Source organism: Ambystoma mexicanum, chromosome 1p (assembly GCF_040938575.1).
Source record: "Ambystoma mexicanum isolate Mex_15411 chromosome 1p, UKY_AmexF1_1, whole genome shotgun sequence".
Classification (NCBI taxonomy): Eukaryota; Metazoa; Chordata; class Amphibia; order Caudata; family Ambystomatidae; genus Ambystoma; species Ambystoma mexicanum.
This window is the reverse complement of record NC_090921.1, coordinates 1,223,999,102-1,225,099,274: the sequence shown is the minus strand read 5'-3', so window position 1 is coordinate 1,225,099,274 and position 1,100,173 is coordinate 1,223,999,102. Positions and strand designations below refer to the sequence as shown.

Genomic DNA, 1,100,173 nt, shown 5'->3' with positions numbered 1-1,100,173 from the left:
ACCTTCCACTGTACACAGAGACCATGATTGTATCATTTGCAACTTCTTTCTGCTTCCTCAAATTATTAAACACCCTCTAACTTCAACTGGACTGTGGCCTTTCCGATCACTCCCTGGTCTCCCTTCTTAGCATACTAACTCACAACCAAGGCAACTGTCTTGAATTGATTTTGACACTCCTCCCTCGGGTTTCCTGCCCCCTCTGTTCGTCCCTCTAGCTTTGACCTTATCCAAGTAAACAGCCCTGTTTCTGTCCAGCCCTCCATACTTCCTCCAAGATCAATGAGGTTTAATTCTAACTGGTTTCAGCTAGAGTGTACAGGGACATTTCCCTAAAACAAATCAATTATTGGCCTTGATTCTTCTCTTGATCGAAGCACAGGATGGACAGGAGATACATTATTTTATCAAATCACTGAAACCTTATCTGGCAAACTGTTCCATTACCATATTGGGGAAAAATGACAATTCACTCTAGTAATTATGCCAGAAGAAAAGGAAGGGGTGATCCCACAACATGCTATGTTGCTTTCGAAGTATATCTGTGGTGTTATAAAACATATCACAGTACTGCTGAAATATCCAATTTTCTGGTGATAACATGATGATCAATGAGCAAACATGCCAGAGAACATACATTGATTACGATAATGACCACTTTGGTTTCAACAGTGCTATACCATTGCTGCCCCAGCTAAGTGCATTGACATGGTAGGTTCTAAACCACCCCATACGATTGCTATGCCATTTCCCACTGGTCCAGTAAATCGCTATGCCATTTTCCCATTTGCTTCAGAAAGCGACAACTGTCATACAAATAAAAAAAAATAGGTACACTGACTCAATTAATCTTCCCGTACCCAAAAACCATGGAGTTTTGGAAGGGGGCGTCCAAAAGAATTGACCTAATATTTGATGAAAGCCTCTGTGTTTGTTTTAGGTGAGAGCAAATCAAAACGAGACTTACCAACAGCAAATAAAGCCTGGTTACAAAGAGGGTGCATGTTGGCAACAACAACATATTCTGCCCTTCTGAAAAACAACCAACCGCCTGAGGATTGGATCCTAGACCTATTGACCTTGTCAACCTTTGAAAGGATAATGTATAAATAAAAACAGGGTAAAAACTAGATACGCTCCAAGCAATATGGGTCCCTTTCTTTGAATCATATGGCTACGTTGTATGCAGCCTGTTGCTGTAAGAATCTTACTGCTGCACTGTCACCCATCTGATTGAACCTCTAATGATGTGCAGTCATATCGGTTCATTGCTTCACGCGTCTATCTGCCATCAACTTCATTGCAATCATCTACTGTAGGAAAACGACCCTAATCCTCTTATTTAGTATACTAATAACATTATATACAAGTCTGGTTCACACATGTATAACTACACATATATAACTATACACTCATGCCAACACACATTTTCATTAAAAGTTTCTAATTCCTTAGCAATAGATTTTGAATCTTCCTGAATGTAACAAAAAAACTATTTTACAACGCATATGTATCCAACATTCTCTATCTATCTATCTATCTATCTATCTATCTATCTATCTATCTATCTATCTATCTATATGTCTGACTGTCTGTCTGTCTGTCTGTCTATCTATCAATCTATATGTTTCATCAAGAAAAAATAGGTAACTGCACATGTATAGCATTTATCTTGTCTTCCTCATGACACCGATGTTTTCACAGTCATATGTTATTGGATTAGAGTAACCGAGGTAGTTGAAAATTGTATATCTATCTGTGTCCAATATACCAGACTCCTCTTGTGATACTACATGTAGGGAATCTTATCAAAATAGATTGGCAGTGAAGGCTATTGTCCTTCAAGAAAAAAAAAACATTTGGAAATGTATGTGCCGCCTCACATGAAAATAACAGGTAATACACACTACCCTCTCCTACTTTTTTCACCTTTTTTAATTTCGAATGGAGCAAAATATATAATCAGGTGTCATTGCAACCTCCTTTTATGTGGGGAAAGCAAAAAGAAATGTAAGACAGCAAATCTGTGAACACAGACCCTGTTTAAAAAACAAAATCCTAGATAAACCGATGGTGGAACACTTCTGTAGGAAAAATCATAACCACAGCAATATGTTCTGGTTTATCATACAAACTGTAAAACTAAATCTACAAGGTGGTCACAGGGATTTGGCTCTACGAAGATTGAAGCAAAAATGGATCTGCAAACTGGATAGTGTGAAGAATGGACTGAATACAAGCACTGAATGAGGTCTGTTCTTTTGAGAAAGGAAATAACACCATAAAAATCCTTTGGAGCATGTATGTTTTTGCAATAAGAACAACAATTTGGCTGCTAACTGATGGTAGTGGATTGTGCTGTATTGTATTGGAAAATAAACCCTTTTGATTGTATTTGAAAATAAACCCTTTTGGTGAGACAGGTATTCAATCTGCAATTTGCACATACCAATAGAATGCTGGTGGACAGTAATAAGGCAGCAACAGGTAAAAAATAGCGGCATCAGAAAGAGCCAAACCAAGATAATTAATACAGGGCCCCACAATCAGTTATGCACTCAGAGAACACTGGAGTACTGATTTTTATTCATATCTGGCCTTAAGATGTGTTAAATAAAGATAATAAATGAGTAGAATTGTAAAATAAAGAAGATAAGTACATGAAAATCACCAAAATATCCTTAACAGCCAGATGCAGAGCATAGCCACAATATGTCCTAAATTGGCACTCTGCTAGCGCACAGAAAGGGAAACACGTGACAAGGGCAATGACATATGGTCACTAGGCAACGATTCCAGAAGGGAATACAGAGGAGAAGGTGTTGCCACTGCAGGAATGCACTCGCAGTATCTGCAATAAGGTAAGCAATATGAATGACAAGAACAAATGAATCAAAGAACACATAGGTAACAAAGACTCATGCTTAAAATATGATCATTACACATCACTTAGCCCTGCTAAGAGATCGATGTTTTAGGATGACACTGTATATATGAAAGAAGGCGGGAGTCATTTCTCCGAGAGGATATCCGTTGTCGGATCCCGTATAAGCATCAAATGAAGTAGATGACAGATGCAAACCATGGAAATATATTAACGGGACTGCAAACACTAGCACGTTTTTCAAAAAAGGGCAACTGTGCATTAGGAACATTATTTTATTGAGGCAAAGAATCAAAAAGAAAAATGGAGAGCAAGAATTACTTTGCGTATAGCAGCCTGCGCTTGTAAAACATGTGGCCACTGCTTTTTATCATTAATAATTAATATTTGACCATAAAAGATGTCAAAACAGAGAGTGATGAGGCTGCCATATTGGATGAGATGCATTTAGGTCAACTCTGGAAATGATTATCCTAGATAATGCAAAAGATAGACAATATGATTCTAAGGAACTAAAAACAACCAAGTAGCAGATGGTTATGTGTCATACAGGTCATACAGCAAGATGACGCTGTGGTAATCAGACACCTGCTGTGAAAAATTCAGAAATCAGGGAAAGAAAGGTAATAATGCACCCAATGTTGTTTTCTAGCCTTTGTTTGGGTGCCACAATCTCTCTTTAGAGTTGAATGGTATTAGATATGTGAATTGCAAAAACACAAAGAGGAATATATATAATATATATATATAATAAATTCTTCTCCATCAATCCCCTGCAAGTTAAACCACCTGTGCCGCGGGCTGGCCGAACTGACATTCGCATTTCTGACATCTCTACCTTGACTGACTTGGCCTGTCTCCAGAATGAATTGTTTGATCCCTCTACTTTTGATCCAGTTGACTTTGACATTGATCCCAACTGGGATATACGTACTAAATTGAAAAATAAGTCCAGGTTCAACCCTCAATTTTCGGTGGGGGGATGTATTGAGGCATTTCATGATTTATGTGTTAATGATTTTCGTAAACTTTGCAAAAAACCTTTTAACAACAAACAGAATCTTACCATCCCACAACGATCGGCCCTTAATGAATTGCAGAATTTGCCTAACATTGTGATAAAACCTGCCGATAAGGGTTCTAATATCGTTATTCAGGACAGGGAATGTTATGTGGCTGAGGCTAATCGTCAGTTACGTGATCGGTGCTGTTATTCCAGGCTTCCAAAGAATCCTTTTGTCGAAATACAGTTGGAGCTCACCGCCTTATGTACCAAATGGGCCGAGAAAGGCCTTATTGAGGATGAGCTTGCTAAGTTTCTTGTGCCTGTGAGTCATACTATACCCACTATATATTTTCTGCCCAAGACTCATAAGTCCTTGATCCATCCACCAGGCAGGTCTATTGTAACTTTGTGTGGTTCTCTCCTTGAACATATGGCCCAATTCATAGATGAGACCCTGTCCCTGTTGGTGTCAGTCCTGCCCTCGTATCTACGCGATACCAAGGACTTCTTGAGTCACATTTCAGATATACCTTGGGAGGAGGGCTTAATGTTAGCTACCTTAGATGTTGTTTCCCTGTTTCACTGGATTGGTAGCCTGCAAACATTTTTTGGACACTCGTTCTTTGAACTATTTGGGGCACAGTGGTATGATTTTGGATATGCTTCTGTTCTGTTTAACTAACAATGTATTTCTTTTCGAGGGTTCCTGTTATCACCAGGTCAGAGGTACTGCTATGGGTAGTACATTTGCACCATCCTACGCTAACCTCACCATGGGGTGGTGGGAAGCTACTTTCTTGTTTGAGTTACTTTCAGTTAGTTTTTCTACACAAGTTATTGGTTGGTGGCGGTACATCGACGATATTTTTATCATCTGGAAGGGAAATGAGAATGAGTGGGGATCTTTTGTGGACAACATTAACAACAATGTTGTGAATTTGAGATTCACTGAATGCCACAGCTATACTCAAATTGTTCATTTGGATGTTAATGTAAGATTGGACAACCTAGGCATTCATACTTCCCTACACAAAAAACCCACCAACACTGGCCTTCCCCTACATGCAACGAGTAGCCATCCGCTCTCCTGCAAGAACAGTATCCCTTATGGCGAATTTATTCGCTTTCGGCGCAACTGCACAGACATTCAAGAGTTTGATCGCTGTTGCAGGTTGGCTGCCACTGATTTTCTACTGCAGGGGTACCGAAAAAAGATTATTGAAATGGCTTTCTCCAAAGCACGGTCACTTTCAAGGGAAGTGTTACTACATGGTTCTGCCAGTAGGAGGAAAGATAAGGGTCAGGATGAACCTCGCCTTATTGTTACATTTAACAAAGCCTCTTATGATGTTCGTAAGATTGTTGCGAAACATTGGCATATTCTCAGGCTGGACAAAGATCTTGGCCCATTACTCTCCAGGTGTCCCACAGTAACCTACAAACAGGCACCTTCATTGAAGGATAGACTGGTTTCCAGTTATTTGTCTCCTGTCCAGAAAAATTCCACTAGGACCAATTGGCTACCCACCTTACCCAAGGGTTTTACCAAGTGTCAAAAGTGTAAAGCCTGCCCTCATGCCACTAATTGTAAATCTTTTGTACATCCAATCACGGGTATGGAATTCAGGTTAAAATATTTTATCAATTGTGAGACTCCGTTTGTAGTGTATGTTTTAACATGCCCTTGCCGGAAATGGTACGTGGGATCCACTACATGTGTACTTAAGCTCCGTATTTTACAGCATCTCAGAGCGATTAAGAACTTTGACCCCACGTATCCTATGGCCAAACATTTCAGGCAGGAACACCACAGTGATGTTCATTTGCTTACATTTTTTGCTATGGCTCATGTACCGATTGATCCGAGGGGAGGTGATCGCACTCTGAAATTGAGACAACTGGAAACCAGGTTTATCCTGGACTTTGACACTAAGTATCCCAATGGGCATAATGTGGATGAGGAGTTACATACTTTTGTGGGAACGTAATTATTCTGTTTCTTTATGCGCCTACACACACCTCTCCTTTTCTCTTGCTCTGTGTTATTTGATCCTGGTCCCTTGTCGCTATATACTGCTTCTCACTTTTGTTTATTTGGATTTTGGCCCTGGCCTGGAATTGGTCGATTTATTTAATTTGCATTTTTTCAAGTTTTCCAACTTTTTTAATTGTTCATTTGGTCTATGTTGGCTGTCTTGCCCTTTTCTGATGTTTAGGGGGTTTGAATTTTGGGAGTACACGATTGTATCTGTACTCTGTAATTCTGGGTGTTTTTGACATTGCTTTTTTCATTGTAAATTGCCTTTACTTTTCCCACAAGCTTCAATATTGCATTTTGCACCAGCACTTTATGATTACCAAACATTTCTGCCTATCTAATGCTGCTAGAGTCATAAGTTTACAATCTAATGCACTTGCACTTTACATTGCAGCCTGCAACATGTTTTTATCTCAAAGGTCGCACATATTGACTGTCCTCAAACTGTCAACAGAGTGTTCATATTAGACAGCATTATCTTGTCCCAGCTGCGTTTTCTCTATGTATTATAATCATATTGCCTTGGTGAGCTAGACATGCACTTGCATTTTATATATATATATTTTTATATATATTTTTTTAGCTATTGCCTGCATATTTTTTCATAAGCTTACATAGGAACGCATTTGCACTCTATGTCACAGCTGTGGACTGCTAATTTTTGCTAATCTGTGCTAATTTTTGCTTTGAGTGAAATTTGTTGACATCTATCTCACTGCATGTCCTTTTATTATATTTCTACATGTTTGGTGCTGAATTTTAATGTGCTATTGATTTTACTGCTATTTTTAACCTGTTCTTTTAATGGTTAATGCAGTTTTCTGCTACACTCTAAAATGGCCGCCATGTTATTGCGCCAAACTGTTAGCTTGTGTTGGTAGGCAACATGGAAGAAGGACCCATTGTTAATATCTACTCTCATTGTTTTCATGTCTCCCTAACGTGATCAAGCGCTCGGAGAAGCGCGAAACGCGTCGTTAAGGACACTGCCCTGGCGTTCTGTTCTGTTTGCTGTGTGAGCTTTGCCTACTATTTTTAACCATCTATTAAACTCGTTTTTCTGTTACTTGGATTCGAGTTTGCTGCTTTGTTTACTGGGACCTGCAGACCTCATGCTTGGAGTGCGGTATATATTTTCTCTCTCTTACAGAGACTGCTATGAGACTCAGAGACAATAGCCAGTGATAAACCAAAGGCCACACTCCCCTTATAAGAGAATAAGGTCAGTGTTAAACTCATAATTACCCTTGTGTTTTGGTGGAATTGCACCCCACTGAATCATCTACTGATTTTTGCTTTTCAATACTTTTTGTAGACTGAATGAAGTAGCCTGGGGGCTGAGAGATTTGTTCAGAATACAATCAACTACTGTCCTGACGAAGGCCCTATCAATCAATAAAAACCGTGGTGGATGAACGGATTTTGTTATGAAGGGCCGAAATGCTTTGGTGTCAACATGGTTTTTTATCCAAATAATGTTTTGATTGTTTTTTTACAAACATAGACATATGATGGAATAATTAATCTCGAGGGAAGTTGAGAGATATGACATCACAGAAAAAGACTGAATCATGAGAGTGTTTTAAAAAAATGTATAACACCTCAGGTATATAAATGTTTAAAGGAAAGCATCAACAACATATCACATTCCCAGTAAAAGCTTGCGATAGCAAGCACTAAAGAGGTATTTGCAATCTAAAAATGCACTTTAACAAACCCCTTTTGCACACACTTTGTTCGACTGAATGTATTGTGGTATTCTCTGAAAAATCAATCGAAAGAAATTGGAAATGTGTTGGAATAAAGATTAAATAATGTTTGTATATCTTTCTAAAAAAAACTGTTTGGAGTATTCTATGTGCACCAATGGAATTATGAAAAGTTTTAAGTGTTAATAAAATTAAAGGGGGAAAAACAAGGAGGAGAGGGTAGTTTGTGTTATCAGTTATTTTCATGTATCATGGACCCTGTTCTAACACACACCACCGTGAACAAAAAATAAAGGGATAGTGTGATGCTGAAAATGCATTGGAGGGACAGGGCCTCCATGTCCTTGTCTTGTTCTCCTTTTATCATGTGTGTTCTGTGTTATTTTCTGCACAGAAGTCCATGTGGGACTCCTGGCAATGCAGCTCTTTTTCTTTTTGGTTTGGTGTAGAGACCCTTGGGATACCCTTATGGCACCCATGTGTGGGGGTACAACCGTGTACACCTAGTGTATGTTTTTGGGCACCTGTGTGTGTGGCGTACAGAGCAGGGTATGGGCTGGTGGCAGTTCCATGCTGAATTTGACAGGTGCTCTGAGTGTCCTCCATTTTGGGATACCAGGCCCTGCCACTGGAATCAGTTGATTCCTTATAGTAGACAAGATGGACCCTGTGGCCTCTTGCTTTCTATTGCCTATTACCTTGTTTTCCCAAAGTCCTGGGAAGCCCTGACTCTCTCCCTTCCCCCGACTGACTGTTGGGTGGCAGTTCCATATGTGGTATTGTGGGGAAGTTTAGGCCATACTGGCTGGAGCCTTCCCAGTAACTGTATGTTGTGGGTAACCCCTCGGTTTGGGACCTGGGTGAATGGAGTGTGTGACCAATATGCATTTCATGTTATGGGTGCCTGGTTTCTGGTATGTGACACAAAGACTGAGACAGCCCAGCCCAAAACTGGTATGAATGCAGTGTGTAGTGCTGAATGGCTGGGTAATTGTCCCAATCCACATTCCTTGTTTTGAGTGTCTGAAGGGAGGATAATGGCCTGAATTCACTGTGAGCCTGATTGGCTGCTTGTGACCCAGCAGAGTGAATGTGTAAGTGATTTCATTCCGGCACCTCACCTAAGTCAATGCCTAGTGTGGGATGCACAACTGAAACCCTTAATTATTTATTTGTGTCTATTAGTTCTTTTATTCTGAATGATGTACCACTTACATCACGCCCCTCTCTTTGAATCCCCCCGGTCACACTGAACCAGGAAGCATGCTGGTTTGCAAAGTTATAATATTTATTTATGGATTGCACAATATATATCACACTATTTTTAATGGTTAAACAATGATGACCAATGGGGTGATGTGACACTCAACAATCTCTTTAATCAGAAGGAGCAATGATTGGAAAAATAATGCAGCACAGAAATAATCCTTTTGTGTGTGTTCAATCAAATGGCAATGTGGTTAATATTTCCCCCTGCACAACCCAATCTCCCCAATATGCAATATAAAGAGATAGAAGGAGAGAGAACAGGTTTCAGGAAAGCAGAACTCAAGCAAATATATAAATCCCAATTTCCCCCAGCAAATACAGAGAGAGAAACAGGATTGATTGCAAACTTGTCAAAAATGGTTTTAAAGTTGGCTTGAATGAATGAGTAAAAACTCTGAAAATGGTTTAATTCAGTGAAATGTTTGAAATACTAATTGGAGCCGCTTTGTATGGGTTCAGACAAACACTAACAATGATTTAAGAGTGATAAGCGAGTAGAAAACCTAATTTTGAGGTCGGGTGCAATGAAAAGCTATTCTGCATGTTATAGATCTTAGCCAAATGAAAAATTTGGGGCAAACATTTCCGCGTGCGGAAAAATGGGTTCATTGGAAAGGTTAGTATGTGTGTTTCTAGCATAAAGTATGAAGAAGTTACAGGTGTTTTCGTGGAGGTCATTTTTTTCAGAAAGAGGCAGAATTGTAAAACAAAGATGCGCTTTTTTAAAAGTAAAACAAGGTTTCTTTACACTAGGGATGGACTTATGAAGATGCAAACTACATGATAGCACAGCCACCAGATCAGGACGTCACCAATCAGGTTTTTGCCCGCCGAGACGCTTGCCTTTCTTCAGATGCAATATATCAGTGCAAAGATGATTTTAACAATATTATTACAGAAGGACTATAGCATAAGAGAGAGGGTTCAGGCAGAACAAAAAGGATTTCTAACAATACAGTTCTGGATATGAGATAGATTTGATTTGGATAGGGATGACTATGGACAGTACATAGGTAGTGACAATCCTATACTATGGATACTCACTACCAATGTTTTGAAAGGAACCGTCGGGGATTCTGGTCAAAGATTTCTGGGACAGACTGCTGGGCACACTGGAATGGAAGGGTCAGTGGTCAGCAAGGCCCTCTGGACACAGCACGGCAGGACTGGATCTGCAATGGCTCTCTGGTCTGCACAGCACAGCTGGACGGGGTTTAATCTGCCCTTCCAGTTATGAAGATGATTCTTTAGCAGGTAAGCAGTTCCAGCACAGCCTGGCTGCTCTTTGGTTTCCCCTTTAAGTTGAGGGATGGGTTCTGGAGTTAGGCCCAGCTGAAAGTGGTTCAGCTATGCAAGGAGCCTTTCTGCTTGCAAAGTTTTTGGAGTCTTGAACAAGGAGTATGGATGGATCTCCTTCAAAGTGCTTTGCCAAATTCGAGATGGTGGTGGATCAGTGTGTTTTCCTAGGTCCTAAGCTGTCTCTATTTATGTGTTTGATAAATGGGTGGGTAAGCTGAATTATTCTAGGTGCACCCCCTAGATAGTCCATTGGCTAAAGTCTGCTCTCTCCCTTGTTTGGAGGGGAAAACAGAGTGTCATCATGAGTATGCGGTTTATGAGACAGGGAGTATCTCCCCTTTGCCTTTTGCACATATGTATACATCTTTATATGTGTACAATCTTTATACCAATGACATAAATAGATCACATATTTGTTGGAGCACATATTCTTCCAAACCTCAGAGCTGTGAGGTCTTGGATCTGGATTTGACAGGTTTTTGCGCTTTTTATCCGGAACACAACATCTGATTTGTCCACAATTTTATACATATGGGCACATTGTATATGGGCATAATCGTATGAAGTTTCATACCTCTGACATGAATACAATTGCTACAAAACCAGAATCTTCACCACCCCTTCTCAGAACATCGCACAGAGTTCTGGCTCCTTTTAAAATGTGCACAAAAAAATTCACATTAACCATACTGTAATTTTACAATTTTTACAAATTTGCACAGTCCTTTGTCAGTCTTTTCCAAAAATATGCTTTCTGTCCATTGAGAATCAACAAAAATGTCTATCCCCGCCTCCAAAGTTTTCTTGTAGCTCAAGAGCAATCCCTGCCTTCTTCCTCTGGCAGAGGCCACTGTTGACACTTACAATCTGCATACCCTTTTAGCCAAGGAAGGTTCATTGTCTCCTCCAGGAGCAGCAGCCCAAATCTTCCCCCTCTTAATCGACACCTGCATATGAGTTCCTGACATTTGGTGAGAGGCAGGAGAGATGCCTTTTGTTGGGGAAAGCTGGAGGGAACTGGTTTGATGACTCTGAGTTTCAGCTAAATTCACTGTCAAATTATAACATTTTCTCAATTTAAAATAAAACGTGCAATTTTTAATCAAACTGCTAGAACTATGATTCCAGTCTCTAAACCATGGGGATTAAATAGTTACATCCTATGTTCCTCTTAATGACAGGTCTCTTAGATTTAAGACATTAGATCTTAATGGTGCAACTTTGCAGTTTGATTGCAGGCTTTTGAAACATTCACTGGCGGCCGATGGTACTGCGCCTATATTTTGACAGATTTTCACTGGCAAGCACACTTTTTACTGTATATATTTTGATGATAGATTCCACTTTTCCTGATATTGTGGGTTCATATTGATTCCTTAATGAAGTGGCGGGTAACACCAAGCAATGATATTGGGTGTTTTCTGATGTTTTGCACCATTATTTTGTATTTTCAGCAACCAAGAAAAAGGGGTTTAAGAGCAATTTCTGGGTTTCTTGCAATAAAGCACTGCCTTTCCTGCAGTTTCCATTTTTACTCGGTAGGCAGCCACGTGACAGGTTCCAGCAGTGTGGTCTCCTTCCCACTACTGACAACAGGCAAAGTAGATTTAGCAGCCATCTTTTCCGGTTTCAAAGCACTATTTTTCACAGGTTTTGGCACGCATAGGGCTTTCGCAGCCATTTTGCTGATTTTGGTGCCACCAGGTCGCAGGGCAGAGCCTAGTGGGTTAAAACATCCCAAAAAGCCCCCCCTCGCGAGTTGACTTTTGACCGCCCATCAAGGGTAAGTCGCGAGATCGGGATGTTCCGTTTTTTCTTTCTGGTCCAAATAGCAAAATGCATCTACTTGTCCCATCAGTGGTGGATCAACAGGTTCCCCTTGCCGGTTCCAGATGAGAGTATGGAGTGATACCCCAGAGCCCTTGGATCTTTCCTTCTGGTCCCTAAGTGGTCCTACTTGATACTTAGCATCCATGGTTTCACATTCTAGGATGACAAAACAGAGCACAATGGTAGACATTTCCCCAACCCTATTCATGTAGTGGGGCAGACACATACATTTGACATATCATGACAATCCTTCCTACTACAATTTATTACTCATTTTCAACAGGTGGAATAGATTTATAGTTGGAATTCTATGGGTCTGAAGTGTCCCCCTCTGGGTTTCCAGTTGGCTCCTCTAGTTGCCGCAGAGTATGCCTAGCATGGCAACACTTCAGTTGGTTGATGTGGACCCACTCGTCTTCCCCCTCTGCCAAGCAGCCTTTGGGGATACAGATTTTGTAGGCGACTGGTGAGATTTTGTCTACAATTTCAAAAGGACCCCTCCAGCTAGGAAGAAATTTGCGCTGTTTCACCTGGTTCCTTTGGAAATTGTATAAGTAGACCCAGTCTCCTACTATTCTTTTCTAGTAGTCTTTAGATCAGAGTGGGTCTTCATACTGTCTGCAGATCTTTATAGTTTTCCCTGAGCATAGGCAAATGCATGTTGAAGGTGTTTCCTCAGATATTTAACATACTTATGAGTTGTGGAGGCATTGATCAAAGTCTGCAAGTCTGCAGATGCTGGGGGAAGCACCATCCTTCGTCCAGTCATCAGCTCTAACTGTGACATTTTAGTTGCAGATGAAGGGGTAGATCTGATGGCCATCAGGACAAGAGGTAATCGAATGTCCCAACTTGGCCCAGAATCTGCCACAAAGTTTTTTAATATGCTCACAATTGTCTTGTTGTATCTCTCAACTGCACCACTAGAGGCTCTCCAGTAGGCAATGTGTAGTTTACATTTGACCCCAAGTATCTCCCACATCTTTGTCATCACTGGTGCAACTTTGCAGTTTAAGTGCAGGCTTTTGAAACAGTCACAGGTGGCCGATGGTACTGCGCCCATATTTTGACAGATTTTCACAGGCAAGCACACTTTTTACTGTGGATATTTTGATGATAGATTCCACTTTTCCTGACATTGTGGGTTCATATTGATTCCTTAAATGAAGTGGTGGGTAACACCCAGCAAAGATATTGGGTGTTTTCTGATGTTTTGGACCATTATTTTGTATTTTGAGCAACCAAGAAAAAGGGGTTTAAGAGCAATTTCTGGGTTTCTTGCAATAAAGCACTGCGTTTCCTGCAGTTTCCATTTTTACTCTTTAGGCAGCCCAGTGAGAGGTTCCAGCAGTGTGGTCTCCTTCCCACTACCAACAACAGGCAATGTAGATTTGGCAGCCATCTTTTCCGGTTTCAAAGCACAATTTTTCATAGATTTTGGCGCGCATAGGGCTTTCGCTGCCATTTTGCTGATTCTGGTGCCACCAGCACACAGGGTTGTCGCAGGGCAGAGCCTAGTGGGTTAAAACATCCCACAAATGAGAGACCAAACAGTATATCTGGGGACCTCTCACTGATGGAAATTGTTCAAGTCAAAACTTGATGCTTAACCTTGAAGCCCAGCCAGACAAGAAGATTTGCTGCTTTACTAACTGAAAGCTGCTGTGCCTTCACAAACTGATCCAAGAGAGGACCTATCTAGGAGACCTCTTCCCGAGCTAGGAGGGACCACCGTGCACCAGCTGATCTTTGCCAAAGCTCACTAGAAGTCAGACCTACAAAAGGCTGCCGGCTGGAGAAGGGGACCGCAGAGGGATCCGAAGTGAAGCACCTGGACATTGAAGTCCATCACCATCGATGACCGCCGTCAACGACCGGAATCGCAGTGTGCCATTGCCTAAGACATTTGATCCAAGGACTCCCTTGCTCATCATCGTCGACCGCTTTCGTCCTGCTGGAGAAAGTCAAGGTCGTTGACGAACGAGGAGAATCCGCCGGTGGGTTTCCCACCATCCGAAGTCCTCAAAGACACCGACGAAGATCCAAAAGCCAGCGTGTGGTCACATCCCGATCACCGACGCCAGACGCCGATGACCCGGTGCCCTTGCTGGGCCAAATTTCTTCATTGACTTTTTGCGACAACAAACTATCGTCATCAAGGTATACCCCACGCCTCATCTTCACAGGACGTTCACAAGCTTTCATCAACGAGCACTGCGAGGATTGAAGCCGCTCCCCCAACAATGGTGTTCACCTTTTCTTCATCAAGGAATCTTGACGACCTGTGGCTGCCTTAAAGGGCGTTCACTCAAGAAGGGCCCCTCGGTGACTCGTCGAAGAACTCTACAAATCCTGGTACTTTGGGGTGTGGAACTTTTAGAAGGAGTCAAGACTATATTGAGCATATCTGGACTGGGCTTGTAAATACTCTTTATTTACAGGTTGCCCAGGTGGGGGAATCCTCACACAGGACACTCTCATGGTAGTGGGATAGAATGTTCTGCCAATTGCTTCATTTAAACTTGCTTTCTCTCTGTTGTCTATCGTTGATTCATCTTACAATCTGATTTGTATGCCATTTGAACTGTTAGAAGATTGTGATTGTGTATATAATGTGAACCTTATTTATATAAAGACTGTGTTTTCACTAACATAGTGGGCCTCATTACGAGTAGCCTGGTAAAACCGTGTTCATTACCGGCATGCCGGAAAGAGCGGGCCCGTGCTCGTATGAACCCGCTAATAGCGGGTGATCACAAGTGCGCGAGCATGCGCGAACCCCCATGCCGGTAATGGCAATACCGGCATTCCGTTAAAGGCCCTCAAACCCCCCTATACCGGCATCGCGGGACCCGCCGATAGCAGTACCGCCTCAGATCAACCCCTAAATACTGGCACGGTAATACCGCCATGGTAATACCGTGTTCGCAAAACCACCAACCACCAGGCCATTTGTGTTGTGCTGTGCCAGAAATCACTAGGGATGTACAAGGCAACCAGGAAGATGACCCCCCGGAAGCGGAAACAGCGTTTCTCTGACACAGAGCTCAATATGCTGGCAGACACCCTGGCCCAGCATGCAGACATCATGAGGTCCAACAACATGAAGCATGCTGCCCAGATGAAGAAAAAACAAATCTGGCAGGAGGTTGCCCAGAGAGTGTCGGCCGTGGGAACCACCCCACGGACTGTGCGCGACTGTCGCAAGCGGTGGGACAACCTCCGCCAGAGGGTGAGGAACATCCTGGCAGCCTACAGGAGGCCGGCCATGGCGACAGGCAGGGGGCCACACTCACTAGCAAAGCTGATGCCATGGGAGGAGACAGCCAGCACATTCATAGATCCCAAATCAATAGAGGGATTTGGAGAGATGGAGATGGGCGCCGTAACATCCGCAGAAGGAGGTGAGTGACCCAGCACATCCCTGTAGTGCTATGCATGACGTGGCACAAGTGACGTGGAAGTGAGACTAAGCAGGGAAATGCATGTCCCAGACCCACATCAACATATCCACTCAAGAATGCGTGCCACACCCTGCCTCACACAAATGCATGCTGAGTGCCAATCCCAATCCCAAAACACAGGCAACATGACTCCACCGTGCCCATTTAACCCTACACACAGACACCATATCAATGCCATGCCACCTGCCATGCATTGATTGCCTACATGCCCCCTCAGAATACCAAATGGCACACCCCTGTAATAATTGGATGCATGAATGTATGAAGATATCACAGCGCAATGGATTATTGCTTGCATGTGACACATTCACTGACGACCTGCATCTCTTCTATCCCCCAGGCACTGATGAGGAAGAAGCCAGGCAGGACAGGGGTGCAAGGGCTTCAACATCACAGCAAGGGACAAGGGCCACCGCCACCACCACCCCTCAGCCCGAGAAACAGCCCAGACCAACAGGCAGCGTGCCAGACCGGGCTGAAACCCAGCAGAAAACATCTGAAGCCAGTGTGGGCCACACACATGAAGAACAGCAGCAGCCACCCACAACAGTGGGAGCTGTTTCCGTATCCGCACCGCCAACCACCGCGGACGTTGGGGATGCTTATGTGGACACCGAGGGTGTCACAGTCGTGAACACCACACCCACCTCAAGCCCCATGACCACCCCCCCAATACAGAGGCCGACAGCAGCGACGCTCCCTGCCTCCACAACTCCGACCTCAGAGATTCTGACATATGCCCCTTCGAGGAGGACATTACTCTGGATGTGGCCACCACGCAAGCACCATCCACCACCCCGGCTACCACCACCCCTGTTACCACCACCCTTGCTACCACCACCCCGGCCACCAACACTCCCGCTACCAATGGCTCCTTTGAGGCTCGCCTGTCGAGGTTGGAGGCACGGCAGGAGTCGATGCTAGACCTAATGCGGCTGTATATTGCCGATGGGGAGGACTCCAGGAGGGACATCGCTAATGCGATTGGGGAGACCACAGCAGCCATCGCTGCAAACACTGCTGCTGTTAACGCGTCTGCAACTCTCATGAGGGACTGTCTGGGGGCAGTGACGCAAGTCCTGACGTCCATCCTGCTCCAAATGCAGCGCCCACGCCTTGGAGCAGGCATGGGACCAGCCTCCGACATGTCCACTGCTACGACCCCTTCAACCTCTGCCCACTCAAGCCCCGTGCGGATGACCCAGAGAAGTGCATGGCAATCGGACATGCCACCCCCAGGTACCAAAAAGGCCAAGAAATAGGATGGCCAGACAGTGGCCGTTGGACACATGGCCGTTGGTGAAGGGACCAATCTTCAGAGTACATTTGGGGACATCTGGGGTGTGTAGGGTGGGTTTGGGGAGTTCACTGGGGTCATTTGGGGTTCGTACGGTGGGTTGGGGAGTTCACTGGGGTCATTTGTGGTTTGTAGGGTGGGTTGGGGAGTTCACTGGGGGTTTTGGGGGGGGAGTGTTCACATTGTTGCCTGTTTGAAAAATACACCCGTTGTGTGCCAAAAAATCAATGGCTGGACATTCTTCATTTTGTGCATGTACTTTTAATGTGTGATGGTGTTCAGTGGCCAACTCCAAACAATACAATTGTGCATGTACACATGGAGCCAGTGTGTCACTTACACATGTCTATCATAGTCCCTGTGTTTCAGAAGTATTCGTGAATTAGTGTTTGGCGTACAGCATGGCCTTCCCGTGCATCACGTACTGGCAGGGGGGCTACTCCACCTCCGTCTCCATCCTCATCATCCTCACCCGGGCCTTGCATGTCAATGTCAGGTGGCAGTGGTACATTTCTCCGGACGCACATGTTGTGCAGCATGACACAGGCCATGGTGATCTTTGCCACCTTCTCAGGCCTGTATAGGAGTGCACCACCAGACCTGCTGAGGCAACGGAACCACGCCTTCAACAGGCCAAAGGTCTGCTCAATCACAACACGGGTACAGGCGTGCACACGATTGTACTCCTCATGGCTGTTCTGCGATTTCCGCACAGCGGTGAGTAGTCAAGGCCTCAAGGGATATCCTCCATCACCTGCAAGCAGACACAAATAGGCATGCGTCACTCTGAACTGACACCTTCAGGGAGCACAGTCATGGCGGCAGCTATTTGGTGTGGGCATACACATGTCCCTGTACGGATGCAAAGATGTTACCTTGATGCAATCAATACTGTCATGAGGTGTGGTAGTCTTGTTGGCGTTCAATGGATGATGCAGGGTGTAATCATGCATGCTGAGGCAGATGTGCAGTGGTATTACAACAATGTTTAGCCCCCAATGCATGTTGTTCATTCTCCACTATGCATGGTCACACTGACCACATTGGCACAGTTGCCATCCTGTTCATTCATGCATTGCTTGCCATCACCATGGTGGCCTGGTTGTGCCTCTTACTTGTTTTCATCTATATGCATTAATTGTGATATGTGGCCCAGTGATGTGTCATGTACCGTTTGACTGGTTCAGGTCAGGAGTGTTTGCTCTGCATGCATTCTCCATTCACCAGCTGTTGCCACCCAGGTGCAGTAGTCCCCCTTTCCCACACAGGTGCAGTATTCCCCCCCCTTTCCCACCCAGGTGCAGTATTCCCCCCCCCTTTCCCACCCAAGTGCAGTATTCCCCCCCTTTTGCATCCCCACACATCGGTACCCCAAAGCACTGCCATGGGACAGTTGTGCAACTCACCAAGCAGCCAGGCACGTGGTCCAGCATGTTGCTCCATGTGACGGGGTAGCGTGGAGGTACGCAGTACCATGGCATCTGGATCCAGGAAATCGGGCACAGCAATGTGTGATGATCTTGCTGGAGTAACATACCATTTGCACATTGATGGAGTGGTCTTGCTTGTGTTTGCGGTACACCGCCTCTATGGCATGGGGGACTACCAATTCCACATGGGTGCAGTCGAGTGCACCGACAGAATTGGGCATGCCTGCCAGTGCATGGAAGCCTACTTTGGCGTCGGCTATCTCCTGCGCAGTCCGTGGTAGGGATATGTGGGTGCTTGCATGCTTTAGGAGGGCATCCAGCACTTGGATCAACATGCGTGAAAATAGTGGCTGTGAAATGCCATGCAGCTGGCTCACTGTGTGTTGGTAGGTGGTGTGGAAAGGAAGTGTAGCACAGACACTGCCTTTAGTACCGGGGGGGATGGCAGTGCGTATTTCAATGAGGCTGGCAATGTCGTTTTGTATCATGTCCACTATGGTGGTGATGGTGTCATGGTCCAACCGGTACAGGGTGTGGATCTGCTCAGGGGTTAGGTTAAAAGGCCTGGGTCTGGTGCGACGGATTGGTGGTTGCCTACGAGGCACTGCTGCCTGCGCTGGTGGTAATTGCTGTGCCTGTCTCACCCTCCTTCTCCTCCTGTGTCTCCTCTGTGCTGCCTGTTGTTGCTGCTGTAGTTGTTGCTGCTGTAGTTGTTGTTGTTGCTGTAGTTGTAGCAGTATGGGCATGTCCTCCAGCGCCATGATTGCAACAGATAGTGGTAGCATTTTGGTGTTGGAAGGGGTGTGGTGTGTGGGTGTGCTCATTTTATACTGGCCCAGACTCCAATGACTCCACCTGTGGGGATTGTGTGCACCTGTAGCAGGTGCCTTGTATCCTGATTGCTGTTTGCGGGTGGTCCACGATGCCTGTATGGCCGGCATCGTGCCGCCCGTGATTACCGGCTTCGCGATGACAGTATTTGCATGTTATCGTGGGTTGGGATTTCCCCCTATTACCGGCATGCCGGTATTTGCTCCCTGAAAGGGCGTGTGTACTCGCCTATGCCGCTATTAGCGGCACCGTTATTTAGGGTGCCGGTAATATCGGGTTTGTGGGTCGGAATACAACGGAGCGGTAACCTATGCCGGTATTACCATACTGGCATCGTTTTTGCCTTACCGCCAATCTTGTAATGAGGCCCAGTGTGTGGACATTCCTTTGTGGCTGCTTGGGGACTACACTGCACTTACGACCCAGCCTGCATCACCTCCTGAGAGCTTAAGCCTTGATTGCTCATCCATGTTTTACCAAATAGAGAATCGTGGCTAGGCTGCTCTGTGCCTCGAGTCCACCAAATAGGGAGCAGGAGTACAGATACCCACTCCAGTCTTTTCAGATAGACCTGTTATTGAACTGTGCTGCCTCACAGACCTAATTTTCCATTTTCTTTTTCACGTTCCCAAGTTGCTTTCAGTCACCCACGTTGAATGGACATGGTTGCATTTTTACTGGAGCACCCACCTTGAGTGGACATGGTTGCATTTTCCTACTGCACCCACCTTGAGTGTGCATTTCTGAATGTTGCTAGAGCCCCCACCTTGAGTGTACATGGCAGCATTTTGCTAGTTGCCTCACCTTGAGTGTACACAACTGCATTTTGCTAGTGCCCCCACCTTGTGTGTTGTAGTGTAATGAGCAAAAGCCTGCATAGGTGCATAAACCCACTGTGCTAACCATACTGCATATTAGGCCTACAGCATTAGGACGTAGGACGGATAGCTTATTCAAAGAGCGTACTGAATGCTGCTAATGTTACATTATATTTTTTACATGATAGCTAAACTGCGCTTAAACACCTAGCACAGCAAGCTATGTTCATCAAAGAGAACATGAGCCCTCAAGTTGCTCAGAGAGGGTTAATTGCAACACTTGTTTTAGTTTCCACTGAAACGCTCTACGTTCGCAAGAGGCTTCATCGTTCACTGTAAAAAGACACTGAGATACACGGGAAAACAGAGTTGAAGGCACGCCGACCCAGGCAGGTTCTGATAAGGTACATTACAGAGATGTGCTTTCCCAGCCAACAGACCTTGGAGGGAAAGAGCGACTGGCAGGAATACATAATTTGGTTTTTCCAGCAGTAAACATGTTTTGCACTATAGAAAGTTTCTAGAAATGTACATCACTCTGACTGACAGACCTGGCTAATAAAAGAATATATACATATTAATCATGAGGGATTCGTCAGCTGGTTTTGCTGTGTGCACGTGGGAGTTACCGGAATTCACAGCTGCTCCAGTGAAGAGATTCCTAGCCAGTCAGTTCCCACCACTGTTTTGGCTCCTGAGAGGGGCAAGTCAGTCCCAGAGAGAAAGGGGTGCGAGGAACGAAGGTGGCTTGGATCCTAGATATGATGGTGTTCCAGAATACCTAGGAACGTAAAACTTTGTGCTTCAAGTACTTATGATTCATAATTTGTATTCTTCCCATTTAACTAATATTGCTGTTCATTTACATAATCTGCTTATAGTCAGAGTTTCTTCCAGAATGAGTCCATTGGGTGTTGCATACAGTTTGAACTTGAGAGGGGACAGGGGTGTAATTAGTCTGGTCCCAGAAGTGAGCTCACACACTTCATAGTACCTTTTACACGGCTGCATTTTGCTAGTGCCCCCACCTTGTCTGTATATGGCTGCATTTTACTAGTGCCCCCACTTTGAGTTTGTTTGTTTATTTATTTGGCAATGCACGCCAAACCCATAGATAGCTGGGCGCAACAGGTACAAGGATACTTAAGGCTTAGTTATACAATGGAAAATGACAGTAAAGGCAATAGGACAATGCAGTTAGGTACAGTGATGTGGTACAGTAGGTTACATACATAGGCAGGTACATAGGTATATAGGGCGGAGTCTCCGGGATCACATGTCATTCGTACACAGCCAGTTTAGACTATTGCGCCTAAAGCTGTAGTAGGACTGGTCAGTTCTGAGGGCTAGCGGTAGACCATTCTAGGATTGCGCAGCTTTCACTGGGAAGCTACTACCTCCCGCTTTTGTTAACTAAAATCTAGGTATATCTAGGCAGTAGGAGTTGGCAGCCCTGGAGGGGCGGGTCGAGGTTCTTCGGACCATTCTCTCTGTGAGGTATGGCGGTGCTGCATTGATAAGGCATTTGAATGTGAGTGAGACAGTTTTAAGTAGGATTCTGTTGCTTATCTTTAGCCAATGGTGATCTCTTCTGATATTGGAGATGTGTTCTCTGTTTGCTATCTTTAGGGCCATTCTGAGGGCATTGTTTTGTAACGTTTGTATTTTATCAAGGATATATTTGTTAGCTCCTATGTATAGGGTGTTACAGTAATCCAATTTTGGCAATATTAGGGCATTCGCAAGAGTGATGCAGTTGGCTTTAGTTAGAAATGGTCTGCAGGCAGACCTAGTGTAGGCGGTAGAGGATGCCATGGAGTTAACCTGTTTCCTTAGGGTAGAAACCTAGCGTTTTTACCTCTTTAACTACTTTGATTGTGTTGCCGTCTATATTGAATGCAGAGTAGTTGGATTACAGTTTTTTTAAGTTGGCATCAGAACCAAGAAACAGGATCTCTGTTTTATTGCCACTCAGACAGAGGCCATGGGAGGCCATTGTAGAGATGTCTCTTATTAGTCACACCGGACACACAGACCAGCTGTGGAGACTTAAGTTATTACCAGGCAAGGCTTTATTTTACATATGTACAATCTGTACATTACTCCAGTTACTCTTGTTATAGTTACAGCACGCGTGGACATTGACAGGGACATGGGAAGGTATAAACATCACTCACAAAGGAGCAGACCCACCAGCCATCCATTCAACCCAGCTCAGGCCCCCAACTGACACTCACAGAACATTCACACACAGATCCACCCAACATTCTCCTGAGCTGCATTCATGCACCAACATTCTACAGCAAGCATCCAGGCCAGTGGCAAGACAATACAACATTACAACATCTCCCTTTCATACCAGACTCATCACACTCAACATCTCCCTTCCATAACAGACTCACCACAACATCTCCCCATCACCAAAACATCTAACCAAACAATCACCTTCCATTTGGACCTGCCACATCCAAACACAGAGCCTGCCACACTCTGGCACCAACCATACACAGCCAAGGAAACCAATCATACATTCAGGTGGGGAAAAAACAGGGGGGGGTCACGCATTTGCTCCACCACGGACCCGGTGTCACCACAAACATGACACCCTGGGGAAGCATAGTCCAAGTCCAACCAACTAACACACAACAAGAGGTGTTGCCATGACAGGTCAACAATTGCAGAGGGCTACTTAGATCACTCCTCTTCCTCTTACACCCTCACATCACATCCAAATACAAATCGCTCCCACTTGACTCCCTCATACATCCCACAGAATCACCAACACGCAGAAAGAAAAAAAACAAAACCACCACAACCAACAATCGAACTGCAACCAGAAAAGGGGAACATACGCACACGTCACTTATCACCAATATCATCCAAACCAGACACTACCAGAATCACACACACAAACGACATGTAACAAATGATGTGCTCCTGGTAGCACTAATGCATTGAACAACTTAACTTTGACCTGTAGGGAAACAATAGTTAACATTTTAATAACTTAAACCTATTAACTAGAGTGCACTCTATATACATTGTAATTACAACCGCTGGCCAGTTCAACCCCAATTGGTTGATATAACTTTACTTGTAAAGTTCCACTAAATATTCCACTATACTCACACCATAGCAACCTTAATGACGGTTGACCATTAACTTCGACAAATACTACCCCAATAAATATTATTATAACTGTCAGGCGCAACCCTTACCCGGTTGGCCACCACTGTACCTCAAACTTGAGTGTACATATCACATATGTACCTCATAAGTGAGTGTGAATTCCATCACATATACTGGCAAATACCTACAACTTTGAACACATCACATAAATATATGACACTTTAGATTACCCTGTACTTCGGCCATGAACAGCAACACATGAGTCATGGTCGGGATGAGACACTTCACAATTAGGGCCACAACACCAGACAAACGTCACAAGACAATGGCCCAGCACTATTACAGGATATCTGTACCGTTCACTTAGCAATACATTACATACATAGGTCATCACTAAACCCAATAACTTTTTCCAAGATCCTTAACATTAAACTCCAAACTACAAACATAAAATGATGCATGTGTTTAAAACACCTGAAATAAATTCTTGCATATGCACAAAAACGTTCACTTTTTGATTACCTCGCCTAACTATCTTGCAATAAATGATTTCTCAATTCAGTTCAATTGCTGAAAAGAAGAAGAAAAAAAATTCTAACTATCAGAATGTGTTGCTTGATCAAGGCCACACATATTTATATAACATTTTGCAGTAAAAACACACATTATATTGACACACTGATTTCTCCCAGACATTAATGTCATTGTTACTGTGGATCAAAAGCTCTGTGATAATCATGCTCCTATAGATAGCTCATCTGAACATAAATACACATGTTCATAAAACATTAATTGTTGCAATCGTCAAATCTGAATCTTTCACTGTATTTGTAAATATAAAGGCTTATGTCTGTAACATAAAAAAAACTTCCAAACCGGCACCATGTTGTGCAATTTAAGTGTGCCTTAAGTCTTCAGGCATTGTCCACATAAATTCATTAGTACGCACTTTATACCCCAAATCCTTATTGCCTTTATAAATGCCACCTAAAACACGTTACATTAACGTTAGCTGCCTGCAGAACCACCAGGGAAACAGTACCTTTTTCCTGGTCCTTTTTATAAAACACACGCTGTGGCAGCAATGTACTACTATCAACACAGTACCTCTGCACATCCATTGGAAGATAATAAACATCCCCACTGATGCTGCATCGGACGATTTCATCCTATAACAGTTGATCACACGGAAGACAGACCAAAATCCTTCCGTGTGTGTCATCACGCTGGCCAACGTTCCTGCGGCCTCATCTAACGTTTCTCTCTCTTTCCGTGCGCTTTGACTGGAACGCATCAACATAATTGGAATGTTTGAAAACACCAGTTCACACGTTCCAGGCTTCGCCATACTCCCTCGCATTCCGAGCCAGGTCATCATTCTTTGTTTTGATCCGAACGAGCAAGACCTCGCTGGGCCTCCTCACCGCAACCGCCACTCACGCACAGCATTATTCAAATGGCAAGTTCATGCTGTATGGCACTGGATGCCAACTTGTTTGCCTAACATCACAATTATAAAACTGCACGGGAAACTGAATATATTAATAGATCTCCCTTATCCGAATTCCAGACATCACTGATCGAAGTTGATCACAAACACACGGCACATTTCCTCCATAGACGCACGGGCCATGTTCTTTCACAATTTTGTTATGCACGTTTCTCGAAAAGTACATGGAGCTCTGGCGCCACCCGCTGGATAATTACAGCATTTACTCCACCAAGTCACTTGTAGATAGTCATAGCAACTTAATGTATCTCCAATTCGTATTCATATGTCCTTCAGGTGGGTCTGACTAAATCACAGCCGCCCCATGTTCCTCTTTGATGGTAATTCCTGGGCATATCTGTCGGATGGGGGCCTCCCTCCCAGGGAATCCTATGAGCTTATTTCTTTATCCATTATGCATGCTGGGCAGGATGGTTATACAAGATGTTGGGGGAACGGTGGGTCACTCTAATGCTGCTTCCCCCCCACAGCACTCCTTACTGTACTTTATGGTAGCTGCAGCTCCTCTGTAAGCACGCTGACCAGTCCATACCTCCATGTCCTCTTAATTTTCTGGTTTTCCTCGTCGCCATTTGTAGAGATGTCTCTTATTAGTCACACCGGACACACAGACCAGCTGTGGAGACTTAAGTTATTACCAGGCAAGGCTTTATTTTACATATGTACAATCTGTACATTGCTCCAGTTACTCTTGTTATAGTTACAGCACGCGTGGACATTGACAGGGACATGGGAAGGTATAAACATCACTCACAAAGGAGCAGACCCACCGGCCATCCATTCAACCCAGCTCAGGCCCCCAACTGACACTCACAGAACATTCACACACAGATCCACCCAACATTCTCCTGAGCTGCATTCATGCACCAACATTCTACAGCAAGCATCCAGGCCAGTGGCAAGACAATACAACATTACAACAGCCATCCATGCCTGAATGAGGAGGTATATTTTATTTACCAAGGCTGTGTCCTTGTCAAAATTGCCCGAAAGGGGAATAAGGATCTGGGTGTCATCTGCATAATTTGTGTAGGTGACACCCAGTCTGTTCAATTTGTCAAATATTGGCTTGATAAATATGTTATACATTGTGGGCGAGACACATGATCCTTGTGGGACACCACAAGTAGTTTGGATTGGGTCTGCTGATGCCGACAGGGAACAGATTCTCATCGTTCTATTTTCTAAAAAGGACTGGATCCAGGCTATTGCATCACTCGAGAAGTAGGCTGCTGATTCCAGGTGTTTACATAAGTCTGCATGGTCTACCAGGTCGAAGGCTCACCGACAAATCGAGGAGGAGTAGCATGGCTGTTTTCCCCTTGTCCTTGAGCTCGTCAAATTGGGTTTTTAAGTCAATTAATGCCGTTTTCATGCCATGTTGTGGCCTGAATCCGGATTGGCCGGAGCCCAGAAGGTTGTTGCTTGTTGCATGGTAGTTCTGAATTTGCAAATATGCCACTCTGTCAATTATTTTAAGGAGAAAGGGTACCGTGGTGATGGGTCTGTGATTTGTAGGGATGGAGGGGTCTAGGGTTTGTTTCTTAAGCAGATGTAGAATTCAGGACTCTTAAGTTACTTGGGATAGAATTGGTCTTAAAGGAGGCATTAATAAGCTTTGAGATGAAGGGTGCTAGGTCTCTCGCAGCATCTTTGATTATTTGTGCGGGGCAGTTGTCGCCCTGACAGTTGGATGGTTTCAGAGATAAGATAATTTTTTCTTTCTGCTGGATGAAGACTTTAGTGAAGCTAAATGGTACTGTGGTGCTAGTGTCTTCAATAGGGATGGAGGGTTGCGTCCCTGTGGAGAGCAAGGAGGCTTTTTTGTTGGCAATTTTGATTTGGAGTGACATTATTCTGTTGGACGGGGCATTCTGAATGATGGTACACCATTGTTTGTCCTTAGGTGCATTATCCAAAGAGGGAATAGGGGATTCCAATTGCCAGATGATCATGAAGAGTTCCTTGGTATTGGAACCTGCCTTGGATATTCTTTAATTGAAAAGGTATTTTTTGGTACAAATTATTTCTTTTTTGTAGTTGTTGGTGAAGTGGGTTAGTTGTGTTTTGTTTTCGTCTGAGGGGGTGCGTCTCCATAAGGATTGTAGTTTCCTTTTTTGAAGTCTCAGTTCTTTAAGGTGGGGTGTAAACCAGGCATTGAGGTGATCCTTTTGTTTATTTTTGCGCAATTTAAGTGGCACAATGATATCTAGGGCCTTAGTCATGGTGTTGTTAAAAACCTCAACAAGGAGGTTGGGGTCGGAATTACTTTGTAGGGCATTAAGGGATGGAAGGAGATGAGGTAGTAGTTTATCAGGTGTTATTTTTTTACATCTACTAGGAAGAGGTGGTGCCATAACTAAGACTTTAGGTGTTTGTTTGTCAATTGTTATAGAGAAGTCTATCAGGTGGTGGTCAGTCCACAGTTGAGGGGATATTTAGTGATGGAAGTCGTGCAATTTAGATCCGCTACCCAGTCAAGGGTCCTCCCTTTGACATGAGTTGGGACAAGGACTTTTTGGATAAGTCCGTGATCTGACAGGATGGTCGCTATTGAATGAGCGTTTTTGTCGTCTGGGTCATTAAATCCCTGGTTGAAGTCACCCAATATTAATATCTGCGATGAGTCTTTAGTGTTGTTGGCCAGGAGACTGGATAGGTCCTCCTCAAAGGTGCTGATAGGCCCTGGTGGTCTATATAGCAGGTGGATGGTTAAGGTGCGGCAACTGGACATGAGTAGTTTGGCCATGAGTATTTCACAGGACTTAAGCGGTGGAGGAGTCAGAAGTCTTATGGCGAGATTGGTTTTTGCAATAATGGCTAAACCGCCCCCTCTGGCATTGGGTCTGTCTACTCTGAGTATCTGATAATTGTCAGGTATAGCTAGCATAAGGGCAGGGCCTGCTGCGTCATGGAGCCATGATTCAGGGACCGCTAAGATGCCCAGATCATCAGAGGATAGGAGGTCTGCTATTTCAGTAGCATGTTCAACTAGAGATCTGGTGAGGCTCAGTCTGAATTGATTAGTACTAGCATGTGATTTCAAAGGCCGGTGGTGGGCAGGGTTCTGTATTTTGGGCAGGGGCTCACAGTCACAACCAGGAGTTAGCTCATGACGTGGGCAATGGTATTGTGGTTGAGGTGGGGATTTAGATTTGTGTTGCTGTTGGTTCTAGGCTCATAGAGACAGGATAATCTGACTCAGAGTCTGTTGTTTCTGTCAGATAAGGGACAGGGGGAATGCCTAGCTTGGAGCATTGTTGTGTGGATGAAGGATATGATCAACAGTAGGGTGTTCAGCAGAGTCTTTCTGATGTACATAATTCAGCCCTGGTATCTGTGGTGGCGTGTAGTCCGACAATTAGCATAGGCAGATAGGCTAGTCCAATAATTAGTATAGATAGGCACAATCAGTGGCAATGGCATAAGCTAGTATAGGCAGCAGAATGGGCTAGTTCGGCAGTGAGCACAGGGAAGTGGGCTAGTCAGACAATTAGCATATGCAGGCACAAGCAATGGAATAGGCATAGGCTATTATGCACAGCAAAGTAGGCTAGTCCGACATAGGCATAGGCTAGTATGAGCTGCAACAGTGGGCTAGTCTGGCAGTAGGCATAGGCTAGTCTGACAATTAGCATAAGTAGGCGCAATCAATGGAATAGGAAAAGGCTATTATGAGCAGCAGAGTAGGCTAGTCTGACATAGGCATAGGCTAGCATTAGCCGCACATGTGGGCTAGTCCGGCATGAAACATAGGCTAGTCTGACAATTCGCATAGGCAGGCACAGTCAATGGAATAGGCATATGCTATTATGAGCAGCAGAATAGGCTGGTCCGACATAGGCATAGGCGGGTGCTCTGAGTTCTGGGGCTCAGTAATATAGGGATCTGCACCCTAGGGACTAGTTGTTACACTAATAGTGCAGTCTAAACATCCCAACAATTGTATAGCACATAGTTTTAAACGCTTAGGGTGTTCAGGGTCAGAGATGCATCGTGGCAATGTGGCGCTGATATTAGGCAAGGTGCTATATAGTTAGTAAGAGGTAGAGTGCACAAGAAAAATATGGCAATTATAGTTGTGTAGAAGCAATACAGTTAGGTCAGAATAGCATTTAACGTTGGTTCTGCCAGCTATTCGAGTACAGCATGGAGGATAATGCAGAAACGCATAGCGGGGCCTAGGGCAAGTGTTAGTTCAGGGGGTAGAGTGAGTAATACGAGTTTGTACACAGAGTCTCAAGATGGCTAGGTTTTCACGGTGTGCCCATATGGCTCTTGAGATACTCACGTGCCTTATAAGTGTTGTGGGTGGACAGGTAGTCAATATATGAGTCAGATCATTGTGATGGGCTGTTAAATAGAGGTTGCCCCTGACGCCCAGTGGCGAACAATGGCGAACTGGGCCTTAATCTGGCCTTCGTCTGGCCGGTTTTTCCGGCACGGTTACCGCCGGACTCGTAATGAGGCCCAATGTGTATAAGTAAGCATTTAATCATGTGCCTAATTTCAAGTTATAACTAGCATGTCATATTTTTTGCTAAAAACCCACAGGCTGCCGCCAGACCGTAATACCATTTGTCATACCATTCGGCCTCTGTGATTACAACCCCGGTGACCCAGTAATTCCGGAAGCGGAATTCTGTAAAGTCCCATTGGACTCGATGGGGACCGTGGAAACACTGGTTCCGTCTATGACAGAGCCACTGTTTCCATGTCCACCTGCAGTCGGTGGTGTTAATCCCGCCAGGTCAGACCTGGCAGGAGTGACACCTCCTGCCTGCAGGACTCTGAATCAGCCGGTCCGGAATGAACAGTGGCGGTGGTTTTACCGCCACCGTTCTTTACGGACCGGCAGGGTCGTAATGAGGCCCATTATCATGGTTAGCATCTTTCATTGGTTCGTTAGAAGGAAAAGGAACACATTGGGCCTCATTATGAGGTGGGCCAAAGGGATACTAGGCACCGTTAAGGACATTGGTGCTGGTAATCCCTTTGCGCCCTATTCCGAGGTCCCTTAGTGGGTCCCTTCCTTAACGGCTGATTTTACCCATCCAATAGCACCATGACTACCTCCAACCTCGTAATGAGGCCCATTGACTGTCTAGCCACATAAAACATGCTTTCCTCCTATGGTTAATTGATGTACAAATGCAAGCACAACTTCAAATGTTCTCTTCTGGCAAACACTGCAGCAAGGCCATTCCCCTTTTCCCTGAAGCTGGTACTGCTGGCTTTCCTGTTGTTGTCAACCTACCTTGTTGTGTCGTTGCTGCTGGTTATTACAGTAGTGGAGATGCATCAATGTTATGTAAGCTGACTGGAGTGCTGTGCAGGCATGGCCAGCATGAGTGCATGGTATTGTCACTTTCCACCTCATTGGTATTCATGAAAATGTATATCCAGCACAGCCTTTCCAGTTGGTTCATCATGTTCATGAGTTACAATGAGCCAGCTCAGGATACAGAGACATCTGACATGGGAAAACTGCTTTTGCAGCTTTGTGACTACTTCTGATTGACAGTGCAAGCAAAAAAGTTGTTAAAACAGCACATCATTATAAAACGGAGTCTGGGAAAATAAGTGCTGGCACTCAAAAATAAGTGCCAAGCCCTGGCAAACACCTCCACAAAGTAAGCACTGGATACCCCAATTTACTTTCCTTTCACATTGTCCCTCTGCTCCATTTTTCACCTTTTTTTTTTAAATGGGGCAATATATTGAAATCAGGTGTCCTTGCAACTGTCAGAATGTTGAACCTCACCACCCTTCTCCTCACCTGTGGCTTCCTCTTGTTTATCCTTGGAGTGCTTGGAAGGCCTTCGGGGACTCCTGGTGTCTTCCTTTGCGGGCTTGTCTCTGGACTTCCTGTCGTGCAAGTAGGGCCTGGCTCCCTCGGAGGCCACCTCGACAGGGAGTGGGACCTGTCTCGGGGTGCCCCGAGGAGCCAAGGTCCCGTAACAGGGAAAAGACTGATGAACAGTAAAAAACCCTGTGTAGTCTTCCGGAGATCGTGACGAATATTATGCTCTCCAATGGTGGATGTGGCTGTTCGTGATCCGGAGTGAACCAGGAAACCGTGGATCAGGTAAGACTGATCGTCCTCCAATATGGATACGGCTTGAGGAAAGGAGGCAGGATCCGATCCGTGGGATAATAGGCAGGACGTAAGGTAAGCAGATAATGAGAGAAGCTTCGTGAGAAAAGAGAAGAGGGGTAACCCCGGAACGGGGAAACGTTCCGAACCCAGAAGAATGGTACGGATAGGAAGAAAGCTGAAAAGTCCCCACTTACCAGATACGTCAAGATCCACGAAATGCACAGGGAGGAACGCGTAGGAACGCGAGAATGGCGGCTAGCCGCTAGTGTGAATGACAAGACGCCGAGCGAAGAAAAGTTAAAGAAAGTGAAACGGACAAGCGCCGTGAAAGGGAAAGGGGTTGAAAGTAAAGCCAGCAAGCGCAAGGGTACGCGGGCGAGGGAGAGAACTGCAGAAGGCACAGGAGGTGGATAAACAGAGTTAGTCGAGTGCTGGTATCACGAAGGAATAACACAGATACAACGCGCCGAGAGGGGGGCATGGCTTGCTTAAATAATGAAGGCGGCCATGTTGGATGAGGGCTGGCCCGCTAGCAGAAGGTTCTCCGCGGCGTAAACTTCCACTTCTGCCATAGCTTCCATGGGTGGATCCTGACCGTATAACCCTTCTCTCTCCGAAAACCCCCTGGTTTTCCCGGATATCTCAGGTGGAATTCTCTCAGTAATCCTGGGGCATGCAGATGGTGCCTGGGTTCCCAGCTTCTTTCTTCAGGGGAGAAACCCCTCCAATGGACGAGATACTGTAGACTGCCCTGGCGATATCGGGAATCCACCAGGTATTCCACCTCATACTCCTGTGGTTCTACCGTGGTCGGAGTCTTGGTCTTCTGGAGCTTCCGTGAGAAGGGATCCTCCTTATACTCCTTTAGTAGTGAGGTGTGAAAAACTGGGTGAACCCTCTGGAGGTGCTTAGGCAGGTGAATTTCGTAGGCCACTGGGTTTATTTGTCTTAGGATAGGGTAAGGACCCAGATATCGTGGTGCAAACTTGCCGGTGTGTATCCATTTGGGTAAATATCTCGTGGATAACCAGACCCTTTGTCCGGGCTTCCATTCGGGATTGGGTCTTCTACTCCTGTCGGCCCACTTCTTTTGTGAACGTTGGCTGTCCTCTAATGCTTCTCTCGCCAACTTATGTACCTTCTTTAGTTCCGATAACTGGTCATCTATGGCGGGGGATTTAGTGGGTTGTATTCCGGACCAAGACATCTGCTGAGGATGGTACCCATAAGTGCAATAGAAAGGACTCATTCTCGTGGAGGTGTGGTAGTTGTTGTTGTAGGCGAATTCAGCCTGTGCGAGATAGGAAGACCAGCTCTCTTGTCTGTTGCTGCAAAAACATCTTAAGTACTGCTCAAGACCGGCATTGAGTCTCTCTGTCTGACCGTTGCTTTGGGGGTGAATGCCGGACGACAGTGCTCGATGTATTCCCAACTGTTGACACAACGAAGCCCAGAACCTGGAGGTAAATTGGGTACCTCTGTCAGAAACTATAGTTCGAGGCAGTCCATGCAAGCGTACTATATCCCGGAGGAAGACAGAAGCCGTCTTTGGAGCTGACGGGCCTCCAATGCAGAGAAATGGGCTAGTTTACTATGTGAATCAATGGTTACCATGATTGCGGTCATTCCCTCTGACTTCGGTAGGTCAACAATGAAATCTGTGGACACGTGTTCCCAAGGCTGGGTGGGTAGGATGGGTTGTTGTAATTTACCTAATGGTTTGCCTGTTTGGTGTTTGTTGGTGGCACAAATCGGACAGGCTGAAACATATCTCTTAACGTCCTGGTGGAGTTCTGGCCACCAGAATCTTCGGCTTATGAGGTCCTGTGTCTTCTTGATAACGGGATTCCAGCGAGGGGGGCATCATGACACCAGGAGAGGATCTGTTCCTGAAGTCCTTTAGACGGGAGAAACAACCCAGTACCATGGTAGTGCAAACCATCATTGGCCAGATTGTCTGTGGGTGGTACGGTAGATAGCAAACCGTATTGGGTGGTGAGTTCTTGTAAAAAGAGTGAGACAACTGCCATGATCTTAAGGTTGGGAAACAAGAGATCCTGATCTGGATTATGGTTGACTTCTTCTCCTTGACATCTGGAGAGAGCATCTGCCATCCTGTTCTCTGATCCTGGTATATAAGAGATGTGAAATTCATATTGAGAGAAGAAGTATGCCCATCTGGCATGTCGGGCGTTGGTACACTCCATCTGTTGTAACACTCTAAGGTTGCGGTGATTCGTTCGTACCTGAAATGGGTGTGCTGCTCCTTGTAACAAGTGTCTCCACTCTTGACATGCCAATTTGATGGCTAGTAGTTCTCTTTCAAGAATGGAGTAATTCCACTTGCTTTTGGTCAGGGTTTTGGAATAATACGCCACGGGATGTGTGAGACCGTCTTCTGCTTCTTGCAAAAGAATGGCTCCCACTGCTCCCCCTGAGGCATCCGTTTCCATAAGGAATGGCTTAGCTTGATCCAGCTGTACCAATATGGGAGCGGAAGTAAACAGTTCCTTGAGCTGTAAGAAGGCTCTTCTTTGTTCCGGACCAAAGGAGTACTGAACCCCCTTCTTAAGGAGACCTGTGATGGGTAACATCAAGTTAGAGAAGTTGGGGATGAACTGGCGATAGAAGTTAGCCAGCCCGAGGAAAGACTGGACCTCTTTAACACTTCTTGGCTCCTTCCAGTCCAGAATAGCCTTTATCTTTCCTGGTTCCATCTTGATCCCTTCCTTCGAGAGGACATAACCTAGATAAGAGACTGAGGTCACTTCGAATTGGCATTTCTCTGGTTTTACCAGGAGATGATTTGCTCGGAGTCGATGTAATACTCTTTTGACTTGTTCACAATGGTCCCGTAGCTCTTGAGAATAGATCAATATGTCGTCTAGGTAAACGACCACTGAAACAAACAGCATGTCTGAGAAGATTTTGTCAATGAACCTTTGAAAGACAGCAGGAGCGTTTACCAGGCCGAAGGGCATAACCCTGTATTCGTACAAGCCGAAGGGGGTCCGAAATGCGGTCTTCCACTCGTCTCCCCTCCTCACCCTGAGGAGATGGTAGGCCCCTCTAAGGTCCAGTTTAGTGAAATAAGAAGCCCCTCTGACGGCTTCTAGGATGTCCCTTATGAGTGGCATGGGGTAGCGATCGCGGACAGTAATCCGATTTAGTCCTCTGTAGTCTATACAAGGACGTAGCTCGGTGGTGTCCTTTTTTGGAATGAAAAACAGAGAAGCCCCCCCTGAAGACCTTGATTCCTGTATAAGACCATTCTGCAGGTTGTCATCCAGATATCTTCTCAAGGCCTGTCTTTCAGAAAGGGACAGAGGAAACATCCTGCCAAATGGAACAGTGGACTGTGGGGTCAGTTCTATGGCGCAATCCTCTGGTCGATGAGGAGGCAGGAGTTTGGGTGTAGTGTCTTCGAAGACCTCGGCATATTCTTGATACTGACGGGGAACCGACGAGACCACCTTGAGGAGGGGAGTTCCTTTGTCCTTGTCTTCTTTGACTTGATGGGTCGATCTGCAATGTTGTTCACAGTAGGGAGAATCAAAACGCACGCAGTTGGTAGACCAGTTTATCTGCGGATTGTGTCTTCTAAGCCAGGGTATCCCTATCACCAAGGGAAAGTGGGCTGCTCTTATGAGGTCGAATACCAGTAGTTCCTGATGTTCTCCCAGATCCAAACGTACGGGCAACGTTTCAGATAGGATCGGGCCTGAGGACAGGGGGGTACCATCGACTCCTTCAACCGGAATGGGCCTTTCCTTTCGCCTAAAAGGGATCTGTTGCTCTCGAGCCCATCCTTCATCCATAAAATTCCCTGCGGCACCGCAATCCAGCATGGCAAACACCTCTACACATGAGGTTCCAGTCGTCCAAAGTTTGACTCTAAACATCATCAAGCTGTTATCTTCTTTTAGTTCTGTTGGTCTGGTAAGGTTGCAAGGACTGTGTCTTGTTCCCCCAAGACCTCCCTTGCAAAGGACCGAGGGTGGAAGTTTTCCTTCCTTCTTGGAGGAACTTCAGGGCAGTCTCTGAGGAGGTGTTTTGAAGAGCCGCAATACATGCAGAGACCCGAATCCCTGCGTCTTTTGCGTTCTGCAGGCGTGAGAGGGCCTCGGGCTTCCCCAATCTGCATGGGTTCCTCTTGGGTGGAATGTTCCCTGGTAGGGTGAGGAGTCAGGCTGGATGAGGGTTGACTGGGACGAGGTCTTCTCCTTTCCTGTCGACGCTCGTTGAGACGGTATTCTAACTGTAAAGTGAGAGTCATGAGATCCTGAAATGACGAAGGTCGAGCAACCCTGGCTAATTCGTCCTTCAATTCATCCTGAAGTCCCCTCCGGAATATCGTCTGTTTCGCAGATTCCGGCCAGTCGGTCTTCACCGCTAGTCTTAGGAAGCGAGATATATAGGTCTGTACATCTGTGTTTCCCTGTTTGACGTCTAGTATTGCTTCAAAAGAGGTGTACAGAACTTCAGGTCGATCGAATCTGCTCTTGAAAAGGTCCACAAATAAGTCATAATTAGCCAGTGCTGGATCGTTTCTTGTCACCAATGGGGTGGCCCAGGCCAAGGCATTCCCTGTGAGATTGGCTATGAGGAACCCCACCTTGGCTCGGGCAGTTTCGAAGGCGTGAGGGCGAAAGGCGAAATATAAGTGGCAGGCGTCTAAATACTCCTTTAGTCTGCCCGGGTAGCCATCATATTTTCCAAAGGATAGAGGCATGGGTGGTAGGTCTCCTTGGTCGTCCCTGTGTAGGACCACTTGCTGGCGCAAAGCTGCGTTTTCGGTCTTCAAGGATTGGACTTCTAGGGTTAGTCCCTGTAATGCTGCAACCAGCTCTTGATACTGCTCAAGGGAAGCCATGAGTCTGTCTGAGCGTTGTATTCTGTCAGAATGTTGAACCTCACCACCCTTCTCCTCACCTGTGGCTTCCTCTTGTTTATCCTTGGAGTGCTTGGAAGGCCTTCGGGGACTCCTGGTGTCTTCCTTTGCAGGCTTGTCTCTGGACTTCCTGTCGTGCAAGTAGGGCCTGGCTCCCTCGGAAGCCACCTCGACAGGGAGTGGGACCTGTCTCGGGGGGCCCCGAGGAGCCAAGGTCCCGTAACAGGGAAAAGACTGATGAACAGTAAAAAACCCTGTGTAGTCTTCCGGAGATCGTGACGAATATTATGCTCTCCAATGGTGGATGTGGCTGTTCGTGATCCGGAGTGAACCAGGAAACCGTGGATCAGGTAAGACTGATCGTCCTCCAATATGGATACGGCTTGAGGAAAGGAGGCAGGATACGATCCGTGGGATAATAGGCAGGACGTAAGGTAAGCAGATAATGAGAGGAGCTTCGTGAGAAAAGAGAAGAGGGGTAACCCCGGAACGGGGAAACGTTCCGAACCCAGAAGAATGGTACAGATAGGAAGAAAGCTGAAAAGTCCCCACTTACCAGATACGGCAAGATCCACGAAATGCACAGGGAGGAACGCGTAGGAACGCGAGAATGGCAGCTAGCCGCTAGTGTGAATGACAAGACACAGAGCGAAGAAAAGTTAAAGAAAGTGAAACGGACGAGCGCCGTGAAAGGGAAAGGGGTTGAAAGTAAAGCCAGCAAGCGCAAGGGCACGCGGGCGAGGGAGAGAACTGCAGAAGGCACAGGAGGTGGATAAACAGAGTTAGTCGAGCGCTGGTATCATGAAGGAATAACACAGATCCAACGCGCCGAGAGGGGGGCGTGACTTGCTTAAATAATGAAGGCGGCCATGTTGGATGAGGGCTGGCCCGCTTCCAGCAGAAGGTTCTCCGCGGCGTAAACTTCCACTTCTGCCATAGCTTCCATGGGTGGATCCTGACAGCAACCTCCAAAAAAAAAGAAAGGTAAGACAGCAAATCTGCAAACACAGATCCGGTTTAAAAAACGAAATCCTAGATAAACCGATGGTGGAACACTTCTGTATGAAAAATCATAATCACACCGATATGTTCTGGTTTATCATACAAACTGCAAAACTAAATCTATGAGGTGATAACAGGGATTTGGCTCTACGAAGATTAGAGCAAAAATGGATCCAGAAACTGGATAGTGTAAAGAATGCACTGAATATAAGCATTGAATGGGGCCTGTTCTTTTGAGAAAGGAAATAACACCATAAAAATCCTTTGGAGCAGGTATGTTTTTGCAATAAGAGCAACAATTTGGCTGCTGACTGATGGTAGTGGATTGTGCTGCATTGATTTGAAAAATAAACCCTTTTCATTGTATTGGAAAATAAACCCTTTTGGTGAGACAGGTATTCAATCTGCAACTTGCACATACCCATAGAATGCTGGTGGACAGCATTAATGGCAGCAAAAGGTAAAAAATGCGGCATTAGAAAGAGCCAAACCAAGATAATTAATATAGGGCACCACAGTCAGTTATGCACTCAGAAAACACCAGAGTGCTGTTGTTTTATTAATATATGGCCTTAACATGTGTTAAGTAAAGATAATAAATGAGTAGAATTGTTAAAGAAGATCAGTACATGAAAATCACCTAAATATCCTTAACAGCTAGATACAGCGCATAGCCACAATTTGTTCCAAGATGACACTCTGCTAGCGCACAGAAAGGTAAACATGTGACAAGGGCCATGACATATGGGGCTCAATTCACAGAATCCAGCGCAGAAGTAGCGCAAGCCGTGGCGCAAACCAGCAATTGCGCGGCACACATATTCATGGATTTTCCGAGGCACCAGTTGCTGTGGCGCAATGCACATAATACAGCGCCAGTAACGCCCCCAACATGCCCCTGTGCGCAGGAAAAACCCACTACTGATTGACAGTGCATGCAAAAAAGTTGCTAAAACAGCACATCATTATAAAATGGAGTCTGTGATGATGGCACAGACTCACAGTGGCTACGAGTGTTCATTCCTGAACCCTGTGCATTCTCAGCAAGGCCCTATGGGTCCTGGGCCAGCAATTTCTTCAACTCCATCTCCAGTATTGACTTCCTTCTCATGGTCTTTGATTATCCATTTCCTACTCCCTCAGGGTCAGTTGCACATCAAGGTAATTAGTTTGTGGTTATCATCTGTGTTGAGCTGGGGCCTCCCTCTGGTACAGCCTCCCTGCCTTTATGTAACTGGAGGTGTAGCTTATCCTGGTCTGGAGGCACTTCTGATGCTTTCTCATGTATTGTGCTTTCGGTCCTCTTCTACCCTGTTGTAGTCCGGGATGACAGAGAATACACTTTTGAGTTGCCCACACTGTGAGCTATGACACAGTCCTCTGAGCCATCATTTTAACCCATGCACTGCCCATCAGCCATCCCCCACACTTGGGGTGGCGGGTTTACTGTATCCCTATAACCCACTACCAACACTTTCCACATGATGACTACACTTACCCTTACAATGCCATCAGGCCACAACATTGACATTACTGGTTACGTGGTTTTATTCTTAGTTGAGGGCGTTCCCATGTACTGCACTGCACCCTCACACTTCAAATCCCTCTTCTCCTCTTTAACATGCTTTTTCACTTGCGTGATGTCATTGTGACCTAGCATTATGGAATCAGTGTGCCTGCCTTCACTGTATTACACCTCCCTATCGGCGTTGCACCCTGTGACACATGTGTTTTCAAATTGTGATTTCCATGTAATGTCATCTGACATGCATTGTACATGGCTCATGGACAATAGTCTTCAACTTCCATCTAAGGTTGGTTGACAGTTCGGGCATGGCTATGCTACGTGCTATCTGTGTCTTGGCATCAGTCATGTTTGTGGAAAGACTATGCAGTCACATGCTTGTGTGTAAAGCAGGTGCTATGCACCATGCACAACATGTGTTCTTTTGCCCTTTGCCACACATCCATGTCTGCCTACATTCTACCCTTCACTTTCATTTGCACTGCGTGCGTGCATGAATTTGTGCCAAGTGTGACATGGCAGATTTATGTTTTGGCTGACAACATTGTGATACCTATGTGTGTGGTCCATGCTATTTACATGTGTATTAATGTCTTCTTTTGAATTTGTGCAGGTGATGAGGCACTGGATGCAGTGGAGAAGGATGTGGAGGAGGAGGAGATGGTGGAGGATGAAATGTATTCTGAGCCACAACCAGGCATGTGGAGGACGTGGTGTGGTAGCCCATGATAATCCGTTGGTGCTACGGACCATCCTGGCCAGGGGTGTGTCTGAGAACATCTCTGAGGAAGCAGATGCCTCTGGTGCTAAAACGGACATGGAACCCTCATTGCTGTCGCAGGTGAGTGATTCTACTGTGGGTGCTGTTCTGTTCCAAACACCTGCAGAGGGGGTAGACTCCTCACATCGCCAGTCATTGATGGAATGTCCATCTGTGGTGGTTACGGCTGCAGGGTCACACTCCACAGTGTTGGCTCCTGTTCCTGGGGCAGCTGATCAAGGGAGGAATGCAATCCTGCAGACACAGGGTGCACCAGCGCAGCATGGGCCAGGTATCCTTGGGTCCACCCGGGAATACTGTGTGGGAGCAAGCCATGTATGTTGTTGCACAACAACAGGGGGCATCATATGAGATGTTGGCACAGTGCATGCATATGGTGACCAATTCCATTCTCCCCCCCCGAAAGACTATGTAGCTCCAGCAGCAGGCATTGCAGTCCACATGCCGCTCACACCACAGGCTGGACATGTTGGCCAGCAACAGGAGCCGACGGGCTGAACTGGGGACTCTGTATGCAGCCATAGCTGCAGAGGCTGAGGCCCATAGGGCTGCCCTGAGGGAAGATAATACCTCCCTCAGATCTACTCTGGGTGCATTTGAGTTATCCCCATAGTAGACGGGCAGAACAGCAGATGGAGCAGTTGACGCACAACATCTCTGTCGAACTACGTGCAACCTGTGAGGTCTTGCAAGCGGAGATCCGTGCATCCCATGAGGTCTTGCAAGAGGAATTTGGTGCATCCCGTGAGGTGTTGCATTCGGACCTCCGGACCATAATGCTGCAGAATCAAACCTACCAGTCCCGCATGGTTGCTGCCATTGAGGACCAGACCAGGGCTATACATGGTCAGCCTCCCTTACCACACACAGCTTCTAATGCTACACCAGAGGGTGACAACTGCATCTACACCTCTCCCTCTCTATGCTAGCCGTGCAGGCCATGAACCCATTGAGGTTTTTTTTCCTTCTCAACATCCACGCATGTGGGTGTTGAGGTGCACCCTGCACCTCCTACCTCCTGGGTGGCCCCTCTGCCCCCAACTGGTCCACCATGGCCATTATTTTAAAAAACATTTTATTTTGTGTCTATTGTGAATTAATGTGACAGCGTGTTGCTTTGTGTGGCATCTGAAGGCATCCACTGTGTGTTCCGGCTGGGCCCATACAGGTTTGTCTTGTGTTGGTACACTCCTTGTTTGTGCCTTAGGGTCCAGACACATATGCCACTCCTGCTCCCCCTTTCCATGGGCTTGCAAGGAGGGCAGTTAAAGTTACTTACACAGCGGCATCTGGCTTCCATTATTTATGTGGCCAGTCTGAAGTCCAACCTGTGTATACACCCCTAGTGGGGATTCATGATTGTTTGTCCTGTGCACGGTTAGCATAGCTTTTTGTTTGGACATTGATAAGTGTCATTCTTTCACGTTACATCTTCATGTATTACCTTGCCTGTCTCCATTATTGTTGGCCTTCCTGCTGTATGCATTTCCCTGCTCCCTTTAGTTAGCATAGCTACACTCAAGATAGAAGGGGTTCATGTGGTAGTTTAGTCACATTGAGGCACTTGTGCTATTGTGATTGGTCACTGTCTGACATTGTTGGGTCCTGTTGTTATGATATGTTATGCTGGAAAATGGATGTTACTGTGTACAATTTTATTTTGATGTGTGAGAGTTATTTCTGACCTAGTTCCGTTTATTGGAGTGCACTTTGTGACAGTAGTGTTATGTGTTGGGCATTTATTTGTCACTTTTGACATTGCATGCCATGGCATGGCAACCGGGTGACATGACATTTGGGAGGGTTTAGGTGACATGCCAGCATTTAGATGTGTACTTTTACATGGGGTTAGTGGCATACTGCATCTTCATTGTGTGCCTTTTGGTCACACGAGATTGGGTTAGTTTAAGTAGTTAGGGATGCACACAATGTAGCACTTACAAGGACACATTCTCACGGTGGTAAGGTTGGGACAGTTGATTGTCCCTTTGTCATCATCGATTGTCACCTGGAATGTGCCAGGCATGTGTGCAATCCGCAGGGGGTTGGTTTTTACGTGAAAAATTGCACCACAAGCTGGGTATCGGCTGCCTCACCACGCACCCTTCCCCTCCCATGCTCACCGGTGTGCATGTGGTTGGGGATGTGGGGGCACCACCATCTCCAATGGTACACCACGCTGCGTTGCAACGTTGTGCAGGACACATGCTGCCACAATTATCCTGCACACTACTGTTGATGCATATAGTAGCTGTCCACCAGAGTGGTCAAGGGAGCGGAAGCGTGACTTCAGCACTCCGAATGTGTGCTCCACTATGACCCTAGTTGCAATATGGGCTGCGTTGCATCTTACCTGGTGTGGTGGGGTTCCTAATTGGTGTCATCATGTAGGTGCTCAGAGGGTAGGCACTGTCCCTGGGGGAGGTAAGAATGGTTGTCATTAGTTGGCTTTGTCTATGTCTAGCAATCAGGCATGTGCATGGCCATTTCTACTCACCAATGAGCCATGTGTTGCCATGCCTCGCTGCTTCCAGGTCCTGGTGTAGGAGTGACATTCTGAATATGAAACTATCATGGGTGGAACCTGGATAGTTGGCATATACAGAGGTAATGATTCCCTTGGCATTACATACAACCTGCACATTGATGGAATGCTAGTCCTTGTGATTGTGATAGATGTGCTCTATAGCCCTAGGTGGATTTAGGGCCAAATGGGTGCAATGAATGGCACCAAGCACTTTGAGGAAGTGCACCACCCCATAAAAGTCCTGGAACACAGCCTGCCTTTCTGTGGTTGATCTGGGCATGTATATGTGCCTGCGGAACTATGTCAGTTGTCCGCTGCCCAAAAAATGCAGTACATTGAGCACCTTTTCCAAGGGGCTCAGTGCTTGGGAGCACAGGGTTGGTGATGTAAGGTCATCCTCCCACTCAGTGACCAGGTCTAAGATGATATGAGGTGGAAACCTATACCTGCAATAGACCTGGTCATCAGGCATCCCAAGAAGGCTGGTCCTGGGTAAAAAAATGCGGGCCCTGGATATCCTCCTCCTCCTGCAGTATCCCACGATCACTGCTGCGAGAAATGGTACATTCATCATAGCTGTATACGTGTTTATTTTTTGCGCGCACCTTTATGCATTGTTTTTGGTGCGTGGTGACGCTTATGCCATCTTTTGCTTGGCGGACGTGTTTCCGTATTAGAGTGTCTTTTCCCACGCGCCGTTGAGCCCTGTTTGATTCCATAAATACCTGTTGTAAGCGCGTGTGTGGGCGTTGCAAGTATTTTACTGTGGTACTTCCCACGTAATGCCCACATTTACGCTTGTTGTTCCCCATTCCACGTGTGCCGCCACCTTTTTAGGCAACTGCACTAGGCGGTATACACCTTCGCTTGCCATCTCACGCAAGGCATTCGCGGTGTTGCTGTGATGTGTTAAGCCCACGCCGATTCTGCGCACATCTCAGGTAAGTCACGCGCAATGTGTTTCATGAATTGGTAAAAGTGCGCTTGCGGGAGCAAGTACCGCTTTTTACACGTAGATAATTCCATGAATCCTGCCGATGATCACTAGGCAATGTTTCCACAAGAGAATATAGAGGGGAAGGTTTTGCCACAGCAGGAATGCGCTCGCAGTATCTACAATAAGCTAAGCAATATGAATGATAAGAATAAATGAATCGAAGAATACACGGGTAACAAAGACCCGTGCTTAAAATATAATTAACATCATTACGCATCACTTAGCACTGCTAAGAGATCGATGTTTTAGGCGGGAGACATTTCTCAAGAGGGCGGGAGACATTTCTCCACGGGGATATCCATTATCGGATCCCGTATGAGCATCAAAAGAAGTAGATGACAGATGCAAACCATGGAAATATATTAACAGGAATGCCAACACTAGCAAGTTTTTAAAAAAAGGGCAACCGTGCATTAATGACATTATTTTATTGAGGCACAGAATCAAAAAGAAAAAAGGAGAGCAAGAATGACTTTGCCTATAGCAGCCTGCACTTGTAAAATGTTGTGTTCTAGCCTTTGTTTGGGTGCCAGAATCTCTCTTTAGAGTTGAATGGTATTAGATATGTGAATTGCAAAAACACAAAGAGGAATATATATATATATATATATATATATTGGGCCTCATTAGGACCCAGGCGGTAAGGGGTTTACAGCGGCGTAAACAGCGCCGACCCTTACCGCCTGATTCCGAGGTCCCTTAGCGCCATGGAGGATTTAACACCTGCTTTTAGCAGGTGTTAAAATTCATGGCGCTAAGGGACCTTGTTGTTAATTACGCCACCGTAATTTACGGTGGCGTAATTAACGCCTTCCCCACTCCCATTATGCCCTATGGGGCAAAAATGGGAATGGGGAAGGGTAAATGGGTTAATGGGGACTTACCGCCCCGCCAACCTCGGAATGGGGCGGTAAGTCCGCCAACCACCATGGCGTAAACATAGTTTACGCCATGGTGGTAAAGGTACGACCCAGGCGGTAACTTGCCGCCTGGGTCGTAATGAGGCCCATTCTCTCTTACAGAGACTGCTATGAGATCAGAGACAATAGCCAAATATAAAGCAAAGGCCACACTCCCCTTATAAGAGAATAAGGTCAGTGTTAACCTCGTATTTACACTTGTGGCATGGTGGAATTACACCCCAGTTAATCTCCTACTGCTAGCACAATCTGCCCCTAGGAAGGAGTACATGAGATGCCCCCTCATCCAATTGGGGCGGGGGAGAGGGTCACCAGAAAACATTAGAATGCCCCCCGCCCCCAATGCATGAGGTAGTACGTTTTGCCCACCCTGAGGGCAAAACAAAAAAATGATAACTTGTTTTGGGTGGGTGTGGGGGGGCCACTAAACCACCACAGATGTTTTTAATGAAAAGGGGGTGTCCACGGATGTCTTATTTTCAGAAATGCATGGGGTTCCCTGTTTTCCTTGGTGGCTTTGACATCCTAGGCCCAAATCCACATGAGTAAAATCTGCTCTGCCGAAAGGCTTGGGATTACCAGTGGGTTAGCCTTTTTCCCTTTGCGCCCAGGTTGGTGTTGTCACCGGGGTCGGTGATATCTTCGTCCGACAGTGTAGATTCCCAGATCTCCCCCTCCCCAGACTCCTCACCTTCTTCTTCCTTCCAAGAACCCTTATTTTCCTTTCTTCGTGATCGCACCTTTTTTTTATGTAGATAGGGCCGACCCAGGGAGGAAGCCACCGTGTCCCCCAAAAAGGGAGACCAAGGGGCCCCTCCCCCGGGAACGACCAGGAGGGAAAAAAGCACTTAGGCACAAAAAACCCCTGTGCTCTCGCCGGTTGCTTTGGAGGAATGGAACCAGGAATCCTTGTAGGGTGAGAGCTGACGGAAGGTGTCTGGAGGCAACATGTGGGAGTGAACCCCCCGGGGACACAGGCAGTCCAGTAAGCGGTCCGAGGAACTGGTACACGTGAGGCTAGAAGTGGAAGTAACAAAACGGTAAGCAAAGGCAGTCCAGGGGAACAGGCAGGAGACTGGTACACGGTAGGTCACAGCAAACTTATCCGAGTGGTAGGCGAGAGCAAATCCAATCGACAAAGCAGGGAACTGGTACACGGAAGGGATGAAGCAGAGCGAGAGGCAGAAGGATACAGGAGGACGGAGCAAGCGGAACAGACAAGAGGAAGAAAGGCGGTAAGTGAAGATGGGAAGGAGGGAGGGTAAGCGAGTTGGAAGGAGGGCAGAGGAGGCGGGCGAGAGAAGCAGAGCCAAGGGAGCGAGAGAAGGGCAGGCAGAAACAGCGGAGGCACGAAGGATGAAGAGAGAGGGAGCCGGACTGGGCACGAGGACCCAACTGGCGGAAAAAACGAGTAACCCAGAAGAGAGCAAAAGAGAGCAAGCAACTCAGAGCTAACTGGACAAAACCGGAAGCGTTGCGACGCATCCGTGACCCGGAAGTGGCTGGTTAAAACACCGGGCCGCGGAGCGCTCAACCAATGAGAACAGAAGGAAAGTGAAACCAGGAAATAGGGGGCGTGACAGAAAGCTGCTGGCGGACGGGACTAAGTTCTGCGTCGCCAGCGGCTCCATAGACGCCAGGAACTCGGCGGCATGACAGGTGTACCCACACATGTGAGGTCCCATTTTCGTTGGGACACCTGTGGAAACATGGGAAGGTAGGACCGTGGTGTTGGTGGCATGTTTTGGTGGGTGGCCAGTGTGAAATGTCTGAAAATTGTGTTTTTTTCACCACATTTCAGACTTTGCCAGGGATTGTGGGTAATACATGGGTCTATTCCCACAGCTGTCCTCTTTCAGGAAATGCATGTGGTTCCCTGTTTTCCTTGGTGGCTTCGACACCCTATGCCCAAATCTGTAGGTTGTCCAAATGAGCAAAATTCCTGAAAATCTGCTCCCTTCGAAAGACTTGGGGTTACCTGTGTTTTAGCCTTTTCCCTTGGCACCCAGGTAGGTGCGCCCACACATGTGAGATACCATTTTCGTCAGGACACCTGTGGGAATGAGGGAAGGTAGACCATGTGTTGTTGTCAGTGTGTTTCCGTGGGTGAGCAGAGTGAAATGTGCGAAAATTGTGTTTTTTTGCCACATTTCGGACTTTGCTGGGGGTTGTGGGTAATACATTTAGGGCCGATTCGCACAAGTCAGACCTCTGTGGATTCCCATGGGTGTCCTCTTTTCGGAAATACGTGGGGTTCCACGTTTTCCTTGGTGGCTTTGATACCCTCGGCCCAAATCTTTAGGCTGTCCACATGAGCAAAATTCCTGAAAATCTGCTCTGTCGAAAGACTTCGGGTTACCTGTGTTTTAACCTTTTCCCTTGGCGCCCAGGTAGGTGCACCCATACATGTGAGGTACCGTTTTCGACGGGACACCTGTGGGAATGAGAGAAGGTAGGCCATGTGTTGTTGGCGGCATGTTTCTCTGGGTGAGCAGAGTGAAATGTACGAAAATTGTGTTTTTTTGCCACATTTCTGACTTTGCCAGAGGTTGTGGGTAATACATTTTGGGCTGATTCGCGCAAGTCAGACCTCTGTCTATTCCCACAGCTGTCCTCTTTTCAGAAATGCATGGGGTTCCCTGTTTTCCTTGGTGGCTTTGGCACCCTAGGCCCAAATCTGTAGGTTGTCCACACGAGCAAAATTCCTGAAAATCTGCTAGGCTGAAAAACTTGGGGTTACCTGTGTTTTAGCCTTTTCACTTTGCGCCCAGGTAGGTGCATCCACACATGTGAGGTACCATTTTCATCGAGACACCTGTGGGAACGTGGGAAGGTAAGCCATGTGTTGTTGGTGGCGTGTTTCGGTGGGTGAGCAGAGTGAAATGTGTAAAAATTATGTTTTTTTTGCCACATTTTGGACTTTGCCAGGGGTTGTGGCTAATACATTCTGGCCCGATTCGCGCTAGTCAGACCTCTGTGGATTCCCACAGGTGTCCTCTTTTCGGAAATGCGTGGGATTCCCTGTTTTCGTTGGTGACTTCGACACCCTAGGCCCAAATCTGCACGTTGTCCACATGAGCAAAATTCCTGAAAATCTGCTCTGCCGAAAGACTTGGGGTTACCCGTCTTTTAGCTTTTTCCCCTTTGCGCCCAGGTAGGTGCACCGACACATGTGAGGTACCGCTTTCTTCGGGACACCTGTAGGAACGTGGGAAGGTATGACATTTGTTGTGTTTGCATGGTTTTCATAACGTTTCGATCCATTTGCTGCTGGTCTTTGTCACACAACCCTTTCATTTCCCAAATGTGAGCTATATTTAGTTGCTGCTTTAGGCACCATACACTTTTGTAACCTGTAAAAGTCACCTACCCTTCAAAAGGTCTGCCTTTGCTCTTTCAAAAAATGTATGCTTGCCCTTCCTCACCACATTTGTTTTCCTTATTTACACATGCCAATAACGTCTGTTTAGGCCGTAAGCATAAAACTCCTGTGTACCAAGGCTTCGTTTTTGGCTTGTGGTATTGCTCGTTTTGTGAAACATTACAATTAATTTGTGATTTCCTAACAGGAAGAGGCAGGGGAATGTAGCAGAGCATTGGTTTTCTCAAAAATCCACAGAAGCCATTGCCTTAACGGGCCAACCATGTCCACCACATACCGATTTTTCCCCAAACTATGGAATTTGTCCCTACATAGTTGTTGCCTGACCTGCGCAAATCAACCCTTCCTAAGCTTGGAATTTTGTCTACTTTTCAGAAATGTATGCCTTTCCGTCCTCCCATTCAGATTTCCTACCCTTTTTGTCCATTGCGTCCAGGAATGTCCAATTGGAAAAAAAGGCCAAAATCGTTTACCTCTCACAAAACGGTTGATAACCATATCAAAATATTTTTTGGTTTCCACTGAACCTGTTCTTGAAAGCTTGGAAAATGGGGAAGCAGCACAGCAAACCATTTGTTCCTAGCACTTACAAGGAAAAAACCACAGGCTTCTTTCTACATCATTTTATTGTCATTTTTTTAAAAGAACCCAACATTTCCTCCCTTTTTGCCTATTTTCTCACACCCCCCTACAGCACACTAGAATTCCATGTGGGAAAAAAGGGGACCAAATTTGGCCGAGATATTTCCTGTAACAAAAAAGTTACAAGGCATTGAATGGCGACATACCGAAATCACCAAAAAATGGCCTTGGACCGGGGGGCGGGGTGGGGGCGAACCCATGACAGTTAAGGGGTTAAAGTAAAGCATCAAAAACATATCACACTCCCAGTAAAAGCTTGCGACAGCAAGCATTAAAGAGGTTTTTGCACTATAAAAATGCACTTTAACTAACTTCTTTTGCACACACTTTGTTCGACTGAATGTGTTGTGTTATTTTATGAAAAAGCAATCGAATCGAAAGAAATTGGAAATGTTTTGGAATAAGGATAGATATTAAAACATTTTTGTATATCTTTCTAAAAAACAGTTTGGAGTGTTCTATATGCACCAATGGAATTATGAAAAGTTGTGTTAATAAAATGAAAGGGGGGAAAACAAGGAGGAGAGGGTAGTGTGTGTTATCAGTTATTTTCATGTATCATGGTCCCTCTTCTAACACACACCACCGTGACGTATAAAATAAAGGGATAAGACCTTTTACTGAACTGTGCTGCCCCACAGACCTAATTTTCCATTTTCTGTTTCACTTTCCCAAGTTGCTTTCAGTCACCCATCTTGAATGGACATGGTTGCATTTAACTACTGCACCCACCTTGAGGGTGCCTTGCTCAATTTTGCTAGAGCCCCCTCCTTGAGCGTACATGGCTGCATTTTGCTAGTGCTCCCACTTTGAGTCTACATGACTGCATTTTACTAGTGCCCCCACCTTGAGTGTTGTAGTGTAATGAGCAAAAAAATGCTAGGTGCATAAAGCCCCTGAGCTACCCATACTGCATACTAGGAATGCAGCATTAGGAAATAGGACGGATAGCTTATTCAAAGAGCGTACTGAATGTTGCTAGTGTTACATTATGGTTTTTACATGATAGCTTAGTTGCGCTTAAACACCTACACAGCAAGCTATATTCATCAAAGAGAACATGAGCCCTCAAGTTGCTCAAAGAGGGTTTATGGCAACACTTGTATTTAGTATCCACTGAAATGCTCTACTTTCGCAAGAGGCTTCATCGTTCACTGTAAAAAGACACTCAGATGCAGAGTTGAAGGCACGCTGACCCAGACAGGTGCTGATAACCTTAATTCCAGAGATGTGCTGTCCCAGCCACGGACCTTGGAGGGAAAGAGCGACTGCCATTAATACATAATTGGGTTTTTCCAGCAGTAAACCTGTTTTGCACTGTACCAAGGTTCTAGAAATGTACATCACTCTGACTTACAGGCCTACCTAATAAAAGTATATATACACATTAATCGTGAGGGACTCATCAGCTGGCTTTGCTCTGTGCATGTGCAAAGTGCCCCGAATTAACAGCTGCTCTAGTGCAGAGATTCCTAGCCAGTCAGATCCCACCTCTGTGTTGGCTCCTGAGAGGAGCAAGTCCAGTCCCAGGGAGAAAGGGGTGCCAGGTGCAAAGGAGGCTTGGATCCTAGATATGACGGTGTTTCAGAATACCTGGGAATGTAAGACTTTGTGCTCCAAGTACTTCTGATTCATAACTTGTATTCTTCTCATTTTACTAAAATTGCTGTTCATTTATATAATCAGGGAACGGGTGTTTATTTAGGCTGGTCCCAGAAGTAAGCGCACACACTTCATAATACATTTGTACACGGCTGCATTTTGCTAGTGCTCCCTCTGTGAATGTACATAGCTGCATTTTACTAGTGCCCCCACCTTGTGTGTATATGGCTGCATTTTAGAAAGTGCCCCACCTTGAATGTTCATGGTTGCATTTTACTATGTGATTAATTCACTACTGCCTAATAGAAATGCCACCCAAATCCTTTATTGCCATTCTATGTGAGTGACGTTTTGCATACACTTACAACTGGCAGAAAACAGTTGTGCTATTTTCAAAAGTGAAATTCTAGCGTTGCATTGGTCGAGCACATTGTCATTCCCGTTTCTATATTGCACCCGAAAATTCCTTATGCCAGTTCAATCAGTTTCATGCCAGCCTTTCCCAGTTAAGAACTGTTTCATGTAATTTTTCGCACTGTCCTCTAAAATGGTCATGCCAGCCTCATAAGTGGTGTGCCTGTTATTATAATATTCTCTGACGTGCAGGGACATATGCCCCCAGTGCTTAATTTGCAAAAAATAATTGCGGGGCCCCAAATATTTCCTAGAATGCCTCTGACACATTGGGGCAGCCTGCTCTTTGCCATTGTTGCCACCGCCCAAAGCTGTCCCCCAGAGTATCATTATATTTGGGGTTAAAGCTGCTGGCCACACCGCCACATTGTTGATGCACTGACTATGGCAGATATGCAAATTACAAATAAAAATCAGCAAAAATATGACATGCTAGTTATTTCTTGAATTGAGGCACATGATTAAATGCTTACTTAAACACATTATCATGGTTAGCATCTTTCAATGGTTCGTTAGAGGGGAAAGGAACACATTGACTGTGTAGCCACAGAAAACAGCACACGTGCTTTCCTTCTATGGTTAATTGATGTACAAATGCAGGCAAAACTTCAAATGATCATGTCTGTCAAACACTGCAACAAGGCCTTTTTCCTTTTCCCTCAAGTTGGTAATGCTGGCTTTCCTGTTGTTGTCAACCTACCTTGTTGTGTCATTGCTGTTGGTTATTACAGTAGTGGAGTTGCATCAATGTTATGCAAGCTGACTGGAGTGCTGTGCAGGCATGGCCAGCATGAGTGCATGGCATTGTCACTTTCCACCTCATTGATTTTCATGAACATGTATATCCAGCACAGCCTTTCCAGTTGGTTCATCATGTTCATGAGTTGCAATGAGCCAGCTCAGGATGCAGAGACATCTGACCAGGGGAAACTGCTGTTGCTGCTTTGTGACTAGAACTGATTGACAGTGCAAGTAAAAAAGTTGTTAAAACATCACATCATTATTACACTGAGTCAAATAAGTGATGGGGCTCAACAATAAGTGCCAGGGCCAAGCCCTGGCAAACACCCCCACAAAGTAAGCAATGGAAAGTAAGCAACTTAGTTTCCTTTCACATTGTCCCTAAAGCATTGTTCTGTAACATTTTGTCACGCCGCATGCTGTTTTCACACTTTTCCTGAAAGTTTCAGCATGACAAGTACATATTGTCGAAAATGTTTTCTCAAGTGTCACTTTCACACTGTTCACAGCAGTTTTTAAATAGCCACAGAATATTTTACACAATTGCCACATTAACCCTGATATATGCCATCGCCCTTTAGTTTTTGAAGTCTGCCCTTTGACACTTTCACATTTTCCCAATGCACTTTTACTCTGTCCTCGGAAGAATTCCATTGACGTGTAGTATAACCTCCTTCAACAAGTCATTACAAATGACAGACACAAGGTATTCTTGTTTGCAATCGGTCACGTCTGTGGTGGTCATCAAATGGCCAGACAGTGTGTAGCAGCAAAATAATAAACAGAAATAAATGTGACAAGTCCACTAAAGGGAACCCCTTTCATTCAGGGGTGGAGGCCTACCAAGGAGCCATCCAGAGCCAGTCCTACCACTGAGGTGAACTGTGGCAGAGGAGAGGGACGCAATCCCCCCTCCCTTGTGTCAGCAACTGTTGTGGGGTTTAGAGCTTCCACAGAGACAGTAGACCTTTCTCCAATATAAATACCCTGACACAGTGCATTAGGCAAAAAGTTAGGAACTAGGAAACAAGGCCAACAATCTGTAGACTGCCTTCACAGCTGTATGGGAGAAATAGACAGAAAATGACAAATTACAACAATGGTCAAGGTAATGAAATACAGGAATTTGCTACATGCGTTCTGTGTTCCGTACAAACACAGTTTGAGGAACTAACATGAAGACATCTCCAACTTAGATACTAGTAGGTAGTCCATAGACAAGGGAACCGCCTGGACGATTCCCAAGCCGACTGCAATACCGGCACAACAATGTTCAGGGAGATTAGTCTGCAAAAAGAAGCAATGGATTTCATCTTCAGGAAGAAGGAGCGATCAGGATAATCCAGGAGAAGGGGCTTAGGTTCTGGTGACATGAAGAAACACAACAAAAACACAAAGCACTAGTCTGGAAGGTAGACCTGGGTACAAACAACAAGGAAACAGATTGGGTCTCATTACAATAGTGGAGGCCACGGTATGAACGGTGCCGGTAAGGCACCGGCACCGTTCATACCGGGCTGCCACATTACAAGTTCTTCTCGTGGGGGGCGCTCTGCATGCCTGGTCAGACCATGCGTGCAGTGCGGCACCCGCGAGCAGAACAGGATGGTAGCAATGGTACCGTAATGAATGGTACCGCTGCTAGCATCCTCCCCATTGAGCCCTGGCTCGTGATGCAGGATTGCGCCTGCTTCCCTGGTGAGATTCACGACCACTGGCAGCTTGACCGCAGGCGATGCTGGCACGCTGAGAAGGTCCGGGTACCAAATCTGCCTCGGCCATGACGGGGTGACGGGTATTATCCTGCATCTGCACTGTTTGAGTTGATTGAGTTGACATACTCCCAGGTAGGTGGAATCTGCTGGCAAACTTCTGGTATTTGGAGTTCGCCGACGCCACAAACAGATCGAACTGGGGCCTGCCCCACTTGATGAAGTGGCAGTCCACCTAGTCCTGCCGAAGTTCCCACTCATGACAGGAGCGCAACTCCCTGCTGAGTGAGTCGGCGATGGTGTTCTTGAATTCCGCCAGGTGTAACGGGACAAGGAACATTTCTTGTCCAACGTCCCAGTGGCACAAGTCCTGTGCCTCTTTGGAGAACACTGGGGACCGAGTGCCCCCCGGCTTCCTGATGTAGAACATTGTGGTGGTGTTGTCCATGAAGATCCTCACCACTGGGCCTTCAAGTCATTCCAGAGACGGAAGGAAGGACTGGAGGGCCCAGAACACTGCCCACAGCTCCAGGTTATTGATGTGGAGATCCTTCTCCTCTGCCTGCCACAGGCCGCTGGATTGCAGACTTCCAGTGTGGGCTCCCCAGCCTTCCAGGGAAGTATCCATGGTGACCGTCTCCTGGTATGGGGGGGTTTTGGAACCCTGTGCACCAGGCGACATTGGAGTGAGTGCCCCACCACTGTATCGACCGACAGAACTCCTTGACGAGCGGGATCTTGTCCGCAAAGCTTCTGGACACCTAAACCCAGGAACTCCTAAAAAGGTTGCATCTGTACCCTGCAAAGCCAGATATGGTAGATGCAAGACTACCGCATGCCAAGAAGCGACGTGATGGTCTGCACTGTGGCAGCTTCCAGTGACAACAAACGTTCCACCTTCCAAAGAATGGCCACTACCCTCTCCTCAGAGGGCGACGCAAGGCAGGAGACTGTATTGAGTCTGGCTCGTAGGAACAGCGCATTCCGTGATGGCGTCAAGCAGGATATCGGATAATTGATGGAGAATCCTAGATTCGTCAGCAGCTGGACAGTTATCTCTGTGTGTCTGACGGCCAACTCTTGCGAACTAGCCCGAATCAGCCAGTTGTCCAGGTACGGGTACATGTGTATTCCATGTAGACGCAGATGGGCCACCACCGGTGCCAGCCACTTTGAGAACACCCCGAGGGCTGACTTGAGGGTGAAGGGGAGGGCCTTGAACTGGTAGTGCCGGCCCTGCACTACGAAGCATAGGAACCTTCGGTGCCTCTACTGAATGGGGACGTGGAAGTAGGCATCTTCCAGGTCCAGCGACATCAAGAAGTTTCCTTCCTCGAGTTGGCAGAGCACATGCTGCAACGTGACAATCCTCAATTTTTGGGACTCGAGGTACTTGTTGAGATGCCGCAGGTCCAGAATGGGCTACCAACCCCCAATTTTCTTTTTGACTAAAAAGTATCTGGAAAAGATTCTGGATCCCCAGAGTCATCCTGGAACCAGCTCTATCACCCCTTTTCGTAGCATAGCCCATACCTCCTCCAAGAGTTGAGGGATATGCTGTTCCTGCCAAGCCACTGGAGCGCTCCGTGGACACTTGTGCTGAAACTCCAGGGTATGTCGTGGGCAAAAGTGCTCAGCACCCATCTGTTGGTAGAGATCCTCTTCCACTTGCTGATGAATCCTGTCAGCCGGCCTCCCACCGGGATGCATGGGTGGAGGCCCGACATCTTGGCTGGATCAGTCCTGCTTCGGGGTCGGCGTCCCGCTTTGAGGACAACAATGGCGCTGACCACTTCTACTTTAGGCTTTGAAACGGCCTGGGTTGTGGACCTGGAGGGTTGGCGGTACGACGGGAACACTTTCGTCAACCTGCCCGACTTTCCTCTAGAGGCGCAAAAGGAAGAGCAGTGTTTCAGGAGAGTGCCCAGGGCACGGGCTGTCTCCGTATCCTCCTTGTTGGCCTGCAAGGACTCGTCGACAGCCTTCCTAAAGAGGTTATCACTGTAGAAGGGCATGTCCAGTACCCTCGCGTGGAACCTCCTGGTAGAAATTCATGGCCTTCAGCTAGCCTTGAGGATGGAGGCAGACACCGTTCCCCATGTGTCGGCGATGTCCGGCGTCACTGTGATGACGTGGTGTGAAGCCACCTCTCCCTCCTGGAAGGGTGTGATCGCCTCCATCCTTTCGTCGTCAACCATTCAGCACTCCACACTGCATTCATACCAGTTTCGGGCATGGCTGTCTCAGTCTTTGTGTCACATACCAGAAACCAGACACACATAACATGAAATGCATATTGGTCACACACTCCATTCACCCAGGTCCAACTCGAAGGGCGTACCTACAACATACAGTCACTGGGAAGGCTCCAGCCATCCTGGCCCGGACTTCCCCACACAACCATATATGGAACTTTCACCCAACAGCCAGTCAGGAGAAGGGCCAGAGTCAGGGCTTCCCAGGACTTTGGGAAAACAAGGTAACAGGAAATAGAAAGCAAGAGGCCACAGGGACCATCTTTTCTCCTATCAGGAATCAACTGATTCCAATGGCAGGGCCTGGTTATCCCAAAATGGAGGAAACTCAGAGCACCTGTCAAATTTAGAATGGCACTGCCACCAGCCCATACCCTGCTCTGTGGGCCAAACATACACTAGGGGTGCAGGGTTGTACCCCTACCCATGGCTGCCATAAGGGTATCCCAAGGGTCTGTACACCAAACTAAAAAGAGGAAGAGCTGCACTGCCAGGAGACCCACATGGACTCCTGTGCAGAAAATAACATAGAACACACATGATAAAAGGAGTACAGGACTAGTACATGGAGTCCCTGTCCCTCCAATGGATTTCCAGCATCACAGTCGCTCCCCCCCAGACTGAGGTTAGGGTGGTCTAATCTCTCATGAGATTGACACCCTCATCCAGATGGTCAACATACCTTCTGGAAAGCCATCCACATTATAAAGTCTCTTACATGGCCTATGCTCTATGGTGTAGTCTAGCCCTTGCAGGCTAATGGACCACCTGAGCAGTTTCGGGGTTCCACCCATCACCTGCATAAGCCATTCTAAGGGCTTATGGTCTGTTTGGACCTTGAAGGTAGACCCCGTAAGGTAGGGCCTAAAATGCCTAAGTCTCCAACCTATGCTAAAACATTCCTTTTCAACAGCAGCCCACCTAAGATCTCTACACTTGAGTAGTCTACTGATGAATATGAAAAGGTGCTCTAAAACATAGTCCCCCACTTGCTTGGCAGGACCGGGAGGGGTGGCTTCCAAACCTTCTCCGATCAAGGCAAGGGGCCCAGTCACGGGATGTTCAAAGAGCAACTCAAAGGGGCTGAAACCAACAACCTCTTGATGTACCTCTCTGTAAGCAAACAGCAGACATGGCAGGAGGAGATCCCATTTCCTCCTTAGAGGCTCTTCCAGAGCACACAGCATGCCCTTGAGAGTTTTATTAAATCTTTCAACCAGACCATTGGTCTGGGATGGTAGGAGGTGGAGAACTTGTAGGTTACTCCACACGCTTTCCACATCGTTTTTATGTAACTCGACATGAAGTTGGATCCTCTGTCAGACACAACCTCTTTAGGGAATCCAACCCTGGTAAAGATGCCCAGGAGCACTCTGGCAACCACCTTGGCAGACACAGCCCGAAGGGGCATAGCCTCTGGGTACCTGGTGCCATGATCTACCAAGACCCGGATGAACCGAGGTCCACCTGAAGTGGGAGGGTCAAGGGGACCGACAATGTCAATGCCCACCCTCTCAAATGGTGTGGCAACCATTTGCAATGGCTGCAGTGGGGCAATGACACTGCCTCCCATCTTGCCAGACCACTGACAAGTCGGGCAGGTCCTGCAGTGGGACTCCACTTCTACTCCCAGCCGGGACCAGTAGAAATGGGCAGAGAGCCTTTGCTTTTTCTTCTTGGTCCCAAGATGACCAGCCAATGGCACCTCATGCACCAACTGCAGTAGGAGGGGCCTGAAAACCTGGGGGACCACCAATCTCTTGAGGACAACAGGTTCAGCTTAGTGGGCTGACAACAAAGGAGATCACCATCCCAGTAAATTCGGAAAGACTTAGGCACTTCTCCTTGTGCCTGTATGAGGTCCTGTCTTCAAAATTCCGCGGAAGCTGCTGAACCCCCTAGACCCACAAAAGTGTCTTGTGTACAACTGACTGAGACCTTACAGCTGAACTAAGGACACCCCTGGGGGGAAAGGGGAATTTTGACAAAATAATAAACTCAGACACTGGCTCCACCTCTTCCTTAGGATTGATATCTGTATGAAGGGGAAAAAAGACATTAGTAACTATTCAGCTAGACTCCCTTTCATTGTACACCCCCTAGATCCCGTAACTGTACCTGAGATTTCCTCTGCTAAAGCCTAGAGGAATAATACAGTTGCAGCCTTGCTTAAAGAGAAACCTGAGTCTCCTGAGATGCCTTTGTCAACCAGACAGAAGACTGAGAATGAATCTTCTTCTTTCACTAAGTCCCTTTTCATCTGATGAGTTCAACGTTTTTTAGATGCTGGAAATCTATCCAGAATAGTCTCTGATATTTAGCTGTCTTCAAAAACAAAGTTTTCCTCTCTTCTCTGCTGATTCTGGCTTGAAGGGTTGAAGATTCTCTTTAGAGGTAAACTCTACCCTAATCTCTAGGAACTGACTTATTGGGTTAGCCATCTAATGTTGTCTCTTGAAGTTTATGGAATTAGTTACAAGGACTGCCAGGATGAGGTACCTGCTAGCCTGTCTTCCTATTTAAATGTTGTTTTCTTTTAGTGTAGTGCTATGTATTGCCTATTTACTTCCACAAATAATAGTCTAACTCCTACTTTACGCCAAAAATGCTGCGTGATCTCTTCTTTCTGCAACTTGATATTGGTTTACCTAAATTCCAGAGCGCAGCGTATGTCCTAACAACGTAAACTATGCACGTGGCAGGAAGAGAAACAGCTGAACGAATCCTAACAAAAACAAACAGACTGAACACCACACAAGGACGAACGCAGCAATAAAATCACTCTCCACGTTAAAGGAAACGCCCCCTAATTTCTGCGTGTCTCAAATATGACAACAACCTGAAAATAAAGTTTTATGAAGTACGTTCCTTAACCTCATCACTATAAGCAACTGGAACGCCAACAAAGAAAGAAACAAACGTTACATGCGATACGTTCGTAATAACAAAAAGGACAGCCTTACCTTACGCCGCCGCAAACCTGCTTCCAAAAGGCTTCGGTCCGCTTTTCATCACAGATCCTTCAACAACCAGAACAGGAATTAACCAAGCTCACCTCCCTTAAAGGAACCACAATGTGAGACGTCGGGAAAAATATGTCAAATCACCACCGGAAACATAGACGCAATTTTACATATTGCGCATGCGCAATTAACCCTAAATCACAAAATAAACGTACAAATGAGCTGAAAACGAAAGGAAATAGATGTAGAAAACTAATTATGCATCTTATGTAATTCTTTTCTGAGATAAACCTATTTAACTCTAATTAGTTCTCCTTATAATTAGAAAAATGTCCCACTTAACTGAAGAGAAATCTTCCTGCTTTACTTCTCCACTCAGTTATTCTTGTTTTGAAACCCAATGGTATAGTTCCATGAAGTTAGGCCCTCCAAACCAGAAAACATATTTACAGGACCTGTCTCCTTGAATTAGCTTGATGAAAGGCAGTTGAGAATGTTCTGCTCAACCTTTGTTAAAACAACAGCCAATCAGGACTCCAGATTGCTTCCACCATCTTGCCTTGGGAAATCCACCTCTCTCTGAATTGACTAAGTTAAGGGTCAAACTAAATGAATTTTAATCAGGGAAAAAATATATATACACACCAGATAATACAAATACATGTCTAAAAAGGATTGTATTGGTCATTTCCACCCAGAAACCTGACAGCCTGGGCCAGGGCTTGTTTCCTCAGACCCTCGAGAGAGTGGCACTCTCTCTGACCCATATAGAAATCTCCCCTAGAGGGCCACCCCCTCAGCCAGCAGGAATTGCAGGTTGGGGTGATCCTCTGGGTTAAGCACCTCTCCCGCAAGAGGGTCTTCTGGCACTCCTCCCTCAGGAGATGAGTCTGGGTTTACCACTGGAGCCAGCCTGTCCAGAGCATGAATCCCAGTGGGTGCTGCTGAAGCTGCAGGAATAGAAGAAGCCCTGTTCACAGAGGTGGCCTTCTTACTAGCAGGGGGTTCTAGCTTCCCCTACCTTGCGGCTCTACACTGGAATGCCCTTCCCACTGCCCTGCGAGCTGAACCTTCCCTGACCACCTTCCGCAAAACCTTGAAAACCACCATGTTTGCTTGATTCCCTACCGTCTATCACCTACACTCGCCACATGTATACCTGATCTTTTGTACGCCTCCATGCATAATATCTGTTACACCTAAATGTCAATGCCAAATGATGTAACCTATGCATAATGTAACTAAGCTGTCTGCAAGTAACAGCGCCAAAATGCCCCTGGGCTGCCTGCGCGCTATACAAATGTAAAAAATAAAAATAAAATAAAATGACTCTTCCGTCTTGCCTTTGGTTTCCCCTTCGGCTTGGGTACCTGACTGGAAGTGAGACCCGGTGCGACCTGTGACCTAGTGACTGCAGCAGCAGTCAGGGGGAGACCATCAGAGAACAACCCCAACTCCACTAGATCATTGCCTAACAAAATGTTGTTAGCAGGTACATTGTTCTGAACCAGGACAGGACGCTTTTTTGTCTTGTCTACAATCATGATTGTGACTAGGGCTACAGGAGATAATTTGGGAGGCTCACCAGCTAACCTGGTGGTTCTTAGAGGCCCACCTACATAGTCCTCTGGCATGAGCACGGTCCTGTCCACCACTGTCATACTTTCCTCATTGTCTCTCAAACCTGTAGAAGGCTGGCCATTCAAGAGGACACTTCTCAAAAACCTACAGGTATTCTGTGGGATTGTAGCCTGTACTTCTGCGTACTGGTCCCAGGCCCCAAGGGACACTAGGGAAATCTCTACAGGAGCACCCAATGTGATTCCTGTAGAGGAGGGGAGGACAGTGGCCTCCACCTTAGGCATGAGGTAAGGGTAGGTCAGGCTGACAGCCTGGACTCCAAGTGCCTTACCTTTACACTTGGGGTCACCCTTCTTGTGGTCCAGAGACCCACAGTCCCAACAAGTGCCAGCAATGCAGGGTACGGTACTGGAGGCACTGCGAGCTTGCTTTGCAGCAGGAGGACCACAAGTCTTAATGCCACCCACATAGGACTTATCCCCACTAGATTTTTGGGTCTTAGGAGAGGAAGGTTTTGGTTTACCCGACTGTGATTGCTTCTGGAACTCCTCATACTTCTGAGAGGTCCCCTTTTCTTTGTCCTTGTCCTTCCCACTGGGTTCCTTAGGGGACACCCGCTGCGAGACCCACTTGTCAGCCAGCCTGGCCAGCTTCAAGGGATCTAAATGTTCTGGTCAGCAAAGTACTGAAACAGCTCTGGTGACCAGGCTTCAGAAAAATGCTCAAAAAACAAAAAGGTGGGACAATTCAACAAACATTTTCACTTTGTAACCATCAATCCACCACATCATAATCATATGTGCAGCACTCATCCAGTCAATCCAAGACGCATTTTCTCTTTTCTTATATTCCATTAACCTTTTAAGCTATTGGGTGGGTGTCTTGCCAAACTTGGCAATCAAAACAGACTTCAAGCATGCATACTGACCCCTTTCTTTCACATTCAGTTTCAGAATACAGTCATAACCAGTCTGAGGCACTCTGCTTAACAAATACTTAGCCCAATCTCTTTTGTCAACATCATGGATTCCACAAGCCATTTCAAATGCTTCAATCCATTGGAGGATATCAGAACCCTCCACATACACACCAACCAAATCTTTCATAAACTTGGTGGCAGGGGACCTGACACTCAACTGGTTTCGCTGAAGTCTCCACTCTAGCTTTCTCTAGCTGGATTTTCCAACTTTCAGTGTCCTTGTTTTTTAGTTCAAGGTCCTTGTCTTTGAGTTCAAGATCCCTATTCATATGAGTCTCACTTGCTGGGCCAACTCCTCCTTCTTAAGTTCAGCGTCTGTTTCCAACTTTTTATATTCCAAGGCCCATTTCATCCTGAATAATACAAGTTCCAAAGGGATTCCTTGAATAAACACTGCTGGGGTTCGGAATAGATGCAGCAGGAGTGGTTGCACTCCCAGAAACAGATTCAGTATCAACCCCAGGGGCAGGGGTCTCAATGGTTGCATCCCCCCCTTCAAGAGCGTTACAATTAGTCTGGTAGTCCACCAGGGGAGCTATCAGCTCACCCCTAGACTTATCTTCAAAGTCTAACTCACTGGCTTCACAAGCACTCTGGAGAGCCTCTAAGCTCATCCTAGTCAATTTACCATTTGCAATAGATTACATTGCTTGTAATGGAGTTATCTAGTACACAACTAAACCTCAAATTCACAAAGCGTAGATATTTTATAAGTGGCAAGGTTACACACTGATTCTTAAAACCATTAGCACCCCACTGCTGCCCCCAGTGTAAAGACTGAAAGGGGGTTATATATACTCCTACCCTCTATATGGCAGAGTAGAGGCACAGAGCACTCCAGCCAAGATTCTCTATAGGGTAGCAATGGACGAGCAATCAAGGCTTAATCTCTCAGGAGGTGATGCAGGCTTGTTCTTAAGTACAGTGTAGTCCCCAAGCACCCACAAAGGAATGTCCACACACTATGTTAGTGAAAACACAGTTCTTTATATAAATAAGGCTTTATGTACACATACAATAACACACTTTGTGCTCAGGCAATTCTAAAATGATAAATATATACAGTTTCTAAGTGGTACCCCAATTACGTCTTAGATTCCATTAAAATGCATCAACTGTAGACAGTACCAAATGACATACAAATCAATTAATAATGTGTACAACAAAAGACTTGAGGAGGAAAACAAGTTGGTTAAACACTTGCTAGAACACTGGGCCCCTACCGCTAGGCAGAGTTCTGTGTGAGGATCCCCCCACCTGTGCAACCTGTAAATAATGCAATTTAACAAGCCCTGTCCATATATTGTTCCATGTAGTCTTGGTTCTCTCTAAAAAGGTTCTACTACCCCAATGTACCTGGTTTAGCAGTGTTTGATGTCGGGTCGTTGATGGATCCTTCTTGAGTGAACTCCCTTTAAGCCAGGAGTCACGGATCGTCGATATCCCTCAAGGAAAAGGCGAACAAAGGCGTTGAGGCAGCAACTTCAGTCCTGGCGGGGCTCGTCGATGACCGGTTGTGGACGTCCTGTGAAGATGAGGCATGCAGTGCACCTCGACGGCGATAGTTTGTTGCCGCAAAGAGTCAATGAAGATCTTTGGCCCATTAAGGGTGTTGGGTCATCGGCCCTGGCGTTGTCGATCGGGGCTCGACCACGGCTTGCTTCCGTATCTTTGTAAGCGTCTTAGAAGATTTCGGGTGGCAGGAAACTCACCGGCCGATTCTCCTCGGTTCATTAGGGACCTCGACTTTCTCCAGTGGGACAAAGCGGTTGACGGTGATGAGCAAAGGAGTCCTTGATTCAAATGTCTTAGGCAATGGAGCGCTCCGGCTCCGGTTGTTGAGCAGCACGGCATCAAGCTTTCCTCGCTTCTGGGTGACACGACTTGACGGGCTTCCAGCGGTTATAGCAATCTTGCGAACTCTGGCCGACGACGATGGACTTGGATGTCCAGGTGCTTCACTTCTGATTCCTCAGCAGTCACATTCTCCGGTCGGTAGCCTTTCGAGGGTCTAACTTCCAGGGAGCTTTGCCAAAGATCAGCTGGTGCACAAAAGTCCCTCGTAGCTCGGGAAGAGTACTCCTAGCCAGGTCCTCTCTTGGATCAGTTCCTTGAAGGCACAGGAGTTTTCAGATTGTGTCGAAGGTATCAGCAGTCAACTTCCTTCTTCCGGCTAAGCTTCGAGAATAAGCATCAAGTTTCAACTTCAGCTTCTGAACAATTTCCATCAGTGAGAGGTCCCCAGATATACTGTTTGGTCTCTCATTCACTCTGCTGGGTCACACTCAGGCAACCAATCATTCAGAAGGGCATTCATGCAGGCAGCCAATCAGGCTCACAGTGCATTCAGGCCATTCTTCTCCCTCCAGACACTCAAAACAAGGAATGTGGATTGGGACAAGCACCAAACAATTCAGCACTCAACACTGCATTCATATCAGTATCGGGCAGGGCCGTCTCAGTCTTTGTATCACATAACAGAAACCAGACACCTATAACATGAAATGCATACTGGTCACACACTCCATTCACCCAGGTCCCACCCAAAGGGCGTACGCATAACATACAGTAAATGGGAAGGCTCCAGCCAGTCTGGCCTGGAATTCCCCACAAAACTATATTTGGAACATCCATCCAACAACCAGCCAGGGGAAGGGACAGAGTTAGGGCTTCCCAGGTCTTTGGGAAAACAAGGTAACAGGCAATAGAAAGCAAGAGGCCACAGAGGCCATCTTGTCTCCTACCAGGAATCAATCTTAGAAGGGATGCTAGACCGGGGTTTTAACAAAGATCCCTCTATTAATACTTCCCAGTCGACTGAAGAGACCGATGATCAGCTTATGGTGTTGCGTGTACAGCTTTCGGACAACACAGGCTTCTCCATCGAAACATTAGCCATAAATAACTAAAGCAGCTGGGGTCCTCATGGAGGTCCAATGGGCAGAACAACATCAGATAGTTCTGGAGGAAAGAGCTATTAATCATCCAGTGGAAGGATATTTTTTATCAGGACAAAAACCCCTCATTGGCTAAGATGGCACAGGCTAATGGTCCACTTGCCACTCCTCCGGCTATTTGGGAAATTTTGCTTGTTCCTGCAAAGTATAGGTTTTTTTCAAGGTGTTTGAGGTTCATCTCCCTAAGGAACTCCCTCCTCATCGAGCCGAAGACTGTTCTATAGACATCCTCCCAACCTCGGTTGTTCCCTTTGGTAGGATGTACTCACTTTCCGGCCCACAGAAGAAGGCTTTGTGTTAGTATCGCAAGGAAAATCTCATTAAAGTTCTCATAAGGGAATCCAGGTCTTCTGCTGGAGCATCGTTGTGCTTCATCTCTAAGAAGAACACCTGTGAGCTAACACCGTGTATAGACTATGAGGGCCTTAATAGAGTGACCATTAAAAAAAGCTAGCAGACCAGGGACGCCGGGCCCCGATGGACTCACAAACCTGATCTTAAAAGAATATCTGGAATTTTGGGCAGAATTTTCTTTGAATTTATTCACTTATATAAATCTTTCAACAAGATTCCAGACTCCTGGAAACACTCCATAACTGTGCCAATATTCAAGAAGGGCGATCGTAAAACTCCATCTAATTATAGACCAATCGCCCTTCTCAACGTGCCTGGAAAGATTTATGCCCGTCTGATCCTTCGTGATCTAAATGCTTGGACACTGAAGTCAAAATAATCGTGATCCCCATCAAACTGGATTTGTTGCAGGTTTGGACACCTCTATTAACATAACAATTTTGAATGCATTGAAATCACATTTTAGTAGCATGAAGCAACCTCTGTATCTTGCCTTTGTTGATTTTCGAACTGGTTCGACTCGATTGATAGAGAGCTATTGTTTAAAAAGTTGCAGAACAGACACTGCCCACTGTCTCTTTTGACCCTTATCTATCTTTTGCACTCAAATACCAGCATGCAAGTACGCTTAACACTCGATGGCCTCCTTTCAGCCTCATTCCCCACTTTCAGGGGATTTAAGCTGGGATCCATTTTAGAATCTATTCTTTTCCATTTTTTTTATACTTGATATGAAACACATCTTCTTATCCATTCAGTCAGATGACCCTAAATTGGTTGTATATCCGGTCCTGTGGTTATTATACGCAGATGACCTTGTACTTTTGGCAAAAACCCCAAGTGGCCTGCAAACATTAGTAAATGTACTAGGTCTCTATGCACGGGAAAATCAACTGGCAATTATCTTGGATAAGACTCAAGTAATGAGATGTGTAAAAACAAAATCCTGTAACTTAAAAACTTGTGTGGACCCTTCAAGACATTGTTTTAGCAGAAGTTAATCAATATAAATATTTAGGAATTAACATAAATTACCTAAGCAGTGATAGTACTTATCTCACTGACATTAATTCTAAACTTATAGCACTTTCTTCAAAGGCTCGAATAAATGACTGCTTTAACCTTCTATAGGCAAAAAGTCGTGCCTGTACTAATCTATGGAGCTGAGACTAAATATCCACAAAATTAGCTCTTCTGGGATAAAATGGAGGGTACATTTTGGAGAAAGATATTTAATCTACAAAATTGCGCTCCAATATCCTTAATCAGGTTTGAACTAGGACTCCCTTCCTTATATGTGAGGAAGTTATGCTGCTTATTGAAAAAATGTCTGATGGTTGGAGATGGGAAAAATTTATTTCACACCTTTGCAAGTTATCTCCTAACTTCTACACACGACTTCCCCCTAAAATGGAGAAGAACAAGTTACTTTCTTACCTGGTAACGTTCTTTCGATGGAATGGTCCGACGGCGTATTCCATATCTATGACAGGTAATGTCCACAGCTGTGCTGCTTCGGAAAATCTTTGGCGTCTGCGTCCTGCGTCGATGACGTCAATGCGCCTTCCCCGAGGACCTCCTCCGGCGGCCGACGTCACCCGATGTGATAAGTAGGATGCACGACACCCATAGCCTCAGTTATAGTTTTTTTCCCAGAACGTGTGCCACCAGTTTTCTGCCAGTCAGACACACAAGGCCTTGCGGAACGCAAGCTGAAATCGCAAAAGAAATTCTGGAGCAGGGAAGGCAGGGAGGGAGCGATATGGAATACGTCGTCGGACCATCCCATCGAAAGAACGTTACCAGGTAAGAAAGTAACTTGTTCTTTGAGGGGATTGGGTCCTCCGACGTATTCCATATCTATGACAGACTCCCAAAGCAGTACCAAGCAAGGAGGTGGGAAAGAATTTAGAATACAAATTTAACATGCCCAATCAAATTGCGGAATAGAGAACTGCCATGCCAAAGGCCAGATCTTGCCCTCTGATGGAATCAAGGGAATAGTGACGTACAAAAGTATGTACTGAAGCCCAGGTGGCTGCATCACAGATGTGACGAATAGGCACTCTCCTCTACAGGGCAGTAGACACAGCCACTCCTCTGGTAGAATGGGCCTGCAAGCCAGCCGGAGGGTCCTTATCCGCCAAGCGGTAACACTCGGAGATGGCTAAAATAATCCAACGAGACAAAGTCTGTTTCGTCACAGCTTGTCCCAAACGCTTTCCAGCGTAACCAATGAAAAGTTGATCGTCCACTCTGACCCGGGACATGCGTGAAATATAAAAGCTCAATGCTCTCCGAGGATCAAGCCTATGGTACCTCTCCTCTTCCTTACCAGGATGTGGAGGAGGATAGAAAGCCTGAAGAACAACCTTCTGGCTCAAATGAAATTCCGTAACCACCTTCGGAAGAAAAGAAGGACGAACTTGAAGGACAACCCTGTCCTTATGAAACACAGTGAAGGGTGGCTTAACTGAAAGTTCTTGTAACTCACTCACTCTGCGAGCGGAAGTAACCGCAACCAAAAACACAGTTTTCAGAGTTAACAGCCTCAAAGGGCAAGAATGTAAAGGCTCAAACGGAACACCCATAAGAAACTTAAGAACAAGGTTCAAATCCCAACCTGGCACCAAAAAAGGTGACAGAGGGAACACATTAGTGAGCCCTTTCAAAAACTGCGAAATTAAAGGAATCTTAAAATAGGAACAATCTTCAGACGAGCGCTTAAATATGGACATCGCTGCCAGGTAACCTTTAATGGTCCCCACTTGCAAGCCCCTGTGAGCCAAAGAAAGCAAAAACGACAGAACCATGGGAATGTCACAATCAAAAGGATACACATTCTGAACTCTGCACCAGTCACAGAACTTTCTCCAACGGCAACGGTACAGAGACTTTGTTGCCGGCCGCCTGGCCGAAAGCAACACCTCCATCACGTCTTCAGGGAGGTCCCAATCCTTATACCTCAACCTTTCAGAAGCCAAGCATGAAGATTGAGGGATCTGACCTCTGGATGGAGAACCTGACCCCCCTCCCATGAGAGCTGATCGTCTTGGTAGGGAAGATGATGTGGAGGGCAGATGGACAAGTCTAGAAGGTCCGGGTACCACGTCCTCCGGGCCCACGCTGGAGCAATGAGGATCATCCGGGAACCGAACCTCCGTAACCTCCGCAGCACTTGCGGGGTGACGGGGACTGGAGGAAACACGTACAGCAGTGGGAATGACCACTCCACCACGAACGCATCTCCTAAGGCTCCTTTTGGAGGAAATTCCCGCGAGCAAAACCTTTCGCACTTCCGGTTGACACTGGAGGCAAAGAGATCCACTTGAGGGGTCCCCCAAAGGGGGAAGATCTCCAGGAGAATCTCCTGAGCCAGCTCCCACTCGTGAGAGATCGAGATCTGCCTGCTCAGAGCGTCCGCCGTCTCGTTGTCGTCTCCGGCCAGATGAACAGCCGAGATCGAAACTTCCTGCTGGATTGCCCAGAATTCGAGCTGCATCGCCTCCCTGCACAGCGGAAGTGACCCTGGCCCCCCCTTTTTGTTGAGGTAGTGCATGGCCACCGTGGTGTCCGTTAGAATCTGGACACTCTTTCCGCGCACAGTCGGCAGAAAGGCCTTCAGGGCTAGCCTGACGGCCCTCAGCTCCAACAGATTGATATGGAGTCTGGACTCTGACGGAGACCAACGACCGCTGACTGTCAACTCGTTGGCATGAGCTCCCCATCCCGTGAGGGATGCGTCCGTCACGATCGTCACCTCCGGCCAGGGCAGCCAAAATGGGGCCCCCTTCATCAGATTGCCCTCGACGGCCCACCACAGAAGGTGCCGGGCTACCGAGGGCGGCACCTGAACAGGGTCCGACAGCCTGCCAGAGAACTGGGACCACTGGAGCTTCAGTGCCCAATGCAAAGATCTCATCCGCAGATGAGCCTCTGGCACCAGAAGAATGCAGGATGCCATGAGGCCGAGCAGTCTCAAGAATTCGGACGCTGGGAGATTCTGGGCAAGCTGAAACTTGTGCACCATCTGCTGAATGTGAAGAGCCCTCACCTGAGGAGGAAAACACTGCCCCAGGGACGTGTCGAGCACTGCTCCGATGTACTGGAGCCGCTGCGTTGGTGTCAAATGGGACTTCTTTAAAATGAGGGAGAAGCCCAGCCTGTGAAGGGAGTGCAGGTGACGAACAGATGATCCAGGACTTGCTCGGGAGAGCTCCCCCTGATCAACCAATCGTCCAGGTAGGGGTAGATGTGAATCCCCCCTTTCCTGAGATGCGCTGCCACCACCACCATGAGCTTGGTGAAAACCCTCGGGGCGGAGGTCAATCCGAACGGCAGGACCCGAAACTGAAAGTGCGAGTCGCCAACCGCGAACCTCAGGTGCTTCTTGTGCTTGGGATGGATCGGCACATGGAAGTAAGCATCCTTGAGGTCGTGAGACACCAACCAGTCCTGAAGTTGAAGGGCCTGGAGGACTCGAGAAAGAGTCACCATCTTGAACTTGTCCTTCCTGAGGAGTTTGTACAAACCGCGCAAGTCCATGATGGGTCTCAATCCCCCGTCTTTCTTCGAAATCAAAAAATAAGGGGAATACCATCCCTTGTTCCTCTCCGCTACAGGCACCAGTTCTATAGCGCCTTTCTCCAGCAGGGCTTGAATTTCCTGCGCAAGGAGCGGATCCGGACACTTCAAAGAGGGGCTCCCTGGTGGATTGTCGTGAGGCCTCTGCCGAAAAGGAAGACAGTAGCCATGGGTTATGATCTCCAGAACCCACACATCCGAAGTAATGGCTTGCCACTCTACAAGATGCTGCGCCAGCCTTCCCCCAACCGGCGAACCATGGGACCTGGCCTCATGACTGAGCGGTAGCGGCTGCGGCGTTGCCTGAGGGCAAAGAGGCAGCTGCCCGAGCGGCCTTGGCACCTCAAGTAGCTTTGTTTCCACCTCTGGCACTCTTACGATGGCCTCTTTGACTGCTAGCTCCCCTCGCTTTACTGAAGGACGAGTAATAGCGAAAGGAACCTCCCCTCCATTGCTGTCCCCTAGGACGAAAAGGTGGAGGTTGGCGAACTGCAGCGCCCAACGACTTTGCTGCAGCTTTGGAGGTCTGCAACCTCTCAAGGCTCTCGTCAGCCTTGCTGCCAAAAAGGTGTTCACCGTCAAAGGGCATGTTGAGGAGCCGGGACTGCACATTAGGAGCGAACCCAGACTTCCGCAACCATGCAAACCTGCACATTACGGTGCTCGCCACCATGGACCGGCTGACACAATCCGCCAAGTTCAAACCTGACTGAACGGTCTCACACATGGCATCCTTGCCATCCTGAACCATAGCAAGGAAACCATCCCGCTCGTCCCCTTTGGGAATATGATCAGCCGCTAATGTAACACAGTTCCACAGAGTGTGTGTGAAACGAGACAAGGCACATATGGAGTTGGCCGCCTGAAGCGCCATACCCCCCGAATAAAACACTTTCTTCGCCCAGCCGTAAAAACGTTTGTCGTCCCTATCCGGAGGGATGGTAGGATACGACGCCTGCTTTGCCGGGGCCGTAGCCGCCTGCACCACCAAACTCTCCGGGGTGGGGTGCCTAGACAAGTAGCAGGGACGCTACTGGCTGGACGGTATTTTCGCGACAAAGACTTGCCCACTGCCAGGAGACTCTCCGGAGCAGTCCAAGCCGCTGCCACCCTTCTCTGCAGAGCCATATGAAAAGGCAAAACCGGGTCAGTGGGTGGACCGAGATCAAGGATGTCCGTGAGATCATCCTGAACAAACTCCCCTGGGGGAGCTGACCAACCCAAGTACTCGGTAACGCGAGACATAAGGCGCCGATATGAAGAATCGGCATGAGTGCCAGGCTCCGGCCGACAAAACTCCACCTCCGGAGAGGTGTCCAGTCCACTGGCATCATGCAGTTACTGCCTCAGGTCATCAAACTGGCTATGGCCCGAGATAAGCTCATCAGGAACCGTAACCGGAACCAGGCCGCCATCAGAGCCTTCATCACCCTCTGAAATGTACTCCAGGAGGGGAGAGGAAGACCTCTGTGGACCAAAGCAGTGCCGGACCTTAGCCATAGCCTTTCTAGGGGCAAACCCCGTGCCACGGGGCCCCTCCGGCACCACCGCCTCGAAAGGCGTCGAGGCCGCCGAACGAGTCAGCGCCGACAGAAAAGGCGTTGAGGGCGCCGAACGAGTCGGCATCGACAGAAAAGGCGTCGACATCGAGCGAATCGGCATCGACATCAGCTGCAGCGCCGCCAGCATCACACGGTCTCGAGCGCTTCGAGGACCGAGACCTGGCACGGGCATGGCGAGAACGGCTACCCTTGTCCGAGCGGGTCCTCTCCCGCGAGCCGTGCCGACCACTCGCCCGAAGGCGTACGAGCGGTGTCTCTTGACCGGTGCCCTACCCCACTCGGAGGTGCGGACGGACCGGTGCCCTGCGATTCCAGAATCGCTAGCATCTGCTTCCCGAAGGAAGCCCATTCCTCCGGTGTCGCTTGCATGGAGGGATAAGCGACCCGCCGACGGGCGGAGTCCTTGGAAGGGGAAGGCGACCTATGCCGGTGCTTCCTGGAATGCCTTGAAGAGGCGGAGGAGTGGCGAGACCGACTCCTGGAAGGAGACCCACCGGACTTCCAACGATGACGCGGAGTCGCCCCTCAAGTCATCGCTCCAAAGCCCCGCAGACCTCGACTTCTGGGGCTTAGACACCCGGCCTACCGACAGCTTCTTCCTGCGTTCCTGCAAGGCCTTTGCCGTGAGCGACTGCCAGTCGACACAGTCGTCTGTATCGTGGGCCTCCCCGAGGCACCAGAGGCAGGCGTCGTGCGAGTCCGTGACCGACATCTTGGACCCACAGTCCCTGCAGTTCTTGAAGCCCGGACGTGGGGTTGAAGATGAGAAAGACGATCACCACAAACAGGTCTTCACAACAAACCGAACCGGTACAACGAACCGAGAATTGTAAAACAGCAAACTCCAACGAGTCGAGGTGTACCGAGATTCACGAAGCAAACACGTTTGCGGAAAAAACGGAACCGAGGCTATGGGCGTCGTGCGTCCTACTTATCACATCAGGTGACGTCGGCCGTCAGAGGAGGTCCTCGGGGACGGCGCATCGACGTCATCGACGCAGGACACAGACGCCAAAGATTTTCCGAAGCAGCACAGCTGTGGACATTACCTGTCATAGATATTGAATACGTCGGAGGACCCAATCCCCTCGAAATCATGTTTATAATACTTTGGCTGATTCTGATGTTTCTATAGAATTTTTAACACAGAATCCTGATTGTGTGCAAAAGAAATTACACCAAATGGACTGGATAAACACTCAGCACAAATGTGGACAATATTGTGAATTTCGTAGCAATCCTTTTGGATGTAAAAAATTGAATCTCACAGAAGATTATTTGTTAAAATTTCCATCTGCTCAATTTAGGAGTCTATATCTTAGATTTAGACTAAATCTACTTTATACAAAAGATATTATGGCATGCAAAGGTATTATAACCAGCCAAGACAACTTTTGTCGCTTTTACAAGGACAAAAAAACAAATAAGAAACCTTACAACATTTGATTGCTGAGTGTTGATACTAATGGACAAACGTTGCTTTTGCTTCAAACAATATTTTACTCGTTTTGAGATTTTGCACACAGAAGAACTATGGGCATGGATCTTTGGCACCAACTTAGATTCAGTTAGAATAGCTACTATTCAATTTCTTGAACTTTTGGTTTGGACCTAGGGAATGTACATGACTCATAATTTAAACGTGAGTTTCTTATTTTCCTTCTCTCTCTTTTACTAGGAAAGCATTACATTTTATAGACAATGTTTGTTTTACATTTGTTACTGAATATGCAAAACTCTTTTTAATCAGGTATATTGCAAGTTTTTAGAATATTTGCAAATTTTTATATGTCAATATTTAATGAAATAAGACTGAATTTTTATTTAACAAAATGTCTTTTATGTGAACATTATGAAATTGATTGAAACAATGATATGTGATATTGAAAGGTTGTATACACAGCCAATACAATTTAAAAAAATAAAGAATGGAGTGACCATTAAGGATTGTTACCCCATGCCTCTAATAAGGGAAATTCTGGAAGCAGTTCAGGGGGCTGATCTTGTCATTAAATTAGACCTAAGAGGAGCCTACCACTTGCTTTGAGTAAAGGAAGGTGATTAATGGAAGACACCATTTCGCACCCCTTTTGGACTTTATGAATACCAAGTGATGCCCTTTGGGTTAGTTAGTGCGCCTGCTATAGTTCAACAAATTATTAATTATTTTTTTTCTTTGATATCCTCCTCTTCGCCACGTAATTATCTATTTGGACGATATATTAGTTTACTCCAAAGACCCAGCTGACCATCAATGACACCTATCCAGAGTGTACAACAACTCCAATAGAAAACTATTTTCTAAGCCAGGGATGGATCTCAGGAAGGTAACAGCAATTACTTCTTGGCCTACTCCTAAAACAGTTAAAGATATTCAAAGGTTTCTGGGGGTAGCCAATTTTTATCAGAGATTCATACATAATTTCTCAGAAATGGCATTACCCATTACCCTGCTGGAGGAATTGGTGCCCTTCCTTTGGAACGATGCTACAGAACATGCCTTCATGACACTGAAGAGGAGATTCTGCTTAAAACTGGTTCTCATACAGTCGATCCAGACAAAGCTGTTTATTGTGGATACTGATGCATCATACAGGCAATCAGGGCAGTTCTTAAACGAAGCGGGATGGACAGGGAAGAACATCAAGTGGCATACTATTCCTATACATTGACGCTCAGTCAACAGAATTACTCTGTAATAGAAAAAGGACTGTTGACCATGCGTGCTGCTTGCATCGAATGGAGGCATCTACTGTTGCAGTGGATTATCCCTTTGAAGTCTGCACATACCATAAGAACTTACAGGTTTTGCAACAGATTGAGCGCAACAACAGTAGACAGGCCTGATGGCCCTTACATTTTCTCCTAATTCAATTTTAACATCATGTTTTTGCCAGGAAGCCAAATTTTAGTTTAAGAAGCCCTATTGCTGCATACTATGGGAGAAGAGATGGAATCTGGGAAAGGGGAGAAGCGCCTCCAAAACAAGCAAGGATATACCACTCAAAAATGCATATGGGAGCTAGCTTCTCATATTCATGCTACAGTCCTTCTAAAACATGTCCACCTAGGCAATCCATGGAAGCCAGGACCGGAGCCGAGAAGAGGGAGTCATACTGTCACGACAACTCATTGGTCGATATGGCACAGATGGAAGACAGGACAGCGCTGGCCGTTACATTCCTCTTCCAGCCTCGGAGTGCCGGTCTAGTTGTTTGCAATAAGGCATCTTCCATCGGAATATCAACACAATGCGAGCGGGGCTCGCTGCGTTACAACCCTCTTGGATGAATCCTTCTTTGGGTAATACGCTACTATTTCCCATGGCTCCCTTGAGTACATCTGCCTTTTCTGTCTCTTTTCCACTCTGCTCCCTCGCCTGCTGGTTCTCTAGCGGCTTCCATTTTTTCCTTTACGTCAATGTTTTGCTGTGGATTCTACCTTGCTCCCTTCGTTTCGGAATTGTTTCTGGATCCCCAAGTCTTTCTACATTGCTGTTTGCTCCCACCTTTATCGCCAACTGGGTTGGTTCGACCTAAGGGCTTTTTCCCCAGATTGGTTGGCGCTCCTCCTGTTCCGCCACAGTGTCTTTCTCAGGATCTAAGAAGAATCCACCCTTGTGGCTGGAGAGGAACGGCCCTACCTCTTCTCTCAAAAACTATGGGAACAAACAAAGAAGAAAAGAAAATCTCCCATTGAGTTGCAGTGGGACAAGACAGTCCCAGAGACCTCAGATGAGGAAACTGAAAAATTTATGAGAGCACCAACTAAGGCAATTTGATATGGGGAATTTATTTTTTTATACATAAACATAGCATACATAACATGTGCTACTGCTTGAAACCTCTTCAGAAAACTCTGAAATTAAATATGGAAAACCCTTCTTTCCAAGTAATACTTATAAAGTATATTAAATTACAAACCTAAATATACTGAATACATTTTATAATAAGAATCGTTTATATTATATATTGAAAATATAAAGAAACACAATGACTGACCTTCACCATCCCACATTATTTTTTTTACAGATTTTTTGTGAGATGCCTTCAAGAAAGCAACAACAATATGCCACAAGAAAGAATTTTGTGCATAACATAATGTTTTACAATATAATATTTTAAAACGTAGTGTTCTTAAATCTGTGGATACAAATACTGTAGATAATAAAATACCTGTTATCAATAATACTTTTCAAAACCTGCCATTTCAAATAGGAGATGTGCAAAATGAAGAAATAGATGGAATTGAGAATGTTTTTAGTGAAAGTAAGAAAAGAAACAAATGATCAAATCTGGTTGTAGCTAGTAAAAAAGATTTTTAGAAGAAAAGATAGCAAATGTGCTAACAATCTGAAACCGAGAAATAAAGATAAACATAAAGGAAAATGTATCACTCTCGAGTTTTTACAAATCTTTGGAGAAGTATGAAACCAAAATCTAGATAAGTGGTAAAGCGTTCTTTGCTATAGAAAAAAGTAGAAGTCATATTAATTTTCGTATTGAATAAACTGAAGAAATTACATAAAGTGACTACACCAATCTATACAAATATAGAAAGAGTTCATGTAGTTACACTTGACAACTTTTGTGACATGTTTGGTGGAGAGTGCAAACACACTTCCCACAATGAAAGATTTTTTTAATGAGAGTTACATTTAAGGAAATAATGTTCCGCTAACTATTGATTAGAATGGATGTAGCTATGAAGTCCGAAATGGTGTGATTTCTAAAAAAAGAAGAAATCCTAAGGTCTGATAAGACAGAAATTGAAAGTTTAGGCCAGTCCAGAATAAGACCTAAAAAGCATTGTAAGGTATGGATGTGCAATTTTCTGTGCAATATGGATATGTTTTTCTTGTAAAGTCTTAAAGAGATTTTTGCAAGTTTTGCCAAAAATAATAATGTTCAAAGACAGATCAAGATGCTACAGAGAATAGATGGCTGTGACGTTTGTGAAAAAAACAGGACTTTTGGGTCACTCTCTAGCTTTTCTTGATAAAAGTAGATGTAAGAGTACATTTCATCATATACGGATCCTGGCTGCACCTCATACTTAAATGAGATACCTTCTAGTTAAACTGTATGAGTGCAAAACACAAGTATGTCTCTTGCACTTTCAAATCAAACACTTCTGATTATTACTGAAGAAAGTTTAGTTTCTACAGTGCAAATGATACACATCATGCATTTAAAAGTGTGTGTGCATACAGTTGAAACACTTACAGGAAGTGGAATATGATACTATTCTTACAAATGCTCTGATTTTTCAACAGTACAAAAAAATGATTTCAATGCTTAAGTTTTCTACCTGACATTGTTTGCGTATCGTATCAACACACTTTTTATAAGGCTCAAGTGTAACTAGTGAACATTGTGGAGAAGATTAAACACAGTGTAGAAGAGGTTTGGAACTAACTTTATCTGTATTTGTTTGTAGAAGAATGGTTTCACACAAGTGAGGCACTGTATGTTTGTAGACACTGTGTTGGGTTTTATAATCAAAGAAGTATTCCTCCTAGAAGTGTCTTGAACGACGTAGTAGTGCCCGATATCCCTGTTGTGCTTCAAAAATTTAACATGTTTGAAGTGATTGCATTGCAAACTGTTAATCATTTCCAAGTTATTGCTAGATTGCAAACAAAGATGTCAAATCTGCCTAAGGAAACATTAGTGGAAGCTGGGAGCGGCAAAGGTGTGTATTTACCACTCCATTTGGAAGAAAATGTGAACACTCTAGGAGTGAAGCGCGACACTGCAGATTCTTTGTTTGCTTTAGTAAATGGTGTTGCCACTAAAGATGAGAGCATTTGGCAATTCTTTTTCGTCTTTCGAGCTTTGATCCTGAAGTCAAGGCTGATACCACAACTGCTGCTGCAACTCCCCAACTCTGCCATTCAACTGGGAAGGTGGCTAGTATCCTTGAAACACAAAAGGTGTGTCTCTTCTCTCTGGCTGGGCTTTCTTGTGCAACCTTCAAGGCCCTTCGGAGGTAAAAATCTCTCACCTGGGTGTCCAAAGTTTCTCCATACCTCAGTTCCATCCCTCGGCCTGTCACTCTGCTCCACCTGGTTCGCCGTCGCCCTGGAAGAACTGCTCCTTCTCATGCACCTCCTTGCTCTGAGTTTAACCGCATGAAAATGTCTCTGGACTTCAAGTCCCATAATGCAATGTTCTTATTTTACTCCCACTTTGCAAGCTCCCCTAAATAGCCTTCCACGGTTTTTGGGAGCTGCAGGAGTTTAAGGGGATGGATGCTGAGGTCAGGGTGCTGCCACCTGCCCCTCAAAGCCCCAAGCTTTCCTGTTTCCCCCAGGGGAGAAGCTCTGGTTTTGGCGCGGCCAGGTAACCCAAGCTGCCCCTGGTGTGGATCCCTGGAATCACAGCTCCCTCGCCATACTGCAGCCTCCACTGTACTCACAGGCCCAGTAAGTTGGCAGTCCTCCTTGCTCTAGGCCTTCCAGGGTCTCTCCAGCTCCGGTTTCTTTCTCTTGGCCTCTGTGCTTCCTCCAGCATCCCCAGATCAATCAAAGAGTGCCTGTGTGCTCCACCTTTTATACTGGCTGGGAGAATTAACAAGAGTCAGGTGTGTGTGGTTGTCCAGCCCTACCTGACTCTGCCTGATCTGGTTAATGGGACATGATGGAGACTGCCCATTGGAATACATGGTCTTTGGTTCCTATGGGTAATCTTCGTAGCTCTAGTATGCCTCTTCTTCGCCCCCGTGGTTTTGGGAAAAAAAACAGCGAAGAGGCATTATGGGAGTTGCAGTGTTTCCAAGTGGTGGAAGGAAAATGAGAAAAAATGCTGTTATGAAAAGGGGAACAATCTTGGTGCTGTAAAACATGGGATGATATATGTGTTCTCCTTTTCCTGGTTCTCCTAAACCTTTGTGTTGGTACCTGTTGGAATTGGTGAGGGGTCAACAGTATAGGCTTCAAAATGGTGTTTGGTAGTAGAGGGAACGTCAAGTAGGGAGGTGTTACAGAAAAAGGGACACCATGTTGCACATTGGGACTCCTCCTCACTCTCTCGTCCACTCCCCAGGTCCAGACCCGACAGCAATAACCCCTCCCAAGCCACCCCCAAAGAGGATACCAAGGGGGTTAATAGGGATAAGCCCTTGCGTTTTTCACATATCCTTCCCCTATGTGGTTTGGACTTGAATGGTTTGTAGGTTTTACCTGAAAAGCAGGAGGATTGCAAGTCCAAAATCCACTACTTAACTCCAAGGTTTGATTCCCTTTTCAAGTTGTTTGTTTTCATCCACACATGAGTCAGGTTGTTCTTTCTGATAGCGAGGTTCCGCTTTAGTGGTCTTGAGATTACTATGAGCGACTCATGACACCCACTTATCAAATAGGGGCAGGTTAGTTCTTATGACCAATTGGGCGGGCATATTGGGAATTATGGTTACTAACAGATGTAGTATTTTCCCAAAGATAGAGATAGGGAGTTGAGGTTGTGGATATTTCTTGACATCGCCATAGATACAGCCTACTCCTCTCCCATTATTTTCTACCCCTGGGTAAGCAAGTCTGCTCGTGTGGCACATTCTTTGCTTCCACTTCCAGTTGGGTCCAAAGGCTTCTACCTTCCAAGATGAGAGGGACCCTATAGGTAGTTTTAGCCCCTGTATATAAAAAGGCCTGAGATTTTCTTTGGTTCTTCTTTTTACTGTTTAAATGTTTTTTCTTTTAGGGTTCTATTTCTTCTTAATTTGTGTGGTATAAAATGGTGGAATATCCTTTTCTTCAGTTTCTGGCAATATACTTCTATAGCACATGAATCGTTGGGATGATCATATTTTCCACAGGTGCAAAAGGAGTATTCTCCTACACGGAAGAATCAACTGTTTCCATTCTCCAATTATCACTTGAGGGTAAAGAGGAACCTACATGCTCTCTCTCAGTTTCCCTGAGGCTCACACTTGGTTCACCACTCTCATAACTATCAGTGATCCCTACTACTAGAGAGTACTTGAGGAGATCTATCACAGAGAGATATTATCTATGTTCCTTTCTCATCAACTTGGCCAATCAGACTTTGACCTTGAGATAGGCCCAGGGACACGTCCTCTGTACATGGTCTAGAATTTCCCTTTGTTTTGGAAAACAACATGTCTTTTTTCTCAAAGGATGGGGCCGACTGAGGATCATTATCTGGTCCAGGTTTTATACTATTATCCCTCTCCCTGCAGGGTCCTTCATCCACCGGGTGTTCAAATACTCTTACTCGGGAGGGTGTTTAGGTGACTGCTATTTTAGGGTTGTTACACTCTTCATGTTTCAAGGGAAGAGGAATTTTGTGGGATGGAAGTGTATCTGAGGTTTCTCCTTTTTGTCCTGACTCAGTTATATAGCATCTAGAGACAGAGATTTTTTTTGCCTCCAGTTGCGAGTCATAAACATTGTCTAGGAACCTTTTCCTGTCTGGTTGGGACAGGGTTTCACAAGTCTCATAAACAAAGAGTCCCACCAGTTCACCTCTCTCACTCTGTATTGAGTCAGAAGTGGCCAGTTTTAATTCTTCTCCATTTGCCAATAGGGGCAACACCCTTAACTTCCTCATCCGATGTATTTCACCTAGGGGTGTAAAGTACATGACAGAGTGGGTTGGTACTTCTGCTTTAACTTCCAGGGAAACAATTATTTTATCCCTACCAGGTATCTGATAAGCATAAGGGACAAAAAGCTGATAGGTATTGCTTTCAACATTTCTCCTTATGCGAAGGATGGCTTGTTAGGTTAAAGGAAAAAAAAATGGATTCTTACTCTTTGGCCTGCGGTGGTTGTAGAGGGTTCTCGTAACCTTTTATTGAGGATCACCCCATTGATGGAAGAAGGGGCTGGAGTATATTGTTTGTCGTAGTCAACTAGGTGGTGGGTATCATTAAGATGTTATTCATTTGCTCTCTTTCTAAGACATTGGGATTTAAGGATATGCTCTCTTCAAAAGAATGGGGTCCCCAACTTGTTTCAGTTGAGCCACATAACACCCCTGTCACCATATGTGAAAGATGCATGGTATCACAAGTAGACACTGACACAAGAGCTGCAAGTTTCAAAATCTTTATTGATGATTTAAAAGGGGTTGGAAAACTCCCATCTTGCCCTATAACTAAGATGGGAGTATTCTTGACCATCAAACAAAAAGAAAATACAGTCCTAGTCAGTCCTTAGTCAAAATAAAATGTCCTATAATAATAAACCTAATGCCTGTCCTCTTTCTAATACAATTATGATGTAAGGTGGCAAACTTGGACCTTGCGAAACTTGTCCATCCATGAAAATTCACTAGTGTATCCGCTGGACCTCTCGGCTTCCTCTTACTCCAGTCCAGGTCACCTTTAAGCTTGTAATACAGTTCTTTCTGGTTACCACAATTCAGTACACATTTCCCTCTGATTGTTAAATACTAGCTGTAACTAGTTTCCTCTTCTGGAGAGACTACACAGGCAAACTAGCCGACAAAACAATAAAACAAAGCCTACCTTGTCTTCGATCTGTACGAAGAATGGAGAAGTCCACCTGGAACTACCTTCCAATGCCTTCAAGCTCAGGCGCTGAGAGGAAGCTCCCGGGAAACCCTCTTGGGGGAGAGAACCCGCTGGTTGGTAGGTAACGCTGAGTGAGGAACTGGATCAGCTTCTCCCGGGTCTTGTGTGGTGACGCTTCCTGCCGGTAGGTATGTGGGTTCTTAAGGAGTACTGGTCTCGGGGTGAGCTGAGAATAAGAAATAAAGGGTTAAACGGGGTATTGTAGTGACTTTCCAATGAGTTTTTGGAGGAGGATATTTGTACCTGAGTGGCAGTCACGGAGGAGCTATTGGGAAGAGCTTAATTGTAGAAACAGGTTCCCCTTCTTATAGATAAAAAAATAGAAAGATGTTTGTTAATGAGATATAGGAATAAGGTCAGACTGAGGAAAGATGTGAAACATATTCCTACCAAGGTTTGTGTGCGTGTGAAGCTCTGAGATGGGTTCCGGAGAAAGTATGAATTGGAACTCAGAAATGGAACGGGATCGGGACCTGAAGAGATGGTAATGAACGTAGGTAAGGAGAAACGTTGCGCTTGATGTCCGAAGGAACTTGGTAGCGCATGTGTAGATGGTGGGAGAGGTGGAGCTTCCATGCACGATAGTGTAAACAAAGAAGAAAATAAGAGTTAGTATTTAGAAGTAAGTCAGCAAGAGCAACGTAGTGCTACCGACGACAACTCACGGAGCGAAGCCTCTGTAAACAGTAGCAAAGCATCGTTGTTTGGGAGTCGTGGGTCTTTGTACTGCTTCCGGGTGGGGAGGCGGAGTCTCTCTCCCGTCTCTCGATCCAAAAACTAGACAATTCACTCTGTTCACGGGCGCTCTGTTGGAAGCGGCTGGAGCTGCCAACGTTGCCATAACGATCTGCGCCGGAGGTCAGTCGTAACACTGCTGGGCTCAAATCTTTCAATCACAGTTTGTGGGGGTTCCCTTCCACAGGCTTCAATCTAACCTTCATTTGGTTCCCTCTGTTGAGCTCGAACCTCCTTTCACTTTCCTTGCGCTGTTGAAGACTTTCAAAACTGCAAGGCTATTCCTCTTACCTCGGCATGACCACTTCGACCTTCTTTCCTCAAACGTCACTTTTTCTCTCCTACATCTCTCATATCCAGGTTTCTCTCTGCTGTGATCAAACCTAACAACAGTTCAAATCTTGCATCTCAGTTTCTTTCCCTTCCCGCCGCTTCTACTGCAGCAGCCCTTTCACAGAATCTTTCAATTGGGCAATCTTTTTTCGCCAGTCCACTCAGTTACTTTGTATCTTTAATTCACAGTTCTTTACAATGCTTTGCTTTCTCTCGCGTCTTATCTGCACACACGCAACCTTAATTTGTCGGATACAGTTGCCATGAAGTTTCATTTAAAACAGACAGTACTTTCATTGTTTTCATCAACTCCCCGGTTATGTTAATTCTTTTCGTCTTTTGTGGCTTTGATCCTGAAGTCAAGGCTGATACCACAACTGCTGCTGCACCTCCCCAACTCTGCCGTTCACCCGGGAGGGTGGCTCATATCCTTGAAACATAAAAGAGGTTTGTCTCTTCTCTCTGGCTGGCGTCCTTGTGCAACCTACAAGGCCCTTGTGCAATGGTCTCTCGCCAGTGTGTCCAAACTCGGTTCCATCCCTTGGCCTGTCGCTCTGCTCCGCCATCGCCCTGGAAGAACTGCTCCTTCTTGTGCACCTCCTTGCTCGGAGTTTAACCGCAACAAAATGTCTCTGGACTTCAAGTCCCATAATGCAATGTTCCTATTTTGCTACTACTTCACCAGCTTCCCTAAACAGCAATCTGGGTTTTGGGGAGCTGCAGGAGTTGAAGGGGATGATTGTTGAGGTCAGGGTCTTACCACCTGCCCCTCAAAGGCCTGGGCTTTCCTGTTTCACCCTTGGGAGCAGCTCTTCTCTGGGCACTTCCAGGTAACCCCAGCCGTGGTTTGGCTCCCTAGAGTCAAAGCTCCCTCGCATACCGCAGCCTCCCCTGGACTCACATGCCCAGTAATTTGGCAGTTCTCCTTGCTACAGGCTTTCCAGGGCCTCTCCAGCTGAGGTTTCTTCCTCTCTGCCGCTGTACTTTCTCCAGCATCCCCAGCTCGCTCAAAGTGTGCCTGTGTGCTCCACCTTTTATACTGGCTGGGAGAATTAACAGGAGTCAGGTGTGAGTGATTGTCCAGCCCTGCCTGACTCTGCCTGACCTGGTTAACGGGACCTGAAGGAGACTGCCCATAGGAATACATGGTACATGGGTTCCTAGGTTAACCTTCTTAGCTCCAGTTTGCCTCTTCTTCGTCCGAGTGGTTTTGGGAAAAAAAACAGTGGGGAGGAATTATGGGAGTTGTAGTGTGGTGGAAGGAAAATGATTTAAAATGCTGTTAGGAGAAGGGGAACAGTCTTTGTATTGTAAAACATGGGATGATATATATGCTCTCCTTTTCCTGGTTCTCCTACACCTCCCTTTTGTGTTGGTACCTGTTGGAATTGGGAAGGAGGCAACAGTATAGGATTCAAAATGGTGTTTGATAGAAGAGGGAATGTTGGGTAGGATGGTGTTTCGGACCTTGGGACTCCACCCTCTCTGGTCCATTCCCCGGGTCCGAATCCAACAGCAATAACCCCTCCCTAGCCACTCCCGAAGAGATTACCTAGGGGGGTCATTGGGAAAAGCCCTTGGTTTTTCACAAGGGTAGGAAAATTAACACGTTATTAATGAATTTTGTAAATAGTCATGTTTCTGTTAGAACATTTTTTTTTTTTTTAATTTTCCTTTATTGGTTTTACAGAAACAGAAGACAAAAGAAGGGCAAACAGTATTCAAAGAAAATTGTACATCGTCCAGGGGTACATGTCAGAGAAGCAATGCAAAGTAACAAACAATATTAGAATGGTTTAGATTCGTGACAGTTCCATTTGCCTGGGTATGTCTCTTACACTGTTCACCCCAACCCGCTCCCACCCTCCTCCCCCACTTGGGATAATGTACATCGTAAGTATAATCATCGAACATAAACATTGGGAGCACATATTTGGCATAGTGCGACATCTGTCGTCACCGTGGCTGCTGGGAATGAGTCTCTGATCCTTCGCAGTGTTCTTTAAAATATGGCCTCGTTAAGTTAGGCTTCTGGGGGTTCTTCTGACTGGGAGTCTGTGATAGGTGTGATTGTTTGTTCTTAAAGCCCATCCATAAGGTTTTACATTTAGCTGATTTATTGTGCAGGGAGGCTGTGATCGTTTCCATCACGTAGATGCTCGTGGCCAGTTTAATCCATTCATTTTTCCCTGGAGTTAGGGGAGACTTCCATTTGATCGCTACCAGGGCTCTCGCCGCCAACAGCAGCTGGGGGGCCAGACCTTTAACCCGGAGCCACTCTTCATCATCCCTCTCAAGGCCGAACCACACAAGGAGTGGGTCGAGCTCTCTTTGGATTCCATCGATCTCCTTAATCCATCCTAGGACCTCGGTCCAATACACTGTGATATGCGGGCAGCTCCACCACATGTGCCAGTAGTCAGCAGATGCTCCACAGTTCCTCCAGCATCTCGGGCTCAACGACTGGAACATTTTAGAGAGTTTAAGTGGATCATAGTGCCACCTATGTAAGAGCTTTATGGCATGGAGCTTGTATTGATTGGACAAGGAGGCTTTGGGTGCAGCTCTGCACATTAAATCCCATTGGTCGGGGAGTATCTCTTCACCAAAGTCTTTTTCCCACCTGGCTCTGAGAAGGTCTGTAGATCCACCCCCCGCCGCTATTAGCGTCTGATACATCGCAGATATAAGACCTTTCATTTCCGTTCTGGAGTCTAGTAGTTTCTCGAAGGCGGTAAGATCTCTCTTCAATTTCTCTCTCCACTCAGGTTTCGTTAGCACCCCTTCAATTGGAGAAAGTGGAATGTCGATAAGTTACCTATCCCCAATGCTGTGGTTAGGTCCGGTAGCGTTATGAACGAGTCCTTTCTTTGGAGTTGCCCCACCCTCTCCAGGCTCGCCTCATACCATGACTGGAACCGCTCTAAATTCGGAATATGGTTGTTTATGCCAGGAGACCACAGGTGACTGAGCGGGGATGGCCAGGTTGTGACTTCTCGCATCTCTTTCCCAGTGTGCCATATGCTCCATATGGTGGTCAGTATGGGATGGTGTTTGATTCTCCTCTGGACCCTCTGGTATGGAGACCATAGCCATTCCGCTACCGTGGCGGGGGACATGTAATGATTGTCCATCTGTACCCATTGCAGGTGTTTGTGGTCTCTAAAGTGCGGAATCAAGACACGTAGCTGGACGGCTTTGTAGTAGGTAGTTAGGCCGGGAAGGCCTACCCCTCCTTTGTCTTTGGGGAGTATAAGTGTGTTATATGCGATCCTTGGTCTTTTCCCCTGCCAAATAAATCGCATCATGATCTTACGGGCCTCTGTGAAGAATGTTTTGGGCATCTCAATTGGGAGCATCTGGAAAGGGTAGAGGAAGCGGGGGAGGCACAACATCTTGACGGCGTTGATACGCCCCAGCCAAGAGATCGTCAATTTACTCCACTTCTCAAGGTTTGCCTCGAATCGTCGGAGAAGGAGGGGGAAGTTGGCCTCATATAAGTCGCTTAGGGATCTAGTAATCTGAATACCCAGGTATTGCAGTTTCGTGTGCTCCAAATTAAGCCTGAGTGGTAGGAACTTGGTATTGTTCTCATCAGGGGTGCCTTGGAGGGGGAAGAGAGTGGACTTTGACTTGTTTACTTTGAAGCCGGAGTATTGGCCATATTCTTCTATTAGTTTTAGGGCATGGGGAATAGAGTCATTGGGTTTGGTCACATGTAAAAGGATATCATCTGCGTACAACGCTACTTTATATTCCGTTTCTCCCAACCGTATACCTTCTAACAGGGGATCTTCTCTGAGTTTTTGGGCCAGGGGTTCAAGGGATGCAAACAAGATCGCGGAAAGGGGGCATCCTTGTCTAGCTCCTCGCTGCAGCGCAAACCACCCGGAATACTCCCCGTTCACGAATATCGATGCTTTGGGGGAGGTATATATTGCACGTATCCCATCACAGAATTTGGGGCCTATCCCTACTTTCTGGAGGACTGCTCTCAGGAAATCCCACTCCACCCTGTCAAAGGCCTTCTCTGCATCAATGGATAAGAGGACCGGGTCCTCTGGTAGATCATGTGCTGCGTGAATGAGATGCAGAGTTTTGCGCATGGTGTCGGCACCCTGTCTCCCAAGAATAAACCCAACCTGGTCAGGGTGGATCAATTTAGGCATCAAGGTTTCCAGTCTTGCGGCCAGCACTCGAGCATAGATCTTGGCGTCGAGGTTGAGGAGGGAGATGGGGCGGTATGATCCGCATAATTTGGGGTCCCTGCCTTCCTTAGAGATGACTGTTATGAGGGCTTTCTCGAAAGATTCCGGGGCAGCCCCAGTGTCCACTATCTCGTTAAAAAGTTCCGTGAGGAAGGGAGAGAGTTGGTCGCTAAAGGTTTTGTAAAAGCCTGCCATGAAACCATCCTCCCCCGGGGATTTCCCTAGCGTTAATCGTTTGATTGCATCTCGTACCTCATGCTCAAGTATTGGGGTATCAAGGAGCTCGGCTTCCGCGAGTGTTACTGTAGGCATATTGATTGAGGACAGATAGGAGGACATGTCAGATTGGGTAGAGATCAGCTCAGAGGTGTATAAGTTTTGGTAGAAGTCGGCGAAGCACTCGGGAATTGAGCGGGGGGGTCGGCCGGGGGAGTGGTGGGCTCTGTTATCTCTCTCACATTATGTTCTTCCCTCCGTTCTCTCAGCCTGGCAGCTAGTAGTGCACCGGCCTTGTCCCCTTTCTCGTAATATGTTTGCTTGAGGAATTGCAGTTTTCTCACCACCTGGCCATGTTCTAACAGTCGCAGTTCCTCCCTTTTACGGTGGGCTGCAACTAATTTAGTGGGGTCTACCCCTGCATTATCTCTTACTTCCGCTTCCAGCTGGTGTATCTCGTTACGTAGTTTATTTTCTATAATCTTACGTTCCCTTTTTTTAGAGGAGCCCTCGCACATCAGTACTCCCCTCCAAGTGGCCTTCCCAGCCTCCCAAATCACTTGTTTGGAGACCTCCCCGTTGTTGTTTACCTTAAAGTATTCTTCGATCTCGGTCTCCATTTTGCTTTTGAACACTGCATCAGTCCAAAGGGACTCGTTGCAGCGCCAGGATCCCCCAGCGACTGGTAGGTCGGTCCAATTGACGTCCGCCAAGACCATATCATGATCAGACCATGTTATTGGGACGATTCCAGAGTAGCTTGTGGATTCTGAAAGGTCAGGGGAGAGGAATATGTAATCTATCCGTGTGAGTGTGCCGTGGGGGTGCGAATAAAAGGTGAAGCCACTTTCGTCCGGGTGTAGAGTCCTCCACACGTCACGTAGGCCGTATAGGTCCATCATGGCGGCGAATTCAGTACGGTTCCCTTTGTGTTGGGTCTTCAGGCCCGGCGTGCCTGGTCTCCAGTCCACGGCAGGGTCTACCCATTGATTAAAGTCACCACCTAGGATGAGCTGACCCGCGGACTCTAGCACAATTTTGGGGATCGTTTTTCTAAGGAATGCGGCCTGTCCGCTGTTGGCTGAGTATATTGTAGCAATTGTGACCTGGACTCGTGCAATTCTCCCCACTATTAGAAGGGCTCGCACACTCACATCCAACCAAGTCTTTTCCAATTCAAACCCAACTCCCTTCTTGATGAGGATTCCGACACCTGCCTTTCTGAGTGGGCCGGAGCCCCAGTATTCCATACCCCCGCGTCTTCCCAGGATTCTTCGCTCCTCTCCCCTTGCAAATTTCATCTCTTGGATGAGAAGAATGTCTATGTTAGATCTACGGAATTCTCTGTGGACCAGTGATCTCTTAGTAGGAGAGTTCAGTCCCTTCGCATTGACAGTCCCCACTCTCACAAGACCCTTGCCCTTAGACTTCTCAAGTGAAGCCATCGATGATTTGAGTTTGAGGATCGCGCATTTGTTGCAGCCAGATAGGTTTGCCGATTCTCAGTGACATCTGAACGGTGACATTCCGGAGTGCGCCCAATGATGCGCGTACAATTCCCAAGTGTCTCTGACCCTTCACCTCTCCCCCCCTGTTCCGCCGTGTCTGGTGGAGCTCCATTGAGCTTGGGAACTGGGGGTGCTGCCTGGGCAGCTGTTGACGGCGTCCGGTACGGGCCGGATGCCATTGTGCGGCCCGTTGGCGGACCATCAGTGGGGACCGTTGCTTCACGGTCCCGGTCGAGTATACCATCACAACTTAAGGGTGAGCCCCCTTTCTCAATCCCCCCCTAACAAACATTGTAAAACTTCAACATTTCAACAGTAATGGCAACAAGCATATAAAAGTTTAACGTTACATGCATTCCCGGGACCTCGCGCGAGAGTTTACATCGTCGCTTAGTCCAGTGGGGTGCCCCGCCAGTGGTGGCACCCCAACGACAGATATTACTTCTTCGGAACTCTGCGGGGGCCGGTGTCTCGTTCTTCACCGGTAGTTACATTTGGCCGGGTCGTGCACATTCCAACTCCCTTGCTCCTTGTCAGGCGTGTTGTTGGCGCGCCTATATTTCCTCAATCCCTTCACCCTCTTGCGTCTGGGGCCCTGGAGCTCCCACTGTGGTCCCAGCTTCTCATTGTCACCTCCTTCGTTGCCCTTCGAGCCCGTGCCAAGAAAGTCAGCGATGCAATCCTTGATTTCGTCCTCAGAGCGTAGCACGATTTTTCTGCTCCCGTGCTCAAAGGTGAGCGAGAAAGGGTAGCCCCACCTACATCGTGTACCTTGGTCCTTGAGCCATCTCGTCAGGGGGCTGCAGAGGCGTCTAAGTGCCAATGTTAGTGACGATAAGTCTTGAAAGATCGTGATTTGGGCGCCCCCCATTGTGAGTGGGCCTCCGGATCTGGCCTTCTCCAAAATCCTGGTCTTGTCTTGATAGCGATGGAATTTGGCTAGGACGGAACGCGGGCCGCCAGACGGTCCACAAGCTCTGTGTATGCGTTCGGTCAAGGGCTCATCAATTTCCTCATCAGCGGTGAGTATTTTTATGATATCATATATGGTATCTCTGAGGTCTTTTTCAGTTTCTCCTTCGCGCTCTGGGATACCGAAAAAGCGGAGATTGTTCCTCCTCTCCCTATTTTCTAAGTCATCCATCTTAAGCCGCACCTCATCCTCTCTTTTTTCAATGTTGCGGATCCGTACATCCATCTGGGTTTCGAGGGTATCAATCGACGTTTGATTATTTTCCACACATTCCAACCGTTCCTCAAATCTGTCCATCCTCTGGGTAATTTTATCGATTTTACCGCCTAGGTTGGCTCCCATGTTTTTTTATCTCATTCAGTAATGTGGTAATGTCTCCTTTGGTGGCGGCAGCACTCTCCTCCGATGGGTCCGTGGACATGTTTGCTGCAGGCCTGCGTGGCAGGGGGAGAGGATCGTAGGCAAATCTGGCTAGTTTGTGAAGTGGGTCCATACAGTACGACCCGGGTGAGAGGAGGCACACGCCCCTGAGTAGGGGGCCCTACCCTCTATGAAAACATGCAGGGTTGCAGGTTCAAGGCGGTCTTCTATCTTCGGTATCTCGTGTGGGTTGACATGAAGCCATCGAAACTTTAGGTGACCAGTCTGAGGCGCAGGACGATGGCGGCCATTAGTTATCTAGGGGGTCGGGTGCTTCACCTTGGGTCCCGCGCCACCTCATTATCCCCACGTGGCCTCATCAGGATCGGGGCCACCTAGAGCGATATACGTCTATGCCGGGCGTTCATAGGTGGGGGGGTCCGGTTCAATCCACCGAGTGACGGGCTTCGGGACTACGAGGAGCCTCGATCTCAGCTGGCTGTGTAGGCCGCACTCGACTCGGGGTGCGGCCTACTTCCTTGGCAGGGCCTTCTGTTGTTCCACAGGTGAGGAGTGGGGGTCCGTGCTGGGGAGTCAGCGGGGGCACTAAAACACTAAGGGCTGCGGTCTGGGGGAGGCACGTCGAAGGGAAGTCCAGAAGTCGAGTGTTCTCCTCCAGGCAGGCCCGCCTTCGAGCGCGGCTGCGTCGGGCCAACTAGTTTCGCTTTCCCGCTACCGACGGGGTGAAAACTTCAGATAGGGTTTTCCTGGGCTTCCTAGTCCCGATTTCGTTCGGGTTTTTTCCTGCTCCGTGAGGAGGTGTTCCGACGCCTTATTCACGGGTTTGTCGCCATGGGTGGGGGTCGCGATGTGGGGGCTCAAGTCACTTCTCGGACCATCGACGACGGAGCTCACACGGGGTAGGCGATCATCCGTGCGCCCCCTGGTGGCCAGTCGTTAGAACATTTTTAAGACGTGCATTCATTCACTGTGGACATTTCACCACAAGGGTGGCTACAGAAGTAGATTGGCTTGTTTGTAATCACACTATAGTCATACACCAAGGTAGATTGCCAAAGGGTTTAAAGAATGTTAGAACCAAAGTTTTAAAATGAATGTTTTGTATTTTTAGTGAACATAAACATGAAAAATAAAAGTTTTAAATGGAAGAATAGGGTAATAAGTGTTTTATGTAAAGTGGGAGATTGTTACTAGGATGTATTTTAAAAACTGTACAAAATAAATGTTGAGGTAAGATTCTGAAGATTACATACATTAGAAGAGCAAATAACATTCTGCAATCTTCTACTTCTGTTTATTGTGTAAAACAGTGTATATTCTAATATTTACAAGTGTTTCCTATAAGTGCAAGGTTCATGTACATTATTGTGAGTGTTAGGGAGTGTAGAAGGTCATGACTGTTTACATATGAAACAAGTAAACAGTAGGTTATTGATACATAAACAATAAAGTACAAAGTTTGTAAAATAAATGAGATATAACTACTAATAAGAGTTTCATGGAAGAATTTAGATATACTGTGTTTAATTGTTATGTGTATAGGTGGTGAAAATAAGTACGCACACGTTTAAAAAAAATGATTCCAATTCAATAAAAAAATTAAAAGAGCTTACTTGAAGTGTTGGTTTATTCAATGTTTAAATATGCTCTATGTGCAATTTGGAAGTTTTCAGAAAAAAGTCATACAACGTATTGATATAAAACACATGAACACCTTCAAGGAGCATACTCCTATGCTTGTTAAAAACTGATTTACATATTTTCATCCAATGTGTTACCTGCAAACTTCCCTACATAGAAGAACACCCTATCCCTATAGGGTATTCCGATCCCTAGGAAGGTGGTGGTGGACTGCCTATCTAAAAGACAGATAAGGAGTGCTATCTTCTTTCTACAATGTTTTTATCACAATGTGGATGAGTTAAAAATGGTTGAGACCAATCTACTGTATCTCCATTTACATTCCCTCAGGGCTATTTCTTTATCTCTATAGGATGCGAGTATCCCAGATTATAACTTTATTCACCACCAGCACGGGTATGTCTATGTGGTGTAGACCAGATGGCATTGTAAGGTTCAACACATAAGACGACAACTGCACAACAACCAACCCTGGGTTGTGAAGCCCAAAACACTATGGGCCTCATCAGGAGTTTGGCGGTAACCCTTAAAATTTAAGGGTCCGTCGGATTGCGAGTACAAATACCGCCAGCGCCATTACAGCCGGCGCAAGTACAGCCGGCTGTAAAAGCATCGTCTGTAAAAGCGCCAGTATCCATTCGTGCTAAAACATAGCAATCACGAGTCTGGTGTAGGCGCTATTAGTGCCATAAAATAGCGGCTGATAATCTGCCGAAAATACCCCCAGCAAAATGCTGGAGGTAAAAGAACACAGGGCACAGCAATAAGGGCCCAGGTGAAACCAATGCAAATCAGAGGCCTACAAAGGACCCACCCACGCACAACACACACTTCCAAACACCATGCTGCCATTTGGAGCCGGGAGCCTTGATATGGACATTTACCGGCTGCGCCTTGAGCTACAGAGGCCAGCCAACCAGGCCAGGGCCCTGGCAGCGCAGGGGGGTGGTGGGGATGAGGAGGAGGAGAGCAGCACCAGCAAGGTGACCACCCATCCCCAGGTCCAGGCCAACACCCTGGGCCCTGACTGATGGCCAGTTGGTGACCGGATATAGGCTGCACAGGGCAACCATCACCCAGTTGCTGGACACAATCCAGGCTGACATCGGCAGCCGTATAGCCATCAGCACAGCAGTACCCCCGCTTGTGAAGCATGTGTCCGTGCTACAATTCCTCGGGACTGGCAGCTACCAACACACCGTTGCCATGATGCACGGCATGGCCCAGTCCACCTTCAGTGCCATGATCGGACAGGTGCTGGATGCACTGTTGATCCATGTGAATGAGCACATTGCATTGCCAGCCACACAGGTACAGGTGAACCAGCTGAAGGGTCAATTCCATGCCATTGCCCAAGTTCCGAATGTAATAGCAGCCCTGGACTGCACACATGTAGCACTCATACCACCCCAGGCACATGCAGCAGCCTACAGAAACCAGAAAAATTACCACTCCCTGAATGTGCAGATAACATGTAGCCCTGACCTCACCTTCAGCCACTGCTGTGCCCGCTACCCAGATCCACCCACGACTCCATAGTCCTGCGCAACAGTACCCTGCCAGCGTACATGGGAAGGCACCGAGGCCAAAACACATGGATGCTGGGTGAGTACAAATGTAGTCCGTAATGCATGTTCATTCACATCTGATGGGGCTGGTCACACACAGTGAAATTCCTGCATGGCAATAGGCAGCACCATCACTGCAGCATTTCCATGCATGTATCTTCCACGAGATCCCTTGGACATGTCCAACAGAGCAGAACACACTCAGTCAAGATGTAAAAGACATCCGTCAGCACAGTCACATATGGAAGGTCTACTACCACAAAGCCTCCTGTGTGTGTTGCACTATAGCTTCCCACCCCAACACAGTACAGACATACCACCCTGGCCACCCGACAGTCATGTCAATGTTACACAAAAGTCGGCACATCCACAAAAGCACTACACATAAGTAGTCTGATTAACGACAATGTACATCCCTGAAACACTGACCCCTGATTGGCCAATCACATGCCTGGAGAACAGTACATAATAGTGGCAAACAGCAAATGCAACAGCAACCAAAGGGAATGCCTTTGACACATGGGCTAACCACTTGTCACATGCACAAGCAGATGGAAGGGTCCCCTCCTCCAGTGACAAGGGACAGAGTACTGTTACATTTAGAAACAGAGGCGTAGCAAGTTGGGAGTACGCCATTGATTCAATGCTGCTCCTAGCACAGCACACTCCACAATGTAAGTGAGCAAATGATAAGTAGACCACATGTAATACATGAGTGTGATGCACATAACAACTCGCACATACATAGATACACAGCTGTATGGCAACCTCACACCATGCATGTCCTGGAAGTCAAAGGTTGGATGCCAACATTGCAATGAGATAGCATGACCCTCGACACAAACTTGAACCTGCTGAAAATCTCACGGATGACTGAGCCTTATGCACCCACTGAACCTACCTTGTCCGCAAACCTGCTTTCTCTCCCCTGCAGGTGATTCTGGATATCCCCAGTACACATGGCTCATGACGCCTGTGCATCATCCACACACTGCATCTGAGCGGGCATACAACATTGCCCATGGACGTACACGCATCTGCATGGAGAGGGCATTTAGACTGCTGAAGGCACACTTCCAGTGCCTAGACCGTACGGGAGGGGCATTGATGTATGCACCTGAAAAAGTTGAAAAAAAAAAATAAATTGTACTGACATGTGCCATGCTGCACAACATTTGCTGTCGCAGGAATGTGCCACTGCCCCCCGATGCTCATGTGCAGCCACCTGAGGATGGGAGTGAAGGTGATGATGTGCCAGAAGGTGTTGCATGTGCACACAGGAATGGGCTGAAGCAGGGGAGGTTGGCCAGACAGGGCTTGATTGAAAAATATTTTGGATACGGGTGACGGCTACATTGTGCACATGTCACTTGAACATTAAAGAACACTTAATCACAATCACAACTGTCCATGCTCTGTATGAATTTTAAACATGATTTATTCAAAGATTGTCTATCCCCCCTCCCCAATGAACACCCAGCACACAATCCCTCCTCCCCCCGTGAACACCAAGCACACAATTCCCCCCTCCCCCCAGTGAACACCCAGGACATAATCCCCCCAGTGAACACCCAGCACACAATCCCCCCTCCCCCAGTCAACTCCCCACAACAGTGCAGGTAGGTGCATGTTCTCAGGGCACCCACAACAATGCCATGTCCAACTATGATGGTCACGGGCGTTTTCCATGTCCTGGCCCCACTGGCGTGCGGGATCTCAGGTGGCGCAATGAATGGCGCCTAGGAGAAGGCTCAAAGGATCCCTTTGTGGGTTTAGTGGAGGTTGATGGGACTGACCCGGTTGCCTGCAGATGCTGACGGAGAAGGTTGTTCGCTTCCCATGTCTGCTCAGCGAGTGCAGATACTGCCTCGCACAACTCCCGTACCCTTTGGCCAAAACCTGTCAGGGCTGAGGTGCATTGCTCCACCACTCTGCGTGTGCACACGTTGTCTCGGGCAATGTACTTGCAGCCATGCCGTATGGATGCGTGGATGGCCTTGATGTGCCGGCTGTGCACTTTGGCCATGGATTCCACTTTTACCTGTTTGGCCTCAACTATGTCCAGACTTCCCATCACATCTCCTCCCGTGACGGAAGGTACCCCTGGTATGGCAGGTACCGGCCTGCCACTTGTGCACTGTTGGGGGGGGACTGCAGGGTATATGTTGGTGGCTTGGATGGGGCTGCCGGGCTCTGAGTGCCGGTCTTCAGCGCTGCCATATGATGGTGTGTCTATATCTGGCACATGCACACGTGGGGTTTGTGCTCCCTGTGTGACTGGCCCTGGGGTCCCCTGTGGTGTGGCCATCCCTTCAGCGTCACTGCTTACAGGGGAATGCAAATTTCCTGCCTGATGCGCAGTTGGAGGTGTCACTCCCACATCGGGCTCTGACCTACAGGTGACTCCCTCTGCATCGGAAGTCTGCATGGTGGCTTGGGGTGAGCTAGGCACTGGCACCCTGCGGTCATGTGGGTGCTGCAGCGGTCTGGTTGGGCTGCAATGTCGTGATGTGGGATGGGTCCAGCATCGGCCTTCTGCGCGGCCCCTTTGTGGGGTGGTGGTGCTGGTCGAGATACGCTGCCTCGGGCGCTGTGATGGTGTGGCCTCCTCTTCGTCATCGTCATCCCGTGAAGTTTGCCGTGTGCCTGTGGGGTACATATGGTGTGGATTGAGTTCCAGGCAACCTATATAAGTATCAAGCAGTTCATGCCATCAAGTGGGATTGTAGGCAGTATCAATTATGCATTTTGTTCAATCTCCATGTAGTGATTGGTGGAATGGGTGAGTGTTGAGGAAGACTGCATGGAAATGTTTGTGTGCCATCATCACATGCGGGATTGGGATGCACCATGCTCAAGGTCCTTGGGGTGTATTCATGCACACTCACACTCTACGTAGCTGTCCCATGGCTATGGATGTCAGTCCCCTGCCCCTTGTATTGATGCACTGCACGTGCAGGAGAGTCTAGGCGCCACTAGGGTTCAATGGTTCAAGGGCTCAATTATGGGTGTCTGCAGTGCCTCACACGCATTTCATCACATTCATTCACTCAGGGTGTGCATGTGTCGTCCTTTCAGATGCATGCATTCGGGGTGGGACTCACCTGCAGTCGGCTCAATACCCGTGACTGCCCCCGCTCCACCAATTCCCAATATGGTGCCCACGTTGATTATGTGGGATGTTTCTACCAACTAGTCCAGGCCCTGTGACATTACTGTGCATTGCTTGCAGCAGAAACATCAGAATGGTCGCTGGAAAGCATGCTGCTCGCTAAAAATCACCAGAAAGTGCGCAGTAAAAATCGGAAAATAGGCCTCCATCCACTTTTGCCTATGTCAGTGGTAACACAGGAGACCACTGCCAAAACCCATCATTTGGCTGCCCACAGGGCAAAATCATTGCAAAAGAAACACAGAGCTGTTTTAAAAATCAGTTTTTCCCTGGCTGTCAAATTTGCAAAAACCATGGCTCACAAACCACCCAAAAAGATCCAACCTCCTTGTTGGGTGTTGAACATCATTCTACTTCAAGAACCCACATAAATATAATGTCAGCAGGAGTATATGTCATCAGAACAAAGTCCACTTTTGAAGATGGTTGCTGGAATAAATCTGTCAAAAATGGGTGTAATACCATTACTCACCTCTGTCAGAAGCCGGCGATTTAAAACTTGTCATGTGTAAGGGAATAGTTTCTTAACTGTAACTCCATTTCTCCAGCATTGGTATCTTTCATGGATTCACATGCTTAGAATATTCCCCGTCGACAGACTGGGAACCCTCGGTAAGCTAATAAAGCCTTTTCCAGTAGGAAAACATTCAACACTTTTGTGTCCTATCTACGTCGTTTTGGGCCGCGCACGCACGCCCCACTAGGACATAGTGGTATAAATGCCCCGCCCCCACGGCTCCCTTCAGATTTCGACCCTTCCAAAGTGGAACGGGGTGAAACAAAAATTACAAGATGATTGCATTTTGGGGAGGCCGGAGGGCGCATGTGAATCCATGAAAGATACCAATGCTGGAGAAATGGAGTTACAGGTAAGAAACAATTCCCTTCTCCAGCATTGGATCTTTCATGGATTCACATGCTTAGAATAGAATGTACAGCAGTGAACTTGAAACAATGGAGGAGGTGTAAATGCAATCCAGCACCCACCCCATCCTGCAAAAGGCGAATCATGATCACATAAGATTCGAAACTAACAACATGCCACAGTACTGCACCGAGTAACATTTATAGAAGCCAAAAAAGCATACATAAAACACACGCGTTTACCTCCATGCGTATACATACATATATATATATATACAAATATATATATATATATATATATATATATATATATATTTATATGCATATACAAATACATATCCAAACCAGCATAGACCCTTCTCGAAGAGAAAGGGCTTACCTTATTGAAAAAGATGTCGCAAGACTGCTCATCCCATTTGTATCTCGTCCGCATGCTGTCGTTCGAGGCAGTAGTGGCGTGTGAATGTATGGGGCACTGACCATGCTGCCACCGTGCAAATGTCTGTCAGTGGAACCCCCGCCCACAACGACGAACTCGCCCTGGTCGTGTGAGCTCTCGGACGTCCTTGTAGCGGTTTTCCCGCTTTTGAGTGACAGAAGGCAATCGTCGACGAGACCCATCGTGCCAGTTCTTGTTTTGAAATTGCCTTCCCCTTTGCCGAAGGCCCATATGCAACGAATAGTTGCTGCATAGATTGAAGTTGTTGAGTTCGATGAAGGTAAAATTTTAGAGCTCTCTTGACATCCAGGGTATGCAAGACCTTTTCCGCAGCTGAGGGAGTCGTGAAGAAGGTGGGCAGGACAATGGATGCATGTTTATGATAAGTCGTCGGAACTTTCGGGATGAAACGAGGACTCGTTGACAAGATCACTTTGTCTTTGAAAAATCTGAGATATGGTGGTTCTATGTCCAATGCCTGTAACTCTGAGATCTGTCTAGCCGATGTTATGGCTATTAGAAAAGCCACTTTCCATGATAAAAACTTCATCGACGACGTGGCCATCGACTCAAAGGGTGGTTTCATTAACCCTTCAAGTACAATGTTAAGGCTCCACGTCGGTGGAAACCGCTTAACCGGGGGAAACGTCCAGAATAAACCTCTCATGATGCCTGACCCGAGGCCCTGAGCCTGCGTCCAACGGTCCGCCAAAAACTGTTGCACTGGCCTCATAAAAAGGCGGCAGTTGGGTACCAGAGGAATGCAGGACGCCATAGCTCCCAGGATTGATGTATATTTTCTCACCAACAGCCTGGAATTGATTTTCAACTGACTTGCCAAACAACTGAGCCTGGTGATCCTGTCGAGGGATGGTCTGACTAACCCCAACTGGGTCTTGAACTGTGCACCCAGAAACACCATCTTTTTGGATGGCGTTAGCGAGGATTTTTCAAAGTTTATCGCAAACCCCAATCATTATAAAGAGGCTCATGGTGTCCTGTAGACTCCTGTGCGTCGACGCCGGGGAGGACCACCTCACCAACCAGTCATCGAGATACGGGTATACATGGTGGCCTTACCTTCTCAGCCAGGCTGCCACCGGAGCCAGGCATTTCGTGAACGTTCTGGGGGGATGATTTCAGTCCAAAGGGAAGAACTGTGAACTCGTAGTGAGTCCGCCCTACCACAAACCTTAGGTACTTCTTGTGTCGCCGACACATCAGTATGTGGAAGTACGCGTCCTGCAGGTCCAGAGAAGCCAGAAAATCCCCTTCTTGAACTCACCTGATCACCTCCTGGAGCGTGAGCATCTTAAACTTTGTGTTTTTCAGCAACTTGTTTAGTTTGCGCAGGTCTAGGATGGGACGCCACTTTCCATTTGGCTTTTTCACCACAAAGTATTGGGAATAAACCTCTTGACCCCTTTGTGATGACGGGACCAGTTCTATAGCCCCTTTTTGTAGCATAAGTGCTACTTCCTGCAGCAACACGCTCAGATGGGATTGAGCTACACACGCCGGTGGAATATGCAGAGGGTTGCTCTTGAATTGCACGGAATGACCGTATTTTACAGTGTCCAACACCCATTGATCTGTTGTTATTAGCTCCCATTTGTTGATGTAACATGACACTCTGCCCCCCAGAACGTTCCGATGCCCGTCATTGCTGGTCCTTACTCTGTTTATGATGACGAGTAACCTCCTCTCTTCTTGGGGGCCTGGTAGTCCCGGCGACGTTTAGCCGCTTGCGAAGCTCACCTGTATAACTGAGGGGGAATATGCTGGCCTACCGAAGGGTCTTTCCCTCCATGAAAATCTGGAATTCCCCGATGCCCCTCTGAAGGGACGAAAAGACCGGAAACTCCGACCACTCTGGAGGGCCCCCAAGGAACACGCCGTGTCCGAGTCCTCCTTCATGCCGAAGAGGAGGTCTCCATCAAAAGGCATATCCAGTACCTTGTACTGCACCTCCGGTCGAAAGTTGGTGCATTTTAGCCAGGCCTGTCGTCGGAGAACTACGTCGTTGTTCACCTGCTTAAACCCCGACTCCGCAAGGTCTACTGCGATGTTAATGGCGTGATTTGAAGCCTCCTCACCTTCCCTGACCAGCAACATAGCTGCTTTATGATGTTCATCCGGAAGGTGTTCGAGTATGGGCGCAAACCGATGCCACATCTCCCTGTCGTATCTAGCAACTATGGCGAGAGAATTGGCCGCCTTCACTGTGGTAGCACCTACCGACAGGACTTTTTTGCCGAACGCATCCTGGCGTCTAGCATCACTTTCCGGTGGGGTCGTACACTTGTGTTGAGCCCTTGCCTTTCTCGTCGCCGCCGCCGCCGATAACCACAGAGTCAGGTGTTGGTTGTGAGGAAAGGCACTTGGGAGCAGAGTCCGGGGCTTTGAATTTTTTTTCTAGGCGACCCTTCATCGCTGGCTCTGAGAAAGGGTGACGCATGGTTTGAAGACCGTCCTTCCGCACATGATCCAGGGTGGGCACTGAAAACACCGACCTCCTCCTTTTACCCATGTGGTCGAAAAGAAAACAGTCCTTCTTTTCTTCTTCCTGGGCCAGGCCAAATTCCGTGCAAGCCCTGGCCATCATGTTGTGGAATTACCCGATATAGTCTGGGGGAGACGGCTGAGCCGGGCTCCTCGGCGTTTCCAATTCTGCATCGGACTCCCATGTCAGATCCCTGGAGGGGGAAAGGAAGACCACCGACGACGCTCTGCTGCCTGATTCCGAATCCAACAGTTCCCCTTCCTCGCGGCGTGGGGCCAAGAGATTTGCTTCCGGAGACTGTGCCGCAGGGGTTGAAGGTGGAGGGCGGCGAGACGGGCCCGGGTCGTCGACGACCGACCTGGCCGGAGTTATTCAGGGCAGTCTGTCATCCAGTGTCTTCAGCAGCGTTTGCAGCGTGGATAAAACCTCCAATGATAAAAACGATGGCGGATTGAGCAGGGGGGTAGAACCTGGAATGCTCCCGGAGAAAGGCGTGGTAACTTGCAACCCCAGGTCTGCAGGGTCAGTTATCCTTTCACCCTCGTCTCCCGAGGACACCGACAAGGCCTCCTGCTGTAGAAGTGTGTCTGGCAAAATTGGGTCGTAGACCTCTTGACGCCAGGCCTCTTGTGGGATATCCGTCGACGAAGCAATAGTCGGCCCCATCGTCGCCTGCAATCCAGGAACGGTTGATGTCAACTGCGTCAGCGGCAGAGAAGTAGTTGACGACTGCCCAACCGTCGACGACGGTGGTGGTCGCGCAGGCTTATGCGTTGCTCCCGCCTTTTCTGAACTCGACCTGCGTTTCTCTGTCTCTCGACTCAAGGTCGATCTATGACGATCGCCCAAGGAGGATTTAGATTTTTCTTTGTCTTTCCTCGCTGAAGATGAGGACGTAGAGGCCTTCTTCGAAGAAGAGTCCCTGGAATGGCCCGACCATTCCTTGTCCACCGGTCGCGATTTCTTTACCGGGGGTTCCGATGACGATGAGCGGCGCGGGGCCCCTGAAGATTTTGACACCGAGGTCGCGCTGCGTGTGGAGCCCACTTCCGAAGGCGGGTATGCCTCCGCTCCGTCGTTCAACCATGCGACAAGCCTGCGACTGCGACTCCGATCCTTAAGAGTCTTCTGGGAGAAGCCCTTACATATGTCGCACATGTCAGCCGAGTGATGAGGGTTCAGACAGTAAATGCAGTCCATATGTCCGTCCCCCTCGTAGAACTTCTTTAGTCCGCACGTAGCGCACGGGCGGAACAGTGCTTTCCCCGACATTAGGATAAAAAAACTGCAACAGCACAACCAACCCACTTTGGAGACGGTTGAAATCTGAAGGGAGCCGCGGGGGCGGGGCATTTATACCACTACGTCCTAGTGGGGCGTGCGTGCGCAGCACAAAACGACGTAGATAGGACACACAAGTGTCGAACGTTTTCCTTTGGGAAAAGGCTTTATAAGCTTACCGAAGGTTCCCAGTCTGTCGACAGGGAATATTCTAAGCATGTGAATCCATGAAAGATCCAATGCTGGAGAAAGTTGTACATTGAACTCAAACTATGCCAAAGAAAGACTTGCTATCAGAAGCCTAAGAGGTGGATACAATTCAAAACTATATTCTAAAAAGGCTTGAAGTAAGAAATTGTTTGATGTATTTGTTAAAAATAAGTTATATTTTAAGACAAGACAATTTCAGACATTGTGTTTAAAAGTTAAAGTTTCCCACACTGGGTTTCAAACACATTCCACACCTCCTCCCTAAACAAAGGAACCTGTTCTCCTGTGCTCTTATAAGAAACTGGCAGGCTGGTGTGAAAAGGAACTGGGAGGGGCACCCTGGCCTGTTGATCTGAGTGCAGACAAAGGGCTCCCTTGAGCTGAATGGAAATGCTAATTTGGGGCATCAATAGAAACTGCCCTGGCAGGAAGACAAGCCATGTGACTCTCTGACTCGGCCCGGCTTTGGAGGTGGGCTAGACTGAAAATGTGGATTTGACATTGGATTAAATATATGTTTAAGGAAAATACTTTTAAAATATTGTACCGAACTGACAAAAATATGAAATTTAGAGATTATTAAAATGAAAAATTTGCTCTCAGTTTAAAACTAATATGGAATCTGTGCGATGTTCTGAGACTGAACCACAAATGTTTTTAATATTGTGGTTGTACTAGGAACATGAAAAATTACAGAAGTATGACCAGATGGTATGTGCATGTATATGTAAAAAATTGTACAGATTCGAAAATGTGTAACCAACCAAAAGTGCGAAAAAACTGTCATTTGTGAACCAAAACTCATAGGAACATGGGACTTGAACAGAGACGTGCCTTAATTATCTATCATGTAAATATGTCTTATGAACAAGTTGTGCACATGGGAAATATGTTTTTTGAGAAAAATAGATTTTCTAAGTAAAAGCAAAGGGGAGGTTCTTCTCTAGATTGTAAATGGCAGCATCACTATGACACATGATGACACACTGTTCCCTTCTCAAATCAGGGGACAGGGAATTCTCTGACCTATCAGATCCTTAGAGGGTTGGGCATAAACAATCAGCCTCCCCACCCACTTTGGAAAATGGATAAATAGGGACTGCTGAGGACAGGCAGGACACACACTTTCTCACTCATCAACTGATCCCCTGGCGAAGCATCCTGCAGGAAGATCCAGACTCCAGAACCAGACTCCAGATCCAGACTCTAGAACCAGACTCCAGAACCCTGAAGCAGAAGCCTAATCCAAAAGCTGAACCCTTTTCAGCAGGCCTTTAAAAATCTTGCAAACCTGATTTTAACCCCTAAACTTCCAAGGGAGACCACAATATCCAACAGCCTGGCTGAGCTGTTTTGCTCTTCTGGCCAAGAAACTTGTGCTAGAACCAAGATTCAGACCCATAAAGCAGACCTGTACCCAGAACCAACCCGTCGGATCCAGTCCAAGAGGCCGCGCAGACCAGAGGGCCTTGCTGAGAGCAGAACCCAGTGCCTGAAACCTGTCCAGTGGTGAGAGAATCCCAGCCAAACCCTTGACCAGATCTTTGACGGGCCCATTCCATTCCATTCCAAAGCCATAGGAGCGAGTATTTAGTATAGAACTGCCCATAGTCATCTCTTAGTTTAAAGTAATCCTATTTAATCCATTTCAACCTATCCAGAACTGTATTATAGAATATTGTGTCCATCCTGAATTCTTCTCATTATATAGTCTGTGATAATTGTAGAGATAATCATCTGTGCGCTGATATTTTCTGAAGACAGTCAAGTGTCCTGGCGCACAGAAATCAGAGCGGAAGGTGCCCTGTTCTGGTGGTTGTCCCGTTGGGTATCTTGTACTTTCATAGCTCATTAGTATAAGTCCATCTTGTTTCCTAATCTTTAAAGCGCATCTTTCATTTTGAATCTTGACTCCGTTTCTGAAAAATCTACCTTCACTAAAACCTCTGTAACCTTCGAACCGTACGTCCTAGAAACATAATTTAAATGTCACTTTGAAGCTTACATCCTCAGCTTTCAAACAAACCTAAAATGACATTCCTTATAGTTTTTCCGTAATCGCGTTTCCCGCACGCATTTGCAGCGATTTGCAATTTGGCTCAATTTCACCACATGTAAAAATAGCTATTTCTTGCTTTCAACTTTTGAATTTCGTTTTCCATCTGCTAATCATTCTACAATCATTGCTAGTGTTGACCTGAAACAATCCCAAGCAACTCTCCCTAGTTCTGAATCTCCTTTAGTCAATTAAAGTCATTTTTAGCATTTTCCCCATTCATTGCAAATCACATTCAAAAGCATTTTGACCTGTTTTTAAAGCATTCCTGTTCTCTCTAAACTTGCTGGGGAGAATTGGGATTGAACTGCATTGTTGATTGTTATTCCTGATACCCATGTGCCCTTATTCCATATCTTCATATTGCATGTTGGGGGGAGTGAGTAGTAACAGGGGAAAGAGTGATCATATTGTCTTTTGATTGAAGACATATCAAGTTTTATTTCTGTGTTGCATTTCTTCCTATCTCTTGAACCCATACAAAGTATTCTCGGCTAGATTATTCTTCCTATTCCTTCTCCTAAGCGATTAAAGAGATTGTTGATATTGTAATATTACCCATTGCTGATCATTGTTCATATTTATAAGTGTGATATTCAGATGTTATTCCTATATATATATAAAAGTGTGATATATATTGTTTAATTCTTCAAATAAATCTTTTAAATTTGCAAAACAACTCTACTTCTTGGTTCAGTGAGACCGGGAGGATTCAAAGAGAGGGGCGTTATATAAGGGTACATCATCCAGAATTAAACAAACTTTTGACATAAAAATAAATAATATATAAATAAAGGTTTCCATTGGCATCCCATACTAGGCATGGACTTAGTTGGAGTGCCGGATTGAAATCACTTACAATTAGGGCAGTCATCTTCTCCTCCCAGGGTGTGAGTTCGGGAGGTGGTGGTGGTGGCCCTCCTCCAGTGCCCCTGCTTGCACTACCGTGCTGTGAGAGTACACCGCGGACTCTCACCCTGAGGTGCTTGCGGCAGTCCTCGCCATCCAGGGGCACATGCCCCACTGCAGACACCCTTTGGCTGATGTTCCGCCAGATCTGTGCACGGCGCCGACCACTTGTCTTGCGCTGCTGCTGTTCATCACGGTGGCGCGCGCTATTAGCGCAGTATGGCGCAACTCGTGATGAGGCCCTATGTGTAATTAAAAGCAGACCTTATTAGTGGTTCTTAAAGGAGAGCCTGAGTATGTAAATTGCTAAGTTCTTGACTGTGTGTCGTGGGGTGATAGTTTACCAAAAAGGCAAAAAGAGGAGAAGCTACTTCTCCTCTAACAAGTATTTCTTCGGTTGCTGTATCCCATGTTTCCTAAGGGGATATTACATGTACTAGTCGTCGACCAGTTTCGATGAACTACTCATTTTTGTCAGCTTCTTCAAGACCTTCAATTCAGTGACGTCTTGTATGGATCGTCCTCTCCATCTAGATAGGGGTGCCACGGCTTCCCGACCTAAGGAGAAGAGTTTTGTTTGGTCTGGGAAATGTTGCATTGTATTATTCACTTTGGCATGCGCAATGCTGTCCAATATTTATTAAGTGACCATGCGGTCTGGATCTCACTGTCTGCTTGCCGACCTAGAAAACAAGAGGAAAACAGGGTGCCCTGCCCCCCTCTGTCTCATTATCTTGTTTGTTGTAAATCCGTAACCCTATCATGTCACTCTTTTAGTGCAAGGGTTAAAGTTGGTTCTACCCTGTCAAAAGGTGGACTTTTACCTTGTTTCCCGACTCGTAAGGTGTCGATCTGGAACTCTTGGTTATTCAGTTCCTTGTTGTAAAAGGTTGTGTGCCGTGAGTTCACACTTCGTCCACTATGGCAGGAAAATAAAGAGGGTGGATGTGAGCTCTATAGGTTTGAATGGTCTCACTGCCCTCATGAGCCACAAGTTTATCTATGCAAACGTAGGCAGTTGTGTGTCAGGAGGGGACCCCTCCATCACAGGCATTGGATCGTATCATGGATACTATATCGTCATGGATCAAATGAATGGTGCCTTCTTTTAGATTCATGTTGTGCCTATGTGCACTTATCTATGCCGTGTCAATGTGGGCGATCAAACCCCTCCATCGGTATTGAATCATAACATGAATACTATATAATCATGGTGCCAGTAGATGGTATCTTTTTTAGATTCTTACTATGTCTATGTACAAGTCTCTGTGCCCGTATAAATGTCGGCGATCAGGACAACGCCAGGGGCGCGGGCGCTCTGTGCGATCCAGTTGCTTCTTGCCCTGGTGTATCTATTGTTTCCTCCTTCTTGATCGGGGGATATATTTGTGCGTGTTTGAAATGTGAAGACTTACCGTGTGTATCGGGAGATCTTGTATTCCTAGATGTAGCTGCTGCGGTGTAGGTTCCTCTGCCGCTGCCGCCCTGCAAACACTCGGTTGCTAAGCGATGTGGCCAGAGCCTTCCTAACTGGGTGAAGACAGATCGGGGACCCAACTGACATCGGCATCACTGCTGCTGCTATCATGGTTGGACATGTTGGAATGTCCAACAGTGGAGGAATATGTAAAACAATAAAAATGACAACACTAAAAAGACAATGGGCCTCATTACAACAAAGGCGGTAGAGGGTTAATGGCGCCGGTAGAGCTGCCAGCAGCATTATCCCTCTACCGCCTCATTACAATGTCTGCTCGCGGGTCCCGCTAATGACATCTGGTAAAAACGTTAATTCCCAATTTCAGGAACCCGGACCCGGTACTCGGAATGGGGGTAGCCCTGCCGCTAAAAGCGCAGAGCTACCTCCATACTCGTAATGAGGCCCAATGCCTCAAAAAATAAAAAAAATATATTTAAAAACAAATAAAAGAAAAAGTAAACTAACTGAACAAATCACAAGACAAGGGAAAAGAGGATTAGGTTAAAAGTCCACTTACTTTTTCTTTTTCACTAACAAGCACTGATAGCAATGATCAATATAAACTTATTTTTTGTGGGTGGAGTGATTATTTGTGGCATCACACTGCCGCTGATTGGAAACTTTCGCATTGCGTGGATGTCCTCATTTGGTGTGGTCGTAGCCACATCAATACATCACAACGTGTGATTAGACCTTTCGTTGATATGGCTAGGAGTCACCTGTAGGTGACTTAATAAGAAAACAGTTATCATTTATTATTCAACATATCAACATTATGAATATTATACCTTCATCATGTATGCTGCATACAATGCCTATGTTTCTGCATGAGTACCTTAGTATACTGGATAGAACTTCATAATAGAATGATATTTATATCAATGCATCGCTTAATGCACTAATTTGCTCTTGATATTTATTCCAATGATCTTTGAAACTTTTTTCGCAACATTAAAATAAGAATCCCTTGTACAGACATTTCATGAAAAGTAAATGCACATGTGATGTCATCAGTGATGTCATCAATGACATTTGTGATGTCATCTTTGATGTCGTGGGTGTTAGTCTTAGCAGTGCACAGTGGTGGCGCGAATTATGGTTGCTTAGCTTACCATAACTGGCGAATTTCAGGGGTTTTTCAGTTTTACTTGGAACCATAACGTCCCTTTAACAAAGTTTTTTCACTGAATTTCATAGGTTTTTACTAACGCAACGTAACCATAACGTCCCTTTAACAAAGTTTTTTCACTGAATTTCATGGGTTTTTAGTAGCGCAACTTAACAACAACTCTGACTTTATGTGCATGTAACATGGAACATACTGAACCCCCTCTACTGAATTTGATGTCCGCAAACTCTTTTAATGTCTGCTGACATGTTCGGACAACAGCACCACTACCCAAAAAGTATGTTTAATTATTATATCATAACATATGAACATTTTACAAATTCACAAACCAGCACACATACAAATTATATGTAGTAATAAATAAGAATTGTCAGTCAGTCAAACAAGTTTATTCGGTTGTATAAAGCAACCATTCAACGACAAGTAAACACAATTATTACACTGATCCAAATTACAAAATCTTAAAATTACACTTTCATAAAAATAGAATCAATGAACATTACCAAAGGCAGCATACAAATACATTTAGCAATTGGACGGTTGCCTCGTCATGAACTACATTAAAGAATATTTTAGTGATGATTCATACGAAAAACAGTACAGAATGCTTTGACCCATTACGAGTGCTATAAAGTTTTTCTTACAGACCTTCACCACCTTGCAGTTTCAGAATACGATTTCTAAAATACATCGCTCTTTTCAGGAACGTCAAAAGAGCCCATGCGGTGTAAACTGTTTCGGCGCTCAGGAGAAACACAAGAGCAGCCCTGTGTGTGCGGATCATCGACTTCTTAAGGGCAGGAATCAGGGACACTTTACGTATACCTGCATACCCTATACAGAAGAATAGCAAATGAGAGAGATCCTCTCTACCGTGTCCACAAACTGGGCAACCCGCTGAGTCGGGAAAACCCTTCCATTTATGAGTGTTGCCTTGCAGCCGAAGGCAATCGAACCGTGCCCTCGTAATCAACCACCTGTCCTTTTTTAACGTACTCCAAAGCAAGTAAGGTTGGATTCCAGTTAGGCAACTAATGCTTGAGTGAAATTCACCGTTACTATGGCCACGCTCTAGCAAAATTCTTTTACTTACTATGGTTTCACCCAGCATGGCTTTGTAGACAGACCCCTCTTGGACAAAATAGTATCAGGCGGAAAAAGGGCGCCTAAATTGGCTTCACCCAAAATTGAAAAGACATACGCTAGCCAGGGAATTTTTTTCCAGCCACATTTACCTAGCACAGTACGAATAATAGTATGGCACAAGGAAGCATGCTCATTAGCCCACAGCCTGACCCAAAATAAAAGAGGGGCCAACGCCCACTGATCTTCCCAAAACTCCACACCCAACTCCTATGGACGGCTATTCCAGATACACTGGACGGGAGCCCGAGCAGGTTTTTAAAGAATTTGCTCTCCTTACTCTGGATTTCCTCTGCATTCTGGAAACCCCAGATAGCTGCACCGTACAAAGTGGAAGCCGCAGTTTGGGTACCATAGATCTTAAGGATCACATCCAAAGGCCGGCCCCTACACTTCGACATAAATCTAAAGATTCCACCTATCTGTTGACTCATCTTAACAGATTGTTTGGCCACGTGGTCTTTACCATTTAAGGCCTCCGAAAAACATATTCCAAGGTAATCAAAAGTCCTAACTCTGGGGATGATTTCATCTGCACATAGCATGGGTTTCATGGGCACAGGACGTTTTCTACCAACGCACGCCATTACTGCAGATTTCTTAGAGTTGATTTTTAAGCCCAAATTATCCATGAACTTTGAATAAGCATTAATCAATATCTGTAGGGCCCTAGGTGTTCTTGCGAGAAGGACAGTGTCATCAGCATAGGCCAATACTGGGAACCCCCTTCCTCCCAAAACTAGAAAATCAGCCAATACACCAATCAGGTCCTGTGAAAGGCCATTAATGTAGAGGCAGAAGCAAATGGGGGCCAGTACACAACCCTGCCTCACACCACACCCCACCTGAAAGCAAGCCGTGCAATGCCCCCCAGATCCACTGCGTACGCAGGCCTCATTATTCGTATGGAGGTCAACCAAAGCCTGTAAGATTTCCCCTGGGCACCCTAAGGACCCAAGCACTGCCCAGAGCTTAGCTCTATCTACTTTATCAAAGGCGGTGCTTAGGTCCATAAAAGCTAGATAGACAGCCTCGCCCCGACAAAACACAGAATTAGCCACCAGCAAATACAAATTAAGACTCCGTTCTGTGGTGCCCACTCCAGGGCGAAACCCAAATTGGATGTCAGAGAGAACTGACTGTTCCCCAAGCCAGGATTCTATTCGGGCCAGCAGTATTCTCCCAAAAATTTTAAACGATGAGTCTAGTAGGGAAATTGGCCTGTATGCACCGGGGCTAGACAGGGTATATTATTGCCCTCTTCCACGAGGAAGGATATTTCCTCGATTTTAGACAAGCATTAAACGCCACAGTCAGAAGTGGGGCCCACACATCAACTGGGTCCTGGAACAGATCTGAGGGTATCATATCCGGCCAGGGGCGCGGTTATGTGCTTGAAGCCTGATTGCCTTAGCAATCTCCTCCACCTCAAACGTCAGGCAGGGGCCACTAAAGTCTGACTCGACCTCTGAATGTTTAGATTCAAATAGGCTACCAAAATGCGCCAACCATGCCCCTTCTTCCACATGGGTGCCACTCTCCACGTTGGACCAACATCCCTCCGGACCACTTTTTACAAATGCCCAAAAAGCCTTCTGGTCCCTCTTCATGGCGGCATTCAAAAAACCTTCCCAGGCTGCCTGTTCTATCTCCATTTTCCTTCTCTTTAACTCCTGTTGGTAGGTTTTCCTGTCTTGTGCAATCTTCGATCTGCAACTAGTTGGGTCCTTAAGGGTTCTCAACAGTGATTTCTTTGCATTTTTGCAGGCCTCATCAAGCCATCCTCTCTTTGATACATTACCATTGGACTTTATAGTTTTAGAGAATTTTGATGTTAGTGCAGCCAATAATTCTACACATTTCTCTACAATTACATGTGCAGATTGATGATTGCCCAATATGTCCAGCACAAGTGAGTTATTCTCCCTTAAGGAAAAATGGTGTAGCCCCTCCTCTAAGATGGTACCCCATTTAATTCTTCTAGAACCCGAGGCTACTCCCAGCCGAGGGCTAGGGGCTAAGGCCAGAGATTCCCGTTCCCCCAACAAACCCTTAAGAGTAAGACAGATGGGCAAATGGTCGCTATGGGTATCCGCCTGCACCTCAAAGCTCACAACACTTTCCCAGAGGTTTACTGAGATGCAAAAGTAATCAATTATTGAACAGCCTTGGTGATTCTTAAACGTTCCCTCCCCTGGAATGTCTGGTGCCTTTCGGCCATTAACAATACGGAACCCCCATTCCAGCAACCAGGAGTTAAACTGAAGACCCTTCGGGCAAACTCTCCCATCTCTCATACACCTAGGCGGGATGTTCTCTGCCTGATCCTCAAGGGGGTAAAGAGCACCCAGGTTCAACCCCCCCCCCCATTTTTAGAGTGAAATCCCATCCCCACCCCAGATACAGGAGGTGAACTTCCTACCTTCCTTGGACAACAGGTTCTCAATGAACCTTTTGACCTTGGACAGTCTCTCCAAATCAGAAAAGTGAGGGCTATTATAAAAGTTGATGATGCAGATTACCTTCCCCATCCTAGTTGTTAGAGACGCAACCTGCAAAAAGTCCAGCCCTGTTGGGATCAACTCAATCCCACATTCCAGAGCACCCTTTATCAAAATACACAATCCACCAAAGAGTCTTCCTCTCGGTTTTTTGTTGGCTGGAATATCAAACGAAATGAAACCATCTAAGTGTGGGGGTTCTAGAGCCCAAGTTTCTTGAAGTAGGACTATAGAGTTAGCTTTAAGAAGTTCCATCACTGGACCCAGCTTTAATTTCCTCGTTGCGCCTGCTATATTCCAAGAAAGCAGGCGCAATTGCAGACTGTCTATGGCCAAACTCCTGTGGGATACTAGAGGGGTCGACACCATTGCCCCGGCCTCGGTAACAGCCTCTTGTCATTCCACATCCTCACAGGACGTCAAAATCTCGAAATGGTTTTCCAGAGGCAAGGGTACTGGAACGTTTTTTACCGGGGCATTACGCTGGCCCTTGTTGGAAGAGGTTGTACTCCAACCGACCAGGGGGCTATTGATCGGTAACATTCTACTCAGATTAATATTAGGATTTCCAAAACCTCCATCTTGCCTACTTCCTGACATTTGGGTCAGCAACTTCCTACCCCCGCCAGGGATATAGAAATAATCCAGAGGGAGTAATTTACTGGACAATCTGGTACCATTGGGCTTAAGGCCCCGGGCTAGGTTGGTATTCAGAAGATAATCTGTGATCTGAGCATCAGAAAAGGTGATTTCCACACAGTCTCCCCTCAGATTCTTAGGTCTGTTTCCCACCCATCCCACACGCCTGGCCATACGAATCATTTTGGGATCGATCTTAGGTCCCATCAGATTCGAGTTGACCCAGTGCGAGGCCTTGTTAATCAGGGAAAGAGTGGATTCAAAACTTCCCGTTGGCAACCCGGGCAGACCAGTAATAATCCCCACAAAGGGGATCGCTTCCGGGGGTAGGTTCAGGATTGTATTAGTCCCCAACCCACTCCCCAGCCCCTTTTCACTTACTGTTTTTTCGTGTTCGTCACTCTCCCCATCCCTCACAGGCCCATTTGGCCTTTTTTTGGCCCCTGGTATGTCGTCCTGATCTTCTATAATCACCACCTCCTGACAGCACCCTTGAGGAGGTATATCCTTCTTACCATTGGAAGCGGTTTCCCTAGATAAGGGGGTGGTTGGTGGACACTTACACCGCCAGTCCTCTAAGCCCCTTTCCTCAACAATAACGGCCAGGTCAGACAGTTTAAGAGATATAGCCCTAATGGAGTCATCCATAATAGCCAAGGTGGTTAAAACCCCCTCTTTAAGCCCCTTCAAAGAGTTTAACATCAACTGTAATGGCTTAAGCTTCTCCTCCAGTAAGGCCTCTAACCATTCTTTATCGCTCTCACTGGCGGCGGAACAGTTTAGTAACCCAAATTACCTTTCTGCCAAGATCCTACCATTAATACTGGGGGCCCCCTCCACGGGGTGCATAGGTTGCGACAGTAAATGAGGAGGCGTCACCATACCAGAGATTGTCGCATCCCCCCTAGACATAACACCCCTATCAACAACCCCCTGTCCCTGCATATCCGCCAAACCCAGTCCCTCACCCCGGGGGACGGACGCAGGTTCAACCGCATTCAAACAGTTAACTATTTTGTTTGCCATGGCATCCATATAAAAGTCCAACGATCTCTGGGATGGGGTTACACCAATTTTCGGTAGGGTTTTAGCTTTAGTTGCTGCGTTAGGGGGTTTGGTGATTTGGGTAGAAGTAACATTTTTAGGTTTTTTCGCCCTTTTACTAACAACCCCAACTCCAACCCCAACCCCTCCCTCTCCAGCTTTTCTCTTCCCCATAAAATTAAATACTTGAATGGGTAGAATTAAGCGGGAAACAAAAAACCGGGCAAGCCAGTATAAGCCAAAGGTAAGGCAACGGTTTGGAGATGAGGGGGAGAGAAAAAAGGAAACTCGCAGCCCCCTCACACTCTCTTCAGAAATAAGCACTAAATACTATACAATATAAAAAGAAAATTACACTCTTATAAAAACCCCATATATGATATGTATATATGTATATATGTAAATATTAAAAATGGATTAAATACAGTTGTGCAATTGCAATTGAGCAATATTATACAATATTAAAACCATGAGATAAAAAATAAAATCGTACTAGCTAGAGCACGGGGGTTCACAATCCCCAAACCATCAATAAATAATTAATAAGTATGAGGGTGGTGGGTGGTAAGAGAACCATAAACAGGTAGGGGCATGTAAGGGCCACCCTTACAAGAGTCAATGGCAGTCACTGGCAGGCGTTTAAAGCCCAACTTTTTCTTCCTCCTCCGAGTCAGGGTCAGAGTCAAAGATAAAAGAGGTTTCCAGAAATATAGGTAAACAAAGATTGTAAACGCAAAGCCAAGAGTTATAGAGCCGATCCAAGGCCCAGGGGGCTCACAGGTGCACTGAACAAAAGTCACAGGGGCTGGAGGGCGGGGAACGCCCGACAGCTCGAGGAGCTGCCGTAGTCCGTCTCCCCCCCACCGTCCCTCCAGCAAGCCTTAAATAAAGGACGGGTAAAGTCACAAAATTATAGCAGACACCAACAGCAAACACCGTACCTTGCGTGCGTGCGGGTTTAATAAAATAAAAACCGTGGGCAGAGGGCTGAAGTCAGCAGATCAGTCCAGGGCAGCGCAGGCAGCAAAAGCAGCAAGGGTAGACTGCTCCAACACCAAAAGCCACAAAGGACACCAAGGACTCCGCACGCTCCGTGCTTCCGGGGGTTTTTGAGCAGGTAAGCCCGCCTCCTCCTCGACAGGCAGAAAAGTTAACCCCTTGCAGGGACGCTCACAGGGGACTCGCAAGCAGAGCTTCCCGGACACCAAGGACTCTGCGGACACCGCGCGCTCCGCGCTTCCGGGGGTTTTTGAGCAGGTAAGCCCGCCTCCTCCTCGCCAGGCAGAAAAGTTAACCTCTTGCAGGGACGCTCACAGGGGACTCGCAAGCAGAGCTTCCCGGACACCAAGGACTCTGCGGACTCCGCGCGCTCCGCGCTTCCCAGGGTTTTTGAGCAGGTAAGCCTGTCTCCTCCTCGCCAGGCAGAAAAGTTAACCCCTTGCAGGGACGCTCACAGGGGACTCGCAAGCAGAGCTTCCCGGACACCAAGGACTCTGCGGACTCCCATATATATATATATATATATATAAAACACACTAACCATTCATTTAAATACAATATTTTCTACAATGGAATATACCAAAAGAAGAAAGATAGGCTTCCAACATGACTACCTCACAGAAACTCTACAACTAAGAGCAACAGAAGATCTACAGACCACTCAGAATGCACCTTACCTGAAATAGTAAGTGTACTGCATTGTACTCATATATTTGTAAACTTTCTGTATTAGATACAAAAAAAATATTATGTTTTTTTTCTCACAGAAATGTCTAGTAGTCTGGAGTGGCTAGAGGAGCATTTCCCGCGTGAGGAAATGTCAGAAGATAGTGAATCTAATGGTAGACACTTTACTATATAAACCAATTAATTAATATTATTTTATCCTCAAGAGCTCCTGGTCCCGACCAGCTCACAAATGCAATTCTTAAACAAAACCCTGAAATGTGGGCGTCTGTGTTCTATATGATTTTTACTCAAGTCATAAAGTCAGGTCAAATCTCTTCCTCGTGGCAACAAGCTATACTAATTCCTACATTCAAAAAAGGCGATCGGTCGGATCCGAACAACTACAGGCCGATTGCCCTCTTAGATGCCCCGGGGAAGATTTTTGCGAAATTGATTTTGAAAGACTTTGCAAAATGGCTCACAGCTAACAATCTTTTAGACATTAATCAATTGGGTTTTGTGCCAGGGATTGGGACCATGCAAAATGTATTCATTTTATCTATTTTATAAGAACAAGCTATTTTAGCCAAACATCCACTTTTTATTGCTTTTATAGATTTTAAGCAAGCATTTGATTTGGTATCGAGACAGATTTTATGGAGAAAACTTCTTGACGTTGGATGTCCACCATATATTAGTTTTTTAATACATACATTTTATACAAACACAACTATAAGGGTCAAATTAACATCTAAGGGTCTGCTATCACAGCCAATTCCGACTAACACAGGTCTAAAGCAAGGATGCCCTTTTGCCTCGATACTGTTTATTTTCTATATTAATAATGTTTACAGTGCTTTTAGTACGGTGCATTCTTTCCCGCCAAAATTGGCTGATCAGGAAATTCCATATCTCTTGTATGCTGATGACCTTATGATATTAGATCAGACTCCAATTGGCCTGCAAAGGAAATTATCAGCCCTTTATGAATATGCACAAGTGAATGAATTGATAATCAATTCCTCAAAATCGAACATTCTAGTTTTCCAACATAACCGCACAACTAGTGAATTTAAATTCAAATGGTTTCTGGGACATACTAGTTTAAAGCAAGTATTCGAATACAAATACCTGGGTGTGAATATAAATGGCCATTATGTTGATTCCCCTTACAAAACGGAACTTATTGCGCATATGAAAGCATTTGCAATACAGGGTAAAGCATTACAGAGAAAATACGGAAATTTCACCGTCATTCCTGCAAGAACATTTTATTTACAAAAAGTTGTACTGATAATAGTTTACGGCAGTTAGACAAAGATAAATCCAATGGCAATCAAATGGGATACACTGGAAGGTATATACTGGAAACATATCCTACCGGTCCCACGTTCTACCCCAATTTCGCTGATAAGACATGAATTGGGGCTTATATCTTTGAAGACATCAGTTGCTTGGCTGATGTTAGCATTATATAGAAAGATTATAATGTCTACTGACCAAAGTAAAAACATGTTTCCAACAATCAAAAAGGCACTTAAACTGATATTTGTGCCCTTGCGGGAATGGAAAGAGTCATTCACCCAATATATTCAACAAGCTAATATTTCAGTAGAGCAACTGATAGAATCACCAGATAAAGCGAAACTGAAATTATGGAGAAGCGATTGGATCAATACAATGGAACAAATTAAAAAATATCAAGCGTTTAACCTTGGTGCCTTCGAAATACGTGCTATAAATGTGTTACCACAATATCTGGTTAAATTTCCGGATAGAAAATACGCGGATGCATTCTTGCGATTTAGGTTTAATTTATTACCTACGAAAGCAAAATTGGCTTCTCTGGATAGAACTGCAAAACTATCCAAGATATGCACGTATTGCGAAGTATTTGATTCAGTTCAAACTATGAGACATCTTCTAATAGACTGTACCAAATTGGTTGACATGAGAAAGAAATACCTTTATAGACATTTTAAACATCGACAAATACTGACTCATGATGAACTATGGGTAACAATTTTTAACACCTCTAACACGTCTTTGATCATTGACATCATTCAGTTTATAAAGGAACTTAACTTGATACAAGTAGATGGAAGTTGTAAATGGAAGTGAGAAAAAGTTTAAATTAAGATGACTGCTCCAACATTGCAAAGAAATTGTTAAAACAAACCTATGATTATGATTTGCCAGTGATACTGCAAGCTGTAAACAAGCTAAATTGAACTGTTGAGTCGTTCCTGTATATTATTCGATGTAAATGATAGATTATTGTGAAATTGATAATTTTCAGATGCCTGTATTCGCTATCACAGTAATTATGTATATAATTGAAAAAGTTGTTTATTCAACTGAAACAATTTCTTGAATAAAAAAAAAATATATATTATTTTGTATACATTTCAAATATATATTTTTTTGTACACACCACCCAAAAATTTAAAATATTAAAGAAAAAGCTGTATTGGATAAGACACTTAAGCACATAGAAGAAAAAATGGACCTACTCTTGGCAAATTTTAATAATTTAAAAAACTTTGTTGAGGATCACTTCAATTAAACAACTACATACCATTGTCCCACATGTACCTGTCCCCCCTCACCATATCCCAGTCAATTATCCCCAAACCCACTCCATGAACCAAAACGTTTTGATGAGACTTCCATCCCTTCTTCACCTCATATAAATCCTATTGAAACCCCCCATTTTTTTTTTTTAAAAAGCAGTTGGTGTCCGCGCACAGCGCGGTTGTCCGGAATGTCCGTAAAGAAACGAAAATGGAGGTGTCCTAAGAACACTATACTTGTCCGTACTGTTCGCTAGCAAGTGGAAACTGTTCTAAGAACACACTCGGTTTCCTGAAATGTTCGTCAATGTACGAAATGTGGGTGTCCTGAGGACGCTGTCCGTATTGTTCGGTGGCAAGATGAAAGTGTTCTTAGAACACATTATGTGTCCTGGGATGAACAAAATGGGGGAGTCCTGAGGACGCTATGCCTGTCCGTAATGTTCGCAGGCAAGTTGAAACTTTTCTAAGAACACAGGCTGTGTCCTAAAATGTTTGTCAATGGACGAAATGGGGGTGTCCTGAGGACGCTGTCCGTATTGTTCGCCGGCAAGATGAAAGTGTTCTTAGAACACCTTATGTGTCCTGGGATGTTCGTAAATAAACAAAATGGGGGAGTCCTGAGGATGCTATGCCTGTCCGTATTGTTCGCAGGCAAGTTGAAACTGTTCTAAGAACAAAGGCTGTGTCCTAAAATGTTCGTAAAGAAACAAAATGGGGGTGTCCGGAGGACGCTATGCCTGTCTGTAATGTTCGTAGGCAGGTTGAAACTGTTCTAAGAACACATCAAGAGTCCCGGGATGTTCGTAAATAAACAAAATGGGGGTGCCCTAGGATGCTATGCCTGTCCGTATTGTTCACAGACAAGTTGAAACTGTTCTAAGAACAAACGCCTGTTCGTTTCACTTGTGACACACTTTTAATCACTTCAGGACCCGAACAGTGTCCGTAGAACACCAACACGCATGCGCAAAATAGTTTCAGTGCATTTGGTGTCCTACGGACACCCGCTCCCTTCGCGAACATGTTCGCGAACCTATCATGTGACCGCGCCCACGATCAGCGTATGTTCTGATTGCGAACACTGTTCGTGTCCCCGAACAATTTAAAACTACATTTTCAAGTAATCTACAATATTTTCCAATAAAAACTAACCATAGAACAAGTCACACATAGTAATCATGAGTTTCTACATACTTTTTGTGACTTTTTGAACCCTTTTTTCTGTTCGATCTCTCCGCGGAGGGCGCGCATGTCCGCGAACCTCGCACAAGCACCCCTATAAAAGACCACACCCTAGAGCTCATTCTAATTGTGTTTCTGGCTATCCTACAGAGGACAGCAAATTTTGCTGCCAATTTGCAGATTTTCAACGCCAAGCTGATGGCTTCCATGGCTCCACTCATACCGCCTGGTGATGCAACTGCCTCAGCACCACCCCCACCCTCCACCACCACCACCTCCCCAAGGGCCTGAAGAGGGGAACAGGAGTGAGGATGCGCAGGAGGATGAAGAGGATGACGAGAATGAGGTAGTGGAAGTGCCTACTACCAGCACTCGGCGTGAGTCTTGGGTGTGGCGATTATTTACCATTCATGTTAATGGTCCTAAGGCGCGTGCGAACCAAGTCACCTGCAACGAGTGCGTAATGGTACTCAGTCGCGGGAGGCATGGTTCATACAGCTTTGGGACAACTACCATGAAGCAACACCTAAAATCATTCCACTCAGGGGCCGTTCGTAAGGTTGTACCTTGCGAGGAGCGTAGCAGGTTGACTTCTTCTGCTTCATCCTCTGTTTCTGATCCTGTCACCACAAGGAACACTCCTGTGGGACAGCGTATTCCTCAAGCTGCCTCACAGGCCATACACAATGCTGATGACCCTTACCTTTCGAGGGTCACAGTTGTGTGTATGTACTGCGACGTAGTACTGTGCAGGGGGGAGAGACTTCGTAGTGCTTTTGAGGCTATTGTCTCAGAGCACGAGAAGGTCTGCTCACTCCCCAAGTGAAACCCACTCTACATCTTCCTCTCTCAGCTCGCCCTTTCTTATCCCCGTGGTTGGTGTCCCCACTTACCCTCCTTTCCCCTCCTCTCCTAGTGTGTCTTGTATAAAAAACCGAAAAAAATATAAAACAAAAATAAAAAAAGGCTCTTTTCAGAGCTGCCTTTCACAGTTAAAAAATAGAAGTGAAAATAAATGAAACAGGTCCCTTTGTATTTTTTAGAAGTCCGTGGACAGCCCGTGGACATCTAAAATTTTGGGGTGCTACCCTATCATAACCATTGCAGTTTTATCTGGGAGGAAGTGGTGGCTCTGAAAAGAGCCTTTTGGTGGTGTTTGTTTGTGTTTGAAAAATGTGAAATGCTCAACACCTACTATAAAATGGATGCTGTAATTCCAAAGAAGGTCGCAATGCATTTTGTACATTTCTCCAAAAAAATCTGATTGCCAGCATAAGTAAGATGGACTCCATCTCTGCGAAAAAATGTATCTACTACGAAACATAATATTTTCATTGTGAAAAGAGGACATGCCAAAATCTCTTAGCACAAACAGCTCTATTGACATTGCGCCTTACTTTCTCCATTTGTGGACCAAATGAAGAAGAACAAAGCCACATTCGACTCTGCGCAATCCGTGAAAAAATTACTTGAGAATTTGGAAACATGTCCATGACCTGCCCAAGTCATTCTTTCATTTCAAATTGCAAAGAAATTCCAGACACATGTCCTAAAATGTTCCCTCCACAATGAATTACAATTTTGTCTGGATGTTGCTCTGTCTCCAAAGTAGAACAGAGAGGTAGCAAGTCCAACCACTACATTCCACGTATTCCATGCCAGTGCACTTCCAGATGTGGGAATCCAAGATCTACAGCTACTCCACAGCTTTCTGCATGCACCTTCAACCAATGTATCCACGAGTCTCCCAAAATCCAAACAATCTGTTTTTTGAAACACACAGCAATAGCTATCTGTTCTTCTCTCAGCAATAAGAGTATCTGAGAAACTCTCTTCTGGCACAACACACCCACTAAACTTTCCTGACCAATCCCTTTCTCTGCTCATTCTCATTTGTCCGTGGACATATCATAACATGGACAGTCCTGCTAACATTTCCTTTTCACTTTCTGTGCCATTCCCTCATTGGATATAGCTAAAAAGTCACATGAACATCCACCAATCACATCCAAGACCTCTACATCTAATTGCATCATCATAGATCAGCACTTTAAATGTACTGTTAATCTCTCTGAGTACAAGTGTCATATCATTGGAAAGCACCTTCTACCAGAAATACTGTACAAGTCTCCAAGATTTATACTTGCAGATGCATGCATATCCATATACATGAACACAAACTACAGGTATGCATATTTTCTATATAGTACATGTACAATTTGTATAGATTCATATAAACAAATTAACTGACTTTTAGCTTGTACAATCTATCAAATGAATTTACTGTCATTTTTCCATCTCCTAAAATCAACTGTCACTTCCAAACCTATCTGCTATTTAATTTTTTTTTACACACACATTTTCAAAGCATGTTGATCTAACATATTTAAAGTACAATATGAAGAGTTAACATACTCAAACAAAATTGCATGCACACAGTATGTTCAAAAATCAAAAAAACAATACTTGTACAAAAACATAAACATTTATTTACTTATATTTATATACTGCGCAAGCAGCCCATGGCATTGAGGCACTGTTACTTACAAGAGCTTAGTTACAGAAATAGTGGTATTCAGTGGTACATTATGAACTCCACAAAGCATACAAATGATATTTTGGTTGGTACAGTTAGTCATTACAATACAGTTTATGCATTAAGAACATATGATATGTATTCAACTGGTGCGATGCATCTTATGTGAATAAGATCGTTTTCATGATTTTGAGGAAGGCGCTGAGGGTCAATGTCAATTAAAAAAATCAATGTCTAAATTAAAAACAATGCTATATACAAACAAAATTCCTTATTTGTTTCCTTTACAATTGCAGTGAAGACCATTCTCCTGAAAAGAAGCAGCTGAATTTGAAGTACAAAGAACAACTAAGAAGAAACCTGCTCATTTCAGAAAAAAAGTAAGTTGAATACTACCATATTATTTGTACAATTATTCAAACACGCTGTAAGGTTAATTCATGTTATTTCTGTGTCTAAAAATAGAGATTGTGCACCATTCTGTCTACAAATCCCCATTTCTTAAACAGATTTACAGGCAGAATGACACACAATTTCTTATTTTTCGACACACAAATAACCCAACTCAACCCTTAGAATTTTGATATTATAAAACAAACAACTGTTTTAATTGTATACCATTAGATTTACTATTTCTACTTCTCCACACCACCAGCTTACTTTCTACTATCATCTGAACCCCAGTTTAGTAGCACATCAATTCAAGAATACCCATCCCAACTAGTTGTAGTTGCCCAATGCACAATCACACACCATTACATACATCTTTATCATTTTACTCACACACTCATGCACACAGCACACATACATTAAGAACACCCCAACCCATACCTTCATTTTTTTCAACAGACCCTAAAGAATGCCTACCAAAAATCAAGTCCGTAGAAAGCAACGCAGAAGCAGAGCAAATGAAAATAGAAGTGTCCACAATAAGCATCCATGTCTAGCAGAATTTGTAAAAAAAATGTTAACAAAACAGCTAATACAGTCATTTAGCGAAACAAAACAAGCTTCAAGTACAGAAACTTTGCCTCCTCTATCAAAATGTAAAACGAACCACAAAACAATTAACAAGAAATCAGCTACCACTACAGATAAAACGGCTCCTATAAATCATGATATAGTGCAAACTAAGCATACCAAAACAAGTTTTTTAGCAAAAATGTTCCGTATCAGAGTCCTTCAAAATCTTATAAAAACAGGAGAGAAATCAAACTCAACCCTTAAAACCTATTGTAGGAAATGAATCTTAGAAGCGTTGATAGACAGTGCAATCCTTCTCAAAAGAAAGTTATTTATTTTAGTGTTAAACAAAATGAAACCACTAACAAAACTAATGACTAAATTACAAAAAAGACTTCTCAATAAACGAAATGTCAACAGAAATAACTTCTTAAGTATCTGTGGAGGTGAATGGAGTCACACTAAGAGCACAGAACCTTACTTTAATGAAGAAGCATACAAACAAAAGCAAACAAATACAATTGCCATACATATCAGTGGACGAGATTATGAAAACGTTAATAATACCATAATGGAACAAGAAATACTGCTTACAAAAATATCCCCAGAAAACTTAGAATTACCTCTCCATTCAACTGAATCAGAACGTCTAGTATACAAATGGCCATGCACGTCAATGTGTAACATTCCCAAAGAATCTTTCAAAGCTTTACGCCAATTCCTCAATCAATATGTGAAATGCAAAGACAAAATCAAAATTAAACTACTGCAAAATATGGATACCTGTCCATTGCGCAAGTACACAGGACTACAAGGACATTATTGGCCTGCATTTCAGGACCTACTTGCAAAACCATCTTCCATTATATCAAAATGATATCAACACATCATTCAACTATAAGAAATCTAATCTATAAACTGTACTATGCTAAAAGTCCTGCTTTAGCACTAGCCAATTTAAATAACATTATTCTACATGGTACAGCAAAAGACCTACTTGAAGAAATCGACTATGTCCAGAAAAAATATTTTGGAAGTGAAAGCCACTTACAGAATGAAATAGCTTTACAACAAATTAGCAACAATACTATGCGTAGCAACCTTCTACTACACACATACAAAAAAGAAATATTGAAATTTAAAAGTACATCTGTTATGTTATGTTATTTTGCACTTATATAGCGCCTTATGTACCATTGGTATGGTCTGAAGGTGCTGGTAGGTTGAACGCCCTTGGGAACCAGAGTTCTGGTCAGTAGAGGGATTAGCGAGAGTCCAAAGGTGCGTGTGCGCACCAGGTATGTGTGCAGCTGGTGCGGAGTTCCTGTGGTAGCTGCTTCTTAGCGGTAGGTGTGGTGGCTGAGAGATCAGGGTTATGTGTTCGATCTGGCCGGAGTTATCCAGACCGAGAGTGGCTGCGTTAGGCCTGAGGAGAACGCCTGGCTGGGGGTGTGAGACCAGCAATGTTTACTTAGAGTGATGGGTAGTGAGCGGTAGATGTTGATATCAGAACAGTTATACCGAATGGTGACATAGTATCTCTGTGTTCTAGTTGAGTGGTGGTGTAAGGAGAGAGTAAGCATGGGGTGTGATATGAGGTATGCTCTTTCAAAAGGTTCTATGCATTCCAAGGCATAATACGAACGTTATGCAATTCAGAGCGGTCGGGTTCGTTCTATGCATACATCTATTCCACATATTCGTCCGCACCACAAACAGGTCTGCTTCACCTTCTCATCTGGACCGGTCACTCGTCCACTTCACATATTCATCCGCTTTACATATTCAGTCACGTACTCAACCGCTCCTGCACATTCAGCCGCTCTCCACACTCATCCGCTCTCCACACTCATCCGCTCTCCACCCTCATCTATTCTACATATTCGTCCGCACCGCACACACGTCTGCCTCACCTACTCATCTGCACTGCTCACTCGTCCGCTTCATATACTCATCCTCTTTACATATACGGTCACATACTCAGCCGCTCCTGCACATTCAGCTGCTCCTCCACACTCAGTCGCTCCTCCATCATCATCCGCTCTCCACACTCGTCCGCTCTCCACACTCGTCCGCTCTCCACACTCGTCCGCTCTCCACACGCATCCCCTCTTCGCACCCATCCGCTCTCCATACACATTCGCTTTCTATACTCATCTGTTCTCCATACTCATCAGCCTCCACATTCATCGGCCCTCCACACTCATCGGTCCTCCACACTCGTCTGCCAACCGCATTATTCCTCTGCACTTGACCATACTCGTCCGCTCTACACCCTCATCCGCTATACACGCTCATCCGCTCTATACACTCATCCGCTCTACATACTCATCCGTTTTTAGACTCATCCGCTCTTCGTACTCGTCTGCTCTCTACACTAGTCCGCTCTTTACACTTATTCGCTCTCCATACTCATCGGCCCTACACATTCATGGGCCCTCTACACTCAGCCGCCAACCGCATTAATCCTCTACACTCGTCCACATTCAGCCGCACTCCACACTCAGCCGCTCTCCACACTCAGCCGCTCTCCACACTCAGCCGCTCTCCACACTCAGCCGCTCTGCACGTTCCTCCATTCTGCACTCTCCTCCGCTCTGCAGGTTCCTCCGTTCTCCCCTCTTTTTCGTTCTCATCACTCCTCCTTTCTCCACGCCCCTCAGCTCTCCACACTCAACCGCTCTCTATACTCGACTGCCCTCACCATTCATTCGATCTCTATACTTGTTCGTTCTCCACGCTCATCCGCCCTTCACACTCATCTGCCCTCGACACTCATCTACCAACCGCATTAGTCCTCTATGCTCACCACACCCATCCGCTTTCCACATTCATCTTTTCTCCACAGTCATCCGCTCTCCACACTCATCCGCTCTCCACACTCATCCGCTCTCCACACTCATCCGCTCTCCACACTCATCCGCTCTCCACACTCATCCGCTCTCCACACTCATCGGCCCTCCTCTGCTGAAATACCAAACCATGTGTGTGTATGTTGCCGTAGAACATTTTATAAAAGTAACACAAAAACTGTAGACCTAAAATACAAAATAGAAGACAATGAAGATTCTAAATGGTTTGAATTAGCTCTCTAGCTTATAGCAGAAAACAAATACGAAATAACTGACCCCTTAATACTTTGCAGTTACTGCACTACAAAACTTGACAACAACCAAACTCCTTCACATGCTATCACAAATAATTTGGAATTATTTCCACTACCAAAACCCCTACAACAACTGAATTTATATGAAAGCATCATAATTCAAACAGTGCACCCATTTCAAGCAATAATACACCTTCAACCAAAAACAGCAAAATTACCTCCCTCTGAATTAGTGAAAGGTATTCGGGGAAAAGTAGTGTATTTACCATTAGATCTAAAAGAAAATGTGCACACTCTAGGAGTGCAATGTCCAATGGAGCAATCTTAATTATCTTACCACTGAAATAATTAAAGAGACACAAGAAGCTGGTCAATTTGAGCTCATAGATCCTGCTACAATATCCAATACTTTAGACCATTATACAATTCACTCATTGCACTCTAATGACACCGTAGAAGATGCACTAGAAACGCACCAAATGCGTCAATCAAAAGGATCACCAATCAGCATATGGGAAAAAAGTATAGAAGCACGTGCTTTTCCTCTACTTTTTCCTACTGGCAAAAGAGGAAGGTACGATGATAGACCTATTCAAATAACAGCATCAGAATATCGCTCATTACGGATGTATTCTGAAGATCCCAGATTTAGACAAAATGTGGAATACAAAATGTGGAATACATATTAAAAGTGTCCATATCCCATAGTTAAAACTCTATGGGTGCGATATGCTGCGGTGGTTGTGGCCAGGGCATAGAGTCTTGGGAGCATGGCCATAGAGTCAAACATTTTAACTATGCCATATGGATACTTTTAATGTCCGCGGACATCATGAGTGTTCTTAGAACAGTTTCGACTTGCCTACGAACAGTACGAACAGACATAGCGTCCTCAGGACACCCTCATTTTGTTTATTTACGAACATCCCAGGACACATAATGTGTTCTAAGAACACTTTGAAGGTGCTTGCGAACATGTGTTCTTAGAACAATTTGAACTTGTTTGCGAAAAGAACGTACAGGCATACCTCAGGACACCCCCATTGTATTTATTGACGAACATCCCAGGACACATGATGTGTTCTTAGAACAGATTCAACTTGCCCGCGAACAAAACGAACAGGCTTACCGTCCTCAGAACACACCCATTTCGTTTATTTTTGAACATTTCAGGACACCGCCAGTGTTCTTAGAACACTTTCAGCTTGCTTGCGAACAATACGTACAGGCGTAGTGTCCTCAGAACACCCCCTTTTCGTTTATTTAGAACATTTCAGAACATCTGCGTTGCCCGCGGAGAAGGCAAACACAACAGAGGGGTCTACCACCTAAATAAATACAACATTTAACCCATCTCTTACTCCCCCACCCTCCCCAAACACTTTTACACACCAACACACTCTACTAAATAGTATTTTTCCACCAAGGTTCACTGTGCTGTCCGCGGACGTCCGCGAATCCAAGATGGCAGGCGTTCCCGAAAATCTGACGTGCTTCACGCTCTTCACCATCCAATCAACGAACACGTTGCATGTCCGTGGACATGACGCAAGCCGGTTGCCCAATCAGGACACTTTAGCGGAGCGAACAGGGAAATGTGTCCGCGGACCGAACATAGATACCACTAATTTTTTGTGACCTACTTTTTGGTCATTTTAAAAAAAACTACTGGACGGATTTTCACCAAATTTACAAAAGCACGCTTTCGAGACGAAGCCGCTGCTCCTGGTCCAAATTTGGTGAAAATCTGTCGAGCGGTTTGGCCTGTAGGCGTAAGGAAAGTTTTTTCCCCATTCAGTCTGTGGGAAAAAAAGAAGTTTTGGGACCCCCCTATAACTTTGCCCTTCCTGGACCAAACCTCAACAAACTTTGCAAAAAAATGTAGAGAGCGAAGTTATAAACCGCCCAAAAAGTGCTATTCCTATGGAAACAGCAATTTAAACATAACTACACAGCCACTACTACCGTGGCTGTGTAAATATATATATGGGATACATTACTCACCGTAATCGTATTTCTGATGCTTGTATCTGCTTAGATTCACATGCTGTGCATAGGCCGACATCTAGTGGAAGCTGCGGAGTATTACAGTTTGTTTTTCGAAAGTCGAAAATGGGCGTCGACACAGGCGTGCCAGTAATACTATCCCTAGTGTGACGTCCACTGTACCCAAGATCCCTCACGCGTGTAGGATCCTCAGATTGTATTTTTTCTGACATGAGGAAGCATGAGGAGTAGCGTGAGTACAGATAATCCAAGCAGATAAACAGAAAGGTAAGACTACAAGCAATCATGCGCCTTCTCTCGGAGGGGAGGAAGGGTGGGTCGCATGTGAATCTAAGCAGATACAAGCATCAGAAATACGATTACGGTGAGTAATGTATCCCTTCTGAGGCTTGTGGAATCTGCTTAGATCACATGCTGTGCATAGATTAGCGAGCAGTACCAGAAGAAGGAGGTGGGATGTGAGAAGGGTCATGAGCAAACAGGTGTCTTAGAACCGCTTGTCCCACTTGTGTATCTGTCTTGGAATGAGTGTCAATGCAGTAATGCTGAGTAAAAGTGTGAATAGAGCTCCAAGTAGCCGCTTTGCAAATGGTGTCGAGGGGAACATTTGCAATGAAAGCCAGAGTGGCACCAATGCCTCTAGTAGAGTGGGCCCTTGGCGTAAAAGGCAGAGTCTTTTCAGAAAGAGAGTAACACAGCTGTATACAGTTGATAATCCACTTCGAGATAGCGCCTTTAGAGACGCGATCCCCCTCTCTGCCTGTAGCTACGGAGACAAACAGTTGATCTGTTTTCCTTAGCGGTCTGGTCTTATTTACATAGTATAGGACCGCCCTACGCACATCTAGGGTGTGTAGTTTTACCTCAGCCGAGCTTTGTGGGTTTTTGAAGAAAGCCGGAAGCTCGATGGACTGGTTTACATGGAACTTGGATATGAATTTAGGTGAGAACCTAGGGTGTGTGCGTAAAACCAGTTTGTCCTTGTGGATAGTAAAGAAAGGATCTTGCACTGACAGAGCCTGAATCTCACTGACCCTTCTTATGGAGGTAATGGCTACTAAGAAGGCCGTTTTATAAGTCAGGTGTTTGAGACTACTTTTATGCATGGGTTCGAATGGGGGTCCCATGAGCTTAGCTAGCACCACGTTGAGGTCCCATCCTGGCGGTGGGTTCGAAATAGGAGGGTGAAGTCTCTTTACTCCTTCCATGAAGGCTTTAACCACTGGCACTTTCCACCACGAGACCTTGTTATGGGATGTGGTGTAAGCCGAGAGGGCTGCCAGGTGTACTTTCAGTGAGTTAAAAACCAACCCTGCATCCAGCAGGTGGAGCATGTATGTCACAACGTTGGAAGGAGTGCAATCAACCGGGTTGATTTGTTTATTCTGGCACCAGATAACGAATCTTTTCCACTTATCAAAGTAACAGTGCCTTGTATTTGGTTTCCTGGACTCCTTTAGAATGTCCATACACCTCTGTGGTAATTTGAGATGTCCAAACTCTATGACTTCAGGAGCCATGCTGCTAGGTTCATAGAGTTGGGTTCCTGATGCACTGTTTGACCCTGTTGCTGGGACAGTAGGTTGTACCAAGCTGGGAGTCTGATGGGTTCGCACACCGCCATCCTGCGTAGGTGTGGAAACCATGGTTGTCTCGCCCACATGGGAGCAACTAGGATGAGCGTCATCGATTCCTTGTTCATCTTGTACACCACCTTCCTGATGAGAGGAGTTGGTGGAAAAGCGTACGCAAACATCCCTGACCAGTTCATCCACAGGGCATTCCCTTGGGAGTCCGGTTGGGGGAACCTGGATGCAAATCCTGGGCATTGTTTGTTTTCGCTTGTGGCGAATAGGTCTATAGTGGGGAAACCCCACTGAGAGAAGAGATCTTCTACCACGTCTCTGTGAAGGACCCATTCGTGTTCTTCTGGGAGGGAGTCTCTGCTTAGAGCATCCGCTAGGGAATTGAGCTCCCCTGGAACATGTTGCGATGACAGGAAGATGTTCCGTCTGAGTGCCCATATCCAGATTTTCTGGGCAAGCTTGGACAGATTTGGTGAACGAGTCCCCCCTTGCTTGTTCAGATAGAACATGGCTGTCGTGCTGTCCGTCCTGATCTGCACCGACAAGTTCAGTAGATGGGGCTCGAACGCCTTTAGCGCTCGGAATACTGCCAGAAGCTCTAGCAGATTGATGTGGTTCTTGGCTACTGAGTGAGACCAGAGACCCTGAGCTGTGTGGTGGAGATGGTGAGCTCCCCACCCAGTCAGGCATGCATCTGTAGTTACCACGGCTCTCTTGTCCACCAGTGTAGGCTCTGTACGAGTGTTGGCGAAACGACCACTAGATCGTCCCAATGACCACTTGCCTGAGACCACTGTTTCGCCAACCATTCCTGCATGGGACGCATGCGCAGACGCGCGTGGGGGACCAGGTAAATGCATGACGCCATCATGCCCAGTAACCGCATAGCTTTGCGTACTGTTATCTGTTGACCTGACTGATAATGCGGAATTTGCAGAAGTATATTCCGAATTCTCTCTTCCGAAGGGAAGGTCAATCCTTTCTGAGTATCTAGGATAGCTCCTAGAAATTGTTTTGAGGTGCTTGGCACCAGACTTGACTTTTTCTCGTTGATAGAGAAGCCTAATTCGTGGAGGAGGTCGATAGTCCTCTGAATGTTTGACCTGCAAATTCCTGGGGTCTCCCCCGTTATGAGCCAGTCGTCCAGATAAGGGTACACCGGGATTGCTTCCCTGCGTAGGTGTGCAGCCGCCACCGCCAGTACCTTGGTGAATACCCTTGGTGCAGAAGCTATCCCGAAGGGCAGTACCTTGAATTGGTAGTGGCGACTGTCTACCTTGAAGCGTAAGTACTTTCTGTGCGCTGGGAGCATGGAAATATGAAAATAAGCATCTTTCATATCCAAGGTTGCCATGTAATCCCCCTTTTTTAGGAGGGGGATTACCTCTTGTAGCGTGGTCATACGGAATTTTTGGGGCTTGACATACTTGTTGGCAGGCCGCAAGTCTAATACTGGGCGCATTGTCAAATCTTTCTTTGGCACAAGGAAGTAAGTTGAATAGATACCCTTGTTTACCTGGTGTCCTGGGACGAGTTCTATCGCGTCCTTTTCTAGCAGAATGGCGATCTCCTCGAGAAGGATCCTTTGATGCTCTAGGGAGTGCACTCTTTGTCGTGGAGGATGGTTCCGGGGACGCTGCAGTAGTTCTATACAATATCCTGCGGATACTGTTGACAGCACCCATCTGTCTGAGGTGATCCCTTCCCAAGCCTGGGTGAAGGTGGAAATGCGTCCCCCTACTGGGGTTGCGTGGCAAGGGACCCTGAACTGAGCGTCACTGTTTTGGTGGAGGCGTGCCACCTCCCTTGTTGGGGCTGCCTCTGCCTCTTCCACGACCTCTCTTGTTACCCCTGCTGTAACTCTGGGTAGACTGCTGGTTGTTATTCCATTGTGTACCCTGTCCCTGGGCATAGTTGCCTCTTTGTGAATTTTGTCCGCGTGGGCGACGAAAATTACTGTTCCCCCTCTGGTTAGGGGGTTTGTTGGTAAGCTGGCCAAGGGATTTGAGAGTCTCATATTCATCTTTGGCATTTTTAAGTGCGTCTTCGACCGCTTTCCCAAACAATAGGTCGGGTTCCACTGGCTTGTCTATTAAAGAAGCCTGGGTTTCTGTCTTGAATCCCGACTGCCGTAACCACGCATGTCTTTTGATAACAGTACCTTCTGCTATCAATCTCCCTGCGTTGTCAGCGGCGTCGAAAGTTGCTTTTAAAATGCAACCAGACACGGCTCTCCCTTCTGCCGAGATCCGAGCCAGCTGGCCCTTTAATGGTTCTGGAGCAGAGGCAATGAGCGCCGCGACCTCTTCCCATTGATGGCAATTGTAGCTAGCCAACAGGGTGGTGGAATTCGCAATCCTTGCTTGGTAGGCGGACGTTGAGGCTACCTTCCTGCCAAACCCGTAAAGTTTTTTGCTCTCCTTGTCGGGAGGAGCTTCTGATGAAGATAAGGGCGTGCCAGCCCTTTTTCTAGTGTTGGTAACCACTAGGGAATCTGGTTTAAGATGTCCCCTTATATACAGAGGGTCAGACTGGGCTGCCCGGAAAATCTTTTCAATTCTGGGGTTGACAGCTCTGGTGAGGTTCGGATTCACCAGGGAAGGATCTATTCTTCGTTGGATGGATTTGAGGATAGGGATGGTCTGAGCGACTGGTCTTCTCTCTCCTACAAACTCCTCCGCGAAGTCCCTTTCCTCCTGTACACCGTGGGTGTCGATGTGGAAGTGTTCCGCTGCTCGGGCGAGAACCTCGTTAAGGAGGGGCTGGTTATCAACTGGAGAGTCAGTAACTGGGGCTTCGCTTTGTACTGGGGAATCTACTCTGTAAATTTCCTGCTCATCTTCTCCCTCCTCCAAGTCCTCATCCTCCGCATAGTAATCTGTCCCGGTTTGTTCTTCCATCATGTCCAACTCCTGGTCCTCTCTAGGGAAAACTTGTCCCTGGTAACTGGGGAGTGGAGTAGAATATGAAGTGGAGTAAGGCTGAACCTCGAAGGGTTCAGGTCTTTCGACCCGGGGCTTTTTACTTAGCGGGATGGGATCGGAGGAGCCTGAGGGTGTGGCCCCTTGAGGGTTATATGAAAGAAAGTGTTCTGGGTTCTTATCATAAAAATCAGCTAAGGAAGACATCCTAGACATAACCCTGTCTATGTCTTCACTGGACCATTCCCTGGAACAGGGTATTACTTTAGCAGGTGATTTATTTTCAAGGGTAGACTTGTGTTTGCTTGTCTGCTTAGGCTTTACAGGGGTGGAAGGCTGTGCTTTCCGCTGTTTCCCCCCTTCTCCGTGCGTGGAAAAATGTTTTCCCTGTCCCTTGGGGGCCCCAGAGACTTTCGACGCCTGGCGTCGAGGGTCTGGAAAGGTATCTGTGTGCTTCGGGCGTGGGGCCTCACTGGTGTTAACCGCGGTCTCGGTATCTTGGAGCGCGGCCTGGGGGTGGAAGTCGTCTTCGTCTCCCGACGATCGAACTTCCGTTAGTGTGTGTAGCGAGGCACTCTTGGCAAGAGTGGATGATTGCCTTGCGTCGTGAGGCGATCTCGATCGAGAGCGCCCAGAGGACACCGAGTCGGACCGTTCTTTTTGTGCCTCTTTCCGGGAAGTCGACGTCGTCGAGGTCCGGTTGGTCTTAGTGTGTTTAGTGTGTGTTAGGTGTGTAGCGCTTGCGTCGCCGGGGGTCTTCCCCATAGCCGCCTTGCCGGACGACCTTCCGAGGTCGGGGACCTGCGCTCGTCGGCTGTCTTTCGACGCCGTAATGCCCTCGCCGTCCGAAAGTACGGCGTCGCTGCCATCGCTGAAGGCGCCCTCCGCTGCCATGGCCTCCTGCCTGGCGTGGTGGGCCCAACGCTTTGTCGAACGGTCCTTAAGTGTCTTAGGTTTAAACCTACTACACGCTCTGCAGTTCGCTTCGGGGTGATCCCTCGGCAAGCAGAGATTGCACGTGGCGTGCCTGTCGACCCAAGGGTATTTGCGATTGCACTTGGGGCAGAATTGAAAAGGGGTACCCTCCATACGCACCTTAAGGCAGCGGGCTGCTAAGTGTAGGAATATATATAAATGTAACTATATATCAAGAGTGAAGAGTATGTACCACCCCCCACTCTCCCTACTTGTAAGGGCCGAGGCCAGCGGCCTACTAGGCCCGGGCCGAGGCCAGCGGCCTACCGAGGCCCAGATCCGTCGTGCAGCAGTCGACGGTCGATGACTTCTCCAGCCGTCGTCGAGGTTGAGGGTCGACGTTGGGGTGGGGAAGGGAATGAATAAGAATTAAAATTATAATAACAGCAAAAGTATGGCTAAGGCCAGGGAACTCCGCAAGATGCTTCCGACCAGTATGGCGGAAAAAAACAATCTGAGGATCCTACACGCGTGAGGGATCTTGGGTACAGTGGACGTCACACTAGGGATAGTATTACTGGCACGCCTGTGTCGACGCCCATTTTCGACTTTCGAAAAACAAACTGTAATACTCCGCAGCTTCCACTAGATGTCGGCCTATGCACAGCATGTGATCTAAGCAGATTCCACAAGCCTCAGAAATATATATATATATATATATGGGCAGTAGTCTTCTAAAGATTTATTTTAGGATACATTGAGTGTAGTCTTTGTACACAGTTACTGTAACACTATTATACGTTTCTACTCATCAAGAGTACATATAAATGTAAACACTTTAAAAAGTACATATGCAAACACAGTTTTTGAAGAACAGATTTATTCGGGGGGAATATGGTTGCACAATTTCTCTTTATTTTAGTTTCTACACATGATACATTGTTGTCATTAGCCCAATTGTCTGCAATATTATTATTAAATATGTATAGAATAACAATATCCTTGAAATTCAAGGAAAAACTTTAGTTGCAGGAACGTTAATGTGAGAACTTAATGCAACAAAACCCCTGAAATTCAGCTAAAGCCACCTTAATTCTGCGCCCTCTGTTGCGCAGCCTATGACCACAGTGATGAATTCACAGATCACATCACGGATGACATCACTAATTACATTACACCAGTAACTGGCATTAAGCATGGAATTCAGCCATGGGCAGTGTGCATGGCCAAATATTTTTTAACACATTAATGAGTACTAGTCATGGCCTTCAGTTATGGACAGTGATCACAACCTTCACCCATATGCACTGAATATAACAGGCTACCAACCATAGATTTTGGCTTTTACCAGTGGGTACAGCTTTCAACAGTGTCCACTGTATATTAAATACACTGGTCAGTCACGAGCCATGGACATTAGCACAATACTGGCGAGTGGCCACAATCTTTGACTGTGCCCACTATATATCCTAATATGTAAATGAGGAATTAGCCATGGCCTTTGACCATGAGCAGTTTGTACATCTTTTGCCCATGTCCACTGTAAATTTTAAAATAATAAAAAAGCAATAAGCGATGGACTTCGGATGTGCTCAGTGTCTATTATACAACTCTAACCAGCCCCAATCTACGGCCCTTGGCTATGCCCATTGTATATTATATACACTACCCAGCCACGGTCTTCAACACAATACTAGCCAGTGGCCATAGTCTTTGGCTATGCTGACTGTATATTATAACATATTAATGGGCACAAGCTATGGCCTTTAGCCATGGCCACTGACTACAGCCTTCAATGTTTCCCACTGTATACTTTGAAAGGATGTACGTGAAAATACCAAAAGAGAAAGGAGCGTGCGTTAAAAAACAAAATTAATTAGTTTGTAAAGTACAATAATTTTGTATTGGCGAATTAATGTTAGTAATACATGTGCGGGCATAAACGCTACTAAATTATACGTTAAAAGTGAAGTCAGGGGATTCCAAGATGGCGGCCACGAGGGGAAGACGTGTTTGAGCGTTGCTCCATCTCCCCGCCGCGCTGTAGCAAAATTAGAAAAACAATAAAGCGGATTCTTCCTTCGGTGCGAAGGGTGTAAGGAAGCATCGCAAGCAGACAGAAGAGGCGACGGAGATCGAGCGGGACCCAGGTGAAATCACGGCGGTGAGCACGGGAGACCAGCGAGCTTGGGATGCACCGTAGCTGCGCACGGAGGTTCTGTACACCCCAGACCCCTGATTCAAAGTGCAAACAAGAGGAAGGAACACGGGGCCCCCCTCGCTATGAACAGAAGCAGAGCAAGTGGCATCCGCGTACAGCTGGAGTGAATCATGGGGAGGAAGAAGCTGTCACCCGGAGCACCCTGAAAGGAGCGGGTAACCTGAACACAGAGAAGGCACCCCGGGGACAACACGCATCGGACAGGGACATGCATCAACCGCAGCAATGGCTGGCAAATGGGGCACTGTGGACAGAAGCTCCAGGCACAGGCAGTAGGCGGGAAGCAAGGTCTTCTGGGAACGGATCCACAAAATGAAGCGCAGTGAGGAAAGGCAGCGACCGCCACGACAGGGGAAGGAGGAGGACTCAAGCACAGATGTGTGGTAGCCCCCAGGAAGGGCACACGTCCACAGGCCACGGGACACGAAGGAGAGGCCTACGGCAGGCAGGCGGACCCAAGGACAGCGCGGCCATCCCTGAAGGCCCAGGGGTGAGTGCACTAATACCTACCCACCTCGTGGTTAACAGCGACTTCAGCCACCCGTGCCGCCAGAAATACAGGGCTGGGCATTCAGCAAGAAGACAGAGACACGGCCACGCTAGGCGGAGCCGGGGACCCAGCGTGGGGGTGCAGCAAAGGCAACCCATGCCTAACCATCTAACAGGTCCGACAGACCAACAGCCCCCGGGACCTCCTCAAGCAGGTCAAGTGAAGGAGGGCCTAAGGTAGGAATCAGGCAACGGGAGAGCAACAGCCAAACAATCATTTTACGGCAACACTCAGTCGAGGGGGAGTGGTTGGCATCAGTCCACCCCTTCCCACGGGGAATACTCAAGTGGAGGTCGATACTTGCTTCTAGAGGGAAGGACTGTAAGGATCAGGAGGGCAGACGGAATCCAAGGACCCACAACATCCTCAGGGGTCCGAGGACTGATAGTGATCGCCGGCACACATGTCAAAATCTAGAGGGCGCCAGGCACAGGGGGCCCTACAAACTCTGCAACCTAGACGGGAACCAAGTCTGGAACAATTGTGGGGGAAGGACCCCACAACACAGCCAAAAAACAAAGATCAAGGAGTCCATAGCGCTGTTGGGCCCCGAACCTGGAGATGGCCACTAAGGAAGACATGAAAGCTTGGTTTGGAGAATCCCAGGTCCAAGTCATGGCCACAGTACAAACCCAATTCGAAGTCATGAAAAACAATCTGAAGCAGTCGGTACAGGAAATAAAATCTGAAGTGAGAACCCGGGGCAGTGAACAGACTCCCTTGAAAAGATAGTACAAAACATTGAGGAAGAAACACAGCAAGGTGCAGAGACGCAGGAGCAACTAGTACGAATTACACACAATTTGGAACTCCAATGCAAGTGCTTAGAAAACCGCTCCCGGAGATCAACTATAAGGATTAAGAACATGGCGGAATCTGTGGAGGATAAAGATCTCAAAGCAGCAGTACAACAGGTCCTTAAATACATCCTCGCTACAGAAGATGAAGGAGATATCCCGATAGATAGAATTCACCGAGTGGGCCCACGAAGAATGTGAGAACCAGGCGCACTAACATCATACTCCCAAAAGGAGCAAATCCTTCGCAGGGCAAGGACTATGGACCACATCCGGATGAATGGGGTGGGTCTCCACCTATATCAGGACCTGGTGCAGTCTACACTCCAGAAACGGCGTGAGATGGGCCCAGTGGTAAAGGAACTTATAGCAAAACAAATCAGATACAAATGGACATTTACCTTCGGGCTGCACTTCATGTGGGAGGGGAAACAACAGCAAATCACGACGTGCGAGGAAGGGTGACAGATAATGAACATACAGGAAGGGGAAGGAGACTCCGAAAATCGGAGAGACGGCCCTCCCGCACGGAGAACCCTGTGGGAATTGAAGGCGATCAACAGGAAAACCAGACAGCCTAGAAAAAAGAATTAAGAACGACTACAGGGCAACTGCACAGGGAACCATAGAAGTGAACTAAAGGATCACAGGCTGCAAGGAATTTACACCCTGAACCCGTTACTTTTGGCATGGAGTGAGAATCCACATCCAGGTGACGCTGGGGTGGAGGTAGATAGCGGGGCCATTGGAATAATCCAAGTGGGGTTTAGGACCTCCCACAAAGTTATACCTGAGTTAATAGAGGGCGTGGTGCGGAGGGCACGACGCCTGAGCGGATATAGGATCCAGGTCCCTCCTCAGGGCAGTTTTAGGAGGGAGGAGGGGAGGACCTGCAAGTTGGGGGTTAAGCGGGTAGGAGGGGGGGAGAGAAAGGGAGGCAAGGAGGGGGATGCAAAAACAGGGGGGAGGGAAGGGGGCTAGGGGGGAGAGATCTGGAAGGAAATAAATCCAGGATACAAAGACTAGTGAAAGTACAGCAGAAGAAATACCACACCTGGGGAGTATGGGGATAAAATCCTAACATATAACGTCCGAGGGCTGAACTCCCCAGTGAAACGGAAGAAAGTGGAATATTTCTTATGCAAAGGGAAATATGATATCATAATGTTTCAGGAAACCCACATTAAAGGACAGAATAAGCGGAAAATACATCTAAGGGGATATGACCACATCATCTAGGCTAATGAACAAGAAAAAAGGGCAGGAGTCCTGATAGCATTCAAAAACTCCCTGCACATCCAGATACATGACACCCACGCTGACAAACATGGAAGATACCTCTTCATGAACATCCATCTGTATGGGTACCCACTGACACTAGCAGCACTATATGCCCCGAACACGGGTCAAGATGGGTACATTAGGGATGTCATGGACAAATTGGAAAATCTCACTACGGGGGAGGTGGTCCTGGGGGGGGGATTTTAACATTGCTTGGAACCCCAATGAAGACAGTTCAGGAGCCAGACCACAGGGACAGGGAAGCAATATCTCTATCTGACCACGCCCCCTTCAGCTAAACCACCACCAATCGGGGCTCTGGAGATGGAAACTTCACCTGAAATAGTACAAGACTCGGTTTTGGGGAACACAATCAGGGACCATATAAGGGAATACTTCTTGCACAACAACATCCCAGAGATATCTAGGAAAACCTTATGGGAAGCGTTTAAGGTGGTAACCCGGGGGTACTTCATAGCTCTCAAAGCACAAAGGGATAAACAGCATAGAATATGGGAAGAGGAACTAGAGGTGGAAACTAGCAGCAATCCAAGCAGAGATGACCCGGAACCACTCGACAAAATTAAGGAAAGCCATGAGACACAGAAGGGCAGTTAGAATCCATCCGAACTAAAAGAGCGGAGAGAAGCTTAATACATCTGAAACATTGGAACTATGTCAAGGCTAACAAAGCAGACAAACTCCTGGCCAGGCAGCTAAAAGAAAAACAACATAACCAATCAGTAAAAGCATTAACAGACGATAAAGGGCAAACCAAGACACAAACAACAGACCTAGGGGATATATTTAAGGGATATTACCAGAAACTATACTCCTCGAACCATCCAGATGAGAGGAAACAGGGAGCGTTTCTAGATAAAACACCCTCTCGGAGGAAGAGAAACAAAACCTAGACAGTCCAATCTCGGAAGACGAAGTGATGAGAGTGAACCGAGAACTCCCCAAAAACAAAGCTTCAGGCCCGGACGGATATACTGCCCTATTCTATAAAAATTACAAGGATGAGCTAGCACCAATTCTTACAGAATTATTTAACACCTTTAAAGATAAAGGCAATATAGCTTAATCCATGTACAAGGCGAAAATACTGGTCTTCCATAAACAGGGAAAGGATCCAACACTTCCCAGCTCCTATCGCCCGATAGTGCTAATCAATTTGGATGCAAAATGATAAACAAAATTATTAGCTAACAGACTCACATAGGTCCTCCCTAAACTGATCCTTCAAGACCAGTCAGGATTCATCCCAAAAAGACAAACCCACGATAATGTCAGAAGAATAATCCACTTGGTAGAAAAACAGGGATAACAAACACACCAGCAATAATACCAGCATTAGACGCAGAGAAAGCGTTCGACCGCGTCGAGTGGACGCGGTTATTCCGCATCCTGGGGAAGATGGGCATGGGGGACACTTTCATAAAAATGATATCGGGTTAACTTTAAGTTTCCAAATGCATGGGTAGCAGTGAATGGAGGGCTATCTGATAAGGTTAGGATAGAGGGAAAAAACAGGGGTGCCCTCTTTCACCACTCCTCTACGCGATATTCCTGGAACCACTTTTGGAGCGAATAAGGGACCTGCCAGACATAAAAGGAATAGAAATGGCAGGGCTCCCCCATAAAATAGCAGCATATGCAGAGGATATGTTAGTGACCCTAGGGGACCCCAAAAAATCTCTTCCGATCCTCCTTCAGGAGATAGAGATGTACGGATTGTTATCGAGGCTGAAAATAAATAGACAAAAGTCAGAAATACTTATATTGGCAGGAGACAAGAGGCAGATTCAAATATAGGCCAAGAACCTACAACTAAAAGTGGCAGATAAAGGTATTAAATATCTAGGAATCACACTGCCGAGTAGTATAAATACACTTTACAGTGCAAACTACCCCTAGCAACTAGAAAAAATGAAACAGGAATTAGAGAACCCCATGTCAATCTCACGGTGGGGCCGTATCACAGCGGTGAAACTGACCATTCTACCCCGACTCATGTATCTGTTTCAGGCGCTACCAATAAGAATCCCGGCATCTTCCTTTAAAACACTGACAAAAATTACAGGAGCCTACATCTGGAAGAAGACGACCCCCAGGGCGCCTGTTGCTGTCCTCACAGCACCGAGGAAGAATGGAGGCTGCGCCCTCCCGCACTTTCACAAATATTACGAAGCAGCCCAATTGTGGTTACTGAAGGAGTGGATCCCGGAAACGTCCCAGAAAATATGGGCCATCCAAGATAAATCTGTAGCAACAACCAAACTAAGACACCTTATTTGGTTAAGGAAACAAGACAGGCACCGCAATGTGCAAATTAGCAAAGTAATGAAAGCGACACTTGAAGTCTGGGATAACGCCACACAAAAAGAGACATTGTCAAAAGACCCAGCCCCTTTAATCTCACTGTTTAATAACCTGGAATTTCCTCTGGGCATGGAGAGGGGCTTCTTCCAGAAGTGGGAAGAAGCAGGCTGAAACAAGGTAGGGGACATGTACCAGAATCAGGAAATCAGATCCTTTGAGGATTGCAAAACACAGCTAGGCATCACCCCTACAGATAGGTATAAATGTGAACAGCTTAAACATTGGTTGAGATCCCCACAGATAAGGTATGCAGTGACAAGAGACTTAACCCTATTCAAGACATATCATGAGACATACAGTCACCAGAAAATTTGACTTGGAAACTTATAGCCTCTTGAACGCCAAAAGGAAGAGTGCAAATGGTAATACATCAAAAGATGGGAAAAAACGCTCAGGGGAGCCGTCTGGAGGGAACACTGGGATTGCATATGGGGGGCAATCCCCAAACTCACGAGGGCTATTCAAACCAGGGAAATGTGGGTCAAAATTCTGGTTCAATGGCACTACACACTGGAAAGGCTCCACAAGATGTACAATTCATCCCCAAATGAATGCTGGAGAGAATGTGGGTCTGAGGGGGATTGGAGATATATCTGGTGGGATTGCCTAGCCATCAAACAGTCCTGGGGCGATTTAAAATCGCAAATACAAACAATGTTTGGGGGTACAGAGGGACTGGGGGAAGTGGTATGGATGTGTGGGCTGTGGGACCCTTGAGAGAAACGGCTAACAAAGACACAGAGATGCAATTTTATGGGCCTCCTCATAGCTGCATGGTTGGCAATAGCCCAGAGTTGGAAGCAGAAGTCTCCTCCTACAACGGTAGAGTGTGGACACATATTACGATGGAACGCATCACATATAACATTCAAAGGGAGCGCCAGAAATTCGGAACAGACTGGGGTTCGGGACTAGACTATTTACAGAGTGACTATATGGAACAATGGTGCCATGTGTGTGTGTGTGTGTGTGTGTGCATGTCTCCATGTAATTCGGAGAGATACCCATCCATCTCTTGTTTTTTTGTGTGCATTTAGTTACTTGTAGTTTTGTGTTGTGCCTTAAGTGTCCTATACTACAAGTCCCAACATGCAAAGTAAAAAGGAAATGTGAATGATCATCTTCCAAATAACAAGGGATATGTGGCATGTAACAATATGTACAAGACAGGTAACTTGGCTATAATCATGATTTCTCCTGCGCCTCTATTTGCTTGGGTTGAATGGCAGTTCGGGATATGTAAGTTGTTGAAGGAGGAGGTACGTAGTGTAGAATCAGAGGAGGGGGACAAAGTAAACATTTTTTTGCAGCTGGGGAAAGTGAGAATAAGAGGCTGGAGAGGAGTGATGTATACTTGCACCAGCCGTTCAAAGTCTAAAAGTAGTGCAATATATTAAGGGAATAATGGGACTGTGTGGTAAGTCCCTCCTTTGAGCTGCAAAGAAAGTCTTGTTTGTGCTGGCTCACGTGCAATGGAAGACGTGCCACTAGTATTAACTCATTGGTAGTGCAGCTCAAAAGACCTTCTTAACATCATGCAGTGATTGGGTTAATGTTTCCATGAAGGAGGCCACATGGATCAAAGGCATGCCTGTTAAGGCTACATAGTCCAGAATACAGAGTATTTACCAAAATATACTGCTTAACATTTTTAAATAAAATAAAGTCTTGAAGCCTGGTCTGCCAGAGTTCAAGGACCAGCATTCAACCACTATGCCTCAATGGCTTAGTGATTCACGCTGCATACATTTCTTACTTAGCCTACAATTTACTGTGTCCAATTGTAAAAGGCTAATTATGAAACTTGTGAGAATCCAAACAATAATATCATTGTAGCATTATGGTTAAGTACTGCATCTTAAACTCCTGCAGGCCAGGGTTCTCGAAGGCAGCGTTCAGCACCAACATGTTGTTGTTTCATTTTTTTCAGTTGTATAATGTTGCCCAGAGATGGTGTAATACATGTCCCATCCGGTTTTATAATGTTCCAGTAAATACATGTTTTTCATGTTTAATCCATATTACAAAATGCAAAGTGCCTGCAGGTACATGCCATGCTAATACTGACCTCTCGCGCCAAAACATCCTTGTGTCGAGAAGTCCCTGCGCCCAAGTAGCTGCGTCTTACTGGGTGCGCCCAAACAGGACCTGCAGTGAAACGGTTGTGCCATAACGGTCCTTAATGACTTTCGATATGTCGGTCAAATCCGTTACTCGAATCAAAAGTTATTTAATGATAGAATTTTGAGGGGTTCATTTGGGAGTCCGACTCACCTTAACTATAGGGCGGCTATAGTGCTGCAAATGGACATTATTAAATGTGGGATCCCACCAGCCACAGGCGGCAGGTGGGATGGGGCAGGGTGGTTAGAAGCACATGCAGGGTTGTAAGTTAAAGTAAGGGGTGACTCCCAAGATTTTTCTCAGCACCTCCACCCGCATAATTAAACATTTACATTTCAGGAGTTAATTCATAAATTATTAAAGAAAGGTGGAGTTTCTTGTAAAGTTGCAAGCAAAGCTGTTCTTGAATATTTTCTGTACGGTACAATCCTGACAGAAATATTCAGAAGTGTGGAACCAGAAGTTGCTGTAGAGGAGTGGTTAAGTGACTTGACTTTGGTCCTGGGGATCTGAGTTCAAACCCCAGTCTCTTGAACAAAAGGAGATCATGTTCCTTTATGGGGACCAGTAGGTTTCTCACACCCAAACTTGGATTTGGGAAAATCCAAACCAATGACTAGCGCTCTATATATATTATATATATTTTACACGCCCCGCGGTAGCAGATATGTATTTATGGTTAAGTTGCTAAACTTTAAGGAAGACCACTTTTTCCGCGGCTTATAAGTTTGCTCCCCCTGGAGGAATCCTCACCAAACTTTGCAAAAAAAGTATATGGATGCGTCTGAATTCTTTCACTAGTTTGGTGAGGTTTCGTGCAGGGGGGGCAGAGTTATGGGGGGGTCCCAAACATTTTTTTTTCCATAGACTGAATGGGCAAAAACTTTGCGCACGGCTACAGCCTGAACAGCTGGTCGGATTTGCACCAAATTTGCAGAAGGAGTGGGGGCTTGGGTCAGAAAGCATTCTTTTGTGCGTTTGATTGGAATCCGATCAGTGCTTTTGTTGCAAACAACTGAAATGTACGTGGACAGAAGTGTCATTGGCTTGCGGAACGGCGTGCTGTCAGAGAACTTAGGACGCGCCCGGTGGTTGGCTGGAGGGAAGCGTGCTGTGCGTCAACATTTATTGGCTAACGCCGCCATGGTGTATCGGAGGACAGTGCGCCGCTGGAAGGGTCTGGAAAATATACCGTACGCCATGTGTTGGCGGTAAGAAGGGAGGGAAAGAATGGGGGAGTGAGAAGTGGTTTATGTGACATATGTAAATAGGTAGAAGAAGACAGAGGAGTGCCTGCAGTATTCGTGCGTATTGAGCCACTTTGCGGGTACATAGACAGGCGACTACTTTGTGTGGTGATTGGAGGCAGCTATCGTAACAGGTCGATAGCTTGTGCAGTGACCTGCTTGCGGTGACCTCTTTCCGTTGTGAGTGGTGGCAGGTAAATTTCAGAAGGCGAGTGAATTGCACATGACAAAGGTTGGGTGGGAGCGCGGGTGGCTGTGATCTGCAGATGGATTGTGGTAGTTGGGCACATGGTGGCATGCATGGGTGCATGAAGTGGCGGTGGGTCTGATGAAGGATTAGACTATTGGGTGCATGGCTGAAGGCCATTGGGCATGCACTGAAGAGCCTAGGGCTTCAGCACACCCACCGCAGCAATGCATGTCTGACTCTGCATCCGGTGGAGGGTGGTGCTTGCATAGTGTGGTTTGTGCAGATTGGTTGGAGTAGGGTCAATGTTGCAAACACTATGTGGGTAGGTTGGCAGTGACACAGTACTTCGTGACTGGAAGTTAGTCCGCCCATAGTATGTGAATGAAAGTGCAGAGGGGTGCATGAGACAGTGTTTTCTTTCTACATTATGGTAACTAATGCAATTTTTTGCTGCATAGCTCCCTGGCAGTGCGCAGGTTGGGGAGGAGTGCTGGTGGAAGTGGTGTGTATATGGATTGTTGTAGTTGGTGACATGGTGACATGCATGGTGGCATTACATTGCGGTGGGTATGTTCAAGGCCTAGACAATTGGGTGTGCGGCGGAAGGCTGTAGGCCATAGGCCATGCACTGAAGAGCCTAGGGCTTGAGCACACCCACAGCAGTAATGCATTTTTGACTCTGCATCAGTTAGAGGGTGGTGACCTGTACAGAATGGGTGTGGAGCACATTTTAGACACAATAGAGCAGCTGAAGTGAGCTGCCATGCGTGTATGTTTGGTTTCACAGGTGAGGTCACTGTTAGAACATGGTCAAGTTTTTCATGTGTGGTTGGAGATGGTGCAGTGAAAAACATGCAGTGTGGGCACTGGGTGCAGTGTTTGCGTACTGTCAGTATGGAAGAGGGTATGGTTGAAGTGCATCTTATATGTGTTTGGATAGTGTGCTGTGTGGAGATTGTTTGGAGTAGGGGCAATGTTGTGAACATTTTGTGGTTAGGTTGGCAATGACACAAAACTTTCGGAGTGGAAGTGGGGAAGACCATAGTATGTGAACGAAAGGGCATAGGGGTGCCGGAGACAGTGTAATGTTTGTAGATTATGGCAACTGTTTCATTTTACGCTGTATAGCTCCATTGGGGTGCAGAGGTTGGGTAGGTGTGCTGGTGCCAGTGGTGCGTATGTGCATAAGCACACCCACTGCAGCAATGCAGGTTTGACCGTGCATCAGGCACAGGGTGCTGATCTTTGGAGAATGGGTGTGGTGCGTGTCTTGTGTGTTACATGGTTGTGGTGATACAGTATTTGGTGTACAGCAGGAGATGGTGCAGTGAGAGGTTGTGTAGTGAGGTCACAGGGCACAGTGTTTACATAATGTGAGTATGGAAGAGGGTATGGTTGAAGTGCAGCTTATATGCGCTTGGTTATTCTGCTCTGTGGAGATTTATTGAAGTAGGCCCAATGTTGTGAAGATGTTGTGCTTAGGTTGCCAGTGACACAATGCTGTGTGAATGGCAGTGGGTAGGGGTGGTGCAGGCTGTGTTATGTTTGTGGTTTCTGTTCATTGTGACACATTTTCGTGAATGGGTGTTTTACGGTGTGGGCGAGTTAGGTAGAAGTGATGCTACACATGTTACGTTTCCGCATAATGTTAGCTGCCCACATGGTCGCATCCATGGATCCACAGTGTTGTGGTGGGTGTGGGCAAGGGATGCACTGTTGTGTGCATGGCAAAAGGTGTGCTGTGTGCGCCTCAGGATCTTTATGGATGCTGCAATTGTGCATTTTTCAGCAGCGGTTTCTGGTGAGGGGCTTTGGAATCAAATGGAACATGCACTGAGAGAGTGTTTAATTGTAAATATGGAGTGGTACAGAAATGATAGTGTGCAATGCAGAGGTTTTGTATGTGATTGCTGCATGCGTGTTTGAAAATTTGACAGCACCCAATGAGGGAGTGCTGCAAAAATGCCAGTGCAAAGGGAAGAAGAATTGTGTCTGCTTTACTGGGCTGTGGCCCTCACCGTAGATGGGAAAGCGCACCTGTCACATCCTGCCCTTATGCGCATGGTGGCCATAGAAATGGAATTGTGGGAAATAGGCAATTAGGTGTTTAGGGTGTGGTTGACAGGAAGGGGCAGTTCCATTTCTTCGCAATACTGTGTCATGAGGTTTGTCGAGAGAGACGCACAGTGCTGATCGTCGGTTATACCTTTGTGCGCCATCTGCACAGGTGTTGTGTGCAAAGAGGCGTTGCTGGTAATTTCAGGTTGGAAGGAGTATACGCTTTCTGGGGCTGGCAGGGTGATTGCAGGTTCGGCAGGATGGTTCACCTTTGCACGAACAAAGACTTTGTAGCGGTGCACTATGGAAGTCTACATTTGGGTTACATGTCGTGTGGACGTTTGATCCGTCACCTGAAGAGGTTGCTGAACTCAGTGATGCAGATTTTTCCTACTGTCAAGGTTGTTTTCTCAAGCATAACACCAAGAGGAGTATGAGCCCATGCCGGTGTAATCTGTCCTCAGCCAGAGGTCGGAAAGTGTGTTATAAACAGAAGCATGTGTGAATTTATGCAGACTGCTGGCATTTTCTCCACCCACTATGAGATCATGAGGTCGCAAAATATGCAGTGGTTCTGTAGAAACAGCATTTATTTGATCGCCATTGGCTATGCAGTTTTCTTTTACACCGTGCAAGAAGCATTGACCAGAATGTGGTAAAAATGTGAGGAGAGGCAAACAGAAACGCATATAAAGAGAAAAAACAAAAAAAGTTGCTTGCCCGCATGTAAAAAAAAAAAAACCTTTATACATCTACGATGGAAGACCCAATCCCCTATCAAGCTTGACATTGCTTCCCACGCAGCCCTCCCACACTATCACAAAAAGATAGCAGATTCCGCTGTACTTTCAGGATTACACGTGCCACATCTTGGGTGGCCATGTGGATGGAGAAATCGTGCATACTTTTAGTGTACTTTGTAGTGGACGTGCTTTGGATGGCACGACACACTTGTACTGTAAATGTGTAACGGTACATTTGAAGTGTTGTACAAGAGTGCCAGTGTTGGATGATGGCGGTTTCAATGTGATTGGTGGATGCGTGTGTGCCTATTTACGCGTAACTCAATGAGGAAGTTCTGCAGAGAAGATAGTGCAAAGGGTAGAAGGACTGCTCCAGCTTTACAGGAGTGCCGCCCTTGCGGTACTTTGGGAAGCGCACGTGCCACAATCTGCCCTCCGCACCATGTTGCCTAATTGAAATGGCACTGTGGGGATTATCCAATCAGGTACTGTGGGTGTGGTTCACAGGAAAGGGCAGACAAACTGTTGTGCATTGTACTCTGCGTACTGAGGGTGGCTGACATAGCAAAACACATTGTGTTGACTGTAGGTGAACCCTTTGTCATAGATCTGCACAACTATGCCCTGGAAAGACACTTTTATTGTAATTTTGGTTTGGAATTGGAAGGAGTGGACGCATTGTGGAACACTGTCTATGAGTGCAATTTCGCTGATATGCATGCACTTTGTAAAGACCTGCCCACTTTTGCTACTGTCGATGTTATCGTCATCCACTACGGTGGCATGCATATGAGTTACGTGGCTTGCTTAGATTTGTTCCATCGACTGAGGAGATTGCTGGATGTCATGAAGATGTTTTTTACCACTGCCAAGGTGCTTTTCTCATCTATACTAAAACAAAGAGTATGGGCCAATGCTCATGGATGTTGTTCTGAGCCAGACGCAAAAAGGTGTCTTTCAACAGAAGCATGTATACTTTTTTGTCAGCTCGTGGAATGTTCTTCTGCAACAATGACATCATTAGTTGTGGAAACGCAGTTTTTCCAAGAAAATGACATTTTCTTGTCACCCATTGGCAATGCAGTTTTGTCTACAGGATGCAGTGAAGAGTTTACTGTAATAATGTGAGCACAAGAAAACAATAAAAGCAAATACAAATTGAAAAAAGGTGTTCCTCTAGGAGCATCTAAAAATAAAATAAAAAAAGCTCTTTTAAGAGCCGCCCCTTAATACGACCTCTCCCTACCATGGTTGCATGTTATTCCCCCACGCCCGCATGCAGCACGAAAGCCACATCCGGGGATGTTGAGGATGGCGGCCATGGAAATGGGACTGTGGGGATTGTCCAATCAGGTGGTCACAGGAAAGCGCTGCAATGGGAAGAAGGACTACTCCTGCTTTACTGCGGCGCGGCCCTCACGGTACTTGGGAAAGCGCACATGCCACATTCTGCCCTTCTCACCATGCTAATGTATGGAAATGGGACAGTAGGGATTGTCCAATCTGATGCTTGTATCTGCTTAGATTCACATGCTGTGCATAGGCCGACATCTAGTGGAAGCTGCGGAGTATTACAGTTTGTTTTTCGAAACTCGAAAATGGGCGTCGACACAGGGCGTGCCAGTAATACTATCCCTAGTGTGACGTCCACTGTACCCATGATCCCTCATACGTGTAGGACCCTCAGATTGTATTTTTTCTGACATGAGGTAGCATGAGGAGTAGCGGGAGTACAGATAATCCAAGCAGTTAGAAGTAAGGTAAGACTACAAGCATCCATGCGCCTTCTATCAGAGTGGAGGAAGGGCGGGTCGCATGTGAATCTAAGCAGATACAAGCATCATAAATACGATTACGGTGAGTTATGTATCTCTTCTGAGGCTTGTGGAATCTGCTTAGATCACATGCTGTGCATAGATTAGCGAGCAGTGTTAGAAGATGGAGGTGGGATTTGCGAAGGGTCATGAGCAAATAAATGTCTTAGAACCGCTTGTCCCACTTGTGTATCGGTCTTGGAATGGGTGTCAATGCAGTAGTGCTGAGTAAAAGTGTGAATAGAGCTCCAAGTAGCTGCTTTGCAAATGGTGTCAAGGGGTACATTTGCAATGAAAGCCAGAGTGGGCCCAATGCCTCTTGTAGAGTGGGCTCTTGGCGTGAAAGGCAAAGTTTTATCTGAAAGAGAGTAACACAGCTGTATACAGTTAATAATCCACTTGGAGATGGCACCTTTAGAGAGGCGATCTCCCTCTTTGCCTGTAGCTACGGAGACAAACAGTTGGTCTGTTTTTCTTAGCGGTCTGGTCTTGTTTACATAGTATAGGACCGCCCTACGCACATCTAGGGTGTGTAGTTTCACCTCAGCCGAGCTTTGTGGTTTCTGGAAGAAAGCCAGCAGCTCGATGGACTGGTTAACGTGGAATTTAGAAATAAACTTAGGTGAGAACCTTGGGTGTGTGCGCAAAACCAGTTTACCTTTATGGACTTTAAAGAAAGGATCTTGCACTGACAGAGCCTGAATTTCACTGACCCTTCTTATTGATGTAATAGCTACTAAGAAGGCTGTCTTATAAGTCAGGTGTTTGAGACTGCTCTTATGCATGGGCTCGAATGGGGGGCCCATGAGTTTAGCTAGCACCACATTAAGGTCCCATCCTGGTGGTGGGTTTGAAATTGGAGGATGAAGTCTCTTTACTCCTTCCATGAAGGCTTTAATCACTGGTACTTTCCACCACGACACCTTGTTATGGGAGGTGGTGTATGCTGACAGAGCTGCCAGGTGTGCTTTTAGTGAGTTGAAAACCAATCCCGAGTCCAGCAAGTGGAGCATTGTATGTGACAATAGTGGAAGGAGTGCAATCAACCGGGTTGATTTGTTTATTCTGGCACCAGATAACGAATCTCTTCCATTTCTTAAAGTAGCAATGCCTTGTGTTTGGCTCCTTAGATTCTTTTAGGATGTCCATACATCTTTGCGGCAATTTGAGGTGTCCAAACTCTATGACTTCAGGAGTCATGCTGCTAGATTCATTGAGTTGGGTTGAGGATGCACTTTCTGCCCCTGGTGCTGGGACAGTAGGTTGTACCAGGCCGGGAGCTTGATGGGTTCGCACACCGCTAGTCTGCGTAAGTGTGGGAACCATGGTTGTCTCGCCCACATGGGAGCAACTAGGACGAGCGTCATAGCTTCTCTTTTCATCTTGTTGATTACCTTCCTGATTAGAGGAGTTGGTGGAAAAGCGTACGCAAACATCCCTGACCAATTCATCCACAGGGCGTTCCCATGGGAGTCTGGTTGGGGGAACCTGGGTGTGAATCCTGGGCACTGTCTGTTTTCGCTTGTGGCGAATAGGTCTATAGTGGGAAAACCCCACTGAGAGAAGATATCTTCTACTACTTCTCTGTGTGGACACCACTCGTGTTCTTCTGGAAGGGGGTCTCTGCTTAAGGCATCCGCCAGAGAATTGAGATCCCCTGGAACATGTTGAGATGACAGGAAGATGTTCCGTTTGAGTGCCCATATCCAAATTTTCTGGGCTAGCTTGGACAGATTTCGTGAACAAGCCCCTCTCTGCTTGTTTAGGTAAAACATGGCTGTAGTGCTGTCTGTCCGGACCTGCACTGACAGGTTGGCCAGGTAGGGCCCGAACGCTTGAAGTGCTTTGAACACTGCTAGAAGTTCTAGCATGTTGATATGTTTCTTGGCCACTGAGTGAGACCAGAGACCCTGAGCTGTGTGGTGGTGAAGGTGAGCTCCCCACCCTGACAGGCATGAGTCCGTCGTGACTACTGCCTGTATGTCAGGATCGTAAAAGGGTTTCCCCTTGGACAGATTTTGTTCTGTCCACCACTGAAGGCTTTGTACAAGTGTTGGCGAAACGACCACTAGATCGTCCCACTTGCCTGATGCCACTGTTTTGCCAACCATTCTTGCATGGGACGCATGCGCAGGCGCGCATGGGGGACCAGGTAAATACATGACGCCATCATGCCCAGAAAACGCATTGCTTTGCGTACCATTATCTGGCGACCGGCCTGATATTGTGGAATTTGCAGTTGTATATTCCGAATTCTTTCCTCTGATGGAGCTGGGGCTATACCGAAAGGCAGTACCTTGAACTGGTAGTGCTGACTGTCCACCTTGAAGCGCAAGTATTTTCTGTGCGCGGGGAACATGGAAATATGAAAATAGGCATCTTTCATGGCCAATGTTGCCATGTAATCTCCCTTTTTTAGGAGGGGGATTATCTCTTGGAGAGTAGTCATGCAGAATTTTTGGGGCTTGACATACTTGTTTGCAGGGCGTAAGTCCAAAACTGGGTGCATTGTCAAATCTTTTTTTTGGCACAAGGAAGTAAGTTGAATAAATACCCTTGTTTACCTGGTGTCCCGGGACGAGTTCTATCGCGTCCTTTTCTAGAAGAATGGCAATCTCTTTGAGGAGGATCTTCTGGTGGTCTAATGAGTGTATCCTTTGACGTGGAGGGTGGTTTCTGGGATGCTCTAATAGTTCTATGCAGTATCCTGCGGACACTGTAGGCAGCACCCATCTGTCTGATGTTATCCCGGGAGGATAGCTCAGCGGCAGCGTGCGCGTCTTGGAAGCAAGACGACACGAAGCAACAACAGGTTCGATCCTCGGGTCCGCGCTTAGAAACCTCTGCGTGTTTAAGCGCGTTATAAATACGTAACTAAGACAACCAAACAAAAAATACGCAACTAAGAAAAACAAACAATTCCTGTAACAGCGCCTCGATGCCTGCGGGCTGTGTGAGCGCTTTATAAATATAAAAAGATAAAAAACTATATATATATATCCCATCCCATGCTTGGGTGAAGTTGGTAATGCGTCCTCCTACTGGGGTTGCATGAGAAGGGACCATGAACGGAGCGTCACTGTTTTGGCGGAGGCGTTCCGCCGCCTCTACTGGGGCTGCCTCTACCCCTATCACGTCCTCTTTTATTGCCCCTGCCATAAACCTGGGTAGACTGTTGGATGCTATTATTCCACAGTGTACCCTGCCCTTGGGAATAGTTTGAGCCTCTTTGGGAATTTTGGCCACGTGAGCGACAAAAATTGCCATTCCCTCTTTGATTTGGGGCTTTATTGGATAGCTGGCCTAGGGATTTGAGTGTCTTGTACTCATCCTTGGCATTTTTTTAGGGCGTCCTCTACCGCCTTTCCAAACAGTAGCTCTGGCTCCACCGGTTTGCCTATGAGCGATGCTTGGGTTTCGGGTTTGAAACCAGATTGTCGTAGCCAAGCATGCCTTTTGATAACAGTGCCTTCTGCTATCAATCTGCCGGCGTTATCAGCGGCATCAAAGGTTGCTTTTAAAATGCAACCCGACACGGCTCTTCCTTCCGCCACTACCCGTGCCAACTGGCTTTTAAGGGGTTCTGGGGCGGAGTCTATGAGTGCTGCGAATTCTTCCCACTGGTGGCAGTTGTAACTTGCCAGTAGGGTCGTGGAGTTAGCAATCCTTGCCTGGTAGGTGGAAGTGGAGGCTACCTTCCTACCCAAGCCATAAATCCCCTTGCTCTCCTTGTCTGGAGGAGCCTCGGATGATGACAGGGGTGTTCCCACCCTCTTCCGGGTGTTGGTCACTACTAGGGAGTCCGGTTTTAGCTGTCCCCTTATGTACAGGGGGTCAGATTGGGCTGCCCTGAATAGTTTTTCAATTCTAGGGTTAACTGCCCTGGTGAGGTTGGGATTTACAAGGGAAGGGTCTATTCTCCTTTGTATTGACTTAAGGCTAGGGATGGCCTGGGCAACAGGTCTCCTTTCTCCTACCAATTCTTCGGCAAAGTCCCTCTCTTCCTGTGCTCCCTGGGTGTCAATGTGGAAGTGTTCTGCCGCTCTGGACAGAACTTCATTCAGAAGAGGTTGGTTTTCGACCGGAGAGTCGGTAAACGGGGAATCCTTGTCTACTGGGGAATCTACCCTGTAGGCTTCTGGGTCGTCTTCCTCCTTCTCCTCTTGGTCCTCGTCATCCCCCGTTCCCGTTTGGTCCTCCAACCTGGCCAAATCTGGATCCTCCATAAAAGATGGATCTTCGCTATATTGAGACTAGGGCTGTATACATAAGGGGTCCGAAGACCGTGTTGGTGTTTCAAACCGGGACTTTTTACTTGGGGGTATTGGATTCGTAGAGCCTGAGGGCGACGCCCCATCAGGGGTATATGCGAGAAAGTCTTCAGGATTTTTAGAACAGAAATCTGCCAAGGAAGACATCCTAGACATAACCCTGTCTATGTTGTCACTCGACGAATTTTTGGAGCTGGGAATCATTCTCTCTTGTTCGAGATTCCCTGTTTTATCCTGACTGTTTTTCTGGGTCTGTACAGGGGTTTTAGGGGTGACAGAAGGTTGTGACTTGTCTACCTGTTCTTGTGACTTGTCTGACTTCTTCTGTGGTGTAGAATAAGGAATAGAAGGTTTCTTCTGTTGCTTTCCCCCTCCCCGTGAGTGGACGAGTGTTTTCCTTGTCCTTTCGCCCCCTTGGAGCTTTTCGACGTCTGGCGTCGATGTTCGGGGGTGGTGTCACTATCCCTAGAGTGTGGGGGCTGGGACTCAGGAACAGCCTGCACGCGGTCTGTTGGCGCCGACTCTCGGAGAGCGGCCTGGGGATAGAGGTCGGCTTCGTCTTCCGACGATCGAACCTCCATTACCTTAGGGAGCAAGGCACTTTTGGCAACAGTGGATGGCTGCCTGGAGTCATAGGCGATTTAGACCTCGAACGCCCAGAGACACCGATTTGGTGGACCGTTCTCTGGGTGCCTCTTTTCGAGAACTCGATGTGCGCGTCGAGTCTCGGTGGGACTTGTGTTTGGTGGAAGTGCTGTGGGTAGCGCTTGCGTCGCCGGGGGTTTTCCCCATAGCCGCCCTGCCGGACGACCTTCCGAGGTCGGGGACCTGCGCTTGGCTGTCTTTCGAAGCCACGTTGCCCTCGCCGTCCGAAAGAACGGCGTTGCTGCCATCGCTGAAGGTGCCCTCCGCTGCCATGGCCTCTTGATGCCTGGCGTGGTGGGCCCAACGTTTTATCGAACGGTCCTTGAGTGTTTTTGGTTTAAACCTACTACACGCTCTGCAGTTCGCCTCAGGGTGGTCCCTCGGCTAGCAGAGGTTGCACGTAGCGTGTCTGTCAACCCAAGGGTACTTGCGGTTGCACTTGGGGCAGGATTGGAAAGGTGTACCCTCCATACTCACCTTATGGCAGCGGACTACTGTGTAGGAATATATATTTATATATATATATATATATATATATATATATATGGAAAATGTAACTATATATATCGAGTGTAGAGATGTGTGCCACCCCCCACTCTCCCTACTTGTATGGCCGAGGCCAGAGGCCTTCCAAGGCCGGGGCCGAGGCCAGAGGCCTTCCGAGGCCCAAGTCCGTCATGCAGCTGTGACGGTAGATCTTCTCTCTCCGGTCCGGCGTCGAGTGTCGAAGCTCGGTGACTCGACGTTGGGGTGGAGAAATGGGGTAAATATTAAATTATTATGAACAATAAATGGGAACTCCGCTGGATGCTTCCGACCAGTATGGCGGAAAAAAACAACCTGAGGGTCCTACACGCGTGAGGGATCATGGGTACAGTGGACGTCACACTAGGGATAGTATTACTGGCACGCCCTGTGTCGATGCCCATTTTCGAGTTTCGAAAAACAAACTGTAATACTCTGCAGCTTCCACTAGATGTCGGCCTATGCACAGCATGTGATCTAAGCAGATTCCACAAGCCTCAGAAATATATATATATATATACATATATTAAAACATTGATCATTTGCACCTTCTCCATTTAAAACACAGATCGGCATCAACACGCCGTATATTCAGAGTTTAAAACACACGTGGCAACACTCCTTTTACACCATGGGATACTAAATAAATAAAAAGACTATCAACGTTTCAGTCCCATCTCAATGTAATAAGGAAGAAAGGCGTTAACTCCATCCACAGCAGCAATGTGCATGTGTTTGTTTGTTTATTAAATCAAACACACTACCACACTACAATGGCAGACAAGGAAGGCAGCAGAGATGCACAGAGGCGTCCATTTTATTTAATGAAACCTTGCAATCACTACCAAAACAGACTGAGAAAGCAATGCCACCACAAATGAAAACGATACAACAGAAGATGTTTAAATTAGAAAAATTGCATAAAAAGGAAACGAATAAATGGTGGGAAATCAAGTCCTTACAAAATTACTTGGATAATCGGAGAATACCTAGAGGCCTTAGAATTTTCACCATACCAACATATGAAGACCCAGACCCGGCAATGCTAAATGAATGGGGGGAAGCCACCAGTGAATGCTCTTTTAAAATGTTGACCATATTGGTTAAATATGCTAAAAGTGATAGAACCAAAGCGCTCAAGGAGATTGAAATACTGGAGCAGGACATATACAATGGTCCAGATGCTGAAGCAGCAATCAAAATAAAGACCCAAATGCAAACCAATGTTAGCAAATATGAAGAAGAAATAAAGGAACGCAAACAAAGAAAGTTTTTAAGAGACAAAGAAGACTATGCCACAGGCCGTATCTATACATTTGCAAGAAAATATGATAATGTTCGCAAAATTATTCAAAAAAAGGCAGAGGTCAATGATGAAAACGCGAGTCTGATAGAATCAGAAATTGAAGAAGATGCCAGCACTTCCACAGATGTCTCAAACTCAAGCAGTGAGGGCACTCCCATTAGGTTAAATGTTTTAGAGGAAATGAGACTTTTACATCAAGTGGGAAAAACAACACAAGTGCGAAATACAAACAAAAACAAGCAATTTCAAAAATCAACGTCAGCAAAAGGAGGCCAACAAGGGGGCGCCGGGGAAAGAGGAAGAAAAGGGGAGCAATCGACAGGCCGTCTGACACGCTCTGGCAAAACCAAGAAGAATATTCAGTAAAGGATACAATGCAAATAATTAATTTATCGGACAGACCCTTAACTCAACACGAACAGGAAGTACTAGGAAAGGGTCTGACTTTTTGCCCTACAGCCAACTTCAATTACTCCCAAGCAAGAATTGATTTATATTGCTTTATCCGCAAATTAAGACTGACTAAATTTCATGCCAATCTGAACAACGTATCAATGCCTGGACCCAACATAACTCCTTCACATCTAAACATCAGTGATATACCAGCCTTAAGAGACCTTGCAAACCTGGGAGAGAACGTGACTACTCAGACTTCTCAACATGCAGTACAAGATGAGTGGCAAATCGAATTACCAACAGAAATAGATACCTGTATGGCAGCTCCCAGTGGCATGAAAAACAAGTCCAAATTCAATCCCTCCAACCTATTTTGTCCTACGATAGATCTATTTGAAGATCTTGTTATAGATGACCTCAAAAAAATGACGATCAGACGAAGCACAGTTCAGAATTTGACAAGATCGCAGCATACAGCTATGGAAAATTTACAAGCGGATACATCGATCGTCATTAGATCCTCGGACAAAGGTGGAAATGTGGTAGTCCTTAACACCAAAGACTACCAGACAGAAGCAGCTCGGCAGTTAAATGACACCAGTAATTATGTTAAACTGCCCTGTAACCCCTACCCAGAGTACAAAGTACAATATGACATCATGTTGGACCGATGGTATGGTTTGGAACTCATTACTACTAAAGAGAAACAATATCTAACCAAAGACCATCCCAAAACACCAATCATACACTTTATACCGAAAATTCACAAATCCCTGATTAGACCACCTGGAAGACCCATTGTGGCATCAATAGACTCCTTATTTGAAAATACCTCCAAATTTGTTGATAACTTTTTGTTCCCCTTTGTGGAAACGTTACCTTCATACACAAAAGATACCACACCATTTTTTAACCAAATCGCACAAATTCCTTGGCAATCTAACTTTCTTTTGGTCACATTAGATGTTGTTTCCCTTTACACATGCATTACTCATTCAAAAGGTTTGCAAGCAGTCAAAAGATTCCTGTCAACTAGATCGTTGAGTTTTCGAGAACACTCTATTATGCTCTTGGATATGCTTTCTTTCATTTTAACACACAACACCTTTATGTTTGATTCCAAATATTACAATCAAATCTGTGGCACGGCAATGGGTACAGCAGTGGCTCCTACCTTTGCTAATCTATACATGGGTGCATGGGAAGAAGACCTTTTTCACAATGACAACTATAAAGAACACACAGATAAAGTAATCATGTGGCAAAGATACATTGATGATCTCTTTATTATTTGGAGTGGGACGAACACTGAATGGATAACTTTCTTTCATATTCTGAATCGAAATCAGCAGAATTTACAATTTACGGAACATCACAGTAAAACAGAAATAGTTTATTTAGATATTAAGGTGAAAATCGTTGGAAACAGCATAAGCACAGAACTGCACAGAAAAGAAACAAGTACTAATACACTATTACATGCAACCAGTGCGCATCCACAAAGTCTCAAAAACAGTATTCCATACGGAGAGTTCTTACGGGTAAAAAGAAACTGTAGTGAGAATGAAACATGGGAAGAAAATGCCAAGAAAACTGCGGCTAGATTCTCAATCCGAGGCTATAAGAAAACAGTTATAAACAAAGCCTACGATCAAACCTGCAAGAAAACCCGAGAGATGATTCTAGCCAAAAGAAGTACAATCAAAAATTCAACAAAGGATCAACCGCATGAAGATTGCGCACTCAGATTCATTACCACTTTCAATTCTGGAGCAAAAGAAACCAAACAAATCTTAAAGAAACACTGGCATCTCTTGAAACGAGACCAGGACATTAGTCCACACTTGCCAACACATGCCACTGTGACTTATAGAAAACCACCTTCGATACAAAGTAAACTATCACCGAGCATGTTCCGATCGCCCAAACAAAGTACTAACACCTGGCTACCTACCGAAATATCGGTTTTTTTTACCTGTGCTAAATGTAAAGCATGTCGCCATGGAATAAACATGAAAATGTTCTTACATCCTCGGACGAAGAAAGAAGTTAAAATCAAACAAGATCTGAGATGTTTTACACAATTTGCCATCTATGTGATTATTTGTTCCTGCAATTTATGGTATGTAGGTAGCACAAAACTAGAAGTCAGGCTAAGAATATTGCAACACCTACGTGCAATCAAAAATCATGATATGTCTTACTCACTTGCTAAACATTTTAAAGAAGTACATCAAAATGACATCAGTTCTTTTAAGTATTTCATTATTGACTCAGCTAAAATTCACCCAAGAGGAGGGGACAGACTGCGAATACTCAGACAAATGGAATCCAGATATATAGTAGATTTTAATACCAAGTATCCAGGAGGTCACAATCGTGACGAAGAACTATATGCATTTTTGGGATCCTAAACATTTAAAGACTCCAAATCTTAATCATTCATAGACCTGAGCCCTTCACAATTTTTCCAATCTTTCTGCATTTTTGAAAATTCTATATATATTATTTGCATTTTTTTGTATTTTTTTGTATATTTTGTCTATTTGGTGGATATGCACAATGAAATAAGGTTTTTAGGAAATTGAGGTTAATTTGGACGCCTATGCATCCCTACACGGTTTTCCCTGCAAGCACTTTTCATTTTGATTGTGTGTTCTTTTATATCACCAATCATATTAAATTAGTAACTTAGTCCAGGGAGAGGATGTTTTATCTTTAGCTTTACCAAGTGCTGTTTTTATCAATATGTAAAGTGCATTTATCATTTAGTTGTCAATTGTATTGCAAGTTTCCTCAAACCGAGGTGCATCAACCACAGGATTGTTTTAAATGTAACCGATGGGCTTGAAGTATGGGAGAAGGCAATAATTTGAATGTTAAAAATATCATGCCCCATATCCACTAAAAAAATTTTAAGCATAAAATACCAACACATGAATGTGACATCCAGCACTATGCACCTTAATCTTTAGTTGTAGGTTCCATTTTTTCATCAAATGATATAATTATACATTGTGGATTTTTTTATATTTTAAATTGTTTGTACTTGAATTATAAGGTGTAATTTTAACATATAACATCAAGCACCTTAATTCTTTTCAAAACTTTTTTCAAAATATGTCCGTACAACAATTTTAGAAGGCAATATTTATTCATTTGCATTAATTACTTTTTACTACCTTGCTAAATATACAGGTTGGCATAGTCACAATATATAGGCGCCCGCAAGGGTAACACACTGCCTATGTGTATATATTAGACCAACCTATATGTTTTATTATGAACATTCATAATATATATCATGGACCGTATGTCTCTTCTCAGTATAGTTATGTATAGTGGAAACGACCGATATATGAGGCACCCGCAAGGGTTATATACAGCCTCAAGTCATAGCATCTGGGCGCCCGCGAGGGTAACACACTGCCCATCTGCGCCGTAAGAGATCAATTTATGTGTTTTAATATTAACATGTTTGATACTTATGATATATAGAGATCTGAGTGGGGTAGAATACACATTAGAGGCACCCGCAAGGGTTACGTACCGCCTCTAGATCTAATTCCCAACCACTTGCGATTTTGCAATATGCACTTTATACTATGCACTTTATTGATAGCACCCAGCACTTTATCAATCAGCAGTCCTTCAATGTTTACAAAGCACGTAGCACTTTATTACTTATGAAACATCTACATATCTCAATTTCGATGTCTGCAACATGTATGTTGTAAAAAAATGTTTTGACAGCACACTTCAGTCCATGCTGAGACACTGTGTCGGCCCACTTGGGCTGAATTAAACAAACCCAGTACAATAGAAGACGGTGTACAATCGTCTTACCTAATGTCATTGACATTGGCAAACACTAAGATTAAATCACATGATTTAATATCAGTAATTTCAGGCTTTCTGTCCACCCCTTACCCATTTGGGACATCTGGTTTGATCAAACAAACATGTTTCGAACTGCTACACTGTTTACAAAAACGCCGTGTCTCTTATAAATGCACTGAGATGTGTTGTCATGCAGGTTCCAACATGGCTGCATTTTTGTCTACCACTTGTTACCTTATTTTAGTGCAAAACATTGACAAAGGACTCATATACTTGTCTCTATAATACCACAGTCCTCTCTTTATGTCACATACCAGACGAAGCCCGAGTAGGGTGAAACGCGTCGTTCCTTTCTTGCACCTAAAGCCGTTGCTGCCTCCTTTGTCCATGTATCTTAAACAATAAAGGACACTTTGACTGCACGGAACACAAGTCTGTGTGTGGATTTATTGAAGACATCCAGCCTTTCGCTTTCATCATAGCCGGAGTGCTGGTGTAACCCGGATTGGTTTCCAGTCCTTTTTATATATATATATATATATATATATATATATATATATATATATATATATATATATATATATATATATATATATATATATATATATATATATATATATATATATATATTTGCAACTGGGTTCATCAATCTAATAAATAAATACATGAGGTGTACCTTTAACCAAGTGCTCACGTTAGAGTGTTTGGGCCAGTAAGATCAAAGAACTTGTTGCTGGTGCACTGATAGACAAGTAACCAAAACCTTGAAATATGTCATTATATACTGTACCAAACATGTGGACCTTAGATATGAACTCATTCCTTATGAGGATGCAGGAGAAACCCTGTGGAACAGGATGATGTTGGGCGAAAATGTTTCCTTGATGTTGGCTCTTTGTAGGATTTTAAGAAGCCTCTTTGATATTACTTTGTAATATGCAAATTAATTCTGGTAGGATTTGTTAGCTATACATAAGAATTTTATAACTGCTTGTGGTATTTTAAAGATGAATTTAGAATAATTTTATATATATGAGAATGTGTTTTGGAACTTTACGACTTAATTATTTATGCTCCATAGAAATATGAGTATGATCTCTTTCCTGCCATGATTTTGCTTATTCTAAAATTCATACACAGGGAATGATGAAATTTTAATGGTTTATTTGTTTACAGCTCGATAAGCTGACACATTTTATACCATATCATAGGATGTTGTTTTACATATTTTGTATTAGTTTTTGTTAATTGTGAAAGGTTTATTTGTATGTAACCAATACACAATAAAACCATAATAATGCATAAATAAACCTTCACAAAGATACACACACATCTTTGCATTGCAGTACTCTCAAGTTGTCCTGCCTACCATGAGACTTTCCTGTTTGCCGTCGATGCCTGCGTTTAATAAGTATGCGCTGTGATATATCTGGGTCTGGGTGCTGTCAACAAATGAAATGAATATAAATAAATATGTAGTGGGCCAGTAAAAACAGGTCTGCTAGGACACATTGGGCCTCATCACGAGATGGGCGGTAACCCTTAAATCCGGCAGAAATGGTATTAGCGCCGCCAATACCGCTGCGCCGGATCACGACTAAATTGCGCCGGCGCTATTACAGCCGGCGGTAGTACAGCCGGCTGTAATAGCGCAGGCTGTAATAGCACTGGCAACCAAATGTGCTATTACAGAGCCATCACAAGTCTGGCGTTGGCGCTTTTAGCGTCAGAAAACCGTCTGGAAAACCGCCAAAAATACCCTTGGCCAAATGCTGGAGGTAAAAGAACACATGAGACAGCAATAAGAGCCCAGGTGAAAACAATGCACACCAGAGGCCTAGAAAAGACTGACCCATGCACAACACACCCATCCAAACGCCATGTTGCCATTTGGAGCCGGGAGCCTTGATGTGGACATGTATTTGCTGCGCCTGGAGCTACAGAGGCCTGCCAACCAGCCCAGGGCTCTGGGAGCACAGGGGTGGTGGGGATGAGGGGAAGGAGGAGGAAGAGGAGGAGGAGACCAGCACCAGCAAGGCGGCCAGCCATCCCCAGGGTCAAGCCAACACCCTGGGCCCTGACTGATGGGCAGCTGGTGAGTGAGTACAGGCTGGACAGGGCAACCATCACCCAGTTGCTCGACACAATCCAGGCTGACATAGGCAGCCAAATAGCCATCAGCACTGCTGTGCCCCCACTTGTGAAGCTTGCGTCCGTTCTACAGTACCTCGAGACTGGCAGCTTCCAACACACCGTTGCCATGATGCATGGTATGGCACAGTCCACCTTCAGTTCTGTGCTGGGACAGGTGCTGGATGCACTGCTGCTCCATGTAAATAAGCACATTGCATTGCCAGCCACACAGGCACAGGTCAACCAGCTCAAGGCACAGTGCCATGCCATTGCCCAAGTCCTGATCATAGCAGCCCTAGACTGCACATATCTAGCACTAGTAGCACCCCGGGAACATGAGGCAGCCTACAGCAACTGCAAGAGTTACCATTCCATGAACGTGCAGAGAACCTGTAGCCCTGACCTAACCTTCACCCACTGCTGCACCCGCTACCCAGGATCCACCCACGACTCCATGGTCCTACGCAACAGTACCGTGGCAGCCTACATGGAGAGGCACCGAGGCCAAAACACATGGATGTTGGGCGAGTACAAATGTATACTGAAATGCAATCCCTGCATGCCAGCAGGATACACAGGCAGTACCAGCACAGCACCATTTTCATGCATGTGCCTTGCACGAGAACCCTTGCACACGTTTCACACAGCAGTACACACCCAGACTGAATGGCAGACACCTGTAAAAGCACAGTCACATATAGAAGCCCAACTACCACAAAGCATCTTGTGTGTGTCGCATTGCAGCTCCTCACCCTGACACAGAAGAGATGTCCCACCCTGGCCACCAGACAGTCATGCCAATAGAGACCTAATGTAGGCACATCCACAAAACCACCATACACGAGTAGTTGGGGTCACGACAATGACCATCCCTGAGACAGTGACCCCTGATTGGCCAATCACATGCCTGGCTAAATGTACATGATTGTGCCAAGTAGGAAATGCAACACATGGCTTAACAAAATGTCGCCTGAATATGCAGATATAAGGTTACCCTCATCCAGAAATAAGAGACAGAATACTGTGGAATTGAGTCACAGGGGTGGTGCATGCAGTAAGTACTCCATTGATTGAATACTGCACCTTGCACAGCACACACCACAATGAAAGTAGGTGTATGAAAAATAGCGTACATGTACTACATGAGTGTGACACACATAAGCATTAATATGTTAATTGATACACTGCAGCATGTAAACCTCAGCCCATGCATGTCCAGAAGGCTAAGGATTTATGACATTTCACTGAGATAGCATGGACCTTTTCAACACATACTTCATTCTGCTGCCAATGCCAGTGATGTCTGCGCCTTGTACACCCACTGAACCAACCTTGGCCTAATGTCAGCATTCTCTCCCCTGCAGGTGATTCAGGATACCCGCAGTACAGATGGCTCATGACCCCCTCTGCGTAATCCACACTCCAGCCGAGCTGGTATAAACATTGCCCATGGGCGTACACACATCTGTGTGGAAATGGCATTTGGATTGCTGGAGGCACGCTTCTGGTGCCTATACATATGGGAGGGGCATTGATGTATGCACCAGAGAAAGTTGGCAAAATTGCACTTACCTGTGCCATGCTGTACAACATTTGCTGTTGCAGGCATGCGCCTCTGCCCCCGATGCTAATGGCCAGCCACCTGGGGATGGGAGTGATGATGAAAATGTGCCAGAAGCCAGAGCACATTCACACAGGGATAGGGTAAGGGGGGGAGGTTGGCCAGACAGGCCCTGATTGACAATTATTTTTGATCTGGTTGATGGGTACATGCAACACATATCACTTGTAAAATAAAGAGCACTTTAACACAATCATGAATGTCCATGCTTCGTATGCATAATGAACGGGAGCACCCAACCCCCCCCCCTGTGAACTCCCCAAAAAACAGTGCAAATAGGTCCATGTGCCAGGGCGCGGCACAACTGTGCTATGGCCATCTAAGATGGTCGTGGGCGCTTCCCACATCTGGGTCCCTCTGGTGAGCGGTGTGGGAGTTTGCGCAGGTGACAGCGCCTGGGCGAAGCCTCCAGGGATCCCTCTGTGGGTGTTGTAGAGGTAGATGGAATAGCTCCTGAGGACTGCAGCTGCTGGCGAAGCAGATTGTTTGCCTCTACCATTTGCTCAGCATGTGCAGATTGGCACTCACACAGCTCGCATACTCTTTGTCCAAATCCTAACAGGGACACTGTACAGCCCTCCACCACTCTACGGGTGCACATACTATCACGTGCCATGGTCTTCGCAGCATTGCGTATAGCCTGGCCTATTGCCTTGATGTGGTGGTTATGCTCAACAGACATGGCGTCAATTCTCATCTGTCGAGCCTCCATCACATCCAGCTGCCCCATTACAGCAGGTACTGTGGCAATGGGTCTGTCAGGTGTGCTGTTCATTGGACTGACAGGTCTGCGCCGTGTGTCAGGGGAGATGTTGGGGGACATGGCGGCAACTATGATGGGGCTGCTGTGGTTGGAGGGGCTGCCTTCTAGGGGAACCATAAGACGGTGCGCCACATCAGGCATGGCGTACACGTACAGGTGCTTTCACTGGCATGTGCTCCAGGCTCCCTTGGGGTGTGCCCATCTCATGACTGGCACTGTGGCTCAGTGAGGACACCAGTGAAGTGAGTTGTACCGCAGGGGATGTGTGGCCCTCATCCGAGTTTGACCCACTGGTGGCTCCCTCCACATCCTGAATGCCTGTGGTTGCTCCCGGCATTTGAGGCGCTGACGCACTGCAGCCTTGTCGACGTTGTGCCAGTCTGAGTGGGCTCCGGTGGGGTGATGTAGGATGTGTCCTGCATCTAGCCTTCTCATGCTGGTCCCATTGCGGGGTGTTGGTGCTGGTTGATGCGCGTCGGGACATGCGGCTGGATGTGGATGCTGCTTCCCCATCATCATTGCCCTGTGATGATTGCTGCTTGCCTGTCTGGTACATAGGGTGTTGTATGAGTTGAGGGCAGCTTACATTTGTATCATGCATTTCATGCCTTACAGTGGGTTGGGGCACAGTTTCTATCATTCTTGGCCATTGCATATTAGTCAGTCCCCATGTTGACATTGGTGGAATGTGGTACAGGGGAGGGACACTGCTTGGACATGTTGGTGTGACATCTTCAGATGTCTTTTGTGAATACACTAGCTCCCATGTCGCTGTGCGTGGGGGGGCTTTAATATGCACCCACACATTATGTTGCTGTGCCATGCCCATGGATGCTTTTCCCTTGGGGGTTTGGTTGATACATTTTAGGTACTTATGGTACCAGGGGGCGCTAGGATACGGTGGTACAAGGGGGCACTAATGGGTTGCTGCGGTGCGCCACACACTTTGCAAACACATACTGGATTGGAGGGTTGGGCCTAACATGATTATGCAGTTTTCAGGGGGGTGTACTCACCTGCAGCCTCCTGGGTACCGGTGCCTGCCTCCACTCCAACGACCCCCTCGATTGTGCCCATGTCTATCAGGTTGGTCATCTGCTCCTCCCAGGGTGTCACCTCGGGTGATGGTGGTGCTGGCCCTCCTCCAGTCGCCATGCTCTCGCTCCAGTGCTGGGCCAGGAAACCACAGACACCATGGGCGTTGGACATGGGGAGGATGGGGGGACAAATCCCCCCACAATTTTATGTGGGGGGGATATAATAGCTTTTATCCCCCCCCCAGAATGTGTGTCAGAATGTGTGTCTCTAGCGCCTTCACGTGTGTGTGTTTCATTCCTGTGGCAGGGTTGGATTGGCCCCTCGGCCTCTCGGCCCGTGGCTGGACTGAAATCGTCCCTGGGGAGTGGGGACCGGTTTCTGGCACGCCTGGGCCTGTTTGAAAGAAGAAAAAAAGTTTAAACAAATAAAATCTCAGTGACCAGTTTAATGGTATCCACTACAGAATAATTGCTCATTTTACTATAGCCGATATGATAGCTCAGTGGGTTGAGCGCTCGCTGCTGAGATGTGTGTGTGTGATCTGCAGGTTTGAATCCCAGCAAGGACATCTCAGCCTTTCATCCTTCTTAGGTCGATAAATGCATACCAACACAGGTTGGGTGATATTGTGTGAGAGCTTAAGCATAAGTGATATACAATAACATTATCATTTTGCCTTGGATGTCTGCCTGCATTCACAGTAATTTGACAATATGGATGTATACACACAGATATTAATGATACATATGGTGATCCATTCTTATATGGAATGTATATCTCAACCATGTAAATCATAACCATATTTTTCATAGTGTACTTAAGAACAATGCTATTTGATGCCACTTCCTCTTTTGTTAAGGGGTGAAAGGTCGTGTTTCATCGCTTCCCGGGATGTCACTTTGGGGTGGGGTCAAATGACATCACTTTTGGTGATGTCATCAGAGGTCAAGGGTCGTGAGGCAAGGGGTGGAACACTTTTTTGAGGCGAGGGGTGGGCCACTTTTACTTGGGTGTCTGGGCCTATTTCTTGTTCCAGTCCGACCCTGTGCTGCGGTGCCATAAAACACCTCATTGGGTCCAGGACCAAAACTCCCCCGCCCCTCCCCCGCAGTGACCGAGCATGCCGGATGTTATCTCTGCTGCCCAGTACACACAGTGCTAGAGCACGTACACCTTTTCATCCGGTGTCTTTGTCACTGTAGTCCTGGGTTAAGGGCTGTGGTGAGGAAGGGGTGGGGGGGCGCATCGCTGACTGCCCCCGTTCACAATCGCTCTATCTTCTTTGCTCGCATGCAGTGGCAAAATAAACCATATTTTTACTACTGCATTAAGTGCCCCAACAAAACCCACCTTTCTTTCCACAATGCATGCAGTGCCAGCACAGGTTTATAGTGAATATGTCGAATGCAAAAATGTTTTTTTTATTTTTCTTTTAATGGGGGGTTCCCTCCTAACCCCCGTTTTTTCTTTTTATTTACAATATATTTTTAAATATAAATAAAAAAAAACTCAAACTTTTTTTTCAGCATTATTTTTTTCGAAATGTTTGCATTCGACCAAATATTTCACATTATAACTGGATACCGCCAGCACACACACCACATAACATTCTTCCCCCATGCATGCATTGTTAGATCACCCGCACTCCCCAACATAATGCATGCAACGCCTAAAGAAAGCACCCCAGAACACACGCTCCATAGCTCCCTTTAACATTTGAATGCAGTGACGAAACACAGCCCATCTATTTCACTGCACCCCCCACTACACGCACTGTGTGAAGACACACCCTTTCTCTCACCCATCAAGCGCATGTAATGCCAGATCCCTCAAACTCCTTTCACCCTAATGTGGCAATGCCCCACTGCTGCACCTGTCCTCCCTTCCCCCCCATTGGCCATAATGCATGCACTGCCACACAAGGTGCCTCACCCACTGCTCCCACTGTATATAGTGCCACAGCGGCACCTGTGCATCCCTCCACCGCCCTTCCACTGCAGTGGTGCCACCCTTAGCCCTCCCCGGGCCCTCCATCGCCTCTGCCTGGAGAGCTGCGCATGCCACTGCCACGGATGCCCCCACTCCCTCAGCCGGTCAATGCCAGGGTATGCTTTTGTTGCCAGGCCGCTGTGTCAGCGTTGCGGTCCCTTCTTGGCCACATCAGCCACCATGCCGACACTCTGTGTCTCCTCCTATGAGATATTTTTAGAAGCATTTTGATAACAAATTATTCACCTTAAAAGACGAGCCTAGTCCCAAAAGAAAAAATGTCCCCATTGTGGCGATATTTTAGCGCTTTTGTATACACCTGGCACTATACAATACTCAGTCCAATATTTGGAGAACCAGCATACGCTGCCTCCTACAAACAGGGGGCGATACACAGCCAGGAGAGAGAAGGGGGAAGGGGATAATGGAACTGCAGCACAGCACTGGCAGGTAGAGGTAGAGGGGGGGTCGTACAATATTGAAATGCATGCATTTCTTATGCTGTCTTTGAAAGGCGAAGCTGGGGGAAAAGAGGTAGTCGCGTGTCAGGTCAGTTGGGTCAGGTGCGTCCATGTATCTTTCTGCAGGCATTAAAAGAAAAACTGATTTATAATATTCCAGAAGTATTGAGACTGCTAGGGCTGAGGCAGTTACATGTTGGGTGTGCCTACATAACCTTCTGTTTTTCTGACGCCCATCAAATGTCTGCCACAGAATTGTCTAATGTATGAATGCATGGGTTTTATAAAGCATACACCTATGTGGAAAACAGTCCAGTACATGGGCGATGCACCCAGGTGTCGATTATTAAACACAGGTCCCTCGTAAAGACCAGTAGAGAAGAGGAGGAGTCAATTACATTTCACATGTGCCCAACAGAGCCCTTTATCTCGCTTAGAACAGTAAAATGAGAGACATTGAAATGGGGAAGATTAACACGTGCAGGCTTCCTAGAAGGTAGTACTTTAGGCCATTCTCAAATGGTGCAGACTAGAATGGCTTTAATGCACCCCTGACAAACTGGTCAATATATAATAAAGATTTCTCCAAAATGTGTTTACGCAAAGCGCACAATGTAAGCACCACACCTCTCACATAAACCTTGTTTGAGGGGTGCCAACTGCAGCGCCTTGGGATCAGCTTCACCCTCACGAAAAGCCAAAGATATTTCATAATGGGTGGGCGGACTAGTAATCCCTCATTACCGCCAGAAAATATGTGATCTAATTTGCTTTTAACGGGATCACCACTACCAACTTCTGAATTCGACCATTTTGAAGGGACAGGTGGTTTAGCTGGCCCTGGAACACTAGGCAAGTATCTGCAGCGTGTAAAATATGATGTTAGCTTGCAAAAGTTAAAAGTAGACTGTCTGCAACTTCTGCTGCGGTGCCCAGTGCCTGCGCATAATGAATGTGCCCAAGCTGGGGAACAAACTGTACGTGCCCTGTCTGCGCAGTGCACTGCTGCGCAGCCTCAGCCTTTGTTTTTCCAGAATGAAGGAGAAGCCAGGCAGCGACCTGTGCTCTAGTGACTCTGGAACAGCGTGTGTTATTGAGGAAGCCAGAGTGAGACAGACTCACAGAGTCCGACTGTGACTCGACTTCCACCTGAGACCTCAGCTACCGTAAGGTATGTCAAGTGGCGTGGCCCCCTTATCCTAGGTGCAGGGCGACATGGGGAGGATTTATTAAAGGCAATGTGCCACTGACAACGTCAGATATACAGTTTCTAAACACGTGCGGCGCGCTGCAAAACTGATGGGAATCCTGGCCTTTTAATGTTTCATGATGAAACTTTAAGAGGCCATAATTCCCTGATCAGTTTGCAATGCACTGTGCGTGTTTAGAAACTGTATATCTGACTTTGGCACACTTTCATGAATTGAAAAACCTGAGGCCCTGCTGCCCTCAGGTTTCTCATTTCATAAAAGGGTGTCCCTGCCAAAGAGGAACATAACATAGGAACAGCTCTTTGTTCATTCCTTACTGTTGGGCAGCCAGGGGTCACATTTAAGCTCCAAGCATTGGCCAACACGGGCTTGCAAGGCTGCACAATCAAAATACGGAGGTCATTCACTGATACAGCAGAGGTTTCAAGGGTGCACAATGGGAGCTGGTATTTGTTAAAATGGATTTCTGAACTCTGACCTGGTGGGCAGAGGTTCAGGAGGCCAACCTAGTTTCTTGGAACAGTGTAACCTTCTGGATAAGCCAGACCAATCAAGGTAACTGGGCGGCGGTCAAGACTAGGTCTCAGGAGGGGTGAGGGTGACTGAAATACCTCAATGAGCACACAGAGTAAAGGACACTTACAAATCACTCCCAGTCAGGTGTAGATATATTAAAATACATATACATGTATTTCAAGGCATTTGAGTTTGAAACACACAATCAAATCGCAGTAATACTATTTAGACCAGCACAATACTATCAAAATACATATATACAAGACCAATGGGGTCTAAAGGGTTAAGCACAAAATGGGTCCACAACCTAAAGGGGAAGGAAACAGGCAGTGCAAATAGTCTTTAGCCCCTTCTACATCCAACACATGCCTAACTAAGAGGCAGTCCGATCCCTAAGAAGAGAGCAGCCTAATGCTCAAAGTACAGGCAATGCAAGCGCATGCTGTAGTTCCAATGGGCAAAATGGGGTCTCTTCAGGGGTCTCTAGCAGCTTGGAAGGTGGGTGAGGCGATGAAGAATAGGTTCCCACTATTCAAGGAGGGTCTCCAATTGAGGGCAGAGTCGATTCCAGGAGCTGGGAATAGTTCGCACTAGCAGTGGAAATGTGTGGGGCCCCCAGGTCCACTCGTGCATAAAAGATGGAAGGAGGCGCTAGGGGCCACCAGTTAGGGTTGCGATTACTCACTGACCCCCGGTGCACTCCAGACCAAACTTCGGTAGTCGAGTCCACTTCAGTTGCTGGTTCAAGTGCAGCAATTTGACGACTTTGCGGCTTTCAGCCAGAAGAAGATACATTGATGATTCCCAAATGGGACATTGACGATTTCTCCGCCCTTGGTGGATGGATGAAGCCAGTTTCACTGCAGCAGGCTTCGGGGGCAAGAGGAGCACAAATGCAGCGGACTGCAAAGATCAACACCACGGCTGGGTGACATGGTAAGCGTGTATGCTGCGGTTCTGGCACACTCGTCTCACTTCAGACCTGGGAATGCTAAGTGTATGAAATTCGGTGTGATGGTGTCGTGAATACAGAGGTAGCAGTATACCAAGTTTTGAGGGCATCCTCGAAACGGCAGGGGAGACAGAGCAAAGGTCCTGCGTAAGTTGGTCAGCCCACTGGTTGGCCCAGTGACACTTACGAGAAGGCTTACTTGCAGGTTTTGATGAAGGTGACGAGAATATTTGGACCCACTATTTCAATAAGTCGAAGCGACTACGCAGACCTTTTAGGACGACCAGATGCACAGGGGTCCGGCGGGAAGACATCAGGCTCAAGGTGCCCAACCTTCCAGCCGGTCACCAGCGGTTCCTCGACTCGGCTTCCAAGCTTCAGGGTACTTGGATCCTATCCTTCATTCAGTGAGAATTCCAGAGATCGACATGGTATAGATGTTTGGGGGCTTCTCTTATCCAGAATCTCCTTCGCTCCAAAACGAAGAGGACCCAATGGGAGATCTGCTCACATTCAGGCATACAATACATGGACCAATCACAGACCACGGTGGTCCCAGGCATTCACAGCACTCCAGACTCTCTGGCACCCAGGATGTGTATTGGGGACAGACACCTCATCCCACATCCTGGAGGCACACACAAAAGGCATGCAGAAGCCTGCGAAAGCTTGGCGTTTTTCAGGAAAATGCATGGCGTTTTGCAGGAAAATGCATGCCCAAATAAGGACTGACCCTGGTCGGCTCGACCTGGGGAAGGCAAAGGGGCAAGATGGCCAAAGGACAGGACAAACAACCTCGTGGCATGGCCATTTTGGAGCCAGGCCACCTATTTGTGCCAAATGTGGTTATCGCGGTTTAACTGGCAGGAAAGGGTTAGAATTATATGAAAAGATAAGCTGCCACCAGCCTGTCCGTGACACATCTGCACATCTCCTAAAAAATCCTTCAAGAGTATCTAGGACCTTTGAAAATGACTAAGAGACCCATGTGCACTGTACTGGAAGGTACATTGTGCACTTATTACATGTTGCAGAAAAGTTGCAACAAGTCAGACTATGGTGTTAAACAGCAGCAGAAAGTTGGGGGGTACGCAACTGGAGGGAAAATTACACATAAATGGAAATTTTAACCTAACAGTATTGACATGTACATGCAGTTTCTATACAAAAGCCAGGCACATAATATATTATGCATTGCCTTTTTTTAAAAGAGAAGGGCGTGACGATTATTTTTGCTGCTTACACTAGTGCCCCTAAACTGTCAGGTTACTTTGTGATTGTTCCTAGTTTATTTCCTTAGAGTTGGATCACGCTGACTGCACCCGACATGTTTCTCTACAAAAAAAGAAGAAAAAAAATACAAATTCTATGAATGTATCTATAACTGCTTCTCAAAATGAGACCCGGTCCCCGAGCTGGAGGTGACATCTATTGCTGTGACACTTTGTCCCTCTTTGTACTCACTCAACATGCTTAGCATACATGGAGCAACAAGAAACTATTTACGATTGATGCATTTCGTTATAGTGTACACTGCCATCTGAGTCACTTCTAGGTGATCCCAAGTAAACCTTTAGAGAAAATAATGCACAGTGTGGGGTGGGTGGGTCAGACGATTCGCCCTGGATCACACAATCTGGCAAAGACTGGATTTTCTCCAAGATGTCCCTGTACCCCAGGCCTGGCTTGCAAAGTGCAGACACTGCCTGAGATATCAGCCTGACATTGTATACGAAATCCTCATGAAACCATATAAAGTAAAAGGAGGATGAACCAATCTCAAGAAGGGCTGCTACGTGGGATGTGTGCTCTTTTCCATAGTAGTGTCTAAGGTAGGCAAGGGAAAACACTTGATGTATACTCTAATATCAGTAGGACTTAAAGCACACCCCTCCACCTCTTCCCACCAACTCACACCTGCTTTAAGTTTGGATGGTCCCACACCTAAAGCTTGGTCTCTGACATGAGGCCTACCTGCATTTCGCTAGTTCAAACCCAGCAGCAGCCGGGTCCGCTTAACCTTTCATAAATTCAGTACCGTTCAAATGAGGGTAATAATACCTGCTATTGCATTGCCTAGAAGCTGAAAGCATCTAGCATGAAGCGCTATGACAAAAGTGTTATTACATTCCATAAAACAAACTATTACCAGCCCAGACCTGAACTCTGTCCCTGCCCAGAATAAACCATTTGATGGTGCCCATCCTGCGCATCTCTCAAAAGAAATCAAGCGCTAATCTTCTGTAGGTCTTGGCTAAGCTTCACCCTGTTTTATTCAGCCTGGCTGTTTCTGTCAGCGTACTTCAGTGGTTGCAGTGCGATACGATTTTCGGGGTAGAGCCTCAGCAGTACGTGGATTTAGTGACTTCTGTGTCTGTCTCCTCTTCCAAATATCCATGCTCCTGACTATTTCCTAAGAGTTAATTCTTGCAGGTATCAATGGGCCTTTTTAAGGTCATGGATCTAGCATGCCTGTACCAGCCTATTCTGAGAAGCTATATGGAGTGGTTGGTCATGCAAGCCGGGCAAGAGAAAACCTGTGAAATGTAAGCCAGGATATCGAGGGTGCTCTGACGATTGAGGAGAAAGTTCGGAGTAAGTGTACAGATGAGAGTTGTGTGGGGTACTTTCAATGGGGGAATGGGAAGCGAGGGACTGGGGTGCAGTAGAGTGTGGGACTGCAAAGTGAAAAAAGGGTACAGAGGACAGAAAAAGAGACGAGCAAGGGAGGGGAGCGATGGGAACAGGAATAGAGTGCAGATGAAAGATAGGGATGGTTTGCAGCACGGGGTGGCCAGTGTGTGCTGGGGAGAAAGGGGTCCCAGAAAGACCAGAACACAGGGAGAGTGCTTTAGGGCAGAACTGGCAGAGGAGGTGCTTCAGGTTTTGCAAATGAGAGCGTAGTACAGACAAGTAGGGAGGATTTGAGGGAACGTGGGAGCTCGGGCTTGGCGTTCTCCCACTGCCCCAGTGTCATCTGCACTCCTGTCTGGTTCCTCTCCAGGAAGAGACAGTCACAGCAGGCTGTTCCTGCATCAACTCCCTTTTCACTCAATCCTAACTGCAGCCTAGGTCTGAAGTCAGGACTAACTTTAAATGAGGTATATATTCACCTCTGACCTGTCCTGTAGTGGGAGCTGGTGCAAGGGTGCATGGCATCTTGCCTAGCGACACAGCATCATGTTATTTGGGCTATTTTAGCAACCTTTGTATGTTTTTAGGCCGCAGTCACATTTTATGCCATAACCTATTCCTTTAAAAAAACACTAGAATGATCTATAAAGGGCACATGAAGTGCCAGTTCTGGTTTAGATAAAGCCACTGATTTAGGGATGTTTACTATAAAGCCCTGTGTAGTTAATAACTTAGAGATGGGAACATACTACTGGTGTAATACAAATGTCTTACCCAGGGATGCTTTCAGCCACTGTATTAGCACTATGCATTTCCTTCATTGAAGTCCTGCTAAAAACCAGCAATGGCAAGTGTTTGCTTGTGTATATGTATTGGGCATTTGCCAGGCACTTCTATTAAATGTCCAAATACTTGCACCATTTTGCATCTGCCACCATCAGTGGGTACCTAATACCACTATTAGGTGCTTGGCAAGTGCCTTTTCCATGGCTACATTAAAGCCGAAATGGTTGTTTTTGCCAACGCTTATTTTAAAATAGGGATGCAACTGCATTTTTGGTACCCACCACCAGCTGAATAATGAGTTGTAGACAAGTTTTAATAGAGGCCACCAAAAGCCATCTGGGTGACCCAGAAAAAAATAAAGCAGAGCCTCGAGATTCACAACAGCACATGTTCCGCTGCCCATGTAAATCCAGTGAATACCCTTTTGCCGAGGTATGATTGCAGCCCATACACTGCTGTAAAGGGGCACACTCATGTTCTATCATTGAGGGTTCAAGTGGAATGGGATAGGATGGGTTGGCCAAACTCCATAAAGCATCTGCATTTTAAGCGCAACTGAGAGTATTATAAAAGATCTCTCTTAATTTCCATCACTGGGAGGATTTTATACTCTGAACTGCTTTTCTTTTTCTTAATTTTCTTCTGTTTTCTTTACTTCTTTTCTCTTGTTTTATACAGTGATGATATTTGTAATTTAATACGTACTGCTATTTTAATGTTGTAAAAAGTTGAGTTCTTTGACTAAAACACAAATAAATAAAGCAAAGTCCCCCAGGTGTTCCCTGCCCCCCCCCCCCCCAGATTTTATGGGTCTCCTATGCCCCTGACGGACACGCAAGTCATTCAGCGGCTTGCAGCAATCCTCCCCATCCATGGGCACACGGCGCACCACTGACACCTTTTCGTTCAATTGTCTTCAAATCTGTGCTCGCCGCTGTGCACTTGTCTTGCACTGCTGGGGGCCATACAGCTCTTCTTGATGTCCCAGAACCTCAACAAGTATTGCAAGCTCCTGGTCTCTGAACTTGGGTTTTCGCACCCTGTCCAAGGCTGACTTGCCCCTGATACGTTCCTGTGACATTTCCCAAGTTTTTTAAGAGTGGATGGCTCACAGCGGCTGCAATTTTCGGCAGATTGTGATTTCCAAGATGGCTGCCACTTTAGTTCCAGTTTGGCAGTGGTGGATTTATGGGTTCATTGTCACTTTTTCCGCTGGGCACTATTTGCGTTAATGCCATGGCCGTGTGCGCGTGCACGCCAACTCATGATCTGGCATTGTATCCGCCAGACACCGTGGCGTTAGTGCAAATAGCGCTCGATGGAAAATACGCCGGGATACCGCCCAACTTGTGATGAGACCCATTTGAGTTTGAGAGAAGTGAGTACCTACCTAGCCTCTTGAGATGTTATCATTTACATAGTTGCCAAAAGTTTCAAGTGATAAAAACACTTCTAGTTAGTCTTAGCAAAAGTTTGCTTTTTGGAAATGCTCATGTAACCATAATAATAATAGGACACAGGAATCTACATGTTCCAGAATCCAAAGTCATGCAGGAGAAAAAAATAAAACAGGAATGGTAGAACGTAGCATGCATTGCAGGCTGTCACTTATCAGATATAATCTCCATGGAGTTTGTTGTTCATAATGCTAAGTGTGCGTAATCCTCCCCAAAAATTAAATAAACGGTTTGGGAAATAAACTGTGCCTTTGCTTTGCTCCACTGCGCAACAGAGAAACATTTTAAACAATTTGGTGTTTCTGTATTTAGTACTGGACTTCGGACAAGTGATAAGGGAAGGTTTTTCGGGACCATAACATAAGAGTTATCTGGACCTTCTGTTAAGGAGAATTCTCATAAATGTGCTAATTTCCCTTACCTTTTGAGACCACCAGCAACTTTGTTGGATTTTTAGGACTTTAATTTTTTACCTGGAAAGAGTGTGAGCCTTTTTCCCCACTCTTTCATGTATTTTGATGCGTATTTTACTTTTGTCTTCTTTGGATATGGATTTTTGGACAACTCCATAGGCATCATCTTTTCTTGTGTGTCACACAGCACCCTCGGTGCAGTGGCACAGGGATGTCTTTCAGACTTCCCAAGGTTTAAATACCTTCTCTGGGACTGACTACTGTCTCCAAGTGAATGTAACATTAAATTGACTTTGCTAGTCTTTTTAAATTGCTAGACCCAGCACACACTGCCTTACAGCAGAGTGCTGGAGGGAATACCTAGTATTCCCTATGCCTAGAAAACTCAAGTAGCACTCAAATGCTACCCTTTCCTCTCAGAATCGCTGGTGGCAGTGGTATAACCATGATTTTCCTGACCGCGGCCCGTTTAAAAATTCCGGTAGCTAAAATCCACCGGAGCCATGTTTTTCAAGATGGCGTCTGAGCCCCCTCTGTAAAAACAGGTTCCGATTTACTTTTTTCGCCATTTCTTTTTGGAAAGGTCCTTCTAGTGTTTGTCTCTGTGCGCCAAACCAGGTTTGTTCCCTTTGTTCGTTTGTCTTTGGCAGACTTGAGTACTGAAGACCGCCTCTGGTGCCTGAGTGTCTGGGGTGGACAGGAAGTGAGGGAGGTGCCCGAAACTCCCTGTGCTTAGTCTCCTAGGAGACCTGAATGCAATTTGGCATGATTGGCTGGCTGAGTGTCCGGCAAGTACAGCCACCCTGCTGGGTGAGTGGTAGCTAGGATGGAATGAATGGGAGAAAACTGTTTAAAAGGCAGGTCTCTTGGACTTGGAAGGCAGAGTCAACCACTGGAACGAAAGAACCGAAGATGAGCTAAAGGAAGACGACTGCTGAAACTCCTGGACCATTGGCTTGCCTGCTAAAACCTTGCTGCAGGTCCGAATAGCCTGAAACTCCCTCGACAGAGAAGCCCCTTCAAGGACGACTTCTTCCCTTGAGCTGGTGGGAACAACCAACTCGCAAGCCACCTGAAAACCATCTCCATACTGGTCGAATATTCTTCAGAGTGCTGTTGGAGACCGAATAGCCAGTAAGAAGAATACCAGTTTGTGGACTTTAAGGCATTCACAACTTAAACCGATGTTTTGCCAGGCTTGTGGATCCGTACCCGTGCAGTGCAGGAACCTCCAAACGTCCTCCCCCTTGTCCCCATGACCGATGCTCTGGAACAGCGAGATCTACAGGAACTGCCAGGAACAATTGCCTCTGCTACAGATTTTCTTCATTACCAAGGTACTGTGCAAACGCGGTTGAGAAATCCTCTCTGCGTGATGAAAGTTTGTGAAACTTTCCCAACTTTGGAGTCTTGTTCGCTCCTAATCCGACATATAACTCTTTTTCGTGCAAACTACTTCTAAGAACATTGGCAAAGACTTAACCGTTTACTACCAGAACTGTGCTATCCTATCCAAGACACTGATCCATTGACTTTGGCCCAGGCCTATTCAATTGAACTGCCTCTTGTAGTGAACTGAAACTATTTGCCCCACCTAAAGAAAGTATTTGTGTTTAATTCTTATAACTTGTGTCTTTTACTCCCATTTAAAGTTACTGAAGTGCCATTTTGCTCCCACTTTTGGGGAGCCTAACTTGTTCAGAAACATTTTGGTTTGGTACTGGAGTGTATTATAGTGGGATATTGAGCTGCTTATTGCTAGTGGAATGTTTTCTAAATGACTGTGTAAATAAATTAATATTGTTTTACCAAGAAACCTTAAGTAAGTGTATGTTTGAACCACTGTGATTGCAAGTTCTTTGTGTAACACCTTGTACTGCTCACATCCCTCTTGAGATAAGCCTGGCTGCTCAGCCCATGCTACCAAAATACTGTGTAGTACAGACTTATACCAAAGGTGAGATTGTGCTTATACCTGTAGTCTTGTGTGTAGTGTTCCCAAAGGGTACTGCATGTAATTCTGCCTAACACCTTGTTTTATTTTTGCTTATTTGCTTCTAACTGAAATGTATTTGCTATTCTTCTAGATAGTTCCAGTTTTGATAAACATGCATCATGCATTTCTGCTGTGCTTTTTAAATGGGTCATGGTCTAAATTCTTTTGGGGGAAAATACATGTTCAGTGTATTAATGCACATGTTACAAATGAGACGCTATTTGATCAGCTACCATGGGATGGCTGGGTCGGCCCCGGCAGGTGATTTGAATACAACATAAAATCAACAATCTCTTCTGGTGCATAACGAGAGGGGAGCTTTCGAGCACACAATACTGGCTTGTTTAAAGATGTTTCACGTTAGGGCCTCATTAGAGTGTGGACATTCTAGTTTACCGAGATAGTAGTTTTGTCTACAAGTTTTTCTTTGGTAAGCAAGGAAGGATCCCATGTCCGATAAACGGATGAAGGGGCATTAACGGAAACCATTCCTGGCTTTTGAAAGGCATGCACAGTAAATAGAAGGTAATTTACATGTTTACGCTACAGCCAGGAATCGCTATCTGTTTTAGTACGTGTTTGGAAGGGCGTAGGGGGTAACCGAGGGATCCAGCCGTGACTGCCACACACGGTTCAACAGCAGTGCTGTGTGCATGAGGTAAGGTACTGTGCTGCAAATGTTGCATGCGATGCTCGGGAGACAGGGCCTTGCATGCTTTTCAGTTGAAAGGGGCCCTCAGTGAGACTCCCAGCAGCTTCCCGATGTTGACAGTCCTTCTTATAATGCGGCAATATATCATGTTCTGTTAGTAACGTTTTGTTGCTTAAAATGTGCACTTTGCAGCGTTTGCAGGACCCCTTCAGGCTGCCCTAATGTCATAAACCAGAAAACAATAATGGGGTGAGATATGTCGACACTTTCCCCCGAACCACAGAAGCCGAATAAAGTCGACCCTCCATCCGTGGTTGGCACAGATACCTGATATGTAAATTACAGGATACCACGTGGCAGCCAGTGGGGGGAAGAGGGTTAGAGAAAGGTTGTGGATGGGGAGGGGGATATTAGGAACACTGATAGAGGGTTAGGGAAAACCTAGTTTGGATAGGGCTGGGGAAGAGACAGGGGAAAAACCCTACACTATCTAATACCTTCAACATACCATATAACGTCAACACCAATTCAATGCCCAGCAGAACCCCTTAATACGGGTCCCTTGTACACTTCTCTTGATCACTTATTCTCTAGTACCCCTTGATACAGACACTGGTTGACATACAGTTGTATGGAGCACATATAAGCAAGCAAAAAATGCAACATACATATAGGGAGGTTTTCCCAGCATTAAGAACGTAATACCACCCGTGCTCCATCTCAGCTCTAATGCCCATTGCATTTTGAGAAGCAATATTGTGAAAACCTCTGATGAGAGAAACGGATTATCCCTCCAACACAATTACTGGTGACTGCTGAGATATGCGCCCACTAGCAATGCCCATGGAAAGTCAATGCTTTCTCATATTGCAACACTACAAGAAACATCCAATTTAGCTTGTGTAATATGAGAGTTCAAACCCCCCTTCCGCACTTATCTTTTCGTCCGGGAAGCTCGGAAGCCTTCCCGGATGCAATCTCATGTAGCCGTAGAAGACACGCATGTCTTTCCTCCAATGCTGCGCGTCCCGTGCCTGCTCCTCACACATAAACACCGCCCGAAAACTTCTCCGTCTGTTACTGCTGCAAGTTCACGTTGCCTGCCTATGAAAGAATCAATACAGGCGCGAGCAGTCTCCCTGTGTCCTCCGGCATGGCTTCGCCCAGTAAACAGAATAACCCACACCTGCCATGCGCCGTTGGCCCTTGATAAGCTGTACTAATGAGTGTCAGCTGGCCACATGCGTGCACTGCAAGAACTACCAAATGTCCCCATGACTGCTGGGTAATGTAATTAATTTCCTAATATACCTTCTCCTGAATCCCTGACCCTTCCATCTCCTCCATCCCATACTCCTGACTCTGTAAGCGGATTCAATTCAACACTACAGCTAAGTCAATGCCTAGTCTGGGATGCTGAGGAAAACCCTTATTGATGTATTTGTATGTCCAGATCAGTACTCTGGGTGACAACCCTTGTATAGCACCCCCCTCTTAGAATCCCCCTGACCCCACTGAGCCAAGAAGTAGGTTTGTTTTGCAAATTAAAAGATTTATTTGAAAATGTAAACAATATATATATATATATATATATATATATATATATATATATATATATATATATATATATATATATATATATATATAAACACATGGAGGATAGAAAAAACCTGCACTCCATGCAGGAGGTCAGTGAATCCCAACAAATGAAAAAAAACTCGAATCCAGATAAGTGGAAAAGTCGAGTTTAATGAATGGTAAAAATTACAAAATAAATGGCAAAACCACACAGCAAGCGATACAGGACACCTAGGCAGTGTCCTTAACGACACGTTTCGCGCTTCCCTGAGCGCTTGATCACGTTAGGAGGACGTGTTGAAAATGAAAGTTAATATTGTAAACTGGTCCTTCTTCCATATTGCCAACCAACCTAAGCTCACAACCTTGCATGAAACCATAGCGGCCATTTTAGAGTGTGGTCAAGAAGCTGCTTTAACCATAAAGAGTGCAAGTTTAGATACAACAGTAAAACACAGAGCACATTAAAATCCCACACTATAAATGCTGAAACGGAAAGTTGATAAAAAGACAAGTCAGACAATACAGTGGATGTCAAAACACGTTGCTGTACAAGAATTAATACACATGAGCAAAAATTAGAATTAATAAAGAGTCCATAGCTGTGACATGGTACAAATATTTTGCTATAAGCGCTTAAAAGCTAATCATGCCAGTGGCAGGCAAGTCTAAATACATAAATGTGTAAGGATGAAATGCAAGTGCATATCTTCGCTAACCATGGCAGTATGTAATATATGCTCCCAGAGTAGAAAACAGCTTGGACAAACCTATATGTAACTTGCACGATAAAACCATATAGCAAACTGCAATATAAAGTGCTGGTGCATTGGACCGTAAAGGTAACACATTAACCATGTAGCCTAATCAACAAGGTAGGCATAAACAATTCATGGGGGATTTTAGAACAGTCAGTGAATGCATGCTCAGTAATGAAACATGTAGCAAGCTGCAATTTAAAGTGCAAGTGCAATAGATCGTAAACATATCACTCTAGCAGCATAACCTAATCTAAAAAGGTTAAGTAATCATAAAGTGCAAGTGCATTATTCATTGAGGATTTAGCAATCAATGAATACAACCTTTAGAATAAAAGCATGTTGTAAACTGCTATATAAAGTGCAAAGGCAAGTCACTCTAGCAGCATAGCCTAGTTGAAGAAGGTTAAGTAATCATACAGTTCAAGTGCATGACACAGTATTGGAGCTTATTATGGAAAAAGTACAAGCAATCATACCATGGAGGAACAAAATCGACCACCAAACTTTCACAGTACAGATATAATCATGTACTAACTAACTTCAGACCCCCTAAACACAAAAGAAAAATTTAGGGAAGACAGCCAAAATTCACCAACTAAACGATGGAAAGAGTTGGATGACATAAAAAATAAGAGTAAATTCAATAAACAATAAGTCCAAACGAGAAGAGAGCAGGAAGCAGTGTGCAAATAGCAAAAGACCAAGATCAAATAAAACTGAGTAAGAGAAGAATAAAAGGGGGAGATTTGTGCAAATGCATAAAGGAACAAAATAATTAAAATAATTAAGTTCCCACAAAAGTATATAACTCCTCATCCACATTGTGCCCGTTAGGATATTTAGAATCAAAGTCCAAAATAAACCTGGTTTCAAGCTGTCTCAGTTTTAGAGTGCGATCACCACCCCTTGGGTCAATCGGTACATGAGCGACAGCAAAAAATGTAAGTAAATGGACATCACTGTCATGTTGCTGCCTAAAATGTTTGGCCATGGGGTACGTGGGGTCAAAGTTCTTAATAGCTCTGAGATGCTGTAGGATGCGGAGCTTAAGAACACACGTGGTGGATCCCACGTACCATTTCCGGCAGGGACAGGCTAAAACATAAACCACAAACGGGGTCTCACAGTTGATAAAATGTTTCAGCTTAAATTCAATGCCCGTAATAGGATGTAAAAAGGATTTACAAATAGTTGCATGAGGGCAGGCTTTGCATTTTTGGCACTTTGTAAAACCCTTAGGTAAACCAGGTAACCAATTGGTACTGATGGAATTTTTCTGGACCGGGGGCAAAAAGCTGGAAACCAGTCTGTCCTTTAATGAGGGTGCCTGTTTGTAAGTTAACGTGGGGCACTTGGGGAGTAAAGGACCAATATCTTTGTCCAGCCTGAGGATGTGCCAGTGTTTAAGAATAATCTTACGAACATCACATGAGGCCTTATTAAAAGTAACAATAAGGCGAGGATCATCCTGGTCCTTATTTTTACTCCTGCTAGCAGAGCCATGTAATAACATTTCTCTTGAGAGTGACCGCGCTTTTAAAAAGGCCATCTCAATGATCTTTTTTTGGTACCCTTGAAGTAAAAAATCGGCTGCAGCCACCTTGCAACAGTGATCAAATTCCTCAATATCTGTGCAGTTGCGCCGAAAGCGAATACATTCGCCATAGGGGATGCTGTTTTTACAGGAGAGCGGATGACAGCTCGTGGCATGGAGTGGCAGACCAGTGTTGGTGGGTTTTTTTATGTAGGGAAGTATGGATGCCTAAATTGTCCAATCTTACATTAACATCCAAATACACGATGTGAGTAAAACTGTGGCATTCAGTGAATCTCAAATTCACATCATTGGTGTTAATGCTGTTCACAAAACAAGCCCACTCGTTCTCATTTCCCTTCCAAATAATAAAAATGTCATCAATATACCGCCACCAACCAATAACTTGTGTGGAAAAACATGCTAAAAGTAACTCAGACAAGAAAGTAGCCTCCCACCACCCCATAGTAAGGTTAGCATACGATGGCGCAAAGGTACTGCCCATGGCAGTGCCCCTAACCTGGTGATAGAAGGAACCCTCAAAAAGAAACACATTGTTAGTTAAACAAAACAAAAGCATATCCAAAATCATATCATTGTGCCCCAAATAATTCAAAGAACGAGTGTCCAAAAAATATTTGCAGGCTGCCAATCCGATCGTGTGATCTATAGAAGTATATAGGGAGACAACATCTAAGGTTGCCAACATTAAGCCCTCCTCCCAAGGTATATCAGAAATATGACTCAAAAAGTCCTTGGTATCACGTAGATATGAAGGCAGGACTGACACCAACGGGAACAACGTCTCATCGATAAATTGGGCCATATGTTCGAGGAGGGAACCACATAAGGTAACAATCGGCCTGCCTGGTGGATGAATCAAGGATTTATGAATTTTTGGCAGAAAGTATATAGTGGGAATGGTATGACTCACAGGCACAAGAAACTTAGCAAGCTCATCTTCAATAAGGCCTTTTTCGGCCCATTTGGTACATAAAGTGGTGAGCTACAACTGCATTTCAACAAAGGGATTCTTAGAAAGCCTGGAATAACAGCATCGATCTCGTAGCTGACGATTAGCCTCAGCCACATAGCATTCCCTGTCCTGAATAACTATATTGGAGCCCTTGTCAGCAGGTTTTATCACAATATTGGACAGATTCTGTAATTCATTAAGGGCCGATCGTTGTGAGATGGTAAGATTCTGTTTGTTGTTACAGGGTTTCTTGCGGAGTTTACGAAAATCATTCACACACAAATCGTGAAATGCCTCAATACAGCCTCCTACTGAGAATTGCGGGTTAAACTTAGACTTGTTTTTCAATTTGGTACGCACATCCCAGTTGGGATCGATATCAAAGTCAACTGGATCAAAGGTAGAAGGATCAAACAATTCATTTTGGAGATAAGCCAAGTCCGTCAAAGTAGAAATATCAGAGATATGGAGGTCAGTGCGGCCACATCATGGCACAGATGGTTTGATTTGTGGAGGATTGATGGAGAAGAATTTTTTTTAGTCTGACTTTACGTAGGAATTTATCGAAGTCCAAACGTGATTGAACATAGTCAAACTGGGTGGTGGGACAGAAATTCAAACCCAAGGAAAGTAATGAAGCTTGTGAGCCCGTGAGGGTGTGGGAGGACATGTTTACAATACGATATATATATCAAACTTCTATAAATAAATTGATAATGGATATTACACTTGTGAATATGAGCAGTAATCAGCAAGAGGTAACTTATGAATAGGAACAGAAGAATAAGGTGGGAAAGAATGCTTTATATGGTTCAAGGAAACGCAATGATGAATGAAATGCAGTACAGAAAATAACTTGATATGGCTTCAACAAAAGACAATATTTTCCCCTGGTGGCAATTCACCCCCCTATATGCAATGCAAGGAGATGGAAGTAACACACACAGTCTTCAGGAATACAATCAAATACAATACGGAATTCAGTTCCCCCCCAGCAAGCTTAGAGGAAACAGGTAGAAGTTTGAAACACAGGTCCAAAATGCTTTTAAATGTGATGGCATTGGATGGGAAAATGTGCTAACTGATTTTAATTTCCTCTAGAGATTCAGGGTGAGTGAGAGATGCTTGTTGGTATTAGTTCAGGCTCACTTTAGAAATGCTCTATGAGTTATTACCAGGTTGCAAACGGATTTTAACAAAGGAAGCAAGAATGGAGCTGCTATTTTGACAAGTGGAGAAATTGAGCCAAATCGCAAATCGCGGTAAATTTCGCGAGTGCGTAAATCGCGATTGCGGAAAAAGTATAGGGAGTAGAATCACAGCTTTAAAATGAAAGTTAAACCACGTTCCTAGGACAAACGGTTCCGGAGATACAGACGATTTAATAAAGGTAGATTTTCAGATTTAAAGTAAACTCAAAATGACAGGTGACAGCTTGCAGCTTTAGAATGACAGATGACAGCTCGCAGCTTTAGAATGACAGATGACAGCTTTCAGTTTTAAAGATGACAGAATGACACAATTGTAGGAGGCAGTTCTAATAGGCTAAAATAGTTTGGATTAGATTATTTTAAACTAAGAGATTGGTTTTGGCACAGTGAGTACTCACACTATATTTTTGAAATAAGCCGTCAAGGTCTGGTCAAGTTGGACAGGACTTCCGGCGGTTCTGCTCACAGCGTCTGGGTCAGCTCTGCTCTGCTGTCCTGGGTCTGCTAGGCACCGGTTCTCTGGGTCGGGTTCTGCCTTCTCTGGACACAGCACGGCTCCTGGTTCTGGATGTTTCTGTCACAGGGTTCTAGGCCAGAATCAAACAGCTCAGCCCGGCTATTTGAAGAGTTCAGTTGCAAAAGATTTTGAGGCCTGCTGACAAATACTTTTGCTTGCAGTGGGCCTTCTTGGTTCAAAGTTCTGTAGTCTCTGTTTAGCTTGGAAGTCTAAGTGTTGGATCTCTGGATGTGAAGTCGTCGGTCAGCATGCTCCGCAGCAAATGGAATTGAATGCCTCTTACCTGTCCCAGCAGTCTCTTTTTATGTGTTTTGAAAATGGGTGTGTGCCTGGGCCTAGCTAAGCCTGCCCCTCTTTACTTGTCATTGGCCCAATTCTCCCCTCTCCCATGACTGGGGGAAGGAAATGGATTGTCATCATGATGAGGTCTATTTATGGGTCAGAGGATCCTCCCCTGGTCAATTTGCCCACAAATCTATATTTGATTCAAATACATATTTCCCAGATACACAATTTGTTGAAATTACATGTACACATTATATATTCCTTATGGTCCATGCTTGTCCGCCTCTGATCTTCCTGGGGGCTTGCATTCAAAAATGACAACATTTTGCGCTTTTTGACTGGTTTACCAATATCGGACATTTACCAAAAATCACACACATGTGCGCAAGGAGTATGGACATTAATTGATGAAGTGTCAGATTTTTAACATGCAGACATTTGGAGTAAGACCCTATTTTCCGCTAGCAACCCCCCAGCATACACCACAGGGTCCTAACACCTCTTAAAACGTGCACAGAAAAATCACAAGAATAATGATATTACTTATATAATTCTGACAAGTCCGTACTATGAATTATCCATCTTTTTTAAAATTATGCTCTGGCCCAGATGGGTGTGGTTTAGGTTCCAAAGCACATGGGGGAAGCTTCTGTCTTCCCCAGCCTCCAGCTCGGGTGGCTCCCAGAGGCACTTCTCCTCCCACTTCTCCCAAGAGGAAGCCACTTTACGGCCCCCCCAATATAACATTTGCCTGAGTCCAGGACAAGGCTTTGTTCAACCTCCTGCGGTGCCCCTCCCCTAATCTAATCAGAGAGGTGTCAACTCCTTTTGGTGGGGAAGCAGGATGCAGCTAGGGTTGGGAAGAGTGGCTGAGCAGGTTTCTCCTGTCGGGGGTAGTTGTCAGGCAGAATTCAGCTAAATGTCACTTTAGTTCACAGTTTAAATCAAACTTACACTTTTTACATATACATTAAATAATTACTTCCTTCAAGTCATTTCAGAATATAGTTTTACATTGTATCCACCTCTTAGCAAGTCTTTCCTTGGCCTGGTTTGGGTTCCTCTGTTCAGTTTTACACAAAAGTCTGGTGGTTTTAAAACGCCGGCTTTCTGATAGTGGTGAGTACCGGTATTGCATCTATTTTTGGGATCTGTCTTGAATTACTGCATTTCAATAGAGTGGTCTTTTGCTCGATAGTATAGGACCCTTGCTTAACATTGTTTTGATGGCATCCTTACAGTAGAGTGGTGATGTGGCACCCCCCACAAGAAGGTTGTATCTTTGGAGTGGTTTTGTGCCAACTGCGCAGTTCTCCTGGATTCTGGCATGAATTTGGGCGGCGACAGCTCATCCCCACATCTACCCAGTCTAAGGATTCAACATGGGTCAAAACTCTTGACAACACCTAACATCCTTCGAGGCATGCAGAGGGTTTTCACCTCTCGTTGCATTTGAACACTAGTTACTCCACATCAGCCACTTGCAGACAAAGGATTTATAGCTTTTCAGAGGGTGTTCAGTGTTTCAGATCCCTGCGGGATGTCTGTCTTGTGATAATTAAAGTCCACTTTCTATGGTGTCGCCAGGGCAGTTTCTAAACCATATTGTGCCCACAGGGTTGGACTGGGCCATAAAATTGTCTTAGGCACCGATTAGAAAGTAACCCACGGTTGCAAATGGCTATTCATTCCTTTTGTGACACTGTTTGAATAGTAACCAATGTGGAGTTTTTGATAAAGTGCGATGCAAATTGTGCATTTTAAAGAATATGTATTCAGTAACATTGGTCAAAACTACAGGTCACAGAGTGAATTTCAAAAAAGTGGCCCACTTTAACCCAAAAAGCTGGGCCACACCGGAATTTTGAGTTTTTGGTACTCCTCTGGACCTATTGCCCTATAGGCCAGTCTAAGCCACCGTGTCCAGGACCAAATATCAGAATATGCCCCTCTCAAAGTTGCCCCTCTCAAAGTTGCTCCAAAACTGCTATCCATCACTGCACTCCCTCTTAAACCTCATTAAAATGTGACTTGTTGCGATATTGAAGCAGCAATTCATTTTCATTATTCCATATTTTAACTATTGTCAAATGAAAGACCCTCTTCTCATAGGCTGCTGGCCTCAAAAGCATTTATTGCTGCTTCATAATCCTATATTTTTTTCCCTCAACAATTTTGCTCAGTTAAAAGTGTAGCAAGAGCAAATAACTTTGCTCAACTAGTGAACACACTGCTCATTCCCTCCAGGCGTGTAGCCGTGAAGTAAGGAGTGAGGCTGTGATGAAAAAGTAGTCAGTTATAAGGCATAAGGTTAGGTAACCTGGTCGGTACCAAAAAGTGCCATGAGGCCACTTCAAAGAGGTGTAGGGCAAGAAAGGAGAAGTAAGTAGGCTATGAGGTGAAGTGGTTACATTGCCCTTTGACAGCAGAGGCTAGAAACATTTTAACAATATCTGCTCAATGTTGTCGGTGCATGAGTGTTTAATGGCAGAGTGTGGTATTGTCAAAACTTACTGCCAAGACGTATAGAGATTGGAGGGAGGACAGATTCAAGAATGCCTGCAAAGAAGCTGAAGAATAATTTCTACTGTTGTAACCCTCTGCTATTGAAGCAAAACAGACAGAGGGATGTAGCAGTTGAAAGAGGGGACACAAGCCCAAGAAACACCTGCTGTGGAAAAATAAACAGAATAATGTTGGTATAACTAGACTGCGATCTGGAAAACCCTGCCTCCAGGAAGTGGGACCAACCTTAAGATGGAACTTTGGATGAGGGCCGGTCAATCTAAGACGGTGGTGTTATGTTCCCCAAGATCTCAGAACTGGAGTCTAGGATAATATGAAAAGCTATTATCTAAACAGTAAAAGGCAATTATCTAAACAGGACAGAATACTAAATCAATATAGAATACTAGTAACAGAACACTCTTACCACGATACCAGTCTTGTCACGGCTGGGCTTATGTTCTTACTATTCCAATTTCGGGCCAGGCGAGAATGGGACGGCAGGAGGAGATGTTGGGCTCCAAGAAACCTACCACGACGGCACAAGGATGCCTAGGTAGATGTCCCAGTTCCAAAAGCCTACCCCGACGGCACGAGGAAGCCTAGAAAGCACCTGCAATAAGCGTCTCTAGTCCTGGTGCATAAAACGCCTTGAGAGGACTCGTGTCTGTGGATTCCAAGCAAGAGGTAGAACGTGTTCCAGTAAGAGAGAGAGTCTATGGAGCAATCTGGGTCAACAAGATGCTGGTAGAAAAACAGGGAGCAAACGTTAGGGAATGCAGTCAGTAATGCAAGCAGGGTCTTGTAACGTGCGGGCAACTATCAGGGGTTAAACGTTAGAAATGCAGTCCGAAATACAGGCACGGTCTGGTAACGTGCAGGCGGCAACCAGAAGTTAGACGTGAGGCAAATGCAGTCCGTATTACTTGCAGGGGTGGGTACCGGGAGTTCAGTCAAATATAAAGAAGGGGGAAAACAAGGAAGTTGCGGAATAGGCTGCGTAGCAACAGAACGCTAAGAAACGCTAAGAAACAAGGAGGGCACAAGGACAATGAAGTAACAAGCTGGAAACAAGGATTCAGATCAAGAAACAAAACAAGTGAGTCATAACTACATCAATCAGAAGCACCCGGCGTCTGCAGAGGGCAGGTTTTAACCATTTAACATGCGCATCTCTGCGCAATGCGAGCAACAGCTGCTTCCTGCTTGGTAACGTGTAGGTGCATACTTCCATTGTCACCATGGCAACCTGTACCGCAACAGAAATGGCAACCTTCTTTGAAGCAAGGAATGCAGGGGAATCATAGCAGATTTCTGTGTTGCTGGGCTACGGGAAGATATGCCTGCAGGAAGGTTCCCTCGTGGGTGAATGCGACAATTCCTGACAGGTATATGCAGTGGTCGAAGTGTAACAAAAATAAGTAGTGTAACTATGGCATTTTAAGGAAACATTTTGGAGGGGCGTGGTCAGAGGCAGGCCTACTGAAAGAGTGCAAAAGTGGGTGGGGCTAGAAAGGGCAAAACATATTTCTACTGACTTGTTGTTAAATTGGCAAAAATAGCTATTAGAGGGAACTACTGACAGGACAAAAGCATTCCTTGGAGGGGTGCCATAATGCTTTTTAAAAATGAAGTAATTTTACCACTTGGGGGTTTCTGCAGGGTTTGCTTCTGGGTAAGAGGTGCCAGAAAGAACACAGATACGTGTCAATTACGGAGCGAGAGGAGAGAGAAGTGTATGTACAGACTTGAGAACAGAGGGTGGGTACTCCATGGTGTCTCTAATATCTCTTGCCCAGAAGCTTTCCTCTAGCATGTGTTTTGGCTTTCTCTAATGTACTATATTCATAAAGGTACAGCTGAAGAATACTGCTGGACTGGATGCCCAAGTCGAAAAGGAAGATCTTCCTGGAATCATTTTGGAGTCATCCAGTTACTCCATCCTAGAGTCATGCATGGCTTGTCCAGTACTCAAATGTCACTAACTAAGTTCGCTGATTTAGTATGCAAAACTACAAATCCACCCCACAATATAACAAGCCAACCTGTAAATTCCCACATTTCAGTTTTCACCTCTAGCTAACATGGCTTCACACCCAATAAACCTGTAAACTCCCACAATTACAAATCACTGCACTAAAATACAAACTTTAAGTAACCTAAACAGAATACATTAAAGGTCTACCTGCATGACTGGCTGCCGATCACTTCACCCAATATCCCTATGAGCAGCTAGCAATTAGTTCGACCATTCACCAGACCCAAGAAAACAATAGCTAACCCCCAACAGAAATCAATAGCACAAAAACATGTACCATTTACAAGTTGGCACCAACATACAAATTCACCAGATACAATATATAGTTTTACACACAAGGGCACTTGCATCTTCAGTTTCACATAGCAGCGTGTGAGCTCCAATTACGTTGTCAATTAGTAGCAGGGGCTTACGTGGCAACCAAACTCGGTTGTTTGGATGTTCAAATTCCATTGTATTTAAAGACCTTAATCTGAATGATTGAGCAGGTGTGTGGGAACATGTAGGTGTCACTTCACTGTCCAAACAGGCATGACTATCATACTGTAGCAAGGTCACACTGTTGAGAAGACGTGATGATGGAGTTGAGGTTGTTAAATAAGATCTGCTCGACAAACCATTTGCAGCAGACAACTGACTGTTACTTTTGTTGGGAGAGAGGTGAGCCATCCTGCCCCTCTCATCACTCCTTTATGCAGGGATCTTGCTTGTGGTGAGGGGGGGACGTACCCACTTCCTCCCAACTGAAGTCTGTGCTAATCACCAATTAATTACTAACGAGAAAAGCATGTCATCTTATTAGAACACCCTAGCAGTGTTTCTGGGAAGCTGATTGATCAATCTGCAGGCTATACGCACTGATATAGCCCGCAGATTGATTACAGCCTGCAAATCAGGTGTTTGCAAAGCAAGCAGCTTCAACGTTGTATTCTGCAACGTTGAAGCCGCTTGCTTTGGTGTATATGAAAGTGTTCATATACACCTGTGGTACATATGAACACTTTCATACACACCAAAGTAAGCAGCTTCAACATTGCAGAATACAACGTGGAAGCTGCATCCTTTGGTGTATATGAAGGTGTTCATATACAACCATGTTCTCAGCAGCATCTTTGTAAAATAACGAATGTTGTTATTTTACAAAAATGCTGCTGAGATTTCAGGATTGCGCCCGTTGTGACAAACAGGCGCAATCCTGAAGGTTCACTGTTGTGCACTACGAGGACGCCCAGGCCCACTTGAAAATACTGATGGAGCCTGGGCGTTCTGATTTGGCGCAGTGAATCCTGCTTTTTAGCACGTTCACTGCACCAAGTTCAGAATCGGGCCCTGAGGGTGTTCTAATAGCTTTATAGACCTGCAGCTCGGGCCGTACCAGGCGTTATGGTCCCTCGTACCTCGTTAAAGTCCCTCGCTTCGCTCGGCCCATTAACTCGGTCTTCAGGGCCCATAACGCCCAGTAGAGAACTCGCTGCAGGTCTATAAGGCTATATTAATGTGCACCAACTCCATTTTAGGCAACTAGCCTGAAGCCATCTTTTGCTAGGCCTAAAAATTATCTCTAATAAGCGTGCACAAGTTTCTTTCTCTAAACTTTGTTCAACTTGCAATCTCTCTCCTGGTCTCATTCCCTTCTGCGGCGTGTCCGTTATTATGATTTTGGGATATTGTGTCGGGGAGTGGGCACCTTCACTTTATAGTCCAATATTTGCTAGTTGTTTCGCAGCTACATCTTTGGGAACTGTAACATCACACAGAGACATCTGCCGATTTACTGTTGTGTCTTTCAATTGTCTAGGTGAAGTAACAGAGGTGGGTTCTGAGGAAGGAATGTAGGAGGAATGAAGAACACCATGTTCCCAGTCTCACTGCGCCAAGAAATTATAATTAGTTGTTTGTGCAAAGAGAAGCCTTTATTGTTTGTGCGAAGAGAAGCCTGACACGTGTTTCAAGCTGTGTACAGCTTTTCATCAGAGGCTTAGGTTGCAGCAATAAGAAGTCCACATTTAGAGTAGGACAATGCCAGATACAGTTCTCGAAATGCCTCGCAGTTGCGGAAAGCTCAATGACCGTTTGTTTCAGTCTTTTCGTGTTACCATTGCAATAAAGGCTTCTCTTTACACAAACAACTAATTATAATTTCTTGGCGCAGTGAGACTGGGAACATCTTTGTTTTTCTTCAACTATTCCTGTGGATGTGTATTGGCAGTACACCCACACCGCCCAGATACCCGCAGCCTTGATGTTTATTTTCTTAATCACTGTACAAGCGCTGTGGACTCGTGACTTTTTCTGCCATAACTTTGTTCTTGAATGAAGAACACTAGCCATTCCTGCCAAAAGATTTAGGTTTTCCAGCTTTTGTGAACAGCCATTAATAAGTTTGGGAATAGTTTCCACCCATCAGCTTTCTGTTACGAAGACTCGAAACTACTGGTCATTATGGCGCTGTTGGCGTCATTTATCCTCCTTTCGGATGCCTCCCCCCAAGATGGCGTTTGGTTCTTCTAGTGTCGGCTCAGTGTCACAGGGAGGAATGATTGGGACTCCGTCCCGTCCTCCGGGTGCAGTACATCTGATCCCAGAACCGGCACTGCAGTGCGTTGCTACTGCTTCATGTGGCCACGCTACGTGAGTTTACTCAACTATTTACTCTCTGAAATCCTTTCCCTCTCTTTGACTAGTCATTTCCATTTCTACTCTGGCATTAGGAATCCTTTCTTTATTCGCGGCTCGTCGTCCCGATCCATAAGCGACCTGCACTCTGGATTTCCACCCGCTCGTCCTTACTGCTGTGTAGGTATCATCTCCCCCTTCACGAACTCCAACAGAAATTAGCACTCGCCCACGATAATATCGGCAATTCTTTTGCAGAGGGATTGTAGGATGATAGTTCTCAGGACCACAACTCCCAGCAGGCAAGCGGCTTCATCACAGACTCCTCTGCATTTGTTTTGGTACTTAAAGACTACCCCTTCCGGTAGGTTAAGAGAACACACGCACACATGCACAATCTTTCCTGTCGTTCCTCTCTATTTCCACTAACATCTTTCAATATTTTGTTACATAAGTGTATTATCCGTTCCTCGGACTACAAGCTCCAACTCTCCTTTCCTTACTATCAGATTCTTCCACTTAAGGAACAGGTACGTTCCCCATTCAATAGAAAGGAACGCGTATTAATCTTCCACACGCTCTAATACTGTCTCTATCATTTAGCCATTCCAGTTGGATAGAAGAGAACACAGAACTCCATTGACCAGTTTCCTGTTGGGATCCTTCTACGCACTCTATCTACGTTCCCAATACATTCATACCACTGCTCTCAAGCAACCCAGGGTTTTTTCCCCCCATCAAGGGTTTCCCTGGTGCATTCTCTCGGTGCCTCTTTATGAAGGCATAGAGAGAGTGCAACAGGTAGATCTCTTATTACTTCCAGCTGATTTGAAGTCCAGGTCAGTGACTCATATTTCCTATTACCTACTGGTTGAATGATGAGGAGGTTTCCGTCCTATGCTTTATTCCACATAAACTAGGGGTTTAAAGTAACAGATAACACTTTTACAATATAATTCTCTTGGGGTTTTCTTCACTGCATCTTTTTCCTGTAGTTCATGCAACACTCTTACTTTTCCAGCGCTTCCCAGATTCCACCACTAGCTGCTTTTTCCCTTCTGTCTTTCTTTTTAAAACCTCAATTAGTCCCTTTGCATCACAACATGTTTTCCTTATTTCTTCAAATGTTTTCTGTGTCTTAATACACGGTTTCTTGGCTGCGGGTATGAAAAAGGCAAGTTGAAACTTCAAAATGTGACTATCATAATGTGACTATCAATACAACAAACTTTTTGCTTGAGCTGTAGACTGGGATAAGTGACTCCCATAAGCACGATCCTATCTGTCCCCTTGGATTTTTGCTTATTCTTGCATTCCTTGGAGCGTTCCCTCCCTTCCCATGCAGCTACTCAAAACTCAGTCTAGCTGCACACATACTCTGACCTGGTCTACAGTCCCTGAGGGTGTTCAACTCATAGCGCTTTGCCAATAACATAAGAGAAATCATGTAGACCATCTATACTTTAGAGAGTTCCTCTACAGGAAAGAGATGCTATAAATGTGGTGTCCATTATGAAACACTCATCTGTATGTGTGAAAAAGGGAATTCCTCCGCATAGGGACGTCAGATGTACCCTACTCATCCCCCAAACATCAAATAGATGAACAAAAAAAATACATTGCTTACCTGCTGACTAGACGAGCACTATTGCCTTGAAATCCTTTTATTCACGACCCTCTATCAGCCATTTACAATTAATTTCACAAGGAAGCAAAGGCTCAAATTCCCCATGCTTTCAAATACACTGAGAATTGTCAGAATCAAAGAAAGGTACATTAAAGAGTCCTATAATTTGAATTACTGCCTAAAAAAAATAATACTAAAAAGTCAAATTTAGTATGCTCCTAGTATTTGTGAACCATTTCTGTACTCAAAACCATTCATTTATAATGGGCTAGCTATGGATGTTCCTACCTTTGTCCTGATTTGTGAGTGAAGCATCTCTTTGTGCTTGGTAACTTCCTCCAACACTTTCACCCATTGTGTCTTCAGCTAATAAAATTAGAGGTGGGTGTTCTGGAGAGGCAATACGTTCTTAACTGCATAGCTCTTGTACCTAAAATTCTGCAGAGTCGTTTTGTGTTTGCCCTTTAAAAAACAAGCACATGTTTCAGTTTCTTAAATGCAAATATCAACCATAGAGAGAACCAGCTTGCAGACAACAACATGTACAGGAAATGATAGGGACTGGAAATAGGTGGGTATGCAGAGACAGAACCCATTAACAAAGTGATCTTTACTGGGGGAACAAGTAAATATTACTCCTTAGCAGGCAGGCCTTTGCTATTATGAGCCAGGCACTATCCTCCAGAAGGGTCAGAAGTCTCTCCCCCGCCCCCCATAAGCATTGTTACTGTGACATAAATTATGCACTAAAGCTAAACTAGTGCAGTGCTCAGGAGCAGTGAAAAAATCCTGCAAAAAAGTAAAAGCCATGGGTACATTTTACAGGGGCATGTTTTCTCACACATGCGCCACGGCCTGGTACATTTAGATAGCTTATTACTTAGAGGGTCTTACCTAGAGGGTTGGGTGCACCTATCTGAGGAAGGCATGGACCTATTCATGTGGAACATTGTGGAACATTGTGGGGGCATTGGAGCAGCAACAGAGTTAAAGCCAGAGAGGGGCAGCAAGTAGGAGCATTTATCCCCTGGCGACAGTTTGAAAGCGATCACACTGATCAAAGAACAGTCACTGTGTGAAACTAGAAAGGGGAAGGGAAGGAAGGATTCGCCCCACCCACGAAAAGGGGGCCTCTGTATGCTGTACAGCTAGGGTGCCTTAAGGCAGTGGCCGGGAAACTGGGGCATCCGAAGGATGCCCATCGGTGGGGGGCTTGAAGGATTATGAAGCATTTAATAGAAAATATAAGTATTTGTGGCATGGGGGCCCAGAAACTATATGTTGTACTCAATGGGGTGGGGGCACTCAGCATAAAAAGGCTTGAAGACCACTGCCTTAAGGGAATAAAGTGACCTCCCACAAATAGCAAAGCAATTAACGCCCAGGTCAGAATGGGCCTCATTACGAGTTTGGAGGTAGCCATGAACCCAGTATTTTCCCTTGCGCGGGTGCCAGAGCCGGTACTTCCCAATTCCCATTGGAGCCCCCATAGGGCTCAATGGGAATGGTAGCAGCTGTACCGTTCATAACAGCACCGTTGCCACCATCATGTTCTGCTTGCGGGTGCCGGTACGGCCACCTGGTTAGGCTAGGTGGCTGCTAGGGCACCCGCAAGCAGAACTCGTAGTATGGCAGTACGGTAGCGATATCGCTGCCCTTGTTGCCTTACCGCCATACTCGTAATGAGGCCCAATGTGACGTTAGTATGACTACAACACATAGTAACCCTGAGTCCCTGAAACTTGCATTTGTATATATTAAATCATGTAGTGATTTCCCCAAAGTGTTGAACATTAACTAAACGCAGATGGTGGAGAGCTGGAGTCATGGAGGGAATTAGAACATTGTCCCCCGCGCCCAATGGCGGGCACAACCATCCCTACTGTGAACTGAAAAGACAATGAAAATTGGGGTAAACAAGCCCACTATATGTTCTTTAAAATAAATGGCGTAAAAGCAACATAACAACTCTGCCTCACAGCATCCATAACTTCCAGCAGTGAAAACATAATATTCAAAAGCATTACAATACAAAATGACAGTCTTTGAATGCAAGATAGTTCGCTTTTTATCGAGGGCAGCTTTAGATATACTCTTTAGGGGTGCTTTGACCTTGAACTTCATTCAGAACAGAGTACCTGTCCTGTACACTTTTAACATTACACAAATCTCAAACCAATGCACTTACTATAAACAATCTTCCCCAGCTTGAACTAGGTGGAACAGAGGGTGCGAGGGGGTCGAGACTCTCCTTTAATGCAAATTCAGTTGCTGGACAATTACTGGAAGCCACTTTTTTTCTTGGCTGGTGTTCAATGGCTTAAGTGAAAGCAATGATCAGGTTGCGAGCATTGTTAAGAGAAATAAACAGATGGGGGCATCTGTCCACTGTTGGTTAGAGGAGCCTTTTTCTCTCCCGTCTTAATGAGAGCTTTGATGGGCAATATCTGCAGCCATTCTGTGTGCGCAGAATCACAACAGCAAATCTAATTTAGACCTTTTGGAAAGTAAAGCCCAAAGCACCCTGTGCAACCAGAAGCAGGAAGGCAGCAATCAAAGAGCGCATTCATCAGGGCATTTCAACCATCCCCAGCCTGAGACTACACCTGGTGGTGTGTGTACAGCCCACCCTGTACCACACAGAGGCTCAAACAGTCTGCCACATACTTCAAAACTTAGCCAACCTTCAAACCCATGCGAGCACGCATGCACAGCTAACAGCGCCGCCCATTGCCAATGCTCAGATTCGCTCAACAATGGCTGTGAGCCGGGCAATTCATATTGTGTCCCTCACCTTCAAAGTGACCAGCCTCCTTCAGAATACGCTGGTCACCAATAATCGCTATACTAATACACTTGGAGGACTCCCCTGCCCTCAGCAAGCACACCTAAGCAATTCATGCATTATGGACACGCTGCAGGCGTCCCATGCAGGTAACCACAGCCTGCCCACAGCTCCAGCTTGCATCCTCCCCTCACAGACTAGTGCACGCCTGAGCCCATCAGGCGGCACGCTACCTCACAGAAATCGCAGACTAAGATCACGTCTCTGCAGTAAACCAGCCCAAACTACTCCCCAAGAAACCTACACTAGGAATTCACACCTCAGGTCATGATCCAGGTCTAAATCAGTTGGGTATCTTGCTGCTGCCGCTGCCCAGCAACGATTTCCTCAAACAGAAAGGCAATCTCTGTGCTACTCCCACACATCACCTCCAATCTCGCAGAAAAGTGTTATGTGCACTCTAACACTCACTACCCAGATGCTGTTCCCAACCTTACACCCAGCAGAAATGTACGCCCCGCACATCATGCAACACATCACCACCTCACCTCCCATAGCAAACAGAAGGCTAGCCCTAAGTCCTCCCTCAGAGTTTTAAATCTCTTTATAATCTACCATCCTCACCAACACCAAGATCCCAGCAACTCCACTCTTCCACCCATCACTAGCAAGAAGCCAATCACCCAGCATCCACCCCAACCAACCCTCACCTAAACAGACACCTCCCCCACCTACCCACTTAGACTCTCAGAATCAAGGCACCACCCCTGATCGAGTCCGTCACCTTGCCCATTGACACACAGCCCTTCTTGACCTGCACCATGCTCAGCGCTCGCTCTCTTCCTGCCCATGCGTTCGATATCCATGACCTCATCACCAAATACAACCTCGACACACTAGCCATCGCTGAGAGCTGGCTTCACAATGCATCTGGCCCTGCCCTAGCCATACCCACCCCATATATTATCCTATGGAATGACAGACCCAACTCCAGGGGAGGCGGAGGCGCTATTTTTGAAAGAGAATCGATCCCCCTTACATAGGTTCACACATCCATTGAGGGGAATACAGACCTTCTGTTACTCAAATTCTCACCATCCCCACATGTACTATCACCATTCACCTCATCTACCGGCCTCCTGGTCCGTCTCTACAATTCGAGCAAAACATTTTTCATATTCTCCAGGATAACCTCAAAGCTGCCTCAAAAACAATAGTGTTAAGAGATCTCAACCTGGGCCTCCATGACCCTAATGACCTACCTTCTAAATCATTATCTCACGCCCTCAACACACTAGACTTCACTCAACACATCACTAAACCCACACACAACAAAGGCTGCACACATGGCTAGATCGCATACCACAACTGTGAAATCTCCACCAGCGCCAACACACCATGTCCAGGGTCAGACCACCATATTATCCATTTCTCTGACAGCCCAAAAAGCCAATAGTACTACATAACCCACTTCCACCTGCAGTCACAAGGAGCTCACGGAAGCTTACCAGAGAGAATATCCTGCCTCTGATCAACACCCGCCGCCTTCAGGCTCTCTTCGCCTCCAACTCTAATTCACTAGTGGATACCTACACTTTAATCCTGTCAAAGGCAGTGAACATCTTAGCCCCCTATTTCCATACAAAGTGAAGATAGTCAGACATTCCAATTCATGTTTACCCCCCCACCTTTTAGAACTACACACTTTGAAACGACAAACCCAGTTCACTTGGCTAAAGGATCCCATTATGTCTGCAAAACAGGACTTCAACATAATTTCCAAACACTATAAATCAGCCATAATCACTGCCAAGTCCATCACCTTCAACACTAGAATTAGCAATGTCAAGTCAGACGCAAAAGAGATTTTGACCAATACAGAGAACTTGAATCCCCTGCAGTACCCCCCACAACCATCATTAAAGACGAGATTTGGTGCTCAAGCATCCAAGAGGCACGCCTATGGAAAATTGACACAATGAATAGGAAAATCCGCTCTCAACAAGTAACATTCGATATAGTCCCCATGACCACTAGCAATAGTTGCTCACCTCACCAAACTGATTACTAGCCTAAAACCATCAAAATGCAAAGGCAACATATACACTGCATCCCTCGTCAAGGACTGTGCCGACATACTAATCCCCATCATCACAGCCATCATAAACGCCTCCTTTGCTCAAAGTATTGTTCCAGCCTGCCTCAAAGAAGCCTGGGTACTCTCTCTCCTGAAAAAGACATCACTAGACACAGCCATCCCCTCAAACTACCAGCCGATCACCACTGTCCCTTCCTCCTAGAAATCTTGGACTGAGCTGCCTACTCACAAGTTCAGCAGTTCCTGGAGGACAATCAAATCCTAGGGATGTGTCAATCTGGTTCCCACCCTAGGCACGGTACAGAATCTGCCCTGCTTGACTTAAAAGAAATCAACTAGATGAGATTGGGGATGAAGGCAAGTCTGCCCTGCTCCTTCTCTTAGACCTAGTTGCGGCATTTAACCTGGTCAACCACCAGATCCTCTGCCACCACCTCACCACTCAAGCTCATTTCTCACCCTCAGCCACTGCCTGGATAGCATCTTTCTTGAATGGAAGAGTCATGAGGGTTTTCTCAGAGTTCGCCAACGCTGCTCCCTCTCCTATCACCTGCGGTGGACCACAATGATCCTGCATCGCCACTACACTATACAATATATTTACCAGGCCCCTGTTCCACATATTAGATTCATTCAGCATAGCATATACTATGCCGACGAAACTCAAATGTTGATCCCCCACTCAGGCAACTACACAGATTACTAACACCCTTAACACGATCTTCTCCACAATTCAGACCTGGATGACAGCCAATCATCTCTGTCTCAACAGCGACAAAACAGAAATCCTAATTGTTGGGCCACTGAGCACCGTAAAGACCATCAATAATCAATACTCTGCCTTCCAAATCGACAATTGCTCAATTCCTGTCTCAAACACCATAAAGACTCCAGGGGTCTACCTGGATGCATCACTCACCATGACTAGATATGTAAGTGCCATTGCCTCCTCAGAAGCTACCCTACCAAGGTCCTTAATGCAGCCAGACCCTTCCTCTCTAAAAACAACTGCCTAACCATTGCCCATGAAATCATTGGCTCCAAGATCGATTATTGCAATGTCATATTCAATGGCACCTTATCCAGAAACATCCTCAAACTCCCAGTCATCCAGAATAACACCCTCAGAGCATCCCTGAACATCCCCAAAAGAGCACATCTCTAGAGCTAGATGAGAAGCACACTGGCTCCTCATCCAGCAGCTGATAATTTTCAATACACTCTCCATTACTCACAAGTGCCTTTCCAACACAAAACCACCAGACCTTGCCGAAAGAATTGCCAAAGCCCACTCTTAGTGACCCACTAGGACCCGTTATACTGATAGACTAATTGTTCCCAAACACTGCTGCCAAACTCTGGAACGACCTCCCACCTTCCTTGAGGGCAGATACATCCTATTGTATCATCTGCAAAGAATAAAAAATTCAGCTTTTCTCCTAAACCTGAATTCCTCCCTCCAACCCAGGCCCCTCTGCCGGCCTCTCACCAGGAGTTCTCTCCTGTCCCACCACCCAACTGCTTGTTTTTGTATGTTAACTTCCATTTGGATTTGTACCTATGTTACCTGTCTTTGTATGAAACTATGTTAATGTAAATATTAAAGGATATTTGTACCGCACACTATCACCACCGGAGTGGTCCCCTGGTCCTTTGGCGGCTCTGAAAAGGGGAAGGAGGGGTGAGTTAGTGGGAGTAAACTGGAAAAGTGCAAGAGCGCAGTGATGTGCTGTTGGCAGCTTCAGCCCGGTGGGTCCGTTGGCTGGGCTTGGGGTGTTTTACGGTCAGTAGTCGTTGTGTGGGTCTATGTGTGGTTTGTTTTGTTGTTGCAGGTTAGTGAAGTTTGTGCGGATTGTTGTGTTGTAGGCTTGTGGTTGTGTTTGGTTAGAGTTTGAGAGGTGTATGCAGAGGGTTTAATTTGTTAGTGGATTGGTTAATTGGCATTCCTGTCCTTGCAAGGATGTCTAGGTGTGATGCCTACTATCATTCACTATTCCATCTGAGTGTGGCACTTGCTGTTCTTCAATATCCTATCTATATGCGAGGCAGGCCAATGATCACGTTTCCATCCAAGTGTGGCACTGGGTAACATTCACAGTTTCATCCAAGTGTGGCACATGCTAACATTCACATTTCTATCCGGGTGCGACGCAGGCTAAAGTTCAGAGTTCCACCTAAGTGAGGCAGAAGCTAACATTGTTACACCTGTCAAAATGTAACAAATGCTAATCTTCACAGTTCTCTAGGTGTGGCACTTGTTAACATTAGCAAGTATATTCATATTGTTATGCTTTACTGCAAACAGTTTAAAGCGGTAATATACCTCAACAAAACCGCTCACCTTGACAATACAGAAATCCAATGTGGAAGAGTCAAATGCAGCAGTGAAAGCTCCCCTGAAACAATCCTGGCCCCTCCGACCCGGAAAGAAGTGAAAACCGGGGGAGAGGATAGGATCGCCAGGGAAACCCTCTGATGGGAAGAAAACCCTGGTCGAGTCTGGAAGCTCGTCGATCGGGAAGTAGTAGTAGCAGGAGAATCCTTGAGAGGTGGTTTCAAACGGAAGTTGCACAGGATATCCTTTCTGAGTCAACGAGAGGAATAGATAGTATCAGTGAAAGGTAAAAAGGGAAGACAGCCAAAAGAGAAGGTGGAAGGGAAAAGTTCTCACCCTTGGAGGGAAGGATTGGGACTGAAACTTCGGAGCTGGACTTCGGAAGAACAACGGAAGAGAGGCAGGAGGTCTGCAAGAACAGACAGGTAAGTGATTCTAATCGGGGTTAGAAGAGAAGACTCAGTGAATAAGAAGCTTACCCAAATGGGGTTCAAAGCAGAATATAATGCCGTGGAGGAGGTGTTATAGACGGCTAAGTTGAGCAGGGTTCGCCGGGTTGGACTGGAGACGAAGGTAGCAGAGATTGGAAAGGTTGAATGGAGATAATCTCTGAGAGATAGATAAAGACAAGATTTGGACAGTTTTAAGAGTAATCAAGGACTAATAGACACGTCAATACAGGATTCAAATAACGAACTCACGGAGCGTCTGTAACAGAAGCGACGCGATGAAACCTTGGCTTGGAGTCTGGATATAGTATCACGTGAGCGGTCCGTAGTCTCTCGGAGGTTCGTGAAGAGACTAGACCGTAGCTGTCGGCTGGAGAAATCCGACTGGCATCCATCTTGGAACTGCACTTCCGCACGATACCGCACAAGCGGGCACGGGACCACAGAGTCATCTACCGCAATGTGTAACACATATATAATGCAAGGCAACATTTACAGTCCACCCATGAATAGATTTAGGCTGGTGGTCACAAATCTCTATAGGTGTGCATGGTGTAAGTCTATGGCAGGCTACATTATGGAAAGGTGAGGTAGAGTGGCGGGGGCTTTCTGGAGCAGAGTAATTGCTCTACACCCCACCCATGCCACACTTACAATTTTGTTGGTGTCTAATGGCTGCTGGCTTCATTGGCTTCCCCTGCGGACACCTGCAGACATGATCTGGAGCCGCCCTTTGCCTTGGGGCCCTTAGCCGCTGGGGCTGCCGGGCAGAGGGTTGCCCCGGTCAGATCCAGGATAAAGAGTGGTGGACAAATGGGGCCTGGGGGGAGGGATTGGGAGGTGGGATTGGAGGGGAGGCTGGGCAGGGAGCAGCGCAATCCTCAAGGGTCAGATGGAATCAGACATGAAGCGCTATATAATTTTAAAAGCGCTAAGGGCACTAGAGAAAACGTGACGCTTGCCTGGAGCCAAGTTGGGAAATGGCTCAGGAAGCGTGTGTGCACAGGGGTTAGGCCCTCCTGTACAACAAGGTACAATTTCACCAATCGGGGCGGAGGGGGCTTGGGAGGCGGGATTGGAGGGGAGGCTGTATTATGCCTATATATGTCATGATCTCTGCTTCCAAAAGATCAGGACTTGCCCAACTCCCTTGGAAGCAGACCCATAACCCCGGTTCCGAGTGCCAGCCAGTCCCAATTGGGACCTTTTGGACCCTGTCCTGGCGCCAGTGGCACCAGGCTCATAAAGATGCCCAGTCCCAGCGCTGGAAGCGCCGGGCTCATAATGCTTGGGTGGACTTACCTGCAGCAGACCATGCTGCTTACTTACCTGCCAGTTGAACCCCTGATCCTCTTCTGTTTGGGACTACTTTTCCTGTTGGGTGGGGCAGGAGCCACTCCCTAGGTTCAGAACACTGGAACTCTTCTGGAAAGCAGGAACTCTTTTCTTAGGCGTGGCTGTGGAAGGAGACACCTAAGCACTACAGGAGGCTATTTAAACCACACCCGATGGATGAATCTTGCTTTGCGTTATTCTGCATTCTCTGCAGCAGAACGCTCATCGTGTCTTCTGCTTCTGATCCTGGGCCTAAGGGAACAAAGGCTTACCATCCTGGAATCCAGTCTTCAGCAGCACCTGTAAAGACAAAGAAAGAACAGGTTAGCACTACGGTCTTCAGTGGCAGCGCATCTCTTACCTGGTCCATCGGCTGTCACCAACGCCTCGCGCTGCATTCCGGCATCTGAAAGACAAAGGCTTACCTACTCTTCGCATGCTCCGGAGGTCTTCGCACTGCATTCCGGCATCTGAAAGACAAAAGCTTACCAGCTCTTCGCACGCTCCGGAGGCCTTCGGCGCTGCATCCCGCATCTGAAAGACAAAAGAAGGTGCGTTTAAAGACATTGGGCAACTTTATTACTCACGTGCCATTACTCCTTCCCACGCCGAATCCAGTGGGTATTTCAGCACCCTTCAGCTTCTCTAAAGCTCCGAACTTGTACCTGCAAGATAAAAGGGACAGTTAGTGCGCATCGTGAAGCAGGCTACAAGCGCTTACTTACGTGCTTCCAGGCGCTTCTATTCCTCACGCGGGTTCGATCCTCAACTCTCATCAGCCCGCCATCCGCCATCGCCGGAACCCTGCAAAACAAGAGATATCATTACAAAAGACTTTTAAGACATTTGAAGTGCCCAGAACTTACCGTTCGTGCAGTTAACGACGGACAGCAGTCCTCTGAGGTCAAGAGGCCTGCACCCTTATCCAGTGAAGAAACTGGTTACGGCACCCTGCCCCGAGGCAGATGGAGAGCTCGGCGTTCACTTACCTAAGGTGAGGGTGTTAACCTTTGGGGTTCTACAGGAGAAGAGAAAGGGAAGAGGAGAGAGGCACCCAATAACCCCAGTTCAGTAATCCCATATTTTCTATCTGCAGACATCTTACTCTTTGAGTTAGACATACAGTGCACAGAGGTCCAGCCCAAAGAGCCAACCGTGTATTACACATCACCTTTGAAGATACGGCATTCACCCAGTCAAGACCGGCGCTTCTGCGGGAATCAGGTGAGCGTTACAGAAATATGCATGTCTTACACTAGCTTGACTAGTAGTTTTGTACCTGCAACAGCGACTCAATTCCTATGGCTTGTATGCATGCTATACAAATGAAATAAATAAATGCCAGCCAAACAAAACTTTGCCACTTGGCACCCTGCTTCAGAATTAAGCAATATTGAAGATGCTGCGAAAGTCACACACGCTCCACACGAGCCACACATTAACAATCCCCACACAAGGGAAATCTATGCTAGCGGTTGACTGTGGACCAGCATGCCACTGTCTGGGCAACTTATTGAAAATTACAAGCACTGTGCCCTTTATATACAATAAACACATTTTCACAGGTGCTACGTGACACTGCAATGTTCTTAAGCAGACGACTGAGTAAAATCTTGAGTATCGATGGGCCTGTGCAACTCTTTCCTTCACAGTAAAGCACTGGAATGTTCGCTCATACCCATGTGTACGAGTTGTATATGCATCACACCGTACTTTACACATAGCAATGTCGCGCACAAGGGCACCACAAGCATGTGGATAATGGACCACATTAAAAAGTTAAAAAGCAACTAGGGATTTTGCAAACGTATGTTTAGTACATTAAGCTTCTGCCATGCAAGCCCAAACGTGCACTGTCCCCTAGGGACCGGGGAGGGCCCAAGTGCTGTTCCAAAATAGCAATCAAAATATATGTTAACATATAGTGGTGCCAGCAAGATTGCAATTAGGTTTTTTGCCCTTTTTTAAATAAAAAAAACATTTTCTTGATAACAAGATAGTCACTTTCCAGCAGTGGTCTTCAAACTTGTTTGACCCTGAGGCCCCCCTAAGAAAAATGTACCTGGCTTCAGCCCCCCTATACACATTGACTCCAAAACGTATCGGTTGCGAACGGTTATCACCCGCTGTTGTAGAATGGTGGTGTGGGTGCCAAACACCAATCATTGCTTGCAATAACTCAAATTAGATTAGAAGACAAACATTTGTAAACACAGCATTCAGAATGTTTTGCTACAGAGGACTTGACTAAAAGTAGTGTTGGATATTTATTTCCTACAGTAACGTTTGACATGTGACAATTTGTTTCTTAAGTACAACAACTTTGAGATTACTATCAATGCAGTCACTTGCAAGTTGGACAGTGGCATACTGGAGAACTAGTGTGAAGGGTGGGCCTGTCTTTCAGCAGCCAGCCTGTCACTATTGAGTTCAGATTTTGCAATAGCCAACCACAGATTTTCTTCCAGCTTTAACCAATATTTAGCCTTTAGGGCTGCAAGTGCTGAGAATCCAATTTCGCAAAGGTATGAGGTGCTGAAAGGTAACAGTACATTGACTGCACATTTGGATAAAGCTGGAAACTCTGCATTTTGCCAAAATCCACCCAAAGAAAATGTTTTGAATTGGCTCTCCAGTCGGCGTTCACTTTGAAGCTGCATTAGTTCCTTCGAGATGTATTGGGAGGTATGCCCCTATGTCTGCTAGGAAAGGCTGAACCACTCAGTCATTGATGTTACAATTGTCCTCTGGAAAGTACTTTGAGACTGGTTCTCAGATGGTTTCCTATTAGTTCAGCAACACATGAAAGATCATACTCCGTCTCCTCAAGAGCATCTGCTAATAACGGAAACGCATCGGAATGCAGACAACTCTCCTCCCCCAAAGCTCCAACTTATTCTTGAATGATGACATATTTGCGTTCATAGCCAATGATATGGTTTCTGTGCCTTGCAGAGAGAGGTTTAGAAAATGTAGCTTTTCAAAGATGTCGCCATAGTAAGCCAACAGTAGAAGTCAGTGTGAATTTCACAGAGGCTCTTCTTTCATCTGGTCTGAACCCAGGAGAAAGTGTCTCACTTTTCTCCTGAATTCCTAAACGCGATTTTAAACCTTTCCCTTGGAGAGCCACCTGACCTCCATGTGAAACAAAGCATCATGTTCAGCTCCCATTTCTGCACATAATGTGGCAAACATACAGACTCTTGTGTGGTGCATCTTAATAAAATGTACAGTCTTTAAAACAGAAGTCAGCACCTCTGAGAGTCCATTCCCCATATTGTGCACAGGCAAAGCTTCCTGGTGTATCACATAGTATGTCCACAATATATGTGGAGCTACTGCCAACACTTTTACTTTTAACCCAGCTCTAGCACCACACATTGAAGGAGCACCATCCATGCAAATACCAACACACGCCTCCCACTTTAGGCAGTGGGAACTTAGGAAGTAATTAACAATGTCAAAGACTACAGATGCAGTTGCTCTGCCCTGCATTGGTTTACAAAATAAGAAATCCTCCAATATTTCTTTTCCATGGCAGTACCTCACAGAAGCAATCAAATGTGCTTCTTTTGAAATGTCATTGGCCTCATCCATCTGTAGAGCAAATGGACTGTTTCAAGCGCAACATCAATTCTGTACTGATATCAGAGGACAGGTGAGCGATGGAGCAGATTATTGTGGTGTCAGATATAGGGATACTTTTATAGTTCTCTGCTGCACTGTCACCAAGCATTACCCGGTTGACAGCGAGAATTGTTGGCCGAATTATTTTCTCAGCATCTCTAAAAGGCTTTTTGCTTTTGCCCAGATCATGTGGTAAGAAGCTTCCAAAGAATTTGCAGGTAATGAGGCCACATTTTTAAGTGTCTTTTTGCTTTACAAACTGCAGCTTAACTTCTCCAGCACCTGCGATCCATGAGAGACATCATATTTTGGTGTTTTTGTGTTTCTTTTGTTTCCCCTCTGCTTCTGCTTTTGCTTTTCGTTTGAGATTGTACCATCTTTGGGCACTAAGAAACAATCCGGTTCTATGTGATTTCTGCATTTTAAAGCTTGAACACAAAAAAGACAGTTTTGTGGAAATATCACATACTGCCCCCCTCCTTCCCTGCCCGCTCTTTCATTCGTTAATCGGGTAGGGGGCAGTTTACCCCCCGAATCCCCAATTTCTCCAACCGCTACTCCATCATCCTGCATCAACACACGCATCCTTCCCACACATAACCACATACGCTCACACACATACAGTCCAAAACTCAACTCTGCCTCCTGCAACGACTCTGCTGGGGCTCACAGCGCCTGTCAGCCCTTGTGCGCACTCGTGCGTGGCAGGTTTTTTTTTTCATTTTTATTTTTGTCGGCAGAGGCATACAGCAGACATATACATCAGAGCAAGCAATACATCCAATGTGGATGTAAAATAAAACAATAACTGCATGAGAAACTTTACAACAGGTGGGGGAGCAAAGACTCATGATGAACCACAACGTATAAGCCCCTCATTGTAGGATCATAGAAGAGCCACTTATGGAGGTGCTCTCCTCTTGGCTGTGAAGGTAGCTATTGAAAGCAGTCCAAATGTTCTTGGGGCATGAGTTGATAGGAAGCATTTCAAGGTACGCTTCTTCACAGTTTCGGGACCAAGTGAGCAGATTTAACCATTTCTGAAAAGTAGTGGGGAGAGGAACTCTTCCAACTTTGAAGTACACATTTCTTGGCCACCATGCAATTTATGTTTAAGAATTTGGCCATACGTTTAGCCTCGTCAGTTTTCCATGCCCCGAAAAGGACTCCGAAAGGGTCAGAGTCAATAACAGTTTCACTGATCTCAGCAATGTCCCCAGGATTCTCTCCCAGAATTCCCACAATTTATGGCATGTCAAAAACATATTCAAATGGTCCACAATCTCCGCTTTGCAACATGGACAAGAGTGCAGAGCAGTGCGGGCAAATTTCGAGATCCTGAGAGGGGTGTAGTACAGCCTGTTCAACAATTTGTATTGCATGGCACAGTAGCGGAAGTTGAGGGAGACTCTATTGGTGTGTGTGCACATTTTCCCCCATAGGTGATCAGAAACTTCAAGGCCCAGTTCATCCGCCCACTCACTGCGCAGCCTGGAGGGTCGAGTCGGGGCACTTGACAATAACAATTTGTATAATGAGGAGACAATCCCACAGTCTCCACTTGAATTAGCTATGTATACAATCCCTGGAGAGTCCGGGGGCTTGTTGGGGAAATCAGGCCAAGCAGCGCGGAAGGCAGCACGGAGCCTGTAGTATTGCAGAAATTCTATTGCTGATCCGGAATGGCCCAGCCTCCATGTTTGTGGGTTTATGAATTGCCCCTCGGGATAGAAGTCTGTTAGTGCATGGTAGCCCAATGTGCACCAGTATCGCGCCAGGGCCGTGTCGTGCGTAGGCTCCAGCCCGGGGAACCCCCAGATGGGAAGCCACTTATAGTAGGGGTGCTGTTCTGCCGTGATGCTGAATAGTCGGCCCCAGGCATGCACGGTGGTGCTGACCGGGTCGATGGGAGAGTCCGGTACGTACTGTCGGTGCAGTATGAGTGTCATGACCTTAACTCCGGCAGCAGCCAGGGTCTCCAGCTTGACATGCGGGCGGGGGGGTACCCGGATACCAATGAGAGGCGTATTGGGCTTGTGCCGCCAACCAATACAACGTCAGGTCAGGGGCGGTAAATCCCCCTCTTTCGTATGGGAGCGTCATATCTGACCATTTTCTGCGTACTGCACCGGAGTGCCATAGGAAATGCGCGCACAGTTTATGAAGTCTCATAAAGTATTTCCCCCCTGGCCAGATGGGAATGTTACTAAATATGTACAGTAACTTGGGGAGCAGTACCATCTTGATAAGAGAGAGCTTCCCAGCGAATGACAATGGGAGAGAGCGCCAACGTACCATTTGGGACTCGGCTAGCTGTGCTGTGGCCAGGTAGCTGTCAACCAGCAATGTGTCTTTGGTAAGGGACACCTGGAACCCTAGGTACTTAATCCCGCCAGGTGATCAGCGGAGCGGGTATTCAGTGGCCGGTTGTTGGGTGCAGCTAGTGAGCGAAAAGACCTCAGATTTGGAGTAATTGATTACAAATCCTGCGTGGGTGCCTATGTGAGTGATATCTCGCAGAATTGGCTCGAGATGGATAGCGAGGTTTCTAATATACAGTAATACATCATCTACGCAGAGAGATATAATTTCGGGGGTGTCTTTCAGTCGTATTCCCCTGCGAGAGTGGCGCTCTCTGATGTGGTTTGCCATTGGCTCTATGGCCAGGGCAAAGAGGATTGGAGAGAATGGGCAGCCCTGTCGGGTGCCTCTGAAGAGTGGGATCAAAGCGCATGTCAGGGAGTTGACTCAGACCCTGGCGAGGTATATAATAGTTTGATGTATTTGATCATATTCGCGCACTGATCAATTCGCGCCATAACGTTTAGCAATTGCCTAATGTTGTGGGAAATAGATCTCCCTGGCACAAAGCCCGCTTGGTCCTCATGGACCATGTGTGTCATAACTGGGAGGAAACGGTTCGCAAATACGAAGATCTTGGTGTGCAGGTTCATGAGCGAAAGGGGTCTGTATGAGCCGCATTCATCGCTGGGTTTACTGGCTTTAAGTAACACCATTATAATGGCCTCACGCAAGGTGGGGGGGGGGGTCAGTGACTGGTCCCACACCTCCAATAGTTTGGGGGCTAGTATAGCTATGTGTTCCTGGTAGAATTTGGCCATGAGCCCATCGGGACCCGGTGCTTTACCTTTAGGGAGATTTGATATGGCCTCGACTATTTCGTCTAGTAGGATCGGGGAGTCCAGCTGGTCCCTGGTTGCAGGGGAGATACAGGTTGTGGGTATCTGATCGAGGACCTCCCTCATATGCCGTTTGCTATGTTTGGCGGGTTGGAAATAGAGGTTTGTATAGAAGTCAGTGAAGATATCCAGTATCTGCTGGTCTGACCATTGTGTAATCCCTTGTCCATCCTTGACGCAGGCAATCTGAGCCTGACCCCACTCCCCCCTCGTTAATGTAGCCAATATTCTACCGGGTCTATCACCCTCTCCATACTTCCGAGCTGCCTGGGGGCGGCTAAAATATTGGACTTCCCTAGTGGTGTGTGCATTGAACGACTGAAGTTCTTCACTAATTAGGGCGAGGGTGGCAGGGTCACTTGACGTCGAACAATCCCGCTCCAGGTCTCGCAGTCGGGACTCGGAGCGACTGAGGTCGGCTCTTATCTTTAGTACTCCCGCCTCCTTAGATATGGACATTCCTCTGATGTAGGCTTTGAAGGCGTCCCAACGGACACTAATAGTAGTGGCCTGAGGAGTGTTGTGCTCGAAATAGGACTTGATGCCCGCTAAGAGGTCTTTCATAAACACAATGTCCCGAAGGGCAGCAGACTTGAAACGCCATGTGTAACATGTTAGAGCAGGGATCCCCAGTTCCAACGATAGGGTAATTGGAGCATGGTCAGAGAGGGTACGAGACAGTATTTGCGCTGCCCCCACCCTTCCCATCATCCTGCTTGACACTAGCAACAGATCTATTCTGGCGGAGCTATGGTGGACAGAACAATAATGGGTGTATTCATGCAGTTGTGGATGTAGTATCTTCCAGGCGTCTTGGATATCAAGTGTTGCGCTATGTATCTGTAGCCTGCGAGCTGCACCAGACAGTGGTCTGGGGACAGTCCCAGTCCTATCCAGCCTTGTGTCCAGTATCATGTTCATATCCCCTCCCTAGATGATCTGGACTCCTACATAGCCCAGCAGCATAGAGGCCACTGTGTCCACAAAGTTGGGGGAATCCACAATGGGGCCATATGTATTCACAGAAGGTATTCTCTGTTTGCAATTGTGCAGTGTATTACAACATATCTGCCTTCGGGGTCAATATAGCTCTTGTGTAGTATGAATTTAATGGATTTGTGAATCATTGTCAACACACCTCTGGCACGAGTGGAATAGGCGCTAAAATATCTGTAGGGTCCCCATGATGGTGCCATACTCATTGCCAGGGGGCCGTTGGAGTGCGTTTCTTGTAGAAGTAGTATTTTGCAACCGCGCCTGTGAACATAAGCCATAATATTGCGGGCCTTGGTGTGATTACTCAAACCCCGAACATTCTAGGACATTATGCTAGCGGGCATTTCAGTTCTCTAAGGCACATCCCAGCTCCATTGTCGTTGTATATGTTTGTAGCCTGAGTTGTTACTCTGAAGGTACCCTGATGTAACGTGATAAGCCGGTCTGCCTCCGCCATTTCCAATATAACTCCCCCAATCAATTCCTCCCCTCTACCCCACCACCCCTTCCTGGCAGGCAGTGTCCCCAACCTTCCCCCTCCCCATTGTAGCAAACCTTCCCTTAGAACAGGAGTTAGCAGGTAAATCCCAACATGGATCCACCACGCTACTGGCCCAACATCCCCCAACAACCCCACAAACATGATCATTGCAACTGCAATGGGGTCCGCTGTCACCGTGCAGTCGACGCTTGAGCAAACATGGGACATTGAGTACCAAGATCGGTATGTGAGTTAGCGGTACACATAATAAATGCATATCATACATCGCCAGTGAGCGAAGCAAAAGAAGAATTTGATCTAAGAGTTGATCATAGGCAGTCAGTTTCCAGTATCATGAAACCAATTGGTAAAACCGCAGAGGCATGTGCAGGCCTGTGTCAAATTGAACAGAGTCGGGTGGGGAGCAGGTAGTGGCAGTATGGGGGGAACCGACTTTGTGCAACTGCTGCAAAGAACGGGAGTGTATATGCAAAGTTAGATTAATGAGTCATCATTAACATCTCATTCGGAAGCAAACATTAATGGTCAAACAAGGATTACATGAAATTTGACCGGCTAATGCTCAGTCGTCATCCATAGAGTCCTCCACTGCATTGGAAAGCGGTATCTGCGACTCTATACACTTCACAGCTTCCTCCGTGACGGTAAAGAAGTAACGTTTTTCCTTGTAGGTGATCGTGAGTTGAGCCGGCAACAATATTGCGTAGGGGACGTTACGCTCTCACAACGTCTCTCCTGTTTTACGCCAACAGAGAGTATTTTCTGCCTCTGTGATCCTAGTTCCGGCTGTCAACCCGTGATTTAAGTGAAGCCACGTTGGCGTTGATATCGTGCAACTTCTTGTGGAAGGAGGAAAAGTTCTTGGCCATTGATTCCATCATTGTAGTAAGATCAGGGGCTGAAGTGCCAGGGTGCGATTCGGGTTCAAGATCCTCCTGGATGGACGATGCAGACCCCGGCTCAGCCCTCAGCATTGCCTTTGTAAACTTGTCCATGGCCCCCACCTTGTTGGCCACCCGGGATCGGTTAGACATCTCTGGTGAAGTACGAGGCACCAGGGCGCGTCAGTTGGCGATGCCTGGAGCGAGGTGAAGAACAGAGGTGCAGTTCAGTGTGGTGGTGCCCAATAAGTGCAGAGAGGGGCAAAGGTGCCCCAGACTGGGGCACCGGGGGTTGATAGCATCAGGGTCCGGAGATAAAGTGTTGATAGGGCAGTGGTGAGCCACAGTGAAACCAGCAGCTGCCTCAGCCCTCCAGCGCTGAGTATACAGGGGCAGTGATGAGGTGCACCATCTCGACACAGGAGTGATGATGAAAGATTATGGCAGTGGTTACATATGCACCAGTCCAGCTGCCCCTGACCGTAGGAGAGCGAGGTCATGGGCCCTCAGGCAGGCAGATGGCACTCCAGGGCCCCACTGGGTGAACCACATATCTGAGTTTATGGGGGTGCAGGGAGTCCAGATGAATAGGCACTACTCACTGCCTAGACCAGTCAACAGGGGCCGGTAGTGCCAGTGCCCCCAGGGCCCACGCACAGTTCAAAGGAGTGGAGAGATGCCAGGGCAGGTGCTATATAGAATGGAGGGCCGGGGGGGGCGGGCAGCACAGACACCAAGCATACACAGAGGTGAAGCCCCCCCCAGCTCCTCACCTGCTCCGTGGGCGTGCAGTCCCAGCCCGCGGGGTGTGGCCTCCTGGATCAGCAGGCGTTTGTGTTGAAGAGCGCGGCCGCTCCTAGGGGGGAAGGGAGCCCAGCCGTAGCGTGTCCCAGAGCACCCTGTCCAACGGGGCGGAACCCAGCCCAGGCAACGGCCCCACCAGAGGCCCGGAGTGCCCAACTGGCCCTGGAGAAGGAAAGCAGGCCAGCAGACTCAAGGAGGGGGCCACATCGGGGCGGACGCAGCCGCGCCTCCCAATCCCCAGCACGGCATAATGATTCAGTCGCCTTGGGCGCAGAAGGGGCCGAGGCCGCTCACCCAGATGTAGAGTAGGGAACCAGCGGGCAGGCCGCCAGAGCGCTGCCGATAGGAGGCGCAGTCCCCTGCTGCAGTGACGGAGAAGAGTCACTCCAGGCCGGATGGGCCGAGAGCTACGCACGCGGCCAGGCTGTAGACTGCAAACGGTCGTGGAAAGTCCTCCAGGGTCCGAATTTGCTCGGAATTGGCACCAGGCATCCAGCAGGGTGTTATGAATATTCCTGGTGAATACTGGATGATGGCGAAAAGGGAGACCTCTGATGCAGCCGGATTTGTGTCGAAGTACATGGAGCTCTAAGGCTAGGCAGCCATTTTAGGGCTGCTCAACAGTGCCCTCAAGTGCGCGGCAGGGGTTTGACATGTATGATAGTTCGATTTAGAAAGACTGCTCTATGCCGTCATGGAGCGGTCCTTCTAATATTTCCCATCCGTACTGTGAAAAAGATCTTTTCACTAAATACCAACGATCCACTAAAAAAAGGAGCCTGAATCTGTGAAAACATTGCAAACCCCCACTTTTAAAAAAAACATTCAAGTTTTCAAAAATTAAAAATGCCTCAAAAAATGTAAAAAGGCAAACACCACATGCAAAGATTCAAAACGAACCATGTGAAAAGGCTAGGAAAAAAATAAAGCAAGTCCCCAAAAGTCTGAAACAATGGCAAACACCACTTACAAAGACTCAAAGGGAACCACGTGAACATCTTGCGAGAATAAACTCTGCAAAAATGGGTCAGAAATAGTGGTTGGATTAAAAAAACACCACATTGAAACAAGTCTCAGAAGACTCCTGCTCAGATCGTTAAGTTCTAGCTCAAATTTTTTTTTTTTTTTTTTTTAAGAGTTCCTGGACTAGTCCACAGATTGGTGGCGAAAACCATACCTGGATGCACATTGCACAGGGCTGATATAACCCTTCAGCACTTCTACTCAACCAATGGTACATAGGGAAAAGAAATCCTTACCTGCCTGCGTGACTAGGTCAAGTGCTTCACTGGATTTTTCTTGCTGAGACAAGGGTGGTTAGTTTGACACACTGACGCTTGGAGCGATGCTGCTGCAATGAAAACAGTCAAGGATCTATGGGTCTACCTGAGACTTCAAAATGAAAATTAGATGAGCAAGGGTTAAAACCAGCTCTTGGGTGTTAGGCATCAGCTAGTAAGCAGGACCTAATGCTGGGAAACCAGTAGAAAGTACACAGCACACTGTAAATGCAACTCCCACATGAGACATGAACTTTCAGTACCGCCCCAAACTGGACATGAGAAAGGCACAGCCTCAAAAATAGGTTGGAAATCCCTGATTGTGACTCCTAACTGTAGCTTCAAAACTGCCCCACCTCATCCACAGCAAAGTACAGTCCTTTTTAAACAAGGCATTCTTACCGTTGACAAGTCCTACTACAGAGTCAGGTTATTTTATGGTGCAACTGCTGCTGGGGACTTTGCTGTCCTAGTTGGGATAATAGAGCCAACTTGTGTTCCTGCAAATGAAAAAGTACAATGCAAAAATATTACAGATTTACCAGATTGAGGGTACTAATATTTTCCCACTACACTGCCAGTCAGCGCACATCCACCCCCGTACACAAAAGGGACCTAGGGTGTAGGGTCCGACTGGGAAGTCTCCAATGTTCCCTATAGGCCAGTCCACCCCAACTGGCAGAGAGAACAGAGAGCAATCAGAGCCCATACCTGAAAATGTGACTCATACTCAATCACAGAGAAAAATAAATTATAGAGCGAGTGAAAGAACATCAGCCTGTTATATTTTTACCCTTTCTATTCCTTGCCTAGAATAGTTGAGAAGTCCATCCTGCTGGCATTCCAATCATTCATCTACATATCTTACATAGATTCCGACACTGTAGTGCTTAACCATCCGAGCAAACATTCGGAAACATCAAGTAATAGTCATTTAGCTTTTACTGCAGTTCGGTGACAGCGCTGAAGTAGCAGCAGACTCTGCTGCAGCTGCCATGCTAGACACGAGGGCCCCTGGCTTCTCTGCAACATATGAGGCCCATGCAGGCGAAGGCCTGGCACCCCCAGCAGCAAGATATACATGAATTCCACTTTAAATCACTTTATGGCAGTGGTGCATCCAAAGTACTGTTGGTAATGGAGTGATTTTAGTACATCAAATGTTGCATAGACTTGCTCTACAGTAGATGGCTACCGGGGTAGCTCATTAGGTTGACAGACGTTACTCAGATGTTATATATGCAAAATATAATTATGTGCATTGATATATTGTTGTTGTTTCTTTTAATGTGTTTAAAGTTGAATTTAACCAAAACAATAAAATGAAACAATATATGTCAAACTTGTTAATCAAATGACTTTTTGCAATTACTTATAAAAAAAGGAAGTGCTATAAAATGTGTTTGGCCAAGGGCTGGGCTGGGCAATGGGTTGGGGTATTTCTGCCTCTTTAGTTAAAACCAAAAGTTGGCACCCATGAACCGAGTTTAATTTCCTAATAACTGCTGTCAGCACAACGGAAGCATTTATTTGTGATTAACCAGTTTGATAAACATAACATCTTCATAAATATAACCTGTGATAAAACACAAAGCAAAGGACACACATATTACAGAGTATTGGCTTGGTGCTATGACAAAAAAAAAAAACATCTTAAAGAAAACGAGTGAACGCAAGCAGCGTTTGAGTTTGGAAATTACTTTTTTCCTATGAATGTGTAAAATGCACATTTGAACAATGTGTCCAGCATGTAGAATGCCTGCTTTCAACAGTGATCTCCCCCCACACCCTCTCCCACCACAGTGATGTTCATGGCTCACTGATTCCTGTGGTGTCCCTTTCGGGACAGAAGAAAACAAAACGGGATGAGCAAATAAAGCCAGGAAATGTGCGAGTGACGGATGGGGAAAGGAGCACAGTGAAGATTAGGTCACTGAGCCCTCAGCTTCCCTCGGCGAAGCTGGGGGCTTGTTAAAGCCTGGTCATGGCTGAGGCAGGCCAGAGATCCGGGCAGACATCTGATGCCAGATCTCGGACCCGGCCAGAGCCGTCCCATGGACCAGAGGGGTGACGAGGCAAAGGGGCATCCAAAGCAGGGAGGCCAGTGTTGTATGATATCCGGCTCCCTTACAGCAGATTGCTGGAGCTCAGCAATCTGTCGTGGGGGAGCCGGATAACATACAATACTGGCAATATGTGGTTCCATCCCTGCTCGCCTTCTCTCCCCGTGACCCCCACATTGGGGGCCCATAGAGGGAGAGGGGCGCAGGAGGGACCAGAATTGCAGTGATCCAGCCCCCCTGCTCGCATCCTCTCCCCACACGTTCACCTTCATGGGTTCACAGAGGGAGAGGGAAGCAGAGGGACCGGGAAAGACCTGAAAAGCTTGTAACTGTAATTGTAATTGTTTTTTTATAATGCGCTTAATACCCAGAGGTTTCTAAGCGTGGACCCGGGGATCGAACCTGGGTTGCTCCACGTCGTCTTGTTTCCAAGACGAGCGCATTGCCCATGAGCTATCCTCCCGAGACTTGCTTCCCGGCACCCCCTCCAACTGTGGTGTGGGGGGCTGAGCTGAGAAGTGGCATCCCTTACCAGGCAAGAAGACTCTGGCAGCACCAGCAGGAAGCAACAACGCAGCCTGGATGTGTGATACAAATGCACAAAAGCGCACGTCTAGGCTGCATTTTTTTCCTGTTTCGTGGCCATGCCCCCATCACGTTGCACGGACTGAGCATGTGCATGGGAGGCCAGTGGCTCGCCATGCATAGTTAAGTGAGTAAAAAAAAAGGTATTTCCTCTTTTCTCGCCGTTCTGGATCACACGCCCCATAGATTTAAGACCTCTGCCTACAGTATGGCAATTTTTAAGGTGAAATACTCAATTGTTGTTATCTTGCTGGCAAGACTACATATGAGTCTGCATTTTCACTGTATACTAGCACAGTATAAATTTACATCCATGCACCTAGTCAGTGAGACAACGCAGGGAAATGAAGGAACTCTGTCTTATACAGACAGTGGAAGAAATTCCCAGTGGCACGGGGGAAATCAAGAAAGACATCTTGTGGTACAAACAGACTCTGACCAGGGAGCACTGAGCGGTAACATTAGGCACATCTCCCTGCAATGTTCAAATCAGAACCCCTCTCCTCGTAAAAGCAGTAAAGTTAAAGAAATCATGCCAAGGGAACTCCATGCCGTCATAGTCACCCCCCTCTCCACGCCTTGCGGCTGCTGCTCTTCATTCAGAGCCCCAGGTTGTCGCTGCACTCGTGGCCGGCTCTGGTACACATTTCACCCCCAGCGCAGGAGGGCTCATCAAACCCAGAGGCATCCAAGCCCGCGTCCGCATGAGCATGTGCAGCAAAAGAAGCAAGCATGTGGCTGTGGTAAAAATGGGATGGACATAGGGCTTAATTTCCGACTGGGTGAGCTCATTGGTGTTTTAAGTGAAAGCCTTGTTTCGCAGAAGAAAGATGGTGTATAATTAGGGTGACCAAGGAGTTTTTCATTTCATTTCAGAAACCCCATCAGGGTTTGCATGATTGGGAGGCTAGGTAATTAAAATCGTAATTGTTTTTCACAACACTTATAGAATTTTGAAGTTGGAGGATTGTCTCGAACCCCGATCTTTCAGGTATAAGTCACAACACTTACTGACTGTGCCACAGAGACTGGCTGGGAAATGATTGTACACCAAGCCATGTGATATCAATTGGAGCAAAGGCTTGTTTTGAAGTAGAAGGAGCAGTACTGGAAATAGGATTAAGTGGTGGTTGTGGGGACGTGTTGGGGGAGGGGCAGTAATTGGTGGGCTGCAATCGGGAAGTCCCTCCTTTATGTTGTTGGTCGTCCTGGTTTTCCGTTTTGGAAATCTGGTCACCATATGTATAATCCGACTTGCTGCTGGCAGCCATGAAATTCCCTCTGCATGCACGCCTTGGCCATAAATCACTTCTGTTGGGGGTGGGGTGGGGTTTAATACTTGGCAGCCAAGAAGACACACAAAGATCACTGTTGCTGCAACCAAAATCAAAATAGGAAAAACAAACCCTCCAGCACCTAAATATAGCTGGCGCTTCAGAACAGTTCCTGGATGTATAGGTGCATTATAAATACACAATAAAAAATAAATACCTGCCTGTACACACACGAAGTGCTCCTTCCTCCGCAATTCTCACCCTAAGCACGTGGACGTCCCACGTGAAAACGTCACGGCCATTTAACAGAAAACGTGTTATACGCCATGATCTTATAAAGGCATTTCAGAAAGTGTCGGCAAACTTTTAAACGAACACAGAATGCTATGGAGTCTCATAGGGACTTTACATGTGTGATTGATAAAGAAAGCAGGTTAAGGCGTCCCTTTACTAAACGCTCGTGTCCTGATTGCAGGTAGCATTAGGTGAGTGCATGCATCCCGGCTCGTGTAGCGAATTTTATATGCATTTCTTTTAGCATCCGTTAACTTCGTTCACACTCCTTTGTTGTTATGTTGGTAAGAGCAGGGCTGGCCAATGGGCCGGCTCTTGCCGGGTCCGAGATCCGGCTTCAGATGTTTGGCCGGATCTCGGGACCTGGTCAGCCTCAGCCCTGACCGGGCGTTCTCGAGACCCCGGTGATAAAATCTTCTCTGTGCTCCTTTGCTCAGCCATCATTTGCTCGTCTTCCGCCTTTGTGCTCTGGCTGTTTTCACACTTCCACAGAAAACAAAAGTCATTTCCAAACTGAAAAGTGCTGCCTGCATTCTCTGGTTTTCTTTGACGTTTTATTTTTTGGTCGGACTACCACACATGCTCTGTAATTTGTGTCCCCCTTTTTGTTTTGTCACAGGTTATATCATTTATAAAGCTGTTGTATGTTTTTCAAACTGGTTAATCACAAATAAATGCTTCTATTGTGCTGACAGTTTAGGAAATTAAACTGTTGGTTCGTGGGTGCCAACCTTTGAATTTTCACTACGGGGGCAGACATACCCCCACCTTTGCACTAAATATAAGCAAGGGACCAGCCCAACACATCTCCTGGCAAATGACACTTTTTTTTATTTTTAAATAAGATTGCAAAAAGTCATCCGAGCAGCATGAAATAGTTTGCACTATTTAAAAAATATTTTGAGTATTTCCTTTGAGTGGAGTCCAACTGCCAGCTACCTCCAATCTTCACCCCTACTATGGCCCTTGTGGGATCCCCCTTTAAATGTTTACCATTTCCACCACTGGGTAAGAGGAGCCCTTTTGCAACCTCTGGAAATGCACGTTGAAGCTGTAATTCGTTGTATTGTACTTATCACATGTTGCGATTAAACATAACTATGTGACTTTCTAAACATCTGGTTTTGAAATTAGGGCTGCCTGTTGTTGGTATCTAGACACAGTAGCTGCTCTGAAGCTCATTTACGGTACAGTTCAGTCTCTGGAATGCTGGTAGACGCAGTAACTGCTGTGCAGCTACTTCAGACCCTGCTCTGGTGTAAGTGACTATGTATATAAAAACTGCAGGCACAGTGCCTGTTCTAGGTCTAATAGCTGCAGACACAGAAACCACACCCCGATGAATATCAGCAGAGACTAGCTTCTCTTGCGCCAATGGTAAAAGCCCATCACATCCACTGCCTGGAGCGAATGAGTGCAGACACAATACCTGCTCTGGAGCTAATGACTTCCGATAAAGTACTTCATACCTTCCCTGGGTTAAATAATTACGGACACCATACCAGATCTGGAATACAGATTCCGGACACAGTACCTGCTAATAAAGATTACCCCTGCTAACTGCGCAGGGAGTATTAATTCTATTAAAGACTAGGAGGCGAGCATTATGCTTCAACTTCTTTTATTCACTACTCTTCACAGCAGTTTCAACAAACTCAAAACTATACCAAACTCTGAAAAACCGTCTGAACAGACTTTTTCTTCTTTGAACTACAATCCCCATAGTCTCTGTAGTCCATCCTATTCCAGCTCAGCTATGACCATATCCTGTCCCTGAGCTCCTCCTCTCTTTTACTCGCTCTGAAAATCCCAGAGAAAACTCCAGAGAAAATTCCACACTTAGTCCTGCAACTGGCAATGACTTGAACTTTTCCAAACGAATGTCGCACTCCTTGAACTCAGGCAACGACTTCTACTCGTCTATCCTTTCAATTATTCTTCTGCTCCTCTCCTAGAGATAATAGAAAAGCAGAAAATCAGGGAGGTGTCCATGTATTGCTGTCATTCACATATTATTATCACATACAAACATTGAATAATATGCACAATACATTTCTCGGGTGGGAATTTAATGCTCGCCTCCTAGTCTTTAATAGAATTAATACTCCCTGCGCAGTTAGCAGGGGTAATCTTTATTCTATGACAAGACTGGAGGCGAGCATTATGCTTGTTCAAAGCTGTCCCAATACTGCACTCGCCATATTCTCTGTTGGTTTAAAATAAAATTCTCTAAATGTGCGATCATTCGCCCAGTCTGCTGCTGCCATAATATCTTGCAAGGGAACCCCTGACCTATATGCTTTGGTCGCCATAGCCCCTCTCACTGAATGTGCACCGAATTGTTGTAAATCGATCCCTGCTGCCAGCATTACTTCTCTGACCCATCTCGCTATAGTGGCTGTCTTTACTGCCTGAAAGGGCTTCCTACGCGCTATTAGTAGCTGATTTGTACTACTCGCTCTATCATCTGCCGTCCTGGCCTCGTATTCCTTGATGCAGCTAGCTATGCACCATTTGACATTATTGGGAAAATAGGGATAGTGCACTGCGGATGTACTTGATTTCGTCCTCTGCACTACTACGAAGGTCACTCCTTCTGGACCGAACCTCCTCCTATTGATTTCTAAGGCCCTGACATCCGACACTCTTTTGCAGGATATGAGACATAACAGCATAGCTAATTTGCCTGATAACTGCTTGAGAGATAAAAATCTATTCACTGGCCATCTCTCTAATAGCTCCAAAACTCTCGTGACGTCCCATAACACCGTATATCTGGGAACCGGTGGCGCTTTAAATTTAGCACCTCGAATGAGCCTACAGACTGCTGGGTGTTCACCCGCTGGTGCCCCTTCAATCGGCATGTGACCAGCTGAAATCGCTGACCTGTACACTCCAATAGTGCGGAATGCTTTCCCGTCTTGCAGCAGGTTCGCCAAAAAATTCAGTATGGCCACTATAGGAGCAGAAATGGGATGAAAACCTCTCCCTCTGCACCAACTCGTCCATTTGGCCCAAGCCGCGTCGTAGCTCCTCCGAGTCGATGGAGCCCAGGATTCGGCAATAAGCTCTGCTGCCTGCATCGAAATGCCTGGCAGTTCCCATCGTCTCCTGATATCCTGCACGCGATGAGCGGGAGTGTCTTCTTCATTCTCAGAGGATGACACTGCCCAGCTGGGTCCGTGAGCAATCGTTCCCCTTCCGGGAGGATCCTCGGCAGGTCTATCAATCGTTCTATCAGCGTCGGGAACCACACTTGGGCTTTCCACAACGGCGCTATCAGCACTAGCTCTGCACTCTCCCTCCGACACTTCGCCAGCACTCTGCTCAGCATCATGAACGGAGGAAAAGCGTAATGCGTGCCGCTTGTCCAGTCTTGCAGGAATGCGTCCGTACCCTTCGCGTCTGGGTCTAGCCTCCAGCTGAAATAGTTTGATATCTGGGCGTTGAGACGAGACGCAAACAGGTCCGTGTGTAACGGACCCCATCTCTGATCTATCATCTGAAATACTGCTGGGTCTAGCTTCCAGTCGCTGGAATCTGTGAGGTACCGGGAGTTCCAATCTGCTATCACATTCAGCGAGCCGGGTAAGTACTCCGCTGTCACTGATGTCCCCGTCCTCAGGCAATAGTGCCAGAAATCTTTCGCTAACTCGGCTAGCAGCCTGGACTTTGTCCCTCCTAAGTGGTTTATGTAACGCACTGCCGATATGTTGTCCATCTTCAGTAGGACGCAAGACTTCACTCTGTCTCTCGTGAAAGTCTTTATAGCGAAGGAGCCTGCTAGGAGCTCTAAGCAGTTTATGTGCAGGTTCAGTTCCTCTGCGCTCCATCTCCCTCCGGTCTGCAACTCTCCGCAACGCGCTCCCCATCCTATACGACTGGCGTCTGATTCTATCACGAGGTCTGGCCGGTCCCCGAATATGGCACGCCCATTCCAGGCATCCATATTCTGCAACCACCATTCCAGTTCCGTGATTGATTCCTGATCTAGAGGTATCGATTGATGATATCTCAGTCCCTGTTGCAGGTGTCTGATTTTCAATCTTTGTAAAGCTCGATAGTGTAAGGGACCTGGAAAAATAGCTTGTATCGAGGCTGCCAGTAAGCCCACAATCCTCGCTAGGGTCCTCAGGGATATGACTCTCTTCCCCAGACATGTTCGGATCTCTCTCTTGATATCTCGGATCTTCCTCGCTGGAAGTTCCAGGGTGGCTTTCCTCGTGTCCAGGATGAATCCGAGAAAGTCCAACCTCTGTGCCGGCTTCGTATCCGACTTCTCTGTGTTCACTAGGAACCCCAGCGACTGCAGGAGGTCTAGAACCCACTGTGTCTGATATTCCAATACCTTCTGATCTTCCGCTAGAAGTAAAAGATCGTCTAAGTATATGATCAGCCGAATTCCTTTTTCTCGGATGGCTGCGGCTACCGGTTTCATCAATTTCGTGAACGCCCAAGGCGCTGACGCAAGTCCGAATGGCATAGTCCTGAATTGCCAGAACTGTCCCTTCCAGCGAAAAGCTAGAAATCCTCTGAATCGCTCCTGTACTGGGACTGTAAGGTAGGCATCTTTCAGGTCTAACCTGGTTAGCCAGTCCCCCTCCCTCAGGGAGTCTCTGAGCTGATGGATTCCCTCCATCTTGAAATGATGGTACACTATCCATCCGTTTAGCTCCTTCAAATTGATCACTGGGCGCACTTTCTCCTTCCTGTGAACGAGAAACATGTTGCTGAGAAAACTTGGCACCCCGGGGCATCTTTCTATGGCTCTCTTCTTCACTAAGAGCTCTAACTCGGTATTGAGGGCTGCTTGCTCCCCTCTTGCTAGTTGCTGGCGCTGGGGGACTCTTGTCTGCACTGGGTCTTGGATGAACTCTAGCTGCAGACCTCTGACGGTTTGCAAAATCCAGGCATCGCTGGAAAGCGCGCGCCAACTTCCCCAGAACCTCTTTGTTCTCCCTCCCACTGGAGGGTATGTTACCGCTCTTACCTGGTGTGAACCCTTGGCCCCGACCGAAGCCTCTACTTCGTCGTCCTCTGTTATTACGACCTCTGGCCGGGAAGAACGTGTCCTGCTGCCTGTTCTCCCAGTACTGGGCTCTGTGATTCGGGGGTCTCCTGCCTCCTTGTTGACGACCGGTCGAGCGACCCCTGTAACGACCGGTCCCGGCAAAAACTCTCTGTGGGAAGATCTTGCGGATCGAAGCTTGTGCTTTCTCCAGTGATGTGTATGTGCCTACAAATCGGCCCATCTCCTTCCCGAAAGTCTCCCCAAACAAGAGGCCTTGCGCTGTCTCCCCGGCCTCGTAGGATGCCAGGTCACTGAGCTTCGAGTCTATCTTCAGAAGCAATCCTCTTCTCCTTTCGGAGGCTATTGCGCAATTCGCGTTACCTAGGAGACAAACTGCCCTTTGTGCCCATCCTGCTAGGGCCTCTGGGTCCACCTCCTCGCCTGTGTCCTTCGCTCTTTCGGCCAGGTCCATGATCTTAGCGAGCGGACCGGCTAAGTCCAGGACCTTCTCCTGGCAACTCTTCCATGATCTATCAATCCCTTTACGGGGGTCCTTACTGGTTTTAGAAACAAAGGTGAGCATCTTTGGATCCAATTCGGGGGCTTCCGCCACCTTCCCCGGTAAGTCCGGTCTGGGACATTCTGCCCGGAGTCGCTGTCGGACTTCCTTGTCCAGTGCTTTCCTGAGCCTTGCCGTCATGTACTGAGCCACTCTTGGAGAAGGCTGCCAGTCGGAAGATCTCGGATTTCTGATGGCGTCCGGATCGAACATATCATCTTGCTCCTCATCGAGGTGCTTCTCTTTGCGGGTTTTCTTTCCCCCGCTGGGCGTCGCCCACTCCTCCTCGACTGGTACCTCCGGCTCTTGAGGGGATAAGTCCTCCTCCTCTGGCTCTTCTTCCGAGCCTGGGTCATCTCCCATATTATCTTCCCCGGGAGAGGGGGTCTTGAGGTCCGGCACGGCCTGACGCTGCAAATATGCTCTCTTCAGCTTCGCGAAAGCGTCGGCGACCTCCGGGGCCTTATCTTCTGCCCCATCCGCTGGGCCCTGGGGGTCTGCAGAGGCTTTCCTCTTGCGGGCCTGAATACTCCCCTTAGACCCTGCTCCAGAGGGTTCCATGGGCAAGCTGCGAGTCGTCTTGGTGCTTTCCTTAGGCTGATGAAGCATAGCTTCTAGTGTCTCTAGCCTTTCTTGTAAGGGTCTCACCCCTTGAGCCACTGCATCTATCAGGGAATTCCCTAGCACCTCCTTGAAGCTTGCAGCCAAGTCTAAGGACTGCTCCTCCTCACTCCACTCATAATCAGACATGATAAGGGGTGCTGTGTGCCTCTGAACCTGCGTGCAGGTGTCTTCTGCTGCCCACTTCCTGATAGGATGCTCCTTCGAAAACCAAATCTTTTCCCTTTTTTTTTTTTTTTTTTTTCTTTGTGTGGCTGCACCTGACTCTTCTTAGTACACTCTGCCTGTGCTGGCTTGTTAGTCTTGTGAGTCACTGTGGGTAACTCGCTGGGACCTTATATTATATTTTTTTTTTTTTTTTTTTTTTTCTTTCCTTTCCGGGAAGGTCTTGCTCCTGCTGCCTCTATTGAGGTTCTGCAGGCCCCGCTTGCTGGGCGCTTCACGCGCACGTGGGAAGACCGGCACGAGGGGAAAAACAGCACTCTCCCGGAGCTCGTTCCGATCGTGTTAATTCGGGCTGCTGCCGCCGCGTCGCGTAGTAAAAGCGACGCGGCTCAGCGCTTCTTAAGCTCCGCCCCCCCGAAGGTGGGGGGATTCCTCCAGGCCCTAAGCGAGGGCTCGTCGCTCTGACGCTCGGCTCCTACTCCCCAAGGGAGGGGCCGGCGACTCAGTGCTAATCCAGCTCCACCCCCCCAAGGGTGGGGGGGGGGGGAACTCCTCCTGGCCCTCTGCGAGGGCTCTCCGTGATCGCCGCTCGGCTCCTCCTCCACAAGGGAGGGGGGGGGGGGGGCCCGCTATGGCGTGTCCGCTCCCCGCTGTGTGAAGGGAGGCTCGGGGAGCTCCAGGGCCCGGCGGGACACCCCTCGAGTGCCAGTAATGCGGCACGGGGCTGGTGGCCGCCGGAGCTCCCGCTGCTGCCGCGAAGCAGCCAATTAAAATCTCCGCGGAGTCGCGTGAATGTGGCGTTACCGACACGAAACGCCGTTCCGACTCACAGCATAGTAAAACTCTTATAAATTACTGTCCTAACATAAACGCTCAATGGAAACTTGCGTGGGGGCATCTGAAAACCCCCCCTGTACCCCAAAAACCTATGCAAATGTAAACCAACCCACATTAGGCTAAGAGGTAAATAGGAAGGCACTTATCTGCTTGAAGAGCAGTAAAAGAAGAGGAGGAGCTCAGGGACAGGATATGGTCATAGCTGAGCTGGAATAGGATGGACTACAGAGACTATGGGGATTGTAGTTCAAAGAAGAAAAAGTCTGTTCAGACGGTTTTTCAGAGTTTGGTATAGTTTTGAGTTTGTTGAAACTGCTGTGAAGAGTAGTGAATAAAAGAAGTTGAAGCATAATGCTCGCCTCCAGTCTTGTCATAGAATCCGTTGCATATGACAGAATACCTGCCCTGGGGCTTATAACTACAGACCCAATACCTGCTCTGCACAGTGTGTGCTCTGGGGCTAACAATTCCAGTCGCAGTAACTGCTCTGGAGCTAATGGTCTTTAACATAATACCTGCTCATTAGCAAATCTGGCGTTAATGACTGCAGAAACAGTTAAAAACCCCAATGCAACCTTTCATTCTCGTGCGTCCTTGCCCATTCCTAATTCACCTCTGACACCTCAAACCGCACTTTCTGAAATGAACGTACAGCGCAAAGAAGTGATCAGTAGGTGTAAACCATTGTGCCACGATTTTCAAAACGTGTTTGGTGCAACTGATGGGATGCTCATTCACTTCACTTGTGCCAAAAAGGTGGTGAACCGTGCATAAAGGACATTTTACATGCGTGCATCATAGTTGTGCACATTCAGGTTCCCTTTTCCCACCAAATGTACAACTTTGCAAGGCAGAGGATGGAAAGGGGGTTTTGGGCATTTTCAAGTAAATCCCGATTTTCAAAAGAGGTGTACTTTCAAAGCATGGGGGAAAAAAAAAACGTTCCCTGTGCTTATTTGGAGTGGGTGCTGGGGGGATATAAAATGTATGGGTAGGTCACTTACGATCCTTGTGCAATGAGCGAGTGAATGTTGAGTCCAATAATGTGTGGGTGTGATCATACTTGGCCAGGGAGCAGATTTTGGCTGGTGAGGGCAGCACAGTAACGATACACTTTTTAAAAAAACAATGTATTGTATTAGCATTTTCAGCAGTAAGAACACATGTAACCAACAATGCACCCAGTCCTGATTTTCCCCCACCTCAGCGTCCATAAAATGTGTAGATGGCTCTAGGTCCCAGGTTTCTATGAATGGCCAGATCTCTCACCAGCTGTTCTATGGGCCCTTGCACCGTTGGGGAACCCCCCACATAGTCCTAGTCTCCCCTAGAAACTTCAGCCATATCTCTTCCTGTGAAGGTGCCCTCCCCAAGTGGAGTAAGTACTTGCCCAAGCAATCTCGTTTTCCTCGGGCACCATGACATGATTGTGTATAGGCACTATATAAATAAACTATGTGTTTCAAAGTGTTTAAAGGCAAGGAGGGAACAAGGGGGAAAATACAATGACATTCTTACAGGCCATGAACGATAAGGATGTGAAATTAACTATTGTACTTGGCCTGATGACAGTTCAGATAGTGCAAGAGCTAAGACATAGATAAGGAACAGAGGGGGGCAGTGGGAAGGAAATGGAAACCGACAGGCAACTAACTACCTTACTAGGTCTTACAACATTTCTGGTTGAGCCGGAGAAAAACGAGGTGAGGGAGAGGGGTGCAGAGAGGTAGGGGAGGAACAAAACAAGCGACTATCATACTAGGCCTGACGTATATAAGATAGTGCTGGAGTGTGGTGGGGGGGAAAAAACCAGTAAGGGAAGGGGGAGGAGAAAGACGAGGTTCCTATCATACTAGGTCCTGGGACAATTCTGATAGTGTAAGTGCATAGAAGAAAGTAAGGGGAGGAGATAGGGAAAGGAGGAGAGAACGAGAACAGGGAGTTAGCAGTCAGGAGTGGAGAAGCAAGAGGGGAGAGTGAATACAATTTGAAGAAGTCAGTAGTAACACATAATGTTGCAAGCCAGGATAGAAGATGAAGATGGGAACCGCATAATTCAGGGCCACCATGAGTACAAGATGCAAAGGAAGTCCAGCATGAGAGTTGAGAAAGGGTGATGTGCCGTGAATGAAGAAAATCCATATAAATCAAGTCCAGCATTGGCCACAAGAGTATGATGGTGAAACCAGAATTTATCAGGACAGACTCCTGCAGCCTGAAAGTCCTTCTACAGGTGATGCAGGACAATGTCCCACTCTGAGAGAAACCTTTGGTGATTTCCCCCCCCCCCTTTGAATCGAACCCACTCCAGTGCCGCAAAGTTCCTTCTTTTACTAACCCATAGTGGGCGGGCAGCCTTTTGTTTCCATTTGTGTGCAGCCACTATCGCGATGATGTAGGTATGTCTTTGAGCTTTCGAGGGTAGATTTTATAGAACCCTTCACTTTCCCTGGATGCCATCCTTGTGTTGTCTGCCATCTGACTCCTAAAAATACTATTCATTGCTTCACAGGTCATGTCCCAATAAGGCTGCATGACTGGCCATTCCCACCAGATATGCTTCCACAATCCCTGTTCCCCACATCTCCCTCCAGCAGAGCGCTGACGCAGTTGGTTAGAATTTTTTGTTTTTCTGGTGCCATTGGACCATTATCTTAACCCACATCTCCTGAGTCTGGATTGCCTGCATGACCTTGGACATCTGCAAGTTCCCCCTCCAGCGGCTGCTCCATTGCACTTTCCCACTGCTCTATATAGTGCCATGCTGTTCTCCTTGCCCCTTCTACTATAATAACGCTCCTACCAAATGCCCGTCCCGTGTCTATCGAAATGAACCATTCAAAGGGCTTGAGATCCTTGGTGGCTGCTGACCTGATCATTGGGTTTGTAAGCCACTGCCTCAGTTTAGTAGTGATGCCCCCCACATCTAGCCTGAAGTCCTGCCTGACCTGTGCAAAGGATTTAATGTCTTGACCCGAGAACATGCCGCATAGTTTGTGGCACTCTGCCCATTGAAGGCACCCCTTTCCATACCTGGTGTGAACTAGGGATTCCTAAACAGCGGCATCTGCAGGAAGGGGAAGGTGGTCAAGTTCACCCTCTGCACCAGCTCATACCATGAGTTCCCCACTAGGACACCTATCCTGCTACGGGTCATTGCAGGTCTATTCCCCCTTGGGTCGCCACAACAGCTCGTCCAGCGGCGAGCCCACCACCGCTTTGTCCATTCGACACCACTCCTTCCGCGATCGCCCCTGAGCCAATCCCGACTCACTCTGATTTGAGCCGCAAGGAAACTGAAGTTTGGGGCTCACAGCTCTCCCTGCTTCTGGGAGACAGCATCTGCATAGCGACCCTGGTTCTCTTGCGGTTCCAAATAAATGACCCCACATGTGTTTGAATGGTCCTGAAGAAAACTTAGGGAACCCCCACTGGCAGGGCCGTGAAAGTACACAATTTTTGGCATAATCACAATTTTAAGGCCATTTATCCTCCCCATCCAGGATAATAAGGGCACCCATTCCACCAGCAGCTGGTGCAGCTTTTCCGCTAAAGGTGGGTAGTTAGCACGGCAAAGAGCCCCCAGAGAACCAGTAATCTGAACCTCCAAATATCTAATGCCAGCTTCTGTCCATCTATGGGGTACTATACCGTGCATTTCCTGAACCTTTTCTGAGGGGGCGGTCACGTTTAATAACTCTGGACTTGTGGACATTTTATTTTTAACCCTGCAACCTCCCCAAAGGGAAGAAGTTCCTGTGAGATCCCTGGAAATTAGGTTTCTGGCTCTGTGATCAAGAGGAGCAAGTCATCAGCAAACGCTGTGACTCTTATTCTTCTCACCCCCAAAGGGAACACCCTCCCCCCCCTAAGATCTGGGGAGGCCCTAATGCTGTCAAGAGCGGCTCCAGGAGGTTGGTGCATAAGAACAGGCCGCCCTGCATAGTGCCTTGTGTGACCATGATCCTCTGGGAAAGTCGCTTGTTGATTTCCAGGCGCAATGAGGGAGTTCAGTATTTGGCTCTTAACGTTGAAAGGAATTTAGAACAGAATCCCACGACCTCCATGGTATGGAAGAGGAATGGCCGTTCCTCCCGGTGGAATGCTTTCTCAGCAATAAGTGCAGGGGTTCTACATTTATTTACTTTTACAATCGGATGAGGCCTGCCGAATGTTATCCGAGGTCAGAACCTTTGATGGATAACTAAACAGGATGAATGCATAACTGGATCCCTAAAGAGGTAATGCTGAATAATAGGTCTGTAACCAAGAGTAATAATGGGTAATGGTGTGTAATGATTCTTTACTGATAACAAACCAGGCTCCTCATTTTATCAGATTCTTCTCCTCTTATTACATAATTTTACTAACTATATGTCATAACATGTCTCTATGTGCATGCTAAAACTAAACGAAATTGCAAAGGGGGGAAAACATTCTATTCAGGATGCAAAAAACCCTTTTAAATGCAAGCCTTTCACTCTATCATTGGCAAGCTAAATATTCAAATGCATAGCTGCAAATGTGTCAGAATTCAGATTAGCATATTCAAAGTTCTCATAGCAAATCATAGCAAAAATCAAGTCAAAACCAAAAGTGTGAAAGTGTCTCTACAGCAGATATTCAAAAATGCAATGCATGTGTACTGTGGATTCAGATGTTTTCACTTTCAATGTGCCAAGCCTCACTTCAGATGTCAGTAGCCAAACGGGCCAAATCATTTTATTACAGATCAATGCATACATATCAGTGTATATAGCCAGTGTATTGGTACTATGGGCCAATTCAGTTATATTCCAGTCCAAGTTATTTCCAAGTTCTCTCTCATGAGGTATATGTGCCCTCACATATGTGCACAATTCCAGGTCAGTACAAAACCAGTTCTAATGCTTTTCTCTCAGCCAAGGAATGGCAACAAAGATGCAGTGTCAACGAAATGTGTCAGAGCATATCGGTGTGTTCAGCAAAGGTTTCAATGTTCAGGTAGCAGAAAAGTGTTCAAACCAGTTCAGGCTGGCCTGCTGAATAAATGGCAGCAAGCTAATGAGATTTTGCACAGAGCTCCAAAAAGACAGGAGCAAGCATCAAGTGTGTCGGGACCATATGCGCCCCCTTTGTCCCCATGGGGTGATCACATTGGCCTTTCCCTTTTCAATGGTAGCACCGGGAAAACTGTGTGTCAGAACGTTCAATTGATACAGCTCATACGCTCCCTTTTCCCTAGGCCTCCATTCCCACTGTTCGATCGCATGTTGGGAACAAAGCAGAGTGTTTGCAAAACAATGCAGATTGCAACTGTCAAGTGGCAATTCCATGCACAGTGGCCCTTCTCCATAGGCCACTCGAGCTTCAAATTCTCTCCTTCTTTGCCAGGTCATGCTGTTGACAGTTGTTCCAGCCATGCCATAGTTTATGCCATGCTAGTCCCTGCTCTTCAAAATGAGGGACCAGCCAACGTTGAATACAAGTGCAGATTTCAAAGCACCATGGATCAATGCTCAATCTCTTTCACTCAAGAGACAAAGCTTCACTGCTGTTCAAACGTAGACAGGAATTCAATTGCTTTCAGAGCACATCTTCCTGCTCATTCTTGCATTTCTTTCTTTCTCCTCAGGCAAAAACTTGTCTGGTTCTGGTTCACAAGGTAAGGCATTCCAAATGGATTCTCTTCTCGCTGCAGATAACATCACAGCTCACAAAACAAATAGTCTCCTCTCTTTGCTGAACAATCTCTCACTGCTATTTCTCTCACTTGGCACAGAATGCTGCAAGGTGTATTCTCTATGTACAGTCAGTCACGATCTTCACTTTCCATGGCAATAGTTGTCATGCCACGAAGTCTGGGTAGCAAGCAGGTTTTCTGGGTACTTTCTCAGAGCACAGCCACACCCTAAGACCTCAAATCGGTCGGTCAGCATTCCCCAAAGGTGCTGCTGCAAAGCGTAGCAAAAGTCAGACGCCAATGTCTCATTGCTGCAAACAGCCATGATGCAAAGTCATAAGGTGTCGGTCATCAAGGTCTGGTCAATCTGGTCTGGTCAGTCCATCATTCTTGTCATGCTGCCTTCAATCTCATGCTGCTGCCAATCATGGTCTGGTCAATTACTGCGATGCAATCTGGTCTGTCATCAATGCGATCTTGGTCTGGTCAAGGTGTCTCCAGATTTAATCCAAAGAAAACAAAAGTGCAAGTATCAGTCTTCAATCAGATTCAGATGTAATCAAAGCCAAAAAGAAAACAGCATTTCTCATTGTGCGTTGCAGTGCACATCTAGTTCTAAACTCCCCATGTCTCTCAAAAGACATCAATGCTAGTTCCTCTTGAGTGTCTCAATCAGTTCTATCAATGTCAGTGCATCTGTCTAACAAATTATGCTGCTTTATGCATGACTCCTTTCCTATCTTTTTCAAAACAAAAATGACAATTTCACATACTCCAAAAATTGCACATTCAAATGCTGCACATTAAAAAATGTCACAACTGCATTCTCATTCAATTGCACTCCTGCATTTCCATGTCTTCTAGCCGCATATTACCCTTTTTTCATCATTAAGTATTCACAAAGCTGAATTACTCCATGTTGAAAAATCAAATCCGTTTCATACGAACACTGCTGTGTCATACAATTCAGATTCAAACAATCCTGCTTCAGATTCAAACAACATTCCTGCACTTCACTGCTAACTCCTGCTTCAAATAGTCTGCTAGTCCCGCGCGATGTCTGTCAACAAACTTCCTCTCCATGCACTCATTCAAACTCAAAAAAATTCATTGAATGCAAACTCTCAGAACATCCAAATATAGCACGATTAGCGCGATTCACGTTCTCCTTCAATGCTATCCCACTTTCAATGTCATTAGACAAAATATTTTTCACACTCGATAACATAGGCACAATACTGCTACAGCCAAAAATATCATCCCAAATGTTATTTCTATTCAAATCAAAGATCTTCACATGAGTGCCTACATGCACAGGTGTCTTCAATGATAGTTTCACAATAGGCAATCCCTCTATGCACTCTCTTCATGTCTGTCTCTCTCGTATTATTCGAAGATAACTTTCTCCCCACGAACAATATTCATATCTCTAGGAACTCAGTTCCTGCCTATCACTGCTGCTGTTGACAAATTTATCAATGGGTCTGATACTGCTGGTGCATTTTCCCAGTTAATTTCTGTTTCTGCTACTTCACTCTTCACTTCTGCAATCATTACGGTTGGCGCCAGTGAAACATCCCAGGCGTCGAGCATATTTCTTAGCCGATTTCTTATTGCTTTCAAATCATTAAAAATTGTGCTCATTTTGCAGTTTCAATTATTCACCCTCCCGACACTCAAGTGAGTTTAAAAAAAAAAAAAAAAAAAAGTTCCAAGACTTCTCTAAACAAGCCGATATACTCTATAGCTTGAATTTCCAAGTCTCTGCGTAGTTCCAAACAAAAAAAATAACACGTGTCATCAAGAAAAAAAGTGTTTCGCTAAATAAATGTACATTTAAAAATTGTCAGTCATGAAATACTGCTCTGGATCAAGTCCGGACAAAGTCAGACAATTGCGTTATCCTTCCTACGGTGAACAACATTGTGGACAAAGCATGCTCTAATTCATAACAACCCCAAGACAGACAAAACATGAAACATAAAAAATCTATTCACACAATGAACTAACAAAAAAAACAAAACACAGCTGCACACAATGTTTAAACTTCGACTGCTGCGAAACCTATAAGTGGAACCATCTCTCTCATGTTATCAGTCAGCATTAGTGAAGCCCCTTGTTACGGGCGCCATTTTGGTAGTCCTAAAACAATTCCTAACACGGTCTTTCCCCCCTTGGCAACCATGCACCGGTCTTAGGCAATCTCCTAGGGGGGTGTGGATCACTATTACCCACGCCCCTTGCTTTCGTATCTCGGGGCCTTTGTGCACTGTTACTTCTAGATTACTCCTAACATACTCATATAGACACAATAACATAAGACACAAAGAAAACACATGAATTGATTCAATTATAACAATAGGATTCATTTATGTATGCACAGCAATGATGCAAACAATACTAAAACTATTGCAAATATCTAATTTGCACCTTTTATGCTTCTGGTGCAAATCTACCATGCAGTGGCTAACTAAGCCTTACAGGCTTCTAATGCATTAGACACTGATAGCTTGCAATATACATATGGCAAGTGTCACATCAGCATTCCACACCATACTTCACACTCACTCGCTAAGACAATCCCTGTCTGATTTCCCTTTCTCAAACCCAAAGTTCTTTGTGAGTATCTGTTCCAATTAATCAGTTTAGGCCAGGGGTGGACAACTGATTTTGACAGAGGGCCGAAAGTACCTTGCATGATGGCTATAGTGGGCTGAAAAGTAAATGTGGGTGGGGCGGTAGGCGTGGTGGGGCGTGGCAGGAGGCTATTTCAACCCCCAATTTTTATTACACATGGAAAACACTATGGCCCCTGACCACCACCCCCAACCAAACACTATGCCACATGCCACCAAGCATGCACCATGCATTCATACTCGTACAGACCCCAATCCCCCCCCTACTGCATACAAAATAACAAATATACACCATGCACCCATACAGACCCGAACCTCCACCCCAACTCGGCACACAAACCCACAAGCAAACACCATGCACCCATACAGACCCAAACCCCCCCACACCCCCAACTCAGCACCCAAACCCACAAGCATAGACCATGCACCCATACAGATCTGACCCCCCCCCCCCCCACCTCGGCACACAAACACACAAGCATACACCATGCACGCATACAGACCCGGACCACCCCCCCCCACACCCGCCTCTCATAATACATTGAACTTGCACATCTCAACATACACTGAACTTGCACACAAAAACAAACATTCAGGCAGACCCGACACACACCCCACACCCGCATCTCAACATGCTCTTTCACACAACAACAAACATTCAGGCAGACCCGACACCCTCTTCCCGCCCCCACCACCCCCCCCCAGCCTCTCATACACTGCACTTGCACACAAACACAACCAAGGCAGACGAGACCCCCCGCCCCCCACCTCTGCATCTCAACATACATACAAAAACAAAAAACACAGTCAGGACGGACTCAAGACAGACAAAAACATACAGCCCCCCCCACCATGTACTTACCAGATGTGCTGGAACGTTGGCGAGGCTTCTGGCACTAGGGCTGGCCTGGGCGTGACCAGGCTGGAATGCCTTCCGGCATCAAGCCTTACTGGCCACACCAGCCGTAGTGCTGGCACTCCATTGGTGCAGCACACACGCACTACGTGGTTCGTGTGCACTGAAACAATGAAGGCCAGTGTTTTGTCCAAAAAGGTGGGCCCTATGTTCTGCACCCATGGTTTAGGCCATGCACCATACTTCCCATTTGCTTCCCTTTGTCTCCAGCTCTGTCTTTGTCAAGTCTCTCCTCTCCCGCTACTCTCTCAACCAGCCATTTGGTGTCAGGGCCAGGCCTCGGTCTCTGTCTGCCAGATTGATCTCATCAAGGCCTTATAAGAATGCTTCCCCAAGCTCTTGCTCTCCCAAAGCCATCGATTCTGCTGCACCAAGACGCCTCTCCCTCATCTCACTCCAACATCTAGCACCATCTCCAACAACTAAAAAAACTCCTCTTCACCTCTGGTTATACTAATCTATGATACACTAAAATCCCTATGGTTACTTTGTTCTCTAAGCTAAGAATGTCTCTTTCTCTGTCAGCATTTAGCAATGCCTGAAAGTCTGTTTGCAAGTTCACTTCATGTTCTTGTTGTGTTGTGTCAAAGCATATCTCTGTCATGGCCTTCTATCTGCCAGCGGTGCCTCCATTTCTCTATTCATACCCATTCACTCCACTGTTGGCATCACAAAATCCTCTTTCCTCCAGAGAACAGGCCATCTCTCCTCTCATGCAAAAGGCACTTCTCCCTGTATCCATGTGGCGCAGCCTCCATGACCCCCACCTTTTCTGTCTCTGCGAAGCACACAAACCCATGCTAATAAGGCTTCCTTCGCCTTTCACTTGGACAAGAGTCGATCTGTCTGTCTGCCAAGCATCTGTTTACGAATACTTGTACTCCGTGTAATTCCAAACAGTCTCTGCACACTGTGGCATTTCTGTCTTATTCAGTGGAATGGCTTTATAATGGCAGCTAAATGCTTTCTAGCGTTTACGCTTTCTCTCACAATGGAAAGCACTATTTAATACAAACTTATTCTAGGTGCACACTCGATGCGTGGTATGCATACATGTGTACATGTAACTTCAAAGCATAACGTGTCTCTACAAGTATAACAAATGTGTCATTCTAAATGGCTCTACTTGGCATTCCAAGCCTCATTCATTCTCTATAGTGCCTAAGCGCTATATTTTAATGCATAATATATAATTCTAAAAGCATCTCTTTCAACATATATAACAATAACATCACTAAGCGAACCCTGCATATAACAGGGCCTATTTCTCTCTTCAAATGCATAGTAATAATGTGAATAATGTTACTATTTCATGTACTCCTAATTAGATGATGGATAACTGGATTCCTAAACGGGTGATACTGAATAATAGTTCTGTAACCAAGAGTAATAATGGGTAATGGTGTGTAATGATTCTTTACTGATAACAAAGCAGTCTAATTTTATCAGATTCTACACCATGTAGATAAACAGACATCCTGTTCCACCCAACTCCACCTGGTACCTTTCCCCTAACTACCTTCCCCAGGGAGACTACAACATTGCTTCCTGTAACCCCCATTTACCTTCAGCGTGGCGCTCCAGTGTCGATGGGTGTGTGGGCACCTTCCCCACCTGGGGTGGGGGGGTTAATGTTTATTTTAGCCCCTTTTCGTAAAACTTTGTCCACTCTCGCATTATCTCTTGAATGGTTCTCTCGCGGTCTTTGTTCTTGCCTTAGTATCCCTTCATCCTCAATCTTCAGTACCCTCGTACCTTCCTCGCAGGTGGTGACCCAATGCTGTTTCCTTTCCCATTCAAACAGTAGTCCAAAGGGAAAGGTCTGTTATAGAATATGTGCGCTCACGTTAGGGCACACACCACCGGCATCATGCTAGGCTTCACCAGGCTGGCCTGGGCTAGGTCCTGGAATAGCTGAAGTTCTGAGTCATTGTAGCTGATTGACACCTGCTTCTGCCTGTACTCATGTAAGGCCATCACTAAATCTCTGGGTCTGACCCCTGCCTCTCTCCTCTTTGGCCCCACTCTGCATGCGGTCCCGCTCTATCCCTGACCAGTCTCCACCTTAGCAGGTCTGCAAACACCTGCACCATTGTGCGTAGATCCTTGTCCACCACCACCTCAGCAAGGCACTTTATTTTGAAGTTGGATCTTTTCGAGCAGGTTTCAAAGTCTTCAATCTGGGTTTTGAGGTTCTGCCTGACCCTTGCAAATTCAAATTCTCTAATGTGATATAGGTTGAAAATAAATTCAAACTTTACACATATATTAATAAACGTTAACATAAAATCGTACACATAGAATCGTACATATAAAATCATTAATCGTAAATCATAAATCACGCTCCATATGACATATGGCAAGACCTGTGACTATGCTCATCCTATAAACTTAAAAGAGCCCAGTTGGATCCATAGACTTTTCCCTGTAAAATGATAATTGAACATACTTAAAACCCCAATCCTGGTTCTATCTGTTGCCAGATATTAGAGTGCTATGAATAAGTGCATGTTGCAAGTATTGGTACAATACTTCCAAAATGAGAATTTGTGTATAGTGGACGGATCGTGCACAAATTCGCTCAGGCAATGATCAATTGTCTTCTTCAGTGCCCTGCATTGTGTTAGTAAGTGCCTGGCTGTCTCTATACACAAAGGGGATTTGCAGATCCGACAAGTTCGTTCTACTACAGGAATATTTTCCCGTGCTCCTGTGATGGATAAGGTCGGTAATTGTTCCAATCGGAACAAAATGATAAAACGACGGAGTCTTCTGGTCGGACAGAGAAAAAGGTAGGCCTGCGGTTTCATGAACTTATAAACTCTGTGATTCACAAAGTGATATGATTTGAGAGTGTCTAAATGGGCAAAATTCTCCAGCCAGTCCCAGAGGTCCACCTTTTTCCCAAGTGCATTTAACATTTCCTTAGTAACACTTACTTACCCCTCTGTTAATCCAGCCAATTTCATTAAGGAATTTGCCCATAACTTTATAGAAAGACGAGGTGGTGTTTTTTTTTGCTTCATTCCTGATGAAGAACTATTAATAAGGGATTGGATGATCCACTTGTCATTTTAAGATAGAACCCAGTTCTTCTTTTCAATACCATAGCCTTAAGTGAGGGGAGGCCCAACTCTAATCTTATCAGGGCCATCGGCCCACCCGGGGGAAGCCCTAGCATGCGTCGCCAGAACTTTCCCTCTAGCACTTGGAGCCACACCAGATTTACCGTCAGCAACGACTCAAGGCCATATATGAACATAGGTGCAAAAACTTGCATGTAAAGGTGGCGGGTCCCCCACAAAGTAAAGCCTCCTTGTTTATTAGTGAAAGATGCAATAAGTGAGATCACTTGAAGGGCCCTGGTAACACGGCCTTGTCTGCAAAGGGCATAGTCACCTAGGGGCTCCATTTCCACTCCTAGGTAGCGATAGGACGGGGCGTATAGAATAGAATGTTTATGGACTATCAAATTCACTCGTGTTACTCTTTTCCTAGTGAATCTCAACACATTAGTCTTCTCTAGGTTGATGTTCAGTCCGTTGGTCTTAGCGTACTCCCAAAGAGTATGGGCAGAGCGCCTAAGACCACCAATGGTGTTATCGAGGACTACCAAATCATCGGCATACGCCAATACCGCACATAAAACTTTGCCTATTTTTGGTGGGCAGTTATTTACCTCAGCAAGAGTTGCAGGAATGTCATGTACATATAAGTTGTATACGAGAGGTGCAGTTACGCAGCCCTGCTTGACCCCTCTATTTTGCTTCACATATCGGGTCGAGTTGCCCTCCTGGTTGAGTCTGAGGCACACCGATGTATCTTGATGGAGCAACCTAAGATAATATAACAAGCCTGTAGGACAGCCCAGCACTTCTAGCTTATTCCAGAGCCTCGCTCTCGGAATAGAATCAAAAGCGGCCTTAAAATCAATAAAAAGTGCATACAACGGGGGTTGGCCCCTACAATGCGCCCTTGTACGCAATATATCCATTACTAAAAGGTTATGCGATGTAGAGAAATCCCGCCTAATACCACATTGAAATCTACTGAGTATAACAGTGTTCTCTACCCATTTTTGCGTTTCAATGAGCAGAAGAGAGGCAAAAAGTTTCCCAGTGACATCCAGCATGGATAAAAGCCTATAATTGTTTGGGTCTGTGCGAGTGCCTTTTTTAAACACCGGGATCAAAATAGCAGTTTGCCAAGATCGGGGAATTTTCCCCAGTATAAAGATCTTATTAAATAGTACGGAGAATAGGTCCGCCCAAAAGGACGGGTTTTTTTTTTATCACTACATTCGCAAGCCCATTTGGCCCGGGAGCTCTAGAAGACTTGAGGATGACAATTTTGTTATATATTGCCTCAGGTGAAACGTCAAAAGGGGGATGTATTGGAGGCTTCCCCATAGAGCTACTTTCGGGCCCATCTTCCTCAGCATTGCGATTAAGGAGGAACTGTTCCCATATTTTCTCATTGATTGGATTAGCGAGCGGTCCTTTGACCTTCGCTCTATTCTCATTTAAGAGTGCCCAAATACTTCGGGAGTTTCTAGAACAAATAGTTCTAACAAGTCGCTGATAGCAATTGTTCCTCTCTATTCTCTTAATACCCTTCAACTCTACTCTATATCGATTTTTGGCCGTTCTTACTTTCTCGCGATAAAGGACTCCCGAAAGATTCTGACATTTTAAGCTACGTATCGTTCTTCTAAGCCCTCTCTTAGCATCCCTAATTCCCCCATTATACGGGCGAGGGGCACTTCCCTCTTTCAAAATATAACCCTTTTTGAATGCGGCATGATGATTTGAAAACCCTGATATCCACTCTTCAATTTCATTTACAGACATACACAGGATATCATCCAGGCCATCTGCCACATTCAGATTAAGTGCTTCAGAGGCCGCTCTTACATTCTTCTCCGTCCAAACTATTCTAGTTCCTGAACAGTTAGTCAAAATACTTCCGATGTTTAACTTAGGGGTATCAGGAATCGGGGTCTGGAATGTACATAGTAATGCCGCATGATCGCTCCAACTGTTGGGCTCTACCCACATGTCAGCCACTCTTGACTGCATCTGGGGGCACATCAATATATAGTCTAATGTACTCCAGGAAGATCCGTTAGACCAAGTGTGTTTCCCTGGCCTATCCCCCGCGGTGCGGCCATTGATCATAGCCAAGTCCCATGATTCGAACAGTTGCATCCACCCCAGTCCTTCCTTCTCCCTCTTTCCGTGCGTCATCAGACATCTGGAGCTGAGGCCAGGATTAGAAGCTATAGGAGTTTCATCGGACATATGACAATTGAAGTCCCCCACTACTATAACTGCAGCATTCCTAGATCCCAGTGACCAAGAAGTTAATAGATCCTGTAAAGCCTCTTGTAGAGAATCTCTTACTACTGCACCAGGGGGGTTATAAAGGTTGATAAGAAGAAACTCAACCCTTCCCCCACCGTGGGGGTAAACAACTTCCACTGCCAATAATTGATCCTCAGCTCTGCATTGTATTTTACGAGACATCATGGTGTTAGCAACACCCGTAAGTAGGCCGCCATATGGGCGTCCCTTACTTCCCCGTTGTGCAGGTGATTGGTAAGTGACATAACCATCCAGAAAAAGAGGATCCAATGCCCATGTCTCTTGCAAACAGACACAACTATGTCGGGATAAAAGATCTGCAGAGCCCTCAGTCCTAAATAGATGGGAGAAGCCTCTGCAGTTCAAGGACAGTAATGATAGGCTTCAATGCTTCTGTAACAGCTGGGGAAGAGACTCGAACAAGGACAAGTGCTTCAGCCAATAGAGGGTTCTCCCCTGACACTATCTTGGAGTTATTTGCACAATTTGGTGGGGAGACTGGTCCTTCTGGGATTAGAGCAAGATCTTTCTCCTGTGGGTCCACATCAATGGCAATATCTAACGCTCTCAGCTCTTCTTTGTGGTTCCTAAGCAGTTGTGCCGTGTTCAGGAACACACAATGTATAGCAGAGACATTGGGATTAGGGCACGACAGGGGTTCAATGAACATAAAGTCCTCTGATTTCAACACTCGAAGTTGGGGGATGTGATCTAATCTAGTCAGTAGCTCTGAGCGAGCCAACCAGGAATTGATGTTCCTAGGATATAAATTCTTAATGAAACATATACGGTTTATAGGGGTTTCCTGCACATCCTTCACTTTCTCTGGAGGTATATGCTCAGGTCGTTCCACCGATAACCGTCCCTCGGGTATAGGCTCAGGCTGAATGATCATACTTGATTACAATTCTAGTTCAGAGCCCTCCCCAATAGTTATGTCAGGGTCCACATCCTGTGGCTTCTCTTCGGGCATCAGCCAGTCTGAGAGTGGGCCTTTTTTCATTATCGCCCGTGATGCCGCTCTCATCATTCTTTTCCGAGCTTTTTTAGAGCGAGTTTCAATTGGAGGGCCAGTTCCTACAATAGGGAGTTGAGGACCAGTTTTGACAGGCTTCTGTTTAAGAGCCTTCTTTGCCAGTCTGCGCTGTTTCCGTGAGAGGGGTCCCCGAGGACTATGCACCGGATCTTGGATTGCTGATACTATGGGGTCTTCTTCAATCGAGATGTTACTGTCCGGAGCCTCAAGGGCCACATTCTCCTCCCTCACGGATGCCTGACCTTCCATCTCCTCGGCTATTTGCAGAGCGACTGATAAGTTATTTTCCGCATCCTCACGCGGTATATCCTTCAGTTCAAGTGCTAGTGAAATAGAATTGGAGTTTGCCAGGATACGTCCCGTCATCTGAAGCAATATTTTCAGGGCAAATTGGAGGGCACCTACTGACGTTTGAAGCTCAGCTAGTTGAGTAGAACTGGGATGGAATCCAGTGCCCCCCATTGTCTCGTGATCCGGCTCATCCTCCATCGAAGCCATTGCAAGGTTCGGCGATGTAGATAGACGTTCACAATATCCTGCAGCACTATGCTCCCCTGCATCAGTATTCATGCTGTTTATTTTCTGAGGCGATAAGCCACTAGGTAAAGGTTGTGGAGTGGTAGGCTGCATTCCTCTCTGTATTGTCAGACACAGGTCCAAGAGGGAATTATTATCAATATCATCTAAGTTAGAGGAATTAATAGAACAGCCATCCCTGTTCACCGGTACTACCCTTTCGTCAATTATAGTGGAATTGATCTCAGGGGGAGGGTTCACCGGGAAGAACTCCGTGATGGCTCCTTGTGCTACAGGTAGGTCATGTTTAGTGTTCTTCTTACGTTTACCCCCTTTTCTATTGGACTCCTTTGTCTCCTTCATAGCTTGCGGCTTGTTATTCCTCAAATTGTAGATAGAATGAAGAGCTCTTTCTTCGCTGCATCCCTAACTGGGATAGTTCTTAACAAGGCTTGAGGAATCCGGAAGGGCTACCTAACGCTTGCACGGTCTCTTCCAGACCACACAGAGGGGGGAAGCATAAGCTATATACTCCGGGTCCAGGGCCTTAGCCTGCAGGCCTCAAGGTAAATCTTCCAAGTCTCTTCCTCCGCAGAGTACAGTTTTATTTCTACTGAAAGATATCCAATATACTATCAGGACCCGATATCGGGCGATTTTCCTCAAGTCCGGAGGGGGATCTTCTTAGTTACCTTCTACCTTCTCCCTAGTCCTCAGGGCAATTTGACTGTTTAAAGGACCTCCAAGTCCGCCACAGACTGGTCCTTGACCAACCCTTCTCTTAGGTGGGCTCCCAATGCTAGGTAAGGGGCCTCAGAAAAAGGACGACAAGGGGCGTCCTGGGCAAAGTAAAGACAACCAGCCAGCTGTAGGGAGATAGCCAGGGCAGTGCCCTAACCCCGTGTCCCGAGTCCCCTCTACTTACCACCGGTAAGATCCGGCGTTCTACCACACTTGATGCAGCACAGCGCTACCGTTGCTCCGTCTGCTTTCCACTCCTCCGCTTATCCTTGGGGGGTACATTCGTCCTCCCAGGACACCGTCCCACAGGGCCGCCACACCGAACGCCAGAGAAGCGCTCCGGAGCACTGTGGATGCAGCTTCCTGACGGCCCACCTCCTCGAAACAGCAATAAGGCACCGGGGAGGTCAGCAGTGCTCACGGGCCGCTCGCGGCTACTCGCAGCCGTTCGGTGCAGCCTAGCCAAGCGTGCTAGAGTAAAGGACCTCACTCTGGTCTCTGTGCTCGCTCTGACGTGTCAAGCCGCACCTCTTCCTCGTCTCTGAGGCCGCTTCCGACACACCGCTCTTGACCCTTGCTAATTGCTCTACCAGCTTGTCTATCTTTCTTGTGTCCCCTGCGACCACTTGTATGGTGCGCTCCACTGCATTGGTCTGCTCCTCTAGTTTTGTTATGTCTCCCTTCACCTCTTGCAACCATTGGGAGCGTTCCACTCACATCCTGCTGAATGGTGTTTAGTATCTTGTCCTGTTGGGTATTTTGTGTAAATTTGGGGCCTAGCAGTATTTTCTTACCGCCAAAAACAATGGTAATTTGACAATGACTATTCCTTGCATTCAGATTGGGTTTGGCTTTATAGTGGAATACATTTTGTTGGTGGTATTTTGGTGAGCATAATTTCTTTTTTATTTGTGGCCCCAACATACAAAACCCCCTTTTGTTTAGACTGCTCTTGTGATCTCTAGAGGCCTCGGACTTCTACGTTATTCAGCAACACCACATTTTCATTTGGAGTGCCACCTGTGGCTGTTATCGCTGATTTATCTACACCAGTGAGCTATGTTTCCATAAATTATTCACAATAACGTGGTATTATCACTAATTTATTTACATTAGTTAGACTGTTTCCATAGGCCTCTCTCTGCAGACTTATATACGCTCAGCAGACTATTGCATTATATTCCACTCAGAAGCCACACACATACCCTGAGTGGAATCACGCGCACAACTATTTATAATGGCTCATGACATTGCTTCATCTGTATAGGAAACTTGGCACATTAAACATCATTCCCTCCCCTACAGAGTATTTTCTTTTTCTTTTACAGGCACCAAATGAAGAACAGAAGCAAGAACACTCTTAGGCAGACTGTGTGTTATCACAATTTCATTTCAAAATGATACATTACCATTCTGGTGAGACAATCCTTTCTGAAATAAACAAAGAGAAACAAATACAATAATGCCACGAATTTCATTTTACATTTTCAACAAGAAAGAGAGATTACATCATTTGTCTTGCAACATTATAACGTGGCAGTTAAACACAGGAGAATTCCCTATCGCTACACTGCCTGCCTAAAAGTAGATTGTTGGTCCTGCAGTCACAGCCATCTCACTCCATTTGTATATTTACCAGCTATTTGTAGCTTTTCAGCACACAAAATCTCCTGGCTTGTCTCTGAGCAGTGACCCAGGGCTCTTATTTTCTTTCTTTAAAGCACCTATCTAGAACATGCGGTTCAATATCTGCAGTTCTCAAGCCGGTGCCAAGTGACTAGGAAACCCAAGTCTCAAGGTCAGTGGTCCAGCTCCTCACAGCAGCAGAACGAAGGCGACCTCACTGCCACTCCGCAAAAAATGTCTTCTCCCTGTAATTCTGTCAGAGACACTCAAAAAACCTCTGTTACCTCCCCTAAGTTTATGTACAGTATTGCCGCCTCCTTCCTCAACAATAGCTCACTTTTACAGAAAGCAACTGTATCTAACTGATTTCCTGGCATTCGAATTTTGCTTCCTGCAAAGACAGTGAACAGTGCAAAGAAAAATTGCACGTTTAAACAATGAATCTCAGCCTGCCTCCTTTTGCACATGGAGAACACATTATAATGTTAAGGAGTTAGAATTGTGTTAGTATTTGTTAGTTAAGTTAATTAATCAAGTATCTAATGTGTCTCCTGTAGGTGAGGCATTTCAAGTGAGAAAATGGTGTGCTTTTAAATGGGTAATGAGAACAAAAAAAATGGTGTGCTTTTAAAATAGATAGCCTGTCTTCATATACATGTCCATATGTTGAGAAAAAAAATGGTGTGCTTTTAAAATAGCCTGTCTTCATATACATGTCCATATGTTACCCTGGCAACACATGGCTTGCTGTACCACATCACAGTAATAATGTGATCTCATGCAGTGGTGCTGCACTCCAGAACGCGCTAAATTATACTACAGTCCCCAGAATCCTGAAAGCATTGGTGGAGGACCTCCTCTTGACCTTCGCTGTACAGCTGCTCCCGGGCCTCTTGGCCGCTCCGGGTGCACTTCTCTGCTGCACAGCTCTCAGCAGTGGGCTACGGGTATGGCCTCTGTGGATCCTCCTGCGCAGGGGGGGGCTCAGTCCCAACTTGATTTTCCGGTCCCACCTCAATCTTCCCGCTCGTGCTAGACAGTAGGGGAGCCCCCGCTCCACAATTCCAGCCCGGGTGGGCCTCCAATATCACAGGCAGCTCTTTCCTTATGGACTCCTCTGCCATCCGACAGCGGCTCCTTTCCGCTACCCTGCCTCGCATCCGAACTGGATCCTCGGCCGCCCTGAGTCTGAGTGGTTTCTCTTGCTTGCGGTTTGCAAGTGTCTCTCTCAGCGTGGTCGGCCGTGGGTGCAGTGCCCCCACTCAGACACTGGAGACGAAGTCTGCACACCTGCCTCTGCTGAAGTCTCCCAGAGGTCCGAGCTGTTGCACTTCATCCAACACATCCTACAATGATAAATCCCTGCATGTGAAAGGCCCTTTTAATTTTAAAAATACTATATTTATTTTTTTGTTCCTTTCCTTCTATTCTATAGAAAGAGGATGGTTTTTAAAACATTTTTTTTATAAATGTGACACTGCCATTTTGGTGTACCCAGTCTAGCTGCCAGTAAAGCCATTTCTCACCGTGGCATGGATTATTTTCACTGTTATCAAGGGTAAAGCAAACATGATGAGCATTATTGCACATCCAGACTCGCCTGCATTGTGAAGCCAGTTTGGACATGTTTTCAGTTTGCTTTGCCTTTAAAAATGTCTTGTCAAAAGAGTACATTTTTAAAGGCAAAGCAAACAGGAGTGCGTGGCAGAGCCATGGTGAGCATAAAGCTGATTTGTAACACTAACACGTGGCTCTGCAAAAAAGTGGGGTGGGTGGGTTAGTGAGGGAAAAGGGAGGGGATAGGTTCAGAACCAGGAAGAACTGGCGTCTGTGAGTGTTTTGCATGTGGTCACTTGTGAGCGGCCTCGTACATTGTGTTCGTGTTGGTCATGTGCACTGGTTAGATAGTCCAGAAGGGATTCGGAGTCACTGGTGGTCGTAGCTGTAAGGTAGTCCGGGATCTTGGTGTGTTGTTGCATTTTAGATGGTATTGGGCTATGGGGTGTTTCACTCTGGATGTCAGCATAGTAATGGTTCTCTGTATGTTTGAGTGTGGCTAGTCCAAGATCTGGTGTAGAGGCGTTGGTTGTGCAGGAGGAGCAGGAAGGGAAGAGGGTTAGTAAAGTTGGTCAATTCGTTGTGGTCTCTCTCTGGGGTGGCCCTTTGGATGCCGCTTGACGGTATCCAACCTGGTTCTTGTGGTTCTTTGGCCCCTCTATAGTTGTTTGTCTGCGGTGTTGTTGCTGGTATCCCTTCTAGGGTGTCATTTTTCTTTTGAATTGCTAGGTTTTGAGCATTTTCCTGAAGGTGTTAGATGTTTGGTCTTCTGTGGTTCTAATTACTTTGGGCATGTTGTTCCAGGTGTTAGCAATAAGACGTGAGAACTCTGCTCTGCCAAATGTCCTTTTATCATGGTGTTTTGCCTCTATTGTAGGTGATTGCTGGATCTTATTTCGCATCCTGGGCAATACCGGCTAATCTTGTCTTGGAGGAATTCCACTCCTTGTCTGTGCAAGGCTTTGTGGGTGATGCAGAGTGCTTTGACTTTTTTTTTAATCATCTTTATTTAATGTTTTCAAACAGATTCATACCTGGAAGGATAATAATACAAGGAGAGTAGAACAATAAAATCTTTAATCCTCCCCATATATCTGAATCAATGATCTCTAAAAAGATACATATTTTTTAAAAAATGCTTTGAATTTGATGCACTTATTTTTTTTTTATTTTTACTGGTAACAAGTGTAGGGTTTTAAGTGCTGGCGTGATGTGGTCTATTTTGTTTAGTCTTAGTAGAATCCTGGCTGCTGTATTTTACACTTCGGGTTTCTTGGTGAGTCTTTCTGGCATTCATAGGTAATTCTTATCAGGGATATGAGGATTATGTGGGAGAAGGAGAGGTAGTGAGTAATCCTCTTGTAGTAGGAAGAAGCATGCTTTGGTGATTGCGCTGACTTGCGATTCCTGTGATAGTCTGTCCATGAGTATTCCTAGGCTGTTTGCTACATTGGTAGTCTCTGGTTGTGTTCCCATGCCGATTGGTCAGTCCAATTGTGGGTTCCCTCGAACCCTGCGGGTGAGAGCATTATTTCAATTTTTGCTCAGGTTCAGTTTGAGGTTGTTCATTGTCATCCAGAGGGTTGTTATTTTGGTCCCATGTTTGTTTTCACAATCAATTGTCGTCTGCGTAGTTGTAGGCGGTAAGTACGTGGGATCGAAAGATTTTCATCAGTGGGCACATGTAGATGTTGAAAAGAGTCTGGAACCCTGTGGGACTCCTCAGGATATTTTTCTGGGTGTTTGAGGAGAACGGTGGTAGGTAGGTTCTTTCGGTTTGTTAGGAATAAGGTAAGCCACTTTAGGGTGGTTTCCTGCATGCCACATTCCATCAATATTTTTATTAGTGTTGCGTGGCTGATTGTGTCAGAATCCACTGTTCATTTGAAGGAGGGCCGTGGTGGCGTCTGTTTATTTTCAGGTTGCCCCATATCGATAGAGTGCTGATTCTGTTAATCTCATCGGTGTGAAGCCAACAAGTATTCTGTTTGTTTCAACGTGTTTAAGATTGATTTTGTAGACGTGGTTCTCCAGGATCCTCGCTGGGTAGGGCAGGTTGGATATCGGTATGTAGTTGCTTGGGTCTGCTGCACTTTCAGACATTATCAGTGGTTTGTGTGCTGATTTGAAGGAGAACGGTACTATTCCTTTTTTCAGTGATAGATTTATTAGGTTCCGCAAGCGTGTTGCTGGGGTTCTGTGGTTGAGTATTCCTTTGAAGACGTCCTGGGGTGTAGGGGTACCTTGGAGAACCGGCAAGGTTGGTGTCCTTGATCAGTGTGGTGAGTTTCCTCTGTGATTGGTTCTAGGCAGATGAGTTTTGCTGTATCTGTTTTTCGTCTGGTGTCTGTGGTCCAGTGGTTGTATTTGCCCGGCTAGGTTGATGGTCTTCTGTATTGTCTATTTTTGCTCTCAGGTGGTTGGTGATTTAGTCACAATGTGTTTGTGTAGTGGTGATGACATTGTTGCACGGAGTTTTAAAAAAGAAAATCTTTCTGTGGATTGTTTGCTGATTCTTTGTTGCGTAGTTTGTATTTAAGGTTTTTTGCTTTGAGGATTGTTGCTTTGTACAGTTTGCGTTGTCTTTAGTGTTTTATTGTGTCTTGTCTGGTGTATTCTCCTTTTTTAGGTTGTTTTTTCAGTTCTTCTGTGAACCAGTTTTTTGGGGGCATTGCTTTGAATGTTTTAGCTGCTGCTAATTGGTCAAGGGCCTGAATTGTTGTCTTCTGTTGTATCTGTCTGTATTGGTGGGATATCTTGCTTGGGATGGTTGAGTCTAGAAGGTTTGTTAGGGCCTCTAGGTCCAAGTTCTTACGGTTTCTTTTCTTGCTGGTGTGGAGTATTTCCTTCATGGCCAGTGGGTTTAGGGTGTGATGTAGAATGGTATCCAGTAGTGGGCACTCTATACCATTGGTGTAGGTGGCGCTGATGCACAGTTCTTCCATGCAGAAAATTGCACCCAGGGAGGGTCTGGCATTGTTGGTGGATCCGTTTACTATTTGCATGAACTGCAAGGTTTCCAGGAGTGCGCAAAGTGAGTTTGCTTTTTATTTTTTTTTTTATTTTCAATTCATATGTTGAACTCTCCCAGTATGACTAGGTTGAGTTCTATCTTGATTAGGAGGGATTCATAGTCTTCCGCTTTGGTTGTTTTTCGAGATGCTAAGGTGTTTGATTGTGTATAGTTGCGATTTCTCCTCCCTTTGGTTTTCTCTGTTGGCATGTAATTTATAATTGTCGGGTATTGCTTTTTATAGTTGTCTGATAGCTAGGTTTCTATAAGGAAGAGCACGGCTGTGCCACATTCGCTTAGGTCATTGATTTCTGTTGTGTTTTGCCATGGATCTAACATTGAGGAGGCTCCAGTGTAGTTTGCTTGATTTCTCTTTCGTATTGTTTGTTCTGACCGGTGTGGTGTTGGTTGGGTTCCCGTTCCAGGTGTATTTTACCCAGGAGTCCATTTTGTGGGGTGGTTCTTTGCTGTTCAGTCTTGGTCGAGTAGACCAATAAGGTTTATGGCGGGGTTGGTTTGTTCCTGGTGGTAAATAGGGTCGCTAACACTCTCTTGTTTCAGTCTTGGTGATGGGGGTATTTTCCATGGTGGAGACGGGTTGGGATGGTTTATTAGTTGTTGTGTTCTGTTTGGTGTCCTGTTTGGGTCTGTATTTGTGACGCTTGTTGTCTGTCTATTCGTACTTGCTGTGCCGTTTTTGTTTAGCACGTATGCGGACAGGTAGCAAGCAATGTGTCTCCTTTTCAGATGGTGTGGGGTTTTTTTTTTTTTTTTTTTTTGGGGGGGTGGGGGTTTGTGGGATCATGCTGGTCGGTGCCTTCCCGAGTGGTTTGGGTTTTCTTATTTCTGTTGTCTGTTCTGGCTTCTTTGTCTGCCTTGTGGCAAGGCATGATGTGTGGGCGTCGTCTTCGATTGGTGTTATTTCCTGGTCATTTAAGTTTAGTTTTTGCTGTTTGTGGTTTGTTCCTTGTATTTGGTCGGTTGTGGGTAGTTGATACCTCGGCTGATGGGACATTGTGGTTACGGTATTTTTTTGTTTCTTTTTTGGATCCTATGTGTTTTTTTATTTAAAAAAAAAAAATCCTGGAGGTCCTTTTGGTTATGGTTGTGATTTATTGGATTATGCGTAAAGCAAACATGAATATACTGTGTGAAGGAGTACATGTGAATACTGCCATATAGTGGTGCAGTCAGCATGGAAATTGTATTGATTATGAGGGTGCTGGTATGCTGTTTTTTACTGGGATGGCAAATAATTCTCACCCAGGGGGTGCATGCTATGTTTAGGCCCCTGGCTTCCACTTTGGCCCAACATAGTCTCAAACTTTACCCTTGCCACAATTATCATCCTACAAACTCTGATGTTCTGGAGTAATCAGCAGGTCATCCCCAAATCAACAGGGCCAAACGTGCAATCTCTTGAAGTGATCAGCAAGCAAGTCATCCTAAAAGCATCCAGAACAAAGATTTTTCTAAAATGGGTATTATGTTAGCATATTCATCCTAACCTCATCCCCCAAATCATCACCCACCATTCTGAGACATTTGCTGATGACTTTAACAGCGTGATGACATCTGATGTGGGAATGACTTCTAGTTTATTTTTCATTTATTTTGTCATTTACACAGCACACTTAACCCAGAGGCATCTATGCACTTTTAGCTTAAGAGATTGGTTACATTTGCAACTTATTGCATGAGTATACAGTCATGTGCAGTCCAACACAGTGGTAGCAGGTTACATCATTATCTTACATTATTTACACATCTACTAGCACCGTGTTTCGTTACGCAAGTGACGTGTGTGACTGACAAAATCGTGGAGCAGTTGTTGTGTTACAATATACAGGAAGTAGTTGAGCAGTGGTATTTTCATCCTATACGAACCCTACACTTTGGTTAGTTGCAGGTTGTCAGGTGTGGAAGGAGCATAAAGATGGGTCAGTCCTTCATGCTAGGGGCATTGAGTTCCATAATTTGGCTGCAAACACTGGGAAGCTAACACCGCCTGCTAGTGATGATCATCAGATGACCCCAGGATGGTCTCCAAGTCATCCTTATAGACCAGGGTGCCCCAGGCATTATCTCGAATGACCGTGACTGTTAGTTTTTATGGCCTATTTTATGTAAAGGAGGCTGCCCCTTGCAAGATGCTCTTGGGCAGACTCTGACCAGGAGCCAGCTTTCCTTGTAAGAAAGCTGCGTTTACGGTGGGCAGACCAATAAACCAGAAAGATCCCACTGTTTGCACACAGAATGTGTTTAAATGCTGTGCTTCTAAAATGCACTGTTTGCACTACCAATGTATTGTCCTCCAAAGGATGGGAGTCCTCAGGCCACCCCTTCAGGCCTATGCACATCCAACTGAGCTTCTGTTGCTTACTTTGTGGTTTGAGGGTAAGGGGAGTACTCCACGATTTCAAATAATAAATCTTTGCGAATTAAAAAAATATGCACCATTACAATACCCTTCTAGAAAGCACAGTTTACATTAACGCTTTAAGCGTTATTAATACACTCGGTCATTAACGGATCTTCAAGATGGAAATGCAGTCAGGCAGCGACAAGATCCCAAACTAGCAATGGCAGATTGTGATCAAATGGTTGCTTGTGGCACAAAGAATAAAGGCACTTGTAAGCAGGCTCAGTGTGGAGTAGAGGCCAGGCCATGTGAAAAGGCCTGCTTCGCAACAAAGATTTTTCAAAAGGGGTAGCGGGGCGCCTCTTCAGAAAGAGCATGGCATGATCCTTTTTTTTCCACTTTGAGAGTTCGTAACCATCGCTTTTTTGCTCACTGTCCCTTTCACAGATGTGGGAGGGGGGTGGAATACCCTTTTCATATCGGTCTTAGTCCCGCCGACATGGGCAGTCCAGCACCAAAATTCTATGGCCATTCCCTTCTCAAGGAAGAAAATGTCTGGTACTTTTGTTTTAAAGGGGCAGATGCCTCGGTGAGCACTGTTGGGGTGACACACTTTAAATCCCCAGGACCCCACACCTCTCGTCCTCTTAGGCCTTGGCTTCTCAGCCAGCAATCGTGGGATTCAGAGTGAATTCTCTGGCAGTGACTCCACCCCCAGAAGTCATTGCAGGCAAGCAACATCATCAAGTGCCCTTCTGGCACTGTACAGGAACGGCATGCCTCACTGAAAAAAGTAAGGGAACAATGTCTACACTTAATTTAATTTTTTTTTTAATTTTCCTTTTTTTCTTTTTTTTTTTCAAGTAGAGGAACTTTGTACGCTTTAGTTCCTGCCCACCTTGACCTCTGGTTATATGGTGAGCGTACCGTCTATATAGGATGCCAATATGTAGAAAATGGAATGAGTACTTGGGCATATAATGGCAAAAGTGGTGTTTGGATTTGGACGTACAATATTTGCATCTGGCAAAAGCTTCCACGCTGGATGGAAGGCTTATGCACGCCTTTACAAAATGGGATTGTGCTTTGCAACGTGGGTTTGAAATACCTTCGGAGAGAATAGGACTTAAACATTTTTATTTTTCAATCTTAATAATTCGACTACGAGTATGCAATAATGATTGTTTTCCAATAATTACTGTTTTCTTAAAAGCAGTCTGTCTAAATGAAGCGCTGTAAAAACCACCAAATTAATATGATACCAGTATAACTCTAATGTATTGAAATACCTAATCAACTGTGATGTGCTGCTGTATGATAATGTGGTCATGTGAACCTATCCTGATGAATGTGGTCACCTGGACATGTGAATCTAACACTAGGCAAATCAATCAATCAAGAACTCAATCCATACAGTAGCAAACAAGTATTGCCCCTACCAACAAGCCAAAATTGCTGTATTTGTTAATGCTTGTTTTCCATTTTGTACATCTTTTCACATCAACATGCAATGCCTCCCCCATGCTAGGGCAGTTTTCTCCTTTTATAGTAGCCACAGTCTTCAAATATTGCTCTGATCATTATCCTACTATTTTTGCAACTCCTGGTCACTTTGTCTATCATGTGGCTCCCTGCCATCAGGATACTTTTTTCTTCCAGTCCTGGGCTCTCATGTATGAAATTGTGTTTTGGGAATTGTCATTTTATTTTCAAATGAAATTGCGGGAGTGGGTGGAGCTGTTGGGCACATTTATGCAGCAACAATCGATACAGGGAATTTCTTTCCCTCTTCAATCAAAAAGCTCCACACCAATTTCCTTTGATTTTTAAAGTAGTCCTGTCTGTGATTAATATAAACCCACATGTCTCTCACCCTTATGCAATAGGTAAGCCAAGAGGCCGACTTAAAGGAATAGTGTGCTCTAAAATATTATTGGCTAAAAAAGATGGCCCATAATCAAAAATATATATAAAAAATATTTTTATACCAAGTCCCTATGTAAAGTATTGAGCAAATGAAGCTCAAAATCAAAAAATGTAAGCACTAGGAGGCATCCATTTTGTGAAATGGATGAGCCTCCTGTGCTTGCCCTTGTGGCACTAATGAAGCAAAAGCCAGCCAGCTGTAATAAACAAAAGCTACCACCAGATGGCATTTGCTTCATTGGTGCTGGAGACCAGAGAATGCAGGCAGGAAAGCTGCATCAGTCCCCTGGGCTCCAAGCTGAAGCTACCGTAAACATGCAGTTTCCTTTCGAAGTTTCTCACGCTCCTCCTAGCCTCAGGAGAAAAAAAAAACAGCAGTGTTTTTACATAGAACTGCATTGTATTTCTGCCTGCTGTGGCTTTCACTTCGTCTCCTGGGCTCCTCTGGGGCAGTCCAGGAGACTCCAAGTGAAAGCCTCTACAGGCAGAAACACAACGCGGGTGTGTTTCGAAATGCTGCAGTGATTCTCACTACGGCGGCTTTCGCGTCGAGTCTCCTGGGCTCCCCCAACCCTAAGGGAGCCCAGTAGACTCCAAGTGAAAGCCGCCGCACTCAGAAAAACAACGTTCTTGTTTTTGATTTCTGTGGTTTTCCAACCACGGCAATCACAAATGCAACAACGTATTTGTAATTGCTGCGCCTTTGCTTTTTGCCTTAATTTTACTTTTCTGTGCTTCCCTCGGCTTGGGGAGCACCGAAATCGTAAAATGAAAGGCAGCCTCCTCGGCTCATGTTGAGCTCTGCTCTGGCTGCAGTAAGCAAAAGCCCCCACTAGGGGGCTTTTGCTGCTTGTTTAGTGCTTCCAGGACAGAGCTTAACATGAGCTGAGAAGGCTGCCTGAAATTACAAAATGGATGCTCCCATGTAAAGGCTTTGAGCCTCGTTTGCTCAAAGGTTTACGTAGGAACTTTCATTAAAAATGTTTAATGTATGTTTTGGATTATTGGCCATCTTTTAAGGCAAGAATACTTTTGAGCGCACTATTGCTTTAACAGAAAGAATATATATTAATTAATATATATTTGCACAAAATCACAAAACCTGCTACCTCACTCATTTGCCCAAATACTTTTCTTTCCTAACACTTCCCTTTCTAACACATTGAAAACACGTGTTGGTTTAGGATAACGCCGATCGGACTCTTTAACCCCACAACACGTACAGTCAAAGTACTTTGCATGAGATTCACATATCGCCTTGAAACATGACCAGATCATGCACTGTAATGCACTTTGCATGAAGTTTAATTTAAATATTGTGCAGAACTTTGCTATTGGCAAAAGCGGTTTCACACGTGCAGCGCTCTTTTATCTCCCTGCACACTTGGAAATGCTAGCAGTGTTGCAGCACAACAAACCTAAAACAGAACTCCTTTTTATTTATATAGAACCCTTCTATTGCCACCAGAATGAATAGGAGAACCTTCTACCAGGCTTCACTTTCCCACTTTCTGTAGTGTCCTTTTCAATCAGGAACTTATTTTTGTCAAGACCCTTTTCTGTCCCAGCACAACAAACCACAGATAATCCTGTTTACATCTAGCAACCCTCTGCTTCAAGGCAGTGTCTGAGAAATGGTGAACAATTGGGGATTTTCGTTTTGACAAATGCCCCTTTCCCTTTAAGGAAATTTGTGGTTGGCAATGACAAACGGGAGTACTCAATTAGTTTACAGACTATATATTTTCATTCACACTGGAGGCTATATTTTTGAATTTCAAAAACATCCTGTGTTGTATTTAGTAAAAATAATACGGATCTACTTTGTCTGCCAACCCAATCAATAATAGAACTGTCCAATCAAATATATCACCACAACACTTGGTTTGATGGGACAGGTTTACTTGCATAGAATCCTTGGGTTTTTGCACTTGGGGGGGGGGGGGGGGGGGGGGTGAGGGGGGCAGTCCTCGAGGCATCTGGATATTCGGTGAAACATCATGACTTGGTTAGAGACCCCTGCAGGTTTAGTCAGGAATGGCTTCTAGCATTGAACCCATTTTTATTTGATTTCCCCTTGTATAGATTTCATCCAGATTTTAGAAATTCCTTCATCTCCTCCAGCAATTGTCAGTAGTTCCAACTCTGTCGGGCAGCTCACCCCCATTTCCATCTGTGTGACACCTTAACCACAACTTCAATTATTAAAATATTGATTCTCTATCTCGATCATCTGAGGTCCCACCCCCCCTTCCCCGCTTGCAGTGATTGGTACCTGAAGTTAATGGATATAATCCCTATGGATTCATAACTCTTCCCCCCCCCCCCCACCCCCCCTTTGGATATGGTATTTTTTCTACTTTTGTTATGCCTTTCAAAAATTGTATGTATGTATTTAGTTTTTATATAGCGCCGTTAGCCCGAGGGCATCAGGGCGCTTGTACAAAGAACACTGAAACTGCGAGACAACAAGACGGACAACACGTGTGAGACGGACAAATGGTACAGCTAGCTATTGAGCGGCAAGGTCTCAGAGTGAGGTCCTGCGCCCACGATCCTATCTAAAGAGGTATGTTTTCAGCCTCTTCCTAAAAACTGAGTGATTGACTTCGGACCTAAGTGATTCCGGGACGCTGTTCCACAGTTTAGGAGCCAGCACAAGAAAGGATCTGCCCAGCCCTGTTTTTAGCTTAAACTTGGGCACGTGCAGAAGGCATTTTCCACCCGAGCGTAGGTTTCTGGTGGGGTTGTAGGGCCTTAAGTGTGTTTTCAAATATGAAGGAGCTGTGCCATAAAGGCATTTGTGGACCAGGCAGAGAGCTTTAAACTTAATGCGCTCCTCTACTCTGAGCCAGTGCAGAGCTAGCCTCTCTTCGGTAACATGGTCTTTCCTTTTCAGATTTTTTACTATTCTGACCGCGTTGTTCTGGATAACCTGACAACTGGATAGATCCTTGGATGCGGCCCCCAACAACAGGGCGTTCCCATAGTCGAGCCGTGAAAGAATGATGGCTCTTGCTATCGTAGCCCTGTTTACTTCGTTAAGCAGTGGTTTAATTGCTTTCATAAGCCTAAGATAGTATGCTGTGTTTTTTTGGAGGAAGTTAGTTTGGGCGTGAGAGTCGACGACTGAATCGACCATCATGCCCAGGGTCTTCACCTTGGGAACCACCTGGATAATGGCATTTTTAATTTGAAAAGAGTTATACTCTGCCCCCAGTTTTTCCAACTGACGACTGGAGCCAAACAACATTAATTCGGTTTTGGAGTCGTTCAGGCACATCCAGTTTGCCTGCATCCAGTCGTCAATTAGCTTGTAAACCTTGGTGAGCACTTCGCTATCTGTGGCGTGGTTCCTACCCCCCAACTCCAATATGAGTTGGGTGTCATCTGCGTAGTTAGTAAATGACACTCCGGCTTTCACCAGAAGGGTGCACAAAGTGCGCATATATATGTTGAAAAGCATTGGGGATAAGCTAGCACCCTGGGGCACTCCGAATATGATATCGCATGAATCGGAGAAACTGTTACCCCAGTGTACTCTCGCTTGGCGGTTGGAAAGAAAGGATAGGAGCCAATCAGTGACTCTCAAATTTCTAAAAAAATATACATATGTTTTAATTCGTCTCATGCCAGACTTGATGAAATGAGTCCTGTGTCATCAAGAGGCTGGAGGTTTGAATGGTCTATTTTCGTGATTTATAAAAAGTGTCACATTTTCACATATAGTTAAATAATCTCCCACAATCTCTGCTTCAGGAAATTTTCTGGGAAGTCATAACCACATTTGCGAGTTGGATCAACAAATGGGGATGTTCCTAAGCTTTATAATACTTGAACCACTATCGTATGACTTGTAGTTCCTGAGAAAATGATCAAAGTCTCATCCTACATGGTAAATAATTATTGCATATTTTCCTTCAATTGCATGTTACATTGCTGTTCTTCAAACTGAACATGCGATCTGCTCATCTGCTTCCTTTTGTTGGTTTTGTCCTTATGTAAATCCATTAACTTTCTTGCAAAGTCAAAGGACGGACTCTGTGTCTCCTTACCTCCTAATGCAGGTGGGCCCACTCCACCCTCCTAGCTTCATGTCAAAGTTTTTATGGCTGGCTATCTGCCGTCAGCCCAGGGATGGAGCACAATATAGATTTCATTTTCAAGGCTTTTACAGAGTTCAACCCATTAAAGGCTGCCATTATTTACCCAGTTGTCATGACTCCACCCCACTGCGTTCGGTTTCAAGCGTGCATTGGCTTCAGAGACCTTTGCAGATATTCTGATAAACGTAGGGGGAAGGTCACTGTTTTTAACTTTCCGGGAAAAATCGCTGTCACTCACACAAGCCTTCAGGGCTCTGAAGATTAGAAATACTTACTTTTCAACCTGTTGCATTTTCTTCACATATGACAAGCCTGATTACATGGTGCCTTTCAATTCCCTTCTGCAGTCTAGTTTGTTTTCACGTGTTCCTTGTTTCAACTGCAGAAGTGCATATATTTCCATGGTCTTTCTGCTATTAATAAGCGGTGTTCAGGCTGTTTCGGCCTAGTCCTTTTGAATTCACTCGGCACATTGTTAGTTTTGATATTTTCATGCTGGCCTTTTAGTCTACCAGCTTTGAGGAACCAGGAATGAGACACGGACACAGAGTACTCTTGATGATTTGTGTATACTTTAATTAAATAACAAAGGGGTTGGAAAAAGCCTTGCTGCCCCTAATCTAGGCAGTATTTCCCCACCTTGACCAAAACGAAGGGCCTGTCCTGTGTCAAGCTGTCCAAAGCAAAAATTTCCTGTGTCCGAAATCCTATCCTAGCCCTCTCGTTCTAAAAGTAAGGTGTTATGGGTATTGTCTTTGGTTTGAAAAGTGTTCATCAAAAAAGGTGTACAGCCAACAAAAGTTCCAAATGGATAATGTCCATTTCCAGGGAATGGCTCCCATCTTTTATTCTGATGCAGTCATAAAAAGGAATAATAAAATGACAAATTGAATTATACTGCAATACTGTATATTATGTTCAGTATTCAATTAAGTATTGGGATCAACAATGTTTTAATCACAGCCAACACGTGGTTCAACCCACATAGGCCTTTATCACGGCTTAGAAGCTATGTTGTTCCTTATAATGGAGCCTGTCATTTCTCGTGTAAACTTCTTCAAACATGATGCAAGATTATTTTCTGTTTGGAACTGATTCGAACAGCAAGTCTATTTGAATATGCATTTTTTCCAGCGGATTACAGCCTGTTGTGGCTGCTTTAGTTACTTGGTATGCAAGTTTAATAGTGACTCTTATTTGATGTGAGGCCCTGTTACATGTCTGATTTTTGCCAACGCATTGTGTACCGTCTGTAGGTTCATCCTTGTGGCTCTCAATGATAAAACCACACTGGTCTGAATTTTATTGCAAGCCTACTAGGCCAATCTGAGTGTTGGATAGCATCTTGGGGGAGTGTTTTCATCTCACTGTTTGTGAGCAAGGTTGATGGGAGGAACATGCTTCTTTGGGTTTCCTTTTTTTCACATATGACTTCATTTGTGGCCATCCTCTGATCTCTTGGTTGCTCCATGTTGTTGTGACTCTTTGAACATGGGTTTCAACACTTTGCCACCCATCTGTGTCCAATATTCGAGTGAGATCCCATTCGCGCCTGGGTTCTTCCCCGATTGCAGATGATCAATTGTCTTGCACCTCCTATAGTGGGATCTATTTATTCATCTCAAGCTTTGCTTGGTCTCCAATCATGGTCATGTCAACCCTATCTAGGTGTGCCATAATACTCTCAGGCCCTTCTACCTCTGTAGAACTACAGGCAGCAATTGGGTAAATTGCTTTAGCCATTTGGCTGGCATGTGTGGTTTTCATCCATGCTTGTTGTTCCCTAATCCAGCTACATTCTTAAATTTTTCTCTAGCCATGCTAGCTTTATCCCAGATTTCATATACTTTGGCCTGTTGCTCAGTATGCCTGTTTAGTGTTGTCTGTGGCCACTGTTTTATATTCTTTCATAACTATTTCCCTCGCCAGATATACCACCTTCTGCCTCGCCTTTTCTCATAAGTTATTGTAGAAATATCTCCCTTACCCCCATGAGAACTGTTCATACCCTTCCCAGAAAGTAAATCTACTATCCACCGTTCCCTTATTTAGTTTAAAATATTCCTCTGTTCTTTCCTCCAGAGCCCTAATTGTTAGTTGCCCAGGTAATACGCGTTCAACTTCCATTTGTCTTCTGGCAAGGTCGCTAAGCCCTAACTGTTATTTTTAGTACATCAAATGATGCAGATGATTACCTTTTTGGAGAGGGAATCTGCAAACCGGATCCCCCTTGATCAAAACTCCAAGCCAATATCATAGTGCACTTGTGACCGACTGCATCTGTAGCCTGATCCTCAGCACCCGCTCTGCTTGCGGAGTGGAGCAGGTTTAAAGAGCAGAAGATGCCCACTGGACAGCTACAGCGACAGTCTCTGCAGCACATGGGCAACATTTAAGATATACACCCTGTGATGCAAGAAATGCCTTATGGAGGGACAGGGCCTCCAGTCCATGTCCTACCACTTCTGTGTTTTTCTTTTTTTATGTCACTGAGGTGCAGCCTGGGCCTCTGGCAGAGCAGATCTTCATTTTATCTTTTGGTAGACAACACCCATGGGAAACCCTTGTGGCATCCATGGGTGGGGCTTACAACAAACAAAATTAATGGGGATGCCTGATATCACAATCGGTCCTGCAGGTTGTCTACTGTGAAACTATATAAATTGGGCCAGTCGGGGAGAGGGGTGACCTCTTTCGTTAGTGTGTGGTCTTTTTACAAATATCGACCAATGATTCAATTATTTCAAAACAAAGACAAATCTTTTTGGTTTTTACAATCTATTGTGTGTTCGAAAGAAAAATCAATATATTCCAAACCCATGATTTAAAAGACCAGGCTCACCTATCCCAATACACTACCACACATTCATTCTACATTCCATTCATACTTCCTCTCTTATCCGACTAGCCCTCTATGGTTAGATATAACCACTAAGCTGTTGTGATTTTACTGGGTTCAGATCTATTGCTCAGTAAACCCATCTGTGTAGAGATAACTCTCACAGATTCCAGATGTCCACACGTGTTTTGGTTGTTCTAAAACCACTCTTGGAGTCTTCTTATTATGGCAACCTAGTTCTCAGTTTTGTGTCACCCCTCTCGTTATTTCATAGTATAGTTAATATCTGCACTGACTCTTAATCGTCATAATGTGGCTCACCTGCACCTATCAATTGGCGCAGATGATTCAGATGTTGGCATTGGTACATTCTGTACTACGGGACCTTGTTGCCCCACGGTAGCACAACCTAAATATAGACAATTACCTGTGACTATTCAGCAACTCATCTTGATTGAAAAATACTCAATCATGCAATTCTCACACAAACGCCTACTTGGGGAAGTGTGCTTCTATTCTGGGCACGGTCCTTTTCTCAACAAATCTGCAATTAATGCTTCAGATTCTGCCACAACACAACTATAAGGTCCAATTACCGCTAAAAAATCTTTTTTAACATAACAATTTAGATGTAAAAAAAAAAATATAGTAACAGATCAGGTATATCAAGAATTTACTGCAGCTCCTTATTAGAAGTCCACCCCTTTGGTGTACAAACCAAACTATGTGGATCATGTCATCCCATTCTGGAAGGCTACATATCTCTTCTTACCCATTTATTTACCCAGGATGCACTTATTCAATTCCATATCGCATTTTACATTGGTAGATTCTCTTTGCTCATCCGCTTCCTACTCCCTCAGGGTCAGTCGCTTCTCCAAGCAACAAGTTGGTGGTAGATCTTTCTTCAGCTGGGGCCTCCCTCTGGAACAGCCTCCCTCCCTCCCTCCCTGAAATTCGAGGAGAATCCTCTCCGGTTCCGGAAGCACCTCTAAACCTTTCTTTTATCCTCCTTTTCCCTGCCGACTTCCTACTGAAACTGAAACTGCACTGGTTACCTGGCCACCCTCTGTTCTAAGGCCCAGGTCCCCTCCCTCGCCAGTCACACACCTGCACTGCCTTCCTGGCAACCCCCACACTTGGGACTGTTTTTTTGTATCCCTACAGTCCCTCTACCAGCATTTGACACCTTATGTCTGCACTTAGAATAATAAAGTAAAAGTAAGGCTATTATCCCATGTACTGCACTGTCCCCTCCCCATGCACTTGGGTGATCTGAATGACACCTGGCCTAGTAGGATCGTTGTCTGTCTCCCCTCTGTTCCCCCTCCCTTACCTCATTGCGCCTTGAAACACTTGTGTATAGGCGCGTTATGAATGCCATAATCATATCCAGAAAGCTTAAGACTGGCTGCTCATCCATCGTTACCAAATTGTGAGCCTTGATGGTGTATTCTATACCTTTTACCCTACCATATATAGGGCAGAAGTACAGATACCCCACCCCTCCAGTCTTTACACTACCCCCTGTGCCTAAACTATATGAGTACCACATGCTGGTAGCAGAGTAAAGTCTAATAATCTATGAGTTTAGGCACAATGCATGGTGATACTTATGATCATGGCTGCCACATCCCAGTTTTGCACATGTCAGGTCCCGTGAGTGTAAAGACTGGTAGGGGGTGGTCTGTACTTCTGCTCTCTATATGGTAGAGGAGAGGCACAGAGGACCCCAGCCAAGATTCTCTATGCGGTAGCAATGGACGAGCAGTCAAGGCCTAGCTTCTCAGGAGGTGATGCAGGCTGGTTCTTAAGTACAGTTTAGTCCCCAAGCCCCCACAAAGGAATGTCCACACACTGTATTACTGAAAACAGTCTTTATATAATTAATATTCAAAGGTTATATACACTTATCACAATAACGCACTTTGTGCTCAGGAAAGTCAACAATGGTAAATATCTACAAGTCTAAAGTGGTACCACTAATATCGGATCTCATTAACGTGCACCAACACTACTGTCAGAAGGTCACACAGATCAATAGCAAGGAAACCAGCAATAGAGCGAGGAGGGAAAGCAGATGGTTGAAACAATAGGCAGAAGACTGACCCCGTTACCTAGGTACAGTTCTGTGTGGAGATCTCCCCACCTGGGCAACCTGTAAAATAAAGAGATATAACACAAGCCCAGTCCATGTATTGTTCAATAGTCTTATTCTCCCCTACAATGTTTTTACCCCCCCAATGTACATGGTGGAGTCGAGTTCTTCGAGGAAGCGTCGACAGATCCTTCTTGAGTGACCCCCCTTTAAAGCAGGAGTCGCGGATTGTCGAGAGGCGCCGAGAAGCGTCGAGGAACTCGGTGTTCGGCGTCGGGGAATCGACGGCCCTTCTTGAGTGCCTTCCCTTTAAAGCGGGAGACACGGGTCGTCGAACGTCCGACAGTGAACGAGGTAGAACAGCGTTGATGAGGCGGCAGGCTTCGATCCGAACGGTGCTCGTCAGCGTCCTGCGAGGAAGAGGCGTGCGGGGCTCCTCAGCGACACTAGTTCTGGACTGCAAAGATTGTGAATGACGGTGGCCCAACAAGGGTGTCGAGTCGCTCGAGTCTTTGGGGTCGTGAGGTGGCGGGAAACCCACCGGCGGATTCTCCTCGGCGCGTCGGTCGTCCTCGACTTTCTCTGGCAGGATAAAGCGGTCGACGGTGCGGACGAGGAAGTCCTTCGATTCGAATGTTCTTAGGCAAAGGAGCGGGCGGCTCCAGTCGTCGGCGGCACGGCGTCAAGCGGTTCCCTCTTCTGGGACGACACGGCTTCGACGGGCCTCCAGCGGTTACACGAACCTGTGAACCCTGCTCGACGGCAATGGACTTCGACAGCGTCGAGGTCCGGGTGCTTTACTTCGTTCTCCTCGGCGGTCCCCTTCTCCGGTCGGCAGCCTTTCGATGGTCTGGGGTCCAGGGAGCTTTGGCGAAGATTCAGCGGTGCTCGATGGTACCTCGGAGCACGGGAAGAGGGCGCCTAGCCAGGTCCTCTCTCGGGTCAGTCCTCGACGAGCACGGCAACCTTCGGATCGGGTCGAAGTACAAGCAACAGCAAGTCTTCTTCTTCCAGCTGGGCGTCGAGGGTCAGCAGTTCCAGTTACTCTTAAAGTGGAGACTCAGCTTCTGAACAACTTACAGTGGTGAGAGGTCCCCAGATATACTATTCTGCCTCTCATCCACACTGCTGGCACACACTCAGCAGCCAATCATACAGAAGGGCATTCATGCAGTCAATCAGCCAATCAGGCACACAGTGCATTCAGGCCATTCTTCTCCCGCTCAGACACTCACAACAAGGAATGTGGATTGGGACAAGTACCCAGCCATTCAACACTACACACTGCATTCAGGCCAGTTTAGGGCAGGGCTGTCTCAGTCTTTGTCTCTCATGCCAGAAACCAGACAGCCACAACAAGGAGTGCATATTGGTCACACCACTCCATTCACCCAGGTCCCCCCCACAGGGGTACCCACAACACACGGTCACTGGGAAGGCTCCAGCTAGTCTGGCCTTCACAACAACCCCATATATGGAACTTCCACCCAACAGCCAGTCAGGGGGAAGGGACAGAGTCAGGGCTTCCCAGGACTTTGGGAAAACAAGGTAAGAGGCAATAGAAAGCAAGAGGCCACAGGGGCCATCTTGTTTTCCATCAGGAATCAACTGATTCCAATGGCAGGGCCGGGGTGTCCCAAAATGGAGGACACCCAGAGCACCTGTCAGATTCAGCATGGTGCTGCCACCAGCCTATACCCTGCTCTGTGGGTCACACACAGGTGCCCAAAAACATACACTAGGGGCAAAGGATTGTACCCCCACCTATGGGTGCCATAAAGGTATCCCATGGGTCTGTACACCGAACCAAAAAGAGGAAGAGCTGCACTGCCAGGAGTCCCACGTGGACTCCTGGGCAGAAAATAACACAGAACACAATATGAAAAAGGACTACAGGACAAGGACAGGGAGGCTCTGTCCCTCCAATGCATTTCCATCATCACAGTGAGTCGGCTCTGCTTTGAAAGGGAATGTGTAGTCTGGCCAGACGGACCGATACTGCCACATGGCAGGACAGAAACCCAAAGGACCCAGCTTCTTTTTGATTGCTTTTGTGAGGGCCGGTTACGGCCTCCCCCAGAAACAGCCACACAGCAGGCAGTTTTCCTGTGCTTGGGTATCGGAGGACCACACACATTCGGGAGAAGTAGCCTCACACCAGGGTGCTGCATAGCCAAATGACTTTGTTGCCAGAAGGGGGCGGGAGTAGGAAAGACTCCAGTGCTGTAGACACTGGAAGAAGCCTTCTGCCTTCTTGTTTCTCACTTTCCTGTCTCCTCCACTTCTCTAGTGCAAAGCACTTTAGGTGCAAGGGTAACAGGGCAAAGTCTACTCCAGCCAGGAGCAGGGTTGGTTGGTCATCTCGCACCCTTTGGCAGACTTCCTCAAGGAACCTTTAAGGCCAAAGATGTTTGAAGATGCTCAGTTGGATCTCTTTGGGACAGTTGCAATGCCCTCTGCCAGAGGTTAAGGAGCTGTGTAGCTTAAGGAGCTGTGTAGCCAGAAGGAAGATCTGTCTCCAAGCCAACATCGGGACTGACCAGTGCTGTGGAGCAGGACCAAGTATTCTGCAACAAAGTATCCTGTCGCTTTCCTTTCCGGAGGCCTCGCTGCAACCAGCCAGATCACCCGAAGCACGCTGTTCTCTCTCACCAAACCAGCTGCTGCGGGTTTCCTGCATCCTGAATAGGGAAGGCACTGGTGTCTGCACTTCTTCAACCAGCCAACTATTGCACTGCATCTAATCCAGCTCAATACTGCACTGTCTGTCACCTCCTAGCCCCGAAGCGTCTGCTGAATGCAGAAAACAATCTAATTTCTGGAGGGTCACTCGCTGATTGCAAACGCAGCTCAGCCCAGCTATCCGGCACCTTGTTGATTGTGCATTAATGCACCCTGAATTACCACTTAGTCACTCACTGACCTTTCCCAGTGGCCAAACCCTGACTCCGACTGGTCAACTGTGAAGGGTTCTTGGGAATGCACCGACGTGCATCACTGAACTGCTGCAGTTCGAGTGCACGGAGCACCCGCTTTCAATACTGCTCGACGTCCGCACGATCTCCATGATCCTATGTCCCTGGCTGAGCCTGATCTGAATCCTGGGTCTGATGCGTCAGCCCACCAAGAACTGAATCCAGGTACTGTGATGCTGATCTGTTCCATGGTCCACTCGGGCCCTAAAGATTGGCTAGGTCACTAAGGTCACTATCACTCTTGTTTTCAATCTTATATCCGACCTCCCAACCCCCCTTGAACAACAGTCCTGGTACATCTCTTCTGTTATTTTGTTTGGAGTGGGTTTTGTGTTATAATCTCTTTACGTTCTGCTTGCAGATGGTGCGTTTTATTAAAGGGTTACTAGTTTTATAGAACCTTGTTTAGACATTACCCATGTTTTATGTTTTCCCTTGGACTGTGATAACTTTCTTTGGGTCACTACTGGTACACCTTCACTGAGTTGCCCATTTTTACCCCTACTCATCCTTGTACTTCTGTGAGGCAGAATCCAATTAGTCGCATTTTCTGATTCCCTTACTGTAAACCTTAGTTTACTGTGCAAGGAGGGAAGTCTCCCCTTTGTGCCACAGCAACATTTAGGAATATGTGTCTATTCCTCCATGGCTCTCCTTTATTGCTCCTTTTCGGAGGCCTTCAAATACCATCAAAACAAATCCATTGGTAAGGTTGCAATCCTACTATTTCCCCATCCCATCGCCCCCTGTTGAGGGATTTAGTGAGGACTTGGAGTGGGCTGTAAACTTTGTATTAAAATTGTAGGCTTCTGTGACCTAGATTCTCCAAAACAGGAAAGCTGCAATGTCTTGCTTTAGAAATCCTGAGCTTGCAACAACATAGAATATCCATGTATGGATTCAGCTACCCGTTTGTGCTTACAAAGCAAGCTTAATAGGTATGCAGCCTTTATAACGACTGGAGTTTTTATTTTATTTAAATTCACTATCTAACACTTCTGCAATAAATATTCTAGGGCTGTAGTTAGTATATAAAATTACACCAGTCCTAAGATATGTTGGGGAGGGTGTTTGGTGCATTTAAATAAAATAATGAAAAGATCGACATTGGTGTCTTCTTCATTGGTTATAAACGCATGTTACTACTTAATGTTATATAGCCAAGGAGCAGCTGTGAGAGAGTATTTTGACGCCCTGGCCCGAGTTCAGATTTAGCCCAGGGTCGAAGTGCAGTTAAGTCTTACAAAGGTCTGTCTGTAAAATGTATAACTCTCCTTGTGAATGGGGGAGGGCGAACACCGAGATACTTTTAGATTCTTCCTTATCTATCTCCTTGCCTGGATCTTCTGAGGATTCGTCTTTCATCTTTCTTCTTCCTGCTTGATTCTTGCCCTTTTTCTGGAAGCGATAAGGGCGAGCTCCCCCATAGGCCACTTTGCCTTAATTGCAATCTGCTAGGCAGTGGGGACTCCGGGGAGCCAACCCCAGCGCAGGGAAAAGCTGTGGGGCTGAAAAACCCTGGAGGTCTTAAGTTGTGCTGGATGATTCCAGGATGGTCTTCCTTGGATGAATAATATGATCCACGCAATACTGGGAAGCAGCTAGGCTCAGAAGAAGTGAGATGATATTAGGAAAACCTAATGTCACGTAAGTCCAGCAGATGGAAATGGTCATGTGACATAGAGTGGATAGCACAGAAAGTGCAAGAAAACAGAACAGAGATGTCTGGTATGGTAGACAGGACTGAGTGACCCAGAATGCAGCTGGGAGGAAGTGGCTACAGGGAAGTGGTATGGCGTGGTTGTGTGAGAATGGGAGAGCATAGCCCACGACCCTGCAGAAAACCAGCAGTAAGTAAGGCAGGAAGGCTCTGAAATTCCAGGGAGCGGGAGCAGACTAGCACTGTCTGCAAGACAGCAGGAGGAAAGGGACAAGGGAAAGCTGCACCCTGTAGCTACGGAGAGCGGGTGGGGGGAAGACCAGTGTTAAGAAAAAACAAGTGTCCCGGAAATGGAGGTACAGAGGGAGGCAAACAGTGATGAGATGCAAGGATGGCGAACTATGGAGTGTCTTACCTGGAGCTGTGTCAAGGGTTGTCTGAATGAGGGGAAAGTCAGCATAAGCTCGCAGTGGCCATCTTGGATGGAAACTGGATTTCAATGGAGTCTCCAGCGACTCCAGACGCCTCCATGGCTGCAGCATGATGGATAATGAGAATTCTGATGCTTTTTAATCGTCTTAGATTCACATGCTGTGCATATGGTATAGTCCGACATCCAGTGGTAACCACAAGTATTCAATCTTGTCTTTCGAGGATTGCAAGGGGGACGTCGACATGGGAGTGCCTGTAACACTATTCTTAACGTGACATGTAGTGTACCCAAAATCCCTCGCGCGTTGAGGTTCCCCAGACTGTTTGTTTTTTTTTTTGTTTTTTTTTTCTGCCCAGCTATCTGGTCGCCTTAATGCAGAGCTCTCCATAAAACATTGCGTTATTTCTTGACGTTCAGTAGTTTGTTCATATTGGCCCTCCTCTCGACGGTTGATTCCTGTGCCACTGCAGAAGACTGCTGACTACGGAACGCTGCCGACCGCTTGGCCGGGCCTTCTGGCCAGCCTGTACAGTAGTGGGGTCGGTGTGGTCCTATTCTTTTCAAGAAAGCCTCTCCTTTTCCCCTGTTGGTTCCCTTGGGTTTGTCATCGCTATCACAATCATGCGCTATGGACAGGAGTTCCTTTTAGATTTTGTCCTTCCTGTAAGGCAACATTTCTGTGGAAAGACCAGCACCATCAGTGCAATAGGTGTCTTCCCCTCGATCACAACGAGGCGGCCTGTAAGCTCCTACGTCCCAAAATTGTTAAGGAGCGCTGTTTGAAGTGGTGAGCGGCCTACTGTATGTTGCAGGCCGAGAGTAATTCCCCAGCCGCCGAGTGACGAAGAGGTCCGTGTGATGATCAAGGCTCCACTTTGGAGGCCATTGACCTTACGGCGGAGAGTTCTCGCTCCGCAGCGTCCTTGCACGATGGGCACGACTGAGTCGGCTATGGGGACTGTACATCCCGGCGACAGGGACGCACCCGATTCCCACACAAAGCACACAACCCACGGTTCTGTTGCGGCGGTCCAGTCAAAGCGCTCCAAACGCCAACGGGCACTTCTTTTCAGCGTTGCCCGCTGAGCTTTAGGATCGGCAGCCCTCCTTGCAACCATGGCATGCGTCGGGGCAGTCCAAGAGTAAGGGTGCTAGCACCAAAACACACGTGGCCGTCGAGACTCCTCAGAAGAAAGTGCCGACACCGCTTAAAGCTCCATTTGCGCCAAAATCTGCCGCACAGCCACCGCCTCAACCTACACCTCCCTATAACCCAGAACATCAGTGAAGAACAGTCGAAAGATACATCGAAACGGAAGGTACGGCCAAAAGACTAGGCAAAAGACTAGACACGTCGCAACTCCAGGGGCCTCGAAAGGATTACTCGGAGAGTCCTTTGTCTTTATCTAAAACTGTAGGGGAAAAATCTTACGTTCTACAGAGGAAAATTGTCAGGAAGATCCCCCCACCCCCTACCCCCAGGCCTCTAGAGCCTGGCATCCTCTTCAAAAGCCCTCATGGGGCCAGTCCTGGCGCCATGCTCATACACCATGAAAAACAATGTGCTTGGGAAATACTTTATTGTATTGTCAGCCTACATGGAGGCATCCACATAGCTTGGTTGCTAAAAACCAAGCTATGCGGTCTACTGTTTTGGGTGTGGTAGCCTAGGGACTACTTTACCTGGACTATTTTGTTGGGGCTATTTAAACCCCACCCGAGCAAGACAACCAGCTTCACGTTACTTTACAGCTTGCAACGTGATGCTCACTGTGTCCAGCTATTTCCCCCCGAACCTCTGAGAAGCAGAACCTGCAGGGAGACAAAAGGAACATCATTTGCAGCAGCATCCTACCTGCAGTCTTCATCTTAAGCCACTCGCAGCTCCTGAGAACAGCTTCCTCGAATCTGCACGCCTCCCGGACAGAAAGACCTGAAAGAGGAAGATGGAGGCAACATTAAAGAAAGCAGTAGAGACATTTGCAAATTACGAACTGCTCAAAAGGCTTATCTGGCTGGTTGCCTCTCGGCTGGCACCACGCTGGACATTCCACTCGCGCTGAAGAACACCGCGACCTACAAGGAAGGAAAACATAGGTTCGCAAAGGCATGACTTCGCAGCGTTGTGCATAGCGCTTACTTACCGCATCATAGCGATATTAATGCGCCATCATTTACCAGCAGAGCTCAAACAAGCCAGTTCGCCACGCTGAAGCTCTGCATACCTAAGGGAGAAAAAGAGACATTTGAAACAAAGAAAGGAATGCAGGATAGCAACAGTACTAAAGAACAGCAATAAGACCTACCTGACCAATATCAAACGGGCCGGCGTCAGTGAACTGGACCGCATCCACCCACGAAAAAGAACGTGCCCCTGCAAAGAAGGCAGGACGGAGAGCATGCCTAACTCTACCACAAGGTGAGGAGAGGGCCCCAGGGGGATGAAACCATATGGGGGTGGAGGGAGGATACTTACCCCGGTCGGTCAGTCTTGAACATAGTCCTCCTGTATTTTCAGGCAGAACCTTCCCCGCAGACCATATCTGGGCAAAACTGAGAAGTATACCAGCGAGTAACCCGGCTGGGTGCCGTCCCTGTGGATACCAGGTGAGCGTAACAGTGCCCGATTCGGGTTTTGTTGAAGACCTGACAAAGGAAAAGCCTCCTGCCAGTCAGGCCATTCCATTACGTCCGGCTCCTTCATTGTTCACACCAGCTCCGACCAGGGCGGTTAATCCCAGAGTAGAGAAGCTGTTTTGCCCTCCTCCTACCGACCCCCTTTACATTATGATAATGATTTATATAGTGCCTTAATCCAAAGTACTTAGGGGGGCATGCCACTCCGGATTCTCTGGTAGTTATGACACTGAGGAAGAGGCCGGGTGTACCCCTTTTTACAGGTGAGACACTACCTGATACAGAATGCCAAAAGTTGTATGCACTGGGAAAGAGGGTTATGACTGCTGCAGCATTCTCCACCCGCATAGTCAACACCACACCGTTGGCTAGCTACTCCTTCAAGAGGTCCCTGAACTAGCGCTGGCTCGTCTGTTTGCGATTGTATCTGAGGGCAAGCAGGTGAACCACAACATTCTACTTTGGACTCTGCTGAAAAAGTGGGCAGTACCTTAGCCCAGGGTTCCCTACTAAAACGGCACTCCTGGTTGAGAAACTCCGGGTTTAAGCATGAAACCCGGGCATCCGTAATAAACAAGGCGATTGAGAAAAAACAACTTCTCCAGCAAGGCCATTGATGAGGCACTTGAGGCAGCAAAAAAGGAACATGAGACTCCTCAAGATCTTGGGCCAGATTACCCAGAGACCTTCCCAAAAGAGGGGGCGGCTCTCATTGTTCCTTTCGTGGGCAATCTTGCTCCCCTCACAACCAGTATGTTTCAGGAAACAACTGGTCTTCAGGACAAGGATAACACCACCACATATCCACCTAGAGGACAACGCTGTGGGAAGGGTAGGGGCTGGAATGCCACCCCAGAGGCTCCCCTGCCTCAGGTCAGAAATAACCCTCAGATTCGGGTCCCCTCCCATGCCTCCCCGGTCAGGGGACACCTAACATCATTACTCCATGCATGGGAGGGGATAACAGACCTGGGTACTCGAGACCGTCGCCCACTTGTACTGCATAGAATTTTGCCGACCACCTCAAATCAGACTGCTGAAATCAAGAGACCCTATGCCGGCACACCTACGCATCCTGCTGCAAGAGGTCGCGAGCCAGCTGGAAAAGGGCACCATAGAAGTCATCCCTCTTCTACAGGTAAACAAGGGTATTTAGTATTAGTCCTCGCCTGCTTCAGCAACCGGCGCATGACATGTGGTCCCCAGAAGTAGCATCCAACCACATAAATCTATAGGAACTGTTAGCAGTATTCAAAGCACTGAAAGCCTTTGAGACACCCCTGCAGGCGAAGACGGTCCTGATCACAGACAGCACCACGGCCATCTGCTATCTGAAGAAAAGCAAGGGGGGGCACACACTCTCCAGGGCTATCCAAGCTGTCCCAGAACATTTGGAAATGGGCTCTCAAACACAGGATGTTCCTGTTCCAACACGTTCCAGGTCTACTGCCCGTAGAGTACGAACGGCGGCTACACAAAGATATCTTCTCCAATGTTTTCACACAATGGGGCGTCGCAGAGGTCGACTTGTTCCTGGCGGACGCTCAATGCAAAGATTAAACTTGCAGGTACCCACAGAACCGATCCAAGGGGAACGGTCTCTGAATAACATGGTCAGGGAAATTTGTTTGCTTTGCCCCTCCACCGCAACCCCCCCCCCCCATCCCCCCTCCCCCCCCCCCCCCCCCTCTCCTCCGGTCCCTCCCGACTCAACAAGATTGTGCACAAGATGCACCAGGAACCAGTCAACATGATATTGGCACCCATGTGGGCCCGCCAACCCTGGTGCTCTCCTGATGGCGATGTCCCCATCTCCTCCAATGAAACTGCCTTGGCCATATAAACACGTTATCTCATGGCAAGGGGGAAACACTTCACCCATTCCTGCAAACCCTGAACTTAGAGGCCTGGCTGCTGAGGTCATAGAGTTCGGGCACCTTCAACTTCCTCAGAGATGCATGGACCTACTTAGGGAGGCAAGGAAACCTAACACCCGATATTGCTACTACGGTAAATGGGAAGCGCTTTATCTGGTGCAATTCCAAGGGCGTCAATCCCATTAATTGCTCTCCTACGCACAATGTATTGTACTAGACTCAGGCCTGGTCTTTAATTCCCTGAAGGTTCACTTGGCTGTTCTCTCAGCCTACACTACGTTGCAACAGAAGGTGTCGTGGTGGAAGATACCAGTTATTAAGCCTTTCATGGAAGGGGTTCAACGGATTCATCCCCCCATTTCTAACACGGCTCCTGGGTGGGACCTAAATGTGGTATTGACTAGACTTATGGGGTCTCCCTTTCAGCCTATGCATAAAGCAAGTCCTCCTAGTGGCTATCACTTCTATTAGAAGAGTTGGTGAACTCCAGGCCCTTTCAGTTCTAGACCCTTTTGTTACAGTTCACATGAATGGTGGTTCTGCGCACTCAACCTCGATTTGCGCCTACATTTAGTTCCAAGTGAACGAATCAATAGAACTGTCTACTTTCTTCCAGAACCCCACCCCACTAACATGGCTGAAAGCCTATACACATTAGATGTGCGCAGGGCAGTCATGTTTTACCTAACTAAACCACTAAGAAAGACAAACCAGTTTTTTTTTTCAGAGGAAGCTGGTAGACAAGGGGATCCTGTCTCCAAGTCGGCCATCTCAAGGTGGATTGTCAATTGCTTCTCTCTTGCTAAGGGAAATCTGCCCTTCAAGCCTAGAGCACAATCTACTCGAGGCAATGGGGCTTACATAGCATGCATTACAAATGTTCCCCTAGAGTCAATTTGCAAAGCGGCAACCTGGACTTCTGTACACACCTTTTACAAAACACTATTGCCTAGATACTCCATTCCAGGTCTGATTCTCAGGTGGGACAAGCAGTACTAAGACATCTTTTCACTACTGTTCCTTCTCACAACCCACCTCCAACTCCGGGTACTACTCGCACAGCATTCGATTCTAAGCAGATTAACGATCATCAGAAGACCTGCATTACTTGCCGAGTCGCATTTCTGATTATTGTATCTGCTTAGATTCACATGCGCCCACCGTTCCACCCCGCTTGGGTGGAAGGAACCTAGACGTCTTACTACTTTCTCTCTCTTATGTACTCAGTCACAAGTGTCATTAGACTCCCTCATGGCACGCGTGAGGGATTTTGGGCACACTACATGTCAGTTACGGATAGTGTTAGTCATGCCCATGTCGACGTCACCTTTCGATCCTTGAATGACAAGATGCAATACTCTGTGGTTACCACTGTATGTCAGACTATACTATATGCACAGCATGAGAATCGAAGCGGATACAATCATCAGAAATGCTATTATGGTAAGTAATGCATGTCATACCAGGTGTTTCACATATTAGATTGTACAACCACATGGAGTCTACTGCAGAGGAAATAAAAACCTGTGTCTCTGAGCATTAAACAAAATTTGGTTCTGGTGTGCATTTTCTGAGCACAGCCGGGAATACAAATTGTATTTTCCTACAATTGACACCCCCCGTTGGGACCTCATTGTAGTTAAGGTCCAGTTGTGCCATGGTCAGGCAAAGGTGGGAGTCAGGCATGGGGCGCCCTGCTGTTTTCGGGACAAGCAGCCATACCTTCACTCGCCAGCTTACCCTTTCGACACAATTGATCCCTGCAACTGAGAGTCCCAATTGGTGGGGGGGGGGGATTACATTCCTGTGGAAGCACAAGCACAGAATGCACCCACTTTAGCAATGCTTCTCAAGCTGTGCCTGTCACTTGCTGAGAGGTAGATTGTGATGATAGTGCCTCTCTGAGCTCCCATTTTTTTTTCACTTGGCTCCACCGTATCCTTGGAACAAGGCTAGATTGGATGAAACCTAGCATTTACTCTGTCCATGCTGCAGGATATTCCAGCAGCAATATGCTGCTGTCTTGCTATCCAAATTGTAAGGTGGTGTTCTCAATTGCCAAATACACAATGTTCTAAATTTTAACAGGAAAGCAACGTGTTTGAATTTGAAAAATACACCTCATCCTGCCTAGGGGTACGTTGGAGCAGAACAGACCCTGGATTTATGCTTTTAGTGACCTAACCGCTTTTACCTTGATGAGGTTCTGGGTGCCAATGCACCGCTCTATAATGTTCCGCCTCACAAATTCGTAAACCTCCCACTGGACTTCCAGGGCAAGTTCCTTGGTGCACTTGCTCTATACGGATTGTTAAACCTAATATTTAACAGTTAAAGTTCTGTGAAATGTTACATGTCACCTTAACTATACTTCGTATTTGGTGCAGTGCTGCCACCCAAAGGCCAGCCATGCACAGTGAAACTTGGAATTGCCATTCTCTGTATATAGTTTCTTTGCAGTAAATGTCAAACATCCACATACATGCCAACACGGTCTATTGCTAAGCAAATGGATCTGTCTTCTAAAAATCGAACTCGCCAATGAAGTAAACTCGTAGATTTTTCAAGCCCTAAAGTTAACCCTTTCCTGATGGAAATGGAAGGGCAGGCCATTGAAGCGGCTATGTATGTTTTTTTTTTTTTTCTGCTTCATCTAACTTTGTATTGTATATTTATATTGTGCCTATACACAGGAAAGTGTTTCAGAGCGCTCAAGGAGGCTGGGAACAAGGGGGAAAAACAGTCGCTCAGAGCCCTTGAAATTCTGAGACGATAATCGTCTGTGCAGGCAGAGGAAATGCGTAAAATAATGGTTGAGACACAGCAAATGGGCTTGCAGTTTTACAAGTGCAATTAAGGGAAGAACAGACTATCTTCAGGCATGGGCACTTGGATAGTGCGAGGGCAATAAGGAGGTCCAAGTACACCCAGTCAGAGGAGATGGAGGGGGGGGGGTGTAAGTGCAGAGAGCACTCTTTTCGGGTTGTAGCTAACCTTGAAAGGTGGGTAGGTGTAGTGTGACGGAGGACTGACAAGGGTACCCGGCAGAACACCACGCGGCCAGTTAGTAAGCTATAAGGAAGAGGAGGGAGAGGGCAGAGAGGTACGGTTTAGCAGGGTAGAGCGAAGGAAGAGGAGAAGAGTAAGGTTGTTTCTGGAACTTAAGGTCAGGCTCAAGATGGAGGGCGGCAGGGAGGATATTCCAGAGGGAGGCACCTGCTGAGGATAAGTATCTCCTTCTAAATCTATTTGGACAACTGGCTCACTCGCAAAAGCTTGAAGGTAGATGAGAAGAGGGCTTGTGAGGGACAGCATTTAGTAAGGCAGCGTTGCTAGTAGAGAAAGCCTTGTGGTGAATGCAGAGGGTGTTGAACTTGATCCTTGCAGCCAGGGGGAGCCAGTGAAGGGATTTCATCACCAGAGATGGGGTCCCAGGGCTTGAGGCCAAGGATACGTCTCGTGGTTCTGTTCTGGATGAATTGCAAAGGACGCAAGGCTGAAGAAGGGAGGTTGAGGAAGAGGCTTTTGCAATAGTCCAGCCTAAAGAGAACCAAGTTTCTAGAGAGTGAGCTGCTGGGGGAAAGTGAGAAAAGGTAGATTACCTCTGAGGTGTAGCTGAGATGTGAGAGGAGAAGGAGAGAGTGGAGATGACCAGAGGGTTTTTTTGCCTTGCATGTGGGTCAGGGTCCAGGGCCAAGAGACCAGCCATAGTGAAGTGGAAAAGCGGGAGCAGGGGCTCAATGCGACTGTCTTACTGGCGTTGAGGCAGAGGTTGTTTGCAGCACAAGATGACTAAATAGCAGACAAGACAGTTGGATGGGAGTGAGGAGGAGGCAGCTGAGGGTAGCCTGAAAGATAGTTGCCTGTCATCCATTTAGCAATGGAAGTTAAAGGTGAAAGTGGAAATCGCACGTGCCAAGGCAGCCATATATACCTATGAGGTATAGCTGAGATGTGAGAGGAGAAGGAGAGTGAAGATGACTGTGATGCTGTAAATGCATCGGAGGGACAGGGCCTCCGTATCCTTGTCCTGAACTGCTTTTTATCATGTGTTCTGTCGTGTTTTCCGCACAGGAGTTCATGTGAGACTCCTGGCGGTGCAGCTCTTTCTTTTGGTTTGGTGAACGGACCCGTGGGATACCCTTATGGCACCCATGGGTGGGGGTACAACCCTGTGCCCCTAGTGTATGTTTTTGGGCACCTGTGGGTGGCCCGCAGAGCAGGGTATGGGCTGGTGGCAGCTCCATGCTGGAATTGACAGGAGCACGGAGTATCCTCCATTTTGGGATACTCCGGCCCTGCTATTGGGATCCGTTAATTCCGGATGGAAAACAAGATGGCCCCTGTGGCCTCTTGCTTTCTATTACCCATTACCTTGTTTTCCCAAAGTCCTGGGAAGCCCTGCCTCCGTCCCTTCCCCCTGACTGACTGATGGGTGGAAGTGCCATATTGTGTTGTTGTGAAGGCCCGGCCAGACTAGCTGGAGCCTTCCCGGTGATGTATGTTGTGGGTACCTCCTGTGGGTGGGACCTGGGTGAATAGAGTGTGTGACGAATATGCAGTGTTGAATGGCTCGGTACTTGTCCCAATACACATAACTTGTTGTGAGTGTCTGGAGAGAAGTGAATGGCCTGAATACCTCGTGTGCCTGATTGCCTGCCTGCATGAATGCCTGTAGTCGTGATTGGATGCTTGAGTGTGACCCAGCGGAATGAATGGGAGATCAGCAGTATATCTGGGGACCTCTCACTGCTAGGAATCGTGTTCAGAAGCTGAAGTCCACTACGACGAGTAACTGGAGTAACTGACGCTTGACCTTGAAACCCTGCTGGTCGAGAAGAAGTGCTGTGGCTCTCCTTCACAATCTGAAAGCTGCTGTGTTTTCAAGGACTGACCCAGAGAGACCTGGTAAGGCGCCCTCTTCCCGAGCTACGAGGGACCATCGTGCTCAGCTGATCTTTGCCAACGCTCCCTGGTAGACAGACCTTCGACGGGCTGCCGAACCGATACAGGGACTGCTGCGGAACTCCAAGGAGAAGCACTCGGGACTGTTGTCCGCCACTGTCGACGACCGCCGTCGCCGACCGGAGCCGCCGTGCTCCCGTTTGCCTAAGAACTTCCATTGATCATCGGATGCTCTCGCCTGCATCGTCATCCGCTTGTCTCCCGCTGGAGAAGGCCCGACCGTCGACGCACCGAGGAGCATCCACCGGTGGGTTTCCCGCCACCTAAAGACCACAGACGCCGAGGACTCAACGCCCTTGCTGGGCCACAGTTCTTCATCTCTTTGCGGTCCAGAACTATCGTCACCGAGGTGCCCCGCACGCCTCCTCCTTGCAGACGCCAACGCTCTGTCGTCGACGAGCACCGCTAGGAGCGAAGCTGTCACTTCCCTGCCGTAGTTCACCCTGTTCACCGTCGGACGTTCGACCCGTGACTCCCACCTTAAAGGGAGGGCACTCAAGGGGCGTCGATTCCCCGACACCGAACGCCAAGTTCCCCGACACCTCTCCACGATCCGTGGCTCCCACCTGAAAGGGAGGCACTCAAGGAGGATCGGTCGACGCATCGTCGGAGAACTCTACTCCACCAGGTACATTGGGGGGGGGGGCGGGTAAAACCTTAATAGGAAGAAGTAAGAATATGGAACATTATATGGACTGGGCTTGTGCTATATATCTTTATTTACAGGTTGCCCAGGTGGGGGAATCTCCACACAGAACTGTGCCTAGTGGTAGGGGTCAGTATTCTGCCTATTGTTTCAACCATCTTGCATTCCTGCCTATCTCTATTGCTGGTTTCCTAGTTATTGTTCTGTGTGACATTTTAACCGTACAGTTGATGCACTTTAATGAGATTTGATAACTTTAGTGGTACCACTTTAGAATTGTATATATTTATCATTATTGACTTCCGAGTACAAAGTGCGTTATTGTGATCATGTACATACCTTTTGAATATTAATTACATAAAGACTGTGTTTTCAGTAATAGTGTGTGGACATCCCTTTGTGGGGGTTCGGGGACTACACTGTACTTAAGAACCAGCCTGCATCACCTCCTGAGAAGCTAGGCCTTGATTGCTCGTCCATTGCTACATAGAGAATCTTGGCTGGGGTCTTCTGTGCCTCTCCTCTACCATATAGAGAGCGGAAGTACAGACACCCCCTACCAGTCTTTACAATGACCCAGAGGTTTTTTTGCCTTGCATGTGGGTCAGGGCCCAGGGCCAAGAGACCAGCCATGGTGAAGTGGAAAAGCGGGAGCAGGGGTCTCAATGCGACTGTCTTACTGGCGTTGAGGCAGAGGTGGTTTGCAGCAAAAGATGACTAAATAACAGACAGTTGGATGGGAGTGAAGAGGAGGCAGCTGAGGGTAGCCTGAAAGATAGTTGCCTGTCATTCACTTAGCAATGGAAGTTAAAGGTGAAAGTGGAAATCACACGTGCCAAGGCAGCCATATATACATTGAAGAACCGGGGGAGAGGTTAGATCCCTGGGGAGTGCCAAAAGTTGAGTGAGCAAGTTGAGTGAAAGGCTCTGAGTTCCGCCTGGGATGGGTGGTCGGAGAGAAAGGAGATTAAACCGCCTGAGCCACACCTGTGATTCCCAGGGAGTCCCGGAGACCTGCGATCAGGATGTTGTAGTTAACCGTGTCAAAGGCAGAGGAGATGTTAAGGAGAATGAGGACGTAGGGAGTGTTTGTGTCAAGATTTTTGAGCAGGTCTTCACGGGTGTTCAGAAGAGCAGTTTCTGTGCCTCTGGATGCTCTAAAGCCAACGATAGGGTGGTAGTTTGCCGGAATGGAGGGGTCGGCAGAGGGTTTCTTGAGCAGAGGGTGGGTGCACAAGTGAATGCTTAAGGGCAGTTGGGAATACTCCAGTGGAGAAGGAGAGATTGCAGAGATCAGATGAGGCTGGGGCGAGGGAGTCAATATTGTCCTTGATGATTTTAGAGGGGCAGGGGGTCAACCTGTTTGCGTGAAGCCTTGAAAGACTGGACTTGTCTGGCGACCTCTTCAGGTGTGATAGAGACATAGGAGAGAGGGCAAGGGCGGCTCTGGTTTAGTTTATGCTGTGGAGTGGAAGAGAGGGAGGAAAGGATGTCTTGGGTTTTTGTGAGGCGAGGGCTGAGCAAAGGTCCTGTGTGGGTGCTGCAGGATTGGCCAATTCCTTGCAGACTTTGGAGATGCCGCAGAGATGCAGGCTTGGATAAAGACCCTTCTTTTGGAGCAGATGCAGAGTCGATATTGCCTTTGAAGGAGGCTGCAGGCCAGTTTGTAAGGTGGTCTGCCCGATGAGTTCCATTTACGCTCAGCTGCCCTACATTTGCGTTTAAGGGCAGCCAGATCAGTCGTACCAAGAGTTGCACTTTTTGGAAGGCTTCAGTCGGACACTCGGGGCAGGGACAAGAGTGTTCGAGCTAGAAAGGTTGAGGTTGTCGACAGCTGTCAGGGTGGGAGTCGGCAGCAGGAATGGTAGGAGGAGAGCAAGTGGAGGCAAAGGCAGCCACTGTCACTTTTTTTCATGGGTCTGGTGACTTTGAAGAGTGTGTTGCTGCCAGAGGAGAGTGTTGGGTGTGTTGAGACAAGAGAATGGTCTGTCCAGGAGAGAGGTAGTGAGGGGTATGTCAGTAGAGATGAGAACATCGAAGGTGTGCATGGAGCCAGACGGTAGGATATGTGGGGCGAGGGAATCGCATAGGTTGTGGAAAGGTTCTGAGGAGTGGATGTGTAGATCAGCCATCAGAGGAGGAGGCGAGTAGAGGGGCCACCTCAGTCCATTCTGAGAGGCAGAGTGTGGACGGTCTGGTGGCTGATGAGGGTGGCCATGGTGAGAGAAGATTTTGGTGAGAGTCTGCAAACTATGCACTCTGAGGAGTAGGCCTGGGTAGGGATGATGACAAAGGTATCCATTCTGGGACGATAAGTGACACCCAAACCCCCCAGCCACCCAATCTTTTTTCCATGGCCTAGGCATGGAGAGGATTTTGAAGCCTTCAGGGAGCAGTGTGCCAAAGCTTGTGACCGGGCTCTCCTTGAACCAAGGATGGCGTGCACATCAAGATAGTTCAAAGAGGTTGCAGATGTCGGACGATTGTTTGATAGCAGATTGGGTGTTGAGAGTGGAAATGTGGAGCAGCTTTCCATCTTTGAGGGTCTTCCATTGGGGGGGGGGGTGCACAGGGGACATGGTCCCACCCGAGGGTGGCGAGAGGTGCCAGAGGGAAAGTGGAGGATGATGAAGGTGCCATGGCCGACTGGACAGTACAGCAAGACTGATTTGCATATGGTTGGGGGGGGGGTAAATATTTCACGTTGCTACTCGCCATCACATGCCACCTCAATTCCACACATGCATACAGAAGACCATTACCACTAGCCAATTGTGAGGTGAGTACACATGTTGCACTCAGTGATACTAATGGAACACATTTCTCTAGTATTTACCTATATTATGTTTAGGGGCTCCCATGTTCCAGGGAGCACATTTTCTATAAAAAGTGTATTGCAGTTGGCCATCTGAATGCTTTTGAAACGATCCCCGACTTTAAAATGGTCTGTGCTGAACGGAATCCACCTTGCAATTCAGTTTGCACATTCATGTTCCAAGATGTTGGAATCAGTGTAATGATGCACCTTTTTGAGTGCCTGTAAAACGGAAAGCGAAAGTGTCTCCCCAGGAGGCATTTACTCCTTTAGCGAGGGAGAGTAATGTGACTAATTATGGGCCATGCATTTGAAAGTGCTCCCAAGGGCAGCTGCCCTTCGTGAAGTTAGTTCTCCCTAAACAAACCAACGTTGATAAAGTACTGGTTCTAGAAAAAAAACGTAGCGATTAAATACTCCTTTCCTAATTAATATCAACGTCTACCATTACGTTTTTGCTGAGACACATAAACGAGTGCTTGTTATGTTCTGTTCTGTGCTTGTAGAAACAAGACCTTCCATATGCCTGGGGTTCAAGGAAGGGGTGAGTTCAGGTCATGGGATGTTAGGACTAATATTTTATTTCCCTGTTGATATGGCCCATTCAGTATTTGCTTTTTGTTCAGCTTCTCATTGTGTTTTTTTTTTTTCTTTTTTTCCTCCTCCTTCCTTATAGGCTAGGCAATTGGGATTCCCAACTGAAGAATAGTGGCGCCAGGTGGTGCTATTTCACTCATACTTGTCAATCGTAATATGTACTGCAAGATTTAGAGCGGCAACTGGAACATTTCAGTATTACACAATTGGCTCCCTGCTGAAACTACCAGCATGGCAGATTTTAAGAAATTCAAACCTCCCCAGTTGTTTTTACCCAGTCCAGATGCATTCATGGCAAAAACATTGGCGGTGGATGAGGCCTTCCGTCCGATTCCAAAACTGGCGAAGGGGCAGAAAACTACCAACCGTAGGAATTGCAAGTTTGGCAAAAACGAAATGGACCAAAATTCCAACACAACGCTTCATCAGCACAAGCAAACTGGTGAACACGATAAAAATCCACAGATTACTTTTTCAGAGCTTGAGAAGATGGAAAAAAGTGTTATACGCAAGAAAATAGAAGTGAAACTTCAGGAGCTGGAAAATACAGAGCAGCACCAGAGCACCCATAGTACGTTGCAAAAGCTGGATTATTTGAAGAAACGGGAGAGGCTTTTCTTCTGTCATGCTACTTCGCTGTCTGAATATTTGAAATTAAAAAAGGTCCCAAGAGGACTGAGGGTCATACAAACGGGCATAGAGTACTTACAGTCGTGTCCAGAGGTGACTGAAAAATTGAATGAAGTCACAACTAAGTGTTCATTTGATCTTATGCTGCTCATGTTGGAGACCGCAATGAAGGAGCGGGGCCAAATCATGCCACAGATAGCCAAAATGGAAGAAGCTCTCCAGGCACAAGTCCCAAAGGAACTATATGCCCAAATGAAAAGAGACATGAATGTGAAAATAGCTGCTTTTGAAGATAACCTCAAAAAATGCATTGAAAAGAAATACAGGAGGGACCTGTCTGATTACCCAAACAAGGTTTACACTTGGAAACACCAAGCCGAGCCAGGGTGGAATGATGATCGAGGGTCCAGTGGTCCAGGCTCAAGTTCAGATTCTGAGGATCAATCGGACCGTTCCAGCTCAGTTTGCCGGGTGCCTTCGGAAGTCCAACACAAAAAAACGAGGCGTGGAGGTAGAGGGCGGAAGAAACCGTCCAAATAGCCAGTGAAGTCGGAAGTGAGTACCAAATGAATCATTTTGTAGTTTGTGGTGGAATTCGTAACTTATGATAGTGTACTCTTACCCTATTAACATTATGCTCACATGAATATAATGCTCCAATAGTCCAATGCTATACTTTGCCCATAATTGAGGTATTGTTATTGATCCTAGGTACTCCTCGCACAATAATTTGTGGGTGATGCAAACTTGTGGAGAGTGCGCACTCTGAACATGTTGCCTACTGCTCTTTGGTATCCAGAATACATATTTGTATCCATGCAATGACTCATAGTCTGATAATATGAGTACACTGGGAACGTTTGTTTGAAATTCTATGCTGCATGTCTGAACTACTTGTGTCAGTGATAACGTAACCTTTTTCCTGTATGAGTCTCTCTGCCCCCTCACTGTATGCGCAGTAGGAGCAAAACTAATTTAGCCCAGACAAGCCTCACTGCAATGCTGTTTTAACTGCTACTTGATTGTATTCCTCCCGACCGCACGCCAGAAGGCCTACCCTGGCTACCGCATCCGTCCTAGACTGTTTCACCCTGCCTTATTGTCACTATTCTCTCAAGTATGCATTCATGCTCATTGTCCTCATGCGGCCCCCATTTCACCCGTGGCACTATTTTCTTTCCAACTTGTCTATATTTTAATTCGACTTCCGTTCCCTCCTGCTGCCTGGCACGGCCGAACTACACACCTGCCATATTTGCTTCGCATCCCCACTTGCCATTGTCTCTTACCCCTACTTCAAACCTACTGCTCTGTTGCTGATCTGTCCTTAGGAGTACTACTGCGTTTCTTTCACTGCCTTCACTCTTATCCACATGCTGCTCACAGCCTTGCTGATATTGAACCTTCCCAATTGCTCTGAACTTGTTGTGCTGTTATGCACCTGAAAAGTAGAAACAATTACACTACTAATGTGTGTTTATTCGTCTTGCCCTGAAAAGTCAAAATAGCCATACTGTTGATGTGCATACTGGCCTTATCAGTCCAGCTGCCAAATATTAAATCAGCCTACTAGCGCCAAGGTCAGTTTAGCCTATAGGCAGAACTGCTAGTGTAATCGCCAATAGCCTTTGTGCTTAACCATTGCCATACAGTATGCACCCCTGACAGTCTCTTTATGATCCAGCTTTACTGCGTCATCACTAAATAGCACAATAAGTGCCTGACTAGTTCATTCCTTTACCCTTTTCAGCTTAGACTAACCCATCTATCTCATATCATAGCCACACACTAATCATGCTAGTTTGGTTAACCTTCATCATGTTCCCTTTTTTGCCTTATCCCGTACTCTACTACCTGTTCCGGAAGACACTTTATTGTACACAACATCTCGGGCCTCACCAGACCAGCCTGCCTAAGGCACCATCCCATCCCTTGTCCTACTCCATTCCTGCCCTCATCAGTGCCACATCTACCAATGACAGTACAGCCACTAAACCTAAGGCGAATACACAGACCTCTACTCATGATGCCTCCGCTACACAACCCGCTAAGTGCACGTGGAACCATAGTAACCCTGAAACAAGCAGTCGACACCTAGCCTAGGAAAAGTTAGACCGTCTCGCCTAAGAGCATGAACCCAGCATCAGGTGAATTATCACACTTCCCACATCACCATCTATCTCGCACGTCAATTCATAGCCAAGGGTTCACCAAATCACTTCCAAAACCAAGCACTAACTCTAGACCAGCGACCATGAAACCAGTAGAAAACCCTACACCTAAACCTCCCTCAAACGCCCGCTCCCTAGGAGCCCATGCCATCCTTGCCGGATACACAACCTCATCAAAGAATCTCAACTCGACATTCTATTTGTCACTGAATCGTGACTCCACCAAGCATCCAGCCATCCCGGCAGATTACACTATCCTTAGAACGGATAGGACACACGCACATGGAGGTGGCGTGGCAATCATCGCAAGGACCACACTCAACTAAGATCATGCCAAATTGAAAGTTTACTAGGTTACGAATTACTGCTAACTAAACCCTCCATAAATGGTAAAAAACCATCAACCTACTAGTCATTTACAGAGTCCCTAACTCTAAAAACCAGCCAGAGATTGATATCCCATTACTACTAGCTCCTTACATCAAACCCAACACTATAATGTATCATCTTGGGAGACTTGTACTTAAGATTCAATGATAGCCAGGACCATAAAGCGGAAGAACTTCACTCCTCCTTGAAGGACATGAGCATCACTCAGTTAGTAAACTCGCCCACCCACGTCAAAGGACGTATTCTTGATTGGATCCTCTCGATCAACGCGGATATCTCCATCAATTTTATAAACCCACTTGAGTGGTCTTATAATCATAGCATCCTGCTCATTATTAATACCTTTGAACCACCTGCATCCACCTCGAAAATCTCCAATTCTTACGAAACCAGAAACCTTTGCAAACTTGCACCAGAAAATCTAGAGCCCCTGCTGCCCAAGGCGTTAAACACTCTATCTATTAATGATGACAATCCTAACACACTAGCAGATGCCTACCACAATTGTCTCACGGGCACCATCCACGCAGTAGCCCCACTCACTACTACTGAAACGCTCAGAAAAACTATTGTGCTTCTGTTTCAGCGAGGAACTTGTCGCACTCCGGAGAACTAACCATCCCATGAACACACCCATAGGAAACCTCCATCAACAGCAACTGAAACCGCTTACCAGGAAGCAAACGGAACGTACAAAAAAAGCCCTCCTTACCTTTAAAGCCAATGCCCTCAGTGCCCAGATCAGTAACACTGCATCCGATTCTAAAGAACTTTTCTCAATCCTAAAAGAATTGGAAAATCCAACACCAATCACTAACTGTACCAACTCCAGTAAAGAGTGGTGTAACCATCCAAGTAGCTCTTGCTGCCAAGATTAACCTCCTTCAAAATAAAATCCTAGCTAAAAAAACAACTCCAGTGACAAACAGGCCACAAATAATCATCTACCCACCCTTAATGATAACACTAAACCTACCTTCCAGTTCACCCAAGTCTCTCAAAAAATGGTGTTCAATACCATATCTAAGCTTAAAGGCATGGTCTAGTAAATTTTTTTTTTATTGTCCCTATGGGTCGGCCATGTTTTTTTAAGGCTAAGTGGCTCGATTTTAGAAAACTTTCCTATGGACCTTACCCGAGTTTTCGTCCATTAAACGCACGCGAAAACAAGCACCTGGGAGCCGCCATTTTCTGATAATCCTATCTTTTCCCCGATCGCCCTGGCTGACCTGCTTTTGCGGCACTAAATCGATTCCCCCGCCCTTGAGCCTGTCATCAGCAGACTCGTACCGCCCATTTCCCAATGCCAAAGCACGTCTCGTGTCAACATTCGCTGCGCTTCAGCTAATGACGTGTCGCCATGGAAATGTCAGGATGCCTCTTTCCTCAATAAGTATAAACAGACCGTTTCACAACACACAGCAGCCGATTTTCGATTACATTCCTCTCTCTGTTTTACTTTGAGTATTCTGTGACTCGTTTCTGTGCTCTGGTCAGCTACCTTCGCCGCTTGTAGCCCATGTGAACACCTGTACCATCTCTGTAAATTATTTTACTTTGTTTACCACACAATGGCTACAATAATGCCCTACATGTACGAGCCTGAGTATACCGAGGAGGAACTACTGGAAAGGGAAGCACGCAAAAACGATGGGGATTCGGACGGCAGTTGGGAGGACGATTCAACAGATGAAGAGCCTGGGCCTAGTCGCATGTACGGCGTCTCCACCTGGTGCACATGCAATCGGTGCAAGCTAATGCCAACCGAGGACGAGAACTGCTGCTGCCGAGAAAACTTGGGATGCCTGGCCTACATTTCGGAAGGCGAGCCACAACCGCAATGCATCACCGAGCTGCCAGACTTCAGGGCAGCCTGCCTCACACGGGCCGTGTTGAGAATAATGATGGTGCTTATGCACGAACTTCGAGCAACTGTTCGTCCTCGTAATCCGAGTAACGAGTAATCTCACAATTGGTGGAAATTAAACTGTCAAGCCTCCAACTGTATAAAATATAAACTGCCAAACTTGTACAGTTAAGGCTTTTTTTGGGGGGGGCTGAGGGGGCAATGCTTGAAGGTTTCTAGTACATGTTCAGGTTTTCCAAGTATGTTCCAATACTCGAGGCAAAGAAAAGGTCCCTAGGTTCCAAAACCTATACATTAATAAAGGTTGTACATCACTTGTTACAAAACAACTCACGCAGTAACTTTACTAGAGTGACATGGCTTGCAAGGTGTCCCTCCTCCATCACTTTTTGGACATTCAAGTGGAACCCCACATACCCTGGAAAAAGCATTTAGACCGCTATGAATTTGCAGTTCATGGGTTGAACTTTGCTAGTGGAGTCTTCTGATCCATTGTTGGGGCAAATATGGCCAAGGACAATTTGAGAATTTGCCACAGTTGTCTGAGTAAGAGTCAGCAAATCTTTCAGTGTATGAGAAGTGCATAAAGATGCTTTATAAACTTTGACAAATCGTGTTATTTTGGAAAGGTATCATTTCGACAAGAGGAAGCAGCATAATGGAGAATCTACCACAACTTTTAGATTTTTTGAAGCCTCCTGTGAATTTGGTAGCACTTTAAGGGTGCATGACCAGTTCATGCTGCAGTGTAGTAATGGAAAGGCGAGGGAAGTGCTGTGGACTAAAAGCAACCCTTCTATTGATGAGGTCATTTGAGTGGCAAAGGTAGTGGAACATGCAAACAAATGAGTCGCACATACTGTCAGCAGAACAGGCAAGGACTTTCGACAAAAGCAAACGGGGCATCAAGAAAGAACGTGTAAAAAGAGCATTGTGAAACACAAGGAAGATGATGGGAAAAGACGCTTTCGATGTGACAGTTTGTTTCGTCTTGCAAGTAGAAATAAATGTCTAACCATCAAGGCCTTATGCAGCAAACGATGATAATCTTAAAGAGCATCATAGATTTGGGCTGTATTTCGAATATATTTGCATTTAGGAATGTTGATCTTTTTGAAGTTTGAAGCTTCTCCTCTATGTATTGATGTAAAAGGTATGTCAATTGAGGCCTAAAGAGTTTATTTATTTTTTCCTTCTGCAAAGCTACTGCTGGATTTTTCAGCTTAAGGACATGTTTTCAGATGAACTCCATTTCACAGCTTTAAGGTTCATAGAATGCTGATGCTGCGATTTATAAACAGACAAGTAACAAACCTTAGATTTGTACTTATTATATTTAACAATAGCTTGGTGTGACAAAATGACTACTCCTTTGCTGGTGTACAGGGATTAGTAGTGATTGAAACTCCTGCTCTGGCCCCACACTGCTGCTCAACCAGTAGTGTCCTTAATAATAATAGTGTTTGTTTTTTAAATGTTAATGTTTTAATCTTTTTATTAAACATATCATAAACGGGTCACATTAGCTGGTCAATAGTGAGCAGTATTCAAACACAAAAAAGGGGGAGAAGGGTCACCACATCTTTGCTACTACCTTGCGCACGCCGGGGTGGTTTGGGGGCAACACGTGTTGGGGAGGGGATGGCACGAGGTGGTCGGACCCCAGGCGCCAGCCCACAGCCTCTGTATCCCCATTGTCTTATACCCTCTTTGGTCTCTGAGATCACGTGAGCTCTGCCCATTTCCCCCACACCTTTACTTCCCGGGGCAGCCTCTGGCAGTGTATATCCTTTTTCTCCAATGATGCACATCGGTCCATTTCATTAGCTCATCTATTTATGCAGAGTTTATCCGGGGATCCCCATGTGGAGGTGATGACTTTTCCCCAGTCCCAGGGCTACCAGGATGAAGGTCTTCTCATATTTATTATAGTCAACCTCTCCCCAGTAGCACCATTTTAAGGTCCAGTGAGACCGAGATCCCAGGGCTGTACCTACCCTGCGAGTGCATTGGGTCCAAAAGTCCGGAACGACATCACAGTCCAAGAGCATTTGGAAAACGGTACCTTCTGCCCCGTGACACCGCAACCAGACCCCACCACCAGCCCCCACTTCAACATAGAGGTCCGGAAGTAATATGCTTGGTGGAGTATCTTGAATTGTATTAGGCAGAGCTTGGAGTCTATCCCAATCTCCTGAGGGGACATCGGGGCCTCAACTCATTACTCTGCTTCTAGTGTGCCCACTACCAACTCCCATTTTTCCCAGAGCCCAGTGAGTTATTGCGTCCCGAAGGCAGTGATTACGTGATAGTGTTGATGTGACTTTGGCCGGTATCCCAGTGTGGAGCATGTTTTCCTCCAGGGGGTGGGGGGAGCATTTGGGAACATCTGCTAGAATTGGGAATTGGGTCTGGATGGCGTGCGTGAGTTGCACGTGTCTGAATCTTTCCCTCGGGGCTAGCATGAACTTATCCTGTGTATCCCTGAATTTTCCTATGCGCCCCTCTTGTACCACATCTACCTGGGTTTGTATCCCCATTTCCTCCCACCTTTAAAAAAAAAAAAAAAAAAAAAGACCCATTTTGAGGATTTCCAGGATGTGTGCATTATTCCAGAGAGGTTGGTCCAGCGTAGGTCCCCCCTCCCCTCCCCCCCCCCCCCAGCCCATGTGTCTGGTGGCTTCTGCCCAGACCCTGCGAATCTGCCTTGACATCTCGCACAGGCCGGCCATTTCCCCTCCGGCCCCATAAAGCACCCGGAGGGGTGTGATCGTCCCTCAACTTTTAATCTCACCTCCTATGTGTGGGAGCCCCGGGTCCCCATGGAGCCATTCATTCGCCACCCCCAGTTGGGCAGCCCAATAGTATGCCTGGAGGCATGGGAGCCTGATACCTCCTTTCCTGATCACTGTAGGGTTTTCAGTGCTATGCGGGTTGTTTCCCCGCCCCAGATGAGTACCCAAAGGGCTGGCTCTATGACCCTGAAGGTTGTTTGAGGGATGTGTAGGGGGGCATTCTGGAGAATGTAGAGGAAACGTTGGAGAGAGAGCATTTTAAATGGAGCTGCCCGTCGCAGCAATGTCGGTTGGAGTGCTTGCCAGTGGGTGACGTAACAAATCTGTCACTCACCGGCTGCAGGTTTAGGCGAGTAAACTCTGCAGCGTTATGGCTGATGGTGATACCGAGGCAGGTAAAGTTTTGGATGGAGCCCGAATAGGGCATTTCTGGGAAATTGCGTCATCGCCACCCTGAAGAGGGAAGAGAACCGTTTTTTGGAAATTTACTTTCAGACCGCAGAAGGACCGATACTTGTTAAGGAAGTTTGTGACCGCCAGACATGAGGACTTTAGGTTGCTCAAGTAGACCAGCAAGTGGTCCGAGTAGAGTGAGACCCGGTCTTCCCCACCCCATGGCCATGCAAAGCCGGACCACTCCGTTGATGGAGCAGAATCGCCAGCGGTTCTATGGCCAGTATGAAAGCAAGGGGGGAAAAAGGGACATCCCTGCCTAGTATCCCGCCCGAGCCGGAAGGTCCTGGTGGCAGTCCTGTGAACCCTCACGGAGGGTTCAGGAGATTCATACAGCAGTTTCATCCATGCCATATAGTTGGTTCCGAATTCCCATCCTTTCCATAATGGCCCTGAGGGCAGACCACTCCACTGAGTCAAAAGCTTTTTCAAATATCTATCTCCAATAATGCGAGTGGGTCATCTATCTTAGCTGCTCAGTCTATGGTGAGTTTCACCCTCCGGAGGTTAATCCGAGTGGACCTTGATGGCATAAAGCGCATTGGTCTTGGTGGATCAGGGAGTGGATGGCCCCTCAAGTCGATTGGTGAGGACACTGGCAAGGACCTTAGCCTCCACGTTGGTAAGGGAGATTGGTCTGTACGAGGTGCAGAGGTCAGGCGGCTTCCCGGGTTTTGAGATCACCACTATGGCTGCTTGTCGGTCATGGGCGAGCCGGCCTACATCGCGGGAGCGGACCAGCATGCGGTTCATGTGGTCTATGATTGGTTCTCCTAGCCTTTTCCACGTTTCCACCGATAAGCCATTGGGGCACGGCACTTTCCCTGTTTGGAGTTGGGTCAGGGCATCTGCTACCTCCCCCTGTGATTTCTTCCTCAAGCCTACCTATCTGTTGCTCGGAGAGTTTTCGGAGTGTGACAGAGTCCAGGAAGTTTGTATCTGCAGGACTCGGTACGGGTGCGGGGGAGGGGTGGAGTTGAGTGGAGCTGCTCATAGAATGTGGCGAATGTCTCAGCTATCTCGGCATCTTCGGAGAGTAGTTCCCCCGTGGGTCCCTGTATTGCGTGCACAACCCCTGTGAAACTTTCCCGCCTCTCTAACCAGGCCAGTGTCTTATCTGCCTTGTCCCCTGTTTCGTATATATGGCTACGCATGACCCAGTGGGGCATTCTGGCATTGTCTAGGGCCAGGTTCCGTAGTGCCTCCTGAGCCGTCACTAGTGCATCTTTTGCTGCCTCTGTCCCCATCGTGAGGTACTCTTCTTTGATCCTGGAAATGTTGTCCTCTGCCTCTGTTATTTCCTGGTTATGTGACACTTGTCGGGCCACCACCAGAGAGATCGCCTCGCGCCGGAGAACCGCTTTAAATCCCTGCCGAGTGTGACGGGGCTTTCAACCCAATCTTTGTTCAGGGAGAAATATTTGTCCGTCTTTTGGGCGAGTCACTCCATTACTTCTGGGATCCCAAGGTAGTATGAATTGAGACGCCAGGTAGACTTGTGCATTTTGGGGCTGTGTTTGATAGATGACATCAGTGGGGAGTGGTCTGAGATGCCACGGGCCAGCTGTGTGGCCGTTTGGAGTCTGTGTGTCATGTTGCGTGGGACAAAGAAGTCGTCGATGCGCGATAGATTTGTGCGCCACTGAGAGAAAGGAGAAGCCGGTGCCTGTTGGTTGTAGTGCGCACCAAACGTCTACCCAACCCAATGCCCTGGCAAATTAATTTAGTTTGGTTGAGTGTTCGAGGTTTCAGGAGCCCATGTGTGTTCTGTCCCGAACCACATCCATCACCTCATTGAAAATCCTGCCAACACCCAGTGGTATGCCTGTGTATCTAGCAGTAGTGTTTGAAGATCTGTTAGTGAGCAATGGGGGTGCGTATTTTGCAACTATGCCCCAGGAGTTGCCCTGTATATGCCCGGTCACCAACACGAAGCAGCCTCTTGGGTCTGCTTGAACCCCCACCCAGCAGAAATGGCACTCTTATGTACGAGGATCAATGTACCCCGTGACCCACTTGAGAAGGCAGCGTGGAAAGCTGTCGCATAGTTGGATCTGCAGAAGAACTTGTACTATGTGTCCACGAGATGTCCCTGTGAGGAGAACTATGTCTGGTGTATGTCTATTCAGGTATTGAAGGACCAGTCTTCGCTTGATACTGGAGCCCAACTCATTGACATTCCACGTGAGGAAAGTTAAATGCCCCTCATGTACCATTGGTGTCGGGAATGATGTTTGCCTTGCATTTGTTGGACCTGCCCCGCTTGTGACTATTGGTGAGCATTGCCCCATGGATTCCCCCCCCCAGTAATTGTTTGGCTCATATGCCAGGAACCCGGTGTGGAGAGCCATGTACTGTGTGACCAACACCTGCGATCTGTGACCTTGTGGACATTGAAACAGAACAGCCCGGGAGCCGTTGCCGCGTATGTGCGCTGTGGGTGGGTAACCTCCCCCATCGTATTCCGCCCCCGTTGCCCACTCCATCCCCATGTACCATATTCCAGTGAGAACCAAGTCTTTGTGATTATATGCCTCAACCTAAGCGATAATAACCAGCAACGTGTGAACCCCACCCCCTGTGTCCTCTCCATCTCCAGTCATGTCTGTGATATCAGGATCCCACCCTGTACTATCCGCCCCTCCCACCCCCCCCCCCCCCCCCCCCTCCAACCTCACCAACCAGGAGAACCTTTAGCCCGAACTGGGCGCAAAACTTTGTAATATCAACAATGTCCCGGTTTGAAGTGCTCACTTAGTCTGCTCGTGAGCCTTGCTGCCCTTACTCAGCAGCCGCAGGGTCATTATCCTCCGAGTGGCAAGCAGTGCATCACTGTCCGTATCTCTGCCGTACGCCCTCATCCTTTCTCACCTTCTCGTGGGGGCCTAGGTAAGTTTTGATCCAGCGCATCGGGTTGCAGTGGTGAGTGGTCCGCCCTGCCCTTTTGGGACAGGGGTCCACTTGGGGAGCGTTGTTGTCCCGGTTCATTCAGGATTTGGGTCTCAAGCCAATCCCAGGCTTATTTGGCGAGTAGAACAGATGGGTGACGCCATTGTGGTGTACCTTCAGAAGTGCTGGCAAGAAGAGTGCGTATTTTATAGATGGCGAGTGTAGCTTTTTTTTTTTTTTTTTCTCGAAAGACTGTCTGGCCCCCGGGTCTTCTCTGGTGTAGTCAGGATAAAAGACAACTAGGTGGCCATTGTAGGTGACCGGGCCAGTTGTTCGAGCCATCTGGAGAATGGCGTCTCTGTCACGAAAGTTCATCAGTTTTGCAATAATTGTTCGCAACGGTGCTCCCGGTATTGGGCGTCCCGATGGTTTCCGCAGGTGCACTCAATGGAGAAGCATTTTGAAAATTTCTTTGGGGCGAACACCTCAGCCAGCCAGTCTTCCAGGAAGAGTTCGGCACTGGCCCTTCCTCCTTTTCGGGGATTCCGTGGATCTGGATGTTGCGTCTTGCTCGTCGCTTGCTGTCCTCAGCCCTGTTTTCCAGTTGGGACACCTTTTGGGTGATAGTGGCCAGGTGCTTTTCCATCTGCTTCACTGTGTCCTCCGTGTTGGAGATCCTCTCCTCTCTCTCCCACTCTCGCAGATACGTTATGGAGGTTTTGGCGTAGGAACGAGAGCTCCGTTGATAGGCCACATATTTTCCCCTCTAGTGATGATCTCGATTCTCTAATGGCCTTCATGACAACCGTCACTGAGATGGCAGGATCATCTCATCGCTTCGTCTCCCTGTGGGGCCTGGGTGGGGGGCCCTTCTGTATAGGTCCATTTTACTTTGGACTGGCTGCTGCTTGTCCTTGCCCATGTTTTTGGGGCGTTGGTCCGGGTGAGAGGGCGCCCTGCTCCTTCGCCAGGTAGACCTTTTTATGCAGAGGGTATACCTGGGGCCCTAAGGGTCTTGTGTCAAGTGTAGGCCTGCCCGGGCCAGTTTGTGAGGGCTATTTGAGTTTTTGGGCCCCTGGGGCAGGTGTCCACGCAGTCTCTTTAATGCGTGTGGGGCTGCAGCTGCTGGGGTAGTCCAGTGTGGCTAAGGCCTCTAGAGGGGCATGGGGTCCCCTTTAGAGTGTTGCACATGTCTGCGTCGTCTGCAGGACATTGGGCTGTCGCTCTCCTCTGCCCTTTTCCAGGCTCTGGGTCAAGGGGTAGCGGGGTAATGGCGTAATGGGCTCTCCTGGCTCGCTTGCATCAGAGGGAGTAGGGTTCTTCCTGGGGGTTCCTCATCTCTTCTGTGGTCTGGTGGAGTTGGGCCCAGTTCGCTTCCAGTGCTGCGGGGCCTTGAGGTGCCGTCCCTTTCTTGAAGCGCGGGTTCCCTGTGGGCCCTGCCCAGTCTGCCGTTCTGTAATTAGCCTTGAGGTGGGTGTCGGCACGTGTCCAGAGGTGCGTGGGGTATGTGGGTCCTTACATGCAGGTCTGCATGTACTGCCGGCTGCCCCCCCCCTCTGCACGCAGTCCGGGGTCGTGTCTGGGCACTGCTGTTGTGCTTGGGCCCATGAGTGGTGGGTAGGCTAGTTGCCCTCGCTTGGCCGCTGTATGTTCGGGTAGATCTGCTCAGGTGGCACCGTCCCGTGGCCCTGGAGTCCCAAGGGAGTAGGGGATTAGAAGGGGGGGAGGGGATCTATCCAGTGGGGAGCGGCTCACCTCCAGCGCAGTGTGGTTGGTCCCAGCCTCCGGGTCTCTGGCGAGTGTCTGCCCTGCAGGCGTCCGTTGTCCACTTGGTGTTGGGGGCAACCTGCTAACCGCCCGAAGTTGTGGAGGAGGCCTCCTGGGGGGAGCCTCCCCCACTTGAGCTGCGCCCCACCCTCCGGTCGGCAGTACCTCTGGTGTCCGGGGGGCGGAGAAGGACGTCTCTCACCGTGACTGCAGTCACTCATGTCGTGGGGTCCGTGTGTCGCAGGGCCGGGACCCTGGTCACCTATGTCGCTGCAGGAGGCTCCGCTTCTCCTGCGGTGTGTCTCGGGTGCTGCAGGTGGCCCCACGGGCGGTGTGTTGTCCCGGATTGCCTTCAGGGGGCTTGCGGGACCGGTGAGGTGTGTGTGTGTCGGTCAGCCACCTGGCTACGAGATGGCGGCTCTTGGTTGGCCCGTTGCTGCTTTTACCGCTCTGATTTTTTTTGTCGGACTTGCAGTGGTCAGCTTCCCAGGGTGTTCAGCTGCCTGCCGATGCCCTTAGCTTGGTTGGCTCCGAGTCCGGGGGGGGAGTTAGGGGGGGAAGGATTTTTGCCAGGATATTGGCGGCATCCGGGAGCTGGTGTGTTTAGCTCCTCATCGGCAGCTCGCGCATGCGCAGTCTCCCTCAAATATAAAGTTGGTGCAGGCACAGCGTTTATGGTAATGCACCTATACCTCTGTATAGTGGTAATGGCTGAGGGCAAGTTATACTGTTCCAGAGGGGTGTGAGATAGTACAGAATCATCCAATCAATAATCATGTTCTACCAAAATAAAGGAATGTCCAATCAAAATTCTCTAAGAAATTGGGGTCTTTCAACTAAAAATTCAAATGACCTACTAATAACCCACCACTTTGAATGCAGGCTTACATAAAACGGCAAATGTGTGGGTGCAGACTGGCAACAATCTCTGCCGCAATGATCAAGATAAAAGTTCATCTTTTAGAATGGTAATGAGAGATCTTAAATGTCACTCTCCTCCTTTGTAAAAGCAGTCCACTGGGACAAAACTACTATGTATATCTTTCAGATATGTTCTTTATGTCTGACTGTGTCAATCTAGGAGTCTGAGATTTTTTAAGCCGTGGTTTGGCATCTAATTGGTGAAGGGGTCGCCTGGGGTCCAACACTTGCTGCAGTTGAACAAGCCCCAATAAACACTTTGCATGAAGAGCATGGAAACGGGCAAATGTCGAGGTCCATGTTGCTCAAAAGTGGTTCAATACAGAAACCAGAGCTGATACTTTGTTTCTGGGTTGCTGTGAGACTTGGTGCAGGGTATCTGAATTTAAGGCCAGTCCTTCTCCCAACCTACTGAGCCAAGAATGTTGCTAGAGGGCACTTGTGGGGCTCAGCAGGCAGGCCTTGTTCCAGCTGCAGGTCACCCGCAATGGGCTTCTACGACAAGTTGGGGCAAGGGTCCTGCTGCCTCTTTGGAGTTTGTCTTTGGGCAGACTCTAACCTAATAACTCAGGTGAAGCATTCTTTTGATGTCCAAAGATGATTTAAAATAAGGGATTTTTGCAATGGTCGATTGGTCAATTTAGACGATTGATTTTCTTCCTAGTGACTGGCTCGGTCTGTCTGCAGGAAGTTTGGAGTAGGCACAGCAAGTGTGAGAGGCTGTGATTCTTGGTGTATCCAGTAATTTTACTGAATAATAAACAGAATAACATTAACTAAACAATAACGAAAAAATATAGGTTAAAAATATATATTTTGGTTGGGTAGGGGACACAATGGGCGAGGAGTCGGGGTGGGTTTAACAGCATGAGGGCTTCGGGTGTGGGACCCCAAATAAGGAAATAAAAAAAAAAAAAAAAATTAGTTATAAAAGTTTTTGTTTTATTCTCCGTTGTTTAATTAGTTGAAATCGCATAGATCATTGCAAGATGTTGGGGGTCATTATCCTGTAATTTCTCCTGGCCTGCTTGAACTCTTCCCCCTCCCTTGACTCCTTACGTCAAACTTCAGTAATTAATTTCCCACCCTGTGTGACCTCGTCATTATCCTGTCTCGTCATTATCCTGTCTTTGGCACTTTGGTTCCCTGAGAACTTTGTGTGGGCATGTAATTGTCACTCGACAAGCCTTCGCAGAGGGAAAAAAAACATTGTCTAGGGCTGGGCCCAAATGTGAAACCCAGTCACAGAATGGTATGCGAAACGGGCAGTTAAAATAGGTCACAATAAAATGCCATCAAAAGGGATTTGGCCAGTTGAAATGTACATTTCCATGAGCCACCATATCCAACCTGGAGTAGCCTAATTTATTCTGACTGCCACCAGGCTAGGGCAGATGTACAATTATATTGAAAGCTGCTACCTTGCTTGCTTTCGAAGGAATTCCTGTTTTTATCCCAAAAAAAGACAATGGGGGGGGGGTCATTCCGAGTTGGGCGGTAAGGGATACCGGGCACCGGTAAGGAGACCGGTGCCGGTAATCCCTTGCCGCCCAATTCAGAGGTCCCTTAGCGGGAACCGTAAAGGACATGTGGTCTGACCACACATCCTTTACGGGTCCTGCTAAGGGACCAAGGCGTTAATAACGGGCCTGCTATTCGCGGGCCCGTTATTAGCGTCTTCCCCATTGAGCCCTATGGGGGCTCATATGGGAATGGGGAATGGTTGGTGGGTCCTCCAGGGTCAGAATGGCCCGGTAAGTCCCGATTCAGCCACACTGGACCCGCTATGGGAGGCAGCCATAGTGCTAATAGCACCATGGCTACGGCCAAACTCGGAATGACCCCTGATGTGACCTTTTTAGATGCCAGAATGAGATACTCTTGAGGCACCTTTCTGAAGAAGTTTTGCATGCTGCTTCATTTGTAGAGTGCCTCCCCATTTTTAGTACATGGCAAAAACAAAGTCCCACTGCTGCTGGCATACCAATTGCTGATGACCAGTAGCATGTATTCAGGGTTTGTTCTATATACAGATAGCTCAATTACACACCCAATTGCAGGTTAGCTTATCTGGGTACAAACCCACCAACAGTTGGCAAAACGCACACTGCATCTGACTTCCATTGCAGAATTCATTTAATACAGTTCCTAACATTTCAAAGAAATCTCTGTGAGCTCCCCTTAGCAGATGGAAATCTGAAAATGCTGTGATTTAATGAAGATTCTGTCCTGGGAGAGTGACGTGGCACTCCCCATTGGCCAATTTCTGGGATGTATGAGCCGGTATGTCTCTGAAAATCCATATAACCTGAGAATTGATGAAGGCTTTGCTATACTGGCACCATGGCTGTCTGTGCGGTGCCCCCGCTCTGTGCTCAGTCCTTTAACTTGATCTTCAGAGCTATAACTCGTGTATGAAGCTTAATTCCAACTTTGCATTGTCACTTTTGTAACAAGACTGAAACCTTAAGGTCCTTGCCCTCCATGTTGCAACATTTGAATCAAATTACCTTCATTAAAATCTACAGCGCTCAGGATCTTTCTGGGGAATTTATTCCAGATCCTAGTGAATACCATTTGCTGGAAGAGTTCTTGGCCTCTAGCACCATTGGTGAACCAAAAAGGGGACTGAAAATTGGAGGAAAGACCGATTTGCAACGGTGCAACCCAAAACAATGAGTGGAGACAGCCAGTATGAGTCGTTGACCCCAAGCCCTCACTTGTTCCAGTAGAGGGCCAGACCCAGGTGAAACTGAAAAGGGTCATGAGGTCTGTGGTCCATGATGAAAGACTGGTCAAGGTCCCTGGAAAGAGACGGTGAGATGTTGGGGTTGGTCCAGGCAACCCCTTCTCACGAGACATTGGCCAAGGAGTGTGGTTCCAGACTGGGTAGAGTATCTACCACATGGGATACCCAGAGAGGTCCTGGAGGTTGTGGCAGAGGTCCAACATAGGGACACTAAAACGCTGAGGGCTGCTCTGTACTGGGGTCGTGTCTGTCAGCTTTACAATGACCTCCAGGGAAGAAGAGAAAAAGCTCACTACTTGAAGAAAAAGAAATTGTTGGATGATCTATGCCTGTCCTTTGTAACGTTGGGAGGAGATATGGGCACTGTCTTCATGAGATTGTGTACAAAATAGCACATGGAGTACTGACAACAATGTTGTGCACTCTCCGATACTTGCACTTTTCATTTACATCCTGAGACCTTCAGCAGATCTCCTCCTAATTTTAAGTTGTAATGTAGGTGTTACTCCAACCTCGACTCAGGATAGTTTAGGGCTTGTAGCCAGGTGGGAAAGCCAACCCAGAGGATTGGGCGGCAAGGCAAGGGGATCTTGAGTTCTCCATATCAAAAAGCTTGATATTCGACCTTGCTAGCGAGTATGGGGATGTTAGAAACTTGAGATTTCTGCTGCAATGTGCTCTGTGGCTATAATATTGAAACTCTTGAATACATTAGGACAAGCATGGGCGTAATTATAGGGGGGGGGGGGGAACGGGGGTGTTTGTCCCCCCCCCCAACTTTCATGTCACACCCAAATTTCATGGCACACCATTTTGTCCCCATTCATTTGGCTGGGGCACCTTTTCAGATGTCATGTCCCCCCACCCCCAACATTTTCAGCAAAGTTACTCCACTGCGGACAAGTATACTTTTATTTTACTATGCACACTGAAACTTAAAAGCCAAATAGCCTTGTACAAACGCGTAATAGCCAACAAGTTTCCCACAAATTATGCTGTTTAATGCTGCTGTCGGCTCACTATCAAATCTGATCAGAGCAGAGTGGCAGGCTCAACAACGGTCACTGCATAACAAGGGCATTTTCTAAAACGGCTAGAAAAAGTGTAGTGAGTTGCCATGGCAACAAGCGCATCATTTAAAACCTACAGTAGTCTTTGCCTTTACTTTCCATGCTTTACAAATTGTGATTTGGGGTGGCGGGGGCACATAAGTGGGTTGCTGTTGAGAGCCCACAGATGCACTTGTGGCACACCCCTTATAAACTGATCACATTAGTCTAAGCAGTCTGGTTCTGACAGGTTTGTAGTATGGCTGGTGTGACAAAGTGGATACTGCTCCGCAGGAGTATGTTATGTATAGTGGCTAAACCATCTGCTCATCCCCACACTAAACCAGCATCGATCCAGTCATAAAGGAAAAACGGATGCAGCACGATCGGTACACCTCCTTTGTACTATTTTTGGTTGTAGCATATCTTCTGCCCACGTTACCAGGGGCAAATACTCCAAAATAAAAATGTCCACACAAAATGTCTCTACAAATCTATATTATAGTATGGTACTCTTGGCACGTAAGCAGGGGTTTGCAGGCAAGACATTGCACCAATGTCCATTTTTAAAAGGAGATTTCTTGTCATGCGTCCGAGGGAACACACATCCAACAGCAGAATAGCCTTAAATGTTTTTTTGTGAAACAAAAGTACAGCACAATACTATTGCGTGTGAACCCTTCCATGCGGGAGCCATCTTGGATGACTGTCTCTATGGAAGCTCTCTGCAAACGAGGCAAAACTAGCAGCCATCGTTGAATGTGAACGATACCATGCATCTTCCAAAGAAAGTGATACTTTAGCTATTTTATACAGAGTAATATGCGTTTTGGGAGCTTGTTTTGATTTGCAATTAAATTGGTTCTAGTATATTGTGAATTCATGTTAAATTCACCATTATTAAAATGATAGTGCTTTTGAACCCATCGTCTGATGATGATGCACTAGTTTATTTTGGCCAGCCTTCTCGTGCATTTCGTGTAGAAGCAGAAATCCATTTAGCTTGTTTCCTAAAAGAAGCTGCCCAACTCCTTTCACTGGAAAACGTCCTTTGCTACCATTTGACTACGTAACGTGGCGATATGACGCTGATCGCTCACTGTGACACCAGCACCAGTGGGTTGTCTCTGGCACCAGTATGCAACAAGACATTTATAAACTGTGCTTCAGTGATTATTTTATTTCCTAACTAAACAAATATAAATCTTATAGAAATGTGAGCAAAATCCACAAACTGTGACAAACACAGCAGCAAATCATATCGGGCAAAATGTTCTCTGTCAACTCTGTGTTCCTGTTAAGTGCAAGTTGTTTAGCACCATTTCCAGGTACATTTCGTAGCAGTCCTGTGTGAACTGAATCACAAAGGGAAGTACTGCTATATAACCAACTAGTCCATTCCTGCTTGAGAGGTGAACACATACCTGCCTACATTCCAAAATGAAAAACCCGCAGATCTGCGTCACCAGACTGGCCCACCCACTTGCATGCAAGGTCACACCCACACGTTGCAATATATTTGTTGTATGTGTTTAATAAACTAACAGGATTGTAATAAACATGCAAAACATTAAAGGGTCCATCATATATGTATGTAAACTGAGTGCATCATCAACGCGATAATGAAATCTTTCGAACACCACACAATAGCTTCTTTTTTTTTTCTCTTCTTTTTATTTAAATCCACATGTGGCATAGCAAACGTTTGCCATAGCGGAGCCCGTAATGTCTGCCTTTGATTACAGTTAACTCGCCTTGAAGGCAAAAATGTGTGCATTTGGGGAAGGGGGAGGGCAAACACATTCACTTACATCAGATGTGCTATTAGGAAGCGCCAATGGACACATCGTTACTTGCCTGTATTGCATGCATGTCAGGAAACGGATCAAAGAACACATATCTAGTGTCAGAAAACACGGGAGACTCCACGCTCTTTCCCTGGAGACCCAAAGAAGTACGTAAAAACCCTGATTCTCCGGGTAAAATCCGTAGGTTAGGCAGGTATGGGTGAACATGAGTTTTGTACATCATAAGCCTGGAAGTGTTTTTGTGCTGGGCAGTGGCATGTGGGTGACAGGTGTTATGGTTGACAAGTATGACATGACAGGGAAGACAGTAATGACAGTTGCAGGAATGAGACTGAAACCAGGATGTGAGGTGGAAAAACTTTGGCCACAAGATTTATTTTAGTACCAGCCATGGTGCAAAAGAAAAACGCACCATAACATCAAGGAAGGATAACAATAATAGATTTTGGGGTCAGAGGGATCAGGTGAGCAGGGGGGCCGTAATCCCAATTGGGGCCTGCTCGAGGCTGATCCCCGCCACCATTCATATGAAAGATTGTGACAATTGTTTGGCCACAGCGTGTGAGCTGTGACTTGTTCATAAGCAGGTTCTGCCTGCTTTCTCTTGTTGTTTCCATGTGAGGCGGGGAGGTGTGCGCTTATGTGCCTTTCAATGATGTCCAACCTGACCTGGTTTAGCACTTGCGCCCTCACTCGCTCACAGGGTGGTTTTTATGAAGTTATGGCTCTTGATCTGCTTTTCTTTACAAAACAATCCCCTGTTGTGAGACCTTTCACTTGATACTCCACAGGGTGGCTTCTAGAGCCATTTGATTTTGTTTGTAGTTTTCCATGTATGGAGGCCTTTTAGCCTCTTGGTGTAATCTTTGTAGATACATTTGGCATTGTTAAGATGGATTTCTGAACTCGGACCTGGAGGGGCAGCGGTTCAGAAGGCCAGCCTAGTTTCTTGGAACGGGGTAACCTCTGGACAAGCCAGACCAATCAGGGTAGCGATGGCGGCGGTCAAGACTAAGTCTCAAGAGGAGTCAGGGTGACGGAAAGACCTCAATGAGCACACAAAGCAAGGACACTCACAAATTGCTCCAGACAAGTGTTATATAGACACATTTATTACAAGGCCTTTGTAACATCGACCATAGCAAAGAATCACAATAATACTAAACTAAACCAACACATCACAACCAATACAATATATATAGAGGCCCGAGCGGTCTAAAGAGTTAGGAGCACCTAATGTGTAGACCACCTAGATGGGGAAGAAAACGGGCAGTGCAAGTAATCATTAGACCCAGTTCGACATCTGAAAGTCACCTAACTAGGAGGAAGTCCGGGCCGTACGAAGAGAGGAGCCTTGTGCTCAAAAGTACCTGCACACGCTAGTGCCAATGGACAAAAGAGGGCCTCATCAGGGATATCGGGCAGTTCAGGGAGGCGGATGAAGCAAAGCAGAACAAGTCCCCACTACTCAAGCAAGGCCTCTGCTTGTGGGCAGAGGCAGGGTGAGAGTGCGGGATAGAGTTGCTACTTCGCAACAGTGGTAGAAAAGAAACGGGCTCCTGTGCGAGGGGCCACCGGTTGGGGTATGCACTACTCACCGGTCCCCGACGCAGGCAGACCCAGCCTTCTCCAGTTCAGTTCACGTTGCTGGAAGCTTCAGTTGCGATGATCAGGATGTCTTGACACTGTGTAGATTCTGCATAGCAGGAGGCAGGTCGGAGGGTGTCCCAAACGCAGCGGACATGCACAGCTTGTTACCACAGCAGGGCAACACGGCAACCGCGTTTACTCTGGTCCGGGCGCACTCGTCTCACTTCAGACCTGTGAATGCCAAGTGTACGAAATTCGGTGTGAGGGTGCCGTGGACGCAGAGCAAGCAGTAAGCCAAGTTTCGAGGGCTTCCCCGAAACGGCGGCCGTGACAGATCAAAGCGTCCTGCGTAAGCTGGTCAGTCCACTGGTTGGCCCAGGGACACTTCCGAAGAGGCTTACTTGCAGGGTTTCAGGACGGTGCCAGGAATAGTTGATCCCACTATTCCAGTGGGTCGAAGCGCCTTCGCAGATCTTCAAGGACGATCAGATGCAGAACGGCCTTGCAGGACGACAGCAGTTCAGGTTGCCAAACCTTCAGCGAGTTCACCAGCATTTCCTCGATCAGCTTCAAGTTACAGGATACTTGGCTCCTTATCCCTTGTTCGGTGTGAACTCGACATGGTAGTGGTGTTTCCAACCTCCTCTTATCCAAAGTTCCCTTCGCGCCAAAACGGAGAGGACCCAATGGGAGATCTGCTCCTCACAAACACTCACACCATACGTGGACCTATCACGGACCACAGTGGTCCCAGGCATTCAGGGCACCCCAGACTCTCTGGCACCCAGGATGTGTATTGGGACCAGACCTCCCAGCCCACATCCTGGAGGCACACACCAGGCATGCAAAAGCCACCGAAAGTGTTGTTTCATGGGAAAGTGCATGATCAAATAAGGACTCCCCCCTGGTTGGCTTGACCTGGGGGAAGGTGAAGGGGCAAGACGGTCAGCGGACAGGACAAAGAACCTCGTGGCATGGCAATTTTGGAGCCAGGTAACTTACTTGTGCCAAACGCGATAAGCGCAGTTAACATGGCGAAAAAGGGTTCCAAACACAAAAACTATAGCTGCCACCAGTCCCGTCCATGACACACTTGCACAGTTCATAACAAGTCCAGCGAGAGCTTCTAGGGCCTGTGGAATGACTAGAGACCTAAGAGTGCAGTAACTTAGGTTACAGTGGCCTCTTATGTTATGTAGCACAAAAGCTGCAACACGAGAAAAGAACTAAGGGAAACAAAGTATCTCCGTACTGACTGTCTTAAGGGCATGTCAGTTTCCCCATAGAATTGAGCGAAAGCCCAGAGGATTGCAGCGGAAGGCTGCGCTTCTCTGGCAAAGTCTAGATCAGGGTGTAAAACAGCAAAAAGTTTGGGGGTTGCCACATGGAGGGAAAATTACGTACAATTATGAAATCTTTCCTAGCACTCGCCCCTCCCAGACTAAGGACAGGGGGAACAAATCCACCCCTGGATGAGTCTCTTGTTCAGGTCGGTTAAACATTCTGGACAACCCATCAGCATTGCTTTGTTGGACACCTGGCCTATGCGCAATAGTGAAGTCAAAACCTTGCAGATTTATGGAGCACCTAAGCAACTTTGGATTCTCTCCCTTCATGTTCATCAGCCACATTAAGGACTTATGGTCAGTTTGCACAGTGAAGTGGGTCCCATAGAGGTAGGGCCTCAGCTTCCGTAGCGCCACACAACAGAGAAACATTCTTTCTCCACGGTGGACCATCTGAGCTCTCTGTCCTTAAGCTGGCGACTAATGAAACCAATAGGGTGTTCCTTAACCTTCTCATCTACTTGTGATAGTACAGCTCCTATCCCAGTGTCGGAGGCATCTGTCTGCACAATAAAAGTTCTTTGGTAATCCGGGGCCCTGAGAACAGGGGCCTGGCACAAGGAGTCTTTTAAGCTATTGAAGGCCTTCTCGCACTCTTCCGTCCAAGTTACCTTCTTGGGTTTCTTCGGAGTGGTGAGAGCAGTCAGAGGGGCAGCTATGGTGCCATGGTCTGCCATGAATTTTCTGTAATACCCCGTTAGTCCTAAGAAGGCCCTCACTTGGGTCTGTGTAGTGGGCGTAGGCCAGTCTTGTACTGCTTGTACTTTACTGGGTAGAGGCTGTATCCTCCCTCCACCTACTTCATGTCCAAGGTAAACCACAGAGCCTTGTCAAATCTGGCATTTACTGGCCTTTATGGTCAAGTGGGCTTTCTGAAGGGCCTGTAACACAATCTCGAGGTGTTTCACATGGTCTTCCCAGGTGGCACTGAAAACTGCTATATCATCCAGATATGCAAGACAGAATTCATCCAACCCATTCAACACATGGTTCACAAGCCTCTGGAAAGTGGCAGGTGCATTCTTCAAACCAAACGGCATTACCCTGAACTGATCAAGACCGTCTGGAGTTGAGAACGCTGTCTTCTCCTTGGCATGTTCTGCAAGGGCTATTTGCCAATAGCCTGCAGTGAGGTCAAACGTGCTGAGGTACTTGGAGGCACCCAAAGTATCCACCAGTTCATCTGTTCGCGGCAAGGGGTGGGCGTCTGTCTTGGTGACAGCATTCAGAGCCCTGTAATCCACGCAGAACCTCAATTCGGAAGTACCTGCTTTTGGGACCAAAACCACAGGGCTGGACCGAGGACTACTAGAGGGTTCAATCACCCCAAGATCTAACATTTTGTTGACCTCCGTCTTAATGTAAGACCGTACTTTGTCTGACATCCTGTATCCCCTACCTTTGGTAGGTACACTGTCTCCTGTGTCAATGTTATGTTTGCACAAGGTGTTAAACCAGGGGACTGTGAAAACAGGGGGGAAAATTGCCTAAGCAAACTTTTCACCTCAGCCTGTTGATCCGAAGTCAGGTGAGGGGCCACTCGGACACCCTCAAAGGAGCTATCTGAAGGGCCGCTTTGAAACAAGTCAGGGAGAAGTTCAGACTCCTCTTCCTTAACATCTGAAGCCAATAGCAGCGCTGCGATTTCAACACTCTGGGTGAAAGCCTTCAGCCTATTTACATGGAACACTTTTGGAGCCTGTCCAGGCCTTCCAAGGTTCACTAAATGGTTAACCTCACCCAGGGGCTCGACCACTGTTTAAGGGCTGGACCACTTATCCTGTAAAGCTCTATGCCGTATGGGATTCATGATCGGGACTTGATGACCAGGTGTGAAGTTGATGAGGGAAGCTTTCTGGTCATACCAATGTTTCACCAGAGCTTGTCCTGCCTTCAACTTATCACTAGCCAGACCCATCAGGAGTACCATTCTTTTTCTGAGCCCGAACACATAGTTTACTACGTTGGTAGTAATAGGGGGAGTGGACATCTCCCATCCCTCCTTGACTATGGCTAAGGGTCCCCGTACAGGGTGACCGAACAGAAGTTCGAAGGGGCTGAAGCCAACACCCTCCTGTGGTACCTCTCTGTAGGCAAACAGTAAGCATGGTAAAAGAAGGTCCCATTTTCATCTTTGAGGTTCTTCCAGAGCCCTAATCATACTTTTCAACGTTCTATTGAACCGTTCCACCAGACCATTGGTCTGGGGGTGGCATGCAGAAGAGAACTTGTAAGTGACCCCACATTCTTTCCACATAGTCTGCATATACTTCGACATAAAGTTGCTGCCTCTCAGACACAACCTCTTTAGGGAAGCCAACCCTAGTAAAGATGCCAAGTAATGCTTTTGCAACTGACTTAGCAGTCAGTTTTTAATGGGATGGCCTCAGGATATCTGGTGGCATGGTCGACCAACACCAGGATAAACCTATTGCCTGAGGATGTTTGGTGGTCAAGGGGACCAACAATGTCGATCCCTACCCTCTCGAATGGTAGTCCCACAACTGGGAGTGGTACCAATGGAGCTTGGATTGTTGAACCACTCTTACCAGATAATTGGCAGGAGGCACAACTCCTGCAGTGACTTTCTACTTGCACCCCCCATCTTGGGCCAGTAGAAGTGCATGGATAACCTCTGCTTGGTCCTCTTAATACCAAGGTGACAAGCAAGGGGCACTTCATGCGCCAGCTGCAGGAGGAAGGATCTTACAGCAAGGGGAACCACCAACCTCCTATGGTCTCCTTCTGTAGACTCTGTGGGCTCACTATACAGGAGCCCACCTTCCCAATAAATCTGATGCTTCCCAGGAGGTTCACCCTCAAGCTGGGAGCAGGCCTGTCTCCTTAAGCCTTCCAGAGATGGGCACTCACGTTGGCCTTTATTGAATTCTTCCCTGTCAGGACCACCTTCCACTAACAAATAGTTTAGTTCAGGATGGTCATTAGGGTCAAATACATCAGGCATCACCACCTCCTCGTCAGGTCCGGGTGATTGACCAACTACCTCCACCGTAGTGGTAGGCGAGTTAGGGGGAATATTCTATTTCCCTCTTCTTGGTTTCTTAACTCCTTTAGCCTTGGGTTTCCCCTTTGGCTGGGGCAGGGCATTGGTCTTGCCCAGTGCTGCCCTCCTTTGAGACCTTGTGCAGGGTCTGTCAGCAGTATCTCCCACAAGCCCTAAAGCTCTGAGATCATTGCCCAACAAAACCTTTCCTGGGACACTCTTCTGAATGCTCACTGGAATCCTGACTGCTGTACCATTGATAGTAAGATTTACAGGTATTACGGGGAACATGAGAGGTGAGCCATCAGCCAACTTGGTGGGCATCAGAGTAGCTCTGGCAACTTCCTCTGGGTCTACCAAGTTAGAATCCACTACAGTCCGACTGCACCCACTAGCCCTAAGAGCTGGAGTATCTACTCCATTGATCGGCACACTGTCCTTATAGTGCTTGGTGTTATCTGGAATCTTAGCATAAGCCTCTGCGACTTTAGGCACCCAGGGAAACTAAAACTACCTCAGCTTCTATCCCACTGGGGAAGGAGTCTGAGAAGGATGCTCCGGTAATCTCTTCTTCCTCGTAGGAGGAGAAGGCCAGATTAGCAGAGTGGACCCCCAAGGTTTTGACCTTACATCTGGGATCCCCCTTCACATGGTCAGTTGCTCGACAAGCGAAACAAGATCCATTTGGTCTGCTTACATAGGGAGGCTTATTATAACCAGAGTTCTGTCTTGGAGGCTGACCTTCACTACCCTGTGAGTTCTCTTGTCTTGCCCTTTTTTTTTCTTTTTGTGGCTATTTTGGGAAGATTTATCAGTTGCCCCACCTTATCTTTGGACTTTTTCCCTTCCTCCTGCTTACCAGGAGGAGTCTTGTCCTTATGGGACACTCGATGTGACACCCATAAATCTGCTGCAATGGCAAGTTTCTTAGGATCTATCTCCTTCGAATCTCCCAAATGCTGCTTAAGCTCAGGGGAAGAAGATGCAAAAATGTGTTCCAGCATGACAAGACTTGTCATACCTTCAAAGGTAGAAACCGTATAACCTTCGACCCAACCAGTCAAGTTTTTTAAGGATTCGGCTACATAAAATACCCAAGTACCACCTTCTTTTTTCTTAAACTCTCTGAATCTTTTCAAGTATTGGGGAGGAGTCTTTCCAAACTTTAAAAGGAGAGTCTGCTTCAACATTGCAAAATCTGCTCTCAGCCTTTGACATTTCCATAATGGCACTGCAGCCAGAATGGGGCAGTCTGCTAGTAACCAGGCAATTTTATCAGCATTGTCAACTTGTTGAACTTCACATGCATACTCAAATGTATTCAGCCAGTCGATAATGTCATTCTTTTTCTCATACATACTGAGCAGATCTTTTGGAAACCTTCGATGAGAGGAGGCCCCAGACCCATGTCCAGGACCCTTGGATCCATTGGCAACTTGAAGCTTGGCCAGTTCAACTGGTAATCCCTGTCTTTGTTTTTCTGCCTGTTTAATTTTTAGTTTGGCCATATTGAACTCGAGCTCCTTCTGCCTAAACAGCAGTTCTTGTTTCTTGAATTTAAGTATGGCCTCCCCATCAGCACTGGCAGAGGAAACATTGGACATTTCATCTTCCCTGTCCTCATGGTCGCGGTGGACCAGTGCAGCGGCAGAACTGTCAGTTCCGCCAATGAGAGCAGCCCCACCTCCTTCCGCACTGTCCTCTGAAGTTGTAGCATAAAGCTGAGCTTCTTGCCACGCCATGATTCTTTGGATCATTTCCATTTTTGTGCCTTGCGAGGAGACGCCTCACTCCGCACACACATTTTTCAATGTTTCGGATTTAGAAGCATTTAAAGTTAACAAGGTACTTGTTTCCATACTGTTAGGACTGTGGCCTTTAAAAAGTTATACTACGACAATTCACTACGTGTCCTAGTAGAAATAACTTGAAAATGCCTTCGCTCGTGCGCAACACTGGATACCTTCAGTCCTATCCCACCGCTGTACACCAATTTAAGATGGAATTCTGAATTCGTACCTGGAGGGGCAGAGGTTCAGAAGGCCAGCCTAGTTTCTTGGAACAGGGTAACCTCTGGACAAGCCAGACCAATCAGGGTAGCGATGACGGCGGTCAAGACTAAGTCTCAAGAGGGGTGAGGGTGACGGAAAGACCTCAATGAGCACACAAAGCAAGGACACTCACAAATTGCTCCAGACAGGTGTTATATTAAAAATATAGACACATTTATTACAAGGCCTTTGTAACATCGACCATAGCACAATAATACTAAACCAACACATCACAACCAATACAATATATATACAGGACCGAGGGGTCTAAGGAGTTAGGAGCACCTAATTTGTAGACCACCTAGATGGGGAAGAAAATGGGCAGTGCAAGTAATCATTAGACCCAGTTCGACATCTGAAATTCACCTAACTAGGAGGAAGTCCGAGCCGTACGAAGAGAGGAGCCTTGTGCTCAAAAGTACCTGCACGCGCTAGTGCCAATGGACAAAAGAGGGCCTCATCAATGATATCGGGCAGTTCAGGGAGGCGAATGAAGCGAAGCAGAAGTCCCCACTACTCAAGCAAGGCCTCCACTTGTGGGCAGAGGCAGGGTGAGAGTACGGGATAGAGTCGCTACTTCGCAACAGCGGTAGAAAAGAAACAGGCTCCTGCGCGAGTGGGGCCACCGGTTGCGGTATGGACTACTCACCGGTCCCCGACGCAGGCAGACCCAGCCTTCTCCAGTTCAGTTCACGTTGCTGGCAGGTTCAGTTGCAATGATCACGACGTCTTCACACTGTAGATTCTGCGTAACAGGATGCAGGGCAGAGGGTGACCCAAACGCAGCAGGGCAAAAGGGCAACCGCGTTTACTCTGGTCCGGGTGCACTCGTCTCATTTCAGACCTGGGAATGCCAAGTGTACCAAATTCGGTGTGAGGGTGCCGTGGACGCAGAGCAAGCAGTAAGCCAAGTTTCGAGGGCTTCCCCGAAAAGGGCGGCGGTGACAGAGCAAAGCGTCCTGCGTAAGCTGGTCAGCCCACTGGTTGGCCCAGGGACACTTCCGAAGAGGCTTACTTGCAGTGTTTGATGACGTGCCGGGAATCGTTGATCCCACTATTCCAATGGGTCGAAGCGCCTTCGCAGACCTTCTAGGATGATCAGATGCAGAGGGGCCTCGCAGGATGACAGCGGTTCAGGTTGCCAAACCTTCAGCGATTCACCAGTGTTTCCTCGACTCGGCTTCTTGTTACAGGATACTTGGCTCCTTATCCCTTGTTCGGTGTGAACTCAGGAGATCGACATGGTAGTGGTGTTTCCAACCTCCTCTTATCCAAAGTTCCCTTTGCGCCAAAACGGAGAGGACCCAATGGGAGATCTGCTCACACTCGCAGCATATTTTGGAGCCAGGCCACTTGCCAAACGCGATAAGAGCGGTTAACATGGCAAAAAAGGTTTCCAAACACACAAACGATAGCTGCCACCAGTCCTGTCTGTGACACACTTGCACAGTTCATAACAAGTCCAGCGAGAGCTTCTAGGGCCTGTGGAATGACTAGAGACCCAAGAGTGTGGTAACTTATGTTACAGTGCCCTCTTGTGTTATGTTGCACAAAAGCTGCAACACGAGAAAAGAACTAAGCGAAACAAAGTCTCCCCGTACTGACTGTCTTAAGGGCATGTCAGTTTCCCCATAAGAACTGAGCTAAAGCCCAGAGGAGTGCGGCGGAAGGCTGCACTTCTCTGGCAAAGTCTAGATCAGGGTGTAAAACAGCAAAAGGTTTGGGGGTTGCCACATGGAGGGAAAATTACGTACTATTATGAAATCTTTCCTAGCAGGCATTTTCTACTCACATCATCCACTTGCCGCCAACTTGGTTCCTCAGAGGTGGGTCTCTAGGCCGGTGAACGGTGGTCTGGAGGGTTGCCCGGAGCATTGCCAGTGGTCAAGATTTATTCTAAACCTTCCAGCCATCAACTCTCTTGTTTTGCTATGTCACCCCGAGTGGGACGGGTATGCCCAGACGTGGGTCCCGTGCCTGCTGGGCCTAGAGACCCAAGCTACTCCTCACTGATGACGCCCAACAAGGCTGAAACATGTCTGGGGATGCTTGTGGTCTCGTGCAAAAGGGATGTGACCTAGCAGTTCGGGCTGGACTACCCCTTTGGGGGTGGGACCAAGCCTGATTTGCATTCCTGGGGGAAGGATATAATCCCTGAAAGGTGGGAGGTAGAATGGTCCCTCTCTCCTGTCCAGTTTTAGCTCTTTCCCAATTTGTTTCTGCTTCTGGGGGAAAAGGAGGAGGCAGATTACAGGTTTTTTGGGGATGGTGTGTGATCTATGCCCCCTGATGGGATCTGAAAGGAAAACCCCCTTTAACTCCCTGACCCAAAACTTCTTCTAGCTGCTGGATTGGGGTAGCCTTCTAGCCTTTGCAGATTGTCTGTTTTTATTGGTGAGTCCCCTATTTTAACTCTAGTGGGTGTTTTTTGGCTTCAATGACTTTCGGACTGGGCCTTGAAGGAGCAGATTTGGTGCAGTTACCGCTGCTGTGTCCTCCACTACATGTACTGCATTGGTATTTTGCATTTTCTTCTTTCATGATCCTCTTGTGTTTTCTTGACCTCCTTATATGCTTATGTTGGATTATATTTCCTCGGGGGAGGGTTCTTGGAGCCTTACTAGGATTTTTCCCTGCTCCTGAACCACTTGTTTTGAAACCCCCTAAGCACATATATTGGATTGTTTTACAACGGGGGTGGGTTCATAGAGCTTTACAGGATTTTTCCCCTGCTCATGAACCACTTGTGTTTAGAAAACCCCTTAAGTGCTTTTATTGCATTGTCTCACGCTGGGGGTGGGTTCTTAGAGCCTTACTAGGATTATTCCCTGCTCCTGATCGACTTGTGATTTGAAACCCCCTAAGCGCTTTTGATGGGGAGGAAGAGGGGGTAGTTTTATCCTCGGGTGGGTTCAATAGGTTATTTGAAAGCACAAATATAAATGAATTGCTTTTCCAAATCTTTTCCTTAATTTTGTGCTCAATGTGCCATGCAATAGTCTTTTAAGACTTCTGTTCACGTTTTTGCTGGCTGTGCGCCTCCCCTATTTGGTCATTAATGGGCCTGGTGATTCAACATTGTTATGACCAACCTACTCTTCAAGGGTATTTTTTTTAGACCTTCACCATCTACTTCCACATGACTCTAGTGTGGTACATATTCCATAAGTATGTGACTAATGCTTCATGTTTTTGGTGATGCACCAATTCCACGAGTGCTATGGGACATGGGCTTGCATCTAGTGTGCATTCCCGTAGTGCTAGATCTCAAATCGTCTACCTTATGCCATAAACCAGCCCTTGTCTTGCCAGTTCATGGCTGGCTCGGAATGATGACCTTACAAAGTGTTGCAGGTTCTCAGACTGGAGTTGACCTTCAGACTTGTCTTCCTAGCATTTGCTGTTCCAGGGAGGTGCCTCTTGCTATCCTGCCAGGTTTGGAAATGCCAGCGACTCTACAGAGTTTTTGGAACATTTTTTACTGGAGGCCATATTTGTGGCGACCTGGCAGATGCAATAGAATTTGATCGTGGAACAGTGAGTCTCCTGAGAATAGACTGTATTCAGTTTAAAAAATAAAAAAGGAATACCTGCTCTGGCCATCATGCACCAGCATTCATTGGCAGTGTTGTGGAGGCTTACTCACTAGATGACAGTTTAAAAGCCTGACATGTGCTGAGGGATATGCACTATGAGGATTATGAATCTGGGTAGATATGCTGCGTGATTAAAGGTCATAACCATCACATCCACCCTGGGCACACCTCTAGCACTCCACGGAGCTAAGCACAAATCTGCTAGGTGCAAGATGCTGCTTGCTTGTGCGACTTCAAGGACCATGATTTGGAACCGTACACCCCTCACATATTCAGGTCACAATTCTAAGCGGTGGATGATGTCTTAGTCATGGGTCTGCAGCATGTGTCTCAAAAGTATTTGGGTTGAACTATGACTTCATTAACCCCCCCCCACCAGTTGTTAGTGACAGCCAATGGGCAAGAGCCAAAGGTTGAAGTCTCCTCCCCTAGGCACATGCAATGTTGAGGCTTTGCAGAAACAATGATTGGACACGGCTTACTTGGTGACGGATATGTATGTTAATCTGTGCTCTATAAGATAAGGTGTGCGTGTGTGAAGGTGGTCTTGTGCAGAAGGGATGTGACCAAGCAGTTCTGCCTGCACTGCCGCTTTTGGGGTGGGACCAAGCCTGATTTGCATATGGTCTTTCCCCGTTTGTTATGGCTTGGCAGGTGAAGAAAGATGGTCTGGAAGGTTTCCCAGAGTAATATGAGAGGATAAGATTAATTCTAAACGTTCCAGTCATCTCTTTTGTGTGTATTTTCTGTTTTAACTAATGGCCCACAGCAATGCCTGTTAGTTAAAGGTTGTTATACCGGGCACTGTTGCCACTTGCATGCTTCTTGGCCCTCTGGCAGATCTGCAAAGCAAGAGGGTGAGGGGGGTGATTTAGCAGGATTGAGTGGGAGTACGAGAGCTGTGATGTGCTCTTGGCAGCTTCAGTTCGGTTGACCACGTTCACTGAGCAGGAGTGAGTATGTTTTACGGTTAGTAGCCGTCATTTGCTGTTTTGCGAGGCTATATGTGTTGTGGTGGCGAAGTGCATGCAATTGTTATTGTGCTGTAAGAGGTATGGTTGTGATTAATTCGGAAATTGAGAGGTATAATCAGAAGGATGAGTTTTTTTTATTTATTTTTTTGTTGGTTAGTGGTGGTACCCTATCGTATAACGTCTGTTTTGATTGTATATGGCCCGCATCTCTTCCCCCCCCGTCATATATTCTGGTGTGCTGCACTGTGTGCGGGAAGTTGTGTGCAAGAGCGGGTCATCAATGGGCTATATCTTCCCATCTAGTACACCCTGGTGTTAAGAAATCGCCACCCCCCCATGGGCTCCTTAAGGTTGTATGTGTGCAATCTGTTCCGAGATCAGGGTGCCTCTATAGCCCCTTTTTTCTCTCGAAGGCTCTCTATCAGTGGTCCAATTAATTTCAGACTCGTCTCTCCCACATTACCTGTTTGACCCTTTATACAGACTGGTACCCCTAGGTCTCCTTCCCATTCAGACTGCTTTCTTTTTCCCCGCACTCCACTTACTCCCCAGTACATCTCCAAGGCATAAAATCTATAAATAAAATCTTCAACATCTGCCTCTCAACTGCCACCTTTCCTACTCATTTTAAAAACACGACTATCATTCCTATTCTCAAAAAACCTTCTGCCAATCCCCACCTTGCTTCCAATTATCGCCCCATCTCTCTCCTATCCTTCCTCTCCAAACTTCTCGAACGCATTGTCTATTCTCAACTCTTCCTTTATCTCTAACCACTCCCCCCTTCTCTCTACCCAATCCAGCTTCCGTCCTCTGCACGCCACTGAAACTGCCCTCATCTCTGTTCTTCACTCTCTCCTCTCTGCATGCTACTCAAAACACTCCTCCATTCTTATTCTCCTGGACCTTTCTGCTGCCTTTGATGCTGTTGACCATACTCTTCTCCTCAATTCCCTCTCCTCATTTGGCTTCAAGGACACTGTTCTCAACTGGCTCTCCTCTTATCTCTCTAACCACATCTTTTCTGTCTCCTGGGGCGGCTCCACCTCTCCCATATATCCTCTCAACCATGGAGTTCCCCAAGGTTCTGTGCATGGCCCCTTTCTTTTCTCACGCTATACTTCCTTCTAAGCTCCTATCATGTCCTCTCTTGGTATCTCGCACCTTTTCTACGCTATGATACCCAGCTTTTCCTCTCTTCTCCTTCTCTCCCGACATTCACGATAAACTCTCTTCTTGCCTTTCTGCTATTAAATCCTGGATGTCCTCTCACTTCCTTACCCTTAATGCTGAAAAAACGGAACTCCTTTTCTTCTCTGCCAGCACTCTTCCTCCTCCCTCCCCTCCACCTTCCATTATCTGTCCCCCCTCCCAGCTCTCCTTCTCTCTCCATGCCCATAACCTTGGTTTTCATATTGACCCTCACCTCTCTCACCCCATTTCTCTCACTGCCAAGTCTTGTCGCTTTCACCTCCTACAACATTCATAAAATTTGACCCCTCCTAACCTTTCACGCTATCACCTCCCTCATCTTCACCAGACTTTTCTACTGTTCCTCCCTTCACTTTGGACTCCCCTCCTCTCATCTCTCCCCACTCAAATCTGTCTACCACTCTGCCATCCTCTCCCTCTGCCTTCTCTCGCCTCTTGATTCCATCTCCTCTTCTCTCACCTCTCTAGGTTGGCTCTTTTCACTCCCAGCTCAAATTCAGGTTCCTCTCGTTTTCAAATCCCTCTATGGTCTTGCCCCCACCCCTCCTCCCTTCTTACTTTCTATACCCCTTCTCGTTCTCTCTGCTCCTCCACCACCCTGCGCCCCTTCCCGCTTCCGCTCTTTCCAACTCCTCGCTCCCTTCCACTGGAACCACCTCCCCTTCCACATCCGCTCTTCTCCCGCCTACCCTTCCTTTCGCTCTTCTCTAAAATCTTATCTTTTCCACTCCCCTTCCTAACACCCTTTGCTTCCTCTCCTTCTCCCACCGCCTCATTCCTCACCTCTTACTCCTGCTCTTCCTTACCCTCTCCATCCTTTCTACCCCCTTCTACCACACTCTCGGCTCTCATCTAGTCTTACTCTTTCCTCTTCTTCCTCACACCTTCTTGCCTTCCCTCTTACTTCCACTCTTACCTCCACTAATGCCTCCCATTCCCCCCCACACACCTGTCCCTCTCTACCCCCTCCTCACCTCAGCAATATTGTAAATTGTTCCTTATACTGTTTTCGTGTTGTGATTCAATTGCCGTTTTATGCTTGTATTTTTGCTTGTTCTCATGTAAAGCACTTTAGATTAAAGGGCTATATACAGTCAATAAAATACAAAAACAAAATTATTTTCGAAAATTGATTAGAGTTTGCTATGAAATTATTTTTGATTAGCAAACAGACCCATTTGATTAGCAATTCTGTACTAATATTGTTAGTCACCAGAAGTTATTTGTACCCAAGACATGAAATGAGCAACAATACAGCAGTTTTGCATACCGCTGAAATAAGACTTTGAGAGGAGTCATGCCTTGAAAATTCTTTAAACTTCAGCTACACCTGCAGGTCTGGTAACTTAGTTTTACCTATTCAACCCAAGAGAAATGCATATGACGCATAGCAACAGAGGACAACACATTTTAAAATGATTTCTGTAAAATAATGCACTTTACTACAAACCCACTTACTGTTTGGCACACTGCTGCCACCGAGAGGCCAGCCTCCACAGTGAAACCTTTATTTGACATTGCAGACAAAGTAAATGTTAAATACAAGTTTCAAACATCTCTTGTAAATGCTACTCGCTGTTCATAAAATCTACTAGACTGTGTGAAAATAATTTGCAAGCCATTAGTGAGTGTCTCTAAAAGGTTAACTGCATGAATTGACACAAATAAATTGATATGATGAAAGGGTTCTGAAAACAGTTTGGCCTGCTGCAGGTGGTGATATATAATACAACCCTAAAACAAAGCGAGCTCTAGAGGTGAACTACAGTGTTTGGTATTGCAGTAGATCTGTGGATGTACAGACTGGATGCAACTATTGATCACTACTTTGCGTATGCATTTAGTTTGCTTTATGTATTCATTATGTAAGAGGAAAGAAAGACTAAACAGAGTGGATTGCATAGCAGGCATGAACTGGCCAAACTAGGTGGAATATTTTAGTTTGTGGTCATCTCACTTTCAGGGTACCTGGCAAAAAGCAATAGGGTGATAATATAGAATCTCAGGGAGTATGGGTTCAGCCATGGGTTGAGTACCAGTTGCAAGATGTATGCAACCTGCAGGTTACATAACTGGGCTTGCTATAAAAAGCATTTCATCATGTACATTTTCAGAAGTTCACTAGTCAACATGATGCATCGGCCCCAATAAAATGAATTATACTGACACTATGAAATTCAGATACACTACCCTAAACTTTACTCTAAAGCATAGAGATGGTGTGTTTGCAATATCAATATTGGAATTATGCATAATGTAACCACTTATATTTTAGGAATGCAATTGCATGGCTGTCTTTTTAAAAGATATAAAGTTGACACATACTGGTCTTTGCCAGACAGGATATAGAAAGCTTAATAAAAGTATTATCCTGATTACTACTAGTTTGCAATTATTTGAAACAGAAATTATTACCTACCACTCCTAACCATGCGTTTGACACTTAAGAGTGGAGGAGATGATTACTGCTGCACTTTCCCTCCATTAGCACCTGAAGTGAACAGTGAAAAGAGGGTCAAGGGAGCATCAAGCGCAAGCGACGCCTGCAGGGCAATCTCTGCTTTAATTGAAGAGGTTAACTTAAATAGCTAACTTTGCTACACACGTGTTCATTTGATTAGCAAACTTACAGAATTGCATAGCAAATTGCTCTGCGACACTGCTTATTTTATGCCTTGCTTCTCAGTGTCGTGCTCTTTTCATGGTGTGCCAGTGTTCATTCGTTTTCGTCCCGTTCAGAGTTGAAGACCCAGGTTTTTAGAAGTTTTCTGAATTTTAGGTGGTCCTTTACAGTTATCTCTGGGGAGAGAGTTCAAAAGTTTTATAGCTAAGCAGGAGAATGCTAATACACCATTTTTTTTTCCCTCTTGTACGGTTTAGGTTCCATGCGGATGTCATTGCTGGAGCTGAGTGTTCTAGTCGGCTGGTAGATGGCGATTTTTCCTTTGTATGAACTCCGCTCCTAGACACTGGATTGCTATGTGTTATACATAGTCTTGAAGGTGATTTTCTTATTTTGATTGGGATCCAATGTAGCATCCTTACCGGTGGAGTGATAGGGTCCTTTTGGGGAGAGTTTGAGGAGAAGCTGGCAGATGTGTTCTGTATATGCTAATTTTTGAGGCTGATGCCTCCTGCAGCTCTCCACGCTATGGCTGCATCGAAGAAAAGTTGATTGGTGGAACTCTTTGGATGGCTACATTTTTAAAAGTACATGTTTCCAAATAAAACTACATTGCCTCTTTGGATGGTGGCAGTTCTTTGGTTACACATAAATGTAAGCTTTGTATGGTTTGATTTGACGTATGGTAATAAAATTTTAGTAACGCAGAGCTGAAACCTGTTTTTCTTGCAGGCGCAGCAGCAAACTGTCTTTTGGTTGCTAGCTTATCTTGCAGTCAAGCATAGCCCAGAATTGATTACTTGAAGTTGCGGGCGCTTCTGCTTTGTTGCATCTCTCCGGATTGGAGACGAATCAAAGCTTGTAGGTGTTTGGTTATTTGCCCACCTATTGACCAGGTGTATAAATATTAGGCGTTTCGCAGACACTGCTATCTGATGCCCACAAACGCCCAAACTGTTGGAATTGCCAATGCTTGTTTTGCTCTAGTATTTAGTCTTTATCAATTCTTCTCTGGACCACACATCCTCTGTGCCTCTCCTGGGAGGAAGCCCTTGCTCCCATGCCATGCTTCCCCCTTCACTGGGGCGCTGTCTTTTGCTCGGCTCTGCTGCCCTGGTCACAATTGCACAATTGGTCATACAGGCCCCCTTGGGATTACTGTCGCTCATACAGGAGCACACTCCACTTCTGGACTGAAATGGCTCCTCTTTGGTGTTCGCCAGCTTCTTCATCAAACTTCTCCTCGGCTCTGACAGTAGATTGTCCATCTCTGTTTCTCAGCCTCTGTTATATAGATATCACGTTCTCCCATTGACTCGGTCAAACTTTTAAATTGTATCGATAATTACCTTCCCATTCCAAGACTGGGGCAGGAAATCTTCACAAGGTTTTCCTACCATCCTGGATCTTTCAGTTTGCCTCCAAAAGCTGGAGCTGGTGTACACATTACTCTGAAATGCTGCAGGGAGAAAAATACGTTTTCACAAGCGCTGCTGCTGGAGCTGGCATAAGTTAGTATTTTTCCCTTCAGGAAAACACACCTTTCGACTGGGTCGCTGTGGATGTGCTAGTTATTATCCATAGCGTATGTTTCTCTGATTAAAAACACCATGGAGTCCGCTCCAGGTTTTGGGTCTCCTGATGTTGTCCTGAATGCCAGGTTTCTTTGGGGCCTGTTAGTTTGATAATTGCTTTGTCGTGGGTGGGGAGGCGGGGGTGTTTGGACATTGTTAGGGCTAGTCCTGTCAGTCCTTTTCTCAGGCGGATTGGAGACTGGATCTGATGTTTGTACTGTGACTTTGTCACACTTAAGGAGGGCTTAATATGGTTCCAGAAAGTGGACTGGCGGGGAAGGGCCTCTTAACAATACCATTGCCCTTTCTTTGGCGATCAACATCATCAAACAAGGCTTCTCTGCATCAAACCTACATGTGGTCTTTCAGTACTAGGTAAGTGAGTCAAGGAGTGGCAGTGCTTAGTCCCATGATGTGGTTCGGCAATGTCTTTTGGGTAGACGTTGGGAGAAGTGTGTTTGATGTAGCCATCTTCACCTTTTAGATGCTTGTTCCTCAACTTTCATCTTCTCTGCATCTTCCATTCCTAACTGAAAGTTAATTTTCGCTTCGAGTGGTTTGTGTCCTCTAACGTATTCCTCATCTTAGATGTATTCCATCCATCTTTGCTGCTCTACGGAAATTTTTTTGGCAGAGGGCGCTGTGCGTCGATGTCGAGTCGATGGTCCCTCAAAGGCCTCTGTCAAAGGTGACGTCATCGGGTGTATAATTAGCATGCGCGGCGCCCGTTGGCTAGTGTTCTGTTTTTCCGCAGTTTATGTTGCTTCAGATATTCCGCACGCCTCTAGTTCTGTGAAGAAATATAATATACAAGAAGAAATATGTCTTTGTCATCGACGCCGACCCCGAGATCGGGATTCAAAAAGTGCAAGTTATGCGGCTCAAAAATGTCAATCACGGACGCGGACCCGCACCGTGAGTGTTTGTGGTGCCTTTGAGAAGGCCATGACATGGAAGCCTGTTCCAAGTGTTATGCGATGACGGGTAAGGCCTTGCGAGAAAGGAGAGGAAAGCTTACAGGTAGGTCGAAAAGATCGAAAAGCCTCTAGCGTCGAGTCCCCATGAGGAGAAACCACCTATACGCGAAAGGCATCGATCTAGATCCCGAAGCGAAAAAATCGAAGAAACGACACCACAGGTCTCCCTCCACCTCATTGTCGGACGAGTCTCCGAAAAGGATGAAATGCCCCACGAAACATTTGTCTTCCGAAGAGTGGGAAGCATTCAGGGTCAAAATGATGGAGGTGTTTGAGAAGGCGAAGCCTCGGTCCGCACCTTCTTCGGAAGCCGGCCCTCGAGCCCGGGTGATCGTAAAAGGAAGGATAGGGAACCTTCCAGGATGCCGAGCGAAAAACGCTAGAGTCGACCGCTCGAGGTCACCGATGCCGTCCGAGATCTAACACACCTCGAAGGGAAAATCATCGAAGACCGCCTCGAAGCAGACCCTGTTGACAACCACTGTCGTCGACGCCTTTATCGACGTCGATGCTGAAACCCTTGGCGCCAAAGGCTCCAGCCAAGCCAGGGAAGCCAGAAAAAGAGAAGACATGTAATTTCCTCAGAGCCTGGTACTACACCTCTTCCTCCTCCTCTCCCAGAGAAGGTTTTCAAGCCTCTCCCTAGGAAGGAGTTTTTCAAATCCTTGAACTAAATTTTTGAGGAACTGGAGAGATCCGATGAGGAAAATGTACCTTTTGGATTGGAATATGGCACCCCAAATGTCCCAGAATGCTTGACACTGCTCCTGAGAATGACTTTGGTAGACCAGATCCAGGAGAGCATGCCAGTCCATCAGATAATGACCAAGGTGGTAGATTACTTGCAATGGGCTAGACCACCAGCCCAATTCGTCCAAGATGATTTAACAGACAAATTGGATCATGGTCCCACTGAAGACCCAGTACTACCTTTTCATTTAGCCTTTGGGAAACTCTGGATTCTATTCCTCCGGTAAATAAGTCCCTCGCATCAAAATACCGCCCAGCCAGTAGCGACCCCGGCTATCTGTCGAAACATCCAACTCCCGAGAGTCTGGTCATACAGGCAGCCACAGCTTCCAACAAACTTGCGTACCCGTCTATCCCTCCAGACAGGGACGATAAGCCTGTGGATGGTTGGGCACGTAAGGTATTTTCAGCCGGGAGCATGGCATTAAAATCGGCCAACTCCACATGTCCCTTGGCAACATTTTCATACACTCTGTGGGAGTGCATTGCAATGGCGGCGGAGCACATACCAGAAGGGGAAGAAAGAGAAGGGTTCCTAGCCATCGTTGGAGATGGAAAGGAAGCCATGCAGGAATCCCTTCAATCTGGATTGGACACTGCGGATAGTGTAAGCAGGTCCATGGGCACTAGCACGGTAATGCGCAGGTATGCGTGGTTACGGAAGTCTGGTTTTGCAACGGACGTACAGAACTGCCTTTTGACGGGTCTCACCTTTTTGGCAACAAGGCTGACGAGAGCCTTAAGAGGTTACAGACCTCAAAAGCAGCTGCCAAATCTTTAGGAGCTACTAGGCAACCTTAGCCTTTTCGTGCGCAAGGGCAGTCATGGAGGGGACGATCCTATCGTTATTACACCTCATATGGAAAGGCGAGAGGAATGGCCAGTCAAAGGGGCCAGAAAAAGGCCACTCGCGGTGGACGAGGAAAACGTGCTAAGCCAGCTCCAGCTGCAGCCTCTCTGCCATCAGCGGCTGCAACATCCGGCACAAAACCACTTTGAGGACGTGCATCACAAAACACCTGTAGGAGGCAGGCTGTCGCAGCTTCTGCAAGAATGGCGAGCCATTACTTCAGATGTTTGGGCTCTAGAAATAATAGCCCAAGGCTACTGCCTTACCTTTCTAAAGCAACTTCAAAGCAATCCACCAGAGAGACACCCGTTGAAGTCTTCAAACCCGCTCCTACAGCAGGAAGTTTTAACCCTGCTGGAGAAAGGTGCTATAGAACCAGTACCTGCAGCGGAGAGGAACAAGGGATGGTACTCCCCGTAATTTTTGATCCCCAAAAAGGACTGGGAGCCATCTTGGACTTAAGAAACTTGAACAAGTTCCTCAGGAAGGACAAGTCGAGATGGTTACCCTTTCTCAGATCCTTCAGGCCCTTCAACTTCAGGATTGGTTGGTGTCATTGGACCTCCAGGAAGCTTATTTTCATGTGCCGGCTCATCTCAAACACAGAAAATACCTGAGGTTCGTAGTTGGCGACTCACACTCGGTGTCGAGTCCTACCATTCGGGTTGACCTCCGCCCCGAGGGTCTTCACCAAGTTAATGGTAGTGGTGGCAGTGCACCTCAGGAGAGGGGGATTCGTATCTACCCCTACCTGGACGATTGGTTGATCAGAGCGCGTTCTGCCGAGCAAGCACTGGATCATCTGAAAGTCACCTGCCACTTCCTCCACAAACTGGGCTTCTCCTTCAATTTCAAGAAGTCACAGATGACACCTTCCCAACAGCTTCAGTATATAGGAGCTGTACTAGACACATCCTTGGGAAAGAGCTTGCCTCCCAAGACGAGGGCTCAAGACATTCTTCAGATGGTTTCCAAATTCCAAAATGCCCAAAATCTCCTGGCTTACGACTTTAAGGTTGCTCGGCCTCATGGCATCCTGCATCTTACTGGTGCCAGAGGCACGCTTGAGGATGAGATCCCTTCAATGGCCTCTAAAAACTCAGTGGTCCCAGTTCTCGGGTCAAATGACGGATCTTCTTCAGATTCCGAACAAGGTCAGACAAGACCTTCTGTGGTGGACCTGTACAGAGAACATCCTAAAAGGAGAACCTTTTTGGTAACCAAGGCGCCGGAGATCACAGTAGTGACGGGACGCCTCACTCCTGGGGTGGGGAGCTCATCCCAACGATTTGACAATCAACGGTCGTTGGTCTCCATTGGAGTCCAAACTGCATATCGACCAGAGCTGAGGGCAATCAGACTAGCGCTGAAGGCCTTCCTGCCATCTGTCAGGGGAAAGAATGTCCTGATAATGACGGAAAACACAGTGGCCATGCACTACCTAAATGAAAGAGGTTTGGGGGTCACTAACTCTGTGCAGAGAGGCAATGCAGCTCTGGTATTGGGCGATTAAGAAGGGAATCTCTTTAACGGAAATTCATCTAGCCGGGGAAGAGAATATGATGGCAGATGCTCTGAGCAGGCAGAGCACGGTGTCCTACGAATGGGAACTGGCTCAGGAAGTCATTCAAGCGATCTTCGCCCTTTGGGGAACCCCTCAGGTAGACCTATTCGCAATCAGTAACAACTGAAAATGTGAAAGGTATTGCTGAAGGGAATTTCACCCGAGAGGAGCCCTGGGGGACGCGTTCATGGTGGGGTGGAATTTCCCACTATTGTACGCGTTCCCTCTGATTCCCGTCATTCCTCAGGTCATCGGGAGGCTGAGACGCTTCGGGAACCGCATGATCCTAATTGCCCCGGATTGGGCCAGGAGAACATGGTACCCGGACCTTCTAGATATGTCCATCTGTCCTCCAGTACGTCTTCCTCAGAGAGAGAACCAAATGGAAGGTCAGGTTCTCCATCAAGAGGTCAGAACACTCAACCTTCATGCTTGGTATCTGAAAGGCTGAGATACAGGGATTGGAACCTTCCAGATGATGATATGGAGGTGTTGCTTTTGGCAAGAAGGCCAGCAACAAAGTCTCTATATCGTTGCCGTTGGAAAAAGTTTTGCAACGGGTGCAGGGAAAATAATGTCAATCCTTTTCTATGTTCTATTCCGGAAGTACTATCTTTCCTTCTGACCCTAGCACATAGAGATCTAAATATCGGAACAATAAAAGGTTACCTTGCGGCGCTTTCCATTTTCAAGCACTCATCGGAAGAATGCTCCTACTTCAAAATGCCTTTTGATAACACAATTCTTAAAAGGTCTCACTAATGTGTTTCCTCCTCACCCATTTCAAGTACTGATTTGGGATCTCAATTTAGTCCTAAAATTCTTAATGTGTGCTCCTTTTGAGCCTATGCACACGTGTCCATTAAGATTACTAACGTGGAAAACAGCCTTTTTAGTTGCTCTAACATCAGCAAGAAGAGTGAGCGAATTGCAGGCATTGTCTTCTGGGCCACCCTATACTGTGTTCCATAAGGACAGAGTTGTATTGAGGGTTAAACCATCATCTTTACCAAAAGTAATATCTGATTTTTCATTTAAGTCAGAAAATTGTTTTACCCACATTCTATCCTCCACCTCATCCTTCTAAGGAGGAGGAAAGATTACACAGACTGGCTCCAAAAAGAGCTTTAATCTTCTACATCTCTAGACTTTCTAGGCTTAGAGTGGACAACCAGTTGTTTATAGGCTACACAGGAAGGAAACTGGGTCAATCGGTAACAAAACAGACAATTTCACGCTGGATCGTACTTTGCATTTCAGAATGCTACAGACTAGCACAAAAAGACCCACCAGAAGGGTTAAGGGCTCATTCCACCAAAGGCATCGCCTCTTCCACGGCCCTTCAAAGAGGTGTTCCAATAAGGTCCATTTGCGAAGCAGCAACTTGGTCTTCACTACACACCTTCTCAAAATTCTATAACCTGGATGCTTCCCAGTCTAGGATCTGACTTTTGGAAAAGCAGTGCTTTATTCCGCCATCTAAAGGCATTGGGGGGCCGGGGGGGGAATCTGATCCCTCCTCCAGAGAAAGTATGCAAAATTCTGCTTTGGGAGTCTATCTAAAATGAGGAATACGTTGGAGGACACAAGCTACTCGAAGAACAAGTAACTGGTAACGTTCTTTCGATTGGATGTTCCTCCAACGTATTCCTCATCGCCCTCCCAACCTACGCCTCTGTAGATTTTTCCGGGTTATTGCCATCTCAAATCTCGCAAGGCTGATACCTGTCTACCGGCACAATCTACACAGTACAAGATCACAGGGGAAAAACAGAACTGAGGCCAACGGGCGCCGTGCGTGCTACTTATACACCCGATGATGTCACCCTCGACGGAGGCCTTGGAAGGACCATCGACTCAACGACATCGGCGCCCTCTGCCGAAAAAATTTCTGAAGAGCAGCAAAGCTGGATGGAATACATCTAAGATGAGGAATACATTGGAGTAACATCCAATCAAAAGAATGTTACCAGTTGGTAAGTAACTTCTTCTTTCTGATAACTATTCCAGTTTGTTTCTTCTGATATTTGTATTTCCATAATTAGTACATTGTTGTACCATTAAGTTTGTAGAAGGGTTTGGTGAGTGCTTTATAAATCGCATCAAAATACAAAATGTTGGTTCAGCGTAGCTGAAAGACTTGGCGGCCGTGGGTGTAGAGAATCAGAAACTGGCCATCTGGGGCCAGTGGCTCATACTTTGTTGGAGTACTACAGTTGTGTCGGACGAGGCTGTAAGAATCTGAAGACCAGGGGGCAGTGGCAGTGTATTGTTTGGGACACAGGAACATTTGATGGGTCTTGGCTGTGTAGGGTGGATGCTGACGGGACGGAAAGGCCAAAACGGAGAACACTGATTGTAAAATCCCTTCTCTCTGTGGCTAGTCTAATTTGGGCATCTTCCTAAGCGTTCTGACTTCAAAGGCCCTTTGGTGTGCAAGGTGTTAGGCTGGCCTTTGTTATGCGAGTGACCCTATGAAGCAGGGCACCCTGGAGATACTCTGGTGAGTTCCCGTGCTCGGAGGGAGGTGTTCACCTTCATAAGGAATCAAAGACATGAGCCTGTATATTGTGGGGCTTGGAACAGTGATGACAGCCATGCTAGCCATGACTATAAATCATCTTGACATCCTGAACTGGGCTCACAGGGTTAACACTTGTGTAGTATCAAATTGGGGTGGCTCTGATAGTTGTTTGATCAGATCAGTCACCAGACCCTAACCAGTGATGGCTTATTCTTGGGGATTACTCTGCCACCAGATGGATTAGGAAACTGTGATGCTGGAAATGCATTGGAGGGACAAGGCCTCCCTGTCCCTGTCCCTGTCCTTGTTCTGTAGTCCTTTTTCGTGTATGTTCTGTATTGTTTTCTGCCCAGGAGTCCATATCGGACTCCTGGCAGTGCAGCTTGTCCTCTTTTTGGTTTGGTGTACAGACCCTTGGGATACCCTTATGGCACCCATGGGTGGGGTACAGCCTTGTGCCCCTAGTATGTTTTTAGGCCCCTGTGTGTGGCCCACAGAGCAGGATATGGGCTGGTGGTAGCTCCATGCTGAATTTGACAAGTGCTCGGCGTATCCTCCATTTTGGGATTCCCAGGCCCTGCCATTGGAATCAGTTGATTCCTGATAGGAGACAAGATGGCCCCTGTGGCCTCTTGCTTTCTATTGCCTGTTACCTTGTTTTTCCCACTCCTGGGAAGCCCTGACTTTGTCCCTTCCCCACGACTGGCTCTTGGGTAGAAGTTCCATATATGGTATTGTGGGGTAAGTCCAGGCCAGACTGGCTGGAGCCTTCCCAGTGACTGTATGTTGTGGGTACACCCTTGGGGTAGGACCTGGGTGAATGGAGTGTGACCAATATGCACTTCTACTGAGACAGCCCTAACCGACTGGTATGAATGCAGTGTGTAGTGGTGAATGGCTTGATACTTGCCCCAATAAATGTTCCTTGAGACAGAGGAGAATGGCCTGAATGCCCTGTGAGCCTGATTGGCTGCCTGCCTGCTGAATGCCTTTCTGAGTGATTGGTTGCCTGAGTGTGACTCAGCAGTGAATGAGACAGAACAGTATATTTGGGGGCCTCTCACTGCTAGACATTGTTCAGAAGTTGATACTTGATGCTTATCCTTGAAGCCCAGCTGGAAGAAGACTTGCTGCTGCATTTACTTTGACCCGATCTGAAAGCTGTCGAGTTTGTGGAGGACTGATCCGAGAGAGGACCTGGCTAGGAGACCTCTCCCTGAGCTACGAGGGAACATCGTGCACCGCTAAACCTTCGCAGAAGTTCCCTGGAAGTCAGCCTTCGAAAGGCTGTCGACCAGAGACTGGGACTGCTGAGAAATCCGAAGTAAAGTGCCCAGAAATTCTGTCCATCATCGACCAGGGTTCGGAGGACCGTCGTAACCGCTGGAAGCCCGTGGAAGCTGTGTTGCCTAGAAGCAGGGAAAGCTTGACGACCGGAGCTGCAACGCTCCATTGAGTAAGACAGTCGAATCTAAGGACTCTCTCGCCCGCACAGCTGACCGCTATGTCCCGCCGGAGAAAGTCGAGGCCGCTGAGGAGAATCCGCTGGTGGGTTTCCTGCCATCTGAAATCCACAAAGATGCCGATGACCAGACGCCCTGCTGGGCCAGTTCTTCATTGAATCTTTGCGGCAACTATCGATGCCGAAGTGCACCGCACGCCTCGTCCTCGCAGGAGGTCCCCGACTAATCGTCGACGAGCACTGCCAGGACCAATACTGCTACCTCGATTTCATCGCTGGCTTCCGATGCCAAGGTTCACCTTCCTCGGACTTTTGACGATCCGTGGCTCCTGCCTTAAAGGGGGGGTCACTCGAGAAGGATCTGTCGACGACCCATCAAAGAAATCTCCTATTCCAGGTACATTGGGGTGGTAGAACTTTTATAGAAGGAAATAAGACTCCTATAGTCAATATATGGACTGGGCTTGTTTTATGTCTTTATTTACAGGTTGCCCAGGTGGGGGGAATCCTCGTACAGTACTGTATCCAGGTAACGGGACCAGTATTCTGCCTATTGTTTTAACCAACCTGCTTTCCTCCAATGGGTATTGTTGGTTCACTTTATTAACTGATTTGTATGACATTTGAACGGAGTACAGTTGGTGCATTTTAATGTAATCAAAGAGTAATGCTGGTACCACATATAAACTGTATATATTTACCATTTTATATCATCTTGAGTGCTAAGTGTATTTTATGTGTACATAACCAAAGCCTTTATTATATAAAGAACTGTTATCAATAACCTAGTGTGTGGACATTCCATTGTGGGTGCTTGGGGGATATACTGTGCTTAAGAACCAGCCTTCATCACCTCCTGAGAGCTTAAGCCTGGATTGCTCGCACATAGCTACCGAATAGAGCATCTTTGCTGGGTTGCCCTGTGCTTTCTCTCTGCCATATATATAGAGAGTAGGAGTACAGACTTTACAGTCTTTAGTCTCAACAGTAACCATGTTTACATTGTAGTTAAGAGGTGAAGTGAAAATGCTACCTCTTTCTACCCCAGCAGCTGCAAGTAATGCACATGTGACATTTATTCCTCACCTGTGCCACTGTAAAGCAGAGGCTGCAGATGTCGGGAGAGTGGTGCAGCAAAGGTACTTTGAAAGGGCGGCCCGAGGGGCTGATTAGCAGAAACAGAATTACCTAAATCATTGTTTCTATTCATGAATTGGGGGGGGGGGGGGAAATCCTGGGTTTCACGAGGAGGAGGAGGAGGAGGAGGAGGAGGAGGAGGAGGAGCCAAAAGTATTTGCTATAGAAGTCTCATCCTAAATTTCCTGGTTTGCAGATCATGAGCTTGATAATGATTGAATTCAGGTAGAAATACAGGCCACTTTTTTAGATCTCTGGACAAGTTGAAAACCACCCTTAATTGTGCAGCAACATGAAAGTCTGTCTCAAACGAGACTTGGCTTGTAAGGATGGGCAGTTACTTTCTAGGGAGTTTCTGCTGTTAGTTGACAATTACCTTTCTTTTAGACATGACAGACTTAAAATGGACAGTTGGTGTCTATGGTGGTTTATTATGCAAAAAAGGAGTGGGGGGGGAGAAAGAGTGAAAACAGTTTCTTGCATTGTTTACAATTTCTATTTGCTTTTCTAACTTTTATGCTGTGTAGAGGATGAGAACTGTGATGAATTGGGCAGGGGGGTCGGCGGTATGAGTTCAAGGTAGACTTGTTCACCTTAAGTTGGGGGTTACAGCAATATGAGATGCATTAAGGCGAAAGCGACCAGAGATGCCACTGTATCCAGCATGCAGGCATTGCTGGTTTTCCTGCAACATTGATTGTGGGTCAGTATTTGCGCTCTGCCAATCCTTCCCATTGCTTCACTTGACACCAGGAATAGGTCGATTCTAGAGGAGCTATCATGTACGGAGGAATAATGGGTGTATTCGCATGACTGTGGATGCAAAAGTCCCTAGGCGTCACGAATGGTGAGTGTTAGACAATGTGTATGTAGCCTGCATGCTGCGCCAGACAGGGACCTGGGTGCCATCACCGTTCTGTCCAGATTTGTATCTGGTATGAAGTTCAATTCTCCCCCCCACCCCCCCCCCCCCCCCCAGATGATTGGGATTCCCACATATCCCAGAAGTATAGACACCACCCTGTCCACAAAGTCAGGGGTATCCACATATGTGTTTCAAAGAAGATATTCTTTGTTAGCGATTGTACAGTGCATACGACTTATCTGCCATCACGGTCAATATAACTCTAGTGCAGTACGAATTTGATGGATTTGTGAATCATTGTTAGAACACCCCTGGCCCGAGTGAAGTAGGAGGTCTAATATCTGTTGGGTCCCCGGGATGTCGCCTTGTTCTTTGCCAGGGGGCCCTCAGAGTGTCCCTCCTGTAGGAGTAGTATCTTGCAACCGTGTCTTTGAGCATAGGCCATGATTTTGCAGGCTTTGGTGTGATTGCTCAGGCCCCGGACGTTCCAAGACATTATGGTAGTGGGCATTTCTGAAGCCTAAGGCATATCCCAGCTTTTGGCGTCGTGGCCCATGTCTAGTGTCAGTGCTATCAATCCAGAGGTACCCCAGTGTAATGTGGTGTGCTGGCCTGCCTCTGCCATTTTAACATAACCCCCCTCCCACCCAAGTCTATTGCCCCTCCCTCACCACCTTCCCCAACCGGGCAGTGTTCCCGTATAACCTCCCCCCCCTCCCCAACACCCCAATAAACCAAAACTGCCCCTGAAAAGGGTCAGTGGACAGGACCCAACGTGGGTTCACCTCGTTACCGTCCCAACAGGGGCCAACAACCAAATGAAGATAACCATTGCAACTGCAGTGGGGCGCGCTGTTGCCGTGTGGTTGACATTTATACAAAGGAAGAGACGACCAGTGCTATAATCAGCCCAAGCGTCTGCGGTACATCTATCGATTGCATGGCACCTGATACCAGTGAGCATAACAGAGCAGGGTTTGACCGGAGAATTGGGCGGCCTATGTAGTCGGCTCCCAGTACTGGGAAAAGGGGTAGCTAGTATCGGCAGAATGGGAGCCGATTAGACGCCCGGTTGCTTGTATCAGGGAGCCATGTTTGGGTGAGTTAATGAAACATTATTGCCATCATCACATGTGAATCAAAAATGATCAGACAGATTGGACACCAGGAAGTTAAGCCAGTTTGTGGTCAGTCATTATCAGCGTGGCCCCCTCCTGGATTATGGAGAGGTATTTTCGACTCAGACTTCACTGCTTCGTCTGGGACGGTAAAGTACAGTTTCTCTTTATAGGTGATCTTGAGTCATGCCGGGAACAGTATTGCATAAGGGACGTTGCGTTCTCTGAGCAGTTTTTTAACGCCAAGGAACTGACACCTTTCCTGTTGTACCCCACTGAGAGGTCAGGGAAGATCCTGATGGTGTGGGCTTCAAGGCACAAGTCCCCCTTCTCACGTGATAGGCGAAGAATGAGGTCTGTGCCACGATAATTAAGAATTCTGGTGATGATGGGCCTGGGAAAGTCACCCGCCTTAGGGCGTGGTGATAAGGCATGGTGGGCTTGCTCATCTTGTAGTATGGTGACAAGGCAGGATTGCCCAGCAGTTCTTTGAGTAGGTTCTCAACCGCGTCCTCCATACGCCCTTTGAGGGCATTCTCTGGAACCCCGACAATGCGCAGGTTATTCCTGCGCGAGCGGGACTCCAAGTCGTCGCACTTCGCCTTTACGTTCTTCATGTCTCGAGTCAACGTGGCAACTGTCCTGAGGTGTGTATTTCGTCTTCATTTGCGCCAGTTCTGTTTTCCGCGTCGGTGATCCAAGTTCATGCTGGTCAACCCGGGATTTAAGTGAGGCGACGTTGGCATTAATGTCGTCAAGCTTCTGGTGGAAGGAGGCGAAGTTCTTTGCCATGGATTCCATCATCGTGGTGAGATCTGGCACAAGTGCGCCAGGATGGGGATCAGTCTCGGGTTCTTCCTGGGTGGATGATGTGTGTCCCGCCTCAGCCCTTGGCACTGCCTTAGTAAACTTATCCATAGCTCCCTCTTGCCAGTTCCTCAAGATCGATTAGACATTTCAGGTGTAGGTCCGGGTGCGGTAATGGCCACGCAGGTGGAACTGGAGGCGATATAGATGGTAGAGGTGCTGATCAGATTGGTGGTCTCCAGACAATATAACCAATGACAGTGGGGGGGCTGAGTGAGGGCTGCAGAAGATGGTAGTGGCAGGGCCTGAGGGGGTGGCGGCAGCAGGGGCCGCAAAGAGGCCAGGAGGGGGCAGGCAGCAGCCACCTGGACCTAGTATTGATTTATCAGAATTGTGGTGTGATGCCTGACTCCTTTTCAGAGGTAGTAAATGCTGCACTTATTGAGGCGGGGTGAACGCGTTCCCGCTGCTTTCAGCCGTCGAAGGAGGTGGTTAGGTGCACCCTGCCCAGTAAATGTAGAGACCAGGTGCCCTCCTGCCGGAGAAGTGCTTTTGTCTTTGTATGGGCTTAGTAGTGCCAGGTGTTAGTCTCATTCACAGCTGGCAAATGCAGATATGGGCATGTGTCACCAGTTGGGAAAGCAGGAGCTCATATGGCTCAATCCTAGTCTAATGTTGTGTTTAGGCACCCTTTTAAAGGGATATTGGGCAAAGGTCTTCAGGGCGCTGAGCAAGTCCTGCGAGGGGCTGAGGATGCAGACAGGAGTGGCACTTAATAAACCTCCCCCACTCCTTGCCTGTCCTGCGAGTGCGCCAGTCCAGACTCGCAATGGGTGGCTCCAGGAAAGTGACTGGGCTCCAGCTCTGCAGGGCATGGGTGTCTCCGGGCCACGCTGGCTTGGCGGCAATCTGCCGGGTCTGCAGGGGCTCCAACCCAGGGTCGTGACCTTCAGCGCCGCCTCCCAGCAGTAGATCATCACAGCTGCTAGAGCGGAGGGGCCGGAGTGCACTTCAGTGCGGGCCCCGTCTGAGAGGCCCCCGACGCCGGCCAAGTCACTTCCCCACCTCCCGGGTCAGCGCGCAGCGCACCAGTCGGCTGCAATGGTCCTGGTCACAGCCACCGCAGTCCCGGGGGGCTCTCAATGAAGGAACTGGGGGGGGGGGGCTCAGATCCTGGGCACCCGCCATGGCCGCAGCGGTCTCCACGGCCACAGGGAAACAGGTGCAGGAAGCAGGGCACGTATCCGAATCGAGAGTATGCGTGTGGTTGGGCTGCTGCTTCAGATGATGCAGGCTGGTTTCTGGAGCCCAGTTTCAGACGAAACTACCAGTATGCGTGCAGCAGAAGATAAGCTGCAGGTCCATGAAATATTGGGTGATGGCGACGTGGCAAACCGCAGATGTAGGCAGATTGTCAGGTCCACACGGAGCTCGGGAGCTAGGCAGCCATCTTGGGCTGCTCAACAGCGTCCCCCTTAAAGATGCTATGTTTAAAAGGTAAGCACAGAGCCTAAAGGGAGTTTCTTGATGAGCTCTGAATGTGGAACTTACTTCAAAGATGAAGGAAGAAAACATCTGTGAGAGCCACAGATGTTGGTCAATTAAAAGTATAGAAAAATGTGAGATAGTGTGAGCAAGGCTCTAGAGGTCAAACGGAGCAACATCACCCTAAATCAAATGGCAGTAAATGGAAGGCTGAAATGGACACATTCACGCTTGACTCAGAAGCCAAAACCAAAGGGTATTCATTAGAGCCTTAAGCTAAAATAGTGATGTGGTCACTCACACTCCTTTAATGTTCCAGGACACTGTTTTGTTTTGCGTATGTGCTGCAAAAGAGCCAAAAGTTCAAGGTTGGGCTAGTATGCCAACATTGGTGGGTTTGAGGGACAACCTAACGTGCAATGTAGCAAAGATAAATCCACTATTTTGTTTGCTATAATCAGTACTATACTTATTTGGAGGTAGTTAATGGTGTGCCCTAAAGAGAAGGGGTAGTCAATGATCTACTTAGCCTTATGTTCTACAAGTAGATATGTTCCCTTAACCAATCCCTTTCCTTGATAGGTTTTGTATTTTGCCATGTATACGGATGTCATCAATGACGCATATTGGGGTATGAGACCGCTGTGATCAATCGATGTCTGTGAGATTGCTCTACTTTATTAAATGACAATAAAGTACTACTTTGCCATATTCTTTGAGTCTGTACGATTATTTGGTTTGAGATCATTATTGTAATTCCATCAAGCACAAACGGACGCTTCAAGGTGCTAGAGTACATTTGGTAGCAAAGGATGCTTTTGATCCATCGACCTCAGCCAGATCTAAACTCCCAGACCCTTGGTTACTCCTGATATTAGCAAGGAGACGGAAGAGCACCCTGTGGAGATCGACACACAGTCATGCGCAAGAAGATTTGGTCGGCAGGCCCCCTTTTGATGAAATTCCTGTCTGGTCCCAGAAGGTGCCCTGTGGATGGAAGGCGAACTGGTTGGTTGAGGAAGAGTTGAAGCCGGAGCACTCGAGCTGAGTCACAATGGAAGTAGAACAATGAAAGTGGCAAAAAGAGGGGGACTGATGGTGTTGGGGAAATTATAAAGAGAAGTAGATACCTCGACTCCTGGTTCCAAATAAAGGGTATTAAGGATCCCGAAGGCAAGGCCCACAGAACGGTGCGTATTGAACTCCAAAATGGAGTGAAACAGAGAATGGATACATTTACTAAGATAGTAAAGGGGAAGGCATGAGTAGTAACATTTTTAAAAGTGGGGTTATAAACATGTTAATATACAATTATTTGTTGTCTAGACTAATAAATATAGAACAGTAAAACATGTTGGATATTGGTGGAAATTTGGGCCAAGAGATTGAGGTCAATCGGGAAAGGAAAAATCAAAGTAAAGTAATATATAAATAAAATAATAGACTGTAATATTAAAAGAAGAAAGTGCAAACGAAGGAGGAAACTGAATAGCATTGCATAGATTTCAAAGTAAAAAGTGAGCCGTTAAAATATATCCTGTTTGGGATCCTAAACAGTGATTGATGGTGCTTGCGCCAATTGATTGGCGTGGTAGATTTAATAAAGTAATTGGATAAAACAACGGGTAAGTATTGACAATCAAAATCAAACTGTCAATGTGGGGGATACACCTCTTTTACATTTATGTAGGACATTACCGAGGTACACAGCGAAGATGAGGAAATATCATTCGGAATGGGTTCGAGGAGCAACCAGTAAGACACCTATGCCGTGGCCTCAACAGACTTCGCTGTCAAAAGATGGAAAATGTACCAAAGTGAGAGCGAAGATCCAGCCTTTAGGGAGTGAATGCTCAATCAGCATAAAGGGGAAGATAAAACTACTTCATCTCCCCTTTTCCCCCTTTGGAAGTGAGTGTAGACCAAGAGCAGGGATTTTACCCTTTGAAGAAATTAGCGGCGGCGGGGTATGTTTAATCCAATGTATGCGCCTCCCGCTTATAGCAACGAGGATAATGCGGAAGAGAGCAAGAGCAGAGAAGGCAAAGATGTATCGGCAAGCAGTGGAAGTAAACGGTTTGATGAGAGAAAGGACAGTCAGAAAAATGGAGATGGAGGAAGAAGCAGGGAAGCGGAAGGAAATAAAGTATAAAGCTAAGGGAACAACAATAGTAATGAATGGATGGGAGGACCAATCTTGCTTAAACTAGACAATAAGGGCATTGATGTGGTTAGAGAGAGGAAAGGGAAGAGTGGGAAAAGGAAGAGGAAAGTGCATACAAAAAATAGGGGGATAAAGAATGTAAGCAAACGGAAGAACGAAGAAGATATGAGGCAAGGAGAGATGAGAAGAAACAAAGCGATAGAAGCCCAAAGAATGAAAGTACGTAGGTTACAAGGAAGGCAAGAGGAAGATGAACTGCGGGAGCTAAAGAGTAGGGGATTAAAAGGTGATGAAATATAATATTTATTCCATAGAAGTATGGTGCTGATTGAAGCATGAGAACGACTTGAGGAAGAGACACAACAGCCCCTTAGGGAGCTGCAATGAATGCTGAGATCAGCATGTGGTGGTGGGCAGGATGCATAAGACATAGAGCAAAGGCTTGGGAATTCATACGGGCAAAAGGATAAAGATGGGTATAAAACCCAAAGAGAACGCAGAGGGGTCACTATTAAGGGGAACTGAAGGTAGGTTGGATGACGTCATAACAGACGAGTACAGAATATGCTCTTTAAACAGATTAGAGCTCGACGATGTGGAGAAGGAGAGTAGTCTCATGAGCTGGGGCATAATGTCAGATGAAGAAAGAGAGGAGAATGAGCGGGTGTGAAGAGGGCACATTCAGGTTTTCAAAGGAATGGAGCATAGAAAAAGGAGGTATAAAATAGCCAGATGTAGAGGAGCCTAAAGAAGGGACACCAGAACCAACACTGTATACTGAGTGACTACAAGCACAATCATGTAGTGTAGGGTATATATCCCCGCCATATGTAAGATGATTGAGGTCATTACCAGGAAGGAAACAAATGGCCGATGCTAGCTCTGCCTTGAAAACGAGTGTAGTTAAATACAGATTATGGATCAGGATTTTCACAATTTCCATTAGAGGAGGGGAGACCACAATATTTACCATGGCTGCAGATGGATAAACCCAATTTAAGGAGCACCTTGCTGAGTTTGACTTCTGGTGCAGGAAAATTGATTCATGATTGAGATAATGACATCAGAAATGACACTAGCTATACTTGAGGTTAAAGGGCTGCTAGCAGCTATCCTAGGGGAGAGAGCTGACAACATTAGCAGGATATGCAGGTGTGACTTGCAAAAAATACGAAGCACAGTAGGGCAAGTGCAATACCCCTATCAGACATGGGAGCGATTAGCACAATATATGGCCATGGGGAAGAGGGAATGGGCCTAGAGGAGTAGGAAGAGGTGGATGTCAAAACTCTCAGGGACGAGGAGGATTTAATGGTGGCCAGCCACAACATTAATGGTGTTGTGGAAGAATGGGACACACAGCTAGGAGGTGCAGAAGCAGAGGACATATACAACACAGTTGGCAAGCTCAAAGAGGGTATGTGTCTTATGTTCCACAACATAATCGAGAACCACAGGAATATTCTGCCTAAGACCAACCACATGCTCGGACCTATGCGCCACAATCCCAACAAATGCTGCCAACACTGCCACAAATGCAAGCGCAACCACAGCAGGTACCCATGCAAACTCGCAGGCACAACCGCAGCAAGCACAGACACAGCAGGCTATGGTACCACAATGAATCATGGCCCGAGATGCCCAACGTGCACCGCACCCAAATTGCGGTGCAACTGTGATCGGTGGAAATCCTTTCACAGGTACAGGGATTCATTTATATCCACAGTAGGACGGCCCAAAGAGCAACTTGATGTGTTCAGTAGTATCAGTGACACCAGACCTTCAAGAGGAACCAAGGGTCAAGGTTGATGATGGGAGGCAAGACATTTTCATTTCTAGTAGGCACTGGAGCCATTCGTTCTTGTGTCTGCGAGGGGTAAAATGCCCAATGCCAGGTACTGCCATAAATGTTCAAGGATTCTCTGGGGCGAGGAGTTTAGTTCCCTTTACAGACAATACCAGTCTCTGTAGGAGATGCCATTACTATAGTCTAGGAAGACGCTTGTCAATATATTGGGACGTGACTTAATGAAAAGATTAACAGGATGATCTTTTACTGACTAAGGAACAGTTTGCTCTACTCCAAGGATACACTATATGAATGTGGGAACGTTTATAACAGCCTTTACAGGCCATAAGCATTTTGCCTTTTAGATCCAGGAGTATTTTTGTATGGAGTGACTATCTTATCATGTTTACCAAGATTGCTAGGTAAAATATTGGGAATGCCTGAATTTATGTTCAGGCCAGAAATCCCTATGGACGATGAGGAAGGGCAGACCATTGCCTTAGAATTAAAAGCAGCAGTGGTCCACGAAGAAAGGGTGATGCTTCATGGAACAAATGATGGAACGGGATGGAGGACAGTGATGGCTCTCAGTGAAGGAGACAGGTTGACCTATTTGAGAGACAAACAGTTTTGTGATGACTACTTTGATGAACTAGTGAAGAGAGGGTCCCTGGAATGGCCCTTGTGTCCTCTATGCACATGTTAGCCCGAAGGATGCGAAACGAGAGATGCCAGTCGCCGTTTGGCCAACTGGCATGTATTGGAACAGATATTCTCTTAGACAACTGTTCAAACCCTATCCAGCTGTTGTCTTCGCGGATACAGTTGCCCGATCACTGGACCAGTTTGATTAATGATAAATGTCGAGTTGTGCTGACGTCCTTGGTGCCAACACGACATAGGTACGTTAGTCCCAAAGTAAGCTCTCATCCCTGCACAAAATTACGCAGACACACACATGAAGAACATGCACACACCATTCTGTAGATGATACATATACATACTGTCAGAATCCTTTCCTTTTCACTAGCCAACTGCAAGAAGAAAAAGTTCACCTGGAGCAAACTTGCAACCACTTTATTGCACTTTAACATATGGAGCTACAGGGACGCGTAAGGAACCTGGAAGGCCAATTGGGGGCCACCCTAGTGCTGGATATGTAGACAGAGGACACATTTCCAGGGTGTGCAGAAGCAGTGGGGGAATGCAACAGAATGGGGGGGGGTTGCAATATCATCCCACATATTTGGGAGAACAGACAGGGTACTATGCTCTGGACCAAACACCACAACAGGTGTAGGCATCGGATGCACACCTGCAGGCATACCAACTCATGACGCACCCCAGATGCAGGCGCCATTTGAGCCATACTCGCAGGCACCGCCTGCACTGCATATACAGAAGAATATGCAGTCCCCAAACACAACACAGCACAGCAGAATGACGAGACACTGACGCACACAGACTCAATGGGAATTACTTCCATTCAGAAATTAGGGGTTTTCGGGGGGCAACCCCTTCACAGGGAACGGAAGGTCATTGTACCCACAATAGGACAGCCCACAGACTACCTGATGTGTTCCATCCTATCAATTACACCCAACCTGGCAGAGGAACCATGTATTGGGGTGACAAGACCTTCTCCTTTCTTGTAGACACAGGGGCGACTAGATCCTGCATCCAGGAGCGAAGCTATCCAACATCAGGCAACGTCATGAATACGCAGGGATTTTCTGGGATGACGGATCTTACACTTTCTATTGGTGAGCATGAGTTAGCTCCACCCTTGTTGTATTCCTGACAGACACCAGTAAACCTACATACGTCTATGCTACATACATTCAATCACTTTTAAAATGGCTTAAAGATGCACTGGTGGATAAGAGCACAGTAACAATTGAGATGACTGACGGGTTTGGATGACTGAAGGGTTTGGAGAATTAAAAAAGGCAATCGGTACAGCCCCTGTGTTGGGGATCCCAGTTTACAATGAAGAATATTATTTATTCTCCCTTCAAATGTAGAAGTTACGACCGCATTTCTTGCACAGAAAACGACATTTGGACATGGACATAAATCATTGGAATACTACAGTGGGAGTTTAGATCCAGTTATGAAGAGACACTATCCCTGTGAGCAATCTTTAACCGTTGCTGCATTCACAATTGAAAAGGCAGCAAATATAACAATGGGAAGTAAAATAACGTTTTTGTACAGAATACATTATTTGCAATGTTAGAAAAGCCTAAAAGGACATTGGCCACACAAAGAGCATCGGGGGTACAAGGTGATTATTTCCAACCCTGCAATTAAAATGGTTAGATGCAAGCTAATTATCCAGCAAGGTTTATAGCAGAACTAGTAGGAGAGGTGAATATGTACATGATTGCCCAACCTATACAGAGTGTTATGATATTCCCCAAGCTAGAGAAAATGCCTTCAGGAGAGGGGAAATTGTTTTTACCGGTTCATCAAAAATTGACCAAGCAACTGGGGAAAGGCATACTGGAGCATCGGTAGTGAAACGGAATAGAGAAGGTGAAATTTGAGGTTGTAACAAGCATGAGGTTGTCTTTGAATTATTCAGCAGAGGGTGCATAATTAGTGGCGTTCATCGAAGGCTGTAGAGATTTGAGGATGAGAGAGTGACTTTGTACTCACTCTGCCTATGTGACATCAACTGGACATGCAGGTTTGTCACGCTGGAAAAGGAGGGGCTTCCTCCATGCGGACGGAACCCCAGTGCAACATGCAGCCTTTTTGGATAGGCTCATAGAAGCATTGAGTCTCCCATTGACCTTAGCAGTTGTTAAATGCACATTCTAAACAAAAAGGCTTAATTTTCAGCAGAAACAAAGCCACAGATGTAGAGGCCAAAAAAAGCAGCCTTTTATCCATCTACATCTACTTTGGAAAGAGAAGATGTTAAATAATGACAGAACAATGCATGTTAACAAAGGACAGGTCTAACGTGTGCTGTCTGTTGTCTAATTAATTGAAATACAACTTTGAGCTCCTCAAGATGGATTTATGGATAAAGTGTGGGTGTTCTTTATGCCCACTTAGGGAATCTGGACGCAGGATAGTGCTGGAAAACCAGTTATGCCTCTAGCATTGAGAGTAGCGCTGGAGCAGCTTCACTACCCAGCACACACGACTTGAGAGTCTAGCTATTGCAACATGTGGCACAGTTCATTATGAATTACATAGTGTGCCAGAAATGTACTGCAGGGCACACTTTGTGAACAGTGAGAGGAGCAATCCTTAGACCCAATAGCCTATTTCAGCATCTACATATAGATTATGTAGATATGCAATGCTTGCAGATATGGTAGTCGTATGTCCTTTTTCTAGATGGATAGAGGCAGGTCCATGCACACCCTGATGCCCTGTGCGCTGCCAAGTTCCTTGTCCGCAAGGTGTTCATCCCCCTCCCCCCAGGTGGGGGTGTGCAAGATTTTGCAGTCTTTCAATGGCCTTCATTTTGCAAATTAACTTTTTGGACAGATGGTTCTCCTAAGTTTTCCTCCACTTATCACCCACAGGCGAATGGTATGTGTGAGAGATTAAACGGATTGTTAAAGGAGCGCATCACCAAGTTGAAAATCTATCTGAAAAATGGGATGGCTACATTGCCTGCCTCAGGCCTTATAGGCCTTGCAAAATCGGGCTGGTTCAGATCCTTGTCAAACGCCTCATGAGTTGGTGACTGAGCAAATGTATGAGAACTACACTTGCACCTCCTAATTAGAGTAAGAACTGATGCTCACAGTGTGTTAGGACAGTTTTTTCTGAAGATCATCGAAGGACTTAATTCAACTGAGGCAGTGCAAGACTCCACTCTTAGTATAAGGCTGTACCACCTGAGTATAGGGTAGCGTAGACAGAACAGCCATGCTTATCTTAGGAGCGAGAGAGGGCAGTAGACCCAGTACAAGTGAAATTGTAATACAAATGATCCAAAGAAACACTGAAACACTATGTATTGTAAAAATATAAGATTTAATTAAATATAGGTAGGCCCAGATAAATCTAGGGGTAAGTAAGTACTAAAACATTATAAGAAATCAAAGTATTAAAAATGCAACACTATACTTGAAAGCACACAGACCCAAGTATAAATCTTATTTGGAACACCCAACAGTAGTTCTAGGGAAGTCAAAACCTCGTTATACACATTAGGTATAGGTCAAGCCTATTCTTTGGGAGTAAAAGACCAGTGGTTACTTTCAGATTATATTCAGTAATACAAGGGCAGTAGGCCCTTCCAGTTGTACAGCGACTCTTGGAACAAATCACATAAACAGTCAACTGGAAAATATACTTTTGGTGAATGGTGACACTTATCCTAGGTGCAGTAAAAACCTATAACTACTTTTGTCATAACACACAGTTATACCAGTTGAGTAAAACCTAAGGATGTAATCTACAATTACAGATGCTTTTGAAATCGGAGAACCCCAGATTGAGGTAAGCAGTAACTTATTTGGGATGGCACACAGCTAAAACAAGGTAAGTAAAACCCACATAATTTAACTTCAGAATGAAGGGGAAAGTAAAACCCAATGTCACACTTTACTGAATAGTTATTCTAGGTAGGCAACAACCTAATGTAGACTTATTAAGAACCTGCTAGCAGCAAGTCAGGTGAAGCAAGACCCAGTTGGGGGACACTCGTACAGTTATCCTAATAGGACTGTTACGCTCACCTGGTATCCACAGGGATGCCACCCAGCCAGGTTACTCGCTGGTATACTTCTCAGCTTGCCCAGATGTGGGCTGCGGGGGGGGGGTTCTGCCTCAAAATACAGGACAACTGTGTTCGAGACTGACCGACCAAAGTAATTAGCCTCCCTCCACCCCTGTATGAAGTCTTGTCTTTGCTAACCTGTGTTTTCCTTCCTTGTAGGTCGCGGTGTTCTTCAGCGTGAGTGGAATGTCCAGAGTGGTGCCAGCCGAGGGGTGACCAGCCAGGTAAGCCTTTTGAGCAGTTCGTACTTTGCAAATGTCTCCACTGATTATTTAATGTTGCCTCTATCTTCCTCTTTCAGGTCGTTCTTTCTGGAAGGCATGCAGATTCGAGGAAGCTGTTCTCAGGAACTGCGAGTGGCTAAAGATGACTGCAGGTAAGGTGCTGCTGCTAATGATGTTCCTTTTGTCTCCTTGCAGGTTCTGCTTCTCTGAGGTTCAGGGGGAATAGCTGGACACGGTGAGCGTCACGTTGCAAGCTGCAAAGTAATGCGAAGCGTGTTGTCTGGCTCGGGTGTGGTTTAAATAGCCCCAACAAAATAGTCCAGATAAAGTAGTCCCTAGGCTACCACACCCAAAACACTAGACCACAAAGCTTGGTTCCTAGGAACCAAGCTATGTGGATGCCTCCATGTTGGCTGACAATACAATAAAGCAATTCCCAAGCACATTGTTTCTCATGGTGTATGAGCCTGGTGCCATAGGTCCCAGGACTGGCCCCAGGAGGGCTTTGAAGAGGGTGCTAGGCTCTAGGGGCCCGAGTCCTGACTCCTCCTGGCCAAGGGGTTTGCCAGAGGGGGTTTTGGGCGAGGGCCGTGAGAGCACTACCCCCCCTCCCCTACAGCCCCTCTCACGGTGTTCCTTCCGTCTGGTCCAGGTTTAGTTGGGAAGTTCCGATGGAATGTCCTGATTAGACGCGGTGCGTGGATGTTCTCACTGGGCTCCCAGGATCTATCTTGTGGTCCAAATCCTTTCCAATCGACGAGATAATATAGTTTGGACCTAGAGTATTTAGAGTCCAAGATATCTTTGACTTCGAATTCTGGTTCTCCGTCAACAAGTATGGGCTTAGGTGGTGTCCCAATCCGTTTGCCGAGTTGCATTGGTTTCAAGAGGGACACATGAAATACCGGGTGGATGTGTAGATTAGGTGGTAACTCCAGTTTCACGGCTACTGGGTTGATAATTGCCTTAATGGTATAGAGTCCTAGGTATCTGGGATGAAAGGTCTGGGCTCCCTTGATGGGTACAAATTTAACGGCTAACAAAACCTTGTCTCCTACTTGATAATCAGGGGCCTTTTTTCGATGTTGGTCGGCAAATCTCTTTTGTTTTTCTTTGGCATGAATAAGATGTTCCTTCGCCTTCTTGAAAGCCTGAGTAATGGTTGTGTGTAAAGTCTTTACTGCTGGCATTTCCAAGCTGGCTGGAAGGTCTAGTTCAGAGGTACGTGGATGTCTGCCATAAAGGGTATAGAGGACGTTTGTCCAGTGCTTGAATGCAAGAAATTGTTAAATGCACATTCGGCTATCCATAGTAAGTCTTTCCAACTCCTTTGTTCGTGGTGCAGCATGCACCATAAATATTGCTTGAGCGTCTAGTTAGTTCTCTCGGTTTGGCTGTCCGTTTGGGGATGGTGACTGGTAGATAGTCGAACGTCGATCTGCGCCATAGCACAACATTTCTTCCAGAAGTTAGAAACAAACTGGCTGCCTCGATCAGAGACCAGAACCGAAGGGAAGCCATGTAGCTTAACGACGCCCCCCAGGAATACGTTTGCTAAAGTGGCTGTGTCTGGGAGGCCTTGGAGTGGAATAAAATGTGCCATCTTCGAGAATAAGTCCACAACTACAAGGATGGTGTTGAACCTTTGGCTGGGAGGTAGATCGGTGATGCAGTCAAGGGAAAGAGTGTGCTATGGAACTGGAGGAATGTCCAATGGTTGTAGGAGACCAGATGGTTTTTGTTTCTGTGATTTATTTTGCGCGCAGGCACCACAGGACTGAATATACTGAATGATGTCTTTACGCTAGGTAGGGCACCAAAAGTTCTTTTACCTTAGCTAGGGTTTCGGCGATCCCAGGATGCCCTTCGATCAGTGAATCATGATAATTTGAAATAATCTGCTGTTATTCCTTCTTGGGTACATATAGGCGATCCCTAAAAAAGGGTAGATGGTCCTTGATGGTATATTGTTCTCCTTGAGTTTGCCCTGTGAGGAAAACATCAGGATTCATTGTCCGTGGAATTTCTTCTCGTAGTTCTGCTTGTGTTAAGGTTGTTGTGATACCCAAGAGTTTGTCTTCAGGTATAATAGGTAGTGGATCTGGAGCTGTATATATGCCCAATGCGAGATGAGGCATCCACCTTTCCGTTTCTGACCCCTATGTAATCATATTCAGCGAAGAAAAGGGCCCACCTAATTGGCGCAAGGACTGGGCTTTGGCTGTTTTGAGATATTGCAGGTTTCGGTGGTCTGTAATGGTGTGTCTGGCCCCCAGAAGGTTGTGCCTCCAGGCTTTAAAGGCAGATTTGATAGCCAGGAGTTCCTTGTCCGTGATGGCATAATTAATCTCTGGAGGTGAGAACTTTTTTGACCAGAAGCCCACAGGATCTAGTTGGCCAGTTTACGGATCTCTCTGTGAAAGGACAACCCCCATTGCGAGACTGGACGCATCAGTTTCAACAACGTAAGGGAGGTCTGGACGAGGATGCCGCAGGATTGGAGCAGACGTAAACCTTTGTTTAAGTTCCTGAAAGGCTTCTTCGGTCCAAACAAACTTTTTATTGTTTTTTCGTAACAGTACTGTGATTTTGTGCACAACCTGAGAGAAATCTGGGATGAACCGGCGGTAGAAGTTCGCAAAGCCCAGCATGTTTTGTACCCCTTTGAAAGACGTTGGTGAAGGCCATTTTAGAATGGCATCTACCTTGTGCACGTCCATTCTGATGCCTCCTGGAGTAAGGTTAAAACCAAGAAACTCTACTTCGGTAACGTGAAAAAAGCATTTTTCAAGCTTTGCAAACAAGCGATGTTGACAGAGCTTGGTGAGGACTGAACTAACGTGCCTGACATGATCTTGTTTCGAGGCTGAGTATATTAAGTTGTCGTCTGTGTACACTAAGCCGCACACACCAATTAACTCCCTCAAGACATCATTCATGAAATATTGGAATGCTGCAGGAGCGTTGCATAACCCGAAGGGCATGGCTTAATAATCGAACAAGCCGTACTTAGTACGGAAGGCGGTTTTCCATTCATGTCCGTTTCTGACTCGAACCAGGTGGTACGCTCCTCGAAGGTCCAATTTGGTATAAATCTGGGCATCTTTAACGTGGTCTAGCATCTCAGGGATAAGTGGCAAGCGGTAACAGTTCTTCACGGTAATCTGGTTCAATGCACGGTAGTCAATACAGGTTCTCAAGTCCCCTTCCTGTTTCGGTATGAAGAACAAAGGCTGCGGGGGACTTAAATCAGTTTGCAAGGTACTGCTCTAAAAAGGATTTCAAATGAAGGTTTTCTGGTTCTGTGAGTGCGTAGATCCTGCCACAAGGGATTTGAGCACCAGGAACAAGGTTGATCTGACAATCATAGGGCCTGTGCGGCAGCAATGTATTGGCTTGGTCCTTTCGGAATACATCCTGGAAATCATGGTATTCACTCGGCAAGGTATTAGTTACTCCCAGGGTTGATACTGTCGCTCTGGGAGTCATGGGGATACAGACGTCTGGTTTCTCCTCTTGATAATAGCAGGCACAGGAGCAGTCATTGGAAGGTTAATTTTCGTGCCCGCCAGTCTATCAAAGGGTTGTGAGCAACCAACCATGGCATCCATAGCATTAGCTGAACTGTGGTGCCGCGATGTCTGTACTGACACAGCAAGGTTACCCTGGCTGTGCACTGGGTTACTGGTCCGGAAGCGATTTCTGTCCCATCCACTGTGGTTACCTTGTCCATAGTTGGCTTAGAACACAAAGGAAGCACCATCTCTGCTGCCAGTTCTTGATCAATATAATTTCCAACTGCTCTGCTGTCGATATATGCTTCAACGGCATGCATTCTTGACGACCGTTGGTGGTTGATTAAGGTCACTGGTATTGCAAAGTCAGCAACTCTTTCTTCTCACTCGACAAACTGACCTGTATGTTTGTCGAGCTTGGTAGTTTTCCGATTCCATAGCTTCATCCTTCTCTGTGGCCCGACTGTTCTTCTTGGGGGTTTTACTGGACAGTCTTTCAGGAAATGTCCTGGTTTCCCACAATACAAACAAAGTTGTCATCTTTTGTCCCGCTCTTATTTTGCTAATGGAGGCCGTATCCCATCTGTATGGGTGCATTTTCAGGTACACGGGATGTGTTTTCCCTTGGTCGAACATACACGGTGCGAGGGTCTGTCTTAGACCGGTCTGCTTTTCGGTTGTCATGCACAACAAATCAGTTACACAACTATGTACCACACTACCTGATACCCCAACACACACTGCTAGACTCCCCGGGTCACAGTCCGCCTCCCAAGCCATCCCTTCACCTATGGTGCGAGGGAGTAGTCATCACCGGCGGATTCGGTTCGTGCACAGAGGCCGGCCCGGTTTGTCGCCTCGTTTACATTGGCAACTCCCGTGGAGACTGCATTCGGGCTGGAGCACCCGATCACGGTTACTTCCTGTTTGCGCGACGGCTTCCCGATCACGTGCTCAAGTTTCCGCTCGCATGACTGGGAGCCGGCGCACGTAAAAGCCGGGAAGTTCGAGTTGCTCACCGCTTCACAGCTGTTTCGCAACTGTTTGGCGCTTTCAGGATTTACGTTGTTTGCTGCATCGGATTTTGGACTCAGGCTTACGAACCACGGATTGGCTTTCTTGCTCCACGGATACTGTCACTCGGAACTCTGCACGGATATTGGTACTCTGGACTCTTTTGCTACGCTCAACGGATTGATTTCGGATTTCCCCTTCTGGCTTTTGATCTTCAGACCATAGGCTTCGTGATCAGTTTCAAGTTCCCTTCGGCTACGGAAGGGATACAGGTATCAGCCGGTACCTACCATCTGGGACACGGCTGCCCGGATCTTTGACGCTCCCTCGCATCTGACCCCAGGCACCCTAGCACTATCCCGCTAGACTTTGATATGAAAGAGTGTGCAAAACTTTCTTACCCAAGTACTGTTTGCCTGTGCTAACCCTAACTTCCTTTTAACAGCCTCTGGGGTCCTCGGCGTCATCAGATCCAGCGAATCATCAAACCACCTGTGGCCTCAAAGCTCGCACAGGGAGTTCCTTTACTCTCTCCCTGTGGGTGATTTGTGGACAGAGGCCCATTTACTCTTCACTACGCAGCAAGTCACGACATCGGTTCTGCAACCGATGGTCTAGCTGCACGACCAGATTTATGAATTCGGCACAGTCTCAGGGCAGATCAACCACCAGGGCTAAGACGTCTTTTAATTCGCCTCATAAGCCTTGATGGAATAACATGGTTCTTTTTTTTGTTTTCTGGCCACGTAGCTTGGGCAACCAGTCTGTTGAAGGTAGCAATGTATATTAACAAGTTCTAATTCCCCTGTCGGAGGGATAAGAGTTCATTGTCTACTGCTTGTTCCTGGTTATGGCGAGCAAAAAGTTTTTCCATTTCTCTCTGGAACCCCCCAAAGTCCTGTAATAGAGGATCCTCCTGGGTCACCAACGGCACCAACCAATCTGCTGCACTACCACTCGGGTATGATAAAACAAAAGCTACCCAAGCTTGGTCGTTTGGAAATGCTCCAGGCCTACAAAGAAAATGAAGTCGACACAGATTATTGAATGCCGCATACGTAAGCGGGTCGCCTGGGAACCTTTCTGGTGGTGCCAGGGGAACTGTTCCAGGTAACGTGATCTGTACCGGAGTGGAGGTAGTGGATGGTATGGTGGGGTTTTGCATTGTTTGATTGCTTCCAATTAGAGGTGTTTGTTCTGCCTGTGATTGCAAGTATTGCCTGCTAATCTCTTCAGTGTGTTCTTTGGTCACTATTAGGTCTCTTAGGAGGGCATTAGTCTCTTGTCGGGCAGAATGAACCACAGCACGAAGCTCTCCTAGTAATTGGGCCAATTGGCCCATTTTTGATGTCTCCATGGCGCCCAGGTGGATTTGTAATGGTAGGCTTCGCGTTCTGTTACGCTCACCTGGTATCCACAGGAACGCCACCCAGCCGGGTTACTCGCTGGTATACTTCTCAGCTTGCCCAGATGTGGTCTGCGGGGAAGGTTCTGCCTGAAAATACAGGAGGACTCTGTTCAAGACTGACTGACCGGGGTAAGTAGCCTCCCTCCACTCCCTTTCAGCCCCTGTGGGGCCCTCTCCTCCCCTTGTGGTAGAAATAGGCGTGCTCTCCGTCCTGCCTTTTTGCAGGGGTGCGTTGTCTTTCGTGGGCGTGTGCAGTCCAGTTACTTCACTGACGCCGGCCCATTTGATATTGTTCAGGTAGGTCTTATTGCTGTTCTTTAGTATTGTTGCTATTCTGCATGCCTTTCTTTGTTTTAAAATGTCTTTTTCTCCCTTAGATATGCAGAGCTTCAGTGCGGCGAACTGGCTTGGTTGAGCCCCGCTGGTAAATGATGGCACATTAAGAGAGCTATGATGCGGTAAGTAAGCGATATGCGCAGCGCTGCAAAGTCTTGCCTTTGCTAACCATTCTTTTCCTTCCTTGTAGGTTGCAGTGTTCTTCAGCGCGAGTGGAATGTCCAGAGTGGTGCCAGCCGAGAGGTGACCAGCCAGGTAAGCCTTTTGAGCAGTTCGTACTTGCAAATGTCTCCACTGCTTACTTTAATGTTGCCTCTCTTTCAGGTTGTTCTATCCGGAAGGCGTGCAGATTCGAGGAAGCAGTTCTCTGAAGCTGTGAGTGGCTAAAGTTGAAGACTGCAGGTAAGATGCTGCTGCTAATGATGTTCCTTTTGTCTCCTTGCAGGTTCTGCTTCTCCGAGGTTCGGGGGGAATAGCCGGACACGGTGAGCGTCACCTTGCAAACTGCAAAGTAACGCGAAGCGTGTTGTCTTGCTCAGATGTGGTTTAAATAGCCTCAACAAAATAGTCAGGTAAAGTAGTCCCTAGGCTACCACACCCAAAACACTACACAGCATAGCTTGGTTCCTAGGAACCAAGCTATGTGGATGACTCCATGTTGGCTGACAATACAATAAAGCAGTTCCCAAGCACATTGTTTCTCATGGTGTATGAGCCTGGTGCTATAGGCGCCAGGACTGGCCCCAGGAGGGCTTTTGAAGAGGGTGCCAGGCTCTAGGGGCCCCGAGTCCTGACTCCTCCTGGCCAACGGGTTTGCCTGAGGGGGTTTTGGGCGAGGGTTGTGACACTAACATGGTGATACCAACAGTTGGAGGATACTCGTACAATTACCCTACAGGAATGATCTGGTGAAACCGACACATTATTTTTTTGTAAAGAGGCACAACTTAATCACAGAATAGTAAAATACCTTCACATCTACTTTCTTATTGACTGGCAAAGCAGTGGCTAAGGTAAAAACGATGTTAACTATTTTAAGACTAGTGCATCACACATTCAAGATCAGTAAGAAGTTTTGTAACTGTTCACTCTCAGAATTACAGTTACCAATCAACTCTTTACAAATAAGTAAAACACTTGATTTCTTTTTCTAGACCGAAGTCCCAATCCTTTCAAAGTCTTTCCCTTATTCTTGGAGCATGGGTGTTCTCAGTGGCAGAATGGGGGTCACTAGGACTAGTGACCAACAGGCAGTGTTAGAATAAGTTCTTTAGTAGCAAAAGTCATAGTTCCTTAGGACAACTGGGCAAACAGGTGAGTACTTTACTTTTAGAGTTAGAAAAGGGTCCAGGGGCTTTACAGAAGACACCCTATCAATTCTAGCAGTGGGACTGGGTGCACTGGATGAGGGACCTCCCAATCACAGACAACACCCCAGGACTACACAGAAATCCCAAAAGGCTTAAGGTATATACCCAAGCCAACACAGTACCTCTGCAATGAAGAAGAGATTGCAGCAGGAGAACTTCAGGGACTCCAGCCAAATACACGGTTAGTGGATTCCTTGTCCTGGAGACTGAACACAAGACCTCAGAAGGGACTTTACAACAGTGATCGATGAGGACGGCTCTAAGCAAGAGTTCCCTCGTGGCTGAATGCGTTTCTGCAGAATTGGCACCTTTTTTGGCACCGTGGCTGGAGGTCCCACGGTATTGGGGTATTGCAAGAACGCAAGGTTACAGCAACCTGTGCGATGGCTCAAAATGCAGGTCGTCTTGAGTTTAGTGGGTCTCACTAGGCTCTGGGTCGTTGTTTTCGGAGACCCCAGGTAGATTGGAAGGAAGGGCTGCAGCAGGCTCCGGTTACACAGCAGGCTTTCCGGTCGGTGGAAATCGTCTCTGCTGCTTTTCCTTTGTCATGCTCTTCGATTTTCTGTTCTAGTGGCCGACATGACTTCAGCTTCCAGGTTTCCAGTATTTATCAGGAACTACTTCGCAACCTCTGCCTTCTCACCCCGCATTTTACAAGAAAGGGACATCTGGTTGTCCAATCAGGACAGCCAGCCCCCCACTGGGATTTGTCCCACTTGAAGCAAGACGTAAGGCAAAGGATGGGGAAGTGTTGGACTCCTCTTCCACTTTCTGTGCTTACAGACTGACTGGAGCCTGGGCGGGGTGTCCCGGGGACTCCCTCCGAAGACAACACTCACACAAAGGAATTTCCCACCCTGGATGTCAGGGGAAGGAACAAGAAACGACAAACACTAAAATGGCAGAAAAAGAAGACTGGGCCATTTTGGTAAAATAAAAAACCCATAGGTGCTCTTACTGCAGCTGTGATCACAGCCCACGGTAAAGGTGCACCAAATTAGTAAAAGGTATCACTGCCACCAGCCCTTAAAGGTAAGCTTGTCACTGTAACAGAATTGTTAGTTTTTATGTGAGAGGTATACATTATATCTCCCCAGCACTCCACTTAAAGTGGGGTGTGCTGGTTTCACCTAACAAAATGTAAAAGGGATCCAAAGATCATTTCTACCCTTGGGAACTGTAGTTCACTCGAGGTTAGCCCAAGAAAGTTAAATGGGGAGCCCCTAGGACAGCCCCGCAATAACAGGCTCTTATTGTCAATAAGTTGTTAAACATTATAACTTTAAAAAGACACTTTTTAGAGTCTTAAAAATGACACCCATTAAGAGTTAAAGATTAGGTGGGTATGGAGAAAGGTTCCCACTCACTGAGGTATTAATGAAAAATATCCCACTAGAAAAGGAAAAAGTTCTGGGGTTGAACCAGGAAAGGAAGATTTACCATGCCTAACACAGTGTAGTGAAGGTATTGGGCAACGAGATGCACGATTACCTAACCACAATGATTGCAAGTGTTTCTTTCATGTCTCCACAGATAAAGAACAGAAGGGAGGAGTAAAAAAGAAGTGACAAAGACAATCAACCTTGCGAAACAAGATTTGATGAAACCTCCAAGTTTGTATCCAGGTGATACTGCACATATTTTTACACTCCTGAAGGATGTCCTGTTTTGAGGGACCATATGAGGTAGAAGCTAGCCCCACTGCTGTCAAACTGAAGGGGTGAAGAGTGTGGCTACATCTACATGACGTCAAACTTTATAAAGGCGTAACATCAACCCCCCCACCTCCTCAACATATCTGAAGTGAAGCAAGAGAAGTAGTTTCGCGTGTGCAGACTCATTCAAGCGAAGCAAGAGCAGTTCTGCACATGCAGACTCGCCTAATGGTTAGAAAAGAGAATAAGGAAAATGAAGTGCACCATAGATTTGGATACAACCTTTGTCAATCAAGTAAAGACCAGCGTTTCTCAAAATCTGACAAGAAAAAGATAGAGCTACCTTGAAACTCTTAGACCAGCTTAATGGAACAATGTGAAGATCTGGAGTTTGGAAAAAGCAGATGATCGTCCATCATTTGATATCTATTCTAGCATTTGCATACACACTCTTGTAACAAATGGTGTGTTTTAAAGTAAACACAAAATGGAGAGGCTTCAACATTTCAGAGATTCACTGCCATCCAGTAATTCAAAAAGGTTTTCATGGCATATTGATGGTGGTATTATGATTTGTGTTTTTCTCCTTATTATGGTATTTCAAAAATGGAGCAAAAGGTAGTACAGATATGGAGGGTATTGATGAAACCTCCATTATTGTCCCTATTAAAGGTACATACAGCCTGTTTTACAATGCAACTACGAGTCAATATTGATTTAAACATGATGTTGAGGACCATGAAGATGCATATCTTGATCATTTAAAAAAAAAAATAACCTATGGTATCCGCACATGAAGGCGGTGGGAGAGAGAACGTCTGATGAAAGCTGCGATGTCTGTTCCTTAATACCTTATGCCATTAATGCAGCAAGGGCATTTATTGTCAAAGATGCCTGAACATGAAGCAATATGTCTGTCATCTAGCAGCGTGTACAACCAGAGGGCAATTCAAAGGCAAATTGGCAACTTTGCGATGGTGATGAAGAGAAACATTTCCATATGAAGATACTTAAGACAAAAAGGTTGGAAAGTTGGATGGGGTGGACAAGAAAAAACATATGCATCTATCCCAGATTGGAGAACAAATAAAAATTGTCGATGAAAGATATGACTAAGTGATCGGGAGAGCCAGGATGCTGGGAGGGACCTCGGCTATTGGTATATGGATGCTTTACTACCAGTACTGAATGGGAAGGACTATTATCTTGCCCTGCACACCTTTTGAAGAAGCAACCAATAGGCTTAATGCAAATTGGTGAACGACTGATGCCTAGATTTGTGGGCAAAGTATTTTAAGTTACTAACATGGGTCGACAACAAATCAGGACCAGTGTCCATAATGCCATTGAAGAATGCAGCAAATGCTTCAAGAAATGAGGCGCGTTTCTGGTTGGAGAGAACAAAGGATGTGGACAGACAATTGAGGACCCAGGAATGAATGGGGGAACTGCTGTACTAATGGACCGATATATTGCGCTTTTGAATCCAGAGTTTACATGCAGTTGCCTATGAATTGGGTAGGAATATTCTCTATTGTAATGTACATGTTCCAGTATTAGTGATTCCTCTGTGATATCAATATCAGGAAGAGGTTGCTTACATCACCTGAAAAGGGAGAATACTTTTCATCAAAATCAATAAAGGACTATAAAGCCATTCCAGATGAACATAAACTGTTCAGCAAGACGGCAATAATAATGGCATCTATATTCATGGCAGGGCTCCAGAATGCAGTAAACACCAAGTGGCTACCGATCACCAGATGGGATCTGTTGAATGATGAATGCAACAATAACAGGATTCAATGCAACTGGTGTGTCCTGGTCTTAATTACAGCAATGGAAAGAGGTGTGTGCGCCAAGGTTGGGTCTTCTTGCTGTACATTCATAAATTCTCATGATGAAGAGAATGGATCCCTGACAGAAGCCATAACTATGTTGATGACTTTGCATACAAAAATGGAAGATGAAGCTGGTGAGACAGTATGAGATCATCATGGATTCCGACCTGGCTGGCCAATGCTTTCAAAATACTCGGAGCAATACTTGTGTTGGTATTGCTAGGATTCTGTCTTTAAGGATCCTCTTAGGACAGTGCAGCCAAAAAAGCTACTGGGATGATCATAATTGACACTGATGCTGGAACGGGTGAGCAGATGCAAAATTAAGCCAGTCCATGTTAGAATATAAGAAAAGTTCCCTTGCACCTCCAGGAACCATGTTCAATTACCCCAAGGATCAGAAAAGAGATGTAGGATGTTGGATATTGTGTTCAACATCTGGAGAATGCTGCCACATGACCTTGTTTGTGGATGAACGCATAAAGAATGCAGGTCACCTGAGGGGGTGTCCAAGATTTGGATTCCAAAGAAGCAGGATGAAGAAGATGCTGACATTTGAAGAGATGAAGACCTTGGAAGAAGAGAACTTGGTTGAAAATTTGACTAGCGGGGGGAATTGTAGAGTAGCTGGTAGACGCTACCTACCCCCTTACCGCCGTCACACGAACAGTTGGAGAAGAGCAATACATGGGACACCCTCCATGTTCCCATATCACAGTGAGTGTATGAGAGACATTATACACCCAGAAAGCCATACAAAATGTACCCTCGCACTGGAAGGATGTTGCATGGAAGAATGCTACATGGAAGGATGTTGCCTGCCAAGATGTTTGAATGCATCAAAGAATATTATGGGCAGACGTTAAAGTGAGGACAAAGTGATGTCATGAAGATATATGAAACTATGCTGAAACCATATGAAAATACTTCGGAGTAGCAATGTAACTGAAGCAATAAGAGTAACCTGTACCTAACACTAAAGTAATCGTGGATCTAACTTACTGACCGATGACTGTAAATATGCAGTAACACAAGGTAGGAAGAAAACTTATTGAAGCTTGCTATAGGGGAATATATAACGTGGCAAGGATGGTCATAATGAGAAAATGGACGCTGGCTCACGTTGAATTTGACCAAGCTACTTCGGTTGTAGAATCTGGAGACATAGAAAAACCGCTTTGTGTGCAGAGCTGACAATGAGTCGAGGCTCGCCCAGAGTTAAGAATGCTATTTTTAAAGGGTAAGCACAGAGCATAAAGGGACTATGTGGATGAGCTCTGAATGTGGGACATTCTTTAGAGATAAAAGAAGAAAAAAAAATCTATGAGAGCCAAAGTGTTGGTAAATTAAAAGTATACATAGTTCATGTAAGAGAGTGAGCAAGTCTCTAGGTCAAAAGGAGCAACAGCAGCCTGCATAATTTAAATCAAATAGCAGTAAATCGAAGGCTGAAATTGACAAATACGTGGTCTCTTTGCACGTGACTCAGAAGTCGAAAACCAAGGCTATTCATGTGTGCTCACACACCCTTGAATGTTCCAGGACAGTGAGCAAGCTAAAAGGTCAACCACAAATGGAAGACTAGCTTATGGCCTACAGATGAGGGATGATGGGACTATTAGGAAAACTGAGAAGTCTGACCGGATTCAAACACCTAGGTTCCGTTTCATTTATGTGCTGCTAAAAGCCAGAAGTCTAAGGTTGGTATAGTATGGCAACCAATCGTTATTGTTGAGGGACAACCTAACGTGCAATGTAGCAGAGACTGATCTACTGTTTTGTTTGCTATAATCAGTACTGTATTTATTTAGAGGTAATTCAAGGGGTGCCTTACAGATAAGAGGTAGCCAGTGTTTTACTAATCCTTTTATGATCTATAAGTATTTTCCCTTAACTTTTCCTTCCCTTGATTTTGAATTTTGCCATGTAGAATGACATCATAGATGATACATTGATAATGACAATAAATTAGCTCTTTGCCATATTCTTTGAGTCTGTCTGATTTGGTTTGAGATCATTATTGTACTTCCATCGAGCATACAGACTTCAAGGTGCTAGAACACAACTTTATTTTTTTTCTTTTTTTGGAATTGTTCTGTAGGATCAGGGAAGACCTCTACATCCTCTGCATTCAATAAATGGACACAGTCCGCTCCCCAAATCATCTTAACTGCTTATCAGTAATACACAATTGTTGCACACCATCCTATGTTCTCTCTGTCCAGCCCACCTTTCACACTAAATAGAAATAAACACAATTGCTATTATTAAATGGCTCTTCATGAAAGCCCAACAATATGCCTTAGATCCAGGGCCATCCAGACAAGGTCCTGAATATACTACTAGCCTGTGGTGATGGATGCGATGGAACACCTGCTGCTTTTGGATGTTTGGGATTCTTCAGTTGTTATTTAGGCAATGAAATGACCTTAATGTTTTATTTAAAATGTAATGGTTTCTTTTGTGCAAATAAGACCAGTTCAGAGTGTAACACTGCCAGCTTGACTGCCGGCAGAGTTATTGGGTTCGTTTTGGCCCTTTTTCTTTGCACTCACCATTGACTTGCTTTATGGACGATTGCCTTGTTAGCTGCTTACAACTTGATTTTTAAATTGCTGCATATTTACAGCAGATGGCTGCCATTTAACTACATTTACTGTTACACATGCATGTGTGGTGGAGGAGCTGAACTGTCTGGTGGTAATGTATCCAGATGGATTACAGGAGCCAACAACACCAGTGTTCAATAATTGGAAGTAGATTGATGAGAGGCACTTGATGTATTAACTCTACTATATGCTGTGTTAATGTAGTATTCTCCATCCGCTACTATATGCTGTGTTAATGTATTATTCTCCATCCGCAAATTGCGGGTCCAATGTGCTAGTGTGGGCAAAGTGGCCTCTTTTCTCATTTCACTGTGCATCTTGTAGGGTCACTGTACACATATTGTTTAAAATGCAACATTTGCAACACAATTTTCCCAAAAAACCCTTCTGTGACAAGAAATGGATTGCCTTCGGACACTTTTTCATTGGTGCCTGAACCAGTTTTATGCCTCAGTTTTGCCCTGTTCCCACTTTTTTCCCATTGGCGCTATAAATCACTACCCGTAGGCTATACCCCATATTTTGTCCACATTTCATGTGCGTCTGGATCCATGCAGTTGTGATTGCTCCCACCTGTGACCCACATAGGTATCAATTTCCCCAAAGCCCTAATGACTGGACAGTTTACCAAAATCCCTGATTTCATGCAATCAGTTGTGGTATAGATTTTCAGCATACTTCAATATGGGATGTACAACGTTTGGCCAAAATGAAGTAGCAGATCTGAACCAATCTGAATTGTGTGTCTAGATATTGGTACACTCAGGGATGGCCTTGGAGGTGGGCCACCCGGGCGAATGCCCATGGTGCTCTGACGTTAGCCCTCACCAGGCCAGCTCAGGCGAGTCTTTCAAGGTCTCAGCAGAGCTGGCACGGTGGGGGAATGCATGGCAGGTGCCGTATTGAAATTAAATGTTCTCCGCTGAGAGCGGAGCGCATTTGATAACAATAGGGAGCTGATACCTAGGGGCACACTTGAGCGAGGGGGCGGTCACCACACTTTTGTTTTGCCGCCCAGAGCGCTACGCCCACTAAGGCCGGCCCTGAGTACACTAGAGAAATGCTAGAGGGGATTTTATTAGAATATTAACTGAAATAAAACTAAAGAGTGCACAAGTGGAGTAGAAGTGATCTTTGGTGGTATGCAGAGTCTCTTAACCATTGCTGCTTTGTGGAAGGAGGAGCCTGCAGACGCACAGACCCTGAAACTACTTAATCCCCACTATAGCACAGAGAACAAGTGGCGTAGAAGTTGTCTTTGGGGTCCGGGCGGGGACCGGAGCTCTAGAAGTACTCTGCCCCCCCTTCCCACACAGAGTTTGCAGTCACAGTGAGTATCTTTTAACATTGCACGGTAAGCTACCTGCTATGAATGGACTTGTACTATAACACTTAAAGCTAAAGTGAAAGGTGTTGTGATATTTTATAACTCTAACGGCTGGCTGTGATTCAACAAATGAATGGTTAATATGTTACTACAGCGAAGTACTGTTCTCCAAGGTCTGGCGAGGAGAAGAGCAAAACTCCAATCCTAGCCCTACACACATGGCGTCATGGTGCAGGACGAAGGCTTTGTTACTTATGCGCAGAGTGAGAAGTACGTTGGATGTGCCGGCCTGTGAGAAATGAGGCAGTGTTTGTTTTTCAGCTGGGCTCGAGTTATTTCTTAAAGGCATTGGATTAATACATAACCTTTTGGATTTCCAGGTACATTCTCCACCTGGGCCAGTTGGGATTCAGGTTCATTAAGTGGGCTGTGCCAACTAGTCCCTTAGTGGATTGCTCCTGTAAAGGTGTTTGGCTATCTATATAAGCATCTGCTTTCTGGACGTTGAAATCCGGCTCATTCACATGTGGTGCTGGGTTTGTTGGTGGCACGCGCCCATATAATACGTTAATTACAAGCATAATCCTAAACTCCATTATAGACAGCAGAAATTAACCCACTAAGGGTTGAGGCCAACTTAGAAATTTGGTGTTTCTTTTCCACACCCTGAAATGCTTCCTAAAAGGATTTATGATTTACTCCGTAAAGGAAAGGTGGCAAAGTCAAGTAAAACTGCATAGGGCTTTCAGCCCAGTGATTCTGGGCCCAGGGAAAGTAATCCTGATGGCTCTTACCCAAGGGTCAGTGACAGTGTAGCTATAATAGACAAGCCTAGAATGACACACTTCTTTAAAGCTTTACAAAGGTCCCTCCCCATGTTTCTATTCTTCCAAAAAAGTGAGCAGGACACCCAGTCTAGGCTATGTGCTGGAAATTCATCAACCGAGATGGACAATAACTTGTTGCTAAATTGAAGTCTCTCATTGCAAACAGAAGTTACCAACCACGATGTCAAATTAGCCTAAAAGGGGCTCGGGCAGGAGCATCAGTTGATAGCATGCCAGTGGTGATGCCATTGGCAAGTCGGAGAATCTTGTACACCCCGAGATTAAGAGGGTTAAATAGACTCGGTTGCTGAGGATACGAGTCAGTCTTTTGGGTGAGGATTCGATGGACCTCAATCCCTCCCTGTCCATTGAGGAGATTGTGGAACTGAATTTACAAAATGAAGCAATTCACTTCGCACTCAAGCTACTGCTGAAACTCTGCAATTTTAGTTCTAATGAACTGCAGAAGCAAATTCTTAGGGTTAAATCACCTCCAGTTCAGTTAATCAAGTGAGTGGTCATGAATTCATGTAGCTTAGTTAGCAAACAGTGATGAACCCAGAAAAAAAACAGTAATCCTAGATCTGCTCCTGGTGGAGATGGAGTGGGTGGGAGAATTGGGGTGGTGGTTCTTGGGGATGATCATGGCCCCCCCTCCGGGAATCCTCTGTATTGACCAGCCAGTGGCAAAAGAAATCCAAATTGTTGAAGCAGAGCTGTACTACGAGCCAGTAATTTCTAGAAAGGAGAGGCAAAGAAGAGAAAACCAAGAACACAATTGGGGGTAAAACCCTTGACCCAAGCCAGCATCTGTAGGTGATCAGAAGGAGGCCTCTGTGAGTGATACTACTAAGGGTTCCCTATCACAGAAGAGGGCTCGGTAGAAGGCAGCGAGAAGATCTAGACACCTTAAAAACAAGGAGGGAAATGTATCCTCATGGTTAGACGCACCAAACTGATAATGGTCTTAGAAATACCACGCAAAATAAATCTGTGGTAATCTTAACTACATGATGGTCTGTCGAACAAACTAGTCTAGTCAGAGCAGGAGTCTGAAGATGGTTCCATAGTGAACTCTACTACAAGGGAGGAGGTGGTTCAAGAGACTGGGGCAGGAGCCCAAGTTCTGGATGTGTTTTTATCGGTAGTGTATAAAGACCCCTCCTAGGCTGGTGGATACAGGTTCCTATTGAGCATGTTCACAATCTGTACACTTGAAGACAATGGTCCACCCGTAAAGCAACAAGTTCTGTTGTATCTTTTTTGGTCACCTACCAGCACTATGGCTCCTTCAGAGCAGCAATATGGATTGCGTTGAGTAGCTGGAGGGCTTTAGCTCAATTATGACCAGGGTGCATTGTAAGGATTTGGAAATCTTGGCCCTGGTTAGAAGAAATGTACATTTTTTTTTTTTCAAATGGGGCTATGATCTAGACCAGTTTTAGTTTTGTGTGAGAGGCCTCAGCGCTGGAGTAATCCGTAGAGGAGCAGGAAGATGCGATCCTGCCAGTTGCTGCCCCCTTGCCGCCGTTATATTAGAACAGTCAGATAAAAGCCATAGATCGGACCCCCTACATCGTTCCTATATTGCATTCGAGTGTATGAGAGACGTTATGCACTTAGACAGCCATATAGAATGTACCCTCGCACTGAAGGTGTGGAAGGATGTCACATGGAAGGATGCTATATGGAAAGATGTCGCCTGCCAAGCTGTCAGAGCGCACCAGTGGACATCATGGACTTACGTTAAGGTGAAATCTGATGAGAACAAGGTGATGAAGCATTAAGAGTAACATGTACATAAAGTTAAAGTAATCATGGAGCTAAGGAAAATAAAGTAACTCACTGACCAATAACTGTAAATACGTAGTTATGCAAGGTAGAAAGACAACGTATAGAAGCTTGCTATAGAGCAATATATAATGTGGCAAGGATGGCCATATTGGGAAAATGGATGCTGGCTTTCCAAGCTGCCTCAGACAGGCCGAGGCTGTAAGATGTGCAGGGTCGACGATGAATCGAGGTTAGCTTCAAGTTAACGATGTTGTATTCAAAGGATAAGCACAGAGCACAAAGGGAGTACATGGATAAGCTCTGAATGTGGGACATTCTTCATAAATGGAAGAAGATGAAAACATCTGCGAGAGCCAAACTGCTGGTCAATTTAAAGTGTACAAAGTTCATATATGAGAGAGTGAACAAGTCTTTAGAGGCCAAGAGGAGCAACTGCACCTTGGATACATTTAATCAAATAGCAGTAAATGGAAGGATGAAATTGATGCATTTGTGGTCTCTTCACTCAGAAGTTGAAAACGAAGGCTGTTCATTAGAGCCTTAATATAGTGGTGTGCTCCCACTCCCTTGATTGTTCCAGGGCAGCGAGCAGGCACAAGGTCAACTACAAACGGAAGACTGGTTTAGGGCCTACCGATGAGAGATGATGGACTAATTGGGGAAAATGGAGTAGTCGGATGGGATTGAAACACATAGGTTTTGTTTCACGTACATGCTGCTAAGAAGTCAAAAGTCCAAGGTTGGTATAGCATGTCAACCAATCAGTGGGGTTGGGAAGCCACCTCATATACAATTTTGCAGAAACCAATCCAGTTATGTCCACTATAATCCATACTATACTTATTTAGAGGTAGTTAAAGGCGTGCCCTACAGATGAGGGGTAGCCAATGATGCACTAATCCTTAGGCTCTAGAAGTAGATATGTTCCCTTCCCACAATCCCTTCCCTTGGTATGTTTTGTGTTCTACCATGTAGAATGACATCATAGATTATGCATATTTGGGTATAAGACCTCCATGCAATCAAGTTTGTGTGCAAGCATCAGCCCGATGTCTGTCTGACAGTTTACCCTGTTTTATTGAATTGATAATAAAGTAGTACTTTGCCGTATTCTTGGAGTCTGTCTGATTACTTGGTTTGAGTTCCTTTTTATTGTATTTACATAGGGACAAAAGCTGCTTCAAGGTGCTAGAGCACAAATCCATCAGATGAACGAGGGCCCATGCAGCCTTTACCAGCAGACTTGAAGTATAAGGTGAATCCTGCCCCCAAAACTTGTGGTTTCTAGGTTTTCAGCAGTGGTTCCAGCCAACTCGTATTGGAAATTACTTCTATCCTTCCTTTCTGGCCCTAAAGAACATTCCTAAAACCACACATCAATATCAATACGGGGGGGGGGGCACTCATTTATTTTGAGAAGGTGGCTCAGTTTATTGAATGATTTTGACTTTTTGTTCCACGAAACCTGGCTAATGGGTAAAGTAATGTTTGAAGGATAGGTGTTTTGCAAAACTAGCTAGTAAAGGTGCCAAGGGATGTCCATATGGGGCTCTTCTTTCCCTTTGCTCCAAATTACTTGGGACTAGGGCGACGGTAATCTCCAACTCTAATCCAAATGTTCTACTGGTTGACGTTGTGTTATACAACGGCTATCATATTTTGGTGTTAAATCTTAGTGATCCACCCAGGTGTCTATACATGGAAACTATCCAAATGGAGATTAATAAATGTATCTTCTCTGACGCAATGAATCTAAAGGTATTGGATTGTATTAGGGTGGGGATTTTAATTCGCCTTGCATAGATTACTCTGTCAGTGATATATTAAGGAAGTAATGATGGCTCCAAATGCATCTAAATGCTCAAATATCGGGCTACCCTGTGGCTTTGCCTTGGGGTTAAAACGTTTAATGGTGTATCAGTATGCAGTGTTCCAGCAGGCAGGATGAGGCGCAATGCAACAGCGAAGTCGACAATTGCCTATTTCTTTGGGAGCCAGAAGAATTAACTAGGAGTGTCACAGAGTATAACATCAGCCTGGAGGGTTCTGTACGATTGCTATTCGTAGACCGACATCCTTGTGGCAGCTTTTTAAGTGCAATGGCACGTCTGAAGTGTTAATGGCAAATTCATTACCCAACAAAGGTTGGGAAACCTTTCTATCTGCTAAATTTGCTGCTGTAAATTCCCCAACCGTGGTTGAGCCATAGTTCCTTAAATCTGGCCTTTGATACGGACACCCTAGTCGATTATTGTAGGTAAGCTAAATAAATCCAATCCACTAGGTCCCGATAGTGTTTGCATCATCAATATGAGTGCAAATACAGTCCTGTGGGCTGATATACTTGCAATCCTCTTTACGCATATTGAGGCTGGCCAAATTCCAGATTCTTGTAAGGAATCCTATTTTATCCCTATTTTTAAGCGGGGTAAGGCTAACAGTCCGGCAAACTATAGGATAATATCACTATGGCCAGAGTAACATCTTTGCCAAAAGATTGAGTCATAGTGTGATGAAAGCGCAATTCTGAGCCCATTTCAGATGGGATTCATTAATGGTTTGGCAGCCAATTAAAATGTATTTGATTAACCAGGCTTGTGGTCAAGGGGATGTTCCACTTATGTACGATTTGCATCTACGTTTCATGCTATTAGTTGACCACTCCTTTGGGCGAAACTAAAGAAGCTAAACATCCCAGAGGACCTACTAGTCACCGGTCAACTTTTGCATGAAAATAATTTTGCATGGGTGAAGCTGAATAGTAGGGGTCAACTACTATCTGCTCCAATTGATATTGACAGAGGCATCAAGGAGGGGTGCATGTTGGCCCCTGTACTACATCAAACTCAGATCTTTCCTCCTAAACTGTGTAACCTAAAAGTTCTATATCTGGCATATGCTGATGACCTGGACATTTTCGATGGCTATGTAGAAATGCGAACTAAGTGATTGAATACTCAAAACAAAATACGTTGTTGGTTAGCCTAGAAAAATCAAAATTCATTCGATTTGTCTAGGTCAAAAAAGATCATCAAGGCATTGTTACTCAAACTGGGAGTTTATAGCGTTTCCCAGTGCTGTTATGTTGGGTACGGAATCGAATTGCACCGTAACAAAATATTGACCCATAAAAAAGCGATATGCTAAATCTAATTATATAATGTTTGCAATCAAGAAATGTCAATTCCCCTGCTGGGTTTAGTTTGATGGGTATAGTGAGTCTCTATCGTGAAACTATTAATGAGCATCTCTTATTCACTGTAAGTTTCATATAATGATTAAGATCAATGGGCCAATCATTTTGAGGGCCATATTTGGTGCCATATCATGGGGTTGGCTGATGCCACTCCAATATAGGCCAGAAATATCAAGTTGCGTACAATCCATAAAAATAGAGGGAACCTTTTTATAAAAATGTGTAATGGTTCATCGCTTGGGCCTCCTCAATCTGGAATTGATTAGAGATACTAGCAGATCCCTTTCAAACTTCAAGGCAAAGAATGAGGAATTTTTTTCACAACTAGCCTGGTCCTCGGACTGGTCAGATGGTATGGGAGCACTGCTGGTAGCATTTAAAAACCAAAGCCTGAAAATGGGACTGGTCTTGTGCCCATGATCATATAGCAAGGTTATCCTCATTGTCTACATATGCAAAGTTATTCATTCTATATTTAAATGCCCAAAAATACATCTACAAAGTCTGGCAGCGAGGCAGACCTTTATGCAGATGTGGTTCAATAAACTCCGGTCATGGTGGTTAAAGGAGCATGGCTGAACCTCCATAACGAGCAACAGGGTTGTCTGCTTAGTAAGAGTGGCAGTTATTGAGACTTTGCATTATATTCTGACATCTTGTTGCAAAAATGGTGCAACACTATGTTGGGTTCTATATGCATGTTGCTGAAGGTTTGCAGGATGTTCAAGGGGAGCTGTTTTGGTTAAATAGCTTTTCTGTCTGAAGTTTGTTATAGTTTGGTGTGTGTTTAAGTTGGAGATTCCAGGTTGAGGTCTCAGTGCTACTAATAAAATCGGAGCAAGGTTAGAGGGGTGCGTGAGTTTGAGATCTCTGGTTTGTGCCCAGAGAGCTGTAACCAAAGTTGGGGCAACCCACTGGAACCAAAGAAGTCTGGGAGGAGAGTGTGGATAGTACCCTATATTAATGATTAGCTGTGGACTTTCCGTTGAGCCCTGTTTAATGTGTAGAATGTGTTTCCTATTTTTGTTTTAATCTTATAAATTTTTAGGAATGTTAGGAATTTGCCTCTGAATAGTAATAGTTATAACGGGGAAAAATGTATAATTGGTTTAATACTGAATGCATTTCGTTTTTCGTAATTTGTTTATATGTGAACTTTTAACACAATAAAATAATACATGTCTGTGCGGTTGATTGTGCTTTAGTATTTTTTTGTTCCTAAATTCACGAGTGCCCTCTTTCCAGTGCGTTTTGGAACGCTCCTTCCATCTCTGTTGCTAGTCTCCCGGTACCAATAAACAAAGACATACCTCCTCTCCCTTCCGTTTTTAACCTGTTGCTGGGCAGGGCGTTATGTTTATAAACCTACTTGCAGAAGTGGAAATGTCGTACAATATGCCAATTAAAATAAATTGTTTTTTTTTATTTATAACTCTCTTCATGCCAGATTCCGGCTTCATCCGTGCTGCTTGGCAGTGCCTTGTTTCCAAGATGAGTGCATTGCCAATGAGCTACCCTCATGGCCCTCAAATGTATTCAAATTCCTAATTATGCATATACGTTTTACATAGATTAAAAACCAAACAAAAACCTTTTTCTGACTTCTAATTGTGGAGTTATGAATGCTTATCTTTTTAGAATGTGTAACGTTTTACTGGGATTTAAGTTTGTACATTATGAGCTAGTTTGAAATATGGGCATTCATAAGGAGGATGTTTTGTACATATGCTTGAGTTTGGGGGCTCAGAAGAGGGGTTAAAAGTGTGCTGAAGTCACCTCATTTTCAGTAGGAATCATTCATTGGACCGTTATTTGAAAATAGTGATTTGGTTTGGCCTGCCAGATTAGCGAAACGTGTTCTTTGCGTTATTGATTAATTAGCATAGCCCCAGCTGCATGTTCCTGTGAATCTAGTGCTCTGAATGATGTTTATATTCTCTTGTTTGGACCAGGAACCGATGAAAAGTCATGTGCAGTTAAAGAAATGGAGGAAACTGCAATTGAGAAAACCATGGCACCAAGAAGCACTTCAACTAATTTCAGCGAGGCTCCATTTTCTCGTTGGAACCTGCAGTGTTTGATTATGGATTCTCATGTTATCTAGTGTCAAATTAGACCATGCATCGTGGACCCAATGTTGAATAGGCAAAGATCACTCGTAGAATCAATTGAAATACTGATGTTTTGCTCCCCGTTCTCCGTATTCTCCTGTTTTCATTCGTATTGTTTTTTTGTAGAGTTGCACTTCTATAATTTGTATGCACGCCTTCTTATTTAATATGGGTCACTTATTTATTACAGATGGTAGTGTCTGCTGGTGGTTTCTTTGTTTTGCACCAACATTGCTGTACATTGGCATGTTGGTTTCCAATGGGGCTCCACATTGTTTGCAATTACTGTAAATTAGCACATATTGCAAATTAAAAAAGTAGTTTGTTCTCAGCAAATAACGTGTGCGCTTTATTTTTTTTCCCTAGTTGGAATACAGAATTTTAAACCAAATGCTGGCACAGCTGCTTGGTACTGGATGTTCTTGTTCTGGTGTTCTTGCAAGCGCTGAATAGCGGGTATAATCTCTTGTTGATGTAGATTTATCCAGAGGTGCTTTTTACTCTGTTTTAGTGTTGGGTGAGAGGTGGTGCTTGCATGTACCACCGAGATGGCCAAAGTAATCTGTATGAATTTGTGTAATGATGCAATGTTTTTTGGTTTCTTTCCTCTTGGACAATAATTGGCCTTTGGTCCCCCATACATGGCTGTGTAGGCTAAATTAATTTATGCCCAACAAAGTGCTATGATTGTCCCGCTCTGTTCTCAAAAACACCAGTGTAGCCCTACAGATAAGGTGATTATCAACCACTTTGACTTCCTAAAATCGGCAAATATTCCCAAAAAAATAAAATGGGGTGTAAAAATACTGCCAACAAAAAATTGGAAACGGACACATAGAACCTTGTGCTCCGGTTTTCACTCGCTTGCACAAATTAGTTGATTTGCTTGGACCAGTAGTGCACATACTCTCACAGGAAGAATCTACTATTACAACTGCCTGATTAGAAGAAGTAAACTTATCTTTTAATGTGCATGAATAACTAGGTGAAAAGGAATAATTATTCCAAAATTTGCTTTCCTGTTAAAGGGATAGTTTGATAGGAAGCGTTATTTCAAAGCATACATTGATAGTGTGTTCCTTTAAAAAAATAAATCTCCACTTCAATTTAACCAAGTTTTTCTCACTTTCACACATGTGAAAACGACATGCCGGGTACCTCATCTTGTGCTAATCTTATCCATTGATCCATCACCCTAAGTTCAAGTGCCCTTGTGGCAATAATTCAGATCATCAGCCTTTAACAATGATATCACTAGACGCTAATGATCAGCTCCACCTATTTTAATGACGTTAGTGGGCAGCGTAGCCAAACGTACCCTGTAATCACCATAACGTTCTGGAACGCAGAACCAGGAACATAAACACACACATCCACAACAGACGCTAAACTTTGGTTTCTTTTCACAAAAACGTAAACAGTTAGCATAGCAAGTACTTTAAATTTTGACAATGCTGAAAAGAGCTAATTTAATTCCACGAAAACATGAGCTACGTTTTTCCAATAGTGGTTATAGCTAGCAAATATTGCATGGATCTCATTTTTTGTTTTAACTTTGAACAGTGATCTTATAATGCTGATTTTCTTGATCAATACCAGTCTTTGTGTTCTTCACAAAGTTTCCATCGCCAATTCCTGATTTACGCACATGGCGTTCCATTACAGAGAAGAAATGAGTGGTTTAAATTTCAAATGCAACACTTTCGCATCTGCATGTTTTCAGAACCTATAGGCTGGTCCTTATTACTGCAACCCGTGAAAGGACAGATTGGTGTCTGGCGATCATCCCATATAATGGTTAACACATGCGTTTTTGATTATTGTCCAATTACATTTGTAGAAGCTGTCTACTGTACCCATGACAGGCGCACATCAGTATAATAGAACTATGTTAAATCGAGAATCCTAAAATATATTTCAGTACACAATTTATAATTGTATATACACAGTACATATTCATGTTAAACTATCAATTTAAGTTACGATGTCTATTTGTATCAAATTGAATATCCATACGTCTCAACGTTGGTAGCATACAGCATGCTTGCCATCCTCAATTGCATAAATATTATTAAACTTTGCTTACATTTTGTCTTGCGTTTCCATTCTCCCTATGTGACAGATTTTGAAAGACAGATCTCAGTAATAGAAAACTTTGCTACGTAAGCTTTCAATATAGTGAATCTAATAAATTCTTTGTGGATATTTGGCACATTTTGTCCTCCAAATTGTTAGTGTGGTGGATTCAAGGACAAATAATCATGCAATCATTCATCTTGCATTCACAGCCTATCAAGAGTTTCGTTCTGGGAACACATACCACAAAAATGAACCATATTAATGGCAAGGTGTGCACTGGAAAACAAAATATTTCAAGTGTTCCCATATATAGTTGCTTCCATTTGAACTATATTGACGCACCTGGTACCACAACATTCTGATTTTCTTTCAAGGATGGCCCTAGACCCTCCACACTAAGATGTAAATGTGCAAAGGCCATAGGCGTATGTTCATTGTGCACATTGGCAAGACGTATTCCTTTGCTTGTTATTTCAATTTTGGTTGACTCTGTGGCCCTTAAACCTCTGGTCTATTGCAATCTGCAGCCACTTGTCATGACTTCTATTTTCCAGCAATGTTAGACTTCATTTATTTTATTTATTGCTTGTTTAAAGTACCAAAAAAGGGGGTGGCAGGTTAGAAAAAACACAATAACGGTCCTACTAGGCCATGTGTCATTTGGGTTGTCCAAGAACAGTAACAAGAAGTGCAGGGTGGTAGGTGTAGGTTGTAGGTCGGGCAGAAGGTTAAATGCTAGGGTGGGGGGGGATGTGCAGGGCAAGAGGAGGTATGCAAGTACAGGGGCAGGGGGAGAGGAAGAAGAGGGCCAATGGGGCTAGGCAAGTTTTAAGGGTAGGCCAGGTGGGCAAGTGCCATGGGAAGCAGCGAGTGAGGAACACATGCGATGCGAGGCCAGGGGTGTGGGTTTATGGTGATTGTTTTGACTGCAAAAGTTTCAACAAAATGCACTGAAAAAATGTATTTTTTATTAAAAAAAATATGGGGGGGTCCCACCTGTTTTTATGTTTTACCCCTTTACACCCATTTTAGTAAAAAAAAAAAAACTTTACCTACAAAAGTAATTTTTTTCGATGCATTTGTTTTTGAGACTTTTGCATTCAAAACTATTTTTTCGAAACAATGATGGGATACTGGGGTGAGTGGGCCACGCTCGGTAGGGATGCACACCCAGCCAGACTTGTCAGGTTGTTGCGGGGGTGGGGGAAGCAGGAATACCGGGTGCTAGTGTATACTGGGTGAGGAGGAAGGGTTCCCTGTGGAGCTCAGAATGGACCAGGCAGCCAGTCAATGCAACAGAGGGGGGCATTAATAGGGGGTGGGGGAATGAAGAAGAGAATAGTTGGGTCTTGAGAGCATCTTCTAGAACATAAGGAGATCAGGCAGAAGCCTGAGAGGGGAAGGGAGGCCATTACAGAGGGATAGCAATCTACCCCACACTGTCTGTTTGGCATAGCATCTGATCTAAAGAATATTGCAGCTAAATGACCAAAGGTCTCTAAGAGGGTGCTTTTTAGGGAAAGAGTTGGATGTAGTGCGGTCCATGGCCTCCCAAAGTCTTTTGGATGATGCAGAGTGGCTTGAAGCTGATCCTCGCAGCCACAAGGAGCCAGTGGAGATTTTTCCGAGCTTGAGGCCAAGGATAAGGCTTGCTGCCCTATTCTGGATTAGTTGAAGGGTGGCAAAGGGAGAATTTAGGCAGATTGAAGAAGAGCCTGTTAGAGTAGTCCAGCCTGGAGGACCAGAGCTCTGGAAACCATGGTATAACAGCTGCTCTCATTTTCTGCTTAGATTCTTCAAATGTTGAGTTAATTACAAACCGGGCTCGAAATTAGGATTGGATAAGCATGAATTACATGCAGTGCCTAGGTATCCAGCAGTAACCGGTCACCAGGGGCTACCACTAGGGAACATGGTTTATAGTGTCTCATTAGTTGGCCTGGGGAGCCAAAAGTAGCTCGTGGTAAATTGGTTTTCAGCAAACCAGTCTCTTCTACATTTAATTTGAGTCACATACTTGAAATAATCAGACTGACATTTATTAAAAAATCAAAGAAAAATAGAAATGTTAAGGCTGATCTAGTCACAAAAAGTAATTTAATAAAGTAACTATTGCATCTCAAGTGACTTACTATTCCATAGATTGTACAATGAAAACTGTTTCCAAACGCTGTGCAAAAGCTTGAAACTGGCTTTGTTAAACATTGTGAAGAAAGCCACATGTGATTTGAATCTTTAAGTCAACCTTTAAACAACTTCAAGTTTGGGAGGACAAACCTCTTTTGCAATGCTCCATGGCATAGATTGGGCCCTGGAAACAAAAATCTGAATATGCTGGCCATGCAAATGCATGGAATTGATCCAATGTCGGATCTTTCACAAATTCAAAATCCATCTGCTGGAAGATTGGCTTTGCCGCCCACTGTTTGCTTCTTTTGGTAAACTCCTTGTAACGAGGCATACCGAAAATTCCTGCAGTGTTTACTTGTTCACTTCCATTGTTCTTGTTGTGTAAAAGTACAACCAATCTTGTTCTGATCTCCATACAGTCTATGCCAAAATGCAATCTTTTAGGCCTGTACTTTAGGCACATATGACCTCCAAATCTTCAGTGTGGCAGAATGTGGAGTGTCCCCTCGTGTCCCTTGAAAGCTTTGTATCGTACACATTCGTCTCAAGTGCTTTGTGATGATTTGATCCTGGAACAAACCACCTTTTCTTACGCTCCTGCGTTCATGTGCACATTCGTGGAAATGTTAGGTTTCTTTCCAAGAGTGCATGTTAGAACAACAATGCATCAATGAATGCTATTTTTCAAGCAGAATGTCTACATATCCATGTTGAGCTTCATCAAATGGTTGCTGATAGACTGTGACCAATTTAAAATGTTTTCTGGAGCTGCCTTTTTCCAGCAGCTGTAGTTTTTTTGGGGAAATTGATTTTGTGATGTGCCGTACATCATACTGATGCTTTGACTGGGACCTGCTGTCACATGGCCTTGGCTATTGAACAGTGACTGTCAGGTGTATTTGCATTCCAGACGTTGAATGGATTTAATGAAACCATATTTTTATGACAACAGATACTTGCACAACAAAATGAATAACTGTTGTCTTTGGTTTCCATGTCTTGGATGTAGCAAGTGCAGCATTTAACAGAAAAACCTGGACTATCACACTGTCCAACAGCAAGCCAGAGCCTTTTGCCAGTACGAGCATTGTCCATTGACATCTGTTTGGCTGTCTATGCGTGGCTAATAGCGGGGGAACAAGAAATCCTTCTGATATCTTTTAGTACTGGGTTTTTTTAAAGGAACTAGAGTCCCACAAAGTTAGAACACCGTGAAATTGTAAAAGCAGATGACCAAAGTACATTTCAGGCAGGCGCTTTTCCAAGTATAGATTGAGCAGACTATGAAAGTGAGTAAGGGTGGTGTACACAACTACCCTTGATCTTCAGGTTGGTGCCTTTGATTACATGAGTATACTTCACCAATGCCCCCCCATTCATCCTCGTATGCAAGTTATGATCACATTTGATAATTTCATCATCTCAATTGTGCAGCAGTAAACATACTTTGGTTCCTTTAATAGCCAATTGTCCAGAAGTATAGTGGTTTGCGATCCCACGGTGGTAGATAAGTTCTCAATACTAGAATGAGTGAAGCCCACATCACAAGTCCAATCCTCAATCTGTAGCGAAGATGCGTCGGTTATTTCTGTGTGATATTTACCATTTGTGCACATGTATTGGGGAAACGGGGAGCTTGAAACCTCTTCTGTGTTGTCTGTTTCTTGTGGTTGACTTTGTGTGCTGTAACAATGATCCAGGGTTAATTTCCATGGGTCACTACTGACATTCAATTCAAATTCCGACCACTGGACATCTGCTTCGTGACACTGGATCTTGCGAGGACCATAAAGAGCCTCAAAATGTAGCTGCTCCCAAGTGACAACTGACAGTTTTTGTAGTTGCCCGTGTTTATGCTCCTTTTTCCTAGGCCTCCAACGGAAGAGAACAAAAAATGCTTAATGTATAGCACACATACGGAATATATGAATTACAACATGAAAATGTAAATGTAATTTTTTTAAAAAACCTTTATGTACTTTTCTTTCCCCTTGAAACCATGAAATTGGATTTGACGTCCACCAGACCAAGCTGAAACAGCATTTTGAAATTGTATAAACCTTGACATTTGCTCTTACACTTGAATCATATCTACATGTATAAAAATGTCACTATGGAAACCATTAAAAACTAGTTTGCAATATCTTATGTATACCGCTGTCCATGTGACTCTTCAGTTGTGACTGCTTCAGTAATAGATTCCTTGTACATAACAAATTAAATAACATTGATTAAATTGTTGAACACTTTAATGTTAAAATCTTTGCTCTCACAAAGTACGTCTTGAGAAAGTTGATTTAATGATTGACCTTACAATATCAGATAAACTATGTATAACAAAATTGTTAACTGTCTGATTAAGGTTTTTAAGTTAGTATTGACATAAATTGGAACACTGTGTACATGTAACATTGCAAAAAGACAGATTTGAAAACTGTACCTGGTAACTTTCAGAGATGTTGCAGGGAATTGGTGTGAGATAATTCTGCAAAACCTATTAAATTGTGGCCCCTTTAATGTGATGTAATGCTATATTTTTTCACTGATTCCATTTTTTGCTAAGCAGCTGAAGTTTGAGCAAAAACATACACTATTCATATAGTGAAAAGGTCTGTTATTCAGTGACGAAGTACATTTTTCTGAAGGTTTACTCTAATTAAATAAATGAATAAGATTGTCAAATCTAGATGCCTCACTGTAGTATATATGCACTCTTGTCCTATGCCTATTTTCACTGTAGTATATATGTATTTTATTCTTCCATATGATTGTCAAATCTACGCGACTCACGGTAGCAAATATGCACTCTAGTCCTGATTAGGACTGTGAAACCTAAGTGCCAGGTGGCAGCATAATTGTATTCTAGTCCCAACTGGGTCTGCCAAACTTGGGTGCCACTGTGCTATTTTTCGCCCAACATGCGCACTATCCAGACCTGCCTCCTATACACATTCTGATCCCTAGTCTGGACTATACTAACTATCACCACAATAGTGGCCCTCACCAACTCTATTTCCTGCAACTTGCAAGAGAGAAACTTGCTACTTAGAGCAAAGTTGCCACGACTCTACGACCTCAAAAACAAAAGAACTAGTCCATCAGGCCCTACATTCACTCCCAACTGCCACCAACCCCGAACATCTAGCTTCAGTGGCTGTATTACAAATTAACTTGCATCACAAACAGAGGAGACCCAACCACCCAAGTCCCAGACTCATCAAAGACACAATAACAACTCCTACCTTATCAGGAGCCCTTATTAATGCTAGGTCCCTCATAGCACACAACACTGAAATTGCTGACCTACTTGCCATGGACAATTTAGATCTCCTTGCTGTCTCTGAAACCTGGCTCCCCGATGCAGCAGGTCCTGCACTCGTGATTGCCATACCAGACAACTACAAGATCCTAAGAGCTGATCGGCCTAACTCCAGAGGCGATGGCCTGACCATCATTGCCAAAACGCAGTTAGCTGCAAGACTTACTCCACATCCAGCAATGACATTGTGTGAACTTCTTTCTGCTAAAATACCCATTTCCAATAATAGCACATTAACGGTCCTCCTAGTGTACAGACCAACAGGCCCACTAGGTAACTTTGAAGAAGACCTATCCAGGCTCCTCACAAACAGCATCAAATATTCCACCCATCTCCTATTACTAGGTGACTTTAACCTGGGATTTAATGATGCTGAGGACAAACCAGCCCAGTCTATCCAATCAATTTTAATCGATCATGGTATCGCACACACATCTTGGCCCCTACACATATGAAAGGACGTACCTTAGACTGGATAGCCAACCATAACTGCGACTTCACCATCTCGAATATCCTACCTCAAACCTGGACTGACCACCACCTCGTATGCTTCTCAGCCATCGTAGAGCCTCCCAAACCAAATAAGAGTGAAATAGTACCTCCTATGCCAACGAGAAGTAAAAAAGAAATCACAGCTGAAAAACTTCTCCCACTACTCTTACCAGCTCTCACCGCTAGCTCTATTGATTCCAACCGAAGTACCCTAGTTGAGACATTCAACAACTCTGTCCAAAGCTTTGGACATAATTGCCCCCATCAAACTTCATAAAAGTAAATGAGAATCTCACCTCAATTCATGGTTCATCCCCCACCTCAAAGAACTACGTATCCAAAAACGTAAACTCTAAGCCATCTGGAGGCACACACCTTCAACTGAGAATAAAACCCTACTTGCCAACTTTGCCAAAAAATACAAGAAGGAAATAATCCAAACTAAGACACTTTTCACGAAAGCATAGGTAAAGCCAATTCTAATTCTAAAGAACTCTTCTCCATTCTCCGGGAAATGGAAAACCCAATTGCTCCTAAAGACAATGTCCCCAAGGACAAATTATGGTGCACCAGCATCCAAAATGCCTTAGCAAACAAAATTATAACCCTTCAATCCAAAATTGCTAAGAAAAAAAGCTTCCCTAAGCACTACTGGAACCCATACCACTCTATTGACAGATACACCCAGCACAACTACTCAAAGCAATTGCAAACCATTCAGGTTTACCAACATATCCATACCGGAAACTGAAAAGATTATATTATCCCTTAAACCCTCGAACTGCCAAGGTGACAGTTGCCCCGCGCAAGTCATCAAGGACCCAGCCAGAAACTAATCAACGCTTCCTTTAGCTCTAGTACTGTACCCACGAACCTCAAAGAATCTTGGGTACTGCCTCTACTCAAAAAACATACCCTTGACCCAGCTATCCCCACTAACTATAGGCCTATTACCACAGTCCCATTTCTCCTTAAAATCATTGGCAGAGTAGCCTACCTCCAGATTCAAAACTATCTGGAGTCATAAAAACTATTAGGATCGCAGCAATCTGGATTCAGATCACTACATGCTACTGAAACGGCCCTAATCGACCTCAAGACACAAATTGACGAGTTGAAGGATAAAGGTAAAACAGCTATGCTCCTCCTCCTTGATCTATCGGCGGCCTTTGACTTGGTGGATCATACAGTGTTATGCAACCCCTTAGCGTCTGCCACCCATTTTTCAAGTGAAGCTATTGCATGGGTACAATCCTTCCTAGCTAACCGTACGATGAGTGTTCTCCCCTGTAGCCGCAGCGGACCCAATTCACATCACTTGTGGTGTCCCAAAAGGCTCATGTGTCTCCCCGACAACGTACAATATCTTTACTAAACCACTCTTCGACAAACCTGACAGATTGGGGGTAACCTATACTAATTAAGCAAACGACACGCAGATCCTCATACCGCTATCAGGCAACTTTGTCGAAGACACAGCTTTAGTAAACCAGATTCTCATTCAGGCATGGATGGCCTCCCACGGCCTCTGCCTAAATGATGACAAAACAGAGATACTGATCTTGGGCTCCGACTCTAACCTTAAAAAACTTAGCCCCAACTATCTCGCTTTCAACATAGATGGCAATATAATTAAGGTGGCAAATGAGGTAAAAACACTAGGTTTCTATCTTGATTCCACCTTATTTCTGAAAAAACAACTTAACACCCTGGCGTCCTCTACAGCGTACACCTGCAAATTAATCAGGGCCTCTAGACCATACCTCTCCAAAACCAACTGCATCACACTAGCTAACGTACAAGTAATGTGAAGCTGGACTATTGTAACGCCCTTTGCGGGCGCCAATAAAACTATCATAAACAAAATGCAAATACTGCAAAACAATGCTCTTAGAGCAGACCTGGACATACCTCGTAGAGCGCATATTTCCAATATCGGGAAAGGCCACCATTGGTTAAAAATTAGCGACAGAGTTCTTCTCAAGACGTTATCTCTCACCCACAAAGGACTTAACACAGCACCTCCTTAAATCTCGGCCAGACTCACCAGAAAATCCTCCAGTCACCACAATAGAGCCGCCAACCATTTCCTTCTAGAAACTCCCAGATTTAGGCGAACAAAAGCGGGCAGAGCAAGCTTCACTGTTAGGGCCGCCCAAGCCTGGAAAGCATTGCCAATTGCATTGAGAGCAAATCTACCCTACTCCAGATTTAGATGCAAGGTGAAAAGTTGGCTCTGGACCAACGACAACTAATCTGAACACTTGCACTAGCCCCTAGATCACTGCATAGAACTGCCGTGATACTTCTGAAATCTGAATCACGACCATCCCACTGCCCTCTGTGGGCTGAGACACCCTCACCCCACACTTTTTTTATTTGTACTCTAAATATGGTAACATGACATGTATTGCATCAGCTGTTTTGTATTCACTATACTGCATTGTATTGACGTGTATTGTATCCACTGTATGTAACCTAAGTCTAAGTAATCTTGTACTGGTTGCGCCCGGCTACCCCTGGGTTTGGAGCGCATTATCAAATAATAAACTAATTGTTGCGTGTTTCAGCAATAAATATCTAATGCTTTGCAATTTGCTGACAGTATTACAAATTATCCAAAACATAATTTATCTGAAATGTAAAAAAGATATTGTTAATCAATAACTATTAGTATAAATTATCACTTCTCATTGTCCACCCTCCAGACCGGTTGCAATAGAATAAGGGTACATTGTTGAGATTCCAGGCTCTGCCTGTATAATTGTAATAAAGATGCAACATCAAAAACAAAATTACATGTAAAAGATGGTCGATATTGACAACAAAGCCGGCAAGCCAGTTTGAGTCAAAAGCTAATATTATACATTACAATTATGTTTTAAGTTGAACTTGAACAAATAAATATTTTGTATAGTCTCATCTGAAGAATATTCTAAAAAAATAAATTGAAATTTCAGTGTGGTTGCTGTTGACTCCGGAATAGTGGTCGATCACAGTCCTTTAAAGTATATATTCATGCCGTTTTTCTATAGAAAATGGACATTAGTATTATAATTTAGACTACATCAAAAGCGATAAAGTATGTGTGTAAGTTGTTTGGCCTGACCATTAGGATTTTGGATGGGTCTGTGGTTTCCTCCATGGTAACAGTCTGTAATTCCAACAGTGCTGTCTATGGGCCTCATCACGACCTCGGCGGTACCCCTTAAATCCGGCGGTAGCACTATTACCGCCGGATTTAAGGGTCCACCAAATCAGGGCCTAGGCGGATTTCAACCCAGCTCTGAGCTGGTTTAAAACCTGCTGAGAATTCGCGCTCATACCGCCGGCGGGATGAGCGAGAAATTTCCCCATTGAGCCCAATGGGGAATGGGGCATTCCCGAATGGGCTCAATGGGGAATGTGGACTTCCAAGTCCGCCCAACTCATGATCCCGCGCTATTAGCACCGGGGGCTATGGCGGTCGCGCTAATAGCCCCCGCGCTAATACTGCCGGCGTTACCGCCGAGGTCGTGATGAGGCCCTATGTAAAGACAGACATGGTAATTTAAAGCAAGCGATGTGAGTGTGTGTTTGCAAAGGCTCCCGTTGCACTCAACTATTCGAGTATCTCTAAAGTAGGGATACACAAAGTAATCTAAAGTTCAAAATGTACAAACCACAGTACATCGTGTCATGAAGGAAGCTTGTGTAGTAAAATATTAATGGAAATATTTCCCAAAAACTGAAACATTCATTATGTTACCTGTTCAGACTTTTCAATATATTTAGTGGTTATTTAGAATACCTATTATACAGGCGCATTATGAAAATGGTAAAATACATTTAAAAATTCAGTGTCCACTATTCACCTCGGTAAGCGTGTGCTGAAATTCAGTTGCAACTGCATTGGGAAGTGATTTGTGAAGGAGTCTGGGCTGATGCTTTTTTTTTGGTGTACTGTGATTGTTCGAACATATCTTCAGAAAAGTACATGCGGCACATGCAGAATTGATTGCACCTCACGTCATCCAAGACAAGCTTTCAATTTCGAGCAATGGAAATTCACAGCTCAACAGTCCTTTTCTTATTAAATACTTTGGAAATACATGCAGGACAGAACTTAGCATGGCTTCTATAAGTGCAACCTAAAATGTGACTAACAACCACAGCATCAAAGATGACATCAGAAATGTAGGAAGAAAAGCTTTAAGAGGAGTGCCTCTAGACAAAGTAGTTTTGTATGGAGTGCACGTTCTGTTATCATAGTTAACTAAAACAATAAGGATGCCGGATACATTTTTGTTGGTGGAAAGGTGGTTGGTCTGTCTCTCAGCCATCAGCCTCCTCTACAGGGACAGGTAGTCTCTCTGCCAATAAATCACCCAAAAGAATTTTTTTGTGGGTCTCGCGAGACTCTGGTGGGAGGACGGATCTCGTCTCATCTGGAAGGGTGGCAGACCATCACTGAAGACTGGTGTGGTTTGTCTATCGCTCAGGCGGGTTTTTGGCTTGCCTTTTCCTTTGCCTTTCCCACCCTCAGAGCAGAGGTACAGAAACTTCTATACCTTAGAGCGGTGGAACCTGTTCCCCTCAGAGAGTGGGTTATTGCGCCCTATCTTCAATCGTTCCAAGAGAAATTCAGGGTGATCACACTCTGCCAAATAAAGTCTTCTCTTCAGAAGGGCGACTGGCTCAGTGTGGTGGCCCTCCATGATGCGTAAAATATCGGCAGTTCTCCATGGGAGCAGAACACTTATTTGAGTACTTACTCCCTTTGGGTCTGCCAATGTTGGATCTTCTTCCGAGGTTCCACATTTGGGGCTATGGTTAAGCCCAGTTCTGCTATGGCTCTGGAAACCATGGTTCGCCCTGAGGCTTTTCCATCTGGAGCTAACTGTTCCGAGATATGGACTGGGTTAAACCTGAGGTTCCCCTTCTTGGGGCTAAATTGGACACCAACAGAATTGAGGGTCCATCATCGGGGTCTTGGCTGTAAGGTATATCCCTCAGCCTTCCCACGTGCACGGCCGTGGTGAAACCAGTTCTGTTGAGGGGGCAAAAGAAGGCGGTCACGCACCACAGGCCTTCCAGTACCGGCTCTGCCGAGGCTGCTCCAATAGATGCTAATTCTGGGGCAGCCCCTAAGGTGTTGAGTAAACACTCTAGATCTGCCAATACCGGCTCTGCCGAGGTTCCTTGTTTCAAGGCTAAGATGGCATTCAAGGCCCCTGACTCCCCTGAGGGGACTATTGCCTCACTTGCTCCTGTGACGCAGTTCGGCCCAGGTGTGTGAAAATGGTGGTCCAACCTCTGCGGGCCATGGCGGCCATTTTGAATACCTCCCTTACAGCAACAGGGTAGTTCATTTTCGCACAGACAATTAGGTGGCAATGTTTTACTTCAACAAGCAGGGCGGCACCGAGCCTCCTCTCCTTGTGGATCTTGCCATACAAATTTGGGCTGGGCCATCCAGCATATTGTTTGGCTCCAGGTTGTACACATCCCGGGTCACCTCAATATGACCGCAGATTCACTCAGTCGCCAGTCGTCATCTGTTACGAGTGGGACATGAACAGTATTGTCCTCTCCAACATTTTCCATCAATGGGACACGCGGTGGTCCTTTTTGCAGCAACTTCAAAGAAGAAACTGCCCATAGGTCGCTCTGTAAACCCAGGAGCACAACTGAACTCTTCTGTTCAAGGCTCCTTGGTGGTCAGTCAGATTCTGGTTTTCGGAACTACATCACCTGTGGGTGCTCCCCCAGTCAGATTGCTTTAGATTCCCGACCTGCTTCACCAGAGCATTCACCAGATGTGGCACCGCTCCCCACAATTGTTCGGTTTGGCGGCCTGGTGCCTGAGTTCAGATCGTTAACACAGTTCGATCTATCCGAGGATGGTGTGCGCATATCCAAGCAGCCAGGAAGCCCTTTACTGGGGGTCAGCACAGGAGCAAATGACTCCAGTTTGCCATTGGTGTTTAGTTTAAACAACTCAATCACAGGCAAGCTTCAGTCGACACTGTTCTATCTTTTGTGTCATCTGGCCGTTTATGGCGTCCATGTTCTGTTATGCAGAACCTATTTATCTGCTATTGCGGCCTATCCATCCATGGACAACTGTTACTTTTCATTGACTAATCCAGTCATCAAAAGGCAGTTTGCGGGTCTCTTCATCTCTTCCCGCCGGGGCGTTATGCTACTGTTACGCTCACCTTGTTTCTGCGGGGATGTTGGGGCACGGTTGTAGCCCTCCCAGGAAGTGAGACCCCCGATCTGCTTTCTCCTGCTGCAAATAGGCTGTGGGCTGCTGTGATGAATTGGAACCCTGCTCCTGCATAGAGAGGATGTAAGTTTGCTGGCCTGCGAGGGAATTCCCTCTCAAACCCTTCCTCCCTTAGCGTGGTTAGCATGCACCGTCCCATTAAGGCTCACCTGTAGATTATTAATGGTGAACTCTCCGTCCTGCTACTTCTGGAAGGGGTGCATGTAGAATGAGGACCGAGTTCCTTCACTGGTCCTTTTATACGTGGTGTCCAGTCCAGCTGCAACGATTCCAAGCCCTTCTGGTAAGTGTCTTTCTGTTTTATGTTTGTGTAAAGCATCGACCTTGGAAGGTTTGGAACCGATGGAAGTACACCTAACATGGTTGCGGGAAACTTCGTGTAGCGGTCCATGCATTATCCAAGATGGCCGCCAGCACGTATTTACACACAACACACCAGTGCTCCGATGCGTTGTATCTTAGTGCTCTCGTACCTTTGCAGCGCTGTGTTGCTGTATATTTCGCCATCTGTTATTGCTTCCTATAGCTTTTGCCCTCTCTTCATTCATTATCTTACACAGAGGTAAACATACTATTTTTGGGTAGCTTATTTTTCTCTTAACGGTTTGATCCCTGTTAATCGCACTTTGTGGTTGTTCGTAACTCCTCAGTCCCTGTACTTTTCCTTCCTGCTTTACCTTGCTTATCTTTCTTTCTGACTTCCGTTTCATTTCTTTTCACTCCACTCCTTTTCTTTCGCCTGGAGTCTCTTCTCTCTTGTTAAAGGCTTTCTAGTCTATTCATCAGTTTGTGGTATTGCTGCTTTGGCGTTCTTCTACCTTCCGACCAGTTTCCTGTGCTTCTATTGTGCCTCAGTACCTTCGGCACCACCGGCTACTCGATCATCTTCACCGAAAAAGGAACGGGTCTCGATTCTACTCTTCTATCCAACCTGATGACCATTCACACAGGGTTTTTTCTGCTTACGGCTTTTTCCATGGAACAGCGGGTTGGCTCCTGGGAGTTGGAAAAGGGAACCAGGGTTGCAAGTTTTGACAGTTTGTCTTGAAGTATTGGTATGGTTTTGTTCACAGCCTGTTGTCAGGTCTGTAACAATCTCTATCTTTCTCCCAACTAGGTGTGATTGAGGTCCAGCAGAGCAATAGAGCCCGAGGTGGCTCCAGATGAGGTGCAGAGGATGCCGCAGCGGTCCGGCAGCAGGTAAGTAAGTGAGCTTTTAAGGACAAGCGCAAAGAATTTTGCAAGCGCGACCTTAAGCTACAGTTTCGTATCTCTAACCTTGCCTTTTGTCCTTTTACAGGGTCCGCCTTCGTGGAAGAAGATGTCATGCTGCGGAGCCCAGAGCCGAAGTCCAGCGTATCAGAAGATGAAGAAGATGTGCTGCGGTGCTGGGAGCTGAAGTTCTGCATGCCGGAGATAAAGAAGATGGCGTGCCGAGCAGAAGTCCTGCGATCTGGAAGATGAAGAATGGATGCCAGGTTCAGCAGTGAAGAATGCTGGTGAAAGCTGACTCCAGGAGGTGAGCTTATGGACAGGAGACTGGATTCCCAAGGTAAGTGCTACTTAACCCAGGCGGCGGTGAGCGTTAGGCTGCATGCAAATGCAGATTAATGCGAAGCGTGTGCCTTGGTGTTGGGCTGGCTTTTATAGCTGAGCTCTTAAGGCCACGCCCACTAGCTCAGTTTTGCTTGCCACACCATGCCACTCCTTGAAGTTGCAGGTGCAGTTTAAGATAGAAAGCCACACCTGGACTGATTGCACAAAAGTGGAATATTCTTGAAGGCACTTCTGCCTATAATAAGAGTCTTGCTTATGTTTCTCCATGAGCCCGGTGCCAAAGGCGCCAGGACTGAGAATCATGGTGCCCCTTGCTCCCTCAACCTGATGGTGCAGCTCCTGTGATCCTGGGCAGGTGGCCATGACAGCTATGAGCCATTGAATACATGGCCACTATCGATCTTAAGTACCTTTCTTGGAAGGTTGCCTTCTGATCACAATAACATCGGCAAGGCGAGTAAGTGAGCTTCAGGCTCTTTCTGTGAAACATCTGTTCCTCACTTTCCACAGGGATAAGGTTGTGCTTCACTCTCATCCTTCCTTACTGCCTAAGGTGGTTGCTTATTTTCATTTGAACAAGCCTGTCTTCTTTCCTGAACTGGCATCTGATGCTGAGAGAGTTTTACACAACTTGCACGACAGGCGAGCCCTGAAGTTTTACCTCGATAGAACGGGTAAGCTCAGGAGCTCCTCACAACTCTTTCTCACATTTGGACACCTGAAGGGGAAACCAGCTTCCAAAGCAACTATTCCTCGCTGGATGGCCTCTTGTTTTTCAGTAGCCTAAAACATTCAAAACCTTCATCCCCGAAGAGTATCCATAAATGGCAAAGCGACTGCTGTTGCCTTCCAAAGTATGTCCCTTGGAAGTCCGTCGCCAAGGTGGCTCTGTGGACGTCCCCATCGGCTTTACCTGAGCTCCAAGGCTGATGCCCAATTTGGCTAGGTTGTTAAGATCTCCACCCATACTTCCTATGGAGTGTGTTTAGGAATCTCCCACAAGTATGGAGGAAAGAGGACGGGACGTAGGAGTATAACAAAGTAACCCACTGTAGTGACTACCTTACTCCTAGTCCCCTTTCCTCCATACGCCCGCCGTCCACTCTAATAAATTTCCTGTATTATTGCTTAAATGGTCTCAGACCTGGTGATAGAAACGGACTGAAGGGCGATGTGCGGGCAGAGCTCAGGAGGGCCGGATTACGGCCATGTGTGGTACCCCGTGTAAAAATAAAAGAACAACAAAAATTATATTTTTGATGCTTTTTCACAAAAGTGCTCCGGTCCCGTCCCGAAGGACGGAACGTCCCACAAGTATGGAGGAATGGGGACTATGGACTAGGAGTAAGGTAGTCACTACAGTGAGTAACTTGGTTATCCCGGATCGTTGACCCTTTAAACCATATAGTCAAAGCAGAGTTTCCTTTAGTTTCAAACCCTGCAACAAGATTTCGCTCTATCCCATCAACAGCCAGGTATTTTACTGTTGTCGATTTGAAAAATGCATTTCTCTCAATTCCCTTACACGAAGACTCTGAGAATTTGACTTCCTTTTCAGATAGTAATTTGCCTGAAAAAAACTAGATCACCTCGGGTACTGTGAGTCCCCTTTCATCTTTAACAGAGTCCTTCAGATGGACTTACAAGATAATGAACTGAAAGGTCCATTATTCAATAAGTGGATGACATTTTGGTATGTAGTGAGACTGAAGAGAGATGCAGGGAAGACTCTGCCAAACTTATGACGATACTCGCAGAGAAAGGGTACAAAGTAGCAAAGAAAAATTACAGTAATTTCAAGACGAAGTATTATACATAGGAGAGTTGATATCGCATGAAGGTAAAAGAGTGACATCTGAAAGAGCAGAAACTATTATGAGAACTGTGCAGCCAAATATAGTGAGACTAATGCTGTAATTTTTAGCTCTGCAATTATTGCAGGACTTCGGTCTTTGACTACAGCAGTACCTATATTTAACCACTTTTAAAAGTGCTCTAATGAAGCACAGGTGGCTAAAATTAAATTGCCGTGGATGGTAGACCTGACTGACGTATTTAATGAATTAACAGAATGCAATCAGCACAACTCCTGTATTAGGGATTCCAAATTAAAGTGAACAATTATACTTAATATCCCATTCAAATGGAGAAGTTTTGACAGCAGTCCTTACACAGAAGACATTAAGACATGGTCATAAACCATTGCCTTACCATAGTGGGATTCTAGACCCAGTTATGAAAGAACATTATCCCTGTGAACAATCTTTGGAGGCTGCTGAATTTGCGATAAGAAAGGCTTGAAATGTTCCGTAACTCTATTTGCAGAGCGTGCATTATTTGCAAATCTAGAGAAGCCCAAGAGCATGTTGACTACTCAAAGGGCATAGGGTTGCGAGGTAATTATCTCAAACCCTACGATCAAAATTGTAAGGTGTATTAAAGTGAATCCAGCAATGTTAATCGCCAAACCAGTGGGAGAAGATGATGATGTTCATGATTGTCACTTACCCTGAATGTTATAATGATATTCCCCAGGTTAGAGAGACAGCTCTTGGAAGAGGTGCAGTGGTTTTCATTCATGGTTCATCCAAAATCGACCAGAAGACTGGGGTGAGACATTCCGGATCGGCAGTAGGAGTAAGGGTGACCCGACCCTTTTTGAAGTGTTAATGAGCAGACAACTACTATCAACCTATTCAGCACAGGCTGCAGAATTATCCATGTTTATTGATGCACTACAAGGTTTTGAGGAGGTGATGTGTACTCTGACTCTGTGACATCCACCGTACATGCAGGCCTAGCACGTTGGAAGAGGAGGGGCTTCTTCCGCGCAGACGGCACTCCAGTGTAACATGCAGGGCTATTAGATAAACGTATTGAAGCCTTAAGCTTCCCAGTAACCATAGCCATTGTGACATGCGCAGCGCATTCAAAAAGAAAAGACTTAATCTCTCGCGGGAACGAAGCCGCAGAGATAGAGGCCAAATGTGCCACATATTATTCAACTATGTATAAAAATGAGTTAAAAGATTTAAAGAAATGAAAGGGCAATGGATGTTGGTTAAAGAACGATTTAATATGATGTCCATTTTACAATTAATTGAGATACAAGGACGAGCATCACAGCAAGAAAAGGAGTTATGGAAAAAGCGGGAGTGTTCTTTATCCCCCACCGAGGCAAGTTGAAGGCAGGATAGCCAGGTGTGCCTCTAGCATTATAGAGAGTAGCATTGGAGCAGCTCCACTATCCCGTAAATGTGATGCGAGAGTCTAGCTGCGACTATAGCGAAAGACTGGTTCATACTGAACCTCAGCGGACATGTGGCACCGTTTGTTGTAAGCTGTATTGTGTGCCAAAATTTCCCAGCAGGGAACACCCTGCAAACAGTGAGTGGAGTAATCCCCAGACCGAATGGCCCATTCCAACATTTGCACATGGACTAGGATATGTTGCACACATGTAATGGCTATCATTACATAATAGTTGTAGTTTGTCCCTTTTCCAGATTGATTGAGGCAGGTCTGTGTACGAATCCTGATGCTGCAGTGTTTTTGGTCTGCAAGTCTTTCCAAGATGGGCGGTGTGCAAAGTTTTGTGATCGGATAATGAACCACATTTTGTGAGTGAACTCTTTGGAAATATAGTCTTGCTTTTAGGCATTAAGCATACACTTGCTTCAGTCTATCACGCGCAAGCCAACCATATATGTGAACGATGAAAGACTTCTGAAGGAGAGGATAGCAAAGCTGAAGTTAACATTAAAGAAAGGATGGCTACATTGCCTACCTATTGCATTACATGCACTGTGGAACCAACCTGGTTCAGATCACCATTTAACGGCCAACGAGCTGGTGACTTTCCACAAATTAGTACTCCTCTCAACCCCACCACCCACCGACAAGGGCAAATACAGATGTCCACAGTGTGGCAAGGGCACTCGGTGACAAAATGCATGATTATTTAAAAATGATGACTCAAAGTATTTCTTTTATTTCTAAATAAACAAAGAGGACAATTTGCCTAACAATTTGCGAAACGCATTAAAGGCATTACCAGTATATCTGGGGGACCAAGTGTTAGTACACACATTTGTATGTACTTGTAGTACCCCGGTGGAGGACATAAGCCATACTGCTGCAAAACTGAAAGGAATAAGGGCTTGGATCCAACTGTATGATGTCAAACCTTATAAAAATTAAGCAAGAGAACTGCCAAGACTGACCACAAGATCGATGGTCAAGAACTTGGATAAAGGTATCAAAACACTTTTAGATTAGAATTGATTTATGGATTAATTCAGCTGCAGTAATTCTTGAAACATCTTCTCTAGACTGGAATAGAGAAAAATATGACATCAAAGAGAACAAAGAATATCTGAGGTTTTTCTTACATACTTCAATCTTATTCAGCTTTAATATGACGAAATACAAACATTGTGACATTTTTTCGGAGATCCAAAGAATGGCTTATCATTTTAAGAAATCTCTTGGCAATTATTTTGCATTTGTTGCTATAAATCCATGAATTACAGTTAAAACGATAAGAACGGATATATATTAAAATTAAAGTGGTGACAATGGAAAAGTTCCAAGAGGCTGGAGTTGTATCTTCAAGAAAAAGATGTACCAAACAGAAAATAATTTGTGCAATTTTCTTTGGCATTCTTATTTTGACTATTCTTATAACGTTGGCATTCACAAATATTATAAGCATTGAGAAACCAGAAAAAGGTCATCCCACACCAGTCCCATTATTCTTATTTTCCCGATTAATAGATCAAAATCCCATTGTGTTCTGATATCCAAAACCCCTTTTCTTGAGTAAAAAGAGATGCTGAGGAAGGTAATGACAGTATCAACTCATATTTAGATAAATCGGCTCATTTGGCAAATAATGTATGGTATCTGTACGTGAAAGAGGTGGGAGAGAGAACATTGGAAGAAAGTTGCTGTCTGTTCCTTAATACCATATGCCATGTATATGGCAGGAACGTTTATTGCAAGCGAAATGTCTCCACATCATACAATGTCTTGGTCATCTAGCAGCCTGCACTATGAGAGGCCAATTCGAAGGGAAGTGGGCAACTTTAAGATGGCAATTGAGACAGACTTTTCCATACGTAGATACATGTGTAAAGACAAAAAGGATGGAGATTGGAATAGGGTGGACAAACAAAAAACATATGTATCCAACCTAATTTGGAGATTAGATAAGTTGTTGATAGGAAGGAAATTAATTTCTCCTACATGACTGAAAAATCGGGAGAGCCTGGATGCTGGGAAAGAACAGAGCTGTTGGTATATGGGGGCATAACAACCAGAACTGGTTGGGAAATGGCCTAATATTATACCCTGCATACCTATTGAAGAAAGAAGGAATCTGTGAGGTGCAGAAGGTGAATAATGAATGCCTAGAATTATTGGCCATGCATGCAAGACTGCAAACCTGGGTTCAGAACGAAGCAGGACCAGTGCATATATTGTAAGTGAAGAATGCAACAACCTGCTTCGAGAATGATGGCAAGGTCTATGTTGGAAAAAACAAAGGATGTGGATAAACCATTTAAGTACCAGGAATGAATGGAGGAACTGCAGTTCTGAATGAGCAATATTGGGTTTTTGGTTCTTGAGCCTACATTTTGTTGCCTGAGGAATGGGGAGGAGTGTGGTCCATACTAAACATACATGTCCCAGCACTAGTGACCTCCATATTGAAGAGTTCCTGAAAATGAATTAATATAACAGAAGGAAGAGATCACTTCCTCTTCTCCGACTAGAGAGGGAATTACTTCTCATCAAAGTCAATAGAGGCTTAAGCCAACATTCCTGATGAGTACAAACGATTCAGCAAGACCACCATGATAATGACTTCTATATTCATACCAGGACTTCAAGCTGCAGTGAATGCAAAGTGGCTCCAGATTAGAAGATGGGAGCTGCTACAGATGATCAATGAAACAAAAGGATTCAATGCAATAAAGGAAGAGTTGAGAGCCATCAGGCTGATGACTCTCCAGAACAGCTATGTTCTGGATCTGATAACAGCAATGGAAGGAGGCGTGTGCGCCTAGGTCGGATCTTCTTGCTGAACATTTAGACGCTCATAATTGGAGAAAATGGGACATTGACAGAGGCAATAACGATGCTGACGACCTTGCACACACAATGGAAGATGAAACTGATAACACAGGAGGAGACGACTGTTTTTCATCATTGATCGGATGAATTCCATCTTGGTTGGCAAATGGTTTTAAACTATATGGAGCAATATTACTATTAGTAATGTTGGGATTCTGTCTAGTAAGGATCATCTTGGGACAATGCCGAAAAACAGCCAAGAAAGCTATTGGAATGAAAATAATGATTGACATTAACAAACATACTGGAGAACAGATGCAAACAGAAGAAAATGGCTGAGAAAATATAAAGAAGAGCTCTCATGCATTTCCAGGAACAAAGTTCGATTATCACCATGATCAAAAATAAATTGTGCGACCAGCAGGAGATTTTCGTTTGATGACTGAGAGTGTTGGCGAACACATCAAGAATGCTGGCCACCTGAGGGGTTTGTGGGGGGGGTAACAAAAATATGGGTTCCACAGAAAAGAAAATATGATGCTGATTGAAGAAGATAAAGCAGGAATTGCAGAAGAGGAGGCAAATATTCTGGTTGAGAATGCGACCAGAGAGGGGAATGTAGAGGAGCAAGGGAACACGTTCTCCGTAGTCCACGCCCCTTCACCCCAACCCTGTTGGAATGACAGACGAGGAGCCACAATTGGGCACCCATGCACAGGTTTATGCGACATGTCCATACCACGATGGATATATGAAAATATATATGCACTCTGCCAGCCATTCGGAAGATACCCTCATGTTAAACCAGTGGAGGAAACCTATGAAGAAGGATGTCCCTTGCTGAGTTGTTGGAAAGAAGCCATGAAGACAATGGTGCGTGACATGGATGTACGTTATGCAAAGTCTAATAACAGAAAAAAGCTATTAATCTATGCTGAAATGATATGCAAATACTTAAGAATGACGATGTAACTGAAGCATTATAAGAAACATGTGCTCCATGATGCAGTACCTGTGAATGCAAAGAAAAATGAAGTGATCCCCATGGTCAATAATTGTACATACGCTGAAACACAAGGTAGAAAGAGTACATAGAAGCTTGCTTATGAGAGGTATATATTCAACGTTCAGGACTACCATTAGAACAAGATTGATGACGGATCATGTCAATCAACCCAGTTACCTAAAAATGCAAGCCCAGAGTTTTAATTTGAAAGACGATGAAGAATCTATTTTACTTGCAAAATAAAGGAGTGCATTGGCCTTGAACCAAGGATGCTATTTCGCGAGATGAAGGAAAAGCACGAAGGGAGTCTACGAGCAGACCATGCGCAAGGACATATTTTCCAAAGATTAGGAGGAACAAGAACATTTACTTATGCCAAATATTGGATGATTAAAAGGCATAGTCAGTATGAGATGGAGTGAGCAAGTCTGTAAAGGCTCAAAAGATAACTACACCCAGCAAAAGATTAATCAAATAAGGTTAATAGCAATGTCCCTATGGACAATTTCATGGTCTTGCAACACATGACGAAAAGCTTGTAAACAAGGGTTATTCATTATGCCTGAATTTAAGATAGTGGTGTACTTGCACTCCCTAGAATGCCCCGAGACAGTGCAGACTGGCAAGGTCAACCTTCAAACAGAGGACACTGGCATGAGACCTACCAATGAGAGAGGGTGGCCGATTGGAAAACACTGGGAAAGCTGATGTATCTCCAACCACCTGGGTTTCATTTCAATGTACGTGGTGCTAACAAGCCACATGTCCAAGGTTTGATTTGGGTTGCCAACCAACTAGAATAGTCTGCCATGCACTATTAGATACCATTTTGCAAACTTTTATTCTGCTGCCACATTTTCTTCTATGACGAATACCCTAAACAATGTGATTAGAAGTAGGTCAGGGTGTGTCTTACAGAACAGAGACCACCAATGAGGAACTAACGCACACACTTTCTATAAGTATACATGATCCCCTAATCCAAGTTTGCCACAACTAAAACCTACTGATAAGACAGTGTCAGCTTGCATGAGTCAAATTGATGGGTGCTTATTTGCCCTGCTTTACTTCCTGAGATTAAAGCAGTATTTTACCATCTCCTTTTGAGTCTGTCTGGTTATTGGGTCCAAAGTATTTTCTTTGTAATTCCATCTAGCAGAACAAATGCTTAAAGATGCTAGAGCACAGATCCATTGAAGTTGCATTGATGTAGGGGAAAAACATATTAAGATAGCCCTCTTAGTTGTCAAACATACAACATACATAGAGTCAACATACTCTTTATTTGGATTACGAGGGCAAACTGTAGCTCTGTTTGTGCATCAGGACCATCATCATTCGCAACACAGATCTTATAAGGCAGGCAGACCTGAAGTCATGCCACTTGGTAACACATAGCAGTGGTGTGTCTTCTTCGGCAATTTATGCCAAGCAGCCAGAGTTTTCTCTGCAACCGCAGTTCTCTAGAGTAGGCATAAGATAACAACCAGGGTAGGTACACCAGCTAGAAATGTGTTCCATGCGACTGGATTCAAGTTCCAGTGATTGTTCCTCATGACTTCCATCGGATTCCACATTGTCCGGCTTTTTTCTCTTTCAAGGATTTCCCCTTCTGAATATTTGGGCTCGTGCAGGTAGGGCTGAATTGTTGCCATAGTTTATGAATAGTGAAGAAGCATAGAATCAACAGTGAGGTAAATACAAATGTTGTTTGTTTAAAGTAAAGAAAAGGTTTCCCATTAACATTGAATGCTAAAAAAAAGACAAACAGCTATGTTACAAAAACACATTGTGAAAAGAAGAGATTGATAGGCTGAAACTTTAAAAGTTTGCAGGGACACGTGTTTAAATATAGATTGATAAAGACATGTGTTCACAATATAAGAAATGAAAAGTGACTACTGAGTTAATTGATTTTAAGCAGAATAAGTACCAGTTCAGTGTGTCGTACTGGGCAGATAGATGAAGTTTAGTCTTCAGCAGTCTGTGGTGGTGAGAGGAGCTGCAGCTACTGTGTGGAGAGCCTTTGGGCCCTGTGTTTTTGTTCTGCTGTCTCTTTAATGAGTCAAGCCCAACCTCCTTTAAAAACTACAGGCACGCTCAGAGCACGCATGCAGACTTCAGTCTGCAGCAGTCTGCGCAGGTAAGCGGAGAACTATGGCTGAATCTGGTCCTTTTGAATCGTTTAAAACTGAAACAATCTTTATAAATTCGGGCCAGTCCCCTCAATGAACACAAATGCTGGGCATTGAAGAAGAAGTGTCAGCTACAATGTGTGATCTTGGGGGGGTATGACTGGTCGCGTGATCAATGTGAAGACTTGCTGCCGGCCGCTACTACGACTGGAGCAATAGCGGCTGGCTTTCCCTCTTTGCACTTTTGGCTACAAAATGTATTTCGATATCGCAACAGCTCTGCCCACAGAACAAGTCTATGGAAAGAATTGAGACACTAGACACAATTAAAGCTGTTCCCGTGGTGAGTGTGGGCAGGGGTGGGGAAGGAGAGGCTTGGCCAACTAATTTACAAACTTCTAACAACATTGTAGCTCAAACTCATGGTGAACGTGCAAAAGCTATCGAAATCAAAGTGGCATTGTTTGAATCACCATTTGATGTCACTGACATCGAGCTCCTTGAACTAGAAGTGCCACGCTCGCCCACAGATTCAAACCTCCTTAAAATTCATTTTTCCTACAGAAGATAGCGGGCGCAATAAATCTGCCGTGGAGCAACATTCTGGAAAAAATGTATTATAAACTACGAATGGCCTGAACTGTGAACACTTGCATCGTGTATATCATGCATTGTATTGCATGATATATGCAAAAAGGCGCCGGAGAAGAAAGGGCCATCAGGCTTGGCAAGCGAGTCTGCAAGTGGCGCGAGGTGGACCAGCGAATATAGTTGGACTCACGCTGCATATGAAGTAAGGACGCTGCTTGCTGGGTTCGATTTGGCAGGTCGAGAGGATCGACTAACTGCGCGGCTGAAAGACGACCTTGAGGTGATGAAGGGTAAGCTATCTGAGAGCTTCTCCAAAACGCTCAAATTAAACGATAAACGTGCAAGCATCCATACCTGCTTGGCGCTGCCACATATGCATGAATCGGGAAATCGCACTCAGAATATTCGGACAAGCCCTCCCAATAAAAATCAATCTGAAGACGCTGGAATAGGCACGGGGGTAGCTCCTCCCTGCCAATTAGCAGAAGGAATACAAGTAAACCCACAGCATCACCAATTAGGCTTGCCATTGCAAGCTTATATGGAAAACAGAATTCCTGTAAAGCGGGTGTCAAATTGCTCTACGCCTAAGACGCCGAGCAAACGAGGCGCCCCGGATCAGCTATTGTTAGACTACATGGGTCGCTTCGCTCGGGACGAAAATGAGCAGACTACCATGTCTAAAGATATTCACCAAAGCTTTGGGGATAAAGAGTCTTATATGAAAGCAAACCTGTCAGCGGCGGCGCCTATACAAATCCACAACAATGTATTGGCCGCCACGTCACTAGCCTTAATTCTGTTCAAAAAATGATATGAAACACTAAACAACAAAATTCAAAATAATGGTGCAATACTTGGTCATGTAAATGAAAAAATCATAAAATTGGGATGCCTAAACACAGCGTTGCAATTACGTATGGAAAAGGAAGCTGAAAAATCAGCATTTTGGCTCAATAGGCTTAGTGAGCTGGCCACGAAAGACAATACCGATAAAATCACCTTAATGGAGGCAGTGCTGGGCTGCTTAAAACAAGTGACCTCGAATGCAAATAAGATAGCCAGTGAAAAGCAAAATTCAAAGATCAACAAAATGAATATTGGGACGCAGTGAGACTGCTGGACCTGGCGTGACTGAAATTGGAGAACCACTAAGAGGAATTCCAGGATGTTCGCAAGTATGAGCGGAAACTCAATTGATCCAACTCTAGAGGTGGCACCTGAAAATACAAATAACACAGTCGTCTCTGTGGACTGGGCTTAAAAGCTTCCTGAAATACTCCAGTGCTTAGCCACAAAGACGTCATGTGGCATATTTAGCGGGGCAGCAAAAAATCTTATAAGCGACGAGATGAAGCTGAAAACACTTGCTGTTAAGCAATGTCACGCTAAAAAAACTGAAAAAAAGAAAAATATAAATTCATCCAAAAAACAGACTAGCAATTCAAAAAAGTTCATACGAAATCTACCTACTTCCTGCAAACCAAGTTTATTCTCAAGGAAGAAAGTTGAGCAATCTAGTAATTCGGCCAAAGAAAAATGCTTGGTAAAAGTAAACAGAGAAATCATAAAATATAGCACAACTAATCCAAAAAAAAAAGAATGAGACTCGATTCCGATGTCAATTCAACTCACTCAGTGACATTGTCTGAAGACCTGTGTAATTTATCAACTTACTCAGAAACTTATGGGGAGGACAGCGATTGTGAGTGCCAAGAGGAGGTTGAGAAGAACTTACTCAACTCAGCGTCCCAAACTACTAGCGATGAGAGGCAACTTGTCACTCCATCAACGTCCAAAGCAATAAATGAAAGACTGAAAGGGCGACCAAATGAACTTGGGAGCAGGCTTGGAAAATCATCTGATAATCAAGCAAATATTGCTAGCAGCAAAATTCTAAAGTCTCAGGCAAAATGAAATCCGAAGCAAACAGCAGCACAATTGCATAAAAACATTCTGCAACTGGAGCGACAAAAAATGCCTGAAGTAGAATTATATCCTGAGAAAATTTGGATTGAGAACATATTCAACGATGACAAAGATGTTAATCTAAATAGAAGAAATGTAATTCGGCTTTTGCACTCAGTGCCTGGGCTAAGGACGGTGACCACCCAAGATATCAGCATCGTCGAATATATTTCTGAAGAACGAGCTGATCAGGTCCTGCTGCATATACAATCTAAGGCAGTACGTAAAACATTAATGGCTGCAAAGGATGAATTATTGTTCCTGGGCATTGAGATTTCGGAAGATGATCCATTGACATTATCAAGTCATTCATGGCACAATGAGAAGGCAATGGCAAAGTAAACCAATGAACAGCGACGTGATGAATTAAGAACAAATCTTGAGTCCGTGACATTCGCTCCATTGGCCCAGTCTCAGTCTAATGACAGGAAAAACAGGAATGAGAAAGCATTAGCTAGATATAATTGATGAGGAAAGCCCAGTTACCTTGCTATCCTAGAACACGCGAGGATTCAGACATTTCTTCAAAGACTTCCGTGCAGATTTGACAGCCAATTTTGCCATATGCTTACAAGAAACATGGCTACGAACTGCACCAGTAAAAGATGACTACATAACACTGTTAAATCCGGCTGAGAAAAACGCCCAAGGTTGCCCTTTCTCAGGCTTAATAACAATGTTAAAAATTGGCACAAATTGGGAAGTAGCTGAAAAAGAAAATCCAAATATCTTTGTTCAAGCGCCTTTGCTACAATACATGAAGGCACAAGGATTGAAAGTACAACTTCTGCTCTTGATAAATGTCTATTGGAATCCTCTGAAGATCAACACTGAAAATGTTATATCCTTAATAACGTTGATAATTGATAACAAGCAGAGAAAATATGAATATCTATCTATTATCGTGTGCGGGGATCTAAATAGCACATGGTTTAATGCAAATACAGAGCCAATTCAAGACGACGTTAAAGACCTGAGAGCAAAATCGAGGTGCGTTAGATGGGAGAACGAATTAGAAGCAAGAGATTGTGAGATGATTAACGGCCAGGTCAATGGAGATATACCGCCAAACTCTACCTGTCATAGTATGGGATATGAAAAGACCTTAGATTATATCTGGATTTCCAAAAACCTGTGGAATAAGATTGAGAAATTAAGAATTGTGACGACTAAGAACAGCGATCACGATATGCTCGAAATGTCATGGCTGATATGCCAAAAATGGATTCCTCCTAATTCAAATGAAGCCTGAGAACTAAATCATGGGCGGAATCGTCTCAAACAAAAAGAGAAACAAATATCTCATCTGATTGACGATTTTCAATCACTTGTTAAAACATGCGACTTGACATATTATGTACTGCTATTACCCTACCAAAGCTTTGGGAGTATGCGGAATATACAAAGAACAAGACCACATACTCATGCATGGAGCAAGAGTGTAAAGAACGAGAAGAACCAACTCAACACTGATAAACGTGATCTAAAGAAGAACTTGGGAGCATATGCGCATAGAGCGATCAAACAACGGAAGCAAAAATACCGAACTGGTTAAAAGCTTTCTCGTTCCAGCGTGACCAAGAACGTGGCGAGGCGATGTTGTCTCTAATCAATTTGAATCAGTCAAGAGAGATCTGGCATATCCTGAACAGAGGGTCTGTAAATCAGACAGATACATTGGCAAATGGGGTCTCAGAAGGTGATTGACTAGAGCACTACAAAGGGGTATTCTCAAAGACGGCCTCTAACAGTCCGACTGAAATTGCGGTGGAAGCATCAAATTGGGAGATAGTAGTTTGCGAAGATGATATAAGAAATGCCTTTAGCAAATTGAAAAACTCAAGGGCTGCCGGACCTGACGGCATATCAAATGTGATGCTAAAATAGCACAAACAGGAGTGGACCATGTTTATAGTAAAGCTATTTGCCAGAATTGCAGAACAAAGATCATTACCAACATTATCGACTGAAGCTATCATTGTGCCGGTATCTAAGAAGGGCGATCGGGCGAACCCGGCAAATTATCGCCCTATTGCCCTTCTAGATACAATTGGAAAGATACTCGCCACTTTTCTGCAACAAAAATTAACAATTTGGGCAAATAAAAATGGAATATCAGACTGTCGTCAGCCAGGATTTAGAAAGGGCGTTGGGACCGAAATCAATCTGACAATGATAAACCTGTTGAAATTAGAAGCACTAGAGAAAAGGTCAAATATATTCTTTTCCTTTATCGATATGCAACAGGACTTTGATACTGTAAATCGGGAGATGCTATGGCTAAAACTTACCAAATGGGAATGCCCAGAAAATATATTACAACCAATAAAAGCCTTTCACTCGAAGACATCAATTCGAATCAAGTTAAACGAGAAAGGGCATCTATCAGAGACAATTAACACGCTTAAAGGGGTAAAACAAGGATGTCCCTTGGCTGCTACCTTATTTAAGCTGTATATTGCGGATGTGCCAATGGAACTAGCCAACATGAAATGTTTCCCTCCAAAAATTAATTGTCATCAAATCAGCAGTGCAATATATGCTGATGACCTAGTACTATTTGACAGCACCCAAATAGGGTTACAATGACTTCTTACAAAACTGCAATGGTATATCGATAAAAACGAACTGAGAATAAATGTGAAAAAAACAAAAATTATGAAGTTTGGTCCATCAAAAGGAAGAAAAAAAAAACTTAACTTGGGAAATCTACAAAGAAGCGATTGAAGAAGTCAATGAAATTTGATATTTGGGTATATTAGTAAATAGGTTGATACGAGAATGGGATTGGGTACAAGACCTATTTAAGCGGATGAAAACATTCTCGCTACAAGGTGCCAGAATTCATACCTTATTTGGAAAATTTACTTTGAATCCGGTCCGACTATTCTATATGCAGAAAGTAATCTCTGTTATTACTTTCGGTGCAGAAACAGGATGGAATATAGACCATAAAATCTGGACACAGCAGGAAGGACTCTTTTGGAGACAAGTGTTGAGGCTACCAAAATATATATTGATGATTACCATCAGACATGAATTCGCACTAAATGAGTTACATGAAACTGTATTCTGGAAATCATTGGTGCTACTGCGAAGGATGGTAATCGTCAGCCCAGAACCAGCATAACATATTTGCACCATCGTGTAATCAACCTCACGTGGGTTTATTGTTGAGGTGGAGGCAAAGCTTGATGAACATTATGCAAGCAGCTGATATCCAAATGGACATTTTGTTGGCCCAACCACAAATTGCGGAAAAAAAATTAAAACAATGGTTATGGATACAAAATCTCTCAAAATATGAATGCTTAAAAACTGCAATGGAGCTGGGGCCAACAATGAATCAATTGGAAAAACTGCCAAAATATCTGCAACAGTTTCCTTCTCGTCATCATCTTGATAGCTTCTTGCGATTGCGGCTGAACGCGCATAAAACAAAGCAAATGATGCTGCGACATATTGATGAAGTAACAGATGATGTCTGTCGACATTTTGGAGACATGACCAAATCTATTAAACATCTAATAACTGAATGTCCTGCACTAAAAGATCAAAGGTCACTTCATCTGAGTAAATTTGCACCTATGACCGATAACATGGACAATTGGTGGTATTGTATTCTGAGTGGAAGCTCGGTGCATTTAACCTGCTAAGTAATAAACTTTTTAGACAAAATATTGAATTGATTATACAAGGATGGAGTTGTACTTTTTCTTGCTCTTTGGCACAAAACTCAGGACTTTGGTTTAGTATAAACTAATGAATAATGCCGCTAGAAGGACTATTTGCTCTATTTTTTTCTGCTTGTTTCTTTTTCTTATAAGGAAATGAAAAGTAAAGATAAGGAATACTGTAACAAAAGTTTTGAAATAAACTATATGTTACATAAAAATAAAAGAAAATAGCTGAACAGAGCAGAAAAAAGCCAGTGAAATGCACTGGCACAAAGGAAAAAGAAACTTCAATGTTGTGTGACCAGAAATGGTTTGTTTACACTTATTGAGGAACGAGGCATTTTGGCATTTCCATGGAGACATGTCAATAGATTGCGCACAGGACATGTTGACAGAGACATCCAGGATGACTAACCCTGGTCTGTGCCACTGGTAGAGCAGGCGCTGCGAATCAGGGTACTACACAATGCTTATCGAATGGAGTTTATGAAAGTGGAATCTGATTAGCAGATTTCCCTTTCAGAGATGGAATTACCCGCATCATTTTATTATTTAATGAAAATCAAAAAAGACAGGGCTTTCCCACCCTTGCCAGATGGCAATTCATCACAGTGTCTGAGATTTTTCTCTCATATACAATACTCCCAAAAGTGACAGGCAAATGTATGTTGTATGGTTTTGCCTTTCCCGAGCGCACACAAAAATCCTGCATCACTTCTTTCTGCTCTCCTGCACAAAAGAAAAGCCATGATGTAACAATATAGGTGGCATGTAATTTACACACTGTACGAGATATTTTCCACTTGTGACCCAGACTATCACTTAATGTGTTCAATGTATTATCTATCCTGCGGCACATTGCAAAATATAAAAATCGCATCATGATCTAATTTGATTTCTCCATTCATGCACCCACAAGTAAAAAAAAAAAAAAAAAAAACACACAGATTTCAAATAAATGTGTGTGATTTCACCACTTTGGACTAATTTGGCCCTGCCTCCTCTGACAAAAAAGAAATCATTGGTAGGAGTTAGAGATTGGGCATCTCCGAGTCAGTGTTTGAGTAGGTGATTTAATTTGTCCTCTTCTACACCCAGCATTTTCTAAACAGAAAAAGAAAACAAAAGTCGCAGGGACATTGATTGATTGTTCTTGGCTGCATCCCAAAGAATCATGTGAATGCATGTGTTTTGTTTTCTGCTTTTTTACACCCAAAAATATTTCAAAACTGCTCGACAATCTGTTTGAATTGGTTTTTCTGCTATTTTTTTTTGTTGCTGTAAGCACAAAAGTCAGATGTTTGTGAGGATTTTGCCTCTGCCACCTTGAAACAATTCTGCATGTCTGATTTTGTTTCTCCTGCACAAATAGCAACTTGTTAATCTACATGTTATCCTCTGCAGCACCCCCCCATAAAAATCATGCGCCAACTTGAGAGATTTGGTTTAGCACCTGCAAAAATCATGTATTCAGGTGCACAATTTAGTTTCTATTCTACTTGTCCGACACAGTTGGTTCAATGGGGACGAAAATGTTACCTGTCTACTCACAAGGCGGTATTGAACAAAATACATATGTCAAAATGTACTATTTAGTTTCCTCTCTAATACATCGAAGAAAGTCAAAAGTCAATGTGTGTGATTCAATGTATCCTCTCCTGCATAAAAACAAAAAAGATCCAAGGCCAACCTCTGATTTGGTGTCTCTGTACCACAAAAAATGTGTTCAATGTTTGAATACAAATATGCATTTGTCATTATTCACATCCTGCTATACAATTCTCCAAAATAACAAACTGGGACGGTCCTGGGTGGCCAGATTGGCTCGTAAAATGTGATTAGAATGGGCAAGCAACAAGGCTGCGCAAGGGAGATAATCTGTTGGATTTTGCATTTGAGAGGGTAGATATTGCAACTTTTGTAGAGACTGTTAGCAAACCCCTTTAAGGGTGATGCTGTTCACCTTATATAGCAAGGTAAATGAGATCAATATCATGGATGTGGCAATTCATCAACTGCCCGACCTGCTAATCAGATTCCCCTTTCATAAGCATAGTGTGTACTTGTGTCTTGCTGCATCAGTAGCCTGATTCGCAGGGCCTGCTCTAAAAGTGGCACAGGCCAGAGTTGGAGGCCACATGTGCTCTCCTGACAGCTGCAATGACAACCAAGACTCTACAGCACAGGGGCTGCATTTAAAATATGGACCCCATTCCAAAAAACATAACCCTGAAGATGTTGTCCTTGTGGCACATAAAACTGTAAATATAAGCCATACTGCAGTTGGGTATGGTAGTCGGCATCATTCAGTAATCCCTGCCACATTAAGTGGATCTCGCACATGTCAACCATGTGGCCCAGTTCAGCTGTGGAAGGATGGTTTATTCCTCCCACAAGGCTCACCCCTGTCCACTGACCGGACTTGCCTTGGAGGATTGCTTCTATTTGTTCCTTTGTAAGGGTAACGCCCTTTCTCCCTTGGAACTGCATTCCACAAGACGCTGGCCTGGTAACATGAATCAAAGGGCACTCCCATTCACAAAGAGCCAGGCCTCACACTAGGGGGCTGCATTTCTAAAGAACTTTGTTTCTATTGATAAGGGAAGGGGTGGAATTAAGGGTAGTTGGGGGAATTCTGTTCAAAAGAAGGACATTTGACCACCATTTTGAATCTCTCTTCCTCTTCACTGTCCCCTGCACTTCCTGTAGCACAAAGCACTTTGGCTGCGATGTCAGAAGGGCATGTCCACTCATTTCAAGAGCTGGGATTGGACCCTTAACGCGGGTTAGCTTTAAGTCCAATCAACTGCAGGCTTTCACCTTTAAAAGGGGTCCGAAACCACTTCTTGAAATCATCTTCAACCACCCTGAAGATTTCCTTGGACGCTGTTGAGAGCATTTCTTTTCTTTTTTTCCCCCATCCGTTATTTGATGTTATTATGTTAATGGTAAGGATATTTATACTGCACACTGTCGCCACTGGAGTGGTCCCCTGGCCCTCTGGCGACTCTGAAAGGCAAGAGGGTACAGTAAGTTAGGAGGACAGAGTGGGAGAAAGAGCAAGAGAGCTCTGATGTGCAGTTGGCAGCTTCAGTTCGGTTTACACTGTTCGCTGAGCTTAGGTGTATTTTTCGGTTGGTAGCTGTTGTGTGAGGCTATGTATGGTTTGTTTTGTTATTGCAGTGTAGTGAGGTGCATACTGTTTGTTTGTGCTTTAGAGGTACGGATGTGTTTAGTTCAGGGTTTGAGAGGTGTATTTTTTTATATGTAGGGTTGCCTATAGACATTACTATCTAGATGGGACGCATAATATCAACCATTCTGTCTTGATGTGACACAACCTAAAATTCACATTCCTTTCTAGATGTGGCGATATCTAATATTCATTTTCCTGTCTAGATGTGATGCAAGCTAATAATCACAATTCTGTGTAGATGTGACGCAAACAAAAATTCAAATTTCTGTCTAGATGTGACACAAACATTTCAGCCTGGACTAGCTAGCACAGTTAGATTGCAGTCAATCTAGATGTGAGATATCGCTAACTAACAGTTCTCCTAGATGTGATGCATGGCTAGGCAACACAGTTCACAACTCAGTGAGTGTATCTGGGGCAACAGTTGCTAAATAGTAATGGGTATATGCAGGAGACAAACTGTGGCTGACTAACACAGTTGGCATGATGCAAACAGTGGTTACCTTACACAATGAGGCTTGTTTCAGGATAGATACCCCACACAAGTGAGGTAAATGCTGACTATGTCTGACAGGCGTAGGTAGGCCGTGTGCCTGATGTAGCAGGATAATTAGGCACTGCGACTGGTGGGTAGTTAGAGGATTTAGCCAGAATGGTTAACTGACATAATGGCTTTAGGGCAAGATATGACCACCACACCATCACAGTTAGAACACAGTTCAAGTAGATATGAAAGGTGGCCAAACTACACCGTCCTCCTAGATGTGGGAGGCTAAAAAAGTGTCTGTATGCAAGCTTTTATTTGGTAGTGAACTAAGTAAGTGATACATGAGTAATAATAGAGATGGGGTGAAGCGATTGCTGTGCCCCCTGTCTGCACCACATTTACCTTGTCAGTCGCTGCTAGTTGACGTCTTCTGCTGAGCTTCTTGCTTTCCAGCGTGACACCAGCAGACATGATCTGCAGCTGCTTCTGCAGGAGATGTCATTTGCCGAGGCTGCCCAGAGAGCTGTACTAATGAGGTTGGCAGCCAATGGTGTGGGACGGGGGGGAGGGTGAAAGAAACAGGAGAGAGAAGAAACGGGACAGGAGGGGGAGAAAGAGCACAGGGGTGAGGAAAATGCAAAGAATCAACCAGGAAAGAAGGATGAAACAATGGGGAGAGGGGGCACAAGGGAATGGGGAGTGGTCATTGCTGCTCACCTGCAACTCAGAGATGGAAGTGAGTGCAGGTGGCGCTACAGGAAGCCAGCCCTCGCAGAGGTGAGGTCGGCAGCCAATGGGGGAGGGGGCGGAAAATGAAAGAAACAGGAGAGAGAATCTCAATGGGAGGTGGGAAAGAGTGCAGAGGTGCAAAAAATGCAAAGAAACAACCACGAAAGAAAGATGAAAGCATGGGGGAGATGGGACACAAGGGAAGGGGGTCACTGCCACTCACTTGCAACTCCGAAATGGTTAAACCTTATACCAATACATAAAGGTAAACCCATACACACATAAACATACATATTTATAAAAATCAACCATAATAGTCGTCAACATGCAAAACACCAATTTCATTAGAACCACCATCATAATATATAAAACCAATTCATAGAAATCAGATTAACACAATCATGCAAAATCTAAACATTATTTACCTAATAAAATCAATTTAAGTATAGTGGTACATTTCATTTTCTAACCAGGTTTGTCTAACAATATTTTTTGTACTTCCAGCCAAATACATACAGTAAAATTCAGATTTGTTGACCTTCCTTCAGAACAAGAGACCTCCAGATCAGACTGAACATTTTCAACGGTATATCTTAAATTATGATAACCCCTGATGTAAATTTCATATAGTTTTCTGCAACAAGTTAACAAATGTCTAGGGGTTTCTATTTCTAGATTGCATACCATGCATATATGTTGAAATTAAGGTATACCGTTCCAGGACCCCATTTAAGAGAGCGTGGGGAGAAGATTCAATCTAACCATCATAATAAATCGTCTCTTACTACCATAGTGATTAATGAGATGATCACATGGCCTCTCCACAGGAAAACCTTGTTTAACTTCTAAATCATACTTTTTAAATGTGCCTAGATTAGTAACATCCGCATTACGATCCAAAATGTTGGCTGATTTGTTTATTCATTTTTCCATAGCGGAAATGAGCATATCTAATTCAATGGTAAATAAAACAATTCCATTCTGCAAGGACACAATTGTAGGCCACATTTTCTACATTTTTGGCAATCTTGTCCGTCAATAGGAACATAATGGTAAACCAAGGGCACGTCGCCAAAGTCTCCCTTCCAGTTTTTTTGATCCATCTAGTTACTGTAACAAGTAAACATTTCTAGACCATAACTTAAGCAGGGCATTAAAAATGTCTTATATAATTGAATTATACCTTCAATTGAATTGCCACCACTATATTTAATTACATTTAATATAGCTAATAATCTGGTTTCTGATATATAGTTTTTCAATATCGACACATTCAAAGTGTCTAAAATCACAAAATGTGTGTGTGTATATGTATATATATCTATATATATATATATATATATATATATAGAGAGAGAGAGAGATTACATGGCCACGGTAGTGGGCGTGTAGTTATGGTTAAGTTGCTGTTTCCATAGGAAGAGCACTTTTTTGGTGGCTTATAACTTCACCCCCCCCCCCCGGACGAATCCACACCAAACTTTGCACAAAAAGTATTTGGCCCACTCTGTATTTTTTGCGCAAGTTTGGTGAGGTTTGGTCTAGGGGGGGAAATCTATAAGGGGGGTCCCGGAACTTCTATTTTTCCCATAGATTGAATGGGGGAAAACTTTGCGCACGCCTACAGCCCAAACCGCTGGTCCTGAAAGCGTGCTTTTGTAAATTTGGTGAAAATCCATCCAGTAGTTCTATTTAAAACGACCAAAGAGTAGGGCTCAAAAAATTAGTGATATCTATGTCCACTGCGTGGAGACACTTCCCTGTTCGCTCCGCGGGCAGGCCATCGATTGGCTAATGGTCTTGCGTCATGTCCACGGACATGTGACGTGTCCGCCGATTGGCTGGAGTGAGGCGTGATGTGTGTCAGATTGTTCCGATGCGCCCGCCATCTTGGATCCGCCAACTGTGCAGTGGCGAACAGAGGGGAAATCCAGTTTTGGGGAGTGTTTTGGTGTGCAAGAGTACTTGGGCAGATTTAGGGAGTTACAGATGGGTGAAATACTGCATTTGTTTAGGTGGCAGGTGCTACTGATGTATTAGCCATGCCTGCGCTGTCTGGTATGTTCGTAATTACTGAAAATGAGGGATGTCTTAAGGATAGTATTTCCGTCTGTGCTGTGCGCAGACAAGTTGAAACTGTTGTAAGGACACGCGTGGTGTCAGCGGACTTTAAAATTGAGCATATGCCGCAGTTAAAAATTTTCAATCTATGGGTGTGATACTGAGTTATAAGCCACCATGGTTGTGATATGCCGCGGTGCTTGTGGCCAGGGCCTAGAGTCTTGGGTGCATGACCGTAGGCCGTAGGCCATATTCCCAAGACTCTAGGCTCTGGCCACACCCACCGCAGCATATCACACTCATAGATACACCCATAGAATCGAATTTTTATCAGGTGGTTGTGGGCAGGGCTTAGAGTTTTGGGTACATGGCCGAAGGCCATGCACCCAAGACCGAAGTTATAAGCACTGAGCACTGAAGTTATAAGCCACCATGGGTTTCATATAGTGCAGTGTTTGTGGCTAGGACCTAGAGTCTTGGGTGCATGGCCGAAGGCCATGTACGCAAGACTGAAGTTATAAGCACTGAAGTTGTAAGCCACAATGGGTGTCATATGCTGCGGTGGTTGTGGGCAGGACCTAGAGTCTTGGGTGCATGGGCGAAGGCCGTCAGCCGTGGGCTATACACTCAAGACTCTAGGCCCCGGCCACAACCACTGCACCATATTACAGCGATAGATAAGAACTATAGATTTGAATGTCTATCAAATGTTTGAAATTATACATACTGTTTGATTTGTTCAGATTCAATATATTTTTTACATGAGTTTGGTACTTGGAGGTAATATTATTTTTCAATTTCTGTGATAAAAGAAAAGAGCATGTTAGTGTATGTATTTTACAAAGACTTATTACATTGCATAGTAGACATTTCAGCTTTTTTCTTGGACCCTCATATTTGGTTTAGAAACCAGTGTACTGTGCATTTTGCTCAGTTTCTGTGTTTTTTTTTCTTCAAATCATTGGGTCTCTGGGGAAAAGAAAAATCCTTGTCAGATTTAGAAAAAAACCCTTCTTTGTTATGCTACAGTCTATTTGTTTCCTTTCAGTGTTCACTTGTTGTTTCTAGTTAATGGTCTATCTGTTGGCTTGTTGCAGATTTCTGAAGCAGTTAAATACCTTTTGGCACATTCTAACTGTTTATAGTTTTTTAATTGAAATTTTGTTAATGTTGACGTACAGATTATTTATTACATTTTGGTTTTAAGAAGATTAAATAAGCGTTTGTAAGATTTGCTGGTAATCTCTGCTTTCGAGTAATGGTACTATCGTTACATTCGAACCATCCACATTTCTTTTTAATATATGCAGTGTAGTGACCTGCATTGGTTGTAGCTCCTGCGTGGTAGAATATAGCTATTGTTGTGAAAGTTTCCTTACCAAGCGATTCTTGACCGTGTGTGAATCCAGTCAGCTTGCAGTTGTTTTTGGTACCATCTGCATTGTAACGTAGAAACATTAGTATTATGTAGTTACTATGTGTTTGTATTAGTAAGGTGGAGCGATTATCTGAATTGCAGGTAGTACATAATCTGCCATGGTTTGCATTTTGTACAATTTGCTGAAATGGAATGGATTCACAATTAGTTATGGATACATACACAAATCGCTCATTAGGGATTTCTTCCTGTGTCACATTGTTGCAGAGAGTGTGTGTATGTTTCCACATGTATGAAATCTGGAAGATTTCATTTATAGGTGTTTTTGTTTTCCAGTACTTGTAGTAATTACATTACAAATTCTTGTTGATCTTCTTGTGAGTTTATATTGAATTTCACCATTCCAGCACAGTAGTCCAATTCTTGTCTAATTCCGTGAACACTATACATGTTGTCAGGATTGTTTGTTGCGTTTCTATGAAGGACTAACATTTGCAAACACAATTGGTCTAAGTAAATATTGTCAACAATTGGTGGCAATTGAAATAGAATATTGATTGCTACATTTGCATAGCAACTTAGACCAATTACATTTGAAAATTCGAATGGGCCAGCTAGTTCTGTGTCCAAGTCATTTTCTTGGAGTGTGTGTTGCTTCTTTGAAGAAGTACCTGAGATACTTTGAGTAATAGGTTCTTCTTTGGTCGTGGTAATTGATGAAGTATTAGATTCTTTTCCTCTCTTTGGAGAATTTGCAGTCAGATCCTGTTGCATTTCAGTTTGAATTACTTTTCTTTTGCAACATTTTCCTTTTTGTGGAACAGGCGATGATATTAGATGGGGGGTGTATAGTGAACGTAGTCTATTGTATTCTAAAATGCAAGGAATATCAGCGTTTACTTTACTTGCATCAAAGTTCATTAGAAATAGACCTTCAAGTGTACGTAAGCGTGATAGTGCTACGTAGCTCATGCCTTCTTTAAAGACTGTGTTGCCAATATCTATCAATGCTTTGTCTAGGGTAAGGCCTTGGGATTTATGAATGGTGACTGCATATGCAAGAAAATTATTCTCTGCGTACATCCATGTCTTTGAAGAGAAGGAATCGAGCTGCTGAGCACCCTATCCTTTTTACTTCTGAATGTTTGTCAAAGAGAATATTGACAAACTGAATGTTGTTGTCAAGTGGGTATGTTTGAAAGCCAACAACTGTACCCAGTGCTCCATTAACTAGTCCTTGCTCCACGGCAAGGTTACGTTTAAGCATTACTCTACGGTTTATGGATAATTTTAATATTTTCTCCAAACACGCTGTGTTGGAGATAGAATTTTCTAAAGTATTTAGTCTTGTTGTGGCTTGTTGACACATGGGTAGTGTCATACCATGTACGTCCAGTTTGTGTGTGGAGCAAATTTCAATTATTGGTTGTATTTCTTTTTTCAACATTGTTTCATTGAATTTGGAACAACTTGCAAGAGTTGGCATTAAGGCCATAAAATTGACATTTTTGTGTGCTAATTGTTCCATAACATCAGTAGCACATGAGTTATCACCATAAAGTGCATGAATGTGCCGGGTTTTTAATATTGCTTGTGCGTCTTGAGATATCACACCAACTCTAATACTATTAAAATGTTGGCGTAAATGAGGTATGCAGATTGGCGCATGTTTTCTGTTAATTCTCTGTATTGGAAATGTTGCCAAAGGTTGACATTTGCTATGCTGCCAACAGTTTTACGGCAAACTTTGTGACCTAAGGTTTTAAAACTAGGTTCACCTTTCAGTGGTGTCAATTGAAGATCTCCGAAAAAAATGTGTTTTCCTCCAAGGACTTCCTCATAGTTTGTTTTAAGTACTTCTTGCAATCTGAGGTGAATCAAAGCCAACATTAGGTTGGAGACCATGCTCACTCGTCTATTAGTAGTATTTTCATTTGTTTGAATACTCTGCGTAGTTCCATTGCAGCTTCTGTCGAAAGTTTGTAATAGTCTAATTTGTTTTGGTGTTCTATTGGAAGGAGTAGTAATCAGTGTAAAGTGACACCGCCTATGTTGTAGGCAGCTAAACCTGTGGGGGCAGTTACAACAGCTGACAGTTTGTTGTTTGTCAATTGTTGAAGGAACTTGCTGATGATTTTGATTAAGAATGTTTTGCCTGAACAAGCTTCACCACTGACGTACAGCAATATAGGTTTGTCATTTTGGCAGGTACATTCTTTATTTTCGTGTTGTACACCATGTGCAATTTCTTTTGTTACTTCTTCAAAAATGGTGCGCTGGTGTTTGTTAAGTTTTGATTGTAGTACTGTTAAGTCTTCTGTGCCTTCTTCTTAGTGACACATGGTGTTTTCTACTTCTGTCATAGCTACTTCTGCCTCATTTGCTATTAGTGGCTGTCCCAGTGGTTCTTGGCTTCCTGTTACAGAAGGTTGACTACTGTCGAAAGTGTCCTTATCTGTCAGAGTCCCTTAGGCAAATGCTCCTTGTTGACACGTCGTGAAGTAAAGAGTTCTTCCTATCAATGTGATTCTCAGGGGTACAAGAGGACAGACTGAGAAACTAATTGATCGGAAGATGTTGTAGAGTCGTTGGAATCGTAACTGCTTCACGAGAATGAGGACATCCAGGTTACTTTCAACCACTGCAGAAAAGTACAAATGATTACCAACCAATATGACCTCTCTATGAAAGAATTACAATATTCAAATGACTAACCTGCAGAGAAACGGGGCATTAACCAGATAAGTTCCATACAAGTAATCCTCAAGATTGTTGAGTTCTGGAGACCATAAGAAAAGGAAAGGTAATCAGTAAAAGGTAACAAGAGATACAGAGAATGGCAAGGAAAGTAAGGCTTCTTACCAGGGTTCTCCGGACATGGAGGTTTCAGGTGAGTACTTGTCCTTGTCGTCTCTGAGGAGTCCACTCCAGTTCATTTAGTGTGAAAATCGCCAATCACCTGTCCCGACGGCACGAGGACGCCTATGGTGCCAAGGCAGTCTCTAGTCCAGCACCCAGCCTATACCTGCCGGCACGAGGACGCCTAAAAGTGCTCATGAAGTCTCTAGTCCTGCACCCAAACCTGTGCCCGCCGGCACGAGGACGCCTAAGAACAACACGGAGAGAAGTGGACAGGGGTACAAGAGGGATAGGGGAGAAATGAGAAAGCAAGTAATGAGAAAGCAAGTACAAGTCCCAGAAAAAGGAGAACCAGCAGAAAATATCAAAAGGGAAGAGGTCTCCCAACCTCCGAGGTCCAAACTCAACCTGGGCAAGAATATCCAAGAACGATCCAAGGTCAATATCCAAGAACAATTTGAAGAGGCAATCCGAGAGAATATCCAAAAACGTAATCCAAGGTCAAACACCAAAAAATCCAAACATGAACAAATGCAGCTGTCGAAATACGATCAGAAGCAGCGACTGGAGGGCGATGGAGAGTTAAGTACCATACTACCGGCAATAAGATGGTCACGTGACCCAGTGCGTGAAGAATCACGTGGGAGACGACGCGCCCACTGCCGTAATCTCCATGGTAACTTCCACACAAAGCGTCGGAAACCGTGTTTCCGACGAACGCGTCTGTACCGGGCAGATCGTGGACAAGCCAACGCCGCCCCCTGTCTTTCATCAGATAACAACAACCGCTGCTGCCTACGAGAGGACAAGGTAACTGGAGGGATGCCGCGAAACCGGGACCGTTTTCTGACATTATCTAGTTGGGCCGGGAGTTCTTCGTGTTGCTGTTCATTGTGCAACATTGTTTTGTACTGCGTAAAGTTCACATCAGTGATAGTGCTTTCATTTGCTTTGAAAGTGTCTTCATAGCAGTCATAGTTATCTAGTATCTCTTCTTCTTTTCTCCACGGTTTAAAAAGTTGTAGCAGAGACATGTAATATAGTTCTTTCTTTTGAGGAGTTTTTAATGACAATTTGATATGATTAATTAAGCTTTGTTTGGTAAGTTTCACTAAACTGCCTTCACAATCTGTCACTCTATCTCTACCTTTGTTTTATATCTGGTTTTATATTATTTTTGTATGCAAAGTTTTGGGCTATGTGGTATAGACAAATGGCAAAGTGGTACTTCTGTTCGGGTAGTATGTGTCTAGTAAATTGTTTTTCAAAATGTCTTGGCTGTTGGGATCATTTTTGGCTTTTGTTTCTATGTTCTCATATGATTTGAGAATTCTTTTTCTAGATTTAGCAGGACCAAGACTTAGCCATACTATATTTTCAGATTTTCCATACAAAGCAGGACCAGTTAAACAATCTGCAGCTTCATAGGCGCCACATTCTCTATGAGAGAGCATTTTTATGCCTAAGCTGTACAACATCTGAGTTAGTGTTTTGTCTGATGATAGGTCATTCCAGAGGTCTTGAAGCTCTGTTTTTTCTGCTTTCGTTAAGAAGGCTGTAACATATCGTGCAACTTCCGTGGAGTCGTCTGCAATGTACTGCACATCTATGTTTGCATTCCATAACAGGACAATTATTGCATTGTAATCATTGATATGGTTTGATTCTTCTTTTCTTTGTATGTAATACTTGTTCTTAGGTGATTTACCTTTAACACTATGTCTAACTGAAGACATGAAGTTGTTCACTTGACCGGTTTCTGTAACTGGTCTAGGGAAACCAAAGTGGCGTTTTGTGTAGTATTTCCCTTTGTTTTTGTATTTACGATGACAATATTTGCCACATTGGTGTCTTTGAAATTGCACAATTTCTGCATGAAGGTCACTATGTGTCATTTGTGAAGGGATTTCACAAGTGACATATTTTTGAATGAACTGCAAAACAGCGCCATTGCTGTCCTGACCAAATTTAGGAGCATCTTTAATCCATAAAGGCATGTGGATATGTGGTGCTCCTCTGGCTTGATATTCTTTTCTCCAAAAGAAGTGTTGCACTTCTCCGAGTGGAGGAACAGTTTTATTACAAATAAAGTGTAGCATAGCAATGAAATGATGGTGGAAAGATCTTGGAACATTAACAGGATCTAGAGAGCAAAGTTCTCCAGATGTTTGTATCTCTATGTTTGTTTTGTTTTTGTTTGATATGCGTAGGAAATCATGTAAATCTTCACATGCATATTCTGCACAACTTAATGTAGCAAACCAAGTGGGTGGTCCAAGGTTTCTGATCATAAAATGTACATCTCTGTGACATCAGAACCAGTATTCTTTCGTACCATGCATGTTTGCAAACAGATATGTTATGCGTGATTGTAAAACCTCATCTTTTTCTTGCACTTTGTGTATTAATTGCATGGCTGACATATTTTGAAAGTGGGTTCCCGATTTCAATATGTGTGCAACTCCGCAACATAAAGTTGCTAGTTCACTTTCAAAGAGTAAGTGGAATATGTATTCCACATTTTGTCTAAATCTGGGATCTTCAGAATACATTCGTAATGAGCGGTATTCTGATGCTGTTATCTGAGTGGGTCTATCATCGTACCTTCCTCCTTTGCCAGTAGGAAATAGTACAGGAAAAGCAGATGCTTCTACACTTTTTTCCCATATGCTCATTGGTGAACCTTTGGTTTGTCGCATCTGGTATTTTTCTAGTGCATCATCTATGCTGTCATTAGAGTGCAATGGATGAATTGTATAATGGTCTAAAATATTCGATACTGCAGCAGGATCCAGAAGTTCAAATTGACCAGTTTCTGGTGACTCTTGAATTAGTTCAGTTGTTTCCCTTAAGTTTTCTTCAATATTTATGTCTTTGTAGTATTCATTATTGTCTTTCAGATATTGCAAGGTTAACTTTATGTCCACGAGTTGTTGCCAAATTTTTTTGTCTTTTGTTGGTTAACCATTTACTAAGACAATTAAAGATTGCTCTATTGGACGTTGTACTCTTAGAGTGTGCATATTTTCTGTCAGATCTAATGGTAAATAAACTACTTTGCCACAAATGCCTTTCACCAATTCAGAGGGAGGTAATTTTGCTGTTTTTGGTTGAAGGCATATTATTGCTTGAAATGGGTGTGCTGTTTTAATTATGATGCTCTCATACAAATTAAGTTGTTGCAGGGGTTTTGGTAGTGGGAATAATTCCAAGTTATTTGTGATAGCACTTGAAGGAGTATCGTTGTTTTCAAGTTTTGTAGTGCAGTAAGTGCATACTAGTAAGGGGTCACCTATTCCGTATTTGTTCTCTGCTAAAAGGTAGAAAGCTAATTCAAACCATTTGGAATCTTCATTGTCTTATATTTTGTATGTTATGTCTATAGGTTTTGTGTTACTTTTGTAAAAAGTTGTGCGGCAAGACACACACACATGGTTTGGTATTTCAGCGGATGTACTTTTAAATTTTAATATTTCTTTTTTGTATGTGTGTAGTAGAAGGTTGTCATGTGCAGAATTGTTGCTACTCTGTTCTAAAGCTATTGTATTTTGTAAGTGGCTTTCACTTCCAAAATATTTTCTCTGGATACGGTCGATTTCTTCTTGTAAATATTTGGGTGTACCATGTTGAAGAGTGTTATTTAAATTGGCTAGTTCTAAAGCAGGACTTTTAGCACAGTACAGTTTATACACTAGATTTCTTACATTTGAATGATGTGTTGATATCATGGAAGGTGCTTTTGCAAATAGGTCCTGAAATGCAGGCTAATGAATGTCCTTGTAGTCCTGTGTATTTGTGCGCTGGAGAGGTATCCATATTTTGCAGCACTTTCATTTTGATTTTGTCTTTACCTTTCACATACTGATTGAGGAACTGGTGTAAAGATTTGTTGGGAATGTTACACATTGACGTGCACGGCCATTTGTATACTGGACGTTCTTGTTCAGTCGAATGGAAAGGTAATTCTGAGTTTTCTGGGGATATTTTTGTAAGCAGTGTTTCTTGTTCCATGATGGTATTATTAATTTTTTCATAACCCCGTCCACTGCTATGGATGGCAATTGTGTGTGTTTGGTTTTGTGTGTATGCTTATTCATTAAAATATGGTTCTGTGGTTGTGGTGTGACTCCATTCACCTCCACAGATTTTTAAGAAGTTATTTTTGTTGGCATTTCGTTTATTGATAATTTTTTTTGTAGTTTATTACTTAGTTTTGTTAGTAGTTTCCGCCTGTTTAAAACTAAAATAAATAACTTCCTTTTGAGAAGGATTGCACTGTCTGTGAGAGCTTCTAGGATTAATTTTCTATGGTAGGTTTTAAGGGTTGTGCATGATTTCGCTCCTGTTTTTATAAGATTCTGAAGGTCTCTGTGGCGGAACATTTTTGCTAAAATACTTTTTTTAGTATGGGTACTTGCTAGTATATGAAGATTTATAGGAGCAGTTTTAGTAGTAGTGGTAGCCAAATTCTTGTTAAGCTTTTTCTGTTTGGTTTTACATTTTGTTAGAGTGGCCAAAGTTTCTGTACTAGAAGCTTCTTTTGTTTCGCTAAATGACTGCATTTGCTGTTTTGTTTGAACGTTTTTTACAAACTCTGGTAGAGATGGATGCTTATTTTGGACACTTCTATTTTCATTTGCTGTATTTCTGCGTTGTTTTCTATGGACTTGCTTTTTGGTAGGCATTCTTTGGGGTCTGTTGAAAAAAAAGAAGGTATGGGTTGGTCTGATTTGCAATGTATGTGCTGTGTGCATGTGTGTATGAGTTTGATGGAGATGATGTATGTGATGGTATGTGAATGTGCATTAGGCAGTTACAATGAGTAGGGAAGGCTAATCTTCTGTTTGTATGTTACTGCTCTGCGGTTTAGATGAGAGTAGAAAGTGAGCTAGTGGTGAGGAGAAGCATTAATAATAAACGTAATGGTATAAAATTGAAACAGTTCTTTGTTTTGTAGTACTAACATTCTAAGGGTTGAGTAAGTTATTTGTGTTCCAAAAAAGGGGATTTGTGTGCTATTCTGCCTACTAATCTCTGTTTAATAAATGGGGATTTGTGGGCAGAATGGTTCACAAATCAATGTTTTTTTTTTGGTGTGCAACTTACATGAATGAAACATACAGGGGGTAATTCATAGAATTCAGCGCACAAGTGGCGCACGCGGCTGGCGCACAGTGTGCACGTGCGAATCCCTGCGCCAGCCGCGTGCGCCAAAACCCATTTCCGCGCACAGCGTAATCATGGATTCCAGCTACCAAAACCAGCCGTGGCGCACAGTGGCGCAGCGACCCTGCAGCAGCGCCAGTTACGCCCACAAGAACGCCTCTCGCGCAGGGAAAAGCCATCAAAATCCCCAATCCAGCGCAAAGGGCTGCGCTTACCCTGTACCAGCACGGCAAGCGGGCTACGTGTATCACTGGGGTGCGCGGGAAGTACCTCACGTCATTTCAGCTGGGTACGTGCATTTCAGGGGTGCGCGGGAAGTTTTACACGCGATTCCCTCGGTACGTGTATTTCAGGGGTGCGCGGGAAGTTCCACACGCGATTTCAGCAGGGTATGTGTATTTCAGGGGTGCGCGGGAAGTTCCACACGCGATTCCATCAGGGTACGTGTATTTCAGGGGTGCGCGGGAATTTTCACACGCGATATCAGCAGGGTACGTGTATTCCAGGGGTGCGCGGGAAGTTCCACACGCGAATGTCCAGGCTACATGTATTTTGGGGTGCGCGGGAAGTTTCACACACGATATCAGCAGGGTACGTGTTTTCCAGGGGTGCGTGGGAAGTTCCACACGCGAATGTCCTGGCTACGTGTATTTCAGGGTGCGCGGGAAGTTCCACACGCAAATCTCCTGGCTACGTGTATTTCGGGGTGCGCGGGAAGTTACACACGCGAATCTCCTGGCTAGGTGTATCTTGGGGTGCGTGGGAAGTCTCACACGCGAAGTCAGCAGGGTACATGTATATCAGGGGTGCGCGGGAAGTTACACACGCGAATCTCCTGGCTACGTGTATCTTGGGGTGCGTAGGAAGTTTCACACGCGAAGTCAGCAGGGTACATGTATATCAGGGGTGCGCGGGAAGTTACACACGCGAATGTCCTGGCTACGTTGATTTCGGGGTGCGCGGGAAGTTTCACACGTGATATCAGCAGGGTACGTGCATATCAGGGGTGCGCGGAAAGTATCACACGCAATTCCATCAGGGTATCAGGGTACGTTTATTACAGGGGTGCGCGGGGAGCACCACACGTGAATTGCACGTGTGGGTCCTCCCAGGTGTTCCCTCTACACCCTCCACGGCCCCTGCAGGTGGCTCACACCACAGGGGCCTACCCTGCACATGTCCTGCAGGCACCCCATCCACCATGGCCATGCCCCCAGCCAACCCACATGTCAACTTGCACTACTGCCCACCAACGCATGTCCCCCTGCACCCCCAGCCACCAGGGGCACCCTCCACCAGGCCCCCACCCATTTCTCCCACCACCCCCACCCCCCAGCAGTGCAGGGGCAGCCTCCACCAGGCCCCCATCCATGTCCAACTCATGTCCCCACCACCCCCACCCCCCAGCAGTGCAGAGGCACCCTCCACCAGGCCGACACCCATGTCCAACTCATGTCCCCACCACCCCCACCCCCCAGCACTGTGGGGCACCTGCCAGCAGGCCCCCACCCATGTCCAACTCATGTCCCCACCACCCTCACCCCCCAGCACTGTGGGGCACCTGCCAGCAGGCCCCCACCCATGTCCAACTCATGTTCCCCACCACCCCCACCCCCCCAGCACTGTGGGACACCTGTCAGCAGGCCCCCACCCATGTCCAACTCATGTCCCCACCATCCCCACCCCCCAGCAGTGCAGGGGCACCCTCCACCAGGCCCCCACCCATGTCCAACACATGTCCCCACCACCCCCACCCCCAGCAGTGCAGGGGCAGCCTCCACCAGGCCACCACCCATGTCCAACTCATGTCCCCATCACCCCCACCCCCCAGCACTGTGAGGCACCTGCCAGCAGAGCCCCACCCATGTCCAACTCATGTTCCCCACCCCCCCACCCTCCAGCACTGTGGGGCACCTGCCAGCAGGCCCCCACCCATGTCTCCCACCACCCCCACCCCCAGCAGTGCAGGGTCAGCCTCCACCAGGCCCCCACCCATGTCTCCCACCACCCCCACCCCCCAGCAGTGCAGGGGCACCCTCCACCAGGCCCCCACCCATATCTCCCACCACCCCCACCCCCCAGCAGTGCAGGGGCACCCTCCACCAGGCCCCCACCCATGTCCAACTCATGTCCCCACCACCCCCACCCCCCAGCAGTGCAGGGGTAGCCTCCACCAGGCCCCCACCCATGTCCAACTCATGTCCCCATCACCCCCACCCTCCAGCACTGTGGGGCACCCTCCACCTGGCCCCCACCCATGTTTTCCACCACCCCCAACCCCCAGCACTGTGGGGCACCTGCCAACAGGCCCCCACCCATGTCCAACTCATGTCCCCACCACCCCCACCCCCCAGCAGTGCAGGGGCAGCCTCCACCAGGCCCCCACCCATGTCCAACTCATGTCCCCATCACCCCCACCCCCCAGCACTGTGGGGCACCTGCCAGCAGGCCCCAACTCATGTTCCCCAGCCAACATGTCATCACAATCTAGATCCCTGGTCCCTATGGTCAGCCTCCAAATGCAAAACACCCACCCGAGTATTGCATCCACCCACTCAGAAATGGCAATTACATGACAGAACACCAATTGCAAGTTTCGAAAGAAACACATGTCCCTCACATACACCCAATGGGTGTCAGTGAATCTCAAAACCCATATCATGATATGCATGAAACCAATGAGATGATACTACACATTGAAGTTCGATAAAAAAAATATGTATTAAAGGAAACATAAATAGATTCAAAAATAAAGAAACAGAAATGGGAATGTACAAAAAAAAAAAAAGAAGCATGTCCGTGAAAAAAAGCAAAACCAAAAATCATAATCCAAAGTAATGGTGTCCAAAGTCACTGTCCACAAAAGAAAATCCAATGGGAAATAATAATTGAAAGCCATTGCTCCATGGGTAAATTGTGAAAGAAAAATAAAATCCAACAGTGAACTATGTACAGACGAACAAGCCAGGGTCCATTATCCCAACAAAAGAAATGAAACCTATCTAACAACACTAACTAATAAAATAAACTATATACAAAAATGTGGCCAATGTCCAAAAGGTCCAAAATAAATAAAAAAACAAAGGAAACATAACACTAACTACATAACTATGTACAAGGGCAGCGGGCTAGTCTGACGGCTCACTTTTGGATGTCCCGGGGCAGGGCATCATCGAACTCCTGCTCAATGTCCCGGAGGCGGTCCTCCTCCGTGGCCCCGAGGGTCCGCAGGGCCGTCGACGTGTCCACCTCCAACCCCCTGCGGATTGCCTCGAGGCACTCGGCCCGCCTCAGGGCCCTCCGCATGGAGTTCTCCGCCCTGACCATCGTGAGCCGTGCCTCTTCCGCCCGCTGCCGCTCTGTATCTATGGCGTGGCCCAACCGCTGCCACACGGAAGACACTCTCTGTCCTGGGTCCTCCTGCCCTCCGGCCGATGCCTGCCCCTCTGATGTTGAAGGCCCGAGCCTTCATGGCTCCCAGCACGTTGCTGTTGCTGCTGTGCCTCTGCCCGTGCACTGCCTCCTGCTGCCTGCACATCCTCCGCCGGCTGGGGTGCAGTCGTTGATGTGGCCACCCCTGCTGGATGTCCGACTCCCGACTGTGGCAGGGATGCCTCCTCCACCAGCCTGGCCGCACCGTCAGAGGCAGCTCCACAGGGCACCCAGGTGACTGATGGGTGGGAAGATGGCATGGAGGACGACTGGCGCGTAGGGGGTTCAGTTGAGGAGGGGGTCGTAGCAAGCCCCATCAAACGGAGGAATCCGGCCTGGGTGACCTGTCCCAGTAGGCTGACGTGGTCAACGAGCCATTTGAGATGACGTGCAGTCTCCTCATGAAAAGACTGCAGGTCACCTCGCATGGCCCGTTGACGCAACGCCACACCAGTCAGGACAGGCTCAACCCGGACCTGGATAGCCACGTCCGCAGGCAGAGGAAGGCCAGTTGTCGTTTGCTCATCCCCTGCCTGTAAACGGGTCTGGACGTAGGCATCCCTGCTGGTGCAAGATGATGCAGGGACAGGATCAGGGACAGGATTGCACACAGGCACCTCCGCGGCGGCCTGTGCTGCCTCCTGTCCCTGGTCCTGCACTGCACCACTAGCACCAGTGGGATCCCCACCTCCAGACCCCATCTCTGTTGCTTGCACGGCCTCCTCCTCCACCAAACCCCCCACCAACCTGGATGACTCCGTGCCATCTTCCCCCGTTGGGCCCTGTGGGGTCCCAGCTGCCCCTTCTACTGCCGAGGAGTCCAACTCCAACCTCCGCCTCTTGGACCTCCCCCCAGCAGCTGGGGCCTGGGACGCGGCACCGGACTCCTCACTCCCCGACGAGATGACAACCTGGGAGGGGAGCCGGGCCTTGCGTCTCCGGCTGGCGGTGGGATCCCCGCCGCTGTGCTCCACAGCACCTTCTCCGCCCTCTTCATCAGTTGACGCTGCAGACAGGGAGAAATAAAACACAGGCATCAGGGCACTGTAGGACACATACACACATGACAGTTGTACATGAGTGGCATTGGCAAACCTCAGACATGCCATCACAATCCCCAACACACATGTCATTTCAACTCGCACACATGAGCCATACCACAGCCATATCGCAACTGCCAGCACCATCCATACACATACAACAGCATGAGCAGGCAAAGCTGAGCCAGACATCACATGCAACACAGGAAGTGCACCACACATGTACACACACCACCACACTTGCATGCATGTGTACACCTCTGCCAAGTGTCGCAGTGTTCAGATGGGCATCCATGTCACATCTGCCAATCAGGCTTCCACATCCCGCTGTCACATGCATCCATGTTGCATCACTGTTGCACCTTTGTCAAATACACACAAATGCACATGTACACAGTGCTGATACATGCAGCTGAAAACAACATACATGCGTGACATCACGGACATGTCTACTTACATACACATTCATCCAAACATGTGTGCCCACACAACTGCATTTGGCATGCAAGCCTACACACACAAGCACCATCCATGTCTCACACATTACAGCCCTCGCATGTGTTAGCCCCACGGCCCTGTACACCCCCACCCATACTCGACCCCATACAAACAGATGTGCAACCTGCACACTACTGAAACATCACCACACGCACAGCTCACAATCAGGATGCATGTACACTTACTGCTCGACTCCAGACAGGTCTGCCTCTCAAGGACCTGGACGTGGAGCGCTGGGGATATGCGTTCCAGGACCCTCATTTGATCTTCCGACAAGTGGCCCCGGCGCCCCTTGGCATCCGCTGCCTTCAAGAGGCGCCGGGCCTTGTTCAGGGTCCTGGACCTGAAGTCCTCCCAGCGCTTCTTGACATGTTGGAAGTCGCGGACTGCCACCCCCTCCGCGTTGATGGCAGTCACGATGTCAGTCCAGATCGGAGTCCGTCCTTCCTTGTCGGCGCGGGAACTTCCGAAGAGGGCATCATATTGCCCCAGGACTTGCTCCACCAGGACACCAACTTCCCTGGCACTGAAGCTGGTGCCCCTCTGCCTCTCCGGCCTGGGGTTGTCAGTGGTGCCAGATGTTGCAGTGCCCGACATGACAACCCCAGAGGCAGGAGTGGGTGGGCAACTGGGTCCTGGGGCCGGGCTGTGGAGCGATGGAATCCCAGTCGGGAGTCTTCGGTTCCAGCAGGGGTGGTCACAGCAACAGCACCCCTGGCTGATGTGCAGGCAGCAAATGGCAGGGCACGTGGGCAGCAGGCAGTCAGGCAGCAGCAGATGGCAGGTGGGAGCGTGCTCAGGGCTCTGTTGGGCAGTAGTTTGGCCTTCTGGGCAGGAGCGTGGTCTTCCGTGTGCTTACGTGTGGCCAGCTTGATACGGAGTGATTTGGCATGTGAAAATTCGGCACGTCAGCGTGTAATTCGAGGAAAGGCCCTTAGCGCGTAAGCGCGTCTGCACGCATACGCAATTTCATTGGACAGAAGACCCCTCAAGCGCCCCTGTGACGTGACGCGCACAGGCGTGCATGGCCATTTCAGCGCGCGTGAAAAACTGCACGTCCGCGTGTAATACGGGGAAAGGGCCCATGCGCGTAAGTGATTTGACGCGCGTGTGCGTTTCCCTCAGCACGGGTTAAAGGTGAGGGGCCCAGCAGTTCGCTGTACGTGCCTTTCGTGGAGACCGACGTGTGTTGCTGCTTCCTGTTGTTTCGCGTGCCATCACAACTTCACAGCTATCAAGGACGTATCTCTTCTTTTGGCGGGGGTATTGGCTACGCGTGTTTTTCTGCATCGCGCTAGTCAGACGGTGAGTCGCACACGCTCTTTTTCCCACTGCGGGTGCCCCTGTGTATCACACTCATTTTCGATGTCATAGTAGCCTGCGTGTCCCACGCGTATGCGTTATTCGTGTTACTGGGTGCCACCGCGTACTGCGGGAGGTTGAATCCACGCACGTAGGCTGCAGGGTTGCGTGCACGGTTTTACTGCAGGTTTGGGGTACCTGAGCATTGCGTGACCCGTCACTACATCACCGGGGTCACATACAGCCTTGCAGGTGCAGGGGGGCTGTTAACATCTTGCTTCCCTCCCCCTTCACCCCAATTGCCCAGGTCAATTGTGGTGTACACCTCCCATTGGCACCACTCCATCTGTGCCGGCACTACTACATCTGTGCCATGGTTGGGAGGCCACCAAAGGTGAGGGGCACCTCAGCTGGGCGTCCTCCTCATGGCGGGCGTGGTCGGGGACGTGGCCGTGGTGACCAGGGAGTAGGGGGACTCCAGGGTGTCCAGGACGGCCACAGAGGGGGAAGAGGCAGGGGTGCGCCACTTGAGCACAATGTTGTGCCATGTGTCGGTGCAGTCATGCCACCACCCCCTGTGGTTGCCGGGATGCAGCTTCTGCATCTGGCACTGGCGCCCGTGTGACCCGGCAGTCCGTTCCATCGACTGCCACGGGCCGAAGGGTAGTGGTAGCTGCAAGTGCAACTGTGGACACCGCCACCCAGGCTCGGGGTCTGCCAGCGCAGGCTGCGTTGGCACTTGAAGAGCCCTTGGTAGATCTCCAACAGGCCAGGGGGGAAACCATAGGGGCAGGCCGGGCTGCTCAGACCAAGACACGTGTCCCTGGGGCAGTCATGTCATCTGCTGCAAGTGCAGGGGCAGATGCACCCAAAAGCACCCCGGTTGTGAGTCTGCCAACCAGGACCGTTGCGGTCAATGACCCTGCCACAGCTGGAGTTGCTGCGCAGGGTCCATTAGTGGGCACCCAGCTGCCACTGATAGGCCTTTGGTCATCCCTCCACCTGCCACTCCCTTGGCTCAATCCACCGAACCCACTGGCCATACTGGTCAGGGCGGCATTAGCCAGCCAGGGTCTGCGCCACAGTCCAAGAGGAGGAAGGTTGCACCTGCAGCACAGGCTGGGACCCCACACACAGCCACGACCTCCTGCACGTCGAGGAAGAAGCCTTTCTGTAAGCAGGAACTGGACTTCCTCGTGGACTACGTGTGGGGCCACAGCAGTCACATGCTAGTGGGTGCCAATAGTCAGACTACGGCTGCCCAACGTGACACCCACTGGAAGCATGTTGCGGAACATTTCAGTTCATTCGGCCATGAGGTGCGCACGGCGCAAGAGTGCAAAAAGCGTTGGAATGACATCAAACGCAGCACTAAGGCTAAGCGTGCCTCTAATTACAACTTGACTCTGGTGACTGGCGGTGGGCCTGCACCAGAGGAGGAAGATCTCACTCCGCATGAGGCACTCGTTGCGGAGTTCATACCACCTGAATTGGTCGAAGGAGTGGGAGAGATGCTGGACTTTGATGCCCAGTCCAGTGAGTGTTGATAGTGTTTGTTGAAGACGTGTGTGTTTCACTTGTGGGATGTGTTGTGCATGATTGCCGCTACATGTGACGTGTACATGGTTCTGATGTGTAAGTAATGCAATGCTTCCGTCATGCATGTCTCCTCTGCCTGCATGCGGGGACTCCATGTAGGCATGCTCCCTTGCCCCTCCTCCGCCACTCTGCACCCCAGTTCCACCTTTGCACTGGTGTTCTTCAATCTTGCCAATGTGTACTTTCTTGTTCATGCGTCCTGTGTAGATGCTAACTTCCAGCGTAGAATCTGCCAAACATATGCCGTGTGGTACAGCCTTAGTACTTAATGCAGGGTATCTCACTTGTACTGTGCATAGGTCAGATCTCCCGCAGGGACATGAGTGCCCATTCATGCTCCATGTGCATTGCACGCATGCCCCTATGTGTCCTTGATTGGATGATCACTGTAATACAAGTCCTTGGTTACATACATTGCCTGCCATCTCATCAGCCTTCCCATGTCAACTGTGGCTCAGTCCTGCGTTGCACACATGTTTAGGGTCTGACAATCTGTGTGGCTCACAGGCCTCAGCCTGTTCAATAGCCAATGACTCTGTCCAACTGTTGTTGTGTCTTCTTCACACATGGGCGGAATCCAGAGTTTTCATCATGTGTCCTGCTTACTGTCCCTGCATCATTTGCAGTGTTGTCACTTGAATCACATTCAGCTGTTGATGCCAGTCAACACTGCCTGTCAATACACAGGTGTATGGTCAGCCTTTTGATACCATGCTAGGCATCCCTGCTTTGGTACTGGGGTGGAGGGGAGCTCGGCTTCTAGATATGGTACACATTGAATGCACAATGCACGTGATGTCTGAATTTGACATTGCACTGCCTTCACATTTCCTGGCACACACCATGGAGTCCTTGTACATGTAGGTAGTGAGTGGCGTACACATTTTCTGCACTGCATAGACCCACTTCCATGGAAACTGCCACCTTTCAACAGGTCTGATCACAGAAGCAATTCAAAGTTGACCCAGCATGCATGGCAGGTTATATGTTGTGTGTCACATGTCTGCCTGAAGCGTTTGCTGTCGGTGTGTGTGTGTGTTGTGTGCTTCTGACATGTGTAGTGACCTTTTTTCTCTCTATTTTCCAGGTGATGACCCAATGGAGGCGGAGGATGGTGTTGTCATGCCAGACACAGGGTTGTTACCACTACATCAACCCGGCACTATTGGGGGTCGTGGGGTGGTAGGCCACGAAAACCCCCAAGTGCTACAGTCCATCTTGTCTCTGGCTGCCTATGAGTCCAGCCTTGATGACGACTCTGACGTCCATGTTGAGTTGGATGAGCATCAAGTCCATGTGTCAGGGGTGAGTGATTCTGATGTGGACACTCCTATGTCTGCGACACCTGCACTGAGGGATCAGACAGTCTTGGTTCCTCCGCCCGTGGTGGATCAGGACGCAGGGTCTCCCTCCACACCAGTCACTGATGTGCCTGGGACATCACGTCGACGGGGGCATGTAGTCGTGCAGCCGCGGGCGGTGCCAATACAGCGAGGACCCCCGGTCCTTGGGTCCCGCAGGGGTCAAGCCCGGCAACGCGGTCGCCGCGCGCAACCGCAGTATACTGAGTGGGAGCAAGACATGACTGCCAATTCAGAACGGCAGGGGGCAGCAATGGAGAACATCGCTGAGGACATGGAGCGTGTGGCCCGATCTGTGCTCCCCCCTGCTAGGCAGGTGCTTCTCCAGCAGCAGGCGGCACGGTCCACGGCCCGCTCGCTCAGGCTGGGCATGGCGGCCTCAGACAGGGCACGCCAGGCTGAAATGTCTCTGCGTCAAGCAATTGCTGCTCACGCAGAGGCGTACATGGATGCCCTGAGGGAGGAGTATGCTTCCCTCAGATCCACTCTGGGTGTCCTTATGATGTCCCAGAGGCAGCAGGCAGAGGAGAGGTTTGCACAGCTTGAGCGTACCATCTCGGCTGAGCTACAGGCTTGCCGGGAGGTGCAGCGGTTGTCCAGCCAGGCCTTGCAGGAGGAACTCCGTGTTACACGTGCTACCTTGCAAGAGGAAGCATGTGTATCACGTGAGGTTCTGCCTGCAGACCTACATCACATCGCCACACAGAACCAGGCTCACCCGTCCGGCAGACTTGCTGCCGACGAGGGGCAAGCTGCGGCTAGGCGTGGCCAGGCTACTGTGCCACGTCCTCCTTTCCAGGATGAGCCAGACTCGGACGACCATCTATCTCCCACATAGGTCGGGCTGTGCAGGCGTTGAGCCCATGGAGGTTTTTTTTTGGCTCAGCATCATCGCATGTGGATGTTGAGCAGCACCCTGTACCTCCCCCCTCCTGGGTGCCTCCTCTCCCCCCTGGGTCGTATGTGGCCATTTTTGATTTTTCTTTTAGTTTAGTTAGTTAAGTTTCTGTTTGATAGTTAGTTTAATTAGGTAATGTAGGTTTTCCATAGTTAGTGTAATTAGTTAATAGTTACTATAGTTTAAAATTGCCCGTCTATTGTGCTTTCATGTGTTGGTGCGGTGCTTTGCGGCTTTTGAAGGCATCCACTGTCTGTTCCAGCTGGGCCCTTCAGGCTTGTCTTGTGTATGTGTTTGCTGCTTGGGGTCCTTGACTCACATATGCCACTCCTGCCTCCCTTATCCATGGGCTCGCAAGGATGGTTCGGTGTCACAAACCTTTACACAAGGGCCTTGGACTGTCATATATCTGTGGCATGTCTGGTGCTGTGTGACTTGTGTTTACACCCCTAGTGGGGATGATTTTGGTGTTATTGTCCACTGTTCAGCTTTTGCTAGATGGGGTGTTTCATGATTAATGTGTACATTCATTGCTATGCATTGTGTAGTATGTTTCTTATCTTTACTGTACACGTGCTTGTTGCAATTCATGCTGTAGATAGTGTTACACACTTTGGATGTGAAAGACGGACTGATGGTGTGATTTATGCTGTGACTCTCTGACATGGTCAAGTAATGAGATGCCTGAAGAGACACACACAGATGACTTTGAAGCATTAATCATGTGTTTCATGCCCTTTCTGCAGGGGGATGAGCCTCCAGAGCACCTTAGCCAGCAGACATGGCCCATTGGACGACGGAATTCTGGACACGTTTGTTGGTGCCCACATGCACATGTGTGCACAAGCAGAGGCACAGGGATTGCAGACCTACATCCTAGAACTGCTGACGTGTTCCAAGGAACTCCAGGCAAGGTGAGCAGCACAGGGGGGCCACAACACAGCAAAGCTTGCACCAGGTGAGTTGCACATGCAGGCTTAGTCACAGCACTGAGGTTGAGCTTGGACGAATATTGGTGTTGAAGCACACAATGCAGCTCAGATGTGTTGGTGGACTGATGGCTGTTGATTGTAAGGTTGTCTGGGATACCTGCAGGGGCAGTGGCACATGCCCTCCAGTACACCAAGGTCCATTGAGGCACTTGTATCAACCATGTAGCCTTCCGAGACATGGAAAAGGGCAGCTCACAGGGACATACAGCAAGGGACATACTCGGGTGCAGTGCATTTCATTTCCATGTACTTTATGATAAATGCACTGCCAACTTTGTTTCGGTCATGGTGGTACGCAACTTGCTCTGAAGTCATGGCTTGCTATATGGGTCTGTCTGCTTACCCAGGGAACATTGCATGTTGTGTGAATTGTGACACATTGGTGTTCCATTTGCCACGCACCCACCGGCGGCTGACTTACTGCATTGACTGTGTATGACCCGTCACAGGGGTAATGTTATATGGGTACGAAGCATCTACACCAGATTGTCTGTTTGGAGAGTAGTTTGTTGCTATGGGGCATGTTTGGTGGTGTGTTTTTGTGTAATTGGCATGTACAGGTTGTTGACTGTGGCTCTCTTTGCAGCATTGCAGTGCTCCTGTAACCGGACCTGAGAGTGCGCAGGCAGGAGGCCAGCACTCAAAACCAGAGCTAAGTGTCTTGTTGTTTTTCTTTCAAACTGCTCTGCATAGGCTTGCTGGGGGGTGCACTAATGCATGGATGTATGTGTGATTCAATTTGGTATGTTTTTTTCCCCCTAATCACCCGGAATCCTATGCAATTTTGAACACTGTACCCTCTACCCGGTGTTCCTGCTTCCCGTACCTATCCAAGCAACGTTCCCTAACCCTCTTTCCCCGCAGGGGTTGCGGATGCCTGTGTAAGCCCCGAACTTGCAGGCGCCAAAACCCTAGAGGGGGTGGTTGGTTCGTACCACGCCTAAGCCTGGACTACAGAAGGCCATGACAATGATGTCCAAGTTTGTTTGGATTGTGTATGTGTTCATGCAGGTAGTACATTTTCGTGCATTCCCTACTTTCATGTGTCATTCCTCCTCCCCTCTCCTGCCACTCATTCCAGTTATCCAGTGTGCCAACACCTGTCCCGACTGCATATCCCTGAACCTCCTTCCCCACCAGGGTCTCAGGGGCCTGTGTGAGTTTGACCTTGCAGGCACCCGGGACACGGTGGGGGTGGTTGTTTTGTGACACTCCCGCGCCTGTACACGGGACCTGTGACAGTACACATCCGTTCATGGTGCATCATCCTATGTTATGTACCACACATGGTTCACATCCTGTTGTGACATTGTTTTACTGTGCTACCTTGGTTGTTGCATCATTGTGGTAGTACTTGGCCTTTGTGAGGTACTGCTACGTCAAGTCATCTACTGGAGGGTGTTCGGGTTCGTTTTTATGCCTTGGATTTTGTGATTTTGGAAATGAGTGTGGATTCTGAGGGTGCAGGCACCTTTTTACACACAAGGTGGGAGATGGTGATGAAGGGTAAAGGTGATCCTGTGGCCAGGTGGAATTGAGGGTTGAAGGCTCCATGACCCAGGTGCAGTTGTTCAGTGGGTCATGGTCATTTGTGAGGGAGGGGGGGTTGTTGTTGATAGTTGCCTTGCCCTGCAGTGTGATGGGAACTCTGACATTGTAATGGTGGTATCCTATGTACATGTTGTGTTGTGCTGATCAATGCCTGTTCATGTGTTGTGTTTACCTTTCAGGTGCAAGAGGATAGTTGTGGTTTGACATGCTGGGGTGTACACATGGTGAATGTTCACATGTGATGTGTAGAGAACACTGATGGTCACTTGAGTGCACATCCATATGTTGAGTGCATGTCCTTGCAGACCCACACACTTGCACTCTGATGCACTACATGTACTCCCACCCTTGCATATCCACGTGTACACTGTTTGCCTTCTGGTGGCCACTGTCTCCCTGCAGCACATGTTCTGTGACCAATTATGGATCCTGCACATGCCTAATTTGCTTTTTGATGTGGTCTGTTGCTTAGATGTGATGCTCAGGGTGTGCATCACACACAATGGCTGTTCACTGTGATGTGCGCTGAGCAGTGTGTTGCAGGAGTAGGACACAGCACACAGAAGCTGCAGTGTTGATTTTGCAATGCACAATGTGCATGCAGACAGGCATTCATTGTTATGTTACGTCTACAACTCTTGTAATGCATTTGGAAATGACTTATTTTGGGTGGGTGGTTGTTGGTCAGTCATTTCATCTGATTCCAGGTCAGGCATCATTGTCTGATGCCACTGTACATTTTGGACATGGCAATGTGTACCTTATTGTTACTGTGTTGGTGTATGGGTATTGCTTGCCATGTCATGTTGTGGTTTGGGAGGTTTTGAGTGACATAACAGTGATGGCCATGGCCTGTTTTGCAGGTGTGTGTGATGCACACCTTGCATGTCAGGGTCATCCGCTTCTCAGAGCAACTAGCTGGGGGTAGATCTCTCTCCGCGGCAGGGCCCTCCCTCTGGAACAGCCTTCCTGCCTCACTTGAACTTGAGGGGAACCATCTCCGGTTCGGGAAGCACCTCAGGACCTTCCTCTTTGCTTCTGCTCTCTCTCTGCCTCTCCCTTGCGGAATTCTTCACTGGAACTGCACTGGATCTGCAACTGGCCCACTCTCACCGACCTCGGTCCCTGGCCCAGCCACTCTCCACTTGCACTGCCTCCCTGGCAACCCCTGCACTGCGGTACTGTCTCTCTATCCCTACAGCCCCCCCCTTCCCAGCACTTGTCTGCACTTACCTTTGCAGTTGCCACCAGCTGACCTATATATTTGTTTTTTGGTCTACTTCCCCTGTACTGCACCCCCGCCCCTTCCCCTTGCACATTTCCCTTCCCCCTACCCCTGCACTTGCACAATCTAAATGACACCTGGCCTAGTAGTACCGTTGTCTGTCTTCTCTTGTTCCCCCCTCCCTGCCTCATCGCACCTTGAAATACTTGTGTATAGGCCATATCATGTCATATGTCATATGTGAGCCTTTTGGTCACACAGGATAGCTTGTGTTTAAGTAGCTAGGGATGCAGACGATGTGGCACTTCCATGGCAACTATCTCAGGGTGGTAGGGTTGTGACAGTTGACTGTCTCTTTGTTATCATCGATTGTCACCTGGTATGTGCCAGGCCTGTGTGCACTCCGCAGGGGTGGGAGTTTAGGTGAAAAATGGGGCCATAAGCTGGGTCCGGGCTTCCTCGCCACGTGCCCTGTCCCCTCCCATGGGCAGCGCCTGTGCCTGTGGTTGGGGATGTGGGTGCACCACCGTGTCCACCGGGACGCCCTGCCGTGTTGCAACATTGTGCAGGACACATGCTGCCACAATGATCCTGCACACTACTGGTGGTGCATAGAGTAGTTGCCCGCCAGAGCGGTCAAGGGAGCGGAAACGTGACTTGAGCACTCCGAATGTGCGCTCCACTATGGCCCTGGTTGCAATATGGGTGGCGTTGTATCTTACCTGGGGTGGTGTGGTGGGGTTCCGGATTGGCGTCATCATGTGGTTGCTCAGAGGGTAGGCACTGTCCCCTGGGGAGGTGATAATAGTTGAGATTATTAGGGTTTGGGTATTTGTCTGTGTGTGACTTGCATGCATGTGCAAGGGCGTTTGTACTCACCTAGGAGCCATGTGTCGCCATGCTGCCCAGCTTCCAGGGCCCGGCTCAGGGCGGACATTCTGTATATGAAACTGTCATGGGTGGAGCCAGGGTAGTTTGCATAGACAGAGGTGATGATTCCCTTTGCATCGCATACCACCTGTACATTGATGGAATGCCAGTGCTTGCGGTTTCGGTAGATGTGCTCAGTGGCCCTAGGTGGACGTAGGGCCACATGGGTGCAATCTATGGCACCGAGCACTTTGGGGAAGTGTGCCACCCTGAAAAAATCCAGGACAACGGCCTGCCTTTCTGCGGGTGTTCTGGGCATGTATATGTGCCTGCGGACTGAGGGGCGCGCTGTCATGATTGCCAGTACCTGGCGTAGGCAGCGTGACAGCGTGGCCTGTGAGACTCCCCCCACTATGGCAGTAGTCCGCTGAAATGACCCAGCCGCCAAAAAATGCAGGACATTGAGCACCTTCTCCAAGGGGCTCAATGCTTGGGAGCAAAGGGTGGGTGATGTAAGGTCATCTTCCCACTCCCTGACCAGGTCTAGGATGATGTGGGGTGGAAACCTATACCTGCCATAGACCTGGTCGTCAGGCATCCCAAAAAGGCTTGTCCGTGGTGCAAAAATGTGTGCCCTGGCTATTCTCCTCCTCCTGCGGTGTCCCACGATCAGTGCTGCGACAAATGGGGCATTCATCGTAGCTGTACATACGTGTTTGTTTGCAAGCACTTTTGTATTGTGCGCGGAACGCTGTGGCGGACGCGTTGATGCCTGTGTGCCTCTTTTGCCGTGTGCGGGTTTGCCGTATTTGGATCCATGAATACGGGTTGTTCGCGTGCGTGTAGGCGTTCCGTGTAGTTCCCTGCAGTACTTCCCCAGTTACGCCTTCTTTTTCATGCATTATTCCCCATTCCGCGTGTTACGCCCACTGTTCCGCCCACTTTGGTTGTGTGCGCCGCGCTATGTGCGCTTTTGTTGTGCGCGTAGCGCACGCCGTGTTCGCCTGCGTGCGCCATGGCTGGATTGGGCGCACGGACAGCGGGAAGCACGTGCAGCATCTTCCTTGAAACGCACGCGTGCGCGTGCGCTGCGTTTCTCACTCTTGCGCTCCCTTGCGCCTGCTTGCGCATGGATTTTCGGCGCACGTTTGTTCCATGAATCGGCCCCACAGTGTCTTTGAGGAACAGTAAGAATATAAAGGTAGTATTGTACTTGCTTTTTTTGTGGAATGACCAGGTTTCTTCGGATATGTTGTTTGTAGTTTAGACACTGCTGATTTTCAGGAGAGTCGTCTTCACTGCAATTGTAAAAGGAAGAAGTTTAGTAATTTTCCGTGTTTATAGCACTGATGTTAATGTACACGTTCATTTATATGTTTTTGTGGTAATATTCTTGTTTGATATCTGAACATAGTATTTGCATGCATTTCATTTGACTATGTGCAGCCTTTATATGTTACTTACAATATGTTAGTTCAACATGCTTCGCAAATGAGTAGAATTTTAAGGTCATGAAATTCACTTATTTTTTTAAAGCTGTGTTGTAGATAGCAGAGAGGTGTGGAAGTGATAGTTCATTATAGTAGATGGGGAAAAATTTGAATAATTTCATATTGTAACTAGACATGCGAACAATCGGGAGCACCTGAGAGGGAGATTTCACCACAGCAATCGGGAAAATTTATTTTTCGCATACGATTGCATTCGGATTAGCATTATTTTAGGCAGCAGACAGTAAAAAATGGTGACATTTTTCAATGAAAAATCAAGTCTCGCGCGTAAATCGGCAGGGTTGGCATGTATGTATAGGTTATGCGGGAGACAGTACAAAATAGTGCGATTTTCCAATGAAAAATCGTGAGTGTTGGCATGTATGTATTGTCTATGCAGATTTAGTGCCCTTACTCTGTTTATATGGAATCATAAGAGTTGTACATGTACTATGAATAAAATATGCATACCTTTACTTTGTAAATGTGGACATGCATGGAGCTGTATGTAGAAATCATCGAGACTTGTACAGTAGTTTTTGTAGTAGGTGCTTTTCAATTATATGAGACTTGCATTCAGAGTGATCAACAGTATATTTGAATTGCGGAACTCTGATGATGGAGTTAGATGTAGAGGTCTTGGATGTGATTGGTGGATGGTTGTGTGACTGCTTAGCTGTATCCAATGAGAGAATGGCACCGAGAGTGATGTGGAAAGGGTAGAAGGGCTGGCTAAGAGTTACAAGCCACACGGACAATGCGGCTGTGGGTAGGGCGTGCCACATACAGGGTTTTCTAGCAAATGCAGCATGGAAAGGGGACTGTAGGGATCAGCCAATCAGATGCTGAGGTTGTTGATTTGTGTAGAAAGAGTGTGTGTGTAATGAAGATGGCAGAGGTGGAGAAAGTCAGGGTGAAGGTGCACAGAGATATATTTGTCCATGGTTTACAGCAGTATTCTCAATGCAGGCATGTGGCAAACAATTTCGATGTTAGAGGAGTGGAGGTGGTGTGGTGCGCTGTGAATGACTGCAATGTAGAAGCAATTCTCAAAGTTTGTAAAGCTATGCGTAGGATGAACTGCCCCATGTGGTAGTTTTGCACTATGGTGCTTTCCATTTGGGCTACATGAGTTCCCCTACTTTGTTGGCAGATTTGGAACAGTTGGTTAAAGCATTAATCAACATCCTTCCAAACGCGAAAGTAATTTTTTCTGCATTACTACCTAGAGTAATATGGGACAACCGCTCTGTTTTTTGTCCTCACCAAAACATTGTTAGGTGTGCAATCAATCGAGGGATGCATGCTTTCATGCAAAGAGCTGGTATGTTTTTCTGTAACAACAAGACTATTGTTTCGAATAATGCAGCTTATTTTGAAGCAGATGGTGTTTCTTTATCTTTTTTGGGAAATGCCATGTTCTTTTGGAATGTAAGGGTTGCTTTGGAACAGGTTATGTGAAGATTTTAGTTGTAAAATAAGAAGAAAATACGAAATAGAAAATAACAGGTGTCTGTCAGGCATCCACAGAAAAAACCAGCTCTTTTCAGAGCCCACCTTAAAGGGGAAATGGGGAACACTATTTAAATGTACATTCGACCCGCTCAGATGTTCTGCATATCCGCAGACATGGCGGTAGTCTGCGGACAGCACGTATTACATGTGGGGAATCTGGAGTGGAGAGGCATGCAAATGAGAATTAGCGGAGCTAAGGATTGGTCAGTAAAGTTTAGTGGATGTGTTGTGCATGGAGAGATTTAGTGAGGACGTCTTTTTCCTGTGCGAAGAACAGATAGCTATGGCTGTGTGTTCTCGAAAACAGATTACCTGGATTTTGGGAGACTCATGGATACATTGGTTGGAGGTGCATGCAGAACGTTGTGGTGTATCTGCAGATCTCGGATTCCCTCATGTGGAATTCTACTGGCATGGAGTGCGTGGAATGAAGTGGCTGGACCTGGTACCTCTCTGTGCTAATTTACAGACAAGCGTCATCCTGACATAATTATAATTCATTGTGGAGTGGACAGTTTAGGACATGTGTCTGGAATTTCTTTACAATTTGCAATGAAAGAAGGACTTGAGAGGATCATGGACATGTTTCCAAATTCCCAAATAATTTTTTCTCTTATTGTGCAAAGACAAATGTGGCTGCGTTATTCTTCATTTGGTCCACAAATGGAGAAAGTGAGGCGCAATGCTAATAAGGCTGTTTGTGCTTTTCTAAGAGATGTTGGCATGTCCTCTTTCCACAATGAAAATATTATGTTTCGTAGCACATTCATTTTTCGCAGAGGTTCAGTCCATCTTACATATGCTGCCAATCAGATTTTTCTTTGAAATGTACAAAATGCATTGCGACCTTTTTTGGAATTATAGTAATCTATTTTTCATTACATGTTGATGAATCCAAATTTCTCAAACGCACAAAACACCACCAAAAGGCTCTTTTCAGAGCCACCACTTACTCCCAGAGAAAAGTGCATTGTTTTTGCTACGGTTACACCCCAACATTTTGTCTGTCCTAGGACTGTCCGCGGACTTTTAAAAAAATGTGCAGGGGCCTTCACAGTTTACTTGCTAGTTCTATTTTTAAACTGAGGAAGGCGGCTCTGAAAAGAGCTTTTTTTTAATTTTTGTTTTATATTTTTTGGGATTTTCTATACACGACACACTAGGAGAGGAGGGGAAAGGAGCGTAAGGAAGGGACACCAACCACGGAGATAAGAAAGGGCAGGTGGAGAGAGGAAGATGTAGGGTGGTCCTTATTTAGGTAGGTAGCAGGTCTTCTGGTGGTCCGTGACTGTAGTCTCGAAAGCACTTCGAAGACTCTCTCCCGTGCAGAGTACTGCGTCGCAGTACATACACAATATTGTGACCCTCGAAAGGTAAGGGTCAACAAGATCGCGAATGGCATGTGAAGCAGCTGGAGGGATGCGCTCTCCCACAGGATTGTCTCTTGTGGTGAGAGGATCGGAAACGGAGGATGCTGTGGAGGAACTTAACCTACTACGTTCTTTACAAGGTACAACCTTGCGAATGTCCGCACCGTGGAACTAAGTTAGATGTCGCTTCATGGATGTCGTACCAAAGCTGGACGAACCACGTCTCCCACGACTCAGCACCAATTGGCACTGGCTACAGGTGACCTTGTTTGCACGTGCTTTTGGTACGTTACCATGAACGGTAAATAACTGCCACACCCAAGACTCCCGCCGAGTGTTGGTAGTAGGGAGTTCCTCCACCTCATTCTCTTCATCCTCTTCATCCTCACGTGTATTGCCCTCTGCAGGCCCTTGGGGAGGTGGTGGTGGAGGGTTTGGGGTGGTGCTGAGGCTGATGTAGCAACAGCAGCCATGGATGCCATTACGGTTGGTGAGGTAATCTCAGCTAGAGCACTAAAGGCAGCAAACGTCAATCTGCAATAGCCAGAAGTACAATGAAGATTAGCTCTGGGGTGTGGCTTTTCATAGGTGCGGAGGAGAGCGCCTCGAGAACGTGTCGAACACTCAAAAGTGTTCAAAAAGTTACAAAAAATATGTGGAAAGCCAGGGCCTTTGTCTGGGACATGTGAAATGGTGTTTTTCTTTTTTACTGTAAAATAATTTGGATTGTCTGAATAAGTTCTTTTAAAATGTTGGGCATCCGGACAGAGTCCGCAAATTAGGACACACGCTCAGCGTGGGTGCGGTCACATGATGACGTCGGGAACACGTCCGCGAAGGGAACGGGTGTCCGCAGGACAGCAAAAGCACAGGAGCGGTCATGTGCTTTTGCGCAGTGTTCTACGGACAGTGTTCGGGTCCTGAATCTAATTAAAAGTGCGACACAAGTGAGACGGACAGTTACGGACAGGCGCAATGTTCGCAGGACTTATGGGTATGGTGCGCATGTGTGTAGATGTTCTGCAGACTGTATGGTCAGGTATAGTGTCCTCAGGACACCTCCATTTTGTTTCACTACGGACAACTCGGACACCGCGCCTGTTCTACGGACAGTTCCATCTTGGTTGCGAACGGTACGGACAGGTATAGTGTCCATAAGACATCCATATTTTGTTAATTCCGGACAGGCTGGACAGGCGCGCTGTCCGCCCACAATTTAATTGATTTAAAAAAAAAAAATAAGATAGAAAGAATTTCATTACAAGAAACATAATTTTTTAAAATTTATTTACATATACTCAAATTATGAAAGCGAGAGGGAAGCAGAAACTGATAGAAAAATAGGGGAATTAGGGGCTTGGAGAGGATGGATGGGAGGGGATGAAGGGATGGAAATCTCATCAAAACATTTATTTTGATGTTCACGGTTTGGGGATAGTTCACTGGGACATGGAGAGGGGGCACAGGTACAGGTGGGACAATGGTACTTAATTTTTTTCTTTGATGTGGTCCCCTACTAACTGTTTTAAACTATTGAAATTTTCCTTAAGATTGTCTACTTTCTGTTCAATGCGTTTGAGAGTCTTTTCCATTGTGTCTTTTAGAGTCACATTTTCAATCTTTGTATGGTCTGTAAAAAATAAACATATATATGTTAAGTACACAATAGGTAAGGATTATTAATGTCCTTGTATAGACAATTGTCTACCATTATTATTACTGTCTTCAGACATTTCCTCATGTGGAAAATGTTCTTCCAGCCACTCCAAAGTACTGCACATTTCGAGGGGATTGGGTCCTCCGACGTATTCCATATCTATGACAGGTAATGTCCACAGCTGTGCTGCTTCGGAAAATCTTTGGCGTCTGCGTCCTGCGTCGATGACGTCGATACGCCGTCCCCGAGGACCTCCTCCGATGGCCGACGTCACCCGATGTGATAAGTAGGACGCACGATGCCCATAGCCTCAGTTCCGTTTTTTCCGCGAACGTGTTCGCTTCGTGAATCTTGGTACGCCTCGACTCGTTGGAGTTTGCCGTTTTCTATTCTTGGTTCGTTGAACCTGTTCGGTTTGTTGTGAAGACCTGCTCGTGGCAATGTCTTTCTCATCTTCAACCCCGCGGCCGGGCTTCAAGAACTACGGGGACTGTGGGTCCAAGATGTCGGTCACAGACTCGCACGACGCCTGCCTCTGGTGCCTCGGGGAGGCCCACGATACGGACGACTGTGTCGACTGCCAGTCGCTCACGGCAAAGGCCTTGCGGGAACGCAAGAAGAAGCTGTCGGTAGGCCAGGTGTCTAGGCCCCGGAAGTCGAGGTCTGTGGGGCTTTCGACGGATGACTCGAGGGGCGACTCTCTGCGTCATCGTCGGAAGTCCAGTGGGTCTCCTTCCAGGAGTCGGTCTCGCCACTCCTCTGCCTCTTCGAGGCATTCCCGGACGCGCCGGCATAGGTCGCCTTCCCCGTCCTCTTCCGAGGACTCCGCCCGTCGGCGGGTCACTTATCCCTCCATGCAAGCGACACCGGAGGAATGGGCTTCCTTCGGGAAGCAGATGCTAGCGATTCTTGAATCGCAGGGCACCGGTCCGTCCGCGCCTCCGAGTGGGGTCGGTCGGCACCGGTCGAGAGACACCGCTCGTACGCCTTCGAGCTCGGGTGGTCGGCACGGCTCACGGGAGAGGTCCCGCTCGGACAAGGGTAGCCGTTCTCGCCATCCCCATGCCAGGTCCCGGTCCTCGACGCGCTTGAGACAGTGTGATCCTGTGCTGCCGAGGTCGTCGACGATTTCTCTCGAGGCTCCGCCTCCGAGGGGGTCGTCGACGCCGTCGGCGCCTAGGTTGTCGAGAGACACGCTCGGAGCTCTGGCTTCGAGGACTGTGTCTACGCCGATGCTGGCGGCGCTGCAGCTGACGTCGACACTGATTCGCTCGACGTTGACGCCTTTTCTGTCGACGCCGGCGCCGACTCGTTCGGCGCCCTCGACGCCTTTTCTGTCGACGCCGTTGACGACTCGTTCGGCGCCCTCGACGCCTTTCGAGGCTGTGGTGTCGGAGGGGCCCTGTGGGTTTGCCCCTAGAAAGGCTATGGCTAAGGTCCGGCACTGCTTTGGTCCACAGAGGTCTTCCTCTCCCCGCCTGGAGTACATTTCAGAGGGTGATGAAGGCTCTGATGGCGGCCTGGTTCCGGTTACGGTTCCAGATGACCTTATCTCGGGCCATAGCCAGTTTGATGACCTGAGGCAGTCGCTGCATGATGCCAGTGGACTGGACACCTCTCCGGAGGTGGAGTTTTGTCGGCCAGAGCCTGGCACTCATGCCGATTCTTCATATCGGCGCCTTATGTCTCGGGTTACCGAGTACTTGGGTTGGTCAGCTCCCCCAGGGGAGTTCGTTCAGGATGATCTCACGGACATCCTTGATCTCGGTCCACCCACTGACCCGGTTTTGCCTTTTCATATGGCTCTGCAGAGAAGGGTGGGGGCGGCTTGGACTGCTCCGGAGACTCTCCCGGCAGTGGACAAGTCTTTGTCACGAAAATACCGTCCAGCCAGTAGCGACCCCTGCTACTTGTCTAGGCACCCCACTCCGGAGAGTTTGGTGGTGCAGGCGGCTACGGCCCAGCAAAGCAGGCGTCGTATCCTACCATCCCTCCGGATAGGGACGACAAATGTTTTGACAGCTGGGCGAAGAAAGTGTTTTCTTTGGGGGGGTATGGCGCTTCAGGCGGCCAACTCCATATGTGCCTTGTCTCGTTTCACACACACTCTGTCGAACTGTGTTGCATTAGCGGCTGATCATATTCCCGAAGGAGACGAACAGGATGGTTTCCTTGCTATGGTTCAGGATGGCAAGGATGCTATGTGTGAGGCCGTTCAGTCGGGTTTGGACTTGGCGGATTGTGTCAGCAGGTCCTTGGCGGGGAGCACCGTAATGCGTAGGTTTGCGTGGTTGCGGAAGTCTGGGTTTGCTCCTGATGTGCAGTCCCGGCTCCTCAACATGCCTTTTGACGATGAACACCTTTTTGGCAGCAACGCTGACGAGAGCCTTGAGAGGTTGCAGACCTCCAAAGCTGCAGCGAAGTCATTGGGCGCTGCAGTTCGCCAACCTCCGCCTTTTCGTCCTAGGGGACAGCAATGGAGGGGAGGTTCCTTTCGCTATTACTCGTCCTTCAGTAAAGCGAGGGAAGCTAGCAGTCAAAGAGGCCATCGTAAGAGTGCCAGAGGTGGAAACAAAGGTACTTGAGGTGCCAAGGCCGCTCGGGCAGTTGCCTCTTTGCCCTCAGGCAACGCCGCAGCCGCTACCACTCAGTCATGAGGCCAGGTCCCATGGTTCGACGGTTGGGGGAAGGCTGGCGCAGCATCTTGTAGAGTGGCAAGCCATTACTTCGGATGTGTGGGTTCTGGAGATCATAACCCACGGCTACTGTCTTCCTTTTCGGCAGAGGCCTCACGACAATCCACCAGGGAACCCCTCTTTGAAGAATCCGGATCCGCTCCTTGTGCAGGAAATTCAAGTCCTGCTGGAGAAAGGTGCCATAGAACTGGTGCCTGTAGCGGAGAGGAACAAGGGATGGGGTTCACCTTATTTTTTCATTTCAAAGAAAGACGGGGGATTGAGACCCATCATGGACTTGCGCGGTTTAAACAAGCTCCTCAGGTAGGACAAGTTCAAGATGGTAACTCTTTCTCAAGTCCTCCAGGCCCTTCAACTTCAGGACTGGTTGGTGTCTCTCGACCTCAAGGATGCTTACTTCCATGTGCCGATCCATCCCAAGCACAAGAAGTACCTGAGGTTCGCGGTTGGCGACTCGCACTTTCAGTTTCGGGTCCTGCCGTTCGGATTGACCTCTGCCCCGAGGGTTTTCACCAAGCTCATGGTGGTGGTGGCAGCGCATCTCAGGAAAGGGGGGATTCACGTCTACCCCTACCTGGACGATTGGTTGATCAGGGGGAGCTCTCCCGAGCAAGACCTGGATCATCTGTCCGTCACCTGCCACTCCCTTCACAGGCTGGGCTTCTCCCTCAATTTAAAGAAGTCCCATTTGACACCAACGCAGCGGCTCCAGTACATTGGACCAGTGCTTGACACGTCCCTGGGGCAGTATTTTCCTCCTCAGGTGAGGGCTCTTCACATTCAGTAGATGGTGCACAAGTTTCAGTTTGTCCAGAATCTCCCAGCGTCCGAATTCTTGAGACTGCTCGGCCTCATGGCATCCTGCATTCTTCTGGTGCCAGAGGCTCGTCTGCGGATGAGATCTTTGCAGTGGGTACTCAAGCTCCAGTGGTCTCAGTCCTCCGGCAGGCTGTCGGACCCTGTTCAGGTGCCGCCATCGGTGGCCCGGGACCTTCTGTGGTGGGCTGTCGAGAGCAATCTAATGAAGAGGGCCCCATTTTGGCTGCCCTGGACGGAGGTGACGATCGTGACGGACGCATCCCTCACCAGATGGGGAGCTCATGCCAACGAGTTGACAGTCAGCGGTCGTTGGTCTCTGTCAGAGTCCAGACTCCATATCAATCTGTTGGAACTGAGGGCCGTCAGGCTAGCCCTGAAGGCTTTTCTGCCGACTGTGCGCGGAAAGAGTGTCCTGATTCTAACGGACAACACGGTGGCCATGCACTACCTCAACAAAAAGGGGGGGGGCAGGGTCACTTCCGTTGTGCAGGGAGGCGATGCAGCTCGAGTTCTGGGCCATCCAGCAGGAAGTTTCAATCTCGGCGGTTCATCTGGCCGGAGACGACAACGAGATGGCGGACGCTCTGAGCAGGCAGAGCACGATCTCTCACGAGTGGGAGCTGGCTCAGGAGATTCTCCTGGAGATCTTCGCCCTTTGGGGGACCCGTCAAGTGGATCTCTTCGCCTCCAGTGTCAACCGGAAGTGCGAAAGGTTTTGCTCGCGGGAATTTCCTCCAAAAGGAGCCTTAGGAGACGCGTTTGTGGTGGAGTAGTCATTCCCACTGCTGTATGTGTTTCCTCCAGTCCCCGTCATCCCGCAAGTGCTGCGGAGGTTACAGAGGTTCGGTTACCCGGATGATCCTCATTGCTCCGGCGTGGGCCCGGAGGACGTGGTACCCGGACCTTCTAGACTTGTCCATCTGCCCTCCACGTCGTCTTCCCTACCGAGACGATCTGCTCTCACGGGAGGGGGGTCAGGTTCTCCATCCAGAGGTCAGATCCCTCAATCTTCACGCTTGGCTTCTGAAAGGTTGAGGTATAAGGATTGGGACCTCCTTGAAGACGTGATGGAGGTGTTGCTCTCTGCCAGGCGGCCGGCAATAAAGTCTCTGTACCGTTGCCGTTGGAGAAAGTTCTGCGACTGGTGCAGAGTTCAGAATGTGGATCCTTTTGAATGTGACATTCCCATGGTTCTGTCTTTTTTGCTTTCTTTGGCCCACAGGGGCTTGCAAGTGGGGACCATTAAAGGTTACCTGGCGTCGCTGTGCATATTTAAGCGCTCGTCTGAAGAGTGTTCCTATTTTAAGATTCCTTTAATTTTGCAGTTTTTGAAAGGGCTCACTAATGTGTTCCCTCCGTCACCTTTTTTGGTGCCAGGTTGGGATTTGAACCTTGTTCTTAAGTTTCTTATGGGTGCTCCGTTTGAGCCTTTACATTCTTGCCCTTTGAGGCTGTTGACTCTGAAAACAGTGTTTTTGGTTGCGGTTACTTCCGCTCGCAGAGTGAGTGAGTTACAGGCAAGCCACCCTTCACTGTGTTTCATAAGGACAGGGTTGTCCTTAGAGTTCGTCCTCCTTTTCTTCCGAAGGTGGTTTTGGAATTTCATTTGAGCCAGAAGGATGTTCTTCTGGCGTTCTATCCTCCTCCACATCCTGGTAAGGAAGAGGAGAGGCTTCATATGCTTGATCCTAGGGGAGAGTTGAGCTTTTATATTTCGCGCATGTCCCGGGTCAGAGTGGACAATCAACTTTTCATTGGTTACGCTGGAAAGCGTTTGGGACAAGCTGTGACGAAACAGACTTTGTCTCGTTGGATTATTTTAGCTATCTCCGAGTGTTACCGCTTGGCGGGTAAGTACCCTCCGGCTGCCTTGCGGGCCCATTCTACCAGGGAAGTGGCTGCGTCTACTGCCCTGCAGAGGTGTGTTCCTATTTGTCACATCTGTGATGCAGCCACCTGGGCTTCAGTACATACTTTTGTACGTCACTACTCCCTCGATTCCATCAGAGGGCAAGATCTGGCCTTTGGCAAGGTAGTTCTCTATTCCGCAATTTGATTGGGCATGCTAAATTTGCATACTAAATTCTTTCCCACCCCCTTGCTTGGTACTGCTTTGGGAGTCTGTCATAGATATGGAATACGTCGAAGGACCCAATCCCCTCGAAGAACAAGTTACTTTCTTACCTGGTAACGTTCTTTCGATGGGATGGTCCGATGACGTATTCCATATCGCTCCCTCCCTGCCTTCCCCACTACAGAATTTCTTTTGCAATTGCAGCTTGCGTTACGCAAGGCCTTGTGTGTCTGACTGGCAGAAAACTGGTGGCACACCTTCTGGGGAAAAAACTATAACTGAGGTAATGGGCGTTGTGCGTCCTACTTATCACATCGGGTGACGTCGGCCGTCGGAGGAGGTCCTCGGGGACGGCGCATCGACATCATCGACGCAGGATGCAGACGCCAAAGATTTTCCGAAGCAGCACAGCTGTGGACATTACCTGTCATAAATATGGAATATGTCGTCGGACCATCCCATCGAAAGAACGTTACCAGGTAAGAAAGTAACTTGTTCTTCTGTGTGAAAAACAAAAATATTTTACTTATACTGTACCTCACACAAAAATTAGAGCAATATATACAGAAATTGAAGTTTACTTACTAGTTTCTGGTAAGTTGTAATTGTTGTGTTGTGTAGGTCTACTGTTGCTTCTAGCGCTGCAGTTTCTGTGAGGTAATTATATTGGAGGTATATCATTTTGGTTATGGTATAGTCCATTTTATTACATATCATATTTCAATGGCTGGTTGATGTGTTAAATATGTACTGCTTATTTATTATTATGTATAGTGTGTTTATGTGCTGCTTTTTGAACTTGTGCAGTGTTTATATGGTATGTTACAACAATTTTAGATACCCCCGAGTGTTTGGGTAGTGTTGATGTCGTCCGTGGCCGTCCACGGACATCAAAATCATTAGCGGGGTGTTCGGTATGTTCTATGTTACATGTATATAAAGTAAGGGATTCGTAGTAAACATCTATCAAAGTCACACTACGAAAATGTATATTCAGTAAAAAAAAACTTTGTTAAAGGGACGTTATGGTTAAGTTGTGCTACTAAAAACCTATGAAATTCAGTAAAAAAAAACATTGTTAAAGGGACGTTATGGTTCAAAGTAAAACCGAAAACCCCCTGAAATTTGCTAGTAATGGTAAGCTAAGCAACCATAACTCGCGCCACAACTGTGCATTGTTAAGACTAACACCCAAGACATCAAAGATGACATCACAAATGTCATTGATGACATCACTGATGACATCACATGTTAATTTACTTTTCATGAAAGTCTCTACAAGGGATTCATATTATAATATTGACAAAAAGGGTCAAGGATCATTGGAATAAATATCATGAGCTATGTAGTGCATTAAGCAATGCACTTGATATAAATAGCATTCTATTATGAAGTTCTTTACAGTACAGTAAGCTACTCATGTATAATGAAAGCATTGTGTGCAGCATACATGATGGAAGTGCAATATTCATAATCTTCCCATGTTGAATAGTGAAATGATAAATGCTTTCTTATTAGAATTGTGCGTACTGTGCAACATGTAAAACCCACTTACTACATAATTTCATTATTACATATAAAACCCAAAGACCGAACAATACATACAAATATGAGTATATAAAGGGAAAGTGAAGTACGCAAAAAAAACAGCAGTAGAAACAGAAAGTTTTCAGAACCTAACTGATTATCTTTATGCACAGAAATGATTGCGCTGCTTCAAACCTACTACTTCCCCATGTATAAGTATCACATGATCTGACTGTACCCTAAAGAAAGTAATGCGATTACAAATTTGATCATATCCAGAGAAAGTACAGTAATAAAAAAACAGCAAAACAATAAGAAAGTGTTGATAACCTTACTGATTCTCTTCGTACACAGAAAGTATTGCTGTCTTTCAAGTGTGTATTTTCCTTATGTATATTTTTCATATGCTGTGAGTGCACCCTAAGTGAATTATTTAAGAACATATTAGAAGTATAAGTGTACAAATATAGTACTTTTTGAATTTTTTGTTCGTAACTATTACTGGCCAAGATATATCACTAAAGGAAAAATGAGCGAGTCAGACATGTGGTGTCATCAGTGATGTCATCAATGACATTTGTGATGTCATCTTTGATGTCCTGGGTGTTAGTCTTAGCAATGCATGGTGGTGGCGCGAGTTATGGTTGCTTAGCTTACCATAACTAGTGAATTTCAGGGGTTTTTCGGTTTTACTTTGAACCATAACGTCTCTTTAACAAAGTTTTTTTACTGAATATATATATATATATATATATATATATATAATATAATATATGTTGTAGTCCCTGTACCTGAGTGGAAGGCACTCCAGGAAGCGGTCTTGCGTGCAGGAATCGCGGCAAAACACAGAAGCAGCAGACCATTTATATCAGCCAAACAGTCTTCTTTAATACATTAAATGTCCAGGACAGAAAGAAAAAACAGCACAAAAATGACGCGTTTCGCGGTAACAAACCGCTTGCTCACGTTAAGGGCGAGAGACACAAAGGAAGGACTATTTATACAGATTTACACTTTATGATCATAGTATAGAGAGTCACACACACTTCCTCTGACTCTATTGCACAAATCGGCCATCTTTGATTGGGTTAAAAAGCTAAGCCACACGCAATTGCAAAACAAAAAACAAAACATGCTTATTTGTTTTTTTGATTTTTTTGTAAATAAAGCATTCTAAAAAGCCGGCAATGACACATTACAGAATAGTAGACATTTTATAAACATTTTTTTCCTATGTAATAAGCGGTACGGTATTTCAAATTTAAGTGCCTAGTGCACTACTTTAAGACTCATGTGTATTAAAATTGCTTGTTTTAATGCAAGTACCTGTTTAGACTTGCTGTGCAAAATATGCCATATCCAACAAAATGTTGTTAAAGTGCTATGTGCAATCAGCAGCCACGGAGTACAACTCCTAATAAGTAAAGTGCAATGTGCATTTAGCAGCCTTACAATATTATTCTCTGTATGAGAATAAAATAAAGTGCTTAGTGCATAAACAGTTATTTTGTACTATAAAAATACACAGAAGTCATTAATTACCGCAACCATTAAAAATTCTCAACATCCACAAGTCAATTGCCTGCATATAAGAAAGCCTTGGTAGCAAAATAAAGCATAAATAATATTGCCAACCCAAAAATTATGATCAAAGATGGAAAGAGACAGGAAGGGAAAAATGTGTGTATACAAAAAATTGTGTACCTCTGTTAATTAATACTTCAACAAAAAATGAGTTGCTCGCCCTGACAAGAGAAATAAGTGGAAAAAAATTGTGAAAAAAAAATATATATTAAAAAGGAAAAGCAATAACAAGGGAAAAGAAGATCTAAAATATATTCAGTCCTACATTGATAGAAATACATTAATTTAAAAGACCCTCTAACCCTTATACTAATAGATATCCAGTTTTCTGTCTGAACTGCAAACAAATATATATATACACACACAACCTCAATCTGGTCATTATTCACTCACCATATGAATTTTTTGTTCTGTTTCTTTTTTGGACTGATCACCATAGTTTGTTTTTTTTTTTTAAATATTAATGAGTTTGCTCCATCTGGAGAATAGACCCAGGTTGTCCAAACTATGTTGCAGGCCAATTCGAGTGCTATCTAACAAGAGGGTGTCATCAGCATAGGCCAGCCATGTTACCTGCAGATTACTAATTCTCGGGGGAATGTTCTGATATTCATTCAGTATGGTTCTCATGTCAGCATTTGTCTCTATTTTTTCACTAAGAGAACCCTCTTGGTTGAGTTGCACTCGAATCACAGTATCAGAATATAGTTTGTGGGTAACATATGAGACAATAGGACTGAATTTCCAATCTCTAACTTTAGACCATAATATATTGTCTATCAACAATATTGAGAAAAAGAAACTTAAAATCGATAAAATGTACATACAAAGCACCATCTTGCATTTTAAGGGCACTGTGTATTAAATATAAGAGCGTCCAAGAGTTCAGTAGGGTTCCCATTTCTTGTCTAAACCCAATTGGCTCGTTAGACTTTTTTTTATCTGAACGTTTAGTTGTAGTAGTATCTTGGCAAACATTTTTGAGAAAACATCAGACATGGTGAATAATCTATAATTATTCAGGATGTCTCTGGCACCCTTTTTAAAAAACGGAATCTGGATTGAAGCTTTCCAGCTCACAGGAATAAAGCCTGTGTGGAGAATGGTAGTAAATGGATCCCAGAGTACCCATGCCCAATAAATTGGGTTATTTTTGTATATCGGATTGGGAATTCCGTCAGGACCAGTGGCCTTTGATGGTTTCAACCTAGATATCCTTCTCTCAAGATCTTCAACCACTGGAATACGATGTTCGATATCCTCTATCTCCCAAGTTGTCACATTCCGTCTAAAGGATGGTATTTCAGACGGTATACATATAGGTTGACTATGAAAGAAATGTTGTTTGGGGTAAACCACCCCCCATGTCTGCACTGATTCCGAGACCACCCCACACCGGCTTGACAACACCACGCCCCTCTTTGTGATGTATACGAAACAGACTGTATCCACCTAGAGACAGCCGACTGCACAGCAAAATCAGATGTGCGCTACAGCGACAAATAAGTGACTGATGCCGACCCATGTAAGCAGGTAAGCAGGTAAGCAGTTCTCTAGGGCCAACAACTATCTTATACATGCTACTCCATTTAATAGCCACTGTTCCCTAAACAGTTACAACATCTCTTTGGGCCCCATAGAGGACAAGGACCATATACTGCATGGGGGGACAGGCTCCAGCTAGAGCCATAGCAGCGCACAGCAATAACGGCTTATGATATACCACGCCTCTGTTGAGGTAAGTAGAATGAACAATGCATGGCGCACTTTACTCAATGACTGTTCCATCTGAGCTGTACTAAAAACCTAAAAACTAAAAAGTGAAATGTTATTTCCCCCACAAATAGAGGGAGGGATCTGCATTACATTGAGCGGAGTTCCATGTCTGGCTCTGACGAACATTCACCCACCTCCTCCTACGACCAGACAACACGTCCAGGACTGGGTAGGGGATAGCACCATAGATATGAGCACCCGGAATGGCCAATTAGACACAATAGATGTGGCCCAGGGCTATCTGTTAACCCAGAAACACAGATTTGCCTACCAGTGGGACTCCCACTAGAGCCCACCACTCCTATTCTGTCCTACAACCCCCACAACCTCTACTTCCCCTTCTTCAGCACAATGGTGTCTGGTCTAGGACAGTAAATAAGTCCCACTATGAGACGCTACCACTAGGAGGTTCCCTTACCGTAAACACACTTGACGGCACAGTACTAACTGTTCTACAATGTGAGTGTTTAGAAGTAATTCCCAACTTCTCACCTTGTGTCTCCCTCTAGGGGACAGAGATGCTGCTTGGTCCGCCACTGCAGACTACTGATGAAGGGAAGCCCATCTCTGAAGAAATGTAGGTCCTGAAGAAGATGACCCTAATTGCAGCAGTCATTGAAACCGGTCGACCATTAGATCATGAGCTTTCTCATGAACATGACCGTGTTTACTCAATATAGTTTGAACACGCCAGACTAATCCCTAATCCTAGACAAGCAGTATGCCTCTAGGTTTTCCCTAAACTGAGGGTCACACGTTTTAATGTTCTAGAACAAGGTCTGATGTGTGATAGGCCACTACCCAGTAGGTGATTAAATATGCACAGAAATTCCAGCTAGTAGGAGCCTTTCGTGACACACAACAGAGATAAGATCTAATATTCACTGTCTCTATTCATACTTGATTCTGGTCTTTTCATTGAATCTAAGTGGTATGTGTTTATATATTTCTTGATGAGGGAGAGTCCTTTCACTATCCCTATTAGATAGACGACACACCACCGGCCTCCTAGGGAGAGTTTTGCCTGGGAGGGTCAGGGTGTTCTGACTAGGGACAGTCTATATGTGTTTTGTGAACTTGATATGAGCATTATCTGGCTTAGATAACTTCTCCAAAGTCCGTTCTGTTGTGCTATAATGTTGTGTCTTTAACGGCAGGAAGGTAATAGTAAATAATACGGCTTTTAGTCGAGCCCTAGGTTTTTTTTTATTATAACTGCACCATTTTGATTAATTGATGTATAAAAGGCATAAACGGACACTGCATCCTCATATTGAAACTTGATCATTTTAAATCGCCTATAATTAAGAACATGGCTTTAGGGTTATTCCAAGTCCAAGCATCAATGGTCTTTTCCAACTTCTCAATCACTAGCCGTTTGTGTATCATTAGGCAGGGTATAAACATTGACAACAAGCATGTTTAGCACCCCAATTCCATGGTTACCTTGTACTATAGCAGCAAGTAAATTAGGATAATTGTCAGGAATCTCAAATTCAGTTAAAGTGGTACTGCCAATATTAATCCACCATAAGGTCGACCTAGTTATATGTTTACCATCCAAAATAAATTCATGGAGCAAACAGGTTTCCTGCAGTGCAAACAAATCAGTCTCCAATAAGATATACCCTATATCATTAGAAACAAAAGGATGGATCCCTCTCGTATTCCATGATATGGATTTCAGAGGGGTCATAGTTGGTGGAAACTGTCAGTCTATCTCGTCACAATTCTCACTTGAATAAACAATACTTGATGGGTGAGACATATGCAAGGCGTTGACTTTTAAACCCTCAACAAACTTCTGTATAAGACAATCCACATCAAACCCCATATTATTTGGACCATTCTTTTTACTCTTAATTTTGGTGTCAATTGCTTTCAATTCTTTATGTTCTAATTTCTCAAACATAAAACCCATATCCCTAAAGAAGGTTAAATAGAGTAATATACATTTGTTTACAATATGTGACACACGATGGATTATTGCTCAACTTGTCCCCATTGTTGTAGGGGGAATCTTTACCAATGTAATATCCCTGGACGGTAACATTTCTAATTCAGGCAATTGATGTAATAGTTCTCCAGCATTGGATCTTTCATGGATTCACATGCTTAGAATATTCCCCGTCGTCAGGCTGGGAACCCTCGATACATTTATAAAGACGTTTCTCATAGGAAAACATTTCAACACTTTTCTGTCCTACCTACGTTTTTTTGGGCCGCTTATGCCTGCGCCAATAGGACGTAGCCATATAAATACCCCGCCCCCTTCAGATTTCAACCATCTTCCAAAGTAGTGGGATCACCTCGTGTCATCTGCTATTTTACAAGGTTGTTTTTTCGCCTCTTTCCCAATGTCTGGGAAGGCTCTATTCCGTTTGTGTGCTACATGCGTATTAAAAAAGGTGTACGAAGGAGATGGATGTATGGACTCTCTGTATTGTCTCCACCCTCATCATTCGGCGGACAACTTTGAAATTTGTAAAGGCTTCTCGCAGATGATCCAGAGAGACCGAAATAGACGTCTGGTGACGTAGCTGAATGACGGAGCGGTTGCGTACCCCCCCTTGGAGGTAGGCTCTCCACATAGTTTGGCCTTGAGGGCTAAATCTCTGGTGGTCTCCCACCGTTCTGTATCTGCGGAGCCTCCTGTGAAAAAGTCGCGTTCGACGGAGAAATGTTCCACTGAGAAACGTTCTAAGAGGGAGTCATCAAAAACAAAAGCTTCGTCTTCTTCCTCCTCATCAAAAAAGGAGAGAAAAGACCTGTTAAAGACCTCCTCAGGTGACCATCATAGGTCATCCGAGATTCGTCGAAACACAAGTCAAGCTCAAAAAAGGCGGGAACGCCTCAGGATTCTGCGCAACATCCACCGTTGTCATTGACGGAAGTTCGATTGTTGACGCCATCATTGCCATTGATGCAGGTCGTTCCTACAGTAGCTCCATCGAGTCAGTCTACGGCGACGACGACGACCCTCGAGAAGTTGACATCGTCGACGGGGGCCCCGCAGGAAGGCTGGCGACCGGAGGTATACGATCCGATCTTACCAGAGACCCTGTTGCATCAGGAGGCCGCTTTTTCCATATCTTCCATAGAAGATGACCGTGAACCAGTGGTTGGGCTTATGTATCTTCGATTACAAGGAGTCAGCTCGTTGACGGTCTCGAGTGGGCGAAGTATTCCAGTTACAGCTCCTTTGCTCAGTCCCCAGACTGTGTTATCTTTGGAGGTATTGTCTACATTACAGAATCTATTGAGTATATTGGATGCAAAGTTGCCTCAAGTGGGGGCTCCAGCAGAGCTTCATGCTATACCAGCCGTCGACGAGCCAGGCTATACCCGCCTGTCAATGGCTAGGGCATCAACAGCCATTCCAGTTAATGAGGATCTTCCTCGTTCGCACCTGGAGGAAGGAGAACTACCAGAGTTCTAGTCGGAAAGAGAAGACTCGTTATCAAACATATTGTCATCCTCTTCTAGGGATCCGACATGGGAGTCAGAGGCTGAGATGGAAGCTTCAAGAAGTCCGGCTCAACTGTCACCCCCGGATAACATTGGATCCTTCCACACAATGATGGGTAAGGCATGTACTGAGTTTGGCCTGGCCCAGGAAGAAGAAAAGAAAGACTGTTTCTTGTTTGATCATATGGGGAAGAGGAGGAAGTCTGTGTTTTCGGTCCCCATTTTAGATCATGTATGGCAAGAAGGGTTAAGAACAATGCGCCATCCGTTCTCGGAGCCTGCGGTTAAAGGTAGACTGGAAACAAAATGTAATGCTCTGGAGTCTCCTCCAAAGTGTTTGTCTTCTCAACCTTCTCCGGAATCGGTGGTATCGGCAGCTGCTGCATGAAAAGCGAGGTTGCAACATAAATGTACAACTCCTCCGGATAGCGAGGCCAGGAGACAAGATGCCTTTGGCAAGAAGGTAGTGTCGATAGGGGCAACAACGGTGAAAGCAGCCAACACTCTGGCTATTATGGCGAGATATGACAGAGAGATGTGGCATCGGTTAGCCCCCATACTGGAGCATCTACCGGGCGAACATAGAAAGTCTGCTATGTTGTTAGCACGTGAGGGGGAAGAAGCGTCAAATCACTCAATAAACATCGCAGTAGACCTGGCGGAATCAGGTTTTAAACAAATTAACAGTGGAGTTGTCTTGAGGAGGCAAGCCTGGCTCAAATGCACACATTTTCGACCAGAAGTGCAATACAAAGTGCTTGATATGCCTTTTGAAGGGGAACAACTATTAGGAGAGAAAGTATATGAGGCCTTAAAAGGCATGAAAGAAGACTCAGACACAGCACGCTCTCTTGGAGCCCTTCAGAGTGGCAGAAGTTTTCGTTCATTTCACCCCTTTAGAGGAGCTTCAGGAAATTACCGATTCTCGTCATCCAGTGACCGGGCCTTCAGTAGGCTGTCGTACTCCTCTCAGGGCTATAGACTGCTGCCCAAACTGCTTGAAGGGGTCGAGACTATCAAACTTCAAGTAGAAGAGGAGGTTATCCATCGTCCACGAAGGACAAACAGTCAAAGAACCAGCAATGACGAGTTTCAGAGCGTCCTGGGAGGCAGGGTGTCTCGCCGTGTCGACGAGTGGGAAAAGGTAACATCAGACCGTGGGTATTGGACACAGTGAAGCTAGGCCATTCTTTGCAGTTCAAAAGCAGGCCATTGCACATTCCACCTTTTCGGCTCAGCCCCATCTGCAAATATTACAACAAGAAGTAGTGCTTATGCTACAAGAAGTGGCTATAGAATTGGTCTGGGTGGCCGAGAGAGGCCAAGGAGTTTACTTGCGATTCTTCATCGTGAAAAAAACCCAACGGCAAGTGGCGTCCAATTCTAGATCTTCGAGATCTCAACAAAACACTAAAAAATCTGAAGTTCAAAATGCTTACACTTCAGGAAGTCATCCAATCTATCCAGCAAGTGGATTTTCTGGCGTCGTTGGATCTGTAGGATGCATATTTTCATATACCAATGCGTCGATGACACAGAAAGTTCCTGAGGTTTATAGTCGGAAGGACCCACTTTCAGTTCAGGGTACTCCCATTCGGACTAATGTCGTCTCCCAAGACGTTCACAAAGTGCTTGGCTCCAGTAGCAGCTTATTTAAGAAGACAAGGTCATCAGTGTACCCTTATCTGGACGATTGCTTGGTAAGGGGGTCATCCCCTGTGAAGGCACAAACAAGTCTAAAAGCCACCATGCAACTTCTGCAACAGTTAGGATTTGTGATCAACTTCGAAAAGTCCTCCTTAACTCCCTCAAGGAACTTAGTGTTTTTGGGTGCGGAGTTCGAGACGCAGTCAGGGTTGGTGAAACCGTCTGTAGAGAGGGTTCACAAGCTCAGACTACAGGCAAAGGAGTGGAAAGTCAATACCAGAGTGTCAGTAAGGAGATAAATGTCACTACTAGGGGCCATGGCATCGTGTATCCCCTTAGTAAACAACTGTCGTCTCTTCATGAGACCAATTCAGGAATTCTTGTCAGACCGATGGTCCCAGAGTCGGGGGCCTTTGGTCAGACAAATTGACTATCAACAGTGAGCTGCTACGAGCACTTCGATGGTGGCAACTCTTCGAAAATTTGTCGAGAGGAATGCCCCTGCAGGAGCCAGAGTTTCAAATTACAATAGTGATGGATGCGTCTCTGACGGGATGGGGAGCGCATCTTGGATCTCTACAGGTGCAAGGTCTGTGGTCGTCGGAAGAGTCAGCCCTTCATATCAACGTGCACGAATTGAGGGCAGTACGTTGGGCCCTGAAGTCCTTTTTACCACACATAAAAGGATTGGTTGTGAGAATAGTGACAGACAATAGAACAACAATGTTCTACCTGAGAAAACAAGGATATACTCGCTCCAGAACTCTCTCGACCGAAGCTCTAGAAATATTGCATTGGGCTCTACTACAAAAGATAAGTATATTGGCCTACCATCTGCCGAGAACAAAAAATGTACAAGCGGACTCTCTCAGCAGAGAGATGAATCAGCTACACGAATGGGAGTTGAACGACCAACAGCTGGCGAAGGTTTTCAAAAAATGGGGGCAACCTTCCCCGGATCTCTTCGCGATGAGAGAGAACAAGAAATGTGCACAGTACGCGAGCAGGTGGCCACAACCCGACTCACTGGAGGAAGCATTCTCTTTCCCATGGACGGACAAGTTTGTGTACGCTTTTCCTCCGTTCCCACTCATACGACGGACTCTGCAATGGATTCACAAATACCCATGTCGGCTGATCTTGGTGGCTCCATATTGGGCGAGACAGTCATGGTTCTCCGACCAGCTCCAGCTATCGATAGCGCAACCGATGAGGTTCTAGAAGATTCTGAACCTTCTATCTCGGGACAAGGGGACAGTGTGGCATCACGATCCAGACGGACTCAGCCTAACGGCCTGGCTCGTGACTTCTCGGAATTTGGTTCCCAACCATTTCATTGGATTGCCGTCGAATTCTGCAAGCCGCACGGGCTCCGTTCATGAACACTTCGTATGCGGGTAAGTGGAGAAGATTCTGCATGTGGTGTAAAGATCAACTGGGTTTGGAGCCCTCGAGTATCGCCCCGGAGCAACTTCTCCCATATTTGCTGCATCTAGCAGAAAGAGGTTTGTCTTTTTCGTCGATAAAGGTTCATCTGGCAGCTCTTTCGAGATTCACTCGTAAAAGACATTCAACACCAGTGTTTAGTGATCGATTAGTAAAGCACTTTATCAAAGGTTTATTTTGTACTTTTCCCCCAACTAAAAAGTTTCCTCAGAACTGGAGCCTTAACCTGGTATTGACAGAACTAATGAAAGTTCCTTTCGAGCGTATATCGTCTTCATCGTTAAAATTCCTGTTGTGGAAGTTGGCTTTTTTAGTGGCTATCACTTTGGCACGACGACTTTCGGAACTACAAGCATTAGTCATTGATCCTCCATACTTGAGATTTTTCAAAGACAAGGTGGTGTTAGCAACTAACCCTCATTTCATACCAAAAATTCCAACTGTCTTTCATAAACACTCGTCTATTGTACTACCGACATTTTTCGCCACCTCCTCATCTGTTGTGGAAAAAGCTCTCCATACATTGGATGTGAAAAGAGCTCTGAAGTTTTACCTGCATCGTACTCAGGAATTTAGAGATACAAAGCAACTATTTGTGGCTTATGGCCCTTCGGCAAAAGGAAAAGCAATCTCAAAAAAAGGACTGGCTCGGTGGGTCTCGTCGACGATTGCCTTTTGTCACTCGAAGGCGGGAAAGCCGCTAGAGAAGCATCCAAGGGCCCATTCTACAAGATCCACTTTGTCTTCGGCGGCGTTGTGGGCTGGGATTCCGCTGGGAGATATCTGTCAGGCGGCATACTGGTCGGTGCCAGACACATTTACCCGCCATTATTGCCTCGAACAGCAACATGCAGAAGTTATACAGATGGGACGAGCAGTCCTACGTCACCTGTTTCAATGAGGTAAGCCCTATGCAGGGGTATATCCTTCGATCAATGTATTGTTATGTGTTTTTTTTAAAGTTAAGTTGTAACGACTAAAAGTTTTCTCAATGTCAAAGGGCATGTGTAGATAGGTTTGTATTGGTTTGCATGCACACCTCCAAGTCAGGAGTACTGCTATACAATCTATTCTAAGCATGTGAATCCATGAAAGATCCAATGCTGGAGAAGTGAATAGTTTCTTACCTGTAACTCCATTTCTCCAGCATTGGTATGTTTCATGGATTCACATGCGCCCGCCGGCCTCCCCTTTATGCAAACAGTTATACCCCAGACTACTTTGGGGGTTAAAATCTGAAGGGAGCCGCAGGGGTGGGGTATTTATATGGCTACGTTCTATTGGCGCAGGCGTAAGCGGCCCAAAATGACATAGGAAGGACACAAAATTGTCAACATTTTTTCCTATGGGAAACGTCTTTATAAATGTACCGAGGGTTCCCAGCCTGACGACGGGGAATATTCGAAGCATGTGAATCCATGAAAGATACCAATGCTGGAGAAATGGAGTTACAGGTAAGAAACTATTCCCTTCCAGTACATTTTTCCTGTTTAAAGAGACCTTGAGCAGTGGTGTATTTATCCAGAATGCTTATCTTTTTTGTTTTAGTTTTCAGTGAGTCGAAAAATATCCTTCAAGCTACCAGCTTACTATGTACTTTTATTCTCTAAAAGGTTTGTTTCTATCTCCACTGTAGTAGCCCAATCATTACAATCATCATTGGTCGTCCTGAAGGGAATATCTAGAGTGTAGCTTTCCCCTTGAGCCTGATGGGAAATAACCTTATTATGACTTTCCCCATCCACTGTATTATTTAACCAGGTATCTATTAAACCCTGTCTGACATATTTCTTTTCTTTTTTTTTCTGGTAGGGTTGGTTGTTTTCTACTGTATGTTTTCTTCTATTAAAGCAAATTGATCAGTGGTTTCAACACGCAGCACTCTATCCGTAGATATTTCTGCTAATGATAAAGCCCCCGCATTTCCAATTTTGTTTTCTTTTTCTTGTGGAGCTTTACCTGTTTCCTTCTATGTCATTTGCAAAGGCCACTAGAGGCGTGCTGGTTATTATCTCTTTTTATCAGTGAGTGGATTGGGCCCACACATGGCAACAGCTACTGCTGTTTGTGTATCCAAACATATAGGGCCTCATTACGACCCTGGCGGAAATCGAAAAACGATGGCGGAAATGCAATACCGCCATCGAATAGCGCTCGGTGCGATCATGACCCGTCACCGCAAAGTACGATGCCATTAGCGACACTGTAGTGAACGCCAACGCTAACTGCACCAAGTACGCGCGCGCGCGCCATGCCAAACCGTAATTACCACCATGGCGCAACGGTACGCGAATTCTGACCCTAGCGGACATGCACCTAACGCCATCAAGCACGGCGGAAAGTACCATTCCGCCATGGTGAGAAGTACGGCATCGCGAACCAACCGTAAACGGCCCTACTGAGTGCCTGTACACCGCTCCCTGGCCACATTGTACAACCCCCCGTAGGTGCAATGAAGTCACACAATGCAACCAGTGAAATGCACTAGTCATCCATGCCTGCCAACGAACAAATGAATTCCAAGAGGGCCCAATGGGAGCTGCAGGGCACAGATGGCACGAATACAGAAGCTATACAAATGGACATGACCCCAGTCTCCCACCAAGAAACGCACGCAAACACAGGCACCTGTGACCAGCAATATTCCGATAATCACATCATTCCACCAATCCAACTGGCTGACCGGCATCTGTCACACAAAAGCTAATCCCCCGCCCCTGAGCATGACATCATCAAAACAGTCATAATGGCAGCCCTTATCCCTGACCTCACTGGGCTTCGTAGGCAAACGCGCCCAGCACAGTACCACGCAACTATACCCCGAAGCTGGAACCCAATGCAGATCTCCTCACAATACATCGCTCCCCAAATAGTAATATGCCACATCACTTGCAAAGAAGAACGCTACACGGTTCATATCAGAATAGAAATTTAATGCACAACAAATTCTCCAAGCCCATACAGCCATTAGGCCATGAACTCCAAAATACATTTCACCATTGTGGGCTGCATCCGCAATAAATGACCAGCTACTTCTTGTGTGACGCCCTGTTCCTTCATGGTACACAGGGGCTACATTCTCGTACGAAAAGGCAACATGGAAGCGCCTAGAACCGCAGGGCCGTCCCAATAGGGAGGCACTAGTCCAGCTGAAAGGCCGAAATGTTGCTCCTAGCCACTAGTACTGCGTAAGGGCATGTGGCCCATTGGCGATCGTCCCATAAGATCGTAATGCTGCTCCACTGATTAACACAAAGCAGCAGGTGTCGGGAGTAAAATCCATCTGCAGGAGTGGCATACAGATGGCAGTGGCAAAAGGGGAGGAGATACCTGTCAACCAAATGAAATGAAAAAGAATAGTATGGCCATCAGAACTACATCTGAATTACTCACTTCAATGATCACACCAAATCCACAGCCATATGCATGCTAGCCCACTCCAAAGGATCATCACCACCCAAAAACCACTTGCGAATCATAACTATCTATATCGAGGTGAAAACACTATCACAAACGAGTGTACCTGTGCATGCGTCTGTCAAAACAGAATCCATCAGATGGGATTGGTAACGTGCATAGACACAAGTGTCTGAAGGCGCGTCGAGACAGGGAGGGCTCAACAAGGCCAGATAGACGATGGTCCCACTATGGCAGCCCTGCATCACATAGCGCAGGGGAGGCGGATAGATTCCAAGAAGCCCTGTACATGGCAAACTCTGTATCAAATCATCTGTCCATGCATCCATACATCATTCCCTCATCCCGTAATGAAAACGCCTGTTTCCATACTCACATAACATGTGAAATTTCCATTGAGTCTGTGCGTTATGCAGCCTGCAAAATCCACTGTGCCCCAGCCCGTAATTCCAGTGTTGTGAAGTAACATGTATTTGGGAACGTCCGGCCTCATCGCCCACGTCGCTATTGCGCATCCCAAACTATTCATATCAATCATTGCATCCTCGCCATGGCCCCTGTCCCAAGGACATTGAACAATAGTACGTTATATTTGCAGTCAGACCTGTGGGCATCTCCTCGCCGCTAGCTGAAAACCGAAAGCGCCGCCCTTCGAATTCCTCATTTGCAACATCACGTCGAAAAGGCATCTGTGGCCGCTTGAATTCACAAATTAATCCATCTAGTGCGGCTGTGTGTGAAAATGGCAACTGCCTTCACTCACAAATGGGACGCCCCGCCCGTCGGTCAACCTCGGTACAGTGTTGCATGAGGGTCCACCGTTACTCGAGTACTACGTTCCACTGACCCTTCACAAGTCTGTTCGCGACTGCAAAGATAGTATGTGAAACAATGGGACCATAGCTGAATGAACATATCAACCAATGTTACACTGCCATCGGGTACAAATACATGATTGTAATAGCAAGATGCCATTCGTCGAATTGCAGCGTTGTGTGCGGGACGTGCTCGCCCAAAGGGGAGAGCAGCTTGCACAGGTGGAATGAATCACCACAGGTGGAGGCCATACAGCCTGAAAACACATAAATTGCACACCCAGTCTCCTCCCACAACCACACCCACTCCGAAATGCTACCGGCAGGACTAGCTATGTTGGCCCTGGGGGACCTGATAGCACTGCAAGTACTCCAACTTCAAGAAGAAGACGAACACCAACTACAACCGGCCGCACGGCGGAGACGCAGGAGGAGGAGGAGGGCAAGGCAGGGCCAGCAAGGGCCGCCAGCACAGCCACTACCACCACGCAGGCAGCCCGCAATCCCACGCCTCCGAGCACATCCGTTCAACCTCACTGATGAGCAGATCCACACCCTCTACCGTTTGGACCGGGACACCATAACCGCCATTGTGGACATGACACAGGCTGACCTTGTCAGCATGATAGATAGCCCAACCGCCATCCCACCCCTACTGAAGGTGGTGTCTGTACTCCACTTCCTGGCCACAGGCACCTACCAGCACACAGTCGGACAGTTGCATGGCATATCACAGCCACTGTTCTCACGGACACTATTGCAAGTGCTCGATGCCCTCCTGCAGCACGCAGACGACTACATCTCTCTACCACGCTCGGAGCAGGAAATTACCAACACAAAAGTGGGATTCCATGCACTTGCCGGCATACCGGGTTGCATTGGTGCCATCGACTGCACCCATGTGGAATTGGTCGTCCCACATGCCATGGAGGCCCAGTACCGCAACCGAAAACAATTTCATTCTCTGAATGTACAAATGGTGTGTGACTCCAACAGGATCATTACACATTGTTGTGCCTGATTTCCTGGATCAACCCATGATTCTATGGTCTTGAGGAACTCTACAATACCACGCTACATGGAGCGACACGCAGGGAACAGATCCTGGCTACTCGGTGAGTCTCATTTCATGCATGATGATGTGGGGTATGTGATGCGGCAATGACCTGGCAGGAAGGGGGGGGGGATGCGTACGTAGCAATGGCATTCCTCAAAATTCCTTTATTGTCCACATACAGGTGATGCCAGGTATCCACTGAAGAGATGGCTCCTCACACCAGTCCGGAACCCACGGGACCAGCATGAGGAGGACTACAACCATGCCCACTCACGTACCCGTGTAGTCATAGAACAGGCATTCGGCCTACTGAAGACTCGTTTCCGCTGCCTCAGCAGGTCTGGCGGGGCACTCCTGTACCGCCATGTGAAGGTTGCAAAGATGGTCATGGCATGTGTCATGCTCCACAACATGTGCGTACGTAGAAATGTGCCCATGCCCCCTGACGCAGAACTGCAAGCACCTGATGATGGTCATGATGAGGGTGGGGATGTGGCAGCACCTCAAGGAGTCTGCGAGGCACAGGAGGGCCGTGACATTCGTCAGCACCCCTGCCTGTGGAGCGCAGGTTCCTCCCAGATCTACGTTGGGGGCTGCCCTGGACGGAACTTGCAACGGATGATGTCTCTGCCTGCTCACGTCCATGCATGTCCCTAAGGGTTTGTGAGAGCTCAGTGAGCACACGGCGCACTGCGGCAAGTTCGGCACATACGTCTTTGGACGTCGCATGCAGTTCCCCCCTCAGGCTCTAGGTGCTTCTCTCCATTTGTACTCTCAGACTCTCGGTGCTTCTCTCCATTTCTACTCTCAGGCTCTCAGTGCTACTCTCCATTTGTGCCCTAAGTGTCTCAGTTGATGTTTCTATGTCTGCCTTAGTGCCCCCACATTCATCGGCATGGTCCTTGAGGAGCGTGGCCAGTTGCTGCTGTTGCACGATTACCTGGTCGAGGGACTGTTGCCTCTGCTGGGCCATGGCCATTTGCGGTGGTGTCACAGAGTGGCTGGTCACCTCATGTTGCCTTGCCACAGGGCTTGTGGGGGATGGCCAGTCGTCGTCTTGTGGGTGCCCCTGCGTGGTATCCTCATGGTGTACGGGATGGTACAGACAGGGGGATTGAGACAGGTCATGGATGGATCTAACTTCGACATCCCCGTTTTCTGTGTCGGAGCATGCTGCCATTAATGCAGTGTCACCTATGGTGCTGCTGCCACCAGAGGCAGTGCCTACTGTGGCATCCATTGGGGGGACCTGTGGTGGTGTTGTTGTGGGCATGCTGGCTGCTGGGGTGCCTATTGGAGTTCCCTCCTCTGTGCTGCCACTTGATTTGTGCTGCTGCCGTGTCTTGATGCGTGCAGCTGAGGTGGAGGGTCTTTGGCCGTTGGTCTTGGCCCTCTTTGCAGGTGTGCTGGTAGGGGTGTCCTGGAGCTCGTCGTTTGGATCGGAGCCTGTGGTGGAGTAAAGGAGGGCGAGCGTTATTAATGGGTCTGTGGGAATTGGAATGGCAATGTATCACATGCATTGGGGTGGTACCTGAGGGTGATTTGGGTCGGGGCCTTGGAGGTGGTTTCATTTGTGTGTGGAGTGAGGGTGCAGTTGTTTGGCAGCCTGCAGTTAGGGTGTGCCTGCTGCACGTGTAGAGGGTGTTTTTAGGATTTTTAATTATTTATGTATTTGATGTGAGTTTTAAAGTGTGCTATCAGGCCTATGTATGTGGACGTTCTCCTGGACATGTGTTCCTGTTGCACTATGTGGGCACGTGGTACTTCACATGATTGGACATTGTGGTTTTGGCATTGTTTTATTTGGGACACCTACCTGAATCTTCGGATGTCTGCACTCCTTTCTCCATCCCTCCGACTCCCTCTATGCTCTCCATTCCAATGGTGGAGGCACAGATTTCTTCCCAGGGGGTCAACTTGATGGGTGATTCCGATCCTCCCCCGGTAACTGTGGCAATGTTGCGGTTGGCAGAAAGTATGCTACGGACGCGTATCCGCAGGTCGTCCCATCGCTTTCTGCATTGCTGTGGGTTGCGGGGTGCGGTCCCCACCGCACTTACCCGCTGTGCCACCAGGGCCCATATGGCCTTCTTGTTCGCAAGTGCCGTCCTGGTCATTTGCGTGGAGAAGACGGCGGCAGCATTCTCCTGGAGGGTCTCTGTGAGCACGGTGAGTTCCTCACGGGAGAAGTGGACCTGCCGCTTGCGGTCGCACGCTTTCTTCACTACTTTTCCCATTTTTCTTGGTTTCACTAGGGTGGATGACGGGTTGGGATGTGTCTCGGGGTAGTATTTTTGATGGTTGTGTGGAATTTGTGGTTTTATAGGTGTACGGCGGGATGTTTCCCGTTCCGGGACCATGCTTTTACTTCCGTTTCCGTATATTTACGGTCACCGTACTTTCCGGTTGGCGCTCACTGCGGTGTCCGCTGAGATGGGTGGCGGTATTGCACCTAGGGCGCCGTACGGCGGCGGTGTGGGCCGTTTTGGGGTCATTTCCGCCATCGCGGACTTTGCACTTCCGCCATGGCGTGGTGCTCGTGCCCGATGGGTCGGAATGAGCCGCACTTTGCTCCATCGTGCAATGGCGGAAACGCTATTTACGCTATGGCGGTCCGGTCGGTTGATTTCCGCAAGGGTCGTAATGAGGGCCATAGTGTCCTGACTTCAGAAATAGCGTTGTCATTACGCTTGATCATAGAGACTAAAATGGCGTCCACTCACTTCTTGACGCCTTCTTTTAAATCCTGTTTTTCCTAAAAAAATTGAGTTACATAATTTAAATAGGGCTTTCAATATTCTTACTTGCTCTGGAACACATATGTTCTTATCAGACTCTTCTGATGAGGAGGACATCTTCATTAATGGGGGAAAATGCATAAGTATTTGCTGCTATTTTATTTAAATCTAGAGATCTTTTCAGGTTCATCGATGAAAGTTTATTCACTGGTGTATTTTTGAGGGCTCTCCAGCTACATCCTCTATACCAATTTTAGATGCAATTAAGACACACATTCAGCAATGAGTTATTATCAATGGGTCTAAGTTCTGATCTGTTATTTCACCCTCATTGTTGGATTGATAGACTTCCGTCACCGGTTGTTGGGAGGTCTTCTGATTCAATGGTTTTAAAAATGCTGTAATTTTACCGTTTGCCATACTAGGGTCTCCACATTTTCCCCATAAAGCCTCTATAACACCCAGTGTGCACTCTCAGCCAATATTGTATGACCCTTATTTTTTTTTTTACCTCTCCCAACACGTCAGTGTGTTTTCATGCTATTTTAGCTTTACTACGAAGGTGATACCTTTTTCTAATTAGAGGCATTGTAAAGATTGCACTATAGTATGTATTCACTTATAATTACTTGCTGGTAGAATGATGTACCACACCAGCAAGGATCACTTCCAATATAAATCTTGCTAGCTTATTTAAGAGGTGAAAAGTAAAAAGTAAACTGGTAGCAGAACTAGGCACACCCCAATCGCCAACAGCCAAATAGCGCTCGTTGGTGCACTCCTTGATGCACGTGCACTGGTTCGTGTGACGCTGGGCTTTTGAACATTTTTGGCAGATGGGGCGTGGCTAAAAATAAACAAAGAAACTTGCTTCAAAACCTTCCTATGACAGCGCAGCTGCCAACACGATAGTCGGAGATAGATCAGTCCCAGCCAAACGGCACTCGCTGGTGCACTCCTTGGTGCGCGCCTTGGTGCTGAGACAGCAGTCCTCTTTAAAGTCCTCGAGTTTTGAGGTGGAGGCAGGTGTTCCAAGGCAGAGACTTGCTCTGTCCCCCAAAATCCCTTAGTACCATTGGGAGTGATCTGATGCTGGAACAGGACTTGCCTCTCTGTCAGCCACTGTGGTACCCAGGACCTCACCATGTTGGAGGACCCCTGCAGTTGTGCGTCAGCCTCCCCCATGTTTAGGAGCCTGAGAGCAAGTTCCCTTCTTGTCCCTGGAGTGGGACTCACAGTAACCTAAGAAGTAACGAGCTGCTGGAGCAAGACCGCCTCTTTGCCAGCCACAGCGCTACTCATGTTGGAGGACCCGTGTAGTTGTGTGCTGGCTTCCCCTATGTTAGGACTCCTCTTGTCCCTGAGTCCCTGGATTGGGACTCTCAGCACCCTGAGAGCCAGGACAGCCAGAACACTAGTGTTTTTCACTGTTTAACTGCGTGGCGCATGTTTCATGAAATGTTCACATTTTTACCAGCAAGATCTGCTATTGTTGTATTTTGGTCTCTTACGATCTTTGCATAGTGCCAAGAAGACTGGTTTGGCGCCACTGAACCACCAAAGAGAGGTACTATTGACTGTTAACTGCCCCCTTGGTCCATTGTTGGGGCCTAGAGACTAGTTGGGTCATTTTGAACCATTTTTTACTTTAATTATTTTTCAAGAACATTGTTGCTTTTGCTTGCCTTTCACCCTTGATTCATTACACGGATTGCTGCAACTACTATCTTTGCCTATTTTCCTCAGTGGTTGGTTTTATGTAGTGTTTTTCTAGTTGGTTGTACATGGTGCATTTAATTAAAGTGTATATATTTCCATAATATATTTTTGGAGAACCTTAATGGAAAAGTAATATCCTCGACCTCCTCCTCGTCACCGCACTGCCCAACCTTCGTCACAGCCTCCTAGTCCGCTTGACTAGTCGGACCAGCTAGCACTTCCCTTTGAAATGAGTCATACCACACCTCTCAAGCAGACCCATTGGAAATTAAACCTTCAAATCCTTCAAGAACTTGCTAGTGGAGGCCCACTGAAGATCTCACCAACTTCACCTCACATGGGCTGATGAACCTCTGACGAACCAGAACTGCAACGCTCCTCTCTAAGAACTAATCACCACCCTCACAAACAACATCAACGACCATGCTTCAGTCAAACGGCGCCCCCTCAAGCCTAGACCTTCAGCACTCTGGTACATTCAAGAACTGAACCTCAACAAACAAACCATCAGAAAACAAGACAAACATTGGCGCAAATCCTGCAGCGCATCGGATCCCGCCCTACTCAAGGAACTCTGTGCTACACGCATGCGACTAATGAAAACTAATTAAAACTGCCAATGACATCTACCACCAAAACACCATAGCCAATACCAACAAGCTGAGCCCTCTTCACAGCCATCAAGCACTGCATCAACCCTCTGTCTGACCCACCTGTAGCACACTCCATCTTAAAATCCACCGCCATCAATTCTTTCTCCATCGGCATGATCCACTAATGCCACAACTGACGGCACACTACACTTTCCATCTCACAAAACCACAACTACCTGGACAACTTTCAAGACGCTAACTATGGAAGACCTCACTGCCACCTTAGCATCCGTCAAGGACACATTGTATGCTGATGGCATCCTCCCTGCCTCCTTACTCAAGATCCTTGTGACAGAAGCACTTCTTCCTTTCTTGGCAATCAACAGCTCCCTAATTCAAGGCACGTTCCCCTTGACTCTCAAGACTGGACAAGTCCTCCTGCTTCTTAAGAAACCAGTAGTGGACCCTAATTCTCCGGAAACTACTGCCCCATTACCCATCTTCCCTTCCTAGTAAGATCCTTGAACAGCGAGTTGTGTGGTTTTGGTCCCTTTCATTCTACTGAAACTGCTCTTGTTTCGTTCTAAATTCCCTTCTCTCAGCTCGCTACTCTAAGTACTCATCCTTTCTTATTCTTCTAGATATATCGGCCGACTTTGACACTGTGTATCACTCTCTACTCTTGGCGTCACTTTCTTCTTTCGCTCTTACTGGTTCTGTTTTGTCTTGGTTTCTGTCAGGATCCCCTCCTGTTTAACTCACGCCATTGGTATGCAAACGTCCTACGCTACACAGCTGCAGGGGGATACATTCAGAGGTTTTTTACAAAGTACCCTGGTGTTCATGTCCGCAGGAACCAGAGAAAGCCGAGCGTTCCAATGGTTTTGTTGCATGGTGCCTGGAAGTTGGCATGGCCATGCTGGCGTCCTCTACACCGTTGCAGGTACCCGCCTCCTGTGCGGAAAGCAGCAGAACCTAGTCAGCACCTCCCTGTGGACTCACCTGTGCTTCTGAATTTGTATCATTGGCTTTCTTTACATATCTTGCAAGAACCTTGCTTCAGTACCAACCTCGTTTTCTACAATTCCCGGACCTAGTCTTGCCTAGCCCTTCGTTCTGCTGATTTCTGCTAGCAACCTCCCACTCTTCACGACTCCTCTTTTCCTTACCCTTGTTTGAACTCTTGCTCCGACCCTGTCATGACTCGTATTGTTTAAAGGATATTTTTGTCGCCAACGTTCTGTACCACGCCGCCCGAACACCATCTGACCCGGACTGCTTAAAGGTTCCTCTTGTCACCAACGATCTGTACCTTGCCGCCCTAACACCTTCTGATCCGGACTGCTTAAAGGATTGTTTTTGTGGATTTACCCTGGAACTGATCACCTTGGAACTTTGTATTAACGGACTACTGGTTCTGAACTAGTACAGTCTAGAGACTGCCTAGGTGTGCTAGAGACGTCCTTGTGCCGTCCGGGTAGGGTTGTCTTCTCCCTGGACCATTGGAACTTATTCTGCGGATCAAGCGCTCACCTCATCTATTGATTCCTTGTTCTCGTGTTGACAGGGTTAACACACGGTAAGCCATTCTGTCCTCTGGTCCCTATGTAAACCCAGTCTGTACATTGCAATCACCTTTATTGGGTCTCTCATTTCAGAGTATACCTTCAGTAGCCTTAACAAGTGCCTACTGTTACACAGACTTGCTGTTTGCCTTGTTAACTGTGTTGTTGTCACAGTTCATTGTTTTCTGTTATGGGAGACACGAGTTTACAATGTTGTTAACTATCAGCAGTGTATTGATAGTTCTCATTCCCTTGCAGCCACCAGTGTCTCGTGCTGCATCCCGACTCCTCTGTTTGCAAGTTCCACAACTAGAGAGGTACATTAGTAGGAAGACCTTGTCTCCTACACTACGGGTCAAACACTTAACATCTACATACCTGAAGGAGAAGTCTGACAGTTTCACTCCTATTTATCTAATCGAACATTTTCTGTCTCCTTGGCAGGCAAGTCCTCTGTCTCTCTCGCTTGCCCACGGCGTAACTCAAGGGTCGGTTTTGGGCCCTTTTCTCTTCTCTCTGTACACATCGCATCTCTCAGCTATTGTTTCCTCTTTTGGTTTATCTCACCACTTTTACGCCATTGACACTCAACTATTTCTACCCTTCTCTTCCTTTACGCCATTGACATTCAACTATTTCTACCCTTCTCTATCTTTTCTTCTGAAGTTCGTCACACTCTCTCGGCTTGTTTAGTTGCTAGTAAATCTTGGATGTCTTTCCACTTTCTTACTCTTGATGCTGGGAAGACTGAAGTACTGTTCTTTCCTGCTAACACTCTACCTCCCTACCTTCTTTTATATCCTTTCCTCCTTCTAAGCTCCCAATTGTATCTACTGCTCATAATCTTCGTCTCTACTTTGACTCAAATCTCTTTCTCTCATCACATTTCTCTAACCAGTTGCTCCTGTCGTTTTCATCTTCACATTAAGACTTGCCCGATTCTCACATTTCAAGCATCTAAACTCTTAATCTCCTCTTTAATCTTTTCTCAACTTTTCTACTGCTCTTTTATGCTTTGTAATTCTCGTTTTGCCCCTCTTAGATCAGTATTTCATTCTTCTATTTGTTTACTGTATCTTCTAATTTATCGGGATTCCATTTCTTCTTTTCTTGCAACACTCGGCTGGCTGCCCTTTCACTCTCAAATTAAATTAAATTTTCTCTGTGTTGTTTTCAAGTCTTTCTATGGTCTTGCCCCTACCTGCCTTGCTGCACTAATATCCTTTTATATCCCCTCTCGTTCTCTGCGGTCTTCTTCTCAGTCACCTTTTTGCCCCTCGTCCTCTCTGTGTTCAGTCTAATTTGTTATCTTTTGAACTTCTTGCCACCCTTCACTGGAAGGCTCTTCCACTTTCTCTTCATCCTATCTCTGTTTACTCTCTCTTTGTGGCTTTTTAAAATCTCATTTACTTCAACATTCCTAAGTGATAATTTCCTGGACCTAACTGCTAATTCACTTTTATTGTACTGTTTCTCGTTTTCATCTTCAGTGCTTTTGCGCTCAATAAAAGACAAATAAAATACAAATACAACACATCAAAGCCAATATCATCCTTCATTCCTATCAATCTGGCTTCAGGCTCAGATGCAACAAAGAAACGGCTACCACCAAGTTGATCGACGATGCCCATAGCATCCTCGAGGATGACCATCCTTTTCTACTAGCTCTCCTTGACCTGTCAGCAGAATTTGCCACAGTAGACCACCAGATACTCACCTACTATCTAAATCTCTGCATAGCTATAATGAACATAGTCCTCAGCTGGTTCAAATCAGACCTTGCGAACCGCCTACCGTTCGTACAAATGGATTCTTCCAGTTCACCAACCCGACCCATCACCTGTGGAGTCCCGCAATTATCCATCCTGACCCCCATGCTCTTCAATCTTTACATGCAACTGCTTGGAACTCTCCTCTCTCCACAAAACACCTAAATTTAGATGACGCAAAGGTCCACCTCAAGATATCCTCCATCGAAGACATCCACAGGCTTAAACCCTGCCTTGCATATATCCAGACCTGGATGTCTAGTTCTTACCTGAAACTCAAACCGCTCTGAGACTGAATTCCTTTTGCTGACCAACAACACCATACACCCTGACATCTAAACCTGGCTCTCTGATATGAACCACAAGGGAATCACACCCCAACTGGCCCCATGTGCCAAGTGCCTCGGGTTCAACATCAACGGACATCTCCCATTCAAATAGCACATAGTAAGGAAGATACAAACGGCCTAGTTCCAACGTTGTCGCCTGTGGAAATGCAAGCCTTTCCTCTTAGAAAACAACTTCAGGACTGCTGTCCAAGCATTGGTCCTCACACCTGGATGATGGCAATGCCCTTTTGAAGGCCTTCCAGCGACTACCCTGGCACCCCTGAAATGTGTCCTGCATGCTGCAACAAGACTCATTAAACTAATCTGCAAATTCTACCACATCACTATGAGCCTCGTCGAAATGCACGGGCTCCAACTGCAAGCCTGTATCATCTTCAAATCCTGCTGCATCATCTACAAGGCTGTCATGTTGAAGTCGCCAAGCTACCTCACTGAGAAACTCAGCATCTCTAGAGGCCTGCGATCCATCAGAAGTAAGGGATTGTGCAGACTTGAATTACGGGAGTGCAGGAAGGAAAGAACCAGAAGACAGGCCTTGTCTGCCTAGGATCCAAGACTCTGGAGCTTCCTCCCTGTCAAGATCAGACTTGTCCCATCAATTCTACAGTTCATGAAAGAGCTCAAGACCTTCCTCTTCAAGTTATGGCTGCTGGGTCCACACGCTCTGCACACCCAGCCCTACCTGAGACGTTGTGATCTGCTACCCACTGTCTTCCTCCATGCCTGTATGTTCTTGGCTGGCGTGCTGAAGGAGCACTTAAGGCAGGCCCGTCCAGGCCAAGAACGGGCTATGGGCCACTAATGGGTGCCAAAATGAAGAAATTAGATCTCCACAGCCTTGCGGTATTCACTCTCCCTCTTCTCTTTCGATACTTGTATCGAGCAACTCTTACATCAGCTCGCTTGGCCACTACCTGATATTTATCTGCCTTATATTACAATTTCATCTGCAGTTGCTGTATTAGCGCGATCTGTTTCTCAGCAAGCAACTCTTTTTCCAACTTCAATACATCCGGCTGCAACTCTACATTTTGCTGATGCACTTTTCTGAACGCATGCAACAAAATCCACCTCTTCTGTCCAAAGCTGCGCACTCCGTTCCCTTCTCTACGAGTACTTGTTGCAAGCATATACTCGTCTCACAGGTCTCGCTCAAACCTGCGTCACAGGCCCCTGTCTGTGCAGGTTTGTCATATGTCCACCGTGGGGTCATCACTTTGGGTCAGTCTCCGCCTGCGAAACTTCCTTTTTCCTAAATAAGCAACTCATTGTTTCAATGGATATTTCACATCCTTATCAAAAAACCTCAAACACAATCCCACAATTCACCAAAACAAAACAAATAAGAAAAACCCAAGAAATTGCCTTTCTGAGTCCAAGTTCCAGATTCGTTTGGTATTTGGCATCAATTTCATCAAAAATACCCTGCTCACAGCGCCACTATGTTTTGCTTTTCAGACACGTGTGAAGAGGCAATAACGCACACTTAGACCAGTAATTAGAAAATAATTGACTCTTTATAGGCCCTTTTTTCACACTTCATAAGCATACATGTAACTATGAGATAAATGCCACCCCTACACCCTCGCTGCCTAGAACCACCACCGACTGCCCACTCTTCTCCTTCTCACTGCTCTCAGCCAATGAAGTAGAAAAGATCATTAAAAGCCTCAAACCCTCCAAGTGCCAAGGAGATCTTTGCCCAGTGGCAATCATTCAAGAAGGCGCCAAGGACTTGGCCCCATTGTTTGTTTATTTGTTTATTTTATTTGTAACGCGCACCAGACCCGAAGGTATCAGGGCGCGAGGACATGAATATTTTAAGCTTACATAGTTACAAATTACAGTACATGAAAATTGTTTAGTTACATGGTATAGGGTACAGTGTAGGAAATAATACTTAAAATGGTACCTGTATTTTGTTAAATTACATGTTGCCAAGTTACAGTGTAGTCAATAGCAGAGATAAAATTGAAAGGCAATATCAGCGCAGATATATTACAGAGTAGACATCCTAGGTGATAGTGACTAGGAGTGACACAAGCGGTTGTGTAGAAGAATCCTATGTCTGAACTAGCTTAATGGTCATTAGTTTTCAACCAGTTGATAAGATTAAGCCTGAACTGTGGGTAGGTCAGGTTTTCCCTTAGGAATGGTGGGAGCGAGTTCCATAGTGGGCAGCCTTCAGAGGGAAGCTGTTCTCGCCAATGGTGACTCATTTGAAGAAGGGGACTATCAGACAATTGGCATATGCCGCTCTAGTGTGTCGGAGAGTGTGTCTTTTGTTAAACCTCTCTGACAGGTAGATAGGTGCGGGAGTTGAATGTGAATGAGGGACTTGAATGTTAATAAGGCAGTTTTAAGTCTAATTTTGTCAATGGTAGAGAGCCGGTTCGTTTGTCTCCTTGCTGTAGATATGTGGTCTCTTTTAGTCCTATTGCTGCTCTCAAGGCGTTATTTTGGAGTATTTGAATGTTGTTAGTAATGTGCTTATTAGCTCCAATGTAGAGGGCATTACAGTAGTCCAACTTGGATAACACAAGTGCTCTTACCAGTGTGGTGCATCTACTTGTGGACAGGAAGGGTTTGGTAGATCTAATCAATTTACAGGTATAAGCCGTAGATTAATCTTAATTGATTAATCATGTTATTAATCAATTCATTCTTAAAGACCAGTACGGTACCTAACAATCTTAAGGAGGCATGAGTCATGCCCCTCTTAAAAAAAAATTAAAAAAAATCAAAACAATATGCCTACTAACTACAGGCCCATCACCACCATTCCTTACATACTAAAGATTCTAGACAGAGTGGCTTATCTTCAAATCCAGAAACACCTGGAGGATCACTATTTACTGGGCCTTAGGCAATCAGGCTTTAGGCCAAGTCATGGAACGGAAACAGCCCTCCTGGACCTAAAAATCCAAATGTATGAGGCTAAGGACAATGGTAAGCTTGCCATGCTCCTGCTGTTAGACTTAGCAGCATTCGATCTTGTCGATCATCAGATCCTCACTGATCACCTGTCTACAGCAGCTGCTCTCTCCAGCAACACCTCTTCTGCATCCAATCATTTCTGTCCAGTTGCACTACTAGTATCTTCGCTCCAGCTGCCTCAGCAGACCATATTCCCATTCATTGGAGCGTAACGCAAGGCTTGTGCGTCTCGCCAACACTCTATAACTTCTTTACTAAGCTCCTTTTTGACCGTCTTGATAACCTGAGTGTCACATACACGAACTACGCTGATGACACCAAGGTTCTCATCACGCTTTCAGGGTGCTATGAAGATGATTCTAAACGGATTAACGAGATATACTTGGAAATCCAGGCATGGATGGCAGACTACAGCCTTTGCCTCACAGACGAAAAAACCGAGCTCCTTATCGTCAGCACCCAAACCAGCCTTAACAAACTAGACCCCTGTTATACATCCATCTGCATTGATGGAAACCAGATCAAAGTGGCCAATGCAATTAAAACCTTGGGGGTTTACTTAGACTCTACCCTCTCGCTCAAGAAGCAGGTGAAATCCACTGCCTCCTCCACGGCCTACACCAACAAGCTAATTAACGCCTGCAAGTCTTTTCTCTCGCCCAGTAGCAGCATTACCTTAACCAGGGCACTAGTGTTGTCCAAGATTGACTACTGTAACACCCTCTACTTAGGCACCTCAACAAACTCCAGGTCCTTCAAAATAATGCCTTAAGATCAGCATTAAGCATACCGAGATCTACTCTCATCACCAGTGTCAGACAGGACACCCACTGGCTATCAGTCCCGGATAGAATTGCCCTGCGCACGCTCGTCGTCTCCCACAAGTGCCTTTCAAATTCTGCCCCCAAATACTTGGTCTAATTGGTAGGCGCTTGTTAACTTTATCTGCCAACTCGAGCCGCATACTCACACTACCTTGCCGCCCCCCTCACTTCTGCCTAAAAAGAGCGGGGGGAGTGAGCTTCCCTGTGTTAGCTGACAAACAGTGGAATGCCCCACCCCTCAGCTTTAGAATGGAACCATCATTTTGGACCTTTATAGCCAAAGTAAAGTGTTGGCTCTTCGGTAACAAACAGGAGTGATCAGTTATCTATTCTGCCCTCAAATGCTTGCTTACTATCTTTATGTCTTCTGAAACACTAGCAGCCTGATATTGTATCTGATTCTATCATTTCTCGACCCTCATGTAACCATGGTCGACCTGCACTTATCTCTGCTATTGTTTTTTTTCGTTCTGTTTTTGTTTTCTAAATTGTCTGTAACCCCTATTTAAGCTTTGTGGTCCCAGTTACCTGAGGGTTTGGTGCGCAGTAAAAATAAAGAAACTAAACTAAACTAAACCAAGGTTCCAGCATAATGGAATGTCTGAGGCATTTGTGGTATGTTCATATTGGTTTTCTCACATAGCTTTGTTAAGCTGTGCAGTTGTCAACCAGAATGTATCCTCTTTGGCTTCACAATCTGGATAGGTGGATAGAACATATGAACTACACCTTACCGCATAATGAGTGGAATTGTGGAAGAACATTAATTGTGGATTTCTACATGCCAAATCTAGGGTGTACTCCATGTGCTTGCCAATATTCCCCCCCATGAGGTGTTAAGAGGGAATGTATCTTGCCATGTTTTTTTGTCATTGTGACATAGAAGGTTTTATCATATATTACAGAATGTGTAGACCGCACATACTCGCCATTTAAAGGAGACTGGGGAATATATAGTAATTCGGGTATATACACACTCCTTTTAATGGGAGCTTGTTTACCTATGGGAATTGTGCTTTAAATTTTGGTGGCAAGTTCAGTAATGGAACAGGACAGTGCTCCCAGTTGGCTTTCCATGTACTGGTCTTTGTAAAAAAAGAAAGGCGTCAACATATTTCACAAAACATTGTAATGGTGTGGAAGGAGGACACTGACGCACAGGTGGCATGATTGTTAATATAGACTTTTATTTATGAGAAAATGAAAGAACAACCCGATCTGACCCTATTACTAAGAGGGGTTTCCCCTGCCTCATCTTAATACGAAGGCTATTGTGATGGGTCTGAAATGTGAGGCGGACAACTTTGTGAAGGTTTTTCAAAAAATGCCATTTTATTAGGTCCAAAAGGTAGGATAAATGCCTCACTATCGCTACTCTGATGAGGATTTCCCTGCTTAAAATAAACTAAGGAAAACACTCTAACACAAATGTTTCTGTCCCTCACACGTGTACATACAACAACTCAACACAATAATACATGACAGTTCAAAAGCAACAAATATAACCTCACAATATGATAACTGTCTCTCCTAATAATCTGTGTGAATATCCCTCCTCCAGATTCTTACCAGGTTGCTCACCGTAGTGACCACCTTACTCCTAGTCCATAGGCCCCTTTCCTCCATACTTATAGACATCTCTCCGTCCTGTGGGACGGGACCGGAGCACTTTGTAAAAAGCATCCACATTTTTTTCCAAAAATGTGTCCTTCCTCTCTTTCTTGCGTGGGGCCCGGCACACGGCCGTAACCCCGCCCACCTCGGCTCCGCCCCGCGCATCGCCCATCAGTCCTTTTCTATCGCCAGGCCAAAGACCCATTAGCAATAACAGAGGAACTTTATTAGAGGGGACGGCGGGCGGGCGTATGGAGGAAAGGGGACTATGGACTAGGAGTAAGGTGGTCACTACAGTGAGTAACCTGGTAATACTCCTACGTCCCGTCCCCTTTCCTCCATACTTATGGGAGATTCCCAAGCACTCCCTACAGGAACTATGGGTGGATGGAAATACTCCTTACTGAAACAGATTCTTCAGCACAGCCTGACCAAACTGCGCATCAGCCCTTGAGCTCGTTTCGAGACAATAATGCTTACAGAAAGCAGATGGGGAGGCCCAAGTAGCTGCCTTAGCGATGTACTCCCAGGGGACATACTTTTGAAAAGCAACCGCAGCTGCTTTACCCCGCACCAGGTGTGCATGAATACCCTTAGGAGGTTTCAGCCCTTGGACGGTGAAAGACTCTGTGATACAGGCAGCAATCCACCGAGAAATAGTTGCCTTAGACGCCGGCTTGCCCTGAGGGTTACCGAAGGTCACAAAAAGTTGAGAAGAACTCCTAAGCTTGGAAGTCCTGTCCAGGTAGAACGTAAGAGTTCTTCAGACATCAAGACAGTGTAGAACCCTCTCAGAGGCGGGGTTCAGAAAAAAGACCGGTAGGGAGATCGATTGATTCAGATGGAATTCGGTCACCACCTTCGGCAGAAAAGCCGGGTTTGTGCGAAGGACTACCTTGTCCTTGTGAAAGACCAATAAAGGAAGCTCCACCGACAATGCCTGGTGCTCACTCACTCTCCTCACCGATGTAACAGTGACCAAAAAGGACACTTTCCAGGACAAGTACTTGAGGTCTACAGTAGCCATTGGTTCAAAGGGTTTATGGCACAGTGCCGTGAGGACTACATTTAGGTCCCACGGTGCGTGCGGATTACGAACCGGAGGGTAGAGGCGTGTCAAGCCAGCAAATTGGAAACCGCTGAGAGATAAGTCCTGCATGACAGAACATGAACCCCTGACTCTGCTAGGGAGGACACGAAGGACAGCACCGTGTCAACCGTGGCCACCCTTGGATCCAACTTCTTCTCCAAACACCAATGACAGAACCTGAGCCATTTACTCTTGTACTGAGATCTGGTCGAGGGTTTCCTGGCTGCCTGGATAATACGCATGTTATCCGTAGACAAATTCAGATGCTCTAAAGACTTGAACTCAGGCACCAAGCCACCAAGCTGAGCGATTGTGGGAAGGGGTGCCACAGCTGCTGCTCCCCTTGGTGAAGAAGATCGGGAGTTACTGGTAACCTGATCGGCGGATACACTGACAGGTGTTGAAGCTCTGAGAACCCAAACCTGGCCGGTCACCACAGGGCTATGAGCAGGAGAGAACAGTTCACTGAGTTCTTCAATTTCCAAATTGCCCGGTGAACTAGAGGCAGAGGCGGGAAGGCGTAAGCTCTCATGTTGTGCCATGGAATCTCGAGAGCATCCCCCAGAGAGGAGGCTCCCAGCCCCCCTCTGGAGGCATACTGAGGAAGCTTCTTTTTCGCCGCCGTGGCGAAGAGGTCCACCTCCGGTGTGCCCCAACGCGAGAAAACCCATAAGAGGATCTCTGCCTTCAATTCCCACTCGTAGCTGACAACTGTCCGCCGGCTGAGGGCATCCGCTGTGACATTCAGCTGGCCCGTGATGTGCACTGCAAGCTGCCAGACACCATGAAGCACGACCCACTCCCAAATCTGGATGGACATCGTGTCCATCGTGACCGTGGGGGTCGGGTCCTCAAACGCTGCGCACCCAGACAGGTTGCTGAGGGATGACCACCAATCCAGGTCCACTCTCATGGAATCTGAAATCTTTATCCGCTTGGAATCCGGATCCACTGCCTGATGCCATGAACTCCGAAGAGTCATTTGGGTCCGTCTCATTTTGAGACGAGCAAGAGGAAGAGTCAGTACACACGAGGCCATGAGGCTCAGAAGCCTCTGGAACCACCAGGCCGACATGCTCTCCGAAATATCTGACACGTGGCTAACAGATCTGCTATTTTGTCCGCGGTCGGATACACTCTGCAGTCGACCGTGTTCCAATGAAAACCCAGGAAAATCAGGTCCTGCGGGACCGTCATGGAGAATTTCCGCCAGTTCACCGACAGCCCAAGATGGAACAGGAGCTGAATGAGAGACTGGAGATTGCCCGCTGATGACAGCGGACAAGAGCTGTGTAGGAGCCAGTCGTCCAAATAGGGATACACATGGATACCCTGGAGACGAAGATAGGCCGCAATCACCAACATCATCTTCGTGAAGACACGCGGCGCCAAGCTGAGGCCAAAAGGAAGCAACCGAAACTGGAAGTGCTCCTCTCCCAAAGAGAAGCGGAGGTACCTCCTGTGTGGGTTCCAAATCAGGATGTGCATCTACACGTCCTGAAGATCCACAACGGTGAGCCAATCGCCCATCTGCAAAGAGGAACGTATCTGGCTGGGCGTGATCATCTTGAATTTCTCTTGGGGTAGGAAAAGATTGAACTGGGAAAGGTCTAGAATGGTGCGCAGGCCAGCCTTGTTGGGTTTGGGCACCGTAAACAGCTAGGAGTAGAAGCCCTCTCCTCGCTCCCCAAGGGGAACGGGTTCTACAGCTCTGAGGTCCAGAAGTTTCTGAAATTTGGCCCTGAAGGAGGGTGATCCTGACTGCTGGAAAGGAGGGTTGAAGGGTGGGGTTGGGGGTAGAGGTAAGCGGAAGCCCGCCTGAGCGACTGACAAGACCCATCTGTCTTCTGTGATGGTCTGCCACGCCTCCCAATGAGACGCAATGCGTCCTCCCACCGGGGTCTCGTGCGAGCGCAGAAAACCCTCATTTTGTAGGCTTATCGGTGGCAGTGCCACCTGAACCTGATAAGGAGGCTGAGGAGCAGGAGTAAAACCGCGTACGCGGTTGTCTACGACGGTTATTCCCCACAGGAGTATCTACTCTACGAGATTTGCGGTCGAGGAAGCCCCTAAAACCAGAGGATGGTCGACTTTGTGACAACGGTCTCTGGGATTTGAAAGGAGCTTTGACCAGGACAGACAATGATTTAGCCATCTGGGTACTATCCTTCGTCTTAGTGAGCTCTACATCAGTAGTAGAATGAAAGTGCTCCTTACCATCGAATGGAAAGTCAAATACCTTTTCTTGCACTTCCTTAGAAAACTTAGTGGCATGCAGCCACGCCTGCCGTGAGGTATCAACCCGCAGCATAAGGCCTCGAGCCGAGGTGTCTACATGATGAGCCGCAGCCTCCAGGAGATCCTGGGCCAAGACCCTGGCTTCGGATAGGCCTCCTTTGAAGTCTTCCAGCTTCTCGACCAGGATGTGCTCCTCAAACTCCGATAGACCTTTCCACACCCTCATATTAGCTCCTACTAATATCAACTCAGCATTAGCCTGCCTGAGCTGCAAGGCCGAGTTGGCAAAGATTTTCCTCCCTAGGGAGTCAATGAGCTTGTCCTCCTTACCAAGGACCTGAGTAGCCGTCGTGGAAGAGGATGCTGCAGGTCTGGATTGCAAAGTGGCCGCAGCCACCACCGTGGATTAGGGAGGCGGACAAGACAGGGGCACCTCTTCCAAGGAATGTAGCCTGTACCTCGCATCAATCTTCTTATTGACAAAAAGTCCCGAGTGTGGCTTTTCCCAGACTCTTTGGACCTCGGCCAGAACATCCTTCTGCAGGAACAGGCCGGTAGGCTCCAAGGGAGACAGGGTGAACGCCCCAGAAAGCACGCCCTCCTGCGGGGCGGGTGCCTCGAGCACCAGGACATCTAAGAAACACATCATGTCTAGTACCCGGTCATGAAAGGCTCTGATAGAGCGGGGAAGGTCCTTGTTGTCCTGATCGCCTTGAGGGTCATCTGACAGGTCAGGATCCTGCTGAGCCATGTAAGGCACTGTCTTGTCCACTGGGGACAATGGAGGCAAAGTCGGAAGAGCCGGGGGAGGCACCACGGGCAAGGGAGGCACCGACGGAACCACCGGAGGAACAGGTGGAGCCGAAGGCGTAGGTGGACATATCTTCCTGAAAAGCCCTTTGAAATATTCCCTCATGGGGTCAGTGCGCATAAGCGCTTGCAATTTACCGAAAAAAGGCGTCCTCCGGAGACTGTTTTGGTACCTGAGGAGGTCTCTCATGAGGTGGACAAATCCAAGGACGTAGCGGGGAAGGGTGCCACACCGGCCCCTGCCCCCACGTGTCCATATAAATTAAAGGTGCCGCCCCCGCGGGCAACGAAACATTGTGCGGAAGAGGCATCCGGGCGTTCCAATCATAAACCGGCCGGTAAGGATGCGCACAAGGGACCTTAGGTTCACCCAAGAGGCCAAGCCCTACCCCAGAGGCCGATGGCGTAGTTGTAGGGGTAGCACCTAAAATGGCCGCCGCTGTCGTGGCAGGAACGGGCGCCATTTTGTCCTCATCTGAGGAGAACTGCGGCACGTGAGGTAGTGAGGCAGGGGACCCCGTCGATGGATCAGGGGTCTTAATATTAGCCTTAACATAATGAACCTCGGCAGAGCTGGTACTATGAGGCCTGGAATGTTTTTGTGACGTACCAACTGCCAACTGAGCCTTCGAAGGAAGGACCTCGGCACTGCCGGTAAAAGAAGAACTTTGCTTCTTTGCCCCCCTCAACAGATCTGGTGTCACCACAAGAGCGGGAACGGCGAGCAACAGCTTTCACCCACAAAGCCTTGACCGGCCTCTCAGAACTGTTGGTACCTTTAGCCTTTGAACGAGGGACCTCGGACCCAGGCCCGGTAACAGCCTTATCTGCGCGGGCCTCGAACATCCGTTCGGTAGCAACAAGCCCAGCCAAGGCCTCGGGGCGCACCCCGGTTTTATCTTTGAGGGAAGCCAACAGAGAGGCCTCAGAGCAAGCTCTGGTACCCCACGACTCAGTAGAACTGGGTCTACAAACAGCCCCCAGAGGAGGGGCCTCGGAGCATACTCCGGTGTTCACAGGCCCCTTACGGAGACCCTCGGAGAAAACTCTGGTAGAATTATTAGGCCCGACGGGCACCTCAGGGCGAACCCCGGTGACAGAGCGGTCAACGCCCCTACCGGCCCAAGAGGAACCCAGAAAGGTATCCCCCGGCCAGGGTGCTCTGAAAAGTAAAGAACTTACCTGGTGTTTCTTCTTGTCGATGAACGCCTGGAAATGTGAAGGAGGAGCTCGACGGAACACCTCCTCCCACCGATCCAACCAACGTTGAAGTGCCCGGACAAAAAGGGAGTCACAGTAAAAACAGGAGTCGCAACGGTGATCCAGACCCAAACACTCTAAACAAAGAGGATGGGGATCCGCCCTCGCGAAGCGACGATGACACGATGAACAATCAGGAAAGTCTAGCTTGAACGACATAGACAGACCAGTAACGAACGCTAGCGGGAGCCAGAGAGGAAAAGGGAAGGAAAACTTCAGAGGTTGCAAGTGCATCCGGCCCCGATCGAGCAGAGAAAAGGACTGATGGGCGATGCGCGGGGTGGAGCCGAGGTGGGCAGGGTTACGTCCGCGTGCCGGGCCCCACGCAAGAAAGAGAGGAAGGACACATTTCTGGAAAAAAATGTGGATGCTTTTTACAAAGTGCTCCGGTCCCGTCCCACAGGACGGAGAGATGTCCATAAGTATGGAGGAAAGGGGACGGGACGTAGGAGTGAAGCAGGATTGTGTGTAACAGTTCCAAAAGAATAAGGAAATCCTGTATTGTAGCAAAGTTCCCATGCAATTCTTTTGAGTTCCACTTAGCAACAAAACGTTCCAACACTTAAGGATTGTTCAACAAGGTTTCTCTAGTTTACTTGTGATGTTATAAAAAACAACCTTCTTCACATAAACCAAGATCATTTCCTGAATTCAGTGGAATTAATATAAACTGTCTTTATCATATTTATTCTGCAACCACATATATGTTTAGAAACAATTGTACATTTTTGCAGCAGCTTATATAACACTTTCTTCAGCAATTATAGTTTGTCAGGATGATTAGTTAATACCACTTCATAGCACTTCATCAACTTTCACCTGGTTTACTTCCATGCCAGGCCTACCACTTCAATTACACCTGGTTTACTCCCATGCTAGGCCTACTACTTCAATTACACCTAGTTTAATTCCATGCCAGGCCTACTACTTAAAATTTCTCTGTTCAGGTATACTTCCTGACCAACCAGAATCATGTATTACCACAACCCCAGACCTGGTGTACTTCCTTGCTGTAAAGACTGGATGGGGGTGTCTAAACTCCTGCTCGCTATATGGCAGAGCAGAGGCACAGAGGATGCCAGCCAAGATTCTCTATAGGGTAGCTATGGACGAGCAACAGAGGCTTAAGCTCTCAGGAGGTGATGCGGGCTGGTTCTTAAGTACAGCACCCACAAAGGAATGTCCACACACTATGTAAGTGAAAACGCAGTCTTTATACAAATAAGGTTCACGTTATATACACAATCACAAAAACACAAGTTGTACTCTGGCAATACTATAATGGCAATATATACAGGTCTATGTGGTACCACTCTTAACTATCGATTCCTTTGAAATGCGATCACAGCTTACAGCCCCAAATAGCATACAAATCAGATTGTAAGATGAATCAACAATAGACATAGGAGAAAAAGCAGTTTGTTAGAACAATTGGCAGAATACTGAGCCCCTACCACCAGGCACATTTCTGTATGAGGATCCCCCCACCTGGGCAACCTGTAAATAAAGATATATCGTACACTCCCATTCTATATATTGTTTGAAAGAGTCTTTTTTCCTTCTAAATAGTTCTACAACCCCCAATGCACCTGGAATAGCAGTGTTTGACATCAGGTCATCAGGCTCCCTTTAAGGCAGGAGCCACGGATCGTCGAGATGCCATGAGGAAAAAGAGTGAACACTGTTGTTGCGGCAGCAGCTTCGGTTCTTGCGGTGCTCGTTGACGATCGGTCAGAAAACGTACTGTAAGGTGAGGCGTGAGGTGCACCTCAACGATGAGTGTTTGTCGCTGCACGGGTCAATGAAGAACTTTGGCCCAGCAAGGGAGTCAAGTCATCAGCGTCTCTGCGGTCTTTGGGTGGTGGGGAAACCCACCGGTGGATTCTCCTCAGTCGTCAACTGCCTTGACTTTCTCCGGCAGGATGAAAGTGGTCGACGGAGATGAGCAAGAGAGTCCTTGTTTCAATGTTCTTAGAAAATGGAGCACTGTGGCTCCGGTCAGCGACAGTGGTCGTCGACGATGATGGACTTCAATGTCCGCGCACTTCACTTCATGATTCCACTTGGGTCCCTGTCTCCGGTCGGCAGCCTTTCGAGGGTCTGACATTCAGGGAGCTTTGGTAAAGATCAGCTGGTGCACGATGGCCCCTCGTAGCTTGGGAAGAGGTCTCCTAGCCAGGTCCTCTCTTGGATCAGTTCCTTGACAGTCACGCAGCTTTCAGATTAGCGAAGGACAGCAGCAGCAGTTTTTCTTCTTCCAGTGGGCTTCAAGATTAAGCATCAGTTTCAACTTCAGCTTCTGAATGATTTCTCTCAGTGAGAGGCCCCAGATATACTGCTGATCTCCCATTCACTCTGCTGGGTCACAGTCAGGCAACCAATTACTCAGAAGGGCATTCAGGCAGTCAGGCAGCCAATAGGCTCACAGTGCCTTCAGGCCATTCTTCTCCATCCAGACACTCACAACAGAGAATGTGGATTCGGACAAGCACTCTGCCATTCAGCACTACACACTGCATTCATACCCGTTTCGGGCAGGGCTGTCTAAGTCATTGTATCATAAAACAGAAACTAGACACCTATAACAAGAAGTGCATATTGGTCACACAATCCATTCACCCAGGTCCCACCACAAAGGTGTACCCACAACATACAGTCATTGGGAAGGCTCCAGCCAGTCTGGCCTGGACTTCCCCACAATACCATATATGGAACTTCCACCCAACAGCCAATCGGGGAGAAGGGACAGAGTCAGGGCTTCCCAGGACTTTGGGCAAACAAGGTAACAGGCACTAGAACGCAAGAGGCCACAGGGGCCATCTTGTTTCCTATCAGGAATCAACTGATTCCAAGGGCTTGGCCTGGGTATCCCCAAAATGGAGGAGACTCAGAGCACCTTTGAAACTCAGCATGGAGCTAGCACCAGCCCATACCCTGCTCTGTGGGCCACACACAGGTGCCCAAAAACATACACTAGGAGTACAGGGTCGTACTCCCACCCATGGGTGCCATAAGGGTATACCTACGGTCTGTTCACCAAAACAAAAAGAAGAGCCGCACCATCAGGAGTCCCACATGAACTGCACGGAAACAATTAAGAACATGCATGATAAAGCAATAAAGGACACGGATGTGGAGGCCCTGTCCCTCCAATGCATTTCCAGCATCACACTTGCCAGGGCAGAGTATTATGAACAACAAGTGCTTCTGTGGTTAAGATCATCTTACAACAACTTTGTACTGTCTCTTGCTTCACAACACAACTTTTTAAGAATTTCTTCAGGGAAGACAAGATTCACATTGGTGTTCTTAATTACACTTTTGTGATGTCCAAAACCTCTGCAGGTTATGCTCCACTCCTTCGGAATATCCTTTACCCAGAAGGGCATCCTTCTTGCCACTCTTGTTTCCCCACTTCTTCATTAACCAAATACTGACAATAAAATGGTCTCACTCTATCTCTTCTTTGGCTTTGGCAATGTGGGTTTTTACCAGCTTTGTTTATGCGCTTCTCTAACGATGGATAACAAGCTTTACACATGTTTGAATTCTTATTTGCCCCCTCTTCACTTTGGCAATGTGTGTTAGTTTTAAGTTACCTTGTTTTAACTTTCTTTTGGCTTGAGCAATGGTCATTTGTATTGTGGTCTTAAATTATTGTCACCTCTCATTGCTGGCTTTCAAACAAACCTGCATGCTTAAAATCAGTGTCAGTTTGTTTAACAAAATGATGCTTTTTCTGCTTGGTATTCAAAAGTGCCTTCTTTTGTGGTTTTCCCTCTGTGCATATGCTTTGTTGTTAAAGTACCTGTTCTGAGCATGCAAGCGATTACGCAGCGCTCTGGTGTCACAATAGCTTAGTGAACTCATCAGGTCTGGCGTGCGCGTCCTTTTCCCTCGCTGCTCCCAGGTCCTCAGCCTCTGCAGCTAATCGTGGTCAGGCAATCTGTTACTTCCAGTTTGCTCACACACAGAGCTTCCTCTGCTCCAAAGGCTCTCTGGTTTTGGAGGAAGACTTCCAAACATGTGCTTCCCGCTGCGCAGCTTCTGCAGTCCAGCTCTTCAGGGGGCAAGATTCCCTCTCCGATGCTTCCCGCTGCGTGACCTCTGCAATTAAGGCTTCTGGAGGTGAAGACCCACTCAGGACCAGCTACTGCTCGACACTCGACAGTGGTCCTGGTGTCTTCTTTCTCCTCCAGTCTCTGCTTCTGCTGCAACGTGGATAGTTCATAACTCCTCCACCTACGACTACTGCTCTGCTCCTTCTCCCTACTAATGGCATGCACCTGAGGGGCCCTTTTAAACCTCCCAGTCTCCCTCAGGTGTGGGTCATTTCCACTAACAAGCCGCACTTTGAAGTTTTGTTCCTCTTTAGCCCTCTTCTTCGTGCCAGTACTTGGGGATTATGGGACTTGAAGTCCATAATGCAAAATACTTTTTTCTCATTTTTTTTTTCCTGCTCGTTTCTTTTCCTAATTCTATTCCTTAAGGGGATATCACATGGGTAATTTGACAGACTTGGCTTTACAGAAAAATAAAGATTTTGAAAGTCTAAATTTGTACTATTTTACTATTCCTTTGGGCTATAGGAGAGCATCCACCTTTGAGTCTCCCTGTTTTTAAAAGGATTTTCATTTCTTCTAAATCCAAAGGGTCTATGAATGTTTTCACCCACATTAAGATGTTCAACTTGGGCAGTTAAAAGCACTCTCTGACAACAAGCCATTACAGATTTTTGTATCATTGAAATTTCTTCTCTGGAGGGAGATAAATACAGCGTCTCACCCAAAGGAATACTCTTATTCTCCTGGGCCCTTTCTCCTTCCATGTGATTCTCCCTTAGAACACCAGAACACCACCCCCAAAGTCAGGATCAGAAAGCGTCTGCCTTTCGATGGCCACCTGGGAGGAGACTTTAGGTAGGGTCTTTGTGCAGGATTCATCACAATATGTCAGGATGTCCATAACCAAAAATGAATGGACTTGTGTCAAAACCTATTTTCTTCCCTTTCACTTCAAACTAAATTAAAAGGTTGGTGAGTCTTCTTAATGCAGAAGAATGGCTCCCTTCGGTAGTGCGGAAAACCATGCCAGTAATCTGCAGGGACTATGTCCTGACGGAATGGTTCTTTTCAAAAGCACCACACAAAGTTCCACCTCAAAACCTTGATGTCAAGAGAATGACTCCCTTCCCTTGGCCTTTTTCAGGCTTCTCACAATGCATGCCAAGAGAATGACTCCCTTCCCCTGGTTTTTAGCACAATGTTCACAAAACACCATGGTTTATGACTCCTGGCTTTTCTCTGGCTTCTCACAATTCCAAGAGAATGACTCCCTTTCCTTGGCTTTTATCACAATGTTCACAAAACACCATGGGAATGACTCCCTCTCCCTGGTCTTCCTCCAGCTTTTCATAATGTTCCCAATATCAGGGGGTCTTGCTCCCTTCCTCTAGCCTTTCTCAGGCTTCTCACAATGCCAAGAGAATGCTCCATTGCCTTGGCTTTTATCACAATGTTCACAAACACCAGTCAGGCTCTGGCTTGGCTGACTTATTTCCTCTCTGACCGACCCTCCCAGGTCCAACTTGGGTGCTTCCTCTGTCATATTTTTCATTACCTGTGGTGTCCCCCAGTGGTCTAACCTCTCTCCCTGGCTATTCAACCAATACCTGGCACTCCTTACCCACCGCATTGCCGCTCTCTGCCCCAACTTGCAGTGCTATACGGATGACACCCAGCTCATCCTCAGGCTACCCTCGGCCGCCTCCTCTCCTTCCCTCATCTCTGACTGTCTGCTGCTATCCAGGAATGGTGTGCCGCTAATGACCTCTGTCTTAATGCCAGTAATACTGAGATTCTCCTCATCGGCACACCCGCTCCCTCCTTCCCTGCTGCTCTCTGACCGGCCGCTCTTGGCCCTCGTCATGCTCCCACCTGCAAGTCTAAAAACCTTGTGGTCATCTTCGACTCCACACTCTCCTTCTCTCCTCACATTTCTGATGTCTCTAAGAAGTCACACTACCAGCTGCACATCCTCAGAGGTATTCTTCCTTTCCTCTCCTTCCCCCAGAAGCTCACTGTCTCCAGAGCTCTGGTTCTCTCTAGGCTGGACTATTGCAATAGCCTCTTTCTAAATCTGCCTGCTTCTACTCTCCGCCCTCTGTAACTTATCCAGAACAGGACTGCAAGATTTGTCCTTGGCCTCAATCCCAGGGATCATCTCTCCAGGACTGAAATCTCTGCACTGGCTCCCAGTGGCTCCGAGGATTAAGTCCAAAACCCTCTGCATCATCCACAAGGCCTCCTGGGGCCTGGGACCTCAATACCTTCAACTCTATCTTCCTAAATATCTCCCTTCTCAAGCTCTTTGCTCATCCATCTCCAACTTCCTCAGGGTCAGCTGCTTCTCCAAGCAACAAGTTAAGCCTCCCTTAAACTGGAGGGGAACAATCTACGGTTCCAGAAGCTCCCCAAAAACCTTTCTCTTTGCTTCAGCTTTTTCTCCTCCCCTCCTCTGCTGACGACCTAGTTGTAACTGGAATTGCCTTGGCTACCTGGATACCCTCTGATCTCAGCACCAGGTCCTCCCCATGCCAGTGTTTCACACCTGCACTGCACACCTGTCAACCCCCACACTTGGGGGCTGTCTCTGTATCCCTACTGTCCCCCTCCCAGCCCTTGACACCTGATGTCTGCACTTATCCATGCACTTGCGACATGCTGGCCACTACTTACTTATTGTTATCATCTTTGCCATGTACTGCACTATTCTTGCCCCCTTCCCACGCACTTGCGCGATCTGAATGACACCTGGCCTAGTAGGATCGTTGTCCGTCCTCACTTTGTTCCCCTCCCTTGCCTCGTCGCACCTTGAAACACTTGTGTATAGACACGTTATAAATGCCATATCATATCACCGGGGGAATAACTCCATTCCCTTGGACTTTCTCAGACTCCTCACAATGCCAAGAGAATGCCTCCCTTCCCTTAGCTTTTATCGCAATGTTCACAAACACCAGGGGGGATGACACCCTCCCCCTGGCCTTTCTTAGATTTCTTGCAATGCCAAGAGAATGAATGACTCTTCCCTTGGATTTTATCACAATGTTCACAAACAGGGGGAATGATTCAATGTTCACAAACACCATGGGGAATGACGCCATTCCCTTGGACTTTCTCAGGCTCCTCACAATAACGAGAGAATGACTCCCTTCCCTTAGATTTTTATCACAATGTTCACAAACACCAGGGGGCATTACACCCTTCCCTGGTCTTTAAGTTTCTTGCAATTCCAAAGAATGGGGGTCATTACGAGTTTGTTGGTAGCCATGGTGCTAATAGCACCATAGCTGCTTCCAAACCCGTGTCCGTGGTGTCGGAATGGGGACTTACTGGGAGATTCCGACCTTTGCGAACCCGGTAAGTCCCCATTCCGAAAACCATTCCTCATTCCCATTCGATCCCCCATAGGGCTCATTGGGAATGAGAAAGGAGCTAATAACGGGTCCGCAAATAGCGGGCCCGTTATTAGCTCCCTGGTCCCTTAACGGGTCCCGCTAAGGGCGGCTGGTGAAACCAGCCGGCCCTAGTGGGACCCGCTAAGGGACCTCGGAATGTGGCGGTAGGGGGTTAACAGCACCGGCATCCTTACCAGTGCCGTTAACCCCTTACTGCTGCACTTGCAATGATGCCCAATGACTCCCTTCCCTTGGCTTTTATCACAATGTTCTCAAACACCAGGGTGAATGACTAACTTCCTCTGGTCTTTTTTTAGGCTTGACATCTCAAAGCCTGCCTGGTTCACTATCCTTCCAAGTACTGTGACTTTGAAGAGCAGTGATGATCTTTATATGGGTGCATGCCCCTGACTCGCATTTCTTAATTAATGTCCTCTTAGGTAGACTGGGTTCACTCTCCTGCCAAGTACAATCTCCTTCACCCGTTGTATTGCATACAACCTTCTTAGTCCCCCAATGCCTTTTCAGTCACCCACGTACCTTGCATCATGGTCAGCGAGGGCTCCTGACTCTCCTGGGCATTTGCAGACAGCCGTGGGACTGCCGAGGACTTTTGCGGGACTGCAGTCACTTTGCGTTCTCCCTTCTCCGTCTCATCGTGCAGTTCTTTTCCTCTGCGCTTCTCTGGCTTCCAGAGTGCCAGGAGCCTTTGTCCACCGGTTTGCTAAGTCGTTTCACTCTCCCTGGCCAGCGTTTGACCTTCCTACTCTGTTCTTGGTGTCCCAGACTACCTCTGTGCATCCTTCACCTTCATGGCTCTTCCAGGAAGGATTAGACAGCATGTGAAGTCCTTCTTCCCTTTTTATTGTCAGATTGGACGTGATTGTGCCAAGGTGTCTAGGCAGCACATCTTGGTTCCGCGGGGCACTCTGCATTGCTCCATGCCTCTTTCTCGTCTCAGTATTGATAATCTCATTCTCAACTGGGTCACTTGGGCTCTTCTCGGTTTCCACATATGACTCACATACATAGTCCCTACTCTTCCTCGTCCCAGTACTTTTTAGGGAGGTCAGATCATTTACCATACAGTGGTACATGCAAGTGTGTAGGATTATGGAACGCTATATTGGGTCGGAGGATAAGGCAGGTGGTGATATGCTTTGGGCATACAGCGTTATCCGCAGACAGTCGCCTGTAGTCCCAAAGGGGGATCCCACCCCATGAGATCCACCCACTGAGTACCACCCCCAGGGGGACTATCGGGTCGCGGCTTCACCTGCCTGGCCTCTTAGAAAGGGTTCCCCCAGGAGGAGGAGGGACGAGATTCTAGGATTCGGCACAACATATATGATCTGATGTGTCAACTAATTTTTCTAGATCATCTTCAGGATCTAACCGTGCTCCATGAGCAAAAGCTTCTATCTTGGCTCTCAGCATGTTTCTATAGGTGTCTGTCATATACATCTTAGGGGTCACTGGCCTAGATTCATCTATCACTGATAGTGTATGTAGCTGGAGTTGCATTCTAGCCCCACTGTAGATTTTATACTGGTGTGTCCAGAATTGCCCTAACTCTAGTTGCTATATGATTATTTGTGTTGAAACTCCACCCCCATCAGCAGCCTGCACCTTCCTCTTCTGGAAAGCATTTCATACGGAAGGAGGTGTCATCGCAATTGGGATTAAAAAATGTCTCGAAGTTGAGAAGACAAAAAAGGTGAGAGAACTTATCCACAGCAAGGTATACAACAGTATCACTGCTCCAACCAAACTTTTACAGCCTTTGATGTACTTTGGACAGTCAAAAGTCCTTCAGATGGTGTGCTTGGCTTTACTCATAGCCTTGTTTCAGGCTCATCTGTTACCAGAAAAATAGACATTTTCTCATACATTTTGGAGGTTCCTGGAATTATCACTAGCGTCACATATTCTTCCATTCTTGCCTGCTGGTCAGGTTGTTCAAGAGGGCGTCTCCTCTGTCAGGAACAGGGGTGTAACCATCTGAAACTGACTTAATTAATCAATGGACACTTGACGAGTGACTTTCTTAGGAGGCAGGGCTGGTAAGACTGCTGTTCATGAGCCAATACGTTTCAGGACCTTCACATGAGGTCTGTACCACAGTCCGAGCGCTTCTTTGTTGTGGTTTGTTTCCAAGACGTAGTCTCCAGATTTCAAGGTAGTCTGTGACTTGCCTTTGTCTTGATGCTCTGGAAATGCTACTACACCGTGGATGGAGCCTCTCCGGAGATTGATGAGGCACAGTTGGTCTGGCCTGGTGAGAAAACCACAAGATTGTGTAAGTCGGGTATATTTATAGGAGCGCCAAACAGCAACTCATAAGGTGTATTACCATCTCATTGAGAAGGGCGAGGAAAGTTATTTACGTTACGCTGGTACGATTCACCCAATTACCACCAGTAGGAAGGATGCATTTAGTCAAGGCTTGCTTAACTATCCCATTGTCTCTCTCTATGGCTCCATTAGCCTATGGGCAAAAGAGGTTAGAGAACTGCAACAGAGTACAACCCCAGCTTGACAGGGCCTCTCTTAAGGCTTTGTCTGAAAAGACTGGCCCATTGTCAGCTTGGATTAATTTTGGTGCTGTCATAGGTACTAAGGACAACAAACCCTTTATGACCTCCTTGCAATCCGCTTTCTCCTGGAGATATAGCCAAGTGAATCTTGTCCATGAGTCCACCACAACTAACAAATATTTGTACTTGTTGACAGGTGTCAGTAGACCTATGTCCATAAACATGCATTCAAAAGGCACTGTCGCCCTGATTATTGTCCTTACTAAAGGGTTTGGGACATGTGTTGTGGGATTGTCGAAGTCGACCTCAGTATTTTAATGCAGGTGCCCTCCAGATGAATACCCAAATATCGCCCTGAGCCCCGACTTCGGTGCCACTGCAGCAAGTCCAGGTTGATCAGAACCTGGGAACTGGAATGAAACAGACTCATGCACCGACCATGTCAGCCCAGACCCCGGTACAGGCTTGGGAGAAGAATCCTCTACCGAATGGGACAGTTACCCATTATACTGGAGCAAGTGTACTCGGAGGGAACCGTTTTTCACATGCTGGTGCTCAAAAGTATCAGGAATAGGCCAGCCCACAGGTATCTCTGACATGTCCAATTCTGTCGGTTACTACAGATCCGGAAGAGGAACCCCGGATGGGTGTAAAGATAGGTAAATATACATTCTCTTTAATGGTCAACACAGGGGCCACGAAATGTTGTATTAAGGAAGGTGGATTTCCCCTATCAGACAAAGCAATGGACACTCAGGGATTTTCTGGGGCTGTCCTATCGGTTTCATAAACTGAGGATTTGCGTATCAAGGTAGGTAATGAAACTTTATCTGCTCCCTTGTTATACTGCAAAGGTACTCCGGTGAACCTTTTGCAAAGGGACCTCCTGAGCAAGCTTAATATGTTTTTCAAAATATGACATAGTGTGTTCAACAGGATTGTACCCATTAAGAGAAGGAGAGCTTTCCCCGCTTATTGCAGCAACAGCACAATTAGGGGCGGTGCCAGTACATTCTGCATTAATCTTGTATGGGTAAATGATAGCGTTAAATTGGGTACCTGGAATAAGAGATCGGACCTGGCAGATACTACTACATTTTTTGTTCCTATCTGCTGAGTCACAGGAGATAACGCCAGGGACTATCGGCACCATTCTTCTAGGAGCCGTGGCTGTGAAAGGCTGGGATGTGCTTTTGATCATGAACAATGATTTTTAGAATGCAAACTAAGTGATATTGGCTAATCGAGGATGTCTGTGATTCATTAGACAGACAGGGCTAGCAAGATAGTTTTTGTTGCCTGTGTTTCCTCAAAATGGATTATTACACCATGTCACGTAAGTTTTAATTGATTAATTCATAAAATGATGATGTATGTATGCATGCATTTTCCATACTGGTTCATGTATTTATGTCTTGATGTATCTACATAAATACAAATAGACCTAATTGTTCTTTATTAAGCTTGTAATCGTAGGACCTATGGTCTACGTAATAATCTATGACATTTTTAGTATAACAAAAATACTATTCTCTGTGTGTACTGTTCGTTGAGGTAATTTAATAACCCATGGAATAGGGCCCAGTCGTTACAAAAACTGGGTCTTTGAACTATTTGGTCTATGGTTCATCTGGGGGACTCCCCTTTGTGTGCTAGTGGCTGTGAAGGACGACAGGGTGGCTCTTCCAGGCACCGATGAAGAAGGAGGCAAATAGCGCACAGTGTTATGCATTGATCCGACTTCATCATTAAGAGACCTGTCCGATGAGCAATTGTTTGCTGATGCGAAAGGCACAGGAAACATGGTCTTTGAGATTGGGGTGCCATTTCAGGTAATGGTGGAGCAAAGGGAGGTATCTGTGTATTTAACAACCCCTACCTGCACAGGCAATGTTAGCGTGTCAATTAGTCATGAAAGCAGTGCAGCCTGCTTCACAGGGGTCCCATCAGATATTCTAAATCCTCTTCTTTGCCATCTAGCTAACCCAGAATGTATTGTTGTGGTGACATACACAGATTCAGAGAAGATAGTGACTGCATTCCCATTTCTATACCTCAATAAGCACCACCAATTCGGCTGTTTGCGCAAGATAATGTGACAGCAATCGCTTTACCACAGACCATGCTCATCGTGAGAAAAATATCGCCATATTGGAAGGAGAATTTGGAGAAAGTGCCGGACCACTTATGGACCAGCAATCCCCATGATGTGGGGTTATTGAAAAATGTCGGGGCAGCGCAAATAAAATTAAAACCAGGAGCAATTTTACCAAGGGTTAGGCAATACTTCATGTCTAAGGAGGCAGACAAAGGGATTTATGAGACTATTATGGCGTTGTTGAAGCAAGGCATTATACAACCTTCTATGTCCCCATGTAGCACAGCCAATTACCCTGTGAAGAAGACAAAGGGGTCTAGTTGGCATATGGTTCAGGATTTGTGGCCTCTGAACAATGTTGTTGAAGCAGAATTTCCAGTGGAACAACGGGTCAACCCACTTCCGTTATTGATTAGATAAACGCTATGTTCGCGGTTCCTTTGCACCCCGATTCCCAGTACCTCACAGATTAAATATCATGGCCAGGGATTTGAACACACAACGTTAGCACAGGGGTACTGTGAATCTCCAAGTGTTTTAAAGAGAGTTATTCATATGGATTTGGCGAACTTACACATGTCCAGCACTGTAATTCAGTACATGGAGTATTTACTAGTGGTTCAGAGGAACAATGTGGAGGAGACTTAGTCAGGCTCCTCACCCTGCTTGTGGAGATATGTACAAAGTGGACAAAGAAAAACTGCAATATTGTCAAATAGAAGTAGTGTATTTGAGACAGGTACTACCGTCTGCAGGAAGAAGGGTAATGCCTGAATGAGCCACCACATTTCAGAACACACTTCAACCAACTACGGTAAAACAGATGCAACAGTTTGTGGGGCTATAACTGTTGTAGGTCTTGGATTTTCAACTACTCTAGTTATACGAGGCCCATGCTGCAAGCTCTCAAGGAAGCACAGAAAGAGAAGAGTCCAATTGAGTGGTCAGATGAAATGAGAACTTGTTTTCAGGAGCTGAAGACTGCGATCAATAATGCTCCAGTTTTGTGGACTCCGGATTACCAAAAGCCATTTTTTTCTTTTGTTCGCATATGGGTGGGAAGGTAATGGCAGCGGACTGAACTCATAAAACATTGTTAGGTCACAACTCTTGACCGATTATAATGGGTTGTTAGACTTAGTTATGCAAGATCAGTTTCTGTGTGAGTAATCTCTCGTGGCAGTGGCCTTTGCAATACAAAAGTACTCAGCCATTACTATGGTGTGCCTGGTGACAGTGTACGTGGAGCATGCAGTTTTTGTAATTTTGGAAAAATCGAAAATCAACTTTTACTACTCGGAGATTTTCAGGGTATGAGGTTATTTTGTCAAATGCTTCTGTATGACCAGTGAGGTGTCACATAATAAACCCAGCAAATGTTTGGGCTGACTGATTGCAGCCTGGTGATAATGTTCATGATTGTGTGACCGATGAGGGAGATGAAAGAAAAAATACAAGTGTTAAAGAAGATACTTTGGAGACAGGCAGAACACTTTTTGTTGATGGATGATCGACAATTGATCAGGACACTGGTGAGAGACATACAGGAGGAGCAGTTGTAAGTCTTGTGGATGGTAAGTACCAAGTAGAGGTGGAAAAGCGATTGCTGTCACATTACTCTGCGCAAGCAGCCGAATTGGTGGTGCTTATTGAGGCATGGAAATCGGAAGGCAGTCACTATCTACTCTGACTCTGCATATTTCACCACAACAATACTGCGTTATCTAGATGGCAAAGAAGAGGATTTAGAATATCTGATGGGACCCCTGTGAAGCAGGCTGCACTGCATTCATGATTAATCGACATGCTAACATTGCCTGTGGAGGTAGGGGTTGTTAAATACACAGCGCATACTACTAAAACAGACTTTGTAGCACTTGGTAACGATTCCGCTGATCGTTCAGCAAAGTCAGCAGCATATTTGCCCCTCCCAGTTATCCCACAAATTGCAATTATGTCCCAACCGGCACAGTTGCTGGTCCCGTATACTGCAGTCCCCTTGTTACAAATTGTTGAACTGCAGGGGAAAGCACCACAGAAGGAAAAGGAGCTTTGGGCGAAGAGGGGGTATATGCTCTCACCCACATATTTGCTGTGGAGGCAGGACCCGGGGGGGATGGTAGTGATGCATGTAGAGTTGCTATTTGTGTCTTTGGAGCAACTGCATTTCCCGGCACAAGCTCCTCGGCGACAACTTGCAGCAGAACCTAAGAAGGATTGGTTTTGAGCCAACCGCTCTGAGCAGGTGAGTAGGTTTATTGGTAATTGCACACTCTGCAAAGAATTCAATCTAGGAAATACTATGAGGGCAGTAAGAGGGGTCATTTCAGGGAATTGCATGTTGGCTTTGTTGACATGGTAAAGAGGTGCATCACCTATCGTTTTTTAATTGTGGTTGTGTGTCAATTTTCCCGATGGCTTGAGGCTGGACCCTGCATGCACCCTGATGTCAAATCAGGGGTCAGATTCTTGGTGAGGGAGGTATTTCCATGGTGGGGCATTTGTGAAGTGTTCGGTTCTGATAATGTGATAATGGGACTCACTATTTAATTATGGTTGTGTCGATTTTCCCGATGGCTTGAGGCTAGACCCTGAATGCACCCTGATACCAAATCAGGGGCCATATTCTTGGCAAGGGAGGTATTTCCATGGTGTGGCATTTGTGAAGTGTTAAGTTCTGATAATGTGATGATGGGACTCACTTATTTAATGCATTGTTCACTGAAATCACTTCACTTTTGGGGATATGGCACAGGTTGTGCTTGGTGCACCACCCTCAGGCCAACAGAATTGCGGAGCATCTCAATGGATTGTTTAAAATCCAATTGTCAAAAATGTGTTCTGATTTGCATAAGTCATGGATTTATTACCTTCCATTGGCATTGTTTTGACTGTGGAATAAGCCTGGAAAGGATCACCACCTTAGTCCCCATGAGGTGGTGACAGGTCACAGAATGTTTACACCTCTCTCAAACTGCATGCATAGGTACTGATGCACATAAGTCAGCAGAAATTCTGGGAAATGAATTTGAGGACTATCTTAAGGCTTTAACCAAAAGCGTTAGAATTGTGTCTTCACAGGTTATTGCATCTCATCAGCAAAACAAAATAGAAGGCGGCATGGGACAAATCCAGCATCAGCATCCATTGTTACTCCCCGGGGAGAGGGTCTTCATTCGCTCTTTTGTCTGTCGCTGGAATGACCGTCGATTCCACGGACCCCATAGTGTCATCTTCTCTACTCCTGCGGCTGTAAAAGTGGATGCATCTCCATGATGTTCGGAGGGACAACGGCATGCCCCCACTGACACCTGAGGAACAGCAGTCTACTAATAATTATGTTAAATGCAATCTAAGGAATCACAGTTTGCTCCATCTGACAGGTGGGAGGAGAGTGTTCAAAAACCTGAGAATTGTTTTTATGTACAAAGGATGTGTACAGTAAGAGGAAACATTTGGGTTTTTGGGTACAATGGGTACACGTTTCAAAATTGATTTTGCATCTGATGTTTCTAACGAGAACTTAGAAATATTAAATGATGCACACAGTTTTGCAGCTGATAACATATGGTACCAGCACATGAAGAGAATGGGGAGAGAGAGAGTAACTGAGTTATGTTACATTTGCTCCCTCATTCCCCATGCCTCTGGTGTCCCTAGATTATTTATTCTTAATGCGGTAGAAGTGGCAGATGCATGTTTTTTTGGTGCACTGAGCCCTATGCAGGGTTCAAAGGCAGTTTCAGGGGCAATCTGTAGCAGCTCCTGTCCTTCTAATTGATATAGAATGTTCAATTTCGAATGGGGAAGATCACAAAGATGTTTGTTGTACACAAAGCGGGCAGCTTAAACTCTATGGTCTGAATATCGTGAACAGCAAATGGGAGCAAGGGATAATGAGTTCCAAGGTTGGAGGGATGGTGGGACTCTTTGAAGAAGGGGTGGCACATAATAATTTGGTATGTGGAAAAGTTTGGAGAAAATATGTGAATTTCTTGACATGGCTCAATGAGCCTCCGAAACCTGTTAAGACCCAGTTACTTACATGTTTCTTTCTGTGTTTTAAGGGCAATGGCACAGTGCATATTCCTTATTTAGCTGGCCGTACAGCGATTCTCGATTTATTCTGGTCATGTAGGCCCTTTTCTTACAAACAATTACCTCTGGCCTAGAGAGGTGTATGCAGCATCACAACTTTGCACGTGCCCGTCCACGTGGTTCCGCAGAGCCACCAGACACTGTTTGAGTCCACATTTGTTCCCCTTTGTCCCCTGTGCACCTTGCATCCTTTGTGTCATCGGACATGGGCAATCAGCGAACCTTGCAGGACTCTGGAGAAACAGACTTTCTGAGGATATTGAAAAAAATCCAACTATTTGTCAGCAGCATCTTCTGCGGCTCTGAGGAACATTCCTGATAGTTTTTGACTGTTTACTGAAGATGTTTTCACCTGTCTATTGGCCCCAGGTGTGCAATCCAATGCAAAATGGCTTCAAATCACATGTTAGAAATTGCTATTAATTGCCAATTCATCTGTGTTAGTGTTCAGTGCCATCAAAGAAGAATTTAGGACTTTGCGTCTTGTAGCCCTACAGAATAGCTACATTTTGGACCTCTTAACTGCTATGGCGGGTGGGGTGTGCCATTAATTGGGCAAAACCTGCTGCACATATGTGCCTCCTAATGGCTTGGATAAGAGAATTTTGGCTCAATTACTGAATTACAAAATCTTAAGGGGGCCATGGAGAGGGAGGAGGGAAGTACTGACAATATTTTTTTGGACTCTTTTCTCCTGGATGCCGTCGTGGATGAACATTATTTTAAAAGTACTTTCACCTGTTTGATTTTTTTTCTAGTACTTTTTTGTTCTTGTGAGTTATGTCTTTGATTCTGCTCGCCTCACATGCCTAGGAGTACTGCCATGTTTCTTGTAAACCAGTTTAGGGCTAGCTATAGGACCAATTCTCTTCATATAGACACTCAAACTGACTTTGGAATGATTTAAGGGGGTGGGGCCCGTCCTTCCCCCAGGTTGGAGTTAATGTGTAGAACAATGGGTAGATTGCTGAACTTATGAAGAGTCGAATTGGGGTTGTCTAGTGGAGGAGTATGGGAAAGTTGGTTGTGAAGATGTGTTCCATAAAGATAGTGAGATTGATTATTTGGAAATGTGTTTGTTAACCAATGGACTAACTAAAGGGGGGAATGTTGGGAAATGGGAAAGATTTGAACTTCATGTGCCATACCACTAACTGTGGGGTTGACACGTTATTAACGTAATTTCTGTCACTTTTCGCAAATTGCTACAAATATTACAATATATATTGTAAATGGGATAAGTGTTACATTTAGGTTACTTTGTGTTATTTTGTTTAGTCGATACATTTGTAGATGTGCATGTGCGCAGAAACATAACAATGAAACATTGTGACATGGAGGGCCCCTCCCCACTCAGGTGAAGCAGGCGATCAATTTTTGCACATGGAGTTAAGCTGTATGAATGGCTGTCATGACAGCAAATCATAATGGCTATACTCCTATGTCCCGTCCCCTTTCCTCCATACTTCTGGGACATTCCATCCATCGGGACGGGACCAGAGACCTTTTGAAACATCGAAAATAACTTTGTGCCCTTTTATTTTTTGGTGTGGCCACTGCACGTGACCATAGCCCCGCCTTCCTGAGCGCCACTCCGCACATCACCCTTCAGTATTTTTCTCCACACAGTTGGGGTCGGACGCACTTGCATCTAAGGGAATCTTTTTTTTTTTTGTATTGTTCCTGCTCCGGTTCCACGGTCGTCTTTTCTCCGTCTATGCCAGAGCATTTGGGATTTGTGTCCTGTTCTTCGTGCGAATGTCATTTCGCGAGGGCTGTTCCCCATTCTCTATGTCTGGAGTGCTTGGGCACAGAACATCAGTTGGACTCTTGATTCTACTGCGACTCCCTCTCCATCCGGGCACTCCAACATAGTCTCGTGAGGTGGGAGGAGGTGTTCCAACAGCTTCCTCCTCCACATTTACAGCAGTTCATCGACGAAAAAAGAAAGCATCCAGTAAGTTCCTTCATTTTAAGGGTACCTGGTCATGGTACTCCTTCCCAGGTTCTTCTGGTTCCGGGAGGGGCCCAAGTGGCTCTTGTCCCTGGTTCCCCTGAGGAGTCCTGAAAGGGATCTGACCAGGTTTCCGGCATTTGCACCTAGGTCAATGGGCTGTCAGGACTGGATATTCATTCGAAGTTCCCCAGCTGGGGGCTAAAGCTAAACCCAGCATTTCTGGGGCTGTTTTGACCATGTTTATTCCTGAGGTTTCCAAGTCTGAAACTAAACGTACCAAGCTTAGCTTTGAGGTTTCCCTGTAGAGTGACTAAAGGTACCGGGGTTATCCCTGAGGATGCCCGATTAGGGGCTATATTTAAAACCGGCAAGATCGAGGGTCCTCCTTTAAGGGCTCTGGCTATGGGGTGTCACCCTAAGCCTTCCCACAAACAATCTTTTGGTCAAACTGATCCTGCTGAGGGGCAAAGAAGGAGGGCAAGGGCCCCAAGTCTTCAAGTACCAGTCCTGCCGAGGTTGCCTCACTGAGGGCTAATTCTTCCGCAGAATCCAAAGAGCTCAAAAGCGCTCTAGATATGCTAGTACCAGCTCTGCTGAGGTTCCCTGTCACAAGGCTAAAGTGGATAAAAAAAGCCCCTGAAACACCTCTGGTGACGATGGGCTCACCGAAACCTGTGACGCAGATCCCCTCAGGCAGTAACAAAACGGCGGTTCAACCCACGTGGTCTGAGACAGCCATTTTGACAAGCTCTTTCACACCAATATTCTCAACAGCTTGTGCAGCGGGGCCTATATTTGGGGCCGAGCAGCATTTTCCATGGAATGTGGACAATGGGAATCCTTTCCGCCCTCCAATGGATTGGCATGCTCGGTTTCCGCTGCCAAAGTCTTGCTTTTTCCTGCGTCCGCTCCCTTAGTTTATGTGGATCCAGTCGGTGGAGAGGCATCTTCGCAACCAGCCTCTTTACAATGCTGAGGGTATGCACCTCCTTAGTGCCTCTACCCACTCCTTTGCCTAGACCTTCCTCCAAGGACACGTTCTTTGGCAAATTTCAAGCCCTTATGCACTCTGAGTCGCTGAAGGCATACTTTAAGGATCTATTCAAAGAAATGTATCCTAAGCCTCTTGAGCCGCAGCCTGCTTCTACTACCCTTTAGCCGGTTTTGGTAGTGCCGCCCCCTCCTCTTCTGCAGGGGCCCCCCAACTACAATGCCACCACTTCCTCCACTGTTTAAGATGCCAGTTTTGCAAACAAGTATGCCCACTCTGAGGTACCACGTGCTGTGGATCACTTTTCTGTTCCGACCACATCTGACGAGAACCAAGCAGACCAGGATAGCGATCCAGCCCCACTCTGTCAGAGCCATTCATGACCGGGTTGTGGATATGATGGCATTGCTGGATATTCCAATACCGAGCCTCCAGCTCCACAAGAAGGTGCACTTTTAGGAGCCTTACCATTTACGACGTAGGAGCGCACAGGCCTTTTCCTACAAAAGGATGCGCTTGCTGAAGCCTGCAAGGTCTGGGAAAAACCTCATTCCAGGAAGCACGTAAATAGGAAAATTGAACCTCACTACAAGCTACACTCGTTAGAAGACCTACCCTTGACTGCATGTCCACTCCCCTCATCAACGGTGGTGGCAGCAGCCATGCTCCACTCCAAGCCGTCCTCAGCATCCTCTACGGCTGCCTCTCCGGTCCTGTCCATAGAGAACAAACTTCTTGAGGCCATTGGGGAAAAAAGTATTTTACAATTCTGGTCTTCAGCTGCGCCAGGTGAATACCAAAGTCATCTTTGCAGCGGCAAATCTGAAGCTGTAGAAGGAGCTTTCCGAATTTCAGGAATGTAACCCTCAGGACAGGCTGGAAGATTTTAAAGAGGACCTATCCGCTGTCATAGTTCTAGCTCAGCCCCTGCTGGAGGCCACAGCCCATCATGTAGACCCGTCTGCTCGGGGCCTCATGGTAAGCGTAGACATCTCCCAGCAAGTGTGTTTGCATGCTACAAAGTTCTCGAAGGAGGTCCAGGGCAAAGTACTTGATTTTCACTTCGAAGGTAAAGAGCTGTTCCACTCATCCACCGATGAGGAACTCAGTAAAACCAAGGCAAGCACACAAAGGCTAAATCTTTGTCGATTCTTGCCAAACACCCAGTTAAAGCGGCCTACATGCAGATGTCGGGGACCCAGACAAAGTCCTTCTCAGGTTTTAGAGGGTTGCAGGAGTGTCAAGCACACCGGACAGAAGTCTCCTCTGGTGCACTTCGGCACAAGTAGAGAAGGGAAAGTGGATGCTTTTTCTCTGGGTCATCGGCCTCCTCTTCGGCAACAGGTGGTCTTGCCCCCGATAAATCATCCAAATGATATTTTCCATTGGTTACACAGGACTCCGGTGGGAGGACATATATCGTCTCATCTGGAGGCGTGGCAGACCATCACAGAATATCAAATGGGACCACAAAGACCAGATTTTCCTCTGAGGTTCCCCATGTGGGGACTAAGACATAGCCCAACGTTTCTGGGGCTGTATAAGCCAGAGTCATTCCCGAGGTTTCTCAGTCTGGGACTAAACGTACCAGGCCTAGTCTCAAGGTATCCTGTAAAGTGAATAAAAGTACCTGGGTCAAACCCTGAGGATCCCCAATCAGGGGCTTTTACAAAGACCAGCGGGATCAAGGCTACTGGGAGTGACCCTAAGATTTACCACAAACAATCTTGTGGTCGTGCCGGTCCTGCTGAGGGGGCAAATAAAGAGGGAAAAGGCACCTAAGTCTTCAAGCATCAGCCCTACTGAGGTTCCCTCACGGAGGGCTAATTCTTCTGCAGAAACCAAAAGGGCTGAAAAGTGCTCCAGGTCTGATAGCACTGGCTATGCCGAGGTTCCCTGTCAGAGGGCTAAAACTGATCCAAAAGCCCCTACAATCCCTGTAGAGACAATGGCCTCACTAAAACCTGAAGCAGATCACTTCAGGCAGTGACAAAATGGCGTTTCAACCGACGCAGTCCGAAGTGGCCATTTTGACAAGCTCTTCTACCCCAACGTTCTCAACGGCAGGTACAGATGGGCCTACCTTTGGGGTCAATGCCAGAGTTTTTCTAGTCGAGGACAGAAATTCAGATTTATCAACCACATGCTTTCTTTTCCTGAACTCCTCCCTCAGGTCAGGATAGTGGTACTAGAGACTCCTGGCCTGATGGCTTCATGTGTCCTAGCCTTACCTCTTACAGGACTGATTATGAAGCGCACATAGCTCATACTGCAGAGCTGCTGGTCTCAAGCTTTGGACATAGACTCCAAAAGGATTCCGATACCATCCATCATAGCAGTGGATCTTCAATGGTGGTCAACCTCCAGCAACCTTTCAGTGGGAACCTCCTTCCAGAAGCCCTTTCCACAGTTTATGGTTAGAACAGACTGCTATCTCCTAGGGTGTGGTGCGCCGTTGGGTCACCTCGAGGTGTACGATCTGTGGACCCCCAGGACAGAATGTCTCATATCAACTACCTAGAACTCCTGCCAATTTATCTGGCATTGAAAGCTTTCCAGCCTTCGGTCATCACAGTTGTGCGAATTCGCACAGACGATTCTGTAGCTTTGTTATATGTCAACAAATGGGGGCACCAGGGCGCCTCCTCTGGGGGATCTAGATATCCAGATTTGGAATTGGGCAGTCCAACGCAATGTCTAGGGCTTCTTCTAGGGTTATTCCTGAGGTTTCCCGGTCTGGGTCTAAATGTACTGAGCCTAGTCTACAGTTTTCCTGTAAAGTGACTAAAGGTACTGGAGATAACCCCGATTTCCCCAAACAGGGGCTATAATCAAAACCAGCAGGATCTTAGAGCCCCATTTAGGGGCTCTGGCTTCCAGATGAAACCCTAAGCTTTCCAACAAACAATCTTGTGGTTGCACCGGGTCCGACTGAGGGGGAAAGGGCCCTAAGTCTTCAAGCAACAGCCCTGCTGGTCCCTCACTTGTGGCTATTTCTTCTGCAGAATCTAAAGGGGCTGAAAGGTGCCCCAGGTCTGCTAGTACAGCCTCTGCCGAGGTTCCCGGTCAGAGGGCTAAAATTTATTACAAAGTCCCTACAATCCCTTTGGTGACAATGGCCTCACTAAAACCGCAGATCACTTCAGGCAGTGACAAAATGGCGGTTCAACCCACGTGGTTATAATGCAGGAGGCACACAAGCCTTCTACAAGAGCACAGTATAAAAGTAAATGGCTTTCTTGTGACTGTGTCTTTTCTTTTATATCGGAGCTTGCAGCCTTCCAGCATCCACGTCTTATCGTGCAGAAGATATCTGTCAACCGTTGCAGCTTATCTTTCTACAGATAATTGCTCTTTTTCTCTGACAAACCCAGTAATCAAGAGACATTTTGCAGGTTTTCTGCTCAGTCCTCCTCACCCAAAATGGGATTGAAACGTGGTCTTTACCGCTTTGTGTCACAAGCCATTTGAAACAATGGCCACTACAGAGCTCAAGTTTCTCTCCTGGAAAGTGGCCTTCTTGATTGCAGTAACATCTGCGAGAAGAATAAGTGAGTTTAAGCGCTCTCTCTGTCGAACACCTGTTCTTGACCTTTCACAAGGATATGGTTGTGCTTCGCAGTCATCCTTCTTTCCATCGAAAAATTGTCTCTGAGTTCCACATAAATCGGGCATATCCCTACCGGTTTTCTTTCCGAACCCGTTTTCAGATGTAGAAAGGGTTCTACATAACTTGAATGTTAGAAGAGCTCTATAGTTTTACTTTGACAGAACAAGCAGACTTAAAAGCTCCTCACAACTCTTTGTTACTTTTGGGGACCCAAAGTGGAAACCAGTGTCTATCTCACGCTGGATCGCTTTATGCATCTCAGAGGCTTATACAATTCAAGGCCTTCAGCCCCCAAGAGGCGTTCATGCACATTTGGTCCATGGTAAAGCGGCTGCTGCTGCCGCCTTCCAGAAATATGATCCTTGGGAGTCCAAAACCAAGTCTGCTACATGGGCTTCTTCCTTGGCTTTCTGCAGACACTATTGTCCTGACCAGAGCTCCCAGGCTGATGCCCAGTTTTGCCAGGCAGTTCTTAAGAACCTGTTCCATTAAGGGAAATTTCCACCCTCCCGTTTCTTTGGTCAGTGCTTGGGAATATCCCAAAAGTATGGAGGAAAAGGAACAGGACATAGGAGTATAACAAAGTTATTCACCGTAGTGACTACCTTACTCCTAATCCATAGTCCCCTTTCCTCCATACGTCCGCCCTCTGTCCCTTTTAAAAAGAATCCTCTATTTTGCTAATGATCCTCCGACTTTGGCGATGCAAAAGGACTGAGGGTGATGCGGGGAAGGAGCTCAGGAAGGTGGGACTATGGTCATGTGTGATGGCCACGTGTAAAAATAAAAGGAGGACAAAACATTATTTTTGATGCTTCAAAGGTGCTCCAGTCCCATCCCGATGGATGGAATGTCCCAAAAGTATGCAGGAAATGGGACTATGAACTAGGAGTAAGGTAGTCACTACGGGGAGTAATGTTGTTATAACAATGCACTCTTATTGATATACATGTATGGGAAGTATTTTGCGAATTTCAAAAAGACATGAAATCTATGAGGTGTGGTTGCTCTGTGTATCATGGGGCTTTGTGTTGTGGATTAATTAGAAGGGTATTTTTGCAATAGTGGCAAAGGCTTGCAAAGGTCCTGTCAGCATTCGGGCAGCAGGTTTTGTAAGTTGGTCAACGGAGTGGCTGTGGTCAGTTTGCAGATCGCTCAAGTGCTGGAGGGCAAAGGAAAGCTATGATCTCTGGTAAACAGGGGAGCTAATTTTTGTAAGAGATAGCCATTTTTTTTAACTCATGGGGTTGTTTGGAATAGGTGGCCTCTCCAGGGCACTTGCGGAGATCAGTAGTAATACATTCCAGAAGAGCGATTGTGTTGTCAGAGAGTGAGAGGAAATCATGTGAATAGGAAAGGTCAGTCACGTAGGAGTCATAAAATGTGGGCAATGCGATTAGCAAACACAAATAATCAAAAGGGAACTTGTGTGTCTTTGTCTCGTCTTCGTGTGCTTGGGTATTTTTGAGGCACGTCTGCGTGCGTCATTAATAGGAATTCTGTTGTTGTTTAACTAAGAGGCAAGGCTGCCACCAAATATGGAGAGGTGTTTGGGATGGGGTGTGTTGGAAATGCAAACCTTGTAATTATAAGTTTTTGAGGATTGTGTTCTAATGCCTGTGTCCAATGACTGTGTGAGTTTTGTATTTATCTGTACAGGGCAACCAATCATGTTTGTGGGATGCCTTTGCAACGGTATCTGGGGGATTGTATTATCTGTTGCAATCGGTTGCAATCTGTCTATAATGTGTGTTCTTTGTGTGGTTCAGGGCGACCAGGGTTAGTGTGACTGTTAGATGTCATCTAGGCACCCTCCCGGCTGTCGATACAATAAACTTTCTTTATGGACAAAAGGCGCACTTACTAATTCTAGAGGTGGGCCTGATTTGGGTAAAGGGACAGAGCTAAAAGTCCACGCCTACTGTCATGATCTCTGCTTCCAAAAGGTGAGGGTTTTCCCAACTCCCTTGGAAGCAGATCCATAACCCAGGTTCCGAGTGCCAACCAGTCCCAATTGGGACCTTTTGGACCCAGTCCTGGCGCCAGTGGCACCAGGCTCATAAATATGCCCAGTCCCAGCGCTGGAAGCGCCGGGCTCATAATGCTTGGGTGGACTTACCTTCAGCAGACCATGCTGCTTACTTGCCTGCCAGTTGAGCCTCTGATCCTCTTCTGTTTGGAACTACTTTTCCTGTTGGGTGGGGCTGGAGCCACTCCCTAGATTCAGAACACTAGAACTCCTCTGGAAGGCAGGAACTCTTTTCTTACCAGGAACTCTTTTCTTACTTAGGCGTGGCTGTGGAAGGAGACACCTAAGCACTACAGGAGGCTATTTAAACCACACCCGGTGGATGAATCTTGCTTTGCGTTATTCTGCAACCTCTGCAGCAGAACGCTCATCGTGTCTTCTGCATCCGGTCCTGGGCCTAAGGAAAAAGGCTTACCATCCTGAATCCAGTCTTCAGCAACACCTATAAAGACAAGAAAGAACAGGTTAGCATTCCGGCATCTGAAAGGCAAAGGCTTACCATCCTGAATCCAGTCTTCAGCAACACCTATAAAGACAAGAAAGAACAGGTTAGCATTCCGGCATCTGAAAGGCAAAGGCTTACCTACTCTTCGTGCGCTCCGGAGGTCTTCACACTGCATTCCGGCATCTGAAAGACAAAAGTTTACCAACTCTTCGCACGCTCCGGAGGCCTTCGGCGCTGCATCCCGCATCTGAAAGACAAAACAAGGTGCGTTTAAAGACATTGGGGAACTTTAATACTCACGTGCCATTACTCCTTTCCACATCTAATCCAGTGGGTATTCCGGCACCCTGCAGCCGCTCCAAACTCGTACCTGCAAAATAAAAAGACAGTTAGAGTGCATAGTGAAGCAGGCAACAAGCGCTTACTTACGTGCTTCCAGGCGCTTCTATTCATCACACGGGCTCCATCTTCAACTCACTTCAGCCCGTCATCCGCCATCGCCGGAACCCTGCAAAACAAGAGACATCATTACTAAAGACTTTAAAGACATTTGAATGACTCGAAACTTACCGTTCATGCAGTAAACGACGGACAGCAGTCCTCTGAAGTCAAGAGGCCTGCGCTACCTATCCAGTGAAGAAACTGGTTACAGCACCCTGCCCCGAGGCAGATGGAGAGCTCGGCATTCACTTACCTAAGGTGAGAGCGTTAACCTTTGGGGGTCTACAGGAGAGGAGAAGAGGAAAGAGATAGGGACACCCCAATAACCCCAGTTCATTAACCCCATATTTTCTATCTGCAGACATCTTACTCTACACGTCAGGCATACAGTGCACAGAGGTCCAGCCCAAAGAGCCAACCGGGTGCTACACATCACCTTTGAAGATACGGTAGTCGCCCAGTCAAGACCGGCGCCTCTGCGAGAATCAGGTGAGCGTTACACCTACAGACTCCCGTAATATGTTCAATAGGATTGCAGTTAGGTCCCTGGCTTATAGAATGGGGTCTCCAATCGTGGCCGGGTCCTTGCAGATATACTGGGTAACATAACCTTTAGTAACCCTATGGGGTCCTCAACAATAGATTATTTTAAAATTGATGTTAACTATTGGCAATGTTCCACAAGTCTAAAGTTTTGGAGAAGCCCCACAGTGATCGCTTTCCTATTTCTTTAAGTTTTTTCTGGAACTGTGATCATCTATCGTGCAGCAACTTCATCTTTTGATTACCTAGATAGTGCTTTGAGTAATGTCAATTCTAAGAGCAGGCAGGATTGATCCTGCAAAATGTTATCCTGGAGTGGATCCAATGTGCTCTCTGCTTATGTCCCTAATTCCGCAGGATGGGTCTACCCCTTCTGCTCAACTTTCTTTGTTTATTGAACTCATGGGTATTATGGCCAATTCTTTTTGGTGGATATTCGTGAGAGGAAACCGAGCTGAAAGGGATGGATTCATGATCATTGTAGAGTCACCAAACACGTGCTCCTTCCTACTCTCGACTCATCAACGAGGACTAAATGCAAAGTTATTAAGGCTTGAGCCGAGTACCAGACTACTTTAAGACTCAGGAAACAAGAACTAGAGGAACAGGCTTGGGACTTCTTGCTTAAAGCGGTAGAGGCCAATGACTCTAAAAAATGTTGGTGGGCCGGGGACCCAAATATAAGTTTGTTAGCAGGGGTAATCGATCATCAGTTCAGTCTTTGGCCTGTTAGATACATTCCTGCCACTTTCCTTTTTCCACACTGTTACCACAGGCTAGGCTAGACACCAGTAGGCTTTGTACTGGACCAGGCACACACCATGTTCTTGTAACACTGGAAATCATGAAGTGAACAGGCAACACAATAAAAAACCACCACACATGATTATAGTTTTAGTCTTTGTATGAAGATGTTTAGGTCTGTTAGCAAAACAACAAACACATAGACATTGATTATAGGTGAGAAAACAACAATTTACACTGGTGAATGGTAGAAAATGAAGCCCATTTCTAAACACATGGACTTCCTGTTTGTTCTGAGAAACCTTAACTGACATTCATTAATAATGAGTGTAACACAGCATGAAACAAGTTAACCCTTAGTTGTGCTCCTACCCCTGCTTATTATTAATTTAGAGATTAGGAAACACCCTATCTGGCACTTTGGCTATGGAAGCAAATTTATTATAGGTACACTTCAATTCCCATTTACCGCCTGTCCTTAGCTAAAGTTGGGTTAGTATGGAATTAGATATTATGAATTCTCCTGCATATCAGCACAACCCTGATCACCAATTTTGATTCAGACAACTACCTTTATCCCTGGGTATCTGAGAAATGCCTTTTGGGTCACTTGACACCTTGTTAGATTACCCCTGCAAGAGAGTCCCAGCTAATGTCACTATTAATACTCACACTAGTTCACGTGTAACTCTGGCGAACCAAGCCCCTCTGATCTGCATACAACCTAGGCTCCACTTGGCAGCACAGCACTTTCTAGCTGACGGGACAATTCACTGCAGTGAACTCTGTTACGCTGCAAGCTACCCAGAGATATTGTCTCAAAGACTTCTCCAAGCAACTTCTAAGGCCTTTGTGCTCGGATCAGAACTTTGAAGGAACCGGCCAAGCTTTCACACTCTATGCAAATAGAAGTGGCAAAAGTTAATCTCTCACTGCCTCCAGCGCCCTCAGAGTTCTTTTTCTGATAAACCCCAGATCTCTTTTAAAATTTGGCAACAAAAACCACAGGCATTCCTGGAATTCTTATTTTGCCAAAGCTCAGCACTGTTTTCTGGTTTCAGCCAGCGCAAGACAATCCACAGATTCCGTAAAAGCCCCACAAAAGAACCTCCTCCTGCCTCTGCCACTTGTATCTCTTCTCCAGAATCCTGCCCAGTCTGGTAAATCACATATAGATTCTGAACATCTTTTCCCTATTTGGTAATGCCAACTGTTACCAGCCTTCCCCTTTCATGAAGTCACTTCCATTCTCATCACGTGCCAGACTCTGAGAATATTCGAACACCTTCCTGCACCCATCTCGTTGTAATTTTCCAGCCCAACCCTAAGCGACCTTGGGACAGCATTCGGCACATCTCCCGATAATGTAACATGTTCATTCCTTCCTCTTTTATGCTCAGAACAATGAGCATTTATCTTCAAGCGCCTTTCCGCAGCCTCACAGCACGAGCTCAGAATCTCGCCTGCAAATGCAGTTTTCACTTCTCGCTTTATTTTCTGAAACTGGCCAACCACAGCCTGCATGTTTGCTCATGTGCCTGGCACAGTATGTATCAGAACTATTCTAGTCTGTGGTCTTCAAATTCAGCCCACCCAAACTACCCCTACATGAGCTGATAGTACCTCCTATTCCTAATGCTACGGGGGGCGACGGGGTAAAACTAATACTAGAGGGAACAAGCCTTGTTTAGAACGGGTTTAAAGTAATATGGGCCCACAATGCCTCTACAAATCTTAATCTCACTAATCTGCACAGGAATCAAACTGTCAAAGCCCCCATTTTTACAAATGCTGCTATGAATTATGATGTTGATGAAGTATCAAATGATTATAATGTTGACAATCCATCCTTTGATGTATCAGTATCGCCATATCTACATATGCCCACAACCGGGGAACCTACCTCAGATGGCGAGTATATGCACTTTAAGTCCCTCACCCCAATCCCACAAATGCAGTTAACCTCACAGTACTGGCAGAGTAATAGTGAACACAATGATGAGACATGACCAGACATTTTTCCTATACGATATCAAAGGATGAAAAAGCCATATAATGGTCTAGGGGGGAATAGAAGACAGAAGAGGGGGGCGGAACGCAAAAGGAACAATGCGTACCATGGCCTGGGATTAGATGCTGTAGAAGACCCCCGCCACCCTGACCAATCTAACAAATGGTATTCGGACATGAGTGCCATGGCTAAACAGGCGAGCAACGAAAGCTGTTATGTTTGCTCTTTGATCCCCCATGCCTCTGGAACGCCCAAAGCCTTTGTCGGATGCCCAGTGTCTCATTCATCTTGCCCTTTATACGATTTGGAGTACCTTCCAGGCACACACCGTAACAGTACAAATGCTGCAGAATGAGAGAAAATGTAATAGCAAATAGCAAACCTCAAGGAGTACTTTGCGTGAAGGAGCCGTTTTTTATCATCAAAGGGACAAAGGTAGCTGAAAACAAATGGCAAGAAGACACAATAATGTGCAAGGCAGAAGCGCTGCAAGAACTGTCAGAAGAAAGATTTCAATGGGTCGAACGAACATGCACTCCAACCTAGTCTCAACACATCGACAAACTGACCTGGGTGACAGCTCTTGAAAAACCCATCAAAATACAACAAGAAACGAAAAGTATGCGAACTTTGATTCCATAGAGAAGGGAAGGTGTCCATGGGATCGAACAAACACTGCAACAAAACACTTATCCTCCCAGACATGAAGAAAGGCACAGCAGCCTTAATGGACTGTAAGTGATTTCAACCCAGCACTTCAATGCCTAGCGTGGGATGCACAATTGAAACTCTTCATTATTTATTTATGTCTATAAGTTCTTTTATTTCTGAATGATGTACCCTTATATCACACCCCTCTCTTTGAATCCCCCCTGGTCACACTGAACCAGGAAGCAGGCTGTTTTGCAAAATTAAAAGGATTTATTTGATGTATTTCACAAGATATATATATATCATACTATTTAATATTTATACAATGATCACCAATGGGGTGATGTCACAATAAATCTCTTTAATCACACAGAGTAATAATAATGCAGCATAGAATAATACTTTAGTGTGGGTTCAATCAAAAATCCAATGTGATCACTCTTTCCCCCTGCACACGACTCAATCCCCCAATATGCAATAGAAAGAGATGGAAGGAGAGAAAACAGATTTCAGGAATACAGAATCAACAAATACAGTATCAATCCCAATTTCCCCCAGCAAACACAAAGAAAAACAGGAATGATTGCAACTTGTCAAAATAGTTTTGAATTTGGTTTTGAATGGAACGGTAGAAACACTGTAAATGGATTCAATTCACTAAAAGGGATTCAATACTAGTGGGAGCCGCTTTGTATAGTTTCAGATAAACACTAGCAATGATTATTGAGGAACTAGCAAGTTGAAAACTGAATTCTGAGGTTGGATGCAGTATACAGCTGTTTCACACGTGATAGATTTGAGCCAAACGAAAAATTCTCGGTAAGAGCAATTGCTGATAACTATAAGGAGTTGAGCGCTTTTGGGTTTGTTGGAAAGCTGAGGATGTTAGCTTCAAGTAGACACTTAAATCTCGTTTCTAGCATAAATGGTGAAGAAGTTATGAAGGTTTTTTGTAGAGGTCGTTTTTTTTTAGAAAGAGTCAAAATTTGTAAAACAAGGTTGCGCTTTTTTTAAAATTACCAACAAGGTTTCTTATACTAGGGAGACAATGAAGCCACAAACTACACGACAGCACAGCCACCAGTCCAGCGACGCCTCTGGCTGGTTTTTGCCCGCCGAGACGCTTGTCTTTCTTCAGCAAATATATTAGCGCACAGATGATTTTAACACTACTATTACCAAAGGACTACAGGGATGAGAGAAAGATTCAGGTAAGACAAAAGATGTTCTACAATGCAGTTCTGGAAATAATAGAATGTGTTTGGATTGGGATGACTTATGAATAATACATATGCTAGAGACAATCCTATGCTATGGATACTCACTTCCACTGTTTGGAATGGACCCGTCAGGGATCTGGTCAAAGATTTCTAGACTGGAATTCTGCTAGCACACCAGACTGGACTCCAGGCGTTCTGGTTCTGCACTCAGCACGGCACTCTGGACACTGCACGGCGGAATTGGACTGGATCTGACCGGTTGGTTCTGGTTCGCTGCTATCTGGTCACAGCTCTGCTCTACTGGGTCAGATCTCTGGATTCTGGCAAGAATTCTTAGCAAGAAAGCAGCACAGCTCAACCAGGCTGTTTTTTTTGTTCCCCTTGGAGGTCTAGGGTAAAATCTGGTTTCAGGATTTTAAAAGGCCAAGCTGAAAAGGGTTCAGCTTTGGAAATGGGCCTTTCTGCGTTCAAAGTTCTGGAGGCTGGAATATGGATTTCTCTTGCAAAGTGCTTCACCAGCAATCCAATGGTGGGTGAATGTGTGTCTACGTCCTAAACTGTCTCTATTTATGTATTTTCTAAATGGGTGGTATGCTGACTTCTACTAGGCACACCCCTAGGGATTCTATTGGTTAGGGTATTTCCTCTCCCCTGATTTGAAAAGAAAACCTGGTTTCATGATGACACTGTATTTTATAATCCAGGGAGAACCTCCCCTCTGTTTTTGCAAATGAAATCTATTTTTCATACAAGACATATTTACAATTTTGCAACCTTAATACCAATAGAATATTTATATCAGATAATTGTTGGAGCAAGTATTCATCCGAGCCCCGTCTTGGTGAGAGCTCGGGTCTAGATTTGGCAATTTTTCACACTTTTCGTCCTGTACCCAATGTCAGATTTGTCCACATTTTTACACATGTGTGCATGACATCTGGGCATAATCATGTGAAATTTCATGTTTCCGGCATCACCACAATTGCTACAAAACCACCAATTCTGTAGTCTTGTCCCTTAACATAGCACAGTGTTCTGAGTAGTTTTAAACCGTGACCAGAATTTTCACATTAACAATACTGTTATTTTACAAATTCTTACAATTTTACACAGTCCTCTGTCAGTCCTTTTCAAAAATATACTTTCTTGTGCTTTAATAATACACTTAACTGTCTGTCCCGCCTCCAAAGTTTTGGTGGGTCAAGAGCAATCCGTGCCTCGTTTCCCCTGCCAGGAGTTTCTGTTGACAGATGCATCTGCATATCTTTTCAATCAAGGGAGTCTTTTGTCTCTCCCCAGAGCAGCAGAGCAAAATCTCCTCCCCTCTTTATTAACACCTAAATAGGAGTTCCTGTCCTTTTGGTGGGATGTAGAAGGGTGGTGTGTTTCCCAGTGGGGGAAGCTTCTTTGAAGTTTTGCTGAATCGGGTTACTTTAAAGTAAATTGTGACATTGTTCTTTGTTGAATTTAAAGTTACAATTTTTAAAACAGGCAAACAAATCAATAATTCCAGTCTTTTTAAACATAGAAATTAAATAGTGGCAACCTATATTGCTTTTGATAGCAAGTCACTTCATTTCAACCATTTGATTTTACTGCACAAGTTTAAGCTTCCAGTGTAATTAAATGACTGCTTTCATACAGGTGGCCAGCGGTACTGCGCCCATATCTGACAGATTTTCCCAGGCAAGCACCTTTTTTAATGTAGATATTCTTGTGATGAAATCTGCTTCTCCTGACATTGTTTGCTTATGTGGATTCATTAAATAAGTGACCGGTAACACCCAGGAAGCATGTTGGATCTTTTCTGTTGTTTGGGAACCATTATTTTGTAATTTCAGCAACCAAGAAAAAACTGATTTTAGAGCACTTCTGGGTTTCCTTGTAATGAAGCACTGCCTTTCATGTAGTTTCCATGTTCACTGTGTGGGCAGCCCAATGACCGATTTCAGTAGTGTGGTCTCCTGTTCCACTACTGACACAGGCATAGTAGATTGGCAGCCAACTTCCTGGTTTCACTGCGCAATTCTCAGAGGTTTAGCGTGCAAAGGGCTATTTGCAGTCATTTTGTTGGTTCCGGTGTCACCAGCACACAGTGATGTTGTAGGGCAGAGCCTAGTGGGTCAATGCATCCCACAGGACACTTACTTGGTATGCGGCAAGCACGCGTACCTACACCCCCCACCGTCATGGAGAGATACCTGCGCCATGTCAGAAGATAAGTTGCAGGAAAGAGTGTCCCGCAAGAGGCGATCATCCAACTATTTTTTTAAACAAGTTTTATTAGTTTTATTATAAACAAACATACAAACAAGTCTTGCAGTACAAGTCTTAGGTTTAAAAAAATATACATATTTTACCGTGTCTACTGCTTACCCTTATCCCTGCCCCCATACGAGCCTAAAACACTGCACCTTCCGTTTCTACATCCTCCACAGGGGTTTCTTCCCCCATATCCTCAACTGAGTCCTGGTCATTCGGCCAGTCTTGGGTAGACCCATTCAGTGTGGCCACTAAGTATCTCCAGGCTGCCAGGGTTTCTGTTTCCTCCTCCCCTCCTCTATCACTCGTTTCTTGCCATACCGCTGTTTCAGCTTCAGTCCATTTCTGGAAGTCATTCCACCAGACTGCGATGCTGGGTCTGTTACATGCCTTTCATCCCATGGCTATCCTACACTTGACAAGTATATATGCTTGATCCTTAAGTTTACTTACATGTTTTAGTGGCCTGGGGAAGCCCCGTATCAGGCATGACCATGCTGTTTCAACATCTATGTTGATCCCCTTCTCTTCAAGTCTGTTCCCAATTTTGGGGCATGCCCAAAACATATGTGTCATCCCCAGATTTTCCTCCCCACATTTAGGGCCTGTTTGTCTCTCTGCAGTTTTAAATTTGGCTATACTCTGGGGTGTCATATATGCTTTGTGGGTTTTGTATAACTGTATTTGTTGTAGCCTCGCGTTCCTGGATACTTTTTTGTGGTATCGTTGGGCCTGTACCCATTTCCCGTCACTCATGGGTGCCCCAGCTTATTTTTCCCAGTCTGACCTCAGGAGTGCCACTTCCTTCCCCACCTTGGACATCAACAGCTTGTATATTCTGGATATTTCATGCCCACCTTCTGCTATTTAATATATGGTTTCTACAGCTGCATCAAGCTGTTCTCCTAGTATTACTTGCGACCATGTGTCTTTGATCTGTTGCACTATTCTGTTGTATGTTATATATTGACCTTCTTGCAATCTTGTTTCTTCCTCCAATGCCCTAAATGCCTTAATCTCTTCTTCTTGCCATATATCCTCTAGTGTTGCTATTCCCACTGGTTTCCAGTATTTCCTAATCGCCTTTAATAGTTGCTCATCCCCTCTCGTTAGTGCGACCAGTGGTACCTGTGGGGAGCACGGGGTCAGATTCTCCATGGCCTGACAAGCTCTGCGCCATATCTGCCAACCCAGTAACAGCATCTATGAGCGCTCTTTTACTTCTGGCTTAGCCAGCCATATCATTTCTTTCAGGTAGTACGGGGCGCACTCTGTTCTCAACAACCTCGATTCTGTGGTCGAGTCTTCTGACAACCATTTGGCCACATATTGTAATTGACTGGCTATGTAATAGATCTCTTAGTTCGGGAATTTTATACCCCTTTTATCATGCGTATTCTGCAGCTTCCAGAGGGCTATTCTGCTCCTGGTCCCATGCCACAGGAATTCCCTACATCTGCTTTTTAGTCTAATAAAAAATCGCTTTGGTATCAGGTATGGGATATTTCCGAAAAAGTGCAGTAGTCTTGGCAACGCAACCATCTTCAGCAGCGCCCATCTCCCCATCATTGCTAGAGGAAGTTTGGACCAGAATCTCATACTATTCTCAACATTTTTCACTGCTACTTCAGTATTATATCGAAGTTCTGTCTCTACTGTATGGTAAATGTCTATTCCCAGATATTTGAATCGTCTGAAGCGCCCATGGAATTTGGAGGCTTGGTAATTGATCTGGTGGGACCCTTACATATCTCCCCAGTGGAAATATACATGATTTGCGGGGGGTTCACTGCTATTCCAGATAACGTCGCAAACCTCTCCATCACTTTTAGGATAAGGATATATTGGATATTCTCTTCAGGGTATCTTATGTACAGAAGCATGTCATCCGCATATAAGGAGCCCAGACTTGGCTCCCCTTTTATGCTGATCCCTATTCCTTCATATTGCTGTCTCAGATATATTGCCAGGGGTTCCAATGCTAAAATGTACAGCATCGGGGACCATGGGCACCCTTGCCTAGTACCTCTACCTAGCTGCCACCTTTCCCAAATGATCACTCCCGTTTTCACCCTGGCCAGCGGGGCGCTATATAGTAATTTGACCCATCTGAGTTATCCCGGTTCCATTCCGTAGCTGGTCAGGGTTGCAATCAACCAGGGCCATTTGACCGAGTCAAAGGCCTTAATTGCATCCAATGAAACAATTGTGATCTTGCCAGAGTCTTCTTTTGTGTGCTCTATAATTCGGTGGAGTCACCTAAGGTTATCCGATATGTTCCTGTGCGGCACATAGCCTGTTTGATCCGGGTGTCTTAATTTATTAATGACCCGTTTCATTCTATTTGCCATCACCACTTTAAGCATTTTGCTATCTTGATCCAACATTGATAGTGGTCAGAACACTCTGCAGTCCGTACCCAGCTTGTTATGTTTGGGGAGTGGGATTATGATCACTTCTCTCAGTGATTCAGGTAGCCGTCCTCTCTCATATGACTCATTTAGCATTGCTAACAACGCAGGGAGCACCTCTTTCCTGCACATTTTGTAGAATTCACTGGGGATACCATCAGCTCCCGGGGTCTTACTGGTGGGCAGCTGCGTCACCACCTCTTCCAGTTCTTCTAGAGTAATTGGGGCATTTGGTCTTCTCACTCTGCTGCACTTATCTGTGGCAGCCCTATATCCTCTAACTTGTCCCTTATATGCTTACTATCGCTTCCTTCCGAGTCCTCATCTAACGTACGGTAATAGTTGAGGAATTCTCAGTTCACCCCTTCTTGGGTGTCTACCAGTTGCCCATCTTCCCCTTGTAGTACTCTAATTGTGGGCTTGGGGGTCTCTCTTTTGTATAGCGAGGCCAGCATCCTTCCTGGCTTGTCTCCACCCACGTGCTGCCTTTCTACATATTTCCTGTAATTTAGATTACATAATCTTTCCCAGTGATTTACGTATTCCTGTTGCAGTTTTTTAATAGCTTCGGCATCTGCCTTCATGCTATGCCCCCCCTCTCCTGGGCTCTTTCCAGTTGAGTCTCGGCTTCCCGCAGTTGCCACAGAATGCCTCCTTGCAACCCCTTAGATTTGGCTATCGCTGTTCCACTCAGCACCACCTTGAAAGCTTCCCACACTGTACAAGTTGACTTGACGCTCCCAGTGTTGGTCTCAAAATAGTTTAATATCTGTTCTCTCAGGCCCACCCTGAACAATGTGTCCTTCAGTGCTTCAGCTCTAAGTCGCCACGTTGGGATGCGGGCACTCAAGGGTCGATACTGCCAATGTAGGATCAACGGCGAGTGGTCCGATAGGACCCTCGCTTTGTATTCTACCAGTATTGTCTCTCCTATCAACTCCTGCGTACCGAACATGTAATCTAGCCATGGATACAAATTCTGTGGGGCTGAATAATGCGAGTATTGTCTGTCTTGTGGGTGGTGGGCCTTCCATGCATCTTCTAGCTGAAACTCTGTTAACAGGGTCTGCAGAGCTCTGGCAGCAGGGGATGGCCTGTCATGTCTATCATCTGATCTGTCTACCTTCGGATTCAATGTGCAGTTGAAGTCCCCTCCCCAGGCCACTGCCCCCCCCAGGCACGGGCATAATTTTATATACAAGGTCTTGAGTTATGTCACTGTGTCCTGATTCGGGGCATATGTATTTACAATGCATATTTCATTATTTTCCACCAGACCCCGAAGTACAACCATTTTCCTGTCTGCTTCTACTACGGACTATAGTAACTGAAATGGGACCCGTGGTGCTACCCGTGTAATCACCCCCTAGCATAGTTTGAATAAGTTGTCCCGACAAGGGTCCCAAACCACCTCTAGTTTATTTTTTGTAAGGTGTGCCTCTTGTATGAGGGATATGTCTATCTTCTGTCTTCTGAAATATATCATGACCTTATTCCTCTTGAGATAGCCATTCAGGCCCCTGACGTTCCAGGATATTATCTTAAGGTCTCCCATGTTCCAGCCGTTTCCCGCCCCCTCTGGGTATCTTCTCAATCCCTGTCTTACATACCGGCGCCCACGTGTGCAAGCTTGTTACCCAATTTAAACTACCTCCAAACCCCATAAGGTCCCCAACTTCCCCATCTCCCCCCACACATCTATGCCCCAACTTGGTCCCCAACTCACACATGTCCCTCCCCCCTCCCAACTATTGCCCAGCTCCTTCAGTGGATCTCAGGCAATCCCGCATCTTGCCCTTTTCTTGGCTCTTGCCCGTACTCACGGCACAGCAGGAAGCAGGAATGGCACTTCCACTACTCTACCTACTGGGGTGTAGGCAGTCTCTATCTCGCCTCCTGTACTAACCGTCAAGTGCGGTACACGTACAGCTTCTATCCACTTTATTGCAGTCTATATTCAAGTCCAACAAGTCCAAATGCTAGGTGTGCTTATCTATTTAAGGTTTGCATTTTCTCTGCACCCCATGTACCCTATCCAACACATCAGCTACAATTCACACCGCCTCCAACAGTATCATGCGTGGCACCATATCACTTATCCTGTTCATCTTGCTCCTGGTCATCTCCATGTTCTGGGCGTCCAGCCAGTTCGATGCATCTTCTGGGGTGTCAAAAAAGTGTGATTTGCCTTTGTGTAGGATCTTGAGCATTGCAGGTGTAGAAGCATATATTTGTATCCAGCTGTGCGCAATCTCATCTTTGCCGCCACAAAGCTGCACCCACATTGTGTAATCCGGGTATGCAGTGATAGGAGCAGACGCCCTCGTTATCGCTCCTCCCTTCCGGAAAATTCCAGGATCTTTTCCCTGTCTCTATAATTCAGGATCTTCGCTATAATGGCATGGGGGGAGGGGCCCCAGGTTGCGTCCTTCTCATCAGGGCCCTGTGCGCATGCTCGATCGCGAACCCCTGGGAGAGCTTGCTCGCCCCTATTCCTTGGATGATCATGTTTTCCACATATTCTGTGGGGTCTTGACCTTCCTCCCCTTCCAGTAGGCCGACCACGTGTATTTTGTTGCATCTTGCTCGCCCTTCTGCTTCCTCTGCCTGGTTTTCCAAGTTGGACACTTGTTGCTTTAAGATGTGGACCTCTTTGGCGTTACTCGTGCTGGTGTCCGTGTTGACCTTCACGGCACTCTCCAGGCTGATCGTTCTTTCTGCTAACGCTCTTACATCCTGTCTCAGCAGATTGACCTCTATTCCTACTGCATCAATTTTGGTTTCTAGTGCTGCTTTCAGGTCTGCCATTGCTATTCCCCACGAGGACTTTAGTTCCGTGATGGCTGCTAGGATCTTGTGGTCATCTCTCGGTGAAGTAACATCCACAGGTGTAGTGGCCATGTCTGGTGCCAGAGTGGTCGGGGGCTGTTGCGATTTGGCGAATATGTCCATTGTCGGCTGTTTGCCTTTGGTTTTGCCTCCTTTTTGAGCCATTGCGCCGGCAGTTGCCGCACCGGATTATGTCTTTCGATGTTGTGTAGGGTCTTACATCGGCCCTCAGTCTTTTCTTCGCAGTTGCAGCGCTCCCTCTGGCGCTACCTGTAGCATGCTTCCTTCCCCTTATGTGTTGGTCTGCTACACAGGGCGCTGGCGGCTTACGCCCACTGCTCTTCCTTTATGTCCGTCAGCGTGGGTCTCGGCCTCAGGGATCTATTGCTGGGGCCTTTTCTCAGCCCCTCGTGGTGTCCTCTTATGCATCTGATTGTGCCCTTTCCTCATACGCAATGTTCTGCTTTGGTTGGCGGAACCTCAGTTTGCCCTTGCTCCCGGGCCCAATTGCCGAATGCTGGTACGGGGTGGTTCAGACGTTAACCTTGTTGGCCCGCTACCTTTTAGCGGGGTCCCCTATGCCCTGTTGTCAGTTTTTTGTGCACCCCTTGTGACCTGCCGTGTGATGTTTGGTCATCCTCTGTACCGTTTGGCGGTGCCTTTTCTCCTTTATGGGCGGTCTGCTTAGTACATTGCCCCGTTGTGTGTCGCTGCCAGCTTGCCAGGGGGGAGGGCACTATATCTTTACTCTGCAACACTGCTAGCAGGTAGGGTTTGCCCTTTCTCATAGCCCAGTAGTGTCAATTTGGCCACCCGGGCCATGGTTACACCCTAGTTATTCCTATCTTGCTGCTACTGTCAGGGCTTATATGCCGTCCTTGCACCTGGAGCTAATTTTCAAGAGCACCAGCAAGGGGACTCTCACATGCCCCACTGATGACTTGGGGGCTTCTCCTGTGTCCTGTGCTCCGCATGTGACTGCGAGTGCCCTTCCTACTGCTTGCAGGGGCTTTCCGGTGGGGTGTTTCACGTTCCGCTGCCCATCCGACTCCACAATGCTGGAACGGTTTTGCTGACTCCCACCTCGCCTTAGCACTACCCAAGCTATGGTCGTGTGTGCAGGGCTTCCATAGTTACTGCTCCGCACTTTTTTCCACACTTCCAGGTTCACTGCTCACAGCGCCGGGTCCGCCCTCCTCCCTGCGGCTATGTCCGAGTCCAGTTATTCGCAGGCCACCGCAGCAATTGCGTGGCTGCTCGCGTGCGTGGGGATTTTCCTGCCGGGCACTCGAGCGTTCCGTGTCACCTTTTCCGCCGCCTTTCGTCGCCCGTCTTTCTCAGATTAATCCAACGCTGAGGGTGGGCATCCAATGTCCAAGGGCTGCATGCAGTTGTGCGTCGTGCTGGTCTGTTGTTTACTTTCCTTTCGTGGGCACCATACCTCCTGCACACAGCATTACATTGTTTCTATATTAGCTGGCAGTCACGTGCCCATTAGCTTCAGGGGTTTATGACTGCAATGTTGCCACCGCACACCGACATTTCGTTTCAGGATGATTTCTCCGGGGTTCCTTGTAAAGCACGGCACGCAGCTCCTCACTAGCATTGTGCTACTGTTGCGAGATCAGTCCTTTGTTCTTTCTGAGGCACCATTTTGTTTCTTCGATCGCCCAGCGCACCGTAAATTCTACAGCCCGTCCTGCTGTATTCACGCTCAGATTTTGCTAGCTTTTCTTCCTCAGCATGCCTGCTGCATTCATAAAGCTGCTATGTTGAAATAGCAGCTTCTTGTAGGTTCCAGGTGCCTCCTTTTTCGCTGATCGATGAAGGATCAACAGGAGCTTATATGGATCACGTCCTACTATGTGGCCATGTAGCCATTTCCCCCCCCCCCCCTCGTCAAACTTTATCTCCAGCAAGTCCTCAGAACTCTTGGCAGAACTTCCTGACCAATATAGATTATTCAGTTTAGCAGAAACATTCTTTGCCTCACTTGTGCCAAGCATCCAGGCACGAGTGAAAGCAAAATGGCTGCAAATAATCCACTGGGAGTTAATACAGCTGGCCAACGACACAGAATAAGGATTCAATGTGATCAAGGTAGAGCTCAGAGCCCTGCGGTTGTCGACCATGCAAAACTGGTACGTCCTGGACCTCCTCACAGTAATGGACGGCAGTGTTTGCTGAAAAATCGGGAGTGCATGTTGTACATTCGCACCATCTGCTGATGCTGACAATGGAACTTTATCACACGTGATATCTGCAAGGCACAACCTTGGTGAAAGAATGAAGAAGGAAGGAAGGGTCCAACCAAGCAATTGGTTCAACATTTTGACTGGATCACTTCCTGGTTTGGAACTGTGATAAAAATACTGGTCCCAATTATAGTTTTCCTGTCACTGATTTTTTTGTGTGTCCCAAGTAGGGGTTCGATGCTGTGCACAATCCATACCTAGTTGGGCAATGATGAAGGTGACAATGGGCAAAAAAGGCAAAGGTGCAAACAATGAAAGACGCGCAAATACAGACTAGGGAAACTAAATCCTAAATATCGAATGCCAGCAGTATATCACAACCCAGGGGACAGGGTGGATAATTTGTATCACACCACAATCAAGGAACCCCGGGAGTTGGAATAGTTTAAGGAGGTGTGGGTGGATCTGGATGGGGGCATATACATAACATGTACCCCTGATGAATATGCTAGAGCTTACAGATGTTTGTAGGGCTTGGATGCCCATAAAGGGGTACCTGCTTGGGATGAGGCAGTGCTACAGGAATGCTAATAATACTAAAAGTGTTATATAGTGACTGTCTGTGTTGATCTGCCATGTGTGAGTGTGTGATGTCATATGGAATGTTGTTGGGTGAATGATGGAATGCTGATCTGAGGGTCCCATACTGAGGCAGGCAGTTAGAGCTCCCCTGCCTGGGTGATGGGGCCAGTGCTGATAATACTCCATACTCCTGTATTTACTTCCATGTAACTGTAACTGAAGTGTCTTGAATAAACCTAATATATAACCTAAGTTAAGCCTGCAAGTCACTTCGCAACATTGGCGACGGTTTGGTCTTCCTAGAAGAATCTGCACACAAAAGAAGGAGCTGAAGATGAAGCAGCCTGCTGCCGGGGGTGCAGTAGACAGGAGGAAACAGCGGAGATCAGCACTGCCCCCACAACACAAGTAAGAGACCCATCACCCAGGGTTAAGGAGGGGAAGAGTAAGGAAGCCCCACTTCATCAGGGATCAGCAAAAGTGGGAGGCCCCACATGGTTAATACGTGAAACAGTATGAAGATGAAGTAGACCCAGGTGGAAATAAGCCAAGCCTGTTATAGTGGGAAAATATGGATGAGAAGTTCCACTCATGTTCCACAGCTGTTGTAGGTGTAACAAAATTAAGGAAGGTGCAGCCAAGTGCAATGGACTTGTGGAGAAAAAGGGGGAGAGGTAATGGGACATACAGCGTTTTGACAGCCCCACCAAGCAATGCGAGCATCACTGAGCAGTGAAGCGGAATGTCCCAATAAGCCCTTTGAGAGCAGCTTGCCCCGCAAGGTAACTCTCAGGTGGAGGTAAAATAAGTCTGCTGAACTGGAAGGTGTCTGCCCCAAGCCTACAGTAATTCCTTCGTTCCCCAAAGGAGTTAAAAGGGGAAGCAGCATGTGGGAGAGAGGAAACAAAAGTATGCATAGGGGTGAATGAAGAAATAACTATGCTTCGTGGGTTTGGTTAAAGGACTTGTGTGCCAAAGTGAAATGGTGCCGTTATGTCGTCTCACCCGTGGGATTTGACCGTTGGGAAGCAGGAGCTCAGCGACCCTGCTCTACTTGTGGGTGACTAATGACGTCACACTATCCTCACAGGGTCTTGGCGAAGGTATGGAACGAAGATTTCAGCGTTCCATGTGTGGCGCGTAGTGCGTTAGCAGTTGATACGCTTTGCCGATCGGAGGTTGAGAAAAGAACCTCAAGGAACTAACGTATCACGTGACAGTGCTACGTAGCCGCATCCGGAGAGTGTCGGATGCAAATTGCTACTGCACGGATGTGTGAACATTGAAGTGGAACTATGAGCCATCCACGGAGTATAGTCAGAGAGGTTCTACACGGTGCGCCGCAAGAAAGAAGTTGCCTGTATGAGTGAGAGCTGTGGAACTGTTGTGCATTACCGTGACGCGCCGCAATAAATAAGTGGACCGGTGTCAGGCAGCATTTTCCAGCTGTGGAACTGTTGTTCAACACCGTGACGTGCCGCAATAAACAAGTGGGCCGGCGTCAGGCAGCATTTTCTACAGAGTCTAGAGGACATGGAGCGCCATAATAAAAGACTCAGCATCCTGCAGAAGAATCAAGAGGTTATAAAGATGCACGGTAAGGCATTGAAGACTTGGGGCCCATGGTCGAGATGCAGCGTTTTGAAGGGGCATCGCAGGATTGTGTTAGTTTCAAAGCAAAAGAATTAAGAGAGGGTCAATGCAAGCAAAGTCAAGATGAAATGTATCCTTTTTAAGAAGTTTAACGTGTAAGACGTAAGTGTGTGAAATGCAATGCTAAGGATGTAACATCTTTGAGGATTTCCAGGTTAAGGGTGCGGATCACCCATGGACTTCTAGTAGAGTTAATAATATGTTTATTATGTTAACATGCATAACGAAGCATACTCCATAAAGAAAAAAAAAGGGTGAAGTGCCGAATTTGTGTTGTATCTAATGGAGTTGCATGTGGAAGAGTGAGCTAGTATAATCTTTTTGAGGATTTTCAGAAGTTCAGTTGCCATTTCATATAGGGTCAAAACTTGACCATGGACTTTTAGGAGCATAATATTTATCGTAAGGTCAAGAGATGACCATGGACTTCTAGCAAAAATGTTGGTTAACTTAATATCACCGTAGTTATAACATGGTGAATTGTAAAATGTTTTAGCCTGATTCAGTTAAAGTTGGAAGTAAAATAGATGCACAATAATGGGCATGTAGATGGTACGGATCAGGCAGTAACTGAAGAAGTAGCGCTTCTGATGTGAATGACATTTTGTAAGGAAAGAGAGATGTGTATGTGTCTCCATCAGTATTAGTAAGGGGTAGCGCCTCTGAGGTGAATGACACTGTGGTGGTACTTAGAGGTAGCGCCTCTGATTTGGGTCACGTTTGATGGGGGTAGCGCCTCTGATAAGTGTGGCTCAATGGGTATTTTAGGGAGGTAGCACCTCGAGTTAGAGTGACAATAAGTTTTCTTTGAGAGGTAGCGCCTCTGAGGTGAGTGCCACTGGGGTATGTTAGGGAGGTAGCGCCTCCGGGTTTATGCGAAGTTTAGTATTAGAGAGACGTAGCGCCTCTGTTGTGCATGGACATAAGTGCATATGAGGGAGGTAGCGCCTCCGGTAGGTGTCTCTATTAGTGTTAGCAAGAAAAGCGCCACTGACGTGAATGGACACAAGTGTATATGAGGGAGAAAGCGCCTCAGGTTTGTGGAACATAGTGATGTGTGTGAGGTAGCGCCTCAGCCCGTGTAATGTAGGACAGGTGCCTCAGTGGATGAGTACCATGTCATATTATTTCCAAAATTGTTTAAAGGAGGTAGCCCCTCTGTAGTGATATTTTCTTATGTGTAGTCGTGTCAAAGCCTGTGTTTCATCCAAATTCTGTGGGGTGTGGCATGTCAGTTTCTATCAATTCTGCATTGGGTTGACTGTGGTCATTCACCGGGTACGCAGAAGGGTTTGGGATGTCTGGCCAGTGTCTCAGCTTTTTCTGCAGTATTTGAATGTATTGGCTAAGTAGGTCACACCCAACAGGCTGAGTATATTTTATGTTTGAATGGGTGAGTGGTGTTGTGTCGCCGTGAGTGTGTCTGTTTTCTGTTTGGTATTAGATGCGTGTTTGAGACGGGTTTAGAGAAATACCTTGTTGTGACTGATTTCTACATGTGTGGGTCTGGTAAAGGAAGGAGATGTGTTACGTTGTGACTTCCTGTGTGTGTGTGGCTTTGGAAAAGGAGGGAGATGTGTTATATAGTGACTGTCTGTGTTGATCTGCCATGTGTGAGTGTGTGATGTCATATGGAATGTTGTTGGGTGAATGATGGAATGCTGATCTGAGGGTTCCATACTGAGGCAGGCAGTTAGAGCTCCCCTGCCTGGGTGATGGGGCCAGTGCTGATAATACTCCATACTCCTGTATTTACTTCCATGTAACTGTAACTGAAGTGTCTTGAATAAACCTAATATATAACCTAAGTTAAGCCTGCAAGTCACTTCGCAACAAAAAGTAATGTGTTACTTTAAATGTAACGAAAGGGGGGAATGTAAGGATGGAGGGGGTTGGTTTGCCAACCCTATACATTCAACATGAAAGGGACCACCTAGCTTTTGCACTAGTGGAGGGACGCCTTCCTTGCCCTTCTGAGGCCGCAGTGGACAAGTCCCCGGCACATACAGAGGTGGGGCTATTTGCAAGACACATTTGGACTCCATTTATGTACCCCAGACTCCATCTTTGGACTAGGCCGCATTCTGGTATCTGTAAAGCCTTCTCTCCCCTCAGCAGCGCCGCAAACAGCGAGCACTGATAGCCCCCACCCTTTTCCGCCTGTGTCTCCCAAGCCCATTTCTCCAATTATTGCAAGCAAACATTGTATTGTTTTCATCCTTCTCACTCCCCTGCGTGTGACCAGGCCGAATCATGACTTGTGGCCCATCTAGCTCAACAAACCTGCTCCTGCACCTCTCAACCCCAATGTTGGAAAATGACTGCCAGTTCAACCCTGTGCCCCTCTAAGCTTTCTTTTGATGTAGCAGAAGCGAGACCCTTCCTTGCTGACCACCCGAGAGAGCCCCCAATATACCAAATCCCCTGTCGCTATATATTCTGCCATAAACCAACACATATCAATCCATCCCCCTCTCGCGCTGATGTGCCAGGCCAGACAACTATTAATCTCACCCCCAGCAAATCACCTGGAGGACAAGGCCCTCACACCCCTCACCACACCAATAATCTGAAACAGGATAATGTAAATACATATGTACAATGTATAGGCCTCTCTTAATACCAAAGGTTTAGTGGTCATTATTTACTGCATGTCTTGTGATAGTGTGTAGAATAGTCAGAAAGTATCAGCCGCCTCTCCCGGACCCAACCTGACTTCACCTCGCATGGACCGGCCCAGCTGAACCACGTGATGTCCGCCAAGCTGGCAGCCAATCTCGTGGAGCCAGCCCCTATAGTAATATAGTAGTGCCCATTCCCTCCCCAATTAAAATGTAACTTGTAGACTGTATGGAAAACGGCATCTATGACTTTGTAACCTTTTAAAATGCATTGTATCTGTATTGTTTGCCAGAGCGCTCTCGAGGCAGCAGAGTTCTCTGGATGCTGAATTTTACATAAAATTGCTTGCGAGCTTCGGCGTTTAATAAATAAATAAATAAATAAATAAATAAATAAATAAAATAAATAAAAACTTTGTTGTACCTCACAACCAATCTCCTGGTCTCTTTCCCCACTGGGATGTGCAATCTGAATTTCTAATCGCAATAAGGGAATTACCACCTTCATTACACACAACGTGCTGCAATGCTAGCTTGCTACAATGTTAGTATTGTTATTAAGGCTAACAGCCTGTAATTTAGCCCCATCACATACAGCATGTTCTGCAATGTTAGCACCTGCTCACTATCTCCCTACAGAGCCGAGTCAGGCATTTTTCTTACTCTTGTACTCTGGGCAGCCTGAGACCGTTGAGCTTTGTACCACTCTCGTTTTTTCTTTGCTTGAAGTTTTGCTGGCAGTCTGCAGCCAATCTCATAATCGAGCTCCTTGCGGGTCCCCACTGACTTTTTTCAAGTCTTCGAAGAGTTATGGGTGCATTTACTTACCTGTAGCTTTAATGCCATCTTAGCTAAATGGATAATACCACCCTCCTGGACAAAGGCCATTGTATACCCTATTTTTAAAAAGGATAATTGGACCAGCCCAGTGGCATACAGACCCATATCTTTGCTGACTTCCTCATTTAAACTATTTGGGAGAGTATTGCTGGGATGATTGGAAAAGTGGATCTCGAATGGTATATTGATGAATGTTCAGTTGGACTTTTGGCCAGACGTGGGTACGAGGGAACTTGTGAATCTTTACCTGCTGATATCTAAATCCGTTTTTGTCAAGTGGGAGCCATTTTATCTAGCGTTTTATCTAGTTATAAAACACCTGAGCACTGCGTTTGATAAAGTGAATCATGCTAAATTGTGGATGGTGTTCAGGTCCATGAATTGCTGGGGGAGAAAATTGCCATTCTTAGCCTCATTCATTCAAATAATGAGGCCTGTGTATATTTTAGGGACGGGGCCAGTGCACTCTGCTTTTTCTACATGAATTTGGGGGTAGGTCAGGTCTGTGTATTGGCCCCAGCCGTGTTTACCTTCTACATTAATGGATTACTCAATGCCCTGTTGGAGTCCGAGTAGACTACTCGAGGGCAGGGTCTATGGCATGGCCGCTTTTGGCATAGGCCGATGATGCTGTCCTTATTGCCGGACACCGAATGCACTCCAGAGGCTGATTTGGGAATAAACCACTTTCATGACCGCATTCGATCTAAAGATACTGTGAAATCAGCGTAATGGTTTGTGGCCCTGGGAAGACAACATTTAGAATGCTACCCATGCCTCCAGCAGTCTCTTTTGGCGTATTGCATACCTTGTTCAGAGATCTACCTGTTCACGCTCTAAGTAATTCTCCCTCTTATTTTAGCTCTGTGTTATCACAACTCTGTCCCTGTGACTTTCTTCAGCGTTCATGATACCTTGACTGCGGCCCTTTACTCTCTCTGGCGGGCACCACCATTGTAGCCCGCAGGTTGCAGCTTTTCCGTTTTTTACTGATCTGGTCGCATTACTAACTAACTGCAGGGTTGCTAATACTGTCCTCTGCTCAACCGTGTTTCCTATGCCTGCACATCCATATGCTCAGTCCACGAGTGGATCCTGCTTTGTCTCATGGCTTTGTTATTAGTGATCTGCTCGGACTTTCCCCAATCTTCTTTTTTTCTTTTGTGTAGCCTATGCTGCTAACGTAATGCAGCTGCAACCTACGTACCTTGCTTTGTGCAGTTTGTGCTGCTTATGCAACCTATCCATTAACTGTAACCTACTTATTATGTCATGTGTAGCCCTGTGCTGGACATGCAACCTACCTGTAGCCCATCTATTACGAGATGCTCCCTTCTGGCAGCCCTGTGCTGCAATTGGACCATGCCACAACCTACCTAATCATGATTTTTGCTGCTCTGTGCTGCAAATGGGAAATGCTGTAACCTACCTAATTATGACTTTGACAGCCCTGTGCTGCAACTGGAACATGTCACAACCTACCTTATTACGACTTTTGCAGCCCTGTACTGCCTTTGCAACATGCTGTAGCTTTCCTTATTATGACTTTGGCAGCCCTGTGTTGCATTTCTAACATGCTGTAACCTACCTGATCTTAAGATGTTGGTACTGTGATACCGACGGGTTTGGGTGCTGTCAATAAATGTAATAAATAAATGCTCAATGATGGGGTAGTGATCTCCACGGTATCTAAATATTACTACCCGGGGATTTGTTTTTCCCTGTCAGTCTCTGTTCAGCCCATATTGTAAAACAAGTAATTTGTATGGCTCCGTCTCTAGGTGCGGTTTCCCGCTTTAAAGCTATGTGCTATGGACAACCTCTAAAAATTATCCTCAAAGTTTTTTTGAGGCACAAACTAAGGCTGTGACAAATGATGGTGTCTTTTTATGTGGGCTTTAAAAAGGTATGCTCTTTCTAGTTGAGAGAAAACAAATTCATAAAAGAGCTTCTGGGTCTTCTAAGTTTTGTGCCCACTCTTTCTGTCCATTCGGAACTGGGTCTCGGTTTGATGGAAGACAACTGGCTTCCAGATATGGTCTAACCCTTGTGCGACATTGACTCACCACATTTTTTTTTTTTTAAACTTGTTTTTATTAAGTTTCTTCTATCACATTGTCATATCATACACGGATCAACTGTCAAAACATCACTTAGAGAAAACAGCAAACAAGCAAATCCCTACCCCCAACCCCCCCCCAACCTGCATAACTCAGCCTGTGTCCATCTTCTATCGGAAGATCTTTTCCTCTTTCACGTAAATAAATCTAATAGCCTTATATTGTGCGGGCACCATTGTTCTTTATAGTCCTTTTGAAGAAATTCCAGTACCCCTCTCCAGTCCTCTCTGAATTTCTGATGGTCCCCTTGGATGTTATACGTTATTTTTTCTAGAGCCAGATGTGACCACACCCTTCGCGTCCAATCAACAACCAATGGTGGGGATTCGTGCTTCCAGTTGCTAGCGATTTCCAACCATGCTCCTATTAGGAGGCCCATAACATTTATTTTCTGCGGAGTGGTTAGCGTTTTGTCTTTTGGATCCCAAAAGTCCCCCCAACCATATTTCCTCACCCAGGAGTTCTGCTCCCGGGAACATTCCAATCATTTGATTTTTGATCTCTCCCCAGTATGGTCTTATCTTCGGGCAATCCCACCAGATATGTCTCCAATCCCCCTTCCCGCCGCACTTTCTCCAACAGATATTCTGGGCTGTAGCAAACATCATGTTCAGTCTCTTCGGGGTATAGTGCCATTGCACCATCATTTTCACCCACATTTCTCTCGTTTGGATGGCTCTTGTCAGTTTAGGGATCAAGCCCCACAAGTATTCCCATCTCTCTTTGGAGAGTGCGTAGCCTAGGGTTTTCTCCCATTTCTGCATATATAACCATGTGGTAGGTTCTTTCAGTGCATTAATGAATTTGTATGTGGTAGAGACACATTTTCGAGAGCCAGTGTGCGTCATGATATAGTTCTCAAAGGGGGTTAATTCCCTGGTCAGTGCTTCCTTTATACGTGGAGTGCTCAGCCAATGATGTATCTGTTCATATTTATATCTATCTTGTGATGTTAAGTTCAGAAGTGTTTTGCAGTTCTCGAAGGATCTAATCTGTTTATCCTGTTGCATGTCTCCCACCATCTTGCACCCCCCTTCCTCCCATTTTCGAAACACTCCCTTCTCCATTCCCGGGGGGAATTCTGGGTTTCCGAACATTGGCATAAACGGGGTGGGATCCTTAGTCAGGGTTTCATTTGCCGTGGCGGCGTCCCACACCCCCAATGCCGTCTTCATTATTTCGCTAATGTCGGTGTTTACATGACGGAATCGTTTATTGATCCATAGCATGTGCCTGGCTGATGTTGTCGCCACCGCCCTATCCTGCCTCTCCCAAATTTTCTCCCCCTGTTCCGAGATCCAATCCCTCATGACCCAAAGCTGGGCCGCTTCATAGTATTTCTTGAAGTGTGGCATGGCACATCCCCCTTCGTTTCTATGAGCTGTCAATACCGCATTTGAAATTCTTGGAGTCTTATTCTGCCAGACGTATTTGGATACCACCTTCCTTAATGTTTTAAAAAAGGCCTGGGGGGGGTTTATCGGGAGCGCCTGAAACAGATACATTAACTTGGGGAGAATAGTCATTTTCACTGCCGTGATTCTCCCCCACCAGGAAAACGCTAACAGGTTCCATTTTAGCAGGTCATTTTTAACTTTTTCTAGGATTTGCGGATAGTTGTGGGGATACAATTTGTTTATGTGGTCCGTGAGGGTAATTCCTAGATATCTGACGCCCAAGGTGGCAATTTTCAGTTGGCAGTCTGAGGCCTCTGTGCTAATTTTTTCTCTGTTCCCGGCCAGAATCAACACTTCCGATTTATGCCTATTTATTTTCAGCCCTGATAGCTCTCCAAATCTTTCTATGACTCCCATTAAGTGTAGGAGGGACTTCACTGGGCCTCCTAGGGCCACCAGCATATCGTCAGCATAGGCCACCGCTTTATGGGGTTGCCCCGCCATCTCTATTCCCTTCACCACCGGTAAATCCCTTATACTTGCCAAGAGAGGTTCCAAGTATATAGCGTATAGAAGGGGGGAAAGAGGGCACCCTTGCTTCGTTCCTCTTCCTAGACATACCTTGTCCGACAACCCACCATTCACTGCTATCCTTATGGACAGGGAGTTGTAGTTGGCCCTAACCTTATCTATAAAGCCTTTGCCCATTCCCATCTTCTGTAGGACCCGAAAAAGGTATGACCATTCTACACGATCAAACGCTTTCTCTGCGTCTAGGGCTACCAGTGCTGCAGGGGTTTGTTTGATGCCTATCTTTTCTATCAGGTGTAGAACTTTTCTAATGTTATCGTGTGTCTGGCGGTTTGGAACAAATCCTGACTGATCTTGATGGATTAACTTGGGAAGTACTGGGCTCAATCTTGTCGCTAAAATCTTCGTGTACAATTTGGCATCCAAGTTTATTAAGGCTATCAGGCGGTAAGAGGTAAGGAGCTGTTCCTCTTTCCCCTTTTTATGAAAGACCAGCACTTTTGCCTCATTCATTGTCTGTGTCAGATCCCCCTTCTCCCCAAATGAATAACTCACCACATTTTAAAAGATATAATGGGCGGAGAAAGATGGCAAAACATTCCTTGGTTTAACTATATCAATAATATATCAATAGCCTTTTGATTGCATTCAACACCCTATCCCTTGTTTTCCCCCAAGTGGTTTATTGAGTGTTGAGTTTAAAAACTATTTGTTAATGTTTTTAGCCTGCATTAAAGAATTTTGTAAAGTTAAAGCCTTTCCAATTCCTGCCAATAGAAGGTTAGCGATGATTAGTTCTATGGACATCTTGCAACCCTGCCTCACTTACGGTGAGCAACTATCCGATCAATGGGCAATCACTAGGGCGCATTTCAACTTATTAAATCTAAGTGCAGATTGCAAAATGGAAGGGCCTTTCTAATTCATCAAGTTGCCCCGCTTGCAAATTCCAATTAGAGGACATTTACCATTTGTGGTGTTCTGTCAATTGTACTTGCCTGTACAGCAGTGTTCAATTTTCCCCGTCTTTCGACAGTTACATTATACTTAGTGTCGCTTTGCTCTTTTTTAATTTATTACAGGTGGATTCACCATATGTGAAACGGGCACTGCTCTCTTATTTTAAGGAAACCTTGAGTATGAGTTGATTGATTAATAGACCATCTTGAGTTGTATGCAAATTAGACTAACATGGTGCCTCTATTTTCTTTGGATGTTCCCATACAAGTTGAATTGCCACTATATAAACAATAATGTCCTCAACCATTTCTCCTGTGGGTGTAATAATCTGTACTTCATGAGTAGTAAAAATGTGATGTAACCAATTCATGCGTCTTGAAGTATGGAGACTCTTGTGTCAGAGTCCAATTGTACCACTAGCCAATCACCTGGCTCTTTAGTCACTGCTATGAACCTGCGGGTCTGGTTTAGAGCATTTGCCATTTCCTACTTTTAAAGCTGCAATTTGCTTCCTTTCTTCTCCTCCCTCCTGGCGTACTTCTGCTCTCCATTGTGTGCTGAGCCCTGTTTCTTCTCTTTCTGTGACGGATATTCTTCACCTCTCTATTTTTGTGGTTGCCTAAGCTGTGTCCCATCCCTTAACTCTTTTCACCACCTCTGCCTTTGCACTCCTATCCACCCAGCTTTTTACCTGGGGCTTGTATTGTCTCTTTCTACAGATATTTCCTTGCTACAAAAGGTCTCCCTTTCGTCTTTGGCCTGAGGCATACTGGAATAATGTGTCCATCCCTTTTTGCCTCTAGCTGAGAAGGCATTTCTGCCTGATTCCTGTCTGATTCCAGGAATGCTAGTAGGCAGAGTCCTTACTCTCACATAATCCCTTCCTTTGCCCTTCCCTGGGGATCTACCCAGGTGATCTCTGCCTAGGTACCTGTAAGTAGCTGTCACAACGTGGCAAACTGGAGTTTGCTTTCCTGGTGACTGGGCAATACTGCTAGGTATCTGAAGATGTCTAATCTCACTGATTCACCTTTTATGAGGGGCATGAGTGCTACCTCTATCATGAAATAATTGCCCCAGGATATTGCCAATCCTAAACTCATTGATGCTTCTTGTCCCTGGGAGTTAAATATCTCTCCCAGAATGGAGGTTAGTGCTGTAATTGAATGAGTCCATATTAAATGAAGGCACAACCAACTAAATACTGAAACCCAACTATTACTGTCTTCCACAAGTGAATTACAACCTATTGACATTATCATTGTTAAAGCCCTCTGCCTCTGCATAGGAGTGACCAGAGGGTAGGCTGCCTCCAGCTGGCCTTGAGGTGGAATACCATCTAGGGATGTACTCCTGCCTTGTGGGGCATGTGCCCTATAAGGCTTTGAGGGTCTGGAATTTTTCCTTCCTCCCATCTTATTACTGGTCCTGGCACTGCCGGGGTAGTTCACAAGGCTATATATTTTACAACTGGAGCGTAGGCAATGTCAAAATGTCTTGGCAGAATATCATAGCACTCCCTATTATATGGGTCATTAGCCTCCCTATTTGGGTGGAACCCAAGTATGTGTTCTAAGGTTAACCCTTCCAGAGCAAAAGGACCATATCTATCCCTTGTAGTGGGATATCTCAAGCCCCTTTGAAACCAGTGTGATGCTGGAAATGCATTAGAGGGACAGGGCCTCCTGTTCTGTAGTCCTTTTGCGTGCATGTTCTGTGTTATTTTCTGCCCAGGAGTCCATGTGGGACTCCTGGCAGTGCAGCTCTTCCTCTTTTTGGTTTGGTGTACATACCCTTGGGATACCCTTATGGCACCCAAGGGTGGGGTTACATCTCTGTACCCCTAGTGTATGTTTTAGGCACCTGTGTGTGGCCCACAGAGCAGGGGATGGGCTGGTGGCAGCTCTATGCTGAATTTAATAGGTGCTCTGAGTATCCTCCATTTTGGGATACCCAGTCCCTGGCATTGGAATCAGTTGATACCTGATAGGAGACATGATGGCCCCTGTGGCCTCTTGCTTTCTATTGCCTTTTTTTTACCTTGTTTTTCCCAAAGTCCTGGGAAGCCCTGACTCTGTCCCTTCCCCCTGACTGGCTGTTGGGTGGAAGTTCCATATATGTTATTGTGGGGAAATCCAGGCCAGGCTGGCTGGAGCCTTCCCAGTGACTGTATGTTGTGGGTACACCCTGTGGGTGGGACCTGGGTGAATGGAGTGTGTGACCAATATGCACTTCATGTAATGGGTGTCTAGTTTCTGGTCTGTAATACCATGCCCGAAACTGGTATGAATGCAGTGTGGAGTTCTGAATGGCTGGGTACTTGTCCCAATACACATTGCTTGTTGTGAGTGTCTGAGAGGGAGGAGAATGGCATGAATGCACTGTGACCCTGATTGGCTGCCTACCTGCTGAATGCCCTTCTGAGTGATTGGTTGCCTGAGTGTGACCCAGCAGAATGAATGAGAGTCCAAACAGTATATCTGGGGGCCTCTTACTTCTAGAAATCATTCAGAAGCTGAAGTTGATACTTGATGCTTAACCTTGTAGCCCACTGGAAGAGGAACGATTGCTGCTGCTGTCCTTCGCTAATATGAAAGCTGCGTGACTTTCAAGGAATTGATCCAAGAGAGGACCTGACTACTAGACCTCTTGCCGAGCTACGAGGGACCATTGTGCACCAGCTGATCTTTGCCAAAGCTCCCTGGACGTCAGACCCTTGAAAGGCTGCCGTCTAGAGATGGGGACCGCCGCAAAATTATGCAGAGAAGCACCCAGACATTAAAGTCCATCACCGTCGCTGACCGCCGTCGCCGATCGGAGCCGCAGTGCTCCTTTGCCTAAGAATATTGAAACAAGGACTCCCTTGCTCATTCTCGTTGACCGCTTTCATCCTGCCAGAGAAAGTCAAGGTCGCCAATGACCGAGGAGAATCCGCCGGTGGGTTTCGCACCACCCAAAGACCGCAGAGATGCCGTTAACCCGATGCCTTTGCTGGGCCAAAGTTCTTCAGTAACTCTTTGCGGCAACGAACACTCCCCGTCGAGGTGCACCGCACGCTTCAGCTTTCAGGACATTTTTTGACCGATCGTCAACGAGCACCGCAAGAACTAAAGCTGCTGCCGCAACAACAGTGTGCAGCCTTTTTCTTCACCGTCCCTCGGCGACCCCTGGCTCCTGCTTGAAAGGGAGTGCACTCAAGAAGGGTCTGTTGACGACTCACCAAGGAACTCCACGAAACCAGGTACTTTGAGGTCATGAAACCTTTTAGAAGGCCGCAAGACTATATTGAGCATAATTGGACTGGGCTTGTCAAATATACTTTATTTACAGGTTGCACAGGTAGGGGATCCTCGCACAGAACCGTCTCTCAGTAACGGGAGTCAGTATTCTGCCATTACTTGATTTAACTTGCATTCTTTCTGTGGTCTATTGTTGATTCATCTTATGATCTGATTTGTATGCTATTTGCGGGTGTTAGCCGGGGTTGCATTTTAAAGGAATCGATAGTTTAGAGTGGTACCACGTCGACCTGTATATATTTGCTATTACAGTATTGCCAGAGTACAAAGTGTGTTATTGTTATTGTGTGTATAACGTGAACCTTATTTATATAAAGATTGTGTTTTCACTAAAATAGTGTGTGGAAATTCCTTTATGGATGCTTGGGCACTACACCGTACTTAAACAGCCTGCATCACCTGCTGAGAGCCTAAGCCTTGATTGCTCGACCATAGTTACCGCACAGAGAATTTTGCTTGCGGTGCTCTGTGCCTCTCCTTTGTTATAGAGAGTAGGAGTACAGAAACCCCCCCTCCGGTGCTTTACAACCAGTTCTGGTGGTCTCTCTGCTATGAACGCTAACTCAGGATTCTCATAAGGTGTGTTCTTTATTCGATCTAGATCCCTCCTAATGTGTATGGGTTCAAACACATCCCTTGGCGGCGTCATTTATGTAAACAGGGTTTCCCCTGGCAATCCTCCAGGCACTGCCATTGCCATGGTAAGGCTGGTGTTGGCATCTCTAACACTTCCTTTCTGTAACCACCTTTTTACTGCCTGACGACAGTTTACAGATATAGGGACATCAGCATTTGGGTTAGCCGTTCTGATATCTCTTAGCTAGTTAGCTATTAAGAGTATGTTCTTGAAAAGACAGTCTGCTCTTCACAAGTGTGTGATTTAAGCCATTTATTATACACCCTTCTCTTCACTACAGTGTATATTATTCTTTGTAATGCCAGGCCTGTAGCAAACCCCTTAGCCCCTCTCCAGTAGCTAAGTAGGAATATTTTAGGGTGTAGGAGCGGGTGACCTTTGTCCTGCCGCGGTTGCCAAAAGTGATGTGATTCTTAATAGCCCTCTCAAGAGCCCTCCTTCCACCCCCAAAGGAGTGTCCAAGACCCCCTCAGCAGGGGCTGTGGTAGGAATAGATATGGGAAAAAGCATATACTTGCCACTGTGCGTCAGCAAGGAGAGTAATGAACCACTCCCTGCAGTGAGCGACGACTCTCATTCATCAGCACAGAAAAGGTTCACTAATGTCACATTCGTTTTTATTGATAGTCCAGTGATCATACCTTCCAGTAACCCTTAGTTGTATTAAAGAAATGCACTGTATATAACATATCAATACACAGTACATTTAAATAGATGCCCCACATATAAAGTTCATTTTCAAAATGCTCCTGACATATTTCTCAGCAATGAACACTCAATGAATGCTCCTTACACTCTCATGTAATATAACTTAACATGCAGCGTCATTAATGAATAAGCAGCAATCATTGCCATTGCCTCTACACCTACTCAAGACTAAGACTGACCAACCTTCTCCAAGACATCATAGTCACCTTAAAATCAAATACCTGCCTCACCAGGTTTGCTAGGCAACCTTGCAAATCTTGGTAGACAATCTTCACAGAAGTTCGTGCCCCCTTTCAATACCTCAATTCTTTCTCAATGTGATATCAATGATGTGTAAAAAAAAACTGTCATACTCAGTATCTGTAGAAGGTAGGAAGATGAGACGGCTCGAGAAGACTTGATGCCTGGAGCGTCCTACACACCAAGAAAAATACCAAAAGATATCTAAATCCACCAATCAAAGCGCCATGGTCTTTGTATCAAAAAGCATGAACATAGGGTAAAAGCTTCAAAAATAGTCTATATCAAGTGGGATAAACCACAGTGCCAGCATCAGCCATCCATAGTTAGTGAGCTGCTTTGCCTTGGATGGATTTGTAATAATATTCCCCATACAGCTCAGTCAAAAAATAATAGTTCTGCTCAAAGGCCAATGGTCAAAGTCATTTGGGGACACAACACTCCCTCAAAAAAGGTAATACTCCAATTTAGTGGCTTCAAAAAGAAGCAAAGAAAAAAGGAGGGACTTAACGGCCCCCCACCCTTCTGCATAGAGGATATTGGCCCCATTGCTTCTCCCTCTCGCTTGGTCCTTCCAGCCGTCCGCCTGCCTCTGGTCTTCAGCTAATCTTCTGCTGTGCCTTACAATGTCCAAGCTGTCAACTCCCCCTATTAACATCTATCTAACAGAAGCAAAAAGCAGTTTAGACCATCGGAAGCAAAAAGTGGTTTAGATCATTGGCCACTATTAGTGTTCATCATCTTTTCAGGGAAGCAAAAAGCTTGTTTCTGTTACAAACAAAGCAGATGCAGTCTGCCAACACCTTTCATCTAGTTAGACAAGTGGCACAACAACTAAACGTGTGGCAGGAAGCTATAGTTTCTGTAGTTCTTTCACTTATTGCTATTTCAATTTTATTTACTATTACCATGTCACTTGGAGTACTTCCCAGAAAGTCGGGAATACAGTCAGTGACCTGGTTTATGTGATGTACCCACAAGAACCATAACAAAGATAATGGTCCGGCATGGAGCCCAGAAATCCAAACCAATATTATTTTCTGCATTCAGTTGTGAATCCCACTCATTGCCACAATGCATCAAATGCATTACATTATGTGCCCATGTTAATGACTACATGGATGGGAATGAATGCTCTGACAGTATATACCCCAAGCATAGTTAAACCTAAAACTACATAACAACATTGAACTACAACCTGCAACACCTGTTGCTGGCCCAAGAGGTCCAGCTTTCACAGGTATAGCAACTTTCTCCAGCCAGTCAATGTTTACAGCCTTATTCCCAATTATTAGTTTCTTTTATTCAACCTCCCCTTTCTTGGTTTTACCTTTCCTTTCTTGTTAGCACTTTGAAGCCATGTACTCTGCTTCCATCATGCCATACAAAACCAAAATAAAAATATAAGGGTGCTTTAAAAAATATTTAGAAACTCCATGCATTCTTGTGCTCTTTGATGTTATTTCACTCTCCAACAACCTAGTTCTCCCAAAGCAATGATGGGTCCCCTTTTTTCTTCATGATTTTGCTAACCTGTCTTTTAGGCCTTCCTCATAGATAGAGGATATTAGTTTCAGACTCCAGACTAATGTTTCCACGAGAGCTGGATTATTTTCAAAAGCTTTTACTGCACCTCTGACTTGAGGATTTATTGTTATTTCCTGAAGGGTTCATCGATGGAGGATGCAGCATGAGGTAGTTATCTGTCCAGGCTTTGTTCATATTTATAGTTTTTTTTCTAGAAACATATGGACTGGTTGCCTGGCTTGTATCTCCTTGAGATGGCAGGTTGGAAGTATAAGCTACTGCTAAGCTTCCATGGAGGCCATTATGTTTTGTTATGTTATGTTAAAGGTACAAGCAGACACATCTGGCAGCATATCTTCTGTAATATTTTTGTTGTCAATCACTCCGACATGCTGGGAAATGTGTTTTTAGAGTAGGCTGTTGAGTCCATCTATATTACTTTGCGGAGGCACAGGCTTCTTTACATTCAATCTTTTCATTAGTCTAACATAATCGTGAATTCCTATGGCTTTTTTTGCACCCATTTTACATGGTTTATATGTCTTACAAGTTACAAAGCATGCAGAGTATCACTCAGTAAGCCAATCGTGTTATCATTGGCTCATCCAGAAATTGTGCAAACGCTACTTGATCAATTGTATTTTCAGGCTAATTTGGAAATGTTGTTCCAGTGTTTCTGAAGAATGCTACATATTTCTGCTGTCTGCCTTATATATGTTATTATAAACCCTCTTTCTTGAGTATTCAGATCTTCACTATTGAAGAGACTTTTTCTTTGTGTCCTCATTGCTTTGGAGAAATAGCCCAAAACAGCCCAGTTTGGGATGCCCTCTCATAAGGAAGCATAATGATTTTTTCTTAAAATATTTTTAGAAAATCAAACCCCTCTGAGCTAATTTCATTGTATGCCCTTAAGAAAACCAGATATCGGTTAGTCTATTTCAAAGAGGTGAGGTGGCCTCTTCTCACATGGTGGACACTGTTTATTTGTGTGGTCTTGATATACAATTTCAAATTTTACTTCTATTCAAAGATCTCAATTCTAACATCAATAAACCTGATTAGTTTAGCATTGTATGTACTTGTAAATCTGATATTGGAAGATGTATCTTTCAGTATCTCAGTTAACTCCAACATATTGACTGATTTACAAAAATGTTTTCAATGGGACTTTCCCATTTAAAAACATGTTTGTAAATCAGGCCCATAGTGTCTTTAATGTTTAATTACAATAGGATGGGTTACTAGTTCATCAATTTATCTGACCCAGAACACTGCAGTATTTCTGATTTGTAGTGGTTTGGGCAACCATATCTTCCAACACCCCAACACTGAGCCGAAATACATTTGACTGTTTTGATCCCATGGCTGCCCCATATATTTGTGTGTAATAGTCTACATTGAGCATTCATGTATTGTTATTTAAGCCTAAATAATACATCTTTAGAATAATGCTTCATTCTACTCATTGATCCCTCTCAACAGATATGAAGGTACCATTATGCTGTTGTGCCATTGAATACTTATGCATACAGATATCACATTGAATGTCAACTGTATGTACGTTTGTTCTTAAAGGAAGCCTTCAAACTTGATTAGAAGAATCAGTGGAGTCTCTGAATATGTGTGGTATACATATGTGTATCTATCCATTCATCTATCTTAATTTCCTTTTAGCTATCTAATCCCTAAATCGGAATTATGTAATTAAAATGTCCCTTTGAGTGTTTGTATGCCTTGGTAGTAATGGTGTCACATTAAGAATATGGTGTGTTTGACTGGCTGATGGCACAGTAATGCCTAGTGCACCCCTCGTTGAACACCCTGATTGGTGGATTGGCTAAATTAATATAGTTAGTCATGTAACACTCGCTAGCATTGGTGCATTTTAAGCAAGACAAGAGCTCAGCTTGCAGTGTCACATTGAATTGGATCAAAAGTGGTCGGTATTGTCATTGCAAATCAAGTTATGCAACCATTTGCTATGGCAGGTAGGAGCATGATCACTTGGTTGGTTATTCCAACATGATATGAGCCATCCACGGAGGATTGACTGGGCTGCAGAAGTGACCTAACACTTACATGAACAATGTGATCTTGTAACCTGAGGTGAAAAGCTGCAACATTCTTCAAATTATTCAGTATTCATTTTTATTCTTGCAAAGAAATAAAATATTACTTATACGGTTGATCAATTGCTCTGCTGATTAATTTCCAAGTAAAATAAATGACTTTTAAACGTACAAGAACATTAAAAAAAATATATACTTGACATTTTTCTTCTGGAATTAATTTCATTGAGTTTTTATTGGGCTCCCCTTTGTTGAAAAATAAACAAGGTGCACCATGATTGTGTTTACCAAACCTCTTTTTCAAATGTATTAACGTTTAATATGCTTAGAACGATCAAGTCTGAAATATATTTGTCCATCTCAGGCTGCATTAGGGGTTGGAGACCCTTCAATACGACCTTGCCGTCAAAGCAGTTGAACTTTAATATCATGAGAGCATACCCTTAATTATGTTTGCCTTAGCTAAGAGGTGTAATTATTGAGGGTATAACTCTCTGGAACGTTCTATTGTCCTTAATTCACCTGAGTTGCTCAAGAGTTAAACCCAAAAGGGGATATTGGTACATTAGGAAATACTAACAACAGTGCCCACCAAGTTACAACAGAAAGAATGAGTCTGTTGCATCGATGCACAGAAATCTTTATTTTAAATAAATAAATATCCTTCAAAGGGTGGAACACTGTCACATGAAGGAAGCAATCATGGTTCATTTTTAGATTTATACACAGCACACAATACATAAAGGCCCACAATTTTAAGAAACAAGACACAAACAAGATTAAAACATAGGAGATACTGTCTTCAAAAGGAACGGTCAACACTTTCAAAGGAAATATTGACAATATTGATTATTGCCAAGGTAAGTGTCTACATTATGCGTGTTACCAATTAATATTGGGGCACCTACACATGGCAAGGAAGTTGAGTTGACATTATTCACCTCACGCATGAATTACATTCCTTCATTTACATACAGCAGAGAGACTACAAATACAAAGGCTAGGCAGTTACAACAATCAACTTTTTATAGGCACAAACTTTGCTTCTATTCATTTTTCAGATGATAATTTGCCATCATGATTTTGGAAACAGGTGCTACATTTATGGCTACTAAAACAACAGCAGGGTTTTTTCTACTTCCACAGCCATTTTGTTTTACTGCTAACGGAGGTATGAGTGTATATATATATACATATATAATGTGTGTACTGTTGCAGACATGCATGCTTTACATGTTGAACATTGGCTTATTACAGGGGATATGAGCTCACTGTGCATTGGAGTCTCCACAACTTCAAAGGCAAAATAGCATTTGAGCTTTTCAAACTACTATTCACCTTGCATCAAGGCAGTGCACATTCTGATGCCTGTTCAATAGTCTTGAGAGCATTAGTGCAGTTTCCATGGCATTTTACCTGTATGCGTTGTGGGTGTGCATTAAATTAAGCGGATACGATCAAATTGTGATATTGCCATGCTGAGTCGGGGAAGGATCAATTTCGCAAATCTATAGCATACGGGATCCCTGCATCAGTCTGAACCCTCATTATATAGTTCGTAACCCTCCACCAAAGTATCGAACAATATTTTTCACCAGAACCTAATTTGCCTCCAGCAGGACACAAGACCTTGCACCATGTCATCCTTTTTAAAAACTTTAATTCGAGGAACTAAATAATTGCATGTGATATTCAAAATCAGTTAAATAGGCAATGAAAGGAACGCCTGTTAATAAAACACAACAATCGAACTGAAGTCAGCCATTTCCAGAAGAGGTAGTGATGGCAAAATGTGCTGATGTTGGCAAAAGGCCAGACATTTGGTGCAGTAAAGTGCCTGGCAGTGGCGTCCGGGTGTAGTCGTGTACATAATGCACCTGGCATAAATTCAAAGTATTATCTTTGAAGAATGTACCCCTTTTCAAGGTTTTTTAAGGAACTATAAAGGCTAGTGCACGCGAATTGGCAGTGCTGTTCAGTGCATATCGAAACTTTACCTGACGATTACAAACCAGGGACTGTCTCTTCTAAAGATATATCACATTTTGGGACAAACTAAACTTGATCAAATCTAACAAAAATCAGCATTTCGACTATTTTTTTAGTGAGACACTAGAATCCACGCTGCACCTAACAGGTGAGTTGGTCGTTTTATCTCTAGACTGCTGTGTAGAAACTGGCCTAATTAACAACCTTAGAATGTGTGACTCTTCGGTAGACAGCAGGTACAATAGTGACTCTAAGACTTGGGACAATGAACGCCTGCTTATTTTGACTTCTGCCGATTGGGCGCTCAGATATCAGGCCTAAAGGTTCCAGTGTGGCCAGAGCTTCCAAGTCATGTTCCTTTGACGTGTTTTTTTAAATACATTTTTCCGAGTGGATGGACATGATGGCTTAGGATCCAAATGTTTCGTTGTCAATCAGTCCTCTTCATCTTATGCCTTCAGCTCATGACAATCAGCAGCCAGCAGAGCAGCACCATCAGCGGTAGGGAGATGATAGCAGCCGGAGGGTACGAGCCGCTCACTGCAGCTTCAAGAGTCAATAATTCACTTTGAGAAATGCTGTTGGATAATTCTAAACAAAAAATAACACAAACATAAATTAGCTTAGTCACGATCAAGCTTGTGCAGTTGCATATCCCTTGTTGTTTGTGTGCCTCCTGTCTTGCAATAGGATGGACCAAACATAACGGAGGTCCGTGGCATAATACTGTGATGTCACAACCGCATATATTGACTGCAGTCTTGACTCGTTCTGGAAGAATGAAAGTTTCTCCATTCGGAACACTCTATTCCCAGGCATCCCTGCAGTGTCTTGGACTAAAACAACATGCAGCAAATGGGAGGGGGTTGCTGCCCAGATCAGCTTCCTCGACTTCCAAAAATAAATGCCCAATTAGGTCTTGCAGCTTTTAGCATCTATTCGCCAGGAGCTTACTGTGGCCTAAAAGGTCACCATCCTTGCAATATTGTGTGCTTTGTATTCTGTTTCCAGGCCTTCGCCATCACCAAAACCCACATCACCCCTGGCCCAAGTACCACGCTGACAATGACGCTTCGTCTTGCTGGAATTCTGTTTTGGAACTGCTGTATTTGGTGCAATAGCTACACAACAAGTTAAGGACCAGTGATAAGCGAGAGGAGGAATAGTGATAACCGAGAGGAGGCACTGTGCCGGTCCAGCTGCCACTATGTATTTAGACTGATAAAGTGATATTTTCGGTGATGACTATGAGTTGGGAAGAAGGGTTGTCTGGAAATGTGCCAGGGCCTTTCCAAGTGACTGTTCGTAATCATTCTCCTGATATTCAAGGACCATTACTTCCCATGGCACGTACAACTAGTCTGCCACACCAAGATAGTGACTGGTAACAATGTGATAGACCAGTCGGCTATGTCAAGGTGATCTGCCATCAATGGCCAATGGTTAGCTTAATAGAGCAGGATCATACATAACAATTGTTAACAAGATAAGCTTGTGACACCATACAAATGATTGATTAAAGCAAACACAAATGATCAACAAATACCATCTATGCTGTGTTGTGGCCTAGCAATTGGGAATGCCATGTGCACGAAAGATGTTTGCACATTAACTATTATAAATAGCACTGTAAGTGTAGCATATCAGGTTTCGTTAAGCTACCAAGCACTTTCATGATATCAAAAAGGAAAGTGGTGCGAGACAATTAGTGTTATTTAATGGAACTCAATTATGAGACGCTCATCCCCATCTCTCATTCAAAATATTTTGCCACTGATTGGAATGCGATCATCTTTGTCTGTCTGGTATTAACGCTCTACATTGGCTAGTACAAGTCACTTGATTCGATAATTCGTAGGTAATCCGACTTTCCTTCCACTAGCGGGCCCAGGCTGAGAGTGTAGCCTAAAGCTGCCTGACTCCTCAGTGAGCTTACACTTGCTCGTGGTTGCTACGGATAGGCCACAGCAGGGAAGTTGCTGCTAACTCTTTGCTACTGCCCCTGCCTAACACCCTCTCCTCCGGCTCAATGGCTTTTCCACTTGTTAGTTCTGGCATCTACTGCTGGCTCTTTACGTGGTATGGTGGCCAATACTGACCCCCTTTCATTCGCGCTTTTCTGACCTCCTATGCAATGAAATCATCTGTTTCACCTCTTGCCCCCCCCTAGTGTCATATAGATAGAGGGTGGTCTGTACCTTGCGTCTCTGATTGCGCGTCGGCTAGATGAAGGAACGGACCAGTGGAGAGCAGGTATCCTTCTGCTGGGCTGGATTGAAGTGCTCTTGCAGCCCTGGATGAGCATATCTGGGGAAACGAGAGACCACAACACATTACAGGCGCTGTTCAGAACATGTGTCAAAAGAATTGCACTTTATTTTGGGTTGACATTTGCATAAACATCAAAAACAGTTTCAAAGGCGGTTTGTGAATTGATGACTCTTGGAGAAATTAAATCTTGCCAATAGCCATGAGTAATGCCACCTGTAAAGTGCACAATCTCTCACAATGGGCCTCATTATGACCCTGCCGGACCGGAAACAACGGTGGCGGTAAACCCGCCGTCACTGTTGTCTCAGGAGCGGCAGGCTACGAGTACAGCAAGCTGTTGGCCTTGATGCCACCCGCCTGCTGATGGAAATGGAAACACTGGCACCGTTAATTAGGGTGCTGGTGTTTCCACGGTCCCCATTCCCATGTTGGAATCGGGAGGAACGTAATGCCGGCCTCTGGAATTACCGGATCACCGGGGCTGTAATGCCCCGGTAATTCCGGCAAGTCTGGAGCCGGTAATTCTTTTCGGGTCCGGCAGCAACCTGCCGGTTTTTCCGGCACGGTTACCGCCGTTTACCGCCGGACTTGGAATGAGGCTCAGTGTCTTTGAAATACGCTCATGCCTTTTATGCTAGTTTATAGGTGAATATGTGCTATACATAATGTCCATTTATGATTGGAAGGCATCATGTCACAGTGGTCATAGCATAGTATGGATGTGAAAATGCTTCGGGTTGCAATCTGTTAATGATTGTTGGGGGAACAAACTGTACTTAGTGGGATACTGTAATGAATACCATATGACAATGGCTCTTCTGGAGGTAAGTCAGCTGAATGAAAAGAATAGCATTCTGCTTAGTCTTTCCTTTTCTGCAAGTACATATTATCCCTTAAAGGAACTTTATGGATATTATGTTAAAATGTTACGTAAAGCAGGCGCATCTTCCCTTACTCTGTGCCCATAAAAGAGTAGCACCTTTTCATGAGATAGCTGATGTGTGAATTCTGAAATGGCTGCACTCCCCCACAAGTATAGCAATGCTACAGGTAATACAATAGACTTAGAAATGTTGCATTTCCTTTTTTAGATAATGGGCAGATAGTTATGATGTTGAAACCTGTCAAATAATGCTGAGTAGGGCATGGAGATCGTTATTCACCTGCTCTCGCCAATCAGATTTTTTAGAGTGCAATCAATAACTACTGGTATTGACTGCATTCTGAACAGAAGCAGAGAAAGAAACAGCAATAAAACTTCCAGGCAAGGTTTGTTTTAACAAGACACTTTGGAGCTCATTACACAGAATTGCTTGCAGATTCCAAGTGCTGGTAAGTGTAGTTAATGCCCATTCCATGGATTGCCATAGGATTTCATGGGGGGGGTTGCCCATATTACCGGCACCAGCAATGCCAGTGCCGGTAATACCGGCTTTTTTTGTTCGCGAGGTGCCTGTCTCACCGCCAGCTCTCAGCTGGATTAAATCAGGCCCCCGACTGGCAAACTCTGAGTGTGCCGGTGCAGTAATGTGCCGTTATGTGGTAATACAGCACTTTATTACCACACCAGCACACTTATTATGAGCCCCTCTCTCTTTTTTAGGTAACAATGTGTTATGTAACACACAACATCGGAAAATGCTCTCACTTTCTTGACAGAACGTTTACTTTTACATTACACCTAGTGCAGTCTCATGATAATCCTGGTCCAGTTCAACTAAGTTGCAATTAAAATGCTTAACTTATAGAGACAATGTTGTTTAAATATTCTAAAATAAAACCACATTTATTTTACTAACTCAGTTTGTCTATTTACTTTACTCACTATTAAATTAACTTTTTTGCTTCACCTCCAAAACATGCATTGCTGTTGCAGCCATGTGCTTGTAGCCTTATAGACCTCGGAAAGGGTCATTATCACTTGGGATAATGTCCCATCTCAAACTTATGGCCCTCGGCTTTGCCTCAAGCCCTAACTTGGCGGTGGGTAATTCTCCTGCGGTAATGACCCCTCCCTCAGTCTATACTCATTTTACAGAAGTTGCTTAAGTGTGACAAGCTCCTTCAAAAAAAGTGTACTGTTTTTAACACTGACCATTAAACAAAAAGGATTTTGATTGGTGCCTCCTACAGTGCAAGAAATGTCAGTTTAGATCTGTTCTGGGAAGTCAGCGTTTAGAGAACCCTTTCCTACGAAACAGAGGTTTCACTTGTTAAGCTACAAAATATGGCTTGAGTCCCAATGAGTGCTATGTCATGTGATGTACAAGGTGGCACCTTCCAGAGGTTGGACATTAATAAGGATTGCAATGATAGCTGCCATGGATCAACAGATGGCCTCCATGGACCTATGAATAGCCATCAGTGTAAATCAGACTTTTTGTGGTGGCATGAGTGATAATGGGCCTTATTACAAGTTATTGTTGGCAGGAAATTAGTGGTGGTAATTCTGTTACAGCCACATTTTGTGGTGGTAATGGAATTACTGCTGTTTTCCCAAACCGCCAAATTATACATTTGAAAATAAAGTGGCAGATATACCTTCAGAATGTCAGTGGATTTACGGTGCCAAAAATTCCCATTGAGTCCCATCGGCTCCAAAAATGAGGAATTGCAATGCCCTACCATCAATTGTAATCCTGTGATAAACCCATGTGACCAAGTGGAGGTATATGTAATTGAGTTTGGCGGTAAGTGGACAGATTTAGTGCCAAATTACCACCAAACTCAAAATGAGGCCCAATGTTTTTAGTGCAGGTTGTGTCGTATTATATAGGGCTCAGGCGACTCCTGTCCTGTGATTGATCATTCTTACTGTATCACGCAAATCCATGTGCTCACAGTAGGCTCAGGTTGGAAGTGTGATGTTTAAATGATCATGGACATAACATTCCACCTTTAATTTGTAGTTGTAGCAGGTTCAAAGATGCTGCAGTGTGTTTACACCACAAAGTAGGAAGCCAATATTTTCTTTTTGATTTATGAAAGGGCTGTGTGCAACTTCCCTCATGGTATAAAATGTACCGATTGGATCATCCACACGTTGTGATTGCTAGTGAATGCATGCATGTGCAGTTTGTCGCCTCTGTTCCACACAGCCTGGCCACGTCCACCTGCCACAGTTTCTTTTAGTGAATGCAATACCGGAGATGGCACATTCCATTGCAATGATCTGTTACATTCAATAGTCAAAACCCAGTTGGACATGTCTGTCTGTGTTTCTAACCTGTAGCTTTCCACAAGCACACACAATAACAACAACAATGACCTATCTAATGATTAGAAGGGAGAGGGTAAGCATCTGTAATAGAATAATGGAAGCCCTTTTTCCCCTACACTTGGCTTTCCTGGGGAGCTCACCGGGGTGCACAGAGAGGTCCGAACGTTGCAGAGATCAACCTTGCAGTGAATGTAGATCATATGTGATCCGCTGATGAACTCGAACACACTGAAAGAGAATCTCTTGATGTTGGCTTGATTTTCCCCTTCCAGAATCACGGATCCATTGTGGGTGGCTGGACATCTGAATGCAAAAATAGGAACCACAGTTATTCAATGAGATGGAAGGAGTGAGACATCCGAGGGATATTCAGACAGGGGGACATCGCTGTGTCACCGCTTTCCGCAGGCACCAACATTATGAACCCTGATGCAGACATTCTTCTGACCCAGCAGGAGGATCCTCAACTGCAAATGTGCCCTGATCCGAATACCAACCATATAAAGCAAAGTGCTAGTTTAGATGAGGATGGATATTCATTATTGTTTTGCCTTATGCCAGATGGTTGAGTTAGCCTGTTCTTTGGTCCATTCACACAGACAATGCACCAGTCCTGAGTGTTGATCTTAAGCGTTCTTTTTTATTGTTAAATCCATAACTCAAAGAATGGCTTTTCATTTCTGACACAGTATACACACATCACTTTGACAAGTGGGATGCTCATCATAGCCACAAAGCCACTGAACCACCCCAAAGCCTTACTACAGAGACATGTTTCATGCCAAGTTATTAATGCAAGAACGTGGCCATTAAAATTGAGTTTCATATTGGGCCCGAAGACCATAAACAAATGCTTAGACGCAGGTGGACACTCATCAAAACATATCACAATTTATGATATCCATAAACTGGATCAAGTCATGTTTTGATGGGAATTAGTTAGCATTTTAGATGTTTCTCGCTGGGGCATCTATCCTCACTATGCACTGAGTATACATCACACGCCTGCTTAAAAAAGAAATGGCATGTGCAATTATGGTTACATTTTCAACATGATGAGAAGGGGAGGACGTTGTAATGACAACTGGTAAAATGCTTCAACTTGAGGTATAAGTGTACTCTGTGAATGTCGCAGAAAAAAGGCAATGGATTTGGAATCGATCGGACTCCTGTTCGAGAGGCCTTCAAATGTACTCATGTAACTTGATCAATACCATTGGTAAAGTAACAATTCAAATGATAAGCACACGTAATACAGAAAGACGCTTCAATATCTCATTGAAATTCTCATTCTTAAAAGATCACTGTTTACAATCATGCATCACTCTTTTAGAAATAAACAAAGTGTTAACTGAGAACATACCCATTTTGAATGAGATCCCATTTTGTGGTGGAGGCAGGGTCCGTGGTTGGAGTGGCCCAGCATGATCCTAAGCGGAGCGCGAACTGACTTGTATCAATGTCTGCCACCTCGATGGAAATGTACACCCTTTCATTGATGGTGAGGATCACAGGGCACACTGGTATGAGGGTGCTGTAGTTGGAGTCCTTATACAAAATGAGCGATGCCTCCAAGTTTCCTTTACCATTTGGCAATGACATGTTGAGCACGCTGTTAAAAACACGAGCATATATGCATGAGACTTGATACGTAATAACACATAAGAGGAGGCAGGGACATGATATGATATGGTATTTGTAACGTGCCTATAACCAAGTGTTTTAAGCCGCGAGCAGGCAAGGAAGGGAGAACAGAGGGAGGACAGAGACAACGATGTTACTAGGACAAGTGACATTGAGATTGCAAAAGTGCAGGGGAGGGTGGAGGGGAAAAGTGCCAGGGGAAAGGGGAGGGAGCAGTGCTTTACAAGGGATCAAAACAATAACAAGAAGTGCGGCCAGCAGGTGGCAGGAGCAAAGATAAGTGCAGACATGGCAAATGATCCATATGGCAGGTAGGATAGCTCAGGGGCAATGCATTTGTCTTGCAAGCAAGACAGCGCAGAGCAACACAGGTTCAAATTCCAGTGCCACGCTTAGTGACTTGTCTCCAGTATTAAGCGCGCCATAAAAGATTATTTAATTGTGGCAAAAGACCCGTTTTGGCTCTCCCATCACACCAATTAATTAGGGAAAATTAAACTGCCGTGTTCTTTTGTCTTCATGGTTTATCTCACGACCACTCTGTCTCATTCTGGCTCATCCATGGAGCAGAAAGACCTGTGCAGGTCACTTTCCACTTTCATCTTCAGGATCTCCTTCTCAACTCCGAGCCTATTCTCAACTTTATTTAGCATTCATACACTTACCTCGAGATGCAACTTCTTTTCCCCCCAGTAAACTGTTACCCTTGTTTTCAAAGTGTTTCCATTACCTTTTTGTAGCAATCATTTAACTTTTTGTTTTTCACTTCCCCCAACAGATCTTTAACCACTTCCCATTCTTGCATCTCCCCAGAGCTTGCTTTTCGCAGTTCACCAAATTGATTCATTCTGTAATACTCCCTCATTCTCAGGGTCACTTTCACCTTTCTTCTCCATGTCTCCCAGTATTGCACTTTGGATGTCAGAACACCCTCCAACAAAGAATTCCATAATAACATGGCTGATTTTTAGACTAAGTAGAACGTACACATTTCCTATGGCTACTTAGCATTATCTGAGGCACTTGCCTTTACAATGCTGGAAAATACAGAACGTGTGCTTGGATTAGTCCAAGGTAAGCATCAGAGCTGGATGGAGAAGATTAGTAAAGAATAGTGCTTAACTTCAGGCCTTACTATACAATTATAGGCCTAACTACACTCTACAAGGAGTAATCTAGTGGAATTGGCTGTGAGGTACCAGCCTTTTCGTGTCAAATTATGCAGGATTTAGTACATGTTGCGTGCGACTGGGGCCACTTCACATCAGAGAATGCCATAGTGTAATAAAGAGAGTCTGTAGACACCTATCAGACACTCATTTATTTATAGAAATATGAACATCTGATTTTGATTTGTGATATTCTGTCTATCCAATTCTTGTATAGCGCAGCTTTCACCCAAAGGCATCATGGCGCTAGATGTCGAGAAAACAAATAGCACCAAGGACATTGCAGCGCAGGGGTTTAGGCAAACAGATACGTTTTCAGCAGGGCTGTAAATAAGTTGAAATCAGAGGTGGTCCTAAGCAAAAGAGGAAGTTGATTCCATTATTGAAGTTTGGATTCCTAGCAAGTTGTAATTCTTAAAGTGGTAGCGTGAGCGACAGCTGGAGACCTCCGACAGTAGGACACCCAATGTGGAGAGAACCACTTACCTTGGCACAACATGGATGGCCCAGAGGAAGGAGAGGTTGATGTTGAGAGGATAGGCACAGGAGAAATCTATGTGAATGATTTTATCCTGCAAAATGATCTGTCCAGCTTGTTGGATGTAGTGGCCTTCAACTGCATTTGAGTAGATTGCATGAGTGCTGTTCACCTGAAAAGCAGAAAGTAAAAGCTCAGTCTATTTCCAGCTGGTCTATCAAGGTCTAGTTCTGAAGACTGATGATCAGGGTGTGCTTCCGAAGAACTGTAGATGCCTGGCAGTAGGGTGTTCTTTTGGGGTGCAGGAACAGATCTGTGCGTTTGAACCTGAACATAGCAGTGGAGTGAGAAATGTATGGATGGGCTCGTGACAACTGCGAGGTACACAAATATTGGTTGTTTCTTTTGTCCAGAAATGAGGTGTGCTATTAACACATTGGATAGAGATTCGGATAATACGAGTATAAACAGGGATTGCAAATTGTGGCATGGGGAGATCATGTGTTGTGTCTAGCTAAAAGAACATTATTGTAAGACAGGATTTATTTACCTTGATATATGTTGTTGTGTTAGTACTGGGATGTATGGGGCCCAGCAGTACAATTTGAGATGTGTCCACAGAGAAGACGCTGGGGTAAAAATACATGTAGCTACCACAGAAATCCTTTATACCAGAGTTGTGTGCTGATCGTCATGAAGAATGATGCAACACGATGTAGCCAATTGATACAGTAGATACATTTTTCAGTGTGTTGTGTGTGAAGATCTCTATTACAGTTATGTTGTACACCACTGTGGCTGCACCATTAGAAATGTGGTCTAATTGTCAGTCGCCATTGTTTTTACCGTCAGTTTACTGCCACAGTTCTGCGACATGTTGCCGAAGTGGAAGAGGAGCCGATCATCCTCGAGTGTTCCAACACAATGGGGATCCGCCAGATGCAGAGTTTCTGCTGGAACCCCATTGGAGCTCAGTAAATTCTTGGAGAAGGACAAGCAGCTGGCGCTCCCTTGGCAGATGAGCTCAAAATCTGGCAGAAATAAACAACCCAAAAAAAAACAGTTAGATAGCTGTCGCATCCTCCTTATGGCCTGATTGTCTTGTGCATTTGCATGTTCGTGACAAGTGTCACCGCAGCTGAGTGGCACTGCTCTTGGATGTCGGTGAAATGCTACTCTGGTTGGTTGGGACAGAGAAGGCTGCCACTGGACTTGGGTGTAACAGGAGTCAGCTGTAGCTGGGATTGGCTACGACTGACGCTAAATGGTGTGGTGTTGTGCCTCAAGTGTGAAGGAGATTGAGCGTCTGCATAAGTGGATTTTTCTGGCTGTTTTCATGCCACTGTAGTAAGATGTAAATCTGAGGTAGTTATAGCAGGAATGCAAGTTTGCAGCCAAGGGAGGTATTTGTGGTTCTATTCATAGCAGCAGGGCCACGGGGGCTGGGGGGAGCTTTATTTTCTGTAATTTAATAAAATAGATAGAGAGAACGTAGGCATTCACTCATCCTTTTACTTTTTTGGTGCTGATGAGAGAAAGATGTAGGGGCTGGAGAGTGATCAGGAGTTACTGCAAACATGCACTATGAGAAGAGAGGATAAATGGCACGTCAAGTAAGATAAGAGGCCAGACTGTCGGGGGTGGAGGTCTGCGGGGGGGGGGTAGGGTTCAGATATGAACAGTGGGCACACAGTAATTGAAAGAATGCAGGAGGAAACATTCGGAGAACGATTTGAGAAAGCAGAACTTGAAAAAACCCTCTAGACTGCAGACCAGTGATCATTGGTTTGTATTTAAAATGAAAAGTGCTTTATCACGAATCACTGCACAAAGGGCACATTGATGGCAGGAGCTGTGCCATGTCTGGGTGCTTCATACACCCTTACAAAGTTATAACAAATTGAGAATACATTCAAACCGGCTCATGGTGGGCCCGCGTCTGGAAAGTGGAAATTGCACGGCACGAGGCAGACTTCAACCCCATAACTGATAAGGACATGTATGCTCTTCCGGAATTATAAAGGGAATTATTGTGAACCCCACTCACTCCCACGATGGAATGAAAGTATGTTCATATATTTATGGAGGCGGTGACAGTGGTTGGGGATCATGCAGAAATGTGGAGGATGAGAACGTGTGAGAAACTGCAACAGGACACATTCTAATAAAACCCCAATGTGAAGGTGGTGAAGAGTCGAATGTTACCATAGATGTTCTGGCTGGTTATACTCGGGTAATTGGTGCAGGTGTACTTTCCGTCAGCTTCCCCACACCATGCATTATCCGAGCAGTCTAAGATTTCACATGAGTCCAGCAAACCTTTGGGATAAGGCAGAGAAGACGCACGTTTTATGATTATACTTCACTAGTCACCTGAAATAACATTCTACCCCACCATGCACAATACTCAAAATAATTGCTAGTGAGAAAAAATGACACATCTGAGTGCTCTCTTAAAATGGCAGTCTATAGCATTCCGAATCGGACACACCCCACGAGCAGTCTACGTGGCAGCACAAGCAGAAAAATAGCACAGCACAGGACTTGCTTGCATAATATGTTGACATTCTCTTCAATATGTTTCACGACACAATCCCTGTGAAGCACTTACAGCAGTAGCCCTCAGGGTACCAGGATGGGACGGTCACTCCATGGGTGTTGCAGACTTGTTCATAGGAGCCAATGGCAGAATACACCATCACGTTGTCTGTCCCGTAGAGGGTGAGATCGTACAGGCAGGCAGCGTGGAAGGGTTCAGGGTCCTCATACCAGTGACAGTCCTCAAAAGGCCCCGTGTGGTTTGTGATAATGCTGCACAGGTGTTTCACTTCCGGCCCGGCATCCTCGGGAGTCCAGGTTGGAGGTTTGACTTCATTTTTGCATCTGCGGACAGAAGTCAAAAGAGAAAAGGAGTTCGAGAGCGCAAGTACAATTAAGGTGCGTATCCGATTCCTGAAATGGTGAAATGTCAGGCGGTATATCTGTGATGTTCTTGCATGAAGGTGCATGAAGGTGCATAAACGTCAGGCCTTCCCACACTGTTCTGCTTGAGCAAATGGCCAGGCAGTTTGGCCGTCTTTAATATTCTCCTAAAAAAGAAAGTAAATGGCCCACAAAGTGTGTATCTATTGGAGTGATGCAAAGGGTTGCATACAAACAGTGCTAGAGTCGCCAGGTACGACTGGCACACGGGTTGTTGTTTTAGCTTGTGTTGGTTCGTTGTAGGTTTGAAGGCTGCGCAACCTTTATGGTTTATGAAAGTTGTTCCTTGCCCAAAAGAAGAGGTCTATTGAGGCATTCGAGGTTTGGCAAGTAGCCCTCACTATGATGTCACTATAAGATGTCATCAGTGGAGTTACTCTCCCGTGTGCACCTTTTGTAGATGAACATAACTTTACAAGTGTGCATCGGGTGTCATTTTTGAGAACTGTATGTAGCCTGGCAAAGACCTTCTTCGCCCGCTTCTCTGCATTAGCTTCACGCTTGGTAGTCCTCTTGCCTATCTTCATTTTCATTTGTTCATGTACGCCTGTGTCTTCTCTTTCTCTTCTTCTGGACGCTGTTACAGATTGATAAGGCTTTTGTTCTCATTCTTAGAATGAACATTATTAGTTTCATGCCTTATTTCAACGTTTAACTTTTGTTTCACTGCAAGAATGTGTACCAGTGCATGACTGTAATTTGTTGGTAAGACCGCAAGACGCAAAGGGGACATGAACACGTTGGCCTAGTTTACGAGAACGTTATTTGAATGATTACATCGATTTGATCATGAATGGTTTGGTAGAATGAAAACCTAATATCCATAAACGTCATTGCATATAGACTGAAGCACACTGAGGAGCATTCACAAAGGCACATTTCATAGTTTCAATAGCTAAAAGAGCATGGTAGTGCACTATATCAGATTTCCTAGAGGACAGTATTGTGCCATATCAGATGCCATACAGAACATCATTGCACTATATCAGAGTGGGGAGGGCCTTCGTGTGCTCTCATGACTCATCAGTCGCACCCAAGCTGGTCGGTGTGCATGGTCGTATGACTGAGTTTGCTTTAGTACAGAACCTGTTGTATCCTTCCTTTGAGTAAATCTTCAATCAGATCTATAAAGAAAACTCCTCCAAATGAGTAAAGTCCTTGTTTTCAGTGAGGCTCCTAGAGAATTGTTGCTGGCCCTGAATGTTACTACATGTTTTCAGTATGTTCAGTGCAATACTCTCGAGTCAGCGAGTCTAAGACAAGTCTATGGAGAAAATTGGGACTCCGAGTGGAATGCTGAGTGCGGTGCGGCCAATCAGGATCCTTGGATTGTGGGCATGTTCGCCCCTTTTTGTTTGCATTGCACGGGTAAGGATTGCCTGCTGACACCTAGTATCGTGTCTGAGTGGGTGCTCACTTTTCATCTTGCCCATCCCTTTGTATGCCTCTATTCTAACCTTCTTCCCACGACGCCTTCTGTTTCCTGAGGCAGGAGCGATTGCTTTAATTACTATTTTGAAACTTTTTTTTCTTGCACTTTGGACAATGGTTTGCGTGGTTGTATGTTGAGTGCAAGCATTATGTGTCTGAACAAGAAAACGGGTGACCACACATGAAACCTGCACCCAATGTCTGGGTACTAACACCATAAAACCCACAGTAAAAGGTATTACTGGCACTTGTGTGCACTTAGCTCTCCCTGCCCCTCAGACTCTCACTCTGGCTAATAAGTTGGCCTTCTGAGCCGAAAAGAGTAGGACTTGCCTGCGCTCGTGGTCATACCACGTGATTCGAGCATGCACTGAACGAATTAGCCAATCAAAGGCTGATAATGATAATGATGTGTTATTAATAAAGCGCCTTTATCCAAAGAGCTTAAAGCAAGGTCTAACTGGAGATAGAGCCATGCTTTCCACACTTCTGTCCCAAGGGATATAGTCATGACCCAGCAGCCAATCCACATGTTGCACTGAAGCATCTTTACCTGCGGCTACCACAACAACAATGAACATTTAGCAGGACATTACTATGTGCAAACTGCTCTTCCTCCTCACTTTCTGCCCTGAGCCTCTAACTTGAGCAGTGGTGAGTGGTGTTCTGTAATGTTTATAATGGCTAAAGAATCTGTATTACTAATTTGCATATTTTTTAAGCAATAGTGTTGCATAATTCAAAACGTGTCTTTGCCCTTGTTAGAATATCAAGGCATTTAGCACAGCTGCCTGAGGTGGGATTCCCTTGGATACTTCAACAAAGAAAGCGAGCTTGCTATGAATATGGCGAGTTACTAGAGTCTGCAAGAACTGATAATCAACAGACTTTTTCTTAAAGTCGGTTATTATTTGCTCAATAGTTAACTGATAGATGCTTGCTGGTCTGTTTTCACTTCTTACCCTGCGCTGCTCATGTCTGATTTCCAGGAGTTTCCAAACTCCTGGTCGTTTCTGGCCTTGTTTCCACCAGGAAGCACTTTATCGTCATCAGGGATCCCGTTGAAGTTTCCGCAAATGCCAGTGAGTTTTTTCTTGTACTCTGGGCCAGCTCTGATGAGAAGGGTACCGATCCCATCGTACTGAACCTCCAAATTCTTTGTTGTCTTGATCAGAACGGATCTTCCTTGAAAGGTGATGTTAGCTAGTGATCCCACACTTGCAGGCAAAGGAATCACGGCTCCATCGACCTTTGAAGTAGAAAAGACAAGTAGATAAGATTGCATGCTCCCTGATATGACTAGGCAATATCATATGTCCATGACTGGCAGCCATTCCTATTAATACTAGCTTAATCCAATTGTCTGGGCCCGTCAACACTGTTTTAACCATGACATCAAGTCAACAAATATAAAAACAATTTGCAATCAAATGTGAGCTAAAAGACAGGTCTTTAGGTTTATGTTTAGTACTTTGCAGAATATCACCTATGCACAGTGACCAATGATGAATAGATGAAAATGTGCAAGCAACAGAACTCTTATATATGAGTGAGGTTTCAATTTTTCATCAATAACACACTGGACCTCTGTGATTCTGACAATTGTTTTGGTGCCATGCAGCTAAGTGACATCCAAGCTAGGTTTATTCAGAAAGAGCATCTTTACCTCAGATAATTGGAAGGGTGTCAGACACCAATACATTGCAGAAAGGTGACTACCAGAGAGATCAGGATCCTCCCTTGCTCCTGATCTAAAACACCATAATTAGGGCCTTTTACCACTTGGAAACAATGTGTTATGCTCCTTACCACCAAAGGCCACACTATGAGTGCGGCTGCAGCAGTAGAAGTATACGGTATTTCAAACTCCATTTAATTCTGAATTGAGGCCATTGTAAAGTAAAAGGAGACAGCCTAACCTCTCACAGAAGCCCGGTGGTTGCAAGGTACTAGGGGCCTCATTACGACCCAGGCGGTAAGTTACCGCCTGGGCCGTGACTTTACCACCATGGCGTAAACTACGTTTACGCCATGGTGGTAGGCGGACTTACCGCCCCATTCCAACCTTGGCGGGGCGGTAAATCCCCATTTTCCTATTTTCCCTTCCCCATTCCCATTTTGCCCCATAGGGCATAATGGGAGTGGGGAAGGCGTTAATCACGCCACCGTAAATTACGTGGCGTAATTAACTCCATGGTCCCTTAGCACCATGGATATTAACACCTGCTAAAAGCAGGTGTTAAATCCGCCATGGCGCTAAGGGACTTCGTACTCAGGCGGTAAGGGTCGGCGCTGTTTACGCCGCCGTAAAACCCTTACCGCCTGAGTTGTAATGAGGCCCTAGGTGTGTAAGCGTGAAATCGGGAGTCCCACGGAGCTCTAGCAGAATTGTGAGCAACACTGAAAAGAGGACTAATACTTAGGTAACATGGATTCCGATAGTATGTAAAATGTTTGCAAACTCACCTGAACTCTTCTGCTCTGCCCCACAGTGATATGAGTGCTGATGCCATTCAGTGTCATCCTGACCTGAACCCCAGACACGAAGGTGACCTGTTGCTTGCGCCGGTGCCTGTTTTCTGCTATCACACGGAAGGAGAAATCTGAAGTAGAATTAGTGGTCTGGGAGACCTCGTATGCACAGGCACCCTGGAATGTGGCTGTGGCTCCATCAAAGGTGAAATAGTGGGGATCCCCGGTCACGGTGCAAATACTCAGGTGATCCTGACAGGCCAGCCTTCCGTCCCGAACTGCACACTGCTGATCTCCACTGCAACTGGCACTGAAACACTGGAAGTTTCCAGAGGCGTGGCAGCTACATTTCTGAGTGCAGTTTCCAAGCCAGACATGGTCACCAGTCTAAAATAAAGAGTGACAAGAGAATACGTTTTTAAGAATTTCCCAAAACAAGCTGAAGATGTGTTTGTGTGTAACAAATGCTCAGTTATTCAACGTTCGGTTACATTGGTTATCCAGGAAATATTAATCTTTTTGTCATATGTTTCACCATTTATTGAATGGTGGGGGATGAGCATGGGAACAGAAAACCACAATTATAGAATGGTGTTCTCATTGTTGTAGTGATAAATAGCAGAATAACTAATGCGCACATCATTAATTTCCATATTTTTCTCCGTACTAACTTAATCAGGATATGAGTTGGGTAGAGCACTAGAATGTGCAGATCCCTGTGCTGATCATTGGAATAAGTCAGTAGATCCTGATGCCGGTGAGAGGTTCATAAAAGATGGTGCTATGGCGTCTTGCCAAGGTTTAGAGTGGGTTTGCTGAAGAACCAAGTCACGCGGGTGCTGACTCAGAGACCTTATTGTTGACTGTGTAATTTAGATTGCCCTCTCAAGAATAAATGGGAAATCTCGTCACTTCATGTTTACAGTGATTTATTAACACCCTTAAGTCGACACGTGTTTCAACCCAACATGGGTATTTTTCAAGGTGTGGGTGGTGAGCACATACATATAAGGTGGTGGTGAGCTCAGCAATAATTGACATAAGGATCAGGCTCAGCTTCAAGAAATACATTTACAGTGACCATTACTGCCATAGTTTGGCTATAAAGCCTCATGCAATCGATTTACAGTGATCATTACTCACATAGATAGGTGGCCACCTACTTAGGTAAATGAATTACACAGACCATGTGTGGCATAGATTGATTGTGTTCACGGTTTCATTGTAGTGATTTTAGTGATTTAGAGTGAACCTTACTGGAATTGGCAGATTGTGGCTTCAGCCGTTTACATTTTGTAAATCACTTTCATGAAGCTACTGCCACAATCAATGCCAAATCACTTTCAGAACCACTACAGTGAGAATATGGCCATAGTTCCATGACATTGTTGTAAAATATTCTTGTGTACTGTTGGTCATATACCATTTATTGTGTTTTGTCATGGGCAAAATATAAATAGAGAGCAAAATATAAATTATATGGATTTTGTCTCAGATGTATTGTGCTCTAAAAGGCACCATTTCAAAAAACGATTTAAACAATGTTCTTGGAAGAACCACTCCACCACACCCTGAACAACGAGATTGTAGCAAACCCTCATGCAAGTGATTAAAAGTGACCATTACTAGCATAAATGGGTTGTGGCAAGTGATTACAGACTGTAAATCAATTTCATGAAGCTGCAACCACAATCTGTCTATGCCAGTAGTGATCACTGTAAATCAATTTCATGACCATCATCGCTAGATTGTGAGTGCAGCTTAATGCAAGTGATTTACAATGACCATCGATTGTACCTTCAGCTCCGGGAAAGGGTGTACACTGCTCCTGTGCGCTGTTGATGACCTGGCATTTATTGGATGTTTTCATGTATTACCTTTGAGAACCAATTGTAAATGGTGTCGTTTTTGCCCCTATATTTTTTTAAAATTGGTCCTGTAAAGTGCACCATTCCAAAACATTTAAAATTATTCTTGTGGAAGAACCCCAACACTGAAAGTCCACTTTACAGTTTTGGGTTCCTTCCATACGATCAGTCACTCATGCCAATTTGGGGATATATTTAGCCCCCCCCCCCCACCGAAAGGATTCACGTGCCGTGACTGGCCATGAAAGATTTGGAAGTCTGGTGGCCCCTCAAGAGCTGCCTGCTGTTCTGGCACCAAAAGCTGCCCCTGTCACTTGTCTCAGTCTTTATTCTATTGTGACTTCACCTACTGGCTGTGAGTCGTATAGAATGTCTGGAACACTGGAACCCATGACGCGGAAATCGACTTCTCGCTTCCAGAGAGGGGAAAACATCACTGTCCATCCCACCATACAACACATATCTAATTAGCCCTGCATACGTGATCATCAATATGCTTGATCAGTTTACTGCCAAGTGGCTGTTGCAGCACCAGCTATTAATTCTATTTAAAGCTGCCAGCAGAGCTGCACCATCACTTTATATCATTGTATGCAAGGAATGACACGATTCACATTATTGAAAGCCCTAATTCTTATCTTCGATCTCATTGTGAAGTGCCAAACCTGTTATTGTTTCACGTCCCTGCTGAGAAGATCTAATTCACTTCCTGTCAGAAGAGACCCATACCACACCAGAATTCGAATCGGTTTACTGCTAAGATAAATCTTGCAACAAATTAACTTACTGTGTGGCATTGGACTTCAACATTTAATTAAAAGGAATACCATGTTACAAATGTTAAAAACAGCAAATAGTTAAAAAAGTAACAAAATAGTAAAGACTTATTAAACATCGGGCATGGGGACCTGACTGCAAATAATAGATTGTAAAGGTTAAGTAACATGTTACAAATGAGTGTGTAAAACATGTAACCCATCTCACATTAGTGAATAAAATGTTGGCTTACTTTATAGTAATGTCCATCGTGCACGCAGCCACACTGCTCAGTCTTTACACACGTGTCCCCGCTTCTCAGGTATCCCTGGTCACAGAAGCACCCTTCTAAGCAGGCGGTCCCACACTGAGGCTGCACCAGGGCGGCAGCACAGGAGCCCTGGCATCGCCCATCGCTGCAGAGCTCATAGTGGCTGTGTTCTGGGCACTGGATAGCTATGAGCAACACAAGGTATATATGGTTAATGAAAGAAGTGAAAGTAAAAGGAGTGTTATGTTAGGCCCTGTAGAGTTTCAGTTTTTCGAACATGAAGCAAGTCCAAGGTGGCTACAAAGAACTTCAGTCCTTGCTGTAGACCAGGTATTGCGCAAACAATACTCACGGATTTACATTATTTTTAAAGTAGCCTTCAATGTCGAGTATAAGGTGTATAGTGGAGTATAAGGAGTCTTGGGCCCTCATTACAACCTTGGCGGAGGACCATGGTGCTGCTAGCACCATGGTCCATGCCGCTAAGGTTACGATTCCGCCATGGTGGATGGTGGAATTACCGCCCCATTCCAAGGTGAGTGGGGCGGTAATTCCCCATTCACCATTTGCCCTTCCCCATTCCCATTTTTGCCCCCATAGGGCATAATGGGAATGCGCTAACTACGGCACCGTAAATTACGGTGCCGTAATTAGCTCCAAAGTCCCTTTGCGGGTTGGATTTTTAACGCCTGCTAAAAGCAGGCATTAAACACCAACCCGCAAAGGGACACTTGTAATCAGGCGTTAAGAGTTAACGGCGCTGACGGCGCCGTTAAACCCTTAACGCCTGAGTTGTAATGAGGGCCTAAGGCTTATAGTGGACTATAGGGAATCTAAGGCGTATGGCGGAATTCAGGTTGTATAATCTTACAGTGGAGTATATGGAGTTTCAGGCGTATAGTGGAGTACAGGGAGCCGTAAACTTATAGTGGAGTACAGAGAGTCTTAGGGCTTGATTTACAGAAATGTTTCATAATGGTGCAATCCCATTGCAAAGTGCTCTGTGCACCGGGCCCTTATACTTTTAGCAGAGTAAAGCGTGTCTAGTGGTGTACAGGGAATATTAGGCTTATAGTGGAGTATCGGGAGTTGACCCGCGTGGGAAATATATTTGTTTCTATTTCTAGCATTGGTTTGCAAAGGGCACTTGATAACAAAGAAAGCAGGGACCCACTGACATGTTGAGTCCTGGCTAGGACTGAAATGTACAGGGGGCAAAAGTTGTCATGAATTTGGACCGATTGACCTACATTTTTGCCTGGAAACGACACATCAAATTGGTCGCATTGGTTGCATTGGTTTTTAACAGAGAAGGATCTATCTATGCTCTTAATATATGCGTGCGCCAGGCAAAGCCAGTTTACGTAAAAGTAACCATGCATATTCAAATGACGCTTTTAAGCCGGATACCTGCTGCTTCTACATGCTGTTATAATCTTTGGAAGGGTGAAAGGTAGAGTTGTCTTGGGAGGGATTTGAACTGAAGGCTGGCACGAGATCTGAGTTGTGAGCTTAATCTGCTGAGCTATTTTACTGGCATACCTTCTAACTAACTGTTCAGCTACAAATGTCTTGCCGTATTTGTATAGGTTTACAGCGGAGTTGACGAATTATCGAACAGAGCCAGTTTCTTCCTCTGCCAGAAAATCTGTTGATATCCGTAAAGGCATGTTTCCTTCTGTGCTACACCGTTCAATTATTGCATGACTGCTGCCGTCGTGTCATTTAAGTTGTTACTACAGACAAAAATGAAAAGCAACACAGCCCACTGAAATGCCACAACCATGCAATTTTGAATTGGTTGTAGTTGGTTGGTCAAGGGCACTATGCGTTCTATGCAATAATGTACCATATCTTCTGCATAGTTGGAACATTATGAGTCATCTTCGTTTATTGTGATTGCACTATGCTATTTACACATGTCTGCTGTCCTTCAGCCCATGAAATGTTGTGCACCTGGACCGTTCACAAAGTGCTTGCCTTGGGGCCAACCAGCACTTAAGAAATGCAAATCCTGCACAGAGTTGAATCAGTGCTTCATTGGTCTGAGCTCTAGAAATTGAGTACCATTAAATTGTATAGCAACACCTGCTATTACAATTACAGATCTCAGAGGAGGAGGAATCCAGCATTAAGAGCTGTTTGCTGCTAGGCCAACAATAGTGGAAGCAGGGTGCTATACAGGACGACTTACATGACAATACTGTATATTAAATACTGAAAGCAAGTCTGCATATCTCAGGGTTACAGTGATCGAACGTACAACTGTGCAGTATGTTTCGTGTTGGTAAATTGTACTAGCAACATGTCCGCAAGATCAATATATGGTGAGTTGAGGTGTTTAACTATTACTTTTCCAAGCATTGTTCTCAAGGAATCCCTGGTTTTGTTACTCCAGGAATTCTACTGTCAATGCAAGTGGCCAACCCATGAGCCGCCTTCACTTCTTGCTCTCAGCCTGATATGGTGCTTCTGTGCAATGTATTACCCTCAATTGCCTGAGATGCCCATGGCTGGTTCTGCATGAAATCACTTTAAGGGGGTGCCAAGGTTGAGACAATCAGAGGGATAGAAGTGGGTACCTTATTTGGCCCTAAACATTCAAATGTGGTGCTGTTGTAAGCAGTGGGTGAAATGTCATTTTTTGCTTACCCATACACATCATGAAACATTTAGTGCATCTACACTTACACCCCCACTAGGTGTATGCACAATTAGAAACTACTCAGACATCCATCATTACCTCCTCGTCCATCTTCCTCCTCACAGTCCTTATTCTATGAGATGAAGCCTCAGGGGGAAAACAGACAAAACACCTCTGACTCACCAAGATTTCTTGTTTTATTACCAGGTGATTTAAAACCATAATGGGTCTCGAGAGGGCGTGTTGTCAAGGACTGTGACTAGGAAAACCTCTAGTCGTAGTATTGAAGATTACGGGTAAGTAATCGGACTATTGCCGACTGACTTTACCAATCACACAACATGCCCTACCCCATATATAGAGGTATACATTATGGCAGATCTACATGGCAACTCTCCCTTCCTCACTTTTTAAAAATCCCTGTACCGCGGTCTATTTTAGCACCCTTATCAATGGGTGCACACTTGAATTTTATATTTAATGTCATGATGTTTAGATGCACTGCCATCTTCTGCCCCCTAATTGCCACAGTCGTATGGTGACAAGCAGAACCTGCAATTGAACAGGATCCCTTTGCACACCGCAGCTAGTTCATGCGGCATCTCTTCTAGCAGAGTGTTCTCTAAATATTGGGCTCACACTCCTTTTAAGCCCCACAATAACAATTAACACAGAACGCTGCAAGCCCTCACATAGCATCTGCATGGAGAATGCTAAAGTCAGCATTTCTGTTACCAAGCAATTGCTTGCAATGTGGCTATTTCATGCTATGCCAAAACATGGTCCACTGGAAACCGATTCTTCCTGTGTACTCCATCCCGACCCATGGAAGTAATAAAGGCAAAATCTCTTACCACAGAATGAGCTGTTTCTCCAGGTTTGAATAGCCACCCCAGCTGCTTGGCAGACAATTACATATGCCTGAATCGACAGGCATAGGACTTCACTGTTTTCTTCATTGACACCAACATTATAAATACAGTCCAAAACATAAGAACTTGGATCGACGTGAGTATGGCAGTTGGAGAATGGTCCATTGGGTTCTTGTATGATCTTGCAGGAGTGATTAGACATGCTTAGTTCATTATCACTAACGCCCGGGCAGTTGTCTGAGCACCCATGATCGCAGTCAGTGCTATCCGAAGACATCCAGCTGACTCCGAAAAGGAAGGCATTTGGCACAACAGAGCCATTTCGAGTAGTGAAGTCGTCAGAAGGTGCCCCATTGTAATTGCCACACAGGCCACGGGTTTGGCCCTGGTAATGAGCAGGGAGGGTGATGAAGGCATTGTAGACCATGTCATAGTTCACAATCAGGCCGAAGTGTGTCTTCAGGGTGGTGTAATCTCCCTTTCTGTAGACCACGAGCCGTCCATCGTTGAGTGCCACAGGCAGATTCACGGTCACACCATTCACCTGTTGAATACATACAATGAAATGTATATATTTCTTACATCGAGCAACAATCCCACAACCAAGCTATTATTTTTGTTCTCTGTTTGGCTGCCAGCTTGAAAGTCATTTACAAACAAAGTAGTGGACACTGCCTATTACTAACAAAGGTTTTCATGTAGAGGGTCAAAAATGCAAATATTCATCTGAAAATTGAATTATTCTAAGGTTGTAGTTAACCACACCAGCACTAAAAATCTGCTAGGATACAGAACATGCGACTGTCCAAACCAATGAAAAGGGTAACTAGTTTCCCATTGACTAGAGTGGAGGTGGTTAGTGTGTTGGTAACTGTCTTCCTTAATGAGCGTAGCTTCACCTAGGCATGCTTGAAATGTATGATGTTGATGGTGAGAGTGGGTCGTGGCAGAGTGCACATTCCTGGTGTGAGGAGCACAGACTCGAAGCAGAGTGCGGTCGAAATGTCCCAGTCAGAAATAATGAGGCTGTGCATGACCATGAAGCTGCCCTGTAGTTTGGAAGACAGCCATAGGAGGAAGGCTGATGATGGGACGGAACCCTCTCCTCTACTTGCATCAGTCAGAAGATCGTAGGATTTCCTTTCCTTGAAGAGGTATTAGTTCTTAACGGTTTCTGTCTTTGCAAGACTGTATTGTAAAGACAGACACTTTACAAGGGCATAACTTTATTTTCAGGTGCTCTTGACCACACATTCAGGTTTAGAATAATGATTTCAGTTAAACTTGTTCATTAACCATGTGATGGTGGTTTTATGGAATTTAAGGAAGAAGATCCAAGCCCCTCAACTATCCACCCTTCTTTGAACTTAGGAACCTGGGGGTGTTTCATATTCATTTGAATGAGAGAACAAAAAAGTTGGGGTTGTTAAAAATGGTTTTCCTTGCACCTCTCTGTCAATATGTATCATGATCATCAAACCCAGACAACGTGTACCATCATCTGTAGAACTCTTTCTTCTCAGCCTCCCCTCACTTAACAAGAGACTATCTTAGCGCATAAAGTCTAAAGATGTGCCTGGTCTGGTGCCTGTGGCACCAACACATGAGCAGCTTTTTTTTGCTGATACCGCAAATTGGACGAGGAACATGATTTTTAGAGCCTATGGTTAAAGATATATCAAACACCACAGATTTCCTTCAAATGCATACATTGTAATTGAGCACCATTTTAATTGTAAGGCAAGTTCTATCTGCATTTGCGAAACCTCATGCTCCTGATCACTTTTGCCAAGCTAAAGTGTCAGATGTTAGGATTTCATCTCATAGTTTTAGCAATGCATGGCATGATACAATGCTGCTTCTGTGTTAGCATTTACCTCTTCGCACACAGCTACAGGAGTGAGCTGCGTTTCATGTTTACCTGAACAGTGCTTCGTCTGCCAATCTGTAGATGTATCTGAATATCATTCACAGAGACAATAACTTCACTGGTCACGGCCACGGGCAGCCCTTTCCAGTTTTCATTCTTCACCTCAACTCTGAACAAAGGCGTCGAAGCAGTCGTGCCAGGGATTTCAGACATGACATATTTGCATGTGCCCTGGAAATCAAACCTTCTACCATCAAAGCTGGTATAATGAAGATCTCCAGCTGCCCGGCAGATGCCATCTGTAGAAGATAAAAAATGAAGGTTAACTTGGTATAGCTAAGGAGCTGCATATATACTTTCTGTTGTATGATTGCTAGACAAAAGGCAATAATTTACTATTCTGAGAATAGGCATGACATTACCATTAGACATTCTCGTCCTTGTTGACTCCCATTAAGTTTAAGGTAATGTGTAACGAGAAAACTCACATCCCAGGAATGTGTTTTGATATGACATCTTCAGTGGTCACACTTGCAGGATTTAGTAAGGTGTGAGCATTGTTGCGATTGGTCCAACAACGGATAAAAAGATAGACTATCATAACTGATACATAATAGTCTGTAACTCTAGAATATACATTGGAAACTGTTGATGCACTCTACAATCAACTGTTTTATTCCCCATCACAGTGAGAAGGCAAGACGTGACTTGAATGCCATTGGCGTACATCTAAGATACTGCTTCTCCAAATATTTCATGGCTTTGTGTGTACGTGGTTAAACATGTCCGACCAGGTTGTAAGTGCTGTGCACTGTCAGCATACACACCATGCTCGGCTATGCTGACACTTGCCCAGGCAACTCGGGCAGCACTGTGCGCGTTGGAACTACATCTCCTGACTTCACTAGCATAAAGCAGCCTCTACACGCTTAATGTGATCCCTTTCTAGCACGTAACGCTCCTGCGGTGCCCGACTCCTTAAGCAAGCATTCCAAACAGGGCGTGCTACTTCTCAATGGGTTTTTCTGCATTTGTGAGTGTCGCTTCGTGTTTTTGCTGGTTCCTGCTTTTTTGTAATTAGCCTGTTACTTTTCCATGGATTCCTTGTACTTGGGATTGACTTCCTGGTTTGCGAACTTGGAGTGTTTGTTCTGGATTGCCTTCGCTCAGTGAACTCTAATCTCGACGTCCTGATTTTGGGATTTTGCTTTCCCTTGGTTACCTGGGCTCCCTTTCTGTTCCATGAATTTGGGGAGCCTATTTTCTTGGATTCTTGTACCTGCTCTGCAGCCACTATTCTGGATACCCTGAGGACCTTTTCCAATCCTCACAAGGAGCTGTGTTCTTTTTTCCTTTAGGCGTCCTCGTGCCTTTGCGACAGGTCCCATCGAACTTTTCACTGAACTTGTTGGGGTTGGTCATCTGCTTTTGTGTTTCAAGCTGGCTTCTTGTCCTGTCTCATATTCTCGTTGTGAATAAATGTTGACACAGTAAGAAGAGAGCTTGGGTAATCATTTGTAGTTGATTTGTTGTGAATGGTGACTGGATGCTCTAACGTGGGGTTGTGCTTCCATACAGACTTCCCACACAGCAGCTGAGAGGGGTAATTGATCTATGCAGATCGAATTGGGATATCGCTTTTACATTTTGTAGTAAAGCATGGGATTGGAGTCGCCCTTTCCCTTTCCCATTCCCTGTCCCCCCACATCCCCTTTCCATCTTTTAATTTGTGAAGCTTGCATTGCATTGTACTATAGATCATGAATAAGGTGGATGTATTTATCTTACAGTGCCTACAGTGAATATGTGACACACATTAAGGATAGTACTGCGCAGTTCTATTTGGTTATAACTTTAAAGTATATAATATTATTTAAAATGAGTTACTTAAAAACACGTTGGTATTATTTGATATCTTTAGGAAGGCTGAACATTAGCCCCTATAAAAGGATTGAATGCCAATCCGAAACACGTTGGGACATAAGAAGATCTATGTTTCTGTCAAAAAGTAGCACTCCTCATGAGATGGATGGTCTAACATTTGAGAAGCAATTATGTCAATGGGAGATTACTTTTTTGTAAAAGTGGATGTTTGGGTATTAGAAGCATTATTTTGAGTTTAAATTAATAAATGATGATGCACCAAAGGTGAACTTTACTGAATGATGTCCATACAATTGTTTTATCATTATTGAAAGTGTCTCAACATTATTTAACACGTTGGGATTTTTCCCTTAGGAGTGCATTCAGATAACCGATGTGGTCGATTGGTCTCCATATTCTCATTTGAAAAAGTCCTCAGGTAAGAAAGCACTTTTTTCATGGTTTGGTGCCACCACTTGGTTCTAAGAAGGGGAGGATTCCCCTGGACCTTTTCTGATCTTGTTTCTTGTAGTGTTCTTCTCTCCCAGTTAGAGTTGCAATTTTCTTGGGGCTTGTTCCATTTGCATCTATTCCTTTTCACCGAATCCCTTGGTTTTTGAGTGTGTCTTGCGTAACTCGGGTTGGGGTATGCAGGGGAAAGTTTACTTTCTTCATGGGTACGTTGGAAAAAAGTGTTGACTGCAAGTTTCCATCAGTTCCCCGGTAAATAGATTATGTTGTGAAGTAGCAGGTGTTGCATAGGGAGAGCTCGTGAAGTAGGTGGGTGTTCGGGTTGATGAAGGAGCTGCTTTAAGACACAGCTTGATCAGGTACATAACAGGTGGCTGTTGATGTAATCTGAAACTAATAATTTACTTTTTTTGTGCTGCAATGTTCAAGGGGATTTCATAAATACAACATTTGACATGAGGAAAAGGTGCAAAAAGAAGAAAGAGAGGCGAGAGAAATTAAGAATCTGTCACGATTGAACCACACAACAGGAACATAAGGCAACCTATGGGGGTCATTCCGACCCTGGCGGTAGGGGGTTAACGGCACCGGTAAGGATGCCGGTGCAGTTAACCTCCTACTGCCGTATTACGAGGTCCCTTAGCGTGTCCCACCAGGGCCGGCTGGCTTTACCAACCGGCATTAGCGGGGCCCGTTAAGGGACCATGGAGCTAATAACGGGCTCCTTCCCCATTCCCATTGAACCCCATTAGGGCTCAAATGGGAATGGGGAATGGTTTTCGAAATGGGACACCATGGACCCGGACCCGAGTTTGGAGGCAGCCATGGTGCTAACAGCACTATAGCCCCCTCCAAACTCCGAATGACCCCCTGTGTGTCTCTAGGTTTCTGTGTTTTTATGAAGATGGGGTGACATTTGCCTTCGTCATGCCCTATACCTATTTAGAAGGCAATGAAAGCAGACGCCACTCACCCTTTCCTGTACATATCCGAATGGGGAAGATTTCACATCACTTTCACAACCTACTTAATAACACCCTATGTTTGTGATTTGTTACCTGTGCCTGGCGTTTGACTGGTTGATATTACGGATGAAATAGATGTTGCTTTGGTGGTGACGGTGGTGGTTGTTGTAGTCTCCACAGCTGTGAAAATACAAACACATATGACGACAGTTTGAGGTTTGATGAGGAAACAGTAACAGTACTGGAAAACGATGCAAGACTGGTGCAGTGTGAGCATTTTATTGTTTATAAAAAAACAAACTTGTGGTAAAACAATGGGCCTCATTACGAGGTAGGAGGTAAGGAGGGATTACTGGCACCGGTAAGGGTGCCGGTGCCGGTAATCCCTTACCTCCATATTCCGAGGTCCCTTAGCGGGTCCCTTCCTTAACACAGGGTCTGACCAGGTGTTAAGGACGGGACCCGCTAAGGGACTTCAGTGCTAATAACGGTACCGCAAATTGCGGTACCGTTATTAGCTACTTCCCCATTCCCACTGAGCCCTATAGGGGCTCAATGGGAATGGGGAATGGTTCTCGGAATGGGGACTTACCGGGTCCTCCAAGGTTGGAATGACCCGGTAAGTACCCATTCCGAGAACCTGGACCCGGTATGTGGTAAGGGGGTAGCCATGGTGCTAACAGCACCATGGCTATGTGTTTAGACTGCTACTGCGTCATGAGGGATGTTTAGGAAATCAGTGCAATACCATTTCTGAGAAATCCCTTCAGGCTGTGTGCCTTCCACAGTGGCACTGGCCGACTGTTTTGTACAACATCATTATTATTAACAAAGTATGCTTTAGGTTGGGACTCCAACATAGCTCTTTACAAGTCACACACTTCCATTCTTTCACAACTAAAGGGACCTCCATTCAGGAATGACATAATTAGATCCTCGTGTTTCGCACCAAGTTTGCTGCCAGTATGTCACATCATTTTTGCTGCCAGTCATACATGATTTTATTTGCTGCCAGTCTTTCCAAGTTTTCGAACTATCACACTTATCCCGAATTCAATGCATCACATTTAATGCACTCTTTTTCGAATCCTGGAAGACAGGAAATCTAGCAAGGCTTCACGTGAAGAATTCATTGGGGGGTTCTGTCTGCAAAAAGCAGTTAAGTGAAGAGAGCAATAGTTTAATAGAAAAGGTGAATGCTTACTGCATTGCAGATCGGATTTCCAGTCAGTGAAAGTCAATCCATGGATGTCACAGATACGTTCATACGAGCTGGCAGCGTCGCACAACATCTCCTTGGTCGACCCGTACGTGCACAGATCATGGACACATGAGTCGTAATATGGCTTGGGATCCTCGTACCAGTGGCACTCTGCAAATGGCCCAAATGCATTGGTGATGATGCTGCACTGCTGCGTCATGGCCGCTTGGTCTGGACACGGGACATCCACAACACTGCCCTCTTGGCACCTAAACAAGAAAAGCCACTCATGAAAACTACACTGTTGGGTGATGGAAATACACCCTACAGCGAAGAAACTGCAGAATATCTAATGAAATTGCTTGCAAGTGGAAATTGTCATATTCCATGTTGTGCGTGGTAGTCACACTTAATGAAATTGCCACATAAGATCTTCTGCTTTTTTGTTTGTTTGCATAACGTGGTGAACCTACCCATCGGAACTGATATTTGCCCTCCAAGAGTTCCCGAAGTCTGCATCGTTCTGTGCTGTGTCACCGCTAGGCGTCACTTTGTCATCTCTGAGATTGCCGTTGTAGTTTCCGCACAAGCCACGCAGTTGATTCTGATACTGGGGTCCAACGCGGATCATTAAGGAGCTTGCCCCATCATACTGCACCTGGACGTCAAAGGCTGTGTCTATGGCAGTGGTGCTATTCATCATGTGCACAGCTCCTATGGGTCCGAGCTGGGCTGGCAAGCTGGTTGCCACTCCATGGATCTGCATGAGGGGGAAGAGCAACAGCTTCATTAAATATATTCATGGATGAAGCTGCCACAAAATGACTTTGTCTCGGTGCTGCCACAAAATGACTTTGTCTAGGTCTGTATCCTGGCCTAGTCAAATCCGGGGCCATTATCTGTAGTTACGCGAAGGTAAACAACCAGGTGCTCACTTCTGATCTTACTGGTGAAACACTTGAAATGTGACAGTGCAATTGAATTACTGAATATTTGCGATTGATAATTTATACAAAAACCTTCAGTTAAGCGTTACTTGATATTATTGTGTTTTATTGTGTTCCTATAGCTGTATAAATAACCTACACATTTTAGCACTGTGCTTGTTGAATATTATTTGTTAAAAATAGCATGCTGTTACAGGTTGCATGCCTGGTGACACGGCTCCAGTTTATGCAGAAACTATGCAGAAATTATGCAGAAAGGATTAATGTCATTCGCATCTATGTTCATTCATCCCCAGTTTTTATTACGATCCGTTTTTTGCTGAAAACCGTTGCTCGCAAAAACGAATCGACATTATTTTTTGTACAGAGGTGCCTCCCCCAAAGCCCCACTCCTCTATTATGTTTTCCCTATTCCCCACTCCCCTACCACTTATATGCCATTATTGCCCTAACCCCCTTATTTTTCGAATCGTTTTTTCAGCCAACATTAGTCAGCAAAAAAACAAATCTAAAATAATCGGGTGATGAATGAACGTCGTACCATGGCATTCTGGACTTAATGTCATACTGACAGATTGAATTGTTGTCTTTTAGATGCACCCTGGGCTTTGATCATTGTACACGTGCATTTCTAAATGTCGGGTATTTGGCCAAACTACGTTATACTAGATCGCCAGTGGTGATTCACTCTATATATGGTGTCCATTATTGCTGGGTTTCCATTGCATCATGTTAGCCAACCTGCCATCACAGGACGCTGCGATAAGGGGCACTCGAAGGAATCTGCAGAAATTAGCAGGAGGAGTCAGATAGAATCAATGGAATTGCTTCCCCCCACTTACTGTTAATTGGGGAACCAGAAATAGTGTCTAGTGGCAATATTCACTTTGCTTTTAAGTTAGTGTCATGTCGCTATGTGGCCACACACTGCCATTAGGTGCTGGACATAGCTAAATGGTGAATTCTGCATGACAATCTATGGGCCTCATTCCGAGGTTGGAGGTTGCCATGGTGCTATTAGCACCATGGCTACCCCCTTACCGCATACCGGGTCCGGGTTCCCTGAATGGGGATTTACCGGGTCATTCCAACCTTGGAGGACCCGGTATTTCCCCATTCAGGGAACCCATCCCCATTCCCATTCGAGCCCCCATAGGGCTCAATGATATTGATATTTTATTTTATTTCTATCGCGCAAGGGAAGGGGAACAGGGGAGAACAAAAACAACGATCTTACTAGGCTCAGTGACATTGAGAACACGTAAGTGCAGGGTATGGGGGCAAGGGGGAGAAGTGCATGGAAGGGGGAACAAAAGGAGAGTGCGAGCAAGAAGGAAAAAACAAAAATAATAAAATAATAAATAAAAAGGCAACAAACAATCAGAGTGCAGCCAGCAATTGGCAAGTGCTGGGTCTATGGCAGCAGGCTGGGTAGGTCTGAAAGTGCAAGAAGAAAAGGGGAGGGCTGTATGGGTACACATACAGCCCCAGTGCAAGGAGTGGCCAGGAGGCAGTGCGTGAGGGTGGCAAGATGAGCAGGTACCTGGGCCCAGAGGACAGAGTGGGGCTAGGTGCATGGTGCCGAGGGAGAGTAGAATCAACAGGGGAGAGGAGAGGAGAAGGCAGGATCAAAGAGGAAGGTTTTGAGGTGCTTCTGGAACCGGAGATGGTTCTCCTCAAGTTTTAGGGTTCCAGGGAGGCTGTTCCAGAGGGAGGCCCCAGCCAAAGACAGAGATCTACTCCCAGCTCATTTCTTTGAGAAACGACTGACCCTGAGGGAGTTAGAGGTAGAGAAGCAGAGTGCTCGAGAAGGGAGGTATTTGCAGAGGGATAGCTGAAGGTATGTTGGACCCAGGCCCCAGAAAGCCTTGTGGACAATGCAGAGGGTTTTGAATGTAATCCTTGCATCCACTGGGAGCCAATGGAGAGATTTCAGAGCTGGAGAGATACAATCTCAGGGCTTGAGGCCAAGGACAAGTCTCGCAGTCCTGTTCTGGATAAGTTGTAAAGGGCGGAGAGTAGAGGCAGGTAGATTAAGAAAGAGGCTGTTGCAATAGTCCAATTTCGAGAGAACCAGAGCTTGGGAGACAGTGAGCTTCTGTGGGAATGAGAGGAGAGGAAGAATACCTCTGAGGAGGTGCAGTAGGAAGTTTGACTTTTTTGATACATCAGCGATGTGGGCGGAGAGGCAGTGTGTGGAATCAAAGGTGACACCAAGCTTCTTGGCCTCGCAGATGGGGATAGGAGGAGGGCCAAGGGAGGCCGTCCAGAGAGTGAGGGGAAAGGAAGGTGATGGTGTGCCAATGAGGAGGATCTCCGTCTTGCTGGCATTAAGACAAAGATCGTTGGCGGCACACCAATCTTGAATGGCAGTTAGGCAATCAGTGATGAGAGAGGTGGAGGAGGTGGGCGAGGGCAGCCTGAAAATGAGTTGAGTGTCATATGCGTAGCACTGGAAGTTTGAGCAGAAAATGGCAATACAGCGGGTGAGAGTTGCCAGGTATTGGTTGAAAAGCCAGGGCGAGAGTTAGACCCCTGGGGAACACCACAGGTGGAGAGGAAGATAGATGATAGGAAGGACCCAAGTTAGACCTGGGAGGGTCGATCAGAGAGGAAAGAGGTCAGCCAGACCAGAGCCTGATCGGTGATGCCCACGTTATCCTGCAGACGGTTGAGCAGATGGTATGGTTGACCACGTCGAAGGCAGAGGAGAGATCAAGTAGGATGAGAACAGAGGGAATGCTAGAGTCAAGGTTGGAAAGTAGATCTTCACGGATGTTCAGGAGAGCAGTTTCCGTGTTTCTGCCAGATCTGAAGCCAGACTGATGGTCATGGAGACAGCCAACAGAATCAGAATGAAGGTTTAGCTGAGAGATGGCCAGCTTTTGAGTTTGCCCAAGAAGGGGGTAATGGAAATTGGGCGATAGTTGGCTGGACAAGAGGGATCCGCTGTGGGTTTCTTGAGGAGAGGATGCACAAGGGAGTGCTTAAGAGGGGAGGGGAAGGATCCTGAGGCAAAGGAGTGGTTGCAAAAGTCAGCAAGGGCCGGAGCAATGGAGGGAGGGAGCTAATAACGGGCCCGTTAAAAACCGGCCCGTTATTAGCTATCTGGTCCTTTAGCAGCTCCGTTAACCCCTTACCGCCGCATTAGGAATCAGGCCCTATGACATATTGGAAGACATTGGCTCAATAACGTGGGAAAAAGCAACAAAGTGATTAGATATTGCTCACATTTTTGCAGCCCTCTACCACATGCTCGTAGTGGCGACGCTGCTTCATCTTGCTGCATATCTAGTAATATACCTGTCCTCAGCATTGAAGAAGGTCCAGGTGACATTAAATCACATTTCAATGATGGTAAATTTTCAAGTTCCAATGGTTAGAATAGTTGCATTAAAACCCCAGTTCTTTCTACACTCTTATACCACCGATTTGATCAGTTTCCTCCCCATGTTTTAAATAGGATGCAAATGTGATCTTTCAGTACGTAAGCCACTGTGTTCAATGACCACATTTGATGAGCACCTCAACACCTACCTATTCCAAACAATCAGGGATTGCAAATTCCCCCAAATAACATGGGATCTTCATCCTAATATTAGTTTTATGTCACACTAACGTACTAGTTCAAAAACTTTTAATTTGATATGCTGCACTTCTTCGTTGATCAAACAAAATTACCAAGTTGTTTCACCATGATGTTATGATATTGCACACTTACAAAAGTGTGACCCTGAACCATAGTTCTTGCATGTTAAAATGAATCTTCTTTTGTTTTGTTTTTTACTCATATCCCAAGTAACTCCCTTGGTAACCCTGAAATAATACAGTGTCTGGAATTCATGTTGTATACTCACCAAGGTGGGTTTGCCTTCCTCTAAAATAACGTGGGCATTGGAATTGCTGCTGTTCAACCAAATCTCCACCCTGTAGAGGTAAGCCACCGTAGCATTTCCGCGATGCTTGCTGGTGGCAACAACGGCGAAGGAGAAACCATTGTGGGCAGTTGACGTCTGGCTCATCTCGTAGGAGCATGTCCCTTGGAAGTGAGTGAGGGCTCCATCATACGTATGGTAGTAGGAGTCATCGCTTAAAACGCAGACTGCCCAGGTATCATGGCAGCCCAGCTTCTCGTTCTTGATGGTACACTCCTGAGCCTGCTGGCAGCTGGCGCTCAGACAGCGGAACATCCCAGGGGCATCGCAGCGACACCGCTGGGTACAATTAGAGAGCCAGACCAGTTCACCAACCTGTTAGATGGAAAAAAGTAGAGATTTGTTCAGACCACTATGGAGGCCATCAGTGAAAGGTCAGAAAACGGTATAGTTAACCTGACATTGAAACAGAGCCCTGATAACGGATTTGTTTATTGCTTGCAAATCCAAGTGCCTGATCAACACAGAACCAATGTACACATAGAGAACCATGCTCACATTCCACCCACATTCACAAAACCATTAAGGAATCATTGATTTATTTTCCAACTATGAAACCATGTCTTTCCACATGATTTCAATCACCTTTAATGAAGGCCTAAGGACAGGGTGGTGCCAATGCTATTTTAAGTTAACTACCACATACCATCATCAATTTGCTCTCTCTGATATTTGATATGAGCACTTAAAGATAGACAACATTACAGTTTTCACTTTGAGAGACATTTGAATATAAATGCTGTGGCATCAAAGATTTCACATTGAAAGCCATTGTGATTTCTTCTGAACCACTGGGATTGACTGATACAACTTAACCAGTTCAATTGAAGAGCGAACAGGATGGTGTGTTCCCTCCATATGTTGGCATATACTTACAGGACACCTTTTAATATCCTAGAGCAATCCCCACCTTTCTAGAGAGTGCCGCCAATCCATCTGAAAATCTTTTCCGATAGGTGTTTACGTAACGACTCCCCCAGATGGGAATATATGTTGTCGAGCTGAGGGTACATGATTGCTGAGAGGGCCATGAGACACTGCATACCAAATACAACTTGGATTTGATGTAAATTACCAGTGAAACCGAAGCTGTGGAGATTATGATTGCATGCTCAAAATGACTGTTTAAGCAATACAAACAAACTGACAGTAGTCTGTAATCATGGTTATTTCTTGGTAGTATAATTCCCAGATCCTTTTATACAGGTTGGATTGACCGGCACATGTGGCAGAGCTCTCATCTGCTCAGTTTTCGGCAGACCTCTGATCTTTTCACCATATTCTGCCAGAAGTTTATTACCGGTACCCTTCAATCCCCATTTATGGAACGTGACTGTTTCTTGTTGAGAATCTTTGAGTTGTACTCACATCATAGTAAAATCCTTCATGCTGGCAGCCACACTGCTCTACTTTCACACAGGTGTCCCCGCTTCTCAGGTACCCAGCATTGCAGAAGCACCCCTCAGTGCAGGTGGTACTGCAGTGAGGGAGCATTGAGGAGGCAGCACAGATATCCTGGCATGGCTGGCCACAGAGTTGGTAATGGCTGTTTTCACGGCATCCCATTACTGCAGGTGACAAAAACACAATTGCTGTTAAGGTGACTCATAGGAGGCAAAAGTCACATGGCATATGTAGCATCCAGCCTGGTGCCATTTTATGTGGAAAACATGTCTTTGGGCCTCATTAGGACCCAGGCGGTAAGGGGTTTACGGCGGCGTAAACAGCGCCGACCCTTACCGCCTGATTCCGAGGTCCCTTAGCGCCATGGAGGTTTTAACACCTGCTTTTAGCAGGTGTTAAAATCCATGGCGCTAAGGGACCTTGTTGTTAATTACGCCACCGTAATTTACGGTGGCGTAATTAACGCCTTCCCCACTCCCATTATGCCCTATGGGGCAAAAATGGGAATGGGGAAGGGTAAATGGGTAAATGGGGACTTACCGCCCCACTCACCTCGGAATGGGGCGGTAAGTCCGCCAACCACCATGGCGTAAGCATAGTTTACGCCATGGTGGTAAAGTTACGACCCAGGCGGTAACTTACCGCCTGGGTCGTAATGAGGCCCTTTGCGTTTATGGCAAAATTGGGTGATGAAATGTGGGATGTTTTAACCCACTCATCCAAGCCCTACAACAGAACTGTGCATTACTGGCAGCGGAAACATCATAATGACGCCGGAAAGCATGCTGATCGCCAGAGATCATCCAAAAATGCGCAGTAAAAATCTGAAAAATAGGCTGCCACCCACTTTTGCCATGTCAGTGAGCACAGGAGATCACTGCCCAAAACCACCATTGGGATACCCACACAGTAGCCTGAAACCACTTGGAAATAGCAATACTGATTGGCAAAAGCAACTCAGAGCTGTTTGGGAATTCATTTTCTTGATCGTCAAAATTGCTAAAATCATGGCTCACAAAACCACCAAAAGGATGCAACTTCTTGTTTGGTGTTCTACATAACTCTACTACAAGAATCCACATCAGTACAATGTCAGCAAGAATCATATGTTATTAGGACAAAATCCCATGTAAAAGACATTTGATTTAAAGACAGCTGTCAAAAATGGGTGCAATACCGGTGCTCGCCACTGACAGCTGCTGGCGATTCCTAATCCTGACAGGAAAGCTGTCTTGCAGAAGCTAAATAAGCCAAAGCAGAGAAGTCTATCAAAATGCCATGTAGAGTGCCACACATTGATTTAATGTGGAAAAAGACTTGATTAAAGATATGTTTCTTATTTTCAGTTTATAATGTTATATTTTTTCACAAGGAACTAAGTTGCAATTGACTAGAAGGCAGCCTGATGCAGTTCAGAATTCAAAAGGTTTGCTTTCATGAGAATCCTTCACATCTCAGAACTCCACACCAGAAGGCAGGATATCACAGGGTCCTGTTGATTAAGAGGGAGGAGATTTTCCCTGCAGCCTGGAGGAAGGAACAATGGGGGCTTTGGGACTGAATAGAATATGCTGATTTTGGGTGTGCCTGAACAACACTGCTCTGGGAGAAACAAGACATGTGACCTCTGCGTCAAGCCAGATTCTAGGGGCGGAGACAAACCACTGGGTGAATTCAATTGAGAGCAAATGTATGTTTTATAAAATTGCTTATAACAAATTATGCCAAGCGGACAAAAATGTCAAACCTTGAGATTCTTAAAATGAAAAATTCCCTCACAGTTTGAGACTAAGCTGAAATCCGTACAATGTTCTGACACCAAACCCCGGGATTTATTAATATTGTAGACACTGTGTTTATACTAGAAAATTGAAAATGTACAGTAATATGTACAGAGAGGGTGTGTACCTCCGTGTAAGATTTGGTGCAAAACCAATATTGCGAAACCCACCAAAATCGCGAATAAGTTGTCATTTATGAACCCAAGCTCTTAGAAAGATCAGGGTTGAACAGAGACCTGTCTTAATTAATCTGTGATATGTACATGTATTCTCAACAACTTGTGTACCTTGGAAACATGTTTGATTATGAAAAATTATTTTTCTAAGTAAATGCAAAGGGGAGTGTTCTTTCCGCAAGCCATAAACATGACACCTGATGACATAGGATGACTCACTACTCCATTCTCCAGTCAGGGCACAGAGAATCCTCTAACCTATCAAATCCTTAGTGGGTTGGGCATAGAAAGTCAGCCTCCACACCCCCTTTGGAAACACATAAAAAGAACCACTGAGACCCAGATAGGGACACTCATTTTTCCACTACTCATCGATTCCTGCGCAGCACTCTGCCCGACCATATCCAGACAAAGGGCCTCATTACACGGTAGGCGGTGAACCATGGCGCAATTAGCGCCATGGTTCATGCCGGTAAAATACCGGCACCACCTTGGTGGAAAGGGGAATTACCGCCCCATTCCAAGGTTGGTGGGGTGGTAATTCCCCCTTCCCCATTCCCATTTTTGCCCCATAGGGCATAATGGGAATGGGGAAGGCGCTAATTACCGCACCGCAAATTGCGGTACCGTAATTAGCTCCATGGGTCCCTTTGCGGGCTGGTTTTTAACGCCTGCAAAAAGCAGGCGTTAAAATCCCCAACCCGCAAAGGGACCTCGTAGTAAGGCGGTAAGGATTTACCGGTACCGGTAAAATACCGGTGCCGGTAAACCCTTACCGCCTACCGTGTAATGAGGCCCATAGACTCCAGACTCCTAAGACTCCAGATTACAGACAGACTCCAGAACCAAAACTCTAGAACCCAAACTCTAGAACCTTGGAGAAGCAGAGGCCTAATCCACAAGCTGAACTCTTCTCAGCATGCCTCAGAATCCAGCAACCTAACCAAACTATTCAACAGCCTTGCCGTGCTGTTTGCGACTGGCTAGAACCCTATGACAGAACCATATCCAGACCCAGAAAGCAGCGCTGTATCCAGAACCCGCTTGATCCAGTCCAAGAGGCCAGACCAGACCGCCGTGCTATGAGCAGAACCAGTGCCTGAGACCGTCCTGTGGAGAGAGTGCAGTCCAAACCTGACCAGATCTGTGACGAGGTCCATTCTATTCCAAAACTAGGAGTGAGTATCCAGACTAAGAACTGTACAGAACCAATCTCTTAGTCTAAAGTAATCTTATCCCATCCATTTCAACCTGTCCAGAACTGCATTCAGAATTTTGTGTCCATCCTGTGATTTCAAATCTGTAAAAGTGTCATCTGTCATTCTGAAAACTTGACTTTATTTTTGAAAATCTACCTTCACAAAAACGTCCGTATCTTTTGAACTGCAGAAGTGAAATTTAACTGCCATTTTAAAGCTAAGAAAGTAAGCTTTCCAACAAACCCGAAACGTCATTCCAACTCCTTATAGTTTTTCCGTAATCGCGATTTACGCACACGGAAAAAGTGCCGCGAATTGCAATTTAGCTCCATTTCACCACTTGTAAAAATAGCTGCTTCTTGCTTTCCAATGCTGAAATTCGTTAACAATCTGATAATCATTCATGTATCATTGCTAGTGTTGACCTGAACTAATCCAAAGTAGCTATCACTTATCCTGAATCTCCTTTAGTGAATTAAAAACATTTTAGCATATTTTTCACATTCAGTGCAACCACATTCAAAGTATTTTTTGCCTGTTTAAAATCATCCCTGTTTTCTCTAAGCTTGCTGGGGGGAACTGGAATTGAACTGCATTATTAATTGTATTCTTGAAACCTGTGTGTCCCCATTTCCATCTCTTCCTATTGTATAATGGGGGGAGTGAGTTGTCACAAGGGAAAAAGTGATCATATTATCTCTTGTTGAAATCATATAAAGTTTATTTCTGTGTTGCATTCTTTCCCACCTTGCATTTCCTTGAAACCACAAACGTATTCTCTGCAACCTTATCCTTTTTATGCCAACTCCTCATTGATTAAAGAGAGTATGCTATTGTAATATTACCCATTGTTGACCATTATTCATAAGTGTGCTATCAGATACTATTTTGTTCATAAAAGTGTAATATAGATATATTGTTTAATGTTTCCAATAAACCTCTTAATTTGCAATACAAACCTACTTCTTCGCTCAGTGAGGTCAGGGGGATTCAAAGAGAGGGGCGTTATATAAGGGTTCATCATCCAGATTCAAAGAATTTGACATAAAAACATATTAATAAGGGCTTCCATCGGGCATGCCAGACTAGGCATTGACTTAGTTGGATTGCGGGATTGAAGTCACTTACAGAGTGGGGGCTCGTAGCCGGGGATTATGGATTAGAACTACTACTTGTGCAGCTTAATACAGTGTGCTAACTGATAGGATATATAAATCCTGTTGGGCTACTATGCTGTGTTACGCTGTGAAAGCACCCCTCAAAAAGGAACGCTCTCAGGAAACGGTCTGTTTTGCAAAATAAAAAACAAAATTCTGTAAGTCAGGAAGGAAATCAATTTCCAGAATGACGTCATTGGTAGATAGCAAGATAGTTAGGGAGCACCTTTTGCATAAGTTGTTTGGGAGAGGTGAATGGACTGAGAAGGGCTAGGATGTGTGGTTGCAGTCAAAGCAATCACGCAACAGGTGACTGCAACTGGGCTAGATTTCTGGAGAGATCAGGGCCCCTTACACGTGGCCCTGAGTGAACTATACATGGCCCATAAGGCCAAAGATGACCACGACAAGATTGTGAGGATAGCAGCATATTTATATTTATATATGGAAGCCATACAGGATAAATGTGCTGAAGGCCAAGAAATGGCAAGTAGGCAACTGTTGGCATTAGAGAAGGCCCAATCTGATCTGGACTCCAGGAGTCAGAAAATGATAGTAGACAGTATATCATTAAAATAAAAGAGGATATGGGTATCCTGCAACAGGAAAGGGCAGACCAGGATACCAGAATTCTGGCCTTGCAGAAGGAGCATCAAGAAGGTTTGGACTCCCTACTGCAGAGCCAGAAAAAGCTGGAGCAACAGATAGATTTCAACAAGGCATGCACAAAGCAGGTATCCACCCTGCAAAGCCAGTTGGATAAAGAAAAAGAGGAGAGCAATAAATTGATTTTGAAGAAACTGGATACTCAGGCAGAGTTTGATGAAGAACACCAGAAAGCTGGTGCCCTTCAAAGGCAGAGGGACGACCTGGAGGCACAGAGGCAGGCTCTTGCTCAGGAAAGGAACACCTTAGGCCAGGAAGTCTGCCACTTAAAAAGGAAAATGGAAGAAAATCACCTGGCCCTCCAGGGACTGGATGACCTCCAAAAAGAGCATCAGAACTTGTTAGAGCACACCAGGAGGGTGTAAGATGCTCTGGCAAGAAAGGAGCAGGCCAGTAGGGATAAGACTCAGGAGGTAACCCTCCTGCAGCAAAGACTGACCCAGTACTCCAAGACTAACCAGAAAGCACAGAGAGAGAATGAAGCTCTCTGCCAGTACAATGATAGGCTCCAGCAACAGGTAGCCACGCAGGAGAGACTGATAGAGTCTAGTAAGGCCTTGATTGAGGAACTGAAAGCACAGGCTCTGGCAGGGCAACATGGAGCAGGGGCTGATAGAGATGACGTTAGCTGGGAAAGGGAAACACCTGAGCATAACCTCAGGAGCCCTAGTACCAGAGGCCTCCATCTTTCCCAGTCCCTGGACTCTGCCACCCCCAGGTCCCCTGGCGCACATGAGCCCAGGGCCACAGGAATGGCAGATTACTATCCAGTCATTACTATCCAGTCAGAAGTATGGGGTTCATAGGCCAGTACCCCCCCAGAATGGATGGGCGGGCATCTGGGTATGGGCACCCAAGTACAGTGCAATTTAGTGGGGAACCCCGGGAGAGTAGGCCCTCTAAGGGCATTCTGAAAACCTCTGCCCAGTTAGGTCAGTGGGGGGGGTACCCATCAAATCCAGGCAGCAAGGAGGAATCTGAAGACTCCCCTGAGCGTCACAGGGCACAGGAGACCATGTCCCCACATTCTGCCAGCCACTCCCAGGCTCGCAGAATCCGGGAAAACCTGGAAGAGCAGACGGGCACCTCTGGGAACAGTACTTCTGAGTCAGAGGATGAATGTACCAGGGTTACCCGAACCAAGAAGGCCAATAAGGCAAGAAGGGCCTTGCTTAAGGCCCCTTAAAACAGATTAAGGCAATAAGGAGTGTCATCACCCATTATCACAAGAAAGCCAAGTATTCTGTTTGGGAACACTTGGATCTCTTTGAGCAAATGATGGAGACTTTCCATTTGAAAGACAGCAGTAGCTGCATTCAGTATTTAAAATGGACATTCTCCCCAGAATACTCCAGTTTCTTTGCGGGGTTGGAGGACCAAAACCATTCAAGATGGTCCACATACAGGGCGGCCATTTTAAAGCACTTTTCTGTTCATAGGAATCCCCAAGAGGCTCGCAAGGCAGCCTACAATTTGCAATGTGGGGAGGATCAGGCCCCACAAGAATTTGTGCAGGAGTTGAAGCGTGCTTTTGCGCAGACTACCAAAAGGGTGCGCACGGAAAGCAAAGAATTTGTTAACACTTTTTTCCATGCCTTGCCCAAATACATCATGACCCAGCTAGTGAGAGATTTTCATGAGAAAAGGTCACTAGACTGGGTCATTGAACATGCCACCCGAATCTATGAGGTGCAGAAGCCCATAGAAAATAAAAGTAATGCTCTGAAAAACCCAAAACCAACCAGCACCGCTGCTGCTGCTAAGGTGGCAGAGGTAAAGGTTGCCCCCATTTTAGATTTGGAGATGGGGGGCCTAAATACTTGCCTGCACAGAATAATTCCAAGCCCAGAAGGTCCTCGGGCCAGTCACAGACAGGGAGTCAAGGAGGTAGTCCCACAAATGGGGTCCCTCACTCCCTTGACTATGTAAGTCCCTGCTACAAGGGAAACCGACCCATCCTAGGTTATGTGTGGACTCCTCCAGCCCAAGGGGGGGATCCGGCCAAGCACATAACCCAGGGAACTTCCCTCATAACTTCCCACAGGAGGGCAGAAATGTACCAAATCCTGGGCAGAACATTCTCCCCAGGTATCCACCCAATTTCCAACCCCAAAATCATCAATTTTTCTTTCCCCACTTTCCTGAGCCCAGACCACCTAATCCGGGAGAGGGGAGGCCAAGGGTGGAGGGGTACCCAAATCTTCCCTACCCGGGGTACTACCAGAGAAGGGATAGCTACCCTTCCCGGGATCAGCCCAGGGGAGAAAACAGAGCCCCGTATCAGCCTGAGCGGGTTTCACAGTTAGTGCGCCAGGTCCAAAATATGGCACAGGAGCTGGGTCGCCTGCTGAGGGCTCAGCAGAACCCTCAGATGGGCATGCCGGCGCAGAATGCCCCAAACTCTGGGCCTGGTGCTCCAGAACAGTGACGGGGGCAGCATCCCGAAAACCCACAAGGGAAAAAGTGATCATATTATCTCTTGTTGAAATCATATCAAGTTTATTTCTGTGTTGCATTCTTTCCCACCTTGCATTTCCTTGAAACCATAAAAGTATTCTCTGCTACATTATCCTTTCTATGCCAACTCCTCATTGATTAAAGAGAGTGTGCTATTGTAATATTACCCATTGTTGACCACTATTATATTCATAAGTGTGCTATCATATACTATTTTGTTCATAAAAGTGTGATATAGATATATTGTTTAATTTTTCCAATAAACCTTTTAATTTGCAAAACAAACCTACTTCTTCGCTCAGTCAGGGGGATTCAAAGAGAGGGGCGTTATATAAGGGTTCATCATCCAGATTCAAAGAATTTGACATAAAAACATATTAATAAGGGCTTTCGTCGGGCATCGTAGACTAGGCATTGACTTAGTTGGATTGCGGGATTGGAGTCACTTACAGAAATATGCTATCTTTGTTAATAGGTCACCTGGATATTCTAATTCCACCTGACTTAGAGTTGCGTGTTCGTTAACCCTCGTTTCTCAGTAGCGGCTTGGTGTATATTTAACTCTGGTGCAAGGAACAGATTGAGGTGCTCCTAATAGGAAAGCATTCCAGTCATAGCCTAGAGGTGCCGATGATTGGAAAAAGCGTTCCTGCTTGTGTTTTTCCAAGGATATTAATATAAGCATCACTAGTTCATTCATGCAAAGATTTCCTTTCTAGTGTGAGCTTTTACAGTGTGCTTCCCTAAAAGACAAGAACAAAACAGGAATATTTGTTTTCGAAATGGTACATTGTCTCTTACCACAGAAGGAGCTGTTCCTCCAGTCTGAGATGGTCGCATTGGCTGCCTGGCAGGCAGCTGCGTAGGTCTGAATGGCCTTGCACAGCACTGTGCTGTTCCCCTCAGTGAGGCAGTGGTCGTAGACACAATTGGAGAAGTAGTGAGCTGGGTCCACCTTTGAGTGGCAGGAGGAGAAGGGCCCTCTGGGGTTCTGGATGATCCAGCAGGCTGATTTAGATGGCATGAGTTTTTCTGCACTGCAGACGGGGCAGGAATCTGAGCAGCCGTGGTTGCAGCTGATCAAGCCAGGTGATGTCCAGCTTATACCGAAGGTGGAGGCATTATTCACAACAGAGCCCCTCGGGGTAGTGAAGTCATCATCTGGCAAGCCATTGAAGTTCCCACATAAGCCTCCAGTCAGGCCTCGGTACAAAGCAGGGACTAACACAGAGACACTGTAGGCCAGGTCGTAGTCCACCCTCAGACCAAAGTCTGTTTTCAGCACTGTAAACGCTCCACTCTGGAAGATGATCATCTTTTCGTTTTGGAGATTCACGGGTAGTGTGTGTACGATTCCATTTACCTGCAAGTTTGGCAAACAGAATACATGTTTAGAGCAAGCCTGTTTCAATCAGAAATGACACCTATTGCAAGGACATCCAAATATGAAGCGATTGAGCACTTCTCATTTTCGAGACAACTGCAGTGTAGATTGAGTAGAGGAAACAGTATTGAGTATTGCCAAGGCTGCCACACTGTTTTCGAAAGTTAGAGCATTTTTTAGGAGTGTGGCCTCATTTGAGCTACTTGGGATAAAAAGGAGAACAGTTATGTTAGGTTGTAAACACTTTTAGCACCTGGTGGAATGCAAAGGTATAACAACTGCAGATTAACTTGCCAGACAAGAAAACAGTGAAAGCGATTTTAGAGTTTAAGTGGACATGTGAGACTCATGGTATCCTTCAGTGAGAGAACTTGTGAGCATTGTACATTGATTGGAAGTTGTTTGTAGGGCAACTAGTTGACTAGAGTTAGTGACAATTTGATGAATATTGTGCTGAAAATCTCCCACAGAGTAATAGTGGAGAAATAATATTTGCAATTGAGATCAGCTTAAGTCACGGAATAAATTGAGTAGCCCATATTTAAAAAACTAACAGTGATCTGGCAGTGTAGCTATGTATTCTAGAAAATGTGGTACAGTTCTATAAGGCAATATGTAAAGTGATGTCAGAAAGAGAAATAGTGAGAGCTTTATTGAGGAGATTAAAATCCCAAAGAATGATGTGTGTAGGGTACTCAAGAGCTGGAAAACAAATGATTGGCCAACCGGGGAAGACCAAGCCATCTATGGATGGATCGGGTTGTTAGCAAGATCAACACTTCTGGAAGACTGGGACATCAGAGGGATGATAGCATGTATAAATTATAGATGTATAGGTGAAAATGGGAGAACAAGAAAGGCAATAGCAAGGAGACTTTCTGGTACTACATGGATGAGTCAATGCTATCAGAACTCGATAGCAGATTTTGTGTCAAAAGATCATGGGAAAATTGAGTAATTAGAACATAACAGAATGGAAAAGGCAGTTAGGAGCAACCGGTAACAATGAAAGAGAGCAAAACGATGCAACTGGGGAGTAGGAAAAGTCAGATAACTCTGTCGTACTTGAAAAGTAGGAAGGAAAATGTTCTAAAACCATTCAAGAACCGTGCATAGAAGCCAAGAGGGAAACATCACTGGACTCAAATAATCCTAGAGATATCATATCACTTAATATACAGGGGTATCATTACAATCAATGGGCCTAATTACAAGATGGTGGTGTGGCCAAAAATAGTGGTAAAGCAATGGTAACAGAGTTGCCACTGCATTACCGCCACATTACCGCACCACAAACTAAAGGTTTGGAGGTAAGGCAGAGGGAAAACATCCAGCAGAATGTTGGCGGTAATTTCTCTGCCTTACTGCCAGAAAACAACCGCCAGTGGTAATTCCGCCGAAATGCCCATGAAGTCCTATGGAATCCAATAAATTTGGACTAACACCGCCTACCACCACTTTTGATCTGGTGGTAATTCCACTTGATCCATTGGCGGTGATAGTACATTTATTTGATGGTATTTTGGCAGATTTACAGCAGAAATATCACCAAACCTGAATTGAGGTCCAATGTCAGAAGTAGAACTGTAAGAAAATCAGAGATTGTGCGCAGCATTCAGAACTCTTTCTCTACTCCGCCTCCTGGATATAATGCAACATGCAGGTATCAGTCAGAGATAAGTCGGGTGAGTTTTCTTATAAATTATTGCAGTTTACAGATGTAGTTTTGTAGGTATTGGTTCAATTCATAGCGATGGTAGGGTGATTGCTCCTAAAGGTTTGCACTGAACTACTCCATAGGTTACCACATCAATGCATCATTGTAGAAACAATGGTTATTACATGTTTTTGTTGTTTTTAGGAGTATGTTTAAACTTTGCTTTGTGCTGGACAGCAAACCATTTCACTCAGTCTGTTTGGAACCAATTCCATAGAGAGGGGTATTCCATAGACAAGGGTATTATAAATTCAACTATCAGATAGATACTCCTTCAAGTCAAGTCAATGATGTCTGTATTCCTGAAAATATAATTTCCATAGAATTATGCAAAGAAATTTAATGAAAAAATAAGATTCATATACCACGTTACAATCTGTTCTTACTTTGACAACCATGTATGTGTGGAGCAATTAATTCTATATAAAACTATGAAACTAAAATTCAATAAACCAATTCTCATAGTGTTAATGGAATATTAAAGAGCCCTCTTGAATTTGGCATCCTGTTAATGATAGTCAAGGGCCAAAATGGCTGACCTTTGCACTGCTGTATGAGGATTATGTAGGTACGCATTTGCTACTGGAATTTTGGCCTTTTTGTACACTACAGAGAACAGTCGTTTATGATGGCCACCTCACGAATTCTCATTGTATCAACTGTCAAAGGATGAAAGTTAAATTAACTCTGATGAGACCTGAAGCTGTGATTTGCAGAATTCACACAACCATGAGCGCTTAACCCATGGAGCTATTACATTATACACCAACTTCATGAATCAAAGATTCAGATGGGCCTGTCACATATCAGTCAGGGATTCCAAATATTAAACAGTCATACACTGAATTTAAATAATACAATAATGCAGCATTGTTCACTTACATTAGCAGTTCCCCGTTTTCCGCTCTCGAGATGGATTTGGGTCTGGTATATGGAAACAAAAACCTCTGTCACCGCCGGGTCCCGGACTTGCCTGTTTCCATTCTTCACCTCCACTCTAAAGATGGGCAGAGGCTCAGCTGCACTTTGCATCTCAGTCAGGATATACTTGCAGTTGCCCTGGAAGTCAAATCTTCGCCCATCAAAGCTGGTGTAGTGATGATCTCCTGCATCCAGGCAGATGCCATCAGGCAGAACATGGCAGCCAAATACTGATCTATATGTGGTACAGGTCTCACCGGCAGCACAAGAAGCGTTAGAGCACTGAATAGACCCAGTGGATTGGTCACATTTGCACAGTGACTCACAATTATCCCCTTGCCAAAACGAGTCGCCTGCATTATAATAAATGTTGTCATGTGTGCACCCACACTGGTGCTGTGGCACACACTCCATCCCACTTAGCACAAATCCGCTCTTGCAGTGGCATCCTTCAACACAGTGTGCTTTGCAAACTCCTGGTGCTGTGATGTTGAGACAGGTGTCTGGGCAGGATGATCCACACAGATCATATTGCTGGTTGTTTGAACAGTTCAGCTCTGCAAAGAAAATACATTGACCCAATTAACATACATGCACTTGCCCGGCACATCTGCACTTGCCCCCGGTAATGCCCCCGTGGCTTTGTTAAGGCCCTTGCTACGCTCGGGCCTATAACTATGGCCCGGGGGCATTACCTGGGGCGGTATTGGCCCGCCGCCAAGGGTCTTATTGCCACAATAGCATAACAAAGAGAACAAGTCGTAGGCCATTTAAAGATGGTGTAAAAAATTAGAACATATAAAAGGGACCAACCAAACAAACAGAATCATAACGTTTATAAGAAAACAGGTGACTTACAACAGCAACATTAACCTAAGGGGCACGTCCTTCAAACTAAGTAGGAGTATTAATTAAATATACAAAATTATATTATTAAGCATCGATGCAGGCAGTGGTGGGGTTAGGTAGGGAAGATGGGGTAGAGGGAAATGGAGATCCATATTTTGCAAGTAAGTGACGTTTAAACCAAACCTTTGAGAGATCCACACTTGGTCTGGCTTTGATTGTTGGGTTTGGATCAGTGGGTTGCAGAGGAGTAGGTGAGAAGGGAGGAAGAGCAGAAGAAAGAAGAAACACAGGGAGGGTATGGGACGGTGAGGTTGAGTGCAGAGAATGGTCTGAGGGAACGAGATGGCAGGTAAGCTGAAATGCAATAAAACAGGTACTGAGGAGAAACACCATGGGTAGTGTTGTGTCCTAGTAGAAGGAACTTGAAAACACACCAACTAGATGGGCCTCATTACACGGTAGGCGGTAAGTGATTACCGGCACCGGTAAGGGCACCGGTGCTGGTAATCCCTTACCGCCCTACTACGAGGTCCCTTAGCGTATCCCTCCCCTAACGCCTGGTTTTACCAGGCGTTATGGAAGGGACCCGCTAAGGGACTTAAGAGCTAATAACGGTACCGCAAATTGCGGTACCGTTATTAGCTCCTTCCCCATTCCCATTTGAGCCCTATGGGGGCTCAAATGGGAATGGGGAATGGTTCCCGGAATGGGGATTTACCGGGTCCTACAGGGTTGGAATGACCTGGTAAATCCCTATTCCGGGAACACGGACCCGGAATGCGGTAAGGGGTAGCCATGGCGCTAATAGCGCTATGTCTACCGCCTACCGTGTAATGAGGCCCGATAGCTTTCCTGCATTATACCTTGGTCATTACAGACTCATCTTGCACTATGATATGTCTGTAGATTGCAATTACTCAGCTTTCTAAAACATAGCAAAGCAAAGGTAGCAGGTCACTTCATAAAAACAAATTTATTTGGAGAGCATGTTTATATAGGTCCATCTTACCCATGTCAGATATGTACCTATATGCACTGAATGATAAAACAAAGCTCAGGAGAGCTGTGCAGGATTCCCTAGTCACTAGACTGCAATGGAAAATCTGAAGGTGGCTGCCTCAGGTGGATCTTAAGCCTTGCCACCTCATTGGATAGGGCAGCTGTATTCAAACTGTGAGACACGGCCCACCAGGGGTCTCCGTCCAAATCCCTGTGGGGCCGTGAGAGCCCAGAAGGAAATGTAAAAACTATATATATATATTTTTAATTTTTTTACATTGGAAGAAATGGGCAGGGGCTGCTCACATGGTCGGGCTGAAGCATGAAACTGTCTCAGGCATCAATGAAAAAGTGGCCTGCAGTTGTAAATGGATATTCATTCCTTTAGTCAAAGACTGTTTGAATAGTACCCAAGAGGATGCTTTGTGTTAAAATGTAAGTAAATTGTGATATTTAAAGAATATTTATTCAGCAACAATGGTCAAAATTACTAACTGCAAAGTTAAGTAACTCATCAAACTGGCCCACATTGACCAAAAAGGTGGCCCATTTTGACTGGCCCACACTTGCATTTTGCATTTTTTGTACAGGCATTGGCGTATTGCCCTACAGGCCAGAACGAGCCTGGCGGCTCATCTATAATGGTGAGGGGGTGCCCACCGAGTGGCCCCTCACCCATTATGGAGGAGCTAAAGAACCAGCCCAGTGAAACAATGAGCACTCCCTCAGTAGTTTTTTCCAGCTGAGGGAGTGCTTCTGGGCTGGTTGAACTGTCAAAGGGAAACTCTATTTCCTTTTGACAGTTCAGTTCCCCAGCCACACATGCTCACTGAGCCATGCAAGGCTGGGGTGTTTTGCTTTGCCAGTATTGCATAGCTCATTGGGCATGCTGGCTGGGGCACTGCATGTCTATATGTGCGAGGGGGAGCTCCTGCGCCTCCTCGCACATACGGACAGAGCAGCCTGAAGAAGGGTGTTTCAGCACCGACAGGCAGGCCAATGTAGAAGGGTTTATGTTCATTTTTTTTAATTTAAAAATGTGTATGGATGCGTGTATGCTTGTGTTATGAGTGAGTGCATGGTGATGGACGGTTGTGTGAATGATAGAGTGATTGCTGTATGAATGTGTGTGTGTGTGTTAGTTTTGGTCCGTTGAGCTGATTTTGGAAAGTGGTGGATAGAGTGCGGGGGGGGAGGAGGGTTGTACAACAATGGCATTTTAAAAATGCTTGAATGCCTTTGTTGCGCAACCCCTATACCCATCTGCCAAGATCAGCTCTCCTTCGGAGGCGCTGTAGAGTCCAGGGGACAGGGACGGTATTTTTTTTACTGGATTTCTATCATAGATGTCCAGTCAAAAATACCATGCTTTCCCCCTTGGCACCCCAGCGCCTTGCATACACACATAATCATGTTGATTGTGTTGGGCTCAGTGGGGCCCAGGGGACAGAGATGGTATATTTTTACTGGACATCTACCATAGATGTCCAGTAAAAAATGTCATGCCTGCCCCCTGCGCCCCCCAGCACCAATTGCAAACTGGCTATTTACCTTTTTTTTTAAAAAAAGTATGCTCTACAATGCAACATTTTAACCCATTTTTTAAAAAAATAATTCACGGGGGGGCCCCCTTTATTGGTTCGGGCTCCCTCACCAGCCGCCACTGGCCCTCGGACTGTGTTGGGAACGGGATAGGGGGAGCCCAGGGAATGTGGTGGGAGCAGGATGGGTGGGAACAATGGGCTAATGGTGGGAGAAGGGTGGAGAGAGCCCAGGGTGTGTGATGGGGTGGGGAGCACCCAGGGACTGGGTAGGAGTCGGATGAGGGAGCCCAGCGACTGTGATGGGAGCAGGTGGGGGAGCCCAGGGAGTATACTAGGAGTAGGGTGCGGTGACGGCGCGCAATACATACTGTCTGTCCATTTGGCATTTTTGGGGGGGCCCGGCCTGTCCGTTTGAAGACCACTGGGTTAGGGTCAAAAGGGACAAAAATTAAGTAGAGGGACTACATAAGTGAGTGCCTGAACTGGCATAATGGGAAAACAGTATTGCATTTTCTCATGGGAAAAGCTTTTTATATCAATGTATTTTGAAATTATCGAGGATTCCTGGTCTGATGACAGGAAACATTTAAGCATGTGAATCTGTGAAAGATACCAATGCTGGACAAATACGGTTACAGGTAAGTAAATAAGCCTTCTGCTATCCCCAGCAACTAATTGGTAACATTTGTCTTGTGATAATGTGTTATTGGGATAGTGTAAATTGAGGAAACAAATTATTCTTCCCCATATTGTTGTGACTCAGTGCAAAGGTTTTTAAATGCAGTATTGGTAGAAGGGGAAGCATAATATATGCTAGTGCTCACAATTTACATGCTCATTTTAATGCACTTATGCACTGCTTGCTGCACACCCTGTAGAACACAATTGCCTCACCACCACAATCCTTTAATATTCCTTCTCTTTCCTCAACATCAAATTCTGACCCTCTTCCTTCCACACCTGCAACACCACAATATACTCCTCCTTCAATACTCAATCTTCCTTCTCCCTTTGTAGTCTCTGTGGATAGTAGGCAATTAGAGAAACAGACTGGGGAAGGTGCTTTATGTTTGTTATCAGAACAACTTCTACCCATGTCTGTTTCCAAATGATTACTAATTATGCAAGAAATGGATGTAAAACTGTCTATTTGCATACACCCTAATAGTCATTTTTGTTTCTGGGAATTAAGTCTCAAATAACATTGGAGATACTGGCCCTCATTCCGAGGTTGGTGCTAGTCATGGCGCTATTAGCGCCATGACTAGCACCAATACCGGTACCGCCACCGACTTGGTGGTATGGGGACTTACCAGTCCAGTCCGACCTTGGCGGGACCGGTAAGTCACCATTTGTAAAGCCATTCCCCATTCCCATTTGAGCCCCCATAGGTCTCCATGGGAAGGCGTCAATAACGGTACCGCAAATTGCGGTACCATTATTGACCCCGGTATCCCTTTGCGGGTCCCGTCCTTAACACCTGGTGTCATCACCGGTGCCCGGTATCCCTTTGCGCCCACCTTGTAATGAGGGCCACTGTTTTTAAAATGTAACTTGTGACCCCTAGAGAGAAGATTGACACTTACCACATCCAATAAGATTCCTCCACAGATGGATGGTATTGTGATTCTTCTGGCACGTGTGAGCATAATTTTCAATGTTTTCACAGAGTGTCTGCTGGTCACCATCTGATGCGCACATGTCAAACACACAGTTTTGGAAGTAGACTGCTGTGTCAACACTAACACATTCACCGAAAGGACCATTGGGATCGCTGATGATTCCACAATAGCTGTTGTTGCTGTACAGAGCCACCGTATCCACAGTACATTCCAACTCATCGTTAGCAGCAATGCAGTGGAACTCCGAGTCTGTATCTGCCACCAGAGAGCCATCGGGGATCCTGAAGTCATCAATTTTGTTGCCATTGAAATTTCCACAGAGGCCTACAAGGGAGCCTGCATAGGATGGAGGCACCTGGAGAGTGACCCTTTGCAGCCAATCATAAGAGACCAAAAGGCCAAAATCTGTTTGCACCACTGCAGAGTTGCCATTGATGTAGATTTGTATTTTTCCAGACTGGAGAGAACATGGCAGCATGGATTTAATGCCATTGATCTAAAGTAGAGAAAGCAACAACCATGAATGAAGTTCAGGTGATAGATACACCATCGGCAACATACATCATTTGAATTGTATTGAGGGCTTTGAGGCACGGGGTAGTCCTAGTTTAATTACCAACATAAATATAATCTGTTGCCATAAACAGATCATCCTGGATTGAAGGACATTTAATCACGATGATTGATACTGGTTTGACTTGTTTTGCAACACAAACACCAACTCACCAAGAAGAGTAGAACCCAAATGTGCAAGACACGCACACGATCACTAGTTTGCAATGGCTCAGCTGACATGGGTTGTTAGAAAAAGCCATCAGAGTGTGTGACCACAGTGTGGGATGGACGTTGGTTCCTGATCCCTAAAAATGTAACTGTTTTTTGGGAGGAATTTGAACACAGCCATATCTCGAGAGTACAGTATCATTAATTAGGCACTAATATTGCCTTTTCCAATGCAGGTGAAAGAGCAAAGTGTGGGAATGAAGACTTTCACTGTGAATTGCGGTCCTTATTCTGCATTAGCTCAAGGATAACATTTTGAAAGATGTTATAAGCCCATAGAAAGATAAAATGTCCTTGGCAATCGAGCGAAGTGTCCTATGCTTAACGGATGAGTAGCATTAGTGAACTAATTCATCAAGCATCAACCCAATCCAATTATTGGGTTTTGAATTTAAAAGGATTTCTTGCGCACACATGTATAAACTGAAGGGTTCGGGTAAGTTCAGCAGAATGTGGAGAGGACTGGCAGGAGGAGAGTGGGTCATATTGGCTGACAGTGCTTATTGCCACCATGTGCTACGTATTGCCATCAAATGGCAGGGTATTCCAGGATACAGCAGGTACTCTTTGCATAGTGTGCATTGCTATGATATACCAAGGTACTCAAAAATATAGCACGTATTCCTTGCATATGGCTAGGTACTGGCACCAAATCCCCGGTTTAAGAACAAATCCCCAAGCACTGATGCAATTTACCAGGCATTACTATCGAATGGTCGTGTGCTCTAGGGTGTGTGTGAGTGAATGTTGCATGCAGTGTGCACAGTGTATTAGTATTCATGCTGTGTTTTTGTTTGGGTATGTGTCTAAAGATGCTACGTTTTGTGCACATGTGTGTTTTGGTTTTGTGTAGCGTGCGTTTTGTGGATGGCGGGCTCCCACCTGATGTTTTTCATGACTGGTGTATGCTGTTTGTTCACTTGGCATGTTTAAATCTAGTATAAATCACATTGATATATACTTTGCGACATCCTACTTTTATCTGGACATGGACGTGCCAGTGTGTTTGTTCAAAAGACTATGAAGAGATGTATCCATGTGTGCTTGCAGAGCCTCCACCTTTACAGGTATGTGGGGTGGGATCCACAACCCTCTTGCCACCTGCCCAAGACTTAGTGCTGCTCCTGCTGACTCTGCTCTGACAGCGGCCACCCCATTCTGCTCCCAGGGGTCCCCCTTAAGGTGCAAGGTAGTTGCTGTTGGAGCCCGTCTCTACATGCTTCTCTCATTGGCAATTCATGCTTTGTTATGATCTGGTCTATGGATACATTATTTTCTGTGATATCCTACCACTCATAATTAAAGGGTGCACACCGGACGACAAATTGCTGCTCTGAATTTAAGTCTCCATTTGATGTATCTAATCCTTTTAGCCCTAGTTCTTGTGGCACTTGAATCATTTTCGGAGGGCTTTGCCAGAGACCGTAAATCAAACAAGTCTTTCAAAGATCACATTTTTGTCTGAGAAAATGTTACTCTTCCTCTCCCTTGTGCTTCTTCATGAGGAATTTGGCCCCTGTGAAAGCTATAAAATAATGATTTTAAAATTATGCGCTGGGGTGGAGCAAAGAAAAGTGATTCGGAAGGACATGTCTTAGAAAAGGGAACAAGCTATTACCATATGAAGAACAGCTTAACATATGAGCTCTTTCATACAGGGTGTCACAAATTCAGTTCTGTAGTCATGCAGTTTTAGAACTTTGGTATTCGAGAGCAAGGTCCTCACCTGAACAGTGCCATAGTTTTCTTTATCAATAGCAATAGTTTCTCCATAGACCACTGTTTCCACCAGGCGTGGCGAGGGGACTGTGGGTGACCATTTCGGCTCATTTGCCATCTTGACGATGAAGGGCTCGAGCCCTGGGATTGAGCCCAGTTTCATGCTAAGGATGTACTTGCAGGTTCCTTTATAGGTATAATCATTGCCATCAAACGTGTGATAATGCAGGTTTCCAGATGCCGTGCAGACGCCGCGCTCTTGCGGGTAGCACTTCCTAATGCTGTTCTTCTCCTTGCATTCTTCCAGTGGGTCACAAGTATGGGCCTCGCAGGACATATCCTGTTTGGCGCCTCGGCAGGTACACTTCTTGCTGCAGTTTGCTGTTGGGAAAACCTCTTCACCGGGGAGATAGAGATGTCCATCCATGGTGCAGCCACACTGACTCTTGGGCACACATTGACCAGAACTGAGAACGTAGCCTTCCACACAGAAGCATCCAGAAACACACATCAGAATGCAGGGGCTTGCTGTGTTCAGAGTTTCACACGATGCAGGACATGCAGTTCCACATGTTGAAAATTGGCTAAACCGCTGGCAGACCAGACCTGCACAAAGTGAAATGAGACAAAGCGGCAGTAAGAGCGTGTATCTTTTTGTTAAATGTCCGTGCTATAGTTTACAAATGCAGAAGACAACAGACAACAATGTTTGGTGCAGAAGGAAAAGATCACAGCATCTGGTCATTCTGTTATCTTTAGGTTTGGAAAATAATTGTTTCATCCAATAAAACTTGAATGGCTTAATATAGTGCACTACTAAGCCCTCCAAAAAGGACATTCTTGTGGTTTTTACAAAATATAAATATCGCCAGAAGCGATTGTGGATAGAAAGTAACTGAATTAAGTATCCCAACGGCAAAACATATTTATCAAAATGGATGAAGGTAATTTCTGTGTTCTTAGTTGCGTGAATAGCTGGGCTGCCTTTGCGTGGCTGTGAATGTGTGACCTGCAGGTTTTGCAAAGGATGCTGTAGCGGTCTTCCAACCCCAAAGTTCAATTACCTATGATGGAAAAAATGGAAACCCTACCTTGGATACGAAAGGTCTCCGTTTGAGTGATGCCCAAAAAGAAGGGGAAGCATCATAACATGTTCCCCTTGCCACGCGTGATATCATCTGCAAGCATGGCCCGCCATCAGTATGCAAGCATGTAATAGACATCTCTGCAGCTCCTATGATTTGGGGGACACCCGATATTAAAAGGGTCCCTACACCGCCCTTGACCTTATGCAGGTCTTCAGGTATACAGATATTTCAGGGTCCCCTCGTGATATTTTGCATTAATGTCCTGTTAAATGCCTATCAACAAGCTGACGACAATCCAATTTAAGGGACTGTTTACTCAAAATGTTTACAATGGGACTTTCTCATGTTAAAACATTTTTGTAAATTGGTCCCTTTATCTCATTGCAAGGCAGCACTTGAATGGTGTGCAAAGTCCTCACAATATAACTGACTGAACTTGGAAGGAAACTAATTGGCTGAAATTGAATCTGTACAAGATGGAAACAATAATTGTGGGCTCAGAAAAGTGACCGAAATTGGCACTGACTGTGAGTTGCCATCGCTTCCCCCTAGTCTTGTTACCAAGGCACACACAATCAAAGTCTGTTTTGATGAATGAATAACAACTGTAATCAAGTGTCAGCAGTGGCTAGAGCAGGGTATTTCCTCTTTACAACTGCCAGCACTTTGCTGCCTTGTCTGTGGCCATATGACCTGAAATGCCAGATTTCCATGCAATGTATGTAAAACTACCTGCATGCCTAGCCTGAAAGCTGCATATGGAAAAATGTCCAAACAAACAGAAGAGAATACTTCTAATGAAATTCAGATTGAATCAATTCAAACAAACAAAGTGATCATGCGATGGCCCAAATATAGAAAGCTGGATCCAAAGTGTAGGTTTTGCAATCATTATGAAGAAAACATAAAACACTTAATCCTTAGCTGCAATGCTTTTAAAGTAATAAGAAAGATACTGTTTGAAACAATTGTTGCAGAAAAAGCTCACCGGACAATTGAAGACTGGTGGGAAGATTGCTTCAGAGGAACAGACAGAAAACTAACCTATGCTCTGACATTGCTTCTCGAAAAAATTGAAGAACTTACTAAATCCAGTGTGTAGTGTGAACTGTTTTTTCTTCTCTTTTTACATAATTTGGGCGCTGTATTCGACACTCATGATGCTGTATTTGTGTTAAGTGATGTAATTATTCTGTAATGTGTGCATCTTTTTGTTTTTTTTTCTTTTCTTCCTTTTCGATTCGTTTTTTTGTTTGCTCCTTTTTAAAGGTTTTTATAAACCAATAAAAAAAGGTTTTTTTTTTAAAACTGCATGTGCACGCAGAAAGCTGCTACTCGAATGTTTGGACATGTTGCGTGCTTCAAACATGTAACTTCCCTTCTGTGCAATCTTCCACGCGTTTTGTAGTCTTCTTAGTGAAGTACAAGCTGTTCATTCTGGCAATTACACGTTTGTAGGGAGCTCATCCAACATATCTGCAGTCACAAGTGATGTGTCGGCAGGTGTTCACACACAACCATGGGCCCACAAAGTGGGTGTGCTTCATTGTGCCAAGATTGATGCATTTCAAGCAGGCTACAACTCGCGTGCAGTTGTGTCGTTTTGGAATACCGTGCTCACTTCACTCTGATGCCTGCACACCTTCACTGTCCCTGATCAGGGCCTGCTGAAATACCAATATTTCTATTTCTTTTTCTCAGTGTCATGTTAAATACATGTTTAAGTTTGGTGTTTTAAAATTCTTTGAACAGTGATTTGTTCGTATTTGAGTGTTTGTAACGCCACACATAATCGATTTGCAGTTAACATTGGATGAGCGATGACACACTCTGAACAGCTCTCTTCATCGTCTCAGTAAATCCGACCCAAACCCATTCGCCTTTTTCTGTCTGTGTTCATTGCATGGTTGGTGTAGTGTCATTTGCTTGAGCTCTTGCACAGGTCACCGTGCTTTAAATGTGTTCCCATGAATGATTTCATGAACAGCAGAAAGCACAGTGGTGTGGTGGGAAGTTCTTCTTGGTTTAGGTTTTTGCAGATGTGCTTTGTATAGATACAAACCTTGGGCCCAGGCTGGTCTCAGACTCGCACTCTCCCATGGCTTCAGATCTGAAAGTGACCATGGTTAACAGCAGCCCAACTGGTGAAACACATTACCTGGCAAGAACACACGCTGTAGTGTGTATTGGAACATAAGAAGGAGGTTTTATATTTACAACCCCCCTCGGACAGCCACTCTTATGCATGGTGGTAATAGTGCTTTGTTCGATGGGTCCGACACTTAGACAGGGCGTGATACTCTAGTCTTGGGGAGCTCTCTATTAGTCCTGGCTGCTCAGTGTCAAAGGTACTCCCAAAACGATTGCTTTGCGCTACCCTGTCGGTCTCCCACTCATGACGTTTGCATCTTTTTGACACCTTGATATAGTTTTGTTTAAGTGTATGATAAAAATAACAACACACACACACGCTTGCATATCAGTTAAAGAAAAAAACATAACATTTGCATTGGGATACAAATAAAATGGACAATCTGCAGTGTGCACTATTTTTGCACATCTGTTTTTTTTTTGTCGTATGTAGATGTTGCAGCCAGAAACTACCACGTTTTGCTTTGCGTATGGTAATTGATTGGGAAACCTGTCTTTGCCCGAACATTTCTTTGATATGTACCGTCTGAAAAGTTGGGAAACCCATTTGCTCTGTACTCATTTCTGTAAGTAGAAAAAACTTTGCAAATAAAAGCATTCCCCAAGTCTTAGTACTCTGTAAGTCTTTATACGATATGGTGGATCCGACAGTGTGGACCGATGTGTTGCTCATGAACTCTGGGTGGGTGTGAAGAGATAAAGAGAAGGAAGTTGAAAAAGAACTTCTCATTTCACATAAATGAGAAAACAATGAATTTCTTAAAGGGTCTAAACGGGTGAGAATGATGCAAGAGAAATGAAGAGGGAAGAGTAGAGGAAATTGAGTTGCAGAGAAAACAGTAGCATTGTTAAACCGGAAAATGCACCCATTCAATTGGAAAGATCATGTGTGGCATAAAACAGACTAAGGTTTGTGAGGTGCATGCTCGAAACTCTTCTCTTGTTGGGGTTGAGAAAAAAAAACATAAAAGTGGAATTCATGGAGGATATTTTCTATTAACAGCCAATACAGAGAGTTAGCACATGAAATACAAGTGCAATGCACATTCATTCCTTCTCCTTTAGAAGCGTGCCCACTGTCTTTCATGACATACCTGAAGTTGCCTCCAACGTTGATGCCGTGGTGCTGGGCGATGTGGCAGAGCTTGCTGCTGTCTCACGAGAAGCCGTAGTGTAGATAGCGTGTGTAGTTGGTGCTATCGAAAAAATCACAGGTGCAGGGTGAGAAGGACTTTGCATGTCCATGTCGGGTGCAAATGACTGGTACTATGTTAACAAAACATTGCACAGAGGGGAAAGCAAATAATAGACTACATTGAGGCTATTGGCGAATAGTATGATTTTGGGATGAGAAGGCTATAGACAAACCATTTAAAATAACCTGTAACAACAATATCATCTTCAGCTAAAATGTACAATTTCAGGACTTACTTGTTGATCCAGGAGTTGATGCAATTGACATGGGCCGTGCTGTAGAGGTCAACCTTGCTGCAGATGTTGTAGTGGAGCTTGCTAATGTAGTTCGCCCTGTGGACACTAGGAGTAACATCGTTTTTATTACAATTGTGTGCGTTTGTACTCCTTTCCACTGCCCCGTTCCTTCTTTCAACTTTGAGAAAGGTGGACCAGAGCTCCTCAAAGATTCATCAGCCTAACAATAATAAAGTCTAGAATAACAGCGCAAACTCGCAGAAGAGTGGCAGCACTGAAAGAAAAGGAAAGGAAAGTCGGAAAACTCTTAGCTCTCATAGGTACCTGTGGAGGATTGCACGGTTGATGCAGTGGAAGTGGATTGTGTTGGGGAGGTGACCGTTGTTCCAGATGTGTCATGGCTGGAGTGGACCAACATGCTTGTTGCTGTTGAAGTAATAACACAGGATTAGAGAAGTTGTGCACAGCTTGGGTTAGACCTGGAAATCTAAATGTTTAGGTCTGGTCATCAAACTCTACAGGAGGAGGCACTTGATAAAATAACATAGAGGGACAGCTAAGAGCCCTAGAAATGGGATGGAAATCTGGTCAACAGTAGCTTTACTATAATCATGGATAACAGTGCCGATGAGGGGCATTTGGTTACTGAAGTAAAACATCCTAAAATTAGACATTACGTTCACCAAAAATCAATGCACTTCATACCTTAATCGTGGCAACATACCTTGTGTTGATGTAGTGGAGTGAGTTGTGTAGGCCACAGTTGATGCAGATGTTATGCTGGACGAGTGGGCTGCTGTGTTTGGTTTTATGGGGGGAAAAAGAAGGTCAGAAGATTCTAGTCATGTTAATTCTAACACAATTGAGGGTTTTTTGTAAATCTGCTCCATTTAAACTAACTCATGAAGTGGCAACAAAACAGAGAAAAGCAAATCAGGAAAGGCAATATAGAAATTTGGAAGAATGTGGAAAATAACTGAAACCATCAGAACTACGAAACAGGACAAAAACAAAAAGAATCAAACGTTGAAATATGATGAAGAGAGTGCACTCTAAGGGCCTGATTCAGGCGCATTTTATCATGGTACAATCCCATAGGAAAATGTTCTGTGCATCCGGCTCTACGAAAGAAATTAAAGACTTTTTTATAAGTACATATGTCATCTTTAAATTCAGGAATTTGAATATCACTTAAACCCAAAAGGAACACAAATGTGAGTTATGGAAATCTTTTTTCATTCTGGCGGGAAAGGCGAATCCGCAGGTGTTGGTGGAATATATTTCAATATTTTGAATATGGCATATGTAGAAACTGAATGATGTCTTTCTGCAAAGAAAATGATTAATCAACTCAGTGAAGCTCATGTCTATATTCTGGGAAGCGAAGCGCTGAGATGACTTTCTTTGGCTGTGAATGTGTTATTTGCAGGTTACGCACAAACAGGTGAGGCTGCCTCCCACCCCTCAATGTTCACATACCTAAAAAGGGAAAATCACGATGAAATGCAAGCTATAGCTTGGCAGTAAAAGATCTCAGTTTAAGTAATGTTAAAAGTGAAGCAAAAGCATCACTAAATATCATCCTTGCCTCATGCAGTAAGATTTAAAAGCATCGCCTGAATTGCCGTGTGTATGCAAGTGTGCAACAGAGATCTCTACAACTCCTATGGAGTGGTGGGCACCCACTACTAAAATGGCCCTTAGAATGCCCAAGCCTGCAGTAGGTCTACAGTTGGTGAGAATCTGAGGGGTCCCCTTTTGACATTTTCATATGGGGGCTCATTCTTTTGTGGTATACCATGGTCAGCATGCTGATACTCTGCTTGATGTTTCTTTCCAAGGCAGATCACATATAGTATTCAGAGCCCTTGCAATCTTACAGACTGAGGTTGGAAGGTAGCTATTTGGCTCAAGTACAATCTGAACAGATGAAATAATGATTGTGGCTTTAGAAAAGTGGCAGAAATTGGTACTGTGGGTTTGTGAGTGGCAATGTTGTCACCTTTCCCCATTTACTAAGGTACACAAAATCCTACATGAAGTTTCTTCCAACTTTAATGATGTGGTGGTGAACACTGTGGCAGAAATAACTCTTGTTTCAGAAGGTGCCTTAGTGTAGATAACACGTGTAGTTGGTACTATTGAAACAATCACAGTTTCAGTGCGAGAAGGACTGTGCATGTGATTGCCAGGTGCAAATGGGCAGCTGTATTATCATTTCTTCTCATTAGAGGAAGATATACACTGGAAGTTGCACAGAGCAAAAAACAACTAACAAACTACAATGTACCTAGAGTAGAGGGAAAAAACATGTGACAAAAATGTAAAATTACATGGGAATGGTCATGGATAGTATGATTTTGCGATGAGAAGGATATGTAGAAAACCATTGGAAATATCCTGTAGCAACACTATCACCTTGAGCAAATGTTTACATTTTCAGGACTTACTTGTTGTTGATCTAAGAGTTGATGCAGTATACATGGACTGTGTTCCAGATGTTGCAGTGGATCCTGCTGATGTGGTTGGTCCTGTGGTTGAACGTAATTAAAAATAATGATATAATATACCAGGAGGAACATAGTATTTAGTTCAAGACTATGCATCTGTAGTTATTAGGATGATGGATCTAGTCCACCAGTCTCCGAATGGAAAGCAGTACAGGAAACTATTGTAATGAGTATAAAGTCTAGAATAATAGTCCAAGCTGACAGATGAGTTGCAGCCCTAAAAATAAACAAAAGACATATAGCTTTTAGCTTTGTAAGGTACCTGTGGATGATTGCAAGGTTGATGTGGAGGCAGTGGATTGTGTTGGAGAGGTTACTGTTGTTCCGGATGTGGCTTGGCTGGAGTGGAACAATGTACTTGTTGCTGTGGAAATAATGCAGCTATATCAGCTAAGGAGTCCTGTGCTAATTGTGTGATAGAACTTGACGTCTGAATGCTTAGTTCTGGTACAAACCCTTAATGTCAGAGAGCTACATTAAAATGTGCTCTTCACAAGTGCAACCTACCTGGTGTTGGCGTAGTGGAGGTGGACTGAGTACTGGAGGCTACAGTTGATCCAGATGTTGTGCTGGGTGAGTGGACAGCTGTGGTTTGTTCTATGGGAGGGAAAGGAAATTCAGATGGTTCTAGTCATGTTCGTTCTAGCAGACAATTCTAGAATTTGCAAGCGTATTTGAAGGCCTAGGCCTTCTCAAATGTGCTCCATGCAACATAGGTCATAGGAAGTGGAAGCAAAACAGATAAAAGAACATTGGGGAAAGGTATTTTAGAAATGACCTTCCATCAATATTAGGTAATCTAAAAATGAAAAATAAATATCGGAACCGTTTACATAAATAAGAAGACAAGTGGAAAAAGAAAATGAACATCATACATTGTTGGAAAATAATGGAGAAGTTAGATTTTAACGAAGAAACAAAACCCATTTCAAAAGTGATTGTTATGTTTTATTTCCGGTATTTGTATATCATTAAAACCTAAAGGAAACAAAACTCACATGTATTTATTTGTGAAGGGTATCACAATGCTGTTTACTTTTTTATGTTGGTGGTCAAGATGTGTATTCAGGAGCGTCTTAAAGACTCTCATCTTGGATTGTTTGTGGAATTAAAATAACAATAGAATGTGTTCCATTTGTCTGGAACCGAGATGTATATATCTGCTGTATGTGGCATGGCTGGAGTATTTGAACATATAGAGAGGAGTGTTGTAATTTTAGTGCAGGCTGAGTTTAATTTTTCAGGGACAACTAGCCTTTGTGTCTTGTGTCATGTCCCATCGGTTGTTTAACTGATGAAAACAAGAGTGTCGGATGCTAGGAGTATCATGTTCTTTTAATTATGAGCCTATGCATCAAGCATTCCTTTACTAATGAATCTTCGAGGTGCTTTTGTCAATTTGTCTCAAAGTGAACTGAGTAAAAGACACGGTACAAAGGAGAAGATATTCTAGAATAACAGTACAAGTTCACAGAAGAGTGGCAGTACTGAAATAAAGGGAAATGAAAGACATGGAACTCTTAGCTCTTTGAGGTACCTGCAGAGGATCTCAAGGTGAATGTAGTGGAGGTGGATTGTGTTGTGGAGGTTAGCATTGTTGCAAATGTGGCTTGTCTGGAGTGGGATGACATACTTGTTGCTGTGGAAGTAAAAGTGATCAGCTGAAGAGTTGTGCGCTACTTTTGGTACAGGACGAGAAGTCTGAATACTTAGGTCTGGTCACCAACTCCCAAGGACAGAGGCATATTAGAGAATAAGATGCTATATGGATGTAATGGTTTGTAGGCCAACAATGGTGGTAACCTGATCAATATTAACTCGTATTTTTCTCTTACATTCTATTTTCTACTTTTGATTCTGATAGCAGACGTGTGGTTATATAGACAGACCTGCATTTTGTCTTCAGTACCTCTAATGTTATAAGTGAGCACAGAAACCTGTGCATTACGATCCACCTGTCCAGAGTCAGTGTACAGAGATGCTATGTATATAGTGTATAGGAATCCACATGGTAGTATCACAATGGTAGTATCACAAGTTTCTTGCATCAAAGGCATATTGCAGTACCACATTGAAATCAATGAAAAAAACGAAATCACTCCCGTTGTGATTACCTGGAGTTGATGCCAAAGTTGATGTGGAGGACACTGTTGTGCTTGATGTTGCTCCGGTGGAAGAAGATGATGGTGCTGTGAAAGAAATCATCACTGTCGTATTAAAAGTGGCAGCTTAAATCAGTTTTACACATACACACCCTGTATTCTCTATTCAGCACAGGATGAGATAAATAAGAAGACAATAGCTATTGAAACATATTAACAATCCATAGAGTGCAGACTAAAATTTGAATAGAATACCTGGCCATATATTTAGGATTAACAGAATACAAACAGGGACTTATTCTTATTAAGAAAGTATTTCATGTTAAAATCACATTTGAGGACTACCTGGTTTTGATGCTTTAGGGTTGGTGAAACCGAAGTAGAGGCGACAGTTCTACGAGACTTTCCATCAAATACGCTGGCTGACATGGTCGGTTTTATGTTAGAAAACAGGATGGTCATTTATAAATTATTGTTCTATTTTTGCCAATAGATTTTGAGCCTGTAATGTTTATGGGCACAAATGTATTTTTTTCGTTTGACATGGAAATTGGGTAATGTAAAAAATGAATTATATATGAAAAAGATAATTAAATTAATTTAACCACACTATCATGCTGGGTGGAAAAGTGATTTGGAGTGTTTTTGTACATAACGTTTAGGTTCACTCAAAAAATGGGATGCTATAAGGGTTTGAAGCTGTTGGGTGTCTTGGCCTATGTTCAAGTTATTATGCTGCAGCACTTGATGCTGTTTGCTTAGGAAATCCAAGAGGGCAGAAAAGCCCACATTTGTGACAGAATCCTGGAGAACCGTGCAGTTTTGCGCACAGCAAAATGGTCCCCTGACCTGCCACTCACCAGTGCGAGCGTGAGGGGCCAGGAGTGCCATGAGTGAAATGTGTGCCAAAGGAAAAGCAGCAGTGCCGGTGGCTAAAAAAAAGTGCTTTGAAATCACCTTTGTTTCTCTGAAATGCAAGCTAAAAATGCCTATTTTAAACATCGCAAGATATTCAAAAATCTCAATGAACACCAGCAGACATTTGGCAGAATGTATTCTTGTGTGCATACTAAATCTGGAAAGAGAAAGAGCCCAAAACAAAGTTTATAACAAAACTGGCTGAGCTGTGGATGTCAGCAGCTGAAGTGAAATTGGACCGAAAGACACTCAAATCTAAATGTTTAAAATAAATGAGTGACCTACTGTTGAGTGTCACATAGTTTGCAACTGCTGAAATGTCATAGTTTTGAACTTAGAATCAGCGTTCTAGCTGCATGTGTAAAAATTGTCAGTTTGATTTGAATGTAGAAAACTGGGTACCAAAGTGACATTTATCTGAAGCCTGGCTTAAAGGGATTGAATTCTGCCTGACAACCACCCCCGAAAGGAGTTGAAACTTGATCAGCAGCTGTGTTCCCAGGCCTGGCTGCATTCTGCTGCCCCTGCCAAAAGGAGATGACACCTCTCTGATCGAATTAGGGGAGGAGCACCTGGGGACAACAGGAAACTAAACAAAGCACTGTCCTTGGCCCAGGCAAATGTTAAATTAGGGGCGTCGTAAATGGCTTCCTCTTGGAAACGGGGAGGGGCACTGCATCTGTGAGCAAGCTGAGCTTGGGGGAAGTGGATAAACCAGAAATTCCACCATGTGCTTTGGAAAACCACACCCCTTTGGGGCCAGAGCATAATTTTAAAAAGATGGATAATTCATGGTGCGGACGTGTAAAAATTATATAAATAACATCATCATTCTTGTGATTTTTCTGTGCACATTTTAAGAGGTGTTAGGACTCTGGGGTATGTTCTTGGGGATAGTAGCGGAAAAAAGGTTGTTACTCCAAATGTATGCATGTTAAAAATCTGACACTTTATCATCTGAAACCCATATCCCTGGTGCACTTTTGCATAAAATCTGGAAAGGTTTGGTGCTACAGAAAATATGTTAACTGGACATATAATATTAGAAAATGGTACATAGATAAATATGTATCTGGATCAGAAATAGATTTGTGTGCAATTTGACAAGGGGAGGATCCTCTGACCATAAACCTACCTCATCACTCTGACTCACAACCCAGTTCCCCCAATCAAGGGAGAGAGGAGGAACTGGCCAATGATAAGTTGAGAGGGTTGGGCATAGAAGATGAGCCGACCATTCCACTTTCTAAACACATAAAAGGAGACTGTGCAGGATAAGTAGGGACATTCACTTCCCACTTCAAGCTGATTTCTTGCGGAGCGTTTTGCCAGAAGACACCAGATCCAGCACTTAGACTTCAAATCCAGACAGAGACCAGAACTTTGAATTCAGACTTCAGAATTTGTCAGCAGGCCTCAAAACCTTTTGCAAACTGATTTACCCCAGACTTCCAAGGGGCACATCAGAGTAAAACAGCCGGGCTGAGCTGTTTGATTCTGGCCTAAAACCCTGTGCCAGAAACACCCAGAAAGCAGAGCTGTACCCGGAACCAGAGACCAGACCTTTGTGAAGCGCCGAGTGCCAGACCAGACCAGCAGAGCAGAGCTGACCCAGACCACTGTAACCAGAGAACCGGTACTAAAGACCGTCCGTGGCGAGAGAACCGCAGTCAACCTGACCAGATCTGTGACGAGGCTCATTCCTTCCAAAATATAGTGTGAGTACCCAGCCAGAACTCTAAAAAACTAATATCTTAGTTTAAAATAATCTAATTCAAACTATTTTAACCTATTGAGAACTGTATCATAGAAATCATGTCCCGTCTTTTGATTCAAAGCTGCAAAACTGTCATCTGTCATTCTGAAACTTTAAAATTTCATTTCTGAAAATCTACCTCCACAAAATCGTCCGTATCTCTTGAACCGTTTGTGATAAAAGCGAGATTTAACTTTTATTGTGAAGCTGCAATTCTAGGCTTTCCAACACGCTCCAAACCGACTTGCTATTCCGTATACTTCCTCCGTAATTGCGCTCGACGCACGCGACTAAATTGCCGCGATTTGACATTTTGCTTCATTTCAGCCACGTGTAAAAATATTTGTCCTTGCTTTCCTTTGCTCAAATTCGTTTGCAATCTGACAATCATTCACAGAACATTGCTAAAGTGATCCTGAACTAATTTAAAGTAGCTATCACTCACCCTGAACCTCTAGAGGGAATTAAAATAATTTTTAGCATATTTTTCCCTTCTTTTCATACCACCTTTAAAGTACTTTGCCTGTGTTTAAAATCATCCCTTTTGATCTAAGCTTGCTAGGGGGAACTGAATTGGGATTGTACTGTGATTGTATTCCTTAAGGCTTTGTGTGTCACTTCCACCTCCTTACATTGCATAGAGGGGGGGTGAATTGCCAAAAGGGGAAATTGATTATATTATGTTTTGCTGAAATCATATTAAGTTTATTCCTGTGTTGCTTCTTTTCCACCTTGCATTTCCTTGTACCATATAAAGAATTCTCAGCTACCTTATCCTCTATACTACTCCTAAGTAATTACCCAGTGTGCTAGTATCACATCATCCATTGTTGATCACTCACTGTCATATGTCTAATTGTGATATCAATTATTAATTTATTATAAAAGTGCGGTATATATATATATATATATATATATATATATATATATATATATATATTGTTTAATTCTCAAATAAACCTTTTAAATTTGCAAGACAAACTTACTTCTTGGCTCAGCGGGTTCAGGGGGATTCTAAGAGAGGGTTGTTATATAAGGGTTGTCATCCAATAAGGGCTTCCCTTGTGCAATCCCAGACAAGACACTGACTTAGTGGAACTGCATGATTAAAGTCTTTAACAAAGCAAGTGTCTATACTTTAGCATTTTATAGATTTAAGTCCAGAGTTTAATCGATAAGAGGGTTTTGATGTGTACTTTGATGGATTTTATCATTCAAATAAAGTTACATCAATCAATCAAATTCTTTTTCCAAAGGATTATTGCCCCCTGTCTACCTGCAATTGTGCTTGGTCTTGCCTATATTAATGACAAATTTCTCATAGCAACTATTGTGTTTTTCCTAAAACAAATATTTTATTCAAAGACTTGTCACACATAGACTTTAATTAAAGAACTTTGATATAGTGACCATGCGTTATTAGTATCCTGAATTAGATATGTTAAAATCTTAGGGAATATCTTGGCAAATTAATCGGCATGTTGAATCCCTGGATTTTATTTTCAATGCACTAAAGCCTGCCAACTGTCAAAAAAGGTAGCAATGATCTGTTACATCTATATATATGTATGCAAGAGCTGAAGATGAATTGATCAGACCCATGACTAGATTGCACGAAGCCATTAGCAGTTGCTCAGAAAATCCTCCCTTTTTTCTCTGGTCACCCCATGCTAAATACCACATGATAATTACCAAATTGAGGTTGAATAATGCAGGATTAAATTCTGTTATCTCGTACAGAAAGGTAAAGAGATTGTGTCTAATCAGTGTCCCAATCGTCCAAACAAAGAAGAATTGTTGATGCATAATCACTTTTTTGTCCTGTGTGTTCGTTTGCATGCAATACATGTTTTAATTCCTGTACTTTGGTTTTCTGACTTCAGACAGTATCAGTTAGCACTGTGGATACACACTGGAAGTTGCAAAGAGGGGAGTTGGTACAAATTATAAAATACAGTGTACCTATAGAAAAGGGACGAATATGTGACAAAAATGTAAAATTGCATAGGGACTGGTGATTTGCGGATGAAAAGGCTATGTGGAAAATCATTGCAAATATCCTGTAGCAACAATATCACATTGAGCAAATCTTTACATTTTCAGGACTTACGTGTTGTTCTAGGAGTTGATGTAGTGGACACGGACTGTGTTCCAGATGTTGTAGTGAGTCTTGCTGATGTGGTTGGTCCTGTAGTTGAAAATAATGAAACATAGTGATCTCATATACCAGGAGGAATACTGTATTTAGTACACGACTATGTGTCAGTGGTTCTTGGGATGATGGATCTAGCCCACTATTCTCAGAATGAGGAGACTGTTAAAATGAGTAGAATGTCTAGACTAATAGTCCAATATAAGAGAAGAGTGTCTGCCTTGAAAATAAAAGACCGGGAGATTACTCTTAGCTCTCTGAGGTACCTGTGGAGGTTTGCAAGGTTGATGTCGAGGCAGTGGATTGTGTTGGAGAGGTTACTGTTGTTCCGGATGTGGCTTGGCTGTAGGGGAACAATGTACTTGTTGCTGTGGAAATAATGCAGCTATAACGGCTAAGGAGTACTGTGCTAATTGTGGGATTGAACTTGACATCTGAATGCTTAGTTCTGGACAAACCCTTAATGTCAGAGAGCTACATTAAAATGTGCTCTTCACAAGTGCAACCTACCTGGTGTTGGCGTAGTGGAGGTGGACTGAGTACTGGAGGCTACAGTTGATCCAGATGTTGTGCTGGGTGAGTGGACAGCTGTGGTTTGTTCTATGGGAGGGAAAGGAAATTCAGATGGTTCTAGTCATGTTCGTTCTAGCAGACAATTCTAGAATTTGCAAGCGTATTTGAAGGCCTAGGCCTTCTCAAATGTGCTCCATGCAACATAGGTCATAGGAAGTGGAAGCAAAACAGATAAAAGAACATTGGGGAAAGGTATTTTAGAAATGACCTTCCATCAATATTAGGTAATCTAAAAATGAAAAATAAATATCGGAACCGTTTACATAAATAAGAAGACAAGTGGAAAAAGAAAATGAACATCATACATTGTTGGAAAATAATGGAGAAGTTAGATTTTAACGAAGAAACAAAACCCATTTCAAAAGTGATTGTTATGTTTTATTTCCGGTATTTGTATATCATTAAAACCTAAAGGAAACAAAACTCACATGTATTTATTTGTGAGGGGTATCACAATGCTGTTTACTTTTTTATGTCGGGGGTCAAGATGTGCATTCAGGAGCGTCTTAAAGACTCTCGTCTTGGATTGTTTGTGGAATTAAAACAACAATAGAATGTGTTCCCATTGTCTGGTACCGAGATGTATATATCTGCTGTCTGTTGCATGGCTGGATCATTTGAACACATAGAGAGGAGTGTTGTAATTTGAGTGCAGGCTGAGTTTAATTTTTCAGCGACAACTAGCCTTTGTGTCTTGTGTTATGTCCCATGGGTTGTTTAACTGATGAAAACAAGAGTGTCGGATGCCAGGAGTATCATTTTCTTTTAATTATGAGACTATGCATCAAGCATTCCTGTACTAATGACTCTTCAAGGTGCTATTGTCAATGTGTATCAAAGTGAACTGAGTAAACGACACGGTACAAAGGAGAGGATATTCTAGAATAACAGTACAAGTTCACAGAAGAGTGGCAGTACTGAAATAAAGGGAAATGAAAGACATGGAACTCTTAGCTCTTTGAGGTACCTGCAGAGGATCTCAAGGTGAATGCAGTGGAGGTGAATTGTGTTGTGGAGGTTAGCATTGTTGCAAATATGGCTTGCCTGGAGTGGGATGACATACTTGTTGCTGTGGAAGTAAAAGTGATCAGCTGAAGAGTTGTGCGCTACTTTTGGTACAGGACGAGAAGTCTGAATACTTATGTCTGGTCACCAACCCCCAAGGACAGAGGCATATTAGAGAATAAGATGCTAAATGGATGTAATGGTTTGTAGGCCAACAATGGTAACCTGATCAATAGTAACTCGTATTTTTCTATTACATTCTATTTTCTACTTTTGATTCTGATAGCAGACGTGTGGTTATATAGACAGACCTGCATTGTGTCTTCAGTACCTCTAATGTTATAAGTGAGCACAGAAACCTGTGCATTACGATCCACCTGTCAAGAGTCAGTGTACAGAGATGCTATGTATATAGTGTATAGGAATCCAGATGGAAGTCTCACAAGTTTCTTGCATCAAAGGCATATTGCAGTACCACATTGAAATCAATGAAAAAAACGAAATCACTCCCTTTGTAATTACCTGGAGTTGATGCCAAAGTTGATGTGGAGGACACTGTTGTGCTTGATGTTGCTCCGGTGGAAGAAGATGATGGTGCTATGAAAGAAATCATCACTGTCGTATTAAAAGTGGCAGCTTAAATCAGTTTTAGACATAGACACCCTGTATTCTCTATTCAGCACAGGATGAGATAAATAAGAAGACAATAGCTATTGAAACATATTAACAATCCATAGAGTGCAGACTAAAATTCGAATAGAATACCTGGCCATATATTTAGGAATAAGAGAATACATGCAGGGACTTATTCTTATTAAGAAAGTATTTCATGTTAAAATCACATTTGCGGACTCCCTGGTTTTGATGCTTTAGGGTTGGTGAAAGAGAATTAGAGGCCACAGTTCTATGAGACTTTGCAGCAAATACGCTGGCTGACATGGTCGGTTTTATGTTAGAAAACAGGATGGTCATTTATAAATTATTGTTCTATTTTTTCCAATAGATTTTGAGCCTGTAATGTTTATGGGCACAAATGTATTGTTTTCGTTGGACAAGGAAATTGGGTAATGTGAAAAATAAAATATATACGAAAGTGAAAATTAATTGTAACCAAACTATCATGCTGGGTGGAAAAGTGATTTGGCGTGTTTTTGTACATAGCGTTTAGGTTCACTCAAAAAATTGGATGCTTTAGGGGTTTGAAGCGAGTGTCTATACTTTAGCATTTTATAGATTTAAGTCCAGGGTTTAAACGATAAGAGGGTTTTGATGTGTACTTTGATGGATTTTATCATCCAAATAAAGTTACATCAATCAATCAAATTATTTTGCCAAAGGATTATTGCCCCCTGTCTACCCGCAATTTTGCTTGGTCTTGCCTATATTAATGACACATTTCTCATAGCACCTATTGTTTTTTTCCTAAAACAAATATTTGATTAAAAGACTTGTCGCACATAGACTTTAATTAAAAATCTTTGATATAGTGACGTTAGTATCCTGAATTAGATATGTTAAAATGCGAGGGAATATCTAGGCAAATAAATCGGCATGTTGAATCCCTGGATTTTATTTTCAATGCACTAAAGCCTGCCAACTGTCAAAAAAGGTAGCAATGATCTGTTAGATATATATATATGCATGCAAGAGCTGAAGATGAATTGATCAGACCCATGACTAGATTGCAAGAAGCCATTAGCAGTTGCTCAGACATTGCTCCCTATTTTCTCTGATCAACCCATGCTAAATACCACATGATAATTACCAAATTGCGGTTGAATAATGCAGGATTAAAATCTGTTATCTCGTACGGAAAGGTAAAGAGATTGTTTCTAATCAGTTTCCCAATTGTCCAAACAAAGATGAATTGTTGATGCTTATTCCCGTTTTTGTCCTGTGTGTTCGGCTGCATGCAATACATGTTTTAATTCCTGTACTTTGGATTTCTGACTTCAGACACTATCAGTTAGCACTGTGGATACACACTGGAAGTTGCACAGAGGGTAATTGATACAAATTATAAAATACAGTGTACCTAGAGACGAGGGACGAACAAGTGACAAAAATGTAAAATTGCATAGAGACTAGTCATGGATAGTATGATTTGCAGATGAAAAGGATATGTGGAAAACCATTGAAAATATCCGGTGGCAACAATATCACATTGAGCAAATCTGTACATTTTCAGGACGTACTTGTTGATGTAGGAGTTGATGCAGTGGACACGGACTGTGTTCCAGATGTTGTAGTGGGTCTTGCTGATGTGGTTGGTCCTATAGTTGAAAATAATGAAACATAGTGATCTCATATACCAGGAGGAATATTGTATTTAGTAAAAGACTATGTGTCAGTGGTTCTTGGGATAGTGGATCTAGCCCTCTATTCTCAGAATGGAAAGAAGTAAAGGAGACTGTTGAAATGAGTAGAAAGTCTAGACTAATAGTCCAATATAAGAGAAGAGTGTCAGCCCTGAAAATAAAGGAACGAGAGATTACTCTTAGCTGTCTGAGGTACCTGTGGAGGATTGCAAGGTTGATGTGGAGGCAGTGGATTGTGCTGGAGAGGTTACTGTTGTTCCGGATGTGGCTTGGCTGGAGGGGAACAATGTACTTGTTGCTGTGGAAATAATGCAGCTATAACAGCTAAGGAGTCCTGTGCTAATTGTGGGATAGAACTTGACGTCTGAATGCTTAGTTCTGGACAAACCCTTAATGTCAGCGAGCTACATTAAAATTTGCTCTTCACAAGTGCAACCTACCTGGTGTTGGTGTAGTGGAGGTGGACTGAGTACTGGAGGCTACAGTTGATCCAGATGTTGTGCTGGGTGAGGGGACTGCTGTAGTTTGTTCTATAGGAGGGAAAGGAAATTCAGATGCTTCTAGTTATGTTCGTTCTAGCAGACAATTCTAGAATTTGCAAGCGTATTTGAAGGTCTAGGCCTTCTCAAATGTGCTCCATGCAGCATAGCTGATAGGAAGTGGAAGCAAAACAGATAAAAGAACATTGGGGAAAGGTATTTTAGAAATGACCTTCCATCAATGTTAGGTAATCTAAAAATGAAAAATAAATATCGGAACCGTTTCTATAAATAAGAAGACAAGTAGAAAAAGAAAATGAACATCATACATTGTTGGAAAAATAATGAAGAAGTTAGATTTTAACGAAGAAACAAAACCCATTTCAAAAGTGATTGTTATGTTTTATTTCTGGTATTTGTATATCATTAAAACCCAAAGGAAACAAAACTCACATGTATTTATTTGTGAGGTGTATCACAATGCTGTTTATTTTTTAATGTTGGGGGTCAAGATGTGTATTCAGGAGCGCCTTAAAAACTCTCATCTTGGATTATTTGTGGAATTAAAACAACAATAGAATGTGTTCCCATTGTCTCGAACCGAGATGTATATATCTGCTGTATGTGGCATGGCTGGAGCATTTGAACATGTAGAGAGGAGTGTTGTAATGTGAGTGGCGGCTGAGTTTAATTTTTCAGCGACAACTAACCTTTGTGTCTTTTGTCATGTCCCATGGGTTGTTTAACTGATGAAAACAAGAGTGTCGGATGCCAGGAGTATCATTTTCTTTTAATTATGAGACTATGCATCAAGCATTCCTGTACTAATGACTCTCCGAGGTGCTATTGTCAATTTGTCTCAAAGTTAACTGAGTAAAAGACACGGTACAAAGGAGAAGATATTCTAGAATAACAGTACAAGTTCACAGAAGAGTGGCAGTACTGAAATAAAGGGAAATGAAAGACATGGAACTCTTAGCTCTTTGAGGTACCTGCAGAGGATCTCAAGGTGAATGCAGTGGAGGTGGATTGTGTTGTGGAGGTTAGCATTGTTGCAAATGTGGCTTGCCTGGAGTGGGATGACATACTTGTTGCTGTGGAAGTAAAGGTGATCAGCTGAAGAGTTGTGCGCTACTTTTGGTACAGGACGAGAAGTCTGAATATTTAGGTCTGGTCACCAACCCCCAGGGACAACGGCATATTAGAGAATAAGATGATATATGGATGTAATGGTTTGTAGGCCAACAATGGTGGTAACCTGATCAATAGTAACTTGTATTTTTCTATTACATTCTATTTTCTACTTTTGATTCTGATAGCAGACATATGGTTATAAAGACAGACCTGCATTGTGTCTTCGGTACCTCTAATGTTATAAGTGAGCACAGAAACCTGTGCATTACGATCCACCTGTCCAGAGTCAGTGTACAGAGATGCTATGTATATAGTGTATAGGAATCCAGATGGAAGTATCACAAGTTTCTTGCACCAAAGGCATATTGCAGTACCACATTAAAATCAATGGAAAAAAACGAAATCACTCCCTTTGTGATTACCTGGAGTTGATGCCAAAGTTGATGTGGAGGACACTGTTGTGCTTGATGTTGCTCCGGTGGAAGAAGATGATGGTGCTGTGAAAGAAATCATCACTGTCGTATTAAAAGTGGCAGCTTAAATCAGTTTTAGACATAGACACCCTGTATTCTCTATTCAGCACAGGATGAGATAAATAAGAAGACAATAGCTATTGAAACATATTAACCCAGAGAGTGCAGACTAAAATCTGAATAGAAAACTTGGACATATATTTAGGGATAAGAGAATACATGCAGGGTCTGATTGAGAAAGTATTTCATGTTAAAATCAAATTCGTGGACTCCCTAGTTTTGATGCTTTAGGGTTGGTGAAATGAGAATGAGAGCCCAGAGTTCTACAAGACTTTGCATCAAATACGCTGGCTTACATGGTTGGTTTTATGTTAGAAAACAGGATGGTCATTTATAATTAATAGCTCTATTTTTTCCAATACATTTTGAGCCTGTAGTGTTTATGAGCTCAAATGTATTTTTTTCGTTGGACATGAAAATCTGGTAAGAGAAAAAATAAAATATATTCGAAAGTGGAAATTAATTGTAACAAAACTATCATGCTGGGAAGAAAAGTGATTTGGAGTGTTTTTGTAAATAGTGATTAGGTTCACTCAAAAAATGGGATGCTTTAGGGGTTTGAAGCGAGTGTCTTTTCTTTTGCATTTTATGGATTCAAGTCCAGGGTTTAAACGATAAGAGGGATTTTGATGTGCAGTTTGATGGATATTATCATCCGAATAAAGTTACATCAATCAATCAAATTCTTCTGCAAGGCATTATTGCCACCTGTCTGCCCAAAAATGTGCTTGTCATATGTAACTTAGTTCTTACTATATGAATGACCAGTTTCTCATAGCAGCTATTGTTGTTTTCCTAAAACATACTTTATTCAAAAGCCTGTTGCACATAGACTTTACTTAAAGGCCTTTGGTATAGTGACCCTGCGTTATTAGTATCCTGGATTAGATATGTTACGATGTTATGGAATATGTATGCAAATAAACCTGCATGTTGAATCCCTGGATTTTATTTTTAATGCATCCTAAAGCCTGCACACTGTCAAAAAATGTAGCAATGATCTGGTGAGTCTATATATGTATGCAAGAGCTGAAGATGAACTGATCAGACCCATGACTAGATTGCAAGAAGCCATTAGTAGTTGCTCAGACATTCCTTCCTATTTTCACTGGTCTTCCCATACTAAATGCCACATGATAATTACCAAATTGAGGTTGAACAATGCAGGCTTAAATGCTGTCATTTTCGTACAGAAAGGTAAAGAAATTGGGTCTAATCAGGATCCCATTCATCCAAACAAACATGAATCGTTGATGCATTTTCTTTTTTTTGTCCTATGTGTTTGGCCCAATGCAATTCCTGTACTTTGACTTCAGACAGTGACAGTTAGCGTTGTGTATTTGGTCTTTAACATTTGTTTACTCTTTTATTTTTTCTTCTTAATGTTGATTCTATTGTTCAATTATTATTTTTTTGTAGCGTCTTTTACCATTTTAAAATGTGTGCTGTATTACCTGCCATGGCTACCACATTCTATTTTTTTTTAAGTATACATACTGGCCCTCATTATGAACCAGCGGCTCATCGGCAAACTCGCCTTACTGTTTCACCACCCGATATCTCAGTGATTCCGGGATATTATGGGTTGCAGTGTAAATGTAAGTTCCCTGGGAATGGGATCACTGAAGCCGGTGCTTCAGTGAAATGTTTGCCGGTAGGGGCCTGAACTACTGGTAGGCCTGACCTGCCAGTAGTTCACTGACCCTAGCCACAGACTCGGAGTAAGCCTGTCTGAGAACAATGCCGGAGCCGGTTATACCGTCTGTTTTACTGGCATTTTTCACTGATCGGCTTTCTCGTAATGAGGGCCATTGTGTTTTCTTACTGGGGGAGCTTTATCCAGCATAATTATATATTTTTTTACTTAATTTTTATTGGCATTTCGTATATAACAACAATGGAACAGTCAACAAGGCAAAACTCCCCCTACCCCCACCTCCCCCCTCCCCTAATGATCGACCCAAGAAAAAGCCCTCCCCCATGATGTCCCCCATATGATCCAGGAGACCAAGCAAAGACTGAGACCCATGCATCCAACCGATAAGATAAAAACTTCGTAAGGCCAGATCACCCAATACAACTTAAATGTCCGAATCCTCTTGCGGGGCTATAATTCCCAGTAATGACATAGCTTTTGGGCACCAGGTCCTGTGCGCTCCGTCCTTTAAGTAGAAAATTAGATCAGACCACTCTGTCCCAAATCTCATACCTTCTCCTTGTAGGGAGTAACTAAGCCATTCCATTGCCAACAGCGACCACATTTTGGTTACCTTTTCATGCTCTTGCGGTGGATCCTTAGGCTTCCATCGGCTTGCCAACACCAATGCCGCAGACATCATCATAATGACATACACCTTTCGGTGGGACCTGATGGGAATCCCCCCCAACACTCCGCCCAGGCAAACCATATCCATCCCTCTATTCCTGCCTCCAACCTTCCCCAGGGTACGAACCACTGCCTGTCTTATTTGGCCCCAAAACAGGTCTAACTTTGGGCAATCCAACCATATATGAGCCCACGTTCCAATCCCCCCGCACCGCCTCCAGCAGTCCCGAGATGAAGAAGGGGAGATCCAATGCAATCTGACCGGGGTGCGATGCCACCAGCATAATTTTTATGGTAGACACAGGGAAATACATTTTTTCAATTTAAATGAATTGTAAAGTAACACTTAAGAATAATATAAGAAAACACTGTTGGAAAATAATCAGATTGTTTTATTTTATGCAGAAAGAAAGCCCCGAGCATCCGTATATGTATATTTATAGGCACACTATAGGCTTATATCTAGACAGTTCAGATGGAAGGAGGACAATTTTTTGTATTTAGGGGTCTATATGTTTCGTCACGTGTGCTACAGCCTGCATAGCACAGCACAAAGAGAGGAATAACTAGCATAATAGGAGAAAAGTGCAACAAACGTTTTCAGAACATGGACTCTATGTAAAGCAACAGATTATGTTTAAATAATCAGAATATCTTTGTTAATGGGAAGGTTTTGTCACATAATTCTAACATCTTAAAGCCGTTCCTTTCGTCCACTAAAATCTGTACACGATACAATGTTAAATTAAATGCTGTGGATGCAGTTGTCTTGAAGTGACTTGTGAACGTCACAGTTGTATGTGCTGCTTGGAGGAACTGACTAATGTGAAGTGCTCTACGGAAAAAATATGTAGGCATATCCCGTAGATCAACAGTTTTAGCAGCCAATTCTGAAACTCAACATGTTTTTTTTTTCTTTCTGATCCTGCCCTGATCTTTCTGCATACTAAAGCTTACCTAATGAGCCAGTGAGAAATGTCACACTCTAGGCAGAGTGCATGAAGGGTCCATTCCTCAAGGTAATTTGATCAAGATCAGATTCAGTAAAAATAAACCCAAAAGAATGTCATTGTGAGGTACCTGCAGTTGATATGGAAGTTATTGATGTTGAGGTGGATTGAGCAGTGGAAGTCTCAGTGGTTCCAGATGTTGCATGAATGGAGCTTAAAGATGTTCTTTGTGCTGCAGAAGGGAAAAGGGAGCTCAGATTGAAAGTTGTTCATTCAGTCAACTTTTAAGATGGATTGTGGACGTTTGTCACTTTAGTGCTTATGTCATCTCTCTGCAGCATAGTAAATAATAGTCCAGAAAAAAAAAATGTGTTTGGAACCTTTTTTAAAATTTAAACTGATGAGAGTACAGAGATGATTCTGTCAATGAATAACCAGAGAAATAGGTAAGAATGGCAATAAAGGGATTTGTTTCAGAAAGCATGACCTCTTAAAATAGTTATTATTTTCTATTTTAAACCAGTAATTCTGCTTACAAGTTGTTGGTGCAGTGGTGAAGGTTGATTCGGTTGTGGGGGTCACACTTGTATCAGATGTTGTGTGGAGTGAGCTGGCTGTCGTGGTTGGTGCTGGAAAGAGAAAAAGAAACGTTAGATTATTGATGTTCTTTACCTTTAATAATCACTGCTCTACCTGGCCACCTGTGCTTTAATAACCTCTTCTCAATAAAGGTGCACATTAAATGGCGCATGATTAAAAGGGTTACATTGATAAGACTTACTATCTTGCTGCATTTTGCTGCTCAACAGGCACCTGGTGAAATTATGAAATTAAATTATATTTTATTTATATTGCGCTCGTACACAAGTGGTGGGCGTGGCTCTGAACACCAACACGGCCCTGGTTGCTGTTTGGAGTCTTTTCCTGCCGCTCTCAGCCCTGCCTGACTTGCCTGCCTGGCCGGTGCGATGCTGACATCTTCCAGCCTTGCCTGAGGACGCCAGGGCCATGTGACGGTTCACGTGCCTTACTTTGCTCTTTTTCATCTGTCAGTCCAGGGCGCTTGTATACTCTGTTTACTCCTGTTCACTCATGCAAACTGTGGGTTCATTTAGTATCTGTCCTGTTTGCCATCAACCATTGCTTCTTTGTTCCATTTGATGGGTGCTCTTTGTTGTGTGGTTATTGGTGCCTTTGTTAGTATTCCACAATGTTTATCTTGGCCTAGGTTAACTGCTGATAAAACGGAGGTAAGTCTTCCTCCTCTTATTCACTTCTGTATGGGGTTCCTCAAGGTTCTGTATTAGGTCCTCTACTTTTTTCACTATATAATATTCCTCTGTCTGATATTATTTCTTCTTTTAATCTTTCTTGTCACTTCTATGCTGATGATTCACAATCTTTTCCTTTTCCTCATTTTCATTATCACTTCATAATACAGTCTTTTTTGTTACTTGCTGTTAAATCGTGGATGTCTTCATGCTTTCTTCATCGTAATCCCTTCTAATCAGAGGTTCTTTTCTTTCCCTCTTGTTCTCCCTCTCCTCTTCCCATTCCTCCAGGTCTCTTTTTTCCTCCATCTCCTCTTTCTTTTGCTCCCTCAGCTCGGAATCTTGGTGTCATCTTTGACCCTTTTCTTTCTTTTGCTCTACATATTTCTAACACTGCTCGCTCTTTTTTCTCATCTAAACTAGTTCCCCTTTTTCTGGTTAGGACTTCCCAAATCTCATCATACACCTCTCCATTCTGTTTTCAATTCTGCCATTTGTCTGCTTTTTCAGCTCCATTTTAGTTCTCCTATTACTCTGTCCCTCTGTTCTGCCTGTTTACTTTCTTTTAATGTTTATTTTCTTTTTCATTTTCTTTGCTTTGTCTATAAAGCTCTTTATGGTCTTTCTCTCCCCTTTCTTTGTTCTTTTTTTGTCTTTTATGCTCCCCATTCTGATCGTTCTCAATCCCTATTTCTTGTTGTTGTTCCTAAACCACCTTTTTGCTTCTTCACAATTTTATTTTTCACTTCCTGCACCTAAGCATTGGAATGTTCTTCCTCTTTCTGTCCATCCTTCAACTTCTTATCATATTTTCCTTCAAAATTAAAATCTCCTCTTCGTCTTTATCTCTCATCTAATCAGTTTTGATGACTGTCAATCATTTGCTCTATTTTATTGTAACGTGTTATGTAAGATTTGTTTAAAGCGCTTTTGCGCTCAATAAATAAAATGAAATACAAATACAATATGAGACTGTAAGCCAACCATTGAACAGGGTTTGATAAATTAAGGGAAAGGGGTTGAAAATTGCCTCCTCTGCATTATTTTTTTAGGACAGGCTGAGCTGAATTTCTCAAACTGTACTTTTCTTTTAAGGCATCATTAAACATCAGATCTGTTCTGTGGTATGTCCCCCACCACTTGTCACAGACAGTGAAGGGTAAATAATACAAAATAAAGAACTAAGGAGGTGAGTGCATCTCAATGATCCACAGACCATAGAAGTGAATGTGATCAATGGGACATAGAGTTAGGGGTCAGTATTCCAGCAAATGGGTGGGGATTTTGTCAAGCAAGCATTATATCTTTAAATGTTTGATAATTATTCATCTATCATCTTGGCAACTTGGACCTACCTGGTGTTGAAGCAGTGGTGGCGGAGTGCTTAATGGAGGTTGCCGTCGTTCCAGATAAGCCGGCTGATGTTCTTGGTTCTATGAAAGATAACAAGATGGACAGTTATGATGAAGAGCACTAATTGTGTAAGCAATGATGAGCCTTGTGTTCACCCCTTTAAACAGAAAATCGGAAATTAAAGTGATATTTTATGAGATAGAAAATAGCTAAAATGTTAGTAATTTTACATAAACGGAAATTACAAAAGCAACAACAAAAGCAAGCGAATATGAACAGTTAGAGGTGATCATTTAGCAAATGAACAGAAGAGCAAAAGAAACATTATTTGACCATTTTGCATTTGATTTAGTTTTGTAACACCAATACCTCAAAGCAGAAAACAACGAAGCATTTGGTTCTGTTTTCTACCAAAAGTCGAATTTTCTATGTGGCTGAAGGAAAAATGTGCTCTCCTTATTTTATCCCGAACACTCTTGCATTGGGTCTCTTTTAAACGTTCAAACGTAGTGTATTGAAGGGGGAGATGTGTCCCTTTCCTGGTGTGAATTTGATGGAACAACAAATCATGGGGTAATTTAGTAGCTGTAGATCAGGTTGATTTTGGATTAGCATAGGGATTTGTTCTCTTGGATTTTGAGGTGTTGTTCCAAAAATAGCTTTCTTAGTGATAGTGATGAGCTTAACGGTATTTTCAAATTAAAATTGGAACAAGTCTGGTCTTTGCAGTACTGATACATTGCTGGTATGCATTTTCACTGTCGGTTGAAATATTTGGATGCTATGTCAATGGTTCAGTAGGCTTGGGGAACATAATTGTCACCATTTCTTTTTGGAAAGTGGTTTTCCTTGCTTTTATATGTTTTATTATATTAAGAGATTTGCCACGTTTTATTTTAACTTCTCTAAAATAACGAGTTTTAATTGTAAACATGTTGTATTAATATATATACTAGAATATGGTTGTCTCTTCTGTTCTCTGTGACACTTGCTTCAGCTCTTAGCTTGTTTAGCTGGTTATATGTTTCAGTCTGCAGAGAGTGTACAAGATGCTATTCCTCGTGGTACTGGAATGAAAAAGCCACATTGTACACGTTTCTATAAATGCATGCTAAACCTGGAGCTGATATCGGTATAAATGTAGTGTAGGTGTGTTGTGTTGTATATGTCACACTTGTTGCTGGCGTTGCATAGGTGGAACTGTGCAAACCTGATGATGCTGTGAACGAATATAGAAAAATCACATGGAAAGTGATCAATGTGGCTAATTATTTGGTGACAAGTGATGGATCGGGGCCAAAGACACCTTTGTTCAGCAAAGACAAAGACAGATAAGAAAACAAGACATTTGTACAGATGTATCAAGCATGTGATAGTATCATGACTATCTGACATTAAATATCAATTAATTTCTTGTAACCCACCTGATGTTACTCGAGTGGTGGTGGATTGAGTTGTGAAAGTAAGCATTGTTCCAGATGTTGTTTGTGTTGACCCAGCTGATGTAGTTTGTTCTGTACAAAAAGACAAGGTCATCAGATGATGTGCCTCCCATTATTGTTTTCAGACTTATTTTCTGAAAGAGCAGATGGGGCATTGTACATGGTTCTATAGTGGTTGTAGAAATTTGAACTTGAGATTGCTATTATTGCCTTGACTCAAAACAGGTGCGAGTGGGTGAGAAAACAAATAAATATGCGACTGGCTGCAGAGTACAGCTTCGAAAATTGTGTGCATTTGCTGATTTTTGTACACAATTCTTTCAATTGTGAAACCTGAATATTTCCCCTTGCAAAGTATACATCTTCGGAGCTGTAACCGACCTGGTCTTGAGGATGTAATTGAGGTTGAAGATGTTGGTTCGGAGATGCCAGGTGAGGTGCCTGGTGCTATGAAAGAGAATAGAGAGTACCGGTATATTATCATCCAAAACGCGGTCTGAACACGCAATGAAAGCTGAATAGTATACATGGTTTATACAAATAAAAGATAAGAATAGTATAGGAAATTGGTTGGAGGAATTAAAAGAAGTGAGAAATATATTACAGGAGCAGTGTTAATGTAATTATTAATTTAATGTGCCTTACTAATCAAACTATTTACTAATAAAAAAGAAACTATTTCCTCGTTTTATCCTTTCCTTTAACTTTTTTTCAAATTGTGTGTTATTCTATTAAAATATGGTCTGAATCTCTTCTCGTTTTTTCCCTTTTTGTAACTTTCTTTTCAAATTGTGTGTTATTCTGTTAAAATATGGACTGAGTCAGTTCCCGTTCCATAATTAAAACAGGCAACAACAAAAGGTTAAAGAGAATGACTGTTGGAGGGATAAAGTTGCCAAGTAAACGATCCCGCAGACATCAGGCAATGTGTGCTAAGATTGAACTGTTTGCTATTGGACACATCATCTCGTGATCTCCATTGACTCTGGTGAATGAGTATGGAAGCAGTTGAGGGACTGCTTCAGATCTCCTTGGGTTTATGCCTGCTGGTTACAGCTGTCTAAATGCCCCATATGTACATTTGATACATCACACTGCGGCAGGGGTTAGAAGAGTTTTAAATAAAATGGAGAAAGTAATTGCTGCATATAAAAAATAAAGAAAGGCAATGCGGGATGAGTGTAAAAAAGAGGAAGACAAGGCAAGATGGTAAAATAGAAGATCCAGTGAATAAGGAGCATGCTGCCTTACCTGTTGTTGATGCACTGTGAGGGGACGACTGACTAGTTGTGATGATAGTGGACACTTTTGGGGTACTTATTTCAGTGGTCATAGTTGTAGTTGTCGTTTCATGTGTGGTAAATGCTGTTGTGGTTTCAGGCACTGAGGAGATAGTGGGAGGGAAAACAATCAAGCATCGACTTTTCATATAGATGTGTGGTCCACATAAATGACACGATTATTTTTATGAAATTGAACAATTTCAAGAAGAAATGTCAAATAGACTTTCTTCTATTGCGCTCCAGGTACTAGCCTCTTCCTTTCACATGTGCCAGCAAACCTCGAAATTGTCTGGTGACAGGTGAACACACTAAACAATCCTTGGTGACCAAGACAAAGAAGAGAATGCCAGAAAACTATGCCCCCAAACATTTGACTGCATTTTGGTCCCCTTAGGAAATGTACGCAAATTACTTTAACTCTGCCTGGTGTGATTATGTGAACCAATGGAATGGGTTCCCAAATCCATTCTCTGTTATATTCAAATTTTCTTTGTCTTACCTTTCTTGAACAAATTTGGTAATCTCCGCTCTCTTCCTCATCTAAGGTTTCTAATTTGCGCACTACCCCAACTTCAAATATACACTGATTTTAGGGGAAGTAATGAATAGTGCAAATGTGTATAAGGTAGAACAAGGTATACAACTTGTGGCTCTCCAGATGCTTTGGACTACGGCTCCCATTATCTCTCACCATTGACTAGTGTGGCTGTGGCTGATGGGTGTTTCTACTTCAAACCATGGGGAGAGCGAAAGGTTGCAGTCCCCTGAAGTAGATAGAGGAAGGGAGATTTACTATATCACTTTTTTTAAATACAAAATGTAATTAGTATAGTTGTGAAACACTTTAAGGGCCTAATATATAAAAAAAAAGATTTGAATGGGACTTTCACATGTTAAAACATTTTTGTAAATCAGACCCTACATGTTATTAAGATTTCTACTCTACAATTGCACCTGGACGTCATTAGTTCTGCTTTACAAAGCTTCTCAAATGAACAGTAGGCTTGCTGCAAGGAACTATCAATCACAAACATTTCCAATAACGAAGATCATACTCAGTCACTTACAGCATAGTATATCTGTTTTCCAGTCAGGTAGCGTTACACCGTGAGCAATGCAGATCACCTCATAGGTGCTGACGGCAGTGCACAGCATCTCTTTCGTGGAACCGTATGTGCACAGGTCATAAACACAAGAGCTGTAATGTGCCTCTGGGTCTGTGTACCAGTGACACTCGGCAAAAGGCCCAAAGGGATTGGTAATGACACTGCATTGTTGCTGCATGGCTGCAAGATCTGGACATGGCTCAACCACACCATCATCATCTTGACACCTGTGGACAAATGCAAAAATAAAAATATGTCACCATATAAAATCAAGAGGATTATGGGCTCTGTGCGATAGGGTTTGGATAAGGAAAGCACTGCTAGCCAATCCTGCATTGCAAGCCCGAGAAGGAAGCACGTCCACAATCAGCGATCACCACCAAGGCTGTTTTTTTTTTGTAGACAATAATATGATATCTCTTAGTATCGATGTATACACAAAGTGTACAGCGAGAAGGGTCTATCGCTTTGTACAGATGATGAACAATATTTTCACCACTAGGTGGTGTATGTTTTTTATGAGTGTATACACAATAATTTCAGGGCAAAGTAACTTGCCACCCCTCGTATCAATATATGATCAATATATGTGCAATAATGTCATGGCAAAAAGGTTTTAAGGGCCTCTATTGCTGTATATTAATGAGAACTCTATGACCCCAGGTCACTAGTGTATAGGTCCAATACAATAGATATTGTCATGTGGCATTGGGAGTCATTAGAAGAAACTCATGTCAATTAGGGCCGTGATACTAGCAACACAATGCATTCAACCTCTACAGTTCAGGGGTGTGCTGTAATCATAGTGTGCATTGATTAAAATCTGTGTTTGTGATGCATCATTGCAACGGGCAGGACATGTTAATAGAATATTTTGTTTATGTAACATTCATCAAATAGGTGGTGGGTAACGGGCACTCGCTGAGCCTCTTAGTAACCATTAACTACATACAGATAGGAATGGTATTTTTGGAAATTGTGAACAATTAAAAAGGTTGTTTTTTTAATCGTGATCACTGTGTTTTACCTTTTTTTATTTTGTACTTTAATATTGCAAATGGTATCACAAGAATTGTGGACCCTTTTTGTTCAATAAAAAAATGTACTTAAGGGGTGCAGCCAGTTAATGATGTGACAACAATTCTGAGCACACAGCCTGAAGAGCATTCTCCAAGCCTTACTGGAGCTAATGCACCCTAGGTGAAGAGAGCAGGACTCCTTCTGTTTAAACTTAAGCAGGGGAAGACAGGCAGCTATGAACGGATACTAGGCCATTCCATTGAGCTCATGGGATCTAAATGGGTTCTGTTATTTGGCCATAATACAAGACAGGCTTTGCAACACCTAATCTTTCCTCAAGTTCATCATTTGTCACAAGAATGTCACAACAGTGAACCTGTACATGTTCTTCTACAAAAACATAATTGTAACGGCTTGTAGGGTGTGTTGGGGCATAGCTTACAGAACCTATTTGGCAAAACCCCGAATTGCCTGAAATTTGACAATATTTGCTTTGCGTGTTTGTTTTTAAAGCCTTGCTCGGTAAGACACACGCATGAAAACAGTGCAGCATGTATATGTTTTTGTAGCGCTGCCATTCAAAAGCAGGCTCCCGCATCAAAGCATGATATTTATTTGCTTTTTTTTAGTTGTGGTGGGTGAGGGCAACCCTGTATAGTGTATTGCAGCATTTTGTTAAAAAAAGAAGAGCTAAGTCTACATAGGTTTTACTGATAAGGCTACAAGAATGGTCCACATCATCCACACGGAGTACTTTTATTGTGTACACTAGCGTGCACATGCTGCTGATCCGTATAATTGTGTGTGCCAGTAAAAATCCTCAACTAAGGAACTTGTGAAGTTTTCATCTGCTCTGCTCTAACACTCCATACAATTTGAGCTATTCTGCTTCCCTTAGAAACGTTATGGGTGGTCATTTCAATGTTGCTGGTGCCGTGGGGTCCTGATTTTTCCTCCAGATCTTGGCTGGGGGTAAATCAGGTAATCCCCTCTGGCAAACCTGTAGTTTGGCAGTGCAGTAAAAGGGCCAGTAACGGATTTATCAGAATTTTAAACTGCACTTTTACCCCACTTCCAAATGTGTAATTACCCTGTATGCATTACTGCATGCAGTCTAAGCATTACTGCATGTGGCAATTCTTCAGACGCAGTCGTTGAAAAGCAGAAACATCTGTTTGAAGCTATTTTGAGGAGATTGTACCCACTGCCTACGATAGAAGGGGGCTTAATATCTGTAATATGTGTACTTATTAGTCACTCACCCACAGCGACCTGACAGCAAGTGCATTGCCAGGGAACATAACGGGCCTTACTTTCTCTCGCTCTCTCTATCGGGGTAGGAAACAAACACTGGACGTAAATGATCCTGTACAACGCACAGTAATGAATGTACAGGAATGTAAGGAATGTACCGAACATGCCAACATATATCAACATGCGCAAACAAAGACAAATCAAACGTTGCCACATTTGTGAAAAGGAGATCTGAAGTAAAACGTCAAAGAAATGCAACATTTACACTGAACTAAACTATAAAAAAAACGTAAAGATGGTTTTGGGTGAATACACAAAAACAAGCTCAAATTAATATCTGGGAATCAGTTTGCAATGTACTTCTCTCCCAAGTAGGCTATTTTCAGTAAAAGTGGTGCTTTAAAATGTAAAATAAACAAATACATAAATAAATCTCCTTTTTGTAACTGAGACATTAGCCCTTTTTACTCAGACTAAAAGTAAGGTGCATGCTCCACTCGCATGCAGAAGCCGCAGATGGTAATGTTTGGACTGTAATTCAGGATGATGGCATCTCTTATAGCACGCCATCTCCTGCTACTCCCCCTGCAAAGAGCTCATCAGCTCCTTGCAGTCTCAAGGTACAATATTCTCATTGAAAGAACATTGACTGGACATGACACAACGCTCCATACCCTTCCAGGGCAATGTCTGCTTTCCACGAGTTTCCGAACTCTGTGTCGCTCTGCGCCAGGAGGCTGCTTGGCATCATTTTGTCATCTCTCTGGTCACCGTTGCAGTTTCCACACAATCCCTTGAGCTGGTTCTGGTACTGGGACCCGACACGAACCGCCAAAGTACTGCCTCCGTCGTACTGGATGCTGACAGAGAAGGGCGTGTCCACCGTTATCATGGTGCCGTTGCTGTACACGGTGGCCAAGGACCCCAGCTGGGCTGGGAGGTGGGTCACTGCTCCCTCAATCTGAAAGGGAATTGGATATTCATCCAGTCAGTCTTTCATTATTTCCAGGAGAAAACGAGCATGCTCGCCGTCTTTGATAAATAGTGTGTATTCCTCGCTCAAAAATAGATGAAACGTTGCCGAAATAAATAAATATATATATATATATATATATATATAGGCACATTCAATGTGATTATTATATTTCAATATGAAGGAACTGGTGAAGCAACGTAAGTATAGGAGCACGCTCGTGCAAGTAAAAATAAATAAATATGCATGACAAAAGACTGGATTTCGCCACCATAGGAATTAAGCAGCAAAAGTAAGCAGATGTATTTATAAAGCAATGGCAATTGCAGATATGCACGTCGTCTTTGGGGAGGAATGGAAGCCTTGTAGGAGCCAACTGTAATGTAACATTTTTTTCAAGTATACATTAATGTTCACTCACCAGAACTTGCTTTCCTTCCTCCAGGATGATATGGACCCTGGCATCTGTGCTTTCCAACCAAATGTCCACCCGATAGACAAAGGACACTTGAGAGCCACCACGGTGTTTGTTGCTGGCGACGACACGGAAAGAAAATCCTGAGATGGCGCCGGAAGTCTGGCTGATCTCGTAGGCGCAGGTCCCTTGGAAGTGAGCCAGAGCTCCGTCATACGTGTAGTAGTGGGGGTCACCGCTCACCATGCAGATCGCCCAGTCAGTCTGGCAGCCCAGCTTCTCGTTCTTGATGGTGCACTGCTGACCCTGAGGACAGCTGGAACTCTGGCAGCGGAAGGAACCGGGCGAATCACAGCGGCAGCGTTGCGTGCAACCGTAGAGCCAGACTAGGTCACCAACCTAAGCCATGAGAGAGATGGAAAAGGGAGAGCGTGTGACACACTTCCAGGAAGGATCAGAGAAAATGAGTAAAGCATGAAGTTGTTGCCTCGAACGTCCTTTCTGCAAAAAGGCAATTACATGTTGGGCCTAATGTACAAAAGCGTTTTACAATGGCGCAATCCCACTGGGAAACGTTTTGAATATCAGCCCTGCTGAATGAAAAATTCTGAGCTGCTGTATTTATACTAATGAAAGTATGAGCCTCATTCACAAAGCATTTTTCAATGGGATTGAACAACGCTTTGTGAATTATGCCCTAATAGTATTACCAGGGTATACCAGTTGCTAACGGTTTTAATGTTAATGCTAGGCAATGAGATTTGGGTTTACTAAAGATGTTAATATGGTGTTTGAGGTGCACATCTTTGCAAGAGGCTGCAGTGCTGAAATGTATGAGATTGATGCAAGTCAAAACATGCCTGAAATGGACCGAACTGTGTAGTTTCCCGTTGCTGGAGGAGAGGAGAAGTTGTGAGGTATGCGTAGGGTAGTGGAGTAGAAACCATAAATTGCAATGCAAGTACTATGGAGGAACCTGCATTTGCATTTGCTCTGAATGCATGGGTCACATCTCAGTTCTGGAGGAGTATAGATGTATAGGTAGGGGCTTGGGTAAGTCCTGGCTGCGGAGAAGCAGGGAGTGGCTGCAGATTAGGAATGGAGTGCGTTGGAATATCTATGCTGCAGCTCCATTGGTGCAATAGGAGGAGCTGCTCATTGGTGAGTATTGGGAGGAGTGCATGTGCAAATGAAGGAATATATGATAATGCAAAAACGCCAGATGTCAATTTCTTCTCCTGGTTCACAAATCTATCCACGGTAGAGCACCACTGTCTCTATTGTCCTCTATCCAACTCTACAAGCCTTCTCAAAATCTCTGCTGTGCTTCCTCAACTACCCTTGTGGTTCCTCGCCCTCCTGTGCTTTTTCTCACTTCCTCTCCTTCTCTCTTCTTGCTCCACTTGCCTTGAATTCTCTTCCCCCGGACATCTGAGGGGCAGTCCACATGGATTTGTTCAAAACCAAACTAAAAACCTACCTCCTCGCCTCCCAGTAACCCTCTTAACTTACCTCTCATCTGCCTACTAGCTAACATTTTCGCTCGGCTCTATCCTGCCTCTGTCGCTCACTTCCTCTGCCTCCACTCTAGCACTTCAACCATCATGGTCACATCAGGAGCACAGCTGGCTGTACCGCCTACCTGCACTTAAAAATATGTAATGTTCAATGTCCTTAATCTATGCATGTCTACTTATGTATTGTCCCCGGTAACTGTTCCATTTACTCCCGTCCACAACCTGGTCAGAATGTCCCTCAAACTCACCCCATTGTAAGAAGCTCACTGCTTCCCTTCAAATCTGATTTCTTATCGATTGTACGTTCTTTTTTGATCAAAAGAGCATCGTTCCTACTGTATATATATAAATAAATACAGCACTCACTTCGTAGTACAGCCCCTCGTGCTGACATCCGCACTGGCCCGCTTGCACACAGGTATCCCCGCTTCTCATATAGCCGGCATCACAGACACATCCCTCAGAGCACGTGACGCCACAGTGGGGCAGGAGAGTGCTGGCAGTGCATGAGTCCTTGCACTGCTGTCCACATAGTTCATAGTGACTGTTTGCTGGGCACTGAATGGCTGGTTAAAGCGAAAAGACAAGAACACAAAGATGTCATTTAAGATTTTCAATTTGGAGCCCCATCTTCTATTTATTTGCTTTAAAAGTGTTAGTTTTCTACATGTGCAGCGTGATTGTGCTCTGATGTAGAGGTATACACATTCTATTTTGCAGTTCAAAATCTAATGTAACCATAGCAAGGGAGGGAGGCTACATCTACTGGGTAAGGTCAGAAGACAATTCCTTCAATATTGTACTGGTCCAATATTAGATGACACCGATGTTGGTTCATAGCTCATGGAATTTGTCAGGTGCACACAATGACAGCACACCCCTATTTGTTGTGCATGTTGCACACTTTCCTGCACAGAAGTGGCTGCATTTCCATTTCTGCAATATCAAGCATGCCAGGTGACCTATTGCTCCAGCACGTTCGCGAAGGATAGTGCTCCCATTTTCATGGAACTTTTCTGATGCAAAAGAAGGCCTTGCTTTGGGTGGCTTACATCATGTGATGGCTTAAACCAGTGTGTGGGGTGGCATAAGCAGGGGTGCTTGAAGATTAAACCATATGCGGAGTCCTTGCTACAAATTAAATGTATTTGGAATGCCTCACAGGTCATGGACATGTAGCCAAAACCTATATGCATTATCTTGGCCCCACACCCACTCTCTTTTATGGCCGGAAGACTGGAGACCTGTCCAAAGGTAGACAAACGGTCCCTGCAGCAGTTTACAAATGTGGGCAGGATCACAGCAATACAGCAGGTGCATGCCACCTGATCTTAAATGGACATTTTGCCATTTGGCACCTGGAGTTCAATACTAGCCATTTTCCTGGCTGATCGGCTATGCTCTGAAAATGCACTAAATTGTATCCATGTCAACATTTAGGAACAATAAAACAATCTTCCTCACCACAGAAGCTGTTGTTCCTCCAGCTGGCGATGGTCACATTGGCTGCCTGGCAGGTGGCTGCGTAGATCTGAATGGCCTGGCACAGCACTGTGCTGTTCCCCTCAGTGAGGCAGTGGTCGTAGACACAGTCAGAGAAGTAGTGTGCTGGGTCCACCTTCGCGTGGCAGGAGGAGAAGGGTCCTCTGGGGTTCTGGATGATCCAGCAGGCTGATTTAGATGGCATGAGTTTTTCTGCACTGCAGACGGGGCAGGAATCTGAGCAGCCGTGGTCACAACTGCTGCTGCCCGTTGACATCCAGCTCATACCGAAGACAAAAGCATTGTTCAGTATGGAGCCGCTCGGAGTGCTGAAATCGTCCAAGGGCTTGCCATTGAAGTTGCCACACAGACCAGCAGTTTTACCCTGGTACCGAGCAGGCAGTGTAACAAAGACGCTATAGACCATGTCATAGTTGACTGTCAAGCCGAAGTCTGTTCTCAGCACTGTGTAGGCCCCACTCCGTATGATGGTGATGTGGCCACCACTGAGATTTACTGGCAGTTTCTGGACAACTCCATTTATCTGGAAGGAAAACAAATATTTTTTGTGTAGAGAAAAATGCATTAAGAACCCGAAGCTTATAAAACCATGATCAGAAAACAATTGCTTCACCAAACCAATCAACGTTAATTAAGCACTGTGCTACTTCCATCATGCCTTCTAATTGTAGATTCGCCCACAACTTGATTTTGACCACTGATTTGTCTAATAATTTGCTTCTCAATTCTCCAAGGCATTTCAACTATGCACCCAAGAGCCTGGCATAGGGCTCCATTAAGGGCACTGTTTCACAAAAATGGCAACCTAAAATACTTGATATCAGTGACCCGACCACTCTCATATAATACAGTTGCTTATATAGTTGTTGCTCATACCATACAGAATGGTTTATGAGGTCTCCTAATTATGCTAGTACAAAAACACAATTTTGAAATCCAGTGTCAACCGTGACATGGCAGTTACACAAATTCTACTCAATTGCGTTTTGATAAAATCAGTTTCTCTGAGCATATGTCAGACACATTCGGCCTGATTTTTTATTTAGAAAGTCCCATTCAAAAACGCTTCGCAAATCAGGCCAATTCGCTTTAACTCATGAGTAAAGTTTAACTAATAAAATTCCAACCAAAGCACAGTGATTAATTCAATATAGCACAAAACATATGCCATGTATCTCTCATGTAATATATTTTTTTCAATGATTTATCACCCAGACCTTTACTATTTGTTATTAGCACATGGAATTTGCCATTGACCTCCTCTCAGCCAGTCAGAATGTTTAAAGTGCGGTCAATAATTACTGGTATTGACTGCAAACTGAACATTCTGTTTTCGGAAGCAGACAGAGAAACAACAATGCACTTTACAGGCAACGCTTTGTTTCAAGAAGACACTTCCTCGCTGGGAGGACCTTTTTTCCTACAACATGCTAATTAACCCATGGAAGAGAAAGCTAAAAACAGTGGATTACGCTTTCACTTTCTCATAGTTCACCTGTTCTAGTTCAATCAAATTTCAGATAAAATGCTTAATTTGAAGACAACCATGCTATTTAAATACTACAAAATAAAACCACATTTAATTTACCAACTCAGTTTGTCTATTTACTTTCTCACTCCTAAAGCACCATTTTTGGCTTCTGCACGAAAATTGCAAAACATGTGCTAATAGCAGTATACACCTTGGGAGGGGTCATTATTGCTTTGGATAATGACCCTTCCCCAACTCATGGGCCTCGGCCCATAACTTGGTGGCATGTCATTATCCCGTGATAATGATCCCTGCCTCATTCTATAAGGCTGTATTATTGACACGTGTTGAGGAAGCAGTTGCAGTTGATTAAGAATACCTACTGTGCAGATGACTTTCGTTTTAAAAGATTGGAAAATATCGACGATGTCATGCTGCAATCACCGTGTGGAGAGAATGCATGCAATGAGGAACACTAGCTTGCATTGTGAAGGGCGATTCCGACTGGCCCTGGACCGCTTCACATCAAAGTAAAAACTCATTCTGAAGAACCAATCACAATGCAGGTTTAGTAATGACCCAATTGTTCATGGCTATACGATAATGTACCGAAAAAGCTGCACAGTTGTCTTACAACTGTGATGATTCACTTGACAGCGATTTTGCATGAGCCTTAGGAAAATGTTCAACACTGTGGTGTCTGACAATGACAGTAATGCTTCATGGATCGCCAAGCGCCGCAGCACCGAGGGTTGGGGTATTGCCATTGCAATCATTCATACTATTTCTCAAGCTCATGCCTAGTCGAGCCGCCAAATGTAATACTGCAACTTAAATGAAATCTGAACAAAACACGTGGAACACTGATCTTTTTTATGGGTTGTTTGTGACCTTGCACAAACCTACCATTCCTTGTTTTTATAGAACCATGCTTTTTAAATGACATCATTTGCAGACGGTCATAAAATGGAACATGTTTTTGCCCTCCAGCCTTTTTCATTCCAATTAGCTTGGTATTGCAAGCACCTCCAAGCGTTCCATGAGCTGCACTGTTAACTGATTGCTACAAATAGGCAGATGAGCTACAGTGGAGTATAGTAGATATGGTTTGTGAACATTACTCACATTGTTAAATCTCCCAGGTATCATGAACACTATAGACTGCATATTTACCTTGACGGTGCCACTTGTGCCACTTTGCAGTTGGATCTGAGTCTGGTTCACGATGACGAAGACCTCTGCAGTCACTGCAACTTGTAGGCCGCGCCAATTCTCATTCTTTACCTCGACTCTGAAGGAGGGAAGCACTCCAGCCACCCCGCGTGATTCAGACAAGATATATTTGCAGGTACCCTGAAAGTCAAACCTTCTCCCGTCAAAGCTAGTATAATGGGGGTCTCCTGATGCTCGGCAGATGCCATCAGGAAGAGAATGGCAGCCGTAGACCCCCTTGACAGTGGTGCATATTTCTCCATTGGTGCACGAGGAACTGGAGCACTGGACACCTCCAGAAGTACCATTGCATCTACACAACGTCTGGCAGTTGTCCTTTTTCCAGAAGCTGTCTCCAGCCTGGTAGTAATTTCCATTTTCTGTGCAGCCGCACTGACTCTGGGGCACACAGTCTGTGCCACTCAGCATGAATCCACTTTTGCATTGGCATCCTTCCATGCATGGCGTCGGACAGGTGGCTGGCACAGACACATTGGCGCAGGTTGCTGGACAAGAAGATCCGCACAGCCGGTAGTGCTGGTTATTGGAGCAGGTCAACTCTGAAGAAACACAATTAGGATGCATTTAAATTATTGGTCTTATTCTAAGCAGTAACTCCTCATGCATGTCCAAAAGCATTTGATTGTCACATGTTAATGACAGTAACAACAATGTCTGTAAAAATACTGCTATAAAAGATATCGTTTCCCAGAATGTGGGATTGAAGAAATTACTTTTGGAACATCTCATGGTTGAATGTACCAGGGTTGTTATCAGTGCATAGGTAGACCAATAATAATGGCTCCTTGGTAGGATTAGGTGTAAAGGCCTGTAAAGCAATAGGGCGCTATGCCATTGCATTGTTTAAAAGAGTGGTATCATACGGTGTTGAGAGGAGTTTCTCCCCCCCCCCCAAAAATATGTAAATGTACAAGAACATCAAAAATGTGCAGTGTGGCTTTACCTCCAACTCTCCAAAAATGCAGACATGCTGCCAGCTCATCATTAGCCAGCGAAAAGAAAAATGTTACATCTTTTTAAAGAATTCAGCTTTGATAAAAGGACAGCAATGTTTATACGAGATTAATTGAAATAAGGAGTGCGTGGCAGCATATCTGACTATACTTGGCAGCTGTGCTTGGACTAGTGTTTGAACCTTATCAGTTAAACTCCTTCCTATGTGTACCAAAGGACAAAGTGACACACATGCTGGCTTGTTAATCCATCTAACCAGTGTCGCTCCACCACGCATATTTATTCAAGGGTGGTACTTGTCCAGTGCTCTTCAACCAGTAGGCTAAGCACTTAAATGCAAAGTATACAAAAGGACATATGGGGAAAGATCTGCATCAGTTGGGGTTGATGCTTAAAGAGCTGGAACACCTGCTGTCTCACATGAAGACCTGGGAATGAGAGCATTGATGTAGTCTTTTAACAGTGGACAATACATGTAATAGTGTAAAGGCACCTCGTTTACTATGAGTTAGGTTGAACCCAGACATTGTTAAGCCTGGGCATCTTGGGTTCCAGGTGTGGACTTGGAACACATTTAGACGCATCCATGAGAAGCTGGGTGCAACCTAAGTTAGTACCAACTAACAAACGACAATCAGTAATGGCCAGTGTGTTGCTAACCTTCCGTTTTGCCTGGCACACAGCATAACATTGTCACATGCTAAAAACTGCTAAAAACTGCGCACCCTATCGAAAGAAGTCGATACAATCAAATGCATGGACTTCAATGCATACGGAGGGAAGAGCAAACGTTACACACTGTCTTAATTGTTCTATGAGGCGCACTTCAAAAATCAACCCCAAATTCCTAAATTTGAATGCCATTTTACGCATATGTGCGTGTAAGAAATTACTAATAAATATAGGGCCCAATTCATGGAATATTTTCGGGTTCAAAGTGAATTTGCACTGCCCACACAAATCCTGATTCATGGAACCATGCAAAGTGTATTTTTGCAGTGCCAAGTCCGGGCAAAGTCAGCGCATAGTCACTTTTCAGCAGTGCAAATTCACTTTGAACCGGGCAAATATTCTATGAATCGGGCCCACAGTGTTTAGTTATTTTCATGGATCATGTTTCTATGTCTGAAATGAACGTGTCTGATTTGCAAATTGGTTAATCTTTTCTGGGGATGGCATCAGCATGCTTTGGGTATTCACTGTATGCCACCCATCAATAATTGATCATTTTTGGAGAATTAACTAGGTTTTTCAGATTGTGAGGCAACATAGGACGACAGCAATTACATTTTCGTTTTGGGGTAACATTATGTCCTGAAAGCCTATATGGAGTTATCTATTAGGCACAGCGAGAATTCCGACTCTGGCCAATGAACAGAGTACATAAACACTCATGTCTGCGAAAAGACCAGAAAGGGTTCACTTTACCTTTGCCAATCAAGGGTACACTTCAAAACATATTAAGCATGAGTCCCTTCTTTCGGCACACCGGGAACTTGGCAATACGTGCAGAAAAATAATTAGAATTACATTAGGTCCTCACTTACCACACCCCAGTAGGCTTCTCCATTCCTGGATGGCAACGCCTTGCTTCTGGCAATGGTGGGCATAACCTTTCACAATTTCACAGAGGGTCGCGTGGTCACCATCTGTCCCGCACATGTCATAGACGCAGTTCTTGAAGAAGACATCAGTGTCAGCATTGATGCCGTTTCTAAAAGGACCGGCGGGATCCTTCATGATTCCACAGTGGCTCTGGTTGCTGTACTGGGCCACCATATCCTCACCACACACAGGTGGGTTGTCAGTGTCTATGCAGTGGAAATCAGAGTCATCATCGTCTTCCCGCCAGCTGTTTCCAAACGTGACTGCGCTGCTCACTAGGGAGCCATCGGGAATCCTGAGATCATCACTCTTGTTTCCATTGAAGTTTCCACAGAGGCCAGATACAGATCCAGAGTAAGCTGCCGGGACTTGGACAGATACATGATGGGACCAGTCGAAGGACACCACGAGGCCGAAATCGGTCTGTACCACTGCAGAGGATCCACTGAAGTAGACCTGTATTTTCCCAGACTGAAGCGATAGTGGGAGAAGTGACAGGTCCCCATTGATCTGCACAGAGAATGGGTAAAACCTTCACTCAAACGGTTTGGTCATATGTACATATTTTGTTCCTGCACACGTTGACTATATAATGGACATGGCAACAGTTGACCTTGTTTCTTTTAAACTGAGATTAGACTATAAACAATCAGATGCAACGTGCAAACTCTATATCTGTGTTAACGTGCACAGGTGTTCCTTGGTGCTAACATGATATGAACATATTCATTTTCGTTGACATTGCAACCTTTGTTGATGTCACTGCCATGATTTGGTTCATTTTTAGTCTGCTTTGCTGAAATTGACTAAATTCCCATTACATCTTAAATACATGTAGATATTCTGGAATCATAAGTCAACTAAAGGTAAAGAAGTACGGCTAAGGCAGTCTACTTAACCTACACATCAACGGATATATGTCTCATTTGACACACTTGAGGCAGTATCCATGATTGCAAAAACACTCTGATCCTGACTTACAAAAAAAATATTAACATGGCAAACTCCCATTGAAAACATGTTTGTAAATCGGCCCTCTGTGTTCTAGTTTGATGGGCATTTTCATTTATCAGCCTCGCCTCAAGCCACAAGTATATTCTTTGTAAGAGTTTAATGGTCTGTGCTTTGAACAAATGGATTATGTATGAGTCATTGGGCCTCATTACACGGATGGTGGTAAGGGTTTACCGGTAAGGGTACCAGTGCCGGTAAACCCTTACCGTCTTACTACGAGGTCCCTTTGTGGGTCCCTACCTTAACAGCTGGTTTTGCCAGCCATTAAGGACGGGACCCGCAAAGGGACCTTGGAGGTATCGTAATTACCGCCTTCCCCATTCCTATTGAGCCCTATTGGGGCAAAAATGGGAATGGGGAAGTGCCATGGTGAATGGGGAATTACCGCCCCCACACACCTTGGGATAGGGTGGTAATTCCGCCATTCACCATGGCGGACTCAGTAAAATACTGGCAGCAACCATGGCGCTAATAGCGCCATGGTTACCGCCTTCCGTGTAATGAGGCCCATTGACATGGTTCTCCCACCCCATTAACCTTTGCTGCTTTTTTACTTCTCACAATTGAATGTTCCTCACCTGAATTGTGCCATATTCTCCGCTCACGATAGAAATCTGTTCCCCGTAGACGTTCACTTCTACCATTCGTGTCCAGGCCACCACTGGCGACAGTCGGTGCTCGTTCTGCACCATGATGCTAAAGTTGGTGAGACTGCCAGTGTTGCTAGATTTGCTGAGGGTGTACTTGCAGGTTCCCTGGTAGTCGAAGGAGACTCCATCAAAGGTGTGGTAGTGTGGATCCCCGGAGGCCCAGCAGATGCCGCTGTCTACCGGGTAGCACTTCCTGATTCCATTCATGACTTTGCACTCCTCCAGTGTGGCGCATGTGTGGGCTTCACACACCATCTGCTGGGCAATGCAGGTGCACTTCTGGCTGCAGGCGTCTGTTAGGAAGGCTTCGTCGCCCAGTTTGTAGTACACTCCATTCATGGTGCAGCCGCACTGACTCACGGGTACACAGGAGCTGGCATGAAGCGCATACCCGTCATCACAGACGCATCCGTCCATGCTGTCTGCAGTACAGGCAGCATTTTGGTGGAGATTTTCGCAGGTGATTGGGCAGCCAGTGCCAAATAGCTCATAGTGACTGTTTTCATTACAGTTGTCATCTGCAGAAAATGTAATAATTGCTTTAATTCAGTCAACATTCAGTATTGAAGGCACAACAATTAAAAATGCCTCATGGGAACATGAATACATTTTGGAAATAAAAGTGAAGAATGTTTAGTTGTATATTTGACAAGCAGAGAGCCCAGCCTTAGTAGCTAATCAAACCCCACCTTGACCCCAACGAGCCACATTAATCCACATGATATATGAAACTCAAGTATATTTAATGAATGAATGTATGGTCATGTTTTATTCCCAATTCCTGTCTGCAATTCTCTGCTCTGATGCAGGATCTGTGGTCTCATCTAGATGTATGTATTAGCTCCCATCATCGAGATGCCAAACGAGACAGTAATTGAACCTCCTCACTCTCCCCACTGTGTGGTGCTAGATGAAAATGTGCTACCCGGGTGCGCGTTTTTGCCCAAGCTGACTGCATGGTGACAAATGGGGATGTGTTTAAGCGGAACACTGGCGAGTGGTAATTACCTGCCCCCCCCCATATGTGCTGCAGTCAAGAGAGCTGGCTCCTCTGACATTGCCTTTGTGGAGTTGGTCTCCTATGCTTGACTTTCTTTATTACAGAACAGCCTAGTTTAAAATACGCAGACTGATGCCCTAAGCAATGCCATATGGAGCTGATCTCGCAGCTTGCAAGGCCAGGTGGAAAGGTTGAGAGCTAACAATTCCCATTCCACTTTCATTCCAACATTTCAAACTCCCTTGTCATCCATCCAACGCCGATGTTATTTTACTTTTTTTGTTTGCTTTTATAAAGTAAGTGCTTAATGCACAAACAGTAGAAATGGGAATAGACATGCGCTACAGTTTGTAATATTATAATCATGCCATGGGCTATACAGTACAGTGGCGGTCTGTGCAAAAGGTTCACACTTCACTGCCCCCAGAAGGACTAACACCGCTTTTTTTACTTTCTGTTCAATCATTCACTTTTAAAGCTCTGCTGCTGTTAGACACATTTTTAAATGTCAGCACTAAATATTATTAGTTTACCCATAAGCCAAAAAGGATGTTGGGTGTCGAGCATTTCTGAACCTGTGCTACTTGATCAGCGAAGGGATGGAATTGAATTGATATTTTATTTGTATCGTGCGCTTACACAAGTGTTTCAGAGCGCGACAAGGCAAGGGAGGGGAGCAGGCGAGCACAAAACAACGATCTTTCTAGGCCCAGTGACATTGAGAATGCGCAGGTGCCTGGGAGAAGGGGGAGGGGAAACGTGCCTGGAAGGGGGCAGAAGTGGAAAGTGCAGAGCGAAGGGGAAACAGATAAATAATAATAAATAAATAATAAAGGCAACAAACAGTGATAGTGCAGCCAGCAAATGGCAAGTGGGACTGTATGGGTACAGATACAGACCCCAGTGCAAGGGGTGGCCCGGAGGCAGTGTGGCAGGGTGGCAAGGTGAGCAGGTACCTGGGCCCAGAGGACAGAGGGGGGCCAGGTGCACGGTGCCAAGAGAGAACAGATTAGGTTATTTGAAACCATCCATGGTGCCTTGCAACATGTGGGAACTATTTCCAGCAGGCAAGTTAGAGCAGAGGACCCCTCAACCAACCACGCTGCGGCTGTAGAGTCAACGACTGAGGAAGGTGGGTGAGCGAGAGATAAGCACATTGTGGAGAGGGTGTTCCTCAAGAAGTGTACTAAAGCTTGTTTTGGTTCTGGATAAAGTCCGTACAGTATGCAGAATTCATTCATATGTACAGCAAAAAAACAAGGAACACTGCACACTCCAGGACACTTATTTCTGGTGCTTTTTTTAAAATCATGCAAAGAGGCCAGTGACAAGGGAAAATCAAAATAATAAATACATGCTAAACATATGCCACAGGTGTAAATTGCATGATTCTTGAACACTCCCCTCCACTTTCAGAGAGCCTCTGACCAGGGCCAGCGAGTTAAGGTCGGGTACTTCCAACACCATTGAATGACAAGGAGACACCAGGAACTTGCAGTACCAAAATGGGAGATTTTACTTTTAATTGTTTGCTATTTTCATTAGGTTATATAGTGCATGGGGTGCATTGTCTTGCCTGCAAACCTGACGACTTTTCGATCATGAATTCAAAGTGGACATTCAATGTTTCTCATTTTAGCTGGGGGGACTGAGTACACCCTCTGAAAAAAAGTGGGTGGACTCCGTCCCCCCGCGTGTACCCTCGACCTTAGCCCTGCTATTCTATCTCATTGACAACTCCAATGGGAAGTCAATGTTGCCCATATTCTCAGGGCTTTCTTTTATCAACTGCTCTGGTTCTTCCAACAGTTCTTCACAGTTCACACCTTTATGGATAAAGGTAATTTCCCCAATAAGCTGATGGGCTGTTTGTGTCCATTTTATTACATATGGTCCAGGTCATTTAAAAGAAGAGACTTGGCTCCACAGAAATGGGTGTTCCTTGTATTCTGTACCAGAAGAGCATCGCAAAGGATGGATGTTTTATCACTATTCCACTTTAGCAATATAAGCATTTATGTAGATTCCACTATTCTCCTATAATCGTTTTAGTATTTGGTTTCCAAATGCCATTTCCCCATTCCCGGTATGCAGAACTCAAAGCTTATATGATTCATATATTTCCCTCTTTCCCCAAAGCTCCTAAACCACTGGCCACGGATTGTTCAACTATCTGAAATGAATAATATCAGTATTCACTTATCCATGCTAGATATTGTGTATTGTTGACCTCAATTGATGTCAGTGGAAAGCATTTAAATATATTTTACAAGAATGTATGTTTGTAAAACTGTTAATTTCTCAGACCCCTTTACTGTTGAAAATTGTTCTTTTTAACTTATTTTTTTCTAGAATCACGTGTTTCCAGGTGCTGGGCTATGTTGACATGTGGACATTTATCTGGTGCGAGTAGATAGAGTTTTTCCCTATGAAATAGTTAATGGATATGTTTGCATTGTAACTCCCTGTTTGATGAATTGCATGTTTGATGTGTTTCAATTAAATCAGAGACACTGAACACGCCTGAACAAAGTGGCGTTATGGCTGGGAGCATGTGAAGGCAAAATAAAGGTCAAATAGTCTCCATCTCTTTCCCTTCAGTGCCACACCAACACTGGATTTTTTAGTCTGTCTTTGTAAATTATTCTTAGTTACATTTCCTGTTTTCAATTTAGGTGGTCCCTCGACCCTGACACACTTCCTTTTAACAGAAAAAATGTGCCGACCTTTGGGATAAAATGTGGGTCCTTTGACACATATCTACTTATCTTGCACTGTCTCTTTTTTATTTTTCCATTTTCTAATTTCCACTTTTTATCTATTCTCACTCTATGTTATTTTCTCAGACGGCTCCGTACAGGGATGTGATACACTTATCTAGGCTTCCACCACAGTGACTCTTAGCAATAAACTAGGGAGAAAGAGGAGTTACAAGATGTTGCCACCACCTTGGTCAGTGGGCACTCTCCGGTGACTTACCACATTGCAGTTCTTGTCTCCAGTCAGGAATCACCAAGCTGTGAAGGTGACAGACCTCTTTGTATGATGCGATGGCGGTGCAAAGCATGCCCTTCGTGGTTCCATAGTAACATAGGTCATACACACAAGAGGCTAAGAATGGATCTGTCTCTTCATACCAGTGACACTCATCAAAGGGACCCGACGGGCGGGTCAGGATACTGCACATCTGCTGAACAGTTTCTAAATTGGTGCAGGTTTCGTTTCCTCCTCCTCCTGTATTCTCCCCCTCTTGGCAGCTGCATATGTAAACATGGAAAGCAAAGGTAAATACTAGGCTATCTTTTCCAACAATTTTAATACAATTAGCAAAATGAAGTAATAAGGGATATCTTAAATGGCAACGGTGACCGTTAACCCTTACCGCCGTACTACGAGGTCCCTTTGCGGGTTGGAGGATTTAACGCCTGCTTCTTGCAGGCGTTAAAATCCAACCCGCAAAGGGACCTCGGAGCTAATTACAGCACCGCAAAATTGCGGTGGCGTAATTAGCGCCTTCCCCATTTCCATAGAGCCCTATGGGGCAGAAATGGGAATGGGGAAGGGCAATGGCGGAAAGGGGATTTACCGCCCCTCCAACCTTGGAATGGGGTGGTAAATCCCCTTTCCTCCAAGGCGGTGCCAGTATTTTACCGGCATGAGCCATGTCGCTAATAGCATCATGGCTCACCGCCTACCGTGTAATGAGGCCCAATGTGTTGTTAATATAATGGACTCCAAAAACAGTGCAACCCAAAAGTTCAACATAGACATGCATGGGGTCTGTTGCTTAGTTCCAGGTCTGTGACCTTACCCAGAGTGATATATTTCCATTGGTGGAGACGGAGGGGATGTGTTGGATCAATGTCATGTTAAGTCTCATGCACTCCTAGATGTTCTTGCCATGTATCAAATAGACCTTACCCTGGAGAACTTATGTCCGCTCGCCATGAATTGCCAAACTCTGCATCATTCCGTGCCAGTCTTCCATCAGGCATGCTTTTGTCATCCTTGCTGTTGCCATTAAAGTTACCGCACATCCCTCTCAGATGACCCTGGTATTGGGGTCTGACCTGCACCATCAGTGTGTTGATGCCATTGTAATGGATGCGCACCCCAAACAGTGTGTCCACAGAAATGGAACTCTTGACTGCTGTGACGTTTGCCAGAGAGCCCAGCGCAGCAGGTAGCCGAGCTCCGATGCCATCGATCTGAAATATGGAGAGAGTGATTTCACTGGATAGTCGAATGTAGAAGATGATACTCATTCTAAAACTCAGTACTGAGATAGCACCTTGCTACAGCACGGCAAGTGAGAAAATGCAGGTTAGCCCACTGCATTGACTTTCTTTTAATGCCTCTGAAACTAATGCACAGTGTGATGGTGAATTACAATGCATACAATGCTAACTGAAAACATACTTCTGATGGCATACTCTTGGAATGCACTGTGATGAGGAAGGCATGCATTTAACAATAGCTGTGTGTGCTGGCACGAGAACAGAAGAAATAGGAACTCATACATTGTGGATATTCAAATGTAATATTGATATGCCACAGTAATTTTTAAACAAAACAAATAAATATAAAGGTCCATTTATCCTAATTAGCACCCTCTGCGGAAATGTCAGCCAATCGGGTTGCTTCAAACAGGAGATGATTCTCTTGATTCAAACATGTGCTAGGAGCAAGCTGCACCCCCCCCTGGCTGTCATCTCTCCTCCCTCACCGCGCCACTTCCCGCATCTCCCCGACTACTTTCCTCATCTCCCCTCCACCTCTCTTCCCAATCTGTAATACACTTAGCTCTCACTGATGGAGTGCCACACCTCACCTTGCTGTCTGCCCTGGCCACCATGGAAATGGAAGAGAATCTGTCTTTGCCAGGAACAACAGATTGCGAGCTCGCTGCAGCACATTATTTCTGCCAAATACTTTGCTAGTATAGCCTCGGGTGCGAGTAGAAACAAGCACCTGTTCTGGGGGCTGAACCTGATGCTAATGACCCGGATCCCTCATTAAAGATCCCAGCAAGTTTTCTTTTTTTCCTTCCTTGAGTGCAGTCAATATGAATGCAGATTGACAAAACATATACAAATGTCTAAAAAAGTGTGTACATTACATGCGCAGTTTATGTAAACCATAAAAGCAGAGCTATGGGGAGGCGCTGCTCCAAGAACATTTAAATAACTATACCTCCATATCAGTGGTAGTGCTATTTCTCTAAGATGTCAACAAAGACCTACACAGCTTGATAGCATGCCAGCGGATTATGTTCAGGTTGCAGACAACAATCCAGGACACTTACAATTATAAAACACATACACGGAAGTGCAAAATGCTAATAAACCTTTTGATTTTAATTGTACAGATTTCTAAAGGTATGAATCTGCTGCTCTCACCAGTGGAATCTTTCCTTGTTCGAAGACGAGCTTGACGTTCCTGTCAGTACTGTTCAGCCAGATGGTGACGCGATACACAAAGGACACGCGCGGGTTCTGGTAACGCCTGTTCTCTGCCACCACCCGGAAGGAGAATCCAGAGGACGCGCTGGAGCCCTGGCTGACCTCATAGGCACAGGTTCCCATGAAGTTGGCTACAGCGCCATCGAAGGAGTGGTAATGGGGGTCTCCGGTCACCGTGCAGATTGCCCAGGGGCTCTGGCATCCAAGCTTCCCGTTCTGTACTGTGCACTCATGTCCCTGAGCACAGCTGGTATTAATGCATCGGAAACTGCCTGTGGAGTCACAGCGGCACCTCTGGGAGCAGCCGGAGAGCCAGACAAGGTCACCAACCTGTGGGAGAGAAGAGGATATGGGGCATTGGTAGGAAGTAAGGAAGGGTATTCTGCAGATTGCCACAGTTTAAGTTATTGAGAGAAGGGGGGTCTGTGAAAGAAATTGACCAAAGTGGAAAACAAAATAAGACCCGCGAAATCAAGAGATACAAATACTTTATATTAGATAGATATGTCATACATAATGAAACCTTTGAGCATTTCTTTCATTATCAATGCCAGATTAATATGAAAGCAATTCATGGCTATAGAAAATAGAGTCATAGATGAATGGAAGAGAGTATTGCTATTTGGTAGGTGGATTAAAGTGATTGAGGGTCGGTGCATCACTTAAAAAAGAGCCAGCAAATGAGTGAATTAACAGTTTGGTATCTCTGGACGGTAGAGCAGGTAAACAGTGGGGCACTGACACCTATTACCACACTCGTGACGTGCATGCCTCTACACTTTCATGCCATAACCAAGCCACAACTAGTTAACCTAGAGGTGATACACGTGGGTATGATTCCAAGTGGCAATACCAAACACTTTTGATAAAGGCAGAAGACATACCAATTGTACCAGCCCTATTAAGTAGCTGTGTCACTCTTTCCACCTTGCACCCTGTCCTGCCTTGCAAAAGAATGAATTGAAAATACATCAAATGAACTTACATCATAGTACATGCCTTCATGCTGACACCCACACTGCTCCTCCTTCACACAGGCATCCCCGCTTTGCTTGTAGCCATCATCGCAGAAGCAGCCTTCAGAGCAGGGGCCCCTGCAATGCGGAAGTAATGATGCTGCGACACACGAATCCTGGCATTGTCTGCCGCAGAGGTGGTAGTGGGTATTTTCGGGGCATCGCATGCCTGCAGAGAACAGCAGAAACACAGTTACTGCCTGTAGACACAAACCCTGAAATCAATGACATCAGGCAACAATGAATGGAAGAGGACCTCTGGGTAAAGTGGAAGTGGCATCATGCTGTTAAATAGACTCTGAATCCATCCACAGCAGGGAATCTGGAGAAGGAACGATCCAGTGGGTCATCTTCTTGATTCTCACTTGGAGGCAGTAAGCACCGTGATTATAACTTATAGAATTGCCATTCCATAGTAAACACCAACTGCAAAATGTCTGTGTCTGGGTTGAAGTTGTTTGTAATCACAGTCATGAACCTTCAGTGGGTTTGCTTGATGAGATGTTTATGAATGTGGGTGACCGTAGCCCTAGAAAACGCCAATGACAAGACTTAGGGCCTCATTACACGGAAGGCGGTGAGCCATGGCGCTATTAGTGCCATGGCTCATGCCGGTAAAATACCGGCACTGCCTTGGCGGAAAGGGGATTTACCGCCCCATTCCAAGGTTGGAGGGGCGGTAAATCCCCCTTCGGCCATTGCCCTTCCCTATTCCCATTTCTGCCCCATAGGGCTCTATGGGAATGGGGAAGGTGCCAATTACGGCACCGCAATTTTGCGGTGCCGTAATTAGCTCCGAGGTCCCTTAGCGGGTTGATTTTTAACGCCTGCAAAAAGCAGGTGTTAAAGCACCAACCCGCTAAGGGACCTCGTAGTAAGGCGGTAATGGTTAACGGTCACCGTTACCATTAACGGTGGCCGTTAACCATTACCGCCTTCCCTGTAATGAGGCCCTTAAACTTTGCAGCTATGTGTATCAACTGGCGAACCCCAACCATATTTCTAACGGGGGCGGGGGGTGAACACAGCGACACACACATTGTGAATTGTTCTATATGATAATGATTTAATGTGCACTGATTAAGCCACTTGGTCATATCTAAGATTAGGATCGTGGTGTCTCTGCAAACTGCTGTGCTGTTCACTGCAGTAGCATTGTGCTAGCTGCAGGTCAGCACCAAGGCTCGTGCAGGAATGCATTTCTATATGTAGTGGGTTTTTATAAAGTGCTACTATTCACTCAGAAGGCTATCATGACACCATAAGCGCTACAGTCCGCCAAATTGGTGGAAGGGGTGGATGTTTGGAGACTTCAGTGGCATTGCAAGTGTGTTGCGAGTGGAAACCCATCTTGTGGCAATTAGGAATTCTGAAGCAATGACCAAAGATGGACATTTTTGAGAGAGTATCTTTGTCACTACTTCATGCACAATCACATGAGCTACTCTTTTAATCCTACCCCCCTTAAAATAGATTAGGAATTGATATGTAGAAGCATAGGGATGATAGTGAGTTAAGGTTCTTTATTTAAGCACAACAAGGGAACGTTAGCAAAGTCGGAACATCTACCTGGAGATCATGGCAGGAATGCAGCAGATCCCTCCGGTCTCACAGAAGCAGCCATTTCCTCCAGCAACAGGGGCATGGAGCACGCATTTAGGCACTAACCACCTTTTCAACCCAGGTCTTACTAAAAAATGAAATCCAACGGTAGGAGCACTCAATATGAGTGAAAGTCAACAGCCTCTTAGGGGGAATATAAGACAGAGGACATTTCAAATACCAATCTGCTGAGCATCTAGTCCGTGTGCACATAGGACATTCTTGGCTTGGGAAACTTTGGCATTTACTGAGAACATGATCTCACCATCAAGCATCATACAGCTTCATGCAGTGATGTGCATGTGCAGCATCCGCGGGGATGTGCCGGTTTTGTTACACACATGGCAGTGCAAAGGTCCAACTAAATGTGATAAAACATGCAAGCCTATCTTCCGGTTCCTCGCCTAGCTTCCGGTTCCTCGCCTAGCTTCCGGTTCCTCGCTTATCTTCCGGTTCCTCGCCTAGCTTCCGGTTCCTCGCTTATCTTCCGGTTCCTCGCCTATCTTCCGGTTCCTCGCCTATGTTCCGGTTCCTCGCCTATCTTCCGGTTCCTCGCCTAGCTTCCGGTTCCTCGCTTATCTTCCGGTTCCTCGCCTAGCTTCCGGTTCCTCGCCTATCTTCCGGTTCCTCGCCTATGTTCCGGTTCCTCGCCTATCTTCCGGTTCCTCGCCTAGCTTCCGGTTCCTCGCTTATCTTCCGGTTCCTCGCCTAGCTTCCGGTTCCTCGCCAATCTTCCGGTTCCTCGCCTAGCTTCCAGTTCCTCGCCTAGCTTCCGGTTCCTCACTTATCTTCCGGTTCCTCGCCTAGCTCCAGTCTGACACAGTGCCTCTATTTGGGTTTGAAAAGAGAAAGGGCCATGAACATATGCACACCTTTCGCATCCGAGTCTGACCCCAGCCCACATTTGAAAGCCAAATTGCGCACAGGATCAAGGTGGACTAAGCATGGTGTGCATATGGATATGCATTGCAATATATTTAACTTTTATTCAGACATTAGTACGGCCACAGGCTACACAATGATGCATTAATTTGCTGTGCAACAAAAGGTGAAGGCCTCAATAGTACAGGTAATTGGTTTGAGACCAAAAGAAAGTTAAAGTCGATAGCAGGAAATCTGAATCCACAAAACGGCCTGGCTGCCGTAGACACCCCTATCGATAGCAAAAAGGCATGTTCTCAGTAAAATAACAACATTTAGTGGTTGATATGCTGAAGCAGAGAAGTAGGTCTTAAGTGATTGGCGTGAATGAAAAACAGATTTTTACGGCACCAATTTATGTTAGGCCTCCTGTGGTCTGATTGCACTCTGGGGAGTGTTTATGTCCACGTGATTCTTCTCTGTAATTAATATATTTTCTCCCTAATGGTTTGTGATGGTACTAGGTGTCCTGCTATAACGGGAATCCCGAGAGCACACTTGAAATATGTGTTTAATCAAATTTAGACGCTTGCAACCATGTCTGTGAAATCAGCTTCTAAAAGATATCAGAGCCATTTGAAATATTCCCCCTTTAAAAGAAAAGCACCCCTCCTCCCTACGCCCAGTGTCATACGTAGTGTATGCAAATTATATCTGTGAAAATCCTCCAAACCACAATTTTTCTTTATCCCCCATTGTGGATTCTCATAGGATTGATTGAATTACTGCCAGTGGTAATTTTGACGGCAGGAACTCCTTCTTTGTTTGGGGAGCAAATAGCTTTGGCTGATGTCATACCCTCACACCCATAATTTTGTAGAGTGGTAAAAAAGGGTGGTAATTCCGTTACCACCACCTTTCAGCGCAGCCACGCTTGTAAAGATAAGCCCCAATGCATTCACATTGCTGTACTGCTCTAACATGGTTTACAGAATGTAATGTGCCTCTTCGTTACCAGCTTCCTTCGGCGCATTCTTATCTATCAAATGAATAATATTTGCATTACTGTCTCTGAGGAAAATGTAATGGAAATACATCTTTGGGATTACTTAGTGAATAGTGTTTTACTGTTATCTTATGCAGCTACTGGTCTGGCATGTGGTTGCATGAAAGGAGATCGTTGTATGGTCCCCACAGACATGCCTCTAAGCAAGTTCCGGTAAGCCGTTCAAGTGATGGGCCTTGTAGTCATAGCAAATATTTGAAAAAGTAATCATTTTCAGAAATAATGCATGATGTGATTAATTGCTTGAGGATGTTTTGGACCTTCCATTCCATAATTGAATCAGTACATACAATTTATGTTCCCTGCATCTCACCACAGAAAGAACTGTTCCTCCAGCTGCCGATGGTCACGTTGGCTGCCTGGCAGGTGGCTGCGTAGGTCTGAATGGCCTGGCACAGCACCGTGCTGTTCCCCTCAGTGAGGCAGTGGTCGTAGACACAGTCAGAGAAGTAGTGCGCTGGGTCCACCTTCGCGTGGCAGGAGGAGAAGGGACCTCTGGGGTTCTGGATGATCCAGCAGGCTGATTTAGATGGCATGAGTTTTTCTGCACTACAGACGGGGCAGTTGTCTGAGCAGCCGTGGTCACAACCGGTGCTGCCCGTTGACATCCAGCTAATACCAAAGGTGAAGGCATTGTTCACAATAGAGCTACTTGGGGTGGTGAAGTCATCTGAGGTCTTGCCATTGAAGTTGCCACACAGGCCACCGATCTGATTCTGATAGAGTGCAGGGAGGGTGATGAAGACACTGTAGCTCATATCATAGTTCACAGTGAGGCCGAAGTCTGTCTTCAGCACTGTATACGCTCCGTTCTTAAAGATGGCAATGCTTCCTCTGTTGAGATTTATAGGCAGAGTTTGATACACACCATTTATCTGAAAGATAGGAGGGGACATGTTATTTTATTATGACCATTGTCCAGAATTTCAATTTACGGTATCATCAAGGTATTTATCAATAAATATCCATGTACAGTATCATGGGACGTATGAGCAAATATTGTGATATGTTATTAATTGGCATGAATGGAGTTGAGTGTGGAAAATCTACTCTCTTCTTTATTCAACCCACAATTCCTAAGAAATAAAGAATGGGAAAAACAAGGCTTCCAAACTTAAGTTGGAGCAACTTGACAAAAGCATGTTGGCTTAGCTGCATCATCACGTGTGCAAGCAGCCACTGTGGCACTTTCTGCAAGCTACTCCTCTGATGGTAGTTCCATTGCTGCAGTAGACTGTGTTTTAGGGGCCTGATTTGGAAATCAAGAACCTCAACAGAAAAGGTTGAAGTAACTTTCTTCAGATAATACATATGGATCGGATGCAAAAAACCTGGGAATGTGCCTCCGAGGAACTCACTGACTAGATGAATGCCATATGGTTCAATGAAGCTGATGTAACAGGCAGGAATGTGTGAGTCCTGCCTGTTACATCAGCTGACCTAACCGCTGGATGGCACTGGATAGGGTTCATCTAGACCCCAGTGATTCGTGCAAGAGAATAATTCTGAGAAGTAACTTATCTTCTTTCTGATATAGAAAGTAAGACAGCAAAGCAAGAAACCATCCAGACTATGTTGGCGCAAATCTGGGGGTAAAGATTACTATGGGAATACCTCTGAGAAAAGATATATGTTCTATGGGTTGAAAGATATGGTTTACCATAAGTATGGAGGAGATGGAATCGGGTGCCGGGGAAAGGAGTAGCACCAGGGGTTTAGTTAATAGTACATGCAAAGAGAACAATGCTCCAGCTGTTGAATTTCAGTATGGATCAGTTTCTTAAAAGCTGCATTCTCTTAGTTAAAATATATTTGTATCAATACACACTTTAGGATTCAGTACAAAACAACTGAATTAATCACTGACTTGCATAGGTAGGCCTTTTTCGGTTAATGGGTCATGGCAAAGGGTGACAGTTGAGGTTTAATGTAATGTTAGTGACTTTAATTACCTCCACACTGCCCCGTCTTCCACTTTGTAGATATATTTGAATCTGGTACACATTGATGAAGACCTCCTTAGTCACTGCCACACTCAAGCCTGGCAATTTTTCATTCTTCACCTCAACTCTGAAAACAGGTAGAGCACTGTTCATTCCGAGGGTTTCTGACAAGATGTACTTGCAGGTGCCCTGGAAGTCAAACCTTTTTCCATCAAAGCTGATGTAGTGAGGGTCCCCGGATGCCCGGCAGATGCCATCGGGCAGTGCATGGCAGCCGTAGACACCACTGACAGTGGTGCAGGTCTCACCAGCAGCACAGGATGAGCTGGAACACTGAACAGTCCTTGTAGATTCATTGCATCGGCACAAAGTCTGGCAATTGTCCTTTTTCCAGAAGGTTTGCCCAGCTTTGTAGTATTGGCCATTATTGATGCAGCCACACTGACTCTGGGGTACACACTCAGTGCCACTCAGAACAAAGCCACCCTTACACTGACATCCCTCCTTGCATGGATTGTGACAGGGGGTTGGCACAGACACATTGGCACAGGTAGCCGGGCACGAGGGACCACAAAGCTCATATTGCTGGTTATTTGAACAGGCAAGGTCTGTAACAAGATAAATTAAGATATGTTAGTTAGAAGGACATTCACTTGTCAAAGGTAAATGGGCGCAAAGAGATGTGAAAATGCTTAACTGACCAAAGATGTCTGATTTATTTGAGGCATTGTAATTTTGTGTTTGTGAGTGAATGGTATAATATACACTATCGCAAGTTATTGAGTAAGTAATGCATCATGAAGATTAAGCAGGGCCATTGTTTTGACAACTTTGGTCAATTAATATCTCTGTGAATTGCAGTGCTAGAGAATGCAAACATACAATTAAATGGTCTTCATCACTCTCTTGAGTTCAATTCTGATGTGAATATATGTCTTAAAAAGGTAGTGTTCTTCTGACCTTAGGATGCATGCCTGTATATACATCGTAGACCAGGGGTTTGGACATTTGGCTCTCCCTTGAGGTTTAGGACTACAACACCTATAGTCAATGTTGAGGGATCCTGGGATTGGTAGTCAAAAATATTCAATATTCAAATATTCAAATTTGAGGTTCAAGGTGATGGTTACTAGAGCAAGGATAACCAATTAAAGGCTACTCATTTTTCACGTACCACACATAGACCCTTAATTTAATACATCACAAAGAGCCAAAGTTGACACCTGACCTATTGCTTAATAGAAAGCTTAACATCTAAGGTAGCTTGCTGAGTTGTTTGCACAAGAAGATGCAAGCACATGATTCTGTGACAGGTGTAGTGATAAGCAACCACTTCCACCAAGAGAGCAAATATTGTAGTCCCCTCATTCAAAGTAGGCTAACGATATGGAGACATCAATGAAGATGGAGCAGCAGTAAATATAACAGTATTCTACATTTTCACAGCACAAGTGGCCTTGTTCTTACCCTGCCGGTATCCTGGCAGTAAACCCGCCAGGATCCCGGCATATGTTGATACTGTTTCCGGCACACGGTCCGGCAGCTACAAATGCTTAAATAAATCTGCCCCTAAATAACTAAGGGAGATAATTGTCAAAAACACTTCAACTCTCCCCATGAGAACAGCAAACTCCTTTTGCCTTAAAGTCCCAAGCTATGAACGCAAACAAAGCAGAGGGTAGTAGCTTCCCATTATGGCCGCCCAGCTACGGAAATCCCCACCTACAACCCTAAGAACCGACCAATCCTTCTTCTGCTTCAAGAAAAACACTAAAAGTTGGCTTAATGCCAAAGATTCGTTACCCTTCATCAGAATATTTCCGCCTGTATGTATCCTTGCATACTGCCCACTGTATATATCTTTGTATAATATCGTGAATCTTTTTTTGTAAATATTGCAATCACTGTACTATGTATGTGACCTGTTATGCAACTTGTACTCAAAAATGCCTGCAGTTGCGCCCAGATACCTCAGAGTGAGGAGCACCATATGCCTGCGGGCTGTGTGAGCACTTTAAAAATGTAAAATAAAAAATATATACATATATATATATATATAAATAAATGAACAAACACAAAATAGTGGCAAGAGTCTTCATTTTATATCTGCCTGTTGAAAAAGTCCAGCACCGATCTGGTTAATGAGACTGGCAACGTGTTAGTGTAAAAGAGCTGGAGATGTGTATAGTGTACCTCATTGTACCCATTGTAATTTTAATGAATACATATACCAAATGTTGCACACTAACACAAGCGCTGTGCTTACCACATCCAATCAGGCTTCTCCAGGGCTGGATGACAATTCCACGCATCTGGCAGTGGTGAGAATAACCTTTAACAATTTCGCACAAGGTGTCCTGATCGCCATCTGTTCCGCACATGTCATAGACACAGTTCTTGAAGAAGACATCAGTGTCAGCATTAATGCCATTTCTAAAAGGACCGGCGGGATCTTTCATGATTCCACAGTGGCTCTGGTTGCTGTACTGGGCCACCACATCCTCACCACACACAGGTGGGTTGTCGGTGTCTATGCAGTGGAAATCAGAGTCGTCGTCTTCCCGCCAGCTGTTTCCAAACGTGACTGCGCTGCTCACCAGGGAGCCATCGGGAATCCTGAGGTCATCACTCTTGTTTCCATTGAAGTTTCCACAGAGGCCAGATACAGATCCAGAGTAAGCTGCCGGTACTTGGACAGATACATGATGGGACCAGTCGAAGGACACCACAAGGCCGAAATCGGTCTGTACCACTGCAGACGATCCACTGAAGTAGACCTGCAATTTGCCAGACTGAAGGAATATTGGGAGATGGGCCAGGGAGCCACCAATCTACATAAAGAAAAAACATGTAAAATGTACTTTTTAGAAATGTTTCATCTCACCGTTTCAATCAACTTATACAATGGAACACCCATTCACTTACGCCTTGTCTTTCTTCTTTTGAAAAGATGTTTTGTTTGACACTTTTATTCCTATGAATATTTATAATGCACCACGGCACATTCCAGATTAATGCAGTTAGTAGGAGATTCATTCATCATAATTCTTGGAACCACAATCTTTGCAATTTCATAGTCATAGCCTTATTTTCCTACTTAATTAAATGATACACAATGTGTTGACATGAAAAGGCTGCAATGGCGTTGCTAGCATTCACCTGCAGGTTGACGACAGATCTCCATTTTGAGCGCTTAACTGACTAAGTCATGTTGGTGATGGATGCCAGGGGCCATTGTTTATACTGCCCTCACCTCACTGATTCCCTGACTTTACAAATGGCCACAAGGACAGGCGTGCACACATTCTCATGGGCAATTGCTTCATTTCTACTGCACATTACATTGGAAGGTCTTTGCCCATTTTGTTACTCAACAAAACTGGTCTGAAAGCTCATGTGTTACACACTCCAAAGCTCCCTTAGTGGAACAGTCTACCAGTATTGAAAAGGTGCAGAGTTCATTAATAGTTTGGTGCCCGACGACTTACTTGATAGGAAGTCGTTTTTTGACAATAGCACTGTGGCAGGGACAATGGGCCTTTATTTTAGGATGGCTGATATTAGGATACATTATTAATGAACTTGAGCAATTTTGAAAGGGTCCTTTCTGAAGACAGCCTCACATGCCCTCTCTCTTTACTCTGCGCACACAATTCGACTAAGTAGCCTATGTTGAGAACTTAGACAACGACCCAGAGATAAAGATTTCATTTTGCAATGACTGGAAAGTGTATGCATCTGTCGAGAGATTTCGTCTAAAGAATGAACGAAATGAGGCTTTCATTTTCAAAGCTATGGGAGCTCTCTAGAAAAAGCCACAACCTTGTGGGTCGCGGTTTCAAGCAGTGTGAGAATCACAATCATTTCCGATAATGAAAATGTGCAAAGAGTTCAATTGCAGCCAACAACAGCTGCGTCTGATGTTTGTCGCTCTTTCCTGGAGGACTCCATCAGCCGCCAGATTCTAGTTGCCAACTCCATGTAGCACTGTCCGTATAGCTTTAACAGGCGCAAAGAGTTGCTGATGGCGGCATTTTAGGTCCAGATCACGTTTTATATTGTTGTTACTTTTTCTAGTACTAATGAATGTGTGACTTTTAAGATGTTACAAGAATCTGGAAACAGGGTAGGACTGGGCTGTAAAATAGACCGCGGCACCCAGAATAAAAGTGTCCGGCAATCACAAATGGCAATTTCCGATTTTTGACAGTTTGAGTGCTACATAAAGTGACTATATATATATGTAAGAAAAAGTGAATTTTAAAGAAGCACGTTTGGTCAATAACATTCACGAACATTCATGAACAGTGCAGTATTCAGTAAACTGTCCTAATTTCGACCAAATAACCTCGCTCACATGACTACATTTAGCTACTCTTCTGGTAATGAAGGTTTGGGAGCAGCTTCATTGCACAGAGGCCCGTAAGATACTTCTTTTATTGCAATTTGTGTCAAAAACGGTTTCAGTTTTCCGATTTCGGGATTGAAACGCTGCATACAAAAGCCAGACTTTGCGTAAGGCCAGGTTAGTGTTTTTCCTGCCCCTCGATTCTTGTCACTTTCTGGGGGTGCCCCCCCGCCAATTACTTCATCTGGCTCCATGGGGGCCTTCTTGCTTCCCCCAGGCCACACTCTCCCTACAGACAGATGCACGGGGGCAGCCTTCTGTCTGGGGGCTTCTGTGCGTAGGCCTGTTGGGGGCGTGGTCTAGAGACCACAGCCGCTGTTCACATTTAAATGAAGTCTTGAGGGCCTCATTCTGAGTAGGGCGATAGTGGTAAAGAATGGTGGCAACAGAATTATCACGATTTTTACGGCTCCATAATGTTATGATTTGGGGGGTAAATAAGAGGAAATATAACCAGCGTTTGGTATTTCTTCCACGTACTAGCAGCACTCCTCCAATCCCAGTAGGAATCCTAGCAGCCTTCGTAATGGGGAATAACACTCACTCGGAATTGAACCTGTAACTCAGTTTGGCAGGGTTGGCCCAGCTAATGGTATCAAACTTGTGATGAGGCTGTTTATGTCGGCAAAGATTCCCCAGCAGGGAAGCGTGCTGCAAATTAGCCTGGCAGAGTTGGAGAGGTCCTACCGGAGTGTACAGGGAAGCATGGATGCATGATGCTGCTTTCGATCACTCCTCATTAAAATATTCTATTTTAACCAGGATTTTCAATTACGTTTTTCATCAGGTTTCATGAGGATTTGTTAATGTTTAACAAGGTTATAGACGGGGCTAAAAATGAAATTGAATTTTGAACCTTATCCGTGCAGACAATTTGCTATATGCCTGTTCCATTCTACCATTAATACTACTTGTAAGGATAAGGCACTAATACTTGTGTTGGTTTTACGTCAAGAAGGAGAGCCACAAGAATGGATGCTGAACTGATGACAAGTTAGCAGTTTAGAAGAAAGCTTACACAATTTCATCTCACCTGAATTCTGCCATATTCTCCACTCGTCATAGAAATCTGTTCCCCGTAGACGTTCACTTCTACCGTTCGTGTCCAGGCCACCACTGGCGACAGTCGGTGCTCGTTCTGCACCATGACGCTAAAGTTGGTGAGACTGCCAGTGTTGCTGGACCTGCTGAGGGTGTACTTGCAGGTTCCCTGATAGTCGAAGGAGACGCCATCAAAGGTGTGGTAGTGCGGATCCCCGGAGGCCCAGCAGATGCCGCTGGCTACCGGGTAGCACTTCCTGATTCCATTCATGACTTTGCACTCCTCCAGTGCGGCGCATGTGTGGGCTTCACACACCATCTGCTGGGCAATGCAGGTGCACTTCTGGCTGCAGGTGTCTGTTAGGAAGGCTTCGTCACCCAGGTTGTAGTAGAGCCCATTCATGGTGCAGCCGCACTGGCTCACGGGTACACAGGAGCCGGCGTAAAGCGCATACCCTTCATCGCAGACGCATCCGTCCATGTTGTCTGCTGTACAGGTGGTATTTTGATAAAGGTTGGCACAGGTGGTTGGGCAGCCAGTGCCAAAGAGTTCATAGTGACTGCTCTCAGCGCAGTCATCATCTGTGGAGATGAACGTGATAAAACGTGAATTGTTATTGTTTTAAAGCCCAGCTTACATGTTAATCATGGCAAACAAAACCTTAATTCTCTGGCTTCTGGGGAGCCTGGCCACCATTCCCCTGCAGGGCGGTGTTGCGATTGGAGTTAAGCTTAAAACAAACAAGATCTTGTATACTTACACCCTAAAGACTGTCCCAGAAAACAGGCACACATGTGAGATGATTTATAAGAGCTACATTTGAAGGAAATCAATTGAGCCCCAGATTTGCTGCCTGCATAATCATGAGTGAATAAACCATGCTTTGCTTCAAATCATGCCACATAACATTGTTTTTGCCAGGACAAAAATGGAACAAGCCTTTTTGCCCACCTTTTTTTGGATTGCTTCATATGGAATAGAGAAACTAGGCTAGAAATGAACTTAGCTGGCACCATTTAAAATACGCATCTGTACTACAACAAGACATTGAGAACATTGAGCAAACAAGCTAATATCACATTTTCTTGCTTCTTTACAGAACAACAATACCGTGTTCTACACATCACATTATGATAGCCTCCTCCCACTTTAAGATGCTGCAGTAATAAGTGTTCCTATTACCCAGGAGAATGGTACTCAATAGAGCAACCCCTGATTGGATGAAGTGCTGAGTTCACCCTGCCAAGATTCAAACATGGGTCATGTAGACCGAAGAGAGATGCGCAAAGTCTTTACCGACCGAGAAGCCTACTGGCCCGGTGATTATTCCTATTTGCGCTCCAACCTTACGTCCCAAGGTTCTGATAGCAATTAATGAAGAACTGCTCGTGTGCTTGCCACAAATACTCACCCAAACTTACCACCATTTAAATTGAAGGTGGATGTGGAGCCCCTCTTCCATTTCCATGGCTTCCGGGTTCCTTGTGAGGAGCAAAGCAGTGCGGCAGCACAACAAGTAACGGTAATTGCGGGGAACATTGAAGGAGAAATGAACAAGTGATGTGATGGCGAGAGGCAGCGAAGATGGTGGGCCGGTGGTAGCTGCTGTGAGCTTGTTTGGAATGCGGGTTGGGGTCATGTGATTCAGCCCGGAATCAGAGCAACCTGATTGTCGCTTTGCTCATATTTCAATTTGGAAATGATGAAAATTAACTTTGCTTCACTTTTCGAATATAGAGAATGAGACTGTGTGTGAGGCAACATTTTGTTGTTCCCTTTATCACTAAAAGGAGCACACTACTTAATGTATGATAGTGTGCACAATTCTTAATGTCATACGCAGTGTAGGAAATAAACATGTGTTTGCTTCATGCCATAGTGAACAAGCAGCAAGCCTAGGACAATCGATGCAAACGCTTGTTGACTGATCCTAGACATATTTGCACAACTGTAGCTATAAGGTGCTGGCATTCGAGGGGTTTGCTAGTTATTCAATCAGAGAATTGGAAATGAAAACATGTACGAGCAAGCCAGTGTATAGCATAAACATTACCACCATTTAAATTGAAGGTGTATCTGGAGCCCCTCTTCCATTTCCATGGCTTCCGGGTGCCTTATGACGAGCAAAGCAGTGTGGCAGCACAACAAGTGACGGTAATTGCGGGGAACATGGAGGGAGAGTTGGACGAGGTAGGTGATGGCCAGAGGCAGGGAAGATGTTGGGTGGGTGTGAGCAGCTGTGAGCTTGCTCTGAATGTGGATTGGAATCATGTGATCCTGCCCACAATCAGTGCAACCTGATTGTCTGTCGCGCTGCACATATGAAAATTTGGAAATGTAGCAAATTAATATTGCTTCACTTTTCGAATAAAGAGAATGGGACTGTGTTTGAGGCAACATTTGGTTGTTCCCTTTCTGATCACTTAAAGGAGCAAAGTACTTCATGTATGACAGTGTGCACAATTCGCAATGTCATACGGAGTGGTAGGAAGTAAACATGTGTTTGCTTCATGCCATAACGAACAAGCAGCAAACCTGGAACAATCGATGCAAACTCTTGTTGACTTTTCCTCGAAATATTTGCACAAATCTAGCTATAAAGTGCTGACATTGGAGGGGTTTGCTAGTTATACATCAGGTCAATTGGAAATGAATACATGAAAAGGTTGCAAATTAGAAACGAGAGTGCCACCGTATAGCAGAAAACCTACCACATTGCATCTGTGACTTCCAGTCTGGAATCACCAGGCTGTGAAGCTGGCAGACCGCCTCGTAGGATGCCACCGCCGTGCAGAGCATCCCCTTGTTGGTGCCATAGTAGCAGAGATCATAGACACAGGAGGCGAAGAACGGATCTGCGTCCTCGTACCAGTGACACTCATCGAAGGGACCCGATGGTTGAGTAATGACCCGACACAGCCCTTGGATGGCTCCCAAACTAGTGCAAGTGTCGGTAGTGTTGCTTTCTCCGGAATCATCGACACACCTGAGAGGAATAGAGAGAAGATTACTTCATCGTAGCTCGAATCAATTGAAGCTGAATGCAGGAGTCTAGTGTGGTTTCTCCCAAGGTTATCAGAATACTTTGGGCCTGATTTACCAAAATGTTTTCCATGGGACTTTGCCATGTTAAAACATTTTTGAAAATCAGGCCACTTTCCCTTAGACGTTGATGCTGTTTGATTCTGAATTGCCTTGCTCTTTTCTAATGATTATTCTTCAATGCTTCTGCCAAAACACAAGGGGGATTTCTTTTTTGGCCCCATTATCCTCGATAGCTCAGTTCCTCCCAGAATTGTTGTTGTCACTAACCTCAGCCCTTCCCTCCAGCGCAGAAGTACTTCAATGTAGGCAGTGAGGCTCATGACCCATATACACATAACATGGGCCTTACCGTCCTAAGGTGAATTAGAGCTAGGGTCCTGCAAGATGTTTGCCATTATTCATGAGCTGCTGCTTGAAATATGTGTGCAGAAATGACTCAGCAAAACACACATGACAATGGACTCAGCTCAGCTCACTAGCATGCCACTGCCACCTTAGTGTACAGAGGGGGAACATGTATGAGCAACCTCATTAAGACTCCTATAATGCTTAGACAAATAGCCCCAATTATTACCCTCAACACGCTCACCAGCCATCATCCACAAGAGGGCATACCTCAAGATGAGGAACTCACTCACCATAATAATAATAACAAGAATAATAATAATAATATTAATATTAATAATATTATTAATCATAATAATAATATAATAATATGCCAGTTTACAGAAACATTGCATTGGTACAATTAGGCAAAAAACTTGAGCTGGGGGGCATTACTGCCTCAGGTAATGCCCTGGGGCCCCAGTCATGAGGCCATTAATGAAGGCCCTGGTGCATTAACTGATGCGGTAATGCCCCCCCTACAAGGGGTATATTGCTATCAGTACCCCAGCACGTTGATCTGGGGTACTAATAGTGTCTTTGAGTAATTTGCTAAACGTCTTTAGCGTTTCCCCACTGAAAAATAAAAAAAACAAACAAAATGGCCACCATGTAAAGGGAAAAGGGACTATATGTAGTCCCTTTTCCCTTTCCATGGTGGCCATTTGCACAGCTGCGGAGTTGCGCCGGGATCACTGCTGTTCTCAGCACCAGCGATGGACCAGCCAGCACAAGTTAAATGAGGAGGGTGTGGGAGGGGGCAAATATGTGTAAAAGGAGGTTAGGGGTTTGGGTAGGAGGGCGCAGGGGGGCACATACCTGGGCACCCAGCAGAGGAAGATGCTGGCCTGCTGCTCTGAGGAGGCTCAGAGGGGGGCTTCACCATGTGGTAAAGCCCCCGTTCCGAGTCCCCTCATTGGCTGGGAAGCATAAGCCAGGCTACTAATTGATGATAAGGGACAAATTGCCTTATTGCAAAAGAAAATATTAATTCAACTCAATTTTGAAACCGGTCAAAGGAGAGTAGGACTAGGGCAATTATTTCTCTGGTGCACACATTCACTGAAAGCACATATTCTTTGCACCATGCAAATTGTACTTGCACGGTGCAATGTTCCGTAGTGTTGCCCTGGTTTTTGAACTAACATGATGTGTCCTATACAAATACCTCCATTGCATACAATACATTGGCTCTGCTGCTCACTGTATGTACATGTTCACCCATCCCAAGACTGCCCTGGTTGATTCACTCAGCCAGATCAATTCTGTCAAGTTACTCCCAACCTCGTGTGGAGACTATTTTATGTTAGTCATGCTACATATATAACTTATTGGAAAGTGATTCTTTCCAGGTGCAGTGCTTTTCAAATAATCCTCTACCCTTTCTGTACAACTAATTTGAGTTAGATCTGAACAATTCAGGAAACCTTTAACCCTGTGTGTGCTAAGAACGTGTACAGCATAACATCTGCAATAGGTTTTCACTCCGAAGCAGGCATTTAGTAATGCATGTGTTCCACAGTGAGCACAGCCACAGACTCCACACCCCTCCCTCTCTATATGTTAAGGCCCCAATGTGTTTTCTTTTAGATGATCCCCCACCTATGGCTGAACTGTATAGATTGCATGGGAGGAGATTACGCGAGATTTGATTCCACTCCAAGGTAAAGCAATAAACATAACCATCCTCAGTACCGCGTACACATGAGCTGGATTTCTTTTGGAGTAATTAAGATGTAATGACATGTACCCTGCTGAACTGATGTCTGCTTTCCAGGAGTTCCCAAACTCAGCATCACTCTGTGCAATTGTCCCATCGGGCTTCCTCTTGTCATCCCCACGGACTCCATTGTAGTTGCCGCACATGCCACGCAGCTGGTTCTGATATTGGGGCCCAACCTGGACAGTCACTGTGTTGCCCCCATTGTACTGGATACGGACCCCAAATGGTGTGTCCACAGAGATGGCGCTCTTGAGAGCTGTGACATTTGCTAGAAGTCCCAGGCGAGCTGGTAAAGTCGTTTTGATTCCATTGATCTGAAACAAAGTGGTGAGTGGTTAGAAGAATGACGTTCACACACAGTGGGAGCTAATGACTCCAAAACCCACCCAAAATCATAGATAGTTATTGTAGGTAGGAAACATATGTTGTATAGCTCTGAAAGCCCTGGCAATAGTAGTCATCTGACAAAAGTGCTTTCCGTACTTTGGGCAAGTAGGAGTTTAGCAGAGTTAGCCAATCGGAACGAATAGCTTTTCCACAGTGTTTGACATGAAGTAAGCAGAGCTGCCTCTATGAAGTGATCATTGGAATGGATAATCATCACATATGCAGCCAGATGTCATGTTACACCACCAGGAAAGAAACCCACAACAGGAAGACTCCTTTACAAAAATAAAGACAAGTCCAGAGGTGTCATGGAGTCAACAACTGCAAGTGTGTTTAATCAAGACCACTAACATTTTAGGAGGTAACTGGAAAAATGACGACCTATCAGATAAGACTGGAGGAAGTTGTTTCTCTAGCACTGCGCTTGTTCAACTCTTCTGTACAAAAATACAGAATATTGCATCCCTTTTGTGCTTCACGTTTGTGTTGCCTAATCATTCCTATTTGGTGGTATTCATTGTTGTACCCAGCATACACAAGCACTAGTAAATTAAAATGTGTATCTCTCTTATCAAGGAAGGCGACTATGAGCAGCAGTTAAATATGAAGAAGTGTGGGAACCCCTCTACTGAGAACGAACAGGGGTCCGATACCCTGTTCTGTGGAATCTCTCCCACCCAGGAGGGTCTACAACCACGTTTTAGCTCACTGCACCCTTTGCAGAGGAGAACTATCAGTCTGGTCCCACTCACTAGGGCAATCCAGCACCATAATGCTAGTCTATTCTCCTCTGAAAAAGAGTACCATCAACAAACCCACACAAGTGTTTCATCCTTGTTGGGCCTCCTCGATAAGGTGACACTGAGCCTCTCTAAGCCATCGTGAGCAAGGGGTCCATATAAACTCAGACATACCTAGTAGCTGGAGCCCTAGTGGACCACAGTTCCGAACATTCACCACGGAAGCAAACAGTGCTCAGGAGATGTTTGTTTATTGAATTTCTAATGCGCACCAGACCCAGAGGTAGCAGGGTGCAGCAAAAAGAATGTGCAAAGCTTACAAGTTACATAGTGAAAATCACAGTGACATAATAGTAAATACAGAAAAACATAAAGGTGGGTGCATTTGCAAAGTAGATACAGAGTTTACAATCGTAGTTTATGTTAGAGAAAAAGGAAAACATATATACAAAGGCAGACATGTAGCATGATCAAAAGGAAAACATATTTACAAAGGCAGACCTGTAGCGTGGTCATGCAGTAGTCACGTAGGCAGTAATGCCTGTTGACTGAGAAAGGCGATGTAGCTCTTTCTGAAATAAAGGTAGGGTTGGTCAGCTCTTAACTCGTGAGGTAGGGAGTTCCAGAGTTTAGCAGCCTTCACCGGGAAGCTATACCACCAATCTTAGTGGATTTGAATCTGGGTACCACAAGACAATTGGCATTGATAGTTTTGGTGGTCCTGGAGGAAGATCTTCTCGACAGTTTGTCAATTAGGTGGATTGGGGCTGCGTTGTGCAATGCTTTATGAGTTAAGGATGCGATTTTTAGCTGTATCTTGTCTTGTGTGGATAGCCATTTGTGTTGACGTCTAATGGAAGTCATATGTACTCTTTTGTTAATGCCCAATGCTGCTCTGAGGGCATTATTTTGTAAGATTTGGAGTTTATGGATGTTAGTTTTTTGTTAGTGCCGCAGTAGAGGGCATTACAGTAATCTAGTCTTGATAAGATTAGTGCTCTGGCCAGAATAACACAGTAGTCGTTTGACAAGAAAGGCTTGCCCGCTCCAGTTTGCATATGTATGATGTAGTAGAGGCCAGGGATTTCACTTGTCTATTGAAGGACATAGTTGCATCCAGATAGAATCCCAAGGTTTTTACTTCCTTAGAGACTTTGATATTATTGCCATCAACGATGAATGAGGTATATGCAGGACCTAGTTTGGTGATATTGGAGGGGGTACCCAAATTACCAACTCAGTCTTTTCATCATTCAGGCAGAGGCCATGAGTGGCCATCCATGCCTGAATGATGAGGTAGATTCTATTCACCAGCGCTACATCCTTGTCATTATCCCCAGAAAGCGGGTAGAGAATCTGTGTATCGTTTGCATAGTTAGTGTAGTCATCGTCACTAGAGATGTGTGTCATTGTCTCTCCCCTCTAATGATCCCTTTTGTTTTATTTCGAAAGGCATTGCCCATCAAGGTGCTGGTCTTGCATAATGGCAGCCACTTGGTGGATGCATATAGCATAGAGTATGTGTTAGAATTGGTTGCTAGGCAAAAGGCAAGTACATATTTTAACATGAAAACTCATTCCTCCTAAGTGTACACAGTGACCCAATTAAAAAGGGGATGGGTTGGTTGAGGATTGAGTAATGTGCATGTTGCAAGATGTTTTCAACTACGAGAACCCCAATGATACAGAGGTAATATGCTCTCAATCATGATTCCTATAGTCAAGGGATAAGCTTTTATATTGCCATGATTATTCTAATCTAATTAAGAGGTATATGCGAAAAACGATGTTCTTAAGCCTGTCGCTTAGTTTGGTTATAAAGCATTTAAATTTCAAGTATACAAATAAAATGTCTCCGCTTACCAGTGGAACTTTGCCTTGTTCGAAGACGAGCTTGACGTTCCTGTCAGTGCTGTTCAGCCAGATGGTGATGCGATACACAAAGGACACGCGCGGGTTCTGGTAACGCCTGTTCTCTGCCACCACCCGGAAGGAGAATCCAGAGGACGGGCTGGAGCCCTGGCTGACCTCGTAGGCACAGGTTCCCATGAAGTTGGCTACAGCGCCATCGAAGGAGTGGTAATGGGGGTCTCCGGTCACCGTGCAGATTGCCCATGGACTCTGGCATCCAAGCTTCCCGTTCTTCACTGCACACTCGTGTCCCTGGGCACAGCTGGTACTGATGCAACTGAAGTTACCAGTGGAGTCACAGCGGCACCTCTGGGAGCAGCCAGGGAGCCAGACAAGATCACCAACCTATGAAAAAGACAACCCGATAAATATGGGCAGAATATAGAGGAATGGGCAAAGGCGGAATGAACTAAGAGTATTGCGTATGAGAGAGGCTGGACAGAGTAGACGGGACAAATGGAAGCGGTAGAATGGACAAAGGCCTAGAAACATGCTTAGAAAATAGGGAGGAATTATACTAAAGGGGATTGGATGGATAGAGCGGCTATAATGATATAATGGACCGATGAGAAATACACTGAGAGAAAGAGAGAGAGTGTGAGAGAGTGTGTATGTGCAATAAAAAGCAGAAAGGAAATGTGGGAAGGATAATAATTATTAATTGCTTTAAACTATAGCCATCAAGCACAAACCAAAACAGATGTAGGGGAATACCTCAGTGAATCATATGCAAAGGCATTCCATGGAAGGATAATTAGGCTGATGGAACATTTTGTAATAAGTGGATGAAGTGCTTGGTGGAGCTATGGGTTTTTGAACAAGGAATGTCTGGGCTGATTGGTCACTGCATATAGATCTATTGACTCTTACAAATGTGTTACATTGCTGCACAGGACAATGCAGGACTAGTCCTCTCTTTTTTGGTAGTAAAATATGTCAGTTTATTTTTTATTAGACGTTACAACACCAGGAACTGTTGAGTTCACCCGACTTCCCCAAATGAGGGAGGAACAGTAAATGCACACTTCTCCAGCGTGCATTCTACAGTCCTGGCCAGTTGGTCTGCTCTATTTATCAGAATGTTGTTTCCGGAGAGGTGACTGTGCTTTCTGTATTGTACAGACATGTCTCTTGAAGTCGTGTGCTCCCCTGACCACCTTCCAGCACCTATCCACATGCCTGACCATCATGGGTATCTTACTGGGACACGGCCATGCCATCTAGCTCCTTATGTCGGCCTAATGCCCACACGCATACTATTCCTTCTAAGAACGTCCTTACATTGGACTCCAGTCCCTGAGGGTGTGCACCCCCATAAGCGCATTGAGGCCATAATAATGGAATAAATGCACTAAATAAAAGACAAGCTACTACCACTGCTACAACTCCAACATTTGAGATTACAGGTGGTTATGGAGGCTCCAGTGGAGTGAAAATATATAGATCATGTTCAGGCCATAGTGTGTAGCCACTCATGGTAACCTGTGACCAGAATATCAGTTTAAGAGACGGAAAATGCACTCACGTTGTAGTAGCGCCCATCATGCTGGCAGCCACACTGCTCCGGCTTCACACAGGTGTCCCCACTCCTTAGGTACCCATCATTACAGAAACAGCCCTCGGAACAGGTGGCACCACAATAGGGTGACAAAGATGAGGCAATGCAGGAATCCTGACATCTACGATGGCAAAGTTCATAGTGGCTGTTGCCAGGGCACACAGGAGCTGCACATACCAAAGGGAACCACATTATTGTTAGTACAAGCAAATCAAGTAATCCTTCAAAATGAACATGCACACTTGAGTGGTAACAGTGAATCACTAGAGAGGAGCTATGGTGTCACAAATCCCTACAAAGAACCAGGCATTCAGTTCTGCAGAGTAATTCCACACTACACTAGCACTTAACAACAGTGATACAAGTTCTCTTTTAGCCCTTGATGTGTGTATCCACCCTTTATCAGTGGCAACGGCGAAACATTGAATTGTGAAATCACTAGGACCCGAGGATTTGCAATCAAGTTTATTTCTGCAATTTATGCTCCATACACGAAGGTCGCTCAAAAATGATTGTTCAGAAAGTTTCCTATTTTGCACATGCCGCGTCTGTGAGAAACCAGTAGTGAGTTTAGGCATATAGGTTTTATTTAACCTTGCGGGCTGTGTGTTGCATCTGCACCCCCGTTGATCCACAGTTATCATTGTGAAGTCTCTTACAATTCTAATTAATAATGGTTCTCTTGTCATCCCCTTCTAAGACACAAGAAGAGATGTCTTGTATCCCTTTAGGGTTTGAACCAAACCTCCTCAAAAATTAATTATAAAGCATTTTCTTTTTTGCCTGGTGGGTTCCCAAGTCAGCTTCTCCCAGCTAGGGTGTGTCTGGTCCGTGTTCTGCCTTTGCTATATTCAATGGACTCATGCACATGCAGGACCCTCTCATGGGTCAACTGCATTGTGATCTGTTTTGCGTCAGAAGCACTGCATGGCACAGTGAATAGAGCTTAACATGTCTGTTTAGTAACTGGTGTTTCAGTTCTACTTGTTAAAAATACCACCCAATATAAAGCATGTGCCCTTTGTCGGGGGAAGACAAGAGCAGCATATTGATTTATTAAGATATCATCGCATCGAACACTTGAAAGTAGCTCTTAGTAAGGGATCATCTCCGTGATATAGTTCACTTAGTGGAAACTTTATATAGGCATAGAAATGAATGTCTTTCCCATGATGGTGCTGACACAGCTTCTAATTCAGTCTTGTTAAGCTGATATAATAGATGATCCTAAGTGGCCATCGCTGTAAGCTGGTACAGAAGGGATGTGTACCTTTTAGTACTTGCAGTAAGCTTGCATACCAGAAGACTGCCATTCTTTTCTGCAGATGTAGCTTTTCAATATAAAATAAGTAAAAACAAATCTTTCTCACAGCATCATAATGTTAATAATTACAAAAAAAACCCTGTGTTTCTACACCCACAATTGTTTTACTACGTGTTTAAACTCATTTTCTCACCACAGAAGCTGTTGTTCCTCCAGCTGGCGATGGTCACGTTGGCTGCCTGGCAGGTGGCTGCGTAGGTCTGAATGGCTTGGCACAGCACTGTGCTGTTCCCCTCAGTGAGGCAGTGGTCGTAGACACAGTCAGAGAAGTAGTGTGCTGGGTCCACCTTCGTGTGGCAGGAGGAGAAGGGCCCTCTGGGGTTCTGGATGATCCAGCAGGCTGATTTAGATGGCATGAGTTTTTCTGCACTGCAGACGGGGCAGTTGTCTGAGCAGCCGTGGTCACAACCGGTGCTGCCCGTTGACATCCAGCTTGTACCAAAGGTGAAGGCATTGTTCACAACATAGCCACTCGGGGTGGTGAAGTCATCTGAGGTCTTGCCATTGAAGTTGCCACACAGGCCTCCAGGCAGACCTTTGTACACTGCAGGGAGGGTGATGAAGACACTGTAGCTCATATCATAGTTCACGGTGAGGCCGATGTCTGTCTTCAGCACTGTATACGCCCCGTTCATAAAGATGACAACGCTTCCTCCATGGGGACCGAGATTCACTGGCAGCGTTTGAATAACACCATTTATCTGACAGAAAAAGAAAGGACATTTAATGATGTTCCAAACTGTTCAGTGTGTTGTCCTCATGCACTTCTAAGGTGATGCTACAACCGATGTGTGACACCATTGACGGCATCTATTAGGGAAATGTTAATAAAACATATGAACCTAAAAAGGGTAATTTACTTCGGCTGTACCATCTAGGAAATATGATGATTCTCTCTTTAAAAATATTAATTTTTTTTCCCCGTCAATAGCTGCTTTTCTTACTTTTAGGAAGTGTTAGGATTTGTTGGCACCACGTGGTTCCATATGAAGCTTGCACACTAAAGTCAAAACGAATTATTTAGTGCAAGTTTAAAGTAATTCTGCAATTTAATGAGCAGCTTGCACTTTCATCCAAGAATCTGCCTGAGCCAGAGGTTTTGCTTGCAGGGTTAAGTGGGTGGGAAACCACCTCATGTTCTTCCGATGGAAAATAGTTCTGCAATGATATGTGTATGTTGCTTATCCCTGCCTTTTCCTTTTGCTTCTAACTCATGGAATAATATTATGGACTATAATTACCTGGACTGTTCCACGTCTGCCACTTTGAAGGTATATCTGAGTCTGGTACACAGAGATGAAGACCTCCTTTGTCACAGCTACTCTCATTCCTTGCCAGTGTTCATTCGTCACCTCAACCCGGAAGTCGGGTAGAGTACTGTTCACACCACGGAATTCAGACAAGACATACTTGCAGGTTCCCTGGAAGTCGAACCTTCTGCCATCAAAACTTGTATAGTGAGGGTCTCCCGATGCCCGGCAGATGCCATCAGGCAGAACGTGGCAGCCGTAGACACCACTGACGCTGGTGCAGGTCTGACCGGCAGCACAAGAAGATCTTAAGCACACAATAGTCCTTGTGGCTCCATCGCATCTGCATAAAGTCTGGCAGTTGTCCTTTTTCCAGAAGGTGTCTCCTGCTTGGTAATATTTCCCATTGTCCGTGCAGCCACACTGACTCGGGGGCACACATTCAGTCCCGCTGAGAACAAACCCACTCTTACATTGGCACCCCTCCTTGCATATATTTTGGCAGGTGCTTGGCCGAGTCACATTTGCACAGGACACAGGGCAGGAGGATCCACACAGGTCATACTGCTGGTTATTGCGACAGGTCCATTCTGGAAGAAATCACAGAGGATTAATTCATACAAGCTTGACATGCTGTTACGACAGTCATCAAATTATCATATTCCATTTAATTGATGTATGAGTGTTCCAGAAATCGCCATAGCACAATACATGATTGAAGTATATCCCACCAGTGACATCACAAGGTTTACTTTATTATAATGTTGTGCAAAGAGAAAGTAAAATGGCCTGAAAGTGCACAACACAAAAGAGGAATCAAGTTCTAGCTAGACGTCAGATTGATTTTAGATTTAGGGGAGAATGATGTATGTCAAGATAAACTAAAGAGAAAATGTATTCGATAATAGTATTAGTTTAGGATACATCGCAGAGGTGAAGCACACTGGAATAACACTTTTAACTGCCATTTTTGTTACAACATTCAGACTATGTTCAGTAATGAAACTGCTGGTATTTAGAACTGAAGGTGCATCCTGTATAATTTAACATAATACATTTGTAGCCATGCCAAAGATTCAGTAAACCACTAGAAGCACAGGTGTTTCCTCGAGTGTCTGACCCCAGGGCCTGGGTCTTCTCTTCAGTTGTTTTCCTTGCTCCTCCGTGTGTGCTCTCCTGCCCACAAATGCTCTGGATCCGCCTTACAGTGCTGTGAACTGTCTGCAACAACTCTAATCAAATTCAAATAAAACCTAGAAGTGAGGTGGCTGAGAAAAACGAAACACGTTCCAACGGAAACCTCTACAACTACCGGGTGGCTTTCGCGACTTCAGTCCAACATCAAAAATCCCATGATTTGGGTAGGTTCAAAACATGTAGGATATTGTTCGTTCGGTATTAGGGGCAGAAATTACCTTCAAGGCCCTCAAGATAACGTGTCGATTCATTTCCTACATGTCGAGTAGTTTCTGTATCGGTCTTACTATATTCTTAACCGATGGGCTGTACAGAATGTACTTGCATACATTCTTCTCTGACATTTGTGCTCTAACATGTGGGTACAATTTCAAAGCTATTTTTATGCGTAGTTATCAATTGTTGTTGCTGTCAAAGTTCATTAATTTAGTGCCCTTTTGGTTAGTGGTGTTCTTGCAGCGAATGTGTATCAACAGTAGTTACACTTCCATTTGTCCATCGATTTTTTTATTGTAATTAAAGTGGGCAGGTACCATTAATCTTTACATTCTTTAAAGTTATTCGCTATTGAAAAACGATTTACAGAGTAAAATATGTGTTTGGGGTAAAAGGCACATCAAATATTACGTCCCTAGGAATATGATCTGGGTAATTAATCGTATGTGAGTAAACAATATAAGAGTTACATGGGGCACAAAAGCGAAGTAAATGATGAAATATAATCTATGTCAACAATAAATATCCTAAGGATACCCGGAGCAGGAAATACACTAAACTGATTTGGTGCTTTGTGCAGCAACCCATTCTCAGACATAGATCCCAGACCCTGGCAGTTCTGGATCCTGCTTTGCGAGGGAACACCCTCAGAACACTTTTGTGATTGTCCAATTCTTCGTTCTACTTTCACAATCTTCAAGTGGAGCACATACCAGAAGGTAGTGAGGGAAGGCGTCCATCGGCTCAGTAGTGTCTGGTTGTAATGAGGTGCAACGTGCAGGTGTCTTGAATAGAGCCACACAGCTGCTGACTCTGGCCATGTGGCTGCATTTAGAACCGGCCCATGGTTCCTCCGCTCTTACTGTTGCCATCAATGAGTGCCACAGGGGAAATATTTGACACGCTGAACCAGCCCAGATGCTGCACAAAAGCCAAATGCAGTCATCCTTGACTCGAGGGAAGATAGAGTGGGTGGTGATTGGTTCCTCAGCAGGCGGTGTAATAAGAAAATCATGAAAGATTAAATAGTTGCTCTTAAAAGTGCTGCTCCTTTCCTTGAGACCTGCAAGTGCTAAGGTATATGAGTTCTAATCTGCACAGTGTAGGGATGACTCTGCGGATCCACTCAGCTGTGTCACACAGGGACCCCGTAGCTAACTGGTCCCCAGAAGGTTTTGCTCTGGATGACCGCAGGTCCCAGTGGAGAGATATACTGTATGATAGATAGAGCAGCCAAAGTCCAGGGACACAGGCTAAGCAGCTCAGATCATCTGTTCTGCAGCATATTCACTGAAGTTTGCATTATCTTGCATTTCTATTGCCTTAAACATGCTTCATATGAAAGATGTTAAGGTGCCCAGTGCCTTAATATTGTTTCCGGACCTACTTTCTGTGCCATGGTCAGAAACATCACTACACTCATGTGTTGCACATGAAAAACGATACAACATCTATGTCTTATATTGTGAACTTCTTTTAAAGCCAGGAATAGTACAAGGAGGTAATCGATTTGTCTTCAACCAGCCCAGAAGAAGCTAATCTGTGTGGCTTGTGTGCACACCCAGTTGGTGACATTGATATGCTCATGCAAGTACTTGCCAATGCCAATTCCAGGGATGATGTTTTACACGTTCAACAGGCACGTGCAACTGTGCACAGCCTGGTTGCCTTCTTGAGAACCAGTGTAAAAGTAAGTAAAGCGATGGTAATTTATCAATAAATAAAACAGGATCAATCGTGAAACAATGAGAGTGATGTAGATTTAGAGACCAATGACAAACAACTCAAAGCACCTGCTCGAGGGCCATCCACACATGCACTCAGACCAGCAGGTTACCCCCTTGCACATTGACTGAGAAGGACTTTTGGGTAAGTCGTGTTTGGCAACTGCATGAATGGTCATCAGGTTGCGCAGTCCTATAAAATCTTTAAAAATGCAAGAAGATGATGACCAGTTATGGTTTGAAAGGTGTAGTGAACGTTGTTCCTCTTGGGTTCCATGCTGCCACTTTATGCCAACTAAAAGCTATTTCTGCGGATCTGCATTTTTATTATGCACAATAAAAGCCTTCCTATAATATGGCATTGTAAACGGGAGAATTGTGTCGCTTGGATTGTGAAGAAATCTACAAACCATTGGTAAATGCCTTGAAGAACATTGCACAGAGTCGAGAGCTTACAATGATAAATGTTATATCCAGAGCTGCACTGTGTGGATTTACCCAGAAATACATTCACTGCAATTAAATGTACCCAAAATACTTTAAATTAAATGTCATTGCAGTTGTAGACAAACAAAATAACATTTCAGTTTGCAGTAATGACCTGTCACAGTGACAGTGACATTTGAGTATTCAAATGTTCACTTACCACATCCAATAAGGCTTCTCCATTCCTGGATGGCAACGCCTTGCTTCTGGCAATGGTGGGCGTAGCTTTTAACAATTTCGCAGAGTGTCCCGTGGTCACCATCTGTCCCGCACATGTCATAGACGCAGTTCTTGAAGAAGACATCAGTGTCAGCATTGATGCCGTTTCTAAAAGGACCGGCGGGATCCTTCATGATTCCACAGTGGCTCTGGTTGCTGTACTGGGCCACCATATCCTCACCACACAACGGTGGGTTGTCAGTGTCTATGCAGTGGAAATCAGAGTCATCGTCGTCTTCCCGCCAGCTGTTTCCAAACGTGACTGCGCTGCTCACCAGGGAGCCATCGGGAATCCTGAGATCATCACTCTTGTTTCCATTGAAGTTTCCACAGAGGCCAGATACAGATCCAGAGTAAGCTGCCGGGACTTGGACAGATGCGTGATGGGACCAGTCGAAGGACACCACGAGGCCGAAATCGGTCTGTACCACTGCAGAGGATCCACTGAAGTAGACCTGTACTTTCCCAGACTGAAGGGATAGTGGGAGAAGTGACAGGTCCCCATTGATCTACATTAAGAGAAAACATCCATTAGTGACGTGCTAAAACCTTTGTTTTATGGATTTCTAATCTCTGGTGTATTTACACAACTTCTGACACGCGTTCATGCACAAGTTTCATATGCGTTTGTCTCGATAAACACACACACTTAGGGCCTTCGCAGCACTCCTAATGTACCTGTTCCTCTCTCTTCCTCTTGCCTTCTTCTTGCCCTATGTGTTATCTTACCTGTCTGCGGCCTTTACCCCACAGGGAGTTTAATTGTGCCTGAAAAGGGTGCTGGTGCCAGAGCATCAAAGATTTGCACTTGTGCAAAAAACTGAGCAAATTAATTTAGCACCATGTGTTCTGCTTTACTAATAGAGGACGGTGCAAAAATGTTTAGCCCAAATTGGAATTATCTTAAATGCTTTCACCTGGGGAAAATGTAGTGCTGCGTAACATAAAAAGAAATGTAGTAGACACCTTTTTTGTATGTTATGAAGTACAAAAAACAGCTGGATTCATTTTTGCTCGTGTGCAAACATTTTAAGATAATATTTATTGTGACAGAATCTGTTTGCTCCATTTTGTATTATCAAAGCATTTGCTCATTATTAAGCACCAGTGCAAATCATTGATAATCAGGCCCCTGCTGGAAAAGTAAACAAAGAGAGAAGGAAGCACAAACCAGCCTTTTTTTGATAAACTTTATAAATCATTATTATGTTTAGTAAAGATATTCTCCTATTTGGTCATCGAGCGGCAGTGCTTTGTGAAGTACCTGATTTCACTTTACAAATATATGCAAAACAACTGTGATAAACTCCAAGCGACGTTTCCAGTGTATGGCGACAGAGCAGGGAAACATGGTGACAGCCACCGATTTAGCTTTTATCCAGTTCTCAGAGTGGTATTTTTGCATTATGAACTCTGGTAACTGCAGGCCGAGGGACGGATGCTTTGCGGGGTAGGGGTGGGGGGTGGGGGTGGGGGGGGGAAGCCAGCCAACAATAGGAATTTATTGGAATTTCAGGAGAATTAATGGCGTTCCAGACTGAGGAGGAGATGTCTAGAAGGCAGAGGTGGACTGGGAACCAACAGAGGCCCTGGAAATAATGTTCAAAATGCCCCTCCATTACACATGTTCTGTATGCCCAACCCTTTTCCTATGGGAACATTTGGAAATACCACACAGCAGGGACCCAGGGTGCCGAGGTCTAACGGGAAACCTCCAGAGTTCCCTATAGGCCAGTCCACCCCTGGCCAGGGTGCAGAGGCCTACCAGGAAACCTCCAGAGTTCCCTGTGTGCCCGTCCATCCCTGGTCAGTGTGCAGAGGCCTACCGGGAAATCTCCAGAGTTTACTACAGGCGAGTTCCCTATAGGCCAGTCCATCCCTGCTAGAAGGAGGTGGTTGTCTAAACTTAGCATTTATTTAATTGTAACTAAACAACACATTTTCCTCAAGCAAGGATTCGCACACACTGGCGTCCTGTCTGCCTATTTTTGATAAACACCATTTTGCATATTGGTATCGCTAATGAAAAATTCAAACACAGGAATTGGTTTTCAATGTACAACTTTGTTTTAACTGTTGGGAAGTCAGTAATAGGTGTGAACATCTTTCAACATTGTTTATCTAAATAAAGTTTCAACTGAAGCTTTCTTAATGGAATTGTTCACGAGGTGAAAGATTTAAGCAGAATGTCTCTGTGTTCCTCTTTAAGGCTCCTTGTGATGGTGAAGGCTCTCAGACTTGCTTAAGCGGTCTGCGCTCTACACGGTAGCGCAATGAGGCAGTAGCAGCCGCTGCGGTGTCTACTAAGGCTGAAGCTCTCTTATTGACTGGCTGCGCATTCACACACTCCCTCATGCAAGCTTCCGGTTCAATGACTCAGGGCCCGATTAATATCACCATATTGTGCAGCAGTAGGAGCGTGGCAGGATGAAATGGAATCCGGCACTTTCATTCCCTGCTCCATATTCACGCCTTGTGGCGTGTCAACAGTCCTGGTGACCACAAACAATCCGGGGCTGTTGGTGCAAGTGGATTCTAAAGGCACAGCACCAGTTCTGCACTATTAGAAAAGGGTTCGCACTTCTGCACCCCTTGCGGTGCCGTTAGTGCAGACAGGCAGCTTTGCGCCTATTCGGCAGCCTCAAACAATCCTTGCTCATTTCATTCATACATGAGCTACAAGATGGCCGCGTCAGGACACCGTTAGGACATAAAATGATAGGTTATTATCTTTGCTTTTTGTTGCACTAACTGTGCTCTGAAGAAAGGGTCCAAACGCGTAAACATTTCAGTGCAAGTAAAATACAGGGATCAGGGAACCCAGTGCAAAGTGTAGTTTTCAGGCCTCATTTCTACTTCACCAAAAGTGCTGCTGCAGTTCCGGAGTCTCACTGACACTTTTGGTGATGCTGCATGTGTCCCTGATGAAGTGCTCCGCGTGCAGTAACGCTGCATTTACCATGTCATCAGGATTAGGCCATCAGCCCCCTACTCACTTACCCACTCTCTCACACGTGCAACTCACTCACACAAGCAACTCATTAGTCACTCACTTGCTCACTCAATCATATACACAATCAAAACATAACTCCTTCAGTCCATTTTTGGACATTCAAATGTTCATATTCATGGGTGTGAAATGTTTAAGTAAACCTTGTTTTAGTTTTTGAACTCACACTGGTAAGTGGTTCCTTAGGCACCGCTTATCGGTTGAGCAAATGCAATCCTTGCAAGACTGCAAAAGGGCCTGGAATGACTACCGCCATTATCTTAAGTGTGTGGCCATCAGGGTTCAGAGGTTTTGCACTGGTGCGGGTGCAGCTTTGTGCAAGATTAATACCAAGGAAAAAACTGCCCGAGCGCAAAAAATATATTCTTTAAACCGATTTTTGAACGAGCACCATGTTAGCACTAGTGTTAATGTCTTTCTCTATCAACGCTTGGGCAAATCTTGCCCTGGTGCAAACATGCTTTGAAAGAATATTCCTTTCCTAAGACAATGTGTGCCCTTCTGCTAATTCCTTCCAAAATCCCACTTGCTCATATGCAACGTTTCTCAATGGACAATTATACTTGACATAAGCAACCTTGGAATGAGTTAGCGCTACTTTGCCCTTGGATAAGGCCCAGCTATCAGTCCTCTTTGTTGTTACTGAGCTGCCGGGTGTTTTTTGTTTGTTGACACCAACCTAAGGGTGATATCACTAAATCGAGGAAATCACCAGCGTTCCCTTTTCATGATCCAGTTTTCAGAACCCCCTCTCCACCTATCACCTGTCTGGCCATGCATTGGTGATGCTGAGCTAGCATGTCTGTAGATATCACAGTGAAAGCCATCAGTTTCTCAATGGCTGCTTAATAAATGGCCAAATAGCAGTGACATGTAAATAAGTACTGTGGCGCTCAATTTCCTCACCTGAACACTTCCAAAGCTTCCACTCGCAATCAAAATCTGTTCGCCGTAGACATTCACTTCTACCGTTCGTGTCCAAGCCACCACTGGTGACAGTCGGTGCTCGTTCTGCACCATGACGCTAAAGTTGGTGAGACTGCCAGTGTTGCTAGATTTGCTGAGGGTGTACTTGCAGGTTCCCTGGTAGTCGAAGGAGACGCCATCAAAGGTGTGGTAGTGCGGATCCCCGGAGGCCCAGCAGATGCCGCTGTCTACCGGGTAGCACTTCCTGATTCCATTCATGACTTTGCACTCCTCCAGTGTGGCGCATGTGTGGGCTTCACAGACCATCTGCTGGGCAATGCAGGTGCACTTCTGGCTGCAGGTGTCTGTTAGGAAGGTTTCCGCGCCCAGGTTGTAGTAGAGCCCATTCATGGTGCAGCCGCACTGGCTCACGGGTACACAGGAGCCGGCGTAAAGCGCATACCCTTCATCACAGACGCATCCGTCCATGTTGTCTGCAGTACAGGCAGCATTTTGGTAAAGGTTGGCACAGGTGGTTGGGCAGCCAGTGCCAAAGAGCTCATAGTGACTGTTCTCAGCGCAGTCATCATCTGTGGAGATGAACGTGATAAAACGTGAATTATTGTTTTAAAGCCCACTTTACATGCTAATCATGGCAAACAGAACCTTAATTCTCTGGCTTCTGGAGAGCCTGGCCATCATTTCCCTGCAGAGCGGTGTTGCGATTGGACATAAGCTTAAAACAAAGAAGATCTTGTATACTTACACCCTAAAGACTGTCCCAGAAAACAGGCACACATGTGAGATGATTTATAAGAGCTACATTTGAAGGAAATCAATTGAGCCCCAGATTTGCTGCCTGCATAATCATGAGTGAATAAACCATGCTTTGCTTCAAATCATGCCACATAAGATTGTTTTTGCCAGGACAAAAATGGAACAAGCCTTTTTGCCCACCTTTTTTTGGATTGCTTCATATGGAATAGAGAAACTAGGCTAGAAATGAACTTAGCTGGCACCATTTAAAATACGCATCTGTACTACAACAAGACATTGAGAACTTTGAGCAAACAAGCTAATATCACATTTTCTTGCTTTTCATGGAATACCAATACCGTATTCTACACATCACATTATGATAGCCTCCTCCCACTTTAAGATGCTGCAGTAATAAGTGTTCCTATTACCCAGGAGAATGGTACTCAATACAGCACCCCCTGATGGGATGAAGTGCTGAGTTCACCCTGCCAAGATTCAAACATGGGTCCTGTAGACCGAAGAGAGATGCGCAAAGTCTTTAACGGACCGTAAAGCCTACGGGCCCGGTGATTATTCCTATTAACGCTCCACGCTTACGTCCCAAGGTTCTGATAGCAATTGATTAAGAACTGCTGTCGTGCCTCTCGCAAATACTCACCCAACCTTACCACCATTTAAATTTAAGGTGGATCTGGAGCCCCTCTTCCATTTCCATGGCTTCTGGGTGCCTTATGACGAGCAAAGCAGTGTGGCAGCACAACAAGTGACGGTAATTGCGGGGAACATGGAGGGAGAGTTGGACGAGGTAGGTGATGGCCAGAGGCAGGGAAGATGTTGGGTGGGTGTGAGCAGCTGTGAGCTTGCTCTGAATGCGGATTGGAATCATGTGATCCTGCCCACAATCAGTGCAACCTGATTGTCTGTCGCGCTGCACATATGAAAATTTGGAAATGTAGCAAATTAATATTGCTTCACTTTTCGAATAAAGAGAATGGGACTATGTTTGAGGCAACATTTGGTTGTTCCCTTTCTGATCACTTAAAGGAGCAAAGTACTTCATGTATGGCAGTGTGCACAATTCGCAATGTCATACGGAGTGGTAGGAAGTAAACATGTGTTTGCTTCATGCCATAACGAACAAGCAGCAAACCTGGAACAATCGATGCAAACTCTTGTTTACTGATCCTCGAAATATTTGCACAACTCTAGCTATAAAGTGCTGACATTGGAGGGGTTTGCTAGTTATACATCAGGTCAATTGGAAATGAATACATGAAAAGGTTGCCAATTAGAAACGAGAGTGCCACCGTATAGCAGAAAACCTACCACATTGCATCTGTGACTTCCAGTCTGGAATCACCAGGCTGTGAAGCTGGCAGACCGCCTCGTAGGATGCCGCCGCCGTGCAGAGCATCCCCTTGTTGGTGCCATAGTAGCAGAGATCATAGACACAGGAGGCGAAGAACGGATCTGCGTCCTCGTACCAGTGACACTCATCGAAGGGACCCGATGGTTGAGTAATGACCCGACACAGCCCTTGGATGGCTCCCAAATTAGTGCAAGTGTCGGTAGTGTTGCTTTCTCCGGAATCATCGACACACCTGAGAGGAATAGAGAGAAGATTACTTCATCGTAGCTCGAATCAATTGAAGCTGAATGCAGGAGTCTAGTGTGGTTTCTCCCAAGGTTATCAGAATACTTTGGGCCTGATTTACCAAAATGTTTTCCATGGGACTTTTCCATGTTAAAACATTTTTGAAAATCAGGCCACTTTCCCTTAGACGTTTATGCTGTTTGATTCTGAATTGCCTTGCTCTTTTCTAATGATTATTCTTCAATGCTTCTGCCAAAACACAAGGGGGATTTCTTTTTTGGCCCCATTATCCTCGATAGCTCAGTTCTTCCCAGAATTGTTGTTGTCACTAACCTCAGCCCTTCCCTCCAGCGCAGAAGTACTTCAATGTAGGCAGTGAGGCTCATGACCCATATACACATAACATGTGCCTTACCGTCCTAAGGTGAATTAGAGCTAGGGTCCTGCAAGATGTTTGCCATTATTCATGAGCTGCTGCTTGAAATATGTGTGCAGAAATGACTCAGCAAAACACACATGACAATGGACTCAGCTCAGCTCACTAGCATGCCACTGCCACCTTAGTGTACAGAGGGGGAACATGTATGAGCAACCTCATTAAGACTCCTATAATGCTTAGACAAATAGCCCCAATTATTACCCTCAACACGCTCACCAGCCATCATCCACAAGAGGGCATACCTCAAGATGAGGAACTCACTCACCATAATAATAATAACAAGAATAATAATAATAATAATATTAATATTAATAATATTAATAATCATAATAATAATATAATAATATGCCACTTTACAGAAACATTGCATTGGTACAATTAGGCAAAAAACTTGAGCTGGGGGGCATTACTGCCTCAGGTAATGCCCTGGGGCCCCAGTCATGAGGCCATTAATGAAGGCCCTGGTGCATTAACTGATGCGGTAATGCCCCCCCTACAAGGGGTATATTGCTATCAGTACCCCAGCATGTTGATCTGGGGTACTAATAGTGTCTTTGAGTAATTTGCTAAACGTCTTTAGCGTTTCCCCACTGAAAAATAAAAAAAACAAACAAAATGGCCACCATGGAAAGGGAAAAGGGACTATATGTAGTCCCTTTTCCCTTTCCATGGTGGCCATTTGCACAGCTGCGGAGTTGCGCCGGGATCACTGCTGTTCTCAGCACCAGCGACGGACCAGGCAGCACAAGTTAAATGAGGAGGGTGTGGGAGGGGGCAAATATGTGTAAAAGGAGGTTAGGGGTTTGGGTAGGAGGGCGCAGGGGGGCACATACCTGGGCACCCAGCAGAGGAAGATGCTGGCCTGCTGCTCTGAGGAGGCTCAGAGGGGGGCTTCACCATGTGGTAAAGCCCCCGTTCCGAGTCCCCTCATTGGCTGGGAAGCATAAGCCAGGCTACTAATTGATGATAAGGGACAAATTGCCTTATTGCAAAAGAAAATATTAATTCAACTCAATTTTGAAACCGGTCAAAGGAGAGTAGGACTAGGGCAATTATTTCTCTGGTGCACACATTCACTGAAAGCACATATTCTTTGCACCATGCAAATTGTACTTGCACGGTGCAATGTTTCGGTAGTGTTGCCCTGGTTTTTGAACTAACATGATGTGTCCTATACAAATACCTCCATTGCATACAATACATTGGCTCTGCTGCTCACTGTATGTACATGTTCACCCATCCCAAGACTGCCCTGGTTGATTCACTCAGCCAGATCAATTCTGTCAAGTTACTCCCAACCTCGTGTGGAGACTATTTTATGTTAGTCATGCTACATATATAACTTATTGGAAAGTGATTCTTTCCAGGTGCAGTGCTTTTCAAATAATCCTCTACCCTTTCTGTACAACTAATTTGAGTTAGATCTGAACAATTCTGGAAACCTTTAACCCTGTGTGTGCTAAGAACGTGTACAGCATAACATCTGCAATAGGTTTTCACTCCGAAGCAGGCATTTAGTAATGCATGTGTTCCACAGTGAGCACAGCCACAGACTCCACACCCCTCCCTCTCTATATGTTAAGGCCCCAATGTGTTTTCTTTTAGATGATCCCCCACCTATGGCTGAACTGTATAGATTGCATGGGAGGAGATTACGCGAGATTTGATTCCACTCCAAGGTAAAGCAATAAACATAACCATCCTCAGTACCGCGTACACATGAGCTGGATTTCTTTTGGAGTAATTAAGATGTAATGACATGTACCCTGCTGAACTGATGTCTGCTTTCCAGGAGTTCCCAAACTCAACATCACTCCGTGCAATTGTCCCATCGGGCTTCCTCTTGTCATCCCCACGGACTCCATTGTAGTTGCCGCACATGCCACGCAGCTGGTTCTGATATTGGGGCCCAACCTGGACAGTCACTGTGTTGCCCCCATTGTACTGGATACGGACCCCAAATGGTGTGTCCACAGAGATGGCGCTCTTGAGAGCTGTGACATTTGCTAGAAGTCCCAGGCGAGCTGGTAAAGTCGTTTTGATTCCATTGATCTGAAACAAAGTGGTGAGTGGTTAGAAGAATGACGTTCACACACAGTGGGAGCTAATGACTCCAAAACCCACCCAAAATCATAGATAGTTATTGTAGGTAGGAAACATATGTTGTATAGCTCTGAAAGCCCTGGCAATAGTAGTCATCTGACAAAAGTTCTTTCCCTACTTTGGGCAAGTAGGAGTTTAGCAGAGTTAGCCAATCGGAACGAATAGCTTTTCCACAGTGTTTGACATGAAGTAAGCAGAGCTGCCTCTATGAAGTGATCATTGGAATGGATAATCATCACATATGCAGCCAGATGTCATGTTACACCACCAGGAAAGAAACCCACAACAGGAAGACTCCTTTACAAAAATAAAGACAAGTCCAGAGGTGTCATGGAGTCAACAACTGCAAGTGTGTTTAATCAAGACCACTAACATTTTAGGAGGTAACTGGAAAAATGACGACCTATCAGATAAGACTGGAGGAAGTTGTTTCTCTAGCCCTGCGCTTGTTCAACTCTTCTGTACAAAAATACAGAATATTGCATCCCTTTTGTGCTTCACGTTTGTGTTGCCTAATCATTCCTATTTGGTGGTATTCATTGTTGTACCCAGCATACACAAGCACTAGTAAATTAAAATGTGTATCTCTCTTATCAAGGAAGGCGACTATGAGCAGCAGTAAAATATGAAGAAGTGTGGGAGCCCCTCTACTGAGAACGAACAGGGGTCCGATACCCTGTTCTGTGGAATCTCTCCCACCCAGGAGGGTCTACAACCACGTTTTAGCTCACTGCACCCTTTGCAGAGGAGAACTATCAGTCTGGTCCCACTCACTAGGGCAATCCAGCACCATAATGCTAGTCTATTCTCCTCTGAAAAAGAGTACCATCAACAAACCCACACAAGTGTTTCATCCTTGTTGGGCCTCCTCGATAAGGTGACACTGAGCCTCTCTAAGCCACCGTGAGCAAGGGGTCCATATAAACTCAGACATACCTAGTAGCTGGAGCCCTAGTGGACCACAGTTCCGAACATTCACCACGGAAGCAAACAGTGCTCAGGAGATGTTTGTTTATTGAATTTCTAATGCGCACCAGACCCAGAGGTAGCAGGGTGCAGCAAAAAGAATGTGCAAAGCTTACAAATTACATAGTGAAAATCACAGTGACATAATAGTAAATACAGAAAAACATAAAGGTGGGTGCATTTGCAAAGTAGATACAGAGTTTACAATCGTAGTTTATGTTAGAGAAAAAGGAAAACATATATACAAAGGCAGACATGTAGCATGATCAAAAGGAAAACATATTTACAAAGGCAGACCTGTAGCGTGGTCATGCAGTAGTCACGTAGGCAGTAATGCCTTTTGACTGAGAAAGGCGATGTAGCTCTTTCTGAAATAAAGGTAGGGTTGGTCAGCTCTTAACTCGTGAGGTAGGGAGTTCCAGAGTTTAGCAGCCTTCACCGGGAAGCTATACCACCAATCTTAGTGGATTTGAATCTGGGTACCACAAGACAATTGGCATTGATAGTTTTGGTGGTCCTGGAGGAAGATCGTCTCGACAGTTTGTCAATTAGGTGGATTGGGGCTGCGTTGTGCAATGCTTTATGAGTTAAGGATGCGATTTTTAGCTGTATCTTGTCTTGTGTGGATAGCCATTTGTGTTGACGTCTAATGGAAGTCATATGTACTCTTTTGTTAATGCCCAATGCTGCTCTGAGGGCATTATTTTGTAAGATTTGGAGTTTATGGATGTTAGTTTTTTGTTAGTGCCGCAGTAGAGGGCATTACAGTAATCTAGTCTTGATAAGATTAGTGCTCTGGCCAGAATAACACAGTAGTCGTTTGACAAGAAAGGCTTGCCCGCTCCAGTTTGCATATGTATGATGTAGTAGAGGCCAGGGATTTCACTTGTCTATTGAAGGACATAGTTGCATCCAGATAGAATCCCAAGGTTTTTACTTCCTTAGAGACTTTGATATTATTGCCATCAACGATGAATGAGGTATATGCAGGACCTAGTTTGGTGATATTGGAGGGGGTACCCAAATTACCAACTCAGTCTTTTCATCATTCAGGCAGAGGCCATGAGTGGCCATCCATGCCTGAATGATGAGGTAGATTCTATTCACCAGCGCTACATCCTTGTCATTATCCCCAGAAAGCGGGTAGAGAATCTGTGTATCGTTTGCATAGTTAGTGTAGTCATCGTCACTAGAGATGTGTGTCATTGTCTCTCCCCTCTAATGATCCCTTTTGTTTTATTTCGAAAGGCATTGCCCATCAAGGTGCTGGTCTTGCATAATGGCAGCCACTTGGTGGATGCATATAGCATAGAGTATGTGTTAGAATTGGTTGCTAGGCAAAAGGCAAGTACATATTTTAACATGAAAACTCATTCCTCCTAAGTGTAAACAGTGACCCAATTAAAAAGGGGATGGGTTGGTTGAGGATTGAGTAATGTGCATGTTGCAAGATGTTTTCAACTACGAGAACCCCAATGATACAGAGGTAATATGCTCTCAATCATGATTTCTATAGTCAAGGGATAAGCTTTTATATTGCCATGATTATTCTAATCTAATTAAGAGGTATATGCGAAAAACGATGTTCTTAAGCCTGTAGCTTAGTTTGGTTATAAAGCATTTAAATTTCAAGTATACAAATAAAATGTCTCCGCTTACCAGTGGAACTTTGCCTTGTTCGAAGACGAGCTTGACGTTCCTGTCAGTGCTGTTCAGCCAGATGGTGATGCGATACACAAAGGACACGCGCGGGTTCTGGTAACGCCTGTTCTCTGCCACCACCCGGAAGGAGAATCCAGAGGACGGGCTGGAGCCCTGGCTGACCTCGTAGGCACAGGTTCCCATGAAGTTGGCTACAGCGCCATCGAAGGAGTGGTAATGGGGGTCTCCGGTCACCGTGCAGATTGCCCATGGACTCTGGCATCCAAGCTTCCCGTTCTTCACTGCACACTCGTGTCCCTGGGCACAGCTGGTACTGATGCAACTGAAGTTACCAGTGGAGTCACAGCGGCACCTCTGGGAGCAGCCAGGGAGCCAGACAAGATCACCAACCTATGAAAAAGACAACCCGATAAATATGGGCAGAATATAGAGGAATGGGCAAAGGCGGAATGAACTAAGAGTATTGCGTATGAGAGAGGCTGGACAGAGTAGACGGGACAAATGGAAGCGGTAGAATGGACAAAGGCCTAGAAACATGCTTAGAAAATAGGGAGGAATTATACTAAAGGGGATTGGATGGATAGAGCGGCTATAATGATATAATGGACCGATGAGAAATACACTGAGAGAAAGAGAGAGAGTGAGAGAGAGTGTGTATGTGCAATAAAAAGCAGAAAGGAAATGTGGGAAGGATAATAATTATTAATTGCTTTAAACTATAGCCATCAAGCACAAACCAAAACAGATGTAGGGGAATACCTCAGTGAATCATATGCAAAGGCATTCCATGGAAGGATAATTAGGCTGATGGAACATTTTGTAATAAGTGGATGAAGTGCTTGGTGGAGCTATGGGTTTTTGAACAAGGAATGTCTGGGCTGATTGGTCACTGCATATAGATCTATTGACTCTTACAAATGTGTTACATTGCTGCACAGGACAATGCAGGACTAGTCCTCTCTTTTTTGGTAGTAAAATATGTCAGTTTATTTTTTATTAGACGTTACAACACCAGGAACTGTTGAGTTCACCCGACTTCCCCAAATGAGGGAGGAACAGTAAATGCACACTTCTCCAGCGTGCATTCTACAGTCCTGGCCAGTTGGTCTGCTCTATTTATCAGAATGTTGTTTCCGGAGAGGTGACTGTGCTTTCTGTATTGTACAGACATGTCTCTTGAAGTCGTGTGCTCCCCTGACCACCTTCCAGCACCTATCCACATGCCTGACCATCATGGGTATCTTACTGGGACACGGCCATGCCATCTAGCTCCTTATGTCGGCCTAATGCCCACACGCATACTATTCCTTCTAAGAACGTCCTTACATTGGACTCCAGTCCCTGAGGGTGTGCACCCCCATAAGCGCATTGAGGCCATAATAATGGAATAAATGCACTAAATAAAAGACAAGCTACTACCACTGCTACAACTCCAACATTTGAGATTACAGGTGGTTATGGAGGCTCCAGTGGAGTGAAAATATATAGATCATGTTCAGGCCATAGTGTGTAGCCACTCATGGTAACCTGTGACCAGAATATCAGTTTAAGAGACGGAAAATGCACTCACGTTGTAGTAGCGCCCATCATGCTGGCAGCCACACTGCTCCGGCTTCACACAGGTGTCCCCACTCCTTAGGTACCCATCATTACAGAAACAGCCCTCGGAACAGGTGGCACCACAATAGGGTGACAAAGATGAGGCAATGCAGGAATCCTGACATCTACGATGGCAAAGTTCATAGTGGCTGTTGCCAGGGCACACAGGAGCTGCACATACCAAAGGGAACCACATTATTGTTAATACAAGCAAATCAAGTAATCCTTCAAAATGAACATGCACACTTGAGTGGTAACAGTGAATCACTAAAGAGGAGCTATGGTGTCACAAATCCCTACAAAGAACCAGGCATTCAGTTCTGCAGAGTAATTCCACACTACACTAGCACTTAACAACAGTGATACAAGTTCTCTTTTAGCCCTTGATGTGTGTATCCACCCTTTATCAGTGGCAACGGCGAAACATTGAATTGTGAAATCACTAGGACCCGAGGATTTGCAATCAAGTTGATTTCTGCAATTTATGCTCCATACACGAAGATCGCTCACAAATGATTGTTCAGAAAGTTTCCTATTTTGCACATGCCGCGTCTGTGAGAAACCAGTAGTGAGTTTAGGCATATAGGTTTTATTTAACCTTGCGGGCTGTGTGTTGCATCTGCACCCCCGTTGATCCACAGTTATCATTGTGAAGTCTCTTACAATTCTAATTAATAATGGTTCTCTTGTCATCCCCTTCTAAGACACAAGAAGAGATGTCTTGTATCCCTTTAGGGTTTGAACCAAACCTCCTCAAAAATTAATTATAAAGCATTTTCTTTTTTGCCTGGTGGGTTCCCAAGTCAGCTTCTCCCAGCTAGGGTGTGTCTGGTCCGTGTTCTGCCTTTGCTATATTCAATGGACTCATGCACATGCAGGACCCTCTCATGGGTCAACTGCATTGTGATCTGTTTTGCGTCAGAAGCACTGCATGGCACAGTGAATAGAGCTTAACATGTCTGTTTAGTAACTGGTGTTTCAGTTCTACTTGTTAAAAATACCACCCAATATAAAGCATGTGCCCTTTGTCGGGGGAAGACAAGAGCAGCATATTGATTTATTAAGATATCATCGCATCGAACACTTGAAAGTAGCTCTTAGTAAGGGATCATCTCCGTGATATAGTTCACTTAGTGGAAACTTTATATAGGCATAGAAATGAATGTCTTTCCCATGATGGTGCTGACACAGCTTCTAATTCAGTCTTGTTAAGCTGATATAATAGATGATCCTAAGTGGCCATCGCTGTAAGCTGGTACAGAAGGGATGTGTACCTTTTAGTACTTGCAGTAAGCTTGCATACCAGAAGACTGCCATTCTTTTCTGCAGATGTAGCTTTTCAATATAAAATAAGTAAAAACAAATCTTTCTCACAGCATCATAATGTTAATAATTACAAAAAAAACCCTGTGTTTCTACACCCACAATTGTTTTACTACGTGTTTAAACTCATTTTCTCACCACAGAAGCTGTTGTTCCTCCAGCTGGCGATGGTCACGTTGGCTGCCTGGCAGGTGGCTGCGTAGGTCTGAATGGCTTGGCACAGCACTGTGCTGTTCCCCTCAGTGAGGCAGTGGTCGTAGACACAGTCAGAGAAGTAGTGTGCTGGGTCCACCTTCGTGTGGCAGGAGGAGAAGGGCCCTCTGGGGTTCTGGATGATCCAGCAGGCTGATTTAGATGGCATGAGTTTTTCTGCACTGCAGACGGGGCAGTTGTCTGAGCAGCCGTGGTCACAACCGGTGCTGCCCATTGACATCCAGCTTGTACCAAAGGTGAAGGCATTGTTCACAACAGAGCCACTCGGGGTGGTGAAGTCATCTGAGGTCTTGCCATTGAAGTTGCCACACAGGCCTCCAGGCAGACCTTTGTACACTGCAGGGAGGGTGATGAAGACACTGTAGCTCATATCATAGTTCACGGTGAGGCCGAAGTCTGTCTTCAGCACTGTATACGCCCCGTTCATAAAGATGACAACGCTTCCTCCATGGGGACCGAGATTCACTGGCAGCGTTTGAATAACACCATTTATCTGACAGAAAAAGAAAGGACATTTAATGATGTTCCAAACTGTTCAGTGTGTTGTCCTCATGCACTTCTAAGGTGATGCTACAACCGATGTGTGACACCATTGACACTTTGTACAAACACAATCTGTTTTTAATCATATATATATATATATATATATATATATATATATATATATATATATATATATATATATCTGATGTCACGGCATCTATTAGGGAAATGTTAATAAAACATATGAACCTAAAAAGGGTAATTTACTTCGGCTGTACCATCTAGGAAATATGATGATTCTCTCTTTAAAAATATTCATTTTTTTTCCCGTCAATAGCTGCTTTTCTTACGTTTAGGAAGTGTTAGGATTTGTTGGCACCACGTGGTTCCATATGAAGCTTGCACACTAAAGTCAAAACGAATTATTTAGTGCAAGTTTAAAGTAATTCTGCAATTTAATGAGCAGCTTGCACTTTCATCCAAGAATCTGTCTGAGCTAGAGGTTTTGCCTGCAGGGTTAAGTGGCTGGGAAACCACCTCATGTTCTTCCGATGGAAAATAGTTCTGCAATGATATGTGTATGTTGCTTATCCCTGCCTTTTCCTTTTGCTTCTAACTCATGGAATAATATTATGGACTATAATTACCTGGACTGTTCCACGTCTGCCACTTTGAAGGTATATCTGAGTCTGGTACACAGAGATGAAGACCTCCTTTGTCACAGCTACTCTCATTCCTTGCCAGTGTTCATTCGTCACCTCAACCCGGAAGTCGGGTAGAGTACTGTTCACACCACGGAATTCAGACAAGACATACTTGCAGGTTCCCTGGAAGTCGAACCTTCTGCCATCAAAACTTGTATAGTGAGGGTCTCCCGATGCCCGGCAGATGCCATCAGGCAGAACGTGGCAGCCGTAGACACCACTGACGCTGGTGCAGGTCTGACCGGCAGCACAAGAAGATCTTAAGCACACAATAGTCCTTGTGGCTCCATCGCATCTGCATAAAGTCTGGCAGTTGTCCTTTTTCCAGAAGGTGTCTCCTGCTTGGTAATATTTCCCAATGTCCGTGCAGCCACACTGACTCGGGGGCACACATTCAGTCCCGCTGAGAACAAACCCACTCTTACATTGGCACCCCTCCTTGCATATATTTTGGCAGGTGCTTGGCCGAGTCACATTTGCACAGGACACAGGGCAGGAGGATCCACACAGGTCATACTGCTGGTTATTGCGACAGGTCCATTCTGGAAGAAAACACAGAGGATTAATTCATACAAGCTTGACATGCTGTTACGACAGTCATCAAATTATCATATTCCATTTAATTGATGTATGAGTGTTCCAGAAATCGCCATAGCACTATACATGATTGAAGTATATCCCACCAGTGACATCACAAGGTTTACTTTATTATAATGTTGTGCAAAGAGAAAGTAAAATGGCCTGAAAGTGCACAACACAAAAGAGGAATCAAGTTCTAGCTAGACGTCAGATTGATTTTAGATTTAGGGGAGAATGATGTATGTCAAGATAAACTAAAGAGAAAATGTATTCGATAATAGTATTAGTTTAGGATACATCGCAGAGGTGAAGCACACTGGAATAACACTTTTAACTGCCATTTTTGTTACAACATTCAGACTATGTTCAGTAATGAAACTGCTGGTATTTAGAACTGAAGGTGCATCCTGTATAATTTAACATAATACATTTGTAGCCATGCCAGAGATTCAGTAAACCACTAGAAGCACAGGTGTTTCCTCGAGTGTCTGACCCCAGGGCCTGGGTCTTCTCTTCAGTTGTTTTCCTTGCTCCTCCGTGTGTGCTCTCCTGCCCACAAATGCTCTGGATCCGCCTTACAGTGCTGTGAACTGTCTGCAACAACTCTAATCAAATTCAAATAAAACCTAGAAGTGAGGTGGCTGAGAAAAACGAAACACATTCCAACGGAAACCTCTACAACTACCGGGTGGCTTTCGCGACTTCAGTCCAACATCAAAAATCCCATGATTTGGGTAGGTTCAAAACATGTAGGATATTGTTCGTTCGGTATTAGGGGCAGAAATTACCTTCAAGGCCCTCAAGATAATGTGTCGATTCATTTCCTACATGTCGAGTAGTTTCTGTATCGGTCTTACTATATTCTTAACCGATGGGCTGTACAGAATGTACTTGCATACATTCTTCTCTGACATTTGTGCTCTAACATGTGGGTACACTTTCAAAGCTATTTTTATGCGTAGTTATCAATTGTTGTTGCTGTCAAAGTTCATTAATTTAGTGCCCTTTTGGTTAGTGGTGTTCTTGCAGCGAATGTGTATCAACAGTAGTTACACTTCCATTTGTCCATCGATTTTTTTATTGTAATTAAAGTGGGCAGGTACCATTAATCTTTACATTCTTTAAAGTTATTCGCTATTGAAAAACGATTTACAGAGTAAAATATGTGTTTGGGGTAAAAGGCACATCAAATATTACGTCCCTGGGAATATGATCTGGGTAATTAATCGTATGTGAGTAAACAATATAAGAGTTACATGGGGCACAAAAGCGAAGTAAATGATGAAATATAATCTATGTCAACAATAAATATCCTAAGGATACCCAGAGCAGGAAATACACTAAACTGATTTGGTGCTTTGTGCAGCAACCCATTCTCAGACATAGATCCCAGACCCTGGCAGTTCTGGATCCTGCTTTGCGAGGGAACACCCTCAGAACACTTTTGTGATTGTCCAATTCTTCGTTCTACTTTCACAATCTTCAAGTGGAGCACATACCAGAAGGTAGTGAGGGAAGGCGTCCATCGGCTCAGTAGTGTCTGGTTGTAATGAGGTGCAACGTGCAGGTGTCTTGAATAGAGCCACACAGCTGCTGACTCTGGCCATGTGGCTGCATTTAGAACTGACCCATGGTTCCTCCGCTCTTACTGTTGCCATCAATGAGTGCCACAGGGGAAATATTTGACACGCTGAATCAGCCCAGATGCTGCACAAAAGCCAAATGCAGTCATCCTTGACTCGAGGGAAGATAGAGTGGGTGGTGATTGGTTCCTCAGCAGGCGGTGTAATAAGAAAATCATGAAAGATTAAATAGTTGCTCTTAAAAGTGCTGCTCCTTTCCTTGAGACCTGCAAGTGCTAAGGTATATGAGTTCTAATCTGCACAGTGTAGGGATGACTCTGCGGATCCACTCAGCTGTGTCACACAGGGACCCCGTAGCTAACTGGTCCCCAGAAGGTTTTGCTCTGGATGACCGCAGGTCCCAGTGGAGAGATATACTGTATGATAGATAGAGCAGCCAAAGTCCAGGGACACAGGCTAAGCAGCTCAGATCATCTGTTCTGCAGCATATGCACTGAAGTTTGCATTATCTTGCATTTCTATTGCCTTAAACATGCTTCATATGAAAGATGTTAAGGTGCCCAGTGCCTTAATATTGTTTCCGGACCTACTTTCTGTGCCATGGTCAGAAACATCACTACACTCATGTGTTGCACATGAAAAACGATACAACATCTATGTCTTATATTGTGAACTTCTTTTAAAGCCAGGAATAGTACAAGGAGGTAATCGATTTGTCTTCAACCAGCCCAGAAGAAGCTCATCTGTGTGGCTTGTGTGCACACCCAGTTGGTGACATTGATATGCTCATGCAAGTACTTGCCAATGCCAATTCCAGGGATGACGTTTTACACGTTCAACAGGCACGTGCAACTGTGCACAGCCTGGTTGCCTTCTTGAGAACCAGTGTAAAAGTAAGTAAAGCGATGGTAATTTATCAATAAATAAAACAGGATCAATCGTGAAACAATGAGAGTGATGTAGATTTAGAGACCAATGACAAACAACTCAAAGCACCTGCTCGAGGGCCATCCACACATGCACTCAGACCAGCAGGTTACCCCCTTGCACATTGACTGAGAAGGACTTTTGGGTAAGTCGTGTTTGGCAACTGCATGAATGGTCATCAGGTTGCGCAGTCCTATAAAATCTTTAAAAATGCAAGAAGATGATGACCAGTTATGGTTTGAAAGGTGTAGTGAACGTTGTTCCTCTTGGGTTCCATGCTGCCACTTTATGCCAACTAAAAGCTATTTCTGCGGATCTGCATTTTTATTATGCACAATAAAAGCCTTCCTATAATATGGCATTGTAAAGGGGAGAATTGTGTCGCTTGGATTGTGAAGAAATCTACAAACCATTGGTAAATGCCTTGAAGAACATTGCACAGAGTCGAGAGCTTACAATGATAAATGTTATATCCAGAGCTGCACTGTGTGGATTTACCCAGAAATACATTCACTGCAATTAAATGTACCCAAAATACTTTAAATTAAATGTCATTGCAGTTGTAGACAAACAAAATAACATTTCAGTTTGCAGTAATGACCTGTCACAGTGACAGTGACATTTGAGTATTCAAATGTTCACTTACCACATCCAATCAGGCTCCTCCATTCCTGGATGGCAACGCCTTGCTTCTGGCAATGGTGGGCGTAGCTTTTAACAATTTCACACAGGGTCCCGTGGTCACCATCTGTCCCGCACATGTCATAGACGCAGTTCTTGAAGAAGACATCAGTGTCAGCATTGATGCCGTTTCTAAAAGGACCGGCGGGATCCTTCATGATTCCACAGTGGCTCTGGTTGCTGTACTGGGCCACCATATCCTCACCACACAACGGTGGGTTGTCAGTGTCTATGCAGTGGAAATCAGAGTCATCGTCGTCTTCCCGCCAGCTGTTTCCAAACGTGACTGCGCTGCTCACCAGGGAGCCATCGGGAATCCTGAGATCATCACTCTTGTTTCCATTGAAGTTTCCACAGAGGCCAGATACAGATCCAGAGTAAGCTGCCGGGACTTGGACAGATGCGTGATGGGACCAGTCGAAGGACACCACGAGGCCGAAATCGGTCTGTACCACTGCAGAGGATCCACTGAAGTAGACCTGTACTTTCCCAGACTGAAGGGATAGTGGGAGAAGTGACAGGTCCCCATTGATCTACATTAAGAGAAAACATCCATTAGTGACGTGCTAAAACCTTTGTTTTATGGAATTCTAATCTCTGGTGTATTTACACAACTTCTGACACGCGTTCATGCACAAGTTTCCTATGCGTTTGTCTCGATAAACACACACACTTAGGGCCTTCGCAGCACTCCTAATGTACCTGTTCCTCTCTCTTCCTCTTGCCTTCTTCTTGCCCTATGTGTTATCTAACCTGTCTGCGGCCTTTACCCCACAGGGAGTTTAATTGTGCCTGAAAAGGGTGCTGGTGCCAGAGCATCAAAGATTTGCACTTGTGCAAAAAACTGAGCAAATTAATTTAGCACCATGTGTTCTGCTTTACTAATAGAGGACGGTGCAAAAATGTTTAGCCCAAATTGGAATTATCTTAAATGCTTTCACCTGGGGAAAATGTAGTGCTGCGTAACATAAAAAGAAATGTAGTAGACACCTTTTTTGTATGTTATGAAGTACAAAAAACAGCTGGATTCATTTTTGCTCGTGTGCAAACATTTTAAGATAATATTTATTGTGACAGAATCTGTTTGCTCCATTTTGTATTATCAAAGCATTTGCTCATTATTAAGCACCAGTGCAAATAATTGATAATCAGGCCCCTGCTGGAAAAGTAAACAAAGAGAGAAGGAAGCACAAACCAGCCTTTTTTTGATAAACTTTATAAATCATTATTATGTTTAGTAAAGATATTCTCCTATTTGGTCATCGAGCGGCAGTGCTTTGTGAAGTACCTGATTTCACTTTACAAATATATGCAAAACAACTGTGATAAACTCCAAGCGACGTTTCCAGTGTATGGCGACAGAGCAGGGAAACATGGTGACAGCCACCGATTTAGCTTTTATCCAGTTCTCAGAGTGGTATTTTTGCATTATGAACTCTGGTAACTGCAGGCCGAGGGACGGATGCTTTGCGGGGTAGGGGTGGGGGGTGGGGGTGGGGGGGGAAGCCAGCCAACAATAGGAATTTATTGGAATTTCAGGAGAATTAATGGCGTTCCAGACTGAGGAGGAGATGTCTAGAAGGCAGAGGTGGACTGGGAACCAACAGAGGCCCTGGAAATAATGTTCAAAATGCCCCTCCATTACACATGTTCTGTATGCCCAACCCTTTTCCTATGGGAACATTTGGAAATACCACACAGCAGGGACCCAGGGTGCCGAGGCCTAACGGGAAACCTCCAGAGTTCCCTATAGGCCAGTCCACCCCTGGCCAGGGTGCAGAGGCCTACCAGGAAACCTCCAGAGTTCCCTGTGTGCCCGTCCATCCCTGGTCAGTGTGCAGAGGCCTACCGGGAAATCTCCAGAGTTTACTACAGGCGAGTTCCCTATAGGCCAGTCCATCCCTGCTAGAAGGAGGTGGTTGTCTAAACTTAGCATTTATTTAATTGTAACTAAACAACACATTTTCCTCAAGCAAGGATTCGCACACACTGGCGTCCTGTCTGCCTATTTTTGATAAACACCATTTTGCATATTGGTATCGCTAATGAAAAATTCAAACACAGGAATTGGTTTTCAATGTACAACTTTGTTTTAACTGTTGGGAAGTCAGTAATAGGTGTGAACATCTTTCAACATTGTTTATCTAAATAAAGTTTCAACTGAAGCTTTCTTAATGGAATTGTTCACGAGGTGAAAGATTTAAGCAGAATGTCTCTGTGTTCCTCTTTAAGGCTCCTTGTGATGGTGAAGGCTCTCAGACTTGCTTAAGCGGTCTGCGCTCTACACGGTAGCGCAATGAGGCAGTAGCAGCCGCTGCGGTGTCTACTAAGGCTGAAGCTCTCTTATTGACTGGCTGCGCATTCACACACTCCCTCATGCAAGCTTCCGGTTCAATGACTCAGGGCCCGATTAATATCACCATATTGTGCAGCAGTAGGAGCGTGGCAGGATGAAATGGAATCCGGCACTTTCATTCCCTGCTCCATATTCACGCCTTGTGGCGTGTCAACAGTCCTGGTGACCACAAACAATCCGGGGCTGTTGGTGCAAGTGGATTCTAAAGGCACAGCACCAGTTCTGCACTATTAGAAAAGGGTTCGCACTTCTGCACCCCTTGCGGTGCCGTTAGTGCAGACAGGCAGCTTTGCGCCTATTCGGCAGCCTCAAACAATCCTTGCTCATTTCATTCATACATGAGCTACAAGATGGCCGCGTCAGGACACCGTTAGGACATAAAATGATAGGTTATTATCTTTGCTTTTTGTTGCACTAACTGTGCTCTGAAGAAAGGGTCCAAACGTGTAAACATTTCAGTGCAAGTAAAATACAGGGATCAGGGAACCCAGTGCAAAGTGTAGTTTTCAGGCCTCATTTCTACTTCACCAAAAGTGCTGCTGCAGTTCCGGAGTCTCACTGACACTTTTGGTGATGCTGCATGTGTCCCTGATGAAGTGCTCCGCGTGCAGTAACGCTGCATTTACCATGTCATCAGGATTAGGCCATCAGCCCCCTACTCACTTACCCACTCTCTCACACGTGCAACTCACTCACACAAGCAACTCATTAGTCACTCACTTGCTCACTCAATCATATACACAATCAAAACATAACTCCTTCAGTCCATTTTTGGACATTCAAATGTTCATATTCATGGGTGTGAAATGTTTAAGTAAACCTTGTTTTAGTTTTTGAACTCACACTGGTAAGTGGTTCCTTAGGCACCGCTTATCGGTTGAGCAAATGCAATCCTTGCAAGACTGCAAAAGGGCCTGGAATGACTACCGCCATTATCTTAAGTGTGTGGCCATCAGGGTTCAGAGGTTTTGCACTGGTGCGGGTGCAGCTTTGTGCAAGATTAATACCAAGGAAAAAACTGCCCGAGCGCAAAAAATATATTCTTTAAACCGATTTTTGAACGAGCACCATGTTAGCACTAGTGTTAATGTCTTTCTCTATCAACGCTTGGGCAAATCTTGCCCTGGTGCAAACATGCTTTGAAAGAATATTCCTTTCCTAAGACAATGTGTGCCCTCCTGCTAATTCCTTCCAAAATCCCACTTGCTCATATGCAACGTTTCTCAATGGACAATTATACTTGACATAAGTAACTTTGGAATGAGTTAGCGCTACTTTGCCCTTGGATAAGGCCCAGCTATCAGTCCTCTTTGTTGTTACTGAGCTGCCGGGTGTTTTTTGTTTGTTGACACCAACCTAAGGGTGATATCACTAAATCGAGGAAATCACCAGCGTTCCCTTTTCATGGTCCAGTTTTCAGAACCCCCTCTCCACCTAGCACCTGTCTGGCCATGCATTGGTGATGCTGAGCTAGCATGTCTGTAGATATCACAGTGAAAGCCATCAGTTTCTCAATGGCTGCCTAATAAATGGCCAAATAGCAGTGACATGTAAATAAGTACTGTGGCGCTCAATTTCCTCACCTGAACACTTCCAAAGCTTCCACTCGCAACCAAAATCTGTTCGCCGTAGACGTTCACTTCTACCGTTCGTGTCCAAGCCACCACTGGTGACAGTCGGTGCTCGTTCTGCACCATGACGCTAAAGTTGGTGAGACTGCCAGTGTTGCTAGATTTGCTGAGGGTGTACTTGCAGGTTCCCTGGTAGTCGAAGGAGACGCCATCAAAGGTGTGGTAGTGCGGATCCCCGGAGGCCCAGCAGATGCCGCTGTCTACCGGGTAGCACTTCCTGATTCCATTCATGACTTTGCACTCCTCCAGTGTGGCGCATGTGTGGGCTTCACAGACCATCTGCTGGGCAATGCAGGTGCACTTCTGGCTGCAGGTGTCTGTTAGGAAGGTTTCCTCGCCCAGGTTGTAGTAGAGCCCATTCATGGTGCAGCCGCACTGGCTCACGGGTACACAGGAGCCGGCGTAAAGCGCATACCCTTCATCACAGACGCATCCGTCCATGTTGTCTGCAGTACAGGCAGCATTTTGGTAAAGGTTGGCACAGGTGGTTGGGCAGCCAGTGCCAAAGAGCTCATAGTGACTGTTCTCAGCGCAGTCGTCATCTGTGGAGATGAACGTGATAAAACGTGAATTATTGTTTTAAAGCCCACTTTACATGCTAATCATGGCAAACAGAACCTTAATTCTCTGGCTTCTGGAGAGCCTGGCCATCATTTCCCTGCAGAGCGGTGTTGCGATTGGACATAAGCTTAAAAAAAGAAGATCTTGTATACTTACACCCTAAAGACTGTCCCAGAAAACAGACACACATGTGAGATGATTTATAAGAGCTACATTTGAAGGAAATCAATTGAGCCCCAGATTTGCTGCCTGCATAATCATGAGTGAATAAACCATGCTTTGCTTCAAATCATGCCACATAAGATTGTTTTTGCCAAGACAAAAATGGAACAAGCCTTTTTGCCCACCTTTTTTTGGATTGCTTCATATGGAATAGAGAAACTAGGCTAGAAATGAACTTAGCTGGCACCATTTAAAATACGCATCTGTACTACAACAAGACATTGAGAACTTTGAGCAAACAAGCTAATATCACATTTTCTTGCTTTTCATGGAATACCAATACCGTATTCTACACATCACATTATGATAGCCTCCTCCCACTTTAAGATGCTGCAGTAATAAGTGTTCCTATTACCCAGGAGAATGGTACTCAATACAGCACCCCCTGATGGGATGAAGTGCTGAGTTCACCCTGCCAAGATTCAAACATGGGTCCTGTAGACCGAAGAGAGATGCGCAAAGTCTTTAACGGACCGTAAAGCCTACGGGCCCGGTGATTATTCCTATTAACGCTCCACGCTTACGTCCCAAGGTTCTGATAGCAATTGATTAAGAACTGCTGTTGTGCCTCTCGCAAATACTCACCCAACCTTACCACCATTTAAATTGAAGGTGGATCTGGAGCCCCTCTTCCATTTCCATGGCTTCTGGGTGCCTTATGACGAGCAAAGCAGTGTGGCAGCACAACAAGTGACGGTAATTGCGGGGAACATGGAGGGAGAGTTGGACGAGGTAGGTGATGGCCAGAGGCAGGGAAGATGTTGGGTGGGTGTGAGCAGCTGTGAGCTTGCTCTGAATGCGGATTGGAATCATGTGATCCTGCCCACAATCAGTGCAACCTGATTGTCTGTCGCGCTGCACATATGAAAATTTGGAAATGTAGCAAATTAATATTGCTTCACTTTTCGAATAAAGAGAATGGGACTGTGTTTGAGGCAACATTTGGTTGTTCCCTTTCTGATCACTTAAAGGAGCAAAGTACTTCATGTATGACAGTGTGCACAATTCGCAATGTCATACGGAGTGGTAGGAAGTAAACATGTGTTTGCTTCATGCCATAACGAACAAGCAGCAAACCTGGAACAATCGATGCAAACTCTTGTTGACTGATCCTCGAAATATTTGCACAACTCTAGCTATAAAGTGCTGACATTGGAGGGGTTTGCTAGTTATACATCAGGTCAATTGGAAATGAATACATGAAAAGGTTGCCAATTAGAAACGAGAGTGCCACCGTATAGCAGAAAACCTACCACATTGCATCTGTGACTTCCAGTCTGGAATCACCAGGCTGTGAAGCTGGCAGACCGCCTCGTAGGATGCCGCCGCCGTGCAGAGCATCCCCTTGTTGGTGCCATAGTAGCAGAGATCATAGACACAGGAGGCGAAGAACGGATCTGCGTCCTCGTACCAGTGACACTCATCGAAGGGACCCGATGGTTGAGTAATGACCCGACACAGCCCTTGGATGGCTCCCAAATTAGTGCAAGTGTCGGTAGTGTTGCTTTCTCCGGAATCATCGACACACCTGAGAGGAATAGAGAGAAGATTACTTCATCGTAGCTCGAATCAATTGAAGCTGAATGCAGGAGTCTAGTGTGGTTTCTCCCAAGGTTATCAGAATACTTTGGGCCTGATTTACCAAAATGTTTTCCATGGGACTTTGCCATGTTAAAACATTTTTGAAAATCAGGCCACTTTCCCTTAGACGTTGATGCTGTTTGATTCTGAATTGCCTTGCTCTTTTCTAATGATTATTCTTCAATGCTTCTGCCAAAACACAAGGGGGATTTCTTTTTTGGCCCCATTATCCTCGATAGCTCAGTTCCTCCCAGAATTGTTGTTGTCACTAACCTCAGCCCTTCCCTCCAGCGCAGAAGTACTTCAATGTAGGCAGTGAGGCTCATGACCCATATACACATAACATGGGCCTTACCGTCCTAAGGTGAATTAGAGCTAGGGTCCTGCAAGATGTTTGCCATTATTCATGAGCTGCTGCTTGAAATATGTGTGCAGAAATGACTCAGCAAAACACACATGACAATGGACTCAGCTCAGCTCACTAGCATGCCACTGCCACCTTAGTGTACAGAGGGGGAACATGTATGAGCAACCTCATTAAGACTCCTATAATGCTTAGACAAATAGCCCCAATTATTACCCTCAACACGCTCACCAGCCATCATCCACAAGAGGGCATACCTCAAGATGAGGAACTCACTCACCATAATAATAATAACAAGAATAATAATAATAATATTAATATTAATAATATTAATAATCATAATAATAATATAATAATATGCCAGTTTACAGAAACATTGCATTGGTACAATTAGGCAAAAAACTTGAGCTGGGGGGCATTACTGCCTCAGGTAATGCCCTGGGGCCCCAGTCATGAGGCCATTAATGAAGGCCCTGGTGCATTAACTGATGCGGTAATGCCCCCCCTACAAGGGGTATATTGCTATCAGTACCCCGGCACGTTGATCTGGGGTACTAATAGTGTCTTTGAGTAATTTGCTAAACGTCTTTAGCGTTTCCCCACTGAAAAATAAAAAAAACAAACAAAATGGCCACCATGTAAAGGGAAAAGGGACTATATGTAGTCCCTTTTCCCTTTACATGGTGGCCATTTGCACAGCTGCGGAGTTGCGCCGGGATCACTGCTGTTCTCAGCACCAGCGATGGACCAGCCAGCACAAGTTAAATGAGGAGGGTGTGGGAGTGGGCAAATATGTGTAAAAGGAGGTTAGGGGTTTGGGTAGGAGGGCGCAGGGGGGCACATACCTGGGCACCCAGCAGAGGAAGATGCTGGCCTGCTGCTCTGAGGAGGCTCAGAGGGGGGCTTCACCATGTGGTAAATTGGCTGGGAAGCATAAGCCAGGCTACTAATTGATGATAAGGGACAAATTGCCTTATTGCAAAAGAAAATATTAATTCAACTCAATTTTGAAACCGGTCAAAGGAGAGTAGGACTAGGGCAATTATTTCTCTGGTGCACACATTCACTGAAAGCACATATTCTTTGCACCATGCAAATTGTACTTGCACGGTGCAATGTTTCGGTAGTGTTGCCCTGGTTTTTGAACTAACATGATGTGTCCTATACAAATACCTCCATTGCATACAATACATTGGCTCTGCTGCTCACTGTATGTACATGTTCACCCAACCCAAGACTGCCCTGATTGATTCACTCAGCCAGATCAATTCTGTCAAGTTACTCCCAACCTCGTGTGGAGACTATTTTATGTTAGTCATGCTACGTATATAACTTATTGGAAAGTGATTCTTTCCAGGTGCAGTGCTTTTCAAATAATCCTCTACCCTTTCTGTACAACTAATTTGAGTTAGATCTGAACAATTCAGGAAACCTTTAACCCTGTGTGTGCTAAGAACGTGTACAGCATAACATCTGCAATAGGTTTTCACTCCGAAGCAGGCATTTAGTAATGCATGTGTTCCACAGTGAGCACAGCCACAGACTCCACACCCCTCCCTCTCTATATGTTAAGGCCCCAATGTGTTTTCTTTTAGATGATCCCCCACCTATGGCTGAACTGTATAGATTGCATGGGAGGAGATTACGCGAGATTTGATTCCACTCCAAGGTAAAGCAATAAACATAACCATCCTCAGTACCGCGTACACATGAGCTGGATTTCTTTTGGAGTAATTAAGATGTAATGACATGTACCCTGCTGAACTGATGTCTGCTTTCCAGGAGTTCCCAAACTCAGCATCACTCCGTGCAATTGTCCCATCGGGCTTCCTCTTGTCATCCCCATGGACTCCATTGTAGTTGCCGCACATGCCACGCAGCTGGTTCTGATATTGGGGCCCAACCTGGACAGTCACTGTGTTGCCCCCATTGTACTGGATACGGACCCCAAATGGTGTGTCCACAGAGATGGCGCTCTTGAGAGCTGTGACATTTGCTAGAAGTCCCAGGCGAGCTGGTAAAGTCGTTTTGATTCCATTGATCTGAAACAAAGTGGTGAGTGGTTAGAAGAATGACGTTCACACACAGTGGGAGCTAATGACTCCAAAACCCACCCAAAATCATAGATAGTTATTGTAGGTAGGAAAAATATGTTGTATAGCTCTGAAAGCCCTGGCAATAGTAGTCATCTGACAAAAGTGCTTTCCCTACTTTGGGCAAGTAGGAGTTTAGCAGAGTTAGCCAATCGGAACAAATAGCTTTTCCACAGTGTTTGACATGAAGTAAGCAGAGCTGCCTCTATGAAGTGATCATTGGAATGGATAATCATCACATATGCAGCCAGATGTCATGTTACACCACCAGGAAAGAAACCCACAACAGGAAGACTCCTTTACAAAAATAAAGACAAGTCCAGAGGTGTCATGGAGTCAACAACTGCAAGTGTGTTTAATCAAGACCACTAACATTTTAGGAGGTAACTGGAAAAATGACGACCTATCAGATAAGACTGGAGGAAGTTGTTTCTCTAGCACTGCGCTTGTTCAACTCTTCTGTACAAAAATACAGAATATTGCATCCCTTTTGTGCTTCATGTTTGTGTTGCCTAATCATTCCTATTTGGTGGTATTCATTGTTGTACCCAGCATACACAAGCACTAGTAAATTAAAATGTGTATCTCCCTTATCAAGGAAGGCGACTATGAGCAGCAGTTAAATATGAAGAAGTGTGGGAGCCCCTCTACTGAGAACGAACAGGGGTCCGATACCCTGTTCTGTGGAATCTCTCCCACCCAGGAGGGTCTACAACCACGTTTTAGCTCACTGCACCCTTTGCAGAGGAGAACTATCAGTCTGGTCCCACTCACTAGGGCAATCCAGCACCATAATGCTAGTCTATTCTCCTCTGAAAAAGAGTACCATCAACAAACCCACACAAGTGTTTCATCCTTGTTGGGCCTCCTCGATAAGGTGACACTGAGCCTCTCTAAGCCACCGTGAGCAAGGGGTCCATATAAACTCAGACATACCTAGTAGCTGGAGCCCTAGTGGACCACAGTTCCGAACATTCACCACGGAAGCAAACAGTGCTCAGGAGATGTTTGTTTATTGAATTTCTAATGCGCACCAGACCCAGAGGTAGCAGGGTGCAGCAAAAAGAATGTGCAAAGCTTACAAGTTACATAGTGAAAATCACAGTGACATAATAGTAAATACAGAAAAACATAAAGGTGGGTGCATTTGCAAAGTAGATACAGAGTTTACAATCGTAGTTTATGTTAGAGAAAAAGGAAAACATATATACAAAGGCAGACATGTAGCATGATCAAAAGGAAAACATATTTACAAAGGCAGACCTGTAGCGTGGTCATGCAGTAGTCACGTAGGCAGTAATGCCTGTTGACTGAGAAAGGCGATGTAGCTCTTTCTGAAATAAAGGTAGGGTTGGTCAGCTCTTAACTCGTGAGGTAGGGAGTTCCAGAGTTTAGCAGCCTTCACCGGGAAGCTATACCACCAATCTTACTGGATTTGAATCTGGGTACCACAAGACAATTGGCATTGATAGTTTTGGTGGTCCTGGAGGAAGATCTTCTCGACAGTTTGTCAATCAGGTGGATTGGGGCTGCGTTGTGCAATGCTTTATGAGTTAATGATGCGATTTCTAGCTGTATCTTGTCTTGTGTGGATAGCCATTTGTGTTGACGTCTAATGGAAGTCATATGTACTCTTTTGTTAATGCCCAATGCTGCTCTGAGGGCATTATTTTGTAAGATTTGGAGTTTATGGATGTTAGTTTTGTTAGTGCCGCAGTAGAGGGCATTACAGTAATCTAGTCTTGATAAGATTAGTGCTCTGGCCAGAATAACACAGTAGTCGTTTGACAAGAAAGGCTTGCCCGCTCCAGTTTGCATATGTATGATGTAGTAGAGGCCAGGGATTTCACTTGTCTATTGAAGGACATAGTTGCATCCAGATAGAATCCCAAGGTTTTTACTTCCTTAGAGACTTTGATATTATTGCCATCAACGATGAATGAGGTATATGCAGGACCTAGTTTGGTGATATTGGAGGGGGTACCCAAATTACCAACTCAGTCTTTTCATCATTCAGGCAGAGGCCATGAGTGGCCATCCATGCCTGAATGATGAGGTAGATTCTATTCACCAGCGCTACATCCTTGTCATTATCCCCAGAAAGCGGGTAGAGAATCTGTGTATCGTTTGCATAGTTAGTGTAGTCATCGTCACTAGAGATGTGTGTCATTGTCTCTCCCCTCTAATGATCCCTTTTGTTTTATTTCGAAAGGCATTGCCCATCAAGGTGCTGGTCTTGCATAATGGCAGCCACTTGGTGGATGCATATAGCATAGAGTATGTGTTAGAATTGGTTGCTAGGCAAAAGGCAAGTACATATTTTAACATGAAAACTCATTCCTCCTAAGTGTACACAGTGACCCAATTAAAAAGGGGATGGGTTGGTTGAGGATTGAGTAATGTGCATGTTGCAAGATGTTTTCAACTACGAGAACCCCAATGATACAGAGGTAATATGCTCTCAATCATGATTCCTATAGTCAAGGGATAAGCTTTTATATTGCCATGATTATTCTAATCTAATTAAGAGGTATATGCGAAAAACGATGTTCTTAAGCCTGTCGCTTAGTTTGGTTATAAAGCATTTAAATTTCAAGTATACAAATAAAATGTTTCCGCTTACCAGTGGAACTTTGCCTTGTTCGAAGACGAGCTTGACGTTCCTGTCAGTGCTGTTCAGCCAGATGGTGATGCGATACACAAAGGACACGCGCGGGTTCTGGTAACGCCTGTTCTCTGCCACCACCCGGAAGGAGAATCCAGAGGACGGGCTGGAGCCCTGGCTGACCTCGTAGGCACAGGTTCCCATGAAGTTGGCTACAGCGCCATCGAAGGAGTGGTAATGGGGGTCTCCGGTCACCGTGCAGATTGCCCATGGACTCTGGCATCCAAGCTTCCCGTTCTTCACTGCACACTCGTGTCCCTGGGCACAGCTGGTACTGATGCAACTGAAGTTACCAGTGGAGTCACAGCGGCACCTCTGGGAGCAGCCAGGGAGCCAGACAAGATCACCAACCTATGAAAAAGACAACCCGATAAATATGGGCAGAATATAGAGGAATGGGCAAAGGCGGAATGAACTAAGAGTTTTGCGTATGAGAGAGGCTGGACAGAGTAGACGGGACAAATGGAAGCGGTAGAATGGACAAAGGCCTAGAAACATGCTTAGAAAATAGGGAGGAATTATACTAAAGGGGATTGGATGGATAGAGCGGCTATAATGATATAATGGACCGATGAGAAATACACTGAGAGAAAGAGAGAGAGTGAGAGAGAGTGTGTATGTGCAATAAAAAGCAGAAAGGAAATGTGGGAAGGATAATAATTATTAATTGCTTTAAACTATAGCCATCAAGCACAAACCAAAACAGATGTAGGGGAATACCTCAGTGAATCATATGCAAAGGCATTCCATGGAAGGATAATTAGGCTGATGGAACATTTTGTAATAAGTGGATGAAGTGCTTGGTGGAGCTATGGGTTTTTGAACAAGGAATGTCTGAGCTGATTGGTCACTGCATATAGATCTATTGACTCTTACAAATGTGTTACATTGCTGCACAGGACAATGCAGGACTAGTCCTCTCTTTTTTGGTAGTAAAATATGTCAGTTTATTTTTTATTAGACGTTACAACACCAGGAACTGTTGAGTTCACCCGACTTCCCCAAATGAGGGAGGAACAGTAAATGCACACTTCTCCAGCGTGCATTCTACAGTCCTGGCCAGTTGGTCTGCTCTATTTATCAGAATGTTGTTTCCGGAGAGGTGACTGTGCTTTCTGTATTGTACAGACATGTCTCTTGAAGTCGTGTGCTCCCCTGACCACCTTCCAGCACCTATCCAAATGCCTGACCATCATGGGTATCTTACTGGGACACGGCCATGCCATCTAGCTCCTTATGTCGGCCTAATGCCCACACGCATACTATTCCTTCTAAGAACGTCCTTACATTGGACTCCAGTCCCTGAGGGTGTGCCCCCCCATAAGCGCATTGAGGCCATAATAATGGAATAAATGCACTAAATAAAAGACAAGCTACTACCACTGCTACAACTCCAACATTTGAGATTACAGGTGGTTATGGAGGCTCCAGTGGAGTGAAAATATATAGATCATGTTCAGGCCATAGTGTGTAGCCACTCATGGTAACCTGTGACCAGAATATCAGTTTAAGAGACGGAAAATGCACTCACGTTGTAGTAGCGCCCATCATGCTGGCAGCCACACTGCTCCGGCTTCACACAGGTGTCCCCACTCCTTAGGTACCCATCATTACAGAAACAGCCCTCGGAACAGGTGGCACCACAATAGGGTGACAAAGATGAGGCAATGCAGGAATCCTGACATCTACGATGGCAAAGTTCATAGTGGCTGTTGCCAGGGCACACAGGAGCTGCACATACCAAAGGGAACCACATTATTGTTAGTACAAGCAAATCAAGTAATCCTTCAAAATGAACATGCACACTTGAGTGGTAACAGTGAATCACTAGAGAGGAGCTATGGTGTCACAAATCCCTACAAAGAACCAGGCATTCAGTTCTGCAGAGTAATTCCACACTACACTAGCACTTAACAACAGTGATACAAGTTCTCTTTTAGCCCTTGATGTGTGTATCCACCCTTTATCAGTGGCAACGGCGAAACATTGAATTGTGAAATCACTAGGACCCGAGGATTTGCAATCAAGTTGATTTCTGCAATTTATGCTCCATACACGAAGGTCGCTCACAAATGATTGTTCAGAAAGTTTCCTATTTTGCACATGCCGCGTCTGTGAGAAACCAGTAGTGAGTTTAGGCATATAGGTTTTATTTAACCTTGCGGGCTGTGTGTTGCATCTGCACCCCCGTTGATCCACAGTTATCATTGTGAAGTCTCTTACAATTCTAAGTAATAATGGTTCTCTTGTCATCCCCTTCTAAGACACAAGAAGAGATGTCTTGTATCCCTTTAGGGTTTGAACCAAACCTCCTCAAAAATTAATTATAAAGCATTTTCTTTTTTGCCTGGTGGGTTCCCAAGTCAGCTTCTCCCAGCTAGGGTGTGTCTGGTCCGTGTTCTGCCTTTGCTATATTCAATGGACTCATGCACATGCAGGACCCTCTCATGGGTCAACTGCATTGTGATCTGTTTTGCGTCAGAAGCACTACATGGCACAGTGAATAGAGCTTAACATGTCTGTTTAGTAACTGGTGTTTCAGTTCTACTTGTTAAAAATACCACCCAATATAAAGCATGTGCCCTTTGTCGGGGGAAGACAAGAGCAGCATATTGATTTATTAAGATATCATCGCATCGAACACTTGAAAGTAGCTCTTAGTAAGGGATCATCTCCGTGATATAGTTCACTTAGTGGAAACTTTATATAGGCATAGAAATGAATGTCTTTCCCATGATGGTGCTGACACAGCTTCTAATTCAGTCTTGTTAAGCTGATATAATAGATGATCCTAAGTGGCCATCGCTGTAAGCTGGTACAGAAGGGATGTGTACCTTTTAGTACTTGCAGTAAGCTTGCATACGAGAAGACTGCCATTCTTTTCTGCAGATGTAGCTTTTCAATATAAAATAAGTAAAAACAAATCTTTCTCACAGCATCATAATGTTAATAATTACAAAATAAACCCTGTGTTTCTACACCCACAATTGTTTTACTACGTGTTTAAACTCATTTTCTCACCACAGAAGCTGTTGTTCCTCCAGCTGGCGATGGTCACGTTGGCTGCCTGGCAGGTGGCTGCGTAGGTCTGAATGGCTTGGCACAGCACTGTGCTGTTCCCCTCAGTGAGGCAGTGGTCGTAGACACAGTCAGAGAAGTAGTGTGCTGGGTCCACCTTCGTGTGGCAGGAGGAGAAGGGCCCTCTGGGGTTCTGGATGATCCAGCAGGCTGATTTAGATGGCATGAGTTTTTCTGCACTGCAGACGGGGCAGTTGTCTGAGCAGCCGTGGTCACAACCGGTGCTGCCCGTTGACATCCAGCTTGTACCAAAGGTGAAGGCATTGTTCACAACAGAGCCACTCGGGGTGGTGAAGTCATCTGAGGTCTTGCCATTGAAGTTGCCACACAGGCCTCCAGGCAGACCTTTGTACACTGCAGGGAGGGTGATGAAGACACTGTAGCTCATATCATAGTTCACGGTGAGGCCGAAGTCTGTCTTCAGCACTGTATACGCCCCGTTCATAAAGATGACAACGCTTCCTCCATGGGGACCGAGATTCACTGGCAGCGTTTGAATAACACCATTTATCTGACAGAAAAAGAAAGGACATTTAATGATGTTCCAAACTGTTCAGTGTGTTGTCCTCATGCACTTCTAAGGTGATGCTACAACCGATGTGTGACACCATTGACACTTTGTACAAACACAACCTGTTTTTAATCATATATATATATATATATATATATATATATATATATATATATATATATATATATATATATATATATATATCTGATGTCACGGCATCTATTAGGGAAATGTTAATAAAACATATGAACCTAAAAAGGGTAATTTACTTCGGCTGTACCATCTAGGAAATATGATGATTCTCTCTTTAAAAATATTCATTTTTTTCCCCGTCAATAGCTGCTTTTCTTACGTTTAGGAAGTGTTAGGATTTGTTGGCACCACGTGGTTCCATATGAAGCTTGCACACTAAAGTCAAAACGAATTATTTAGTGCAAGTTTAAAGTAATTCTGCAATTTAATGAGCAGCTTGCACTTTCATCCAAGAATCTGTCTGAGCTAGAGGTTTTGCTTGCAGGGTTAAGTGGCTGGGAAACCACCTCATGTTCTTCCGATGGAAAATAGTTCTGCAATGATATGTGTATGTTGCTTATCCCTGCCTTTTCCTTTTGCTTCTAACTCATGGAATAATATTATGGACTATAATTACCTGGACTGTTCCACGTCTGCCACTTTGAAGGTATATCTGAGTCTGGTACACAGAGATGAAGACCTCCTTAGTCACAGCTACTCTCATTCCTTGCCAGTGTTCATTCGTCACCTCAACCCGGAAGTCGGGTAGAGTACTGTTCACACCACGGAATTCAGACAAGACATACTTGCAGGTTCCCTGGAAGTCGAACCTTCTGCCATCAAAACTTGTATAGTGAGGGTCTCCCGATGCCCGGCAGATGCCATCAGGCAGAACGTGGCAGCCGTAGACACCACTGACGCTGGTGCAGGTCTGACCGGCAGCACAAGAAGATCTTAAGCACACAATAGTCCTTGTGGCTCCATCGCATCTGCATAAAGTCTGGCAGTTGTCCTTTTTCCAGAAGGTGTCTCCTGCTTGGTAATATTTCCCATTGTCCGTGCAGCCACACTGACTCGGGGGCACACATTCAGTCCCGCTGAGAACAAACCCACTCTTACATTGGCACCCCTCCTTGCATATATTTTGGCAGGTGCTTGGCCGAGTCACATTTGCACAGGACACAGGGCAGGAGGATCCACACAGGTCATACTGCTGGTTATTGCGACAGGTCCATTCTGGAAGAAAACACAGAGGATTAATTCATACAAGCTTGACATGCTGTTACGACAGTCATCAAATTATCATATTCCATTTAATTGATGTATGAGTGTTCCAGAAATCGCCATAGCACTATACATGATTGAAGTATATCCCACCAGTGACATCACAAGGTTTACTTTATTATAATGTTGTGCAAAGAGAAAGTAAAATGGCCTGAAAGTGCACAACACAAAAGAGGAATCAAGTTCTAGCTAGACGTCAGATTGATTTTAGATTTAGGGGAGAATGATGTATGTCAAGATAAACTAAAGAGAAAATGTATTCGATAATAGTATTAGTTTAGGATACATCGCAGAGGTGAAGCACACTGGAATAACACTTTTAACTGCCATTTTTGTTACAACATTCAGACTATGTTCAGTAATGAAACTGCTGGTATTTAGAACTGAAGGTGCATCCTGTATAATTTAACAGTTGTTTTCCTTGCTCCTCCGTGTGTGCTCTCCTGCCCACAAATGCTCTGGATCCGCCTTACAGTGCTGTGAACTGTCTGCAACAACTCTAATCAAATTCAAATAAAACCTAGAAGTGAGGTGGCTGAGAAAAACGAAACACGTTCCAACGGAAACCTCTACAACTACCGGGTGGCTTTCGCGACTTCAGTCCAACATCAAAAATCCCATGATTTGGGTAGGTTCAAAACATGTAGGATATTGTTCGTTCGGTATTAGGGGCAGAAATTACCTTCAAGGCCCTCAAGATAACGTGTCGATTCATTTCCTACATGTCGAGTAGTTTCTGTATCGGTCTTACTATATTCTTAACCGATGGGCTGTACAGAATGTACTTGCATACATTCTTCTCTGACATTTGTGCTCTAACATGTGGGTACAATTTCAAAGCTATTTTTATGCGTAGTTATCAATTGTTGTTGCTGTCAAAGTTCATTAATTTAGTGCCCTTTTGGTTAGTGGTGTTCTTGCAGCGAATGTGTATCAACAGTAGTTACACTTCCATTTGTCCATCGATTTTTTTATTGTAATTAAAGTGGGCAGGTACCATTAATCTTTACATTCTTTAAAGTTATTCGCTATTGAAAAACGATTTACAGAGTAAAATATGTGTTTGGGGTAAAAGGCACATCAAATATTACGTCCCTGGGAATATGATCTGGGTAATTAATCGTATGTGAGTAAACAATATAAGAGTTACATGGGGCACAAAAGCGAAGTAAATGATGAAATATAATCTATGTCAACAATAAATATCCTAAGGATACCCGGAGCAGGAAATACACTAAACTGATTTAGTGCTTTGTGCAGCAACCCATTCTCAGACATAGATCCCAGACCCTGGCAGTTCTGGATCCTGCTTTGCGAGGGAACACCCTCAGAACACTTTTGTGATTGTCCAATTCTTCGTTCTACTTTCACAATCTTCAAGTGGAGCACATACCAGAAGGTAGTGAGGGAAGGCGTCCATCGGCTCAGTAGTGTCTGGTTGTAATGAGGTGCAACGTGCAGGTGTCTTGAATAGAGCCACACAGCTGCTGACTCTGGCCATGTGGCTGCATTTAGAACCGGCCCATGGTTCCTCCGCTCTTACTGTTGCCATCAATGAGTGCCAGAGTGGAAATATTTGACACGCTGAACCAGCCCAGATGCTGCACAAAAGCCAAATGCAGTCATCCTTGACTCGAGGGAAGATAGAGTGGGTGGTGATTGGTTCCTCAGCAGGCGGTGTAATAAGAAAATCATGAAAGATTAAATAGTTGCTCTTAAAAGTGCTGCTCCTTTCCTTGAGACCTGCAAGTGCTAAGGTATATGAGTTCTAATCTGCACAGTGTAGGGATGACTCTGCGGATCCACTCAGCTGTGTCACACAGGGACCCCGTAGCTAACTGGTCCCCAGAAGGTTTTGCTCTGGATGACCGCAGGTCCCAGTGGAGAGATATACTGTATGATAGATAGAGCAGCCAAAGTCCAGGGACACAGGCTAAGCAGCTCAGATCATCTGTTCTGCAGCATATGCACTGAAGTTTGCATTATCTTGCATTTCTATTGCCTTAAACATGCTTCATATGAAAGATGTTAAGGTGCCCAGTGCCTTAATATTGTTTCCGGACCTACTTTCTGTGCCATGGTCAGAAACATCACTACACTCATGTGTTGCACATGAAAAACGATACAACATCTATGTCTTATATTGTGAACTTCTTTTAAAGCCAGGAATAGTACAAGGAGGTAATCGATTTGTCTTCAACCAGCCCAGAAGAAGCTAATCTGTGTGGCTTGTGTGCACACCCAGTTGGTGACATTGATATGCTCATGCAAGTACTTGCCAATGCCAATTCCAGGGATGATGTTTTACACGTTCGACAGGCACGTGCAACTGTGCCCAGCCTGGTTGCCTTCTTGAGAACCAGTGTAAAAGTAAGTAAAGCGATGGTAATTTATCAATAAATAAAACAGGATCAATCGTGAAACAATGAGAGTGATGTAGATTTAGAGACCAATGACAAACAACTCAAAGCACCTGCTCGAGGGCCATCCACACATGCACTCAGACCAGCAGGTTACCCCCTTGCACATTGACTGAGAAGGACTTTTGGGTAAGTCGTGTTTGGCAACTGCATGAATGGTCATCAGGTTGCGCAGTCCTATAAAATCTTTAAAAATGCAAGAAGATGATGACCAGTTATGGTTTGAAAGGTGTAGTGAACGTTGTTCCTCTTGGGTTCCATGCTGCCACTTTATGCCAACTAAAAGCTATTTCTGCGGATCTGCATTTTTATTATGCACAATAAAAGCCTTCCTATAATATGGCATTGTAAAGGGGAGAATTGTGTCGCTTGGATTGTGAAGAAATCTACAAACCATTGGTAAATGCCTTGAAGAACATTGCACAGAGTCGAGAGCTTACAATGATAAATGTTATATCCAGAGCTGCACTGTGTGGATTTACCCAGAAATACATTCACTGCAATTAAATGTACCCAAAATACTTTAAATTAAATGTCATTGCAGTTGTAGACAAACAAAATAACATTTCAGTTTGCAGTAATGACCTGTCACAGTGACAGTGACATTTGAGTATTCAAATGTTCACTTACCACATCCAATAAGGCTTCTCCATTCCTGGATGGCAACGCCTTGCTTCTGGCAATGGTGGGCGTAGCTTTTAACAATTTCACACAGGGTCCCGTGGTCACCATCTGTCCCGCACATGTCATAGACACAGTTCTTGAAGAAGACATCAGTGTCAGCATTGATGCCGTTTCTAAAAGGACCGGCGGGATCCTTCATGATTCCACAGTGGCTCTGGTTGCTGTACTGGGCCACCATATCCTCACCACACAACGGTGGGTTGTCAGTGTCTATGCAGTGGAAATCAGAGTCATCGTCGTCTTCCCGCCAGCTGTTTCCAAACGTGACTGCGCTGCTCACCAGGGAGCCATCGGGAATCCTGAGATCATCACTCTTGTTTCCATTGAAGTTTCCACAGAGGCCAGATACAGATCCAGAGTAAGCTGCCGGGACTTGGACAGATGCATGATGGGACCAGTCGAAGGACACCACGAGGCCGAAATCGGTCTGTACCACTGCAGAGGATCCACTGAAGTAGACCTGTACTTTCCCAGACTGAAGGGATAGTGGGAGAAGTGACAGGTCCCCATTGATCTACATTAAGAGAAAACATCCATTAGTGACGTGCTAAAACCTTTGTTTTATGGAATTCTAATCTCTGGTGTATTTACACAACTTCTGACACGCGTTCATGCACAAGTTTCCTATGCGTTTGTCTCGATAAACACACACACTTAGGTCCTTCGCAGCACTCCTAATGTACCTGTTCCTCTCTCTTCCTCTTGCCTTCTTCTTGCCCTATGTGTTATCTTACCTGTCTGCGGCCTTTACCCCACAGGGAGTTTAATTGTGCCTGAAAAGGGTGCTGGTGCCAGAGCATCAAAGATTTGCACTTGTGCAAAAAACTGAGCAAATTAATTTAGCACCATGTGTTCTGCTTTACTAATAGAGGACGGTGCAAAAATGTTTAGCCCAAATTGGAATTATCTTAAATGCTTTCACCTGGGGAAAATGTAGTGCTGCGTAACATAAAAAGAAATGTAGTAGACACCTTTTTTGTATGTTATGAAGTACAAAAAACAGCTGGATTCATTTTTGCTCGTGTGCAAACATTTTAAGATAATATTTATTGTGACAGAATCTGTTTGCTCCATTTTGTATTATCAAAGCATTTGCTCATTATTAAGCACCAGTGCAAATCATTGATAATCAGGCCCCTGCTGGAAAAGTAAACAAAGAGAGAAGGAAGCACAAACCAGCCTTTTTTGATAAACTTTATAAATCATTATTATGTTTAGTAAAGATATTCTCCTATTTGGTCATCGAGCGGCAGTGCTTTGTGAAGTACCTGATTTCACTTTACAAATATATGCAAAACAACTGTGATAAACTCCAAGCGACGTTTCCAGTGTATGGCGACAGAGCAGGGAAACATGGTGACAGCCACCCATTTAGCTTTTATCCAGTTCTCAGAGTGGTATTTTTGCATTATGAACTCTGGTAACTGCAGGCCGAGGGACGGATGCTTTGCGGGGTAGGGGTGGGGGGTGGGGGTGGGGGGGGAAGCCAGCCAACAATAGGAATTTATTGGAATTTCAGGAGAATTAATGGCGTTCCAGACTGAGGAGGAGATGTCTAGAAGGCAGAGGTGGACTGGGAACCAACAGAGGCCCTGGAAATAATGTTCAAAATGCCCCTCCATTACACATGTTCTGTATGCCCAACCCTTCTCCTATGGGAACATTTGGAAATACCACACAGCAGGGACCCAGGGTGCCGAGGCCTAACGGGAAACCTCCAGAGTTCCCTATAGGCCAGTCCACCCCTGGCCAGGGTGCAGAGGCCTACCAGGAAACCTCCAGAGTTCCCTGTGTGCCCGTCCATCCCTGGTCAGTGTGCAGAGGCCTACCGGGAAATCTCCAGAGTTTACTACAGGCGAGTTCCCTATAGGCCAGTCCATCCCTGCTAGAAGGAGGTGGTTGTCTAAACTTAGCATTTATTTAATTGTAACTAAACAACACATTTTCCTCAAGCAAGTATTCGCACACACTGGCGTCCTGTCTGCCTATTTTTGATAAACACCATTTTGCATATTGGTATCGCTAATGAAAAATTCAAACACAGGAATTGGTTTTCAATGTACAACTTTGTTTTAACTGTTGGGAAGTCAGTAATAGGTGTGAACATCTTTCAACATTGTTTATCTAAATAAAGTTTCAACTGAAGCTTTCTTAATGGAATTGTTCACGAGGTGAAAGATTTAAGCAGAATGTCTCTGTGTTCCTCTTTAAGGCTCCTTGTGATGGTGAAGGCTCTCAGACTTGCTTAAGACGTCTGCGCTCTACACGGTAGCGCTATGAGGCAGTAGCAGCCGCTGCGGTGTCTACTAAGGCTGAAGCTCTCTTATTGACTGGCTGCGCATTCACACACTCCCTCATGCAAGCTTCCGGTTCAATGACTCAGGGCACGATTAATATCACCATATTGTGCAGCAGTAGGAGCGTGGCAGGATGAAATGGAATCCGGCACTTTCATTCCCTGCTCCATATTCACGCCTTGTGGCGTGTCAACAGTCCTGGTGACCACAAACAATCCGGGGCTGTTGGTGCAAGTGGATTCTAAAGGCACAGCACCAGTTCTGCACTATTAGAAAAGGGTTCGCACTTCTGCACCCCTTGCGGTGCCGTTAGTGCAGACAGGCAGCTTTGCGCCTATTCGGCAGCCTCAAACAATCCTTGCTCATTTCATTCATACATGAGCTACAAGATGGCCGCGTCAGGACACCGTTAGGACATAAAATGATAGGTTATTATCTTTGCTTTTTGTTGCACTAACTGTGCTCTGAAGAAAGGGTCCAAACGCGTAAACATTTCAGTGCAAGTAAAATACAGGGATCAGGGAACCCAGTGCAAAGTGTAGTTTTCAGGCCTCATTTCTACTTCACCAAAAGTGCTGCTGCAGTTCCGGAGTCTCACTGACACTTTTGGTGATGCTGCATGTGTCCCTGATGAAGTGCTCCGCGTGCAGTAACGCTGCATTTACCATGTCGTCAGGATTAGGCCATCAGCCCCCTACTCACTTACCCACTCTCTCACACGTGCAACTCACTCACACAAGCAACTCATTAGTCACTCACTTGCTCACTCAATCATATACACAATCAAAACATAACTCCTTCAGTCCATTTTTGGACATTCAAATGTTCATATTCATGGGTGTGAAATGTTTAAGTAAACCTTGTTTTAGTTTTTGAACTCACACTGGTAAGTGGTTCCTTAGGCACCGCTTATCGGTTGAGCAAATGCAATCCTTGCAAGACTGCAAAAGGGCCTGGAATGACTACCGCCATTATCTTAAGTGTGTGGCCATCAGGGTTCAGAGGTTTTGCACTGGTGCGGGTGCAGCTTTGTGCAAGATTAATACCAAGGAAAAAACTGCCCGAGCGCAAAAAATATATTCTTTAAACCGATTTTTGAACGAGCACCATGTTAGCACTAGTGTTAATGTCTTTCTCTATCAACGCTTGGGCAAATCTTGCCCTGGTGCAAACATGCTATGAAAGAATATTCCTTTCCTAAGACAATGTGTGCCCTTCTGCTAATTCCTTCCAAAATCCCACTTGCTCATATGCAACGTTTCTCAATGGACAATTATACTTGACATAAGCAACCTTGGAATGAGTTAGCGCTACTTTGCCCTTGGATAAGGCCCAGCTATCAGTCCTCTTTGTTGTTACTGAGCTGCCGGGTGTTTTTTGTTTGTTGACACCAACCTAAGGGTGATATCACTAAATCGAGGAAATCACCAGCGTTCCCTTTTTATGGTCCAGTTTTCAGAACCCCCTCTCCACCTAGCACCTGTCTGGCCATGCATTGGTGATGCTGAGCTAGCATGTCTGTAGATATCACAGTGAAAGCCATCAGTTTCTCAATGGCTGCCTAATAAATGGCCAAATAGCAGTGACATGTAAATAAGTACTGTGGCGCTCAATTTCCTCACCTGAACACTTCCAAAGCTTCCACTCGCAACCAAAATCTGTTCGCCGTAGACGTTCACTTCTACCGTTCGTGTCCAAGCCACCACTGGTGACAGTCGGTGCTCGTTCTGCACCATGACGCTAAAGTTGGTGAGACTGCCAGTGTTGCTAGATTTGCTGAGGGTGTACTTGCAGGTTCCCTGGTAGTCGAAGGAGACGCCATCAAAGGTGTGGTAGTGCGGATCCCCGGAGGCCCAGCAGATGCCGCTGTCTACCGGGTAGCACTTCCTGATTCCATTCATGACTTTGCACTCCTCCAGTGTGGCGCATGTGTGGGCTTCACAGACCATCTGCTGGGCAATGCAGGTGCACTTCTGGCTGCAGGTGTCTGTTAGGAAGGTTTCCTCGCCCAGGTTGTAGTAGAGCCCATTCATGGTGCAGCCGCACTGGCTCACGGGTACACAGGAGCCGGCGTAAAGCGCATACCCTTCATCACAGACGCATCCGTCCATGTTGTCTGCAGTACAGGCAGCATTTTGGTAAAGGTTGGCACAGGTGGTTGGGCAGCCAGTGCCAAAGAGCTCATAGTGACTGTTCTCAGCGCAGTCGTCATCTGTGGAGATGAACGTGATAAAACGTGAATTATTGTTTTAAAGCCCACTTTACATGCTAATCATGGCAAACAGAACCTTAATTCTCTGGCTTCTGGAGAGCCTGGCCATCATTTCCCTGCAGAGCGGTGTTGCGATTGGACATAAGCTTAAAACAAAGAAGATCTTGTATACTTACACCCTAAAGACTGTCCCAGAAAACAGACACACATGTGAGATGATTTATAAGAGCTACATTTGAAGGAAATCAATTGAGCCCCAGATTTGCTGCCTGCATAATCATGAGTGAATAAACCATGCTTTGCTTCAAATCATGCCACATAAGATTGTTTTTGCCAAGACAAAAATGGAACAAGCCTTTTTGCCCACCTTTTTTTGGATTGCTTCATATGGAATAGAGAAACTAGGCTAGAAATGAACTTAGCTGGCACCATTTAAAATACGCATCTGTACTACAACAAGACATTGAGAACTTTGAGCAAACAAGCTAATATCACATTTTCTTGCTTTTCATGGAATACCAATACCCTATTCTACACATCACATTATGATAGCCTCCTCCCACTTTAAGATGCTGCAGTAATAAGTGTTCCTATTACCCAGGAGAATGGTACTCAATACAGCACCCCCTGATGGGATGAAGTGCTGAGTTCACCCTGCCAAGATTCAAACATGGGTCCTGTAGACCGAAGAGAGATGCGCAAAGTCTTTAACGGACCGTAAAGCCTACGGGCCCGGTGATTATTCCTATTAACGCTCCACGCTTACGTCCCAAGGTTCTGATAGCAATTGATTAAGAACTGCTGTCGTGCCTCTCGCAAATACTCACCCAACCTTACCACCATTTAAATTGAAGGTGGATCTGGAGCCCCTCTTCCATTTCCATGGCTTCTGGGTGCCTTATGACGAGCAAAGCAGTGTGGCAGCACAACAAGTGACGGTAATTGCGGGGAACATGGAGGGAGAGTTGGACGAGGTAGGTGATGGCCAGAGGCAGGGAAGATGTTGGGTGGGTGTGAGCAGCTGTGAGCTTGCTCTGAATGCGGATTGGAATCATGTGATCCTGCCCACAATCAGTGCAACCTGATTGTCTGTCGCGCTGCACATATGAAAATTTGGAAATGTAGCAAATTAATATTGCTTCACTTTTCGAATAAAGAGAATGGGACTGTGTTTGAGGCAACATTTGGTTGTTCCCTTTCTGATCACTTAAAGGAGCAAAGTACTTCATGTATGACAGTGTGCACAATTCGCAATGTCATACGGAGTGGTAGGAAGTAAACATGTGTTTGCTTCATGCCATAACGAACAAGCAGCAAACCTGGAACAATCGATGCAAACTCTTGTTGACTGATCCTCGAAATATTTGCACAACTCTAGCTATAAAGTGCTGACATTGGAGGGGTTTGCTAGTTATACATCAGGTCAATTGGAAATGAATACATGAAAAGGTTGCCAATTAGAAACGAGAGTGCCACCGTATATCAGAAAACCTACCACATTGCATCTGTGACTTCCAGTCTGGAATCACGAGGCTGTGAAGCTGGCAGACCGCCTCGTAGGATGCCGCCGCCATGCAGAGCATCCCCTTGTTGGTGCCATAGTAGCAGAGATCATAGACACAGGAGGCGAAGAACGGATCTGCGTCCTCGTACCAGTGACACTCATCGAAGGGACCCGATGGTTGAGTAATGACCCGACACAGCCCTTGGATGGCTCCCAAATTAGTGCAAGTGTCGGTAGTGTTGCTTTCTCCGGAATCATCGACACACCTGAGAGGAATAGAGAGAAGATTACTTCATCGTAGCTCGAATCAATTGAAGCTGAATGCAGGAGTCTAGTGTGGTTTCTCCCAAGGTTATCAGAATACTTTGGGCCTGATTTACCAAAATGTTTTCCATGGGACTTTGCCATGTTAAAACATTTTTGAAAATCAGGCCACTTTCCCTTAGACGTTGATGCTGTTTGATTCTGAATTGCCTTGCTCTTTTCTAATGATTATTCTTCAATGCTTCTGCCAAAACACAAGGGGGATTTCTTTTTTGGCCCCATTATCCTCGATAGCTCAGTTCCTCCCAGAATTATTGTTGTCACTAACCTCAGCCCTTCCCTCCAGCGCAGAAGTACTTCAATGTAGGCAGTGAGGCTCATGACCCATATACACATAACATGGGCCTTACCGTCCTAAGGTGAATTAGAGCTAGGGTCCTGCAAGATGTTTGCCATTATTCATGAGCTGCTGCTTGAAATATGTGTGCAGAAATGACTCAGCAAAACACACATGACAATGGACTCAGCTCAGCTCACTAGCATGCCACTGCCACCTTAGTGTACAGAGGGGGAACATGTATGAGCAACCTCATTAAGACTCCTATAATGCTTAGACAAATAGCCCCAATTATTACCCTCAACACGCTCACCAGCCATCATCCACAAGAGGGCATACCTCAAGATGAGGAACTCACTCACCATAATAATAATAACAAGAATAATAATAATAATATTAATATTAATAATATTATTAATCATAATAATAATATAATAATATGCCAGTTTACAGAAACATTGCATTGGTACAATTAGGCAAAAAACTTGAGCTGGGGGGCATTACTGCCTCAGGTAATGCCCTGGGGCCCCAGTCATGAGGCCATTAATGAAGGCCCGGGTGCATTAACTGATGCGGTAATGCCCCCCCTACAAGGGGTATATTGCTATCAGTACCCCAGCACGTTGATCTGGGGTACTAATAGTGTCTTTGAGTAATTTGCTAAACGTCTTTAGCGTTTCCCCACTGAAAAATAAAAAAAACAAACAAAATGGCCACCATGGAAAGGGAAAAGGGACTATATGTAGTCCCTTTTCCCTTTCCATGGTGGCCATTTGCACAGCTGCGGAGTTGCGCCGGGATCACTGCTGTTCTCAGCACCAGCGACGGACCAGGCAGCACAAGTTAAATGAGGAGGGTGTGGGAGGGGGCAAATATGTGTAAAAGGAGGTTAGGGGTTTGGGTAGGAGGGCGCAGGGGGGCACATACCTGGGCACCCAGCAGAGGAAGATGCTGGCCTGCTGCTCTGAGGAGGCTCAGAGGGGGGCTTCACCATGTGGTAAAGCCCCCGTTCCGAGTCCCCTCATTGGCTGGGAAGCATAAGCCAGGCTACTAATTGATGATAAGGGACAAATTGCCTTATTGCAAAAGAAAATATTAATTCAACTCAATTTTGAAACCGGTCAAAGGAGAGTAGGACTAGGGCAATTATTTCTCTGGTGCACACATTCACTGAAAGCACATATTCTTTGCACCATGCAAATTGTACTTGCACGGTGCAATGTTTCGGTAGTGTTGCCCTGGTTTTTGAACTAACATGATGTGTCCTATACAAATACCTCCATTGCATACAATACATTGGCTCTGCTGCTCACTGTATGTACATGTTCACCCATCCCAAGACTGCCCTGGTTGATTCACTCAGCCAGATCAATTCTGTCAAGTTACTCCCAACCTCGTGTGGAGACTATTTTATGTTAGTCATGCTACATATATAACTTATTGGAAAGTGATTCTTTCCAGGTGCAGTGCTTTTCAAATAATCCTCTACCCTTTCTGTACAACTAATTTGAGTTAGATCTGAACAATTCAGGAAACCTTTAACCCTGTGTGTGCTAAGAACGTGTACAGCATAACATCTGCAATAGGTTTTCACTCCGAAGCAGGCATTTAGTAATGCATGTGTTCCACAGTGAGCACAGCCACAGACTCCACACCCCTCCCTCTCTATATGTTAAGGCCCCAATGTGTTTTCTTTTAGATGATCCCCCACCTATGGCTGAACTGTATAGATTGCATGGGAGGAGATTACGCGAGATTTGATTCCACTCCAAGGTAAAGCAATAAACATAACCATCCTCAGTACCGCGTACACATGAGCTGGATTTCTTTTGGAGTAATTAAGATGTAATGACATGTACCCTGCTGAACTGATGTCTGCTTTCCAGGAGTTCCCAAACTCAACATCACTCCGTGCAATTGTCCCATCGGGCTTCCTCTTGTCATCCCCACGGACTCCATTGTAGTTGCCGCACATGCCACGCAGCTGGTTCTGATATTGGGGCCCAACCTGGACAGTCACTGTGTTGCCCCCATTGTACTGGATACGGACCCCAAATGGTGTGTCCACAGAGATGGCGCTCTTGAGAGCTGTGACATTTGCTAGAAGTCCCAGGCGAGCTGGTAAAGTCGTTTTGATTCCATTGATCTGAAACAAAGTGGTGAGTGGTTAGAAGAATGACGTTCACACACAGTGGGAGCTAATGACTCCAAAACCCACCCAAAATCATAGATAGTTATTGTAGGTAGGAAACATATGTTGTATAGCTCTGAAAGCCCTGGCAATAGTAGTCATCTGACAAAAGTTCTTTCCCTACTTTGGGCAAGTAGGAGTTTAGCAGAGTTAGCCAATCGGAACGAATAGCTTTTCCACAGTGTTTGACATGAAGTAAGCAGAGCTGCCTCTATGAAGTGATCATTGGAATGGATAATCATCACATATGCAGCCAGATGTCATGTTACACCACCAGGAAAGAAACCCACAACAGGAAGACTCCTTTACAAAAATAAAGACAAGTCCAGAGGTGTCATGGAGTCAACAACTGCAAGTGTGTTTAATCAAGACCACTAACATTTTAGGAGGTAACTGGAAAAATGACGACCTATCAGATAAGACTGGAGGAAGTTGTTTCTCTAGCACTGCGCTTGTTCAACTCTTCTGTACAAAAATACAGAATATTGCATCCCTTTTGTGCTTCACGTTTGTGTTGCCTAATCATTCCTATTTGGTGGTATTCATTGTTGTACCCAGCATACACAAGCACTAGTAAATTAAAATGTGTATCTCTCTTATCAAGGAAGGCGACTATGAGCAGCAGTAAAATATGAAGAAGTGTGGGAGCCCCTCTACTGAGAACGAACAGGGGTCCGATACCCTGTTCTGTGGAATCTCTCCCACCCAGGAGGGTCTACAACCACGTTTTAGCTCACTGCACCCTTTGCAGAGGAGAACTATCAGTCTGGTCCCACTCACTAGGGCAATCCAGCACCATAATGCTAGTCTATTCTCCTCTGAAAAAGAGTACCATCAACAAACCCACACAAGTGTTTCATCCTTGTTGGGCCTCCTCGATAAGGTGACACTGAGCCTCTCTAAGCCACCGTGAGCAAGGGGTCCATATAAACTCAGACATACCTAGTAGCTGGAGCCCTAGTGGACCACAGTTCCGAACATTCACCACGGAAGCAAACAGTGCTCAGGAGATGTTTGTTTATTGAATTTCTAATGCGCACCAGACCCAGAGGTAGCAGGGTGCAGCAAAAAGAATGTGCAAAGCTTACAAGTTACATAGTGAAAATCACAGTGACATAATAGTAAATACAGAAAAACATAAAGGTGGGTGCATTTGCAAAGTAGATACAGAGTTTACAATCGTAGTTTATGTTAGAGAAAAAGGAAAACATATATACAAAGGCAGACATGTAGCATGATCAAAAGGAAAACATATTTACAAAGGCAGACCTGTAGCGTGGTCATGCAGTAGTCACGTAGGCAGTAATGCCTGTTGACTGAGAAAGGCGATGTAGCTCTTTCTGAAATAAAGGTAGGGTTGGTCAGCTCTTAACTCGTGAGGTAGGGAGTTCCAGAGTTTAGCAGCCTTCACCGGGAAGCTATACCACCAATCTTAGTGGATTTGAATCTGGGTACCACAAGACAATTGGCATTGATAGTTTTGGTGGTCCTGGAGGAAGATCGTCTCGAAAGTTTGTCAATTAGGTGGATTGGGGCTGCGTTGTGCAATGCTTTATGAGTTAAGGATGCGATTTTTAGCTGTATCTTGTCTTGTGTGGATAGCCATTTGTGTTGACGTCTAATGGAAGTCATATGTACTCTTTTGTTAATGCCCAATGCTGCTCTGAGGGCATTATTTTGTAAGATTTGGAGTTTATGGATGTTAGTTTTTTGTTAGTGCCGCAGTAGAGGGCATTACAGTAATCTAGTCTTGATAAGATTAGTGCTCTGGCCAGAATAACACAGTAGTCGTTTGACAAGAAAGGCTTGCCCGCTCCAGTTTGCATATGTATGATGTAGTAGAGGCCAGGGATTTCACTTGTCTATTGAAGGACATAGTTGCATCCAGATAGAATCCCAAGGTTTTTACTTCCTTAGAGACTTTGATATTATTGCCATCAACGATGAATGAGGTATATGCAGGACCTAGTTTGGTGATATTGGAGGGGGTACCCAAATTACCAACTCAGTCTTTTCATCATTCAGGCAGAGGCCATGAGTGGCCATCCATGCCTGAATGATGAGGTAGATTCTATTCACCAGCGCTACATCCTTGTCATTATCCCCAGAAAACGGGTAGAGAATCTGTGTATCGTTTGCATAGTTAGTGTAGTCATCGTCACTAGAGATGTGTGTCATTGTCTCTCCCCTCTAATGATCCCTTTTGTTTTATTTCGAAAGGCATTGCCCATCAAGGTGCTGGTCTTGCATAATGGCAGCCACTTGGTGGATGCATATAGCATAGAGTATGTGTTAGAATTGGTTGCTAGGCAAAAGGCAAGTACATATTTTAACATGAAAACTCATTCCTCCTAAGTGTAAACAGTGACCCAATTAAAAAGGGGATGGGTTGGTTGAGGATTGAGTAATGTGCATGTTGCAAGATGTTTTCAACTACGAGAACCCCAATGATACAGAGGTAATATGCTCTCAATCATGATTCCTATAGTCAAGGGATAAGCTTTTATATTGCCATGATTATTCTAATCTAATTAAGAGGTATATGCGAAAAACGATGTTCTTAAGCCTGTCGCTTAGTTTGGTTATAAAGCATTTAAATTTCAAGTATACAAATAAAATGTCTCCGCTTACCAGTGGAACTTTGCCTTGTTCGAAGACGAGCTTGACGTTCCTGTCAGTGCTGTTCAGCCAGATGGTGATGCGATACACAAAGGACACGCGCGGGTTCTGGTAACGCCTGTTCTCTGCCACCACCCGGAAGGAGAATCCAGAGGACGGGCTGGAGCCCTGGCTGACCTCGTAGGCACAGGTTCCCATGAAGTTGGCTACAGCGCCATCGAAGGAGTGGTAATGGGGGTCTCCGGTCACCGTGCAGATTGCCCATGGACTCTGGCATCCAAGCTTCCCGTTCTTCACTGCACACTCGTGTCCCTGGGCACAGCTGGTACTGATGCAACTGAAGTTACCAGTGGAGTCACAGCGGCACCTCTGGGAGCAGCCAGGGAGCCAGACAAGATCACCAACCTATGAAAAAGACAACCCGATAAATATGGGCAGAATATAGAGGAATGGGCAAAGGCGGAATGAACTAAGAGTATTGCGTATGAGAGAGGCTGGACAGAGTAGACGGGACAAATGGAAGCGGTAGAATGGACAAAGGCCTAGAAACATGCTTAGAAAATAGGGAGGAATTATACTAAAGGGGATTGGATGGATAGAGCGGCTATAATGATATAATGGACCGATGAGAAATACACTGAGAGAAAGAGAGAGAGTGAGAGAGAGTGTGTATGTGCAATAAAAAGCAGAAAGGAAATGTGGGAAGGATAATAATTATTAATTGCTTTAAACTATAGCCATCAAGCACAAACCAAAACAGATGTAGGGGAATACCTCAGTGAATCATATGCAAAGGCATTCCATGGAAGGATAATTAGGCTGATGGAACATTTTGTAATAAGTGGATGAAGTGCTTGGTGGAGCTATGGGTTTTTGAACAAGGAATGTCTGGGCTGATTGGTCACTGCATATAGATCTATTGACTCTTACAAATGTGTTACATTGCTGCACAGGACAATGCAGGACTAGTCCTCTCTTTTTTGGTAGTAAAATATGTCAGTTTATTTTTTATTAGACGTTACAACACCAGGAACTGTTGAGTTCACCCGACTTCCCCAAATGAGGGAGGAACAGTAAATGCACACTTCTCCAGCGTGCATTCTACAGTCCTGGCCAGTTGGTCTGCTCTATTTATCAGAATGTTGTTTCCGGAGAGGTGACTGTGCTTTCTGTATTGTACAGACATGTCTCTTGAAGTCGTGTGCTCCCCTGACCACCTTCCAGCACCTATCCACATGCCTGACCATCATGGGTATCTTACTGGGACACGGCCATGCCATCTAGCTCCTTATGTCGGCCTAATGCCCACACGCATACTATTCCTTCTAAGAACGTCCTTACATTGGACTCCAGTCCCTGAGGGTGTGCACCCCCATAAGCGCATTGAGGCCATAATAATGGAATAAATGCACTAAATAAAAGACAAGCTACTACCACTGCTACAACTCCAACATTTGAGATTACAGGTGGTTATGGAGGCTCCAGTGGAGTGAAAATATATAGATCATGTTCAGGCCATAGTGTGTAGCCACTCATGGTAACCTGTGACCAGAATATCAGTTTAAGAGACGGAAAATGCACTCACGTTGTAGTAGCGCCCATCATGCTGGCAGCCACACTGCTCCGGCTTCACACAAGTGTCCCCACTCCTTAGGTACCCATCATTACAGAAACAGCCCTCGGAACAGGTGGCACCACAATAGGGTGACAAAGATGAGGCAATGCAGGAATCCTGACATCTACGATGGCAAAGTTCATAGTGGCTGTTGCCAGGGCACACAGGAGCTGCACATACCAAAGGGAACCACATTATTGTTAGTACAAGCAAATCAAGAAATCCTTAAAAAATGAACATGCACACTTGAGTGGTAACAGTGAATCACTAAAGAGGAGCTATGGTGTCACAAATCCCTACAAAGAACCAGGCATTCAGTTCTGCAGAGTAATTCCACACTACACTAGCACTTAACAACAGTGATACAAGTTCTCTTTTAGCCCTTGATGTGTGTATCCACCCTTTATCAGTGGCAACGGCGAAACATTGAATTGTGAAATCACTAGGACCCGAGGATTTGCAATCAAGTTGATTTCTGCAATTTATGCTCCATACACGAAGATCGCTCACAAATGATTGTTCAGAAAGTTTCCTATTTTGCACATGCCGCGTCTGTGAGAAACCAGTAGTGAGTTTAGGCATATAGGTTTTATTTAACCTTGCGGGCTGTGTGTTGCATCTGCACCCCCGTTGATCCACAGTTATCATTGTGAAGTCTCTTACAATTCTAATTAATAATGGTTCTCTTGTCATCCCCTTCTAAGACACAAGAAGAGATGTCTTGTATCCCTTTAGGGTTTGAACCAAACCTCCTCAAAAATTAATTATAAAGCATTTTCTTTTTTGCCTGGTGGGTTCCCAAGTCAGCTTCTCCCAGCTAGGGTGTGTCTGGTCCGTGTTCTGCCTTTGCTATATTCAATGGACTCATGCACATGCAGGACCCTCTCATGGGTCAACTGCATTGTGATCTGTTTTGCGTCAGAAGCACTGCATGGCACAGTGAATAGAGCTTAACATGTCTGTTTAGTAACTGGTGTTTCAGTTCTACTTGTTAAAAATACCACCCAATATAAAGCATGTGCCCTTTGTCGGGGGAAGACAAGAGCAGCATATTGATTTATTAAGATATCATCGCATCGAACACTTGAAAGTAGCTCTTAGTAAGGGATCATCTCCGTGATATAGTTCACTTAGTGGAAACTTTATATAGGCATAGAAATGAATGTCTTTCCCATGATGGTGCTGACACAGCTTCTAATTCAGTCTTGTTAAGCTGATATAATAGATGATCCTAAGTGGCCATCGCTGTAAGCTGGTACAGAAGGGATGTGTACCTTTTAGTACTTGCAGTAAGCTTGCATACCAGAAGACTGCCATTCTTTTCTGCAGATGTAGCTTTTCAATATAAAATAAGTAAAAACAAATCTTTCTCACAGCATCATAATGTTAATAATTACAAATAAAACCCTGTGTTTCTACACCCACAATTGTTTTACTACGTGTTTAAACTCATTTTCTCACCACAGAAGCTGTTGTTCCTCCAGCTGGCGATGGTCACGTTGGCTGCCTGGCAGGTGGCTGCGTAGGTCTGAATGGCTTGGCACAGCACTGTGCTGTTCCCCTCAGTGAGGCAGTGGTCGTAGACACAGTCAGAGAAGTAGTGTGCTGGGTCCACCTTCGTGTGGCAGGAGGAGAAGGGCCCTCTGGGGTTCTGGATGATCCAGCAGGCTGATTTAGATGGCATGAGTTTTTCTGCACTGCAGACGGGGCAGTTGTCTGAGCAGCCGTGGTCACAACCGGTGCTGCCCGTTGACATCCAGCTTGTACCAAAGGTGAAGGCATTGTTCACAACAGAGCCACTCGGGGTGGTGAAGTCATCTGAGGTCTTGCCATTGAAGTTGCCACACAGGCCTCCAGGCAGACCTTTGTACACTGCAGGGAGGGTGATGAAGACACTGTAGCTCATATCATAGTTCACAGTGAGGCCGAAGTCTGTCTTCAGCACTGTATACGCCCCGTTCATAAAGATGACAGCGCTTCCTCCATGGGGACCGAGATTCACTGGCAGCGTTTGAATAACACCATTTATCTGACAGAAAAAGAAAGGACCTTTAATGATGTTTCAACTATTCAGTGTGTTGTCCTCATGCACTTCTAAGGTGATGCTACAACCGATGTGTGACACCATTGACACTTTGTACAAACACAACCTGTTTTTATACATATATATATGTATCTGATGTCACGGTGTCTATTAGGGAAATGTTAATAAAACATATGAACCTAAAAAGGGTAATTTACTTCGGCTGTACCATCTAGGAAATATGATGATTCTCTCTTTAAAAATATTCATTTTTTTTCCCCGTCAATAGCTGCTTTTCTTACGTTTAGGAAGTGTTAGGATTTGTTGGCACCACGTGGTTCCATATGAAGCTTGCACACTAAAGTCAAAACGAATTATTTAGTGCAAGTTTAAAGTAATTCTGCAATTTAATGAGCAGCTTGCACTTTCATCCAAGAATCTGTCTGAGCTAGAGGTTTTGCTTGCAGGGTTAAGTGGCTGGGAAACCACCTCATGTTCTTCCGATGGAAAATAGTTCTGCAATGATATGTGTATGTTGCTTATCCCTGCCTTTTCCTTTTGCTTCTAACTCATGGAATAATATTATGGACTATAATTACCTGGACTGTTCCACGTCTGCCACTTTGAAGGTATATCTGAGTCTGGTACACAGAGATGAAGACCTCCTTTGTCACAGCTACTCTCATTCCTTGCCAGTGTTCATTCGTCACCTCAACCCGGAAGTCGGGTAGAGTACTGTTCACACCACGGAATTCAGACAAGACATACTTGCAGGTTCCCTGGAAGTCGAACCTTCTGCCATCAAAACTTGTATAGTGAGGGTCTCCCGATGCCCGGCAGATGCCATCAGGCAGAACGTGGCAGCCGTAGACACCACTGACGCTGGTGCAGGTCTGACCGGCAGGACAAGAAGATCTTAAGCACACAATAGTCCTTGTGGCTCCATCGCATCTGCATAAAGTCTGGCAGTTGTCCTTTTTCCAGAAGGTGTCTCCTGCTTGGTAATATTTCCCATTGTCCGTGCAGCCACACTGACTCGGGGGCACACATTCAGTCCCGCTGAGAACAAACCCACTCTTACATTGGCACCCCTCCTTGCATATATTTTGGCAGGTGCTTGGCCGAGTCACATTTGCACAGGACACAGGGCAGGAGGATCCACACAGGTCATACTGCTGGTTATTGCGACAGGTCCATTCTGGAAGAAAACACAGAGGATTAATTCATACAAGCTTGACATGCTGTTACGACAGTCATCAAATTATCATATTCCATTTAATTGATGTATGAGTGTTCCAGAAATCGCCATAGCACTATACATGATTGAAGTATATCCCACCAGTGACATCACAAGGTTTACTTTATTATAATGTTGTGCAAAGAGAAAGTAAAATGGCCTGAAAGTGCACAACACAAAAGAGGAATCAAGTTCTAGCTAGACGTCAGATTGATTTTAGATTTAGGGGAGAATGATGTATGTCAAGATAAACTAAAGAGAAAATGTATTCGATAATAGTATTAGTTTAGGATACATCGCAGAGGTGAAGCACACTGGAATAACACTTTTAACTGCCATTTTTGTTACAACATTCAGACTATGTTCAGTAATGAAACTGCTGGTATTTAGAACTGAAGGTGCATCCTGTATAATTTAACATAATACATTTGTAGCCATGCCAGAGATTCAGTAAACCACTAGAAGCACAGGTGTTTCCTCGAGTGTCTGACCCCAGGGCCTGGGTCTTCTCTTCAGTTGTTTTCCTTGCTCCTCCGTGTGTGCTCTCCTGCCCACAAATGCTCTGGATCCGCCTTACAGTGCTGTGAACTGTCTGCAACAACTCTAATCAAATTCAAATAAAACCTAGAAGTGAGGTGGCTGAGAAAAACGAAACACGTTCCAACGGAAACCTCTACAACTACCGGGTGGCTTTCGCGACTTCAGTCCAACATCAAAAATCCCATGATTTGGGTAGGTTCAAAACATGTAGGATATTGTTCGTTCGGTATTAGGGGCAGAAATTACCTTCAAGGCCCTCAAGATAATGTGTCGATTCATTTCCTACATGTCGAGTAGTTTCTGTATCGGTCTTACTATATTCTTAACCGATGGGCTGTACAGAATGTACTTGCATACATTCTTCTCTGACATTTGTGCTCTAACATGTGGGTACACTTTCAAAGCTATTTTTATGCGTAGTTATCAATTGTTGTTGCTGTCAAAGTTCATTAATTTAGTGCCCTTTTGGTTAGTGGTGTTCTTGCAGCGAATGTGTATCAACAATAGTTACACTTCCATTTGTCCATCGATTTTTTTATTGTAATTAAAGTGGGCAGGTACCATTAATCTTTACATTATTTAAAGTTATTCGCTATTGAAAAACGATTTACAGAGTAAAATATGTGTTTGGGGTAAAAGGCACATCAAATATTACGTCCCTGGGAATATGATCTGGGTAATTAATCGTATGTGAGTAAACAATATAAGAGTTACATGGGGCACAAAAGCGAAGTAAATGATGAAATATAATCTATGTCAACAATAAATATCCTAAGGATACCCGGAGCAGGAAATACACTAAACTGATTTAGTGCTTTGTGCAGCAACCCATTCTCAGACATAGATCCCAGACCCTGGCAGTTCTGGATCCTGCTTTGCGAGGGAACACCCTCAGAACACTTTTGTGATTGTCCAATTCTTCGTTCTACTTTCACAATCTTCAAGTGGAGCACATACCAGAAGGTAGTGAGGGAAGGCGTCCATCGGCTCAGTAGTGTCTGGTTGTAATGAGGTGCAACGTGCAGGTGTCTTGAATAGAGCCACACAGCTGCTGACTCTGGCCATGTGGCTGCATTTAGAACCGGCCCATGGTTCCTCCGCTCTTACTGTTGCCATCAATGAGTGCCACAGGGGAAATATTTGACACGCTGAACCAGCCCAGATGCTGCACAAAAGCCAAATGCAGTCATCCTTGAATCGAGGGAAGATAGAGTGGGTGGTGATTGGTTCCTCAGCAGGCGGTGTAATAAGAAAATCATGAAAGATTAAATAGTTGCTCTTAAAAGTGCTGCTCCTTTCCTTGAGACCTGCAAGTGCTAAGGTATATGAGTTCTAATCTGCACAGTGTAGGGATGACTCTGCGGATCCACTCAGCTGTGTCACACAGGGACCCCATAGCTAACTGGTCCCCAGAAGGTTTTGCTCTGGATGACCGCAGGTCCCAGTGGAGAGATATACTGTATGATAGATAGAGCAGCCAAAGTCCAGGGACACAGGCTAAGCAGCTCAGATCATCTGTTCTGCAGCATATGCACTGAAGTTTGCATTATCTTGCATTTCTATTGCCTTAAACATGCTTCATATGAAAGATGTTAAGGTGCCCAGTGCCTTAATATTGTTTCCGGACCTACTTTCTGTGCCATGGTCAGAAACATCACTACACTCATGTGTTGCACATGAAAAACGATACAACATCTATGTCTTATATTGTGAACTTCTTTTAAAGCCAGGAATAGTACAAGGAGGTAATCGATTTGTCTTCAACCAGCCCAGAAGAAGCTAATCTGTGTGGCTTGTGTGCACACCCAGTTGGTGACATTGATATGCTCATGCAAGTACTTGCCAATGCCAATTCCAGGGATGACGTTTTACACGTTCAACAGGCACGTGCAACTGTGCACAGCCTGGTTGCCTTCTTGAGAACCAGTGTAAAAGTAAGTAAAGCGATGGTAATTTATCAATAAATAAAACAGGATCAATCGTGAAACAATGAGAGTGATGTAGATTTAGAGACCAATGACAAACAACTCAAAGCACCTGCTCGAGGGCCATCCATACATGCACTCAGACCAGCAGGTTACCCCCTTGCACATTGACTGAGAAGGACTTTTTGGGTAAGTCGTGTTTGGCAACTGCATGAATGGTCATCAGGTTGCGCAGTCCTATAAAATCTTTAAAAATGCAAGAAGATGATGACCAGTTATGGTTTGAAAGGTGTAGTGAACGTTGTTCCTCTTGGGTTCCATGCTGCCACTTTATGCCAACTAAAAGCTATTTCTGCGGATCTGCATTTTTATTATGCACAATAAAAGCCTTCCTATAATATGGCATTGTAAAGGGGAGAATTGTGTCGCTTGGATTGTGAAGAAATCTACAAACCATTGGTAAATGCCTTGAAGAACATTGCACAGAGTCGAGAGCTTACAATGATAAATGTTATATCCAGAGCTGCACTGTGTGGATTTACCCAGAAATACATTCACTGCAATTAAATGTACCCAAAATACTTTAAATTAAATGTCATTGCAGTTGTAGACAAACAAAATAACATTTCAGTTTGCAGTAATGACCTGTCACAGTGACAGTGACATTTGAGTATTCAAATGTTCACTTACCACATCCAATCAGGCTCCTCCATTCCTGGATGGCAACGCCTTGCTTCTGGCAATGGTGGGCGTAGCTTTTAACAATTTCACACAGGGTCCCATGGTCACCATCTGTCCCGCACATGTCATAGACGCAGTTCTTGAAGAAGACATCAGTGTCAGCATTGATGCCGTTTCTAAAAGGACCGGCGGGATCCTTCATGATTCCACAGTGGCTCTGGTTGCTGTACTGGGCCACCATATCCTCACCACACAACGGTGGGTTGTCAGTGTCTATGCAGTGGAAATCAGAGTCATCGTCGTCTTCCCGCCAGCTGTTTCCAAACGTGACTGCGCTGCTCACCAGGGAGCCATCGGGAATCCTGAGATCATCACTCTTGTTTCCATTGAAGTTTCCACAGAGGCCAGATACAGATCCAGAGTAAGCTGCCGGGACTTGGACAGATGCGTGATGGGACCAGTCGAAGGACACCACGAGGCCGAAATCGGTCTGTACCACTGCAGAGGATCCACTGAAGTAGACCTGTACTTTCCCAGACTGAAGGGATAGTGGGAGAAGTGACAGGTCCCCATTGATCTACATTAAGAGAAAACATCCATTAGTGACGTGCTAAAACCTTTGTTTTATGGAATTCTAATCTCTGGTGTATTTACACAACTTCTGACACGCGTTCATGCACAAGTTTCCTATGCGTTTGTCTCGATAAACACACACACTTAGGGCCTTCGCAGCACTCCTAATGTACCTGTTCCTCTCTCTTCCTCTTGCCTTCTTCTTGCCCTATGTGTTATCTTACCTGTCTGCGGACTTTACCCCACAGGGAGTTTAATTGTGCCTGAAAAGGGTGCTGGTGCCAGAGCATCAAAGATTTGCACTTGTGCAAAAAACTGAGCAAATTAATTTAGCACCATGTGTTCTGCTTTACTAATAGAGGACGGTGCAAAAATGTTTAGCCCAAATTGGAATTATCTTAAATGCTTTCACCTGGGGAAAATGTAGTGCTGCGTAACATAAAAAGAAATGTAGTAGACACCTTTTTTGTATGTTATGAAGTACAAAAAACAGCTGGATTCATTTTTGCTCGTGTGCAAACATTTTAAGATAATATTTATTGTGACAGAATCTGTTTGCTCCATTTTGTATTATCAAAGCATTTGCTCATTATTAAGCACCAGTGCAAATCATTGATAATCAGGCCCCTGCTGGAAAAGTAAACAAAGAGAGAAGGAAGCACAAACCAGCCTTTTTTTGATAAACTTTATAAATCATTATTATGTTTAGTAAAGATATTCTCCTATTTGGTCATCGAGCGGCAGTGCTTTGTGAAGTACCTGATTTCACTTTACAAATATATGCAAAACAACTGTGATAAACTCCAAGCGACGTTTCCAGTGTATGGCGACAGAGCAGGGAAACATGGTGACAGCCACCCATTTAGCTTTTATCCAGTTCTCAGAGTGGTATTTTTGCATTATGAACTCTGGTAACTGCAGGCCGAGGGACGGATGCTTTGCGGGGTAGGGGTGGGGGGTGGGGGTGGGGGGGGAAGCCAGCCAACAATAGGAATTTATTGAAATTTCAGGAGAATTAATGGCGTTCCAGACTGAGGAGGAGATGTCTAGAAGGCAGAGGTGGACTGGGAACCAACAGAGGCCCTGGAAATAATGTTCAAAATGCCCCTCCATTACACATGTTCTGTATGCCCAACCCTTCTCCTATGGGAACATTTGGAAATACCACACAGCAGGGACCCAGGGTGCCGAGGCCTAACGGGAAACCTCCAGAGTTCCCTATAGGCCAGTCCACCCCTGGCCAGGGTGCAGAGGCCTACCAGGAAACCTCCAGAGTTCCCTGTGTGCCCGTCCATCCCTGGTCAGTGTGCAGAGGCCTACCGGGAAATCTCCAGAGTTTACTACAGGCGAGTTCCCTATAGGCCAGTCCATCCCTGCTAGAAGGAGGTGGTTGTCTAAACTTAGCATTTATTTAATTGTAACTAAACAACACATTTTCCTCAAGCAAGTATTCGCACACACTGGCGTCCTGTCTGCCTATTTTTGATAAACACCATTTTGCATATTGGTATCGCTAATGAAAAATTCAAACACAGGAATTGGTTTTCAATGTACAACTTTGTTTTAACTGTTGGGAAGTCAGTAATAGGTGTGAACATCTTTCAACATTGTTTATCTAAATAAAGTTTCAACTGAAGCTTTCTTAATGGAATTGTTCACGAGGTGAAAGATTTAAGCAGAATGTCTCTGTGTTCCTCTTTAAGGCTCCTTGTGATGGTGAAGGCTCTCAGACTTGCTTAAGACGTCTGCGCTCTACACGGTAGCGCTATGAGGCAGTAGCAGCCGCTGCGGTGTCTACTAAGGCTGAAGCTCTCTTATTGACTGGCTGCGCATTCACACACTCCCTCATGCAAGCTTCCGGTTCAATGACTCAGGGCCCGATTAATATCACCATATTGTGCAGCAGTAGGAGCGTGGCAGGATGAAATGGAATCCGGCACTTTCATTCCCTGCTCCATATTCACGCCTTGTGGCGTGTCAACAGTCCTGGTGACCACAAACAATCCGGGGCTGTTGGTGCAAGTGGATTCTAAAGGCACAGCACCAGTTCTGCACTATTAGAAAAGGGTTCGCACTTCTGCACCCCTTGCTGTGCTGTTAGTGCAGGCAGGCAGCTTTGCGCCTATTCGGCAGCCTCAAACAATCCTTGCTCATTTCATTCATACATGAGCTACAAGATGGCCGCGTCAGGACACCGTTAGGACATAAAATGATAGGTTATTATCTTTGCTTTTTGTTGCACTAACTGTGCTCTGAAGAAAGGGTCCAAACGCGTAAACATTTCAGTGCAAGTAAAATACAGGGATCAGGGAACCCAGTGCAAAGTGTAGTTTTCAGGCCTCATTTCTACTTCACCAAAAGTGCTGCTGCAGTTCCGGAGTCTCACTGACACTTTTGGTGATGCTGCATGTGTCCCTGATGAAGTGCTCCGCGTGCAGTAACGCTGCATTTACCATGTCATCAGGATTAGGCCATCAGCCCCCTACTCACTTACCCACTCTCTCACACGTGCAACTCACTCACACAAGCAACTCATTAGTCACTCACTTGCTCACTCAATCATATACACAATCAAAACATAACTCCTTCAGTCCATTTTTGGACATTCAAATGTTCATATTCATGGGTGTGAAATGTTTAAGTAAACCTTGTTTTAGTTTTTGAACTCACACTGGTAAGTGGTTCCTTAGGCACCGCTTATCGGTTGAGCAAATGCAATCCTTGCAAGACTGCAAAAGGGCCTGGAATGACTACCGCCATTATCTTAAGTGTGTGGCCATCAGGGTTCAGAGGTTTTGCACTGGTGCGGGTGCAGCTTTGTGCAAGATTAATACCAAGGAAAAAACTGCCCGAGCGCAAAAAATATATTCTTTAAACCGATTTTTGAACGAGCACCATGTTAGCACTAGTGTTAATGTCTTTCTCTATCAACGCTTGGGCAAATCTTGCCCTGGTGCAAACATGCTTTGAAAGAATATTCCTTTCCTAAGACAATGTGTGCCCTTCTGCTAATTCCTTCCAAAATCCCACTTGCTCATATGCAACGTTTCTCAATGGACAATTATACTTGACATAAGCAACCTTGGAATGAGTTAGCGCTACTTTGCCCTTGGATAAGGCCCAGCTATCAGTCCTCTTTGTTGTTACTGAGCTGCCGGGTGTTTTTTGTTTGTTGACACCAACCTAAGGGTGATATCACTAAATCGAGGAAATCACCAGCGTTCCCTTTTTATGGTCCAGTTTTCAGAACCCCCTCTCCACCTAGCACCTGTCTGGCCATGCATTGGTGATGCTGAGCTAGCATGTCTGTAGATATCACAGTGAAAGCCATCAGTTTCTCAATGGCTGCCTAATAAATGGCCAAATAGCAGTGACATGTAAATAAGTACTGTGGCGCTCAATTTCCTCACCTGAACACTTCCAAAGCTTCCACTCGCAACCAAAATCTGTTCGCCGTAGACGTTCACTTCTACCGTTCGTGTCCAAGCCACCACTGGTGACAGTCGGTGCTCGTTCTGCACCATGACGCTAAAGTTGGTGAGACTGCCAGTGTTGCTAGATTTGCTGAGGGTGTACTTGCAGGTTCCCTGGTAGTCGAAGGAGACGCCATCAAAGGTGTGGTAGTGCGGATCCCCGGAGGCCCAGCAGATGCCGCTGTCTACCGGGTAGCACTTCCTGATTCCATTCATGACTTTGCACTCCTCCAGTGTGGCGCATGTGTGGGCTTCACAGACCATCTGCTGGGCAATGCAGGTGCACTTCTGGCTGCAGGTGTCTGTTAGGAAGGTTTCCTCGCCCAGGTTGTAGTAGAGCCCATTCATGGTGCAGCCGCACTGGCTCACGGGTACACAGGAGCCGGCGTAAAGCGCATACCCTTCATCACAGACGCATCCGTCCATGTTGTCTGCAGTACAGGCAGCATTTTGGTAAAGGTTGGCACAGGTGGTTGGGCAGCCAGTGCCAAAGAGCTCATAGTGACTGTTCTCAGCGCAGTCGTCATCTGTGGAGATGAACGTGATAAAACGTGAATTATTGTTTTAAAGCCCACTTTACATGCTAATCATGGCAAACAGAACCTTAATTCTCTGGCTTCTGGAGAGCCTGGCCATCATTTCCCTGCAGAGCGGTGTTGCGATTGGACATAAGCTTAAAACAAAGAAGATCTTGTATACTTACACCCTAAAGACTGTCCCAGAAAACAGGCACACATGTGAGATGATTTATAAGAGCTACATTTGAAGGAAATCAATTGAGCCCCAGATTTGCTGCCTGCATAATCATGAGTGAATAAACCATGCTTTGCTTCAAATCATGCCACATAAGATTGTTTTTGCCAAGACAAAAATGGAACTAGCCTTTTTGCCCACCTTTTTTTGGATTGCTTCATATGGAATAGAGAAACTAGGCTAGAAATGAACTTAGCTGGCACCATTTAAAATACGCATCTGTACTACAACAAGACATTGAGAACTTTGAGCAAACAAGCTAATATCACATTTTCTTGCTTTTCATGGAATACCAATACCGTATTCTACACATCACATTATGATAGCCTCCTCCCACTTTAAGATGCTGCAGTAATAAGTGTTCCTATTACCCAGGAGAATGGTACTCAATACAGCACCCCCTGATGGGATGAAGTGCTGAGTTCACCCTGCCAAGATTCAAACATGGGTCCTGTAGACCGAAGAGAGATGCGCAAAGTCTTTAACGGACCGTAAAGCCTACGGGCCCGGTGATTATTCCTATTAACGCTCCACGCTTACGTCCCAAGGTTCTGATAGCAATTGATTAAGAACTGCTGTCGTGCCTCTCGCAAATACTCACCCAACCTTACCACCATTTAAATTGAAGGTGGATCTGGAGCCCCTCTTCCATTTCCATGGCTTCTGGGTGCCTTATGACGAGCAAAGCAGTGTGGCAGCACAACAAGTGACGGTAATTGCGAGGAACATGGAGGGAGAGTTGGACGAGGTAGGTGATGGCCAGAGGCAGGGAAGATGTTGGGTGGGTGTGAGCAGCTGTGAGCTTGCTCTGAATGCGGATTGGAATCATGTGATCCTGCCCACAATCAGTGCAACCTGATTGTCTGTCGCGCTGCACATATGAAAATTTGGAAATGTAGCAAATTAATATTGCTTCACTTTTCGAATAAAGAGAATGGGACTGTGTTTGAGGCAACATTTGGTTGTTCCCTTTCTGATCACTTAAAGGAGCAAAGTACTTCATGTATGACAGTGTGCACAATTCGCAATGTCATACGGAGTGGTAGGAAGTAAACATGTGTTTGCTTCTTGCCATAACGAACAAGCAGCAAACCTGGAACAATCGATGCAAACTCTTGTTGACTGATCCTCGAAATATTTGCACAACTCTAGCTATAAAGTGCTGACATTGGAGGGGTTTGCTAGTTATACATCAGGTCAATTGGAAATGAATACATGAAAAGGTTGCCAATTAGAAACGAGAGTGCCACCGTATAGCAGAAAACCTACCACATTGCATCTGTGACTTCCAGTCTGGAATCACCAGGCTGTGAAGCTGGCAGACCGCCTCGTAGGATGCCGCCGCCGTGCAGAGCATCCCCTTGTTGGTGCCATAGTAGCAGAGATCATAGACACAGGAGGCGAAGAACGGATCTGCGTCCTCGTACCAGTGACACTCATCGAAGGGACCCGATGGTTGAGTAATGACCCGACACAGCCCTTGGATGGCTCCCAAATTAGTGCAAGTGTCGGTAGTGTTGCTTTCTCCGGAATCATCGACACACCTGAGAGGAATAGAGAGAAGATTACTTCATCGTAGCTCGAATCAATTGAAGCTGAATGCAGGAGTCTAGTGTGGTTTCTCCCAAGGTTATCAGAATACTTTGGGCCTGATTTACCAAAATGTTTTCCATGGGACTTTGCCATGTTAAAACATTTTTGAAAATCAGGCCACTTTCCCTTAGACGTTGATGCTGTTTGATTCTGAATTGCCTTGCTCTTTTCTAATGATTATTCTTCAATGCGTCTGCCAAAACACAAGGGGGATTTCTTTTTTGGCCCCATTATCCTCGATAGCTCAGTTCCTCCCAGAATTGTTGTTGTCACTAACCTCAGCCCTTCCTTCCAGCGCAGAAGTACTTCAATGTAGGCAGTGAGGCTCATGACCCATATACACATAACATGGGCCTTACCGTCCTAAGGTGAATTAGAGCTAGGGTCCTGCAAGATGTTTGCCATTATTCATGAGCTGCTGCTTGAAATATGTGTGCAGAAATGACTCAGCAAAACACACATGACAATGGACTCAGCTCAGCTCACTAGCATGCCACTGCCACCTTAGTGTGCAGCTGGGGAACATGTATGAGCAACCTCATTAAGACTCCTATAATGCTTAGACAAATAGCCCGAATTATTACCCTCAACACGCTCACCAGCCATCATCCACAAGAGGGCATACCTCAAGATGAGGAACTCACTCACCATAATAATAATAACAAGAATAATAATAATAATAGTAATATTAATAATATTAATAATCATAATAATAATATAATAATATGCCAGTTTACAGAAACATTGCATTGGTACAATTAGGCAAAAAACTTGAGCTGGGGGGCATTACTGCCTCAGGTAATGCCCTGGGGCCCCAGTCATGAGGCCATTAATGAAGGCCCGGGTGCATTAACTGATGCGGTAATGCCCCCCCTACAAGGGGTATATTGCTATCAGTACCCCAGCACGTGGATCTGGGGTACTAATAGTGTCTTTGAGTAATTTGCTAAACGTCTTTAGCGTTTCCCCACTGAAAAATAAAAAAAACAAACAAAATGGCCACCATGGAAAGGGAAAAGGGACTATATGTAGTCCCTTTTCCCTTTCCATGGTGGCCATTTGCACAGCTGCGGAGTTGCGCCGGGATCACTGCTGTTCTCAGCACCAGCGACGGACCAGGCAGCACAAGTTAAATGAGGAGGGTGTGGGAGGGGGCAAATATGTGTAAAAGGAGGTTAGGGGTTTGGGTAGGAGGGCGCAGGGGGGCACATACCTGGGCACCCAGCAGAGGAAGATGCTGGCCTGCTGCTCTGAGGAGGCTCAGAGGGGGGCTTCACCATGTGGTAAAGCCCCCGTTCCGAGTCCCCTCATTGGCTGGGAAGCATAAGCCAGGCTACTAATTGATGATAAGGGACAAATTGCCTTATTGCAAAAGAAAATATTAATTCAACTCAATTTTGAAACCGGTCAAAGGAGAGTAGGACTAGGGCAATTATTTCTCTGGTGCACACATTCACTGAAAGCACATATTCTTTGCACCATGCAAATTGTACTTGCACGGTGCAATGTTTCGGTAGTGTTGCCCTGGTTTTTGAACTAACATGATGTGGCCTATACAAATACCTCCATTGCATACAATACATTGGCTCTGCTGCTCACTGTATGTACATGTTCACCCATCCCAAGACTGCCCTGGTTGATTCACTCAGCCAGATCAATTCTGTCAAGTTACTCCCAACCTCGTGTGGAGACTATTTTATGTTAGTCATGCTACATATATAACTTATTGGAAAGTGATTCTTTCCAGGTGCAGTGCTTTTCAAATAATCCTCTACCCTTTCTGTACAACTAATTTGAGTTAGATCTGAACAATTCTGGAAACCTTTAACCCTGTGTGTGCTAAGAACGTGTACAGCATAACATCTGCAATAGGTTTTCACTCCGAAGCAGGCATTTAGTAATGCATGTGTTCCACAGTGAGCACAGCCACAGACTCCACACCCCTCCCTCTCTATATGTTAAGGCCCCAATGTGTTTTCTTTTAGATGATCCCCCACCTATGGCTGAACTGTATAGATTGCATGGGAGGAGATTACGCGAGATTTGATTCCACTCCAAGGTAAAGCAATAAACATAACCATCCTCAGTACCGCGTACACATGAGCTGGATTTCTTTTGGAGTAATTAAGATGTAATGACATGTACCCTGCTGAACTGATGTCTGCTTTCCAGGAGTTCCCAAACTCAGCATCACTCCGTGCAATTGTCCCATCGGGCTTCCTCTTGTCATCCCCACGGACTCCATTGTAGTTGCCGCACATGCCACGCAGCTGGTTCTGATATTGGGGCCCAACCTGGACAGTCACTGTGTTGCCCCCATTGTACTGGATACGGACCCCAAATGGTGTGTCCACAGAGATGGCGCTCTTGAGAGCTGTGACATTTGCTAGAAGTCCCAGGCGAGCTGGTAAAGTCGTTTTGATTCCATTGATCTGAAACAAAGTGGTGAGTGGTTAGAAGAATGACGTTCACACACAGTGGGAGCTAATGACTCCAAAACCCACCCAAAATCATAGATAGTTATTGTAGGTAGGAAACATATGTTGTATAGCTCTGAAAGCCCTGGCAATAGTAGTCATCTGACAAAAGTGCTTTCCCTACTTTGGGCAAGTAGGAGTTTAGCAGAGTTAGCCAATCGGAACAAATAGCTTTTCCACAGTGTTTGACATGAAGTAAGCAGAGCTGCCTCTATGAAGTGATCATTGGAATGGATAATCATCACATATGCAGCCAGATGTCATGTTACACCACCAGGAAAGAAACCCACAACAGGAAGACTCCTTTACAAAAATAAAGACAAGTCCAGAGGTGTCATGGAGTCAACAACTGCAAGTGTGTTTAATCAAGACCACTAACATTTTAGGAGGTAACTGGAAAAATGACGACCTATCAGATAAGACTGGAGGAAGTTGTTTCTCTAGCACTGCGCTTGTTCAACTCTTCTGTACAAAAATACAGAATATTGCATCCCTTTTGTGCTTCACGTTTGTGTTGCCTAATCATTCCTATTTGGTGGTATTCATTGTTGTACCCAGCATACACAAGCACTAGTAAATTAAAATGTGTATCTCCCTTATCAAGGAAGGCGACTATGAGCAGCAGTTAAATATGAAGAAGTGTGGGAGCCCCTCTACTGAGAACGAACAGGGGTCCGATACCCTGTTCTGTGGAATCTCTCCCACCCAGGAGGGTCTACAACCACGTTTTAGCTCACTGCACCCTTTGCAGAGGAGAACTATCAGTCTGGTCCCACTCACTAGGGCAATCCAGCACCATAATGCTAGTCTATTCTCCTCTGAAAAAGAGTACCATCAACAAACCCACACAAGTGTTTCATCCTTGTTGGGCCTCCTCGATAAGGTGACACTGAGCCTCTCTAAGCCACCGTGAGCAAGGGGTCCATATAAACTCAGACATACCTAGTAGCTGGAGCCCTAGTGGACCACAGTTCCGAACATTCACCACGGAAGCAAACAGTGCTCAGGAGATGTTTGTTTATTGAATTTCTAATGCGCACCAGACCCAGAGGTAGCAGGGTGCAGCAAAAAGAATGTGCAAAGCTTACAAGTTACATAGTGAAAATCACAGTGACATAATAGTAAATACAGAAAAACATAAAGGTGGGTGCATTTGCAAAGTAGATACAGAGTTTACAATCGTAGTTTATGTTAGAGAAAAAGGAAAACATATATACAAAGGCAGACATGTAGCATGATCAAAAGGAAAACATATTTACAAAGGCAGACCTGTAGCGTGGTCATGCAGTAGTCACGTAGGCAGTAATGCCTGTTGACTGAGAAAGGCGATGTAGCTCTTTCTGAAATAAAGGTAGGGTTGGTCAGCTCTTAACTCGTGAGGTAGGGAGTTCCAGAGTTTAGCAGCCTTCACCGGGAAGCTATACCACCAATCTTAGTGGATTTGAATCTGGGTACCACAAGACAATTGGCATTGATAGTTTTGGTGGTCCTGGAGGAAGATCTTCTCGACAGTTTGTCAATTAGGTGGATTGGGGCTGCGTTGTGCAATGCTTTATGAGTTAAGGATGCGATTTTTAGCTGTATCTTGTCTTGTGTGGATAGCCATTTGTGTTGACGTCTAATGGAAGTCATATGTACTCTTTTGTTAATGCCCAATGCTGCTCTGAGGGCATTATTTTGTAAGATTTGGAGTTTATGGATGTTAGTTTTGTTAGTGCCGCAGTAGAGGGCATTACAGTAATCTAGTCTTGATAAGATTAGCGCTCTGGCCAGAATAATACAGTAGTCGTTTGACAAGAAAGGCTTGCCCGCTCCAGTTTGCATATGTATGATGTAGTAGAGGCCAGGGATTTCACTTGTCTATTGAAGGACATAGTTGCATCCAGATAGAATCCCAAGGTTTTTACTTCCTTAGAGACTTTGATATTATTGCCATCAACGATGAATGAGGTATATGCAGGACCTAGTTTGGTGATATTGGAGGGGGTACCCAAATTACCAACTCAGTCTTTTCATCATTCAGGCAGAGGCCATGAGTGGCCATCCATGCCTGAATGATGAGGTAGATTCTATTCACCAGCGCTACATCCTTGTCATTATCCCCAGAAAGCGGGTAGAGAATCTGTGTATCGTTTGCATAGTTAGTGTAGTCATCGTCACTAGAGATGTGTGTCATTGTCTCTCCCCTCTAATGATCCCTTTTGTTTTATTTCGAAAGGCATTGCCCATCAAGGTGCTGGTCTTGCATAATGGCAGCCACTTGGTGGATGCATATAGCATAGAGTATGTGTTAGAATTGGTTGCTAGGCAAAAGGCAAGTACATATTTTAACATGAAAACTCATTCCTCCTAAGTGTACACAGTGACCCAATTAAAAAGGGGATGGGTTGGTTGAGGATTGAGTAATGTGCATGTTGCAAGATGTTTTCAACTACGAGAACCCCAATGATACAGAGGTAATATGCTCTCAATCATGATTCCTATAGTCAAGGGATAAGCTTTTATATTGCCATGATTATTCTAATCTAATTAAGAGGTATATGCGAAAAACGATGTTCTTAAGCCTGTCGCTTAGTTTGGTTATAAAGCATTTAAATTTCAAGTATACAAATAAAATGTCTCCGCTTACCAGTGGAACTTTGCCTTGTTCGAAGACGAGCTTGACGTTCCTGTCAGTGCTGTTCAGCCAGATGGTGATGCGATACACAAAGGACACGCGCGGGTTCTGGTAACGCCTGTTCTCTGCCACCACCCGGAAGGAGAATCCAGAGGACGGGCTGGAGCCCTGGCTGACCTCGTAGGCACAGGTTCCCATGAAGTTGGCTACAGCGCCATCGAAGGAGTGGTAATGGGGGTCTCCGGTCACCGTGCAGATTGCCCATGGACTCTGGCATCCAAGCTTCCCGTTCTTCACTGCACACTCGTGTCCCTGGGCACAGCTGGTACTGATGCAACTGAAGTTACCAGTGGAGTCACAGCGGCACCTCTGGGAGCAGCCAGGGAGCCAGACAAGATCACCAACCTATGAAAAAGACAACCCGATAAATATGGGCAGAATATAGAGGAATGGGCAAAGGCGGAATGAACTAAGAGTATTGCGTATGAGAGAGGCTGGACAGAGTAGACGGGACAAATGGAAGCGGTAGAATGGACAAAGGCCTAGAAACATGCTTAGAAAATAGGGAGGAATTATACTAAAGGGGATTGGATGGATAGAGCGGCTATAATGATATAATGGACCGATGAGAAATACACTGAGAGAAAGAGAGAGAGTGAGAGAGAGTGTGTATGTGCAATAAAAAGCAGAAAGGAAATGTGGGAAGGATAATAATTATTAATTGCTTTAAACTATAGCCATCAAGCACAAACCAAAACAGATGTAGGGGAATACCTCAGTGAATCATATGCAAAGGCATTCCATGGAAGGATAATTAGGCTGATGGAACATTTTGTAATAAGTGGATGAAGTGCTTGGTGGAGCTATGGGTTTTTGAACAAGGAATGTCTGGGCTGATTGGTCACTGCATATAGATCTATTGACTCTTACAAATGTGTTACATTGCTGCACAGGACAATGCAGGACTAGTCCTCTCTTTTTTGGTAGTAAAATATGTCAGTTTATTTTTTATTAGACGTTACAACACCAGGAACTGTTGAGTTCACCCGACTTCCCCAAATGAGGGAGGAACAGTAAATGCACACTTCTCCAGCGTGCATTCTACAGTCCTGGCCAGTTGGTCTGCTCTATTTATCAGAATGTTGTTTCCGGAGAGGTGACTGTGCTTTCTGTATTGTACAGACATGTCTCTTGAAGTCGTGTGCTCCCCTGACCACCTTCCAGCACCTATCCACATGCCTGACCATCATGGGTATCTTACTGGGACACGGCCATGCCATCTAGCTCCTTATGTCGGCCTAATGCCCACACGCATACTATTCCTTCTAAGAACGTACTTACATTGGACTCCAGTCCCTGAGGGTGTGCACCCCCATAAGCGCATTGAGGCCATAATAATGGAATAAATGCACTAAATAAAAGACAAGCTACTACCACTGCTACAACTCCAACATTTGAGATTACAGGTGGTTATGGAGGCTCCAGTGGAGTGAAAATATATAGATCATGTTCAGGCCATAGTGTGTAGCCACTCATGGTAACCTGTGACCAGAATATCAGTTTAAGGGACGGAAAATGCACTCACGTTGTAGTAGCGCCCATCATGCTGGCAGCCACACTGCTCCGGCTTCACACAGGTGTCCCCACTCCTTAGGTACCCATCATTACAGAAACAGCCCTCGGAACAGGTGGCACCACAATAGGGTGACAAAGATGAGGCAATGCAGGAATCCTGACATCTACGATGGCAAAGTTCATAGTGGCTGTTGCCAGGGCACACAGGAGCTGCACATACCAAAGGGAACCACATTATTGTTAGTACAAGCAAATCAAGTAATCCTTCAAAATGAACATGCACACTTGAGTGGTAACAGTGAATCACTAGAGAGGAGCTATGGTGTCACAAATCCCTACAAAGAACCAGGCATTCAGTTCTGCAGAGTAATTCCACACTACACTAGCACTTAACAACAGTGATACAAGTTCTCTTTTAGCCCTTGATGTGTGTATCCACCCTTTATCAGTGGCAACGGCGAAACATTGAATTGTGAAATCACTAGGACCCGAGGATTTGCAATCAAGTTGATTTCTGCAATTTATGCTCCATACACGAAGGTCGCTCACAAATGATTGTTCAGAAAGTTTCCTATTTTGCACATGCCGCGTCTGTGAGAAACCAGTAGTGAGTTTAGGCATATAGGTTTTATTTAACCTTGCGGGCTGTGTGTTGCATCTGCACCCACGTTGATCCACAGTTATCATTGTGAAGTCTCTTACAATTCTAATTAATAATGGTTCTCTTGTCATCCCCTTCTAAGACACAAGAAGAGATGTCTTGTATCCCTTTAGGGTTTGAACCAAACCTCCTCAAAAATTAATTATAAAGCATTTTCTTTTTTGCCTGGTGGGTTCCCAAGTCAGCTTCTCCCAGCTAGGGTGTGTCTGGTCCGTGTTCTGCCTTTGCTATATTCAATGGACTCATGCACATGCAGGACCCTCTCATGGGTCAACTGCATTGTGATCTGTTTTGCGTCAGAAGCACTGCATGGCACAGTGAATAGAGCTTAACATGTCTGTTTAGTAACTGGTGTTTCAGTTCTACTTGTTAAAAATACCACCCAATATAAAGCATGTGCCCTTTGTCGGGGGAAGACAAGAGCAGCATATTGATTTATTAAGATATCATCGCATCGAACACTTGAAAGTAGCTCTTAGTAAGGGATCATCTCCGTGATATAGTTCACTTAGTGGAAACTTTATATAGGCATAGAAATGAATGTCTTTCCCATGATGGTGCTGACACAGCTTCTAATTCAGTCTTGTTAAGCTGATATAATAGATGATCCTAAGTGGCCATCGCTGTAAGCTGGTACAGAAGGGATGTGTACCTTTTAGTACTTGCAGTAAGCTTGCATACCAGAAGACTGCCATTCTTTTCTGCAGATGTAGCTTTTCAATATAAAATAAGTAAAAACAAATCTTTCTCACAGCATCATAATGTTAATAATTACAAAAAAAACCCTGTGTTTCTACACCCACAATTGTTTTACTACGTGTTTAAACTCATTTTCTCACCACAGAAGCTGTTGTTCCTCCAGCTGGCGATGGTCACGTTGGCTGCCTGGCAGGTGGCTGCGTAGGTCTGAATGGCTTGGCACAGCACTGTGCTGTTCCCCTCAGTGAGGCAGTGGTCGTAGACACAGTCAGAGAAGTAGTGTGCTGGGTCCACCTTCGTGTGGCAGGAGGAGAAGGGCCCTCTGGGGTTCTGGATGATCCAGCAGGCTGATTTAGATGGCATGAGTTTTTCTGCACTGCAGACGGGGCAGTTGTCTGAGCAGCCGTGGTCACAACCGGCGCTGCCCGTTGACATCCAGCTTGTACCAAAGGTGAAGGCATTGTTCACAACAGAGCCACTCGGGGTGGTGAAGTCATCTGAGGTCTTGCCATTGAAGTTTCCACACAGGCCTCCAGGCAGACCTTTGTACACTGCAGGGAGGGTGATGAAGACACTGTAGCTCATATCATAGTTCACGGTGAGGCCGAAGTCTGTCTTCAGCACTGTATACGCCCCGTTCATAAAGATGACAACGCTTCCTCCATGGGGACCGAGATTCACTGGCAGCGTTTGAATAACACCATTTATCTGACAGAAAAAGAAAGGACATTTAATGATGTTCCAAACTGTTCAGTGTGTTGTCCTCATGCACTTCTAAGGTGATGCTACAACCGATGTGTGACACCATTGACACTTTGTACAAACACAACCTGTTTTTAATCATATATATATATATATATATATATATATATATATATATATATATATATATATATATATATATATATATATATATATATATATATATATCTGATGTCACGGCATCTATTAGGGAAATGTTAATAAAACATATGAACCTAAAAAGGGTAATTTACTTCGGCTGTACCATCTAGGAAATATGATGATTCTCTCTTTAAAAATATTCATTTTTTTTCCCCGTCAATAGCTGCTTTTCTTACTTTTAGGAAGTGTTAGGATTTGTTGGCACCACGTGGTTCCATATGAAGCTTGCACACTAAAGTCAAAACGAATTATTTAGTGCAAGTTTAAAGTAATTCTGCAATTTAATGAGCAGCTTGCACTTTCATCCAAGAATCTGCCTGAGCCAGAGGTTTTGCTTGCAGGGTTAAGTGGGTGGGAAACCACCTCATGTTCTTCCGATGGAAAATAGTTCTGCAATGATATGTGCATGTTGCTTATCCCTGCCTTTTCCTTTTGCTTCTAACTCATGGAATAATATTATGGACTATAATTACCTGGACTGTTCCACGTCTGCCACTTTGAAGGTATATCTGAGTCTGGTACACAGAGATGAAGACCTCCTTTGTCACAGCTACTCTCATTCCTTGCCAGTGTTCATTCGTCACCTCAACCCGGAAGTTGGGTAGAGTACTGTTCACACCACGGAATTCAGACAAGACATACTTGCAGGTTCCCTGGAAGTCGAACCTTCTGCCATCAAAACTTGTATAGTGAGGGTCTCCCGATGCCCGGCAGATGCCATCAGGCAGAACGTGGCAGCCGTAGACACCACTGACGCTGGTGCAGGTCTGACCGGCAGGACAAGAAGATCTTAAGCACACAATAGTCCTTGTGGCTCCATCGCATCTGCATAAAGTCTGGCAGTTGTCCTTTTTCCAGAAGGTGTCTCCTGCTTGGTAATATTTCCCATTGTCCGTGCAGCCACACTGACTCGGGGGCACACATTCAGTCCCGCTGAGAACAAACCCACTCTTACATTGGCACCCCTCCTTGCATATATTTTGGCAGGTGCTTGGCCGAGTCACATTTGCACAGGACACAGGGCAGGAGGATCCACACAGGTCATACTGCTGGTTATTGCGACAGGTCAATGCTGGAAGAAAACACAGAGGATTAATTCATACAAGCTTGGCATGCTGTTACGACAGTCATCAAATTATCAGATTCCATTTAATTGATGTATGAGTGTTCCAGAAATCGCCATAGCACTATACATGATTGAAGTATATCCCACCAGTGACATCACAAGGTTAACTTTATTATAATGTTGTGCAAAGAGAAAGTAAAATGGCCTGAAAGTGCACAACACAAAAGAGGAATCAAGTTCTAGCTAGACGTCAGATTGATTTTAGATTTAGGGGAGAATAATGTTATATGTCAAGATAAACTAAAGAGAAAATGTATTCGATAATAGTATTAGTTTAGGATACATCGCAGAGGTGAAGCACACTGGAATAACACTTTTAACTGCCATTTTTGTTACAACATTCAGACTATGTTCAGTAATGAAGCTGCTGGTATTTAGAACTGAAGGTGCATCCTGTATAATTTAACATAATACATTTGTAGCCATGCCAGAGATTCAGTAAACCACTAGAAGCACAGGTGTTTCCTCGAGTGTCTGACCCCAGGGCCTGGGTCTTCTCTTCAGTTGTTTTCCTTGCTCCTCCGTGTGTGCTCTCCTGCCCACAAATGCTCTGGATCCGCCTTACAGTGCTGTGAACTGTCTGCAACAACTCTAATCAAATTCAAATAAAACCTAGAAGTGAGGTGGCTGAGAAAAACGAAACACGTTCCAACGGAAACCTCTACAACTACCGGGTGGCTTTCGCGACTTCAGTCCAACATCAAAAATCCCATGATTTGGGTAGGTTCAAAACATGTAGGATATTGTTCGTTCGGTATCAGGGGCAGAAATTACCTTCAAGGCCCTCAAGATAACGTGTTGATTCATTTCCTACATGTCGAGTAGTTTCTGGATCGGTCTTACTATATTCTTAACCGATGGGCTGTACAGAATGTACTTGCATACATTCTTCTCTGACATTTGTGCTCTAAAATGTGGGTACAATTTCAAAGCTATTTTTATGCGTAGTTATCAATTGTTGTTGCTGTCAAAGTTCATTAATTTAGTGCCCTTTTGGTTAGTGGTGTTCTAGTTACACTTCCATTTGTCCATTTAAAGTTATTCGCTATTGAAAAACGATTTACAGAGTAAAATATGTGTTTGGGGTAAAAGGCACATCAAATATTACGTCCCTGGGAATATGATCTGGGTAATTAATCGTATGTGAGTAAACAATATAAGAGTTACATGGGGCACAAAAGCGAAGTAAATGATGAAATATAATCTATGTCAACAATAAATATCCGAAGGATACCCGGAGCAGGAAATACACTAAACTGATTTGGTGCTTTGTGCAGCAACCCATTCTCAGAAATAGATCCCAGACCCTGGCAGTTCTGGATCCTGCTTTGCGAGGGAACACCCTCAGAACACTTTTGTGATTGTCCAATTCTTCGTTCTACTTTCACAATCTTCAAGTGGAGCACATACCAGAAGGTAGTGAGGGAAGGCGTCCATCGGCTCAGTAGTGTCTGGTTGTAATGAGGTGCAACGTGCAGGTGTCTTGAATAGAGCCACACAGCTGCTGACTCTGGCCATGTGGCTGCATTTAGAACCGGCCCATGGTTCCTCCGCTCTTACTGTTGCCATCAATGAGTGCCACAGGGGAAATATTTGACACGCTGAACCAGCCCAGATGCTGCACAAAAGCCAAATGCAGTCATCCTTGACTCGAGGGAAGATAGAGTGGGTGGTGATTGGTTCCTCAGCAGGCGGTGTAATAAGAAAATCATGAAAGATTAAATAGTTGCTCTTAAAAGTGCTGCTCCTTTCCTTGAGACCTGCAAGTGCTAAGGTATATGAGTTCTAATCTGCACAGTGTAGGGATGACTCTGCGGATCCACTCAGCTGTGTCACACAGGGACCCCGTAGCTAACTGGTCCCCAGAAGGTTTTGCTCTGGATGACCGCAGGTCCCAGTGGAGAGATATACTGTATGATAGATAGAGCAGCCAAAGTCCAGGGACACAGGCTAAGCAGCTCAGATCATCTGTTCTGCAGCATATGCACTGAAGTTTGCATTATCTTGCATTTCTATTGCCTTAAACATGCTTCATATGAAAGATGTTAAGGTGCCCAGTGCCTTAATATTGTTTCCGGACCTACTTTCTGTGCCATGGTCAGAAACATCACTACACTCATGTGTTGCACATGAAAAACGATACATCTATGTCTTATATTGTGAACTTCTTTTAAAGCCAGGAATAGTACAAGGAGGTAATCGATTTGTCTTCAACCAGCCCACAAGAAGCTAATCTGTGTGGCTTGTGTGCACACCCAGTTGGTGACATTGATATGCTCATGCAAGTACTTGCCAATGCCAATTCCAGGGATGACGTTTTACACGTTCAACAGGCACGTGCAACTGTGCATAGCCTGGTTGCCTTCTTGAGAACCAGTGTAAAAGTAAGTAAAGCGATGGTTATTTACCAATAAATAAAACAGGATCAATCGTGAAACAATGAGAGTGATGTAGATTTAGAGACCAGTGACAAACAACTCAAAGCACCTGCTCGAGGGCCATCCACACATGCACTCAGACCAGCAGGTTACCCCCTTGCACATTGACTGAGAAGGACTTTTGGGTAAGTCGTGTTTGGCAACTGCATGAATGGTCATCAGGTTGCGCAGTCCTATAAAATCTTTAAAAATGCAAGAAGATGATGACCAGTTATGGTTTGAAAGGTGTAGTGAACGTTGTTCCTCTTGGGTTCCATGCTGCCACTTTATGCCAACTAAAAGCTATTTCTGCGGATCTGCATTTTTATTATGCACAATAAAAGCCTTCCTATAATATGGCATTGTAAAGGGGAGAATTGTGTCGCTTGGATTGTGAAGAAATCTACAAACCATTGGTAAATGCCTTGAAGAACATTGCACAGAGTCGAGAGCTTACAATGATAAATGTTATATCCAGAGCTGCACTGTGTGGATTTACCCAGAAATACATTCACTGCAATTAAATGTACCCAAAATACTTTAAATTAAATGTCATTGCAGTTGTAGACAAACAAAATAACATTTCAGTTTGCAGTAATGACCTGTCACAGTGACAGTGACATTTGAGTATTCAAATGTTCACTTACCACATCCAATCAGGCTCCTCCATTCCTGGATGGCAACGCCTTGCTTCTGGCAATGGTGGGCGTAGCTTTTAACAATTTCACACAGGGTCCCATGGTCACCATCTGTCCCGCACATGTCATAGACGCAGTTCTTGAAGAAGACATCAGTGTCAGCATTGATGCCATTTCTAAAAGGACCGGCGGGATCCTTCATGATTCCACAGTGGCTCTGGTTGCTGTACTGGGCCACCATATCCTCACCACACACAGGTGGGTTGTCAGTGTCTATGCAGTGGAAATCAGAGTCATCGTCGTCTTCCCGCCAGCTGTTTCCAAACGTGACTGCGCTGCTCACCAGGGAGCCATCGGGAATCCTGAGATCATCACTCTTGTTTCCATTGAAGTTTCCACAGAGGCCAGATACAGAACCAGAGTAAGCTGCCGGGACTTGGACAGATGCATGATGGGACCAGTCGAAGGACACCACGAGGCCGAAATCGGTCTGTACCACTGCAGAGGATCCACTGAAGTAGACCTGTACTTTCCCAGACTGAAGGGATAGTGGGAGAAGTGACAGGTCCCCATTGATCTACATTAAGAGAAAACATCCATTAGTGACGTGCTAAAACCTTTGTTTTATGGAATTCTAATCTCTGGTGTATTTACACAACTTCTGACACGCGTTCATGCACAAGTTTCCTATGCGTTTGTCTCGATAAACACACACTTAGGGCCTTCGCAGCACTCCTAATGTACCTGTTCCTCTCTCTTCCTCTTGCCTTCTTCTTGCCCTATGTTTTATCTTACCTGTCTGCGGCCTTTACCCCACAGGGAGTTTAATTGTGCCTGAAAAGAGTGCTGGTGCCAGAGCATCAAAGATTTGCACTTGTGCAAAAAACTGAGCAAATTAATTTAGCACCATGTGTTCTGCTTTACTAATAGAGGATGGTGCAAAAATGTTTAGCCCAAATTGGAATTATCTTAAATGCTTTCACCTGGGGAAAATGTAGTGCTGCGTAACATAAAAAGAAATGTAGTAGACACCTTTTTTGTATGTTATGAAGTACAAAAAACAGCTGGATTCATTTTTGCTCGTGTGCAAACATTTTAAGATAATATTTATTGTGACAGAATCTGTTTGCTCCATTTTGTATTATCAAAGCATTTGCTCATTATTAAGCACCAGTGCAAATCATTGATAATCAGGCCCCTGCTGGAAAAGTAAACAAAGAGAGAAGGAAGCACAAACCAGCCTTTTTTTTATAAACTTTATAAATCATTATTATGTTTAGTAAAGATATTCTCCTATTTGGTCATCGAGCGGCAGTGCTTTGTGAAGTACCTGATTTCACTTTACAAATATATGCAAAACAACTGTGATAAACTCCAAGCGACGTTTCCAGTGTATGGCGACAGAGCAGGGAAACATGGTGACAGCCACCGATTTAGCTTTTATCCAGTTCTCAGAGTGGTATTTTTGCATTATGAACTCTGGTAACTGCAGGCCGAGGGACGGATGCTTTGCGGGGTAGGGGTGGGGGGTGGGGGTGGGGGGGGAAGCCAGCCAACAATAGGAATTTATTGGAATTTCAGGAGAATTAATGGCGTTCCAGACTGAGGAGGAGATGTCTAGAAGGCAGAGGTGGACTGGGAACCAACAGAGGCCCTGGAAATAATGTTCAAAATGCCCCTCCATTACACATGTTCTGTATGCCCAACCCTTTTCCTATGGAAACATTTGGAAATACCACACAGCAGGGACCCAGGGTGCCGAGGCCTAACGGGAAACCTCCAGAGTTCCCTATAGGCCAGTCCACCCCTGGCCAGGGTGCAGAGGCCTACCAGGAAACCTCCAGAGTTCCCTGTGTGCCCGTCCATCCCTGGTCAGTGTGCAGAGGCCTACCGGGAAATCTCCAGAGTTTACTACAGGCGAGTTCCCTATAGGCCAGTCCATCCCTGCTAGAAGGAGGTGGTTGTCTAAACTTAGCATTTATTTAATTGTAACTAAACAACACATTTTCCTCAAGCAAGGATTCGCACACACTGGCGTCCTGTCTGCCTATTTTTGATAAACACCATTTTGCATATTGGTATCGCTAATGAAAAATTCAAACACAGGAATTGGTTTTCAATGTACAACTTTGTTTTAACTGTTGGGAAGTCAGTAATAGGTGTGAACATCTTTCAACATTGTTTATCTAAATAAAGTTTCAACTGAAGCTTTCTTAATGGAATTGTTCACGAGGTGAAAGATTTAAGCAGAATGTCTCTGTGTTCCTCTTTAAGGCTCCTTGTGATGGTGAAGGCTCTCAGACTTGCTTAAGCGGTCTGCGCTCTACACGGTAGCGCAATGAGGCAGTAGCAGCCGCTGCGGTGTCTACTAAGGCTGAAGCTCTCTTATTGACTGGCTGCGCATTCACACACTCCCTCATGCAAGCTTCCGGTTCAATGACTCAGGGCCCGATTAATATCACCATATTGTGCAGCAGTAGGAGCGTGGCAGGATGAAATGGAATCCGGCACTTTCATTCCCTGCTCCATATTCACGCCTTGTGGCGTGTCAACAGTCCTGGTGACCACAAACAATCCGGGGCTGTTGGTGCAAGTGGATTCTAAAGGCACAGCACCAGTTCTGCACTATTAGAAAAGGGTTCGCACTTCTGCACCCCTTGCTGTGCTGTTAGTGCAGGCAGGCAGCTTTGCGCCTATTCGGCAGCCTCAAACAATCCTTGCTCATTTCATTCATACATGAGCTACAAGATGGCCGCGTCAGGACACCGTTAGGACATAAAATGATAGGTTATTATCTTTGCTTTTTGTTGCACTAACTGTGCTCTGAAGAAAGGGTCCAAACGCGTAAACATTTCAGTGCAAGTAAAATACAGGGATCAGGGAACCCAGTGCAAAGTGTAGTTTTCAGGCCTCATTTCTACTTCACCAAAAGTGCTGCTGCAGTTCCGGAGTCTCACTGACACTTTTGGTGATGCTGCATGTGTCCCTGATGAAGTGCTCCGCGTGCAGTAACGCTGCATTTACCATGTCGTCAGGATTAGGCCATCAGCCCCCTACTCACTTACCCACTCTCTCACACGTGCAACTCACTCACACAAGCAACTCATTAGTCACTCACTTGCTCACTCAATCATATACACAATCAAAACATAACTCCTTCAGTCCATTTTTGGACATTCAAATGTTCATATTCATGGGTGTGAAATGTTTAAGTAAACCTTGTTTTAGTTTTTGAACTCACACTGGTAAGTGGTTCCTTAGGCACCGCTTATCGGTTGAGCAAATGCAATCCTTGCAAGACTGCAAAAGGGCCTGGAATGACTACCGCCATTATCTTAAGTGTGTGGCCATCAGGGTTCAGAGGTTTTGCACTGGTGCGGGTGCAGCTTTGTGCAAGATTAATACCAAGGAAAAAACTGCCCGAGCGCAAAAAATATATTCTTTAAACCGATTTTTGAACGAGCACCATGTTAGCACTAGTGTTAATGTCTTTCTCTATCAACGCTTGGGCAAATCTTGCCCTGGTGCAAACATGCTTTGAAAGAATATTCCTTTCCTAAGACAATGTGTGCCCTTCTGCTAATTCCTTCCAAAATCCCACTTGCTCATATGCAACGTTTCTCAATGGACAATTATACTTGACATAAGCAACCTTGGAATGAGTTAGCGCTACTTTGCCCTTGGATAAGGCCCAGCTATCAGTCCTCTTTGTTGTTACTGAGCTGCCGGGTGTTTTTTGTTTGTTGACACCAACCTAAGGGTGATATCACTAAATCGAGGAAATCACCAGCGTTCCCTTTTTATGGTCCAGTTTTCAGAACCCCCTCTCCACCTAGCACCTGTCTGGCCATGCATTGGTGATGCTGAGCTAGCATGTCTGTAGATATCACAGTGAAAGCCATCAGTTTCTCAATGGCTGCCTAATAAATGGCCAAATAGCAGTGACATGTAAATAAGTACTGTGGCGCTCAATTTCCTCACCTGAACACTTCCAAAGCTTCCACTCGCAACCAAAATCTGTTCGCCGTAGACGTTCACTTCTACCGTTCGTGTCCAAGCCACCACTGGTGACAGTCGGTGCTCGTTCTGCACCATGACGCTAAAGTTGGTGAGACTGCCAGTGTTGCTAGATTTGCTGAGGGTGTACTTGCAGGTTCCCTGGTAGTCGAAGGAGACGCCATCAAAGGTGTGGTAGTGCGGATCCCCGGAGGCCCAGCAGATGCCGCTGTCTACCGGGTAGCACTTCCTGATTCCATTCATGACTTTGCACTCCTCCAGTGTGGCGCATGTGTGGGCTTCACAGACCATCTGCTGGGCAATGCAGGTGCACTTCTGGCTGCAGGTGTCTGTTAGGAAGGTTTCCTCGCCCAGGTTGTAGTAGAGCCCATTCATGGTGCAGCCGCACTGGCTCACGGGTACACAGGAGCCGGCGTAAAGCGCATACCCTTCATCACAGACGCATCCGTCCATGTTGTCTGCAGTACAGGCAGCATTTTGGTAAAGGTTGGCACAGGTGGTTGGGCAGCCAGTGCCAAAGAGCTCATAGTGACTGTTCTCAGCGCAGTCGTCATCTGTGGAGATGAACGTGATAAAACGTGAATTATTGTTTTAAAGCCCACTTTACATGCTAATCATGGCAAACAGAACCTTAATTCTCTGGCTTCTGGAGAGCCTGGCCATCATTTCCCTGCAGAGCGGTGTTGCGATTGGACATAAGCTTAAAACAAAGAAGATCTTGTATACTTACACCCTAAAGACTGTCCCAGAAAACAGGCACACATGTGAGATGATTTATAAGAGCTACATTTGAAGGAAATCAATTGAGCCCCAGATTTGCTGCCTGCATAATCATGAGTGAATAAACCATGCTTTGCTTCAAATCATGCCACATAAGATTGTTTTTGCCAAGACAAAAATGGAACTAGCCTTTTTGCCCACCTTTTTTTGGATTGCTTCATATGGAATAGAGAAACTAGGCTAGAAATGAACTTAGCTGGCACCATTTAAAATACGCATCTGTACTACAACAAGACATTGAGAACTTTGAGCAAACAAGCTAATATCACATTTTCTTGCTTTTCATGGAATACCAATACCGTATTCTACACATCACATTATGATAGCCTCCTCCCACTTTAAGATGCTGCAGTAATAAGTGTTCCTATTACCCAGGAGAATGGTACTCAATACAGCACCCCCTGATGGGATGAAGTGCTGAGTTCACCCTGCCAAGATTCAAACATGGGTCCTGTAGACCGAAGAGAGATGCGCAAAGTCTTTAACGGACCGTAAAGCCTACGGGCCCGGTGATTATTCCTATTAACGCTCCACGCTTACGTCCCAAGGTTCTGATAGCAATTGATTAAGAACTGCTGTCGTGCCTCTCGCAAATACTCACCCAACCTTACCACCATTTAAATTGAAGGTGGATCTGGAGCCCCTCTTCCATTTCCATGGCTTCTGGGTGCCTTATGACGAGCAAAGCAGTGTGGCAGCACAACAAGTGACGGTAATTGCGAGGAACATGGAGGGAGAGTTGGACGAGGTAGGTGATGGCCAGAGGCAGGGAAGATGTTGGGTGGGTGTGAGCAGCTGTGAGCTTGCTCTGAATGCGGATTGGAATCATGTGATCCTGCCCACAATCAGTGCAACCTGATTGTCTGTCGCGCTGCACATATGAAAATTTGGAAATGTAGCAAATTAATATTGCTTCACTTTTCGAATAAAGAGAATGGGACTGTGTTTGAGGCAACATTTGGTTGTTCCCTTTCTGATCACTTAAAGGAGCAAAGTACTTCATGTATGACAGTGTGCACAATTCGCAATGTCATACGGAGTGGTAGGAAGTAAACATGTGTTTGCTTCTTGCCATAACGAACAAGCAGCAAACCTGGAACAATCGATGCAAACTCTTGTTGACTGATCCTCGAAATATTTGCACAACTCTAGCTATAAAGTGCTGACATTGGAGGGGTTTGCTAGTTATACATCAGGTCAATTGGAAATGAATACATGAAAAGGTTGCCAATTAGAAACGAGAGTGCCACCGTATAGCAGAAAACCTACCACATTGCATCTGTGACTTCCAGTCTGGAATCACCAGGCTGTGAAGCTGGCAGACCGCCTCGTAGGATGCCGCCGCCGTGCAGAGCATCCCCTTGTTGGTGCCATAGTAGCAGAGATCATAGACACAGGAGGCGAAGAACGGATCTGCGTCCTCGTACCAGTGACACTCATCGAAGGGACCCGATGGTTGAGTAATGACCCGACACAGCCCTTGGATGGCTCCCAAATTAGTGCAAGTGTCGGTAGTGTTGCTTTCTCCGGAATCATCGACACACCTGAGAGGAATAGAGAGAAGATTACTTCATCGTAGCTCGAATCAATTGAAGCTGAATGCAGGAGTCTAGTGTGGTTTCTCCCAAGGTTATCAGAATACTTTGGGCCTGATTTACCAAAATGTTTTCCATGGGACTTTGCCATGTTAAAACATTTTTGAAAATCAGGCCACTTTCCCTTAGACGTTGATGCTGTTTGATTCTGAATTGCCTTGCTCTTTTCTAATGATTATTCTTCAATGCGTCTGCCAAAACACAAGGGGGATTTCTTTTTTGGCCCCATTATCCTCGATAGCTCAGTTCCTCCCAGAATTGTTGTTGTCACTAACCTCAGCCCTTCCTTCCAGCGCAGAAGTACTTCAATGTAGGCAGTGAGGCTCATGACCCATATACACATAACATGGGCCTTACCGTCCTAAGGTGAATTAGAGCTAGGGTCCTGCAAGATGTTTGCCATTATTCATGAGCTGCTGCTTGAAATATGTGTGCAGAAATGACTCAGCAAAACACACATGACAATGGACTCAGCTCAGCTCACTAGCATGCCACTGCCACCTTAGTGTGCAGCTGGGGAACATGTATGAGCAACCTCATTAAGACTCCTATAATGCTTAGACAAATAGCCCGAATTATTACCCTCAACACGCTCACCAGCCATCATCCACAAGAGGGCATACCTCAAGATGAGGAACTCACTCACCATAATAATAATAACAAGAATAATAATAATAATAGTAATATTAATAATATTAATAATCATAATAATAATATAATAATATGCCAGTTTACAGAAACATTGCATTGGTACAATTAGGCAAAAAACTTGAGCTGGGGGGCATTACTGCCTCAGGTAATGCCCTGGGGCCCCAGTCATGAGGCCATTAATGAAGGCCCGGGTGCATTAACTGATGCGGTAATGCCCCCCCTACAAGGGGTATATTGCTATCAGTACCCCAGCACGTGGATCTGGGGTACTAATAGTGTCTTTGAGTAATTTGCTAAACGTCTTTAGCGTTTCCCCACTGAAAAATAAAAAAAACAAACAAAATGGCCACCATGGAAAGGGAAAAGGGACTATATGTAGTCCCTTTTCCCTTTCCATGGTGGCCATTTGCACAGCTGCGGAGTTGCGCCGGGATCACTGCTGTTCTCAGCACCAGCGACGGACCAGGCAGCACAAGTTAAATGAGGAGGGTGTGGGAGGGGGCAAATATGTGTAAAAGGAGGTTAGGGGTTTGGGTAGGAGGGCGCAGGGGGGCACATACCTGGGCACCCAGCAGAGGAAGATGCTGGCCTGCTGCTCTGAGGAGGCTCAGAGGGGGGCTTCACCATGTGGTAAAGCCCCCGTTCCGAGTCCCCTCATTGGCTGGGAAGCATAAGCCAGGCTACTAATTGATGATAAGGGACAAATTGCCTTATTGCAAAAGAAAATATTAATTCAACTCAATTTTGAAACCGGTCAAAGGAGAGTAGGACTAGGGCAATTATTTCTCTGGTGCACACATTCACTGAAAGCACATATTCTTTGCACCATGCAAATTGTACTTGCACGGTGCAATGTTTCGGTAGTGTTGCCCTGGTTTTTGAACTAACATGATGTGGCCTATACAAATACCTCCATTGCATACAATACATTGGCTCTGCTGCTCACTGTATGTACATGTTCACCCATCCCAAGACTGCCCTGGTTGATTCACTCAGCCAGATCAATTCTGTCAAGTTACTCCCAACCTCGTGTGGAGACTATTTTATGTTAGTCATGCTACATATATAACTTATTGGAAAGTGATTCTTTCCAGGTGCAGTGCTTTTCAAATAATCCTCTACCCTTTCTGTACAACTAATTTGAGTTAGATCTGAACAATTCTGGAAACCTTTAACCCTGTGTGTGCTAAGAACGTGTACAGCATAACATCTGCAATAGGTTTTCACTCCGAAGCAGGCATTTAGTAATGCATGTGTTCCACAGTGAGCACAGCCACAGACTCCACACCCCTCCCTCTCTATATGTTAAGGCCCCAATGTGTTTTCTTTTAGATGATCCCCCACCTATGGCTGAACTGTATAGATTGCATGGGAGGAGATTACGCGAGATTTGATTCCACTCCAAGGTAAAGCAATAAACATAACCATCCTCAGTACCGCGTACACATGAGCTGGATTTCTTTTGGAGTAATTAAGATGTAATGACATGTACCCTGCTGAACTGATGTCTGCTTTCCAGGAGTTCCCAAACTCAGCATCACTCCGTGCAATTGTCCCATCGGGCTTCCTCTTGTCATCCCCACGGACTCCATTGTAGTTGCCGCACATGCCACGCAGCTGGTTCTGATATTGGGGCCCAACCTGGACAGTCACTGTGTTGCCCCCATTGTACTGGATACGGACCCCAAATGGTGTGTCCACAGAGATGGCGCTCTTGAGAGCTGTGACATTTGCTAGAAGTCCCAGGCGAGCTGGTAAAGTCGTTTTGATTCCATTGATCTGAAACAAAGTGGTGAGTGGTTAGAAGAATGACGTTCACACACAGTGGGAGCTAATGACTCCAAAACCCACCCAAAATCATAGATAGTTATTGTAGGTAGGAAACATATGTTGTATAGCTCTGAAAGCCCTGGCAATAGTAGTCATCTGACAAAAGTGCTTTCCCTACTTTGGGCAAGTAGGAGTTTAGCAGAGTTAGCCAATCGGAACAAATAGCTTTTCCACAGTGTTTGACATGAAGTAAGCAGAGCTGCCTCTATGAAGTGATCATTGGAATGGATAATCATCACATATGCAGCCAGATGTCATGTTACACCACCAGGAAAGAAACCCACAACAGGAAGACTCCTTTACAAAAATAAAGACAAGTCCAGAGGTGTCATGGAGTCAACAACTGCAAGTGTGTTTAATCAAGACCACTAACATTTTAGGAGGTAACTGGAAAAATGACGACCTATCAGATAAGACTGGAGGAAGTTGTTTCTCTAGCACTGCGCTTGTTCAACTCTTCTGTACAAAAATACAGAATATTGCATCCCTTTTGTGCTTCACGTTTGTGTTGCCTAATCATTCCTATTTGGTGGTATTCATTGTTGTACCCAGCATACACAAGCACTAGTAAATTAAAATGTGTATCTCCCTTATCAAGGAAGGCGACTATGAGCAGCAGTTAAATATGAAGAAGTGTGGGAGCCCCTCTACTGAGAACGAACAGGGGTCCGATACCCTGTTCTGTGGAATCTCTCCCACCCAGGAGGGTCTACAACCACGTTTTAGCTCACTGCACCCTTTGCAGAGGAGAACTATCAGTCTGGTCCCACTCACTAGGGCAATCCAGCACCATAATGCTAGTCTATTCTCCTCTGAAAAAGAGTACCATCAACAAACCCACACAAGTGTTTCATCCTTGTTGGGCCTCCTCGATAAGGTGACACTGAGCCTCTCTAAGCCACCGTGAGCAAGGGGTCCATATAAACTCAGACATACCTAGTAGCTGGAGCCCTAGTGGACCACAGTTCCGAACATTCACCACGGAAGCAAACAGTGCTCAGGAGATGTTTGTTTATTGAATTTCTAATGCGCACCAGACCCAGAGGTAGCAGGGTGCAGCAAAAAGAATGTGCAAAGCTTACAAGTTACATAGTGAAAATCACAGTGACATAATAGTAAATACAGAAAAACATAAAGGTGGGTGCATTTGCAAAGTAGATACAGAGTTTACAATCGTAGTTTATGTTAGAGAAAAAGGAAAACATATATACAAAGGCAGACATGTAGCATGATCAAAAGGAAAACATATTTACAAAGGCAGACCTGTAGCGTGGTCATGCAGTAGTCACGTAGGCAGTAATGCCTGTTGACTGAGAAAGGCGATGTAGCTCTTTCTGAAATAAAGGTAGGGTTGGTCAGCTCTTAACTCGTGAGGTAGGGAGTTCCAGAGTTTAGCAGCCTTCACCGGGAAGCTATACCACCAATCTTAGTGGATTTGAATCTGGGTACCACAAGACAATTGGCATTGATAGTTTTGGTGGTCCTGGAGGAAGATCTTCTCGACAGTTTGTCAATTAGGTGGATTGGGGCTGCGTTGTGCAATGCTTTATGAGTTAAGGATGCGATTTTTAGCTGTATCTTGTCTTGTGTGGATAGCCATTTGTGTTGACGTCTAATGGAAGTCATATGTACTCTTTTGTTAATGCCCAATGCTGCTCTGAGGGCATTATTTTGTAAGATTTGGAGTTTATGGATGTTAGTTTTGTTAGTGCCGCAGTAGAGGGCATTACAGTAATCTAGTCTTGATAAGATTAGCGCTCTGGCCAGAATAATACAGTAGTCGTTTGACAAGAAAGGCTTGCCCGCTCCAGTTTGCATATGTATGATGTAGTAGAGGCCAGGGATTTCACTTGTCTATTGAAGGACATAGTTGCATCCAGATAGAATCCCAAGGTTTTTACTTCCTTAGAGACTTTGATATTATTGCCATCAACGATGAATGAGGTATATGCAGGACCTAGTTTGGTGATATTGGAGGGGGTACCCAAATTACCAACTCAGTCTTTTCATCATTCAGGCAGAGGCCATGAGTGGCCATCCATGCCTGAATGATGAGGTAGATTCTATTCACCAGCGCTACATCCTTGTCATTATCCCCAGAAAGCGGGTAGAGAATCTGTGTATCGTTTGCATAGTTAGTGTAGTCATCGTCACTAGAGATGTGTGTCATTGTCTCTCCCCTCTAATGATCCCTTTTGTTTTATTTCGAAAGGCATTGCCCATCAAGGTGCTGGTCTTGCATAATGGCAGCCACTTGGTGGATGCATATAGCATAGAGTATGTGTTAGAATTGGTTGCTAGGCAAAAGGCAAGTACATATTTTAACATGAAAACTCATTCCTCCTAAGTGTACACAGTGACCCAATTAAAAAGGGGATGGGTTGGTTGAGGATTGAGTAATGTGCATGTTGCAAGATGTTTTCAACTACGAGAACCCCAATGATACAGAGGTAATATGCTCTCAATCATGATTCCTATAGTCAAGGGATAAGCTTTTATATTGCCATGATTATTCTAATCTAATTAAGAGGTATATGCGAAAAACGATGTTCTTAAGCCTGTCGCTTAGTTTGGTTATAAAGCATTTAAATTTCAAGTATACAAATAAAATGTCTCCGCTTACCAGTGGAACTTTGCCTTGTTCGAAGACGAGCTTGACGTTCCTGTCAGTGCTGTTCAGCCAGATGGTGATGCGATACACAAAGGACACGCGCGGGTTCTGGTAACGCCTGTTCTCTGCCACCACCCGGAAGGAGAATCCAGAGGACGGGCTGGAGCCCTGGCTGACCTCGTAGGCACAGGTTCCCATGAAGTTGGCTACAGCGCCATCGAAGGAGTGGTAATGGGGGTCTCCGGTCACCGTGCAGATTGCCCATGGACTCTGGCATCCAAGCTTCCCGTTCTTCACTGCACACTCGTGTCCCTGGGCACAGCTGGTACTGATGCAACTGAAGTTACCAGTGGAGTCACAGCGGCACCTCTGGGAGCAGCCAGGGAGCCAGACAAGATCACCAACCTATGAAAAAGACAACCCGATAAATATGGGCAGAATATAGAGGAATGGGCAAAGGCGGAATGAACTAAGAGTATTGCGTATGAGAGAGGCTGGACAGAGTAGACGGGACAAATGGAAGCGGTAGAATGGACAAAGGCCTAGAAACATGCTTAGAAAATAGGGAGGAATTATACTAAAGGGGATTGGATGGATAGAGCGGCTATAATGATATAATGGACCGATGAGAAATACACTGAGAGAAAGAGAGAGAGTGAGAGAGAGTGTGTATGTGCAATAAAAAGCAGAAAGGAAATGTGGGAAGGATAATAATTATTAATTGCTTTAAACTATAGCCATCAAGCACAAACCAAAACAGATGTAGGGGAATACCTCAGTGAATCATATGCAAAGGCATTCCATGGAAGGATAATTAGGCTGATGGAACATTTTGTAATAAGTGGATGAAGTGCTTGGTGGAGCTATGGGTTTTTGAACAAGGAATGTCTGGGCTGATTGGTCACTGCATATAGATCTATTGACTCTTACAAATGTGTTACATTGCTGCACAGGACAATGCAGGACTAGTCCTCTCTTTTTTGGTAGTAAAATATGTCAGTTTATTTTTTATTAGACGTTACAACACCAGGAACTGTTGAGTTCACCCGACTTCCCCAAATGAGGGAGGAACAGTAAATGCACACTTCTCCAGCGTGCATTCTACAGTCCTGGCCAGTTGGTCTGCTCTATTTATCAGAATGTTGTTTCCGGAGAGGTGACTGTGCTTTCTGTATTGTACAGACATGTCTCTTGAAGTCGTGTGCTCCCCTGACCACCTTCCAGCACCTATCCACATGCCTGACCATCATGGGTATCTTACTGGGACACGGCCATGCCATCTAGCTCCTTATGTCGGCCTAATGCCCACACGCATACTATTCCTTCTAAGAACGTACTTACATTGGACTCCAGTCCCTGAGGGTGTGCACCCCCATAAGCGCATTGAGGCCATAATAATGGAATAAATGCACTAAATAAAAGACAAGCTACTACCACTGCTACAACTCCAACATTTGAGATTACAGGTGGTTATGGAGGCTCCAGTGGAGTGAAAATATATAGATCATGTTCAGGCCATAGTGTGTAGCCACTCATGGTAACCTGTGACCAGAATATCAGTTTAAGAGACGGAAAATGCACTCACGTTGTAGTAGCGCCCATCATGCTGGCAGCCACACTGCTCCGGCTTCACACAGGTGTCCCCACTCCTTAGGTACCCATCATTACAGAAACAGCCCTCGGAACAGGTGGCACCACAATAGGGTGACAAAGATGAGGCAATGCAGGAATCCTGACATCTACGATGGCAAAGTTCATAGTGGCTGTTGCCAGGGCACACAGGAGCTGCACATACCAAAGGGAACCACATTATTGTTAGTACAAGCAAATCAAGTAATCCTTCAAAATGAACATGCACACTTGAGTGGTAACAGTGAATCACTAGAGAGGAGCTATGGTGTCACAAATCCCTACAAAGAACCAGGCATTCAGTTCTGCAGAGTAATTCCACACTACACTAGCACTTAACAACAGTGATACAAGTTCTCTTTTAGCCCTTGATGTGTGTATCCACCCTTTATCAGTGGCAACGGCGAAACATTGAATTGTGAAATCACTAGGACCCGAGGATTTGCAATCAAGTTGATTTCTGCAATTTATGCTCCATACACGAAGGTCGCTCACAAATGATTGTTCAGAAAGTTTCCTATTTTGCACATGCCGCGTCTGTGAGAAACCAGTAGTGAGTTTAGGCATATAGGTTTTATTTAACCTTGCGGGCTGTGTGTTGCATCTGCACCCACGTTGATCCACAGTTATCATTGTGAAGTCTCTTACAATTCTAATTAATAATGGTTCTCTTGTCATCCCCTTCTAAGACACAAGAAGAGATGTCTTGTATCCCTTTAGGGTTTGAACCAAACCTCCTCAAAAATTAATTATAAAGCATTTTCTTTTTTGCCTGGTGGGTTCCCAAGTCAGCTTCTCCCAGCTAGGGTGTGTCTGGTCCGTGTTCTGCCTTTGCTATATTCAATGGACTCATGCACATGCAGGACCCTCTCATGGGTCAACTGCATTGTGATCTGTTTTGCGTCAGAAGCACTGCATGGCACAGTGAATAGAGCTTAACATGTCTGTTTAGTAACTGGTGTTTCAGTTCTACTTGTTAAAAATACCACCCAATATAAAGCATGTGCCCTTTGTCGGGGGAAGACAAGAGCAGCATATTGATTTATTAAGATATCATCGCATCGAACACTTGAAAGTAGCTCTTAGTAAGGGATCATCTCCGTGATATAGTTCACTTAGTGGAAACTTTATATAGGCATAGAAATGAATGTCTTTCCCATGATGGTGCTGACACAGCTTCTAATTCAGTCTTGTTAAGCTGATATAATAGATGATCCTAAGTGGCCATCGCTGTAAGCTGGTACAGAAGGGATGTGTACCTTTTAGTACTTGCAGTAAGCTTGCATACCAGAAGACTGCCATTCTTTTCTGCAGATGTAGCTTTTCAATATAAAATAAGTAAAAACAAATCTTTCTCACAGCATCATAATGTTAATAATTACAAAAAAAACCCTGTGTTTCTACACCCACAATTGTTTTACTACGTGTTTAAACTCATTTTCTCACCACAGAAGCTGTTGTTCCTCCAGCTGGCGATGGTCACGTTGGCTGCCTGGCAGGTGGCTGCGTAGGTCTGAATGGCTTGGCACAGCACTGTGCTGTTCCCCTCAGTGAGGCAGTGGTCGTAGACACAGTCAGAGAAGTAGTGTGCTGGGTCCACCTTCGTGTGGCAGGAGGAGAAGGGCCCTCTGGGGTTCTGGATGATCCAGCAGGCTGATTTAGATGGCATGAGTTTTTCTGCACTGCAGACGGGGCAGTTGTCTGAGCAGCCGTGGTCACAACCGGCGCTGCCCGTTGACATCCAGCTTGTACCAAAGGTGAAGGCATTGTTCACAACAGAGCCACTCGGGGTGGTGAAGTCATCTGAGGTCTTGCCATTGAAGTTTCCACACAGGCCTCCAGGCAGACCTTTGTACACTGCAGGGAGGGTGATGAAGACACTGTAGCTCATATCATAGTTCACGGTGAGGCCGAAGTCTGTCTTCAGCACTGTATACGCCCCGTTCATAAAGATGACAACGCTTCCTCCATGGGGACCGAGATTCACTGGCAGCGTTTGAATAACACCATTTATCTGACAGAAAAAGAAAGGACATTTAATGATGTTCCAAACTGTTCAGTGTGTTGTCCTCATGCACTTCTAAGGTGATGCTACAACCGATGTGTGACACCATTGACACTTTGTACAAACACAACCTGTTTTTAATCATATATATATATATATATATATATATATATATATATATATATATATATATATATATATATATATATATATATATATATATATATCTGATGTCACGGCATCTATTAGGGAAATGTTAATAAAACATATGAACCTAAAAAGGGTAATTTACTTCGGCTGTACCATCTAGGAAATATGATGATTCTCTCTTTAAAAATATTCATTTTTTTTCCCCGTCAATAGCTGCTTTTCTTACTTTTAGGAAGTGTTAGGATTTGTTGGCACCACGTGGTTCCATATGAAGCTTGCACACTAAAGTCAAAACGAATTATTTAGTGCAAGTTTAAAGTAATTCTGCAATTTAATGAGCAGCTTGCACTTTCATCCAAGAATCTGCCTGAGCCAGAGGTTTTGCTTGCAGGGTTAAGTGGGTGGGAAACCACCTCATGTTCTTCCGATGGAAAATAGTTCTGCAATGATATGTGCATGTTGCTTATCCCTGCCTTTTCCTTTTGCTTCTAACTCATGGAATAATATTATGGACTATAATTACCTGGACTGTTCCACGTCTGCCACTTTGAAGGTATATCTGAGTCTGGTACACAGAGATGAAGACCTCCTTTGTCACAGCTACTCTCATTCCTTGCCAGTGTTCATTCGTCACCTCAACCCGGAAGTTGGGTAGAGTACTGTTCACACCACGGAATTCAGACAAGACATACTTGCAGGTTCCCTGGAAGTCGAACCTTCTGCCATCAAAACTTGTATAGTGAGGGTCTCCCGATGCCCGGCAGATGCCATCAGGCAGAACGTGGCAGCCGTAGACACCACTGACGCTGGTGCAGGTCTGACCGGCAGGACAAGAAGATCTTAAGCACACAATAGTCCTTGTGGCTCCATCGCATCTGCATAAAGTCTGGCAGTTGTCCTTTTTCCAGAAGGTGTCTCCTGCTTGGTAATATTTCCCATTGTCCGTGCAGCCACACTGACTCGGGGGCACACATTCAGTCCCGCTGAGAACAAACCCACTCTTACATTGGCACCCCTCCTTGCATATATTTTGGCAGGTGCTTGGCCGAGTCACATTTGCACAGGACACAGGGCAGGAGGATCCACACAGGTCATACTGCTGGTTATTGCGACAGGTCAATGCTGGAAGAAAACACAGAGGATTAATTCATACAAGCTTGGCATGCTGTTACGACAGTCATCAAATTATCAGATTCCATTTAATTGATGTATGAGTGTTCCAGAAATCGCCATAGCACTATACATGATTGAAGTATATCCCACCAGTGACATCACAAGGTTAACTTTATTATAATGTTGTGCAAAGAGAAAGTAAAATGGCCTGAAAGTGCACAACACAAAAGAGGAATCAAGTTCTAGCTAGACGTCAGATTGATTTTAGATTTAGGGGAGAATAATGTTATATGTCAAGATAAACTAAAGAGAAAATGTATTCGATAATAGTATTAGTTTAGGATACATCGCAGAGGTGAAGCACACTGGAATAACACTTTTAACTGCCATTTTTGTTACAACATTCAGACTATGTTCAGTAATGAAGCTGCTGGTATTTAGAACTGAAGGTGCATCCTGTATAATTTAACATAATACATTTGTAGCCATGCCAGAGATTCAGTAAACCACTAGAAGCACAGGTGTTTCCTCGAGTGTCTGACCCCAGGGCCTGGGTCTTCTCTTCAGTTGTTTTCCTTGCTCCTCCGTGTGTGCTCTCCTGCCCACAAATGCTCTGGATCCGCCTTACAGTGCTGTGAACTGTCTGCAACAACTCTAATCAAATTCAAATAAAACCTAGAAGTGAGGTGGCTGAGAAAAACGAAACACGTTCCAACGGAAACCTCTACAACTACCGGGTGGCTTTCGCGACTTCAGTCCAACATCAAAAATCCCATGATTTGGGTAGGTTCAAAACATGTAGGATATTGTTCGTTCGGTATCAGGGGCAGAAATTACCTTCAAGGCCCTCAAGATAACGTGTTGATTCATTTCCTACATGTCGAGTAGTTTCTGGATCGGTCTTACTATATTCTTAACCGATGGGCTGTACAGAATGTACTTGCATACATTCTTCTCTGACATTTGTGCTCTAAAATGTGGGTACAATTTCAAAGCTATTTTTATGCGTAGTTATCAATTGTTGTTGCTGTCAAAGTTCATTAATTTAGTGCCCTTTTGGTTAGTGGTGTTCTAGTTACACTTCCATTTGTCCATTTAAAGTTATTCGCTATTGAAAAACGATTTACAGAGTAAAATATGTGTTTGGGGTAAAAGGCACATCAAATATTACGTCCCTGGGAATATGATCTGGGTAATTAATCGTATGTGAGTAAACAATATAAGAGTTACATGGGGCACAAAAGCGAAGTAAATGATGAAATATAATCTATGTCAACAATAAATATCCGAAGGATACCCGGAGCAGGAAATACACTAAACTGATTTGGTGCTTTGTGCAGCAACCCATTCTCAGAAATAGATCCCAGACCCTGGCAGTTCTGGATCCTGCTTTGCGAGGGAACACCCTCAGAACACTTTTGTGATTGTCCAATTCTTCGTTCTACTTTCACAATCTTCAAGTGGAGCACATACCAGAAGGTAGTGAGGGAAGGCGTCCATCGGCTCAGTAGTGTCTGGTTGTAATGAGGTGCAACGTGCAGGTGTCTTGAATAGAGCCACACAGCTGCTGACTCTGGCCATGTGGCTGCATTTAGAACCGGCCCATGGTTCCTCCGCTCTTACTGTTGCCATCAATGAGTGCCACAGGGGAAATATTTGACACGCTGAACCAGCCCAGATGCTGCACAAAAGCCAAATGCAGTCATCCTTGACTCGAGGGAAGATAGAGTGGGTGGTGATTGGTTCCTCAGCAGGCGGTGTAATAAGAAAATCATGAAAGATTAAATAGTTGCTCTTAAAAGTGCTGCTCCTTTCCTTGAGACCTGCAAGTGCTAAGGTATATGAGTTCTAATCTGCACAGTGTAGGGATGACTCTGCGGATCCACTCAGCTGTGTCACACAGGGACCCCGTAGCTAACTGGTCCCCAGAAGGTTTTGCTCTGGATGACCGCAGGTCCCAGTGGAGAGATATACTGTATGATAGATAGAGCAGCCAAAGTCCAGGGACACAGGCTAAGCAGCTCAGATCATCTGTTCTGCAGCATATGCACTGAAGTTTGCATTATCTTGCATTTCTATTGCCTTAAACATGCTTCATATGAAAGATGTTAAGGTGCCCAGTGCCTTAATATTGTTTCCGGACCTACTTTCTGTGCCATGGTCAGAAACATCACTACACTCATGTGTTGCACATGAAAAACGATACATCTATGTCTTATATTGTGAACTTCTTTTAAAGCCAGGAATAGTACAAGGAGGTAATCGATTTGTCTTCAACCAGCCCACAAGAAGCTAATCTGTGTGGCTTGTGTGCACACCCAGTTGGTGACATTGATATGCTCATGCAAGTACTTGCCAATGCCAATTCCAGGGATGACGTTTTACACGTTCAACAGGCACGTGCAACTGTGCATAGCCTGGTTGCCTTCTTGAGAACCAGTGTAAAAGTAAGTAAAGCGATGGTTATTTACCAATAAATAAAACAGGATCAATCGTGAAACAATGAGAGTGATGTAGATTTAGAGACCAGTGACAAACAACTCAAAGCACCTGCTCGAGGGCCATCCACACATGCACTCAGACCAGCAGGTTACCCCCTTGCACATTGACTGAGAAGGACTTTTGGGTAAGTCGTGTTTGGCAACTGCATGAATGGTCATCAGGTTGCGCAGTCCTATAAAATCTTTAAAAATGCAAGAAGATGATGACCAGTTATGGTTTGAAAGGTGTAGTGAACGTTGTTCCTCTTGGGTTCCATGCTGCCACTTTATGCCAACTAAAAGCTATTTCTGCGGATCTGCATTTTTATTATGCACAATAAAAGCCTTCCTATAATATGGCATTGTAAAGGGGAGAATTGTGTCGCTTGGATTGTGAAGAAATCTACAAACCATTGGTAAATGCCTTGAAGAACATTGCACAGAGTCGAGAGCTTACAATGATAAATGTTATATCCAGAGCTGCACTGTGTGGATTTACCCAGAAATACATTCACTGCAATTAAATGTACCCAAAATACTTTAAATTAAATGTCATTGCAGTTGTAGACAAACAAAATAACATTTCAGTTTGCAGTAATGACCTGTCACAGTGACAGTGACATTTGAGTATTCAAATGTTCACTTACCACATCCAATCAGGCTCCTCCATTCCTGGATGGCAACGCCTTGCTTCTGGCAATGGTGGGCGTAGCTTTTAACAATTTCACACAGGGTCCCATGGTCACCATCTGTCCCGCACATGTCATAGACGCAGTTCTTGAAGAAGACATCAGTGTCAGCATTGATGCCATTTCTAAAAGGACCGGCGGGATCCTTCATGATTCCACAGTGGCTCTGGTTGCTGTACTGGGCCACCATATCCTCACCACACACAGGTGGGTTGTCAGTGTCTATGCAGTGGAAATCAGAGTCATCGTCGTCTTCCCGCCAGCTGTTTCCAAACGTGACTGCGCTGCTCACCAGGGAGCCATCGGGAATCCTGAGATCATCACTCTTGTTTCCATTGAAGTTTCCACAGAGGCCAGATACAGAACCAGAGTAAGCTGCCGGGACTTGGACAGATGCATGATGGGACCAGTCGAAGGACACCACGAGGCCGAAATCGGTCTGTACCACTGCAGAGGATCCACTGAAGTAGACCTGTACTTTCCCAGACTGAAGGGATAGTGGGAGAAGTGACAGGTCCCCATTGATCTACATTAAGAGAAAACATCCATTAGTGACGTGCTAAAACCTTTGTTTTATGGAATTCTAATCTCTGGTGTATTTACACAACTTCTGACACGCGTTCATGCACAAGTTTCCTATGCGTTTGTCTCGATAAACACACACTTAGGGCCTTCGCAGCACTCCTAATGTACCTGTTCCTCTCTCTTCCTCTTGCCTTCTTCTTGCCCTATGTTTTATCTTACCTGTCTGCGGCCTTTACCCCACAGGGAGTTTAATTGTGCCTGAAAAGAGTGCTGGTGCCAGAGCATCAAAGATTTGCACTTGTGCAAAAAACTGAGCAAATTAATTTAGCACCATGTGTTCTGCTTTACTAATAGAGGATGGTGCAAAAATGTTTAGCCCAAATTGGAATTATCTTAAATGCTTTCACCTGGGGAAAATGTAGTGCTGCGTAACATAAAAAGAAATGTAGTAGACACCTTTTTTGTATGTTATGAAGTACAAAAAACAGCTGGATTCATTTTTGCTCGTGTGCAAACATTTTAAGATAATATTTATTGTGACAGAATCTGTTTGCTCCATTTTGTATTATCAAAGCATTTGCTCATTATTAAGCACCAGTGCAAATCATTGATAATCAGGCCCCTGCTGGAAAAGTAAACAAAGAGAGAAGGAAGCACAAACCAGCCTTTTTTTTATAAACTTTATAAATCATTATTATGTTTAGTAAAGATATTCTCCTATTTGGTCATCGAGCGGCAGTGCTTTGTGAAGTACCTGATTTCACTTTACAAATATATGCAAAACAACTGTGATAAACTCCAAGCGACGTTTCCAGTGTATGGCGACAGAGCAGGGAAACATGGTGACAGCCACCGATTTAGCTTTTATCCAGTTCTCAGAGTGGTATTTTTGCATTATGAACTCTGGTAACTGCAGGCCGAGGGACGGATGCTTTGCGGGGTAGGGGTGGGGGGTGGGGGTGGGGGGGGAAGCCAGCCAACAATAGGAATTTATTGGAATTTCAGGAGAATTAATGGCGTTCCAGACTGAGGAGGAGATGTCTAGAAGGCAGAGGTGGACTGGGAACCAACAGAGGCCCTGGAAATAATGTTCAAAATGCCCCTCCATTACACATGTTCTGTATGCCCAACCCTTTTCCTATGGAAACATTTGGAAATACCACACAGCAGGGACCCAGGGTGCCGAGGCCTAACGGGAAACCTCCAGAGTTCCCTATAGGCCAGTCCACCCCTGGCCAGGGTGCAGAGGCCTACCAGGAAACCTCCAGAGTTCCCTGTGTGCCCGTCCATCCCTGGTCAGTGTGCAGAGGCCTACCGGGAAATCTCCAGAGTTTACTACAGGCGAGTTCCCTATAGGCCAGTCCATCCCTGCTAGAAGGAGGTGGTTGTCTAAACTTAGCATTTATTTAATTGTAACTAAACAACACATTTTCCTCAAGCAAGGATTCGCACACACTGGCGTCCTGTCTGCCTATTTTTGATAAACACCATTTTGCATATTGGTATCGCTAATGAAAAATTCAAACACAGGAATTGGTTTTCAATGTACAACTTTGTTTTAACTGTTGGGAAGTCAGTAATAGGTGTGAACATCTTTCAACATTGTTTATCTAAATAAAGTTTCAACTGAAGCTTTCTTAATAGAATTGTTCACGAGGTTAAAGATTTAAGCAGAATGTCTCTGTGTTCCTCTTTAAGGCTCCTTGTGATGGTGAAGGCTCTCAGACTTGCTTAAGCGGTCTGCGCTCTACACGGTAGCGCTATGAGGCAGTAGCAGCCGCTGCAGTGTCTACTAAGGCGGAAGCTCTCTTATTGACTGGCTGCGCATTCACACACTCCCTCATGCAAGCTTCCGGTTCAATGACTCAGGGCACGATTAATATCACCATATTGTGCAGCAGTAGGAGCGTGGCAGGATGAAATGGAATCCGGCACTTTCATTCCCTGCTCCATATTCACGCCTTGTGGCGTGTCAACAGTCCTGGTGACCACAAACAATCCGGGGCTGTTGGTGCAAGTGGATTCTAAAGGCACAGCACCAGTTCTGCACTATTAGAAAAGGGTTCGCACTTCTGCACCCCTTGCGGTGCCGTTAGTGCAGACAGGCAGCTTTGCGCCTATTCGGCAGCCTCAAACAATCCTTGCTCATTTCATTCATACATGAGCTACAAGATGGCCGCGTCAGGACACCGTTAGGACATAAAATGATAGGTTATTATCTTTGCTTTTTGTTGCACTAACTGTGCTCTGAAGAAAGGGTCCAAACGTGTAAACATTTCAGTGCAAGTAAAATACAGGGATCAGGGAACCCAGTGCAAAGTGTAGTTTTCAGGCCTCATTTCTACTTCACCAAAAGTGCTGCTGCAGTTCCGGAGTCTCACTGACACTTTTGGTGATGCTGCATGTGTCCCTGATGAAGTGCTCCGCGTGCAGTAACGCTGCATTTACCATGTCGTCAGGATTAGGCCATCAGCCCCCTACTCACTTACCCACTCTCTCACACGTGCAACTCACTCACACAAGCAACTCATTAGTCACTCACTTGCTCACTCAATCATATACACAATCAAAACATAACTCCTTCAGTCCATTTTTGGACATTCAAATGTTCATATTCATGGGTGTGAAATGTTTAAGTAAACCTTGTTTTAGTTTTTGAACTCACACTGGTAAGTGGTTCCTTAGGCACCGCTTATCGGTTGAGCAAATGCAATCCTTGCAAGACTGCAAAAGGGCCTGGAATGACTACCGCCATTATCTTAAGTGTGTGGCCATCAGGGTTCAGAGGTTTTGCACTGGTGCGGGTGCAGCTTTGTGCAAGATTAATACCAAGGAAAAAACTGCCCGAGCGCAAAAAATATATTCTTTAAACCGATTTTTGAACGAGCACCATGTTAGCACTAGTGTTAATGTCTTTCTCTATCAACGCTTGGGCAAATCTTGCCCTGGTGCAAACATGCTTTGAAAGAATATTCCTTTCCTAAGACAATGTGTGCCCTCCTGCTAATTCCTTCCAAAATCCCACTTGCTCATATGCAACGTTTCTCAATGGACAATTATACTTGACATAAGTAACTTTGGAATGAGTTAGCGCTACTTTGCCCTTGGATAAGGCCCAGCTATCAGTCCTCTTTGTTGTTACTGAGCTGCCGGGTGTTTTTTGTTTGTTGACACCAACCTAAGGGTGATATCACTAAATCGAGGAAATCACCAGCGTTCCCTTTTCATGGTCCAGTTTTCAGAACCCCCTCTCCACCTAGCACCTGTCTGGCCATGCATTGGTGATGCTGAGCTAGCATGTCTGTAGATATCACAGTGAAAGCCATCAGTTTCTCAATGGCTGCCTAATAAATGGCCAAATAGCAGTGACATGTAAATAAGTACTGTGGCGCTCAATTTCCTCACCTGAACACTTCCAAAGCTTCCACTCGCAATCAAAATCTGTTCGCCGTAGACGTTCACTTCTACCGTTCGTGTCCAAGCCACCGCTGGCGACAGTCGGTGCTCGTTCTGCACCATGACGCTAAAGTTGGTGAGACTGCCAGTGTTGCTAGATTTGCTGAGGGTGTACTTGCAGGTTCCCTGGTAGTCGAAGGAGACGCCATCAAAGGTGTGGTAGTGCGGATCCCCGGAGGCCCAGCAGATGCCGCTGTCTACCGGGTAGCACTTCCTGATTCCATTCATGACTTTGCACTCCTCCAGTGTGGCGCATGTGTGGGCTTCACAGACCATCTGCTGGGCAATGCAGGTGCACTTCTGGCTGCAGGTGTCTGTTAGGAAGGTTTCCGCGCCCAGGTTGTAGTAGAGCCCATTCATGGTGCAGCCGCACTGGCTCACGGGTACACAGGAGCCGGCGTAAAGCGCATACCCTTCATCACAGACGCATCCGTCCATGTTGTCTGCAGTACAGGCAGCATTTTGGTAAAGGTTGGCACAGGTGGTTGGGCAGCCAGTGCCAAAGAGCTCATAGTGACTGTTCTCAGCGCAGTCGTCATCTGTGGAGATGAACGTGATAAAACGTGAATTATTGTTTTAAAGCCCACTTTACATGCTAATCATGGCAAACAGAACCTTAATTCTCTGGCTTCTGGAGAGCCTGGCCATCATTCCCCTGCAGAGCGGTGTTGCGATTGGACATAAGCTTAAAACAAACAAGATCTTGTATACTTACACCCTAAAGACTGTCCCAGAAAACAGACACACATGTGAGATGATTTATAAGAGCTACATTTGAAGGAAATCAATTGAGCCCCAGATTTGCTGCCTGCATAATCATGAGTGAATAAACCATGCTTTGCTTCAAATCATGCCACATAAGATTGTTTTTGCCAGGACAAAAATGGAACAAGCCTTTTTGCCCACCTTTTTTTGGATTGCTTCATATGGAATAGAGAAACTAGGCTAGAAATGAACTTAGCTGGCACCATTTAAAATACGCATCTGTACTACAACAAGACATTGAGAACTTTGAGCAAACAAGCTAATATCACATTTTCTTGCTTTTCATGGAATACCAATACCGTATTCTACACATCACATTATGATAGCCTCCTCCCACTTTAAGATGCTGCAGTAATAAGTGTTCCTATTACCCAGGAGAATGGTACTCAATACAGCACCCCCTGATGGGATGAAGTGCTGAGTTCACCCTGCCAAGATTCAAACATGGGTCCTGTAGACCGAAGAGAGATGCGCAAAGTCTTTAACGGACCGTAAAGCCTACGGGCCCGGTGATTATTCCTATGAACGCTCCACGCTTACGTCCCAAGTTTCTGATAGCAATTGATTAAGAACTGCTGTCGTGCCTCTCGCAAATACTCACCCAACCTTACCACCATTTAAATTGAAGGTGGATCTGGAGCCCCTCTTCCATTTCCATGGCTTCTGGGTGCCTTGTGACGAGCAAAGCAGTGTGGCAGCACAACAAGTGACGGTAATTGCGGGGAACATGGAGGGAGAGTTGGACGAGGTAGGTGATGGCCAGAGGCAGGGAAGATGTCGGGTGGGTTTGAGCAGCTGTGAGCTTGCTCTGAATGCGGATTGGAATCATGTGATCCTGCCCACAATCAGTGCAACCTGATTGTCTGCCGCGCTGCACATATGAAAATTTGGAAATGTAGCAAATTAATATTGCTTCACTTTTCGAATAAAGAGAATGGGACTGTGTTTGAGGCAACATTTGGTTGTTCCCTTTCTGATCACTTAAAGGAGCGAAGTACTTCATGTATGACAGTGTGCACAATTCGCAATGTCATACGGAGTGGTAGGAAGTAAACATGTGTTTGCTTCATGCCATAACGAACAAGCAGCAAACCTGGAACAATCGATGCAAACTCTTGTTGACTGATCCTCGAAATATTTGCACAACTCTAGCTATAAAGTGCTGGCATTGGAGGGGTTTGCTAGTTATACATCAGGTCAATTGGAAATGAATACATGAAAAGGTTGCCAATTAGAAACGAGAGTGCCACCGTATAGCAGAAAACTTACCACATTGCATCTGTGACTTCCAGTCTGGAATCACCAGGCTGTGAAGCTGGCAGACCGCCTCGTAGGATGCCACCGCCGTGCAGAGCATCCCCTTGTTGGTGCCATAGTAGCAGAGATCATAGACACAGGAGGCGAAGAACGGATCTGCGTCCTCGTACCAGTGACACTCATCGAAGGGACCTGATGGTTGAGTAATGACCCGACACAGCCCTTGGATGGCTCCCAAATTAGTGCAAGTGTCGGTAGTGTTGCTTTCTCCGGAATCATCGACACACCTGAGAGGAATAGAGAGAAGATGACTTAATTGCAGCTCGAATCAATTGAAGCTGAATAGAACCTTTCATATCTTAGTTATAAAATGCATTAGTCTAGTGTGGTTTCTCCCAAGGTTATCAGAATACTTTGGGCCTGATTTACCAAAATGTTTTCCATGGGACTTTGCCATGTTAAAACATTTTTGAAAATCAGGCCACTTTCCCTTAGACGTTGATGCTGTTTGATTCTGAATTGCCTTGCTCTTTTCTAATGATTATTCTTCAATGCTTCTGCCAAAACACGAGGAGGTTTCTTTTTTGGCCCCATTATCCTCGATAGCTCAGTTCCTCCCAGAATTGTTGTTGTCACTAACCTCAGCTCTTCCCTCCAGCGCAGAAGTACTTCAATGTAGGCAGTGAGGCTCATGACCCATATACACATAACATGGGCCTTACCGTCCTAAGGTGAATTAGAGCTAGGGTCCTGCAAGATGTTTGCCATTATTCATGAGCTGCTGCTTGAAATATGTGTGCAGAAACTGCTCACTAGCGTGCCACTGCCACCTTAGTGTGCAGAGGGGGAACATGTATGAGCAACCTCATTAAGACTCCTATAATGCTTAGACAAATAGCCCCAATTATTACCCTCAACACGCTCACCAGCCATCATCCACAAGAGGGCATACCTCAGTATGAGGAACTCACTCACCATAATAATAATAACAATAATAATAATAATATTAATATTAATAATATTAATAATATTAATAATAATATAATAATATGCCAGTTTACAGAAACATTCCATTGGTACAATTAAGCAAATAACTTGAGCTGGGGGCATTACTGCATCAGGTAATGCCCTGGCGCCGCAGTCATGAGGCCATTAATGAAGGCCCTGGTGCATTAACTGATGCGGTAATGCCCCCCCTACAAGGGGTATATTGCTATCAGTACCCCAGCACGTTGGTCTGGGGTACTAATAGTGTCTTTGAGTAATTTGCTAAACGTCTTTAGCGTTTCCCCACTGAAAAATAAAGAAACAAACAAAATGGCCACGCCATTTGCACAGCTGCTGAGTCGCGCCGGGATCACTGCTGTTCTCAGCACCAGCGATGGACCAGGCAGCACAAGTTAAATGAGGAGGGGGAGGTGGCAAATATGTGTAAAAGGAGGTTAGGGGTTTGGATAGGAGGGCGCAGGGGGGCACATACCTGGGCACCCAGCAGAGGAAGATGCTGGCCTGCTGCTCTGAGGAGGCTCAGAGGGGGGCTTCACCATGTGGTAAAGCCCCCGTTCCGAGTCCCCTCATTGGCTGGGTAGCATAAGCCAGGCTACTAATTGATGATAAGGGACAAATTGCCTTATTGCAAAAGAAAATATTAATTCAACTCAATTTTGAAACCGGTCAAAGGAGAGTAGGACTAGGGCAATTATTTCTCTGGTGCACACATTCACTGAAAGCACATATTCTTTGCACCATGCAAATTGTACTTGCACGGTGCAATGTTTCTGTAGTGTTGCCCTGGTTTTTGAACTAACATGATGTGTCCTATACAAATATCTCCATTGCATACAATACATTGGCTCTGCTGCTCACTGTATGTACATGTTCACCCATCCCAGGACTGCCCTGGTAGATTCACTCAGCCAGATCAATTCTGTCAAGTTACTCCCAACCTCGTGTGGAGACTATTTTATGTTAGTCATGCTACGTATATAACTTATTGGAAAGTGATTCTTTTCAAGTAATCCTCTACCTTTTCTGTGCAACTAATTTGAGTTAGATCTGAACAATTCAGGAAACCTTTAACCCTTTGTGTGCTAAGAACATGTACAGCATAACATCTGCACTAGGTGTTCCGTCCCACACAGGCATTTAGTAATGCATGTGTTCCACAGTGAGCACAGCCACAGACTCCACACCCCATCCCCTCTCTATATGTTAAGGCCCCAATGTGTTTTCTTTTAGATGATCCCCCACCTATGGCTGAACTGTATAGATTTCATGGGAGGAGATTACGCGAGATTTGATTCCACTCCAAGGTGAAGCAATGAACATAACCATCCTCAGTACCGCGTACACATGAGCTGGATTTCTTTTTGAGTAATGAAGATGTAATGACATGTACCCTGCTGAACTGATGTCTGCTTTCCAGGAGTTCCCAAACTCAGCATCACTCCGTGCAATTGTCCCATCGGGCTTCCTCTTGTCATCCCCTCGGACTCCATTGTAGTTGCCGCACATGCCACGCAGCTGGTTCTGATATTGGGGTCCAACCTGGACAGTCACTGTGTTGCCCCCATTGTACTGGATACGGACCCCAAATGGTGTGTCCACAGAGATGGCGCTCTTGAGAGCTGTGATATTTGCTAGAAGTCCCAGGCGAGCTGGTAAAGTCGTTTTGATTCCATTGATCTAAAACACAAAGTGGTGAGTGGTTAGAAGAATGACCTTCACACACAGTGGGAGCTAATGACTCCAAAACCCACCCAAAATCATAGATAGTTATTGTAGGTAGGAAACATATGTTGTATAGCTCTGAAAGCCCTGGCAATACTAGTCATCTGACAAAAGTTCTTTCCCTACTTTGGGCAAGTAGGAGTTTAGCAGAGTTAGCCAATCGGAATGAATAGCTTTTCCACAGTGTTTGACATGAAGTAAGCAGAGCTGCCTCTATGAAGTGATCATTGGAATGGACGATTATCACATATGCAGCCAGATGCCATGTTACACCACCAGGAAAGAAACCCACAACAGGAAGACTCCTTTACAAAAATAATCCAGAGGTGTCATGGAGTCAACAACTGCAAGTGTGTTTAATCAAAGCCACTAACATGTTGCGACATGTTTTCAAATACAAAACCCCAATGATACAGAGGTAATATGCTCTCAATCATGATTCGTATAGTCATGGACGAAGCTATTACTGTTCTTAAGTCTGTAGCTTAGTTTGGTTATAAAGCATTTAAATATTAAGTATACAAATAAAATGTCTCTGCTCACCACTGGAACTTTGCCTTGTTCGAAGACCATCTTGACGTTCCTGTCAGTACTGTTCAGCCAGATGGTCACGCGATACACAAAGGACACGCGTGGGTTCTGGTAACGCCTGTTCTCTGCCACCACCCGGAAGGAGAATCCAGAGGACGGGCTGGAGCCCTGGCTGACCTCATAGGCACAGGTTCCCATGAAGTTGGCTACAGCGCCATCAAAGGAGTGGTAATGGGGGTCTCCGGTCACCGTGCAGATTGCCCAGGGGCTCTGGCATCCAAGCTTCCCGTTCTTCACTGCACACTCGTGTCCCTGGGCACAGCTGGTACTGATGCAACTGAAGTTACCAGTGGAGTCACAGCGGCACCTCTGGGAGCAGCCAGGGAGCCAGACAAGATCACCAACCTATGAAAAAGACAACCAGATAAATATGGGCAGAATATAGAGGACTGGGCAAAGGCGGAATGAACTAAGAGTATTGCGTATGAGAGAGGCTGGACAGAGTAGACGGGACAAATGGAAGCGGTAGAATGGACAAAGGCCTAGAAACATGCTTAGAAAATAGGGAGGAATTATACTAACGGGGATTGGATGGATAGAGAGGCTATAATGATATAATGGACCAATGAGAAATACACTGAGAGAAAGAGAGAGAGTGAGAGAGAGTGTGTATGTGCAATAAAAAGCAGAAATGAAATGTGGGAAGGATAATAATTATTAATTACTTTCAACTGTCGCCAGCAAGAACCAACCAAAACAGATGTAGGGGAATACCTCAGTGAATCATATGCAAAGGCATTCCATGGAGGGATAATTAGGCTGATGGAATATTTTGTAATAAGTGGATGAAGTGCTTGGTGGAGCTATGTTTTTTTTTCTCACCTGGGAATGTCTGGGCTGATTGGTCACTGCATACAGAACTAGTGACTCCAACAAACGTGTTACATTGCTGCACAGGACAATACAGGACTAGTCCTCTCTTTTTTGGTAGTAAAATATGTCAGTTTAATTTTTATTAGACGTTACAACACCAGGAACTGTTGAGTTCACCCGACTTCCCCAAATGAGGGAGGAACAGTAAATGCACACTTCTCCAGCGTGCATTCTACTGTCCTGGCCAGTTGGGCTGCTCTATTTATCAGAATGTTGTTTCCGGAGAGGTGACTGTGCTTTCTGTATTGTACAGACATGTCTCTTGAAGTCGTGTGCTCCCCTGACCACCTTCCAGCACCTATCCACATGCCTGACCATCATGGGTATCTTACTGGGACACGGCCATGCCATCTAGCTCCTTATGTCGGCCTAATGCCCACACGCATACTATTCCTTCTAAGAACGTCCTTACATTGGACTCCAGTCCCTGAGGGTGTGCCCCCCCATAAGCGCATTGAGGCCATAATAATGGAATAAATGCACTAAATAAAAGACAAGCTACTACCACTGCTACAACTCCAACATTTGAGATTACAGGTGGTTATGGAGGCTCCAGTGGAGTGAAAATATATAGATCATGTTCAGGCCATAGTGTGTAGCCACTCATGGTAACCTGTGACCAGAATATCAGTTTAAGAGACGGAAAATGCACTCACGTTGTAGTAGCGCCCATCATGCTGGCAGCCACACTGCTCCGGCTTCACACAGGTGTCCCCACTCCTTAGGTACCCATCATTACAGAAACAGCCCTCGGAACAGGTGGCACCACAATAGGGTGACAAAGATGAGGCAATGCAGGAATCCTGACATCTACGATGGCAAAGTTCATAGTGGCTGTTGCCAGGGCACACAGGAGCTGCACATACCAAAGGGAACCACATTATTGTTAGTACAAGCAAATCAAGAAATCCTTAAAAATGAACATGCACACTTGAGTGGTGACTGTGAATCACTAAAGAGGAGCTATGGTATCACAATTCCCTTCAATTAACTAGGGATACAGTCCTGCACAGTAATTCCACACTACATTAGCACTTAACAACAGTTAGTGGTTTAAGTTCTCTTTTAGCCCTTCATCTGTGCAACCACCCTTTATCATTGGCGATGGCTGAACATTCGGCCTCATCACAACTCTGGTGGTAGCCATGCCGGTAAAACCTGCACGGCTGCCACCGGAGTCTCTTTTTTCCGGAGCCCTGGAATGGACAATTACCGGGATATTACAACCCCAGCATATCTGCTATTTGCCCATTCCGGGGCGCCGGAAAAAATCTTCCCCATTCCCATTGAGCCATGGGTTTATAACGGTGCTGGTGCTACTGTCATGTTCTGAGAGTGGGTGCCGGTGCACCCTCAGGCCCGTCCTGGCAGGCACACAGGCATCCGCTCGCAGAACTTGTAGTATGGCAGTACGGTAGCAACGGTGTCAGTAGCTTACCGGCACCGTTGTTGCGTTCCACCATACTTGTAATGAGTTCCATTGAATTGTGAAATCGCTAGGACCCGAGGAATTGCAATCAAGTTGATTTCTGCAATTTTGCTCCATACACGAAGGCCACTCACAAATGAATATTCAAAAGATTTCCTACTTTCCACGTGTCGCGTCTGTGAGAAACCAGTAGTGATTTTAGGCGTATATATTCTACGAGGCTGTGTGTTGTATCTTCACACCCGTTGCTCCACAGCTATCATTGTGAAGTCTCTTACAATTCTAGTTCCTGATGGTTCTCTTGTCATCCACTTCTAAGACACAAGAAGGCATGTCTAGTATCCCTTTGGGGTTTGACCCAAATCTCTTCACAAAACAAGTATAAAGCATTTTCTTTTTTGCCTGCTGGGTTCCCAAGTCAGCTTCTCCCAGCTAGGGTGTGTCTGGTCCGTGTTCTGCCTTTGCTATATTCAATGGACTCATGCACATGCAGGACCCTCTCATGGGTCAACTGCATTGTGATCTGTTTTGCGTCAGAAGCACTGCATCTTACAAGACCACTTATAAATCAATTGGTATAAAAAGAAAAATAAGAACGTTTTAATTTGTATGCCTACATTAGTGCCATTTCATACCCTTTTTAAGCTTAGAATACACAATTGTAGGCACATTTGTTTAGACCACATCAAAACGTTTTCAATTTTGATTTGGACTAGTCTCAGGAAATAAGCCACACTGTGGAAATCACACCTTATGCAGGACAACTGTTACTTATAACCTGCACGCATTTTATGAACCCATTTGATAGACCCCTGCACCGGACGGAAAATGCTTAGATGTGTGCTTTAGATGGGGTGGTTGCAAAGGAGAAACTTAGTAGGGGATGGAAATGAATTCAGAATAGAACAAAAGATATTAATGTAATGGATAAGGTGTTTTGACCTTGGGGATTTTGCATGATTGGTTTGTATCATGTTTTTTCTTTTAAACTTGGGAACAACAGTAATACCCTTTTTAATGAGCAAAGTATAGAATTCCAATAAAAAACACATTTCTCCTCAGGCATCCTTAAATTTGCATCATTGTTATATTCACTTAAATCAGTAACGCCCAATATTGCATTTCATCCAAATACGGTTGGAACAATGACCAGGTCCCAAGAACAAACTTTCTAATAAAAAATGAAAAATCTATCCGAATGTAAACTTCCAATATTTTGAAGGTATACATAGGATGAAACACAGAGGCACACTAGCTCTCCAAGTTCTCTCCAATCGATTCAAGGTAGTTCTATGCTCTTAAACACCGACCATAACGTGTGAGCGGAAGCTCTGTGATATAACATGTGAGCGGAAGCTCTGTGATATAAAGGTGAGCGGAAGCTCTGTGATGTAACGTGGGAGTGTAAGCTCTGTGATGTAACGTTTGAGTGGAAGCTCTGTGATATAACGGTGTGCAGAAGCTCTGTGATATAACGTGTGAGCGGAAGCTCTGTGATATAACGGTGAGGGGAAGCTCTGTGATATAATGTGTGAGCGGAAGCTCTGTGACATAACGCTGAGCGGAAGCTCTGTGATATAACCTGTGAGTGGAAGCTCTGTGATATAACGGTGAGCGGAAGCTCTGTGAGATAACGTTTGAGCAGAACAGAGCCTCTTCGGAACACCTTCTGCCAATGGGGGAACACAAAGATGTGCTCAAGATTTGCGCTGTAATAGTCTGCATTTTCTGGTACTCCATTGTTTTTACTAGACTGGCGTGCATTCTAATTGCTGGGGCACTGAAGGTGGATCATGAATGGGAGACTGAGGACCGCACAAGGAGCAGTTCTTTTGTTCCGACAGGCTATGATGAAGCCTCACTTAAAACACAAATTCTCAGAGGAACTCCTCTCAAACATTATCTGATAATTCCGTTTTTGATCTTTGCTTTAGTATTAGCTTTGTAAAACAACACACAAGTTTTAGTAGGTCAGATACTATAGTTCTGATTTCTAATATTAAATAAAGTTGTGGGCTTCCAGAAAATCTAGAGCACTATACCCACCGAATAAAGGATTGCACTATGACAAAATAGCCTTGATAAAGTGTGCAGGTGCATGTTGGATGTATCTGCATAAGGCATGTATGCAAATATAATAGCATATGCTATCAAGTGTGTGTCTATAGAAGGACACTTATGTATATAATACATGTGAACATTTATATGAAAACTTTACTTGGAAAAAATGAGACAAACATTTTACATCACTGGTAATTGCGTTCCTTACCAAAAACAAGATTTCAAGGAATGGCACAGTGAAAAGAGCTTAACATGTCTCTTTAGTAACTGGTGTTTCAGTTCTACTTGTTAAAAATACCACCCAATTTAAAGCATGTGCCCATTGTCAGGGGCAGGCAAGAGCAGCATATTGATTTGATAAGATATCATCGCATCGAACACATGAAAGTAGCACTTAGTAAGGGGTCATCTTCTTGATATAATTCACTTAGTGGGAACAGTGGGAACTTTATATAGGCATAGAAATGAAGCGCCTTGGAAAATAATGTATTTCCCGTATTGGTGCTGACACAGTTTCTAATTCAGTCTTGTTAAGTTGACAAAATAGGCGATTCTAGGTGGCCATCACTATAGGCAGGTACAGAAGGCTGTGTACCTTTTAGTGCTTGCAGTATTACACACCCGACGATTGCCATTCTTTTCTGTAGATGTAGCTTTTCAATATAGAATAAGTAAAAACAAATCTTTCTTACAGCATCATGTTAAAAATTCCTACAAAAAAACTTTCTTTCTACACCCACAATTGATTTACTACATGTTTAAACTCATGTTCTCACCACAGAAGCTGTTGTTCCTCCAGCTGGCGATGGTCACATTGGCTGCCTGGCAGGTGGCTGCGTAGGTCTGAATGGCCTGGCACAGCACCGTGCTGTTCCTCTCAGTGAGGCAATGGTCGTAGACACAGTCGGAGAAGTAGTGTGCTGGGTCCACCTTCGCGTGGCAGGAGGAGAAGGGCCCTCTGGGGTTCTGGATGATCCAGCAGGCGGATTTAGATGGCATGAGTTTTTCTGCACTGCAGACAGGGCAGGAATCTGAGCAGCCATGGGTGCAGCTGGTGCTGTTTTCTGAGATCCAGCTTTTACCGAATGTGTAGGCATTGCTCACAACAGAGCCATTCCTGATCGTAAAGTCATCAGAAGCTATACCATTGAAGTTCCCACAAAGGCCATGAATGTTACCCTGGAATCGAGACGAAAGGGTGAGGAAAACACTGTAGACCATGTCATAGTTCACTGTCAGGCCAAAGTCTGTTTTTAGGACTGTGTAGGCCCCACTTTTAAAGATAACGATTTGTCCACCATTGATAACCACAGGCAGAGTCTGATTTATGCCGTTGATCTGAAAAAGAAAGAGATTGTACATGACTTATGCAAAAGAAATTAAGTGAAACTGGTAGAAACATGGAACAAACCACTTGATTGTATGTGGGAAGAATATAGTTTATTTCGACATATGTCACCTTTCCTTTTGTGGTGCGCTTTGAACTCATATAAGCGCATTAAATGAGTTCTGAGGATGTATAGGCTCTGATTGTATGTTGGGGATGGAGTAGTCAAGGTACATCCTGCCCACAAAGAGTTAAACACATGGTTTTAAAGACACCAGAAACACAAGTAGGACTCCTGGATGGATAAAGGTGAAATCGAGGTTCCATTTCATTATCAAATGCTTGCGATTCCTTGGATGCATTCCCTTTGAGTGCATCAAAAGGGACATGATCTTTGGTGACCACAGCTCCTCCCCTTGACACTGTTGTTTGCATACCCTCTCAGCTAAAGCGAACCATAAACCTGCGGTGGCTGGTATCAAATGCAAGCTACCTCCGCTTGACCTTCTACTTTACCAAACTGACACAAAACTCCATCCGCCATTTTCTTCTGACCGGTTGCCAAATGATATCAATTCAACAATCCTCGAAGTTGTGAACTTTCTTGCACCTAATAAATATTCCACTCTCCAGGTATAAGGATGTATAAAAAATCTAGTGAACTGCCTAAAAAAAACTATAACCGACTAAAAAGAAAGAGTAAAAGGTCTAAGGTCCTTATTTACAAAGCACTTTCCATTGGGGGTTTGCCATTCAAAAACGCTTTTGTAAATTAGGACATAAGAGTCCAACACCTAATTGAATATACAAAGGTCACAATCCAACAATGAGAAAAGCAACTGCTGTACTTTAGAATGTTAAGAATAAACACGTGTCATGAGCTTGCTGCACATTCCTCTAAGATGTGGCTTTGTAGCGTGATGATAGCTTTGGAGATGGTTTTGCACCGAAGGGAGGAAAAGACAGATTGGGGGTCATTACGACCCTGGCGTTAAGGGTTTAACGGCGCCGTAAAAGGTGTTGGCGCCGTTAAACCCTTAACGCCTGATTATGAGGTCCCTTTGCGGGACCCGACCTTAACGGCTGGTTTTACCAGCCGTTAAAGTAGGGTGCCGCAAAGCGACCTCGATGCTAATTACGGTACCGCAATTTGCGGTACCGTACTTAGCACCTTCCCCAGTCCCATTGAGCCCTATGGGGCGGAAAATGGGAATGGGGAAGGGCCATGGTGTAATGGGGAAATACCGCCCGACCAACCTTGGAATGGGGCGGTATTTCCCCATTCCACCATGGCGGACTCGTTACAACACCGGCACCAACCATGGTGCTAATAGCGCCATGGTTTAGCGCTGGGTTGTAATGAGGGCCATTGTATTGAAGTTAAAACCGTTTTGTGCAAAGTGGTTGTGTCTACAAAAACTCGTAATCCTAACTCTTTAAAGCAACTATTTTGGGAATGCTCAAACTTTTCATAGAGAATTCTCATTCAGTAATCCTCCCACACCCAAATTAAGTGCCTATAATTCAGATATGTATCACTATTAATCCTTAATACTGACGGACATCAAGGAATGGCAACTCGTGAACATTAGCATTCCTGAAATCCATTGAGTGTTTTGAAGAGTGTCATGAATTCCTTACTATCTACATTTTATTAATTTGCAGATGGCACTGGTTTTGATGGCCCTGTATCACTACTCACTCAATAAGGTCTACAGTGCCTAAGAAATGCACGTCTCTCAGGATCATTTCTAACTGACACTAAGCTAAGCACTGGTTCAAAATTGAATGCCTAATAAATATTTACTTTCTTATTTCAATATATATATGATTCAAAAGCCCACACTAGTACATTGTCAGGATTTGTTAATGATGGTCTTTTGTTGGGCAGAAAAAACATTGGCAGAATTTGTGTAATAGCAGTTTGTATGTACTTAGGTATCAATTAGGATGGTGACGTCTGGTCTCCTGCTTTACCTGAACTCTGCTCCCCGCTCCACTCTGGAGAAGCACCTGGGTCTGGTAAACGGAGACAAAGACATGAGTGGTCACCGCCACCTGCAGGCCTTGCCAATTTTCATTCTTCACCTCCACTCTGTAGAAGGGAAGAGCTCCATCAGCAGCACTGAACTCAGACAAGACATACTTGCATGTGCCCTGGAAGTCAAACCTTTTCCCATCAAAGGTTGTGTAGTGAGGGTCCCCGGATGCCCGGCAGATGCCATCGGGCAGTGCATGGCAGCCGTAGACACCACTGACAGTGGTGCAAGTCTCACCAGCAGCACAAGAAGAGCTGAAGCACTGGATTATCCTGGTGGAGCCGTCGCATCTGCACAAAGTCTGGCAACTGTTCCTTTTCCAGAAGGTGTCCCCAGCTCTGTAGTATTTTCCACTGTCAGTGCAGCCGCACTGGCTCTGGGGCACACAATCAATGCCACTGAGAATAAAGCCAGTCTTACACTGGCATCCTTCCTTGCATAGATTTTGGCAGGTGGTTGTTGCGTTCACATTGGCACAGGAAGCCGGGCATGACGATCCACAAAGCTCATACTGCTGATTACTGGGGCAGGTAATGTCTGAAAAATAAAACGTATAGTTATTTGAGGCACATTGTTAATCTTGGTTCCAGGTGGTACACCAAGGGGCAAATTTGACTTATTACTGCCAACTAGGGTGCTTTGATACTAGTTGAGTCTCTCTACCCCGGAGGGCTCAGTTGCTTTTTCTACCAACAAGTGCAAACTCCTAATCATACGTTTAAAAATAGTATTGAAATGTACCTAAAAATAGGTGCTTTATAGAGAAAGTGGTATATTTGTTGTCCTTTAATCGACAGTTTGCTTTAAAAATGTACACTAAAACTTAACTGTCCAAAATACATTACAGAATAACTGCTCATATAATGAAGTTTCTTGTCTTTGGGCCTCATCATGGTTTTAACGGTCCAGAAATAATGCTGGTAATTCCGGCAACAGCATTTTATCCGGACCGGCCAAACCCTGGTGGGGGCCACGGATCTCCCAGCAGGTCTGGCCTGCCAGTAGATCAGGCCCCTACCGGCAAAGCAATGCCTGAATCACTGACACTGGTTATACTGGTTATACTGGTTATACCAGTGTCAGTGATTCAGGCAACACCATCCCATCGAGTTATATCGGATTCGGTGGGAATAGGAACTTACCGGCTCTCCACGGTTTGAAGGCATCCACTGATAATACCAGCGGGATACCAGCAAACTCTTAATGAGGGCCTGTGTGTGTCTTTAGAGTTTGTTGAGGTATGCTCAACATAGAATAATTCATTCATAGTGATCAGGCAGCATAATGCAAGAAATGCTTCACTGGCTCTTAATTACCTATAAACCAAGTTAATAGAATTGACCAAAGTGAAGGCTGTTATGGGTTAAGAGCGTTTAATAGCTGGGATTTTCTGCAACTTTTGGCAATACAGTTAACGGCTGCGGAAAGTGTTCGGTCGTGCAGTACACATACAATGCGTTTGACGTCAAGCAAGTTTGCTGGTGCCGCAAAGAAGGAAAATTAAATCACTGAATGTTCAGTTTCTATTTTAACTACAGCAAACAGCAAACGTGGGACCATAAGCAAGCGATTTAGGAAATGGCAGTGTAGCGGCTTAAGTGTGAGTCTGGTGGCGAGCGTTTTCCCTCTTCCGATAAAATGTCAGAAGCATTGCGAAAACTTCTATTTAATCTTCTAACCACAGCAGGAGAGCATAGGGCTGTCATGTATTCAAAACATATATTTGTATTTACAAGTATGTGTTGCAAGTTCGTATGCAAGTGGAAGATATCACCTAATTTTGTAGGTAGGCTAATTAACAGCCCCTCCACCCATAAATGCAATGCTGCCCTCACACATTTTCTGGTTACTTGAAAGCACAAGTGCATCATCCCTATCCTGAAGAAACCCTCCGCTAGCCCTCTTCTTGCCTCCAACTTCAGACCAGTCTCCCTTCTCCCCTTCATCTCAAAACTCATTGAGTGCCTAGCCTACTCTCAACTCTCAGCTTTCGTCTCCTCTCACTCCCTCCTCCCCACCTCTCAGTCTGGTTTTCGCCCTAAACACTCCACTGAGACTGTTCTCACTTATGTACTTAATTCTCTCCTCACGGCTCGCTATGCTAAGCAATCCTAAATTCTCATCCTCATTGACCTCTCGGCAGCCTTTGACACCGTAGATCACCCCTTACTTCTTAGAACTCTGTCCTCCTTCGGCTTCAAAGGCTCTGTCCTCTCCTGGCTCTCCTCGTACCTCTCCAACCAATCCTTTACTGTCTCCTGGGGTGGCCGCACCTCCTCCGACTTCCCCCTGAACTTAGCGCTCCATACTCAGACCTTTCCTTTTCTCTCTCTATACCTCCCTTTTCGCCCTGTCATCTCTTCTTTCAGCATCTCCCACCACTTCTATGTGGATGATACCCAACTCTTTCTCTCCTTCTCTTCCTTCACCTCTGACCTCCACCACACTCTCTCTTCCTGGTTACCGCCATAGAAAATTGGATGTCATCCCATTTTCTTTCCCTCAATACTGACAAGACTGAAGTGTCTTCACTTTCCCCCTTCCAATCTCCCCATCTCGACCCATGCCCGCAACCTTGGCCTCCATATTGACTCTTCTCTCTCCTTCTCCAACCACATCTCTCTAACCTCTCGTGCTTGTCGGCACCACCTCTTCAACATCCGCAAGATCCGCTCCTCCCTCACCATTCACCCTTCTAAACTCCTAATCTCCTCCTTATTTTCTCCCGTCTCTTCTACTGCTCCTCTCTTCTCTTTGGACTCCCTGTCTCTCACCTGACTCCCCTAAAATCCATCTACCACTCCTCGATCCGCACTGTAAGTCTTCTTGGCCCTCGAGACTCTATTTCTATCTCACTCTCTCATCTCGGCTGGCTCCCCTTCCTCTCACAATTGAAATTTCAATTCCTCTGCCTTGTCTATAAATCTCTCCATGACCTCCCCCCTATCTTTCCTCCCTCCTCTCATTTTACTCTCCCTCCCGCTCTCTCTGCTCAGCCGATCTCTACCTTCTCACTGTACCCCCATCCCCTTGTGCCTCCTCACGCTTCCGCTCCTTCCAACTCTTGGCCCCCCTTCACTGGAACTCCCTACCTCTCTCTATCTGCTCCACCCCCACCTACCCATCGTTCCGCTCCTCCCTGAAAGCTCTTCTTCTCCACTCCCCCCACTGACTCTCCTTCCCTACCTCTCTCCCCCTCAAACCCCTGCTCCGCCTTCCCTTCCCCTCCCGCTTCCTCCTCTCCCAGATAACCTCATATTAGATACTGTAACCACCTTAGTTCGTAGGTCACCAGACTCCTTCCCTACCTCTCTCACCCCACATACCCCTGCCCCCTTCCCTTTCCCTCTCCCTCCCCCTCCTCCCGATGACCTCATATTGGATACTGTAACCACCATAGTGCGTAGGAGGTCACCTGGGGGCTCCCCCCTTCCCCTCCCTCCTTGCACCTCCCTCCTCTGAGTAAATTGTTCTAAATACGGTATCACTGGTTTGTTTCATGTTTGTAAATTATGCTTCAATCATTACTGTACCTGTTGTTATTCCGTAAAGCACTTTGTTGTAAAGCGCGACATAAACATAAACATAACATAACGGGTTTACTTGTTATATTCAACAGCCGTTCTCCTGCCAGCACCTGGCCTGCCCTGCACCTGGCCTCACCCGGACCTGAACTCCTCTGCTCCTGGCATCCCCACACCTGGCATCCCCTGCACCTGACCTCCCCTGCACCTGACCTCTCCTGCTGCAGGGCAAAAGCAGAAGAAAACCTGAGTAGAAAGTCGTCTTTTAGGAACCGTGCCCTAAATAGGCATGCACGTGCAAGCATTGAGATTTATATTAATTATTTTTACATTTCAAAACCATGAATTCTCGTTATAATTGGAAAAATGCATTGCAATTGGCTGGCCCTTTCCCTCTCGTCACTGGCAATGCATATGCATCATGCATGTGGTTGTAGGGTTATCCTCAGCACTCCAGCCTTGTGGGCACTGGGAATAAGCAATATTCAGGTGCCAATCGTGTTCAACTCTCAGCTCTGCAACGGGGGAACCTTGTGCTCATTCCCTGACTCTTTTCCTGCACACGGGGATCTGTGTGCGCCTCATTCTAGACACCATGCCGTGGTACAGGTACACTGTTCAGCATCGGTTAGTAAATAAATCCCTATGCTTCCACTACTCATGTAAGTCATTGCCAAATAATTCCTTGTCTGTGTTGACATTAATATATTGAGATTAATATGTAACATGGCCATGGGGTTACTCTTTAGGAGTTTCAATCTCGATCATTCCGATCCAGTGTTTGATTTAATAATCATAAAATCATTTCACGTACCACATCCAATTAAGCTCCTCCAGGACTGAATGGTAACGCCATGTTTCTGGCAAAAATGGGCATAACTTTGAACGATTTCACAGAGTGTCCCGTGGTCGCCATCTGTCCCGCACATGTCATAGACACAGTTCTTGAAGAAGACATCAGTGTCAGCATTGATGCCGTTTCTAAAAGGACCGGCAGCATCTTTCATGATTCCACAGTGGTTCTGGTTGCTGTACTGGGCCACCATATCCTCACCACACACAGGTGGGTTGTCGGTGTCTATGCATTGGAAATCAGAGTCATCATCGTCTTCCCGCCAGCTGTTTCCAAACTTGACTGCGCTGCTCGCCAGGGAGCCATCGGGAATCCTGAGATCATCACTCTTGTTTCCATTGAAGTTTCCACAGAGGCCAGATACAGATCCAGAGTAAGCTGCCGGTACCTGGACAGACACATGTTGGGACCAGTCGAAGGAAACCACAAGGCCGAAATCTGTCTTAACAACTGCTAAGGAACCGCTGTAATAGGCTTGTAGCTTCCCAGACTGTAGGGATATGGGGAGAAGGGATCCGGAGCCATTGACCTACAAGGAAGAAACATATTTTAAGAGGCAATATTAGAGCAAGGGTTGATCAGACATAGTCTAGCTCATCATGTTTTTGTGTTACTTGTTGTAAACCATGCCTGATGTTTCTGGTTCTATTCTATCTCCAACTACGCATTACCCTTATTTGCACTGCTTTGAAGGCTTTGACTACTAGTTAGATAATTGGTTTATTGGCGATAACAATAATAAAACACAGGTTAAAGAAAAGAACTAGATACAATTAAATTGTAAATATGTGTCTACATTCACTGCTTACGTTGGTTGCTTTCTTCTTATCAATGTGTTCTTCAATTGATGGCAATGTATGCAACATTACTTCATTTGTGGAACAGGCTTTTGAAGAATTACTTTTTGCTACAAATTAACAGTCTTATGCTATTTGACTAATAGTGTGGGCTAAAAGATTAGTTACATAGGAGTATGTTTAGAGGGTAATAGAGAGTCACATATCTATCAGCAACGCCGTTACCCTTAGAGAATATAGCAAGTTTGATTGGCATACGTGCTTATAGAACAAATTGTTGGCTTGGCGGTTAGAGAATGATGAGCATGTTTAATCCCTGTGATGACAATTCTAAACATGTTGTTTTTCCAACCACATTGTTGGCATTTTCTTTATTTGCCTCAGACATCTAGCAATACTTTTTGGAGAGGACCATATCCAATGTAACTTAGTGACACAAACAACGTGCAGGGGCCATTGTGAAGGAGATATATTCCATGGCAACACTTTTGTAGACTCCAGTTTCTTGGTTCATATTGGTTTTTCTATCTCTTTCTGAAATGTGTTGGTCCATAATGATTCACTCTTGACTGACAATACTTCTAAGGGGTTTATGGGGAAGATCCTCCAGTGGTAGCCTACTGCATGGAGCAGGGGATATGGCCGGACATCCTGACGTCCAGAGTAACACTAGCCACACCCTGCAGACAATTCCTATTTGCTGTGCCAGAATCTTCCGTATCCCATAAATCATGAGGACAACAGAAAGTGGCAGAGCTTTTTCATATTTAGGCGTTGGGCTGTGGAATACCACCATGGCCACATTATGTCATTAATCCCTCCACCTGCAATTCAAGAATGATCAGAAGACGGGAATCTTTCAGGACCAACTCTCCCTCCATTAGCACCCAGGCACATTCTGTTTTTGGCATCTCACTTTCCTGCTATGAGCAACTCATGGCATGTTACAAGCAAGAAGACAAACACGACAACAGTCTTGGCTAACTTAAATCTAGCTTCTGCTTCACCATGCCATCAGAAGTGCTGTTGTGCAGGCTGGTCTTACAATGTGGCAGTGCCGGAGTGCTCTAATGAGCACAGTCATTTTCTTTAATTTATGATCTTTTCAAATGTTTCTTCTTTCTTTTCACTACAGGGTGTAATAAATTAAGTAGAACATATGTTGAACATGGTGTCCAGGGAGTGTGCAAAGGGAACAGACCTCCTTATTCTTTGATGTTGCAGCATCACAGTAGAACGTCAGGTCGTGAAGACGCCACCTGATATTCTTCTCTGATCCTGAAACCTCAAGTAATAAGGAAGATGTCCATGTCATCCAATGCCTGGATAGATCCTACATCTTGTAGAGGGTGCTGCTTCATTGCACTGTGCTTGACTGAACTGTCCTTTCCAAATTGATCACATTACTCAAGTTGTTTCTTGTGCATCGCACAGTGCAAAAACTGCACTCCTCCCACCCACATTTCTATCAGCACTCATTACAAAATAAGGAATAGGATAAGGTCCTTAAAGCAGACAGAATTACCGACATGACATGTGTTTGTTTCGATTGAGAAGACAAAAGATGTGGGTCCTTATTCACAGAGCCTTTTCCAATGCGGTTGTGCCATTAGAAAACACGTCTGTGAAATTAAGCCCTCAATGTAGCAGCATCAAAACCAAACTATTTCTGAAAACCGAAATGTGGAAATTATGAGTGAGAGAAGACATGTTTAACATTCACCTATCTATTCAGCGGAAACTAAACAATGGCAGAAGTAATAATTAAGCTCCCCATAGGAATATACTCAGCCTTGACCAAGAAACAACTACAAGTTCACACAACCTAAAGCCAATTACCAAGTTCTTCCCGAACAACTGTCTTCATTCTTTCAACTGACAGTAGACTACAACACAGCCCTGAAAAAGGCCACCAATGTTTCTGATCGTCCAAAACCTTGGTAAAGAGAAAATCGCCACCAAAAGAAAACCAGCACTCTAGGTTATACCCCACTGCATCTACTAAAGATTGTCGCCTTTATGCAGTCAAGTATTGTATTGAACTAAAAGCTCGATTGCTCCAGAATTATTACATTTTAATGTTCATTGTAGAGTGTTTTCCTTTTGTGTTGAATTTGTTTGTTTTTTATTAGCTAGCATTTAGTTTTATAGGCAAAACTCAGTGATCCTCTAAACTTTGCATTTTGAAAAATGCGTTCAGTGCCTAGTGTGGAACTGTCACCAGTAATGGTGATTTTCCCTAAGCATCTTGTGTCCTGAGCTAAAGGAGATGAAGCGATCGTGTGAACTGAGAAATCCTGCCTCTGGGCCCACTGCTATGGACCAAGGATTAAATAGACCACTGAGCTTCAGAGAACCACCTTCAGGAGTGTTTGATACATTTGACTTGCAAATGATGTCCCATGATAGTTGTTCAGATGATAAAAGGGTTTTACATTTTAAAGTATTTAAGGAAACAGCACATCCCATGCTTCTAACAATGGAGTACATCATGTTGCTGCAAGCCACTAAGGGCCTGATTCACAACGTTTTTTTAGTGGGATCTTCCATTTGAAAACGCTTCATGAATCAGGCCTAGCGACAACCAGAGTGATTCTAGGGAGAAGGAAGAGAAGATTTTGTCAATTAGCAAATATTAGCTGTAGAAATCGTATCTGACTAAATGATTCTCTCTTCCAAAAGCAATCTAAACATTACACTTCATAGCCTTAAATCTGATTATTAAACATCAGTTCAAAGTCTGTAGGTGCATTTCCATTCACAGTTATTGCTGTCAAACACCCGGCCACATTACTTAGCATTTGACTTGCACAAGACTGTGTTAAGCAGGAGAAGTGATAGGGTTTCCATCTAGTGTTACACATCTTTCTTTATAAGTAAGTAAAGTCAGGCAATCGATTTTTAGCATACGTTAATTTTACAAAATCTTAAATCGGTAAAGAGAGGACATCTACTTGTTGTAATCTGGCATTTTGAATCATTATTGCCTCACAGTTTCTCCTTACTTGAATAACTCCATATTCTCCTCTGTTTATGGAAATCTCTTCCCCGTAGACGTTTATTTCCACCATTCGTGTCCAGGCCACCACAGGGGACCATCGGTGCTCATTCTGCACCACGACGCTGAAGGCGGGGAGGCTGCCGCTGGTGCTGCTGGACCTGCTGAGGGTGTACTTGCAGGTTCCCTGGAAGTCGAAGGAGACTCCATCAAAGGTGTGGTAGTGCGGATCCCCAGAGGCCCAGCAGATGCCGCTGGCTACCGGGTAGCACTTCCTGATTCCATTCATGACTTTGCACTCCTCCAGTGCGGCGCATGTGTGGGCTTCACACACCATCTGCTGGGCAATGCAGGTGCACTTCTGGCTGCAGGTGTCCGTTAGGAAGGCTTCGTCACCCAGGTTGTAGTACATTCCATTCATGGTGCAGCCGCACTGACTCACAGGTACACAGGAGCCGGCATCAAGAACATACCCTTCATCACAGACGCATCCGTCCACGTTGCCAGCAGTACACGTGGCATTTTGATAAAGGCTGGAACAGGTGACACGGCAGCCACTTCCAAACAGTTCATAATGACTGTTCACAGAGCAGTTGTCATCTGAAGTGAGGACATAAAGGCATGGTGAAAAAAATACATTTTAAGCCTTTTGGCAAGTTAGAAAAAGCTCCCCTATCAACAATGAAGAGGCTTTGCACATTTTGATTTCCTAGGCTGCAAGGGTGATGCTAAAGTACCTTACAAACGATGCTCAATTCAGGAAAATTGAAGTTTTTTAAGAGTTTAATAGACAGAAATACACTCTCAAGTTGCTACCAATCCATTATAGGTTTGTATCATTTTGTAGACTGACCAAAGATATGGGAATGAGCAAAAGAGCAAACTAAATGAAAGACGGCTCAAGCGGTGAGAGAGCATGAGTGACATACTCACCACATTGCAGCTCCGGCCTCCAGTCTGGAATCACCAGGCTGTGAAGCTGGCAGACCGCCTCGTAGGATGCCACCGCCGTGCAGAGCATCCCCTTGTTGGTGCCGTAGTAGCACCGGTCATAAACGCAAGAAGCGAACAATGGATCTGCGTCCTCGTACCATAAACATTCATCGAAGGGACCCAATGGGCGTGTGATGATCCTGCACAACCCTTGTGTGGCTTCAAGATTAATGCAGGTGTCATTAGCATTCATCAAACCCGAATCATCCGCACACCTGAATGGCAGGGAGAAGAGTGCCTCTCATTAATTTTCATTGGATTATTTTGCAACAAACTCAATAAAAGTTTAATTGACGATCATATAGGAACGTACTCAGTGATTTCACATCTGCCTACTACACGGACTGTTTGTAGATTTTTTTCCGTTCTCCCATGATTTCCCTTCATGTTTTACCATTTTTAAGGGATCTTATATTTTGGCATTTTGATCGGAATGCCCACTTTCTGAAGGTGTAAGTGCCATGTGAATCTGTATTCTCACATTTTCATTGCTGGATGGTTGGGGATTTATATATTTTTTTAATGACATGACTTATTTTTCAACGCATCGATTTATGTTTTTATATTGATTTGTTTTTGCCAATAATTGATATTGTCTTCGTGAATCTTGGTTTTAAAATTGCGGTTGCTATGTTTGTAAGTAATGACTTGCTATTAGCACCCCAGGGCTGAGCCCTGGGGTGCTGATAGCAATAACACCTGTGGCGGCAGGCTGGATGTGCGGGTAACAGCCGGGGCCCAAGTTATAAGCCTGAGTCAAGCAAGGGCCTTAAGGCCGGACCCCGGAGGTATTACCAGCCCATCCACCCTGCCACTGCAGGTGTTATTGCTATCAGCTCTGGAATGCTAAGAGCAAGTCATTTTAGAATAAATATGGCAACTGCAGCATACTTGCAGATCTCACGGAGCCCATCTTCCATTTCTATGAATGGCTGGAGACGCAGCCCGAAGAATCAAAGTAGAGACTGTTGATGAAGGTAAGTGTCGGTGGGGTGGGGAAGAATATTTAGGTTGGAGCGATTAGCAGAAGAGGCCGCCAGGGTACCGCGACAGGGGAGAACAACAGGGACTCAGAGAGGAAGACAACATCTCCTCAATGCTAATAACCAATAGCTTTATGCTTGGATGAAAAACATATGTTTATATAGGTGACAACTACTCATTCTCAAACTGATTGTGGGTTATAAAACAAAATGGTGATTTGTACCTTTTAACAAAGTGATTGCTTTGTGTAACCGATTGATTTGTTTTTGGGTTGCTTATTCCCCAGAGTGCATATTTTAGGTATATTGGGTTGATTTTAAATTTTCCAGAAAATTTGAAATTTTGACCAAATGCAACCCAATTCGTGTTGGAGAAAAGTTATAAGAACATGCTGTGAGTGTGCACTTTTTCACTGTGTGGGTACCCACTTTATAACTTAATTTCTTTAAAGCAAAAGTGAACAGTAATCAATTTGCAGTGGCAAGATCATAGCTAAGCTTTGCCTAGAAAACATATGAACAAACCCCATGGAGCATAAGGTACAATAGGCAAACTAAAACACCACAAATAACAAAACTAAGAAGGATTAAGACAGTCTCAATAAATGGCATGCATGGTGGTTTACTGTGCAACCTACAAATCTATTAAATAGCTCACTTTCAAATCAGGTGGCTTTGGAGAGATGAAGAAGCAGCGATGTAAGGCTTGATTTACAGAGCATTATCCAATAGGATTGCAACATTATAAAACGCTTCTGTGAATGAGGCCCATAGTATTTAAAACTGAAAATACTGTCTTAAAATGGCTGCCATTGGAAGGGAATGTGGGGCTCTGTACGGAGCCCCTCTTCCCTTTCCATAACACCCGTCAGGAGCAACGCCCGAAGGTGTGGCCGCGGCAGCGAGTGCCCCCGCAGCTGAAATAAGGTAAGTGGGAGGGAGGGGAATACAAAATAATAATAATAAGGGGACGGAGGGTGGGGAAGATGGCGCCATGGGGAGCCAGCCATCAGATGGGATGGAACGGCAGCCTTACACCGGCAGTTCAGGCCCGCATTCCTAGCCACCTAATTGGCTGGCTTCTCCCAGGCAGGGTGCTAATACACCAAATGCAAGAGAGAATAACATGCACCACATTGTCATGGCTATTTATTAAAACAGCTGTGACTTATAGTTAATGTAACTCTTCATTTTACCACAGAAGATAATTGTTTGCACCACGAATCTCCATAGCAATTGCTTTGGAAGTCAAATTTAAAAAAAACGAAAGTTAAGCAAAGGCACGAGAGGTTTATGTACAAAACATCTGTAATTAATGGTTTGATATGGGACGTGCAGTAAAGATAATTGAGCACGTCTTTTGCAGAAGTTCAGCACTCACCCTGTAGAACTGATGTCTGCCTTCCAGGAATTCCCAAACTCGGTGTCGTTCCTTGCCATTGTCCCATCCGGCTTCCTCTTGTCATCACTGCGGTCGCCATTGTAGTTGCCACACATACCGTACAGTTGATTTTGGTACTGGGGTGCAACTTGTACTGTCACTGTGTTTACTCCATTGTATTGGACTCGGACGCCAAAGGGAGTGACAGCTACAATGGTACTTTTCACTGCTGTGACATTCACCAGGGATCCTAGATTGACTGGCAGAGCAGTCTTGACTCCATTCACCTGAAAGACATAAAGGAGACACATTAATCGGGTCCCTCTCCTACGCATAGTTATGCAAACTCAATTTACCACACGGCCAGTGTTGAATCTAACATTTGCATGTTTTATTACTACTCAGTAATTGTATACTCATTTCAGAGTGCTTTACTAAATTCTTATTTAGAGTACTGTGGCGGGTAGGAAGAAGGACACCTGGTGGACATTTTAAGCATGCTTTAATTGAAACTAAAGGAAAAAGGCCTATCTTTCTCTTTAGCTAAAGGGAATTACCCTGCCTAGCTAAAGAAACTAAAGGTGCTCACCTGTCGCCAGTAAGTCCACAAAACAAGTCCAAATCTTGCTCTTGCTAACCCAGCCACTAATATAAATAACTCAAAATTAGGCCAAGAGAATATCTTTCTTCTACTACTCTTGTCTTCTAGTACTTTTGTTATAGAAATATTTCTCATTCACGAAAGTACGTTTCTTAAGACAATCTTCTTTCCTTCATGAGCTCCTGTAGCTTTTCAAACAGACTCTTGCCTCTTGTTCTCTCTTTAGGGTTCTGTTTGGCATAGTTTTCCTCGTGATACTCTTTGTTTTATACTTGGCTGTATGTCTCTCACAGACTTTAAACTCAAGCTTCCCCAGGTCTGTTGTCACTTTGTCTAACTTAAGTCTTCCCCCTCTCCTAACTTCTTGGTATTGGATTGTTTCTTATTTTATCTTGCTCACTTGCCACTTTTGTCTCACAACACTTTTTACCTGTCTATATGCAGTGTTTTCTCCACTCTCCCACTCTGAGCTTGGGGGTCCTTTCCCCTTCTTCCCAGAGTATTTTTTCCCAGTTTCTTTTATTTTGCCACCCAAGGTTACTCGTTACATTCTTATTGGGTCTTTCATATCCGCAGTTAAACTGTTTAAATGTTTGTATTTTATCCTTATGAGTGTGATTAATTTCTGTCTTAATATAATGTTGTCCCGGGGGCCTCCTACTTTTCCCGCTCTCCCTGGTACCTTCTTGTATGCAAGGGAATGTTGCAGGACTCAGCACTCGCTCTGGTCAACTTGGTGGTCTTCACAGCCGTTCCGTTCTCGGCTTTGCTCCAGATGGCTTCCATCTACAAACGCTGGTCGGTTGTGAACAGATGATAACACTCCTGGTTGTGATGATCTCAGTGCCGTTTGCTTGACTGCTCGCCCACCACGAGATGATTGTGGTCACACCATCACCTCGTACAGGACTCCTCTCCCAGCTTTGGTTACGGTTTCTCTGTGGCTTCTCTTGCTGGCCTTCTGGCATCTCAAGTCGGCATTCAAAATTCAGTGGCTCCGTGGCTTGCCTTTTCTCTGCCTCTCCAAGGCACAATCACATCAGGGGGCTTCCCATGCATACCATACTCTCTCTCACTCTGTAATCCACTTGTCTCAGTTAAGTACACATCTCTCCTTAAAGAGGCATCTGCTTTTCCTTTGCATGATATGTTTGCTCCAGCATTACCTGCAGCCAAGTGTAAGAAGGACATATCATTCTTCATTGCAGGCTGTCCCATGTATGCCGAGATGGTGTTTGGTCTAGGGAGTTCCTGGAAGGAATGGGAGTCCTTCTCCCCTAAGAGCGAGTCACACTCAATGAGGTCCCACTTACCCTAGGGGGGTCTTGCGGAGCAGGCTCACCTCCCTAGCCTCAGAGGGGTTGCCTGAATACCCTTGATTTGTTACAGTACTTAGACAAAGTAGTTATGCAAATCCAAGATCACACAAATAGTCTGTAAGGAAATGTGAACATTTATTTATATCTATGTTGTACAAAATCTAGTGGCATCAAATCATACATTCATACAAAGTTCAAAGGTGTGTTATAGCACACTGCTTCGCTGCAGCTGAATGCTCTGCTCATGAACCTTGATCTCCTACTAGGAATTCTGAAATTATGGATTTGCGCACATAACTGTGGGACAGAGAAGGGTGGCTGGAATAGAAGACTTGTTTCTTGATGGCATAATATTTTAAATACTTTTGCTCCCTAGAAGATATTCCTTACAACCTCTGCTTTCCATAATGTGACAGTGAACACTGACCACTAGGCACTAACAGACGCCATCATTACAGAGCCCCACAGTGAATTAGCAGAGGTGATAACAATCAATGTTTTTTTAGTAGACTATGAAGGGTGGTTGTACTACTACTGTTTTCATGAAGCAATAGAAAGCCGGGATAGATTTGTCATTAGCATTGGCTAATTATTACAACGCATCTATGCATTCCAAGCTTTCTTTTTATTAGCTTTTGCAGAAAGCCTTGATCAAGTGGTCACTATAAATTTGCTCTAAACTAGTCTCATTGAAAACTGTCTGTATAGAGAAAATGATGCAGTCTTACAAAGTCTGTTTTTTCAGAAAATGTACAATGATTTCCATTCCCAATGACGGTATTTAACCGATTAAGAATTCTCTTTTTTTCGTAATCCATAAACACTTGCAGCCATCAGTTTATGCAGCTTAAAGGTAATACTTCTTGTGCCAATCCGTGTATCATTGCACTTGTAATACCTCTGATCTGGATATAGCCGTGGAGCTACACGAATGGAGACAGGGGAATCAACTATTGTTGGTTCTCATATTTTGACGGGGCGATTTTTACGCCTTACCTCCTTTTTTGTGTGTCTTTATTTGTTTTAGGGAGTAAACATTGCTGGCATACTGCATATCTGCACGGCTGGGTTCACCTGCACTGACTCATCAAACAGAGTGTTCCCCCATTTTTCCCATACAATTAATGAGCACATTTACTTCTCAGGAATTCTATCAAAGCAACACAATGATCAGCCAAACTACCTGCAGCTGTTTACCAGTACCTGCATTAGCGGCCTTGTTGCCTTGTCAGAAACACACCTTGGATCTCTAACTTCTACCCACAGAACATCATTTTATTGGCATATGACAGCTCATTAAAACAGCTAACAGGTTTACCAATGGGAATATTTCACCCAAACCTGAGGGAGAGGAAAACGGATCCCTCTCCAATAAAGGCTCAGATATGACAATATAATCTGTAATGGAATAAGGACAACCAGAATCTTATGTAAAACTGGCAGATCTGTCTCACGTTACTTCGCCATTAACTATTCCCAATTACTTGCTTTACTGCCTCCCTCACAGAAATTATATATTCATCAAAAATGCTGATATCATCCAGAATTTGGTAATCAGCATTGCCTACCAACCAAAAATACTGTCTAACATTTAAGTCTCAAGGAACTGTAATCATGTCTAGAAACACACGCAAATACATGACTCACCAGTGGAACCTTTCCTTGTTCGAAGACAAGCTTGACATTTCTTTCAGTGCTGTTCAGCAAGACGGTGACGCGATACACAAAGGACACACGCGGGTTCTGGTAACGCCTGTTCTCTGCCACCACCCGGAAGGAGAATCCAGAGGACGGGCTCGAGCCCTGGCTGACCTCGTAGGCACAGGTTCCCATGAAGTTGGCTACAGCGCCATCGAAGGAGTGGTAATGGGGGTCTCCGGTCACTGTGCAGATTGCCCATGGACTCTGGCATCCAAGCTTCCCGTTCTTCATGGCACATTCATGTCCCTGGGCACAGCTGGAACTATTGCATCGGAAGTTGCCAGTGGAGTCACAGCGGCACCTCTGTGAGCAGCCAGAGAGCCAGACAGTTTCTCCAACCTGTGTAACAGAGAAATGAGAAATTGTGTAAGAAAATCAGAATCGAATCACTGAAAAAAGTTCAGGTTTTACAACAAAATGAGTTTATAAGTAGCAGTTAGGAAAACATATAACAAAGGCAGAATATATTTGGTGAAGTTCTATGTTTATACTTTTCCTTGAGGTACACCTCTGATTTCGAAATATGTCTTGTAACTTTTAAAACCTTCTACTTATTTTAAAATCCATATTGCCTTTGATTTGATTTTTATTTACAAATCTAACTTTTCCAAACTTCTAGAACTTGTACCGTGAAAAAAAAAGTAAACATCTTGTGTCAAATGAAATTGATATTTTAGTGTATCTTTTTAATGCATTTGTGCGTCTTTAAATAAAGTGTATTGCTCTTAAATATATTAATAGTTTTGTGCAACATACACACACAATGTGTACTAAATGATATTGGATACAGGTTGAAGCTTTCAAAGGTATCACCTTTTTTCTTAAAATGTATAAATCATCAATATAAGCTTTTACAAAACAAAGAAGCACAATATATTACATGATATTGAAGCATAATACACGTTTTGTAAACGTTGCTGTTACTTTTTAAAGGTCATACAAAACTTGTTTGGCTGCTTTTACACACAGTGATGACACCATTTGCTAAACATAATGGAACAACAAAAATGAACCTGGGCGAAATGAGATCAGAACATCTGTACACATTTAAACAATACCAGGTCTTGTCAAAATATATATATATTTATTTATAAACAATTTACACAAATATATATTGTTCTCAACATCCCCATTTAAACACCATCATTCATTCCATCATTCATTCACACTCTCACTATACATGTCAATATTCCACACTTGTGGTACTCAGACCACCTAGAACAAATATATAAACATAAATTTCAACACCTCTTGGTGATTACAGTAAGTGTTAATACAAAAACAAATAGCATCCTGCTTATTTGCTGTAACTCAACATATGTTTCGGTCGTCACAATAGGCCCCTAATTTAAGCCGGTAAATATAAGCGACCTTCTTCAGGAGACGGATGGTTCTGTTGCAACCACTCCAAAATGTCAAAAGGTGGAGGATGTCATCAAACCTCAATCCCCACGAGAAATAATGGAGACGGGTGTCAACGATGGACTAAATCCTGCAGAATATATATAAATATAAGCCTGAAGAAGGTCGCTTATATTTACCGGCTTAAATTAGGGCCCTATTGTGACGACCGAAACATATGTTGAGTTACAGCAAATAAGCAGGATGCTATTTACTTTTGTATTAACACTTACTGTAATCACCAAGAGGTGTTGAAATTTATGTTAATATATTGGTTCTACGTGGTCTGAGTACCACAAGTGTGGAATATTGACATGTATAGTGAGAGTGTGAATGAATGATGGAATGAATGGTGGTGTTTAAATGGGAATGTTGAGAACAATAAATATTTGTGTAAATTGTTTATAAATAAATATATATTTTTTTTGACAAGACCTGGTATTGTTTAAATGTGTACAGATGTTCTGATCTCATTTCGCCCAGGTTCATTTTTGTTGTTCCATTATATTTAGCCAGAAGAACCTGTGGCAGTAAGGCAATCCCTATTTTGAAGCCATTTGCTAAACTACTTTTTTATGTATATGTTACAATAATCAAGTCCGAATTTGTTTTAATTGTTGAGGAGATTCAGAAGTTACAGTGGCCTTTGTTATTTATTTTATTTTTTGAGAATGTTTTTTGTAAGGTTTCAAGTTGGAACTATAACTTTGCACACTAAGGGCCTGATTCACTAAAATGTTTATACATGGGAAGGTCCCATTGACAAGAGTTTTGTAAATCAGGCCCTAAATTGTTGAACACCTTTGCTGTAATATAATACATGATTTCCTAAAACAATAATCCATATACATTTAAGAAAGCTTTTTCCAAATCTAAAAATATGTTAATAATTTCTGTCTTTGATGTGAGATTTTCATTCAATTTGAGAAACTCACCTACTAGCTAATTGTTTCACGCATCTTTTTGAGGTGTAATATATAGTTTTGGGGGCCACTCACCCCCCCCATCTCCCTCGCCCCCTGCACTCGCAGAAATCCTGTGCGACAGATGTTGAGCATTTCGAACACTGATGCAATGGTCCCCAAGATTTGGTATATGAATTTCATATTCCAACGTTGGTTCTTAGTTTGTTTACGCTGGCTCTAGCAACACCAGATCCTCATTAATCACAAAGCTATGTGCAGCTCATTAACCCATAACAGTCCAGAGACATGTAGTTCAATGCTGCAACAGATGGAGGCCTGGAAAGCATGCACAGGGAACACTATGTTAAAAGTGAACAGATTTTCTGACCGTAACAGTGTATTAACCTAGCATGTCCTAACTTTGGAACAATACTCGTTCAGTCATGCAGTGTTGACGAGGAGTACCCATCTTGGCACTGGAATATAATAAAGCAGGGGACTGTGACCTGCAGCTGTCCCACTATTTTGGACTACAACTCCCATGATACCTGACTATTTACTCTGCTAGCTAGGGCGGACAAAAGTTGTAGTCCAAAACATCTGGGGGGGCCAAAGGTTGAAGACCCCTGTATGTGAGGGTACACACCGAATTTTACATTTCTGTGCACAAGAACTCTAAATGACAGATAGAAAATACAGAGTTTAAAATGACATTTTACTCACATTGTAGTACAATCCATTGTTGGAACAACCACACTGTGCTTCTGGGATGCACAGATCCCCACTCCTCTTGTAACCGCTGTTGCAGACACAGCCCTCAAAGCAGGTGGCATCACACTGGGGCTTCACTATGGAGCTGGAGCACAAGTCCTGGCACCTCTGCCCACACAGTGCGTACTGGCTGTTCTGTGGGCACTGCATGCCTACAATTAATTCAACAAAGAGCATTATCTCACGAGATCCACAACGGTGAAACCTCTCTGTAGCTGTTTACTTTTTACTGAAAATCCCAGCATGCTCACTTTCACCTGGCCTCTGTAAATCTTCTTCTAGAAAAATGTCAAGAAACCTAAGGATGTTGGACGTTGTGAACATGCACATGTGCTGCAATTTTAAATCAATTTCTTTCCATCTTGTACTTCGCTGAAAAAGCGTCCACGTGCTGCAGATGTTGTGAGTGTGTGCATTCATTACAGTGCCGAGCTACAGCCGTGTGAACATCCCAGCAGTAGCTTTACCCAAAACACAAATAGAGAGGGAGAGAGATGAATTCAAAATTCCCCTCTAAGGTCTGAACAGAATGTTTTCATAAAGCTCTTTACCACATTTCAGCAAAGCTCAACTAACAGTACAGATCATTCCCACACTATCTCTCATGCTGCCGTGGTATCAGGGGGGTTTACCACCCTTTCGGGAAGACTCTTCCTGTCTCCCTAGGCTAGTTTGCACATTTTCAGAACCTGGCACCCACCACAATACTGCACAGTTGTTTGAAGAATTGTGGACCTGAATAGACAATCTCTCAATCAATACCCTGCCAGGCTAGACCCCTTTGTTCTTTTTCTGCGACATAAATTCTTAAAACTTCTTGAATTTGTTCACGACTGTTCTGTTGCTCTTCTCTTTTACTTGGTCTTCCTGCGGTCCATCTCTCTCCTCTTTGCTCTCTATATAACTCTTCTGATCGCCTTCTTTTCGCCTTATCGTCCCACGATTCTATTGCCTGTACTCTTGTCTCTCTCCAATGGCTCTCCCTTGAGTCACAGTTGTTGTTTAATTTTCTCTGTTTAGTTTTTAAAGTCCTTAAGGGTTTTGCCCCACCCTATCCCTCCACTCATTTCTTTTTATGTCCCATCACGTCCTCTTTGCCCTCAGTCCCGCTTTCTTCCTTTTGTTCTTCGTCATCGTTGTGCTAATTCCCGTTTCTGCTTCTTTTCCCTCTTGGTCTTTGAAGAACGCGCTGCCCCTTTCTCGTAGATCTTTGTCTTCTTTTCCTGCTATGCGCTCTCATCTTAAGACTCATCTTCTCACTAGTTAACATGTGCCTTTTCAATTTTGTCTTACATGATTTGTACAGTTTTTACCTTTGTACAGCACTTTGGCGTATAATGCTTTATAAATAAAAAGCGCATCAAATCAAACAAACAGGTAGATATTACTTTTAATTTTAAGTGTAAAGAGATAATAATGCCTATTGATATTGTGAATTGGACCACAGAGGTGATTAGGTGATTTTCTGTTAAAAATGCCTAATGTTATCTACTTTCTCTTATTTAATGCTGATTTTTCTTATACTTTTGTATCAAGCTAGTATAATATTTTATGTGAGGAATGATTATGCACTGCAATTTTATAACAACATATTTTATGAAATAAAGCTTATATTGATCTTGTATGAATAGATTTGTTTCTTATGGTGGCTCAGAAAATAACACTGCTGAGCAATCACTTGCAATGGCAATGGCAGAAGGGTGTGCTGTTCATAAACATAATGGACCTCATTAAGGGCCCGACGATAACCATAAAAAATTACTGGCGCCTGACTTCCCGGTAACACCGGGGTATTACAACCCCAGCAGTCAGGGAAGTCAGGTGGCAGTAATTTGCTAACTTTGTTAACAGTGCCAATGCTTCTGTGTCGACTTGCCTACTGTGGCCGATGTGCTCAGCAGGGTCAGCCCTGCCATGCACAGCGGCTCCGGCCGGCAAACCCATAGTGTGACGGTCCGGAAACACTGGTGACTGTAGGCTTACCGGCACCAGTGTTTTCGGACCAGCACACTTTTAATGAGGCCCAATGTCCCGGAGGTATGGGTTTCAGTTTATTAGGAATCACCATCTTTCCTCAATATGCCATTTTTATGGGTCAATGGGCCTCATTACAAGTCTGCCGGTCCGGAAATAAGGGTACCGGTAGCAATGTACCCTTTCCGGAACAGCAGACTACAACTGTGCCTGCCGGCTCCGTTGCGCAGAGCAGGTCTGAACTGCCAGGCGCTATGACCCCGGTAGGCACAGTTGTCATGCAAGCAATGGCACTGTTACTAACCTATAGGACTCCATGGTAATAGGGACTAACATTTTACGCCGCCTGATGTTCCGGGCCGCCAGGACTTGTAATGTCCCGGTGGCACTGGGATCTCAGGTGGAAGAAACGGCTACCGGCCGGTTACCGCCGGACTTGTAATGAGCCCCTATATCTCTCTAACATTTGTGTATAGTAATTTGAGATACTGAACCTTGGATATATAAGAACAGGAAACATGCATGTTCTTACCACAAAAGGCATTACTTCTCCAGCTTGAGATGGTCACGTTGGCCATCTGGCAGGTGACCGCATATGCTTGAATCGCTTGACACAGGACAGTGCTGTTTGCCCCAGTAAGGCAGTAATCATAGACGCAGTCTGTGAAATGGGGCTTTGGGTCAATTATCGAGTGGCAGGAGGCGAATGGCCCTGTAGGGTTCTGGATGATCCAACAATCTGATTTCGATTGATCAAGCTGAGCCTGGTTGCACATAGGGCAGGAATCGGAGCAGCCATGGTCGCAGCCAGTGCTGTTATCAGACACCCAGTTCTTGCCAAATAGGAACGCATTATTGGTGAGTGTGCCATCGCGCAGAGTGAAGTCATCGGAAGCTTTGCCGTTAAAGTTCCCGCATAGGCCACCAACTTGTCCCCAGTATTTAGTAGGGAGGGTGACAAAGACGCTATACACCATGTCGTAGTTCACCTTCAGCCCAAAATCTGTTTTCAGTATTACGTAAGATCCACTCTGATAGATAAAAATCCTTCCTCCATTGAGGCTAATGGGCAGATTCAAAATTGTTCCATTCACCTAGGAGACAATCAAGGGGCTTTTGTTACAGGAGTAAAACAAGTCGTATGTTGCAGAATTAAAATGACTCACAGCACAATATCACATGCATAGTCCATGGTTGGTGTGGAAATATCCCATTTGGTATAATACTGATTTGGAAAAGTCTGCCGTGTTCTCTGTGAGAGGTGGCACTATATGGGTGGAGGTGGCTTGGAACCATTGAAGGACTTCTTTAAACTGAGACATGGAAATCACAGCTACCCAGTACAAAGTACAGGTCAACAAGATGAGACAGGTTTGCAAACCCTTGTGGGACTATGAAGTTATTGAGAATGTGGGTACGCTCAGATGTGACAGGTAGATGCGGGTGTGGTCCTTCATCGAGGAGAGGTTGGAAGACGTTGCTCTTTTTCTTAACAACCTGCACGGTTGATTTAGCTAACCAAACACACCCAAGATCTTGCCTGGAGGATACCTTGGTTGGGCTAAATTCATGTTTTTGTCTCGCAGGTTTCAAGACCACATGTGCCTCTTCCTCAGGCAAATAAAAATGATGTATTGCTTTTTACACTACAGAAAATGTGCTCAGTACACCAGAACACCTGTGACTAGTGTTATTAGCTGCGCCTAGAACTAACATTCACCTATCAGCTGACTATATTTTAGTTGATTTTATTTCTCTATGGCCCGCCTAGCCTTTCTCTAATACACCCTTTATAAATAAGTATTGATAACTATGTATATATGTGCACTGGTTTCTGTATTATAAGCAATGGGTAGGCCCCTATCCAGTATGAAGAAGGAAGTAAGCACCTAATGCCTGACAGTCTTAAAAGACCCTGATCAAAGAGCACGCATTATAGAAGTAGATCTCATACACTGAAGTCTTAAGCTTCTAAGCACCCTGTCCAGGGCAGTTTGCCAGGAACCTGACTTTATCAAATAGATGGGCCTCATCATGAATTGGGCGGTAACCCTACCGACAAACCCCCTGGCGCTATTAGCGCCGGATCACGGGTTTGGCGGAAGGGTTATTGCCCATTCCCCATTGGACCCATTCGGGAATTCCTCATTCCCCATTGGGCCCAATGGGGAAAATTTGCGCTATTACCGCCAGCGGATTTCCCGCCAGCGGTAATCACGCTGAAAATCGGCAATTTTGCCGCAGATTCCCCCCCAGCTCTGAGCTGGGGGAAATCCGCCAAAGCCATGATCTGGCGGAACCTTAAATGCGGCGGTAATAGCGCTACCGCCGCATTTAAGGGTTACCGCCAAACTCGTGATGAGGCCCTAAATGTCAGAATATGTACCTATTGCACCTGAATCATAAAAAGGCTTTTGGCCTGGTATTGCATTGTTTTGCCGCTAGATGTTTTTTCAAAGTAATTCTTAACGAACAAATTACTTCGAAAAACTAATTCAAATATATAGGTGGTAAGGGGTTAAAAGGGGTGGGGAGGGCATTAGGGTAGGGATAATAATATAAGGAAGGGGGAGCTTGGGTAGGGGACATCTCAAATATTAAAACAAATACATTTCGATGAGTTCTTCCGAAGTCATTTCTTCAAAAAATATGACTTTGAAAAAACGACATAGAACCCTCAGTCTCTGCTGCCATACCGATTATCTCTTCCTTTGTGGAATACTGCAGTTGCCTTCGTCCCACCGCCACACTCGCCTAACCAAGGAAATACTACTGAAATTGATCAGAGGCAGCTTAATTACAAACATTAGTGTCTCACAAGAGAAAACGCTGTGACACCTTGTTTTATGATCAGAAACGTATCTGCAAGGCTTAAGCTGCCTACTGTAAGACCTGTACTTGACAAGAACAATGTTTTTTTAATGTTTAGACAACTGAAAGCAGCTACTTCTTACCTCTACTGTTCGCCGTGCACCGCTCTGGAGGTGCACCAGTGTATTATATGCTGTTATGAAGATTTCTGTGGTTACAGCCACACGCAGGCCTTGCCAGTTTTCATTTTTGACCTCAACTCTGAAGAAGGGGAGCGCTCCATCCGCCCCTCTGAATTCAGCAAGGACATACTTGCATGTTCCCTGGAAATCAAATCTCTGTCCGTCAAAGCTGGTGTAATGCGGATCTCCAGAGGCTCGGCAGATTCCATCCGGCAGTGCGTAGCAGCCGTACTCCCCTTGGATGGTGGTGCAGACCTCGCTGGAAGCACAGGAGGAGCTTGAGCACTGCACGGTTCCAGTGGACCCGTCACACCTGCACAGCGTCTGACAATTGTTTCCTTGCCGATAGGTCTCACCTGCCTTATAGTACTGCCCATTGTAGGTGCAGCCGCATTGATTCTGGGGCACACAGACATCACCACTGAGAATGTACCCGCTGTTGCATTGGCATCCCTCTGCACACGGGGTAGAACAGTTGGATGAAGAAGAAGGAGAGGCACAGGAGGAAGGACATGAAGACCCACAGATCTCATAGTGGCTGTTAGTGGGACAGGTGAGGTCTGTAAAAAGAGTGAAACACAGTTATTGGTAACACAGAGATGTTGGTTTTAAGACTGGATATCCCGATTTACGACTTTGCCATGAGACCTCCCTTCCTTGCACCATGCCCCCACCCTTCCACTTTCCCCACTGAGTGGTGTGCTCTCTGGTCTCATTCGGAATGTGACGCTAACCTTATGGATCCGCTGGAGCTTGATCGAGGCTTCTGCTCCGCCTACTCGGTGCATTCATGTAAGTAACAGATAAGAAAGGGATGCCTTCAAAAGAGCCACGCTGTGGGAAGGTGCGGTTACCCAATCTCTCTGATTCTGTCGCTTTAAAGGAGCAATGCTCAAGCAATACAGACGCAGCACAGGTATGCACCCAGGGCACATGTCACATCTGTTTATTGATATGACCTGGGTAAGCAATACTCAACAAGAACAGAAGGCTGGCTGAATCCATTACAGGCGGGGTCCCTTAGGTATCGGTATGTACAGTGCTAGAACAATTAATATACATTAAAATACCACATTCTTCAAGTTCAGATTTTTTATGCCTAGGGAAATTAAGGAACTGTGAAACAGGAGGGAAGAAACCTACAAAAGCATTTCTTGTTTTATGCTTTGCATTTATTAAGCACACTAAACCCAGAGGCATCAAGGCGCTGGTTACATAATGTCATAGCAGATGATACACATAGAAGGAACAATGGGCATAGGGTTGGGTCAGTGCAGCAAGTTCGAGGAGAAGAGCAGTGTCTTAAGATGTTTCCCGAACGCCCAGTAGGATTGTTCAGATCTTAGTGACATTAAAGTCAGGATCTGCCAATCAGGTGAGTTGTGAACCTCATAGTCTGATAGAGTTGGTGGAAGGCAATTGAACAATGGTAGACCACCCCTTTCTGAATATGACAGCCATCTTTCTTTTCAGTACAGAGTAAATTATTTTTCACTCCCGCCTCGTCCTGACAAAGAACCCTGGGAGGCACAGTTCATAGAAAGGGATGTTCGAGGCCAGCGCATATTTGACATTTATCAATTCCAGAAAAACTTCAATAATGCAAGGTTCAATTGCAAGGAGAGATGACCGGTCTTAATGTTTAATGTAGACTTTTCAGGGCCACAAAGTAGTAGCAATATCTTTTTTTTCCGTAGGTGACCAGTATAGGAGGGTGTACACATGTAAGTAAAAACAGGCGAATTATAACACGACTATATTAATAATCCAGCCACCAATTGTTATTATAAAGGCTGGTGTAAACAAGAAAACAGCAGAAAACAGCACTTCACTCACCACATCCTGTCAGGTTTCTCCACGGTAGGACCGGGACGCCATCGCTTTGGCACTGCTGCGTATAGCTTTGAAGGTTGTCACACAGAGTCTGGCTGTCACCATCTGTGGCACACAAATCGTAGACACAGTTGTCCTGGAAGTCACTGGCATAGTCAGCACCGCTGCAGCCACTAAACGGGCCAGTTGTGTCAGTAATTGTGCCACAGTAGCGCAGGGCGCTGTACGTGGTTTGCATGGCCAGGCTACACTGAGGCTGACTGTTGGTGTCCAAGCAGGTGAACAGGGGACTGTCCTCTTGCCAGCTGTTTCCAAAACTGCTTGCCTGGGTAAACAATGTGCCATTGGCTCCCCGTAAGTCATCACTCTTATTGCCATCAAAGTCACCACAGAGGCCACAGAGCTGCCCAGAGTAAGCAATTGGAACCTTGACAATCACACTTTGACTCCAGTCATAGGACGCAGAGAGGCCGAAGTCAGTCTGCACTTTGGCTGTGGAGCCGCTGCGATAGACCTGGATTCTACCTGCCTCGAGGGCAATCGGCAGGTTCACCAGTGAGCCGTTTATCTGAAGGGAAAAACAAGAGCAAATCAACCTTTCACTATCCAGACAAGTGAGGTACACATACACAAATAGTTGTGCCTTTTTTACACACTGATCCAAACACACATGACGCCACCTAGAGTTATCCCTAGAGATGATCACCAAACCCTTTGCTTACAAACATATCTTCCCTCCTTCATTCTAAGATCCAACCGTACTTGGGAAGCATACTGCACCATGCCATTATGCACAGCTGTATCCAAGCGTCCAGTTGTAGGAACACTTAAATCCACGCTTGGCTCATCTAACAGGAAGCTGAGACTTATCGAGTCCGCCGGGGATCCTGTGCTCACATGTACAAACCCACCGGAACATGTCATTAACACAGACACAGAAACACATTTCAGTACATATTACACACCCTACACAGAGTATATGCAGCTTACATTGTATTTTCAAGGCTGTGCATTTCTCTGTGGTGAAACTTGATTAAAAGACTAATGTGAATAGACGCATTGTTTATAGGATATTCACCTGGACTTTGCCCCTCTGACCCACAACGATAGTAATGAGTTGGCTGAAGACCCTGATTTCCACCGAGCGTGTCCAGGCCACTCTGGTGGAGGTCCGGTGCTCGTTTACAACCTTGATGCTGAAGTCCGATAGGTTTCCAGCAGCTCCACAGTACTTGCTGAGGGTGGTCTTGCATGTTCCTTGATAGTCAAACAGGAGTCCATCAAAAGAGCGGTAATGAGGATCGCCTGACCCCGAGCAGGTTCCGTAAGATCCCCGGTAGCAGCCCCTCACTCCATTCACAACTTTGCACTCCTGCAGTGAATTGCAGCCGTGATCCACACACACCATGTCTTGGGACGCAACGCTGCAGGTGCACTTCTGGCGGCAGGTGTCCGTCAGAATGACCTCGTCGCCGAGGTTGTAGTATTGGCCATTCATTCTGCAGCCACACATGTTGGTGGGCACGCAGTCTCCGCCACTGAGGATGTAGTTGCTGTTGCAGATGCACCCTTCACGGCAAGGCAGGGTGCAGAAGAGGCTGGAAGTGGAATCAGAACATGTGGAAGGGCACGCAGTGCCACAGGACTGGTACTGACTGTTGACCGGACAGGAGGCCCCTGTAAAAAGAAGCAGATATTTGATGGTGTCATTGTTTCTTTTTTATATGAAAGGCTAGGTTGATTATGACCCATCCATAAGCAGGGATGTCATGAGTTCCGATATGAGTGATTCAACATGAGGCCTTTGGAAATTCTTGCAGGCAATATGCATGTATATTTTTTTATTTTTTGAGCTTTTATAAGACGCTTATATAACAAGACAGTGTTTCAAAGAACCACAATGCAAAAGGGAAGGGGAGCAAGGGAACAAATAATCATAAAATTACAAAGAAGAAGTCATAAAAACAATGGTGGTCCTACAAGGCCTTGTGACATTTGGAGCGTGCAAGTGCAGGGAAAGAGAAGGGTAAGTGCAGGAGGGACCCCCGGAGGCAGCGTGCCATGGGTGCCAGTTGCAGAGGCAACTGGTAAGTGCAAGGGCTGAGGCGTGGCAAGTGAAGGGGGAGGTCAACCACCCACCAGGTAAGTGCAGGCCTGAGACAACACCCAGGCATGTGTAGGCACAGTGCAGGGGGAGGCGGATGCTGGTGGCGATTGGGCAGATGGCCAGGACCCTTGTGGACTCATGAGGGACCAGGCTGCCAATCTCAGCAAATGTGGGGATGGTTAACAAGGGAGGGAGAGAGGGAAGGAGGAGGAGAAGAAGAGACAAGTCTTGAGATGTCTGCAGAACTTGAGGAGATCTGTTTCAAGACTAGAGAGAGGGGGAGACTGTTCCAGAGGAGGGAGCCAGCTGAGGAGAGAGATCTGCCCCCAGCTCTCTACGTGGAGAACCGTTTGACAAGCAAAGAGTTGGAGCAAGAGGATTGAAGGGATCTTGAAGGAGAGTATTTAGTAAGAGAGAGCAGCAGATAGCGCGGCCTCAGGCCCCAGACAACCTTATGAATGATGCAGAGGGTCTTGAATTTGATACTTGCAGCAATCGGGAGCCAGTGGACAGATTTAAGGGCTGCAGAAATACAGTCCAGGGGCTTGAGGCCAAGGATAGGTTTTGGAGCCCTATTCTGGATTAGTTGAAGGGGACAGAGGGAAGAAAGAGGTAGGTTAAGGAAGAGGCTGTTGCAGTAGTCCAGCTGGGTGAGGGCCAGGGCTCTAGAGACGTAGAGCTTCTGGGGAAAGGTGAGGAAAGGGAGAATGCCTCTGAGGAGATAAAGCTGAAAGTGGGTCTTTTTGGCGAGGTCCAAGATGTGAGGAGTGAAGGAGAGAAGGGAATCGAAGATGACCCTGAGGTTTCTGTCTTTTAATGGTGGGAGAAGAAGGAGAGCCCATAGGAGGGCCCTTAGATGGTGGCCAGATCACAGGGGGGAAGCGTGGAACAGGTGTTCCGATAGAAAGACTCTTAGTCTTACTGGCATTAAGATAGAGATAATTGGAAATGTGCCATGACTGAGTAGCAGACAGGCAGTCATGGATGATAGAGGAGAATGAATAAGACGAGGAGGGGAGCTTGAAGAAGAGTTTAGTGTCATCAGGGTAACACTGGAAGTGAGTAGAGAAGGGGGAGATCAGGTGAGCAAGGGGAGCAAGGTAGATGTTGAAGAGCCAAGGCGAGAAAATAGAGCCCTGGGGAACACCACAAGTTGAGAGGGAAATTGAGGAGGAAAATTGCTCAGGATCACCTGGAGGGGTAGTCTGTAAGGACGGTGGTCAACCAATCCAGTGCCCGGTCTGATATACCAAGGATAGCTTGGAGGCACTTTCTGAGGATAGAGTGGTTGACCATGTCAAAGGCGGAAGAGAGGTCATGTAGAATGAGAACAGTGGGGGAGTTAGAGTCAAGATTTGCAAGCAATTGTTCACAGGTATTCAGGAGAGCAGTTTCTGTGCCCCTGGATGCTCAGAATCCAGTTTGATGGTCAGGTAAACAACCAACGAGCTAAGTGTGTTCGGTCAGTTGGGGGAAGATCAAATTCTCGAGAAGTTTCCCAAGGAAGGGTGTAATAGAGATAGAACAGTAGTGGGCTGGACATGAGGGGTCGGCAGAGGGCTTTTTTTAGAAGGGGTGCACAAGGGAGTGCTTGAGAGAGGAAGGGAGAGAGCCGGAGGATAGAGAATGGTTGCAGAAGTCAGCAAGTGCTGATGCTAGGGAGGAGATATTGTCTTTGATGGTTCTGGACAAACAGGGAGATACCTGTTTGGATAAGACCTTCATAGAGACTACTCTAGTGATCACATCCGTTGTGATAGGAGAGAAGGAGGAGAGAGTGGGCGGAGAGGCCAAGGGAGACAGGAGATCGGAGGGAGTGTAGGAGGGGGAGGAAGAGAGAGAGGTCAGAATGTCCTGAGTTTTATAGGTAAGGACGGTAGCCAGTGTAGTACAGAGGGCCTGAGAAGGAAGAGGTGAGGTAGAGACTGCAGATGGAGTGGCTGATCAGATAAACAGGACAGTGTGTGTTGTCCATGCAGAAAGATCAATTTAAACCATGATATTAAGTTCCTCTGTATAGGCATACTCCTCTTGTCCATTTTCATTTTTGAATTGCTTACAGAGTTCTATCCAGCATTTCATCAGTCTCCCATTTAATAGATTCACAAATAGAAGTTGTCCATTCGACATGCAAGCATAAGCCAAGAAAAAGACCCAGGGAAAAGATGCTAATTGCTAATGCCTCCTGTTCGTTCCCACCAACTCGCCCATTGTTGTTGCAAATGTTCTTAAGGGTGTACAGGAGGGTGCAATCAAACAAGCCTCTCCTGAGAGCCGAAGGCCTTTGGGACGAGACGTAGACCATTCACCCACCTTGAAATTCAGAATGCATTTACCCAAAAAACAATCATCTGTTAATTCCTCAAATAAATGTAGTCCTTAAAAAATGCAAACCGTGTGGAATTATGAAAAATTTAAAACTAAAAAAGCCTGCTTGGCTTTTAAAATGAACACAAATGTGGGCATTAATGCTGTCAATCATTTGAGTAATCTAATCATTTTTCCTGTAGGGATGCAACATTTCTTGGGAGCGAATGTGATGCACAATACAATTATACAAGAATGCATGATTCATTACTTACCTATAAATGTTCTTAATAGAAATTACAGGTTCTATAGCTTTAAACGTAACAGTCAAAACATACAAACACCACGAAATCCATTAAGTCTGACATAGTTTCTACTCTGATCTGGCTCATGCTGCTCAGCTGTGAGTATACCTTGAAGGAGTGTATATTTCCTTTTTGGGATGATGACGGGAGTGAAGGAGAAAATGCAAGAGCACACTGATGCCAAGGTCTCCACCGGGGTGAAGCATAGTCCAGACATCGGATGGGCATTCGTTCGGAGGTTGGGGGGTGAGAGGTTCTCATTCTACTCTTTTGGAGCTCTGGACAACACCAGGAGTTGATGAGTTAGACCAGTCAATTTAAGAAGCTGAGAACAAATGAGCTTGAAGGATGAATTGCAAGGCGTTGAGAACATTTGGGTGCATTTCACCCGCGAGCTGGAACGTAGACTTTTTTCAGGTCAGGATAGCAAAGCTGCATGCAATGTTGCATTGGCTCTTGACTGTACTATGTGGGAATCCCATTTGTTTTGGCTTTTGAATACTTGGATTTAGAAGACCATTCCCTAGGATTCTATTCCATACTCTAGTTTTATTTCTTTGTGCGATTCCAACTTACTTTGCCAAAACTATCATATCAATTCCACAAACAACGAAACTCTGAGGAACCAATGAATGTTAATGAAAGCTGCAATATGGCTGCCATCGAATTTCAAAATGCACATCAAGTCTCTGTCATTTCAAGCTCAGGAGATGTGAATGAAGCCATTGTGACAGGTTTTAACATTGATATTTCTCATATTACAGTAAACGGCCCAACTAAATGTCGATATGTCTTACCACAAAACGAAGAGCTTCGCCACTGCCCAACAGTGATGTTCAGTGCTTGGCATCGCTCAGTGTAGGCCTCTAGCGACAGGCACAGGGTGGATGAATTCCCACCAGTGGCGCATAGATCGTAGATGCAGCTGGACACAAAGTTCTCTGGGGAAAGGACTGGAATGCAGGATGCAAAGGCACCTGTGCTTATTCTCATCATGCCACAGGAGGTGCTGCCATTATACAGCAGCTGGTTTTGGCTGGAGCAGGTGGGAGCCACGTAATCATCACTGCAAAGAGCGTCCCCATCTGCCACTCTCCAGCTCTTGCCGAAAAGTGCCTCGGTAGAAGCCTGTGCACCAGTCGGCATCTGGAAGTCGTCGGAAGAGTTGCCATTCAAATTGCCGCAAAGACCGCAGGTGGCATTCAAGTAGTTAGGTAGAATGGTGACTGTTGCATGGTGAAGCCCATTGAAGGTCACGGTGAGGCCAAAGTCTGTGCTGACGGCCACTGCAAAGCCAGTCTGGTAGGCCTTTAGTTTCCCACTAAGAAGAGTCACTGGGAGGCGGACCAGAAAACCATTCAACTTAAATATTAGAAAAAAAGAAAACAATTTGTAAACGAGCAGATGACATTAGGGCAAGTTTAGTTTACAGGCATCAGTACATACATTGACAGACAGTCATTATAGAGAGGAGATGCTTACATTGTATTTCATACGAATCACGTAAGTTTACAGTCTCACCTCCCGTGCCTTCTGGATTCCCTGATAATATAACAGATAAGGACTCATCTTTTCTAAATCCCAGAAGACACTGAACTCTTGGCATTGTTCGGCCACAGGAAAATTGATACGAACAAATCGTACGCATCCCGAACTCTTAGCACATGAGTTTACGACAAAATAGAGCAACCAGCAGGAACAGATGCTCACTGATCCCTCTGTTTGAGCCTGGGCTATGTGCCGGAAATGGTAAACTTTTTGCATGTCAAGAGTCCTTGGCAATTGCAGACTAAACAAGGTAATGCATACATGTGCGATAGTTTAGTGGGATCTATGAAGCTCGACAGTCTTGCACTGTTTAGTGTGCTAACAGTGGCCAATTGTCTTGTAATCCCTGTCGTTTTTTGGTATTCCAATCTACTTGTGTTTTTATCACATGCTCATTTATTGGTTGGTCAGGGGATCCACACATTTTATTTCAAACTGAGATATGGAATTATTTTCACATGGCACGGCAAGGCATCGATTTAGAAAATGGTGGAATGAGGCAAAAACTAGTCTCCTTCTGCCATGCCCACCAGGTCTATCGCAGAAGCATATGTGGGGTGGTGAGATCATAGCACATCCCTCGACTCCCCAGGAAAAGCCAGATGTGAATCCCTTTCTCAGCATCCCACCTGACAAGACATCTGGGAATCTTAAGGGATTCCCCTTCAGTTGCTGTGTTTATTCACAGCCAGACAGAGTGAATTACTTGTGGAGCCCAAAGCTGCAGAGGGGGGCAGAAAATGGGACCTCTACCTCCAGGCCGCCATTGGCAGTACAGTTTTCTAATGGGGTGCTCACTCTGCTTACTAGTTAGGAGGGAGAAACTAGGCTTCTGGGAGGTCTCTTAAATCAATGCCTTGCTGTTCAATTTGTTAAGATGGATTCTATAGAAAATTGCACAGCTTATGTTACACACATTTTGTTTACAATTATATAAAAAGTAATTTCTTCTTGGCAGTGAGAGCATAGAAATAGGACGTGGTCAGATGCTTGCCCTTACTAAGGATAATATAATACATAGCTGGTTCAGAGGAAGAAACTAGGCTTCTGTGATGTCCCTTAAATCAATGCCTTACTGTTCAATTTGTTTAGATGGACCCTTTATACAATTGGACAGCTTATGTTACACACATTGGTTACAATTATATAAACATACTTTTCCTCTTGGCAGGGAGAGCATAGAAATATGGAGTTGACCAGATTCTTGCCCTTACTAAGGAAAACATAAGCAAATTCCATTTTTGCTAATGGAGAGGGGGGATAAGTCTGTCTATGATGCAAGCAGCCTTTAGTTTGAACCAAGCTGGGCAGATAGACTGGATAGCCCTTCTGGATCTTCACTCACCTAAAATTCAAATTAGAGGAACCAGAATTGGTGACAAAGAGGTGACTACAATAGTCTGGGTACTGGATACTTAAGAGCACATTACAAGCATTAATGGAAGGTGAGCCCGTGCACACTCTTCAGTTGGCAGATTGCTTGTTGACTGGCCCAACGACTGTGATTCTTTTCAGGTATTAGTGCTTTACTAAGAAACTCACTGCTATACTTACATAGACTTGCCCGCTCAGACCTTTGCTGATTACAATTTCATTGTTGTAAGTGACCACACGCACCAAGCGGACCCATGACACCTGGTTATTTCCACGGTTCTCATTCTTGGCCTCTACACGGAAGTAGGTCAGGTTTGAGTTTTTGGCACACAGCTGGGAGAGAATGTATGTGCAGGTGCCCTGGAAGTTGAAGTAGCGCCCATCAAACGAGGTATAATGTGGATCTCCAGAGGCTAGACAGGTTTTCTTGCCGGTGGGCTGGCAGCTGTAATAATTGCCCACTGGCTGGCAGCTTTCGTAGGAAGTGCAGGGTAGTTTCTGACAAGTGATTTTGCTGGTGTTTAGACACTGGCATTGCATTTGACAAAGGCTGCTGTTCCAAAAGGTAGCCCCGGAAGGGAGGAAAGCACCTGGAGTAGGGGGAAGAAGGACAAAAGGCACAAAAGAAGTCAATGCAGGGTTCCACAATTTAATTAAGTGAATGGCCTGTGCTCTCTTAACCTCCTGCCTTTTCCTACTTTTAAGCACTTGGAATTCAGATATATACTTTCACTATACCAGGAGGATATTATTAAAAGATCCAATGATAGCTCGTGTGATAATTGTTGTTTTAATTAAAGAGAGATTGGTAACAAGAAACCTTTTCAGTGTACTTACTGGGTCTTGAAATCCCCAGTACTAGATGACATTACACGCGTTCAGTCACACGCCGCGAGATATGGCCTCAGCAGCATATAGAGGTGTCTTTTATTGATTGAGACGTGGACATGCACATATTATTGGGAACCTTATCCTACTTAAACAGAGTTTCTCCATTTTTCACCGGGAAGCTCCTTTTGTATGTGATACCCACGTGGCCGTGTATGTGCATCTCACTACTGGCCACGCGGAGCCACGGGTTCAGTGCCCACATCTGTGCAGAAACCGTTTGGGAATTCTAGGTTAAACACACACCTCTCAATTTTGCAAAGTCTCAATGAAGCTGCTGTCAAGGACTGGGTCACATTCGGAATTGTGGAATGAATGCAACCCTTTCATTATGCCTGGGGATCTCCACCCTGGCCCTACTCCCCATAAAATAGGAGTTTCCGCTTCATTTTTTTTAAAAAACCATAAGGTACCCTCTAAGTATACGAGGATGCTACAATGTGATGTAATGAAACTAAATTGTAGCCTGCAAACTCCCATGAATCTCCTAACAATGGCGCTCTGGTCAGCAGCTACAGCAATTATACATTGGTTTTGAATAGGGCTGTACCAAATAGTTGCATTACTATTCAGCCGAATACCGAGTAGTTGGCTCAAGTATTCGGCCAAATGGAGAGCCATATTGTTCATTTCCATAACATTCCTCCAGCAGCAAATTGCATACTGCTAGAAGCAGGTTGCCTCCAGCAGTATATTGAAGAGTAATATACTGCTATAGGCACATTATAGAAATGGGTAGCATTGTACCTTGGATACATGAGCATTTTCTGATCGGTTTTATTACTTAAAGAAAATGCTGCTCTAATTACACCTCCAGTCACTGGTGTGCAGAATATATTTTGATCACAGAGGGCCTGATTTCTAAAAGGTTTTCAATGGCACTTTCCATGTTAAAACATTTTTGTAAATCAGGCCCAGAGAGTCTCCAAGGATTTTCTATGCAGACTCTCTCTCAGCCAAACTCTGTCAGCAAAATATTGCCGGAAGAAGCCTGCTGCAGCCTTCCCCCAGCGGTTTAACTCTCTGTGATTAGCTGTCAGAAGAAAAAGTGGACTTAGGCTTTGTGCGAGTATTCTAGGAAGTATTCGGCCAAAGCCGAATAGCTGGATTTTTGCCAAATATGAATTCAAATCTGTAGTTCAGAACACCCCTATTGTGAATGATATTGTTTGGCTTTGAAGTTAATGGTTTGGCTTGGATTGGATCAGATTGGGTTCTATTGGATCAGGTTGGCTCTTATCAAAATGAGGTGGATTTGGAATGTATTGGGTGGATAGGACTGAGTTGAATAGCATTACATTGCATTAGGTCAGACATGGTTGTCTTGGCTTGAACAATATAGATTTTAATTAGTTTGGGTAGAATCAGATTGGTTTTGAGTGGATTTCATTGTGTTGGGCCATGTTTGCTTTGATTGCCCTCCCTGGGTTAGACTGTTGTGTGGGAGCGAGGGGCCAGTAGGCCCCTCGCAGCCTTTACTTTTCAGTACAAAACACAGACCAAGTGCCTCCAGTAGTGGGTACGCCCCTTGCCCTTATGCGATGTGAACTTTGGGTTACATTCGCGTAGATGGGACCACTGAGCAGGACACATTTCATCCATTTTTGTACCCCCTTTTGACTCCCATCTTGGTGACCAGGCCTCACTGCGATAGTACAAAATGCTTCTCTCCCTTTCCCCGCTGCAGCAGCTCGGAGCACATGGCCCCCACCCTTGTTCCCACTCTGACTGGAAAACTCTGCAACTCCATTCTCACGCTGAAGCCGGAGATGCTTGCAACAAATAATAAATGTAACACATCTCTTTTCCTCTGAGATCACTGTCCTGCATGTGAACCAACATGAGCTAAGCACATAGCTCGTCCATCTCCACAAAAGTGTCCTTGCCCTCTTACCCTCGCCAGTGGAAACTTATTGCCATTCTAACCCTGTGTCCCTGAAAGATATTCCTTTCATGTGCCAGATCACTGACCATGCCATGATGCCCACACGGCAAACCTTTAAACTAACATTAGACCCCTGCTGCAGTATATCATGCCCAGTACTAACAAATGCCATATACCTGAGATTCGTGCACGTGTGAGATACACTCTGGTCATTGTATTATAGTAGGCAAGACCCTTAACCTATGACTTGTGTAAATCCAAATACCATAGACAATATAGGCGCCTGAATGGCTTTTATAGAAGACATGATAATTTACTGACAGTCCTTTTGAACCACTAATATTTAGTGCATGCATTATAGAGAATGAATTATAGTAGCCTGGATAGTGACCACCGTGTTTCACAGCGACCTGACCTTCACCCATCCGGAGCACAGATGCCTGACGTCAATCCTCCCGCCAACCAAGCAACCAACCTGGAGGAAGAGATGCCACCCACACCTGAGACAGCATGCAACTGACCAATCCGGAATCAACGTAGTAACCTATGTTAATTGCGTCATGCTATTGTATTAAAGTGTAATGTAATGATAATTTGTCAGAGCGCTCTCAGAGATCTAGATAAACTTTTCCTTGAACTCTCGCAGCCTCTTCCCTGTCCAGGGAGTGTCTGTTTTATTCATTTTACACGTGTAAGTCAGGGAGGGCACAAACACTGTGCTGGACGGAATTCTATTGAATTAGTTAGGAATTGGTAAAGTTGAGTTGTAATGATGGTTTGGTTCAGATTGCATTGGTTTGGAAACAACTGAACTGAAAGGTGGCACTTCCCTTTAAACAGCTGTAAACATATAGAAAGCAGTAATCTGAATGAACTTGTATATTTTCCTTTCATTCATCTCCTTTGGACACAAATGGCAGCCTATTGTGTTGCAACCAATCTTTGCCAGTATTTTGAGAGCCTTATCAAGCCACAGCTTGCCTCATTCCTAGAATTTCATCACCTGGCTTCCAAGTCAAGAATTCTGCATTTGTAAAGATTAGAGACATTCTCCGTTTTAATTTGTCTTTTTGTGTTATGGTCTCATCTGGGCATGTTCCCTTTCTACATGGAAGTCTCTGGCAAACCTGATGGACAAAGTGATATGTGGTCGCAACAAGATCTGGAAACCTTAGGTATAAACCCCAATGCAATGTTTTGGCTATTCGGTATTACATCCAATTCCAAGATGGCCACCACAGCATCCAAAGACCTGATGCCCACAATGTCAATGACCGTAGAACATAGTGCGCCTGATGTCTTTTCCACTGTTTTGTGTACAAAGGGTGGCGACGTGCAGAGAACCTTGTCTTGCAAATTGTTTTCCCGGATCCCGCCCCGACCGCAACCAACAACCACATAGGTAATTAGACTATTTGATTCCCTTGTTCGTCCCTCCTCCATCCTCAATCAGTGTGAGTGTGTCTTTGACTATTGTAAGACGTGTACCATAGATTCATTATTATTAAGTCCTGCTTACCTGCTTGTACCTTAGACCCTGTAAACTAACATGTATTGGCTTCAAGGATGGTTCTTGCCAGGCTCATATTAACCATGGTATATCATTGTGCAATCAAAGAGCGTAAAAGAGGGGTTATGTGTCTGCCCTATTTAAAAATGATTTCTTAACTTATCGCCCTCCCTGCAGTTCCTGAGCCGTGGCAACTGCACTTAACATCTCCTGCGCATGGCACAAATACCTCATGCATACATGTTCATATACAAAGTTATTCGTCTACACATCAGATAGGTGATGGGGGGGTAGGTTATGGTGGTTTCCATTCCCTAGTGCTTAGATTGCATACACCAAGCATTTGCACATGTTCAATATGTTCATTTCAAAGTTGACAGAAGGAGCTCTCTTACCATTGTACACGCAGCCGCCGGCACTTTGGAACGAGTCTACTCGGAATGCCCACAGTCCCGGTGTGTTCACATTACTTGTCGATGCAACATTGACGATATCGGCCGTCCTTGAACCAGGGACATTAAAGTAGCGAGTGGAGCCCCCACTGTTGAAGCCAGCCTGGGGATCAAGGAAATTAAGCAGTTACTAAGAGCACCAGTGCCAGACTAGTGGAGGCCTCTGCATCCGGAGAACACATGCACGCGAGAGCTTCCCGGGTGCTGTGAAAGTGGAACAATGAAAGGGAATGTTGAAAAATAACCACCACTCGGACACTGAGTTAACGTGCATGAACAACATTTCTTCTAGGTGATCACAAAATAACTGTCAATATCCAAAGGATTGCCATACATGTTAAACAAAGTCATACTGTAAGCATGCAGTGTAGTGCTGGTAGCGTGCATGTATAATAGTATAATAAGCAATAATTTGCGTGTGCGAGAAATGGGTGTGTAGCAGTTACAACTCGAATAATGCTGCTATGTTTTTAAAAAGAACACGTTTTAGAGTATCATCGATTTCCTTCGACGTAGCGTGCCTTTTTTTAAGTTTCCCCGATGTGTGGATCATATGCTATAGTTACATATCTTACAATGAGAATGTGGGCTGTCTCTTTTTTTGACACAGGTAATCGGCAGACCTGATGATCAGTCAAGATGACTGATATGCATCTCGGTCCTTGAAAGCAATTCGGATGCAAACATTGGAGAATGTTGTCAGGTATGGATTGCATACCTCCATTTAAAAATTTGCAAGATGGATTGCGCGGCGTAGCGGCCGCGGCCCCTCAGGGTGAAGAGGACTGTGGCAGCATGAGGACACTGCAGTACTGTGGCGAAGGTAGCCTCAGTCCCCTCTCTCCTAGCCCTTTACTGATCTTTGGAGAGTCAGGACTCCAGACACTGTTACACAAGAACAGATACATCCATTTCTTACATATTCAGGAACCAACAAGGTCCGGGGACTAGTGGATCTCATGGGGCCTGGAGGAAAACTATGGTCATTATCATTGTAGAAGCTTTTATCATCCATGTCTGATCCCAGGTACACCTCTCAAAACTGGGGTTCCTCAATGACCACAAAAACGGTACTGGAGCATCAAAGTAGCTCGTAGACAATTGTACGTCCTTGGAAGAAGCCTCTACTGATATAGCTAATTATTAGTGAGAATTGAAATCAATATACTTCGTATACAGTACATCATGACCGGGCCCCATTGGTCCAATGCACAACATTTCAAATATAGCAACACACACCCATTAGAACTTAAACACTTGTGAACATACACGTTATAAATGACTTATCATATCCTATCATATCATTAGTCTTAGGCTGGAAGCATGCAGTGCTACAGTGATGTCTGGGCCTTTGGCACCTGGATGGTTCCTTCATGCAAAGCTGGTATATTAATGTGTTTGAGTGTTTGTGCGTGCGTGTCAGGATGTGATTAGTATTTCATAACTGTTCCAAAGTAAACAACAGTTGAACATTGAATGCCTTTAATGGTTCATCTTCATTATCAGGTAAGGTCCATCTGCCGATGGTGCCATTTTGGTAGCCTAGAAATAAAGTATTTTATATATTCCCACTTGAGAATTAGTGTGGCATACAACACCATTCTTCCTGGACTACGTGGCTTACTTGTGCCGGTGTGCCTCCCAAGCCAGTCGAGCGGCTTCCACCGCTTGCTGTTCCAGTCGTCCACACAATGACATCATAGATAAGAAAGATGAAACCCATGCTGCCATCGGAGGCCAGCACTGCTTGGAATGTGTTCACCTGGAATGACATGGAAGTGGTGTGGGGAAGAGAATTAGACCATTGCAATGCGTTCAGGTGTTTCCCCAAAACTGCCAGTCTAAGGCCACCATAATAGCAAAGTCCTACACAGTCGCAACCTGTCAACAGTACAGCCGCACGACTGCAGTTGAGCGCACACCAGTGTTAATAGTTCCACGGTTGCAGAGTTTCCCTGTGTGTATTTCACGAGTTGCAGAGTGCCTTAGGCTATCAATGCTATGCCACCTTGTGTGCATCAGACACTGAATCACAATATATGTTGGTTACTATAGCAACAGCATATGAGCAACACTCACAACAGATCACATCCATGCTGATTGACATCTAAAGTCATTGGAAAGCCCTGCGTACACTAATACGTGCGTGTCTGCGGACCTCTGAGGACTTTCGGTTCTTTTATGGTAGGGTTGTAAGAAACGCAGAGCAATCCTGGCTGAAATGGGTGCCCATGCTTTTTTACACCCGAACCACAAAAGAGGCACTAATGCCGGCCGCCATGTACGTGTAAGGAGTCCGGTAGTACAATGAATCCCCCTGGATTCTGCCTGCTTTTTACTGGAGTAAAATGCAGACATTATCCACAGGTGGTGGAACCACTCTACCCACATAAATAGTTACTGTGGTCAGAGATGCTGGAGGTTTTCTTGAACAGAAAACACAGTTACCAGATGAATCAGATTTTCCACTCTCTGCCCCGCTTTCGGACCAGGAAAACCAGTCAGAATGGCCCGGAACATAATCAAAATCAGAAGCAATGCTCTCCCCTCGTAATGACGTTACGGGATATGTAATGCCTTATACAAAAATGAGGTCCATTCAGATTATTACGTCATTACGTTGGGCACTGAATGTTACTTTCGGACTACCCTTATCTGGGGAAACGACTGATAGTACTATCATGCAATGTGTCCCTTCCACTGCTTCCCTGAGCGCCAGTGTTACAGCAGGTCCTGTTGTAGGTGTCACTATTTCAGGGTCTAATTGTGGCTACTGCATTGCTATGTCATGCCTGTGTCTGATTATCAGTGTTATGGTACGCCATGGTGTCTCCAGTACTGCATCAGAAAATCTGACGTTTACTACATCAACAGGATATGAGTAACAATTTAAACCATCACAATATGTGGCTGAAATAGAACAGAATAGCATTTTGTATAGAAATCAATGGGATAGTGACCAGTGGTGTGAGAGTGACTCTTGAACACATGACGTGATGTGTCAGTTTCACAGCCTCATGGTGTAAGGGTCACTCTTGCGTCATGACATGGATTGGTTGCAGTGGTGTTGTATGGTAAAATGTAAAACATCCACTCAGCCCTCACACTTCTACAAACCAAGAGCCAACACAATCATAAAGATAAAACAGGAACAGTTAAGAGATATTCCTCCTTCACCTTTTGTGTTAACATGGGCCGAGGAAAGGCTATACTCTCAAGAGGGTTCTGAATGTGGTTCAGTTGCAACCCGTATAGTGAAGTATTACAGTCCAAAATAAAGGAATGTCCAATCAAGGTACTACACAAATATATATGCTTTAATTAAACACACCATATACAATACTATCAAACTAGAAAACACTGTAAAAACCGACCCCTATAGAAGAAACACAAAATATGCACAGATGGAATGGATGCAGCAATCTGGGTGAGGAGACAAGGGGAGAAAGGCAATAAAAAGACCACAATGTTCAAAAAGGATATTTCTCGAGGTAGTAAAGGAGATTAAAAGTATCTAGCCAGACTCTAGGTCCCGAAGATGGAACAGGGGGTACAGATATCAGTCAATAATACCATCTTCAAATGTCTTGGGAGTTCTACAGCATTGAAACGGCTTCTAGGTTAGGGATGCATATGCAGTAGTTGCGGTAGTCCAGTGTCAAGGCAGGGTTAAACAGTAGGGGAGCTGCAGTTTCAAAGCTTTCATTCGAGCTGAGCAGATCTGGTGGTTATCAGGCGTGGTTCGGCGGTCGAGGATATACCAAGATGCACGGGCGAGTCAGTTCGATGCAAAGGCTTGGAGGTTGCAGTTCAGGGAATACCACGGTCAGGTCAAACAACTAACAGGAGTGGCAATAAAGCTTGTGTTTCGGACTGCGACTCGAGCAAGGCAAGGGAGCAGTACTTTGTAGTTTGAGCCGAGGAAACAATGTACTTTTGATGGCGTGGTGTTGCGGTAATCAGGGTCAAATAACTGATGCCAGTTTCACAACAATTGACACCAAAGCGCAGCATCGAAGGGTCCTGTTAGGTCACTTGGTGGCGGACATGCTCGAATCACGGCTTGGAGCAGGATCATCATCAACAACACGGAACTTGGCTGTTCTGGCTTCCTTGTGTTTGGAGTCCCACTCCAGGGTGTCAATGGCCAATGGCAGTCTATTTCCCGGGCTGGGGAGTCTGGCACACACATTCAGGGGACCTGCATGCAACACAGTGAGGTTCTAGGCAACAAGGTGGCTGGCAGAGAGCATGCTTATGGTCCAGCAGCAGAGCTCACCCTCAATGGTCCCTGGGGGTGGTAGGGGACAGAGCTGGTCTCTGCCCTGGAACTCCTAGCTTCACCTCACAGCTGGATGGCTTTCAAAAGTATTGCTCTATCAGCAGGATACAACATCTTCTCAAGTGATGATCCAAAGATGCTTGAAAAGGATTCCTAGGATGATTCAAAGAAATGGTCGGAATTCTCTAGGTGATTGGACTAAAGCTAGTCAGCAATCCTTGCTTTTGAAATGTGTGGACTTTGCCCTTATGTTGTCACATCAAAGTGATTTGCTCCAGAGGGAGTGGATGGGACAGGAAAGAGAAAGAGAGACAGGGAGCATCAAGATGACAGAACCCTTCCCAAACTGTACAGATCCCCGTCTGGCTAAACTAACCCAGTTCCCTTTCCTTCACAATGGGATCAAAGATTTTTTAGAAATGTAGCCCCCTGGTGTGAGGCCTGGCTCTCTGTGAATGGGTGTGCCTCTTGGTTTCTGTTCCCATGCCAAATCCCTGTGGAGTGGCTGTCCTAGGGTAACGGGTGCTACCTGCCCTTACAAAGGAACAAAGAGAAGAAATTCCCCCAGGACTACAATCCTTTCAGTGTACAAGTGTACAGGGGTGGGCCTTGTCTGGGAGGAATACACATAATCCTTCCACAGCTGAACTGGGCCCACAAGGCTGACACATGTGCAGAATCGATTGAACTGGGATAACTCTGTGAGTTGCTGGCCGCCCTACCCTAAATCAGGTATGGCTTATATTTACAGTTTATTGTGACACCAGGAGAGGCTATCTAGACTTATGCAGGGTTTGGAACATGGGTACATATTTTAAATGCAACCTCTAAACAGAAGTGACTTGGATGTCACTGCAGCTGTCAAGAGGGCACATGTGACCTATGAACCTGCTCTGTGCGCCCTGTAGAGAAGGTGCTGCGAATCAGGATACTGACACATTAGAGCACAAGCACACACTATGCTTTTCGCATGGAGTTTATTAGAGGGGAATCTGATTAGGAAGTTTGCCTTTTATAGATGGAATTACAATGAGCATGTTCTTCGATGTGGACAGAGATAGAGAGCACTGTCCCTGCTGGTGTTGTTGGGAGGATGGTTAAAGAGTGAGCGACATAGAAAAAGCCATAAAGAATTGCATTGTCTACTGTGGAGGATATGGGTCAAGGGGATGTCATTTGAGGTTTGATGGAATTGAGTGACTGCCCAAAAGGCAAGTGCCTTCTTAGAGCTGGTAGGATAAGGGGAGATTCAGTCATATGTCAGGCTTTCTTGTGTGTGGTTAGCCCTGCTCCAATCATTTTGGTCTTTCTGGTAAAGTTCCTTTAATGCATTTCTAATTGAGATGCAACCAATGTTGGAAACTCACTTTCCACCCATTCCTTCAACTTGCAAGAGCTTGCAATGTGTTTGATTCACACTGGCAATTACAAATTCTAATACACATTTTGTTCATTGCAACCAAGCACTACTTTTTTTCCGTTTGTGAAGCCTGCCTTTTTGAGTAGGGCATGTTTTGAATAAGCAACCATGTGTACATTTAGTTCCTCCTTTTACTGTCGATCCGTTCTTTTCTGGTTTATGTGCTTTAAATATGTATGATATGAGGATTAAAATGAATAGAAATAAAAAACCTTTGAACACATTTCAAATATTGTTTTTTTAAGTATGTTTTTGAAGTTTGCAACATGATTTATTAAATAAAACAACTGTTCGGTTTCGGCCGAATACTTAACTTACTATTTGGTATTCAGCCAAACCCTAAATGTGCTATTCGATGCACCCCCAGTATTGTCTCCCCTTAATGCAGGGAGCTGTGGAAGAACCCTCCTTTAACGTAATTTGTACCTTTGAGGATGTGGACCCGTAATAGGCCACTTTGTCCCATGTGGCGATGTACAGCCAGGTGGCATTGAAGTTCGAGATGCCAAAATATCGGTGAATGTCAGACGAACCACGAAGCAGTAGGGCGCTGTTCCTGCTCTCTCGGTAGAATACATTCCCTGCAACACGAATGTCAACATCTGCCCAGAACGGGGCAACGAAGGGCCTCCCATCTGTCAGAGGGAAAGGATCCGAGGTGTACTGCGTAACCGCCACCCCGAAGGATAGCACTCCGTTCGTGTTCACCTAAATGATAAAAGTAGTTATTAAACATAAGAGAGTATCCTCAGCATTCTGGATTTTTCATGTTAGATTTTTAAAATATGTGGTATTAGATATGCATTTGGGCCATACAATACCATACTGTGCATTGCGTACCATAACATGAGTTACAATGAATCCCATAATAGACAGATAAAATCAGATTGCTCTCAACTGGCAACTTGAAGAGGGCCCGATTCAGGAAACACCTGTCGGTGCACAAGCATGAGACATGAGTTACTCACCACCGAGTATGCTTTGTGCAAATGGAAAAACCTCTTAACTTCATGAGCCATGCCTGTGTATGAGAAGTCACAATACAGCAGCCCATGAGCAGCATTTCACCATGTTAAGATGGCGGCTGTATTGTGATGGGTAATAATCAGTATTGAATGTGAGATCACATGACTGTGATGCAAAAGAAACTGACTACTTGTAAGTAGAAATGAAAGACAGCCCATTATGTGAATGTGTAACTTCGCCTGATGGATCCCAGCATTGAGATGGAACGCATCACGTTGAAAGTTCTGTCTTAGGAACGAATGTTCTGATGGAAGTCAATGCTGGTGATTATTATGGATTGATTTCTGAGAATAAGCATATTTTTGCACTATTAAGAGACTGTGTACCCGGACATTTTTGCTGTTTCCCGGTATTCCTTGGTATATGTCATTAGTGCTTAGGATACTGGCTACAGTGGTCTTTCTAAATTATTTTGTGTCAGTCTCCAACCACCTCCAGTGCAGTGTCGATATATATATTTATATAAATATATATATATATATAGATAGATATATATAGATAGATGTATTCACACACACACACACACACACACACATATATTACATATATATTACATGAATATGTATTATGTATAATTGTATTAGTTTTTCTACTAATGGCATCTGTAAAATGTATGTATTTAATTATAGTGAAATCTATATATTTATATTTGCATTTTGCATCAGTAACGTATGATGATATATTAAATGCACTTTGTATGTGCCATTGTCCATCAGTGCTGTCTAAATTAATCACTTAGGGCCTTATTTACAAAAATATTTTAACATAGGAAAGTCCCATTGAAAACATTTGTGTAAATCATGGACCTTTTATAGCGCCTCAAACCTCCATTTGGACATTCAAGGCTCTATAAAACCAGAGAGTCGACCTCTTCAAAAACCTGCATTACACTGGCAAAATAGCTCCAGCAAAATATTGTCTTTGTTAAAAAATGAAGCCTCTCGATAGAGTACCCGTCCCTAAAGCAAATCTGAAGTCTCGTTAAAATTCTGCATCTAAAACACCCTACTTAGTGAGTGTTCAATGTGCCACATTCTTTGAGGCTCTAAAGACCTTCCACCGTGGGACCTTTCTTGATTTTGGAATTCGTTCATGTATAACAATGTATGTTCCACCAGTGTTCAAGAGTCAGGCTGGGTGCTATTTACCTGACACCTAGTATTCTCAAGTTTCAACCCTCTGTTCATCAGCCATGTCTGGCGCGCTTATTACTACAGTCAAACATATTCTCCTGGGTTTGGCGTATTTTATGTAACTGACGCATGTTTAATTGTTTTGTTTGCTTCGGTTTTTATGTTGTCCTTTACCATTGTAATTGTTATTGTTTTTAACAAACTACGATTATTCGTGCTAACGTTTGCTCTATATCTGGAGAGGCAACCTGCAACTCAACATGAGACTCTCATGACCCCCACATCATTGTCTTTACTGCCTAGGGCTGATGGGAATTGTAGGCCAAAGCACCTGGAGAGCCGAACGTTACCTACTCCTGTACTGTAAGATTATTTTAAACAAATAAAATAATTATGTAGATTGGCATATGATAATTTATTGGTAACAATCAACATATTCAACTGTGAAAGGTAACAGTATGTGCCTTCTTGTGTTGTTTGGTATGTGTTGGTGCTGCATTGTTTCCGTGTACAAATCCCTTCACCACACCTGCACTGCAACAAAACTTACGATAATGCTGGTATATGCCTGGTCAAAGAATTTATATGGCACGGTGATGGGTAGGGGAATGGTGCTACCATCATCCACCTTGCCCATTGCTGCGTCTCCAGTAGCGAGTCCATACGGGTACAGCAAGGGATTGGCTGAAATGGAAGCGACAAAGACCACCCTGAATACACATAAGAGCTGATTCTGTTTTTGTTTTAATTCTTGCTATATAAACATCTTCACAGGTTACTCTTGATATTCCATCTTTCACACTGAGAGTTAATATTTGAAATACATTTCATATGGTCTGTAGCAAAGTATCACTGAAATAATATTCACCGGTTGATGTTATATGTTTTGAGTGAGTTCTTACAGGAACACACTAAGATCTGGGTGACAACTATGAGAAGTCCTACACAAACGGCCCAGTTCATAGAAAATGCACATAGATCCAGCAAAGTACTTTGCGTGTACCACCACTTTGTGTGTACCTGCACGCAAAAGCATTTATGCGTGTTCTGCGTATTCATGCAATTCCAACTGCAAAATAACCCTAGGCGCAAGTAGCGGACGGAATGCCCAGGACACGCCGCCACGCAAAGCAGATGCTGCCACATATACCAACTTTTGCGCAGTCCGCATCCCTGCCATCATGCACTCCCAGCAATAGAGCAGGCCGTCCCCCCACAATCAACGCAGCACCCGGTGACACTGCGTACAGTCCCTCATAACTTCTAACTACACCCTGAAAAAATGTGTTTCATGTAACGTAACTCAAGTTTGCCCCTGGTGAATCTGCGTGCAAACCCCAGTAAATGACGGCTGCACCCCGCTAATCTGCATATGCACACCCCTAACTTAAACCGGCACCTCAAGCACGTGCCCTCACCCCTAAATTGATACTACTGCCTTGGATCCTATGCACACAGTGCTCTGCGCCTCCTATCATGTGGCGGTGCGTCCACAAGGGCTGCATGTACATTTTCCTGATGTGGGGTTGCTTGTTGGGTTCCATGAATTCGGTTTGGTATGCGCTTGACTCTGCGTGCAATTACACTGCGTGGCTCATCCCTCAACATGCCCACCTTCTTCCTAATTTTTCCTGGAAAATGGGAAATATGCATGTCTGCCCCCTATTTATTTCTCTGCGTAGGCTTGTCCCACACTTTGCGTGGAGTCTCACACAGAGCGCCAGACTGCACGCAACGAGGTGACGGACCTGTGCAGAGTCTCCACAAGGTCCTGGAAAGGCATGCAATGTCAATTCCTTGAATCGACGGAAGGAGTTCTGCGTGCTGATAACTGCATAAAGTCACTTTTCAGCGTGCATACAATTCTGTAAACGTTTCTTCTTTGCTCCTACTAGTTATCAACTTTCTCCCTGATGACAGTGGTCGAAGTGGGCGGGAGCGGTGCTCCTCCACTTTTTTAAATTAAGCTTTACTGTTCCTATACATGTATTTAAAAAAGAAACCGTTCCATGAGGTGTTCGTTTCAAAATAAAAGTGTAGGAAGCAGTTGAAACTTGCACTTCAGTGAACTGCATTGAACGTTCCCTTCAACAGCAGGCACATTAGTTTGGGCGTTTGTTGTGTGGGTGGGACTGCAGTGGCCATGACCAGATAGCATTGGTTTGAAAGGGTATGTCATGCTCCCTTACGGCGTCTGTCATGTGTTGCGGCGGGCAGGCCTTGCGGCATACCAGAGGAGTGGCGCTGATATGATCGGTGTTGGGCCAGTGTTAGGGAGAATTCTCTGTTTAGTCTGAATTTCCTAGCCTAGTGAGTCCCCCAGCAGCTTTGCTGGATTTCTGGAGTTTGTTTTTTTCATCCTGCCAAGAGTGAGACTCTTTTCCTCCCACTCTTGGACATGAATGTGGTTGATTTCTTTGAATGTCAATGTGTTCTATGGGCTATGGGGTCTTTTAGGATCCCCACCATAGACTCCATACCCTGGGACTGACTTCTGTCTCCCAGGACATGTAAAGTCACCATTGGCTTTACTAGACCTAAATTTACTAACAGAACTAGTACAAACCATCCTATTGTGGACGTACTGGTAGGGGTAATTCGATTACCCCTGGGTCTGTTGTTCGAGGGGGCACTGTCCCGTCCCCCTCGTCGAGTTTTGGCTGGTGGCAGTGGATACTACTTTTTATATTCGACCGCAAATATATTCCTATGGGATTCTTCCCATTGTTGGAGGCTAATACTTTTTCACATTAGTCTCTAACATACCGCCGGTTTATTTGTCGTAAATAAATCCGCCGGTTGGTATTTTCTGCCAGAACTCGGTTTTTAAAATGGCGTATGTGTTTGCCTCTGTAACTCCGAACCAAAGGTTGAGCCCTTTGTTCCACTTTTGGCGGGCTTCTGCACAGAAGCCCTCCAGAGTGGTGCCATTCTGTCTGGGTACCACAGGGGGTGTGGGAGGGGGTTTAGGCACCCTGGACTGAGTTGCCTTGCCAACTCAAGTCGCACTCTGGTGTGATTGGCCCGAGTGGTGAGCCGCCCCGTTCACCACTTAGCATGTTTGATTGACAGCTAGGCTGAATGAATGGGGGTTTTCTGCATAAAAGCAGGGCTTTGGGACTGGAACTTCAGAAGTCACCACAGGACCTAAGAATCAACGAGGGTATAGCTGAGCCAACCTGCAATGACGACACCTCCGGTGGAGCCCTGCTGAACCGACTCACCACTTCCCAACGACAGACGAGATCTCCCTGCTGGAGAGTCTTCTTCCCCTGACTGGTGGGAACAACCAGTCCCTTGCTTTTTCTTCGCTTCCAGGACATCTAGTGGTCGAATTGCCCGTGCTGAGCACCCCGGCAACCGGATAGCCACTAACCACTGTACCGCGACACTGGGTGGTGCCTTGTGACGGAGCACTCTGCGGCCGGTCTCTTCGCTGGTGGTGCAACGATCTTCAACTTTTCCTCGATGACGGGATCCTCTCATCTTCTGGCAAAGCCCCGACTTGCATCCACCACCAGGAACAACTGCCCCCGCCGGAGCTGTCTCTTCACTTGCAAGGTACTGTGTCCGCCTGGCTTCCCTTGAAATGGTTAGCGTGAGGTGTCTTAAATCCTTACCTTTCCATTGGGTCGCCTCCAGACCTTCTTAAACTTTTGTTCTAAACTGGTCCAACCTTTCTGTGACATTTTGCTACAAAGACTTGAAGTACATTCCCACTGTGATACTTTTGGGAAATATCGCCTGCCTCTCTCCGAGTGGGCCTGGCCTCTGAACTTTGTGATTTACAGTAGACCCTGCCTTGCTCGCCTTGCATTTGTTTCGTAAAAGTGTTGGTACTGAGTTGGTTTCATACCCTGCCTTTTTCTCTCCCTTTCTAACGAATACTAGAGTGCCATCTAGGTTAAAGCATTCACCTCTGTCTGCAAATAAGTGGTGCCGTTGAACCTAGACTTGTCGAAATATTGTTATGGGATTGATATATACTTATAGTAACTGTGATTGAAGTTGTTTGCCATATTAGTGCCAGTGTGTTTTCCATAGATGTGTTTTTAAATAAATAATTATATATCTTTACACCCAAGCTCTGATCAGTGTCTGCTTGTTCTACTGTGTAAATTGCCCTATCTTGTATACTCCAAATACGGCCTAACTCGTCTTGAGAGACGTCTGACTGCTCAGCCAAAGCTACCAGGTAAATCTGGGTGGTACAGACTGCTACCAATTGGGTTTACTGCTAACTCCTGTAGACTTAAACTTTTTGCAGTGGTCCCAGAGGGAACTGCACAGGTTTCTGCCTAACACTGGTGTACAGCGGTGGGATTTGTATCGAGTATACAGTTTAGAGTGCTTTTCAACACATTAGGATAACTAACCACAAAGATTAGCACTAAAAAGCAACTTTCTAAAAACATGTCTACTATGGAAGTTTACAGTCAGGAGTCCTTGTCAGGAAAAAATACTGAGAGTTTGAGAGCTCTCTGTAGACAAGAGAATCTTTCTGTAAAAGGCAAGAAAATAGAACTGATAGCGAGATTGCTGGAAAACCAAAGTCTGGGTACTGGTTCAGAGGAACCAACTTCTCCAGCAAATGTAGATAACAGTTCATCTAAATCAAAGTTCTGTTGATAGTGATGAAGAGGCTGAAGAGGAAGGAGAGGCTAATGAAACGGTCTCCCCTGCTCCTCTGTCTGCCTTACCAGCTGTACCTACTGGGCCTATAGCAGGTCCCACACTAAGTCCTCAAGTCCTTGAACTAGAAAAAATGAAAATAGACTTGGAATTCAGAAGGATTACTGCTCAAACTGAACAGAAACACCAAGAAATGCAACAAATTTTTAGGCTCAGAGAAATGGAGCTCAAGCATGAGTTAGAAATGAAAAAGTTGTCTGTCGAAACTGCTTCTGTCTCTGGCTCCTCTAGAAGTTCCAGTCCCAAAAGACCCCGGATGCCTAAGGAATTAATTGGTATGTATGAACCAAAGTTGGATGTGTTGGATTGGCTGAGTTTGTTTGAGTACAATCATGGGTTCCAGAACATCACAGGTAATGAGCTACTTACCTGGTTGTTCTCTAGGCCCCCCCCTGTTGCAACTGATGTAGTAATGGAGTTAGGGGAGGAGGATAGGAAAGAGTATGAAAGTGTGAAACTAGCTTTGATAGCTAGATTTGGGAAGACCCCTTCCCAGTATCTTAAGAGGTTTAGAACCCTGAAAAAGCATGATGGTACCCCTTGGGCTACCTGGGTGAGTGAAAGGTTGAAAAACGTAGAGGGATGGATTAAGGGTTACAAGGTGAACACTTATGAGGGTATGAAGAATCTTTTTATGTTGGAGTCTATTTATGATGCCTGTTCTCCTGAGCTCAGACAGCACTTGGCTGATTCAATGGAATTGGATTCCAGGAAGCTAGCTAAGGCTGCTGACTTGTGGGTTGCCAACAGGGCTACTCATAAGGATTCTGGGGCAACTCAGAAAAAGGATGAGGGAAACAGCCTAAAAAAGACTCAAAAGAGAATTCTAATAACTCAAATTCCAAAGAGGGCCCCAAACAAAACCATAAGGGTAAGCCACAAGGAAAACCACAGCAGAAAAGTGTACCTTCTGGTGCCAAACCAGAGGGAGGCCAGAACAAGCCACCATTCCAGAAAGCATTCGGAAAATGCTTTGTTTGTGGCTCTACTGACCATGTGAAAGGAGATCACAGATGCAAGGGTAAACCTTCAGGGGTCCAGCTTCTCTCCTTAGCCTTCGCTCCAGAGGAGGAAGTCCAAATGGCAAGTGGAAACTTTCTACTGCTGGCTGATGAACCCATTGGAGTCTCAGCCAGTGTTTCTTTAGTGTCTCTGGGTTTGTGGGAACAACAGAATTAGATGTCTATAATTCTATCCCAGATAATACTAAAGGGTTTTATAAGGACAGTGTCCAGGTGAATGGCCAGGAAACTCCTGCCATTAGGGACACTGGAGCCAGCATAACTGTGGTGGCTAAATCTTTTTTTCAGGCTGAGGATGTTGCTAAGGCACCCAAACGCCTCACCAAATTAGCTGGAGGGCTTGTGCAGATGCTTCGCCAATTACCAGTTCTCATCCAGTGTAATGACATGACTGTGAAGATACCTGTCAGCATACAAAGTGAGGTACCAGGACGAGTTCTGTTGGGTAACGATTTAAAAACTCTCGGAGTTGTGTCTCATACCCCCAGACCTCCTAGTAAACGGTTTTACAGGAGCTAACCAGACCTGCAAGGGAAAGAACCATGAGAGGTACTCCCGAGGAGATGATGAAGAAGGATATCACTCCTGCTCCACTGTATTTGTCAGCTGCTGTCTCAAAGAAATCAGAAGCGAAAGGGAAACCTAAAACCTCTATACCGAAACCAGCAGCCAGCACTTCAGTGCAGCCAACAAGGACTTCCCCTTGGTTGTCCAAAGTTACACCAGTAACTCCCCCTCCAGCTGAGGCTGAGAGGGTGGTACAACCCTGTGTGGTAGAATTAGACTCTGAAGAAGAGCTAATGGAAGGCCAGGAACTCATTGGAGATCTGGATCTTGTTGACCATCCTGAGCTGCAGTCTTTACTGGCAGAAGGTGGACCCAACAGGGCAGACTTCAGTAAGGGACAGAGAGAATGTCCAACTCTGGAAGGTCTTCGCCACCAGGCAGAACCTCAGGCTGAAGGGCAAGAGCCTGGGAAATACAGGTTGCACTGGGAAGATGGCCTCTTCTACAGTGAACCGACCGAGTCTGAACCTGGAGACTACAAACGACTTGTAGTACCTCAAGAGAACAGACAGCAGTTTGTGCAGTTAGCCCACGAGATTCCTTTGGCTGGTCACTTGAGTTTCAAGAAGACTAAGGAAAGGCTCTCTCTCTACTTTTATTGGCCAAAGATGGGGACCGAAGTAGAAAAACACTGCAGGAGCTGCCACACCTGCCAGACCTCTGGGAAGGTTGGCTCCAAGAATGTGGCACCTTTAGTGCCTCTCTCAGTTGTGGGAGTCCCATTTGAGAGAGTAGGGATTGACATTGTTGGTCCCCTTGATCCTCCAACCTCCTCAGGCAACAGGTTTATACTTGTTGTAGTAGACCATGCTAATAGGTATCCTGAGGCAATTCCTATGAGGACTGTTACAGCTCCGGCTGTGGCTAATGCCCTCCTTGGTATTTTTACCAGGGTCGGGTTTCCTAAGGAAGTAATCTCTGACAGGGGGTCAAACTTTATGTCCCACTACATGAAAGCCATGTGGAAAACCTGTGGGGTTACTTACAAGTTCTCAACAGCTTACCACCCACAAACCAATGGATTGGTAGAAAGGTTCAACTGAACCATGAAGAGCATGATAGGTGCTTTAGAGGAACCCCTTAAACGGAAGTGGGACCTTCTACTGCCATGCCTTCTCTTTGCTTATAGAGAAGTCCCTCAGGAGGGAGTAGGTTATTCTCCCTTTGAGCTTCTCTATGGTCATCCCGTCAGAGGCCCATTGGCCCTGATTAAGGGGGAGTTGGAGAGTGCTCCCCCCCCAAGCCAGTCAGAGTGACTGACTACATGATAGGTCTCCGGAGGAGAATGTCACACATGATGGCGGAAGCAAGTGATAACTTGAAAGCTGGACAAGCATTGGTCAAGCACTGGCATGATCAAAAGGCTAACATGGTTGAGTTCACTCAAGACCAGCAAGTTCTCGTTATGATCCCAACAAGGCAGAGGGCCTTGCAAGACAAATGGATGGGACCCTTCAGAGTTGTGGGTAAACTTGGAGAGGTCAACTATCTGGTGGACTTGGGCAATCCCAAGGAGGCTCCGACAGCCTTCCAAACCAAGAGACTCAAAGCGTATGTCTCGAGACCTGATGTCGGAGCGTTGCTTCTAGCATCATCAGAGGAAGAAGAAGAGAGTGTAGCTCTTCCGGATCTCCTCAGAGGCTTACCTTTAGACGAAAAAATTGAAGGAGTAAATCTCTCTTCAAATCTGACACCTGAGCAACAAGAAGAGTGCAAATCTATGTTGAATCAGTTTGCCTCTCTGTTCTCACTTTCACTAGACTTGACCCCTTGGGGCCAGCATGATATACTCACTGGTGACTGTCTGCCAGTGAAAAGCAGAGGATACAGAATGTCAGAAAGTGTAAGAACCCACATCAAAGGTGAGGTCAGCAAGATGCTTGATCTCGGGGTAATAGAGCCCTCTACTAGTCCATGGTCTAGCCCAGTTGTGTTAGTACCAAAGGCAGGATCTAAAGAACTTAGATTCTGTGTGGACTATAGAGCTCTTAATGCAGTCACCAAGACTGATGCCCACCCTTTGCCAAGAACAGATGAGTTGGTGGATAGACTTGGTTCAGCCAAGTTCCTCAGCACATTTGACTTGACGTCAGGCTATTGGCAAATAGCCCTGACAGACCATGCCAAGGAGAAAACTGCATTTTCTACTCCAGTTGGCTTATACCAGTTTAAGGTAATGCCTTTTGGATTGAAAAATGCACCTGATACATTTCAACGGTTGGTAAACCAGGTTCTGAATGGGATGGAGGACTTCTGCATGGCATACTTGGATTACATAGCAGTGTTCAGCAATTCCTGGGAAGAACATGTAACCCACCTAAGAGATGTTTTGCAGGCTCTTGGACGAGCCAATCTGACCATAAAGGCGAGTAAATGCCAAATTGGACAGAGTAAGGTAGTCTATCTTGGACATGAGGTAGGAGGTGGAGAAATAAGGCCTTTGCTCAGTAAGATTGAAGCTGTGCAAAATTGGACAACACCTACTACTCCGACCCAGGTGAGAGCCTTCTTAGGTCTCACTGGGTATTACAGGAATTTCATTGAGAACTATGGGACCATAGCTTCTCCTCTGAATGTCATCTCCTCTCCAAAATTCCCTAAGAAGGTTAGATGGAACGAGGAGTGCAATCAGGCCTTTGAAAACCTGAAAAAGGCTTGTTGCCAAGCCCCAGTACTCAGAGCTCCTGATTACCACCAAACGTTCATTGTGCAGACAGATGCTTCAAATGTAGGAATAGGTGCAGTACTCAGTCAACTGGATGGGAAAGGTAGGGAGCACCCCGTTTGCTTCATCAGCCGCAAGCTGAAGGATTCTGAAACAAGGTGGGCTTCAATCGAAAGAGAATGCTTTGCTATCGTGTGGGCTCTGAAGAAGTTTAGGCCATACTTGTATGGTTCTACTTTTGTCATTCAGACTGACCACTAACCCTTGAGATGGTTAATGCAAATGAAAGGGGAAAACCCAAAACTACGGAGATGGTCAATCTGCCTGCAAGGGTTTGATTTCACCATTGAGCACAGGTCAGGGTGTCACCACCAAAATGCTGATGGTCTCTCTAGGATGTATATCATCGCCTAGAGGTATGAGATTCATCCAGGAGTGGATTAAATCCTCCTGTCCCTTAGTCTGGGGGGGCGAATGTTAGGGAGAATTCTCTGTTTAGGCTGAATTTCCTAACCTAGTGAGTCCCCCAGCAGCTTTGCTGGATTTCCGGAGTTTGTATTTTTCATCCTGCCAAGAGTGAGACTCTTTTCCTCCCACTCTTGGACATGAATGTGGTTGATTTCTTTGAATGTCAATGTGTTCTATGGGCTATGGGGTCTTTTACTCCATAGGGCCTCATGTGTTTTGCTATGTGTGTTACACCGCACCCTCCGTGCTGTAACACTGGGGTGTCCTAGAGGATCCCCACCATAGACTCCATACTCTGGGACTGACTACTGTCTCCCAGGGCATGTAAAGTCACCATTGGCTTTACTAGACCTAAATTTACTAACAGAACTAGTGCAAACCATCCTATTGTGGACGTACTGGTAGGGGTAATTCGATTACCCATGGGTCTGTTGTTCGAGGGGGCACTGTCCCGTCCCCCTCATCGAGTTTTGGCTGGTGGCAGTGGATACTACTTTTTATATTCCACCGCAAATATATTCCTATGGGATTCTTCCCATTGTTGGAGGCTAATACTTTTTCACATTAGTCTCTAACATACCGCCGGTTTATTTGTCGTAAATCAATCCACCGGTTGGTATTTTCTGCCAGAACTCGGTTTTTAAAATGGCGTATGTGTTTGCCTCTGTAACTCCGAACCAAAGGTTGAGCCCTTTGTTCCACTTTTGGCGGGCTTCTGCACAGAAGCCCTCCAGAGTGGTGCCATTCTGTCTGGGTACCACAGGGGGTGTGGGAGGGTGTTTAGGCACCCTGGACTGAGTTGCCTTGTCAACTCAAGTCGTACTCTGGTGTGATTGGCCCGAGTGGTGAGCCGCCCCGCTCACCACTTAGCATGTTTGATTGACAGCTAGGCTGAATGAATGGGGGTTTTCTGCATAAAAGCAGGGCTTTTGGGACTGGAAATTCAGAAGTCGCCACAGGACCTAAGAATCCGACAAGGGTAAAGCTGAGCCGACCTGCAACGACGACACCTCCGGTGGAGCCCTGCTGAACCGACTCACCACTTCCCAACGACAGAGGAGATCTCCCTGCTGGAGAGTCTTCTTCCCCTGACTGGTGGGAACAACCAGTCCCTTGCTTTTTCTTCGCTTCCAGGACGTCTAGTGGTCGAATTGCCCGTGCTGAGCACCCCGGCAACCGGATAGCCACTAACCACTGTGCCGCGACCAAAAGGTGGTGCATTGTGACGGAGCACTCCGCGGCCGGTCTCTTTGCTGGTGGTGCAACGATCTTCAACTTTTCCTTGACGACGGGATCCTTTCATCTTCTGGCAAAGCCCCGACTTGCATCCACCACCAGGAACAACTGCCCCCGCCGGAGCTGTCTCTTCACTTGCAAGGTGCTGGGTCCGCCTGTCTTCCCTTGAAACGGTTAGCGTGAGGTGTCTTAAATCCTTACCTTTCCATTGGGTCGCCTCCAGACCTTCTTAAACTTTTGTTCTAAACTGGTCCAACCTTTCTGTGACATTTTGCTACAAAGACTTGAAGTGCATTCCCACTGTGATACTTTTGGGACATATCGCCTGTCTCTCTCCGAGTGGGCCTGGCCTCTGAACTTTGTGTTTTACAATAGACCCTGCCTTGCTCACCTTGCATTTGTTTTGTAAAAGTGTTGGTACTGAGTTGGTTTCATACCCTGCCTTTTTCTCTCCCTTTCTAACAAATACTAGAGTGCCATCTAGGTTAAAGCATTCACCTCTGTCTGCAAATAAGTGGTGCCGTTGAACCTAGACTTGTCGAAATATTGTTATGGGATTGATATATACTTATAGTAACTGTGATTGAAGTTGTTTGCCATATTAGTGCCAGTGTGTTTTCCATAGATGTGTTTTTAAATAAATAATTATATATCTTTACACCCAAGCTCTGATCAGTGTCTGCTTGTTCTACTGTGTAAATTGCCCTATCTTGTATACTCCAAATACGGCCTAACTCGTCTTGAGAGAAGTCTGACTGCTCAGCCACAGCTACCAGGTAAATCTGGGTGGTGCAGACTGCTACCAATTGGGTTTACTGCTAACTCCTGTAGACTTAAACTTTTTGCAGTGGTCCCAGAGGGAACTGCACAGGTTTCTGCCTAATAGCCAGCCAAGTAAAGAGGGGGAACTCTGATTTCCGCCAGCGTTTTCTGGCATCAGATGCTTGCACAAATGGACCCTACCATCTTACCCGCAGCACGCATGTGTGGGGGGCCGCTGGACGGCCGCATGCACACTTTTATTGGCAACGCGTACCGGAGCCTCGTTCCGTCCTCTTGCTTTTTTAGCTCAGGGAACACTGAGTAGAGTGTGTCTCAATGCGTGTTGTCCTTGTCTCATACTATAATGAGTTCCTACTCTCCTATCCCTTTTCTTGAGGGCTCCCTGTTCTCCTGTGTTGGCTCCCTAGTCTTGCGTCCACCTCCCATTAGTTTGCCGACCTTATCCTAACCTCACCTGCCACCCTGCTTCCCTACTCCACATCTTGCCCTGTGATGTGGTGCTCCTTTACCTGATCTTCCCTTTTACTGCCCAGTTCTTGTGGTAGCGAGTTCTGGCTAGTCAAGGTATGTACGATACCCTGGGCCAGTTCTTTGCACGTTCCCTGCCTCACGTAAATCCCAGGGTACAATTCTGTGGTGCAGGCGGATAGGACCAGTCGCGTCGGGGGCCTTGGGCCAGATTCCTGCAGCCCCTGTCCTCTTCCTGGATCCGGTCTGACATCATAGTGTGTTTGTGAAGTGCACCAGCTTCTGCCAGGATACCAGGTATGTGCCACCGACGCCCTGAGCACCTTGACCGGATATCTCAATTTAAGTTCTTTCGAATCACATTGGAATAGTAAACTCTGCAAAGTTTTGAATGTGGCAGCGGCAACTGATTGGGTGTCCACCAGAATGTTTTCATGTATGGAATTCTTGTGATTGGCTCCATGAGACCCCACCCCAATTCTCCATGCAGGGGTTGGTCCTGTTAGGGTTTCCAAAAGACCCTCAACATGCCAGAGCCTTGTGAGCACTGACCAATGGAATGGAGCCAGAGAACTCCACGGTCATTCTTATACACAAATGATATAGCCAGGGGTCAAGTCCTAAAAATAAAAGTGGGGGGACTCATCAAGAAACGCAATGGGATGTGACATTGCCAGCAATTAGCATATCAAGGTGAAATATGCGTAACCACCCAAATTGCACAGGACTAAGGGCATTTGCCTTTCATAAAATCAACATGCACAAACAAAACCAAGAGAGGATATTTTCTTCTAATAGTATTTTAGAAAACGTTAAAAGGTGTGCATGTTTTAAACTCCAAAAACCACTACAAATGTTTTCCCTGGGACAATGCAGTGCCGAAATGGGACATCTCACCCTTAGTTGTTTGTCATTTTTCGTCAGGTTATATAGTGCAGGGCTGAAGTGTCCGGCCTGCAAAGCTGACAAGGTCGGCTTTAATTAATAAATTCAAGAATGACATTCAATGTTTCTCATTTTAGCTGGGGTGGGGGGGGGTGGGGACTGAGTCCACCCTCTGAAAAAAGTGGGTGGACTCCGTCCACCTGCGTGGACCCTCGACTTTAGCCCTGGATATAGCCTGGCATGTATGCACGCATTTCTCGGCAAAGGCCTCCCCGATTGACCCGTGTAATAGTACATAAAGGGTACTTATCTTTTAAACAGAGAGCATATTTAGGACTACCATCTATGTGGAAATTCCATTACCTCCACATCCCGCTTCCTTTGCACAGTACTTATTCATGGATGTGATCATCCTTCCCACAGAACCCTTTCCCTCGCTTCTTCTTTTTTTCCCCTTTATAGCTTCTCCGCCTCATAGTCACATCTGGAGTATTTAGAATCTGAACTGTCTCCTAATCATCTGGTTTAGTTTTCTGTCCATCTGGACCGGGAACCCAGAGGAAGCCTGCTGGAATAGCAGTCTTGCTTCCTGTATTTCGACAAACCTGCTGGGCTTTGTGGGTTTCGTCACCTGTTCAGTCCTTCCCCCAGCACCCATGCCACCCTCTGCCTCTTCTGGGTTTGGACACAGGAGGGGGAGAAAGTTCCCGGGCCTGGTAAGTGTCACGGTACCTCTGGGGTCAACGCTATGGGTGCTTAAGGCCCAGAGAGCCTCTGACGTCTCTGCTTGGACTTGCATCTGACAAGGCACAGGGATGGAGCGATGTGGGGAGATCAGACTAGCAGGAGTTGATGCGACCCACACTGAGGCCATGACATCTGGAAGGCGCTCGTCTGGAGGCTACTCCTCCCAGGGACATTGGAGATGCAGTGAGTTGGATGTGACTGGCATGCCTTGACCACTGCTATGCTAACGTCAATGGCCCTCATTACGAGTTTGGCGGTAGTTCAGCAGTAATTCCGCCGAAGTACTGCCAAACTGAATTACCATAACCTCCACTTGGTCCTGCGGATTTACTGCAGGATTATACGTGGTGGTAGGCAGTGTAAATCCCCATTTCCGGGAGTACACAGGACTTCATGGGGATTTTGGCAGAGTTACCACAGGTGGTAATTCTGCCAATTTTTCCACGGTAAGGTGGGGGATTTACCTGCAGCATGGATTTGATGTAGCAGTAAAAGTGGTGGTAATTCCGCTACCACTACATGTTTGCCATTCAGACAAACTTAGAATGTGGTGCTATGCCCTTGCTTTCAGTGTAAAGGCCTGGAGGTCTGCCAGGTACCACCTCTTTGGTGCTGCCTTCGGGTTTGTTCTGCATGCAGTGGTCCAGTGGGGAGCCCTGTTCCCGGCTTTATTTTGGGGAATACAGAGTCTACTGTACCCAGCATCCGGTGGCTTGTGCACAAACTGTGAGGACGGCGAGACATCACTTTATGATTTTCAGCTGATGGGCATCCCATGTGGGGAAGTGGTAGGGGGTCTAACGAAGCTTGATTGGGGGAAGTGAACCCTTGTGTGAGCAGTTATGGTTCTGTGCAGGGTTCTTTCCAATGGCTGCACCCATGTTTAGGACCAGGCACGAGGGCCTGACTCCCCATCACTTTTGAGCATAACAGAACCTCTCTCTCTGGGGCAAAGTGTGGTCCCTCCTGGGCAAATGGCTGACAGCACCCTTGGACGGTACTGTCCTATCACATTAGATGAGCTCTGAGGCATTAGCTTGTATTTTCCAGCACAAAGGTAACATGTTTACAAAATGTTTTGCAATGGGAAAAGGGAAAGTGGCAATGGAGAAAGAAAAACAATGGGGATCGGGGGTTGCAAGGTATTGACCATAAAGTAAACAAATGATACACTACAAAAACAGTAACAATGATTATTTTGTGCTGGCACTGTGACTTTCCCAAAAAAAGACATGGGGCCTCATTACGGGTCCGTTGATAACCATGGTGTTACCGGCAGGTTGCCGCCGGACCGTAATGATTTACCGGCGCCTGACTTGCTGGTAACACCAGGGGATTACCATCCCGGCAGTCCAGAAAGTCAGGCGCCGGTAATTGTAATTCCCCATTCCCATGGGAATGGGGAACACGGAAGCACCAGCACCGTTAACGGTGCCGGTGCTTCCGTGGTGGCTTGCCTACCGTGGCTGATGTGTCTGGCCCGGTCAGCCCTGTTGGGCACAGCGGCTCCGACAGGCAAAACCGTAGTGTGCCGGTCCAGAAACAACAGCATCGGTAAGCTTACGGCACCGTTGTTTCCAGACCAGCACACTTGTAATGAGCCCATGGACCGCAAAAACTGTCTGGAGTCTTGGAAGAGCGGTCATGACATTCTGGCCTTAATAAATGGTGGGAAGGACCAACACATTCTAAATGTTTTTTAACAACCAAAGTAGGACTATGTCGATGGGCTATTGCATGACGATAAAATTCTGAACCAGGGACCAGAGGGAATGGGGAAATGTCTCGGGAGGATAGCTCAGGGACAACGCGCTCGTCTTTGAAGCAAGACGACGCAGAGCAACACAGGTTCGATCCCTGGGTCCGCACTTAGAAATCTCTGGGTATTAAAGTAATGGGTCGCCCAAAAAAATTTTATTGCAAAAAATGATGGGCAATAATAAAAAAAATCGATTGCCACTTTTTTTTTCTAAGTCCCTATGTAAAATTTTGAGAAAATGAAGCATTTTGTGAAATCGATGCCCGCCGCTGTATCTCAGTAAGTGCTATTTATTTTTTTAAAAATAAGCACTAGCTGTGGGTTTTTTTCTACGTTTTCCGGGCTGGAGGAGCCCGGAAAACTTAGAAATAAAACCACAGCTTTTATTTCAGGCTCGGAGGAGCCTGAGAAACTTGGAAAGAAAAACCGCAGCATTTTCAAACACAACCGTGTTGTGTTTCTACCCTAAAGCTGCTTTCCGATTTGGGAAAGCAGCGTTAGGCAGAAACACAACGAGGTTGTTTTCTGAAATTCTAAATGCTGCAGTGTTTCTGCCTAAAGCTGCTTTCCCATTTGGGGCTTTCGGGCTCCCTGGGTGCCCGAGACCCCAAATTGGAAAACAGCTTTAGGCAGAAACACTGCGGCACTGCGGCATGGAAACACAACCGCGTTGTGTTTCTGCTGCCTTGGTTTTCACTTTGGGTCTTCGGTGCTTCCCTGAAAGCCCCAAATGGGAAAGCAGCGTTAGGCAGAAACACAACAAGGTTGTTTTCTGAAATTCTAAATGCTGCAGTGTTTCTGCCTAAATGAGAGAAAATGAAGCTCAAAGGGAAGCACATGGGGGCATCCATTTTGTGAAATGGATGCCCGCCGCTGTGCTTGCTTTGGCTTTTGCGGCACTAATGAAGGAAAAGCCAGCCAGCTGTAGTAATCAAAAGCTACCACTGGGTCGCTTTTCCTTCATTGGTGCCGGGACTCGGAGGACGGAAACCGGAGACTACAGGCAGAAAAGCTGCAGCTGCATCTCGGTAAGTGCTATTTTTTTAAAATAAAAATAAACACTAGCTGCGTTTTTTTTTTTCTAAGTTTTCCGGGCTGGAGGCGCCCGGAAAACTTTGAAAAAAAACTGCAGCTTTAAAAACGTATTTATGTTTGCGGTAGCTTTTGAAGCTACCGCACACATAAATACAACGTTATTGTGTTAGAAAATGCTGCGTTTTTTCTTTCCAAGTTTCTCAGGCTCCTCTGGCTCGGAGGAGCCTGAGAAACTTGGAAAGAAAAACTGTAGCGTTTTTGAAACACAACCGCGTTGTGTTTCTGCTGCCTAGGCTTTCACTTTGGGTCTTCGGTGCTTCCCTGAAAGCCCCAAATGGGAAAGCAGCGTTAGGCAGAAACACAACAAGGTTGTTTTCTGAAATTCTAAATGCTGCAGTGTTTCTGCCTAAAGCTGCTTTCCCATTTGGGGCTTTCGGGCTCCCCGGGAGCCCGAGAGCCCCAAATGGGAAAACAGCTTTAGGCAGAAACACTGCGGCATGGAAACACAACCGCGTTGTGTTTCTGCTGCCTTGGCTTTCACTTTGGGTCTTCGGTGCTTCCATGGGGGAGCACCAGAGACCCAAAGTGATACCCACGGCAGCAGAAACACAACGCGGTTGTGTTTCAAAAACGCTGCGGTTTTTCTTTCCAAGTTTCTCAGGCTCCTCCTTAAAGGCCATTCCTTTAAGCGCATGATAAATAACCAATTACAATGTGTGCCATGTACAGTAGAGGCCATAGTCTTCTCATATACAATAATTTCATTTTCCACAGATGATGCAACTATATCTGGTTATGAGCACATTATTCAGTTTCATCTTATTAGCAATACATCAAATGACAATACTTTTTAGGAAGCACCTTGAGGCACTATTCAAAGGAAACCCAATAATACATGTTTATATTTGGAACACTTCCTGTCTCTAAGTAAAAGGAACTTGCGTTATTCTTACCTTGAGCGCTGCATAGTGGCAAGCATGCTGCGGAGAAAAGGAAAGGAGCGGTTAGAAGTGCTCACGCCTGCACAATGCAATGAGGCATGCGGGATGCAGTATTTCCGGGTCACAGTCAGGTAATAAAAAATAGCAAATGGACCTGGCCATCCAATCCATCATAGCCAAAGGCCATTCATTCTTCGTGTGAAGGAATGAATTGCTTCTGCGCGATATGCACACTGCCTTGCTTTCGGCTGACCCGCACATCTCACACCCATTGTGCCCCGTGGATGCCAATGGAATGTGGCTGCTCTTCCTCAGTCTTGGCCCCTACTTGTTGGAACCCACTCTGATGTTTGCTGCAATCTTTGTAGGGCCAGTTCGCTTCGATTTGACCTGTTAACACGTGGCTGTTGCTTTGTTATTTGTGCTGGGTTGTGCACCTGCTGCTGTGCCTCTTTGGCTTCAGGAATCAGAAATGTCCACATTACACCATCACAGACAGTCTCTCTGCCCAGATCACTTTCTGGGGTTTAGGTCTACTTGATCGAAAATATTGTACCTTTTCCAATTTGACCTAATTTCCTATGGTCGTTTTTTTGGTCGAAAATGCCCCCACAACCTCCACTTACCCCAACCATAGTCTATTCCCTAACCTCTCCCCATATATTTATTTCATTTAATTGGCCCGAAAAATCGATCCAGAACATTTGGTCAAATTGAAATGGTCAAATGTTTTTCAATCAAGTATGCTAATATCCTTTCTCGCACAAGATCCTGCATCACACACATGAAGCTGTATGGGGCATTTGCCCACTTAAAATGAGTCTGGGACATTATGCTTTTATCCTCTCCACCGAATGGGGTTCAGCCTGGAAGTCTCCCTGGTGCTGAGATGTGAGCGAATGGAACTAATGGTGTTAAGAAGTGGAAGCCACACGGAAAGCAGTGTCTGTTCGTAGAATCAATTTCATTCTGTAGATTTGTTTAGAAGAGTTATTTTAGCATACCTCTGAACTGATAAGCTTTTTGGAGGTGTCACCCGCCCTGTACGCAGCTTCTTTACTCGCCAAGCTCACTACCCGCCCACATAAATTAATCTGCCCTTAGTTTCTCGATCTAAGAAAAGAGTATTTGAGATGGGAAGCTAGAGTCGCGCCTGAGGCAATACTGCTTGGTAGTGCAGCTAAGGATGTGATGGCAACTCATTGCATGGCGAAAGATGGGCTTCTTGCTTTTAGAAGAAGTTCCAAAGGTCTCCTTTTTAGAGTCGATTTTTTAGACCACTGGGGCATGCTAGTATTTGCTAATGTGCACATCGATGTAATCGCCTGGCACTGTATTTCAATTGAGCGATTTTGTGTTTGGTATTTTGGAGAGACATGTAGTTTCCATTGGTAACCATGTGTTCCCTGGATCGGATCATTTTGTTTCTATATTGATCTTGGCACACGTTTTATGATGTTATCACTTTTTCTTGTTACTTTAACTTGTAATGTGTAATGCCGGTAAGATAGCTCAGTGGGTTGAGCACTTGCTGCTGCCATCGGAGCGTGATCTGCGGGCCGCAGGTTAGAATCCCGGCAAGGCCAACTCAGCCTTTTATCCTTCCGTGGTCGATAAATGAGTATCAATTTCGGTTGGGTGACATTGTATGTAAATATGTGCTGTGTAAAGTGCTTTGGATAAAGGCGCTATATAAATAACACATCATTATCATAATGTGAAAGTATTGTATTGTTTTGATGTTATGGTCTGCTCTGGCTGAAATAAAGCTAACGTGATAGGTCAATGTTGTTTCACCCATCAAAACCTAAATAGGCTGTTCACAGAACATTGAAAGCTATGATTTGAGGAACTGCTTCAATGAGCTGTGGTGGTGTGTTTCTATCAGCTATGGTAAGAAAGTTTGTTAGTTGAGTTTGTGAATTTAGAGGAAAGGCAGACCCCTGTGCTACATTTGGTCCAAGTGAAGGGTTCATTAGATCCCGCTGCCGAGTAAGGTAAGAAAGTTGGCTTCGCTGGTGCGTCAGATGTTTGCCATGATCAGGGCCCATTAATGTTCCCGAGTCTACGCCTGATACTGATTAAAATGGCATTACTTATTGAAGGCATTCCGGAATTAAAGTGACAGATCTGTGAGATGGTGCTGCTGCAGTATCATAATGCAGTGCCTGTCAGGAGATTGGTTTGTAAAAGCATTGGCAGGCTCTTTGAGCACACCGTTTGATAAAGCTAGCTCAAAGAGATCCCAGGAGGATATGTTTTGGGTGCGGAGGGGATGGAATTGGTTGGGAATTGGCCATGGGCTTTCAATGGGTGGGGAAATAACCAAACAACCCCTACAGTGTCGCATTCCTCCTCATATGCTGTTTCTCCCTAGATGTACTGTGATGCAGTTATTATTAAATGTGTGTGCCGCGCAGCACGCACTTAGGCCTCTGTGCGCTCACAGACAAGAAACAATACACATATCGCAGGCTAAGTTTTGGCTTATATGTGGCACTTTACCGCCACCCAGCAGCCAAAAGTATCTAGTACATCTCAGATCTCATCCGTTTCAAACAGCAGCTAACGGGGATATTTGAAAATTGAGGAGACCAAATGGTGCCCCCTGTGACCCTAGGATTAAAGGAGAAATGAGTGCATCCCCTGCCATGTTCCCTTGCCGGGCCTAATGCATATTTTTGAAGCAGAGGACGAATGTCAGCCATTGAATCCAATCATCCGTCTGCTCGGCCCTGGCTGTGGGGTATCATTGAGCAGCGCCCATTGGCAGCGCACTGCCTTTTCAGACCTTCTCCTGGTCGTGGGCACCGGTTGCGCTGTACTTACCGCACGCCAGCACCACAAGGGTGAGGGATGCCATGTCCAGCGTCGTGGGGGTTTCACCGGATCGGAGAGCTTGTGTCCATAGGGCCAATTCAAAGAAACGTGACGGAAATATGAGGAACTGTGGATGAAAGGAGGACAGTGCAAAGAAAATGTGTGAGGACAAACGCGTTTAAGGTACCTTAAGACATTGTTTACATTCAGTAATTCATTCAACATGTGCAAGGAGTCGCATAGTCAGGTTGCACCTATCAGCGTTAGAATACAAATGAAAGTTAAAGTAACCTGCGCAGCTTCTATAAGGAAAGACGCTGGGGAGCCCGAGGTCTAGGCCCCAGCACAGCTGCCAGAATGCCTCCGTGTTCGCTCTCTGCCAGGAGCACTCTGGACCTCTGCCTTTCACATCACTATCGTTCTCCAGCAGTGTGTGGCCCACGCGAGCAACGCATGGACAAATACAACAGTGCGTGGGAGAAAGGGCTCCGAATGGGGCTAGGGGGTAGCAACACCCGAGACAACCATCTAGCGCACGCAGTTTTGGTTTTCTAATTATTGAGTGTATTGAGCGTAAAAGAAACATGAAAGCGTGTGTTAAGTAACATGATTATACAAAGTACACATGAAAAGAAATGCCAACCATGTCGCCCTGTACACAGGAGTGCGGACACTGATATCACCTACTCTGACCATTTCATTTTTTGGGTCAAATGATTGTTGGGGGAGATTTGGAGTTGTGGAACTTCGAGATCCGGGTGCCAATCCATATCCTTTCTTCCCCACATCACCAATATTGTGTGACCTTGGCCAAATGTTCTACTATCCCTGAGGCCGGGTCCACTTTTCTGGCAAAAGGGAGAGTGCATAAAACAGTCACCACTGTAAGAAAAAAGTGCCAAACTTACAGGTGTATTTATTTATTTACTTTGAAAGGCTCTGCGCCGTTCTCGTGTACCCGGAAGTGTTTAGGGTGGTTCCGCCTGCAAGGTTGAGCTATGCACCAGTGGCCTTGCTTACTTGCAGGCTCGCTCACACAGAGCAAGATGTGGGATCTGAACAGTGTGGATAATGGGCGTGCACCGACACGTGTGGGCACTCTGAGCAGGCCACAAGGTGCTGAAGCTTGCCCAAACACTAAAGACATTTCCCCAGGACACGCCCCCGTAGCCTCATAGGCCACTTCTCTTTCATAACCCCTCCCCCTGCACTGTAGCACTTGCACGATTTGAATGACAGAAGGCCTAGTCAGATCGTTTGTCTTGTCACGCCTAGAAACACTTGTGTACAGGCGCCTTTTAAATGACATATCATATCATAAAGCACTAGGGTCTCTCCATTGTTTCCAGGCGTTTGAAGCGCTGCTCTTCTGCATCTGCTCTTCAATGTTTTTGATTAACACCCGTTCTTATTGTTTTACACAATCCTAATTCAATCCGCTTTTCATTTTTCACTTCAATTCTTTATGAAAAAGAGCTGCTGACGGTAATTCGCTTTTCTTTGTTACCAAAAAAGTAACATAGAGGTGGGTTTTTGTCACTTTTAGACTTTTTTTTAACCTTAAGACAAGCTCAGCCTCTGTGTGTAGTCCGTTTCTAATGCATTAACCAGCCGCAGGACAATGACGACAGTTAAACGCAAATTGCATCAAAGAAATCAAGAAAGACGCCATGATTTCAAATTCGAGTATTGGAGAGTTTGGAGAAAAACGTGAACACATTGAGACTTACTGCGATCTTCAAATGGGAACTCAGGGGGCAATTGAAGCGAAGCGTTTACACTGTTAATAATCTGACAATTTGGAGCCGTATTACTAAATCAGAACTCCTATCATTTGTCTAATAGAAGCCATTAGATTACTCCATCGTTCACTCAATGTCCAAGATATCGTGTATAAGAAATTTGTTTTTGGGCAATGTGTAAAATGTGCTGTACAAAAAAAGTCCTGTAGGTGGCAGCAGGCACTAGCTCAATAAGTGATCGAGCGTCATTTCAACATCATGACATTCGAAGTGCGAAGGTCGTGTTTTGAGCACGCAGGGTCTGAGAGGTGACGGGCGTAAGAGGGGGTACGAACCATTTAAATTGGAAGGGCCGTCAGTCATGGGGGAGGCAGAGCGTGCCTGGCTTATCTCCGAAATTATGAATTTAACAATGTAAGGGGCAGTCGGCTCATACAGAAACATACGAATCATCCAGGCCATGCACAGCCACGAGGGGCTGTCACTGGTAGGGCTTTTCAAACTGCTATAATTATAAGGCACGTTTGCGTGTTTACCTTACTCATAATAGCCGGTAGCAGACAGACACTGCTCGGTGAGCGCTGACATGTATCATTTTAATGAAATTACTCTGGGAACCTCCGTCCTCCCTTCGTGGGTTGGGGGGGTGGGAGGATGAGTGGGGGTGGGGGAAGGGTGGGTTTATGTGGGCAGGTCCAATCCTAGCGATTTGCATAAAAGCTAAGAGCATTTTGGGAGCTTGCGATTGACCACATTTTACATTGGAATGTCGTCTGTGGTAACGATTCAGCATCAAACCGTTCTGGGAAAGTAATGTACATTGGGGTCTCTGCTCATTTATTAGGCCTCAGTACTCAGCCTCACAGAAACAGGTCTGTAAATATCCAATTGGATAGTCTGTGCGCAAGATGCGAGGCTACGGCTGCATACTCAAACCAAGAAGATGGAGTAATGAGGCTCAAGCGTCTGTATCCAAATATCACTGCTGATGGATAAAATCGATCAGCAAGAAGACAGAAAAGAGATGCGAGGCTTGGGCAATATGTGCACACAGAACATACGTTAAACATTTGGGGCCCGATTCATGGAATTTGTGTTGCACCGTTCAAAGTGACTGCACTGCTGAACAGTGACTTTGCACTGCCGACGCAAACCCTGATTCACGGAACTGTGCAAGGTGTATTTTTGCAGTGCAAAGTCAGTGCAAAGTCATTTTGTCCTGCAAAAATTTCGTTCTGACTGAAAAAAGTACTGCTAGATGACTGTTTAATAAGCACATTTTCTGCTGCTTATATTTTCTATTACCCTCAGTCACCTTAAACCTGCCTCCCACCCTCTAGACATCTGGGGGCTTGGTATGGAGAAGTTTGATTGCCGCTGCCTTACAAGAACATGAAATAGACAAAGTAGCACTTGCCTTTCAAAAAAAAATATTCAACCCGTAAAAATAATCAGAGAGAGGAGAATTTGTGATAACTATGCTGGCAAAGTATAAAAGCTGCCCACCTTTTAAATCCAACAATTTATGGTAGTATATTCCATGGAAAAAAATGTATAAATATGAAACGTGCTTTAATGACACTTGTATGTGGTCTTTGGGGTAGGTGTCTCCACTGGAAGCATGAGATCCCTGTGCCAAAAACCTAATAGCTGAACACTTGCGCAAGCAACGTTTTCTTTTAATGCTGGCCTCAAAAACTCCTAGCAGGGGTTGCGTCTTCCCTCTGAAAAAAGTGAACGGATGCTGTCCACCAAATGTATCCTTGACTTGTGCCCCCGAAATCAACACAGGACCAGAACCGGGGAGAAAAAAAACACCCACAGTCTACAGGACTGCAAACTCTCTTGCCACACACGGGGCAAATGTTCATGACTCACTTGCCCTTTTTCTCCACTTCTCACCCCCATGTTTGCCTTTCAACCATACTATTTTTTATAAAGATGACTTAAAAATTACACAAACTATAGTAAAGTACAGTACAAATCTATAACTCCTTATGGAAATATGCTCGGAAAAAAGTGTACAATTATACCATTATTCCCCCCACCTTGAATGGAAGACTACAAATACCAAAATGCAATTCAGTCGAAGGCAAAAAATGGCCTGTGGATTTTGAAAATGTACTGTCAAGACTTAAAAGACTTGTCATAAAACTTCATGTGTGAAAAGCTTACTTGTTTGTGTTTCAATGTTTGACAAAGTCATACTTCACATATAATGTGAGAACAGGTTTACATTCTACCTATAATAGCCGTTTTCTGCTGTGTTAATCATGAACATGCGAAAATAAGGCAGAAAATTAAATATTTCACACAAAACTGTTTTAAACTGTCTGGAGAAGGGCATATATTTTAGGTAGCTAACTCGTACATTGTATTGTGCGTGCATTTAAAATAAAAATAATCCTTTGCAATTCTTAACAAACTTTAAGAATATCTTGTCCAAAACAATGGTCTCTTAAATGAGCCATCACGTATAATTTGCCCCCACTTTAAACTTGAAATACTCTGTGAGAAGGAAGAAAGTGATAAGCAGCACTTAAGGCAAAGGTGCCCCGCTGCCAGGACAAGGAGTGTGCTGAGCAGGAACACTGCGCTCCTGCTCGTCTCCCTCATTATACTGCGAGCGGCGCATCTTTCCCGTTAAGCACCCTCATTGTTAAAGAGGGTACCGAACAGGAGAGGTGTCCAACCCCAAATGCACCAGTCTGGCTCTTTAAAGAGCCACTGGGGGGGAAGCTGCACCCACTCCCCCGTACACCACGGTTTTACAGTAGGACACATGTGCACTGAGGCTGACACAATGATACAGAATCATGGGTTCATAGTGGGCCGCCTCGCAGTTGGTTAACATTTTATGCACGCTCATCCATTAGCAGAGGAGGGTTGTAAGTGCACACTGAGCAGGGCTTTAAATGGGTCAGGGCTAGCCAGGGCTCAACCCTGGCAGTCTATAAATATTGACCTTGAAACTGGACTCTCAGAACAGACTTCCCTAACCAAATGGGCCTCATTACAAGCATGGCGGTCCGGGAACTACGGTACTGGTAAGCATGCCGGTACCGTAGTTCCCGGACCGCCATACTACGAGCTGTGCTCGCGGGTGCCTGTCAGCCCGCCAGGTTTTTCCTGGCAGGCTGAAAGGCACCCGTGAGCACAGCACGTCGGATGCAACGGCAGCACTCTGAATGCGCCGGTGCATCCGACGTCCCCATTCCCATTCAGCCCTATGGGCCCAAATGGGGAAGGGGAGTCCCTTGTTTCCGGCACCCTCAAATGGGCAATTACCGGGTCCGCCGAACTCGGCATGACCCGGTTCTTGCCCATTCACGTGTGCCAGAAAAAATGCAAGTTGCACGGCTACCCCCAGAGATGTAATGAGGCCCATTGCCTTTAAAAATGTGATTGGTATTACTGCTCTTTCACAGTAGATGTCACCTTCACTAATGTGTAGAATCACAACATCAGTTAAAGTAATTTGAAATTAGGTACTGTTAAAACAAGAAAGGGAAATTATAAGAGAATCCATTCTTTGATTTTTGTCACAGATCATATCGTATTATGATTAGAATTCCATTAATTGGTATGCATGGATAATGCATTTCTTTCAGAAGAACTGTGGGATTGCATTGTGTAGTGACCCCCTTTGATATGATGTTCTGTTTCATATTTGAGTTTATTTATTTTTGGTCAACAATTTTACACACACTAACCATGTTTAAATACACCTTTTAAAGCAGAATGTGTGCCTTTCCAGTGCACATAAACTTGATTGGCTCTATTAGGTCACTCCTTTAATCACACATGCCACTCCTCTAGTAGCTACTTGGCATTTGAGGCAGAGCGGGACCCGTTTTAGGTCCCCGGAAATATTGCATCAGGTGGCATTAGAGCCCCCAACCCCTCGATTTCTTATCCTACTTAAAGCACTGACAATGAGTAATTGTAACGTGGATTTCTTGACGTTTGTGGTTGCCACAATTACTACTAGCAATGCACAAACGCACCCTAGCTGTAGGTGCAAAAGGCCCATTATGAAACAATAACCCATTCATGCCCTTTTTTATTATTTATGTTTTGGTTATTTGTCCCCCCCCCCCTTCTGACACAGCATTATGTGCTCTGCACGCTAATAGTGTTTTGCCAGGAGCAGCAGGGAAACTTAGGCGGCCCAAGTTTTCCAAAATGTCCGCTCTCTCGCACCTGCAAATATGGCAGCAAATCGCGAAACGTTGTGACTGATGGGCTTATGTTTGCGTCTGACGTAACCCAGGACGTGTGTTGATAACCAGGGTCCTTGCAACCTCAGCGGGGCTGGGCAGGGGTGGACTGAGAAGCCACAGAGGCCCTTGACATGCGCTTTGAAGCGTAACCACGGGAAGAGTCTAGCATGCCCCACCTTTACCCCAGCCCTACGTCAAACCAACCCTAAAACGGTCCCACAAAGCCCAAGATTAGGGTGATATATTAACACATTTGAACAAAACAATCGTGAAGCCCCACGGGTAGCTCCACCCATCGCCGATTCTTACTCAACATTTACTTAAGACCACTTCTGGGAACACCAGCTGCTAACACACTACCAGGGCGTTGACACATCGGTAGATCTGATAGCAAAAGTCCCGGGTGATAGATTCTCCACTGTTTCCAAGGGCCTAAGTGACCCAGTGATGCCTCGAATGGAACCGAACTGAGACATGCATCAGCCGTGAGGCCACAAACACCTTTTCAATGAAACGGATACCGGATCGCCAGCTCCGTCCTTTGTCAGCGGATATCCAAACAAAAGAAAGATAAGAGCCCTCGTGATGTGGCATGCAGGCCCAACCCTCCTCATAGAGGTTGGCACAATAGTGAACTTCATTATTGAGTCCCTCAATGGGTGTAGGGGCTGAGACCAACCCCGGCCTGCCCCAGTCTTCAAATGCCTACCATGGATAGAGCAACCACATCCCTGCATACTCACTGATACCATCTGACGTGAGGATGGAAAGAATCTACTCTGACCCATGGGCAAAACACAAAAAGTAGGGGTTATAAGTTGTCTGCAATCGCACCAAGATTTTGAAACACGCTTCCCATGCACCTTATCCACACGTCAGACCTTATGAAGTAGCTAAGAACGTGACTTCATGGAGCTTTATCAAGCAGCACTCAGCAGCTCTTGTATATACCCATTGATCAGAGAAAACCAAAAAGTATCATATCAATGCAACCACGATCTAAGCAGGCTATGTAACCATCATTTTACACCACAGGGTAGGCTGCGGACCTCCACGTCACCTGATACTGAAATGCCTTCAGGACTCCCATGATCAGTGATGGTTTCTTTCTGTTCTCAAAAGTTGAATTCTTTTGCAAATTTTCATGTCTGCTAAGGTGCACATATCCCCATGGATTCTGTGTGTTTTGGTCAACCCCCAACTGGCCCAACTTCTTTTCTCGGATTATTTCGATTACTTTTTAACCAGCAAAATAAGGCAATCTTGGTTGGGATAAGATGTGGGGAGGGCATCAGGGATGCAGGGGGTCTTCCCGCCACAAGTGGGTAAAGAATTGGGTAAACATCAATTGAAAAAAAGAACACGTCAAGATCCGATTAAAACACAAAAATCCATCCCTTCATTCGGGATGCCTAAAAAAGGGGGCAGCATCTTCCTACATGAAGACTCTAGCCATGCCTCTGAATGGGTGGATTTGATGTTGTTGGTTCTGTGCTATGAGCCGTGTCATTTTAGCAGAATTTAACTCCTCACAGGCTAAATTCCACAGGCTAAAATAGGTATTCGGTGGGGAGCAAGGGTGTCCCTCAGCAACCTGGAGAGCCAACACACTTTCTTTGGGGATAATACATTTTGCATTACAGATCTTCCCATAAATCCGGAGCTAAAAGAGTCTACCCAGGACGATACCAATGTATCAACATGCCTTAGTGGCCGTCATCACATCTGATAAAAGCTGGTCAAACCTCAAAAGGGCAGTGAAAGTGGGCGGGGTGTGCGTATGCTGAGCACTTGCCAAAAAAAAGGGGAGCGGGCAAGGCTGCCTATTTGAGACCAGTTTACTGGCTCGCATAGAGTGAGGATGAAGACAGCATAATGAAGTTTGGGAACCAATTTGTGTGATCTGAGCCACCCACCTTGAGTAGAAATAGAGTTGGCGGGCCCCCAAATGCCAGATCTGATTATATTTTCTGTTAAGCAAAGTTACCGTCCTCCTATTTGAAAGACCATTGTGTGCCCCCTAAACATCTTCCAAGCCCTGTTATGTTATGTTATGTGCCTGTTTATAACGCACCGGTAGCCTGCAATCATCAGGGCGCGGGGAAAACCCAGAGCACTGGGTTTCCAAAAACTTCCAAGCCCTCCTAGGAGGCCCAGCCCAGAGTTTGAAACCCCGGGGTTAGAGCCAGTCCACCGTTGGCGCTGCCAGACAATGCCGCGGCTATAGGGATTCTCTGATGATGGACCCGAGCCGACCCATTGAATACCTTGCGAAACGAGCCACTCTTTACGGTGACAGTCTAATGATAGGGGACTCAAGAATTTAAATCGGAGACACCTCGGGCAGGAGGAGGTAGAGTGAAGGCGCTCAGGAGATTCGGAACCCTCTGGGGCAAATTGCAAGCGAGAGACGAGCCAACATTCAAACAAATTAGCAGTGGGAAAGGCCTGGAACCAAGGCAAGTTGGAGGAATGTGAACCCTATAACTGATATTGTGGGGCAGGGATTCAGAAGGTACCCCCAGACATGCCGCAGTGCTAGATGGCCTCGCAGCATAGGCCTACTATGCACCTGCAATCTTCTGTCCTTCAAAGTGGCGATTTTAAGGGGGGGTTCTTTTAGTGGTAGACATTTGGACAGATACCAACAACACTACTGTAGTCTGATCGATGGACCTCCCTCGTCTTCTTTAAGGGCCAGCAACCCAGTGCCTAGAAGCCGCCATGAGTACTGCTCATTGAATGTCCGACTGGTCCCAGCTGACATGTCCTCGCTCATGGCGTTGCTGCTCAGTGAAACCTAACGCCGAGCGTGAGCTGTGCTCCCGCGGCACCTGACCTCATTAGGCACCAGGCCGGCACTTAAGCAGAGTTACACTGATGCCGCATGCTGTCTTTAGCGGTGTGTGTGTGTGTAAAGGCAGCGTTTATCAAGCACTGAATGCCGACCCGACCTTGAAGTTCCCGAGGTCCAGACGTGGGACACCAAGTGTCAAATTCTTGCGGCTAGTTAGACAGGAGACAAACAGCAGATGGGCAGCTCGTCAGCCTCCAGGGATGGAAAACTGCAGACGACTGGCAGCCGGCATCCGCGATAAAGATCAAACACAGTCCCGCGGCAATTAGCCAAGGAGGACACGAAGCGGCCCTGGGAAGCTGCCGCCAGACTGGGCATGCTCAACGCACACGTTCGCCTCGACGTCGCTCTTTAAATGTCTCACCACGGCGTTATGAGGACGCACGTCCTTGCAAGGGGCTGACCCATCTGTAATACTTATTCGATAATGGGGATCGATTCCACGGAGGCTGACTCGGGGGGGCGTAGGCCTCTCGTGGTGCCTGCTGCATTGCAGGGAGTGGCACATCTGACGGCCTAGACTAGAGGAAGCTGGGATGGGGAGTCTGAAAGGGGTGGGGGGGGGTCATTTTTAGAACTGATGTAGGGTAGTCATGCTGGGTCAACTCATTTAGCTATAGCACCTGACATGCTGGGGAGTCTGTTACCTGAGTTTTCCTGCCACCCTTAACCACTCAGGGCGGTATAACAGAAACGCTGCACCTGCATATGGTGCAACAAATATATATATATATATTCTTTCAATGCATGTTTGCACTAGGGTAATGTTCGCACTAATCTAGTCCTAGCACTATTGAAAGACTGGCCCTTGTTAAAAAAAAGTACATGGAAAGAATGTGTTTTGCACTACGGCAATATTTCCCATAGTGCAAATTGCACCCACACCAATGCAGAGATTCTGTGTTAAGCCCCCAAGAGTCCACGGGCCCTGTTACAGAAACCTTGCATCTGGGTGAGTGCAATTAGCACCCAGGGGAAAAGTGACCAACTGCAAAACACATAGTAGTGAATAGCATTTGCACTGGTGCACACTTTCTGTGCTATCACCCCAATCTCGTGTGCTACTAATTTCAGTTAAAGCACATTTTATGTCGAGTTGATTGGTACTGCACACTGCTGCCTTTTTCATGGCTTCCAGGCGCTCTTATGCAGATCTTGGATACATTTTTCTAGAAATTTTGCCTAAAATTCCTCAATTTCTCCCCTATTAGGATGCAGGACATTGGCACAAAGTAGCAGGCTGGGCTGTAATAAGTAGACCTCCCAGTCCCTTGGCTAGACCCCTGTGAAATCGTATTCACAGTCCACGAAATTGTTAGACTACAAATTGCCATGAATTATGAACTCTGGTGGCCTGATTCACAGAGCATTTTCCAATGAAATTGCGCTCATTCAAGCAACTTTGCACCAATGCAAGACCAATTAGTGCGAGGGAAAACATTCACCAAGTGCAAACAGTATCGTTTTTCAGTGCATGCTTGCAGCAGGGCAAATGACAAAGACTAGTGCAAACAGTGTACTGGTGCAAAATGCATTGGACATTTGTTTTTACTCTAGGCTAATCGCTGCCATGGCGCTTATTGCTCTTGCATCAATGCAAATCTTCTGTAGTCCCGCCTTGGTCTTGCCTGCAAAGTCTTAAACAACACCATTGCTCTTCCCTCTGTTAAGTAGTAACGGGAAGGAGAGGAGAAACCAAGAACGACTGTGAAAAGGAGCAGTACACATAAAAAAAAACAATAAAGTCCTGAAGAATTATAATGCAGAATACGCCCTTATATATTCCATAAGGAATACATGAAAAGTTATACTGGAAAAACGCCCAAATCAGTACACGTGGTGTTCCTTTGCCAGAGGAGTCTGATTTCTGTCCATACAGTACTGGCTACCGACCTAGGATCACTGTTCTGTACTGTCTCATGCTGGAGCAGCCCCCTCACATGAACCTATTTCTAAGCTCCCAGTGTGTCATGGAAACAGTCCCCCAGTAAAAGCCCACTTTCGCCCGGCTCCTGGGCGCTGGCCCTACTTGAATCAGGGTTTTCCAAAAGCGCATTCCTTGTCAGGATATTGCAATTCTGCCTCCACGGATGTGCTCTGCCCACGCCCAGACTGGCCAATAGGGCAATGCCCGAACCAAAAAGGCAAAATGCTAGTGTGGGACAGTTTTTCCGGTCAAAGTGGGCCACTTTTTTTGGCCAATGTTGGCCAGTTTGATGAGTTACTACACTCTGCGGCTAGTAGTTTTGACCACTGTTGCTGAATGAATATTCTTTAAATTGCACAATTTGCATCACATTTGGTAACCCCCCCCCCCCTTGGGTACTATTCAAACAGTTTGTCCCAAAACGAACCAATTGCTATTGGCATCTGCAAACCACTTTATCATTGGTGCCCCAAACAATTGTATGCCCCAGTTCAACCATGCCTTCGCCACTTAAAAAACTCCAACATTATGAACATTTCCAGAGTATAAACTCCCTTCTCAAGGAATGCCGTCTACAGCAGCATTATTTTAAGAATATATGCCCACACGCCATGTTGCTTATTTAATATGTGAGTATTTGGGAAAAAGAAATTCTCACTGCCAATGTATAAATGTGCAGTCCCAAAATCCCCCCACCTTTTAATGGAGTTGGCTTAGAGCCAAGAGCATACCATTAATACATGCATGTTTGTTAGATAAGTCTGCCTTCTCCGCCCCCCAGGCTTCAATTCCCATTGAAGTAGATTTCCTGTAACACGAGTTTGAGTGGCCGAGCTTTCCTCTGACCCAACGCATCAGCGATTATAAGAAGGGAAGTGGGAGAAACATTATAGACGCAGTCCAGAAATAGGAACATTTCCAGAGCGTCACTCCCGCAAGAGATAGCTCTGCTGATAGCAAGATATCTCTGCCATTTTGGGAGTGGGTTGCTCTTTCCCCAGAATTCCACGGGCAGTTTTGGGGGAAAGTGGGGGTAAAAGATCTTCCAAGCAACCAATTCGCCTGGGATGTCACACAATTGATGGATTGATTGATATTTTATTTCTATTGCGTTCATACACAAGTGTTTCAGAGCGGGACCAGGCAGGGAAAGGGAACAGGGGAGAACAAAAACAACGATCTTACTAGGCCCAGTGACATTGAGAACGTGCAAGTGCAGGGTAGAGGGAGAAGGGGGAGAAGTGCATAGAAGGGGGAACAAAAGGACTATTGCGCGGGTCTTTTACACCTCCTGGGTCTCTGGTTTCCCAGAACGTCAACATATTAACATTCAAAGAAGTGGACAAAAAAACAGGCAGCGCAAATCCATCGTGTCCGGCTGACCGGATCCCAAAATGAAATGGGGCCTTCAAGTTCATGGCGAGCGCAGACCCGGGGTACAATACCTGTGGCTCCGGCGATGTCCCAGAGGCACCTCTCCTTCCACCTGGTACCTGTGCCTCAAATCAGTTGCTTTTTATACAAGAATCCTGCAGGGTGACACTGACGGTTGGACCAATCAGAAATGTCACCAAAATGCTCTCTTATGAAAGCCTTCACCTCGCCCCTCCAAAAAAAAAAAAAAAAAAAAAAACAGCTGCTTAGGTCAAAATGTGTGACAAGTGCAATGACATGTCTCCGATTTCAGGTTGATTCCGTCACTGGCGTTCTCTTTAGCCCAGCATTCCTGCACTTGAGTGCAACCATCAATTACAAGAGCGGACAGGCACACCCATGCTATAAGATTTGCTGCAATGATTTTCGAGAAGAAGCAATTCAAAATAGTACCAGATATTTCATTTTCTCAGTCCAATTCATAATCCTGCCAAATTAGCAGGCTCAACAGTCTACATCCAAAACGGAATAACCTTGAATAGACAGGTGTAAAGGAAGAGATCACAAACGTGTTTAAGAACTAGAAGACGATAGAAAAAGAAAAAGGTGAAGTGTAAGGGATTAGGACGCCGCCATGGAGAGGGAAATGGAGTATCAGAGGCATTTCCACAGAAATGTCTGTCAACACCTAACTTTTGAAAAGGGTCACTTTTTGAAAGTGTTTTTATTCCATAGAAATAATACAAAGTTCACCATTGGAATATTGTCTCATAAGAGCCACAATGCAGGTAGACTATCTAATACTTCTCAGTCTTTTGAAATGGAACCATTTTTCTCTTTCCTGCTCTATTGGTTTAACTTAATGAATGACCCACATATTCTCAGGTGTATGTTGTTGGTTTGCAAGTCTAGCTTGGAAGATAGTTTCAGATATATTGCCTGCATAAGTTTTCCTCTCCTGTTTATATTGTACAACATAAAAAAATTGCTTTATCGCATGGGGACCATCGAAAGGAATGCAATGCATTATTTCATTATGTTCAGTTACGCTCATTGGGCCTCATTACAAATCAGGCGGTCTGGAAATAACGGTGGCGGTAAACCCGCCCCCACCGTTGTTTTCGGACCGCCTGATCCCGACTCCTGCAGGTTTAACACCGCCCGCCTGCAGGCAGACGAGGAAACACCGGCAGCATCACGAGATGGTGCCGGTGTTTCCACGATCCCCATCCCCATTGAGTCCTATAGGACTCAATGGGAATGGCGATTAACACCATTCCGCCTCCGTGATTCCCGGGAAACCGGGGTTGTAATGCCCCGGTAATTCCGGGAATCACGGAGGCGGAATGGTAATACGAGTCCAGCGGTAACCAGGCGGTTACCGCCTCGGTTACCGCCGGACTCGTAATGAGGCCCATTGTGTCTAGACTAGAGGCAGGGATTATGGGAGATTGGTGGGCCCTGTAATGTGAACAATCCTGCGCTTCGCTCTAATTTCTGGTGATTGTATTCTGCAAGGTCACAGGTTTTTGAATTATTAGGCGACAACAAAAACTGAATCAATAGACTGGGTAGATGTGGGGATGAGTTGTCGCCGCCCATCATTCTATCCCAGAACAAAACTGAATCAATAGACTGGGTAGATGTAGGGATGAGCTGTCTCCACCCATCATGCTATCCCAGAACAAAAATAAATCAATAGATTGAGTAGATGTGGGGATTGAGCTGTCGCCGCCCATCATTCTATCCCAGAACCAGGAGAACCAGGCAGTTTTGCGCACACAAAAATGGTCGCCTAACCTGCCACCCAGTAGTGCAAGCATGATGGACCGGAAGCACCAGGGGTGAAAGGTGGTGCCAAAGGAAAAATAGCAGTGCCTGTTAGATCAAAAGCGCCTTGAAATCACTGATGTTTCTCGGAAGTGCAAGCTCAAAATGTCCATTTCAATTTGTTCAAAATCCGTTTTTAATTGATGTCAACAAGTTGCTAAAATCAGGGGCACAGGACCACTCTAAAGATTCAACCTTCTTGAGGGGGGTTCCACATCACCACTCTACTGTAAGGATGTCCATCAAAACAATGGCAGCAAGGATTAGAGCTGTCAAGCAAAATCCTCCTGTCAAATTTAAGACAACTCCTAAAAAAATGGGTGCAGTACCAGCTCTGGACTCAAGCTGGCACTAGCGGTCTAAACTCTGACAGTAGAACTATACTGCAGGAGTTGCCAGCCTCCTGAGACAGTTGGAAACTTCAAAGCCTTTTTGGTTAATTAAAAATTTAAACACCTGCTGTTCCCTGAAGACAGGCTGATTCAATTAACATTGCAAGAGGCTGGGCAACCTTCTCACCTCAGAACTACACACAAGAAGCATGGATATGCTAACCAAATGCAGAGTGGCCCCCTGGCCTGCTGACCTCAGCCGACCCATAAGACTCTTGCAATTGAATGGGGTATGTTAATTTGGATGTGGACTGTAAACAGAGCTCTGCCTGGCAGAAGAGACATGTGATCCCTGACTCCCAAGTTTCTGGGGGTGGACCCAAACACTGAAGTGAATTGAATTGAAGGCAAATATATGTTTTATAAAAACACTGATAACTAATTGTAACCAGATGACAGGAATGTACAATTTGGAAATCCTTAAAATGGAAATTGTACCTACAATGTGAGTCCAAACTCAATTCCGTACGATGTTCTGAGGCAAAACCCCATGAATTATGGAGATTGCAGACACGGGGTTCACGCTAGAAAAATGAAAATTTACTGGAATATGGGTAGAAAGGCGGTGTACATGTGTGCCATTTTTGGTAAACGTCCGATATTGGTAAATCAACTAAAAATGAAAATAAGTTGTCATTTTTTAATGCAAGCTCTTAGGAAGATCAGAGTTGAACAAGCATGGACCATAAGTAATCTGTAATATGTACATGTAATGTCAAACAACTGTGTATCTGGGAAATATGTGTAGTTATGAAAAATTATTTCTAAGGTAAAAGCAAAGGAGCGTTTCTTCAATAGATCGTAAATGGCTGACACACTATCCTTTCTCAAATCAGGGTCCAAAGAATCCTTTGGCCAATCTTGAAAGGGTTGGGCATGCAGAATTAGCCGACCCACACATTTTCAAAACACATAAAAAGAGCCACTGGAAGCCAGACAGGGACTTTCAATTTCCATTTCCTTGCGGAGCACGCTGACAGACGACTTCACATCCAGAGACTCCAGACTTCAAATCCATCAATCTCCAGAGACAAGAACTTTTGCCAGAACCGGTAGCAGACCCAGAAGGCAGAATTATCCAGAGAGACCAGAACCAGGCAGAGACCGTCCGTGGCGAGGGAACTGCATTCCAAACCTGACCAGATCCGTGACGGAGGCCCATTCCTTTCAAAATTATAGTGTGAATACTCAGCCAGGACTGTGCAAAACCCAATCTCTTAGTTTAAAATAATCTAATTCAAACTATTTTAACCTATTGAGAACTGCATCATAGAAATCGTGTCCCTTCTTTTGATTCAAACTTGCAAAACTGTCATCTGTCATTCTGAACTTTAAAATTTCATTTCGAGAATCTACCTTCACAAAATCGTCCATATATCTTGAACCGTAGGAGCGAGTTTTAACTGTCATTTTAAAGCTAAGATTCTAAGCTTTCCAACGAACCTAAAACCGACTTGCTACTCCTTATAGTTTTTCCGTAATCGCGCTTGACGCACTCAGAAAAATTGCTGCGATTTGCGATTTTTTCTCCATTTCTTCACTTGTCAAAATAGCAGCGTCTTGCTTTCCTTTGCTGAAATTCGTTTGCAACCTGATAATCATTCATAGAGCATTGCTAAAGTGATCCTGAACTAATGCAAAGTAGCTGTCACCCACCCTGAACCTCTAGAGGGAATTAAAATCATTTTAGCATATTTTTCACTTCATTGCATACCACATCTAAAGGATTTTGCCTGTGTTTAAAATCATGCCTGTTTTCCTCTAAGCTTGCTGGGGGGAACTGGAACTTTGTATTGCATTTGTGTGTATTCCTGAGAATGGTGTGTGTTACTTCCATCACCTTACATTGCATAGGGGGGGAGTGAATTGTCAAAGAAAAAGTGATCACATTATCTTTTGCTGAAATCATATCAAGTTTATTTCTGTACTGCCTTTTTATTCATCTTTGCATCTCCTTGAAACCATAAAGCATTCTCTGATACCTTATTTCCCTGTTCCTAGTTATAAGTCACCAGAACTGTGCTATTGTAGAATTACCTATTGCTGATTACTGCTCATATTCACAAGTGTGATATCAATTATTAATGTATTATAAAAGTGCGATATATATATATGTATATATTGTTTAATTCTCAAATAAACCTTTCAAATTTGCAAAACAAACTTACTTCTTGGCTCAGTGGAGTCAGGGGGATTCTAAGAGAGGGGTGTTATATAAGGATTGTCATCCAGAGTACACGAACTGGACATAAAAATATATAAATAAGGGCTTCCCTTGAGCAATCCCAGACAAGGCACTGACTTTGTGGGACTGCTTAATTGGAGTCTTTAACAAAGTGGGGGCTCCTAGCCGGGGATTCTGGATTAGATCTATCACTTGTGCAGATTAATACAGTGTGCTAGCTACAGGATACATATCCGGTGAGATCACCACTCTGTGTTACGCTGTAAAGCACTCCACAAAGGAACGCTCTAAGGAAACGGTCTGTTTTGCAAAATAAAATACAAACTTCTGTAAGTCAGGAAGGAAATCAATCTCCAGAATGACGACCTTGGTAGATATGAAGATAGCTAGGGAGCACCTCTTACATAAACTGTGAGAGGTGAATGGTCTGAACAGGACCAAATTGTATGGTTGCAGGCGATCACACAACAGATCACTACAATTAGGTCAGATACGTGGAGAGATCAGGGTCCCTTACATGTGGCCCTGAGTGAACTATATATGGCTTCTAAGGCCAACGATGAACACAATAAGATTGCCAGGATAGCAGCATATTTGTATCTATATATGGGAGCCATGCAGGACAAATGTGCTGAAGGCCAAGATCTGGCAAATAGGCAACTGATGGCATTAGAGAAGGCCCAATCTGACCTGGTCTCTTCTGAGCAGAGGCTGCAGAGGAGCCAGGAGTCAGAAAATGATAGTAGGCAGTACATTAGTAAAATAAAGGAGGATATGGATATCCTGCAACAGGAAAAGGCTGACCAGGATACCAGATTTCTGGCCTTGCAGAAGGAGTACCAAGAAGGTTTGGACTCCCTACTGCAGAGCCAGAAAAAGCTGGAGCAACAACTAGACTTTAACAGGGCATGCACAGAGCAGGTAGCCACCCTGCAAATCTGACTAGACAGAGAGAAAGAGGAAAGCAATACATTGATTTTGAAAGACCTGGATACCCAGGCAGAGTTTGATCAAGACGGCAGAAAGCTGGTGCCTTTCAAAGGCAGAGGGACGACCTGGCAACACAGATGCAGGCTCTTAGTCAGGAAATGGACATCTTAGGCCAGGAAGTCTGCCAATTAAATGAAAAAATTGAAGGAAAATACCTGGCACTCCAGGGGCTGGGTGACCTCCAAAAAGAGCATCAGAACCTGTTAGAGCACACCAGGAGGGTGGAAGATGCTCTGGCAAGAAAGGAGCAGGCCAGTAGGGATGGGACTCAGGAGGTAACCCTCCTGCAGCAAAGACTGGCCCAGTATTCCAGGACCAATCAGGAGGCACAGAGAGAGAATGCAGCTCTCTGTCAGCACAATGATAGGCTCCAGCAACAGGTAGCCATGCAGGAGAGACTGATAGAGTCTAGTAAGGCCTTAACTGAGGAACTGAAAGCACAGGCTCTTGCATTGCAACAGGGAGCAGGGGCTGACAGAGATGAAGTTCACTGGGAAAGGGAAACACCTGAGCATAACCTCAAGAGCCCTAGTACCAGAGGCCGTCATCTCTCCCAGTCCTTGGATTCTGCCACCCCCATGTCCCCTGGCGCACATGAGCACAGGGCCACAGGGATGGCAGATTACTATCCAGCCAGAAGGATGGGGCTCATAGGCCAGTACCACCCATGAATGGATGGGCGGGAATCCGGGTATGGGCACCCAAGCACAGTGCAATTTAGTGGAGAACCCCAGGAGAGTAGGCCCACTAAGGGCATCCTGAAAACCTCTGCCCAGTTAGGTCAGTGGGGGGGTACCCAGCAAATCCTGATAGCAAGGAGGGATCTGAAGACTACTCTGAGCATCACAGGACACAGGAGACCATGTCCCCACATTCTGCCAGCCATTCCCAGGCTCGCAGAATCCGGGAAAACCTGGAAGATCAGATGGGCACCTCTGGGAGCAGTGCTTCTGAGTCGGAGGATGAATGGACCAGGGTTACCCGAACCAAAAACGCCAATAAGGCAAAAAGGGCCTTGCTTAAGGACCCCTTAAAACAGATTAAGGCAATCAGGAGCGTCATCACGCCTTATCACAAGAACTCCAAGTATTCTGTGTGGGAACACTTGGAGCTCTTTGAGCAAATGATGCAGACCTTCCATTTGAAGGACAGCAGTAGCTGCATCCAGTACGTCAATTGGACATTCTCCCCAGAATACTCCAGTTTCTTTGCGGGGCTGGAGGACCCACATCATTCAAGATGGTCCACCTATAGGGCGGCCATCTTGAAACACTTTTCTATGCATAGAAATCCCCAAGAGGCTCGCAAGGCAGCCTACAATTTGCAATGTGGGGAGGATCAGGCCCCACAAGAATTTGTGCAAAAATTGAAGCGTGCCTTTGCGCAGACCACCAGAAGGGTGCGCACGGACAGCAGAGAATTCGTCAACACATTTTTCCATGCTCTCCCCAAATACATAATGACCCAGCTCATGAGAGATTTTCACGAGAAAAGATCTTTAGACTGGGTCATTGAGCAAGCCACCCGCATCTATGAGGCGCAGAAACCGGTGGAAAACAAGAACCAGCCAAAAAAAAACAAAACCAACAGCACCCCTGCTGCTGCCAAGGTGGCAGAGGTAAAGGTTGCCCCCGTTTTAGATTTGGAGATGGGGGGCCTAAAAACCTGCCTGCACAAAATAATTCTAAGCCCAGAAGGCCCTCGGGCCAGTCACAGAGAGGGAGTCAAGGAGGTAGTCCTACAAATGGGGTCCCTTGCTCCCCTGACTATGTAAGTCCCTGCTACAAGGGAAACAGACCAATCCTGGGTTATGTGTGGACTCCTCCACCCCAAGGGGGGGATCCAGCCAGGCACCTGACCCAGGGAACCTCCCTCCTAACTTCCCACAGGAGGGCAGAAATTCCCCAAACACTGGGCAGAACTTTTTTCCCAGGTATCCACCCAATTTCCAACCCCAAAACCATCCATCCTTCTTTCCCCAATTCCCGAGCCCAGACAACCTAATCTGGGAGAGGGGAGGCCAAAGGTGGAGGGGTACCCAAATCTTCCCAACCCAGGGTATTACCAGAGAAGGGCTAGCTACCCTTCCCGGGATCAGCCCAGGGGAGAAAACAGGACCCCGTATCAGCCTGAGCGGGTGTCACAGTTAGAGCGCAAGGTCCAAAATATGGCACGGGATCTGGGTCACATACTGAGGGCTCAACAGAACCCTCAGATGAGCATGCCACCGCAGAATGCCTCAAACCCTGGGCCTGGTGCTCCAGAACAATGACGGGGGCAGCACCCCGATTACCCACCGGTTCCCAGGGAGGAGGCACAAAGGGAAGGGTGGTATAAAGCCTTGGAGGAAGCTTCCTTCCCAACTTGTAAATAGTCCTGGAAAACCAGGAACCGGAAACAAAATCTCCTACACCTGAAAGTCTGCCACCCAAGGAGCAGAGAGGAGGTAGGAGAAACAAAGGACCCAAACAGACCCATTTTGTGGAGGAGGTACAGGACTTCCAATTTGAGGGAGAGGGATCCCAAGAGGATCCTGGGGAAAGGATCTTCTCATTCAGAGATGGGGGAACTCCTCCCAAGGAAAAATGGGTCCCAAGGGATTTCAATCCAGACTGGGTAGATGTGGGGATTGAGCTGTTGCCACCCATCATTCTATCCCAGAACCAACAATACCAAAATCCCATGGGTCAAACCCATCCTGATGACTGCCTCCAAAAAGGGGGGGCGGCCCAGAGCCCGAAACCATTTCAAGTTGCCAACTTTTTCTTTCAGATTCCCCAGGCTCTCCACAGAATTCTGCCCAAATCTCTTCTCTCGCCATGTCCAAAACCAGAAAATTAGCCCACCAGTTGTCCAAAAATGTGCATTATCTGTGCCCCCTTGAGGAGAAGGAGGGAAGATATTATGCCCCGGTACAAGTACAGGGGCAGGGTACAATTTTGCACTGGTGGACACTGGATCCCAAGCTACCCTTCTGTCCAAAAGGGCCTTTGATGAACTGAATTCAGGTAGGGGGGAGAAGTACCAAATTCCCCTCACGTCTCTTCCTGGACAACTCCAGACCTTTGACGGGAAGGAAATTCCCGTCGAGGGGACTGCAGATTTGGACATCAAAATTGGGCGGCACAAGGTGAAACACCCGGTCATAGTAGTGACTCCAGAGGGCACCCCTTGTTTACTAGGGAATGACCTCCAGAGAAGGTTGTCACCCCTAATAGATTGCGTAAACAAGGTCCTCTGGACCCAGACTAGCCAACCAATAAAATTAAAACAGAGTGTCAACCATGTTAGTTTAAACGGCACCTGCCACATAGTTGAACAAAAATCTGACCAAGTCGAATTTCACTTCCAGAACAACCAAATTCCAGATGTGACAGTAATAGCAGTAGGACAACAGACTGGTGATGGGGGGGTCCTCTCTATTTCTGAAAATCAACCTTCCTTCCAGTTTAAGGTTGTATTGCACACTGGATGGAAATACTCTGAAATTCTTTACCAATCCACAATTAGACACTCCCACTCTATAGTCCAGAAAGATGTGAAATCAGCTCAGAGCCTGGCTGATATTCAGCAAATTGGAGAGCAGTTGTTCATCCCTGTTCAGTTAAATGATGGGAAGGACTCTGTTCTCGCTCGAGTGTGTGTGAACAACGGTAAGAGCTTCATCAGCGAAGCCATGTTCCGCCAACTCCCAAAAGATCCAGCCATTCCCACATTCAAACTGATAGACAAATGGGAAATGGATCTGGAAACACCCAATTCGAAACATCTCCTGCCAAGCAGGTGTATGCTCAAAATCTCTATTGGCAACAAGAGCATAGTCCATAATTGTTGGGTCGTGCAAGGCGTCACTGCCACCTTTTTCTTAGGCAGTGACATTCACAATCGCTTTGCCATTAGTTTGGACCTAATAAACTTCAAAGCTTGGTCTCGATTAGCGGATAATCTCATGGGCTTTGATGATCAAGAAAAAGCATTTAGGTCAGCTCAATTGCTACCTTATGCAGTTGAAATTCAGATTAAAGAGGAAGTCACCATCCCGGAAAGGACCCGACAATTCTCCCTGGGAGTGAAAGTTAAAAGAGGACAAAAATTGAAAAACCCTGATGCTTATATTCATCTAAATGCTTCCCTCCAACAGCAAGGGTTAGGGGTAAACCCAACACCATTAGTCAACATAGAACATGACACCATTCCAATAGAGGTGGATAACAGCGATTTACAGAGTATTACTCTAGCCGCAGGCACCATTATTGGAATGGCTGTTGATGACCGACATTTCTCCATTGATTTAGGAAATGAACTGTTAGGACCAATCCCCAAGGACTGTTTTGACAGTGACAGTGATGACAATACAACACCAGACAGGATCTTTACCCGCCTTGGGGGGAACTTCCTGGTGTACACTTCTTGCCCTTATGGTAAGGAAGATCTGACTTGTGACTTCAGAGGGGATGAGGTGATTTTCCAGGTCCATGAGGGCTGCCTTTCCCACCTGAAGCCTCCAGTCCAAATCAGCACTCTGACCAGGCCACTGAGATAGCAAAACCAGAAGTCTTTCCAGGCTTCAGGCAGATGGTGGAAGAGAGAGTCAACCTAGCTGATGCCTGTGTGACTCTGGAACAGAAGCAAAAGTTGAAACAAGTTTTCTTGGATTTCCAAGATCTCTTTGCGGTAGACTCATATGACTGTGGTCGCACCAACATCCACACAACAACAATTCCGACGGACCCTGGCATGACTCCAGTGTTTGTGAAGCAATATCGCTTGCCTCTCGCATCCATGGAGTCCCTTACTGAAATAATTAAGAACCTTGAGTCCCGGGGAATAATCCGTCCAGTACACAGCACCTTTAATAATCCGGTGCTGGGAATATTGAAGCCAAACGGCCAGTGGAGACTCTGTGCCGACCTTAGGGAGCTCAACAAACGGGTCCATACTTCCCGATGCCCTCTGCCCTACATTGACCAAGGGCTGGCCCAGATTCAGGGGTCACAGGTATTCACTGCAATAGACCTGACCAATGGATACTGGACCGTGCCTGTCAGTAGGGAGGACCAATACAAAGTGGCTTTTACCTTTGGGGGCCAGCAGTACACATGGACCCGGACTCCCTTCAGATACCTCAACTCCGGCAATGAATTCAACATTTTCCTACATAAGGCCATGCCCGACCTGGGTGCGAGGGGTAACCTGTCTTATGTAGATGATGTCCTCATCAAAAGTTCATCTGTGGAAAAAGACATAGCAGAGATCCGTTATGTTCTGACACAGTTAAGGGCCGCCAGGGCCAAACTTTCCTTTCAGAAACCACAGTGGTGTAGAACCCGTGTTAATTTCTTGGGGCATGAGATTACCCCTCAGGGTCTCTGTCCCCAGGAAAAGAAAGTGGAAGCACTTCAGAAACTGAAGGATCCCACAACTCTGCGGGAACTAAGGAGACTCCTTGGACTGACTAATTACAGCAGAAAGTTCATTGAGGGCTACGCAGAGATCTCTAGACCCCTGATTCATCTTTTGAAGGGGGGGGTCAAGTGGGAATGGGGTCCAGAACAATCCGAGGCAGTAAGACAACTCAAAAGAAGCCTCTCACAAGCTCCTTGCCTAGCTTACCCTGTCAGAAACAAGGAGTTCTTCCTGGAGACAGGGTTCTCTAATACGTGCTTGACGGCAGTATTATACCAAAAGCATGACAAGGTCTATAAAGTAATCTCCTATGCGAGCAAAACTTTATCCTCTGTGGAGGAAAAATTCAACGATTGTGAAAAGGCACTCCTGGCAACGGTGTGGGCATTGAAGAATTACCGCCCGTTCATCCAGGGGGAACACATCATAGTGGAGACTCCACACCAGCCTCTGCAATACCTCCAAAGTGACAGAATCCGGGCCGGAAATGTGAGTAATTCCCTAGTTACTTCCTGGATTCTGTCAATGCAAGGCTTTCCTGTGGAGGTCAGATATGGCCAAAACAAGAAGAGTCCCCTCGTGCAAGGTCTGGCTGACTTGAATGATTGTGCCAGAGAAAACTGTCTCGAGGACGAAAGTCTAAAAATCAAGGACAACATGGAGGCATACCTTAATTCCCCCCACAAAGTCTTTGAAGAAGACAAGTGTGAGGGAATGCCCACTGTCTATGTGGATGGATGCTCTTACCATGTTGACAACGACGGGGAGAAAGAACTGGTGGCCGGCGTAGGGAATGCATGGGTGAATGAGTCCCCAGAACCCTCCGCTGGGTACAAAATTGGTCCCTGAAGTAGTCAGGTAGCAGAGTTGATGGCTGTGCATCAAGCCATCCTCACCGCTGTCCAACATCAACTCCACAAACTGGTCATAATCACAGATTTGGATTATGTACGGAACGGGTTCGTGGAGCACCTGGTTAATTGGAAAACCAGAGGCATGTTATGTGCTAATAACAAACCCTTGAAACATGGGAAGTTAATCCAAAACATTGATGACCTGGTCACCTCGAATGGGATGACCATCTACTGGAAAAAGATTAAGGGTCATTCCAAAGTAGAGGGACCAGACAAAACTGGAAATGACTTAGCTGATCAGCTGGCCAAACCGGGGCCATCCAAGGGGATCTAATAGAAATAGAGTCCCTGTTGGGGGAAATCCAGGTCACTGCTATCACTAGGTCCCAGACAAATGCTCACAATGATCTTTCAACTGCACAATGGAGTAAGGAGACCCCTGATGCTGATTTAATTACGGCTCAAAAGGGGATCCAATAATTGGTAAGTTTTACCAACACATTGAGGACCCTGAGAACTTTCCCCTGACGGATACCGATTACATTGGGAAAGAGGACCTTAGAGTGTTGATGAAATGTCCAAAGATGTTCCGAATCCAAGACGGTTTGTTGGTAAGGAAATCCCAAGCTGGCCATGATCAGTGGGTGGTTCCTACCTCATTCCGAAGCCTGATGTTAAGTCACGCCCATGATGTGGCCACAGCCGGTCAGAGGGGGTTTCATACAACACTTGAGATCTTAAGAGAGGTTGCCTACTGGCCACACATGGGGCAGGACCTCGACCAATACTTGAAGGGGTGTCTTGTGTGTGCACAATTTCAGCCATCATCCCTCACACACCGTGCGCCTCTCCAAAAGAGGGGGATGATACTGCCATGGTCAGATTTGCAAATCGACTTTGTAGGCCCTGTAATTCGCTCGTCTAGAGGAAACAAATACATGTTGACCGTCACATGCTTGTTTAGCAAGTGGGTGGAATGTCTCCTGGCCCCAAACTGCAAGGCAGAAATAGCAGCTGCCCTGATGATTAACCACATCTTTTCCCGTTTTGGTCTACCTCAAAGGATTGAGTCAGACAGAGGTAGCCATTTCACCAGCGAGGTAATGACAAAGATGTGGGAGATACTGGGGGTCAAAACGAAGTTACATATTGCTTACTGGCCAGCTTCTTCTGGGGCAGTAGAACGCTATAACCGGACCATTGTGAGCATCTTAAAAAAGTTTGTGGCAGATTCTGGGCCAAGTTGGGATATCCGATTACCTCTGGTCCTAATGGCCATCAGATCTACCCCGTCATCTGCAACTAAAATGTCACCATTTGAGCTGATGACTGGACGCAAGATGGTGCTTCCCCAGCATTTGCTCTACAGAACCCAAGAGCAGACGTTGATAAATGCCTCCACAACTCATGAGTATGTGGAGAATTTAAGGAAACACCTCCAACATGCTTTTGCCTATGCTCAGCAGAATCTAGAAAGATCAGCTGATAGCAGGAAGACCCACTACGACCTGAAGACCACCAGGAAGGAATATAATGTGGGAGACCGGGTTTATCTATACAATTTCCAAAGAAACCAGGCCAAACAGCGAAAATGTTTGCCTACATGGAAGGGAACGTTTGAAATTATAGACAAGGTCTCCCCAGTACCGTATAAAATCTGCATCCCCAAAGGTAGTCTGGCGGAAGGGGAAAACAAGTGGGTACATATAAATCAGATAAAGTGTTGCCATCCCAGGAACACTCTGCAGCAACTGGAGGAGTCCTCTGCAATACCAGAGGGGACTGCTCCAGATTAATTCAGTTCCACCCTAAAATATTCCACATATAGCCTATAACATTCTATGATTCTTGAACATGTTCTTGCCTCCTGATTTAAAAAAATGTATATGTTCATGTTTTTGACTATAAAATGTATATGCCGCCCCACTATATCAAAAGTGGGGGAGAAATGTCTACGAATAGGTATTGCCGCTTTTGCTTTATCATCCTAGGAGAGATGAAACCATGGAGACTGACCAAGGAGAACGACCCAGGGACCGGGAGCAAAAATCTGATGTGCCCAGGGTACCGCCCAATATTCCCATCAGGACCGGCGAGGAGAACCGATCGATCCAACTGGAGGGAGGAAAAGATGCTGAACTGTGCCATCTACGGAATTGGAAGAAGATGATGCAGACATACCAGCGCGTGGATCAAAACATCCTTTGCACCTGACTCCCCCTCGACTCGAAATCAAAGCGCAGTCGGGCGGGGGGGCTTGTCAAGGGTTTTGACCCATGTTGAATTATTAGGCGACAACAAAAACTGAATCAATAGACTGGGTAGATGTGGGGATGAGCTGTCGATGCCCATCATTCTATCCCAGAACAAAACTGAATCAATAGACTGGGTAGATGTGGGGATGAGCTGTCTCCGCCCATCATTCTATCCCAGAACAAAACCGAATCAATAGACTGGGTAGATGTGGGGATGAGCTGTCGCCGCCCATCCTGCTATCCCAGAACAAAACTAAATCAATAGATTGGGTAGATGTGGGGATTGAGCTGTCGCCGCCCATCATTCTATCCCAGAACCAGGAGAACCGTGCAGTTTTGCGCACACCAAAATGGTCGCCTAACCTGCCACCCACCAGTGCAAGCGTGATGGACCAGAAGCGCCAGGGGTGAAAGGTGGTGCCAAAGGAAAAATAGCAGTGCCTGTAAGATCAAAAGCGCCTTGAAATCACTGCTGTTTCTCTGAAGTGCAAGCTCTAAATGTCAATTTCAATTCGTTCAAAATCTGTTTTTTAATTGATGTCAACAAGTTGCTAAAATCAGGGGCACAAGACCACTCTAAAGATTCAACCTTCTTGAGGGGGGTTCCACATCACCACTCTACTGTAAGGATGTCCATCAAAACAATGGCAGCAAGGATTATAGCTGTCAAGCAAAATCCTCCTGTCAAATTCAAGACAACTCCTAAAAAAATGGGTGCAGTACCAGCTTTGGACACAAGCCGGCGCTAGGGGTTTAAACTCTGACAGTAGAACTGTACTGCAGGAGTTGCCAGCCTCCTGAGACAGCTGGAATCTTCAAAGCCTTTTTGGTTAATTAACAATGTAAACACCTGCTGTTCCCTGAAGACAGGCTGATTCAATTAACATTGCAAGAGGCTGGGAAACCTTCTCACCTCAGAACTACACACAAGAAGCCACAGCCGGTCAGAGGGGGTTTCATACAACACTTGAGATCTTAAGAGAGGTTGCTTACTGGCCACACATGGGGCAGGACCTCGACCAATACTTGAAGGGGTGTCTTGTGTGTGCACAATTTCAGCCATCATCCCTCACACACCGTGCGCCTCTCCAAAAGAGGGGGATGATACTGCCATGGTCAGATTTGCAAATGGACTTTGTAGGCCCTGTAATTCGCTCGTCTAGAGGAAACAAGTACATGTTGACCGTCATATGCTTGTTTACCAAGTGGGTGGAATGTCTCCTGGCCCCAAACTGCAAGGCAGAAACAGCAGCTGCCCTGATGATTAACTACATCTTTTCCCGTTTTGGTCTACCTCAAAGGATTGAGTCAGACAGAGGTAGCCATTTCACCAGCGAGGTAATGACAAAGATGTGGGAGATACTGGGGGTCAAAACGAAGTTACATATTGCTTACCGGCCAGCTTCTTCTGGGGCAGTAGAACGCTACAACCGGACCATTGTGAGATCACATGGACATGCTAACCAAATGCAGAGTGCCCCCCTGGCCTGCTGACCTCAGCCGACAAAATAGACTCTTGCAATTGAATGGGGTATGTTAATTTGGGTGTGGACTGCAAACAGAGCTCTGCCTGGCAGAAGAGTCATGTGATCCCTGACTCCCAAGTTTCTGGGGGCGGACCCAAACACTGAAATGAATTGAATTGAAGGCAAATATATGTTTTATAAAAACACTGATAACTAATTGTTACCAGATGACAGGGATGTACAATTTGGAGATCCTTAAAATGGAATGTGTACCTACAATGTGAGTCCAAACTCAATTCCGTACGATGTTCTGAGGCAAAACCCCATGAATTATGGAGATTGCAGACTAGGGGTTCACGCTAGAAAAATGAAAATTTACTGGAATATGGGTAGAAAGGCGGTGTACATGTGTGCCATTTTTGGTAAACGTCCGATATTGGTAAATCAACTAAAAATGAAAAGAAGTTGTCATTTTTTAATGCAGGCTCTTAGGAAGATCAGAGTTGAACAAGCAGGGACCATAAGGTATCTGTAATATGTACATGTAATGTCAAACAACTGTGTATCTGGGAAATATGTGTAGTTATGAAAAATTATTTCTAAGGTAAAAGCAAAGGAGCGTTTCTTCAATAGATCGTAAATGGCTTTGGCCAATCTTGAGAGGGTTGGGCATGCAGAATTAGCCGACCCACCCATTTTCAAAACACATAAAATGAGCCACTGGAAGCCAGACAGGGACTTTCAATTTCCATTTCCTTGCGGAGCATGCTGACAGACGACTTCACATCCAGAGACTCCAGACTTCAAATCCATCAATCTCCAGAGACAAGAACTTTTGCCAGATCCGGTAGCAGACCCAGAAGGCAGAATTATCCAGAGAGACCATAGATCGCTGTGAGCAGAACCAGACAGAGACCGTCCGTGGCGAGGGAACCGCAGTCCAAACCTGACCAGATCCGTAACGGAGGCCCATTCCTTTCAAAATTATAGTGTGAGTACTCAGCCAGGACTGTGCAAAACCCAATCTCTTAGTTTAAAATAATCTAATTCAAACTATTTAAACCTATTGAGAACTGCATCATAGAAATCCTGTCCCTTCTTTTGATTCAAAGCTGCAACACTGTCATCTGTTATTCTGAACTTTAAAATTTCATTTCGAGAATCTACCTTCACAAAATCATCCATATCTCTTGAACCGTTGGTGCTAGGAGCGAGTTTTTAAAGCTAAGGATCTAAGCTTACCAACGAACCTAAAACCGACTTGCTACTCCTTATAGTTTTTCTGTAATCGCGCTCGACGCACTCGGAAAAATTGCCGCGATTTGCCATTTGGCTCAATTTCTTCACTTGTCAAAATAGCAGCGTCTTGCTTTCCTTTGCTGAAATTCGTTTGCAACCTGATAATCATTCATAGAGCATTGCTAAAGTGATCCTGATCTAATACAAAGTAGCTGTCACCCACCCTGAACCTCTAGAGGAAATTAAAATCATTTTAGCATATTTTTCACTTCATTGCATACCACATTTAAAGGATTTTGCCTGTGTTTAAAATCATACCTGTTTTCCTCTAAGCTCGCTGCGGGGAACTGGAACTTTGTATTGCATTTATGTGTATTCCTGAGAATTGTGTGTGTTACTTCCATCTCCTTACATTGCATAGGGGGGAGTGAATTGTCAAAGAAAAAGTGATCACATTATCTTTTGCTGAAATCATATCAAGTTTATTTCTGTACTGCCTTTTTATTCATCTTTGCATCTCCTTGAACCCATAAAGCATTCTCTGATACCTTATTCCCCTGTTCCTAGTCATAAATCACCAGAACAGTGCTATTGTAGGATTACCTATTGCTGATTACTGCTCATATTCACAAGTGTGATATCAATTATTAATTTATTATAAAAGTGCAATATATATATATATATTGTTTAATTCTCAAATAAACCTTTTAAATTTGCAAAACAAACTTACTTCTTGGCTCAGTGGGGTCAGGGGGATTCTAAGAGAGGGGTGTTATATAAGGGTTGTCATCCAGAGTACACGAACTGGAGATAAAAATATATAAATAAGGGCTTCCCTTGAGCAATCCCATACAAGGCAATGACTTAGTGGGACTTCTTGATTGGAGTCTTTAACAGTTCCTATGTAGTCCATCTGTTTCCTCAACTCCATCTGTTCTGTCCCGTCTACTGTGTCCGTTTCATCCACTGCATCCGTTTCATCCACTCGGTTCATTCCATCTATTCCATCCTTTTCATCTGTTCTATTCGTCAAGTCTACTCATCCTTTCCATTTATTCAATCTGCTCGTTCGTCTCATCAGTTCAACATACTCGTTCGTTCTATCAGTGCGATCACTACCATCTATTCTGTGTGTTCCTTCCACTCTGTCAGTTTCATCCACTCCATCTGTTTCATCTAGTCCATCTGTTATATCCTCTCGTCCACTTCGTCTGTTCCATCCACTCCATCTATTCCATCCATTCCATCCACTCCATCCACTCCATCTGTTCTATCTAGTCCATCCATTCAATCCACTCATGCGTTCTATCTACTCATCCACTCCATCTGTTCCTTCCACTCCATCTGTTTATCCACTCCATCTGTTCCATCCACTCCATCTGATTCCATAGATTCATCTATTCCGTTGGTTCCATCCACTCTGTCGGTTCCATCCACTCCATCTGTTCCATACACTCCATCCGTTCCATACACAATCGATCTGTTCTATCAAGTCTGTCAGTTCCATCCATTCCCTCCACTCCATATGTTGCATCCACTCCATCTGTTCCATACACTCCATCGTTCCATACACTCCATCCGTTCCATATATGATCGATCTGTTCTATCAAGTCTGTCAGTTCCATCCACTCCATCTGTTGCATCCACTCCATCTGTTTGATTTAGTCCATCTGTTCCATCCACACCATCTGTTCGATCTACTCCATCCGTTCCATTCTTTCCCTCCCCACTCCATCCGTTCCATCCCCACCCCATCCATTACATCCACACTTGATCCATTCTATCCCACCCCATCCGTTTCATCCCCACCCCATCTGTTCCATCGCTGTTCCATCCGTTCCATCCCCTTTACATCCGTTCGTCCCCATTACATCCGTTCCCTTCATTATATTCATTCCCTCCACTCCTTCCATTCCCTCTACTCCATCAGTTCCCTCCACTCCATCCGTTCCCTCCTCTCCATCCGTACCATCCACTCCATCCGTTCCATCCACTCAATCCGTTCCATCCACTCCATCCGTTCCGTCTCCACTCCATCCGTTCCATCCCCACCCCATGCATTCCATCCCCACTCGATCCGTTCCATCCCCACTCCATCCGTTTCATCCCCACCCCATCTGTTCCATTCCCACCCCATGCGTTCCATCCCCACCCCATCCGTTCCATCCCCACCCTATCCGTTCCATCCCACCTCATCCGTTTTATCCCTGTTACATCCGTTACATCTGTTCCGTCCCCTTTACATCCATTCATCCCCTTTACATTTGTTCCCTCAACTCCATCCGTTCCCTCCACTCCATCTGTTTCCTCTACTCCATCTGTTCCCTCTACTCCATCCGTTCCCTGCACTCCATCAGTTCCCTCCACTCAATCCGTTCCATCCACTCCATCCGTTCCATCCACAGTGCGTGTTTCATCTGTTCCATCCATTTTAACTACTGTATCTGTTCCAACCACTGCGTCCATTCGATCACTTCATCCGTTCCATCTACTTCATCCGTTCCATCCACTTCATCCGTTCCATCCATTTTATCCGTTCCATCCACTTCATCTGTTCCTTCCACTTCATCCGTTCTATCTACTTCATCCATTTTCTTCCATTCCCATCTGCTCCATCTGTTCCAACTTCCAGTCGTTCCATCTATTCCTTATGTTTCATTTATAACATCTGTTTCATTAATTCCAACCAGTAGGTTCGCTCTGTTCCATTTGTTTCGTCTGCTCCATCCGCTCCATCTGCTCCAACCACTCCATTTGTTCATTCTGACCAGTAAATTCAGTCCAACCAGTTCTCTGTTCTATCTGTTTCATTCACTCTATTCGTTCCAATCACTCAATTCGTTCAATCGGCATCATCCGTTCAATCCGCACCATCCATTCTATCCATTCCATCGGTTTTATCCACTCCATCGGTTCTATCCACTCCATTTGTTCCATCTACCTCCTCAGTTCAAATCATTCACCATGTCCATCCATTTCATTCTTTTATCCACATTATCCATCCACTTGATCCTTTCCACGCATTCAAACTACTATTCCGTTCCCTCCACTTAATACGTTCCATCCACTAAATCCGTTCCATCCAACTTCATCTGTTTCATCCAACTTCATCCATTTCATCCACTCCATCCGTTCCATCCATTTCCTCCATTTCATCCACTCCATCTGTTCCATCCACTTCATCTGTTCCATCCACTTCATTTGTTCCATCCACTTCATCCATTCTATCCACTTCATCTGTTCCATCCACTTCATTTGTTCCATGCATTTCATCCTTTCCATCCAACTTTATCCGTTCCATCCAACTTCATCCGTTCCATCCACTTTACCCGTTCCATCCACTTCATTCGTTCCATCCACTCCATCCGTTCCATCCACTCCATCCGTTCCATCCACTTCATCTGTTCCATCCATTTAATCCGTTCCATCCACTTTGTTCGTTCCATCCACTTCATCCGTTCCATCCACTTCACCGCTTCCATCTGCTTCATCCCTTCCATCTACTTCATCCCTTCCATGCAATTCATTCGTTCCATCTTCTTCATCCATTCCATCCGTTTTATCCATTCCATCTGCTTCATCTGTTTCATCCACTTCATCCGTTACATCCACTTCATCAGTTTCATCCACTTCATCTGTTTCATCCACTGCATCGGTTTCATCCACTTCATCCATTTTGTCCCTTTCATTCACTTCATTTGTTCTACTCAGTTTATCCGTTTTAGTTTTCCAATTTTCTTGATCGGGTCTCTATGCTGGATTGTTATTTTGATTCAGCAACCTTGGGTTTCTGTTTATTGTGGCTGTTTATACTGTTTGTGCTAAGGGACGATTTTTAAGGGAAGAGCCACATTTTCAGTAGTTTGCGGAATAACATGAGATCTTTAGTGAGTCGGGGTGGGGTGGAAGTGAGTTCCACAGAGTGGAAGCCAAGGCTGAGAAAGATGATCCACCTAGCCTGATTGTGTTGGTTTTTTCTATCACTAGGAGGCGGGCAGAGCTTGATTTTAGAGTGCGCTGTGGATGGTAAGGTTTTAGTTTGTCCTGAAGGTATTGAGGTCCGGTTCTATGCATTGCTCGGTGAGAGATGCATAAGGTTTTGAAGGTCACCCTTCGAGCAACTGGGAGCCAGTGGAAAGTTTTGAGAGCTAAGGAGGTGTGATCTCTTGGGCCAAGTGCCAGTAGTAGTTTGGCTGCTGCATTTTGTGCTCTTTTGTGCTCTTTGTAGTTTAGTCAGGTGGTATGCTTGGACTCCGAGGTAGAGGAGGTTGCCATAGTCCAGTCTTGACATTACAATTGATTGGACCGCGGCAAGTCTGTTGGGAAAAGTGAGATATGAAAAATTCACCTAAGAATTTTGAGGTGGTAGTGGCAGGACTTAGAGACATTGTTGACTTGGTGCGAGAGGGTTAGGTTAGAGTCGAGAGTGCATTCAAGGTTTTTTACTGAGGTTAAGGTTGTCGGGGAATTGCCCATGGATGATGGCCAGGGTGGAGGGTGCGGAAGAAGTTCGAAGTTGCCATACACCATGATTTCAGTTTTGGTGTGGTTTAAAAGGAGGTGGTTTGTGGTCAACCAGTGAGCAATATCAAGGAGTCTTATATGTTTGGCCACACTCCAGGTCTAGCAGCATTCCTCATTGCAGTCACAATATAACCAGTGCATGGTGTAATTCTGATGATCATGAGGACAAATAAATGTTAATCCCGAAGGTGGAATAGCGCATTCTGTTGCATGGGCATGGGGTATGTCATCTGTTTGTGTATACTCGTGTATGTGAGCATCCAAATGTATTACTATTTTCATCCCTACAGTCCTTTTGGAAAGTCTTCTTGCATTGGCTTATTGCAATTCTTAGAACATAGAAAGCAAGTACTACTAGTACTAAAATGGCCACTAATACTATGAATGCATTAGCCAACCAGGGGGGGGGGGTATCCATGAGAACAGTTAAGAAACCAGACATCATCAGCAATTTCATTTACCTCCTCCACCATTCTTGTGTGCACTTCCGTCAAGGTGGCTATCGCCTCTGTGAGGGTCCTATTTTTCTAATTGTGGGTGTGTGTACATGCAGCAGAATGAGCTAATTTATGTGCACACGCCACCCTCCACAGCCATGATAAGGTCGAGGACATACCTACTCAGGAGAGTCATGAGCCTGACTGTTTTCAGCTCTTTCTTTATGGCATTCAAGCCTTTCATGGTTACATTTATCGACTGCAGCATTCCCCACCCTGTTATTTGCAACCCCTTGGCATTTGCATGTGCTTGCCGACCAGCAGTAAAGTAGGATGTAAAGTACGTTGCTATTTTACCAAACAATTTATGTTCATCTGGTATGGCGTTATACACATCAGCTGATTTTGCCAAAAGATAGCTATCCCTTTTAGTGCTTTTAAGGGAAAGGGATCTTTTATGTCTTAGGGGCGCATCCATTCAGGGGAAATCACCAACCTGCACTTCACTCTGGGGCACCGCTAAGGAAGGCGCACTTATTACTGGTAAAGAGCAAGTGCCTCCCCAATTTGGAGGGGAATCTGCATTTAGGCGCTAAAATCTGTAAGGACATATATAGCATTTTACCAAATGTAATGACATTTTTGTTTATTTTACCAAAATGGAATGGCATTTTTTTTATTGCAAATGCAATGGCATTTTATTGCCAGCATGTAGTGGTATTTTGGCAGCAGTAATATGGCATATATATATATATATATTATATATATATATATATATATATATATATATATATATATATATATATATATATATATATATATCTGTATATATATATATATATATATATATATATATATATTCAATGAAAAAACTTTGTTAAAGGGACGTTATGGTAAAGCTGCACTAATGCCACCCTATGAAATTCAGTAAAAAAACATTGTTAAAATGACGTTATGGTTACAAGTAAAATCGGAAAACCCCTGAAAGTCGCCAGTTATGGTAAGCTAAGCAACCATAAATCGTGCCACCACCGTGCACTGCTAAGACAAACACCCTGGACATCAAAGATGACATCACAAATATCATTGATGACATCACATGTCTAGCCCCTTCTTTTTTGTTCACTGCCATATCTAGGCCAAGTGGGTTTATTTACTGACAGTCAGAAACTTAACTTTCTTAAGGTATTACATTTATAGATATTGCTATTCTCACATGTTCTTACACTACTTTCCTTAGAATTTAATCGCATCTTATGATGTACATAGATAGGGGTAGATGCAGGCCTGAAACACAGCAATCATTTTTGTGCGTGAATACAATCATGTAGATTATACACATTTGCTAATGGTACTGCCTCTTCTTTGCTTACTTTACTCTCCATATATAAGCCCCATATTTGTATGCATTGTAGTCTATTTATGTTTTGTGTGTATTAGTAGAAATATGTAGTAAGTGATGCTTTATTAGCTATTTAGTACTTGTTTCATAGTACGGAAAAGTCTGATACAGAAGCATTCGCCGTTTTATTATATAACTTTGGAAAATTACAAATATAGCACCTCTGAGTGTATGCTGCAGCCAATACCTACATTTCTGTATGAGTAGGTTCCTGTACTAGAAAGAACACTGCAATGGAATGTTCTTTAGAATGCTACATTGCGTGATGAAGTATGTAATTTATTACACATCTCCCGATAATCCCTGCCAACATTACATTCACAACCCCTAGTATGAAAAGTAAATGCACATGTGATGTCATCAGTGAGGTCATCAATGATATTTGTGATGTCATCTTTGATGTCCTGGGTGTTAGTCTTAGCAGTGCACAGTGGTGGCGCGAGTTATGATTGCTTAGCTTACCATAATTGGCGAATTTCAGGGGTTTTTCGATTTTACTTGTAACCATAACGTCCTTTTAAAAATGTTTTTTTTACTGAATTTCATAGGTTTTTATTAGTGCAACTTTACCATAACGTCCCTTTAACAAAGTTTTTTCAGTGAATTTCATGGGTTTTTACCAGTGCATGCTATTTTCCTACAACTTACTAATATCATACTTACCAAATATAACAATATTTGTGTCCAATTTACAAAGTGTTACATTAAAACTCTGCCATTTGCCACCTTCTAGAATCATTGTTAACTCCTCTGTACACTTTTTGCAACTATTTCAACTAGTTTTGCATCCGTAGATATCTACGAACATCTGACTTCATTGCGGACCTTCCGGACAGTGCCACATGACCATATGCTGGCGCGCGGCCTGATGACGTGTCCGAGAACCCGTCTGCACTTCACGATAAGATCCATCCTTCGCGGACAGTTCGGAACTTCATTTTCTACTGATCTAGGAACTTTCAACTTCAAAATTTCCCTTGCACACCTCCGACACCTTTTCGTGCTCATTATCCATTACCAATCTAGTACACAGTACATATTTGGAAGAATTTTATCAAAACTGCTATTTATCTTAAAAATTGCATCAGTTATTGCCATCCCTCATCCCCAAGAGCCACCACCACCACGACCAGCTCGAGGACCTTCACAACATAAAAAGCACAGTACTTTCAAAGACAATGAAGAGGACCAAAAAGATGAGGTAGAGGAAGCGCCTACTTCTAGCACCAAGATCGAATCATGGGTGTACCAGTTCTTTGCTACTGTTTGGAGTGTACCAAAGACTAAAGCTACCAAAGTGAAACGCACTGAGTGTAATTTTCTACTCAGTCGCAGACTACCTGGACAGTACTCCTACAGAACCACCTCCATGCGCATCCACACCAAATCCAATGACCGCAATGCTATCAGAAAGGTTATTCCTTTCTCAGCAAGTTATAAGCTGTCTTCCTCCACCTCATCTTCCTCAACAGATACTGTAACCACACAGTCTGATGTCTGCGGGCATTGGTGCGTTATAAATAAATAAACAAATAAGTAAATAAGGAGGGCTACGGACCACTATCATTCATTGCAGCCCCTGAAATGGGGGATAAAAGCCATTAGCACCCCAGGTTCCCAAAGCGGGAACCCAGGGTGCTAAAACATACATATTTCTTCCTATAGCGGGACGCCTGCGGTGTCCCGATGTAGGAAGGAAAATCCTTTTCCAAGACAGCCAACATGGAAAGAGAAGGCGGGGCTCTATACACAGCCCCTCTTCCCTTACCATGGCAGCCCGCAAAACCCTATGAACATATTACCACAAGCACTTTTTTTCCCTTTCAAACCTATCCTACCCTTGAATATCTTTACCACATAGCCGGTCCCAGGTAGACATAGCCACTTTAACACCATTTTTCGTCCCTAGCGGTCATGGCCAGTAGCCAGATTGTCCGTGCAATAACCTTATGCCATGACCCAGACAATCTGGCTACTGCCCACGGCCACAGGCTATACCTCAGTCACCAAAGGTATATGACTATTTTTTGTACCTACATTATTACACTTGTCAAAAAATAAAACACGGGCACATTTGCAAAACCATGCTTTAATGTCCTTGCCAATGCTCCTCACGAGTTTGCTCGAAATCCAACCACGGGCACATTTGCAAAACCATGCTTTAATGTCCTTGCCAATGCTCCTCACGAGTTTGCTCAAAATCCGCCCATGTTTTATTTTTTTAAAAGTGTCAAAATGTATGTACATACAATAGTCAAATAACTTAGCCCACACTCGACAAAATCCATACAGTCTTTACACAAACATTGAAAGTTTGGTCTATAATCTTTCTCAAAACTTTTGTCCACATTCGTCAAATAGTAACAAAGTTATAAGCCTTAAAAAATGTTGAGACCCCCCTCTAATTTCGCTCCCTCTTGAGAAAATCCCACCAAACATTAGAAAACCATTTATATCTAGAACCAAAATCGTTTTGCCAAATGTTGTGCAGATTCGTCAAATGACACCACATTTATATGCCTTTACAATATTTTGGGACCCCCCCTCTAATTTTGCCCCCTCTTGACAGAATCCCAAAATAAATTGCAAAACCATTCAAGATTAGTTCTAGAACACAATTGCAAAATTACATGTAGTTTCATTGAGTGGCGCAAAAGTTATAAGCCATCCAAAAACTGCTTTTCCCCAAACCTGTAATGCAGAAATAGGTACAGATGTCCTAGGACATCTGAAGTGTCCGCAAACACCACAGGACTGTCCCAGGACATCCAGCGTGTTTGCGGACCTTCGGGGGGTGTTTAACAACCCATTTTGTGGCTTCTAATGGCCATATCTAATCGAATCCTCATCCCCCCACCTCCCCAGAGATTGTTTTTTCCCATTACGCCTATGGGAAAAAAATAAATTGTGGGACCCCCCCCTATAACTTTGCTCCCCTGGACCAAACCTCACCAAACTTTGCAAAATAATTCAGAGTGGGGCATATACTTTTTTGGCAAAGTTTGGTGAGGATTCGTCCAGGGGGAGCAAAGTTATAAGCTGCCCAAAAAGTGCTCTTCCTATGGAAACAGCAACTTAACCATAACTACACAGCCACTACCGTGGCTGTGTAATATATATATATATATATATATATATATATTTATATTGTATATATAATATATATATTACACAGCCACGGTAAAGGCACACAAAACATAAGGCAAAAAAATTAGTGATATCTATGTCCACTCCGCGGAAACAATTCCCTGTTCGCTCCGCGGACAGGTTCCTGATTGGCTGGGCGATCCGCGTCATGTCCGTGGACATTCAACGTGCTCGCTGATTGGGTGGTTGAGAGCGTGTGGTGCGTCAGATTTTCTGGGCACGCCCGCCATCTTGTATACACGGACATCCGCGGACAGTGCGGTGAAACCTGGTGGAAAAATACTATTTAGGCAAGTGTGTTGGTGTGTAAGACTGTTTGGGGAGGGTGGGGTAGTAAATGATGAGTCAAATGTTGTATTTATTTAGGTGGCAGGCACCTCTGTTGTGTTTGTTCTGACCGCGGACAGCAGCACTGTCCTTAATGTCCGTAGTTAATGAAAACGGGGTATCCTAAGGACACAGTACCTGTCCATATAGTTCGTATGCAAGTCAAAACTGTTCTAAGAATACATCAAGTGTCCTACGAGGTTCGTAAAATAAACAAAATGGGGGTGTCCTGAGGACACTATACCTGTCCGTATTGTTCGTAGGCAAGTTGAAATTGTTCTAAGAACACATCAAGTGTCCTGGGATGTTCGTAAATCAACAAAATAGGGGTGTCCTGAGGACACTATGCCTATCCATATTGTTCGTAAGCAAGTTGAAACTGTTCTAAGAACACACGCGGTGCCCTGAAATGTTTGTTAATAAACACAATGGGAATGACCTAAGGACACTATACCTGTCCCTACTGTTCGTAGGCAAGTTGGAACTGTTCTAAGAGCACTCATATTGTTCGCGGACATAAAAAGTGCCCATATGGCATACTTAAAATGTTTGATTCTATGGGTGTGATCTATGGTTGTGATATGCTGCGGTGGTTGTGGCCAAGGCCTAGAGTATTGGGTGCATGGCCGTAGGCCATAGGCCATGCACCCAAGACTCTAGGGCCTGGCCACAACCACCGCAGTATATCACACCCATAGTGGCTTATAACTTCGGCACCCAAAACCAAATTTATAAAACGAAGTTATAAGCTACTATGGGTGTGATATGCTGTGGTGGTTGTGGGCAGGGCCTATAGTCTTCTAAGAACACATCAAGTGTCCTGGGATGTTCATAAATAAACAAAATGGGGGAGTCCTGAGGACGCTATGCCTGTCCGTATTGTTCGTAGGCAAGTTGAAATTGTTCTAAGAACACATCTAGTGTCCTGGGATGTTCGTAAATAAACAAAATAGGGGTGTCCTGAGGACACTATGCCTGTCCGTATTGTTCGTAAGCAAGTTGAAACTGTTCTAAGAACACACGCGGTGTCCTGAAATGTTTGTTAATAAACAAAATGGGAATGACCTAAGGACAGTATACCTGTCCGTACTGTTCGTAGGCAAGTTGAAACTGTTCTAAGAACACTCATATTGTTCGCAGACATAAAAAGTGCCCATATGGCATAGTTAAAATGTTTGATTCTATGGGTGTGATATGCTGTGGTGGTTGTGGGCAGGGCCTATAGTCTTGGGTGCATGGCAAAAGGCCATGCACCCAAGACCAAATGTATAAGCACCGAAGTTATAAGCCACTATGGGAGTGATATGCTGTAGTGGTTGTGGCCAGGACCTAGGGTCTTGGATGCATGGTCAAGACCAAATTTATAAGCACCAAAGTTATAAGTCACCATGGGTGTGATATGCTGTGGTGGTTGTACTTATTATAACATACTTACTGTTTGGTTTGGTAACTGGAGTACATATATTCCTTGTCAATTTCTGTGATAAAAGAAAAGATTATGTTAGTATTGGTAGTTTGTAACGACTTATAACATTGAATAATAGACATTTTTTATTTATTTTTACCCTCATATTTAGTAGATTACAAACCAGTGTACTGTGCAATTTGCTCAGTTTTTGTGTTTGTTGCTAAAATCATTGGGTCTGTGGAAAAAAAAAATCCATGTTGGATTAAAAAAAACCTTTTTTTGTTATGCTACAGTCTATTTGTTTGTTTGTTTTCAGTGTTCACTTGTTGTTTCTGGCTAATGTTCTATCTGTTGGCTTGTTGCAGATGTTTGGAGCAGTTAGATACCTGTTGGCATATTCTAACTGTCTTTTTTTTGTTATAATGTAGTGGTATTGATTTATCTGTTTGGTTATTGCAAAATCTTGGGGCATTTAGATACCAGTTGGCATATTCTAACTGTCTATTTTTTGTTATAATGTAGTGGTATTGATTTATCTGTTTGGTTATTGCAAAATCTTGGGGCAGTTAGATACCAGTTGGCGTATTCTAACTGTTTATTTTTTTATATAATTTATTGGTATTCATTTATCTGTTTAATTGTTGTAGAATCTTGGGGCAGTTAGATACTTGTTGGCATATTCTAACAGTTTATAGTTTTTTAATTGAAGTTTTGTTAATGTTTCAGTACAGATTAGTTATTAAATTTTGGTTTTAAAAAGATTAAATAAGCGTTTGTAAGATTTGCTGGTAATCTCTGCTTTAGAGTAATGGTACTATCATTACATTCGAACCTTCCACATTTGTTTTTTATATATGCAGTGTAGTGACCTGCATTGGTTTTGGCTCCTGTGTGGTAGATTATACCTATTGTTGTGAAGGTTTTCTTACCAAGTGATACTTGACCATGTCTGAATCCAGTCAGCTTGCAATTGCTTTTGGTACCATCTGCATTGTAACATAGAAGCATTAGTATTACGTATTTACTATGTGTTTGTATTAGTAAGGTGGAGTGATTATCCGAATTGCAGGTAGTACATAAACTACCATGGTTTGCATTTTGTACAAGTTGCTGAAATGGAATGGATTAAACAATCTGCTGCTTCATAGAAGCCACATTCTCTATGGGAGAGCATTTGTATGCCCAAGCTGTACAATTTCTGAGACAGTGTTTTGTCTGATGACAGGTCATTCCAGATGTCTTGAAGCTCTGTTTTTTCTGCTTTGGTTAAGTATGCTGTAACATATTGTGCAACTGCAGTGGAATTGTCTGCAATGTACTGCACATCTATGTTTTCATTCCATAAGAGGGCAATGATTGCATTGTAATCATTGATATATTTTGCTTCTTCTGTTCTTTTTATGTTATATGTATTTTTAGGTGATTTACCTTTAACACTATGTCTAACTGAAGACATGAAGTTGTTCACTTGACCTGTTTTTGTAACCGGTCTAGGGAAACCAAAGCGGCATTTGGTGTCGTTTTTCCCTTTGTTTTTTTATTTGCGACGACAGTATTTGCCACATTTGTGTCTTTGAAATTGTAAAATATGTGCATGAAGATCACTATTTGTTGCTTCCAATGGAATTTCACGAGTGACATATTTTTTGATAAACTGTAACACAGTGGCATCATTGTCTTGACCAAATTTAGGAGCATCTTTAATCCATACATGCATGTGGATATGTGGTGCTCCTCTGGCTTGGTATTCCTTTCTCCAAAAGAAGTGTTGCACTTCTCCGAGGGGAGGAACAGTTTTATTACAAATAAAGTGTTGCATAGCAATGAAGCGATGATGAAAATATCTTGAAACATTAATAGTATCTAGAGAACAAAGTTCTCCAGGGGTTAGTATATCTATGTTTGTTTTGGTTTTGTTTGATATGCGTAGGAAATCATGTAAATCTTCCCATGCATATTCTGCACAACTTAATGTAACAAACCAAGTGGGTGGGCCAAGGTTTCTTATCATACAACGTACATCTCCATGACGTCGGAACCAGTACTCTTTAGTACCACGCATGTTTGCTAATAGATTTGTAATGCTTGATTGTAAAACCTCATCTTTTTCTTGTACTTTTTGTAATAATTGCGTAGCTGACATATTTTGAAAGTGAGTTCCTGATTTTAATGCGTGTGCAACTCCGTAACATAGAGATGCTAGTTCACTTTCAAAGAGTAGGTGGAATATGTATTCCATATTTAGCTAAATCTGGGATCTTCAGAATTCATCCGTAACGAGCGGTATTCTGATGCTGTTATTTGAATAGGTCTATCATCGTACCTTCCTCCTTTGCCAGTAGGAAGGAGCAGAGGAAAAGCATGTGCTTCTATACTTTTTTCGAAATATGCTGATTGGTGATCTTTTCATTTGTCGCATTTGGTACGTTTCTAGTGCATCTTCTACGGCGTCATTAGAGTGCAATGGATGAATTGTATAATGGTCTAAAATATTGGATACTGTAGCAGGATTTAGAAGCTCAAATTGACCAGTTTCTGGTGACTCTTGAATTATTTCAGTGGTTTCCTTCAAGTTTTCTTCAATATTCATTTCTTTGTAGTATTCATTATTGTCTTTTAGATATTGCAAGGCTTGTCTAACTTTATGTAAGTCTACCAGTTGTTGCCAAATGTTTTTGTCTTTTGTAGGTACACCATTTACTAAGATAATTAAAGATTGCTCTATTGGACGTTGCACTCCCAGAGTGTGCACATTTTGTTTTAGTTCTAATGGTAAATACACTACTTTGACACAAATGCCTTTCACCAATTCAGAGTGAGGTAGTTTTGCTGTTTTTGGTTGAAGGCATATTATTGCTTGAAAGGGGTGCACTGTTTGAATTATGATGCTCTCATATAAATTGAGTTGTTGTAGGGGTTTTGGTAGTGGGAATAATTCCAAATTATTTGTGATAGCACGTGAAGGAGTTTGGTTGTTGTCAAGTTTTATAGTGCAGTAACTGCAAAGTATGAAGGGGTCAGTTATTTTGTATTTGTTTTCTGCTATAAGGTAGAGAGCTAATTCAAACCATTTAGAATCTTCATTGTCTTCTATTTTGTATGTTAGATCTATAGTTTTTGTGTTACTTTTATAAAAAGTTATGCGGCAACACACACACACATGGTTTGGTACTTCAGCAGATGTACTTTTAAATTTCAGTATTTTGTATGTGTGTAGTAGAAGGTTGCCATGCGTAGAATTGTTGCTAGTCTGTTGTAAAGCTATTGCATTTTGTAAGTGGCTTTCACTTCCAAAATATTTTTTCTGGATATAGTCGATTTCTTTGAGTAGGTCTTTGGCTGTACCATGTAGAAGAATGTTTTTTAAATTGTCTAGTGCTAAAGCAGGACTTTTAGCATAGCACAGTTTATAGACTAGATTTCTTATAGTTGAATGATGTGATGATATCATTTTGATATGATGGAAGGTGGTTTTGAAAATAGGTCCTGAAATGCAGGCTAATGAATGTCCTTGTAGTCCTGTGTATTTGCGCACTTGACAGGTATCCATATTTTGAAGTAGTTTCATTTTGATTTTGTCTTTGCCTTTCACATACTGATTGAGGAATTGGTGTAAAGACTTGAAAGATTTTTTGGGAATGTTACACATTGACGTGCATGGCCATTTGTATACTGGACGTTCTGGTTCAGTCGAATGGAGAGGTAATTCTGAGTTTTCTGGGGATATTTTTGTAAGCAGTATTTCTTGTTCCATTATGGTATTATTACCTTTTTCATAACCTCATCCACTGCTATGTATGGCAATTGTATGTGTTTGCTTTTGTTTGTATGCTTCTTCATTAAAATATGGTTCTGTGCTTGTGGTGTGACTTCATTCACCTCCACAGATATTTAAGAAGTTATTTTTGTTGACATTTTGTTTATTGAGAAGTCTTTTTTTGTAATTTAGTCATTAGTTTTGTTAGGGGTTTCATTTTGTTTAACACTAAAATAAATAACTTTCTTTTGAGAAGGATTGCACTGTCTATCAAAGCTTCTAAGATTATGTCATGATGCCTACCTCCAAGGAGCCAGGTCCGACCCAGCAACCCCAGAGGCAGGCATCATTTCCCCCAGGGAAGTGCCAGCGGGCCCAAGCTGGGGCCCTTTGGACACAGTCCTGGTGCCTTAGGCGCCAGGCTCATGTTGGACCCCTGTCCTGGCGCCTTAGGCGCCAGGCTCATAAAGCTAGACATGTGTTCAAGTGTTTTAATGTGCACTTACCTGATGCAGACCATGCTGCTACATCCAGGCCCTCTTGAGGCCTGAATGGAACTACTTTACCTGTGAGACTACTTTCCTCCTGGGTGTGGTCGGGGAAGGATACATACCTGATCGGTGGAAGGATACATACCTGGAACTTCTTCCAAAGCTATTTAAACCACGCCCGATCAGCAACTCACGCTTCGCGTTGTTCTGCTCCTCGCAGCTGGATGCTCACCGTGTCAGCTCCTGCATCTGGACTTCAGCCACGCCTGTCAGCATCCTGGGTCACCTGCTAAGAGAGAATTGGAGAGAAAGAAGACCTTACCTGCTAAAGCTGCATCACGGAGACATCACACCGACGATCCTGAAAGGGAAGACATCATTTTTAAAAGCATTTCGCTTCGATCGCTGCAGCGCTGCATTTCACTCACCTTTCCTGGGCACCTCCATCTTTAGCAGCGATCATCCGGATCCGCAGCCACTTCCCAGAGCCTAGAGAGAAAAAGACAAGAACACAAGGTGAGAGAAGGAAGGGAATAGGAAAAGCTCAGTTTCCTTCTAAGACTTACCTGTTGGGTCATTCCCATTTCATTTCGGGTCCTGCCGCTTCCTGGCATTCCGGACCCCGGCCCCTATGGGGAAAAAAGACAAAGGGCCTCATTACGACCTTGGCGGAGGACCATGGCGCTATTGGCACCATGGTCCATGGCGCTAAGTTCCCAACTCCGCCATGGTGGATGGCGGACTTACCGCCCCATTCCGACCTTGGCGGGGCGGTAAGTCCCCAATCCCCATTTACCCTTCCCCATTCCCATTTTTGCCCCATAGGGCATAATGGGAGTGGGGAAGGCGTTAATTACGCCACCGTAAATTACGGTGGCGTAATTAACATCAAGGTCCCTTAGCGCCATGGATTTTAACACCTGCTAAAAGCAGGTGTTAAATCCGCCATGGCGCTAAGGGATCTCGTACTCAGGCGGTAAGGGTCGGCGCTGTTTACGCTGCCGTAAACCCCTTACCGCCTGGGTCGTAATGAGGCCCAAAGACATTGAATGAGCGAATGCAAAGACATTACCCGAACGCTCATCCAGAACTTACCTGTCATTTACTGGAACTGCACGTTTCACTTCGGGTCAGCGCCATATCTCCGGCATTCCGAACCCCGGCCCCTAAGTGGAAAAAGACATAAGCGTTAGCGCTTGCTGCAATAAGACAATGAACATTATTATTAAGCTTGAACTTTTGAACTTGCTACAGAACTCTTACAGCGCCTTACCTGAATAGTCAAGCTTATTTGAACTCCAATCAAACCTCAATCCAGTGAAGTAACTGGATTTCAACGCGCCCCTGCATCAGAAGCAGGATGGAGAACTCATCCTTCCAGACCCTAAGGGGAATATTCCTGCGAGCCAGAGAAGCCAGAGTAGAGGGGCCCTACCTGTCCATCCTCAGAGTCCTGCGCTTCACCATTGAAGAAGCATCAGCACTCGAAGCCAGACCTGCGCCTCCGTGGGAATCAGGTGAGCGTGACAGAACGCGAAGCCTACCCACAATTTCCCACTCGGGCGCTATGGAGACTTCCGAGACAGATCAGCTGGCCCAGCTTTTGGGGGAATTACGGGCAGAAGTGCACTCAGCCCGCCAGGAGACTAACGCTCTCAAAAGAGAACTGATCCTATCCAAGGAAAGAACAGATGACCTGTCCAAAAGGTTATTGCAGGCCCAGGCAGGGCACACTCCTTTATCTAATTCCAGAGGTACTTCCACATCAATGGGTTTGAATAACCCGGTACAAATCAATCTACCTGGACACATGCCTTTGGCCCCGCCTGAACGTTTTGCGGGGGATCCCAAGAAATATGCCGTCTTTATGAACCAATGTCATTTACACTTTCTATGCAGACCCGGGGCCTTCCCTAACGACCAGACCAAGGTAGCCTTTATACTATCTTACCTCAGTGGCAGTGCTGCCGATTGGTCTATTCCATTGGTAAATCAGGATGATCCCATTCTCCAGAATTTTCAGGGTTTCCAGGCCAGCATGGAAAGATTGTTTGCTCGACACTCTCAAGGACAGGCCCTTGATAACGAACTGCTATCCTTACGACAAGGTAATCAGGATCTCCTGTCCTACGTTGCCACCTTTAATAGACTGGTTGTGGAAACTGGATGGCCAGAAAACAAAAGGATCACATTGTTTCATCGAGGCCTGCGCGGAGAGCTTAAGGATATTCTAGCTCAGATAGTAGATCCACCCCAGGTCTGCGCAGACTACATAGACTTGGTGGTTCAACTTGATCACAGACTTCAAAATAGAAAAGCAGATCGGTTCAAGTACGAAACCCGAGTACCGATCAAAACCCACGCTAACTCCAAGAGTACCGACATATCCGAACCTATGCAAATCGGCGGTGTTAAAGGACCATTAACGCAGAAGGAACGAGAGAGAAGGCGGCAAATGCAACTTTGTCTGTATTGTGGGACTTCCGGTCACTTTCTTCGAAATTGTCCGGTTAAACCACCTAAGAAGGTGGTTGGAGCCACGGATAACGATTTATTGACACCTGATTCGGGAAACGACCTAGCCCGACAAGCGTAGGGGTCCGCTTGCCGAGCTTGAAAACAAACTCTTTGACCTCGCATTTTGTAATGCCAATGGTGCTTGTGGACCCAAAACAGCCTCAGCAGTTGCATGCTATAAAAGCATACATCGACAGTGGAGCTATTGGAAATTACATAGACCGTGAATTGGCTTCCAGGATTAAGCTCCCTCTCCGGCCGAAAATAACCCAAGATGTCATTACTACAGTAGATGGAACCGAAATAGCCTCAGGGCCTGTAACGCATTCCACTGTTGAAATCACACTGGTGGGTCTGGATGGACATCAGGAAGCAATCGTGTTTGATGTGATCAAGGCCCCACAATTTCAAGTAATTCTTGGAATTCCTTAGTTAGAAACACATAATCCCAGAATTGACTGGCGAGCAAAGAAGATAAGTTTTCCTGATTGTGAACCAATTTGTTATCCAAGAAATCCAGTTATGGGTCTAGCCTCAGCAACTTCCACCCCTGTACAGCTACCGTCAGAATACCAAGAATTCCAAGACGTTTTTCAGAAGGAACAGGCTAACACGTTACCTCCCCATCGGTCTTATGATTGCCAAATCGATCTGGTACCCAATGCTCAACTACCTTGTAGTAGGATTTATGCTCTTACGGAACCTGAGAACCTGCATTTGCGTCAGTATTTAGATCAGTACCTAGCCAATGGTTTTATTTGCCCGTCCAAGTCTCCTGTCTCCTTAGCTCTGTTCTTCGTGCCGAAAAAAGAGGGCGAACTTAGAACATGTATAGACTATCGCGCCCTAAATCAAATAACGATTAAGAATCGTTATCCTCTGCCCCTGATCCCTGAGCTTATCGGCCAGATGAAAGACGCTTGTGTGTACACCAAGTTAGATCTCCGAGGAGCTTATCACCTGGTGCGTATAAAAGAAGGCGACGAATGGAAGACTGCATTCTGCACCAAATTTGGGCTCTTCGAATATCAGGTGATGCCCTTCGGTTTGTGCAATGCACCTGCCGTCTTTCAGTACTTTATGAATGATGTTCTTCGGGAACTTATCGATGTCTGTGTCATTGTTTATATTGATGACATCCTGGTGTACTCTTCTTCAGAATCCGATCACAGAAAACATGTTAGGGCAGTTCTTGAGAAATTGCGCCAGCACAGACTATTTGCAAAGCTCGAAAAATGCGTTTTTCATACCACAGAAGTTGAGTTTCTCGGATTCATCCTGACACCTCAAGGAGTCCGAATGGACTCGCGAAAGGTGGACGCCATCCTCAAATGGCCATCTCCTAGCTCGGTGAAGGGAGTTCAGAGCATGCTCGGCTTCGCCAATTTCTATCGAAGATTCATCCCGGAATTTTCCCGAACAGTCCAACCCATCACAGCTCTCCTAAAGAAAAACAAACGCTTTGAATGGACTCTTGAGGCTGAACAAGCCTTTCAGGACCTGAAAACCAAATTCACCTCTGCACCTGTATTGAAGCACCCGCACCCAGATCTCCCTTACATTGTGGAAACCGACGCATCCAGTTCGGCCATGGGAGCTGTCCTGTCGCAAAGAGACCCAGAAACTAACCAACTACACCCTGTGGCCTTTTGGTCCAGGAAATTTTCTCCTCCTGAAATCAACTACGCAATTACCGACAAAGAGTTACTGGCTATTAACTCTGCTTTCAAGGCTTGGCGTCACTACCTTCTCGGGGCAAGACACACCATCACCGTAATTACGGACCACAGAAATTTACAGTATTTAAAGACGGCCAAAGCTCAATCTTCACGACAACTCCGATGGGCTCTATTCTTTGCGGAATTTGATTTTGTAATTACCTATCGCCCTGGCTGCAAGAATGGTAAAGCGGACGCCTTATCCCGGATTGGCATGGAAGAACCCAATTCGAGTTTAGAACCTGTGCCAATCATACCTGAACAAAGAATCTTAGGCCTAACTTCATTGCAAACTATTGAGGACGTCCAAACGCAAGTAAAACAACTTCTAGACTCTTCAGCCTTACCAGAATGGAGTCAAAAGGGTCCTCATTACATCGTTAAGGATGATTTACCCTACTTCCAGGAGCGGTTGTTTCTGCCAAGTAAATAATTGCAAGAACTTGTTATTGCCCATCATCATGAATCATTAATGGAAGGACACCCTGGTATCGCTAAAACGGAGGAAAAAATCAAACGCCACTTCTGGTGGCCTTCTTGGAGAAAAGACATAAAGTCTTTTGTATTGTCTTGCGGAATTTGCGCCCAAAACAAGGGTCAAAAGAAAAGGCCAGCCGGCCTACTTCAACCCTTGGATATTCCACCGGCACCATGGCACACCTTGTCAATGGACTTTATAACTGACCTGCCTCCTTGTGCTGGTTACAACACTATCCTTGTAATTGTGGATCTATTCTCCAAAATGGCCCACTTTATCCCTTTAAAAGGTTTGCCTTCAGCTTCCACCTTGGCCAAGGAATTTCTGGAGAATATAGTTCGCATACATGGTTTCCCTTCCATATTAGTCTCGGATCGTGGAAGTCAATTTATCTCCCATATTTGGAAGAAGTGTTGCCAACTAGCACAAATAGATGTGCGGTTATCCACCAGCCACCACCCCCAGACCGACGGACAAACCGAGAGAACCAATCAGACTCTCGAGCAATATCTTCGGTGCATGTTACACCAATCCGAGTTAAATTGGAAAGACATCCTTTGGATCGCAGAATATAGAACAATTCAGTGCATTCTGGAACCGGACAAACTCCTTTTTATACTTTGTATGGTCACCATCCTCGGACCTCTGACCTAGATCCACCTCTGACCCTGGAAATGCCCGCAGTAAATCATCTGCATTCCACAATAACCCGAGCCTTCAAAGAAGCTGCAACTCATTTACAGCAAGCCAAGAAAAAGTATAAAGAAAACGCAGATTTGCACCGAAGTAAAACTCCTCCTTACCAAGTAGGAGACCAGGTATGGCTAGCAACGAAACATTTACCCCACAAGGGCCCGCGGACCTTCAATCCCAGATTCATAGGACCTTATCCCATCAAGGCTATAATCAGTCCCGTGGCCTTTAAACTGGATTTACCGTCTAATGCGTATTCATCCAGTTTTTCATGCATCACTTTTGAAGCCAGTACAACCAGGGACCCGACTGTCCAAGCCTCCAGACCCAGTTCAAATTGAAGGGGAATTAGAATTCGAAGTTAAAGACATTTTAGACTCCAAGGTGTTAAAGTCAAAACTCTTCTATCTTGTTGACTGGAAGGGATATGGACCTCAGGAGAGATCGTGGGAGCCTAGTAACCATGTTCACGCACCTCGATTAATACAAAGGTTCCACCGGAGATTTCCGAACAAGCCAAAACCCCCAGAGGGAACAACCTTGGGAGGGGCCTTGAGGGGGGGGTACTGTCATGATGCCTACCTCCAAGGAGCCAGGTCCGACCCAGCAACCCCAGAGGCAGGCATCATTTGCCCCAGGGAAGTGCCAGTGGGCCCAAGCTGGGGCCCTTTGGACACAGTCCTGGCGCCTTAGGCGCCAGGCTCATGTTGGACCCCTGTCCTGGCGCCTTAGGCGCCAGGCTCATAAAAGTAGACATGTGTTCAAGTGTTTTAATGTGCACTCACCTGATGCAGACCATGCCGCTACATCCAGGCCCTCTTGAGGCCTGAATGGAACTTCTTTACCTGTGGGACTACTTTCCACCTGGGTGTGGTCGGGGAAGGATACATACCTGATCGGTGGAAGGATACATACCTGGAACTTCTTCCAAAGCTATTTAAACCACGCCCGATCAGCAACTCACGCTTCGCGTTGTTCTGCTCCTCGCAGCTGGACGCTCACCGTGTCAGCTCCTGCATCTGGACTTCAGCCACGCCTGTCAGCATCCTGGGTCACCTGCTAAGAGAGAATTGGAGAGAAAGAAGACCTTACCTGCTAAAGCTGCATCACTGAGACATCACACCGACGATCCTGAAAGGGAAGACATCATTTTTAAAAGCATTTCGCTTCGATCGCTGCAGCGCTGCATTTCACTCACCTTTCCTGGGCACCTCCATCTTCAGCAGCGATCATCCGGATCCGCAGCCACTTCCCAGAGCCTAGAGAGAAAAAGACAAGAACACAATGTGAGAGAAGGAAGGGAATAGGAAAAGCTCAGTTTCCTTCTAAGACTTACCTGTTGGGTCATTCCCATTTCATTTCGGGTCCTGCCGCTTCCTGGCATTCCGGACCCCGGCCCCTATGGGGAAAAAAGACAAAGACATTGAATGAAAGAATGCAAAGACATTAACCCGAACGCTCATCCAGAACTTAAATGTCATTTACTGGAACTGCACGTTACACTTTGGGTCGGCGCCATATCTCCGGCATTCCGAACCCCGGCCCCTAAGGGGAAAAAGACATAATAATAATAATAATAATAATAATAATAATAATAATTAGGCTTTTATATAGCGCTACAAACCCTCAGGTATTCGAGCGCTGCTTATTATTACCCACGGTGTGTGGTGCTCATTTATCGACCTCGGAAGGATGAAAGGCTGAGTTTGGCCCCGCCGGGATTCGAACCTGCGTTAACAGGCTCTGCACGGGTGTCAAAGCGAGCGCTCTACTCGCTGTGCCACTTGACCGGCCACTTAACATAAGCGTTAGCGCTTGCTGCAATAAGACAATGAACATTATTATTAAGCTTGAACTTTTGAACTTGCTACAGAACTCTTACAGCGCCTTACCTGAATAGTCAAGCTTATTTGAACTCCCATCAAACCTCAATCCAGTGAAGTAACTGGGTTTCAACGCGCCCCTGCATCAGAAGCAGGATGGAGAACTCATCCTTCCAGACCCTAAGGGGAATATTCCTGCGAGCCAGAGAAGCCAGAGTAGAGGGGCCCTACCTGTCCATCCTCAGAGTCCTGCGCTTCACCATTGAAGAAGCATCAGCACTCGAAGCCAGACCTGCGCCTCCGTGGGAATCAGGTGAGCGTGACAGATTAATTTTCTACGGTAGGTTTTAAGGGTTGTGCATGATTTCTCTCCTGTTTTTATAAGATTTTGAAGGACTCTGTGGCTGAACATTTTTGCTAAAATACTTTTTTTGGTATGCTTACTTGGCACTATATCAAGATTTATAGGAGCAGTTTTAGCAGTAGTGGTAGCTGAATTCTTGCTAATTGTTTTCTGTTTTGTTTTACATTCTGATAGAGGACGCAAAGTTTCTGTACTTGAAGCTTGTTTTGTTTCGCTAAATGACTGTATTAGCTGTTTTGTTTGAACTTTTTGTACAAATTCTGCTAGAGATGGATGCTTATTTTGGACACTTCTATTTTCATTTGCCCTACTTCTGCGTTGCTTTCTACGGACTTGCTTTTTGGTAGGTATTCTTTGGGGTCTGTTGAAAAAAATAAAGAAGGTATGGGTTGGGCTGTTCTGCAATGTATGTGTGCTGTGTGCATGAGTGTCTGAGTATGATGGTAAAGATGTATGTGATGGTGTGTGATTGTGCATTTGGGATGGCTATTCTTGAATTTGTGTGTTACTATACTGGGGTTCAGATGACAGTAGAAAGTAAGCTAGTGGTGACGAGAAGCACAAATAGTAAATCTAATGGTATAGAATCAAAACAGTTCTTTGTTCTACAATACTAACATTCTAGGGGCTGAGTTATGTCATTTGTGCGCCGAAAAACGGGGATTTGTGTGCCATTCTGCCCGCAAATCCCTGTTTAACAAATGGGGATTTGTGGGCAGAATGGTGCACAATCTCTGTCATTTGGCACAGAAATACCATGAATGAACCCCACAGAGTGTTTGAGTAACAGTAAAAATATTATGGTGGTATTTAACTTACTTTTTTGTGTGGAATGAGCAGGTTTCTTCTGAGTTGTTGTTTTTACTTCAGATTCTGCTGCTGCTTTTCAGGAGAGGGGTCTTCACTGCAATTGTAAAGGAAAGAAGTTAGTAATTTGTTAATTTAGACATTGATTTTTATGTTTTTGTAAAAGTATTCTTGCGTGATATCTGAACATAATGTGTGCATGCAGTTTTGTTTGACTATGTGTAGTCTTTATATTTTACTTTAAATATGTTAGTTCAACATGCTTTGCAAATGTGTGTGTAAAAAGAAATTAAATAGCAGATAGGTTTGGAAGTGACAGTTGATTATAGCAGATGGGAAAAATGACAGTAAATTCATTTTATAGGTTATACAGGTTAAAGGCAGTTAATCTGTTTATTGGCATTTATAAGAATTGTACATGTACTATACAGAAAATATGCATACCTGTAGTTTGTGTTCATGCATATGGATATGTATGCAGCTGCAAGTAGAAATCTTGGAGACTTGTACAGTAGTTCCTGTAGTAGATGCTTTCCAATGATATGGCACTTGTACTCAGAGTGATTAACAGTACATTTGAAGTGCTGATCTATGATGATGGAGTTAGATGTAGAGGTCTTGGATGTGATTGGTGGATGGTTGTGTGACTGCTTAGCTGTATCCAATCAGGGAATGGCACAGAGAGTAAAGTGGAAATGGTAGAAGGGCTGTCCATGTTACGATATGTCCGCGGACATGGTGGTAGTCCACGGACATTGCGTGTTACATACAGGGATTTCGGGGTGGGGAGGTATGCAAATGAGAATGAGCAGAGCAAAGGGTTTGGTCAGTAAAGTTTAGTTGGTGTGTTGTGTCAGGAGAGAGTTTTTCAGAAAGTCTTTTTCCTGAGAGAAGAACAGATAGCTATAACTGTGTGTTTCAGAAAACAGATTGTCTGGATTTTAGGAGATTCGTGGATATATTGGTTGAAGGTGCCTGCAGAAAGCTGTGGAGTAGCTGTAGATCTTGGATTCCCACATGTGGAAGGTGCACTGGCATGGAGTGCGTGGAATGAAGTGGCTGGACTTGGTACCTCTCTGTGCTACTTTGGAGACAGAGCATCATCCAGACATAATGATAATTCATTGTGGAGGGAAAAGTTTAGGACATGTGTCTGGAATTTCTTTGCAATTTGTAATGAAAGAAGGACTTGGGAAGGTCATGGACATGTTTCCAAATTCTCAAGTAATTTTTTCTCAGATTGCGCAGAGACAAATGTGGCTGTGTTCTTCTTCATTTGGTCCACAAATGGAGAAAGCAATGTCAATAAGGCTGTTTGTGCCTTTCTAAGAGATGTTTTGTCATGTCCTCTTTTCACAATGAAAATATTATATTTCGTAGCACATACATGTTTCGCAGAGATGGAGTCCATCTTATGCTGGCAGACAGATTTTTCTGAGAAATGTACAAAATGCATTGCGACGTTTTTTGGAATTACAGCCATCCATTTTGCAGTAGGTGTTGACCATTTCAAGTTTTTCAAACACAAACAAACACCACCAAAAGGCTCTTTTCAGAGCCACCCCTTCCTCCCAGAGAAAAGTGCAATGGTTATGATAGGGCAGCACCCCAAAATTTTAGATATCCGCAAACTGTCCGCGGACTTCTAAAAAATACGCAGGGCCCTGCTCCATTTCTTTGCCACTTCCATTTTTAAACTGTGAAAGGCGGCTCTGAAAAGAGCCTTTTTTTTATTTTTGTTTTATATTTTTGTTGGTTTTTTACACACTAGGAGAGGAGGGGAAAGGAGGGTAAGGGGGAGACCAACCACGGGGATAAGAAAGGGCGGGTGGAGAGAGGAAGATGTAGGGTGGGCCTTACTTAGGTAGTGGGCAGGTCTTCTCGTGCTCTGAGACTGTAGTCTCGAAAGCACTACAAAGTCTCTCCCCCCTGCAGAGTAGAGTGTCACAGTACATACACACAACTGTGACCCTCGAAAGGTAAGGGTCATCAGCCTTGCGAATGGTCTGTGCGGTAGCTGGAGGGATACGCTCTCCCACAGGAGTGTTCCTTGTGGTGACAGGATCGGAAACGGAGGATGTAGTAGAGGAAGTCAACCTACTACACTCCTCGCAAGGTACAACCTTGCGAATGTCCCCACAGTGGAAAGGCCTTAGGTGTCGCTTCATAGTTGTCGTACCAAAGCTGTACAAACCAAGCCTCCCGTGTCTGAGCACCATTTTGCACTCGTTGCAGGTGACTTTGTTTGCACGCGCCTTAGGTACGTTACCATGAATGGTAAATAACCGCCACACCCAAGAGTTACGGCGAGTGCTGGTAATAGGGACTTCCGCTACCTCATCCTCTTCATCCTCTTCATCCTCCTCTACATCCTCACTCCTGTTCCCCTCTTCAGGCCCTTGGGGAGGTGGTGGTGGTGGAGGGGGTGGGGGTGGTACGGAGGCAGATGTAGCACCAGGTGGAAGCAGAGGAACCATGGTTCCCATCAGGTTTCTGAAAAATCAGGAAGATTAGCAGCCAAAGTACAGTGTTCTGTCAGGTAGCCAGAAACACCATGAGGATGAGCTCTGGGGTGTGGCCTACGGACAGTGCTCGGGTCCTGAAACTAATTAAAAGTGCGACACAAGTGATACGAACAGTTACGGACAGGCAGTTGTTCTTAGAACAGTTTCAACTTGCTTACGAACAATACAGACAGGCATAGTGTTCTCAAGACATCTCCATGTTGTTTATTTACGAACATCCCAGGACACTTGATGTGTTCGTGGAATAGGTTCAACCTGCCTACGAACAGTACGGACAGGTGTAGTGTCCTCAGGACTCCCCCATTTCGTTTACTTACGAACATTTCAGGACACCGCGTGTGGTTTTAGAACAGTTTCAACTTGCCTACGAACAATACAGACAGACATAGTGCCCTCAGGACACCCATTTCGTTTACTTACGAACATTTCAGGACACCACGTGAGTTCTTAGAACAGTTTCGACTTGCCTACGAACAATAGGGACAGGCGTAGTGTTCTCAGGACACCCCTATTTTGTTTATTTACGAACATTCCGGACACCCGTGTTGTTCGCAGACACCAAAACTGACTTTTTTAAAAAAAAAAGCACAAAGGACTAAATTAACATACACATAAAATGTATTTTTCAATATATTATATATATGTACAATTTATGATAGAGAAGGGGAAGCAGAAACTAACACAAATACAGGGGAATTGGGGTTTTCAAGAGGATAGACAGGAGAAGATGAAGGGATGGAAGTCTCATCAAAACAGTTTTCTACATGGGAAGGGTTTGGGGATAATTGACTGGGAAATGGAGAGGGGGGACAGGTACATGTTGCACAATGGTATCTAATTTTTTCTTTTATATGGTCCTCTACACAATCTTTCAACAGGTAGAAATTTGTCATGAGCTTGTTCATTTTTTCTTCCTTGCGCTGGAGAGCTTGTTCTAAAGTATCTTGTTGTGTATTGTTTTCAATGTTTGTATGGTCTGTTAAAAAAAAAAATATATATATATATATATATATATATATATATATATATATATATATATATGTTAAGTGCACATAAAGTAATGCTTATTAATTTGGTTATATAGAGAAGTGTCTACCATTAGTTTCACTATCTTCAGACATTTCACCAAGTGGGAAATTCTCCTCAAGCCATTCTACAGTATTTGACATTTCTGTGAGGTAAAAAAATATATATTACTTTTATTGTATCTAATATAGACATTTTAGAAATATATAAGAAAAAATAAGTTTACTTACTAGATTGTGGTAAATTGTGTTCTCACTGTTCTGTAGATCTGCTGTTGCTCCTAGGTGTGCAGTTTCTGTGAAGTAATTATGTTAGAAGCATATCTTTCTTGTTTTGGTATATTCCATTTTAGTACATATGTATCAACAATGCCTGATGCTGTGGGCGTATCGACAGGGTTTTCCGTTATGTTGTCCACCCCACTTGAACCCTGAGAGTCTGCAAATTCCCCTTCCTCCTCACCTGATGAAGATGAGATGTCCAACTTCTTTCCGCGGGATCGACGAGTGAAAGTCCTCCTCTCCTTGTGTAGATAGGGTCGGCCTCGGGAGGAAGCCACCGCGACCCTTTGGGAACGAATCAGCGGTGACTCCCCCCCGCGACAGACAAGTGAGGCAAGGGGAAAAGCCTTACGGCACAAAAACCCCTTCGGAGTGTAGATATCCGATGCAGCGGAACGAGAGGATACACCAAGACCAGCTGGAATATGGGAGACCGGAATACCGGCGGGTAGGGCTCAGTAAAGGCGAGTTGAGAGAACGGAACCAAATGGAATCAAAGGGGGGGGGAGCCCGAGAAAGAAAATCAAAAGAGGCAAGGCAGGAGAGGAGAAGGGAAGCAAGCAATCCACGCGCCCAAGAGAACTAACGGGGCGCAGGCAAGAGAGAGAAGAGAAGACAACAGAAAGAGAGAGGTAAGCAGAGGAAAATAGGACAGGAGCGGAACACCGCCAAGCGAGAGAACTGTGGAGCGCTAGCAACGAAGAGGATACAGAAGTTGCAACGCGCCGAGCCGCCGAGCGTAAACAGGGAAGTACACTCGGCAGCGGCCATGATGGAAAGGACTAGACCGCTAACAGCGCTTGGGAGCACAACGTGGCGGCACAGTTGGACGGCCGCCATATTTCCACCTCTTCCATAAACGCCAGGAACCTGCGGTTGTGACAATATGGTATTTAAATGGATGGTTGATGTGTTAGATATATAGGTTCTACTTCTTAGTTATTACTACATATAATGTGTTTGTGTGTTGGTTTTTCAACTTGTGCAGTGTTCATATGGTATGATATAACAATTTAAGATACCCCTGAGTTTTTGGGTAGTGTTGCTGTTGTCCGCACCCAGCCGCGGACATTCGCACAGTCTGCGGACATCAAAATCACTAGCTGGGGGTTCAGTATGTTCTATGTTACATGTATATAAAGTCAGGAATATTATGGTTAAGTTGCACTTCTAAAATCCTATGAAATTCAGTAAAAAAAAACTTGGTTAATCGGACGTTATGGTTAAGTTGCGCTACTAAAAACCTATCAAATTCAGTAAAAAAAACATTGTTAAAGGGATGCTATGGTTCAAAGTAAAACCGAAAAACCCTTGAAATTCACCAGTTATGGTAAGCTAAGCAACATAACTCGCACCACCGTGCACTGCTAGGATTAACACCCAGGACATCAACAATGACATCACAAATGTCATTGATGACATCACTGATGAAATCACATGTGCATTTACTTTTCATGAAAACTCTGTACAAGGTATTCTTATAATGTTCACCAAAAAGTGTCAAGGATCATTGGAATAAATATCATGAGCTACTTAGTACATTAAGCAATGCATTGATATAAATAGCATTCTATTATGAAGTTCTATCCAGTATACTAAGCTACTCATGCAGGAACATAGGCAGTGTGTGCAGCATACATGATGAAGGTGCAATTTTCATAATCTTGCCATGTTGAATAGTGAAATGATAACTGCTTTCTTATTAGAGTTCTGCGTACTATGAAACATGTAATAAGTATCTAATAAAATCCACTTAATACATAATTGCATTATTATAGACAAAACACAAAGAGACAACAACACATACAAATATGAGTATATACAGGGAAAGTGAAGTAAGCAAAAAAGCAGACGTAGTAGCAGAAAGAGTTCATAACCTAACTGATTATCTTTATGCAGAGAAATGATTGCTCTGTTTCAAAGCTGCTATTTACCCTATGTATGTTTATGTTTATGTTTTATTATTTGATAATGCGCACAAAACCCAGGGGTAGCCGGGCGCAGCATGTACAAGGTTACTTAAGCTTAGGTTACATACATACGGAGGATCAGTACAGTGCATACATGTTAATACAGGTAGTTGAAATGAGAGCTAACATGTTACAATATTAAGAGTACATGTATACAGAGAGGTAGAAGGGTAGAGGCAAAGTAGTCTTTGAACCACATTTCAGGAGTATCACGACAGTTAGGTACAGCGAAAATTAGTTGTCGTTGGACCAGAGCCAGTTTTTTACCTTACTTCTAAAGCTGGAATGGGATAGGTTTGCTCTCAATGCAGTGGGCAATGCATTCCAAGCCTGGGCAGCTCTAACAGGGAAGCTTACTCCGCCCGCTTTGGATCGTCTAAATCTAGGGGTTTCTAGCAGGAAGTGGTTAGTAGCTCTGGTGTGGTGGCTGGACGATTTTCTAGTCAGTCTGGCCGAGATGTAGGGGGGTGCTGTGTTGTTGAGCCCTTTGTGGGTGAGAGATAGTGTCTTGAGAAGGACTCTTTTGCTGATTTTTAGCCAGTTGTAGTCTTTCCTGATGTTGGAAATGTGTGCTCTACGGGGTATGTCAAGGGCTGCTCTGAGAGCGCTGTTTTGAAGGATTTGCATTTTATGTATGATGGCTTTATTAGATCCTGCATAGAGGGCATTACAATAGTCCAGCTTCGACATTACTAATGCGTTAGCTAGCGTGATGCAGTTAGTTTTGGAAAGGTAAGGTCTACAGGTCCTGATTAATTTACAGGTGTATGCTGTAGAGGATGCCAAGGTATTAACTTGTTTTTTGAGGGATAGAGTGGAATCAAGGTAAAAGCCTATTGTTTTTACCTCAGTTGCCACCTTGATTGTGTTACTGTCTATGTTGAAATTGCGATAATTGGCACTAAGTTTTTTTAGGGTGGAGTTTATGATGTGACTGGATCCTAAGGAAAGGAGTGTAAGTACTATGTATACAACTATGGGTATATATAGGGAAAGTACAGTAATGAAAAAAAACTATGAGAAAGTGCTGATAAACCAAAGGATTATCTTCATGCACAGAAAGGATTGCTCTCTTTCAAGCCTGTGTCTTCCGCTATGTATATGTTTCATATGATGTGACTTGACCCTAAGGGAATTACTGTAAGAACATACTTGAAGGATAAGTCTACAAATATAGTACCTTTTCAATTTTTAGTTCTTGACTGTTACTGAACAAAACCATGTGGTCTAGATATGTCAGTAAAGGAAAAAAGGGGGAGCCAAACATGTGATGTCATCAGTGATGTCATCAATGACATTTGTGATGTCATCTTTGATGTCCTGGGTGTTAGTCTTAGCAGTGCACAGTGGCGTGAGTTATGGTTGCTTAGCTTACCATAACTGGCGAATTTCAAGGGTTTTTCGGTTTTACTTTGAACCATAACGTCCCTTTAACAAAGTTTTTTTACTGAATATATATATATATATATACAACACAGCCAAGCCAACTTGAAACTGCAGAGAATGAAATGCACGCATAGAAAAGCTTAGTGCTGCCAGATCAAATAATTAAGTGCACCATTTATTTTGGATACCTCATACATGATGACTACCTTAAGTTATATAACTGACTAACATAATTAACATTGCTAAAATACTAATTTTAACTTCCCTAACATTATAATGCAGTCTCATATGCAAAATGAGGTGAAAATCCATGTTTTAGTGGCACTGCCCTAATTCATTTTTAAATGCACACTGGTGTTTTTTTGTATTAGCTTGTGGAGAGCAGAGGGAGTGATGCAGCAGGAAACAGAATGAAACATTTATTCAGGCAGGCCTAAAGCCCTCATTGTTCTAAACATGAGGGTTGATACAGAAAACATTATTGTTAACCTGACTGGGGGAAATTATAGGCAGACAAGAAACGTCAAAAGGGGAAGGATAGGAGATTTCTTGGGACAAGAAATGCAGAAAAAGGTTAGTTTGTGCTGGGCTGAGAAGACTGATGGTGTTCCAAGGTGTTAGAGCGCTGGCTGTGAGAGATATCTCGCTGGTGCTCCCCACACAAGATACTGAAGCATTTTGCGCTGATACTGGGCCTGCATTCGCACATATTGCAAGGTCATGTGGCGAACTTCAGGAAATACTAATCTTGGTAAGAGATGTGCCAAGTGAGGGCTGTATGAGTGGCTGAGGTTATTACAGTGCAGAAAGTCAGTGCATGTTTATTTTTTGTCATGCTCAGAATGTGGGAACATTAATCAATGTTTCCAAATACCTGTTTGTTCTGTTTTGTTTTCTCTTTGATGACGCAATGTACCCATGGTAAGACTTAATGACGTGTGAATAAGATATAATATAATGAGTGTATATGAAAACAAATGGGATGTTGGTGTCATTTTTGCATCTGTGATTTCATTTATGTATATAAATGAAGTATACAGGGGACGTTCATATCTATTCAGTAGTGCATTTGCCAATTTACTACTGCAGGTAAAATAACAACCCAGAGGAAGCTAATAATATTCAGTGATAAGGCAGGTTTGTGTGTATGCATGCCTTCCTTGCATGCTGATGGGAAGGAATCTAATCTGATTCATAGATTACTGGATGTAAATAAACCAGTAAAGTCTTATGGCACATAGATTACTGGATTACTGCCGACTCTCTCTCTCTCCTAGCCATTCCCTTACCGTGGCTACTATCTATCGGCCACCTGGTCAAATTTCCGCCTTCCTCTCCGAGTGGGCTGACCTCTCCTCCTCACTCCTGTCCTCAACCACTCAACTCCTCTTTCTTGGAGACTTCAATATCCATCTCGATGCCTCCTGTCCTCCCTCCGGACTCTTTCGTGACCTATGCGACTCTCTCTCACTCTCTATTCTCCCGTCTGGGCCGACCCATTCTGCAGGGCACACTCGATGCTCTGATCTTTTCTGACCTTCCCCTCTCTGTCCCTCTCTCCACTCCTCTCTCCTGGAGTGATCACCTTCTCCTATCCTCTCACCTCACCTTCCCTACCCCACAGGCAAAGCCACCCTCATCACTGCCACCCACCTTCACGGTTATCTGACCCATGAAGCGCGTGTCAATTGAGGCTTTCGCTACCACCTTCTCGCCCCCTCCTCCCCCTTCGGCTGACTCCCACCCTGACACAGCCCTCTCTACTCTCCACTCTGCTATATCTGATACCCTCGATATCCTTGCCCCTGTCATGAGGATCCGCCTGAAGCCCAAAGCCAAATGTAACTCCTGGTATGACTCGGATCTCGTCACCCTTAAACGCAAGTGCAGGGTGCAGAGAGGAAATGGCGTGCTTCATGTTCATCCTCTGACAAACTGGCCTGTCGCCTGCCCCAAAGGCAATACCGGCTCTCCGTTCTCATTAAGAAGAGAGCCCTTATCCAAGCTCGCATCTCTGCGGCATCTAACAAGTCGGTCGAACTCTTTAAAATATGCAAGGAGCTGGCCAACCCTGCTGCAGTCTCCACCTCTCCTGTCCCCTCCCAGGCCCTCTGTATGGCACTGGCCTCCCACTTCATTTCAAAAACTCAGGACATCCTCTCCTTACTCTCCTCCTATCACCTCCCCCCTCTATTCCCTGCTCTCCCTCTGGCCCTTCTGCAGCCACCCCTCCCTCCTTCTCTGCCTTTCCCCTTTTTTCTGCTGACGAGGTTTCAAGACAAGTCCGATCTATGAAAGTCTTGTCAAAACAGGTCCACCCCTGTTTCTCCAAAACTATCAAAGACCACATTGACTCCCTGGCCCCTGCCCTGGATGACTTCTGCAATAACTCCTTCGCCTCTGGAATCTTCCCTTCCCCCCTCAAGCACTCCCTTGTGCACCCCCTCCTTAAGAAACCCTCTTCCGACCCCTCCTGCCCAGCTAACTATCGCCCAATCTCTATCACCCCCTTCCTGGGCAAGCTCCTGGAGAAACTGGCCATCTCCCAGTTTAATCTCCATGCTGAATCTGTTGGTAGTCTTCATGACCATCAGTCTGGCTTCAGAGCTGCCCCAGAAGCACGGAAACTGCTCTCCTGAACATCCGTGAGGACCTGCTCTCCAACCTTGACTCTAACACCCCTTGTGTTCTCATTTTGCTCGACCTCTCTTCTGCCTTTGACACTGTCAACCACACCATCCTGATTAACTGTCTCCGTGATAACATGGGTATCACTGGTCAGGCTCTGGCGTGGCTGACCCCCTTCCTCTCCAATCGACCCTCCCAGGTCCAACTGGGTTCCTTCCTCTCTGACATATTTTTCTCTACCTGTGGTGTCCCCCAGGGATCTAACCTCTCCCCTTGGCTGTTCAACCAGTATCTCACACTTCTTGCTCACTGGATCGCCGCTCTCTGTCACAACTTTCAGTGCTACGCGAATGATACCCAGCTCATTTTCAGGCTACCCTCAGCCTCCTCTACCCCTTCCCTCATCTCTGACTGTCTCTCTGCTATCCAGGAATGGTGTGCCGCCAATGACCTCTGCCTTAATGCCAGTAAGACTGAGATTCTACTTATCGGCACACCCTCTCCCTCCTTCCCTGCAGCTCTCTGGCCGGCCTCCCTTGGCCCTCTCGCTGCGCCTACCTGCAAAGCAGAAAACCTTGGAGTCATCTTCGACTCCACACTCTCTTTCTCTCCTCACATATCTGACGTCTCTTAGAAGTCACACTACCAGCTACACCTCCTCAGAGGTATCCTTCCCTTCCTCTCCTTCCCCCAGAAGCTCACTGTCTCCAGAGCCCTGGTTCTCTCAAGGCTGGACTACTGTAACAGCTTCTATCTAAATCTTCCTGCCTCTACTCTCCGCCCTTTGCAACTTATCCAGAACAGGACTGCAAGACTTGTCCTTGGCCTCAAGCCCAAGGACCGTATCTCTCCAGGGCTGAGATCACTACACTGGCTCCCAGTGGCTGCGAGGATTAAGTTCAAAACCCTCTACATTGTCCACAAGGCCTTCTGGGGCCTTGGGCCAAAATACCTTCAACTTTCTCTTCCGAAATATCACCTCCAACTACCTCAGGGTGAGCCACTTTCCCAAGCAACGAGCTGGGGGTAGATCTCTCTCCGCAGCAGCGGCCTCCCTCTGGAACAGCCTTCCTGCCTCCCTGAAACTTGAGGAGAACCATCTCCGGTTCAGGAAGCACCTCAAAACCTTCCTCTTTGCCTCCGCTTTCTCTCCCTCTCTCCCCTGCTAAAAACACTGAACCTGGACTGAATCTGCTACCGGGCCACTCTCCGATCTCTGTCCTTGGCCCAGCCTCTCCTCCCTCAACTGCCTACCTGCACTACGGGACTGTCTCTGTATCCTACAGCCCCTTCTCCCGGCACTTACCTTGCACTTGCCACCAGCTGGCCCTATTATTTATCTTGTATTCTACTAACCATGTACAGCACTTTCCCCCTCTCCCTTCCCCTTGCACTTTTTCCCAGTCCCCTCTACCCTTGCACTTGCACGATCTGAATGACACCTGGCCTAGTAGGATCATTGTCTGTCTCCCCTTGTTCCCCCCCGCCTCGTTGCGCCTTGAAACACTTGTATATAGGCGCGTTACAAATCCCATATCATCATCATCATGTATATAAGCCAGTGATACCAGCCACAAACTGTAGGTGGCGCTCTGAATAAAATCATTGGGTTCTAACAGTGCATACGTCTGGGGCTCTCTACAGACAACTAGGAGGTAATCTAATAGAAAGGAAAGGTTTGTTTTATGATGGGGTTATAGTATAAAAAGAAAATCATGCTCACCACTATACCACAGGTATAAATAACACAAAACAAAATACCACTAAAATTACCACCAATATAAGCTAACAAGGTATGGTTACTAAAATAATATGAGGCCAAACCCAATCTAAATGCAAGACTAATTTACCACCAAATTACCGCCAATATTTTTACGGTAAGAAAATATAGCCAAATCCCAAATTTACACCAATAAGACAAAATATCTTACAAATAATGGTGCGTTGGCCGGAAAAGTGGCTGTAGAGCACCTACTGGGCGTGACAAGTGTGTCTAACACTGCCATACGTGTATTGAAGGGAATCTCAGAATGTCTAAATTGGAGGCTATATTCCCAGAGTTAGTGCAATATCTGGAGGCAAAGTTACATGCACATGGGACATGGTCCTCAAATAACGCCACATAGTGGCACAACTGTATCTATGGGGAAGTGCAGAAAGAACCATTGGACAACAGTTTTGCAGAAGGTAGCATAATCCAGGTATGTCTGTTGAGATTATTAAATGCTGCTGATAAACATGCAGAGAAAGATTGTCTGATACGGCTATGTGCCAAGACATGGTTTATTTTAACTAGGTCTCTGTGAATGCAAGAAAATGATGCCAAGCTGATTAGCAGATTAAAAGTTGAACTGGATGGAGCTAGTGAACAAGAGGAAAAGTTAAGAGCAGAACTGGAGGTATGTCAAAAGGAAATGCAGTCAAAATGTAAAGATCTCGACACTCAATTGTCCCAAAGAAAGAAACAGTTTGAGGATCGTGAGCAAGAATTAAAACACTTGAAAGGGTTGGTAGATCATATTAGACAAGATAAAGACGAGGTTATTTTGGAAATGCAGATTTTACAAAAAGAACATTTTGAGAAAGAAAGTGATCTTCAAAATGCTGAACAAGAGAGAGTTAAAATGTTTCAAGAAAGAGACAAGAGAGACAAAGAATTCAATGAATGCCAAATGCAAATGAGTGATATGCAAAATGTGATTAATAAGATGGGTGATGAAAACAATTATTTGCGTAAGGAGGTGGATCGGCTCCCTAAAAAGTGCAAGGATTTGGAACAGCACATTTCCAGGTCTCAGGACAAACGACAGCGCACCACATTCAATGGAGTTGAGGTGAATTCTATTTCAACACGGAGCGATAGTGCCCCAGTGGCTGTGCCGGTGTCTGAACTTGGTTGTAGCGCCCTTGCGGGATTTGACACACCCATTGGGGGCCGCCACCAATCCCATACACCTGAAACAAGGGTTGAATCACAAAGTATTGCAATCTCATGCATACTAACAAGTAGCCCTATTAAAATAATGAAATCAATCAAGGCCCTAATCAAACCATTCAAAAAAGGAGAGGAATGCTGCATAGAAGACCATTTAGAAGCAGTGCACAATATATTTAATGCCCTCCAGATACCTAAGGAACAATACAGACAATACTTTCACTTAACTCTGGACGCTCCCACAGCCAGTATCATTAGAGGATTAAATGAACATCAAAACATGACAAGGGCAGAATTTGAAAAGGAGATTAGACGTCATTTTTCTCCATTCCAGTCATTACAGGAGGCGAAGAAAGTTGCTTACACGATTACAGCTGGGCCAAATAAGTCCCCTTGCCAGTTTTTCCAAGATTTAAAAAGAGCTTTTTCTCACTTTGATGTATCTTTTGACCCCAATTCCAATGAGTTTAAAACTGCCTACTTTTATGGGTTACAGAAAGACATCATATCACACTTAATCCGCAAATTTGATCGTGAAAAGTCCCTTGAGTGGATTGTGCACCAAAGTACAAAACTACATGAAGTGCTATACTGTCAGGGTAGAGAGAGTGATACAATGAAATATACTAGACCTAAATCTAAAGAATACTCAGCAACAGTGATGGAGATCAGGTCAGCTAAAATGTCACTTGAGTCCGCTCAAGTCCAGGTAAAAATAATGTCATACAGATACAGATGATACAGAGGGGTAATCAACAAAGGTTGCTGCTCTCTGCACCGATGTTTCAATCACACGATCCTAGTAATAGGGAGAGCTACATTAGCCCTAGGTACTTAGGAGAAAGGCCCCGGGCAGGATATAGGCCTGATATGTCAGGTATGAACAATAATCAGAGACAAAATCAAGATCAAAGAAATAATGGTTCCTACCAGACATTGGGTACACAGAGGTTCACAAAAGACTTAGAAATACTGAAAGATTATGCTTACTGGCCACATATGTCCCAAGAGGTGGAATTATACACTAGGGGTTGCCTGGTATGTGCCCAATGTAAACCCGCGTCACCAATGCATAGAGCTCCACTGATGAAAAGAGGCTTGACCCTTCCATGGTCAGATTTACAAATTGACTATGAAGGGCCTGTCAATAGTTTGAGTAGGCGGGAACCGTTATCTTTTGACCGTGGTTTGTTCGATGTCGAAATGGGTGGAGTGTATTCCTGCACCAGATTGTAGTGCGCAAACAGCAGCTACATTACTGGTAAATCATATTTTTTAAAGATTTGTATTACCACAAAGAATAGAGTCAGACAGAGGGAGTCATTTCACAAGCACCTTGATGAGTAAGGTGTGGCAGATATTGGGGGTGAAAATGAAACTGCATATTGCATACCGGCCCGCCTCTTCTGGAAATATTGAACGCTGCAAGAGGTCTGTTGTGGAGATATTAAAGAAGTTTGTAGCAGAGGCAGGTTCCAGTTGGGATTTACGATTACCTCTGGTATTGATGGCAATCAGAGCGACTCCTGCCAAAGCGACAGGTATCAGTCCTCATGAGGTGTTAACAGGAAGGAAGATGGTACTGCCACAACATTTATTATACAGGGCACATGAGCAAACACTAGTGAGTGCATCTACAGTTCACGAATATGTGGAAGAAATGAGAAAGCATTTACAACATGCATTTGCATTTGTGCAGCAAAATTTTGAAAGAGCTGCTGACCATGCAAAGTATGATAGAAAGACGTCTGTGAGAGAGTATAATGTAGGGGATCAGGTATAAAAATTTCATTTTGGAAAAGGTAAACATAAAAATTCTAAATTTCTTGCGGCTTGGCAAGGGCCATTTGAAATTGTAGATGAGGTGTCCCCAGTAGTTTACAAAATATTAAAGATAGAGGGTGAAATGGTGATAGAACAATTTGTTCATGTTAACCAAATTAAGCCCTATCATCCCAAACATGAAATCAGGAGGCTTCAGCAAGTAGAAACAGCTTAAGTACCCTGAATACCTGGAAAGAAAGACACAGTAGCTGTCTTCATAGTGTCCCACGCCATAAAAAATATAGTTATAATGTTTATTGTAGAGATAAATGTAGATGAAAATACCATAGGTGATAAACATTGATATAAGGTACCGAGTCAGGTTGAATTACTATGCTGCAATGTTGAGATGTTCTACATGAAAATTGTTTTGATGTATGATGATGTCATATGTTTGTTATTGTTTCTCTCCAACATGTGCTTAGCTTCAGAAATCAGAAGACTCAAGCGGAATATTTTGGACTACATTTTGTTTTTGTGTGGTAGAAAGGGTAAAATTGGTATTGTGCTATGTACTTAATCTGTCTCTTTTCTATTTAATTTAGAAAACTTAATTGATCTTTGGTTGAGGTCGGAGGACACGAGAGATGACGGAGTCCTGGAGTCCACGGGATGAAGCTCGAGTAAAGCCTCCAGACAGATTTATGGAGGTGAAGACAAAGTAACAGGGATGCCCAAAGAGATGACTTTTATGGAAAAGCATCCAAAGGTGCCAGGATGAAAGAATTTCACCAAATGAACCAGATGACGAAAAATTGATGATCAGAACATCTCAGAGGTGCAATCATAAACATGATGAATGTTTTTAAAAGAACAGTAGTGAATTGAACTTAATTCTACGGCGTTCCTGATGAAGCATAGTATTATTCTATGGGACTGAAAAGAAGTGTGGTGGAGAATCACATGTTTGTTATTTTAATTATTTGTTTTAGTTAGTTATATTAGCCATTTATTTTATGTATTTATTTATTTTATTTTATTGTTTTTGTTATCATACATGAAAATGAAATGTTGATGGCGGACACTTTGATTAAAACAAAAAAGGTTATACATGTATATGCACATGTGTATGAGGACTCATGGACCCATTTGGGATATGTTTAATGTTATTATGATTGAACAATGGTTTATTATGAAATATGTCAATATTCATTTTATAAAGTTGCTATTATTTCGACTGTGATTCATATAATGGAAAGAAAAACAATTTGGGTTTCCTCCAATTGTGGATTTGGGTAGCCAGAATTGTCGGAAAAGGAGGAAGGAGGGTATATGTAAGGACATATATAGCATTTTACCAAATGTAATGACATTTTTTTTATTTTACCAAAATGTAATGGCATTTTTTATTGCAAATGCAATGGCATGTTATTGCCAGCATGTAGAGGTATTTTGCCAGCAGTAATATGGCATATGTATATATATATATATAAATTGTTTTTGCCAGTGTGACATGTAAATGTGCTGTTGGTGGCATGCAAAGTACAGGTTTTACAACACAGCCAAGCCCAACTTGAAACTGCAGAGAATGAAATGCATGCATAGAAAAGCTTAGTGCTGCCAGGTCAAATAATGAAGTGCACCATTTTATTTGGATATCTCATACATGGAGACAACATTAAGTTGACTTACATAATTAACATTGCAAAAATACTAATTCTAACTTCCTTAACATTATAATGCAGTCTCATATGCAAAATGAGGTGAAAATCCATGTTTTAGTGGCACTGCCGTAAATCATTTTTAAATGCAAACTGGTGTTTTATTTTTTTTGCATTAGTTTGTGGAGAGCAGAGGGAGTGATGCAGCAGGAAACATAAGGAAACATTTATTCAGGGAGGCCTAAAGCCCTCATTGTTCTAAACATGAGGGTTGATACATAACACATCCTTGTTAACCTGATTGGGGGAAACTATAGGCAGACAAGAAACATCAAAAAGGGAAGGATAGGAGATTTCTTGGGACAAGAAATGCAGAGAAAAGTTAGGTTGTGCTGGGCTGAGAAGGCTGACGGTGTTCCAAGCGGTTAGAGCGCTGGCTGTGAGAGATATCTCGCTGGTGCTCCCCACACAAGATACTGGGCCTCATTACACGGACGGCGGTAAGGGTTTACCGGTACCCGTAAGTGCACCAGTACCATTAAAGCCTTACCGCCTTACTACGAGGTCCCTTTGCGGGTTGGTACTTTAACGCCTGCTCTTTAGCAGGCGTTAAAAACCAACCCCCAAAGGGACCAGGGTGCTAATTACGGTACCGCAATTTGCGGCACCGTAATTAGAGCCTTCCCCATTCCCATTGAGCCCTATGGGGCAAAAATGGGAATGGGGAAGGGCAATGGGGAAGGGGGAATTACTGCCACGCCAACCTTGGAATAGGGCGGTAATTCTCCTTTCCTCCAAGGCGGTGCCGGTATTTTACCGTGTAATGAGGCCCACTGAAGCATTTTGCACTGATACTGGGCCTGCATTTGCAAATATAGCAAGGTCATGCTGGAAACTTCAAAGAAATACTAATCTTGGTAAGATATGTGCCAAGTGAGGGCCGTATGAGTGGCTGAGGTTATTACAGTGCAGGAAGTCAGTGCATGTTTATTTTTCGTCATGCTCAGAATGTGGGAACATTTATCCATGTTTTAAAAGACCTGCTCATTCTGTTTTTTTTGTTTTTTTGTTTTTTTATTCCAGATGATGATGCTATGTACCCATGGTAAGACTTAATGACGTGTGAATAAGATATAATATAATGAGTGTATATGAAAACAAATGGGATGTTGGTGTCAGTTTTGCATCTGTGAATTTATATATATATATATATATATATATATATATATATATATTTATATGAACTTCCCCTGTATACTTCTATATATATATATATATATATATATATATATATATATATATATATATATATATATATATATATATATATATATATATATATATATATATAAAAGTATACAGGGGAAGTTCATATCTATTCAGTAGTGCATTTGCCAATTTACTACTGCAGGTAAAATAACAACCCAGAGGAAGCTAATAATATTCAGTGATAAGTTAGGTTTGTGTGTGTGTGTGCCTTCTTTGCATGCTGATGGGAAGGAATCTAATCTGATTCATAGATTACTGGATGTAAATAAGCCAGTAATGCTTTATGGCACATAGATTACTGGATGTATATAAGCCAGTAATACCAGCCACAAACTGTAGGTGGCGGTCTGAAAAAAATCATTGGGTTCTAACAGTGAAGAAGTCTGGGGCTCTCTACAGACAACTAGGAGGTACTCTAATAGAAAGGAAAGGTTTGTTTTATGATGGGGTATAGTATAAAAAGAAAACCATGCTCACCACTATACCACAGATATAAATACCACAAAACAAAATACCACTAATATTACCACCAATATAAGCTAACAAGGTATGGTTACTAAAATAATATGAGGCCAAACCCAATCTAAATGCAAGACTAATTTACCACCAAATTACTGCCAATATTTTTACGGTAAGAAAATACCACCAAATCCCAAATTTACCCCTATAAGACAACTTATCTCACAAAACACAGGCTCAATAATGGTCCATTAATACTGCCATGCCTACCTTTTATTTGTGGCAAATCATAAGTGTATTTGCACCCTTTATTTTCCCCTATTTTCACGGCACCTGTATTTCCTATCCACAGAGAGGCATTGATCAAGAAGAGTATGTGCAGTAGGCCTGCTTCATTCTCTACCCAGTGTAGCATTCTAGTGTATTTATTCCATTCTTTGAGGCACTCCTTGTTTACTTTGTGTGCAACCACTCCTGGCTGCTCTATAAGTACCTCTGCCTTACAACCCATCAGTCTGTCGGGCCAGCCTTCTGGGGGTAAATATCTGTCCTTCTATTTGTAACTGGCCTCTTTCCCAACATCCTGCAAGTTCTCTTCCTCATTTGTCAACGCAATTCAATAAATCGCGATCTTCTGTTATTGTTTCTCCTTTTCTCAGGCCTGATAATATATAACGTATTACCTCATGTTGTGTTTTAACATTTCTCATCATTGACTCCTCTTTTATAAAATTATCCACACACAGGGAATCTTCTTTTGTTTCCCATTGCATGCAGGCCCTTCTGTCCTGAAATAACCCTCTTGTCATACATGTTGCACGATGCGTCAGGCATTGTGCTTTGTGTATCGGTATTTCTGTGGGTATGAATATTCATGGCCTAGTGTATGAGGGAACACACAAAACAGCTTTCATCAGATGTTTCTCTCCCCTCTCGGCTCATGTGGCAGTACCACATATTGTTGGAAACCTGGGCTGTGTTGTAAAAAATGTGTCCCATAAAGCATTGATCCTCAAGCATACTTTTTCCTACTCTCCTCCCTAGTACTATTTTTAGAATATGTGTCAGAGGTTATATCATCTGGAATAACTATACATATTGTAGTGCTATTACATTAACACCATGAAAAACAATGTTGTACTAACCAGTAAAGAAAATACAGACACACAAAGCAGGAAGAATGTCTCTTACCATCATGGTTATAATCTCTCTCTTTTGCAAATGTGTGTGCATATTAGCTCTTGCAAGCACTAAAAGGTGATATTTCATCTCATTGAAGTAACACATTTTGTTTGTTTGTTAGGAAACACGTGATCACAAGAAAAACCTTGTTAAGAGTGAGAAAAAAACGATTTCTAGAACAACATAAGCTTTAAAATGAAATTGCAACATGCCCAAAGAGATGTTCCAGGCTCTCAAAAAAGGATAAGTGTTCATTAACAGGACAATACCAGGAGGGATAGGATGGATGTGGGGAACAAAGCTGTTTCTCCTGTACTTGTAAAGGTGACTCTTTATTTTAAACAAGCGTCATTGAAAGGAAACAGAATGGTCTTCTCTGTATACTTATAGAGAAACCAATTATTTATTCGTGTTGCTGCTGATTGGTCCTAATCATCAACCTCATTTGGATTCTTCTTATATCTTCTTCTCCTATGTGCTTAATGTTGGCAGACAGGGGCAGGGAGATCTCTCCTTTGTATAGTTTGACATCTCGCAGGTGTAAGCAGGCCTGTCTTCCTTTTACTTTCACTGTATTCAGTGTAACCGTCTCCACTATGAACGGTCCCTCGAAGTGTGGCTTCTGCCACTATATGGTAAAATTTCTGCACCGGACCTTGTCCCCCAGAAACAGTACTTGTGGTTTCAATATGAAATCTGAATAAACATGTTCATTTGATGCCTCAGTCTTCTTCAAACCCCTTGCCATGCTCGTACCTGTTGAGACATACATTTAAGAGGTTCTATCATAGCCATTAAATGATCATGCATTTCACTCCCTTAGACAACAGCAGCATTCTCTGCATCAATATGAGCTCGAGTGGGAGGAACAAGGGGTGTGTGCATTTGGCGTCCAGTCACCAGCTCATGTGGAGTCAGGTGATGGTCAGAGCCAGGCTGATTGCATAATTCAAATAGGGCTAATGGAAGGCAATGGAGCAAGCCTTTTTTCAGTTTCTCTTTTAGTTTGACAGTTCACCCTTTTAGGAGACCATTGGGGCATCTGCAAATGCTGTTTGCTTGTGGGTGGTGGATGAAAATGTATGCTTAATACTCAGTAGGATACTGATATGCTCAAAAACCTCATTAATAAAATTGTCAAACAGGAGCACTTTGCACACTTCCCACCTTGGACAGACCTCACATACGATGAACTTAGCAGCACATGTGGCATCCAGATGTGTGTATGGAGCTGCTTCAGTCCATTAGGAAAAGGGACAAATGACTACTAACGTGAATCTGTAACCATATTTGGAACATATCTACAAAGTCCATATTCAAGTGCGGAATTGGTCCAGTAGGACGGGTCATTGCTCCTCTCACTGTTCACAAAGTATGCCCATCTGTAAACCTCTGGCACATCATGAAACAATTTATAAGAAGATGTTCAACATGTTCTTCCAAATTTGAGACAAATCACTTCTCTGAAAAGAGTACTGCAAGACCCACTCTTGATGTGTGGACTGAGTAATGCAATTGGTCTAATGCTGCTCTGAGCAGCCCTGGGGGCATGACTGGTTTCCCAGTGCTGTCTTGCCGCCACATTGCATCTGTGGGGACAATGAGAACCCCTTTTGTTTCCATAACTCTTGTTCCTCTGGTGGTGCTCTTCCCTTTAATTCCATTGTTTGTGCTGTTGGAATTGTATTAAAACCATCCTTCATCACCATGTTGGTGCACGTGTGTATTTGTTTGGTGCAGTTGCAATATCTGATTTTTCGAGAAAATCTGCAGCTCTTTTTGCTTTTAGAATGGCAGCCTTGTTACCACGAGAAATCAAATCCTCACCTCTGGCATGCACTGCGAACTTCATCACAGCGATAGCCGATGAGAGTCGGAGTGGGTCTATTAGCCTGTCCAATGGCACATGCTGCACTGGTGTGCCATGCCTCTTCCAGCATGACAGTCCTGCGTATACTGTTGATAGTAGGTGAAGTCAGAGTACTGTTGATAGTTAGCTGTTACCACATCTTCTTCATATGCTTTGAACGCCACAACTAGTGCTGCAAATTCTGCAGCTTGTGCTGAGAAATGTGCTGGCAATCTTGCACTTGTCACTGTCTCAAAGCTGTCATTCTCTGCTATCCCACTATGCCGCTCACCAGTGCTCTGGTCTATTGACGATGACCTGTCAATGAAGAGAATTATTCCACTCCCGGGGCCTTTTCTTTGACATGTGATATTCCATGATAGTATTCAGTGTACTTAGTGCAATCATGCACATTGTTTCCTACCTTTACTGGTTCTCTCTGTGTGATCAATGTGCTTTTGGGTTTATCAAGTATGGAAAAACCGGCATGCTTGACATAAAATGTAACTGTGCATCCCATAGTCATACTGGCACACTTCTCAATCGTAAAGGCTGCTGCCGCTAATACTTGTTCACATGGGTAATGACCTCTCATTACAGGGTCTAAAATCCCACTGGAGAATGTGAATGAATTATGTCCCATGGTAGTTTTCTGTGCGAGGACAGCCATCATCACTACTCCATTTGAATTGAAGAAGAAAAATAAATTGACATTGTAATCAGGGATCCCTAACATGGGAGTTGTGTTAATCTCTTGCTTCAATTTATTAAAGCCGTCTATAATCTCATCTGTCCAGGCTACATCACTGTGACTTTCCTGCACCTCTTTCGGTCCTTTTAAAAGTGTCTCACATGTGAGCTGTAGCCAAAAACCCATGCCTGCAATAATTACAAAGGCCTAGAAATTGCTGTAACCCTTTCACTGTCTCTGGCTTGGGTGTCTTCATGATGGTTTCAGCTTTTTCAGGAGTCACCTTCCTTTTTTCTTACTATATTAGCTGGCCTTTGTATAGTTCTTCTTCCTGGCAATAGTGCATCTTCTCTTTGTCAACTTTGTACCCTTTCTCGGCCAATATTGCTTTGGTTTTAATGAGTTTCTCTTGCACTCTTCCTCTGTATTGCGGCACACTAAAATGTCATCTACATACTGTAATACTGTGCTGTCAAGCTGTATGTTTCCCATGTCCATCTGCAGCACTTGGTTAAAGACCGTGGGGGATTCACAGTATATTCACAGGATAACCGAGTATGTTTAAGTTTAATCCCACGGTAAGTGAACAAGGTCAAATACTGGTATTCTTCATGCAAAGGGGATGAGAAAGAAAGCATTCTTTAAATCAATCACTGTAAAATATTTAGCTTTGGATGGGATGTTACACAATATTGTGGCTGGGTTTGGGACCAATGCAATCTCTGCCTCAACAATATTGTTCACAGGGCGTAAGTCCTGGATAAATCTCCACAACCCCCCTGTTGCCTTTTTTACTGGGTACACAGCCGTGTTCCATGGGGTTTCTGAAGGCACTAATATCCCCTGTCGCAGTAGAAATGGTATGATAGATACCTTCATCAGATTCTTTTGACATGGTGTATTGTCTTACTCCCGGTAAAATAGCTCCCTGCTTCAATTTAATTTTGACTTCCCCCACTCTTTCATAAGCCCAACAGCATATGGACTGCTAGTCCACAATGTGCTTGGTACAAATGCCAAATCTTCCTGGAGGTACTTTCTTTATTAGTGACATTCTCTGAGGTATCTCCCAATTTCAATTTTAATTGATATGTGAGACTTATATAAAGCATTTCTTTGTCATCTTAATCATCATCTGTAAACAAGCTTTCATCTCTCAAGCCGGTCAATCGATGTCCTTTGTCAAGGGCTATTACTGTACTCCAGTTTACCCCGTCCTCGTCAACTCTGTGTTAAATTACTCTGTCTTCTCTCACTATTGCTTCTTCTAATTCAATTGTTATTATTGGCCCTTCCTCCATGTCCATGGGTATTTCTGGTCGGAATAGAAATTCTGTAGGTAACCGCAATAGTCTGCCCTGTATTCTTGGGAGCCATGCTAACAATATGTGTATCCCATAAAGAAATACTTACGGGTTAAGTGGCATTCCTCTTTGGACTTCCTGACCAAAACATGCTGTTATGAATTCCTGTGCATTCACATAATTAATCTGTGGCGTAGAACATATTATCCCCTGGTCAGCAAATGATATTGTCATGTTTAATTTGCTCATTAAGTCTCTCCCTAAAATGATTTCTTGCAAGAGTATAATAATGGCATGGACAGGTTGTCTTCTCCTATGGTGATGTCTGTAAAAGGAACCATAGATGTTGCCCTGGAAAATCGTTGTGCATTCATGGCAATTCCTGACATTGGGAACCTTCCCTCTTTAACACAATATCGAGTCGCCCCCATATCTACTAAGAAGGAAAACATTTTGCCACCTATGGTCAGGCCCAACCTCGGTTCCTCTTGTGGGTCTGGTGTAATCGATATGATGGAACACATCAACTATTTCTGTGGGCTGTCCTATTGCGGATACGTGTCCAGTCCTGTGCCAGTGAAAGGATTCCCTCCCACTACCATCACACCCCTATTCTTGGTGTAAGTGCCTTTGGCGGCCAGATAGCACAGCGAGCTAAACGCTTGCCCCTGATATCTGTGTGCAGTTGCTGTGGCAGGTTTGAATCCCGGCAGGGTCAACTCAGCCTTTCATCCTTCCTAGGTCGGTAAATTGAGTACCGCTCTGTGGAATAATAATGTCTTCTGGTATTTGAGCACTCTGAGACCTATGGGTGTGTAGTGCTATATAAGAAATACATTATTATTATTTTTATTACTATATGTTTTGATTCCATGATGTCACTGCATTGTGTTGTGCTAGGGCCTGTGTCTGCATTGGTGTTTGCTGTATCTGCATCAGAACTTGCTGTATTTACATCAGTGCTTGTTGTGTTTGGGTATGGTCTCCCTTTTTGTGTGCTTGTGTCTGATTTTGTGTTTGATATTGGGCATAATATTCAGTTGGTTCTGCACTATATGGTGGGGGTATGCTGTACCCTCTCTTGGATATTCTGCTTGCCAGTTCTGTAGATTCCCTCCCCTGTTTTTGCACACACGTGAAATGTGACCCATTCTCGCACATGTCCAACATTGTTGTATCTGTCCCCCAATCTAGGTTACCCCCCATTAAACCCTCCTCCTTGTGAAGCCGGAAACCCAAACCCTCTGCCTCTGGGTGCAAATCCTCACCCTCGTGGGAAATAATTATGCTAACCCCTTCCTGCAAAGTTCATGTTCACTGTTGGCTGTACCTGCTGTGTTCCTTGTACATTGAACCTTTCCCCTCCACTTGTCAATACTTCTCCTTCCACTGACAATTTCGAAAATTTCTTCTAAACTAACTATGCTTCATCAATCTTCCTGTCCTCAACTTTCTTTCTGTCTTTCTCTTGTTTTAACCGACAATGGTGAACAATCCTCAGTTACATCTCTGCCCATGGCTTCCATTCCCACAATCTTTCCCAAATGTCTTTGCACTTCCTCAGGAAGTCCCTGGCATAAAATGTGATAACAAATAGTCATGTTTCTGTCCCACAGTTCTCTAGTTTCTACATGCATTTTTCCTGTATATTCTGAAAATAAGGCATCAGATCTGGTCTGCTGTCATTTTACGAGTCATAATTGCACTCATGTGTGACGTATCTGGTTACCGAACCCTAGGTGCTCTCCATACACCAGCTCAACAGTTATTAAAAGGTGCTCTGTGATGGTTAGTATTCTGTGCTGTCACTCCAGGATACCCTGCCACTTCCAAATGTCACCTGACTGCTCCCCCAATATGGCAGCATGCAAGCTTTTTATGTCACCTATGGCTAAATACATTAATTCTCTCTAATTCATATATCCATTGTCCACCCCTGATGTAAGCAATGACAATTTACAAATACAATTATTTGTGTCCATTTGTGGCCCCGTGATGTATTGCGTCAGTCCTCCCCCTTTCTCCGAGTACAGCTGTAGCCTTTGTCTTTGTCACTGCGTCTGTCATATTAATTCACTTTCCTCCTGGTAAATTCCTCAGTCTGTTTCATATGGTGTTCTCTCTTCTAAACTGGTTCATCGCATCTTCGAGTGTCTGGGGTATTGAATGGACTCTGGCCTCCTCACTGGTTCTTCTAAGTATAACCATGCTATCTCTTTCCCTGCCTCAGTGTTTATAGAAGTGGCTTGTGCAGCCTCCTCCTCTCCACTTTCCTCTCTGTCTTCATTTTCTAGCACAGTGGCGTCACTAGCATCACCTTCATAGTCTTCTTTGTCTTCAAAATCTAGTCTCCTAGGGGGACTCGTTCTATACATTCGACTCATCACTTCCTCCCATCACATTCCTTCCTCCTTCCTGCGCAGACCCTCCTCTACTCCCCTTCATGCTACTGGTGACATCCCTTTTTCTGGAGTACAGATTCTGGAGTTCATATAGCCCTGTACTCTCCATCATCTGGAAGAGTATGTTTTTTAGGAATATCATCCACTTCCTTGCAGCGTCTTTCTAAGCTCCTCTCTCTTTCTCTGTGCTCTTGTCTCTGGTCTCTCTCTCTGTCTGGGAGTGTACATCCACATATAATATCATCCACTTCTTTTAGTCGTCTTTCCCTACTTTTTCCATCTGTCATTGTCTCTCTCTATCCATCTCTTCCTCCTTTTGCCTTTCTTTTTCCCTTAATGCATCTCTTTATCTTGCCCTTTCGTTTTCTCCTCCTCTTGTCTTCTCCCTTTCTCTGCCTGTGTCTCGCTTCTTTTCTCTCTCTTGTTCTTCGTCATGCCTTCTTTCTTTCTCTATCTCTCTCTCATCTCTTTCCCGTCCGCTTTCTCTCTTCTCCTGTTCCCTTTTCTCTTCTTCTTTCTCCTGCCTTTCTCTAACTTTCTTTTCCCTTTCATTCAAATCATCCATGCCCTTTCCATCTAATCTGAGTATTATCTGTCCTCCTACCCATTCATTCAGTACGATTGTCATCTCATGCTCATTGTCCTGCATCCCTTTCTGTGTCTGGACATCCACCTCTGTTTGTGTTAATTTTGCCAGTAGATCGCAGGACTCATTATATTCTACATGTGTGGACACTGGTCTTGTTTGTTTATTTTTTCTCCACTTATAATGTCTTCACTTCTGCAGGTGGTGGGCACATGTGTGGGATTAATATACCCCGCTGCTGCTTTCAATGCTCGCAATGGATATCCCTCTGCTTTGGAAGACGTATCACTGCTCTGGGGAGGAGGAGGCACTGTGGGTGCCATGCCCCCTTCATTTTGCTGTTTAAACACACATTCTTTCACGGGTGGCTCCTCTATCTCTTCCCCATACATTTTCCACAGTTCCAGAATGGCTAGCTGATTCTACATCTGTTTTACCTTATAGCCGACATGTAAATATGTGCACATGAGTTTCTGTACTCCCTTCGAGTGCGTGCTTTCCTGCGGCCAGAGCATAAACCTTTTCCCTGCACTGTCTTTACCCACTCAGTGTGGTATTTAAGGATGTTGTCCTTATATTGGGGTAATACTCTACACAGGTGGATAATAGGAGTGTTTCCCATGATATTACATCACAGTTTAACTTACCAATGCTTACCAACATTTTATTTCGATTCTCATTCACCCTCCTTTACCTCCCTTTCACAATCTTTCACAACTATACTTCTCTTGCAACTAATACTTCTGTGCCCCTTTCTGTAACCATGCTTCCTGCATCACCCAGTGTTTCAGTGTGGCACCACAAAACACAACTGGCTCTGAACAGCCCCACCTCGCTGTTCCTTCCGCATCTCCTGAGTGACACCACAACTGTCACTCACTCTCTGAGCAACCCCACCTCACTGCTCCCACATCAGACCACACTCTTTGGTCCACACCACAAAGTCAGTCCTCCTCAATATATATCAATATACACAAAATTCCACTTTTCACAAAGTCTAAGATATCTTACAACATGAGGCTGGTGCCAGCGATTACTACACAAATAAATACAGTAATGCCATCTTCCCAACTTCTGGTGCAGTATCCATCTCTTATTATAACCCTGTTACGAGCTGTACCACGTGATCTTTCCTGACCCTTGTCAGAAGCTATCTCTTATCTCTTTATTTCATCACAATCCACCAATATACAAACAATTCCCATCCCCTCGTTTTGCCTAGCCAATGTCGTACTTACATCCAGGGTTCCATTGAGGGCCTTCAGCTTTGGGCTTCACTTATCAGCCTCTACGGGGTGGCCTGCAGTGACCGGACAGGACTTGCTCCAAAAGGGGCTCCCGTCGAGCTCTCTCTGTTCTGCGCAATCCCGCTCTCCACAGGTCGCCTCTGCAGGCTTCAGGTCTGTGGCAGGGAGCTCCTGACAATCCGACCATGCCTTACCATCTGCTACCATCGCCTGGGAAGTCCCCAAATTTAGAGAACAAAAAGTGTCTTAAGGTTTAAGACACCTGCATCTCCTGCACATGGTTATACTGTAAAACAGTCAAAGTTAAATATGAGTTAACAAGGTTAGACGTCAAAATGGTGATTGCAGTACTTTAACTAATCTTTCTCACTGGTGTTTGAATATTAGTTAGGATTGAATAATAATTTTAATCATTTTCTTTGAAGCAAGTTTATACTTAACACACTCACAGTATTGTGCTGGTTTAGCTATTTGTAGTTCTTGGAGTTATTGGTAGAATATTATAATTTATTTAACAATCTGGCCAAGTAATTCAATTTTATATTATATCTCATTCGAAGACTTGTTTAATTAAAATTATGGATTTGAATATTGATGTTGTGACTCAAAATATGTACAGATTATATACATCTCTGCTCCTGAGGAACGGCGATGGCCCGAAACAAATTGAACTATACAGAAATCAACACTCTACTGCTGGATTTGAAAAACATTGTTTTGTATAATTGTTTTTGTTTTGAATATAAAAATCTTTATCATGAATCAACTTTTTATGCATTAGTAATCTCTTGCTAAAACATTTTGACTCATATGTAACTTTGACTGTTTCACATTATAAGCGTGTGCAGGGGACACAAGTGTCTTAGACCTTCAGACACTTTTTGTTCTCTACTTGTCATACAGTTTCTGTGCCAACACTGTTCTTACCTCCCCTGCACTCATTGAATTTTACTATCTATATTAATGATATACTTTTTTTAATACCCTTGGAGTGCACCTATATGTTAGGATTTGGTGTTGTAAATCCCCACATTTACAAAGAGTTTCTGGAACTGGATCAAACTAGACTCTATAACAGAAATAGACAAAGGGAAAGGCAAAGCCAAACTTTATTATCATCCAAATAAAGCAGGGACTGTATATAAGTATGACATCCTTGACACTCTCAACATGCTAATAAAAAAACAACAGTTTTTATATCTTAGATAACAAAACATACGGGGAGAGGGTTTGGTTAATAGTGATGACTACATATGCATTCTATAGGGGTTTACATTTGTAATTGTTTAATGCTTGTCTAATGGCTTCTCCTGAGACCACCTCTAAATTAATAATAGTAAAAAGACATCATCTCTACAATAAGCTATTGGTTGGCATAATACATAATGGGTAACCTAACTTCAGAGGTTTTGATTGGTTGGCTCTCTACTGACCAACCTTGGACAACTGACAGGTTGTCAAGATGTGAGCCAGTCAGGAGTAGAGGGTGAGAGGTGCATGGACTGCTTTCCTTTCAATTAAAGAAGCTACTATCCCTCGTTTGTAGGCCATGAGCCGGGGAAATCCCTTTGTATTTGGCCTTGTGTAATGTCTTGTGTCTGGGTGCATGTGTAGGGAGTAAGGCAGGTGTCCTATCTGTGTTTGCTGCTAATGAATAGACAGTGTTCTTCAATTATGGGTCACATGTGATGAGACTGTGTTTGGAAGTATTTCACACTCCATGTATTAGGATTTTGGCTAATATTGGTATAGTGTTATGGTTTATTTTACCACTGGCGACACTCTTGAGATATTCTTCATGGGGTCTTCTGGCTTATGATTGTTCTGCACCTGGCTTAGAAAGGCTAGTTGTACTCTTAATTAATCTGAAACTATATGGCTTGCGTCATTGGATTCATTATCTGGTGCTTTCATTGCAACGTACTTAATTTGCAGTAACCATAGCTAGGGTTGTCAGCTCCTGCCTAAGCTCTGCACGGACCTGTATTTTGCTATTTCAGTATTTTGGGTTCTCTTGAAGCCGTGAGACCTTTGTTTATTTAGAAACATGTTCTGGCTTCCATTTTGGAAAAGATGGCTGCTTATTACTGTTGCATTTCTATGTTAGTGAGCTATATGTGTGTGTCATTCATGTTGCATTCAGATTATACATTGCTTATGTTAGTATTCTTCATGTCTCATGGATGTCATGTTAATATTCTCTATGTTTAAATACATGTGTTGCCTAATGTTCGCGTTCTTCATGTTGAATGCACATTTGCTTCATGTATAATGCATGCACATGTATTGTATTTGTCCCAATGTTGGTTTTGCTTTACTTGTGCCATATCTTCAGCTTTAGATTGTATCCATCTCCTGCTGTATCTGCCTGGGATAAGGGTGGTATGGTTGTCTTAGTGAGTAATGTTTTTCAACTGTACAATATTGGACTGGGGGAGGGGCAGAAGCTGGGTGACTTATTCATCTGCCTCTCAACATCCCTTAGACCTGTTCTTGTGGCATCTGGAGAAAGGTTTTCTTTACCAGTTCAAGAAGCAAACAGCTTTTCAGGTTTTCGTACACAAAACATGTATATCATTTTCGTAAGGGGCTTAATGTAAAATACAAGTGTAAAAGCCTTGAGTAACACTTTTAAGCATGTTTCTTAAGTCACACCCCATGTTCATTCATTTGTATGGCAGAGAGGAGGGGCGGAATGCAAATTCCATTTCTTCCCCCTCTCTTACTCTCCCTCATACAAATGTTGAAACATTTGCACCAGCATGGATATTCATGCCGGTGCAAATGCTGGAGATCTCTATGAGGTCGGACATCTTTATGCACCAGCATGACCGTTGTACATGCTGCCTGCCATCCTCACATGGCAGGCTGCATATACATTTACAATTACAGACTGGGTTTAATTGTAATTGTGAGCACTGCCTGCCATGCGAATATGGCAAGCAGTGCTCACAATTAAAAGTAAACACTGCCGCGCATGCATGCAAGTCAGTGTTTTCTTTTCATTGTGAGCACTGCTTGCCTTATTTGCATGCCAGGCAGCATTTACTGCAAGCATGGCAGGCATTTACTGCAAGTATTCCAGGTAGTGTTTCCTCACTTTGCACACGCGTACACTGCCGTTTGCCCTTCACATTTGCCCTCTGCCATGAAAAAGACAAAAATGTGGCCGCAGTAAAATTCCAATTTTAATCAACATGAGCTCCTTTGTATCTATACTCTGTGGTGAACGAGGAAAGGCGGAGTCAGACTCGAGGATTTCATTTCAACAGTTTTTATTTAAATGAAATGGAAAAATGCCTATCTGACTCTATAGCTCAGAGGGATTTCCCTGCCTATAAACTAAACTAAAGGTGATCATCGTATGTCAATACCAAAATGAGTCCTCTGTCCAAAAACCTATTTACTATCTTGCCCTACCATTTTAGGTAAAAACAATATACATGTAAGCCAGAAAATGTGTCTCTTAGCTCAAGCTTCATCCGGCCAATGTTACTTGGGTCTCTCTCGTGGTTGGTCATAGTTCAAAACAATGTTCTTCGCAATTCACCAAAGAAGAGCTTTCAGCTCTCTCTTTAGGCTCCTCACTAAAAGTTGTAAATCTTTATACAAATCAAATGTCTCAAATTCCTTTAAGTGGAGGGATGATTCTCTTCCGTCTTCCCGAACTTGGTAATTTTCTTTCTGCTAGCTTTATGTATTGAATAGACCGATGGAACGCTTTTCTCCTAGGTTGAAAGATGTCCCTTCTCTAGGGCTCTTCGGGCCCCTCTGGCCCTCTGGCTTGTATAGCTTTTGTGGCTGTATCGTTGGCCCCAGACAATCTTCACCGATCGGAATTCTAGTGCTCCTGTAACCTTCCTTGTCATTTTCTCTCGTTTTGTTTTGTTCTGCTTGCCCTGTCCACCCTGATCAACCCATGTACATTTACTGTCTTTGGGTGTGCTACAGTGGAGTGGAATTCAGTGGCAGTTTATTTATTTATTTATTTATTTATTTTGATATTTATATAGCGCACAAAGCCCAGAGGCACCTAGGCGCTTTAACTTAAGAATATGGTTACAGTAAGTGCTTGAAGAAAACAAGTTACAATAGTTACAAACCAGGCATGCATTGGACCTGGATAGTGCAAAAAATATATACTCGGAAGAGCCTGCCTCTTATTGCGGGGAACTACATTAGGAGATTATATGAGGAACCTTATAGGTACATTAATACATACTTGGGAAAGCTTGCCTCTTGTTGCTGGGAACTAAATCAAGAGTACATATGAGGGACATAATAGGTACATTAATAAATACTTGGGAAACTCACCTCTTGTTGCAGGGAATTACATCAGAAGTATGTATGAAGGACATAATAGGTACATTTCACAAAGATGCGAAAGTCCAGCAGTGGGCAAATACATGGTGCCTACCCCATGTTGCAGGGCAGCAGCAGCACACAGATGCGAAAGTCCAGCGATGGGCATAAATACATGGTGCCTACCCAATTTTGCACGGTGGCAGCAGAACACAGATGCGGAAGTCCAGCAATGGGCAAATACAAGGTGCCAACCCGATGGTGCACGGCGGCAGCAGCGCACAGATGTGAAAGTCCAGCAATGGGCAAATGCATGTTTCCAATCCCATGTTGCAGGGTGGCCTGTACACAGATGCGAAAGTCCAGCAATGGGCAAATAAATGGTGCAACCCCATGTTGTAGGGCGGCAGCAACACACAGATGTGAAAGTCCAGCAATGGGCAAAATACATGGTGCCTATCCCATTTTGCAAGGCTGCAGCAGCACACAGATGCGAAAGTCCAGCAATGGGCAAATACATGGTACCTACCCCATATTCCAAGGGGGCACTATCGGGCTTGGAAGAATGGGATGCGGGAAGGGGAGGCATCAAGGAAACGAAAGGGGGTGGGGTAGACACAGCGGTTTATAGTCAAAATCTCGAATTCAAAATCTCGAAAAAAAAAATATCGAATTTTTTTTTCAATGCGTTTTTTTTTTTCGAAATGGGGGGGTTCCCCCCAACCCCCCTTTTTTCATTTTTTTTTAATTTTACCCGTTTTTTTTACTTACCTGACCCCAAAAACATATATAAATAAATAAAAAATTCGATATTTTTTTTTTCGAGATTTTTGTTTCGTGCTTTTTGTCATTCGAGATTTTGTTTTCGAGATTTTGACTGACCACCACACACAGCATCACAGGCGACCGGGGGGACACAGAGCAACACAGGTGGCCAGGGGAGTGGAGGGCACACACAGCATCACAGGCGACCAGGGTGGGTCCTGGGGGGGGACACAGCATCACAGGCGACCAGGGGTGGACACATCATCACAGGCATCCAATGGCTACTAGTTCTGGCGTTTGTTTATGGGCCCCAGACCCATCACAGGTGCAGCATGGTCATTTCATCAGGTAAGAAGGTCTTTCTTCTGTCTCCATCTCGGCGGTACTGCCCTTTCCGATGCCAGCCCCCCGGCTTCTTTTTGCAAGTGTTTGTTTCCTCTATTAGCATGTCGCGGCCCTGGTTAGCGGTCCTTCCCTGAGAGCGGAGGATTTGTTCCTCTTTTGTTTGCTGAACTTGGCGTCTATTCATTGGCCCCGGACCAACCATGACTGCAACATGATCACACCATCTGGGAAGACGGTTTTCCTTCTGTCTCCATCCCAGCAGTGAAACCCTTTCCTATGCCGCCCTCAGGGCATGTCTCTCTCTCTTAATTCCTCCAGGCCACAGCTAGCTTTGCAGTGAAGCATGGTTCCGCTCTTCCATGACGTTCTCACGTCAGAGACTCACCTCTACATAGGATTCTTCTCTCTGCAGTCAAGGTTCCTCAAATCTTTAATATTGCTGCTGTACTTAAAAGGGGAGTATTGTTCTCCATCAGCTGCTGAGTTTGTGAAGATTCCAGCATTATCTTGAGACAACATTAAGGAGGTAATCTTCGTTTATTTGGAAAGCAGATGAACTGAAACAACATCAGTCATTTCTATTCCTATATATGCAGACAAGGTATTCCTTATAGGGATTTTGAGATAGGAATGGCAACCCACAGGGAAGGTTTACTGAGCAGGCTCACCCCCCTAGATTCAAAGGGGGGGTTCCCCCCTTGGAGGAAGGTACACATTTTCCAGATTTGACAAAACTCCTTTAGTGAGAGTGTGTATGAATGCATTATAATATATAACTGCAATGTAAGCTGGTAAGAAATTAATTGTTTTGACTCTCAAAATGCCCTTCCTTCTTGGAAAGAGTCCTGATCAGATTAAAACCAGTTATCTTCTGTAAGTACTGAGACAATGTTTAATTTTGTGTGCTGACCACTTATTTGAAGTTAGTGCTGCTGGGCCTAAACATTTGTTATTGTATCAACCACTACTAATTAATAAAAAAAATTGAAAATACATCTGACCCTCTCATTCCCTTTGAGATCAATCAGAACGCCAGAACCCACTATGAAATCTGCTTGTACGTTCCTAAACTCCTCCAATATGGACAATGCACACTCAGGGCCTCATTACACGGACGGCGGTAAGGGTTAACGGTCACCGTTAATGGCAACGGTGACCGTTAACCCTTACCGCCGTACTACGAGGTCCCTTTGCGGGTTGGAGGATTTAACGCCTGCTTCTTGCAGGCGTTAAAATCCAACCCGCTAAGGGACCTCGGAGCTAATTACGGCACCGCAAAATTGCGGTGGCGTAATTGGCGCTTTCCCCATTTCCATAGAGCCCTATGGGGCAGAAATGGGAATGGGGAAGGGCAATGGCGGAAAGGGGATTTACCGCCCCTCCAACCTTGGAATGGGGCGGTAAATCCCCTTTCCGCCAAGGCGGTGCCGGTATTTTACCGGCATGAGCCATGGCGCTAATAGCGCCATGGCTCACCGCCTACCGTGTAATGAGGCCCAACGTATGATGCAACATTTCTTCATGTAATACACAATGGCAATGAATGTCTGCAAACATCATCCCTTTCCTAACCTCACAAAATGCTCTTATTCTACATTTAACCATTGTGAGTAGGCCTATACATGATGCACAACAGACTGAATGCAGGCATGGTAGTTCAAAGGCTTTTAGTGGACTACAAATCAACTGAATGGGATGAAATCAAATGGCAAGATAAAACAAACCTCAGGGGCTCATTGTGGGTTTGCTGACATCTCTACTCCCACTGGTGTTTTTAGTTTCCCAGGGATTCCTGAACTCTTTCTTCTGACCTCATTACGCAACAAGGCAGGAAGAATTTTGGTCAGTCAGTTGATGTTAATCTCAGTAGGGTCCCCTTTAGTGCGAGGAGGGTCCCGCAGTTACCCATTCCATTCCTTAGCACCTCATCTCCTGTTGTGGTTGAGGTCTCAACTTCCTCATAGATTGGGACCCCCTCATTGTTAGCCTGGATACTCTGTCCTCTTTGCCCAGGTCTTGCTCCTCATCCTTAGCCTGCCTGCCTTGGGCCAACCCAGCCTCATGATGACTCACTGTGGTTTGTCCTTCTCTTTCTGCTTGGCTGTTATTATTTCATCCTCCCCTACATCATACTCTTTTACTGCCGCCTCCTCCTCCTTTGGTTTACCATCACCTTCTGTTGTTACCACCACATTCTGTGTTTCTAACAACTCTGCTGCTTTTGTTGTTGCCACTTCTTTCTCTGTTAATGCCACCTTCTCCACTGTCTTTTTCCCTGTTACCTCTAACACCTCAATTGAACACCTTGTATCATGATCTGACACTGTTACACACTTCTCCAACAACCTAAAAAGGATGCCTAGGGCCTCTGGGTTTTATATTCCTATTCCTCTACCCCATAGATGGGACTTTTAGTATGGGTCTGCACCTGTAGTCTGTAATTGGGAAATGGGTGTGTTAGGTAATGAGAAAACTTGGGTCAACATTGTGTTTGCAGCCTGGACCAAGCCTATAACTGGTAGTAAGAGTGTGTCGTCAGTGTTTAAGGTTCACAGCCCCAACCCTGATTCTAGTTAATAATGTTCATGTACTATGTCAGTGTATTTCAGTGAGGGCTGTCTGCAAAGGGTGGGGGAAAAGACTGTAACACCCTACCAGTCTGAATTTAAAGAACGCAAGTATGTAGTCCCACACTGTGTTTGCAGTATTTATGGATATATCAGAACATAAGACTATATTGGACCATACATTTGTGGTTTAATGTTTAATAATGCTCCTGGTGTGCTGTTTCCAACACACAGTGGTACAACAATGTGTGATGAATAGCCAACAATAACCACCTGGCACATGTGCACGCCACAGTTGGTTATTGTTGGCTATTCGTGACACATGGTTGTACCACTGTATGTTGGAAATGTGATGGAGCAGGTGATGCCTCTCCTCTGGTCCCCACCCCCCCCCACCACTGTCTTATTGGAGTAGCATATGAAGAGGTACAATTGGGAACCCATGAATGAGTTTATGTGACATGCCCATACCGCGTCGATTGTATGAAAGATGATATGCACTCAGACAGCCATTCAGAAGATACCCTCATGTTGAGACAGTGGAAGTATGCTACCAGGAAGGGTGCCCACTACCAAGATGTCAGGATGTCATTATGAGTAATATGTATGAACTCTAAACAAATTCTGAAGATGACAGAATGAGGTCATAAAGGAGATGTATGAACCTATGCTGAAACAATATGAAAATAATTAAAATGGACAATGTAACTGAAACACAAAGAGAAACATGTACCTAAAGACAAAGTAATTGTGAATGTAAGAAGATGAAATAAAGTGCTTACCAATAACAGTAAATATGCTGTAACGCAACGTAGAAAAAATACATACACGCTTTCTAAAAAGAGGTATACGTTCAACATTTAGGACAGCCATTAGAATAAAATGGATGATGGCCTGTTTTAAGAAACAACCCTGTTACCTCAAAAGACAAGCCTAGGATGGCAAATTCAAGAACTAGTGAAAACATTGTTTTTGCATGCAGAATAAGGGAGTACCTTGGGCAAGGATCAAGATGGGTATTTCGAGAGATGGGTGCAAGGCACAAAGGAAGTCGAAGGAACGGACTGTGTGCATAAGACATATTTCTGCTAAGAACAGGAGAGATAAGGACATTTGCACTTGCCAAGTACTGAACAATCATGAGGGTAAACATCTACGTGAGGTGGAGTGAGGAAATAGTTAAAGGAAAGAGAGGGTAATGACTCCCTGTTTAATAAAATCAAATAGTCCTAAATAAGAGGCTGAAATTGACAAAATCGTGTTCTTCTAACACATGACTCAGAAGCCGAAAACAAGGGCTATTCATTAAAACCCAGATGGAGATAGTGGTCTGCTCATACCCCCTCCATATTCCAGAACAGTGAGCAAACTACGAGGTCAACTACAAGCAGAAGGCCTTCGCTAAGGATCAGGTTGATGACATATGATGGACTAATTGGGAAAACAAGAAATGAATTGATGCATCTCCAGCACCTAGGTTTCGTTTCCACTCACGTGCTGCTAAACAAGCTGAAAGCCCAAGATTGGATGGGGTTAACAACCAATCATAAGGCCTGCCACAGAGAATGTTGCAGTTACCATTCTGCTGCCATATTCTCTGCTATAATCAGTATACAATGTATGTAGAAGTAGCTCAGGACATGTCCTACAGACAAGGGGCAGCTAATGAGATGTTAAAACTTATATGATACTATAAGTAGATATGTTCCCACAATCCAAACCCTCCCGTTAATAGATTTTGTAAAATGCCACGTAGGATGACGCCATAGATGACATACGAAAATATATATAAACTCTGTATACACAAGAGGAAGTCTGATTATCCAAGCATCTATTTTGATATCTGTATAACTCCCTGCTTTCTTTCGTTGTGATTCAGCAGTATTTTACCATCTCCCTTTGGTCTGTCTGGTTATTTGGACTCAGATGTTTATTGGTAATTCCATCTAGCACATAGAGGACACTTCAAAGTGATACAGCACAGAAACAGCACACCAAGAGCATTATTAAGCTTCAAACCACAAATGTTTGGTCCAATATAGAGTCTGTTTTTTCTGATATGTCCATAAATACTGAGCGCACAGTGTAGGGGTACATACAAGCTCATTTGTTCCCTTTTCTGCAGTCTTCCATGGAGATTGGGCATGAGTGCGGGTCAGGGGCAGAGTTAGGCATGTTTACAGGGTGTGTGGGGTAGCATACATTAAAAATGGTCCAATAGCACAGCGAGTAGAGTGCTCGCTTTGACATCTGTGCAGAGCCTGCTGGTGGAGTTTCGAATCCTGGCAAGCCCAAACTCATCCTTTCATCCTTCCAAGGTCAATAAATGAGCACCACACACCATGGGTAATATTAAGCAGTGCTGAGATGCCTGAAGGTTTGTAGCACTATATAAATGTTAAATTATTATTATTATTATTATACAACCTAGCCCCTGCCTTATAAAGGTGTGAGTCTCTGGGAAAGGGATGTTGACGTGTACCCATCTCTGTAGTCTTTATGTTAACTATGGGGTTATATCTTTCAGAGGCATCCCAATTGACCTGTCCCGTAGGGGTGTTAAGTGTTATGTTATGTTGTGTTGTCTTATACTGTGCACCGTTACCACTGGGGTGGTCTCCATGCACTCACATGGCTTTGCAAGAAAAAGGACGGGTTGTGTTAGTGATTGTAGAATGATAGGATAGGTCCAGAACCGGGAGAAACTGTCATCTGAGTGTGTTGGCTTGCAAGTCAATTGGTTGTGTGCACTGGCTTGTTGTAATTGTAAGGGTAATACTTAATACTTTGGTTGCTTTTTATATACAAATGTTATTGCATTGGTTGTGTGTTTGTGTGTTTCATATGCGGTTTGGGCAGTATTTTGATCTTGCGCACTGGCTTGTTGTATCCGTAATGTCCTGTGTCTTGATTGTTTGCTCTATGTGGATGAATGTTATGTTGCGTATTTTTACTGTGTTTCATGTGTAGTTTGGCTGGGTGTTACTGCTGTGCGCACTGGGTTGTTGTATCCATAAGGGTAAGGTCCAGTGTCTGGGGTTGTTTGTTGTGTGCTAATGTTAGTTAGGTTTGGTGTGTTTTTTTAATGTAGTTTGGCTAGTCCATAGGCGTATATAGTACATGTGAGGTATGTTGGAGGAGAGTACGTTAGTACGTTGGTTACTCAAAAAGTTCTTCCAAGTATGTGCTCAGAGCTCACCCAGCTGCAGCTCAATAGTACCCCTACATTCTTTCAGGTGCAGCACAATGGCTGCCTCTGCTACCCCTCCAAGGCAATTTGTTTTGTGGTGCATGGATGGGTTGTGCGTTTCAGTGAATCAGGCTAAACTCCCTAGTCGCAAAGGGGGTGGCTCCCTTCATGGGGTGAGGTGATGATGTCCCTGGATTTCTCATAGTGCACACTGAAATTGCAACATTGAATCCTCGGCAAGACAAATCGCTCTCCTGGGAGACAGTGCTTTGGAAAATGTGTTTCCTGCATGAATCAGTTCATGGATAGAAAACATCATGCTTGTAATATTATATCCACAGGACTTCCTGTTTTCCTTTAAACTCTGAATTGACATCCATAATTATGCTTTTTATTTTTTTTAACAATGTTAGAATCCTTGTTACTGACACTGGGAGAATGAAACTGACTCGAGTTGAAGGGACAGGTCAATATTTCAGCTTTGGAACTATGACTGTTTATAGAGAGGTTCAGGCCCTATTAGTTATGGAGGGGGCATTGTGGTGATTTGGATTCCACAGGAGTACAAGGATGAGTAGGGATACATTGGCCCACTCAGCCCCCACAGTTCTACAAACCAAAACCCAACACAATCATGAAGGTAAAACAGGGACTGTTAAGAGATATACCTCCTTTGCATATAAGAGTAGTTCAAACAACTGCAAGCTTGGATCTACACTGGCAGATAGGATCTCCCTTTCCATGTCTCCAATCTCTGAAGGCAAGGCATCCTGAGGGCTTGGAGTGTGAAAGCCCTAGTGTGAGGGTTGTCGTCACTTCTCCTTACTGATGGAGCTGACGATGGACTGGCATTTCCCCTCAGGTATGTGAGGTCCTTTCTTAACAAGAGGGTGCAAACCTTTGTCCTTACCTTCTTTTGATTTACTCTTCTCAACCCCATTGTCATCTGGTTTAGATGCACTAACTTCAGCCTTGTTCTTAATGCAAATAGCTAGAAACTGGTTGGCTGCCTTTGGAAGCTTCCAAGGGTCTGTGATATTCTTGTCTACTAAATGCTGGTGTAACTCCATCTCACATTGCTTAACGATGATCTCACAGGCAATCAAATTAAGCATGCACTCAAAATTGTTAGCTTTATTACCTGTGACCCAACCACTCAGATATTTCAGGGACTGATGCATTAACACCAGGAAGGTTTGACTCCCCTTTTTGGCGAGCTCTCTAAATCTCTTGAGATGTTGTTCTGGGGGTTTGCAGGACCTCCAGAGGATTCCAGGCTTTATCTCGGAATTGATAGGCCTTTCTTCAGGAGTCAAAAGAATAATTAATCGCATCTGTTCTAACTGTCAGTAGAAAGCTCATAAGGGCTGCACCCCCCAACTCCTCGTCCACCTCTTGGAGACGGAAAGCTAACTCCAGCTTTTCAAACCAGTCCAAAATGTCCTACCGCTTCTCATGCAGTTGGACTATGTCCTTGGGGAGGTGCTGCCTAGACTTTCCTTGGGAGCCACGGCTGGATATGCTTCTTTCCCCACTAGAATTCTTGCTGGCTTCCTTCTGGGCCTCAAGCTCCAGCTTGCACAGCATCACATAATCCCTTTGCTTCTTTTTTTCCAGAGCCACCCTCCTTTCTTCTCGGAGGTGTAGCCTGTCAGCATTGAGTGCCACTAGGGGCTCTTGTGGCCTACCTGAAGCATGGGATCTACCCACAAAGTGTGATTTGTCAGAGACACATGACCCTTGGGACACCATAGTGCCTGCCCGGTAGGAGGAATGCTGCAAAGTGATATTGCTGTCGCTTTCCTCAGCGGTTCCTCTTACCCGCAGGAACATGGGCAACAGGGTTTGCTGATAATACTACATCCCCGTAGCTTCCTTGAAAGGTTGGTGGCTTTTTAACCTTACTGCCATGAGATAGACCCCTCTCTCGACAAAGGTCCCATAGTACACTTGCTGTCAAGGTCTGCACTGTGCTCATGTCGCGTTCCATAGTTGTAAAAAGACCTTGGCAATGAGAACTAACGTTAACTGCACACTTTTATTTTAGCAGGCTTAGCTGTAGGCCCAGTCGGAATTAAATCCCACCTGTATAACCAATGTGACTAACTGGATTCTGTTCCAAAGGTGTACATGCAGGGGTAAAAGGGCCCGCTCAGCCCTCTCACCTCTACAAGCCAAAACCTAATGCAATTCTAAAGGTAAAACAGAAACAGTTAAGAGATACACCTCCTTCACCTTTCTTAGTAATGCGGGCCGAGGGTAGACTACGCTCTAAAGAGAGGAGTGAAGGTGTACCAGTAGTAACCCAAACAACACAGATTCAATGTCCAAAATAAAGGAAATGTCCAACCAAGATTCTATAAAAATATATAGGTTCCTCAAACATACCATCTGCTGTAGAACGAATAGAAAACACTGTACAAAAACTCACCCTGAAGTAAGAACAGAGAAATTACAACAAACTGAAGAAAGTAGCACTATGAGCATAGTTCCAGGGATGGCAGGTAGGTTATTAGCCACAAAAAGTATATGTCATTGGTGAAAACAGGAGCAATCATGAGCTAACCAATGTCTGGGACTAAGTAGACCTGGGGGGCATTTCAGGGTCAACATTATCTGGATTCAGTTCTTGGCAGGTTGAAGAGTCAGGCGCGGTGTCAAAAGGTGATTCCAGCGGATCAAGCTCAGTTCAGTCACATTGCAGTGTGTAGACCCAGCACCAAGTGGGCATCGAGTAGGAGCGAATGTGGTTGCTGTGTGCAGTAGAAGGGGCGGTCTCAATGATGCAGGTCATGGCAGTTTCAGGATCACTTTGCAGTTTGGCCAGTCCAAGTCTGGCTACAGGCATAGGAATGGGTCGATGAGTGACGCTCCAGAGGTTTGAATTGGCAGGAGACTGTTGTTAAAGCGGTGATCTTGCAGGCATCGATGTCCGGGCCGATGAGGCATCCATCCGTTCAAGGGCTAGCTGGGTCAAGCCATGGTTGTAACCCCTGGTCAGAGTCGTCGTATGGCTCACCAGAGATCCAGATTGGGTCCTGGTGTAGGGAGGGAGCAAAGTACCCCCACCTCAAGCAATCCGCCCATGTTGCCTATATGCTGGGAACCAGAATGTGAAATACGTGCAGGGCCAGTGAAGATACCTATGCCAAGGAAAATCCTGGAAGCAAGGTTCCCGTTGAGAAAGCCATACCTGCATACACTACATTATGACGACCATTTGAATGAAGTAAAGTGTGAAAAATGAGCAAAAGAGCACATTGGTGATGTCACATGAAGCAAGACTGACACACCCAGAAGAGATGCAGAGACAAGAGAACATAGATATTCTATAAACATAAAGAAAGTATCAAAGATAAGTAACATTTCGCGATTGAGATGAAGATGTTAATGTTACAGAAACGATGAAGATATCAAGTCATTTTACACATGTACAGATGCAAAGAAAAGCAACTAGACAAAGTATTCTTAAGGCTAGCTATGTAGTGAATAGATTGCGGCATTCCCCAACATATATATCACACGGGGCGCGGTAGCGGCCGTGTAGTTATGGTTAAGTTGCTAAATTTATAGGAAGAGAACGTTTTTGACGGCTTATAACTTTTCTCGCCCTGGAGGAATCCTCACCAAACTTTGCTAAAAAAGTATATGGCCAGGTCTGAATTTTGTCGTCAAGTTGGGGGAGGTTTCGTGCGGGTGGGGGGCAAAGTTATAGGGGGGGTCCCAACATTTTTATTTTCCATAGACTGAATGGGGAAAAACTTTGCGCAAGGCTACAGGCCGAACGGCTGGATGGATTTTCGCCAAATCTTCCGCAGGAGCGGAGGCTTGGGTCAGAAAGTGTGCTTTTGTGTGTTTGGTGGAAATCCAACCAGTGGTTTTGTTGCAAATAACTGAAATGTATGTCCCAAAAAATGTGTGATATCTGGGTCAGCTCCGCTGACCCATTTCCCTGTTCGCTCCGCGGACAGAAGTGTCATTGGCTTGCGGTACGGCATGCTGTCAGAGAAGTTTGGACGCGGCCGGTGGTTGGCTGGAGGGAAGCGTCAACATTTTTTGGGAAAGCCACCATGGTGTATCGGAGGACAGTGCGGTGGCGGAAGGATCTGGAAAATGTACCGTACGGAATATGTTGGCAGCAATAAGGGAGGGAACGGGTGGGGGAGTGAGAAGTGCTTAATGTGACATATGTAGGCGAGTACTGTGTGTGATTGGAGGCAGCTGTGGTAACAGCCCCATAGCTTCGGCCGCAACCTGTCTGCAGCGACCTCTTTTTGTGGTGAGTGGTGGCAGGTGAATTGTAGAAGGGGAGAGATTTGCACATGACATAGGGTGGGTGGGAGCGCGGTTGGCTGTGCGCTGTGGATGGAATGTGGTCGTTGGCGACTTGGTAGCATGCATGGCTGAATGAAGGTGCGATGGGTCTGTGGAAGGATTAGACTAATGGGTGCATGGGAGAAGGCTGTAGGCCGTAGGGTTTAGGACATGCACTCAAGAATGTAGTGCTGCAACATGCCCACCACAGGAATGCATGTTTGACTCTGCATTTGGTACAGGGCAGTGCTAGTATAGTGTTGTAAGTGCAGATTGGTTGCAGTAGGGCTAGTGTTGCGACCAGAATGTGGGTAGGTTGGCAGTGACACAGTACTTTGTGAATGGAAGTGTGGGTGCCCATAGTAAGTAAATTAAAGTGTACAGGGGTGCAGGAGAAAGTGTTTTCTTTGCACATTATGTTCACTGTTGTATTTTGTTGCTGCATAGCTGCGTGGCGGTGCACAGGTTGGGTAGGAGTGCTGGTGGCAGTGGTGTGTATGGATGGTGGTAGTGGGTGCCATGGTGACATGCATGGTGGCATTACGTTGCTGTGGGTGTGTTCACAGCCTATGTTGTGTGCAGATTTCTTCAAGTAGGCTCAATGTTGTGAAAATGTTGTGGGTAGTGACACAACATTTTGTGAATGGCTGTGGGTAGTGGTGGCGGAGGCTGTGGCGTGTTTGTGGATTCTAGTAATTGCGACCTGTGTTCATGCATGGGTGTTTTGTTTGTGCTTAATGTTAGCTGCCCACATGGACATTATGTTAAGTAGTGCAATTTGGTGTTGCTTAGCGCCATGGCGATGTACAGGTTGGGTAGGAGTGCTGGTGGCAGTGGTGTGTATGTGGATTGTCATACTTGCTGACATGGTGACATGCATGGTGGCATTAAGTTGCTGTGGGTGTGTTCAAGGCCTAGATTATTGGGTGCATGGCCGAAGGCCGTAGGTCATGCACTCAAGAGCCTAGGCCTTGAGGACACACATGGCAGTAATGCATTTTTTAATGTGCATCAGTTAGAGGGTGGTGACGTACAGAATGGTTGTGGAGCACATTTCAGCCGTTATAGCCCAGTGTTGGAAACAGATTGTGGGTAGGTTGGAAGTGGCACAATACTTTGGGAATGGAATTGGGTACGCCAATAGTATGTGATTGAAAGTGCACAGGGATACAGGAGAGATTCTTTTGTTTGTACATTATGGTAACTGTTGTATTTTGTTGCTGCTTAGCTCCATGGCGGTGCGCTGTGCCTTGAGATGCTGCAGTTAAAAGCCATACAGTTTGGGCTCTGGGTACAGTGTTTGCATACTGTTAGTATGGTAGAGAGTATGGGTGAAGGGCAGCTTATATATGCTTGGATAGTAGGCTGTGTGCACAATGCCTGAAGTATGGGCTGTGTTGTAAACATTTTGTGGTTATGTTGGCAGTGACACAATACCTTCTGAGTGGAATTCGGTAAAACAATAGTATGTGAATGAAAGGGCGTAGGGGTGCCGGAAACAGTGTAATGTTCACACATTATGGTAACTGTTGCATGTAACGCTGTGCATGTCCATTGCGGTGTGGAGGTTGGTTAGGAGTGTTGGTGCCTGTGGTGCGTATGTGCATAGTGGTAGTTGGTGACATGCTAACATGCATGATTGCATTACGGTGCAGGGAATGTGTGCAAGGAGCACACCCACTGGAGCAATGCTGGTTTGATAGTGCATGAGGCACAGGGTGGTGATCTTTGGAGAATGGGTGTGGAGTACATTGTTGACGTGCTATAGCACTACAAGTGAGTTGCGAAGCGCGTATTGTGCATTCCATTGTTGTGGTGATAGTTGCAACGTGCTACAGTATCTGGTGTGCAGCAGGTGATGGTGCAGTGAGAAGTTGTGCAGTGTGTACGTAATGTTAGTATGGAAGTGGGTATGGTTGAAGTGCAGCATATGTGGTTGGTTACTGTGCTGTGTGCAGAATTATTGAAGTAGGCCCAATATTGTGCAGCTGTTGTGCATAGGTTGCCAGTGACTCAATACTTTGAGAATGGCAATGCGTAGGGGTGATGCAGCCTGTGCTGTGTTTGTGGATTCTGCTAAGTGCGTCATGTTTTCGTGAATGGGTGTTTTATGGTGTGGGGGAGTTGGGTGGAAGTGCCGGTACGTACGTTACGTTTGTGCATAATGGTATGTTCCCACATGGTCGCTTGCTTGGATGTATAGTGTGGTGGTGGGTGTGGAAAGGGCTGCAATGTTGTGTGTATGGCCAAAGGTGTGCTGTGTGCATCTGAGGATCTTTGTGGATGATGCAATTGTGCATTTTTTAGCAGAAGTTTATGGTGGAGTGTGCACTGCAGAGCCTTTGTATGTCATTGCTGCATGCTTGTTTGAAAATTTGACAGCACCCAATGGGGGAGTGCTGCAAAAAGTGACCGTGCATAGGGAAGAAGTATTCTCTCAGCTTTACTGGGCCGTGGCCCTAACTGTATATGGGAAAGCACACATGCACATCCTGCCATTATGAGCAGGGTGGAAAGGGAATTGGAATTGTGGGAAATACGCAAGTAGGAGTCTAGGGCGTGGTTCACAGGAAGGGGCGGTACCATTTCCTCCCAATACTGTGTCATCAGGGTAATCGAGATGGAGAGACGCACAGTGCTTATCGTTGGGGATACCTGTGTGCGCCATCTGCACAGGTGTTGTGTGCAAAGAAGCGTTGCTGGTAATTTCAGGTTGGAAGGAGTGGACGCTCTCTCGGCCTGTCAGGGTGACTGCAGTTTTGACGGGATGGGTCGCCTTTGCAGATATGTGGCGTGCGACACAAACGTTGACTTTGTCGTGCTGCACTATGGAAGTCTATGTCGTGTGGACGATTAATCCGTTACCTGGAGAGGTTGCTGACCGCAGTGATGCGTATTTTTCCTACTGCGAAGGTCGTTTATTCATGCGTGACACCGAGAGGAGTTTGGTTCCATGACAGTGTAATTTGTCCACAGCCAGAGGTCGGAAGGTGTGTTATAAACAGAATTATGCATGAGTTTATGCAGACTGCTGGCATGTTCTCCACCCACCATGAGATCATGAGGTCGCCAAATACGCAGTGGTTCCGTAGAAATGGCATTTATTTGAGCACCATTGGCAATGGCGTTTTCTTTTACACTGTGCAAGAAGCATTGCCCACAATGTGGTAAAAATGTGACGAGAGGCAAACAGAAACGCATATAAAGAGAAAATAAAAAAAAAGTTGCTGACACGCTCGTCACAAAAACAAACAAAACAACACTTTCATACATCTACGATGGAAGACTGAATCCCCTACCCAGTTTGATATTGTTTACCCCCATACCCCCTGAACTATCAGGAAAAGGTAGTGCATTACGCAGTACTTTCAGGAATACACGTGCCACATCCGGGGTGGCTATGTGGATGTACACAGATGAAGAAATCGTGCATACTTTCATTGAACTTTGTAATGGATGTGCTTTGGAATGGCACGATATTTGTCCTGTAAATGTGTAACGGTACATTTCAAGTGTTGTACAAGAGTGACAGTGTTTGATGATGGCGGCTTTGATGCGACTGGTGGATGCGTGTGTGCCTATTTACGCGTAACCCAATGAAGTAGATCTGCAGAAAATATATAGGGAAGAAGAACTGCTCCAGCTTTACAAGGGTGCGGCCCTCGCGCTACTTTGGGAGGTGCACGTGCCAAAATGTGCCCTTTACACCACCTTGCTCAATTGCCATGGAAGTGTGGGGATTAGCCAAACAGGTATTGTGCGTGTGGTTAACAGGAAGTGGAGGTGTAACTGTTGTACATAATATTCAGCGTACTGAGGGTGGCTGATATGGCGAAACACATTGGGCCTCATTACGACCCTGGCGCTAAGGGGTCTGCGCCAGCGTTAGCTGCGCGGACCCCTTACCGCCAACTACGAGTTCCTGGAGCGCCATGGTCATTTTTCCGCCCGCTTTTTGCGGGCGGAAAAATCCATGGCGCTCTGGGACCTTGGTGTTAATTACGCCACCGTATTTTACGGTGGCGTAATTAACTCCTTCCCCACTCCCATTGAGCCCTATGGGGCCGAAATGGGAATGGGGAAGGGTAAATGGGTCAATGGGGACTTACCGCCCCGCCGACCTCGGAATGGGGCGGTAAGTCCGCCATCCGCCATGGCGTAAAGGGACTTTGCGCCATGGCCGGAAAGTCCGTCGCTGGCGGAAAAAATCCGCCAGGGTCGTAATGAGGGCCATTGTGTTGACTGTAGGTGATCCCTTTGTCATAGATCTGCACAACTAGGCCCTGCAAAGACACATCGATGTCAATTTTCCTTTGGAAGGAGTGGACGCATCGTGCAACGCAGTGTATGAGTGCAATTTCGCCGATATGCATGCACTTTGCAAAGACCTGTCAATTTTTCCAGTAGTAGATGTCATCGTCATCCATTATGGCGGCATGCATATGGGTTACCTGCCTTGATTAAATTTGTTCCGTAGACTGAGGAGATTGCTGAATATCGTGAGGATGCTTTTTCCCACCGGCAAGGTGCTTTTCTGCTCATGGTTGTTGTTCAGAGCCAGACGGAGGAAGGCGTCTCATTAACAGAAGCATGTATACTTTTTTGTCCGCTTGTGGAATGTTTTTCTGCAACATTGACTGCATTACTTGTGGAAATGCGGAGTGTTTCCAAGAAAATGGCATTTTGTTGTCACCCATTGGCAATGCAGTTTTGTTTGCTCGTCTACAGGCTGTGGTGAAGAGTTTACTGTACTAATGTGAGCAGAAGAACCCACAAAAGCTAACGAAAACCAAAAAAGGTGTTTCTGTAGAAATATCTAAACAAAAAAAAACAACTAGCTCTTTGAAGAGTCGCCCCTTACGACAAACAACCTCTACCCTGGTTGAAGATATTCCGACAAACCTGCATTCAGCGAGAAAGCTACATCCGGGGATTTTGCGAGTGGCGGCCACGAAAAATGGAACTGTAAGGATTGTCCAATCACACGATTAGGGTTTGTGGCCAATAGAAAGAGGGACTCCTGCTTCACTCGCGCCCGGCCCTCGACGTACTTGGGGACCTACACGTGCCACATTCAGTGCTTCTCACCATGCTGGCCTATGGAAGTGGGATTGCAGCGAGTGTTCTATCAGGTGGTGCTCAGGGTGTGCATCACAGGAAAGCTCACCAATACAAAGAAGGACATCTCCTGTTGTACTGGGGCACGGCCCACCAGGGCCTTAGAAAACGCACATGCCACATTCTGTGCTTCTTAGCTCCAATAGGGAAAAGGAATCCTCCTGCCTCACCGGGACGCGGCCCTCAGGCTCATTGGGGAAAGGCACTTGGCACATTTTGCGCTTCTCACCATGGTGGCTAATGGAAATAAGACTATGGATTTTGGCCTATCATGTGCTCTGGGTGTGCGTCACAGGAAAGGGTGGCATTCAGTTTCCCCATTACTTTGTGTACTGCGGCTGGCAAACATGGCAAGACGCATAGTTTTCGTCGTAGGTGATGGCTTTGTGGAAGATCTGTGTGTGTATGCCCTCCAAGAAGACTTTTCTGGAAATTTCAGTTTGGAGGGAGTAGACGCTTTATGGTGTAGTGTCGCATTTTGCTGTTTCGGCAGACTGCTTCTAGAATGTTGAAGCGTGGCCTCTTGGGCAACTGTACATTTTGTGATTGTGCACTTTGGAGCCTTCTTTTTGGGTTACATGCCTTGTTCCCGTGTGTTTAGTCAACTGAAGATTGTGATGAAAGCAGTGCAGCGCATTTTTCCTACTGCCAAGGTGCATTTCTCATGTATACCCCCGAGAATAGTGTGGAAGTATTCCAACGATTCCTGTCACCAGCCAGAGGTCGGAAGGGGTCTCATCAACAGAAGCATGTGTGACTTTGTGAGTACTGCTGGGATGTTCTCCCATCAAAATGAGAACATTGGTTCGCGATACATACACCTTTTCAAGGCAAATGGCATGTCTTTCTCTCACAGTGGCAATGAAATGTTGTTTCGCAATCTACACACTGCAGTGAAGACCCTATTATAAGAATGTCAGCTGACGTTGAAAACACACATTTACGTATGAAGACCGCAAAAAAAGGGTTTCCACAGAAGCACCTTTACAAAAGAAAAAAAACAAAACAAAAAAACAGAGGTTCTTTTAAGAGCCACCACACCTAACGACGTCCGCTCCCCTGGTTGAAAGTTATTCCCCCACTCCCGCGCTCGCCCAGCAGAAAAAGTCAGCAAATATTGTGATAGTTGCACGGTGGCACGTGTTACATACATTTGCAGATGACGGCCATAGAAATGGGCCTGCAGAGGCTATGGGATTGTCCAATAAAGTTTGTGGATGTGGTGTGTATGGACAGACTGTGGTACACAGTGGGGGTCATTACGAGTTTGGAGGTAGCTGTGGCGCTATTAGCGCCATGGCTACCCCCTTACCGCATTCCGGGTCCGTGTTCTTGGAATACGGACTTACCGGGTCATTCCGACCTTGGAGGACCCGGTAAGTCCCCATTCCGGGAACCATTCCCCATTCCCATTTGAGCATCCATAGGGCTCAATGGGAATGGGGATGGAGCTAATAACGGGCCCTCTGAAGTCCCTTAACGGTTCCCTTCCATAACGCCTGGTAAAAGCAGGCGTTAAGGAAGGGACCCGCTAAGGGACCTCGTAGTAGGGCGGTAAGGAATTACCGGCACCGGTGCCCTTACCGGGGCCGGTAATCCCTTACCGCCCACCTCGTAATAACCCCCAGTGTATTTGTCGACAGAAATGCAGAGGATTCCGTCATACATTGAGTGAAAGTGAATGAAAAACACTGTGCAGTGGCTACTCATTTAGCAATCTATCATGTGCATGTGTAGTGCTATGGAGTAGCTACACGGAAGTGCCAGATTTTGGTTTCTTTGTGTGAAACTTTGGTGAGACGCAATCATGCCGATATTATTGGTGTTCATTGTGCAGGGAAAATGGTGCAGCATGTTACACAACCTTAAGTGCCATTTGCGATGAAGGAGTCACTTGCCCAGTTCATGCGTTTGTTTCAGATCTCTTGCAGACATTTGTAGCACATTATGTAGCCACTGATGTGGCAGCGTCATTTCCTTCAATTCAATGGGCCTCATTCCGACTTTGGAAGTAACCACACTGCTATTTGCGGCATGGCTGCCTCCAAAATCGTTCCGACTCCGGCCTGGTGAATGGAGTAATTACCGGTCCATTCCGAGGTCGGAGGGACCGGTAATTCCCCATTCACCAGGGCCATTCCCCATTCCCATTTGAGCCCCCATAGGGCTGAATGGGAAGGTGGCAATTACGGTACCATTATTGACCCCGGTCTCCCTTTGCGGGTCCCGTCCTTAACGCCTGCTAAAAGCAGGCGTTAAGGAAGTTCCCGCAAAGGGAACTCGTAGTAGGGCGCAAAGGGGTTATCAGCACGGGTGTCATTACCGGTGCCCGGTATCCCTTTGCGCCCTACTTGTAATGATGTCCAATGACATTTGTGATGTCATCTTTGATGTTATGGGTGTTAGTCTTAGCAGTGGACGGTGGTGGTGCGAATTATGGTTGCTTAGCTTACCATAACTGCCGAATTTGTGAAGTGAGTGAACTATGGACGATTCCACTATGCATTTTAGCAGAACTGGACCAAAAAAAGGAAGGCTTTTCCAGTCTGTTGGAGCTGTAAAGCAATGAAATTCCAGAAGTAAATCAAAGAAGGGTGAGACTGGACAGCCCCAAGAAGCCAAGGCCGCTCTGGGCCAGAATGATCAGTCGGCAGCTACAAACGTGAAAGAACAAATTCCTGTTCAGAAGACGGGCATGAAAACAATGAAGATGCCAGAGGTTAATTAAATAATAGTATTTTAAATGCACCAAAGCTCAAAATCATGGTCTTCAATCATGGGGAGGGCTGAAAATGGACAATCGTGATGTGGTACACCTACACAAGGAGATAGAGTATCCTACAATCCCTTTTATTCTCAGGCATGACGAACAAACTCAAGGCCAATCTTCAAAGGGCTAATTGACTGGCAGACAGCAGTGTGATGATGGATAGTATACTAATTGGTGGGAAGCTATGGTCAAGACCAACTATGGTCAAGGTCAAGACCAACCCACCCGCACCTGGATGCCAGCCTGCGTGCTGCTGGCGTATGTGGATACATACTGCCGGATGTAAGGGTGCCAACCAATTATAGAGGGCACGTAGTAAGGAGCCCTATAGTTTGTGTAACCAATGGGACGTTGTGTATTCAATGATGTTCATAGTGGCCTGTTTGAGGGAAGGGCTTAGTTGCCCCACCTGATCCTAGAGACCCTATCACTCTCTTAGGCAAGTATGCAACTTATACCTAGATGTTCCCCTAACCCTATCACTTTCTCCAATAGGTTTTTTAGTTTGCCACGTAGGATGATGTCAGCAACCACGTAGGATGACATCAGCAATGATGAGTTTTGCTATATAAGATGCTTTTTTATAAGATTGAGAGAGAGCGAGAAGATTGAACGAATTGACGATGTTCGTTGTAACTCCATGTTTTAGACAATTGCAAATAACACAGCTTTGATTTGCCAACTTCCTGAGTTAGTTTGATTATTGATGTTTGAGTATGTTCTGCATCCCCATTCATCTCAAAGTATGACTACCTCGTCTTAAAAGGCTGGGTCAAGGACCCCGGTTTACTGGCATCAAGCAGTCGAATCGGGCCTAGCATTGATGTTCTCAGCTAGGGCATAATTCCACGTCAAGATGGTGCGAAGACCAAGCAACAGTTTGGATTGTGGAGGAGCACAAACGCCAGCACCAACGCCTTCCCTCTTGTTCCAGGTGATTCCATTCAGAGTTTGCTCTCCCAGCATTAGGAGATTCTGGTGAAGAGTGGTAAGGCCTGCTCCACAGAAAAGGTCACTCTTGATGTGCCCTGGGATTGGGTAGGGGACAGATTGTCCTTCTGCCTTGAACAGCTCCTTCTTTACCTCTGGTGGAAGGCTTTGGAAAGTACAACATTCCCAAAGGAAGTCCAGTAAGTTCTTCAAGAGCAAATCTATGGGTCTTGAAAGGATGCAAGAGGATCTGAGAGAATCTGGAGAAGGGGAGACCCCCTTCTTTCAAACGCAGGTGCCCCCAGGTGATTCGCCGAAGCTAGCCTACCATAGTGGTCTAAACCCTGCTCTCGAAATGAGTGGACTTTGCACTTCTGATGTCACACCCAATATGCTCTGCTTCAGAGGAAGTGGAGGAAGTGGAGGGAACCGGAGAGAGAAAGAGAGGCAGCGAGAAATAAGATGGTGGATGCTTCCTTCCTCTTCCCTTCTTGCTAAGAACAAAGGACTTAGTGATCCAACACCCTGTTGTTAGGATACTCCTTTTGAATGAGTGTGCTACTTTGATGCTTGTTCCCAGGACAGCATGCTGTGAGGCTGTCTATAGCATAGAGTTTTACCTGCCCTCACAAAGGGATTAAAGGAGAGTCCTGATTTTCCAGGTTACTGTCACTGTCTCCACCTGGTTGAGCAGAATACACATCACGTTCCACAGCAGAGCTGACTCACAGGAGCGGGCAAATGTGCAATATCCATTGAGATGTGGCGACCATGATCATAAGTGGTGCTATGCCCTATGCCTAAACTCGGATACAGCTTTATTTTAGTGTTTACCCTGCCACCACCATGGGTTACTTATGGTCATCGCTGTTTTGGTACAGGGGGCATATCATAAATGCTTCCCCTGCATTGCAGAGCCTTGGCAGTCGCTGCAGCTGTTGAGTGAGCATCTACACATTAGGCTACTTGTGCAGCAGGGCACAATTGCACAATGCATATGACATGGAGTTGATGAAAAGAGGAATCTGGTTAGCAGATTACGCTTTTGAAGATGGAAATATCTGCACCATGTTATATATTACTAACAATCAAAAAAGCCAGAGCTTTTCCCCCTTGCCAGATGGCAATTCCTCACAGGCTCCTTCAGGGTATTGTTGTAACTGTTCCATGACATTTGCTGGGGATCAAGAGAATTTGACCAGGGATCCTCTCTATACCACAAACAGTCCCATCATCTACTGTCTTGGGACGGCACCATGCTGCCAAAGTGACCCATTTGGGTGTCTCTATAGCCAGGCAGTTGACCACGACACACTATAAAATACAGCAAAACTCCTCCTTCAAAATGTCTGTGTATTGTTCTGATTGTTCTTCTGGCAATGCTGGCTCTAGAAAACCAAAACCTGAAAATGTGACTTTGACCCAGAGAGAGAGGGAAAGAGGTAGAGAGAGAGAAATAGGTAGAGAGAGAAAGAGAGAGAGAGAGAGAGAGAGAGAGAGAGAGGTAGAAGAGTGTGCTAGATTGGCAGACGGAGCTAGATCAGCATACCATTTGCCAGGTGCAGCTAGTATTATGTACTTCTGTTCGCCAGCCACAATTGGATTTGTCCCATATGATAAACCTTTAGCTTTATTAACAACTTGCGACCAGAACACTGCAGCAGAGAGGACAGAGGCAGTAAAGGGCTTTGAGAAGCAAACTACTTGGTTGTCATGGCAACTGGCAATCATATTAGCATGCATTGACTGCATCAGAAATGTTTATTGTTTGGTTCCTTCTATCGACCATTTGTTCTTGTAGTCTATCATCAATGTACTTCTTCATTCTCGTTATTCTATGTTGGCATAGTGCCTCTCCTTGGTCCTGGTCTCTACATTTCCTTCATCATAGTCTTTATAAAAGTCCTTTACCAAAGTCCTTCTTTATCCTAATCCTTGATATTAGACCTCCTTGTCCTTCATTATATTCCCTCATGCTACACTCATTATCACCCTTCTCCTTTCACATTTTTTTGGTCATAATCCTTCATCATAGTCCTTACCTTCATCTTTGCCATTGTGCTAATCCTTCTCTTTGTCCATAGTCATTCTCTTTGGTTATAACCCTTTCACCCAGTTCTTCATCATATGCTTTTATCAAAGTTCTTCGTCCAAGTGCTTTTCTTTCATCACAGTCCCTTTTCTTTATATTGCCTTTTGTCCTAGTCCTTCTCTTTTAGTTAGTCAATTCCATAGTCCTTCTACTTCAACATTTATCTTCTTCTTTACCATAGACCGAGGTCATAGACCACCTTCTTTGTCATAGTTCTTTTTCCTAGTTCTCCTCCTCATAGTCCTTCTTCTTTATCACAGTCTTCCATCATAATCATGGTCCATCATCATAGTCCTTTCCTTTCACCATAGTCCTTCTCACTCATCATAGTCCTTCATCATACCTTTTCTTCTTAATGTTAGACCTTAATCCTAGCCCATGTCCACAGTCAGAATTCTATTCCTTAGTCATAGTTATCTTTCTGTAACATGTCATTCATCCCAGTTCTTCTCCTTGACCTTAGTTCTCCTTCCTAATCCTTCTACTTCATCAAAGTAATTCTCCTTAGTGCTTCATTATATACCTTCTGCTCGTCATAGCCCTCCACCTTTGTTGTAGTACTTCATTATAGTACTTCTCATTTGTAATAATCTTTCTACTTCAATATACTGATTTGTAATGGACCTTCTCCTTTGTCCTGGTCCTTCTTCCTCATCACAGTCCTTTTCTTTCGTCCTTGCTCTATGCCTTTTTTATAGTCCTACATCATATCGCTCCTCCTTAATAGCAGTTGATTATTGCCCTATTGCTTCATAAAGCAGGCTTCTTCTTGTTTAACATAGTCAGTGTCAATAAAACTTTATTTCGGTTGGAGACCATAAAAGGATAAGTACAAACCACATATGCAAATCAATCAATTCATAATACTCATCAACATAAACAATAGTATAATTTAAAAAATGTAAAATAACCAGCGTAAAATCATATATTAATAAGACAGCCTCCTCCACATTGTCATTTGACCTGTCCTTTTGCTTCACCATAGTCTATCATGCTAGTCCTTCTCTAATGTCATAGTCCTAATCTTCTTCTGTCAGTCTTTCATCAGATACCTTTCTCTCAAGGATAGTCCTTCATCTTTGCCCTAGTCCTATTTCTTTGTAATATCCTTTCAAATGAATCCTTCACCTTTGTGATATTCTTCTTTTTAAAATGTATTGATAGTATTATATAGTTGCAATTTACAACTTTTCACACTAATCATAAAAATAATGTAATTAAATGCTATTATGATTTGCAAAACATTATACATATAAAAAATGTTTATCTTGACTGGTCTACCATTATGAGTCAAATAGCATTACATTCAATATAAAGGTTTAAAGTTTCTTGAATTTCATTTAGCATATGCCTTTAGCACATTCACATTCATTTAATTTTATTTATTGTTGAGCAGTTTAATTATTCTATCCCAAAGTTGCATTACTTCAATAATTAGTGATTGCTGCCTTGCGGCTAAGCCTCTCATCCAGAAGTCATCCTTGCGTAAGTGTACGCATTGTGTGCAAAATGCTCAAGATGTAATTTGCACAGTTTGCTTAACTCAGGGCACTTAGTGATCAGATGCCTCCACATCTCAGCTGATGTGTTGTCCTTACATAGTCTGCAGTACCTTTCCTCTCTGCTAATGTTCAGTCAGGGGCCCAAAACTGCTAAACACAGAATCTGGTTAAGCCTCAGGAACTGGTTTCAGAACCAGGGACTGGGGAATTTGTTCATGTATGTTCATGCTAGATTCATTGCGTATGTATAGGCAATGAATTCCTGCTTGGAGGAATAGTAGTTTAAATCCTCCAGATTTTTCTTGAAATCCCACAGCATGACCTTGGTGATTAGTTCTCTTCTTAAAACACCAAAGGCTTTGTCCCAGTCTATATTCCAGTCAACAATACCCAAAAAATACATATAAATAATATCTGCAAATTACATAATTGTGCAGTCAGCAAAAATACTTTGTTTGGATTGGTCCATTAGATTCAGGTAACTAGTTGCAACAATGGACTTTCCTTATTGGTTGAAACAACTTCAAATAATTTGTGATATGCATACCCCTTGACGAGACCCAATCATGAGCGAGTGTGAACAATGAAGTCAGTACCCTGTGGTAATGAAGTGGGAACAATACTACTTTCTACTTTCTCATGAGACCAGACAACTTGGCAACGCTGAATGGTTCTTCGACCTTGCAGCTGTACTCTTTAGCAACACCTCTTGGGACTCCCGTCTTGAAACATGTTGCTTTCCTAGTACACATCCTTCCCGATGTCTCTTCGGAACCAGTTGGTTTTATAAAAAATACAGCTGAGAACCTGCTTTTGGGGATTCCTTTCTTGGATTTATTTGCTCTGTTTAGCTTGACACCTATAGTTCTAATGAACCTGCATCCTCTCAATGGGAGCAGTATAACCACATTTTGGTTCAGCACTGTGGCGATGTCTGGGTTATCAGGCTTTGTTCTCAATAGGATTTGTCTTTCACAGTTGCAACACTAATCTAATCATCATAAACAAAGCTGATTTAATGTACTCCTTTCACAGATCTTGTGGACTGCTCGCCCTTGCACCATTAACTACTATCTGTGTGGTGCTTCCCCTTCTTCCAGGAACCTTGTTTTTTGAAACATTCATTGGGTGTTTGAGAAAATAAAATCTAATTAAATTAACAGAACCGATGCTCTAACATGCGGCCTAATATTCTAACTGACAGAAGCTGCAACCTCTAACATTGCTTAATTCAAAATGGCAGAACTCTTGTTAACGTGGCCGACAGCCATTATGTTACTAAAAAATCTACATCTATTCTACTTAATGTTTGCAAAACGTGGCACTTCAGCCACCCTTTCATATTCCCCAACAAATAATACAAACAAAGCATACTAAATTCACTAATACTAGATACACAGCACTTACAATATCCTGGGCCCAACTGTAAATATAATGAGCAATATTGTTGCTGAACCTTCTTCCACCGTGTGATGCTCTCTAAAGTGTATTAAAGCTAACTACAAATAGCACACGTGCCAAAATATTAATTGGCAGAAATGCTGACACTAAATGACCAGCTCTCCATGCTAATAGAATTTAAGCAGTCTGAACCTTTCCACATTTGGGACACTGCACTTGCATCCCAACATTGTTGTGTATCATAGTGTTTTGTCATAGTCCTCCTCCATCACAATCCTTGTTCTTTGCCTTGCCAAAGTCCTTTTCTTTCCTACCTGCCCTTCTTGTTCATCGTAATCTTTTGTCATAGTCATTTTTCTTTCACCATCATCATATGTGCTCATCATAGTTATTTGTCATAGTCTGTCATCTTAATCATATCCTTCATTATCATGTTGCTCCCTAAACATAGAACTTTTTCTTCACCATTGCCCTTTCTCTTTGTCCTTCGCCTTTGGTGTAGACTTTATCTTTCACTGTAGTGACTCTCCTTCACCTTCATTCTTTCTAGTGCTTCTCCCTTCTTCTTTTTCCTAGGCCTTCATCTTTGTCCTCATCATCCTTCTTCCCAGTTTTTGTTATTGTCCTAATCCTCCTTTGTTGAAGTCCAAGTCCTTTTCGTTCATCCTAGTTCTCCTCCTACTTCGTGCTAGCCCTTTTTTCCTTCACTTCTCCTTCATCGTCATTTGTTTGTCTTCCTACTTTATCAAATTCCTCTGAAACTATTCCTTTGTATAGCCTTTCATCACAGTACTCTGTCATAGGTCTTCTCCCATTTCACAGTCCTTCTATTTCATTCTTGTTTGTCTCCTTCTTCACAGTCTTGTATTGTAATCCCCCTTCACCCTAACCTATTTCTTAATAATTTTTGCCCCAGGACTACACCATCATCATGAGTCTTCTCATTCATCATAGTTCTTCACCTTCTTCATAGTCCTTTAACCTAGTCATCCTGCTTCATAGTCTCTCTCCATCATAGTCATTCATACTAATTCTTTGTTATATTTATTTTTCTTCTCTCTGGTCTTTTCTCATAGCTCTTGGCCATAGTCTATCCCCTTCTTCATAGTCTTTTGTCATTGTCCTCCTTTGTCACATAATACCTTCTGCATACTGCTTCATCATAGTCTACGTCCTTCCTAATGGTCCTTCATCATATTCATCCTTTATCATAGACCTTCTCTTTCCTTATAGTTCTTTGTCTTGGTCTTCTTCCTCCATCATAGTCCTTGGACACAGTCATTCATCACAGCCATTCTGCCTTGCAGTTGTTATTCTCCTTCTTATAGTCCAGTATCAACATCTTTCTACATTGCCATAGTCCTTTGTCACAGTACCCCTTCAAAGTTCTTTTCTTTCATTCATCATATTACTTCCCCTTCACAATAGTACCAACTTTTGGCCCTTCATGTTCATGAAGACCTCATTGTAGTCACGGTAGTACTTTAGGGTTTTCATGGTCCATATCCTTTATCCTAGTTCTGCCAACTCCTTCCTAGCCCCACCCTTCTCCTTCAGCACAGTCCTTGTCCTTCTGCACCACCCTAGTCTTCTTTCGCTCAAATCCTTATCCAGTCCATGTCCTTTCCCTTCATTGTAGTCCTTCTTCTCAGCCATATTTATCCTTTGCCCTAGTCCTTCTCCTTTGCCTTAGTCCTTCATCATAATCGTTTATCAATCCATCCTTTTTTATCATAGCCCTTCAGTATACTCATTTTCCTTTATTGTAGTCCCTCATCATAGTACTCCTTCCTCATAATAATTACAATATTCTTGTATTCCTCCTTTATCCTGGTTCTTTTCCTTCATCCTAATGTGATGTGATATGATTGGTTATTTATAACGCGCTTAAAACCCAGAGGTTTCTAAATGCTGTTTCTACATCAAAGTGAGTTTCACTGTCTTTTTCCTTTGTCACAGTCTTTCTTTATGGTCCTTTATGCTAGAAGTGCTTTGGCTTTGACATGTTCCTTGGCCTTTAAAATAGTTTCCATAGTTCTATCATGGCACCATAATAGTCCATGTCGTACCTCATAGTCAATAATGCTAGTCCTTCTCCTACACCATAGTCCTTTGCTACATTCCTCCTCCTTCATCTTTGTCCTTCATCATACTTCTCCTGCTTTGTTATAGTCCTTCATCATAGGTCGTCACCTTTATCATAGTCCTTCCTCATAGACCTTCTTCATCATACTTCATCATTCTAATCCTTCTCCTTCATCAGAGTGTGTTGTCACAGTCCATTCCAATCATCATTGTCCTTGAATATATTCCTTCATCATAGTCCTTCATCCTAGTTCTCCTCTGCACTAGAGTCCATTATATATGAAAGCATTTTGTCATAGCCCTCTTCCATGTTCATAGTCTTCCCTCCAAGTTCTTGATTAACATACTTCATACTTCTACTTTGTTATAATTTTTGTCATCATCCTTTGCTTTTGACCCAGTACTTCCCTTTCATCCTAGTCCATCTCCTTAAACATTGTCCTTCATTATAATCAATTTTATTAGTCCTAAATCCTAATCCTTCTTCCTCACATTTCATCCTTATCCTCCCCCTTCCTCATAAGATTTAATTCCAGTCTTCCTCCTGCTTCATAGTAAGTTGCCATAGTTATTCATCCTACTCCATCATGATCATTCTTCACCTTAATCACATGCCTTCATCAAAAACATAAACCCTCCCCCTTTATAACTATGTCCTGTACTTGGGTTGACTGTAGGCATCCACCCAGGCACATTTAGAGGGAACATGTATTGGCAAAAGTGAGGCATAAATTGTGCCAATGACTTATATATGTCAGCAGCCTATGCCCTTGGAGGGCTCTGTTCCACCTCAGCATACATGGTGGAACACACTCACACCAACACACAAACTTTCTAGCTTGCCGTTGTATTTCCACTTTTATTTCTTACTTTTTACCTTTGGAGGTAAACACGGTTATCATTGTGATGTAATCCCCAAGGTGTTTCCTAGTTACTCTTCCCCACTGAAATAGTGACCATAAGACATATAAAAAGAAAATAAATAGACACCAACTTTTTTCTGTTATTGCAGTTATTATTTATATAGTATATCTATTTATGAAACAAGAAACACAACATTACATTTCATAATAACACAGTTATGAGCTCTTACCAACAGATCAGCACCACTGAAGTTATCTAAGAGACAAGATATAAACGTGCATTCCAAAACTTTTTTCTTTTAGTCCCAGAGTGCGAAATACCACAATTATCCAGTTGAAAATAATGACCTATTCTTGTCTAAACAGTCACAAAGATAATTGACAGTCATCCAAAACTCTCCTCAATTCCACAAGCACTTACTTAATGACTTGAAGTAGCTGTGTCTTATCTGCACGACCCGTTTTACTCCTATCCGTCTGTGGTGAAGTCTTCCCAAGCCCACACACGATCACTGGCACTCCCAAGAAGTGGCCTTGGACTCCCAAGCAGACTAGGTCTGCGGCCTTTGAATCCCCTCGGCAGCCAGCAGCAAAGCAGGAGCTCCAAGCAGAAACGCAGGAAAGAAGAGAGCCCGGTCCTTAGATTTACCCCTATTTAATCAATTTGCCTGTCAATCAAGAGCAGAATTGCCTCCCCTCTGACATATCTAAACACCTACTATGCTCCTGATCCCACTGACCAATCCTCTGCAGGAGTTGGTATATTTATAAACTTGCTTTCCTGCTTCCTTCGCATACAAAGGACTCTCAGAATGCACCCAAAAAACAGCCATTCATTTCTCATTGTGTTTTTTTTTCTAGTGCAAATTTCTCTTCCATGGAAAAAAAACTAAGACAGAATTTCCATCCGTGTTCACCGACATTGCATTGCAATGTTAATCCGGAGAACTAATTAGTTATTGGGGTGTTAATAATAGGGAGGTTAATTAGTATAAGTCATTTTTCCAATGCAACTTTACACAGATGGGAATTCTCATAATCCATGAATACAATGCACTTTGAATCCACTGTCTTTTTGCAAACATTCTGCTTTGCCATGTAAGGCCTAATTCATTGTTATAATGAATCAGTGTGACATTTCACCTGTTTCATATAGTCTATCGTCTCTTTTCTGCATTTCCACTACCCATTTGCACCCATTTGACTAGCTGCTTTTAAAATGACTGTCATCTGCACACATGTTGCTGGCTGCTTTTAAAATTATTGTCTTTTGCAACCATTTTGCTGGCTGCCTTTAGAATCAATGCCATATTTCCCTACAAGCCCTTCTTCATCATCATAGTCCTTCTGCTTCATGACAGTTCTTCGTCAAAATACTTTCACATGATCTTTCTTTGGCCAAGCCCTCCTTCTTTGTCCTTGACTCCCACTTAGCACTTGCCCTCCTAATTCATCCCTGCTCTCCTCCTTTCTCCTTGCCCTCTTCCTTTATGCTTATCTATCATCCTGGTCATCATGTGTCTTCGTGCTGCTCTTTCACCTTAATGCTTTTCTTTCATTCTAGTCCTTACATTTGTTGTGGTCCTTCACGTTCCCAATTCTCATTTTGTGTACCAGTTCCTCTCCTTTCTCCTAGTGCCCTTTCTTTTCCTAATCCTCCCTGTCTTTCATAGTCCTCCTCCTTTGTTCTAGTCTTCCTCATTTGTCTTAGCCCTCCTCAATTGTCCTAACCCTCATCTTTTGTCCTGTCCCTCCTCCTTAGCACTTTTCCCCTCCTGTGTCTTATGTTCCTCCTTTGCCCTAGTCCTACTCTTTTGTCCTATCCCTCTACTATTTTCATGGCTGCAAAGTATCAGGAGTAATACTCGGCCACAGGGTCATTGTTATGTTTGCTATATACCTTTATTAAAGAATAAGTAAGGGTTTGGAGAAAGACCTATCTCACCCTATCTCTATGAGGGGTTTCGCTGCCTCAACGGAACTAAAATATTGGTGTCAGAATGTCCACAAGTAAAGAGTTGTCTGTCCTGTGTCCAGAATCCAAATATGACCATTACAGCTAAACTCAAAAGAAAGTGCAAAAGGGGCATAGTCTTTCAACCGGTCATCTATAGCCTTTTCTAACGCGTCAACCAAAAGTTCCAAAAGGTGTAGAAATTACATCAATAATCACAGTTCCACAAAGTTACACACATTTCAGGAGGGGAGTTCCCCTTCCCCTGAATTTCTCAGGTTCTTCCCCATTCACTATCACACATCTGTTTCCTAGTAAGTATGTACAATTCCTCAATCCAGGGGGTATGGCGCCCTGTCCGTGCATTTCACACACTCAAAACTTCCAAAGTAAACAGTTTTGAAAACAAAGTTACATGGACTCACAAAGGGGAGAGTTCACTTCTCCTAAGTTTCCTTCCACTTTTTTAAAGTTCACAGTCTCAAGGGGCATCAACCTTCCCTTGAGTTCACAACAATTTTCTACAAGCTCCAAGTGTCAAGGGGCATGGACCTGCCCTCGGGTTTCTTCAATGTCAGAGTCAGTGTCAGTCCTTCTCTGTTAATATGACAACATCTTCTCTGATACTTTACTCTTTAACAGATACACAACAGGGTGCGGGCCCCATTTTTGCAAACTGCCTGGTACAATCTCCTGCCAGGATCTTCTTATTTTTAAGCTTCACACAATTGAGTTTGGGTCCCAGGCTCACAATTACATTGCCTGGTATACTATCCTGCCAGGGCCTTTAAAATGTCAACTGTATACTTGGGTGTGAATTTCTTACTATCCATTGATCACTCAGTTCTAGGATCTTCAATCCTTGTACATATTTAGTTTCAGGCTTTCCTGATCCTCTAGCCCCCTTTGCCAGCCCGCATAGCTTTTTCTTTGGTGCACGAGTGCGGTCCTGTAGCTCTTTGGCACGTCTCTTTGTTGGTTCCCATATGGCCAGCCTTCACATCCTTCCTTAAACATTCTGCCTCCTTGCTGCATCTCTCTGAGGCTCACATAGCCATTAGACAGCTTTCTATCCAGTTCACTGTGTGACTGGGTTGTGCATCCTTCTCCGAACACCTTCCCTGCTTGCCGCGTCACCTCAAGGCTCCTGCAGCCATTGGGCACTTCTTTTCATGACCTGCCATGAAGCTTATTGCCACCTTCTTCTCGGAGCGTCTCTCCTCCTCTGACTTCCCCAGGATTGCGAGCCGGCCTGCTCCAGCAATTCTCCAGCTGCTTCTTCTCTGGGTTTCCCAACTCATATCAGGACTAGTGAGTCTCTCGGGGCTCAGTACTGTAATTTTAAATCTCTCAGCACTGGTTAATGTCTTCCAAAGACTAGAACGCAGCATAGCTTTCTGGGTCTAGTAATCTTCATTACTCCAGCCCTCTTCCTCATCTCAGTATGTTCATTCACCTTGCTTATGACAAAAAATGGGTTAAAGTTACCTAACTAGTGTTCCTTAAGCTGGTTATCATTATCAACACCATCATAAACAATAGAAGGGGAAGAATGACTATACCAGTTGTATATTTTTTACCCTTAGGATGTTTGAGTGTAACATTACTGTATGTCATTGAGGCTTGTGAAATTACAGAGGGGAAGTCAGGTTCTAAAGGAAAAGGGGGATACCATGTCTCACCCGTTGATGCCTCTCCAGTCCCATGAGGGTTGTCTCCCTCCATGTGGTCCTCCCTCAGATAGCCACCCCCAGGGTCAGGATCAGGTAGCCTCTGCCTTTCCCTGGCCACATAAGGAGAGACTTTCCATGGGAAAGGAGTGATGACATTGCCAGATTCATCACATAGCCCTCATTTTTTGTCCTAGCCCTCCTCCTTTGTCCTAGTTTTCCTTCTTTGCCCTAGACCTCCTACTTTGTGATAGCCTTCCTCCTTTGTCATAGCCCTCCACCTTTGTCCTAACATTCCTCCTTTGTCCCAATTCCCATTATTTCTAATGCTTCTTATTCATCCTAGTCCTTCTCATCGGTCATAGTACTTCTCCTCGGTCATAGTCCTTCACTCCAGTTGTTGTCCTTCATCATTGTGCTTCTCCTCTATCCTAGTCCTTCAGTTCTTTCCATGTTTCCTCTCGTCTTTCCTAATTTTTCTCCATCATAGACCACTTCCTTCATAATAGACTATCTATTCCAAAATAATCCTTCATCCTGAGGCCATCGTCCTCCTATAGCAAAGTCATTTGGCATATCCTTCTTCCTTCATCAGAGGCCTCCATCATTGTCTTTCTCCTTCATCATCATCCCACTTTGTCCTTTATCATAGCCATTCTCCTTTGTCTCTGTAGTTCTCCATCATAGTCCTTCATGTACATCACAGTTCTTATCCTTTGTCATAGTCCCCGTCCGCCATCATAACATTTCTCAATCATAGCCCATTATAATAGTTCTTTGTCAGAGCCCTTCTCTTTTGTCATAATCTTTTTTGTTCGTGATAGCACTTATACTTCATCATAGCCCTTTTAAAGTCCTTTGTTTTTGAGATAATCGTTCATCAAGGTCTGCCTTTGTCATAGTCCTCCTTCTTCATACTCCATTGTCATAGTCGTCCTTCTTGCTGCTTCTACATTATAATCCTTAATCATAGTCCCCCTGCTTCTTCTTAGTGCTTTCCTTTCACCATATTCATTTGTCATTGTCCTTCTCTTTCAATATTATCTTCTTTTAGATAATGCTTTCTGTTAGCTCTCCTCATTCAATAACAGCCTCCTTTCTAGTATTATCCCTTGCCATCATTGTTTAACCTAGTCTGCTAGTTCATCATAGTCCTACACTCTAGTCCTTCTAGTTCTTCCTTGTCCAGCTCCTTCTTTTGTCCACCCTCAACAGAGTCTTTTCTCAGAGTCTTTCTCTCTCATATTCATCCATCCTTCTCCTTCATCATACTGCATCCCTTAATTCCTCTTCCTCCTTTTCAGTCCTAGTTCTCCACCTAAGTCAGGCATCCCCATTCCCATTGAGCCATATGGGGCTGAAATGGGAATGGGGATCTACCAGCACTGGCACTCGCGAAAGGGCAATTACCGGGTGCAACGGGGTCAGAATACCCCGCTAATTGCCCATTTGCGGGTGCCGGATTTTCATGCCGGTATGGAGGTAGCCTTGCCGCTCTTACCGCCAAGGCTACCTCCAACCTCGTAATGATGCCCATTGTTTATTATTTGACTATGGTATGTACATAGCAGATATGTTGTGCCTGTGTCTTAGCGCTCTATCAGGTCACTGGTCCAGTCTCTTGACTATTTCTGTGCCCATGAATTGCAGGTCCTCCTTCTTATCTTGTTTGTGCATCTCTTAACAATGTTGAGCCAGTGATGACTGAGTATCAGAATTATCAATGGCACTGATAAGCTCATGTATCATTGCACAGAGGTCTTTCTTGGTGCTTTCTATGTAAAGCTTACCACATACACATATAATAGCATAGACAACTTGTATAGTTCTGCAAACAAAATGGAGATTACATCTTTATTTCAGATTCAAATTGACATATTTTGCTTAAAGCGTCACCCCGGACTGTGCAACAACACAATTTTTGAAAATCCCTGAATTTTACGTTCATCTTCTCAACATGTTTATTCTATCATGTCAAATGTTTCTGCATACAGCTGGGACATAAATGATTCCTTAAAGTGAGTGCAATCCTGTATGGTATGTATCAATGACTTGTTATCTGTCTATTGCTTACGCTCTGTATCCAATGTCAAAATATGCCAATGTTTGTTAAGTAGCCTGTAGATGTTTTTACTGGCTCATGGGTGATAAACCGTATTATGTGGTTGCTAGCATCAGCTTTTTTTCTTTGTTGTGGGAGTGTCAACAGGCGACTTCTGAATCATTTTACTCAATTAATTCCTGTCCTCTTCACTATCACATGCATCTGCTGACAGAATCTGCTCAACTACCATTTTTTTTAATTCTGGAAAATCCTCTAATGGAGGAACCTCTGTATTTTCTTCTAGTCGTGTGGCTGTATCTGTTTATAGAGTTGCCACTTTTAAATATCTTGGAACATCAACCTCCATTTCAATAGGCTGAGTTTCTGTTTCATTTTCACTGAAATCAAATAATATGCAATTCTCCTGGTGGCAGCACCCTGTCTCATTGGAATCATAAGGATACACAGACTGAATTTTAAACATCCTTTTAGGTCAAGAATCCAGAGACTCTGGCAATCCACCCTGTGCGTTCACACATTTTTCAGGGATGTTCCCAATCACTGTATTGTTGAAATCTGCAGTGTAATGTGATTTTTGTATTGCCATTCCTAACGTGGAATTCTCTTCCAAATAAATATGTTGACACCCTTTATTATCTACCATGATTTTGATGGGCCCATCCCCAATCTCCACTAATGGTGTATATTCACATTCCAGCCCTTGCTACTTCATGGATTTATTTAAGCACACAAATGCATCAGAATCTTTCATCTGCTGTCCATTTCTGTGCTTTAGTTTTACATTTATATGTAACCTAAGCTCAAGTATTCTTGTAACTGCTGCGCCCGGCTACCCCTGGGTTTGGAGTGCATTATCAAATAATAAACTAAGCTATAGTGACTTGTCCGGTGAATGCAGGAATGGTAACTTCCTTTTTCACCTGTAACTCAATTGCATATGGCAAAAATTGCCCACAGTGATAAGCCTCTCTTTTGTCTTCAAATTCAGGTGCAGGTCTGCCTAGCCGGGACCACACTATTTGGTTAAGGAAATCCAACACCATACACATTCTGTGCATAATGTTATTTCCCAGATAAAAATCATTTTGTGTCCCACTCACTATCCACACATTGGGCCTCATTACGACCCTGGCGCTAAGGGGTCTGCGCCAGCGTTAGCTGCGCGGACCCCTTACCGCCAACTACGAGTTCCTGGAGCGCCATGGTCATTTTTCCGCCCGCTTTTTGCGGGCGGAAAAATCCATGGCGCTCTGGGACCTTGGTGTTAATTACGCCACCGTATTTTACGGTGGCGTAATTAACTCCTTCCCCACTCCCATTGAGCCCTATGGGGCCGAAATGGGAATGGGGAAGGGTAAATGGGTCAATGGGGACTTACCGCCCCGCCGACCTCGGAATGGGGCGGTAAGTCCGCCATCCGCCATGGCGTAAAGGGACTTTGCGCCATGGCCGGAAAGTCCGTCGATGGCGGAAAAAATCCGCCAGGGTCGTAATGAGGGCCATTGTGATAGATGGTTTTCTGATCAATGGTAATGTTTAGCATGCACCTTCCTGCGATTCTATTTTCTAAGTTTGGATTGTCCAACCCAGAAATGTGTTGGTTTTTAATTCTGAATTTTGAGATCTCCTCTCTTTCAATTATTCTCTGGAATAGTTTCTCATTAATAAAACTCCTTTCCTGTTCAAGTGCTAACGTGGCTTTTACCATTTCAGAATGACCATTTATACCAACATGGATCCATGGCAGTTCATCTCCCATGTGTATTTCAGAAAGGGTTCTAATATGTTTTCCTGTGGTTATCTCAGGGATAGTACTCTGCTTGCATTTCTCTTCTCTTAAGTAAAAGCGCAATGTATGTTCAACTATTTCAGTCTGCCATTTTTTCCTAGGATCCAAATAAATTTGCATGGATTGTTTCTCTTTTTCACTTTGCATTTCATCCTGACACATCAGGATTACATATCCACATTAGGCACACAGGCATTTTGAAGACACACCTCCACAGCATCATTTGATTTAGCAACAATATGGCATTCGTTTACACTGCTGTTTTGTGACTTTACTTTCTTAGGCCTTAATGTTTTTTTTGTTAGAGACCATAGAACACCATTTACTCCATAAATGAGGGGCGATAACGTTTCTATGCAATCTGTTCCCATCAAGAATGGAATTTCACTGACAGATGTGATTAATACTTCCTGTCTCATTCTGTATTTTCCTATCTTTATGTCAACCTCCGTGACACCTTCGAAAGGTACCTCCTCAACATTGAAATTATGTACCAGGCCTTCATTTTTTCTCACTCTGATCTGATTTTGTGGGGTCCTCCCTTCAATGATACTTTTTAACAAATCTTTGGACATGATCGTGGCCTTGGCACCTGTGTCAATCATTGCAAATGTATTGCACTTCTCTTCCACAGTAATGGGAGCATAATACCTGTCCTCAACTTCTTCCAACACACAGAAAGTGTGAATTTCTGCAGATTTCAGGACTTACTTTTCTCAGGTTCTTCTCACTTTTTGCCAAACACAGGGGCAAGTGAAATGATATTGTTTCCTCCTTTTTGCCCATCTCACCTCAGGAGTCTTGGTCTGTCTCGTCATGTTCAGAAATCATCTGGAATGTAAGTTCGGCCCTCTGTTCGGGGACCATCAGCGTACACACTGCAGTTCTTCAACTGGACATGCTCATAAACATCACATGGTAACTTGTCATTTTCTGACTCTGAGCACCTATTTGCATCTGGCACGGTATCAGTCTTTTTAGCCTCTTGAAAGATATGTGGCTCAAAGTACTCTTCAGGTGACTGGACTGTACCCTTCTTTTTAGTACTTATTTTTTATGTCTGCATCTCTTCAGCATTTTGACTCTCAAGGGAAGATGCTTTAACAACTTATCCTACCTCATTATCGGGTGTCTTATCATGGCGTGTGGTGCCTTTTTTGAATATGTCTCTCTGCTCTTTTGGAAGTTATTGTTTATTTTTTCCGTTCTCCTTTTCATTTGCACACATAGTTTTACTTAACGCTAAATTAAACCAAACTTCCTTTATATGTGCAGTTACATCCCATGCCTCATTCTTATTTGTGGTCATCTTTATGTTTAAATCAGCAATCAATTCAGGACAGTTACACAAAACTGGTCCATGGGATTCTGTTTCTTTATCATTGCAGGGACTATGAGCATTTAGTCGCTTATTATCAGAAGACACCAGATCACTTCTGTGACCTTCTTCCCCCTCATTTGATGGCTGTTTTTGAACTGCACATAGCTTTCCTATTTGTTCAGACAACATCTTGACTTGGGCCTCAAGGCATTGAAATCTGTCCATCTCCCTAGAATTGTCTCTTTGCGGCCTAGGCCAGTACTGGTTACTTTCACCCTGATTGAATCTGTTATGGTATCTTTCAGGCGATTGACTTCTATTTGAGGTGTGTCTGAATTCTTGATTCATGGGAGGTGGAGAACGTGGTGTAGGCTCTCTTTGGTTGTCATCCACTGATGTTGGTGATTGATTATAGTGGCGCGTGGCATAGTTCATGTTTTTTTTTTCATTTTGTGGGAACTGTCCCCTATGCTGATTTCCAGTTTCAATGATCCGATCCACATATCGTGTTCTGTCATGATTGCCATACACCATGGTATTGGGATCAAACCTGTTCTGCGCTCCCAATGTCTGGTAAGGACCGTTGTTTCTTTGATCTTGATTTTGTCTCTGATTGTTATTCATGCCTGACATATCGGGCCGGTATCCCACCCTGGGTCTGTCTCCCATGTACCTACGACTAATGTAACTCTCTCTATTGCTCGGATCATGTGACTGAAACATTGGTGTTTGGGATGGCAGTCTGTGTGGTGCGCCTCTCTGATCCGATGTCATATTATTTCTGAGCTGAGTTTGGGCTGATTCAAGTGACATTTTAGCAGAACATATCTCCATTACCGTTGGTGAGGTGTTTTTAGATCTTGACTTTGTTTCCTTAATTCTGTCTCCCTCTCCACTCTGACAATATAGGACTTCATATAGTTTAGTGTGTTGCTCTACAATCCATTCCAGTGACTTCTCGCGATCAAACTTGCAAATTAACTGTGATATAATGGGCCTCATTACAAGCATGGCGGTCCAGGAACTACGGTACCGGTAAGCATACCGGTACCGTAGTTCCCGGATCACCATAGGACGTGGTCTGCTCGCGGGTGCCGTTTCACCCGACAGGTTTTTCCTGGGGATGTAACGCCACCTGTGAGCAGAGCACGTCGGATGGACCGGCACAACTGTGCATCCAACCTCCCCATCCCCATTCAGCTCTATGGGACAGAATGGGGATCGGGAGACCCTTGATTCCGGCAATGGGCAATTGCAAGGTCTGCCAAGCTTGACATGACCCGGTTCTTGCCCATCCGCGGGTGCTGGAAAAAATGCAACTCTGGCGGCAGCCGTGCCCTTAAAAAGGGCACGGCTGCCGCCAGAGTTGTAATGAGGCCCAATGTCTTTTTGTAAGCCATAAAAGTGGGCAGTCTTAAACTCATTCGAATTAATTAACTAAAAGATACATCAAAGTGAGAGAATGCTCTTTTTAATTCTTGGAGAAACTGGCAAAGTGAAACATTTGGCTTTTCTGTCGTTGTATATGCAGCTTTCTTTGCACCCTGCAGTGACTGATATGGTGAAAAATGGTGTCTAACCTCCTTTTCAAATTCTGCCCATGACATTCAAGCCCCTGATACTGCTCACAGTAGCTGCATCAAGAGTTAAATGAAAGTACTGCCTATATTGTTCTCTGGGTATTTGTAGGGCTTTATATATATCATGCACTGTTTCCAGGTGGTCCTCTATACAACATTCACCTCCCTTTTTGAATTGCTTAATCAAAGCGTTGATTGATTTCATTATTTTGATAGGGCTAATTGGCACTATATTTGGAGTTGCATTATTCTGTTGTTCATTCCTTTTCTCAGGTGTATGGGACTGGTGGAAACCACCAGTGGGTGAGTCAAACCCCCCAATTGCGTTACCAGCCACCGGTATAGACACTGGGACATTTTCCTTGTGTAGAGGTGGGGCTAACCTCAATCCCATTGAATGTGGTGCCTTGCTGCTTATCCTGAGATTTAAAATTACATATTTGCTGTTCCAAATCTTTGCACTTTTTATGGAACCGGTCTGCCTCCTGACACAAGTAAGTATTCTCATCACCCATCCTATTTATTACATTCTGCATCTCACTTATCTGCATTTCGCATTGATTAAACTCCCTGTCCCTTTTGTCCCTTTCCTGGAACATTTTATCTATCTCTTGTTCAATAGTTTGGAACTCACTTTCTTTCTCCATAATGTCCCTCTGGAGAGTTTGATAACATCCACTTTGTCTTGTCTAATGTCGCTTACCAACCCTTTCAGGTGTTTTAGCTCTTGCTCACTGTCCAAAATGCTTCCTTCTCTGAGACAGTTATGTTTCTAATTCATTGCATTTTGAGTGCATTTCTTTATGGCAGAATTCCAATTCCGATTTTAGATTATTCTCTTGCTCATCTGCTCTCTCTAAATTGCTCCGCAATCTGTCAAAGATATTAGCATCATTTTCCTGCATCTTCAGAGACCGATTTAAAAGAAACCATGTTTTGGCACAAAGCCTTATCAAGCAGTCTTTTTCAACATTTTTATCAGTACCTCTAAACAATCTCAAAAGACATACCTGAATTATACTGCCCACTTCAAAGATATTATTTAGTGCTTCTTTCTCCACCTCTCCATGAATGCGGTCATGCCACAGTGTGGCATTGTCTGATGACCACACCCCATGCGCATATAACTTTGCCTCTAGGTATTTTGCCAGCTCATCAAATGTGGCTTCAATTTGAGACATAATGGGGGTCATTACGACCTGGGCACAAAGGGATACTGGGCACCGGTAATGACACCGGTGCTGGTAATCCCTTTGCACCCTATTCCGAGGTCCCTTTGCGGGTCCCTCCCTTACCGCCTGGTTTTACCAAGCGTTATGGACGGGACCCGCAAACGGATACCGGGGTCAATAACGGTACTGCAATGCCGCCTTCCCCCTTCCCATTGAGCCCTATGGGGGCTCAAATGGGAATGGGGAATGGCTCTGGTGAATGGGGAATTACCGGTCCCGCCGACCTCGGACTGGACCGGGTAATTACTACCTTCACCAGACCGGAGTCTGACCGATTTAGGCGGCAGCCATGGCTACCTCCAAACTCGGAATGAGGGCCCATGACACAACGTGCAGCACTACACTAATCTCACAAAATGAGTTCCCTTTATATGCACGACTGACGGTGTGGAACACACTTGCATTGCCCAGTAGTTGCTTTACAGTCTGTTCCCACATGGCCAACACACCAAATATTTTGGAGGTTTTGTCTTTGGGCTATTACCTAACTTGTCAGTATTTTACTATTGTGGTATATGGACAGTAAATTGGCATTACCTCATTTTGGTGGTAATTTAGTGGTGGGCATACATTTCATGCACTGCCCTATATGATAAGACAAACCTTCCCCGTTTATAACTATGTCCTGCACTTGTGTTGACTTTAGGCATCCACCCAGATTTAGCACATTTAGAGGGAACATGTATTGTCAAAAGTGATGCATAAATTGTGCCAATTACTATCTACGTCACCAGCCTTTGCCCTTGGAGATCTCTGTTCCACCTCAGCATGCATGGTGGTACACACTCACACCAACACACAAACTTTCTAGCTTGCCTTTGTATTGCCACTTTTATTTCTTACTTTTTACCTTCGGCGGTAAACACTTTTACCATTGTGATGTAATTCCCAAGGGGTTTCCCAGTTACTTTTCCCCACTGACCATCAGACATATGAGACATATGAGAAGAAAAAAATAGCCACCAAAAATCATGACCTATTCTTATCTAAAAAGTCACAGAGATAATTGGGAGTCATCCAACGCTCTCCTCAATTCCACAAGCACTTGCATAATGACTTGAAGTAGCTGTGTCTTATCTGCATGACCCCTTTTTGCTCCTGACCGTCTGTGGGGAAGTCTTCCCAAGCCCCCAAACGATCACTGGCACTCCCGAGAAGTGGCCTTGGACTCCCAAGCAGCCTAAGTCGGTGGCCTTTGAATCCCCTCGGCAGCCGTCAGCAAAGCAGGAGCTCCCAGCAGAAACGCAGGAAAGAAGAGAGCCCAGCCCTTAGATTCACCCCCTGTTTACTCAATTTGCCTGTCAATCAAGAGCAGAACTGCCTCCCCTCTGACGTATCTAAACACCTCCAATGGTCCTGATCCCACTGACCAATCCTCTGCAGGAGTTGGTATATGTATCAACTTGCTTTCCTGCTTCCTTCGCACACAAAAGTCTCTCAGAATGCACAAAAAACAGCCATTCCTTTCTCATTGTGTTTTTTTCTAGTGTAAATTTCTCTTCCATGGAAAAAAACGAAGACAGAATTTCCATCCGTGTTCACTGACATTGCATTGCAATGTTAATCAGGAGAACTAATTTGTTATTGGGGTGTTAATAATTGGGAAGTTAGTTAATTAGAATAGGTCATTTTTCCAATGTATCTTTACACAGATGGGAATTCTCATAATCCATACTTATAATGCACTTTGAATCCACTGTATTTTGCAAGCATTCCGCTTTGCCATGGAAGGCCTAATTCACTGTTATAATGAATCAGTGTGACATTTCACCTGTTTCATATAGTTTACCCTCTCTTTTCTGCATTTCCACTACCCATTTGCACCCATTTGACTGGCTGCCTTTAAAATGACTGTCATCTGCACACATATTGCTGGCTGCTTTTAAAATTATTGTCTTCTGCGCCCATTTTGCTGGCTGCTTTTAAAATCACTGCCATATATCCCTACAAGCCCTTCTTCATCATCATAGTCCTTCCGCTTCATGAAAGGTCTTCATCAAAATACTTTCACATCATCTTTCTTCTGTCAACCCCTCCTTCTTTGTCCTTGCCGCCCACTTCACACTTGCCTTCCTAATTCATCCCTGACCTCCTCCTTTAACCTTGCCCACCTCCTTTATGCTTATCTATCATCCTGGTCATCATGTGTCTTCATGCTGCTCTTTCACCTTAATGCTTTTCTTTCATTCTAGTCCTTACATTTGTTGTGGTCCTTCACGTTCCCAATTCTCATTTTGTGTACCAGTTCCTCTCCTTTCTCCTAGTGCCCTTTCTTTTCCTAATCCTCCCTGTCTTTCATAGTCCTCCTCCTTTGTTCTAGTCTTCCTCATTTGTCTTAGCCCTCCTCAATTGTCCTAACCCTCATCTTTTGTCCTGTCCCTCCTCCTTAGCACTTTTTCTCTCCTGTGTCGTATGTTCCTCCTTTGCCCTAGTCCTACTCTTTTGTCCTATCCCTCTACTGTTTTCATGGCTGCAATGAATCACGAGTAAGACTCAGCCACAGGGTCATTGTTATGATTTCTATATACCTTTATTAAAGAATAAAGAAGGGTTGGAGAAAGACCTATCTCACCCTATCTCTATGAGGGGTTTCGCTGCCTCAACGAAACTAAAATATGTTGGTGTCAGAATGTCCACAAGTAAAGAGTTGTTTGTCCCGTGTCCAAAATCCTAATTTGACCCTTACAGCTTAGCTCAAAATAAAGTGCAAAAGGGGCATAGTCGTTCAACTGGCCATCTATAGCCTTTTCTAATGCTTCAACCAAAAGTTCCAAAAGGTATAGAAATTACATCAATAATCATAGTTCCACAAAGTTACACAAACTTCAGGAGGAGAGTTCCCCTGAATTTCTCAGGTTCTCCACCATTCACTATCACACATCTGTTTCCTAGTATGTACAATTCCTCACTCCAGGGGGTATGGTCCCCTTCCCCTGTATTCCACACACTCAAAACTTCCAAAGTAAACAGTTTTGAAAACAAAGTTGCATGGACTCACAAAGGGGAGAGTTCCCTTCTCCTAGGTTTCCTTCCACTTTCTTAAAGTTCACAGTCTCAAGGGGCATCGACCTTCCCTTGAGTTCACCACAATGTTCCACAAGCTCCAAGTCTCAAAGGGCATGGATCTGCCCTCGGATTTCTTCAATGTCAGAGTCAGTGTCAGTCCTATTCTGTTATTATGACACATCTTCTCTTGATGCTTTACTCTTTAGCAGCTACACAACAGGGTGCAGGCCCAGACTTGCAAACTGCCTGGTACAATCTCCTGCCAGGACCTTCTTATCTTTAAGCTTCACACAATTGCGTTCAGGTCCCAGGCTCAAAATTACATTGCCTGGTATACTCTCCTGCCAGGGCTTTTAAAGTGTCAACTGTATACTTGGGTGTGACTCCCAGACTCACAATTATATTGTCTGGTATACTCTACTGGCAGGGCTTTCTTACCATCCATTGATCACTCATTTGTAGGATCTTTAATACTTGTACATATTTAGTTTCTGGCTTTCCTGATCCTCTCGCCCCCTTTTGTCAGCCCGCATAGCTTTTTGTTTGGTTTGCGAGTGCGGTCCTGTAGCTCTTGGGCACTTCGCTTTGTTGGTTCCCATGTGGCCAGCCTTCACATCCTTCCTTAAACATTCTGCCACCTTGTTGCATCTCTCTGAGGCTCACGTAGCCCTTAGACAGCTTTCTCTCCAGTTCACTGTGCAGGTGACTTGTGTGTCCTTCTCCGAACACCTTCCCTGCTTGCCGCATCACCTCAAGGCTCCTGCAGCCGTTGGGCACTTCTTTTCGTGACCTGCCATGAAGCTAATTGCTGCCTTCTTCTCGGAGCGTCTCTCCTCCTCTGACTTCCCCAGGATTGCGAGCCTGCCTGCTCCAGCAATTCTTCAGCTGCTTCTTCTCTGGGTTTCCCAACTCGTATCAGGAGTAGTGAGTCTCTCGGGGCTCAGTACTTTCCTTCTAAGTCTCTCAGCACTGGTTAATGTCTTCGAAAGACTAGAACGCAGCATTAGCTTTCCGGGTCTAGTAATCTTCATTACTCCAGCCCTCTTCCTAATCTCAGTATGTTCATTCACCTTGCTTATGACAAAAGAGGGGTTAAAGTTACCTAACTAGTGTACCTTAAGCTGGTTATCGACACCATCATAAACAGAAGGGTAAGAATGACTATACCAGCTGTATATTATTTTACCCCTAGGATGTTTGACTGTAACATTACTGTATGTCATTGAGGCTTGTGAAATTACAGAGGGGAAGTCAGGTTCTAAGGGAAAAGGGGGATACCATGTCTCACCCGGAGATACCTCTCCAGTCCCATGAGGGTTGTCTCCCTCTATGTGGTCCTCCCTCAGCTAGCCACCCCCAGGGTCAGGTAGCCTCTGCCTTTCCCTGGCCACATGAGGAGAGGCTTTCCCTGGAAAAGGAGTGATGACTTTGCCAGATTTATCACATAGCCTTCCTGTTTTGTCCTAGTTCTCCTTCTTTGCCTTAGACCTCCTGCTTTGTGATAGCCTTCCTCCTTTGTCATAGCCCTCCACCTTTGTCCTAACATTCCTCCTTTGTCCCAATTCCCAATTTTTCCAATGCTTCTTATTCATCCTAGTCCTTCTCATCAGTCATAGTCCTTCTCCCCGGTCATAGTCCTTCACCCCGGTTCTTGTCCTTCATCATTGTGCTTCTCCTCTATCCCAGCCCTTCAGTTCTTACCATGTTTCCTTCTTGTCTTTCCTGATTGTTCTCCATCATAGACCACTTTCTTCATCATAGACTATCTATTCCAACTTAATACTTCATCCTGAGGCTTATACGGCTCCAGTGTTCTTCATCGTCCTCCTATAGCAAATTCATTTGGCATAGCCTTCTTCCTTCATCAACGGACTCCATCATTGTCCTTCTCCTTCATCATGATCTCACTTTGTCCTTTATCATAGCCATTCTCCTTTACCTCTGTATTTCTCCATCATAGTCCTTCATGTACATCACAGTTCTTATCCTTTTTCATAGTCCCCGTCCGCCATCATAACCTTTCTCAATCATAGCCCATTATAATAGTTCTTTGTCAGAGCCCTTTTCCTTCGTCATAATATTCTTTTTTCATGATAGAACTTACACTTCATCATAGCCCTTTTAAAGTCCTTTGTTTTTGAAATAATTGTTCATCAAGGTCTGCCTTTGTCATAGTCCTCCTTTTTCATACTCCATTGTCATAGTTGTCCTTCTTGCTACTTCTACATTATAATCCTTAATCATAGTCCACCTGCTTCTTCATAGTCCTTTCCTTTCACCATATTCATTTGTCATTGTCCTTTTATTTCATTATAGTCCTTCTTTTTTTAGATAGTGCTTTCTGTTAGCTCTCCCCCTTCAATAACAGCCTCCATTCTGGTATTATCCCTTCCCATCATTGTTTAACCTAGTCTGCTAGTTCTTCATAGTCCTGTCCTACACTGTAGTCCTTCTAGTTCTTCCTTGTCCAGCTCCTTCTTTTGTCCACCCTCACTAGAGACTTTTCTCAGAGTCTTTCTCTCTCATATTCATCCATCCTTCTCCTTCATCATAGTGCATCCCTTAATTCCTCGTCCTGCTTTTCAGTCCTAGTTCTCCACCTAAGTCAGTTCTAATCCCTAGTACTTCTATGCATCTCCCTAGTTCCCTATAATTTTCCCTTGTTCTTTGTTCTTCTCCTTCATTCAATTCCTTCTCCCTCATCTTCTTACTTTATCTTAGTTCTCCTAATTTTCCTTCTTAAAAGTCATTGGGCCTCATTACGAGCTAGGCGGCCATGGAATGAATGGTGCTGGTAAGGGACCAGCACCGTTCATTCCGGGCCACCCTATTACGAGGTCTGCAGCGGGTCCCACTAAGGAACGCCTGGTCAGACCAGGCGTCCTTAGCGAGACCCGCTGCAGACCAGGATGCTAACAACGGGCCCGTCATTAACAGGCCCATTGTTAGCATCCTCCTCATTTCCATTGAGCCCTATGGGGGCTCAAATGGGAATGGGGATGTACCGGGTCCGGGTCCCGCAAAAGGGATTTATCGGGTCCTCCAAGGTCAGAATGGCCCGGTAAGTCCCCTTTTGCAGGACCCAGACCTGGTACCCAGTATGGGGGTAGCCATGCCGCTTTTAGCGGCATGGCTACCTCCATACTTGTAATGAGGCCCATTAACCATAAACATAGTTATTCTCCTTCATACTAGTCATTCCCCTTCACCCTAGTCCATCCCCTTAATCCTAATCACCCCTTAATCCTAGTCATTCCCCTTTGTCCTTGTCCTTCACAATTTACCTGGTCTTTTCCCTTCATTGCTGTCCTTCACCTTTAGTGTTGTCCTTCACTTTATCATTGGCTCTAGCCCTCCTCACCTTCCTCTTCCTCCTAGTCCTTCCTGGAATTTCAAACTAGATACAAATGTGTTCATAAGTTTACCCCCAAAGAGATAAAGGTCCCATTCCTTAATTACATGATTTTGGAATGGAAATCTGTTTTCCCTGGTATCAACGTCCCAGAAGTGGTGTGGGTGGTGTGTAGGTTTTAGCCATGAGTGCCATAATGTTGATATCCAGCCATGATGATGTCAGCATAACATTAAGGGTCCGATTCGTGGAACAAATGTGCGCCGAAAGAAGTGGCGCAAGCAGGCGCAAGCGTGAAAAAGGAAGCGCACGCGTGCGATTCATGGAAGTTCTGCGCATGTTTTTCTCGGGATGTTCGCCAAACCCATGCGTGACGGACACGGGCGCACACGTCTTTGCAACATCCCGAACGCCGTGCGCGTCGCGCACAGGCAAAGCACACAACGTCTGTGCACATCTCAAAAATGAGTGGGAGACGGGGCGTAACGCACGGAATGGGGAACTGCCTAGCAGGGGGGAGCACGGATTGGGCCACACGCTCCATGCTCACAGCAATGTTCTCCATTGCTGCCCCCTGGCGTTCAGAATTGGCAGTCATGTCTTGGTCCTACTCAGTATACAGCGGTTGCGCGCAACGATCGCGTTGCTGGGCTTGACACCTGCAGGACCCAAGAACCGGGTGTCCTCATTGTGTTGGCACCGCCCGCGACTTCACGACTACATGCCCCCATCGACGTGATGGCCCAGGCACATCAGTGACTGGTGTGGAGGGTGACCCTGCATCCCGATCCACCACAGGCGGAGGTTTCAAGACTGTCTGACCCCTCAGTACAGGTGTCACGGACAGAGGAGTGCCCATATCAGAATCACTCACCCCTGACATATGGACCTGATGCACATCCAACTCGACATGGACGTCAGAGTGGTCATCAGGGCTGGACTCATTGCCAGCCAAAAACAAGATGGACTGTAGCACATGTGGGTTTTCGTGGCCTATCACCCCACTACCCCCACTTGTGCCGGGTTGCTGTAGTGATAACAACCCTGTGCCTGGCATGACAACACCATCCTCTGGCTCCATTGCATCATCATCTGAAAAGTAGAGAGAAAAAAGGTCACTACACATGTTAGAAGCACACAACACACACACACATAGACATCACACAGACGCCAAACACATGAAGCAGACATGTCACACACAAAAGAGTATCTGCCATGCATGCTGGGTCAACTTGACATTGCTTCTGTGATTAGGCATGTAGAAGGGTGTTATATCGCTCTGATGTGGGTTGATGCAGTGCAGCACATTTGTACATTACTCACTATTCACATGTACAAGTACTTCATGATGTGTATCAGAAAATGTGAAGGCAGTGCAAGGTCAACTTCAGCCATCAAGTGCAATGTGCATGCAAAGGGTAGCATGGCTACAAGCAAACCACCCCTTCCCCCTAGTGCAAATGCAGGGATGCCTTGCATGGCATTAAAAGGATGACCATAGACCTGTGTATTGACAGACAGTGTTGACTAGCATCAATTGCATCATGTGAGTCAAGTGACAAAACAGCAGATGATGATGGGACAGTAAGCAGGACACATGATGAAACCTCAGGAGTACACCCACGTGTGAAGAAGACACTACACCAGTTGGACAGAGTCATTGGCCATGAAATGGGCTGAGGCCTGTGACCCACACAGACTGTCACACCCTAAACATGTGTGCGACGCAGGACTGAGCCACAGTGGCCATGGGAAGGCTGATGAAATGCCATGCAATGTAGGTCACCCTGGACACGTACTACAATGATCATCCAGTCAAGGACACATAGGGGTATGCATGGAATCCACTTGGAGCATGAATGGGCACTCATGTCCCTGCGGGGCATCTGACCTCTGCACAGTCCAAGTGAGACACCCTGCATCAAGTACAAAGGATGTACCCCACAGCATATGTCTGGCAGATTGGCTGGTGGAAGTTAGCATGTACATAGAACGCATGAACAGGCAAGTACTCAATGGCAAAATTGAAGCAGACCAGTGCAAAGGTGAAATTGGGGTGCAGAGGGGGGGTGGAGGGGCAAGGGAGCATGCCTACGTCGATTAACCGCATGCAGGCAGAGGACACATGCACGTCAGTCATGCTATGACATAGTCCCAGGGCTGAGAGGAAGGTCACCCCAGGCTACATGCAGAAGGGCCAGTGAGCTGGAACATGGACCGGAGGGGCATCCTGGTGACCAGCATGTGAGTAGGGTGCAATAGTGGAGATGCAGACAGTCCCCGTCTGCTCCACATGTCCATCATCCTGCAGAGCAGCCATGCATCAGTGAAGCATTGCATTACTTGCACATCAGAACCATGTACACATGACATGTAGTGGCAGTCATGCACAACACATCACAAAAGTAAAACACACATGTCCTCAACAAACACGCAGCAACACTCACTGGACTGGACATTCAAGTCCGGCATCTCTCCCACTCCTTCGACCGATTCAGGTGGTATGAACTCCGCAACGAGTGACTTGTGCGGAGTGAGGTCTTCCTCCTCAGGTGCAGGCCCACTGCCAGTCACCAGAGTCAAGTTGTAATTCGAGGCATGCTTAGCCTTAGCGCTGCGTTTGAGGTCATTCCAATGCTTTTTGCGCTCTTGCGCCGTGCGCACCTCATGGCCGAATGCACTCACATGTTCCTCAACTTGCTTCCAGTGGGTATCACAGTGGGCAGCCGTAGTCTGACAATTAGGCCCCACTAGCATGTCACGGCTCTGGTCCCGCACGTAGTCCACGAGAAAGTCCAGTTCCTGGTTACAGAGAGGCTTCTTCCTCGACATGCAGGAGGTTGTGGCTGTGTTTGGGGTCCCAGCCTGTGCTGCAGATGCAACCTTCCTCCTCTTGGATTGTGGTGCAGACCCTGGCTGGCAAATGCCGTCCTGATCAGTATGGCCAGTGGCACCGGTGGATTGAGCCAAGGGAGTGGCAGGTGGAGGGACGACCCAAGGCCTGACTTGCATCAGTGGCAGCTGGGTGCCCTCTAATGGACCCTGCGCAGCAACAACCACTGTGGCAGGGTCATTGACCGCAACTGTCCTGGTTGGCAGACTCACAACCGGGGTGTTGTTGGCTGCACTTGCCAACACCTGGCTGGTCGGGGCAGCAGATGACATTACTGCCCTAGGGACACGTGTCTCGGTCAGGGCAACCCTGCGTGCACCTACGGTTTCCCTCCTGCCCTGTTGGAAATCTTCCAAGGACTCCTCAAGTGCCAACGAAGCCTGCGCTGGCAGACCCTGAGCCTGGGTGGTGGTGTCCAGCTGCACCTGCAGCTACCACTACCCTTGGGCCCCTGGCAGTCGATGAAACGGACTGCTGGGTCACACGGGCGCCAGTGCCAGATGCAGAAGCTGCATCTCCCGGAACCACAGGGGGTGGTGGCATGACTGCACCGACACATGGCACAACATCGTGCACAAGTGGCGCACCCCTGCCTCTTCCCTCTCTGTGGTCACCCTGGACACCCTGGAGTCCCCCTACTCCCTGGTCACTCCGGCCACGTCCCTGACCATGCCCGCCACACGGAGGATGCCCAGCTGAGGCGCCCCTCACCTTCGGTGGCCTCCCAACCATGGCACAGATAGAGTAGTGCCGGCACAGATGGAGGAGTGCCAATGGGAGGTGTACACCACAATTGTCCTGGGCAATTGGGGTGAAGGGGGTGGGATGCAAGATGTTAACAGCACCCCTGCACCTGCAAGGCTATGTGACCCCGGTGATATAGTGACGGGTCACGCAACGCTCAGGCACCCCAAAACTGCAGTAAAACCATGCACGCAACCCCTGCAGCCTACGTGCATGGAATTAACCTCCCGCAGTATGCAGTGGCACCCAGTAATACGAAAAACGAGTACACGTGGGACACGCAGGCTACTATGACCTCGAAAACAGGTACGCGATACACAGCGGCACCCGCAGTGGGAAAAATAGTGTGCGCGACTCACCGTCAGACTAGCGCGATGATGAAAAACACGCGTAGCCAATACCCCCGCCAAAAGAAGAGATACGTCCTTGATCCGCTGTGAAGTTGTGATGGCGCGCAAAACAACACGAAGTAGCAACACACATGTCGGTCTCCATGAAAGGCACGTACAGCGAACTGCTGGCCCCACTCACCTTTAACCTGTGCTGAGGGAAACGCCTGCAGCGTCGCGTCACTTAGGCGCATAGGCCCTTTCCACGGATTACACACATTCACATGCAGACGTGCAGTTTTTTCACGCGCTGAACCGCTATGCACACGTCACGAGGGAAACGCCCGCGCGCGTAACGTCACAGCTGCGCTTACGCGCTAAGGGCCTTTCCTCGGATTTCACGCTGACATGCACTTTTTTCACGTGCCAAATCACTCTGTATCAAGCTGGCCACACGAAAACACATGGAAGACCACGCTCCTGCCCAGAAGGCCATATTCCTGCCCCCCAGACCCCTGAGCACGCTCCCACTTGCCATCTGCTGCTGCCTGCCTGCCTGCTGCCCACGTGCCCTGCTATTTGGTGCCTGCACATCAGCCAGGGGTGCAGTTGCTGTGACCATCCCTGCTGGAACTGAAGACTCCCGACTGGGATACCATCGCTCCACAGCCCAGCCCCAGAACCCAGTTGCCCACCCACACCTGCCTCTGGGATTGTCATGTCAGACACTACACCATCTGGCACCACTGGCAACCCCCAGGCAGAGAGGCAGAGGGCCAACAGCTTCAGTGCCAGTGAAGTTGCTGTCCTGGTGGAGCAGGTCCTAGGGCAGTATGATGCCCTCTTTGGAAGTTTGCGCGCCGACAATGAAGGACGGAAGAGGATCTGGATGGACATCGTGACTGCCATCAACGAGAAGGGGGTTGCAGTCTGCGAGATCAAACATGTCCGGAAGCGCTGGGAGGACTTCAGGTCCAGGACCCTCAACAAGGCCAGGCGCCTCTTGAAGGCAGCGGATGCCAAGGGCTGCCAGGTCCACCTGACCAACAACCAGATGAGGGTCCTGGAACACATACGCCCAGCGCTCCACGTCCAGGTCCTTGAGGGGCAGACCCGTCTGCCAAGACAGTCGAGCGGTAAGTTTGCATGCATACTGATCGGACGCTGTGCATGTTGTGGTGTGCCAGGAGTGTGCAGGTTGCACATATGTCTTTGTGGGGACATGTATGGCTGCGTATGTATAGGGATGTGAACCTGCCACATGTGATTCCTATCAAGTGTGAGACACATCGATGGTGTATGTGTTGGTAAGCATGCTATGCAAATATATGTGTGGGTGCACACATCTAATGAATTATGAGTATGTACTGTGGCATGGTTGTGGTGTCACACATGGATGCTGGTTCATGCTGCATGTATCTGCACATGTGCATATGGGTGTATTTGACAAGTGTGCAACAGTGATGCAACATGGATGCATGTGACACTGACATGCAGAAGGCTGATTGCCAGATGTGACATGGATGGTGACATTGTCACTGCAGTGGTGGAGATGTACAGATGCATGTCAGTCTGGTGGCGTGTGTTCATGTGTTATGCACTCCCCGTGTTGCATGTGACATCAGGCTCACCTTCGGCTGCTCGTGCTGTTGTATGTGTATTGCTGGTGCTTCCTGGTGCGATATTCCTGTTGATTTGCTCATGTGTGTGAGTTGAAACGACATGTGTGTTGGGGAGTGTTATGCCTTGTCTGAAGTTTGACACTGCCACTCATGTACAACTGTCATGTGTGTATCAGTCCATTGTACAGTGCCCTGATGCCTGTGTCCTATCTCTCCCTGTCTGCAGCGTCAACTGATGAAGAGGGCGGAGAGGGTGCTGTGGAGCAAGGCGGCAGGGATCGCACCGCCAGCCGAGGACGCAAAGCCCGGGCTCCCCTCCCAGGTTGTCATCTCGTCGGGGAGTGAGTAGTCTGCTGCTGCGTCCCAGGCCGCAGCTGCTGAGGGTAGGTCCAAGAGGTGTAGGTCGGAGGTGGACTCCTCGGCAGCAGAAGGGGCAGCTGAGATCCCACAGGGTCCGACGGAGGAAGATGGCACGGAATCATCCAGGTTGGTGGGGGGTTTGGTGGAGGAGGAGGCCGTGGAAGGTACACACACACAGGGTCTGAAGGTGGGGATTCCATTGGTGCTGGTGGTGCAGTGCAGGGGCAGGTACAGGAGGCAGCACAGACCACCGCGGAGGTGCCTGTGTGTAATCCTGTCCCGATCCTGTGACTGCATCATCCCGCACCAGCAGGGATGCCTACGTCCAGACCCGTTTTCAGGGAGGGGATGAGCACACAACAACTGGCCTTCCTCTCCCACAACAACTGGCATTCCTCTCCCTGCAAACGTGTCAATCCGGGACCGGGTTGAGCCTGTCCTGGCTGGGATAGCGTTGCGTCAACGGGGCATGCGAGGTGACCTGCAGTGTTTTCATGAAGACACTGCAGGTCATCTCGGATGCATCGTTGACCGCATTGACCTACTGGGACGGGTTACCAGGGCTGGATTCCTCCATATGCTGGACCTTCTTTCGACCCCCTCCTCACCTGTACCCCCTTTGTGCCAGTCGTCCTCCATGCCATCTTTCCACCCATGTATCACCTGGGTACCCTGTGGAGCTGCCTCTGACCCTGCAGCCAAGTTGGTGGAGGACTCATCCCGGCCACAGTCGGGAGTTGGACGTCCAGCAGGGGTGGCCACCACAACAACTGCACCCCAGCCAGAGGAGGACGTGCAGGCAGCAAGAGCCAGGGCACAGGCACAGCATCAGCAGCAACAAGGTGGGGGCCATTATGGCTCGGGGCCTTCAACATCCGAGGGGCAGGCATCGGCCAGAGGGCAGGAGGACCCAGGATTGGAAGTGTCTTCCATGTGGCAACGGTTGGGCCAGGCCATAGATGCGGAGCGGCGGTGGGCGGAAGAGGCACAGCTCACAATGGTCAGGGCAGAGAACTCCTTGCGGAGGGCACTGAGGCGGGCCGAGTGCCTCGAGGCAATTCGCAGGGATTTGGAGGTCAAGATAGCATCGTCCCTGCGAACCCTCGGGGCCATGGAAGAGGACAGCCTCCAGGACATTGAGCAGGAGTTCGATGATGCCCTGGCCCGGGAAATCGGAAAGTGAGCCGTCAGACTAGTCCGCCGCCATTGTATATAGTTTTAGTGTTCGGTTTCATTTTCGCTTTCCTTTGATTTGGGGTGTTTGGACTATGCCCCACACATTTCTATATAGTTCTTTTCTTAGGAACTTTTTTGGATAGGTTTTATTTCTTTCGTTGGGCTCATGGACCCTGGATGAACTCGGTGTACATAGATGAACAGTGGATCATGTGAGGATTTTATTTTATTTTATCACATGGATCAATGGATTTTTCAATTTACGTTTCCTTTGGATTTCATTAGGTGGACCGTGAGATTGGACACATGGGAGGTCATTACGACCCAGGCGGTAAGTACACCAACTTTACCACCATGGTGTAAACTATGTTTACACCATGGTGGATGGCGGATTTACCGCCCCATTCCAAGGTGAGTGGGGCGGTAAATCGCCATTTCCCATTTACCCTTCCCCATTCCCATTTTGGGAGTGGGGAAGGCGCTAATTACGGCACCGTAAATTACGGTGCCGTAATTAGCACCAAGGCGGGTTAGCGCCATGGATTTTAACGCCTGCTAAAAGCAGCCGTTAAAATTGGAATCAGGTGTTAAGGGTTAACAACGGCGTTAACCCTTACCTCCTGGATCGTAATGACCTCCATAGTTTTTCTCATCACTTTGGATTGGTTCTTCATATGTTTTTTTATTTTGTTTCGGACATACATTTCATTTCATCGTTTGAAATATGTTTTATGCTTTAATTTCATTTCATTCGTTTTGTTCATAATACATTTTTGCTTCTTACTTCCATGTGTGGTATTCGCTCATTGGGTTACTGCATGTGAAAAAGTAGATTTAGACAATCACTTGCACCCAGTGTGTGTGTGTGAGGGACATGTTTTGATGTACATAGTTGACTTTCGGTTTGTGTCATGGAATAGCCATTTCAGTGTGGGGTGGATTGGGGACTTGATTGCCTCTCAAGACTGGGGTGCGGTGCTGTGGGAATTTGGTGCACATGAGGCCCATGATTGTGCATCTTTATGACATGTTGGGGGGACATGAGTCGGGGCCTGCTGGCAGGTGCCCCTCAATGCTGCATGGGTGGGGGGTGCTGAGGGACATGAGTCGGGGCCTGCTGGCAGGTGCCCCTCAATGCTGGGTGGGTGGGGGTGCTGAGGGACATGAGTCAGTGATCCCTAGTGCAAGGTGACATGTGGGCTGGCTGGCTGGCTGGGGGGCATGCCCATGGTGGATGGGCTGCCTGCGGGACATCACCAGGGGTGCAGGGTAGTCCCCTGTGGTGTGGGCTGCCTGCACGGGCTGGGGAGGGGGTCGATGGCACACCTGGGAGGACCCACACTGGCAATTCACGTGTGTAACACCCCGCGCACCCCACTGGATACACGTACTCTGATCTGCAAGCAAATTCACGTGTGAAAGTTCCTGCGTACCCCTCAGAATACACTGACCCCTCTCAGACAGCGAAATTGTGTGTGAATGTTCCAGCGCACACCAGAATACAAGTACCCCGCTCGTCCAAGGCCTATCGCGTGTGAAACTCCCCACGCACCCCTCAGAATACACGTACCCCACTCGCCCAAGGCCAATCACGTGTAGAACTTCCTGCGCACCCCCGATTTACACATACCCCACTCGCACAGGGCCAATCGCGTGTTGAACTTCCCGCGCACCCCAGTAATACACGTACCCCGCTCGCCCAAGCCCTATCACGTGTGAAACTCCCCACGCACCCCTCAGAATACACGTACCCCACTCGCCCAAGGCCAATCGCGTGTAGAACTTCCCGCGCACCCCCAAAATACATGTACCCCACTCGCACAGGGCCAATCGCGTGTAAAACTTCCTGCGCACCCCCAAAATACACGTACCCCGCTTGCACAGGGCCAATCGCATGTGAAACTTCCCGCACCCCCCCGAAATACACGTACCCAGCTTGTAAACTTCCCGTGCACCCCAGAAATACACGTACCCCACTCGCAAACTTCCTGCGCACCACTGAAATACACGTACCCCGTTTGCACAGGGCCAATCGTGTGTAAAACTTCCTGCGCACCCCCAAAATAAACATATACCCCGCTCGCACAGGGCCAATCGCGTGTGAAACTTCCCACGCACCCCCGAAATACACGTACCCCGCTCGCAAACTTCCCACGCACCCCAGAAATACATGTACCCTGCTCGCAAACTTCCTGCGCACCCCTAAAATACACATATCCCGCTCGCACAGGGCCAATCGCATGTAAAACTTCCCGCACACCCCCGAAATACACGTACCCCGCTCGCACAGGACCAATCGTGTGTGAAGCTTCCCGCGCACCCCCGAAATACATGTACCCTGCTCGCAAACTTCCGGCACACCCCAGAAATATACATACCCCACTCGCAAACTTCCCGCGCACCCCAGAAATACATGTACCCCGCTCGCCCAAGGCCAATCGCGTGTAGAACTTCCCGTGCACCCCCGAAATACATGTACCCCGCTCGCACAGGGCCATTCACGTGTAACACTTCCCACGCAGCGGGGTACGTGTATTTGGAGGGGTGCGCAGGGATTTTTACGGACGTTTTCATGGTTGGGGGGCTGTATGCTGGTCCATGTATGGGATTTGTGCGCTGTTCATGGCGCACGGGGAGGGATTGGGGGCGTAACTGGTGCTGCTGCAGGGTCGCTGCGCTACTCTGCGCCACAGCTGGTTATGGATGTTGAAATCCATGAATACGCTCTGCGCAGAAATTGATTTTGGTGCACGCGGCTCGCGCAAACTGCCGTGCGCCACTTGTGCGCTGAATTCTATGAATTAACCCCCAAAATCAGTGTAGTTGGTTGACATCTATTGGTTACGTTTGTCCGACTTCATTTAAATAAAAATAAATCCTCATACATCACCTCTAGTATTGCTTTGGTATTCATATGAGCGTGAGTAGGTTGTGCTTTAACAGGATTATTTTAAAAAAATGTTGTACGAAATGTGTTAAAAAAAGAGTTATAACATAAATTGATAATCCAGCATCCATGTTTTTAGAAAATGTCTGCACCGTAGGATGCCTCCCCATTGTACAAACACCTACACATAAAATACTGGACAAAATGTTGTATATGTTGACTTTGTTTGTCACCTTGATAAGTTTCACACCTCAGTGATGGAGAACAATATTGTTTGTTTTTAGCTGTGTATTTTGGCTTATATTCGTTTAAAAAATACTTTGGGCCTCATTACGAGGTTGCCGGTCCGGTAACAAAGGTACCGGTGTGCTTACAAGTACGATTGTTACCGGACCGGCAAACTCCGAGTTGTGCTGCGGGTGCCTTTCATTCTGCCAGGTCTGTCCGACCGAAATGAAATGCACCCGCGAGCACAGCATGCCTGTAGCACTGGCACCGTTATGAACGCTGCCGGTGCTACAGGCATCATCATTCCCATTGAGCCCTATGGGGCTAAAATGGGAATGGGGATCTACCGGCACCAGCACCTGCGAAAGGGCAATTACCGGGTCAGGCGGGGTCGGAGTACCCCGCTAATTGCCCATTCGCAGGTGACGGATTTTCATGCCGGTATGAAGGTAGCCTTGCCGCTCTTACCGGCAAGGCTACCTCCAACCTCGTAATGATGCCCATTGTTTAAGAATTGACTATGGTATGTACATGGCAGATATGTTGTGCCTGTGTTTGGTGTAGTCTTAGCGCTCTATCACATCACTGGTCCAATCTATTGACTATTTCTGTGCCCATGAATTGCAGGTCCTCCTTCTTATCTTGTCTGTGCATCTCTTAACAATGTTGAGCCAGTGATGACTGAGTATCAGAATTATAAATGGCACTGATAAGCTCATGTATCATTGCACAGAGGCCTTTCTTGGTGCTTTCTTTGTAAAGCTTACCACATACACATATAATAGCATAGACAACTTGTAAAGTTCTGCAAACAAAATGGAGATTACCTCTTTATTTCAGATTCAAATTCACATATTTTGCTTAAAGCGTCACCCCCGACTGTGCAACAACAACATTTGTGAAAATCCTTCAATGTTTCGTTCGTCTTCTCAACATGTTTGTTCTATCATGTCAAATGTTTCTGCATACAGCTGGGACATAAATGATTCCTTAAAGTGACTGCAATCCTGTATGGTATGTATCCAATATCAAATGTCAAAATATGCCAATGTTTGTTAAGCAGCCTGTAGATGTTTTTACTGGCTCATCGGTGATAAACCGTATTATGTGGTTGCTAGCATCAGCGTTTTTCCTTTGTTGTGGGAGTGTCAACAGGCTACTTCTGAATCGTTTTACCATCTTCTGCTCAGGTTACAAAATTGTGTTCTTACTGTACGCTCTATGTGAGAATCAATTTGGTTTCCTGTTTAAGGATAGAGTCCTTTTTATTGCAATGTTTTTGAGCTCTTGTAAATTCACAAGAAGGGGTATGGTTTATTGAACTTCTATGGTGGCTACTTCCTTCATCAACAGTAGAATTAACTTCAGTTTACGCCATACAGCTATGCATTAGGTTTTCTTTAATGTAGATATAACTATTGATAACTATATATACGCCGACGACACACAGATCCTTCTCACTCTGACAGGCGACTATGACACGGACTCTGCTACCCTCAACAACATTTACAACACAATTCAAATGTGGATGGCTATCAACGGCCTCTGCCTTAACTCTGACAAAACTGAGCTCCTACTCGTAGGCTCCCCTGACACCATCAAGAAACTTGATGCACAGTTCAGTCATTTCACCATTGACTCAATCACGATCCCAGTACTTGACACGGTAAAAACACTAGGCGTCTACTTAGACTCCAACCTATCCATGACCAGACAAGTAAACGCCATTGCCTCCTCGGCCGCTTACCATGCAAAACTCCTTAATGCAATCAGACCTTATCTGTCAAAAGACACTTGCACTAACATAGCCAGGGCCATAACCGGCTCGCGACTTGATTACTGCAATATTCTTTTCCTTGGGACCTCCAACAAAAATCTTGAGAAGCTCCAAGTAATACAGAACAGTGCCCTACGCGCTGCACAAGGCATTGCCAAGAGAGAGCACATCACCGCTGCCAGAAAAGCGTCCCACTGGCTCCCCATAAAGGAAAGAATCTTATTCAAAGCTCTAAGCATCACCCACAAATGTGTCCATCTTGCCGCCCCAATGTACCTTTCCCAGAAGATCCACCCGGTCTCCTCCACAAGACCCACTAGGTCACCCTATGCCAGCATGCTCTCAGTACCCATGGTAAAAAGGACCAGAGCAGGGGGCTCCAGCTTCCCGTACCTCGCTGCCGTACACTGGAACACCCTCCCTAGCTCCCTGCGCTCTGAACCTTCACTGACCGCCTTTCGGAAAGCCCTGAAAACGACCCTGTTCATCTAACAAACACATGGCCTAGCCCCCATGATTGTATTGTATGATGTATTATGTGATATATCTGATCACAGGTCACTGCCTCACTGTAACCCAAGGCACAACCTGCACACATTGTAACTAAGTCTTCCTTGAAAGTAACAGTGCCACAATGCCCCTGGGCTGTCTGCGCGCTATATAAATTTAATAAATAAATATATGCTTTCTGTGTCAGCTGTAGATGTGATTACTTGTCCAAATTAAGTGTACATGAGCCTGCTACTGATTAGAGCTAGTGCACCCATTGTGCCATTCCAAATCATACATTTATTAACAATATATCTTGAACAGATCACAACATGTTTGTCTACCTGTGTTTGGATTTGCACCAAGGTATGCATTTCTCGAAGGGGCCCAAAAGTAGATTAGCTATAGAAGCAAACAGGATTGCACCTTCCTTGGTTTGGCAATACTCACTATTAAACAGAAATATATTGCTTTTGAGATGGCATTGAATCATTTTCCTAATCATATCTTTTTTTTTTTATTGCTTAATCAAAAAATAAGATTTTACAATACGTTTTGTAGAACAGTTCGTCAGGCAGTCGAGAAGAAACAAGGCAGATTTCATTGATGCTTTCGTCGAGCTCCTACAAGTCTTTTGGCGAGAAATTTGCGAGGCTTTGCTATAGCCCGGTAATAAGTCGCAGTGCAGCTCAATGCGATGCTTATGTAACTGTTTAACTGTTTATTGATCACTTTTGTCGTTTAGCAGCTTGTTCTCAATATATTCAGTCATTTTGGCCATTGCAATTTGCCATGCAGTTTTTTCGCCTCTTATCAATCGATACCACCATGTATTCTCTTCGGCCAAGATGTCGATGCCCACCATGCATGCTAGGTATCTTTGCCTGATGGAACTGATAGCTGAACAATTCATAATCAGATGCCTTAATGTTTCTTTTGGTGGATGCAAATCATGTTTGCAGAATCGACAATTGTTGGTAAAAGCCTGGCCTCGAATGTGTAGGATCTCATTTGTTTTGTAAACGTTCAAACGTGCTCGTAGTATCAAATTACGGGCATGTTTACTTGGACATTGTTTTACGTAGGCTTGCAGCTCATTTCTTTTTACCATATTACTTGGTAAGTGGCTGGTGAGTTTTAGCTTTGCGGCAGCATCTAATGTAGAGGCCCAGTCGTTATCTTTTATTCTTTTTAGGATTTTACACGGGTTGGATATAAGTTCCTCTTCATTTGATGCAATGCTGTTTAGCACCATTTGATTTTAGTTTTGCCAATTTTTTAGCATGTTGCAATTCCTACTATACATTTCACATCTTATCAGTCTGAAGATCTCATTACTATGTGCCATTCTACATTTTCTATAGAGCATCATCGAATTGCACGTTACTGAGCATTCTAATGATTGCAGACTTAGTTCTCATCTTATTGCTGCCCCTGGTGTTGATGTCGGTAGATGTAATACTTTGCGCCAAAACAGTGCTTCCAACTTGGCCCATAGCTGTTTTGGAATTGTGGGCATTGCTTCTACACCGTATGTTACTGTGGGCACCACTTTCATTTTGTAGAAGTTTATCGTGGGCACTAAGGAAAATTTTCCGAATTTGCCATCGATGACTTTGGCTTGGGCAGCTAGTTTTTTAGTTTTTGAGTACAATTCTGCTTGCATGGCAATTTCTTTTTCTGAGCTATCCATAATCACTCCTAGATATTTGAACTTGGCAACGGTTTCAATGTTGGCTTCACCTAGGTACCATTTAAAGTTGGATTTTTGTTTCATCCCACAGTTCTGGATGGTCATGGCCTTCGTTTTGCTCGTGTTCATTTCAAGGTGATTCTCTACGGCATATGTTTGCAGAGCAGTGAGTTTTCGTTGTAGCCCAATTTCTGTTTGATCAAATATTGTCATGTCATCTGCGTACAATAGATGTCCGATCTGCATTGGACCCAGTTTTGGCGGAAATGCCCTAGTTGATTTTTCTATGCTTGTGATGTCACCGATGTACGAGAGAAACAACGCTGATGCTAACTGGCACCCTTGTTTGACCCCTCGTGAGCTTTGAATTTCATCTGATAGCGCGCCTTCCTGATTCAGTCGTACTCTCAGAGAGGTGTTGTGGTGTAATGCTTGAATAGGGGCTAGTATGTTCTCTGGACAGTGCCAGGCCTTTAATTTGTTCCAGGGTACCTGTCTCTCCACTCGATCAAAAGCCTGAGTAAAATCGATGTATACTACGAACAGGTGTTGCTTGTTCTGGCGTGTTTTGGCTTTTAGTATACTGCATGCTAGGATATTGCAGGTTGTTCCTGCATTTTTCTTAAAGCCCGCCTGATAGGGGTCATTACATTTGGCTCCAGCTGCCCAGGTTTGAAATTTGTTCATAAGAAGTGAAGCGTATACCTTGCCCATTACGTCAAGTAAAGCAATTGGTCGAAAGTTCTCAGGATTTGTTAAATTGCCCTTTTTGTAGATTGGAATGATTATGGCTTTGGTCCATGATTGTGGAATGGATCGAGTTTCAGCGCTACTCCGGAAGATCGCGCTCATCAGGCTGGCCCACTCGTCAGGGTGACTTTTCAATTCTGTATTAGAAATGTCATCTGGGCCAGGAGCTCTCGAATTTTTTCATTTCCTGATGGCGTCCATAATGTCTTCTTCTTTGTCTAAGTTAATCCAGGTGGGTCCATACTGTTGCTGTTCTTTCACCTGGTAGCTGACCACTGACCGAAATACTTTTGTGAAATGTTTCTCCCAGGTGTCTTGATTTATGCTATTTAAGATTTGGTTATCCAATGTTTTGTCTGCACCCCGTATTAGAGTCCAGAAATTCCTGCTGTTGTTAGTAACAAGGGTTTTAGTTATTTGTTCGGCGTCAGCTTGATGTAATTTATACCTGTGGAATTTCACCCAGTTCTTTTTCTTATGTCCTTGATGTCCACTGACATGTCTCTGTTCGACACCTTGTAGGCAGATCTTAGCGCTCTTCTGTATTCTCGTCTTTTCTTGACCAGTTCTTTGATATAGACATGTATGCTGGTTTGTTTTGAAGCAGACTCGAGGTGCCTTTTTTGTTGGATATATGGGATTACTAGTGGTTGGTAATCAATGCCATCAGTCGCTTCTGAGTATGTGTTTGTGTTATACTCAGTAGTAACTTTACTAATGTCCGCAGCATTTAATCTTAATCCTGTTCCTTACGCAGTGGACACAACCTGGGTGATGTATTTCGGACTTTTATGACTGGATATGTCCCAGGCAGTTTCGAGCAAGTTGTGATCGCTCATGGGGGTGCGACGCACCTTGAAGAATTTTGTGATGCGAAGTAATGACTGTGATACAAAGATGTGGTCGATAGTTGTGACTGATGGTGGACGTTCCCAAGTTGGTAGTCTGTCTGCTGCATGGAAAGCTTCATCTAGATTGTGTAGCCCGTGTGATTTGCTAAAATTTGTCCATTCTTTGCCTCGTTGTACGGACGCCTGTTGGGCAGCTGTTGCTTTTTTTGGCTTTTTACAAATAGCATTTAGGTCTCCGCCTCCGCACATTAGTACGGCAGTAGTTGGATGTTCGGTCGTAACTGCTACAAGCAAATTTTCACATTGTTCGATGAATCTTTTTCCAGATATTGTCACTGGGTTCCAATATAAGTTGACTATGATAACATAGCCTGATTCAAGTTTGGAATTTGTCAGATCTGTCACGGATATTAGCACTGCCAACATCGATTGATTGGCTGTATATGTTTTTTCCACTTGCACTCGAGTTCCATTGCGACAAGCTATCATCAGACCAGATGTTGGACGTCCTTTGTTGCCCCTTACTGCTGGTGCTAAGATGATCTGGTATCCCTCCATCGTAGGTGTTTGTTGGAGCCAGGTTTCCTGAAGACAGATGATGTCAAATTCTCCTAGGTTTGGCTCTCCTGGAGCTGTTAGATGAAAGTGGCCCCGAGTATTCCAGGAACAGAGGGTTAGTTGTGTTACACCATCTTGGGGCATATCGCTTGTCGCTGTGGCGTTGTTCATGGGTGGCTATTTCGAGCGATGTGTGGTAAGAGCTTTTGGCAGCCAGGCCCATAGTCCTGTTTTGTTGTTGCCGGAGGGGTCCTTTTTTTTCTGTGTGCTCTGTGTCGTATCTGTTACGTGTTTGCTTATTTTTTTTGTTAACCTTATGGAGTTGTCTGATCGTTGTTGTTTTGCTTCTTGACTTCTTTCTCTTGTTTTGTGAGATGCATGTTTGTGTGCAGGTGTGCAGTATGTCTCTTTTTTTCTTCATAGCTGTCCTTATTGTTTGGTAGATCTAATGCGGCCACTTTCTTTGAAATGGGATTTTCCTTGTGATATGTCTTTGCATTTTTAAACCGCGATTCCCTGTGTACTGATTTCTCACATCTAGTTCTTGTTGAGGTCTGAAGTCTTCATGATGAGACATTCTGGCTTTCCTGAACTTGGTGATCAGATGCATCCTCGATATGGAATCCGCGTCTGTACATGACATGCTTATGTTTTAAGATCTTGCTGTGCACGGTCCGGGAGCTCAAATGGAGCAGCGTGGCTGCACCTGATCGATTATGCCATGGTTCCACAATTTTTATGTCTGTCGAGTGCGTATCTTGAAGTGTCTCAATGGAACTGAATATGGCCATGACAGATCTTCTATTTAGGATGATGTTATCAGTGTTGCAGTTTCTTTGAGTCATCTTTACTAGCCACCTGTACCTTGTTTGTCTATTGGATGTATTGTGCAGCTCTTTTACTGTTTGGCCTCTTGCGCCATTTTCTTCACGTTGTCTCTTACTTGACTTATTTATTTCTGTTCTGTCCGCGCAAGCATTTTGATCTCTGTCTTGATAATGTTGCGTGGTAATTCTGTTAGATTTTTCCTTTTGATACCCATGAGGGGTGTTACGTGAGTCACAACAGGATTTTTGTGATTTCTTCTGTTTTGACGGGGTTTCTCCTGGTTGCTTATTTACTTCTTCTCTTTCCCTCCTAGGGTTCTTGTCTTGATGGCTTTCGATTTTGTTTCTGTTTGGTTCCCTGTTCTTGGAATCCTTGTTAGTTATGGTCGTTTTGTGATTTGCTTCGCTGTGACACATAACTGACTCACTATTTTGAAAATTATATGTCAGACGGTTACGGCGTTCCTCTAGGGTTTCAAAATCACGCTCCTTTTCAATTTTATTGCTTCCACTCATATTTGTCTTTGATTTTTGGTTTGAGTGATGTCTACTTTCGTTGTCTTTTGTGACACGCTTTGTAGATTCATTTAGGTTTGTGTCGTCGTCAGGATAAACACTAAGATTCATTAATTCATCTTCCGTGTTTAGTTCTGATGGTTTAGTTCTTTCCCCGGAATGCCTTCTTACGTGACGACTTTCATCTGTCTCGTTCGCTCTCACCGATGTAACGTTGCTAGAATGTGCTTTTAAGTTTGTATCTTCTTTTGTTGCCGTTATTCCCGCTGTTGGCCCTTTTCTGGCGATGTCGTTGTTGAAGCTCATTTTTTGAGATGAGTTCTTCTTTTCTTGAGTAGTAAGATTCCTGTTTGTTGTTACTAAAGCGAGTCCTACGCTCCGTTTTTCTTTGCAGATGGTTGGTTCGAAGATTGCGTAGGTTGATTCTCATGTTTCAGTATCTTTTTGACTATTTGGTTGAGCGGTGCTGAGTACCAGCATTACCTTTGTTGACTGGTTTTGGGGTTTTGAGCTCGGTTTAGGTTTCTGGTTACCTGTACCAGTTTGTTCTTGAATTTTTGTAGGAACTGTCTCCTTGCCAGATGAACTCTTATCTGTTGTTAGATCGATTATTATTTTAGTCTCTGTGCCAGTTTCGTTTGCGGTGTGCTCTTTAACTTTGGGCATCATTGCTACATCAGACAGTGTGGTCGTTTTGTTTGTGATGTCAATAAGATGCTGATCTATCGTCTCTTTGACGCTTGAGGAATTTTCTTTTGCTGTGATGTAGCCCTCAAGATGCAAAACCTTAGTGAGGATCATGGCTAAAATGACCTGTTGATCTTTGACAGACTTGTTCATAGTTTTGTACAATTTGCAGAAAGGATTTAAGGCAATGGTTATAACTGACATTATTCCTTGTAAATCTGCTTTCCTCGATGTTGACTCTTGAGCTGCAGTTGAATGGTGAGGACTTATGTTAATAATAGGCCTCTGGCCAGGTTCGGAGTGCCTTTTGATCGGTGTTTGAGGCCAGTCTGTGCCTCCTCCCATTTCAGTCGGCAACAGATTTGATTTCATCGGTGATCGAAGAGCGTCTGACCTTTGTCAGATGGCTGCCGGTTCTTTAGCTGTAGTGGTTGGCTCATCGACGGTTGTCGTACTGTTTCCCGTGGGAGAGTCAAATTGCGAAGTTAGTTGCTCCCGTCCAAAAGAAGCCATCTTTTTACGATTGTCTAGCATTGGAGTTTTTCGGAGAGTGCTGTCGTTCTTGCAATGGTAGCTCCGCAATTGCCTCCTCAAGTAACTTTGCGTTTTTATCATTCGTCTCGAAAATATGTGGGTTGGGCGACGCTGTCTCCACAGTTGGAGTGGGGGTAACATGGGATTGTTGTTGGTCTGTATTGAGTTCATCATTCAGTTCTACCCTGTTAACCTCCTCGAGGTGATGGTATCTGTTCAATTTGTTTGCTGCACTGTCGCTTTCGACTACTCATGGGTTTGCTGCGCTGTGTTCTTTTGGCAATGGAGTTATATTAATGCTAGTTGGTCTGAGTATTTCTGGGCTCTGAATGATAGCAATTTCATTCGTATTTGTCCCATTTTCTATTTGCTCAAGCGCTTTCCTTTGTTCTTTTGTGTTTAGTTGTTCTTGTTCTTCATCCGTCAAAGATTGGGATTGCGAGATGCGTGATGTGCCCTCGTCTCTTAATATATTTCTTTCATTGGGCATTAGATTCTTGGGAGTTTCAGCAGGCTGTGGATCTTCGACCTGTTCTTCCCTTTGTATCGTCGGTCCATGGAGTTTTCTTTGCTTTGTCGGAGGCATCAGATCCCACACTGCCTCGAGCATTTCTGCATCGGAGACTTCTGCAAGGTGATTGGATTTTGTTAATGGTTGTATTGCAAAAAAGTCGGTCAATATACGCTGTGTATGGTTTTTCTGTAGCTTTGCATACAATGGATTGGTGGACGTGTTACTGTCGGTTAGTTGTTGTACTTTCCCCTTTTGTGTGTTTGCTTTGCCTTTTGTCTGTTTATTGTGTTTCATGATTTGTTGTTTTTTCCCAAGTTGGGAACTCTTCTTAGTGTTTGATGCCCATGTTTCTCTAGCTCTCTTTTTTTGATTTTCCGCAGTTGATAGTGTATTTACTAGCCCGGGATTTTCCTGGTGCTCTGGCGGTGCGATGGACCGCTCATCTCCAGCTGGAGTTTCATTTCTTTCACTGGGGACGTGAACTTGGGCAATGGTATTTAGTGCAGATGCCACGCCTGATGCCTTACTTTGATTGTCCTCATGACGCTGCGCCTGGACCGCGTCCTGTGAAAAGATGTGTTATCGCCATGTCCGCTTGTTGGGGCATAGTGACGTTTTTCCGCCCTAGTTCAGTAGAGCATGTGTCAAGGCCCTGAGAGTCAGGCTTCTCAGCAAGCTCGTAGTGACAGCTAATGCTTTACCTGGACCCCCCTCCAGGAGACCATGGCTTGGCAAATACGGCTGTGCTACGCCTTGCTGCGGTATCCGTTTCTGCTGCTTTGTTCAGCTTGAGCTCTAATGGCGGCAGTCTCACTTCCTCCGTAATAGCCACGACCTCGACCTCTACTTCAGATGCACCTTGGTACATTACAGATTTGGGGGGGGTGTCGGAGGACTATTTCCGCTGGTCACAGTGTCAATCATCGCTTTCTGCGCCTGTGGGCGCTGCTTAGTCATGGTAGGGGGACAGGCAACATATTGTTTATCAGACCTTGCATCTTCATTGTGTGCATTCCCGCCCCCTTGTTTCGCACTACGTAGGCGCATGTGTTCCTCCATGGAGAAAGGAGAAAGTATGCAGCAGATACGCCGTTCCCTACTGCAAGTTTGCAATGTGTTATGTGTAGCGTGTTGGCTTACCACATGCGTCTGTTACGTGCTTGTCCTCCGCAGACCGCGAACTCCTCCGGACCACGCCAGATCGCTTTGTTCCACTTCCACTCCCTCCAGGCACCACCAGCGCGCCTAACAGCTGCACAACAGCCGTCGCCCTCTACTCCTTCTGGGCTCAACGCCGCGAGGGTGAAAGTGAATGCGTTTTCAGGCTGATGTGGGTCATGTGACTCCTCACGTGAGCAGCAACAAGGCTCCGCCCCCTCCTGGGAACGGAGCAACACGCTGCGGGTGTCTTGAGCAGCTGAATGCGGGGAATTTGCCGTGCAGCCTCACGTTCAAGAGCAAGTTGTATGATTCAGGTGTGCTCTCAAAGAAACTATCAATTGTGTGGAGGGCAGGGTCGTGGCAATTATATGCATACTGCTTAAAGATCATAATTTATCAGGATGTATTCTTTATTCCAGAGTATCCATTCCAAATCATTGAGAGCGTCCATTGCATCTTGGATATTGTAGTCCAGTTCAATTGTTAATGGACTGATGTGGGCATTGATGTGTTTGGATATAGGGCTGGGTGATTACCAAATAGCACTCATGACGATTGGTCTTAACCTTAGAAGATATTTGTGTGTTTATGCACTGTTGTTAAAGAATATATTGTGGGCCAAGTAGGTTGCATGTTGATTAGGTAGTATCTTTCGTTGCCTGTTGGGATGCCCTTTGAGAACATTATTCCTGTATAATGTGTTCTACTGAAAAAGAATTGAATGTACATACTGTCAGGGGTTTTGACCCGTGTTCGAGTTATTATGCTGCAACATTTGGGGCTGTGGGCTCAGAAAATCCACGATGGCCGAAAAAGCCCACATTGCGCCAGAATCCAGGAAAACCGTGCAGTTTTTGCGCACACCAAAATGGTCGCCTAACCTGCCACCCACCAGTGCGAGCGTGGTGGGCCAGAAGCGCCATGAGTGAAACGTGGTGCCAAAGGAAAAACAGCTGTGCCTGTTAGCTCAAAAAGCACTTTGAAATCACCTTTGTTTCTCTGAAATGCAAGCTAAAAATGCCTATTTTAAACATTGCAAGAAATTCAAAAATCTCACTGAACACCAGCAGACATTTGGCAGAATGAATTCTTGTGTGCATACAAAATCTGGAAAGATGAACAGCCCAAAACAATGTTTATGACAAAACTGGCTGAGCTGTGGATGTCAGCAGCTTGTCTGAAATTGGATTTAAAACCACTAAAATCGAAATGTTTAAAATAAATGAGTGACCTACTTTTGAGTGTCACATAGATTGCAACTGTTTAAAGGTCATAGTTTTGAACTTAGTATCAGCGTTCTAGCTGCATGTGTAAAAATTGTAAGTTTGATTTGAAAGAAGAAATACTGGGAACAAAAGTGACATTTGGCTGAAGCCTGGCTTAAAGAGATTGAATTCTGCCCGGCAACTACCCCCGATAGGAGTTGAAACTTGCAAAGCCACTCCTTCCAGGCCTGGCTGCATTCTGCTGCTCCCACCAAAAGGAGATGATACCTCCCTGATTGAATCAGGGGAGGAACACCTAGGACTGGAGGGAAACAGAACAATGAGCCTTCCTTGGCTCAGGCAAATGTTAAATTAGGGGGGGTCGTAAATGGCTTCCTCTTGAGAGAAACTGGGAAGGGCAGTGCCTCTGTGAGCAACTTGAGTTGGAGGAAGTTGGAGGAACCAGAAATTCCACCATGTGCTTTGGGAAACCACACCCCTCTGGGCCAGAGCATAATTTTAAAAAGATGTATAATTCATAGTACGGACTTGTCAAAATTATATAATTAATATCATTATTCTTGTGATTTTTCTGTGCACATTTTAAGAGGTGTTAGGACTCTGTACCATGTTCTGAGGCAAAACAGTAAACACGGGTTCACGCTAGAAAAATGAAAATTTACTGGAATATGTGTAGAAAGGCGGTGTACATCTGTGTAATTTTTGGTAAAAATCCAATATTGGTAAACCAACTAAAAATGAAAATAAGTTGCCATTTTTGAACCCTGGTTCTTAGAAACATCAGAGTTGGAACAGAGACCTACCCGAAGTAATATATGATATGTACATGTAATGTCAACCACTTGTGTATTTGGGAAATATGTTTAGTTATGAAAATGATTTTCTAAGGTAAAAGCAAAGGGGAGTGTTCTTTCTTTGGAGCCATAAACATGACACCTGATGACATAGGATGACTCACTGCTCCCTTCTCAAATCAGGTCAAAGAGAATTCCTTGACCTATCAAATCATGAGTGGGTTGGGCATAGAAAGTTAGCATCCACACCCATTTTCAAAAGACATAAAAAGAGTCACTGGAAGCCGGACAGGGGCATTCATTTTCCAACCTTCAACTGAATTCCTGCACAGCACGCTGACGGAGAACTCCAGAATACAGGACTCCAGAGATCCAGACTAACTCCAGAACAAAAACTCCAAAGAGCTGAACTCTTCAGCAGGCCTCAAAATCTTTTGCAAACTATTCAAACGCCGGGCTGTGTGGTTTGCTGCTTGCTAAGAGTCCTGTGTATCCAGATCAGAACCAGTACCCAGAAAGCAGTACCCAGAAAGCAGTGCGGTATCCAGAATCTACTTGATCCAGACCAGCAGAATCAGAGACCCAGACCAGACCGCTGTGAACATAACTGGTGCCTGATTGACCCGCCGAGCAGAGAGAACCGCAGCTAAACTTGACCAGATCCGTGACGAGGCCATTCCTTTCAAATTTATAGTGTGAGTACCCAGCTAGAACTGTGCAGAACCCATCTCTTAGCTTAAAATAATCTGATTCAAAACATTTGGACCTGTTTAGAACTGCATCATAAGAAATCGTGTGTTCCTCCTGTTGATTCAAATCTTTCAAAGCGCATCTCTCATTCTGAAACTGTAATTTCGTTTCTGAAAAACTACCTTTACAAAATCGTCTGCATCTTTGGAACCGTGCATCCTAGGAACGAAATGTAACTTTTATTGTAAAGCTAAAGTTCCCAGCTTTCCAACAAGCTCTAATCCTTATAGCGACTCCGTAATTTCGATTGACGCACTCGAAAGAATTGACGCAAATTGAAAAATTAGCTCCTGTCAAAAACATCTGTCTTTTGCTTCCATTCCTGAAATCCGTTTTCAACCTGATAATCCCTCATTAATCATTGTTAGTGTGGTCCTGATTTAAAGTATCTCTCACTCACCCTGAACCTCTAGAGGGAATTAAAATAAATTTTAGCATATTTCACTCCCTTGTAAATCACCTGAAAGTCTTTCGCCTGTGTTTCAAAATCATCCCTGGTGCTATAAACTTGCTAGGGGGGAACTGAATTCGTATTGTACTGTGATTGTATTCCTGAAGACTGTGTGTGTTACTTCCATCTCCTTACATTGCATAGGGGGGGAGTGAATTGTCAGAGAAAAAGTGATCATATTATCTTTTGCTGAAATCATATCAAGTTTATTTCTGTACTGCCTTTTATTCATCTTTGCATCTCCTTGAAACCATAAAGCATTCTCAGCTACCTTATCCTCTATACTACTCCTAAGTAATTTAACCAGTGTGCTAGTATAACATCATCCATTGTTGATCACTGTCATATGTCTACGTGTGATATCAAATATTAATTTATTATAAACGTGTGATATATATCTATTGTTTAATTTTTCAAATAAACCTTTTTAATTTGCAAAACAAACCGACTTCTTGGCTCACTGGGGTCAAGGGGATTCTAAGAGGGGGACGTTATACAAGGGTTCATCATCCAGATTATAACTTGTCATAAAAATATATAAATAAGGGCTTCCCTTGAGCAATCCCAGACAAGGCACTGACTTAGTGGGAATGCTTGATTGGAGTCATTAACAGATTGGGGGCTCGTAGCCGGGGATTCTGGATTAGAACTACCGCTTGTGCAGCTTAATACAGTGTACTAACTGATAGGATACATAAATCCTGTTGGATCACCATGCTGTGCTATGCTGTGAAAACACCCCTCAAAAAGGAACGCTCTCAAGAAACGGTCTGTTTTGCAAAATAAAATACTAACTTCTGTAAGTCAGGGAGGAAATCAATTTCCAGAATGATGACACTGGTAGACATCAAAATAGCGAGAGAGCACCTCTTACATAAACTGTTTGTGAGAGGTGAATGGTCTGAACAGGACCAAAATGTATGGTTGCAGGCGATCACACAACAGGTCACTACAACTGGGTCAGATAACTGGAGAGATCAGGGTCCCTTACATGTGGCCCTGAGTGAACTATATATGGTTCCTAAAGCTAAAGATGAGCACAACAAGATTGTCAGGATAGCGGCATATTTATATCTATATATGGGAGCCATGCAGGACAAATGTGCTGAAGGCCAAGATCTGGCGAGTAGGCAACTGCTGGCATTACAGAAGGCCCAATCTGATCTGGACTCTTCTGAGCAGAAGCTGCACAGAAGCCAGGAGTCCGAAAATGAGAGTAGACAGTACATCATTATAATAAAGGAGGATATGGATATCCTGCAATAGGAAAAGGCTGACCAGGATACCAGAATTCTGGCCTTGCAGAAGGAGCACCAAGACAGTTTGGACTCCTTACTGTAGAGCCAGAAAAAGCTGGAGCAACCGATCAATTTCAACAGGGCGTGCACAGAGCAGGTAGCCACCCTGCAAATCCAACTAGACAGAGAGAAAGAAGGAAAGCAATACATTGATTTTGAAAGACCTGGATAACCAGGCAGAGTTTGATGCAGAGCGCCAGAAAGCTGGTGCCCTTCAACGGCAGAGGGACGACCTGGCGGCACAGATGCAGGCTCTTGCTCAGGAAAGGGAAAGGGACACCTTAGGCCAGGAAGTCTGCCACTTAAAAAGAAAAATTCAAGAAAATCACTTGGCCCTCCAGGGACTGGGTGACCTCCAAAAAGAGCATCAGAACTTGTTAGAGCACACCAGGAGGGTGGAAGATGCTCTGACAAAAAAGGAGCAGGCCAGTAGGGACGGTGCCCAGGAGGTAACCACCCTGCAGCAAAGACTGACCCAGTGCTCCAGGACCAATCAGGAAGCACAGAGGGAAAATGAGGCTCTCTGTCAACACAATGATAGGCTCCAGCAACAGGTAGCCATGCAGGAGAGACTGATAGAGTCTAGTAAGGCCTTGGTTGAGGAACTGAAAGCGCAGGCTCTTGCATTGCAACAGGGAGCAGGTGCTGACAGAGATGAAGTTCGCTGGGAAAGGGAAACACCTGAGCATAACCTCAGGAGCCCTAGTACCAGAGGCCTTCATCTCTCCCAGTCCTTGGACTGTGCCACCCCCATGTGCCCTGGCGCACATGAGCACAGGGCCACAGGGATGGCAGATTACTATCCAGCCAAAGTATGGGGTTCATAGGCCAGTACCTCCCAGGAATGGATGGGCGGGCATCGGGGTATGGGCACCCAAGCACAGTGCAATTTAGTGGGGAACCCCAGGAAAGTAGACCCACTAAGGGCATCCTAAAAACCTCTGCACAGTTAGGTCAGTGGGGGGGGGTACCCATCAAATCCTGGCAGCAAGGAGGGATCTTAAGACTCCTCTGAGTGTCCCAGGACACAGGAGACTAGGTCCCCACATTCTGCCAGCCATTCCCAGGCTCGCAGAATCCGGGAAAACCTGGAAGATCAGGCAGGAACCTCTGGGAGCAGTGCCTCTGAGTCAGAGGATGAGTGGACCAGGGTTAACCGAACCAAAAAGGCCAATAAGGCAATGAGGGCCTTGCTTAAGGATCCCTTAAAGCAGATAAAGGCAATAAGGAGTGTCATCACGCCTTATCACAAGAACGCCAAGTATTCTGTTTGGGAACACATGGAGCTTTATGAGAAAATGATGGAGACTTTCCATTTGAAAGACAGCAGTAGCTGCATTTAGCCTGTAAAATGAACATTCTCCCCAGAATACTCCAGTTTCTTTGCTGGGCTGCAGGACCAAAATCATTCAAGATGGTCCACCTACAGGGCGGCCATCTTGAAACATTTTTCTGTTCACAGAAATCCCCAAGAGGCTCGCAAGGCAGCCTACAATTTGCAATGTGGGGAGGATCAGGCCCCACAAGAATTTGTGCAGGAGTTAAAGCGTGCTTTTGCGCAGACTACAAAAAGGGTGCGCACGGACAGTAAAGAATTTGTTAATACGTTTTTCCATGCCTTACGCAAATACATAATGACCCAGCTTGTGAGAGATTTTCACGAGAAAAGATATTTAGACTGGGTCATTGAGCAAACCACTCGCATCTATGAGGTGCAGAAACCGGCAGAAAATAAGAATCAGCCCAAAAACCCCAAAACCAACAGTACCCCTGCTGCTGCCAAGGTGGCTGAGGTAAAGGTTGCCCCCGTTTTAGATTTGGAGATGGGGGGGCCCAAGAACTCGCCTGCACAAACTAATTCTAAGCCCAGAAGGCCCTCGGGCCAGTCACAGACAGGGAGTCAAGGAGGTAGTCCCACAAATGGGGTCCCTCGCTCCCCTGACTATGTAAGTCCCTGCTATAAGGGAAACAGTCCAATCCTGGGTTATGTGTGGACTCCTCCGGCCCAAGGGGGTGGATCCAACCAAGCGCTCAACCCAGGGAACTTCTCTCCACACTTCCCCCAGGAGGGCAGAAATTCACCAAATCCTGGGCGGAACTTGTTCCCCAGGTATCCACCCAACTTCCAGCCCCAAAATCATCCATCCTTCTTTCCCCAATTCCCTGAGCCCAGACAACCGAATCGGGGGGAGGGGAGGCCAAGGGTGGAGGGGTACCCAAATCTTCCAACCCGGGGTACTACCAGAGAAGGGATAGCTACCCTTCCGGGGATCAGCCCAGGGGAGAAAATAGAACCCCGTATCAGCATGAGCGGGTTTCACAGTTAGAGCGCCAAGTCCAAAATATGGCACGGGATCTGGGTCACATACTGAGGGTTCAACAGAACCCTCAGATGAGCATGCCACCGCAGAATGCCCCAAACTCTGGGCCTGGTGCTCCAGAACAATGACGGGGGCAGCACCCCGACAACCCACTGGTTCCCAGGGAGGAGGCACAAGAGGAAGGGGGGTGTCCAGCCTTGGAGGAAGCTGCCTTCCCCACTTGTAAACAGCCCCTGGAAGCCCAGGAACCGGAAACAAAATCTCCTGCACATGAAAGTCTGCCTCCCAAGCAGCAGAGGGGAGGTAGGAGAAACAAAGAACCCAAACAGACCCATTTTGTGGAAGAGGTACAGGTCTTCCAATTTGAGGAAGGAAAAGGATCTTCTCCTTTAGAGATGGGGGAACTTCTCCCAAGGAAAAATGGGTCCCAAGGGATTCCAACCCAGACTGGGTAGATGTGGGGATTGAGCTGTCGCCACCCATCATTCTATCCCAGAACCAACAAGACCGAAAACCCCTGGTTCAAACACATCCTGGTGACTGCCTCCAAAAGGGGGGGGATGTCCCATAACCGGAACCAGGGGAACCCAAAACCGCATCCATAGACTGGGTAGATGTGGGGATTGAGCTGTCGCCGACCCATCATCCTATCCCAGAACCAACAATACCAAAAACCCCTGGTTCAAACCCACCCTGGTGACTGCCTCCAAAAAGGGGGGGGGCTGCCAAGAACCAGGGGAACCTAAAACCGAATCAATAGACTGCGTAGATGTGGGGTTCGAACTGTCGCCGCCCATCATCCTATCCCAGAACCAACAGCATCAAAATCCCCGGGTTCAAACCCATTCTGGTGATTGCCTCCAAAAAGGGGGGGCGGCCCAGAACCATAACCAGGGGAACTCGAATATCCTCTTTCAAGTTGCCAACTTTTTCTTTCATATTCCCAAGACTCTCCACAGAATTCTGCCCAAATCTCTTCTCTCGCAATGTCCAAAACCAGACAATTAGCCCACCAGTTGTCCAAACATGTGCATTATCTGTGCCCCCTTGAGGAGAAGGAGGGAAGATACTATGCCCCGGTACAAGTACAGGGGCAGGGTACAATTTTGGCACTGGTGGACACTGGATCCCAAGCTAGCCTTCTGTCCAAAAGGGCCTTTGATGAACTAAATGCAGGAAGGGGGGAGAATTACCGTATTCCTCTCACCTCGCTTCCTGGACAACTTCAGAACTTTGACGGGAAGGAAATTCCCGTCGAGGGGACTGCAGATTTGGACATCAAAATTTGGCGACACATGGTGAAGCACCCGGTCATAGTAGTGACTTCAGAGGGCACCCCTTGTTTACTAGGGAATGACCTCCTGAGAAGGTTGTCACCCCTAATAGATTATGTAAACAAGGTCTTCTGGACCCAGACTAGCCGACCAATAAAATTAAAGCAGAGTGTCAACTATGTTAGCTTAAACGGCACATGCCACATAGTTGAACAAAAATCTGACCAAGTAGAATTTCACTTCCAGAACAACCAAATTCCAGATGTGACAGTAATAGCAGTAGGACAACAGACTGGTGATGGGGGGTCCTCTCTATTTCTGAAAATCAACCTTCCTTCCAGTTTAAGGTGGTATTCCACACTGGAAGGAAACACTCTGAAATTCTTTACTAATCCACAATCAGAAACTCCCACTCTTATGGTCCAGAAAGATGTGAAATCAGCTCAGAGCTTGGCTGATATTCAGCAAATTGGAGAGCAGTTGTTCATCCCTGTTCAGTTAAATGATGGGAGTGTGTGTGAACAACGGTAAGAGCTTCATCAGCAAAGCCATGTTCTGCCAACTCTCAAAAGATCCAGCCATTCCCACATTCAAACTGATAGACAATTGGGAAATGGATCTGGAAACACCCAATTCCAAACATCTCCTGCCAAGCAGGTGTATGCTCAAAATCTCCATTGGCAACAAGAGCATAGTCCATAATTGTTGGGTCGTGCGAGGTGTCACTGCCGCCTTTTACTTAGGCAGTGACATTCTCAATCGCTTTGCCATTAGTTTGGACCTAATAAACTTCAAAGCTTGGTCCCGATTAGCGGATAATCCCATGGGCTTTGATGATCCAGAAAAAGCATTTAGGTCAGCTCAATTGCTACCTTATGCAGTTGAAATTCAGATTAAAGAGGAATTCACCATCCCAGAAAGGACCCGACAATTCTCCCTGAAAGTGAAAACTAAGAGGACAAAAATTGAAAAACCCTGATGCTTATATACATCTAAATGCTTCTCTCCAACGGCAAGGGTTGGGGGTAAACCCAACACCATTAGTCAATATAGAACATGACACCATTCCAATAGATGTGGATAACAGTGACTTAAAGAGCATCACTCTAGCCGCAGGCACCGTTATTGGAATGGCGGTTGATGACCGACATTTCTCCATTGATTTAGGAAATTAACTGTTAGGACCAATCCCCAAGGACTGTTTTGACAGTGACAGTGATGACAATACAACACCAGACAGGATCTTTACCCGGCATGGGGGGAACTTCCTGGTGTACACTTCTTGCCCTTATGGCAAGGAAGATGTGACTTGTGACTTCAGGAGGGATGAGGTGATTTTCCAGGTCCATGATGGCTGCCTTTCCCACCTGAAGCCTCTAGTCCAAATCAGCACTCTGACCAGGGACTTCTCCACCCAGCTGGAGGAGGCCGCTGAGATAGCAAAACCAGAAGTCTTTCCAGGCTTCAGGGAGATGGTGGAAGAGAGAGTCAACCTAGCTGATGCCTGCGTGACTCTGGAAAAGAAGCAAAAGTTGAAAAGGTTTTCTTGGATTTCCAAGATCTCTTTGCGGTAGACTCATATGACTGTGGTCGCACCGACATCCGCACAACAACAATTCCCACAGACCCTGGCATGATTTCAGTGTCTGAGAAGCAATATTGTTTGCCTCTCGCATCCATGGAGTCCCTTACTAAAATAATTAATAACCTTGAGTCCCGGGGGATAATCCGTCCAGTACACAGCACCTTCAATAATCCGGTGCTGGGAATATTGAAGCCAAACGGCCAGTGGAGACACTGCGCCGACCTTACGGAGCTCAACAAACGGGTCCATACTTCCCGATGGTCTCTGCCCTACATTGACCAAGGGCTGGCCCAGATTCAGGGGTCACAGGTATTCACAGCAATACACCTGACCAATGGATACTTGATCGTGCCTGTCAGTAGGGAGGACCAATACAAACTAAGTTTTACCTTTGGGGGCCAGCAGTACACATGGACCCGAACTCCCTTCGGATACCTCAACTCCGGCAATGAGTTCAACATTTTCCTACACAAGGCCATGCCCGACCTGGGTACGAGGGGTAACCTGGCTTATGTAGATGATGTCCTCATCAAAAGTTCATCTGTGGAGGAACATATAGCGGAGATCCGTTATGTTCTGACACAGTTGAGGGCCGCCGGAGCAACACTTTCCTTTCAGGAAGCACGGTGGTGTAGAACCTTTGTTAATTTCTTGGGGCATGAGATTACTCCTCAGGGTCTCTGTCCCCAGGTAAAGAAAGTGGAAGCACTTCAGAAACTGAAAGACCCCACAACTCTGCGGGAACTAAGGAGCCTCCTTGGACTGACTAATTACAGCAGAAAGTTCATTGAGGGCTACGCAGAGATCAACAGACCCCTGATTCATCTTTTGAAGGGGGGGGTCAAGTGGGAATGGGGTCCAGAACAATCCGAGGCAGTAAGACAACTCAAAAGAAGCCTCTCACAAGCGCCTTGCCTAGCTTACCCTGTCAGAAACACGGAGTTCTTCCTGGAGACAGGGTTCTCTAATACGTGCTTGACAGCAGTATTATACCAAAAGCATGACAAGGTCAATAAAGTAATCTCTTATGCGAGCAAAACTTTATCCTCTGTGGAGGAAAAATTCAACGATTGTGAGAAGGCACTCCTGGCAACGGTGTGGGCATTGAAGAATTACCGCCTGTTAATCCGGGGGGAACACATCATAGTGGAGACTCCACACCAGCCTCTGCAATATCTTCAAAGTGACAGAATCCGAGCCGGAAATGTGAGTAATTCCCAAATTACTTCCTGGATTCTGTCAAGTCAAGGCTTTCCTGTGGAGATCAGATATGGCCAAAAGAAGAAGAGTCCCCTCGTGCAAGGTCTGGCTGACTTGCATGATTGTGCCAGAGAAAACTGTATCGAGGACGAAAGTCTGAAAATCAAGGACAACATGGAGGCATACCTTAATTCCCCACACAAAGTATTTGAAGAAGACAAGTGTGAGGGAATGCCCACTGTCTATGTGGATGGATGCTCTTACCATGTTGACAACAATGGGGAGAAAGAACTGGTGGCCGGCATAGGGAATGCATGGGTGAAGGAGTCCCCAGAACCCTCCGCTGGGTACAAAATTGGTCCCGAAGTAGTCAGGTGGCAGAATTGATGGCTGTGTATCAAGCCATCCTCACTGCTATCCAACATCCACTCCACGAACTGGTCATAATCACAGATTCATTTTATGTACGGAACGGGTTTGTGGAGCACCTGGTTAATTGGAAAACCAGCGGCATGTTATGTGCTAATAACAAACCCCTGAAACATGGGAAGTTAATCCAAAATATTGATGATCTGGTCACATCGAATGGGATGACCATCTACTGGGAAAAGATCAAGGGTCATTCCAAAGTAGAGGGACCAGACAAAACTGGAAATGACTTAGCTGATCAGCTGACCGAAACCGGGGCCATCCAAGGGGATCTAATAGAGATTGAGTCCCTGTTGGGGGAAATCCAGGTCACGGCTATCACAAGGTCCCAGACAAACGCTCACAATGATCTTTCAACTGCACAATGGAGTAAGGAGACCCCAGACGCTGATTTGATTATAGCTCAAAAGGGGGATCCAATAATTGGTAAGTTTTACCAACACATTGAGGACCCTGAGAACTTTCCCCTGATGGATACCAAGTACATTGGGAAAGAGGACCTTAGAGTGTTGATGAAATGTCTAAAGATGTTCCGAATCCAAGACGGTTTGTTGGTAAGGAAATCCCAAGCTGGCCATGATCAGTGGGTGGTTCCTACCTCATTCCGAAGCCTGATGTTAAGTCATGCCCATGATGCGGCCACCGCCGGTCATAGGGGGTTTCATACAACACTTGAGATCTTAAGAGAGGTTGCATACTGGCCACACATGGGGCAGGACCTCGACCAATACTTGAAGGGGTGTCTTGTGTGTGCACAATTTCAGCCAACATCCCTCACACACCGGGCGCCTCTCCAAAAGAGGGGGGTGGCACTGTAATGGTCAGATTTGCAAATCGACTTCATAGGCCCCGTGATTCGCTCGTCTAGGGGAAACAAGTACATGTTGACGGTCACATGCTTGTTTACCAAGTGGGTGGAATGTCTCCCGGCCCCAAACTGCAAGGCAGAAACAGCAGCTGCCCTAATGATCAACCACATCTTTTCACATTTTGGTCTACCCCGAAGGATTGAGTCAGACAGAGGTAGCCATTTTACCAGCGAAGTAATGACTAAGGTGTGGGAGATACTGAGGGTTAAAAGGAAGCTACATATTGTTTCTCCTCCGTTGCCTACAAGATCTGCATCCCCAAAGGTAGTTTGGCAGAAGGGGAAGACAAATGGGTCCATATAAATCAGTTAAAGTGTTGCCATCCCAGGCACACTCTGCTGCAACTGGAGGAGTCCTCTGCAATACCAGAGGGGGCCGCTCCAGAGTAATTCAGTTCGAACCCTAAAATATCCCACATATAGTCTCTAAAATATTATGATTCTTGAATAATTCTTGATGATATCTGTTTTTTTTAAATAAGAATGTAAATGTCTACTGATTTATAAAATGTATATGCCGCCCCACTATATCAATAGTCGGGGAGAAATGTCTACGAATAGGTATTGCCGCTTTGCTTTGTCATCCTAGGAGAAAGAAAACCTGGAGACTGACCACAGAAGACGACCTGCGGACCGGGAGCAAAGATCTGAGGGGCCCGGGGTACCTCCCAAAACTCCCATCAGGACCGGCGAGAAGAACTGATCGATCCACCCTGATGGAGGAAAAGATGCTGAACTTTGTCATCTGCCGAATCGGAAGAAGATGATGCGGACATCCCAGCGCGTGGATCAAAACATCCTTTGCACCCAACTCCCCCTAGACTCGAAATCAAAGCGCAGTCGGGCGGGGGGGCTTTTCAGGGGTTTTGACCCGTGTTCGAGTTATTATGCTGCAACATTTGGGGCTGTGGGCTCAGAAAATCCAAGATGGCCGAAAAAGCCCACATTGCGCCAGAATCCAGGAAAACCGTGCATTTTTTGCGCACACCAAAATGGTCGCCTAACCTGCCACCCACCAGTGCGAGCATGAGTGAAACGTGGTGCCAAAGGAAAAACAGCAGTGCCTGTTAGCTCAAAAAGCACTTTGAAATCACCTTTGTTTCTCTGAAATGCAAGCTAAAAATGCCTATTTTAAACATTGCAAGATATTCAAAAATCTCACTGAACACCAGCAGACATTTGGCAGAATGAAGTCTTGTGTACATACAAAATCTGGAAAGATGAACAGCCCAAAACAATGTTTATAACAAAACTGACTGAGCTGTGGATGTCAGCAGCTTAACTGAAATTGGATTTAAAACCACTAAAATCGAAATGTTTAAAATAAATGAGTGACCTACTTTTGAGGGTCATAGTTTTGAACTTAGAATCAGCGTTCTAGCTGCATGTGTAAAAATTGTAAGTTTGATTTGAATGAATAAAAACTGGGAACAAAAGTGACATTTGGCTGAAGCCTGGCTTAAAGAGATTGAATTCTGCCCGGCAACTACCCCCAACAGGAGTTGAAACTTGCAAAGCCACTCTTCCCAGGCCTGGCTGCATTCTGCTGCCCCCACCAAAAGGAGATGACACCTCCCTAATTGAATCAGGGGAGGAGCACCTAGGACTGGAGGGAAACAGAACAATGAGCCTTCCTTGGCTCAGGCAAATGTTAAATTAGGGGGGGTTGTAAATGGCTTCCTCTTGAGAGAAACGGGGAGGGGCAGTGCCTCTGTGAGCAACTTGAGTTGGAGGAAGTGGACAAACCAGAAATTCCACCATGTGCTTTGGGAAACCACACCCCTCTGGGCCAGAGCATCATTTTAAAAAGATGGATAATTCATAGTACAGACTTGTCAAAATTATATAATTATTTTCATTATTCTTGTGATTTTTCTGTGCACATTTTAAGAGGTGTTAGGACTCTGTATCATGTTCTGAGGCAAAACCCCATGAATTATGGAGATTGCAGACACGGGGTTCACGCTAGAAAAATGAAAATTTACTGGACTATGTGTAGAAAGGCGGTGTACATCTGTGTAATTTTTGGTAAAAATCCAATATTGGTAAACCAACTAAAAACGAAAATAAGTTGCCATTTTTGAACCCTGGCTCTTAGAAACATCAGAGTTGGAACAGAGACCTACCCGAAGTAATATGTGATATGTACATGTAATGTCAACCACTTGTGTATTTGGGAAATATGTTTAGTTATGAAAATGATTTTCTAAGGTAAAAGCAAAGGGGAGTGTTCTTTCTTTGGAGCCATAAACATGACACCTGATGACATAGGATGACTCACTGTTCCCTTCTCAAATCAGGTCAAAGAGAAATCCTTGACCTATCAAATCATGAGTGGGTTGGGCATAGAAAGTTAGCACCCACACCCATTTTCAAAAGACATAAAAAGAGCCACTGGAAGCCGGACAGGGACATTAATTTTCCAACCTTCAACTGAATTCCTGCTCAGCACGCTGACGGAGAACTCCAGAATCCAGGACTCCAGAGATCCAGACTAACTCCAGAACAAAAACTCCAAAGAGCTGAAGTCTTCAGCAGGCCTCAAAATCTTTTGCAAACTATTCTAACCCCGGGCTGTGCGGTTTGCTGCTTGCTAAGAGTCCTGTGTATCCAGAACAGAACCAGTTCCCAGAAAGCAGTGTGGTATCCAGAATCCTTTCAAATTTATAGTGTGAGTACTCAGCTAGAACTGTGCAGAACCCATCTCTTAGCTTAAAATAACCTGATTCAAAACATTTGAACCTGTTTAGAACTGCATCATAAGAAATCGTGTGTTCCTCCTGTTGATTCAAACCTTTCAAATCGCATCTGTCATTCCGAAACTGTAATTTCGTTTCTGAAAAACTACCTTTACAAAATCGTCTGTATCTTTGGAACCGTGCATCCTAGGAACGAAATGTAACTTTTATTGTAAAGCTAAGATTCCGACTTGCTACTCCTTATAGCGCCTCCGTAATTTGGCTTGACGCACTCGAAAAAAATTGCCGCAAATTGAAAAATTAGCTCCTGTCAAAAACATCTGTCTTTTGCTTCCATTCCTGAAATCCGTTTTCAACCTGATAATCCCTATTAATCATTGTTAGTGTGGACCTGAACTGATTTAAAGTATCTCTCACTCACCCTGAACCTCTAGAGGGAATTAAAATCAATTTTAGCATATTTCACTCCCTTGCAAATCACCTGAAAGTCTTTCGCCTGTGTTTCAAAATCATCCCTGGTGCTATAAGCTGGCTGGGGGGGGAACTGAATTCGTATTGTACTCTGATTGTATTCCTGAAGACTGTGTGTGTTACTTCCATCTCCTTACATTGCATAGGGGGGGGAGTGAATTGCCAGAGAAAAAAATGATTATATTATCTTTTGCTGAAATCATATCAAGTTTATTTCTGTAGTGCCTTTTATTCATCTTTGCATCTCCTTGAAACCATAAAGCATTCTCAGCTACAATATACTCTATACTACTACTAAGAAATTAAACCAGTGTGCTAGTATAACATCATCCATTGTTGATCACTGTCATATGTCTAAGTGTGATATCAAATATAAATTTATTATAAAAGTGTGATATATATCTATTGTTTAATTTTTCAAAAAAAACTTTTTAATTTGCAAAACAAACCTACTTCTTGGCTCAGTGGGGTCAGGGGGATTCTAAGAGGTGGGCGTTATACAAGGGTCCATCATCCAGATTATAACTTGTCATAAAAATATATAAATAAGGGCTTCCCTTGAGCAATCCCAGACAAGGCACTGACTTAGTGAGAATGCTTGATTGGAGTCATTAACAATACGATATAATAGCTGCATATAGTCCTAGCATCCACACTTCTCATGTTCACTTATAGGAATCTAAAGCATACAACCCATCAACAAAGTGTATAGCACAGTAATACTTAAAGATATTCTTGCAGTAGTGCTGTCAGGATTGGCATGTCAGACCCTAGATTATTTTATAACATTCACTTTAAACACATTAAATAGAAATGGCAAAAAGAATGTCATCAAAAGCCCAATACATTGTTGGGCAATTACTTAAAAACAATATAAAGCCATGGATTAAAATGCTGATAAAAACAGTTGAAATCCATCAAATGGATCCTCCCTTCCTCCGACTAGTACATATAAATCTGTTTTGCCCAGACTTGCCACACATCAAACTCTTATTCCACACACCAAAGAATTGTGGAAAGCTAACATAAACGAAATACACCATGCCCCCTACTGGCTAGGCAAAACCATGGCATAGAAAATCATGTTTTTGAGGTGGTTTAAAAAGGTTTCATAAAAATAACAAAATGCTTTTTTAAACACCAAACTATAGAAATTGACAACAACAACAAAAAAACAGTGAAAACTGCAAAGTACCAATTTTAAGACCAGAAATGAGATTGACTCTGCTCTGGTAAATACATTAGAATATCTAATGCTTCTACTTACCAAAGTCAGTGAGCAGTCCTATCCAGCTCTGTGGTTCAAGCCTGTCTGCCATCTCTTCTTTCTCTCATGGAATCTGTTCACCAGAAAACCTCAGGAAGCTTGATGTCAGATCTTCTTTATTGCTTGCCTTAATCTTAGTTCTGATGTTTTCAAGCAGTTTACTGGTCCCTTTTCTATTGACGTTTTAAAGAAAAAACAGGGAACATAGTAATGTCAGCTGATTTTCCTCCACAAAGTTGTATTTGTGTTTCCTCTAAAACTGATCCAGCCCACAGTAAAGCTCAAGCAGCCAGTATTTACAACTAAAACATCCAGCTGGCCAATCATAGTGCTATAAAGGCCTAATATCAGTACGTACCAGACAATTATGTATAGGGACGTGTCAGGGAAGCAGGGGCCACTCCACTCCACCGGGAGTGATACCAGCAGGGCGTACACCCATCAATCTGCTTGCCTCCCGATCTTGTTTCCATTGCCCTGGCTCTCTCTCTCTTGCATCCTAGCACTCCTGCAACTTAATTCAAATGTGCTGCAGAAATACTACAACAAATAAAATCCTATGCTTCAAAATGTGCTGTTCCTTTCTTTACTATTCTGGATAGGTGTGCCTTTCACAACAAGATGGCGGTTCTACAATCACCACTTCTATGGCTTGCTAAGAGTAGCTAAAGTGTTGAAGAAGGCATTGTTGAGCGCACATCATCTGTGATGGAATAAGGACTAGGAGCCTCATTGTTCAGCCATGGCAGAGGACAAGGTGGTGCAGGAGGAGGTGGAGGTGGCATCATCCTCTATTCTCCACAGCCAATCCAAGAAGATATCATGGTGGTGATAGGTGGGAGTGGTGGTAAATGGGACTACAGGTCAGGGGGAACTAATGGAAGTTGACGGGGTGAAAGGTGAAGGAGGAGTGAATAGAATAGAAAAGGGGAGCAGACAGGAAGGAAAGATATGTAGATTGATGTTTCCACAATATTTTTCTTGCTTCTCTTTTGCCATGTTCTGTGTTTTTATAGCTCAATAATATCATTGTGTTGAAAAAAAAGTTTGTTCTTAGGGCATGATTGAGTGGGAGTCTGCAGTACACAGTCTTTATTTGTAACGCTTTGACAAGGATTTTCTATATGGAGATGGGGAGCAGATGGAATCTAAAGCAATTAGTCAATGGATGGTCTAAGTAGTTAGGGAGCTTTGGAAGGAAACGTTGGAGAGAATAGAAGAGTAAAGCAAAGGCTTTGTTGGAGATAGTGAAGGGCATGTTATTTGAGACAGAATGAGCAGATTAGCAAATCTGGGCAAATCTCTTTGTCAGCAAAACCTGGTGAGATTAACAGACTCTGTCCAGCCAGAGTCACACACCCAAACACACAACTCAAATATTAGAAAAGACAATTTAGAAAACATGGAACATTTGTTGCACTTGTGACAGCCACTTGCTATTACCACCATAAGCTCCACCCAATGCCCCAACTAGCCAAGGCCCTTTGCAGTCGTGCCCATGAAACGCTTTGCTTTACATTTGTCATTGAGTGCAATACTAACAAACATCTCGATCAGACAATCGAGTAGTGTTGAGGGTAAGTGTCTCACTCCTGTTCCTAGCAAGCTAGGTTTGAATCGAGGTTCCTGCACTTTTTAAGGCAGTTCACAATACTAAACCAGTTGAAGGCTGCAAAGGAATTTTTCCAGATGTGGGAAGAAGTCTTTTGCTGGATCACGGAAACTTGCTCAATGCCAGCACTTTGTTTAGAGTACTCCTACATCCACGCCTAATGGGAATTGGGCAAACCAGGCCCGCCCAGATGAAAACACCTGGTTCAAAAACACATGTTCCCTGGTCTTTGGTGGTATGTAATTGGTTATTTATTATTTAATTGGTTACACCTAAAACGGCCACCACTGCCTTCACCCACACCCCTTTTAGCTTTGCACCCCTCACTATTCCTGAGGTGGAAGATATTATTAGTAACCTCAAAACATCTAACTGCCAAGGCGACTCCTGCCCTGCACCTATCATCAAGGAATCGGCTCATGACCTTGCCCCCTTCATTACCGCTTTCATAAACTCCTCATTTCACACTGGAATTGTCCCTAACAATCTGAAGGATGCCTGGGCCATGCCCTTGTTAAAAAAAAACACACTGGATCCAGCGACACCATCCAACTACAGACCCATCACCACGGTCCCGTTCCTCCTAAAAATATTAGATAGAGCAGCCTACACACAGATACAGAAGTATCTAGAAACCAACAATTTACTCGGCACAAGACAATCTGGCTTTAGACCCAAGCACAGGACAGAAACAGCCCTACTAGATCTCAAAACGCAAATCGAGGATCTAAAAGATAAAGGCAAACTGGCCCTCCTTCTACTGCTAGACCTGTCAGCAGCCTTCGATTTAGTCAATCACTGAATCCTCTGCCATCACTTGAAAACAGCTGCCCACTTCTCTGAAAAAGCGACTGACTGGATCAGCTCCTTCTTGGACAATAGGTATATGAGAGTATTCTCCCCTACCGCATTGTCCAACTCCGGTTCCTTGTGGTGTACCACAAGGGTCTTGTGTATCCCCCACACTTTATAATGTATTTACTAAACCACTGTTCGATGTGCTTGACTATCTGGATGTCACCTATACCAATTACGCTGATGACACCCAGATACTCATCCCCATTACTGGTGATTACACCGCTGACTCTAAAGCCCTGAATAACATCTACCAAATTGTCCAAGCTTTGATGGCTCAACACAAGCTCTGTCTCAATGATGACAAGACAGAGCTCCTCATCCTGGGCACCCAACAAAGACTCAATAAGCTTGATCCTTCTTTCAACACCTTCACCATCGATGACAACTCTATTAAAGTATCCAAAGATACAAAAACACTACGAATCTACCTTGATTCCACAATCTCCCTCAATAGACAAACTAACGCGGTCGTCGCTGCCTCTGCTTACACATGTAAACTGATCACTGCCTGCCGCCCATTCCTTTCCACTCAGAACTGCATTATTCTTGCGAGGACGTTGGTTATGTCCAAACTCGATTATTGCAATGCTCTTTATCAAGGCGCTAACCAACGCAACCTCAACAAACTCCAGATCACTCAAAATAATGCTATCAGAGTGGCCCTTAACATTCCTAGATCAGCACACATCACTGAAACTAGGAAGATTTTACACTGGCTCCCAGTTGCCCAAAGGATATCATTGAAATCCCTGGCCATTACTCACAAATGTGTTAACAAACAGGCCCCTATCTACCTAGACTCCCGGTTCCGTCAGTACCTACTGACAAGATCTCTTAGATCTTCCCAAGCACAATGCCACACGATCCCCAGATACAAACTACAGACAGCTGGAGGTGCTAGCTTCCCAGTCTTAGCTGCCAAACTCTGGAACACACTTCTGCTCACCATTAGAACTCTACCCTCTCCCACACTCTTCAAACACAAAGCCAAGCTTTAGCTATCCGCTACATGTGACCAACTGCCACATGCCATCTGATCCTATCCACCTTTACATCTCTTGTCAATCCACTTCCTGCCTACTGCCTACCAAACTGCAATGCTATGTACATTACTTTTATGAACGTTATTTGATTGATGTAATTTATCTGTCCCTGTGAATATTATTGATTGATGCAACTTTATCATGCACCTGCTGTTCCAAGATATGTGCCCCGTTGCCCTCGGGCCTTGTGCGCTATACAAATAAATAAAATATAAATAATACAAAAAATGTATAATGTGCTTAATTCCGAATAAGGTGTTGCCCCTGAGCTATACTACCCGGGTCTCATGAGTTCATTTAAGTGGCAGCCAACCTTGTAGAAGCCCTGATTGCAGACAACCTCCCGTTGCACAGTTTCCAGAACATTGGTTGCTGAATAACTGTATGTGGTCGCCCACCCAATGCAGCATGTGGTCTGGAAACGTGACCAGTTTTTTTGAGCATGTTGGATTTGTGATGCTATGGGTTGGGGAAAATAGAGGCTTGTAAAAGCAGTAAATGAAACATTTTAGCAAGGTCAGTATGTTAAGGTTCGGTGGTATTGGGTCCCGGTAGCTTCTGTATGTCTCACCTGGTGGCCTGGAGCATGTTGGTCTAATCTGTGAATGGAGGATAACCTGGGGCCACTTAATGGTCGTGGGGCTGCCTTTTCCTTCTCTTTTGAGTCCAGTAATGCTGCCACTGGCAGCGTGGGAATGTGCTTGAGGACAATGAAACACAAATATTGCAAGATGTGGTGATTTGACCCTTTTACTTGATATGGTAGAACATGTTCACCTTCGTTGATGTCAAGGGATGGCACTCTGTTAAGAGTGGCACAGGACACCCAGGAAGGGTTTGGGTGGTTGTGCCGAAGTAAGGTGGACAGATAAGTACACACACAGCTGAAAGTAAATAGAATGAAGAGTAGGCAAGTGTAGCAAGGAAATAAGGTACAACAGAATGGATTCCCTCTTGGGGTGTATGCAGATATAGGGAAAGAGTATTCCACGGACCTTAGGAAAAACTCTAGCCTTCTGCACAGTTTGCTATAACAGAGGCCCACGCTGATTGCTCATGGCTTGGAACAACATCTTATGGGTGTCTGTAACACAGAAACGAGACAAGGGAAAGGGCAGAGGTTGCCTGACGGAAACCAGCAGACAAGCTCTGTACAAGGGGTCTACAAACAAAACAAGAGAAGACACTAACAGACAAATCCAGGAAAAAGGAAGTTGATAGCAAACTAGCAGAAGGAAATGAGGGGAAAGTCGTATAACAGGATTGGATTGGGATAAAGAACAGAGGGTTGAAAACAAGTAAGAAAGCAAGGGAGCAGCAGTCAGGAAACAGGGGGACTGCAATAACTGAAAGTAAATAAAGTAGGTGAACTGTTGTGGATAGCAGAGGATGGTAGGATACAAGGTTGAAAGCTCAGAGGAGCAGGAAATCAATGAGCAAGCCCAAAGGAGCTGGGCTGTAAGGAAGGGAGCCCAGAGGGAAAGGGCTTAGGGCAGCGGAGTAAAGCAGACTGCATGGCAAGGAGCCCAGAAGGGCCGGGCAGCAAGGAGTGATCCCAGGGGAGCAGGGCTGCTGACTGTAGAAGGCTGCAGAGGACTGTAGAGGGCTGCTAGGCTGTTAACCCAGCGGACAAAGGCTGTAGGTAGCAATTAGCGGATCGTGATCGGCTGCAAGGTAGGAAGCCCCGAGGACAAGGGCTGTTGGCAGCGGAGAGAAGCTGGCTGCGCGGCAAGGAGCCAGAAGGACCGGGCAACAAGGAGTAAGCCCAGAGGAGCAGGGCCGCTAACCGTAGAAGGCTGCAGAGGCTGAGAACCCAGCGGACAAAGGCTGTAGGTTGAAGGCAGCAGAGCGTGATCGGCTGCAAGCCAGGAGCCTGGAAGACAATGGCAGAAGGTAGCAGCGGAGCGTGATCGGCTGCAAGGCAGATGCCCGGAAGGGCAAAGGCGGAGGCTGGAAAGCAGCAGAGCGTGATCGGCTGCAAGGCAGGAGCCTGGAAGACAGGGACAGAAGGTAGCAGCGGAGCGTGATCGGCTGCAAGGCAGAAGCCCGGAAGGGCAAAGGCGGAGACTGGGAAGCAGCAGAGCGTGATCGGCTGCAAAGCAGAGAGCCCGGCAGGGCACTGGATCCAAAGCAGGAGTAAGGCGGAACCGCATACAAAGATCCGTAGCTCGAAGCAAAAAGGAGCCGGAAGGACTCTAAATGCAAGAGACTGAGCCCCTGCAGGCAGCAGCTTTTATACCGCCCTGCCCAGCACAGAGGCAGGCTAATTGATAGCACCTGGATCAGCACACCTGCATAGAATCTGCCTCCTCCCTCTCTGTTCCTGAGCTGGTGGAAGCAGAGCTGATCCCTAGGGCTTCTGGGGATTGTAGTTCCGATGATGACAAATAGGAATAGCCAGGAATAGATAGTTATAGCCAAGTGCATTGTGGTAAGTGTAGTTTGTTGGGAAAAATAGAAAAGCACCAAAGTCTCGCAAATGGGAAATAAGGTCCAAGAAGTGAATAGCGGTTGATCCAAGAGTTTTCCGCAGATAAATGAATAACAGTTAGTCCATATTGATCGCCAATGTATGCGCCCATGGCGCAGGCATGGCAGTTGAAGGCAGCTGTTTTTGTAGTTTTTTTGTTGGGATTCCTTGACTTTGTCTAATGTTTGGAATGTGAGTGCTGGGATTTCTGCTTTGGTTTAGATTGTTCATATGCAGATAGATTGCATGCAGGTGTGTGGTGTATCAGAATATCTTTCATGTTTCACATATACCTAACACACAAAGGTGAATTGGCCCACATTAATTATGTGGGTGTTGGAACACCCAGATGCAGAAAGAAATGCGTGACAGTAATTTCTTTCCAGGTAAATTCAGGTGGTGCAATGGCACCTGGGCTTTTATAGACGAGGGTGGGTGGTCAGCCTAAAGGAACATTGAGCGAAAGTCCCCTTGCTAGTGGGGAGGACAGCATGACAGGTGTTAGTGAGACTAAAGTTGTCTCAATGGATAATCAAATTTCAGCGAGCGCTGCCGATTAGGTCCTTCCCGATTCTGAGCAGTGCCATAGAAGCGGGTGATGCCAACATCTACTTATTGACTTCAGGATGAGGATGCTTGAAACCAGCCTCTGTTCTGCAGAATGAACATAGATGTTTGTGTTTGACTTGCAGAAGCAACTTGCTCTCTAAAGGGCCAGTTTTGCCATCGAGGGGAAGCTTTTTTCAATGTTGAAGATGGGTATTTCTCTATGGACAATAGATTTGGTGCACGGGATCATCATTTTTATTTGACTCCAAATAATATGGAAATGCGACAAGTCCATGTGCACTTTTGGTTGCATAAAGGCCACTCGTTCGGTAGAAAGCCTTCTGCTACCTAATTCGGTTAAAATCTCTCTAAAAGCAGCCGCATCATCTGATCTGAAACCATTCCCCCCAATGTTACCTGGCTCATTATCTTATGTTAGGTTATGGTATGTTATGTAAATGTTTCATTATATAGCGCTAAAACACAAAGGCATGGAAGCCAGGGGCGTTGCTAGGTCTGGAAAAGATCCAGGGCTACGCTAATGTCTGGGCTGTCGGGACTTGGGGCTAGCAAAGCCTTTTGGTTGTAGCCCCTGAGCTTCTATCCTGGGCTACAACCAAAAGACCCGGGGCTATAGCCCACTCAGCCCCGCCCCCTAGTGGCGCCTCTGGCAAAAGCACACATTGAGGGACCTGAAAAACTTCCATAAGGCAAGTCCTGATGGGTGTAGGTAAGCCCGAAAAGAAAAAGTCTTGACGTGTTTTGTGAAACTCGCCAAGTTACGTGCGACTCTTGGGGATTTGAGGAGAGTTCCCAACAGTAGCACCCTGCACTGAAAAGCTTTTTCCACCTTCTAATTTTAGATGGAAGGTTAATGAAAAAGGATTTGTGAGGCTAGATGCAAAGGAGCAGGGTATGTGCCCATTTGCACAGTAAGGTGGCCACACCTACTTATATTCTTGCCTCCAATGGCAGAAGTGCAAACAAGGAAGGATGCAGGAGGCGAACTGGCAGCTAAGATGGCCACTCAGTTTTGCATGGTTTGAAGTCGCAGTATCAACGATGTAGGTACCCAAAGATATAGATGGTATTAGTGCAGGTTAATGTGGCATCCGCCAATACTCTGCAAATAATGTGTGGGTGCTCATCAGAGACAAAGGAGTACATTTGTCGCAAAAGCCTGACATAGTGACTACAGCTGCTAACACCAACATTCATCTGTGAAGTGATTGTCAGTGTGGTACACAACATGACTGCAAGAGTCTATGGGTGTGAATTGCAAACGCCCTTTACAATGGCACACTCCCATTGAGAGACGCGTTGCGAAGCAGGCCCTGGGAGTCCTAAGTTGAAGCAGGCAACTGAAGTGAATCGAGTCTCCCTTTTGGCATGAGGTGACCTGGTTCAGCTCCCTTCTTTGCTATTTAGGCTCAACCGGGTGCTGCCCCCCAAAAGTGATCAGTGAATGTTCGCAGGTCAGTGATCCAAATGTTTGGGGACCAGTGACTCTTTCGCCCCAAAACCCACTACAGCACATACACGCCCCCCCCCCCCACACACACACACACTGCTCCCATAGCCACCCTCTTAGCACCCAAAGAACACTACACAGGTGCAAAATAAATGGACAGCAACAAAATAACAGCCCACACTGACCATGGCCAAAGGGCATGCTAGAGAGTACCCCCTACACAGGGCACTCATTGTTTGTCCCTGAATGACCTCAAAGGTTTGAGAACACGTTTCTGCAAAAGTTAGAAAAATTAGCAGGATCTCGAACTACCAAAACTACATGTGGTTTGGATTAGTTGTTAATTAGTTCGCCCACCATTACTCCCTACACATGCCAATACCCTATCTTTAGCTTAGAAGGTCTGCAGCCATTGCAACCACACCTCATTCAGTGATATTCGATGCAATGTTGCTCTTCTTGAACTCTGCAAACAGTCCAATATATTTGCCGGGCAAGGGGCGGTTAGCAGGAAATAAGGCATGTTCTGGAAAACACTGGCTATTTACAGAGGGCCAGAAAATGCACTATGGCCAAACGCAAGATTATATCGACACGCGGCCAGAGTCCTTTTAATGACTGATAGGTGAGCATCTCAGTGGCCCTTCACCATATTAGAAGGATCACTCCTACATTCTGAGATTAGTACAGATTACAATGGTGAGCTAGAAACTGCAGTCTCGGATTGCATTCCGTTAGTTAAAAGGTGTTTTCAGTAGCCAAATTAATGGTATGCAATTTATCAACCTCTAAAGTATGAAAGGCTGAGTGCGTGCAACCTGCAAACACAGGTCCTAGTTCTGCATGGCTCAGACATGGCGCTGTGCATTTAACTGACTGAGCTAGCTACCTGCTCATAGCAGGGCAAATATTATTTTTAGTCAGAGAAACCCATATAGATCCCCTAACAGCCTTTTGTCACATGATCTCGACCCCAGAAAGTAGGGAAAGGCTGTAGCCGTGGGTGTGTAAACTCTGACGGTGAACACACCTCACAAAATCCGCGCGCATTTCATTCCTGTCAAAGAGATGACAAGTATGACAGTCGAGAACATGTCGTTGATGTGTTGCGTTAAGAGTTTGTGTTTTACTGATGATGCACTGCCAGTACTTATATTTCAGGAGCTAAAGTCTATGAGGAAGACTCAACACATTCCAGACCATAGTTCATAGTACGTGTTTAGTTGCATGGGGCTTTTTTCCGCTCAAAATAAAGAACCGCCAATTAAACGGAACCTTCATAGCTAGTAGCTATTGCTGTGTTCTTTCAAGTTTTGGACAGACGTTTTTTGTATTTACGCATCACTCCTCTTTTTTGTCTACGGGCGGTATGACACTGCACTTTAGGTGCATTCATTTTGTACGGCAGGTGTGCAATGTTGCACTGTCAATCTAAGGAGGTCAAACATTACCCCACCGAAAATATCTCTAGCTGGAAAAAAAAATCCTGTTTGGGTTGTCCAAAATGTTTCTAGATACCTTCCGTGGCGGTCTACTCACGATCAACATTTTGAGATAGAAATTAAGTTGTGACGCTGTGCACGTATGAAAAGTAATGGAACATTTTTTTTCAAATGTGTGTACATGCCCAAATTAATTTGCACCTGTGAACGAACAGCGCAAGTGCGTTTACGTCGGGTATTTCCTTTTTAATCACGTACCCTTTCAAAGTTGACAGAAGCACATCCCCTTGAGACGGCACATTCATGGAAAACATTCATTTGATGATAAACACACATTGGTGATAAATAAATAAATAATAATAATATAAAAAAATGCAACTCTCGTTGCTCAAGTTCATATCAATGGATGGAAAACTGTCACACCCTATTAAACTAAAATCCAGTAGGCTACTGGGTGTTTCACACGCTGGCATGAGGTAATCTGATAGTGTAAGAGGTTTAAGCTTTAAAGGTGATGGATGGCATGGAACATGCTAGAGCCTAAAGCTGAAAACATAGAGTCAAAAGCATTGGGCCACCTCTTGAATTAGTGCAGCACCTGTCTAGCAAACGGCTGAACAAGAGCTGGGATAGGAGGAGTTGAGGGAAGCAAAATAGGAAATAGAGATGACAAATTAGTTCACAGATCATGACATGTTCACACTTAACTGATCCACAACTTTGATTCGTTCTGGTACGAGAATTATGCTATATGTGAACTTTCCGCGTCTAGGATGAGGTCATCACTTTCCATGACGTACCTGAAAGCAATCCACAGCTGTGCCAGGGATACCAAATGGAAAGTAAAGTCCAGCTTTTAAGTACTGAGAAATACCCACTGTTCACACTTGGGCTTCTCCAGACTCCCAGTCATCAATAATGACAGGGGCCTCCTGGCTCTATTTGCTGAGGAGGTCTGGCAATTTGGTGGTGTGCTCTGTGGGGCACTTAAAGAAGACTTGGCACATTTTATTTTGCAGCATCACTTTTTCAGCGATAAGGGAGCACACATTGAAACCTGTTTTTCAAGGTTTAGGTTTTGGATGTTATGAGCTAGCAATACAATTGGGCCTCATTACAACTGTGCTGATCCAGAAACAACTGTGCAGATCCACTGTTGTTTCCAGACCGGCACAGTACAACTCTGTGGGTGGGTGCCGTCCCGCCCGCCAGGGTCAGACCTGCTGGGCAGGATGGTACCCCGCTCGCAGAGTTCTCACAGGAGCACCGGCACCATTGTTAACGGTGCCGGTGCTCCCATGTCCCCATTCCCATGGAGTCCTATGGTAATGGGGACTAACAAAATTACCAGTGCCTGACTTTCCGGCCACCGGACACGGAATAGCCCAGTGGCCCTGGGAAGTCAGGTGCCGGTATTTCTTTTTTCAGGTCCGGCGGCAACATGCCGTTTTTACCGGTAGGGTTACCACCGGACCCGTAATGAGGCCTATTATCTGTTACGGGCAGAATCTGTGCAGGTGGGGTGGGCTGCATTGATTTTTTTTAAACGTGCTTTGTCTTTGAGAGCTTTTTTATTAAGGTTTGGTGAATTTTGAATTTTGTGGTTTTATTTTTAAGGGTTTTATTATGGGTCATATGTTTAATCCCTGTGAGGAATTCCACCATCCGGACAGGGAGAGTGCGCTCTTCCTAGGTGGGAAGTGCAGAAGAGTCTCTGGACAAATGACAAGGCAGCTGCCTGCAATCACTCTCCTGAGCCTTGGGCCGTCCGCCTTGAAAAGACACTAGCCCTGTGAAGAAGCTAGGAGGAGTGCCACACAAGCATTATCTAGCGTCCATCTTTTAAGGACATTTTTGAGACAGTTGAGCCCTCAAACCGCACCCGGCTGCATCGCTGACTGTTGTCACACTGCAGTCACCGGAGCCGTCCAAGATGCCTCGACCAGCATTCAAGATCCACTAATCAGCACAGAGAGACTGATTCTTGGCCAGAGCCACTGCGCCGGACAGCCTGCAGACGTCCTTCCACCCTGGTACCTGCAGCTGTCTCCCGCCACTAACTCTGTCTCACGGGCTGAAAAGCACCCTGGAACCGTCTCAATGCTGTCGAGCAACAAAAACTTCTTCAGCACGTGGTACTTTGTGGTTCTGCCCCCCGGTCCTTTCCTGAAGGCCTCTATAGACAATAACAACCCTTTGCCCCTTTGGTGTTAAAACCAATAATCTTGAACTATAAGAGTGTTTACTTTACCACCTACCCTCCTGTCAGTATCCATAGTGCATTCCTTTCCTTCATGAAACTGTCTGTCCTCTGTGTTCCTTTACAGTGTGCGTTGTTATTTTAGTGTGCAAGAACTGTCTGTTGTAGGAATAATAAAGTGGATATTTCTATACAACCTTGACTGGACACTCCCTTTTATCATTGGGTAATAATTGTATTTTCGCTGTGTTGCAACTAACCAACGATCCACGACTTTGCGGAGATAAGCCTGCCGTTCCGTCCACGTTACCAGAAAATGGACAAGGAGGTGTTATAATTCTCTTGTATTCCAATCTGTTCAGATCCCTTCTGGTGTACTAGAGGTGTGGGGTTGATTGATGGTTTAGAATCCGATATTCATCCCTAGACCACAGGTGCCCCGGAAGTTGATTCGTCACAATCCCAATCATTTAAATTTTTGTTTGTAACATTGTTGTTTGCTTATTTCTTGTTGTGTTTTTATGGTATGATTTCTTTTACCAAAATAAACAATAAACATAGAACATGGACGTGGATCAAAACCTTGAATGTCTGTACAAACCATTGCAGCAAGCATGCTAAAATGATGAAGTCCTGAATGAATTCGTCCATCTCCATGTTTCTTTTTTCACGTGCTAGAAATCTATTTCCAGAAGAATTTTGAAATATATTGATGTGTTTACTTTATTTTGGATATTAAAGATTGTGTCCCTTTGGGGCTTGTGTCTGGCCTGCACCATTTTTTTTGTTCACCCCAGTCCTTATTACTTATTTTTATACTGGTGTGTCTTACTTGACTTGTGGCTTGGCTATCCAGATTTGCTCTCAAAATGAAAACCGCCTGACTTGAAACACAAATGTTCTGTAAGCATACACACAGCCACTCAACCCCTGCTAACTTTATGGGCTTCTGGTACCACTGTAGCCAGGAGAGGAGCTCTTACCATTCAAAACAACTTGATCTCTCTGCAGCATGACAAGGTTTCTCTCTGCAGCTGGTGGTTTCTACCACCTAAGCTGGCATTGTCAGGCATGCCGGGTGTTGATGGGTTCTTTTAGATCTCAAGGTGTTTTGGACTACAACTGCCTTCCGCCCTGGCCAGCGTAGTCATTGGTCCAAGTTGCGGTCCAAAACAACTGGAGAGCCGAAGGTTTCAGATCCCTGCTGCCCTGTATATATCTTTGCAATGGTCCAGACAAGGGTATTGTGTAGTTCCCAGATCTATCCTACTGTTCCATTGCCTCCATGGGCCTTGCTATGGAGGATTAATTATCCCTACATGTGTGCTTTTAGCGGTTAATAGAATTCGAAAAATGTAAACAGTAGGGTAGGAGGATAGTCAGTTACCTCTTAGTTCCGGTCACATTACCAGATGCATGTTTTGGGGTGAACTCGCATGAAGAGGGGACTTTGAACACATGTTGTACCAGTGTCAATCCTAATGGGTTTATACAATTATGTTTTTTTTTACTAAGGATGGTTTTAAAGTTGAAAATGAGATGTTAATTATCCTTTGATGAAACTAACCACGATCCATGTTCATACCAAATTGACAACTGTCATCCTTTGGGGACATCCTATCACTGTTAGATGCGTGTGTTTCTCCTGCTCCCCCATCCCCACTCAGTGCAGTACTTTAGCATGTTGTGGTAGTAGCTATTTTATTCACACGGTTACCAGGTTAACAATTTCAATGTCTTTTATTATTGCCTTTCTTGATGGCTCATGGCCTAAGGAACAAAACTAATAGAGCGTATTGCAGGTGAACCTAAATATCGAAAAATGGACTATACACTTCAGTGAGCGGTCAAGAAAACATTTGACTTGTTGTTGTACACTCATTCTCTCATTCTCCCGATGGGCAGTTCCATTGAAGTAACCCTTTAAGATTCTATGTTTGAATATATTTAATTAATTACGTAGATCATACACAGCCATAACACAGCAGACCATAATGAAATAGGAGTTTAGCCTGCGGGTTCAGTTTTGAGACAAACCTGTTCCCCTAATGTGTAATTTCAAAAAACGAACTACTCACGTGACCCTTGTATAAACATGGTCTTGCATGGCTGTTACCCTCTGCAGAATTATTATTTTTTATTATGTTCATATCCGCATAGCTTTCCACTCTCCTCATATTTTTCAAATTTGACTTGAATCAGAATATATGTTTACACTAACAGCATCCCAAATTTACTAAGTACCCTTTTCTTTTTTTTTTTTTTACCAAATGTGATCACTTTCCATAGTGCCCACAATATGAGGAACCCAGTATCGCAGACCCTCTATTTCATATTCAAGCCACCTTTTTGTAGTGTTATTTGGTACACTTTAGTATGCGACCCTGTTTCAATATGGCTGACAAAATCCAATAAATCACGTCTTCATCTTTACTAAATTGGATCTACTTAATTAGCAGCCCTAAGATGGCGAACCTGATAGGGATGAACATCGAATTATCATTGTCACCTTATCTATTTGCGGTTTTCCTTTAACATCCTTGTTTTGGCTTTAAAAGGGCACGTCGGTCATCATTACAAACCCCACACTGGAAATAGTAATTCCATGCAGTGACTGGTGCATGATAAAAATCTGAGCTTAAGTTACATTATAAAACAAGTAAGAGGGTTAACATTTGCCATCTCTATTTCAAACTTAACTCGTTATTTAGTCTTTTGTCCCTCGCATCATAATACAATGTTTTACTCCCCATATATTTTTCATTGCAGCTATTACAGCCTTACTGAAAAACCCTTCATTTGAAGGGTAAGCATAAAAATAGCCACATTTGAACTAATGTATTTAAAAGAGTGAATTGATTTCTAATGTTGAACTCCTACAATTTAGCCCTAGAGGACCAAGTTACTCCTCACTGATGATACCCAAGAAGGATGAAACATGTCTCAGGATGCTAATGGTCTCGTGCAGAAGGGATGTGACCTAGAAGTTTGGGTTTGACTGCCCCTTTGGGGATGGGACCAAGCCTGGTTTCCATATGGTCTTTCCCCTTTCTGTAATGACTTGGAAGGCGAAGAACAATGATCTGGAGGGTTGGCTAGAGCAATTGCCAAATGTTTAATATTAATTCTAAACCTTTCAGCTGTCACCTCTATGTTTTTGCTTTGTCCCTGAGTGGGGGGGTTATGTCCTGATGTGGGTCCTGTGCCTGCTGGGCCTAGAGACCCAAGCTACTCCGCACTGATGACACCCTATGAGGCTGAAACAGGTCTGGGGATGCTTGTGGTCTTGTGAAGAAGGATATGACCAGCAGCTTGGGCTGGACTGCCCCTTTGGGGGTGGGACCAAGCCTGATTTGCATGTGGTCTTTCCCCTTTCTCTAATGCCCAGAGCAATTGCCAGAGGTTTAATATTATTTCTAACCCTTCAAGCCTTTGTGTTTGCATTGTCACTCTGAGTGGGGCGGGTATTCCCAGACGGGGAGTCTCGTGCCTGCTGCACCTAGAGACCTAGGTTACTCCTCACTGATGACACCCAATGAGGCTGCATATGGTCTTTCCCCTTTCTGTAATGGCTTGGGAGATGAAGAACAACAGTCTGGGCGGTTGCCTAGAGCAATTGTCAGAGGTTTAAGATGAATTCTAAACCTTCTAGCCACCACTTCTTTGTTTTTATTTAAACTCAACAAAAGTATTGGCTTCATACGCCTGTCTCTACTCTACCAAAATGTCGACTAACAAAAGCAGGTTCTATAAGCTTGTTGTCTTCTTCCAACCAAAATGTTCTCTGCTTCCTAAGACAACCCTCAAGTCGCATCTAATTAGTAATCTGGGCAGCTGGATAGTTCCTAATTCTCTTTATAAATAACCCTCCCATTTTGGGTCTCAGGCACCCTTCTTTCTTAAGTTCAGGTTTTATTAATTTCTCTTGAGTTTGCCCCCCTGTTCCTCGGGTCCTGGTGGGCTGTCCTCCACTCCTATGAGCCAAGACATCACCCCTTTTCAGGATTTAATTCTCTTATGCTTTAAGGTCGCACTCCAGTGTATCAAGGGTGGACAGACAGTTACTTCTTCACCTCTGGGTACATTCAGCTCTGCAGTGTCTGGCCTTAAGTTATGCAGCTTTCCCCACACATTGGAGCTCCAGGACACACAAGCCCAAGACCATCTTCCAAGCTAAGACTGGGTGAAAAAACTCAGCTTTAATTTTTACAGTGCATGTCTCAATATGGTCTTCTCACTGATTCGTTGACCTCAGGCTGAGGCAAAAGTAAAACTACCATTGGTGGAGAGTTACAGGGCAACAGATCCCTAACAGGTCAGCTGGACCTGCAATTTGTTGATTTGCTCCATATATTTTAAATGTTATTGAATGTTCTTGTGTCACCCGTGCCATCCTGGATTTTGAAAGATGTTCTGGACTTTGTGTGTATGACCAGAAGGACCGCGCAGATTTTGGGTGCGTCTCTTTGTCTAAGAGTTAGGGTAAACAGAGCATTCGAAGGGATTGTGTCCTCCGACGTATTCCTTATCTTGAGAGATCACTTCCAGCTTGCTTGTCTTGGAAATTCTTTTCAGTTGAGTGCGCTGTGCTTCGATGTCCCTCGAGTCGGTGTCCCTCGACAGCCTCCGTATTGGCGCCGACGTCATCATGCGTATAAATAGACTTGCGCAGCATCCGTTGCTCAGTTCTGTTTTTCCACACTTCGTGGGCCTCGGAATCGTGTTGCTCAGTTCGTTAGTCAAAGTATATTACTTATACCTCAAGTATATCTTACTCGTTTCGATGGCTTCCTCATCTGAACCGTCGACACCACGGTCCGGCTTCAAAAAGTGTCGAGATTGTGGAAAGAAAATGTCGTTTACGGATCCTCACAGGATCTGTTTGTGGTGCCTGGGATCGGAGCACCATTGTTCAGAATGCGAGGACTGCATGTCCATGACAGCGAAAGCCTTGAAGGAGCATAAGGGGAAGCTCGAAAGAGGTAAGACTCTTAAAACTTCTACTCCTTCGAAAGTTTCCTCGGCAGAGTCGAAGCATTTGTTTCCTCGCCGTCACGGTAAACATTCTCGTTCGAGGTCTCGAAGCAGTTCCCATCACTCTTCGAGATCCAAACATTCGAAAAAGAGGCGTTGAAGATCTCCCTCTTCTACGTCTTCTTCTGTTTCCCCTGAAAGGGTCACCTGCCCCACAAAACATAGCTCTCCTGCCAAGTGGGAGGAATTCCGTAAAAAGTTGCTTAGCGTCTTCGAGAAAGCGGCCTTGAACCCCTCAGAGACGGCTAAAGGTGATACCCTGGGTGAAAGACCCGAAAGGTCGAAACGCCGCGAGTCGTTGCAGCCGGCAAAAGAAACTACTCGAGAGCATCCCGATCCCTCGAGAAAAGGCAGTAAGACTGCGTCATCGACGTCTTCATCGAAGGCCCCTTCGGCTCATAAAGCTGCGTCATCGACGCCATTATCGAAGGGCCCATCGACGCATAGATCGGTCGAATCGTTGCCGTCCTCGACGCCGATGTCGACGCCGATAAAGGGGAAACCTGCGATTGTCACTACCTCACAGTCAATAGTCATACCGAGGGCACCTATCCTGACATCGAGAATGTTGTTGATAACCTCAACAACTCCGAGTAGGATTCCGATCCTCTCGAGTTCTTCGAGGTCGCTTCATACCTTTTCGACGCCCTTTTTGGTTTCTTCGAAGCCTTTGACTTCCGCGTCAATGACGTTGACGTTTTCTCAACCAGTTACCACAAGCTTAGCCCCTTCTGCTTTAGAAATGGGTTTTAAGCCTTTTCCAAGGTCAGATTATTTCAATGCCTTGTCCTCCATTTATGAAGAAGGTGAGGATTCTGATCAGGAAAGACCTTTTGGGTTGCAGAGAACTACAACACCTGTACCAGAGGAATTTATCTCTGAAGAAAATAGGTTGAAGGATCTGCAAGATTCCTTGCATGATGCAAGTGGGTTGGATACTTCCCCAGAAGTAGAATTTGCCAAACCAGACCCAGGGGAACATGCTGAGGCCCCTTATAGAACTTTAATGGCCAGAATAATAGAATTCATGGGTTGGTCTACACCTTTACCTACTTTTCAACAAGATGATCTTACAGACATCTTGATTAAAGGCCCACAGGACAGGAAGATCCTGTGGTTCCATTCCATACTGCATTGCAGAGGAAAATATCGACCAACTGGGAAACTCCTGAGGTTATCCAGGCAGTTAACAAGAAACTATCTGCCAAATATAGGGTATCTGCTTCTGACCCTGAATATTTGTCAAAACATCCAACTCCAGAGAGTCTGGTTGTTCAAGCAGCAACTTCATCGCACAGTAGATCTGCATACCCTACTGTTCCACAAGACAGGGATGATAAGAGATTTGACGCTATGTCAAAAAAGGTATTTTCTGCGTGTAGCATGGCACTTAAATCCATTAATGCTACTTGTACGCTCGCAAGATTCAGCCATACACTTTGGGAGTGTGCTTCATCAGCGGCTGATTGCCTCCCGGAAGGAGAAGAAAGGGAAGCTTTTCTGAACATCATTAAAGATGGTAAAGACGCAATGTGCGAATCCCTTCAAACTGGCATTGATTCAGCTGACAGTATCAGCAGGGCCATGGCGGCAAGTACTACAATTCGCAGATTTGCATGGTTGCGAAAGTCTGGTTTTGCTCCAGATGTACAGGCCAGGCTTTTGAATATGCCCTTTGACGGCTCTTCTTTATTTTGTAAAAAGTCTGATGACAGTCTAGAGAAATTACAAACATCTAAGGCAGCAGCAAAATCCCTTGGAGCTGCAATCCGTCAAACTCCCTATCGCCCCTCAGGAACCTCTTGGAGAGGTAGGTCCTTTCATTTCTATTCCGCATTCGGAAAAGGCAGGGGACAGCCGGCTCAAAGAGGCCAAAAGAAATGTACCCGAGGTGGACGGGTTAAAAGTACAAAAGCCGCAGCAGCAGCAGGTGCCTCTTTACCCTCGACATCTGCATCAGCCGCTTCTAAACCGCTTTGAAGACTCTCCTCACAAAACACCAGTAGGGGGCAGGTTTACTCAACATCTGACGGAATGGCAGGCTATTATGTCAGATGCTTGGGCATTGGAGACAGTTGCCCAAGGTTACTGCCTGCCTTTTTTACGCACCCCTCACAGTCATCCACCGGGGAACAACTCTTTGAAGTTTCCAGACCCGCTCCTTTTCCAGGAGATTCTAGACCTGCTGGAGAAAGGTGCCATAGAACCGGTACCTGTAGCGGAGAGGAACAAGGGTTGGTATTCCCCCTACTTCTTGATACTGAAGAAGGACAGAGGACTGAGACCCATATTGGACTTAAGAGAATTGAACAAATTCCTCAGGAAGGACAAGTTCAAGATGGTAACTCTCTCTCAGATCCTTCAGGCCCTCCAGCTTCAGGACTGGCTGGCATCTCTAGACCTTCAGGATGCTTATTTCCATGTGCCAATCCATCTCAAACACAGGAAATACCTGAGGTTTGCAATTGGCAACTGTCACTATCAATTTCGAGTACTGCCATTTGGGCTGACCTCCTGCCCGAGGGTCTTCACCAAGATAATGTTGGTAGTGGCTGCAAGTCTAAGGAGGGAAGCATTCCACGTCTACCCCTACCTAGATGATTGGTTGATCAGAGCAGTATCTTCGGAACAAGCTCAGATCCAACTAGATTATGTCTGCCACTTCCGTCACAAACTGGGCTTCTCCCTCAATTTAAAGAAGTCACAGATGATACCATCACAGAGACTCCAGTTCATTGGAGCGGTCCTGGACACTTCCCTGGGGAAAGCTTCGCCAACAGAGGTGAGGGCTCAAGATATTCTGCAGATGGTCACCAAATTTCAAAATGCCCAACGTCTCCCAGTGTTAGGATACGCGATCAGCCAGCCCCTAATCTACCTGTTGTTTGCATTGCGCCTCCTACGGAGAACTGTTATCCCAGAGTGAGGAGGGGCGTTATGTAACAAAGACGCCCGATGCCTTTTGCAAATCAAGTTTTTCTGATGGCTAGGACCCGTCTCGCAGAGCGTTGGCGGTTGCCCTGGAGACTGGGTCGTTTTGGACGACGTACTGGTCACGTGCATCGTATCCGCAGGTCACGTGACTTTGGCTTCTTAAACCGCTCGCTGAATCAGCTCGGTGCTTCTGATTGAAGTTTGTGCTTTGTTACTTGCCTACCTTGTCTTGTGCGTTATTGTCATGATCTCTGCTTCCAAAAGGTCAGGGTTTTCCCAACTCCCTTGGAAGCAGATCCATAACCCAGGTTCCGAGTGCCAACCAGTCCCAATTGGGACCTTTTGGACCCAGTCCTGGCGCCAGTGGCACCAGGCTCATAAATATGCCCAGTCCCAGCGCTGGAAGCGCCGGGCTCATAATGCTTGGGTGGACTTACCTGCAGCAGACCATGCTGCTTACTTGCCTGCCAGTTGAGCCTCTGATCCTCTTCTGTTTGGAACTACTTTTCCTGTTGGGTGGGGCAGGAGCCACTCCCTAGATTCAGAACACTGGAACTCTTCTGGAAAGCAGGAACTCTTTTCTTACCTAGGCGTGGCTGTGGAAGGAGACACCTAAGCACTACAGGAGGCTATTTAAACCACACCCGATGGATGAATCTTGCTTTGCGTTATTCTGCATCCTCTGCAGCAGAACGCTCATCGTGTCTTCTGCATCTGATCCTGGGCCTAAGGGAAAAGGCTTACCATCCTGAATCCAGTCTTCAGCAACACCTATAAAGACAAGAAAGAACAGGTTAGCATTACGGTCTTCAGTGACAGCTCTTCACTTACCTGGTCCAGCGGCTGTCACCAACGCCTCGCGCTGCAATCCGGCATCTGAAAGACAAAGGCTTACCTACTCTTCGTGCGCTCCGGAGGTCTTCACACTGCATTCCGGCATCTGAAAGACAAAAGCTTACCAACTCTTCGCACGCTCCGGAGGCCTTCGGCGCTGCATCCCGTATCTGAAAGACAAAACAAGGTGCGTTTAAAGACATTGGGGAACTTTAATACTCACGTGCCATTACTCCTTTCCACATCTAACCCAGTGGGTATTCCGGCACCCTGCAGCCGCTCCGAACTTGTACCTGCAAAATAAAAAGACAGTTAGAGCGCATCGTGAAGCAGGCAACAAGCGCTTACTTACGTGCTTCCAGGCGCTTCTATTCATCACACGGGCTCCATCTTCAACTCACTTCAGCCCGTCATCCGCCATCGCCGGAACCCTGCAAAACAAGAAACATCATTACTAAAGACTTTAAAGACATTAGAATTACTCGAAACTTACCGTTCGTGCAGTAAACGACGGACACCAGTCCTCTGAAGTCAAGAGGCCTGCTCCCCTTATCCAGTGAAGAAACTGGTTACAGCACCCTGCTCCGAGGCAGATGGAGAGCACGGCGTTCACTTACCTAAGGTGAGAGCGTTAACCTTTGGGGTTCTACAGGAGAAGAGAAAGGGAAGAAGAGAGAGACATTCAATAACCCAGTTCCTTAATCCCATATTTTCTATCTGCAGACATCTTACCCTTCAAGTCAGACATACAGTGCACAGAGGTCCAGCCCAAAGAGCCAGCCGTGTGTTACACATCACCTTTGCAGATACGGTATACGCCCAGTCAAGACCGGCGCCTCTACGGGAATCAGGTGAGCGTTACAGAACGCAAAGCCAACCACAAAACTCCCATCCATGCGCTATGGAAACCTCGGATACCGACCAGCTAGCCCAGTTACTTGGGGAACTAAGGGCAGAAGTGCATGCAGCCCGTCAGGAATCGAACGCTCTAAGAAGGGAACTGATTATTTCCAAGGAGCGAACAGATGATCTCGCTAGACAATTGCTACAGTCACAAGCCGGACAGACCCCGTTACCCGCATCTGGGGGAAATCTTCCTTCTACATCCTCTATGAATCCAGTGCAGATCAACCTACCTGGGAATGTACCTCTGGCTCCGCCCGAACGATTTTCTGGTGACCCAAAGAGGTTTGCAGTATTTATCAATCAGTGCCGGTTGCATTTCTTATGCCGGCCAGCAGCCTTTCCAACTGATCAAGCAAAAGTAGCTTTCGTGCTTTCGTACCTTAGTGGCAATGCTGCAGACTGGTCGATCCCTCTAGTAAATCAAGATGATCCGGTCCTTCATGATTTTCAAGCTTTTCAGCTCAGTATGGAAAAACTGTTCGCAAGACATTCACAGGGGCAGGCCTTGGACAATGAGCTTCTTTCGTTGCGACAAGGTAATCAAGACCTTTTGGCTTATATTGCGTCTTTCAACAGACTGATAGTGGAAACTCAATGGCCTGCGGACAAAAGGATTACGCTGTTTTATAGAGGTCTACGTGGAGAGCTCAAAGATGTGTTAGCCCAAGTAGTGAATCCCCCACAAGATTGTTCGGACTATATAGACTTAGTCGTTCAAATAGATCACAGACTGCAGAACAGGAAGGCCGATCGTTCCAAGTTTGATGCTCGAGTATTTTCCAAACCGCCAACTCCTTCCAAAGGAGTAGACCCCGGGGAACCCATGCAAATAGGGGGTCTGAAAGGTCCTCTAACACAAAAGGAGCGGGAAAGGAGAAAACAGTTGCAATTATGCCTCTATTGCGGAAACTCAGGGCACTTTCTTGGAGACTGTCCGGTGAAACCTGCCAAGAAGGCAGTAGGAGCTGCAGTTACCAAAGTTACAAACTCTGAGCAGCGAACCGACCTTGCCCGACAAGAATAGAGGTCCTCTTGCCGAGCGTGAAAACCAGTTCCGTGACCTCGCATTTCGTGATACCTATGGTCCTCATTAGCCCTGATAATCCGGATCGATTACATGCAATTGAAGCTTACGTCGACAGCGGTGCCATCGGCAATTATGTGGATCATGAAATGGTTTTGAGGATGAATCTAACTCTTTGTCCCAAGGCTGTAAAGGACGTCATTACTACGGTGGATGGTACGGAGATAGCCTCCGGGCCAGTAACGCATACCACTCAAGAGGTGACGCTAGTAAGTCAAGATGGACACCATGAGAAGATCGTGTTCGATGTGATCAAGGCCCCTCAGTTTCAGATTATTCTAGGAATACCTTGGTTAGAGAAACACAATCCTCTGATCGATTGGCGAGCAAGAACGGTCCAGTTTCCAGAATGTGTCTCTACTTGTCACCCTCCACCTGGTGTTGCACTGGCAGCAATTTCTTCAGAGACTCCCCAGTTACCTCCCGAATACCTAGAATACCAAGATGTTTTCCGGAAGGATCAGGCTAACTCTCTACCTCCTCATAGGTCTTATGACTGCCAGATAGACCTGATACCTGGATCTACTCCTCCTTGTAGTAGAATGTATGCCCTCACCGAGCCTGAGAACCTTCACCTTCGACAATACCTGGATCAATACCTGGCAAATGGGTTTATTCGTCCTTCCAAGTCCCCTGCTTCTTCAGCTTTGTTCTTCGTTCCAAAAAAGGAAGGAGACCTTAGAACTTGTATAGATTATCGCTCCCTGAACCAGATCACCGTTAAGAATAGATATCCGTTACCTTTGATCCCTGAACTCCTGGACCAAGTCAGAAAAGCATGCATATATACAAAGCTGGATTTTAGAGGAGCTTACCACTTGGTACGAGTAAAAGAGGGCGATGAATGGAAGACGGCCTTCCGCACCAAGTATGGACTATTTGAATATCAGGTCATGCCCTTCGGACTTTGCAATGCCCCGGCCGCCTTTCAATATTTTATGAACGATGTCCTCAGAGAGCTCATAGATGTGTGTGTTGTTGTTTACATTGACGACATCCTCGGTTATTCTTCATCGGAATCTGAACATCGGAAACACGTGAAAATGGTCCTCGAAAGATTGCATCAACACAAACTTTTCGCTAAGTTGGAAAAATGTGTTTTCAACGTAACTGAAGTTGAATTCTTGGGATTCATATTATCACCTGGCGGAGTGCGTATGGATTCAAAGAAGGTCGATGCAGTTCTCAAATGGCCATCACCATCCTCCGTAAAAGGTGTGCAAAGCATGTTAGGCTTCGCTAACTTTTACCGCAGGTTTATCCCCGAATTCTCTCGAATAGTCCAGCCCATCACTGCCTTGTTAAAGAAAAACAAACGTTTTGAATGGTCTACCGAGGCGGAACAAGCTTTCCAGGATTTGAAGACTAAATTTATCTCTGCACCAATCTTAAAACACCCTCGCCCTGAACTCCCCTACATCGTGGAAACTGATGCTTCAAGCCTTGCCATGGGGGCAGTTCTATCACAAAAGGACCCAGTAACCAATCAGTTGCATCCCGTGGCATTTTGGTCCCTCAAATTCTCGCCTCCTGAAATCAATTACACGATTACTGACAAGGAACTTCTGGCTATCAAGTCTGCCTTTAAGGCTTGGCGGCATTATCTGCTGGGGGCCCGACACACCGTTACTGTGATTACGGATCACCGAAACCTGCAATATTTGAAAACCGCAAAAGCCCAATCCTCTAGACAACTCCGTTGGGCATTATTCTTTGCCGAGTTTGACTTCATAATTACCTATCGACCTGGTACAAAGAACGGTAAAGCTGATGCCCTTTCTCGGATGGGAGTGGAAGAACACTTGATCAACCCTAAACCTGTACCAATCATTCCCGAACAAAGAATTCTGGGTGTAATCGCCACAGAATCCATAGAGGAAGTTAAGGATAAGGCCAGGCAACTTGTAACTCCAGGAGACATACAGAATTGGCATCTGCAGGGAAAGGACTTTGCAGTAAAGGACAACTTATTGTATTTCCAAGAACGATTATACCTACCCAGCACAGATTTACAGAAAAAAGTAATCTCTTGTTATCACGATTCTTTAATGGAAGGACATCCCGGTATGGCCAAGACCTCAGAAAAGATCAAGCGCTACTTCTGGTGGCCGTCTTGGAAAAAAGATATCAGAGACTTTATAATGTCCTGTGGAGTATGCGCCCAAAACAAGAGTCAAAAGGAAAGACCAGCAGGCCTCTTACGCCCTATTGACATCCCACCTCGCCCTTGGCATACGCTTTCTATGGACTTCATCACCGATCTACCTCCATGCTCCGTATACAATACGATTCTAGTAATCTTGGACTTATTCTCCAAGATGGCGCATTTCATTCCGCTCAAAGGCTTGCCAACAGCAGCAACTCTGGCCCGAGAATTTCTCGAAAACATCGTCCGACTGCACGGTTTTCCTTCGGTTCTAATTTCGGATCAAGGTAGTCAATTTATTTCTCATTTTTGGCGAAGTTGCTGTCGGTCGGCTCAAATTGATGTGAGACTATCGACCAGTCACCACCCTCAGACCGACGGACAAACCGAGAGGACCAATCAAACTCTGGAACAGTATTTACGCTGCATGCTGCAACAAACTGAAAAAACTTGGAAAGACATCCTTTGGATAGCCGAATATGCCTACAATAACTCTGTCCATTCGGGAACTGGGAAAACCCCGTTTTTTCTTTTGTACGGCAGTCACCCTCGAACCTCGGAGTTGGATCCCCTCCAAGATCTTGAAACACCAGCAGTAGACTACCTGCATTCTACAATCACCCAAGCCTTTAAGGAAGCTGTTTCTCACCTTCAAAGGGCTAAAGAACAATACAAGAAAGGAGCAGATCAACATCGGAAGGAAGCCCCTCAATATCAAGTAGGGGATCAAGTCTGGTTATCCACCAAAAATCTACCTCTAAAAGGGCCACGCACATTCAACCCAAGATACCTTGGTCCCTATTCCATCACTACCATAGTAAACCCAGTAGCGGTCAAGTTGGACTTGCCCCCGCACATGAAGACACATCCGGTCTTCCACGTCTCTCTATTAAAACCCGTGCAACCTCAAACCCGACTAACTAAATCTCCAAAACCTATCCTAGTTGATGGAGAACTCGAGTTTGAAGTCAAAAGCATTCTGGACTCCAAGATCTCCAAATCTAAACTATTTTACCTAATTGACTGGAAAGGCTACGGCCCCCAAGAGAGATCCTGGGAACCTGCTGAATATGTCCACGCTCCTCGCCTAATCAAAAGATTTCACCGAACATTTCCTGACAAGCCAAAACCCCCGGAGAAGCCCGGTTTGGGAGGGGCCTTGAGGGGGGGTACTGTCATGATCTCTGCTTCCAAAAGGTCAGGGTTTTCCCAACTCCCTTGGAAGCAGATCCATAACCCAGGTTCCGAGTGCCAACCAGTCCCAATTGGGACCTTTTGGACCCAGTCCTGGCGCCAGTGGCACCAGGCTCATAAATATGCCCAGTCGCAGTGCTGGAAGCGCCGGGCTCATAATGCTTGGGTGGATTTACCTGCAGCAGACCATGCTGCTTACTTGCCTGCCAGTTGAGCCTCTGATCCTCTTCTGTTTGGAACTACTTTTCCTGTTGGGTGGGGCAGGAGCCACTCCCTAGATTCAGAACACTGGAACTCTTCTGGAAAGCAGGAACTCTTTTCTTACCTAGGCGTGGCTGTGGAAGGAGACACCTAAGCACTACAGGAGGCTATTTAAACCACACCCGATGGATGAATCTTGCTTTGCGTTATTCTGCATCCTCTGCAGCAGAACGCTCATCGTGTCTTCTGCATCTGATCCTGGGCCTAAGGGAAAAGGCTTACCATCCTGAATCCAGTCTTCAGCAACACCTATAAAGACAAGAAAGAACAGGTTAGCATTACGGTCTTCAGTGACAGCTCTTCACTTACCTGGTCGATCGGCTGTCACCAACGCCTCACGCTGCATTCCGGCATCTGAAAGACAAAGGCTTACCTACTCTTCGTGCGCTCCGGAGGTCTTCACACTGCATTCCGGCATCTGAAAGACAAAAGCTTACCAACTCTTCGCACGCTCCGGAGGCCTTCGGCGCTGCATCCCGCATCTGAAAGACAAAACAAGGTGCGTTTAAAGACATTGGGGAACTTTAATACTCACGTGCCATTACTCCTTTCCACATCTAACCCAGTGGGTATTCCGGCACCCTGCAGCCGCTCCGAACTTGTACCTGCAAAATAAAAAGACAGTTAGAGCGCATCGTGAAGCAGGCAACAAGCGCTTACTTACGTGCTTTAAGGTGCTTCTATTCATCACACGGGCTCCATCTTCAACTCACTTCAGCCCGTCATCCGCCATCGCCGGAACCCTGCAAAACAAGAAACATCATTACTAAAGACTTTAAAGACATTAGAATTACTCGAAACTTACCGTTCGTGCAGTAAACGACGGACACCAGTCCTCTGAAGTCAAGAGGCCTGCTCCCCTTTTCCAGTGAAGAAACTGGTTACAGCACCCTGCCCCGAGGCAGATGGAGAGCACGCCGTTCACTTACCTAAGGTGAGAGCGTTAACCTTTGGGGTTCTACAGGAGAAGAGAAAGGGAAGAAGAGAGAGACATTCAATAACCCAGTTCCTTAATCCCATATTTTCTATCTGCAGACATCTTACCCTTCAAGCCAGACATACAGTGCACAGAGGTCCAGCCCAAAGAGCCAGCCGTGTGTTACACATCACCTTTGCAGATACGGTATACGCCCAGTCAAGACCGGCGCCTCTACGGGAATCAGGTGAGCGTTACAGTTATCCTGTTTCTCGAACTCTGCCTGCCTAACGGATTGCTCTTGCCTTGCCCTTTGTTTTGGTTTCCTGGTTCTGGTATCTCAACCTATTTGGCTACGTCCCTGGATTGTTATTTCTTTGTCTCCTTGTCTGGCTTTGACCGCTTATTGCTATCCTTGCCTGCTCTTTCGCCTGTTTCCTGTTCTGGCATTTGGGACTCTGCTCATCTGTTTACAGGTTTTAACACGGCGAAAAGTACCGACGTCCCAGCATTTCATCACGGAACCTGCAGTTGTGTCTTCAGGTTCAACTACTAAAGGAATCAGCACGTTTTGACATCCACGGAACAACTTGGGAGTACTTGCTGGGAATTGTGCAGCCCAACGAAAGAACGCGGAATAACAACATTCTCCTGGCAATTTACCTAAGGCGGCCTCGTGCCATCGAGTCCGGTGGTTCTGTTGTGGACTTAAGACTTACCACCTCAGGAAAGGCGTCCGCATGCCGTCGGGTCCGGTGGTTCCAGTGGACTAGAGACTCGCCATTTTAGTTCTGTGTCCTCGTTTCGTCGGGTGTTGTTTAGTGGTACATTCAAGACCAGAATTGTTCCACCGCTCTACTTCCACTTTTGGTAAGCCTGCTTTTCCTTCATGTTTTATTGTTCTCCTATGAATTTCCAAGCTTCGCTACTGTGAATTTCTGTCCTTGTACAGTGCAGACTTTTGCTGATATATTTAGGGTCTTAAGGGGTCTGTTCTGATATCTGAATTGTACCTTTGTCTTAGGTGATTCTCTTGAGACTTACACATCATCTGGCCGTATCCCGTTGAGAGTTGCAAATCTTCCGGTGATGATATTACCAAGTTCGAGTCTACGACTGATATCCTTTCTTCTGAGCAATACTCCTATTGGTGTTTTCTTTACCTTGGTACTGACCCCAAGGGAGTATTGTTTTGAGGAATTCTACAGCTACACTACCTGGTCAAGGCTGTGGGATTCCTAACACCCAGCCTTCGACTTTTTGAGGTTGCTAGGCCTCATGGCATCCTGCATTTTCCTTGTGCCAGAGGCTCGCCTGAGAATGAGATCTCTCCAGTGGGCACTAAGAACTCAGTGGTTGGAATTCTCAGGGAGAATGACAGATCTCCTTCAGGTTCCGGACAAGGTGGCTCGAGACCTTCAGTGGTGGGCCTGTCAGGAGAACCTTCTGAAAGGAGAACTGTTTTGGCAACCATGGCCGGAGATAACAGTAGTCACGGATGCCTCCCTCACGGGGTGGCGAGCCCATGCCAACGACTTGACCATCAGCGGTCGTTGGCCTCCATCAGAGGCCAGAGTACATATCAACCTGTTAGAGCTGAGAGCAATCAGACTAGCGCTAAGGCTTTTCTGCCATCCGTACAAGGGAAAAATGTCCTGATAATGACGGACAACAGAGTGGCCATGCACTACCTCGGGGGAAATTCAGCAGTGAAATCCTCGGAACGCCCACACGCGCGCTAACAACACGTATTCATGGAATTGAACAGGGCAAACCCATGCATGCCAAAAGACGCGCAAAGCCAGACACACGTCTGCCACGCGAAAGCAGGCGGAAGCGCCCCCCGCACAGCATAAAAGTGCACGCAAACAACAAATAAGCATATAAAGCTACGATGAATGTCCCATTTCTCGCAGCAGTGATCGTGGGACACCGCAGGAGAAGGAGGATAGCCAGGGCCCGGATTTATTTACCCACAACCAGCCTTTTTGGGATGCCTGATGACCAGGTCTATGGCAGGTATAGATTTCCACCTCATATCATCCTTGACCTGGTCACTGAGTGGGAGGATGACCTCACATCACCCACCTTGTGCTCCCAAGCACTGAGCCCCTTGGAAAAGCTACTCAATATCCTGCATTTTTTGGCCACTGGGTCATTTCAGCAGACAACTGCCATAGTTGGGGGCGTCTCAAAGGCCACACAGTCACACTGCCTACACCAGGTTTTGGCAATCATGACAGCACGCCCTTCATTCCGCAGGCATATATACATGCCCAGAACACCTACAGAAAGGCAGGGCGTGGTCCAGGACTTTTACAGGGTGGCGCACTTCACCAAAGTGCTTGGTGCCATTGATTGCACCCATGTGGCCCTACATCCACCCATGGCCACTGAGCACATCTATCGCAACCGCAAGCACTGTCATTCTATCAACGTGCAGGAGGTATGCAATGCCAAGGGAATCATCACCTCTGTCTATGCAAACTATCCCGGGTCCACCCATGACAGTTTAATATTCAGAATGTCAGCCCTACACCGGGATCTGGAAGCTGGGAGGCATGACAACACATGGCTCATCAGTGGGTACAAATGCCTGCGCACATGCATGCATGTCACACACAGACAAATATACAAACCCAACTAATGACAACCATTATCACCTCCCCAGCGGACAGTGCCTACCCTCTGAGCACCTACATGATGACGCCAATACGGAACCCCACCACACCACCCCAGGTAAGATACAACGCAGTCCACGTTGCAACCAGGGGCATAGTGGAGGGCACATTCAGAGTGCTCAAGTCACGTTTCCACTCCCTTGGCCTCTCTGGTGGGCAGCTACTATATGTGCCCCCAGTAGTGTGCAGGATCATTGTGGCAGCATGTGTCCTGCACAACGTTGCAACCCAGTGGGGCATACCGGTGGACATGGTGGTGCCCCCACATCCCCAACCACATGCACAGCCGCTGCGCATGGGAGGGGAAATGGCACATGGTGAGGCAGCCCATACCCAGCTTGTGGCTACATTTTTCACCTAAACCCCCTCGCCCCCTGAGCACTGCACACAGAACTGGCACATTCCAGGTGACAATCGATGATGACAAAGGGACAGTCAACTGTCACAACCTTAACACCCTGAGAATGTTTCCTGGAATTGCAGCATTGTGTGCATCCCTAGCCACTTAAACAAACACAATCCCGTGTGACCAAAAGGCACAGATGCAAGCTACAGATCCCACCCCCCATGCAAAACAGCATATCCAAATGCTGGTATGTCACATAAACCTCCCTCAACCCCATGTCACCCACCCAACTCACCATGCCATGGCATGAAATGTGAAAACTTCAATAAAAAATCAACACACATGTCACAACTGTCACAAAGTGCACCGTCACAAATGGAAACAGGCCACGGACAATCTCCTTAGACACAGATTAAGAAAAGAGTGAGCCAAAATATCCAACCTATACTAAAAGGACGTAAATGCATGCCACCAAAGGTGTGAACAACAAAAGCTCGAACCTTTGGTGGCATGCATTTCAGAGAATCCCAAAAAAGAAAAGAAAATGCAGGTGCTGCAGGGGTGTCCCATGCAACACACCACTCACTACACAACACAGTACAGTGAGTGGCGTATGCGGCCTGGAACCCCCTGCAGCTGGATTAAAAAACAAAGCAAAAAAATGAGCCAGCAGCACCAGTAAACAATCACAAAAGTCAAAGTGAACTTGTGCAGCAGGGACACAGCATGTCTCAGAAGGCAAGTAGTGTGTGCGTGGGGGGATGTTGGGGTGGTGTTGGGGGTGGGGTGTGGGTGTGTAGTGCATGTGTTGGGGTGTGTTTGCAGGGCTAATCAATGCATGTTAGCATGGGAAGTGCATGAACCTTCAGTGTAGCTTACATTTTCCATGTGAACTACTCTGTTGTGGACGCATCTGCAACGGAAACATATTGGAAACATATTGCCGATCCTGTGACACATCATAAGCAAAACCAACACAGGACTATCAATTTACCAACATAACATATCATTAACACATGACCCAACAGTGACAATGTCAGACATTGACGAATCATCATAGCACAAGTGCCTCAATGTGACATTGCCACCACACGTCCCTCTTCCATCATGAGAGTGGCTTCAACAGCTAAAGGGGGCATGGGACTGCATACAGCATGACGTGCATCAACAATGTACACAGTCAAAGCAATACATGAACAAGCAACATGAAATCATGCACAGTCAACAATATACTCACCAAAATGCAGTCCAACCATGCACTGGAGAAACCATCATGAATCCCCACTAGGGGCGTACACAAAAGTTGGACTTCAGACTGGCCACAGATATGCCCAATGCCTCTGTGTAAGTTATTGTCACACCCCAAGCCACAAACACAAACATGAGACAAGCCTGTATGGGCCCAGCCGGAACACACAGTGGATGCCTTTGGAGGCCACAAAGCAGCACACTGTGACATGAATGTACAACAGACAAAAAAATAAAAGAAATAAAAATGGCCATAGTTGACCCGGGGGGGAGGCACCCAGGAGGGAGGAGGTGCAGGGTGCACCTCAACACCCACATGCGTTGATGTTGAGATTTTAAAAAATCCTCCACGGGCTCATGGTCTGCATGGCCCGACCTGAGTGAGAGATTTGTTGTTGTCACCTTCTGGTTGTACATCAGGAGATGCGCATGGTACAGGTGCCTGACCACGCATAGCCCCAGCAAGCCCCTCCACAGCAGCAAACATGCGGGCCTGGTAAGCCTGATTCTGCAGGAATGTGGCACAGAGGTCCCCATGCAACACCTCACGTGAAACACAGAGTTCCTCCTGCAAGGACTCATGTGTAGCACAGAGTTATGCCTGCGAGGCCTCACGTGACAGACAGACCTTGTACCAGCTTGCATGGAGTTCAGCCGAGATGGTGCGTTCCAGCTGCTCCATCCTCTGTTCTGCCCGTGTCCCCTGGCTCATCATGAGTGCAGCCAGAGTAGTTCTGAGGGAGGTGTTATCTTTCCTCAGGGCTTCCCTGTGGGCCTGTGCCTCAGCAGCAATAGCTGTGCACAGAACCACCAGTTCAGCCTGGTGGGCCCTGTTGGAGGCCAAGGTGCCCAGCCTGAGTGAGCGGCAGGTGGACTGCGTTGCCTGTTGCTGGAGCTCCACCTGCCTATCAGGGGGGAGAATGGAATCGGCCACACGTTCCAGGCATTGAGCCAACATCTCAATTGCTCCCCCCTGTTGCTGTTCAATGGCATACATGCCATTCTCCCACCCAATGTTCCCCGTTGGCGCACGGCCACTGCGTTGCTGGACACCACACCTGTTGGGCCCAAATAGACGTGGACCTTGCTGTGCTGGCACTGCCTGTGGCCGCAGGACTGTATTCCTCTGTCGATATGCTGCCCCAGAAACAGGAGCAACTGGTGTGGAGCATGACCCTGCACCCGTAACCACCACAGGTGGACATTCCAACACTGACTGGCCCCTTGAGGGGTCTACCCCCACTGTAGGTGTGGCGGACAGAACAGCGCCCACTGCAGAATCACTCACCGTCAATGGCATGGATTGATGAGCTTCCAATTCAATATCAGAGTCAACGAGATCCTCAGAGTTGTACCCAGAGGCATCCCTGGACAGGATGCCCTGGAGCACTGACGGGTGTTTGTGGCCTACCACACCACGACCACCACTGGTGCATGGTTGATGACCTGATCCCTCTACCCTGTCTGCCATCTCCTCCTCCTCTGCTTCTGGTGCCTCATCACCTGTAAGAAAATAAAAAAACACATGAGCACACATGTCAGCAGCACATACCACACACATAGAAATCACAATATTGACAGCCAACCCATGTCACACACAACACAAACTCTGGCATGCATGCAGTGGCAATTAAATAGAAGGGGAGCCTGAAAGCAGACATGGATGTGTGTTAAATGTGAAGCCCACACATGTACTGCATGTTGCATATCACCTGCATCACACACAACCTTCTGGCCGGCATAGATCATAGCTGAAAATGACAGATGGCAACAAAGAGATGGCACGTAGCATAGCCATTGCAGAATTCCCAAATAGCCACAGCAGGAAGTTAAATAGAACTGCCCATGACACATGTAAAATGCATGTCAACATGCACTACAAGAAAATAAAAATCAAAAAAAGTACAGGTGTCACAGAATGCAACAACGCAAGTGCATTGAAATACAGTGAAGGGAGGCACATGGATACATACATGACAGGTCACTTTGACATCACACAAGTGAATAGGCATGTTGAGGGGTGAAACATGGCTCAGAAGTGCGTGGGTGCAGTGCAGTACATGTGTACGGCCTCAACTATCAACATAAACAAAAACGAAGTGATGTCAATCTCGTGACATGACGGCAGTGTAAGGACAAGTGCAGTCATCATGTGCAATGTGTTGGCACTGGGTTGTAGGGATACAGTGAGCCCCCCAAACCCCCAGGGAATGGCAGGGAGGCAGTGCATTGCTCTGAATGGCTGACCAGAGTACTGTGTAGTTGCAGACAGTGTTTGCAGGTGTCAATGGCATCATCTGAGACAACTGAGACTACAGCAGATGAGAGTGGGACAGAAAGGAGGACACATGAGGAACCATCAGAAGTACACCCATACATGCAGAAGCCACAACACCAGTTGCCTAGAGGCAGGGTGGCTGTAACAGAGGGAGGCCTGTGCACGACACAGACAAGGATATCCTAAACATGTGCATGATGACGAAGTGACCCTGAGTGAGCATGAAATGGATGACCAAATACTATGAGACGGATAAAATACTGGAGATGTAGTACAATGAGTAGCCTGCCACGGACCCATAGGGGCTTGCAGGGAATGCACATGGTCCATGTATGAACACTCATGTCCACTCTGAGCCTGTGCCATCTGCACGGTCCAAGTGAGGAATGGAGAACAGGCCATTGCAGTAGTCCAACACAGCAATCACCAGTACCATGGAAACAGTGAGCTGCATGGTGGTGGAGAGGCAAGGAAGCATGCCCGTGAGGAGGAGCAGCTTGCAGGGTGACCTCACTTAGCCGTCAGTCATGTGATGACATAGGCCGAGTGTTGAGTGGAACAACACCACAGGCTATATGCAAATATGTCAGTGAGCTTGAACATGGACAGGAGAGGCTGCTGAGTGACCTGCATGTAAGTAGGGTGCATGTGTGGTGAAGAGTAACACCCCCATGTGCAGCACATGGCCTGCATGCAGACTGCATCACAACAAGCACACATCAGTCAAGCATTGCATGTGTCACACATGGCACTCATGAATAAATAGCCTGAACTGGCAGTCAATCACAACACATCACACAAGCAAGACACACATGGGCTGGACACACACGCATCAACACTCACCAGACGTTGCTTCATAATCTGGCATCCCTCCCACTCCCTGGACTAGTCCCTGGTTGATGAACTCTGTAGCGATTTCCTCATGCAGAGTGAGTTCATCCTCCTCTAGTGGTGGCCCACTGCCAGTCACCACAGTCTAGGCGTAATTAGAGGCCCGCTTTTGTTTTGCACAGCGTTGGAGGTCAGTCCAACGCTTGTAGCAATCATGAGCTGTGTGCCTCTCAAATCCCATGGCATTGACACTTTCCACAATGCACTGCCAGTGGACCTGATGCTGGGAGGCGCAGTATGGCACCCTGGGCCCACCAGCATATTGCAGCCGTGTGCCGACATGTAGTCCACAAGGAAGTCCAGTTCCTCTTTATTGAAGGACTTCTTCCTTGATGTGCCGGAGACCGGAGCCGTGTCTGGGGTCCCAGCCTCTTGCACAGAAACACACTTCCTCCTCTTGGCCGGTTGTGCGTACACTGAGTGGCTAATGCCGCTCTGGTCACTAGAGGCAGGTGCACTGGTGGACTGGCCAATGGGAATAGTCAATGGCATGAGGACAGAAGGCCTGAATTGAGTCATTGGCTGCTGAGTGCTGTTGCCAGGATCCAGCGGCACAACTGCCTCAGTGCCAAGTGCGGTTACCAACACAGTCCTGGCTGGCAGACTCACAGCCAGGGAGGTGTTGGCTGCATCTGCCCCTGCAGCTCCCACCACCTGGCTGCTCGGGCCAGCAGATGTCACCACTGCCCCAGATACATGTGCCTTGGTCACAGCAACCTGGCTTAGCCTTCCTGACCTGAAGATCTGCCTGGGAGTCCTCCTGTGCCAAGGCAGCCTGCGCTGGCTGACCACAAGCCTGGTTGGTGGTTGCCGCAGCTGCACCTGCAGCTTCCACTACCTGGTGTCCCATGCCAGCAGATGACACTGGCTGTGGGGTCATTTGTGCGCCAGGGATGTCTGCAGTACCAGCATCGCCCTGAGCCGCTGGGGGTGGTGGCATGGCTGTCCCAGCATGTGGCTGGACATCCTGCCCCTGTGGAACACCCTGGCCACATCCCCTTCCACGTCCACCTTCACCTCCCTGGACTCTCTGGCCATGCCAACCGCGTGCCCCACCACGTCCAGCCCTGGGAGGTCACCCAGCTTTGCTACCCTTACCTTTTGGCGGCCTCCCAACTATGGAACAGATGGACTATTGCCAATGGGAGGTGCACACAACAATTGTACTCGGCAATTGGGATGAAGGGGGCAGGGTATGTAATGGTAGACGCACCCCTGTGCTCCTGTGAGGCTGTATGTGACCCCTGGTGAAAAAAGACGGGTCACGCAACAATTGTACTCAGCAATTGGGATGAAGGGGGCAGGGTACGTAATGGTAGACGCACCCCTGTGCTCCTGTGAGGCTGTATGTGACCCCTGGTGAAAAAAGATGGGTCACGCAACGGTCAGGCACCCAAAAAAAAACAAACGTGCATCCAACCCCCGGTAGCCCACGTGCGTGGAATAAACCTCCCGCAGTACGCTGTGGCACTCAGGGACAGAAAGAATGTGTACATGTGCAACATGCAGGCTACTCTGACCTCGAAAATGGGGTACGCGAAACACAGGGGGAACCACAGTGGGACGAATAAGCATGCGCGACTCACCGTCTGCCTTGCGTGGAAAAGAAAAACACATGCACGTGTGCACGTAGGCAACTCCCCCACCAAAACAAGAAGTACGACCTCTGCATAGTGAAGATATTGCGTGTGAACCCACAAGAAGAAGAAACACACGCGTCCGACTCCACAAAAAGCATGTACAGTGAACTGCTGTCCCGCACAGACTTTTAACCCGTGCCGAAGGCAATGCCCATGCGCGTCACTTATGTGATTATGCGCTAAGGCCCTTTCCGTGAATTGCACGCTAATGCGCTGTTTTTTCATGTGCGGAGTCACTCTGCATCAAGCTGGCCATGCAACTACACACAGAAGACCACGCTCCTGCCCAGAAGGCCATTTACCTGCCCACCAAAGCCCCGAGCAGCCTCTTACGAGCCATCTGCTGCTGCCAGCCAGCCTGCTGCCAACGTGCCTTGAAATTTGGTGCCTGCACAGAAGACATTGCCAAAGGTCCTGTTACTGCGACCAGCTCTGCTGGAACAGAAGACTCCCTACTGCTGTACCATCGCTCCACAGCCCAGCCCCAGGACTCAGTTGCCCACCCACACCTGCCTCAGGGATTGCCATGTCAGACCAAGCATCATCAAGCTAGTGGCAACCCCCAGTCAGAGAAGCAGAGGACTGCCAGCTTCACTGCCAATGAAGTTGGTATCCTTGTGGAGAAAGTCCTGGGCCATTATGATGCCCTCTTCTCGACATCACAAGGACGGAGGGGGATCTGTTTGGACATCGTGGATGCCATCAACGCAGTGGGGGTGGTATCCTGCGACTACCAACGCATCCGGAAGCACTGGGAGGACCTCAGGTCCAGGACCCACAGCAAGACCCAGCACCTCGTTGCAGCTGGTGGAGAAGTGGAGCGCCGGGACCAGTTGAGCAACATTCAGATGCGGGTCCTGGAGTGCATACACCCAGCGCTTCATCACCAGGTCCTCTAGTTGCAGCCCCATCTGGAGTCGAGTGGTAAGTCTCCATGTGTTCTTGTCCAGCATAGTGCATGTTGAGGTGTGGCAGGATTGGACACCTAGGCCATATGTCTGGCATGTCTCATGTATGGATGTATGTGTTCAGGGACATGACTGTGCTGCATGTGAGTCCAGTCAAGCGAGTTCCACATCAATGGTGTCTGTGTTGCAATGCATGATGTGCACCTCGATATGACGACGCACACATGTTTGCATGCCTGTGTCTGTAATCATCCATGTTTGGGGTGTGAGACCTGGATGCTTATGTCACCTGAGTGGTGAGTGTGTGACTGGGAATCGCCATGGATGCATGACACATGGCCATCTCGATGCCTGATTGACTGATGCGGCACAGTTGCCAATGTGTGCTCTGTGACGGGAGGTAAATGTGATGACGGAAATGCATCGGAGGGACAGGGCCTCAGTATCCTTGGCCTTTACTGCTTTTTTACCGTGTGTTCTGTTGTGTTTTCCACACAGGATTTCATGTGGGACTCCTGGAGGTGTAGCTCTCTCTTTTGGTTTGGTGTACAGACCCATGGGATACCCTAATGGCACCCATGGGTGGGGGTACAGCCCGATGCCCCTAGTGTATGTTTATGGGCACCTGTGTGTGGCCCACAGAGCAGGGTATGGGCTGGTGGCAGCTCCATGCTGAATTTGACAGGTGCTCTGAGTATCCTCCATTTTGGGATACCCAGGCCCTGGCACTGGAATCAGTTGATTCCTGATAGGAAACAAGATGGCCCGTGTGGCCTCTTACTTTCTATTGCCTGTTACCTTGTTTTCCCAAAGTCCTGGGAAGCCCTGACTCTGTCCCTTTCCCCTGACTGGCTGTTGGGTGGAAGTTCCATATATGGTGTTGTTGTGAAGTCCAGGCCAGACTGGCCGGAGCCTTCCCAGTGACTGTATGTTGTGGGTACACCCTGTGGGTGGGACCTGGGTGAATGGAGTGTGTGACCAATATGCACTTCCTGTTGTGGATGTCTGGTTTCTGGTGTTTGACACAATGACTGAGACAGCCCTGCCCGAAACTGGTATGAATGCAGTGTGGAGTGTTGAATGGCTGGGTACTTGTCCCAATACACATAACTTCTTGTGAGTGTCTGGAGAGAAGTGAATGGCCTGAATGCACTATGCACCTGATTGGCTGCCTGCCAGCATGAATGCCCTTCTGACCGATTGGTTGCCTGAGTGTGACCCAGCAGAATGAATGGGAGATCAACTAGTATATCTGGGGGCCTCTCACTGCTAGAATTCATGTTCAGAAGCTGACGAGAAACTGGAGTTGAAACTGAAGTTAACCTTGAAGCTCTGCTGGAAGAGAAGTCTTGCTGCTGCTCTACTTCGTCGATCTGAAAGCTGCTGTGTCTCCAAGGACTGACCCAGAAAGGACCTGGTTAGGCGCCCTCTTCCCAAGCTACGAGGGACCATCTTGCACTGCTAATCTTTGCCAGCGCTGCCTGGTAGACAGACCTACGACAGGCTGCCGACCGGAGAAAGGGACTGCCACGGAATCCCTAAGAGATGCGCCCGGACTGTTGTCCACCACCGTCGCTGACCGCGGTCGCCGACCGGAGCCGCCGGGCTCCCTTTGCATAAGTAACATTTGATCCAAGGATGCTCTCGCCTGCACCGTCGACCACTTTGTCCCGCCGGAGAAAGTCAAGGCCACTGACGCGCCGAGGAGCATCCGCCGGTGGGTTTCCCACCACCTGAAGACCGCAGAGTTGCCGACGACCCGACGCCCTTGCTGGGCCAACGTTGTTCAAACTCTTTGCGGTCCTGAACTATCGTCACTGAGGTGCCCTGCACGCCTCTTCCTTGCAGGATGCCAATGCGCTGTCGTCGACTAGCACCGCTAGGAACGAAGCTTCCACCTCACCATCGTCGTTCAACCCTTTTCCTCATGGGATCCCAATGATACGTGGCTCCTGCCTTAAAGGGAGCAACTCAAGAAGGATCCGTCGACGACCCAACGATAAATTCTGCTATTCCAGGTACATTGGAGTTGTAGAACTATTTTAGAAGGAAATAAGACTTCTAGAACAACATATCGACTGAGCTTGTGACATATCTTTACTTTACAGGTTGCCCAGGTGGGGGGATCTCCACCCAGAATTGTGTCTAGTGGTAGAGGCCAGTATTCTGCCAATTGTTCTATCCAACTGCTTTCCTCCTATGTCTATTGTTGATTACCTTTATTAAGTGATTTGTGTGACATTTAACCAGAGTACACTTGAGGCACTTTAATGAAATCTAATAATAATTGTGGTACCACTTAGAACTGTATATATTTGCCATTGTAGATTTAATGAGCACAAAGTGAGTAATTGTGATTGTGTATATAACCTTGAACCTTAATCATATAAAGACTGTGTTTTAACTAATATAGTGTGTGGACATTCCTTTGTGGGGGCTTGGGGACTACACTGTACTTAAGAACCAGCCTGCATCACCTCCTGAGAAGCTAGGCCTTGATTGCTTGTCCTTGCTACCGTAATAGAGAATCTTGGCTGGGAACCTCTGTGCCTCTCCTCTGCCAAATAGAGAGCAGAAGTACAGACGCCCCCCTCCAGTCTTTACACTGGTGGCAGCGATGGGATGCATATGGTTTTAAGACTCAGTGTATAACCGTGCCACTTACAAATTATCTGCACTTTGTTAAATTGAGGTTTAGTTGTGTACAAGGTAACTGCATTACAAGCAATGGAGTCTATTGCAAATGTTAAATTGACTAGGATTAGCTTAGAGGCTCTCCAGAGTGCCTGTGAAGCCAGGGAGTTAGACTTTGTGGATAAGTCTAGGGCTGAGCTGGTAGCTGCCCTGGTGGACTACCAGACTGATGGTGAAAATCTTGAAGGGGGGGATGCAACCAATGAGGACTCTGCCCCTGGGGTTGTTGCTGAATCTGTTTCTGGGAATGCCACCATTCCTGCCTGCTGCCTCTGTTCTGACCCCCAGCAATAACGTGGAACTTGAGTTATTAAGGATGGAATTGGCCTTTGGATACCGCAAGTTGGAAATAGAAGCTGAGCTTAAGAAAGAGAATCTGGCACAGCAAGTGGAACTCAAGAATAGGGATCTTGAACTCAAAGACAAGGACACTGAATGTCAGAGAATCCAGCTAGAGAAAGCTAGAGTGGAGACTTCAGCTAAACCCATTGAGAGTGTCAGGTCCCCAGCCACCAAGTCTATGAAAGATTTGGTTGGTGTGTTTGTGTAGGGTTCAGATATCCTCCAGTGGAATGAAGTGTTTGAAATGGCTTGTGCAATTCATGATGTAGATAAGAGAGATTGGGCTAAGTGTTTGTTAAGCAGAGCACGTCAGACAGGATATGACTGTATTCTGAAACTGAGTGTGTAAGAAAGGGGTCAGTATGAGTGCATGAAGTCTGCTTTGATTCCCAAGTTTGGCAAGACACCTACCCAATACCTTAAAAGGTTCATGGATTTTAAGAAGAGAGAGATGTGCCTTGGTTTGATTGGGTAAGTGCTGCGCACATGAACATGATGGGGTGGATTGATGGTTACAAGGTGAAAACTTTTGTTAAATTGTCCCACCTTTTGTTTTTTGACCATTTTTCTGAAGCCTGTTCACCAAAGCTGCGTCAGTATGTTGCTGACCAGAACATATTGGATCCCTTTAAGCTGGCCAGGCTAGCTGACTAGTGAGTATCCCACCGGGTGTCCCCTAAAGACTCCAGTGGGAAGGACAAGGAAAAAGAAAAGGGGACCTCTCAGAAAACTGAAGAGTCCCAGAAGCAATCACAGTCGGGTAAACCAAAACCTTCCTCTCCTAAAGCCCAAAAACTAGTGGGGATAAGTCATCTGTGGGTGGGAATAAGAGTAGTGGTCCACCTTCTGCAAAGCAGGCTCCCAGTGGTTCCAGTACCGTACCCCGCATACCTGGCACTTGTTGGGACTGTGGGGCTCTGGATCACAAGAGGGGTGACCCCAAGTGTAAAGGTAAGGTACTTGGAGTCCAGGCTGTCAGCCTGACCTACCCTTACCCCATGTCTGAGGTGAAGGCCACTGTCCTCCCCTCCTCTAAAGGGATCACATTTGGTGCTCCTGTAGAGATTTCCTTAGTGTCCCTTGGGACCTGGAACCAGTATGCGGAAGTACTGGCGACTATCCCACAGCACACCCATAGGTTTTTGAGAAGTGTCCTCTTGAATGGCCAGCCTTCTACTGGCTTGAGAGACACGGGGGCAAGCATGACAGTGGTGGACAGGACCACGCTCAAGCCAGAGGACTATGTAGGTGCTCCTCTGAGAACCACCAGGTTAGCTGGTGGGCCTCCTAAATTATCGCCTGTAGCCTTAGTCAAACTCATGATTGGATACAAGACAGCAAAGCTTCCTGTCCTGGTTCAGGACAATGACCCTGCTAACATTCTGTTAGGAAATGATCTAGTAGAGTTGGGGTTGATCTCGGATGGTCTACCCATGACTGCTGCTGTAGTCACTAGGTCACAGGTGACACAGGGTCTGGCTGTGAGTCAGGTACCCGATCCAAAGGTGAGACCTAAGGCAAGAAGAAGGAAAAACAACAAGGCCACCTCTCTGAAGGGGGCTCCTTCTCTTCCTGCTGTTCCTACAGCACCCATTGGGATCCATGCTCCGGACGGGCTGGGTACAGTGGAAAACCCAAACTCAACTCCTGAGGGAGAAGAGACAGAAGACTCTCCTGTGGGAGAGGTTCTCAACTCGGAGGACCACCCTGACCTTCAATGTCTGTTGGCTGAACCCTCCCGGGCGGACTTCTGTAAGGGACAGAGGGAGTGCCACTCTCTCTCTCTCGAGGGTCCGAGGAAACAGGCCCTGTCCCAGGCACAAGGGGAAGTGCCTAGGACCTTCCGGATCTATTGGGAGGGTGAGCTCCTTGTTAGTGAGCCCACTAAGCCTGAACCTGGTGCCCTCGAGAGGTTGGTGGTATCCCAGGTTTACAGGCCCTTCCTGCTGCAGTTGGCGCATGAGGTACCCTTAGCTGGTCATCTTGGTACCAAGAAGACTAAGCAGAGACTCTCTGCCCTTTTCTACTGGCCCCGGATGGGAGTAGAAGTGGAGTCCCACTGCAAGGCCTGCCCCACTTGTTAGTTATCTGGCAAGACTGGAGGCAGTGTTATTGCCCCATTGCAGCCATTGCCAGTGGTTGGCACACTGTTTGAGAGGGTGGGCATCAACATTGTGAGTCCCCTTGACCCTCCCACTTCAGGTGGACATCGGTTCATCCTGGTCTTGGTTGATCATGCCACCAGGTACCCTGAGTCTATACCCCTTCGGACTGTTACTGCCAAGGTGGTTGCCAGGGCTCTCCTGGGCATTTTCACCCGTGTTGGATTCCTGAAGGAGCTTGTCCCAAACAGAGGATCCAACTTCATGTCTAGTCACATGAAAACCATGTGGAAAGAGTGCGGGGTAACCTACAAGTTATCCACTTCTTACCATCCCCAGACCAATGGTCTGGTTGAGAGATTTAATAAAACTCTCAAGGGCATGCTAGGTGGTTTGGAAGAGCCCCTAAGTAGGAAATGGGATCTCCTCCTGCCATGCCTGCTGTTCGCTTACAGGGAGGTACCTCAAGAGGGTGTTGGTTTCAGCCCCTTTGAGTTACTCTTTGGACATCCCGTGAGGGGACCCCTTGCCTTGATCAGAGAAGGTTTGGAAGCCATCCCTATAGGTCCCGTCAAGCAAGTGGCGGACTATGTGTTAGGCATCAGATGGAGGATGACACAGATGATGGGTCAGGCGACAGCAAATTTCAAGGACAGCCAGGAACTGAATAAATACTGGAATTACCTTAAAGCCTCGCAAGTTGATTGGACTCCGGGACAGGAAATCCTTGTGATGGAGCCTACCAAGGCTAGAACTTTGGGAGACAAGTGGACTGGACCCTTCAGGATAATCTCCAAGATGGCAAAGTCAATTATCTGGTTGACATGGGAGACCCTGGGGTAGCCCCTCAGGTATTCCATGTTAACAGGCTCAAGCCTTTCCACAGGCGAGCAGAAGTCTCATGTCTCTTGCTAGCTTCAGAGCAAGAAGAGGATGAGAGAGAGCCCTTTCCTGATTTGCTGCACAGCAACCCTCAGGATGGCTCTGTGAAGGGAGTGCATCTCTCTCCAGATCTGACGACAGAGCAGCAGAGAGTCTGCAGGGCTTTGCTCCAGCAGTGTAGGCACGAAATTGACACTGGTGACAGTGTGCTTGTCAAAAGCAGGTGCTACCGTATGTCAGATACAGTTAAGAACAACATCCAGGCTGAGGTCGCCAAGATGTTGGATCTGGGTGTTATTGAACCCTCAACCAGTCCCTGGTCCAGTCCCGTGGTCCTTGTCCCCAAGGCAAGTTCCCAGGAAGGTACCAAGGATTCGAGGTTCTGTGTGTCCTACCGAGGGGTCAATGCCGTCACCAAAACTGACGCGCACCCACTGCCGAGGGCTGATGAGCTTGTGGACACAATAGGTGCTGCCAAATTCGTAAGCACCTTTGACCCTACCTTCAGGCTATTGGCAAATAGCTCTGATGGACCATGGCAAGGAAAAGACGGCGTTCTCAACACTTGAGGGACTCTACCAGTTTAGGGTCATGCCTTTTGGGTTGAAGAATGCCCCTGCCACCTTCCAGAGATTGGTCAATCATGCGCTCAGAGGGCTGGAGGCCTTTTGTGTGGACTACTTAGACGACATTGCCATCTACAGTTCCACCTGGGAAGAGCATTTGACACATCTGGATAAGGTGTTGCAGGTCTTGAAAAGGGCTAACCTCACTATCAAGGCCACCAAGTGCCAGATAGCTCAGGGGAAAGTCACATATCTTGGTCATGAGGTAGGAGGTGGTCAAATCCAACCTCTCCCCAGTAAAGTACAGGATGTACAGGACTGGGAGACTCCCACTACTCAAACCAAGGTGCGAGCCTTTTTGGGCCTCACTGGGTATTATCGCAATTTCATGGCAGACTATGGAACCATAGCTGCACCACTGACAGCTCTGACTTCACCCAAACACCCACCGCAACCCCCCCCTTCTGATGTTCCAACAGTGCCTTGGACATGGATGCAAATGTCTGTTGCATGTGCCATGCTTGTTTGTGCATGTGTGTTGCTTGCTCTGATCTGTGTGTTGTGGACGGTGATGATGGTTGTGACGTTTGACAGTGCCATTCTTGTGCATTTGCTTTCTGTCTAGCAGACTATTGTTCAGTACCCTGATGCTTGTGTTCAATGTCTCCTTATCTACAGCGGCGATTGAGGAAGAGGGCGGAGATGGCACTGTGGAGCAAAGTGGCGGGGATGCCTCCACCAGGCAGAGACTCAAGATCCAGTCACCCTCCCAGGTCAGGTCATCTTCCAGGAGCAAGGGGACTGGTGCCGCATCCACGACTACGGCCGCAACTGCAGAGAGGTTGCCCAAGAGTGTGAGGTTGGAAGCAGGCTCCTCTGCAGCGGAAGGGGCAGGTGAGCCCCCACAGGGGCAGGACAGTGTCAAAGATGGTGCAGAGGCATCCAGGTCAGTGGTGGTTGAGGAGGAGGAGGAGGCCGCATCAGACCCACACATGGGGCCTGGAGGGGGTGATGTCACCGGTGCAAGTGGTGCAGTCCAGGGGCAGGAGGCAGCGCAGGTCGCCGCGGAGGGGCCCATCCCTAATCCTGTCCCTGAAACTGAGACTGCATCACTGTGCACCGGCACAGATGCCTCAGTCCAGGCCCGTCCGCCGGTAGGGGAGGAGTCTCCGGCAACTGACATTCCTCTACCTGCGGACAAGGCAATCCGTGACAGGGTTGAGCCTGTCCTATTCAGTGTTGCGATGCGCACACGTGTCATTCGTGATAATGTGCGTGCTTCCTGGCAGGAGCACGCACGTCATTATGAACAGGTGTGTGCCATCCTGAACTGGCTAGGACAGTTCATTGTCGGGGGTTTCCTCCATGTGCTGGGCGCTCTTGAAACCCCCTCCTCCTCTTCACACACCATGCGCCAGTCGTCCTCCATGCCGTCTTCCGGCCCAGATGAGACCAGGGCCCCCTGTGGACCTGCCCTAGCCACTGTGGCCAGGCTGGTGGAGATCCAATCCCTGCCACATTCTGGAGTCAGCAGTTCAGCAGAGGTGGTCACCCCAGCAACAGGACCCCTGGCAATGGAGGTTGTACAGGCACCTTCGAGCAGGGCACGTGCACGACGGCCCCGGGGGTTGCCATCTTCCCAGAGGCCGTCATGGTGGCACAGGCAGATGGCATCAAGGCAGCAGCAGGCTCGACGCAGCAGGCTCGACGTAGGAGACTCAGGGCCAAGTACATCACAGGGGCGGGCATCGGCCAAAGGGTAGGAAGACCCTGGACAAAATGTGTCTTCCGTTTGCCAGCGGACAGGCCGGCAGTTAGGTGCAAAGCAGCGGCGGGCAGAGAGGGCACGGCTCACCATGGTCAGGGCGGGGAACTCCATGCGGCGGGCAGAGAGGCGGACGGAGTTCCTCGAGGAGACTCGCAGGGAGTTGGTGGAGAACATGGCGGCGTCCCTATGAGCCCTCGAGGATAGAGCACAGTCACGCCTCTGGGCTATAGACACTGAGTTTGATGATGCCCTGGCCAAAACTCTTGGTAACAACGATGAGCCGTAGGACTACCCCGCCGCAATTGTAAATAGTTCTTTAGTGTTAGGTTTCCTTTCTTTTCTTTTTTCTTTTGACATTGCTCAACTTTTTGTATATAGTTGGTTTTCTATAGGGCTTTTTTGGGGAATTCATCTGATTTTGGGATCATGGACTCTTCAAACTTTCCTTTTGTATAGTTGAACTATTGTGGATTTTTGCGCTTTTTTATTACACATGGAGTAATGGTGTTTTCTGGTTTACGTTTGTATGTGCTAAAATGACTTGGGAGAAGGACCAGTTTCAGGATTTTCACTATTTTTGGATTTCATGTTCCTTTGGATTTTGCATTTCATTTCAATTTACATTCATTTCTTTTTCATTGTCATGTTTGATATTCATATGGTCAATTTTTATTTTTTATAATACATTTCCATGCAGTCCTATATTAGTGTTGTCTGCTCTCATTTTTTTGGTGCATGTGTCAGTCCTCATTGGTTCAGTCATGTGTCACTGTGTGTGGCCATTTTGGGCATGTCTTTGGGTGCATGCATGTGTGCTTTTCTCAATGATATGCCATGGGGCCTGTACTGGGAAATGGGGACAATGCATGGGTGTGGAGATGCACTGTGGGGGGGCAGCGTGGTGTGGCATTTGGGTGAACATTTGCTACATGATTGTATGTTGTGACAATGTGTTTGTTGGGGGGACATGAGTTGGGGCCTGCCTGCAGGTTGCCGTCACTGTTGGGATGGGGGGACATGTTGCCGTCACTGGTGGGGTGGGGGGACATAAGTCGGGTCCTGCTTGCAGGTTGCCGTCACTGGTGGAGTGGGAGGACATGAGTCGGGGCCTGCCTGCAGGTTGCCGTCACTGGTGGGGGGGACATGAGTCGGGGCCTGCCTGCAGGTTACAGTCACTGGTGGGGTGGGGAACATGAGTCGAGGCCTGCATGTGGTGTATGGTGCCATGTGGGCTTCCTGCGGCCATGGTCATGGGTGATAGGGGGTCCCTTGTGGTGTGGGCTGCCTGTGGGCATGGTCACGGGTGATGGGGGGTCCCTAGTGGTGTGGGCTGCCCGCGGCCATGGTCAAGGGCGATGGGGGGTCCCTTGAGGTGTGAGCTGCCTGCGGGCATGGTCATGGGTTATGGGGGATCCCTTGTGGTGTGGGCTGCCTGCGGGCATGGTCACGGGTGATGGGGTCCCTTGTGGTGTTGGCTGCCTGCGACCATGGTCACGGGTGATGGGGGGTCCCTTGTGGTGTGGGCTGCCTGTGGCCATGGTCACGGGTGATGGGGGATCGCTTGTGGTGTGGGCTGCCTGCTGGCATGGTCACAGGTGATGGGGGTCCCTTGTGGTGTCGGCTGCTTGCATCCATGGTCACGGGTGATGGGGGGGTCTCTTGTGGTGTGGGGTGCCTGCGGGCATGGTCATAGGTGATGGGGGATCCCTTGTGTTGTGGGCTGCCTGCGACCATGGTCATGGGTGATGGGGGGTCCCTTGTGGTGTGGGCTGCCTGCGGGCATGGTCACAGGTGAATGGGGGTCCCTTGTGGTGTGGGCTGCCTGTGGCCATGGTCACGGGTGATGGGGGTACCTTGTGTGGGCTGCCTGCGGGCATGGTCAGAGGTGATGGGGGGGATCCCTTGTGGTGTGGGCTGCCTGCATGCATGGTCACAGGTGATGGGGGTATCCCTTGTGGTGTGGACTGCCTGCAGGGTGTGTTTGCAGGTGATGCCAGCATGCAAGGCATTTTTCACACGATTTGGCAAGCACGAGCGGGGTATGCGAGTTCACGGGGGTACGCAAGGCGCTTTTCACGCGATTTTGTTTGCACGAGTGGGGTAGACGTATTCAAGGGGGTGCGCGGGTAGATTTTCACCCATTTTGGCTGGCACAAGCGGGGTACGTGTATTCAAGGGGGTGCACGGGTAGATTTTCATGCATTTTGGCTGGCGCGAGTGAGGTACGCGTATTGAAGGGGGTGCGCAAGGAGTTTTTAAGCAATTTGGCTGGCGCAGGCGGGGTACGTGTATTTGCGGGGTTACGGTAGGCCATTTTGCCACGATTTTGCTCGTGCGAGCAGGGTACGCGTATTCAAGGGGGTGCGCAAGGAGTTTTCATGCATTTTGGCTGTTGCGAGCAGGGTACACGTATTGAAGGGGTTATGGTAGGCCTTTTTCACACGATTTGGATGGCGCGAGTGGGGTACGCGTATTCAAGGGGGTGCGTGGGTAGATTTTCACGCGTTTTGGCTGGCGTGAACGGGGTACGCGTATTCAAGGGGGTGCGCAAGCTGGGTTTCGCAAGGCTCTTTTCACGTGATTCGGCTGCCGTGAGTTAGGTACGTGCTGTTTTTCACACAAATACGGTATAGGGGGCCTGTATGCTGGTCCAGGGTTAGCACGGCCTTGTGCGCCTTATTGAGGATTTCTATGGCTTTTTCTGGCGCAAGGGGAGTTCTTGGCGGCATTACTGGTGCTGCTGGATTTTTGCTGCACCACGGCTGCAAATGGCTCGGGAAATTCATTCATTCACAGTGCGCCAAAATGCTGTTTTGCGCTGCGCCTGGTGCACGTGTGACGCACACTCCCTCTCTGCACCAGGCACGTGCGCTGCTTTTGTACTCATTTCTATGAATTGACCCCGAAGTGTAGACAGACAGGCGAAAATAATTAATTAAGAAATTGCCTGTCACAAAGGACAAACAATGCTACCCATACGACATTAGGGGAAGGGTTTGTAGAGTAGCTCCGCTGCTCTCAGACTCATGGAATTAGAGATTGCGCTCCTCAAGGTACAGAATAAGGGCCTGATTCACAGAGTGTTTTATAATGGTGCAATTCCATTGAAAAATGCTCTGGGAATCAGGCCCTAAATGTCTAAAGCTACCCCGAGGGGTTCTACTCCAAGAAAGGAGTGGCCTGATTTAGGATGGTTTCTTGTCAAAGGAAATTTTAATGTTTTCACATCATATGTGAAATGATCTGATCTCTGGAGAGCACAATGATAAACTCCCACCCGATTAAATTGCAAGCCAATGAGCCAATGCTAGCTTTGCAGAAACCTAAACAGGTCAATCGACATGGCAGTCCTGAAAAAAACAAAATGTGCATTCTTTAGATCCCGCAACTTTACTTGAAACATAACTTTAAACAATGTTTAAGCAGACTTACACGTATATTTTGATTTACAATGGTGGTGTAACTGCTACATGTATGTTGCTGCCACAGGAACTTTACTTACGCATGTCTACTCTGGCGTGAGAGGTAAACGCTCCCTGTAGGCTCTGCTTAACTCACTAAGCTGGTTAACAACGTAGTAGAAATTTAAATGAGAAACTAATGGTAACCTTTGACCTGTGCAAGGGTGCGTCGGCTTACAGGGACCACATATATCATTAAATGATTAGGGTAAAAACCATTGGGCTATCTTTAAACAAAGCCACACACATTGCATATTGCACAGGTTGCATCACGGAGCTGCTTCCGGCATATGGCTCTGAGATGTTCAAGAGAAGCTTGTACTCCACCAGAATGTACAGTTCCTCAGCACAGGGCATTTGGATATTTCCCAGGAGATGCCCGTCTGCCTTCTGCCACACATAATGGCATGGAAGGTCTTTCACTGTTGGCTGATGCTAGAGTGCACTGATTTCCAATAAACACTTGTAGGGAGTTGTTGGCCTGTGCGCCAGCAGCTAAACAACACAACTACTCTCATGACCAACATCAGATGCGGCCGCTCTAGGAGAATGGTGAGACACACAGTCAGAGGAAGGATCAGAACAACTGACTGTTGACAATGAGCTACGAGTTTGACAGGATCAGTGGGCCTGGCCCATCGAGGGCACATGCTTGGCAGGCCGCCTAGATGATCCAGGAAATGAGAGTGAGAGCACACAATGAGCCACCATGGAATAAACCACCATTTATGTCATAATTCAAACTCAAGACAAAATGCTTCTCATTTAAATACTTTCTGGAGCACGCACAACAGGCAGCGGCTAAGCCAACAGTTTTGACTTTTGGTTTGGCATTGGAAGGCAAGTGCCTGGCACTGCCATAAAGGTACTACCTGGCCATAAGATTGCAACAGCTGGAAAATGGTGCGAGTGTGACAAAAAGACTTCTGCTCTGCAGGAGTAAAAGGAGGAGTAGTGGTTAAACCGCCTCCTCAGACCTCACGATGGTGCAAACCAACAGTGATCAAAATCACACAGGGTAAAACAGGTACAGCCAAGAGTGATTCCTCCTTTGCCTTTTGTGATAATGTGGGCAGAGGGAAGGATAACCTCTCAGAAGCGGTGTGAATATGAGCCAGTAGCAACACAAACAGCGATAGTACCAAAATAAAACAATGTCCAATCAAGGTTCTATGAAAAATATATACTTTATTTGTGCAAATGTATTATACAACTATTAAGCACACTATAAAAACCCACCCCTGTCAAGAGGAGACAGAAGATGCAGAACAGGAATGAATAAGCACTCTAGATATTTTGTCAAGGAGGTAAACCAGCAAGAAATGCAACATTGTGCTTAAAAAGGATATGTCTTGATGGTAAAAGGTGCCAAAGAGACATAACCGGTCTCTTAAACCCCAAAAGATCGACCAGGGGACAAAGTCACTTGAAATTTCATTATTCCAATGTTAGGCAGTTTGATGGTGTTGAATCAGGCTTCAGACTGTTGTGCTTGCAGGTCCAACCTGGTTCGAAGTTTTTGAGTAGCGCTGGCCATAGGCAGCGAGTCTTATTCGAGTGGGTCCCCCATGCGATTTGAAGACAGGGTTGATCACCAGGAGCAGTTCAATGATCGAGGGTGGTGCGAGACAATGAGTACCATGGGTTTAGGTCGACAAGTGACACAATTTATTTCATTTATGTTATTTTTTTACATTTGTATACCGCACAAGCAGCCCATGGGCATCATGGCGCTGTTACTTGCAGGGAGCTTAGTTACAGGGAGGTACAATATGTAAGGGAGGTACAATATACATATTTTACATTTTACATAGCTAACATTGGTAACACATTAATGCAGTCAGCTAGTTGCAGATACATTTGCAGGTTTATCAGGAGATGTGGAGCGAGTTCCTATAGGGACTGTGGTGTTGATCAGGCGAACAGAGTGGTTTTCATGGCTTTGCGGACAATGGTCCAGTGATATCAGTACAGCTTCAAAGCAAAGTCCTAATGGTTCTATGCTTGGTTGGTTGCAGCAGTGTGAAATCATTTGCATGGTGCTCTGATGCATAAGCTGGGAAAGTGACGAGGCAAAGCAGCATCATGCCAGTTCAATAATGTGAGTAGCAGTGGTTTAAAGTTTTAATGAGGGCTAATGGGAGCACTGGTTGCTCCTTCGCAGTCAATCCAGTTTGCTCTGGATCTTAGGATGCTGTGATACCCAGTACAGGGAGCTCTAGGTCAAAGTGAATAATTTCAGTCCCTTCTCTCTGTCAGATTTATCAGAATACCTGCTGCGGCAAGTAGAGGACGAGAGTTCTTACCCGCATAGTGTAGGAGAAGAAATCTCCCTGCCAATGTAACACTCTGGTGAAGTGAACACACAGAGGGATCAATTGATTGAGAGAGACGGACACCAGCCGGAAATAGGAATCGTCGGTTGCAGGAAGAAGGCCGCAATGGAACTGGGAGACTGTTGCAGGAATTTGAGCTAACCTGGAACTGGTTGTTGAAGGTCCGACAAGAGAAGAAGTACTCTTTTAACAGCAAGCAGATTGCAGAGAATGCAGAAAATTACCCCCACCATTTAACAACTATGGTGACCCCTGTAGGAATATAGGAAAAGAACAGGAGAGGAGATGTTCACTTACCAACAGCCAAATGAGGGAAGAAAGTCCAGACACATCACCTGTTGTATATTGCCCCAAGAAGACTAACCCGACGGAACGAGGACGCTTTAAGCAGCAGTGACCGACAGTCTATAGTCCCAAGGGTCACCTGTACCAATGGCACGCGGACGCCTAATGACAATGGAGCACCAGGGGTGGAAGTCCAAGAGTTCCTGTGCTGGACTTAGGGCAATACACGTGAGGGTTGTGTCTGGTTGAGGCAAAATACTTTCCCTGTGTGCGGAAACCTTCTTGATGAGCAGGCGGGTGTATAGTCCAAAATCCGTCAGACGGAGTGATTGTGAGAGCTGGGACGTTGTTGTTACAGTACAGGTTCGTTTCCGAGATAAGTTGTAACAATGACCAAATCGGCAGGCAGAGGCAAGTCGTTGTAGCAGTCCGGGTTCGTTCTTTAGTGGTAGCAGGACAATGACCAAATCGGCAGGCAGAGGCAAGTCGTTGTAGCAGTCTGGGTTCATTCTTTAGCAGTAGCAGGATCAAGAGGCAAGGAGAGGGACAGGGGCAAAAGGTATACAAGGTAAGCAAGGGTCAGGATCGAAGCAAACGTGCATGTACGTGGCGCCTGGTTTCAACAAAATCAGAAGCGCTGGGTCCTGAAAACCCAGAAGCTAAATACTTGTTGCTGGGGAAACGTGAACCTGCCCCCGAACGCGTCTTATGTGGGAATATAGCGAGCGCAAGAGTCGCCAGGGCAAACTCCAGGTTGTTTGAGCATTGTACCGGGAGCGAGGGGGCAGGGATAACAGGGAATGCCTGCGGCGCCTTGAAAGAGGAAAATACGCTGTAGTCTGCCTTGTTCGTGGGTGGCGAGAAATAGGAATTGTGTGCCTAGTACCCTTGATATTGGTGCCCCTGCGGGGTCTAGAATAATCACTGGTGGGAAACCTGGAAGGTATTGCTCTCCCTGGGGAAGGAATCAGGACACTCTCCAAGACTAGGGAGGTTTTCAACCAGTGTGGTATGCCTCCTCAGCAAGAGGCAAACCCAATGTGCTCTGTGAGCAAGTAGGGAATCTGCCTCAGCCTTGGAACACTTCTTCTTCAATTCAATGGCTGAGGGCTTTGGAAAAATCAACTCTCCCTAAAGAGGTCCACATGAATTCTTTCTTGAGTACTTGAAGGTCCAAACGTGAATCAAAGATGGGTTGGGAGACTCCATGTTTTGAAGGCAAAATGCCACATGGGATTGGAGGATAGCAAGCCTGCTTTCAAGAGACCATTCCCTGTCCTTGTGATAGGTGCCCCTTGCCTTCTGATGTCTTAACCATAATGCCTTGCTCTAAAACCAGTCTCTTTGGGTGTGTCCAGCTGGGAGATCCCAGGATTGATAAGTGAAGTATTACTTTTAATCCCAGATAGTCAATAGCGCAATGCATACTTCCCTTTTGTATCATTCAATGGAATGCAGACAGGCAGGTGACTGAAATCTATATGATATGATATGATATGATATGATAGATTATTTATATAGTGCCTATACACAATGTGTTTCAAAGCGCTTCAAGGCAAGGGAGGGAATTAGGGAAAATACAGCGACATTCTTACAGGCCATGAACAGTAAGGATGTGAAATTAACAATCGTACTTGGCCTGACGACATTTCAGATAGTACAAGTGCTAAGACATAGATAAGGAAGGGGGGGTGTGTGAAGGAAATGGAAACAGACAGGCAACTACCGTACTAGGCCTGACGACATTTCTGGCAGAGCTGGAGGAAAAGAAAAGGTGAGGGAGAGGGGTGCAGAAAGGGAGGGGAGGAACAAAACAAGCGACTATCGTACTAGGCCTGACTACGTTTCAGATAGTGCTAGAGGGGGATGGGGGGGACAGTAAGGGGTTGGAGGAGCGACGGACGAGGTTGCTATCATATTAGTTCCAGGGAAAATTCTGATAGAGTAAGTCCATAAAAGAAAGTAAGGGGACGAGGGGAGGAGATATGAAAAGGGAGAGGTGAGGTAAGGGGTAGGATAGAACAGAGAGTAAGCAGTCAAAAAGAGTGGAGAAGCAATAGGGGAGAGCGAATATAATTGCAGAAGTCGGTAGTAACACATAATGTTGCAAGTCTGGATACAAGATGAAGATGGGAACTGCATGATTCAGGGCCACCATGAGTACAAGATGCAAAGGAATCCCATAGCTGCCAGAGCTCACAGGGATTACTCTGGTGTGTGGCTTTAACAGTTATGTGAACTACCAACCACCATACATAAATAGATATGGCTTACATTTCAAGTTTATCCTGCCATCAGGTAGATTGTCTATCATAATTATGAGTTGTTGGCGTAGAAATAAATGCAATCTCTGCACTGTAGGGAGTTGGCTTCCACTGCAGCTGTCAAACAGGGCCATATGCCCTCTGAAAGGGTTGTGTTCCAAAGGATAGCAGGAGCTGCAGATCAGTGGTGCAGCAGGACAGAGGTGTGAATTATGCTTTTGGCATTGAGTTTAATGAAGAGTGGATTGGTAATGAGACTACGCTTTTTCAGATGGAATCAGTCACACCATTTTAATATTTAATACACATTTAACACGTGGGGGGGATTTACATTGTTACTATATTACAATTCCTCACAGAGAGTAACTGGGCATATTATAAGAGTGACAGGCAAATGCCCATCTAGTATCTATACACAAGCTGTTGGCTTTGCCAATTCTTGTTTTAACAGGACTACAATGCAAGAGACAGATGTGAGGGCAAACATAATGCTTACAAATCAAGTGGGCAAAGGCATACTCGATTAATACATTTTTTTAAACCAGTAGAACATGTTTTTCAAGCCAATTAAACGATTAACTCTCGAAAGATTGCATAGAAATTATGTTGTAGACTCTTTACAACCCATACAGCCCAAGGTTTGATGATACTGTTTGATAGTGCTAGGTCAAAGATATCCACAGTGGATATGGTTTGGGATGTGAGGGGCAGGTAGTGGGTGGGAATGGCAATAGGTAATAGGAAACCTTGGGCACTAAATGGGTGGGTGATTAACCAAATAGCACCCACAAACTGTGTCCCCCATCTACTTTCACAGCCTGTGTTCACAGTACATGCAATACACGTGAGTTATATGGAGTTGCGTGTAATACAAATGTACAATTTAGCTTATTTTTATTTAAAATAATGCCTAAATAGTCAATTTGTCTGTTCTCATATGTTTTCCATTACCATCCTGTCTATCATTACCTAAAAATATAAATTACACTGTGTAATATCTTTCATTTTGATATGGCTACATGAATTGTGAAGCTCTTTTGCATTAGTTAATTTAGTTTTTTCAGTGAAACCTTTGACCTTGTTATGTTTAAAATTAATCACATGATGTTTCAGTGCGAAAAGAAAACATACAAGCTTACATTATTCAATGGAGGGCATCATATTAAATACAATCATACTTATACAAATATTCAGAATATTGTTTATATATCATTAGGAACTTTTACAGTGTGTTTCCTTAATTCGCTCATGTGCCTCATAACTTTGGGTCATTGATTCAAAAATATAATGTTGAGATAAATACAAGATTTTGATCATTCCCTTTGTGTTGCATATGTCGTGTCCATGTGAATTACCTCACTTGTTCATTTCAATGAATCTGTTTAAGTAGACTAGATAACTATGGGGGCTTTGGGAAGATGTTCATTTCTTAAGAACATATTGGAGGATAATGTATTAATAGTTTATGATGCAGGAAGCAGTGCATCCAAGTAGGGATGATTAAAAAATGTAGTGCCTCTAGTCCACCCTAGTTTCGTCCTTACTAATGAAGATGTAGAAATCATTTTCAGAAAATCTGACAAAGTACACAGCACGCCGTCATCTACATCACCACACCCTACTAATATCACTTCATGAAGTTCCTTTATGTAGGATACGTGATCCAAATTTGCAGAGAGACAGCACCTGATAGTCACCCTATAATGTTGAATGGTCTATGTAGGTGTTCCCATGCCGTTGCATTACAGATGTTTCTGCTCTAAATACAGCCATACCTTGTGTTTAGCAGGCCTGAAGGACGGTTGACAAAAACGTAATCGACTTTTCATATGCCTGTGTGATGGATGCATGAATCCAGAGGAGGGCCTTTTACTTACCAAAGGACAACAAGAGATATTTGTATATACTTAAAAATTTTACCACGGCCAATTGCTTGCAGACTCAGTTCTCCCACTAATGTGAGGTTGAGCTAGAAAGTAGGAAAGACAAGCTCTTCGGAAATAACCAGATTTCATAACAAAGGTCTGCATCTAGTTTCATGTTAATGTTAATGTTAAAGGATATTGATACCGTGCACTATCACCACCGAGTGGTCCCCTGGCGCTCTTCATGTAAACTGAGAACCACTAGCCTGGCAGGAAAAAGATGGTTCTGAAATGACATGGGCAAATAGCTCACTTATGCTTCTTTCTAATGTTGTGAAAACAAAAAAAGGGCCTGCCTTGAAACAATGCACACATCCACTTCTTCCTGTTGCTTAAACTGAGACGTTTGGAGGGTCTTTCGCACCAAGGCCAGGCCCCAAGGAGGACTCCGGGATTTTTTTTGTGGGTAAACATATAGGAGTCGTTTGCCTCACTGCTCAGTAGGATTTCGTAGGTGTTCCTTGGATCTGTTGTGCATATACAGATAGACCAACTTTACCTCCATTTGCGAGGAAGTCAAATAACTTCCAAATGTCTGAGGTCATAGGAGAATAGGAGTGCTTCCCAAACCACAGAAGGCGTTCCAGTGTTGCTTGGATTTGTCACAAGAATAACTAACAGAGCGACAGCCCTGGGCACCTTGACCTTCCGCCGACCCTAGTCGCATTACAGTCTTCACGAATGAAAGCTCCCAACCTTCTGGGCAGAAGAAAACCAATCAAAGTATTTCCAGAATGTTATCCTACTCAATGACGGGATTATAAGACACTTCCCCTTGTTGTCCTTTGTTAATTCTGGCTCCAAATGAATGCAGACTAAGAAGTGGGACCATGATGTTGCCAGTTCCAGAATAAAAAGTAGGGTTATCATGTTGTTGTGGACTTACATCCTTCTCATCCCTCCAAATGGAAGGACATGAATTTAAGATATGTCCTCCATCACTGCAAGCCTCAGGAAATCTAAAGAGCTGGTCCTATGGAGATGTACATGTATGCAGCTTCTCGATTAATCATTGTCAAAGAGTTCACTGGCAGAATGACGACTGTGACCTGTCGCTGGGTTTCCGTCTTTTGTTTAGCCTCTACAGGTTTAGGACTGGTCAAATTCCACTGACAGCTTTATCGCTAGAAACAGGATAGAAGATTCTCACTGGGTCTTTTCTGGCTTTGTCAACCTTCTGATGGCTTTATTTATTTGTAGCATTTGCTGTGTAGTAGAGATCAATTAAGATAAGTACAGGGTTAGCATTTGCATGTAAATAGTTAACACTGGCTCTAAAGAATTAAGAATATTGGTGCCTGGTCAGAGAAAGTTGGCAGGGAATGTTATGATATAAAAGAGGAGTGTGGTTGGTGGAGCCAGTGAGAGGGCACTTCCAACTAAATATATAGATATGGACTTAAATAAAGAGGAATACGAGGAATCAAAATGTGTTGGAGACTACTTACACAGCAGCATGCATACCTTTCATACCAAGACACCCTTCTTGCCATGCCATGCTTGTCATTTGACTTTGGGTGCTGAGTATGAAAATAACTTTTGATTCTGGTGAAGTTATGTTGAAGTCATCTGGCTATCCATCAGATACAAACTTCTTCACCCAGGTGTCCCAGGAATCCTACCAGACCTCCTTGTAAAGGAGAAGATGTTACCTGAATGTGATTTCCTATCAAAAGTTGGCATTTATTTATTTATTTATTTGTGCATTTGTTACAGTGCACAAAACCCTCCGCTATCTCAGCGCTAGTTACATTAGGGTACATTTAGTTAGGTACATTAGTTACATCACGGTGCAAGGTTACATGTTACATTATGTGAAGAGAGGCAGAAGGATAGTTGCATTTTAAATTAGACAAGGGTGTTCCAAAAAAGGGGTGGGGTGAAGCAAAGCAGTGGGGGATGCAGTAGTCTTAGGAGGCGTACAGTCAGTTGAACAGCCACGTCTTCAGGTTTCTGCAGAAGGTCCAGTAGGCCTGTTCCTTTCTGAGAGCGAGATTGATCCAAAGCTTGGATGCCATGACCGGGAAGCTCTTGCCCCCTACTGAGAGGCGGTTGAAGTTGGGGGTCTTCAGGAGGTGAGAGTTGGACGATCTCAGTGGATGGGCAGGGGCGTATCTTTCTACGCATTGTGACAGGTAGGTCAGGGCAGTTTTGGAGAGAAAACGGTGGACAAAGGATGATGTCTTGACTTTGATCCTTTCCCGGATGGACAGCCAGTGTGTAGCTCTCCTAGCTTTTGAGATGTGGTCCGATTTGGAGAGGCCAATGGTAGCTCTGAGGGAATTTTTCTGAATTGTCTGGAGTTTATTCAGGTTCCATTCTGAGGTGCACATAAATAAGGCATTGCAATAATCGAGCTTGGCTCCAGTGATAGCTTTTGCTATTGTAAGGTGGTTAGGAGTGGAGTGGAAGGGCCTGCTGGCATGAAGCTGTTTGGCTGTGTAAGCTACCACTGAGGTGATTGAGTTCATGTGGCAAGAGAAGTTGAGGTTGACATCCAGGGACACCCCAAGAGTTTTGGCAGTGGTAGATTTGGTGATGTGGTTACCATCAATGATGAATTCTTTGGAGATTGAGCCGACGTTGACGATTTCCATTTTGTTGTCGTTGAGACAAAGTTGGTGAGAGGCTCTCCAATTTTGAATGACCGCGTAGACGGAATTTATGGTCTCTGAGTCCTGGGCGTATGATCTGGAGAGTGGGTGAAGGAGCTGCATATCATCAGGGTAGTTTGTATATGAGATGTCAAATAGGTCAATGTGGTCAAGGAGGGGTTTAATGTAAATGTTATAGAGAGTGGGGGAGAGGCAGGAGCCTTGGGGGACTCCACAAGTGACAGGAGTGGGTTCAGCAGAGAAGTCATTCATGAAGACACGAGAGGATCTGTCGACTAGAAAGGAGCTCACCCAATTGGAGGCTGATGGCGAAAAGTTTGCTGTTGAAGTAAGTTGAGGATTTGGTGGTCTACTAAATGGAATGCCACAGAGAGATCTAGCATCATCAGGAGGGCCAGTTTGCCAGTGTCTTTGATTGCATTGATTTGTATTTTCAAGTCTAGTAGGGCAGTTTAATTTCCGTGTTTGGGGTGGAATCCTGATTGGCGGGTCCCAGAATATGGTTTTCCTCAAGATGCTGTTGGACCTGGATGTAGGCAACACGATCCAGGGTCTTCAGGAGGTAGGGAACCGTGGTAATGGGGCAGTAGTTTGTCGGGATGGACAGGTCTAGGGAGGGTTTCTTGAGGAGTGGTAGGACCCATGTTTCCTTCAGGGAAGTTGCCACTGAGTTGGTGGAGAAGGAAGCATTGACGATGGCTCTGAATATGGGAATGAATGTCTCGGCACAGTCTTTGATGATTGGGGCTGGGCAGGTGTCGCCTTAGCAGCATGCTGGTTTGAGGCTCTTGACTATCATGGAGACATCCATGTCTGAGACAGGGTGGATGCTGAATGGGGTGCCGGAGTCAGACAGTGTTGGTAAGTTGGTTTGCAATGATTTTTTCTTTGAGGGAATTGACCTTTGCAGTTAGTGCGTCTTGGATGTTTTTGCACCAGATGCTGTGTACTGTTGGGTGTGGCTGCAGTGGGGAGGGTGGGCGGAGACTCCAGTTCCCATAGAAGGGTGAACAGTTCCCAGGAGTTGGACGAAGCATTAATAATTCTAGAGTTTTAGCTGTCGGCTTTGGCAGCGTGGATTTTATTTTCATAATTTTTGGCAAGGGAGGATAAGAGGGCTTTGGAAGCGTTCTTTTATACAAGCTACCTTGGCGGCACGTTTGTTGGCATGAATTTCAAGGAGCTCAGGAGTGTACCATACTTTTCCTAATGAGGGTTTTGGCTTTTCTGGGTTTGGAAGGAGTGAGTTTGTCGACTGCTTGTGCGACATATAGCATCTAGAGGTCAACCAGTGCTGCTGGGTCTGTTACTGAAGGTAGTGAGTGAGCCAGGGTGGCAAGTAATGGTGCAAGGTTGGTCGGGTTGAGGTTTTTGGTACACCGGGCCAAGCATTCAGGTTTGGCAAGGTGAGCTGGTCTAGAGCGTTCTCAATGGGGGATTTTGAATGCTATGATGTTGTGGTCCAACCATGGGCAAGGGAGGTGATGGGGTGGGGATATTGCAGTTGAGGTCACTTAACCAATCTAGCATGCGGCTTTGGTCATGGGTCGGCTTGATAGAGCGTTGAGTGAAGCTGGCATGGCTAAGTGCCGTAGCGACACTGGTGGCTAGGGAGTCAGCTGTGTCGTTGAGGCCTAGGTTGAGGTCCCCAAGAATTATGACCTTGGATTTAGGTTTGATGGAGGTGAAGATACTGTACATTAAGTTCTCTTCGAAGGTGGGGCTGGGGCCAGGTGGACGATAGACAAGGAGGAGTGTTATGGAGTAGGTGGGTGACATAGATATCTTAGTGAGTAGCGATTCAAAATTTGGGATGACATTGGTTTGCGTAACTTTGATGGTGAGGGTGTTTTTAAAGATGACGATGACACCACCCCTTATTTTTAAGGATCTATCACATCTTCGGGTGGTGGCAATGGAAAGGGCTGGGCCAGCAGCGGGATGGAGCCACGTTTCCATGATAGTAAGCAGGTCAAGGTCATTGGATGTTAGTAGGTCAGTGATATCAGCTGCGTGAGCCGGGGCTGCATTGATGAGTGTGCAGTTGATGGCTTTGCAATTGGGAATCGCAGGCTTGCATGTTTGCGGATTGTGCAGTGGTTGGGCATCCTGGGAAAGGGACACGTGAGATTAACTGGGTGCGAGATCTGAGGAATCTGTTTCTTGTGAAGGTTGGAGGGGGTGAGGTGATGGCCGTTTTCGGGATTTCGGGTTGCATGGGGCCTAGTCTGTGGATTTGCGGTGGGCTGATTGATTGCGATGCATGGTGTGGGGCGCATGCATTGAATCAAGTGTGCAGCCTGAGGAGTCTGTTCCTCATACAGAAAGCATATTTATACTTTTTTTTCAGCTGGTGCAGATTGCTTGCCTGTGCTTGGGTACGTTCTGCCCCATCCTCAAAAGGAACCTTGTCTAAGCATTTTTTTCTCAGGAGTCTATTGAGGATGGGGGAATGGTGTGGTCACCGACAGCTCTTTGGTAATTCCATCTGATGCATTTCTCAGCAAAGACTACCCCTTCTTCATACAGGGCCCCTTCCTGAGTGGTATAAGATCCCACTTCTTGATCCTATTCCAGCTGGTGCTTGGGGTATGACATCATGGCCTATGTGACCACATCTGATATAGGGGCCAATGTAGGAATATTTGTGATGAATCCTGAAAAGTCCTCACAAAGACCCTTCTTAGAGTCTCCTCCCAGGTGGTCAGGGGAAGGCAGCCGCTACCTGATCCTAACCCTAGGTGTGGTATTAGCTGGGAGGATCACCTGGGAAGAGCAGGGCCCCAGGGGGACAGCAGGACTCTCTTCAGAGGGACACAATATTTGTATTCCTCAAAGGAATACATGTTAGTGATGCCAGAGAAGGTAATGGCTTGCTGCCAGAGGGAAGTGTTCTTTCCCTAAGCTAATTATCATGATGGTGGTGAAAACTGGCAAAATCAATCATTTATCAGGAGCAAGAACCCACCTTGTCAAGTCAGCCACAGGCATGGTGGTGAAAGCTTCTTTGATCCACAGGGGAATGTTAAATGCAAATCTCAAACCATTAACATCTTAGATTCTGAAAACCCTGACCTTTGTGAATCAGAAACACTCATTAAGTCTTATAACACCCTTGTGAAAGAAGTAATTAAGGATAGAAATAAAGTTGGTGAATTTAGAAATAACATTCCCATCGAAAGAAGTAATTTGCACATTGGGGACTTCAAGTCCCACAATGCCCGAAGTACTGGGACGAAGAAGAGGGATGCAGAAGCACTGCACTGCAAGTTGCAGCCTAATAGTGCTAATGACCCACACCTGAGGGAAACTGGGAGGCATAAAAAGCCCCCTCAGGTGCAGGCTATAGAGAGCAGTAGTGGGAGGTGGAGTGATTGCAGTAACTCCACGATGCAGTTGCAGGAGTAGTTGAACGAGAGCAGAGACGCCAGAGCCGCCAGAGCCGCCAGAGCCGCCAATGTTTGATGAGCAGATGCCGGTTTTCAGAGGGTCTCTACCTTCAAAGACCTTGAATGCAGAGGGAGGCGCAGCATGAAGCAGTGTGTTTAACAGCTTTCCCCCTGAAGACAGTGAATGCAGAGGTTGCGCGGCGGGAAACATTAAGTTGCATAGCTTCCCGCTTTCTAAGTTGAGCTTCAGTCGCAGGCGAGCATCGGAGCAAGGAGCACTCCTTTTCCAACCAGCATGGGCCACGGAAAGCTGAGCGAAGTTGTTTACTTGACCGAGGGAAGAAGAAGAAGCAGAAGACCAGACGACAGCAGTGCGAGCAGGCACCTATGTGGTGCCCGGTAAGTTCACTAGTGTTGTGTGATCCCAGAATGCTCCATTATCACCTGCTGACCGGGTTTAAACCTTATGAATACCGAACTAATGTACAGAAAGTAAAGTGGCAGAATTACAATCACTTTGAATATCTAACTGATACTAAGAAGCTAAGGTGGCAGTGTACTTATCAAGGTCAGAATAATTGCCCAAGTCAAGAGAGGGCAATATTAAAGCAAGTCAATAAGAACCAACATTGCCAAACCCAAGAGAGGGCAATTAAGAAGTCAGTTGTTTATGAACCCTATTACCAGATTGTTAAAGAAACAATAATTGGAACTGACCTAAACAAGCATTGTCTAAACCAAGGAAGAACAAATGTGAGAAGCACAAAAAAGAGTGGAAAGACAAGAGTGGTGGGAAAGCTGCCCTTTTGATAGAAAGTATTCAGGAGGGGAGGAACATAAACTGCATTACATGAGGGAATCACAAATGTGGAACAAACAGCACCAATGTGTTTCATGTTTTCCCAGAAGAAGTAGTCAAAACTAATATTTTGGAAAGTCAAGAGACTTTGTTAAGTTGTTTGAAGTAAAACTTTACCACAGAAGTACTTGTAGTAGTTGGGAGTTTCATTGAGTCCTGGCAGGCGAGTATACCAGGGCAGGGACTTTGTAGTGGTAGACCTGGCTGGTGAGTGGAACAGGTAGAAGTAAGTGAAGTACTGTGTTGTGGTTAAAGACCATGAAGAAGAACAACTGGCAAGGCTACTAAAGTACATTGTGAACTGTTGTGGAGCCATTCTGACAAGAGCATTTTTGTTGAAACTGATGAACTGTGGACGTATTTTTTTTGTCTAAGAAGAAGTTGTGTGGAGCTCTTTACCTCAAGTGGAGAGATAAAGACTTGTAGAACATTTTGAACTGTTGGTCAAGTCCAAGTGAGAGACTTGTTGGAGCAAGAACTTTTGTTCGAACTTTGTTGTAATATAGCATACATTTACCTTATTATGTTGTTGTATCTACAAGTGTGAGGGACAGATTCCTTTTTGGTAGAGTGTTTCCTTTAGTTATTTTAAGGCAACTCTGCTTAGGGTAGCGAAGTGAGGCGTTTGTCAAACCCTTTTGATTTAATATAATGGCATCTTATGAAAAACCTTTATCCAGTTGTCCTCCTCAAATTTCTGAGCCCTCATACATTCTTTTAATTATTTAAAGGAAATCTTCACCAGTTGTACAATGTGTTCATCTATTAGGTATGCTGATAACGCAGATTGTCTTTAATGTGCGCTGTGATGCTTGGAATTATGAGAACTTTTGTGTTTTTTCTTGTGACAATGAGGGAAAATATACTTCTTGTTTCCTCTTCACTATTGCCGTTTTGTGTTCAATTGTATTTATTTATTTATATTTATTTATAAGGTGCCAATTACAGGCCCAGAGGCATAATAGCACCAACGAGAACAAACAAAAACAAAATCAAGAAATCAGTACATGAATCAGAAAAACCATGCCCAAAGTCAATAGAACAACAGCGTTTTTAATCCAGCCTTGAATCCACTAAAGGATTGACACATTCTTAGGTCCAGAGGAAGAGCATTCCAATGTATAGGCGCAGCATAAATAAAAGAGCCCTGGGGCACAATGTCAAGCTTTGGCCATAGACTGTGAAGGAGACCCACATTATTGGACCTCCGTGTTCTTCAAACCGGTAACCAAGAGCCCCAGCCCACAATTCAGAAACAGGCTGTTTGCAGTGATGAATCGCAGTGCTGTGATCCACACAAGAGCCGTATCCAGGACTGCCTTGCGGCACCAGTGATGCTGTCCACTGGAGCGGGACAGCGACAGATGTGGCGCAGCTCACGACGCCTGGAGGAATGGAATGGAATGGGCATCTACCCCTTCACATCCCTGTGCTGGAACACTGGCAGCCAGGATGGCAGCATGCTCCACTCTGAGGGATGGAATTCGATGAGAGAAGATGGCAGAGAGACACTGCAGGACCTCAGAGGAAAGGCCCTAGTCTTTTCCTTCGACCACGCCAGGTTAAGTCCCAGATATTTGGAACATCATAGAGCCTATGCGAGGACTTGGGTTCAAATCCCCATAGAGACACCTGGGGAAATGTAAGCGGTACTGAATTAATAAAAGAAAAACCTGAACCCCAAGGATCAGACAAATAATATTTAAAAGGAGTCCAGGATAAAACAAGAATACAAAAATGAAATACAGTGCCTTTACAATTGAAGTGATAGAAGCCCAACTGGCCAACAGTAAGATAAACTGAACACCCTGGCAGCCAATCCTTGAAGCAGTGCTTGCCCACAATCAGCAATCAACAGGATGAGGAGTAGACTTGGCTATAAAAGCAGTGCCACCTCATTCTGAACTTGTTTCAGTCAGGGACAGGTTCTCTGTATTTCTCTCCAGATGCTGCTGCATGAAGAGGAGCTGTATTCTGAAGGAGGAGTTGGTGCCTAGATGAAGGAGACTTGACTACCCTGGAGCATTGGCTGCCTGGAAGCTGCCGGAAGAGCCTAGAGGAAAGTGATTGGTTCAGCGGGAAGAAAGAGAGTACCCCTGCAGACCACCTAAGCCAAAATGGTGGAAGAGCTGACTTGCCAGAGAAGCCTAAAAAGACGCTTGGAAAATAATTGACCCAAGATGAAGAAGGAGAGTACTCCTGCAGCCCACCTACACCAAAAGGGTGGAAGAGCTGAACTACCAGAGGAGATTAAGAGGCTTGGGAAGCTGATTGGCCCAGGGGGGAGATGAAGAGTACCACTGCAGCCCACCTAAACCAGAAGGGTAGAAGAGCTGACCTGCTTGAGAAGCATGAGAAGAGGCTGTGGAAATGGACTAACACAGGGGGGAGAAGGAAAGTACAGCTATAGCCATAAAGGTCTCCTGAGGACGTGTGACACAAAGAAGAAAGAGAGAAGGAAGGTAATGAAGAAGGCCTCCTGAAGGAAAGGGGGGTCAAGCTGAGAAAGATAGAGAGAGACGAATCATCCAAGTTACAGAGATAGTCAACCAAAGGATAGGACCAGCTGATCCCTCACCTAAGAGATCCTGTGCCTAGAAGACAACTACAGGTTCCAGTTTGATTACTTTGCATAATCAGCCCTTTTGTTTGTCTATCTGAAGAAACTGTGATAGAAAACCTCTTTTGAATTGTTGAACCTATGTTATTTAGGAAAGGGTTTTAAGTTAGATATTCTACCCTCAATACTTTTCATCCAAGGGAAGTTTATATTCTTCATTGTACCGTTTGATTTAGCTACTCTGACAACACACTTTCAAGGAGCATTTGATTCAGGAAACCTTTATTTTAAGTTAAAAGATTAGCTGTGACAGATAAGTTTACTTTAGGTTTTTAGTACTTTGTGGCACCTTTTTACTTCATAGGTGAAGTACACCTTCAGTTTGCGTTATTCACTCAGGGATATACTTCTAAAGCATTTACAATTGAATATGTTGCTTTATTCTTTAATCCCTATTTTTGTTACACGTAGTTAATAAAGTAATTTCTGTAAAAACATGCAAAGTCTGTGACCCTTATTTTCACCATGTTGTCACACTTGTCACATTGCTCAAAACTAAAATGTATTTGAATAATTACATTAATGGTAAAATCGAAGCAAAGGTGGTCTCCAGCTTTATGCAGAGGAAGTCACCACAATATTACACAATCCCAGTTAGCTTGTCTGTCACTCCCAATCTCTCATTTCCATCATAATATTTATATATATATATATAGATATATATAGATATATATATTACATGGCTGCCATGTAGTTATGGTTAAGTTGCTGTTTCCATAGGAAGGGCACTTTTTGGGCGGCTTATAACTTTGCTCCCCCTAGACGAATCCTCACCAAACTTTGTAAAAAAAAGTATATGGCCCACCCTGAATTTTTCTGCAAAGTTTGGTGAGGATTCGTCCAGAGGGGGAAAAGTTATAGGGGGGGTCCCAAAACTTTTTTTTCCCATAGACTGAATGGGAAAAAATGTTTGCTCGCGCCTACAGCCCAAACCGCTGCACGGATTTTCACCAAATTTGGACCAGGAGCAGCGGCTTGGTCCCGAAAGCGTGCTTTTGCAAATTTGGTGAAAATCTGTCCATTAGTTTTTTAAAAATGACCAGAAAGTAGGTAAAAAAAAATTAGTGATATCTGTGTTCGCTTCGTGGACACACTTCCTGTTCACTCCGCGGACTGTGTCCTGATTGGTCAATCGGCTTGCGTGATGTTCGCGAACATGCGACGTGTTCGCTGATTGGACGGTGTTAAGCGTGAAGCGTGTCAGATTTTTGGTAGCGCCCGTCATCTTGGATTTGCAGATGTACGCGGACAGCACAGTGAAAGATTGTTCTAAATGTGTATTTAGTAGAGTGTGTTGGTGTGTAGGAGTGTTTGGGGAGGATGGAAGGGTATGAGATAGGTTAAATGTTGTGCTTTTTTATGTGATAGACGTTCTTTTTGTGTTCAATTTGTCTGCGGACATCACAGGTGTTCTGAAATGTTCTAAATAAACTGAATGGGGGGTGTTCTGAGGACTCAATATGTGTCCGTTTTCTTCGCAGGTAAGCTGAAACTGTTCTAAGAACACTCGCGGTGTCCTGAAATGTTCGCAAATAAACAAAATGGGGGTGTTCTGGGGACGCTGTCCGTATTGTTCTGTGGCAAGTTGAATGTGTTCTAAGAACACTCGGGAGTCCTGAAATGTTCACAAAGAAACAAAATGGGGGTGTTCTGATGACGCTGTCCGTATTGTTCGTTGTCAAGTTGAAAGTGTTCTAAGAACTCTCGCGTTGTCCTGAAATGTTCGCAGGGGGTGTCCTGAAGACGCTGTCCGTATTGTTCGATGGCAAGTTGAAAGTGTTCTAAGAACACTCGGGGTGTCCTGAAATGTTCGCAATTAAAGAAAATGGGGGTGTTCTGAGGACACTGTCCGTATTGTTCGTTGTCAAGTTGAAAGTGTTATAATAACTCTCGTGTTGTCCTGAAATGTTCGCACATGAACAAAATGGGGGTGGGTTCTAAGAACACACGTGTTGTCCTGAAGTGTTCTACGAACTCACGCGGTGTCCTGAAATGTTCGTAGGGGGTGTCCTGAGGACGCTGTCCGTATTGTTCAATGGCAAGTTGAAAGTGTTCTAAGAACTGTCTCGGTGTCCTGAAATGTTCGTAAATAAACAAAATGGGGGTGTGTTCTAAGAACTCACGCGTTGTCCTGAAATGTTCGTAGGGGTTGTCCTGAAGACGCTGTCCGTATTATTCGATGGCAAGTTGAAAGTGTTCTAAGAACTGTTTCAGTGTCCTGAAATGTTCGCAAATAAACAAAATGGGAGTGTGTTCTAAGAACACACGCGTTGTCCTGAAATGTTCGTAGGGGGTGTCCTGAGGACGCTGTACGTATTGTTCGTTGTCGAGTTGAAAGTGTTCTAAGAACTCTCGTGGTGTCCTGAAATGTTCGCAAGGGGTGTACTGAAGATGATGTCCGTATTGTTCGATGTCAAGTTGAAAGTGTTCTAAGCACACTCGGGGTGTCCTGAAATGTTCGCAAATAAACAAAATGGGGGTGTTCTGAGGACGCTGTCCGTATTGTTCGTTGTCAAGTTGAAAGTGTTCTAAGAACTCTCGCGTTGTCCTGAAATGTTCGCACATAAACCAAATGGGGGTGTGTTCTAAGCACACACGCGTTGTCCTGAAATGTTCGTAGGGGGTGTCCTGAGGACGCTGTCCATATTGTTCGTTGTGGAGTTGAAAGTGTTCTAAGAACTTTCGCGTTGTCCTGAAATGTTCATAGGGGGTATTCTGAAGACGCTCTCCGTATTGTTTGCTGGCAATTGAAAGTGTTCTAAGAACACTGGTAATGTCTGCGGATATTAAAAGTTTCCATAGGCCATAGTTGAAATGTTTTACTCTGTGGGTGTGACATGCTGTGGTGGTTGCGGCCAGGGCATAGAGTGTTGGGTGCATGGCCATTTGGCCATGCACCCAACACTCTATGCCCTGGCCACACCACCGCAGCATATCACACTTATAGTTGCTTATAACTTTGGGTCAAAGTTATATTGTTTGTTTCAGGATTGTTTGCTGCATTTTGCTGCATTTCTGTGAAGTACTAACATTTGCAAACACAATGGGTCTGTACTGTGTAAGTAAATGTTCTCAACAATTGGTGGTAATTGAAATAGAATATTCATTGCTACATTTGCGTAGCAACTTACACCAACTATATTTGAGAGTTTAAATGGACCAGGTAGTTCTGTATCTGTCTGCTTTTTTTGGAGTTTGTCTTCCTTCTTTGAAGAAGTTCCTGGTTTACTTTCCCTAATTGATTCTTTTTTGCTTGTGGTACTTAATGAAGTATTACTTTCTTTTACTCTCTTTGGAGGATTTGCAGTGACATCCTGTTGCTTTTCTGTTTGATTTATTTTTCTTTTATAATGTTTTACTTTTTGTGGAACAGAATATGTGTTTAGATGGGGAGTGTACAGTGAGCGAAGTCTATTGTATTCTAAAATGCAAGGAATATCAGCGTTTATTTTACTTGCATCAAAGTTGATTAGAAATAGACCGTCAAGTGTACGTAAGCGTGATAGTGCTACGTAGCTCATGCCTTCTTTAAAGACTGTGTTACCAATATCTATCATTGCTTTGTCTAGGGTAAGACCTTGTGATTTATGAATCGTGACTGCGTATGCCAGAGTTAGAGAAAATTGTTCTCTGCGTACATACATGTCTTTGAAGAGAAGGAATCGAGCTATTGAGCGTCCTATACTTTTAACTTCTGAAAGTTTGTCAAAGAGTATATTGACAAACTGAATTTTGTTGTCACATGGGTATGTTTGAAAGCCAACAACTGTACCCAGTGCTCCATTAACTAGTCCTTGGTCCATGTCAAGGTTACGTTTAAGCATTACTTTGCAATTTAAGGATAATTTTAATATATTTTCTAAGCCTGCTGTGTTTGAGTTTGATTTTTCTAAACTATTTAGTCTTGTTGTGGCTTGGTCACAAATAGGTAATGTCATACAATGTACATCTAGTTTGTCTGTGGCGCTAATTTCCATTATTGGTTGCATTTCTTTACTTAACATTATTTCATTGAATTTGAAACAGCTTGCAAGAGGTGACATTAAGGCCATACAATTGACATTTTTGTGGGCTAATTGTTCCATAACATCTGTAGCACATGCATTATCGCCATAAAGTGCATTAACATGCCGGGTTTTCAATATTGTTTCTGCTTCTTTAGAGAGTATACCAACTCTGATACTTTTTAAGATGTTGGCCTAAGTGAGATCTGCAGATTGCCGCATGTTTTCTGTTAATTCTCTGTATTGGAAATGTTGCCAAAGGTTGACATTTCCAATGCTGCCAACAGTTTTACGGCAGAGTTTGTGCCCTAATGTTTTAAAAATAGGCTCATAAGGAATACAATGAAGAGAGCCCAAATTCCACGATTGTGGAGTCCTATCTTGTTTTTGGGACTTAAGGTTATACAAGACTCGAAAAGATAGGACTTAATCCTTTATCAACAGTTATCCATTCATCTGAATGCCATTGGTTAATTCAAAAGGTACAAATTTTAATGGAGATAGCAAAATAGTCTAAAAAACATGATTAAACCCTCTAAAAAGATACAAGTGTATCGTGTTGACAAAGACAAACATTAAGAACATACAATTCTAAAAGATCTTAGAGATAATGACTTTCTAATCTCTAATTCTTCTATTCTAATTCTATTCAATAATTAGGATTAGATTGTCCCTTCATTGGAATTTTCAATTCACTCAGACAGTTTAACTAATTAGACTGACAAAAAGATCTACACAGAGGACTGAAACATGTCGAGAATTTTTTGTCAGTCTAATTAGTTAAACTGTCTGAGTGAATTGAAAATTCCAATGAAGGGACAATCTAATCCTAATTATTGAATAGAATTAGAATAACTGTTGATAAAGGATTAAGTCCTATCTTTTCGAGTCTTGTAAAACCATATGTCCCAAAAAAAAGATAGGACTCCACAATCGTGGAATTTGGGCTGTCTTCATTGTATTCCTTATGTTATAGTGGCGATCTGTCACAGAGACTTAACAAGTGTAGGATCCAGCCATAGACCTTGAAGAACGAATCACTCGGGTATTGAGTAGTTCCTAAGGCCGCGCCCCTCTCTAGACTTTTCCGGCTCCCTATCCAGACATATTAAAAACCTAATATGTCGGAAGACAGAACGCTAGGCTATAGCGATGACTATGCAACGGCACTCATGAACGCCATCTCGATCATCAATAACAGTGAACTGGGTGATATCCCAGATAAATCAGACGAATGTGATGAAATAATCCAACTTCGCAAAAGACTGATAAGGACAGAATTACATGGCGCCATAATGTTGGAATACCTAAAGAACAAAGCCTTACCAGTTCCAAATGAGCCACGACTGTTCTTAGACAACGCCAAATTCATCCTACAATGGAGCTACATAGCTAACCGTTGTGGGAGAGATTGGCTGATATTAATAATAGATACAGCCAAAGAAACATCTAGCAAAATAGAAATCGACCTAAAAAAACTGGAAGATGACATTAAAAAACTAATTGCACTAGACGTAGTCAAAAAGAGACTGGAAGAGATAGAGAAAGAAATGAAAGACTTCAAACAAACTAACACATTAGAAATAATTCAAAGATTAAAAAAAGATCTGAGTAAATACTCACATGAAAAGGCATATCCCTACACTAAAGAAGGATATAAAACACAGATGGCCCAGATACAAGGACTACCACGAAACAACAGACGAGTTAGATTCAGAGCGACATCATATAGCTCAAGCAATTCAAGTAGCGATCCAGATAATACTAACCCAGGTCAAAATCCACCAAATCGTGGAAGAGGAAACCCCAATCATAGACAAAAAAGAGGAAACAGGAATCAAGGGACACGGCCTTTTTTATACCAAGGGCCCAATCGGGGCCAATGGAACTGGGACCAGAGATACCTGAGGAGCGGAAATCAATTCTAGTGAATTTATCCACGTATACGCCTACTAACATGGAAAAATAAGTTCTGGAAAAGGGCCTAGGATTCGTTATTTCGAACAAACATGATCCTTTTCTGTTCCGCACAGATTTTTTTAAATTTATGCGGAAAATAAGACTCAAAGAATTCTTTGCTACACGTAACGAAACAAATAGAGAACCTAACACTCTGAACCACTCAGGGCTCAAAAATCCCTCTACTTTCTGTCCCCCCTCATACACTTACTCGCCAGAATCAATAATTTTTGAAAAAAGAGTTCTGGCGGAAGTAGCCAAGTTGGAACAACAAAACATCCCTATGTATCAAAACTTGACCACTAATGAGAGAACAGCGATCGAATCACTAGCTTCCAATGATAAGATTATTATTAAAAGAGCAGATAAGGGGGGAGCTATAGTGTTGCTAAATAAGACAGAATACATAGAAGAATGTCACAGACAACTAGAAAATGAGAACTATTACAAGAGATTACCTACAGATCCCACAAAAGAATTGGAAAACCTCATTGAAACTAAAACTACCAAAGCTTGTGATAGAGGATGGATTAGCAAACAGGAATGGGCTTTTTTGAACAAAATGGAACCAGCAACACCCAAGTACTACTGCCTACCCAAAATCCATAAAACGCTGACTAAACCACCGGTTAGACCCATAGTTTCAGGGATTAATTCTATTTTGGAACCGTTATCTAAGTATGCAGATCACTACCTGAAAGGATATGTAGAGAAAATGAGATCTTACCTAAAAGATACCAAAGATGTGATCAATAAATATGAAAATCTCCCATACAATCCCACGAAAACACTCCTTATAGGTCTAGATATTGTATCCTTATATACTAACATCCCTCAACAAGCTACACTTGAAACTATCAGCGAAATTCTACTCAATAGACTTGACAACGACCCAGTACCCAGCTCGTTTATTATGTGGTGTATAGAAATAGCTCTTACACGAAATTATTTCGAGTTTCAAGGCTCATACTTTCAACAAATAGAAGGAACAGCGATGGGGGCCACGATGGCCCCGAGCCTAGCTAATCTATTTGTAGAATTTTTTGAGAAAAAATACCTTTACACAACAAATCCTTTTGAAGCACATATACAGTCATGGGCGAGGTATATCGATGATGTCCTGTTAATCTGGGCAGGGACAGTAGAAAAAGCAGAGGAATTCTTAATTTGGCTCAACAATTGTAACCCACATCTTCAATTTACCATTAATATTCAAAAAACCTCCATCGATTTCCTCGACCTCACCATTTTTCATGAGCACGGGCGCCTGTTGGTTAAACCCTACCATAAAAAAACAGAAAAAAATTCACTCTTACATTACTCCAGTCATCATGTTAAACACCTGAGAGATAACCTTCCATAAGGCCAATTTTTAAGACTCAAGAGAAATAGCAGTAAAAATGCAGACTTTGAAACAGAAGCAAAAAATCTGACGGCCAAATTAAAACAAAGAGGATACCCTAAAAAACTGATCAAAAAGTCAGCCAAAAGAGCGGCGAACAACAGGGAAGCCCTCCTAGAAGCAAAAATTAAACAACCGCAACAAGATATGCTAGTATGTTATAACACTTTCTCTAATTTGAGTCTGAAAATTAGCCAAATAGTAAAAACCCAATGGAAAATCTTTGAGAAGAGTGAAATAGGGATTCCTGTTCCTCTTTTTGCATACAAAAAATCCAAGACGATTGGGAACAGAGTGAGTAGCAACAAACTCAAAGAAAAACCAACAAAAACCCTGAGCCTGACTGAATCCTGGGGACTTAAATCTTTAATTGGACATTACCCATGCACTAATTGTGCAATGTGTAAATTAACCAAAAAACCAAAGAAATAGACATAGGGTTACTCACCCCTTGGAAACAAAAACTAATGACTAATTGCAATTCTGAATATGTAGTATACATGATCACATGTCCGTGTAATAAACACTACATAGGGAAAACAAACCGGAAGGTAAAAACCAGGATGCTTGAACATAAAAGCTGTTTGAAAAATAAAGTCACTAACGCACCTCTAGTAAAACTTTTTGTGGAAGCACAACATGGTTATGAAAACTTCAGCTGGACCGTTTTACTAATGGTACAAGGGAGAGATCACAATACAAAAAATAGAATCCTACTTGAAAAAGAACAGAGATTAATTTTTTTAACTAAAAGTGACAAAATAGGACTCAACGAGTCAATAGATTGGTTAAAAATCTGATCGCCCTAATGTTTAATTTATAATCATCGGCACAACCTTCTTTTTGACTGTTAATAGCAAAGCCAGAGAACACAATTGAAGTAGAGGCCCTTTAATGACATAAACACTAAAAAAGGACTACTAGAGAGCTATATATAGACCTCTCAAAATGGCGGCCCAAACATAGATACTAACCAGAACAGGCGCAGGCACCCATGAAAGAGGATCTTACAGAAGGAGCTAAAATCAGCCCATAGAAGACACCAGCCCACAGGGATACCACTCCACCCTGTATTGGCACCATTGGGAATGACTAGAGACCAAGAAACAGGTAAATCATGATACACACGGTAGCCTGTGCAAAGTATTGAAATACAGAGAAGTAAGATAGCACTTAGATTTAAACTCAGCATCTGACTTGCATTTTTTAACATCCTTTTAGCATTTTTTTAGCACTTTTCTAGCTTTAAGAATAGCTGGAGAACAGCTTTACTGAAGTCTTTTTTCGAACTGTTTTCAGCAATGGGAAACAGGAATCCATTTAGAACTAACGGATACAACCCGTGTGGTTTATTTCAGAAACCAATTGTAGAAGCCTCTACACAGAAGCTAAAACTGCATTAACACATCCGCAAAACATCGCGGCAAGGAAAAGAACAGAGAGAGTTTTCTGATTAAACCACTGGGAAGCTGACTAAAATGCGACCTTTTTAAGAACCCATGCACAAGGGACAAGCTATTATGATCTCACCATTATGTTTAAAATACGTTTAAAATATATAGAAACCATAACTGTTGATAAAGCATTAAAAATAGGCTCACCTTTTACTGGTGTCAATTGAAGATCTCCGAAAACAATAATGTGTTTTCCTGCAAAGAGCTCTTCATGGTTTGTTTTCAGTACTTCTTGTAATCTGAGGTGAATCAAAGCCAAAATTAGGTTGGAGACCATGCTCACTTCATCTATTAGTAGCATTTTCATTTGTTTCAATACTCTGCATAGTTCCATTGCAGCTTCTGCAGAAAGTTTTAATAATCTAATTTGTTCTGGTGTTCTACTGGCAATAGTAGTAATCGGTGTAAAGTGACACCACCTATGTTGTAGGCAGCTAAACCTGTGGGGGCAGTGACAACAGCTGACAGTTTGTTGTTTGTCAATTGTTGAAGGAATTTACTGATGATTTTGATTAGGAATGTTTTGCCAGGACCAGCTTCACCACTGACGTACAGTAGTATAGGTTTATAATTATGGCAGGAACATTCTTTATTTTCATGTTGTACACCATGTGCAATTTGTTTTGTTACTTCTTCAAAAATGCTACGTTGTTCGTTGTTTAGTTTTGATTGTAGTATAGTTAAGTCTTCTTTATCTTCATACTGACCCATGGTGTTTTCTACTTCTATCATAGCTAATTCTGCGTCATTTATTATTAGTGGTTCTCCCAGTGGTTCTTGGCTTCCTGCTACAGAAGGTTGACTACTGTCAGGAGTGTCTTTATCTAGTTGGGCTTGGAGTTCTTCGTCGTGTTGCTGTTCATTGTGCAACATTGTTTTGTATTGTGTAAAGTTTACATCAGTTATAGTGCTTTCATTTGCTTTGAAAGCATCTTTATATGAGTCATAGTTTTCTAGTGTTTCTTCTTCTTTTCTCCATGGTTTAAAGAGTTGTAGCAGGGACATGTAATATATTTCTTTATGTTGAGGAGTCTTCAATGACAATTTGATATGATTCATTAAATTTGGTTTAGTGAGTTTAACTAAGCTGCCTTCACAGTTTGTCACTCTGTATTTACCTTTTTTTCATCAGGTTTTATATTATTTTTGTATGTGTAGTTTTGGGCTATGTGGTATAGACACATGGTTTCCAAAGTATTACTTCTGTTTGGGTAGTATGTGTCCAATAAATTGTTTTTTAAAATGTCTTGGCTGTTGGGATCATGTTTGGCTATTGTTTCTATATCTTCGTATGTTTTTAGAACTCTTTTTCTAGATTTAGCTGGACCAAGACTTAGCCATACTATATTTTCAGATTTACCATACAATGCAGTACCAGTTAAACGATCAGCTGCTTCATATGATCCACATTCTCTATGGGAGAGCATTTTTATGCCCAAGCTGTATAATTTCTGAGACACTGTTTTATCTGATGACAGGTCATTCCAGAGGTCTTGGAGCTCTGTCTTTTCTGCTTTGGTTAAGTATGCTGTGACATATCGTGCAACTGCAGTAGAATTGTCTGCAATGTACTGCACATCTATGTTTGCATTCCGTAAGTGGGCAATGATTGCATTATAATCATTGATATATTTTTCTTCTTCTTTTCTTTTTATGTAATATGTATTTTTAGGTGACTTACCTTTAACACTATGTCTAACTGAAGACATGAGGTTGTTCACTTGACCTGTATTTGTAACTGGTCTAGGGAAACCAAATCGGCATTTGGTGTAGTATTTCCCTTTGTTTTTGTATTTGCGACGACAATATTTGCCACATTTATGTCTTTGAAATTGTAAAATGTGTGCATGAAGATCACTATTTGTGGATTCTGATGGAATTTGACAAGTGACATATTTTTCAATAAACTGTAAAACAGTGGCATCACTGTCTTGACCAAATTTAGGAGCATCTTTAATCCATAAAAGCATGTGGATATGTGGTGCTCCTCTGGCTTGGTATTCATTTCTCCAAAAGAAGTGTTGCACTTCTCCAAGGGGAAGAACAGTTTTATTACAAATAAAATGTAGCATAGCAATGAAGCGATGGTGAAAATATCTTGAAACATTAACAGGATCCAAACAACAAAGTTCTCCTGGTGTTAGTATATCTATGTTTGTTTTGTTTTTATTTGATATGCGTAGGAAATCATGTAAATCTTCCCATGCATATTCTGCACAACTTAATGTAACAAAACAAGTGGGTGGGCTAAGTTTCTGATCATACAACGTACATCTCCGTGACATCGAAACCAGTACTCTTTAGTACCACACATATTTGCTAATAGATTTGTAATATTTGATTGTAAAACCTCATCCTTTTGTTGCACTTTTTGTAATAATTGTGTAGCTGTCATATTTTGAAAGTGGGATGCTGATTTTATTATGTGTGCAACTCCGTAACATAAAGTTGCTAGTTCACTTTCAAAGAGTAGGTGGAATATGTATTCCACATTTTGTCTAAATCTGGGATCTTCAGAATACATCTGTAATGAGCGGTATTCTGAAGCTGATATTTGAATAGGTCTATCATCATATCTTCCTCCTTTGCCAGTGGGAAAGAGTAGAGGAAAAGCACGTGCTTCTATACTTTTTTCCCATATGCTGATTGGTGATCCTTTTGTTTGACGCATTTTGTATGTTTCCAGTGCATCTTCTATGGTGTCATTAGAGTGCAAAGGATGAATTGTATAATGGTCTAAAGTATTTGATATTGTAGCAGGATCTAGTAGCTCAAATTGACCAGCTTCTTGTGTTTCTTGAATTATTTCGGTTGTATCTTTCAAGGTTTCTTCAATATTAATTTCTTTGTAATATTCATTATTCTCTTTAAGATATTGTTAGGCTTGTCTAACTTTATGTAAACCTACCAGCTGTTGCCATATTTTTTTGTCTTTTGTAGGTACTCCATTTACAAGATAATTAAAGACTTCTGCATTGGACGTTGCACTCCTAGAGCATGCACATTTTCTTTTAGATCTAATGGTAAATAAACTACTTTCCACAAATGCCTTTTACCAATTCAGAGGGAGATAATTTTACTGTTTTTGGTTGAAGGCGTATTATTGCTTGAAATGGGTGCACTGTTTGAATTATGATGCTCTCATATAAATTAAGTTGTTGTAGGGGTTTTGGTAGTGGGTATCATTCCAAATTATTTGTGATAGCACGTGAAGGAGTTTGGTTGTTGTCAAGTTTTGTAGTGCAGTAACTGCAAAATATTAAGGGGTCACTTATTTTGTATTTGTTTTCTGCTACAAGGTAGAGAGCTAATACAAACCATTTAGAATCTTCATTGTCTTCTATTTTAAGATAGGTTTACAGTATTCGTGTTACGTTTATAAAAATTTCTGCAGCAACATACACATACATGGTTTGGTACTTCAGCTGATGTACTTTAAAATGTTAGCATTTCTTTTTTGTATGTGTTTAGCAAAAGGTTGCCATGTGTAGAATTGTTGCTAATTTGGTTTAAAGCTATTTTATTCTGTAAATGGCTTTCAATTCCAAAATATTTTTTCTGGATATAGTCAATTTCTTGAAGTAGGTCTTTTGCTGTACCATGTAGAAGAATGTTATTCAAATATGCTAGTGCTAAAGCAGGACTTTTAGCATAGTACAGTTTATAGACTAGATTTCTTATAGTTGAATGATGTGTTGATATTCTTTTGATATCATGGAAGGTGGTTTTACAAGTAGGTCCTGTAATGCAGGCCAATGAATGTCCTTGTAGTCCTGTGCATTTGCGCACTGGACAGGTATCCATATTTTGCAGTAGTTTAATTTTGATTTTGTCTTTGCTTTTTACAAATTGATTGAGGAATTGGCGTAAAGACTTGAAATTGTTTTTAGGAATGTTACATATTGACGTGCATGGCCATTTGTACACTAGACGTTCTGATTCAGTTGAATAGAGGGGTAATTCTAAGTTTTCAGGGCATATTTTTGTAAGGAGTACTTCTTGTTCCATTATGGTATTATTAACTTTTTCATAACCTCGGCCATATGTATGGCAATTGTATTTGTTTGTTTTTGTTTGTACGCTTCTTCATTAAAGTATGGTTCTGTGCTCGTAGTTTGACTCCATTCACCTCCGCAGATACTTAAGAAGTTCTTTCTGTTGACATTTTGTTTATTGAGAAGTCTTTTTTGTAATTTATTTATTAGTTTTGTTAGTGGTTTCATTTTGTTTAACACTAAAATAAATAACTTTCTTTTGAGAAGAATTGCACTATCTATCAACGCTTCTAAAATTAATTTCCTACGATAGGTTTTAAGCATTGAACCTGATTTCTCTCCTGTTTTTATAAGATTTTGAAGGACTTTGTGACGGAACATTTTGGCTAAAATACTTTTCTTGGTATGCTTACTTTGCACTATATTAACATTTAAAGAAGTAGTTTTATCTGTAGTGATAGATGATTTTCTGTTAATTGTTTTTTGGTTTGTTTTACATTTTGATAGAGAAGGCAAAGTTTTTGTACTTGAAACTTCTTGTGTGTCACTAAATGACTGTATTAGCTGTTTTGTTTGAACTTTTTTTTACAAATTCTGCTAGAGATGGATGCTTATGTTGGACACTCTTATTTTCCTTTGCTCTACTTCTGCGTTGCTTTCTACAGACTTGACTTTTGGTAGGGTCTGTTGAAAAAAATAAAGACATATGGGTTGGGGTGTTCTGCAATGTGTGTGTGCTGTGTGCATGAATGTTTGAGTAAGATGATGTATGTAATGGTGTCTGATTGTGCATTGGGAACTACCACTAGTAGGGATGTGTATTCTTCAATTAATATGTTACTAAACTCAGGTTCAGATGACAGAAACAAATAAGCTAGTGGTGTGGAGAAGTACAAATAGTAAATCTAATGTATACAATAAAAACAGTTGTTTGTTCTATAATATGAAAATTCTAGCGGTTGAGTTGGGTAATTTGTGTGTCCAAAAGTAGGAATTTGTGCGCCATTCTGGCTGTAAATCGCTGTTTAAGACATGGGGATTTTTGGACAGAATGCTGCACAATCTCTATTTTTAGGCACAGAAATAGCATGAATTAACTTTACAGTATGTTTGAGTAATAATACAAATATTATGGTGATATTCTACTTACTTTTTTTCTAAAATGAGCAGTTTAATTCTTAGTTCTTCTTTGTTCTTGAAATTGGGCTGCTTCTTTTCAGGAGAATGGTCTTCACTGCAATTGTAAAAGAAACAAATTAGTAATGTTGTTTGTATATAGCATTGTTTTTAATTTAGATATTGATTTTTTTAATTGAAATCCTCAGCGCCTTCCTTAAAACCATTAAAACTATCTTAATCACATAAAATATGTTGCACCAGTTCAATACATATGATATGTTCTTAATGAACAAATTGTATTGCAATGAGTAACTGTAACAAACAACATATCTTTAGTATGTCTTGTGAAATTCATAATGTACCACTGAATACCACCATTTCTGTAACTAAGCTGTTCTAGGTAATAGTGCCTTAATGTCATGCTTAAATTAAAGTAATAAAATAAATAAATAAATAAATAAATAAATAAATACATAAATGTAATTGTATAAGTATTATTTTTTGAGATTGGAACCTAGAGTGTGCATGGATGCAATTTTGTTTCAATATATGTAGTCTATAAATGTTCATTTAAATAAATGATTTGATAGTGTGTGTATTAAGAAAGTAAATAGTATAAAGGTTTATAAGTGATAGTTGATTTTAGGAAATTGGAAAAAAGACAGTAGATTCATTTTACAGATTACACAAGCTAAAAGTCAGTTTGAAAATGTGTTCATGTACTGTACAGAAAATATGCATACCTGTAGTTTGTGTTCATGCATATGGATATGCATGGAGCTGCAAGTAGAAATCTTGGAGACTTGTACAATATTTCTTGTAGATGGTGCTTGCCAATGATATGACACTTGTACTCAGAGAGATTCACAGTACATTTGCAGTGCTGATCTATGATGATGCAGTTAGATGTAGAGGTCTTGAATGTGATTGGTGCATGGCCATGTGATTTCTTAGCTACATCCAATGAGGGAATGGCACAGAGAGTGAAGTGGAAATGGTAGAAGGGCTGGTCATGTTACGATATGTTCGCGGACATGGCGGTAGTTTGCGGACATTAGGAGTTACATCCAGGGATTTTTGGGTTCAGAAGTCATGCAAATGAGAATGAGCACTGAAAGGGATTGGTCAGGAAAGTTTAGTGGGTGTGTTGTGCCAGGAGAGAGTTTCTCAGATACTCTTTTTGCTGAGAGAACAACAGATAGTTATGGCTGTGTGTTTCAGAAAACAGATTGTTTGGATTTTAGGAGATTCGTGGATACATTGGTTGAAGGTGCATGCACAAAGCTGTGGAGTAGCTGTAGATCTTGGATTTCCACATGTGGAAGTACACTGGCATGGAGTACGTGGAATGAAGTGGTTGGACTTGCTACCTCTCTGTGCTACTTTGGAAGCAAAGCAACATCCAGACATAATTGTAATTCATTGTGGAGGGAACAGTTTAGGACATGTGTCTGGAATTTCTTTGCAATTCCAATAATCTTTGACACTTTTTTTATTAACATTACAATAAGAAACCCTTGTTCAGACTTTTCATGAAAGATAAATGCACATGTGATGTCATCAGTGATGTCATCAATGACATTTGTGATGTCATCTTTGATGTTCTGGGTGTTAGTCTTAGCAGTGCACGGTGGAGGCACGAGTTATGGTTGCTTAGCTTACCATAACTGGCAAATTTCAAGGGTTTTTCGGTTTTACTTGGAACCATAACGTCCCTTTAACAAAGTTTTTTTCCAATAATCTTTGACACTTTTTTTATTAACATTACAATAAGAAACCCATATATATATATTCAGTGAAAACATTTCTTGAAGGGATGTTATGTTTACAAAAAAAAACAAAAACCCCCAGAAATTGGCAGTTATGGTAAGCTGAGCAACCATAACTTCTGCCACCACCATGCACTGCTAAAACTAATACCCAAGGCATCAACAATGACCTCACAAATGTCATTTATGACATCACTGATGACATCACATATGTAGGCCACTTGTTTTTGTTTACTGATATATTTAGGCCAGGTGTTTGAGTTCACTGACAGTCAGAATATTAAAATTCAAAAGGTGTTATATATCTACACGTTAACCCTGTCATATATTATTAGAGTACTTTCCTTAGGGTTTAGTCTCAGCTGATGGTGCACATACACGGGGCAATAAGCAGGCCTCAAACACACAATTCATTTATATTCATGAAGATGAACTTGCATGTTATTGAAATGTTCTGCTGATGTTATTTCTTTCTTACTTTTTTCCCTGTAAATGGCTACATGTATATTGTTTGTACTAACACAAGTGTGTAGTAAGCTTTGAATTGTTAGCTATTTATTGCATGTTTAACATTACTGAAAACTGTGATAAGGAAGTATTTATTGTATTATTGAAAATGACCACATTAAAAATATTGTACTTCTATGGTGCATGCTACAGCCATTGCCTATGTGTATGTATGATTATGTTGCTATATTAACAACAACATTCCAATATAGTATTTTGTTTAGATGAGTACATTCTTTAATGCATGGAGTACTTCATGATAGGTCTCCTATCACCTCTAACATGTTGCAACCAACATTGTGAAAACAACCCCTTTTAGGAACTTTTTATGACACTTAATTTCATATGTGTTGTCATCAGTGATGTCATACATGGCATTTGTGATGTCATCTTTGATTTCCTGGATGTTAGTGTTAGCAGTGCACAGTGGAGGCGCGAGTTATGGCTGCTTAGCTTACCAAAGCTGGTGAATTTCTGTTTTGTTTTGGTTTTACTTGTAACCATAATGACGCTTTCACAAAGTTTTTCACTGAATTTCAAAGGTTTTTAATAGTGCAATTTAACCTTAACGTCCCTTTAACAATGTTTTTTCACTGACTTTCATATGATTTTATTAGTGCAACTTATCCATAATGTCCCTTTAACAAAGTGTTTTCACTTAATTTCATAGGTTTATATTAGTGCTACTTAACCATAACATCTCTTTAACGTTTTTCCACAGAATTTCATAGGTTTTTATTAGTGCAGCTTAACCATAATGTCTCTTTAACAAAGTTCCTTCACTAAATTTCATAGGTTTCTATTAGTGCAACTAAACCATAACGTCCCTTTAACACAGGTTTTTCATTGAATTTCATGGGTTTTTATCAGTGCAACCTAATTTGCTACAATTTCCTAATATAGCAATTAATCCCAATGTAGCCACATTTGTGACCAATGTACAAAGTTTTAATTTAAACCTGTGGCATTCCACACCTATAAAGTCAAGTTCATCTCCGTTTTTGAAAGTTTAGGAAAATCTATACATTTCTTTGGATGAATTGTTAAATGGGCTGCGTGGCTTCAAAAGCTGCCAGAATACCAATGCTGCCATTTAATGGAATGATTTTGAGGTTCGGAACATATCAGTGTATTGCCATCTGTCAAAACGCTGAAGAATATAAGCTCTGTACCAATGGGGTGCCCTGTTATTTGGAACTTGGTGAAAAGAAAAATACTCCACAGGAAGTGACCTTTGGGCTAGTTGAATAGTCCTTGCACCCAAGTCCCTCCAAGAAATGTGACTGCCTTGTAGTGGAAAGATATGACTCTCATCCAGCTGCATTAATGACCATAAAGGTCCTTGTGGAAGATCATTTCTATGTGTATGGGCAGAAGCATTAGCTGGATGAGCTGAAGCCCGAGTAAAAAACGTACAAATTGATGTCTCATCCACCTTTCACACAGTAAACCATTGTATCCTTATTAAACGGTTACATGATACCTTTAACATCATGGACAAGGGACTGGAGTGGCTGATCTGTTTTTCTCACTAACCGCCCTTCCCAGCTGCAACCGGGATGTTTGTACTCCAGCACCTCACTGTATACCTGCAGAGTACGCCAGGGTTCTATGCTATCATTGTGGAAATTACATATCTATTTCCTCCATCTGGATGACCTGATGTTTTTCTTCTTTTCTCATTTCCCGTGTTATGTTAATGACACACAGCTTTCCTTAAACTTCCCTGAACTCATTTGTTGTTCTCGTTTTTTATCCCTGAATGTCTGACCGCCTTTGAGGCATTGTGTGTCGCTAATATCTGTTTGAATGCCAGGAAGACGGAGTTCTTTCTTATTATGACACCTCTACCCTGTTTTTCTCCTACCATGCAACTGCTGTCTCTGGGCCGTCTACTCTTACCATTCTGGGAGGCCAAAAACCTTGGGGTTATGTTTAAATCTTTTCTCTTTTACTCCTCAATGTCTGGAGAGCCGTGGTACTGTGTAGGCTGGGCTACTGCAACAGCCTGTTTACCACACCATTGGGACTCATTTGCCCCAGCAGGTAGTCTGAGGCCTGTCACTTTGGCATATCTTGATACTTTCCTGCTGGGGTTCTATGAGCACTTGGTAATCCCTACTCCTCTTTCCATCCATGCACTTCTTTTACTGCATAATGAATATGTGCATTTATAGCAGCAGTGTGTATAGGTTTCTTGGATAAGCAAGGGAAATGCATATGGAAAGGATTTGTACAACATGTGTAAGTGTCAGTTGGTGTGTGGAAGTTGAATATACTGACAGGATTATCTGTAGAGATTTATGAACTCATTACTTGATATATGTGTGATTGTTTAAAGCAGGCAATGAGGGAGTGGTACAAACTTAACAGTAAAAAAGGGTGGAAGGGCGATGGTGTGCACGTGCAATCCAGGTTTTCTAATAAAGCATTGCCTAGAGAGAGGACTGCAGAGATAGTGACAAAGGGCCATGGATTATGGTCCTTTTTGTGTACTAGCGAAAAGTATTTGGGACAGAAAATTGTTTCTTTGTTTTGTTCTTTTTCTCTAGTATACTATTGTTAATTATTGTTAATTATTTCCATTTTCATAGTAGAAAATGCCAATAGAAATATTGGCGAATCCTATTGAGTCTAACTGCTTTACTAATTGTTATTTTAATTATTTTTTTTGCATGATAGGCCAGGACGTAAGGTGGGGAGAGAAGCAAGGGAAGGGGAAGCAAACACAGCAATGGAGCAGCAGGTGAACAGGGGAAGGTGTTGTGTGTTCATTAAATCTACGTAGGGTGCAGTGTTTCTCATGCTCCTTGATTGCGGCCTCGAAAGCACTTCGAAACTGCTCTCCCCTGCAGAGTGTTGTGTTTTAGTACATACAGAGTAGAGTACAGTTGTCTTAGAAAGATATGGATCAGTAGCCTCTTTTATATCTTGCAAGGTAGCTGGTGGGATCTTGTGCGCCACAGGGGTAGCCTTTGTGGTGACAGTATTGGTTGAGTAAGACGAGGTACAGAAAGACAGCCTACTTCTTCCTGAGAAAAGAACAGCCTTTCTCAGAGCATTGAGGTGGTTGAATTTGGTGTGACAGTGCATGGAGGTGGTGCCGTAGGAGTACTGACCAGGTTGTCAGCGACTGAATACAACGTTGCACTCAGTGCATTTTATCTTGGTAGCTTAAGCATTTGGTACAACCCCAACCATGATAAAGAACTGCCACACCCATGATTCTCTCTGAGTGCTAGAAGTAGGCATTTCCTCTACCTCATCTTCCTGGTCCTCTTGATTTTTTTCTGCATTATTGTGCTTCTTCCATTGTCTAGGCCCTCCAGCTGGTTTTAGTGGTGGTGGTGGCTCCTGGGTAGGAGGGATGGCAATAGCAGATGTCATTTTTGAAGATAAATAGCAGTTCTGCTAATATTTTGTATTTATGAAATTTTTATATAGCGCTTCACGCCAAAGCGCTTTACAAGAGGACAATAGTAAATACAATAAGCATTGAAAACCTGTGAATCAAGTAACAGAAAGCAATACGTGCAACAATTTACAACAGATTACTTGAACGCTGTGGTGTAACAAGAGTGTTGTAAGGCTATATTAAGAGAAAGAACAAGAAGGAGTAAGGATCAGTGATAGGGCTTTGATGAGAGAGGTAGCAGAAGATGTCAGGGTGGGGAATGGAGGAGATAGCATTTTAGAGAGGTGCGGAAAGAAGAATAGGACGAGATAGAATGGATAGGGAAAGGGAGACGGTTCCAGTGAAAAGGGGCAAGTAGTTGGAAAGAACGAAAGCGGGATGGGCACAGGGTGAAGGAGGAGAAGTGAGTAGGAAGTGTTCGTCAGAGCAGAGAGGGCGAGAAGGGGTATAGAAAGAAAGGAGGGAGGAAAGGTAGGGTGGAGCAAGGCCATAGAGGGATTTGAAGATGAGACAGAGGAAATCAAATTTGAGCTGGGAGTGAAAGGGGAACCAACCTAAGGAGGAGAGAGAAGAGGAGATGGACTTGTAGGGAGAGAGAAGAAAGAGGGAGTGAATAGCAGAGTGGTAGATAGATTTAAGGTGGGTTAAGTGAGTAGAGGGGAGTCCACAAAAGTTATATGTTTATATGGAAATATGGAATATGGAAATGTTATATGGAAAGTTATATATAATATGGAAAGTTATATTCAATAACTTTCCATATTCTTCCAAGAATGTGCTGTGTCCTATATTGCAAATGGATAATCAGTAAAAATAGGTGTAGGAGCTGTGCAAGGGTACATTTTTATTTTAAAGCTTCCTAGATCAGATGAAAATGCAGTTTCAAACTGTTCGCAAAGCATGGACCCGTTCGTGAAGTGTGGACGCGTATGTGCACACATCATCATGCCCCGCATATAGGCGGTTACACAAGTGTCATGTAACCACCTGAGTGCGGAGCATACTTGCCATCCCTCCTGAAAAGGAGGGATGGCAATAACTGATGCCATTTATGAAGATAAATAGAAGTTCTGGTAGTATTCTTCCATGCATGTGCTGTGTCTTAGACTGTTAATGGATAATGAGTAAGAATAAGTGTAGGAGCTGTGCAAGGGTACATTCAAACTTCCTAGATCAGCTGAAAAGGTAGTTTAAAACTGTTCGCAAAGCACGGACCTGTTAGCAAAGTGTGATCGCGTTCCCGAACACATCTTCATGCCATGTGTTCATGGTCACATGACAGTCTGGAAATCCCACGATGATGTCAGATGTTCGCAAACGTCTGCGCACACAAAACAGTGGAAAAAAATACAAAACATTTATAGAAGTGTTAGAAATGTTGCTAGAAGGTGGGGAAGGGCACAGTTTTAATTTTAAACTTTCATCATCGGCTGAAGATGCTGCTATTTTGACCTGATCCTGTTTAGGCTAGCCTACTGCAACAGCCTCTTCCTTAAACTCCTCATTTGTTTTCTCTGCCCCCTTCGGTTAATCTAGAATAGGGCTGCAAGTCTTATCCTTGGCCTAAAGCCCACAGATCGTATCGCTGCAGCCCTAAAATGTGTACATTGGCGCTTGCTAATTGCAAGGACTACAATATGTCCAACTTTCTTTCCCTCAATACTGCCCTGCTAGAGCCCTTCACTGCTGTAACTCCAATAATCTTTTTGTAACAGAGAGCGGGAGGTTTGTCTCTGTCTTCGGCCGGTGCCTATCTTTAAAACAGCCTTCCTGCTACTCTTATACTTGAGTTGGACTTCCTTAAGTTTTGGAAACCTCTGAAAACTCTATGTGTGTGTTTGTATTTTATTTAATCCCTGGACTGCTAACTTATGCCACTGCCATAGATACTGGTGGCCGTATCCCTCATGAACCTCACAGGTTCCAGGCCCAATATGTAGTTGACACCAGTACACCCCTCTTTCCCCTTCAGCGCTGCCCTTGCGAGTCTACCATCTGGCGGATGTGTACTACAACCTTGGAACTCCTTTGCCCCAGCAGGTAGCTAGTGGCCTCCCGATTTGGCATGTGTTGGCACTTTCCTTGTGGGCTTGTATGAGCACTTGGTAATCCCTACTCCTTTTTCCATGCATGCACTTTATTTAATGCACAATGAATATGTGCATTTATAGCAGCAGTGTGGACAATTCTTTTGGATAAGCAAGTGAAATGCATATGCAAAAGATGTGTAGAATATGTCGATAGGGTTATATGTAGAGTTGTTTAAACTGATTGGTGGATATATGTCTGACTTCAAACCAGGCAATGAGGGATTGCTATAAACATAACAGTAAAGAGGGTAGAAGGGCTGTCTTGTGAAATGTTGTGCACTTGCAATCCGGGTGTTTTCATAATGCATGTCCTAGAGAGGGGACTGCGGAGTCCGCGGATAGTCATGAAGGGCCATGGATTATGATCCGTATTGTATGCTAGAGAAAAGTATTTGGGACAGAACATTGTTTCTGTGCTTTTTTTCTTTTTCTCTAGCATACAATTGTCCATTATTTCCATTGGCATAGTAGAAAATGCTAATAGCAATTTTGGAGAATCTTATTGAGTATAATTACTTTACTGAAAAATGTAAAGTAGATGGAGTCTATAAGCTTATTTGTTTTTATTACTAGTTTTAACTGTGAAAGGTGGTTCCTAAAGGAACCTTTTATTTGGTGTTTTTTATTTGAATTTAAAAAATAATTGCAGGAGAGGCCAGGAAGTAAGGTGGGGAGGGAAGTAAGGGAAGGGATATCAAGCACAGCTATGGAGGGACAGGTGAACAGGGGAAGATGTTGGGTGTGACTTTTATATACGGTTGGGGGCAGTTTTTCTCATGCTTCTTGATTACAGCCTCAAAAGCACTTTGAAACTGCTCCCGCCTGCAGAGTGGAATGTTGCAGTATATACAGAGCACCATTGTCTTTGAAAGATATGGATCAACAGCCTTTCTTATGGCTTGCAAGGTAGCTGGTGACATTTTGTGCCCCACAGAATTAGCCTGTGTGGTGGCAGTATTGGTTGAGGAAGATGAGGTAGAGGAAAAGAGCCTAATACTTCCTGAGAAAGGAACAGCCTTTCTGAGAGCATCCCGGTGGTTGGAATTTGTGTGGCGGCGAATGGAAGTGGTCCCGTAGGAGTACTACCAAGGCTGTCCGCGACTGAGTACACTCAGTGCATTTCACTTTGGTAACCTTAGCCTTTGGTACACCCACATCAGTGGTAAGGCACTGCCACACCCATGATTCTCTCTGACTGCTAGAGGTTGGCATTTTCTCTACCCCATCTTCCTGGTCCTCTTCATTGTTTTCTGAACTATTGCGCTTCTTCCGTTGTCTAGGTCCTCCAGCTAGTGGTGGTGGTTTTGGTGGCTCCTAAAGAGGAGGGATGGCGATAGCTGATGCCATTTTTGAAGATAGATAGAAGTTCTGGTAGTATTCTTCCATGCATGTGCTGTGTCTTAGACTGTTAATGGATAATGAGTAAGAATAAGTGGAGGAGCTGTGCAAGGGTACATGCAAACTTCCTAGATCAGCTGAAAATGCAGTTTTGTACTGTTCACAAAGCACAGACCTGTTCGCAAAGTGCGATCGCGTTCCAAAACACATCATCATGCCGCGCGTGCATGGTCACTTGACAGTCTGGAAAGTCCACGATGACGTTGGATGTTCATGTACGTCTGCCTAAATAAAACAGTTGAATATAAATGTTAGAAATGTTGCTAGAAGGTGGTGAATGGCACAGTTTTACTTTCATCATCGGCCAAAGATACTGCTATATTAGGGGTAAGTATGATATGAGGAAGTTGTAGCAAATTAGAGTACACTGGTAAAAACCCATGAAATGAAGTGAAAAAAAAATGTTAAAGGGACGTTATGGTTGAGTTGCAGTACTAAAAACCTATGAAATTCAATGAGAAAACGTTAAATGAACGTTAGGGTTAAGTTGCACCAACAAAAACCTATGAAATTCAGTGAAAAATCTTTGTTAAAGGAACGTTATGGTTAAGTTGCACTAATAGGAACCTATGAAATTCATTGAAAAACGTTGTTAAAGGAACGTTATGTTTAAGTTGCAGTAATAAAAACCTATGAAATTCAATGGAAAAACTTGTTTAAAAGGAAGTTATGGTTAAGTTGCACTAACAAAAACCTATGAAATTCAGTGAAAAATCTTTGTTCAAGAGACGTTTTAATTAAGTTGCACTAATACAAACCTATGAAATTTAGTGAAAAAACTTTGCTAAAGGGACATAATGGTTAAGTTGCACTAATAAAACCTATGGAACCATAACTCCCGCCACCTCAGTGCACTGCTAAAATTAACACCCAGGACATCAAAGATGACATCACAAATGTCATTGATTACATCACTGATGACATCACATATGACATTCATTTTGATTAAAAGTGCCTACAAGTGGTTGTGTTTATAATGTTGGTAACATGATGTCAGGGGTAATTGGGAGACCTATCATAAACTACTCAATGTATTAAAGAATGTACTCATCTAAACAAAACATGGTGCCTCAATATAAGTTTGCCGGTCCCGAAACTAAGGTACCGTTAAGCTTGCTGGTACCGCAGTTCCCGGACCGGTAAACTACGAGTTGTGCTCGCGGGTACCTTTATGCCTGCCAGGTCTGACCTTGCGGGCAGAGCGGGACCCGCGAGCACAGCATGTCGGATGCACCGGCACCGTTCAGAACGGTGCCGGTGCATCCGGCTTCCCCATTCCCATTGAGCCCTATGCGGCTCAAATGGGAATGGAGAAGATTTTTTCTCAGCGCCCAGGAATGGGCAAATAATGGGTCCGGTAAGGCCGTAATGACCCGGTTATTGCCCATTTCTGGGCGCCAGAAAAAATAAAATACTGGCAGCAGCTGGGCCTGTACTACAGGCACGGCTACTGCCAGCCTCCTAATGAAGCCCATTATATTGGAGTGTTGTTGTTAGTACAGGAACCTAATCAGACATACACATTAGCAATGGATGCAGCATGCACCATAGAAGTACAATATTTTTAATCTGCTAATTTCGGATAGTAAAATAATGAATGCTACCTTACCAGAGTTTTCAGTAATGTTAAACATGGAATAAATAGCTAACAATTCAAGACTTACTACACAGTTGTGTTAGTACAAACAATACATATAAAGTCCCACAATGCATACAAATCAGAGGTACACATAGGGAAACTAAAGTAAGGAAGAAAGAAACAACATCACCAGAAAATGTCAATAACATTAAAGTTCATTTTCATGTATACAAATGAATTGTGTGTTTGATGCCTGCTTTCTGCCCAGTGTATGGCACCATGAGCTGAGACCAAACCATAAGGAAAGCACTTTAACAACATACAAGGTTAACGCCTAGATATATAGCACCTTTTGAATTTTCATATTTCTGTCTGTTAGTGAACAAAAATAACTGGCCTAGATTTGTCAGTGAACAACAAAAGTGCCCTACACATGTGATCTCATAATTGACATTTGTGATGCTATCTTTGATCTTCTGGGTGTTCGTTTTAGCAGTTGACATTATGGTTAGGTTGCACTAATAACAACCACCTCCAGCTGAGCGTGGAGAGCGGTCGCCGGTGGCCTGAGGGGATTAGCAGGCCTGGAGGGCCCTGCCTGGGCCTCCGTGAGTTGTTTGCTTGTGAAAATAGTTGGTGGAAGGTTTCATTGTTTTGTTGATCTTCGCGCTCCCAGCGCGTGTGTTGCCTGCTCCTGCTCCCCCCCTCCCACTTCCTGGTCTTTCCCCTCCCTGCCCGCCTCCCTGCCCGCCCACCCCCCCCTCTGATTGGCTGCGTCC

The 1,100,173-nt window shown here is 45.1% G+C and overlaps 5 protein-coding genes across 7 annotated transcripts; 1 reads left to right on the top strand and 4 right to left on the bottom strand.

Moving 5' to 3' along the window:
- The first annotated feature begins 214,177 nt into the window (after nt 1–214,177).
- On the top strand, nt 214,178–618,273 carry LOC138452228 (uncharacterized). Of its 3 annotated transcripts, XR_011260203.1 has the most exons (4): nt 214,191–214,298; nt 276,382–277,487; nt 556,936–556,999; nt 618,031–618,273. XR_011260203.1 is itself a non-coding variant. In XM_069604957.1 (3 exons), the coding sequence occupies exon 2, from the start codon at nt 276,534–276,536 to the stop codon at nt 277,470–277,472; it is 939 nt and encodes a 312-aa protein (XP_069461058.1). In that variant the 5' UTR covers nt 214,178–214,298; nt 276,382–276,533; the 3' UTR covers nt 277,473–277,487; nt 359,072–362,043. The 3 variants fall into 3 exon arrangements, 2 of the variants coding, with proteins under 2 accessions (XP_069461058.1, XP_069461059.1); XM_069604957.1 differs by lacking the exons at nt 556,936–556,999; nt 618,031–618,273 and adding an exon at nt 359,072–362,043 and having other exon boundaries at nt 214,178–214,298; XM_069604958.1 differs by lacking the exons at nt 214,191–214,298; nt 556,936–556,999; nt 618,031–618,273 and adding exons at nt 239,499–239,586; nt 359,072–362,043.
- Nucleotides 529,385–638,871, bottom strand: LOC138537998 (IgGFc-binding protein-like). Its single transcript, XM_069641500.1, has 55 exons — nt 638,799–638,871; nt 635,395–635,594; nt 634,347–634,739; nt 632,869–633,155; nt 631,927–632,204; nt 627,876–628,465; nt 626,226–626,793; nt 623,665–624,263; nt 620,982–621,543; nt 619,884–620,083; nt 618,007–618,399; nt 617,287–617,573; nt 614,300–614,565; nt 613,201–613,332; nt 612,331–612,396; nt 611,932–612,021; nt 610,510–610,587; nt 608,420–608,512; nt 608,014–608,115; nt 604,497–604,571; nt 602,902–602,991; nt 602,339–602,416; nt 600,666–600,740; nt 599,076–599,165; nt 598,524–598,601; nt 593,752–593,826; nt 592,145–592,234; nt 591,900–592,001; nt 591,578–591,658; nt 589,852–589,923; nt 589,452–589,553; nt 589,128–589,232; nt 588,791–588,892; nt 584,465–585,063; nt 581,920–582,451; nt 576,903–577,498; nt 573,721–574,282; nt 565,448–565,647; nt 564,002–564,394; nt 559,671–559,957; nt 559,201–559,466; nt 558,090–558,176; nt 554,749–554,996; nt 552,810–553,371; nt 549,294–549,496; nt 546,411–546,803; nt 544,907–545,193; nt 542,143–542,414; nt 541,737–541,850; nt 540,378–540,562; nt 539,540–539,703; nt 537,604–537,852; nt 536,381–536,543; nt 532,948–533,056; nt 529,385–531,340 (listed from the first exon to the last, which is right to left on the bottom strand). Exons 1-55 carry the CDS (start codon nt 638,869–638,871, stop codon nt 531,207–531,209), a joined length of 13,077 nt encoding a protein of 4,358 aa, XP_069497601.1. The 3' UTR covers nt 529,385–531,206.
- A 312-nt stretch (nt 638,872–639,183) lies between these two features.
- LOC138537842 (IgGFc-binding protein-like) lies at nt 639,184–714,178 on the bottom strand. The gene is made up of 32 exons (XM_069641486.1): nt 714,173–714,178; nt 712,941–713,333; nt 709,978–710,264; nt 707,509–707,783; nt 705,424–706,013; nt 701,451–702,018; nt 697,754–698,352; nt 696,537–697,104; nt 695,047–695,246; nt 693,474–693,866; nt 690,513–690,799; nt 688,066–688,340; nt 685,982–686,571; nt 682,008–682,575; nt 678,216–678,814; nt 677,011–677,578; nt 675,521–675,720; nt 673,948–674,340; nt 670,985–671,271; nt 668,513–668,787; nt 666,428–667,017; nt 662,453–663,020; nt 658,661–659,259; nt 657,553–658,120; nt 656,063–656,262; nt 654,490–654,882; nt 651,527–651,813; nt 649,059–649,333; nt 646,339–646,928; nt 643,164–643,728; nt 640,907–641,505; nt 639,184–639,829 (listed from the first exon to the last, which is right to left on the bottom strand). The coding sequence occupies exons 1-32, from the start codon at nt 714,176–714,178 to the stop codon at nt 639,248–639,250; spliced, it is 13,737 nt and encodes a 4,578-aa protein (XP_069497587.1). The 3' UTR covers nt 639,184–639,247.
- Nucleotides 714,179–717,135: 2,957 nt separating this feature from the next.
- LOC138537685 (IgGFc-binding protein-like) lies at nt 717,136–733,685 on the bottom strand. Its single transcript, XM_069641473.1, has 7 exons — nt 733,680–733,685; nt 732,448–732,840; nt 729,487–729,773; nt 727,018–727,292; nt 724,933–725,522; nt 720,959–721,526; nt 717,136–717,764 (listed from the first exon to the last, which is right to left on the bottom strand). Exons 1-7 carry the CDS (start codon nt 733,683–733,685, stop codon nt 717,136–717,138), a joined length of 2,748 nt encoding a protein of 915 aa, XP_069497574.1.
- Nucleotides 733,686–735,834: 2,149 nt separating this feature from the next.
- Nucleotides 735,835–753,188, bottom strand: LOC138537531 (IgGFc-binding protein-like). The gene is made up of 8 exons (XM_069641459.1): nt 753,183–753,188; nt 751,951–752,343; nt 748,990–749,276; nt 746,521–746,795; nt 744,436–745,025; nt 740,464–741,031; nt 736,747–737,345; nt 735,835–735,921 (listed from the first exon to the last, which is right to left on the bottom strand). Exons 1-8 carry the CDS (start codon nt 753,186–753,188, stop codon nt 735,835–735,837), a joined length of 2,805 nt encoding a protein of 934 aa, XP_069497560.1.
- Between the last annotated feature and the right edge of the window lie 346,985 nt (nt 753,189–1,100,173).

Coding starts and splice junctions, on each gene's coding strand:
- LOC138537998 (XM_069641500.1), bottom strand. CDS start 638,871: ATGTTAGAGCAGTACAGCAATGTGAATGCATTGGGGCTTATCTTTACA. Junction 618,400..619,883: donor ACGAGGGGCTGTACTACGAA/GTGAGTGCTGTA, acceptor CTCATGGCTTAG/GTTGGTGACCTAGTCTGGCT. Junction 612,397..613,200: donor TCACAGTGCATCAACAACAG/GTAAGGCAGCAT, acceptor TCTCTTTCATAG/CACCAGGCACCTCACCTGGC.
- LOC138452228 (XM_069604957.1), top strand. CDS start 276,534: ATGGCAGATTTTAAGAAATTCAAACCTCCCCAGTTGTTTTTACCCAGT.
- LOC138537842 (XM_069641486.1), bottom strand. Junction 671,272..673,947: donor AACAAGGCAAAGTTCCACTG/GTAAGCGGAGAC, acceptor ACTTTGTTTCAG/ATCAATGGAATCAAAACGAC. Junction 668,788..670,984: donor GCAGACATCAGTTCAGCAGG/GTACATGTCATT, acceptor TATTCCTCTCAG/GTGTGTCGATGATTCCGGAG.
- LOC138537531 (XM_069641459.1), bottom strand. Junction 746,796..748,989: donor GCAGACATCAGTTCAGCAGG/GTACATGTCATT, acceptor TATTCCTCTCAG/GTGTGTCGATGATTCCGGAG. Junction 735,922..736,746: donor GCAGACGTGGAACAGTCCAG/GTAATTATAGTC, acceptor CCCTCCCTGCAG/TGTACAAAGGTCTGCCTGGA.
- LOC138537685 (XM_069641473.1), bottom strand. Junction 729,774..732,447: donor AACAAGGCAAAGTTCCACTG/GTAAGCGGAGAC, acceptor ACTTTGTTTCAG/ATCAATGGAATCAAAACGAC. Junction 725,523..727,017: donor GAAGTCACAGATGCAATGTG/GTAGGTTTTCTG, acceptor TCATCTCCACAG/ATGACGACTGCGCTGAGAAC.